The sequence below is a fragment of the Macaca fascicularis genome, chromosome 10, assembly GCF_037993035.2.
Source record: "Macaca fascicularis isolate 582-1 chromosome 10, T2T-MFA8v1.1".
In the NCBI taxonomy this organism is placed as follows: domain Eukaryota; kingdom Metazoa; phylum Chordata; class Mammalia; order Primates; family Cercopithecidae; genus Macaca; species Macaca fascicularis.
The window spans coordinates 17,400,069-18,466,372 of record NC_088384.1 but is presented as its reverse complement, the minus strand read 5'-3'; the positions used below and the strand labels follow the sequence as shown (position 1 = coordinate 18,466,372).

The 1,066,304-nt window shown below is 43.5% G+C and overlaps 1 protein-coding gene, 4 long non-coding RNA genes and 1 other non-coding gene across 12 annotated transcripts; 3 read left to right on the top strand and 3 right to left on the bottom strand.

Annotated features, from left to right (window-relative positions):
- Window positions 1–91,500: 91,500 nt before the first annotated feature.
- LARGE1 (LARGE xylosyl- and glucuronyltransferase 1) lies at window positions 91,501–725,076 on the bottom strand. 4 transcript variants are annotated; one of them, XM_005567477.4, is made up of 15 exons: window positions 724,732–725,076; window positions 565,619–565,806; window positions 453,556–453,857; window positions 429,595–429,677; window positions 407,795–407,918; window positions 367,979–368,150; window positions 234,213–234,317; window positions 197,404–197,516; window positions 194,775–194,900; window positions 154,649–154,804; window positions 133,958–134,121; window positions 121,868–122,146; window positions 101,968–102,114; window positions 95,452–95,647; window positions 91,501–93,055 (listed from the first exon to the last, which is right to left on the bottom strand). In XM_005567477.4, the coding sequence occupies exons 2-15, from the start codon at window positions 565,722–565,724 to the stop codon at window positions 92,858–92,860; spliced, it is 2,271 nt and encodes a 756-aa protein (XP_005567534.1). In that variant the 5' UTR covers window positions 565,725–565,806; window positions 724,732–725,076; the 3' UTR covers window positions 91,501–92,857. The 4 variants fall into 4 exon arrangements, with proteins under 4 accessions (XP_005567534.1, XP_065378289.1, XP_045220226.1 ...); XM_065522217.2 differs by lacking the exon at window positions 724,732–725,076 and adding an exon at window positions 669,403–669,604; XM_045364291.3 differs by lacking the exons at window positions 154,649–154,804; window positions 724,732–725,076 and adding an exon at window positions 722,262–722,361.
- Window positions 409,125–418,755, top strand: LOC141407846 (uncharacterized). Its single transcript, XR_012418804.1, has 2 exons — window positions 409,125–409,392; window positions 416,560–418,755. It is a non-coding gene; the product is annotated as an uncharacterized lncRNA (long non-coding RNA).
- On the bottom strand, window positions 509,029–509,163 carry LOC123567369 (small nucleolar RNA SNORA76). Its single transcript, XR_006690284.1, has one exon. It is a non-coding gene; the product is annotated as a small nucleolar RNA SNORA76 (small nucleolar RNA).
- LOC135965435 (uncharacterized) lies at window positions 723,640–725,988 on the top strand. The gene is made up of 2 exons (XR_010578366.2): window positions 723,640–723,786; window positions 724,662–725,988. It is a non-coding gene; the product is annotated as an uncharacterized lncRNA (long non-coding RNA).
- Window positions 725,989–774,021: 48,033 nt separating this feature from the next.
- LOC135965312 (uncharacterized) lies at window positions 774,022–786,473 on the bottom strand. Its single transcript, XR_010578220.1, has 3 exons — window positions 786,012–786,473; window positions 777,184–777,270; window positions 774,022–774,148 (listed from the first exon to the last, which is right to left on the bottom strand). It is a non-coding gene; the product is annotated as an uncharacterized lncRNA (long non-coding RNA).
- A 39,260-nt stretch (window positions 786,474–825,733) lies between these two features.
- LOC135965311 (uncharacterized) lies at window positions 825,734–1,024,750 on the top strand. 4 transcript variants are annotated; one of them, XR_010578218.1, is made up of 9 exons: window positions 825,734–825,829; window positions 895,160–895,218; window positions 903,786–903,869; window positions 966,486–966,681; window positions 977,065–977,130; window positions 979,490–979,627; window positions 1,012,026–1,012,139; window positions 1,019,743–1,019,850; window positions 1,024,467–1,024,750. It is a non-coding gene; the product is annotated as an uncharacterized lncRNA (long non-coding RNA). The 4 variants fall into 4 exon arrangements; XR_010578219.1 differs by lacking the exon at window positions 1,019,743–1,019,850; XR_012418802.1 differs by lacking the exons at window positions 966,486–966,681; window positions 1,019,743–1,019,850.
- The last annotated feature ends 41,554 nt before the right edge of the window (window positions 1,024,751–1,066,304 follow it).

Genomic DNA, 1,066,304 nt, shown 5'->3' with positions numbered 1-1,066,304 from the left:
GCTGCAATATGGTGGTCCCTGCTCATAGCCATCCTTGGCCACAGCATCTTTATTTCTTATATGGATGTCATTCCTCATAATACCCGCATTTACACAGCTCTGAAACAGCTCAAATTCAAAACCAAAGTGGTACACATTAGGGATGGTACAGGTGAATCCTCCACTAGAGAGATGGAAATGGAACTGAGTATTATAAAGGGCTTCCTTGAAGACAACAGGCTAGAAGGGCACTGGGAGGGGTCTGACCAGTTTCACCACAAATGCAGATCTTGGTGGCGATGAACATTTTTCAATATCTCCTTCTACTGCTCTTGGCCTTTGTTCTCCATAGAAACCAGGGACTCCTAGACTCCAAAATAAGTAGAAGGTAGAAATAGACAACTTTGAAATAATGCATTTTATACTCAATGTATTTCTCCCTTCACTGCTACTTTCTTTTTCCTAGTCAAGGCTCAACTTAAGCATCTTATAGCCTGGGAAATCTTTTTTTGCCTTTCCTGTATTTGGTAAAGCTCTCTCCTCTGCACCCTGGTAATAGCAGCACCTTGTGCTAAGTTTTATCACGGCCCTTAGCACTATGAATTGTAATTTCTCTTTTTAAACACCTGTTTCCTTCACTAGGCTGTGAGTCTATGTTTTCTTCAATGTGGTATCTTAAGCACTCGCACAGTGTGTGGCATAGTTGACAGTTTATGTATGTTTGCTAAATGAATTATTGAACAAATTTATAAGATGTTTTTTCAATATTATTTTACACAACTGCCCATAGGGTTTCATTACATAAAATATAGAGTTAAAGATGAATATTGGGATATAATGATGGAAACAGAGGAAGTTATGTAAAAAGTACATTCTGCTACAACTAAAAAAGAATTTAAACAGCAGTTCCTAAACTTACTTATTTATTAGAACCATTGACAGAGATAGTAAAAATAAAATTGCATCTTGGCTCTTCTCTGGCTTTTCTGAATCAGAATCTCTGGAGCAGTGACCAGGAACTGACATGTTTAATGAGGTCCCTGTTTGGGAAAGCCCATAGGTCAGTCTGATGCATAACCAGGTTCAAAAATCCCTGCGTTTGAAATAATGTCATTGGTTTTCAAAGGGTCTTCATGGTAAGATCAGATATTTAGAACTAAAAGGAGACCTCAGATTCCTAGTCCATGGTTTCACCCACAATGCCACTCAGACCCCAGAGTTACAGGTGCTGTTGAAATGTTGGCCAGTGGTGCTGGCAAGGTGAGCACAGACATGAGTGGGCCACGTGTCAGAATGTAACTTTGTGAGTGCCACAACATAATCTACAGGGTTTCTAGAATGGTCACGTAGGCATTGGTGAGTGGCCCTTTCAGTGCCCATGTTTATTTGTCCAAAATACATTACAGGAATAAAGTATTCAAAATTATAAAAATTTAAAATTGAATAGAAGGGACCATGCAAACATGTTTCTTATGATGTGTTCACTAAGCAAACTAATCATAGATTTTTCCTACTAATGTATCAAACAGAGTGAATCCTTAAACATTTTAGAACTGGGCTCTCATATGACTTCAAGCATAATCAGAAAATTTTTTCTGAAGATTCTTATATGAAAACTGAACATTAAACATCTAAACATACTTCTTTTTTTCCAACCCTGGATTAAGTGTCAAAATAAAAAGCTTTTCATTTTCTCTACTGGTTTTAAGAAAACTACTTTAAAAACTAATCTTGGCCGGGCGCGGTGGCTCAAGCCTGTAATCCCAGCACTTTGGGAGGCCGAGACAGGCGGATCACGAGGTCAGGAGATCGAGACCATCCTGGCGAACACGGTGAAACCCCGTCTCTACTAAAAAATACAAAAAAACTAGCCGGGCGAGGTGGCAGGCGCCTGTAGTTCCAGCTACTCGGGAGGCCGAGGCAGGAGAATGGTGTAAACCCGAGAGGCAGAGCTTGCAGTGAGCTGAGATCCGGCCACTGCACTCCAGCCTGGGCGACAGAGCAAGACTCCGTCTCAAAAAAACAAACAAACAAACAAACAAAAAACTAATCTTAGTATCTATTGTTTATGAAAGATAAATGCAGTGACTACATAAAATTTTGTGGAAGAGTTTTACATATCATTAGGGGTAGCATTAGTAAAAGGAATTATTATTTGCCCTTTTAGAGGTGAGGGAACTGAGACATCTAAAAGGTGTTTTGATGAATATCTCACTTGTGTGTTAACTCTCAAAGCTCCTTGACGCTCTGTTGGAACCACTGCCTATTAAAAGAACTTTTTTCATAATCACCATCCCAGCAGGTGTGAGGCAGCGTCTCATTGTGGCTTTGATTTGTATTTCCCAGATGATTAGTGATGTTGAGCATTTTTTTCACAAACCTGTTGGCCATTTGTGTGTCTTCTTTGGAGAAATGTCTTTTCAGTTCTTTTCCCCTTAAAAAAAAAATCTGGTTGTTTACTTGCTATTGAATTGTATGAATTTCTTACAAAGTTTGGATATAAACCTCAAATCAGATGTACAGTTAACAAATATTTTCTTCCATTCCATAGGTTGTCTCTTTGCCCTGTTAATTATTTCCTTTACTGTGCATAAGCTTTTTAGATTGATGAAACCCTATTTGTCTAATTTTGCTTTTGTTGCCTGTGCTTTTGGGGTCATATTAAAAAAAATCTTTCCCCAGATTAATGTCAAGAGGCTTTTTCTCTGTTTTCTTCTAATGGTTTTACGGTTTCCGGTCTTACATTTAAGACCTTAATTCATTCGGAGTTGATTTTTGTGTATGGGGTGAGATAAGAGTCCAAGTACATTCTTCATATGTGGATAATTAGTTTTCCCAACACCATTTATTGAAGAAATTGTACTTTCCTCAATGTGTGTTCTTGGTATCTTTGTGGAAGATCAATTAACTAGTAAATTAACATTTTGAAATTGCATTTTAATTTTTCCATTTGTCCTAGTTTTCATTTTATTTCTTTTTATTTTTCATGTGTAACTTTATTCTAATTCCATTTATGATGTGTGTGTGTGTATGTGTATGTGTGTGTGTGTAATACTCTGGATGCAATGAGGAAAAACGAATAAAGAGGGAGAGACTGAGAGAGAAGAGAGTGGGTAGACAAAGGAATGAAAAAAGTATAGTTTAGTTAATTTCTGGATATTTTCATCTAAATCATTAAGTACAACCCATTTTATTACTTTTTAAAAATATAATCAGTGAAAAAGCAAGAGAATTTAAGGAAAGAATAGACAGGAAACCATTTAAATAATATTGGCGAGAAGCAAAAAGAGAGACAGTAAAGAAATCAAAGGAAGAAATGATAAAATAGGACGAACATCACAGCAAATCGCATATGGGTAGAGCAATAAAGAAAGAAGCAGAGATAGATACAAGAAATCAGAAAGATAATCAGAATGCATTAATGTGCTGTGCAATGCATTACACATCTGGTTAATACAATATAGATATCGGCTGGGCACGATGGTTCATGCCTATAATCCCAGCACTTTGGGAGGTCAAAGTGGGCAAATGACTTGAGGCCAGGAGTTGGAGACCACTTTGGGCAACATAGTGAAACCCCATCTCTACTAAAAATATAAAAATCAGCTAGGTGTGGTGGCGCATGCCTGTAATACGAGCTACTCAGGAGGCTGAAGCATGAGAACTGCTTGAACCCGGAAGGCAGAGGTTACAGTGAGCTGAGATCTTGCCATTGGACTCCAGCCTGGGTGACACAGTGAGACTATCCAAAAAAACTTATAAATACAGTGAGACTATAAAAAAAACTTATATATATGTTTATATGTTTTATATATATTGTTTTTATATATTATATAATGTTTTATATATTATATGTTTATATATAATATTATACATGTTTTATATGTTATATGTTATTTATTATATATTATATATGTTTATATATGATATATAATTTTACATATATAAAACATAGATGTCACATTATTAAAACAATATGTGTTAATAAAATATAAATTGTATACTGTCTGCTTTATTCATGTCATAAATTTTTATACTTATTTTTTATAATTCACAGTTATTTACATAAAGACTAAAAGAGAATTGACCCCAATTTGACTTCCTTCTCTTCTTCATTCTGTTTCAAAATCTATTGGTAAAGCTAAATGAAATCTGTTTCTTTGCCCAAAGTTATGGTGAAATTGTTTCCTGGGGTTGTTATGGGCATCAATTAATTGCAGAAGAAAGTGCTTTGAAAAGAGTTCTAAACCAAGAAAAATGACTTATTTTATTGCAATCGTCCTTAACATATAAACTCACCTGAGAATTTCATGGCATGAACTCTTAGTCATTCCTCAGACATCCAGATTTAAAGGACGGAAGGTCATTTGCCAAGTTTTTTTTAGCTGTCATTTTCCTATCCCATCAATTTGATTTTCAAGGTTTAGAGATAGATAGTTTATTCAATTGATTAAATTTTGGATTTTAGTCTCTTCTGAGCCTAATGTCTGAGTTATATGAAATAGTTTTACTCTAGATATTAGGAGAAGTTGACATTGAATGTTAAGAACTTCCATTCATCCACTTCTTGCAGTCTCTACTAAGATTAAGGGTCACAACTGGGCCTTGGAAGTACACAAAGTTTGGTTTGTGGCTTCTTCTCTGGCCTCTTCTCAAGCCCCACCCTGCAGGCCACATTCTTGAGATGCCAGGGACACAGAATGATAGTGCTGGAAGGCTCATAAACTTCCATATTCCAACTGCATAATCTTACAGAAAGGGGAATAGAAAGCCGGAGTGAGAGAGTGACTTTTGCCAGACAAGTCAGCATTAAACCTAGGTTGATAGAAAGAGTGCTTCTCTTGACTCTCAGCCCAGAGTCTTAACCATCTGCTCTTCCCTAAATCTCTAGACGACTCATTGCTCCGATATTTTAACTACACTGTCAACAGCCTAAAGTTGCCCAAGTTTTTTCAGCTTGCTAAGGGGATAATACATTAAAGGAATAAATTAACCAACGATTTCTTTTTTAAAATCTTTGTTCAAGCGTTTATCAGGAAGTGGTGTAGTATATGTGTCTGCATCAAGTTATCAGAACTGTCATATCTCAATCAAGATTTAAATTGGTTACTTTTAGTATAGGAAAACATCCTTCTTTCAAACAGATGCTCCTAAATATAATAACTATATATCTCCAAAAGGGGTAAGTTGACAACTCCATAATTAGACATTTGGGCATTCCTGACTTAGCAATTGGTAAAATAGTAAGCAGAGAAATGATCTGAACATTATGAACTACTCTGAACTAACTGCTATCTGTAGAAAACTCGACCCAATAATTGCAGAATACATATTAATTTTAAGATTTTATATTATATTTATCAATATTGGCTATATTTTGGGTCATAAAATAAATCTTAATAAATTAAAAGATTGAAATTACCCAGAATACTTATCTGACATCAGCAGAATTAAATTAGACACAAGTAACAAAAGGGTAACTAAGAAAACCATAAATATTTGACATTAAATTATAGATTTAAAATAATGTATAGGTCAAAGAAAAAATCAAAAAAGAAACTAGAAAACTGTTTAAATTAAATGAAAATGCATATATATTAAAATCTATATGATACAGCTAAGGCAATGCTTAAAGAAATATTTATGACACTCTACACTTCTATTAAAAAAGAAGTAATGCCTAAAATTAATTTTTTTCTTTTTTTTTTTCTTTTTCTTTTTGAGACAGAGTCTCACTCTGTTGCCAAGGCTGGAGTGCAGTGGCGCCATCTCGGCTCACTGCAAGCTCTGCCTCCCGGGTTCATGCCATTCTCCTGCCTCAGCCTCCCAAGTAGCTGGGACTACAGGTGCCTGCCACCATGCCTGGCTAATTTTTCTGTAGTTTTAGTAGAGACGGGTTTCACCGCGTTAGCCAGGATGGTCTCGATCTCCTGACCTCATGATCAGCCCACCTCGGCCTCCCAAAGTGCTGGGATTACAGGCGTGAGCCACTGCGCCCAGCCTAAAATTAATTTCTTAACATATCACCTTTATAAACCAGAAAAAGAAAAGCAAAGTAAACCCAAAGTAAATTTAAAAAAAAAAAAAAAAAGCAGTAAGGATAAAAACAGGTATCAACAAAATAAAAAAGAGAGAAACAATGGAGAAAAATAATAAAGCCAAAAATTGTATCTTTGAACAGAGCAATAAAATTGATAAATTCCTAGCTAAACTGGGCAATAAAAGACAAAGAGCACATATAACATATAGGAAAGAAAGCAGAGTTATCACTAGAGATGCTGCAGACTTCAAAAGGGTAGGAAGCAAATATCGTGAACAACTTTATTGCATTCAATTTAATAAGTTAGATGAAATGGGGAAATGTATTTTTAAAAGCAATTAGCTAAAACAGTGCAAGATAAAACAGAAATTCTAAGCAAACATATATCTATTAAAAATAAAATCTGTAATTAAAAATTATTTTTATTAAGAAAACATCATGCCCAGATTGCTTCACTGATAAACTATATCAAACGGCAAATGAAGAAGAAAAATCACCTTAAATAAAATTTTTCACAAAATAGGGAAGGGGGAACAGTTACTTCATTCAACTTTGAGATCACCATAGCAATAATAGTAAATACTAATAAGGATATTATAAATGAAAAGAAAGAGCAAAAGGATGAGGAAGACAGAGGGAGAGAGGAACTGAAGAATAAGAAGGAGTAATAAAAAAAGTAGAAAGAAGAAGAGGAGGAAAAGAGGGAGGAGGGTGAGAAAGGATGAAAAAAGAAGAGAAAAGATAATTATAGGCCACTATGCCTCATGGCTTTACACTCACTTAACTAGCAAAATGAACTACACAATACTAGCATAATGTAAAAAAATACATACATACAACATACTAGCATAATGTATAAAACGGATAATTCCCCATGATGTGGTTTTCCCAGAAATTCCATGTTAGATTAACACTTGAAAATTAATGAATTAATTCAATATATTAACAGAATAAAAGCACTTTTGATTATTTCAACAGAAACAGAAAAAACATTTGACAAAACGCCATGCACTTTCATGGAAACAAAACTCAGAAAAATAGTAAGAGAAGAAATCTGTTAAAGAATAGCTACAAAAATCCCCCTGCCAACATAATTAATGGTGAAATATTAAATAATTTCCCACAAGAGTGGAAACAAAGCAAGGATACCTGCTCTTTTAACTTATATTCAACTTTGTCTAAGAGGTTCCAGAAGTGCAGTAAGGCAAAGATACGTAAAATAAAACAAAGAGCACAAATGTTTGAAAGGAAGGAAAACTGTCTTCATTTACAGAAAAGGTGATTGTTTATATATAAACTTCAAATAAATTATAAAAACAATTACTAGAGTTAAAAAGTGAATTTATTAAATTTGCAGAATATAAGGTTAATAAAATTCAATTGTTTTATCTCCTAGGAATAAAAAATGGTAAACGCAATTAAAAATTAATTTCATTTATACTAGCACCAAAAACATAAACATAAATTTATTTAGGATTAATTTAATAAAAGAAGTGTAATATCCCTACTATAAATAAAGAGTACTGTTAAGAGAACAGTAGTTCTAAATAAATGAAGTTCTGAATAAATGAAGAGATGTATAATATTTTTAAAATTGAAGTCTCAATTTTGTAAAGATGTCAATTCTCCTCAAATGAATTTATATATCCAATGCACTCCCAATCAAAAGCCCAAAAGGCTGTTCAGAGACACTGATAATCTAATACTAAAATTGTTATATAAATATAAAAGGCTGAGAATAGCAAAGCAGTTAAAAAATAACAGTGGTAGAACTGATATCAAAATTGACTACAACTCTGTAGCAATCAATTAAGTATGGAATTGGTATATAAACAGACATATGGATCAATGCCACATAATAGAGTCCAGAAACAGACCCACTAAAATGTGGTCAAATGATCTTCAACAAAAGGCTGTGCAACAAAAAGAGAAAATTTGTATATATATAAAACATTGACATTGACCCTCAGCTCAAACCACACATGCATACAAAAAATAGTTTGAAGTGGATCACAAATCTAAATGTAAAAGCAAAAATATACAACCTCCAGAGCAGTGCAGTGGCAGGGCAGAAAAGGAGAAAGACATTGATTAGGAAAATAATTTTTAAAAATATAACAAGTATGAGGTATTAAGAGAAAAATACTAATGAATTGAATTGTATAAAGATTAAGAGTCTTTGCTCTTTGAAAGACATCTTTAAGGAAAGACACTTTTAAGACATCTGCAAGCTATGACATAAAATGTATGTATTTGAGACAGTCTCACTCTGCTACCAGACTAAAACTAGAATTTTTAGAATTTTTGGAATATTCACCAGAATAGTGACTATTGTACCCAGTAGGTGATTTTTCAATCCTCACCTCCCTCTCGCCCTCCAAACTTTTGTAGTATATATATATACCATGAAACACACACGCACACACGCACACACACCCAGGCACACACATATGTATATATACTACTATACTACATGGAATGTGAGATACATATATATAGAACATTGTCTTCATCCAACCCTCTGTAGATGGACACTTAGGTTAATTCCATACCTTTGCTAGTGTGAATAGTGCTGTGATAAACACACTAGTACCAGTCTCTTTTTGATATAATGATTTGTTTCTCTTTGGGTATATACCCAGTAGTGGGATTCCTGAATTGAATGATATTTAGACTTTTAGTTCTTTGAACAATTTCCATGTTGTTTTCCATAAAGGTTATACTAAGTTACATTCCCACCAACAGTGTATAAATATTGCCTTTTCTCCGCATCTTTGCCAACATACTGTTTTTTGACTTTCTGATAATAGCTATTCTGACTGGTGTGAGATGGTATCTCACTATCTCATTGTGGTTTTAATTTGCAATTATCTGATGATCGTGATGTTGAGCATTTTTTAATATACTTGTCGGCCGCTTGTATGTCTTCTTTTTTAAAATGTCTCTTTGTGTCCTTTGCTTACTTTTTAATAGCGTTGTTTGTTGGGATTTTTTTTTTCTTATTGAGTTGTTTGAGCTCCTTGTAGATTCTAGATATTAGTCCTTTGTTGGATGCATAGTTTGCAAATACTTTTCCCCATGCTGTAGGTTAACTGTTTACTTTGTTGACTGTTTATTTTGCTATGCAGAAGATTTTTAGTTTAATTAAGTCCCATTTATCTACTTCTGTCTTTGTTCCATTTGCTTTTGAGAACTTAGTCATAAATTATTTGCCTGAGCCAATGTTCAGAAGAGTTTTTTCTAGGTTTTCTTTTAGGATTTTTATAGTTTCAGGTCTTACATTTAGATCTTTACTGCATCTTGAGTTAATTTTTGTATATGGTGAGAGTTGTGCGTCCAGTTTCATTCTTCTCCATATGGTTATCCAATTTTCCCAGCACTATTTATTGGATAGGGTATCATTTCCTCAGTGTATATTTTTTGACTTTGTCAAAGAGCAATTAATTGTAAGTATGTGGCTTTACTTCTTGGGTCTCTATTCTGTTCTATTAATCTATATGTCTAGTTTTATACCAGTACCATGCTGTTTCAGTTACTATAGCCTTGTAGTATAATTTGAAGTCAGGTAATGTGATGCCTCCAGCTTTGTTCTTTTTGCTTAGGATTATTTTGGCTATTTGGGCTCTTTTTTGGTTCCATATGAATTCTGGGATTTTGTTCCTAATTCTATGAAAGATGATGTTGGTAACTTGATAGAGATTACATTGAATCTATAGATTGTTTTGAGCAGTATGATCACTTTAACAATATTGATTCTTCTAATGCATGAGCATGGAATGTTTTGCCATTTGTTTGTGTCTATGATTTCTTTAATCAGTGTTTTGTAGTTCTCCTCATAGAGATCTTTCACCTCCTTGGTTAAATATATTCTTAGGTATTTTCTTGTAGATATTGTAAATGGGATTGCCTTCTTGATTTGCTCCTCAGCTAGATTATTATTGCTGTATAGAAATGCTACTGTTAATGACCTCCAGCTCCATTCATGTCGCTGCAAAGGACAGGATCTCATTCATTTTTATGGCTGCATAGTACTCCATGGTGTATATGTACCACATTTTCTTTATCCAGTCTATCATTGATGGGTATCTAGGTTGATTCCATGTGTTTGCTATTGTGAATAGTGCTGCAATAAACATACACATGCATGTATCTTCATAATAGAATGATTTATATCCCTTTGCATATATTCCCATTAATGGGATTGCTGGGTTGAATAGTATTTCTGCCTTTAGGTCTTACCATTATCCTTAGCAAACTAACACAGGAACAGAAAACCAAATACCGCATGTTCTCACTTATAAGTGGGAGCTAAATGATGAGAACACATGGATACATAGAGGGGAACAACACATACTCGACAACACTTCTCTTTTGGAGGGTGGAGAGTGTAAGGAGGGAGAGGATTAGGAAGAATAACTAAGGGGTACTAGGCTTAATACCTGGGTGATGAAATAATTTGTACAACAAACCCCCATGACACAAGTTTACCTATGTAATAAACCTTCACTTGTACCCTTGAACTTAAAATAAAAGTTGAAAAAAAAAGGAAATGCTATGATTTCTGTATTTGAATTTTGCATCCTGAAGCTTTCCTATTCATTTATCAAATCTAAGAATTTTTTGGTGGAGTTTTTAGGGTTTTCTAGGTATAAGATCATATCACCAGCAAACAGGGATAATTTGACCTCTTTGTTTTCAATTTCTTTTTCAATAAAAGGATGCCTTTTATTTATTTCTTTCTCCTGATTGCTCTGGTGAGGACTTCCAGCACTGTGCTCAATAAAAGTGGTGAAAGTGGGCATCCTTGTCTCGTTCAATTTCTCCCCATTAAGAACGATGTTGGCTGTGGGTTTGTCATATACCGACTTTATTATGTTGAAGTATATTCTTTCTATGTCTTGTTGAGGATTTTCGTCATGAATAGATGCTAAAATTTATTAAATGCTCTTTCTGTATCTATTGAGATGATCATATGGTTTTTGTCCTTAACTCTATTTATATGATGTATCATGTTTATTGATTCGTGTATGTTGAGCTATCCTTGTATCCCTGGTGTAAGCCCCACTTGATCATGGTATATTACTTTTCAAGTGGGCATTGAACATTCACCACAACAGACCATATGCTGGACCATGAAACAAGTGTCGACAAATTATAAAGGACTGAGATCACACAGAATGCAACTAAATATTAAAAATGCATGCATTTAAAATAAAAAATTAAGTCAAAGAGAGTGAATTATTTGTATCCTGAAGCTCTCACTGCCATGTGGCCATAAAACACGGACCGTCATGGTGTCATCCTATAGAGTTCTTGCTTATTTGCACTCTGATTAGGACATTTGCCTGGGTAAGTAACATGGTCATAAACAGGTCCAAGAAACCAACTGCTTTATCTATGTAAAGGATGTTGCTCAGAATATTATGCTATTTTATTGTCCAGGTATCAATGTATTAATTCAAATAATAACTTCAAATAATTAAACTTGCCAGGAATTCATTTTACAGTGACTAAGAACATTCATATTCAACTCTGTGTCTTACCCTCACAGCAGATATGAAGGAATTTATGATGAGCATTTGCATATTCGCTTTGACCCTGACTCTACTTTATGTTTTATATTTGCTTCCCCCCCCCAACCCCGATTTATAACATATTGTTTTACAGTATCTCATTGAGACCAGCCTGGCCGACATGGTGAAATCCCGTCTGTACTAAAAATACAACGAAAAATTAACCAGGCATGGTGATATGTGCCTGTAATCCCAGCTACTGGGAGGCTGAGGCAGGAGAATCACTTGAACCTGGGAGGCAGAGGTTGCAGTGAGCCAATATCTCACTATTGCACTCCAGCCTGGGCAACAAGAGTGAAACTCCATCTCAAAAAACAAAAAAACAAAAAACAAAAAACCGAAGTGTTACAGGTGCTAAGAAATGCCAAATGTGATTATTGTTATCATCAAAACTGACACACACACACACACAAAATACCATTTACCAAGCAGTCCTTTTCATTTACACTGGTAGAGGAGATTTTTGTTTGGAAAAATACCAATTTGAGTGGCCCATTTTTGTCATACCATATAAATGTAAAACAGTAATTGGCCTTTTTGTTTGTTTTGAAGGAAAGTAATATGAGGTTTTGGGGGGCAGGTTAGCAAGCTTGGCTGCACGTCCTAGCTATACTAGTTGCCCTGATCTTCAATTTTGTGTTCTCCTACAATTCTTAGGTTGAAATCTTAATTCTCAAGGGGATTAAGAGGTGGGACATTTGGAAGGTAATTAGATCCTTTGTAAATGGGATTAGTGTCCTTATGAAAGAGGCTGATTGAGCCTGCTCACCCCTTCCACTGTAAGATGAAGGAAAAAGGTACTATCTTCAGGAAATAAACCTTCACCAGACACAATCTGTTGGCACTTTGATCTTGGACTTCCCAGCCTCCAGAACTGTGGGAAATAAAGTACTATTGTTTGTAAGCTATCCAGTCCATGGTGTTTGGTTATGGCATCCCAAACAGACTAATACAGCAGCAGAGAGAGTCCTGATACTTCACATCCCCACATCAGTTGAGATAAAAGGCTGAAAGGCTCTTGGGAAGGCTGGACACATGTGCATAGGAGAACAGAGCCTTTTTTAAAAAAAATGATTAAGGCCAGGCGCAGTGACTCACGCCTGTAATCCCAGCACTTTGGGAGGCCGAGACGGGTGGATCATGAGGTCAGGAGATTGAGACCATCCTGGCTAACACGGTGAAACCCCATCTCTACTAAAAATACAAAAAAAAAAAAAATTAGCCAGGCGTGGTGGCGGGTGCCCGTAGTCCCAGCCACTCGGGAGGCTGAGGCAGGAGAATGGCGTGAACCCGGGAGGCAGAGCTTGCAGTGAGCCAAGATCGCACCACTGTACTCCAGCCTGGGCGACACAGCAAGACTCCGTCTCCAATTAAAAAAAAATGATCAAGATTGTATCCTCTTCTGTATGGGGTTGATTCTTATTAGAATATCTCTGATAAACTAGAGAAATCTTGGTTGAGTTTACTATCAAGAAAGATGACTAGGGGTACCAAGCAGAAAACATATCGTGAGAGAGAGTTGGGGGAGGAATGGTGCTTCTGGAACTTAACACTGGCCCTGTGTTATTGGAGAGGGCTGGTTCTACACACATTGAGTAGCTAATGCTAACATTCCTTTAAGCCAGCTGCCCTGTCTTCGCGTGTTGTCCTAGTCTAGCCTGCTAGGTGTGCAGATATGTTTATGCATGTACTTATAATGAATGCTTGTATGTATAGGTGACCCACAAGAACAGTGGTTAAGAGCATAAATTTTGGGGGCAAATTTTCCTGAGTACAAATTACAGTTCCATGAACTACTTGCTGCATACTCTTGGACAAACTACTTAATCTCTATGATACTCAGTTTCCTCCTTTAAAACGAGGAAACTAACAGCGTCTGCCCCATAAAGTTGTGGGGAAGATTGAGTGAGTTACTGCGGTGTAAAACAGTAGCATGGAATAAATACACAACAGTATTGACTGTTTTCTATGTTTATTTCAATTTATTCAACTAATTATCGTGTGCTGTCTTAGTTCAAGGTGTCACTATAAAAATACCATGGACTGAGTGACTTACACAATAGAGATTTATTCCATGACCATTTTGGAACCTGAGAAGTCAAAGATCAGTGTATCAGCCAATTCAGTTCCTGATTGGAGCTCTCTTCCTGGTTTGCAGACCGCTGCCTTCTTGCTGTAATGTTCACATGGTGGAGAGAGAGAGAGAACAATCTCCTTGGTGTCTCTTCTCATAAGTGCACTAATTCCACCATAAGGCCCCCACCCTCATGACCTAATTACCCCCAAAGACTCTATCTCCATATATGTCACACTGAGGATTGGGGTTTCAGCACAGTAATTTTTGGAGGACACATTCAGTCCATAGTGTGTGCCTGGTATGTGCAGACACTCTTTTTTTTTTCTTTTTTTTTGAGAAGGAGTCTCACTCTGTCGCCCAGGCTGGAGTGTAGTGGCACAATCTCAGCTCACTGCAACCTCTGCCTCCCAGGTTCAAGCAATTCTCTGCCTCATATTCCCGAGTAGCTGGGATAACAGGTGCCTGCCACCACACCTGGCTAATTTTTGTATTTTTAGTAGAGACGGAGTTTCACCATCTTGGTCAGGCTGGTCTCAAACTCCTGACCTCAGGTGATCTGCCCGCCTTAGCCTCCCAAAGTGCTGGGATTACAGGCATGAGCCACCATGCCCGGTTGACTCTCTTTTAATTGCTAGGAAACATCAGTGAACAAAAGCGACCAAGATTCTTCCCCTTATAAACTTTCATTCCAGCAGGGAGAGACAGATAAATATAGTAAATAAGTAAATTATATAGAATATAAAATACCGTAAATCACAATGAGATATTACTTTACATCCATTATAATGGTGATATCAAAGAGAAAATAACAAGTTCTGGCGAGGATGTGGAGAAATCAAAACCCTCGTACATCGCTGGTGGCAATGTAAAATGGGGCAGCCACTATAGAAAACATTTTGGCAGTTCCTCAGAAAGTTCAACGTGGAGGTACTATGTGATCCAGCAATTCCACTCCTAGGCATATACCCAAAAGATTGAAAATGTATGTCCACGAAAAATTTCTCACGGTTTATTCATAACAGCATTATTCATATTAGTCAAAAAGTAGAAAAAACTGGAATGTTCATCCACTAATGAATGGATGTACAAAATGTAATATATCCATACAACCTGGATATATCCTACAAACTGGATGAAACTTGAAGATGTTATGTTAAGAAAGAAGGCAGGCACAAAATGCCACAGATGTTGTCATTCAACTTACATAAAATGTACAGAATAGTCAGATCCATAAAGACAGAAAGTAAATCAGTGGTTTTCAGGAGCCAAGCAAAGGAAGCATTGGAGAGGGAGTGCTAATGGGTTCAGAGATTCTTTGGGGGATGATGAAAATATTCTGGAATTAGACAGTGGTGATGATCGTCACAACTTTGTGAATATCCTAAAAAAACCACTGAATGGTATACATCAAAGAGGTGATTTTCTGGTATAAGAATTATCTCAGTTTTTTTAAAAGGTCATGGTTGCTATGAAATGAAAGAAAAATAGAACAGGGCCGGGTGCAGTGGCTCTCGCCTGTAATTCCAGCACTTTGGGAGGCTGAGGCAGGTGGATCACTTGAGGTCAGGAGTTCGTGACCAGCCTGACCAGCATGGTGAAATCCCATCTCTGCTAAAAATACAAAATTAGCTGGGCATAGCAGTGCTTGCCTGTAACCCCAGCTACTTGGGAGGCTGAGGCAGGAGAATCACTTGAACTTGTGAGGCAGAGGTTACAGTGAGCTGAGACTGCGCCATTGCACTCCAGCCTGGGCAACAAGAGTGAAACCCCATCTCATAAAGAAAGAAAGAGAAAGAGAGAGAGAAAGAGAGAGGAAGGAAGGAAGGAAGGAAGGAAGGAAGGAAGGAAGGAAGGAAGGAAGGAAGGAAGGAGAGAGACAAGGAAGAGAAGAAAGAAAAGAAAAAAGAAAGAAAGAAAAAAGAAAGAAAGAAGAAAGAAAGAAAGAAGGAAGGAAGGAGAGAGACAAGGAAGAAAAGAAAGAAAAGAAAGAAAGAAGGAAGGAAGGAGAAAGACAAGGAAGAAAAGAAAGAAAAGAAAAAAGAAGAGAAAGAAAAGAAAAAGAAAGAAAGAGAAAGAGAGAGAGAGGGAGGGAGGGAGGGAGGAAGGAAAGAAGGAAGGAAAGGAGAAAAGGAAAAATAGAACAGGTAAGGGGTAACTGAAATGGATTGGGCAGACAGCTTGGAATTTGAAATAGAGTGGTCAAACTTATTTTCACTGAGAAGCGGACACCCAAGCAAGAGTTTGGAAAAGGTATGGGAAACGGTCAGGTCATCATCTGGGAGAGGTACTCCAGAAAAAGCAGAAGGACAGGAGGGAATTTTGGAAACAAGAAACGCCCAGTGTGGTCTGAGTAAAGAAAGAGAGTGGAGGGGCCTGAGGGTCAGGGAAGTGATAAGGGCCAGATCCTGCTGGGTCTTGTAGGTCATCAACAGAACTTAAACTTTTACCATGAACGAAATGGAGATCCACTGAAGTGTTTTGAGCAAACGAGTAGCCTGATCCAAGTTACATTTAAAGAATCATTCTGGGCCGGGCATGGTGGCTCACGCCTGTAATCCCAGCACTTTGGGAGGCCGAGGTGGTCAGATCACGAGGTCAGGAGATCGAGACCATCCTGGCTAACACAGTGAAACCCCTTCTCTACTAAAAATACAAAAATTAGCTGGGCACAGTGGCACTTGCCTGTAGTCCCAGCTACTTGGGAAGCTGAGGCAGGAGAATCACTTGAACCAGGGAGGCGGAGGTTGCAGTGAGCTGAGATCGCACCACGGCATGGTACAAAATAATTTTTAAAAAAATCATTCTGGCTGCTGTGCTGAGAAACGTAACAATTGTTATTACATTAGGAGCTTAGGTCTGCTTTGATATGAAGCACTGGGACACTGGACCAGAGAGTTACTCTCCCCACTCCAAACTTTAGAAACCAGCCCCTGACAGGTGAATATGATCCACCATTTCTATACTGTGAACAGAGTCTGTGCCACATTCAGCAAGAGTGGTAGGTCTCTTTGACCTCAGTGCTTCCTGGGGTGGACAGACTATGGCCACCTTATCTTTCCACATGATAACTGTACTTCCTTTCTCAGGCATGAAACCATAGGCCAGCTTGGCCTTCTTAATCAAAGGGATCTTGAAGCCATTCATTTCATTCATTTTATTTCAAGAAGACATGAAATTATGTTCTATACCAGGCCAATAAAAGATGAGACATCATTTCCTCGGGCTTACAATATTTCTGCCTTTGGAAAGGCGTCTGGGAACTAAGTAACCTGAAGTTTACTGTCTAGGACAGTATAGATTGACAGTAGCTGCTCAGTAAAGCATAGTGCCATTCTTCCTATCCCTTTCTCATTCTCCTTGTTTTCCCCCAAGGTCTTCATTTTCAGAGATGGCAACTGATAACTAGAAACCCCATGAAGTTCTACAGTGTTTACATCAATCCCTCAAATCTGGTTGAGCCCAAGAGCCAGAGACCTGCTGATTTCTCTGGAAAAAATGGCTGTCTTAAAGAAGAACCAAAGGACATAGTGGAAAAGACAGCACCTAAAAGTTAGCATGGATGGAAGAGAAAATTTCCTGGAAAGCAAGGCATTAGCAGGAATTAGTCAAGTTCTTGTCCGCCCTTTGCTAGTGATGGTTCATTTTTGTAGGATAATAATATGATAAGGCTTTAAAAATTAAATTTTAAAAACGTATCTCTAAAGTTTGATAGGCAAGATAGAACCTAGAAAAATAGTCTAAACTCTGTGTGTGTGTGTGTGTGTATGTGTGTGTGTGTGTGCATGAGAGAATGAGAGAGAAAATGACAGACAGACAGACAGAGAAAGGCTGGTGATTCAATTCAAGGTCCCAGTGAAGATAAACAGATGCACTTTCTCCTCCCCAAACAAAACTAGATTTTTTTATTTGTCACACTTGAAACTTCATCTGCTTTCCCACTCCCTCATTAAAATTCTGAGCTACTGCAACACAGCCTCATACAGGATAATTAGAGCCTGATCTCCCAGGAGAATGCCGGGAACCGGGCTTGTGAATTAGCCTTTCCTCTTGGTGGGTGGACACTGCCACCCTGTGTTCAGATACTGAAAACTACTGAGCGGTGATCTTTTTCTCTGGCTTCTTAACTTCATACTGCTCAGTGGATTCCCACGTGTGCCCACAACATCAACATGTGTTGGTTATGGTGTGAAGGCTGCCACAGCTGTCAGTGTTTTCCGCTGGGGGATGGAGAGGTTATTTACAGCGAGGGGAGAGAGGCATGAGATGAAGCTAGGGAGGCAAGCAGAGGTGATAGAACGTATGCTGGCTGGGCGCGGTGGCTCAAGCCTGTAATCCCAGCACTTTGGGAGGCCGAGAAGGGCGGATCACGAGGTCAGGAGGTCGAGACCATCCTGGCTAACAGGGTGAAACCCCATCTCTACAAAAAATACAAAAAAATTAGCCGGGCGTGGTGGAAGGTGCCTGTAGTCCCAGCTACTCGGGAGGCTGAGGCAGGAGAATGGCGGGAACCCGGGAGGCGGAGCTTCTAGTGAGCCCAGATCGAGCCACTGCACTCCAGCCTGGGCGACAGAGCGAGACTCTGTCTCAAAAAAAAAGAAAAAAAAAAGAAAAAAAAAAGAAAGAACGCATGCTAAGGAAAACCCCACGAGGCACTGCTCTGGATTTCCCCAGCAACTCAAGCATTTGGGTTTCTGTGACTTTGTTGCCGCTGCTACCTCTTCCCAGAACGCTTTTCCCACAGACTCTGCCTTGTGAAAGTCCAGGCCTCTCAGAGATCTGGCTGAAGCCTCACCTTTTCTGCGAAACTCTGCCTGATCACCACTCCTCGGGCCCTACCCTGGTAGAATCAGGGATTTCATTCTGCCCGTCATAGCCTCTTCCCTACACAACTTAAAGGTGGGTCTCAACATTTCCATATTTTTCTTCCATGAACCCTGGAGGCCCTGGAGTGTGATTGAACTTGTCTTATTGTTCTGCATGTCCCTAAGGCTTAGCAGATCTTTCATTAATATCTTTGGGAGAGCAAATGAATGAATGAATGAATGAATGAATGAATGAATGAACAAAATAAACAGTATGCATATAACATTTGGAAAAATCAGATTAAAAGCCTTTAAAGCAGGAAAATCAATGTTATTAGGAGAGGGGAGAAATACCAGAACTGAGGAAAGAAATACCAGAATTGAGGGGCTGGAGAGAGCTGAAAACTGATAGGGAGTGTTACTGAGTTGTAGAAAATAACTCATTTCACTGCCAGAGAAGGAGCTATTGATGTAATACCAGAATTAATATAATAATGGTTATTATCTCAGAAGCACAAGAGAGTCATAGAATGGCTTATTTAAAGGGTTGCAACTCAGAAGATCACTAAAATCATCAGAGAGGATTCCAGCTTTGCATTTCACTAAAATGTAAAACCTTTTGCTTGAAAACGTCTCACTTAATGGGCTTATCAGCTTCCCAATCTCAGTATCTTCAAGACTCCTATAAACCTCCACTGTCCCTGATTCTAACACCTAATTAATCAAAGTCAAGCACTGTTATCCCAGAAATGTCTCTTAAACACCTTAAGTCACCTCCAAACACTTACACTTCTCCAAACCTTTGAGCAGAAATGTGCTATTTCCTCTGCTGGGAATATGTTTGAATCCCTTTTTTTAAAAAAAGGTAAAATTAGAGGTCTCCCTTAGAGACTCAGCGTTGGGAAGAGACTCTCCCATTTTCACACAGCAAAGGTGGCCATTCCTCAACTGTGTTCCCCTTGCACTGTGTTTATGCCCTAATTCCCGTATTTTTTTTCAAGCCTCTATTGTAGGAATTACTATACAAAGTTTCTGTTGAAAGTATCCTGACCTGTTCCCCAGCATCTGAAAGCAACATAAGGGAGGTACACAGCTTCAGTATCTTTGTAGTCTTCCATTCTAGCACATGGATGAAATACAGCAAAGGAATGCTCAGAACACATTTATGAAATAAGTGAATAAAGACATGGAAACAAATGAATGGACAAGCATGAAGGACATGTTAGGCTGAAAAAAAAAAAAAAAAAAGCTTTACCAGTCTGTGTAGCTCCTGATCACAACAGTATATACTGGTCACACCTTGTCCCATTATTTCCACCCCAAATCATACCCATTCTTTAAGACCTGTCTCAAATGCTGCCCCCTTCAAGCTTCTGTCTATAATTGATCAACATACAGCCCTTTGCTTCTGGGCAATGCTCACATGGCACTCATCACTTACTGCATTTTATGAAAGATCATGCACTAAAACAATAAAAAATACACAAAATAAATTGGGAGACTGCTGTGTGCCAGCCACAGGGAAAGTCTCTTTCCAAAGCTGAATCTCTAAGGCAGACCCCTAATTCAGCTTTTAAAAAGTTCCCGATGCTGAGCACAAAGACTTGAACAAAATAGAAAAGGTCTCTGTTCTTTTGAAGCTTATATTTCAGTGGATGGAGACAGAAAATAAATAGCATATAAACAAATAAATAAAAAGAGAGTTTCAGTGTTTTAAGGACAATGAACCTGGGTAATGTAATAGTGTTTCCCTCAGCATTCTCATCTGTAGCCGGCAGAATTCAGTTTCACAAAAGGAGAATTTATTAAGTAGGATTCCTCCAAAAACTCATCAGAAAGACTCAAGAAACAGGTTTTTGTCAAGTTTCCAGCAAAAAAAAAAAAAAAAAAAAAATGGACATTTCATCTCTAGCATATGATACATGCGGAGAGTCACTGATTTAGTACTTCTCAAGACAGGAGAAAACATTCATTGGAATCTGATTAAATTGTGTGACTTTGTTATTGTTGTTGTAGTTTTGGTTTTTTTTGAGACAGTCTCCCTGTGATACCCAGGCTGGAGTGCAATGGCCCGATCTCAGCTCCCTGCAGCCTCCACCTCCCAAGTCAAGCGATTCTCCTGCCTCAGCCTCCTGAGCAGCTGGGATTACAGGCACCCGCCATTGTGCCATGCTTTTTTTTTTTTTTTTTTAATTGAGAAGGAGTCTTGCTCTGTCAACCAGGCTGGAGTGCAGTGGCGCGATCTCCACTCACTGCAAGCTCCGCCTCCTCCTACCTCAGCCTCCCAAGTAGCTGGGACTATAGGCGCCTGCCACCAAGCCTGGCTAATTTTTTTGTGTATTTTTAGTAGAGATGGGGTTTCACTGTGTTAGCCAGGATGGTCTCGATCTCCTGACCTCGTGATCTGCCCGCCTCGGCTTCCCAAAGTGCTGGGATTACAGGTGAAAGCCACTGCACCTGGCCTAATTTTTGTATTTCTAATAGAGACGGGTTTCACCATATTGGCCAGGCTGGTCTCGAACATCTGACCTCAAGTGATCCGCCTGCCTCAGCCTCCCAAAGCGTTGGGATTACAGGCGTGAGCCACCACGACCGACCAAATTGCATGACTTATTTCCGTTTTGCCATGCAAGTTTTCCCTTCCCTACTGCCTTACTTAGTTACAGATTCAGATGTTTTTAAACGAATTTATGCTTTCTATGACTTTTTGCATTAGGGTTGAAACTTTCATTCACAAGTCCTTTGGGACAGATAACTTAGTCTAGAACAAATGACCAGTCACCCAAGGACATATATGCAGGCTGGCATGCCTGCAGTCAAAAAGAAACCATATGGAAAGCATAGAACAGTCAAATGGGTCTCTGCTCCTCCTTAATAACTCTCTTTGAGAAAAGTTGGATTCTGTGTCTAGTGTGAAACTCTCATAAATAGTTTTTTGAACAATCATGTACATGGTGGACTACGAGACAAAATGATTTTGTTTTTCTTCTATCAGTCTTCAAACAAATGCTGTTGGCTGTTCCTTTCCAGATCCTTCATGGCATATAGGGCAGATCCCGCAGGTGGCGTTAAAATGTCCAGCCCAGTTAGTCCAGCTTGAAATTTTATTTTTATATTCAATTCAAAGCATTTCCTCTCTCCAGTGCAGAACTGCCTTGCACACTGGGAAGTAGGCCCTTTTGATTCTCCTTCATTACCACTTCCCTTTCCTCCTAATGCTTTGAAGTTCTCTAAGATCAGGATCTGAAAGCGAGGATTATGGGTAAGTGGCAAAAGCTCTTTTACTTTGCAGCTACAGTTGACGCTTCTTCCCTGCTATTTCAGTGCTTCCAGAGGTCCCTGAGGCTTCTCACTGCATAATTCTCTTATGTGGGAGAACCTTTTTGACTTGACTTCCTCCAAATATCTATTCCCCTTCTGCCCCAGGTAATACTTTCCAAAATACCTTATTGCTATGGTACTTCTCCCCTGCTGGCTAGATTCTTTGCAGGTGGGAGGGAGGGCACTGGCAAGACAAGCTCAATACTGGCTGACTCTCATTTCCATGTGGCCCATTGAAAACTCATGATCCTTACCCACCATGGAGAGTACCAGTGACCCCATTACAAGCTTCTTTTTCCACCCAGCCATTGTTCTATTTCTTTCTTTTTCCTTTGTTCACACAGACAGATTGAAGATTGGCAAGTCCATTGCACCAACAGATGTCCAACAGGACAAAGGGGATGCCAGGCTCTTGTCTTCTAGGCATGCGTAGTCTCTGCAAGTGGTCCTTGCAGAATACTCCCTAGTTTGACTTGGGTGGGGAGCAGGCCCCATTAGGAGGGGAGGGGAAAGGGAAAAATAAAGTTTTTCTCCCCTAAAGGCACAATTACTCCACATTTTCACAAATTCCATTGAGTTGAGGCAATCTTTTCAAATTTCTAGTCTTTTCTTTAGACTGGAGAGGGTATGGATGAGTGTTGGCCGTAGAACTAGCTTTACCTCATTTTAACAATCCTGAAGAGGAAAGCCATGCTTTCATTTTACAGAGTGAGATGCTTAAGGCTCACTGCTCTGTTTCGGGGCACTAGCTTCCAGTATCACCAACAAGTATATTTACCATCTTATTATACCTGTTTAGATGCAGTTGTTCTAGAAAAGAGAGGAATTAGGGTGAGGATTTTAGAAACGGAAGGCCAAGGAAATGAGAGCTATGAAAATTGTATAGGCCACACAGAACAGGCTGGAAGATATCCCTCTATTTTCTCTTCCAAGAAACTAAGAATATGTCAGTCCCCTCCACCTTGCATGGATGTTTTAGGTTTCAAGCAATCCAGGTCTTCAAAGATGCTTGGGTTTCTTAGCAATCAACAAGATAAGTACAAGGTAACTATGTCACAAAGATCAAACATTGTTATTCATTGTAGTCACTGCATTCCAAACTTTCCCAGTGTAGTAGTCATTGGAGGTCTATAAGCATCCTTCTAGAAGAAAGGAGAGTCTCAAATGGACTCTTTACTAACCTTTAAAAACAAGTCACTTTTTTTTATTATACTTTAAGTTCTGGGATACATGTGCAGAATGTGCAGGTTTGTTACATAGGTATACATGTGCCATAGTGGTTTGCTACACCCATCAACCTGTCATCTACATTAAGTATTTCTCCTAATGCTATCCTTCCCCTAGCCCCCCACCACCGGACAGGCCATGGTGTGTGATGTTCCCCTCCCTGTGTCCATGTATTCCCATTGTTCAACTCCAATTTATGAGAACATGCAGTGTCTGGTGTTCTGTTCTTGTGTTAGTTTGCTGAGAATGATGGTTTCCAGCTTCATCCATGTCCCTGCAAAGGACATGAACTCATCCTTTTTTATGGCTGCATAGTTCTCCATGGTGTATATGTACCACATTTTCTTTATCCAGTCTATCATTGATGGGCATTTGGGTTGGTTCAAAGTCTTTGCTATTGTGAATAGTGCTGCAATAAATATACGTTTGCATGTGTCTTTATAGTAGAATGATTTATAATCCTTTGGGTATATACCCAGTAATGGGATTGCTGAGTCAAATGGTATTTCTGGTTCTAGATCCTTGAGGAATCGCCACACTGTCTTCCACAATGGTTGAACTAAACAAGTCACATTTTAACAACTGTGTATTAAGCCCTTTACCGCTTTCATTGCCTAACTTTCTTTCTATAGCTCTTTTCCACCACCTTCATCCTCCAGAACTAACAACTGCAAAGGTAGGAGGTAGCAGATGCTATATATGGTAATTTTCCTCCAACATTAGAGCTCTTCAGTGGATAGAATATTATGAGACTCACACAGGGTGCCACATAAAATGTATGTTTGTTAGATACCTTTCAAATTAAATTCAATCATATGAAAATATGATGTGGTGGGTTCAATTTCCACACTCTGACCCCTGCTCCAAAAAATCCATTCACTTTCCTTTATTCAGTTTTGCTCATAAGAACAAACTCCTAGAGTACATTTCAACCGTAATTCAATTGATAAATATTTGCTCTATGTACAATATCTGGATTCACAATCATAGCGTACAGTAGCAGTTCTCAATCGTTTCTTTTAAATAATAGAGACAGTCTCAGGGTCTCACTCTGTCTCCCAGGCTGGAGTGCTGTGGTATAATCACAGTTCACTGCAGTCTCGACCTCCTGGGCTCAAGTGATCCTCCCACCTCGGCTTCCTGAGTAGCTGGGACTACAGGAGTGCACCACCAGGCCAGCTGATTGTATTTTTATTTTTTTGTAGAGATGGAGTCTGGCTATTTTTCTCGGGCTGGTCTCGAACTTCTGGCCTCAAGGGATCCTCCCATTTCAGCTTCCCAAAGCACTGGTATTACAGGCATGAGTCACTACGCCCGGCTGTGGTTCTCAATCTGAATCATCTTGGCTCTACATTAAAACTACTGGGGGATTTTTCAAAACGCTCAGTGCCCACCCCAATCCTCTACTAATTCACACAGAAGTTCTTGAGGGTGGGAATCAGGCATCCGTTTTTTTTAAAGCTTTCCTTGTATGCAGCCAAAGTTGAGAAACACTGTTGGAAAGTCATCCGGAGCCGTGTTCTCCAGATCCAGGAGGCTGTCGCTTTCCATTAGCTCCTTCTCAACCTTGGTCCTTGACCCAGGGGTCCCTACCAGCCGCCCTCGCAGCCTCCACAGGCCTTTGGAGCGTGCGTCCTTGTCCTCTTTGCCCTCCACAGAGCACGGCCTGGCGCAGATAGACGGGGTGGCACAAGGGTGACATCTAGTGGTTAAAAAAATGAAGTTCGTCTTAACGGACCCATTCTCTGTAAAATGACAAGAGAACGACAGCGGTGGAATCTGGTCTGTGTGCCGCCTGGGATTGGCTCAGCCATGGTTTCCTGTCCTCTGCGACTGATGATGCTCTGGGAGGCCTACAGGGCTGAACCTCATTCTTGGAGGCCTCAGAGGAAGGTCCTCCTTGAACTCAGTCTTAGCCTTCATGATGTTTCGCCTACCCCGCCACCAGGCCCGCTGCTATGGTGGCTGTTCCCAGCCCTTGTATCACCGGCAGACATGACCTGATGGCATCTTGCCTCAAGCCTGACCCATCGCACCTTGCATGCTTCCACTCCCGGTGTGGTAGAGAAGAAGTGGGCGCTCACACGCCACGGGCTCACCTGGCCTGGTTCCTTGGGCTGCTGGCAGATGGTGGACCTCTCTGACCTCTCTGGCTCTCCCCTGTTCTCAGGCTGCCCCTATGCTCTCATCACAGATGCCTTGTGGCTCCCCAAAAATGTGGGAGAGTCATTGCCCAGGGGCCTTGCATTCCTTGGCTCTGGCTGCCTAACAAGGTACAGGCAGACCTCGTTTTCCCGCACTTCGCTTTATTGAACTTTGAAGATAGTCGCATTATTTACAAATCGAAGGTCTGTGGCAACCCTGCATCCAGCAAGTCTATTGGTGCTATTTTTCCAACAGCCTGTGCTCACATTTTGGTAATTCTGTGTTTCTGTGTCTTTGTGTCTCTGTGTCACATTTTGGTAATTCTCAATATTTCAAATATTTCAAATTTATTTTTATTATTATTATATCTGTTACGGTGATCTGTGATTTGTGATGTTACCACTGTAATTGTTTGGGGGCTCCAGGAACCATGGAAGACAGAGAACTTAATCTGTAAATGTTCTGACCGGCCATTCCCCCATCTCGCTCCCCCTCATCAGGCCTCCCTATTCTCTGAGACACAACAGTATTGAAATAAGGACAATTCATAACGCTACAAGTGTTACACTTACAAGGCTCTAAGTGTTCGAGTGAAAGGAAGACACACACCTCTCACTTTAAATCGGAAGCTGGAAATGATTACACTTAGTGAGGAAGACATGTTGAAAGTGGAGACAGGCCGAAAGCTAGGCCTCTTGTCCCAAACAGCCTAGCTGTGGACACAAAGGGAAGGTTCTTAAAGGGAATTAAAAGTGCTGTGAGGTCGGGCGTGGTGGCTCAGACCTGTAATCCCAGCACTTTGGGAGACCGAGGCGGGTGGATCACCTGAGGTCAGGAGTTCGAGACCAGCCTGGCTAACATGGTGAAATCCCGTCTCTACTAAAAATACAAGAAATTAGCCGGGCGTGGTGGCACACACCTGTAGTCCCAGCTACTCAGGAGGCTGAGGCACGAGAATCGCTTGAAGCCCAGAGACGGCAGTTGCAGTGAACCAAGATTACACCACTATACTCTAGCCTGGGCAACAGAGTGAGACTCTGTCTCAAAGAAAAAAAAAGTTGCTGTGACTCCAGTGAATGCACACATGATACGGAAGCCAAACAGCCTTATTGCTGATACAGAGGAAGTTTGAGTGATCTGAATAAAGATCAAACCAGCTATAACATTCCCTTAAACCAAAGCCTCATCAGGGCAAGACCCTAACTCTTCAATTCTGTGATGGCCGAGAGAGGTGAGGAAGCTGCAGAAGGAAGTTTGAAGCTAGCAGAGATTGGTTCATGAGGATTAAAGAAAGAAGTTGTCTCCATAATACAAAAAGTACAAGGTGAAGCAGCAAGTGCTGATGGAGAATCTGAAGCCAGAAGATCGGCTAAGATCGTTGATGAAGGCGGCTCCACTAAACAACAGATTTTCAAGGTTAAAACAAACAAACAAACAAACAACAGCCCTCTAGGACTTTCTTAGCTAGAGAGAAGTCAATGCCTGGCTTCAAAGCTTCAAAGGACAGGCTGCCTCTCTTGTGAGGGGCTAATGTAGGTGGCGACTTTAAATTGAAGCCAGTACTCACTTACCATTCCAAAAACTTTAGGGCCCCTAGAATTATGCCATGTCTACCTCTGTGTTCTATGAATGGAACGACAAGCCTGGATAACAGTGTATCATTTACAGCATGGTTAACTGAATATTTTAAGCCCAGTGTTGAGAAATATTATTCAGAAAAAAGATTTCTTTCAAAATGTTACTGCTCATTCACAATGCAAGTGGTCATGCAACAGTTCTGAGGGAGATACACAAGATTAATGTTGCTTTCATGTCTTTTAACACAACATCCATTCTGCAGCTCATGAATCAAGAAGTACGTTTAACTTTCAAGTCTTCTTATTTAAGAAATACATTTTATAAGGCTATAGCTGCCATAGACAGTGATTCCTCTGATGAATCTGGACGAAGTAAATTGAAAATCTTCTGGAGCGGATTCACCATTCTAGATACTATCAAGAACATTTGTGGGCCAGGCGCGGTGGCTCACGCCTGTAATCCCAGCACTTTGGGAGGCTGAGACAGGCGGATCACGAGGTCAGGAGATTGAGACCATCCTGACTAACACGGTGAAACTCCGTCGCTACTAAAAATACAAAAAAATTAGCCGGCCATGGTGGCGGGTGCCTGTAATCCCAGCTACTTGGGAGGCTGAGGCAGAAGAATGGCGTGAACCCAGGAGGTGGAGTTTGTAGTGAGCTGAGATCTGGCCACTGCACTCCAGCCTGGGCGACAGAGTGAGACTCCATCTAAAAAAAAAAAAAGAATATTTGTGATTCATTGGAGAAGGTCAAAATACCAACATTAATAGGAATCTGGAAGAAGTTTATTCCAACCCTCAGGGATGACTTTGAGGGGTGGAAGATTTCAGTGGAAGAAGGAGTTGAAGATGTGGAAATACCAAGAGAACTAGCATTAGAAGTAGAGTCTAAAGAGGTAGAGATGCTGCAGCCTCATAATAAAGCTTGAATGGATAAGGCGTTGCTTCTTATGCATCAGCAGAGAAAGTGGCTCCTTGAGATAAAATCTATCCATGGTGAAGCTGCTGTGAACATTGTTAAAATGACAATGAGGTATTTAGAATATTACATAAACCTAAATGATAAAGCAGTGGCAGGGTTTCAGAGGATCAACTCCAATTTCGAAAGAAATTCTACTGTCCAACAGCATCTCATGCTGCAGAAAATCTTTCATAAAAGGAAGAGTCAATCAATGCGGAAAACTTCATTGTTGTCTTATTCTAACGAATTGCCACAGCCACCCCAGCTTTCAGCAACCACCAACCTGTCAGTCAGCAGCCATCAACATCAAGGCAAGATCGTCTGCCAGCAAAAAGATGAGGATTCACTGAAGGTTCAGATCATTGTTAGCATTTTTGGGGCAATAAAAATTTAAAGTATATGTAAATTAAAGTCTATACTTTGTCTTTTTAAAATATAATGCAAATGCAAACTAAACAGACTGCAATTTAAACATTACTTTTATATGTATTGGGAAACCAAAAACTTTGTGTGACTCACTTTATTGTGATATTTTCTTTTTATCTTTTCTTTTTTTTTTTTTTTGTTTTTGAGACAGAGTCTTGCTCTGTCTGTCCCCCAGGCTGGAGTGCAATGGCACAATCTTGGCTCACTGCAAGCTCCGCCTCCTGGGTTCACGCTATTCACCTGCCTCAGCCTCCCAAGCAGCTGGGACTACAGGCACCAGCCACCATGCCTGGCTAATTTTTTGTATTTTTAGTAGAGACAGCATTTCACCATGCTAGCCAGGATGGTCTCGATCTCCTGACCTCATGATCCGCCTTCTTTATTGCAGTGGTCTGAAATGGAACCTCTAATGTCTTCAGGGTGTGCCTATGCCACAAACTGAGTATCTTAAACAGTAGAAATTTATTTCTCACAGTTCTGGAGGCTACAAGACCAAGATCAAGGTGTTTACATGGTTCATTTTTTCTGGGGTCTCTCTTCACTTGTAGATGGCCATCTTCTCCTTGTGTCTTCATGTGGGTTCTCTTTGTGTATCTGCATCCTTGTCTCTTCTTCTTTCAAAGACACAAGTAATATTGGAGTAGGGCCCAACCTAAAGACCTAATCTTAACTTAATTGCCCTTGAAAGTCCTGTCTACTACTTTAACATACAAATTTGGGGGGTTGGGAGGAGCAAAATATATAAATAACAGGCATGTTTGGCCAGTGTGAAAAATGTGCTCAAATAGAAAAATTCCTCTCCTTTCCTCTTCCCATCATGTATTTGAAGACACAATCATTTGAGACAGCCCTTCTGAGGATGACCTCAGAGACCAAGGAATCTCCTGGCCCTATACAAGGCTGTGGCCAGTCGCCAGCACACTCTTCCATTTGCTCTTCCTTCTTCCTTGCTGCACTCCCTCTTTGATCTCGTACCTTCTTTGCTGAGAGAATGGCTCCCTACTGAAATGTTTGCATGCAGAATTTTCCTTCAGGTTCCATTTTCTAGGGAGCCTGGTCTTTCACATGAAATTTATCTGTTTTCGCCAACCTAAGGCAGAATTAGAATTTTCTGGGGTATTGACTTTGCAATGTGGCTTTATTCGTTTGTGTTACAGCCTGGCCTCAGCTGGGGCAGCTGAGGAGTGCTGGACCAGAAAGGAGGGAGTAAAGACTTGAGGTGGCGCTGGACAACAAACCCCAAGGTCACACGAGCACCCTGCGTCCTCCTGGTGCCCTGGAAACCACTCTGCCCCCAAGGCCCTACTCTGGGCCTACAATGTGAGGAGGAGCCTCAAAAATCTCTGACATACTTTCAGGGGCATTCTTCCATTTTCTTGGTGACTACAACCTAGCTTTCTTACTTGGCCACACCCTTGATTTTCTCTCCAAAATGTGCTTCTTTATTTTTTTCACATGGTCATGCTGAGAATTTTCCAGATCTTTACATTTTGCTTCCCTTTTAATTATAAATTCCTTCTTTAAAGCATTTATCTCTTCTTGCATTTTACTATAAGCGGTTAACAGAAGCCATGCCACACCCTGAATGCTTTACTGCTTAGAGATTTCTTCTGCCAAATATCCTAGTTCATTGCTCTTATGCCCTGCCTTCCATAAAGTCCGAGGATATGACATAACTCAGCTAAGGTTTCAGCCCCTTTATAACAAGGATGGCCTTTCCTCCAGCTTCAATACCTTGTTCTTTATTTCCATCTGAGCTCTCGTCAGAATGCCCTTTACTATCTATATTTCTACCAATATTCTAGCTTGAAACCTTGTTCCTGATTTCCATCTCAGATCTCATCAGAATGCCATTTACTATCCATATTTCTACCAATGTGCAAATTAAAACCACAATGAGATACCGTCTCACACCAGTTAGAATGGCAATCATTAAAAAGTCAGGAAACAACAGGTGCTGGAGAAGATGTGGAGAAATAGAAACACTTTTACACTGTTGATGGGACTGTAAACTAGTTCAACCACTGTGGAAGACAGTGTGGTGATTCCTCAAGGATCTAGAACTAGAAATACCATTTGACCCAGCAATCCCATTACTGGGTATATACCCAAAGGATTATAAATCATGCTGCTACAAAGACACATGCACACGTATGTTTATTGTAGCACTATTCACAATAGCAAAGACTTGGACAAGCCTTTTCTATGCAAGTGAAACTCTCCCACATGTACACAATATTCATAGCATCATACAAAAGAATCTGGAAGCAACCTAAATATCTATCAACAGTAGAATGAATAAATAAATTATGATAGGTAGTTGACAATAACAGCAAAAATAAATAAATAAATAAATAAATAAATAAATAAATAAATAACGAGCAGTAGTTCTCCAGGACTGATAGCATTGGCATCACCTAGGAACTTATGAGAAATATTCATTCTCAGGTCCTTACTTAGCCTGACTGCAGAAACTCTGGGGTTTGAGCTCAACAATCTGTGTATTACCAAGTCCTTCAGGCAATTTTAGTGTACACTAAAGTTTGAGAACCACTGAAGTTGAGCTATGGCAGCACAGATTAGTCTCCCAAACATAATGTGGGGCAAAAAGTCGGGTGCATGATAATACATTCATATGACACCATTATAGAAAATGTTTAAATAATCACTATATTATTATGCCCATGAATGCATACATCTGAAGTAGTAAAATGAAACAGAAATGCATGGGAATGATAAATACTAAGTTCAGGCTGGTGATTGCCTCTGGGAGGGAAACGAATAGGATATATAGTTTGCAGGGGTATACAGGGGACTTCAACTATATTGATAATACAGTATTCCTTAAATAATTTGTTGTATTATTCCTTATAATAGGAATAATGGTTTAAAAAACATACAACATGAAATTTACCATCTTAACCAGGATCTCACTGTGTTGCCCAGGCTGGTCTTGAACTCCTGGCCTCAAGTGATCTTCCCCTACTTAGCCTCTCAAAGTGCTGGTATTACAGATATAAGCCACTGCAGCTGGCCTTATCATAACTTTTTTTTTTTTTTTTTTTTTTTTTTTTGGAGATAGAGTCTCACTCTGTTGCCCAGACTGGAGTGAAGTGGTACAATCTTGGCTCACTGCAGCCTCTGCCTCCCAAGTTCAAGCAATTCTCCTGCCTCAGCCTCCCAAGCAGCTGGGATTATAGATGCCTGCCACCACACCCAGCTAATTTGTATATTTTTAGTAGAGATGGGATTTCATCATGTTGGCCAGGCTTGTCTCTAACCCCTGACCTCAGGAGATCCTCCCACCTCAGCCTCCCAAAGTGCTGGGATTACAGGCATGAGCCACCGTGCTGGGTCCCATAACTTCTTAATTATCTTCTTGAATACTTCATTTTTCTGACATTTAAGTCACCATCACTCACCTATATATTCCAACCATATTAAATGTCCTCTGCACATCTTTAGTCCTTTTTCTCTGCTATGCCTATATGCATACCATTGTTTTTGCTTGGAATACCCTTATCTCATACCCTGCATGCACAAATACTATTCATCCTCCAAAACGCAGTTCATAGGTCAATTCTTTGAAGTCTTCCCTGATTTCAATATTTGTAAGTGGTCTCTTCCCTCTTCCAAATCCCCGTAACACTCTAACTTCTCCTTTCTCAGGGTACTCACATCTGACTACCTTGGTGTCTATACATGCCATGATCTCCCTGGGACAGAATTCATAACTAACAGCTAAAATGTATTGGGTGCCTACTGTGTGCCAGGCACTGTACATATAGTATCATATTTATTTGCTCCTATGATCCTTTTATCAACCTGATGAGGTAGGCAGTGTTAGCTCCATTTTACAGATAAGGACAGTGAGATTTAGAGACTCAGCCAAGTTTACACAATGTGGCAAAGAAGGCTACGGTCTGGCAAAATGTGTTGTTTCGTTGCCATAATATAGAGTGGTTGCATGGAAGCAGAACCCAACATGATTATTCCCCAGCCACCTTGCATCCTGGCAGGACCTGTGACTAGTTCCCAGCAACAGAATCCAAGTGCAAATGATGTGTGTCCATTCCAAGCGAAGGTATTTAAGAATCAGTTGGCCGGGCGCGGTGGCTCAAGCCTGTAATCCCAGCACTTTGGGAGGCCAAGACGGGCAGATCACGAGGTCAGGAGATCGAGACCATCCTGGCTAACACAGTGAAACCCTGTCTCTACTAAAAAAACAAAAACAAAAACAAAAAAAAACTAGCTGGGCGAGGTGGCAGGCGCCTGTAGTCCTGGCTACTCAGGAGGCTGAGGCAGGAGAATGGTGTGGACCCGGGAGACCGAGCTTGCAGTGAGCTGAGATCCGGCCACTGCACTCCAGCCTGGGCCACAGAGCAAGACTCCGTCTAAAAAAAAAAAAAAAAAAAAAGAATCAGTTGTGCCTTTCCCCACTTCTGCCTTTATCTGCTATCCAGATGCAGAGAACTCTAAGGAGGCCACCGTAAAGAAAGGCTCTTGAGTCTCTCTGACTACACCAATCAACCAGGAATATCCACCTGGAAGCACCACCTACATGAGAAACAAATGTATTGAGGCACTGAAATTGGGGAGTTTACACAGCAGCTGGCATTATCTTAACTAATTCAAACAGCTAATAAGAGGTGGAACTGGGCTTCAGATTTTAGAGGCTGTGATTGATATGACTCCATACTATAAGATCAGAAGCCTGCACTCCACTGTTTTTTGTTTTGTTTTGTTTTGTTTTGTTTTTGAAACAGATTCTTGCTCTGTGGCCAGGCTGGAGTGCAGTGGCGTGATCTTGGCTCACTACAACCTCAGACTCCCTGCCTCAGCAGGTTCAAGCAATTCTGCCTCAGCCTCCCAAGTAGCTACGATAACAGGCAGATGCCACCATGCCCAGCTGATTTTTGTATTTTTAGTAGAGACGAGGTTTCACCATGTTAGCCAGGATGTCCTCAATCTCCTGACCTGGTGATCCACCTGCCTCGGCCTCCCAAAGTGCTGGGATTACAGGCGTGAGCCACTGTGCCCAGCAGAAGCCTGCACTTTTCACCACAAAGCCAGTGTCTCTCATCGTGTCAGTCAAGGGTCATTTCTACAAGGATTACAAAGCTGCCTGTAAAAGATGTAGACATGGGACCTCACTCCAGATTTTCCAAATTAAAATCTTCTGTCTTTGTGATTAAAATCTGCCTTGTTAACAGTCTTCCCAGGAGAACCTGGCATAGGCTAAATATTGAGAAAGGTTTTTATGAACGATATTGTCTCCCTCCTAATATTCAGCACAGCATTTTTACAGAGAATAGGGGATCAGGCAGCATTGCATAAGTGAATGAACAAAAGTGTGAGCCAATAGGGCATTTCTGCGGAAAGGGACCCGAAACTTTCCATCTCTTCTGGATCCTAAATCCAGTGCTGACTCCTTAAATCCTAGTGGACAGCATCCCTCTGGATTGCTTCTCGAGTCAGAAAGGCGTTCAGCCATTGCCAGAAGTGACCCTCTGCTATTCTTGATGCTGAAGCCTCACTTTGAAGCTACCAGAACTCAGACGCCATGCCTGGTGGATTTACCGTTCAGCCTGCCCACGGAGCAGGTAATTAGTTTGAAACACAGAGCCACAGTGAAGGTCAAACTCCCCCACTGTCACAAGGGACACTTTGTTCCCAACAATCTCTCTCATAAAGGACCTGGAATCCTCCCCTCACACAGCCTTAGTCCTGAGAAGAGAGAGAGAGAGAGAAAAAAAAAAAAGAAAAAGAAAAATGCTTTCTCATAACAGTCCACTCTAACCTTGGTTTTTGTTGTAGCGTTCTACAAGGGCTGATAACTGCTGGGATCATACAGCCGACGGTGAATTTGATTCAATCCTGAATTCCACTGCAGAGGGCTCCTGTGAGAACCGCTAACCTGTGTTAATGGAAGAGGACAAAGAAAGGCCACCTTTGGATTTGTGAGGTCACGCACAGCCCAGGAGGAATGAAATTTACTGAGTTTGCTGCCAGCTCAAGCCATTTTCTCAAAATGACCATCTCTCTAGGGAGAGATATTATGGTAATACTGTTAGAAACTCGGAGGTTAGGTAATAAAACGATATACGTTTGCTGTTTTGTCAGCTTCGGTTTTTGCTTTAGCAGTTGTTTAAAATGTGAAGAAAATCAAGGAAGAACAGAAAAATAAACAGGCAAAAAGACTAAAGAGAGAGGGAAATGGAGAGTCAGCATACAAGGGGGAAAGAACAGAGTAAATATAGAGACAGATAAAAGAACAGGGTGGAGTGAAAGGGGAAAAAAATAGATTCTACCTCCCTCCCTTTTCATTTGAAGAAAGCTTGGACATCAGCTTTTCACTTTCCTGATCCATAAAAAATTGTCAGTGACCCTGTTTCTTCTCTCCTCTGAGTCTGGAACAGGTATTGAGGGATAATCTTAGAAAGTTTTAAATTGCCTGAGCACGGCACTGAAGCTGCCCATTGACTACCGGGAGTCTGGTGTGTTCAACAGAGGATGCAGAACAGAAAAGGAATCAATCTCTGAATCTTGTACCTTTATTGGCTCATGCTGGCTGCCCTCCTCCCTCTCCTGCCATCTCCCGGAAAAGCTTTCAGCTGAATCCTTCATGCTCACTCTCTCGGATAAACAGCTGCATGTAATCCCTTGCTATGCAGGGGACAGAGATTCGGCCTTGCATGGTTAGAGCAAGGATTCTGGGCTCTGATCTCGCGATTCCTCTCTCTCTTTCTCACTCCCACAGAAATGAGGCCCTGAGAAACTGGAAGGTCAGGGAAGATTCCTGTGGGACCCCTGGGTTTACCCCTTCAGCACACCCTCCCCAGACACACCTGAAGGCAAAAGCAGACATCCCCCTATCACTAAGAAACTTATAACATTATAAGGTTCATCTATCTTCAGCTTAATACCTTGCCGTTGTGAAAGAGAGAGAGAGAGAGAGGGAGGGAATAACACAAAGGAATTAAGCCAAAGGTTATTTCCACACACAACTCTGATTACAAATTTAGTGCCATTTACATCTCTAGCAAGGTTAATTACAAACATCGAGGGGAAATGCCTGTGCAGGTTTTTTCTCATGTCTCCACTCTCTCTCTCCTGCCAATCTTGATATTCTTCTGCAAGGGGTCACCTGCTGAGTAAAGGTTGGGACATAGTTTTAAAGTCAAAATTTTGCTGCTTCTTAGCATTAAAAAGATGCAAGTTATTTAAAAATGGATATATATCTTCAAGGTCCCTATTCTGGAATTTAAAAATCAAGCAAATGTAGATTCATCAAAGGAAATTTGCATTTATTTCAATAATTGAGGACAAAAGACTAGAAAAAAATGTAACCCAGCTATTAGATGGATATCTCCTTATTCCCAAAAGACGGACTTATATCGGCTTGTACCTCTCCCCAATCCACAGCCTGTGGAAGTTCAAAGCTCTTTTCTTGTATTTTTGAAAATTCTTGGAATCTTCCTTTTCCATACCCCCCTCTACTTCCTGGATACTTACTGACTCATTGTGGACTGCCTCTTTTCTGGGCTTTGGGTTGACCCAGATATGAAACTTCCTGAAACCTCCACACACCAAATAGGAACCAGCCCCACCAATCATTTGTGAACACTAAGCCTATACTAAAGATTTTAAAAGGGAAAGGAGGTTTATATGGTAGCAATAAGAACACCATAGTCCTTACCCTTCTTAAAATATCTATGGGCGGGCTATATATCAGTTAAACATTTTCTTTGGCCCTTCAGCTTGTTCCACTTAATTCTGCTGGCTCTTTGCCATTTTTCTCCCTCCCTCTCTTTTCCTTCCTACTTCTTTCTGGAGCATTAAAACATAATTTCTCTCTATTTCCACTAAAGCCTTAGCTCTAGCCAGCATGTGGGATGGGTGACAAGGGAAGGACTCACCAAGGAATCATTTCAAACATGACACTTCAAATACATTTAAGGAAAAAGAAAAAGGGCAGAGAAGTTGGTGGTCACCACTGATGACGCAGGCAGACTGCATGGGGCCTTCCTGTGCCTCTAGGGTGCTGCATCTGAGTGCTCCAACAGGAGAGACAGCCAGGATTAGGGGTGAGGGGTCTAGAAGGGAGGGTTACCAGCATGAACCTGGGGTCTGCACTGCTGAGAAAGAAGGGCCTTGGGGAGAGCACTTATCCTCCATTCTTCATGTTTTCATGTTGCAGCATGTTGAATGGTGCCGCCTCCTCTCTCTCTCTCTCTCTCTCTCTCTATATATATATATGTATATGTCTACATCCTAACTCCCAAAATGTGCAAATGTGACCTTCTTTGGAGAAAAGGTCTTTGCAATGTAATTAAGTTAAGGACCTTGAGATGACATTATCCTAGATTATCCGGGTAAGCTCTCAGTCCAATAGCAAGTGATGTCATAAGAGCTGGAAGAGGAAACTCACACACAGGAGGAGAAGACCATGTGAAGACAGAGGCAGAGACTGGAATGATGCAGCCACAAGCCAAGGAACCCTAGAGCCACCAGAAACTGGAAGAGGCAAGGAGTAGAGCCTTCCAGGGGAGCGTGGTCTTGCCCACACTTTGATTTGGGACTTTTGGCCACCAGACTGCAATAGAATAAATACCTGTTGGTTTTGGCACCTGATTTTTTGGCAATTTGTTACCGCAGCCCTAGGTACCTCATTCACACCTAGAGGGGTCTCCATTTGAGTAATATTCCTGGCCTTTTTCCCCAGAGGAAGCAACATGACAAACTACAGATTTTCAGAACCCCCCCACCAGTCTCCCCTAAATGGGGTCTGCCTACCTGCACACTTTTCCTCACCTGCTCACTTACACGTTGTAAAGAGCCTGCCCCTATCAAAGGAGACATGTGGGTGTGAAGAAGTTGTGCCAGCATCTGGATGAATAAACATGCCTTATTCAGGATTAGTTAGCAAGATGGCTTTCCAACAGGCTGACCCACTGTACTCCAGTTTCATTCGTAATAACGGTGATATTTTCATCTCCATCTGCCTGATTCTTTGGCCTCTCGGGTGGAGAAAGTAGACTGTTATTTGTTCGCTTCCTAAAGCCTTGAAATAAGTCAAAGGGGCAAGACAGATGCTTGAGCAGAAAATGAGCCAAGAATTTGATGGTAGGCAACATCCAGATTAAAAACAAAACAAAACAAAACAACCGTGATGCCTCATGTGGTGCCACTTGGGTATTTCAAGAATCAACCTGTGCATTTGCTAAAGGCACCTTTTCGTCAAGATAGTTTACTTCCATCTACTAGAAAATGATTATAGTGGGCTGATTGGGATAGAACCAGAGAGTTTACTGTCATCTGCCTGGAATTGCCACAATTCAGATGCAAGCAATGCCTAAGATGAGAATGACGCCCTCCAGGGTTGTGCAGTGCCCGATCTGTCAAGTGGTCAGTAAGTGATGGTTCTTATACCATGTTAGGGAAAAGGGTGATACCCATACGCCACACTTCTCCCTCCCTCATTCAATAGAAGCAGCTCTTATGCAATTCAGCCCCTCAAAGGTCACCTACTGGATTAGGCTTGCATGTCTGCAACTCGGTTTAGACTCAAGGAACTGTGCTTGTTATATATTTACCTAAAAATGTCAAGTTCTGCCTGGACCAGCCTTTGACATTATCTTACTTTAGGTCTGGTACCAGACCCTTCCTCTCAGAATTACAAAGCACCTGGCTCCGCAGCTCGTTTTTGCTATACGCCAGTCAGTCAATCCCAAAACAATTCACAAATGCTCACCCAGCCCCACCACTGGTCGGCATCCTTGTATGCTCATAGCCACCTGTAGGCCCCCAGCTCTGCAACAGTCTAGGATAGTGAGGGGCACATAGAAAGTGCTCAGGCCGGGCGCGGTGGCTCACGCCTGTAATCCCGGAACTTTGGGAGGCCGAGACGGGCGGACCACGAGATCAGGAGATCGAGACCATAATGAGTAATGTGGTGAAACCCCGCCTCTACTAAAAATACAAAAAATTAGCCGCGCGTGGTGGCGGGCGTCTGTAGTTCCAGCTACTCAGGAGGCTGAGGCAGGAGAATGGCGTGAACCCGGGAGGCGGAGCTTGCAGTGAGCCGAGATCATCATGCCACTGCACTCCAGCCTGGGGGGACAAAGCAAGACTCCGTCTCAAAAAAAAAAAAAAAAAAAAAAAAAAAAAGTGCTCAAAAAGTGCTGGGTGAACAGATAGATGAATAAATGCTCTGTATGTGTAGACAGCTCAGCTTCCTCCCTGAGTCAAATTTGCCTACATGGTATTCTTTCGTAGATTGCCTTCATGACTTTTTCCATACCCATATTCTGCCAGCACTATTATCTCCTTTCAATTGACTCACTTTTTTCCTTAAGTGATTTGAGTAAAAAACCTAACCTAAGGAGAAGCTCTATATGCTAAGTGAAAACAGGTGTCTTTCTACCGCAGTAAAGTGTTCAGTCCACGTACCGTGGAAAACCATGTCATCTGTTACCCGTTGTGCACATATGACACTTTGAGTAGTGTGGGTCTAGGACTTGGGTCCACTGTAACCTAAACCGCAGTAAAGTGTTCAGTCCACGTACCGTGGAAAACCATGTCATCTGTTACTCGTTGTGCACATACGACACTTTGAGTAGTGTGGGCCTAGGACTTGGGTCCACTGTAACCTAAACCGAGATCCAACAAGCTCCTTGGTGGCAGCTGAATAATGCGTCTGATCCCAGCCTGCATGCCTTGTCAAAGGCAGCACAGAGTGTCACACTTGTTAGCAACAGGACGAAAAGAGCTGGTGTCTAGAAGAACAAGGAGAGGTAGGCCACAGGCTCACAGGATGTCAGCCCCTGTCAGAAGAACACAGAGCCAGGCCTGCCAGCCAGAGGAAGTGAATCAGAACAATTATTCAAAGTCATTTGTTTGGAGGACACGATTGATTTTTCTTCTTTTGCAGGAAATGCTTAGGTGAGCGCAGACCCTGCAGGGTAGGCAAGCACCTGCCAGGTCACTGGCTGGAAACCCAGATAATTCTATACTCCACATTTTCTGGATGAAGGTCCCTCTGGCATGGGCTGTCAGGGCTGTCAAATTGTTCATTGAGAAAGCCTCTGCTCAGCATGCCAACAGAAGACACTGCTTTTCCACATCCACTCTGATGTCGGGGAAGAGGTGTCCCTGGGTGGTAGAGCCTTGATAGAGATCAACCAGGAGAGGCAGGGTAGGACGGTCTGCTTGGCAAAGCAGTTGAGGCTGTTCTAGGCCTGGGAGCAGGACACAAGGAAGCCACTGCCCTCTTGGCACTAGTTCCGGGTGCCTTGGGAGGACCTTAGTTCACAAAGGATAAAAAAGAAAAATAAGGGAATCATTGATTGAGCATCTGCAACGTGCTGGGCACTGTGTTAGCTGCTTTAAGAATAAACATTGGATGCCCATCTTCTACAGATAGTTAAATCTTTATTATTATTATTATTATTATTATTTTGAGATGGAGTCTCGCACTTTCGCCCAGGCTGGAGTGCAGTGGCGCTATCTCGGCTCACTGCAAACTCCGCCTCCAGGGTTCATACCATTCTCCTGCCTCAGCCTCCCGAGTGGCTGGGACTACAGGCGCCCACCACCACGCCCAGCTAAATTGTTTTGTATTTTTAGTAGAGACGGGGTTTCACCATGTTAGCCAGGATGGTCTCGATCTCCTGACCTTGTGATCCACCCGCTTCGGCCTCCCAGAGTGTTGGGATTACAGGCGTGAGCCACCGCACCTGGCCAAGTCTTTATTTTTTAATAATCAAATAATAGAAGCACTCATCCTACAGCTTGCTGGAAGGCCAGGGCATTTTCCAGGCATTTCTGGTTTTTTCTTTTCATTTCTTTATTTTCTTTCTTTTTTTAACTTGTATCTTAGGTTCAGGGGTACACGTGCAGGTTTGTTATATAGGTAAACTTGCATCATGGGGGTTTGGCGTACAGATTATTTTATCACCCAGGTACTAAATATAATACACAATAGTTTTTTTTTTTTCTGACCTTCACCCTTCACCCTCAACTAGGCCCCAGTGTCTGTTGTTCCCCTCTATGTGTCTATGTGTTCTCACCATTTAGCTCTTACTTATAAATGATAACATATGGTATTCTGTTTTCTGTTCCTGCATTAGTTTGCCGAGGATAATGGCCTCCAACTCCATCTATGTTCCTGCAAAGGACATGATCTTATTCTTTTTTATGGCTGCATAGTATTCTATGGTGTATATGTACCACATTTTCTTTATCCGGTCTGCCATTGATGGGCATCTAGGTTGATTTCATGTCTTTGCTATGGTAAGTAGTGCTGCAATAAACGTTTGCGTGCGTGAGTCTTTATGGAAGAACTTACATTCCTTTGGGTATATACCCAGTGATGGGATTGGCACATTGAATGGTAGTTCTGTTTTTAGTTCTTTGAGGAATTGCCACACTGGCATTCTGAGAATTTCCAAAGACTAGTTTATGTTTCAAAAATATTTTTGCTGCTTGTCCCCTCTCCTATTGGGCTGCTTCTCTGAGCTAAAGTCTGTTCACCACGGTTGCCTTGAAATCATGTCTCCACATTGCCACCAGCCTCTCAGGGCCACTTTGCACATTTATTTCTCCACCATAGTAGACCCAAAGGTCTTCTCAAAGTCCCAATACCCAGCAAACACAAGGTCTTCAGGTTGGATGTGTTTTGCCAAAGTGCAAAAATAAAATGAGGACACTACACTGTGACTGGATGTCAGACATCATTTCTTCTAGGACGCATCCACCCTGTCTGTTCCTAGGAGGCCACTCCTGTCACCAGGACCTAAAGCCACTGACCTGTAGCCATGAGGAGCTCAGCTTCACTTATCTACCCAGACAAGAATCCACCTTTTAAAGTCCTGCAATTCCAATTCCAATTCCAATACCTTCTCATTCTCTGGACCTCACAAGAGGAAGCAACAAAATAAAAAACTTAACAAAAACATCTCACTAGAGATGCATCCACCTATGATAAAGATAACTTATTAATTATTAAGTAGAGGTTTTAAATAAGTGTCCAAAGCATATGCATTTGAAACTCACCATTCATCTTTAACTCTGAGTGACTACATTATTTATTTAACAGATCCTTACGTGAACACCTACTAAGTGACAGCTACTAAATATTAGCTCATTTAATTTTTTTTTTTTTTTTTTTTTTTGCAGAGAGCAGAGGTGCTCTCTGCAAAAAAAAGAGGTGCAGAGAGCCTTGCCCAAAGTCATACAGCCAGTTAGTGGCAGATTAAGGTTTACAGCAGGTCATTTGGCTCTGTAGTTAGTGCTCCTGACTACTAGACCGTGCTGCTTTGCAGTGGTTCCCCTTCTGCTCAGAGGGAGAGCCAATTCCAAGGACAAACCCAAACTTAAATGGTGAGGCCTTAGAAAAGACATGATGCGTCCACTCTTTCCATCATTAGGAGTTCAGAAGTACTATGACTCAGACATGGAACTCCCTCACCCAGTCACATTATCTAAATTAGTCTTCAAAACAGCCCTACTAGTTTATCTCTCCATTGTTCACTCTACAAGTGGGGAAACTGAGGTACAGGAAGCAGTAAAGTTTGGATTTGACCTCAAACCTGTCTTTTAAAAATATGCTCTTTCCACTATACAGAACATTGTATCTACAGGATGCTACCAAAGATCATTTTAAAATTTGCTTTATTTCAAGTCTTCTGGATCTAAAAGTAAAAGTTCCACAATGCTTAGCTACATAAGTAGTGTGCTTGGAGCTATGTATGGGGAAAAAAAGGACAATTTGTCACGGTTCTAATTAAGAAGTAAACCTTTGGGCTGAGCACATTCCTATGCAACCTACTTAATGTAATTCTTGCTTGCAGGTTTTCTTGTTCATCCATCGTCTATTTGCTCACAGTCAGCAAGGATCTATTTTAAATGCATTCTTCTTCCCCAAAGATAATGATGATGACCACAGTAATGGTAATAATTTCAACATATTTCTATTCATTCATTCAACATATGTTTATTTAAGTGCTCACTTAAATAAGCATGAGGCTGTAGCATTAGAATGCCCAGATTTGAATATTGGCTCTACCACTTGTGTGACCTCGAGCAAGTTATTTATTCTCTCTGTGCTTCAGTTCTTTGTTGTAAAGATAAAATGGAATTATGTATCTAAGGTATTTAGAGCACTGCCTGGCACATAGGTAAGAGCTCAATAAATGTTCTTTGTTATTCTTTGCCAACCATAACAATGGGTAGCAGTGACACAGATAAATGCAGCATAGCTGCAATTCAAATTAAATCATTATAACGAAAATGGAAGTGCATCCTTACCCTGACTGCTACATTGTTAGGCAAATGTTACACGGGAGTAAAATTTTACCCAGCACAATTATTCTGCTTCTTGACTAGTGTCTCAAAATCAGAGTGGTGCTATGGAAGCTACTCTGAAGTTAACCCTGCAAATTCTTTCAAACATTGGCTCTATCTGAAAACTAAACATTCATGATATTGGGTGAAGGCAACCTCTAACAACTTGGCAGGCTGAGCTCATGTTGCAGGACTTCCTTAGTACCATAAATACTGGCCAAAGTCAGGAAAAAAAGTAATACACAGTCTTTTAATTAAATACATCTTTCTCTGCAATACCAGCTTTGCTGCTGGCCTTTATGCTGAGCTCAAAGGAAAGAAAAAAATACTTAAGGGATAAAAACAAAATGGAAAATTAAGGCAAGAGTGTTAAGTAAGAGATAATGTTGCACTGATTCACAGGGATCTTATCAACCAGTGACTGGGAGTTTTACAACCACACAGTGAGTAGGAGATTTGGCCTGGGGAGGTGAGAGGGTGGAGAGATAGAAAAAGGGGTAGGTGGAGAAAGAGAGAGAGAGAGAGAAAGAAAAAGGAAACAAGTTGTAACAGAGACCCTTGCATAAGGCTGGGTACCTTTAAATGCCATTCCATCTATGAAAAGGAGATAACATTTAATTCAGCTCAAGGAATTTTTTATCTAACTGTAAGTGAGAAAATAAAGTTACCATAAGAAATGGAAATGCCAAGCCTGAAGCTTATGTTGTAAGTGATCTAAATTCACATTATTGCCATAATTTTTAAAACTCCAAATAAGAAAGAAAGACAAAATTTGTTTTGAAATTAGTGTGACTACAAGGATCTTGGCAGCTACAAATTCAAAACCACTATGTAAGAATAGTTCCAAGACACATGACCCTCCCACAGAAGAAACAACATCATCCAAATATGAGTTTGCACTTAAGATTATAAACTAACAAAATAAAGTATAATGAAGGAAATTCAGCAAGTAATAATGAGGAAAATTAGCATCTCACTAACTAGAAAAAATAATTTATATATATATGCGTGTGTGTCTGTGTATATATATATAATTAGAGACAAAAAGACAAAACAGAAATTATAAAGGGAATACGAAAAAAGAATATGCATATTTTAAAAATAAATAATATTTGAGGAATAAAAGATAGTCATTAAAATTGTAAGCAGCATGGTAGATTTAAATAGATTAGATGCAGCTGAAAAGAGACTTAGTAAACTGGAAGATAAACACAAGGAAATAAAGTAGAGTTTAGAGCTTGTCACAGAAATTATGAGATATTTGAAAATAATAACATAAGAACAGAAATTATGAGATATTTGAAAATAATAACATAAGAAGGTGCAAGGACATATCTTACAGGATGTTCAGAAAAGGAAACTTAGAAGATTCTAGTAGGAGGAAATGGAAAGATGGAGTGTAGGCAATATTTGGAGAGACAATGGCTAAGAATTTTTCTGAGTGGAAAAAAGATGACTTGAAACAGTACACTGAGTCCTGAGAAGAATAAATTAAAAACCAATCCATATCTTAACACATCATGGTAAAACTTCTGAACAATAAAGACAAAAGCAAAACCTTAAAAGCAAGGAGAAGGGGAAAAATATCCTACAAAATAATTATAGTTAGATTGACAGCAGAGTCTCATAAACAACAATTGAATTCAGAGAACTATAGAGTGACATTTTCAAAGTTCTTTGGTTTTGTTTGTTTTTTTTTTGAGACAGAGTTTTGTTCTGTCACCAGGCTGGAGTACAGTGGTGCGATCTCTGCTCACTGCAACCTCCACCTCCTGGGTTCAAGCAATTCTCCTGCCTCAGCCTCCCTAGTAGCTGGGACTACAGGAGCATGCCACCATGCCCAGCTAATTTTTGTATTTTTTTCTAGTAGAGATGGGGTTTCACCATGTTGGCCAGGATGGTCTCGATCTCTCGACTTCGTGATCTGCCCAACTCAGCCTCCCAAAGTGCTGGGATTACAGGCTTGAGCCACCACACCTGGCCTCAAACTTCTCATGTAAAATAACTGCCACACTGAAATTCTGTGCCAGCTCTCTTATATTCAAGAGCAATGGTGAGACATTGCTTTGGTGAGATTCCTAGAGTAATTATTTCTAAGTCTTACCCTTACAGAGCAGCAGATTAGAAGGACCCTGAAAATCAGAGAAAAAACCAGTATTTATAAACCTAGAATTTCCATAAAGAAAACAAACATGTCTTTTTCTCCCAAGAAAAAGAAAGGAAGCCCAAAGCCGGTAAGTTTGAGCTAATTTTAGGTTCTTAATCTATTCCAACTTCTGAGAGAAAATCCCTTCTCAGAGATAGGTGGGGCTCATATTATGGGTGTATAATTGGACTGGCCCATGGGGCCTTAATGGTGGACACATAGTTGTCTGCACTGGTCAGAAGAATTTTGAAATTGTCACAGATCTCAAAGAGCTTATAAATAGCTTACTAAAGCAAATAGGTAAGTTCATAATCATAAAGCATGTGTGTGCTCAAAAAGAGACCATTCAGACCATCCATAGACACCTCTATGACCATCCAGAGAGCAGGTGTCCAACTCCTCATCATCTGTAGTTCAGACTTAGATTGACATTCTAGGCCTTTCGCCATCATGTGCTATTGTAAAGTTTCAATATAATATAATCTTTATTATACTGAAATATAATCTTTCAATTGTCCCAGAATTAACCCTCTCCTTCTCCAATGGACTCTTCTTTAACCCTTAAAAAAAGTCACATTTTAATAACTATGATTAAATAAATATTGGTAAATACTGGTTGTTTGTTGGTTGATTTGTTGACTGTTTTAATAAACAAAAACGGTTCTTATGTCCTTATATCTTGGCATCTAATCTGTGCTAAATCACTGTTGACAAATTATAGCACAAGACTGTACATTAAAAAATGTAAATCTTCTCTATCAAACATGCAAGCCATGTGTCCTCAACTCTGGGTTGTGACAACTTTCATGGTATAGTACAGAACAGGAGTTTAGACAGAAGTTTTGGAGTCAGGTTCCTGAGCTGTAATTCTGATTCTCCAACTAGGTCTGTAACCAGGGGTAAGATATTAGATTCCTTTGTATTTCAATACCTAACTATAGAAATAAAATTATGATATATTTCACAGGGCACTTGAAAGAATTTAATGAAGCAATATGTGTAAAATTGAAATGTGTTTGATACATAGCACATGCTCAATATAAGTTAGCACAGGGTGCCATTATTTTTATTAGCATTTAAATCACACAGAAGAAGGAAGAAACATCTGCTATTCAATTTATATGTTATTGCAGGTGAAGAGAAGGCATCTAAATGAAGATTTGGAGGAGACCATAAAACTTTTCCAATTTTCTGTAATTCTATACTGACTCTCAAAATGTTGAGAAACTATGAAGACTAATCCAAGTCTTTTGATTCTCAGTCTACCACTTACTCCATTAATTCCACTGCTTGTACAATCCAAGTCTCCTGGCTCCTCTCTAGCACTTTCCATCACTTTACTTTTTGCTATTACAACTACAACTACTATTAGTACTCATAATACTACAACTATTGCTATTACTACTATTACTACAACCATCATTAATTCTGCTGTTGTGCTCTCCTCTCTACTAGAAACCATTTATGATGCATAACTTTTGCCAGACACTTTAAAGGTATTATCTCTAATCATCACAACAATCCTGAAAGAATTGTATGCATGTCCCCATTTTACAGATGCAGAAATTGTTAACTCACTTACTTACCATTCACAGCCAGTGAGCAGAGGGGTCAAAGTTCCAAACTAGATCCCTCTGCTTCATAAGACCATGCATTTTCATTTTACCAGTCTGCCTCTCTGCCTAAAAGTTATTTGAACACAATAGAACAGATTTTCACCAAAGTCTTACAGCTGTTTTTCTCAGCCTGCAAAACAGATTGCTCCCAGTTGCTAAGCCTAAAGATCTGTGCCAATTTGTCAAAACGCCCATGGCGTTTTAATGATTTAGAAAAGCACAGGCCAATGGCTTTTTCTACACACAGCAGATGCCTCTGTTCCAAGAACTATAACAGCATCAAAGTGAAGGGCACCCACTGATTTGCAATGTTTCCTGCAAGTGACAAGTCCATGGATTTCATCTGCTGGGAGACAGGGGGAACCAATGGCAAAGAGGAGTTCTGTCATGCTCATCCGCCAGGAGAAAGGGAGCAAAATATGACCAAGATAAAACTACCTCAGGGTGGGAATCTGGCAGAGGATGGACTGAAGATTAGCTTAAAATAATCTTTTCTTCCTTCTGGTATTTGGAAAGCCTTGACCCTTTAGCTTTCTTATTTTGGCTTTTGCATTCCAGTTCCTGGCCTGATTATTTTGATAAGTGCATCCCTAAATGATGGTCTCACTGGAGTCTAGTTGACAGAAATGCAGAGCAGTAAAGGGAAGAAGAAAGCTGTGCAGCATGGAAGCCGCAGATAAATGGGGCCTATTCTCAAGGCAGGGTGAAAAATGGGGGAGTAATGGCAGCCATTTTGCAAGGTGCTTGACTTATGGACTCATAAGTCTTTTAGAATCTGGAGTTAGTGCTTCAAAATGATGGAGAAAAACGAGGAAATGACTGCACACCAAATATAACCCATGTTTCCGGGGACAGGGAGCAGGAGCCTGTGCTTACGCCTCGTGTGGTATTACTGCGCACCATTCATCATCTGGCCTGGGGGATTCACGAACCCTGGAAAACTCTGCAAAGCTTCAAAGGTTGAATGTGCTTTGAATTCTAAGTTATTTGAACTCATTCAAATTCTCATTTTTCCAAGGGCTGCTAAACCTCATCAGGAGCTTGTTTTCTAAAGCAGGTCCAGACATCTGAGCATGCAAGGTAGCAAGAAGAAATTTCGAGTAGACTCTGGGGAGAGACAGAACAGAATGAGGGTGGAGGAGAGGTAACTTCCAGGTATAGGAAGTTGTTTAAGTCAGGTTGTTAGCAGCCTATGTGGTGGTGGTGTTAGTGATGATGATGAGATGATGATGATGATTGATGATGACAACAATGATGATACAATAATAGCAGCTACCACTAGTAAAGCATTCACTTTATGCCAAGCCTGTGCTAAGAACCTTTATATGTGACATGTGTCCTATGTCTACAGATGTCATGTTTTCTCCTTCCTCTTGTCCTCTCTCTGGCTTTCACCCCATTCCTTCTTGGCCTCCTTCCTCCCTTATGTTTAGTCTAGGATTGAAAAGTCTAGGCTGTGTGGGGTCTCAGACCATGGAGAATACATGATCAGAATTCCTGGGATAGAGGTATGCTTGGGCAGATGAGAAAAGAGTTCCCAGACAAGGGATAGGGGAGAGGGAACACCGAGCTGCTTCTTTTTTTTTTCTTAGACCTTTGATATCCTCAGTCATTTTTTTATTATTATTATACTTTAAGTTCTAGGGTACATGTGCACAATGTGCAGGTTTGTTATATATGTATACGTGTGCTATACTGGTGCGCTGCACCCATTAACTTGTCATTTACATTAGGTATATCTCCCAATGCTATCCCTCCCCCCTCCCCCCACCCCACGACAGGCCCCAGTGTGTGATGTTCCGCACCCTGTGTCCAAGTGTTCTCATTATTCAATTCCCACCCATGAGTGAGAACATGTGGTGCTTGGTTCTCTGTCCTTGCAATAGTTTTCTCAGAATGATGATTTCCAGCTGCATCCATGTCCCTGCAAAGGACACTAATTCATCCTTTTTTATGGCTGCATAGTATTCCATGGTGTATATGGGCCACATTTTCTTAATCCAGTCTATCATTGATGGACATTTGGGTTGGTTCCAAGTCTTTACTATTGTGAATAGTGCCGCAATAAACATACATGTGCATGTGTCTTTATAGCAGCATGATTTACAATCCTTTGGGGACACCTAGCTTCAATGTTGGTGAGAGTCCCTAGGAAAAGGGCCTCGTAGTGTGACACCCTAAGAGATAATTTTCTTTGCTTTTTAGGGCTGCCATAACAAAGTAACACAAACTTGTAAGCAACGGAAATTTATACATATCCTCATGATTCTGGAGGCTAGAAGTCCAGGATCAAGGTGTTGACAAGATGAGTTTCTTGTAAGGTCTCTCTCCTTGACTTGTAGATGGTGTTTTCTCTCTGCATCTTCAACTGGTTCTTCCTGCCATTTAGATTGGCGTGCCTCTGTTATACTAATTGTGAAATATTTTGAATACATCTTGCCCTATACTTCTATATTACACTGCTTCCCATGAACCAAAATGTCCTACCAAATGCCTTTGCCCTAGGAAATGCATTGCATCATTCAAGATAGGCTGCAGTAACAGCCTTCACACCCAGCAAATTAATCTACAAAAGTCTTGCTCATGTTACATATCCAGCGTGTGTCAACAAGGAGTCTCTGCTCATCCAAATCACTCAGGGGGCTAGCAAATGAAGCCTTCATCTCACCATGTGCTTGCACAATGAAAATGCTTGCAGAATGAGACTATGGCATATTAAACACTGACTGTCAATGCTCCTTCAAGGAAGTGACATATATTATGCCACTTAAATTCCATTGGCCAATGTGAATCACATTGGCATATGCCTGCCTTCAAAGGGAACAATACTGCTCATCATGTGTCTGGAAGGAAGAAAGTAGAAATGTTTGGTGATGAGCATTAATGACTGCCCCACATACCTAGCACTCAGTGACAAGACAACAGAACCTGAGAATCCTCAATGTTTTGAGATTATGTTTATGACACAGTGGATTTATAATAAAAAAGCAAGTTGATTTTTTGTTGTTGTTTCTGTTTGTTTTTTGAGACAGAGTTTTGTTCTTGTTGCCTAGGCTGGAGTGCAGTGGCACTATCTCGGCTCACTGCAACCTCCACCTCCTGGGTTCAAGTGATTCTCCTGCCTCAGCCTCCTGAGTAGCTGGGATCACAGGTGTGAGCCACCACGCCCAGCTAATTTTGTATTTTTAGTAGAGGTGGGTTTTCTCCATGTTGGCCAGGCTGGTCTTGAACTCCCCACCGCAGATGATCTGCCTGCCTCAACCTCCCAAAATGCTGGGATTACAGGTGTGAGCCACCACATCTTAAAAAAGCAAGTTCTAATAACATTAATTGTATTTTTTAAAAATCTGAGTTCCCCAACTGGAATGTGTACATGCTACACATAAATTATTTCATCAAATAATTATAAGAGCACTTTGAGATGAATATTTTGATTCCCATTTTACAGACCACAAAACTGAGCTATGAGAAATTAAATAACTTGCATGAGGACTGAAACAAATGGTACAGCTAAAATTTGGACCCCAGTCTACTTGACTCCCTTCTAACTTGAAAACACATATTCTCATTTGTTTATTCATTCAACATTTCTTTATTGAGAATCAACTATGTGTCCAACACTGTTAGGAAGTTGCCAATAGTGCAGTAAGCAAGAGAGACAAGGTTTCTCCTGCATGCAGGTTAAATTTTAAGGGAAAGAGTAGAAAATCTAGAATAAAAACCAGTAGACAAATACATAAACAAGAGAGTTTCAGATATGAATAAGTACTATAATGAAAATAACAGGTGTTATGCATTTGAGTGGCTATTTTGAGGAGGTAATATTTGCCCTCAGACCTGTATGTTAAGGAACTGTCCATGTGAATGCTTGAGGGAAAAGTCATTTGTACAAAAGGAAGAGTTAGTTCCAAAGCCCCAAGTTTGGGACAAGCTTGGTGCATTTAACAAACAAACAGATCTCTCACATAGTTGCAAATGTTGGCTGAGGCTGTAGTCACATGAAGGCTTCATTAGACTGAATGTCCAAGGTGGTTCAGGCATATGGTTGGCAAGTGATGGTAGCTGTTATCTAGGAGCTTAACTGAAGCTCCATCCAAACATCTTCTCCCTACATGTAGCTTCTCCGGGTGGCGTGGACTTCTCGTAGCAGGATGGCTTGGTTCCAAGAGAAGATGTCCAAGACCAAACATCGCGGGAGGCGAAAAGCAGAAACTATCTTGAAACGGGCACAGAATCTCTCCTCCAGTATTCTAGTGGTCAAAGCAATCACAAGACCTGCTCAGATTCAAAGGAGTTATACTGGGTAGAAAATGTCCTCTACAATTTCTATCTGCCCAGAATGTTGGGGTATGGCTTTATTTTATAGGTTCTTTGCAGGTATAATTAGTTAAGATGAGGTCATACTGGATTTGAGTGGGGCCTAAATCCAATGGCTGATATTCTTACAAGAGGAGATATACAGACACAGAGGGATGCAGGGAAGAAAGCCGTGTGATGATGGAGGCGGCGATGAGTGATGCAACCTTAAGTCGAGGAACGCCAAGGGTTGCCAGCAACCACCACAGCTGGAGAGAGGCATGGAACAGATCCCTCCTTAGATCCCCCAGAAGGAACCAACTCTGCTGTCACCTTGACTTTGAACTTCTGACCTCCAGAACTGTGAGACCATAAATTTCCATTGTTTTGAGCCTCCCATTTTGCATGACAGCCCTAGGAAACGAATACAGAAGTGGAGAAATACCCTGCCCGAGTGGGTTAAGGTTGCATTACAGAATAATAAAACAATGATGGGAGACTCTGGTGCCATCTTTGGAAAAGACAATCTGCTACAACTGTTTATATCCAAAAGCAATAATAGACTCAGTAGTTGCCAGCTTGGTTTCCTTTTTCTTTGGGAATTCATATGTTCTGTTTCTGTTCATGACTGCGTGTATGTGTTCCTTGTGATAAGTCTCCCAAAAATCTTCTTTGGGAAGTGCTGGAACATGAGCAAACCAACATTTCCCCCTGGGTTAGTACTACAGCTTACACCTCAACCTGCAAGTTTCATGATTTTTTCCGCCAGACTGAATTTCAAACACTTTCTCAGCAGGATGTAAACACTGAACTCAAGCTTTGACAATTTCTGAGCTCCTGCTGTGGCTGAGATCAAGGAACCATAATTAATCATGAAGGTGTTGGTAGATGCTGCTGCTCCTCTCCATGCTCCTTCCCACAAAGCATTAGGACCAGTCTAGCCCAAACCTACCAGGAGACCACAGGAATTGGGTAGATGTGGCAGCTACCTCAGGGTCTGAAAAGATGGAGTCTGTCCCAATCATGGGAAAGAGAGACTGAAGTAAGTGTCCTGGGCCTTCTGAACATGCCTGTATAGGATAGGAGATTGAAGACATGAAGCCTAAAGACCATCGAATCACTGGCATCTCATTGTCAAGTAAGACAGTGGATGTGGACAAGCTTTGACATGTAACAAATGTAAGAGAGTAGAGATCATCATGGGCGGTTAGAATTGAACCATAACGGTGTTTTAGTCCAACTCTTACCAAATCCTGCCACTACATCCCTCTGGAGATTATGCAGCTTGACCTGAATTTCTTCACTGACAGGGAGCTCACTGCCATATGGACATCTTAAGGATCCAGCCATCAATGGTGAGGAAACTTGCTCTCTGTCCGATTTATTATCATGACTTTGCCATGCATGAGTGTAAGAATTAAACATGCATGGTATATTTAAACCGTGTAAGTTTAAACATGCACGGTAAGAAACACAAGTTGAGAAAGGAAATCTAAAATTAGCCCAAGATGCTTGAACTCTGTGGTTTCCTGGTTCTCTCCTCTTGATCGAAAAGAAAAAAAAAAAAAAAAAAGTAAATCCTGCTAAAGTTGACTTTGCTAGGGAAAAAAAGAATACTTAATGAAATGAATATTTATGAGGTGATGTAATAAGAATTACTCCCCCTGAAAAAAAACAACCTGCAACCAATACGTTAAATCTAAAAGAACTAGAAGTATATTTCAAATGAACATAGTAAGAAGAAATAGAAATACTGTAACTGGCAAAAGGGTCTGGCTGCTCACCACTTGTGGAAAAAAGTCAAAAATAATAATGAGTTGTGATAAAAGGGAGTGAGATTTCATTATCCATGCTAGCAGGGGAAGAGCAGAAAGCAATTCCACTCTTCAGGCAGGTGTGGGTTCCATCCTTGAAGTAATCTTTTGTTGGAAAGAGATATCCAGCGGTGCCTGGCCCCTATCAAGATCTGACTCCTGAAGCTTCTAAGGAAATCTATGACCAGATGAGACAGCATGGTCCATGCTTAACAAGCACTTAGGTAAATAAATGTGCATAAGGCATGGGAGTATAGTATGGTAAAGGAAAGGAAGTGGAGGTTCACAGCACATTCAGAGGCTGTATTTTAAGATGAAAGGTAACATATATGCAGTTTGTCTCAAAATTATGTCTTGAGACTGGGATGGGGAAGAGGAAAGGGGACAGAAGAAAAAGGTTTTAAATACGGTTTGAGGCTCAGCTGCTAAGCTGCTGGTTACAATAATAATAAATTGGAAACAACAACCAAAAAAAGCTGTTTAGAATTTTTAAAGGAGCAACAAATGTAACTACAATTAATTAAAAACTCAGTAGTTAGGTTGAAATCAAATTAGATGCAACTAGAGAGAGAATGACTACACCAGGAAAATTAGCCAGAATGCAACAAAAAGAGACAAAGAGAAAATATAAAATAAAAGTTAGAGACATAGGTGATAAAATGAGACTGTCTGGAATATATCTTGAACCTGTAAGTGGCTAGCCAGAGAACCTCAAAAATTGACATAATTGCAAAGAAAAAGTAATATATCTATAATCATAGGGTGTGATTTGACAATGTCTATGCCAGGAACTGATATATTTAGTATACCAGATATTAGTGGGAATTAGAACATTTAAATAATCTCATGAGCAAAGTCGAGCTAATGAACAAAATGAAGAAATTTACCACTAAAGAAAATACATTTGCTTTCTGGCTCATGTGAAATTATTGAAAAAATTGACCACAGAATAGCCTGTCAGTAAAATCTCAGCAAGTGCCAAAGAATAAATATTTTATAGTGCCATAAAATTAGAAATCAATAACAAGAATACAGAGTCACAGTCACTTGGTAACTGAAAATACACATCTTTATAATTCATGGTTTGAAGGAAAACTTACAATGGAATTAGCAAACATTTAGCATCATATAACAATGAAGTACATACAGAACCCTTTATGACATTACTGAAGTAGTGGTTCATGGAAAATGTCTAGCCTTAAATTCATAAATTGAGAAATAAGGAACACTGAAAATAATTTAGGAAGTGGTTACATTTAAGAAGATCAAAGAGAAATAACAGATTAAATCCAAAATGAATACAATGGAAACAATAATAAAAGTAAGAGTCCAAATTAATAAAATAGAAAAAAAATAAGATCAACCAAATCAAATTTATCTTCAAAAAACAAATAAATTAAAACTTTGGCAAGATTAATCACAAAAAGGAGAGAGAAGGCAAAAATTAACTTATTAAGAATGTGAAAAAAACCCTCAACAGACCTGCATATTTTATAAACCGTAATAGAATGCTATGCTAAACATTATTGTTTCTCTGTTCATGCTGGAATTTAAGGGATGGGTACATACCTAGTGAAACTGCTGCATCAAGGAGTGTATACATAGTCTACTTGAATACATATTGCCAACTTCTTTCCGAAGTAATTAGTGTAATTTACAGTCCTACCAGGAAGATACTGCCCACTTACACACAGGCTGGCCAGCATTTAGTATCAACAGATTTTTGTTGTTGTTGTTGTTTGAAACCAAATGAGTGTGAAATGGTATATCACAGTGGTTTTAATCGCACTTTCCTGGTTACTAAACTGATGATACTTCCATATGTTTCCTCCGTGAATTACCTTTTCACATCTTTTGCATCCCTTCCTATTATATTCTTTGCGTTTTCTTTTAGATTTGAAGAACCTCATTATAAACTCTAGCACTAATCTTACGTCAGTTAAACGCATAGCAAATATCTCCTGACGTGGGAGAATATATATTTGCAAGTCTTCTTGTGAACATATGTTTTCAATTCTAGGGAGCCAGATGCCTACAAGTGAAAAGCCTAGTCATCGTGGAGAAGTGCATTCAACTTTGTAAGAAACTGCCAAAGCTTTATTCATAATGGTTGTATAATGTTTACATTACCACCAATAATGTATGAGGGTTCCAGTTGCTTCACATCCTCACCAGCATTTTGTTTTGTCTTTTTTCCTTTGATTATTCTAGTGGGCATAAGATATAATAGTGTCTCTTGTGGTTTAATTTAAATTCCACTGAAGACTAATCACATTTGCATATTTTTAATTAATAAGCCTTTTAAAGTTACTTTTCAAGTCTTTGCTCATTTTTATTAGATATTTGCCTTCTTATTGATTTGAAAGAATTATATTTATATGCTTATATTCTGGTTATAAGTCCCTTGTCATTATTTTCCAAAACAATATTCAGTTGTTTCTATACCACTTTCCTTGCTCCTTTGAATTGATTTGGTGCCTTGGCCAGAGATCAATTGACCACATACGTGTGGGTGCATCTCCAGACTACCACATTCCGTGTATCTATTTGTCTCTCCTTGTGCCAATAACACTCTGTCCTGATAATGGTAAGTTTTGAAATCAGATTGTGTCAGTCCTCCTAATTTTTCCTGAGTTTTCAGTATTGCTTTGTTTTTTTAAAAAATTTATATTTTCATTTACATTTTAGAATAAACTTGTTAGTGGGATTTTGGTTGGTATTGCACTGAACTCGTGGACCAATTTGGGGAGATTGGGCATTCTTATATATGGATCCTGTGGCCATCAAATTTAAGAACTCTTTCTCATCCATTACTAACTCAATCTAGGTTCAGATGCTACTTGTTTTCTGCTCAGTCTGTGTCTGAGCCCTTATGTTCTTCATGTTGTCATCCAATTAACCTCAGCTTTGCATCAATACTATCTCTTGCTTTGGTGCCTCTTACCTCTCCTCTAATCACCAATCCACAACTTATCTCCAAATTCAAGGCTTGTCTCATTCTTCCCAGGGAAATGCTGCTCAGTCTATCTACTTAGTTTTATAATCTCTCTGGCTTGGTATCAAGGCACTCCCATTTCTGGCTTCCATGAGATATCTCAGAGGGCATGCTGCCGGGTGTAGCTGCATGGTCAAGCTTCTTCATATCTCTCGCCTCATCACTTAAACTCACTATTTTGTACTCCTGCTTCAGCTATAGGGAGCTACGGTTGGTTTCTTGAACACATATGCTCTCTCTCACACACATCTGGACCTGAGCACATCCTGTTACTGCTGCTTGAAACAATGTGATCCCCAGGCACACCCTGTTAGCTTAGAAGCTTCCCCTGATTCTTCAAGGCTGGTTGAGTCCCTTCTCTGTGCTCTAATGACAACAGTTTGCAATTCCTCGTTGCAGCACTTAGCTCATGATGCTGCTTGGAGGCAGAGACTGAGTCTCACTATTGAATTTCTAGCATTCATCACAGAGCCTGGCACATACAAAGCCCTCCATCATATGTATTAAGTGAGTGGATAAATGAAAAAAATGTTACAAATATATGTACATATATATGTATATATTTGTGTGTGTATATATGCAATGTGTATATATATACACAATGTATATTATATGTATGTGTGTGTGTTGTTGCTGTTTGAAACCAAACGAGTGTGAATATATACCAAACAAGTGTGTGTATTTACACACACACACACACACACACACACACACACACACACACAGTGAAATACTATTCAGCCTTAAAAAGGCGGGGAATCCTGTCATTTGAGACAATGTGGTAAACCTAGAGGACACTAAAGGCAAATCCCACATGTTCTTATTCACAAAATCTAAACAAGTTGAACTTGTTTAGAGTAGAGAGTAGGATGATGGTTACCAAGGGCTGGAGGACGGGAGAGGATGGGGAAAGCAGAGCTGTCCATCAAAGGGTAGAAAGTTTCATTTAGACAAGAGGAATAAGCTTTAGTGATCTATTTCACAGAATGGTGACCATAATAAATAATAATGCATTACATAATTCAAAATTGCTAAAAGTATATCTTAAATGTTTTCACCATAAAAAAAGTATGTGAGGTAGTGAATATGTTAACTAGCCTGATTTAATCATTTCATGTTGTAAACATGTATCAAAACATCACGTTGTGTCCCATAAATATATTTAAAATATTATTTTTCAATTAAAAATACATTTTTAAAGATCAAGAATGAATAGTAAGTAGACTTTCAGTATATTCATAGAATACTGTTAGCAGGTGGGAACCCTGAATCACTAACGACCTCAGGGCAGTTATGTACCTCTGGTGGGGAGAGGTGATTCATTCTGCTCCTGGCACTTGTTAAAAATATCCCTTAACCAAATTCAATTTATATGCACCTATCAATCTTCTAGTCTTAATGCACTTCCCCAAGTAGATTTCTTAAACTGGAACAGAAATGTGTTGGCTGAGTGATACATTCTCAGTCTATTGCTAGATAGATTGCACACTGTAAGTGAGTGTGTTGGCTCTGTACTTTTTAAAGCTATTTTACATAATTTTGGTTGACATGGATGCAGTCTCAGCACTCCTACTGGGAACTAACAGAACTAAGTTTTTCTTTCCCTTTTTTTCATATATATGTTATCCAAGGAGGACAATTTTTATTTATGTTTTTCTCACAGGGTCTTGCTGGTGCTCAATTAACATAGTTGAGTTGAGCAGTTAGTGAACTGAGAACTAAACTCTAGGGATATGTAAGAGTTTGCTAGGGCGACTGTAACAAAGTACCACAATTGGTGGCATATGAACAGAAAAGTATTGTCTCATAGTTCTGGAGCCTAGAAGACTGAGATGTCACATAGGGTTGTTCCATCTGAGGACTGTGAAGAACAGCCTGTCCCATGTTTCTATAGCAGCTTCTGGTGGTTTGCTGGCAATCTTTGACGTTTTTGCCTAGTACAAGCATCACCTCCATCTCTGCCTTCCTCTTCACATGGCATTTCCCCTGTATGCGTGTCTATTTGTCTGAATTTCCCCTTTCTATAAGGACATCAGTCATATTGGATTGGGTGCTCACCTTTCTCCAGGATGACCTCATCTTACCTAATTCCATCTACAATGACTCCATTTACAAATAGCCACATTCTGAGTTAGCAAGGGATAGGACTTCAACATATGAATTTGCATGGGGGGCGGGAGAGCTAACTCAACCCACAACAAGACAGAATTAACAATAACCACTGAAAACTTTAAATAAAGCTTTATATCAAAACATACTTTTAAGTAAAACTTTATTTAGATGTAATTTATATGTATTTTAAGTGTACATTTTGATGCATTTTGACACATGTACATATCTATTTAACTTCTACCACTATCAAAATATAAAACATTTTTATCACCCCAGAAAGTTCCTTTGCTTCTCTTTTTAATCAATATTCCCCACCCCAGTCACCATTCTGGCAACCACTTATTTTATTTCCATCACCAATGATTAGCTTTGCCTGTTCTAGAACATCAAATATTCCTTGGAATTATATACTTTGTAGTCTTTAGTGTCAGGTATTTTTTTTCTGTAAATGTAATGCCTGTGAGATTCATCCATTTTATGTGTATCAGTAATTTTTTCCTTTTATTGTTGAGTAGTATTTCACTTCAAGAATATGCTAACATTGGCTGGGCGTGGTGGCTCACGCCTGTAATCCCAGCACTTTGGGAGGCCAAAGTGGGCGGATCACGAGGTCAGGAGATCGAGACCATCCTGGCTAACACGGTGAAACCCCGTCTCTACTAAAAATACAAAAAAATTAGCTGGGCGTGGTGGTGGGCACCTGTAGTCCCAGCTACTCGGGAGGCTGAGGCAGGAGAATGGCGTGAACCCAGGAGGCGGAGCTTGCAATGAGCTGAGATGGCGCCACTGCACTCCAGCCTGGGCGACAGAGCGAGACTCTGTATCAAAAAAAAAAAAAAAAAGGAAGAAAAAGAAAAGAAAAAAAAGTATTGAGTCATGCATAAACAGTTTTCAGGTCACTTTTTTTTAATTCTGAAAGTGGTAAAATCAGCCAAGCACTTCATTGGCGTTAGCGACTACCCATGGAGCCCATTCTTGATAAAAGTCCTGAAACCCACTCCAGGCAAAAGTGTAGGTTTCATCATTCCAGTAGTAAATAATATGGTCATTTCACTTTGTGTGGTGGTTTACAGTTTTTAAAGTCTTTTCATATTCATTGTCTAGTTCAATTATTGTCACAGATTCTAAAATCTGAGCAAAGATGACCATCCCCATTGTGCAGATGAGGAAACTGAGTCTCAAAGAGGCTAAGCAATTATTTAGAAGACAGCTGGAATATGAATCGAAGCCTTCAACTCATCATTTTGTGCTCCCTGAACTTCATTCTTTAGCCCCAATTTTATCCAAAATTCAGTTTGTTTGGATCAAAGTGGAAGGGAGTCCCTGGAAGAAGCACTTTGCAGGACAACCTAAGCCCCTTTGAACATGGGCACCAGATCTGCCTTTAGAGGTCTTCAAAGAAAAGATATACCCTAGTCTCGGTAGGCAGTTAGAAATCAACTATGCCTGCCACAGCTAAGGATCTTTAACTGATGGCGTAAATCATCATGTCTAAAATCTGATCCATTCATGAAATAATGAGAAGAAAGAATGTTGAAATGGTGGAGCTCTTAGTGATCACCAGGATGCTTGTAATCATAGAGTGTATGTAAGGAGGGGGAGGGGAAGTGGATAACAACTCCAACAACTTAAACAGTGGCAAAAACAACAGCCCCTACCCTCAAAATGCCCCACCAAGTCTTCATACAAGGGGACTTCAAAAAGTTTGTGGAAAAATAAAATTAAAAGATAAAAACAAAAAATACAAATTGTATTTCTCAACATAAGCGCGATCAAGTTCAAGACACTTTTGTAAGCAATGATACCAGCCATTTAGTCCATCCGTAGAGAACTGAAGGTCCTGGGAATTTAACTATGTCAATGCCCTCTTTTTTCGTTATTAACTGAAGAAAACTGAGTGCCCTTTAAAGATTTTTTAAGATTAGGAAACAAAAAGAAGTCAGAAGGAACCAAATCAGGACTGCAAGGTGGTTGTCTAACGATGCATTAAAACCCTTGTTTAATGAGAGGAATGAGCATAAACTTTTTTATATTGTTAGTAGAGACGGTGTTTTACCATGTTGGGCAGGCTGATCTCAAACTCATGACCTCAAGTAATCCACCGCCTTGGCCTCCCAAGTGCTGGGATTACAGGTATAAGCCACCGCGCTCAGCCTGGGTCTTAAAGAGATATTTGTACAACCATGTTAACAGCAGTATTATTCACAATAGTTGAAAGGTAGAAGCAATCTAAATGTTTACTGATGAATGAATGGATAAACAGAATGGGGTATACAGTGTACATATCATGAAATAACTTTCTGTGTTAAAAAGAAAGGAAATTCTGACACATGCTACAATATGGATGGGTGTCGAGAACATTACACTAAGTGAAATAAGCCAGTCACAAAAGGATAAATAGCATATGATAGCACTTATAGGAAATGTCTGTAGAAACAGAAAGAGGAAGGATGGTCACCAGGATCTAAAACAGGGAGTAGCTGTTCAATGGGTGTAGGGTTTCAGTTTTGCAAGATGAAAATGTTCTTGAGAACTATTGCACAACATGTGAATATACTCGTAGCACTCCTAACCTGTACATTTACAAATGGTTAAGATGGTAAATTTTTATGTTATGTGTATTTTATCACAATTAAAAATTTTTTTAAGTTGTTGGTTCCCTACTTCCTCCAACTTCAGAAATCTTTTCCCAGCATTTTTCACAGGCGGTTACTTGCTTTTTCTCGAAAGCATCCAACGATGACTCACTGCAGATGGACTAAATGTCATTGTTAGACAGTAACATTCAATTTTTTTTAAAGTATTTCTATTTGGAGTTTAAATCCCCTGCTCTGTAGGTAATGAGATGCAGATTTGTTGACTGAAGTAACAGAATAAGTCGACTCCTTCTACATAATAGACTTTCAATGATTTAAAGAATGTAGGTCTTTCCTAAGCTAAATGCACAGGACATAGTTCCCAAACCATTTGAGTGTTGGTCTGGGCACCTACCCTTGCAGACTATGAGATTTTTAACGTCTCAAACATACTGAATCTCAATTTTATTCATTCATTCATTTAAACAATCTTTATTAAGCACTGTTACTTTAACCAAGCATTGTCTAAGGTACTAGGGAAATAACATGGAGATAAACAGACATAGTTGCCACCTGCATGAAGCATGGAATCCAATGGGAGTAATGATAACGAAACAAGCATAACATGAAACTGAGACAGATGTCCTGAGGTGGAAATTACAGAATTAGACAGAGGCATGGAACAGAGTTATTTAATGTAGAAAGTAAAAAGTTCCTCTTCAAAGTTTCCCTTCTTATTAAAGAATAAATCATAAGTGTTAGAAATAATAGTTTCTTTTAAAGACTAACTTCCTTCAAGCCTCCTTGCTTTGTGCTAATAACTCTTTATTAAGCCCTATCCTATGTAGCTGTTAAATATGCTCACAGGCACATTCCAGCTCACAGCCTATGCCCCTTCCCTATTTGGCATAAGCAACTTCCTCTTTTCCTTTGTCTTTCCAATACTTTTATCTGTTTAGAAAAGTTTTAAACTGTTAGCCAATCGGATTTTAGTTTAAATTGTGAGGTCTGGCTCCAGCCAATGAAGACGGGATACAGTAGGAAGGACAAACTGCGTAAGGAATAAAAATTACACTCCCTTTGTTCAGGTGTGCTCTTGCCATTGTTCCATCTGTGATGAGCACCCTTTCGGCAGAAAGTAAAAATGGCCTTGATGAGAGAATTAAATTTACGTTTGAGTGCTATTTATTTGCAGCACTGGGGAACGAGTATTCTGTTTCTAAATAAACATTTTGCATGTAACATCTAACTTTGGGAATTGGAGTGGAAAGCTTTTAAGATTTGCCCTGAGGAGCGACATCTAAAGTAAGTCCTTAAGGGTATAGAGCAGTTAGTTAGGTGACAAGACTGTGGAACCAAGCTTACGGAGTCATCAGGAAGATTCAATTGGATAAAATGATTTAGGTAAATGTTATCCTCATACTCCCATTTATCCCTATGGACTCAATTCATTCAGATTCTACTGTCATTTACTGAGCTTCCTACTGTGTGTCAGGCTCTGTGCTGGCTTCTCGTATCTAATCTTATTTCTGTATGATGACCTCATGAAAACAACTCTTAAAGTGCCACCGTCTTTTAAAAAGTGAAAATAAGAACTACCACACTTTGGACCAAATAATGCAAACTGCAATAGGAAAAAACACACGGAAGATGAAAATATTTTGCTAAAACTGTATTGTGAAATGATAAGCCATTATTATTATCATTACTTTATCACATATCTATGCCTGGATATGATTATTAATGTAGCCTGCATTAATGTAGAGTTACATTAGTGCTCTAGAGACTGAACTGGCACAATTGAATTTGTGGTGCTACAAATACCCTCCCTTTTATTCTCATAAGAACTCTGTCCATTTGGGTGTCCTTCCAATCTACACTTACACAACTGATTTTTTAGAACCTACACACACATTTTCATTTGACACTATACAAATTTACTTGGTTGATTTAGACACATCATTCCAGTCTGTTGGGATAATCTTTTAAAATATTTTTTTATTATACTCTAAGTTCTGGGATACATGTGCAGAACGTGCATGTTTGTCACATAGGTATACATGTGCCATGGTGGTTTGCTGCACCCATCAACCCATCACCAACATTAAGCATTTCTCCTAGTGCTATCCCTCCTCTGCCCCCTAATCCCCCGACAGGCCCCCGTGTGTGATGTTCCCCTCCCTGTGTCTATGTGATCTCATTGTTCAACTGCCACTTAAGAGTAAGAACATGCTGTGTTTGGTTTTCTGTTATTGCGTTAGTTTGCTGGGATAATCTTGAGTCCTGTTTTTGTCATTCACCATTAGATCTTACCCAGTGGGTGTGATAAGCTTCCCTTTGGTGAGTACATCTAGGGTTCTGATAACAGATTATAGCCCCACTTTAGTTCCTTTGCTTCTGCTGACTCTGGGCTCAGGAATCTGGAACCACCATCGGCTTTCGCCTCTCTCAAGCTCCTGAGAAGATCTGAGCTGAAGCAAGGTTCGATTACCTTCTTCCATCCCTTATCAGCAACAAAGCTTTTTTTTTTTTTTTTTTTTTTTGAGATGGAATTTCGCTCTTGTTGCCCAGACTGGAGTGCAATGGCGTGATCTTGGCTCACTACAACCCTTGCCTCCTGGGTTCAAGTGATTCTCCTGTCTCAGCCTCCCGAGTAGCTGGGATTATAGTCATGCACCACCATGCCTGGCTAATCTTGTATTTTTAGTAGAGAGAGGGTTTCTCCGTGTTGGTCAGGCTGGTCTCAAACTCCTGACTTCAGGTGATCCGCCCGCCTTGAACTCCCAAAATGCTGGGATTACAGGCGTGAGCCACCGCGCCCGGCCAGCAGCAAGGCTTGTAGTTAAGTCTTGCTCTCAGACCCTGTGAGTTGGTGGCCCAGCTATGCCTTTAGGTCTCTCTTCTGCCTCTGATTAGAGAGTGAAGATGACATGCTGAACCGCTCCTGGCATGGAACATTCCATTCCACGTCCTGACCTCCTCTTCCCCTACCTCATCATTTCCAGCTGTGTGCCAAGAGTATACACCCTGCCCAAAATAGCCAGTGGTTTACAGGTAGTTTGGCAGTGTCAGAAATGAAAGTCAGGAAATAATTTTGTTCATGTATTTGAAATTAATTAGAATTAGTTATAATGTTTATAGCAATCTCATTGTTTCCTAAAATCATTACATTCTTAAAAGTTTTATGCATACCACAAAGCCATCCTATAACATTATATATCATTTATATAATTAGTGTGGTTGCTTTTATTTGTTAACTTTTCATTTTACTATATTGTGCTACATTATGATCCAAAATGTTCTTTAAAAAATGTACCATTGGCTTAAAGTAGTTATTTAAAACATAAAAGTAATGAAAATAGTAATGATATTGTAAGTATAAATTGTGGAAAAGTGTTTCTACAATATAGAGTAAAAAATATTCATCCGGCTAGGCGCGGTGGCTCACACCTATAATCCCAGCACTTTGGGAGGCCGAGGCAGGTGGATCACGAGGTCAGGAGTTCAAGACCAGCCTGGCCAAGATGGCGAAACCCTGTCTCTACTAAAAATACAAAAAAAAAAAAAAAAAATTAGCCAGGCGTGGTGGCGGGTGCCTGTAATCCCTGCTACTTGGGCGCTAAGGCAGGAGAATCGCTTGAACCTGGGAGGCGGAGGTTGCAGTGAGCTGAGATTGTGCCACTGCACTCCAGCCTGGGCGACAGAGGAAGACTCCATCTCAAAAACAAAAACAAACAAAATTCATCCAAAAAATGAAAAATGGAAATAAAAAGATAATATGAAGTATCTGAAAATGTATTTTATTGAACTTGCAATTCATTGGCTTCTGCTACTCAGGGAACTGTCAATCTTGAAACCTTGCAAATACTGCTGTAGCCATAGAAATGTACCATTTTAAAATAAAATAGCAACCTCTTTGGAAATCCAGTAAAGTTCTTTCCTCAAGTCCTTCCACCAAATAATGCTTTTTAGGGTGATATGAGAATTTTATGTTCAAGTGTAGAAGAGTCTAAAACTGAAGAGGCATCATTCGAAACATGTACAAATCACACCATTGCTAAAAACCCCACCATACTAGTCAACACTTTAATGGAAATTTTGCCAAATTTCTTCATCAAGTAACACTCTGGGATATTATCTACTGTCAATGATTTTATAAAGTAAAGTGGCCAGGCACGGTGGCTCACCCCTCTAATCCCAGCACTTTGGGAGGCTGAGGCGGGTGGATCTCCTGAGGCCAGGAGTTTGAGACCAGCCTGGCCAATATGGAGAAACCCGGTCTCCACCAAAAACACAAAAATTAGCCAGGTGTGGTGGTGCGCACCTGTAATCCCAGCTACTTAGGAGGTTAAGGCCAGAGAATAGATTGAATCCAGGAGGTGGAGGTTGCAGTGAGCTGAGATCATGCCACTGCACTCCAGCCTGGGTGCCAGAGTGACACTCCATCTAAAAACTAAATAAATAATAAATTTTAGAAAGTGAAGAGAAATTATTAAGAATGAATTTCCAGCACATATTTTGCTTTACATTTGGATTAAACCACTGATATGCAGAGTATGAATCAATTTCTCAAATATGTGTAATGTATATATGACACAGAACGTGGTCAACAGCTTCTTATCACTGAAAGCCTGTGGTACAAGAAAAGCCTTTAAAAACATTAAAGGGATTTTGTGAGCCATGAGAAGAACAGCACAAAATGTGTTGGGATCTATGCCAACAGTACACATAAATTTTCTCTAACATTTTATTCACAGAGAATAATCAGTAGCCAACAACATGTCTCACAATCTTGATCTAAGGTTGAAAGATACCGTGAAAATTTTTACTGTGAGAGAATCGCAGCCAGTATATGTGTGTGTGTGTGTGTGTGTGTGTGTGTGTGTGTGTGTATCTTTTCAGTGTGATGTGTTAAGAAAAGGTCAGTGAATACAAAACTCTACTTTTAAAATACTGGGGCCGGGCGCGGTGGCTCAAGCCTGTAATCCCAGCACTTTGGGAGGCCGAGACGGGCGGATCACGAGGTCAGGAGATCGAGACCATCCTGGCTAACACAATGAAACCCCGTCTCCACTAAAAATACAAAAAAATTAGCCGGGCGTGGTGGCGGCGCCTGTAGTCCCAGCTACTCGGGAGGCCGAGGCAGGAGAATGGCGGGAACCCCGGAGGCGGAGCTTGCAGTGAGCCGAGATCGCGCCACTGCACTCCAGCCCGGGTGACAGAGCGAGACTCCGCCTCAAAAAAAAAATAAAAAATAAAAAATAAAATAAAATAAAATAAAATACTGGTACATAGTGGTTCAATTAAAAAAAATGTTCTTTTTTAAAAAAAAGTTAGGCATAAAAAGGAAACATTTCTTTGTGATTTAATTACTTCAATTACTTAGAATGAATTGATCCATTTCAAAATTGTAGTCAGTATCTAGAATAAACTGAATCTATCATTTCAGAGCTAAAGGAGTATAATTTATAATACTCAGGACACAATATTAGAATGTCTTAAGAAGACCAAGCTGTGAAGAAATTTGTCAGTCATTGCAGCTGATAATTTTCTTCCTTTGTCAGTGAAAGAAACTAATGATATATTATTGATGATGTTTGAAAAATCACATCCAGATACTGCCACAGATCATGTAAAAATATTTTCCAGAGACATATTCAACCAAAAAATTGACTGATATTCATCTTTCAAGTTGAAAGATTAGCTGAAAGCTAAATCTTTGCACATGCTGTGTTTATGTCTAATGAAATATGGACAATAATCTTCAGTGATAAATCTATTCTTTCTGCATCAATGTTTTATTTGCATATCAATAATTATCTAAGTGTTCTTATAAGTGTGAATGGGAATCTTCCGATATTGATGGGATAAAGAACAAGGCAGTGTACTGATTGTTGAGCCTGGACATACGTCTCAAGCTATTCATTATCAAGCTAGATATAGATAACCTGACTGGTGCCTTGCCTGCAACAGATGCCTGTGAGCTGGTCTGGAAATGCAGAGGAACTGAGAAACACTATTCCAGAAATTCTCACTAGGTTTCTCTTACTTCTGAAAGCCTCTGACCCTGGACCAGGGAATTTACCCTGAATCACCAACTCTTGACAAATTTAACAATAGTACTCATTCTTGCCATTTCCTTTTGCCAAGATTGGAACCTCATAACTGAGGTTTGACCCGTGACTCATTCTGATTTCTTCTTTTTTGAAGTCTTTACTTTTTAAGAGCAGTTTTAGGTTCACAGCGAAATTGAGAGACGAAGATACCGAGAGTTTCCATATGCCGCCTTCCCTGACACATGTAGGTGTAGCCTTTGTTTTTTTGTTTGTTTGTTTTTTTGTTTTTGTTTTTGCTTTTTTTTTTGAGACACAGTCTTGCTCTGTTGCCCAGGCTGAAGTGCAGTGGCGTGATCTCGGCTCACTGCAACCTCTGCCTCCAGGGTTCAAGCAATTCTCTTGCCTTAGCCTCCTGAGTAGCTGAGACTACAGGTACATGCCACCATGCCTGGCTAATTTTTTTTTTGTACTTTTAGTAGAGATGGGGTTTCACCATCGTGGCCAGACTGGTCTTGAACTGCTGACCTCCTGATCATGATCCACCCACCTCAGCCTCCCAAAGTGCTGGGATTACAGGCATGAGCCACGACGCCCGGCCACGTGTAGACTTTCTATCAGCACAGTCCACCACAGTGGTCCATTGGTTACAATTGATGAACCAACATTAACGTGTCATAATCACCCAAAGTGCATAGTTAAGAGTTTACTCATGGTGTGGTCCATTCTGTGGGTCTGGGAAAATGTATAATGACATGTATCCACCATTATAGTATCATACAGAGTATTTCCACTGCTCTAAAATTCCTCTGTGTAGTCAGCTCCCAAGGCTCCCTCCCCAACCCCTGACAACCCCTGATCATTTTACTATCTCCACAGTTTTGCCTTTTCCAGAATGCCATATAGTTGAAATCATACAGTGCATTGGCTTTTCAGACTGGCATCTTTTACTTAGTAAAATGTGCATTTAAGGTTCGTCCGTGCCTTTTCATGGCTTAATAGCTCATTTCTTTTCAGAGCTGAATAATATCCCATTGTCAGGATGTACCACAGTTTATGTATCCATTTACCTACTGAAGGATATCTTGGTTGATTCCAAGTTTTGGCAATTTTGAATAAAACTGTTATAAACATCCACAAGCAGGTTTTCGTGGACATAAGTTTTCAACTCCCTTGGGTAAATATCAAGGAGTGTAATTGCTGGATCATATGATAAGAGTGTGTTTAGTTTTATAAGAGGCTGTCAAACTGTCAAATCATAGTGGCTGTACCATTTTGCATTCCAAAAGAAATAAATGAGAGTTCCTATTGCACCTTATCCTTGCCAATGTTCCAGATTTTGGCCATTCTAACAGCTGTGTAGTGGCATGTTTTAATTTGCATTTCTCTGATGGTATATGACATAGAGCATCTTTTTATATGTTTATTTACCATCTGCATATCTTTGGTGAGATGTCTGTTAAAGTCTTTGACACATTTACTAGCTGGCTGCATTTTTTCTTACTGCTGAGTTTTAAGTGTACTTTTTATACTATGGTTAGCTGTTTCTTATCAGATGTGTCTTTTGCAAATATATTCTTCCAGTCTGTGGCTTGTCTTCTCATTCTCTTGATATTGTCTTTCACAGAGCAGAAGTTTTCTATTTTAATGAAGTCTAGCCTATTAGTTATTTCTTCCACAGATCGTGCCTTTGGTGTCGTATCTAGAAGTCATTACTATACCCAAGATCATCTAGGTTTTCTCTTATGTTATCTTCTGGGAGTTCCATAGTTCTGGGTTTTACATTTAGGTCTATGACCTACTTTGAGTTAATTTTTGTGAAGGGTATAAGTCTATCTCTAGATGTATTTTTTGCATGTAGGTGTCCAGTTGTTTCAGTAACATTTATTGAAAAGACTATTTTTGTTCCATTGTATTGTCTTTGCTCCTTTGTCAAAGATCAGCTGACTATATTTGTATGCGTTTATTTCTGGGCTTTCTATTCTGTTCCACTGATATAGTCGTTCTTTCACCAATTCCACAGTGTCTTACTATCACTTTATAATAAGTCCTTCAAGTCAGATAGTGTCAGTCTTCCAACTTCATTTTTCTCTTTCAATATCATGTTGGCTATTCTGGACCTTTTGCTCCACATATAAACTTTAGAATCAATTTGCCAATATTCACATAATAAACTTGCTGGGATTTGAATTTGAACTGCATTGAATCTACAGATAAAGTTAGGAAGGCCTGATATCTTGATAACATTGTCTTCCTATCCATGTACATATCTCTCCATTTATTTAGTTCTTTGATGTCATTCATCATTATAGTTTTCCTTATATAGACTTTATGCATATTTTGTTAGATTTTTACCTATTTCATTTTTAAAGGTGTTAATGTGAATATTGTTGTGTTGTTGCAGGAAGTCAGGGACCCCAAACAGAGGGACTAGCTGAAGGCGTGGCAGAAAAACATAAATTGTGAGGATTTCATGGACATTTATTAGTTCCCCAAATTAATACTTTTATAATTTCTTATGCCTGTCTTTACTGCAATCTCTGAACATAAATTGTGAAGATTTCATGGACATTTATCACTTTCCCAATCAATACTCTTATAATTTCCTATGCCTGTCTTTAATCTCTTAATCCTGTCATCTTTGTAAGCTGAGGATGCATGTTGCCTCAGGACCCTGTGATGATTGCATTAACTGCACACATTGTTTGTAAAACATGTGTTTGAACAATATGAAATCTGGGCATCCTAAAAAAGAACAGGATAACAGTGATTTTCAGGGAACAAGGGAGATAACCATAAGGTCTGACTGCCTGCATGGCCAGGCAGAACAGACTCATATTTCTCTTCTTGCAGAAAGCAAATAGGAGAAATATCGCTGAATTCTTTTCCCAGCAAGGAATAACCCTGGGGAAGGAATGCATTCCCAGGGGAGGTCTATGGATGGAATAACCCTGGGGAAAGAATGGATTTCCAGGGGAGGTCTATGGACGGCCACTCTGGGAGTGTCTGCCTTATGCAGTTGAAGATAAGGGATGAAATACACCCTGGTCTCCTGCAGTGCCCTCAGGCTTGCTAGGATTAGGAAATTCCAGCCTGGCAAATTCTAGTCAGACCAGTTGTCTGCTCACGAACACTGTTTCCTGTTAAGACATTTATCAATGACAACGCGTGCCCAGGGGGACATGGAACCTCATCAGTAATTCTAATTTCACCCTGGCCAAGAGATCTTGCTCTGCCTCCCTGCCCTTGTGATCTTTTATTGCCCGTTCAAGCATGTGATCTTTGTGACTTACTCCCTGTTCATACCCTCCTCCCCTTTTGAAATCCCTAGTAAAAACTTGCTGGTTTTGTGGCTCAAGGGGCATCATGGAACCTGCCAATATGTGATGTCACCCCCAGAGGCCCAGCTGTAAAATTTCTCTGCTTGTACTCTTTCTCTTTATTTCTCAGACTGGCCAACACTTAGGGAAAATAGAAAGGACCTACGTTGAAATATCGTGGACTGTTTCCCCCGATATCTGGCGCCCAGCATTGTTTTTCTTTTCCCTAAGTTCATGTGGGAACCTGATTCCCTTTGGTTGTTGTGGAGAAATGTCATTGGTTCAGTCCACAGAAACGCTTGTTCAACTCCCTGACAACTGGTGAGTAGTCTCTGAATTTGTCCGGGTTAACTATGGGTCACGTGGAGTCTAAACATCATGCTTATCTCTGCTATATTAAACTCCTGTTAAAACAGGGCAGTGTCCAAGTAACCACAGAAAATATGATCACTCTATTCAGGGTGGTGGAAGAACACTGTCCCTGGTTTCCTGAAAAAGAAACCTTAGATGTAGAACTATGGGATCATGTTGGTGCAACATTCCGGGAACTGGTCTCGACAGGGAATTATGTTCCCGTCACTGTTTGGGGTGACTGGGCCTTGGTACGTGCTGTCTGAATGACATACCAATCCCATGACCCTCTGCAGTTACCACAATTTTCTGAATCTGACGACCCTCTACCTCTTCCTCAACATTCCTCTCCCACACAGCCTTCGTTATCTGATCAGCCTCTCCCGTTGCCTACTCCTCCCCAACCTAATGATGCTGAGAATTCAATATCTAACTCTGGTGACTTTGGCTTAATGTCACCCACAATGATATTTCAGTAACATTTATTTTTGCTCCCTTGTATTGTCTTTGCTCCTTTGTCAAAGATCAGCTGACTCTATTTATGTGGGTTTATTTCTGGGCTTTCTATTCTGTTCCATTGATATAGTCATTCTTTCACCAATTCCACAGTGTCTTACTATCACTTTATAATAAGTCCTTCAAGTCAGATGGTGTCAGTCTTCCAACTTCATTTTTCTCTTTCAATATCATGTTGGCTATTCTGGGTCTTTTGCTCCACATATAAACTTTAGAATCAATTTGCCAATATTCACATAATAAACTTGCTGGGATTTAAATATGAACTGCATTGAATCTACAGATAAAGTTAGGAAGGCCTGATATCTTGGTAACATTGTCTTCCCGTCCATGTACATATCTCTCCATTTATTTAGTTCTTTGATGTCATTCATCATTATAGTTTTCCTTATACAGATCTTATGCATATTTTGTTAGATTTTTACCTATTTCATTTTAAAGGTATTAATGTGGATAGTCTTGTGTTTTTAATTTAAAATCCCACTTGTTCATTACTGATATGCAAGAAAGCAATTGATGTTTATACATTAACCTGGCATCCTGCAACCTTGCTCTAATTGCTTATTAGTTCCATGAGTTTTTTTTCAGTTCTTTCAGATTTTCTACACAATCATGTCATCTGTGAACAAAAACAATTTTATTTCTTCCTTCTCCATCTGTGTACTCTTCGTTCCTTTTCTTGTCTTAGTACATTCACTAGTAATGCCAGTATGATGCTGAAAAGTAGTACAGGAGATATCCTTCCTGATTTTAGTGAAAGAGCTTTAAATTTATCACCACTACATGTGATATTAGCTGCAGGTGTTTTGTATTATTTATCAAGTTGAGAAAATTCATCTCTATTCATGCTTTACTGAGTTTTAATCGTGATTGACTTTTTGATTCTGTCAAATGCCTGTTATTCATCTACTTATATGATCATGTAATCTTTCTTCCTTGGCTTATTGAGGTAATGGATTACATTAGTTCATTTCAAATGTTGAATCAGCTTTGCACAGCTGGGATAAACCTTACTTGATGGTGTACAATTCTTTTTATGCATTGGTGAATTTGATTTGCCAATATTTTGTTCAGGATTTTTGCATTTATGTTCATGGAAGATATTGTTATGTAGTTTTATTTTCTTATAATGGCTTTTTCTGGTTTTGGTATTAGGATAATGCTTGCCTCATAGAATGATGTGGAAAGTATTCTCTCTGTTTCTATCTTCTGAAAGAGATTACAGGGAATTGGTACAATTTCTTCCTCAAATTTTTGGTAGTCAGTCTTATCTCTTAGTGTTGCTCACTACCTGGGCCCTTGACACTCTACACTACTGGCCTTATCCTAGAGCCAACTGCTTCCAGCTTTGGCAGTAAGATACTGTGTCTTTTGGATATGGAATGCCCATGTGTCCATTCTGGAGCTCATTGTTAAGAAAGACGTGCCCCTTCTTTACTCCTGATGGCTCTTTGTGGAGGGAGCTCAACTAGTGAAACACACCTGTACTTAACTATTTTTGTTTATCTGATTTGTGATTTTTGGAGAAGAGACTGGGTATGCATCAGCCAGTGACTTCCTGCTCTGTTTTTTTCTTGGGATCATGCCAAACATGAAATAGGGTCTGTTGTCACATGGGCAATCTGGACATGATTCAACACTTCCTGTGACATGGTGGATATATATGCTTAATTCTAGTACTAAAGATTCTCCTGGCCTGAAGATGTGTTACACTTATCAATAGTAACTCTTGGTAATAAAGGCAGAATTTTGGTTTTCCCTTTCCTTGTTATTTTTATATCTCTCACCCTTTGGTAAATTAAGTTGGAAAAAGAGGTGCTATTATTTAGCTTCTTTCAAACCCCATTGCAAGCCTCTATTGCCAGATCAGTTTCTGCCATAGCTGTCCAACTTTGGTGATGGGAATTTGCACAGTCTTTCAGCTCAATCTTTCTCACTGTTTGGGGAACAATATGCCTGGCTCATAAAGAAGTGCAAACTATGGTAAGGCTGACAATTAGACAATAACCTCTGTCTATGGTGATCTATCCAGCTGAGTCAAAATTTAACAACTACCAGCCAGTCCATATATCTCCATCTGGTCCATAAGCTATTAGAGTCTATCTCACAGAGCTTGCTGAAGTCTAAATGCATCCCAATGTTCTATTCAGTCGGCAAAAGCAACAGAAAAGAAAGTGACACTAAGTTTGTCCTGACCTTTTGTTAGTACAGGCTATACTAGATGGATGGCAAAGCTAAATCTTATAAATTTTTTATTACCTCTATATCTGGGATATACTTCACACTCAACAAATGTTTCATGAATGAGTTAATTACTCAAATAAACTTTTGCTAACTCCTCATAATTATCTTTTTAAGTTATAAATATTTATAAGCCATCTTTTTAATGATAATTCCTTCAGTTTTTCCCCCCTCATTTCAAACTTATTAATACATATCTAGAATCCCTCCTTTTTTCCTTGTTGGTAAACAAATCAATATTTACCTTACTCTAGTCTTCCAGCCTAAGTCTCCTTCTCCATCATTTCTTAATGAGTAGTAATGATGACTTCATCAACATGCATGCATTTTATTAATACATTCTGTGCCCTGAGATGTAATTATTCTGGTTCTGGGAATTTGAATTCATTTAAAGCATATTAAACATTCTCTTATTATTATCTTCTATCTTTAGGGAAGTGTCCTCTTAAAGATAACTTTTCTACCATTTATAGTTAGGAATTGTTCCCTTTGGCAATGAAGCAAAGTAGGAATTGAGTCATTTATTTTTCTGCCTTTTAAGTTTTAACATTCTAACATTTGCCCAAAGATGTGTACCTTCCTTTGTTGGTGCTGTTATTTACAACTTTGTCAGCCTCTGCTCTTCCAAGCCACATTCTTTTGGGTTCATATAATTCTTTGTTGGTTTTTCTTTTTGGTTATGAGTCCCATCGTATTCTTTACAAATGCTTAAAGAACAGAGTTTAGGAGACACTCTTTGAGGTCACTCCCTTTTTCTGAGAGCCCACTGCTAGATTTAGAATTTGTGTAACGTCCTCATGCTCTTTGACCAAAGTTTGGTAGACAAGGGATGGATACATGAGGAATCAGACTCTTTCTCCCAGCAATTTGGAGCTGAGACTGAATTGGCATATTTGGTCTGGGCTGGTCATCAGAATGGGGAGAGTATGAGCTCAGAAGGTGTGAAGTGGAATGTGACTGGATTGTACAAAATGAATTGTTGAAAGGAGAATGAACGGACGTGTCAAGTGAAGTGGAGACAGCGAACCAGGCTATGAGACCCTGGGAAAGCTACTTAGCCACTCTGTTTGCTCACAGATATAACAGGGATGATGCTGCCTATCTTATAGAGTTGTTGTGACCATTAAATTGATTAAAAACATAAAGTTCTTAGAACCATTATAATCATATCATAAGGGAACTAGTAAGTGCAAGTCATTTTTATTACCCTTGTTTTGCCCCCAAGCCTTAAACTAATTAAAGAGTAGTACTACATGTCTCAGAGGGTGAAAGAAGATGGAGGAATGCCTCTGAGACCGTGAGTGTGTTGGGAGGAAACAGACTAGGTAAAGAACAGAGATTTCATGGCTCATGCCTGTAATCCCAGCACTTTGGGAGGCCTAGGTGGGCCTTAAGTGGCGGATCACTTAAGGTCAAGAGTTTGAGACCAGCCTGGCCAACCCGGTGAAACCCTGTGTTTACTAAAAGTACAAAACTTAGCTGTGCGCAGTGGTGGGCGCCTGTAATCTCAGCTACTCGGGAGGCTGAGGCAGGAGAATCGCTTGAACCCGTAAGGCGGAGTTTGCAGTGAGCCAAGATAGCACCACTGCACTCCAGCCCGGGCGACAGAGCCAGACTCCTTTGCAGGAAGAGCAGCACCTCGTGCAACACCCTAGAGTAGTGTCTGAGGACGGGGCTGCACCTGGGAGGGGAAGGCTGCCTCCTGAGTCTGAGAAAGCAGGCCCTGACTGGCATGCTTTGCCAAAGGTCCCTATGCCCAGGGGATGGTGGGTATGACCAACACTGCTAGCTCCTTCCCAATTTTCATTCTTTCCTTCTTCTTTTGTTTTTTAGTAAAAGAATGCCAAATCTTTAGCTGGCCACCTCTGGAAAAGACTACATTTCCCAGCCTCCTTTTAGCAAGGTTTGGTTATGTGACCAAGTTCGAGCCAATGAGATGTGTGGGAATAAGTGAAAGCTACCCAAAGTGGGAGCAAACTGGCTGTTTCTTCAGAGCTTGCTACAGCAATGAAAGCAGCCATCACCACGTGCATTTGGCAGGGACTTAAAGGCAGGCTGAAGAGTGGGAAAGCTTTTCATGAAAAAAGGGGGAAGGCTTCAGGAGTGCTCTGATTGGAGGTTTTTGGCCTGGGGAAGCTGGAGGTGGGCTAACTAGAAATGGGACATCGTGCGTGACTGGTTTGGGGAGGATGTTTGGATTTCTCTGGTTGGGCCTGTGTTGGAAGCAGCAGACAAAAACTAGGACAGTTGACAGTCTTTGACCAAGCTCTGACAATACTAGGCCCATTGTTGAAGAGGTTGTGGTTTGGTTGGTTGCTACAGAGGTTGTGGGTTAGAGTTCCTATGTCAGATATGGTCTGGCCATTGTCCATTTTATATACAGTTTCTCCGAGCTAAGCAAATGTGCTACATATCACTCTGGGGACATCTCCTTTCAAAGGAGGGATGGCTAAGGCTATAGACTCCAGAGCCAGAATGGCTCGGTTTAAATTCCAGGTCTGCCACTTAGAAGCTGTGTGACCTTGAGCAAGTCACCCAACCTCTCTGTGGTTCAATTTCCAATTCTTAAATGGGATAATAATAGAACCTGCCTCACTGGGTTACTAGAAGTAATGAAATAATATGTAAAACACTTAGGACAGTCTCTGGTCCATAGTACTTACTAGGTTTATTGATAGTGTCATTCTTCTTTTCTTTTTCTATTTGGTCTATAGTTCAAGGTCTTTAAACTATCTTGGATCTTGAAGCAGAATTCTGAGGCTGGAGGTGGTGACATAAAAGGAGCTCATTTCTAATAATCTCGTAGTCACTGTCCCAGTCCTGTATGGTCTACCTCTAGATTTTTTTTTTTTGAAATGGAGTCTCACTCTGTCACCCAGGCTAGAGTACAGCGGCGAGATCTCAGCTCACTGCAACCTCCGCCTCCCGGGTTCAAGCAATTCTCCTGCCTCAGTCTCCCGAGTAGCTAGGATTACAGGCACCCGCCACCACGCCCGGCTAATTTTTGTATTTTTAGTAGAAACGGGGTTTCACCATGTTGGTCAGGCTGGTCTTGAACTCCTGACCTCAAGTGATCTGCCCGCCTCAGCCTCCCAAAGCGCTGGGATTACAGGCGTGAGCCACTGTGCCTGGCCCGGGAAGTAAACTTCTATCTTAGTTGAGTCACTGCTATTTTGTTTTTAACTTTCACATTTGGTAATATAGAATCCTTTCTCATATAGCAGGAAAGTAGTCGAGCTGCTAGATCTGAAATGCAGACTAAAACAGCAGGAAAAACGGAACAATGCATGGGCACTCTGGACTGCTGACCACATGCTGGAGAGGCTGCCTCTGCTCTCTGGTAGCCCCTTGGATGAAGTTGGGTGAGGATGTCACCAAAACAATCAAAATTTTGTGTCCCTCCAGCCTGGCAAAATGAGAGAATCAAACCCAGATGTAAGTTTATTTTAATCAAAGGAAGTCATGCAATATTCTTGTATATCTGAGTTTGTTGCTTGAGTTAACAGCAAGCTACACAGGTGTAGCTGCCCTTGGGTTTTTTAATTTATCCCAGAATCCTTTAAATGCATTCCCCTTTATTTGATTTTTTCAGTTAACTCAAAGTGAATGTGTTACTTGCATTCAAAAGGACCCTACCTAAAACATAGGTTGTATCTGTGCAGCCCACATTCGTTGCTTAAACTATCTTCTTTTATCTCTGGCTAAGAATATTTTGAATCATATTGTCAGACTCATTTTGAGGGTCCTGTTATCCAACTTGAGGTGTTTTGCTTTTGAAGAGTCAGTTCCCAGGATCAAGTCCATATCTCACTTCCCATTTGACAGCCGCATTATCAAAGTTTAGTGCCCGGGGCTTCCTGCCTTCACCCCCTGCAGATTCCACGCTGACCTGTTTCTTTCATTTCCTCATCATCTCCAGACAACCAGTCAGTTGTCCCTGAATGTTCTAAATCGAGTCCAGAATGGCAGTTCTTGCCGCTTCCTCTGCCAGCGAAGCAGGGAACTGTCAGCAAGACAAGCCAAGAATTTATCAGCTGTAATTCTTCCTGCAGAATTAGTCTACCTAGAGAGGTACAGCTTTTTTAATCTTCCAAATGTGGTTTTGCACATCTGGAGGACAATAGAAGAGATTCTCAGGCATGGTATGAGTAATATCTGTGAGGAATGTCTGTGTTATTTAAACCATTCACAGGCCGGGCGCGGTGGCTCAAGCCTGTAATCCCAGCACTTTGGGAGGCCGAGGCGGGCGGATCACAAGGTCAGGAGATCGAGACCACAGTGAAACCCCGTCTCTACTAAAAATACAAAAAATTAGCCGGGCGCGGTGGCGGGCGCCTGTAGTCCCAGCTACTCAGGAGGCTGAGGCAGGAGAATGGCGGGAACCCGGGAGGCGGAGCTTGCAATGAGCCGAGATCGCGCCACTGCACTCCAGCCTGGGCAACAGCCTGAGACTCCGTCTCAAAAAAAAAAAAAAAAAAAAAAAAACAAACAAACAAAAAACAAAAAACCATTCACAGAGCCAACGTTCTTTGAAGTGGGTTGACTGTTAAATAAACTGAAGCCGAAAGTGGGAGAGACGTTGAAAAGAACACAGAAAGAAATGGGCACCAGGAGTGTGAGACTTAAACCTCCTGCTCTGCCACTAATTCACTGTGATCCTGGGCAAGCCATTTTCACCTTCTAGGTTTTACTTTTCTCATCTATGAAATGGGGATAATTAATGTCTTTTCTGGATAGCTCACAACATTGTCTGGTAAAGTGTTAGGGAACATAACAATGTATAATATTGCCATGACCTGAATATGCCAACAATCCCAGCCTTCCATTCCCATATTAATTATTGTTCCATCATGCATGTGGAAGGAGAAGAAAGAAAAGTAGCATCGATTCAGCACCAAGTAGGTACCAGGCACTATGCTAAGGATGTTACACATGCGTTTTCATTTCACCTTCACCCTAGCATCATGCGGTCTGTATCAACTCATATATTTCTGTTCATTTTGTTTGTATATTCATTTTGTTCGTATATTCATTTTGCAGACAAGACTCAAAGAGTTTACATGATTAGTTAACCACAGTCTCAGAGCTGGTAAATTCAGAGACAAAATCCAAATTTCTCCAAAGCTGGTGATGACACACAGGTGAGGCCGGGTGTGGTGGCTCACACCTATAATCCCAGCACTTTGGGAGGCCGAGGCAGGTGGATCACCTGAGGTCGAGAGTTCGAGATCAGCCTGACCAATACGGAGAAAACGTTTCTTTACTAAAAATACAAAATTATCCGGGTGTGGTGGCGCATTCCTGTAATCCCAGCTACTCAGGATGCTGAGGCAGGAGAATCGATTGAACCCAGGAGGCGGAGGTTGTGGTGAGCCGAGATTGCACCATTTCACTCCAGCCTGGGCGTCAAGAACAAAACTCCATCTCAGAAACAAACAAACAACAATAACAACCACAATAAAAAATGAAGGCGAAGGCTGGGCATAGTGGCTCGTGCTTGTAATCCCAGCACTTTGGGAGGTGGAGGTGGGGGGATCACTTGAGCCCAGGAGTTTGAGACCAGACTAGGCAGCATGCTGAAATCCCATCACTACAAAAAATACAAAAATTAGATGGCACACACCTGTAGTCCCAGCTACTTGGAAGGTTAAAAAAAAAAAAAAAAAAAAAAAGGCAGAGGTGGGAGGGAGGGAATGAGTAGCTGCAATTCCAAGTTAATCTTAAAGAAGCCACTTTCTTCTGACTGTGAGGAGGATGTAGACCTCCCTCGGAGATAACATGTCTCCCCACAGGACACCGAAAGCCTTTAAACAGCCGTGAACAGGATGGGAGCAGGAAGGGCTTTAGAAATCATCTCAACCAACCCTCCCATGCTAGAGACGAGGAAGAGCAAGCTCAGAGAGGGTAATAATTTGCTCAAGAATGAGCAGCTGTGGAGAGGTGGGTTTAGGAAGAGAATCTACATTCACTCGTCCACCCATTCATTTAACAAATATCTGTGGCCAGGCGCGGTGGCTCACGCCTGTAATCCCAGCACTTTGGGAGGCCGAGGTGGGCGGATCATGAGGTCAGGAGATCAAGACCATCCTGGCTAACATGGTGAAAACCCGTCTCTACTAAAAATACACAAAATTAGCCGGGCGTGGTGGCGGGCGCCTGTAGCCCTAGCTACTCGGGACGCTGAGGCAGGAGAGGCAGGAGAATGGCATGAACCTGGGAGGCGGAGCTTGCAGTGAGCCGAGATTGCACCACTGCGCTCCAGCCTGGGCAACAGAGCGAGACTCCGTCTCAAAAACAAAACAAATATCTATTTAGGACCTACTACTACATGTTAGGAACTGGAGCTGCTCTGGTGAATAAAAACAGTTCCAGTTCTTACCCATATGTAGAAGTCACAGCCTTGAGAGAGAGGTAGTCATCAAACAAATTGTTGCACAAAGAAATGTGAAATTCAACAGTGACCAGTGTTAGGAAGGAGAAGTACTTCGTGTTGTGAGAGCATAGGTTGGGGGGATTGACCTGGATCGGGGGGATCAAGAAATGTATTTTTTTTTTTTTTTTTTTGAGACTACGGAGTCTTGCTCTGTCACCCAGGCTGGAGTGCAGTGGTACGATCTTGGCTCACTGCAACCTCTGCCTCCCGGGTTCAAGTGATTCTCCCTGCCTCAGCCTCCCAAGTAGCTGGGATTACAGGCACCTGCCACCATGCCCGGCTAATTTTTGTATTTTTTTTAGTAGAGATGGGGTTTCGCCATGTTGGCCAGTCTAGTCTTGAACTCCTGACCTCAGGTGATCCACCTGCCTCGGCCTCCCAAAGTGCTGGGATTACAGGTGTTAGCCACCATGCCCAGCCAAGCAATGCATTCTTGAGGGAAAGATGCTAGAACTGAGTGCTGAAGAATGCCTGAGAGGTTGCTGGGTAAAGGAGCAAAGGCCATTTTAGGCAACTAGATAGAGTGTGGCGTTAGATGTGGAGAAATGGAAGTGTCAGAGGCGTTTGAATCAGAGCAACTCCATCTTGAGTGAGGACTAGGAACATGAGGCTGGGACTTTCTGGGCTGCATTTCCAGAAAGTTCGGTATTTCTAGCCTGTAGATGTTTACGGTTAAAGGAACAAATTAATACATTTGCTAAACAAACCCAGATTGGGAGTGTCCTGATATCCTGATATCTTGAGAACAGAAGCATCCCTAATTTTGTTTTAAAGATAATAATATCAATTCTTGCAAAATATAGTAATTAATGTAGTAATTAAGAAAACTAATTCTTTATTACAAACCCTTGTAGCAGGGTACATCTCCCCATGATCTTTTTTTATCCTATATATAAACAAGTATTGTACCTAGGGTGGACGCGTTCCTCCTCTTACTTTGGGAACATTTTACTCTGCTTACAGAGTAGCTTTACTTTTACCAGTTAACTTTCTTCATAAACTAGCTTTAGCTTTGTTCCGTGGACTCACCCTGTTTCCTTTACCTCTCTCAAGGTCTGGATTGGGACCCCTTTCCTATAACAGAAAAAGAGAACAGAACCTGTAGCACCATGTAGGCCTTGATATAAACTTTATCTTTATTCTTTTTTTTTTTCCCCAAGACGCAGTCTTGATCTGTCACCCGGGCTGGAGTACAGTGGCGCGATCTTGGCTCACTGCAACGTCCGCCTCCCAGGTTCAAGCCATTCTCTTGCCTCAGCCTCCTGAGTAGCTGGGATTACAGGCGCCCGCCACCACACCTGGCTAATATTTTTGTATTTTTAATAGAGACGAGGTTTCACCATGTTGGCCAGGATGGTCTTGAACTCCTGACCTCGTGATCTTCCTGCCTTGGCTTCCCAAAATACTGGGATTACAGGCGTGAGCCACTGCGCCCGGCTGACTTTATCTTTATTCTAAGAAATGCTGAAGGGTTTATCTGATTCTTGTTCTCATTCCTTACCTTTAACCACACTGACAAATAATGTTAAGGACAAGTGAGAGAGAAGGCAGATTCAGCTACTATCCATAAGAAATCCAAACAGCAGTACACACACACACACACACACACACACACAGAGGAAAAAATTCCTTCAGTTTCTTGCCACATCATAGTTTTCTAGCAACCAGGCTGGTCAACTGCCTTCCGTCTGTCTGCAAGCCTGATTTGTGTGTGCACAGTACGTGTGTGTGTGCATGGACAGGCACACACTTTACATGTACATCTTCATCTTAGCAAACAATGTCTTGACATTTCTGATACAGGAACTACAGAGCTTATTCTGATTGATCTCATTAAATTCCAATTAGTTTACCCACTTGGGTCATTGAATCCACAATTACTTGCTGTCATGATGCTGAAAAGAATGCCCATCCTGGCTTCTCCAAATGATGAAAATTCAATGGTGAGGTCTCTCCTGGTGTGATGAAGTTCTACTCTCTGCTTGCAGAAGTTAGAGAAGACCCAGGAGTGCCATTCTTAAGCCACTTTGGAAGGTCTGTGCGGCAACCTGCCTGCCTTGTTGAGTGTTGCTCTTCTGTATCTGGTATTTTGACATCTGGGGCCTTGCTGACCCTGGAGAGACTGGCCCTCCCAGGGCTGGCCAGTTTGCCTTCCATATGCAAATTAACCCAACCCATGCTTATAATCACCCTCAACTCCCTTAATCAAGCAGTTTCACTTTGGGCCATTATTCCCTTGCTGTAAACATACCAGGGCCAAGTACCGAGCAACTAGAGATCACCCTTACACCGCAGAGCTCACTGAAATTATTCCCACTAGCCAATCCTAAGCCTGTTTATCCTACCTCACCTGCTCCTCCCCACTGAAACCCTCCAAAGGCTATTGCCCACATTTTCTTCCCACTCCCCTGCCTCCTGACCCACCCTGGTGCTTCCCCTGTGGCCCTGTAAGGTGTGGCATGCCCCCTCCTCTCCTCTGGAACGGTGCGTAACAAACAACCTTTTCAACGGCATCCCTGAATAGTAAAACCAACATTTCAAAGCACCTTCCTCAGACTCATCTTTCATTTGCTTCTGAGAATCCCCACTTGAAATCTCTCTGGCCTCCTTGGCATGTGCTAGCTGGAAGGCTTGGGTTTTGGGGTCCGGCTGGCCTGAGCTGAAAGCCCCACTGTGCCCCTTTCCAGCCGCTGGACTGTGAGTGTCTTATGCCACCTTCTCGACCCATCTGGAGAAATGAGGATCACGGCGTCTGTTTCATAGGGTTGGCTGGGGATTAAATGAGATAATGCCGGCCATGCATCCAGCAGAGGACCCGGGACAGGGGTTTGCTTAACCCACATTAGTTACCTTCAGTGAACCGAGAGCCTCCTTTGCTGTCTGCCTCTGCCTGCCAGTTTTATTGTTCAGTCACGCAGGAATCTTGAGAAAAACCGTGGAAGATTTATTGCAAGCTTTCCAACCTTTGCTTCCTTTATTTGTTAACCTCCATCCAACCAGAGTCTTTTATTTTCCCCTTCATAAGCCCCTTGCAGGCTCTGGCAGGCTCTGAAAGAGTACTTTTGATGAACTGCTTGGACCCAACGCTCACCCTGGCTGCTCTGTCTTGCTGATGGCTCATCAAAGAGTGCTCCAAAGAGCATGGAACTTGAAAAAGGCACATCCCCACCCTAGAAATGTCAGGGTTTTCAAAATGGAATGCCAATGCATTGCCCAAAGGAAGAACCATGCCTGGCATGACTCAAAGTAAGAGCAGTTCAGTCTCCGGAACATTATGGAATTTCAGTCAACACTCATTCAGCATGCGTGTACCAGCACCCCTTGGTGCTCGCCTGTGTGCCGGAGGTGGGAACACAGTGGTGAATAAGACACGGTCCTTTCTCTCAAGCAGTGCCCAGGAGGGTGGAGGTGGTTACTTACTGTGACAGCTAGAGGCTTCTCCACACAGTACTGTAGCTGATATTCTCGTGGTTTCCCTTCATTTATCTATTCTATCTTGATGGAAGTTTTGCCATGTTTAAACTTCCAGAGAACAATGAAATGGAGGCTTCTGGAAGTATTCTGGGGCCCTATATCAGGCTCCCTTCTCTTCTTTACCTATGCTCACTCCTTAGACGATCTTACGCTGCCTCTGCCAAAGGCACTTGGGCCATTTTTCTGTGTCCCAAATTCAAATTGTAATTCAAACATGGCTCTCAGAAGGAGAGCATGTGTGAAAATCTTGTTTCTTTTATAAAAGGTATGAAAAAGAAAAATAAATGAACAAAAACCAAGACATAATACAAAACAAAAATCAAAAAAGAAAAAAAAAAACAAACCATAACCAGCATTTGATTTGTATTTGATTCCAGAAGTTGAGGAGAGTGAATTATACTGACTTTCTGTCAGTGTGGGGAGGTGTGAAGAAAATGAGACTCAGAATCAGAAGACAATGACTACTCTGCTAATGAGTTTAGAAAATAATGCTCTTTTTGCCTGTTTTCTCATCTCTGAAATGATTGATTCTCTCTGTAGTAATCAAACTGTACAGCAACCAGTTGCAGTGCTGCCTGTGATGTTTGCTCTCAGCTCTTAAGATCAATGCCTCAGAGGAATCTCTGTTGCAGGAATGTTCTTAAGAACCAAACTCTTGGCTCGCTTTTCCCACTTAATGAAGCACTACGTCTGAACAAGAGAAAAAAAATAACGGATAAAGAGTTCTCTAGCAAACGACGCCATGTACTGATGGGATGTTTGGAGTTGACAAAGCATCATAAACACTCGTGTTAGCGCCTTTCATCTCCACGAAAGCCTTAACAGACGGGCAGGATTTCCTCCTTTTTTATAGTTGAGCAAACCAAGGGCAGAGATGTAAATCGGCTTCACCATCACCCGGCTGTCTAGCGGTGAGTAGAGACAGCGGCCCTGGCACGTCCGACTTCAAGAATGGAGCTCTCATGACCAGGCCCACCGCTTCCTAAAAGAACTCCTGGAAATTCTCCCTTTTCCTTTGATTTCAGTCAAACCCTTTCTGGGAGTACATGGAACGGTTAGGAAAGTCCCATTCCTTTCTGTTGAAAGCCCCATAGTCAGTCATCACTGTGGTTGCTGGTCTACGACTGGGCCTCCTGCAGCCAGGGGACGCAGGCTAGAGAGGGCCCCGGGTGCCCGTCAGTGACCCCAGACCATTGCTCCTTCTGAGCACACCTGACGCTCCTGCCATCTTGCTTCCCCATGAACTGTTTCCTCCGCTGGAAGACCTTCAGTGCCCCACCTGTCAATGTTGGACTCAGAGTCATCTCCTTAGGAACCCTTCACTGATGCCCAGCCTGGGTCAGGCAGCCCCTCCACACTCCTGCAGCACTCTCTTACGCCTGCCGGTCAGGATGATAACCAATGATCTCATTCTCTGTCAGAGGCAGTGGGCTCCCCTTGCAGACATCCTTTCTTTGATCACAAATTCCTATCGGAATTCCCCTCTGTGGCAGACAGGCTTCTAAGAGGCCCTCCAAGATTCCCAACCCCTGGTGTATCCCCCAGCATAATTTCCTCTCCTTGAAGATGAACAGGACCTGGGAATGTGATGGGATATCACGCCTGTGATTATGCTGTGTTATAGAAGACTCAGGCTCCGCAGGATGAAGGGAGAGGTGCTCTTGCTGGCTTGGAAGAGGTGAGCTGCTACGTGGCAGAGAGGACTCCTTTGCAGGGAGTGGTGTGTGCTCTCTAGGAGCTGAGAAAAGCCCTGGGTCAACAGCCATCGAGAGAGCAGAGCTCTCAGTCCTGTAACCACCAGGAGCTGAATTCTTCCAACAACCAGTGAATGCCACACACGCTGTTAAGGCTCCACAATATCTGCAAAATAAGGGGATTCTTAAAGGTGTAAGGAGACAGGGTTATGTGTGGTCCTCTGCATCACAAGGGGGTTCGTTAGAAAATGCAGCATCGCTGGCAGCACCAACAGAGTCGGACTTTCCTGAGACCCTCATGAACGATTCATACACATTCAAGTTCGAGAAGCACTGGCATAGGCCAAGAAAAGGCACATTCCCCAAGAACTAGGCATATTTTAATGACTAAAGTCCTTTCTAAAGCAAAGATTCCTTAATCTTGTGTTCATCTGAATCCCTGGTAAACTACCAAGACAAATGAAGACATGAAAATATAAGATGGGATAAAAATCAGTAAGCAAGAACTCAATAAGGAAAAAGAAAGAGAAAAAAAAGAAAGAAAAAGAAAGAAAGAAGGAAGAAAGAAAGAAAAGAAAAGAAAGAAAGAAAGAAAGAAAGAAAGAAAGAAAGAAAGAAAAACATGAGCACTGGGGCCATCTCAAAAAAAAAAAAAAAAAAAAAAAGCCCTGAAAATCAAACCTTCCTTCCTTTCTTCCTTCTTTCTCTTTTCTTTTCTTTCTTTCCTTTCTCTCTCTCTCTCTCCCTCCCTCCCTCCCTCTCTCTCTCTCTCTCTCTCTTTCTCTTCTTTCCTGACCTCAGGTGGTCCACCTGCCTCAGCCTCCCAAAGTGCCGGGATAACAGGCATGAGCCACGGTGCCCAGTCAGGGCTCTTATTTAAAACCTCTCTGAGCTTCTGTTTCCTTATCTTTAAAATATAGAGAATACTACATCATGCTTCCCATTGCTGATTAAATAAGGAAACGTATATTGTCCAGCATACGTTTGTTCTCCATGACTCTCCAGCAAAAATATGAAAAGGCTAAGACGCTAAGGGGGGGCAGGGGAGAACAGCGGGTCTGGCTGAGCCTACATATGACGGGTTTGGGAACATCATATGAGGCCAGCCAACAGACTCCTGTCTGCTGATTTACTCCATGCTCCCTGTCCTTATACCTCACACTCATTTCACTCCCATTCAGGAAGCTGTAGAGAACAGTCTTGGAGTCAGAGGAAAAAAAAAAGAGTTTGATTTATGACTCCACCAATTACTCAACCTCACCAAGCCTCAGTTTCCTTGTCTAATAAAATAATAATACCTTCTCATGGCCAGTCACAGTGATTCACGCCTGTAATCCCAGCACTTTGGGAGTCCGAAGCAGGTGGATCACTTGAGGCCAGGAGTTTGAGACCAGCCTGGTCAATGTGACAAAACCCTGTATCTAGTAAAAATACAAAAATTAGCCGGGTGTGGTGGCGTGCGCCTGTAATCCCAGCTACTCGGGAGGCTGAGGCACAAGAATTGCTTGAATCCAGGGAGGCAGAAGTTGCAGTGAGCTGAGATTGTGCCATTGCACTCCAGTCTGGGCAACAGAGGGAGACCCTGTCTCAAAAGAAAACAAACAAAAAATCAAAAAAACCCCTTCTCTCATGGGAGTCCTGTAAGCTACAGAAGCAACAAATTTAGCACACCAGCACCCAAGTGCTCCATCGATGGTAGCTGCAATTGCTTAACGACAGCTCTGAACAATATTAGAACGTTGAAGGCAGATCTGTTGTCAAAGGACAGGATTACATCAAAGTCTTCCATCAGTTTCTTTCTGCTGAATTAGACATGGGTTATGTTCAAACAGCTCAGAGTTAATGAAATTGTGAAGCTCAGAATTGCCTTTTGTTTACTACAAGATGCACTAGACTGCAGAACACATCACTTACGAGGTTTTCCTGGGATTCGGGGGTCGGTCTGAGAGTGATCAGCTGATTGTGACCCAGCACCCATGGACCACCAAGAAAACAGAGGCATTTCTTTTTTTTTTTTTTTTTTTGAGACGGAGTCTCGCTCTGTCGCCCAGGCTGGAGTGCAGTGGCCGGATCTCAGCTCACTGCAAGCTCCGCCTCCCGGGTTCACGCCATTCTCCTGCCTCAGCCTCCCGAGTAGCTGGGACTACAGGCGCCCGCCACCTCGCCCGGCTAGTTTTTTGTATTTTTTAGTAGAGACGGGGTTTCACCGGGTTAGCCAGGATGGTCTCGATCTCCTGACCTTGTGATCCGCCCGTCTCGGCCTCCCAAAGTGCTGGGATTACAGGCTTGAGCCACCGCGCCCGGCCAAAACAGAGGCATTTCTTAGACTTCTGAGTGGGGCTTTTTGCTTTGAGGCCGGATTGCCGGGCCACTGCACATAAAGAGGCTTCTGTGCTCTCCCATTGCATTGGTATTGGAATCAGTAGGGTGAGGCAGTTTTCTATCACTTCCGTAAAAGATGTTTCTGCCCTTCTCAATATTAAATGTTTATCTTAACATTCATGGGGAAGGAAACCAAGTCACTCAGTTTTATCTAAGTATTACATAATCTTTGGGGAGGGTGAAGATTCAAAACTGGAATATTAAAGAGCTAGATTATGTGGACCCATGCATAATGGGAAAAAGTCAATAATTTTTTTTTTTCTTTGAGATGGGGTCTTCCTCTGTTGCCCAGGTTGGAGTTCGGTGGCGCAATCTTGGCTCACTGCAACCTCTGCCTTCTGGGCTCAGACGATTGTCCTCTCAGCCTCCTGAGTAGCTGGGATTATAGGCACCTGCCACTATACCCGGCTAATTTTTGTATTTTTAGTAGAGATGGGGTTTCACCATGTTGGCCAGGCTGGTCTGGAACACCTGGCCTCAAGTGATTCATCTGCCTCAGCCTCCCAAAGTGCTGGGATTATAGGCGTGAGCCACCATGCCTGGCCCCCAAAAGTAAAAAATTCTTACATAGCCGTTTTGATGTATCTTTCTCCTTGTATATCTGAGAAACTGAAAAAACTAAGAAGGTTCACATTTATATCCACACATAATAGACATGCATTCTCACACAAAAAGCATTTCAACTGATAAATATATCTTAATAGCTGTTATAAAACTTTTTCTTTTGAGACGGAGTCTCGCTCTGTTGCCCAGGCTGGAGTGTGGTGGTGCAATCTCGGCTCACTGCAAGCTCCGTCCCCGGGGTTCACACCATTCTCTTGCCTCAGCCTCCCAAGTAGCTGGGACTACAGGCACCCACCACCACGTCTGGCTAATTTTTTATATTTTTGTAGAGACAGGGTTTCACTGTGTTAGCCAGGATGGTCTTGATCTCCTGACCTTGTGATCTGCCCACCTCGGCCTCCCAAAGTGCTGGGATTACAGGCATGAGCCACTGCGCCCGGCCTAGTTGTTATAAAACTTTTAAGCAGGTAGAAAATAATCACTTTCATTGTCCGGTAATAAGGCGACTAAGTTAGTGACATACTATAGTACACATTGCGTTAGGGACCCACCTATTGAATCATCTCAGAAATGTATACATCATGATGGTAAACCTTCTGAATCTGGCTTTTTAGCACTACCGGCCATAAAATTTTGTCACATAATATGCTATATAATATTAATAAACTCAAAAAATCACATATGCATACAGACATATGCATTGCCTTGTGTATGCATGCTTATTTTTCATTCAAAACACTGAACTAACGAAACAACTTCTGAATTTAACCCTTGTATTTTGGTTATACAAGACAATGTCATGTTATAAAAAAATATTTAAATTTAAAGGGGCATGGTATCTACAATTCATTTTCAAATGTTTGAGGAAAAGAACTATGAAGAGTATGTGGCAAAATGTTAACAAATGGTTAATCTAAATGTAAGGGATAAAGTTCTTCATATTATCCTTGCGATTTTCTTGTAAGTTTTCAAACTTACAGCTTCAAAAATAAATGAAAATAAAACAAAACTAAAACTGTTTATGTGAAAATTGTAAGGTGAAACCAGCCTTGGCATTATCTATTTACTTTTCTGCTGTCTAGTGAAGTGCACTTACATCAAAGTAGACTGTACCTGGTTCACTGTTGCATTCATCATGTCCATCACAGAGTAGATGCTCAATAAATTACTTGTGGAATTCAGAAAAAAAAGATAAAAAGTACAATGAAATTACTGATGTCACTGGAGCCCTTCTTTTCTTTCTTCAGCACCACTGCAGCATTACTTACCCAGGAATCTGTCAAAGCTTTGCTCTCAGTGAGCCCTGTCAATCATTTCATGACATTGTCCTGGCCTCATTGATCAGATGGCCTTGGTACCACACTTTGGGCAACGCTTTCCCAGACTGCCTGGCATGTTTTCATTCCAGAAGACATTCTCTCTTAAGACTACATGAATGTGTTAGAACAAACCAATGACCAAATCCATTAAATATTCATAATCAGAAACCCTACATTTTTGTGGCACCCCCATTACCTCCTTTTGGATATCACCAGTTATTCCTTGAAATTAAAGGACCCTCATTAAAAGTAGTTTTGTTAAATGAATGAAAACAAAGATCATGGTATGTCCGACATTAGATTCTATGGGTCTGAAACCTCTTAGAATGCATATGGTAGATAAGTGACATTTCATAAACTTGAATGGCACTAAGCTGAAGAATAAACCCTTAGGGCTAAAAAAATAAGGAAAACAAAGTATATGAAGCACATGAAGATACGACTGTATAAGCCTCGCAGCTAAGCTGATTTCAGTATTGTATGGGAAGGCAGTAGCACATTTTAGTGGGAAGACAGGGGTTTTTGAAGCCAGCCAGATTTTGGTTCAAATTCTGGCACTCCGTTAGCAGCCTGTGTGATCTTGGGCAAGTCACATAATTTCTCTGGGAGTTAGTCTTATTAGCTAAATAATGGGGATAATAATACCTCCCTTATTTTATAACATAGCTGTGAGGATCCATCATTGCCAACTACCATAGAAGTCTTGGTTCAATAAAGGGTAGTTCTTATTATCTCTACCAAGAGTGGCAGGAGCTGTGTCTGAGAGGGGATTTTAATCACATTTCTTTCACTAACACAGAGCTCCCTAAAGGCCTGGTGACCACAAATGAAGCCTTAACTCAAAGAGAGTAGAGTCTTTGAAAAGAACAGAATTAAAGTAGGGTCTGTCCTTTCATGATGGGGCACAAAGAGGCTATTAGTCAACTCAGCAAATATGTGCTCTGTAAATCAGTTCAACACATTCAGAGAGATCACTCTGAGGCAGCATCCTAAGTCAGAGTACAAGGCAGAGCTTAAAACTTAGTGACTCTACCTGAGCCATGTAATCTAAGAACCAACCAAGGAGAAGCAATCAATTACTACCCCCTAGAGTGGAAGCCAGCTATCTGAATATGATTATAGATCACCCAGGTCTATTTCAAATGAATTTTCGGGAAGTCCATGAGCATAGCAAGATTTTGAGTTATTTTAGGAGACATTACTGTCTGGATTGTGTGTGTTATTGGATGGATGTTGAAGGAAGAAGACTAGAAATCCAACAATCTTCCTACATAGGCTCAAATTATCTTGTCTGTCACTGTTTCATGTCTGTTTCCTTCTTACTGGGAAAGGAAGTAGCATTGCAGGTTATGTGGCTTTGGATTCAAAGAAGTAGGATCTGGTTTAAATTCTAGGTCTGAATTTGGGGGGAGTTACTTAATTACACAGAATGCACTCAGGTTCCCCATCTAGGAATGTTAATATCCACTTTGCAGTTTTGCTCCAAGGGTTCGGTGAACTCATGCGTGCCAAAGGCGTCTGTACATAGTGATTACTAAAAACATCTCAGTTCCCCTGCACACTGACTGTTAAGGGGGCCAAATGAGGGAACCTTGTCCTTCCTCTCAACTGAAAGCCAAGATGGTATTGGCTTATTTAAGCATGAAAACATCAGTGTGATGCACTTAAAAGCCTGTTTTACCCCCCAGGGAATTGATGCAAAGGAATCAACATCTTTTGCAATTACCTCTGCCCAAATGGCTGCAGCTCCCCACACCGGAGCCGGGGCTGGCAGTGAACTGCTGCTCCCAATGTACGTTCTGGGAAAGCAGGCCGTTGGCTCTGCGGACCTCAGCCTCCATTGAGTTGGCAGCCTCTCTGTTGAAGTTGGGCATCCGCCAATGTCTGAGTTCCAGCTTTAAGTGAGACTGGCTTACAGTGTCAGGCACCTGTCTTTGGGGAAATAGGATTTTCTCCCATTGGTGTGAGTATCAGTTTCGGGCCTTAATAAATTCACTGTACATGAAGCTACATCGTCTTCTAGTTTACGCCTATTGTGTAAAAATAATCAGCACCTTTCATTCTCAGAAGTGACCCGGTTTAGATGACAAATTATATGGTCACCAGCTATGCCCATAAAAATGCAAGTGAAAGCAAGGTGGCTGGGCAGGAGTCAGGCGCCAAGCAAAATTTTAAAAATAAAAAGGCTTTGGAGAATGAAAAATTGATTGTTAACATTGAGGAACCAGTGCTGCCACCAGGTTTTTACTTGGCTCAAGTAACCGGTAATGATTAATTCAAAAACCGTATTGGTACGTGTACCTCACCTAACAGTGATTCTCTCTAGGGAAGGAGGAGAAATTAGTGAGTGCCTCTGTGTCTGTGTGTACAAAGGGGAGAGAACAAGTCAACGATGTGCTGCTGGTAAATATTTAACAACCAGTTCTTGGGGATGGGCGGGGAGGAATCACTGAACATGGAAACTGGAGATACGCTCACAAAGGTCTTGTGGGCATGGAGAAGCTGGCCTGGCACGCCACTGAAGAAACTGGACTTTTGACATGTACTCTGAAAACGTTCTTTGTTCTGCTTTATACATCTATATCATTTTATTTATAAATGCTTATATATATGCTATATATGTATATGCTCTGTCTATAATATATATCTCTCTACATATATACATAAGCCTAGCTATATGTATGCAAAAATTAGTCCTAATCGTAATTTTCCTAATTCTTGTATAAATTTCAGTGCAACATCCACGTGAACGTGTTAACATACTGAGTGATCTCACAAACCGGATTGCTATAGGGTGCCACACGACTACCAGGCCCAAGGATGGAATGTTCCCTTTACAATTGATTACCAGGATTTACCCTCCTAGCCCATATCTGGTAGAAGGCAACATCTGGCTTCAGTGTTGAGAAGGATGCTGAATGGAAAAACTTGAAGATGGTTTGAGTTAGAGACAGAGTGGGATCTAACCTCAGGCAAAAGGGGGAAAAAAAGGGTTAAAGTTCAAATGATGAGAAAAATAGAATGGGGGAACAGAAAAGTGTGAAGTTGCTCTTTATCCATTGAAATTTACCTCTCTCTGTCAAGGTGTGTCTCAGTAGCTTCTTGCAAGAGTGGGAGGGGAATGGGGAAGAAACAGTCTGTACTTTCATTTATTAAATGCAGCTTTCGCTGGTCACATTGCAACTCAATACAAACAGCCCAGCAGAGGGTAGGGCATTAACTCTCGTTCTCATCAATGTAAACACAACATTAATATTGAAGATTAAAGAAAATGGGTAAAAAGTCCAGTGTCTCCTCAATCTGTGTGAAGGTGAAGGTGGTTGCCTACCCTTGGCCAGGTCCCAAAGGGAGACTGAGGTTGTCACCTCTTCCCATCCACAGTGAAGCAGGCAAGAACCAGAGGAACCCAATTGCGTTCTTCCTGTAGGTCTCTAGATGGATACGTCGATCTTCAGAACTGGGCTTGCATGAGTTATTAAAGTTCTTCTAAAGGCCTGAGAGGTTCGTACCTTGCGTGTGCACTGAAATAGTTCCTTCAAAGCCCTTTCCCATGAATCAGTCACTGCCAATAGAAAATGTGACCGGTGTAAAACAGTCAGCCCTCGTAATTCCGCAGTCCCCATCGTGGCCCCTGGATTCTGGACAGTAGGGAGTTCAAAGTCACGGGAGCCTCGGTGATCATCCTGAAGGAAGCTGCCCATGTTTCAATATTGGCCGAAGATGGTTGATCTCCTTCCCGGGCCACTGCTGATAGAGGGTGATTGGTAGAGGCAGCTGATTTTCCTGCAGAGCCTCAAAGGATCAGATTTTCTGTTTTGGATTGCCAGTCCCCAAAATAAACAAACAAAATCCCCAAAGAAAAACAAATAAAAACAAAACAGGAGTGACTTTGGGGATAAGGAAACCCATTGACCTCACCTCCAGGACCCCCTGGCTACGATGTCCCCATTGGGTTTTCCCATGTGGTTGGTTCAGGTCATTGGTTTCCCCTCCGTTTGAATGCCCAGCTACATTGCAGGGCAAAGGGGAAAGTTTCCACTAAACAAAGACAATTTCGCTTCTATTTCCTGGGACGAATAACCCCTGGCACCCTGACTTCCCTTTCTCCCTAGTTATGATGCGAAGTATAATTATTAAAAAGCAACCAGAACATCCTAAAGCCCTGCCTTGATCTTGTGGCTTTGCAGTTAGATGAAAACCCTTTTATTCCCTCTCACCCCTTGATTTCCCATTCTTGAAGAGACTCATCTAGGTGGGCTGCATATCTAACCTCTGGGAATGCAGGGTTGTGGGGCAGAGACGGACTGGCTGGATCCTTGTGCAAGGTCTCTGTAGTGAGGGCAGCTTGACTGGGCCAAAGAGATAAATAAAAACAAACCAAAAAAGCATGGCTCAATTTTGAATTTGAAGGCTGGGCCCCAAACAGCAAGTGGCACTTCCCCTGCAGCATGTCTCCCCCTAGTGGTGGGCGTCTTGGTGCTAGCTGTTGTTCTCGGCTGTGAGATATTTCAGGGCAGCAAAGCCATAGCGGCGGGACATGTCCTGCTGAAACTCTTCCTTGAGGGTTTTGAGACAGATGCGGTATTGCTTGTTGGAACGGAACTTGGTAATGTCGAAGCTGGGGGCATGAGGCATGTGGATCATGTAGGCGTTAGGCAGCACAATGAATTCATACTCCTGGAAGAAGACAAGAGCAGCGTGAGAACCTGCCAGAGCCTGGCCGGGGTCGTGCATGATGAAGGCCCAAGCGAATGACTGAATGGTTAGTGAATGAATGACTTGATAATGGCACCCACAAGCACGGGGTACATGGAGAGCATGATAGTTTTGGAGTGGGGCAGTTCAGGGCTGTTTCCATGACCTTGGACCAGGAAACTGGCTTCTCTGAGCCTTCATGTTCTCATCTATAAGGTGAAAGTAATAATATCCTTGAACGATGACCATGACGGGGAAGCCAATACTGTATCAACAGTGCTGAGCCGAGCTCATGGCCTAGAGAAGGTTTCTTAATAGATGTGGGCTCACACCCACATGGACACTCTAGGATGACACACGCCATGGGATATTCTCTTGCTCAATTAACTGACATCTGTTTATGATTCCTCATAGGACTTAATGCGATCTGACAGCCTCAACAGATGAGTGCAAAAGAAGGTACCAAAAAAAAAAATGAGTGACACGGTGAAATAAAAACAAATGTTTCGCTGGACGTAAGCTCACCGAGAACAAACCTCCCCCTGACACATCCTCATAGCAGGTCACACTGTCATCCAGTATTCTCAACTTGGCAAAATACAGCGTAATTCTCAGGCCGAAAATAAAAGGCCACTGAAGAGCCAAAACAGGTGACCCAGATTTAGGTCATATCGCTTAGAGGAGAACTCAGCACACTTTTACTCAGATCTATTTACTCTCATTTTGGACATATTGTCTGATAAGCTTTTGTTATCTAGTTTCCCAGTCCAGAGCAGATAAGAATAAACTCGGGGAAAATTGGGATGGGGAAACGTGGCTGTTATAGGTAGAACAATACCACAGCAGCCAGAAAAGACAGTTGCTGGTGAGGAATGAGTGAGAAAAACCATCAAAAGAAAATGCAAGATCTCCCAGAGCTGAACTGTCTGGGACATTTAGTGGAGGGACAAAGATCCCCCACCAACCGCACTAGCTCCATGGGTATGCGTGTTATTACCTGGCAGGTGTGCACTCATTTCTTCCTTAAGGTATTGGAAAGGGTAAGAGTATGTTTGGGACATGCTATTGGCAAAGAAAAGAAAATATGCAACATATTTTCAAGAATTCTGTCAAAACTATCTAAAACAAGCAAAGTCCAGGTCTCATGGCTGGAAATATTAACTTTCTTTGAACCAGTTCATCTCACAGCACTGCTGGACACATGAACATGACATTCCTTTGAAGCAGAAGCTGAGGCAGACTGAACACTGTTGCCCATGAGTAGCACTCTGCTCATTCAAAGTATTATCAAAAATATGGATACTGACAGCCCTGCTTTCTGTTGTTAAATATGGACATGATTCTATAACCTTCTGTCTACATCAGTGGTTCTCAACCCCAGTGCTTCTCAATCACCTGGGACTGCTCTCAAACACTGGAACTATGGGAAGGAAAGTTCTCCTGGTGATTCTCATGAATGGCCAGCACTCAGTATCCAACCTTAGCTTTTTCTGAATTGGAGGTGCTCTTGTTGAAAAATATGTGCACTGTGCACCAGGAGGAGAGGTCTTGGAGAAGAGCACACACACACACACACAAACCAAAATCGGGTTGGAGGGACCCAGGAATCCTTCTTCTAATTCAACCAGAGCAGCTTTGCTTTTGTTTGTTTAACACAGGGGCTGAAAAATTAGAGCATGTCTGGCCCATTTCATGTTTTTGTAAATAAAGTTTTATTGAAACAGCCACACCCATTTGTTTAAAGGCTGTCTAAGACTGAACTACAATGGCAGAGTTAAGTAGTTGAAAAGGAGACCTGTAGGTCCCATAAAGCTCAAAACACTTACTATCTGATCCTTTACAGAAAAAGTTTGTTGATCCTTGGTTTCACCTATTAGAATTCTGTAGAAGATCTACTTCGAAGTAGGAGTTCAATATGTATCAATGGGATGAATGAAGGAGTTCATGACTAAACAGTCTCAGAGTCACCACTCTGTTAGTAATGATGTATGCATCTACAAATCTTTTAGTAAAGGGTGGAATAATTAGCTGCATCTTAGCAGCATGCTTTGTCGTGTTACGTGATTCAAAGGCCCAGTGACGAATGGTCACATTTGCATGTCTTCATCATCAGGTTGGGTGAGGATGAGGAGGTGAAATGGTTTGTCACAGGAAACTCACGTTTACCTGGGTCCTGGCCAAGAACCCAACTCTCACCCAAGAGTTGAGGAAGGAGCAACGGTTTGCGATCAAGAGCCCGAGGATCAGTACTACCACTGGTCCACGAGCATACCTTGTTCCCTCTTAGCTCTTGGCTTTCTCGTCTCCAAGGATCCCTTAAGCTCTAGGATCTAGGCCTCTCCCCTGTTGGTCGCACTAGGTGGATGCTCCGTTCTCACCTGCACATCCAGTTCCATGATATGCGCCACTTTGTTCCAGCCGAAGCCTACAAACCTCCGGTCGTACTCTGGGCAGTCGCGTCTCACGACAACATACGGCTCAAAATCGGCCTCCCACTCCACCCGGTAAGGCGTGGTGGCGGTCCGCCACTTGGCGAAGTTTGTGGGTGCGTGGCCTTTCGTCCAGACGTGGTACCTGAGACACACGGAGAAAAGCCATTGGGTGGAGGGAAGGAAGGCAAGCAAGCTCTCCAAATGCAGCCGATGTGGAGGAGGAAGAGGTGTACCCGGATGTAGTTCTCGGGTGAGTGGAACTGTCTCTCTCCCAAAAGCTATGTTGAAGTCCCAACCCCCAGTACCTGTGAATGGGACCTATTTGGAATCAGGATCTTTGCAGATATAATGAGGTTATGACAAGATCACAGTGGATTGGGGTGGGCACTAATCCAATGATTGCTATCCTTATAAGAAGGGGAAAATTGAGACACAGAGACACACCGCAAGAATACCATGTATAGGCATCGGCAGAGATGGGAATGATGGGTGCATCTGTAAATCAAAGATTGCCAAACATGACTGGCAACCACCAGAAAGAGCCTAGGACCTCAGGGAAGAAGCATGGACCTGCTGACAGCTTGATCTTGGACTTTTGGCCTCCAGAATCGTGAGAGAATAAATTTCTATTATGTTAAGCCATCCGGTTTTTAGTATTTTGCTGCAGCAGCTACAGGAAACCCTAATCCCGTCTGCTATCTGCACACTTCACTAACGAGGAGATTGTCAATATGAAAAGGAACTCCTGGAGGGCTCCATGCTATTTCTCAGGAACTGACTGCAGGGCGGCTTGTGTAGAGCGATTGCTGCCAGAGGCCACTGTGGTAGGCAGGAGTATAAGACTGGGTCCCCCATGACTCTCACCCTGTACAGTGCTCTCCCCTTGGGGCAGAACCTGTGAGTATATATGTAAGCGCTCCTGGGATTATGTTACATTATATGGCAGAAGGGATTGTTGTAAATATAAATGAGGTTACTCACCAGTTTACCTTGCGTGAAAATGGGAGATAATGGAATCATGTGACCCTTTAGACCTGGGTCTGGAAGAAAGCAAGGAGCTATGTTGGGAGCTGCCTATGGGGGCCATGTGGCAAAGAACTAGACTCTAGGAGAGCAGTCCCTGGCCAAAAGCCAGCAGGAAAATGGGACCTTAGGCCTAGGAATGAAAGGAAAGAAATTCTGCTAACCACCAGTGATCTGGGAAGAGGAGAATTGCAGGTCTGCTGACTCCTTGATTTCAGCCCAGTGAGATCCCGAGCAGAGAATCCAGTCATTCCGTGGCCGGATCTCTGATCCCTAGAGACTGTGAGATCACAAATTTGTTTCAAGCCGCTATGTTTGTGATAAATTGTTATACAGTAGTAGAAAATGAATACAGTCATATAACCACAATAAGAAGCAGCTAATATTAGTTAACCACTTATTGTGTACTGAGACTATTTTAAATCTGTCTCTGTCTCTCTCTCTCTCTCTCTCACACACACACACACACACACACACACACACACACAGATATTGTTTTAAATTCTCATAACTTACTAAATGTCAAAGTAAAAGCAGTAAGTGCTGGAGTTACAATTCAAAACCAGGAAGCCTCGCTCAAGAGCCAGGAGCCTCCTTAAGCACTGGCTGGGTCACTTCTAACTCTCTCTCTCTTTCTCTCTCTTTTTTTTTTTTTGAGATGGAGTCTTGCTCTGTTGCCAGGCTGGAGTGCAGTGGTGCAATCTCGGCTCACTGCAATCTCCGCCTCCCCAGTTCAAGCGTTCAAGCGATTCTCCTGCCTCAACCTCCCAAGTGGCTGGGATTACAGACGCCTACCACCACACCTGGCTGATCTTTGTATTTTTAGTAGACACGGGATTTTACCACGTTGGCCAGGATGGTCTCCATTTCTTGACCTCGTGATCCACCTATCTTGGCCTCCCACAGTGCTGGAATTACAGGTGTGAGCCACCACGGCCAGCTGGGTCACCTCTCTTACATATCCCTGTCCCCCACACTTCCTGGCCTGTTGAACGAGTACTCAACAATCGTGCACTAAACTGAATGAATGAATGAGTAGCCTAACAACATGACAGGCACCCGAGATGGGCCCATGTGTGGGATGGCAATATGCCTCTGGAAGCTAGAGAGAGATGGCAGGAAGCTGGGCCTCTAGTGAAGGAGTAGGCAGGGACCAAGAGAAGGGTTAGGAAAAGGAGTATCCAGAGCTGGAAAGAAAAGTTTCATGAAATGAAAACAGGACAGAAGGGTGGGAACCCAAGAGCTTAGCTGCAGAGAGAGAGGAAGTGGAAATCCTGGATTCTATCTCATCCTATGGGCAGACTCTCCAAAGCAAGGGAGGCGCTAAGTGAGGGTGAGTGTTCTGTGTGGCCAAAGGGACACTTTCTGGCAGGGAACGCAGCTGCTTCCTTCTTTTGCTTTTCTACCATTGAGGCTGGACTCCCCCTAAACCCTCAGGGAACTGGCCAGTGTGGATGAACAGGCACTGGCCAATAGGTGGGCTTTGATCAAGTTGTGCTGTTGGGTGAGACAGCCAGGCTGGGGGAGGGCAGGAACTTGAACTTCAGCCCCACCAACACAGCAACTTCCATCCAAACCAAAGCCACTTAAATGGAAGAAAAATGAAAGGTGAAGCAATGTCATTTTCATGGAGTGTGGAAAAGGGATATTGCGGGAGATGTCAATCTCGGGTATGATCCAAAAATTAGGCCCCAAAGCAGTTGCTTTTCCATTTGCGAACTTGCTGAACAGACAGTCTTGACACCTGATGCCTTTGACAGAACTGGCACAGCACAGCTGATGGCCGTGAACTTGTATGAGGTTTAAAGCACAGCACAATGGAGAGATCAGGCCAGGGTTCAAATCCCACCTCTGCCACTTAGGAGCTGAACGCCTTGTAGAACCAAATGCTTTAACTAGGCATTAATTTCCTTTTGTGTCAACTGGGGAAAATAGTATCTATCTGGTTGAACTGCCAAGGAGACTGAATAAGAAAATGTAAAGAGCCTGGCACAATATCGGCATAGAAGAGGAATTCAATAAATGCTACTTTAACAAAGTGGTTAAAAAACAATGGTTCTGGAGGCAGCCTGCCTGGGTTGGAATTCTGTCATTCAACAGGTATGGGTACATTAACTAATTGGCACCTTTGTTTCCTTCTCTTGGCAAAATGGACATAGCTGTATCTACTTCATAGATTTGTAATGATTATGTGACTTGATTCACACACAGTACTGAGCAGTTTCTGATACATGGTAATTCCTCAAAAAAAAAAAAAAAAAAAGAGAGAGAGAGGCCGGGCGCGGTTGCTTAAGCCTGTAATCCCAGCACTTTGGGAGGCCGAGACGGGTGGATCACAAGGTCATAACACGGTGAAACCCCGTCTCTACTAAAAAATACAAAAAACTAGCCAGGCGTGGTGGCAGGCGCCTATAATCCCAGCTACTCGGGAGGCTGAGGCAGGAGAATGGCGTAAACCCGGGAGGCGGAGCTTACAGTGAGCTGAGATCCGGCCACTGCACTCCAGCCTGGGCGACAGAGCGAGACTCCGCCTCAAAAAAAAAAAAAAAAAAGAGAGAGAGAAAATTCTCTTTATTATTTCTCCTTGTTTGCTTCCCAGATATGACGCCGATTCCTAGTGGTCTTGCTCTCAGTGATACTGACAGCCATATTATTGGCCATCCATCCTTAGAATCTAAACTGTTGGACAATGATAATATGAAAAGGAAGGGAAAAGAACAGGGGAGATGGTGCCATTGCACTCCACTGTAGGGACAGTTGGGTCAGTTCTACTCATCTGGCTGAGGAGGCAGCTTTGATCACTTCAGCCCAGACACTGACAGCCTGCTGAATGGCTGGGCAGCACAGGGTGCAGTCAGGTTACAATGAACCTATTGTTCAAACAAGCCCCAGCCTGCGAATGACCTATTGCCAGGCCAGTAGACACCGAACTTTGAGTCTTGCTGTCTGAGACTAGCAATGCCAGGTAGCCTCCTTCCCCGCTCAAAAAGGGATGGGAAGACGAGAGAGGTTTCCTAGGTACGCCTTACAGGATGCTACTGGGGAGAAGAGATTTGGGGCACTTTGCTTTGAGCAGTGGTTCTCAAACTTGAGTATGCATTAGAATGATCTGGAAGACTGGTTCCAACTCCATAGTTTCTGATGCAGGAGGTCTGGGCTAGGCTTGAGCCTCTGCATTTCTAACACGTTCCTAAGTGATGCTGAAGCTACTGGCCCGGGGACCACATTCTGGAGCCACCGCCCTAGAGGACTTGTAGGGGTGTGGACGCTTTCTCATTCCAGGTGTGGTAGGGAGCAGATTTCGGCTGCTCAGAGGCTGAAGAGTTTGTTATTTGGAGAGCAGGTGACAATAGCAAATCTCTCAGAGACAGGGGCTGTAATTTAGCACTTGGCATGATGGCTTGCAAGCTGCTGGACAGAGCGGCAATCATGGACACAGCAGGCCACACCCCAGCTCTTGTGGCCACAAATGTGGCTGTGAAATGAGTTCTCGGTTCACCGTGGTATGAAGATGGCAGGAAGGATGCCTTGGAAATGTGTCAGATGCTCAGACTATGGCATCCATGGGAGACTTAGACTCAGGTTTGGTCTGAAAGTCTCAATTTCGAGGAGCAAGTTTTTACCCTGCATTTTAAAACACTGGGTTAAAAAAAAAATCCAGGACTCAATCAGTAGCCAGATGGTATTCTGACGAAGAACACACAGGTTCCTTAGACCTGGGCAGAATCCAGGCTCTGCTATTCACTGGCTGTGTGTCATTGGCAAGTTATTACACTTCTCAGAGCCTCAGTTTCATTATCCAGGCAATGGGGATAACAGTATCTGTCACATAGATTTATTGTGAGAATTAAATATGTAATCACAGTGCCTGGCACATGCTAAGCATGCAATAAGTGGTAGTTATTTCTTTCAGAAAAGAAGGAAGGCTTGGGTTGGGTGGGGGCCTCCTAACTCTTCCAGGTCACTTTCTAGAATTCTCGATAGAGGAAGAAGGCTGGAGTTTGAGTCCTGGCTCTCCTGGGACCTCTCCACTCCTCAGTTTCTTCGTCTGTATAAAATGTGAAAAATGATAACCTCTGAACTGTTGAATGAACTACCCATCTCATAGTTATTTTCACAAGATATAGTTTATTTGAGGAAACTTTCTAGAAATTTCTAGAAACTTAATCGCGGTATGAAAACCCAAGTTATTATGACTATAGTGTTTTCAATAAAACTCCGATGGTCTAGAAAGGTATGCTTTTTAGCTCCAAGGAAGTGTTGGCCATTCTGACATCATTCACAATAGTGACCTCACTTTAAAACTGGAGCAGGGCCAGGCGCGGTGGTTTACGCCTGTAATCCCAGCACTTTTGGGAGGCCGAGGTGGGCAGATCACCTGAGGTCAGGAGTTGGAGACCAGCCTGGCCAACATGGTGAAACCCTGTCTTTACTAAAAGTACAAAAATTAGCCGGGTGTGGTGGTGGGCACCTGTAATCCCAGCTACTCAGGAGGCTGAAGCAGGAGAATCGCTTAAACCTGGGAGGCGGAGGTCACAGTGAGCTGAGACCACGCCATTGCACTCCAGCCTGGGCAACAAGAATGAAACTCTGTCTCAAAAACAAACAAACAAACAAACAAACAAACAAACTGGAGAAGGCGGAAGCACCAGCCCTCTCTTCAGACTGCTCAGTTATGGCACCCAGCAGGCCACCTACTTTTCCCTGGATCACTACATGTAATGCAGCAGCCTGTCCCCAGGACATGTAACCTGTTTGTACTTGTGCAGTGGCACAGACTCCTGCAACACTTGGGACAGGTGACAGGGGAGCTCCCTGGCAATGTTCCTGTAGGACTCAGGGGCCTGGGAAAGAAGGAAATCAGGGTTCCATTTGCGACGATCAGTTGGGCAACAGGAAAGCTGGCTGCCACATGTGCTGGGTCACCTTGATGACTTGAAGTTGTTGACACAACGGTTACACATCCCCCAGGCCTCAGGGGCTCAGAGAACAGACCACTCATACCACAAAGAAGAAGGAAAACCACTGCCATGGTGCTAAGAGAATGAAACCCACCTACCAAATGAATGGATGGACAAGCACACAAAAGAGAGAGCTCGGAGCCAGGAGATGGGAGCAGGAACCTAAACTGAGTTTAGTAAAAAGGACAAACAGAAATAAGCTAAACCTTCCTACCCTTCAGCCCTCCAAACATGCCTACCCTTCCATCTGGACACATAACGTCTGTCATCCATGCACAAAAAAGTACATGGCACGTACCGGCATGGGGAGAGGAGCGAGATTACACAGACGTTGTCTGGAGAAAGTGGCGCCTTCCCTGGCGTCACAATGGACTAAGGTGAGCAACAAACTTCCAGATCAATAGCTTTGGCATCTGGGTTTCCCAGGAGAAAGAAGGGCTTCGAGCACCCCCAGAGTACAGCAGATAGAGCCACTCACCTGAATGTGAAGAGGGTCCCCATGTCCAGCATTGACAGCAACTCCGCCTTCGACTTGGGGAAGGAGAGCCGGTAGCGCAGCGTCTCGAATGCGGGGACGATCATTGCTTTCTTGGTGTTGGCAAGGTCGAGCTGGATGACAGACTTCCTGAAAAGAGGGGACAGGCAGAGACAGAGTCCCTGTGACACCAGGCCAAGGTCTTTTCCCCATGAGGCCGGGGTGGTCACTGGCCCAGGGAAGTGTGGGAGAGAAAGCTCAGGTCAGCCTCTCAATTAAAGATGGGGAAACTGGGCCAGGTGCGATGGCTCACGTCTGTAATCCCAGCCTTTGAGAGGCCGAGGCAGGCACATCACTTGAGTTCAGGAGTTCGAGGCCAGCCTGGTCAACATGGTGAAATCCCGTCTCCACTAAAAATACAAAGAAATTGGAGGGGCATGGTGGCGCACACCTGTAGTCCCAGCTACTTGGGAGGCTGAGGCACGACAATTGCTGGAGCCCGGGAGGCAGAGGTTGCAATGAGCTGAGATCACGCCGCTGCACTCCAGCCTGGGTGACAGAGAGAGATTCTGTCAAAAAAAAAAAAAAAAAAAACAGGCAAAGAAAGGAAAGAAAGGGAAGAAAGGAAAGAAAAAAAAAGGAAAGAAAAGAAACAGAAAAGGAGGAAAAGAAAGAAAAAGAAAGAAAGGAAAGAAGACAAGAGAAAAGAAAGATAGGGAGCCCTGGGAGACAAAGCAGCTTGCCAAACACTTGGGGAACCCAGAGTGGAACGAGATCTGCTGTCCCCGAGACAGAGAGCTTGGTCTTCCTGGAGAATAAACAGAGGGCAGATCAGACTGAGGGGCCGGGAGAACCTCCCACACATTTTCAGTGTGTGCTCCTGCCAGAGTCAGGCACAGAAGGAAGGCTTCAAAGGACCACAGGGGTTACAGCCCAGTCTGCTTGGTTCCCTGGGCTGGTCAATCACTCCGACTGCAGCCCTGGCCACACCAGAGCAGGTGGACAGAGAGCCGATGAGAGAATCACCCAACTGGGTACTTTCAGGTTCCATTTCAGTGACTCCTCAACTCCTTGAATTTTCCAGACTCCAAGCCTTTAAAGTAGCCAGAGCCACCCTAGGCAGCCAGCACTGGGAAGACAGCTCTGGTATCCCCCTTGGGGGAAGGTTCTGCAAAGTCTTGCCTTAGTGCCTGGCCTTCCACTCTGCTCCTCTGAGCCCTGATCCTGCACGCCTGGGTTTGTCTGCCTTTTCCCTGCTCTGTGGCTGACACTTGGAAGGGGAGAAAGGCTCATGGTGGGCCATAAATGGCCAAGCATCTAGTGCCATATGGCATGAGGACTTTTTTTGTTTTTTGAGACGGAGTCTTGCTCTGTCACCCAGGCTGAAGTACAGTGGCGTGATCTCAGCTCACTGCAACCTCTGCCTCCCAGATTCAAGTGATTCTCCTGCCTCAGCCTCCTGAGTAACTGGGACTGCAGGCGCATGCCACCACATCCATCTAATTTTTGTATTTTTAGTAGAGATGGGTTTCACCATGTTGGCCAGGCTGGTCTTGATCTCTTGACCTCGTGATCCGCCCGCCTCGGCCTCCCAAAGTGCTGGGATTACAGGTGTGAGCCACCGCGCCTGGCCAGCATGAGGTTTTTAATAAACACAGACTGGATTTGAACCCTGGCAAGGTGACTTTATGGGTCCTGCCATCCTGGGAAAGAGATTTAGCTCCTCACTACCTTTGGTCTCTCATCCCTAAAATGATGGCAATAACATCTACCTCCTGGAGACTGAACAAAGTCATATACCACCACTTGGCACATGTGGCCAGGGGCAGGCATGCTGTGACAAGTGGTCACTATTCTACTGCAGTGCTATCATGACTCTCTGACTTGGATCTTCTGTGATCTCTTTCGGCCAGGACCTAGGAATTCATTCTGGCCTCCTGCTTGGACACTGACCTTTGGGTCTCAAGGTCATCATGGCTGTGGGTTTCTATCTCTAAAATAGAGAAAGCAGACTTTCCTGGGGAAGAGGTAGGCATTGTAAGGCATTTTGAAAAACCACTGAAAGTAGCAGCCCTCCGTGGCCATAAAACTGTCCATTGAAGGCTGGGCACAGTGGCTCACGCCTGTAATCCCAGCCCTTTGGGAGGCTGAGGTAGGTGGATCACAAGGTCAGGAGTTCGAGACCAGCCTGGCCAATATGGTGAAACCCTGTCTCTACTAAAAATACAAAAATTAGCCGGGTGAGGTGGGGGTGCTGGTAGTCCCAGCTACTTGGGAGGCTGAAGCAAGAGAATCGCTTGAACCTGGGAGGCGGAGGTTGCAGTGAGCCGAGATCGCGCCACTGCATTCTAGCCTGGGCGACAGAGCAAGATTCCGTCTCAAAAAAACAAAAAACAAACAAAAAAAAACCCCAAAAATCAAAAATCTGTCCTCCACTGCTACATTATTAAAGTCACTTCACTCAATCAGACTTGGAGCGTGTGCATTAGCAGGGACTGGAGCTGGCATGCAAAGAGGAATCACACGGTACGGAAGTGACTGAGTCAGCCCAGGCCTGAATGGGACAAAACAGGGTGGCAGTCCCAGAAGGACACAGGACATCAGCAGGGCTTCGTTATCACTGAATGATGAGGGGGAATCTGGATCAGGTCAGAATAAGGACAGTTTCCTAAAACCATCCTTGGTTAATGGATCTCACCAGCTCCCAGTAAAGAGGGGGTGGTTGGGATGGGCTGGAAGTTCATTTTGGAACCCTCTGAATATCAATTTGCAGTTCACTCTTTACCACAGTGCTCACGTTAACTACATACCAAATAATATATAGCTCTCTCACCACTATTCCAGAGGAGGTTCCTAAAGGACGACAGCAAGATATAGCGTGTGGCGAGCTCTACTCAGCCAGTCTGAGGGCTAGAGGTTTGAGTCAGCCTGTCCTGGCCTGGATTCTTCTCCCACTTTGTCTGAACAATGTTAGTTTTCAAACATTCAAGATTCCCTCCTCTATGGCTAGGCGTCTAGTGTCAGCTAGCACTCTCTTTTGTATCAAACCTGGATTAGATATGGGCAGAGCTAGGCTCTTTACCATTCCCCCTGGAAAGGTGGGTACCTTATCTATTGATTCTGGGTATTGGGGGTGGGATATATGGGTCTAAAGAATATCCTTGGACCAAGACAGCAAAGCCCTTGGAATCCCTGGGGCAGGGGGGGAAGGTGTCCCTGTACTGGTGGGTGGTTGCTACCCATTCAACTATCACCCGGCACCTATGATGTGCCAGGCATGTGAAGATACAGGGTGAAAAGAACAAGCAAAGTCTCTGCCCGCATGGTGCTTACATTCACATAAACATCTCAGGATGCTACAAGCCTAGGGACAAATCTTTGTAAACTGGGGCCCCAGACTGTATTTGTAGCTGATTATTTTATAATACAATGCTATAGAAACAGAATAGAAGGCTGCGAGGGCAGAACTATAAAGGGAGTGGGCAAAACATAAAGACACATACACATATATATGCAATGGATACAGAGCTCTACAAACATGGATGTTTGTATCTATATAAGGCTCAAGTTACTATTATCATCAGTTGCTATAGGAGCTGCTTCTTGGAGATTAATTCCTGCTAGAAAATAATTCCCCTTTCTATGGGAGCAACCTGCCCCCTATACATAGAAGCAAGCTCTCAGAGTTCTCTGCCTGTCCTACCTGCACCCCTGGCAAGGGCAGGTTTTTAAGGATTAGACACTTGACCCAGGCTGAGCACATCAGTTTCTTACTCTTGGAAATTTGAATAGAAATAGAGACTGCGAAAGCATTGACTTTCAGTGATGAAATGCTCTAAAGACTTCTGAACTGCTGCAGAGGGGCCCAGAGCTGCCCTGGTTAATTGTAGTCTCATGTACTGGTTTTCCAAGTCCTAGTTTGATTTCATAAGATAACCCATCCATTATTTGCTTTGTTTTCCTTTGATTTGTTTTTATTTTACTTAAGCTACCTGGTATTGGTTTCTGTTGCCTGCAACTAAACAGCCCTAACCAATATACCGGAAGACCCAAAGCAGACAGACCCAGTAAGCAGCATGCCTCACAAATGCAGTCCTAGCAGGTCTTATTTCCCTCTGCATAGACAGCACCAGATTCTGGAGCGCTTTCTGCAACCTCCCTTTAATCTCACTAAAATACAAACTGCCACAAAGATGGATCTGTCACCAGATAGCTCCATTTCAGACTCAGTTCAAGGAGGTTTCAATACTGATGTCCTGAAAGGGTCTCATTATGAAGTTGTTTCAGCAATAAAGAGACTTCATGGTATAAACTCTGAGCACCTCTGTTTTTTGAGAAGGTGACGGCAGCCTGGGTCTTTCTGCTCTGTGTTGTTAGTACATCTTACCCTGGATGGGGCTTGCTGTCCTAGGGGTCAACAATGTGCAGCCATCAGTTCTCTGGAAAGTGAGTCCTGCAGAGGATGACGTGCAGTCTTCCAGGAACAGTGGGGCAGGACGATGAGTGAGAAAGCTGGGCGAAGAGCCAGGAGACCTGAATTCTAGGTCCACCCTGAGAAGCTGAGTGACTTTGGGTCACTCCATTACTCTTTAGATTGCTAAATTTAGATTATTAAGATGGGAGCTTTGGAAGACAGTCAGGTGTAGTGGTAACAGACCAGGCATCTAGCTCTGACTCTACTCGGCTGTCTTCTTGGGCAAATCGCTTTCGCTATTTTGAGTCCTGGGGTTGATGCACTTATAAAATATGTTGATGAGGATAAACACAGTGCTTGTGGAAGGGCTTGCTACAATGCCTGGCACACATTAAGCCCGGGGTACATGATGCCTATGATGGTTCCTTTTCTGTATCAGATGGCCCAGGCTACGGTGCCCAGTTACTTGGTCACGTACTAGTTTAGACACTGCTGTGCAAGTGTTTCATAGATGCATTAAACTGCAATTACTTTTGCACCAACCTAATAATTAACATGTACAATCAGTTAACTTTAAGGAAAGGAGATTTCCCTCGATAATGTGTGAAGGCCACACCTAATCAGTTGAAGGCCTTAAGAACAAAAACTGGGCCACGCGCGGTGGCTCACGCCTGTAGCACTTTGGGAGGCCGAGGCTGGTGAATCACGGGTCAGGAGATCGAGACCATCCTGGCTAACACGGTGAAACCCCATATCTACTAAAAATACAAAAAAATTAGCTGGGCGTGGTCGTGGGCACCTGTAGTCCCAGCTACTCGGGAGGCTGAGGCGGGAGAATGGCGTGAACCCGGGAGGCGGAGCTTGCAGTGAGCCAAGATCGTGCCACTGCCCTCCAGCCCGGGTGACAGAGCGAGACTCCGTCTCCAAAAAAAAAAAAAAAAAAAAAAAGAGAAGAACAAAAACTGGGCTTTCCCTGAAAAGACGGAATACTGCCTTAGGACAGTAACATAGAAACCCTGCCTCAGTTTCCAGCCTGCTGGCCTGCTCTGTGAATTTCAGACTTGCCAACTCCACAACTGTGTGAGCCAATTCCTTAAGCTCTATCAATCTATCAATACATATATCACTATCTAGCCCTACATATTGATACATATATTACTATCCATAGGATATACTATATATGTCTCCTATTGGCTCTGTGTCTCTGGAGACCCCTGAGGACTGTGATGGTAAGGCATGCTGCTTCCTGGGTCTGTCTACTATGGGTCTTGTAATATATTGCTTAGGGTTGTTTAGTTGCAAGCAACATAAATTAATACCAAGTAGCTTACCCAAAATAAACACTGTCCTGATTCTGACCTGGTCCGGATTCCTCCTCATCATTCAATGATCCCAAGCTCTGTTGATGTCCTTCTTGGACTGCCACTCTGTTCTTGTCCCCCACATGGGCCTGAGCTGACATAGTCACTTCCTTATGGTCTGACTCCTCTTTGCAGACCCTAGTCCCTGCCTATGCACAGGTTCAAAGTTTTATTGCCCTTGTCTTGTCCAAGACACCTGCAAAAACATTCACAAACCTGCTACAGTATATTGGATCAAGGAATTATTATTATTATTATCATTTTGAGACAGAGTCTCTCTCTGTTGCCCAGGTTGGAATGCAGTGGCGCCATCTCTGCTCACTGCAAGCTCCGCCTCCTGGGTTCACACCATTCTCCCGCCTCAGGAGTAGCTGAGACTACAGGTGCCCACCACAACAACCAGCTAATTTTTTGTATTTTACTAGAGACGGGTTTTCACTGTGTTAGCCAGGATGGTCTCGATCTCCTGGCCTCGTGATCCGCCCGCCTCGGCCTCCTAAAGTGCTGGGATTACAGGCGTGAGCCACCGCGCCCAGCTGGACCGAGGAGTTCTTAAAACAATCTAAATAACTCCGAACCTTGCTGATAAAACGGGAAGCCCTGTGAACGTAAGTGACTTGGGGCCAGACAGCAGCAGCTTCCAAACCTGATTGCTCCTCTCTCTCTCCTGACTTGGGCACATTGGGCAACCTCTCCCAACCACAGGTTCCCCATGTGTAAATGGAGACAATAAAGGCTTATCTCTCATCTCTCAGGGCTCTAGAGCCCAAAGCAGTGGCCGACTTAGAATTAACTCATTAACAAACAAGTCCCCTTCCCCTTTCACAGCTGAGCCGACAGGTGCATCCAAGGCAATAGAATGGGCAAGAGTGAAGGAGGATTCAGAAAAGTCGACATACTACTTACAGCCTTCTGCTTGCTCATCTACAGAAACAGAGCTGATGAGATCTCAGTCTGTAGCCAGTCCTCTGAGACCCTCTCTGTGTCAAAAACAATTCAGGTGTTGCTCACACAGTAAATTCACCTCTTCCAGCCTGAGAGCGCTAACCAGTGGGGAAACTGAATTTGATAAAGGTTATCTTCCAAAGCCCCCCAGCCTCCTCTTCCGTGTATCTTTCTTCCCCAAGCCCCTCCTCTCAGCTCACTCACGTATAAGAATAGTTCATATCCTCTTTTGCTCCAATCAGGCAAAACTGGCAAGCAGGGGAGGGGATGTGAGTGAGTAGTGAGGCTTCCTATGCCAACTGAAGGGGTAGGGATGGGTGCAGATGGTAGCTTGCCCGAGTTCTGCACAAACCAAAGAAACAGCACGGATAGAAGGGCAGAGTATTAGCTGGATGGGTTTCCCTGCAGGATGCAGTGTTCAAAGAACTATCTTGGGGCCGGGTGTAGTGACTCACGCCTATAATTCCAGCACTTTGGGAGGCCAAGGTGAGTGGATAACCTGAGGTCAGGAAATCGACACCAGCTTGGCCAACATGGTGAAACCCTGTCTCTATTAAAAACACAAAAAATTAGCCAGGCATGGTGGCGCACACCTATAATCCCAGCTACGCAGGAGGCTGAGGCAGGAGAATCGCTTGAACCAGGGAGGTGGAGGTTGCAATGAGCCGAGATCGTGCCACTGCACTCCAGTCTGGGTGACAGAGTGAGACTCTGTCTCAAAACAAAAACAAACACAAAGAAGCAAACAAAACTCACAAAGAACCATCTTGACAGCAGAGAGCAGCCCTCCCAGACGACGAATCTGTCACCAAGTTTGTTCTCAGACTTCCCAGCCTCCAGAACTGTGGGGAATACATTTCTATTCTTTAAAAATTACCCAGTCTCCAGTATTCTGTTACAGCACCACAAAACAAACTGGACATACTACAAACCCAGTTTGATGTCATCTTCAAGAAAACAAAATTAGAAAAAAAATCCATCACTGAGGTTAAGAAAATGAGAGAGCACAGTCAAGTTTAAGCAGGGACAAAGGATTCTAGAATTATCTCCTGTTTGTGTCTTTCTAAACCGGGGGGTTCGGGGGGCAAACTCAAGGCGCTGCAGGGCCAGGCCAGTGATGTGGATAATGGTGTGGGCTGGTGGGGATAGAGCAGGGTGCTCAATGGCAGTGGATGCCAGGCTTCGGTGTGGAGACAAAAGGGAGGGGAGAGAGCAGGGGATGGGATAAACAGGAGAGCCCACGCCCAGCTGCTCCTCAATTCCAGCTGTGTGCCTGACATATGGGATTGGAGCCACAGAGTCTGATATTTCAAGAGGAGCCAACTGAAATTATCTTCCACTCACTTGAGGGCTGGGTATCTCTCATGGCACGCCAGTTTGAAGGGAGGCTGAACAGTGAGAAAAAAGAGCATGATCTTTTTAATCAGATGATATAGATTCCATCTTAATTCCACCACTTGACTAACTGTGCAATCGTGGGCCATTGTCTTCACACCCCGGGCTTTTGTTTCCTTATCTTGATAATAATAAATGCTTTATGGACTTGGTGATTAAGAGAACGAAGATAATATATTCATCAATTAATGAATATTAATGAAGCCAAGACCTAGACGCTGGGTACAGAGCTAAATGAACAGATATAACCTTTGTCCGTGCATAGCTCGCAGTGTAGGGAGGGAGGAAGACAGAAGCATAGTCCTCTCTGGGTGCAGAGTGATGGAAGACTTCTCATCACTGAGATGTGCTCCAATCAAGAAGCAGGAGTTAGCCAGTCAGGAAAGGGTGTTCCAGGTTATTTGCAAAGCTCTGATAACGAGGAAGCATATAGGATTGGAGAAACTGAATTTCTTAGCACCTGCCTGGTCTATTGTAGGTGGCTGATAAATGATAATAAATGCTTACATGCATTGGGTATCAAGCCCCATGCTAAGTGCTTTATATGCATTACTTCTCTTAATCAGGGCAACCTATGACTTACGTACTCGTGTTTTCAGTTTAATGAAAAAGATATTAAAGTTCTGAAAGGTTAACAAGTAACTACCACACAGCTAGTAGTTATCGTCGTCATCATATAATGATGTTAGTCAAGTCTGCACCAGCTTAAAATTAAGCAGGAAAGATCAATAACCAATAAAGATATATTGGGGCCAAGTGTGTTAATGTGGGGATCGTGTCTGTCTTCCCAACCCTGCAACTGGAACAATGAATTTCTTTGAGTTCATGGGTCTAGGCAGTGGTGGGAGAGTGGTTGGGAATGGAAAAAAGGGAGCAGGCAGGAGGCTACAATGTGTGTACCTATGTTCCTTAAATGCAATCTCATCCACATGGCAGATTCCACCTTGAAGAAGTAAACTGTGGCAGAGGTCAGAAAACAAAGAGTATTATGAGATTAGGAACATGTGTACTGATCCTACATGTCACTGGCTGACTGAGCCTCCTACACTGGCTATTTCCTTTCATTACCACCCATGAGTTTCTCAAACTACTATAATCTGTCTTTGACTCTATGATCTGGCCAAAGTCAGCAATGTCCCCTCACTGTCAAGTCTAATAGATTTGTTCATTCTCACCTTGTTTGAATTATCTCTGCATTTGGCACTAATGACCACTCCTACTAGCCTTATCTCAAGAAGCCCATCCCATAATTCTGAAGGCATCTTTCTACTCTCTCTTGTTCTCACCAGGGTAACTGCCGTTCAGCCCACTGGATGCTGGTAACCATTTGGGACCTCTTGTGGCCCCTACTCCTTGGGCAGGGGTTGGGGAATTCCCCATGTCTGCTGTGCAAGTTTCCATGCCTGTAACAGCAGTGCCCACGCTGACTTCTTTGTGGTGTTGCAATAAATGGCGGAGGCCAATGCTGACAAGTGACAAACTATCGGGAATCGCAGAGCTGAAGGCACTGGGGCTGCTGTCAGAATGCCAGGAAAGAGCCACACTTGTCAGCTCTCAGAGCCCTGGGTTTCCACAGCCCTGTTCTGCAGCATCAAATGTCAGAGAGCCCACTGTTTAATGAAACCTGAGTCATAAGAAATCCATGTGGTTCTCATACAAGTTCTCAGGGACTCCTATGAAAGTTATATTAAAAGGGGATGGGAGGAGGTAAAGAAACCTGTGCTGGAGCGTGCATCTGTTTCAGAAATCCCAGAACAGCATTGATTTCTCCTAAGGCTTGGTGCATAGGCAATTAGAAAAACCAGCCTCCTCGCACCTCCCTTCCCCACCTCCGTGGGCCTTGATGTGTCTCCCTTCATGCTCCCCTTCACGTTGGGTCTGCATCTTCTTTGGGACTGGTTCATCCTAGGCTGTTTCGCTCATTGGTGGTGGCTGCCTGCGCATGCACCTATTAGCCCTGCCGGGCTTGAGGTCTGGGGTGAGCCTCTGTTCATGGTTACGTTTCCAGGTGCTGCACAGTGCCAGGCAAACAGTAGGCGCTCAGTAAGTGTATAGGGAATGGAGGAATCTATTTGTAATTGTCCTAATGCGGTAGAGAGGATGGGACTGTGAAGAGGGCTCTTTGGAAGTCACAAAGACCTGAGTTGACATGATAGCTCTGCCATTTAAATACCTACAACCTTTGGGCAAACTTACCTTCTGTGTTTTAATATCACTTGTATAATGGGAATAAAAGCACTTATCCTTGACTAGGTTGTCATAAAAAAGACAACATTTGCCCAGGGCCTAGCACAGCACCTGCCACGAGAGAAGGCACTTATAAACAGTGTTTTTTCCTTATTTGGTCCTTTACAGATGGTCATGCACTCATATTCTGATGGATGCTCGTAAGAAGTGGATCAGCCAGTGGCGGTTAAAGACAAAGCAGAGGCCCGGGTCTGAGATGCACCATCATTTTCTTATTTCAGCTTATTCCTGGCAAGGTATGTGCGCATGAACCAGTGAGCTCGTGATGTGCGGTGAGGAGCAGCAGGGCCAGTGCAGCCACAGGTGTGATCAACCAGTGAGAGGCAAAGAAGGGCACACGTGCGTGTGTGCATGCGTGTGGGTGCTCATGTGACTTTGGGAGACTACGAGAAGCCCTCTTGTCTCCAGCTGTCCCTCACAGCCATTTAAACTGACATCATAGTGCTAGACATAAGCGCTGCTTTTGACCAGTGCAATGGGAAATCATGTGAATGACACCGGAGGATTGAGCAGCCTACCTCAGGGTGACAACCCGTGCACAGAGAGGAAGCAAGGAGCCATCTGTGCTGCTCACTCTGGAGGCAGACCTCAGCACAGCCCGTCCTCCTCTTGTCTCATCCCTAAACATACAAGCCAGCGAGCAGGGTTTGCTCGATTCTACGCCAGTTGTCTAGGAAATGAGTTCTTGGCAGACTGGCTTCCAGGAACTATGTGGCGACAACAGCAAGGACTTGCAAACGAGGGAGACAGGGCGGCCCACAGAGTGCCACTGTAGAATATACACGTAATACACGAGGTCACACATGGGCATGGCCTCTGAGAGCCAGAAGGGCTCCCAGGCATGAGCAAGATCTGGTGGCTCCTTAATGGATGGCGTTAAGATTTCCAGAGGGAGAACCTGTCAGTCAGAGAGGGGCAGGTGAGGAAGAGAAGCTAAGAAGCTTTTGCGGCAAATTTTACAAATAACCAGTAATAACAATTGCCACAGTTTACTGAGCACTTGACCATGTGCAAGGCTCTGGGCTAGAGACTCTGTCTCCATCATCTCAGGTAACGCTCAACATTCCTCTCTAATTACCCCACTGTCCTGATGTTTACTGTTACTAATAACAGCTAAACACTGTAGAACACTTGCTATGTGCTGGCATAGAGTTAAACCCTGGCTGGGGATCACGGAGGCCTGGCACTAAGGAGGGCAGCTGTGCGGCACACTGCCCGGATTCAGAGACCACCTCCGTGGACACTCACCAGCTCATACTCTTGAACACATTCCATCTTTGTGCCACAGTTTTCTCCTCTGTGAACTGCGGACTGTATTAGTACCTGTGCTGTGTGACTTTGTAAGAACTACATGGATTATCTGGTGCAAAGATTAAAACAGTTCCCTAGTGGATAGGATACGCTTGGCAAATACAAGCCACGATGACGGTCGTGGCCATCATGATGAAGAGAAGATGGGCCTATCGGGCAACTGGATCAATAAACAGGCTAAGCATAGAACACCTATGGATAAGCCTAAGATGAGCCAGTTATCCTTTTTCTTTTTCTTTTTTTTTTTTTTGAGATGGAGTTTCTCTCTTGTTGTCCAGGCTGGAGTACAATGGCGCAATCTCGGCTCACCGCAATCTCTACCTCCCGGGTTCAAGCAATTTTCCCGCCTCAGCCTCCTGAGTAGCTGGGATTACAAGCATGCGCCACCATGTACAGCTAATTTTTGTGTTTTTAGTTGAGACGGGGTTTCTCCATGTTGGTCAGGCTGGTCTTGAACTCCCGACCTCAGGTGATCTGCCCACCTTGGCCTCCCTAAGTGCTGGGAGTGTGCCCAGCCCACCACTTATCCTTTTAGTACTGCTGTGCCCATGGGCATGTTACTTAGCCTGAACATCCTCATTTGTAAGATGAATTGCGGTGAACTTTAATGGTAAAACACAGGTGAAAGGGCTCGTAACAGTGCTTGGCGCATAGTAAGTGCTCAATAAATGTTAAATGTTATAGATACAGCAGAGTTAAAATAACGAATGAGCCCAAGGAAATGTCACCTGGTAATGTCTCCGGGCAGGCAGCCAGTCAGCTTCGCCTGGTCCCACCCCTACCTGGCTTTGTTCACATGTCTGCACTCATTCAACAAGTATTTATAGAACAGCCATGATGTGCCAGGGAAAATGTAAGGGGGTAGGTGGTTAGATGTCAAGCTGGGCAGAAAAGAATCAAACAGAAAGCTGGCATTCCTACACAGTGTCAGAATATAGTCTCTACCCAGTGTGGCACATCTGTCCTCCAGAAGGGTGCCGGGTGCAGTGGCTCACGCCTGTAATTCCAGTACTTTGAGAGGCAGAGGTGGGCGGATCACTTGAGGTCAGGAGTTCGAGACCAGCCTGGCCAACATGGCAAAACCCCATCTCTAATAAAAAATACAAAAAAATTAGCCAAGTGTGGTGGCATGTGCCTGTAATCCCAGCTACTTGGGAGGCTGAGGCAGGACAACTGCTTTAAACCGGGGGGCGGAGATTGCAGTGAGCCAAGATCACGCTATTGCACTCCAGCCTAGGCGGCATAAAACTCTGTCTCAAAAAAAAAAAAAAAAAAAAAAAAAAAAAAAAAAAAGAAGGGTTTGTCCCCAAGAAGGCAAAGGCAGTGAGGACAGTAGAGATACTTTACATTTTGGGCATGGATTAAAGATGAGGATTCCTCACGCCTGTAATCCCAGCACTTTGGGAGGCCAAGGCGGGCGGATCACCTGAGGTCAGGAGTTGGAGACCAGCCTGGCCAACACGGTGAAACCCCGTCTCTACTAAGAATACAAAAATTAGCCGGGCGTGGTGGCAGGTGCCTGTAATCCCAGCTACTCAGGAGGCTGAGGCAGGAGAATCTCTTGAACCTGGGAGGCAGAGGTTGCAGTGACCGAGATCGTGCCATTGCACTCCAGCCTGGGGACAAGGGCGAGACTTCATCTCAAAAAAAAAAAAAAAAAAAAAAAAGATGAGGATTCTGCAGGGTCAGTGAAAGGGGTCGGAAACCTGTGCCAGTCTCATGAATGTGGAAAGTCTCAGCAGAGTGAAGCTGTCCAGGTCTTGGAAATGCCACGATGTCTCAGGCCCTTCTCTCCCCTCATTTAGAGACCTTCAGTGTGCACCCACGTCGGGTCATTCGCTTGTTAGTTTAAGCTCCTGTATCTCTCAGCCTTGTATCTGTGTGAATGCCGATGCTAGCAATGGCACATACAGTTGCAATGACCACCAGGGTGCAAACCTCTGAGGGCCAGAACTTAGTCTTCCCTGTTTACTGTTCTAGCCCCAGCACCTGAAACAGTGCCTGGTCACGCAGACACATGGAACAAAGAATGTTTCGGGCATTCCTGGGTGCTTTCCAAATACTATTAGCTCTAATCTTCTCAGTTCCTTAAGAACTGGGGAAGAGGAAAAAGCAGTATGATTCCCATTTCACAGATAAAGCAAGTCAGAGAGGTTAAGTGCATTTCCCAACGTTAAATACATTCTAAATAAAGAGTACTCAGCATCAGTCAGTCACGGTGGTTCACGCCTGTAATCCCAGGGCTGTGGGAGGCTGAGGCAGGAGGATTGCTTGAGCCCAGGAGTTTGAGACTAGCCTGGACAATATGGTCTGGGTTATGTTTATTTTTCTAAAAGGAAATTTAAAAATCAGCTGGGCATGGTGGTATACACCTGTAGTCCCAGCTACTTGGGAGGCTGAGGCAGGAAGATTGTTTGAGCCCAGGAGTTTGAGGCTGCAGTAAGCTATGATTGCACCACTGCACTCCAGCCTGGGTGACAGAGGAAGACCTTGTGTCTAAAAAGAAGTAGAGAAGGAAAGGAAAGGAAAAAGGAAAGATGGAAAGAAAGAGAAAAGAAAAGAGAGAGAGGCTGGAAGCAGTGGCTCGTGCCTGTAATCCCAGAACTTTGGGAGGCCTGGGAGGGCAGATCACTTGAGCCCAGGAGTTCAAGACCAGCCTGGGTAACACAGCGAAACTCTGTCTCTACAAATGGTTAAAAAAAAAAAAAAAAAAATTGGCCGGGAGTGATGGCGCATGGCTATAATCCCAGCTACTGGGGAGACTAAAGTGGGAGAATCACTGGAGCCGGGGGAGGTTGAGGCTGCAGTGAGCCATGATTGCACCATTACACTCCAGCCTGAGCAACAGAGAGAGAGAGAGAGAGAGAGAGAGAGAAGAAGAAGAAGAAGCATGGAAAGAAAGGAAGAAAAGAGAGAAAATGAGAAAAGAGCCGGGCGCGGTGGCTCAAGCCTGTAATCTCAGCACTTTGGGAGGCCGAGACGGGCGGATCACGAGGTCAGGAGATCGAGACCATCCTGGCTAACACGGTGAAACCCCGTCTCTACTAAAAAATACACAAAATTAGCCGGGCGCGGTGGTGGGCGCCTGTAGTCCCAGCTACTCGGGAGGCTGAGGCAGGAGAATGGCGGGAACTCGGGAGGCAGAGCTTGCAGTGAGCTGAGATCCGGCCACTGCACTCCAGCCTGGGCGGCAGAGCGAGATTCCGTCTCAAAAAAAAAAAAACAAAAAAAACAAAGAGAAAATGAGAAAAGAGAGAAAGGGAAAGAAAGAGAGAGAGAGAGAGAGAAAGAAAGGAAGGGAAGGAAAGGTGTGGAGGGGAGGGGAAAGAGGGAAGGGAAAGGGGAGGGAGAGTCCTCTGCACTGAAATGCAGGTCTGAATGACCCCCAGGGACAGCAACGTCACCTACAATGCAGTATACTGCCTGGCACATAGTAGATACTCACTACATAGTGTTTGAAAAAATGAGTATCAATATATAGTTTCTCATTTTCAGAAAGAGAAAAAACGTAGATGGTCACATGAAGCTACCCAGGCTGCACAGGAGGTGGCAGAGTTTGCAATGGCAGGGGTTGGGTTGGAGCAGGGGCCTAGCACAGAGGTCCAATCAGAAGCCCAATACTGAATAGGCCAAGGGGCAGAAAATGAACTCCTGCTGGGCACCCACCATAACCCCACAGGAGGCTATGTTAATTGAGGAAGTGAAAGAATGGGGAGATGAAGCAAGCAGCCCCAAGTCACACACTTGATTACTGTTGTGGAACCTGGCTTCAAAGGCAAGCCTGCGCAACTTGTGTCGTGCCCCGCTGACTTTCACTTGACATTTCTGAGATCAGGAGTGAAAGCTGGACATCCAGGAGCTCATTCTTTAGAAAAAGTAGGTGACGGGGCTGGAAGGAGATTTTAGTGAAACTCTGCAGCTGTTGTCCATGCATACAGCTGATTCCATTATTTTCCGATTGATCTGTTTGTTATGGCTGTACTATTAGCTTGTTGCTAAGCAACTGCTCAAAGAGCTAAGATGCTGAACTTTTTTTGGTAACCAAGTAGAACCCCAAAAAGGGTGATATAAATAAGTGTTTGGGGGTACAAGCTGAGGGCTGCCGGTCAGCCTGCTCTGGTACCCTGGAGGTTTGGGAGTAACCTGGCCCCTTCAACAGAGTGAGCGGGCTGGCATGGAGGAAAGCTGCTTTCTTCCTCCTCTAATGCTAACATTTAACCTCTCTGGGGCCTCAGTTTGGTCACCCGTAATGGTGGTTACCTTAAAGAGCAATGTGAAGAACAGAAGTAATGACAGAGTGCAGCTAGCAGGGTTTCTGGTGCATGGTAAGGGCTCAATAACTTGTAACGGTCATCATTTTTCATAATTAAAAAATGTATTTTTTTGAGATAGGGTGTTGCCCTGCTGTTCAGGATGGAGTGCAGTGGCACAGTCATGGCTCATTCTATCTTCCATTGCCTGGGCTCAGGCGATCCTCCTGTCTCAACCTCCCGACTAGCTGAAACCACAGGCGTGCTCCACAATGCTTGGCAATTATTTTATTTTATTTTTTGAGATGGAGTCTCACTCTGTTGCCAGGCTGGAGTGCAGTGGTGCGATCTCGGCTCACTGCAACCTTCACCTTCTGGGTTCAAGCGATTCCCCTGCCTCAGCCTCCTGAGTAGCTGGGAATACAGGTGTGTACCACCATGCCTGGCTAATTTTTGGTATTTTAGTAGAGACGGGGTTTCACCATGTTGACCAGGATGGTCTCGATCTTCTGACCTCGTGATCCACCTGCCTCAGCCTCCCAAAGTGCTGGGATTACAGGTCTGAGTCACGGTGCCCTGCCAATTTTTAAAATTTTTCATAGATATGGGGTCTCAATATATTGCTCAGGCTGGTCTCAAATTCCTGGGCTCAAGCGATCCTCCCGCCTCAGCCTCCTAAAATGCTGGGTTACAGGTGTCAGCCACTGCACCTGGCCAATATTAACATCTTGACAGAGCTTGGGTAGAGCATTCTGTGGGAGATCAGTGCTGAGGAAGTCAGTTTCTAGAAGGGTCTGGGGGCTTTGTTGGAGTCCTCAGCTGCCACAGCAAACAGCACCCTTAACCTCAGCTCACACCAGTGAAGCTATGGTGTGTACAAGGGGCATCTACTGGTAACGTCTGGATCAGAAACGAATCTGTCTACTCACCTGAAAAAATGTCCCTGAAACCAAGGGTAAGTTGATGTGATTACTTCATATGAAAAGAACAGTGCCTGCTTATTTGGGGCTTCGAAGAGAATCACATTCCTTATTGATTCTTATAAATACTCTGGTGGCCTCGGAATTGTCTAGGTCATGTCAGAGGTTACACTCTGGTCGTTTGGGGTGGGGTTGTGAGGGGTCAAGGCAGCCTGAAGACACATTTGGTAGGCCTCAACAGCATTGGAAACAGTTTTTTGCTCCAAATCATCATCCAAAAACAATTTTTGAAAATTAGCTGCCAACATTAAAGAAAACATTTTAAATGAAAATCCAGATTCCCAACTCCTCTTGAAAAATATGAATACCCAGTAACCTTCCCTGCCTCCCTAAAGCAATAATTATACAATTGTGTGGAGAGATGACTGGCTCCTTGAGACCACGGCTCCGGCCTCTCTATTGAATTGTACTCGGCATTCTTGGGAAAAGTCTGGGAAGAAGGTAATAAAGTTTTAAAACCAATTTGCAATATTTCAAAACCCCTGAGGGGAACCACATACCTTCTTGTGACAAGGTGGCTAAGGCCAACTACCACCTCAAGTGACTCTGCATTAAGCAAATGCTAAGTAGAAGGGCACACGAGCTACCTCACATCAAGTAGGGCTTGCATTAGCAGTGAACAATGTCTTTAATTAATAAAAACATAGAAAGAAAAAGAAAAAAAAAACCCAGCCTGTTCATACGTATTGTTTTTTAAAACATGATGCCCACGAGGTCAAATAATTCAACAGTCCTTGCACAGGGAGAATAGAGACCACAGACTCATATGGGGCCAGCTCACTTTCAATTGGTTGGAGCGAAGGAAGAGTCCCAGAGGGGTGGAGGGTGGGCAGGGGTCCAATCCTGAAGCCTCTTTTCTTGGTCTAGGGTGGCACTCACTCCCATCATCTATCTGTTCCCTTGGGAGCCTGTCATCCCGCAAGCTGCCCAAGTTTCAGAATCTGCAGGGATCAGAGGCTGCGAGCCCCATCTGGCCACATGGGGGCACCCTGGCTCCACACACTGGATTCCAAGACCCAGCAGGCACTGGCACAGGTGCTGGGGCTGGAGGGAGAGCGCCCTTTCTGCAACCTGGCGGTTCAAGGGTTAAGGCTTATGGTGCTGGGTACCACAGCACCTTCCATCCCTGACTCAGGGTCATGCTGCCTAGGGGTAGCTCACGTTACTGTTTTTAACAGAGTCTGGTAGGGACTCCTCCCGCCCTGGGGGAGGGATTGACACTAGGAAACCTGAAGATGTCCCTGGAAGGACACGGACTCAGAAGCCGGAGACAGAGCACAGGCTGCCTAACTTTGCTCCAGAGAGCGCAGGGCACGGAGGGTACGCAGACTAAACCGATGCTTTGGCTTCTCTACAGAAGGTTTAAAGACTCCTAGAAGCTCTTTTAAGAGAGAAAGAGACAGAGGCAGTAAGAGAAAGATACTAAGAGACAGAGAGGCAGAGTCAGAGGGAGGGAGGGAGAGCAAGAGAACAAGAGAGAAAGAAATCAGACCCCGTCTGGTTTGGGACAAATAGAAACCCCAGCGCAGGCCAACAATGTGCAGCAGCGTGACCGGCAGACCTGGGGCTGCAGACGCTGGTTCACACCCTGGCGCAAGCTCTCTGGACTTGAACTGTTATTTTGCTTCTCTGAGCCCCACTCTTCCTCCCTGTAGAATGCAGGTAGCTATACCTGCCTCTGGGGCTCGATGTGTAGAACCAATGGGATTATATATGCAAATCACCTCTCATGGTACCTGGATCTAGGCAGGCACTCACTCAGTATAGGCCTCATTCATGCTGACCAATGGCAGTAAATAAAGGATTTTTTTTTTTAATGTCATTGGACCATGATCCCGTGTAACTTTAGTTTTCTCGTGTGAAATGGGACCTTTGGGCCACGTGACTTCCAAGGTTCCTATCAGTCGTAATTGTGTACTATTCTACAATAAACGCACTCTTCACACAGCCATCCATCTAAGCCTTCCATTAGCCGAGTGCTTTCTCCAGCTGCTGACACCCTGTCCCACGAGGTCGGGGGAGCTGGAAAGGGACACTGCAGATTCACAGAAGCAGTCGTGATGGTCCTTATGTACTTGGCTCTGCCGTCAGACTGGCTGTTTTGACCCCAGCTTCTCTTTACTAGATGAGTAACCCTGGGTCAGCGGCTCCTGGTCTCGGTCCCACAGTTCCCCGTTTAGAAAAGGAAGGTCACCCCATGGCAGGGGCTCTGGGGGAGGAAATGAGATCCTATCTGTGAAGCACTCAGAACAGTGCCTGGCACGCAGCAAACACTTCCGTAAGTACTAGGCATCATCATCACTTAGATTTGTTTAAAAGGCTGGGCAATAATCTTTCTTGGGTTACATGAAGGTTGTCTGGTCTAAAACTGGAAGAAGGAGGGTATGTTTTCTTTATTATTATGATTATTATTTGAGACGGAGTCTTGCTCTGTCGCCAGGCTGGAGTGCAGTGGAGCGATCTCGGCTCACTGCAACCTCCGACTCCCTGGTTCAAGTGATTCTCCTACCTCAGCTTCCCAAGTAGCTGGGATTACAGGCTCGTGCCACCACGCTCAGCTAATTTTTTTGGTATTTTTAGTAGAGAGGGGGTTTCGCCATGTTGGCCAGGATGGTCTTGAACTCCTGACCTCGTGATCCACCTGCCTCAGCCTCCCAAAGTGCTGGGATTACAGGCGTGAGCCATCGCGCCCACCTGAGGAGGGTATGTTTTCATAGATGCTACAGAAAAAGCAACAGACTGGCAGACAAAAAGAGATGTTCCCTGGACCAAGCTCTGCCATCAGCATTTCCTTCTGCAAACTCAGGTTGCAATCTGTTCACTGAGAACTCTATTGCTGGGTGGCTGTGGGCAGTTCCCCTCTGCTTTCTGGGTCTCTGCTGCCCCATCTGGAAAAGAAAGCTGTTGGACTAGACGATGACCCTAAGGGCCTTCTGGTCCTCGCACTGCATGGCCCTATGTGCCTTCTGGCCCGATGGCCAGGCCCCTGCAGGTCCTTACCTGAGGTACTCATAGAGCCCATACATGGGCAGGAAGTCAATGTCAGACAGGAACATGTAGGGGGTGCTGATGTGCTTCATGGCCACGTTGCGCAGCAGGTTCACAGGGTAGAACTGGCCCTCCTTGTACACGATGTGGTAGCCCACGTTGTGGCGGCTCATAAGCACCTCGGAGCCCTGAGCGTAGCGGAGGAACTGCTGGGCCTCGGCGTCTGACAGGTAGAGGGCCAGGCTGATGGGCCCCTCCCAGTGCTTGCAGATGGCCTCCAGCATCTGGAGCCTGGAAGAGACAGGGAAGATGAGCCGCGGGACCTGGGCCATCCATGCATCATCCACCCGGCCTGTCGTGGGGCTCTGCCTCCAGTGATGCTGGATCAACCAGCTGTGGATCAAATCCCTGCTTTCAATGTGACTCATTCAGTTCCTTTACCTATAAAACAGGCATCAACACACTTACCTTGCTGGTTCTCGTCCTTCCCTGCTTCCAACTGAACATGTGATATCAAGTCGTATCCCACTATAAGCCTCGGACTCCTCATTTCAAAGCCGGGTGGTGAGTATATTAAATGATCTGAAGACCCCCTTCCATCCGCAAAGTCCTACACTTGTCTCTCTGAAAACGTGTAAAACAGCTCTGTTGATCTCCTAAGACAGTGACCAGCCAGAGAGGGCTTAGACAAACTAAGAGGCCACTAAGTTACAGGAATGGTAAAATAAACAGTAAACGCAAGAGCAACAACAACTATAATAGAAGACGTGCTGCGATGTGCCAGGAGCTTCCCAGAATTCTCTCAACAACCCCAGCACTAGCTGTCATTCTCCCCATTTTCCTGATGGAGGAATGGAGGTGCCATAGGTTCAGTCGGCTCTGCCTCTTGCACTGAGAGGCTAGACATGTGGAGACAGGTGCCCTGATGGGACCCTGGAGTCAGTGAGAAAAACATAACACTAAAAAAGGGAATAGAAAAACATGTGAATGTTGAAAACAAAAGTCTACCTGGGGTGATGCCGTCATCACTGTCTTCAGAGCCCTTACTACCCCAGGGTGCCAGTCAACTTTGCAAGGCTACCTCAGAGATGCTGAGCCAGGGAGAGGGGGAAAAACAGAGCCCAGTGAAAAAAAAAATACAAAAAAAAAAGGGCGGGGGGTGGTTTGCAACAGAGAGGGTTCTGCAAAAATGTTTGAAGATAAATCTATAAAGATATTTTCTTTCAAAGGCGTTAGAAGTGTCTGGTACATAAAATCTATGGCTAAGCAACAGCAAAAGCCTACCTGAATTGTTTTTCCTTACCCAGCAAGAGGTACATAATCAGCAGTCTCCTGGTCAGAATGCCCACTTTATTCGGACCATTACCAGGAAATCGACTGCATGCATTTCTATGCTTCTAAACAAAAGGAAATGGGCACACCTATCTTTTTTCAATGGCCTTTTTGATGACTTCCAGAATTTTCTCGCAGTAATTCTGTGAATTGGCACTGCCTAGATTAGCTTTCTCGTTCAGTCGGGAGGGTTAAGATATTCACCAGTGCAAAATGCTCTCCATTTCTCATCCATTATAATGCTTGCTAACCAAATTGACCAGAGCCATTTCTTACAAAGGCACCGCATTCTCTATGACGCCTAATGGCACTGAACTTTGTGCCAGGCTTCTGCTGCGGGGGCCTGCCCTCTCCTGGGCTCTGAGGATCTGCAATTTTGAATTATGCCTCCTGCACCTGTTTCACCTTCTGCAAATGTGGGGGACTCTGCGCTTCACGAGAGGCCATTTGTACAAATCCTCTGAGAACTGGAGAGCAAAAGGCAAGAATAATTTCCAGCATGTAGACATGAGACCTGCTGAAGGAAGTGGGTGGGAGGAGGGAGGTTTGGCTGGGCATGAAGAGAGGATCACCTCTTGGGATTCTCCCACTAGCTTGGTTTTTGCCTCTGTGTCTCAGTTTTCCAAGAAAGGAACCCCTCCCCTGCCCCGTGACCTGCCACAGTCCCTCTCCTAAGCTCGGTCAAGAGTTTAGAGTAAGAACACAGAGGCCAGGCATGGTGGCTCACGCCTATAATCCCAGCACTTTTGGAGGTCAAGGCGGGCGGATTGTTTGAGGTCAGGAATTCAAGACCAGCCTGACCGACATGGTGAAACTCCATCTCTACTAAAAATACAAAAATGTTAGCCAGGCGTGGTAGCGCACACCTGTAGTCCCAGCTACTTGGGAGGCTGAGGCAGGAGATACTCAGGAGGCTGAGGCAGGAGAATCGCTTGAACCTGGGGGGGCGGAGGTTTCAGTGAGCTGAGATTGCACCATTGCACTCCAGAGTGAGACTGTCTCAAAAAAAAAAAAAAAAAAAAAGAGAAAAAATACTCAAGGTTCTCAGAAGAAAGGTGCTGTGCACGTGAAAAATAAGTCGAGCTTTAGAGATAACGCAGCTGGATGTTGTCCTGTGGAACCTCCACAAGCGAGACGGAATGGTGACACAACGCACTGCTGTTTCTATGTCCCCCAGCCCCAGTCTCTCCAATCTTTAGTCCCTTAGAACCAACCTTCCTGCCAGGACCTGAACAACCGTGACAAACCGAGCTTTCTATAATGATGGTAATATTTAAGGTGTGATCATGATCTCAGTCATCTCTCCCTTTACCTGCTGTTTGCCATGTCTTTGCCACACTGTGGCTATCACATTTAATCCTCATAGTAACTATAACACTGAGATTCTTATCACCATCTTACAGGCAAGGAAGCTTAAGGGGATGAAATAACTTCTTTCAAGTCACCCAGTCACAAAGTGAAGGACCTAGATTCACATTCGGGTCTACCTAACCCCAAAGCCCGGATCCAAGTCATTATTTAATACGGATTGGAGTTAGGCTGAGAACAAAGTTCCCAAATACCTTTGCTTCATTGCCTGTTTCCCCAAGTAAGAGCATGTTCTTCTCCCGGTGTCAGTGCCTCCCTACTCCTTCCCCTCCTCAGTCCCTCTTGGTATCTGTCTCAAAGTTTCACAGTCCCCTCGGCTCTCTCCTTAGGTTCTATTTCTGCATCTCAAACACGTCTTCACCTAATACAAATTTGTTATTTCCAATGCATCAGATATATGACACAGACAAGGTGCCTAGGCACCTGCATTTCAGGAGCTTTTATTCTAGTGGGGAAAAAAGACAAATCAACAAACCAGTGGTTTGATTAGGGAGGTGATTAGGTTATGAAGGTGGAACTCTCATGAGTGAGGTTCATACCCCTTTTCTTTTCCTTTTTTTTTTTTTTTTTTTGAGACTGAGTCTCACTCTGTTGCCCAGGCTGGCGTACAGTGCTGCGATCTTGGCTCACTGCAACCTCCACCTCCCAGGTTCTCTCCCCTCGTCTGTTCCCTAAGGGTTGTCCCAGTGCAGTTCTTGCTGATGCCAAGCTCTGTGGCCAGACTTTCTTTTGCTGGATGAGTCCATGGAAGAGCTGATCCTAAACCCAGAAGGCCTGTCTCTGTCCCATGCTGGTTCCCACCTCCCCATGGAGACCACCATTGCTTCACCTAGGGAGGGGCGGGCAAAGGCTCAGAAATGTCTGGCAGATCTAGAAACAGGCGGGGGCTACTCCATAGAGTCCCACTAAGGCTGGAAGCCTCACACAGCCTCTGTAGTCATAAAGGAGCAGGTAGGGAGATGGCCGGGTCAGAAACCCAGAAGACCAGGGCTGGAAGGAATTCTAGAGCATCGCCAGGACCAAGCAGCCCAGGCCGTGACCACTCAGTGTCTGCTGGGATAGGGAACTCACGCCCACCAGGGCAGACCATTCTAATCCGGTGCACGGCCCGTGAGGCAGGCTGCGCAGCATATCACACAGCGTGCAGCTGTAGGTTTTGGGGTCAGACAGACCTGGAGTTGTCCTCTGAGCTGTGTCAGTATTCCTGAGCAAGTGACAGTTCTTTGGTCTTCAATTTCCACATATGTATTTTGGGGATAATAATGCCTTTGGCAGATTACAAAATAGCTATAAATCATCCCTCTCCCTCTGTCCATACCCTCTGGAAATAATCTCCCACGTGAATTCTGGCCACATGACTTGCTTTGGTCCATGGGCTGTTAGCAAGCACGACATGAGCAGAGATGAGATAAAGGGCTTGTGCCTGCTGCCACATGAACTAGCCCTACACCACCTTGCCCTGGTGTAACCCTGGTCTCTGCTGATAGCCAGACGACCCCCCAAAAAGCTACCTAGTTTACGGCAGACACACGAATGAGCCCAGCAGAGTCTAGCCCACACTGCCAATCAAAGAATCACAAGCTCACTCCAGTTCTTGTACTAAGCTGCTAAGACTCAGGGCAGTTTGTGAAGCAGTAACATCTAGTTGGATTTGAGGATTAAATGAGATAATGGTACAAAGTGTCTGGTGCAAAGCTAGATATACAGCAGGTACTCCATATACGATAGCTGTTATTTCCTCCTTAGGTTCTATTTCTGCCTCTGAAACATGTCTTCACCTAATACAAATTTGTTATTTCCAATGCATCAGGTATACGATACAGACAACGGGCCTAGGCACCTGCATTTCAGGAGCTTTTATTCTAGTGGGGAAAAAAGACAATCAACAAACCAGAGGTTTGAATAGCGGGGTGATTAGGTCATGAGGGTGGAACTCTCTTGAATGAGATTCGTGCCCCCCCGACTTTTGTTTTTTGAGACTGAGTCTCACTCTGTTGCCCAGCATGGGGTGCAGTGTTGCGATTTTGGCTGACTGCAACCTCCACCTCCCAGGTTCAAGTGATTTTTCTGTCTCAGCCTCCCGAGTAGCTGGGATTACAGGTGTGCGCCACCATGCCTGGCTAATTTTTATATTTTTAGTAGAGACGGGATTTCGCCGTGTTGGTCAGGCTGGTCTCGAACTCCTGACCTCAGGTGATCTGCCTGCCTTGGCCTCCCAAAGTGATGGGATTACAGGCATGAGCCACCGCACCCAGCCTTCATGCCCTTTCAAGAGGCCCAGGGAGCTAGCTGGCTCCTTCCACCACGTGAGGACACAGTGATGAGGGACTCTCTGTGAACCAGGAAGTGCATCCTCACCAGACACCAAATCGACCAAAGCCTTGATCTTAGACTTCCAGCCTCCAGCACTGTGATAAATACATTTCCAGTGTTTATACACCAAATAATTTATGGCATTTTGTTACAGCAGATAATGAGAAGGATCCGGCATTGTGAAAAGTCTAGGGGGAAAGCTTTCCAAGAAGAGGGGATGGCCCTTGGGGTAACAATGGGCTCAGCATGTTCAAGCTGGAAGAGACGAGACCAGTGTGGGTGCAGCACAGGACAGTGAGGGGCAGAGGTGAGATGAAGGCATCAGGGGTTGTACAGATGCCAGGCTGGATGGGCCTTGAAGACTACAGCAGGCAGGTGGGACACTGTTCCATGTGTAACAAGAAGTCATCTGAGGGTTTCAATGACGTGACCCGATTTACATTTTTAAAATATCACTCTGCCTGTTACACGGAGAAAAAATTACCTTTCACTCTCTAGAACGTCAGTGCTTTCAAATGTAAGCTTGTTTAAGATCACCTGGGGGGCTTATTAAAACCCCCATTTCCAGGCCCCACCCAAGAGATTCTGGTTCAGGAGGTCTGAGGTGGGGCCTGAGAATCTGTATCTCTGACAAGCTCCTGTGCAATGCTGTGTTGCTGGTCCCAGGAGCAGGCTTGAAGCAACACTGTTCTAAAGAGTGGGGCCCTGTGAGCCCAGCGCATTCTCTCTCCTTTACTAACAGAGAGCAGAGAAGTGCCCCGTCATTCCCATGAGGCCCCACAACTGTAGTCAACACTTAACATCTTTGTCGAAGACACACTAAAGAACCAGGCTCTCCCTGGACAGGTGTCAGAAGACAGGTGACCCCCTCGTGATCAGCTCCCTCCGTCCCTTCGCCACTGGTGTCTTCCGCTGGGACGGGAGGGAAGGGTGCTGAGCTGCTGAAGGATAAGCAGATCTCCCGGCTTCACGGCCACGGTTGCAACGTTCACTCTTTCTGAATGGAATTCCAGAGGGAGCTGGGCACGGGAGCGCGAAGGCCAGCTCTCCTAATTCGTTGTGGCATTCACGTAGGGCCTACTTCTGACTCGAAGGTTTACAAACACATCTGAAACGGTTCTTAAATTAAAAATCAATCCAACAGGCACCAGTCAGCGTGCTGCATTGTAATCGGATGTGTTGACAGAGTGGAAGTGGCTGCGGGAATTTCTACCATTCTTCATCAGCCTGCAGTGCCACTTTATCATTTTTAATTGCGGCCCGCTAAGCACCTCTCATTAGGGCTTGGAATCCCTTGGGTTCTCTTGAGATATTGTCCTGATGGCGATACATGTCACAGTACAGGAGTGGGTATCGTGTGTCTGCTACACTTGGGCTGTCCAGGCTTTGAAGGGAAGACCGCTATGGTCGGTGCTTGCTGCAGATGTGAGTGGGGCCCAGACTTCTTTTTTCTTTTTTTCGAGACGGAGTCTCGCTCTGTCGCCCAGGCTGGAGTGCAGTGGCAGGATCTCGGCTCACTGCAAGCTCCGCCTCCTGGGTTCATGCCATTCTCCTGCCTCAGCCTCCCGAGTAGCTGGGACTACGGGCGCCTGACACTATGCCTGGCTATTTTTTTGTATTATTTTTAGTAGAGATGGGGTTTCACTGTGTTAGCCAGGATGGTCTCCATCTCCTGACCTCGTGATCTGCCTGCCTCGGCCTCCCAAAGTGCTGGGATTACAGGTGTGAGCCACCGCGCCCGACCACAGACTTTCTTTTAAATGGATTGTGTCTGCAGTCCAGACCAGAAGGATGAATCCCACTGGCAACAGAAGGAGGGACTCGGTTTTGCCTGTATTCTCTTCTTGCTAACAAGTGTATACACAAGGATGGGTTTGAGCTGTTAATAACTAGAAACATGTTTGTTCTACTTGTTTGCAAATTCCAGATAGCAAATTCTATAGCCAGCAGAGAGGTGAGAAACATTAAGAAAAGAGAAATTAATATTTGTTCACATCAACTACTTACTAAGCACTTCACATCTTATTTTGTAGAACCCAGACAAGAATCAGTGAATTTAGCAACATTATCACCATCTCATAGATGAGTCAAGTGAGGCTCAAAAAGGCTAAGTAAGTTGTTCAAACTTAACACAGCTAGGAAGTGGCACAAGTGTAGTTTGAATCCAAGTCTTGCTTTTTTTTTCTTTTCTACTACATCACTTTACCTGTCCTAAACAACTATCATGTGCACATGCCTTCGTAAGAATGTTCAGATCTAGCCAGTATTTACTGGATGTCAAATACGTGCTCAGGGCTTTTATAGAGGATCTCTTATTTACTCCTAACCAGGACCCTATGAGGCAAGTAATTTTAACCCTCTTTTATAGGAGGAAACAGAAAACCAATGATGTTAAGTGACTTGCCCAGAACACCAGCTGAGGATTGAATGAGTTGGTGGGATTTGAACCTGGGGCTCTCTGTCCTTCCGATTCTGGTCAACATACTGGTATCATTTAGGGAGCCTCTGAATGTATGTCAGGACTAAGCACTGGGCATGCCTTCTCTCATTTGATCTTTACAACCACCTTAGGGATAATGAGGATAATGATATAATTATCACTTTCAGAATACAGTTGAAGACACTGAGGCTTAAAGAAGTTAAGTGATGCACTTTGGGAGGCCGAGGCGGGAAGATCACGAAGTCAAGAGATTGAGGCCATGCTGGTCAACGTGGCGAAACCACGTCTCTACTAAAAATCCAAAGTTAGCTGTGCGTGGTGGCGTGCACCTGTAGTCCCAGCTATTGGGAGGCTAAGGCAGGAGGATCGCTTGAACACAGAAAGCGGAGGTTGCAGTGAGCTGAGAGATTGCATCACTGCACTCTGGCCTGGCGACACAGCAAGACTGTCTAACAACAACAACAACAAAAAAACAAAAACAAAAAGTTAAGTGACTTGTCCAAAAACAAAGTGACAGGGCAACAAACAACCCACAGTGCCTGACTCCAGGGACCAGGTGTCCTTCACTGTTACACTACTCTTTACTTTGATTAGAAAGTATATCAGATTTCTTTGGTAGCCACTGGCCACTAATCTTGACTCAGAATATTTTGCTGATAATCTGAATGCATTATCAGGAGGCCTGAATGCCACAGAGAGCCAGCGATGGTTGGAGAGATGGGCACCTGGCTTTAAGTGAAACCCTCTCATTTGCACAGATTATAGTACCTGAGTTTCAGGTAGCTCACGGGAGGGGCCAGGTGCAGTCAAAAGAGACCAATCCAGACCATCATTCAGCACTGATGTGGAGTATTATATATTTTTTTTTTTACTATAAATGCCATGGAGGAGAAGGAAACACACATGTGAAAAGAGGGACTTCTGTGGTGAGGTGATTTCCTGATGTGGCTGCTTAGTGGTGGGGAGCCTGGGCGTCCAAACTGAAATCTGGGTGAGAAGCCAAAGGGACTTGAGAATTTTAGGGGTGACTCTGGGACACTAGTTGGGTGTCCCTATGGAGCCCCACACAGGATGCCAGATTTGAGCCAGAAGGGCTGGCCACCTCCCCTGGTTTCCCTGAGGCCCTCTGTGATCCAGCCCTGCCTACCTGGCCATGTGTATTTGATCTCTTTCTTCCTCCTACACCCTAAGCCCTAACCACACTTCACACTTCACTATTGTGTTCCCCACTGGGCCTGACTTCCTCTCTGTCCCGTGAACATGCTGCACGCACTACCTTGGGGAGCCTTCCTTCTCTCCTTCTGTGCCTTCTACTCTCAGTTTACCCAGGCTCCCACTCAATTCAGGTGCCACCTCCCCTTGGACACATTCCCTGCCTTTTCCTTTTTCCACCTCTGTGGGATCTCATTGCATTGGTGCACCTCCTGCACGCCACTCAGAACTCAACATTCTACTGTAGACCTGTTTACCTGTCAGTGGCAGGCAGAGTTCTATGAGGGCCCCCCAGATTCCCACCCTGCTGGTGGACATGCCCTGTGTAATCGCCCTCTCGGGTGTGGGCAGGGCTTGTGAATATCACATTGTGATCACGTGATGTTATAGAAGACTCCGGTGTCGTGGGCCAGAGACAGATTCTCCTGCTGGCCTTGAAGAAGTGGGCTGCCCTGCAGGGATGGGGCTGCATGGCTACGAACTGAGAGTGGCTTCGAGGAGCTGAGGGGGACACCCATCAACAGCCAGCAAGGAAACGGGACCTCCATCCTGGAACTGAATTCTGCTGCAACCCAAATGAGCGTGGATGTGGATGCCAATCCCCAGATGATATCCCAGCCCTGGATAATCCCTTGAGATTTCAGTCCTGAGACCCTGGGCATGGGGCCCTGCTAGCATCTTCCAGATTCCTGACCCAGAGCGGCCACAAGGTAACAAAGGTGTACTTTTTAAGCTGCTCATTGTGTGGTACGTTGTCACCTAACAAGAGAAAACCAATGGGTTGCCTGAGCCCCCAATAGGCTGCATACTCCTTAAAGACAGGGATAAGTCTTTTAACACATATTCCTCTCCCCTTAAGTGCCTGGTGCAGAATAGTGAGCCGTATTTGCTGAGTGATCACGTGGATGTGGAGATGAGAAAACTGTGGCCACAAGAAGGGACAGGCCTCGCTAGGGCCCTCACAGCAGGTCAAGCATAGAGCTGGTACTAGAGCCTCCGGGCCTGTCCCTTGCTCTTTTGTCCCATGCTGTCTTTACCTGTTACCTGCTAGGATCTGCAAGTTCTCTGTGCACAGGAGTCCCCGTGGCCTTTCTCCAAGTTCTTTTGGAGCCTGTGAATCCCCAGGAGACTGCCAGCCCCTGAAGCCATTGAATTACGCATGTGGTCATTCGCTTGCACGTGGCGGGACTCACAGAGCAAGGAATCCACTTCCCTGAGCCACCTTCAATATGAATCATCCCACGTTGCCTCCAGCGCAAGGTTCCTCTCACTTCCTGGAGCTCTCAGGTGCCTTTACGAAAACGTTTTTGCGTCCAGGTATTTGTTCTTTCATCTGTTTATTCTTCAGTCATTCATGACTAATAACACCTGGCATTTATGGAACACTTATTATGTCCCAGGCACTGTTCTTGGCACTGTACAGGCATTAGCTCATTTAATCCTTAGAACAATCCCATGGAATCTCACCCATAGGCTGGATAGGCATCTCTGAGGTGGCTCAAAAGACAGAATGAGGAATCAAACTTCCTTCCTAATTGTAGGAGCTGAGTGGGGATGACATAAGAGGGAGTTGGGGCAAGGGCAGCCACTGTGGGCCATGTGTGAAGGGAAGCAGAAGCCAGTCAGACAAGGCGGGAAGGGGCACCTGAAGTGGCCAGGTATAGAAAAGCCATGTAGCCCTGGCTGAGTGACCTTGGGGCTTCAAATCCATTCACTTCTTGGCAGTCAGAGATGTTTTTAAAAATATATAAATTAGGATGGGCGCGGTGGCTCACATCTGTAATCCCAGCACTTTGGGAGGCCAAGGTGGGAGGATCACGAGGTCCAGAGATCGAGACCATCCAGGCCAACATGGTGAAACCCTGTCTCTACTAAAAATACAAAAAATCAGCCGGGTGTGGTGGCGGATGCTTGTAGTTCCAGCTACTGGGGAGGCTGAGGCAGGAGAACTGCTTGAACCTGGGAGGTGGAGGTTGCAGTGAGCTGAGGTCGTGTCACTGCACTCTAGCCTGGGTGACAGAGCAAGACTCCGTCTCAAAAAAAAAAAAAAAAAGAACATATATATATATATATATATATATATATATATAAATTATATTAGGTAACTGCATAAATTTGTTCAATAACTCCCTACCACACTTAGGATATCTCATGAGTGTCTAACCTCCTACAGTCTTATCTCATGCTGCTTTCCCCCCAAGCCCCTGTTATACTGCGGCCACTCTGGTCTTCTGTGACGTTTCTGAACGTGCAGGCATCTTTCCCACTACAGGCCCTTTGCACTTGTTATTTCATCTGCCTGGGAAACTCTTCTCTCAATAACTCGCATGCCTGACTCCTTTTCTTGTCCTCCAGGTCTCTGTAGAAATGTGCCTTCCTCAGAGAGCCTTCTCCCGACCACACGACCTAAAGAAGGTCTCCAAGCTGGCATTGGGATTATCCTCCCGGTGCCTTCCAAGCACGTATGCAATTACAGTCATTTTTAAAAATTGCGTATTGCTGTTTATGTGACTAGCTCCATCTTCTCAGACCTGGCTACACATTATAAGCTTAAAACAAAACAATGCCAAGGGCTCTGTCCTACAAAGGTCCTTATTTTACTGCTCTGCAAGGCAGCCTGGACGTGAACATGTTATACAATTCCCGAGGTGATTCAATCTCCCTGGACAAGGTTGAGAAGCAGTGCATGGACCTGTAAGCTACATCAGGGCGGAACTCATGTCAGTACTGCCTGGAAATGCTTGACGGATGTTTGTTTCATCAATACACATAGAAGGAAAAGAAACGGCGTTGCTTTCCAGTCGCAATTGTGGCTCCAGTCTCCCCACTCCCCCTCTTCCTGAGGTAATTCGAGTACGGCTCTACTTCTTAAGAATCGATCCTTTCATCTATCCTCAGACAACAACCGTAAGACAAGAGCCCTTGGTTTTCAGTGCTGGGGAGGTGGGGGGGAATGTGACCCAGCTCACCCTTATCAGTACTCTTTTTTTATTTTTACTTTTTTGAGACGGAGTCTTGCTTTGTCACTGGAGTGCAGTGGCATGATCTCAGCTCACTGCAACCTCTGCCTCCTGGGCTCAAGCAATTCTCCTGCCTCAGCCTCCCCAGTAGCTGGGATTACAGGCGCACACCACCATGCCCAGCTAATTTTTGTATTTTTAGTAGAGACGGGGTTTCACCATGTTGGCCAGGCTGGTCTCGAACTCCTGACCTTGTGATCCGCCTGCCTCGGCCTCTCAAAGTGCTGGGACTACAGGCGTGAGCCACCGCACCCGGCCCAGACTTCAATATTCTAAGCCCATGCGCCATCTCTTCCTGCTCCATCCTCCAATTTTAGCATATGTGCTGCGGAAGCGAGCACACCCCTCTCCATTCTCTATCCTCCATGCAAAGCGCTGCCGTGAGGAGACTGGGGTGGGTGAGGCCATCTGCCATACCTGTCCATGGACAGCTGAGCGACCAGGGTGACGTCCGTGCTGTCTGCCGCAGGCTCGTACTCGTAGTGCAGGAAGTACAGGTGGGTACGGTGGACAGTGAAGCGCTCTCGCCGGAACTCATAGCACAGGTCGTCCTCGTCCAGCTCAGACAGCTGCTTCTGGAGCTGCAGAGTAGGAGAGAGGGCTTGGGCACGTGAAGAAGAGGTCCCAGGGTGCCCATGAGCTTGCCCCTCGAGCCCTGCCCTCCCCGGCGTTTATCACCCATCAGGACGTTGACGGGTCAGAGGTACATGGAAGGGATCACCACTTTTATTTCCCTGTGCAACTTAATCTAATTTCAAAAAGGTGGTAAAAATCAGATGCCTGGGGACCGGGTGTGGTGGCTCACACCTGTAACGCCAGCACATTGGGAGGCTGAGGCGAGCGGATCGCTTGAGCCTGAGAGTTCGAGACCAACCTGGGCAACAAAGCAAAACCCCGTCTCTACTGAAAATAGAAAAATTAGCCGGGCATGGAGGTGTGTGACTGCAGTGCTACTCAGGAGGCTGAGGTGGGAGAATCAACTGAGCCTGGGACATGGAGGCTGTAGTGAGCTGAGACGGCACCACTGCACTCCAGCCTAGGCTACAGAGCAAAACCCTGTTTCAAAACAAAAACAAACAAAAACAAAAAGCAAACAAAAAAAAGCAACCATAAACTCCTTAGAAACAAATGACAAATGTTTTCTTAGACAACTCAGCATAAGAATTTCAAATAACATGGGGAAACGAGCCGGGCACGGTGGCTCATGCCTGTAATCCCAGCACTTTGGGAGGCCAAGGTGGGCAAATCACCTGAGGTCACGAGTTCGAGACCACCCTGGCCAACGTGGGGAAACCCTGTCTCTACAAAATATATAAAAATTAGCCGGGCATGGTGACGGACGCCTGTAATCCCACCTACTCAGGAGGCTGAGGCAGGAGAAGCTCTTGAACCCTGGAGGCGGAGGTTGCAGTGAGCCGAGATCGCACCACTGCCCCACTGCCCTCCAGCCTGGGTGACACAGTGACATTCCATCTCAAAAACAAAACAAAACAAAACAAAAATAACACAAGAAAATGCCCAAAGAAGAAAACGGTCAAAACTGACAAGGACCTCCGTATGACCTGATGCTTTTTTCTCCCTAGAGCTACTGATTTCAATCTTTGTACTAGGTCTTGGAAAAAACAAAACAAAACCAAACAAAACCAGCAAACCAGAACATTAACAAAATAGAAATTCTTTTCCTTTCATTTCACCTAAGTTTAACCAGAATCTTGGCACCGTACTTTTTTCTCTTTTCTTTTTTTGAACTCTCTCAAAGTCTTACTTCATTAATCTGCTTGTAGAACTTGTTTAACTAGCTGTACTTCTCTCTTCCTTCACCAACTTGTGAAAAGAGCAGGCACACCTGCTGACAGGGAGCTAAGGAGATAACATTTCAGATATGCCAAGGCAGATACACAGATGTGCAAATCTGCAGCTGCCCAACCGACACGGTCTCATGGGAACTCCTACTAGGCAGGTATGATGTATGTTTTACAGATGAAGAACTGAAATTAAAAAGTGACACAACTTAGCAAAAAGCCAATCCACAGTGACAAAAATTGGACCAGGGCATGTGGGGTGGGGGAGTGAGAGGCCTGGGAAGAGGCAAGAGAGGGCTGGGAGGGACAGAAACCCACTCCACCATGACTGGAGCGAAGGGTACATGGATGTGCACTTTTGTGAAAATTCAGCTAACTGTGCACTTCGAATGGGAGGACTTAGCCGGGTGCGGTGGCTCATGCCTGTAATCCCAGAACTTTGGGAGGCCGAGGCAGGTGGATCACGAGGTTGGGAGTTCAAGACCAGCTTGGCCAAGATGGTGACACCCCGTCTCTACTAAAAATACAAAAAATTAGCCAGGCATGGTGGCGGGCACCTTTAATTCCAGCTACTCGGGAGGCTGAGGCAGAGAACTGCTTCAACCCAGGGGGCAGAAGTTGCAGTGAGCCAAGATCACGACACCGTACGCCACCCTGGGCGACAGAGTGGGACTCTGTCTCAAAATGAAAAAAAAAAAAAAGAATGGGAGGACTTGTCGGATGCAATCTGTATTTCCATAAAAATCAACTTAAAAAAATGATAATTTGCCAAAGGTCACAGAAGGGTTGGTTCCATTTTTTTTTTTTTTCCCTGTTAAATCAGCCTTGTCTATCACATGATAGAATACAGACAAAAGTTTACATGGCAAGGGTTACCAACCTAGCTGAATATCAGAGAATGTTTTTCCAAGAAGGTGTACTTTCTTTGAGTCCCCAAATCAACAGTGTAGCAGTTGATAAGAAAATATATTAACTTGCTTCTGTATAGCCTTGTACCTGTTAAGACCATTGCCTTGACAGATTACTTAATGGCGTCATTTCTCAAGATGTGTGCTATGGAAGATGATGGCATTAATTGCTCCAATTCCTTCTCTCTCCCCCACCCCCTGCCACCTCAGATATCCTTGCCCTTTGCAGTGGTGCTTACTAAAGAGGCACAGTTTATTTCTCGGGCCTTGAGTAAGGGCTGGAATCATTATGTACTTCTGCTAACAAAAAGCAGGGGAAGTAATATTGTCTCAGTCTTGAGGCTAGACCTCAAGAGAGTGTTTCTTGCACCCCTACCACTGCCATGAGAGGATACCGAGGCTAGCTTGCTGGAAGATGAGACATTTGGGGCAGAGCAGCTCCTCCCCAACTGCCCAAGTCATGCAAGCCAGCCCAGCCCAGCTGCCTCAATAATACTACTTATTGTTTTTGAGACAGACAGAGTGTAGCTCTGTTGTCCAGGCTGAAGTGCAGTGGTGTGATCTCAGCTCACTGCAACCTCTGCCTCGTGGGTTCAAGTGAATCTCCTGCCTCAGCCTCCTGAGTAGCTGAGATCATAGGCACTCACCACCACGCCCGGCTACTTTCTGTATTTTTAGTAGAGACAGGGTTTCACCATGTTGGCCAGGCTGGTTTTGAACTCCTGGCCTCAGGCAATTCGCCCGCCTTGGCCTCCCAAAGTGCTGGGATTACAGGTGTGAGCTACCGCGCCCGGCCAATAAATACTTCTTGAAGGTGACTGAGGTCTTACTGGTTCTGAGCAATAGATACTGATAAAGTGCTATTGGTATTTTGTGGGGGGCACTTTTTCATTATGAGGACCTGTCCCACCTATTGAAGGACAGTCAACCTCTTGAGCTCCTGCCCACTAAATGCTTACAGCATTCTCCAGACAGCCCTGTGAAGCTCCAAATGCACATGCATATTTCCCAATGCAGCTTGGGAAACCGGTTGAGATCCAGTGATCTGTGAGACATTGTCAACTATCTCTAAAATTTTTAACTGTTAAAAGAATGCAATTAGGGATATTCAGCTTTTCAAGTCAATTTGCTGTCCTTGCCTGTTTGAAGATTCTCACCAGGCCAGCAGTTTAATATAAGACAAGGAAGCTGAAATTCTCCTTCCATCTAAGATCTATGACCCCTCTGCTTCCTTCTGACCTGTAGGATTAAATCCAGATTTCCTTGTTGACAATTAGGAGCTGCTCTCTCTGACCCACCACCCCGATACTCTACGGCCTCATCACTGGTCTCTGTGCTCCCCAAACCTGCCTTTCCCTCACACCTCCGTGACTTTGTTCCGTGCCATGCTCTTCCCCTTTCGGGAATGCCCTCCCTCACCCCGCTCCGCTCTCCTCCACCTAAAAAACCTTCCATTTACCTTTCAAGATTCAGCCCAGATGGCACCTGCTCTGTGAGACCTCTGCTCATCCCGCTGGGGAGAAGCGATCCATTTCTTCTCTGCACTCCAAGAGCGCTCAGTTCGCAACTCCATTAAAGCACTTGTCAACTTGAACTGAAATTATTTAAGGGCAACTTTCCCGGTGAGACTGTGACACTTTACCATTGTCCCGAGCACCGTGCCTGGCTTGTGACAGGTGCTCAGTATCATGTGCTGCATGCCTGAAAAATATTTGCTGTATACAACAAACCTGCAATCACTGTGAAGTTAAGACTATCCTTTCAATTTTCCTGTTGTGTCCTCTAATTATATGCACAGAACGTGATCAATAAGCCCATTCTTCAGCCCATCATTTGCTTCAATATTTGCATCCAAGGGTCTGTGATGGCTGAAAAGCTTTTGGAAAACAAACAAGCATGTGCCCAGCTCCACGTAAGGTGCTGGGTACAGGTGATTTCCTCTCCTCCCCAGAGCCCCCCGTGAGTCATCTGCAGCCTCATCTGACAGTTGAGAAGGGTAGAGGTGTCAAACCTGGGTCTGTGCCCCTCTACCACCATGCTGCTGCTTCAGAAAAGATGCCTGCTTGGCCTCACGTGAAGACGTAGATGCAACGTAGTGGCTAAGGTTACTGGTTCTAACCCACTCCTGCCTGGATGATCTCAGTGTAAGAAGTCAGTGTAAGAATTTCAAATAACATGGGAAAACGGGCCGGGCACGGTGGCTCATGCCTGTAATCCCAGCACTTTGGGAGGCCAAGGTGGGCGGATCACCAGAGATCAGGAGTTCGAGACCACCCTGGCCAACATGGGGAAACCCTGTCTCTACAAAATAGGTAAAAATTAGCCGGGCGTGGTGGCGGACGCCTGTAATCCCACCTACTCAGGAGGCTGAGGCAGGACAAGCTCTTGAACCCGGGAGGCGGAGGTTGCAGTGAGCCAAGATCGCACCACTGCCCTCCAGCCTGGGTGACACAGTGACATTCCATCTCAAAAACAAAACAAAACAAAACAAAAATAACACAAGAAAATGCCCAAAGAAGAAAACAGTCAAAACTGACAAGGACCTCCGTATGACCTGATGCTTTTCTCTCCCTAGAGCTACTGATTTCAATCTTTGTACTAGGTCTTGGAAAAAACAAAACAAAATAAAACCAGCACACTAACAAAACAGAAATTCTTTTCCTTTCATTTCTCCTAAGTTTGGGTGAATGACCTAACTTTTCTGAGCTTCAGGGTCCTCAGCTGTAAAATGAGGACAATGGTCACTACCCCAGAAGGTTACAGAAGGATTCTGAAAGATGCTGCATAGAGAGAAAACAGCGGTTGAAGAAAACATTCAGTGGATGTCACTTATTATCGTAGCTATTATCACAGGAAAGGGAAACACCTGGGCCCCCGAACACACCTACGTGGACAGTTTTTGTCCTCAAACCTCACCTGAAGGAAACTGTATGGCAAGGGCCCAGAGACAGGGTTTCACCATGTTGGCCAGGCTGGTCTTGACCTCAGGTGATCTGCCTGCCTCAGCCTCCCAAAGCGCTGGGATTGCAGACACGATCTACTGCGTGTGGCCTCTCCTCCTCTATGTGCACACACAGGTATGTACCCTTGAGTTGGGGAAAAAGACATTTCCAGGTAAATAGTTCCAGGAACCACTTTCTAAAAAGCACCATATGGTGAGTTCCTAACAGTAGGAGCTATATCCCCTTCATTTCTGAACCATCTGAACCTAGAATATCCAGGTTCTATAACGAATGTTAAAGATTTTCTGAGCAGTGGATTCACAGATGAATTTTATTGGCTTCTTTACACTTTTCTGTAGTTAATTAATTCCCTGCAATTTTCTCAAATGAGCTAATGCATGTAAAGTGTTTTGAAAACTATAAAATGCTGCAGAAACCTAAGCAATGTGGTTATGATTATATCATGTACCTTTTCAAATTCTAATCTAGGCTTGCTTATTCCTGACTGCGTGGCCGATGTGATCAATCTTGGATGCTCAGCAAGCCTCTGTTGGATGTGCTCAGCCCCTGCATATGAGGAGAGGGAGTACTGATCAACGGAGGTGCTCTCAGGGCTTCTAAAGTACACCCTGCCTTACTGGGATTGACTAGGGCAGTCCTGGGGAAGAGGCCACCTCCAGCTCTGAACTTCATGGTACCAACAATGGGATTCGGTGGTATCCACATCCCAAGCTCACCTGCAGTCCCTGCTGCGGTGTTTAAAGGGTATTACCTAGAGAATATTGTCATTTACCAACCACAGTGGGTATTGTAGAAAAAAAGTCAGGTGGTCGGGCACCGTGGCTCGTGCCTGTAATCCCAGCACTTTGGGTGGCTGAGGCAGGCGGATCATGAGGTCAGGTGATCGAGACCATCCTGGCTAACACGGTGAAACCCTGTCTCTACTAAAAATACAAAAAATTAGCTGGGTGCGGTGGTGTGTGCCTGTAATCACAGCTACTTGGGAGGCTGAGGCAGGAGAATCACTTGAACCCAGGAGTGGGAGGTTGCAGTGAGCCGAGATCTCACCATTGCATTCCAGCCTGGGTGACAGAGTGAAACTCTGTCTCAAAAACAACAGAAACAACAACAACAGTAACAACAACAAAAAGGAAAGAAAGAAAGTCAGATATGCTGTCAGACACACCTGTCCCCAGGACTCTGGGCCAACCAGTTGCCATCCTTGAACTTGTATGTTCATTTCTCCTCTACATGGTGTTTTGCACCTTGATCCAGCTAATACTAACTGGGTACCTACTATGTGACTGATGCAATGCTAAATGTTTTCAGGTGCATTGCTTCATCAGTTTAATCCTTCAGCACAGATATCTGTTGTACAAAGGAGGAAACTAAGGCTCAGAAGCTTTCAGTAATCTGCTTCAGCAAGTGAGAAGCAGTCCGGGATGGGAATCCAGTCTTCGGAACTCAAACCAGGGACGTTTCACAACACTATTACTTCTTCCCAGGGGATGGAGGTGAGAATCAAATGAGATGGTGGAAGACCCAATGTTCCGTGAATGAAGCAGGCCATAAAAAAGTGTGGTCCCAATGCAGGAAAAAGACAAAAGGAAAAGAAAAACCCACTCAAAAATAGAAGGGAACACATTACAATGTTAACAAAGATTTTCTGAGTGGTGGATTCACAGATGAATTGTACTGGCTTCTTAAACTTTCCTGTAGTTAACTAGTTCCCTGCAATTTTCTCAAATGAGCTAATGCACGTAAAAGTGCTTTGTTAACCTTCAAGTGCTACACAGATCTAAGCAATGTGGTTATTTTATATTATGTACCTTTTCAAATTCTAATTTTGGCTTGCTTATTCCTGACTGCGTGGCTAATGTTATCTCAGTGGTGAGACTCTAGCAGTTTAGAAACTGCCTCCTTGGCCGGATGCGGTGGCTCATGCCTGTAATCCCAGTAATCCCAGTACTTTGGGAAGCCGAGGCAGGCGGATCACCTGAGGTCGGGAGTTTGAGACCAGCCTGGCCAACATAGAGAAATCCCGTCTCTACTAAAAATACAAAAGTTAGTTGGGTGTGGTGGTGGGTGCCTGTAATCCCAGCTACTCGGGAGGCTGAGGCAGGAGAATAGCTTGAACCCAGGAGGTGGAGGTTGCAGTGAGCTGAGATCACGCCACTGCACTCTAGCCTGAGCGACAGAACAAGACTCCATCTCAAAAAATAAATAAATAAAAACAAACAAACAAACCCCCCCAAAAAACCAAACAACAACAACAAAAAACAAAAACAAAACCTGCCTCCTTTTCACCCAGGGTTTGGGTAATTTCTCTGGAGGGCCGTGGAGCCGGAGGGAGTATTTCATTAACAGGGTCTGAATGCTACTCTGCCCTGCTCTCCAACCACTGCCACAGGGAACAGAGGGCTCCCGACCAGGGAGGCACAGAAACAAAAGACAGATTTCTCCTGAGATAAAATGCATTTGCTAAATTGCTTCTTTGGGCAGCCAGCTGAGGCAGAGGGAGATTTGGACTCACGGGAAAATGGCCCTTTAGGCAGTCTGCATTTATTTCCCCTCATCCATAAGGACAGTGGCCTAGATTGACCTTTTGAGCTGCCGGAAATGATGGCTGGTTATGCCCGAGGATCCAGAGGGAGTACAAGTGCATCCTGGGCTCTGGCCTTACAGACTTCTGTTCACAGTTGGGCAAACTAAGGAGTGAGATTATGGGGATAACTGAAAAGCGAGACCTGATGTCTCTGACACTCATTTTCTATGTGACCTTGAGCAAGTCATGCCTCTGAATTAGTAAGACAAAGGGTTTGGGATTCATAAAGTGACTCTCAAGGATCACGCACTCACTGGGTCAGGTAAAGAGGGGAGAGCTTTGCAGGTTCTTTCTTATGTAAGACTCACACCAACTCTATAGATTAGGAACCACTCTTAGTCCTCTTCAGTAGAGGAAGACATCCGTCATCTGAAAGGTTTAGCCATTGCTCAAGGTTACACAACGCACGAACAGAGCAGCTGAGATTCCAACCCAGGTGTATTTCCTCTGTATTCTTGCAGGTAACCAGGTCACTACAATGCCTAGTTGGTCAGCCTCTGGGCTTCTTTGTCGTTGTAACAGTAAACAATTCCGTGACTGCAGACGACGCAACACATGTGTTTCATGCGGTGGCAGAAACATCCCGTGCTCACCAATATCCATATTCTCCTCTCTTCCATGGCACAGAACTAGGCTGTATCTCCAGCCTCAGTTAAGAATAACTCTGTGATAGAGCTCTGGCCAGTGGCATCTGGAAAGGCTCTGGCTAGTACACGGACCACTCTGAAGCCTTGCTCAGGCACAACCTTTACTGACCTTCTTTTCCTGGCTGACAGCCAGAGCAAGAGAATCCTGTAGAGTGGGCTGGGGTTCTGTGGAGGGCGGAGCCACAAGATGAAAGAAGCCTGGGTCCTTGAGCCTGCAGGAAAGCTACCTGCCAATCATGAACACCCATTTGGACTTTCTGCAAGTAATAAACTTCCAGCAGGTTGAGCCACATTACAGCTGCTTGTGCTACCTTAACTAACAGGCACATTGGAATGCTTGTAGCCTGTAAGTGATGGAGACATAGTACAATGGACCAATTAAGGAGTCTAGGAGGCCACCGTTTCTTTCTTCCTGGGACACCCCTCCTTCTGATGTCTTGGGGCAACTGGTGAAATTGCTCATGGGGAAATCTCCACTCAAGCATGTTGCTTTGCACTTTGAACTTGCTTTCACTTTTTAGTGGCTTCATATCCACTATTTCATTTTTTCTCCTCCCCAATTCTTGTATGAGACAGGCGAGCAGGCGAGGCTGCCCTTAGGGCCCTCAGTTGACAGATGAGGGACCAAGTGCTCAGAGAAGCTGGGGCTCCAACTCTGGTCTCCTGAAACCTAACCCAGAGCTTGTCCCTGTGGTTTCCACAAAGCTGTTACATCTTCTTAAGTCACACAGACAGGTAGAAAAAGCTCACGACCTCCCTCGTTGCCTGCTGTGTGTATTAATCAACAAGTTCCAGGAACCCAAAGCATTTTTTACTAAGGAAACCAAACTATGAGTCCATTTTCATTCTTTTGCAGGGAAGTAGGGGCTGCATTCAGGACTGTTGAGTGAAGGTTCAGAGAGGGTCTGCCCAGCCCTGACCTCGACTTAGAGGAGGTAAGAAAAAGGATCGGTCTCCTCCCTCCCAGTTATCAGTATTAATTGACGCATCACATACAATTCATAGGCTCTTATTTTATGTCAAGTCTTGTGCTATGAATGGGGAATGAGCTCCTGCTTCCGCATTTATATTATTCCTATGGTCTAGGAGGAGAGGCAATGAAGTCAGTCACTAATTACAAACACAGCGCAATCATAACACAAACCTTAATTTTGGGGGGCCTCTGCCATCTGCCACATTGTTCTAAGCTCCTGGCCTGTCTTACCTTCTTGATTCTTCTTAAGTCTATCAGGTAGGAATAACTGACTTCCATCTTACAGATGAGAAAACTGAGGGGCAGGGAGTTTAAGCAGATCATGGGGAATCCTGCAGCTGGCAGTCCAGCTGGGATTTCACATGAGGCAGCCTCATTCCAGAGCTGCCCTCCTTACCTACGGCACAAGCAAGAGACGCCACTGGAGAGAGGGAGATCTGGTAGAAAGGAGAGGAAGGGAGTGCGCTGCTTTATAGACAAGGGAGGGCCGAACACCTGGCAAGTGCGGAAGGATGACAAACAGCACCCAGAGGGGTCAAACAGGGCTCTGTGTAAGTTGCAGCCGAACAGGATCAAAGCAGCCAGGCCACAAGGGGAAACCGGGGCCCTGACTTGTATCCACTGAGTCTCCTGATCCCACAGCTCCTCTTCCCTTCACCCCCTGTGCTCTGGAGCTTAACACATTCCTAGAGGGTCCGTGAAGACTGGCCTTGAGCCGCCTAGCCTGTCTTAGGGTTTGGGGTGCTGTCCATCCTGGGCTCTGCTGCCTGCTGCGTGACTGAAGAGTTGGTGACATGCGGCTCGCACGTGAGAGCAGGAATGCATTCTGGGCTTTCTCCGGGGTTTTTCTGAGATACAGCTGTTTCCACAGAGCCATCTGTTTCTTGGCATTGCCTTGCAGGGTGATGCCATAAAGTGTTTACAGAATCTGTGTATATGTGTCTTATTTTTAACTCCTAATTGAGGTGATGCTGTTGTCATTTCTTCTTAGTGGGCTGAGTGTCAGGGAACGGGGCCTTGGAAGTGGCCTGTCACCTTCATAGCGTGAGAGAATTGAGCTCGGAAGCCTTCTTCATTTCAGAGGTGAGGCAGTGATCTCACAGCAGCTGAGACAGCGGGTATCCAAGGCAAGCTTTCTGGAAAGTACTCGTAACAATAACTGCCTAGGTGGCGCGGCACTTTGAATACTTTAACCCCTTTAACGTTCCTCAAAGAGCCTGGTGTGGGTACATTTACTGACCATTTTACAGATGGGAAAACTGAGGTTCATATAAGGCTAGAGTTAAGCCTAAAGTCATAGATCTAGTCTAGGGCCACAGGGTCTTATTCTGTCGCTCAGGCTAGAGTGTGGTGGTGCTGTCTCGACTCACTGCAGCCTTGACCTCCCAGGCTCAAGTGATCCTCCCACCACAGCCTTCTGAGTAGCTAGGACCACAGGCATGTGTGGTTTGCTTATTTTTCACAGAGACGAGGTCTCACGATGGTGCCTGGGTTGGTCTCAAACTCCTGAGGCTCAAGTGATCTTCCTGCCTCAGCCTCTCCAAGTGCTGGGATTACAGGTATGAGCCATGATGCCCAGCTTGGGCCAAATTTTCTGCGTCCAAGTGGAGGGATGTTTCTGGCACACCACAAAGGCTTCAAGAAAAGGACTTGTTATAGTTCATTTGTTCAACAAGATTTATTGAGCATGGATCTGGTGCCAGGCACTCTTTAATGAAGATATACTGATGAATAAGACAGATAAAAAGCCCTGTAGTCACAGAGCTTACATTCTAGTGGGTACAGACATAATCAACAAAAATAAATAAGTCATGAATATATTAGTGATAAGTACTATGGAGAAAAATGAAGGAGCCCTGGAGAGAGGGAGTGCTGGGGTACGGGGCAGGCATAGCAATTTTAGAGAGAGGAGTATTTTAAACAGCCGTAGAGAGACCACTCAACTATGAACCAGGGCTTGATACCGGCTTCAGCTCTGCCACCAGCCTGTTCTGTGAATTCACCTCTCTGAGCCTCTATTTCCTTCTGTATAAAATGCAGATAACAGCAGTGGCTCACACCTGTAATCCCAGCACTTTGGGAGGCCGAGGCGGGTGGATCATGAGGTCAGGAGATCGAGACCAGCCTGACCAAGATGGTGAAGCCCTGTCTCTCTTAAAAATACAAAAATTAGCCGGGTATGGTGGCAGGCGCCTGTAATTCCAGCTACTCGGGAGGCTGAGGAAGAGAATTGCTTGAACCCTTGAACCTGGGAGGCGGAGGTTGCAGTGAGCCGAGATCGCACCATTGCACTACAGCCTGGGTGACAGAGTGAGACTCTGTCTTAAAAAAAAAAAAAAAAAAAAAGAGATAACAGGAACTACCTTGAAGGGTTAGTGAAAGAGTAAGAAAACTGTATCCATATAACAACTAGGAGAATTGTGGAGTAACCTGGATATATGTAATAATGTAACTTACTATTACATTAATACGATGGCTACATCCATTTGGGAAGCTGTTCCTTGTCTTGTGGCTTTAGAGTTAGGTAGACGTGATTTCTAATCTTGCCCCCAGCACTCAGGAGTTGTGTGGCCTTGAACAAGTAAATCATTTCTTTGAAGCCTTCCTTTCCTTATCTGTGAAATGTGACTCATAATGCCTCCCTCCCTTTGTGGTGAAGATTAAAGTTGTATTTCCCTTTCTCTTTCTTTCCCTGCAGAAAATTTCCAATTCCCAAAATCTAGAAGCAAGCAGAGAAAGGTCTTAGAACAGCACAAAGAGCTGTGCTCATGCAGGAGAGACCAGAATGACTAATACCTATCACAGGGATACCGAGCAGGCTTTGGTTCCCTGCTATCACTAGGAGGCTAGGAGACCAATACTGATTACTCAGCGTGCTGTCTTGAGGAGGAGAAAGAAGTTGGGCATAGATGAATAATGCAGCCATCAATTAGTGATGTCTGCTGTGGGCAGGGGATGGAGACACTGGCTGTTGACTTGCAATTCCATATATATTCAAAAATTCACTGGTGTCCAGTCTTTTTTTTTTTTTGTACTTTGTGGATATTTGATATGTTTCATAATCTAGCTTTTAACATAACAACAGATCATTCTTTTACCATCAGGCTTTCTAAATTAAATACCTTTGTGGGGTTTTGTGGGTTTTTTTTTTTTTTTTTTTTTGTGGGTTGGCGGAGGCGGGGGAAGCGTTGGCTGCCTTGGAAAGAAGGAACAAGGAAGCGAGCCCAGAAAGGGTTGTTCTGAAGCTGATAAGCAGAAAGTGACAGCTGTCAGAAAGGAATTCACAGAATAAGCAGTGAATAGTCTGGGGCCATTTCCTGCCAGGATAAACAGTATGTTTCCTCCTCTGGCCACCCCCCCAACCTCCTCCAGCCTTTTCAATGCAACCATAGTCATCAGAAATTGTAAAATGAGTTTAATACTAAACTGAGTTTAGTATCTGGTTAATAAAGGAAGGGCATATACTTTAGCAGCAAGTTTCCTGTCCAAATTGGTTAAAACCCATCTATTTTAATGGGTTTTGCATTTAAAAAGATGAGGTTCCTTTACTTGGAAATACCCTTAGGTGGAGTAAGGCCCTTTTGATGATAAAGCATCGCCCTACAAATACGATACTTAGGGGAGTCCTATGTTTCTAAATAGCAAACTGAATGGCAACTTCCTATGCTATCTTCTGGGCTGTCAGGTACATGCGAGGTGGAAGGATCCTTATTTCCTTATGTTTCATTAAAAAAAACCCAACAAAACACAGACTCCAGAGGACAGGGCTCAGATCAGTGGGTTCTTTACAGAGGGAAATATTTCAGCCCAACATGAGGTAGAACAGTTTAGCATCTGGAGCTTTCCAACAGCAGAGTAAGCTGCCTTGAAAGGTAGTGAGCTCCCTGTCTTTGGGAGGATTCCAGCAGAAGCCAGATGCAAGCCTATTAGGGATACCGTGGAATGATTCTGAATAGGTAAAACGGTTGAGAATAGCTCTGATTATCCAACTATGTCCTGGGAGAGTCCCGGGGTTTCTTGGATATTCTTTTATAAATTTAATTTAATTTTAGGGATGGGGTTTCGCTCCATCACAGAGGATGGAGTATAATGGATCGATCATAGCTCATTTCAACCTTGAACTTCTGGGCTCAAACAATCCTTGCGCCTCTATCTCCAAAAGTGCTAGGATTACAGGCATGAGCTACTGCACCCTGCCACTTCTTGGATATTCTTCAAGGGCTGGGTTGCTAAGGAAAAGGGAGAGAAATGCTAAGGTACAGAATTCTAACCTCCGTCCCTATTTCAATCAATCAACTAATAATAACTAATGCATTCCAAATGCTTACCGCATTCCATAAAGAATTTACGAGTCCCAGGGAGAGATGCCCAAACTATGGGAGACAAGTGCCCGTAGCCAATCAGCTGCTGTCATTCCAGAGCACTGGGGGAGCCTGCTCTCTTGCAAATCAAACTGTCTTGTCCTAGAGCAAGTAGCCCAACCAGAGGCTCGGAAATGGGGCTCTGCCTCTCACATCTTAGCTCCTTGATGAAGAGTTGCATCTCTGACTAGATGGATTTATTTTTATTTTTAGTTTGACAGCAAGGCAAACCAAATGGCCTTTTCTTCCTACCCTGAATTTCTGAATTGATGGGGATACGCGGGATTGTCTGACCTACAGCAAATGTGACACCCCCTCGCATTCTTCACAGACAGATTTCTCAGAGACTCTACGGGTGCCCTTCTCTGCTAGATCTTTTTACCCGAGTTGCTAATAAAACCCAAAGCCTATTTGTGGAACAGTGGATTATGATCACATGGGCCAGACACTGGGGTCTGTGAAGAAATGCATCCCACGGCACACTGTGTTCCCGGTGCCAAGTCCTTGTTTTTTGGCCATAAATTGTCCATAAAACCCCCTGGCAATGGCGCCACGGACCCATTTCTCAAATGGTAAACCCAAGGCTTAGAGCATTTAGGTGACTTCTCTGAGGTCATGTGTCTATTAAATGAGCGATTCAGATTACCAGAGAGCTCACACCCTTATTGTCATTATCAATTTCCCAGTGAAAAAATTAAAATAATGCAAAAATTCACTTGTGCAGCCATTTCTTTCTTTCTTTCTTTTCTTCTTCTTCTTCTTCTTTTTTTTTTTTTTAAGATGGAATCTTGCTCTTATTGCCCAGGCTGGAGTACAATGGCGTGATTTCAGCTCACTGCAACCTCCGCCTCCCAGATTCAAGCGATTCTCCTGTCTCAGCCTCCTGGGTAGCTGGGACTACAGGCGTGTGCCACCATACCTAGCTAGTTTTTGTATTTTTAGTACAGATGGGGTTTCGACATGTTGGCCAGGCTGGTCTCAAACTCCTGACCTCAGGTAGTCTGCCTGCCTCAGCTTCCCAAAGTGCTGGGATTACAGGCGTGAGCCATCACGCCCGGCTGGTTCCTCCTACTTTGTATCTCCACAAGCACCGTGTGTTTCCCCTTCCTAACACATTGTTGTCATTTTACCATGAAGTGCATTTGCATGACTTTGTAGTTAATGTCCACATCTCACACTAGGCTATAAGCCACTGAAAATCACTTGCTTTGGGCTCAAAGTGCTTTCAGCCTCCCGAAGTGCTGGGATTACCGGAGTGAGTCACCATGCCCCAGGTGCAACCATTTTTATAGTTCTCACACTGCCTTCATTTGAATCTGAACTCCCAGCAGGTCCTCGAGTGATCACGCTTGTGTTCACTCCTGGTCTCCAATGTTCATGCTGCTCCCTCCCACCCACCAAGTTTACCCTTCATACTCCTTCACTCCTACTTATTCATCCTTTAAATCTCACCTCCTCCAGGAAGTCTTCCTTGATGCACCTTCTCTCCCTAGTTGTGTAAAATGCCCTTCTCGTGTGCTCTCGAAGCACTACCACTATTCTGGCACTAATCGCACTACTTAATAATCCTCTGCTTGTATGTATCCCTCACTCAACAGGCACTGCAAGAGCCGAGCTTCAATCTGCAATGCTGCCTGCTGGAACACTAGCCCTGTGTCTGGCAACTAAGTGAATTATCAACTGGGTGGATGATATGGTTTGGCTGTGTCCCCACCCAAATCTCATCTTGAATTGTAGCTCCCAGAATTCCTACATGTTGTGGGAGGGACTCAGTGGGAGTTAATTGAATCATGGGGGCAGGCTCCCCTCATACTCTTATCATGGTGGTGTATACGTCTCATAAGATCTGACGGTTTTATAAGGGGAAACCCCTCTCACTTGGTTCTTGTCCTCTCTCTTGCCTGCCGCCATGTAAGACGCCCCTTGCTCTTCCGCCGTGATTGTGAGGCCTCCCCAGCTGTGTGGAACTGTGAGCCAATTAAACTTCTTTCCTTTATAAATTACCCAGTCTCGGGTATGTCTTTATCAGCAGCATGAAAATGGACTAATCCAGTGGATGAAACGAGTCTAGAGTCACTTAGACACTGCCATCAGAGCCTGCTCCCATCTAGGATCTCAAGTCCAAAGAAGAGGTTCCTGACTTGGTTTCTTTGAGACTCACCACCATCTGTGCACTTATCACAGCTCTAATGACCTCCTGCTACAGAGCTGGGAGCATCGGCTTTGGGCTGGATCCAAGATCGTACCCTTTTCCTCCGGTTGTGTTTGCAGATAACACTTGACACGCTGCGGAGGACCAGGTGGTAAACTCCCTACAGAGCTGTGGTTCAGGAGTGCAATGTTTACAGACTCTCTCTTTGCCCCAGCTCCAGCTCCAGCCCCTGCCAGCAGAGGAACGGGGCTGGAGCAGGGCATAGGAACCTGCTTGTCTTGATTTATGAGTGCTAGCTGCACCTGCTCCTATGTTCTTAGCACCCATGAAACAATCCATCTGCTCTCTCCATTCCCACTTCTACTGTCCCAGATCAGAGTCCCGCCCATCGTGTTTTTGCCTGGGATGGGGCATGTCCTTTAAGTGGTCCCTCAGTTTTGTCTTTTTCATTTCATCCTCTACCTTGAGTGATTTTTCTCTAATATAAATCTGCCCATCACTAAAACCCTTTGGGGGCGTGAGGAGAAACTCCAAGCTTCTAAGCACAGCCAGGGTGCCTCCTGGTCAGTTTCGTTCCTAGCCATGCCCCCAGCATGCCTGTGCTCTGGTACACAAACTTCCAGCATGTTCTCTTTCAACAGTTCACTTTTTCTTCTGCTCTTCCCTTTACTTGGTGGTACTTCATTCTTCCTTCTTAAACTTGCTTAGTATATTCATTCAATAAAGATTTATTAAGTGCTTATTATATGCTTGATTCTATCCTGTGCTAGGGCGGAGAACCTCAGAGGTGAATAGCACAAAGTCTTTAAGAGTCTTATGTTTTGGTATTACATTTATGAAAAAACCTAGGAAACAAACATATGAATCGGGTAAACAGGAGTAGATGCTCTGACAAAAAGAAAACAGGGGCTGGGCACAGTGCCTCATGCCTGTAATCCCAGCACTTTGAGAGGCTGAGGGGGGTGGATCACCTGAGGTCAGGAGTTCAAGACCAGCCTGGCCAACACAGTGAAACCCCGTCTCTACCAAAAATACAAAAAAAGTTAACTGGACATGGTGGCAGGCACCTCTAATCCCAGCTACCTGGGAGGCTAAGGCAAGGAGAATCACTTAAATTTGGGAGGCGGAGGTTGCAGTGAGCCAAGATAGTGGCACTGCACTCCAGCCCAGGCGACAGTGGGAGATTCTGTAAAAGAAAAAAAAAAAAAAAAAGTCAGGTGCAGTGGCTCATGCCTGTAATCCCAACATTTTGGGAGGCCGAGGCAGGTGGATCACAAAGTCCAGAGATCGAGACCATCCTGGCCAACATGGTGAAACCCTGTCTCCACTAAAAATACAAAAATTAGCTGGGCGTGGTGGCGTGTGCCTGTAGTCCCAGCTACTTGGGAGGCTGTTGCAGGAGAATTGCTTGAACCCGAGAGGCGGAGGTTGCAGTGAGCCGAGATTGTGCCACTGCATTCCAGCCTGGCAACAGAGCAAGACTCTGTCTCACAAAAAGAAAAAAAAATAATAATAAAAAAGAAACAGGGCATGTCATAGACAGTGACTTAATAGGTTACTTTGTGTGCAGGTGGGGGTAGGGGATTGGAAAGTTTCTGTGATGTCACAGCTGAGACATTTAAACACAGAGGGACAGGTATTCCCGCCAGTGAGAACAGCAAGCACCAAGGCCCTATTGTGAGCCCGGAATGAAGGCACAGAAAGGGGGTGGGTGTGGCCCATGCATAGTGGTCAAGGGAGAGAGGGGAGACAGACTGGGATGACAGCCATAGTGACTGCTTAGAGCAAGCTGCTCTCTCATTCTTGGGCCTCCTGGGCACATCTTCCTCTTGGCATCTCTAAGAGTTGTTAAGTGGCAGGCCACTTACATACAGTGGGGGGCTCAGTCTCTAAGTTCAACCCCCGTGCTCTACATGGCTCCTGGCAGATGGCCAGCATTCACGCACTCTTCCTGAGCAAATAAGCAAATAAATATGGTCACAGATTCCGAGAAAGACCACTGATGACTTCTTCACCTCGACGATCCCCCCAGGGGAAGGAGATGGTAGGAAAAGCTGGTGAGTCACTTATAAAACGTCTCATTTCTTATGACACTGAGCAGCAGCAGGGCACGGGAACGCACCGATACAGATGATTAACTGACGGCTTCATCCTGCAAGGCTTTTTATGGGACCTTCTCCATTGAGGGGTGAAATAAACGAGGCACGAGAACAGTTTCCATTTAACGTTTGGAAAAATGTGCCGAATGGACCCTCGAATCTTGATGATGACAAATACGGATGTGAGCAAAGAGAACGGAAGGAAAAACCGAAAGAACAGTGTTTGTTGAGCCTCTAAGTGCTTCCCAGAATCTGAGAGAGTTGGAGTGCCTGATGGTTTTCTTTCTTTTATCACCAGATGTGAAGGAGGGCAGATGCTGAGAAGGCCTCTAGGGTGATGGGGAGAAGGGCCGGGGCCAGTGGCGATCCACTGTGACTTGGGGACCCAATCACAGAGAGTAGGGGTGCACTGTGACCAGCATCATCCTGATAAAAGACCAGGCGAGCACATGCCTCTGGTCCTTCCATAGGTGCCCTTCCCTGCCATTGGGAGCCTAAAAGAATTCTCACTACATCCAAAATAACTATAAAAACAGCAGCAACAACAACAACAACAACAACAAATCAAAATTCCGACTCTTAAACCCAACATACAACCTCATAGCAATCTGGCTCCTGCCTACCTGAGCCTTCCCTCCCCACCAGCTCCTGGGCACACTGGCCATCCTTCTGTTCCACACCCCGGACCTGTCCTGCCTCAGGGCCTTTGCACCAGCTACTTCCTCTACCTGGAATGTGCTCCCCTTGCTCTTCTATGGGAGGCTCTTTCACGTCATTTAGGTTTTAGACTCAACATCACCTCCTCATAGAAATCCTCAAACCAGCGGAGCTGCTCAGCTGCTCACTAATACATTGCTATGTGGCGGTTGCCACTGGCTGATCACTGTTTTCTGAGACTTTAGTTATTAACTGTGTCTCCTCCACCAGAATACAAATATCATGAGATCAGGAACCAAAGTCTTTTTTCACCTATGACTACTCAGTGCACAGAATAAGTACAAGGTCCTCAGTAAACGTTTGCTGCCTAAATGAATGAACCAGATTCTTCTGTGTCTAATACTAAGGGTCAAGGGAAGAGCAGAGTGCAAATATTTACTAAGCATCTAACACAGGGCCAACACTGAGCTAGGTGCTTTGCATGCATCTTCTCAGCTACTCTCAAAACATCCCACGTAAGATTTACTTATTGATTGATTTATGTATGTATGTATGTATGTATGTATGTTGTTTTTGAGACAGAGTCACACTCTGTCGCCCAGGCTGGAGTGAAGTGGCATGATCTCGGCTCACCTCAACCTCCGCCTCCCGGGTTTAAGCAATTCTCTTGCCTCAGCCTCCCGAGTAACTGGGATTATAGATGCCTGCCACCATGCTTGGCTAATTTTTGTATTTTTAGTAGAGACGGGATTTCACCATGTTAGCCAGGCTGGTCTCGAACTCCTGACCTCAGGTGATCCGCCCGCCTTGCCCTCCCAAAGTGCTGAGATTACAGGCATGAGCCACCGCGCCTGGCCCCAGAAAAGTTTTTATTCCCCATTTGACAGCTGAAGAAAACGAAGCACAGAGGTTGAGTCACTTATTTGAGATCACACAGGTAGTAACCGGAAGGAATTAAAGTCAGGTCAGCCTGACTCCCCATGCCCTGCTTTTTCTGTTAAAGTGCCTCTTCTCTATATCCTAAGAACTCACAAAAAGTCTCAACGTTGCTCCTTGTTTCCTGTGGGACCATGGGCGACCTGCCTAATCTCTCTGTGCCTCAATTTACTCAACTCTAAAAAGTGGGTTTTGGCCGGGCGCGGTGGCTCACACCTGTAATTCCAGCACATTGGGAGGCCGAGGCAGGCGGATCACGAGGTCAGGAGATCGAGACCATCCTGGCTAACATGGTGACACCCTGTCTCTGCTAAAAAATATAAAAAATTAGCCGGGTGTGGTGATGCATGCCTGTAATCCCAACTACTTGGGAGGCTGAGGTGGGAGAATCGCTTGAAACTGGGAGGCAGAGGTTGCAGTGAGTCGAGATCACGCCACTGCACTTTAGCCTGGGTGACAGAGTGAAACTCTGTCTAAAAAAACAAAAACCAAACAAAAAAGTGGGTTTCTATGAACATCAAATGAGATACAATATGAACAAATTGTAAGTGGTGAAGAAACAGAGAAACGGGAATAGCTATAGTAGACTATAGCCATGGCGGTGACTGAGTGCCTGCCTAACACTGTCTTCACTCATGCTGACCCCTAAAAGAGCCAGTTACTCGTGAAAAGCTCTTTTTGTGTTTCCCCATGCACTGACTCCACTGAATCCTGGGTCTCCCATGTGGATATCATGTCCGCAAAAACGCTGGCATTTCCTGGCTATGAGAGACACTTGATCTTTCCTTTCAATGGTGGTTTTGCTTAATCCGTTTCTTCTGCTTGGAAACTCACTTCTGACTTCACCTCGTCTGCATGCGAGGGACCCGCTGATGTACCTGTCTCCCCCACTAGACGGTGGACCCTGGACACCGATGGCATTGTGTTCATCTAGGTCCTGCTGTAGAGCCTGGCATGGGGGAGGTCCTTGATGATGGATGAGCAGAGAAGCCGCCCTTTCCCTGTCTCGCCTTACGAGCCACTTACGTTTTCACTGTTGACATCAGCCTCACTGGGGCAGCCAAACAGCTCCCGCCTCAGAAGATTGCCGTCATACTCCAGGAAAGTCAGGTAGAGGTTGCGAAAAAACTCCACGTGCTTGTTCTTCACCCGGAGCTTCTTGGGGGAGTTCCAGTGAATGACCTGGCAGGGAGATAAGGAGGTGGTCATGTGCGGCATGGGTGGGGGGGCCCTCACACCTGTAGGAAGCCACAGCTCAGCACTAGGCTAAGCATTATTTGAGGGTCTGCTCGTTCACTCATTCAACAGTTTGGCAGAGTGGTTAAGGGTAATGGCTCTGAGGCCAGGTCGCCCGGGATCAAACCCTGACTCTGCTCTAGGTAGTCCTTTAATCTCGCACAAGTGACTGAATCTCTGTGCCTCAGTTTCCTCATCCGTGAAATGGAAATAATCTGTGCCAGTTATTACATTGTCATCTCTCAGCCCTAAGATGTGATGCTTAGGATGTGACTCTGCACACCCTATTTCTGCTTAGCCACCTGCTGCCTGTAGGTGCTGCCCAGAGGGGGCATGACTGGGCCATGTTGCCCAGGCTGGTCTCAAACTCCTGGGCTCAAGTGATCCTCCCACCTTGGCCTCCCAAAGTTCTGGGATTACAGGTGTGAGCCACTATGCCTGGCCTAGAATATTTAAATAGTACTAAAATTTCTTCTAAGAAAGCACCTTAATTTATTATTAATATCTGGTGGCATTCATTGCTAGTATTAAAAAGGATTCATTATTACTATAGAATAACCATGATTAGTAAGACATAATTTGTATTAGTTTATTTAATACTTATAACAGGCCTATGGGGCAGCACGATTATTAACTCCATTTTACGGATGGGGAAGAGGCAGAAAGACTCTGTAATTTGCCTGTGGTCACAGAAAAGTAGGTTTGGAACCTCTGTAGCCTGATTCCAGAGTCCACCTGCTTAACTACTCACTGGGCTTGCACTGTGTCTGAGATCGGCACACAGGGACCAAGGAGACTGATGACTAGGCCAATGAGATGGTCTCTCACAGCTGAGCCACACGAGCTGAACCCTGAATGATGGGTGGAGGCAGAGCATCCAAGGGGACAGGCCGAGTCCAGATGAGGGAAATCGCACACCATCAAAAACAGCTAAGCCAGGGAAAGACCTCAAGGGGGCTGCACTGTGAGGTGGCCCTGGTCACATACGATCATATTCTCAATGCTCCTTGGCAGACACCAAGGCAAGGCTGAGCCCAGTGCGATGGCGTGAATACCTGAGCACAGTCCACAGAGAACCCTCCATGGGACACCTGTCACGGGAAAGGGAAGCCTGTACTGAGTGGCCACTTTTCATGCCCTTGGCTGGGAGCCTTCTCCTGGGGGGCTTACCCATGGGTTGAACACTTCACCAGCAGTTTTACATTCACTGGCTTCTTTTGGTCCTCACAATGACCCTAGCAAGGCATGCAATCGTAAAGAGGAAGAAACAGTGAAGAAGTGACTTGCCTATGGCCACCTGGCTGGTAAACATGGGAGCTAGGCTTCAAACGTAAGCATGTCTGATTTCCAAGCCCACGTTCTTTCCTCTACACTGTGGAGGACAGAAGTGAAGCTTTTAAAACGTTCTGTTTCATGCTTTGTCTGATTATAGAGGACACAAAATAGCCTTTCCCTCAATGGCCCCCTACTGTCCTTACTCTCTCCTCCTGCGGGAGTTGAACAGTATATCAAATGTAAGGGACTGTCTTCCACTCCCCCACAAAATTCACATGCTGAAAGTCTAATCGCCAAGGTGATGACATTAGGAGGTGGGATCTTCGAGAAGTCATTAGCTCACGAGGGAAGAACCCTCATGAGTGAATTAGTGCCCTTAGAAAAGAGACCCCAAAGTGCTCCCTTGCTTGCTTCCACCATGTGAAGACAGATGGGAAAGGTGCCAACTATGAACCGGAAAGCATGCCCTCACCAGACACCGAATCTGATCTGCCAGCGCCCTAACCTTGGACTTCCCAGCCTCCAGAACTGAGAAATAAACATCAAGCAGCCAGACTGGACTAAGACACTGAAGGAAGGAACTGGGTGTCCACAGCTCAGTCACTTCCTGCTTCGCTCCTTTGCTTGGGTTCCATCTATGAGAGTCTGCAGCAGGGTCCAGAGCCTGCCATCTGAAGGGAGGACTGGAAGACCCAGCTCCCTCTGCCCTGTTTTGGGAATGTGCATTAGCAATACCCATGGAAGCTGGCTGGATAAATACTGCTCTAGAAGACCAATTTTCTCTCTCATGGCATAATGAAGGATGGGAAACCTATTTGGTCCAAACCACATCCCCATGACCTCCCATAACTAACAATGAATGATATAGTAGCCAGAGTTAGAACTATGGACCTCAGACCAGCCGAGGTCTGAATCCCAGCTATGCTCTTTACTTAGCTGTGTGTGTCTTTGAACAACTGGTTTCTCTTCTTGGAACCTGTTTCCTCAAGTGCAAGGAAGGGATCAGCAAGCCTGACAAAGTAGGTAAGAGGGTTAAATAAATGCCTAGCTCCATGCTTGCATGTCAGAGTGGCTCCATAAGTGTGGGTTTCCTTCCCTCTCAAAGATGGGGCAGGGAAGGAGGAGCTCTGCCCTCCTTTCTCCTTCCTGCCAGCATCAGTCAGGAAGCAAGCACTCAGCATTCAGGAGGGTACAGAGGGCTGGCAGGGATGAAACTATTTGATGAGGTTTACATTTCAGGGACGGATGAGTGTGCAATATGTGGTTTTCTTCTTGTGCCTTTTGAAGGGTAGGAGAGGGAAGACTCTCCCCTGAGAACACATTCGATCTGGGCATAAGAAGATCCTAGGCCATGCATTAAAATAATTGCACATGGGCTGGTGTCACTCATACCCAGTGGGTATCGTGTCTTCTCTGAGAATGATTCCGGTGCTTGCCAAGTGCTGAGTCAGCAGGAAAGTTGATGGATGTGGATCTGACTGAGGAAATGTAAGCTTCCTCAACAGGGAGAAACTTAAACTAAGTGAAAAGAAGGGCTGGCCTATGGGCCCACAAAGAAACAAAGCTTAATGTATTGTGCACAAATCTGCCAGGTACTTAAGAGACATGGTCTCATTAAATCCTCCAAACAAGCCCATTTGAATCCCACTGTCCACTTTATGGAGATGGTATGTGACTTGCCTGTATCTCACAGCTGGTAAGTTGCAGAGCTGAGACTGGAAGCCAGCTCTAAAGCCTAAACCTGAGGCTCTTAACTACTATCATATCTAGTCCTAAAGGGCTGAGCATTTTACAGACGAGGAGAGTGAAATTTACAGAGAAATGAGTCCGCTCCACATCACATGGTGAGTCTGTGCCAAGTCAGGGTTGGAACTAGGACCCAGGTCTCCTGGTGCCCCACAACACACCCCAAGCCATCTGTTAGCTTATCAAGCCTCATCCTGCTCTGCAACTGTCTAGTTTGTGTATTCACAAACTAGATCTGGGTTTGTGTATTTACTACAGGCAAGTGCTGGTGTTATATAAGAAGGAACATTGGGGAGTGGATGGTGAGGTCATGGGCAAGCACAGGGGGTTCTAAAGCTGATTGCTTTGCAATCCAGCTTCCTCTGACCGCCAAGCCCATTCAAAAGTCTATTAAGGTATATTCAGATTTACATTTTGCTCCTGAGTTTTTTAATCATCAGGACATAGAATACTCCATTACCTTGTGCTAGGATCTAAATAAATAATACTTAGTTTGGTGCAAAAAGTACTTGTGGTCTTTGCCATGAAAAATAGCAAAAACTGCAATTACTTTTGCACCAACCTAAATACCTATCATGTATCTAATACCCATTATATGCTAGACATTAAGCTGGTGTTTTTTGTTTGTTTGTTGTTTTGGAGACAGGGTCTTCCTCTATCACCCAGGCTGGAGTACAGTGGTGCAATCTGGGCTCACGGCAGCCTCAATCTCCCAGACTCAAGTGATCCTTCCTCTTCAGGCTCCTGAGTGGCTGGGACTACAGGCACACACCACCACGCCCAGCTAGTTTTGTTTATTTTTTGTAGAGATGAGGTCTCACTATGTTGCCCAGGCTGGTCTCAAACTCCTAAACCAAAGTGATCTTCCTGCCTCAGCCTCCCAAACTGCTGGGATTACAGCACTTTGAGCCACTGCATCTGGCCAGGCCAGGGTTTTTAATGTATGTGTGTATCCATATTCATATATATGAATATTAAATATACAATACCTATTATTTACTTCTCTACATTGAATGTGATCATGGGATTAGAGAGGAAACAAAATAGCTCTCACCTTTCCCTCAATAGCCCCCTACTGCCCTTACTTTCTCCTGTGGGGGTCGAATAGCTTATTAGATGTAACGGACTGTCTCCCACTCCTCCTCAAAATTTATGGATGTGATCACGAGATCACATTCAATCAAAACAACCTGATACGGTGGTTTCTATTATTATCTCCATTTTTACAGACGATGAGTCTGAACCTCAGACTAGCCCAGGGTCACTAAGTGCGTACGTGCTCAAGCTTAATACAAAATCAGATCTGTCTTGCTCAGGATATTAGTCAGGGTTCTCTAGAGGGACAGAACTAATATGATAGATATATAAAGGAGCTTATTAAGTCTTAACTTACATGATCACAAGGTCCCACAATAGGCTGTCTGTAAGCTGAGGAGCAAGGAGAGCCAGTCCAAGTCCCAGAACTGAAGAACTTGGAGTCTGATGTTTGAGGGCAGGAAGCACCCAGCATGGGAGAAAGATCTAGGCTGGGAGGCTAGGCCAGTCTCTCCTTTTCATGTTTGTCTGCCTGCTTTATATTTGCTGGCAGTTGATTAGATGGTGCCCACCAGATTAAGGGTGGGTCTGCCTTCCCCAGCCCAGTGACTCAAATGTTAATCTCTTTGGCAACACCCTCACAGACACACCTGGGATCAATACTCTGTATCCTTCAATCCCATCAAGTTGACACTCAGTATCAACCATCACACTCAGAAATGATTTTCTTTCTTTTATATCTCATGTATTCATTCAACAGAGAGTAAGATGAGCACTGATTTTGTGCCAGACACTGATCTAGGGGCTGTGAATGCAGAGATACACACAAGAGACCCTAACTCTCTTCCTGAAACTTACAACTTAGAGAGGAAGGTATCATAAAACTGTCCATTTTTAAACTACAAGTATGATAACGTGCGTTTAAAGAGGCAGTTGGTGATTCTTCCTGGGTAGGGTCACATTAAGCGGAAAGAAACCAAGGCCCAGTGTGGGAAAGTGACTTACCCAGAGTCACACAGCAGAGGTAGAGGTAGAGTCCAGCTTCTGTCTACCGGGCCACTGCTCTGTCCACTAAACCACATTTCTCACTCTGGAAATCTGACTTAGGATCTGTGTTGCTGATATATATATATATTTTTTATCACTGCTTGTTTGACTACTAAGAAATGTCATGTCCTGGTCCCTTGAGGGAAAGAATCACCCATCATTGCTGGCTTGGGGGCAGCAAGCTGGTGACTACTAAGAAATGTCTTGTCCTGGTCCCCTGAGGGAAAGAATCAGCCATCACTGCTGGTTTGGGGGCAGCAAAAGCTGGTGGTGTAGACATTTATTGACGGGCTTTCACATCTGGGACAGAGTGACACTGCAGAATGCACCCAAAATAGATTTTTGTGAGGAGCTGATAAGTGCATGTGGATCTACAAGGATTGTGATAAAAATCTACGATACCTTGTTCCACTTTCTGAGGCATGTTATCACTGTAGTAATAATAATAATTATTAGCAGCTAATATATATCCAACACTTACTGTACGCCAGGCACTGCTCTGAAAACTTTACTTCTAATAGCTCGTTTACTCTTTACACAACTCCATGAGACAAGTGAAGCTCTCACTATGTTACCTGTCAGGTGAGAAAAGTTTAGCACATTGCCTGAAGTTACATAGCTAGAAAGTAGGAGAGTCAGGATTGGAACCCAAGCAGATAGAAAAATTAGAAATCTGCGTCCCTTATTTCCCCCATATCTGTCATCACATTAAATAACTCTGTTTACAGAAATGAACATGAGACTGACAAAAGATGACAGGATCAGAAATGAAACCTACTCTCCCCTTCTAATACCCACCCCTAGGATACTAAGGCTGCAGGGTGATTCAGGATTTCCCAGATACACAGGTGGAGCCTCCAGTCTGGCAGGAAGTAGAGAGAGCGGGGCATGGAGGTTGCATATCAGGTGGGCTACAGGAGCTGCCAAGCATCAGAGGCCCCATGGGTGTGATCTGATTGGATCTGAAATGCCTATAAAGGCTGAGTATATGTGCAGACTTGGAGTCAGCCTCTACTGAGCCAGAGAAAATTGACAGAAATTGATTACTGTCCAGGAAACTTAAACATCATCTGGGAAGGCAGCAGAAGTCAATGTGATTAAAGGAGACATGAGAAACTCTATCACCCATCAAAGGCACAGGAAAAAGCAGTTCAAAGGCAGAAACAAGACCTCAGTACAAGGACAAGGCTATGGAAAGAGTTCAGCCAACACTTCTGATGCACTCAGACCCCAGAGGGTTCATAAAAGTCATTAATGGCACAAAAGAGCGAAGAAATCAGAGCCTGTGTGCAAATGCCCAGGTGAATAAGAACATAATCTCTTCCAATTTCCTGGGATAAGAGGCATTGGAAAATGGGTCTCCATCTCAACACTCCTATCGACCTTCTACAATCCACAGAATAACACGTAGCCTGACAGGTAAGCCTGATGCAAACTGCCTTCCACTTATGATTCCAGCTCTATATCTAGGCTAAAAGCATTCCTGGTATTTCTTAAACATGTTTCTCATGATGCTAGGTCTTTCCATATGCTCTCCCCCTTGCTAGAATGGCCTTACTTTCTCTCTACAATGCCCTACCTTCTTTTCTTTTCTTCTTTCTGAGACAGAGTCTCGCTCTTGTTGCCCAGGCTGGAGTGCAATGATGCGATCTCAGCTCACTGCAACCTCCACCTCTCAGGTTTAAGCGATTCTCCCGCCTCAGCCTCCCGAGTAGCTGGGGCTACAGGCATGCATCACCACACTTGGCTAATTTTTGTATTTTTAGTAGAGACGAGGTTTCGCCGTGTTGGCCAGTCTGGTCTCAAACTCCTGACCTCAGGTGATCCGTCCACCTTGGCCTCCCAAAGTGCCGGAATTACAGGCGTGAACCACTGCGCCTGACCTACCTTCTTTTCATACCAATGCCAGCTCATCCTTCATGGCTGAGCTCAAATGCACATCTGCAAAGCTTTCCCTGCACACTCACGGTAGAAGGCTGCCTCCTTGCGTGTCTCCCCCTCCAACCCATTCTTCCTAACAGAACACTAATTTTGTTTGTAGGTGCAATGTCTCCCGCCCCTGTGAATGGATCATGACCCAAGATTTAAGCCAATCATGATCCAAGTCTCTGATTTCCCAGACTACCTTGCAGCCAAGGGTGGCCACGTGACCTAGGAACGCCTAAAAAGTTACATAGGGAAGCAGCGATTTCCTAATAAAAACGTTCACATATGGCTAGTGTCCTCTTCTCACTTCACTCACCTTTCTATCGTAAACAGATGTGATGACTAGAACCATGACAGCCATCCTGTGACCATGACAGGTCAACACATTGCTCTCCTATGAGCCAATGTCTGTGTTTGCCTACTCTGGAGTTCTTTGGTAAGACAAACCCCCTACTTTATTTTAAGCCACTGCAAATTGGGTTTTCTGATTCACATTGTAAGTATTCCTAATACAACACCCTAGGCAGTTCCTAGGTCCTTCTTCAGTGCTCTACAGGCTCTTGCAGTTAGCTCTATTAGAGAAATCTTTATATGCTTCTTGTAATTATTTATTTACATGCCTGCACCTGGCAGCACTGGGATGTGAATTTTCAGGCTGGCAGGGAACTTGACTTATTATTCTTTTGGAGTGCCACAGTGCCTGGCACGTAGTTAGTATTCAGTAGCTGCCCTTTGGTTCAAGAATGGAAATCATGATGATGACATTCTCAATAATCCTCACATTCTGTCTGTCTATGGTAAATCAATTATAAAAGCTCTACTAATGTGGGCTTTGGAATGGAGAAACATATTCTCCTTTTCTTTGTCTAAGGGACAAACAGCTTGTCATTTTTTCTTGAAGGAGTTTAAGCTCCCGCTGTTATCCCCTTGTTTGGATTTTCAAAGAGAAGGGCACTATTTTCACAAGTCCTTCTCCTTGTCATCTTTGGGATTACGACACATGAGAGAAAAGGAGGAGCAGACAAACCTACAAGCCAGACCCAGCTCCAGCTCTGATCTGCACTTAGTTGCTATGTAACTCGCACCTAGTTGCCTAATATCACAGAGACAGCCCCTCATCTGTAGAAGGAGCATAACCACAACTACTTTGCAAAGTTGTGGTCAGTATCAGGACTGATGCAATGATGGAGATAAAGGTATATTGCATGTGTTCATTCAGTTATAAAAGACATCTGGTTTAGACTTCATGAAAGAGTCACCTTACCAATGAAGAAGGCTGGATGAAAACAGAACCTGTATGGGGGAAGGAGGAGTAAGAAACAAGATTTTAAATAAGGGACTGCAGATTGTCACACAACCTGAGGGGCAAGGATAGGGAAGGTACAGACAACACAGCCCAGAGATGAACCAGGCCAAGGGCAGGTCCTCCTGGCTAGACTTCAAGGAGAGACCCGAAAAGGGGACTATTCTGAAACACAGGCACTTTAAGTTGGGTTTAAAGTACTGGGCAGATGGGAGGCGGAGGCTGTGGTGAGCCAAGATTGCACCACTGCACCCCAGCCTGGGCCACAGAGCGAAACTCTGCCACACACACACACACACACACACACACACACACAAACACACACACAAAAGTACTAGGCACAGATCAAGAGTGCTATTGGGCAAGGGCAAGGCATTGATCTGGTAAGACTTAGGTTCAAATTTTACCATTGCCTTTTCTGTCACTCCAAACTACCTACTATATTTGAACCTCTATTTTCCAACCTCTTAAAAGAAAATAATAATACCTGCTGCATAGGATCAATGAAACAAAAGCTGTAATGGCATTGTAGTAGGTAATTTTATGTATCAACTTGACTGGATCATGGTATGCCCTGATATTTGGTGAAACAATTATTTCTAGGTGTGTCTGTGAGGGTGTTTGCAGATGAGATTAGCATTTGAATTAGCGGACTCAACAAAGCAAATGGCTCTTCCCAGTATGGGAAGCCATCGTCCAATCCATTGAGGCCCTGAATAGGACAAAAAGCTGAGGAAGGAGAAAGTTGCCTTTTTTTTTTTTTTTTTTTTTGGCTCACTATTTGAGCTGGGACATCAGTCTTCTCCTCCTTTCAGACTGGTACCGATATGGTTTGGCTGTGTCCCCACCCAAATCTCATCTTGAATTGTAGCTCCCATAATCTCCAGGTGTTGTGGGAGGGGCCTGGTGGGAGGTAATTTAATCATCGGGGTGGGTTTTTCCTGGGCTGTTCTCATGATTGTGAATAAGTCTCACAAGCCCTGATGATTTTATAAAGAGCAGTTCCCCTGCACATGCCCTCTTGCCTGCCGCCATGTAAGACATGCCTTTGCTCCTCCTTTGCCTTCTGCCATGATTGTGAGGCCTCCCCAGCTTGGTGCAACTGTCAGTCCATTAAACTTCTTTTTCTTTATGAATTACCCAGTCTCAGGTATTTCTTCATAGAAGTATGAAGATGGATGAATACAGGGACTTAACCATCCTTGGTTCTCAGGCCTTCAGACTCAGATTGAAATATATCACTGGCTTTCTTGGGAATCCAGCTTGTAGACAGCAGATAGTGGGCCTTCTCTGCCTCCATAATCCATGAGTCAATTCTCATAATTAGTATCTTTAGATACACATTCTATTTCCTATTGGTTCTGTTTCTCTGGAGAATTTAATGTAGGTGTCCACCATGGAGCCTGCAGCAGATCTGTGCTCAGTGCTTGTGATATGAATCAAGTCTGTGGAATATACATACTCCATTCCCACATGATGCTCTCTTTGAGGAAGGCTCAGCATTAGCTAAAGTGACACTGTCCAACATCCCAGATTGTTGGATCCTTGAATGCAAGAGCTGTGTTCTATCCAACTTTGCAGGTAAAAGGAGGCTTGGCCAATGTTTGTTGACTTCCCGTGGATTGTACCTCAGCTTCCCCATGAGCTGCTGAAGCTTCCTTTCCATCCCTCTTCCTTTTCCTTTCCAATTCCTGACAATTATCAGGTACTGCTATTACATAAAAATTAAATAAAAACGATGCCCTTTATACCAAGACATCTCTTTCGCCACAAAAGTTAGCCACAGTGCAGTCTGGGGTCCTGGCACTCATAACTCTTTGGCTCCTGTCACACAGATTCCTGTTGCCTTTTGGTTTTTAGTAGTCTCAGCCAAAAAAGAAAAGAAAAATTTCTTCCTAGACAAAAAATACATCATTATCCAGGAAAGGGGAAGAAAAGAGATCCAACTCATTCATGACTTAGTCTTCTCATGTGGAAAATGTAGACACTTAGGCCAATGCATGAATCCCAGGCCTTGTGTTATATCCTATCATTTCTTGTTCTGTCCTCTGTAGCATTTCTTATTTTTCCCTGCCCAAGGAGGTAGAGGCTAAGGAGGGGATAAAAAGACAATAGGAAAACGGAGACTCTTCACAATATTCAGGGCTGGGAAGGTCATGAATCCAGGAGACGATTCAGCTGTATTTTCTCTAATGTTCATCACGTTCAATGTGTTGGGTTCCTTTATGCTATAAAATGGGGGTAAAAACCAATTTGAACTGGATTCTGTTACATGCAAAGAATTCCTGATGCTGCCTTCATAGCAGGACATGAAGAAAGATGCAAACAGCGTTAAGTGTCCTCAATGACTGCTGCCTTTATGCGACTTCCCTGCAGACAACCCACACAAGACCAGGAGTGATAACCAGCCCGTATTCTTCCTGTCTCTATGGAATTAATTACTAAGACTGTATTCACATTTTAGCCTCCCCACAGTGTCCTCCTCGGGGGTGTGACGGGAGGACAGGTAGGCTAGAAGGAAGCAGATACCAATTCTAAAGGCTGGCATGGGATCCCTAGCTGAGGAAATTGGCCAAGGTGGGTTGAGGAGCAGCTGGCTTGAGTCTCATGGGATGTTGCCAACTTGGCTGAATTTCAGTAATGCCCTTGGGGGTGAGCACCATAGGATTCACTGCTTGGAAACCCTGGGAGAGGCAGCTGAGCTTCCTGGTTCCCAGCAGGCACCTTCCATGGGGCCCACTATCGCTCTTTTGTCTACCCTGCATCACCGTCCTTTGCAGAAGTAGACCAGGCCTTCTTCCCATGATTCTATTGGGGTTGTCAGTCATGCCTGACCTGCCAGAAGCACGGACATGGACTCTGACCATTCCTAAGAACACAGAGATGGGTTCTTGCATGGACACCTGTCCCATGAAGGGTCAACAGAGTCCTTTTGAGGAGACACTGAGAGAAAAAGGCCCCTCTCTTCAATCTGGGTTCATGAGTACTAGTGACTCTTCCATTAGCCTTTGCATTTTTTATGTTTTCATTGCACATTTTGCCTGAAATGACAATTGATCGTTTGTTTTCTTGTGTGATAGCTGTATTCCGCACTAGAATGTAAGTTCAAGGACAGCAAAGGCCTGGACTGCCTTGTTCACTGTTGTGTAACCAGTGTCTAGGTCATAGCAAGTGTGCAATTAATATCTGTTGAATGACTAAGCTCATAGCAAGTGTGCAATGAATATCTGATCAATGACTAAGCTCTAACTACTGGCTGGAGGCCTCAGGAAGCCGCTCTGCCATAACAGAGAAAAGCAAAGGCAGAGAGGGAGAGGGAGAGGCTAAGTCATGTGAGCACCCATATCTAGCTGCATCAATGCAGAAGGCATGGTACGGTGGCACTGCACTCTCAAATATTGAAGTGTTCTGGCAAAGTCTTCTACCAACCAACCGTACTATTACTTATTTTTAGTGTATTTCATTAGCATTATAACTACTAATATTTAATTAAAATAGCCCTCACAAAATGAATGGCTTAAAGAAGAGTCCTGCATTATAACCCAAAGTATAAAATAAATGAGTGCATATAGATATAAACGATTTTTAAAATAAATAAATATAAATGGAGAAAAAGTGACCAATCTTCAATTTCAGAGAAATTCTAATAATATATGTAGATACTACTACCCCCTTTTTGAGGAGATGCATCTTAATCCCTCCATTTCCAGTGCAGGGTAGATGTAATGACTCACCTCCCAAAAATAGAGTATGAAAGGGAAAATTAGAAACATTTATTTCCTTATTTATTTATTGAGACGGAGTAACCCAGGCTGGTGTGCAATGGCGTGATCTCGGCTCACTGTAACCGTTGCCTCCAGGGTTCAAGCGATTCTCCTGCCTCAGCCTCCCGAGTACCTGGCACTACACGCACGCACCACCACACCCAGCTAATTTTTGTATTTTTAGTAGAGACGGGGTTTCACCATGTTGGCCAGGATGGTCTGGATCTCGTGCATTCATGATCTGCCCGCTTTGGCCTCCCAAAGTGCTGGGATTACAGGCGTGAGCCCCCGTGCCCAGGAGAAAATTAGTACCTTTATAGTGGAGAAACCTAGCCAACATTGCCTTTACTACATAAGAAGGGCTAACATCCCTAGTAATGCTGTGTGTGGGCATCGTGTACCTCCTGATACATTGTGAGGAGGAGGGCACTTCACATCCGTGATATTCTTTCCAAAAACCTATCACCTCAGTCTAATCGTGAGAAAGTATACTAGACAAACCTACTTAAGGGACATTTTAGAAACTACCTGACCAGAACTCCTCAAAACTATTGAGGTCAGTCAGAAAAACCAGGAAAGACTCTGAAATTATGACACACCCAAGGAGACTAAGGAAATAAAGCTTAAATGGAAAAATTGAGTGAAATGCAATGAAAGCTTGAAGTTTACTTGAAAAGCAATATATTGATGTTGGTTTGTCAGTTTTGATGAAGGTACCACTGTTAGAAGATGCTGGCCAGGCACGGTGGCTCATGGCTCATGCCTGTAATCCTGGCACTCTGGAAGGTGGAGGCGGGCAGATCACCTGAGGTCAGGAATTCAAGACCAGCCTGGCCAACATAGCGAAACCCCGTCTCTACTAAAAGAAAATACAAAAATTAGCCAGGCGTGGTAGTGGGCACCTGTAATCCCAGCTACTTGGGAGACTGAGGCAGGGACAGAATTGCTTGAACCTGGGAGGCGGAGGTTGCAGTGAGCTGAGATCGTACCACTGCACTCCAGCCTGGGCGACATAGTGAGACTCCACACCGCCCCTCCACCAAAAAAAAAAAAAAAAAAAAGATGTTCATGTGAGGGGAAAGTGAAACTGGATGACAGATATATACAAACTCTTTATGCTACCTTTTAAACTTTTAAGTCTAACATCCTTCCAAATAAAAGCTTATAATTAAAAAAGGGAGTTCTGGCCGGGCGCGGTGGCTCAAGCCTGTAATCCAGCACTTTGGGAGGCCGAGACGGGCGGATCACGAGGTCAGGAGATCGAGACCATCCTGGCTAACACGGCGAAACCCCGTCTCTACTAAAAACACAAAAAATTAGCCGGGCGAGGTGGCGGCGCCTGTGGTCCCAGCTACTCGGGAGGCTGAGGCAGGAGAATGGCGGGAACCCGGGAGGCGGAGCTTGCAGTGAGCTGAGATCTGGCCACTGCACTCCAGCCTGGGCGACAGAGCGAGACTCCGTCTCAAAAAAAAAAAAAAAAAAAAAAAAGGGAGTTCTACAAAGGAGCTACAGACGGAGAATAGCAATAAGACCAGTTGATGTGAGTAGTAAGAAAACAGCTGAGCTGACACTTCTGTTCCCAGTACCAGCTCTTCCTTAGCTCCATTACAAAGTAGAGAAATGACTCCCTAATTGGATCTGACAAGAAATTGGCAAAAAATTTAAATTCTCAAGACTGTTTGAAATATGAACTTACAACCACTATCATTCAGGGAGAACTTCAAACTGTGTATTACGCCTTGAGATATTACTTAATGTTAGTATAAAGATGCGTGATTTGCAAGACATTTAAAAACAAAAGCATTCAGAATATGCAGACGAACTCTCTGTAATTTCTGGATGATGTTTAAAGTCTTGCGATAGTCGGTCTTAAGCTTGACAATGTTTCACTGAACTCCGTGAAAAGAGGTTAGAAGTCTCTTTAGAGATTTCTTTCATCAGAATAAAGGATAATGAAGTCCAGTAAGGAGAATACTTGCTTTTCTTTCTTTTTTTTTTTTTTTTGCCTTGGCAAAAATGGCTGTAAAAATACACAAAGATAATATGGTAAGAAAATGAAGTAAGTTCCTTTGTCAGCAAATATTGCAGGAAGAGTCAGAGAAAACTACGCTGAAGGACTGAAGCAACTAGTATTAGACTGAATTACATGGGAGATTTGCTATGGAATTATATCAAAGTACAGAGTACCGTGTGTGGGCTTACACTATTTGATAGATTCTGTTTAGATAATGAAAGACACAAAGAATGACTTTTTTGTGAGTACTAAAGGCAAAATGTCCTGCAGAGTTATATACTGAGTGGTAAATTCCTACTTTAATGATAACAATATTTTATGAAAAGAGAGTATGTGGAATCATTAGAGGTAGAGTGCTTTAACTGGAATAACAAAAGGATTCGGGAGTAAGGTCACAGAGTCAGCACCCTGCAATGAATTCCTTTGACTCCATCATTGCTAAGCAAGCCTGCAACAAAGTACTTGAAACCAGCAGGCACAAGCACTGCTAGATGCGCCATTGATTTAGATAATTTTATACAGGCAAGACTAAAAATAGCATTACAATTTTACAGTACTTTCTAATGACATGAGAGGGGGCAATGAAAATGTGTGTAACACACAGCTTTGCTGGCTAACTCAAAGCAAAGGACATGTAAGAGATGGCACACGTGAAGAAAGGATGGTTGCTGGTGGTATTCTATCTCACACTTTTGAAAAAACACACCTACTTTAAATCTAACCCTTCAGTGGAAAGGTGACAAATGAGAAAGTAAATATTGTGCATTCAGACGGAAACTCTGAAACAGGATACAGCTTTTAGAAAATAAATGTTTGAAATTGTTTCCCTCATTATGGGATTGCGAGGCCAAAAAATGATGTTACCTATCAAAGCCCTCATTTCTATATACTTAGAAAACTTCAAAATAGATTTAACCTTCCAAATGAACTTCCAAATAAAAAACATTACAGTCTTCACTTAAGGTTGATAGATACTTGGAGGCTGCAGCTTTAAGTGAAATTATATACCCTATAAAGAAATCAATTTACCTTGTTAGTTGATATAAACAAGAGTTAAGTTCTTATGACACATAGTGTGTTGTTTCACTTAAAAGTCACAGTTCCCGTGAACCTGTTGACATTGAAGTGAGGACTTATTGTACAGTGGGTTTTGAATGTGTTATCAAAATGCTAAAGAATATTTAATAAATTATCAAAAGCAAATGATGGTCATCAAGAGAGACTTAAATATAATAGCTGACTGCTACAAATATTTTTGTATGATTTTCAGATTAAACTGAAACAATGAGTATAAAATGTATTAAGCACAGTCAAATGATGTACTTTATTTCTATTTGGATCTGTGAATTTTAGGAGGCATCTTTTTTTTTGCAGTCATAGCCATTAAATCCAAGTACTTGTATAACATGCCTTTAAAAGTAAGACTACGAATCACTGTGACATAAAGTACTAAACCAACATTTCAAAAATAATGAAGCACATTCAATAATATTGCTATGTTTAAACATGAATACTTATAATGTTTTTCATAAGAGCAAAAGGGTTTATTATTACTAAATTGACTTCAAATTACTCAAACATATAATAAAACAAAACTTTTCTGTTTTATAGTATATTCATGTGCCACGATAAAAATATGTTTGCACTGGAATAGGTTAGATAAGAAATATTTTAGTACTGTGACCCACAGAGTCCAAGCTCCTTAGTACACAGCCTGAACTCTCTGCCTATTTCCTTGTTATTTCTGGACACCATGATCTTTTAGGCCCCTGTGTTCATTCATACTATCCTTTTTTATGTAGCACCTTCATTTCTGACCTGGATACCTCTAAGCAATATTGCACAGTATTGTTCACATTATGTGGAAATTAGCAGTTGAAACTTCTGTCTCCCCCGTTTGTGAGGCTCTTTCAGGGCAGGAAATATGATGAACTTGTCTCTATATCCTCAACTTCACTAAGTGTCTTCAAACCCTTGCATACAACAGGCACTCAGTACTGGGTAGCTTGCGAGGCTGAAATGCATTTTGCAGCCCTTTCCTCACGGGTAGTTTGGATCTTCAGATGTACACCTGGATATGCTACCTGCCTGCCCCCTTCATTATAACTGGAAAATTAAACCTTGGTCTCTTGCTCACCTTGGTTACTCTTCTCTGATCACGGCCAAGCTATGAACCCATGATCCATTCATTTTATGGTCTTTTCCAGAATCTCGAAAGTAGATCTTCTAACTCCTCCTGGACCACCCTTTCTCTGCCTAGCCTGCTGGCTTTCTGAGGCCCGGTGTTAATATCATGCACCTGAGCCTTCTATATGGTAGGCTCTCAGTTAGCGGCTCAATGTCCATGGTCGTCAAATACTGCTTTACAATGGTGCTTCCTTTGCTCAAAATTGTGTTCTTCTTAATAGAGCCAGTATTTATGTAAGGAAGAATGGGCTTCTAAGGAACTTGTCCAACCAGGCATTCTATAATCAAAGGGGTCTTTCCTGTGTGTTGATATAAAATAGATGTGGAAAATGCTGGGATCAACAAAATCAATCAGATTTTCTGGCTGCAAGACTTTCTAATACAGTATTTGGTATGCAGTACATAGAACTCCTCTCTCCCCATCCTCCTCTCCAGTTCCCCCATTTTAAAGAGTCCAATTAACAGCTCTTAGAACCATTTGAACATATACTCTGGAAAATGCTGTCGTAGGGTAAAATTTCCAGAGACATCACTTTGCTTCTAGGAATCTTGTTGTTTCTAGCAATGACTGCATTGGAAGTTTATCAGCTATGTGTAACAAAGCCAATGAAGGACAACTGAAATCAATAAAACTCAAGAATTCAGTTCTGAAAATTAACCATGAGCAAAAAATGGATGAGTGCTGAGGGAACACAACAGACTCAAGCTTAAGTCACTCAAGGTCCCATCTGCGTAGCCTGCCATTCTCTGGCATGATCCAAGGACACCTGAGGTGAAGGTCAGGTACTTATCCCAGCTGTGTTAGCCTTAGGCAAGTCATTTCCCCTTTGTGTGTCTCTATTTCCCATCTTTGAAATAAAAGAGTTGGCCAGGCGCAGTGGCTCATGCCTGTAATTACAGTACTTTGGGAGGCTGAGGTGGGTGGATTGCTTGAAGTCAGGAGTTTGAGACCAGCCTGGCCAACATGGTGAGACCCGTCTCTACTAAAAATACAAAGATTAGCCGGCGTGGTGGTGTGTGCCAGTAATCCCAGCTACTTGGGAGGCTGAGGCAGGAGAATTGCTTGAACCCAGGAGGCAGAGGTTGCAGTGAGCAGGGATCATGCCATTGCACTGTGCCTGGGCAATGGAGCAAGACTCCATCTCAAAAAAAAAAAAAAAAAAAGAAAAAGAAAAAAAAAGAAAAGAAAGACAGAGAAGAGAAAAGAAATAAGACAGAACAGAGGAGTAGGAAGAGTGCCTTTTTATGTGTCTGCCCACCAGCCGAATGGAAACTACTTGCAGAGAATGCTTATATTTTGTTGATGGGAATGCAGATTAGTACCTCTATGGAAAACAGCATGGAGATTTCTCAAAGAACTAAAAATAGAGCTGCCATTTGATCTAACAATCCTACTACTCAGTGTGTACCCAAAGGAAAATACATCATTGTATCAAAAAGAGAGCTATACTTGTGTGTTTACTGCAGCACTATTCACAATAGCAAAGACACAGAGTCAGCCTAAGTGTCTATCAATGGATTAATGGAGAAAGAAAATGTGAGGTGTAGGTATATATACATGAATACTACTCAGCCGTGAAAAAGAATGAAAACATGGATGGGACTGGAGGCCTTATTTTAAGTGAAATAATCAGAAACAGAAAGCCAAATAACCACATGTTCTCATTTTAAGTGGGAGCTAAATAGTGAGGGCACATGGACAAAGAGTGTGGAATAATAGACATTGGAGACTCTGATGGGTGGGAGGGTGGGAGAGGGGAGATGGATGAGTAATTACTTAATGGGTACAATGTACATTATTTTGGGTGATGGTTATCCTGAAAGCCCAGACTTCATCCCTATGTAATATATCCATGTAACAAAACTGCACTTGTACCACTTAAATTTATACAAAACAGAGGCCTGGCACAGTGGCTCATACCTGTAATCCCAGCACTTTGGGAGGCTGAGACAGGCAGATCACCTGAGATTGCGAGTTCGAGAACCAGCAGGACCAACATGGAGAAACCCCATCTCTACTAAAAATACAAAATTAGCCGAGTATGGTGGCGCATGTCTGTAATCTCAGCTACTCAGGAGGCTGAGGCAGGAGAATCGCTTCAACCAGGGAGGCGGAGGTTGAGGGGAGCTGAGATTGCACCATTGCACTCCAGCCCAGGCAACAAGAGTGAAACACCGTCTCAAAAAAGAAAAAACATATATACACAAAAGAATAATAGGTTTACTAGAATGTCTCAAAGCCTTGTACTATTTTATGTATCGTCCCTTTTAAATCTTTCCACAGGGCAAGAGTCCCAAAGGACAGGCTACTTAAACAGGAGCCAGCTGCCTCATATTTCATCCTGAGGACTCCTTGAGTTTACTGGTCACAGCAGTGTACACAGAAATCATAAAACACTGACAGCCCTTGGACGTAGGTCATGCAATGAAATGAAATCGGCACTGGCCTGAACTGAAAAAGAAGTCTGACTGGAAGCTAGTAATTCGAGATTTTAGATCTTCTCCCCCAAACCAACTGTTTTTTTTCTTCCTTGATCCATCCCAATCCTCCAAAATCAACCTTAACATTCATCATTCTTATTACCCTGTGTTTTCCCTGCCTCATTTTTCACTGTAGTCTGCTTAGCTGTGACATGTTCAGTACGCTGATATATGGTAGCCCCTCATCTTCCCCCAAAGATGTAGAAACTGACACAACTCTAAGTATTATAAAATGTTTCAGTGCTTGAGTTATGGGCTACTCTTTTTATGCAAATGCTACAAATTGCCCCTAAGAAGATACATCATTTCCTCCTATGGCTGGCATGTTTTCTCTTGGTTTTTCTCTTCTGCTTTAGGATTTTTCTTTTAGGTGTACTCAATTCCCAATTTATAAATGGACTGGGGTCTAAAATTCAGCCTCTGAGTCTGTTGTTTAAAATTCAAATGTCCTGGCCGGGCGCGGTGGCTCATGCCTGTAATCCCAGCACTTTGGGAGGCCGAGCCAGGTGGATCATGAGGTCAGGAGTTCAAGACCATCCTGGCTAACACAGTGAAACCCCGTCTCTACTAAAAAAAAAAAAAAATATATTAGCTGGGCGTGATGGCAGGTGCCTGTAGTCCCAGCTACTCAGGAGGCTAAGGTAGGAGAATGGCGTGAACCCGGGAGGCAGAGCTTGAAGTGAGCCAAGATTGTACCACTGCACTCCAGCCTGGTGACAGAGCGAGACTCCGTCTCAAAAAACAAAACAAAACAAAACAAAACAAAAAAAAATAAAAAAATAAATAAATAAATAAATAAATAAATTCAAATGTCCTTTCAAGGACACAGTGTTATTAAGGGTCTCTGTTCTGGAGTTAACCCTCGAATATCTACTTAATCCAGAGTTCACGCAGAATAGCCCTACACAAGAGGACTGCATACAGTTCCCACACAATAGTTCCATGTAGTCATGTTATATATCATGTTTTCACTGGAAAATATTTTCTTTTCTTTTCTTTTTCTTTTTTTTGAGACAGAGTCTTGCTCTGTCACCCAGGCTGGAGTGCAGTGGCGTGATCTCGGCTCACTGCATGCTCCGCCTCCCGGATTCATGCCATTCTCCTGCCTCAGCCTCCCAAGTAGCTGGGACTACAGGCGCCCGCCACCACACCCAGGAAATTTTTTGTATTTTTAGTAGAGATGGGGTTTCACCGTGTTAACCAGGATCATCTCGATCTCCTGACCTTGTGATCCGCCTGCCTCAGCCTCCTAAAGTGCTGGGATTACAGGCGTGAGCCACCGCGCCTGGCCGGAAAGTATTTTCAGGTAGAAACTCATTATCAGACGAAAATGCTGCGGACTTTTGAATCAGACAGATGTGAGTTGGAACCTCAGCTCTGTCATATTTAGCTGCGTGACTGGGCAAGAAAAGTGACTTCACCTGTGTGATCCTTCATTTTCTGACTTACAAAACAAAACAAGATTTACCTTGTGACACTTGGGAAGATTAAGTGAGGCCATGCCTGGAACACTATTCCCACCCAATCATCCTGGAAAACTCCTTTTCATCTTTTGAGGCCCACAATGAAGCTGTGACAGCTTACTTCTGTAGGGTAAACACACCTGAGAACAGCAACTTAAGCATACCCTTAGAATGACCCTGTATGGCAGACTCATCTTAACGTGTGCTCTGAGCTAGATAATCTAGGAGTGGCCAACCCAGAGATTCCTTCCTTGTCTATAAGGAGCATCTGAGCCCATATATGGGACCAAAGTCCGGAGTTTTGGGTTAAATGAAGGTTGCCAGTTAGAGTTCTGTATTAGTCCATTCTCACATTGCTATAAAGAAATCACATCTGTAATCCCTGCACTTTGGGAGGCTGAGGCGGGCAGATCCCTTGAGGTCAGGAGTTTGACACCAGCCTGGCCAACACAGTGGAACTCCGACTGTATTAAAAATACAAAAATTAGCCAGGCGTGGTGACGTGTGCCTGTAGTCCCAGCTACTTGGGAGGCTGAGGGAGGAGAATTGCTTGAACTTGGGAGGTGGAGGTTGTAGTGAGCCAAGACCATGCCACTGCATTCCAGCCTAGGCAACAGAGTGAGGCTGTGTCTCCAAAAACAAAAACAAAAACCCTCAGAGCTGGAAATTTATAAAGAAAAGAGGTCTGATTGGCTCACGGTTCTGCAGGCTATACAGGAAGCATGGTGGCATCTGCTTCTGGAGATGCCTCTACTGGAATTTTCCATTACTCATCAGTTAGGTCTCACTAGAGACTTTCCTGAGAGCAGGAACCATGGCTTACTCAGTTCTGGGACTCTAGAAACCCCTAGAGAGACCCATTGGTAGACCCTCTGCTTGCCCTTTCCTGGTCATTAACAACTGATTCTGACCAGAGCTTCATTCCCTAATGGTCCATCAAAGGCGCAAGAACTAGAGCAAAGTTTCACAGAATCTCTCTCGTGCTCCTTTCTCTAAACCAGCACACTACACAGTCTGGTCTCCTAAGAGTTTGTGCTACTGGTAAGTGATAAAAAGATGCTCCCTTGGGCCTTTCCCTTCTCTTCTTAATTTAAGACTCAGCCAGGGAAGGCTGAGTCATCAAGCGTAAGGACTAAAGAGATAAAAATGAAGGTCTCTGAAACACAAAAGAATGAGGTAAAGTCAAGTGTATTTCTATGGACCACTCAAGGGGCATGGCTGAGAATGGGGCAAAGAATAATGGCTTCAATTTTCTCAATAATGTAACTGAACCTGGGAGAGGTTAAGTGATTTACTCAAATCCCTCAGTTGGTAAGAAGCAGAACTGTCATCAGAGTTTACAAGATTGCTTGGCTCCCAAAGGATATACACTTTTGCCTCTTCAGTGAAAACACTTCTCCCCTCAAAAGTTCTCTTAACCAACCTCGACTTAGCACAAAGTTCTCCATGGACACCTAGGGCAGACTAGATACCCCAGGCTGGTAAATCTCTCGCGAGCAGGATGTCAGAGGATGTCTGTTCCTACAAATGGGCTCTATGCTCAGCAAGAGTGAGCTGTGATTGTTACCGAAGGTGTTTTTATATCTTGTAGTTCTAACGCAATTTGAAATCTAATTAGATATTATTTGAGTTCATGGCATGTAACTGTAAAGAATTGCTGTTTCCCTGAAAGGCAAACTAAACGCTTTGCAACAGCTCAATGAAAAGAAGTCCCTAAACAAATTTGCCTTTGCGTTAGGTGTGGGTGAGACTAAAGAGGGGGGAAAAATAGAACTAACCCAGGACTGTCCTCCAATTGTTTTGGAAGAGTCCTTGAGTTCTTGTTTCACTTTGAATGAAAGGACACTGATAACCATAGAAGATTCATTAGGGTGGTTTATGCAAGTTAATACAGCACTCAATTAGCAGACCAAAAAACCTGGCCTGTGGATGAAAAGAAAGCAAATCAAGGTTAAAATATTTTTATGATTCTTGCTTTAACTGACATTTTCAATCATCTGACCCAGCATGGGGCCCCCGTATTTCCCACAGGTGGGCTGTGCAGGTTGACTTTCCTTTGAAGTAGCAGAGTGTGAGCTGAGGGAGACCAGGAGAGGTGGGGTCTCCCTGACTACAGTAGTATCTGCACACATTCCAAGACCCAGAACGGGTGCCTGAAACTATGCAATAGTGCTGTATAATTCCGTTTTCACACTGCTGATAAAGACATACCCAAGACTGGGTAATATATAAAGAAAAAGAGGTTTAAGGGAGAACTCACAGTTTCATGCGGCTGGGGAGGCCTCACAATCATGGTGGAAGGTGACGGCTTAGATTGGCAACAAGCAAGAGAAAGAACGATACCCAAGTGAAACAGGAAACCCCTTATAAAACCATCAGATCTCGTGAGACTTATTCACTACCATGAGAACTGTATGGGGAAAATCGCCCCCATGATTCAATTACCTCCCACTGGGTTCCTCCCACAACACCTGGGGCTTATGGGAGCTACAAGTCAAGATGAGATTTGGGTGGCGAGACAGCCAAACCATATCAAGTCCCTAACCCCATACCACGTTTTTTCCTATACATGCATACTTATGATTAGTTTAATTCATAATTAGGCACAGCAAAAGATGAATAACAATCACATAATAAAACGGAATAATCATAATATGTCAGCGTCACTGCTTTTGTACTTTGGGGCCATGACGAAGTAAAATTAGGGCGACTTGAACACAAACACTGTGATGCCCAGAGAGTCAATCTGATAACTAAGATGGCTACTAAGTGATTCGCGGGCCAGTAGTGTAGACAGCATGGAGATGCTGGATGAAGCGATGATTCACCTCCTAAGTGGGACTGAGCGGGATGGGGAGACCTCTAGGTCCTCTCAGTGCCTAGACATTTCCGTGGAGCCCTCAGGGATGACCTAAGAACTCCGTGTGTCCCACCAGGCCAATCTGGGTCTCAGAGTCCTGGTCATAGTGCATCTTTGCTATTTTCATTCTTTTCCCTGCTTTCTCCCATCTTTTGTTTTTTTTTTGAAACTGGTTCCACATTTATGAAGGACCGCCTGTTTGCTGTTTTTTATGTTCCTCCCTTGGGAGTACAACAGCCCCTCCTTACTTGCGGTTTTGCTTTCTCCACTTCAGTTACCAGCGGTCAACCGCTGCCTGAAAATATTAAATGGAAGATTCCAGAAATAATTCATATTTTAAATTGCATGCCATTTTAAGTAGCATGTTTCATGCCACTTTACATAACTCATTTAAGTGAAATAATACAGTATTCGTCCTTTTGTGTTTGGCTTAGGTCACTTAGCATAACGTCCTCAAAGTTCATCCAAGTTATAGCATATGTCAGTTTTTTGTTTCGTTTTGTTTGTTTTTGAGACAGGGTCTCACTCTGTTGCCCAGGCTGGAGTGCAGTGGCACAACCACAACTCACTGCATCCTCTGCCTCCTGGGTTCACAGGAACATCCCACCGCAGCCACCCAAGTAGCTGGGACTACAGGCACACGCCACCACGCCCAGCTAATTTTTGTATTTTTTGTAGAGATGGGGGTCTCACTATGTTGCCCAGGCTGCTCTCAAACTCCTGGGCTCAAGCAATCCACCTGCCTCAGCCTCCCAAATCTCCCAAAAGAGGTTACTGGCATGAACCACCATGCCTGGCCTTCAGAATTTTATTCCTTTTCAAGGCCTGCCAAAGTTTTTAGTTGTACTTATTTTTATGGAATTTTTACGTTTTTATTTTTGATATAAAAAGACTTGAGAGTTTAGAAGTCTCCTGTGCCCTGCCTGGTCAAGAAATGTCATTTATCAGGAAGACACAGGACTTCCAAAGCACTACTTCTATCTGTTGTAATTTGCTCACTGATAGCTGAATCTGACTTTCTTTAGAAAGTCATCCACTTCTCCATTTGTGACCAATTACATCCAAGACCCAGATTGTAAGGTATATTCCACTTCAATTTTTCAATATAGTGCCAAAGTGTTTTCCAATTTGGTGTATCCATACACACTCATATGGGTAACATAAGAGACCAGCACTGATCAACTAAGACTTGATAGTATCACTCTTCCAATTTGGTGGCTATAACATTATTTATGATTTTAATAATGTGGTCTTTTCATTTCCCTGATTAACAGTGAGGCTGTATATCTTTTCATGTGTTTATTGGCCATTTGCCTGGCAACCAAGTAAAAGGACTGTTTACATCTTTTACAGATTTATCATTCATTAAGAATTGTTTATATATTTTGTTTACTGCTCTTCTGTCAGTTACATGTGTTGAAATATCTATCTTTTGCTTTTCTCTCTCTCTTTTTTTTTTTGAGACAGAGTCTTGCTCTGTTGCCTAGGTGGGAGTGCAGTGGCATGATCTCGGCTCACTGCAACCTCTCCACCTCCCAGACTCAAGCAATTCTCCTGCCTTAGCCTCCCAAGTAGCTGGGACTACAGGCCTGTGCCACCACGCCTGGCTAAGTTTTGTATTTTTAGTAGAGATGGGGTTTCACATGTTGGCCAGGCTGGTCTCGAACTCCTGAGCTCAAGTGAGCCACCTGCTGTGGCCTCCCAAAGTGCTGGGATTACAGGCGTGAGCCACTGTGCCTGGCCTGCTTTTCTCTTTTTAACGCCCCTTTGATGGAGTTATTAATATCAATGTGATTGAATTTACGGATTCATTCATTTATGATATATATTTTTGATGTCTTGTTGAATACATACTTCTCCATTCTGAAGTCTTAAAGCTATTTCCCTTTTCATTTAAAAAATAGTTTATTTTAGCCCTTCACTTTTTAAGTTTCTAATCCATCTGGAATTAATTTTGTGCATGGTATGAGACAGAGATCCACTTAAATTTTTTCCATGTGGATAATCAGGTGTCTCAGCACCGTTTATGGGAAACTTAATCATTTATTCAGTGATCAGGTATGTCGCCTCTTCATATACCAAAATACTTTCATAAATGTGTGCGTGCTCTTACACGTTCTCCTCTTTCCAACTGATTAATTGGCACGACCCAGAGCAAATGCTCGCAATAGTTTACTGTAGGTTTTCACTAGTTACTATTTATGAGAAGTTTTATCATGAATGAGCATGTAATTTTGTCAAATAACTTTGCTTCATCTGTTTAGATGATTATTTGGTATTTCTCCTTTAATCTATTAACATGTTGAACAACACTTGTGGATTTTTCAATGCTAAATCACTCTTGTCTTTCCTGGAATAAACTCAACTTGGCCATGATATATTATCTATTTTATACATGGCTAGATTTGGTTTGCTAAATATTTTGCTTAAGATTTTTGCATCTACATTCACGCGTGAGACTGGCTTGCAATCCTCCTATCTTCTGAGGTGACTTTGCTCCTCTTTTGCCTTCCGCCATGATTGTGAGGCTTCCTCGGCCCTGTGGAACTGTGAGTCCGCCATGATTGTGAGGCCTCCCCCGGCCCTGTGGAACTATGAGTCCACCATGATTGTGAGGCCTTACCCGGCCCTGTGGAACTGTGAGTCCGCCATGATTGTGAGGCCTCCCCGGCCATGTGGAGCTGTGAGTCAATTACACCTTTTTACTTTATAAATTACCCAGTCTCGGGTGTGTCTTTATTAGCAGCATGATAACAGACTAATACACTTTTTTTTTGGTCTGATTTTGGTGTTGATAATATCCTGCTTGCGGAATGGGTTAAAAAGTGTTCCTCTTTTCATATTCTCTAGGAAAGTTTATTTAAAATTGGAAATGTCCTTGGATTAAAAAAATGAGTAGAACTTATTTCTACTTACTGTCTAGGGGTACTGTTTTCAAAGGTTCAATGGCCAGAAGATAATCTAAACTTTATATTTTTTTCTTGAATCGGTTTTGGTAAATAACGTATTTCTAGGAATTTGTTCATTTAACAAAAATTCTCAAATTTGTTGACATAATGTTGTTCACAATATTCTATTTTTTTTCACTTCTGCTAATTGATTGAAAGCTCCACCAACTGAGACTGATTGCTTTAATCTTTGCTATATATCTAGAACTCAGAAGTCACTTGCTCAAAAACATTGAGAGAATGAGTAAATGGACCTGGAATTATGCACCCCTATTCATTTCTTGGTGAATTCACTTTCTTTTTTCTTGACGACTCTCTCGCCATAGTTTTGTCTATTTTACTGGTCCCTTTCAAATTTTTGACTTTATTGAACCATTTGCTGACCAACTTCAATTTTATTTTATTTGAATTTAATGTTCTGTTTTATTGTGCTTTGTTTTTAGAGACAGAGTCTCATTCTGTTACCCAGGCTATAGTACTGTGGTGCAATCATAGTTTACTGCAGTCTGGAACTCTTGGGCTCAAGTAATCCTGCCTCAGTCTCCCTAGGAGCTGGGACTCAAGTAGCTACCACCACTGCCCCACCCCCAATCCCGCATTTATTTATTTTTTTGTAGATATGGGGGTCTTGCTATATTGCTGAGGCTGGTCTCAAACTCCTGAACTCAAGGGATCCTCCCATCTCAGCCTCCTGAGTTGCTGGGATTACAGGCATGAGCCACCATGCCCGGCCGACTCTAACGTTGTTTATATTAATATATCATCTTGATTTGTAAACTTGGCTTATTAATTTTCAACTTTTCTTCTTTTCAATATAAATATTGAAAGGTGAAACCCTGTCTCTACTAAAAATACAAAAAATTAGCCGGGTGTGGTTGTGGGTGCCTGTAGTCCCAGCTACTCGGGAGGCTGAGGCAGGACAATGGCGTGAATCCGGGGGGCAGAGCTTGCAGTGAGCCGAGATTGGGCCACTGCACTCCAGGCTGGGCAACAGAGCAACACTCCATCTCAAAAAGAAAAAAGAAAAAAAAAATTATTGTTACTGCCTTCTTATTTAATTTTGCTTTCTTCAGAGAACTATGGTATAATATCATTCTTTGAAATGTACTGATGTCTACTACTTGGTTTCTTTTATTTAATGCTCCATATGAGCCTAAGAAGGATGTATACTCTCAGGTCATTAGGTACAAGGTTCCTTATTTGCCCAATAAGTCAAGCGTATTAACTGTGTAGTTTAAATCTTCTATAGTCTTAGTAATTTTTGTCTTTTGTATTTCAACTTTGAAAAAAAATATGGGCTGGGTGCGGTGGCTCATACCTGTAATCCCAGCACTTTTGGAGGCCGAGGTGGGTGGATCACCTGAGGTCAAGAGTTTGAGATCAGCCTGGCCAACATGGTGAAACCCTGTCTCTACCAAAAATGCAAAAATTAGCCGGGCACGGTGGAGGCCACCTATAGTCCTAGCTACTTGGCAGGCTGAAGCAAGAGAATCGTTTGAACACGGGAGGCGAAGGTTGCAGTGGGCTGAGATCATGCCACTGCACCACAGCCTGGGCAACAGAGTAAGACTCTTTCTCAAAAAAAAAAAAAAAAAAAAAAAGGAAAAAATAAAAAAAACATGTTAAATATTTCACGATGAAAATGGACTTATGAATTTCTCCCTGGAGTTCTAATGAGCTCTCTCTGAGTGTGTGTGTGTGTGTATGTGTGTGTGTGTATTTGGACAGATATATACATATACAGGCATAACTTGGACATATTGTGGGTTTGGTTTCAGACTACTGCAATAAAGTGAATACCGCATGAAGCAAGTCACATTTTTTGGTTTTCCAATGCATATAAAAATTGTGTTTAAACTACACTGTAGTCTGTGAAGTGTACAACAGCATTATGTCTAAAAAAATATGTACTTTAATTAAGAAATACTGTATTTCTAAGAAATGTTAATGATCACCTGGCCTTCAGTGAGTCACAATCCTTTTGTGGGTGGAGGGTCCTGTCTTGGTGCTGATGGCTGCTGACTGATCAGGGTGGTGGTTGTTGAAGGTTGGGGTGGTTGTGGTAATTTCGTAAAATAAGGTAACAATGAAGTTTCCCACAAGGATCGACTCTTCCTTTCATGAAAAGTTTCTCTGTGGCAAGTGATGCAGTTTGATAATTTTTACCTACAATAGAACTTCTTTCAAAATTGGAGTCAATCTTCTCAAATCCTGCCGCTGCTTTGTCAACTAAGTTTATGTAGTATTTTAAATCAGATATAATAATAATGAACATTACCAAAATGTCACAGGAAGAGACACGAGTCCAAAATCCTGACATTCTCTGATAGGATTTATGGAATTTTCTTTGCTCTCAAGAGATTGATAAGAAATAGAATGGGATTCTCCAACATGAAGATGTGCCAGGTTTTCAGATTCCAGCCAATTACAAGGCTTTCCTCATGCATGTTTTTGGATCAGCAGTCACAACACGGATCATTTGAACTCCCCAAGCTTCTTTTTTTTTTTTTTTCCAAATTAAGAGTTTGTGATTATATGGATAACACATAGAGCCTTCTTAGTTCTCTATCTCTACTTTTTTTACTGCCTACTTTAAATCTGTTGACTTTTTTTCCTTTCCTTTTTTTTTTTTTTTGAGACAGAGTCTTGATCTGTCGCCCAGACTGGAGTGCGGTGGCACAATCTGGGCTCACTGCAACCTCTGCCTCCAGGGTTCAAGCAATTTGCCTGCCTCAGCCTCCTGAGTAGCTGGGATTACAGGTGCACACCATCACACCTGGCTAATTTTTATATTTTTAGTAGAGACCAGGTTTCCCCATGTTGCCCGAGCTGGTCTTGAATTCCTGACCTCAAGTGATCCACCTGTCTCGGCCTCCCAAAGTGCTGGGATTGCAGGCGTGAGCCACTGCACCTGGCCTAAATCAGTTGACTTTTCTGCTGGTGTTGAGATAAAATTCAGTGCTTATGGCATTCTAGCCAAGATTAAAACAAAAAAGTGTTAAAGGGCTTTCAAATAAATGGCTTTACATATTAAACAGCTCCACAGTAACCAACAACCTATACATCTTTTGCAAATGTAAATTTGGGTTTGCCTGGCTACCAATTGCTTAGGGTGCTAGAGCACTTAATTAAGGGGATTGACAGCCTAAAAGAATAAAAATTAGATAAGTGATTATGAAGGTTAGGCTCTCAGGTCAAAATCTTGAGGTCAGAGCAGTAATACAAGGTATCTCTTTCCAGCATAAAAACTGTTGTGTCTGCCATACAGAGGCCGTTAAAAAAAAATAGCTGGAAAACAAAACTCTTGTTAAGATGCTTCCCCATAACCATTGACTAGCAAAGGGGATCGGCGAACAAAAGATAAATGTGTTACTAATTCAAGGCCACTGGAGATTTTGTTTTTCTTATACAATTCAGTCAGTCCCAGCTAAAATGTAAACTCATTTGAAGCTGAAGAAAGCAAACAAAAACAGGTAAAAGAGGTTTTTTAAAAAACCAAACTGCTTTATCCAAAACTTCGATCCATTCAATTGCTTTGATAGCATTCAATTGTTAGCCTTCATTAGATTAGCAATTGAAGCAAATAAAGTTTAGCCATGTAAAAAGGTGCCAGTTTTGTCGGAAACATAATTTGAATCCGACCGTTGTTTTGTAAACGGGTGAATTTGTATTACTATCTCATGGCTAAAATTCTAAAATAAAAGCAGTAAGATCTTTGTGTGTGTCTGTGTGTTTAGGTGTGGTTACCAACATGTACAGGTATTATGTTATATAATATGATGTATTTACAAAGTAAAATCTGGAATAGTTGTTATAATAATACATGTTATTATATAACATTATATATAATATATTATTATATATTATATTGTATGAATAATACACATAACAATGAATATTATGTTAATGAATATAACATAATGAATAATATTCATAAACCATAACATAAATACATGTTATTATGTAACATTATGTTTTATAATGTTATGTTATATATACATAGTAAAATCTTAGAAATGTATAATAAAATGTATGAAATATATTCATAGTATATTATTCATATAACATAATGTGAATACATGTTATATAACATGTTATATGAATAATACATACTATGTAACACATTATGTTATATAATATATATTATGCTATAATCTACATAGTAAAATGTGGAACAGTTGGTCAAAAAAAAATCTAAGAGATTTTATTTTGATTGGCTTAGATGAATTATCACACATATAAAATACATAGTAATTAACCCAAATGCCTTTTAGTTCCTGTGACTTAAATAAAACTTTGATAAACAAGTTGGTTTTGAAATCACTGGTAAAGTAAAAATACAAATATCTTCAAAACTGGCAGCATACATTTTTGGCTGGGTTTTGTATTTGTTTCTGCTACATGTTTTAAAGTCATGAAACTATGAACTCACCTTGAAAACAGAATAATCTTTGTGTAACTCTTTGATAAGTAGGGCTAATTTAATATTATTGGTTTAATAAAAACAGTTGTAGCTTCTGAGTTATAGGCAAAATACTTATGTATTTTACTTTCAGGTTCTTACTTAAGCAAACACCTGGTATTCACAAAATACAAACATGGTTAACAGTAATGTAACTTGAAATGATGATTTGCTTTGTGTAATATTTCAGTTTTCATAAGCAATGTAGGTGAATTGTTAAAAATAAGTAAATCAGGTAAATGTAAATGGAGTAAATGTTTATAAAATAAACATTCGGAATAAATGGAACGTGGAATAAATGTTTATAAAATAACTTTTCATATACTTTAAAATCATAAGGTTATGCTATGTTATAATAAATAATAAACACTCATCAAATGTCTGGGTCATTTCCATAAAAATAAGAACAAATTGCTGAATATAAATAAATAAAAGTTGTTTTTGGCTTCTTAAATATATTTGAGTCTATTAAAACATGTTTCTAAAAATTATGAAACGATTCGTATTATAAAATGCTGACATGTGACAAAGAATTAAAAATTTTGGCCTCCTAGATTTTCACTAGAAATTCAGGTTACTAAGAATAAAATCCTAATTAATTTATATATAATTCTGTATACAAAGTGTATTAATCCATTTTCATGCTACTGTTAAAAACATATCTGAGACTGGGTAACTGATAAAGAAAAAGAGGTTTAAGGGACTCACCGTTCCACGTGGCTGAGGAGGCCTCCCAATCAAGGTGGAAGGCAAAAGGCAAGTCTTACATGGCAGCAGGAAAGACAGAGTGACAGCCAAGCAATAAGGGAAATCTCTTATAAAACCATCAGATCTCCTGAGACTTATTCACTACCATGAGAAGTTTATGAGGGAAACTGCTCCCATGATTCAATTATCTCCCACCAGGTCCCTCCCACAACATGTGGGAATTACAGGAGGTACAATTCAAGACGAGATTTGGGTGGGGACACAGCCAAACCATATCACAAAGTATACCAAAATAAGATGTGTTTTTGATGAGCAAAATTACAATGCATAAAAAATATATTCCTTATTGAGAAAATAGAATAATTTTGTCCAGTTCAGAGGTTACTTAAAGGTTGCCTTGAAAAGTAAATTTAAAAAAGAAACAGAAACAAGATAGGAATCAGTAAGCAGGAGAGTAATGTGAAGAAAGTTATGGATATAAGGATGTATTTTTGGTAAGGACGGTTAAAAAGAAAGGAGAATTTTCTATGAGAAAGAATCTTATGTGGTAAATTTTTGTCTTAAAGTAAAATGACTGGTTATTTAATAAAGAGAAAGTAAACAACACAGCAGAAAGCTTAAGCATGTTGTGAAAGGTCTGAGTAAGTCATGATAAAGTTTGTAAAGGATGAATTTATAAAAGAAATTGTGTGTGTGATCAAGTTGCCTGTAATTAGAAGGGAATTGTTTCTAAGTCTTCCTAAAGATTGAGCTTTGCTATCAACAAAATACATTAAAACAAAACTAAAAATTTCATCCCCTATGTTAGAACAAAGTTTTCTTGAGGTACTGATCTGCTCTTCGTAAAACCCCAAGAGATTATAATTTTTAATTCTGAAATCTGTTTAACTGCCATCTTCTGAAGTGCAGTTTCTATTTCTGCAAAATTTCTTCCTGAGATATATTTAATTTCCCCAGTTTCAGGTCAGAAATGCTGTCTTCTTCACACGTATAATCCAGCACTTTGGGAGGTCAAAGCAGGTGGATCACCTGAGGTCAGGAGTTTGAGACCAGCTTGGCCAATATGGCAAAACCCCATCTCTACTAAAAATACAAATTTTAGCCAGGCGTGGTAGCACATGCCTGTAATCCCAGCTACTCAGGAGGCCGAGACAGGAAAATCGCTCGAACCTGGGAGATGGAGGTTGCAGTGAGCTGCAATCGTGCCACTGCACTCCAGTCTGGGCAACAGAGCAAGACTCCATCTCAAAAAAAAAAAAAAAAGAAAAAAAGATAAAAAGAAAAGGAAATGCTGTCTTCTTCATTTAGAATGGTAATTTCACTTCTTGAGGTAGAGTTTTCCTCTGGAAGCTTTTCAGATTCATATCTCAGAAGTTCAACTTTTGCTGTATCTTGCTGCATGTGATTTTCAGGTCTTACATCATTGCCTTCTGCTCGTCCTCTTTCTACCGTTGAAAAGGCCTGGGATAACTCTCTCCTTTAAGTTTTCCATTCCTTCCTGTAACTTCCCACCCCCACCCCCACCCCCCATCACCTGTTCTAACTCTGCTGTTATGGCTTGTCCATTAAATGTTTATCTTGGGCCAGGTGTGGTGGCTCACACCTGTAATCCCAGCACTTTGGGAGGCAGAGGTGGGCTGATCATGAGGTCAGGAGATCAAGATCATCCTGGCTAACATGGTGAAACCCCATCTCTACTAAAAATACAAAATATTAGCCAGTGTGGTGGCATGCACCTGTAGTCCCAGCTACTTGGGAGGCTGAGGCAGGAGAATTGCTTGAACCCAGGAGGCGGAGGTTGCAGTGAGCCGAGACTGCGCCACTGCACTCCAGCCTGGGGACAGAGCGAGACTCTGTCTCAAAAACAAACAAACAACAAAAAAGTTTATCTTGAAGGTCTAAAAAGGCAATGTTTTCACCAGTATACCTTGATTTTGTATCCTTGCCTTTTCTTGACATGTCTGAATTATCCCATGTAACCAAGAAACTTCCCATGCTATTACTAAGGGCCATGTATTCCCCTGCTCAAGGTGCTAGTTTTCTTGTTTACATTCCTGTATAATATGGTCTACACTCATAACCTTGGACCCATTCCTTCTGTGTCAGATTAAACTCAAGTACCCTTTTCATCAGGTCGACTACCTGGTTATCTATTATACATTGGCTTCTCATAAGGAGAAGCAATCAACCTGCAGAAGTTGTTTTTCACCTTTTTAGTAACTGGCCTAAGAAACAAACATTTTATATGTTATCAATATAATTTCCTGTGTTATCTTTCTTCAGTATTTGATTACTTAGGAAAATGGAGTTTTGAAAGTACTAAGCTTCCACGTAAGTTTCCGTATTGTCTTTTGATAATCGCTCTGGTTACATGAATGACTATTACTTCACAGTAACTTCTCATCAAGTGCTTTCAACCTTTTAAAATCTTTGGCAGGGTTCCCTGAATCAAAATTCTAACTTAGGTTTTATTGACCTGAAATTAACTTTTGGATTTTCCAGAAGGACCTCTGGAGAGGCTCAAAGAATGTATCTCTTATCTTGTAGAAATATTAAATGATTAGTCTTATTTTGTGAACTGCATGCTAAATGCTATCAAATAATAAGTGATGCTAGATATTTGCATTACATTTATGGGTATGTACCCAAATTAGATAAAATTCTTAAAAATCTAATATGACATTAGTTAAAATTCTAGACATGATGTCGTGTGGCACAAAAATAACTAAATTTCCATGTTAATTGCTTATTATAATGAACTCCCATCAGATTTTTAGCCATGGGTATTCTAAGTTTTTATTCACAGCTATTGTTTTGAATTCTTCTTTAAAGGCATTTGCAAACAAATTTATGGAAGCGACTCCAACAAATACTCTTAGATATAGGTTAATAACTTTAAGATCAATGGACTAAATGCAAATGTTTGAGAACTCTAATGAAGAAACATGAATTCATGAAACTACTAATCAAGCTCAAGCAGAACAAAAATAAACTGCATGAGATTAAGTAACTGATAATGTTTTTGACTTTTATTTAAAACACGGTTAGTTCTTCACTTAAATGTTTTGTTTTCCAGATTGAAGGAAATTTTCTTCCCTAAGCTATCTATAGCACACAACAATTTGGTACACTATACATTTGTGAACAAGGTAGAAGCATTTCCTTTTTCTTCCAATTTTATCTCTCCAAAGTTTGGAGAGTTTTTGTGAGTATTCTTATTTTTATGGCAATATGGTTATTTGTACAAGTTCAATAACATTTGCTCTCTCCACTTGCCACAGTGGCTCATGTCTGTAAGCCAGGTGGGCAGATCACTTGAGGCCAGGAGTTTGAGACCAGCCTGGCATACATGGTGAAACCCTGTCTCTGCTAAAAATACAAAAAAAAAAAAAAATTAGCTGGTGAGGTGGCACATGCCTGTAAAGCCCAGCTACTCAGGAGGCTGAGGCATGAGAATCACGTGAACCCGGGAGGTGAAGATTGCAATGAGCCAAGATTGCACCACTGCACTCTGGCCTGGGTGACAGAGTGAGACTCCATTAAAAAAAAAAAAAAATTACCCTCTCTTTATAGCAGGATACAATGGAAACAATTTGTTATATTATCAAGGCTTTGACTGAAATGTCATATCCGAGAATATGTATAAACTGCCTGACTTCTAGGGTTCTCAGCCTTATAGTAAATGAATAAAAATTATCAATTCCTGGCAGGTCCAGGAATCTTAAGACTGTAAGTACAACTTAAAGTCTGTCTTGGGTTATCTTATTAACCTCAAGAAGTTTTTATTTATGTTTATTATTTATTTTTTTGAGACATGGTTTCTCTTTGTCACCCATGCTGGAGTACAGTGGCACAATCACAGCTCACTGTAACCTCAAACTTCTGGGGTGAAGCAATTCTCCCACCTCAACCTCCCCAGTAGCTAGAACTACAGGCACTTGCCACCAGCTTAGCTTCAAAAGGTTTTTAGATCTGAGATTACTCTGTGGTCAAATCACTATTCTTGCAGGCAATATTTGATAAAAACTAAATTTATTTTAGAAACAAATTTGTCTTACTCTATTTTTGGAAAAGTCAATATCACCGTAGGAAGAAAAAGTTATGTTTCTTTTCTTTTTTTTCTTCCAGAAATATTTTAATAAAAATTGATCATTTCCAAGAAACACTCACTGCATGCCCATCAATAAAAGAGAACCACAACAAAATAGAAAATTTACCATATGGCTATGATTTAAAGAAAAAAATGCAGACATGAGTTATGTTGCTAAAGAAAAGCTAGAATACAACTGTTATTAGATGATAGCTGTGTGCACTGTTTTCAAGTTATTTGCCTATAGAGCAATTTGCTATTTGTTATTTGCCTATAGAACTCTTCTAAATTTCTACAATCCTACTTTCTTCCATGCAGTTACCAAAAATGGCAATTTCTGTGTTTTGGAAGCCCTATAAGCTGAAACTAGATGAATTTTAAGAAATAAGTCTCATGCCTGATGTCTGGGCCACACAAAGTTCACTAAACTGCCCGATGCCATTACCAGAGACATTCAAACTGCAAACCATGATGAGAGTTGATTGTTTCCATGCTGTAGATAGCTTTTTGCAAGATGTCAGAACAAGACTCTATGTCATAATGATATAATAATACCCACCTTTTTCACTTGGTAGGTTAATGGTCATTTTGTTTATTTAATTGGTTGTCTTTAAAGCCTAGGTTTATTGCTCAAAGTCCCTATGCAAATTGTTCTTGTCACATCACTATTAATTTTACTTTGCATTTTCCTCTTTAATTTTGTATCTATTACTTGTTCAAGTTTTTTATAGAAGTACAAATCCTAACAGTATAATGCTAACCCAGCACTTTGAGATGGTAACATAGGCCTATGGAACAGACAAAATTGAACTTAATTACAGACTCCAAGTAGACAGCCAGGGAGCACCCCGCTTAAACTTCCTCAAGCTTAAACTTAAGCTCAAATGTGGTTAAAAAGGTTTTGACATTGACTCCTAGCTGCCATTCATTCTCTCCAATATGAAACAAGACCAGAAACCTGGGAGAGGTCCATCCTGGCACTGAAAGACATGAAAACCTAACTAAAGGATGATTGATCAGTGACACTTTTGGAGAAACATCTTTATCAAAAGGGTGAAATGTGAATGTTGCCAAAATAAAAATGGAGTCATTTGTGTTAACAAAACCCTGACAAACAGAACCAGGAAGGCCACGGAGACAGGCTTTTCATCCATAAGTGTCTGGTAACGAGAATGATCACAAAAGACTCCGTGAAAACCACAATCTTGCACAAATGCCATCGTAACTTTACACACACAAAATAAAAACTTCGGCAGGCATGTCTGCCCAGCAACTGCCTGTCCAGTCTTGGACTGGTGTCAACTTTGTTACTGATCCTTTGGCCAAAGATAATTATCTCCAATTATAAAAGCCTCTTCATTTTTCCTTTAAAAACCTTTCTCTTCCTTTACCTCCCTGGGTATGCACATAGTTTGCTATGGCATGTATATTCCCATTGCAATGCACTATTCCAGAATAAATATAATTTTCTTTTAGAGAGAATCTCTTCGCTATTAAGGCTGACAATACTTTAGAAGTTTTTTGCAGAAAATTCTCTTTGTTATCTTATGCTTGAAAGATTATTCTTATACGTATACAACCTGTTATTGTTTCTTGGCATACTGCCTCATTTCCAATTTTCTCTATTATCTCCTTCTGATAGTCCAATGAGACATATCCCAATTTCTTTGCTTCTTTCTCAGTTTTTCTATCTCTTTTTCATTCTGTGTTGAATTTTGGGTAATTTCTTATACCTCTTCCAGTTCACTAATTCTCTCTTCAACTCTGTTTAAGCTATTGCTTAACATATCCATTTAATTTCAATAATTATATCTTTCACTTCTAAAAATACTATTTAATCCAAAAGGGCTATTCATTTTTTTGAGAATCTACTATTCCTTCATCCTACTTTCAGTATTCATTTTTTATTCCTACATGTAAGTAAAAATACTTGTGTTTTATATCTGATAAGTCCAATATTTGCAGTCTTTCAGATTTAACTCCAGTCTTCAGTTTTTGCACTTTCTCAGGGAAGCCTAATTCCTTATGCGTTTTGTGATTCCTAACTGAGAACCTTGCTTTCCTTGTAACTTCCCCTAAAAAATTTTGAAGACTTGTTTTTAAGAATATTCTTCTAGATCAGATTTATGTTAGTTTCTGCCAGGTACCTGGCAAATTTTTTACTTTTTTCTTTCCATTTTTGCTCCCACACATGTAATTTCAGCCCCCGAAATAATATAGGCATAGGCTTAAAATAAAATCTCAAAGGAAACATTTCCCCCTTATTCTACCTAAAACCAAGGATGAAACAGACAACAACCTCTACTGTCTTCTTCTACACTCTGAGTTTTATTAACTGTTTATCCACCGAGGATAATACTCTTTGTGGATCCTGATTTTATGTGAGGCCTTTATGTGAGGTCTTTCTTCCTGTGGGCCTAAGGTCCTATGTATAGTATGTCAGCAGAATAATTCTATGTTTTGCCTGTTGGCCTACTGTCCCTCTGTAACCCATGATAGCATTCCCTTGTTTGCACTATAAATTATACAGTTACCTATTGAGAAAAACCACTGTTTTTCTATACCCTCACATAGAAGACTTCTGATGCTGGATATTGTGGGGTTATTTTCCTACAATGACCAGTTCTCCAACACTAGCTGGGTCCCCATACTTTAATACAACAGTGACACTACCTCCTTGAAAAAGCATCAGACGCTATGGGTTAGTGGCTTAGTCCCATGAGGTGGCCCACTTCAGATGCCAGTTGCAAGTCCCGGCCTTCTGTCCTCTGACAGATTTGCTGTAAATCAAGGATTCCTATGATCCCCTCCTTGGGTTCCATAATTTACTAGAATGGCTCCTGAAACTCTGGAAAACACTTACATTTACCAGTTTATTATCAGTAATGGAACCTGGGAACAGTCAGAGAGAAGAGGTACATAGGGCAAAGTATGGGGGTGTGGGGTGAGGGGGGTATGGAGCTTCCATGCCCTCTCTGGGCACATCACCCTCCAGCAACAATAGTGTTCACCAAACCAGAAGTTCATCAAATCTTGTTATTAAAGAGAATTTAAAGAGCTTGATTTCTAGCACAACCTCCTGCCTCTCGCCTGGAAAGGCGAGCTACAACAATATTGGAGGGAAGAGCTTCATGGACAAACCTGTTAATTAAGATATAAGTTATATTTATGAAAATTTGAAAACAACTAAGGTCAAGGGAGTGGCTAGGTGACAGTCTATTAACTATTGGATATAATGTTCATTAACACCATGTGGCTGACCCAGAAAATGCTTATGATATGAAACAAATGAAAAGCAGAAAACCACATTTAACATGCATTATGACTATAAATAAGACATAATACCCACATGGGACATGGATCAGAAGCCAAGTAGAAAAGACTAATTTATTAGAAAAGCCAGCTTTGCAATCCTTTTTCCTTTTTAGAACTTGCAATGGATATAAACTTTATATGAAACAAACTCTTTAAGGATGCATGTATCTAAATCCTCCGTGATACAACCTGAGAGGCAAATGCCCTTGCTGTCAGACAGGCCTGTGTTGAAATCTTTGTTCTGTATGAATAGTTCTGTGAATAGTTGTGGTCAATTCTCTACTCTTTCCACTGTAGGGAGGGAATTCTGACACATTCCTTAACTCACACTCCTTACTCAAAGTAATCATACGGGATCAGCCACATGGTTACTTTGGCCAATGAGGGATATTAGCAACCATGACCCAGAGTTGCCTCCTGTGTATTAAGGCTTCCTCTGCCACCTCTGCTTCACCATGAGAAGACACCACACTGGCCTGCTGAAGGGACAGAGGACACACTAGAGGACAGCCAAGTTGCCCCAGTCACCAGCTGTCCCATCTGAAGCAGACCACAGATAATCTGTTAAAGTAGTAAAAAAATGAACCATCCAACCAGCCTATAAACTCATCAACTATATAAATGGTTGCTGATTTAGGCCACTATCAGAAAGCTTGTTATGCAGCATTATCTATAGCAGTAGATGACTAATACACCCTGTCTTCTTCCTCTTTCTATAGCCAGGTCCATCCACAGTGTTTGATACCTACAGAGTGGTGATGAAGGCTTTTTCTGTCATTGTCCCCCCTCTGTGAGGAAGAATGAGACATTTATGCTTGCATCTCCCCCACTCACACACCCACACCTGTCACAGCACTTGTCCTTTTTTAAATACCTACTTCTTTGCACATTTCTGTCCTCCTCCAAGCCATACATGAGTTGGAAGCAGGTTAGTTATTCACATCCACATCTACAGCACCTGGCAGAGCAGGCCTTCAATAAATGTTTTTGCTTGAGTTGAATGAATAGATTTGGGGAGCTGACATGAACCAAAAGAGCCAGCAGCAGATGGTAAGAATAATAACCACACAAGCTGGTTCTTATGCCAGGAGGCTTTAGGCTTTCCAGAAAGCCCAAATAAGGGTGGAAAAAACCCAACACCCCGCAAAGATGAAAAGCATACTCGTTCTGGTCTCCTGTGCCCTTATCTCTCTCACCACATCGCACATAAATCTCCTAGCCATCCATGCCCCTGAGAGGTCCCCTCAGCCCACCTCACCCTACCCCCGGGGATGTGCCTGTGTTGACCCTACCTTTAGATCAGACACGTCTCTGTAACACTGCTCGGAGCGGGTGTGGTCCGACAGCTGCACATTCCAGAAGCAGGGGAGCTGGTACACAAGGAAGGGGTTTTGTTTGATGACGGCATTGAAAATATCCTGGGGGATGAAAGCCAAAGACACAGTCAAGACAATCGGATGGTCCAGCTGTCCATTCTGGCTGTCAAGGCACTGCATCCCCTGTGATAGGGCTTCTCTTGAACCGCCTGCTCTGAACACAGGCTGGCTCGCACTGTGGGGCATCTCTCTTGCCTGTTATCTCTAGGAACCAAGCAATAATGTTTGGATAGAGACTGGGGAATGCCCCAGGCTGACTGGAAGCTCCAGAGTCCTGCTGGTCTCATAAAGCCCTATCCAGTGAGCTCACACGTGCAGACATGTGTTGTCTTCCCTACCCTTGCTGGCATATGAAAAATGAAGTCTCCTTCCCCTCTGGCCTCCTAGGCAGGAGCCCTGTGTTATCCATCCTGAGCCTCCTGGAGAGGAAACTGCATGATGACAAGTGGCCCCACTCATTCAGGGACTGAGACAAATTACAGATCCTCCCTCTCAGCAGTGCTTCCTGGGGCCTGCGGTGGACTCAGTGATGGATGCTCCTTGGATTTCTGCAGGCCATGGTGCCCAGGATATGCATTCTCCGTTTCAAAATCCAACTCTGACTTGTCTAGGGAGGTTTTACCTTTTCTGGGCTCTTTTCCAAGCTCTTGCACCAGGCCATACTTATTAACTAGCTGCTGACAGGTGGCGCCGGGAGGTGAATTATGGGCCTTCGTGGCAGAAGATGGCTGAATAAACTACCCTCACTGGACACGGGCACACAATTGCTAGCTTTGGGGGACATGCTCAAGTCACGGTGACCCGACTTGAAATATGACGCTGGTGGACGATTTCCCCCTCAGGTTTAAAACAGCTACCTGGGTATTATTTTTTTCTTAAACTCATTCATTATACTCTATCTCATGTTTGAAAAAGGAAATCAGTTTCTAGCTGCTTGGGAAATACTGAATAATAATGCTTTAAAAAATAGTAAAGTAATCATGCAGGGTTTCTTGTTTCCTCTGTATTATGAAACTTTGCAGGCATTCGACGAACCAGGAAATTGCACTTGGAACAAAAACATGCAGAGTGAGCTGGCTCTTTGGATGAAAAGGAAAGGGTGAAAGGCAGAAAACTCAGAGAAATCATCTTCGTGCTTGAAGACAGCTATCAGTGCCACAGGAAGATGAAAATTTAAATGAGTGATTCTGGTAGACTCAAAGTCAAAGACTGGAGCCCTCTGACTTTCCTAGGACATCAACATGAGGAATGGGTTTTTACAAAATGAGTATTTGTTGGCTGGGTGCAGCCAACAATCCCAGCCTGTAATCCCAGCACTTTGGGAGGCCGAGGCGGGTGGACCATCTGAGGTCAGGAGTTCGAAACCAGCCTGGCCAACGTGAAGAAACCCTGTCTCTACTAAAAGTATAAAAATTAGCCTGGTGTGGTGCCGCACGCCTGTAATCCCAGCTAATTGGGAGGCTGAGGCAGGAGAATTGCTTGAACCCACGAGGTGGAGGTTGCTGTGCGCCGAGATTGCACCACTGCATCCCAGCCTGGGTGACAGAGCAAGACTCCATCTCAAAAATAAAATAAAATAATAAAAATAAATAAAAATGAATATTTGCTAACAGTTTGGTGGAGTTTCTGAGGCTGCCTGCATAGCAAGGTGGTTTCCTGGCAGTTTATCCTTTCTATTTAAGTGCATTTCCCTTGAGTAAAGGGACACTAGTGCAGCATCTAAGTCAAAGGCTTAGATTAAAGGTTAGACTTGGGACTGGGCACGGTGGCTCACGCCTGTAATCCCAGCACTTTGGGAGGCCGAGGCGGGCAGATCACGAGGTCAGGAGATCGAGACCATCCTGGCTAACACGGTGAAACCCCGTCTCTACTAAAAATACAAAAAAAAAAAAAAAAAAAAAAAAAAAAAAATAGCCGGGCGTGGTGGCAGTTGCCTGTAGTCCCAGCCACTCGGGAGGCTGAGGCAGGAGAATGGCATGAACCTGGGACACGGAGCTTGTTGTGAGCCGAAATCGTGCCACTGCTCTCCAGCCTGGGCGACAGAGCAAGACTTCATCTCAAAAAACAAAACAAAAAAAAAAAAAAAAAAAAACTGTTAGATTCTATTTGCCAGCAAGGCAAGTGAAATCTTGCCTGGGAAATACGCTGTGGCATTCTGGGGTCCCAGAGAGCAGGCCCTATGCACTCCACCTGGCGATGAAGAGGGCATCAACATCTCCTTATAAGTCTGCATCGGTAGACTCTAAGCTCTATGAGGGCAAGTGTTGCATCCTTCGTCTATCTCTGTCATCCTTTTTCTGAACTTGGCTCCTGGTGTACACAGTACTCAGTGCGAGTCTGCTGAACGAACAAATGAATGAACAAAGGGAAGGCACTGAAGAGTTGAGCTGCTGTCTTAGACTGGCAAGGATAAGGCAGCTGTATCAGAGCATACAGGGTCACACAATACATAGAAAACCATTCAGACCAATTGACTTTTAAGTTTCCTTGAGAAACAGCACCAGCGCACTCAGGAATACCTGCACCTTCGGACCTGGCCACTCACCTGGTCAGCTAAGGATGTAGACAGCATGCCCATGAGCTCCCTCTCTGCGGTCAGCCTCCACATCTGCTCCCATTTCATCTTCCGCAGCTTATCCAGAAGTAACAGGATCACCCCTGGGCCACAGCACAGGATAAAAGAGAAAATTAAAACATAAGAAAGTAAGGTGGAGAGCTAGGCACGCCTACTCACAGCACAGCCACGGTCTCTCGGGGATGACTGTCTTATGCAGACAAGAGGCCTATGCACTGTTGCAGATGAATCTTCCCTCTAAAAATTCTTCCAGTGAGGCTCCACAGTATGGGGCACCTGTTTTGGAGATGAATATGCCTGGGTTCAAGCCCAGGACCTACCAGTTACTTGATAGAGACGTGAAGCCATCTCTCTGGGACCTCCTCATTGTATGGAAACCGGTCATGCAGGCCTCAAAGGACTGTTGTAAGGAGTAAGTGAGGAGGGCAGGGAGAGCCTAGCATTGTCTGGAGATGGGCAGTGGTGGTGGCCGCACAACAGTGTGAATGGACTTCATGCCACTCAACTGTATGTGTAAACATGGTTAACATGGTAAACTTATGTATATTACACCACAATAATGAAAAAAAGATTCTAGCTCTGCACTGGATACAGAGCACATTCTTTATAGATATTAGGTTCTCCTGTGTTTTTCCCCAGAGATATGACCACCTACTAGGTTGAGCTGATAGGTGGAATTTGTACGACGTTTACCATTTATCCATACACACAAAAAGCAGCTCCTCTGTGACTTTATACTGGGTATGGCTTTGCCAATTTGCTTGCTGATTACTGACAAGCCACATGGGCCTGTCTCTGTCTTCCTGATTTCAAGGGGGTCTTTTTGGTCCACCCACGCCGGGTCTTTAAGGTGAGCTCCAGAAGCCTGTAAGCTCATAAGAAATGAATAATAAGAGGCGGTTCCTCTTTCTTGATATCTTTTCTTGGTTACTTTCTGTGGGAAGGACCTGGGTGAATGGAGGGTTGTTTAGGGAGGGAAATTCCCATTGTCGATACCCTTTTGTATTTTTTAAAACGCTAAAACAACAGCGGGGTGCAGTGGTGGCTCTCGCCTGTAAACCCAGCACTTTGGGAGGGGAGGAGGGTGGATCACCTGAGGTCAGATTAGCCCGGCCAACTTGGTGAAACCCTGTCTCTACTAAAAATACAAAATTAGCTGGGTGTGGTGGTGCATGCCTGTGATCCCAGCTACTTGGGAGGCTGAGGCAGGAGAATCGCTTGAACCTGGGAGGCGGAGATTGCAGTGAGCTGAGATCGTGCCACTGAATTCCACCAGCCTGGGTGACAGAGCAGGACTTCATCTCAAAAAAAAAAAAAAAAAAAGAAAAAAAAAGCTAAAACAGCTAAATGTATTATTCAGGCAAAAAATAAATACATCAGTTAAAATCTAAAAAAGAAAAATACATTTAGGCTTAGCTGAATGGCTGAGAAGCAACTATCTACCATCAGGTCAGTTAGAGCAAGCAGAAAAAGCCCAGAGCATAGAACACAAAAAGCCAAGAGAATTTCCCTGCAGGCCACTGCAGTCAATTTGGTGGGGGGAACTGTAGCATGGGCCCCCAAATCAGTCCTCTTCAGGATGCTTAGCTCAGCAGAATGGTCAGTCGGGAAGACTCAAGGCAGTTGAAATATGATCTTAGTTGAAACCTAGTACCTGCATTTCCAAGACTCAAGGAAAGAAACTGATTTCCCCAAATCACATACACATGTCAACTCTAAGCCTTTTTACTTATTCCAGTGGCACATATTTGAAGAGACATATTCACCATTTAGTGAAAGGTGGTTGGCCAGGTAGAGTTGAAAAAAAAAGAACAGTGTCTATATGGTTATGGGAAGAATGGGCTAATAATACACAGAGATCTGAACTTGTAAGTCTGATGGACAAATTATATCTGCTGCATAGGTCCTTTGTGCTTTATTAGGTTTACATGACATACCGTTTCCCCTAATGCTCCCCCAGATCTCTATAAGATAGACTTTGATGTCCTTATTTTATAGGTGAGGAAACTGAGGGGGCTACATCACATACTTGTGAATTCACAGTTCAAAAGTAGCTATGTCAGATTCAAACTCGGATCTGCCTGATTCCAAAGCCAGGGCTTCTTCCACTCAACCACATAGACTACAGCTCCAGCAATGTCACTTTGGGACCATGGGACTCAGGTCAAGACTTGTCTTTCGTTGACTCTCCGTTTCTACGAGTGTTGAGTGAGAAAAATGCTACTTGCCCTGCACAGCTCAGAAAACTGTCATGCGCTCTTGTGGTAGGCTGGTAATGTTTAACCATCAGCTCTCCGGGGGAAGAAAAGGGCCAGATTTGTAGCATTTGCCAATTGTCAAGGTGTAAACACTCCCGTCATGGCTAATTTCAAGCTAGCAATGTGATGTCACTGAACACTGAGTTGGGGAGGAAGGTACACAGTGGAAATTGTTCACCATAAATGTCTTATCTGATTGTTTTACTCAGATAAACAATGGGGAGAGGGGTAGAAAGAAAAGAAACATTTAGAAAGTTACAAACCAAGAGAATATAGTTATGTAAGTCACTGGTGACTAAGAAAATATATTCCAGTCAAAAATACGAATGAAGCTGGGCATGGTGGCTCACACCTGTGATCCCAGCACTTTGGGAGGCCAAGTCGGGTAGATCACTTGAGGTCAGGAGTTCAAGACCAGCCTGGCCAACATGGTGAAACCCTGTCTCTACTAAAAATACAACAAAATTTGCTAGGCATTGTGGTGTGTGCTTGTAATCGCAGCTACTCAGGAGGCTGAGGCAGGAGAATTGCTTGAACCTAGGAGGCAGAGGGTGCAGTGAACCGAGATTGCGCCACTGTACTCCAGCCTGGGTAACAGAGCAAGACTCCATCTCAAAAAAAAAAAAAAAAAAAAAAAAAAAAAAAAAAAAAAAAGGGCGAGCGGGCGTGGTGGCTCACGCCTGTAATCCCAGCACTTTGAGAGGCCAAGGTACGTGGATCACTTGAAGTCAGGAGTCCAAGACCAGCCCTGCCAACATGGCGAAACCCCATCTCTACTAAAAATACAAAAAAACTAGCCAGGTGTGGTGGCACACGCCTGTAGTCCCAGCTACTCGTGAGGCCGAGGAATAAGAATAGCTTGAACCCAGGAGATGGAGGATGCAGTGAGCTGAGATTGCACCACTGTCCTCCAGTGTGGGTAACAGAGTGAGACTCTGTCTCAAGAAAAAAAAAAGAAAGAGAATTTCATTAATCTTATTACAAAAATGAATTATAATTAGGTTGGATAGATGCTCCAATGTATTAAAAAAATGAGGGGGGACGGTGGGAAGTTAGAAACAAGCATGAAATACATTAATGCACATTTTGAAGCCTCTAGAGAGGTCCAGGATAAATCTATGAGTCTCTGGAGACCAAGCTGAGAACTGATGCTTTTAAATGGTGTGAGACTCGGCAAGTCCTAAGTGGCAGATGTGATTTGCCAGGTTGCTTGAAAAGTATCCTGTCTAAAAAACAGATGACTGAATGCAGAAATGCAGGATCATTCTCCCTGTTAGCCAGTCTTTTCTTTTGTGTGACTTTAATTTTTAAGATTATGAACTACTTCAAAACAACAGGAAAGCACAGAAACTAATATAATGAATACCCACCACCTAGATATAATGGATTCTATAATACATTGCCACGTTTACTATTAAAAAATTAAAGCATTACAGATAAATCTAAAGTTCATCTCATTCTATCTCCTCTCTTCCTCAAAGGCAGACAGTATTCTGAGGGATCTGTGTTTTATTTCTAGGCTTGTTTTTACATTTTTATCCTCTATGCAAATAATAACAACACATGGTATTTTTAGTGTGTTTTGGATTGCGTATTTCCTCTTCTAACTTGCCTTTTCACCCACTGTTACGTCTTTAAGATTTAACCACGTTAGTATTTCCTATGTAGTTTAGTCACTGTAACCATATCATCCATTTTATACATATACCACAATTTATTTATCCATTCCTCTCCTGAAGCACATTTTGGTTGTTTACTATGTTTTTGCCGTTATAAACAATGCTGCAATAAATATCCTAATCTGAGGCCGGGCGCGGTGGCTCAAGCCTGTAATCCCAGCACTTTGGGAGGCCGAGACCGGCGGATCACGAGATCAGGAGATCGAGACCATCCTGGCTAACCCAGTGAAACCCCGTCTCTACTAAAAAATACAAAAAAAAAAAAAACTAGCCGGGCGAGGCGGCGGGCGCCTGTAGTCCCAGCTACTCGGGAGGCTGAGGCAGGAGAATGGCGTGAACCCGGGAGGCGGAGCTTGCAGTGAGCTGAGATCCGGCCACTGCACTCCAGCCTGGGCGACAGACCGAGACTCCGTCTCAAAAAAAAAAAAAAAAAAAAAAAAAATCCTAATCTGGACTGATGTCTCGAGAGCTTAGCTAGGTACAGCTTCCAAAGGTGGACCGGGATTGCTGTGTTGAAGGCGCTCCTTGTCTGGAGACATCTTCAACTACTCAGTCTTCCTTTTCTCTTACAGTCAGTCATTACTGAGTCCACAGATTCTAAATTTAAAATGCCTTTCACATTTCTTTTATTCATTCATTCAACAGTTATTTATTGAGTAGCTACTATGTGTGAATTTGTAGAAATAGACTTGTACTTATTTTGCTTCCCGACTTTCACCAATCTCATGGGCTTTTTTATTTATATTTTTTTAGACAGAGTCTTGCTCTGTTGCCCAGGCTGGAGTGCAGTGGCGCGACCTTGGCTCACTGTAACCTCCGCCTCTCGGGATCAAGTGATTCTCCTGCCTCAGCCTCCCAAGTAGCTGGGATTACAGGCACCAGCCGCCATGCCTGGCTAATTTTTTTGTATTTTTAGTAGAGACGGGGTTTCGCCATGTTGGCCAGGCTGTTCTCAAACTCCTGAACTCAGGTGATCCACTCACCTTGGCCTCCCAAAATGCTGGGATTACAGTTGTGAGCCACTGTGCCTGGCCAATCTCATGGGCTTTATTCAACATATTAGCTCAGCATATATTTAGTGGAGGTGTAACATTCATTCTTTGCCAGGCCCTTTTGTAGAAACACACATAAGACACGTACATCATTAGGATTCAATGTGATGACTGCATACACTGAGGACACGCAGTGCTTATGAAGAGAGCTCAAAGGAGGGAGGCCTGAGTGGCCTGGGCTAGGACTTGGTCAGGCAGTTGGGGAAGCTGTCTGAGGAAACACCATGGCCAAAGCAGGGAGGTAGGAGATGCATGATAAGAGTGGGCTACACAAGAACTAGAGTGTATCATGGCCAGACGGTTTCAATAGCAGGCTTAGGCAAATGCCAGGACAGAAGCCTGAACACACGAGCAGGCAATAAATCAGGAAGAGCCTCGCATCTATGCAACACAGGTGCATTCCAACCATGCTTATGCCATTTCCTACGGAGAAAATACTATTCTTAAAACCTACTGGGAGTTAAGGGGCTTGTGGCTGGAAAGGCTGATCCAAGGGTTTCAGAGGCCCCAGGCCCTACCAAAGTGTCCCCAAGGCTGAGGAGATCATTTTGTTGGCACTTGTCACTCATGTGTGACACACTGCTTGGGAAGCCCTACCGAGGACAACTGAGAGCCAGAGAAGGATGTGGGGCAAGAGAGTGACTGCAATAGGATGTTTTAGAAAAGCCAAACTAGCTGGGCATGGTGGCTCATGCCTGTAATCCCAGCACTTTGGGAGGCTGAGGCCGGTGGATCACCCGAGGTCAGGAGTTTGAGACCAGCCTGGCCAACATGGTAAAACCCCGTCTCTACTAAAACTACAAAAATGAGCCGGATGTGGTGGTGCGTGCCTGTAGTCCCAGTTACTTGGGAGGCTGAGGCAGGAGAATCACTTGAACCTGGGGGGCGGAGGTTGCAGTGAGCCGAGATTGCACCACTGCACACCAGCCTGGGTGACAGAGCGAGACTCAGTCTCAAAAAAAAAAAAAAGAAAAATCCAGGCTAAAATGTTGCTGTCATTTATCCTGTCATTTCACAAGATCAAAGGCCTCCAGTATTTCAGGGTGGTCTTCAGAACAAGCTATAACCCCTTGGTTGGGGCCAGACGATCTGGTTCTTGGCATAATTTAATTTTCTTTCATCAAACCACTTCTTCCAGGAAAACTGGCACAATGGCACTCTGCCATAAAACCACCGCAACCTGGGCCTCTGTGAACTTGATGAGCTGATTCTCAGGCTGCTTTTCTCCTTGGAACTCCGGAAAGTTTACTAAATACGCCACTCTCTGTACCCCGATTCAACCAAGAATCAGAATCCAAAACAAACACATTCATGAGCAAACATGTCACAAAGCTTATGAATTTCACTCTCAGCTTCCCGAGCCGCCTCTAATCTCACAACGTTCTTAGAAAGGGGGCTGGTTACACATTCCTACTGAGTTTGCCTCGATGTGGGAAGCGAGGTGCTGAGGACGGAGGTGATGCTTCCAATGTCACAGTGCTGGCAAATGCTTCCGACTGCCCTGTTTACCTTACAACGTTAGAACTGATAAAGACCCTGTGCTTCCTGTGCCAGCAGAACCCATGGATGGCTCTTCTTTGTACCTCGACATTTTTAAAGACCATGCTTCTTCCTATTAAACAGGAATGTCACACGTGTGTTTGGCTGACATAGGCTCATGTGGGAATCAGGGCTCCCAGACACAACAGCTGGGTCACAGGCAAGCTGCCTTTGGCATGCCAAACCAGAGGGGACACTGTCTGCCTTTGTTGTGTTTTTTTTTTTTTGAGACAGTCTTACTCTGTTGCCCAGGCTGGAGTGCAGTGAGTGGCACGATCTCAGCTCACTGCAACCTCCGCCTTCCAGGTTTAAGCCATTCTTGTGACTCAGCCTCCTGAGTAACTGGGACCACAGGTGCCCGCCGCCATGCCTGGCTAATGTTTTTTGTATTTTTAATAGAGATGGGGTTTCACCATGTTAGCCAGGCTGGTCTTGAACTCCTGAACTCAAGTGATCTGCCCACCTCGGCCTCCCAAAGTGCTGGGAACACAGGTGTAAGCCATCATGCCCAGCTGACTCTGTCTACTTTTAATCATAGGTCCTGCATTCAGAAGGTATTTCGTCTGTGATTCCTTTCAGATTTTTTTTTTTTTATTTGAGCACTTGCTTTGGTTCTATTCATTAGTTAACTGGGGACTTGGAAGTTTTTAAAACACAGTCCTTGTTCTCAGGGAGCAAGGCCTGATAGGGAAGGGAGATAGGTAATCACAAAAACACAAAGCACTGTGATAAATGGGAGGTGGGGAAGAACTATGGGAGCTGGGGTACAGGGAAACTGACTGTGTCCCAAGGGAAGCATTAGGGAAGGGCATCTTGAAATGATGGCTACACTGAAACTTAAGGATAAAAAAGGTTATATAAGTGAGAGACAGGAAGAACAAAGGTCAAATCAGACACGCTTCTCTCTCTAGGACACTGATTTCAAAGGAATGGGTTGCTGAATATCTAGCAGGTAGCAAATACTGTCCACTACATTTGAACTGCAGACCTCAAAAGGTAATGACCCACGTCCCCCCTCTTCTCCCCAAAAACAAAATTTTAGAAAGGCTGCATAAAGTTGTCTAGCATGGGTGAAAACATTTGTGTTTGCTCATAAATCTATAATTAACTGCAGGTTCTTTCTTTCTTTCTTTTTTTTTTTTTTTTTGAGACAGAGTCTTGCATTGTCTCTCGGGCTGGAGGGCAGTAGTGTGAACTCGGTTCACTGCAACTTCTGCCTCCCGGGTTCTAGCGATTCTCCTGCCTCAGCTTCCCGAGTCACTGGGATTACAGGTGCCCACCACCACACCCAGCTAATTTTTATATTTTTAGTAGAGACAGGGTTTCACTATGTTGGCCAAGCTGCTCTCGAACTCCTGACCTCATGATCCACCTGCCTTGGCCTCCCCAAGTGCTGGGATTACAGGCGTGAGCCACTGTGCCCAGTCTACCACAGGTTATTCCTGTAACTGATATCCTCACATCCTCAGAGTGACGCGGCAGAATGAATTCTGGGAACACAGGCTTATTATTATTATTTTTTGTAGCTATCTCAGAAGGGGAAGGAGTTGCATATAAAGAAAAAACTGCAGTGGACCTGGAAAACACACTCCTGGCTCTGAGTGCTGATACCACTGCTTAGTATCAATATGATTCTTGAAAAAACTCACTGTGTTTCTAAATCTCAGATCTTTATTTGTAATATAGTGACAATCCCACATTAACTCCAAGGTGATTATGAGGAACAAAAAAGAAAATGGGGGCCAGGCGCGGTGGCTCACGCCTATAATCCCAGCACTTTGGGAAGCGGAGGAGGGTGGATCACCTGAGGTCAGGAGTTCGAGACCAGCCTGGCCAACATGGCGAAACCCCATCTCTACTAAAAATACAAAAATTAGCCAGACGTAGTGGTGGGTGCCTGTAATCACAGTTACTTAGGAGGCTGAGGCAGGAGAATTGCATGAACCTGGGAGGCGGGGGTTGTGGTGAGCTGAGATCGCCCCATTGTACTCCAGCCTGGGCAACAAGAGCGAGACTCCGTCTTAAAAACAACAACAGGCCGGGCGCAGTGGCTCATGCCTGTAATCCCAGCATTTTGGGAGGCCGAGGCGGGCGGATCACGAGGTCAGGAGATCGAGACCATCCTGGCTAACACGGTGAAACCCCATCTCTACTAAAAAAAATACAAAAAATTAGTTGGGCGTGGTGGCAGGTGCCTGTAGTCCCAGCTACTCGGGAGGCTGAGGCAGGAGAATAGCGTGAACCTGGGAGGCGGTGCTTGCAGTGAGCTGAGATCCCACCACTGCACTCCAGCCTGGGCGATAGAGTGAGACTCTGTCTCAAAAAAAAAAACCAAAAAAAAACAAAAAAAAACCCCAACAGAAACAAGAAAAATGGCATCTTTAAATTACCTGGTACAGCAGAAAAGTATCCATCAGTGCTGTAGTGCAATTAATTACTATTAATTACCTAGTAAATCATTTCTCTCTGTAATCCACTGATTATTCTAATAATCTTCAAAATTTCCGTGAGTGTGGAATGTACTGGACAACTTGAAATACTTGCAATATTTGGAAATAATTCCAGGCCCATAGCCTTCTCAGTGTTCTGAAAATAGTTAACTTATAGTGTCACAGCCTGCATGCTTAGGAGATCTCTTGAGGTTATTCGAAGCGGCAGCTAAGAGATACATCCACAGGAAGGAAACAAATAATAAAGGAAAGAAAATCCACTGTATGGAAAATTACGTGCATAAATGGTATTAAGCAGCTAAGGAGTCTGTTTAGGATGTTAAATATAATCATCATATTGATATGAGCTTATAAGATTATCTGCCAGTTTCTTCAAAGGTTAAGAGTTTGCACCCAGGTCATAAAAGACTTGAGTAACAACATTTCCAAGAGAAACAGAACTCTTTTTATTGACCTGGCTCCTATGGGGCTGCGGAAATATCCTAATTAATGGCTGTAAAGGGCTTTCAAAATATGAAGTGGCATATAAAAGCTTAATAAATGACAGTTACAGAAACTATACATTTTCTCATTAAGGTGCCTAATTATCCCTCAGTGAACTTGCATAATTCCTACTGGATTTCATATAAATTATGTGCATGCATGCAAAATAGAAACAGGATTTTTAAGTGAATACTGCTTCAAGTTATGAAAATGGCTCCGTTTGAAACTGGACCCTTTTAAGCTGAAAGAACACGGATTTGGCTTTGGAATGCATGCCCCAGATCAGACTTTTGACCCTGCTTTTCTGCTGTCAGGAGGAAGGTGGTGCCCAAAAGCTTGACTTTGACCTTTGCCTGGCATTCGTTGCTGCCTGATCCTCCCATTCCCATCCTTGTCGTCGGGGTCTGGGAGCTTGGAGCAAGCCCCTTGCCCCTGAGTGCTCTGCACTGAGGCAACGTGCCTTAAATTTGACAAGGACCATCAAGGGAGCTGGCTGGGATGCATGTGACCCACAGCGCTTTACCTACAGCTGTTGTGCTGGGAGCATAGAGACCAACGCTAAGTAAATAAATGAATAAATAAATTAAAAATCAAAGCATCCTCTCGTGAACGTCTGGTCAAGTGGTAGGGCTTTTCATCTGTGGATCAGAGGGCAATGTTTTCTTTTTAGCAATAGCTCAGTAATCAAGATGGCAGGGAAAGAAAAGGTGGTATCTGTGCAGAGAGGAAAGTGAGAATAATACTGTTTTATGAGCTAGACATTATTTTTTGCCAGTGCAACTGCAAAAAAAAAAAAAAAGAGAACAAGCTAAAAATGGTGACGATGATGATAATACCTACCATTTATCAAGCAACTGCTGTATACTAGAGAGAAGGAACTTAACTTAGATGACCTCTGATTTTTTTTTTTTTTTGAGACAGAATCTCACTCTGTCACCCAGGCTGGAGTGCAGTGGCACAATCTCGGCTCACCACAACCTCTGCCTCCCGGGTTCAAGTGATTCTCCTGCCTCAGCCTCCTGACTAGCTGGGATTACAGGCACGCACCACCACGCCCGGCTAATTTTTTGTATTTTTAGTAGAGACGGGGTTTCAGCATGTTGGCCAGGCTGGTCTCGAACTCCTGACCTCATGATCCGCCTGCCTCGGCCTCCCAAAGTTCTGGGATTATAGGCGTGAGCCACTGCGCCCAGCCAGATGACCTCTGATTCTTATGACAAACTTGCAAAGTAGATGGAATTATCTCCATTTTACAGATGAAGAAACTAAAGCTTCCATATAGCTAATGTGTGGCAAAATTAATTTCACTCTTTGATTTGTGGTCTCAACCATACCATGTTGCCTCCTGAGATGTGTGTGTGTGTGTGTGTGTGTGTGTCTACGTACATGCTCATAACTAAATATGGTGAGGCTTTGATGAATCAGGGGTCTAAAGCCAAAACAAAAGAGTAACTCCTGGAGGAGCAGTAAGTAAATGTTTGAAGGGCTTTGAGAAGACCACAGGCCATAACCAGACTGCCTCTGTAAAAACCTGGGAGGATCCCAATCATTATAAAAGGCCAGAAAAGGGCTGGGCGCGGTGGCTCACGCCTGTAATCCCAGCACTTTGGGAGGCCAAGGCAGGCGGACCACGAGGTCAGGAGATGGAGACCAACCTGGCTAACACACGGTGAAACTCTGTCTCTACTAAAAATACAAAACAATTAGCCGGGTGTGGTGGCGGGTACCTGTAGTCCCAGCTACTTGGGAGGCTGAGGCAGGAGAATGGTGTGAACCCGGGAGGAGGAACTTGCAGTGAGCCGAGATTGCACCACTGCACTCCAGCCTGGGCGACAGAGTGAGACTCTGTCTCAAAAAAAAAAAAAAAAAAAAAAAAAAAGCCAGGAAAACTAGGGCTTCCCTGAGGACAGTACTGTGTGAAAAGGAAGCTGTAGGCCTAGGGTAGGGCCTGATCAAGATTAGTGATAGTGGGTAACCGGATGGAGCCAAGATATATTCAACTCAGGACACTGTGTCAGCGCTAACTTATGTCAACTTTCCCTCCTGTGTGTTAGGGAGACTCCCTTCTTTCCGCATCTGAAACTACCCAAGTAACTTCACAGCATGTGCAGGACTACTTCTTGCAGGCAAAAACTCTTTGAAACTTTTTCAGCAAAGGGGAATGCCTTAAGCTTGCATTATGAAAACTTACTGTTTAAGAAAAGTTCTGCCACTATTCCCTCCCTGGCCCATTTTCATTCTTTAGCCCAGCTACAAGAATGTAGCTAGAATTGGGTTGGTCAATTCAGACCACATGCTTCCTTGGCTCGGGAGGAGAAAGTAGGACCCAAAGTTCCTGGATGACTCCTTTGAATGAGGTTCAGAGCAAGTTTCAGATTAAACCTTTTATTCCTAAACTCAGTGCTTCTCACAGCGTCTGATGTAGCATTCTGTAGGATGCTAGTAAATGTTGTGGAAGCAGGGCTAAATAAGTTAATTAAGTGTAGGATATTATTTATTAGGGTTAAATAAAGTTAAACAGGGTTTGATATATCAGTGTGCACAGGGAATCTCAAAGGTGGTTATGGCTTCCAAAATTGTCAGAATGATTTGCCCCTTTCCCCCCAGGAATCTAATAGGATATTGCTTGTCCCTTCAGTTTGAGTCCTCACTGGCTTCTGTCTGCACTTCTTCGCCTCTCCACCTGTCATGCAAGAGCCACTATGTGAAAATGAAGATTAGATCCTTAGTCCTTCAGTGGTTTTTGAGGCTTTGCTGGTTTGAATCAGAGAAATCCTAAGTGGACCCAGTACAGCTGCTCAGCAGGAGGCTCTGGGGAGTGCGAGGACTCTCATCTCAGAAATGCTGATGAAAATCATCCTCACAATCATGACCTTCCTCCCTTCTGCTTTGAAGCACTAGAGTTCTCTTCTTATTCATAATCCGACAGAAAGTAAGTTTATTAAAAACCACTTAATTTAAAATCCCCTGCTGATTTTACCTGGGACTCACTTTTGATCATATAAATGAAAAGGTTCTGTAATCCAGCTTTTGCTTTTTAAATTATTTCTTCCTGAAAGCTTTTCGAGAGAGAGAGAGAGACAGTGAGACAGTGAGATTGAGAGTGTGTGTGTGTGTGTGAGAGAGAGAGAGAGAGAGAGAGAGAGACGAGAGATAGGGAAGGAGGGAGGGGTGGGAGAGAAGGTGGAAATCCTTCCATCTCAAACCTTCCCTAACTTGGCTGGGTTTTTCTCAAGTGTGAATGGAATGGAGTGTGGTCATCCACTCACTCATTCATTCAATAAATACATATTTTAGCAACTTCTACAGGCCAGGCACAAGGTGCACAGAGACAAAGAACACAGTGGTCCCTGCTTGAGGGAGCTTGGAGGTGTTATGGGTGCTCAGATAGAGGTATGTTCTAGGCAGACAGGGTGTGGTTGGATCTCATGTTGTGGGAAGTGGTCCTTTTAGACAACACTTCACCTTTCCTCTTCATCTCACTGGACAGAAATCATCTGGCCAAGGTTGCGATAGAACCAAGAACACAAAGGGTTTGGTAGCTGGCAAATACTTTCAACAAAAACTTGCAGAGTACTTTTGTTTTTTACTTTTATAAACAAACTTTTTATTAGAGTGGAATGTACATTCAGAAAAGTGCATAGATCATAACTGTATAGCTTGATGAATGTTCACAAACTGAATAACTAGAACCCAGACCAAGAAACAGAGTATTACTAGACCAGAATCCCCCTTACAGCCAAAAACATACCCACTATCTTGCCATCATCTCTCCTTCTTTCTTTTGAGATGGAGTTTCGCTTTTGTTGCCCAGGCTGGAGTACAATGGTGTGATCTCTTCTCACCGCAACTTTCGCCTTCTGGGTTCAAGCAATTCTCCTGCCTCAGCCTCCTGAGTAGCTAGGATAACAGGCATGTGCCACTATGCCCGGCTAATTTTGTATTTTTAGTAGAGACGGGGTTTCTCCATGTTGATCAGGCTGGTCTCGAACTCCCGACCTCAGGTGATCCGCCTGCCTCAGCCTCCCAAAGTGCTGGGATTACAGGTGTGAGCCACCGCGCCTGGCCTTGTCTCGCCTTCTTACACAATAGCATAGTTTTATCCATTTCTGAGCTTTATATGCTTTGAATCATACCGTACATGCCCTTTGTATGAATATTACGTTTGTGAAATCCATCCATCCTATGCATGCCGTTGTCATTTGTTCATCTTAAGGCCGTATAATAATCTATGACGTGAATATCTTACTCTACCCATTGTGTCACTGATGGATAGTTGGGCTGTTATAAACATTCTGGAACATGTCTTTTGATGGCATGTGTATGCATTTCTGTTGAGTACAAACCTCCAAGTGGAACTTCCAGGTCACTGAGTGTGCACGTGCTCAGGTTAAGTAGATATTGCAAAGTGGTTCTGAAGTATTCCGATTGCTCCATCGTCCCACTAAAAACTGGCATTGTCTCAATGTTTGCATTTTAGGCCTTCGGGTAGGTCTACACTTTGTAGAGTGGTATAGCAATATGGATTTTAATTTGCATTTTTTCATGACTAACGAAGCTCATAGTCTTTTGATATGTTAATTGCCCATTTTGTCCTCTTTTGGGAACTGCCTATTCTTTGGCTCATTTTTCTATTGGGTTGCCTGCCCTTTTTCTTACTGGTTTGGACGAGTTCTTCATATATTTTTCTTCCCACTTTTAAAGCAAAGGAATGTGGGTCCCGAAGCTGACTGGAAATGAGTGAATTTCTGGCTTTGCGTGTCCAGCTATGCACCAACAGAGACCCCCTTCTCAAAGCTGGCTGGGCGATGCCTGCTGCCTACTTTGCTAGTCTTTTCTGGAATCTATATCAAGCTACAAAAAAAAAAAAAAACAAAACTCAAAGAAGGTTATCAAATCCATGTCCCATCTCTATCCCCATTGGCTTGAGGAAACTGAGGCTCAGAAAGGCTAAGTGGCTGGTCAAAGCAAAACAACTAATACAGAGTTAAAAAAAAAAAGGTCAAGGATCTAAGTCCCTGAGACTCCCCCCACCTTTCCTCCTGAGCTATTTCTTACGCCTCCAACTCTCTGCTTCTCTATAATCCATCTGTTTAAGCTCATCTCAGCTTTCCTTAGTCCGTTCAGACTTACTTGCCAAACTAGAGGGATAATTCGTGGTCAACCCCGCAGATCTGAGGAGGTTCCACAAATAGTTTCTTTTAACCACAGAGTGCTTTGCAAAAGTTGAGGAAAAGTGTTCTTATGGATTGAATTAGGTTCCTTCCAAAACGTATGTTCAAGTCCTGACTCCCAATACCTGTGCATGTGACCCTTTTTTTGGAAACAGTCTTTGCAGATGTAATCAAGTCAACATGAGGTCACGGTGGATTAGAGTAGACTCCAACCCAAGGGCTAGTGTCCTTAGAAGAAGAAGAGATAAGAGACAGACACGAAGGGAAGAGGCCCGACAGAGGCAGGGGTTGAAGATACGCCCCTAAGGAATGCCTGGTGCTACCAGAGCTGGAAGAGGCAAGGAAGAATCAGAAGAATCCTCCCCTAGAGGCTTCAGAAAGAGCGTGATTTGGCTGACACCTTCACGTGGACTTCTCGCCTCCAGGACTGTGGAAGAATAAACTTTTGCTTTTTTAAAAAAAAATTTATTTTATTTTAAGTTCTGGGATACATGTGCAGAACATGCAGGTTGGTTACCCAGATATACATGGGCATGGTGGTTTGCTGCACCTATCAACCCCTCATTTAGGTTTTAAGCCCTGCGTGCATTAGGTATTTGTCCTAATTCTCTCCATCCCCTGCAAGAGGCCCCCATGTGTGATGTTCCCCTCCCTGTGTCCATGTGTTCTCACTGTTCAACTCCCACATATGAGTGAGAACATGTGGTACTTGGTTTTCTGTTCCTGTGTTAGTGCTGAGAATATTGGCTTCCAGCTTCATCCATGTCCCTGCAAAGGACATGAACTCATTCATTTTTATGGTTGTATCGTATTCCATGGTATATATGTGCCACATTTTCTTTATCTAGTCTGTCACTGATGGGCATTTGGGTTGGTTCCAAGTCTTTGCTATTGTAAATAGTGCTGCAATAAACATATGTGTGCATATGTCTTTACAATAGAATGATTTATAATCCTTTGGGTACATACCCAGTAATGGGATTCCTGGGTCAACCATTGTGGAAGACAGTGTGGCAATTCCTCAAGGATCTAGAACCAGAAACTTCTGCTTTTTTTAATTTTAATTTTTATTTTTTGAGATGGAGTCTTGCTTTGTTGCCCAGGCTGGAGTGCAGTGGCGCCATCTTGGCTCACTGCAAGCTCCATCTGCCGGATTCACGCCATTCTCCCGCCTCAGCCTCCCAAGTAGCTGGGACTACAGGTGCCCACCACCACACCCAGCTAATTTTTTGTATTTTTAGTAGAGATGGGGTTTCACTGTGTTAGCCAGCATGGTCTCGATCTCCTGACCTTGTGATCCGCCTGCCTCGGCCTCCCAAAGTGCTGGGATTACAGGCATGAGCCACTGTGCCCGGCCAACTTCTGCTTTTTTAAGCCACTGTTTGTGGTGCTTTGTTATAGCAGTTCCAGGAAAGTAATACTACTGTCATTTTCCAGATTTGGACAGATTTTCAGCTAATCACTAAATCACAGAAGGCAAGTCGTTTTGCACATTGTAGACAGTAAATGATAAGAAAAACCCAAGGTAGAAATCACGCTCACTGGTCTGTCGTCGTCTCTTCTCCCGCTCAGAAATCCACCAAGATGTCGAGTCCCTTAGACGTCCTGCTCTGGGACAAGACAGCTTTCACAGGCAGTCCATCAGCATGCGGGAGATAACAGTTACTGAATGAAGATATTCTGGCTGTGTCCAGGTCACCGCAGTTGAAGTAGTTACTAAAAACTCTCCAGACTATTTAAGGAAGGAGGAAGTATTTTCTGCAGCTGTATAGCAGGAACAATATACAGAGTAGTGCCAAGATATTGGTCTTAAAATTGGCACTAAATAAAACAGAGCACAGTGCAATGACTGGAAGAGCTGGGGTAGATGCAGAAGCATAGAACAGCACTGCAGACCCACCTTGGGGAGGGATGGGAGGGTCTGACACCCCACGGGCTATATACCAGCTACTGAAAAACAGCTACAACTCTCAACAGAAATCAGATCTGCTGTCCAGTTTGTTGGATGGTATGGATATTTTAATTTTTTTTTTTTAACAAATAATGAATCTGCCTGTCTCTATCAGTCCGGCTAGATGTTTCACGGCACACGATGTCTCATCTGCGTCCCCAGAAGGGCAAGATGGCGTGGATGGCCGAGCAGCTGTGACCAGTTGAACGTGTGCTGGCACCTGCTGGAATGTGGAGCTCCTAAACAGCCGAAAGGGCAAGAAGCTTTTTGCAACTTCTAGCTTAAACAAAGTGAGCCTGCATGGAAGGGCACAACTGAGTACGCCTTCATTATTCACTCATTCACATGCTCAAAACAAAGCAGATGCTGAAAACACACTCCGGGAGGGGTGCAGAGGTCACAGGCGTCGTCTCCACTTTTCCCTTCTCATTTATGAGGTGGGAAGGATGAACACTTAGTGGGTGCCCCTTCTGTGCCAGACACATATTCTCAGTTTTTCCACTCCCAGGTCCATACTCTGCCCTTCTCTGTGCCCGGGGATCACCTGGTATCCCTGGTGGTTGGTTCCTGATCGGAAGCTTCGGCAACAGCTTGGAGGGTGGGAGGAAAGAGAGTGCATTTCTTCCTCACACACTCTTGCCTGTGGGCAACGTTCCCAGCAATGGCTGTGTCCTCCATTTCAGCCTCTGCTTGGCAGCTATCTCCATGGTTCAAGCCTTCAGTAGCTTCTGGCACCATTATTGCTTCTCTTTATATCTTGTTAAGAGTTGATCGTGTCCTCCCCCAAATTCATCTGTTGAAGCTCTAATCCCCAGCAACCTCAGAATGGGACTGAATTTGGAAACAGGGTCTTTAAAAACGTAATTAAGTTAAAATGAGGTCAGACGGGTGACCAGTGCCCATTCAACTGGTCAGAAATGCTTGGCCATCCACGCTGTCTCGTCCTTCTTGGGAGGCAAATGAGACATCATCTTGTGCAGTGAAGCATCTAGCCAGATTGGTGGGGAGAGGCCAGCCCATTATTCGGAAAAAAAAAAAAAAAAGAAAAGAAAGAAAATCTCCATGCCAACCAGCCAGTCAGCAGATTGGATTTCTGTTTAGAGAGTTGTAGTCATTTTTTTAGTAGCTGGTATATAGCCTGTGGGGTTTCACCCTCCCTGAAGAGGCTCTGCAGTGCTGTCCCAGGCTAATCCAATAGGACTGGTGTCCTCATGTGAAGAAGCAATTAGGATGCAGACATGCACAGAAGGGAGATTATAGACGTAGGGAGAGGAAGCATCTATATATACAAGCCAAGGAGAGAAGGGTGCGATAAAACCAACCCTGTCAACACCTTGGTCTCAGACTTCTGGCTTCTAGAACTGTGAGAAAAAAATAAATCTATGTTGTTTAAGCCACCCAGTCTGTGGTATTTTGTTATGGCAGCCCTAGCAAACTAACACACATCTCTCAGCCCAGAACGGGTACCAGCTCTCAGCTCCAGCTAGTCCCTGGGTGTCCCAGCATCCCTTGCTGATGCCTTTGATCCTGCCCATTCACCGCCATATGCAGTCCCTTCATTAAAATATGTTGACTCCCAAGGGCAGATGTCTTTCATGATGGTATCCTGATTGTTATGTTATTTCAGTGAGTCCTCGGAACAGCCCCCATGAAATTGGTAAGTTTATGCTTGTTTTTACAAACAAGGAAACTGAGGCTCAGAGAGGTCATACAGCTGGTGAGTGACAGAGCTGGGGTTCAGCTGAGGTCTTTCTAACTCTGACGACATTGTGTGCTGGCTTTGGTAGATCTGCTGTGCGATGAACGAAAGAGCCATATCCCAGAACCAGAGGCCCAGGGGCTGGGCATCACTAAGTCAATGTCTTCATTTTACAGATGAGGAAACCAAGACTTCGAAGTGAGGTCAGTGGCCTGAGGTCAGGAAGCTGATGCAGTGGTCGAATTTGGGCTTGAATACAAGTCTCTTGATGCTAGATTTGGTACTTTTTGCTGCTTCTCTGACTGATTTGGGAATGACAGCAAGAATACAGTCACCTCCCCAGTACACACTTTGATGACCTGGGCAGTTGAGCAAAAAAATCAAGGGTCAGGGTCCTAGCATCTACCCACACACCATGCATGACCTTGGGCAGGTTACTTAATAACTGCTCTGTGCTTTAGGGTACTCTTCTGCAAAACAGATTTTAATCATAACTCACAGGACTGTTGGGAGAATCAAGTAAGATAACGAAATACTCAGTATAGCACACTGACTAACACACATTAGTCCTAATTAAATAAGGGGCTATTGTTATTACCTGGGGTGTATTTTTTTTTTTTTTGAGACAGATTCTCGCTCTGTCACCCAGGCTGGAGTGCAGTGGCCGGATCTCAGCTCACTGCAAGCTCCGCCTCCCGGGTTCACACCATTCTCCTGCCTCAGCCTCCCGAGTAGCTGGGACTACAGGCGCCCGCCACCTCGCCCGGCTAGTTTTTTATATTTTTTTAGTAGAGACGGGGTTTCACCGTGTTAGCCAGGATGGTCTCGATCTCGTGACCTCGTGATCCGCCCGTGTCGGCCTCCCAAAGTGCTGGGATTACAGGCTTGAGCCACTGCGCCCGGCCACCTGGGGTGTATTTTTAACCAGACTAGTTTCTTCCTATTGACCTGTAGGCACTGAATTCACTACTCACTGTCACTCAGAGGCAGAACAATGATAATGATGATACTGAGAGCTAATGGTGATGGTGGCAGCTTACCAGGACCCAGGCGCTAGGCATGCTTATTAACTCTATTCCTTAAAACGTCACAGAAAGATTGAGTAAGCAACTAACTAGTGACAACCCAGATTCAAATCCAGTTTCACTTGTTCCAAAACCCATGCGTTTTCCAATACTGATGCCTACGGGATGATGTGGAACATTACACATTCCAATACTTACAGGGCTATGGCTGCAAACAAACAAACAAACAAACAAAACCACTACATAGTACAATCTACATCTGTGCCTTTCAGAGCTGCAGTTATTGTAGGTGCTTTGTGGCACCAAACTCTGAGTTCCCAGAGGGCAGTGGTGTGTGTTACTGACTCCATACCCACAGCTTCCTGCACAGTATGTGCCACACAGTAGGTCTACTCAATACAAGTATAAGCTCCTGCACTGGCAGTGAACTGGAGTGAGCTTCCAGAGAGATGAGACCATAACTTATTTCCTCTGGATCTCAACAAGCAGAGTCCTAGAGCAGAAGAGGGGCTAAAACATCCCACTTCTGTTAACATCAATAACTGTCATCCTGAAGGACTAAGAAGTTGATTTCAAAAGAAAGTTGTAATGGGAGTAGTAGCGAGTAGTGTCTGCTTATTTCCCAGCACAACCACAGTTCCACAGAAGGCTTTGTATTTGGCTACACGCTGGCTCTGTAGTGTTGTAAACACTTGGGAGGTCTGAGGCCTAAGTTAATTCTAGTCTGCTACTTGTTTTCTGTCTTACCTGGACCATACTAGCTCATTTCGTTTCTTTTTTTTTTGAGACGGAGTTTTGTTCTTGTCACCCAGGCTGGAGCGCAGTGGCACAATCTCGACTCACTGCAACCTCTACCTCCCGGGTTCAAGCGATTCTCCTGCCTCAGCCTCCTGAGTAGCTGGGATTACAGGTATACGCCTCCATGCCCGGCTAATTTCGTATTTCTAGTAGAGACGGGATTTCTCCATGTTGGTCAGGCTGGTCTCGAATTCCTGATCTCAGGTGACCCGCCTGCCTCAGCCTCCCAAAGTGCTGGGATTATAGACGTGAGCCACCACGCTTGGCTAATTTTTGTATCTTTAGTAGAGACGGGGTTTTGTCATGTTGGTCAGGCTTGACTCAAACTCCTGACCTCAGGCGATCCATCCATCTCCCAAAGTGTTGGCATTACAGGCGTGAGCCACCGCGCCCAGCCCATACTAGTTCATTTCTATACATTTCTCTTTCCTAGTTTGCAAAGTAGTTATGATGCTATTATGTTTTTCGTTACACCAGTATGTTCTGCAAGTCTCCTATGTACCAGAACCCATCTGAAAATAGAAATCCTTGTCCTCGGGAAGCCTATGTGCTAACAGAAGAGGGATAAACAAGTAAGTAGGTTAAACATATAGTTGATTGTATGATAAGAATAAAGCAGGGAGGGGAGATAAGGAGAGCTCAGCTGGGAGACGTGGTGAAATTTTCAATGAGTGGTCAGCGAAGACTTTTCCGAGAAGATGATGTTTAAGACAGGATCTGCAGGAGGCGAGGTAGCGTGCCATGCTGATAAGAAGGAGGAACTCAGGCAGAATTAGCCCCAAGTACAAAGGCCCTTAAGCCAGCTGATAAATGGGAAAAACAGCAAGAAGTGCCTGCCTCCTAGGCTGCTGTGCAAATTAAATAAGATCATAATCCATTTGCAATGCCACATTCATAACCACTGCTCAATAAATGTTAGCTAGGACTATTAACATTATTTCCGGGGGCACATAAAGGTCCCCTACCTACTAGAAAGTGGTTCTGGCGGCCATAAGGCCATAGTAATCCTTGGGGTCTGAACATGCTCTCACAAACGAGCCTATCTACTCTCTGCCAACCTGATCTGGGCAAATCCACAGGCTGTCCTGCTCACGAGGGAGGATTTCCTAGAAATTGGATTAGCGAGGTGTGCATTTAGTGCTGGGAAGTAAGAAGGGAGAACTAAATCCAGCTTTCTCGTGTCAATCGTTTAAACAGAATGTGCAAAATTACCCCGGCTCAAGCTTTCAGGCAAGAGAGTGATAAATGTACTTTCCTTGATCACTTTTCCAGTATTCAACAACCCCAAAGTAAGGGGGAAAGGGGTTGGAGCCAAACTGCATGGTTCTTTGCAGGTTCTACTGAGTGCAGGGTGAACTTTCTCCCTAGCAAGGAATGTTGCTTCTGTTCAGTCAGGGGGAAGGAAAGTGTGGTGAAAGCTATACCTGAGCAATTATCCAGGGTGATTCTTAAATCATCATGGCCACAAAAGAGGCTCCCAGTTGGAAGGACTCTGCACTTTGCATTGTGTAGTGGGGAAAAGGAGCATAAAGGAGTTTGCTGTCCTCCTCCTGTTGGCTTTTAAGGGAATGGGACCGTCCTAAGCTCTGTGTCCTTTATTTTTGTCTTTGTTTCTTTCTTTCTTTCTAGGGAGAAAGACTGTCCTGCATTCAACAGATCCTTAAAAGGACAATGCAGTTGTACCCCTCATTCCCCTTACTTTGGAGCTGGTGAATATTGGATCCCTTGAAAACCGATTATGGATCTCTTCAAAATTCCAGAATTCTGAGCTCTAATTCAGCGAAGTATAATTCTCTACTTTTCTGCCACTTGCATTTGCTTTTTCTTCCTCATTTCTTCATTTGCTTTCTACTCTCTCTTCTCCTCCTTCTCTTCCCAGCCTTCCCTTCTGAAGTCTTCCTGGATCCTCCTGGCAGAGATGGCCACCTGCCTTTGTACCTCCACTCTACCCTGACGCAGTTTGGTGAAAACGCTGATCTCCTTGCCCAGCAGTTGTTTGTTTACAGGAACCCCTCACTAGACGCTGAACTCTCTAGGACACAGCTGGTGTCATCCCTCTAGCCCAGGGCCTACCAGAGGCATAGCAGACAAACTCAGAGAATGTCTAGGAATGAGCTGGCGAATGGACGAATGAGTTCAGAAGACAAGACAGTGGTCCCGCCCACTGATGGTTAACAGAGACTCAATTAACACCTGCAAAATGACTAACTGTAAAAAGTGCTGCGACACTCATCAATTGACTGATTAAAAACAAGGATCCCAGGGACTCTGGAGGAGGTAGTTTGTCCTGGATGAATGGGTGGGGTAGGGGTCCGCCTAGCCCCTGTCTTCAGCAGAAACCAAATAGACCATGTGGTCAAAACTCATCTTCCGTTAAATGATTACCCATCTCCACTCATGGCAAGAGATGTCAAAAACTTTGCCATCAGGCAGTTTTCTCCAGCCAACTCCTCAGCCCATTTGATATTTTTAGGCCACTGCAAAGGTACTGGAAAGAGCCTGGTCTCGGAGTCAGACCTGGATCTGAACCTGGTCTCGAACACTTTCTGGCTGTGTGACGCTGGGACAGTGAACTAACCTCTCTGTGTTTCTGTTCTTATCTTTGTAATGAGAGCAACAGTACAGTCCTTTTCCCCAAAGGCAGGTTTCTATTAGGGAATAGTCAACTCTGGGCAGGATGATATCTGTGGATCTGGTCCTCTAACAGAAGCTTTTTAACTTTAATCATACGAAGATTTTGAATGCACCTGTTGGTGATAATTCCCAAAGAAAGAGGAAATGGGGGAGCAAGTCAAAGTGGTGAGTAATGCTGCAGCAGCTCTCCTTCCCGGGCCCCACATTCCAGCGTCCACTGGACTATCCTACCCTGAGTGCTGGAGGGAGCCATAAGGGCTAGTGACATGAAGCTGGTATATCTCTGAGAAACACACGATGATTAATAAAGGCTACCAAGGTTCTATTTTGTCCCAGTCATCTAAGCCACAGTTGGAACACTGAATTAGGAATCACACGAACATTTGGTGAGAGAACCAGAAATGAGGGATGGGTGGAGAAACGCCTCTTAGAATGCATGTCAAGCAAAGTAAAGCACATTAATAAACAGCTGATTGAAATGCATGGAGGTGGTCCTGTAAAGTTACTACTGAACAAAGAATGATGCATGTAAATTAATTGTGCAATACTTCTTATTGCTACTGTTCAGAAGCTCATGGATATTCTCAGTCAGGTGCCGTCTTTGCTAGTGTGTTACAGAAGAAAATGCGAATTCTGTGTCATCATATCATAGCCCAGGAAGCTCTAGCCTAGCTCCCCAGTCTCAACTCAGGTTCCTCCTTCCAGCCTCCCACCTGTCAGTTCCAGAACAGGCCAAGCTGGAGCCCCCATCAGGGCTGCTAGATTCTCGTTCTCTGGCCAATTGTGTGGCTGGCTTCGGGACTCGCTTCAGATCTCGGTTAAACTGTCACCTCCTAAGAGAGGTCTGTCTCTGTTGTCATTCATTACACAATCCTAGTTAATTACTTTCGGGAGTAATCAACATGACTATGTGGAATTTCTTTCTTCCCTCTTCCTTTTGCTGCCGACTAACAGTGACATTTTGAATAAATGGTGTAACGTTCCTTATAAACGATGTAGTGGGCATTAAGTGAGAGCAAGTACGAGAAGCACTTAGCACAGGGCCTGGTGCAGAGTCAATGCGGAATGAAAAGTCGGTGATTTCAGTACAACACTGGGCCCTTACTATGTGTAAATTCCTTCCTTGTTCTCTGTGAAGATCGATAGTCCCTGTTTACTAATCTGTGGTTACGTTAACTCATTAAATGAAGTCCATTAAAAATCAGAGTCAGGAATCTTCGGAAAGACTAACAATTGCAATGGGAATGCACTGCCATTTCCCTTAACACATACATTTCCTCAGTCTTATCCAATCACTAGTATAGAGTCAATCCAAAGAACTTGGAAACCAGAAATAAACTGTGAAACTAGGCTGAATATGTGTTTGGTAGAAACAGGTATGGGATTCATTATAAGGGAATCTGACGATACATTCTTATCAGATCTCCGGACATAAAGCAAGTGAGTAGTGACTGCAATCTTCTCAAGTCCAATCCTAAGGCTTCCTCCACGACCACAGCTCTTCCGGCTCCGTGTACCCAGACTTGCCTGGCCACACCCGTTCCACAGCCTGGCGTACGCCCTCCACCTGCAGGTCTTCCCTTTCCTGTTCTATTCAACAGTCTGTGCAGTCCCATCCCTTGAGATCCGGCCCATAAGCTGTTCCTTAAACAATGATCCTTGCCAGATTTGCATCTTGAGACCTTGCAGGATTTCCTGCTTACTACCACACCGAGACAGAGTTCAAAGAAGCCTGTGTGAGGAAACATCCATGTTTTGACTTGAATGCACACACCCTCCCTGTTTGTCTGCCCTTCCCTCTTTTGGATTGCAGGGCTATCTGGCACACTTTAAATCTCATTCAGTCTTCAAGACGATCCTGCGCAGTACGTTTTCCCATGACCTGCATCTGCAGGTGTGAACACTGGCACAGAGAAGTTGGCGTGCCCAGGGCTGTGTGATGGTGTGTGGAGGAGCAGAATCTGGGGCCTCATCCTGATGGTGACTCCACAAGTAAAACGTTTGACAAGTATATCAATTATTAAGAGGGCTGAATGCGAAAATGCATTTATTTATTTTTTGAGAAGGAGTTTCGCCCTCATCACCCAGGCTGGAGTGCAATGGCGGGATCTTGGCCCCCTGCAACCTCCACCTCCCAGGTTTAGGCGATTCTCCTACCTCAGCCTCCTAAGAAGCTGGGATTATAGGCACCTGCTACCAGGCCCAGCTAATTTTTATATTTTTAGCAGAGATGGGGTTTCACCATGTTGGCCAGGATGGTTTTGGTTTTGAACTCCTGACCTCAGGTGATCCACTCACCTCAGCCTCCCGAAGTGCTGGGATTACAGGTGTGAGCCACCAAGCCCAGCTGAAAATGCATATAATATATACTGTACGCTATGCCTTTACCATATGCCAGGGACCACTCTTTTATTACTTTTTTAAAGACCAGGTCTTACTATGTTGAGCAGGCTGGAGTGCAGTGGCCATTCACAGGCATGATCATCGCACACTACAGTTTTGAACTCCTGGGCTCAAGCAATTTTCCTGACTCAGCCTCCCAAGTAGTGGGAACTATAGGTGTGCACCACTGTGCCCAGTAGGACAACTCTGGCTGCTGGGGAATAAAGGATTGAATAAGAGTGAGAAGACTGCTCTTATAAAGTATCCAATGAATGTATTAGTCTCATTCCCTTTCCTTCTATTTCTTGTGCATAGCTTTCCAGTTGAGAGTAGAACTAGCCTCATGTAATTCTATCTTTCTTTTTGTGCCTATATAGGAAATTATATTTGTATATAATTAAGGGGGGTGAAGGTAACCAATATTTACTAGGCCTCAATACTAGTTCTAGATCACTGGGGTTTATGTTACCTTTACAGTGGCTTTATTCAATCTCAGCCTGTTAAGAACATGTTATTATTCCTATTGACTAGATGTAGAAAGCTAACTGGCACAGGCAAGATCCTAACCCAAGTCTGCTAGACTCCACAGACCACGCTCTTTCTGCTATGCTGTGGACCTTGATCAGCAAATTGTTTCTGAAAGGGCCAGTAAGTATGTATCTTTGGCTTTGGAAGCGAAAAGGACTCTCTTACAACTACTTAATTTCTGTTTTTGTAGCCTCAAAGCAGCTGTCAATCTAAATAACAAGCAGAGAGACACTCTATAAAAGAAAATATATTTGGGAATTAAATATTGTAATGGGAATACGCATGTCATAGTAAAGTATGCGTGCATTCAGGGTGGTAAAGAAGATAAACTGTTTTTTTTTTTTTTTCTTTTGAGACAGAGTCTTTCTCTGTCGCCCAGACTGGAGGGCAGTGGCACGATCTCAGCTCATTGCAACCTCTGCCTCCTGGGTTCAAGAGATTCTCCTGCCTCAGCCTCCTAAGTAGCTGGTATTACAGGCATGCACCACCACGCTTAGCTAATTTTGTTTTGTATTTTTAACAGAGATTTTTGCCATGTTGGCCAGGATGGTTTCGATCTCCTGACCTCAGGTGATCCATCCGCCTCAGCCTCCCAAAGTGCTGGGATTACAGGCGTGAGACACCATGCCCAGCCAGAGATAAACATTTTTAAAGGAAAAAATAAGGAGGAGTACATAATTGTTTTGAGTAATTATCTTTGGCTACAAAGATCCATAATAAGGATGACACTGGTCCAAGGTTGGAGACGCAGATGTCCTTGCACAAATGTTTTTGTGTAAGGTTGTGAGGTCTTTGTGCAAGGCGGTGGTTTTTGTAGAGTCTGTTTCGTTAACAGGCATGTAAATGTGAGAATCGTGCCTTTGTGGCCTTCCCCTATTTATCAGGGTTTTCTCATATTAGTGATTCCATCTTGATCCTGACAACTTTCATACAGCCACAGACAAAATAAAAATGAATGCTGTGGCTGTGAGCCCATACAACTTTATTAGCGGACACTGCAATTAGAATTTCATATGATTTTCATGTGCCACAAAATAGACCTGTCTTCAAGTTTTCTCAACTATCTGAAAATGTAAAAACCCAGCTTGGGACACACAAAAATGGGCAAGGGGGTCAACTCCTGCTGTCAATAATTAAACATTCAATGAACAGATACTAAATAGACGTTGAAAAGGGTTAAAAAAGAAAACCATTGTTTCCTCCGTATATTCGCCCGGCCACTCCAACTTAATCCTGGGTTTGTTGACAAGGGCTGTGTTTTCTGTTTCTTTTGTTCCCTCCCTTGAGCCTTGCTAGAGGTGAGCCTGTTTGCATTGAGCTGGGTACGAAGTCTGTGCTTCATAAACGTTGGCTCAATAAGCAAAGCAGAACGATGCCTGCTGAGACGGGCTATTTCTCTTGGATAATTGTCTTCATGGAGATTCCCTTCACTTGGAGCAGTCCCACAGGGCTCTGCCGACCAATTCAGGGACCCTCTGTGCCATTCAGATTCAAATACGTCTGACCTGCTGTGGTGAAATGTCAAATATGCAGTAAAGGAGATGGCGGCAGGCAAGGGCTCAGAGGAACAAGGAGGGGCTATTGAAGCATACTGGTGGATGACAGGGAACAGCTTACAGTGAGACAGAAGGAGGAGGAGGCTGGTCTCTTTCTCTATGTGATGTCACTGGCAGCCCCAGGGGAAAGTGTAGGATAACAGGTCAGGATCCAGGCAACAATAGGGATTTAAATAAGCCACTGGTGGTATATCACTGCCTGTCCCCTTTTCCCTGCTGTCTAAGAGTTTTCTCCATCAGGGCACTTCTGCATCCAAATGGCTTGTGTCTGTAGGTCTTCCTTGACAGCAGTCTGAGGCTAGGATCCTTTGTTCCACTGAAGCATCCCCAGAGCCCAACATGGGGTCTGACATTATACACAGTTAATAATAATAATAATAATAATAATAATAATAATAAAAAGTCCACTTGGGGAGGCCAAGGTGGGTGGATCACAAGGTCAGGAGATCGAGACCATCCTGGCTAACACAATGAAACCCCATCTCTACTAAAACTACAAAAAATTAGCCGGGTGTGGTAGCACACGCCTGTAGTCCCAGCTACTCAGGAGGCTGAGGCAGGAGAATCGCTTGAACCTGGGAGGCAGAGGTTGCAGTGAGCTGAGATCACACCACTGCACTCCAGCCTGGGTGACAGAGTGAGACTCCATCTAAAAACAAAAACAAAAACAAAAACAGAAATCTTGGTTGAATGTTCAGAAATTCAAGCAGCTATGGAGTCTAGGAGTCCAGTCATGGTTAGAAAAATAGGGTATAGGTAATGAAGAGGGAAAGCAGGTTCAGAGTGGCTGCATTACAAATGGTGTCCTTATAATGCAGGCTTTGGAAGGAAACGAGGACATGCCTGTCCAGCATAAAGGGGTCACCTGCTTGGTTTTAGAAACTACTGAAGGAGGAGTCTCACTCTAGAGGTTCTAATTTAAGTGGTTTGAGATAAGCCCTGGATTGGAAGGCAGGCTTAAGCACTGGACTCTGACATTTACTGGTTCTGCTAACTTGCGAAATCAACGAACCTTGCTGAGCCTCCATCAGCTTCCTCTGTAGAATGGGAATTACATGAGCTGGTGCACATGAAAGCACGAATCAAATCTAAGCAATTAGTACTGTGAACCTGAGAGGCCCCAAAGAAATCAAGTGCCTCTTCCCATCACAAATATGTCTTCAAGGAAACCATGTGCTGAATGATGGCCAGATTATTTTCCTTATGTCAGGAAGAGTTAGGATTCAGGGGAGTTAGGATCATATCCTTCCTTCTTTCCCTTCTACTGCACACGGAACCATACAGGTGCCTGGGTGCTTGGGTCATAACTCCTGTTAGCTCTTGCAATGCTAAAGACCTGAGTGAGTGACAGAGAAAACCCTTGACCTTGTATGGGTTAGCAGAGTGGGGCAGATACATTTTCAGGAATGGCCACCCCTGTGTAACTACTAAGCCAGGTCAATTCACTTAACCAGGTGTTGGAATGTTGGAGCCAGGCAGAGTTAGCCACAGCAAGGAAACGTCTTCGTTTCACTTGGCCACTGGTCAACGATCCATGGCTTCAGACGCCTGGACCTTTTAGTCAGAGATCATCTCCCTAAATTGAAAAAGCTCAAGTTGGGTTCCTATGAAGTAGCTCCTTGGCAAAATACTGATTCTTTGCAAATACACAGACTGTATGCCCAACACACAAAACAAACAAGCAAAACACATGCATACATAAACACGCACACATCTGTTTAATTTAAAATTTTATCTCGATTGTAAACTGACACATTTGGCAAATTTAAATTTTGATCTATCAGAATTTAAAATATCCATAACATTTAATATAGCAGTACCACAATAGCTTAGGAGTTATTGTGTACAAATACTTGAATAAGCAAACAAACATGGGTAATGAGAAGACTTATGTATGGTATTGTTTATAATTGAGGGGAAAACCTAGGGACAGCTAAAATACCAACTCATAGAAAATGGAATAAATGAATTACAGTACCTCCAGCAAATGGCAAACTATGTAGTTCTTAATAAGAAAGAAGAAAATATACCATTGTATTAATGTAGAAGATACCCAATATTTTATTTTTAAGTAAACAAGTATAGTCTATTCAAAAAGAATATGCATATATGGAGAGAAGCAGATAATTACATATGTGGAAGGCAAACTGTCAACAGTACTTAATTTCAGGGAATGTGAAAAATATATATTATTGGCTGGGCGCGGTGGTTCACACCTGTAATCCCAGCACTTTGGGAGGCTGAGGCGGGTGGATCACCTGAGGTCAGGAGTTCGAGACTAGCCTGGCCAATATGGCGAAACCCCATCTCTACTAAAAGTACAAAAATTAGCCGGGTATGGTGGCATGCACCTGTAGTCCCAGCTACTTGGGAGGCTGAGGCAAAAGAATTGCTTGAACTTGGGAGGTGGAGGTTGCAGTGAGTCTAGATCGTGCCACTGCACTCTATCCTGGGTGATGAGAGTGAGACTCCATCTCAAAAAACATTATGTATATATATTATTATTATATTTCAGCAGTATGCTGGTAAATGTTCAACAACTGACTCTTCAGAAAGAAAGAAAACCCCTGATGGTAGTGTTTTCCAATTTCCGGGCTATAATAGTCCCACCAGGGAAGATTTCAAACTACCAATGCGATGCTACTGAATGGTTATGAAGAGATGTGCAGCAGGACCCCACTGCACGGCATTTCCACCATACAGACACAGCAGATGCAAACAACCTTAGAAGCACAGAGAGTAAAGTGATTCGGAAGTAACAGGTTTTAAGAGTTTTGAGGATTTGTTACCTTTGTTTTTCAAATGACATATTTCATTGTAAGTTTACATCATTTGATTTTTATTTATCTATTTATTTTTGAGACAGAGTCTTGCTGTGTCGCCCAGGCTGGAGTGCAGTGATGTGATCTCAGCTCACTGCAACCTCTGCCTTCCTGGTTCAAGCGATTCTCCTGCCTCAGCCTCCTGAGTAGCTGGGACTACAGGCATGTGACCCCATGCTGGGGTAATTTTTGCATTTTTAGTAGAGATGGGGTTTTCCACGTTGGCCAGGCTGGTCTCGATCTCTTGGCCTCAAGTGATCTGCCCGCCTTGGCCTCCCAAAGTGCTGGGATTACAGGCGTGAGCCACTGTGCCCGGCCTTGATTTTTAATAGTGGCTATGTTTAACAATTGGATCCCATATTTTCTAAAAATTTAACAATAGGCTTTCACTAGCAGATGTGACCTAGGAACCCAGCACATCACTGCATTTCCAGACTATTTGTCCTTTATAACAAATGTCAATATGAGTTGTCAAAATTCTATTAATAATAGTCTATTAACAGACAATTAAAAATAGTATTAAAAAATCCCATTCTTCAGTGGTAATCTAGAATCAGAATCTATTGATTCACTAACAACTGGCAATGTCTATAGTGGAGTTTTAAAGCAACTGAACCACTCTTTCTGAAAGAGTGGGTGTAATTGCTTTCTTTACTTCTAGACTTTATAAGATCTCCAATATGCACATATGAATCTCCAAAGGGCAGACACAGAATGCAGGCGCGATCTCGGCTCACTGCAAGCTCCTCCTCCCAGGTTCAAGCGATTCTCCTGCCTCAGCCTCCTGAGTAGCTGGGACTACAGGCGTGTGCCACCTTGCCCAGCTAATTTTTTTTTTTTTTTGTATTTTTATTAGAGACGGGGTTTCACCATGTTAGCCAGGATGGTCTTGATCTCCTGACCTTATGATCTGCCTGCCTCGGCCTCCCAAAGTGCCGGGATTATAGGTGTGAGCCACCGCGCCTGGCCTCTGTTCACAATTTCTAAACACACATTCACATCCCTTGCAATGACTTCTGGAATTAGTCTAGAAAACGCTAGTCCAGGGGTTATGATGCTAGTGCAGGGCTCATGATGAATTCTGGATCTCAATCATGGAAGAGGCTCAAGCCATACTAACTTTTTTTGCAGATATGCAAACACTTCTCTATTAGACTATAAACTTTTTGAAGGAAGGTTCTTGGTATTATCCATTAAAAAAAAAAAAAAAAAAAACAGTTTTCTACCCTATCCTTGCCAGTATTATAGGTATTCCGTAGCATGTAATGAATGAATAAATTATATTTAAATGTAGTTTCTCTGGATGCAATTATTACAGACAGAAATCACCCAATCACAGTATTCTTTCAGAACATGAAGAGATCTTACTTCCTGACAGCACAGACAATTAAGATGCAGAGAAATGAAGGGACTTACCCAGGGTCCCAGAATGCTGGATGTCAGAGGCGGAAGTAAGTTGAGCCTAGGTTGCGTATTTCTATTTATCCCACTAAGCTATTTGTTTAACAGTCCTTTGGCAAACTGTCCAATGTTTTCTCCTTTTGAATCTCTGCCACGAAATTTTCCATGGTATCTGACTTGACTGCCCATCACCTTCCATGGTTTGCTCCAACCTCAGAGGTCAGTCCTTAAGCATTCTGATTTTGTTGTCATGCAGTGAAGGATTCCTAGAGAAATTCTTCCTCCCTCCCTAAACAGCCAGGTCTCTCTCTGCCTGTCTCTGCCCTAATTTGGGGGCTGGATGAAACACAATACATTTTATTTTTAAATTGTTTTAAAAAGCACATTCTCTGGCTAGTGTTACGCCCTTCAACTTGGGGAGGATGCACCTTGTGCTTGAGTCACCTTTGGGATCCCATGCAAATAAACCTATCTGCAAACATGCCATTTTCTTTCTACCGATCTGCCTTCCCTCACCTCATTCTCCAATCCTCTGCTATGTTTAGCCCTCCTTCCCCTTTTCTTTGCTGTTGTTTTTAAGATATTCATCCATCAGCTTAGGAACTGAAGACAGCTGAATCTCAATGAGCCTGTCAAAATCCTAGGTGTATTTTTGTTGTTGTTGTTTTCTAAGTCCTGCTCACAGCTGAATGCTGGGTGAATGACAGCTTTTTGCATCTAGGAGATGATGCCTGGGCAGAGTGGCTAGAAACGGACCCATCTCCGTGCACGACTGTGAAAGACGCGCCCGTAATTCCACCTGAACAGTTATGGGCAAGAGCTTTGTGCTAGGATCTGCCTGGTTATCCATCCGAAGTTGCGGTGGCTCAGTAGCTTCTGGAATTAAGTTGGGAACAGTCTAGTAAGAAGGGAAGGAGATAAATGGGAGATGGTGGAAAGATCTTCTCTAATCTTTTGTGGCCGTGTAGGCTTTGTAAAAGCAGACTGGGAAAGAAAAGCAAACAAAGAGAACGGGGGAACCTGATTGGCCCTTGTAAGAGGAAAAGTCTAGTTTATAAGATAATTCAAGGAATTAACAAAACCCATGCACGCTATGGTGCCTGGTGTGATGCCTGGTGGAATGAGTGAATGAATGAATGAATGTGTAGTGAAGAGGCCGTGTTTGATGTCTGCGGTTGAATCTGAATTACCTGAAAAGAGTTATTCAGTTGGGCTGTGGTTAGGAGGATAAATACGAATCACAACCAACTTCCTAAAGCACTTTGGTTTACCAGGCACACAAGGCTGCACGACCACAAGGGAGCCTCTGAGTGGGTTCCGAGGTCCCCAGGTCGCAGATGAGAAGCCCAAGCCTCCCTGAGCTTGGGGAAGCTTTCTAAAAAAGGCACAGAATTTAAAAGCAACAAAGCCAGGTCTTGAAGGTAGAGCTTCCAACACAAACATCTCGTATGCTTTTTCTGGGGATTTTCAAAGTAAAACACAGCGAGGAAGCTGATATTCGAACTAAATAGTCACTTTTTTTTCCTAATGTGATACAAAAAGCTAACCTTTTCAGATAGTAAAGAGATACAGGAAACGCTGCTAGGTAGCTGGATTACACCTGGGGAAAGTAAAATACTCGTTCTTTCTGACCGAAGGGCTTGGGAGACCTTAGCAAACCCCAGTCAGTCACATAACCTCCTTTTTCCAGTGGGTAAATCTCATTTCCTGATAGAGCAAGTAGCAGAAAAATGCAAGAGGAGAAAGACTAAGATTTACTAAGTACTTATTTTGTACCCTCAATCAGGCAAGGCTCATTAAACAAGTTACAACATTAATTGCTAATCCTCACATACTAGGTTTGTTATGTCTTTTTTTTTTTTTTTTTTTTTTGAGACAAAGTCTCAGTCTGTCGCCCAGTTAGAGTGCAGTGGCGTGATCTTGGCTCACTGCAACCTCTGCCTCCTGGGTTCAAGCAATTCTCTGCCTCAGCCTCCCGAGTAGCTGGGATTACAGGCACCCGCCACCATGCCCAGCTAACTTTTTGTATTTTTAGTAGAGATGGGGTTTCACCATCTTGGCCAGGCTGGTCTTGAACTCCTGACCTCGTGATCCACCCACCTCGTTACCTCCCAAAGTGCTGGGATTACAGGCGTGAGTCACCGCGCCCAGTCTTGTCCTATCTTAAAAACGGAAAGAACTGAGGTTCAAGGAGTGAAGCAACTTGGCCAAGTGCATACGAAGACGAAATGTACTGCAGCTGTAACCCAGATCTGCCTGGGTTCTTAACATCAAGCTGAAGGCATACGACAGGAGGCTCTGCTGGAGATATCCTTTTTGGAGGCTTCAGATGTGCTGGGATTTAGGGTGGCAGGTTCTCTCCAGTGGTGTCCTCAGTTTCCATGAGAATCTACATGTCTGGATGACTCATTCACTGTGTGGCACAATCCTTGGTTTTAAAGTGACACATCCCCATCGTGAAAGCCAATGCATTTTGATGTTGCCTAAGTGCTTTCATCATAATCACTCAGTGTCACTGGCTTATTTAAATGAACACATCACTTCAACAGGGCTTTCCCCTTTCTGCTCTGCCCTTTCAGTACCAGCGAGGAGGGAAGTAACTCACTGCCTTGGCATATCAAGGGGGAACTGGAGGTGGTTTATGTGCTCCTGTGTCTCCTGATGCTACATTCTATAGCAAATAGGGACGGGCAGGAGGAGACATGCCATTTTGGTCGTAATAAATTCCCCAGTGTGCTACATTCTTCTTTTCCCTGCAAACCGGGATTGATGACCAGTGGCTTTTGTTTTACACAGGTAACCATGATCTTGATGCAGCATCCCTGAGGCACTGCAGTATATTTCTATGTGACATTTTCTATTATAAATTTTGGAAGACAGAAACGAAATGTATACACCAGGGTTTTCCTGAGACTTCCTTTATCCCACCCAGAAACATGGGTGTCTCCACCTCCATGAAAGTTTGGAGGGAACGTGTCTGAAAATCCAGGCACAAAAGATCAACATGGGGTGACCGGTCGCTTGCCAGAGGAAAGCACGTGGAGCCCCCGTCCCTGGCCTGCTATGGGTTCATGGAGGGTCCAGTCTCCAAGGCTCTGAGAAAACAGCGTCTGGGAGAGCTTGCTGGGACAGGAAACGGAGTGCCATGTTTGATAATCAGAGCAGGCCCTTGGATATTTCTGCCCCAGAAACATCCTAGAGGCTTCCTGTAGGGCAGAATCCCAGTCTCCTGCACAGAACCGGTCAATCAGACTCTTGAAGGGCAGAGCCTGGGAATCTCCATTGTTGGAAAGTGTTTAATCTTGAAGCCATTGAAGTTCAAGCAAGACAGGTTGGTAGTGAACACCACAGCCTCCTTGATTTTTCCGCGTTGCAGCCTTCAATGCTCCAACCTTCAGTTTCCTCTGGCATAGAATACAGATAAGCACGGCACCTGCCTCATGGGGTGAGTGTGAGGATCAAAGGAGACTGACACCCATAAAGCACCTAACATGGTGCCTGGCTAATACTCAGCTGATATACAGAGGCACTGGCTTACCCATTATTGAAAAAGTGAAATACCTCCTGATCTGCTAAGAGAACCACTGCTCTGATGCCCTCAGCTGCCTTTCCCCAACCCGGCCCCTCTCAGGAACTCCTCAGACTTCCCCACCATCCAGCAACTAAAGGGTTAATGCCCAACACAGCATGGGAGACTCCAGGGTGGGGCTCTGGGGCCTGTGAAGGGCCGGTGGTTGGCATTCTTCAACTGCAACCTCTGTTACCTGGTAGGCGTTACAGGAAAAAAAAAATTACATAGCACAAGGCATATCTAATACTCAGACAGATGTTAGCTAAGGAATATCTCCGTCTCTCAGGATGGCCTTCAATAGAGGTCTCCCTGGCTGCCTGCCACCTCTGGACATTGATGCTGGACTTTCTTTCCTTGTCCTCCTCCAGCTTTGACCCCCATTCTGACCCCATCTATGAACTCTCACCTCTGCAAGCTTGACTCATGTCCCTTCTCCTTTGTTCTCTGGGGCCCTGTGTTTGCATTAGACTCTTCTGGAGTCTGACCATCAGCTCTCAGAGTTTTGATCTCTTTTTGGCTGATCCCACTACAGACTGGCCTCAGCCTCCAGGGCAGGCTTCACCTATCACTTTTAGGTGGTACTGTCCCCAGAGCCAGATACCTGTCCCAACCCACCTCATTTGCTGGTCTCAGATGCCAAGTTCCAGCGCTTCTTGGTCTCACCCACCCTACCGTTCCCCGAGTTCCACATTCTAGTCTCATAAAGATCAGGAGTCTGCATCCTTTGAGAATGGGATACCACAGCAGTGGCAATGAGGATGAAGGAGAGAGGCAGAAGGATCCAGAAGCATTTCAAAGACAGACACTGATGGGAATTGAGCCTCAGAAGGAAGAGGCTGCTCTAGTTTCACTGCTTATATACTCCATGGGGTCATGGACTGTGTCTGCCAAAGGGCTTCGTACACAGTAAGCATTGAAGAGATAGCTGGTGAACAAGAAGGGCTGATGGATGAATGAAGGACACCAATAACGGAGAAAGAAACTAAAAAGGAGACGCAAGTTTGTGGCTAGTAACAAGGTAGAATAATGGATTTTATTTTAGACATATGGTTAGAGATCTGTAGTCCTCAAAAGAGCTGATTAGCAAATATTTCTGCATTTTCTCCTGCCAGGCACATGTGGTCCTCAAAAGTGCTGATTAGCAAATATTTCTGCCTTTTCTCCTGCCAGGCACATGGTAGACTGCCCTTGCCCACACTCTACGAAGGGAGGCATGGCCACACAACATGCTTAGCCAATGAAATATGAAATTGTATCACTTCTAAACAAAAAACGTTAAGAGATAATACGACTTCTGCTACTTTCCCACCACATACATGGAAGTGTGCATGGAGATGAATCCTGAATACCTACAGTGAACCCAGATCCCTGAAGACCTCAAGTGGACGTGGAAAGTGATTGGCAAAAATACATATCCGTTGTGTTAAGAAACTGAAAAGTTGGCGTTGTTACTGAAGAATGATCTCTGGTCTGTATTAACAGAGCCAGGGAACCTACACGTCATACTGATAAAGATATCCAATAGGATTTGGATTAGAGGTCAGGAGAGGGGCTTTCTGGTGAGAGATGCCACAGACTGCCATGGCCCAACAGCTACTCCACCTGTGGCTACAGAACCAAGAAGGAACTGGAATGCCAACTGCCCACATACCATCCACTGCTGAATTCAAGCAGTCAGGTGGCCTCCTGAGCTTTTGCAGTCTCCTCTCCTGAGAAAGGAGCACTGGGCCCTCACATCACCTTTTGCAACTCTGCCCATACCACCCTGAGAATTTACCTGTGTTGTAGCCCCTTCCAAGGGCTGGCCATGGGCGGTGATTTTTCCACAGGTTTCCAAGGTACCAGTCACTCTGGTTCTCCACCAAGCCCAGGACTTGCTGACCTGTAAAGTACAGAGAATACAAACATCTTAAAAGGAGAAGCCAAGCCATCTGGATCAGTGACTAATGAACACACAGTGTAATGACAAATCATCACAACAATAGTATTCACTTATCGAGAGGTTTTATGAAGTGCCAGTCTCTCACCTAAGAGCTTAACTTGCAATAACATATTTAATTCTCACCATTAGGCAGCTATTTTTATTATTTCCATTTTATAGAGAAGAAATGGAGGCCCAGAACAGTTAATTGATTTGTCCCAGGTCACCTAGTGAATCTGATAAAGCTAGAATCCCAAACCATGCATTCATTCACGCATGCATTTCTTTCCTAACTCATGGAGCACATATTTATTCACCACAATCTTAACCCTAATACCACTCGCCTCCCTAACCGAAAATAAACTACTCAAAGGAACCTGCCCTTGTAGTTATTCTCAAGCATTCCCATTCTGGTATTTCCCGCTGTACATTCATTTACTGGTTTTCTGGGCAAGGACTGAGATCGGTTTCTCACATCAGGGAGGAGGGATTACCCTTGTTTGCTCAGACAAGAGCCCAAAGAGAAGATCCACTCTTTGTCCACCTTCTTACAGGGATTTTGTTCTCACCCTCACTGCTTCCTCTCAAATATATTTATCTTGTGTCAACAAGCATCATGTCAATATCATATCAATACAAGAGTGTTGTCTAGATAACAGCTGCTCCTCTGTCCCCAGAGCTGGCATTGATGTTGGCCTCAGTCTCTGCTGCATCTTAGCAACTTAGGCAGTTAGCCTTGTAGTCAATCTCTTAGGGCATACATGTCTCTGGGCCTCCACATCAGATCCACAGACAACTCCATCACACAGAAGGTCTTCTCTTGCAATTATAACCAATACCACGTCACAGCCTAGGAAAAAGGCTCACAAAGGACCAGTGATGTGCACAGCTAAAGATGGAGCTAGGATACACATCTACATTTGTTTGAAACAAAGATTCCTCCCACTGTCTCGATACATTATTGCTTATCCTTACAAAAACAAGTATTTGAGGTAGGAATTATCAACCCACTTTCTGTAGAAAGGGAAATTGAGGTTTAGAGAGTTTAAATAACTTGCAGAAGTCATGCAGCTAACAATGACTCTCTTCCACAGCTAACCAATACCTTTTGAATTTACGCTGTTATATTGTTGGCCAATCTGAGAAATAAAGACCTTTCTGACCAAATGAAAGCCCAGCTGCACTTAAGAAAACACAGTGGCTGTTTCGGAACACCACGCTGGGTGATACAGAATCTCCTTCGTAGGATGACAGCTCCCTGAAACGATGGTGTGTGGGTTTGGGGTAGTTTATTTGATCAATTTTATTAAGCTCCTATCTAAATCACCACCCCGGGCACAAATACATAAATTAGAGGCATGGGGAAAACACTACCACCCACTTTGTCATTGTATATGATTACATCTAAAACTTGTAGAATTCCTCAGGAAAACATATCACCAATTCAGGGAGTATATGAATCAATCAATTCCACGTGCAACAAGCTTAGGACGTTTGTGCAGAACAATTAGATCCGAAAGGCGTGGTGCCCTTAGTTGGGAAAGCCGTGTGTCCTGTCCTGATGCTATGCCCCAGTTAGAGACCTCATTTAATAACCTCACAATGAGGATGGGACGCAAAGCGGAAGTGTCATTGTTGGGGGAGAGGGGTGATACATAATTACTAAGGCCCCAGGTGGGTATCCCAAGGGTTTTTTTTTTGAGACAGAGTCTCGCTCTGTTGCCAGGTTGGAGTGCAGTGGCACAATCTGGGCTCACTGCAACCTCCGCCTCCTGGCTTCAAGTAATTCCCCTGCCTCAGCCTCCCAAGTAGCTGGAACTACAGGCGTGCACCACCACACCCGGCTGATTTTTTGTATTTTAGTAGAGACCGGGTTTCGCCACGTTGGCCACGATGGTCTCGATCTCCCGACCTTGTGATCCGCCCACCTCGGCCTCTCAGAGTGCTGGGATTACAGGCGTGAGCCACCGTGCCCAACCTGGGAATGATCTTTTATTGAATTTAGGGTGTCCATCTAAATTTCAGGTACGGTCATCTTCAGATATCTGAAAGTCCAAATTTTATACTGTGGCATCCCATACATTTTATTTTGCCTGTTTACTTCTTCAGACAAATACTCTATGAGCTACCCTTTATTCCTGCCAAACAAAAATAAATACTTTTGTTGCCTGTGGTCTAATTTCTTTTTTTCTTTTTTTGAGATGGAGTCTCGCTCTGTTGCCCAGGCTGGAGTGCAGTGGCATGATTTCGGCTGTCGTCCAGGCTGGAGTACAGTGGCGTGATTTCGGCTCACTGCAAGCTCTGCCTCCCGGGTTCACACCATTCTCCTGCCTCAGCCTCCCAAGTAGTTGGGACTACAGGTGCCCGCCACCACGCCTGGCTAATTTTTTGTATTTTTAGTAGACACGGGGTTTCACCGTGTTAACCAGGATGGTCTCGATCTCCTGACCTCGTGATCTGCCTACCTCAGCCTCCCAAAGTGCTGGGATTACAGGCGTGAGCCACCGCGCCCGGCCTCTTGTGGTCTAATTTCTACCTTGCTCATATAGGTCTCCCTTGGCAGGCATTGCCCTTGCCCCCCTGCCAATCCCCACCCACAATCCTTTGAAGGCCCGTCTCCAGCATGAAGCCTAATATGAATAAGCCCAACTCTGAACTTTCAATTACTTTATCTTTATTCCCATATTAGATGGAAGACACCACTATTTAGTACTTCGTACTGTTTTATTCTGTTTTGTTTTTGAGATGGAGTCTCACTCTGTTGCCCAGGCTGGAGTGCAAATGGTGCCATCTAGGCTCACTGCAACCTCCGCCTCCCGGATTCTAGCGATTCTCTTGCCTCAGCCTCCTGAGTAGCTGGGATTACAGGCGCCCGCCACCATGTCTGGCTAATTTTTGTATTTTTAGCAGAGACAGGGTTTCACCATGCTGGCCTGGCTGATCTTCAACTCCTGACCTGAGGTGATCCGTCCACCTCAGCCTCCCAAAGTGCCGGGATTGCATGAGCCACCATGCCTGGCCCCTACTAGTATTTTTGCCATCAGCTGACTTACACCCTATAAAGGATGAAGTTGGTAATATTCAGGCACATGCGCACCTCATTTGTAAATATCCACTTCCTGCATTACTCCAAGGGCAAGATACTACAAGGTGTAGTACTGAACACACAGTAGGTGCTTAATAAATGCCTGCTAAATAAATGACATCTGGTGGGTAAATCTTTCCTGATCGGGTGTGTGTTAGTGTCCCCACAAATCATTTTACCCTCTCTGCAGTCACCAACATTAACAGACCTTCCACCCAGCTCTGGGAACTCAGGTACCCACCTCCCCTGTATGTAAAACTGCAAAGATGGGGAGGCAGCACCCACTTGGGTTGCTCTACATAAGCCTTAAACTCAAGGTCTTAATCTCCAGAGAAGGAATGATTTTCATGGTTAACCTAAAGTCACGTTATCCCAAAGAATAATATCCAAATTGCTCTTCTCTCAATTTGCACCTGGGCTGCATTGCTTTTGACAGTACCACATAACCCTTTCACGCATGCCAATCCTCTTAAAAAAATCCTTCATTAGCAACATGATAGTTAGAACTTTAATATCCATTGATGAGGAAAAAAAGCAGAATAATCAACAGCTACTGAGACTTCACTTTGCTTTTTAAAAGAAATTCATTAGCTGCCATATCAATGATCAAAACAGTAGTAAGGGTAAGCGATTTTGCTTAGCCTGTCAACGGTGTTGAGTTTTGCTTTCAGGCTGTGCTTTCCCTGCTTCTGTGTGAAGAGGGAACCGTGAACGTCAATATAGTTGGAGATAAAGAGTGTGGACTGGGCGAGGCGCGGTGGCTCACGCCTGTAATCCCAGCACTTCGGGAGGCCGAGATGGGTGGATCACGAGGTCAGGAGATCGAGACCATCCTGGCTAACACGGTGAAACCCCGTCTCTACTAAAAAATAAAAAAAAACCAACAACAATAAAACAACACTAGCCAGGCGTGGTGGCGGGCGCCTGTAGTCCCAGCTACTCAGGAGGCTGAGGCAGGAGAATGGCGTAAACCCGGGAGGCGGACCTTGCAGTGAGCTGAGATCTGGCCACTGCACTCCAGACTGGGCTACAGAGCAAGACTCTGTCTCAAAAAAAAAAAAAAAAAAAGAGTGTGGACTGAACTCAGGCCACCTGGTTCCACTTCCTAGCCCTGCCACCTTCTAGCTGCGTAGCCATGAAAAAAATTACTTAACCTATCTCTGCCTTGCTATCTAAAACTCTTACAGGTGCTGTGATTTCACGTGCTAAAATGACTTCATGTATGTTAAATACTCAGAAGCTGGAACTCTAAGCACTGTACATATGATAGCTGTTTTAAAATGTCATTGTCCATCCAGCCGGTAAGCCCCTGAGAGACAGAAAGCTTATCCATGAGGTTTTCTTTGGAGGTCATCCAGCACAACAATCAGGCCATTCTAGAACTCTGCCTCTCTAAGTATGGTCTGAGGACTATCTGTTTCAGAAACACCTGAGGTTCTTGCTAAAAGCACAGGCTCCTGGGCTTCACTCAACCTAGGAGTGAGTTAGTAGTGGGAGGCTGCTTTCCCCTACTTCTCTGGTTTCTAGAAGGAGGGATTTCCTGGCATCTTGAGCCAACCTTTTCTCTCCCCCATGGGTGTGGAAGGAGTTAACTGACTAGTGACAGTTATCTGACTGGAGACAGATAACTCCTTCCACATCCATGGGGAAGAGAAAGGTGAGTTTCAGAGGGAACCAAGTTGATGTAGCCTAGCCTTTTCCTCTGTCCCTTCTTCCAGGATCCAGCATGCCAACAGATAGCCTGCATCGAACCTGTTCTTTCATGCTGTTAAATTGCATAGAGCAGACCTCCTCTCAATGAGGCTGTGGTTGCCTAACACTTCTTGGGATAGCTGAGCCAATTCCAATTTTGGAGCTAGGAATAGCCATTGCAGATACTGAAGGGCTCTAAAGTTGAGTCCTCCAATTTCACCTTTATCACTAAAATAAGGTGACATCTGGCTCTCCCTCCTTTTATCTCTAAGTTGGTTCAATATTGGCAGGGGCGGGGATGGTGCATATGGGGAAGTAATATCCCATATTAATTCCCTCACTCCACAATATTTCTGCATAAGAATTCTGGCCATGGGTCTAGTAATCTGAATTGAAATAAACCAACTCCCCAGGTAATTCAGATGCATATTAAAGTTTGAGAATTACTGATTGAGTTTGGAAGCTCTGGCTCTGCTTTAGTCAAGGGTAAACCTGTAGGGTGACTGGCACATAATAAACTCATGTGTGTCTACATTCACCTCATAAACCAGCAGAATTCATTGGTAGTCTCCAGTGCCATACTTCTTGAGTACAGTAAAGAGGCGAAGAAAATGAACACCAGGGCCGGACGCCTGGGCTCAAATCCTGGCTCCTCCGCTTATTAGCTGTGTGACCCTGGACAAGGTACTCAGCCTCTCTGTGCTTGATTCTGCATTCATTTGTAAAATAGAGACAGTAAGTACATACCTCACTGAATTCAATTTTTTTTCCTCTAAGCACAAGTTAATTTGTGAAAATGACACTGTGTTTTGTGCTTATTCAAACATTACCACTAAAAGCGTCGAGAAAATAGTGAAGCGTTCAGTAGGCATTTGCTCTTCTGGAAGCACCGAGAACTCCCTGTCCCTATACCCTGCTCCATCTGCCTGGACCTCCAGCTCAGCCATCTCCTCCCGTCCTTAGCAGACATGGCCCTTAGTTTGCTGAGACAGTGGTTCAGCTTAGTATCGACTGAGGGTTTGATTTGTGTCAGATACCACACAAAATACTAAAGACAAATAAAACATAGTTCTTGCCCTGGGGGCAGCTAGAAGAGGAGACAGATAAACAATTCTGAAACAGCATGATATTAGCAATGACAGAAACACTGAGAAGTTGGGGGAATAATGAGTAGGGAGTAATTGATTCTGTGGGAGTAAGTGGGTGATACCTGCTTCGCACGCTGGATGTGTCCCCCCGCACTGAGTCACCTGCCACATCCCTTCCAGCACTGCAGCCAGGCCTCCCTAAAAGCTTTTCAGATAAGGGTTCTGTCGGGTAACACCCTTCTAGGGGAGAAGTCCCCTCTGCTACCAGGGGACAGCATGGATGATACAGGTGATCTGTGACAGCTCCGGCAATTCCAGCCCATCAACCAGGTGGCATCTAAATCCTGGTCTCCAGAGGCCCAAGTCTAAAGCTGTGATCTTGATGATGCAAACATCTTCGGCTTGTGTGAAGAGGTAAAATCCCAGGGGATTCCTTGGGGGAAGATGACACAGGTGGCCACAGGGTGCTGGCTCGCTCAGCCTGCTGCACCGCCTGTCTCGTCTTCTTAGGAGTTATTGTAATAAAACACTGTGACTCACGGAAAAGGCTTTGTCGTTGTTTTCCATGCTGGGCCTGTGGTTACGATTAAGTGTGCTGTTCTCCATCTTTCCTTACTCTAGGCACAAGTTAACTTATGAAAATGAAGCTGTCTTCTTTGCTTATTCATACATCACCACTAACAGCCAGACAAGAGCGAACAAGCTTGTTATTCTGCTGGGGCCCTGGTGTTGGTGTCACCAGCCAGCAGACGGATGGCTCTAGGCAGGGAACTCCCTTCTCTTCTCCCTTCTGCAGCTTTTGGCTCAAGGCCCGGCTCCTGCTGCTCAGGAGGTGAGAACCAAGGAGCAGAGAACCACAATTCTTCCACACGGTACATCTGGCATGAAAAGGTTGAGCTGAGCATTCGTCCATTGGGTATAAAGAAGGCAGCATGATAAATTGGGAAGACAAAGGATTTTAAAACTTGGCAAAATAGGGTTCTAGCCTCACTTGTGTATGATTTGACCAAGGTAGAGCTTCTCTGGGCTTCAGTTTCCTTATCATAAAAGGTTAAGTATAAAATCTATCTCTGACCTCCAAGAATGGATATTCAGATCAAATGAAGATGATATAATGCCGGGTGCGGTGGCTCACGCCTGTAATCCCAGCACTTTGGGAGGCCAAGGTGGGCAGACCACTTGAGGTCAGGAGTTCAAGACCAGTCTGGCCAACATAGTGAAATCCGGCCTCTACTAAAAATGCAAAAAAAATTAGCTGGGTGTGGTGGCATGCACCTGTAATCCCAGCTACTTGGGAGGCTGAGGCATGAGAAGCACTTGAACTTGGGAGGCGGAGGCTGCAGTAAGCTGAGATTGTGCCACTGCACTCCAGCCTAGGGAACAGAGTGAGACTCCATCGCAAAAAAAACTGACGATATATACAACGTGCTGGCTCATGGTAGATGCTCAACTAAAGGCACTTTTCTTCCTCCCTTTTGGGATGAACAGTGTTCACAGTGTCTAGGTTTTTCTACCCAAGCGCTGACATTAGCTGCACAGACTGGACTCCGCAAAATTTGGCTACATTACCCCTCACCCCATCCCTGCTGTCTCTGGCTCTCACCCCACTCCACCTTTCTGAAGCCTTTAGCGTCTGTGACATCAGTCCCTTGGCCAATATACTCCCTCTGAACATCCTCCACTACCTCCTCCATGGGGCTTCCCTGTCTCCGCCTCCCTTAACATGCTGGTGCTCCCCAACTCCCCTTCTTGGGCCCCTTTTGTTGCTCTCTATTTTATCCACAGATGATGGGATCTACTCTGGTGGCTTCAGATACCATTGACTGGAAGATGATCACCAATTTCTGTGCTCAGCTCAGACTTCTTTCCAAAGCGCCCTACTCTTCAATCTATGTATCAGCCCACCATCTTCTTAGGTGATTTGGCTGTTCCACAATGACTTTCAATGCAGGCTGACCAAAACGAACTCCACAATCTTCTCCTCCTACAAAACAGGTGTGACCCCTACCTGTTTTCTTGGTTGGCAGCATCAAGATCAAACTTGTCACCAAAGCTAGAAGCCTTTTAATCAACCTTGAATGCTCTTGCTCCTCGTTTCTCACGTCCTCGCCACGGTCAAATCCCACAGATTTTATCTATGGAGTATTTCTCAAATTCATCCCTTCCCTTGCTCTACCATTCTCTCTCTCTCTCTCTCTCTCTCTCTCTCTCTCCTGGATTAGCAGATTTGTACCTGATCACCTTTTCCTCAGGGTAGCCCTGTGCCATTCCATTCTGCCTACCTAGCCATAGAAATGTTCTGAAAGCACAAATTTGATGATTCTGCTTCCTTAATTAAAAAGCTTCAGTGCCCTAGGGGTCCATTATACTGTGGGTGTGTGGATGAATGGATGAATAAATGGGAGAACGAACAAAAAATAAACATTATCCACAACCCACCATCCTAGCTCATCTGGAACTGGTAAGTTCTATCTGAATGGAGTGGAAGTAGGTGCGTACTAGTTAACTTCTCCAGGTAAACACCAGGAACAGGTGGCTCGAGCTGTGATCTGCAGGATGCTTTCAGTGCTGTCTCCTTTTTTCCACCCCCAGAAACGCTCCTGGGCACACAGAGGAAGTCTGCCAATCACTGCTGCCTATCAAACCAGCTGTGCTTATACCACTAGGTGAATATTAAAATATTAAAACCAGAGGCTGCCCTGACTATTAGCAGAGAACCTAATAGTGCTCTCCCAACCTCACATTCATTCTCATAAGCTATTTTAAAATAGAAAAGCCTTTAATAGTACCATTCAATGTGTGTCTGAGTGCAGGATGTCTATAAATAGGAAAACATATAATATCATATTACCGTTTACTAAACATCCTGAAAGAGCTGCTATACAGCCCCAGGTGTTCCTGGCTAGTCAATGTACAATAAGAAAACATTTTCTGAGTAGATGCACACAGAACGATATTTAAACAACCCTGAATAGATTGAAAAGGAGAATTTCTGAACCTGCATGTTTCACAGCTCCTACTTTGCAGTTCAGCTCCAGCTCAAAGCACCCTAGGATCACAGACAGTCAGATGAGCTGTGATGTTCTTAATGACTTCTCTGGAATTACCTACTACTGCACATGAAGCCCGCCAAGAGCGAGAGGTGTGTATAGAAACACGCAGTCAATGGAAGAGCCAGGAGTCAAAACTCTGGCTTGAAGCTCTTTTTTTTTCTATGCGTCTCAAACTTGGCTGCTTCTTCTTTCTTTGAACTTTTTTTTTTCTTTTTTGAGAGGGAGTTTTGCTCTTGTCGCCCAGGCTGAAGTGCAATGGTGCAATCTCGGCTCACTGCAACCTCCACTTCCTGGTTCAAGAGATTCTCCTGCCTCAGCCTCCCGAGTAGCTGGGATTACAGGCACTTGCCACCACGCCCGGCTAATTTTTATATTTTTAGTAGAGACGAGATTTCATCATGTTGGCCAGGCTAGTCTCGAACTCCTGACCTCAGGTGATCCGCCCGCCTCGGCCTCCCAGAGTGCTGGGATTACAGACGTGAGCCACCGCAGCCAGCCTCTTTGAACTTGAATATAATTTTCCACCTGGTTTAAGTTCTAGCTCTTCTATATTTAATAGGTAATTCTCTCTCTCTCTAATAAAGAGACAAGGTCTCACTATGTCACCCAGGCTGGAATGCAGTGGCACAATCATGGCTCAGCGCAGCCTTGAACTCCTGGGCTCAAGCTATCCTCCCGCCCCAGCCTCCTGAGAAGCTACAGGACTACAGGTGTGTGCTACCACATCCAGCTAACTTAAATTTTTTTTTTTTTGGTAGACATGGGGGTCTCGCTATGTTGCCCAGGCTGGTCTTGAACTCCTGGCCTCAGATGATCCTCCCACCTCAGCTTCCCATAGTGCTGGCATGTGCCACCACATCCAGCTCATAGGTAATAGTGAGTAAACTCTCAGTTCTTTATTTTTCTCATGTGTAAAATGGTATGTATTTCATAGGGCTTCACTGGGACTCTTAATCAGGTTTGGGGAGCCCAGGTTTATATTGCATGTCCTTCAGATGGAATCTATGTACTCCAACCCATTGCCACTCAGTTTGATTCCTCGGGTTTCAGTTACTTGATGAAGCACCTCTACCTCAGTTTATTCATCACTCGGCCCTCATTTCACTTGGAAAAAAATACCCTTACTGAACTATGGCTCAGGGATAATCCCTTCTCAGAGGAAACAGAATCTGTGTCACTCTTGAAAGAAGAGTTAGGCTGAATGAGTGAAGATGAGAGGAAGAAAGATTTTGCTTATTATAAGCAAGACCATAACTAGCCATCAGTTAATCAAAACAGAAACGAGCTGCCTTTCTAGGGGGAAGCTTCCCGTCACCGGAATGGTTCTGGAAGAGGCTGCGTGATTCAGCCCTCGTCCAGCAGGTATTTATGGAGTCCCAACTCTGCACCAGGATCTGTGCTTAACTGCTACACACACAGCAGGGAAGAAAACAGGCATGCTCTCGGCCCTTCTGAATTTTATCTTTACAAAGAGCTTCTCGAACGGTCCAGCTACCACTTGCCAGGCTCTGCCTCAAATCTCACGGATGCAGCTACTCCCAGGCTGAGCCCTGGGAATTTCTTTTTCAACAATAGCCCCCATTAATTCTGATACAGGGTAGGTGTGGGGACCTCTCAAAGGGGGTGGTCACCTACCAGGCATGCTGTGGGAAGGGGGATTTCTGCACCGAGCAGAAGACTAGATTTGAAGACCTCAAAGCTCCCTTCCAACCTGATGGGGAGCTCTCTTTATGCTATGCCAATGATGAGTTTTCTCAACATCCTCATCAAGAACATCTCCATACTTGTTCTTCTTTTACTTGTGCCGTCCATGGGCGTATGGACAGCTGCCCTATGAGCCGAGTCAGTTTTTCTCAGTGCTGCTCCCTCTAGTTAGTACTTGGTCTAGGCACTGGGATAGTGATTGCTTTCTTTTTCTTTTTTTTTTTGAGAAGGAGTCTTGCTCTGCCACCCAGGCTGGAGTGCAGTGGTGTGATCTCTGTTCACTGCAAGCTCCGCCTCCCGCGTTCACGCCATTCTCCTGCCTCAGCCTCCCAAGTAGCTGGGACTACAGGCGCCCGCCACCACACCCAGTTAATTTTTTGTATTTTTTAGCCAGGATGGTCTCCATCTCCTGACCTCGTGATCCGCCCGCCTCGGCCTCCCAAAGTGCTGAGATTACAGGCGTGAGCCACCGCGCCCGGCCACTGATTGCTTTCTATGCATCATCAAAGAGATACAGTGACACCATGAGGTGGGCAGTGTACTTATTTCTACCTTTCAGAAGGGAAACTGAGGTGTAGAGAGTTAAAGTCACATGTCAAGGTCAAGAAATCTCAGAGCAGGGGATTGCATTCCCACCTCTCAGTTACAAAAGCCCATGTTTTCACACCTACACTCATGGTTAGGACCATCTGCAAAGCATTTCTCTCCCCACGGCAACGGCTATAGCGGGCACCAGCATGGGGCAGACTCTAAAGGGCACAGAAAGGAAGGGGAGAAAGGGTGGTTGAAGTGCCTGTGCCCAGCCCACCTGTTCCTGTCTGCACTGCCACCTGGGGTTACAGGCAGGAGCCCAGGCCCCTCTGCAGAACCCTCTGGTGCCCACTGGGATGCTCTGAGTTTAATTTCTTTTGGCATTAATCCCAGTACACTGAGCTGAGAGGACATCCTACCCAGGGCACCTCGGGAGCATAGAGAAGGAAGGCCCAAGATGCAGAAAAATGTATCCAATCCAATAAAGGTCCAGATAATGATTCCTTCTGCCAAGATCTAAGAACAAGTCCACCCTCCCCAACCCCCAAGACATCCCCAACAGGCGCACGTTAACTTAATTTACAGGTTAAAACTTCAGTTCCATCTGAGATAATGATTTTTCTCTTCTTCCTTCCATGATCTTTGGTCTTTAGAAATGGGAAAAACTAAAAAAGGAATGCAGAGCCGCTGGGCTCTCTTCCAAGGCTGCTTTTATCCCACTGACTCCCAGGACGCATGGCTGCCACCACCTCTCAGACGAGGCCTCCACGAGGCGGCAGAGCCTACAGCTACAACCTCTATCCATGGAAATTTTGGATTTGTCTTTTTTAAAAAACAGAATTTGTTGGCATCTTTTAGATACTTCACTCACAGACACTTCTTTGACTTCCTATTATTAGTGTCTAGGAGAAATTGTTTGTTAATTTCTCCAGAACGCTGCAAAGGTAGAATAAGCACTTGTATACCTACAGGATAAGGCCAACATTTAAGTTCTGGCTTTTTCAAGTATTAACTGTGCCTCCTGGGTCAAATGACTCAATTTCCGAACTTTAATTTTTACTTTTTTAACAGTGAATAATAGTAAAACTCACCCTATTCCTATCATAACATTGCTTTGACTGTAAAATGAATTGTTAAATTGTAAAATAACTGTCCAATTTTGATTAAGTATTATCACTATCACCAAAAATTTCTGAGTTTTAAGTAGTTATCGCTTAATTTTTTTCCCCCCTGTAGTATTCCTTTTATCTTTTTTGAGATGGAGTCTCGCTCTGTCACCCAGGCTGGAGTGCAGTAGCACGATCTCGGCTTACTTCAACTCCACTTCCTGGGTTGAAGCATTTCTCCTGCCTCAGTCTCCTGAGTGGCTGGGGTTACAGGCATGCACCACCACGCCCAGCTGATTTTTGTATTTTTAAATAGAGAGGACGTTTCACCATGTTGGCCAGGCTGGTCACAAAACCCTGACCTCAGGTGATCTGCCCGCCTTGGCCACCCAAAGTACTAGGATTACAGGCATGAGCCATCGTGCCTGGTCCCCCTCATAGTATTTCAAAAATTACCTTATTATTCATGGCTATTTTACTTTTCCAAGAGGCTGGACTTTACACAAATGTTATTCTCTGAAACAGAATCTGAGAGGTGAAACCACTGATGAGAGAGGCCCTCCTTGCATGGTGAAGTGGTCAGGAAACTTAAGCAGAAAATCTCGTTATATTCTTAAGCCTGATCCTTGGGCAGATTATAAAGATGTAGTAATTCTTGTTGAATGAGGAAGAATGTGGATGAAACTCAAGCCAGGGCTTAATAAAAGGATAAAGGTATGCTGGCTTGGCACCATTCGGTATAAGGTTAATGAAAGGCATATTTCAAAGGTCTCTGTCAACATCATGAGATAAGTTATTCATCTATTCAACAAATATTTATTGCATCTATATCAGAATCAGAGTCTAGCACCACGCAGGGCAGAGGCGGTCCCTTCCCTCGGTGGAGCTTACAGTTTATTTTATTTTATTTTATTTTTTTGAGACGGAGTCTCGCTTTGTCACCCAGGCTGGAGTGCAGTGGCACCATCTCGGCTCACTGCAAGCTCCGCCTCCTGGGTTCATGCCATTCTCCTGCCTCAGCCTCCGAGTAGCTGGGACTACAGGCACGCACCACCACGCCCGGCTAATTTTTTGTATTTTTAGTAGAGACGGGGTTTCACCGTGTTAGCCGGGATGGTCTCGATCTCCTGACCTCGTGATCTGCCCGCCTCAGCCTCCCAAAGTGCTGGGATTACAGGCGTGAGCCACCGCGCCCGGCTATTTTATTTTTATTTTTTTGAGACGGTGAGACATTGTCTTGCTCTGTTGCCCAGGCTAGATTGCTGAGACAGAGCTCTTAAACCCCTTGGAATTTCCTGGGTGACAGGGGCAACACCTTTTGTTCTAAGGGGGCCACTCTTTTTTTTTTTTTTTGAGACCGAGTTTCACTCTTTTCCCCCAGGTTGGAGCACAATGGCGGGATCTTGGCTCACTGCAACCTCTACCTCCTGGGTTCAAGCAATTCTCCTGTCTCAGCCTCCCGAGTAGCTGGGATTACAGGCACCCGCCACCATGCCCGGCTACTTTTTGTATTTTTAATAGAGATGGAATTTCACCATATTGGCCAGGCTGGTCTTGAACTCCTGGCCTCAGGTGATCCACCTGCTTCAGCCTCTCAAAGTGCTAGGATTACAAGCGTGAGCCGCAGCGCCCGGCCCTAACGGGGCCACTCTTCTAGGCCCCTAGAGAGCTTCAGAATGGGGGCTGGCTGACAGAAATAATAGGGCAGAATTAGAAGGTTGGAACTTTGAACTCCACCCTCAACCTGAAGGAAGGGGGCAGTGGCTGGAGATTGACTTAATCACCAATCATTACTGACTTAGTCAACATGCCTATGTAATTAAACCAACATTAAAACCCCTAAACGATAGGGCTCAGAGAGCTAGTGGGCAGGGAAACACATCCCGGTCTGGGAGGGTGGCATGTCTGGAAAATGTATGGGGGTCCCATGCCCTGCCCCCATAGCTCACATCTCTTCCATATGGCCGTTCCTGGGCTGTATCCTTTACAACAAACCTGCAACAGAAAGTAAAATAACTTTCCTAAAGCTCTGTATCCTTCTAAGAAATTATGGAACCTGAGGTGGGTGCTGTGGGAACCTCTGACTTTGCAGCCTGAGGACCCACTACGTGTGGCTGGCGTCTGAGGTGATGGTGGTTTTGTGGGACGGAGCTCTTAAGTCCTTGCAGCCTGACACTAATTTTGGGTAGTTAGCGTCAGAATTGAATTGAATTGAATTGAATTGCAGGACACTTAGTGGGTGTCTGCACAGAATCTGATCATTGCTTTGTGTCGGGAGGGAAAAAACACTTCTGAAGGGACTCAAGGTCAATGTGGCTGAGACGAATAGACCAAGGAGGAGATGGTGAGGGAGAAGAGGCTGAAGTCAGGAGGGCTGGTTTGGGGGCCTTGTGGTCACGGCCAGAGTAAGCGGGTTTCTCCATGAAGGACAAGCAGGGGGAACCACTGAAGGGGGCAGGCGGGCAGGACCATCCTGCTGTATGACACCAGGGCACCGTCTGCACAGAGGCAACGTGAACAGTGTCCCTTGGAGTTGAGTGACATGGCGGTGTTGAGAGTAGGTGCTGATGTGGTCAGAATTGTGGGTTTTGTTTGTTGGTTTGTGTTTCTGAGATGGAGTCTTGCTCTGTCGCCCAGGCTGGAGTGTGGTGGCACCATCTTGGCTCACTACAACCTCCACCTCCCAGACTCAAGCGATTCTCCTGCCTCAGCCTCCCAAGTAGTTAGAACTAGAGGCGCGCAACACCGCACTTGGCTACTTTTTGTATTTTTAGTAGAGATGGGGTTTCACCATGTTGGTCAGGCTGGTCTGGAACTCCTGACCTCAGGTGATCCATCCATCTTGGCCTCCCAAAGTGCTGGGATTATAAGGCAGCAGCCACCGCAACCGGCCCAGAATTGTGTTTTGAAGAGAACATCCTTGCTGCTATGTGGACTAGGATCAGGAATGATTTGAGGGGGTGGAAATCAAACGTTTACTTTTCATTCTTTGTTTTAGAGATATTCCATGATGGATACACAAGCCCGGAGATGAGGGCAGAGAATCACGGTCAGCAACATCTTCCGACGGGCTTGTGTGCAAGTGACATGCAGGGGCTGAAGGCCAAACCAGGAGCCGGGAGGTGAGAGTGCTTGTCTCCCCTGTGATCTACGTAAGGGCTTGAGCCCAGAAGGAAGGGGCACGGCGGGCTCTGCAACTCTGGTAACCCCAGCATGTCCCAACGCACAGCCTCCTAGCACTCTCTTCTTGCTTGCTGAACAGAATCGTTGAAAAGGCCACACTGTGGCTTGTGTTAGGAGCCAATCTGGCTCTGCCAAAGAGGCGGTGAAGGTGAATTCAAGGAATGACTATGGTGTGTGTCTTGGGGATGAAGAAGAGGTGCTGCTGGGCGTGGGGTAAGTCCCTCGGGAGCAGGTGGGCTGCACCAGTGACACAAAGGCAGGTGCAGCACAGACAGGAGGAGGAGGGACAGGCTGGGCAGAGCAGGTGGAAGGAGGAAGGGCTCAGCTAAGAACGCTCATGCACACTCTGAAGCTGGTGCGGGGAAAGGAATGGAATAATAAAATAACACATTCAGCCATAAAAAGGAGCACAGTACTAACAGATGCTGCCACCTGGATGAACCTTGGAAACCTTATGCCAATGGAAAGATGCCAGACACAAAATGTCACATATTGCATGATTCCTTTTACATGATATATCCAGAATAGCCACATTCATGAAGACAGAGAGCAAATTAGTGGTCAATGGGAGACAGGGAGAGGGGGGTGTGGAATGATTATTTGGTGAGTTCGGGGTGTTTTCCTGGGGTGATAAAGACGTCTTGAAACTAGAGACATCAAGCGGCTGCACAACGTTGTGAAAACACTAAATGCCACTGGATCGCACCCTTTAAAATGGTTAACTACAGGGAAGTATGTGAATTTCACCTCCACAGAAAATGATGAAGCTAGCATGAAAGTAATACTTGGAGGTAATGCGTATGTCAAGTAGCTTGATTTGCTCATTCCACAATGTGCACAAATATCAAAACATCGGCTTGTATACCTTAGTATACACAATTTTATTTGTTAACTAAACAATAAATTAAGAAAAGAAAGTATTATTTGGTATATGTCGATAATATTCTCACATAGTTTATCCTATTTAGTCTTCACCGCAAATGCTGGGGCTCCAGGACCCAGTCCTCAGAGCGCTGCTGCTCTCTGTGTACCCCTGTGGCCTTGGTTGTCCCCTCAGGGCCACTGATCAGCTCAGCATCTCAGACTGTAAGGTGTCCCAGATCAAACCCTTGTTTTCATCCCTCATACCTGCTCTTCCCCCAGCCTTCCCCATGTCAGTCAACGGCAATCCATTCTCTCCCTTAACCAGAAAACTGTGGAGTCATCCTCCCTGCCTCCCCAACTTGATTGATGTACCATACAATTCAATGAATTCACCCATTTTAAGTGCAGTTGAGCAAATGTTAGTAACTGGGTACAGTCATGGGTCCAGTGGCTACAGTGTACCACGACCATCAAGATACAGAACTGTTCCAAGGACCTGAAGTCTTCTCGTGTTCTTTTTGGGTGAATCCACTTCCCCACACACCCGCTCCAGGCAACCACTGATTTTCTTTCTGTCATTGCAGTTGAGCTTATTCTAGAATTTCATATAAATAGAATTATAATCATATAGCATGTAGTTTTTCCTGTTTGACTTCTTGTACTTGGCATGATGTTTTTGAAATCCATCCAAGTGTTATGTGTATTAATACCGCCTTCCTTTTTATTGCTGAGTGGTATTTCCAAGTATGGATATACCATAATTTGAGTGGAATCAAGACTTCTGTTTTCCCTAAGTTAAGCCTGAGATCCAAGCTGCCTGAGATTCAAGTTATAGATTTGCATATCATTGGAACATGAATAGTATTTTAAAATGTGAGCTCATTTAAAGGAGACGCTTATAGAGAAGACCAAGGCAGAGTGTTGGCGCTCTCCGATGCTTAGCTGTTGAGCAAAGAGGAAGGGAACGAAGAAAAGGAGTCTCTCTGGTCAGGACTGTGCAGAGCTCCCTCAGGGTAACAGCAGCAGTCAGCTCTGTGGTATTGTATTAATACAAAGGAGAGGCAATGGAAAATCCACAGGCATGGGTTTTAGATTATCAACATAACAGAATTTTCCAGATGTAAAATTTGCAATTGAGCACTCTTGACTCCAAAGATGGTACGTACTGCCAGTTCATTACAGCTACAACCTCATTTCACTCACAAGACAAGATGCTCTGTCTATGGTGAGATTCACAATTGGCTTCCTTAACATCCTCAGTGAAAAACCAAGGTTTCTGAATCATTCTCATCAACTTTGGGTTAGGCTGCCTGGTATATATGCAACTCAATGCACATGCTTCGAGGAGAGCAATCAATTGCCAGTCTTTTGCCAATGGAACAATATGCTGGCCAAGCCAGCCCACTTTCAAAAGAAAGCTGAGCCCCAACCCACATTCCTGGCTGCCAGTGCCCTGAAACTGCCCATCAAGAAGACTGTGTCCCTCATGTTTATAAACAGTCTGCTATGTCTAAGGGGACTCCTGTATTGAGGATGAGGCTTTCGTCTTTTTTATTTTTATTTTTTGAAAAGTCTTGCTCTGTTGCCCAAGCTGGAGTGCAGTAGTGCGATTTTGGCTCACTGCAACCTCTGCCTCTTGGGTTCAAGTGATTCTACTGCCTCGGCCTCCCAAGCAGCTGGGACTACAGGTGCCCGCCAGAATGCTCGGCTAATTTTTGTACTTTTACTAGAGATGGAGTTTTGCCATGTTGGCCAGGCTGGTCTCGAACTCCTGACCTCAAGTGATCCATCCGCCTCCACCTCGCAAAGTGCTGGGATTACAGGTGTGAGCCACTGCACCCGGCTGAGGCTTTTGTACTTTTATCAAATTTGATGCAGCATCACAGCACAGGAATCAGAGTTGCGTCTGTACGATGTTTTGGACCAAACTTCTCACTTGAATGATGAGAAAAAGAACATGAGAACTCCAATATAAAGAGGAGATCCCTTGGGAGGCCGAAGTGGGCGATCACGTGAGGTCAGGAGTTTGAGACCAGCCTGGCCAACATGGTGAAACCCCATCTCTACTAAAAAAAAAAAAAAAAAAAAAAATTAGCCAGGTGTGGTGGCAGGCGCCTGTAGTCCCAGCTACCTAGGAGGCTGAGGCAGGAGAATTGCTGGAACGCAGCAGGCAGAGGCTGCAGTTAGCCGAGATACTGCACTTCAGCCTGGGCAACAGAGCAAGACTCCATCTCACAAATAAATAAATAGATAAATGAATGGATATCCCAATATGGTTAAAAATATTACACCTGGAAGAAAACCTTAATACTCATCTAGTCAACCTTTTCATCATATTACTGATAAAAACGGACTTGCTGTGAGGGTAAATGATATTCCCAAGATCACACAGATGAGTAAAGGCCGGAACCCTTGTTTCCTAACAAAACTGTCCTTATCAGCCAGGTGGTATCAGCCTGGAAATGAAGGTTGCTGAAATTAATAGCTAGAATGGGGTGTCTGGATGGATCCTGGCTTTGTTTAGGCCATCACACAAGAGCCTTCTCATCCAACACCTCCAAATGCTCAACAGCACACACTCACACTCCACATAAACCACGGGGTAAAGCAGAGTGGGCTCTGTCAGCAAAGCCAGTGCAGATGCAGCCCGCTGATCTCCCTCTTGCCACTGTCCTCTTCGGAGCGGATTCTCCCTTAGCAAGCCAAGGAGAACACAGCTACAATGGCCAGCTAGTGGTCTTCTCCTGGCATGGCATTAAATCACCAAGAATTCCAATGCGTAAGACCTTGCCTTTTCATAGTTCTGATATCCTTTCCGATGGAGGCATCCAAGTTCAGGGTAGAAAACAACTTCGTCTGGCAAAGTTTCAGAGATGGGGGTGGGCAGCAGTGGGAGAGAACAAGAGAGGGAACACATTTATCTATGTGCACGTAGGTGACCACCAAGAAAAGAACGCTCAGCTGCCAAAAAAATTCTTATCTTACTTTATTTCAATAGGTTTTTGGGGAACAGGTGGTGCTTGGTTACATGAATAAGTTCTTTAGCGGTGACTTCTGAGATTTTGGTGCACCCATGAATCGAGCAGTAGACATTGTACCCAATGTATAGTCTTTTATCCCTCACCCCCTCAAACCCTTTCTCCCCGAGTGCCCAAAGTCCACTCTATGAGACTCTATCATTCTTACGCCTCTGCATCCTCATAGCTTAGCTCCCACTTATGAGTCAGAACATACAATGTTTGGTTTTCCACTCTTGAGTTACTTCACTGAGACTAATGGTCTCCAATTACACCCAGGTTCCTCTTCACAAGAAGCCAGAGACCGCATTCCAACCTGAATTTGCTCATTTGTTCATTCAGCTGTTTGTTTATTCATCCACGCATCTATTCATACAAAAGTTACTTATTGAGCGGTGATCATATGTCAGGCACTATTCTGGGCTCTGAGTGTTAAAACAAAAAAAACAAAAACAAAAAAACCCACAAAAACCCAAAAAATTCCTGCCTTGTTGGCACTTTCATTCCAATGCGGAAGCTAGATCACAAATAAACACCTAATGAAATGCTAAGTGGTGACAAGAGATGCTACAAAAAGGAAAGCAGATAAAGGGACAGACCAAGGGTGCAGGGCGGGTGGTCTATGTAGAAGACAGAAGGTGGGGCTTGAGGAAGCACAGCTGAGGTGACATTTGAGGAGAAAGGCCATTGCCCTTGCTCAGAGCACTGCCAGCAAAAGAAGAAAGAGTGGCAGAGAAGGCAGAGGTGGTGGCTTTTCCTCCAGGGAAGGGCCCATGGCAGGCCTGGTACACCTGTCTCAGGTGAGCTGGCCACATAAAGAGGCTGTTGTCACAAGCTCAATCTGGAAAAGGTCACTAGTTTAGTAGCAAGTGGCAGGGCAAGTCTGCCTGGGGGGACGTCTGTTCCTTATTTAGGGCTCAAGGCCACTTGAGAATTAATCGGTGACGAAGGCCACGCAGTGGATTTGTCAGAAAAGCATTTCAGCGCCATCAAAGGTGCTGGCAGGAATGCCCATCTCAGGTACACAAAGAGGACTGCATAGAAACAACACGTTCCCTTAGCTCAGAGGTCTAGATGTTTAAATAGGACCCCTTGAAAATAGCTGAGGCATTTCCATCCTTTTCCTTACTCAAAATTATTGCAATTTTAATTAATGGATACTATAGCTTACAAAATGCTCCTTTCCTTTACTTCAAGAAATGAACCCTGCACAATCTACTGTATATGGCTTGCCAAAGGCCTGGTAGAGAGGAGTTACCATGGAGGATTGTTTGAAAGGCAGCAAGGAACCACAGAATGCTGTGTGCTTAAGCCATACCACCCTGGCCTGCCCTCCAGCTTTCCCAAAAGGAAACTGAATAGACAGAGACAAGCCATCTTCATCATCTCTACAGAAAGGTTTGTAGTGCTAAAGCTAAGATGTTGGAAGGTGGTTGTTTCAGGACGGGCGCGGTGGCTCACGCCTGTAATCCCAGCCCTTTGGGAGGCAGAGGCGGGTGAATTATGAGGTCAGGAGTTCAAGACTAGCCTGGTCAATATGGTGAAACCCCATCTCTATTAAAAATACAAAAATCAGCTGGGCATGGTGGCACGCGCCTGTAATCCCAGCTACTCAGGAGGCTGAGGCAGGAGAATCGCTTGAACCTGGGAGGCACAGGTTGCAGTGAACCGAGATCATGCCACTGCATTCCAGCCTGGGCGACAGAGGGAGACTCAGCCTCAAAAAAAAAAAAAAAAAGTTGTTGTTTCATTCTTAACTTGGACAGCTACATACTTCAGTTTGGTTTCCCAGGGAGCAACCAAAACTACCACCACTGGTGGTGAGGGTTTATCAAACTACCAAGAATATGTAGAGAGACAGCTATAATCAGTGAGATAATGGTTCACTCTTATCACTGAAAAGCCAGGTCCTCTGCATGCACTGTGATTTGGAGTACATCTGACTGGCAGTCTGAGGCAGTCCATCTTCATTCTGTCTGTGTCCGTCTGTCTCTCTTTCCTGGGTCCTCATTTTTTGCACTTGGTTCTCGCTAAACTCACCTAGGAGTGGACTTTGTTCCAACTTCCAGTTTCTAGGATGGTTTTGCTTCCACTAGAGATCCAGGTTCTCTCAAAGTTTTCTCATAAGGGATTTCTAATAAAATCTCTTCTGAAAAATGGGAAAACCAGGTATTTATCTTTTTCCTACTGCATTTTGAACATCTCTCAGAGGCTGTTTTATTTGAATGTCTAATCAACACGCTGAATTAAGCAATTGAGATAACACAAAGGATCCGATTCACAAACATCAGAGCTCATGCCTTGGTGTCAAGTAATTATTAGGCAAGGCAGAGAGAAGCCCAGGACCACCCATGCCACCCTCCAATTCCTTGGCACATGGAAAAGTGTTCTGGCCCCGATTTAACATACGAGGTCTCTGAGTTGTGTATGCATCACTGCTTACACTAAACGGAGCTCTGTGGGTCATGAAACATCTCAATTTTATATTCCAACAATGACAGAGTTTTTGTGCTATTTTCCAGGGGGTGCATGTCCCATAAACCCATTAATTACAGATTTGTTTCCCATAGTAATCCTAGTCCAGGTATGTATTAGTCCATTCTCAAATTGCTATAAAGAAATGCCTGAGACTAGGTTAATTACAAGAAAAGAGGTTGACTTTGGCCGGGCACAGTGGCTCACGCCTGTGATCCAGGCCCTTTGGAAGAAGGCGAAGGCCGAGGTGGGTGGATCATGAGGTTAGGAGATCGAGACCATCCTAGCCAACATGGTGAAACCCCGTCTCTACTAAAAAACAAAAAATTAGTCAGGCGTGGTGGTGTGCACCTGTAGTTCCAGCTATTCAGGAAGTTGAGGCAGGGGAATCACTTGAACCCAAGAGGCAGAGGTTGCAGTGAGCTGAGATCACGCCACTGCACTCCAGCCTGGGCGACTGAGTGAAACTCTGTCTCAGACAAAGAAAAAAAAAAAAAAAAGAAAATAAATAAATAAATAAATAAATAAATAAATAAAATTGCTGTTGGTTTAAACAACTGGGAAGGATAGTAGAAGTCTCCTCAGAGTCTGCATTCTTGTGTTTGAAGAGTGAGTTTGAATACTATCTTTGCTTTAAGTAACTGGTGTTTGAAACATTGTGGGTATAGGCACTGCAGGAAACACGACACCTAATTCTAATTGGTGGACCCTCACTCAGAGACAAGACTGTGACTCCAAAGTATCCCTATCCACAGCCATTCTCCCATCACACAGCAATGACTTGTCTGTACATTTTCTTCGTATGTTATGGCCAGCTTTGTGGCTGGCTGAGCAATTACTACAGGTAAGCACTGGAAACAAGCAACAAGAGGTCTGAGTTCCAGGCTAGGCCCACTTGTTGTTAGACCTGGACCTCTACTGTTGCAAAATAAGATTATTAATATTTCCACAGAAGAACCCACAGATTCTTGGAGTTCTGACGGTCCAGGATTCTGTGGTTGCCAATTATTTCATAGCTGCTGAGTCGCTGAAGACCCTAGACACAATCACCAACCCCATCTGAACCGAGACTCTTCCAAATGATCTAATGACTCTGACCTACCGTATTTGCTGTATCCATACTCCCCAATTTGGGGTACTGTGAATTTTTCTTGGAGACAGGCCGATTCTGGAAATATTATTGTTTTAATAGTTTTTGAAACATAAAGCTTTTGGCTTGCCTGTGGCTTCCACATCTATGCCTCATCAAAGCATGGAAAAAGGCTAAACATCTTGTAAAGTCCTTTTTGCCTTTGTGCTTGATCTTTTCCATTTCAATTAACTTTCTATTGAAGTGTCACTGAATGAAAGACATCACAGAAATGGCAGAACCTGTTGTAAATGCAACCATTTAGCTTCTGAGAGATTCTAATTCCATTCCACTTATGCAATTTTTGAGTGACAGTGACCCAGTAACTCAGGGGTAAGTCTCCTCAGGATGAATCATTTTAAGAACTTGTTCACAGGAGCGGCTGCAGCTCTGAGCTAATAGAACTCAACATGCGGTCCAGTGACCTTCTGTAAATGTAGAATTATGTGACAGGTAATGAAGAAGCTGGAGGGGCCACAGATAAAGACCTGGACTGGGAACAGGAGATACGATCAAGTCAAATAAACTTCTGCAACTTATAAAACTTGAGTAGACAGAAGCTCCTTCACTTGTGCACTTGCAATGTGGAAACTTCACAGAGAAGGGCAAAGCCAGGCACTAGGGCAAATGTGCGTCAACTTTTTCCCTCGCTAACAGATGGTAGTCACTTGTATAGCATCACTGAAGATTTAAGGACAAACATACTTAAGAATGTATCTGTCTAACAACCTTTCTGAACATTTTATTATTTATTTATTTACTTACTTATTTATTTATTTAGACGGTGTCTCACTCTGTCACCCAGGCTAGACGGAGTGCAGTGGCGTGATCTTGGCTCACTGAAACCTCTGTCTCCCAAGTTCAAGCGATTCTTGTGCCTCAGCCTCCCAAGTAGCTGGGATTACAGGTGCCTGCCACCACACCTAGCTCATTTATTTATTTTTCTTGTATTTTTATTAGAGACGGGGTTTCACCATGTTGGCCAGGCTGGTCTCGATCTCCTGACCTCAAGTGATTCGCCTGCCCACCTTGGCATCCCAACGTGCTGGGATTACAGGCGTGAGCCGCCATGCCTGGCCTAATTTTTATTTCTTAATTCAATAAACATTTAATAAACATCTACAAAGCATAAAGGTAGTCTGTATTAAATAAGAAAGAATAAGATATAATTGCTGAGTTCAAACATGCTACAAATAAGTACAAGAAACATATATATGCCTAAGAGACATAAGACAAAAAATGGAATGTAAGTGTACAAAAAAGTGTACAAAAACGGAATGTAAGTAAAATCCCATGAAAATATTGCAAAAGAGTAATTTTTTTTTTGCACCTGAGGGGGCCAGAGCCTCTTCACAAAGGGGGTAGCATTTGTGTTAGGTCTTAAAGGATACAAAAGAGTTTATTGGGCAGAGTGGGAGGTGAAAGGCCTTCCAGGCTGAGGAAAGGCCCTGAGCACAGCAATTGTGGTAGAGAAGTGTAAGGTGAAGGAGAGGCTGTGTATGTATATAGAAAACAGCACAATTTTAGTTTCAAATCCCAGCTTACCCACTGGCCAAGAATATAATCTTGCAGCATCATTTACCCTCCGAGCTTTGATTTGCTCCTGTCAAATGAAGCTAATAAAACCTACCTGGAGTTTATTACAAAGACTAGAGACCAGCCGGGCGCGGTGGCTCGTGCCTGTAATTCCAGCACTTCGGGAGGCCAAGGTGGGCAGATGATGAGGTCAGGAGATTGAGACCATCCTGGCTAACACAGTGAAACCCCATCTCCGTACTAAAAATACAAAAAAAGTTAGCCAGGCGTGGTGGCGGGTGCCTGTAGTCCCAGCTACTTGGGAGGGTGAGGCAGGAGAATGGTGTGAACCCAGGAGGAGGAGCTTGCAGTGAGCCAAGATCGCACCACTGCACTCCAGACCCTGGGCGACAGAGCAAGACTCTGTCCCCGCAAGAAAGACTAGAGACCATGTCTGTAAAACATTTAACTTGGTGCTGGATACTTCAGACTTGCTTAATAAATGAGACTCGTTTAATAAATTTTAAAAATGTATATTTTTACTGTTATTTTTTATTTTTAGTTTTTGAGACAGAGTTTCGTTCTTGTTGCCCAGGCTGGAGTGCAATGGCGCGATCCTGGCTCACCACAACCACCGCCTCCTGGTTCAAGCGATTCTCCTGCCTCAGTCTCCTGAGTAGCTGGGATTATAGGCATGCGCCACCATGCCTGGCTAATGTTTTTGTATTTTTAGTAGAGATGGAGTTTCTCCATGTTGGTCAGGCTGGTCTCGAACTCCCAATCTTGGGTGATCTGCCCGCCCCGACCTCCCAAAGTGCTGGGATTATAGGCGTGAGCCAACGTGTCTGGCCCATTTTTACTTTTTTTATTAGGAACTAAATCGAGAAGGGAAGAGTTGGCTCAAGCTATGGATACGTGAGTCTGGTCTTGACTTGAATGCAGAGGTGAGCAGGCATTATGTATGCTAAACACAAGAACATGGAAATAATCCTTGCCCTACTTATCCATTAGAGTCTTTCAGAATCACAACAGCAAAAATAATAAACAGAAATGTCCACTAGATACCAGGTACAGTATAAGGTGTTTAAAATACATTGCTTCACTTAAGTCTTCCAATAACCTTAGAAGATAGGTATTTTTTTTTTTTTAATTTCTTCTAAATAAAGAAAAAAGTGTGCAGAACATGCAGGTCTGTTACATAGGTATACGTGTGCCATGGTGGTTTGCTGCATCTATTGATCCGTCTTCTAAGTTCCCTCCCCTTACCCCTCGGCCCCCACCCGGCCCTGGTGTGTGTTGTTCCCCTCTCTGTGTCCATGTGTTCTCAATGTGAAGATAGGTATTTTTACCTTCCATTTAGTAGAACGAAAACTGAAGCTTGGAGACAGTGAAATTCCTTGTCATGCTGCTAATAAGTTGTAGAGCTGAGATTCAAACTGGGTTTTCTTCCCTCCAAATGCACAGGCCTCAGGCACTGTTTAGCATCAGCTCTCAATGTGAATTGAGGAGCATGATCCATGGTAAAAGTCTTTTACAGGGCAGTGAACAGTAAAGTCAAACAAAGCTCTCTCTCTCTCTGACATTGTAGGGTTTGATATGGCTCTGGGTTGTGAAATAATAGAATCCAACCTTCTGAGAGTTATCCCCTCTATAGAATCCTCCTTGCCACATTTATCTGATATTTACATTGCACTGCCAGCCCAGACAGCCCAATTCATAACCCCAGCAGCACCAAGAACAATGCAGGTTAAGTTCCTGCTCTGTAAGCTGGTCCACAGTGGCTCCGAGCCTAGGCAATGGGCAGGTAAGTGGATGGGCACTGACAAATGCTAGAGAATCTTATCCTACAAAGTGGCCAAGTCCCACGACCTTGCTCCACACACAGTGAGACGATGGCTGCCTCTGGACATTCCCCTGGGGTCTTCAAACACATGGCATGATGCTCAGGTGCTTATGTACCGTCAAGTTAACTGTAGCAGTCAAAGGATGAGAGGAAATGTTTAAAAAAGGCAAAATGCAATTTCCTCCTCTATAAAGTCTTCATAAGTTTTATAGGCCAAATTTAGCTCTCCTGTTGAGCTTCCACGGCTTCCGGACCATGTCTTCATCATAATAATTATCTTTGACAGTGACAGGCATCAGCATCCTCTGGGGAGGTTTTAAAAAAACACATATAGGTAGCTGGTACCCATCTCAGAAGATTCTAACTGCTAATTTCCTAACTCTAGGTTGGGCCGGCAAATTCGTATTTCTAAAGAGCTGCCTGGGTAGTTTGGTGTCTGATACCATAGAGAAAAATAAATCATGGAAAACAAAACTCTGGCATAAAAATGCTACGTGAAAATAATGTATGTATATATGCACATAGGTGTGTTTATATGTGTGTAACAGAAATAGATGAGGAGGCAAGAACATAAGGCAAATCCTGAGTCAATAATGGAAACTGATAAGATAGCACAAACCCTGAGAGCTAAGCAAGCTGAAGGCAGTGCCTGCCCTGGGAAGGCTGCCTATCACCAGTGGCATTAAGCATTAGTTTTAACGGGGCAAACACAGCAGAAGGAGATGAAGACCAGGATTACATAAAAACACCCCAGAGAACAAAAAGCAAAGACAAGATCCCCCAGAAGTCACACCTTTGATGGGTAAAGAAGTAAGGAGCCAGTTCTATAGGAAATTTGCCTGTCTTAGCCTCGGGTCTGGGTAAAAGACATTGATCTCCACTGAGAATTAATTCAAAGCTCATTCTCAGGTAGTTTGGGGGCCAGAATCATAGCTACCTTGTTGGTCTGAAAGCCAACAATCTTGTAGCCTGGCAGAAGCAAATACAAATCCTATTTAGAGGACTGTATTTTAAAAACTGGCCTCAAAGATAAATTTCCAACAACGTGAACTTACAACGACAATAAACAAAAACTGCAGAAGTAACAGTGAATTCAACCCCAGAACACTGATAAAATCATCAGGCACAGAACATAAGGAAAATCTGTTTAATATATTTCAAGAAATAATAGGAAGTAGGTGGTGGTTTTAAAATATGTCTCCAGGGACTGTTAGAACCCAGGAATTGGAGGTTACAGTGAGCTATGATTGTGTTACTGTGCTCCAGCCTGGGTCACAGAGTGAGACCCTGTCTCTAAAAAACAAACAAACAAACAAGTAAAATATGTCTCTAAATTCTTTCCCTTTCTTCTCTTTAAAATGCAGAGATTCCCTCCCATTGAATTATTTCAGTGACTCATTTCTAATAAATAGAATGGGACAGAAGTGATAATAAATAGAATGGGACAGAAATGACATGTGAATATAGGTATTAAAGACGTTATGACCCTTGGACACAGGGTGGGGAACATCACACACCGGGGCCTGTCATGGGGTAGGGGGAGGGGGGAGGGACAGCATTAGGAGAAATACCTAATGTAAATGACGAGTTAATGGGTGCAGCACACCAACATGGCACATGTATACATATGTAACAAACCTGCATGTTGTGCACATGTACCCTAGAACTTAAAGTATAATTACAAAAAAGAAAAAAAAAAGAGAAATTAGAAAAAAAAATGTTATGACCCACGCCTGGTGCACACGCACACGCACACGCACACACACACACACTCTCTCTCTCTCTCTTTGTTTACTCTCTTTGGAAAAAGCCAATCTCCATGTTGTAGGGACACTCAGGATGCCCTATGGAGAGGCCCACATAGAGGAAAAACGAAGCCCCTGGCCTACAGCAGGGACCAACTTGCCAGCTACTCGAGCAAGCCACCTTAGAAGTCAGTTATCCATCCCATGCTAATGTGTGACTGCAGCTGCAGGAAAGTTCCCAAAGGACATTTGCTTAGCTGAGCTCCTCCTGGATTTCTGTCTACCAGAAAATCTGAGACATAATAAATCCACTTATTTTAAGCCAGTAAGTTTTATGGTAATTTATTACTCATGAATAGATAACTATACAGAGTATACAATTTTATGATAAAAGAACAAGAAAACTGTCAAAAATGACCAGGTGTATTTGAAAAGGAACCAAACAAACGTTGCAGAAGTAAAAATTGCCTGGCAACTGACTTACCAACAGAGACAAGGTAAGCCTTAAGGGAGTGGAATACCTTCAGTGTACTGAGAGAAAATAAGTGTCAACCGAGAATTGTAGATCAAGGAAAAACACCCTTCAGGATGGCAAAATAAAGATATTTTTCAGATAATAAAAAACAGATGCTACTAGTACCTGACACCCACATGAAGGGAAATTTTAAAAGATATACTTCAGGAGGAAGGAAAATAATCCCAGAAGGAAGGTCTGAAATGTGAAGAATAGTGAGAAAAGAAAACAGCAACTTTATAGATAAACATTTTAAAATATACCAACTGAGGCCAGGCGTGGTGGCTCAGGCCTGTAATCCTAGCACTTTGGGAGGCCAAGATGGGTGGATCACGAGGTCAGGAGTTTGAGACCAGCCTGGCAAACATGCTGAAATCCTGTCTCTATTAAAAATACAAAAATTAGCCGGGTGTGGTGGTGCGTGCCCATAATCCCGGCTACTCGGGAGGGTGAGACAGGATAATTGCTTGAGCCCAAGAGGTGGAGGTTGCAGTGAGCCGAGATCACGCCACTACACTCCAGCCTGGGTGGCGGAGCAAGACTCCATCTAAAAAACAAAATGATTATCTATCAATCATCTATCTATCTATCTATCTAGCAACTGAAAAATCAGCAAGGATATCTAATTAATGAAATTAGAACAAACAAACTTTTAAAATAACAAGCATGTAACCCAGGAGGAGGTGGTGAAACTTTCTAACATTCTCACATTGTGTTGGAGAAGAGTGAAGATATTAATTTCAGACTTGAAGTTAAATATTCATGTTAAGATTCTTGGTATATAACTTTCAATCTAGTGGAGGTTAAAATTAGAATGAGAAATAAAAATCTACAGTCATTCTAAAGAAGGTTAGAAAGGAGAAATGAAGAAATCTAAAAAGTATGACAACTAGAAAGCACAATATCAAGTAGTAGAAATAACACCTGCCATCTTGGTGGCCGCAATCTAGTCAACAGACTCTTACTTTTTAGGTGAAAGATTTTCATTTGGAAATTTAAATAAATCCAACTATATATCATTTAAAAGAAAAACTCTGAAAATAAAAAGAGGGAAAAAGAAAATACAAATACAAAAAAAGCTGATGAATTTGTATTCAAAATAGACAAAAAACACATTACTAGATAAAGTCTTTACATCATAAAAATTGAAGTCTACTGATAAATTATACAAGATGTATAAGACTTTAAGGGGAATACTGTAAAATGTTATTGGATGATATTAAAGAATAAATAAAATAATAACAAATCAGGTTTATAGATAGAAAGATTCATTATCACAAAGACAACAATTCTCATCAAATTGATTTACAGACAGAAATAAAATTGCAATGAAAATCCCAATGTGTGTGTGTGTTTGTACATATGCGAGGAACTTGACAAACTTATCCCAAAATATATACAGTTAAGAATGGCCAAGATTGTGACAATTAATTGAGCTGGTCTACATTTTTTTTGAGATGGAGTCTTACTCTGTCGCCCAGGCTGGAGTGCAGTGGTGCAACCTCGGCTCACCACAACCTCCACCTTCCAGGTTCAAGTGATTCTCCTGCCTCAGCCTCCCTAGTAGCTGGGATTACAGGTGCCTGCCACCACGCTCAGCTAATTTTTGTATTTTTAGTAGAGATGGGGTTTCACCATGTTGGCCAGGCTGGTCTCGAACTCCTGACCTCAGGTGATCTGCCTGCCTTGGCCTCCCAAAGTGCTGGGATTACAGGCGTGAGCCACTGCACCCGTCCTATATATGTTTTTAATAGTTCAATTTTTAAGTCATAAAAAAGGAAGGAGAGCAGGTGAGAAAACTAGCACTACTAGCTATCAAGATTATTACAAAGGCATAATAATATAAACACAATGTAGTTTTGACTTAGGAATACATAAACAACCAATGGAACTTATTCATTCATATATAGGAACTTGATTTGTGACAAATAAGTGTGGAAAAGGTAATAAACTTGGGACAAATCATTACCATACAAAAAGTATTTAATCTCATCCGAATGAAGGAGTTACATGTGAAAGGCAAAGCTTTCAAAAACTTAGAATACAATAAGAAGAGCATTTTTATGACCCCAGGTTTTGGTTTATTTTCATAAGTCAATCCAAAAACATGTAAGACCGTAAAGAAAATGACTGATAAACTCAACTTCAGTGCAGAACTTCAGCACATCATAAGACATCATAAAAATTAGACATGCAATAAACTGAGGGCTGATATTTGCAGCATATAAAATTGGCAAAGGCTTAGTTCGCAGAACAGATAAAGTGTGGCTACAAGTCAATATGGAAAAGATGAGCAACGAAAAAAATGGGCAAAAGATATAAACAGATATTTCTCAGAAATTCTACCAGCCAGTGAACATACTAAAAATGTACCACCTCATTAATGATGAAAAAATTCAAATTAATATCTCAGGTATCATTCTTCTAGATTGGAAAAGATCATAGTATGTAAAACGATAATGAGTAAGAACTGGTTAAGATGGGTGGCAATAAGAACTCTTCATCACTAGGGTAGGGGTATAAACTGGAATAACCAAACATTTTGGAAAACCACTGGCAGCCACTAATAAAGTTGACTGTGTGTATACACACCCACGTGCGTACACACATGCACACACGTGCACACGCACACCCACGCGCATGCACACATGCATACAGGCACACATGCACACACACGCACACACATGCACACATACACACACGCACACACACACACGCACACACATGCACATATGCACACACACACATTCTCTAACCCACTCCTATGTGTACCCTCTCAGGAAAACCCTAGGAGATATATAAATAGTACCCATAGAAGTATTAGGAATAGCCAAAAATGGCAAACATCTAAATGTCCTATGACAAAAGAACAGATCAATCTAATGTGACTTATTCACATGCAGCAGTAACATGAATGAACTCAATTTATCTGGTGCAACACTGATGCATCTCACTAACATAATTTGAGCAAAAGAAGCAAGTCACAGAAGTATTAATATACAATGCTTCCACTGTATAAAGTTAAAAGAGGCAAAAGAAATACACATTGCTTGTGACCGTGACTGTTAAAACCACAAAGTACGTGGAAGTGATAAATCCAAAATTTGGTGCAAAAGTTAGCTCTGGGGCAAAGACAATACGGAGCTCCAAGTCTTTGGGTGAGGATGTGTCTTAAGCTAGATGGTGCGTGCATGGATGTTAGGTTTATTATTCTTTAAACAGAATGTAAACATTATATACGTTCCCTCCCAAGTAGAACATATGCCATAGATTTCACATATACCAACAAATACAAAACAATAATGATTGCAACAAAACAAACATGGGGGTTGTGGATGAGGGAACAATAGGCTTTGCAGGGCGTTCTTCAGAAAACCTCCAGGTGGGTGCCAGTACCATAGGCGTTCTTTAAGTGTCTATTCACACATCCATCTTCCTGTTCTGACTGTGAACCCAGGGAGGGAAGGAACTGCATTCTACACTTGTTTGCTTCTCCAGCCCTGGCACAGACAAACCGCACTGCTGATGTGCCACGAACTTTCCTTAAAAGGCTGAGTGACAGTGACTCCATCCTCCTAGTGTGACTCACAACAGAAATCTGCCGGTCTGCCCAAATTCCTCCTCTCCCTCACCAATGGCATCCTTGTCATGGTAACTCCAAAATATATCTTGGATCTTGCCACCTCCACCTGCAAATGCTGCTGTACCAACTTCCTTACCTGGTCCCAAGTGGTCACCTTGTTTCCACGACATCTTCTCCCATCCAGTTCCCTACTTGAAAATTCTAGACATAAAAACCCAAACTTACTGTGGTGGTCTATACGTCCCTATCCAATATTCCCCTGCTCGTTTCCATCCTCACTTCCTAATACCACCTGTCACTCCCTATACCCCTGCCATGTTGGACTTTCCATCCTTTCAAGACCACCAGCTCCGTCCTGTCTCAAGCCCACACACATGCTGAAATGCTCGCCCCAACTCTTGTCACGGTCAGTGCCTTTCTACGTTTCCAGCTTGAATTTCTCCTCCTTGGAGAAGCCTTCCTTCATACTCCTCTCTCCAAAGTAGCTTTCCCTGCCCTTCCTTACTCTTGTTCTCTCTTTCTCTGTTGCCTTCTAATGCCCATCACTGTTTTTTTCTTGCTTTTTCTCTTGCCTCTCTCTCTCTCATACTTGAACACCCAGGCTCTTGAGGGAAATCTATGACTTATTATTTCTAGGACCCAGCAGGAATATAGTAAGTGCTCAATAAATATTTGTTGAAGAAAAAAAAAGAGGAAGCCTGGATTAAGTTTGAAGATATTTCTTAGATGAGCTGTGAATGTTACCTGTCATCTCAGATATTTCTTTTTTGTTGTTGTTGTTTAATACCCTTATGTAAATCAAACACCCACTATCCCAAGGAAATAACACTTCCCTTGTAGAAAGGGCAGCAGATAATGAGCCCTGGCCTCATTCACCTCTCTCTCTCTCCACACACACACACACACACACACACACACACACACACACACACACACACTACACACACCTTAAGAGTTTGTTCTCACCAGTCATGGTGGCTCACGCCTGTAATCCTAGCACTTTGGGAGGCTGAGGCGGGTGGATCACCTGAGGTCAGGAGTTCAAGACCAGCCTGACCAACATGGTGAAACTCAGTCTCTACTAAAAATAATAAAAAAAATTAGCTGGGCGTGGTGGAGCACACCTGTAATCCCACCTACTTGGGAGGCTGAGGCAGGAGAGAATCGCTTGAATCCAGGAGGCAGAGGTTGCAGTGAGCTGAGATCATGCCATTGTACTCCAGCCTGGGCAACAAGAGCAAAACTCTTTCAAAAAAAGTATCTGTTCTCTCACGTTGATCCCAGTTTTCATTACTTACAAAGGAATGATGATATTGTCTCAACTGGGTCTCCCATTCTTCTAGAAGCGGGTGTTGATTCCAAGAGTGAGGACATTGTCTCTTCTCTTGGCCACCCTTCTTTGCTCTCTCTCCCACCCCATAGCTGTATCTGAATTTGTATAAATTGTGACCCTCAGCTCGGTGTGTTCAGTGTTGAGATATTTCTCAAAAGGAAAGAACAATTCAAAAGAAATGGTGTTGGCTGATAAGTGACCCAGTGATTATCGGCAAAAGTCCTCCAATCTTGAGCTGTTTTCCTAATTAACTAGTCCCTCTTTCCTTAAACGACTGCATCTTCCAATTTTTTATGATAGCTAATTCACTAAGAGGCAGAATCCAAAGAGAACGCCTTTAGACTTTCCTCAAAAGGACTCAGTTTAAAAGCAAATAGGTGAAGGATTAACAGAAGGTTCAAGTTTCATTAAGTAGATGTGTTGATGTTACCGGAAAGTAAAGTGCAGAGGGCTGAGTCTTCCATCCTTTGGAACACAGCATCGCCCGTAATGAATTCTGTACAGCATTGCTTTCAACCCTGTGATATTTCATTCATTGATTTTATTGTCAAATGAAAAGGCACTGGTTCCAAGTGGCATTTAGTGAGACAGATGGGGAATGACCCAGACTTCATTACTTGGCGGTTGCTCTCTAATTTTAATGCTACAGGGGTGGAAAGCAACAGAGGCGCCGGCTGCTCTGGCTCTAACATCTGGAATTGCTTTGGTTTTTGTCCAAGTTACCAAAACTTGGCTCTTCAGCTCCATCTGTCTTTGGAAATTGGCAGAGCTCAGTCTACCTTAGATGCCAGTGGGGTGCCTGACCGAGCTCTTCTCCTGTCATTCTGAGGCTTTGAGGGGCTCATTTGAGGTTGTGACCTCAATGTTCAGGCAAATCTTGCTAGCTGTGGCAGAAGACGAGCAATCTGAAAGGAATGTAGATCTTGAAGGTAACATCTGGAAGCAATCCGCCATGTTTCCTAAGATGGGGTAACGCTAGTGAACAGCGTTGATGAGCGCATGGAACACCAACAGCCTGGTCTCTGTTCTGATCTTGTGACTCTTTGATCAGAGCATTCATTCCTTTGTTGAGGACTCTCCAAACCAATGTCTCTGCACAATTCACCGCTCTCAAGTCTCAGCTGAGTTCTGGCCCAATGTCACCAATTCTACACCAGACATCTCAACTAGGCTGTCACTCAAAGTTAACATATCAAAAACTCAAAGTTAACATATCAAAAACCCATTGATCTGGGTGCAGTGGTGCATGCCTCTAGTACCAGTCCCTTGGAAGACTGAGGCAGGAGGATCACTTGAGTTCAAGAATTCAAGGCCAGCCTGGGCAACACAGCAAGATCCCATTTCTTTTTAAAAACACAAATAAACAAACCCCAACATCTAATGTTTTTGATTACAGTCACCATCTTTAGGCAGCACATTCTGGAGCCTCAAATCCCATTACTTATCAACTGCTGATCAATAATTCCTTTGGCAAAAAGGAGGACACAAAATCAAAACATTTATTGAATATTGCCTAGGAACACAAGATCTGCATACATCTGTTTTATTCTTCCCAGTGGCTCTCTGAGATACGTATATTAATCCCCATTCGTATGGATCAGGAAACTAAAGTTGACCGCTTAAGCTACTTGTCCAAGGGCACATAGCTAGAATATAGTAGAGCCAGGATTCAAATCCAGGTTTGTCTGACTTCAAAGCCCTGTTCTTTCCATCACACAAAGCTGCCTCCCAAAAAGTCTCATAGAATCTTCATCCTATCTTCCCCAGCAGACTCCCTGTGGGCCCAAATCTTCATCAGCCCTGCATGGGCACATGCTCTCCCTCACCTCCCTGGAAGGGCCCCTTATTCCTCTCATCCATAAGCCCTCCTCACCTTGTAAGTTCCACTTCCTCCACACTGACCTTGACCTCTTCGTGGGGAGCACTGGTTTCTCTGAATGCAGGACCCCATTCTGGTCTGGCCCACACCATCTAACGTTTCATTTAGATTCAGTTCAAATGCCTCCTCTGAGGAAAACGCAGTGTAGTCTCATAGAAACACCATGCATGAATCTGAGAGAGCTATTTTACAACGTGGGACCTTGACCAACCCGAGTTTCCCCGAGTGTCAGGTTGGACTTTTGTAAAATAGGATATTAAGTTGGTTGTTGTGAGGACCATGTATGGTAATGTTTGTAAAATGACTTATAAATGTGGTAGGACTGATGAGACTTAATAGTCTTTCTTCTTCTTCTTTTTTGAGACAGAGTTTTGCTCTGACTCCCAGGCTGGAGTGCAGTGGCGTGATCTCTGCTCATGGCAACCTCTGCCACCTGGGTTCAAGTGATTCTCATGCCTCAGCCTTCCAAGTAGCCAGGGTTACAGGCACACGTTACCACGCCTAGTTCATATTTGTATTTTTAGTAGAGACATATTTTTAGCAGAGATTTTTAGCACCATGGTGGCCAAGCTGGTCTCGAACCCCTGACCTCAGCTGATCTACCCACCTTGGCCTCCCAAAATGCTGGGATTACAGGCATGAGCCACCACGCTCAACCCAGTCTTTCTTCTAACAACAAGATACTGATTCTGGAAAGCCCCGAACAACCCCATAAAGTATAAAAACAACAATAATAATAATACCTCTTATTATAACTATTGCTTTTATATGCAAAGCATTTGCTCAATTTTCCAATGTGGTTCTTTAATAATTTATTATGGTCTCTTCTCTCTCATCATGAATTTTTTGTATTTTATTCATTGCTTGTTTCCAACTCCTGTGCCCCACCCAAAAGAATGCTCATATGGACCACGCTGAATAACCGGTTGGGATCAAACACAAGGCTGCCCAGGAAACTCTTCCACTCAGAGAGGTGTAGGCCTCCTTCCCAGGTGCCAAAGTACAAAAAGAGGCTGAAAGCACTGGGCTGATCTTATGATCAATAAAAGATAAGTAGGAGTGGCTCACCCCTGTAATCCCAGCACTTTGGGAGGCCAAGGCGAGCGGATCTTGAGGTCAGGAGTTCGAGACCAGCCTGGCCAAGAGACAGGCCTGGCTGGCCAATATGGTGAAATCCCGTCTCTACTAAAAATACACAAATGAGCTGGGCGTGGTGGCGGGCGCCTGTAATCCAAGCTACTCGGGAGACTGAGGCAGAAGAATTGTTTGAACCCGGGAGGTTGAGGTTGCAGTGAGCCGAGATCACACCATTGCACTCCAGCCTGGGTGACAGAGTGAGACTCTGACTCAAAAAAAAAAAAAAAAAAAAAAAGATAAGGAGTAGAGCCTCAGTGGAGAGCCAGGGGAGACAATGGGAGGACCATCCAATCAATTCAGTTACAGGTGGAGCTGAGCAGGCAATCCTGATTTAGTGCCATTTATCTTTGAGCTGATTCATTCAGTTGGTTTCACATTGTCAAGCATACTTTAAGCTCTTTGGAGGCAAAGATGGTAGCTACCTGCAGACTTTCCCAAGCACTTTGCAGGATGTTATTAAACACAGAGAAAATGTCAACAGTTTGTACTGATGAAGGAGAAGGAGAGGGGCACGCACAGGGAGAGGAGATAAAGAAAAAGGGATGACAGAGAAAGGATCTCACTGTTGCTTACCTCTTTTTCAGTATTTCTTTCTTTTCAAATATCTAGTATAGTGGTTTCCAACGAGAGCAGGACTGATTCCTAGCGGGGTATTTTGGAAATCTCTGCAGGTGGTTTTTGTTGTTGCTATAATTAGAGGATGCCATTGGCTAAATTTAGAAGGTGAGGTCAAGGGATGATCAATATTCTGCACCGTACGGGGAAATTCCACACCACACACAATAGTCCCTTGCCTCTCATGACTTTCAAATGTCTCAGCAGATTGTCATTTTCGTGAAAAAGACATCAATAAGCAGCTATGTATAAAATCTAAACCACATTTTACATTTAAACTCTGAGTGTTTCTGCACATTTTAATATATGCTGACTTTTCCAGCAAAGCCTCTACCATGTAAATTGAGGGAAGATCGTACTCTGCTTTGTTTGGAATTTTACCAAGAGCTGCTCGTCATTTTGTAAAGTAATGATACCAGTAGCAGTGCTGCTGGCAGCATCTGAGTCATCAAACGACGCACCTGTATCTCTGCATTTGTAGCTGTCACGTGTACAGGAATTCTGTTGATGCCTGCACAAGACCATTTCATCTTGTCTTCCAGAGCACTCGGGTGGTCAAGTATCTTGGCTTGCCTGGGACTGAGGGGTTTCCTGAATGTAGAACTTTTAATGCTAAAATTGGGAGAGTTCCAGGCAAACGAGGATAAGCGAGCCACTCTACTGAGTATTAACATATTGAGATGCATTGTACTTTCAAAATGATACAACCTATACTTTTTCATCTCTCTCTCTCTCTCTTTTTTTTTCTTTGAGATAGAGTTTCGCTGTTATTGCCCGGGCTGGAGTGCAATGGCACAATCTCGGCTCACTGCAACTTCCACCTCCCAGGTTCAAGCGATTCTCCTACCTCAGCCTCCCAAGTAGCTGGGTTTACAGGCACCCATCACCATGCCCGGCTAATTTTTTGTATTTTTATTTTTTGTTTTTTTGAGATGGAGTCTCATTCTATTGCTCAGACTGGAGTGCAGTGGCACTATCTCGGCTCACTGCAACCTCTGCCTCCCAGGTTCAAGTGATTCTCCTGCCTCAGCCTCCTGAGCAGCTGGGATTACAGGCGCACGCCACCATCATGCCCAGCTAATTTTTGTATTTTTGTAGAGACGAGGTTTCACCCTATTGGTTGGGCTGGTCTCAAACTCCTGACTTCGTGATCCACCCACCTCGGCCTCCCAAAGTGCTGGGATTACAGGCGTGAGCCACCATGCCCAACCAATTTTTTGTATTTTTAGTAGAGATGAGGTTTCACCATGTTGGCTAGGCTGGTCTTGAACTCTTGACCTCAGGTGATCCACCTGCCTTGACCTCCCAAAGTGCTGGGATTACAGGTGTGAGCCACCGCGCCCAGCGCTTTTTTATACCTTCTACATACACAAGGTGCTGGGCATATGAAAAGTGATGGAAAAAAAATTTATTAAATGAATGAGAGAAGAAGGAGAGAAAAAACAGGTCATTTTCTCAGAGTTGCTAAAATTAATCCTGTTCTATGACTATGTGCCTTTCTAGGACTGTGCAGCTGATACCAAGGCACACCTTCTCACCATCCCACAGTTTGAAGACATCTCATATTCTTATATTGCAGAAAAAGTATTCTCCAAAACATCTTTGGAAGGGAAAAGAGGTTGGCCTGCCTTCTGAAAAGGAATCATGATATCACAGAATCACATATTTCACGGGAACTTCAAGGTTACTAAATCTCGATAATCTTTTTCATTCAAAGGGCCTCAAACATGTATTGTTGGTCAATGTATCGAGTCTTTTATTTTTATTTATTTATTTATTTTTTGAGACGGAGTGTCACTCTTGTTGCCTGGGCTGAAGTGCAATGGTGCTATCTCGGCTCACTGCAACCTCTGCCTCCCGGGTCCAAGCAATTCTCCTGCCTCAGCCTCCCAAGTAGCTGGGATTATAAGCATGTGCCACCGTACCCGACTAATTTTGTATTCTTAGTAGAAACGGGGTTTCACCATTTTGGTTAGGCTGGTCTCGAACTCCTGACCTCAGGTGATCCACCCGCCTCGGCCTCCCAAAGTGCTGGGATTACAGGCGTGAGCCACTGTGCCCGGCCTAGTCTGTCTTTTAAAAGGTTATACAACTAGACAGGTGCCGTGCTTGGTGACAGTGGTAGAGACATGGCACTTACTCCCTCACACCTGGCACGTTTTGCATATTGACACTGCCTGCCTTCCACCTGCATATATGTGAGTCTGAGACCTCACTGTTATCAGGACACAAATCACCTCTGGAGTCTTGATAAGTCATCTGGAGCCTCACCTTGAACATCTGCTTTGAGATAATAAGGAATAACTGGGAAACAGTTCTCTTTTTGATTCGTTTGCGGTCACAAGAGGAAACCGATCACAGCTTACAGGAAAATAAGGAGCATGGAGAAAGAGTGGGGTGCTGTGGGTTAGCCGATGTCCCTAGAGAAAACGCAGCTGTCAGCAAGATGGCAACGCTCCTGCATCCGAAACACAGCTGCTCATCTGTAATCTTGAGGCAATTTTGTTCAGGGGATAACTGGCTGAAAAGAAGAGAGCAGAAGTGAGAGGCCAGGAACTTGTTTCTGACAGTAATATCAGAATAATATTACGGAGATGGAATGCCCTCTTTTGTCAAACTGCACCTCTTTTTACTCCACCATCTACAGGAGGTGCACCAGGGACGGGGAGCCAGGCTGAATTTGGGGGCAGGGAATGGCATAGTCCCCTCACTGGAACAGAGTTTTGGTGTTTAATATGATGAGTTTAGAAGCTTTCTCAGTAATCTTGCCTAATCCCATATAGAAGATGAATACTGGGGTGGGACTACCAGGGTTTGAATCTCTGTTTCTTCCTATTTGCGTCACTTTACCAGTCAAGGGCAAGTTGCATATCTCTTAATCGGACTCCTTACTTGTTAAACAAGGATGATAATAATAGGATTTATGTGATAGAGATGGTTATGAAGACAAACTGAGGGAGATCAAGGTAGAGAAAATATGTGGTCCAGTTCCTAGTACTTACATGATAATCAGCATTAGTAAGTCATTATATTGATTGATTGATTGATTGATTGAGATGGAGTTTCACTCTTGTTGCCCTGGATGGAGTGCAATGGCGTGATTCAGGCTCACTGCAACCTCTGCCTCCTGGGTTCAAGGGATTCTCTTGCCTTAGCCTCTCAAGTAGCTGGGATTACAGGCATGCACCACCATGCCTGGCTAACTGTTTTGTATTTTTAGTAGAGATGGGGTTTCTCCATGTTTCTCAGGGTGGTCTCGAACTCCCGACCTCAGGTTATCTGCCCACCTCAGCCTCCCAAAGTGTTGGGATTACAGGCGTGAGTCACCGTGCCTGGCCTAAGTCATTTTTTTCACAGCTTTACTGAGATATAATTAGCACACTGTACAATCAGCCATTCTTTTCAACCATGTCTGCTGCCCACACACCATCCAGAGCCCCTGATTTGGATAGGTGTTATTAGAGAATATTGTCTGTGAAAGGAAAATAAATCGTGGGACCCCAAAATCAGTAAGCCAAAGAAAAAAGTCAAGCTGGGAACTGCCTCAGGAAAACCTGCTTCCCATTTTACTCCTAAATAAGATAACTACAAAGATTTTTTAAAAAGCTACATATCTCCCTCACAATTTGCCCACATGGAAATTCCCCGTGAAACTCAGTATCTTTATTCTAAAACAATTCTGTTGAACTTCACCTGGCAATGCAAATGGATAGATGATTAGCTGACCTTCCCAGGTGTGGGACAGAGAGTCCTCCTCCCTCTGCTCACCTGAGACAAACACATACCTGATTGCTTCCTCTGCCCCATTTATGTAAAACTGCAGATTCACTGAGCCAGACTAAGGCATAAGTGACTAATTATCCACCCCTCTTCTCACTGTAAATGGTGGATTCAGTGAAGGGATGAACAAAGACTCAAAAGAATGCAACCCTTTTTCTCTTATCTACCTATGACCTGGAAGCTCCCCCCACTACTTCCACTTGTCCCTCCTTTCTGGACCAAACCAAGGCACATCTTATACATACTGAGTGATGTGTCATGTCTCTGTAAAGTGTATACAAGCAAGCTGTCCCTTGACCACTGTGGGGCACACTTTGTCAGGACATCCTGAGGCTGTGTCATAGGCACATCCTTAACCTTGGCAAAACAAACTTTCTAAATTGATTGAGACTGCTCTCAGACACTTTGGGTTCATATGTCGTTTAAATGAAGTAGCATTTCCTTTTTGGTTCTCTTCCCTATCCTGCCCCCCAGCCCCTCAGCCCAAAGAATACTAGGGTATTAATTACACCCAAAAGGTGCTCTCCAAAGGTATATACTCATGAACAGATTGTAAACGAGGAGGGCAGAAGCAGAGAAACTCAAATGGCGATGTCCGAGTGTGGATAACTAACATTAGCAGAACGTGCACGCAGGACTCTCTTCATGCACGCAACAGGCAGCTTGGGTGACATGACTCGGATGTGAGTCATGAGGTGCTGCCCTGCAATTCTTCGGCTCAGTGACACTCGCTGGAATCGAAGGACAGTGGGGAGCCTTCTGAGCCTGTCACAGTGCTCTTTTCTTAGGTCACAGAAATAACTTTCCTGGGAAAAGTTTCCAAAGAGATAAAAAAGAAACAGCTCAGAGCTGCGTGGCGGCTCACCGTTAAGTTTTCAAAGTGCTGCTGGTGACAAGAAATTCTGGGAGGAATGTTCTCAGAAAAAGCCCCACCTGGAGCATGAGAGACCCTGGCACTTCGTACGTATAGATTTCTTCCTTCTTAGATGAATCAGGAGATCAATGGACTATAATTACGGGGCTGCAGCAAAAGCAAGGCAAGGCCGATGGGTCCCTTCCAAGAAAGGGTTTGCTGTCAGTTCCAAGGAATGGGGAATTTTGCAATCTCTAAAGAGCTCTTTGTTAAAAGTTTCTACTTGATAATTATGTCGTCTGAAGATTCTTTGTCAAAGTCCCTCTTTGTTTAGCAACTATGCTTGCTTGTTCTTTTGGGTTCAAGAAAAGATCAGGGAAAGATTTGTCAATCTGTATTCCAAATAAGGTAAATGAAAACTGCCTGTCCTCATGGGACCTTAATTTCATGTCCAAGAAAAGTAGTAAAAGCGTTCAGAATACCCCCAAAGCTTGCCTGTGGTTAGACACAACTCCCCCCAGCCATGCACACACCCACCCCTACATTCCCCACAAAATGCCAGTGAGCTCCTCCAGGTCTTAGGGCTCAGCTGAGTAATTCCACCTTCAAGCAATGGGTTAGAACCAGTACAGCCATGACCTAGGAAAGTACTAAGCATTGCAATTCATCGGTAACAAATGGAGAATTAAGGCCTTTGGTCACCATCAGTCTGTTGATGTCCTGCAAATTCCACTTCATTGCAGTAAAAATGGTCCAAGCGCTTGGATAAAAGATCCTTGACTGTCGCTGATCTAAAATACCCTCTGCCGAAACCAAACCTCTTTCTACATTTCTCAAACAGGCAGCATCTCCATTCGCATCTGAGTCACAGGTCTAACTCCTTCCTTTCCTGGTAGCCCTTCTCTAACTCAATGGCTCTTTCCTCTACCTCTTCAGGGTTAAAGGTGAGCCCTATTTTCACTCACCCATCCTTAGGATGATTAAGCTCTAATTATGTCAAGTTCAATGGGCACTGGAAGAGGGAGGAGGATAGGGCCCCATCTCTGCTCACAGTCCAGAGGCAGCAATAACATGGACCACAGGGACCATTCTCAGAGGAGAAGCTCATGAAATGCTTGGGAAATAAGCAATACTTTCCAAATGGGCTTCCACTGGACACCAGTACCCTGAGCCATTGTGTGCCTGCCATAGTTTCTTCTTTGAGCTTCAAAACACATGGAAGTACACTGAAGGCTAAAGGAGCTCCAGGCTTAAACCAGTTTCACCCAGAATCTCCCCAGTGTATTTAGCCATGGAGGCTCTTCTGCTTAGAACACCTGTTAACATCTTGTGTTCTGCAAAATAGTCTGGGAAACAGCACTGCATTGCGAAGTAGGATGAAATAATGGCCATGAGAGAACTTCAAATAAAGAGCCAAAGGGCGAAACTTCCTCCATGCTGCTTTCCTAATTGCAGAAAGATGAAGAGGTCAAACAGATTTGTTTGGGAACTCAGTTTTGCTGTTTGCTACCTGTGACCTTGGCCAAGTGAATTAACCCCTCTGAACCACAATTTCTTCATCTGTAAAAACATAATGAACCGTCACAGGATTTCTGTGTGAATTAAATGAGATAGCACATGAAAGCATCTGGCACAATGCCTAGGAGGAATCTAGTAGGTGCTCGATAAGCGTTTCTTTCTTTCTTCTCTTAGTTCCACTGTGTTCCCGTAGCAGGGACAGTCCAAGTCCCTGATGTGGCACTTAAAGATGTGAGGGAGCATCGCTAACTATCTTCTCCAGTGGACAGATTTCCTAGAACATGGATGTTGGGTACTGGGGGACTTAGACCTTCCATTTAGCCCCCGGAATGGAGCAGGTGGCTCAACATGTAGTTGATACCAAGGATTTTTACTGTACAACAGCTTTTCCCCCAACGAACCTCACCATTCATATGAGTGTTCCTGGTAGCACGTGGCATCCTTTTTTGTTTAAGCCTGAATTCCTGAGGCCAACTTTCCTCCTGCCAGCAGGTGCCAGTTTCCTCTGTGACCAAGAGAAAGGTGTTCTCTAACCGGGGAAGGAGACTCCCATGCACCCCTTGGTGCTGCCCTGGGGTTATACCTGATGTTGCATTTACTAGACAGCCCTTGTCCCCTTCCCCCATGAGACCCTATGCTCTTTCAGAACGGGAACACGGTCTTGTTTATTGGTATCCTCCAACGCCTAGCACAGCACCTGGCACCTGATAAGCATTCGGCAAGTGATGGGGGATAAAATGAATGGATGACTGGATGGACTGTTGGATGAACAAACGGAAGGAAGAGGCAAAGGGAAGGGAGAAAGTAAGGAAGGATCTGGTCTCCATTCCATGGGAAGATAAACTCTGTAAAAACAGGGACTTTGTCAGTTACTTCTGTAGTCAACAGGACTAGAACAGTGTCTGGCATAGAACAGAAACTAATCTTTTTTTTTTTTTTTTTTTTTTTTGAGACAGAGTCTCGCTCTGTTGCCCAGGCTGGAGTGCAGTGGCCGGATCTCAGTTCACTGGGAGCTCCACCTCCCGGGTTCACGCCATTCTCCTGCCTCAGCCTCCCGAGTAGCTGGGACTACAGGCGCCCGCCACCATGCCCGGCTAGTTTTTTGTATTTTTTTAGTAGAGACGGGGTTTCACCGTGTTAGCCAGGATGGTCTATGTTTCTTAAATGAAAGGATGAATGACTGAATAAGCCAAGCTGCTGTTTGGAAAATGAGTGGTAAATAATTGCTACTCACCGACAAATCAAATTGCTCTGAGATTACCTCCTGATCTGTTTGTTCCCCATAATTACTAGAATAGTTTAATATTCATGTAAATCAAAATGAGGAGCAAGGGATATTAACAAAAAATAATGTCTTTCTTATTTTATTTTATTATTTTTTTGAGACGGAGTCTCGCTCTGTTGCACCGCTGCAGTGCAGTGGTGCGGTCTCGGCTCACTGTAACCTCTGCGTCCCGGGTTCAAGCAATTCTTGTGCCTCAGCCTCTCAAATAGCTGGGATTACAGGTGTGCACTACCACACCCAGCTAATTTTTGTATTTTTGGTAGAGATGGGGTTTCACCATGTTGGCCAGGCTGGTCTTGAACTCCTGACCTCAGGTGATCTGCCTGCCTCCACCTCCCAAAGTGCTGGGATTATAGGCGTGAGCCACTGCACCTGGCAAGAACGCCTCTTATTGGTCAAGCAATATACAAAGTTCAGTGATTACATCAAGACGCTGGCCCTGCCACCCAGGAACTACAGAAACCAATGGTGCCTAAATGGAACACAGGAGAGTGAATGACAACCGAAGCACAAGGAACAGGTACCCTGGGCGGCTTCACACAGACCTTGGAGCAGGGCCGCGCCATCCCAGCTAGAGTGTGTTCTGCTAGAAATGCAGAGAGTGACAGCATCAATTAATCCCTTCATGATTCTAATGTCAGAAATGTAAGCCTTTTATGATGCAGTAAAACAATTTTTATGGGTTTTCCCATCCGTCTCATGTCTTGATGTATTTTTTAATCAAAAAGGATATGAACGAGAAGTCAAGCGGGTATAAATCTCCTGCTCACTTCTCTGGTTCTCTGCCCAGGGAGGGGAGGTGAGCCCCGTAGAGGTTCCTGTCCTCCCAGGGAGTATTTTCCAGAAAACAGCCTTCTTCCGGTAGGGGAGAACCAGGCCCTGCTTTAAGTAATGTATACATTCTCCAAGGGCCGCATGATTACATGAAATCTCAGTAAATCAGATTTCATGTTTCCAATAACGTTGGATGCGTTTTATCTTTATTTCTGATGACAAAACCAAAAAAAATCCTTTCATGAAATGTGCACACTTGAAAAAAACACAAAAAGAACAAAAGTTACTTGCAATCGTACCACTTAGAGATAATTTTATAATGCAATCTTAGACTTTCATTATGTGTTTAGATATACAGATATGTATTTTGACAAAAACAGGGTAATGGTAGAATTGCTATATAACCTACTTACTCTTAACAGCTGTTCTATAAATATGTGATTAACATTTCCCCATGTCGACACTCCACATTTTATGTATGATTTTCATGTTATTCAATTGTATGGATACATCAAAATTTAACAACTTAAATTTAAATGTATCTGTTTTTGGAAGTTGCGTATGTTTTCAAAATTTCCTCACTATCATTAATACTAAAAGCTCCCTATTTTTATCTCTTAAAATTTCCTGGAAATGAAATGACTGTGTCAAATATATACAGATTTTAAAAACTTAGATACATACTTTCAAATTGCCCTGCAAAAAAAAAAAAAAAAAAAAGCTTTAGTGATTTTTACTTTTTCCAGCAAGGAGAAGTATATTTTTCATACCTTTGTTATCATTGGTGCTATAGATACACAAATACACACACACACAAACACACGTACACACACATATTTCTTTCTTTTTTTTTTTTTTTAAAGCACTGCCAGTGTTTAATTACTGCTTTGGTTTTCAAGTTTTTGTTTACTTTGTGAAGTAGAGTGTTTTTCATGTGTTAAATGACTTATTTGGGTTTACTTCTTCAGTGAGGAAACTTCATGTCTGTGGGCCACTCCTCTCTTTATTTTTTAAATGATTTGTAGGAACATTTTACACATTGAAATACCGATCCATGATTTTTAATCTATGGTGTAGATGTTTTCTAGAGTAGTTTGTTTCAAACAAAAATTTAATGGTGTTTTGTTACCTCTTCTTATGCACCCTATGAATTTTTCATTTGGCTTCTTGTCAAACAGTAAGTACCTAGTAAAGTCATACTAGGGCAGATGAGAGAAACACCACCATTCACGGCAAGTATATCACTAATTTATCTGTTGGATGAGCAGAGATTTCATTCAAGGTAGATATTCCCTGGGTAAACCTCACCCATTAGAGCAACTGCCAACATGCAAGGTGGATATTCCCTGGGTAAACCTTGCCCATTAGAGCTACTGCCCAATTGAAACAGAGGCTAACAGAAGATGTAAAAATTGGTCATAAAGAGATTGGTACCAGTTCTCTTAGCAAAGTCAGGCAGCGGCCACCTCGTTTAGGACAGTAAAATTTTGAGTGACATACAGGTCACAGACAGAGTCAAGAATCTGCAGTGAGGAAACCTGCATTAGAGTTTCTTCTTTTCTACCTACCAGGCAGTTAGGTCAACTTCTTTGATTTTCAGCTTTCTTCCTGCCTATCAGATATCATTACCATCATGATCATATCTACTGTACTCCACAAACTAGCTCTTAAATCTAACTGAAAGCGCTTCCTGAACTGTTAAATGTTATCAAAATGATTGCTACATTTTATGACCGATTTGAATCAGGAATTAGGTGGAATTACTTGGTGTGAGGTCAAAAGCAGGAAGGAGTCTTGGAATCTGACTTGCAAGAAAGGCCATAACCTAGAAAAACCTCTTGGAGACTTACTTTATCCCTCTTGCAACGGGTTGGTGATGGCTATAATATTAGCAAATACAAGGTGTTGTTATTCATGCTTTTCTCCTCCTCTTTCCTTTTTCCTTTCTTCTGTTTTTGTATTTCTCACACATTTATCGGGCATTAACCTATGGTGTTCTATGCTGAGCACTGTCCCAGCAACTGGGGTCTCAGGGATGAGCAAAATATAATAGGGATTCTCAAGGGACTCACAGTTTCTGGATTTGGAAAACCACTTCCTGCTTGTTAAAGGAGGGTCTCACTGCATGTTAAAAGAGCATCACACACTGGGGCCTGTTGGGGGGTTGGGGGCTAGGGGGATAGTATTAGGAGAAATGCCTAACATAGATGACGGGTTGATGGGCGCAGCAAACCACCATGGCACGCGTATACCGATGTAACAAACCTGCACGTTCTGCACATGTACCCCAGAACTTAAAGTAGAATAATAAAAAAACCCAAACAATCCAGTTATACTCTTTCAGTTATTTTAAAATGTACAATGACATTATTATGGACTGTAGGCACCCTATTAAAAAAAAAAGACTCTTGTCCCTATTGGGGTGTTGGGAAGCAAAATGGAAAGTTGGCTCCATAGATCCTGGCAACGCCAAGAGTTTGAGCACTTGAGGCAGCTCCAGGATGGTGGGGATACAAATGGCACCTTCTCCACCTGATGCTGGGAAGTCAGGAAAGCAGAGATTTCATGCGGGAGGGACAGGACTTGGAAGCAAACCAACCAATGCAGCTCCAGAAACCGTTGCCGTGTATCTACATTAGGTTGTTGTTATGCGTCCTGTGTTCTGTTTACTATTATCGTTTTCTTCCATGTCCTTTCTACCTGTAAGATTTCAGTCTTTTCAAAAGTCTTGGTTGGTCCGCCTTCCATTTGGTTGACACTTGAGTGACAGCACTAAGGGTTACATGGCATCATCTGGAGGCTGGGCAGAGACGCCTCACCTGGGAAGGTCAAATTCAGACGACCACAATATGAGCTTTCATTCAGCTCTCTCTCTTTGAGAGGAAGGTATTTTTACTTCCAGAGCCACTCTGGAGATCCAAGATTTCATTTTATTAATGGAAATGCTTCCCCTCGCAACCACCAGTCCAGCAAAGCTTGGAAACACACTGATGCTGGGGGCAGAGGTAGTGTCATGCGGAACTGGCTATTGAGTTCTCATGTCCAGAGGATGGAGAGGGTGATGGTGAACAGATGGGGACAGAAAGGACGGAGGTAAAAGAGTAAGGGCAGTGAAGAGGCAGGTTAAAGATGGTCAAACAGCAGCTCTAGGCATTTAAGGAAAGAGACAGGTGAGTGTGGGCAAGGAAGTAGCCAAGGGGAACGAAAGAGGAGGGGTCGGGGCTGAGATAATGGATGCTGGTAATGATCGCTGATGCTCTTAATTATAACCACAAGGCACTGAAGATCCCGCCTCGTTAAAGGACGAGTAAATTATCTTCACTCTGTTAAACCGATAGAGGCAGGACAGTGGGCCACTCGCTTTTAGAATTTTCTTGAGCGTGTGGGGTGTAAACAGTGAAAAGCTGTGACCTGGGCCTCAGTGCTACAAATACATTTATCTACCTGGGTTGTACACGTGACACCTTCTAAAGCTGCACCTCGCCAAATACACAAAGACCCTGGGATAACAGACATCTTGGGGAAGAGTTTGATGTTCCTGGGTTTAAAAAATTAGTCAGCTACAGTTCTAATGTTCCTCTCACTTCATCACACAATCTTTCCTGATAAAATCAATAAATATTTATGGGCTAGGTGCTATCGGTGATTCAAAGAAAAATGAGCCAGGTCTCTAACCTTGAGGAGTTTCAACGTAATGATTATATAAGAATCTTTCTTATTCTAAAACCAATGTCATCGTGATTTAAATGCAGCAACAGGACTTATTCAATAAATCTTATTGTGAATCATACTTGGAAAGAGAATAATGTTTCTGGAAAACAAATGTTAAAGGATGATCAATTTCCTCTTTTCCTGTCTTCTGAGTTTCTGCATCTTACAGGCGAGAGCTATGTTAAAGGAGGGTTTGCAGGAAGGCTTTGAGGGGCTGTGACTGTTTCTGGAGATCAGAGCTTCAAAACTGGAGTTCTGGCCTCCATGACAGAGGTGCTTCCACGACAGGAGAGTGGTGGGTTCTACTGCCTTGCTGACTTTAAGTTAATGAGTCAATTAATGGTTGCTTTTACTTTCTTTCCTCCAAATTGTTTTGCGACCGTCTGTCAATAAGTACAGCATCAGGACTAAAGCCATGCCCCCCCACCCCGTCTGGTTATTTCTGTTCAGTCTCTCTTCCTCTTCACATCCTCTGACCTCTCTTACCCATTCTTCCTTATTGTCACTTTTGTGACACTATTGCCACAATTGTCACTATTGTCACTTATTGTCCTAGAGTGATATCCACTCACCCAAAGTAATTAATGAGGTTTTTTTTTTTGTTTGTTCATTTGTTTGTTTTTGACAGAGTATCGCTCTGTCGCCCAGGCTGGAGTGCAGTGGCACGATCTTGGCTCAGTGCAAGCTCCAACTTCAGGGTTCAAGAGATTCTCCTGTCTCAGCCTCCTGAGTAGCTGGGATTACAGGTTCCCACCACCACGCCCGGTTAATTTTTTGTATTTTTAGTAGAGACTGGGTTTTGCCATGTTAGCTAGGCTAGTCTCGAACTCCTTAGCTCAGGCAATCTGACTGCCTTGGCCTCCCAAAGTGTTAGGATTACAGGCGTGAGCCACCGCGCCTGATCTGAGTCTTTTGTTTGTTTGTTTGTTTTGAGAGAGTCTCGCTCTGTTGCCCAGGCTGAAGTGCAGTGGCACGATCTCGGCTCACTGCAACCTCTGCCTCCCAGGTTCAAGCAATTCTCCTGCCCCAGCCTTCTGAGTAGATGGGATTACAGGCATGTGCCACCACACCCAGCTAATTTTTGTATTTTTAGTAGAGACAGGGTTTCACCATGTTGGTCAGGCTGGTCTTGAACTCCCGACCTCAGGTGATCCGCCCGCCTCAGCCTCCCAAAGTGCTGGGGAGTCATTTTTTTTTTTTTAAATAAAAAAAGGAATACATGTTCCTTGCAGGAAATTTAGGAAATAAAAATATACAAAACTAGACATAACTGTAATCCCATTAACTAGAGACTGGGATGGTTAACATTTTAGTGAATATTCCAGGACTTTCTGTCATTTAGATGTTCAGTTGTTTTTAAACTCTTGTCCTGATTTCTACCAAATTAGGTTCTAAGTTAGATCATCTCCCAAATTCAACCATCAGTTCCAATGCCACATTATCCGTGAGGCCACTCTGATCCACACCCCCATTTAACACAGCATCGCCTCTCCCCTCACACTCTCAACCGCACTTACTCAGCTTTATTTTCCACCATGGCTCGTATCACCATCTGACATACTATATATACATTTACGTATTTCCCCAGGGGAGAACAGAAGCTCCATGTGGGCAGAAATGTGTCTGCTTTGTTTGCTGCTATACCTCTGGGGCCCAGGGATACATAAGCCCTGATTATCTCAAGAAGAGCAGGTGCTTCTCTTTCACAACAGTAAATCACTCGTAGAGACAAGGACCATCGCTCAGGACAATGGCCTTGCAGATGTGCTCCCTGGCACTTCTGCCAGCAAAGGGAAGAAGAGGAAAGATATTCTGAGACTTGGCTCTCAGTGTCAGCTCTGCTGCTAACTCCCTGGGTGATCCAGGGCATGTGGCTTGCCCACTCTGAGCCTCAGTTTCGCACTGATAGAAATGAGAGGGCGGGGTGTGGGTGGTGTCTGAAGGCACTTCCATCTCTTTGTTCAGTGAGATGATACAGCGTCTAGAGAGAAGACAGCATGAAGTTCCTGGGGCTCTAGCCCAAAGCCACAGAAAGCAGGATCTGATCACCTATCCCTCCTTCCATTGGTGCAGGACTTGACAGTTTACAAAGTGCTTTTGCTTAGATTATCTCATTACTTTTATCAATTGGCTAATCAGCCCAGGAATCTCAAACAGAGCATCAAAATCAAGCATGGAGAGCACCTAAAATGGCATGGCAGACTCAGCAGGACTAAATAGGAGAGAGAGAGAGAGAGAGAGAGAGAGAGAGAGAGAGAGAGCGCGCGCGAGCGCGAGCACCAGGAAAAGACTGAGGAAATCCATTGGGGAAATTAACTGCAACTTCAGAGAGAGGGAGAAAAAGAGCACCAAAAGGCAGGGGAGTTAATTTTCACAGAATTCATCCAATTCTTATTTAAATACCACTTTGGCAACCATCAAACTTCACCAATCCAATGGGAATTACACAATCTGCTGTTGATCTAGCCGTCTTCATTGACTCCTGTTGCTTTCTCCTTGTCCCTCTGATGGAGAGAGAGGACCTGGATGAGTGTCTCCGGCTCTCGCTCCCCAAACTTGGCTTGAAGGTTGCAGAATCCTCAGATATCTGAGGCTGAAACTTCTGCAACACATTTAGAAGAACATATCTAGGTCTCTGTCAAAGCTGTTTACTGGGTTATATAACTGTGCTCTTATTGTAATTCTGTGACTTTTATCAAAAGGCTAGATCCAAATTGCAGACGCGAATATTCCTTTTTACATTCGCTCTGGATGACTGACTGCAGCCTAAGTCTATTCTCTAGCCCTTTTGGATTGCTGCAAGCTTGCAGGAGCAAGCTTCCCCCCGCTCCCCACCCCCTTAAGAAGGAGTGTGCTTCAGGGCAACAGTAAACTTATGCTTATCAAATTATTCATTCATTCACCTGTTCATCCATCTGATGGATAATTACTGTGCCTGTACCATCAACAAGACACTGATTCAGGCAATCGGGATAAAGAGTTTCATTCAAACTGGTGAGAAAGATGCAATTCACTAGCATCAGGAGCTGGAAAGCTGCCTCCTGTCCTCACCACAGGTCTGCTGAATTCCCTGATCTCCACCCTCTCATTCTGATTTGCATCAGTCTAATGGGTTTCTTGACAGCAGCCTAAGGTCCTTCTCCCCAGTATCTACTCCTCTGCTTGCTTTTCCGGCTCATGAGTTTCTCAAGGCAGGACCTTTGGAGAGTTCTTTAGTTGTAAAGGCATTTCCTCCAGGTGCCAAGCTGGGTAATCAGAGAAATTGCCTATCCATCTCGCAGGGTCAGTAGACTTACTGATCAAGAAAGACGAAGAACCTGCCACAAAGGATGCAGAGCTTGTGCTGTTGGTGAGATGACCTCCTTTAGCCGACTAAGAGGATAAAACTCACTGAAATCTAGAAAATAAGATTGCTTCTTGGCCTGGCGTACTGGAAAGCACACACCGACAAGGAAGCTCTGCTCTGCTGCTCATGACGGCAAGACCTCTTGAGCACTTGATGTGAAACTGAGTTTCTGCTTCCCTATCTGCAAAATAGAGATCATGATATCTCCCTTTAGGCTTGCCATGAAGATTAAATAATTGTTATCATTTATTAAGCATTAACTATAAGCCAGGCACTGTGTGAAGCAGCTTATCAACCAGAATCTTATTTAATTCCATTGTGCTACTCACGTTAGCCTCAGAGTGAAAGTACTGGGGAGGAATTTTGCCATTTGCTTCCCAGAAAGAGGCTTTGGTGCCCAAAGGACTTGGCGAAATTTCAAACACAGTTGACTTCCAAATGTCTAGAATTGTGCTTGTTGAACATAGCAGCCCCTAGCCACATGTGGCAATTTAAATTTACATAATTAATCAAACTCAGATTAAATTAAAACTCAGTTCTTCATTCATGCCAGGCACATCTCCCGTGCTCAGTGACCACATGGTAGTGGTTACCATATCAAACAGCGCAGATGTAAAACATTTCCATCAGTCCAGAAAGTTATGTTGGACAGAGCTTAGGGATGGAAAATAAGACATGGGAGGAGAAATAAGAGAAAGTGAACGAGAAGGCAAGAGAGTCAATTCCATGGAGGTTTGTAAAATGTTGGCATGTTTTCAATAATTTTTCATGGCTAACAGAGTGAGGCTGTTCTCATTTTGAGGCTGTCTTAAGTACTTTCTGGGGTATTTGGATGGTTTCACAGGACAGCTTTAGTAGCTATGGTTACTAACAGTTCAGCCCCATTCAGAAGTATTGTATCTTACTAATTAGTAAAGATAAAAATAAAGACATTAAAAAGTCATACAGAATCCATTCCCATAAGCCAAATGGCTCACCTACTACCATGTGCCCTGACAATGTTAATTCTAATAACCTAGCACTAAAGGAAGAGGTTCCCCAAAATAAATCACATGCTAATCATCATGATCTGGGGAAATGCTTTATAATATTCCAAGATGCGAGGAGTCATCATTCCAGACATAACCTACCTCTCTAAATCCCCCTGGGACCACACCAAATGCTCCTTATGAAGTGCAAATGTAATCACAACACCCAACTTCAAAAACTTCACAAAGCAATCCTTTCCCTGGAGTACCTATCAAAGTCCTTGGCTTGGCATAGGATCATCGGTTTTCTCAAGACAGTCCCAAATATCCTTGCGCGATCACCACAAACTCAGTGATTGGCCCAAGTCATTCCCAGGTGCCATGAACAGTAACTGGTGTGCAGAATTAGAACAAGGGGACACGGCCTTGATTCTCTTCTGAGCAACATGAACTGGGATTTCTGCCACCCCGATCTCGGCTGCCAACTCCGAAGAAGTCGTGACCCCCTTCACAACCTACCTGTAGTTCACCACCTCCCCCTGTCTGCTCAATCCGCCAGCAGTCGTCTCATTTGGTCATTCATTCATTCCACAAATATTTATCAACTGCTTCTATGTCTGCATATGACGCTAGGTACTGAGGTGACAGAGGTGAAGAAAACAGAATGCAAAGTCAGGTGCCTATCCTCGTGGAGCTTATACTGTAGCAGGAGAAAACAGGCAGCAGAAAAATAAATATTTAAGGTACACAATGCCAAATGGTGATAGGTCCTACGAAGATCACAAAACGCGTGGTGGTGGAGGGAGAGGAAAGAGGGCAACTTTCTTTATATGTAGATGTTACCTTCCCAAGTCTTTTCCAACTGTCATTCATTCATTCAAGAAATGTTTATTGAACACTTTACTATGTGCAGGCCAGCGTTCTGAGAGCTGGGGTGAGGACAATGATAGGGTCTGGCTGTGTCCCCATCCAAATCTCATCTTGAATTGTAGCTCCCATAATTTTTATGTGTTGTGGGAGGGACCCAGTGGGAGAAAATTGAATCATGGAGGTGGTTTCCCCCATACTGTTCCTGTGGTAGTGAATACACCTCACAAGATCTGATGGTTTTAGAACAGGTTTCCCCTTTCGGTTGGCTCTCATTCTCTTGTCTGCCACCATGTAAGATGTGCCTTTCCCCTTCTGCCATGACTGTGAGGCCTCCCCAGCCATATGGAACTGTGAGTCCATTAAACTGTGAGTCCATTAAACCTTCTTTTTCTTTATAAACTACCCAGTCTCAGGTGTGTCGTTATCAGCAGCGTGAAAACGAACTAATAGAAACAATGAACAAAACAAAGTTCTGGCTTGAGGGAGCTGACATCCTAGTGGCAGAGAGAAACAAGAAGCAAACACCACACTGCAGGTGCTCAGATGAACGGAAGTGCTAAGGGGACATTAACAAGGGTAGATGGGGCTGGGCTGGGTGGTGTTGCCGTTTCCAAAGAGGGTCCCTATCCCGGGGAAGGCAGTGACTTCACATGCACATCTTATTGTTTTGCTAGAACACAGTTACCTTGCCTTGTATCCCTGGCCACTTCCTCCTTCTTTTCCAACTCCTGACTCCAGCAGCACTTTCCTTCTGGAGCTGGAGGGGGGTGGGGGTGGGGGTGGGGGTGGGGGTGGTGCTCTGCTCAGGCATAATTACTTGCTCCCTCAACTGGATCATTGTAAATTGTAAAGAACTTGATTAATCTAGTATCCTGCAATATTACATCATATTTACATATTTGGGTAAGTTATTCCTACCAAGTTCACATTACTGAAGGGCTGGCACTGCGTCGTATCCATCTTCATTCACTCACGCCAGAAGCTCCATGGAACATCAACCATGAACCCTGCCCCACTTCCCTACCAGAGAATGAAAAGGAATCCCTGTCATTTTGTCCTTATTTTCTTTCCACCTCATTCATCTCTCACAAAGGACTGAGGTGTTATTTAAATGGAATAGTGCAATTTAAATGAAATAGTGCATGGAAAGTGTTTAGCACAGTGCCAAGAACATGAAAACGGCTCAGTAAATATGTGTTGTTTCTATAACTATTACTACACTAAATAGAATTATTTGTATGCCAACTGTTTTCTAACTACATCACTCCATTCATTATCCAGTACACTGTTGCAGCACTTCTGATTTTAGTCTCCAACTAGAATAAGATCAATCTGATAGTGGATGCCACAGGACCTGGGAATCCCATACAGCTTCCCTGCTCACTAAAGAGAAGGTTCACATTTGAAGGCATTGCCCCGAGTTAGAGGCAGTTACTGACTCTTTACATCATCTCTGACACTCTCTATATTCAAATATGGTGGAGATGCTTTGTCTTCAAAACCCATAGGACTGACACTTCGGTAGCTCTTTGCCCGTGACCCTGAGCTGTAGAGCTGCTCCACTTCTTGAGTTTTCTCCGTTGTTCACCTCTTCCTACCATTGTCACCAATTTCCTGGGCACTCTTGTCTCTTATTCCTGTTTTTCTCTTTATTGTTCCCTCCATGTTTTCTGGGAGAAAGTGGCAAGAATTTCAGCAACCCAGTCAGACAAAACTGAGCCTGATACCCAAATATCCCCCTTCAATTGCTGTTGAGACCATCTTAGCCAGACACATCTTTGGTCTCAGGATCTTCTCTTGTACAATTAGGACAACACAAAGCTGCTTCGAGGGCAGTTGAGTGGACATACATCTCTTAAGATGACAGTGTTGGTACACAGTATATGAAATTGTTAATAGTATTGGTGCTCTATGCCTAACTCCAGATTTAGGGACATTCTAAAAGCTCGAGGGCACTAAAATGCTGTTTCCTGATCGCTGGCCACCTACTACCTGTAATAATGTAAAAATGCAGTGCAAGAATTTTTACGTAGGAAAGAGCAGGAAGCGGTTTTACATATAACTGCATATAGCTAGAAAGAGGTTGGGGTCATTATACCCACATGCATGGAGAGTCAGACAGAACCTCTGATAAAAGTAGTTAAAAACGATGAATGCATTTTCCCGACTGAGCTATCCCATCCAGCCCAGATTCAGTAATTTAAAAGACAATGCTCAACGCTCACTTCAAGGTGAGAGAAAATTCTGAAGATGCAAGAATCTTCTCAAAACTTCCTTTTAATTAAAATGTTGGTTGGCTGGATTTCTCCTGAGCCTCAGCTCTTTGCCTAGGAAAGAGAAATCATGAGGGGCTCTGCCTAGACAATAAGACACTTAATCTGAAATTGGAACTCAATCATAAGTCAGTCTTATAACCCCATTTTTGTGCCCAGCATTGGGTAGGGGCTAAAAGCTTTGGAATAGTATGAATTTATCAGTCTTGAAGGCTAGCGCTGCATAGCTGAAACAAAATACAACTGTCAAACTCAAACAGAAAAGACGAGGAATTCAAGATGTGGCTAAATTACTATGGAATAAAGGCAAGGTCAGGGGGAAAAGAAAACCATTCCTGAGGCAGCTGAAATGCAAAATTTTTGCTGAGATGAAAGGCCGACCCCTTGATGTGACTGTATGGCTCCATAAATGGTAAGAAGAGTTTCATGGAATATTTCAAAATAGAAAGATACAGAAGTGTCACTGGCAGTGTTCTGAACAGAGTGGGTGCCAGAATAGTGTTGACTTACTAAATGAGTGATGACAGAAAGAAGAAAAAGCAGGTAGATAAATAGGTAACAGCAAGACTGATAGCGCCTTGTCGGCCACTGGCAGGTGACAGATGAGCCAATGCATCATCCCGGGAGATGCAAGGGAGGCATGGTGACACTCCAAGCTCCCAGATGAAGCCCCTATAGCTGAGAGGCACAAAGAGCAAGGAGCTGGGGCCGCACGGTCCAAAGTCCAGGCAGGAAGCAGGCCCATCTTGATTATCCAATGTCTGTTCTGTGCGGAACATTGCCAATGACGCGTTTGCATCTTTCAAGTGAAGGCAAAGGAGTGGGGGGGGGATGACAATGGCTGCAAACCACCTCCTGGGCACCGCACTCTCCCTTTACATCTGTGCATCTCCTTTGTCCCCCAAAACCCTTTGAAATGGAAAGTGGTATCTTGATTTTCAGCAGAGGAAACTAAGCCTCTAAGTAACAAACTCCAGTTGCACAGCAAACAGGAAGCAGAGTGGGGACTCAGCGCTGGTCTGTCTGAAGGCACAGGCTGTAAGCTCCCAGAGCTTTGCAAATTCTTTCGTTTACACAATTCCCAAGAGCCCTTGAGAATGAATATACAGCCCAAATTAGCCTGCCAATGAGCCAGTGATTTCTTTGAAGTCTCCATTTTTAATCAATTGTGCACATTTTAAATTTTACCTCATAATATGGTTGTTTGTGTGCTAACTGAAAAAAAAATGTTTTAAATTACTTTCATATGGAAGGACGTCCTGTCCTTGTCCTGGGCGCTTTGAACAGCATCTAACAAAAACCGAATCTCCACAGCAGGGCAGGAGGGAAATGTGGGCGGTGGGGGTGGGCAATGTGTACCCTGTTTTGAAAGGCAACACACTCTACGGTGATGCTTCCTCTCTAACAATCCATTTGCAGGACAAAAGATAAATTATCAGAGTATCCCATTGAAGTCAAAATTGTGCTTAATGCCTGTGTAAGTGAGAAGAGTAGTAGTGCTCTGGCACATAACTCGAGGGTCCTCTTTCAAATTCCTTCCTGTTAAAACTATCTCTGTCCAAATGGATATCCCTACAAGCATGGTGGGCTGCTTTTTTTTTTTTTTTTTTTTTTATTGAGACAGAGTCTTGCTCTATTGCCCAGGCTGGAGTGCAGCGGCACCATCTCGGCTCACTGCAACCCCTGCATCCCGGGTTCCAGCAATTCTCCTGCCTCAGTCTCCCGAGAAGCTGGGATTATAGGCGCACACCACTACGCCCGGCTAATTTTTGTATTTTTAGTAGAGATGGGGTTTCACCATGTTGGCCAGGCTGGTCTCGAACTTCTGACCTCAGGTGATCCTCCCGCCTTGGCCTCCCAAAGTACCGGGATTACAGGTGTGAGCCACCGCGCCTGGCCTGAGCATGATGTTTTTGAATATGTCCACATCTGACATTTGTGGAGGTGACAAAATGGTTCAGCCTAATGGTGATGACAGCAGAGTCTGAGTGCTGGTCCAAGTATTGGGCAATACGCTTTATTTATGTGGATAGTTCCAAATCAGCATCCACCCCCATACCAGCAACAACCCTATGAAGTAGGCAGTACGATCATACCCATTTTGCAGATGAGGAAACTGCAGACAGAGGGACTGAACCACTTTTCCAAGGTGACCCAGTTGGGATGTCCTGGGGCTGGGATTCATAGCCACACAGCTGCACTCAAGATCCTTGATTTTCAACAATGAGTCGAAGTACTCAGCCTCTGTGGCCCACATCTGCATAGTACAAAGCTAATAAGTATCAGTGTGCCCAGACTCCTGAAATAATTAAGAGGCCCTCCAAACCCAGGTGCTGACAAGGGCTCTCCGTCTTCCGACTGGGTGGCAGTCATAAGACACTTTCTATTTGCAAAGTACGCAGCAGTTGCTCAATCTTGAGTGAAGGCTCTCATTTAAAAGGTGCTACTTTGTGCAAGGCGATGCCCACTCTCTGGCTAACACAGGTCCAAGGACAAACACGAGAAATTAACTTTTTTTTTTTTTTTTTTTGAGACGGAGTCTCGCTCTGTCGCCCAAGCTGGAGTGCAGTGGCCAGATCTTGGCTCACTGCAAGCTCTGCCTCCCGAGTTCACGCCATTCTCCTGCCTCAGCCTCCAGAGTAGCTGGGACTACAGGCGCCCACCACCGCGCCCGGCTAATTTTTTGTATTTTTAGTAGAGACGGGGTTTCACTGTGGTCTTGATCTCCTGACCTTGTGATCCGCCCCCCTTGGCCTCCCAAAGTGCTGGGATTACAGGCGTGAGCCACGGCGCCCGGCCGAGAAATTAACTTTTTAAGCTCTTCAGCACAGATGCCAAGTTTGAACACGAGCTAATTTATAGACGGCACTGATGCTCAACAGCTGTATAAAGCTTTGCTGAGAGAAAGCTTTGCATATGGTCTTTAATGAGCTCTGAAGCCAAAAAATTCTGGGTGTGGATCTGGAATTTTTCCACTTACAGGTTATTGGGTCCTGGGCAATGAATTGAACTGATGTGCCTCAGTTTTCCCACCCATAAAATGGAGACGGGCTGTTCGTTCTGCTGTCAAGATTAACCGAGGAAGTTTCCCTTGGTTTAATGCTACTTGATAGCTTAAGTAAATGAATGAAGTGACTGAGCTGCTGCTAAAATACAACAAAGTTTAATGTATGTGGAAGTGCTCAGCACGGTGTCGAACAGTTAGTGCTCAAAGTGGTAGAAGAAAACGATGATGATTCCATTAAAAGATTAGATATCACGCCACCATATTCTGTTTTAATTGGTTAGATCCATAGCATGGATGGATTCCTTACCAATTCGTATATTTTAAATGGTTCCAAATTCTTTTCCCACCAATTTTCCCAACTGATATTCACAACTACCCTAGCAGGTAGGCAGCTTAACTACGATTACACTCATTTTGCAGATGAGAAACACGAGGTTTCATGAGATTAAAGGACTTGCTCAAAGCCACTAGGTTACTTGGTATCTCTGTCACAGCTAAAATGAGAAATCTGAGTCTTGTTTTGTCCTCTGCCAGTGCCGTTTACAAACCGCCTGCAGGTTCTGCAAAATCACAGTGAAGAAAGATCATCGGCCTCTCTGGGATCACAGGGCAAATCTGGGAGAGGGCAGGCAACTGTCCTCAAGTCTCTGTCCTCTCTCGGCGCTGCCTCTATGCAGATAACTGCATGCTCAAGGGGAGAGCCACACTCCACTCAGTAATGCTATCCCAGTCTGGAACTGCGGCTGATTTCCTCGTTCCCTCTATTCTCTCCTCACAATTCATCAGCAAGGCCCACGTGAACATGATTCCACTGTCTAACACTCTCTTTCCCACCCACCCACACACACACAGAGGCCGCCTTTCTTTCCATCAAACATCACAGGCTCTCTCCTTTGCATCCTTCTTCCCTCTGCTTAGTACACTTCCTCAGCATCTTCTCTTGGTGGAAGCTTCTCATCCTTTGAATTTCCCTTTGAGTCTCCATCATGTTGCAGTCTTACATCTTTCATAGCACTGACTGCTATCTGAATTATCTTGCTTATTTACGCTCTCCCAAGCCCTTGACTGCCTTGGTCGCCTTATGCAGTGCATGCTATATAGTGTAAAAACAAGTTTTCCATCCCCTGCAGCACTTGCCCAGGACACAGCAAAACTAAAGTTTGGCTGGGCGTGGTGACTCACGCCTGTAATCCCAGCACTTTGGGAGGCCCAGGTGGGCTGATCACTAGGTCAGGAGTTCGAGACCAGCCTGGCCAACATGGTGAAACCCTGTCTCTATTAAAAATACAAAAATTAGCTGGGCATGGTGGCATGCACTTGTAATCCCAGCTACTCGGGAGGCTGAGGCAGAAGAATTGCTTGAACCTGGGAGGCAGAGGTTGCAGTGAGCTGAGATCGCACCACTGTACTCCAGCCTGGGTGACAGAGCGAGACTCTGTCTCAAAACAAAACAAAACAAAAAAACTAAAGTTTGTATTTCAATGCGACTGCTTTGAAACAGCTGAAACCACGAAGGGATCATGATCATGGCAGACTCTAACTGGATCTGCTGTGGTCTGAGTGTCTGTGTTCCTCCAAACTCCTCTGTGGAAACCTAGTCCTCAGTGTGGTGGTATTAGCAGGTGGGACCTCTGTGAGTGTATTAGTCACGGTTCTCTAGAGGGACGGAACTAATAGGATAGATGTTTCTATAAAGCGGAGTTTATTAAGGAGTGTTGACTCACCCAATCACAAGTTGAGTTCCCATAATAGGCCGTCAACAAGCTAAGGTGCAAGGAAGCCAGTCCGAGCCCCAAAGCTGAAGAACTTGGAGTCTACCGTTGGAGGGCAGGAAGCATCCAGCACAGGAGAAAGATGGAGGCCAGAAGGCTAAACTAGTCTAGTCTTTCCACGTTCTTCTGCCTGCTTTTATTCTGGCCATGCTGGCAGCTGATTAGACTGTCGCCACCCAGATTGAGGGTGGGTCTGTCTTTCCCAGTCCACTGACTCAAATGTTAATCTCGTTGGCAACACCCTCATCGACACACCCAGGAACAATACTTTCCGTCCTTCAATCCAATCAAGGTGACACTCAATTTTAACCATCACAGTGAGTGATAATGTCAGGAGGGCGGAGTCCTCATTAGTGAGATTAATGCCCTTATAAAAGAGGCCCCAGAGAACTACCTTGCCCCTTCCACCAAGTAACGACACAGCGAGAAGGGTAATCCACAAACCAGGAAAATGGCAATTACCAGACACCAACCCGGGTCTGCCAGCAACTTGAACTTCCCAGCCTCCAGGACTGTGAGAAATATATTTCTGTTTATGAGCCATTCAGTTTACACTATGTTGTTAGTCGCCTGAACGGACTACGACAGGACTAAAGAAACATTCTTCTTTTCTGGCCAATGAACTATGCTATTGTTTTCCACAACTTTGTACAAACCTATGAACTATTCTGTCTTGCCCAGAAAACAGTTTTCAGACTCAATCTCTCATTCCACCTCTTTCATCCCACTTTTGTACTTAAAAACTCCTAACTTTTCTCTTTGGGATGCATTCAGTAAATTTTTACACTGGCATCTGTTCTCTTGCCTATCAAAAAGTAAATAATAAATTCAACATTGTTCGGTTTATCTTTTTCATTTTACTTTTGCTTTCTGTTTATTTTTGTTTGGGATCTTGTTCATAAAAACAGGCTCTTTCTGAAGAAATCTTATACTTGGAAGGGCAGTATATGCAGGGACTCAAATTCCAGACTCAGGAGAAAGACTGAGAAGTTGGAAAACTAGTTCTGCTATTTTCTTTTCTTTTGAGATAGAGTCTCACTCTGTCACCCAGGGTGTGGAGTACAGTGGTGCAATCTTGGCTCACTGCAACCTCTGACTCCGTGGTTCAAGTGATCCTCCTGCCTCAGCCTCCCAAATAGCTGGGACTACAAGTGCACACCATCATGTCTGGCTCATTTTTGTATTTTTAGTACAGATAGGGTTTCACTAAGTTGGCAAGGCTGGTCTCAAACTCCTGACCTCAAGTGATCCACCCACCTGGGCCTCCCAAAGTGCTGGGATTACAGATGTGAGCCAACACACCCAGCCTGCTATTTTCTTAGGCAAATGAAATGACCACTCCATGTCTCAGTTTCTTCACTATCAACTAGGGACAAAAATAACAATGCCTGCCTTATGGTGACTGGCCCAGAGTAACGGCTATGTAAATACCAGCTATCATAATTATTCTGCACAGTGTCTAAAAAGAGTCTTGTGCTGCAGCAGAGATGATTCACATAAGATCACTGCCAGAAGCTTAGGGCTATATTCTTGTCAATTCGATGTGACAAAACATACAAAGTGTCCAGTACTTGTTCAATAAAAGACAGTAACTCTTCTTGTAGAATAAGGCATCAATATATTATTAATGACTTCTAACTATTTACTAACACTCTGCTAAATAACTGTAGTTCGTATAAGTAACTAATGCTAATGATAACGATTCTATATTACTGGCGTCTTAGTGGTTTAGAAGAGCTTTTGCGTACTTGACCTCAGTTCATCTATACTGTACAAAGCAAGGGTTACAGGGTGCTTACTTTTCATTTATTTACTTGTCTATTTATTTATTCATTTATTTATTTTTGAGACAGTCTTGCTCTGTCGCTCAGGCTGGAATGCAGTGGTATGATCTCGGCTCACTGCAACCTCCGCCTCCTGTGTTCAAGTGAGTCTCGTGCCTCAGCCTCCCGAGTAGCTGTGATTACAGACGTGTAACACCGTGCCCAGCTAAATGTTTTTTGTATTTTTAGTAGAGACGGGGTTTTGGCATGTTGGTTAGGCTGGTCTTGAATTCCTGGCCTCAAGTGATCCATCCACCTCGGCCTCCCAAAGTGCTGGGATTACAAGTGCGAGCCACTGTGCAGGGGTGTTTATTTTTCAGATAAGAAAGCTGGGGGGCGGAAATGGAATTGTGCCTCATCCCTGGCCCCATAGTGGAGGGGAAGGTTCAGATTTAATTTATTTTGCAAATTGCAAGATTTCCTTCAGCCTCAAATAACAGTAACAGGCCTTCAGGCACGGCTGTTCTCTTAAAATAATCTCTAGAACTTTTTAGAATGACTTGGTAGGAAAAAGCAAGCTGTGATTAGAACATTTTCTTCTCCAGAACAGTCATCAAGGAGGCTGGATACATATATTAACGACGGTGCTATTGTTAAAATTACCACTGCAGCAGCCAAGGGTTTTGGAACTGCCCTCAGATCCTAAAACATACTCTTCTAAACACGTAAGCGTTGGCATATCTTTCCCTTTCAGAGTTGATTTAATTTTCAGAACAAGCCAACAATCCCATACACTTCCAAATCATGTAAATAAGATGAGTACTAATAGAGGATAGTAGGGCGTATCCTACTGGCCTGCTTTATTTTTTATAAAGAATATGCCCTACTCACAGTGCCTCACGCCTGTAACCCCAGCACTTTGGGAGGCCGAGGCGGGCGGATCACGAGGTCAGGAGATCGAGACCATCCTGGCTAACACAGTGAAACCCCATCTCTACCAAAAATACAAAAAAGTTAGCCGGGCGCGGTGGCGGGGGACCTGTAGTCCCAGCTACTCGGGAAGCTGAGGCAGGAGAACAGTGTGAACCCGGGAGGCGGAGGTTGCATGAGCCGAGATCGCGCCACTGCACTCCAGCCTGGGCGACACAGCGAGACTCCGTCTCAAAAAATAAATAAATAAATAAATAAATAAATATAAATAAATAGATAACACAGTATAAAACAGAGACTCTTGTGGCTTTAAAGGCAATTGTGTATATGATTTTTGGGATGACAGACATCTGGAGCAGCCTCTTTGATACTGCAGTTTACCTGCTACCTTCCACATCATGAGGCTGTGCTTAGTAGCAGAGTGGACTCTAGGGTCAGAGTGGAACCCAAGCCCAGGGCTTTCTGCCTTGAACAGGATTAGCATGCCCCAGGAAGGTGCCTGTAGCCGGCTAGTGCTTACAGTTTCCTCCTATTTCCTACTCTCTTCTCTCATTTTGTGACAACTGTTAGGTTTAGATGGAACTAACCTCATCCCTGTTCAAAATACGGGCCCTGTCTAACTAAGGCAGTCGGCAATTATCCACTTATTTAGCTATAACGATTGTTTAAGGAATGGGCATGTGACCTGAGATGGCACGATCATGGTGCAGCACAGGACTCTTCTTCCCTTAGCAATGAAAGTGGAAGCCTGCAGCCCCAGGGGCAGATGGAAATCATCCACTACCAAAAGGGGAGCCAGCCTGAGGACACGGATGAGAGAACCTTGGAGAAGTGAGCCAGAGCCCGACGACACCTTTCCTATCTGTTTTTTCAGTTATATGAAGCAATCCATTCTTTTATTATTTAACCCAATATGGTAGAGATTTTCCTGACTTACAGGCATGAGGAGTCCTAAGCTCCTCTGTCAGTTCCTACAGCACCTTACACAATTATGTGTTGTAATAGGTATTAGGTATGTAAAGATAAAATATGTAACTTTTTTTTTTTTTTTTTGAGATGAAGTCTCGCTCCGTTACCCAGGCTGGAGTGCAATGGTGCGATCTCGGCTCACTGCAACCTCTGCCTCCTGGGTTCAAGCGATTTTCCTGCCTCAGTCTCCTGAGCAGCTGGGATTACAGGTGCATGCCACCATGTCTGGCTAATTTTTGTATTTTTAGTACAGAAAGGGTTTCACCATGTTGGTCAGGCTGGTCTCGAACTCCCGACCTCAGGTGATCCGCCTGCCCCAGCCTCCCAAAGTGCTGGGATTACAGGCATGAGCCATCAACCTGGCCTAAAATATCTAATTTTATATCATAAAGATACCATGTATACATTGAAATATACATATGTATATCTATAAGATAATATGTAAATCTGCTTCTATGTTTCTTTTTTCTTTTACACATAAAAGCTTCTCAAAGTAGGAAGTGGGTCTAATTCACCTTTGAATCCCCCGTGATTAGCACGCCACTTTGCCGACAGTTAGGTGCTAAGTGGGAGATGATTTTCTCAAAAGACCATTCAATTTAAGCTTTGGAACATCTTCAGGCAGCAAAGGAATTAACAAGGCACTTACTCTATCTCAATCTTCGAAAACTCCTAATCGTACCTGTCCAATTATAGGTACAAACACTCTTTGAGGACCATGATGTTGACAATTAAAGCAAAAGAAAAACATCATTAAAGTGTGGAATATCCCGGGGGAGACTATTTGGATATAAAACTTCTAGTGAGTTTGTTAAAGAAAAAGAGGTCTCACAGCTTCCTGGTTTACAACGTGGGTAAGGGGACAGGGGAGCATCCCTCTGCCTGACTCGAACTGCAGAATCTCTCCTTGGTGACTCTTTGACGTCAAGCAAACCACTTGACCTCTCTAAGTCTTTGCGTCCTCATCCATAAAATGGGGATGATGAAAGCACCTTTGCTTACATGATTGTTGGGAGATTAAATAAGGCAGTACACAGGAAGCCATTAGTCTCATGAGTGGCATTATCAATAAATGGAATGGATCGTTATCATCATTACTTCAACACCGGCTTTCACAGAAGCCCATCCAAACAAGTGGTTTAATGGAAATTCACAGCTAAACTACAGGAAGGATTGTTAGCCCCAGAAGAAATGGAAGAGGATCATTCACTCCCAGCAAAGGTGCCAGCTCAGGGGAGAGGGACGACTATCATTATCAGACCAGTGAAAAGGGTTTAGAGACTGGATGGAGGTGGGGGCGCCCATGGAAGGCTTCCTGGACAGCCTACGACCCTCCACAACTAGAACACCCTGAGGAGGAACCAAAGGCGGAGGGTGGGTGGTGACACTTCAAAGAAGCTCCAGGGCTGTATTTGAGAGGGAAAGAATTGAAGTAGTACATTAGAGAGTCATCCTCAGAAGGAGAGTGGATTAGAGCCACTCTCCAAGTAAGGGACGAAGCTAATGAGGCTTTTCTTGTCACCATCTGTAATAGTTTATTACGCATACTTCAAAGGCAGTGAGCGGCAGAGGGGCTGGGGAGAGGGGCTGCTCCTCACAAAAACAGGAGCAGGAAACAGAAGACGCTGACTTGGGAAGAGGACAGGAGGTCGCCTCCGTGTCTGCTATGAGAGGAGCCAAGCCCTAGGGGGGATGAATCTGGACGCTTATACCTGTGATAATCGGTAGCTGGAGGTGGCCAAAGGGGAGAGGAGGATGGAGATGAAGCAGGATTGAATATATAGAGTGAGAGATGGGCTTGTTTCCCTGGAACTGCCCATGGGCAGCCCTTGATTCTGATCTCAACGCGCTCTGGGTTTCTCTCCCGAAACTGTTAGCAAATGCTCCAAGTCGTTCTTAATCTCAACCTGCTTACCACCTGGCTGTCCATCAATACTTACTTGAATTGAACGCCAGGCCTGGCACCCGGATGGGGTGGCAGGCGGCCTGGACTATATGACTCTCCACTCACCCAGGCATGATGTGGGTGATGCTCTCCTTCGAGCCCAAAGCAAGTGATTTTCAACGGCTTATAGATCTACTGGGAGACGTGGATGTTAGCTAGAGTCATGCAAATGCACTTCAGTGTAAAATGACAACCATGTGTTAGGAAGGGGAAACACACGGTGCTTGTGGAGGTACAAAGTAGGAGGAACCGGCCGGGCGTGATGGCTCTTGCCTGTAATCCCAGCACTCTCGGAGGCTGAGGCGGGCAGATCACCTGAGGTCAGGAGTTCGAGACTAGCCTGGTCAACATGGTGAAACCTCGTCTCTGTATTAAAAACACAAAAAATTAGCCGGGCATGCTGGCAGGCGCCTGTAGTTCCAGCTACTCAGGATGCTGAGGCAGGAGAATCGCTTGAACCCAGGACGTGGAAGCTGCAGTGAGCCGAGATTGCGCCACTGCACTCCAGCCTGGATGGCAGAGTGAAACGCCATCTTAAAAAAAAAAAAAAAATAGAAGGAACATATCTGGACAGGTGACACACTCCCAAGGCAGTGACAGTGGGCTGAGGTTGGAAAAACACGCAGAGATCAGTCAAGCAAGGGTGGGATGGTCACCTAGGAAACAGAGGAAAGAAAGTTCCAGTACGAAGGAAGAGCAGGTGTAAAGGGCCTGAGGTGGAGGGAGAGTTATTTGCTTTGGAAACAAGGGACATCTGGGTGTCTGCAGAAAGTGAGCCACGGAGCAGGCATGTGGGGAGAGGTGAAGTTGAACAGGCAAGCAGGAATGGAGAACTGCCTTTCTTCATTCTCCAAATATAATGTTGCATAGGTACCGCCCACCTCTGCATATCCTGCATATCCTGCCACTGCTTTTTTTTTTTTTTTGGAGACAGTCTTGCTCTGCTACCCAGGCTGGAGTACAGTGGCGTGATCTCCGCTGACTGCAAGCTCCGCCTCCTGGGTCCGTGCCATTCTCCTGCCTCAGCCTCCCAAGTAGTTGGGAGTACAGGCACCCGCCACCACGCCCAGCTAATTGTTGTGTTTTTAGTAGAGACAAGGTTTCACCATGTTGGCCAGGATGGTCTCAATCTCTTGACCTCGTGATCTTCCCACTTCAGCCTCCTAAGCCACGTGCTTTTACAATGCACAGCAGAAATTGAAGCATAAGTGCTGGGTGAATGAAAGAGTGCTTGCTATGCTCTAGGCCTTGTACCAGGCTTTTTACACATCATATCTCATTGAATCCTCATATCCATTGTCTGATACAGAAAGAAAGAATAGCTGAAAAACCCAAGGCCACTGAGGTGGTGAGTCCAGGTTGAGATTCGAATCAGGTATGCTTCAGAAACTCTATGGCATGGCTGCTTTGTGCAAGGAGGTCCAAAACCACCAGGTGAGTTGCTGAACTAGAATAAAAGCGATGTGGGAAGGGTTATCCGCAACACCGAAGACGTGATTCCTTTACTCAAAAATGCAGTGAAGTACAGTGGCCGAGAAATGGTCCAGCTGCTTTGGAAAATGGCTTAGGAATTCCTCTTTATTTATTTATTTATTTATTTTTTGAGATGGAGTCTTGCTCTGTTGCCCAGCCTGGAGGGCAGTGACACGATCTCGGCTCACTGCAACCTCCATCTCCTGGGTTCAAGCAGTTTCCCTGCCTCAGCCTCCTGAGTAGCTGGGATTACAGGCACCGGAGGAGTTCCTTAAAATACTCAACACAGAGTTACCATATGACCAGCAACTCCATTCTAGGTACATACGTACTAGGAGAATGAAAACAAACATCTATGCAAAAACTTTTATGTGAGTGTTCATAGCAGCATTATTCACAATTATTAAGCACTTTGGGAGGCCGAGGCGGGTGGATCACGAGGTCAGGAGTTTGAGACCAGCCTGGCCAACATGGTGAAACCACGTTTCTACTAAAAATACCAAAATTAGCTGGGTGCAGTGGTGGGCGCCTGTAATCCCAGGTACTCAGGAGGCTGTGGCAGGAGAATCACTTGAACCCGGGAGGTGGAGCTTGCAGTGAGCCGAGATCGCACCACTGCACTCTAGCCTGGGCGACAGAGCGAGACTCTGTCTTAACACCACCACCACCAAAACCGTGAGAACAACCTACCTAAATGTCCATCAAACTGATGAATGGATACATAGAATGTGGTCTGGCCATATCGTGGAATATTATTGTGCCATAAAAAGGAATTCCATACACGGTATGATGTGGACAAACCTTGAAAATGTCATGTGAAGTCAAAGACACCAAAGAGAAAAAGCCCATATGTTGTATATTATTCCATTTACAGGAATTGCTTACAATAGTCAGTTCTGTAGAGACAGAGAGTAGATTAGCAGCTGCCTAGGACAACAGTAATGGGAAAATGGGGACTGACTGCTAATGGATGCAGGATTTCTTTTGGGAGAGTTGAAAAGTTTAAAGTGGGATTGTGGTGAGGTTCACATATCTCTGAATATACTAAAATCCCATGAACTATACACTACAAATGGGCGAATTTTTATTTATTTATTTTTAGACAGTCTCGCTCTGTTGCCCAGGCTGGAGTGCAGTGGCGCGATCTCACCTCACTGCAACCTCTGCTTCCCGGGTTCAAGCAATTCTTCTGCCTCGGCCTTCTGAGTAGCTGGGATTACAGATGCCCACCACCATCCCTGTCCAATTTTTGTATTTTTAGTAGAGACAGGGTTTCACCATGTTGGCCAGGCTGGTCTCGAACTCCTGACCTCAGGTGATCTGCCTGCCTCGGCCTCCCAAGGTGCTGAGATTACAGGCGTGAGCCACCGGAAATACATATTTTTAAAAAAGAATATTGACTAAAAGTTCAAACATTAGAGACTGGCAGGCTGGTTTCAAATCCCAGTTCTACTCATTACTAAGCCATGTGAAATAGATCAGATGAATTTCTCTCTCTTAGCTTTAGTTCCCACATTGGTCCAAGATGCGTATAACATCAACTCACAGGGTTGCTGTAACTATAAAATGAAATATTTCATAGGAAGCATTAGTCTCGCATTTGCTATAAGATACTCACATTAAAAAAATACATAGAGTAGTGAACAAAACATAATACCTTAAATAGACAATGATTTTGGAAACCACAAATGGCATTTAAAAGCACAACTAATGAAAATTCGCAGGCAAGTACTGTACTGCTAAAGTGTACAGCATCTATCCTCATTTGGATGCAGCGATAGGGCAAAGGTGGCAACCTCCAGGTGGCAAAGGTGGCAACCTCCAGGTGGCAAAGGTGGTAACCTCAAGCCATAGCCAGACGCATCACGTATGAGGAGGCAACTACATCTCTAACTCCTCAATACTGAAAGCTAAAGCCGCTGAACACACAGAGGATTCCTGAACAGCCTGTATTACTCAATCTTGTGAGCACTCAACAGGCACGCAGTTTCACCAGCTTGTCTGTCTCCTGTCCTGTCCCCTCCCTGTGTCCCGAAGTGCGCAGAGGAGACCTGGGCTCAGGACAGGGCCACGATTACTGGAATAGAGTGGCCTGCTAGAGCAGTCCGTCCTGTAGCCTCTGCAGAGGCTGGGTTAAGCTGAGGCTTTGAACTGTCAGGTTTGCAGGGGCATGCCAGGTTTCTCTCTGGAGCTACTGCTAATACCATTATTGTAGTAGAGATGAGAGGATCCAAATGGGCTTTACTAATCCTCTGCCCAGCTCATGTGTCATCCCCACCCCTAGAAGGGAGGCAGGGACTGGGCTGGTTTCCCTGGAAGAAGAAAAGGCTCACAGGGCCCATTATAGATGCCTCACACATCTGAAGGGTGATGCTGGGAAGAGAGATTTATTCTGCATGGTGAGGGGTAAAACCCAGAACAAAGGGAGAAGTTACAAGAGGAGATTTGGGGCTGAATATGAAGAATGTTCAAAAGCCAGAGCTCTTTGTAGACACAACGAGCTGTCATGAGAGGCAGCGAGTTCCCCGTCACTGGGGAGTCTGTGCACAGGCTGCCTGATGACTTGGGTTAGGTGAGTGGCCATCCCAGGCTTTCAGGATTCCTTGTCATGCTGAGACTGTGTCATTTCGGGAATCATCTCTCGATTCCTGTCACTTGCAATCAATTTCCCTTCTTTTCTCTCACTTACCAACGCTTAATAAATGATGGATCTGACAACTTTGCTTTCAGAGTGCTCTGTGCTCTGCTCTATTATACAAAGCACCAGATAGTTTGTATTGGACAAAATTATCAGGCCAATCCCTGACACCCCAGAGCCCTGAAGCATAGTAGGTGCCAATGTGTAAATCAAAGTGGCAGCATTCCCCAGGCTTTACAACTGCCACTCAATTAGGGGACTCACAGCCACTTACTCAGCTTCCCTTTGAGATTAGATCTTCCCTGAAGGGAAGAACGGGGCCTCATTTCAAACCTTCCCCTCAAAGGATGCCCTGAACATAGTATGTGCTACACATATATACATATATATATAAAATATATATAACATTATTATAATTATATATATTATATATAATGTGCTATATATAATATAGCACATATATAATGTGCTACTGCTGCTTTTGAAACAATTTTCCATTTAAACCGAGCAATCACCCCCAACTCCGGACTAGGCACAGCAGCCATACATCTCTTGAGGCCAGAGATCAGTGCCCCCAGAGCAGGGATCTGGCATCAGTGATATGCTACTATTCCTGTGTCCTCCAGGAAACCCTTCCTCTTCCCGTAGGCTGAATCCAACATGTACAATCCCACCTGGGGAGGAGCCGAGAAAGGGGCATGGAGCCAGATGATGACTCTGCCTGGTCACAAATGTATCAATTTCTTGAGTTAAAACTGGAGGAGAATTCTGTCTTGTCTGGCCTTTGTCTAGCAAGCTGCCCACCTCTTCTTAAGACTCAGGAGAATTGGCCAGGCGTGGTGGCTCACGCCTACAATCCCAGCACTTTGGGAGGCTGAGGTGGGTGGATCACCTGAGGTCAGGAGTTCGAGACCAGACTGGCCAACATGGTGAAACCCCATCTCTACTAAAAGTAAAAAAATTAGAGGCCGGGCACGGTGGCTCACGCCTGTAATCCCAGCACTTTGGGAGGCCGAGACGGCCAGATCACGAGGTCAGATCAAGACCATCCTGGTTAACCCGGTGAAACCCTGTCTCTACTGAAAATACAAAAAAATTAGCTGGGCGTAGTGGTGGGCGCCTGTAGTCCCAGCTACTCAGGACGCCAAGGCAGGAGAATGGCGTGAACCCAGGAGGCAGAGCTTGCAGTGAACTGAGATTGTGCCGCTGTACTCCAGCCTGGGTGACTGAGCGAGACTCCGTCTCAAAAAACAAAAAAAACATTAGAAAGCTGGGTATGGTGGCACATGTCTGTAGTTCCAGCTACTCAGGAAGCTGAGGCAGGAGAATCGCTTGAACCCAGGAGGCAGAGGTTGCAGGGAGCCGAAACCGAGCCACTGCACTCCAGCCTGGGTAACAGAGTGACTCTGTCTCAAAAAAAAAAAAAAAAAAAAAAAAAAAAAAGAAACTCAGGAGAATTATTGAATTACTTGAGCCAACAAAGCAACAAAGCACATACTGTACCCCAAGACTTTATGTCAGATATTTGGGGGACACAAAAGCGAGGCAGAGTCTGCTTTTAAGGTACTCACAGGCTGAAGAGGTAAAGGAATCAATGGTCATGATGGTATCACATGCTGTGATCCAAGTACACATTCCCCAACCCCTGCCAAGGTGATAGTCAAGGGAAGCCTTAAGAATGAGCTGGAATTCAGCAGGCTGATGACATGAACATCCCAGCCATAGGGACCAGCTTCTGCAATGGCATAGAGACCTGAGAGCGGGTAAGCTGTTTGCATCAGAAAGTTGCAAATGAAACAAGGTTGTCTGAATGGGCATCTGATGCTGGAAGTTAATCCTAGAGAGGGGCTTTGAGTGCAGAGCCAAGGACGCTGACAGTCCTGAAGTATATGCCCAGGGGAAGGAAATTCTCATACATGCTACAATATGGATCAAACTTGAAGATACCATGCTAAGTGAAATAAACCAGACGTACGCTAAAAAAAAAAAAAAAAAAAAAAAATAAACAACCAAACATCATATGACTCCACTTATATGGGATACCTAGAATAGTCAAATTCATAGAGACAGAAAGGAGACTGGTGGCTACCAGGGGCTGGGGGAGGGGAGAATGTAAAGTTATTATATATATTAATGGGCATAAAGCTTCAGTTCAGGATGACGAAAACATTCTGGAGATGGATGGTGGCGATGGCCGCACTACAACGTGAATGCACTTAATGCCACCGAACTAGGTACTTTAAAATGGTTAAAATGGTAACATTTTGTTAGGTACATTTCACCATAATAATGTTTCTGAAAACAACATGCCAGGAAGCATGGTGTTCTGGTGGAAGACACAGGTTCATGCCCAGTCTTTTCTCATCTGTGGAAGTTTAGGAACCCCAGCTTGCTCTACACTGGTGTGGTACCAGAATTATATACCTAGGGGGACTACTGGGGATTCACACGTTACAATCTAGCAGCTTTTAACAGCTATCACCTCCTGGAAGAGGGGGCCTTTAAATCCCACAATTCCTACCTCCTCCTCACGTTTCTGACAAACTTCCCTAATTTTATACCTTTGGGTTGAAGGAAGAAAAGAGACAGAACTGAAACAGCCATGCTTCCCTTTGATAATGCGCTTCCTCTCCTAATTAACAAGACCTCGCACAACTAAACATCTGCCAGCCTCAAAAACTTACACAGAGATGAGCTTTGATCACAGGGGAGCACACGGGCTCTACACCGAACAAGAGAATTTCACACAGCCCAAACCAGGTGGTGCTGGATCCAACTCTGCTCAGTTTAATCTGACATTCTGAAGACTCTACTGGTGGGTGTCACCCTGGGCAAGGCACGGGGGCCACTGGAGGGCACTGGGAATGAGTAAAATACAATCACTGGGCTGGGCGCGGTGGCTCACGCCTGTAATCCCAGCACTTTGGGAGGCCGAGACGGGCGGATCACAAGGTCAGGAGATCGAGACCATCCTGGCTAACACGGTGAAACCCCGTCTCTACTAAAATACAAAAAAATTAGCTGGGCGTGGTGGCGGGCGTCTGTAGTCCCAGCTACTCGGGAGGCTGAGGCAGGAGAATGGCGTGAACCCAGGAGGCGGAGCTTGCAGCGAGCCAAGATCGCGCCACTGCACTCCAGCCTGGGCAGCAGAGCAAGACTCCGTCTCAAAAACAAACAAACAAACAAACAAGCAAACAAACAAACAAAAAAATATAATCACTGCCAACTTCAAGGAGCACATGGGTCCAAGGCAGCCTTTCTCCTCTTCCAATGCACACTACACTCATGGGTAAGCAGGTAAGAGGGTCATGTTAATTACACCCTTACAATTTTCTTAAAAGGGTTTTCTAAAACCTACATTTGGTAACTCAACACCGAAGTGCACCTATTTGACTTTCTATGTGAAAATTCTCTTCTCTTGGTTTCTCTTCTTTCTCGCACCACTCTCACCAAATGCAGAGAACTGTCACGTGGTGATCTCATCCAACGATTCGTCACGCTTATAAATCACTTTTTGCTCCCTGGAGAAAGTTACAACGTACATTCATGACATCCTGTCGGAATTATGTGGGTGTATCCAAAAGGTTGATTGGCAACTTTCATACATACCCCAACAGAACAAGCTCATCCTGGCAAGCATTAAAAAACTCATTGCCTATTATTATTTCACGTGACATTTGTCTCCAGAGAAGCATCCATCCAACTGCGATGGTGTTTGCATGCAAAAGGAAAATATGGCAGGGAAGTGTGGGAAAAAACCCAGAGTGAATTCAAATGGTGGGGATGTCTTTGAACCACAACTGTTTTCCTCTCTAGAGTCATTAGTGCTAATTACTAACAACTACCCTGGTGACAAGTGCTGGCAGTTACTTAGCTGCTAATTGGCTTCAATTTACCGCTCTGATTGTGTGGTCACAGGTATATATTTGCCTGGGGAGTGAGGAAAGGCTCAAGCCTGTAATCCCAGCACTTTGGGAGGCCGAGACGGGCGGATCACGAGGTCAGGAGATCAAGACCATCCTGGCTAACACGGTGAAACCCCGTCTCTACTAAAAAATAAAAAAATAAAAAACTAGCCGGGCGAGGTGGCGGGCGCCTGTAGTCCCAGCTACTCGGGAGGCTGAGGCAGGAGAATGGCGGGAACCCGGGAGGCGGAGCTTGCAGTGAGCTGAGATCCGGCCACTGCACTCCAGCCTGGGCGACAGAGCGAGACTCCGTCTCAAAAAAAAAAAAAAAAAAAAAAAAGAAAAGAAAAGAACAGGCATATCGGGCCTTAGGCTGTCTTTCCAAAAGACATCACCTGCCTCAAACGATCCACCTAACCCAGTGGGTTTCAAATTTTCCCATGCATTATAATCACTGAAGGCCCCACCCCCAGGGTTACTGATTCAGTAGGCCTGGGGTGCACCCCAAGACTTTGAATGCCAACAAGTTCCCAAGTGATGCTGATGCTGCTGGTTCCAGGGCCACCTGTTGAGAACCATTGGCCTCATCAAAACTCTTCCTCAACCTGATTCATGGCACCCTCTCCGCATCTCATCTGTCTCATCTGCAAAATGGAGGCAGTGCAACAAAAACAATGGTTTTGGAGGTTCCAAGCACACATTCCATTGCAAGGATGAAATGGTGCCATGTTTAATAGACCTCTATGGAAAGAGGGAGGTTTTTTGTTTTTTGTTTTTTTTTTTTAAGAGACAGGGTCTTGCCCTGTCGCCCAGCCTGGAGAGCAAAGCACAGTCATACCTCACTGCAATCTCAAAGCCCTGGGCTCAAGTGATCCTCCCACCCCAGCCTCCCAAGTAGCTGGGACTACAGGTGCATGCCACCACACCCAGCTAATTTTTAAATGTTTTGGTAGAGAGAGGGTCTAGATATACTGTCCAATCTGGTCTCAAACTCCTGGGCTCAAGTGATCCTCCCACCTTGGCCTCTGAAAGTGCTGGGATTAGAGGTGTGTGCCATTGTGCCCAAGATTTTATAAATGTTCTGTGTTTTTATAAATGATCTGTGTTTTGCCCAAACCTAATTGGGCAATTTAAAATCTCTCTCGTCTGCTTTCATTTAGACAGAAATGAATCACAGCGAGTGAAGGAAAAGTGAGCGGTGCATGTTTACCTGGGCTTCACCGAGCTATGACAATTTGGCATTTGGGAAAAAGTCTCGCCGCTCCCCTTCGAGCCCTCATCTCTGACCTTGCTTTGATCTACATTGGAAACCTAAAGAACAAGAATGTGTGAGTACAATAATAAAACCAAATCAATATTCCAGCACCTACCTAACAGATTAGAGAATAAACCTGAGAAATGAGCTCATTATTCTACTTAATAAACTACCATAAGCAAGCAATGTACTGGGAGTTAAGGATGTAAACACAATAATAGTAACTACATTTATTAAGCACCGACCATGCACAAAGCAGTCTAAAGATGCAAGTCTTAATCCCCCCAGCCACCTTGTAAGGGGGTAGTGGTGATGATAGCAAACTCGAATAACGTGCCTACTAGGTCCCAAGTCTCCTCTAAGCATTTTATACGTATTTACTGATTTAATCAATAATGATAGGAGTTAGGAACTGTACAGACGAGGAAATTCAGCCATAGAGAGAAGACTTCTAACAATTGGCTTGTGTCTCTGTGCTGGCAAAAGGTGGAAGTAAAGTTGGAACCCAGGTTGCCCATCTCCAGAGGACGTGCTAATGACTGCTATACTCTATCACCTCTGCTGGTAAGTAGCATTACCTACATTTTACTGGTAAGAAAATACCAAAGCCCACAGAGGCTAGAAACTGGCTTGTTGCTTTTTGTTTTGTTTCTGAGACAGGGTCTGGCTCCAGGAGGGTAGGCTGGGGTGCAATTGTGCAATCTTGGCTCACTGCAAGCTTGGCCTCCCAGGCTCAAACGATCCTCTCACCTCAGCCTCCTGAGTAGCTGTGACTACAGGTGCATACCACCATGCCTGGCTACTTTTTTTGTATTTCTTTGTTGCTGTTGAGACAGAGTTTCACTGTGTTGCCCAGGCTGGTCTTGAACTCCTGAGCTCAAGCAATCCGCCCACCTTGGCTGCCTAAAGTGCTGGGATTACAGGAGGGAGCTACTGCACTGGGCCTGGATTAGCTTTTGGTTCTGAAGTCTGTGCTACATGTCCCAGGCTCTCCGATGACTGGCAAATGGTCCCTGTTCTTGAGAGAAGGCAAGCAGATATACAAATGAACCCAATTCAAGGCGGTGGGTGCCGATACAGTTCTGTATTGTCAGGCAATCCATCACACATAGTGATTTTCTTCCTGTTTTACTGATGGGCCATTAAATGACTGATGAGACCAAACGGGGGCAGCCAGACTTTGCTCCCATTTGGACAGATGTTTCCACATGTGGCAGCTGTACTCAGGTATCTTCACACGCAGCTTTTATTGCTGCTATTTCTTCATGTTGCTGAGGCCACCCACATGAGTTGTACCTATGTGTGTACTGCCTTATGCCTCGAGGTGGGGTAATCTGGAAGCTTAATACCCCATGTGGTAATATTTATTGAGTATCCTTTAAACTGTAAAGAATACTTGAAGAGTCTCATACAGACAACAAGGGTGGTATTTCCCCGGCATTTAAAGAGGTTTTCTGTGTTGTTACTCAGAGTGAAGGGGGATTCAGCTTTGCATCATAAACTCCAGGGCACGTCTAGCTCTGTAATCACAGTTCCCAAATACTCTATGGATTTTAGGTGACCTAAGAAGTACAACCAGTGGGACTGATCTCATGATCCAGTCTAGAGAATGGACCCTTCCTCACCCCAGCAGCTGTGACGTTTGCAGACCCTATGACAGCGATGGAGAGCTTTACCCTGGAAAAGGACTTGGTAGAAGGGATGCATTCAGCTATGCACGGCCCTAGTCTGTCTTCTTATCTCTGACTGCCTCCACTGTGAACTGCGTCTCTGGCAAGGCAGTTTCTGCTCACTCCATCCTGGTAAGACAAATCTGAGTAATGTCAAGGTTGCTTGTTTTCCATGAAACGAAATGTCATTTTTCTACTTAGTACCCAGCCTTTCCTCCTTTGATTCCACAGCTAGAGATGGCTTTTGTCAAACTGTCTAACTGCAATGGCTAACCCCCCCTACAAGTGGATGGGACTGCAGTATATCATCTTGTCTCATCTCTTTATTGTACCTGAGGCCCAGGAAAGGGAACTGTTTACTTGTGGGTTGATCACACAGTTGCTTTTTGTAAAGCCATGTTCTTTTCCTTATTCTTAAAAAAGTCCTGTAAAAAATTAATGTCATAGAACTTCATGATGAGCTAAAATATTAAATTTACCTCTGACAGGGCTCTCTCTGACATTTTGGTTGTAGTATAAAGAGATACTTGCCTCTTAGGAAGGAAATTGACAATATAGATTAAGAATCTTAAGAGAGGCCGGGCGTGGTGGCTCAAGCCTGTAATCCCAGCACTTTGGGAGGCCGAGATGGGCGGATCACGAGGTCAGGAGATTGAGACCATCCTGGCTAACACGGTGAAACCCTGTCTCTACTAAAAAATACAAAAAACTAGCCGGGTGAGGTGGCGGGCGCCTGTAGTCCCAGCTACTTGGGAGGCTGAGGCAGGAGAATGGCGTGAACCCGGGAGGCGGAGCTTGCAGTGAGCCGAGATCCGGCCACTGTACTCCAGCCTGGGCGGCAGAGTGAGGCTCCGTCTCAAAAAAAAAAAAAAAAAAAAAAAAAGAATCTGAAATAGGGAATGTTGTATGCCAAAGAAATTCAACAGTCTTTAATTAAATCTTCAAAGTACCAGAAACATCCTAACTGGCCCAAAATAGGAGAATGTCTTTCAAAAAATTATGATTTATCACTAGATGGAACATTACCCAGCCAGTGAAAGCAATAGTTACAAAGATCGATAATGTTAAGTGAAAATAAAAGGCAGAAGTCAGAATTATATATAGGAGGAAAACAACTGTCTTAAAAACTATACAGAAAAGTAGATTGCAAGTAACTAATCAAATAATGGTGGGCCAGGCGCAGCGGCTTATGCCTGTAATCCCAGCACTTTGGGAGGCTTAGGCGGGAAGATCACTTGAGGTCAGGAATTCGAGACCAGCCTGGCCAACATGGTGCAACCCCATCTCTACTAAAATACAAAAATTTAGCCGGGAGTGGTGGTGGGCACCTGTAATCCCAGCTACTCAGGAGGCTGAGGCAGGAGAATCACTTAAACCCGGAAGGCGGAAGTTGCAGTGAGCAGAGATCACACCACTACACTCCAGCCCAGGCGACAATAGTGAAACTCCATCTCAAATAACATAACATAACATAACATAACATAACATAACATAACATAACATAACATAACATAACAAAATAATGGTGATCTTCAGGTAGTAAGAGATTCTTCTCTTTCCCCTTAATTTTCTCTTGTCTTCGACGTACCCTGTGATGCTCACAAGGTACTCTATAATAAGTAAACACATTCACTGTTTTTTTAATACTGTTTTTTAAATGCCTGAACCAGATGTGTGACATCACTCTAATCCAGGTTTAAGGAGGAGCCTAATGCCCGAGGATCCCAGAAGATGCAATCCTTCCACCCGGATGGTTTTGCTGGTGATACACAAGTGGAAGGACGGCTGTCAGGATGTGTACGGGTGTGACTATTAATCAAACCACTCAAAAGTAAGGAATGTAAAAGAAAGGCACTGCGGGAGAATCCCTTTTGCAGAAAAGGAACCTTGTGCTGGCTAGGAAAACAGATTTGTAACAATGCAGCCAGTTAGTAAGATTAATGAAAGGAGAAACCACTTTGCATGGTGGTCAATCTTCAATAATTTAAGGGTAATCGAGACTAATTTCAAGGTAATAAGAAAAGCTACCCATGTCTAAATTTTGGCTGAGATTCCTCTGTGAGCTGAATGGGTTAAACCCTGTGAAATCCGTGCATTATGGAGCATACAGCAACTCAAACGCTTTTTGGTTCCTGTTCCAGGCTGTTGTATGGTCAGGGTCCTGAATCTTACAAACGGCATATCGAGAATGATGGAGACCAGCAGCAGCAAGAACACACTCCCTGAAAAAAGTGTTGACAAGTAGATCCAGGAGGCAGCGAGATCCAACTCTCTCCAATACACAAACAAAACGGACACGTGCAAGAGAGGAAATTAAGTACAATCTGTCTGGATTGCAACAGGACTGATTGCACCCTTGAGTTGGAAGAGACATAAGTTCATTTTTCTCATCCCGGAATGCTCCCACATGTGACAAAGCAGCATCTCTCAGGGATGGGAATGCTGGCTGAGAGACTGCAATGACAGATACAGAAAGCTCTGGAGACTTAAGAGCTGATGTACACACACACACACACACACACACACACACACACACACACACACACACACAGAGTCATGTGCCACACTGGTCACAACAGACAGTATAGTGTTGTGGACCCATAAGATTATGACACTCTATTTTTACTGTACCTTTTCTATGTTGAGCTACACAAACACTTACCATTTTGTTACAACTGCCTACAGTATTCAGTATAGTGACAGGCTGTACAGGCTGTAGCCTAGAAGCAACAGGCTATACCATAGAGCCTAGCTGTGTAGGAAGCTATACAATCTATGTTTGTATAAGTACACTCTGTGATGTTTGCACAATGATGCAATCACCTAATGATGCATTTCCCAGAACATATCCCCATCATTAAGTGTCACAGACTGCATATATGTTTATGTGAACTGGTCCCCTGTGGATACTGAGGGACGACTGTGTGCGTATATATCTCACATAGCCTTCTTTCAGTTGGCTGGTCTATGTGTGTCCACACACACACACACAAATGATGACGCATAGTTATGCCTACATATGTGTGTATATATGTATATATACAGACATATGCACACACGTATGTATCATAGGTGTATACAGCCAGCCTTCTGTATCTGCAGGCTCTACATTTGTGACTTCATCCAAATGTGGATCAAAAATATTCTAAGAAAAAAACAATAAAAATAAAAGGAAACAAAAGTAATACAAAATTAAAAAATTGACACAGTATAACAACTATTTACATGGTACTAAGTATTATAAGTAATTTAGAGATGATTGAAAGTATGCAGGAGATGTGCACAGATTATATGTAAATACGACCCCATTTAATACAAGGAACTTGAGCATTGCCACATTTTGGTATCCACAGGGTTCCTGGAACTAGCCCCCTGTGGATATCAAGGGACAACTACGTGTACATATATCTCACATAGCCTTCTTTCAGTCGGCTAGTCTACATGTGGAGGAGAGACAGTCACGAGTTTCAGTACTATGAAAGTGAATCAGAAACACAGACCTATAAAGGGCCGAAACAACCACTTCATTTGACAGAAGGGGAGAGCCAAGGCCCAAAGAAAGTGACCTTAGCTCACTGAGGCTGTCAATAACGTGAACACACAGCCCTGCGTGAACAGCACGAACCAGGCACTGTGCTCAGTGCTTTAGAAAAAGGATCTCCGTGTAGGCAGGTAATGTTCCTATCCCTGTTTTGCTATTGGAAACAAAAACAAATTGCTACTGAGCAGTTCATTTGTTCAAGTTCTCAGAAAATAGTAGAGCCAAGAATGAACCCCTCCCATTTCAGCAGGTGTAGCTAAAAATAAATAAATCAATAAAAAATAAAAAAACAACAAAAAAGAATGAATCCTGCATGATGCGATGCCAGACCACAAGCTCTTGACCCCAAAGCCACCCTTGTTGGTGCTGAGGTCTTGAAACCTAGATTTTAATGCAGGTCTCTAGACTTTTGCTCCAAATACTCCTTTTACAGCATTACAAGTGGCTTTTCCAGTGCAAACTGATGCAGAGAGACCTAGAAAGACAGCAGCAAATCTATCCATGATGAATTGTTCATCCCTGCAGACATCCATGAAAAAGGAAACTCCGGAGGGTCTGCTTGCTGTGTGTTGCTACTGTATTCTGAGGGCCTGGACGAGTACCTGACACATGATTGGCACGTGATATGTATTTGTTGAACAAGTGAACTAATTTTCACAGGGAGCAGAAAATAGACAGCCAGGACAATCTTTCCCAGAACACTGGAACAAAACACAAGAACTCTGGACTCATCAACAACACAGTCAACGAGAAAACAGCCAGAAAAGCTGCCCCAGAAGCCCCCTCATATTTTATACACTGAAGAACTAAGGTAGGGGAGGCGGCAGTCCCTGGACTTAATCTGCCCAAAGGTGGTGCATGGAAGGTTCCGTGGTCAGTGCCCTGGATCTTACGAAAGGCATCCAGAATGATGAACGCTGGCAGGAAGAAGATGCTCCTGCCGGACAAGATCAGGACGAGAGGTGACGAGTCCAGAGTCACCCCTTGCCCTCCCCTTGGCGCCTCACCCTTTGGCTTGCCTTCCCCAGTTAGCAAAGAACACTCCTACCTGTATATTCCACATACACAGCATCAGCCTGGCACCCGGCACCTTGTCAGCCTCAGAGAGTCTGGGAGTGAGCAACACCACCTTGTCCAGGCCCTCTAAGAGCGTGCGCTTTACCAGCGTGAGAAGAGCGATAAATGATAAACAGATAAATCCATTGTGAAAGCTAAGTGTTTGTTGCAGAGGATGCAGGGAGGGTGTGAGGGACGCTGTTTGAGAGAAGACTGACGGGGGAGGACCCTCTCCTAAGGTGAGCTCTGGGCAGAAACCTGCAGGAAATGAAGCAGGGAGCACTAGGGCTATCTGGGGAGAGAGGCTTAAAGGCGGGGGGGACAGGAAGCACAAAGCAGGCAAGGCAGATGTGTGCCTGCGGTGATGAAGGCAGGCAAGACATCCAGAGGGCTGATTGGTGTGAGGATGTGGGGAGAGGCCCATATCCCTATGTCTCACCAGGGCCAGCTTTAGGGACACAGGATCTAAAGGGCCTTGTGCCGACAAAGACCCTATGCTTGGTTTAGTGGCTTGCTGTCACCATTCTGAAATTCCTAACGCTTTTTTTTTAAAGGAAGCCCCACCTTTCATTGTGCACCAGGCCTCACAAATTATATAGCTGGTCCTGCATCTCATCAGACTACTGAGGACGGATGAAGATGATGGGGTGGAAGTCTCCCCTACTTTCTCTTATTATTATTATTTTTGAGACAGAGTCTCGCTCTGTTGTGAGCCTGGAGGGCAGAGGCGCCATCTCCACTCACTGCAACCTCCGCCTTCCGGCTTCAAGCGATTCTCCTGCCTCAGCCTCCCGAGTAGCTGGGACTACAGGCACGCACCACCACGCCTGGCTAATTTCTTTATTTTTAGTGGAGACGGGGTCTCACCATGTTGGCCAGGATGGCCTCAATCTCTTGATCTCACGATGCGTCCCCCTCGGCCTCCCAAAGTGCTGTGATTACCGGTGTGAGCCACGGCGCCCAGCCCACTTCCTCCTATTTAAGCACCTCTGTCCCCTGTTTACTAGAGAGTAGTAAGTACCCAAGGGGACACATCATTTTCTTTTTATACGTTGACTATAGCCTTAAAAGGCAAACACACACTCTTATATTGCTACCAACTCTTTGTTATCTACATTAAAAAAGGGACCAGAGTGTGAATAATTCCGAAGAGCTGATGAAAATCCTCAGCTCTGGGAAGCAGCATGTGGCCTATTTTTTTTTTTTTTTTTGCCTACAAATTCCCCTTAACTGTGAACATGTATTAACTGATAATTCCAGGACCGTACACCTGAGCCACTGGAAAGCTAACTCTGGATGACTAAGAAAAGCTACCAGAGGATGAAAAACTGGGAAGTGGTTACAAGCTTATATCCTTCAACCCCTCCACACCGCTCTCTGTCCCATCATCACCCAACAAGTACTAAAGACGCACTCTAGCCTCTAGGAAAGTTGCCCAATAAAGAGGGCTGAACTCGGTGGAGTAGAGCTACAAAAACATACATATAATGCATAAAGAATTTTTTTTTTGAGACAGTCTTACTCTGTCGCTCAGGCTGGAGTGCAGTGGTGCGATCTTGGTTCACTGGGTTCAAGCGATTCTCCTGCCTCAGCCTCCCGAGTAGCTGGGAATATAGGCACCCGCCACCATGCCCGGCTAATTTTTGTATTTCTAGTAGAGACGGGGTTTCACCATATGGGCCAGGATGGTCTCGAACTCCTGACCTTGTGATCCGTCTGCCTCAGCCTCCCAAAGTGCTGAGATTACAGGCGTGAGCCACTGTGCCCGGCCGCACAGAGAATTTTGTATACAACTTCCGAGAGAATCTAAGAAGCTCTGGAATCTACCCACAGACCCCGAGTAAGAAGCTCTTAGGAAGGGGAACACATGGCAAGAAGCTGGCTCAGTCCTGCCCTATGTCTGCATCCCACAGATACAGCACACCTTAAAGAAGAAGGGGGAGATCTGGGTCAACAAGAGCAGCTTCATCTGGAAAAATCAGGCTACAGAGTTGAACTGCAGTGAGCAGGACTGGTCTGAAGATTACAAGGAGAACTGGGTGAGGCCCCAAATTCACTTTCCTTGCTGTCATTAGATCACTCCAACCCCTACTGACTTTTCTGGGACCTGAGGCTCCCTCTCTTCTCAAGGCAATGGGAACCAGGATTCGGCTTGGTCGGGGATTAGAGTGGGGCAGAGAAAGGGGTGTGGTACTGACTGTGGGGGTTTAAGTGTTGATTCTGATCACATCCTGATGTATGTCGAAAAAGACGGTCATGTGTACATATATCCAGGGACCCGCACATCCAGGGACCAACATCCTAGATGTTCCTGCTCCCGGATGTGTGCACATATGACTGTACACTAGCTGACCGGATGGAAGTCAGCCAGTTGGAACTTACCTAAAACAAGACAGCTAGTTGGAATCTGTTTTAGGCAAAGGAAAAGAAAAGAAACACGTTCACAGGCAGTTTGATTCCACAGAGCACTCTGGCTTTTTGCAGATTAAAAAAAAAAAAAAAAAAATCTCATGGATATACTCAAGCTGAAGAATGAAGATCCAAGACAAGACAGAGGAATCCTGACTCACTGCAATGATATCTGGCAATTCTGCAGGTCCCTGAGGCGTGTGTGTGTGTGTGTGTGTGTGTGTGTGTGTGTGTGTGTGTGTGTAGAGTGGGGCGCGGGGGTCGCATATGCCCCAGAGAGGAGCTTGCCTCAAAGGAGACTCAGTGGGGGCTCCTCGGGGGTGGGGGTCGGGTGGTGAGGAGGAACAGCCAAAGCATAATTTCTGCCCCAGTTTAAAAGCTCCACTCTGCCACGGGGATTTCTAAGTGATACTTAGAAAAACCTCAACTCTTTACTCATTTGCACCAGAAGGGGGCACTGTTACCTTTAAAAACGCATCTCAGGCCACAGGTCCCCATAAAATAAAGTACCAGCCCCTGCACTGGCTCCCAAAGACACCCAGGTTCTGTCTGAGGCTCCAGACGTTCCCCACCCGCACTGGGAGCTTCTTCCCAAATTAAAAACACAAAAACACGTAAATGATGATTCTCTCCCAGCTTTCTTTGAAATCACTATTTTTACATCCTTAACTGCTCTACTCAAGCAAGTCTGTCATTTAACCAAAAGAGGAAACATAGTATTTTAGAAGTGAAAAACAAGGCAAAAAAAAAAAAAAGAGAAAAAAAACAATTCATTCTTGGAGAGGCCTGATCTACATGACCGCATCACCAGCCCACATTCTGTTTATGACGCTGGGTAAAAAGAGAACATTTCCAAGTCGTGTTCTTAAGCACAAGGGAATTTGTCTCTTCTTGATACTTAGTTGAAGTAGCATTTTCTTTTCCTTAGGATTAAAAAGTTTGTACTCCCTGGCTTCCTCTTGCTGAGAAGCTAAGAGACTGTTTGTCTGTTTCAGTGGTTTTTCTTTTTTTCTTTTGAGACAGGGTCTCTCTGTCACCCAGGCTGGAGTGCAGTGGTGTGATCAGAGCTCTCTGCAGCCTCGATCTCCTGAGCTCAAGCAATCCTCCCTCCTCAGCCTCCCAAGCAGCTGGGGCTACAGGCCTGTGCTGCCACACCTGGAGAATTTTCTACTTTTTGTATCGCTCAGCCTCCTGAGAAATTGGGACTACAGACGTGTGCCACCATGCCTGGCTAATTTTTTATTTTCTGTATTGATGGCCGGGGGAGGGGGGGGTCTCACTACGTTGCCCAGGCTCATTTTGAAACCCTGGGCTAAAGCAATCCTCACACGTCAGCCTACCAAAGTGCTGGGATTACAGGCAGGAGCCACTGTGTCTGGCCTCAGTGCTTCTTAAACCATCCTGTACCTGAGATGCGTTGGGGTGGTTGTTCCCCGAATCCCACAATCCTTCAGGGAGACAGCACGTTTCTGCTCTCTGACAAGCACGGGAGGGGACTCTGAACTCTCTGCAGAACACAGCAGTGCTGAGATGGGCCATCTCTAACCTACTTCCCCACCAACACCTGCCCCCACTGCCCACCTGGGCGTTCAGCTGAGCCACATCAGCTCGCAGCTGCTTTCTGTTCACATCTGAATCCTAATCCCAGTCTGCTCTGCCTGACTCCCGGAAGCTTTCTGCGTCTTTCTGTCCTGGTTTTAGTAATGCTCTATGAGACATGATCTGACAGAAATTCATGGGATTCCTGTGCAAAACACGAGCTGCTGTTTTGGAACTTCTGTGTGGGCCTCTCTTCCTTCACTGTAAAAAGAAAGTGTGGAGTGGCTCTGTGAACTGATTCCCACCAGCTCACTTCCTTAAGGCATAACAAGCTTCTAGCTGTATTCTCATTGCACGATCAACGCCTGAAATCAATGTATCTATTAATAATAAAAATAAATAGTAATTGTATTGTGTTGTTTACATGTGTCTGTCTTTGCTGGCAGGTGAGTTCCTTGAGGCCAGGGCACCGATTTTCAGTCCCCAGCGCTTGCCGAAGAGGAGCCTGGATGAGTGTTTTTTGGCACTGTTGCTTGGTTGCAAAATGAGATGTCCCACAGGCTGGGAACTATGGGTTATTTCAGGAATGACTATAGGACAGTAAAAAGAGAACACAGTGAAGAAATACGTGGTTCTTAAAAACCTTCTCCAAGAAGTAGCACACTGTTTCAGTCAGCATTGCTGTGTAACAACTAATCCTCACATACAGTGGCTTAAAATGCAAGTAGGCAAGCTGGCCTGACTTAGCCGGGCTGTTCTGGTTTGGGCTAGGGTGCTCATGCCTCTGCAGTCGTAAATACAGCTGTTGGATCGGCTGGACTGGCTACTATAGGGCGGCGTTGCCTGCTAGCACAGGGTAGCTTGGATGATGGGGCCTCTCTCCACACGGGCCCTCATCCTCCAACAGGCTAGCCTGGATTTGTTCACAAGAGGGCAGACGGGCTCCCAGAGTGGCAGGGGGAGCCCCAGTGCTCAAGTACTTTCCAGGTCTCTGCTTGTGTCATGCTTACACCATTACATTGGCCAAAACAAATGTCAGGATTGGCTCAGATTCAGGAAGTGGAGACAGATGCCTCCTCTTAGGAGCTACACTGTCTTGGTGAAAGGAACCAATGTAGGCAGGGGACAAACTTGTGGCCATTTTCTGCAAACACATATACATACACTTTTTTTCTACTCACAGTCTTTCTAATGCAGAGTACTAGCAATGTCTGCAAGGGAAGCTGGGAGGTGTAGCTCTGTGTTAGTCCATTCACACTGCTATAAAGGAATACCTGAGAATGGGTAATGTATAAAGAAAAGAGGTTTATTTTGGCTCATAGCTTTGCAGGCTGTATATGAAGCATAGTGCCTGCATCTATTTCTGGTGAGGGTCTCGGGCAGCTTCCAATCACGGCAGAAGGCAAAGGGAGAACAGGCAAGTCACATGGCAAGAACAGGAGCAGGAGAGAGAAAGGGCGGGTGCTAGCTTCTTTTTTTTTTTCTTTTTTGAGACGGAGTCTCGCTTTGTCGCCCAGGCTGGAGTGCAGTGGCGCGATGTCGGCTCACTGCAAGCTCCGCCCCCCTGGGTTCACTCCATTCTCCTGCCTCAGCCTCCCGAGTAGCTGGGACTACAGGCGCCCGCCACCACGCCCGGCTAGATTTTTTGTATTTTTTAGTAGAGACGGGGTTTCACCGCGTTCGCCAGGATGGTCTCGATCTCCTGACCTCGTGATCCACCTGTCTCGGCCTCCCAAAGTGCTGGGATTACAGGCTTGAGCTACCGCACCCGGTCTGGGTGCTAGCTTCTTTAAACAACTAGCTCTCACGTGAACTCGGAGCAAGAAGTCACTCATTACCACGGGGATGGCACCGAGACGTTCATGAGGGATCCGCCCCCAAAACCCAGACACCTCCCATCAGGCCCTACCTGAAACCCTGAGGATCACAGTTCAACATGAGATTTGGAGGTGACAAACATCCAAACTATATCAAGGCCTTAGCTGCTGAGCTACTTCCCAGCTGTAACTGCATTACTGAGGAAGAGCAAGACAAACGCTGCTGAAGTTAGCCGCCTCTGTCACAGGCATTTTGTCGATGTGGCTGAAACGCAGTTCACACGGGGTGTGCTCATTTGTACTCCCACCAGCCTCACCAACAGAACGCGTTACCAAACTTACAGATTTTCAGTAGTCTGAGAGTTAATAAATGGTATCTCTGGCACACGCCTGTAATCCCAGCACTTTGGGAGGTGGAGGCGGGCGGGTCGCTTAAGCTCAGGAGTTCCAGAGCAGCCTGGGCAATATAGGGAGACTTTGTCTTTAAAAAAGAAACAAAAAAGGCCAGTTGTGGTGGATCACGAGGTCAGGAGTTCAAGACCAGCCTGGTCCACGTGGTGAAACCCTGTCTCTACTAAAATTACAAAAATTAGCTGGGTGTGGTGGCATGCGCCTGTAATCCCAGCTACTTGGGAGGCTGAGGCAGGAGAATCACTTGAACCCAAGAGGTGGAGGTTGCAGTGAGCTGAGATTGCGCCACTGCACTCTAGCCTGGTCAACAGCAAGACTCTGTCTCAAAAGAAAAAGAACAAAAACTAGCCAGGCATGGTGACACACACCTGTAGTCTCAGTTACTTGGGGGGCTGAGGTGGGAGGATGGCTTGAGCCCGGGAGGTGGAGGCTGCAGTGAGCCAAGACTGCATCACTGTACTTCAGCGTGGGTGACTGTTTTTTTTGTTTTGTTTTTAGAAACGGAGTTTCACTCTTACTGACTAGACTGGAGTGCAATGGCGTGATCTCGGCTCACTGCAACCTCTGCCTCCCGGGTTCAAGCAATTCTCCTGCCTCAGACTTCTGAATAGCTGGGATTACAGGCATGTGCCACCACACCCAGTTAATTTCGTATTTTTAGTAGAGACTAGGGGTTTCACCATGTTGGTCAGGCTGTTCTCCAACTCCTGACTTCAGGTGATCTGTCCACCTTCGCCTCCCAAAGTGCTGGAATTACAGGCGTGAGCCACCCTGCCCAGCCCTCACTATCGTTTTTATTTGCATTCCTTTCTTTTTATTTTTGTGAGGCAGAAGTTGCTTCTCTTTCTGTGGTTAAAAACCAACAATTTGCACTTCCTCCTCTGTGAACTATGTGTTGATACTCTGTGCCATGGTTACTGGTCTTTTAAAATACTAATTTCTAGGGGTTCTTTGTACATAATTTTGAGATTAGCCCATTGTCTGTGACATGAGTCGCAAACATTTTCCTCTTGGAAAATCTTAATGAAGGCCACCGCATTAGATGCAGTGTGGTTGCCCTGTTTTAAATGTCACCATTTGTCAGAAGCCGAGTAGAGGTTATACCTGCTTAATGCTATGCCATTATCTGCATTGTCCATCATATCATTTCTTTTTTTTTTCCTGTTTGTGTTACTATTTCCTTTTCCCATTCCAGGTTTTAAAAATAACTTTTTATTTTGAAATAACAATAGACGCATAGGAAATTGCAAAAAACGTACAGAGAGGTCCTGTGTACCTACTACTCAGTTTCTGCCAATGTTGTTTTCTTAGATAACTCTAGTACAATGTCCAAATGAAGAAACTGTCATGGGTACAATATGTGTTCATGGTTCTATGCCATTTTATCGTATGTGTTCAAGAAACCATCAAAGCAATCAAAATAGAGAACTGTGCCATCATCACTAAAATCTCCTTAAATCTACACCTCTATAAAAATCAAGTCCAGCCGGGCGCGGTGGCTCACGCCTATAATCCCAGCGCTTTAGGAGGCCGAGGTGGGCGGATCATGAGGTCAGGAGTTTGAAATCAGCCTGACTGACATGGTGAAACCCTGTCTCTACTAAAAACACAAAAATTAGCAGGGCGTGGTGGCACACACCTGTAATCCCAGCTACTCAGGAGGCTGAGGCAGGAGAACTGCTTGAACCCAGGAGGCAGAGGTTGCAGTGAGCCGAGATTGCGCCATTGCACTCCAGCCTGGGCAACAGAGTGAAACTCCATCTCAAAATAAATAAATAAATAAATAAATAAATAAATAAATAATAAAATCAAGCCCATTTCCTTGCCAGGCTCCCCACATCCCTAACTCCTGGTACCCACCAATATTATCACCTTTCTAACCTATTTTTTAATTTACCCTCTTGTCATCTTACAAAATCTCTAATAAGTTTCTTAGTACAGGATCAGATGCAAAATTTGCTTACTTGAGCAAAAGAAACGTCCAACTCAATCCTGGGGCCACATAACGTCTCACCGCTCATCACTTTCCCATGCTCTCCCATTCGCTCCAACCCACCCCTTTCCGAAAACACATCTGGTACCAGACAACGATTTTCCTCCCGGAAGGCTTGGACTGAGCCCTCTTTTCCCACTCCCACGTGAGTGTGAGAAAGTAGAACAAGTCTCCCCCACGGTGTGAGAAAACCACTTCACTCTTCCTGGTTGAAGTCACTGATCTGCCAAAACTTTCTAGGTAAAGCTAAAAAAAAAGCAAAACCAAACCAAACAAAAAAACCTAAGTCCCACAAAAGCTATAAGCAAATTACAGCCCACTGGGAAAAAGTACTGCACAGAAGGTCCTTTCTGTCCCGTGTTTATCTACTGAATTTATCTCCGGACAGCACAAGCAGTTTGTCTTGGTAAAGAAACCAGGCAAGAGGCATCCCAGAGAATTGTCTGAAATCCAGAAAGGTTGCCAAACACTGAGATGGTTTAGTACTATTTCTTTAGCACACAGATCTTCTGGATTAGGAAGGTGCAAATGTTAAATCTTTTGTTTAGCATCTTTCCATCAGGCAATGTGTTGATGTCATCAGGATGGAACTCACGCCTTACTCAAGACAAATGATAATTAGGGCACGGAGGAAGGAGGAAGAGAATTAAACCTGACTCCATTCTGCAGGTCTGCCACAGAGAACAGAGGGTCCCTTGACCTTCTGACAGTAATATGCTCAGCTTGGTCCTTCAAGATTGAGGCTCAAAGAAAACATGTCTTCAATGAAACTGCTTCTGCTGCAAATTCCACTACTATCCCAGGCCCACAGTACCACCGTGATTTGCAGCATAAGAAGTATGATCTCCAAGAAGAAACTGGAGGTATTCAGAATCTTCATCGTGACTACTGGGCAAGGTAGACAAACAGACTGAAGCAAGCTGAAAGCTGCACGAAACAGCCTCTCAAATAAAGCCTCTCTTCTGTGGCATGTCACTGAGAATAAAGAAAAACAAATGCAAGTGATATTTGATCTCTAATTAAGATGCAGGTCCCAGACATGAAAATCTATCTATTAAGGCCGGGCGCGGTGGCTCAAGCCTATAATCCCAGCACTTTGGGAGGCCGAGACGGGCGGATCACGAGGTCAGGAGATCGAGACCATCCTGGCTAACACGGTGAAACCCCGTCTCTACTAAAAAAATACAAAAAACTAGCCGGGCGTGGTGGTGGCGCCTCTAGTCCCAGCTACTTGGGAGGCTGAGGCAGGAGAATGGAGGGAACCCAGGAGGCGGAGCTTGCAGTGAGCTGAGATCCGGCCACTGCACTCCAGCCTGGGCGACAGAGCGAGACTCCGTCTCAAAAAAAAATAAAAAAAAAAAGAAAATCTATCTATTAAATACCATCCTGCCTTTAGCTCATGGTTAAACAACTTCATCTGTTCCTAGGTGACCCGTAAGTCCCAGGTCCCCTGTGTTTCCCCCCAGCATACTGGATCCACTCATTATTTCTGAATGGGTGCTCAGAGAGGCTACAGGGACAGGAAGCTCCGGCAGGTCTCGACTCCACATTCATCACCTGTGTTTCACCTGTCTAGTTAGCTGGCATTCAGTGAAGACACAGCATATTGGTACGTATTGGTATTCTTAGCACATGAACAGCTAAGTGTAAAATACAGGCTTGCAAATGGTGCAGCCATTTGGAAAATAGTTTGGCAATTCCTCGAAATGTTAAACGTGAAGTCAACATATTACTCGGCAGTCCCACTCCTAGGAATATACTCAAGAGAACTGAAAATGTATGTCCACACAAACTGTGTACATAAATACTCATAGCAACATTATCCATGGAAGTCGAAAAGTGAAAACTGCCCAAATATCCATCAACGGACGAAAACATTAAAAAATGTGGTATATATCCAAAAAGGGGAGTCTAACTTGGCCCTAAAAAATATGCTACAGACACATGCTACAACATGGATAAACCTTGAAAACATTACGTCATGTGAAAGAAGCCACAAAAGATAACATGTTTTACAATTGTATAGAGAAAAAAGCTATATTTATATGAAAAACATTCTACAGAGGATTAGTGGAAAGCCTGTCTTCAAGAGTTTCTAGTCTAATGAAGGAAACATACACGTGGACAAATAGGTACAATGTCAGGCACTTAAAGAGGCCTGTTTTCGTCACAGATGACACTTTTTTTTTTGAGACAGAGTCTCGCTCTGTCGCCCAGGCTGGAGTGCAGTGGTGTGATCTCAGCTCACTGCAAGCTCCGCCTCCCGGGTTCACACCATTCTCCTGCCTCAGCCTCCCCAGCAGCTGGGACTACAGGCGCCCACCACCACGCCCGGGTAATTTTTTGTATTTTTAGTAGAGACGGGGTTTCACCGTGTTAGCCAGGATGGTCTCGATCTCCTGACCTCCTGATCCGCCCACCGCGGCCTCCCAAAGTTTTGGGATTACAGGCGTGAGCCACCGCGCCCGGCCCAGATGACACTTAAATAAAAGAGATGGACCTTACGTGGCTTGAGGGGAGAGAATAGGCTTCAGAGAAAAGGCAGTATTGAATATTGGACTTGGGGCCTTTGGAGGCATTTATCAGATGAAGAAGGCTAGTACGGGCATCGGTTCACATTTCAGCTAGGTGCCTGGGCTAAGGGTTTTGCTTGTGATGAAACTTCCATAGTGTACAAGATTCAGAGAGTGCAGTATCCGTGTGTTCTCACATGGCTCAGCAGAGAGCCTGCGCTGGACAGATGCCGGGAAGAGTTCAGAGTGAGAACACAGAACGCAAGTCCATCAACTGCAAAGGCCGTTCTGATCTTCCAGGGCAACTTTGATTTATTCTATTTTCCTTTACTCTTGAGAAACTAAAACTTTCCATTTCCTGGACTTCCTTCTGTTCTCTCTTTGTACACTAATTAATCAAATACTCAATTAATCCACCATTCGATTTAAAAAAATACACAAGGCGAGGGGTTGTGAATACAAAGAGAGAGTCACAGACACGCTCCTCTGCAGCTCACAGTTGACTGCAGCATTTCTCAAAGCATGGCCTGAAGACAGCACCTGCATTACCAAGGGAGTTGCTTTAAAATGCGAATTCCGGCCCGGGGCGCAGTGGCTAATGCCTGTAATCACAGCACTTTAGGAGGCCGAGGCGGGCGGATCACCTGAGGTTGGGAGTTCGAGACCAGCCTGACCCACATGGAGAAATCCCATCTCTGCTAAAAATACAAAATTAGCCAGGCATGGGGGCGCATGCCTGTAGCCCTAGCTACTTGGAAGGCTGAGGCAGGAGAATCGCTTGAACCTGGGAGGCGGAGGTTGCGGTGAGCCGAGATTGCACCACTGCACTCCAGCCTGGGCAACAGGAGCGAAACTCCGTCTCAAAAAAAAAAAAGTGAATTCCAAGGATAAAAACCCCCATAGATCTGATGAGCTAGATTTGGAAATCTGCTTTCCCAAGGGTGTCCCAAATGGTTCTGAGGCAGGTGGTCCACATACAAAGATAACGGCATTACCACGTGGAAGGAGCTCAAAGGGCCAGTGAGGTGATGCAGTGGAGACACAGAGCCAAGGCGACTGGATTTATCTTCCCAGGGGACAGAAATTCTGAACAGCTCTTTCATCGGTGGGTGGTACTCGGATGAGAATCAGTTCAGAGGCTCTCTCAAAGATGAGTGCCAACTTTAGCCCCTCTTGCTGTCTTTCTCCGTCAAGGTGACTTGACATGCTCCTGCATCAGTGTGACACCCACTCCACCCAGAGTCTGAGGTTCCCTGGCTCCTCTACACCCTCTTTAGAGGGAAGGTAGAATCATCTGCCCAGATGCGGAACCCATTAAAGGAAGGTGACAGCACAAAGAGAAACTGACTGGCCGCTTGGCCAGAACAAACCATAATAACAAAAGGAAGAAAGGACGGAGAGAAAGGGTCCAGCAGGCAGTGGAGGAGTTGTAAACAGTGGTTCCCAAATGACAAACCACACCTGCTCCTAGAGCAGGACTCAGCCGGCTGCAGGCAGAGGTGGAGAGCCTCTACAGAAAAACAGGACAGCTTTGGTGCCAACGACTTTCTGGACTTGAACAAACAGCTTAATCTTTCAGGGTCCCCCAAATTTTCTGCTCTGCAACATCAGAATATTAATATTGATCTCTCAGGCTGTTGGAAAGATTAAACAAGAAAAAAAAAAGTACGAGTAAGGTGTTCTAGCAACAGATCCTTGCAAAAAGTAGACACACCCACTTTGTTCTTCAAACTGTGGGTCCTGGCAGAGGTTGGGGGGGCGGGGCGGGGTAAAATCTCACAAAATGTCCCATATTAAGGATAATACAGTAGTGTCAGCTAAAGAATGATGAAGTTCATAAATTTGGAAAGGAGAGCTTTATTTCTCATAACGGGTCGCAGCCTGCAGGGTGGTTATTCTAACAGGCTGGGGGCTGTAGACTCCAGTCAGAAACCAGAAACAGACTCTTCACCAGAGGGAGAAAGGAAACAAATTTATGCTAAGCAGGGTGACCAAATATACATATTCAATAAACTATAGGAGGAGTCATGAATATTTATAAAAGGAGACACGTGCCCATGTGCAATTGAGTTTCATGGCCCTTCACGTGTCTCATGTACAAAAAATGGCACAGTTAGCATTATCCAAGGGTGGAGGTTTCGATCCTCTGATGCCAAAAGGTGAAGCAAAGGACACAAAAAATCTTACTGCGCATTCTCCAAAGACTGGCCAGAACCACTCTGTTGTGTGGTCTCTGATCAGGTGAAAAAGGAGGGGTAGCATCAGTAGGCTGGTGGATATCAGTCTTTTGAGAGGGCTGGTTTATGTTAATCCCTTGCAGAAGAAAGCCTAATGGTGGTTAGCAACGGAGGGGGTACAACGAGGTATGTCTGACACTGACACCCCTATCCCATCATGGCCGACAACTTAGTTGTCAAGGTTACTCTGGGGTCTCCTTGACCAAGAGATGGTCTGGTTGGTTGGGGGGCTTAGGATTTTATTTTTACTTCTCAGTACTTAACACTTATTGAGTGTCTACTATATGCTGGGCATTGTTCTATATCTATACACTGTGCATGTATGGAGTCACTTCTTCTTTAGAACAACCCTGAAAGGCAGTTCATGTCATCAACCTCATCTTTTACAGGAGAGAAACTCATCAACTCACCACTTTCCTTATCTCACTTCCTGCACATGGAATAGCATTTTTTCTCTAATTATTCTCTCTTTTGTCCTTCCTCAGTATCTTTCCTACCAGCTTATACCTTAATCAAAGGACACTCTCTAAAGAATTGGGAAGGGACTTTAAAGGTTATCTTGCTTGTTTTTCAGGAGTGGAAATGGCGAGCCCTCTCTAATCCCTGGCTCATCGCCTTTGAGTGCCATCATGGCCCCTTGCCTTGGCAGTCCAAGCCCTGAGCTCTCTATCCTTCTTCCTGCTTGTGTGTCCCTCGGGTTGAACCAGCAAAACATAGTCACAATCCTACCACTGAGGTGCATCAAAATGCAATAGCTCGAATTACCTTCCTAATTTACCGTGGATGCCCCATTACCAACTGGGAATCCATGCAAGAGCACTTACCAATGGGGATGCTAAAGCAAAAAATGATAGCAGACAAGTATACACAAGACAAAACCAGCCCCAACGTGCCTAGCGATTAGCAGGGCAGAAAATACTAAATGCCAAAAGGAAAGATGACAAGGCTCACAGCCTGCCAAATAGGCCAGTGAACTTAGGTGAATCACTTTCCCCATGCTGGCCATCATTTTCCCATCTGTGAAACGAGGGCAGGGGATCGGATCTTTTTCTGAGGTTTGCTGGAACAGAAAGCATCTCTGGTTGATGAGAAGGCTGCGTGGTCTAAGATGCAGGATGGTAAAACAGGAAGCATATGGGCTTCAGAGGCAAACCTAAATTTGAAAACTGACTCTGTCTTTGCTGGCTGTGTGTCCTCGGAAGATTATTTCTCCTTTCTGAGCTTCATGAGGGATTCTCACCGTTATTAATATCTACCCAAACATCTTCCCCCTTCTCACCAGCTAACAGACCCATGTGTTTGTGTTTTGGCAACAGCAGGAGATTGCTGATTTCAGGAAAGGTGGGCCTCTTCCTATCCCCAGGGAATAACTCATAATCTGTATAAACCAGCCACGGTAATCCCCTTCTCTATTAGCAGCGACAGGGTCTAGGGTTCAGTTTATAACTAATTTCTAAACTATGAGATGTAAAGAGCAGTCTGCTTTGAAGGTTCCTATCCTGAATAAAAAGGCAGAGACTTCTGAGAAGAAGGAATTTTAGCTTTGCTTCTTGCTTCCTGTTTGGGACTCTGAAGACAAGACACCCGGGGCTATGGTAGCCATCTTGCAACTATGAAGTGGGAAGTATGAAGATAAAAATCCAATGTGCTGAGAATGGAAAAACGATGGAAAGAATTGGGGGCCTTGGAAACACTGCTGAGCTGTTGCACAGGCAATGGACTTTCTACCTCCTTATGGCTTAGAGCACAGTTACTTGCAGCCAAAAGCTCTCCTGAGACTATATAAATAACATCTGGCACAGAACTTGGAAACGTAAGAGTGCCCATTGAAAGGTAGCAAACACCATTGCCTATTGGAAAAGACTTTTGCTGAGGCAATTTTTTTAGCTATCAGATAAGCCTTCTAATGATACTGTTTTTATATTTTCCTGATAAGTTAAAACGAAAACAAAACAACTAGGCAGAAAACTTCCTTCTCCTTTAAGCACTCTTGTTTTCTCTGACCTTACAAGATTCAGCTCACTTAGGCATTTAGAAGCTAGGCATAGTTGTGCTCTGAGGACCGTGTCCCATGAGGATCATGCATCAGCTTCATAAGTACAAGGCCTATCACACAGTCCCTGCAGAGCCTGAATCTCCAGGGATGAGGACCAGGATCTAAAAGCTCCCTGTGTGATGAACTACCATGCAGATTCAAATTTGAGAAACAGCAGCCTACATGATATGCCCTGGACTCCGATGCAATTATTTGGTTATCTAGTCATTTTCTTTGCCACTAAAGGAACAGTGTCTTATTGACTGGCCATTAAGTACCACAGAGTACACACCAGAGACTCAGGAACTACAGAGCCTGACTCTATACCCAGTCATTCCATGCGGACAGCGCACTGATATCTGGTCTCACTCCTCATCTTTACACTAAAAGATGTGACAGTCTTGGTGACTGACTTGACCTAATTGTACTTTGGCCTCTCCATCCATAACCCGAGACCTGACAACATCAAGCCAGTAGTGCTGTACTTGTAGACAAACTGGATCACCTACTCCATTCTTGTTTTCATTTTTTTTCTCTTTTTTTTTTTGAGACGGAGTTTCGCTCTTATTGCCCAGGCTGGAGTGCAATGGCATGATCTCGGCTCACTGCAACCTCCTCCTCCCAGGTTCAAGTGATTCTCCTGCCTCAGCCTCCTGTGTAGGTGGGATTACAGGCGCCCACCACCACGCCCGGCTAATTTTTGTATTTTTAGTAGAGATGGGGTTTCACCGTGTTGGCCAGGCTGGTCTTGAACTCCTAACCTCAGGTGATCCACCCGCCTTGGCCTCCCAAAGTGCTAGGATTACAGGCCTGAGACACTGCACCTGGCCAGCATTCTTTTGAATTACATCAATGATCTCTCCAACTACCTGGATGTGGACACCACTGTGACCTCCACACTTCCTTTTGAGGAGCCTAATGCAGATTAATTTACTGACTGAAGATCACACAGCTAGAAAACGGCACAAGGAAACATGAATATGTTGCACCGATGTTGGTTTTGTAATTGTGTGCTGCTGTCTTAACATAAAGATCCTGATGAACTTGGAATCCTTCACCTGGAGGAATGCAGAATGGAGGAGGGAAGCCACTCAGGAGGCTCTGATAGTAGACTCCAATTACCTGAAGGACGGTCACAGTACAACCAATCAGCCTCAGCTGTAGGGTCTCAAGGACCAAACTCAAAGAAGGGAGAGGAAGTTAGAAAGTATGGTTTAGGATGTAAGGTTTGCTCAAGCTGCCCAGAACAAGAGAAGCTTATCTTGCCTGGTGAGCTTCCTTCCAACGGATCCATGCAACAGATGCTGCAGGCCTGCAAGGTGGGGATTGCAAGGAGGTGTTTGAAGCCTCAGGAGTGCCAAGATGATCTAGAAAGCTGTTTCAGTACATTTTTGCAATCAACTTAGACGCAGTAGTGGTGCACCACTCTGATGTGCCTAGCATATAGTAAGCATTGAAATAACATTTGCTAAATAAACGGATGAATAGAACAGGGATGAAGAGGACCAAATCTACCCCTTATTTCATTCCCACCACTTGCTAACTCTAATAATCTCTCCACGCTTTTGTTTCCTTGTACAAGGAAATCTTGGGCTTCAGAATTTCTTTTGATGTTCCATTTCCTCCCCACCTACAACACCTGTTCTAACCACCTTTGAGAAATTTTAGGAGGCTAAAACGTGTGATACAGTAAGCTTCTTGAGGAAAAATGTTCTGTTTTATACTTGTTTCTGTCCCCACAGGCTTTAGGTTGGGTCTGTACCTGTAGCAGAGAAATCCCTAGATGTGCAAGCCCTGACAAGGGGGAGACTAAAGAACAGCCATTTCCTGAACCCCTACTCTGTGCCAGACACCAATCCATATATTTTACATACATTATCTCAAATGATCCAGACACCAACCCTCTAAGGCAGAGATTTTCATCCCCACTTTACAGATATAAAAACTAAGGCTAACAGAGGCTGGCTGACACCAAATGAGGGTGAGAGGTGGCATAGTTCTTGCTTGCAAATTATTCTTATCATCATCATCATCCGTGCTTAAGTTTGAGGCTTCTTGGGTCCTTCTGTTGACATTTCTAAGACGTAACATTCAGACTGTGCTGATCTATCAGAATGCAAGAAAGAATTCAGCCCTAAGATCCTTTTCCACTATACATACACCAAGAATGTGTTCATTCCTTGGTGAGTGCCAAGCAGTGTTAGGCACAACGACCCTGGAACCTGCTGCTTGATGATGTCCAGGTAGTTGTTTACTTGAAATGGCCACTGAGAGCATGAGCTAGAGCTGCAAAGGGCCAGTACAGAGCAAGACACGTGGTAGGTTAGAGCTCAAAGAGATGCATGTTGCATCCAAATGTTTGATTTCATGGTCTTTCAGTGGAAGGAATGAGAAAAGTAAAAACAATATTGAGAAAAAAGAAACAGCAAGTATATGCATGTCTACTGCAGGGCCCATGTTAAAGAAGGGGGCAAAACCCTACTACATTATGAGCATCCTGGGCTAAGCGACGTACCAAGGGCCAGCCATTAACAATGGGTACCAGTCTTCCGGGAGCTAACAGATGTTCGGTTTATGAGCAAAGACAAGTGCTGTTCGGCTTTTTTAGGTACCTATAAAAATGGAATAATTTTAAGCTATTCTAATAGCTGCCTGACAATTTTATTAACGTCGTCAGCTGCCGGGTGGCCCTGTCCATGCCTGAAAGACCGAGTCCTCACTTGGGACTATTCATATCAGCTGAGTTCCATTCGAGCACCTTCCTTTTTTTCAATTAGCTAGACAATGAAGAGGCTGTCTCCCCTCATGGCCTCTTGGAAACTTTGCGGCAGACCACCTTGGTTGGCGTGTGGTTCTCTTTCTCAGAGGCGATGAGGCTAACAGAAGCTGTGAAATCAGGCAGGGCTCCCTCAGCCTTAGTTGTTTAATCCAACAGATGTAAAATGCCCAACTTTGTGGATTTTTATCAGTAATAAATGGGCTAATATCAAGTCGGGAAACGATAGCCCAGCAACTGCACTCAATAAATGTATGTTTTTGTTTATTTCTCATGAGTCTAAAGTCATCTCAAAGAACCTAGATGGTAAACTGCCCCACTTCATCTTCTGATTTTTAACCCATTTAAAAAAATGTCAACACTCGTGCTTTTAATTTCCTAAAGCTCTTCCTTGTTCTTCAAAGCCGCCTTTTTCTAAAAAATGTAGGATCTTGTTCATATTTTATAAGTGAAATAGCTGTTTCGTCTCTCTGAGGCCATTAATTTCAGGGTTTTTTTTTGTTTGTTTGTTTGTTTGTTTTTTATGTTTTCTGCTCTTCTCTGTCTTCTCTGTTTCCTATCCATTTCTTTTTTTTTTTTCATTTTGTCAAAACTAACCTCTGACTTTTTAATCATAGCTTTTCCTCCAATGTCTAATAAGCCTGTAATCTCAGCACTTTGGGAGGCCGAGGCAGGCGGATCATGAGGTCTGGAGATCGAGACCATCCTGGCTAACACGGTGAAACCCTGTCTCCACTAAAAATACAAAAAATTAGCCGGGCGTGGTGGCGGGCACCTGTAGTCCCAGCTACTCGGGAGGCTGAATGGCGTGAACCCGGGAGGCAGAGCTTGTAGTGAGCCGAGATCGTGCCACTGCACTCCAACCCGGGTGACAGAGTGAGACTCTGTCTCAAAAAAAAAAAAAAAAAAAAAAAAAAAAGGGATGAAGTCACTCCCTGACTTCTACTGCATCTGCAAGTCGGGGTCCAGTCAAGAAACCCCAGCTAGAGGAACTTTCATAAAGAGCTGCTAGCCAGGCATGGGAGCTGTAAGAGCAAAGGGGGAATGCTGACATGTCACACAAATGACGACTGCAAGTGTCAATTGCAATCCAAGGGCTGGGTAACACAGAGAAAGAGTGTGGATTATTAGAATTTGGAGCCCCACAGTGCTGGGACCCAGGCCTCCAAGGAGGGGCTGCCCCGGTGCTGGTTCTGGGTTTGGGGAGAGGATGGACTGCAACTAGAATCAACAATACAATCAGGTGAGGTTGCAATGCTGGGCTGATTCTGACAAAAAAAACAGGAAGCACACAGGCAGGAGCAGGTCTCTCCTTCTCCTCTGGCCTCAGTCTCCCCATGGTGCTCCATCTGTAAAACCCCCCAAAGATACTGGTAATGCTGAAATACAGAGTCCCATCCCCACTGTCTCAGAGCAGGGTCCAGTAGGGTGGGTTGAAGCCGAGAGTAATAATACGACTTTACATGAGAACATGGCATATCCTAAGCATCAGTATCACAATCTTGGGCCGTGCTATTTCCCCAGAGGCGAATCATACAATCTCTTGCCTGGAGGACAGAAAACTGGCCTCAAGCCTTCTGACTGCTGAGTAGAGGAGGGGCTGAGGGGCCTCCCCTGTCAGGGCGTACACTTTCTGTTCATCTCCTCGGTTTCACTCCAGCACCCTGCTGTGACCCTATCTGTGCACAATGAAGTGTGTGTGTCCAGAGCCATGCTGATGCTGTGGGTCCAGGAAAAAAAACTCTAGCAAGCCGGGCGCGGTGGCTCATGCCTGTAATCCTAGCACTTGGGGAGGCTGAGGTGGGTGGATCACCTGAGGTCAGGAGTTTGAGACCAGCCTGGTCAACATGGCAAAACCCTGTCTCTACCAAAAATACGAAAATTTGCTAGATGTGGCGGCAGGCGCTTGTAATCCCAGCTACTTGGGAGGCTGAGACAGAAGAATCGCTTGAACACAGGAGGTGGAGGATGCAGTGAGCTGAGATCACACTATTGCACTCCAACCTGGGTGATGAGAGCAAAACTCCAAAAAAAAAAACAAAACAAAAAACAAAAAACAAAACAACAACAACAACAAAAATAACTCCAGCAGTATGCAGGGACCAAAGAGGAATATTTCCCTGGTTGTATAGGCTGGAGGAGGGGTAGGAATTCTAACTATTTCTTACACAAACTACTGACCAACCCCCTCATAGGGCTGGGGATCCATTCCATGCGGCATTTGGGAATACCTGGAGCCTCTCATGGCTGAGCCCTGTCTGGGATCAGCAAAGCCTATCAGCCTCCTCCTTGCCTTGCTGCCCGGTGGGACCGCTGATCTGTGATGCCGGCTCCTCCTGTCCCATCTGTATTTTCACTCCTCAAATTTGCCGGCCACCCTTGTCTGTATTCTCCTCTTCCAGTATCTTAGTCCTTGTGAACGATGCCTTCTTTTATTCCTTTCCTGACATCTTGGTGGACTTTGAGAGAGCATGGAAATGAGCTCATGTGTTCAAGTTGCTATGTTTTACAATTCACATTAAACAAAAGAGTCCGCACGGTCACTTAAAACACATGTGCAAGCCCACTTTGTCCTCTGGGCCATCCGCTTGCAACATCTGCAGGGCATTACAATACGGCACTCTGAACAAGGGAAAGCCAAAATAATTTGGGTCATTTTGCTTGGAAAGAGAAGGCTGAAGAACAAATTAATGGTAGAGACGAGACTATTTGAGGACAATCTGCAGCTGTTCTCTTGCTCTGAGAACAGAACGAAAGGGCATGAGCAGAAAAGTGCAACATGAAGGATTTTAAGTAGATATGAAAAATCATCTCTCATGAAGATTACTGTGGTGGCCACATTGGCCTCCCTACCTGTAATCTCTCTCTTTCTCTACAAATGGCCTTCTGTACGTTTCACGATTTGGGATCTCCAAATAGAACAGAGCATGCATTTAATCAGTGATCAATTAATTATAGAAGGCTTAACATGCAGAGCGCCATGCTATGCACTGAGGAGAGAGTGATAAACCAGACAGATAAGGCCCTTTCCACGCCACACTTGTAGCCTAGCCAGAAACAAAGACAAGTCAACAAGCATTTTCAATAAAGCACAAATCTGATCCGTGATTACCTCTCCTGTTTCATCTTTATCTACTTCCATAAATAAATTCGGCCTTATGATGTGCCACAGAGCAGGCTAAGGCCCATGTTTCAGGACACGTACACCGTCCTTAACAGAAGGAGGTTTACCCGATGAGGCTGCCACTTCAGGCATAATGACTCCCATCTATCCCCATTTTCACACATGAGGACACTGAGGCTTATAGAGGTGGAATAAAGTTGAAAGGCCATTTTATTTATTTATTTATTTACTTATTTTTTGAGACAGAGTTTCACTCTTGTTGCCCAGGCTGGAGTGCAATGGCACGATCTCAGCTCACTACAACCTCCGCCTCCCGGGTTCAAGCGATTCTCCTGCCTCAGTCTCCTGAGTAGCTGGTATTACAGGCGTGCGCCACCACGCCCGGCTAATTTTGTATTTTTAGTAGAGATGGGGTTTCACCATGTTGGCCAGGCTGGTCTTCAACTCCTGACCTCAGATGATCTGCCCGCCTCGGCCTCCCAAAGGGCTGGGATTATAGGCGTGAGCCACTGCGCCCGGCGAAAGGCCATTTAAAGAAGTGTGTCAGTTTCCTATTCCTTCTGTACCACATTTTACCACAAATGATGTGGCTTGAAATCATACATGTTTGTTCTCTTACAGTTCTGGAGGTCAGAAATCCTGAAATCAGTCTTAGCAGGTTAAAGTCAAGATGTTGGCAGGGCTGGTTCCCTGCGGAGGCTCTGGGGAGAATTCTATTCCCTGCTGTTTTCAGTTTCTAGTGACCGTCTGTATTCCTTGGTTTGTGGCCCTTAACTCCATCTTCCAAGCACAACACTCCAATCTCTGCTTCTATCATTACATCGCTTCTTCTCTATGCAGTCAAATCTTCCTCCACCTCCCTCTTCCAAGAACACTCATTCTATTTAGGGCTCACCTGTATAGTCCAAGATACTCCCTCCATCTCAAGACCATTAAATTAACTGCATATGTAAAGTCCCTTTTGCTATACATGGATTTTTTCTTTTTCTTTTTTTTTTGAGACGGAGTCTCATCTGTCACTCAGGCTGGAGTGCAATGGCACGGTCTCAGCTCACTGCAACCTCCGCCTCCTGGGTTCAAGCGAGTCTCCTGCCTCAGCCTCCCAAGTAGCCTGGACTATGGGCACATGTCATCACGCCCGGCATTTTTTTTTTTTGTATTTAGTAGAGACAGGTTTTCACTATATTGAAAACTCCTGACCTCATGATCTGCCTGCCTTGACTTCCCAAAGTGCTGGGATTACAGGGGTGAGCTACCGTGCCCGGCCCTATATGGGGTATTTTTTTTTTGCAGGTTCTAGTGCATGGATTAGGCTGAGGATGTCTTTGGGGGCCATTATTCAGCCTATCACAGGTAGAAATAGGAGGATCTGCGATTCCAACCTAAGTCCTATGCCTCTGAGGCAGAGTGCCCAACCCCTTGCAGGCCTGCTTCCGGTGAACTCTGACCTTTAGGCACATCCACAGATCATGGTGCCTCAAACAGCTCCTGCAGGATCATGCCTCCATGCCCTTCCCAAGGTGCTGTTTTTGCCTGGAATTCCCTGCTATTTGGACCCTCACAAAGTGCTGCCTAGTCTTCAAAGCCCAGCTCTAGTGCTTCCCCTCAACCTCACCTACCCCAAGCGGAAGTAACTCTCCTTCATCTTTGCCTGCACTGCGCTTTCAGAAACTCTCTGCACAAGCAATGGCCATATTACTTTGTAGTTATTTTTGCTTTTTTCTTCCCCTTCTCCATTTACACAGGATTTCCTTCAGAGCAAGAATCACTTCTCTTTCTTGTGCGTTCTTTAGTGTCTTCTGTGTGCAACATTACCTGGCACATAGTAGGCGTAGTTCCATACATATTTCTGAGCTGAATTGAAGCTAGTTAAAAAATGAATAGCATTATGAAGGTACATTGTGCAATCTTTCCTGAAGGTTAATGAAAAACAAAACTGGAGCCACATTTTTTATTTAGTTTCCCCATCAATTTATGGAGCCCTATGTTGAGCCTTATACTAGATGCTTGGAATACAGAGATTAAATAAAACAGGAAACCTGCCTGGGAAGTAAGGAAAATGAGATGTAAGGCTCCCCACAACGCGTGGCAGCCACCATGCTTGGCACTGCCACACAAAGTAACTCAACGAAGGGGAGGGCCACTGGAGGAGAAGGAAGCCATCTACCTGAGATTACCCACTGCCCCGTTCGGCAAGTGGGTTCTAGAAAATGAGCTTTTGATCTCCTCTCTGATTGCTGGCAAGTTTGCTGAATTTCAGAATGCTTAATACAGAGTTAAAAGGCATTTTAGGATATCTTCCAGTCCAGTGTTTTTGAAACTAGAGTTTGCAACACATTTGGGGGTTGTGAAAATAATTCAGTGGATCTGAGCAAGCATTTTAAAAATTAAAATACATAAATAGATTAGAAAAGAAATATAAAAATTCACTGAACATAGTAAGGTCAAGCATTGTTTTATGAAAATATTGTTTTAATTGCTCATCTGCGTGTGTGTGTGTGTGTGTATATATGCCTGTATAAACATACATACACATATATGTCTTTTGGATTGTGATGAAAAATGTATTTCTGACTGTAGGATACAATCAAAAAAGTGTGAAAAGTATTGTTGGCCCTACATCTGCACTTCATAGATTCTTTGTCAAAATTTTCTGATTAAAAGAAATAAAAAAAAAAAGCAAGTCCTGGTAATAGAATCCCACCAGCTCTTTTAGTAAAAGAACTGGTAAATAAATTCCCCATGCCCACGGGCATCCGCATTTCACATTCATCCTATCACCTAACCCTGAGGACTAGATGTTCTTTTATTAAAGGAGCCAGAGGGATTCCACGTAGACCCAATGGGGTAAGTAACTTGCTCAAATGTATCTTGTTCTATTACCTATGCTGGTTTGACAAACTTATGTGGAAAGTAACTTTCAATAGCCTACAATGCAATTTCCTTGCCTTGCGCTCCCAAAGCGCTGGGATTACAGGTGTGAGCCACTGCGCCTGGCCCTCTAATCTCTTAAGATGTATAGTAATAAGAAAAAATACGGGCTTTGAAATTCTTCTGACCCGCGATAAAATTCCCAGCTCTACCCACCACGTGACCTCAGATGCCTGCAGGGGCTCAGGTCCCTCAATTGCACCACTGGCAGTGGCCTGGTGCATGGGGCCAGTCCCTTTCACCCTGCGGAGGCCTGCAAAAAATAGGAGCTCGGTACACATTAACAGCTCCCGCCTTCTCCTCCCCTTCTCTTTCTATGAATATTTACAGAGAAGTTAAAAAATAACCACATGCCAACTACACTAATGAGTCAAGGAGAAGGACTGCTGAGAAAATGGCATTTCTCCTCCTTCAACAAAAACAACAGAGCCATGTGAACCTCCATTCTGTGACTGAGGCGCCAAGTGGCCGGGCCTTGCCAAGTTCCCCGCTCCGTGCTGTTTGCCAGTGAAGAGTCTGGAGTTGACTAAGTGCCAACCTCGGCTCGGCTGTGTGTGCTCGATCCTATGACCAGCCCAGCCCTGACCTTTTCTGGTATTTATGATGTCAGATTGGATTTTGATCACTGTTTGAGTTCTTGACACAAAATAAACAGGTTGACCCTTTTCCCTGGGAGGCACAAGTGCCAGGATTTTAATCCTGTCTCCAAACACTCCTCCCAATTCTGCCCCACTGCCCCCATGGCAAAACAGCCAAGACACAGTGTCTCTTTTGTTGCAGATCCCGAGATAGCAACCTTAGGGCAGTGAATCTCAACCCCGGTCACACTTCAGCATGATGTAGGAAGCTTTTAAAAATATGGCGGGCCAGTGCCCATACCAGAGCTTCTGACTTGGCCGATGTGGGGCAGACCTGGGCATCCTTATTCTTCACGTGCTCCCCAGATGATTTAACTTAAAGGCAGTGTTGACAACAACTGTACTCAGAGAAGAGAAGGTCCCTAGTTTTCCTATAAAGAAAGTATGGCAGGTGGGCACAGTGGCTCACACCAGTAATCCTAGCACTTTGAGAGGTGGAGCTAGGCAGATTGCTTGAGCACAGGAGTTCAAGACCAGTTCGGGCAATGTGGCAAAAACCCATCTCTATTAAAAAGTATACATATATAAATTAGCCGGGCGTGGTGGTGCACACCTGTAGTCACAGTTACTCATGGTGGGGGGGCGGGCGGAGCAGTGGAAGAATCAGCCAAGCCCAGGAGGTTGAGGCTGCAGTGAGCCGTGATTGTGCCACTGCACTCCAGCCTGGGCTACAGAGCCAGACCCTGTCTCAAAAAAAAGTGGAGAAAAAAAAAAAAGAAAGAAAATATGGCAGGGAGAGGTTAACTGGATCACCAAGATTACAGAGCCAGGGCTGGGACTTGAACACCGGGCCAGCTGACTTTTTGACTTTTATGTTTTAGTGTAACAAGGAAAAATGGTTGTGAAGAAAAGTTAAGACGAAAAAGACTGGTATACAAACGGGATTATATTATGATCCCAATTTTATAAAAGAATCCATCCTATATGCACAGAAAAGCATCTGAAATATTAACAATAGCTAACTCTAGGTAGTTGAAATAAACACAATTGAGTTTCATTCTTTACCTTTGTGCTGATACGGACTTGCATTGTTTTATTCATGACACACATGTATAAAGTGGATCAGTCTGGAGAACCTTAATGATGCCTCCAGCAAAGCAATCCATTCTTGAAAAGGTCTAGTCAATTCTTGTTTTTATCTTCACTATTACAATGAGGCCCAGAGGGCCTTTTTGTGCTGACTGCCCTCATCCTGTCTGGAGTTATCCTCTTACTGTTCTACAAGGAAAACACATTTTCTTTCCAAAAATTAAAAAAATAAAAAATAAAAAAGGCAGTGCTGATGTCATGGGATATCAGGGTATCTCTAAAAACTTAGATCAAGGAAACAAACATTTGGGTTTGAGCCTCTACTGCATGTGTCTATGAGAAACATTAGGAGCTATTCAAGGGCCGGGCGCGGTGGCTCACGCCTGTAATCCCAGCACTTTGGGAGGCCGAGGTGGGCGGATCACGAGGTCAGGAGATCAAGACCATCCCGGCTAACACAGTGAAACCCCGTCTCTACTAAAAATACAAAAAATTAGCCGGGTGCAGTGGCGGGTGCCTGTGGTCCCAGCTACTCGGGAGGCTGAGGCAGGAGAATGGCGTGAACCCGGGAGATGGAGCTTGCAGTGAGTCAAGATCACGCCACTGCACTCCAGCCTAGGCGACAGAGCGAGACTCCGTCTTTAAAAAAAAAAAAAAAAAAAAAAAAAAGAGCTATTCAAAGCTGGGCACGGTGGCTCACGTCTGTAATCCCGGCATTTTGGGAGGCCAAGGCAGGTGGATCACCTGAGGTCAAGAGTTCGAGACCAGCCCGGCCAACTCCGTCTCTACTAAAATACAAAAATTAGCGGGGTGTGGTGGCAGCCGCCTGTAATCCCAGCTACTCAGGAGGCTGAGGCAGGAGAAATCCTTGAACCTAGGAGGTGGAAGTTGCATTAAGCTGAGATCACACCACTGCACTCCAGCCTGAGCAACAAGAGTGAAACTCTGTCTCAAAAAAAAAAAAAAAAAAAAAAAAAGCTATTCGAAAGCCCACTTCCATTGTAACTGCTACCAGATCTGTCTCCAGAGATACAGACTACAATCTAGCACGATTTGGAAGCCAAATGTTACGTTTTGAGATTGTCCCTGGGCTGAGCCAACAGGTCACTATCCACTTAGTTGAACTCTCCTGGGAACCCTGTTTGGGGCAGATTTCACCATTCGTCCTCGCTCTGTGTCCATTCCTGCCTTGGACAGTGTTTCATGCCTGGATATAAACTCAGCGATTCAAGTCCCCCTTGGTGACTTCAGGGTACCTGTTATTTGCTACTTTAAAGGAACAGGGGGGAGAAAAATGTATCGTAGAATCCAAAGAGCCCAGAGGCCAGAGACCTAATTTTGTTTATTCAGTAACTAATATTTTAGTATCTATTAGACTCGGATAGGTATAGAACCTTGAAGGCAGAGACAGCAGGACTTACTGGAAGATAAATGTAGGGTATGAGGACAAGAGAGGCACCAAAGACACCCTCATTGATACGGTTCTGGCTTTGCCCCTGACAGTGTGACTTTGCATCAGATCCATAGAACTGAAAGAGTCACTGAGTCCACTACTCAAATCCATTTATTTTTACTAATCATTCATGCTTTCTACAGTCATTCAGTGAAGTACTTACTGAACAGACAGCTTAGGATCAGAAAGGTAGAGGGAGTCGCCTATAGCTAGTAAAGATGAAACACAGACTTGTATCCAAGTGAAGTCCTCTTGAAATTGCATCACCCAAGTCAAAGACCTTCCTAGACCTTTCTTGACCTTTGCAACAAAAGGCACTGAGCTAACTCATGACCTCTAAGATCCCTTCCAGTCCTCCTTTCCTACATGTGTATGTGTCAGTAAAGCACTACAAAATGCCCTGTTTCCCACTTCTTCTGTGCAAGACTGGAAAGAAAATTTATCTTTCGACGCATCCCTTTCCACTTTGACACTAATTTCTTTTTTAATTGATCTCCCAATAAGGTACACACCTAATTGGCTTGAATGGTGACACAGTTAATTAGGCCAAACAAGAAAAAAAAAAAAAAAGCCCAGGATGGTGAGCCCAAGTAGGAAGTACTACTTAGTAAGAGCAGTGGCCAATTGCTCAGTGAAGAGGAATTTGTAGAAGGGGAAGCTCGAAGAGATAATTCACCTTGGTCAGGATTTTAGTTTAGGTCACTTTTGTGGATAAATAGGCTGCAGGTTCTACCTTTTCCATCTAAACAGATTAATCCTCTAAACTGCTACAGAAAACTCATTCATGCATCAAAAATTTACAAATGTCTATCATAAGCTGCGTGCTATGCTAGGCTGTGGGGGTGAAGGCCCTGTCAATAAGGAGGCTCTGACAATTTAAGAAGGGAAACAACGATGGTAGTAAGTGGAAAAGAAGTCAAAAGAAAACATTTTATTTACTTAGCATCAGCCAGCATGCTTCTTAAGGTTGCAAGTGACAGAGACTTTACTGAGACTTAAGCAATTTTTAAAAAGAGAAACTTTGCTTCAGGCATGGCTGGAACTAGAGACTCCAACATAATGTAATCTAAAATCTGTCTTCTCTTTCCAAGCTCTCAGATCTGTTTGCCCTCTCAGACAAAGTGACTGTGTAGGAAAGCGGTAACACAGCAGGCTTGATACTGCTGTCCTTAGAACGATGAACTGCTTGCAAGACTGGCCCTTGGCTGGCATCTGAGAACTGGGGTTTGGGGAAGCTTCCTGCTATTCTCTAAGAGCTCACCGTGTCTAAACTGTGCAAACAGAATGGTTTACGATACATGGCTGCTTTCCTTCCGGGAGTCTAGAATTTTGGTACGTCCTAGAGGATGCCCACATGACCAGCCCCCAATAAAAATCCTGGGTGCTGAGTCTCTCATGAGATTCCCTCTTGGGCAACATTTCACGTGTGTTGTCACAGTGTGTTTTGGGGGGAACTGGCATGTCCTGTGTGACTCCACTGGGGGAGGACTCTTGAAGCTTGAGCCTGGTTTCCTCTGGACTTCACCCCATGAGCCTTATATCTTTTTGCTGTAATAAATCATATCTGTGAGTATGACATATACTAAGTCTTGTGAGTCCTCCTAGCAAACCAGTGAATTTAGGGGTGGTCTTGGAAACCTCTGGCGGTGTCGAAATGACAAATGGTGGCTCCAGCTTCGCCTCATCATAGTTTAGCAAATACAGTGGAAAGAGTACCTTTCTGCCGGGCACGGTGGCTCACGCCTATAATCCCAGCACTTTGGGAGGCCGAGGCAGGCAGATCCCCTGAGGTCAGGAGTTTGAGACCTGCCTGGCCAACATGGTGAAACTCCATCTCTACTAAAATTACAAAAATTAGCCAGGTGTAGTGGTGCACCTGTAATCCCAGATACTTGGAAGGCTGAAGAAGGAGAATCACTCGAACCAGGGTGGTAGAGGTTGCAGTGAGCTGAGATCACACCACTGCACTCCAGCCTGGGCAAACAGAGCGAGATCCTGTCTCAAAACAACAACAACAATAACAACAACGAGTAACTTTCCCAACAGTGCTAGCAAAAAGCCTTAGCGTAATGCTTACTAGTTCTGATTGGCTCAGCTTGGGTCACATATTTGCTCTAAACCAATCACTACAGCCCGGGAGATGTCTGTGGTCTTGCAGCTGGACAGGACTGGGTCATGTCCTTTTCCCTGCAGCCAGGGATGAGATCAACACCCCTCACACACACTAAAACCCAACTGAAACAAGCAAGGAGAGAGATGGTTTTCGACAGAAAAAGAGCCATTCTGCTGATGTTAGTGGAAGGAAGAAACGTATGCTGAGCAGGCAGAACACCACAACTAGCACAGTAGAGCACAAATGTTGTATATCATGAGGAAGCATGTGTTATAGTGAAACATCAAAAACACAACAACAAAAAGAAAAGTCGGCCGGGCGCGGTGGCTCAAGCCTGTAATCCCAGCACTTTGGGAGGCCGAGACGGGTGGATCACGAGGTCAGGAGATCGAGACCATCCTGGCTAACACGGTGAAACCCCATCTCTACTAAAAAATACAAAAAACTAGCCGGGCGAGGTGGCGGGCGCCTGTAGTCCCAGCTACTCAGGAGGCTGAGGCAGGAGAATGGCGTAAACCCGGGAGGTGGAGCTTGCAGTGAGCTGAGATCCGGCCACTGCACCCCAGCCTGGGCGACAGAGCAAGACTCCGTCTCAAAAAAAAAAAAAAAGAAAAGTCACAGACATAGAAGAGACAATTCTCACTCTAAATCTGTGCTTCCTTTTGTATTCCCCGCCTAATCTGTAAACTGGGAAAGTAGGTCATGTACAAATCTTTCTTCTTTTGTACTACATCTGACCAGAACACCTATTTCTTTCTTTTCTTTTTTTTTGGAGACAGGGTCTCAGTCTGTTGCCTAGGCTGGAGAGCAGTGGTATGATCTCAGCTCACTGCAGCCGCAGCCTCCTGGGTTCAACTGATTCTTCCAACTCACCCTACCAAGTAGCTGGGACTACAGGTGTGCACCACCACACCCAGCTAATACACACACACACATACACACACACACACACACACACACACAATTTTTTTGAGTCGGAGTCTTGCTCTGTTGCCCAGGCTGGAGTGCAGTGGCGCAATCTCGGCTCACTGCAACTTCCATCTCCCGTGTTCAAGTGATTCTCCTGCCTCAGCCTTCCAAGTAGCTGGGACTACAGGCACACACCATCATGCCTGGCTAATTGTATATTTTGCAGAGATGGGGTTTTGCCATGTTGACCAGGTTGGTCTCGACCTTCTGACCTCAAGTGATCTGTCTGCCTCAGCTTCCCAAAGCGCTAGGATTATAGGCATGAGCCCCTGTGCCCAGCCAACACTCAGCTAATTTTTCTGTGTTTTGTATGGACAGGGTTTCGCCATGTTGCCCAGGCTGGTTTTGAACTCCTGAGCTCAAGGGATCCACCAGCCTTGGCCTCCTAAAGTGCTGGGATTACAGGCATGAGCCATAGCAGATGCCCTGGACACCCATTCTAACCCTTTAATAGCATTTGATTCTGCTTTTGCACTAAACCTCTGCCTTAGTTCAGGCCATGATCATTCCTTACATGAATTATTGACATGGCTTCCTAATTGGACGCTCTGGTTTTGGCTCCTCCAAACCATTTCTCTGACTGGCGCACACTCACCTTTCTATACTGAGGACTGATTAGTATGACCTGGTCAGTCTTCTCCTTATGAGACTATAAGTGGATTTTCAGTGTCTTCCAGAAAAGGCCAAACTCCTCGGCATGGCACAGCGTGCTGAACTCTCCATGACCTAGCTCCTGCCCACTTTTCAATCTGCCATCACCTTCCCAAACCCTCCCCTCTCGCCAACCACCTGATTCTTTGTACTAAATATTACAGCCATAGGGATTGCAAGTGACAAAGGGAACACACCACGCTCTATCTTGCCTTCCTGCCTTTGGTCCATTCTGTGCCTTCTGTTTGGAACGGCCTGTTCGTTCTCCTTTTCCCAGGTGGAGAGCTCCAGCCAACCAACAAGGACTGATTTCTCTTAGGTTATGGGGGATGCCTTTCCCAGGTTTCGAAATTAATGACTCTCTCCATGGCAACACCACTATGTTTGGCACACGCCCCCTTTTCTCTCACCATCGTCCTTTATCTTTGTCTGCCCTTCTGAATTCTCAGTTAGAATGGGACCTCCATGAAGGCAGGTGGACCATCTTATCCATTCTTTTTTTTTATTTTTTATTGTTTTTGAGACACAGTCTCACTCTGTCACCCAGGCTGGGGTGCAATGGTGCAATCTCGGCTCACTGCAACCTCTGCCTCCCATGTTCAAGCAATTCTCAGCCTCAGCCTCCCAAGTAGCTGGGACTACAGGCTCGCGCCACCAAGTCTGGCTAATTTTTCATTTTTAGTAGAGATGGGGTTTCACGACGTTGGCCAGGCTGGTCTTGAACTCCTGACCTTAGGTGATCCACCCGCCTTGGCCTCCCAAAGTGCTGGGATTACAGGCGTGAGCCACCGCGCCCAGCCCATCTTATCCATTCTTACAAATTCAGTACTGATTTAGAGATTGATGAGGAATAGTGTTTCAAAACCTGTGGAGTAAATCAACCCGTAATAGTGGAGATGGTTGTAATCTTGGCTCTGCCACTTGCCAGTTAGATGATTTTAGTATTGAGTATTATTTAACCCTTTTAAGCATTTTTTTTTTCTCTTCTAAAATGGGGACAGGACTATTATTGTCGGGTCTATTGTGAAGATGAAAGAAGTTAATGTATGTAGAATACCTAAATTGTATGTACAGCAGTTCCAGACCAACCTTTTTGGCACCAGGGACCAGTTTCATGGAGGACAATTTTCCATGAAGGGTGGTGGTGGGGGGAAGGCAGGATGGTTTGGGGATGAAACTGTTCCACCTAAGATCATCAGATCATCAGGCATTAGCTAGATGCTCATCAGGTGCACGCAACCCAGATTCCTCGCATGCGCAGTTCACAACAGGGTTTGAGCTGCTATGAGAATCTAATCCCAGCGCTGATCTGACAGGAGATGAAGGTCAGGCCATAATGCTTGCTCGCCTGGTTCCTAACAGGCCACAGACCACACCGGTCTGGGGCTCAGGGTTTGGGAACCCCTGGTCTAGACCATACCAGGCTTCTTATGGCTCACACCTGTAATCCTATCGCTTTAGGAGGCTGAGGCAGGTGGATCGCGAGGTCAAGAGTTCCAGACCAGTCTGATCAACATGGTGAAACCCCATCTCTACTTAAAAAAAAAAAAAAAGAAAGAAAAGAAAATTAGCTGGGTGTTGGTGGCATGTGCCTGTAATCCCAGCTACTCAAGAGGCTGAGGCAGGAGAACTGCTTGAATCTGGGAGGCGGAAGTTGCAGTGAGCTGAAATTGTGCCACTGCACTCCAGCCTGGGTGACAGAGTGAGACTCTGTCTCAAAAAATAAAAAGTAAGTTCTCTAAAAAAAAGTACCATATTAATAATAAGGGGAGCAGGCTGTAGGGTATATCAGAACTCTCTGTATTATCTTCATAATTTTTCTGTAATCTAAAACTGTTGCCATAAAAAAAGTTATTTTTAAAAAAGAAAATAAAAATTCTATCACTGCCGATTAACCCTACGTCACCCCACAACTCCCAATATAAGGCAGGTGCTTCAAGGATTCATATGGTTTGGATCTGTGTCCCCACCCAAATCTCATGTTCAATTGTGATCCCCAACGTTGGAGGTGGGGCCTACTGGGAAGTGAATGGTTCACTGGGGTGGATCCTTCACGAATGGTTTAGCACCATCCCTTGGTATTCTGGTGATAGAGTTCTCATCAGATCTGTTTTTTAAAATGTGTAGCACCTTCCCCTACCCTCTTTTGCTTTTGCTCCTGCCGTGTAAGATGCCTGCCTTCTGCAGTGACTGTAAGCTCCCTGAGGCCTCCCAAGAAACAGATACTGCCATGCTTCCTGTACAGTCTGCAGAACTGGGAGCCAATTAAACCACTTTTCATATTAATTACCTGGTCTCAGGTGCTCCTTTTTTTTTTTTGTTTTTTGTTTTTTGAGATGGACTTTTCGCTCTTGTTGCCCAGGCTGGAGTGCAATGGCACAATCTCTGCTCACTGCAACCTCCACTTCCCGGGTTCAGGCAATTCTGCCTCAGCCTCCTGAGTAGCTGGGATTGCAGGCATGTGTCACCATGCCTGGCTAATTTTGTACTTTTAGGAGAGACGGGGTTTCTCCATGTTGGTAAAGCTGGTCTCGAACTTCCAACCTCAAGTGATCCACCTGCCTCAGCCTCCCAAAGTGCTGGGATTACAGGTGTGAGCCACCGCGCCCAGCTCAGGTATTTCTTTACAGCAGTGCGAGAACAGACTAATACAAGCTCCCTCTATTATCTATATTGTAGCATACATCGTCTCAACAATAAAATATAAAAAGAGGATTATTGCCTGGATTTGGGAAATCTTCTGTTTTATCTCATAAGAATTTTTGCTACCATGGGATATGACCTGTGGTCATTTTTGACATCTAAGCAGTAAAGAAGAGAAGCCTAAATTCATCATGCCTTCTTTGTCGCTAAAATTCATCAGAAGGCAAATAAGAAAATAAAAGCCAGACCTTCCTTTTCTGATGGAGGTGGTTATCAATGAAAAAAGTATCCCTTTGCTTCTAGGGACGCTGGTAATTTCCACCAGGACCTACTCTGCTTGACAGTGTTCCTTTAAAAGGCTCCTCCATTCATCTCAGTAAGGCCCCTGCATACATAGCTCTGCCTGCTGCATCCTTCCAGATGGGCAAGCCCAGTGCATGATGCAGAGAAGAGACCAGCATATTTCTCTTCATTGACAGGCCATGTATGTCTCCACCATATATTAGATGCTTCTAATAATCTGTGTATATGCATTTAGGAGGGAAAAAAAGATTGTGTCCTCTTGATAGTCATAGAATGGCATACACTGGTTCCCTCTTCACGGATATGCAGATGAGCTGCAAGTTCTGCCCCCTTGTAATTTCGAGGGAAGATCATACATTCTAATGGGTCCTAACTGAATCCGTGCCTTTCTGTGGATGTGAATGCTTTTGAGTCTGGTTAATTCAATCACCCTTTCTCTTGGTATTGTGTATCCTTCTAGATCTAGGGGAACGAATGCATTTATTTATCATCTGAAAGAGGAAATTCACTACTAGATGTTCAACTATCTGTGGCCCTGGAAGTGAAAATTCACAGTTCATGCATCTTTTTGAGGCTAGTGTTGATTACAAATAAGAAGGAAGTCAGAAGCACATACAATAGGAGTTTAAGGAAGTCAAGTCAAAGAACACACGGATCAGGGACTATGAGTTATGAACTGAAAAAGAAGTTGTGGTGTTCCTCTTCCTGTGTCCAAGTGATTTCATTGTTCAATTCCCACCTATGAGTGAGAACATGCGGTGTTTGGTTTTCTGTCCTTGCAATAGTTTGCCCAGAGTAATAGTTTCCAGCTTCCCCCATGTTGCTACAAAGGACATGAACTCATCCTTTTTTATGGCTGCATAGTATTCTGTAGTGTATATGTGCCACATTTTCTTAATTCAGTCCATCGGGGTGGGGGGATGGGGGAGGGATAGCATTAGGAGAAATACCTAATGTAAATGACGAGTTAATGGGTGCAGCACACCAACATGGCACATGTATACATATGTAACAAACCTGCACGTTGTGCATATGTACCCGAGAACTTAAAGTATTAAAAAAAAAAAGTTGTGGAAGGTTTAGATTTCATTTCTTGGGTCAGTCGTTATTAACCACTTAAAACCACCAAGTCCACTACATATTCCTCAAGGACCCTATACATTTCCATCAGTAACAGTGGGTCATTAAGGAAGTGGTTCTCAAAAAGGAAAGATATTTCCCCAAGGGGACATTTGGCAATGCCTAGAGATATTTTTGCGTGTCATAGCGGGGGGCATGGGATAGAGGGAAGAGGCTAGGGATACTGCTCAACATCCCACAGTGTGAAAGACAGCCCTTCCACCACAAAAAGTTATGAGATATCATCTTAAACTCAGTCAGAATGGCCATTATTAAGATAAAAAATAAAAGACATTAGTGAGGATGTGGAGAAAAAGGAACTCTTATATACTGTTGGTGGGAATGTAAATTAGAAGAAAACAGTATGGAGATTTCTCGAAGAACTAGGAATAGAACTACCATTCAATCCAGCAATCCCACCACTCGGTATCTCACCAAAGGAAAAAAAAACCATTATATAAGACAGACACCTGCACTCATGTTTATCACAACACTACTCACAATAGCAAAGACATGAAATCAACCAACGTGTCCATCAATGAATAAGGCAAATGTGGTATACAGATGTATACCACAGTGCAACGAAATACTATTTAGCCACAAAAAAGAATAAAATCACGTCTTCTGAAACAACATAGGTGGAACTGGAGGTTACTGTCTAAGTGAAACAAGCCAGACAGGGAAAGTCAAATATCACATGCTCTCATTTATAAACGGGTGCTAAAAAATGTGTACACATGGATGTAGAGAGTGGAAAAACAGAAAATGGAAACTCAGAAGGGTGAAGGGATGGGAAGGGGGTGGATGATGAGAAATTAATGGGTATAATGTGCATTATTTGTATAATAGATACCCTAAATGCCACGACTTCACCACTACAAAATCTACGCATGTAATAAAATTGTATATGTACCCCATACATTTGCACAACTGTTAAAAACACACAAAGACATATACAGCCCAAAATATCAATAGTGCCAACATGGAGAAGCCCTGTACTAAGGCAAAGATTCTCCAGTCACTGGTGATGAGCAGGCCACTGTGGAGGGATGAGAGTGGACATGAACCTGTGCAATTTGAAAAGACCCTACAGGTAATTCCAATACTTCAGCTACCCTCTTCCCCATGGCTCGGAATTACTGTTCAAAAGGCAGAGCTGTCAATGATCATGAGGTTGTTGTTTAGCCTTCACGTGGCTATTAATTCAATTTGGCCTGTTGCTTACATAGAGTAGGAGTAACCCTAACTTTCATGTAGGATTCCCAGCCAAGATACATCTAGAATAAACAAGAAAAAGGAAACTGGCTTCTTTTCTTAGCACATGATTTTAAAGGTGTGGACTTTATCTCCACAAATTCATTCAACAAGCATTTGTATCTTGCCTCAAGGGATTTATAGCCTTTATTAGGTCCTAACCTACTCACTCAGCCTCTTTGTCTAGAATGTCCTTGGAAAGCCCTGTCCCCTCTATGCATCCACAATAGCTGTGTTTGCGATCAAAATGTCTTGACCTCAAGGCTGCTGATGTTAAAAGTGATCTAGCAACCCCATCTCTACTAAAAATACAAAAAAAATTAGGTGGGTGTGGTGGCGCGCACCTGTAGTCCCAGCTACTCAGGAGGCTAAGGCAGGAGAATGGCGTGAATCCGGGAGGCGGAGCTTGCAGTGAGCCAAGATCACGCCACTGCACTCCAGCCTGGGCGGCAGAGTAAACCTCCGTCTCAAAAAAAAAAAAAAAAAATGATCTAGCTAAAAAATTCACATTAATCACGTGTAATGCTAAAATGTTCCCAGAAATATCAGATCTTTTCAAGGAAGGCTAAGTCAGTCATATGAATTTCTAACGGACTGAGTATTAAAGAGTATAATTTGTGCATCTGGTAACAAGTAGGTGCTCAATAAATATTTATAAATGTCTGAATGAGCAAGAAGAGACATCACGGCAGAGCAGCTTCCTGGAGTTCTGGATTTAATGCTGTTCTGCTTTTCAATATTTCTTCCTGATATTCTCAAATAAATTCCAAATGTTTCTGTACCACAACTCTGTCCCTTGACCTCCCCTCTCTCCTTGCCCCCAACCTATACAAACACTTGCTTCCAGGAAACAGGCAGTCAGTCTCCACAGGGGAGGGCTTACCAAGAGATGGCACCTATTCCAACATGGCAGACACAAGCAGGATATTTACAGAAGAAAAAAAAAAAGAAAAAAACAAAACAAAAAAAAACAGCAATGGTGCAGATGCTCCAGGACCCTGTGGTCAAACAATAAAAGTTAATCAAGGAATAGTCTGCTTAGACCCCCAAATCTTCTCTTTGACTGACTCCGCTCTTTCTTCTTTAGTCTATGGTCCTACTCGCCCTCCTTCTCCCCTGTACAACTCAAAGATAAAAAGAAAAGCTACAGAGATATTGCTAATAAAAATAATCAGAACGTATTTTCTGGATTCTAAGAGGCTGCTGATTGTACGACATATGAAAACATTTGCCAGGAGAAAAAGACCATCTGTCGAGTTGCTTTGGTAAGTGACATCTCAATTTCGGACATGGGAAAATGTGCAAAGTCCTGTATCTCAGAACTGAGATAATATGGCAAAATACTTGCCAAATACTATTTTGCTCCTAACATAATATTCCCATTGAGAATGAGAAGCTGAATTGTAAAGTGCACGGAAGAGTGGGGCCTCAAACCCAGGTGTCGGAATCATCCCACTCTACAGCCCGTACTTTCCCCATTGGGACCCACGGCCAGCTCTTTCCAACTAGGAGCAAATCCCCAACTCCTATGCTTTTCCGTAACCATTTCTCAGGCTTTTTTCTCCATCTTGATAGAGATTATTTTGGGAAATGTGTTTACTCCAAGGGCTAGTATTGTCTCCTCCGATATTAAGAACCTCTCCCATCCTGAATTGTTTAGAGGTATGTACACAGCCATCTTATTGTGATTACAGTAAAATGACTCAGCTGGGCACAGCCGCTCACGCCTGTAATCCCAGCACTTTTGGGAGGCTGAGGCGGGAGGATCGCTTGAGCCCAGGAATTTGAGACTAGTTTGGGGAACAAAGTGAGACCCTGTGTCTGCAAAAATTAAAAATTAAAAAAAAAATAGCTGGACGTGGTGGCACATGCCTACAGTCCCAACTCCTCTGGAAACTGAGGCGGGAGAATCCCTTGAGTCCAGGAATTTCAGGCGGTAATGAGCTATGATCCCACGACTGCACTCCCGCCTGGGTGACACAGCAAGACCCTGTCACAAAAACAAAACAAAACGAAATAGCTCTAATATTAATAACAGCAGAAGCTAACACCATCAGGAGCTTACTGTGTCAGGAACAGCACTAAGACTTTGCTGTGTATCACGTCACGTTACCCTCACACCAATACCCCAGGAGTACCATTCTCCCCATCTTGCCCACAGGAGACAGAGGTTTAGAGTTGAGCCCAACACCCCGACGTTGCAAAGATGGCAAGAGGATGCAAAGCAACCCCAAGGAAGGGCCCTTGACACCATCTGTCCCTCCACCCTTGGAGTGAATACTTGAGTTGGGAAAGGGAGTCGGGAAAGAAGCGTCTCACATCTACCTCCAGAAATGTCTCTCCTCCCCTTGGTGAGGAGCCTCAAAGTGTCCTCCAGCTCACCTCCCTGAGAGTCTGAGCCCTGTGTATCTAAGAAAGTCCCCAAACTGATAGAGAGGTCCGTGGAATCCTGGTGATGGATCCAAGAGGCTCCTCTGCCCCACCCAGTAAGCAGCACAGAGCCAGGGACCCAGGGCACGGCTGGCTTTACAACGCAGCGGCAGCTGGAGGCAGCAGCGAACGCCATTCACTGGGTGTGGGCTGTACAAGGAGGAGCTCAGGACACAATCAGGGCGAGTCCAGGGATCCTGCCTCATGAATTCTGCTCGGCATCCATTCCGTTCCTCCTCCTCGCAAATCACAGCTTGCCAATCACACCTTGCCCAGGCTTTGCGCTTGCTGATTTCATCCTGCCCCCATCCAATGAGCCCTGTTTTAGATTCATCAAATCCTCCCCCACACCCCCCTACCCCCCAGCTCTCCCTGCGGGGCATTTACATTGTATGAGGCACTACAGGGCTGCCCCCCCCGGATTCTACAATGGGGCTCACCTGGCCATCCAGAAAAGGAAACTGTAACATCTGGTGAGAACATCTATTCTAACACCAAAAAAGCTCTATTTCAGAAGAGAGCTTTTTTGAGGAAAAAAAAAATGAAGAGACCCCAAGCCCTGACCCTTCTTGTAAGATCTAGACCTGTTTATCCCATCTCTGCATGTCCGAAACCGAACTCACCATCTAGTGCTATCCACTCTACATCCCCATTCATCTCTAATCTGCATCCCTCGCTCTGCCTCCAAGGCTAACATCTGGCTATGGGCCGCAATGGTCTTTTGCTGAGACTGGAGCCTCCTACGTGCTGCCAACTCTTTGAAACCCCGTCTCTACTAAAAATACAAAAAATTAGCCGGGCGCGGTGGCAGGCGCCTGTAGTCCCAGCTACTCAGGAGGCTGAGGCAGGAGAATGGCGGGAACCCGGGAGGCGGAGCTTGCAGTGAGCCGAGATCGCGCCACTGCACTCCAGCCTGGGCAACAGCGTGAGACTCCGTCTCAAAAAAAAAAAAAAAATTAAAAAAAAAAAAAAAAAAAAAAAAAAAAGAAAGTACTGTTTTCCTGTCTCACTCTTCAGATCATCCCCACACGTCAGCCAAAGGGATCTTTTCAAATCTTCTGAACTGAATTTCAATGACCTTTGGACAAGACCCAAGCCAGCACTTAGTTAAGACCCTTCATACCTCTCTTGCCTTATTTCCCACCACTCACTTCACCAAGAAACATCCACTTTACTTGTTCATTTGACAAATACTTATCGGGCACTTTCTATGTGTCAGGCACTGTTCTAGGTGCTGGGACACATTAGGCACAAAACAAAGATTCCTGCCTTCCTGGTGCTTACGCAGAGTTAGCCCACCACACCCATGGGTTCTGCATCTGTGGCTTCAACCAACCTGGACTGAAAATATTTGAAAAGAAAATTGCATCGGTACTGAATATACACAGACGTTTTTTGTCTTCTTACTATTCCCTAAACAATACAGTCTAACAACGATTTTCTTAGCATTTACATTGCATTAGGAATTATAAATAATCTAGAGATGATTTAAAGCATACAGGAGGATGTCCACAGATGATGGGCAAATGCACTATTTTATATATCAGGGACTCGGGCATCTGCAGATTTTGGTATCTGTGGGAGGTCCCTAGAAAGAACACACAATAACCAGATGGAGCCAGCTGTATCCTGGTACCTGGGTCTGTGCTGCCTGTGGGGTGAGGCAGAGCAGCCCTCTTGATAAGTAATTACATACTCATTAGAAGGTGATGAGTCCTCTTGAAAAAAAATAAAAATGAAAGAGCCGTGGAGAAAAATGGGATGGTGTCTCAGGCTGTAGGATTCAATGGGACAGTCAGGAAAAGCCTTGCTGAGAAGCTGAGGTTTGGGCAAAGAATCGAAGGGCATTATGGTAGCGAGACAGGGAATGATCTGGAGGAGAGAAGCATTCCAGGTACAGGGAACGTTAGAGCAGAGGACCAAAGGTAGAAGTCTGTCTGGTCTATTTGAAAAGTAGATTGAGGGGCTGGGTGCAGTGGCTCATGCTTGTAATCCCAGTACTTTGGGAGGCCGAGGCAGGTGGATCAACGGAGGTCAGGAGTTTGAGACCAGCCTGGCCAACATGGTGAAACCCCATTTCTACTAAAAATACAAAAAATTAGCCGGGTATGGTGGCGCATTCCTGTAATCCCAGCAACTCGGGAGGCTGAGGCAGGAGAATCGCCTGAGCCTAGGGGGTGGAGGTTGCAGCAAGTGGAGATCACACCACTGCACTCCAGATTGGGTGGACAGAGCGAGACTCCATCTCAAAAAAAAAAAAAAAAAAAAAAAGTAGACTGAATGTTTCTTTTGGTTTCTGTCTGTACCACTCTCTCTCTGGATCTCAGGTCTTCGCATATGCTGCTCTAAGTGAGACTGGAGGCCAGTGCATCCACCTCTTTCCCTTTAGAAGCCCTCCTGACTCCCTCCAACTTCCCTCACTAGCAATGCTTTCCCTAAAATGTGATTCAACCTCACCTGGACTTTTCCCTTTCAAGAGACTTTCTACACTTGCATGTAACTATGTGTTCAGATGTATCTAGAATCTAGTGGTTAAGTGTGGGCTCTGTGATCAGCCTGGCTTCAGTCCAGGTTTTGCCACTAACTTGTAGTTAGTGATTTCAGGCAACAGACTTAAAGAGTTTTTTATGAAGGCTAAATGAGATGGTCCAGGGCACGACACATAAAACACATTTGATAGATATAAGCAACAGGAGGATAGAGCTGGGTCTGTCTCAGTTAATATTTTACACCCAGGGCCTAGGGCAGGCCAAGAGGCTCAGAATGTAGTAAATTAATGAAAGAAGGAATGACTGAATGGGTGCATCAGGCAAGGAAGGAAAGAAGGGAGGGAGGGAAGGAGGGAGAAAGGAATTCAGGAAGGTAGGTAGAGGTTAGGGTTAGTTTCTGCTCCGTGAACTCTCCAAAATTTCAGGCTGAAGAGCAAGGGAAAAAAAAAAAAAAAAAAAAAAAGAAAGAAAGAGGCCGGCCGCAGTGGCTCACGCCTGTAATCCAGCACTTTGGGAGGCCGAGGCGGGCAGATTACAAGGTCAGGAGATCAAGACCAGCCTGGCCAACATGGTGAAACCCCGTTTCTACTAAAATACAAAAAATTAGCCAGGCGTGGTGGTGCACGCCTGTAGTCCCGGCTACTCGGGAGGCTGAGGCAGGGGAATCACTTGAACCCAGGAGGCAGAGGTTGCAGTGAGCAGAGATCGTGCCACTGCACTCCAGCCTGGCGACAGAGTGACACTCTGTTTCACAAACAAACAAACAAACAAACTCCCCTAAGACACAGAAAGAAAAGAACAGAACTATCACTTATTAGGTATTGTGCAATACAGAGCCATTATCTGACTTAATCACCAAAATAAAGCCTATGGGGCAGTTATTAATGCATCATTCCCTCACTTTTATAGAACAACAACAATAATGAGGCTCTGAGAAGTTAAATGATCTTTCGAATATAGTAAGACGAGGCAGATTTGCTTCAAAGTTAATCTGAAAATAATTAAAACCTCTTTACCTAATTCTGCCAGTGAAAAAATCCTTGGGGTTACTTCAGTGGTGTACATCTGGGCTGATGGTGTACAATGGAAGAACCAGTAGCGTCTATTAAGAAAATCAAAGTGCTAGTTTCTGATTCTGAGTAGAAGGCAGGCTGGTTAAGAGAGGCGGAGAAAGCACGAGGGTACAAGGAGGAAATAATGGAAGAGGTCATCAAAATTCTCCAAGTGGAAAATCAACTAGGAGCTAGAGGACGTTTAAAGACCTAAACAAAACCATGAAAACTGGTAGTGAGGAGGGAACTTCATCAATACTGGGAGTGCAGGAGAACTTTTTATTTATTTATTTTTTGAGACAGAGTCTGGCTCTGTCACCCAGGCTGGAATGCAGTGGTACAATCTTGGCTCACTGCAACCTCTGCCTCCAGGGTTCAAGCAATTCTCCTGCCTCAGCCTCCCAAGTAAATGGAATTACAGGTGAACGGCACCACGCTTGGCTAATTTTTTATATTTTTAGTAGAGACAGGGTTTTGCCATGCTTGCCAGCCTGGTCTTGAACTCCTGACCTCAGGTGATCCACCCGCCTTAGCCCCCCAAAGTGCTGGGATTATGGGCGTGAGCCACTGTGCCCAGCCCAGGAGAACTTCTAAAGGCCCAGTACAGATTAAAAAGAAATGTCCAGGTGATTGCTGACCAAGAACAAGCCCAGCCTCGCTCTTTCCCAGCTGAATTCCAGTGCCTTCTGTAATAGGAGCGCATTGCCTCTACAGACACCAGCTGTTGGTGTCATTTTACAGGACTTTGAGAATTTCATCTTTTAAAATTTGTTTTTTTTTCCCTGTGGCAAAACAGTCTCTGAAGTTTAGGAACTGTCAGGAGTGAATGTGAGATGCGTGGGAATCTGTCTACGCTAAGCCCTAGAAGGGGGTACACTGGGTCAGCCAAGAAGGGAAGGCTTTAATCAGGGAAATCAGGCAACCCCATGAGGTCGTGGAATTGTCTTGTAAGGTCTTCTTTGATTCCTTTCCTATGGGCTAACAGGGTGGGGGGACACTGAGCTTCATTTGGAGATAAGGGAAGGCAGGAAAGGAGAAAGATTTAAAGTCAAGGAAAAAGGGGCCAACGGGACAGTATCAAATGTAACCACAGGAGACAGGAGGAAGGAAAGGGGAAAGAAACACACAAGGCCCAAGTGTCTGTTTGGTACCAGGATCACTGAATCGCCTCCTCAAATTTCACACAACCACTCTGAGCAGATGTCAGTATTTTCTTTCCACAGGTGCAGAGGCGAGGTCAGGAGTGGTTCAATGACCACCCTAAGATCACCCTGATGATACAGAAGACTAGCAGGGACTTGAAACTTGGTCTCCTCTTTGCTAAGCCCTTCTGACTCCACCAATTCCATCAGATGAGACAGGCAGGGCGGCGAGGTAACAAAGAAAGATGAGACCTGAAGAAACTTCAAAGAGTGTTAAAAACTCCTTCGAGGCAACTGATTATAAGCATAAAATTTCTACAAATGTATTATTTTTCAAAAGTAATACTTCAATGTTCTTCGTGTTCAGCTTTTCTACATTATTTTACAGCCCCAATGGCTCTGTGGACAGAACTGTGAGCTAATGGAGCAGACACACATTAATGATGTCCGCCATCATCCCATTCACTCTGGCAGGAGTCCTTAGAGAAAATGGAATGTGGAAAAATAATGCACATTATCTTGTGCAATTCTCACAAAGACCCCGTTAGCACTATTCCTTCTCTGAGCCTAAATCAACTAAGATAACTTGCTGTCTTATTCAGTTTGAGCTGATATAACAAAATATCTGACACTGGGTAATTTATAAAAAACAGAAATTTATTGCTTGCAGTTCTAGAGGCTGGGAAGTCCAAGATCAAGGCACCAGCAGATCAGATGACTGGTGAGAACTCTCTGCCTCATTGATGGTACTCCTTTTTTTTTGAGATGCAGTCTCACTCTGTTGCCCAGGCTGGAGTGCAATGGTGTGATCTTGGCTCACTACAACCGCTGTCTCCCAGTGTCAAGCGATTCTACTGCCTCAGCCTCCTGACTAGCTGGGATTACAGGCATGCACCACCAGGCCCAGCTAATTTTTGTATTTTTAGTAGAGGCGGGGTTTTGCCATGTTGGCCAAGCTGGTCTTGAACTCCTGACCTCAGGTGATCCACCGCCCTCGGCCTCCCAAAGTGCTGGGATTATAAGCGTGAGCCACCACACCCTGCTGATGGTATCACTTTTACTGTGTCCTCACATATAAGGGGTGAGCAAGGTCTGTCAAGCCTCTTTTACAAAGGTACTAATCCCACTCATACAGCTGTCATGAGCTAATCACCTCCTAAAGGCTCTACTCTTAATGCCATTGCACTGGGGGTTAGGTTTCAACATAGGAACTTTGCGAGGACACAAACCTTCAGGCCACTGCATGTGCCTGTGGTGACAGAGTCATCAGGGTGATCCTGACTTATTCTCTGGACACGCTGAGTCTCTGGGTAGAGCTCTTGGATCCCACCTCCAGCTACTTAAAGACGATGTTCTGGGAAGTCACATGCTGGACCAGAATTCTGGGGACTGGGATTTTATTTCTCGAATCCTGGGAAAACTACACTTTTCTATGCTAATTTTGCTTGCCTGCCTTTGTTCTCTAAATGCCTGGATCACCCTGGGCCCGCCCTCTACAAACTGGTGTATATGATCACTTTGAGTTCTTTCACAAATCTAACTTTGGTCTCTCCAAAGATACTCTTAACTCCATCCACATGACAATGATTTCTCTTACTCCTCTTCAAGGGAAAGAAGGGTGCAGAGTAAAGAGGACTGGATTCAAAGTCGGACTGTTTGGGTTCAAATCTCAGTTTCATGACTTAGGATGTGAGGCTCCAGGTAAACTATGCCTCCCTAAGCATCAGCTCCCAAATCTCTAATATAGGTACATGAACAGTAATCACTTCATGGGAGGGTTGTGAGGATTAAATAAGTTTATCCATAAAGTACTTAACAGAGTGGCTGGCACAGACTACGTGCTTAAACATGTGAGCTGTAAGGAACCACACAGAGTCTATTAGGCCCTGAACGATACCCAGTGGTATCGCACATCTGCGGTGCCATGAGGGTGAGCAAGGTAGTGCCCACGTATGCCGGATAGTTTGACCGTACCTGCTTAGGGTCAGAATTTTACACTGTGGCAATAAGACCCTCTTAGAGGGGAGGCACCTGTGCTTATGGATCAAAACGCTATCTTGAATATTCAGCACGGCCTTCTTCCAAAAGCTTCAGATTATGGATGTGCATGTATTATTTATGCCCTCATAACAGCCTCCCCAAATGATGACAATCACATATTATTTCCAGTGTTTTCTGCAGTAAAAACCAAGGCACGCAGGGATCCAAGGTGACAGGTACTTGGCAGTCACACCTGTTCTAAGTGCAGCACAGCCTCCTGGGTCAGTGGACAGAACACAGACTCTAAAGCCATATGGACTGGGGTTCAATTTTGGTATGTAATAGCTCTCTGAGCATGTAATTTAATCTCTCTTGAGCCCAGTTTATTTAACTTCTTTTTTTTTTGAGACAGAGTCTTGCTCTGTTGCCCAGGCTGGAGTGCAGTGGCACGAACTCAGCTCACTGCAAGCTCTACCTCCCGGGTTCACGCCATTCTCCTGCCTCAGCCTCCCGAGTGACTGGGACTACAGGCACCCACCACCATGCCCGGCTAATTTTTTTTGTATTTTTTTAGTAGAGACGGGGTTTCACTGTGTTAGCCAGGATGATCTCGATCTCTTGACCTCCTGATCCGCCCGCCTCGGCCTCCCAAAGTGCTGGGATTACAGGCGTGAGCCGCCAGTTTATTTAACTTTCAAGTGTGCAAAGCTTCTAGCTCAGTGCCCAGAACCTAAGACGTGCTTAAGAAATGGTAGTTAGCTTTCCCTGTGTTTTACAAACACTCATTTAGCCACTTGCCTCCTCACCAGCTCCGTGTGGATGTGTGTTAGGCATCTTAGACTTCACAAGCCTCACACCAAACTCCTGATCTTCCCATACACCCTGTCCTTCCTGCAGTCTTCTGTGTCTCACAGATGTCATCTCACCCAGCCAGCCACCATGGGGTCATCCTTAAGCCCACTCTTTTTCATTCCCCTATCCAATCAATGGAACATCCCGATGACTCGAGCTTCAAAATGCACCCCTAATATGATGACTTCTACCATCTCTACTGCTCCACCTGGGTCTGAGCCAAAATCATCTCTCCCCTGGATGACTGGATTACCTCCTAAACCTTTTGAGGATAGGTTTTACTATTCATCCTATTCTCAAAAGGGCAGCTAGGGTGAGTCATTAAGAATATTAAATCAGACTGAATCACGCCTCTGCTCAAAGCCCGCCAATGGCTCCCCAAACCACTGAACAGAAAGGCAAAGTCTTCTCATGGCCTGACAAATAAGGTCCCCATAACCTGACCTTTGTAGCCCCTATGACCTGAAATTAGCAGCCCCCCAGCATGCCCTTGGGCTCCCTCTGCTCTGATCCAACCTCCATTCGTTCCTGAAACAGGCAACTCCACTCTGCAAAGTTCATCCTTTCTACCCTTAGTGCCTAGGGCGCCTTGCACTCTTCCCCTGGATAAAGGCAGAGCACCAATCACCTCTAACACATTACATACTTTACTTGTTTATTTTTCTGTTGTCTGTCTCCCTCCACTTAAACATAAACTCACAGGGGGAGGGACTGGGTTTTGCTTTGTAGTGAATTCTTACAATTTTCTGTTGCCTCGTATCCATTTGGAACATATGTTTAACTTTCGTATACTTACACAGGGCTCAGTCACCCTTGACAGGGTTTCTGGTTCTACACCACACCGGGGTGGCACAAGCTGGTGGCCGAAGATCAGTACACAGACTGGGCTCCTTGCTTTTCCCACTTTCTTTCTCTTTTCTTTTTTTTTTTTTTGAGATGGAGTTTCACTCTTGTTGCCCAGGCTGGAGTGCAATGGCGCGATCTCGGCTCACCGCAACCTCTGCCACCTGGTTTCAAGCGATTCTCCTGCCCCAGCCTCCACAGTAGCTGGGATTACAGGCATGCGCCACCACGTCTGGCTAATTTTGTATTTTTAGTAGAGATGGGGTTTCTCCATGTTGGTCAGGCTGGTCTTGAATTCTCAACCTCAGGTGATCCGCCCACCTTGACCTCCCGAAGTGCTGGAATTACAGGCATGAGCCACCGGGCCCGGCCAACTTTTCCCACTTTCTTTAAATGGAATATTCAGGCATTTGCCCTTGAATTCACAGTGACCCACACCCTATTTGCTTAATCTACAGCTAGGTGTCTCTCTGTGCCTGACTCTTCGTTCCTGCCTCGTGTGACCATGGACGGAGGACTGCCCTCCTGATCCACTGCGTGTTCCCTGCTCAGGATTTGAAAGTAAAAAATCGGCCAGGCACAGTGGCTCACGCCTGTAATCCCAGCACTTTGGGATCACTTGAGGTCAGAAGTTCAAGACCAGCCTGGCCAACATGGTGAAACCCTGTCTCTACTAACAACACAAAATTAGCCAGGTGTGGTGGCGTGCACCTGTAATCCCAGTTACTCGGGAGGCTGAGGCAGAAGAATCACTTGAACCCAGGAGGTGGAGGCTGTAGTGAGCTGAGATCGCGCCACTGCACGCCAGCCTGGGTGATAGAGTGAGACTTTGTATCAAAAAAAAAAAAAAAAAAAGAAGAGGTAAAAAGTCTTTGAACTTGTTTCCATTGTAAGGGGGTGCTGAATTTGCACTTTCCATTGAAGAACCAGGGGCTGCCCCAGGCCGGTTTTCCCTGGTATGCCAGGGAGAGGACAAGGTCAGGTTCCCAGTGGCAGAGTAGTTGGTGGTCAGACAGGTGTAAACTGAACACAGATCAGACAAGAGCTACAAGGACACCTGCCTATAAAAATATGTTTCCCATATGAGGGACCCCTGCCAGGTACACCAGATGTATCTCGTGAGAAGCATACCATACCCACGTCCAGCTCCCCTGAATTTTCTGTTAGGACAGGGCTGCTAGCCACTCTGGTACTTGCACCCCAGTGTAGCTAGGGGCTCTTCAAACAGTCTTATTCTTGCAACAGTCCCAACAGTTATAAAACTATCTGGCACCTAGAAGGAGCTCAGTAAATATTGACCGAATGGGTAGCTCCTGACCCTGGCCAATAATGGTATGTCTGATTCTTTCTGCTAAGAATGGGTGGTTCTGAAAATCTTCCAGCTGCTGATGCAGGCTGGGGAAAGGTGCAAACCACTGACATGGGAGGGAAGTATCTGCTACTTAGCTGAAGTCGAGCTCAGGGAAGATGGGGACATCTCTAAGAGGCTTCTTCTGGTAGAGGCTGAGGATGGGTCTAAGTCCTTAAAAAGGCTTCTTCGTAATTATCCCAGTAATGAATTCAGGAACAAGGGGCTTTCACAGCGTGCCACAAAGGAATCTAGTCTAAGCTCGATCTGACCAAGAGCCACTGCAGCCCCAGACAACCAGGTGTTCTCAGAGAGAAAAATTAGCCAGGCCACATTGTATCAACATCACTCCAACTGTTTACAGTGAAAGATGTCAACGACGATTGCCTTTATGAAGGACACTCTCTCTTGGATCGGAACATTCTACATTTATGGGCCTAACAAGCTTTCTTCCTATTCCATGACCTGGCTTCTGATAGTTCGGTTTAGAAAAACGATCACACACATACGAAAGTGATACAAAATAGGGACATATGGAGAAGAGATGAGCTTACTTATTTTCTTTTCATCTCTGTACTTTTCCAGAAAAATCAGGGTGGGCATGGGAAAACCTCTGATGTTTTGTACTCCTTTGCTGGTGATAGATAAACACGCAATGCACTCTGCCTTGTTATTGAGTTCCTTGAAGGCAGGTGCTGTGTTCTCAACAGCTTTAGGTAACAACAGCCTCTAATGTATTCCTCTTCACAGTGGGGGCCTACCAAATGCTAGAAATAAACCAACAAAAGAATGAACAAATAAAATGCAGCCCATTAACTCAGCTCCTTGCATTCAAATTTACCTTGTCCCTGTCCCGACCTTGGCCCATATACCCTGCTCAGCCCCAGGAGCTGCCTTGAATCTGAGAGTCCTCCAAATCAAGTCCTTGGGCCAGCTAGGGGAGCAGCCAGAGCTCTGGTGCCTTCCCTTGAATGGATGATATCAGCGTATTTAAAATAACCATGATAATTCATGTTGTTATTGGCTACAGAGCTCCACTAGCACTACAGCCATCGCAAGCTGCAAGAGGATAAACGTGATTTCCTAGCTACAGCTCTACAATTTCTGATGACCTGTTCTGGTGACTATGGTGGTTATACTTATCGAACGGAGACTTATAGCTCTAACTGTATGGTGCAGGCGGCGTATTTTTGGAAAAAGACTCTGAGATGGAAGTCAGCATACAAGAGGTTTATTAGAGAGAGCTCTTGAGAACAGCACCTATGAAAGGGAAGGGGAAAGCAGGACTAGGCAGAGGGGAAAATCAACCTGTGAGGCAGTCTGAGTGTAGCAGATGATCCTGCAGGATCTCATGTCCATCAGTCATTCCATGATGTGTGGTGTCCCGGGAAGGGGTGTGGCCACAGGCATGGCCACTCACTTCAACTAAGGCAACTGCAAAAAGGGCCGATGCTGGGGAGCCCCTTCTGCAGGGACTACTCCCAGCAGCTGGGGTAATAAGGTCTTTATTCCCAAAGGAGAATGTGGGAGTCTAGTGCATACGACCACCATTCTCACCCGATGAGACAGAGCACAATTAGGAGCTCCTCCGTGACACCTTCCCAGCTACCTTCTCTAACCCCCTCTAGGAGAGGTGACAACTCTCACTGCGCCCTCATTACTCATCTCCTTATTTGCAGAGCCAGCCATAGTGCTTGACACCCAGTAGGGATGCAATAAACGCCGGCTGAAGAAATGCATCACTGAACACTCAACATCAGCATAAAGAAATGAATAAAACACCATGTAATTATAGAAAAACTGCCCCTCGTGAGTTCACGGTGATCAGAAAGAGGAAAACAAAGCAGACACGACAGGGGAACTTGAAAAGGGCAGCGGATGGAAGCCAAGACACAGGCACTCTGATCTCAACTCTGGGAAAAGCCTGCATCCTTCTGAGCTTCCGTTTCTTTCTTTATGAAACAAAAGGACATGTCCACACGTTCTATGAAGATTAGAGAGCTGTGACATACTCAGTTTCAACAGGTGTCCTAAATGAGGTCATTGCCAGTGTCATTACTGACATGAATAAGAAAAGTAAATTTTGATCCCGATAAGGGAAAGAGTCCCGGGGATCACAATGTCATTCCCATGATTTGGTGAAGACTTTCCTCAATTAGCCCAGAGCTCGGACGCCCTGAGAAGGAAGCAGGGAGTGACCGGGGCAGGCAAGGAAGTTCACTCTCTGTTCGTGAATAGAAACAGAAACCAACAGGAATATCCTGTGATTTATGAAAATGCTGTGATTTAAAATCATTAAGTAGTATCTTGCTTTCATAGCATATGGAGCTAACAGGAATGGCAGAAGGCATTTTAAACACAGAAGGGGCCAGTGTGCAATTAAAAAAAAAAAAAAAAGTAAAAATTTCACTGTCGAATTTCTTCCTCAATGTACTCATCCAATAGAGAAGAATTTTTAAAATCATATAATTTTTAAAAAGACATCTGGGAGAGGGGTATTAAAATAACAGCCTGAGATTTGTGCTAACCTGCCACTTCTCTCACATATCCATGCCACAGTTAATACACTTACCGAGCTCACGATTTCCCACTAGGTACTTTCCTATACCTCGAGGCTGTGACGAGAGTTACAATGATAGCTATAAAGAAACCCACCAGACTAGACAGAATGTCTTGTAAAGCCAAACACATACATCTCCTTAAAATGATAAACCACAACGTTAATGAAAGCAAAAGCTGTAAGAACATTTTCAAAAACTCTGGAATCAATACTCATCTCTACTACCTCACAGGCTTTCCTGGCAATTAGACTATCCGTGGATAAAAAGAAAACAATGAACGCACGTCCGGACACCAGTATGTGAACACTCCACTATCTGCATACGAAATACACACATTTGATATTCATCTGTTAAAAAATCTTCATTTACTAAAGAAATATAAACACGTTTCTGTTTTACTCTGTTATTTTTCAAATCCAAGCAGAGCTCATATTGAACCATATTTGTAATTCCTTACCCACTGCATTAGCACGACCTCATTCGAGGTGACCTCACCTTTTTTAAAGAATCAACCCCATTCTTGGCAAGCTGATACCTACAAGTATATCGGGAAGAAGCAAATGGGCTACCGTTACCTTTGAACTTGTGGAACACAGCCCACAGCTCTGCAATGTCGGTGGCAAAGGTGATATCCGTGTCAAGGACGATGACTCTCTCCAGGTTGGCAGGAAGAGTCTTGGTCAGCACAAGCTTCATCAGACCATAAATCCCAGAGTAATGTTTATTGGGGATCCAGGAAACTTCAGACTAGACAGAACAAGGCAGAGAGGGAGTTGGAGAAAGGGAAAAAAAGAGAAATCGCTATATTAATTCTTTGCTTAAACATCATAAATAGGGCCTAACACACAAAAAGTATCCAATACAAATTTGTTGAATAAATGAATGAGTTTTCTTTTAAAGATTTATATAATTTGCATTTTGACATGTGAAGTTTTCTGGAGGAAAATGTATCTGAATTAAGGGAGAGGAAAAGTAATAGTTGTGAAATAATTATTACTGCAAATCGAATGTTGAGATTTTTAAATAAAACTTTTGTTATTATAGAAATAAAATAGATCCACTAGAGAAAAAAAGGATATGCAAAAACATAAAGGTCCAAAAATGGAATCCCATTACATATACTTTTGCAACCAATATCGAATTGTTCCTATGTACGTATATTTCTTTAAATCATATTCCATTTATGTGTCATTAAAGATTAGTGGGTAATGGTATTGTTAAAGCTTATGCTTATTCTTTTAAAACTGTAATTGAATAGATTGCTACTGCTGCCTTCTCTTTATTCTCAGATAAACCCACAAGGAGGACCTAGTCATCATGTGACACTCTTCACCTGACAGCAATAGAGGACACACACATAGAACAGAAATGAACCACCCATGGAGCACTGACATTATGATCCTCACATAATATAATGGAACAATCAATGGCTCACAGATGGGCAGAGTCATCAGCGAGGCACACACATGGGTGCCATTTTGTGTCCAAAGGCAAGGATAAAAATAAAAGCACCAGTGTGATGAAAGCTCTCATATATGCATAGTCATTTATGAAGATCATCGTGGGCAGAGGCCCCAACCTGGCTGCTGTGGGGAGTTTCCACGGGAGCCAAAGTACACTTATTTTCAAGAGGGTAACCCTTTTAATAGAACCTTTTAAGATGGGGAATATGGCCACCTTACCAGGATTCCAAAAAATATTCATCTCCTTTGACCTTACCTTTGACCATGTTGAGGAGATGTTCGTTAAAAAATTCAGATTTAAAAATTTTGTTTAAGACACCAAAGATGTTCATCACCATGCTACCAAAGGGCAGCCATCAAAATGCCCCAAAATGGAACAATTAATTCAGACATAATACTCTTTTTTTTTCTGATAGCATCCTATGTAATTGTTTAAAACAAAGTGGATTAAGATGTAGTTTCTAAAAACCTACATATGATGTTAAAGGGAAAAAAAACAAGCTTTAAAACTGCTTTTACTTAAAAGCAACTATGTGTAATCAAACCAAATGAAACACATTCACCCACATTTTATGCAGAGAAAGAAAAAATAGCAGCAAGACATCCAATTGTGTCCGGAGTTGGTTCCTTCTGGTGGGTTCTTGGTCTTGCTGACTTCAAGAATGAAGCTGCGGACCTTTGTGGTGAGTGGCACAGCTCTTAAAGGGGGTGCAGACCCAAAGAGTGAGCAGCAGCAAGATTTATTGTGAAGAACGAAAGAACAAAGCTTCCACAGCTTGGAAGGGAACCCGAGCAGGATGCCGCTGCTGGTTGCGGTGGCCAGCTTTTATTCCCTTATTTGTCCCCGCCCACATCCTGCTGATTGGTCCATTTTACAGAGTGCTGAATGGTGTGTTTACAATCCTTTAGCTAGACACAGAGCAATGATTGGTGTGATTTTACAGAGTGCTGATTGGTGCATTTACAATCCTTTAGCTAGACACAGAGTGCTGATTGGTGCATTTTTACAGAGTGCTGATTGGTGCACTTACAATCCTTTAGCTAGACACAAAGTGCTGATTGGTGTGTTTTTACAGAGTGCTGATTGGTGCACTTACAATCCTTTAGCTAGACACAAAAGTTCTCCAAGTCCCCACTCGACCCAGGAAGTCCACTGGCTTCACTTCTCATCAGTTTCAAGAAAAAGCATCCCTAACTCTGTGTATGAGACCCTGTCACCTTACACCCAGGCATCATGGAGGAGGGGAAAAAGGACAGGAGTTCAAATCTGGGCTCTAGCCCCACAGAGCATTTGATCTCTCTAAGTTTTGGTTTCTTTATCTGTAAAATGGAGTGTGTTTCAGAGATGGAATGGGTCTCATGAGTCAGCATGGGGAGCCTATCTCATAGCTTCCCTAAATCGGCCTCCTGTGTGCCTGTTTTCCCACCATCACCAGACTATGACATGTTTGAAAACAATGTGGTTACTTAGTTTTTCTTTTAAAAGTAGTTGCTCATTTTTAAAGTTGGTAAAATGGAGATGATGCCCACTTCACACGGTTGTATAAAAATTAAAAGATAGTAAAGGACTCAAGGGCCTGGTACCCACCCTTCTTCCTGATCCCTCTATCTTATTCCAAGTATTTAGATATCAATGCCTCTTCCAGTACTTCCTGATGAAGGTAAGGGTCTCCAGGATGTATGCAGGAGAGCAAAAAACCGAGGTGGCAGAGTCAGACATGCCTGGATTTAGATTCTAGTATCATCACTTAATCGCCATGTCACCTTGGACAGGTTTGCTCAGCTTGTCTGAGTTTCTGCTACTTATAAAGGTCATCCCTCCTTTTTAAAAAAATTTTAAAGTTTAGATTCTGGGGGTACACACGCATGTTTGTTACATGAGTACACTGTGTAATGGTGGAGACTGGACTTCCAGTACACCTGTCACCTGAATGTTGAACATTGTATCCAGCAGGCAATTTTTCACCCCTTACCCAGCTCTCACCCTTTCTTCTTTTGGAGACCCCAGTGTCTATTATTTCCAACTTTGTATCCATGTATGCCTATTGTTTGAGCTTCCACCTGTAAGTGAAAAAGTGTGATATTTGATTTTCTGCTTCTGAGTTAGCTCGCTTAGGATAATGGCCTCCAGCTCCATCCTTGTTGCTACACTTACTTCATCCTATCATGCAGGGTGTGGGTGGAAACAGCACACTCTCCTGGGGAATCTAAGGAAGATTTAATAAAAGGACTACTTAATCTAAGTATATGCAGAATTAGAGGCAGTTTAACAAGAACTGTGCAGTTACTAGAGGACGGGAAGAGTACTTGGGGCCATTACTACCCCAAGGCCAAAAGGGTCTAGGCCAACAGATGCTGGAATCCAGAGAGAACTGCTGTATGAGTAAGGCCACCTGGCTGAGGCAGTGACCTTCAGCAGAGGGACACAGCCTACCTGTGGCAACCCATAAGCCAGAACAGGAAAAAAACATCTCAATGTCACTCTCCTCCTGCCCACCAGTATCCCGGGAGGGCAGCCCTCTGGTCAACCCTAATGGAAACCAGAGCGAAAGTGAGATTAGAGATGCTTTATGCATCAGTCTCATGGAGCATAAAGTGAGGGTTAGGGCAAGAGAGTACCTAGAAGGAAAAAACTCACACAACCAACAGAGTCATACCGTTAACACAGGGACAAATTAAATGAACAACAACAAAATCAAAGCACAATGCCTTGGCCGGGTGCAGTGGCTCACGCCTGTAATCCCAGGATTTTAGGAGGCTGAGGCAGGTGGATCACCTGAGGTCAGGAGCTTGAGACCAGCCTGAACAACATGGAGAAATGCCGTCTCTACTAAAAATACAAAATTATCCAGGTGTGGTGGCACACACCTGTAATCCCAGCTACTCGGGAGGCTCAGGCAGGAGAATCGCTGGAACCTGGGAGGCAGAGGTTGCATTGAGCAGAGCTCACACCATTGTACTCCAGCCTGGGCAACAAAAGTGAAACTCTGTCTCAAAAAAAAAAAAAAAAAAAAAGCACAATGTCTTGTATATAATAGGTACAAAACACATTTCTGGAACAGATGGATGAATGGATGGATGAATGGATGATGGATGGATGGATGATGGATGAATGGATGGATTAATGGATGACGGATGAATGGATGGATAGATGGATGGATGGATGATGGATAAATGGATGGATGGATGGATGGATGATGGATGAATGGACGGATGAATGGATGGATGAATGGATGATGGATGGATGGATGGATGATGGATGAATGGATGGATAGACGGATGGATGGATGAATGGATGATGGATGAATGGATGCATGGATGGATGATGGATGAACAGACGGATGGATGATGGATGGCAGGCAGGCATAGGAAGGCAGGAGATTTGTCTACAATCCCACAGCAAGCAAGATGCAAAGCTCTAAGAGTCACAATTTGCCAGGAGAAGGTTTGTGTTCTTTCCCCAAACTACATTATCCTTCCTTTGGAGTGAGATTCCTGACTAGCCATCACGGTAGGATCCAAGGACTCAGTGAGGAATTCCCTCCCATATGCTTTGTAAACATCTTCCTCATGAAAGCCCTGGCCTTTGGGGCTCAGCTCAGCCTCCTCTCTCCTCTAACAATCTGCCTGAACCGAGGCTTGGCAATCATCAGTCCATGCTGCAGGGCTGTGCTATTTAATCAGACCTTTGATTAACTTACTCATCTATTTTGGTTACCATCAAAGCAGGAGAGCTGGGTGAAGACTAAACACCAGAGTGATGGGTTAAGCTGTCTAATTAGATTGCCCTGACTCTCCGTTTTATTTTTAACACGCATGTGAGGCACTCAGTTACACTGCAAAACAGGAAGACTACAGGAATAAATTAATCTCAACATGAGCCCAGTCCTGAATGTCGCTCCAAGTCCCCAACTTAATGCATAATCAATTAAGTCCGAGTGTTCAATTAGTCATAAAGGAGGCAATGGGATGAGTTTGTATTCAGAAAGAAAGCCCCAGGAAAAGGTGGAAAATTAAGAAATTTTGTGGAGGGGAAAGAACGTGTGGTAAGAAGCAGGTACATTTATTACGAATAGCTCAGCCTCTTAGAGACAGCGTGATATCTAGCACACGCTTCCCCCACCTCCGTCCATACTCTCCTCCTCCAAGTCTCAACTTAGAAATCACTGCCTTCCAGCCACCACCACCCCCACAGCCCCAGGCTGGATTAGGGGCTCCCAAAGCAAGAAGCAAGCTGTTTCCCTTCCTCTAGCACAGCATGTTATCCTGCTGGGTTCAATTTTCCATGCCCCTCTCCTGCACTTGACTGAAACTCCTTGAGGCAGGGACAATGTCTTTTTTACTGTGGTAACAACATAGTAATTACTCAAAAACTGTTTGATGAATGTGCATGACTATGGAGTCAGCCAGGTCTGAGTTCATTTTCCTCTGACATTTTCCTCACCTGGGAGCAGAAATGTTCACGATTGCTAAAATCCAGGGTCAGTATGGTGCAACGGAAGAGGCACAGTTTCTTGAGCCCCGAAGCCTGGGCCATAGAACTGGTTCCACTTTTAATGAGCTGTGTGACCTCAGGTAACTCACTTAACCTCCTTGAGTCTTACTTTTCTCATCTGGAAAAGGGGGGCCTACAATGTTACGGTATTCACAGGAGAAGGTGTAGGATCCAGCCTCATGCTGGGCAAGCAACAGGTCTCCGCCAAGCCCATTTCTCCTCTCTCAGTGAATGCCTATCAGCAATACCCAAGTTCAGGTGACTCAGAATTTGGGGCATGATAAAAGCAGCAAATTCTGGTACCTTTGAAAGTAAAGGGGAAGTCAGGAATGCAGATGGTTTTGTCATGGGAAATAAGCTACTTATCACCTTGTCCCATGTTTCTGTAAAAAATGAGGCGGGCAGATCACGAGGTCGAGATATCGAGACCATCCTGGCCAACATGGTGAAACCTCGTTTCTACTAAAAATACAGAAATTACTTCGGCATGGTGGCGGGCTCCTGAAGTCCCAGTTGCTCAGGAGGCTGAGGTAGGAGAACTGCTTGAACTCAGGAGGCGGAGCTTGCAGTGAGCCAAGACAGCGCCAATGCACCCCAGCCTGGTGACAGAGCGAGACTCCATCTCAAAAAAAAAAAAAAAAAAAAAAGAAAGAAAGAAAAAAAAAAAATCACAGGCTGAAATCTGGAAAATGTAAAGTCCCTCCCTCTGGTAGATCTCCAAAACTGGACAGCACACTTTGGGTTTGAGGAGGAGGAAAAGTGCGTGGGAGTGATTAGCCATGCAACCTTCTGGGGCAGTCTCTTCATGCAATCCACACCGGTATTAATCTCATTTCCACGCCGCAACACACTTCAGTCCAACCAGGAACTTCTTACATCATGGGCTCAATGGAGAGAAGAGCACCCTCGAAGGCAGGTTGAGGAAACCTGGAGAGCACCACGCAGATTTCCCCAAGAGCATCCCATACAGAAGACAACACCTGGCAGAGTAATAACCCACCATGTTGTTCGTCATTATCAACACGCCAAAGGGTTCATGTAATTAAAAAGATAATAAAAATGAGAGTTAGTTTATTCTAAGGGGCAGATCATTATCCTTGCAATGGCTGTTAATAATTCTAAGCAGCATGGTCTAAACTCCAATCAGCAAAAATGCAGTCATGCCCAAGATTATCACCTAATTCACTTACGCAAAGGGAGCACAGGCAACCCCAGGTTTTAAGGGTTTTATGTAAACTGGGGGGTGGGGGATGCTTTCAAAGGGAAATTTGCCATCCTGAAGAAGCTGCCAATTACCAGGTAGACCCAAAGGGGAGCATCTATGAGGTGGTGCAGGTGATTCTAGGGTAGATCTGATGTCAGGTGGTCCACAGAAAAGTTGACCAGATTAGCAGTATGAGCATGGAGGCAGAGGACTAGACAGTGGACACACCTCACCTCTAACGGTGACTGCCCAAAACACAGGGGATGGAGGAAAGCCATGTCTCAATGGTGATGACACATTTCTGACCTTTGATAAATAAGGGAAAGACAGGAAAAGAGGCTGGTTTTGTCAGGAAATGATGCTCATTCCTTCTTCAAGATGTGGATTTCCAGGAGTCATTGAGATACCCTAGTCAAGATAATAATAGAAAATACGCCTAGCACATACTGGGTGTCAGGCATTGTGGCAAGACCTTTATATAGGCTGGCCTATTTAAACTCCTCCTAACAAGCTTAAGGGTTGTATATTATTTAGTACCCAAAGTTTGGGGGTCCTTTTCCTTACCTCAACTTTCAGTCCTCCAGTCCTAGATACTCTACTCTGAAATGATGTGTTTCTCTCTTCCCCTCTTTTCCCACTGGCCCTGGCCTATTCAGATGTGCTCTTCACTCTTCTGATTTACTGTAGGGTCAGGACTGAGCCTCTGCCTCCATCCAGACAAATTTTCATTCTCCAAGCAGTTTTTCAGATAATTAGGTACAATGTCTTTAGAGCTGGGCATTCCTGGCTTCCAAATCTCTCCAGGTCTTAATTTTCTCACCTGTAAAAAGGGTAATAGTAGAATATCCTGCTTCCTTCCTAATGTGTTACTATATTTGTAATCTGTAAGCTCCCCTCTACCATACTGGAAATATTTTTTGCTCAAAACAGATTGCCTACCCATATTAACATTTTGCTGTGGATTGCAAATCACCTTGACATATTTTAAAAAATTAAAAAAAGAAGTCATCCCAGCTGCAGAATGTTTGAAAAGTCATTTGCCTTTCATGTTGTTTCTGAGTGGTTGTCTTGGCAACCAACCTATATGTTCAGAGTATAATTGTTAAGAAATAGAAGTGGGGTGGGGCTTAAGATGCTGGGACAGAAACACTGGCGGATGCCTTGGAAGAAGATCGTGAAATGAGCACGAGCTTTGGAGTCTGTCTGGCCCAATTCTGAATCCTGACTCTACCATAACCAGCCTGGCAAACTCAGCTAAGTCTCAATCTCCCCACCCATAAAACAGAGAAAACAATACACACTGCATGAGGTTTGAAAAAGCATTAAATGAGGTAGCAGAATCATGGTGCCTAGCACAATGCTTGCCATATAAGGGCTCAATATGAGTGTTCAAAATGGTTCATGACACATGCCATTAATCCCAGCACTCTGGGAGGCCAAGGTGCGTGGATCACTTGAGGTCAGGAGTTCAAGACCAGCCTGGCCAACATGGTACAACCCCATCTCTACTAAAAATGCAAAAATTAGCTGGGCATGGTGGCGGCTGTCTGTAATCCCAGCTACTTGGGAGGCTGAGGCAGGAGAATCACTTGAGCCCAGGAGGTGGAGGCTGCAGTGAGCTGAGATTGCAACACCGCACTCCAGCCTGGGTGACAGAGTGAGACTTTGTCTCAAAATAAATAAATAAATAGAAATAAAATAAAATAAAAAATAAAATAAAATAAAATAAAATGGTTAACAACACATACTCTGGAGACTGTCTGGGTTTGAATACTGGCACCATCATTCACTGTCTGGGTCATTCTGGGCAAGCAGTTAAACCTCTATGTACCTCAGTTTTCATCTGTAAAATAGGGCTACTTACAGCACATATTCCATGGGATTGTGAATCTGGTGCTATATATAAGCAATGGCTATTGTTAACTGTTAATATTATGACTGATGATAATAAGAGCAAAAGACAATATTCACCTCTATTAAAGGCATCTGCTGTCGCACACCTGTAATCCCAGCACTTTGGGAGGCCGAGGCAGACAGATCACCTGAGGTCAGGAGTTCAAGACCAGCCTGGTCAACATGGTGAAACCCCATCTCTACTAAAAACACAAAAATTAGCTAGGTGTGGTGGCAGATGCCTGTAATCCCAGCTACTCGGGAGGCTGAGGCAGGAGAATCACTTGAACCCAGGAAGTGGAGGTTGTGGTGAGCTGAGATCGAGCCACTGCACTCCAGCCTGGGCAAAAAGCAAGACTCCATCTCAAAACAAACAAACAAAAAGTCATCTGCATTTGTGAGTATTCATCCTTGGCAGCACAGAGAAACTCCAGTTTAGCTCAGTTGAGATCATTTAATGGGACATTTATGGAACACCTTAATATGGGGCAGGTACTGAGGAGGATGAGGGACCAGGGTCCATGATGAAGGAAACATGGCTGATGTTCTCAAGGAGTCTGTGGTCCAGCGGATATTCAGTATCCAGGACTGCACAACAAGTTACCTCAAAATGCAGCAGCTTAAAACAGCAACAGTTATAAACTCAAATGGTTTCCGTGTTGTCAGGAATCTGAGAGTGTATTCGCTGGGGGTGGTTCTTAGGATTCCTCATGAGGTTGCAGAGAATACTCGCTCTGGGATGTAAGATCTAATTCTATGCTGGCTCCCACATACGTGCCTGGCAGGTGATGCCAGCTGTCAATAAGAAGGCTCAGGTTTTTGCTACATGGACCACTCCAGAAGGCTGCTTGAGAGTCTTTACCACATGCTGGCTGGTTTTCCCCAAAGTGAGGTCCCAAAGACAGCAAGGTGGAAGGAAGGTTATTTTGAAGACTTGGCCTCAGAAGGAACATGGTATCATTCCTGCAATGTCTTACTGGTTATACAGGTAAGTTTATGCAATGTGGGAAGGGACTAGACATGGGAGTGAATGAATGCTAGGAGGTGGGAATTACTGGGTGCCATCTTGGAAACTGGCTACCACATCTCTAATTATAAAATGGTATGAAACTGCACTGTGATAAATTCCAAGTACAGCCATCCTCGGAGTCTGTGGGGTACTGGTTACAGGACCCCTCTTGGATATCAAAATCCAAAGATGCTCAAGTCTTGATATAAAATGGTGCCATATTGCATATAATCTACGCGCAACCTCCTGTATACTTTAAATCATCTCTAGGTTGCTTCTAACATCTAATACAGTGTAAAAATTACGTCAACAGTTGTATTGTTTTGGGAATGACAAGAAAGTCTATACATGTTCAATATAGATGCAACCATCTGATTTTTTTTTTCAAGTGTTTTCAGCCCTTGGTTGGTTGAGATATGTATAGCAGTGGTCCAGTAGAAGGTCAATTAAAGGGGAGTGATAAAGGAGGGACAACAATCAGATAGAGATGTCTGGAGGAAATAAACCTTAAATTTGGTCTTGAAAAATGAGTTGAAAATTGAGATTCTCAAATATTGGGAGAAAAGGATGATAGGACAATGAAGGCACAGATAAATAAACGATTGTGTGTGTGTGTGTTTGTGTATAACATAACTATAGTCTGATACACTTAATGAAAAAACTTACAGCTGAAAATGATAGAGATGGATATGGAAAGGCAGGACAGGATCAAATGTTGGAGAAGACCAGGACCATATGCCGTGCAAAAGAGCACTGGATAATAACCCAGAGACAGTGGGAAAAACAAAACGGGTTTCATTAGCTAAGAGATGTGATCTCATCTGTATTTTTGGAATATACTCTAATGATTTATGGAGGAAGGATTAACAGAAGGCAGCTGAGAGGCATCAGAACCTTGGAGGAAGCCTGGTGAAAATGCAGATTCCCAGGATCCTACTGAGAGGTTATGATTCATTAGATCTGTGGAAGGGCCTAGAAATCCGTATTTTAAAACCAGCACCCCGGGTGACTCAAAAGCAAGTCTCCATAGATTACACTCTAAGAAACACCAAGTTAGGAGACACAGAAAATGCTATTTCTCAAGGTCTTCTTGGCTGAATCATTTGCACTGGATCAACAACCAACTTATTATTCAGAAACAAGTCATAAGAGAGCCCCAAGCTTAAGTGCCCCATCTGAAACTGATACTTTGTTGGATTTATAGGGAGAGTAGACCTTTCTCACATATTAATAAAAGAAAGTGTTGATGTAAGGTCAGGAGTTCTTTAGCTATCTCTATGCCTCATAGGTAGTTAATGACAGTGAGGTCGGGAAGGCTTCCTGGCTGTACTTCTCTTTCCATTTAGAAGTCCTATTTCAATACAAGCAGCTGTAGGTCAGCTACAGCAAAATTCTTCGTAACCAGCATCAACAGGAGAACTGAATTACATATTTCATGTCTTCTTACATTAGCGACTTACAGGAAAATGTTGTGAGAGCCTCAAAGCTGGTCTTTGCAGGTGACAGCAATCTCCCGTAAGCATCAATGAACATTTATTCAGACATACAACCCTAGCCCAAAATAAGATTAGCTGGCTTGCACCTAAAGATGCTCATTATTCAGAGGTCTACTAAGAAATGATCTTCTGCAAACATAAGTCATTCCAGAATGACGACAAAGGCGAAGTGAACCAAGGGGAATGTGATCGTGGATCTACAGACACACCCCTCCTTCTATTGGTGGCACAAAACCCCTTCCTCTCTTATCGCCCAGCAAGAAGCATCCTCTATTTAGCTTTGCGAAGCTTGAGGGGATTGGTCACTGGAGCATTTACAGATTGCCTGAACATCCCTCAGTACTTTATGTTATGAAATGGAGCATTTCAAAACACTGGGAGTTCTGATTTGTGAACTGGACTGTTACAGTGGTTTAATTTCCTAAAATATAGCTGCCTTCTTAACTAATAGATTTTTCAATGCACTGAGGAGAAAATTGCATTGGCTCCTGCGTAGCCTGATCTTAATATTTTTAGAAGCTGCAATTCTTCTTATTACAGTGCACAGTATGTATTTATGTATGCAGACTTAGCACAGTGTCTGACACATAGAAGGCACTCAATGAATAGTTTTGAAAAAGCAAAACAATGCATTTATACAAACACCACTTATTGAGAACCATTGCTTCTGATGGGGATATACTGATGGACGGACCTGCTTCACTCATTCATCATTCATTCACTCATTCATTTAATCAACAAACACTTCAGAGACTTTTAAGTGTAAAGTTCTGTGCCAGATGATTGCTTTGAGGAAATAACAGCAGTTTTTGAAATTATTATAACAAATAATACTTGTTATACTATTTATTTTATTTTTAAAAAATATATATAATATTTATTTATTTTATTCCAAAATAAGTTTCAAAAAGGATGATCACAGCTGTCACGGTAGTGGTTTACCCTGAGAGGAAGTGGGAGTGAGGGAGGCTGGGGCATGGGATAGTGAAGATATCCAGGTGGCTTTGGTGCTATTGTTCTAGTTTTAAGTTAGATGACATGGTGCTTTATCAGCATATGCCATAACTTGTCTATCTGCAGTCTTTATATGTATGTGAATATGCTCATATGTACGTATATCACCTAGTGACCTAGGTACAAGAGTGTGGCCTACAGAGAAGATACATTGGTTAAACTGGACCCTGACGGTAACTTAAAGTCATATGTATGCATATGGATACATACGTGTGTGTGTATACATACCCTATTTGTGGGGGATTGGTTCCAGCACCCTCAAGGATACCAAAATCCTCAGGTGCACAAATGCCCTGATATAAAATAGTGTAGTATTTGCATATAGCCTAGGTATATCCTCCCATATACTTTGTCATCCTAGATTGCTTATTAATACCTAATGCAATGTAAATGCTATGCAAATGACTGTTATACAGTATTGTTTAGAGAATACTGAAAAGAAAATAAATATCTATACATGTTCAGTTCAGGTGTACCCATCTATTCTTTTCCCCTGAATACTGTCAAGTCTTGGTTGGTTGAATCCAAGAATACAGAACCCACAGATATATATAGGTGACCATATATGTGTGGTGTATTTAGTTATATTTAATTCCCATTCGAAGTGCTAAGAAGAGAGATAATCATTCTGCTATTAAATGCAAGCGGAAAAAAAGACTTCGTTTCTGTTACCATAAATTTATTCTATTGCATGCATTCTTAACAGATACAAAAGTTGGTTCTTGTGGGGATCAAAAAAAAAAATCAGATATTCCAATGGTTTGGTATTAAAATCTTATGTTAGAGGTTTAATCAGGGAAATAAAAAGTATAAAAAGGCACACAGGAGAGGGGAGTGATATTGTTTAAAAAGAGATTAAGAAACACCGCCCTCCAGGATCATACAACATTAAAATAGTCACAAAACAGAGAAGTACGCAAAAGTGCACACACACACATCTCAAAAACCTGCTCCCTGATCTTAGCCTCTGCTGAATCCAACGGTTCTTTCCTGCCTTTCTGAATTGAATCAGAAGGCAGCTGAATCAGAAAACACACTTCTCTGTTGTCAAGTTCATCCGGATATTTGGAGGGCAATTTCTCTCGCTATCACAACCGTTCCTCCTTCCACTCTTACCTCCGCCTTCCCGTGGAGCCATCTAAAAAGGGCAGCCACATAGGCTGCAATTAAAGAAGCCCCACACTGCTCAGTAATAATGAGGCATTTTGCTTTTCATTTTTAGAGGGCTCTTTAGCACTTTGTAGGTGACATCCTTGCCTGTGACAATCTCTGTTGCCAGCTGCGGAGATCTACCTTGCAGGTGAATTTAAACACACGGGCAGCAGCTTACATGCAGGCAAGAAGAGTTGAGGAGGATGACCCAGAGGTGTCCCTTTATTAATTTCTGGTTGGGTTTTCTTTCACCACACATAGAAGGCAAAAGTCTCTTGGTGTAGTGAAAGGAAAACCTTGTCAATGGCAGTCCGAATTTCTTCTGGCTGACAGCCAAAATGAGTCTCTTCACTGGTCACCCTGATAACATGATGGCTTCACTCAGCTCTTGTAATACATCTAACGAACATTAACCAAAGGTCTTATTGCAATTTTGAATATGTTTAACCTTGACCTTGAAGCCCTGCTTCAGAAGATTTAGACGGTGGTAATGTTGACATTCACCCCCCAACAACAGGCCCTTACTGTTTAATATGACGGTTGTCAAGGCAACCAGATTGTGAGGATGGCTGTCTAACCTGTCTAGATTTAGAATTTATCATACATGAGAATGCAGAAGGGAAAAATGTCACCCTTAGAAGGTACTATAGAAGACGGTACATGGTACAAGGTAATTCCATTATGTTTTTACTTCCACTTGGGGATTTGGCTACTGATCAAAGGAATTCCTAATGCTCTAAATCCCCTTTAAAAAAAATCACCTAATTCCAAAAGTGACTCATTTATCTAAACATTCATTGTGTGTGCCAAATTCTGTACTAGATCCTAAGGAAAGGGGAGTAAATGAAAAATGTTCCTCTTTCTTAGAAGATCACCATTAAATGGGAGAGAATATTATTATGTTTATAATAACAATAACATTTGTTGAATGCTTACTATGTAACAGTATAATAAAGCAATTTACAAGTATCTTTTAATTCACACAATAACCTTTATTACTATGTGTGATGTAGACATCAAGGAAATCACCCAATTATAATGAATTATAGAAGCTGGGATTAAAAATCAGATTTGCCTCTTTCCAAAAACCTTAATTGTTTTTGGAAACTGATTCAAATATGATACTCACATGATGATTACACAGTGAAATCTGAAATTCTTATCAGAATTTCATAGCAAAATTAATTGTACTCAGAAACGGGAAGTAAAATCAGGAAAGACGAAGGTGACTACTAGATTGAGCTCATACTTTTAGCATAAACAAACATTCCAATGTAGTTATAATAGAGTCATATACCTTCTCAGTACAAATGTTTCTCCAAGGACTGCAAGTGGCCAGTAACACTCAACTGAGACAACTGTTAACACCAAAATACAAAGCAGAAAGGGACGCTTGGAAACATACGTCCAGACCCAGGAAGATTATTATAACGGATTTTTAACTTCTGTACTTTACTATCCAAAGAGTGTGTGATATGGTTTGGCTGTGTCCCCACCCAAATCTCATCTTGAAATCCCAGGTGTTGCGGGAGGGACCTGGGGGAGGTAATTGAATCATGGGGGCAAGTCTTTCCCGTGCTGTTCTTGTGACAGTGAATAAGTCTCATGAGATCTGATGGTTTTAAAAAGAGGAGTTCCCCTGCACAAGCTCTCTCTTTGCCGGCTGCCATCCGTGTAAGATGGGACTTGCTCCTCCTTGCCTTCCACCAGGATTGCGAGGCTTCCCCAGTCACAGGGAATTTTAAGTCCAGTTAAATCTCTTTCTTTTGTAAATTGCCCAGTCTCGGGTATTATCAGTACCGTGAAAACGGACTAATACAGTGTGCCAGGGAAAGTCTCAGCCTTCTAAAACTAACATTTGCACATTATGCAGGGTCCTGAGCAGGAGCCAAGCGGAGCCTGGGTGTCCTCCTTCAGGATACTGACAAAGACCTGCTGCAGTCCCAGCCCAGGGCTGGCTACACTTTGGAATCACACGGGCCCACACTACTGGGCCTGCCCCAGAAAAACTAAACTACGACATCTAGTGGTAGGGCCTGGCATTGCTGCTTGTTTGGGTTTGGATCACAAGCCAAGCTAAAGTGTCATCCAGAGTGGCCCCTAGCATTGTTTTCGGCGTGTTGTTTTGTGTTTCCAACAGTTCCAAGTGATTCTTATGTGCAGTCAAGTCTGAGACACACAACAATTGGGAAGTGAGCCAATTAATTAATTCTAACTGGGGAAGATCAACACCCAACTTAAAAGCACAGCTCTGTAACTTTATTTTCTGTTTGCACAGACATTGCTGAGTTCCTACATAGTATACATATTTTTTAATCTCCTGGGAATATTTAAGCATCCTTGATCTAGAAGCAACATGGAATGATGGCACGAGCACTGTCCTGAATACAAGCTGGAGTGTGGTCAATTCCCTTCTCTGAATTTCAGGTTCTACATCTGCAAAGCAGACACAAGGCGGCCAGGCACAGTAGCTCACGCCTGTAATCCTAGTACTTTGGGAGGCTGAGGCGGACAGATCACCTGAGGTCGGGAGTTTGAGACCAGCCTGACCAACATGGAGAAACCGCATCTCAACTAAAAATACAAACTTAGCCGGGCATGGTGGTGCATGCCTCTAATCCAGCTACTCGGGAGGCTGAGGCAGGAAAATCGCTTGAACCCGGGTGGTGAAGGTTGCAGTGAGTCAAGACCGCACCACTGCACTCCAGCCTAGGCAACGAGAGTGAAACTCCATCACAAAAAGAAGGGGGAAAAAAAAAAGCAGACACAAGGCCACCTATTGCTCTGTCAACATGAAAATGGGATGATGTACAGGAAAATACCCAGCAGAGGACCTGACAGAATCGAGCTGCTGCTTCATTCTGAATCAAGAAGGAAGAAATATTTCATTATGTGACAGGTGGAATAAAGGCCTGATCACAGTGAGTGAGCTCGAGTTGCTAGTCCTTTACCACATGTCATCAGTTGTGATTTTCTCTCCTTCTTTATGATGGCTGGTTTTGGAGGGTGGGACTTATGTATATATACAGTGTAAAGGCAACACACACACTCTGGAACACAATGTACATTAAGTAATAGCAGCATATTAATAATAACAGGGGATGAGAAAGGGGAGTTTCAGCAGTGCTATTATGCCTCTGAATAAGATGTTGATCATTGCTTGCTATTTTCTCTTCAAACATGTTATTTAGCCAGTAGTGAGCAGATTTAAAACCCACTGGGGTTCTTGAATTCAGCCTGGCTGAGTGGTTAAATCCAATGAAAATATTCTAGTTAGATGGGTTTTTAGCCAAGGGAGTTGACGATACAAAACGATACATAACTGGTCAGTTTGTAAGATGTCCATCTTTCAAAAATGGATTTAATAGGAACAATGATGATGGTAATAGTAATAATAAGAATGCATGTGCAGCATTTTCTCATTTACAAAAAATTTTTCCATCTATCATTTCATTGGATGCTTGAAATAAGTCTGTGAATTAAGCAAGTAAGGGATTCATATCTCTATTTTACACGTAGGAAACTGAGACTTAAAAACATCATTGTCTCAAATTGCACAGCTAGTAAGTGGGAGAGTTACAGTTTGCCCCTTCTGACCTTCAGGAAAATCACTGTTAAAATGTCGAGGGCCCTTCTAACACCAGCACCTAATGCTGGAACTTTATCATGGGAAACAGATGGAATTAAGAGACTGTGAAATATCATCTATCGTTCTCGGCAAGAAAATTCACATTTTGATACCTTTGTGCACCTTTTCCTAAAATCAGCTTGGTGAAATGGTACAACCAGGGATGAAAACTTGAAATGTTTCCAAGTTTCCTATCCAAAGTTAGCTTTGTTTAGAAATAAAGTTATTTTGTTTACATGGCTTGTTTTCCATGCTTCAGTTAGAAGACAGGGAGAATCTGGCTGGGCACAGTGGCTCACACCTGTCATCCCAGCACTTTGGGAGGCCGAGGCAGGCAGATCATGAGATCAACAGTTCGAGACCAGCCTGACCAGTATGGTGAAACCCCATCTCTACTAAAAATACAAAATTAGCCGGGTATGGTGGTGCATGTTGTAATCCCAGCTACTCAGGAGGCTGAGGCAGGAGAGTTGCTTGAACCCGTGAGGCAGAGGTTGCAGTGAGCCGAGATTATGCCACTGTAGTCCAGCCTGGGTGACAGAGTAAGACTGTCTCACAAAAAAAGAAAAAAAGAAAAAAAGAATTTGACCCATCAGTGTCCCAAATGAGGAAAGAGAGTAATGAATGGACATCACCATGGGGTCACCAGGTGATGGCAACATCTTAATGCTTCACATGGTTAGGAATAAAACGACACAAATCCATTGGACTGGCCTCTGACTTGAGGGCTTCCATTTTCTATCCCATCACCTTCACAGTCAGCACCTGCCTAGGCCGCGGAGTCACCCCAATTGTGTCAGTTTCTAATATGAAGGGCAATTTTGCCCCCAAGGGACACTTGGCAATACTTGGAGATACTTTTGGTTGTCATGACTTGGGCATTGGGGTGCTACTGGATCTGGGGGGCAGAGGCAAGGGACGACACACAACATCCTCAGACAGGACGGCCCCCACAACAAAAAAACTATCTGGCCCAGAACATCATGCGTGCTAAGGTCGAGGCACCTTGCTCAAAAGTACCAGCTGAAACTCAGAACAAAATGGATGTGGGTGAAGAGTCCGTGTCCTGGTACATGAGAGTACACATTTTGTCCAAGTTTTGACCTAATGGAAAATACTGCATTATCTGGAGGTAAGAAAGACCTTGAAAGAGGAAAAAAGATGAGTTTGAAGTCCTCAGAATCCTTACTTAAAGAAAGAAAAATGACAACTCTTTAACTCCTACATATAAGAGAATTGAATGAGACTTACACATGAGAGAATATAAAGTTTAGATAAGCTAGATTGTCCAATGACTGACTCAGGGACATCTCTCTTGGCTGGAGGCAATGAACTAGCCATTGGCTGCCATTCTCTTAACAAGAGGGATTACGCCTTTCCACCCTACCTAGGCACTTTGTCCACCCAGCAGGTATGCCTCATCCTAAACCCAACTTCACACTGAACCAAGGTCTCCAAGCTCCAGGTGCTGGACAGCTGATGTTACCTGGCATTCCCCTAAATACTTCCACCAAAGTTCAGACTCTCAGCATCTGAGCCCCAAATGGTAACTTCACTAGGTCAAGAGCACCCTCATGCTTGTCTTGTACAAAAAGAAGAGGAGAGTGAATTCCTTCTGCTAGATAGTAGCTCCAAGCTGTACCTAGCTCTGCTTTCAACCAGGAATACCTCATTGCAGGATGCTTAAAGAATGGGCATTTGTGCCCCCTGCTGATACTGTACTATGTCATTGTTCAGAGGAAACAAACCATATTAAGTATGAGCACGTGTCTACTTTGGACAGCTCTGGTCACATATATTATAGCCTGTCTAGATGACAAATAGGACTTCTGTTCTTCCTGCTAAAGCTCAATCCTTCCTCAATTTTCTCCATCAGCTTGTTCCAGAATTCTAGGAGCTACACACAATCCCTCTCCCCCACATCTCAGATCTACCTTTCTGTCACAGCCACCACATCAAACCCTCCCTGTCAAGTCAGCTATAAAAATGAATCTGCCTCTCAATGCAGTCACCTCCACAGGATGAAGACAGTGCATGGAAGTACTTTTCCACCAAAACCCCTGCTTTTTGAGAATCATCACAGGGCAAAATATTAAGTCTGGAGAAAATAAATCAATTTTATCTCTTGATTTTCTACTCATCCACCAAGAAGATTCCTACTCTCAGGATCCATACTGTCACCAGGTCACCGGACTTGAAAACCTTTAAGGTCAGGGTTTTGGACTTAGTAGTAATCAATGCCTCACAAGGTATACAGCAGGCAGCCTGTTGCAAGTTACCTGATAAATAAGAAAATGAGAACCTCGGAAGGAAATTTAACAATGCCTATCCCATTCAGCTCCATCTTCTGCCCCTGAACCCACTGAATGGGTCAGGGACATTGACTTTAAAATGGATTCTGTATACTGTGAAATAAAAGTTCAATTTTCCAAATATGAGGACAGTTGGGTCCCCACCTATCCAGTATGAAGTGTGCTTCCCTTGCCTTGTTTACCCCTTCAGTAAAGAACTTGAGTACACATGTGTCTCCCCCATAAGAACACCCTTTGTGATAGATATTTACTATTTTTACCTTGGAAACTCCTTTAGCACTTTCCAAGACACATATATAGGCATTCCATTTATTTGCTTTCTTTTAATCAAAACGTGGACATACTGACTATACTGATACTGAAACCTCAAGAGATAAAAATTGGCCCAGCTTTCCCCGCTATGGGCATCCTGACCAGTCCTGGATGTTAGTTTTAGAGATCTGGTTTACTAGTTTCCTCAATTCTCAAAAAAGTATGCCATTCATAAGCGAAAAAGGGAAGGAAGTGTCAGGCAGAGAAAAGAAATGCATTGCTTTCTTTTCTAAGAGAAAAAGTTTAATGATAAGAGTATTAACTTTTATAGCGAAGCTGAGCAGATAATAAGCAGGTAAAAGAGTTTTGCTTGGGAAAAGGTATTCTCTTCTTTGGGCAACAAAAGCCTGTCATTAACTCAAAGAGCAAGATAAAATGCTCTTACGCCTCCTCTTCACCTCCTCCTTAAATCTTCTGTGTTCTTGATAATGATGTATCTAGCATGGGGAACACCATACTTCTGCTCCAGTCCTGGAAATCACAGTGGCCCCCAAGGCTCGGCTCAGGATCCCCCTTTCCCTGTGAAGTCATTCGTGACTATCCAGCTGGTAACTGATTTGCATTACACTCTTCCCTATTTCATTAGTTTTCACTAAATTCTTGGAGAAGACATGAGCTTTTCCTCACCTGAATTCTGGAACAGTGTGCATTCGGCAAATCCTCATTCACTGACTGATTTGTGTCAAGGTACAGACCTGAGTTGCTTCCTCCTAATCAGATGAGAATTCAGCTACCTGTTAAATAGAGTTAGCATCGGGTTTTCCAAGCCAGCTGGTTTCCCTGCGTTACGGAAAAAAATGAAATTTCGGCTGGCAGTCCATCCATCTGAATCTTGAAGGAAGTGGGAACTTCCCCACGTATGTACTAGGTGTTTCGGAAAATCCTAACGTGATCCAACCTAAACTCCAAACTGGCTTAGAAGTCACAGATGAAAAAGAGAAAGTGGGCTAGGTGCATTGGTTCATGCCTGTAATCCCAGCACTTTGGGAGGCCGAGGCTGGCGGATCACCTGAGGTCGAGAGTTTGAGACCAGCCTGGCCAACATGGTGAAACCCTGTCTCTACTAACAATACAAAAATTAGCCGGGCGTCGTGATGCGCGCCTGTAATCCCAGCTACTCCAGAGGCTGAGGCACGAGAATTGCTTGAATCTGGGAGGTGGAGGTTGCAGTGAGCCGAGATCGCACCACTGCACTCCAGCCTGGGCGACACAGCAAGACTCCGTCTCAAGGAAAAAGCAAACAAACAAACAACAACAAAACAGTAACAACAAAAAACCACACAAAAAGGAGTGTGAGAGGAGAAACTCATTTATATATATTAATTATTCCTGCTCCCGAGATAAGCATTTTCTTCTCACAACAAATCTACAAAAGAAACGGGGGAGATTCTTTTGGTTGCCTATCCAGAGAGCTACACTTCAGATTCCCTGCTGAGAAGGCTGAAAACACACAGACACACACACTGAGACACACATAGAAACACACACACAGGCAAAGACACAAAGAATAATCACTTTCTGAATCTTCCCTGAAGACAGGTCACGGGCCTGAGACACCAACTTGGCCAATGTACCTGAAGTGAAGTCTCCTAGGAAATCTAGGGGAGAAGATTCCCTCTCTGGTAATGAGAGAGAGAGTGCATATGAGAATAAGACTGCCTTCCTTCTTCCTATCTCCAGTCCTGTAAACAGCAGACCTCTGAATTTATTCTCACCCCTTGACCATGAAAAGCCCATGAAAATTCCCACAATCACAACCACTACCCTTGGAACTGCCAATCTATGGGCTTCTTGATATTTGAGACAAAACTAGCACATTGTTTAAGACACTTTACTCAGGTTACACATGAGATCACAACATAAAAGATCAGGCAACTGACCACATAGGTAATAATGGGAGGAAACACTGTAGCCACACAAAAGGATGTAAAGTGAGTCTTTTGTGACCTCTCCCCATTAGGTTCCTTCACGGTCACCATGCCCGGATAGTTTTTGTATTTCTAGTAGAGATGGGGTTTCACCATGTTGGCCAGGCTGGTCTCCAACTCCTGACCTCAAATAATCCACCCACCTCGGCCTCCCAAAGTGCTGGGATTACAGGCATGAGGCCCAGTACCCGGCCCACTCTTTCTTTTTCATCTGTGACTTCTAAGTTAGTCTGTTTGGAGTTTGGGTTGGATCACGTTAGGATTTTCTGAGTCACCTAGTAAGTACGTGGGGAAGGTCCCAGTTCCTTCAGGATTAAGATGGATGGCCTGCCAGTTGAGTTTTCATTTTTTTTTTAAGGAGCACGGGGAAACCAGCTGGCTTGGAAAACCTGATGTTACTCTTCACGTGTTCCCAAAAGACACCTCCAAAATGATCTAAGTAAAAAGGGCGGGCGCTCGAATGCGCACAAAGCCTCTATAAGTTTGTGGGTGCTCTTCTACCCGGATTATCCCTTGCAAGCCCTTCTTACAGAAACAATGACACCCATGACAGTCACAAGTCATAACGCAGGTGAGCTGAACCCCGCGGTATGCTGTGCCCTTATACCTGTGACTATGCCATGCTGTCCCCAAACAGGGAGAACAACAAGGTTTCTATTCTTATTATCTATATATTTGAAGTCATTACCATCTCTTTCCTTCTCTCCCTCTGTTCCTTGCAAAGTCGAGAGAAAAATATATGTTTTAAAACTGCTACTACAGAAATTTTGCAAAATGCAATGAAAACAAGAAAACTAGAATACTGGTACCCAGAGGTAACATTGAACACTGTCATATGATCTGCCTTTATAAATAATTATATAACTATATAGACATTTTTAAACTTTGAAGGGAACTAGTTTTGTGTCTTTTATTTTAAGCTTAATATTACATCATGAGTATTTCCCTTTCCATTTATTCAAACAACATTCAATGTTGCTATTAAATCAATAAAATGTTATTTAAAAATGGTTTGGAAAAGCTTCAACTATCTTATTGCAACGATGGACCATAATTTGTCTACTCTTTCACGAATGTTGGGATTTAGGTTGTGTCTAAGGTTTACTGTTGCAAAGAAATAATACCGTGATGAAAATCCTTTGATTCCACCTTTATTTCCTTGGAGCAAAGAATTTCTGCATCACAGAATCTGTATATAATTTTTAAGAATCTTGATATTGCCAAAATATCACAAAAAGGGTATTCTGATGTTGACTTACAATAGACAATTTAAGGAGGGTTGGCCCTCATGGATACTTGCCATTAATAAGTAATATAAATTTTTAAAGACTCCTATACAGATATAAAATCTTATGTCTGTAAGATTTTTTACAGATTTTCCTCTTTCTTTGAATATATTTTCCTCTTTCTTTGAATATATTTATATATTTTTACCATTTGCATTTTTTCACGAGTTCCCTTATTCTTATCCTTTACCCATTTTTCTGTGGGTCTGTATTTCCTATTTATCTGTAACAGCCCTTTATGTATTACATGTTATATGTGTTTCAAGTACAATTTTTCCAATTTATCACTTCTCCTTTACTTTTGTTTCAGTTTATTCAGAATTTTTCCCTTAATATTTTCCATTGCAATTAATCAAATCTACTGGAGTTTTCAAGATTTTTTTTTTTTTTCCATTTTCCTTGGGCGCACAGAAACCTTCCTCACTCTTAGACCATCATTTTCATATTTTTCTTCAAGTTTTGTTTAATGTTTCTGTTTTTAAATTCAAGCCTTCAATCAGGATAAAATTTATTTTTTTAATCTGGTAGTATCTTATTTGATCATTTCCCAAATCCTCAATCACATTAACGCCTTTTATTGCATAAATCTATTCATTCTCTAGAGGCTGGAAATTCTTCCTTGAGCAAGAGACCATGGATACCCAGAACTTAAGTTATTGGCCTTCTCTTTTTATGTTCACAGCAGATAAAATAACGGTACTGGGATTCCTCTGTGCTAAATGAAACAGCCTCTAAATTCTTACCAAGACTTCTTCATTCAAACACCTGGTTAGAGTCAATTATGAGCAAACACATGCTAAGAATCGGGAAGCAGAAGGAAGAGCAGAGGGGTCCATCCACGTAGGCTCCACACTGTAGTGGGCAAGTGAGACGTACATCCACCAATACCCATGCATCAAAGGTATTTAACAAATAAGCACACGAGGATCAACGTCATAGAGAATAAAGTAACAGGTGGAAAGATGACCTTTAGAAAGGGAACCCAAATTTGAACAGAATGCCGGGCCCAGAACACTTTCCTTGAGATGATAACTGAGCTCTAGAAGAAAGATGGGGAGGGGAGATCCCTATTTCAGGTAACATAGTGAACTAGATAACCTCAAAACCCTCACAGTGAAAACATTTGGAAAAGTTAATAAGTAACATATATGTGTGCGTGTGTGTTTGTGTGTGTGTGTGTGAGTGCGTGCATAAAACTTGAGTTGGCATCAAAGCAAAACTACAAAAATTAAAAGCAAGTCCAAGTTGGAAAATTAGAATATAAGTAATTCCTGAAACTCAGTATTGCTTTGAGGGGAATGGCTCTTGAACTTCTGCTTAGAAGATGAGGCCCATGGCCTGGCTTAAGGGGGAGTCAGAGGGAGAACCTTTGCATAAAGTTAGGGCCCCAAATCCTACACTTTTAGCATAAAGGTGATTTAGACACAAACTCCCCCACACAGAAGGGAGGAACAGAAAACACTGATTTTTATCTGGATGACTACTAAAGTGGGGGCAGGAGGCCTTCCCTGAGAATTAGCGCCCTCAAGATGGATCACAGAGTGGTGTGTTGTCTGGTCTCAAGCTACCTGGTATCTGACAGACCTCAAATGTAGAATTTAATTCAAAGTGATTAGGACTGCCATTGCCTCAGGTGACTGGCCGCAATAAATGCAAATCTTCTTTCTGGCAAACACAACATTACACCTCCAGGCTTTCATAAATCTGCATGGAATTTCACAGAGAGTTCAACTGCAGTAAGTAAGGAGGAAAGGCTAGGGCCCAGGGCTAGGCTGAAGGGCTCAGTTCTTGTTTCCACCACTCCACAGCTAGAAGTCTTGGTCTAGTTGCCTCTACTCTCAGGTTCCTCCTCTGTAAAAGATTATCACAGCACTAATTTCAAGGGTCTGTCATGAGATTTCAATGAGATAACGAACACTAAATGTTTAGTACTATATCTGATACATGATAAATGACAAGTGAATGTTGGCTATTGTTGATTTTGATTACCATTTTTCAAATTTATATTGTTGTATACCATCATATTCATTGTTTTGCTTATTAATATTTCCTCCATTGTTTTATTAAATTTACCAGAGGTTTGCCATCTTTTTATATATGGAAATTAATTAATTAAAAAAATAATATTTTAATTAATGAAAATATTTGTTTAGTTTAACAAATATTAGAAAAATATTTGTTTTTCTGTTTATTATTTTTCTTACTTCATAGACTTCTGCTGTGAACTCCACTTCCCTTCTGCTTTCCTTAGGGACACACCATTGTTCCTATTTCAATTACCACATGAAATGTAAGATTCATTTATCATTATTTTTGTTTTTGAATAATGGAAGAAGTGGAGGCTATTAAAATATCTCCAGTGACAGCTTTGGGCACATTCCATAAACTTTGCTGTGAAATGTTCCTCTTCTGCTGATACCAAAACAGGCTATAATTTTAGTTTTTATTTCCTTTTGGATTAAATAGCATTTAGGAAAATTCTTCACCCTCCTCTAGTTTTCAAGTAGTTTGAATTTCCCATTTAAAAGTTTGTTTCTGATATGTAGTTCTGCTGCACTGTGGTCAAGAGTAGGGCCTGTGTAATTTTTATGGTTTGGAATTTAATGAGGTTTCTTGTGCCATAGTATCTATCATTTGTGTAATTTTTTTGATAAACCCTTAACTCATTTTCATTCCACAAGATAGGCAGTTCGGTAACTATTGAGACTATGTTTTAAAAATCATTTCTGTCATTAACAAGATGATTCATCTTACTTTTCTGTGGCAGAAGCTCTCCCAACATATATTTCTATCAATTTTTGCTTTTTGTGTATCTGGAAGTTTTCTACTTGGAAAATAACTTGGCTATTATATCCTCTAACAGGTATTAAGTGTATCAATTTAAAATTATTAGTTTTATCTAATTAAATATATTTTATTGTATTTGAGTTAGTCTAAAATTAACATACACCATATTGCTATTTAACCAAGAATTAAAGTTGCTTTCCAGTAATGGAAGAGTTTAAAGTATTTACATTTATTAAAATAACTGATGCTTGATTTTACTTCAGTAATAGTATTTTTATGCATTCTTTTTTAGCTTTGAGAAAAACATTTTACATCGTCACAATTCGCCCCTTTTAAATGGACAATTCAATTTAATAAATGTATACAGTTTGCAAGAACCACCACGTCAATTACTTTATAAAACCATTCGATCACCCTCAAAAATTCCCTAGTGCCCCTTTCTGGGTAATCCCCACCACACTACCCTCTGGTTCCTATTAACTTTGTCTTGCTTTCAGGAATGTCACACAAATGGAATCATTTACCATGTAGTCTTTTGGTCTGGCTTTCTTTCACTTAGCATCAAACCTTTTCATTGGTATTGCTGTATGTGCCATCATTTCATTCCTTCTCATCGCTGAGATATACCACAGCTGTTTACCAATTCTTCAGCTGATGGACAGTGAAGTCCTACGAATAAAGCTGCCATGAATATCCACATACAAGTTTTCCAGTGGACATAGGTTTTATTTCTCTTGGTTGAACACCTAGGACAGGAACCTCTAGGTCATACTGTGAGTATATGTTTAACTTTTCAAAAAGCTGCCAAGGCTGGGCATGGTCGCTCACGCCTGTAATCCCAGCACTTACGTAAGAGGAACATTTCACAGTAAAGTTTATGGAAGGCTGAGGCAAGCAGATCATGAGGTCAGGAGTTTGAGACCAGCCGGCCAATATGGTGAAACCCCATCTCTACTAAAAAATACAGAAATTAGCTGGGCATGGTGGTGGGTGCCTGTAATTCCAGCTATTCGGGAGGCTGAGGCAGAAGAATCGCTTGAACCCGGGAAGCAGAGGTTGCAGTGAGCCGAGATGGGGCCACTGCACTCCAGCCTGGGCAACGGAGAGAGACTCCGTCTCAAAAAAAAAAAAAAAAAAAAAAAAGAGGGTGCCAAGCTGTTTTTGGAAGTGGTATACCATTTTTCACTTCCATCAGCCATCAGTGATGTCAGGGAGTTGCAGCTGTTCCACATTCTCACCGACACTTTGTATTGTGAGTCATTTTAATCTTAGCCATTGTAGTGGGTGTGAAGTGGTATCTCAGGATGGTCTTTAATTTGCATTTCCCTGATGACTAATGATGTCATTATTAATTTGCATTTTTCAGGGATTTATTGGCCACCTCATCTCTCCTCTGCTGACATGACTCTTAAAATATGTTGCTCATTTCTAAATTGGGTTATTTTCTTATTGGTATAAGACCTCTCCATATATCGCAGATACAAATCATTCCTCAGATAGATGCTTGGCAAATTCTTTCTTTCAGTCTGTAGCTTATCCTTATTAATGTAGCTTATCCTTATTAATGTCTTTACTAAAACAAAAATCCTCAACTTAGATGAAGTCCAATTTATCAATTTTTTTCTTACTTAGTTTGTGCTTTTTGTGTCTTATTTAAGAAATCTCTCTGCCAGGCATGGTGGCTCATACCTGTAACCCCAACACTTTGGGGGGCCGAGGTAGCAGGACTGCTTGGGCCAGGAGTTCAAGGTCAACATGGGCAATATAGCAAGACCCGTCTCTTCAAAAAAAAAAAAAAAGTGTTTTTTTTTCTGTTTTTTTTTTTTTTTTTTTAAATTAGCCAGGAGTGATGATAGCATGTGCCTGTAGTCCCAGCTACTCTAGAGGCTGAGGTGGGAGGATTGCTTGAGCCCAGGAATTTGAGGCTGCAGTGAGCTGATTCTGCCACTGCACTTCACCCTGGGTGACAAAAGGGAGACCCAGAGAAAGAAAGAAAAGAAAGGAAAAAAAGAAAGAGGAGAGGAGAAGGGAGGGGACAAAGGAGGGGACAGAGGAGGGGAGGGGCGGGGAGGGGAGGAAACCTTTGCCTAACTTGAAGTCACTACAACTTTCTTTGTTTTCCTCTGTAAGTTCTACAGATTTAGCTCCTATATTTAAGTGTTAAGATTCATTTCAAGTTAATTTTTGTATGTGGTATGAAGTGAGGAGCAAGATTTATTTTTTCCCATGTGGCTATCTAATAGTTTATTATTTATTTCTTTTTATTATGTTTTTCTGTCTCATCTTCTTTGCTTCTTACCTATTTTACTTAGGCTTTATTTCATTGGAAATAATCATCACTAATCAGGTAGATCTAATTCTACTTATTTCATCAGGGGTCACGTCTGAGCTTTGCAGAAATCTCTTACCCTTTTTCCCAGGATGAGCAAAGTGAAGAGTTAAAAGATACCACCTATGTTACCCCAGAAAATCCCCTATATTTAACAGCTTTTAAACCCAACTCATACTCTCCAGTGTGTTTTAAAAATGGATGTGATCAGCTTATTATTTGCATATGTTCTGAGGGCAAATATTTTTTGGCATTTGCAATCAGCCTTGCAACTGACTTAAAACAATTATTTCCAGATCACTCTATGTGTAACTCAGTACACACTGTCTGCCCTTTATAACAATACCTTTTCATTCCTGAATATTCATTTTGATCACTTTTTTGGGGTGGCTTACAAATAAGCTATAGTTTCTTCAAGAATAATACACTTGTGTATATATATTTTTTCTGTTTGTAAAAAATTTTTAAATCTATTTATTTAGAGACCAGGTTATAAGACTGGCTAATCTGTGTATTTTCTTGGTAGAGACGGGGTTTCGCCATGTTGCTCAGGTAGGTCTTGAACTTCTGGGCTCAAGCGATCCACCCACCTCAGCCTCCCAAAGTGCTGGGATTACAGGCGTGAGCCACTGCACCTTGCGTTTTGGTGTATATTTTCTGGGTTCCTGCACAGCCTATCATTTTTTTTTCTGTTGCCTTATAACATGAGAGAACTTGGTTGGTATTCTCGGATCTCTGTCTATTTTGCTCAAAACTCTACAGACATTTTATCTGGACACCTACTCTTAGAGTGCAAAAGCTGAGGCGGGATTTTTATTCTTCCAAGATAATAAGCTTGTCTCCACCCCCTGCCCTGGTATTACCATGTAGTGTGAGAAACCAAGCTCCATACCTTGTCCACAGCCATCGACAACCATATGTGTTACTCAGCACTTAAAATACGCGTGCCCAAAGTGAGATGTTCAAGATATATACCAGTTTTCAAAGACTTAATATTTACAATCTGTAAAATATCTCAGGAGTTCTTAAAATACTGATCACAGGTTGAAATGATACTACTTTGGATAAATAAAATCAAATAATATCTATTATTAAAATTTATTGCAGTGGTTCTGTTTTGCTTTTCAAAGTGTGACTACTGGAAAATTTAAAATCACACAGATGACTTGCCATTTTATTTCCACTGGACAGTGCTGCTCAAGAGTCAGACTACCCAAAATTTATGTTTTGGTTCTACAGTGCATTTGCTGAGTAATCTGAACAAGTCTCTTTCCTAAGCTTCAGTTTCCTCGCCAGGAAATAGTAGGGATAAAAAAAGATTATGCAGGTTAAGCATATTAGGTTGGCACATAATCAACTCTTATTAATGAGAATTATTATTCTTAAAAGAAGGATTTTGTTTTAATCCTTGCAATTCAAATAATTTTCTAGGGTGTACGCTAATGTGGGCAACTTATCACTGATTTTACCTGGATTGTAGAGGCTCCTTTTGATCTGCATGTATACAATTCTTTTCGGTGCTTGACCATTTTCCTTGAGTTCCATCATCCTAGGGATGAAGCAGCCAGCACCCTGGCTCTTGCAGTATCTAGAGTCCATAGTTTTCATTAACTTTTTCCAACAACACCTCAGCCACTCAATCTGAGGCTAACATGCCAAAAAAAAAACAACCCAAAAAAGGGCCTCATCAAAAATACCAAATCTCTAACATCTCACTCCTCAAATCTAGCCTTTTATCCTTTCATAACATTTGGACAAAGACTCTGTGCTCAGTGCAAAAATTTCCTAACCTCATCATAATTTCCAGTTTACCCTGCCCATCGCTTTCTCATTTGTCAGACACCTCTGGTCTGTCTTTCTTTTTTTGATCCAGACTCCATCATTACAACCACACCCTTGAATCAATGAAGTTTTTTGTTTTTGTTTTTTAGATGGAGTTTTGCTCTTGTCGCCCAGCCTGGAGTGCAATGGCACAATCTCAGCTCACTGCAACCTCTGCCTGCTGGGTTCAAGCAATTCTCCTGCCTCGGCCTCCTGTATAGCTGGGATTACAGGCACCCACCACCATGCCTGGCTAATTTTTGCATTTTTAGGAGAGACAGAGTTTCACCATGTTGGCCTGGCTGGTCTTGAACTCCTGACCTTAGGTGGTCTGCCCGCCTCAGCCTCCCAAAGTGCTGGTATTACAGGCATGAGCCACCAGGCCCGGCTGAAGTTGTTTTTTAACTCAAGTTTCTGGTAGGTAAGATTTGTGGTGCATGAGAACAGCACTGCAGGGAAGGCTCGCAAGAACGAGATTCTGGCATCTACTCCATCCAAATGCTGCTCTCCTTAGCAGCATTTGGTTAATTGCTTTGGCAAATTCCTTAGAAATAAAACATAATAAAACACATGTCCTCTCTGTAGCATGGAGTTCTTGGGAGGACACAATGAAAGTAGGTATAGGATAGCATTTCTCTGTTTTTTAATTTTTAATTTTATTTTTTGTGGGTATATAGTAGGTGTACATATTTATGGGGTACAAGACATGTTTTGATACAGATAAAGTATTTCCTTATCAGGTGAATGAAGTATGAATGAGAAGACCACAATTAATAAGAATGAGAAGGAAACAACACTCAGGATGAGAAAAAAGGTGAGTTGGGACACGTCACTGCTTTTAAATGAGTTTAAGACTCTGAGCTCAGACCAATCGTAGCTCTAGGTGGGGCATGTCACATATGCGGATCTAGACCAAGTGCTGTGATCTGCAGAACCATGGAGAATGTCTCTATCTATGGGATGGAGACACAGTGGGGAGCACATTTAAGCAAGTCAGCAACCTGGAAGGCGTTTATTCCGCAAGCTGATCAGAAGACATGTTTAAGGGTCAACTGCCAACTAGGCTCCATACACTGTCATTTCGGGGACAGTTGAAGAAATGGAGTAGTGATTACTGAGAAGACAGGACTCAGTAAATGTGTCAGGTCTTCAAATAACTGGTTGACCCACACTGTGTAGCTCAACACATAGAAGCCAGGCATTTGTTGGAGGCCGGGACTGGCCAGATTTTGTCCAAAGGCTGGGCATGAACATAAATGTTACAGACCTTGCCCTCTAGGTTCCCTCTGTCCAGTAGAGAAGGCAGAAGAGGGAACAGACAAATGGTACACAGGCTTGCACTTGAGCTTCACTAATGCTCAGGTGGACCAATGAGGAGAATAAAAAAGATGAAGATTTCGCTAAAGCCTAAGGCGAATATTTCTAATAGAGTTTCCAAATATGGAACAGGGTCCTTTGGGAGGTAATGATCTCTTATCTCTGGAAGTATTCAAAAGCAGAAGATTAATGACCAATTCTATAGAATATTATAGAAGAAAGTGGGAGGTTATGCTAGATGACTGCCAAATTTCTTTCTAATTAAGATTCTATGCTTCTCAAAAGGGGACAAGACCCATTCATTAGAAGACTGTTAAATAAAGAAAAATCTGCCTGTGTAAAAAGTGAATTGAACAAATGACATAAAAAGATTATTTTCTAATGCAGATTAGAGTTTGCGTTCATTGTCTAAAATTTTCCATGTCCAGTATTTCACAGTCAAACATCAGTCTTATAAATACACAAAGGTATGCTTTCAAGTGCTTTATGCTTTTCCATGTCCATTCTGTAATCTTGCCCTCATTGTGTGAGAGAGAAAAGCCCATGACAGAGGCCAGAGGTACACTGCTGACCTTACGGAACCAGGCTTCACATTCAGAAACCACACAGATAATCCAAGAACCAATAAAACAATAAAGAAAATGGGAAAGTGGTAATTTTTCCAGACCTGCGCACAACATTTAACCTCTGTCACCCTGCCGAATAACACAGGACCACAAAGGAAAGAAGGAACAAGAGCATAAATCCATCAACTATTCTAGAAAAATAAGCCATAATGTAGACCCTCTGAGAGGTCGGCAGTCATTGTTGGAGGAGAAGAGGAAGGGTTGACATGGTGGGCTTAGAAAAGAAAAGATTTAAGAAGTTAATTACAGTCATCTTTAAATCTATGAAAGGCAGCCACATTAGGAACAAAAAGAAGAAAGCAGGATTTCTTGAGTGCCTATTATGTGCCAAGCACTGCTTTCCATTACGAATCCTCATTTAACTGCATTTAATCTTCACCAGTAAAGGAGAGCCTGAAATACCCATTTTGATAGGCTATTTATTCACCTCTGTCCATTGCTCTGGGTATTAACACATTATTAGTCATCTGGGGGATTCAGAAGGCCACACACACCTTACTTCATTTCTCATGTTTCTACAGGGTATCCCAGAGCAGATAGTGCCCTTCCATGAGACATATCTACATCTTCTGTCTTTCCTCTGCAGGCCCAGCTTCACTGGAACTGCTCCAGCCTCATGAGAGCATTTGGTCACAGCACCTGAAGTTCAACCATTGTTAAGTATGGTCCCCCCTGAACTATAAACCAGGCTCAGCAGTCAGAAAACCCAGATCCCATTCTGGGAAAAGGTATATGTTAGAAAGAAACATATGTGATATCTTGTTGGGCAATTCAGTTGCCCTTCTTTGCCTAATTCATCATCAACAACAACAACAACAACAACAACAACAACAAACTGTAAGTATTAAGCCTCCTTCCCATGCTAGAATCCTATGATTGATTTCACGTTCTCTTCAGTCTCTCCCAGAAGAAAATGTCCAGTATTCAGGAAGCATAGCTTCCCAGGAAACAGACAGGGTAGGCAGCAGCTTACCCACCCCCTACATGAGAGGAACAATGAGTCTGCCTCCTAAAGGATGGCAGGGGGGCTGAAAGATGACAGTAATCTAAAGACAACCTCTGCCATCCTCCATAGAGACCAGCACAAAGGCAATTAAGGATGAGTAGGAGGCCAATTTTTAGAGTCCACCCTCAATATTTTCTGCAACCACAGTCCTGAATCTCACTTCATCATCTTTCTGATGTTGGTAACAAGCGGGCTTCGAGTCTAAGAGAAAAGGAGATAAATTAGGGTTCCCAGCTGGACAGGTGAATCATGAAACAGCCACTGCCCTGCCGCTTCCCTTCCTGAGCTCGGGATCATGCGCACCCCCAGTGATGGCATGGGGGTGACTTTCTGGGCCAGCTGGGGCAAGATCAAAGGCTGGTAGACATGTAGGGCCTTGTCTGAAAACTGGTAAGAAATGTTTTCCTGATTTAAAGCCAACTGTCTAGAGTGATGACTGTTAGTTTAGAACAGGATCCTTGGATGGAAGTGACAGGGCCATCCCTATTCTCAGCAGCATCCTTAGAAGGGCTCCCTTTTATCCCCTACAGGAAGTACCATTCCCAGCAGGCCTTCCACGCAGGGGCCATGCTTAATGTACTGGTTCTTCAGTAACAGCCAGAGAAGGAACGCCCCTTGCAAAAGCTCAGAGAGTCCTTGTCTAGACACAATAACAGTAACTTAGCTGAAATAAGCCACAGAGAGGGAAATAGGACATAGGATAAAGGGCACAGATTCTGGAGTCAGACAGTTCTGGATATTCACCCTGGCTCTGCCATGTACCAGCTACGTGATTTGGAGTTAGTTAACTCCCCATGCCTCAGTTCCTTTGTATATACAATGGAAATAATAACAGGACTTAGTCCATAGAGGTGTTGTGAGAAACAGACCATGAGAGAACCAGGTAAAACATGAGAAATGAAGTAAATGATTTTTTTAATTATTATTATACTTAAAGTTCTGGGATACATGTGCAGAACATACAGTTTTGTTATATGGGGATACACGTGCTATGGTGGTTTGCTGCACCCATCAACACATCATCTACATTAGGTACTTCTCCTAATGCTGTTCCTCTGCCAACCCCCAACCCTCTGACAGGCCCTGGTGTGTGATGTTCCCCTCCCTGTGTCCATGTGTTCTCATTGTTCAACTCCCACTTATGAGTGAGAACATGCGGTGTTTGGTTTTCTGTGCTCGTGTTAGTTTGCTGAGAATGATGGTTTCCAGTTTCATCCATGTCCCTGCAAAAGACATGAACTTATCCTTTTTAAAGGCTGCATAGTATTCCATGGTATATATGTGCCACATTTTCTTTACCCAGTCTACCATTGATGGGCATGTGGGTCGGTTTCAAGTCTTTGCTATTGTGAATAGTGCCGCAATAAACATACATGTGCATGTATCTTTACAGCAGAATGATTTATAAACCTTTGGGTACATACCCAGTAATGGGATTGCTGAGTTAAATGGTAGTTCTGGTTCTAGATCCTTGAGGAATTACCACACTGTCTACCACAATGGTTGACTAAGTGATTCTTAAGCAATAGATGTTAGACCACAGCCTGTGGGATCCAAAGTCATGGAAAAGAGGAATCTTGAATTCAAGTGCAACTCGACGGTCGTAACCAACAGTCATTTCCCAGGGGCTGTGGCCCGTGTCTTTCAACTTCCCTTAAGATCTCCAGCGCATCCATGCCTACTGAATTATACAATCCTCTATCTCATGTCATTTCATCGGGGAAGGGAAAAGTCGAATATCAGCATCAGCACTTGTTAGCAGCCTAATCTTCAGCAAATGCTCTTCAACCCCGCACTTTAACTTAAGAATTATCTGTGAGATGGAGGTAATCACACTTCTCTTTCCAACCCCCAGGTTCGTCATGAGAAATGAGTGACAGCGCGCACCACTGACAAAGCTCTACGCAAAAATAAGTTCTCCTCCTGTAGACTGGAGCTGCATGTTTTGAGTGGAGTTCAGGGGAGAGGTACCTTCAGTCCTGGTAGCCTGTTGGTACCAGGACTTGGAGGCCGGAAACAAATGGGTCATGTACATATCGGGAAGACCAATGAGCATTTCACAGGCCACAGAGACAGGCAGGCTGAGCCACCACTATTTGCAAATCCCTCCCTAATTGGTCATTACAGAGAGAAGTGCGCTGGTCCACTGCGAATTTCCCACAGTTCATTTTTAATCATGCACCGATCTCTCACAGATTTCCTGTTCCCTATTCCTTCATTCTCCAGCACTAACAGATATCATAAGGGGCCCACAGGAGCATTTCTGAGAAATGCCATTTCCAACAGCTGTACCAAGTGATTTCTTGGAGCTGTATCCGGAGAGACTGTCACGTGTGTCTGCTGAGGGTACCGTCTGACTTGCTTCCTGAATGCAACTGCGGACCACAGCACAAGGCCATTTCTCTCCTGTTCTTTCTCCTTCCCTGGGGTCGTCTACTGGATGGTTCCTAGCGTACCTGTCATGGAAAGACACTCACTCACCAGTCCCAGAGCTGCTCCTAGGAGGCGAGCTGATGCAAATGGAGAGGCCTTATCTATGTGACTTCAGGGTGGCTGGTGGGCAAACTGCTGGCTGCCCACGCAAGCCTCCCGCACACAAATAGGCATTAGGAATGTGGTGACCCTGGGCTCCACCATGATAAAGAAACGTGAACTCCTGGGCCTGACAGTGATAGAGAAACTCCTTGCCACTGGTTTTATTATTCTTAGGGATCCAGCTCTAAATTCATCATGTGTCAGTCATTTAATAAACATCTTTACAAGCCAGTCATTTAGGAAGCATCTTTATAAGTTGTAGCACACATCTATAAAACTTCTTTGAAAAATGGTTTAGCAAACATCTTTAAAAGCCTCACACCAGGCATTTGGGATACAAAGGTGGTGAAATACAGACGTGATGCTGGTTTGGGAGCTTACAGTATAGGAGACAGACAGACATTTATTAGCTCATCACACAAAAGCATGAAATAATACCCTCTGTGTTGAGTTTACCGAAGAAATGTATGTGATTCTAGGAGAACATGTAACAAAGCAACCCCAATGAAATGAAAAAGGCAGGGAAAGTTTCCCTGAGTACATGTAACTTTAGCAAAAGAACTTATTATTCATTAGCAATGGGGGAAAGGAAGGAAGTTGGGGAACAGTTTAACAAATAGAAGAAATCACCTGTTCAAAGGTGCTCTGGTGGGAAAGAAGGAGCAAAGTGAATCTGCAGGACTGGAGAGTGAGGAAGGATGCAAGTGGTGCGAGTACACTTTGGAAGGAGGCAGGAGCCAGAGTCTGCAGAGAGATGCGACTCGGTTAAGAACTGTGTGGCCTTGGCCGGGGGCAGTGGCTCATGCCCATAATCCCAGCACTTTGGGAGACTGAGATAGGCGGATCACTTGAGGTAGACGGATCACTTGAGGTCAGGAGTTCGAGAACAACCTGGCCAACTCTGTGAAACCCTGTCTTTTTTTTTTGTTGTTTTGTTTTGTTTTTTGAGATGGAGTCTCGCTCTGCCGCCCAGGCTGGAGTACGGTGGCCGGATCTCAGCTCACTGCAAGCTCCGCCTCCCGGGTTTACGCCGTTCTCCTGCCTCAGCCTCCCGAGTAGCTGGGACTACAGGCGCCCGCCACCGCGCCCGGCTAATTTTTTTTTTGTATTTTTAGTAGAGACGGGGTTTCACCGTGATAGCCAGGATGGTCTCGATCTTCTGACCTCGTGATCCGCCCGTCTCGGCCTCCCAAAGTGCTGGGATTACAGGCTTGAGCCACCGCGCCCGGCCGAAACCCTGTCTTTACTAAAAATACAAAAATTAGCTGGGCCCGGTGGTGCGCACCTGTGGTCCCAGCTACTCAGGAGGCCGAGGCAGGAGAATCGCTTGAACCCAGGAGGTGGAGGTTTCAGTGAGCCGAGATCATGTCACTGCACTCCAGCCTGGGCGACACAGCGAGACTCCATCTGCAAAAAACAAACAAACAAAAACAAACAAACAAACGCTGTGGCCTCTATCTCACAGCAGTAGGAAACCAGGGAAGGTTTTATCCAGAGGAAAAGAGTGGCATGACTGCACTTGTTTTTGGAAAGCTGACTTTTGCTAATGAGAGAAAAGATACGGGGGAGGAGAGGTGAGCAGTGGAGGGAAGAGACTAGTCTGAAAAAACACTTGCCATTGTGCTGGGGAAAGATCACAAAGCATGGACTAGGTAGGTGCAGCGGGTGGTGGAGCCACACTAGGGTGTGATGTGGTTAGACCCGGGGTAAGAGAAAGGGACAAAGATGAGCTCTCAGTTTCAGATCAGCAACTAAGCAGATGGCGATGCCACTGCAGAGGGAGTTGTCAGGATGGTGGAGTAGGCAGATCATGGCTTTGGGGTTGTTGATCTGGGTTATGTATAAACTAATACATAGACAGATGTATTATAATACATCTAATAGATCATGGAGTCAGGTCTGGGTTTCCATCCTGGCTTTGCCATGAATCCTATTATTATTATGAAAAAATTACTTTTTATAAATACTTTCATCCTCACTGTTGTACTGGATTCTGACAACGCTCTCAGGGGACTCAGGAATGTGAGAGAGATAGGTGGTTAATTGGCAGGGGAATAAAAAGCAGGTGTCAGGAAACTTCAATGGAGTCTTCAATAGTAGAGATCGGGTTAGAGGACAGGACTCTAGAGACAATATTCTTTTGAACATATCAGATTGTATTTTCTAAATTATCATTTGTTAAGCTATGAAGGATTCATTTCGGATGTATTAAAAAAAAAAAAAGCCAGCATGTAAAATAATAGACAGCTGGTTTCCCTGGATTAAAGTAGGCATGACAGAGTCAGAGCATCAGTGTTTCCTCCCCTTCTCCCCTTTCATCCGAGACCTCACGGAAGGGGCTTCCAGGAGGGAATTCCAGTCCACAGTACCGTACTCATTCCAATTCTTGGCTGTTGATGGATTTCACAACAGGCCACACCACCCAAGGGCATTTTAAGTCATTCTGGCCTTGGCTGCAAGTGGAATGAAGCATTTTTAAGAACCTGCCATGTTGTGTACACTGGGCCATCTTATTTCATCCCTTCCTTTGTGGCTGACTCAGTCCCAAGCCATCTGAGAGCTGAGAGAACCAAGGTTCAAAACCAGTTAGAGAATTCTTCAACAGTAAACCAGGATTTGAAATTAGTTTTTTTTCCAATCACTTTGTATTTTTCCTTTTTTTTTCCGAGAAAAAAAAATGATACATTCATTTAGCCATGATCTTACCGCTATGATCATACCACATCACACCACATACCACTACAATTGTACCACATGCCAGCTCTATCACCCAGGCTGGCATACAGTGGTTCGATCATAGTTCACTGCAGTCTTGAACTCCTGGGCTCAAGTGATCTTCCTTTTTCAGCCTCCAGAGTAGCTGGGACTATAAGTGCAGTCATCACATCCAGCTAGTTTTTTGTAGGGGCAGGTACCTCACTATGTTTCCCAGGCTGGTCTCAAACTCCTGGGCTCAAGTGCCTCCAGAGCACCTGCCTTAGCCTCCAGAGCAGCTTCGACTGACTACAGGCGTGTGCCATCATACTTGGATAATTTTTAAAATTTTTTGTAGAGGTGGGGGGGGTCTCACAATGTTGCCCCGGCTGGTCTCAAACTCTTGGGCTCAAGCGATCTTCCTGACCGCAGCCTCCTAAAGTGCTGGGATTACAGGCGTGAGCCATTACGCCCAGCCCACTTCGGTGTCTTCCCTGCGCAGGCTCACAGGGGACGCGGCACTGGACTCCGACCGAAAGAAAGGCAAATGGTGAATGCAGTGGCAGAGGCATCCTTCGGAACCAGCTGCCGCTCCTCCTTCCGGGCTGTTTTTCCCCACGGTGTTGGCGCTAAGACCCTGGGAGACAGAGTGGCTTGCTTTCACCTTAATTAGCGCAGCAATTTGCTAAATTTTGTTTTTCCCTTTTTAAGAGTGTTAATCAATTTTAGCTCAGAATAGATTGGAATGGCACGCCAATTACCACGACAATCCCCAAATGCTAAATTCCGAACATCTCCATCAACCTCAGAGCCTGAAATATGTGAACATCGGAAACTCTGGCTGGCATGTCAGTGATCTATTAAAAATGTTATGGCTCTAAAATGAAAAGATAATGGCTTTCTGAGGTTTGGAACAAGCAATTTGCCAGAGTCAGCCTCCTGCTTAGGTGTTAAGTCCTTCCTAAGGTGATCGGAGACAGAGCATCAGTGTATTTCTGCAAAGTCACATGTTCCTCTAATCACAGCAATTTGTGAAATCCACAAGCATTAGCAGGTACCTACTACGCACCAGAAATACAGAAAAGAATAAGATGCGGCTCCTCTCCTCCTATCCCATTGAGAAGGGTCCAGTAGACAGAGAAGTGAACAAAAAATGTCTTCCTCTTTCCTGTGAAAGTCAGGTGTTTCTTAAGAGGAGTTGGCACTGCAGCTGAGTCCTGAAGGATGAACAGGAGTTGTGGCAAGATAGGTGGGAAGGGCATATCAGATGGAAGGAACAGAATAAGCAAAGACTCAAACACAGAAGAGGGGGCCAAGGGAACCAGAGGTGTGCTCTGCTACTTAGAGTTAAAGGAATAGTAAAGGTTTACAGGAATGCTAGCGACAAGACCGGAAGTAGAATCAAGAGCCAGAATATTCAGGACTTCTTAATCGGGCTGTGGGTATCAACATGATGCAAGCGAAATGGTGCCACAAAAAAACTGTAAGGGAATGAGATGACCAAAAAGGTTTCATTTGGTTGAAATCCCTCCAGCCTGGCATAACCTTTAATATTTATTCAACGGTGTCTTTTTAAAGCACATTGAAATATATTCTCACATTTGAGTCTCTTAATTATCCCCATGAGTTTGGTATTTCATCCACCTTTTCTACTGATGAGAAAACAGGTCCAGCAGAGGTGCGTGGTTTACTTTGTGTCTTTTGACCAGTAAGTGACAATACGCAGATTTAAACTCCAGCCCATGGGGGTCTGAGTTTAGCATTTACTTCACTGGGTAATAGAACTCTCTAGATGACAGCGACCATAGACCACTTTCAGATTCTACACCAGGCCAATGGCCTCCAGCGTCTCCAGAAAGACTTGGTGGTCAAAACTCAGACCAAAGTGGATTCTGTGCACACAAAGTGGTTACTTTAATACTTTTGATAATAAAATCAGATTCTGGTGGCAAACAACCTCATTACGCCGTAGGCACTTTCAGTTAGGAGCTGAGATTTCTGGCATTGCTACGGTCTACTAAACCACAAGCAGTAACGCTTCCAGCTAGAGGAGATCACGGAGGTGCCTCCCCTCCTGCCCATACCTTGAGCTCGTCTGCATTGTAGAAGTCCACACGCACGGCGGGCACCATCCAGGTCTGGAAGAGCGTGGCCAGGATCTGCTCCGCAATGGAGTCGGCAATAAGGTGGAAGTGCAGAGGGTTCCGTCTGTGGGGAGTGTGAGAAGGAAGGGTCAGGAAGAGATGTAAGGCTCTTTGAATTACAGCTGCAGAAACACACTCTTCACAGTTCCTATGGCGGGGCTCGTTTCTAAAGGCAATTGTGAGAGTAAATCTGGCATGTTACAAAACCGGTACTCACCGGTGAGGCTGCAGGAGCTGAAAAGGAGAGAAGGCATCTCACCCAACCTCCGTGATTCAGAGAAGTGACAACCAACCGCCAATCACTACTGACACCCAATTCAGGCCAAATGCCATACCTGTTATGAGGATATTCATTTTTTTCTGAAGGGCGTAAGTAGAGCATGTGTTAACAATTTGGTCAACTTTCACATCTGCCACCTGGACTTATCAGCCTTAACGCAGAAACACATCAACATAGGGTAAGTTTTTTAGACTGGCTGCAGGCAGCTGGCGAGAGACTTTCTCACAGCACGGTGTAAGTTCAGTCTTCTGCGTGTTCCTCTCCAAAAGAAAACAAGGCTTTAAGATAGAGTCATCCGGAGCCCCCATCACCCAGTATCAGCTTGTCCTCACTTTCAATATTTCTATAGCTTTCACTTATCCCAAAACAGACCACTTTCAGATTGTACACCAGGCCAATGGCCTCCAGCCTCTACAGAAAGCCTTGGTGGCCAGAACTCAGACCAAAGTGGATTTTGCGTTAACAAAGTGGTTACTTTAATACTTTTGGTAATAAAATCAGATTCTGGTGGCAAACAACCTCATTATGCCCTGAACACTTTCAGTTAGGAGCTGAGATGTCTAATGCTGCTTTTACTGAGGCAGCACCCAAAATATCAAAGAGCATTACGCAAGGGCAAAACTTCCAGAGATAAATGGAAAAAGGGTTCCAAACCCAGGTCTGAAATTTATGAGTGGGAATCTTGAGCATGGCACTTACCCCCTTGCACTGCTATTTCTACATTCTGGAAAATGTGGAGAAAGACCTTCTCATAAGGCTGCTGGGTTGATTAAATACGATAAGAAGTGCAAACTATGGCACATCAAAAATAAACATGGGATAATAATCAATAGCAGATGTGCCCTAATGAGGAACCGGCTAGACACAGAGAAGTACGTCAGTCAAGACCTACTAGCATAAATACTATTGCGCTACTACAAATAATGACATACAGCGTAATGCCATGAGTTACAGCGTAACTCATTCATGGCATGAGTACTGACTAGCAATAGAGCACTGTGGGAAATACAAAGATGAGAATGACCCGGCCCGCTGACCTCAAAGAGCTCATACTGCTCAGAGACAGATGAGCGCAGTTAAATATAAGCACGGCGCGGAATGTGATAAGGACTACAAAAGAACACAACGTTCCATGGGAGTAAAGCAGCAGCCAATTCTGACGGGGTCAGAAGGACCTGTAAGAGGAGAGGGAAGCTGTGCCCTAAAGGGAAACGCAGGACTTTGACAAGAAGAGAAGGCAGAGGGGATGCAATCCCAGGTGAGCAACAGGAGACAAAGGCTGGGCCCAGGTTGTATTAGGAGTGGGATCCGGGGGCGGAGGGGCTTAGCAGGGCTCCACGGTTGGAGCAGAGAAGGACAGATACGAGAATGTAATGAAAGTTTAATTAAAACAGTCCAGATCGGGCACGGTGGCTCACGCCTGTAATCCCAGTACTTTGGGAGGCCAAGGTGGGCGGATAATGAGGTCAGGAGATTGAGACCATCCTGGCTAACACAGTGAAACCCCGTCTCTACTAAAAATACAAAAATTTAGCCAGCCAGCTACCTGGGAGGCTGAGGCAGGAAAACTGCTTGAACCTGGGAGGTGGAGATTGCAGTGAGCCGACATTGTGGCACTGCACTCCAGCCCGGGTGACGGAGCGAGACCCCGTCTCAAAATAAATAAATAAATAATAAATAAATAAATAAAATAAAAACAAACACACTAGACTTCAGGGAGGTGTTGGGGGCAGGATGACTGGCCTTTTAGCTTTCAGCTGTTGGCTTGGTCACTCCCCAGCCCTATCCTATGTTCCAGACATACAGACTCTCTCTCAGTTTCCCACCTACTACCCCATGCTCTCTCTCCACCCTGGACCTTAACATGTTTAGCTTGCTCTGCAGGGAACTGTCCCGCAGTTGCTCATTCAATAAATCCTTACTGGGAACACCCCATTTGTCAGGGGATGAACCGGATGCTGGGGGCCACAGTGGTGAGTCACACATACCCACACTGTCCCCGTTGTCATGGAGCTCACAGTCTTGCCCACCCTGCACCTCCACGTTCAGTACTTGGTTATCTCTTAGTCCGCTTTAGGGCCACCATCATTTGCTCCTAGAATCCTTTCCTGACTCCCCACGTCTAGGTCAGGGGCCCTAACTGTTATCCCAGCCACATGTACCCACCTACTCATTCTTAGGTAGTGGTTGCCTGTCTACTTGTCTACAACCCCCCTGGGAGCTCAGCAAGGTCAAGGATCACATCAGATGTGTTCAAATGGACAGATCCATGATCTACAGCTCAGTGCCTAGAAGAGAGGAAGAGTTTAATAAGTGAACTGAATGGATAGATGGGTGGTGAGTTGTGGACAGATGAGGGGAACAGATGTAGACATGTCATTTAGGAGATCATTAGACTTGGGGGGTGTGAAATGAGAATCTGATTGAAACAGTGTTGGCCAGGTGCCGTGGCTCATACCTGTAATCCCAGCACTTTGGGAGGCTGAGGCGGGTGGGTCACCTGAGGTCAGGAGTTTGAGACCAGCCTGACCAACACGGAGAAACCCCGTCTCTACTAAAAATACAAAGTTAGCCAGACGTGGTGGTGCATGTCTGTAATCCCAGCTACTTGGGAGGCTGAGGCAGGAAAATCACTTGAACCCAGGAGGCAGAGGTTGCAGTGAGCGGAAATCGCGCCATCGCGCTCCAGCCTGGGAGAAACTCTGTCTCAAAGGAAAAAAAAAAAAAAAAAAAACACCCCAAACCAGTGTCTATGCCAGGAAGAGCAACAACGAAGCTGGATCTAGAGGATTTCAAAAGAACAGATCTTAGATATGAGAAAAAAAGAGAAGGAGGAGCAGAAGGCAACACTGGGGTTCCTGGGTGGGTGGCAATGGCTCCAGGACCAGGGATACGACGAGAAAGTCACTGTGGAGGAGGACAGTGAGTCTGGGATTGGGCACACCAAGCTGAAGGCGGGGGTGGCAAAGCCAGTGCTGTTGCTGACTGGGTGGGTCTAGACCTGAAGAAAGTCAACCCGCCATACACGTGACAGGTGCCTGAGGGTAATAAACCGAATAAACGAATCCAAAAGCAGTCAGCACTGCAGAATTTCCCTATGGGACCCACTGCCTAAAGACTGCAACTTTCCCGTAAAATTATCCACGCTCACCACGCTCAGTGGAAAGGGGCATATCTTCCTTAGAGCTTCCCTAAATGCCCTATAAGAAGCTGCCACTGGGCCATGGTGATGTTTGGTGGCATGAAGGGACAATGCTGTGTTTGCCCATTGGCCAGTGGCTTACCTGAGGGCCAAGTCAGAGGCAGTAGGACAAAGTCACTGGGATATAGATGGTCCATTTGGCCCTCACCGTTTCCACGACTGTCTCCCAAGGCCATAGTTGCCATAATAGAGTCTTATTAATGGAGAATGGATAAAGGTAAGCCTATATGATGGTCAAGTTGCATGTTCATCTACAGTGGCTTAATTTGAGCCAGGGGGTGACAATTATAAAAGGACCAAGCTTCTTATATTTGCTCTAACGCATCATACTTCCCACATTTCTGTATCTTTCTGTTCCCTCTCCATGGAATGCCCTTCCCTGCTTGGAAGCCCCATGAATTCCTGTTCATTCTTCAAAATTCCCTGTGTAAGTCACCTCCTCCTGGAAACCTTCTTTGAGCCCTTCCTTGTCTCTTTCTCCTGCTAACTCTGCGCCTTGTGTGAAAAGCTCGCCTGCCATCTGCAGGAAGGCATTATGATACGGATTCAAACCGCCTGTCCCTATTGTGAGATCACGGGGGACAGAAACCATCTTTTCATTTCCATCCACAGTATCCAGCAAAGAGCTGGTGAATCATGGGTCCTCCATAGATACTCTCGTAACAACAACGAAAAGCCAATGCCCCTCCTTCTGTTATCACTGTAACCACCATCATAGGAGGGCAGAAGCAGTTGATGGCACACTCCGTATCAAGAGTTCGGAGTTTGGGCTGTGTTCCAGAATGCCTGGCTTGGCATCCCGGCTGCAGTACCTGCTGAGTGACTGTAAGCAAGTCACTTAATCTCTCAAGGCCTCAATTTCCTCATCTTCAAAGCAGGAGAGAGAATAGGAAGCAAGGAATATTATATTGGATAATTGTGAGGACATAATAGACATAAAGTGCTTAGTAAAGTATTACCTGATATATGGTAAGATTTCAATACAGGTTCTCTATTATCAATATTAACTTCTGATACTGCTTTTTTTCCTCTACTGCTTTTGCATCGACTGTTCGATGAAGTATTTTCAATTAGTTCTTCCAAGCACAGACCAAAAAACGGGCTGAATGAATAAATATCCAACAAAGAGCTATTAAGCAATAACTACATATAAGTTACAAAAGGGATATAGGTGATGAATGAACTACGAGTGTTCTCTTCAGGCAGCTTGCAATCTTGGAGAGTCAGAGGAAGACAGAATACAAAAAAGTCCACACACATCAGAACATGGATTCGCCACTGTGCTGGGCTGCCACACACAACTGCAGAGCTTGAGAATGGCCCACTTCCCAGGGAGCCTTCCACAAAGACTAATGGGTAATAATGTGCAGGATACTCTTAGAATTAGAAGGAGCACAACCTGCACAACCGTACATGACGATTCTACAAGGAGGAGCACAAAAGCTACGTGGCGGTGAGAGTGAGAGAGATGATATTTTGGTAGTGAAGAATCTGGGAGGTTTCCATGAACTATGTGGCAAGTAAACTGGAGCTCTAAATGGGTAAAGGAGGAGGAGAGAGGGAGGTATTCAAGCAGGAAGTACAGGTGACCCTTGAGCAACACGGGGTTGAACTGTACGGGTCCACTTACATATGGATTTTTTTCAACAAAACCTGGAATGGGAAACCCAAGTATACGGAGGGCTGATTTTTCCCACAGGCAGTGATATAGTTTGGGTATTTTTCCCCATCCAAATCTCATGTTGAAACGTAATCTCCAATGTTGGAGGTGGGGCCTGATGGTTAGTGTCTGGGTCATGGCAGCGGATCCCTCGAGGCTTGATGCTGTCCTCATGGTGTGAATTTTCTCAAGATCTGGTTGTCTAAAAAAAGAGTGTGGCACCTCCCCACACTTTCTCTTGCTCCCACTCTCCTCTTGCATGTGATGTGCCTGTTCCTGCTTCACCTTCTGCCATAAGTAAACACTCCTTGAGGTGTCCCTAGAAGCCAAGGAGATGCTGGTGCCATGCTTGTACAGCCTGCAGAATCATGAGCCAATTAAACCATTTTTCTTTATAAATTATCCAGTCACAGGTGTTTATAGCAACGCAAGAACAGCCTAACACAGAAAAACTGGTACCAGGAGTGAGATACTGCTATAAACATATATGAAAATAATGGAAGCAACTCTGGATCTGGGTAACATACAGGGGCTAAAAGAGTTTGGAGGGCTCAGGAGAAGACAGGAAGATGAGGGAAAGTCTGGAACTTCTTATAGACTGCTTTAATGGTTGTGGTCAAAATGCAGACAGTGACAAGGACAGTGAAGTCCAGGCTGACAAGCTCTCAGATGGGAATGAGGAACTTACTGGGAACTTGACTAAAGGTCGCCCTTGATATGCTATAGCAAAGAACTTGACTGTATTGTGTCCATGCCCTAGAGATCTGTGGAAGTTTTAACTTAAGAGGGACAACCTAGGGTATCTGGCAGAGGAAATTTCTAAGCAGCAAAGTGTCCAGATGGAGGAGAAAAGAAATAATCTAAAAGTTGGAACTTAAAGAGGGAAGCCGGGTGTAAAAATTTGGAAATTCTGTAGCCCAACCATGTGGAAAAGAAAGAAAAGGCTTTTTAGGATGGTGGTGGAGTTGCGGGGAGAAGAACCCACAACTTGCTAGAGATATTGGGCATAACTGAAAAGGGGCAAGGTACTGACAGCCCAGACAATGGGAAAAAGGCCCTGAAGACAATTTCAAAAGCCTTCCAGGCTGCCCCTCCCATCACAGGTCCAGAGTCCCAGGAGGAAAGAATGGTTTCCTGGGTCAGGACGCCATTGCCCTGCACCACCCTAAAAGGCTGCTCTGCATCGTGGCCCCTCCAGTTCCAGCCTCAGCCCAAAGGGCCCAAGATACAGCTCAGGCTGCAGCTTCAGAGAGTGCAAGCTATAAACCTTGGCAACTTCCATGGGGTGTTAAGCCTGTCAGGACGCAGAGTGCAAGAGGGAAGGAGGCTTGGCAGTCTCTACCAGATTTCAGAGAATGCATAAGAAAGCCTGGGTGCTCATGCAGAACCCTGCTACAGGGGCAGAGCCCACCAGAGACGTTCTATTAGGGCAGTGCTTAGGGTATATGTGGGGTTGGAGACCCCACACAAAGTCCCCTCTGGGACATTGCCTAGTGGAGCTGTGGGAAGGGGGCTACTATCGTCCACGTTCTAGAAGGGTACATCCACTGGCAACGTGCACCTTGTGCCTGGAAAAGCCACAGGCACTCATCTCCAACCCATGAGAGCAGCTGCAGGGGCTATGCACTGCAAAGCCACAGAAGTGTACCTGCCCAAGGCTTTGGGAACCTGCCCATTGCACCAGTGTGCCCTAGATATGGGACATGGAGTCAAGAATTATTTTGGAGCTTTAAGATTTAATGACTGCCCTGCTGGGTTGCAGACTTGTGTGGGGGCCTGTAGCACCTTTCTTTTGGCCAGTTTCTCCTTTTTGGAATGATGGTATTGACCTCATGCCTGTCCCACCATTGTACCTTGGAAATAAATACTGCGTTTTTTATTTTACAGTTTCATAGGTAGAAGGAACTCATCTCCAGATGGGACTTTGAACTTGGGACTTTTGAGTTAAGAATGGAATAAGACTTTGGGAGGTTATTGAGAAACAATGATTGTATTTTGAAATGTGAGAAGGACATGACATTTGGGGGGCCAGGAGCGGAATGATATAGTTTAGATATTTTCCCCCACTCATATCTCATGTTGAAATGTAATCCCCAGCGTTGAAGGTGGAGCCTGGTGGAAGATGTCTGGGTTATGGGGACGGATCCCTAATGGCTTGGTGCTGTCCTCACAATACCGAGTGAGTTCTCACGTGAGCTGCCTGTTTAAAAGAGTGTGGCATCTCCCACCCTCTCTCTTGCTCCTACTTTCACCATGTGATGTGTCTGCTCCTCTTCACCCTCCTGACATAAGTAAATGCTCCCTGAGGCCTTGCCAGAGGCCGAGCAGATGCTACCACCATGCTTGTGCAGTCTGCAGAACTGTGAGCCAATTAAATCTCTTTTCTTTCTAAATTGCCCAGTATCAAGCACCTCCCCCCACCCCCCGCAGAAACAGAGCTTTGCTCTTATTGCCCAGGCTGGAGTGCAGTGGCACGGTCTTGGCTCACTGCAACCTCTGCCTCCTGGGTTCAAGTTATTCTCCTGCCTCAGCTTCCCGTGTAACTGGGAATACAGACGCCTGCCACCACACCCAGCTAATTTTTGTATTTTTAGTAGAGATGGGATTTCACCATGTTGGCCAGGCTGGTCTTGAACTCTTGACCTCAAGATCCGCCAAAGTGCTGGGATTACAGGAGTGAGCTACCGCATCCGGCCGCAGGTATTTCTTTACACAAGAACGGTCTAACAGAGGTAGGTACCACAGCGCTGACTACAGGACTTGAATATGTGCAGATTCTGGATACGTGGGTTTCCTGGAACCAATCCCCGCTGTATACCAAGGGACGACTCTGATAGAACAAGAAAGGAACAAAGGTGGCAAAGCACAGAGCAGGTCTGTGAAAGAACAACAGTCATCTTTGGGTGGATCATACAACAACATTTACTGGACACCTGCTTCATGCCAGAAATAGGGAGCATAAAAAGAAAAAAGACAGACCACGTCTTCAGGACAGACTGGGCTAGAATGTGTGAGTTCCTAAGAACTGCAAATTGCATTCTCTCAGAGAAACAGCCAGACAAGGTTTGGAGGCTTGGCAGGTAGCAAATCGAAGTTATAAATCTGGGAAGTTTTAACCTGGTTACAGAGCAGAAGTTGGACCAGTGTGGGGTAAGAGGAGCAAGCCCTTAGAGAGAGATGCTACAAACATTAGGATGGGGCTTCCTCCTTCCATCTTCTTCTGTCTCTGGTCTATTGAAAGCATCTCTCTAGAAGCCTCAGCCTCACCTTTACGGCAATAGTAGGTGTCTGCATTGTCAAAGGGAATAGAGTGTCTCATTAGCTTCCCTGAGAATATGAAAATGCTTAATCAGAAAACACATGAGCCCCTCAGCCCAGGCGAACACCAAGACCTAGGCAGTTTGCTGACACTGTCTCAGCAATCAGAGGCGGGCTACCAGCAGCCTGTGTCTGACGCCTATCAGACAGCATGCTTGAGGGGTTCCATTAATATTCCACTTTGGGTACCATGATAACAAGTTGGGCCCAGACTGCAGTTCCTGACAGTGGCCTTTTTCTTTTAGGCTCACCGGGCCGTGGCACAAGCACCTGAAAATACCGCCCAGACCACCTCTCCTGGAGCTTCTGCGTGAGCCGAAATAGTTCCCCGGAGCTTTAACCTGTAAATCTGACTGCCAACCAGAGGGCCCCACTTCCACATCCCACAGGTCCCTGGGAATGAAGAAGCCCCCAGTTTCAATGCTACTACCCACCAAGTTTCCGATGATTTGTGGAGCGTTTGTCTGGGACCTGTCTCTTCTTTCGAATGGAAACTCCTTGAGGACAGAGACTGGGTCTTGCATTTACTGCTGCATCCTAGCTCCCAGGACACCGCCTGATACAGTGAGCAGGGCCTGTGTTTATCACGCAGGACTGCATGGATGAGTGGCTTCCTCAATTTCCAAAACAGAAATCAGTTTTCCCTCTGTTGGTCCCTTACGCAGGTTTCCCCTTGAATTTCCTGCCTGGCTTAAAGGTGCCCCATTCACCCAGCCTCATAAGCTAGAAATGGGGGCACGCCCTGGGCCCCCTCCGCAGCTACATGCCCCACACCCAATCAACCTCAAGCCCTGAAAGGCAGCTTAGCTTAATGGTTAGGAGCTGGGTCTTGAAAGCACAACTGCCTGTTTTTTTCTTAACTTGGTTCTGTCATGAGCAAATGTTCAAACTTGGGAAAGCTTCTTCACCTCTGAGTCTCAGTTTCCAAATCTTCAAAATGGGCTTGATCACAGTAGCTCCTACCTTACAGTTATTGTCAAATCGATTGAGCTAAAACATACGCAGCACTTAGAACTAGGACTGGCAGGAAGTGAGTAAATGTTAGCTTCATTATCCTATCCAACCTTGGGGATATCTCATGAATATATTCACTCTTTTTTCTCATGAATATATTCACTGTTCTTCTGACTCTCTTACTCTCTCTGATATATCCTCTAGCCTCTAAGCCATAAGCTCGCTCTAACGTAATCACACAACCCCCTGCTCACTGTACAATATATAAGCCCCAGCCTCTTGCATGCAGCAAACAAGACCTTCAGCGATCTCACCCTATCTGTGCCTCAAAACTCATGTCTTCACACCCCTTCCTTAAACCCTGCACTCCAGCCATTTCTCCCTCAGTTTTACCTGTGACCAGCTCCTGCTCCTCCTGCAGGAATAAAGTCAAGAGTCACATTCCCAGGGAAACCTTCCACGACCACCCCATCCAACACAGCCCCATCTCCTCCATCACTCTCCATCCCACTGTCCTGTCAGATTTCTTCCTAGCATTTATTACTACTGGAAATCTCCATGTTAACCTCCGAGACTATCTCGTACCCTCTACGAGACTGTCAGCTGTGGAGGACAGAGCTTCTCCAGCTTCACAAACCACCTCCTCTCTTGTTTACTCTCTCTACAACCCCAGTGCTTAGAGAGCATCTAGCTGGTCTCGAGTGCAGCTCCAGGGTTGAGCATGCTCTCCTGGCAGGCTTGTGCCCATGCTGTCGCCTTTTCCTGGACCATCTACACTTCACTCCGCTAACTGCGTCTGGCCTTCTGTTCTCAAGTTAGACACCAAGGCTCTGAGGAGGCCCTTCCATGGCGTCAGATGCCCTTCTTAGTGGCTCCAACTGAGTCTGTGCTCAAAGCTTAGTTCAGGTCTTTGAAATAATCTACTATTTACTTCTTTGTTCCCTGCTAGATGGAATCTTAGAGCATGGGTGCCTTATTTTGTTAATAATCTTATCCCTAGATTTTTTCTTTTTTACAGCCCCTTACAGGTAGAAACACTCAGTGATTGTTTAAGGAAAGAATGAATAAATAAACACATGAATAATTACCAAAAAGATCCAAATGCCCTCAGATTGACACAAGTGCCAAAGAGATTAAAATGCCCACAGCTTGACACAATTACCTGGAAGTTAGGTACAGAGGCACTTAGAAAAAAATGTAGGAGCAAATCTTTTAACATTGGGTTAGGTAATTGTTTCTTAGATGTGATACCTGAAGCGCAAACCATGAAAGAAAAAAAAAAACAGATTTCACTGAAACAATTTTTAAAAAACGCTTTCTCTCTTTCTGCGGTCTGCCATGTGAAGACGCAGCAAGAAGGTGGCCATCTGCAAACCAGGAAGGGGGTCCGTCCCTACCAGAATCTGATCTCAGACCAGCACCCTGATCTCAGACTTCCCCAACTTCGAAACCATATGAAATAAATTAGTGTTAAGACAAAAAAAAAAGAGGAAGAAATTTTGTGCTTCACAGGACATGATCAAGAAAGTGAAAAAGAACTACCAGAGTGGCAGATAATATTTTCAAGCACATATTTGATAAGCAACTTGTATCCACAATATATAAAGATACTGTACAGCTCAAACAATAAAAGGACAAGTAAGCCAATAAAAATTGAGCAAAGGATTTAAATAACCTTTTCTCAAAGAAGATAGACAAATGGCCAACAAGCACACGAAAAGACACTCAACATCATTAACCATTAGGAAAAAGCAAATCAAAACCACAATAAGCTACTTACCCACTAGAATGGCAAAAATAAAAAAGATATATAACAAACGGTGATTAAGAATTTGGAGATATTGGAACCCTCAATGGTTACCGGTGGAACTGTAAAATGAAGCAGCTGCTTGGAGAAACAGTTTGGCAATTTCTCAAAAAGTGAAGCATAAAAATAAAAATATCTATAAAAATATGAAAACAGATGTCAACACAAAAGCTTATACAGAACATTCTTAGCAAAATTGTTCATAATAGTCAAGAAGTGGATGGCCGGGCACTGTGGCTCACGCCTGTAATCCCAGCACTCTGGGAGGCGGAGGCGGGTGGATCACCTGAGGTCAGGAGTTCAAGATCAGGCTGGCCAACATGGCAAAACCCTGTCTCTCCCAAAAATTAAAAAAAAAAAAAAAAATTAGCTGGGCATAGTGGTGGGCACCTATAATCCAAGCTACTTGGGAGACTGAGGCAGGAAGACTGCTTGAACCCAAGAAGCAGAGGTTGCAGTGAGCCGAGATCGCGCCATTGCGCTCCAGCCTGGGCAACAAAGCAAGACTCTGTCTCAAATAAAATAAAATAAACAAAAGGCGGGGGGTGGGGGGGGCACTGAAATGGCCATCAGTTGATAAATGGATAATGCAATGGGGTATATCCATACAATGGACTATTTCTGGATAATTGAAATAACTGAAGAACTGATACATGCTACATCAGGGATAAACTTTGACAACATTCTGCCAAATGAAAAAAGCCAGTCCAAAAGACTAAATATTGTATGATTTCACTTCCATGAAATGTCCAGAATAGGCAAATCCAAAAAGACAGACAGCAGATTAGTGGTTGGCATGAGATGGGAAGAGGAGGAAATGAGTAGTATTGGGGCTGGGGATTTCTTTTTAAGGTTATAAAAATGCTCTGATATTAAATACTAAGGATAGTTGATTCTGTGAATTTACTAAACAACCACTAAATTGTAAACTTTTAAAGAGCACATTTTATCTTATTTACTTATTCATCTCACAGGAATAAGTAAATATTGGAATGTGGGTCTGACCTGCGTATTTGGGAGAGGGAAGGAGGTCTGCTCTGCTTCTGTTTCTGGGCTTCCTTCCCTAGGGGGATGTGCTAAGCAGTAAATGGTGCGCCCACATGGGAAACCCTGCAATTGTCCAGGTTGGCCTCTGACCGGGACGTAAGTCCAATTCATGGAGACATAAGTGAGAGCCCTATTTGTGGCCACAGTTGAAAGAACATCCTATATTCAAGACTAACAGCAATAAAGGAGACTATTTCATTCTTCATATGTGTGACTTCTGAGCCTCATTTCACATTTGGTTCCTAACTCAGGAAGGTAAGAAATAGTGTTAATGACAGAGCCCAGCAAATTCCAAAATCAGCCAAAGCCTGTGAGTCTACATCCTATTCTCTTTTGTTCAAAGGGAGATTAGCAAGAGTTAGACAGATGTTAAGGACATATTTACACCAAAGAGAATTTCACCAACTGCAGATAATAAAAACTCATTCAGAGGAATAATTTTCTCAATATATGATTCAAGGCGATTCAGTTTTATATTTGTATAACATCTAAAATAGTCTTTTATGCCAGCTACCAGTTATAAATACATTTGCGAGCATTGCCTGAGGCCTATTAGGAAAAGCTTCTGCCTGGACAGGCCGGGCTTGGGTACGCATCTTAACACAAAGTGGTCCCACATAGCATGCCTGGGTTACTGCCACCCAGATATTGCTTCAGACATCAAGTGTGGTCCACAGACAGACCAGACCACAATTCTACACCAAAGAAGGAAGCAAGTGTATGCTTCCTCTCCAGCAGAGCCTGCAGACTTCACTCTTAATGAGCAACGCTCCTGCTGCCTCTGGTTTCCTTAACTGCTCCCTTGTTCCAGGCTGAGATGCAATAAATATGGTACTACAAAGAGGCAAAGATGATTAAACCATTGCTTTCTTCCTGCCACTCTTTCTTATTTTGTCAGGATTGCCGCGGTCCCTCCAAGGCAATCTAGGGCCTGTTTTCATTAAAATATACAAGGACATTTGAGCTGAAATAATCTTTAATTATTCAGTTTACAATGCAATGGTAATCTTAGGAAAAGAAAGTGCCTGTGAGAGCAACTTGAATTCTCAGTGAATCTGTTGCACTTACAGGTTTAATAGGACTCGTGTCAGAAAATCACCACAGCCAAAATGAGGGTTTTTCAGGAAGTCTTTCATTTGAGAGTGGCCAAGTGCCTTTGATGATATGGGAAGACTCAAGGACAAGGCGGTGCCATATCAGAAAAGCTTTCCAGAAAAGAAGAACAGAGCAACTTTCAAGAAAAATCAAGGCCAGGCGCGGTGGCTCATGCCTGTAATCCCAGCCCTTTTGAAGGCCAAGGCAGGCGGATTACGAGGTCAGGAGATCGAGACCATCCTGGCTAACACAGTGAAACCCCGTCTCTACTAAAAAATACAAAAAAATTAGCCAGGCATGATGGCGGGCGCCTGTAGTCCCAGCTACTCAGGAGGCTGAGGCAGGAGAATGGCGTGAGCCCAGGAGGTGGAGCTTGCAGTGAGCCGAGATCGCGCCCCACTGCAAGACTCGGTCTCAAAAAAAAAAAAAAAAAGAAAAATCAAAAGACCTTCTAATGCAGTAAAAGCAGCATGGATTGTAGGGGCTGGCAGAGCACAGGTTGGAGACTGATTCACCTGTGACCTTGAACAAGCTATTCAACCTCTCTGAGCCTTGGTTTCCTCATCTGTTTGTGGGGATAATGGCATCTACTGCACCAGGTTGGGATGACATTCAAATGCAATAGCCCATGTGAAGCTTAACATCTTCACTATAAAAAGCCCTTTGGTTTTAATATTTATGGGTATGACCAAGTACCATTGATCTCCTACCTGTTCAAAGATATCACCTGCCCATGCTATTTTCTTCAGACTTACTGGAAGTACCAATGCCCAGGCCTTTAAAACCTGTATTGATTCTACACTTAACATGTCAAAAATACACACCTGGAAGGGGTGAGAACTGATAGAGGCAAAAGGCAGACAAATGTCTAGACAGAAAGGAGCAGGTCCCTGGTGAAATCCAACCTTCAAGCCAGAAACAGTCCTGGGTAAATGCTTGAACTGGATTGAGAACCCACCTTCCTGTTTGGCATGTTTTCCTCTAATTAATCCACATCCTTCACCTATTTCACACACACCTACCCTTTCCTAATTGGTTTTCCACACTATCGTGCCCACCTTTGTGTGGTGTCTTTGCTTTAACCTCTTTTGCATAGTCACAAACTAATCAGCATGCATTTCCTACTCTGAGCCCATAAAAAGTCTTGCGCTCAGCCATATTGGGAACTCTCCTGCCTTTGGGAAGGGGGACCACCCCCACATCCTCTCCCACTAAAAGCTGTTTCATCACTCAATAAAACTTCCCATCTTGCTCATTCTTTGAGTGTCCGTGTGCCTAATTCTTCCTGGTCACGAGGCAAGAACCCAGACCTAGCTGAGCTAAGGAACAAAAAATCCGGCATCAAAATGATTATGGAGATCACAACGTCTACACTATCAGCCAAAATGAATATTAAAAGAAAAAGTAAGAATAATGAGGCTGGGCAAAGTGGCTCACACCTGTCATCCCAGCACTTTGGGAGGCTAAGGCAGGCAGATCACTGGAAGTCAGGAGCTCGAGGCCAGCCTGGCCAACATGGTGAAACCCCGTCTCTACTAAAAATACAAAAATTAGCCAGGTGTGGTGGCAGGCACCTGTTATCCCAGATACTTGGGAGGTTGAGGAAGGAGAATTGCTTGAACCTGGGAGGCGGAGGTTGTAGTGAGCCGAGATTGTGCCACTGCACTCCAGCCTGGGTGACAGAGTAAGACTCTGTCTCAACAACAACAACAAAAAAAAAAAAAAAAAAAAAAAAGGCATAAAAATGATAACTTCTTTGTGGTGAGAAGCTCAGATTCCAAAGCTAGACTGCCTGGTTTCCAACCGGGCTCTGCCCATCCTCTCCCTGAGACCTTGAGCCATGACTTAGCATATTGTTCCTTAGTTTCACTCTCAGTAAAATGGGCATCATACTAGTGCTCACCTCCTGAAGGCATATGAGGAATCAATGCATTAGTATCTGGGAAGCACTTGGAACAGACCCTGATACAGAGCAAGAGCTACATTTGTATTTGTTAAATAAATAAAATACAGACAAGTTTTACATAGAGCCTATCTTCCCATATTCAAAACGGGGCTCTATGGCAGGTTGAGAAACAAGTCAAAGCTCTAAGATGCTGAGTCACTTGCTTAGGGTCACCCAGCTTAGTCCTGGTAGGAGCAGAACCAGAACCTAGACCTGCTTCTTTTATTCAAATTCTATGCACAACTTAGACAGTTCTACAATGAATTCGAGCCTGAATAAGAGAAAAGACAATTAAGGCAGATACTGGTCATGAATATGCTCTTTTATTCACCATGTCCTTCAGGGGCACAAGTGAGGTTTAGAAAAACAAAACCAAAAACAACTACTTGCTATGCAAAGTAAGGCAAATAACCCAGCTTCATCCTGCCAACAGGGCTGTAGAGTGTGAGAGTAAGTAGATCATGCTAGCAAACAAATATTAAATTTTTACAAGCTGATCCACCTTCCTGCCCAGGAGGTAAACACTTAGTTGCTAAATAAATATTTCTTCTCTCTGCTCCCGAAGAGTTTAGTTTCTTTGAAGACCAGCAATATTTCCCAGTTTATTTGCAACTGGTATTGGAGTCACAGGCATGCCCTCCAATTTTCCTTTGAATATCCTGCCGTCTAGGTGATACAGACATATATTGTGCCATTTTCTACTGGGTAACGAACAAACCTTTGTCCTTTATAATTTGTATATATTTTTCTCATCCACCTTTCTTCTTCACCATAGAGGTTGTATGGTGACACAACCAAAAATATATTTAACACTGAAAACAAAAACACGATTATGCCCAGGCACGGTGGCTCACACCTGTAACCCCACCCAGCTCTTTGGGAAGCCAATGCAGGTGGATCATCTGAGGTCAGGAGTTTTGGACCAGCCAGGCTAACATGGTAAAACCCCATCTCCACTAAAAAAACACAAAAAAAACTAGCCGGCCGTGGTGGCGCATGCCTATAGTCCCAGCTACTTAAGAGGCTGAGGCAGAAGAATCGGTTGAACCCAGAAGGTGGAGGTTTCAGTGAGCCGAGATTGCGTCAAGATCAGGCCACTGCACTCCAGCCTGGATGACAGGACAAGACTCTGTCTTAAAAAAAAAAAACAAGATTACCTTTATTTCTACCACCCAAACACAACGTGCAAAAGTTCTATTTCTTATGTATTTTCTGCTAGTCTGTATTTTGACCCTGTATATGTGTACTGTCACATATATGCATGTGTTTATATATTGAAATATACACTATGCATCCCATTTTAAATTATATTTTCCCTTATTTTATATAAGCATTGCTTCATGGTATGCCATACTTTTCAAAACTGAGTACGTGGTTTACTATAAGAGAATGTTCCATTTTTTATTCTGTTCTTAAGTATTATCCAATTTTATAATTACAAAGCAATATTTTATAAAAGGCTTTTCTATTGGTAGAGTTATCTTTTTAAGGGAGAGTCCCTAAGGTGGGCATACTGGGTCAAGGTCTTCCCACATTGTATGAATTTCTCTCCAACAGGTCACAGCAATTGTCAGTGTTGGCATTAGTGTGCAAGTGTGCCTTTATTCCTTTTTTACTATCTTTTAAAAGATGTCATCAAGCATATGGCAGAAGTAAAATTGATTTGATGTAACAAAGCAAGCCTTAAATGAAAATTTGCTAAAAATCTTGTCTGGAAAATAAATTTAATTACTGTAATTAACAGTGAAAGCCAAAAGAAGCATCCTGCACCACTATTATTATATTATTATTAACATTAGTAAGGTACTTCATTCGTCAATGTATTTTATAACCATGTATTAGTTAATCCCCATAATGTGCTTGGGAAGCAATGAAGCTATTTATAGCTGGACTTTCTGAGCCGAAAGTCTTTCAAAAGTCCTTTTGTCTTGGTATCTCAACTCATCACCAGCATATCAATTCACAGAATCATTCCCATTTGTATAATTTCAGGGATGACAGGAACTTCCATGGTAATTTGGTCCAAGGTGGTCAGTAGTCATTAAAATGGTGTATGGTAAATGCACCTGACAGCAACAACTTAAGCATACCCTGAGAATGACCCTGTATGACAGACGCACCTGAATGTGCGTTCTGAACTGGAGAATCCAGGAGAGGCCAACCTGGAGATTCATTCCTTGTCTATAAGAACCTTCGGAGCTCCCAAACTGTCCCACAGAATACAGGCCATAAGGGGAACTGAGGCCCTGAGTTTTGGGGTGATTGAAGTGGTGCTACTTGGCAACCTACTGGTGCCACCCCGACTGGAGGTTGTTAGGGAAAGGGTGCTGGTATGGGTAGGCTTTGTGTCCCCACCCAAATCTCATCTTGAATTGAAATCCCTATAATCCCTATAATCACCACATGTCGAGGGAGAGACCAGGTGGAGGTTACTGAATTATGGGGGTGGTTTCCCCCATGCTGTTCTCATGATAGTGAGTGAGTGAGTTCTCACCAGATCTGATGGCTTTCTAGGGGGATCTTCCCCCTTCTCTCGGCACTTCGCCTTCCTGCCGTCTTGTGAAGAAGATGCCTCGCTTCCCCTTCACCTTCCGCCATGATTGTAGGTTGCCTGAGGCTTCCCCAGCCATGCTAAGCTGTGAGTCAATTAAACCCCTTTCCTTTATAAATTAACCAGTCTCAAGCAGTTCTTTATACTAGTATGAAAATGGACTAATACAGGTACTAAGTGAAAATGTTATATAAACTGCATGCCTTTCATAAGTAGTTGCAGTTTTCCTGCCCAGCCTGCTGCCACTGCGTCCTGGGGTTCTCCTGACCAGCCTGTTGCCACTGGGCTGTACATATGGCAGATCTGTCCAGCCCACTGCCACTGGAATCTCTTCCCATATATGTAAGCCCCCAGTTAAACCCAATGTCTCATTTGCTGGCCCTGGGTCTCTTCTTTGGCCTCTTGAACCTGGTGCCATGCCCACTGGAGTAGACAGGGGCTCAGCATAACAAATGGGATGCAGAATTTTCATAGTACATACTAAGGATTTGCTTTCTTCTCAAGTCCCCACGCCGCCTTAAAAGTATGACATGCCATCAGCAGTTAATAATACTACTACTGCTATTTTTAAATTTAACATCTTTGTGCTGCACTGTTACTGTAGGAGTAAAAGTTTATACCCAACAGGATTCTTACAATTTCAACAACTATTAGATTATTTGATTTGCAGCTAAAGCAACAGGAATAAAATTTATACACAACATCAGAGGTTTTTATGACCTTTAACTTTGCCATAATTGAGAAATAGCATAATTGAATACCTACAATCATGCAAAGGCCCTTTCGTAGAAAGTGGGCTTTTTTTGTTGTAGTTGTTGTTAATCAGGGAGGGACCTGATACATCATGGCAACAAGTAGTAAATACATAAAAGGTTGAAGACCACTCATCTACTTCAATGCTTAGTGTACAAAATGCCTGGTTTTAAGCCACAAGATGAAGGCCGTAGTACTGAAAGGAGCCTTCAAAACTGCAGAGAAACAATAACAATGGGGAAAGGGCATCTCACCTCAGTTCAGAAGACAGTAGGTCAAGCCCCATTTGGTCATTTTTTATCTGGTGTTCCCATTTCCTCCTCAAATATACAACTGAAATCATAACTCCAACTGGACAGCGCTATGATGAAGAACTGACAGCCTCTATAGTGAACTGTGATCTATTCGTTGATTGCTTACTTCTCCTATCCACTTCCTCATTCAGGCTGGGCAGTGAATTTGACGCTTGCTAACTTGCCAGCTTGCTGCAGGCACATAAGGGGCTCAGCAAAAGAACCGCACTGATGAGTCCAGTAGAAACAATTGAACTAATATGAAAATGTTTTAGACCAATAAGTTTTAGGGTGAACTGACACACAGCAAAAGTTAACTGATTAAAACAACTAAAGTCTAAAGAGTTAAAATGGCTGGGGGCAGTGGTTCACACCTGTAATCCCAGCACTTTGGGAGGCCAAAGTGGGTGGATCACCTGAGGTCAGGAGTTCGGGACCAGCCTGGCCAACATGGAGAAATTCTGTCTCTACTAAAAATACAAAAATTAGTTGGGTGTGGTGGCGGGCGCCTATAAAGCCAGCTACTTGGGGAGGCTGAGGCAGGAGAATCACTGAAATCCAGGAGGCAGAGGTTACAGTGAGCCAAGATTGCACCATCGCACTCCAGCCTTGACGACAAGAGCGAAACTCCATCTCAGAAAAATAAATAAATAAAAATAAAGTTAAAATGACCTGCTGAAAATCACTCAGCTATATAGTGTCATGAATGTGGAACTGAACTAAGTCTGGGCTGGATATATTAGTTAATTGATTGAATAATAAATATCTTCATGTTCTTTATTAATGAACTCCCCCAGATTGACTTGTCAAATAAGTTAACATTTATTGAGCATGTAATATGTGTCAGGTACTTTGCTAAGATACTAGAGACATAGAAAATGATGGCATGGGTTCTGCCTTCCAGAAAGCCCACATTCTGCTACAGCAGACCTATAATGAATACATATATAAAACATAGTGTAATAAATCTAATGATGGAAAGACGCACATGGAATTGTGAGCTGGTAGACGAGAAACCCCAACCCAGGCAGAAGGTTGGCTTCCTATTAGAAAAGATGCTTATGTAGTCTGAAAGGCTAAGAGGCAGTTTGCCAATGTGAGGGTGGGAGGAAATGGAGAAGGAGGGAGAAATGGGTAGACGGAGCAGCAGAACGAGACACAACAGGCCGGACACGCTATGCGGGGGTTGGGGAGCTACAAGCAGTTCAGAGCTGCTGGAGTCTGAAGTCAAAGCAAAAAGAGGAGACAGAAAGCACCATGGAGATCAACCTGGTCTTTGTGCCATGGTAAAGAGGTTTGATTTCCACCCCTTTACAAGGAGAAGTCGCTAAAAGGTTTTGAGAAATCAGATGTGCCTGTTTGAAATGTCATTCTGGAATCACAGCAGATGATCTGAAGAGTAGAAACTGGGGAGGCAGGAAGGACACATGAAGGTGAGAGGACAGGTGGCCCTGAACGACACCAGTTGCCGTGGGGATGGAGAGAAAGGGGGAGAAAGTGAAAACTCTCAGAGGGAGAATCGCAAAGCACTGACTGCAGATGGGCTTGTTGAAAGACAGAGAGAAGGTGGAATCAATGATGAAATCCCAGTTCCTTGCAGGGCTGGTAGGTCTGGGAAGCCCACCATGGCTCCCATCTTTGTTTATGCGATTGACAGATTCAGGTGCAGCATTTTACATGGATCTCTGTTCAGTTGACCTCTGAAAACTTTTCACCACTATTCCTACCATGGAGAGCCTCCTGGATCCTGCCTCATCCACCCAATAGGTTTCCATGCTGTTGGCTATAGCTTTGGATAAACTTCATCCAAACCTTTCGCAAGGGTTTTAAAGCAGAGCCAAGGGCACTGGCTGGAACCGTGAACGCCATTCTGGATAGGACCCTGGGTATATGTAGATGCCAATCAAAATAGTGAGGAACAGAAGAAAAGTTCCCTGAGAAAGCAGAAGCCAGTGCTGGAAGTGTCACAAGGAGAAGTGATGAGCATCCAGAGGCATTATCACTTCCAGGTAGAAGAACCACCAATCCTTAAGAAGATGGTTCCCATGGGGGATCCATCAGTCAATGGGGATCATCCACAGGTTGGGAAACTTTAATGTAAGGCAAGACTTTTCTAGTCAGAAATGCCCAGTAGTGGGACAGCCCACATCAGAATAGAGGAAGTCAGTGGAACACCACAGACTAGGTGGATAAAACAAGAGAAATTTATTTTCCCACCATCTATGTGGCTAGAAGTCCAACATCTTTTGAGGCCGCTCTCTTGACTTGCAGATGGCCTCCTTCTCAATGTATGTTCACATGGTCTGTGTTTGGCACATGTCTGTATCCTAATCTCCTTTTTTTTTTTTTTAAAGGACACCTGTCACATTAGATTAGAGCCTACTCTAATGACCCCATTTTAATCTAATTAAATACCCTATCTCCAAATACAGTCGTATTCTCAGGTACCAGGGATGAGGGCCTCAACATAAGAATTGTGGTGGACATAACTCAATCCATAACACAACCTACCGACAAGGATGTATAATAACTGAGGTCTGGTAAATGCCAGGCAGGGGAAGCCGATAGAGAGACTGAAGCATCAGATTTGAGGCATCCTTTAAGATTGCATTAGGTCTGAGAGTTACAATTCTAAACATGGCAAGACAGCACCTAATCGCTGTCATTAAACATTGTTAACACAATCATCTCCTCAGGGTTTCAGACAAAAATTACACTTTTATGGCAGCTAGAATGATTGATGAGAAATTTTGCTGTTATTTAACCCTTCCCCAAGGAAATCCACAGGCAGGCAGTGACAGACCTCTGCCCACACAGCACAGAAGTTGTTCTTACCTATGGAACAGGACGGATTTGACCAGGGTGACGACATCCCGGCTGGCATTGTATCCGGCGCAGACAATAGCAACGTGGATTGTCTGGGAAGAAAAGAGGACAGGGTGAGCAGTCAGACAGACGGAAGGAGGCCTTCCTGGTGCTTCAGATCACACTAGAAAGAAAAATTGCCCTGATTTCTTTTTGGCATCGTTAGAAAACAAAGGACACCGTCTGCAGCTGTGGAAAATAACTCAAGACAGTTTTATTAAGGTCCTTTTAATCGGTTTATGGAGCTATTATCATTTGGAAACCATTAAGTCTCCTTCCAATTACATTTTGGGGACAAGAGAGATGGTGATTGGCTCAAATAGGCAAACAGTGAGTCTCCTGTCCCCAAGCTGAGTGACAATGACAACTGGTTAAACAGAGAGGAAAGAAATACGTCCTGAAAGTATGAACCAACAATCGGGGATCTCAGACTAAGAAGTTATGGCTCGGAGAGTTTGTGAAATGTTCCCACAAGATGTGTTGGGTTAGAGTCAACCTAATAAAAGGGACAAAGGGGACACATGAACACCCCTGCACCCCATCTGGGATACAGTTCAAAGAACGGAAGACTGGCAGAACTGAAGGGAACCCAAGGGGTCATCTCAACTAAGTAGCCAGGAGCATGGGCCTCAGACATGAATCCCTGAACCCACGGTGACCCTTGGAGAGCTGCAGGGTCCACTAACTCATTGCCACTTAAGCGTCATGACACGTATCTTGCAGGATGGTGCTAAGGAGTGAGGGAATATGCTGCCCACCACACTGAGTTCCAATGATGCCAAAAAAGGACCTCCAGAGCCGGGCTTCCCAAATGGAGTGCCGAGGCACCTCAGTGTGCCATGACTGAATTACAGGTGACAAATATACTCATCTGTTTACGCCCTCTGAATTACTGGGCAGGGCTGGCATCCTCAAGCAACTTTTCTATTTTCCTCCTGCACCACAGCCGTTATCATTTTCTATGTGTAGCACAACTTGAAAAAGATCGGAAAGCACCATCCTAGGGCATCCCAGACGAGACATCATCATCCAGCCTCGGAAAGAATGGAGAGTTCACACTTCTGGATTTTGTCCTTTCCACTGAAGCACAGCCTTCCTTGAACGGAAACCTGCCTCTTAACACCCACTCCAGTTGCATTCTGTCCTGAGCATATTGTAGAACGATGACGTTTCCTCCAGTACTCAATACATCCATTAAAGGAGGGCACCTGAGGGATGCCTTTTCTTTTCCAGAACTCCTCACAGCTCTTGCTCCCATGACATGGGCTTCCAGATACCTCGTTATCCCAACCAGCCATGTCAAAATGCAGTCCTGATATCTGGGCCCCTCCCATACAGGGTGACGTGACAATGTCCTCTGGTTTCCAGGCCTCCTTCATCACCCCTTTCTTACATCAGCACGGGAGGTTCGGCCATCAGGGATGAACCATCCCACAGCCTCAAATCCACATCCATGACCCATTTAACCCCAATGACCTTCACCCCACCTTGGACACCTATTCCCAGTACGAGAAACTGGACTTTGGCTTCATATAGAATCTAATTTTCTCAGAAATCCTACAATTATGGGCTTGCCATATGAATACGACTCTCAGAGCCTCATATCACTCTACCATTCCTCTTCCTCTATGGAGGGTCCCTTTGCCCTTGACTGTCAGGCTCCATGCCGGCCCCCACCAGGGTTCATCTGAACCATCACCCCACTCTGCTCTCATCTCCCCTATATACCCTACCCCCACACTCAAAATGCAAATTCCCAACCCAGATGGGTGCTACAGTCCCAGCCTCTGCTCTTATACCTGCTTCCAAGAAGAAAGAGGAGGGGAGATGAAAGAGAGGAATGAGAAGTATCACGAAAGCTAGTATGTAGTGAGCAAATGATGACATTCCAGGCACTGTGCTTAATATTACCAGATTTCAGGCTCACAGTTGTATGAGACAGGTACAATATTATCATTTTAGTATCACAGATCAGGAAACTCAGGCTTAGAGAATTGGGATTTGAATTCTGGAACAGATTGTTTTTGCTGTTTTCTGAGACAGAGTCTCACTTTGTCACCCAGGCTGGAATGAAGTGGTGTGATCTCAGCTCACTGCAACCTCCGCCTCCTGGGTTCAAGTGATTCTCCTGCCTCAGCCTCCTGAGTAGCTAGGATTACAAGCACCCACCACTATGCCCAGGTAATTTTTGTATTTTTAGTAGAGCTGGGATTTCACCATGTTGGTCAGGCTGGTCTCAAACTCCTGACCTCAAGTGATCCACTCACCTCGGCCTCCCAAAGTGCTGGGATTACAGGCATAAGCCATTGTGCCCCGCCTGGAACGGATTCTTAACCCTGGTGGTACATCAGAAACACTCAAAAGATTTTGAAGATATACTCTGTGCCCCAGGCCCTCCATCCCCTCAGACCAGTAATTCACAGTCCCTGATGCCCAGGAGCTTCACATGCTCTACTGGAAGGCAGTACTTCTCAACCAGAGACAATTCACCTCCCTGTCCTCCAACCCTCAGGAAATCTGCCATGCCTGGAGGCAGTCTTGGATGTCACTACTTGGTGGGTCTGGGGTGGGGGACAGGGGGATGCTACTGGCATCTGTGAGTAGAGGCCAGGGATGCTGCTAAACATCCCGCAATGCACAAGACAGCCCCCAAAACAAAGACCTATCCTTCCCCAAAGGTCAAGAGGACTGCTGTTAGAAAACCCTGTATGAGGGATGAGGGAGCAAAATGAAGCAACATGAAGCGATGTCAGATCGCTCTGGGTTTTCTGGTACCTTTTTTTCAGGCTAATTTATGCATATTTTAATTTCTCCACCTGTAAAAGACAGAGAGCACAGCTTATCTCTGGATAATATCTGTAAAAGACTCAGGATGAAAGATTATAATGCAGATGTAACTGTCACCATTTCAATCATGAGGGAAATGAATAGGAAAACGCCTGCACGTGGAAGACATAACTGGGAAGGGGATGAGAATGGGGAAAAACACGCTGAATCAGGCGCTTCAGAATCGCAAATATTGAAACATACGGCCTCAGAGATATCAAACTTTGTCTTGGCTTCAGGGTTCAGGGACTTTTTAAAACAGACCCATTAAATGCAAGCACAAGCATGCACATTCTCAAACACTTTACATAATTTTCCAATCTCTTTAGTTTCATCGAATACACCTGCCACCATGAATAAATGCATCATCTGGAGGCGGAGCAGCAGGGCCCTGCTACCCGGGAAAGCAGAAAATCACAGTGGCATCGACTATGCTCTTAGAGGAGTTTTGGGTGGTGCAAAATTTGCAGTTACAGAAGTGAACCATGAGTGGGGCAGGGGTTGGAGTGAGAATGGGGAGAGTAGGGAGAAAGATAAATGATCCTTGAAAGAATGGGGTCACAAAAATGGTTTTGTCCTATGACTTTAGGGCTTGAAGCTATTAAGTTCAGTTTTTAAGTTTCTTGGTGTGGTAGATTAAAAATGGTTACAACTACTCAACATTCCTCCTATCAAAGGGTGGGGTCTTGGTTCATGCCTGTGGCCAAGGCGGGCGGATCATCTGAGGTAAAGAGTTCGAGACCAGCCTGGCCAACATGGTGGCACACATCATCACTGCTGGCTAATTTTGCTGGGTGTGGTGACTCATGCCTGTAATCCCAGCACTTTGGGAGGCCGAGGCGGGCAGATCACCTGAGGTCAGGAGTTTGAGACCAGCCTGGCTAACACGGTGAAACCCCGTTTCTACTAAAAATACAAAAAATTAGCCGGGCGTAGTGGCACGTGCCTATAATCCCAGCTACTCAGGAGGCTGAGGCAGGAGAGTCGCTTGAACCTGGGAGGCGGAAGGTGCACTGAGCCGAGATCTCGCCATTGTACTCCAGCTTAGGCAACAAGAGTAAAACTCTGTCTCAAACTGCACCCCCACTCAAAAAAACCCAAAAACCAAAAAACAAACAAACAAACCAAAGGTTGGGATCTGAATGTCAGAATCACTGACCACTGGTCCTTGCACTAGGCCTTCCTCTCTATACCCGCAGTTACGGTCATGCTTTGCTTAACAACACAGATGGCCGGGCACGGTGGCTCACGCCTGTAATCCCAGCACTTTGGGAGGCCGAGGCGGGAGGATCATGAGGTCAGGAGATCGAGATCATCCTGGCTAACACGGTGAAACCCCGTCTCTACTAAAAATACAAAAAAAAAAAAAAAAAATTAGCCGGGTGTGGTGGCGGGCACCTGTAGTCCCAGCTACTCGGGAGGCTGAGGCAGGAAAAAGGCGTGAACCCGGGAGGCGGAGCTTGCAGTGAGCCGAGATCGCGCCACTGCACTCCAGCCTGGGCGACAGAGTGAGACTCTGTCTCAAAAAAAATAAACAAACAAAAAACCACAGACATCTTCTGAGTAGCCTATCATCGTCAGGTGACTTTGTCTTCCGAGCAACTTTAGAGTGCACTTACACAACCCTAGATGGTATAGCCTTCAACACACAAAGGCTATATAGTAGAGTCTATTGCTCCTAGTCTACAAATGTGTATACATGATACTACACTGAATCCTGTAGACAACTGTAACACAATGGTGAGTACTTCTCTCTCTTAACATAGAAAAGGTACAGTAAAAATATAAGAGAAAAAAATGGTGCACCTGTATAGGGTATTCATCATGATTACAGTTCCCAGAAATGGAAGTAGCTCTGGGTGAGTCAGTGAGTGAGTGGTCAAAGAATGTGAAGGCCTGGGACATTCTAGTACACTACAGTGTACACTTAGTTCATAAACATGGTATACTTACACTACACTAAATTTATAAAAAATATTTTTCTGTCTTCAATAATAAATTAAACTTAGCTTACTGGAACTTTTTTACTTTACAAATTTTAAAATTTTTTTAACTATCTCTATTTTTAAAGAGATGGGGTCTTGCTGTATTGTCCAGGCTGGAGTACGGTGGTTATTCACGGCCATGATCACAGCGCACAACAACCTCGAACTCCTGGGCTCAAGCAACCTTCCCGTCTCAGCTTCCAGAGTATCTGGGACTATAAGTGCGCCCCACTGTGCCTGGCTCTTAACTTTTGGACTCTTTTATGATAACACATGGTTTGAAACACAAGCACCTTGTACAGCTGTATGAAAATATTTTTCTTTATATTCTTATTCTATAAGCAGTTTTCTATTTTAAAAATAATTTAAGTTTTAAAATTGTTTTGTTAAAAACTAAAACACAAACACACACCTTAGCCTAGGCCTACATAGAGTCAGGATCATCAATATCACTGTCTTCTACCTTCTTACCTTGTCCCACTGGAAGGTCTTCAGGGGCATTAACACACACGGAGCTGTCATCTCCTGGGATAATAATGCCTTCTGAAATACCTCCTGAAGGACCTGCCTGAGGCTGTTTTACAGTTAACTTAAAAAAAAAAAAACATAAGTAGAAGGAATACACTAAAATAATGATAGTATGATAAATACATACACTAGTAACAGCCATTTTTTATCAAGTATTAGGTACTGTACATAATTGCACTCTAGTTTTATACAAATGGCAGTGCAGTAGGTTTGTTGACACCAACATCACCAAACACGAGTAATGTGTTGCATGTGATGTTAAGATGGCTATGATGTCACTAGGCAACAGGAATTTTTAGTTCCATTATGATCTGATGGGAGCAGTGTGGTATATGCAGTCCGCTGTTGACAGATGTCATTAGGCAACATGTGACTGTATAGACGTAACACTCATGTTTCTCTGTCACAAAGTCCAGATGGAGGATGATCTGATGTTCTCATTTGCCCCTCCAACTCACTCTCTACCCTTCTCCTAATTGTCCTATGTCTGGAGAGTCTGGTCTTTTGTTTAGTTTTTTGAGACCGAGTTTCTATCTGTCGCCCAGGCTGGAATGCAGTGGTATGACCTCAGCTCACTCCAACTCTACATCCCATGTTCAAGCAATTCTCTTGCCTCAGCCTCTCAAGTAGCTGGGACTATAGGCATGCGGCCATCATGCCCAGCTACTTTTTGTATTTTTAGTAGAGATGGGGTCTGGCCATGTTGGTCAGATTGGTCTTTAACCCCTGGCGTCATGTGATCCACTCACCTCGGCCTCCCAAAGTGCTGGGATTACAGGTGTGAGCCACCGTGCCTGGCCGAGTCTGACCTTTATAGGCCAAGTTAAGTGGGCTCCTTTTGCCTCAGATTTCGGGTTGAGTTTGGTCACTGGGAGGCACCAGTGGGGGTCTCAGAGGTCAGATTTCCCCGGCTTCTGTCAGGGGCCCGATCCCACAGTTCCAGTCCTTACTGGGTTCCTTAACACCTTCCTGCCTGTGTATTGCCTCCCCTCAGCGACCTCTTGGCCCCTCCTGGAACCATTTCGGCCCCTGAGCATGCAAGCTGCAACCTGCCAGGACCTGCCCAACACTGAGGACCTTTCCTCAGCATCCCACGTATCCTGTTGGCTGGAAAGAAAGCACAGAAGACTTTCAGCCATTCATAGATAATTTCTGATCCCTAAAGGAAACGGCACCAATGTAACCAACTTGAGAATTTATACATTTTATACTTTTTAAAAGTTTTACAAAGCTCTTGAGTAATGAACCATAAAAGCTCTTTCTAAGGCAACGCTAAGGCTTCCGCTCATTTCCTGTCATCCTAGACATGGTGCCCAGCACACCTTGAATCTTGCAGGCTGTACCTGATGATACAGGGAAGGTAGTGCAGAACTGTGAACTGGGTTCATTCCTGACCCCGCTGGGGTCAAGGGATGACCTTTGTCTTAGAACCTGCACAAAAGATTCATAACATTCATGTTTTTAGAGTTGCCAGCGTTCCAGGCACTGTGCTGGGCTTGGAGGAAATAAAGGTACATTTTAAGACAATCCCCATTCCCCAAAGTCAGGTGCAGAGACAATATGATAGCTAACCAGGAGATCCCACAGGAGAATGAGAACGATCCTACGATGGCAAGCTCCGTGTCTTTGTATCCCACAGTGGCCAGCATCACCCAGATAGAGACAATGTAGGGAGAGCATCCTGGAGGAGAAGGCATTTCAGTGACTACACAAGAGCAACTGGTGATATCAGGGCCAGCCTGGATTTGTGACTTTGTGCTGGTCAGGCTCTATGAAAACCTGAAAAACAAAGTTCTCCATGCTCTGCCTCCCAGCAAGAAAGAATCCCCAGGGGGCAGTTTTTCACACACAAATACAGGGAAAAAAAATCATCGTCCCAGAAGAAATTCACACCAAACTAACGGATGCCAGGCAAGCTGTGGCCCTGGCACAAGCCTTCAACACCCTGTCAGCCCTGCTTCTCTTGCCCACAGGGCCTGGTGCCCCCTTCAGGCCATTCTGCCTGGGGGCACGATTCAGTTAAAGCCTCTCCTATCAGAGAGACTGAGGGAGTGAGAGGTGAAACCCATTTAAACTTGGGCATCAGGTGTGCTATGGAAAGACAGGCTCAGCCCAGATTCTGGATGGCAGCTGCAGACTTTTGGTGGGGTTGAGGGGGACAGGCAAGACCTCCCAGAGGACAGATGCTCTGAGAGCTGGGGAGAAGCAAACAGCTGGGGTCAGACAGGCAGCAGCGAGAGTCGGAGGCAGGTGCAATGTAGTGTGAAAATCCCGCAACAAGAGTAGAGAGATCTTGATGGGAGCCACAACCTCAAAGCTAAGTGGCTGCGTGACCTTGGAAGAGTTATTTAGTGTCCCTGAGCTTCACTTGCCTCATCCGTAAAATGGAGATAAAAATAGCTACTGATTGGGTTGTGTGAGGATCAAACAAATGAGTGCAATAAAGTATCCCTAATAAATCAATTCTTATTAATGTTTCCTGCATGAACAAACAGCACAAGACGCTGTTCAGAGTCCTCCTGGTTTGACTTCATCATCTGTATAACGGGGGACATAATCTTAAAGGGCTTGTTGAGGACACAGAGTACGTGGCTCTCCAACTCCAGTATGCATCAGAATCACCGGGGGGGAGCTTGTTAAAACAGAGTGCGGGCTATTCCCCAGTTTCTGATCCAGCATCTCTGGAGTGGGGGTCTGCATCCAGGTGACATTGCTGCTGCTGGCCCAGGGACCACACTTTGAGAACCGCTGCTCTAGCAGAAGCACTTCGAAGAGACTCTATAGTAAAAACTCAACAGATGTTAACTGTGATTATTTTGAGAGAGTATGAGGGTGTGCAAATAATCTATTTCCAATTCCTCTCAAGTAGAGGGCACCACTTTTCTTCACTTGGGTAAGACAAGGAAGGGCTGCGTTCTTCTTACAGCTACTACCACGTGTCCCAAGGCCTTGGAATTTGTTACTCTTTTCAGGGTGAGGAAAAATGGAAAGAGATGAGAATGGGTGCAGGCTTCTACCTAAGCAATTTCTGAGAATGACCATATGGTCTAAGAAGGATGTGTGTTTGGAGTTCTGAGCTAAGAATCCTAGGCCAAGCGTGGTGGCTCACGCCTGTAATGCCAGCACTTTGGGAGGCCAAGGCAGGTGGGTCACAGGTCAGGAGTTCGAGAGGAGCCTGATGAAGATGGTGAAACCCCACCTCTACTCAAAAAATACAAAAATTAGCTAGGCGCAGTGTTGGGTGCCTATAATCCTAGCTACTTGGGAGGCTGAGGCATGAGAATCACCTGAACCCAGGAGGTGGAGGTTGCAGTGAGCCGACAGTGCGCCACTGCACTCTAGCCTGGGTGACAGAGCAAGACTCTATCTCCAAACAAACAAACAAAAAGAATCATGGAGTGTCCGAACCCCGGCCCATTTCCTAGGATGCAGACTGTACAGGGGAACGAGGCCCTTTATTTTTGGTTAAGTAATGGTTGCAGGGTGGAGACTGCTAAGTGAAAACACATTATCAACTGCATGCTTTTTACAAATGGTAGCAGTTCTGCTGTTCAGCCTGTGGTCACTGGTCCACCCCTGTATGTAAGTTCTCCACAAACCCTGTCTCCTTCACTGGCTCTGAGTCTCTTCTTCAACCTCTCGAACATGGTGTTGTCCTTATTGGAGTCAACAGGGGTCCAGTATGATACAGTAGTGCCAGCTAAGTGATTTGGGGCAAATTATCTAACCTCTTGGATCCTCAGTCACTGCCTCTATCGAACAAAGGATTTAGAATTTCTATACAGCATTTTCCTAATATCCAGGTTTTTCCCAAATTCAAGCTGAAGAAGGTAAGACACAGAGTGGTTAAGTAACTTGCCCAAGGTCCGAGGGCTCAGCCAGTCCATGACGAAGTGATGGGTTGAATTCACGGTCCTGCTGTTAAGCCTGCAGTAATGGCCTCAATAAAACACATATGTACCTATTAACATTTTAAAAACATATGGCAAATGTGCCCTCTCAAATCAGCTTACAAACCTCCAGGATTTGGGACACCACTGATCTAAATCTGTCTACTCTAAATGCTGAACCACGGATGCAAAGACAAAATTATTTCAATTATGCAGAAAATGGAAGTAGATGTACCTCCTGGCTTTGTAAGCCAAGCCTTCAGGGGCTCAGCAAGGAACAGGTGTGACCACATGGGTTCCAGGGCCTGGTGTGAGAACAGGGAGTCTCTGGGTGTCCCCTCCATGGACAAGGCACATAAATGGATGATGAATGAATGAACCATCTGGGATTTTCTATCCTGCATATCCCAACCTGCTTTAGGATTGACTTGTTTGTGTTATGAAGAGCATAGCCACCTGAGAAATCAGAAACCCAAATTTTACACAGAAAACATATTAAAGGATGAGACCGATTTTGGGGTCGGTGAAGAGAAGTGTAATCGATACAGGGAGACCCATGTCTGTGGTGGGTGGGTTATCTAACAACAATCCAATACTGATCCATCATGGGAGCCTCTGGAAGACAGGCCTGGTCCAAAAAGTCCACACACATTAGCCAGACAATCACTCAACAATGATCATTGTAGCGCTATGCTATGGTCATGCTAGATGACTCATCAAGCTTTCTTGCTTTTAGAATGTGCCTTCATTCTAGAATGCTCTGCCCCTTCACCTCACCTATCCAACTCTTCCCCACATTTCAAGACATAACTCCACCTCTTGGGACCTCAGTTTCCTCATCTATAAAGAGGAGTAAGAAATGTGTCAACTATTTATTTTAGAGACAGGGTCTTGCTCTGTCACCCAGGCTGGAGTGCAGTGGCACAATCATGGCTCACTGCAGCCTCAAATTCCTGGGCTCAAGTGATCCTCTCACCTTAGCTTCCCAAGAAGCTGGGATTATAGGTGTTCTCCACCATGCCCAGCTAAATTTTTTTTTTTTTTTTTTTTTTTTTTTTGGAGAGATGGGGTCTCGCTAAGTTCCCCAGGCTGGTCTTGAACCCCTGTGTTCAAGTAATCCTTCCACTTCGGCCTCCTAAGGTACTAGGATTACAGGCATGAGCCACCGTGCCCAGCCCCATGTTGGGCAAATTAACTGAGATGACTCGCGTAAAGGGCTTAGAGCCTGGTACCTTGTAAGTAATGGGTATGTATCAGCAATCATCAATAATAATAACAATTATAGTCTATTGTAAGCAGAAGGTTCTACATTTAAGATCTGAGCCCAAAATTTCCTCAAATGTTAGGCATTAAATTCTTTTCTTCTTACTATTTCCTCTACCTTCAAGTAAGGTTGGGATAGTATTTTTCCCATCATTGAAAGGAAGGTCTTCAAGGTACCCAATTCCCTCTGTTCCATCAAATGCTGACATTGCCTGTCTCCTCTCCCCAGATAACACAGGAATGAGGTGGTGAGACACCTGACTCATCATCTGGGCTGTGGTTGCAACTTTGTGACCTTAGGCAAAACCCTTTCATTGTTTTTAAAATGAGAGAGTTGCATCTTTACTTGTTGTTATTCTCAGTGGCACAATATCTAAAATAAATTTTACAAGAAAGCACAATATGCAACAACAGAAGGCTACTCTGAGGCCAGCAGACAAGGGGCTGGCAGAGATATGGTCCCTTGCTTTGGCCATAGTGTGGGAGCCAGCCTCCAAGACTGTCCCCAAAGATCCCTGCCCCCAATTTTCATGCCCTGTGTGAAAACCCTGTGCCTATACTGTGTCAGAGCTGGGCTGTAGGACCAATGGAATTCAGTAGAAGTAATGGTATATGACATCCGAGGCTAAGTTATAAAAGTCATTGCAGTTTTTTACTTCTTCTCCATTTAAACTGCTTACTCTGGGAAAAACTAGCTGCTATGTTATGAGAACACTTGAAGGAAATGAGAACTCCAATCATGTGAGTAAACTACATGGATGCAGAGTCTTCAGCCCCAATCAAGCCTTCGGATGACTGCAATCCCTGATGTCATCTTAATTGCAATCTCTTTAAAGATTGAGAGTCATAATCCCCAACCAAGCTGCTCCCAGATTCCTAATTTTCAGAAACTGTACGAGATAATAAATGCTTGACATTTTAAGTTGTTAAGTTTTGAGGGTATCTGGCTGTGTAGCAATAAATAACTCACATACAGGGAGGGTACCTAAGGTGCCCTGAAAACAACTGCACGAGACAATACCACCAGGTTCCTTCCAGCTATAACATCCCCTAATTCCAGAGCCTGAAATTTAAAGAAGACATTTTTATTTTTGTGGATTTACATCCTTGAAGAAGCCCCAAAGAAGGCATATGAAGCTAATGAAATGTGAGCCTAAATGCTATGATAGTATCCTCCAACAGCAATGTGGGATATGGGAAGATAGCTGGCAAATCCCCTCACTGCTCGGTTATCATGTAAAGTCCATGAAGATACAATAAAAAAAGAAAGAAAAAGTGCATCAAAATACTGTAGGGTTAGTTAGGACCCAGAATATACAGGTGAGAAGCATCGAGTTTTATAAACATGTTGCCTCCAGCAAATACCAATGTCCCACTGAGCTAAAAAATACATCCATAGTCTGGAAAATAATTTAAAACATTCCAATTTCTTTTAGAAGAACAGACAGATCTTTGCCTAAACTCACTGAGGAATGATTACCTCGCGGGGCTGCTAAAGCCCCCAAGGTGAAAGATGATCCCCATGACTGGTGACCCTAAAGTCTGCAGAGGTGAGGCCCCTGTGAAAAACACAATAAGGATCTGGGCTCAGCAGCTGATGAGAGTCTGGGTCCTACAAGCTCTAATTCACAGAGCTTCAGTGCAATGGTTCAAAGAACAGGTTTTAGAATGAAACTGCCTAGGTTTAATCCCAAGCTCCACCTCTTTCTGGCTGTGTGACCCTGAAATAACGACAAAACCTTTCCTAGCAGTTTTCTAATCTGTCAAATGAAGAAAGTACGTTGTGTGAATTACATGAGATATTTTATGTAAAGCTCTAGCATGATGTCTGATACATTTCAAGGACTGATTAACTGTTATTACTATAATACATTACTACTGAGAAATGAAGTTCAAAGCAAGGAGCAGAAGGAAAAACAAGTACTTCCTTAAGGAGTGGTCTGACATCAGAGGGTAACATGCATTAACTTTCCATAATAACAATATCCATTGTGTCAGTTCTTAAGTACATCAACAAATTCCTAGATATTACTCTCACTGAGAGATGGGTATGTGCCGAGTGGGCTTTTATGACCATTTCAACTAACAGAAAACACTATCAGCAGAAGTGACACTGTGTGGCTTCTGAGGCCAGGTCATGAAAAGTGCTTCCTTTCTGCTTTGCTTACAGGAATACTTGTAGTTAAAGCCTTTAGCTGCCATGTAAGCAAGCAGCTGACTACCTAGAGCCGCCATGTTGTGAGGAAGCTCAAACTAGCCCATGCAGAGACCACATGAGGACCTAAGTCTAAAAGAAAGGGAGGCTGGGTGAGCACCCACTGTTCCAGCATTGTACTGTTCCAGCTCCAGCCACACACTAATGCCACCTGTATGAGGGACCCCATACCAGAACCACTCAGCTAAGCCCTTCCGAAATCTCTGACCCACAGAAACCATGAGAGCTAATAAAATAATTGGTGCTGTTTTAAATCATTTAACTGTTAGCTGATTTTTCAGGTAGCAGTGGAGAAGTAGAATATTTATAATGAGTATATGCGACACTCCTACACAGTTAGCTTCCTCTGCCTCCACCTCATTTCATCCTCACAATTGCACTGGGAAGAACATGTTATTATTTTCATTTTATAATGATGAAATAGACTCCCAAAAGGTAACTGAATTGTCTAAGGTCACAAGACTAATGAGTAGCAAAGGAAAGTCTCCTGTTCAGGAATCTAATACTAGTTCCAGTGACTGTTTTTTCTTCTGTACAATAGCTGAGTCCCAGAATAGACCTGAACTGGGAAAGGCAAGAAAAATACACATATCCATACACACATGTGAATGAGTGAAGATCAAAGGGGATCATTCTGCTCCAACTTCTGAGGCACACAGAGGCCAGGCCATCACTGAAACAGCACTGCCCAGGCAACAGAAATAAGCAAGAGTAAGACAGGCAGCTATTTGAAACACACATAATTACCAAATGATAAGAGGGCAAAGGGACTGATGAGGGCCCGTTGTTCCTATCACCAGACAGCTCAGCTGACAGCCTTGGCATTGTGATAGAAGAGTTTTCAGAAATGCTTTTCGGAGCCCAGAGAAGTTTCAGCAACACCCACAGATGGTGGCAGCATCCCTGGTTACGTGGCCCTGTACCGTGACAGGATGTCAAGATGAGCTTCAGCACTTGGAACCAAAAAGCGCTGTGATGAAGAGAGTTTCTATTTTGACTCCACTGACTGACATTTCTTGTCTGCCTCTATGGCTTTTTCATTAAAATCCTTAAAGACACCAAACGATGGAGACAGAGGAAGCGTACTGCTCATGGGCAGGAGGCCAGCAGCTTGCGGAGAGTGTGCTTTGAAATATGGCTGCAGCAGGCCAAGACTTTTAAGCGCGTCTGCTGGAGCTTCTGAACAGGACCAGGGGTTTATCACAGAAGAATTCTACCAAAAATAACTTTTTAAGAATCTAAGAAGTTAACGTGATCAGTAAACACAAAGAAAGAGAAGAAAAACAAAACCTAATTCTTAGGTGCAAAAGACTAGAAAATAAGTTATACTAAAAGTCAACGTGGCTGCCCAGGCAGACACCCAGCTAGCTGCAGGAATTTTTGTTCATACCCTGGTGGAGGCTGGAATCCCAGCGAGACATAACCGGTCACTCCCCTGGAAAGGGGGCTGAAGGTAGGGAGCCAAGTGGTCTCACTCAACAGGTTCCACTCCCACAGAGCCCAGCAAGCTAAGAACCACTGGCTTGAAATTCTCCCTACCAGCACAGCAGTTTGAAGTCTACCTGGGATGACTGAGCTTGATGGGGAAAGGGGCGTCCGCCATACTGAAGCTTGAGTACGTGGTTTTTCCCCTCACACTGTTAACTCTGACTGTGCAGAATTCACTACAGCATGGCAAAGCACCTGGGGCCAGACTGCCTCTCTAGATTCCTCCTCACTGGGCAGGGCACCTCTGAAAGAAAGGCAGCAGTTCCATTCAGGGGCTTAGAGATAAAACTCCCATCTCCCTGAGACAGAGCACCTGGGGGAAAAGGCAGCTGTGGGTGCAGCTTCAGCAGACTTAAACGTTCCTGCCTACTGGCTCTGAAGACAGTAGTGGATCTCCCAGCACAGCACTTGAGCACTGCTAAGGGACAGACTCTGCCTCCTCAAGAGGGTCACTGACTCCTGTACCGCCTGATTGGGAGACACCTCAAACAGGAGAGCTCCAGATGGCATCAGGCAGGTGCCCCTCTGGGACAAAGCTTCCAGAGGAAGGAGCAGGCAGCAATCTTTGCTGTTCTGCAGCCTCCACTGGTGATACCCAAGCAAACAGGGTCTGGAGTGGACCCCCACCAAACTCCAGCAGACCTGCAGAAGAGGGGCCTGACTGTTAGAAGGAAAACTAACAAACAGAAAGCAATAACATCAACATCCACAAAAAGGATGCCCACAAAAAAAACCCTATCCAAAGGCCATCGGCATCCAAGATCAAAGGTAGATAAATCTACGAAGATGAAGAAAAACCACTGCAAAAATGCTGAAAATAACAAAAACCAGAATGCCTCTTCTCCTCCAAATGACTGCATCTCCTCTCCAGCAAGGGCACAAAACCGAATGGAGAATGAGTTTGACAAACTGACAGAAGTAGGCTTCAGAGGGTGGGTAATGAGAAACTCCTCCGAGCTAAAGGAGTATGTTCTAACCCAATGCAAGGAAGTGAAGAACCTTGAAAAGAGGTTACAGGAAATGCTAACTAGAAAAACCAGTTTAGAGAAGAACATCAATGACCTGATGGAGCTGAAAAACACAGCACGAGAACTTCGTGAAGCATACACAAGTATCAATAGCTGAATCAGTCAAGCGGAAGAAAGGATATCAGAGATTGGAGATAAACTTAATCAAATAAAGCGTGAAGACAAGATTGGGGGGGGGGGGGGGGAAGAAAACGAATGAACGAAGTCTCCAAGAAATATGGGACTATGTGAAAAGACCAAACCTACATTTGATTGGTGTACCTGAAAGTGATGGAGAGAATGGAACCAAGTTGGAAAACACTCTTCAGGATATTATCCAGGAGAACTTCCCCCAACCTAGCAAGACAGGCCAACATTGAAATTTAGGAAATACAGAGAACACCACAAAGATACTCTTCCAGAAAGGCAATCCCAAGACATAATCATCACATTCTCCAAGGTTGAAACAAAGGAAAAAATGTTAAGGGCATCCAGATAGAAAGGTCAGGTTACCTATGAAGGGAAGCCCGTAAGACTAACAGTGGATCAATCTGCCGAAACCCTACAAGCCAGAGAGTAGGGGCCAATACATTTTTAAAGAAAAGAATTTTCAAACCAGAATTTCGTATCTAGCCAAACTGTGTTTCATAAGTGAAGGAGAAATAAAATCCTTTACAGACAAGTAAATCCTCCTGAAGCATTTTATCACCACTAGGCCTGCCTTACAAGAGTTTCTGAAGGAAGCACTAAATATGGAAAGGAAAAACTGGTACCAGCCACTGCAAAAACATACCAAATTATAAAGACCAATGACACTATGAAGAACCTGCATCAACTAATGTGCAAAATAACCAGCTAGCATCATGATGACAGGACCAAATTCACACATAACAATATTAACCTTAAATGTAAATGGGCCAAATACCTCAGTTAAAAGACACAGACTGGCAAATTGGATAAAGAGTAAAGACTCATCCATGTGCTGTATTCAGGAGACCTATCTCATGTGCAAAGACACACATAAGTTCAAAATAAAGAAACTGAGGAATATTTACCAAGCAAATGGAAACCAAAAAACAAAACAAAACAAAAAAACAACCAGGGAATGCAAGCCTAGTCTCTGATAAAGCAGACTTTAAATCAACAAAGATCAAAACAGACAAAGAAGTGCATTACATAACGGTAAAGGGATCAATGCAACATGAAGAGCTAACTATCCTAAATATATACGCACCCAATACTGGAGCACCCAGATTCATAAAGCAAGTTCTTAGATATCTACAAAGAGACTTAGACTCCCACAAAATAATAGGGGGAGACTTTAATACTCCATTGTCAGTATTAGACAGATCAACTAGCAGAAAATTTACAAGAATATTGAGAACTTGAACTCAGCTCTGGACCAAGCAGACTTAATAGATATCTACAGAACTCCCCACCCCAAATCAACAGAATATACATTCTTCCCAGCACCATAAAGCACTTATTCTAAAATCAATCACATAATTGGAAGTAAAACACTCCTCAGCAAATGCAAAGAAAGGAAATAATAACAAACAGTCTCTCACACCACAGTGCAATCAAATTAGAACTCAGGATTAAGAAACTCACTCAAAATCGCACAACTACATGGAAACTGAACAATGTGCTCCTGAATGACTACTGGGTAAATAACGAAATTAAGGCAGAAATAAATAAGTTCTCCGAAACTAATGAGAACAAAGACACAACATACCAGAATCTCTGGGACACAGCTAAAGCAGTGTTTACAGGGAAATTTATAGTACTAAATGTCCACAACAGAAAGCAGGAAAGATCTAAAATTGACACCCTAACAACTAGAGAAGCAAAGGCAAACAAATTCAAAACCTATCAGAAGACAAGAAATAACTAAGTTCGAGCAGAAACAAATGGAAAAACATTCCATGCTCATGGATAAAGGAGACAGAGACACGAAAAATCCTTCAAAAAAAACCCAGTGAATTCAGGAGCTATTCTTTTGAAAAGATTAACAAAATATATAGGCCACTAGCTAGACTAATAAAGAAGAAAAGGGAGAAGAACCAAATAGACACAATAAAAGATGATAAAGGGGATATCACCACTGATTCCACAGAAATACAAACTACCATCAGAGAATACTATAAACATCTCTACACAAATAAACTAGAAAATCTAGAAGAAATGGATAAACTCCTGGATATATACACCCTCCCAAGATTAAACCAGGAAGAAATCAAATCCCTGAATAGACCAATAACAAGTTCTGAAGTTGAGGCAGTAATGAATAGCCTACCAACCAAAGAAAGCCCAGGACCAGATGGATTCACAGCCAATTCCTACCAGAGGTACAAAGAGGAGCCGGTGTCTTCCTTCTGAAACTATTCCAAACAACAAAAAAGAGGGATTCCTCCCTAACTCATTTTATGAGGCCAGCATCATCCTGACACCAAAACCCGGCAGAGACACAACAAAAAAAGAAAATTTCAGGCCAATATCCCTGATGAACATCGATGGAAAAATCCTCAATAAATACTGGCAAACCGAATCCAGCAGCAGCACATTAAAAAGCTTATCCACCACTATCAAGTTGGCTTCATCCCTGGGATGCAAGGCTAGTTCAACACACAGAAATCAATAAATGTAATCCATCACATAAACAGAACCAATGACAAAAACCACATGATTACATCAATAGATGCAGAGAATGTCTTCGATAAAATTCAACACCCCTTCATGCTAAAAACACTTAATAAACTAGGTATTGATGGAAAAAATCTCAAAATAATAAGAGCTATTTATGACAAACCAATAGCCAATATCATACTGAATGGGCAAAAGCTGGAAGCATTCCCTTTGAAAACCGGCACAAGACAAGGATGCCCTCTCTCATCACTCCTATTCAACACAGTATTGGAAGTTCTGGCCAGGGCAATCAAGCAAGAGAAAGAATTAAAGGGTATTCAAACAGGAAGTAAGGAAGTGAAATTGTCCTGTTTGCAGATGACATGATTGTATATTTAGAAAACCCCATCTTCTCAGATCAAAACTTCTTAAGCTGATAAGCAACTTCAGCAAAATTTCAGGATACAAAACCAATGTGCAAAAATCACAAACATTCTTATACACTAATAACAGACAGAGAGTCAAATCATGAGTGAACTCCCATTCACAATTACTACAAAGAAAATAAAATACTGAGGAATACAACTTACAAGGGATGTGAAGGACCTCTTCAAGGAGAACTAAAAACCACTGCTCAAGGAAATAAGAGAGGACACAAACAAATGGAAAAACATTCCATGCTCATCGATAGGAAAATCAATATCATGAAAATGGCCATACCATCCAAAGTAATTTATATATTCAATGCTATTCCCATCAAGCTACCATTAACATTCTTCAAAGAAACAGAAAAAACTACTTTAAATTTCATATGGAACCAAAAAAGAGCCCGTAGAGCCAAGACAATTTTAAGCAAAAAGAACAAACCTGGAGGCATCATGCTACCTGACTTTAAACTATACTACAAGGCTACAGTAACCAAAGGAGCATGGTACTCCTACAAGGCTAGATTAACCAAAACAGCATGGTTCTGGTACCAAAAGAGATATATAGATCAATGGAACAGAATAGAGGCCACAGAAATTAACCGCACATTTACAACCTTCTGATCTTTGACAAACCTGACAAAAACAAGAAATGGGGAAAGGATTTCCTATTTAATAAACAGTGCTGGAAAAACTGGCTAGCTATATGCAGAAAACTGAAACTGGACCCCTTCCTTACATCTTATATAAAAATTAACTCAAGATGGATTAAAGACTTAAACATAAGACCTAAAATCATAAAATATCCAGAAGAAAACCTAGGCAATACCATTCAGGACATAGTCATGGACAAAGACTTCAAGACTGAAACACCAAAAGCAGTGGCAACAAAAGCCAAAATTGACAAATGGGATCTAATGAAACTAAAGAGCTTCTGCACAGCAAAAGAAACTATCATCACAGTAAACAGGCAACCTACAGAATGGCAGAAAATTTTTGCAGTCTATCCATCTGACAAAGGGCTAATATCCAGTATCCACAAGGAACTTAAACAAATTTACAAGAAAAAAACAAATGATCCCATCAAAAAGTGGCGAAGGTATGAAGAGACACTTCTTAAAAGAAGACATTTATAAAACCAACAAACATGTGAAGAAAATCTCAGCATCACTTCTCATCAAAGAAATGCAAATCAAAACCACAATGAGATACCATCTCATGCCAGTTAGAATGGTGATCATTAAAAAGTCAGGAAACAACAGATGCTGGAAAGAATGTGGAGAAATAGGAATGCTTTCACACTGTTGGTGGGAATGTAAATAAGTTCAATCATTGTGGAAGACAGTGTGGTGATTCCTCAAGGATCTCAAATGAGAAATACCATTTGACCCAGCAATCTACTGGATATATACCCAAAGGATTATAAATCATTCTACCATGAAGACACATGCACATGTATGTTAACTGCAGCGCTATTCACTATAGCAAAGACTTGAAACCAACCCAAATGTCCATCAATGATAAACTGGATAAAGAAAATGTGGCACATAAACACCATGGAATACCATGCCGCCATAAAAAAGAATGAGTTCATGTCCTTTGTGGGGACATGGATAAAGCTGGAAAACATCATTCTCAGCAAGCTAACACAGGAATAGAAAACCAAACACCGCATGTTCTCACTCATAAGTGGGAGCTGAACAACGAGAAAGCATGGACACAGGGAGGAGAACATCACACACCGGGACCTGTCGGGCGGTGGGGAGCAAGGAGAGGGAGAGCGTTAGGACAAATACCTAATGCATGTGGGGCATAAAACCTAGATGATGGGTTGATGGGTACTGCAAACCACTATGGCACATGTATACCTATGTAACAAACCTGCAAGTTCTGCACATATATTCCAGAACTTAAAGTTTAAAAAAAAAAAAAAAAGTCAATGAGTTCAAGGTCTGAATTCCTATATGACTATTTTATTTTTCAAGGAACACAGGGATAAAGAAAATTCATCAATCCTATGTGCTGCTCCTTAAAGCTGTGGTTTCCTTTTTTTGTTTTGTTTTGTTTTGTTTTTTCAGATGGAGTCTCACTCTGTTGCCCAGGCTGGAGTGCAATGGCATGACCTCAGCTCACTGCAACCTCTGCCTGCCAGGTTCAAACGATTCTCCTTCCTCAGCCTCCCAAGTAGCTGGGATTTCAGGTACCCTCCACCATGCCCAGCTATTTTTTCTGTATTTTTAGTAGAGACAGGGTTTCACCATGTTGTCCAGGCTGGTCTCCAACTCCTGACCTCAGGTGATCCACCCACCTCGGCCTGCCAAAGTGCTGGGATTATAGGCGTGAGCCACTGTGCCCAGCCTAAAGCAATGGTTTCCAAACAATCTCTCCTATCTTAGAATCATCTGGATATATTATTTTGTTAAATACCCATATTCTCAGGTGCTACTCCCAGAGATTCTCAGTCAGTAGATCTGGGGTAGGTCCCATGAATATGCATTTTTGATATGTAATTCAAACACTCAACTAAATTTGAGAACCACCCATGTGATAGACATTGTTCACTGTGACCACAGTAACAGAATTCCAGAACGTTCCAAAAAACATGGCTTCCTTGAGTAAAATCTATCTGTTCCAGGGTCTCTTGGACCTAGGTGGCAGCTGGTATCCCTGTAACTAAGTTGTGTCAATAGGATCTAAAAGGATCTGAAGTGTGAAATTTCCAAGATATGTTCTTTAAAGAAAGTGGTATGTCCCACCTTAACACTTCTTTCCTGCCAGCTGGAATGTGGACAAAATAGCTGAAGCTCTGACAATCATTATAGGTCATGAGATGATCTTGGGAATGTCAATCAAGTAGGCTGGGGTGAAAGACAAAGAAATCCCAAATCCCCAATACTGCCATCCCTACACTGATGGCCTCCAGACAACTTAAACACAATGAGAAAGAAGATGCAAACCTTGCTTAAGCCAGTGTTAGCTGAGATTTTTGATAACCTGCAGTGAAACCTAAGACTGACACAACTAACTATGTTAGAGTTTCCCTCGAGTTCCAATATCTATTGTCACCACTGAAATAGTACAAGGCAGGAACTTAATTTTTTTTTTCTTTCTTTTGAGATGGAGTTTTGCCCTGTCACCTAGGCTGGAGTGCAGTGGCAGGATCTTGGCTCACTGCAATCTCTGTCTCCTGGGTTTAAGTGATTCTCCTGCCTCAGACCCCCAAGTAGCTGGGACTACAGATGCGCGCCACCACACCTGGCTAATTTTTGGTATTTTTAGTAGAGACGGGGTTTCACCATGTTGGCCAGGATGGTCTCGATCTGTTGACCTTGTGATCCTCCCAGCTCGGACTCCCAAAGTGCTGGGATTACAGGCGTGAGCCACTGCGCCAGGCCCAGAACTTGATTTTAACCCACAGTTTGCAAATGAGGAAACTGAGCCACAGAAAAGTGATCTCACTTGCTCAAAGCTACATAGCTATTAAACTAGAAATGGGGCCAGGATTTAGACTCACAACTCCCAGCTTCAAAAGCCAATGGTCTTTGGTCTACACAACTGTGCAGGGGACTCCCAAATTACAATGAGTATTTCTCAGAAAACTGAATGAAACTCCTGGCTAGAGAGATTACAGAAGGAAGAGAAACCTCCCCACAAACACAACTCACTTTCTCTCCTTTAGGCCTTCTTTTCCCCTTTTCCTTTTTTATTTTCCCCCTCCTCGATTCTTATTTGTTCTTTAGGTTCTACGTCATAGTAGTGTAAATACACTTGGGGAAAAAATTTGCTTGCTTTGGGCCATCTCACCTGGGTAGCAGAGTTCCCATCCAAACTAACCCTTTCTTAAACCAACACCATGGCAGTGATCTGCTAGCAGAGAACCTGAAAGAAATCAAATATGCCTTCACCAAGGCAAGAACAGAAGAAATTAGGGACCTCCCCAGACCAGCCTAGACTAAAGGAATTTGTAAACGTGGCAGAATGCCCGTTTTCATACATAGAGATATTAAGTAACACAAGCCACTGACAGTGGTTGTCAAAGACTAAAGGGCAGTGGGCCTGGCATACAGTCAGGGCTGAATAAATGTGCAGCATTTATCATGTCCTGACATTTGTATTTGTTTATTTGTTTATCATCTCTCCCCCTACCTCCGATGACAGAATGTAAGAACCAGAGGGAAGGGGGTTCTGTCTTTTTTATTGTTGCTGTTCACTGCTGTTTCCCAACACACAAAACAGAGTGAGATGCCAAACACGAGTGCAGTATGTTTGCTGAATGAATGGATAAATAAATGAATGATGATGATGCAATAGAACCACCTCCTTGCCTGGGTTCTCTGGGCTTGGCTGAAAGACCAACTCACAATGTCCTGAATCCTGCTATGACGGATGTTTGTTTCACATCGTTCCTACTCATATGACACATTCCTCTTTGGATAACCTCTGTCGGATGTCCTCTACCTCTCTACCAATCCATACTTCAACCAGGCTTGAGAAATCTGAGAAATGCTCCTATCCTCAAGGGCTCTCCTTGTCCTCCTCCCTCATCACTGAACTTCCAAAGAACTTAGTCTACATCACTGAGGAAGCCATTTTTTAGTGACATTGGATAGTATCAGCAATATTACTAATAATCCCGTTCACACGAATAGCATACTACAGTTTGCAAAGTGTTCTCTCTTTAGGGAGTTTGAAGTCTAACCACTCTTTGTTCCAGAAAATGGAATAAAGAAACAGCAGGTCCTATCTGTGTTTAAAAATAGTAAAAGCTAACCATAATTTTGAAAATATACTACGTACTAGGCGCTAGTCAGGGCTTTATATGGCCATCCTGTTTAATTCTCACAAATACTTCATGAAGCAGGTATTATTTCCTGAAGTTTACTGATGAGACACCTGGAGTTCACAGAAGTTACGCAACTGGCTCAAGGGAGCTCACTGCCTAAACCACTAAAGCTGGGATATGAATTCAGTCTTGCCCGTGTCTCCAAAGGCCTTCCTGTGAATAGGCATGCCCTAATTCGTCTCCACCACGAGAACTGGAAATAGTGGAGAATGAGTGTATGTGTGTTCACTGCACATAGAAGCATGGATGCAGGTATTTGACGAAATAGAGGACAATAAATACCCACATTTCCAAAGAGCTGCTAAGAAAGAAAGCATACCCTAAAAGGGGAGAAGAGATATTAAGCTATAAGAGTTCAAATTACTGCTTTAGATAAGGAACAAGTCTGTGGTTCTGAATTGGAGAGGTTGTTTACACAGTGAAGTGATAATAAGGTCTAAGAGAACTGCCCAACTGGGCCACATAACTCCGGGTGTACCATTCACACTATAGTCTAAGAAACAGGGGCCTACAGGATGACAGCTAGGTGTTGAAACCCTGACCATGTCAAAATGAGCCACACAGAAACAAGCGGTAGGTTCCATCAGTCAGCTCCTCTTAATATCTGTAGATTATGCCTTCTTATCCCCATTTTCAGATGGGAAAACGGAGGCTCAGAGAGGCTAAATGACTTGTCAGGCCATTCAGCAAAATTACCAAGCCAGACTTACACACCCGGGCTAGAATCAAGAATGCCAGCTCTTGGCATCTGCCTGTGTTTCCAGGAGGCATCTGCAAGGGGTGAGGGCAATCGGGACTTTGGACAACTTCCTCCCCAGGCTCCAGGTGCCCTTTACCTCGCATTTCTCCACGACCGGCTGCTGCCCACACTCGGAGCTGTTGCCTGCCACGATGCCAGCCCGAAGGTTCTCGCTGTCTCCAGTGCCCTCCTCCATGGAGTAGGTCTTGGAGTGATTGCCTCGGCGATGGGCTGGGGCTCGGCCCTGGGCCAGGCTGAGCTGCCTGCGGAGGGCGCGGTTCTCCTCTTCCACCTCGCGCATGCGCACCTCCAGGCTCTCACGCTCCCGCTGGCTGGAGGCTGTGTACCTGGGGCTGTGCGCCTGGGACTCCAGCGGAGACAGAGACACGGGCTTTCCATCTGGGGAGCAAAACACCAGGGAAGCGTTAACCGGGATGAGCCTCAAGCCCCTCCAAGTTCCCCAGACAGCCATTATTACATGGTGAGGCTCCTTGCACAATCCCATGTTTAAGGGAAACAGATGGAAAGTGAGTTACAAATAAACGCATCCAGATTGAACTGGGAACAAAGTTGAGAACGGAACAACTTATTATGGCGATAAAAACTAATATGCCTTTTAGAGGAGGCAATCATAATAAAATTGTTTCTAATTAAATGCACTGTCTTCCTCTCCCTACTTGTCATGTTTCTAGGTAGGTTTCTTAACAATAAAGAACTATGAATACAAAGTGGGGGGATTGGGGAGAAAGACAAGGGAGGGGAGAAGGAGTACCAGGAAGTGAAGGAGAGCAAAAGAGGAAGAGAAGGAGTAAAAATAAAAAAATAATAGGCCGGGCACGGTGGCTCATGCCTGTAACCCCAGCACTTGGGGAGGCCAAGACAGGCCGATCACGAGATCAGGAGATCAAGACCATCCTGGCTAACACGGTGAAACCCTGTCCCTACTAAAAATACAAATAAATAAATAAATAAATAAATAAATAAATAAGCAAGCAAGCAAGCAAGCAAGCCGTGCGTGATGGCATGTGCCTGTAGTCCCAGCTACTAGGGAGGCTGAGGCAGGAGAATGGCATGAACCTGAGAGGCGGAGCTTGCAGTGAGCCAAGATTGTGCCACTGCACTCCAGCCTGGGAGACAGAGTGAGGCTCTGTCTCAAAAACAAAAAAAAAAAAAAAAAAGAAAAGAAAAAAGAGAATAATAATGACTAAGTTTATTGAGCTCTTCCTATGCAGACTCCCATACATCTTTCAAAATCCTGTTTTGAAAGCATCACCTCTCAGGGGAAACCTTCCTCCATTTGCAGGCAAGATATCCTTCCACATATTCCAATAATTTGTATGTAGCGCTATGAAAACATGTATCTGCCATACTATATTTGATAAACAGCTTTACTAAATGTTTCCTGTGAAGATTGGGAGTTCAATGTAGGCAAAGGCGGCTCTTACCTGTCTTTGTGGTAACATGTCACAAAGTCTGAGAAATGCTGGAAGGGTGGATGCATAGCTCCGTGCCAAGAATAAAATAATTAAAGGCAACAAGGACAAAAGAAGTAGAAGCATGACCCATCTCACGGTTTTCCCGGAAAAACAGTTACCACTAAAGTGAGTGCCAGCAACACTCCATGTAACAATCATATAACCCTGCAATAAAAACTGAGGCACAGCCGGGTGAGGTGGCTCACGCCTGTAATCCCAGCACTTTGTGAGGCCAAGGAGGGCCAATCACGAGGTCACTAGATCGAGACCATCCTGGCCAAGATGGTGAAACCCTGTCTCTACTAAAATACAAAAAGTTAGCTGGGCATGGTGGCACGCACCTGTAGTCCCAGCTACTCGGGAGGCTGAGGCAGGGGAATTACTTGAACCCAGAAGGCAGGGGTTGCAGTGAGCCGAGATTGCACCACTGCACTCCAGCCTGGCAACAGAGCAAGACTCTGTCTCAAAAAACAAACAAACAAACAAGTACAAAAAACTGAGGCACAGAGAGGATAAGCGGGTCTCTCAATGTGACACCACCAGAATGGTGGTATCAGAATTCGCACCCAGGTCTCTCTGGTATCTGGGCCTGTACACTCTCCACTTCAATAAACTTTCATTATAGGCTATTCAGAGAGCTAACATGGAAAAAAAAATTATTAGTATAAAAACCCCATCTCCCAAAGATATTTTAATCACCTTGTATACAGTAGATGCTCAAGGCATGCTTACTGTTCAGGAGTCTCAGTGGCACAAGGCATACCCAAAGCTATCACTTAAAATTTCTGTTTCCACTCTGCAGAAATCCTGGGCTCCAGCTACATTGACAGCCACCTCAGGGGTTACCAAGCAAAAAAAGCATATCTCTAGAAAATCATCCTCTCTCAGCTGCCTGTCAAAAAAACGCTCCTCTTTTTCCACACTTCAAGTTTTTCCTTCCTGCCCAGACCCCATGAGCTTCAAAACTGTCCCAGAGAGTCTCTGTGACTCACAAACTTGAGGATCAAAGAATGTGATGAATTACACCCTGCAGGTCTCACTTGTGCTTGTGACGGCCTCTGTCCAGGGCTTTTTGCTGTATCTTTGGACTTTAACAAATATGACTCATTTTTTTCCCCCCTTAATCACCTCAGGGTTAAACGCCTAAGCTCCTGGTCCTCTCCTATCAATGCAACAAATATGGCTCAATGAATTGCACTGCCTGGGACCAGAAATCAAAGGGCGAGGCAGAATCGGTAGGGGATGTGAAATCACAGGTTGATTAGGGTTACATTGTCACCGGACTGGCCAATTACAAGCTCCAACCCGAGCTTTTGAAACCTGTCTCCCTGTTTGGTACAACTGAGAATGAAAAAGAATAGGCAGCTATTAATAACTGCATTTTCTCAACCAACATCGACCCTTTGAGCAGGGGTGGGTAAAGATGAACCTCTGGCTTCCCCAGGAGTTACACTTTCTGTAGTGTCTATCATGGATCTGCATCACGCTAGGTAGTTCATGCTGATAACGCCTTAGGTTGCCATCAGTACAATGAAGTGGTAACAGTTCTCCCCATTGCTGATGCAGAAACCGAGACTAAAGTTTAAACCCTGTTCCTATTATGTTGCAGCTTGACTGTAAACAAGGTCTCCTGGACTTTGCACTCAGCTATGCTCCTGCATTTACGTGCTAAGTTAGAGGTAAAGACGCTCCGGAGACTGAGAGGGTCTTCCTTCTCGGGAAAGGATTTTGGAGCATTTGGGCAGAAATGCAGGAAGCTCAACAAGGTCTCAGGGTCTCTAGAAAATTAACAAATGGGACCTGTGAGATTCCTCATTGGAGGAGTTACATCAATGCTCTGGGCTTCGATTTTCTCTTCTGTGAAATGGGAACATAAAATGTTCTAGTAAGAATGATGGGAGGCTGAAGCAAGATAACAAAATACAGGGCACTGTGCCCCTTACTGGGAGGCGCTTGGCATCAGGGAGTTCCTGTGACCCTTTCTCAGTGAGGGAAGGTGACGTCATGGGTCAGATGAGTTGATGATGTTTTTTAAGGTGTAAAGCACTGTGTATTTTCAGAATACAGGGTTGTTCCGTGCGTTATATGGGGGAAGAAGTAGGTAACAGACCTTGGCTTCCTTTGAGATATACTCTGAGAGGAGGCACTGCTGAGCTTCCTGCCTTCATCCTTAGCCAGGTCATGGTTCATCCTTAAGAACATGGGGGAGCAGGCGGGCAGGCTTCACCAAAGAGGCCGGGTCACATTCTCTAGCCCATCTCCTAAAAGCCCCATATTTTAAACATTTACATAAATTATGATTTTCTGATTGTAGGCTTAAAAGAAATGCTATCGACATCCTGTGTCCATTTCTCAAAAGCCCTATAGATTTGTCACCAATGAAGCCACACTAAATAATTAATGTCAGGTCTCAGCGGAACCAATGTTGAAAAAAGCAACGTTCATGCTGTGCCCAACTCCTGGCATGGAGGAAGTGCTCAATCAATGGCAGAATTGTCATTTCTGGTTTGTTTGTTTGTTTTAAAGGTCCGTTGTCTCGAGCTGGTCCCTTCCTTCTCCTCAGCCAGTTTCACCTTCTGAAAGGCGGGGTCCTGCAGATGTGCTCAGAGTCCCCTCTCAGCCCTAACTCTCCACAGCTGTGAGGTCCAGGTGATTCCCAACACCGCACGATCAGAAGTGAATACAGTGGGCCCTGCTGCCTGGCCAGATTCACAGCTCATTCTCGTTTTATTCATTCTGACGCTTGCTTTTATTCCTGACTATTCCTTTTTCTGGCTCCTGACCTCTTTGCTCAGGCTTCTCCTGACTCTCTGGGAGTCGGAGGAGAGGGGGTCAGGGTAGTGAACAGCCAGCCTCCTTCAATGCGGTCTGCATTTCTCTGTTACGTTTCACAGGTACTGGTCCCTCCCAGGAACGCTCCCCAAGCTATATGTACAGGTCACAGTTATAAAGCCCACTACATAGGATTTTATGGCTATGTAAACAACTGTGCCCACACAGATATTTCTCAAACTACCAGTGGTGAAGACAGCAGGAGAGGCACGGAAGCCCAAGGAGCTTGGGGGAAGAACCAGTTTTTCTCCTTCCCCCAATCCATCCTGGACAAAAATTTCCCCCTAACACTCAAAGGTAAAATAGAGCTTGGCCCATGTGTAACTCACCACTTGAATTAAACAAACTGGTCTACACTACGTTAATCAAGATTATCATACACTTGAAACGCCGGCCACAAAGTCCACTTGCTCTAGATGCTTCTAAATGCCTAGTCTCAAGTGCCATATGTATCTTGTTGCAGACCAGCAACAGTTTGAGGGCACGTTTAATTTTATGTGTCAAGTCAACTGGGCCAGGTGGTACCCAAACATATGGTCAAACATCACTTTGGGTGTTTTGGGATGAGGTTAGCATTTAAATTGGTAGACAGAGTAAAGCAGGTGTCCTCCCCTGGTGTGGGTTGGCTACCTCCCATTAGATGAAGGCATGAATAGAACAAAAATGCTGACCATCCTCCAAATTCAAGAGAACTCATCTTGCCTGACAGCCTTTGAATTGGGACATCACCTTTTTCTTGCCTTCGAACTCAAACTGAATCATCAAATCTTCCTGGATCTCGAGCCTGCTGGAATTTCGACTGGAACTACACCATGAGATCTCCTGGTTCTTGGGCTTTCGGACTCAGACTAGAACTACACATCGGCTCTCCTGGGTCTCCAGCTTGCTGACTCACCCTGCAGATCTTGGAACTTGTCAGCTTCCATAATCACGCAAGCCAATTCCTTACAATAAACATAGCTGTATATGCACTCTCTATTGGTTCTGCTTTTCTGAAGAGCCCTGACAAATACAAGGACGAACAACGGCCTTCAGATTACACCTTGAGTGGCACTGCCAATCTCTAGTGTCCATCCCCAGGTCCTGGCATGCTCCCTATACTTAACAAGCATTTGAAGAAGAGAGAAAGAGAAGAACTAACACCTAGAACTTTTTGGTAAAAAACGGTGTAAAATGCCTAGCACATCATAAACTGCCAGTTATTTTAAAAGACATCTCATTATAATATTAAATGCTGGGGAAGAGGGAGAGAGAACTGAGAAAAGCAAACAAATCAAGTAGATTAGTAAGAGCATGGTATTTGGAGTAAGAAAGAGCTGAGCTTGAATTATGGTTCATCCACTTACTAATAAATAACTTAGGCAAAATACTTAACTTTTCTGTGACTCAGTGTCTTCTTATGTAAAATGGGGGACATGGGAGCGTAAGCATAAGAGTGTGTATGTGTGTGTGTGCACGCACACAAATATTACTTCATATCAGGCTTACACAGAGTAGATACTTGTATTAGTCAATTTTCACACTGCTGATAAAGACATACCCGAGACTGGGTAATTTATAACAAAAAAGAGGTTTAATGGACTCAGAGTTCCTCATGGTTCAGGAAGCCTCACAATTATGGTGGAAGGTGAAGGAAGAACGAAGGCACATCTTACATGGCGGCAGGCAAAAAGAGAATGAGAGTGAAGCGAAAGGGGTTTCCCTTATAAAACCATCGGATCTTACGAGACTTATTCACTACCACAAGAACAGTATGAGGGAACTGCCCCCATGATTCAATTATCTCCTGCTGCGTCCCTCCCACAACATGTGGGAATTATGAGAGCTACAATTCAAGATGAGATTTGGGTGGGGACATAGCCAAACCATATCAATACTCAAACCCCCTGCTCTTCTTCCAGCCCAAGCCCACTGAAGCTGTAGTCAGGGCACATAAAGGCAGCAATGGACAGGATCCGTTGTGTGTTAGTGCCTTTACCTTTGTTTCTGTATTACCTTTCCTTCCAGGTTTCTACTCTTTAGATATACACAGTCTATGTATGAACATGATGTATCATTCTATCACGGAATACGTGTGTGTGTTGATCTGCAGTTCAGCCCACTTTCAGCTTAAAATGTCAAACAAGACATTATTCAAAAACTAAGCTGACAACATCATCCTCCTCCCTGCAAAACTTCTCAACAAACATGAATTTATCATCGACTCTGAATCTCTGAATCCACTTGAGATGAATGTTCTGAATTAAGAATCAAAACATCTAAGATTCAGAACAAAGAAGGTAAATTGAAAATCAACCTCCGTGCAGTGCAGTGACAGAGATTAGGGACTTACCATCCAAAATGTCCTAAGTGATGATCTCAATCAATCTGAATGTGCTGAATATCTCTGGATCTCTCCAGAGGGCTGGCATCTGGTACTGCGTGTGGGATCCATCACTTTGAAATGAATAGAACTGGGACTCATTAATGCAGGCAGGGCCGGGGCCTTTCAGGGGTGACAGGCCCAGATCTCTCTAGTCTAGGAAAGCAAACTCTTGCACTCAGTGCCAGATTTCAGGAAAGTTGTCCTGTTGCATCATCCTGCCCGTGATAAAGACACTACATCCCTAACCTTTATATGGCAAAATCTCCCTACGTACAATCTGTCGCTGAAGCCTGCCAATTCTTCCTTCCTGATGTTTGAAGCACTTGCTCTTCTCCTTTGATTTCAAACATCTCATCCAAAGCCAAGCCTCTTAATCTTATCCTAAAACAGGGGTCATCAAACTTTTTCTGTAAACATCCAGAGAGTCAATGTGCTTTACTTTGCAGGCTACGCTATCTCTGCTGCAAGCACTCGACTGCCATTGTAGCATAAAAGCGGCCACAGAAATACCTAACAAATGGCTGTGGCTGTGTTCCAGTCAAATTTTATTTCCAAACACAAGCAGAGGGCCAGATCAGGCATACTTTTTGGCCAGAGATTATGGACCCTGTCCTAGAACATTGTGTGGGTCTCCTGGGCTAGTGCCCCGGCCTCCGATTTCTCCCTGTTCCTGTCAGCTCACTTGCAGGTGCCGTGGATAACATTCTTCAATCCTACTTCCACCATGTTTGCAGTCTGATAATGCACAAAAACAACTCTATCTACTTCAAGGTCATCCGTCGAATTCAACAAACACTTGGTCAGTTCCCCCTGAGTACATGTCCTTGGGTGCTGTGTCTGCATCGTCTCATTTTAATTTATGCAACACTGTCATGAAGTGGGTGTTCTCACTATTTCCATTTGACTAATGAAAACAAAAAAAAAAAAAAAAAAAAGAGAGAGAGAGAAACAGGCACATGATCTAGTTCAATGTCATCCCAGCAACAATGGCAGAGGGACAGTCTTGAACCCAGCTTCAGTGTCTCCAGATAAATGGCTCTTTCCGCACCAAACCAGAATGTCTCCTGTTCAACAGTCTCCGAACAAGTCCAGCCTAATTTGTGGTTGTGGTGGTTGTTTCTGCTTCATTCCCTGGTCCATCAGGCCAGTGGTTCTCAATCTGGGCTGCCATTACATAACTTGGGAAACTTAAAAGTATGAATGCGCACAGGTCCCAACTTAGATGAATTCATATAGCATCTCTGGAGGTGGGGGTCTAGTTATTGGCATTAAAAAATTTTTTTTATTTAATTTTAAGGTCCGGGATACATGTGCAGGACGTGCAGGTTACATAGGTAAACATGTGCCATGGTGGTTTGCTGCAACAGATCAACCATCACCTAGGTATTAAGCCCAGATTCCATTAGCTATTCTTCCTGATGTTCTCCCTCCCCCGCCAATTCCCTAACAGGCCCCACTGTGTGTTGTTCCCCTCCTTGTGTCCATGTGCTCATTGTTCAGCTACCACTTATAAGTGAGAACCTGTGGTGTTTGGTTTTCTGTTCCTGTGTTAGTTTGCTGAGAATGATGGTTTCCAGCTTCATCCATCTCCATGCAAAGGACATGATCTCACTCCTTTTTATGGCTGCATAGTATTTCATGGTGTACATGTACCACATTTTCTTTATTCAATCTATCACTGATGGGCATCTGGGTTGATTCCAGTCCTTGCTATTGGGAATAGTGCTGCAATAAACATATGTGTGCATGTATCTTTGTAACAGAATGATTTATATTCCTTTGGGTTTTCAGCATTTTTAAAAGCAGACACTCCCATGGGATTCTCATGTGTGGTCAAGGTTGAGAAATGCGAGCTGAGGCATTTCCTCAAACTCTCTAACTTAGATGCAAAGGAACACTTAGCATTGCCACACATAATTATAGTATTGCTTTGACCCTGCACCCCATTTCCCTTATACAAGCCTCTACTGTATTCTTTCAGCCGCTCCCATGATGTGACCCAGACCCACATGATTTCCTGGTACTCTAGCTCCTCCAAGCATAAGGCCTGCTTTGCTCTTCGGCATCCCCCTGCTTTCTGGAAGACAGTCTCCTTCAAAAGCAGTTCCCTTCTAGCTCAGCTGTCTGACTATCTAGCTTCCCTGGTTTCTGGCTCCCTTCTGTTGACCAATCACAGGTCATCTTATTCCAAGAAATGTTTCAATTTTTCATTTTCCATGAGAGTCTCTTCATTGAGCAATTTATAATTTTTGTTAGAAAATGCCCTCCTTTTAATTAACATAAAGATTTCATACCCTCATCCAATGCCAAATATCCAATATCATTTGATATTTCAAAGTAAATTAAATATTGCAGCCAAAGTCATTTTAGAAAAATGTAGATAACTCAGTTTGATCTTAAAAGTTAATTTTGATCACGAGATGTCCACAGGAGAGCTGAGTCTGCCAACGTGTCATCAGCTTTTCCTTTCTAGGCAGTTTATAAGTCACAGCAAGACATAGGTCCACGTTGAGTTTCAAAAGCATGGAATCAGATTTGCTGTGGGAAGGAAAATGGCAATGATGACACACAAAGGCTGCTCGCTTGTTACGAGGTACACAGGGAATGTTTTACCCCAAAATTCCCCTAAGTGATTTTCTGGAAGTTATCTTTGGCAACCAAAGCAAACTTGAGCTCCAGCAAAGGCCCTGGAGACAGATCTTCTGACAAAGACGGAAGAACAGTTAAAAAAAAAAAAAGAGAGAGAGTCCCTCACAAGCTTCTAAAAAGAATTTGCAACCACAGTGCCAGGGAAAAAGAGGCCTGGATTCATTGCACCATAATAGGCTGAATGAGATCTGACTTTTGTCTTCCATAAAATCATTTCCAAGAACGTTAGCTTAAAGAGCTTCATTAAGTCAAGAAAATGAAGACATTTTTAGCACCAATTTGCTGTACCCATACCTGGGTTTAGACTATAAATGCTTGAAGTGTGTTCTAACCAGCAATGATACCAGTTTTTGTCTCTTGAAACTTCAGGTTCAATGATTTCAAAGCTTCAGATGTTTTTTTGTTTGTTTGTTTTTTTGACACAGAGTCTTGCTCTGTCGCCCAGGCTGGAGTGCAGTGGCGCGATCTCGGATCACTGCAAGCTCCGCCTCCCAGGTTCACGCCATTCTCCCGCCTCAGCCTCCCGAGAAGCCGGGACTACAGGCACCCACTACCACGCTCGGCTAATTTTTTGTATTTTTAGCAGAGAGGGGGTTTCACCGTGTTAGCCAGGATGGTCTCGATCTCCTGACCTTGTGATCCGCCCGCCTCGGCCTCCCAAAGTGCTGGGATTACAGGCGTGAGCCACCGCGCCCGCCCAGCTTCAAATGTTTTGTTGTGTTTTTTGTTTGTTTGTTTGTTTGTTTGCCAAATACGCTAAGTTCTGAAAGTTGGAGGCAGTTGGTCTTTGAACTGCTGTTACCATGGTGGGGCAACCGCATCTTCCTGCTTCTATAACTGGTCCATCATATTCCCAAGGAGTCTGAGTATGGACAAAAGGGCTTTGTTAGTAGCATTCAAATCGTCACCAAACAAGGCCAGAAAAAAGATAATGTATTTAGTGCTCTGTTTCCTAGAAAAATGAAAGGACTTGACAGCAGAGTCAAGGTCTTCTCTTAGATCACCAGGTGGTTTAGAAAACCGTCATTGGAGGGTAATGATAACAGTGTATACTAGAATAGAACAGATATTCACCGCAAATCCTGACCGTTGATCTGTGTGTGAGAGCACAACAAATTCACATTCCCGTCATCTTTGAAGAGCCTCTGCCCCGTTAGCCCCTAAACTTCAATCACTTTTTACATAGCCTCGAAGACAACACCAGCGTTAGTGGCGGTCTCCAGTGGTTGAGTTTGAGAAAGCAGCCTTTCTCCTTCCCCAGTTCCGTGAGTCCTATTTCATACATATGCCATAGTTGGACACAATCCCCTTTGTTGGTAGATTCATCAAAACTAAAAGCTAAACAACCATAACGATTTTATCCTTTGCAAAGCGTCAACTGAGTGTCCTCAATGTAGCTATTTACTATAAAATCAGATGCGAAAATACTATAGAATTTCTTAATTTTCTCTTTAGCAGCACTCAAGATGAAAGATTTCATAAGTGTTTTTTCCACTGATTTAATTTTTTAAAATCTTTGCAATAAATGTGTTATTTTATATGAAATATTCATAGCCCTTATAAAATCCCACAAAAATGTTCCAAGAGTGAGGCGAATCACATGTGCTGAGAAGAATCATATTTTACAGTAAAAATTTTTAATGAGGTTTGATTTTTTTTTGTTGCTAAAATCTTGTTCCAATCAAAAGACCCACATGGGATGAATTTTTAGCAAAGGTTTTTAATTTTATTTTGCATTCATCACATTAAGTATGTTGAAAACTATCCTTTTCTCACTTTGTGAATCCATACTTGCTGTAAGCCTCAAATTGTCATTCTTATTGGCCATATTCATTTACCAAAAAAGGTTCTGTGATTTCTTTTCTTTTCCTTTTTTATTTTTATTTTTTTGAGCCAAGGTCTCACTCTGTTGCCCAGACTCGAGTGCAGGGGCTTCATCTCGACGGCTCATTGCAACCTCCGCCTCCCAGTTTCAAGTGATTCTCTTGCCTCAGCCTCCCGAGTAGCTGGGATTACAAGCGCATGCCACCAAGCTCGGCTAATTTTTGTATTTTTAGTAGAGATGGGGTTTCACCATGTTGGCCAGGCTGTTCTTGAACTCCTGACCTCAAGTGATCCATCTGCCTCAGCTTCCCAAAGCGCTGGGATTACAGACGTGAGCCTCTGCACCCGGCATTTCTGTGATTTAAAAAAAAAAAAAAAAAAAAGAGAAGCGCTGACAATAATGTCTGGTTTGGGTTACAGAGGATGAAAGATTTCAATGGCAAACAGCAGCTTTTGAGGACGCCAGACAAATCAGCAAAGCCCTGACCCCATTCATTCCTGCTCCATGGGCTTCTATGCCCCTCCTACTTCACTTCAGGGGTGAAATATCCAAGTGAAATTGAGATCTACAGAGAAGAGTTAGGGACCCTTATGAAAAAGGATCCAACAGAATGATGACCTTACATCGTGAGTGTGTCTCTAATTGGACTGCATCAGAATTGAACTATGGTGTTCTGCTGTCCTCGGGAGGAAGGGGGACTACCAGATAACCCACTTAGACTTTGATATCCTTCTCTGTATTTGGAAGACAGTAGTTCCATGAATGTCTTGGGACTGTAAGAAGAAAACTGAATGTGAAGCACAGCTAAAAGTCTAGAGCAGGGGTGTCCAATCTTTTGGCTTCCCTGGGCCACACTGGAAGAATAATTGTCTTGGGCCACACACAAAATACACTAACACTAAGGACAGCTGAGGAGCTAAAATAAAACAAAACAAAACCAACCAAACAAACAAACAAAAGCACAAGAATCTCAATGTTTTAAAAGTGTTCACATTTGTGTTGGGCCTCATTCAAAGCTGTCCTGGGCCACAGGTTGGACAAGCTTGGTCTAGAGTGTTCTTTAGGCTATGCGTCAGGGAGAGTGGTCAGTTTGGCTATTGGACCACTGCACCTGAAGTGGCGCACCTGCCAAACCTGAGTAAAAGTTCTCTTCCCTTATATGGCACGTAAGCAAGATCAACATGGGAGGAAGGCCCCTGCCCCATCTTTTCAGGAGCTCCAGCATCAGGGAGGATGGACTTGATTTGCACCATATTCTCGGGGCCCTGTGACATACCCCATCTCCTCTATAGTCAACTGGCTTTGAGACAAACCACCGCCCTTCATCCAAACTCCTGACCCCTTGCCCAGCCTTCTATGGAGACCACCTGGCGTGGAAGCCACACTTCACCAGAAGTGTCCGACTCTGGCCTGCAGTGTTCACTGTATGACAGTGGAACCAGACGAGAGAAAGAAATGATGAGGTTGGTAAAAAGAGGAAAAGAAAGAGCTAGTTATCAAAGATAAGGAGGACTCTGTACTTGTTCAAGTTAGCAGTGGCAACACAGCCATCCAACAGCATGAGTAGCTGCCATCCAGAATATTCTAAAAAGAAATGGAAGCAAGCAGTTTTGTGAATGTAGCTGATTCCTTCAATGGCATCCCTCTGCTATCAACGGCCCCTTCACCTAAATCAGTGTTACCTTCCTCAGCTCCATTGTAAATTAAAAACAAGAGAAGACAAGCAAAAGCCTGCCTGGACATTCCTTTGCCTATAAGTGACTATCCTCCTTTTTCCTATCTTCTTTTCCTTATTCACAGTAGTGTCCAACCCCCTTTTATCAGTTTGACTTACATTAAAGTTATATTCCAATTCCCACAAGTATCTACATTAGAAAAAGAAATGAGGAGGAAAATAAAAAAAAAAAAAATCACCTCTTTTTTCCCCCTTTCCTGACAAATCCAAACCATCCCTTAGGAGAAAATCAGAATGAGGAATGAGGTTTTATCGAAATAGATCAGGGAGAGAGGGGAATAGAAGATTTCATCAGGAGTTTGGCTTGACAGAAATAACGCTTTATCGGGATGGGCACTTGACAAAGATAACATGTTACCAAGAGCAAGATATAGATGTTTGGGTAAAATATTGTGCTAATACCTATTAAGATCAAAACCCAACATCTCTACTTTTGACGGACGGGTATTTTCTTCCAAGTCCTACATCAGAGAGTTTTTATAAGGTGCTTTCAGCAGTCTTATAAAAGTAAAAAGAATAAAACTAAGAACGCTCAACTCAACACCCCATTGTAAGGCAAAGTCAGGATTTTCCTCTGCAAATTGAGAGGAAGGATGGGCTTGAGTGCAGAAAGCAGTAACAGGCACAGAGGACCAAGGGGAAGTCTATGGTGGTGAAGCCTCCAGTACAGGATCCCACTTTCTGACTCCAAAGAGAAAAAGCCCCTTGCAGGACAGAGGCCCACCTGAGGGACTGATCTCAGAGACCGTGTCAGGATGGGGATGACGGGGCTGATCTGCCAAGAGGAGATCCTGGTTCAAGTCTTGCTAAACTTTCTGAAATTGCTGGTGAAATCTCCTGCACTTTATACTTCCATGTTCTGGCTCTGAAGCGTCCTCAGTGAACCAATGATCTTCATCAACAAGGATTTCAGAAGCCCCTAAAGATACAAGCCCTAGGCCAAGTTCCTGAATGCAAGGCTGGCAGTTGGAATAAGCATTAAGAATTCTGTGTTATTTCCTTTGCATGTTTTGTCAGCTGGTGAATTACCATGGACCCTCAACACCTGGCTCAACAATCCCTTCTAGAAACCCTTCTCCAATCTGCCCCAGGTGAGCCGGCTCCTCCTCTTCTTTCACCATCTCAGACTTCCTACTACCTTCCACAACACAGATAAGGTAGTGGCTCTCACTCCACGTGTGCCAGCTCTTTATTCTACCTCCATTGTCTCAGCACGTCAACTGAACACCTGTTCAGGGCAGGAGCCAGGCTGAATCATCTGGGTTTCCCAGTGCCTGGCACAATGTGCATACACAGGGGCCATTCTTATGCTGCCACAACACTGTGGAAGGAGATGATGACTTAGGAGTCCTTTCATGTCCCCACATCCAAACAACAGCCTTGGATTTCCGCCTCCAAAACCTTCTGCTTTTCTCAGCAAATGTCATTACTTTTGTTCCCACTGCACAGGCCAAAAATCTAGGACTCACTCCTGAATTTCTTTCCTCATGTCCCACACGCACGTCATTAGCAATGTATTTGAATATTGGTTTGATCTTCAAAATATACCCTGGATACAAACACTTCCCCACAACCCCCACCACTATGACCCCAGTTCTGGGACCTCTTACCTGGACTCAGTCAATAGCCACCTAACAGGTCACTCTGCCTCACTCATTCTACTTGTCACTCACAGCCAGGTGGCCTTTAAAAATGGTTATCAGGGCTGGGCACAGTGGCTCATGCCTGTGATCCCAGCACTTTGGGAGGCCAAGGTGGGTGGATCACAAGGTCAAGAGATCACGACCATCCTGGCCAACATGATGAATCTTCGTCTCTACTAAAAATACAGAAATTAGCTGGGTGTGGTGGCGGGCGCCTGTAGTCTCAGCTACTCGGGAGGCTGAGGCAAAAGAATCGCTTGAATCCGGGAGGCAGAGACTGCAGTGAGCCAAGATTGGGCCATTACACTCCAGCCTGGTGACAGAGCGAGACTCCATCTCAAAACAACAACAACAGAAAAAAACTGGTAATCAGACCACATGTCTATCCTGTTCGAGCCCAGGGCTTCGAACCTACCTTCCCAGGGCTTCCCATCAAACTTAAAACAAAACTCAAATACCTTACAGTGACTTACACATAAGGTCTCAACCACAGTTATCTTTCTGATGTCAAAATGCTCCTCTGCTCCCCGGGCGCCAGCCATGCCGGCCTGGCAGATGCTCTTGGGATACACAGCAAGCACTCTCCCACTCAGGGCCTCTACACTTGCTGTTGCCTCTCACCCTGTTCATTGGGAATCTGTTTAAATATAATACCATTCTTCAGAGCAGCATCTGTAAACCGGCCTTTAAAACCCCATCCCCGCCCACCCTGAGGCCAAAGTGTTTCTTTCACTCTGTCGCCTGGTTTATTCTTCTCCACTCCACACATCACAACACTCTCGTCAAGTATAAACTTATCTGTTTCCTTTTTATTTGCCTGTCTCCACCTCTAGAACACAGGTTCAATGGTAGCAGAGTCTTCTGTGGATCTGTTTCAACAACAGTATCTCCGGGGTCTGGCACCAAGCACATAGTAAGCACTCAAAAGACACATCTTGAATACTAAATCTAGAATGCAGGTGAATACAAGCAACTATTGCAGCAGTTCAGTGATGAGAATCAGATTTCAAATGAGGATCATGATTAGGACTCCCTTACTGACCAGCCACTTTGGCTGGATGAATGTCACACATTATCTTATGTAGTTATTTCAGTTCTTGGAAACAGGTTTATTGTCCCTGTTTTAAAGAAGGAAAAACAGGGCCAGGCGCGGTGGCTCACGCTTGTAAATCTTGCACTTTGGGAGGCCGAGGCGGGTGGATCACGAGGTCAGGAGATAGAGACCATCCTGGCTAACACAGAGAATTACCTCATCTCTACTTTAAAAACATTAGCTGAGCGTGGTGGCGGGCACTTGTAGTCCCAGCTACTCAGGAGGCTGAGGCAGGAGAATGGTGTGAACCCGGGAGGCGGAGCTTGCAATGAGCAGAGATCGCGCCACTGCACTCCAGCCTGGGCGACAGAGCGAGACTCCATCTTAAGAAAAAGAAAGAAAAAAGCAGACATAGAGCCTCACTGGGCTTAAGTAACTTGCAAGATTTACTGCAAAAAGTTGTTATTTAAAAAAAGATCAAATTGACTCCAAAAAAACTTTGATTTTCATTTTACTTTCTGCATCTAATATCTCTTTCCAGGAAATAAAGGTTGTCCTTCTATGCAACAAGCTGAGGATACCCTCTTGCGAGATACCACTTGTACGAAAGACAAGCGGCAGCCTCGTTTCAACAAGATTCAGGAAAGTAAGGAACTCAGTGCAGAAAGATGAATAACCAAGAGAATCCAAATCATACCATTTAAAAAAATTTTTTAAATTTTTTTATTATTATTATACTTTAAGTCACTCGGACACAGGAAGGGGAACATCAAATCATACCATTTTTAACAGTCTGCTGAACTCTACCAACGCCCAGCAAAAACAAGCGAGGCTGATAAAGCAGCCCAAGTATACTATTATTACACTCAGAGGGCAAGCATGGATGCAGAAAGAAAGGAAAGAAGAATCAGAAAGAATGCGATTTCCTGACATCTTAATCTGAACACCCTGGCTACCCTGCCCGAGTTGTCCTGTGTCCTTTCAAAAGGACACTGGCAGCTGCCTAAGCAGGAGAGCGACTGCAGAGAGTGCATGAGGCCATTACTTCTAGAGCTGTAAGCAAGCCTGCTACTGCCAATAGAGATGGATCTATTCTGCCTTCTGTAGCCTACAAAACAGAAAGGAGGTGGGAGCAGGGAAGAGATGCATACATGATAATAAAAGGGGTCAGGAGGTCTCAGCTGCCAGGCTCAGGTCAGACAGGAGAAGTGACACACAGGGGGAATCAGAAATCTTTTTCTGCAATCACCAGTGGATTCAGAGGCTGGTCTGAGGCAGCAGTCTCTAGGATGGTCTAGAAATGGTTAATTCACAGTTTCTCTCCTGATGAGTAGCTTCAGCTGCTCATCAATAGAATCTCCAGCTGATAATTATTAAGTGAAACTTGGGGCTTGCATTTGCATATGTAAAGCACACTTCCCTCCAAAGCCACAATGGGAGTGAGAATGCACTTCCTGATTGTACAGCACTGGGGAGGCTTGGGTGGGTGGGGCTCCAGCCTGCTTTGCATGTGCTTCTCCACGCTAATCAAGCCAGATATTCAGCAGAAATAAACCCCACATCCCAAAATATGCCATTTGTCAAAATCCAGAGCTCACATAAGAGACCTCTCGCTCTCCAGATCCCAGAAGGCTGCATTCCACCACAATAAGCCTCTGTAAGGGTTATAATTACTCAGCCCGGTGCACGCACCCACGTGCACACACCCTCGCATCTACACACACCTGGGTTGTTTTGCTGGCTGATGGGAGTGTTATATGAGTTTCTCCAGAAAGAAGGCTTCCATCCTTCTCACATATTCCTGACACTTTTTTCCATCTTTGCACCTGTGGACTAAGAAGCGTCAGCCCCAAAGAACAAGCCAGAAGGAAATGCAAACAGCATCAAATTTGAAGTATCTGATGGCTTATCTCTATCGTGACGTTTATCTCAGTTTGTGAGGAAAGTCACTGAGCTCCTCCTCCTACAGGAAAGGACGCCTTAACAGAAAAGCCATCACTCCCAGGAGAAAAGCCAGGGACACCGGCCTTAGCCCGGCCTGAAAAATCACAGACTTCTAAACACCAGTGTCAGTTGTAGGCACTACAGCCTGATTGTAATGAGAAAGCCACTGGGCCCAAGAAAAGGTGCCTAAAATTATACTTAAACCATTCGAAAGACAGAAGCAGACAACAGGATTAACAAATAATATAAATGATTAACTCGGGGTCTCTTCGTCACTGGTTAAGATCATGATCCCCTGGTCCTCACTGTCACCTGTTAAATGGGGGTAAAAATAGGCATACTCTTATACAGTACCATCAAGGCATGTATAAACTAGGAACACTTTAGCTTATCACATACAAACGTGCATTCATTGGACAATTTTTGGATAGGGGGCAAAGGCCTTTTCTGTAAGGACAGGCCCGCTGTCTGAAATCCTACACTGCCTTCCTTGCATAAATCTCGAAGACATTGCCACACACTTTTATCTTGGTTTGTTTGTTTGTTTGTTTTTACAGTGTGGGGTAAACTTAAAAGATATCTGTAAACTAATCAGAGTACAGAATTCCTTTCCTATTTTGATCTTTTCCCCCATTTTTTAGTTGTCTTGCCAACATTTTATTTGACAGTTCTTTTTAAGGCAATTTGCCTTTAGGCTACTGTTCCAAAACACACAACTTCTTATTTCTTATAGAAACACTCCTTCCTGCACTCATATTTCACTGCTCTATGGAATAATTAATTAAACTGTATTTGTTAATTGTAGGTAAAGATATGCCATAATAAGCTTGATAATACTAAGCATACCGTTTAACTGGTTTAACTGGTGCAATCAGCAAGGCTAAACGGTACTAGAAAGTAAGCTGGTAGCTGGAGACTCCACATTCAGTGGGCAGTGAACCCTCCTTTGACAGAGGGAATGGAGGAATCCTTGCTTATTGGATATGTTCTTCAGTGGAGGTGAGTTAAGGGCACTTACCTCGTGGTATTGTCGAATAAATGAGATGAAGCACTAGAGGCATTTAGCTGCCCCAGCTAAGTATGAGATAAGGGCTAGACAAAAGTTCTTATTATTTACCTTATTATATTGGTTAAGTCACTTTCCCTGTAAAGTGTGAGTGTTTCTCTGAAATAAACTCCCATATACTTCTGAGAAAAATAATACTGCCTGAGATCGGCAGACCTTGGAGACGGATTTTGGAGCATCTGAGGCTGTGCTAGGCATTGATCTCTCATGTCCACTGATGCAGGTACAGAAGAGCCAGTGATTGTGCACACTCTACATGAGGCAGGTGAGACCGAGAGACTCACAGGCACTTGCCTAAGATCTGCAGGAAGGTTGGAAGCAAGACCCCAGAAAGAATCAACTCCTTTCCTCTTTTGTTAGTTCCCATTCCCTGAACCTGCTTTTAGTACACATTTCGCTGCTTCTTCTCACCTTCCTAACTTTGGAAGCAGTGTAAGTATGTAATGGCGTAAAAAGATGGATAGAAACAGATCCTCCCTCACAATAATGAAAGGGTAAGAGAGGGTTGATTTGCAGCACTCATGAAGACCCTTCAGCAGACCTCTGTCCTTCCTCATGACACATTTCAGCCAACCTTGAGTCTTGACACCTCAGGCTGTGTTACTGGCATCTTCCAGACCCACAGAGTGGCAGGAGAGTGGAGAAAAGGCTCCCCTTGCGTTGCAGCAACTGAGCCATTACAAAGGAGGACTCAGAAGAGTTACCAGCCATGTTGACCTTGGGGAAGTAATTTTATATCCCTCAGCCTCAATTAACTGGGAAGAGCTTTCCATCTGTCTTTCAGGGCTCTTTTGAAAATGCATTTTTAAGCCTATGGGAAAGGCCTAGGGAAAACAGGAAATCTTAAAGGAATGGGACATGACCTTTTCCTTAAGTGGAGATGCACAGGACTGACTGAGGTTACTATTACTGTTATCATTAGCCAACATTCATGCACCACGCTCTTCAATTTAGTCATAAAAACAGCCATCTGTGGTAGATTATAGCATTAGAATCTTCCTATTACGGGGATAAGGCAAAACCGAAGCAAAACAATGTCTACAGAGCTCAGAAAAGCCACTTGAGTTCTTTCAGTCTGGAGGGCGAAATGCACATCCCTCTTCCTTGATATTCATTGTATCAGAAGGTTCCTGATGTTCTATTAGTTCCAGAAACAGAAATACCTGCTAGCTGAGGCCTGGGGAGACCTTTCCCACCTGCTGTGGGGTAAAGCCTAAGATTTGCTCCCTGTGATCGGAGCTGCGCCACAGTCCCCAAGCCTCCATCACCTCTAGATTAAATTACTGCAGCACATCCGTATTTTCTGTAATGCTGCAATATGCCAGGAGTTTGAGCCATCAGGGAACTTAATACATTTCCCTCTAAAGGAAAGAACAAATACATTTGAAGCAAGTTATACCTACAATTTCTGAACAGAGACATGCATATGGGTGAATGTCTCACAACATGAATAAATGCAAACGGCTCATATTGACCTGCACTGTTGTTTGTATTATAATTCATGAGGCCTTCTGCTATAACTAGGGAGTGCCATTGTGTGCAACCAAAGAGCATGTGAGGTCACAGGATGCAAGAGACACTGCACGTCCCCAAGGTGAGGCTTTTACAGAAGCTCTTCTCCTACAAATGAAAGGAGCCCTGTACTTGTCAATCAGTTTGTTTATTTGATTTTCTCCAGCCAACAAGCTCATTCTGAGTAAGATCCAATAGTAGTTATTCATTCATTCATTCATTCATTCACTCATTAAATTCATACATTTATGAAATATCTGCAATGTCACTATAGAGTCCCTTTCCCTATCAATCACCATAAAGCCTAGGAGAAGAAAAAAGATAAAATCACACTGCAAAGAGAAAAACAGCAGGGTGAAGGGCAGAGTGCTGAAATAGCATTTAGAAGCACCTCCTAGCTCAGTCTTTGAAAACTTCGAGGACTCATCATGTACATGTTGAGATGGAAAAGGTGAGCACCAAAATGCTGGATTGAGAGACATGTTCAAGCAGAGGAAGTGGCATATACAACGTCTTAGAACCATGGTTCCCAAACTGTGTGCCAAGGTGCCCCAGGGAGCCAAAGTGGACCCACGGGGGCACCACAGGATACTTTAAAACTTCCGGAGAAGGGCAGCAAATCTCAGCACCTGCTGGACACAGCCTCAACTACTAGCTCAAGGTAGTTCACAGTTTCAACATTAGAATGCACTAATTCCTTTGGTGGTTGTATTTAAACAGCTGAATTTTCAGAAGTTGCTATGATAAAAAGCAAAAACTGCATGGAAATCAGTGTGCAACACCTGTCCAATCTGATGTCAGAGTTTGAATAACTGTAGTGTCCAACAGGTGCATACATCCCATAAGCAAGTAAATGTGGATAAGACTGAAATAATTGTATTTTTCCCTTCAATTTATACCTATTCTTTTTTTTCAGACAGCTACTAAGTTGTTATGACATAAATGCTTAATAAAATAGGTATTTCATTTTACCTACGGGTGCTGTGAAAAACTTACTGAGATGCCAAAGGCACCAAAAAACGAGAAAATGTGAGATCCTATGGTTGGAGATTAGAGGGAGTAGAGTTTCCAGTGAACATAAAATACTGTGATATGACTCAAGCCCTGGTCGAGGCGGGGACCAGTGAAAGAAACTGCTGGAAAAGCAAGTGGATCCGATTCCAGAGGGCCTTCTAGGCACACCAAAAAACCTGAACTTTATCCCGAGGCCAGGGGGAGCTAAAAAAGAGTTGTTCTCTAAACCTCCCTGCTGCAGGAAGTACACCACCACCTGAGTTTTACTGGATTTCCCCAGTTCCCAGAATGGCTACATTTCACCATCTATTATGTAGATATCTCACTGTTGAGTCTATACTGAGTGAGATGAAAGCCATCATGAAACATCTAGAAAATGGCCTGCAATTACACCTAAACACTGAACCAAAGTAAATACTATATGTAAAGTGTAAAATGCTTTATGAAGAAAAGTTATTACCTAGCATTCACATATGTGTGTTTCATACTCTACAATTAGTCAATCTACAGCAAAGTTGAGTCCTGCCTCAAACCCTCAAGCTGTTAATGTCTCCTGTTAATATGGTTCCATATTATTACCAAAGCTTATGCTAGATATAGCTAGAACCACTCATTCTCTAATCTATAACACAACATTTGGATATGAAGAGAAAAGGCTATACGGTAAAATCTGAACTGCTTAACTTTATGATGCAATATGTTCAGCATGCAGAATCAACATAATGTCCTTTCTCTGAAGCACCATGTAAGATTTTTAACCGATATATGCCTAGTGTTCCATTATTGGAACACTAAGCACTTGAGCGTTATTGATCGCCTATTGTTCAAGGTCATCGCTAAGGTCTAATTGCAAAAATTCAAAAAATTGAAACCTCTAGCGTAAGTGGGTTAAGAATGATGGCCATTCTTGTCTGCATGTGTGATACACTTGACAATAAAGAATACTGACAATCGATCTCCTAAAACATTTTACACGAAGATGTTTTACCTTTCAAATGTTATGTTTAGGAGACATTTCTTACCAGGCACAAAAAAATTTTATCCATCTTAAGCTACACTTGCTCTATCAGCCAATTTATCAGGCAGTTCCAAAAGTTAGGAAACATTTACATACTAGGTAATAAAAAATCATCACGTACACCCCTGGGTTCTAGAAAGAAGAAGAACTAAGAAGACAGATGTTATAAAGGCTGTCCCAGATAAGCACAGAAGAGGAGACAGGTACCCACATGTCTCTCATGCTCTTTCTTATACTAGACGGAAAATGGTCAGAGGACCAGAGAATTTGGCCACTCACAACATCTCCCTCAGAAAAACCAACAGCTCTGAAAAGTGCGGCAAGAAAAACTATCCCATCTATAAGCTTAAGAACCAAAGGAGTTGGTAGGGTGGTAGATTTAAAATACCCCAAATCATCTGCATTTCACAAATATCTATAAGGCACCTATTATGTGGAAGACAATATGCCAGGTGCTGAAGACAGCTGGTGAAGAAGACAGATATGGTCTCTACCTGTGTGTTCTTTACAGCTTATGAGGAGGACAATCGATTGCCCAAATAATTATTTAGTTACACTGTGATAAGTACAGGGTGCTCTGAGAGATTGTATCAAGACGCTCTGTGTTGGCCAGGTGTAGCGGCTCACACTTGTAATCCCAGCACTTTGGGAGGCTGAGGTGGACAGATCACGAGGTCAGGAGTTTGAGACCAGCCTGGCCAACATGGTGAAACCTGTCTCTACTAAAAATACAAAAAAAAAAAAAAAAAAAATTAGCCAGACATGGTGGCACATACCTGTAATCCCAGCTACTTGGGAGTCTGAGGCAGGAGAATTGCTTGTACCTGAGAGGCGGAGGTTGCAGAGAGCAGAGATCGCGCCACTGCACTCCAGCCTGGACAACAAGTGTGAAAACTCTGTCTCAAAAAAAGATTCTCTGTGTTGGTAAATGGCCCCACCAGTTGGATAAGGCTGACCCACAGCCTCCCTTGACGCTGTACTCTTCCATGCTGCCAACCGCACCACAGCTAATCCATCCCCTCTCACCTCTCAGATCCATCTCCACCTCCAACTCCACATCCCAAACTCTCAGCAGGTCTCTCTGACTGCTGCAACAGCTTGCCAGCTGATCCCCTTGCATCTGTTCTTGTCAAAAAAATTATTAATCATGGTAAAATATACATAACATAAAGTTGACCATCTTTACCATGTGAAGTGTACAGCTCAGTGGCATGAAGCATATTTACACTGCTGTGCAGCCATCATCACTATCCATCTCCAGAACTTTTTCATCTTGTAAAATGGAAACTCCAGACCTAATGAAATAACTCCCCATTCTTTTTTTTTTTTAATTTTGAGACGGAGTCTTGCTCTGTTGCCCAGGCTGGAGTGCAGTGGCGCAATCTCGGCTCACTGTAGCCTCAGCCTGTTGGGTAGCTGAGATTACACGCCACCACACCCAACCTTTTTTTTTTTTTTTTTTTTTTTGTTATTTTTAGTAGAGACAGGGTTTTGCCACGTTGGTCAGGCTGGTCTTGAACTCCAGACCTCATGTGATCCACCTCCCTCAGCCTCCCAAAGTGCTGGGATTACAGGTGTGAGCCACTGCACCCTGCTAATTTTATTATTATTATTATTATTTATTTTTAGTAGAGATTGAGTTTTGCCATGTTGGCCAGGCTGGTCTCAAACTCCTGACCTCATGTGATCTACCCATCTTGGCCTCCCAAAGTGCTGGGATTATAGGTGTGAGCCACCACACTCAGCCAACTTCCCATTCTTCCCTCCTCCAAGCCCCTGGTAACCACCATTCTACTTTCTGTGGCTTTGACTTTGACTACTCTAGGAATCTCACATAATTAGAATCATATAGTATTTACTCTTTTATTACTGGCTTATTTCACCTACTATCATGTCCTTAACTGGAATCCACTCTTGCCTCCCGATCTATTCCCTGCATAGTGGGAGCTGTTCAAAATGCCAATCTGACCTTGCCAGCCCTCCACGCAGCTTTCGTTTCTCAAAAGACTAAGACCAAACTCTTTCGCACCGCTCAAGTCCGTGCGTGCTCAGCCCCCAGTGACTTCCCAGCATGCCACTCCCACTCTCAGTGCCCCGGGTGCAGCAAACTGTCTCATCCATCTCTCCTACTGCCAGGCCTTTGTATGCCATTCCCACGGCATGGATCACTCTTCCAGGATCTTGTCTACCCACTCCCATTGATCCTTCAGATAAGGGCCCATGATCCTCAACCTCAGGAAAGTCTCCCCTGAAATCTCCAGCACATCCAGTTTGTTGACTATGAGCTTGTCTTGGCAGCATGGCTTTCTCCTGTGTGGAGCTCAATCGCGGTGACATCAAAATCTATCTGTATGCTTGCATGCTTGCAATACCTCTCTCTTCTGCTGAGCGCAGAAATTTCAAATGAGGAGAGGGAGTGTATGTTTTAAATTCCCATTCTATCTGCAGCATCCAGCATATGTACTGGCATATAGTAGGGGCTCAGAAAACAAATGTTTGCCTGCTTACAAAAGAACACAAGGGGTCAGGCGCGGTGACTCACGCCTGTAATCCCAGCACTCTGGGAGGCCGAGGCAGGCGGATCACCTGAGGTCGGGAGTTCGAGATCAGCCTGACCAACATGGAGAAACCCTGTCTCTACTAAAAATACAAAAACTTAGCCGGGCGTGGTGGCGCATGCCTGTAATTCCAGCTACTTGGGAGGCTGAGGCAGAAGAATTGCTTGAACCCAGGAGGCAGAGGTTGCGGTGAGCGGAGGTTGCGGTGAGCCGAGATCACGCCATTGTACTCCAGCCTGGGCGACAAGAGCGAAACTTCATCTCAAAAAAATAAATAAATAAATAATAATAATAAATAAATAAATAAATAAAAATGAAAGAACACAAGAGCAGAACCTGACCAAGACTGGTTCAGGAAAGGCATGCCTGAGAAAGTGAGATTTGATCCAAGAACTGAAGAACAAGAAGGAATGAATAAGAAGAAAATAACCGGGAAGTGGGGCGTCGACTGTGGCGGAGAAGCACATATCTCAGATTGGACAGGTATAAAAGCCGTGGGGTCAGAAAGAGGTTGATGTACTTGGGTAACAAAAAACCACAAAATAAGACAAAACAAAGGCCAGTGTGGGTGGAACAGGGTGAACGAGGAGACCCAGCGATGAGCTGCCTGACCTAAGACAATGGCAAATTGGTGGTCTCCGAAGACTTCCGGTTCAAGGAAGTTCTATTATACGTGGTACCACAATGTTGAGTCACTTGCCAAAGGACCTGTCTGTAAATAACTCTCCAAGACCACTCCCCTCACAAAAGGGGTTTATGACCCAAACTGCTTTATAGTTATCTTCTCAGTTAATCCCTTCAACAGCCTCTACAATTGGTGTTCACTCCAATTTAGAGGACAGCATATTAAAGGTAAGAAAAGTCAAATAATCGGAAAGTGAAATAATTGGCCCAAGGTCATTCAGCTGGTAAGTGAAAGGGCCTCAGGTGTGAACAAAAATCTGACTCCAAAATCCATGACATTTTCACCGAACCATAGCTCCTATAAAGCCTGGAGGATTTTTTTTTTCAATGCTTATTTAAATTCTTGTTCCAAAGAGAGTTCTATGTTTTTATGCATTAAAGGCACTAGCAGTACAAGTTGTAGAGTGATATTTTAGTAACAAAAGATATTTTTGCACAAAACATCAAAAAGTGGCTTATGCAGATTCACTGCTCACTATACTGGCTGCAGAGACTTAGGTCACAGCTTGAGTTTCCCCCAAAGAGACCAAATTCTGGAGATGAAACTGGACAGTGAGAAGCCAGTCAGCTGCAGGTGGGAGAATCCTCTGAGAGATGTCACCAGCTACATCAAATTATTTGCACATGAGAGAATACGTCCAGCAGGTTAAACCTACACATCATATATTACAGATTCAATGAAAGTGTTTTATAACAATAGTGATAGATAACTGAGGATGACATAAAACATCCCAGACTTCTAAGTGAAAAGCCAAAATACATATCAAAGACCAAGATATCTATGCAATAAAATAAAAAGCTAAATCTACAATATCTGCCATCAGCAGGTACAGGAAAAGAAAAACACCACTAACAAAAAAATAAGAAAATCTACAATAATAAACAACATGTATATCAGAAGAACATTTTATTAATTCTTATCAAGACTGTAAGATCCTTGAACAGGCATTGACAAACATTTCCTACAAAGGTCTAAATATTAAATATTTTAGACTTTGTGGGTCAAAATATCCAATGTTGCCATTGCAGCTTGAAAGTGGCCACCAGAGATCGAGACATGGTTCTGGTTCAATAGAAGCATATTTACAGACACATGTAGAGAGCAAGATTTAACCTGCAGGCTATAATTTGGCAACCTGTCCCTAAAGGTCAAGAAGAAGTCTTCTCAGATTCTTCAAAGCAATAGCATAGAGCTTCAATATCACAAAAGAAGGAAAATTAAAATATTTCCAAAAGTTTTACTTTTCATAAAACCCTATGTCATAAAGTAAATATCATTTATCCTCATTTTACAGAAGAAAAAATCAACGGCTCAGAGACCTTTGACCATTTGCACAGGGCCGGCCAGCTCACAAGTGGCAGGGCCAGGATTAGAACCCAGGTGTGTTGATGTGTTAATGATCAGGGTCTTCTCACCATCCCAGGGGGTTAACTGTTTAATGACAGAGAAACAATCCCTTGGTGAAAAAGACAGGGGAGGATAATAAAATGATCCTCAAGATGTAACAGCTCCTAGTGTGATTCAGTCCAGTCTTCCAGGAGAGAAAGATAAGAAGAAAGACAGACAGAAAGACGGACAGATGGACGGACGGACGGAAGGAAGGAAAAAGACAAGAAAAGACAAGGAAGGAAAGGAAGGAAAGGAAAGAAAGAAAAGAAAAGAAAGAAAGAAATTCACTTGAACTGTCCCAAGGAAAAAGGACAGTTTAACATAAACACATAAACAATGGAACTAGTATAGGAACGAAGTATTCTGATTCTTGCAGGAACTGGACACCCACTGGAAATTATGAGAGTTATCTCTCCATATTCATCTCTGTCTCTTCCATCTATCTCCCCCTTACCCCTCCCTTACTCTCTCCATATTTCATATTTTTCTCCATCACTCTTTATCTCCTCCCTCCTTCTTTCCCCTTCTCTCTTCTTTCCCTGTGCCCCACCATGGCCCTCAGTCAGAAGCCTAAGCTTCTCTCATTTGTGTTTTACCTGGGGTTTGCAGCATGCTCTCTTTTCTACCAGCTGGTATCTTCTTTTGCCCAAGGGTGCCTGACTGTCCAGTCGACAGGGGAACAAGGATGCCTGCCAGAGTGGTACCATTGCCCTGAGTCAGCTTCTCCTGGTCCAGACCAACAGCTTACACCCATGTGATAGACACTCAGGAACTGGGTCCAAATTCCTGAGACCCAATGAGGCACATGTGAGCACAGGAGTTAGCTAGGCATGGGTTACAGGTGCAACCTTAGTCCAGTTATGGCCAAAGATGGAACGTGGTCCTCCAGTACCAGACATATTTCAGAATGCAGGAGCTAGAGACAAAGTCAGTTCTTGACAATTGGGCACGCACCTCAATGTGTCTAGTATCAGGAAAAGCGAGAGGACTATAGGGATCTACAATATGAGAAAACCAGCAGACAAATCAGAGGAACAGAAACCAACTGGAATAAAAAATGTATTTGTAAAAATTACATAAAAGAAGTGGGACATATTTACTCAATTCAGGAAGAATCTGGAGAGCTCAACAGAGACCAAATAAGAGTGATAGTCATATAGATGAGAAATCCAGTATGTAAAACTATATTATGCATGTGGAGAGGGTTCTTATTTTACGTAAAGGGATACTATTTCCACAGCTGTGAAAGGCTGCTTTTTATCCCTGTAAAGGAGAGAGTGAGAAGGAACAATACCTCGAGCTGGGGCCTCCTCTTTGACTTAAAGAATTTGACCATATATTCTAATATAGGTTGCTAATGGATACCATGAAATATCTAAATTAACATAGACAACCTAGTATAAACCACCGCCTAAATGCATACACAAGACATTTGGGGGAGGAGGGGTGACTGATACTGCAAAGAATTCCTCACTTTACATAAAATTGTACCAGGAAGATGCTAGAATAGGAAGCCTCATTATTGTCTTTAATTTCTCCATTCTAGTGGTGCTTAGGAGACGAGAAGATAAATCTCAGCTCAAGTTCTATTTTCAGCACCAGCACTAGCAGCTAATTCTCTCTTTCCTGCTTCTCCAAGCTGACCCAGATCTCTCAGCATTTCTTAATGACATTCAGAGATCTGAAGGGAGTGTGGGTAAGATGACATATCCTCCACGAATGAGAGCAGAGCACACCATGGGACAGAACCCTGCATAACTACCCTGAGGAAGAGGCACATCTGAGACCATCTTGCCATGCCATGGTCAAAACACTGCGGTGGGAACTGAGGTCCACTGCCCATCCACTTTCCTTGATGTGCGTCCAATGAAACAGTTGACCACTACAGAAATTGTGCCAATGCATTAGGGCAGCGATGCTTAACCCTGAGTGGGTAGCAGAATTAACCTTAGAGCTTTGTATAAAAAAAAACAGATGCCAAGCCCAGACTCCCTCCATTCAGCAGGTAGTGGTGGGGACCCCAGAATCGGCCACCTGCAGAACTCTCCAGACGGTATTTTTTGTTTAATATCTATCTCTGCCATTAAAATAAAAGCTTCTGAAGATCAAGAAGTCTGTCTGCTTTGGTCATCCCCTTATCCTCAGTATCTAGAACACTGCCTGATTCATGCACTCAAAGATTCACTCAATGAACAATGAATGGATGAATCCATCATCTATGTGCCAGATACTTTGCTCCTCACAGAATGTTATGGATTTGTGTTCCACCCCTAAAATTTATATGTTGAAGTACTAACCCCCAGCATCTCAGAATGTGACCTTATTTGGCAATAAAGCTGTTGAAGACGTAACTGGTTAAGATGAGGTCATACCGGAGTAGAAATGGCCATGAATCCATTATAACCAATGTTCATATATAAAGGAGAAATTTGGACACACACACACACACACACACACACACACACAAACACACACGAAGAACGCCTTGTGAAGATTGCAGTCATGCTGCCACAAGCCAAAGAACTATCAGAAGTCAGGAGAAAGGCCGGGTGCGGTGGCTCACACCTGTAATCCCAGAACTTTGGGAGGCCGAGGCAGGTGGATTACGTGAGGTCAGGAGTTCGAGACCAGCCTGGCCAACATGATGAAACCCTGTCTCTACCAAAAGTACAAAAATTAGCTGGGTGTGATGGCGGGCACCTGTAATCTCAGCTACTCGGGAGGCTGAGGCAGGAGAATTGCTTGAACTCGGGAGGCGGAGGTTGCAGTGAGCCAAGATCGTGCCACTGCACTCCAGCCTACGCAACAAGAGCGAAACTCCGTCTCAAAAAAAAAAAGTTAGGAGAGAGGCCTGGAACATCCTTCCCTAGTATCTCCAGAAGGAGTACCGTTTAGCCAATACCTTGATTTTAGGCTTCTAGCCTCCACAAGTATGACACAAATTTGTTTTTTTTTTTTTTTCAGTCATCCAGTTTGTGGTACTTTGTTTCAGCAGCTGCAGGGACTTCAAATGGAGGGGATTCCATTCCAGTCTAAAGTGGTTCATGGCCCTGATTTGGCCCACTCAAAACAATGTGCTTCAGGTCATGCATCCAGTTTTAAACAGAGTTCCCTCGGAGTCTGTGAACACTGATGAAGGGCGCTAAGTAATGGCAGTAAGTGGAGAAGTGAGATGGTCCATTCCAGAGAAAACACAATCAGAAAAAATGCAAAGGTACAGGTGTGTGTATGACAAAATCAGTCCACGGTCTATGCCTGGACTTTTCTAACTCCAGAATGGGGCTCGGGGCGGATGCAGAAGAGACCTTTGATGCACAAAATTGATCAGGCTTTACTTTTACAACAACTACTGACAGAGAGCAGATCCCACTCTATCCATATCAAACCCTTGAGAGATTTCTAACTCCAGAATGGGGCGGGGTGCAGAAGAGACCTGTGATGTACAAATCTGTATTGATCAGGCTTTATTTTTACAATAACTACTGGCTGAGAGCAGATCTCACTCTGTCCATATCAAACCTTTGGGAGGGTCGTGAAAAACAACCTCAACAGTTGCACCATCTTCCTGGTTTCCAATGAACAGACTGTTAGCTTTTGGAGAGGGTGAAGGCCGCGCATGAGTGTGAAAGATGCAGATGCTTCCTGTGTCTAACAAAGAGAATCCTGACTTTCAGATGTCTCATTGAGACATTATCCAGAAGGCAAGTCATTATTTCAACTCAGATGTCTTCTCAGAATACCCCCTTGTCATCTGCTTTAGGCTAAAAAAACTGAAAAGATGATGTTGTGGGAAATGTCATCTGCCTGTTATGCAGAAGTGAAATTGAAGTGCTCTTTGTGTGAAATGTGACAACCATCACACTTGAAATCCACAGTATAAATGTTACTAATACCCTCTGCAGTCACCCACCCAGTTATCAGCTGGAGGAGGCTGCAAAGACAGATTCAGGTTTCTTAATTTTGCCACTTATTTTTTCTTGTTAATTTAAAAATATCACAGTGTTTTAATTGCACTCAATTTAATGTACTATACCTGCCAGTTCCAACACACTTCATTATTTATATTGCTAGAAAAGCACTTAAAAATCAAATTGCATAATTTGTACTTGTACATCTTTAGGTAGATTTATATCTGAAATTGTCAAATAGCTGGGGCCATACTGCTCTGAATATTAAATTTGAACAAGCTGTCACCCCAAAACGTTTGCAGGGGATAATGTGAATGGGCCATTAGTTATTTGCGTAGAAAGTTATTTAAAAAGGCGTTGAAATGTTAATTCATACTTTCAGTTGTTAGAAGCAAAGAGTCAAGGGCCAAACTACGAGGGTTCGTGTCCCAGGTCTGCTGTTTATTAACCCTGTATCCTTAGGTTCATGACTTATGATTTCTGAGCCTCATCGTCCTCTTCTGTTAAATAGGAATACTAATAACACCTACCTCGTACGGATATGATGAAGATTAAAACAGATAACATATATAAAGTTCTCAGAACAATACCTGGCACATGGGAAGCAAAATTTAAGCACTTGCTAGAATCAGTATTTCCTATACTATTAAAGATTACCATCGTTTGTACAATAACAATCATCAGTCTCCCACTCTACATTAGCATGATTTAATCAACCAGGTCTCTCCAAAATTTCTCTTTATCACTGCTATGTCTCAAACGTCATAGTGGCTGGGGTTTCTGTGTTTTCTAAAAGTATTTGCTAATTTGGAATTTTTACTTTGATAATTATCTTTTAAAAAATGTACAGAGGCACATTCAGGGTCATCTGGACAGTCATCTTTTAGCAGAGCCCAATGTCACAGCCCACTTTTGTACCTAAGTCTATGCTTGTGCTAGCCCCAGGTTGTACCCACTACCTTAACTGCCCCAGGCTGATCAGAAGATACCAGCAAAAGGCTAGATACCTAAATGATGAACTTCTACCATGCAAAGACCAAGAATCTGCCGCAAAGTGGTTGGGTGCTCTCTGGTTGGAAAGAAATATGAACCGTGGTGTGGTGCATGGACACCGCAAATTCCATGCCAAAGTGATCCACACCATATTAACACAGTATCACCTGACACGTTAACATGATGATAACTTAAACTTCGTTAGTTTTATAGTTTTGTTAGAATTTACTATATAAATCTGTTGTACTCCTCCAGTTCATGCAGGCTATCTCTATACAGAGGTTGTACCAAATTGCACATTTAAGTAATATTAAAATGAAAAGAATTTACATTAACACAGCAGTCTGTGAAAATTGTACCTTGGGATGGCAAGATACCAAATTGAAGAAACTGAGTCCAAACGACCTGTGATCTGGCCCTGGCCTCCTTCTCCCACCCTTCCCACCTCTTCTCCTGCACCAGGACATCCCCAGGCTGTTCCCTGTCACCCAGGCAGCTACTCTTGCCCCCAAATGGGAAATTCTTACTCAACTCTCAAGTCTCCCTCATCATAAATCCATGAGAAATCTTCTTGACTCCTGCTGGTGGACATTAGCACCTCCTGACTGGTTCCTCTGCCCTCATACCATCTTCCATTTCTGCAACCCTCTCATTGTATGAAATCCTTTCTCATCACATCTGAGCTCTTGGGAAACAGTAGGTACTCTGAAATCAAGAACCATGAATCTTTGAATTACCGGATCTCTAGTAACACACACAATGGCTGGCACAGAGTAAAAACTTGGTACAGTGTGTGACCTGCTGTGAGTCAGGCACTCTGCTGTGAGCTTGCTGCTATGTTATCTGAACCCAAAGGAAAACCAGAGACATATGGTTTTATTTTACAGAGGCTCAGTCCCAAGGCCATACCAATGGCAGGGAACAAAGCCAGCGGTCCCATCCCAAGTTTGCTGGCTCCAACCCACTTCGGGTTAGTAATGAAAACGATGATGGCAATGACAAAGATGATGGTAGAAATGGGATAATGGGTAACATATACTGAGGGTCTCCTATATCACAAGAATTGTTCTAGCCATTTTGTGCTCTTATTTTATAATACCATAAGATATACGATGTAATCTGTGATGGTAATAAATTGACTTGACTGGGCGACAGGGTGCCCAAACATTTGGTCAAACATTATTCCAGGTGTGCCTGTAAGAGTGTTTCTGGATGAGATTAACATTTGATTTGATAGAATGAATAAAGGAGACTGCCCTTCCTAATGGGGAGGGGCTCCATCCAATTCACTGAAGATCTGAGTAGAATAAAAAGGCTGAGTAAGAAGAAACTCTGCCTGCCTGACAGCTGAGCTGGGACACTGGTCTTTTATTGCCTTTAAACATGAACAGAAATATAGCTGTGGGTTTTGAGTCTGTTGCCTTTCAGACTGGAACTATATCATTGGCTCTCCTGGGTCTCCGCTTTGCTGATGGAAGATCTTGGGACTTCTCAGCCTCCATAATTAAATGAGCCAATTCCTTATAATAAATCTCTTTATATATTATATGTAACAGAATCAATAGGATGGATGGATGGACAGACGGACGGATGGATGAACAGATGATAGGTAGAGATAGAGGAAAACTGAGAAACAGAATGGTTAGACAGACAGACAGATGATAGACAGACAGAAGACAGATGGAGATAGAGGAAAACTGAGGAAGAGAATGGTAAAGCAATATACACAACGTCACGTAGTTACTAAATGACAGAGATACTATCTGAACTCTGCCAGTCTGGGTCCATGTCTTCTCTTCCCAGCAAGTTGACTATACACCACCAAGATAACAGAGTATACTCTCTCTGGAGCCCTTGATGAAAAGCCCAGCCTGGGTCCAGAAGTACTAGCATGGAGCTGGGGGTTTACTGTAGGTAAAGCACCACCAGAGTCTGGTCCATGGCGGTTATCTCAGCATCACCAGTGGTTGTAGGAATATCAGCAGGACGGCCCTCGCTGGAAGACTGTCCTTTGGCATGACAGCCAGGAGGGTAGGAAGGTGCTGAGAGTAAACCATTCTGAGATACTAACAGTTTTGTAGTGAGCAGCAATTTAATAAGACACGAGGCAAGATTTAGTACTGAATGTGCTTGCTCTTAAGTCAGCAACATCAGAAATTACTGCAGGTTGTACACCCGGTGAATGTGGAATGTGTTTGGGGAACGAGTGCTGTTGTGTGACACCTCCCTCTGGAATCCCTTCTCTATATCATCCACTCCCTTCTCTGCCCTCGCTCCCCACCACCAACACCTTGGTAACAAATTTACGTAAGAGAAATATACAATTATCAAGGCCAACGAGAGTGCAAGGACCTAGAGAAGAGCCTCAGCCTCGGGCTCAGGCTACCCATGTGATTTATACCCTTCACATCCCCGGCTCCCACAGGCCCTGATCTGCCCCTGAGAAACAAGACAGATGGAAGAGAAAAATCCCACAGAGGTCACCCTGAGAACCTTTCCTTTGAGAATGAATCTGGTGTTTCACTGCTCTTCTAAGTTGCGCTGCCTATTAACTAAGGGATGGCCCGTTTAGGGACAGTTTGTGGTTGCCTGTAACTCCATGAGGAACTGAGGAAATTGAGAACTTAGCTCAGTAGAGGTTACTCTGTGCATAATGATAAGTTCCTCATTAGGACATGCAAGGATGAAGAAAAATATCGCCAAGCCAGTTAGGGTGGAGCTAAAAAGCTGAGAACTCATTCTAAAGCTCACCCCAGGATGCCACCCAACCCCATGTGCTTCCTACAGTGATGGCCTTCCCTTTTCTCCATCAAAAAGGAGGGGGTGGCCTAGGAATCTGCATTTTAACAAACCACAGTTGATTCAGATCAACTTGTTCCCCCACTTTTCAACCAAGGTTGTTCATATTTCATTTCACTTCTTCAAGGTGATGAATGATGTTTGCTGAGGCTCCGTGTCCATTGGTTTCATTCTGAGGATTTTCAGGTGTACAGGGGGTGGAGCCACCAAGCACAGACCAATCCTAGCACTGCAAGCTCCTCACTCCAGAGATTTCCCTTGAGATGAGATGGGATGGAAACACAGTCAATGGGAACCCATCCTAAACCACACACAAGAGGAAAGGGCGAGAGCTTCTGGTCAAGACAGTGACTGGGGTAGCTGGCATAGGCTCTGGAGATGAGAAGAGAGTGGAGAGAGGTAGTGTGATGGTGACCTGGAAACCCTGGGCACTGGGAAGTGCTGAACAAATGCCCGGAGATATTAAAATACAAAAGAAATCCCAGCCATCCTGCCTGAAATGCTGAACAAAGCACTTCCTGAAGGCATCTAGTAAAGCATGTGCAAATGCCTAAAAACAGGAATATGAGTGACATCAACCTGTAGTCAAACTTGCATCCCTAATACCCAAATTATAGAACCCAGTCATACTCCTTGGGATCATTTGGGGGACAGGTTTTTCTCTTTGGTATGATTAAGGCAAAGTCCTACAGCATTTCCCAAAGCAGATACAGGAATAATGGCTTCTGAATCAACTGTAGTTTTGTTAAAATGCAGATTCCTAGGTTACGCCCCCTGTCTGACTGAACTAGAATCCTAGGCACGAGACTCAGGTATAGGTACTATAAACAAATTTGTTATGTACCTTTTATTTCCACTAAAGTCTGTGAACACTGCTCTATAAAGTTCTGGAATCAGAACTGGGTTCTAATTCTAGCATTTAGGATTGAGGCAGCTTTCCAAGATGGGCCCTCATCTAAACCATGTTCCCTCTGAGAGCTGACTGTGGGTCTGGGAGACACATGGGCCAACAAAACTTCAGGAGAGAAAGAAAGAACCATGACACCATAAAGCAAATACAGTAGAATGTGTGTCACACTCTCCTGAGTCTCGATTTTCTTAGCTGTAAAATGTGGACCATCACGGCACAACCCCACCTGTTGTGAGGCTCAACCAAGAGACAAACATGCAGAGCAATTAATTAGCGGAGAATCTGGCACAGGATAAGTGCTCAAAAGATGATGAATTCATTTACGGTAGTATTTATCGACTCATCTATCTATACAGAGTGCATAAAAATTCACTGAGAGTTCAAAAAAAAATGCAGCAAGTCATGGCAAATTAAATCAGCCGACTCTCTGTCCTTGTGGGCACCTAAAGCTAACCCATCTAGAGGCATGTGGGTTAGGCTCAGGCAAACAAGTGGGGACTTGGTGTACAGCCGACCAAGCCCTGAAATGCTCAATATCCCTCCCTGTAAACTGGAGCTTAGGACTGGCTCTGTCTGACCGCCCTCTTTCCCTGGTGTACCCAATCCACTCACAAGCCACACAGGCATCACAACATACCCCCAAATCCAAACACTTCTCAGCATGTCCATTTGGCCTATCATGGCCTAGATGAGCCATGCTTTGGTCTTGGGGACTACGGCGCCCTTCCCTTCCTGGTCTCCTGACCACTTCTTTCCTTCCAGCCCAATGTTCTCTCCACACAGCAGATCCCTGCTCTGAGCCCATCAATGTAGGGTTGCCAGATTTAGCAAACAAAAATATAGGATGTCCAGTTATGTCCAAACCAAACAATTATCCATCGTTTATCTGAAATTCAAATTTAACAGGCTGTCTTCTATTTTAGCTGGCAATCCCAATGCCAGTGGCTTCCCACTGCACTTGGAACAAAACTCAATCTCCTGGCTAGCATCTGTGAGGTTCCCAATCATGGATGCTGGCCTGACTCTCTGTTCTCATCTCTTCCTCCTTGTTGTCCCTTGAACATGCCAAGCTTGTTCTGTCTCGGGATCACTGCACTGGCCGCTCCCTCCATCTGGAATATTCTTCCCTCAGATCTCTGCTTGGTTTCCCACTCCAAGATGACCATCCTGCTCCAACATGACCACCTCTTCTCTCTCTCTCTTTTTTCTTTGTTTTTTTTTTTTTTTTTTTTTTTTTTTGTAGAGATAGGGTTCTGCCACATTACCCAGGCTGGTCTCAAACTCCTGGCTTCAGGCAATCCTCCCTCCTTGGCCTCCCCAAGTGTTAGGATTACAGGCATGTGCCACCGTGCATGGCCTCAAGCTGACCTCTTCAAAGAAGTCCTCTCTGACCTTCTAAAATCCTACTCTCCACCCAATGCCTCAGTCTCCATCTCTTTACCTTGCTTTTTTTTTTTTTTTTAGTAATATTCATCACCAGCTGATAGAACTTGGTTCTTATCCATTTCTCTTACTGGAAAGTAAGTATTATGAGGGCAAAGACTGCATCTGCCTTGGTCACTAACGTATCCCCAGGGCTGAGAACAACAGGGAGCACAGAGTAGGTGAGAAGCAGACATTTGTTGAATGAGTGAAGGTTCCAGGAGGCATCGCGTGTTCTTGAGAGCCACACCAGAAGCTGTGCCAGGCTGACACACCCCAGCAGGTGTTATTGACTTCTCAGTTATGTCACATGTTAGGGAAAGTGTGGAGAGATGGGAGGGGAAGAGGAGCACTCGGGACCAATGCACCCACTCACATGGAAGACAGAGGAGGTGGGAGGTGGGAAGAGAATCTGCTGTTCACCAGGTAGGCCTGATGCCAACGTGAGTGCTACCCACTTAAAAAGTAAAAATACCAAATACTAATATTTGTCCTATTCTTTATCTGATGGCGCCTCCATTCACCTTCTCTCTTGATGGTAAACATAATACAATGTCACACCTACAGAGAACTTCCATACGCTTCTTCCCTCCCTAGACCCACCACAACCTCACATGGAAGGTATTCCAGCCCTCATCTTCCTGGGGAGAAAGTCAAGGCTCAAAGAGGTGAAGAAACTTATCCAAGATAATACAGCATGTAAGTAATAATGTCAGGATTTAAATGCAGCAAAACGGAAGTAATGAAATGCATCAACCCTGAAGCCAGGCTCCTTGGGATGAGATTCTACTCGAATGCTGTCTCTATCTCAGTGTCCACCTATAAAGTAGAGGTGAGAAGAGTCCCTCGCCACAGAGCTGTGGTCAAAATTAAATGGGTGAGTACTAACTTGCTGGAAACAGTGCTAGCCCATAGGAAGCAGTAGGTAAGTGTTCATCATTACTTTATGCTCAGATTGTCTGAGTCCAAATCCCCTTCAGTTTGCATTGTTTATTTTTTCCTTTTTTTTTTTTTTGAGACGGAGTTTTGCTCTTGTCACCCAGGCTGGAGTGCAATGGTGCGATCTTGGCTCACTGCAACCTCCACTTCCTGGGTTCAGGCGATTCTCCTGCCTCAGCCTCCTGAGTAGCTGGGATTATAGGCATGTGCCACCACGCCTGGCTAATTTTGTATTTTTAGTAGAGACGGGGTTTCTCCACGTTGGTCAGGTTGGTCTTGAACTCCCAACCTCCGGTGACCTGCCTGCCTTGGCCTCCTAAAGTGCTGGGATTACAGGCGTGAGCCCCTGCACCCAGCCCTGCATTGTTTTGAACTCAGACTTCCAAAAGTCATGCACCTTCAGCCTCCTCCCCTGGCTGTATCATCCTTTCTCTCCAGATCTTGGTCTCCTTTGCAAGTGGAGGGATGGTCATAAAGCCTCCTTCCCTTGCTGGTCTGGTCATTAAGTCTCCTATCCTGACCAACTGTGCTGTCCATAATGTGTCTATTTCTGCCACTTCTGATTGGCAGGGCACACTGATTGGTCCCAGGCGGCCCATTCCACCTCCCTAATTTTTCCATCACTCCTGAACCTCCTTCAGTGACTTCCCCCAGCACTGGCCCTAGATTTGAAAAGTTTTATGCCTTTCCTAAGCACACATCCAAATGTAAAAACACTACATGAAGCATCAAGCTCTGGTTTAGAGCTTCAGGCCAGTAAATTAAAAGTTATAGTTCCCACAGTAACCATCTTTCTTCCTACTATGCCCATATTTAGAACTGCGTGCTACTGTAAGGCCTGACAAATTTATTGTCTCTCTCTCTCTCTCTCTCTCTCTCTCTCTCTCTCTCTCTCGGTGTGTGTGTGCGTGCACGTGCATGTGTGTATGTCAGGTTGGCTGAGTTTATGAGGAGTGCAAAATCTCAGAACTTTTCTGACTCTGGTGAGGTTAAATTCTCAGCAGCAGTGGGTGCTGTATGGTTGCTCGAGCAGGAAGAACTCCAGAGCACACCCTGATGAATGCCCAGGAAGCTGCATTCAGCGCATCTCTAGGGTTTGGTTGGGCCAGTATCGTGACAGATAAAACACAGAGAGACGAGACAGACGGCAGTGACCGAAGGGAAAAACCAAACAAGCAAGGAGCAGGGTTAGGGGAAGAGTGATTTGGGGAGCACAAAAGAAAGTGGCAAAAAGGAAATGGGTACTGAGAGGAAGGAATATATTGGGGACTCCAAGAAGTAGAAATGACACAAAGAAGAAGAGATAGGCAAAATACTCAGAAGAAGGAAAGGTAAAGAAAAGGGCCGGTGGGGGGGCAGGGGAAAGAATTAAAATGGAGAGAAGACCAGGCACGGTGGCTCACACCTGTAATCCCAGCACTTTGGGGAGGCCGAGGTGGGCAGATCACGAGGTCAGGGGTTCGAGACCAGCCTGGCCAGCATGGTGAAAACCTGTCTCTACTAAAGATACAAAAAATTAGCCAAGTGTGGTGGTGCGTGCCTGTAATCCCAGCTACTTGGGAGGCTGAGGCAGGAGAATCGCTTGAACCTGGGAGGCAGAGGGTGCAGTGAGCCAAGATTGTGCCATTGCACTCCAGCCTGGGTGACAGGGTGAGACACTGTTTCAAAAAAAAAAGGAGGAAAAAATTATACAAACAACTAATCTTGTAGATACTTATAATGTGCATCTTTCACATTACACATGACAGAGCTTTCACTCCCACAGGATCACTAGATGTCTGTCCTCCATCCCTCCCGTGCTAGCTGTTTCCATGGGGAGTCTCCGCAGGGTATGAAGGGTAAGAGAGGGTATTCTGTGGCCAGGCCGCCCTGGGTTGCCTGGGGCAAAAGAAAAAGGCAGAAAGGAAATGGAGACAGGAAGAGGGAATATGGAACCCAAAAGGTAGAAATGACAAAAAGAAAGAAGAGTTAGGCAAGAAGACGTAACAGCTAAGTGAACTTCAAGCTGGTTAATGTTCCCACGCCTCAGTTTTTTCTCCTTTATAAACTGAAGATAATGGCCCCCATCTCATGGGCTGTCCTCAGTACTAAGTGTACTCATGAAGCACCAGTAAGTGCTGTGTGAATGTAAAGGCTGTAAAAGTTTGACATTCAGCCCTCCCACAAACCCCAGAAACAGGTATCTACATCCCCAGGTGAGGCTGGAGGAAGCCTGACTGAGTGACTCTCCCAAAGATCAACAGGAGGTGGAATTCCAACACACCTAATGCTCCTTCTACTAGAGACCGGGGAAAAGGAGGGAGGGAAGCATGGAAAACAGGGAAGAAAAGAAAGGGAGAAGGACCTTTCCCTGCAGGGTGAGGGCAGACAGAGTAAGAGGGCAAAGAGACCAGAGAAGAGAAAAAAAAAAAAAAGAATGGTAAGAGAAATCCTGAGGTCCCTTGACAAAGGCAGCCAAGGTGGAGGCCAGCTTGGGGGCCGTCTCCATCTGACATCAGGGGCCCTGCTAGCTGGTGAGGCTGGCACTTGATGTTGCAGGCTGCCGACTCGCTGGCAACTTCCCGCTGTTCGGCCCACATGCCTGTCCATCCCTCCACCCACACCTTTCCATGGTTCCATCCATCACCCTCCCGGTCTCATCCAGAACCACAGAACCACTGCCACAATACAGAGCAGGTGCTCATGTGGACCTTGTCGTGGTGCTTCCACAACAAGTCTGCCAGTTCTTTCCTAACTCTGGAACCTACACCAGAGCTGGCGGGGCACCAGATCCCAAGTCCTCATCTCTGGGGGAACCCCAGGTTGACTGGGCAGCCCATGGAACAAATCAACCTTTGGCTTGAGAGCAGTGCAAATTTGCTATGGATGTCACTGAAAGAAATAAATATAGAAACCCCAGAATGGCTCTGGGCAACTGTTTTCCAAAGTCCAGCCACACTCTGTTAGCAGATGTGGAGGCAGCCACAACTGCAAAATGTTAATCCAATTGACATTTTGAGGGAGGGACGAAGGAGGGAGGGAGGAGGAGGAGAAGAGGCTTACTGGTCAGGAGAAATGGTTTCAGCCATTTCTAAAAGATAGGAAGGAGGAGGGAATTAAAAATAGATTTGTTGCTGCCTTAACACTACAAGCCATGCACACGCCATTGATCAGAGAGAGAATAAGCACGGCAGAGGATCCGATGCACCAGGACCAGTAGGCTCATTTCTCACTGGCAAATATTGACTGCGCAGTAAGAAACTCAAGACTGGAACACAGCTCCTCATGGGGCAGGAAACAAGTCAGTCAGCAAGCAAAACGCATGCCTCTCTGCTCACGTCCATACATCTCTACACAGGTTCGGACATAAAAATCTGCTAAGCCCCATTAATCTAAGATTCGCAGCATGTCCTGGGCCATCATGGCTGATTTCTAACAAGCATTTGCAAACGCCATGACTCCACTTAACAATTAGCCTCCTCCTACTGTCTGGGTCAGATCCTTCGATGGGTCTCACAGGAAGACAATGGGAGACCCACATGGAACTTAGAACAGCCTTGGCCTAGGAGGGGTGGCCTCTCATCTTCTCTAGGCAGCTCCTTGGACTCTAGAAGAGCAGCTCTCTTCCTCCCTCCACCCCCATATTTCTTTTCTCCTAAGTGAAGAGGGTTACAGTATCTTGAATAGACCTTAGAGAAAAGCATCTCCCTCATTATGTCACTGATTTGTTTCTGAAAATAAAATGTTTTGTGCCAAAAGGCCACCATGGAACCAATCTCCTATTATTTTAAGTAGGACAAATTAGAATTAAAAATTAAAATTTATTGTATGCTAAGAAAAACCGCCCACTTCCATTTCCAATCAATGTCCAAAATAGAAAAGAAAGTACCATTAGATACTTGTATGTAAATGACAGCTTCTCTTGTTAGGATGCAAAATGCTTAAAACACTGCTTCCTGATCTCAAAACTATCTATGCAGCCATCAGCCAATAGTGGCTATGCATACAGTAACATGGCCTTCCCCAATAATAGCAACTTTTATTTTATTTTATCTTATCTTATTTTATTTTATTTTATTGAGATGAAGTTTTCCTCTGTCACCCAGGCTGGAGTGCAAATGGCACGATCTCGGCTCACTGCAACCTCCGCCTCCTGAGTTCAAGTGTTTCTCCTGCCTCAGCCTCCTGAGTAGATGGGAGTACAGGCACCTGTCATTACACCCGGCTAATTTTTGTAGCTTTAGTAGAGATGGGGTTTCACCATGTTGGCCAGGCTGGTCATGAACTCCTGACCTCAGGTGATCTGCCCACCTTGGCCTCCCAAAGTGCTGGGATTACAGGCATGAGCCACTGCACCCGGCCAATGGCACCATTTTAGACCCTGATTATCCTCTTGCTGATGCTTAAGGTTTTCAAAATGTGTATATATCATTCTGATGTTCTACCAATTGTATCAGTCCAATATTTATCACACACACCATTTTGCTAAAAGTATTGTATTAATTTTTGCAATGTAAGTATAAATTCTCTGTATGTAAACATCACTCCAAAAATATGACATACATATTTTTTATGAAGTTTAGGTATTTAAAAAAAAAAAAAAGGCAGAGAACTACCATTCAAACCTGCAATCCCATTCCTGAGTATATACCCAAAAGAATATAAATCATTTTATTATAAAGACACATGCACACATATGTTCACTGCAGCACTATTCACAATAGCAAAGACATGGAGCCAACCTAAATGTACATCAACAGTGGACTGGATAAAGAAAATGTGGTGCATATACACCATGGAATACTATGCAGCCATAAAAAAGAATGAAATCATCTCCTCTACAGCAACCTGGATGGAACTGGAGGCCATTATCCTAGGCAAATTGACGGAAGAACAGAAAACCAAATACCACACGTTTTCACTTACAAGTGACAGCTAAACTATGGTTCGCAAAGGCAGAAAGAGCAGTACAATGGACATTGGAGACTCAGAAGCGGGAAGGCTGGGGGAAGTAAGAGCCAAAACATTACCTGCTGGGTACAATGTACACTACTTGGGTGACAGGTCCACTAAAATCTCAGACTTAACCACTACACAATTCATTTTTGTACCCAAAAACCACCTGTAACCTTAAAGCTACTGAAATAAAAAAAAAAAAAATAGAAAAAGAAAAGAAAAGAAAGAAAGAAAAAAAAAAGAGAGAGAGAGAGGGAGGAGGGAAGGAAGGGAAGGAAGGCAAGGAAGACAAGGAAGGCAAGGAAGGGAAGGAAGGAAAGGAAGGCAGATGATTTTATTTATTTATTTATTTATTTATTTATTTATTTATTTATTTTGGAGACAGAGTCTCGCTCTGTCATCCAGGCGGCAGTGCAATGGCGTGATCTTGGCTAACTGCAACCTCCGCCTCCTGGATTCAAGCAATTCTCATGCCTCAGCCCCCCAGGTAGCTGGGATTACAGGTGTCCACCACTACGCCCAGCTAATTTTTGTATTTTTAGTAGAGACGGGGTTGCACCATGTTGCCCAGGCTGGTCTTGAACTCCTGAGCTCAGGCAATAAGCCCGCATCGGCCTCCCAAAGGGCTAGGATTACAGGCATGAGCCACCGTACCCAGCCAGCTCATGTTTTTTAAAAAACCAAGGGGCAGCAGCATTATTAACAATAGGCAAGGTGGAAAAAACACAAATGTCCGTCTACAGATGAATGGGTAAACACACTGTGATACGTACATACAATGGAATACTACTCCGCCTTCACAAGAAAGGAAATTCTAACACATACTACAACATACCTGAACCTTGAAGACATTGCGCTAAGTGAAACAAGCCAGACACAAAAGGACAAATCTATAATTCCATATAGAGGAAGGATCTAGAGTAGTCAAACTCACAGAAACAGAAATACAGGTCACCAGGGGCCAAAGGTGGGGGACGGGGGTGGGTAATGGGGAGTTATTTTTTCATGAATATAGACCTTCTGTTTGAGGTGATGAAACCATTCTGGAGATGGGTGGTGAAAACAGATGCACAACACTGTGACTGTGCTTAATGTCACCGAAGTGTACACTTAAAAATGGTTAGAATGGTACATTTTGTGTTGTGTATATTTTACCAAATTGAAACAAACAAACAAGACTCATTCTACTATGAAAACCTCAACTCATGGCCGGGCACAGTGGCTCACACCTGTGATCCCAGCACTTTGGGAGGCCGAGGTGGGCGGATCACGAGGTCAGGAGTTCAAGACCAGCCTGGCCAACATGGTGAAACCCCAACTCTGCTAAAGATGCAGAAGGTTGCCTGGGTGTGGTGGCGCATGCCTGTGGTCCCAGCTGCTTGGGAGGCTGAGGCAGGAGACTCACTGGAACCTGGGAGGCGGAGGTTGCAGTAAGCTGAGATTATACCATTGCACTCCAGCCTAGGCGACAGGGTGAGACTCCATCGAAAAAAAAAATAAAGAAAGAAAAACTAACACAAAAAAAAGAAAAAGGAAAAGAAAAGAAAAGAAAAGCTCAACCCAGAAGCACGCTGTAGGGTGTGCCTATGTGTCATGATAGACTTTATATGATAAGTCTTAGGTTGCCCTGCAACCCAGGTGTAGCCAGTGACCATTTTACTCAGGGGCGCACCCTGGAGGAAGGAGCAGTATCTGCTCACAGTATTTGAGGCCCGATACAGTCCTGAGGGGGCTCCCTCTGTTACCACTGTCTTGATAGAGTGAATTCTGGAATTGGTTTTTCCTGGTGACATTAGCAGCATGTCAAATGACATGTTAGATGTTAGGAAAGGGCTCTCATTGGTAAGATAAAGTGCTATCAACAATGTGGACTGGCTACAGTTTATTAGAGATACTTGCCACTTCTTCATAACACAGAATGAAAATCTAGAGAGGTTGACATCAACATTCTTAGTGATGCTGTCTAAGGGGTGATCCACAGCTAGCCTGTTTCCAGCTGCTGCTTAGAAGAAACTCTGTTTGCCTAATGCCAACTATGAGGGTGACAGCAATGGTCCCTGTCACAGTGTCACGCTTGCCTCTAGTGAACCTTTCTGTAAGAGAGTGGTCAGAGCATCTGAAAGGACAGACGGCAGAAACATATCTTCACTGTTGGCTGAATCATTGTGTGCCTACTAATGAATGTTTGATCAATAAATGTCTTTCTGTGTGGCAGAATCTGGTGGAATAATTTTTTTTTTCATCACAGTATGTTAGTGAAGTTCTAGTTTGAGGTTCTTTCATCTTCAACTTTTTGGCCACTACTATTACCTACAAATTCAGCTAAGAGTTGTTCATGACCAAATTGATTCAGGTAAATTCACACACTCACATACACACACACACGGAGAGAGAGAGAGGGAGAGATAGGAGGGGGAAGGGAGAGAGAGGAGAGAAAGAAAAAAAATAGGATCAGGTAGTCCCCCAGTCTCTTCCAACTATAAAAGTTTGCATTGAACCTTACCTAAGAAATGACTAGTGGTCGCGTTTGCATGGCCAGCACTGACTCTGGGGGGCATGAGCAAGGATGAGGAGATTAGAGAATGAGACTTTGGGCTTATCTTTACAAAGTAAAAGAAATAACTTGCTTACCGAGCATCTTTAGTGAATACTGTATCCAGACCATATCCCCAACCCCAGTTATTTCAGTCCCCTAAGATTTTAATTTTGTGTACTCTCTATTCAATTCAGCAAAAATCACCCTTGTCCCATAAAGCAATGATCAGATAGCTGCAGTGATTTTCTTTTTTATTTTTTTTGAGACAGAGTCTCACTCTGTCTCCCAGGCTGGAGCACAGTGGCACGACCTCGGCTCACTGCAACTCTGCCTCCTGGGTTCAAGCAATTCTCATGCCTCAGTTTCCTGAGTAGCTGGGATTACAGGCGCGTGCCACCATACCTGGCTAATTTTTCTATTTTTAGTAGAGATGGGGTTTCACCACGTTGGCCAGGCTGGTCTCAAATTCCTGACCCCAAGTGATCCACCCACCTCAGCCTCCCAAAGTGTTAGAATTACAGGCGTGAGCCGCAGCACCTAGCCGTGATTTTCTTGACAAACAACTGCCACCTGATGCAGATGAAGGATGATACCACACATCCTATATGATTTTATTTTCAGATTTTTCCCTAAGGTTTTATTATGAAAAATTCCAAGCACACAATAAAGTTGTAAGAATTTTACAATGAACATATATATAGCTGCACCTATAATGTACCATGACTGTCTTACCATATTTGCTTTATCATATTTATCCTTCTATCCATCCATCAACACATCTTTGGTTTTTTTTAATGCATTTCAAAACAGTAAGACAGTCAGCAGCACATTACTTCCTAGGCATTTTAATATGTATATCATTAACCAGGGTTCAATAGTGTTTGTGGGACTTTTCCCCCACCTTCAATGTAAAAGTTACATACAATGAAATGCACAAACCACTGGGCAAATTTTGACAGTGCATACTGCTACGTAACCCAAACACTTTTCAAGATGCAGAAAGTTCTGGAGTGATGAGGAAGTTCCCTCAAGCTCCTCCTTTGACAATATCTGCATCCTCCCACCAGAGGCAATCCCTTCTTGATTAAGCTTAGTTACAGATTGGTTCTTCCTGTCCCCAAACTCAATCTATTAGGAATCCTGAAGTACACACTCTTTGAGTAAGCTTTTTCTCATAGCATCAAGTTTCTGCAATTCATTCAAGTTGTTTCATGTACTGCTAATCTGTTTTTACTTACTGCTTGGTGAGTGGCATACCATAATATTAACAGAGCACAAATTATTTATCTATTCTCTCAGTGATGAATACCTGGGCTATTTTTGCAATAACAGTTTCATAGTCCAGCGATAACTACAACTGCAATGGAAGGGTCAGAGGGTAGATATCTATTCAGTTTTTTTTTTTTTTTTTTTTTTTTTTTTTTTTTTTTTTGGAGACAGAGTCTTGGTCTATTGCCCAGGCTGGAGTACAATGGCGCGATCTCGGTTCAATGCAACTCTGCCTCCCAGGTTCAAGCGACTCTCCTGCCTCAGCCTCCTGAGTAGCTAGGACTACAGGTGCACATCAACACACCCAGCTAACTTTTTATATTTTTAAAAGAGACAAGGTTTCACTATGTGGGCCTGGCTGGTCTCAAACTCCTGACCTCAAGCAATCTGCCCGCCTCGGCCTCCCAAAGTGCTAGGATTACAGACCTATCTATTCAGTTTTATAGGAAATCACCAGACCTTTCTTTAAAGGGGATGAACCATTTATAGTCCCACCAGTAATGTGTGAGAGTTACAGTTGCAACACATCCTTACCAACATCTGATGTTGTTAGTTTTGTTTTCTTTTAATTTTAGCCACACTGGTGGGTTTGAAATGGCATCTCATTGTGGTTTTTCCTGCTTCCTGTGAGTTACTTGAACATTTTTTAGAATTCCATCGTAATTTACCTACGGTGGCTTTTAATGCATCTCTTTGTATGGCTTTTTGAACGGTTGCTCTAGATATTACATTACATATGCATAATTTATCAAAGTCTACTGGGGCTGACATTTTACCAGTTTGAGTGAACTGCAGCACACTTAACTCCTATTGTATCCCTTTATCCTCTCTCATTTACAGCAGGATGGCCTTAAATATTTCCCTTACATACATCAAAAGCCACATTAGACATTTTCCAAACTCCTTTATAACTTGGACTCTGTTGTGGAACTCAGTTTCCACCAAGCACACACACCTGCATGAGATGACAGAGGCAAAAATGAATGTCAGGAGGCAGAGGATGCTCTTGGGCTTCTGCTGCTTCTACTGTTTTCTGGCAAGCATGAGCAAGGGATGTTATTTTGCTTTTGAGGTAGCTGTTGTTAGAGCTCTGAGTCCGGTCCCAAACTTCTCAAGTATCAAAAAGTGTGGCTCTCGTCCTGCTCACACAGTTCTCAGCAGACGCGGCAGGGTCCTTAAGGGAGCAGCCGCCCCGTGGCTTCTTAACCACAGTTTCCTTGGAGGTCTGGTTTGATACGGTTCTCGCCTGTGCCTCTAGCCTCTCTTAGGATTCTTCAAGGCACTTAAGAATAGCAATACACGGCCGGGCGCGGTGGCTCGAGCCTGTAATCCCAGCACTTTGGGAGGCCAAGACGGGCGGATCACGAGGTCAGGAGATCGAGACCATCCTGGCTAACCCGGTGAAACCCCGTCTCTACAAAATATACAAAAAAATAGCCAGGCGAGGTGGCAGGCGCCTGTAGTCCCAGATACTCGGGAGGCTGAGGCAGGAGAATGGCGTAAACCCGGGAGGCGGAGCTTGCAGTGAGCTGAGATCTGGCCACTGTACTCCAGCCTGGGCGACAGAGTAAGACTCCGTCTCAAAAAAAAAAAAAAAAAAAAAAAAAAGGAATAGCAATACACTGGCCGGGCGCAGTGGCTCATGCCTATAATCCCAGCACTTTGGGAGGCCAAGGCGGGCGGATCACAAGGTCAGGAGATTGAGACCATCCTGACCAACAGGGCACTCCAGCCTGGCGACAGAGCAAGACTCTGTCTCAAAAAAAAAGAGAAATACATCTTTTTCTGTTGAAGCTCATGTATCCTCTTGTCTGTAACTGAACTCTAATGGTTATAGTTCCACAGCTAATTACTGGCAGAACTGGGATCAAAACTCAGATCTCCGTTCTTTCTTCTGCAGTGCGCTGCAGAGTCTTTCTCTCAACAATGTTCTTCAAAGAAGAAAGAGTTGAAAGTCCCACATTCTATTTTGAGAACACACACTGGGAATGAAATGTTTGTATTTCTCTGTCACATCCTTTTCACCCTACATGTGTGGTTATCTTTGCCTGGGTGAGTTAAACCACTGCTCAGGAATGAGACACTGTGGGTGTTTCTTAGGCAGCACAATGGTGACAGCAATGGGCATATTTTTCTCCCGTGCCTTGTTACTGGGCTGAATTAATCAAGACATTTGTTTCTTAAAAGATTCAACTCACCCTAGTAAACACAGAAGGATGTAATCTGCAGTGGCTTCTCACACTTCATTGCATGTGGACAAACCCTTATTTATTATTTATTTTTTAAGATGGAGTGTCCCTCACTCTGTCACCCAGGCTGGAGTGCAGTGCAGTGGTGCAATCTCTGCTCACTACAACCTCTGTCTCCCAGGTTCAAGCGATTCTCTTGCCTCAGCTCCCCGAGTAGGTGTGAGTACAGGAGCACGCCACCACACTCGGCTAATTTTTGTATTTTTTTGTAGAGATGGGATTTCACCATGTTGGCCAGGCTGGTCTTGAACTCCTGGCCTCAAGCAATCCACCTGCCTCAGCCTCCCAAAGTGATGGGATTATAAACGTGAGCCACTGCGCCCAGCCAACAAACCCTTAGCTTAGAACTCAAAGATCTGGATGGACATTTCAGCTCAGCTACATCCCAGGTAAGGCCATTGACTGAACCTTTACTGAGCTTCCACTCATCCAGCCCAACTGGCTTCCTTGCTGATCTTCCAACAAGACAAGCACACGCCTGCCACAGGACCTTCACACATGCAATGTCCACTGGATGGAATCTGCATCCTCTTGATATTTGTGTGCTGTGCACCCTGACTTCACTCTAGTGTCTGCTCAAAAAGCTTTCCATAACACCCTGCTCCCCTGACTTACCTTTTCCCCCATAACAGTCAAATGTCTCAATCTTATATACATACCTATTTCTTCACTGATTATCCCCTGTGACTGGCACATAGTAGGAACTCCATAAATCTTTCAGGAGTGAATGAATGTCTGCCTGCAAGTTTGACAGAGACTCGGGGTCCTCCTCTGTAGGCTGACCTCCCAAAGCTGACCTTGAACAACTGCTGTAAATATGAACTGAGACTGGTTATATGAAAACCCATGATCGTGAAAACATGTGCTCAGCACATAGTGAGCATTTTACAAGTTTCATTGTTTCTAAGAAAAACTATTTTTCACATTCTAACATCTCTGAAGTCGAGAAAGTCTGAGCAATCACTGGAGATCACAGAGCAGAGGTTGACACAGTTGTTCCCATTAATGCCTCTTCGCAGAATGGGTGTCAGAGGCTTCAGTGAAAATCCCAGAGACAATGAAGGGAGTCACTCTTTTAACCACTATGAACCAAATGGTTGTGGGAAGAGGCAGGAAGAAATGGAGAACCAGATGTGTTTAGTAACATTCCTAGAAGCAGAGCCAGGAGGCGGCCAGCTCTACAGAACTGCAAAGTGGGTTAAGCGTCGTCTTCACGGGATTCTCATAAGAAATGCTGCATGCTCACAATGATGCAGAGGACAGCACGATATAGACAGATGCAGGAGACAGCACTGAGTTGAAAAATGGATTCTGAAGAGTGACACTCCAAGAGAAGAAGCTTTTGCAATATCTGAGCCAATATATTTGCCTATACTTTACCCTTTATATGTAGGCATAGCAATAAAACATGACAAAAACCCAAGTCTAAAATAGTTCTTTCAATAAGCATAAAAGAAAGATTCAAAGGGATTAAAAAAAATTGTGCCATGATTTAATTAAAAGATTTCTTGGCTTTACATAAAATAATGCCATGTCTTACACTCAGCAGCATCTAAGGTTAGGTGAATTTGTTTGGAAAAAAACTGAAAAACAAGACTTCAAAGCACTCTTGACCCCAGACACTTCTCTACTGGTTCATCCACTGACCTAATTTCCCTGTATTTAATTCCCATGTCTATTTTCGACACTGACTTACATTGCGGATTCCAAAACAACCACTGACTTACATCGCAGGTTCCAATGTAACTACTGTCCTTAACGTGTACATAGATTTGTTGCCTTCTCTCCAGGGGCATGAGATTTGTTGCCTCCAGGAAAGGCAACAAAACTATGTATTCCTTAAGGACAGTGGTTCTCAAAGGGTTGTCCTGGGACCAGCAGCAACAGCATCACCTAGACAGTAGTTAGAAATGCACATTTGCCGGGCGCGGTGGCTCACGCCTATAATCCCAACACTTTGGGAGACCGAGGCGGGTGGATCACGAGGTCAGGAGATCGAGACCATCCTGGCTAACACAGTGAAACCTCGTCTCTATTAAAAATACAAAAAAATAGCCAGGCATGGTGGTGGGCGCTTGTAGTCCCAGCTACTTGGGAGGCTGAGGCAGGAGAACAGCGTGAACCCGGGCCATGGAACTTATAGTGAGCCGAGATCATGCCACTGCACTCCAGCCTGGGTGACAGAGCGAGACTCCATCTCAAAAAAAAAAAAAAAAAAAAAAAAAAGAAATGCATATTCTGAGGCCTCCCAAGACCTGCTAACTCAGACATTGGAGGAGAAGAAGGGTGTTCCAACAAGTCTTTCAGGTCACTATGATTCATGCTATAGAGTTTGAGAATCGCTGCTCTAGGAAAAACACCCAGTACCATCTACCATCAACTTGACCACTCAAGTGTCACCACTCATTGAAGCTTAACTAAAATGTCCAGAGAATTAACTGCGTACCAGGCACTATGTGGAAGGCTGAATGCTGCCTCACAATCCAAAGTGGTATGTGTGTAAAAAATACAAAAATGGGATGACATGAGGGCTGGCGGGGGTGCCAGAACCATGCTCTGTTCAGGGGAATAGAGGACTGATTCTGATCCAAGAGTCCCGGTGGACTTCATCTCTGAATTTTACAGGTGAAGAAGCTGTTCAGAGCCCACTGTGGTGCTCTCTTATTGATGGAGAGGCACAGTCCCTCTCCCCCAAATGCTGGTGGCCTGGAGGCAGTGTCTGAGCTGGCCTTGAAGAGTGAGTAGTAAACCCACAGGTAGGCAGAGGTCTTGAAGGACATTCCGAGTGGAGGAAAAAACAGAAACAAAAGTAGGGAAGTGTGAAAGTAATTATTTTGTTCAGGGAAGAGTGGGCAGCAATCTGTAGTCGTGTAGGTACCTTTTAAGCTTGTAGGAAAGGCTGACGAGTGAGAGATCGGGAGGGACAGGAGAATGTAGCCCGAGAGTGGATTTCCACATCCATGGTCTGAGGTAAGCAGCTGGCAGTGAGGACAAAGATGTTGACGGCAGTGTTTCTCACCCTGTAAGAGGAACATGGGATTTCCTGGAATCTCGTTAAACTGCGGGATCTGATTCATCATCTTGGGATGGGCCTGCAGTTGTGTCTTTTTGAGCAGCTACAAGGTGATGCTGGGATCACACTCGGAGTGGTGAATGCAGGTGCTACAGGGAGAGTGCATGAAGATGCTTGGAGATGATGCCTTTACATTGCTGTCAGGATACATGATTGGGTGGGTCCATGATGGTGTTTTCAGAAGAATGGCAATACATGGAAAGGAAAATGGGAATTGGGGGCAAAAGTTTTTTATAAAGCGAAGGCGGAACATGGAGTTCTACAGACGAAAAGGAGGTTGTTGGAAACAGAACAGTGCATCCACCGCAATTAGTCTCGGCAGTGTGTGACAGTAAGTTCCTGATAACAGTGGCTTAAACCAGAGGGACTTTTATGTCTCTCTCACATTCCCAGAAAGTCAGTAAGTTGGTAGTGTAGGGTGGAATGTGATTTAACAGTGCCATTGGCTTCCCAGGATCCCATCATTCTGCTTTGCCATCCTCAGCTGTAGGTTGAGGCCCCTCAGTGTCCAATATCACACTAGAGCATCAACATCCTTGTTGCAGGCCGGCAGCCAAAAGTAGTGGAAGAGAAAGCCAAAGATGGGGATGCATCTCAACAGCAAAAGTCATTGTAAGTGGCTTCCCTGAAGTTCCATGGCTATGCCCAACTGCCACAGGGGCAGGGAGACATAGTCATTTCTCTGGCTGTTTTGCTCTCCTGAATGTAAGCAGAGGTCTGTTCCTAAGCAGAAAAGGGACAATGGATATAGGGAGGCAATGTGGCAGTCCTTGCTGCAAGTGGAATCCATGGTGACAACTCAAAAGGGGGAGGGCACAATGAAGTAATCAGATTCTTAGGGGATACTTGAGTGTCAGCCTCCTGTGCTCACGGATGTCCAAATCTACTTGTGTCTTGCGATTTCGCTAGTTCATTAGTGTGAGTGTTCCTCTCCTCTGTCATAAAAAACCTGTCCCAATCCTTCTCATCTGCAAGAGCCAGCTCCACTGCCATCTCCTCCAATAATGGTGGCTGCATTTCACAGGGTTGTTCAAGGAGATAGTTCAAGAAGTCAAGGAGATAAAACACTTGGAACAATGCTTGGCACATATTATGCGCTGGGCACATAATAACCACTTAATAAATGCTAGATATGAATTATATGCACCAAGACCCAGCATGGGTGCAGACACACAGTAGGCACTCAATATGCATTGGCTGAATCTAATCTGTAGCTTCTGGACTGACCTCTGTGCCTTAATTTTCTTCCTGTGGCTCATGTGTCCACCACACCTACCATTCTCTAAGGCCCAGCCAAAAGCCAGAATCTAGCCCCAACAGGGACATTATTTAGATGAAAGAACATTTTTCCACAGCCATCCTAGTTTTCAGGGCCTTGCCAAGAAATAGAAAAGAAAAGCAATATAAATGTTAATAGGAAATTGTCTATTCACTTTTACTTAGGCTAATCTACGGCGGACCAACAAAGAGGGAATTAGACAGCCGGAGGGACAGGAAAACACAGGACCTTGACAGGCTGAAGCCCAACAGACTGCAGTTTCCAGGAGGAAATGTAATTCCAGGCCGACAACGAAGGCTACATGGAAATCAGGACAGAGGGTTTCTCCTTGGGATGCCTCTATGGTGTGAGATGAGGTTCCTACTGTGGTCCCTGTTTTCCTGGGCATCCATCAAATTAGTGCCTACCATATGCAGCCACAGGTCTGACTGGTAGGGACAAAAGGGTGATTATAGCAGCTCCTGTCCCCAAGGACTACAGAAGCAAGAAAAATAAACTAATAATTACAATACAGTGTGAAGTAAATGTTACTAGATGTTTAGGCTCAAGATATTAGATAAGCAAGGAAGAGGGGCAGATTGCCAGAACAACAGAGCAGGAGAAAGATTAGGTACAAAGTTGTCTTCTTGTAGAACAGAAGACCCTGAGGCGGGGTTCTAAAGGGTGAATAGGAGTTACCCTGGCAAAGAAGGCAGGAAAAGGTGTTCTAGGAAGTGAGACCACCAGGTACAAAGACTAGAGAGCATGAGTTCACGTCCTTTCCAGGGACACTGATGAAGCTCAAAACCATCATCCTCAACAAACTAACACAGGAACAGAAAACCAAACACCGCATTTTCTCACTCATAAATAGGAGTCGAACAATGAGAACACATGGACACAGGGTGAGGAACATCACACACCAGGGCCTAGCGGGGTGTGGGGAGGGGTTGGAGGCAAAGGGGAAGGAGAGCATTAGGACAAATACCTAATGCATGTGGGGCTTAAAACCTAGATGACGGGCTGACAGGTGCAGCAAACCACCGTGGCACATGTATACCTACGTAACAAACATGCACGTTCAGGTCATGTATCCCAGAACTTAAAGTAAAAAAAAAGAAAAAAAAAGACTAGAGAGATACATCATGATAGGCTAAATAATGCCTCCCAAAGATGACCACCTGATAATTCCTGAAATTTGTGAGTATCACATTACATAACAAAAAAAGGACTTTGTAGGTATGATTAAAGACCTTGAGGTGGAAGATGATCCCAGATTATCCTGCTGGGCCTGAATATAATCACAAAGGTCCTCGTAAGAGAGATGCAGGAAGAGTCGGCGTCAGAGGGAATGTTGGTGTGATAATGGAAGCAGAAAGTGGTGTGATTCATTTGCAGAGGATGGGGCCACAAGCCAAGGGATGCAGGTGGCTGCTAGAAGCTGAAAAAGGAAAGGGGATGGGATTCTCCCTCAGAGCTTCCAGAAGAAAACAGCCCTATGGACACCCTGAATTTAGTTCAGTGAGACTGATTTTGGACTTCTGACCTCCAGAACTATAAAAGAGTAAATCTGTGTTATTTAAAAGAGTAAATCTGTATTATTTTAAGCCATTAAGTTTATGGTGATTTGATACAGTAGCAACAGAAAACAAACATACACGTGTTAAGGGTGTGTCTTCCAGAATGTTAAGGAAGAACATCAGAAAACTGAATCAGAGGAGGCAGGCTCAGGCCAAGTCATGGAAGGATCTGTGCACCAGCCTGAGTTTAAGTTTTATCCTCAATGCGGAGCTTCCACTAAAGCGTCTCAGCAGAGGGATACTAAAGCGCTGACTCATCAAATTTCTGGATCTTAAATCTTAGCAATGACCACATGTCTAATTCTCCATTTTATTGACTCATTTCTTTTATTATAGACTGTAATGACTGTATAAAAAAAAGGAATAACCTAATGGAATATGGAAGGCTATTTCATCCCTCCAAATTCCACTCTAATGTTCTTGAAGATGCATACACGTATCTGCAGGGCTGTGATCCAGTATGAGCATGGGTGTGCAGACAGGGAGACTTACTGGAAATTGGGGATTTCTCCCCAGAATCCTGGCCTGATGACTGCTGTATGGCTACAAAGGTCTTGTTCAAATGTCCCACCCTGCTTCAACTCCAGGAACAGGACAGGCAACCCATGTTCACTGAGTGCTCTCTTAGGGCCAGAAGCTTTGTGAACATCCTATCATTGAGCTCTCCACAATCCTTCTGCGCAGTACCCTCAGCTGCCGGGAGCCTCTTGTAACTGAGCCTGATTCCCTGAGCACTGCTGTTGCAAGGCACGACACCCATCAGTGAAGCCTGGAAAAGATGATCATCCACCTACACATGGTCCCTACCTACCTCTGCCCAGTCTCTGTCTATACACAGAAAAGCCCTGAAGGGTAGAATTCCAGCCGGCCTCCTCCTTCTCACTCACTCTTGGTACACCAACCTTTATGCACTCACACACCCCACGTCAGGGCCCCTGCCAGCTATGTCTTTGGCCGAATGTTGCTTGCTGCCAAAGGAATCACTTAGGTGGCCTCTAAGCAGCCCCGGATCTGACAAGCTGGGTCTGCTCTAGCACTGCCGCTAGACCCCTGAGGCCATGGCCAGACACGCAGAGGCTCTAAAGCAGTGCTCTGGCTGTTGCCAGAGCAGGGGACCCAAACTAAGGAGGATCCAAGGCACAAGAAGCCTGAGCTCAAATCCTCACTGAGACACTTCATGGCTATGAAACCTTGGCCAAGTCACTGTCCTTCCATCAAAACAGGAGGGTATGGCCATCACCTGTGCTTGCCACCATGGTGCACCCCACAAGTTAGAAAGCGACACTTCCCATGCATCTGACAGGTCCCACAGCCACAGAGGGCTCTGTGGTGGAAACACAACACAACACAACAAAACACAACACAACACACACCTGGCAACACTGGGCATGCTGAAGCCTCAAATTTGAGCTGTTTTCAACAGTGTTGTCATGAACAGATTCTTGCAGTCTATTCCACCCCCTTCCATCTTTTCTTTTAGAATCTATATTTGGAGACAGTACTTCCCTGGAAATAAAAGCATTGAGTTGAAAGGTCTATCATGGAGTTAAAGGATATGCACAATTTATGGTTCTTGTGATGACCTGGCTCTCTCCAGGAAGAGCAATGTCGATCCCACCAACTCAGATCAGACAGCACTGCTCGTGTCCCTACTTCATTCCAGCATGGAACCAAGCACTTCAGTTATTCTTTTCCAATACCACACAACGCTCAGCCCCATTTGACTGATGAGGAAAGTGAAATTATGGAAAGCAAAGTGACTTGCCCAAGGCAATGCAGTTATTTTGATACAGAGCTGCGAGAAGGATCTGAGTCCCTGGAATCTTCCAACTCCATTGTATCTGCTGAATTATTCAGGTCTTTGAGTTATCCCACACTACTTCAACAGCTCTCGTTTATTACACATAACCACAGGCCAGGTTCTAGACGCTACTTTATTATATACACTACCGCGTTCGTCCAAGGCAATAAGGCAATAAACACGATGATGTTGCTGATGATGATAGTAGCACCTACCTACTACTGAATGTTTAATACGTGCGGGCATTGTGTAAGGCACTTACATTATTTTAACTCTAAAGATCTATGAGTTAGTCTGAACATGCCCAGTTTATAGATGAAAGAACTGGAGCTCAGAAAAGAGACACCCCCCAAGAGTCCCACAGATGATAAATGGAAAACACACCCATCAGTAAATGGATTTGAACACAGGGCTGGCTCCTAACCGTTAACTGCCCCAAGTGGGCGACAAGAGAGACGGTTTCTAAACATGACAGTGAGAAAAATCAGCATTCCGTGTTGGTTTGTCTTCCCTGCAACGTGCCGGCTGTGTGTCGTTTGATCGGTGCTGAGTTTATTTCAACCCCATCAGACTGGCTGCATACAAATGCATGTCTTTCTCCTCTGGGGGCTGCTTCCCATTATAGCAAACATGGATCACACGGCTCAGCCCACACCCCCACACAAGCCTCCAGGGTACCGCCTCCAATGGCCAAGAGGGACCTCGTCAGGGCCTGAGAACAGAGGGAAAACTCCCTCTCGGGGCACCATCTGCACTGCAGAGGAGGACACAGGAAGGGGGAGCTCCTAGAAAGCAGCAAGAGTATCCTGGTATAAGGGATGAGCTTCGAGGCTAGGAAAGAAGCCACAGGTTCAAGTCCCAACTCTGCCCATAACTCAATGTGTGACCTGGGGTAAGTCAGTCTTGGTCACAGGACAACTAATAAAATTATGAAACAAGTAACTTGATGTAATTTCAGATTTCCCTCCTGGAAGGGGATGGAAGAGGTTCTAGTAAAAATAAACTGAATCGCTTTAAAGAAAGGAAGTGATTTGGCAAATCCAGACAGAAAATACCTGGGCCCCAGATCATTTGCATAGCTAACCTACCTTCTTAGAAGTCCTTTTCATCAAAAGACAGAGACATAAATCCCTGTGAATTGGCCCTTTTCTGCCCTCAGGCAGGTACAATCTCAGATTCTTCCTGATCCACAGCATCTCAGATCCTGAAACCACTGCAGAATGAAAGCAGCCTGAAAAAGAAACCATGACCCCATCATCGAGTAAGAATTCTATCATCTTCAGTAGATCCAGAACTGGTACGCGAGACCAATTCCAGCTGAAAAATGTCATGGCTACTAAAGACGTGGGAGGGAATGGGGAAAACACTGGCTTCAGTCCTTCACTGCCCTGACACTAGATGCATCTGCCAGGTGAGAAAGGGAGAGCTCCCGGGGCCACACGTGCCCCTTGGCACAAGCAACCCCATCATTTTACTATGAGTCCATCGGTAAAATACAGGGAGTATCCAGGTGAGTAGGAAAAGCATTCAACCTCCATATAACAAGATTTATAAAATCAACGCTGGCTTGCCAGGGATCCTCTTTGACTGTAACGTAGAGAGTGTCAAGGTGTTAACAGCTGTAAGTGGTTACTAGGTTCCTGAAATCCTATAGCTGGGGTTGATGGTTACATTTCTGATGCACAACAGCCAAGCCTGTCCAAGCACACATGCATCATGCTCCCTCCCTCCTTTCTCCAGCTGCTCTGGCTTTGCAGCCAGTCCTACTCCCTGGTCTCAGTTCTTGGGAATCAAGGGAACTTTCTAAAATATCAAGTTGCTTTAGAGAAGTGTCAATTTGTAAATTCTCCACTTGGCCCTGTCTACCTGCAAAGATACAGATAAGTCCGGGGGAAGCAAAAGAGATTTTGTGTCTCTTTTTAGTTTCCAGATGGAGCTGCCACCCACGGTCGACCCACACACCCAAGTGGCTGATGTCACCGTTATGATTTTAGTAGCACTGTGAGGGCCCTGGGGGCGAGAACCCCCATAAAAATCAACAATATCAAGCATAGCTGAGGAAGCCAGAGAGACAGAAACTAGGGAACCAGAGTGTGCTTAGCTCTGGAAGGGTCTGCAGAATCACCAAGCAGAGACGCATCATATGGACATCTGTGCATACACACAGGATGGAATGAGCCAGGGCCTTAGAGAGGATGACACTTGACCAGGCTGATGATGTCCGAGCTGCTGAGAAGGATCCAGTCCCAAATATCACCCAGTACGACCCTTTGGGAAAATTCCCTTGGCCACTGTGTAGAATGTCAGCCTCGGGACTAAGAAAGCACCTGTCCCAGAGGAGAAAAGAGTGTTTTCAACCAAGCTTGGCACTGTGGTGAGTCCAGCCTCCATGGACTGAACAGAAGTTAGAAGTTGCTGATGTGGAGCTGCTATTGCAGGAACGAAAGAAGGGAGGCGGAAGAGAAAAGAAAAAATCTAAGGAATATGACAGTGCACTGGGCACTGAGGCTGTCTGTGGGGAAAAGAGGCTCTGGAAGGGGGTTGTGGTGGCCACTGTGTAGACAGAGACCCTTATACCCAGCTTAGCCAGGAGCTCTCCTGAGCTCCCCTCACCATAACACAGGCATTACATGCCTGCCTGAGGTATTTCATCCCTTCAGGTGATTGTCATCGTACTATGTTGCTAGGGCGGATGTAACAGAATACCAGACTGGGGGGCTGAAACAACAGGAATTCATTCTCTTAGAGTTCTGGAGGTTGGAAGTCTGATATCAAAGTGTTGGCAGAGTTTGTTTCTTCTTTTTTGTGTGTGTGAGATGGAGTCTTGCTCTGTCACCCAGGCTGGAGTGCGGTGGTGTGATCTTGGCTCACTGCAACCTCTGCCTCCGGGTTCAAGCGATTCTCCTGCCTCAGCCTCCTGAGTAGCTGGGATTGCAGGCGTGTGCCACCACACCCAGCTGATTTTTGTATTTTCTGTAGAGACAGGGTTTCACGATGTTGATCAGGCTGGTCTCGAACTCCTGACCTTGTGATCTGCCCGCCTCGGCCTCCCAAAGTGCTGGGATTACAGGCATGAGCCACTGTGCCCAGTCCAGAGTTAGTTTCTTCTGAGGCCTGTCCTTGGCCTGCAGCTGGCCGTCTTCTGCCTGTGTCTTCACAAGGTCTTTCCTCTGTATCTGTGTTCTAATCTCCTCTTCTTACAGGGACACCAGTCGCATCGGACCAGGGGCCACCATAATGACCTCACTTTACTTTAATCACCTCTATAAAGACCCTATCCCCAAACAGTCACATTCCTGGGTACCGGGGGTTAAGGCTTCAACACATAACTTTGGAAATGGAGGGGCACGATTCAGCCAATCACAGTCATTACCACTTTCATACCACTGAGCAAAATGAGACACACAGGAAATAAGTGACTTCTCAGAAGCCACACCGCTCATCTGCAGCAGAGCCAGGATTAAAATCCAGACCTCCAAGACCCTGAAAACACGATCCCACCACGCCCCGAAGCTGCCTAGACCTGTGAGGTTGCTGGCATCAGGCCCTGTTTTACAAGTAAGAGAGCCAAGGCTGAGGAAGGTGAAGGAACTTACCAGAGGGTCATGGATCTAAAAAGAGTGGCACTGGGACTCATATTTAGGGTCTATCTAGCTTTACCCCTACTAGTCATTTGCGTTGAATGCACGCCAAGACTGACTGCACTTGGATTTAAACTCTTCATTGGTGAGGCAGTAGCGCCCTTCCTTCGTAACTTGTTCTTCTCTATTCAGGGTGGTCCAGGCAGCATGGTTGTTTAGAGGTACCTATTCTCCATTTGCTCCATTTTAATTCTGGAGGTTGGAAGTCTGATATCAAAGTGTTGGCAGAGTTTGTTTCTTCTTTTTTGTGTGTGTGAGATGGAGTCTTGCTCTGTCGCCCAGGCTGGAGTGCAGTGGTGCAATCTCGGCTCACTGCAAGCTCCGCCTCCTGGGTTCATGTCATTCTCCTGCCTCAGCCTCCTGAGTAGCTGGGACTACAGGCACCCGCCACCACACCCGGCTAATTTTTTGTATTTTTAGTCAAGACGGGGTTTCACCGTGTTAGCCAGGATGGTCTCGATCTCCTGACCTCGTGATCCACCCGCCTCGGCCTCCCAAAGTGCTAGGATGACAGGCGTGAGCCACCATGCCCGGCCTAATTCTCTAATTCTTAAATTAATTTCTTAATATTTACAAGTCTTAGGAAAGGTATTTAAAATCCTTCATTAAAGGCCATTCAACTATATGATCACAGCATCCTTCAGTGAGTCCCCATGTAACTGACACTGGCTCTCCGATTTGTACTTTATGCTTCCTTGGGGACCTCTCCATGGTGCTTACTATAAAACCTTGTACTTAGTAGTTTCCCAATAAATATTTGCTGAATGCATGAATGGATGGACGGACAAAGTGGTCCAAGGAACCTCAAAAGGCCCTTCCCAGCTTTAAGCTTCATGATTCTGCTCTAGGGGGTGACACAGTGGGACTGCTGCCCTATGGCTGAGCACTGCATTAGATCTAAACCAGACCTTTTGATCTCTTCAGTGTATCTTCCTCCAGCAAAGCCAGCATGTCAGGGCAGCTTCACCAACCAAATCAAGGCAGGGATAAGAAGCTGCCTTTGAGAATAATGGGCTTTGCCCAGGCACAAAATGATGGAAAGCTCTGGGAACCAATTAAACTTTTCCTTTATAATTAAAGCCAATACTTTTTTTTTTTTTTTTTTTTTTTTTTTTTCCTGAGATGGAGTAATGCTCTGTCACCCAGGCTGGAGTGCAGTGGTGTCACCTTGGCTCACTGCAACCTCCATTCCTGGGTTCAAGCGATTCTCGTGCCTCAGCCTCCTAAGTAGCTGGGATTACAGGAATGCACCACCACCACGCCCAGCTAATTTTTACATTTTTCGTACAGACGGGGTTTTGCCATGTTAGCAAAGTTAGTTCGAGGCTGGTCTCGAACTCCTGACCTCAGGTGATCCGCCCACCTCGGCCTCTCAAAGTGCTAGGATTACAGGCGTGAGCAACCATGCCCAGCTGGCCAATGCTACTTTGATGTACTTTCCTCTCTCATCAGACCTTTGCTAGGTGGAAAACAAAAAAAAAAGGAAAACTTCATCATCACCGTAGAATTCCACTGTCCCTGCTGTCTATGTTCCCACTTGGAAAATGCTACTGCCGTTCAACAAATGTCTGTGTGAGTAGCCATACAAGCAAAGAACCACCCTGGGCACTTTCCAAAGAAGCAGAAGACAATAGCTCATGACAGCAAGGCACTTACAAGCAATTCGTGGAGATTAAAAAAAAAAAAAAAACAACTTAAGAATGCAGAATAATGTAATACAAATTGTATTCAGTGTTAAGCCTTTGAGGAATAACCAGTCTGGGGAAAGGTTTTAAAAGACTAAAGTCTTCTCAAAAGAGAAGACACTGAATCAGTGAATCAAAGAATCAAATTAAAAATGAAAACTGGAAGAATTGGCCCCAGAAAATGGCTAGGTCACGGTCTACTGGACGGCCATGGTGATGAACTGGCCAGGGAACTGAACAAGTTAGGAAGACAGCGGCAATAAAGGCTCAGAAGCCAAACTGTGTGTCAAGGGGAAAGGGACAACTCGTCCCTGGCTGGCTGGAGAAAGGAGAATGGGAATGACAGCAGCAGGTGCAGAGAGTTCCTGGAGGACCACAAAAGGTTCTTTTAATCAGAGGCATTTAGACTGGTCACAATGGGCACAAGGCACTCATTTGATTTTTCTGAGCAGAGGAACAGAATGATGCAAATTCCTGAGGAATTCGTAACATTCCAACAGCTCTGCTGTCATTTGAGTAGAATAAATCAAGGATCACCACAATGGCAGGTATGCCGATCCCAGTGTAACGGGGTGGTCCTACACACTAGAGAAGGAAATGGCAAAATTCTTTAAAACCAGGGGCACATTTCAACGGGAAGTCATTATTTTGAAAAAGAGGCATTAGAATGCAAGATAAATGCTGTATGATGTTTCTTCTCAAAAGACCAGTTAAAACTTAGAAATGTCCAAAGCAACAAATCACACAGCTGGGAAAGATCTTCGGTAGCAAACTCTCCCAAAGCTTTATGTAGGAAATCATTTGCTCATCGTTTAGTGTGCCCCTGCTGTGTACGAGGCACTGTGCTGGATACAGAACCCAAGCAAGCAAGAGTGGGCCAAGTGTTATAGGAGCAGTTGTAGGGTGACAGACACCAAGCTCCAGCTTAATCCCACAAAGGTGCAGCAGTTTCCCCAGGTGAACAAGGTGAAGCAAGGCAGGAGAGAGAACAGCCCAGCTAGGTTAGGAGCTGTGCAAGAGCAAGGTGTGGCCACCAGGCTTCCACGTTTGTAACCTGCCAGAGCAAAGGGTTCCAGGGGGTCTGCAGCAGGAAAGGAGACAGGGAAGAACCGAGATCTGAAGGTTAGAAGAGATTAGTCTCTTTCAAGAGTTCTAACCCCTGTGTTAAAATCCTCTGCTATACCATGCCTCAATCTGGAATTCTTCACACTGTCGTTTAAATGTGTCCTAAAATACTGAATAGAACACGGGTCTGAAGGATACCCTGGAAACCAGGAATGAGGTCAACCTCCTCACTAGAGAGAAGTTAGGTGAGCTGTCCACAGCTGACTGATACATAGGATGCTGTTCAGGAAAACTGACTGCTACCTATGGCCAAATGATATAAGCAGAAAGAAGACTAAAAGGAAAGAGCACACAGACGGGAAAAGGTAAGAATATGAGTTTGTCTGTGTTTGTTTTAGAGTTGAGGTCTTGCTTTATCACCAGGCTGGAGAGCAGTGGTGTGATCACAGCTCACTGCAGCCTCCAACTTCTGGGATCCCAGCGATCCTCCTTCCTCAGCCTCCCAGGTAGCTGGGACTACAAAGTGAGCACCACTATGCTTGGCTAATTTTTATTTTTATTGTTTTAGTCTTTTTTTTTTTTTTGCAGAGATGGGGTCTTGCTATGTCGCACAGGTTACTCTCAAACTCCTGGCCTCAAGTAATCCTCCTGCCTCAGACTCCCAAAGTGTTGGGATTGTAGGTGTGAGCCACAGTGCCTGACCTAGAAATACGGGTTTTAAACAGACATTACCTTCTCCAGATTTCAGAAAATAAAGGTAAGAGCTAATGTGTGCTGCATATTGAGTGGTATGCCATTTTGTAAAGGAGGAAACTGAAGTCCAGAGAAGTTGGAGTAACTTGTCCCAACCAAACCATCCAACAAGTAGAGCAAATGCCAAGATTCAACCCCAGGCAGTTTGAGTCTGAAGAATGTTAACCACTACCATTATCCCATTTGGCACAACCCTGGGGATGGGGGGCGGGGAAAGGGCAAATCCTACCTGGACAGGGAAGCTGGAGCCTGGATGGCAGGCCTAACACTGGAAATGAATGGCCTTGAGCCAGTAAAGATGCCAGCCTCAGTGGGAGAAATGGCCCTGCACTGAGCATCTCAACAGTCTTCAGGCAGGCAGCAGCAGATGGATCACAGGCTCGAAGGCTTCTAGAGGAGACCAGCACAAGAGGGGCATGTTCACTGAGGCCAGGAACCCACTGGCTACAAGGTGGGTCCAGCCATGGGGTAACTAGGTGAGTCACACAGTCTACTCCGTCATCAATGGAAATTAATCAGGAAACCCCTCCTTGACTCCAAGTGGTGAAGAGATGAAAGAAATGGGTGGAGAAGTATGGGTGGAGAAGTGTAGGAAACAAACAGTGATTAGAGTCATAGAAATTGAGGGGTGAGGGGTACAGAGAGTGTGTGTCTGTGTGTCTGTGTGTGTGAGGGGTACAGAGTGTGTGTGCGTGTGTGTGTGTGTGTGTGTGTGTGTCTACATGTGGGTAGCATGCACCCTGCTGAGGCCAGCAAGAAAAGCCACTAACCTATTAGTCTCTAAAAAAGAAAGCAGAGGCAACAACACAGGGAAGAAACCTTGACCCCGAGCATTCTTCAACAGCCTCAACCAGAGTGAAATTTAAATTATGTTTCCATGGTGTGGACTCTGTGCCTCAGGAATTTGCCCTGCATCGCCTTTGTACTCACAGAAGGTATATCATAAGTATTTGTCAACGGTGAGGATGACAGCTACACTTTTAAAGGCACCTAAATTGCCTATCCTGTGGCTAGTTTGTTGTGTGTTTGTTCTGAAAAATCGCCCTTTATGGAACCTCTCCATCTTGAGAGCAAAATCCTATCACTTGAGGGCTGAGATGTGCTAAGAAGAAACTCAGTGCTTCATTTCATATCTATTTTCTTATAATTAATCAGTTTTATTTTAAGAGGAGGAGGGGGATAGATATATCTACAGATGAGGGAAAATAGATTCAGCTTAGAGAAGGATTATACATGATAGTCCCAGAAGGTTTGGCTGTTCAGATGATCATTAAAGGAATGGATACAGTTGGTTTTTTAAAAAAAGTCCTAGCTCCCCCAGGATCAGATAAAGAAAAATGAGAGGGCTGTTTCTGCTCCTTTCTGGAACCACATTAAAATGTATCCCTAAACAGCCTTTTGCTAGGAATCCCCCCTGCTATTCCACTAGTACATAAATGCAGGGAACCATATCTGGCTACTAGGAGGCACATCAATCACAGCTCAGAATTCATTCATTCTGTGGTCACTGGTGGTTTATTTGAAACACACAAGCCAGCACACACAGCTGGACACAGCAAACCAGGTCGGCACTCTTAATTACCTAATTGGTGGTTCTGTTTTAGGCTCTTTTTTTCTTTTTCTTTTTTTTCCTTCAGGTTAAAGTTTCTTAATACATAAATGATCAATCCATGTATTTGTTTACTCTTCCTCCTTGATATTCAGCACTTTAAAATGAGTGCCCAGGACTGGGCACAGTGGCTCCCACGTGTAATCACAGCACCTTGGGTGTCCAAGGTGAGAGGATCGATTCACCCCAGGAGTTCAAGACCAGTGTGGGCAACATGGCGAGACCCCGCGCCTACAAAAAAATTTTAAAACTTAGCCAGCTATGGTGGCGTGTGCCTGTGTTCCCAGCGATTTAGGAGGCTGAGGTGAGAGGATCACTTGAGTTTGGGAGGTTGAAGCTATAGTGAGCCAGGATGGTGCTGCTGCACTCCAGCCTGTGTGACAGCAAGACCCTGTCTCAAAGAAAAAGTATATAAATAAATAAATAAATAAAATAAAACAATCAAAACAAAACAATGAGTACCCAGTAGTTAATAATGAAAAGCGGAATCATTCTGAAAACTGGTCCATGCAGACTGACTCCTGCCCTCCTACCACCATGGTGATCCGCAGGCTAAAAATGCTGCCCCTCTTCCATCACACACATGCTTAAGTAACTCCAAAGAAATGCAAAAAGCTGGTCTTGGCCGGGAAAAATGAGGACCCCCTTGTTCAGAGAATAGCCTCATATTCAAGAGCATGGAGACAAAAAATCCCAGCTCCAGAGTCAGATAAGGCTGGTTCAACCCTCGGCTTCTCTGGCGGGATACCATGGAGACATTCCTTACCCTCACTAAGCCTGAGGCCTCATCTGTAAACTGGGAGACATAATTATATCCATTTAATAGAATTAGATGACCAAAGTCAAAAATGAGATAAAAGACAACACATAATCTACTTGGGACAATGACAAATAATAACTGGTTTAATCATATAAATGCCAAATTAAGAACTGTAATATAAATTTATCTTGATAACAAATCAATAGAAGAAAGGAAAAACAAAAGAAATTGGCAGGATAATTTTCACTGCTCAGGTAAAACTGACTGTGGCATGGTCCTACGTTGTTACCCAACTTGTTCTCACTCAGGCCTGTGGCCTCCCTTGGCCCAACTGGCCTCAAGTACTTGTATGAAGGAACAGCAACCACACGCAGCTCTCTGACCCATTCAAACCCCACTCTGCCTCCACGTACTCTAAATTCCAATCTACGCCATCTCAGGTTATGGAAAGATTACCTCTTGTGTAATGAACATAGGACACATTTCTCACCCCCTTCAGATTGTCCTCTGGAATTCAAAGGCAGTCCCCTCTCATAACCTTTGGAGGCATGCTGCCAGAAGGACATGTTGGCAAGAGGTGGAAAGAAGTCAGGAAGGGGAAGAGACTATTTAAGTAGCAGGAATACCTGAACTCCATGCTTAATTGATGGAGGCTCCACTTCCGCCATCTTTGGGCTCCTACCTTTGCATGAGAAGCTTGAGCTAGAAAGAATCAGAATTAGAGTCGTTCCTTCAAAATCTTCACTTTACACAATCAGAAATGGAAGTCCAGAGAAAATTAAGCAGTTGTTTGAGATCACTCTGTTAAGTTACTGGCTATGTCAGGCCTACCACCCAGAGTTACCGGCCTATCACCTCAGGCTTTTCCCATTTCTTAACATCACTCATGAAATCTCTTTTTACCACTAATAGGATGGTCTTTTTCCAAGCTCACTGAGTCCTCCAATACTTCTTAGAGGTACAACAGATCCATGTTGTCCTGGCTCTTTGAATTAATGTTCCTATGAGCAGACTGGTAACTGGATACTGGGTAACACCTGAGTGACTTTTTCAAAATGGTCTTCCTGGCTGGCTGCACTCTCATCCCCACACTGCATATGCAGTCATCCTTTTAACTGCAAAGCAAACATTCTTCCACAGTGCCATCCCCTTGTACCATCTATAGCAGTGGCTCCTAAATTTTATCCAGCATGGAGGTCCTCTGGAGGGCTGGGTGAAATGTAGGATCACCAGGCCCTACGTCCCCAGAACGTCTGCCTCTGAAACAGAGTCCAAGTATTTGTATTTCAAACAAGTTCCCAGTTCAGAAATTCTCTTCCCCTAGCTCCCCAATCAAACAACACGTGGCAAGGATTGGAAAGCAGATGAGCCCCCAGTTGCAACTGCAGTGGCATCGCACAGGCGAGGCTAAAGTTGTCACTCTCCCAGGATCACAGACAGACATCACTGAGCAAAGGGCCCCCATGGAAACGCGGCAGATCCCAGCTGACAATGGCTTTCCTTTTACTGTTCTGAAACCAGCACTAAGAAATTTCTCTAAAGAGTTACAAACCATCAACAAATTTATTTAATTCTGAGTTAACTCCCCATTACTAACTACTAATTCCAAACTCATGTTTCCCTCCAGATAAATTGTCCCAGTTCCTTGCACAATGTACACTCAAATTTCCATCTCGCCCCATATGCTTAATTAAGTATGATCAACACAGGTCACAGGTAGCCCTTACTTGGGGAAACAGAGATAAGCCTTCAAATCTGTTCCCATAAAATGATTCCTATATCCTCGGGTTGACAAATTTAGCAAATTAAACTATAGGATGGCCATTAGATTTGAATTTCTGATAAACAATAAATTTTCTTGTATAAACATGTGCCCTGCAATATTTAGGATATATTTATACTAAAAAAATTGTCCATTGTTTATGTGAAATTCCAATTTAACAGAGGGAACTACATTTTTATATGGCAACTCTACTTCATCTGTGCATTTGTTCAGAAATTTTTTTCTTTTTATTTTCTTTGTTGTTGTTGTTGTTGTTTTGAAACAGAATCTCAGTCACCCAGGCTCAAAAACAGTGGTGCAATCACAGCTCACTGCAGCCTTGACCTCCCAGGCTCAAGCGATCCTTCCATCTCAGTCTCCTGAGTAGCTGGGACCACAGGCCTGTACCACTACACCCAGCTAACTTACATACTTTTTGTAGAGACAGGTTTTCACCATGTTGCCCAGGCTGGTCTTGAATTCCTGCATTCAAGATCAATCCACCTGCCTCAGCCTCCCAAAGTGCTAGGATTATAGGCATGAGCCACCACACCTGGCCACCCCCAAAACATTTACTGAGCCTCTACTATGTCACTTGCTGTGAATACAAGACATGGAGCCAGAGTGTGTTGGTAAATGTTTAACAACCAGTTAGCGAGAAGGGGATAAATGTTACTGTTGGCTCATGGTTGGAGACCCTGCAGCCATCCTGCAAATATGAGAAGGCAAAAAGACCTGCCAAGATGCCTATTCAGAGCACAGACATTATGGAGCCACAAGACCAGGGTCAACAACCAAGATCTCATTATAGATCAAATGAATGAGTTCTTTCTTGTTTAAAACATCCAACTGATACCCAAAGGATACCCCTCTTCACTGTATATGTTGTACTCTCCCTCTCCAAATATATCAACACCTGTTTCTGCACGGCCCACGTTGGTGGGTCTCTTCTTTCCTCCCTGCATCTCCTTCATGTATTCACTCATTCACCCCCTCACTCACCTTCCTACCCATTCATCCATCCATCTACCCCCACAGTGTACCATGGATTTATCGATTCATTTTCTTGTAATATCCAATGAAACCAGGCTCTAGAACTATTGGGAGGCATCCCAATGAGTGCTTCTGACTGACTCTGAGTCAATCACTGACATTTTCCATCAAGGACCTCTTTTGGAGGTGTATTTTGTGAATCTGCTCTCAACGGCTACGACAGAATAAGAGCTTTTTCCTTTCCTTTCCAGTATTGATACATTCCTGGGCTCTCTGTTGACCCAGTTCTTCTCCTCATCTACTCAATATTTCCTTGGGGTCAAATTATAATCTTGCAGAAATCCAGAAAGCCACAGAGGAGCCCTTAAAGATCAATACACCCACTTGAGAACACTCAAATCCCCACAGTGGAATCGAGGGCTCGAAGCCACAGGTTACCGGAGAAGGCTTTTGACCCAACAGATGCTTCTTTTGTGAACAGTCCCAAGCACTAGCGAATGTACTCAAGAAACCAACTAGCACTAATTCTCTGATGTGACAAATGAAAAAAGAAACAAGGAATGAAGGATGAAAATTAATAAAACCATACAGAAAACCACTTAACTAACCATTCTGAAATCCCACGTCAAATGCATTCTGCCAAAGTCGCTTTGTCCCCACGAGCCAGAGTGTCTACCCCTACTCCAGGCCTCTGTGCCAGGCCTGCCCAGTCCAGTCACCACTCATGTCCACCCTGAGCAATCCCTTTATTTGTCATCACTCTGTTTTCACTCCTTCCATCTCAGCTCTAAAATTTCCCTTTCTGATCTCCAGGTTCCTGCCATATTTTGTGAGATACGCCATTTGAAGAGAGGCTCAATCACAACACTGCAGTAGAGACAACTTCTCCATGTGGTTGCAGAAAATTCTGTATACTATCTAGGCTTTCCCTTCAAGCACACCAAATACGCTGTTATTTACAGTCAGCTGAGGGTCCCTTATTAGCACATCGACTAACTACGTCCAGAGAACAAACGTCTGGGGATCAATACCAACAGGCTGACCAAAGCAGAGGCCCATCCTCCTGCTCTGAGAACCCCCGGCTAAGTGTGACCCATCAGGACCTCAGCTGCTCACCGAAGACAGCACTGTGCAGAGCCAGACAACATGCTGGGAACAAGCTAAGACAGCGACCAATTTATGAGAGGAACTAGATGGGACGAACTGAAAGGCACAGAATGAGGCTAAGAAAACAAACAAGACAGGAAGTCTGTTCACACTGAGGATAATTAATGTGTTGAATGGACTCCCAGAGGTAGTCACAGAAACTGAAGCCATGATTATTTTTAATAGACATAGGTTCTTATTGGGTGAAAACAACATGAGCTTTTTGGCTGGCCACGTGGCCAATGGGCTAAGTTCTTTCCATCCTGATCCATAACTATTTTGTGGTGAGGTGGTTTCCTTATCCTAACTCCAACTCAACGCATGTTCATGCCCCTGAAGACCTCTCAGTGAAAGAAAAAGTGGAGGTGGAAGACAGTGATACTGATAATCCTGAACCTGTGTGGGCCTCAGCTAAAGTAAAGTGTGCACTTGTATCTTCGTTTTCTTTTCTTTTTTTTCTGACACAGAGTCTCGCCCTGTCGCCCAGGCTGGGTCACCAGGCTGGAGTGCAGTGGCACAAATGTGGTTCACTGCAACATCCGCCTCCCAGGTTTAAGTGATTCTCCTGCCTCAGCCTCCCAAGTGGCTGGGATTACAGGTGCCCGCCACCATGCCTGGCTATGTTTTGTATTTTCTGTAGAGATGCGGTTTCACCATGTTGTCCAGGCTCATCTCAAACTCCTGAGCTCAGGTAATCCACCTGCCTCAGCCTCCCAGAGTGCTAGGATTATAGCCGTGAGCCACCACACCAGGCTGTATCTTTGTTTTCAACAAAAAAGTTTAAAAAGTAAAAATTAAAAGATTTTAAAACAGCAAAAAGCTTACAGTGTAAGGATATAAAACACTTTTGTACAGCTATACAATGTGTTTGTTAGAAGCTGAGTGTTATGACAGAAGAGTCAAAAAGTTTACAAATATTTCAAAGTTTATAAAGTAAAAAAGTTACAGTAAACTAACGTAGCATGACTAAAGATGGCAAAACAGTTTTACAAATTTACTGTAGCGTAAGTGCACAGTGTTTAGAAAGTCTATGGCAGTATACAGTAATGTCCTAGCCCTTCACATCCACACACCAGTCACTCGCTGACTGACCCAGAGAAAGAAACTTCCAGTGCTGCAAGCGCCATTCACGGTAAGTGCCCTATACAGGTATGCCATCTATACCATATAATATACACACACACACATATATATATATAGTTTTGTTTTGTTTTTTGAGACAGACTCTCACTCTGTCACCCAGGCTGGAGTGTAGTGATGTGGTCTCTGCTCACTGCAACCTCCACCTCCTGGATTCAAGTAATTTTCCTGCCTCAGCCTCCCAAGTAGCTGGGACTACAGGCGTACACCACCACGCCTGGCTAATGTTTCATATTTTTAGTAGAGACGGGGTTTCACGTGTTAGCCAGGATGGTCTCGATCTCCTGACCTCGTAATCTGCCCGCCTCGGTCTCCCAAAGTGCTAGGATTACAGACATGAGCCACCGCGCCCGGCCCATCTATACCATATTTTTACTGTACCTTTTCCATGTTTAGGTGCACAAATGCTTACCACTGTGTTACAATTGCCTCCCGTAGTCAGTACAGTCACATGCTACACAGGTTTGCTGCCTAGAGGCAACAGGCTATACCAGCAGTCCCCAGCCTTTTTGGTACCAGGTACCGATTTTTTTGGAAGACCATTTTTCCACAGACAAAGGTTGAGGGAAGGGGATGGTTTAGGGATGATTCAAATACATTATCTTTATTGTTACTTTATTTCTATTATTATTACATTTGTAATATATAATGAAATAATTATACTACTCACCATAATGTAAAATCAGCATGAGTCCTGAGTTTGTTTTCCCGCAACTTAGATGGTCCCATCTGGGGGTGATGGGAGACCGTGACAGATCATCAGGCATTAGAGTCTCATAAGGAGCCCACAACCTAGATCCCGCTCATGCTCAGTTCACAGTAGGGTTTGCAATAATCTAATGCCACTGCCAATGTGACAGGAGGCAGAGCTCAGGGGGTAACGTGAGTGATGGGGAGTGGCTGTAAATACAGACGAAGCTTCTCTCACTAGCCGGCAGTGCCTAACCTCCTGTTGTGTGGTCACGTTCCTAACAGGCCACGGACTGGTACCAGCAGCTGAGGACCCCTGGGCTATACCATATAGGCTAGGTGTACACTCTATGATATTTACACAACAATGAAATTGCCAAATAATGCATTTCTCAGAATGTATCTCCGTCATATGCATGACTATACTACAAAAGTACTACAATAACTTTTTTTTTTTTTTTTTTAAGACAGAGTCTCGCTCTGTCGCCCAGGCTGGAGTACAGTAGCGCGATCTCAGCTCACTGCAACCTCTGCCTCCCAGGTTCACGCCATTCTCCTGCCTCAGCCTCCCGAACAGCTGGGACCACAGGCGCCCACCACCACACCTGGTTACCTTTTTGTAATTTTAGTAGAGACGGGGTTTCCCCATGCCAGACAGGATGGTCTCGATCTCCTGACCTTGTGATCCACCCGCCTTGGCCTCCCAAAATGCTGGGATTACAGGCGTGAGCCACCACGCCTGGCTACAATTACTTTTTAATAATTTGTTTTCTTTTCTGAGAGTGACTGTACCAGCACACACCTGAGGTCCAAGTCCCAGAGGCCAGAGAACGTGGCCTGTGGTTACATAAGACTGGAAAAGAAAATGTCAGAGAAGGAACTGGCTACAAAGTGGACAGGGTCCATATCCCACAGATCCTTGTAGGCCTGAAGAAGTGCAGCCTGCCTTAAGCCACGGGTGGTTTAAGCAAGGGAGTGTAGTGGTTGGTCTGTTGATCTGGTGTCACAGCAGAGATGGTTCCTAAGAAAAGATAAGGCAACTGAGGCCAGGGGGCTGCTGGAAAAAGAACAGCCCAATTCTCAGGAATGCCCTCCTCAAGCAGGGAAAGACAGCCTGCTTTGGGAGGGTAATTTTGGGGTCCTTTGTATGTATGAGATTCCTGGAGGAGTGAAAGAAAACCAGAAATTCAGAGCACGAAAGTAAACCAAATCTTCTTGATGGAAAACAAAGACATGGAGGCAAAGGAAGTGGAATTCGACAGTGTGGTGTCAACCAAACGACAGAACTGGGCTTTATAATTTGCAGCTGCTACAATATTTAATGAGGTTATCTATGTAGAAGTGACTTTGGAATCAGGTGTTGTGGAGGAGAAGAGGACTGAACTTAAGACTTGCTAGTTCTACACTGGAATCCTGGCTTTCCAGGTGTAGGACCTTGAACAACACATTAAACCGGAGCAAAACAGACATTCCTTCTGAATTGCAATAGTCTCACTCACAGAATATGGGCAAAAATTCCTGTTTCCACCGCTGTATTATGACGATTAGGTGAGAATTTGAACGTGCAAGTTTCTCATGGGTGTCGTGCTTGATAATCACAGGGGACTATTATCAATTCATACAATATCGAAATTCACCCACTTACCTTAAATGTCTGGGTGAAATAGGGAAAGGCAAAGAACAAGAAAGTACACACACCTGTGAGCATAAAGAGGCAACACACTTGTGAACATTCTCAGCAAGTGTCTTTAAAGACGATCTTCTAAGGCAAATCCATGCCCCCAACTGAAGAGCAGCTTATAAATTTGCCAAACAATCAGAGCAGCCATACAGTAAATGCATGTGCTGCTCCTTTTAAGCTTATTAAATGGTGTAGGTTAAAGGTATTGTAGAAAAACTCTTAAGTGGCATAGAAGGACAAAGAACTTCTCACAGAGCTCTGGACTACGCATCCCGACTGGTCTGAGTGGTATCTTTTTCCTCGGTACTACGCAGAACACAAAAGCCTTACGTACAACCCCTATACTGTTTTGTGCTCTTTATTTTTGGCTTTGGTGTATTGTTTTATAGGCAGCAGTCACAGCCACAGTGGAGATCCTTGCATAAGACATTACTTTGTTGGCCGGCCGCGGTGGTTCACACCTGTAATCTCAGCACTTTGGGAGGCCAAGGCGGGCGGATCACCTGAGGTCAGGAGTTCAAGACCAGCCTGGCCAACATGGTGAAAACTCGTCTCTACAAAAATACAAAAAATACAAAAAATGGTGGCAGGCATCTGTAATCTCAGCTACTTGGGAGGCTGAGGCAGGAGAATCACTTGAACTTGGGAGACGGAGGTTGCAGTGAGCCGAGATCATGCCACTGCCCTCCAGCCTGGGAGGGATAGAGGGAGAGAGGGAGGGAGAAAGGGAGCGAGAAGGAGAGAGGGAGGGAGAAGGAGGGAGGGATGGAGAGAGGGGAGAGAGAGAGAGAAGGAAAAGGAGAGGGAAAGAGAGAAAGAGAAGAAAAGAAAGGAAGGAAAGGAAGGAAGGAAGGAAAGGAAGGAAGGAAGGAAGGAAGGAAGGAAGGAAGGAAGGAAGGAAGGAAGGAAGGAAGGAAGGAAGGAAGGGAGGAAGGGAGGGAGGAAGGGAGGGAATTACTTTATCAATTATAAGTCATTATGAAGATACTAAGGACAATGATGTGGTGATGACAAAAATAACAGTAACAAATATTGTGACATATACAATGGTAAAAATCCTTGAACTGAATGAAAATGTGCTGAGCACCTATGATGTGCATGGAACCGAGCTGCACATTATGGGAGAAATACATCATTCCTGACCTTAGAATTGAATGAACAGACAAAAACACCCAACAGAGTCACAGCAGAAGGCACGTTATAGTAAGTCACCCAACGGAGGAAAGTATAATGGCAAGACCAAAGACAGAAAAATAATCCTGATAAGACAGAATGGAAGAAACAGAGAAGAGGGACTCTACAGAAAAGGTGAGGTAGGTCTAGGAAGAAGAGGGTGGACCTTGCACAAGGTAACAACTCAGAGATAGAAAAGGAACACGTGCATTCAGGGAACCACCTTGGCCGTGGCATGGGCAGACTGATGATTGGGGTCGCAAGTGTGAATTGAGGTGGGAGCTTGGGGCTGAGCTGTTGTGATGAAGTTGTAAAGGGAAATTAGAGCGAGATCCTAGAAGGCGGTAAGTGAGCCACTAACAATATCTGGCCTTACTCGTTTGCTTTCTAGGCAACGAGGAGCCACAGAAAGCTTTTGAACAGGGAGTGGCACAGCCTTTGAGGAAGATTCCTCTGGAATCTATACGAAAGGCTGGAGGATAAAAGGAGGCAGAAGGCAAAGTCAAAGGGGTCAGACAGGAGCTAGCAAAGGCTTATTCGAACAAGGCAGCCATTAGAGACAATTACAAGAAAGAGAAGTTTCTAGTTGAAAAGAACTTTATGAAGTTCTCGTCAAAAAGAAAATGCAGTCGTGAATTTCCAGGTTGGCTGCAGAGCAAGCCCAGATGTGGGTTCACGGTGTAAAGAGTGCAGCTTTCAGGATCCAGGGACAAAGGGAGGCATGCCATCTTTCTTTCTCCCGAGAAACAGCTCCAGGATGTGGGTGATGTGCAAAGAAATTCTAGAATCAGCTCACATCTATAGATGTTTGGGAAATCCACTGTGTCCAGTGAGGTACTGTAAGGTGATGAGTGGAAACAAGAATGAAAAAGGTGCTTGCTGATTCCAAAAACCTTACACACAGACACACATCTCTGATATCAGGCAGATTTGGGTAAGGGTCATGTGAAGTTAATCAAGGAATCAAGGAATCAAGGGAAAAGGGACATGGAATTTGGGAAATGACTAAGAAATGTTTAAAGATAAAATTTGTGTGGTGTACCTTAAAGAGAAACTCCTGTATATCAGGAGCCTGCCATCCACACAGGCATTCTCAGCCCCCTTTTTTTACCCCCTCTACCCATTTGTGATGGTCTCTCTGGGGGACCTCATTCATTCATACAGCTCCCTACACCACCCTTAGCCTGAGAAGGGGCCTGGCTGGGCCACCAACACAATTGGGATTCATCACTGAGCCCAGCCTTTGGTTGCAGCCAAAACAGGAAAGAGAATGAAGGAGGCTAGAAATACCATAAAGACAAACTTGGAGCTAGTGCCGACCAAACCAGTTCCCTGCTTCAAAAATGGAACGATACTGAAGCGTCAGCTGAAGAAGGCTGCACAGCTTGAAAGAGGAAGCGTCAAAGGAAACTTGGTGGAGAGGAGAGTGTGAATAGGGAAGTGCCAACAGGGACACGTGCAGGGGGTGGGAAGGCAGGCAGGATGCCCAGTGAGAGTGACAGAGGCCAGCAGAGCACGAGCGTGCAAGGAAACACAAGGAACGAGAGGCTGCGTGGGTGACGGAGTGTGCCGGGGTGACAGGCAGATACAGCACATGACGCAGAGTGGAAGACAATCACAGGTAGAGAGAGAAGCGTCAGCAAAGGAATGCATTTTTTCTGTTCTCCTAACAATTTGGCATGCATCAGATAGGAATGGTGAAGGAGGAGAGCATGAGACGGGGTGGAAAGCAGAGCCACAGGGTCAATGAAGGACTAAGTCCCAGAACACAAAGACCAAGGGTCTTTTTTTTTTTTTTTTTTTGAGACGGAGTCTCGCTCTGTCGCCCAGGCTGGGGTGCAGTGGCCAGAGACCACGGGTCTTTCTTGACTGGGCTGATGATGCTATGGGGGCGGAGGTGGAAGTGGGAATCTCTGGCTCTCAGCCACAGTTCTGTAAGTGTCACCTTCATGCCCTCATCTGTATGCCCCAGTGGGATCATTACAAGGACAGAATTATCTCTAGATGGAGGAGGGAAGAGTTGATATAATGTAGACCAAACTACACCCAGCCATGCCCGTAGGCTATGGTACCGGAGACCCATCCCTCCCAGAAAATGGTGAACAAAGGCTCTGCATGCACTTATCAACTTTATAACAGTCACAGGAACTTCTCCTCCTTGGTTCATTCGTTTATTCATCTGTCCATTCATTCGCCAATTATTACTGAGTGTCTGGGACAAGCTGGGCACTTCTAAACATACTGAACATGACCAACCAATCACCCGCCCTCAGGGATTTTACAGTCTAGCGGGAGAACATTGAAAAGAGACAGTCTCAACAGCCAGTAAATACAGTGGAGGCATCAGGCAGTGATCAGAATTGTGAAGGAAATAAAGGAAGGAAAGGTGGGGTGGGAGGAGGACTTCATAAAGGGCCCTCTCTTACAAGGTGAAGTGTGAACAAATACCTACAGGAAGTAAAGGGGCTACAAGGGATCCATGGAAAGAGCATTCCCAGAACTGGGGCCAGGGCAGTGCACAGTGAGGAGAGCAGCTGTGTGTGAGGTGAGCAAGAGAAGACACAAGGGTGGGGGACACGGGAGGTGGAGCCAGGAGGGCAGGGCTGAGGGGCTCTGGAAGCTCTGGAAAGGCCAGCGGTCAGGTCTGATGGTGGGTCTGAGCAGAGTCGCTTTGTGACACCCTTCTGCTACCGCATGGGGCAAGGGAAGAATCCCAGGATCTGGTCTGGGAGGCAGGAGCACAGAGGCGACAGGGTGGTGACGTGTCCATTGGCCTCGGGCAGTATTCTGAATGCAAGGGTCGCAGCAGCAACTGTGCAATAGTGCCTTTCTTTTCAAAGAGCCAGCTGCTCTGATTCAGAGACAGTCCCTCCCAATTGAGGGTTCATCAGGAACTAGAGGACCAGCCAACAAGGTCATTACCTGTCACCATTGCTGCATTTACTGGTAACCAAAAGGGGCAGGGTACGGTGGGACCACAAACCCAAAGAGAAGGTCTGGGAGCATGCAGATGTGCCTCTTAAGCCTCACAATTGTCCTTTTGCTAAATTTAGGTTGGAACAACACGTTCAAAGCCACCTCAAAAGCCCATCCTCGTGTGTGTGACTGTGAACCGCGTCGTAATCTCCTAGAAAGCGAAAACATCAGGCTTACATTTTTCACTTGCCTCTCAGGGCTCAGTGCTCTGCAGTATATACAGGAAGCACCAAATGAATACTTTTCAGATAAATTAAATAACTGCAGAATAGTCATAACAACAGTGTTCTTTTTTTTAACAACATTTAATAACTGCTTACTCTATGCCAGTACTTTACAGACAGGGGCAATATGCCCCCTGCCCCGGAGACATTTGGCAATGTCTGGAGACACTTTTGGAAACACAAATCAGGGGAGAGACGCTGCTGGTACCTAGTAGGTTAGGAAAGCTGCAAAACATCATACAATGTACAAGACAGTCCTCCCCGGCCCCCCGTAACAAAGGATTTTCCAGCCCCCAAAATCTAACGCTTATAAACCACTCAGCTTATTTAATCTTCACAGCTACTCTTTTTTCCCCAGTTGAGGAAACTGGGCCCTGAGACATTAACTTGCCCGAGAGATCACAGTGGGTAACATTCTAGAGCACAAACGAGGGAGCCGACAGGTAAATAAATAGATGGGTAGAGTGCAACAGATAGGAGACAGATGGAGACAAAAATGGGAAAACTGGGAAATACGGAAAAGAACAGGGAATGGATGAAAAGCAGTCCTACGCCAAGTTCTGCCAAGAAATGACACATGGCCCTGGGCCTTCCTCTCTTGACTCTAAACCTGAGTGCACACAGCTATAAAATTACAGGAGGGTATAGGAGATCACTGACTTCCAGCTTTAACATTTTCAGGGCAAGTTTTTCCCTGCAGCTGAAATATTAGCTTTATATAAATACTCGTAAACATGTGGTACTATTCCCCGTACAAATCCTAAATTCCTTCCCCTTTACTCAGCAAAGGCAGGAGATGCCAAATGCCTTATGATATACTCCTCCCCTCCTCCTTTCCTTGCTTCTAAAAATATCTGTGAACAGTCACCTGTGCCACGCACTGAGCCAGGGCTGGAAATATTCTAATACCAGATGTGCAAAGCCCCTTTTAATATGGTGCATTTGTGAAGCGTCCATTACTGAGCCAGGCCCAAGGTGGGCAGTAATTTCCCTACTGCACAGATGGGGCACCACACTGGGGCTCCAGCTAACTTTATCAGCAGCAGGCAAGACTGGGGGAATTGGGATGCAGGGACAGAATTCCCTCCCCATTCGGATCATGCCTCCCAGCCAGTGTCAATATCTACTTCTCTGCTCAATAAATCCTAATGATCATCTTAATAGAAATCAATACCTACTAAATGGCAAAGGAATGAGAAAGCAAGGCAATATGGATGACAGAAAGAGGTTTTGAGATGAGATGGGAGTAGATTTGGAAAAGCCGGGTGGGGAGAATCAGTTTGTCACGGCTACCATGGATGGGTCAATGCCAGCAGCAGAAATGAGGCTCCCTGAAGGTCAAGGTGACAGGGGGAAGCCAGGAGGAGTCGGAAGACAGTTATGGATGGCCTCCAAATTGGTCCCTAAAGAAAATGATGTTTTCTATTTCTTATGACAATATTGTCATAGGGCTGTTAACAAGAATCAAGAAATGTCAGACTGTACCAAGGGATGACATCCAGTCACAGCCTGAGCTGGTTTGATTAAGCCATTTAATTAGCATTTATTTGGGGCTGGGCACTGAACAGAGGGTGATCCATTCACCATCTGATTCAGTTCTCACATTAAAGGACGTAGTAGGTATTACTCTTGTATATATCGCAATGAGGAAACCAAGGCCCATAAAGGCGCTAATATTTTGCTAAACCAAATAAAGTAAAAGAGTGTATCTAACGCCCTGTTTGTCTCACCACCCTACAGCAATGTCAGTGAAGATGGACAACAGAACGTGGAGAGAGATGTAGCTTACTAGAACCCTGTGGCTTCAATCCCCACCATGAATGTCCTTTAAGAGGAAGGTGATCAAGCCCAAATTCATATTTGCTTGAGGAAGAATACAAATGTATGTCTGTTTATCTTCTTGGTCTGGAAAGTATTATTATCATGTCCATTTTATACATGCAGAAAGTAAGACCCAGAAAATCTCATGATACACGTGACATCACAAATCTACCGGCTGATAAGGCTGAGACCTGAAACTAGTTCCTCTCTCTAAATGGCTAACGCAGAAAACCAAGGCAAAGACAGGGAAGGCAGGGACTTCCTGAGGCTTGGAAAGGTCAGGCGAAGCTTCTTAGGGCAGGTGACATTTGAGCAGAGCAAGGCCAGCATTGAATACATCAGCAGGGAGGAGAGGTGAGATCAAAGGACTGGGGACAGGTAAGGGGCATTCAGGGGTCAGGTAGATGGATCTGCACTCACAAGCCCTGATATCAAAGGCCAAGGGTCCACATAAACAGAGAGAACACCCAAGTCTGACCCAGCAATGTCTTGCTCAAAGCCCTTGAAATGACTTCACATCAACTGTGCTACTCAATTCATATGATCTGGCTCCTCTCTAGTAGCCCCAACTCCACTTGGAGTATCCCAAATTCATCACCTACACCTATACACACAAGCAGGCTGTTCCTCCAGCCTACAGACTCTTTATCCCAAAAATCAAAAATATTACAGGATGGCAGGCTTGGTGGCTTACTCCTGTAATCCCAGCACTTTGGGAAGCCAAAGCAGGTGGATCTCTTGATGTTGGGAGTCCAAGACCAGCCGGACCAACATAGTGAAATCCCGTCTCTACTAAAGATACAAAAATTAGCCAGGCATGATGGTGCATGCCTGTAATCCCAGCTACTCAGGGGGCTGAGGCAGGAGAATCGCTTAAACTTGTGAGGCGGAGGCTGCAGTGAGCCAAGATCACGCCAATGCACTCCAGCCTGGGGCAAAAAAGCAAGAATACGTCTCAAAAAAAAAAAAGAAATTCCAGGGGATTTCTTCCAGGGCCACCACCAGTGGGAAGTTGTCCCTGACACTCCAGGACAGGTCCACTCCTAGTAGACAATGCCTCGGCCAGGCAGGTAGGATGCTATACTGCTATACTACACTGTCCTGCTATGTCCCACTTCCTCACTAGCTACTAGACGACAGGACCCATAGGTCTACACCCATGTAGTAGACACTCAGTAATTATCAAGTCTACAAAGAGACGGTTACGAATAGAGGAAGGGAGCAAATATAGCATGAGATGAGTGAGTCCTTGGCCTACGGTTGACCTCAACTTTCTCTACTTTGTCAAAGAAATAATACCCAGCTTTCTTTACTTGTCTGATAATGTTTGTAAAAAGATCCAGAAGCTCAAGGGTATTAACTGTCATAAAAAAAAATTTTAAAAAATTTTAAAAGGTATTCTTGGAATGAGCCTTTATTTCAGAAAAGAAACTAATTTATGTAGTGTCATCGTAAAAGAATGCATAGAGATGATGAACTGACGATGGTATAGTGATAAGAATTCTTGTTTCGTTTATAATATAAGCCTTAATTCCTGCCCTCCCCCAAAATGAGTTAACTTACAATTAAAATACATGTATACAGAACACCAAAGTGCAGATTAAGCAAAAGGCGATATGCAATGGGGAAAGGAATTGGGAAGGAAATAATTACATGAAGTCACAGCCAAAGATACTGACTGCAATCAACCATCCAATTTTAAGGCAGCCACAGAAGGAAGAGAAAAAGACATGAGTTGAATTAGGTCTCTCTCCTGGGACAGAAGGGACATTGAACAATGTCATGGGAAATGGGTTAAGCCTCAGCCTTTCAAGGGATATAAACTACCACTAATGCATTCCAGAAGATGAGGATCAAATTTACTTGCTGTGCTCAATATCATAGGAGATAAATGTGCCAATCATATGATCACTTAGGGTATAACCCACCAGACCTTCTCCGTCTAATGACTCTGTCTGCTTCAAAGTAGCCACATTAGGAAGCTTTTCATTTACTTCCACTGAAAATGCCACCAATCCCTCAAAGAGCTGGGCGCCCTTATTTAAGGGCCTGCAAAGCCCATTCCCAAGCAACAGGCAATATCAAGGACAATGAAGATCGACAACAGGAACGCAGGATGGACACGGCCCTGGCCCCTTCCCTAAGCCTTGGTTCCTACAGTGGCAAAGATCATTATCTCTGCTTCCTGAGGAGGGCTGTCAAGAGACGCAAATGAGTTCACGTACACACATGTAGAGGCTCTCATGCTTACCCGTTCTCCCCTCATCAAGTCTTTGACCTATAAGATGCCAGGCATGAGTCTCAATGTTGGGGAATGGAAATGACAGAAGTCCCTGCCCTCATGAAGTGCGTGCTCGCGTGTGTGTGTGCGCGCGCGTGCGCGTGCACGTGTGTGGGTGTTGCGGGAGATAGAGAACAAAATACAGCTGACCCTTGAACAACACGGGTTTTGAAGCGCATGAGTCCACAAATACACAAATTTTCTCTCGCCTCTGCCACCCCTGAGACAGCAAGACCAATCCCTCCTCCTCCTCAGCCTATTCAACATTAAGATGGAGATGAAAACCTCTATGATGATCTGCTTCCATTTAATACATAGGAAATATATTTTCCCTTTGATGTTCTTCATAACAATTTCTCCTCTCTAGTTTACTGTAAGAGTACAGTATATAATATATAACATACATACAAACTACATGTGAATCAACTGTTACTGTTAAAGCTTCTGGTCAACAGTGGGTTATCAGGAGTCAAATGTTCAGGAAGTCAAAAGTTATATGCATCTCCACGATGTGCTTATTTCACATTGTATGCCTGTACCAAAACAACTCATGCACGCTGTACATCTATACACCTACTATGTATCCATAAAATTGTTTTGAAAGCTTACACCAATTTTTGACTGAGCGGGGGTTAGTGCCCCTAATTCCCATGTTGTTCAAGAGTCAACTGTAAATAACTGTATTATATAACATATTAAAGAGTAGTAAGGAGAAAAATAAAGTAGGGATGAATAATGAGAAGTGGAGAGAAGTTTGCATTTCTATTTTATTTTATTTATTTATTTATTTATTATTATTATTATTATTAGAGATGGAGTTTTACTCTTGTTGCCCAGGCTAGAATTCAATGGTGCTATCTCGGCTCACTGCAACCTCCACCTCCCAGGTTTAAGGGATTCTTTTTCCTCAGCTTCCCAAGTAGCTGGGAGTACAGGCATGCGCCACCACGCCCGGCTAATTTTTTTTTTTTTTTTTGTATTTAGTAGAGACAGAATTTCACCATGTTGGTCAGGCTGGTCTCGAACTCCTGACCTCAGGTGATCCAACCGCTTCGGCCTCCCAAAGTGCTGGGATTACAGGCGTGAGACACTATGCCCAGCCTGCAGTTTTTGTTTTGTTTTTTTGTGTTTTTTTGAGACAGTCTCGCTCTGTCGCCCAGGCTGGAGTGCAGTGGTGCAATCTTGGCTCACTGCAAGCTCCGCCTCCCGGGGTCACGCCATTCTCCTTCCTCAGCCTTCCGAGTAGCTGGGACTACAGGCACCCGCCACCGCGCCTGGCTAATTTTTTGTATTTTCAGTAGAGCCGGGGTGTCATCGTGTTAGCCAGGATAGTCTCGATCTCCTGACTTCGTGATCCGCCCGCCTCGGCCTCCCAAAGTGCTGGGATTACAGGGGTGAGCCACCGCGCCTGGCCCGGCCTGCATTTCTAAGTAGAATGATCCGAGGAAACTTACTGATATGGTGATATTGGGGCAAAATTTGGGTATCTGAGGGGGTTAAATTCAGGAAAGAGAATGGTTAGCTGTATTCGTCAGAGCTGCAGCAGGAAAAAGAGGGCATACTCAAACTGGGTAATTTGAAGAGTGTGTAATAAAAGAGTACAATGGTGCTTCCTGGGGCTGGGGGGAGGATGTACTGGGGAGGTATGATTCAAAGGGTACAGAGTTACAGTTATGCAAGATGAGTAAGTCCTAGATAGCTACTGCAAAACACAGAGCCTGTAGTTAACAATACTGTATCTATCGTAGCCTTCAAAGTTTGCTGGGAGGGTAGGTTTTATGTTAAGCCCTATCACTAAGAATAACTAAAGAGAGCAGCAGGAAACAGAGGTGATGGATTATAGACCGTGGTGATGGGTTCACCAGTGTACATTTATCTGCAAACTCATCAACTTGTACACATTAAATATGGACAGCTTTTTGTATGTCATTCATCCTCCATAAAGTCGTTTTAAAAACAAGGCAGCTTTAGATACAGTCACTGAATCAGTAATTCATCTACTGAAAAGTCCTTGTATTCAGACCATATTTATCTACAGGAAAATAATGCTTAAGCATTCAAATGCCTTGCTTTTATTCAGCTATACTATGTCTTCTGAAATCATCTTCTCTATTATGCAGTAAATTCATGAAACAACAACAACAAAAAAGCAGGGCTTAGGGAAACAAGGGCTTCGGTAGCCCTGGGTTAGTGATAGTAGGCACTATGCCACTGCTGGGCCTGAAGTGGTCCCAGAAAGGAGATCAAGAATGAGACAAGAGAACAGCACGGAAAGGTAGTGTGCAGGAGCTGTAGTCTTCATTGCTTCATTCATTCTGCCCACAGAGAAGCAGCCTGGGGCAGGGGGCGGGGCTGGGGAATCCCTGGCCTCCCTCCTTTCCTTTTGGCTGATCTTCTGCCAGAGACCTCACAACAGGGAGCTGGGGGCCAGGAAGCCTGTGGATGCCCTGAAGAAGAATGAGTAGATCTGAAAGGGCAGTAGAACAGAACCAGAATCCTGTGCAAAGGCCCCGGGGCAGGAGTTCGCGTGGGGAGTGGGTAGAAGGAATCAGCCTATGATCCGGGAACACAGTGAACAAGATTTGGAAAGTTGACAGAGAATACGAAGACTCCTCTCCAAAGAGAAACTCCAGGAGGCTTGGTTGATTCAGTGACACATGTACGGTGCTGAACATAGTACCAGATACCAGAGTCTGTGTTCCAGAAATGGAAGAACAGGTGAGTCACAAAAGGCTAAGTAAGCAAATTCTTTGCAAAAGGAGAAAAGATTGAATGTATAGGACTGCATATATCAGAAGCCCCCTAGAATATCTGCATCCAGAAGATTGGAGTCACCTTCGAAGCACTCACCACCAGAGGCCACTTGCACACTCTCCTGTGGCAGCCATTCGCCTCGGCCCTTTTCCTAGGGATTTGCCTTCAAGTCTTTGCATGGGCCTCAGGGTCTTTGCATGGACCTCAGGGCCTTTGCATTTGCCTTTCTACGAGTCTGGAACACCATCTATCCCCTCACCTGTGGGCAGGCAAAGCACCTCCTGTGGTCATGTCATCTCCTGTACCAAGCCCTTCCTGATGACCAACTTGGAGCCGGGTGCCCTCTATCCATGCCTCCATGGCCCCTTGTGACAATGTCCCCCATATCACTCATCATTCTGCTCGTGAATTTGGCTTCATTCATCTCGCAACAACCCCAGAGTATTAAGCCACTGGAGGGTGGAAGCTGGTGTTTTTACCTCTGCACCTCTCATGCCCAACAGAGTCCATGGCACAAAGTCAGCTCTCAACGATTTTAGCTGCATTTCTGAATGAAGGAATCAATAAAAGTCACACAGCATTAAGTGGCAGACTGTAGTACTTTAATTCCTGGTCCCGGGCTCTTTGATATAAAATAACTCTTCTATTTTTAATACACTCCACATTCCTGAAGATGACACTACTGCAAAATTAAAGAAATGTGATGAACAGCTTACAACCTGCAACACACTCGGCAGCTCAAAATGACAACATTAATTTAATGAACTTAAACACTGGTGAACTTTTTAACACATCCGGAGTTATTTACACTGGGAAATGCATGCTTAAGATTGCCTGCCAAAGAGACTCAAATAGAGATGACACATATATCTTTCACATGTTAATTTCCATTTTAAACTTTGAGCTTTGATACAAGTTGGTTTTTCTCTTTTGGAATGAATAAATTAAAAGATTGATGTTTTACCCATCCATCCATCTATCCATCCAGCCAGCACATCTTTCCTAAGTGACAGGTAAATCACTAGTTGTTGGGAATGCGAAGAGATAAACCTTGCCATCACAGTGTATTTAGTGAGACAGACAAACAGCAGTGAATATAATGTAAATTAAGTATAATAATCAAATGACAAAGTGCTAGGGGATACGGCTTGTTGAATGGCTTGCTGGGGAGAAGCAGAAAGACCATAGCATTCATGGAGATGGTGGGTATTCATTTTCCAGGGCTGCCACAACAAAGAACCACAACCTGGATGGCTTACACAATAGAAATGTACTGCCTCACAGTTTTAGAGGTTAGGAGACTGAGATCAAACCATCAACAGGATTGGTTCTGAAGGGCATGAGGGAGGGATATGCTTAGGGCTTTCTCCAAACTTCTACTAACCTCAGGAGTCCTCAGCTTGTAAATGACATCCTCCGTGTGTCTCACATCATCTGATCGTCTGTACACGTCATTCTGTGTCCAAATTTCCCCTTTGCACAACGACACAGTCAAATTGAATTACAGCCGACTTAATGACCTCATCCTAGTTTAATTATCTGCAAAGACCCTCTTTCCATATAAGGTCATGTTCACAGGCAGCAGGGGGTTAGGACTTCAACATCTTTTGTGGAAGACACAGTTCTAGCCATATCATAGTGATGTGTTGGATCTTGAAAGAGGAACATGAGCTTGCCTACAAGGACGGCAGGAGAGGGTACTGATGTGGTCAAAGGAACAGAGGATGGGAGACCATGGGATGGGGGAGGTGGTGAAGAGGTGAGGGATGACACTGGTGATGAGAAGCCTTGATGCTGGACTTCATCCTATTAGTGGTGAAAGATCACTGAAGAGTTTTATGAGAAGAACTACTACAACATTATTGTGCTTTGAAATACTCTTTGTCCATCTGTCGGAGGGCTTTTTGCTTTCTCTCTTGCTTGTTTCTCTTTGTCCTAGGAAATTGCATGGAAGCCCTGTTTAGCTTTCATGTTTCAAAGAAGGAGAGGAGTTTGGGGTTCATGTTTCTCCTTCCTAACAATCCTGGCCTCAGCTATGGTAAAGGACAGGTCTATAAACTAAGTGGAAAGTCATCACAAAGACCTCCTCCCACTTCTATTTAAACTGGGAGAGTCGGTGGTCACGCCCCTTCAGAGTAAGGGGTTCAGAGACACAGGCAAAAGGAAACATCTTCCATGCTACCTCTGGCTACCATGGGATGCTTCACTCCTGTTTCCTGGAAACACACAATAACCAAGTTGGAAGGATCTATAGAAGTCCTCCAAAACATGTTCCTGGAACTTGGAAGGTGTAGGAGATCAGAATATATGTCACTTTAGCAAAAGCATTATTTTGAATGAGAGACAACTGAGAATAAACAGAATATAAGCTTTTTGCCCTCCCACTATGTGCCTAAAAGCAGGACATCAGTTTACAAAGGTAGCAGTGTCCCTCCTCCCCTTCTTCCAGAAAGGACAAAGGTTGATCATGAAAGAAGCTCTGGCCCTTCTCAGCCCGGAGAAGGCACTGGAGGAATCTACTTAACAAATTCCCATGTATTTGATATTTGCCTTCCCGCAGTTGCTGCACCTAGGGACTTGAAGCCTTTTTCCTTTGTTTTGTTACTTATCTAAAAACTTACTGTTCTTTGTCGAAGACACTATATAAGCTGGATTTCTAAAACCACCTCTTTGAGAACCATGCATTCCCTGGGTGTGCACCCTGCATACATGAAATGCACACCTTAATAAACTTCTGTTTGATTTTCTCCTGTTAATCTGTCTTTTGTTACAGAGGTCCGTCCCAGCTAAGAGCTAAGAGTAGAGGGAAAATTGATTTTTTTCCTCCCCAACAAAGGTATCTCAGAAAATACCCCAGCAGCAGAGAGAACTGTACGAAAGAACCAGTGAATGAGGGGATCCAAGTCTCCTGGTCCTGTTTTGCCTTCAGCAGCTCCACTTCCCTTCTTTAAATAATAACTCTATTGAGATATAATTTATATACCAAATAATTCACCCTTTTAACATGTACATTTCAGTGGTTTTTAGGGTATCCACAGAGTTGTGCAGCTATCACCACTATCTAATTCCACAGCATTTTAATCACCCAAAAAACAAACACTGACCCTCCCCATATTCCCCCCTTCCCCAAACCTTTAAAACCACTAATCTACTTTCTATCTCTATGGACTGGCTGATTCTGACATTTCACATAAATGGAATCACATATACATATGTGGCCTTTGGTATCTGGCTTCTTCTACTTAGCATGTTTTCAAATTTCACTCACGTTATAGCATGTATCAATACTTCATTCCTTGTAATAGCTGAAAAATATTCCATTGTATGACTAGGCCACATTTTGTTTATCCATTTATTAATTGATAGACATTCAGGTAGTTTTCACTTCTTGGTTATCACGAATAATGCTGTCTTGAAGAATTCTGTACACATTTTTGATTGAGAACCTGTTTTCAGTTCTTTTGGGCACAGACACCTGGAACGGAATTGCTGGGCCACACGTCAACTCCACATTTCACTCAAATGTTTTCCAAAGTGGCTGTTCCATTTTATATTCCCACCAGCAATGTATAAGGGTTCCAATTTCTCCCTATCCTCTCTAATGCTTGTTATTTCCTATCTTTTTGATAACAGCCACCCTAGTGAGTGTGAAGTGGTATCCCATTGTGGTTTTGATTTGCATTTCCCCAATAACTAATGATGCTGAGCATTTTTTCATGTGCTTTTTGACAACGTATGTATCTTCTTTGGAGAAATATCTATTCAAATCCATCACTCAATTTTTTAATTGGGTTATTTGTCTTTTCATTGTTAAGTTATAAGAGTTCTTCATCTATTCTGTACATAAGTCCCTTATCACATATATGACTGCAAGTATTTTCTCCTATTTTGTGTCTTTTAATTTTCTTGAAGGAACCCTTTGAAACACAAGAGATTTTAATTTGATGAAGTCCAATTTATCTATTTTTTTCTTTTGTTGGTTGTGCTTTCAGTGTCATATCTCAGAAACTGTTGCCTAATCTAAAGTTACAAAGATTTACTCTTAACGTTTCCTTCTAAGAATCTCACAGCTTTAGCTCTGATCTTTTGGTTGATTTACTTTGAGTTTATTTTCATTTTTACTCTTTTTAGAGGATAGCAATCCATGTAAAATGTGTTTTAACTCCCCTAACCCCAAGCCACCATATTTTAGATTCTAGAAAGGAGATAAATAACTTGCCATGGTCACAAAACGAGTTTCAGGCATGGATGGACTCAGAGGCAAGTTCTCTGCCTCAATGTCAACAGATGACTCTGGCTTCCTACAAAAGAGATACAGGTCAAACCTCCCCGACACGCACGAAGACCTGGATGCTGTGTAGGCCAGAAGGGATCCTCCCCTCTCTTCACAGAAGACTATGGTACCCCCCCATGTAAACAGTCAGATTCAGGCATGCAGCAGCCTGAAATGACCCTGCGTCATTTGCTTCTTATTTGTCCCATAACTGTTCCTGATGAATCTCAGGACCTACACTCCACCCTCGAAACCTACCCCAGGTATACAGGGAATAGAATGTCTTCTTCAAGCTTTTATCATGGGCTTTTTCATGGGCTTTTGTCTCATTCACTCAGCTGAACTCACTGAGCATTTCCCAGGTACTCTGTTTTTGGCTTTGGGGATGCAAAATTGAACAAGATGACACAGCCCTGCCCTCCCAGAGCTGTCAGTTTTGTGGGAGCGACACACGCTAAGTCCCGGCATTTTAACACTTTGTCAACATTTAGTCATAACAAGCGTTAACTGCTAATATTAATTACTACACACCTGGCTCTATTTTTGTGCTTCAGGTGCATTACTTAAGTCCACAACAGCGTTATGAGGAAGTAATATCACCGTTCCATTTTCCAGGACGTATCACACACCAACCCTGGGTAAAGCACTCTACCTAGAGATCAGTGCTAACAGAGGAATACCCAGAGGCCTCTAGGAGCAAAGAGTGAAGAGTTTGGCAAGGCTTCAAGTACAGGGGGAAGTGGGTGGAGCTTTCACTGTAGAATCTTTCCTGGAGAAAAAGCAAACAGTGGGGCAACAATAAAGGCATTAAAAATACCTGTCAAGTTGAAGAAAAAGTGAGTAGTGATGTGGCTGGATTCTAGGGAGATAGGGCTGTGTAAAGGCAGAGTGTACAAGCCTCTGCCAGAATTCACATTCACACACCACAGCCAGAAGAGCCGGCAAATTACATGGGGAAAAACCCTGTACAAGCTCGCCTTGTGCTGACATGTACTATTATTATACACTCTGTGCCTTTGAGACAACCTGCCACACACACACACAAAGCCAGCAACTAAAAGGAAACTGGCATTAATACAATTCAGTGTGAGGGTATGATCGGGGGGTGTGGAGGTGGAGATGAGGTTGTTTTATTTCTTACAATAATACTTGTATTTCAGGTAATCGAATTTGGTTCTTAGCGCTAATGTCATTTTCTGCTAATTTAATGTCCCAGGAATCCCTCCGAGTAAGAAGATTGCTGGTGGAATGCAAATAAAGCCCATTCTGGGAAAGAGAATCATTTCCCCAACCCAGGTGTGCTCAAAGGCTGAACAAAGGCCAATCCCACAGAGGAGAGGGAGTTAAATAGATCCTAGGAGGTGGTCTGGGTATGAAGGCTCCTTGCTGAGCCAAGGGACAGTGGTTATTTGAGATTCTTCATTGTGAAAGCAAACTAATCAGGCTCTCTAGCATCAGGCATTTGGAAAGCCAGCAGGGCACTCAGGGGCCTCAGATGACTCAGATGGGAGGAGAGGAGGGCAGGGAAATGAGGAAGGGGGAATGGTGTCCATCTGGCTAGCCCTGCTTCCAAAGGAGCATGGAAGTGTTGGGTAGTAGTAAGAGACCATGCTTCTCGGTTTCCATGGACCACTCCCCATGTATGTCCCTATCCTCCTTGCATTCTTAACAGTGTTCCAGTTTGGACAAGACATTATACAGTCATCCTAGATACAGTGTGCAGAGTGTGACAGGAAGAGTGAAGAAAGCTGAGACAGAATTTGCAAGCCATGTAACCTCAGCCTAGGTACTTACTCTCTCAGGCCTTAGTTCCCTTATTGGAAAAATGGAATAACAGTACATGCCTGGCAAGCTTGTCAAGATTAAATGAGATACCATGTGTCATTTACCATGCCAGCCCTGTGCTCACTGGGCACATGCAGAAACTCGATGGGTGCTGAGTTATGACTGGCTGTTGGTACACACTGACAGGACCAGCCTAGGATGCCCGGCTTTGGGTCACTGGCTGTTGGTGCGCACCGGCAGGACCAGCCCGGGACGCCTGGCTTTCACTGGCTGTTGGTGCGCACCGGCAGGACCAGCCCGAGACACCCAGCTTTGCGTCACTGGCTGTTGGTGCGCACTGGCAGGACCAGCCCGGGACGCCCGGCTTTGGGTCACTGGCTGTTGGTGCGCACCGGCAGGACCAGCCCGGGACACCCAGCTTTGCGTCACTGGCTGTTGGTGCGCACTGGCAGGACCAGCCCGGGACGCCCGGCTTTGGGTCACTGGCTGTTGGTGCGTACCGGCAGGACCAGTCCGGGATGCCCGGCTTTGGGTCACTGGCTGTCAGTGCACACCGGCAGGACCAGCCTGGGATGCCTGGCTTTGGGAATAGCTCTTTTCCATCCTAATTGCCTGATGAACTCTCAAGCCTCCCTGTCTGCTGTTCCTGCCCCTGGGCATCTGACATCCTCAGTTCATAGCTAATCACCAGAATCATAGCATGAAAAGAGGTATACTTCTCCAAGGGCTGAATAGGATTTCATAAACCAAAAAGCCTACAGCTTCCAGCGGCGGTACTGTCCTGGTCTAATTTACCCTGCAGCAGCGCAAGACAATGAAGTTGGGAATTTCTATTTGAGGGAGTATTTTTCCCCTTCTCTCCCTCTCCTGACAGTGGTCTTCAATTACAGCCTGTGAAGCTCTGGGTACGGGGAGGCTGAGGGACGGAGTCAGAGAAGTAAACCTCACTGAAATGCATCTGCAGAAGCAGATGACTCCACGTCCCACAGACAGTGGTACAGCTGACAGCACCTGAGCTCAGTGGGGCAGCCTGGGGAGAGGAGAAGAGCAGAAAAAAATGAAGCTCTTCCCTGGGCCTGATGAAGATTAATACCTCCTCCCTGATGAGATGAGGCAGTTTAATCGCAGCTATTAATACAGAATCACTGAGAGCCAAAGATGAGGGCATGGAAGGAGGCGGGGGATGAGATGAGAGCACCTCAAGGTATGAGTGCAGAAGCAGAGAAGGACTCCCTGAAAGTAGAAAGACACAGCTGATTTTCTGCAGGGCTCAAAAGCTAACAGAGAAATTTGAGAGCTGAGGCACTATGTGGTATGATACAGTGTTTCAGACTCGCTGTGTTGCTTTTCCCACTGGGATCATCTGACTGATTGGGTTAAACCAACACCACATCTGGCATATGATCTCAGCACACAGACCTTGACCACCGCGCTTCCTGGAGATCCCAACGATAGCAAGACTCAAGGGTGGCCTTCTGACTCCTCTCCTTGGCCTACTCCTAGGCATGCTTCAAGATTCAGCCCAGGCGGCATCTTCTTCCACAAAAGCTTTCTTGGATGTCCGCAGATACTTAGGTGTCCCTTTTTCTGGATTCCTGAACACCAGCATACATACTTCTATTACAGCAAGTATGTTAAATGGCAACAGTGAGTCCTCCCCTCCAAAAGAAGATTGCTCTCAGCCTTAAATTCTTGCTTCCCACCATTCTATAATTTCCCTTTTTACTCATTAATCAGTGTTGCCATCATCTCATCTCCTGGTTTTCTCCGAGGACCTATTATCTTCAGAAAATGACCACAGGAAGAAAGGTCATTATCACCTAAGACTAAAAAAGAACACTTTTCGTCAAGGCAGAAACTATGTCTTAATCTTACCGTCTTTCTCGGACACTAGTCCAGTATCACACGTATACTTGGTGCTTAATAAATATGTGCTCAGTATGCAATGATCTAAGAGAAAAACAAAGGGTTAGGGCATAAATGGAGGCACCAAAAAATCAGCTGGCCACCCAGGGGAAACCTCCATATCCAAAAAGAAAGGTGCAAAACAAACCACTATGGAGGCCTTGAAGCCCTGCAACCCACTCTTACCTGCTCAAAAGCCACAAGATCATTCTCAAAGGTGCGCCATTACATAAAAGCAAAAACAGTTCATGCCCTCCCCCACCACCTCCATCCTCACTCACTCAAGCTCTGGGTGAATTTTCAACTCAAATACGCTCAGGATTCCCGACTTTCCAAATCCCACACCATCTGACATTTGGGCCTAAGAGTTTGAGAAATGTGAAACGGGCATGGAAGAATCCCAGAAGAGTGGGCCTTGTGCAGAGCAATGTTTACCTGCGATTGTCACAGAATGATCTGGAACGATTTCATTAAATAGAAGGAAAATTGCAAATGTGAGGGCTACTAGTTTGGGATTCACAAAAGAAGGCAAGCCTTTGTCAAAATATGTCTGCTGTGTGTATGATAAGCGGCACACTGAGCATGAAGGCCACACGTGTGGAATAAAGGCTGCAGCATTATAAGCACTGAGGCTTCTGGGCCCCAGCAATTAATTAGACTACAGTCTTGACAACAGCTCACCTGATAGATCATGCAATAACATGCTCCCTTGGGTAGGTTAAAAATGCAAATTAAGTATCGGAAATAGGAACACGACCTCAACTACTGAATGCCTTCCCACTAAGTGCAAAGCACAGTAGGTGGTTTAACGAGGCCCAAAAGCCAGTTTTAACCTCAAGGCACTTACAGGTTGACACCAATATAAACATCTATAGAAAGACCAACAACTGTAACATCAAATATTAGTCACCTGGATCAGCTGCAAACATTTCTGGTGGAGGGAGCTGAGACTCTCCTACACACCCAAGTGTGCTCGAGCCAAGTGCAGAAATGCGGAGCCAACAACTGCTCCCAACCCCGCTGGGCTTGGAGTCACAAGAAGAGCAGGTTTCTGGCAGCACCAACACAGCCCGCAAATACCCATGACCATAATTTCTCATGACGCCACAAGCAGGATGAGGGGAGGACCCCGTGAGAGCGACTGCACAGAAACAGACACTGAGAAAGCATAGCCTGAGCGCCTGGAATGGCAGCGGGAAGAGAGAGAGAGCTCTGTGGTCCTGCAATCACCTAGCGAGAAATCCAACCTTTCCAAAGCCCAGGGCCAGGAGCGGAGTGCAAGAGAATGTGAGTGGGTTCCATGCCCACCCTCCAGATGGATGGAGCCTCTGTTCGGGACAAAGAACTGCTCCTTGGCTGAAGGTCTCAGCAGAACCAGCTTCGGACACCCCACTTTTAACCACTCACAAGTGAGAATGTACCAGTTGTCACCAAACTGCTGTGCTTCTGTCGTGCATTTAACCATTTGGGGCCTCTGTTTGCTCATATGTAAGATGAGGATAACAAGGGTTCCTCCTTACATGCTGAGACAATATAGCGTGGTAAGCAAAAGCACGGTCCCTGGAGACAAGACGGTGAGCCCTGGAGCCCTCCTGACTCTACTTCCCAGGGGAGTGACTTTGGGAAAGTCATTGAACCTCTGTGTACTTCAGTTTCCTCACCTGTAAGCAGGGATAATAGGACCAGCCTCACAGGGTGGTTGTGAAGACGGAATGAGTTAATCTAAGTAAATCACAGAGAACAGCACCTAGCATATAGCAAGTGCCCCACACAAGCATCAGTGACTACTCTTGATGTGATGACGTAGCTGTTCGTTCCTATCCTGTTCTCCTAAAGGAGGTGATCACTCACTCGTCAACCCTCATGCACTGAGCACACTGTGTGTGAGGAACCTGCCACGTAGGATGAGTTCCCTTACTTAGCATACCAGGCCCTAAAGCAAGGACTAGAAGCCCACTTGGTCTGAGGTTCAGAAAGGTCAGGGGACCCCTCCAAGGCCACGTAGCCAGCGAGTCGCAGCATCAGATTCAGGACCCAGGTTTTCCGGTACAAGGACCCCTTTTCTACCCTACCACATGGCGAGAGCACTGCCTCGCAAAACCACGTGGACACTTCAGCTTTACTTCAACCGGATTTTTCTTTATCATAAAAATAAAACTACAATGTCTTTTTCACACTGGAAATTTTTAAAAGGCATCCCAATCTTTCTTTCTATATAATGTCTTTTTTACTGTTTTCCTAGTAAAGATGGTTGACACCGGCTTCTAGCTCACCTCACTAGTGGATGTCACTGGTTCAGGTGTTCCAACACCCAGTGACAGAGTCTGGATCTTTGTCCCCTCCAAATCTCATGTTGAAATCTAATCTCCAAAGTTAGCCTGGTAGGAGGGGCTTGAATTATGGGGGCGGATTTCTCATGAATGCTTTAGCACCATTCTCTCGGTGCAATCCTTGTGAGATACGGTTGTTTAAAAAATGTATGGTACCTCCCCTTACTCTCTCTCCTGCTTCCCCTCTGGTCATGTGACACGTCTGCTCCCACTTTGCCTTCTGCCCTGATTGTAAGCTCCCTGAGACCTCCCCAGAAGCCAAGCGGATGCTGGTGCCATGCCTGTATAGCCTGCACAACCATGAGCCAAATAAGCCTCTTTTCTTTATAAATTACCCAGCCTGAGGTATTTCTTTATAGCAACGCAAGAATGGCTCAATATACCCAGGTAGGAGCATGCTGGAAGTTCACTCTCAGATCTTTGATCAGCTAACAATATGTCCTGAACCAGCCACGGATCACCCGTCCCACACAGCTCTTCCAACCAACCTCTCTGCCAGTATCCATTTGCTCAAGTCAAAACCTGGAGTCATCATTGACTCTTTCTCTCTCCTTCACAACCCAAATATCACCAAGGCCTGAAGCCTCTACCTCCAAAACCTATCCCCAGGCAGCCACTTCTGCCTCATCTCCATTGCCACTGTCACCATCTAAGTTCAGGTCACCTCACTGCTTATCTGGATAACCATGTTGGCTAGCCAGCTGGTGATCTGGCCTAAATTCCTGCCATAGCTCATTCTCTATACAGAAGCCAGGCTTCTTATCTCTCCTCCATCTGACCTCCATCACAACTCTTTGAGGTGGTCAGGGCAGATATCACCACCCCCATTTTACAGATGAGGAAAGGGAGTCCTCGACTTGTCACATGGCTATTTAGTGATGAAGTTCATTATTCTAGGATCCAGTCATTTGACTTGCACAAGACATTCACCTTCCCTGGGTTTTCATTTTCTCTAAGACACAGAAAATGTTAGCCCAGCTTGACTCACAGGGCTGTTATGGAGATTCAACAAGAAAGTGAGCTCTTTCACGTACCAGCTGAGCGACCCTGAGCAATCCACTTAGCCACACTCAATTGTCATTTTGTGCAATTTTCCATCATGCCCTGCTGGCTATGCATCCAGTCCAACTGTGTGCAAATTAAGCCTTTGCTTTATATTTATTGAGCAACAACTATATGCCGCCACAGACTCTTTTAATACTCTATTTTATTTGCAATCACAGATCTGAAGTTTATCCATACATGATACCCTCAAAAAAGAAAGAAATAAAACAAGTATCTGCAATTTGCTGAGAGCCTAATATGTGTCAGTTGCCTGCAAAAGTCATCATTCTTAAGACTTTCACATACATCTGTGAGGACGGTATTGTTGTTTCCACTTATACATGAGAAAACTTACAGAAGGCAAGAGACAAGCCCATGGTCACCCAGCTAGTAAGTGGAACAGACAGGTTTCAAACCCAGAGTGTTCTGACTGCAAAGCCCACGTCCGCTCCAGTCCTACTATCCCCCCCTCCCAGGAGGTGGATGCTCTCTGTGATGGGAATGGAATGGGGATGCCTGGCATACCTGGGAGCTGCTAGTCTCCCTCTTGCCCAGCCTGTGTGGCTCCTCTGTGTCTTACCAAACAACAATGTGCTTTCTCATGGGTCACCAGAGCATGCCTGCTGCCACGATGCCCTCTCCTGACCTCTGGCCCTACGGGGCCCCATTAGGCCTTGTGTACTGTGTTCTCATTGCACCGGGGACACACTTGGACTTCTGGATGGCTCTGCCACGCTCATGCCCAGGAAAACACCTCATTCGTCCCTGTTTCCCGCTCACTGGTACGGTGCTCAACACAGAGGAGGAACTACAGCCGAATGACTGCTACAGAAGGGAGGGAGAAGGAGGAGGGAAAACAGGCAGCAAGATGCACTGTGTGTATGGTGGGTGAGAACGTGGGCTCCAGGCCACACAAGCGGCTCTGCCACTCGCAGGTTGGGACCTAGGGCAAGTTTCTCAACATACTGCACCTGCCTTTCCCTCTAAAAGGAGGGTGATGCTAGTGCCTCCCTGGGTGATGTGTCATCAACATAAATGCAAGGGCTTTAGAGAAGCACACACAGCAAAGCCCCACCAAGTGTTAACTTCTATTATCCCACGCTAAGGACAGAGGGAAGGAAATGCCTCGAAGCCTGAAGGAGCTGAGGGATTTCACCCGGGGAACAGAACAAGCAAAGAAGCCAAGAAAAATACAATCCCAGGGTCTCTTTCTGATGACTACCTGTCACTGAAGCATCTGGAATGCAAGACAGGGATTGTCTGGAGCAGAGGTGTGGACCAAAGGGAAAACAGGCTCCTTTCTATTTGTCAGAGAGCCATCAGAGCAGCAAGAGCTATTAGGAATGGTGAGAGCAAAATGAAAAAATTTTGTAAATACTCACTCTCGGCGATCTTTGCTTATCCGCCCCTTCACGCCACTCACTTCTCAGTGTTTATCCAAAACATGAAATTAAGCCGTGGGTGAGGTGCTTGTCTCTCTCAGACCTGTCTCCTTCAGTGTTGGCTCAGAACCAGTGCCTGTGTGTGCCTGACAATCTGAGCACCCAGAAGACGTATATTCATGTCTGAACTGGGGATCTGAAGAGTCCAAGGACCAATCTGCCCTCAAACTGCTCTCAAGTGAGCTAAGTGCAGCATTTTGAGAACCGCTAACTCACAGGTACGGCTTCTAGGAAAGGAAAGGCAAGGCAAGGGCCTGGTTTTTGCTGCTGCTTGGAGCAGGCTGACCCTGATCTGCCCTGAAAGGCTGGATCTAATCATCCATCAGCCACAGGAGCCAAGGCAACTGGCACATGATCCCAGGAGGCAAAGAAAACGCATGGCTTGAAAAGTGACAAAAGTCAACACAACCGAGCCCACTAAGCCTGGGTGGAAGTTCCGATCTAGTTCATTTCTTAGGATCTGTGAAGCATTATTCATACACAGGGAGAGAACCGACTCTACCGAATCTCTATAGAGAACTAAGCAGGAGAGAGCAAACTTACCCAGAAAAAAGGAGATCTAGAATCATGTCCATTGAAGAAATGAAAGAAACCTTAGAGAGATCACAGAAGACACGCCTGCCTGGGTTCAATCTCAGCTTTACCTATTATCAAACTTCTCTGTGCCTCTGTTCCCCCATCTGCACAATAAGAATATTAGCACCAAAATTAGCCGAACGCGGTGGCCGGCGCCTGTAGTCCCAGCTACACGGGAGGCCGAGGCAGGAGAATGGCGTGAACACGGGAGGCGGAGCTTGCAGTGAGCAGAGATCGCGCCACCGCACTCCAGCCTAGGCGACAGAGCAAGACTCCGTCTCAAAAAAAAAAAAAAAAAAAGAATATTAGTACCTACCTCATAGGACAGTTCTGCGGAAGAAACTAGTTACTACAAGTCAAGGACTTGTGCTTGATGTACAATAAATGCTCCATAAAAAGTAACTAATATTATTTTTATTTCTGGCACTTCAAGATTCATTGAGCATCTACTCTATTTCAGGTATTTTGCCGAAGACTAAGGATTCGGATATGACTATGGAAAGGTGAGTCCTCACTATCTGAAGTGTGTGAAATCCAAACAAATAATAATAACAATGATTTTGCCAGCACTCGGTAAGTGCTGGGCACTTTTCTAGGCGATGTTATTAGAGTCCACAGGAAAGTTCTAAAAAGGAAGTATGCTATATAAATGAAGTGCAATTCAACATAATAAATGATTAACAGAAGTACAAACAACATAGTGGCCAGGCACTTGGTGTGGAGACTAGGATTTAACCCAGAGGAGATAAAAATAGGGAGTGAGGCTGTTGGGCAAGACAAACAGTAGGCACTCCATCAGCAATGTCGTTACCACGCTGGTTATTATTAAATCCAAGTCCCAGAGCCCAGGAGAGGAGGAGGGGAGCTGAGACCAGGAACCCAGAGGCTGTACTTTATCCAGGTCAAACTTCTCAAACGGGCCAGAAGAGAGGCACTTGTTAAAAATACAGACACCTGGGCGCCTCCCCTGAGGAACCCCATTTAGTAGATCTAGGGCAGGATTCTGGGCTGTCTGGTTCATTAAGTGCCCCAGGGTGGACTGGGAGTCTATATGTTAAACAAATGCCCCAGGTGATTCTTACCAGCTAGCAAATGCTGGAACCAGAGATCTAGGTGACCTCCTTATAGGCAAGAAGAGGAAATACTCTCTCAGGTTCCTCTGAACTTTGATTAGCAGCTAGAGGCAAGTCCAAATTGCAAGGACTAAGCTTCCTGAGCAGAGGAGAACAAGGAATGAGAAGCCAGAGGTCAAGGTGCCTAGATCCACTTTGCAGGCCTGTGTGATAGGTCCCCGCCTACGCTTCCTGACCTCATCCACCATGTTGATTCTCCTCCAGACCTCATCAACCATGTCACTTCTCCTCCTGACCTCATCCACCATGTCGCTTCTCCGCCAGACCTCATCAACCATGTTGCTTCTCCTCTCTTCTATTTCTCTCCAGCCACCCAGACTCCTCCTTGGCATCCTACAAAAGCACCAAGCACTCTCTATCTCTTGCTCTTCGACCAAACGTTTTTCCTTCCCCTCGCCACCTGGTTCTGTTTAATGTCACCTGTAAGAGAGGCCTGCCCAGATCACCCTACTAACACAGCACTTCCCTTTCCCCACTCCTCACCAAGCCCATTGCCCTGGCACTAGCATCTCACTCTGCTTTATTTTTCTTTGTTGCACTTATGAACACTCAGCAAAACCTAATCCATGCTAGGCACCATGGACTCCTTTTCATCTTTGCAAAAACCCTCCACAGCACCCCCAATTTATGCAGAGGCAATTTGGGGTAAGAGAGGTTCAGTGACTCAGTGTGGACACACAGCATTTAAAAGGAGGACTGGGACTTATACAGCCGCATCCGACAAATCTGTTAGGAAAGGGATTAAACTCTGCATCAGAGGATGGCCCTTTCCTTTTTGTTCTTTAAAGTTCTCACTACAGGTCATTTTGGTGAAATAATTTAATTTTCTCCAAACATGGCCAATGCATTCACAAGAAAGTGCCAGTGCATTTATGACCACAGCTATAGTATGTTAGGGAGTCTCCCCATGCCCCTTTCTAATGCCTGAAGAAGGCTGCTGAGGCTGTGAGATTCATTATACCACAGTTTTCTAGGTTTCAGTTCCTCAGTTGCAAAACAAGGCTCTCTCTGGACCAGGTGGGTGATGTTTTACATCCCTCCCAGGAGCCTTTCCAGGATTCTAGAAAAATACGAGAATGAAAGGAAAAACAAAGATTTGTTAAATGATCACTGTCGGATATAACAGGATATTTAGTCTTTATAACAGCGGTGTAAGCTACAGGTTGTGCTCTCCTCTTTTTGTTGAGATGGAGTTTCGCTCTTGTTGCCCAGGCTGGAGTGAAATGGCGCGATCTCGGCTCACTGCAACCTCCGCCTCCCGGGTTCAAGAGATTCTCCTGTCTCAGCCTCCCGAGTAGCTGGGATTACAGGCATGAGCCACCACGCCCAGCTAATTTTGTATTTTCAGTAGAGACGGGGTTTCTCCATGTTGGTCAGGCTGGTCTTGAACTCCCGACCTCAGGTGATCCACCCGCCTCGGCCTCCCAAAGTGCTAGGATTACAGGTGTGAGCCACAGCACCCAGCCCTGTGCTCTCCTTTTAATGGAGAAGAAACTGACCTGCAATGATGTTGAGTAACTTGTCTATTTCACTCTGTGATTTAAATGGTGTCTACTAAAATTCAAACTCCCATCCCCTTGTCGTTGGGGGCTATGTTCCCTCAACCATCAACATTTGCCCTATAAAAAGTCCTTCTGTAATTTTCAAAGGTTTTATCTGCTTAGGTTGTAAGCCTGCCTAGATGACTCCTAATGTCCATTCCTTCTCTTAATTGTATGAGTCTATGACAGAAACAAAATGCAAACTGCATTAAAGAATTACCTGAATTTTTTCGTTATACTGGTTTATAAGAATCCTGCTAGCCACAGAAGATCGTGTGTCTTCTCTCTTGTCCAAGATACCCCATTTTCACTTGTCTCAGAGTTTGTCTTGTCCTTGTTTAAAGCTTGAGCTTATTGACTTTGAAATGTTATCTACCAGTTGTTTCTATATCTGCAAGTTCTTGGGTGACTACAGAGTAAAGGACCTTTTTAGACAAGGACAGGCTCCCTTGCTTGCTATCTTGGTGGTCTTACTCAAACGGTACAATGTCCCTGAGCCTCAGTTTCCTCATCTATAAAATGGGACGAGGATGAAGTTGTTTGGGGGAATAAGTGAGATAATATGTGTAAAATTCCTAGCCCAGCACCAGGCCAAAAGGTGGAAACTCAAAAGTCTAAGTGAGCCAGACAGGGTCAACCACTGCCATATGCAGATACCAGAAGCTCTTCCCTCTCAATTCTGTTCTATGTAAACAACAGTGCAGGGATGACACAGGGATCAACAGGGAAGGATGGAGACCGTGCCAAAAGGGATCATCTGAGCACTGTGTACATGGATAGCCAGTACTCAGCTCCATCCAGTAGCTACTACGATGAAATGAGGGTCTGGTTTTGCAGATCTTTTCATTTTTTTTAGGGAAAGCCAAAAATCATGGCTTTGTATGTGCAATCTCTCAATGTTTAACCATTAGCAACAAATTCAGAAATGGTAAAAGCAGTAGGCGGGCCAAACCCAACACAAGTGCAAGCCAGATGCAGCCAATCTTGGTTTAACATGCGATAAATAGAAACGATTGCTACAGTTTCCATTATCATTATAGTTTAAATAGTACATTTCCTTATTGTGTTTCTATATCTTCCACAATACAATAATAAAAGGGTTTTTTTTTTCCATTTCCAAGAATCAAGATTTTATGAAAATGCCTGTTTGTTGAATAACACAAAGAAGAACATTATCTAATGTGGCTTGGGGTCAATATCAAGCAGTAATATTGTTTTAATATTAATTAGAGCCGTGTCATTGCAAGAGCTGGTAAGAATACTGGTCTTGTTTCCAACTGATGAAAACACTCATACAGGTTAGGGATTTCATGAGTAAATTTCAGATCTTGAAGTCAGGGCTGTGATCCACTCTCACAGGGTAAATATCTGTCCAAATGGTAAGGTATATCAGAAAGGAAAAAAGCCGATGTCATAACATAGAAGTGTTAAACAACGATCCCTAAAGAAAAGTTTCATTCTTAAAAAGCATTTGAACTTCAAAGTTGAACAATGACATAGATTCATAAATCCCAAAGGTTAATAAAATTCCTGTCATCTAAAAACAATGCAAAACCTACAAAATCACTTCAAATTCTGCTACCATCAAGATTTGCATAGTTTTTTGAAAATTAAAATAACATATTCAGAAAAATGAACAAGTCCTGAGTGAAATACTTGGTGAATTATCATAAAGTGAGCCCAGCTATATAATCATCACATAGGTTAAAATTAAAATTAAATTATTAGCAGCATCCTAAAGTCTTCCTTGGGCCCTGCCCCAGTCTCTGTTCTACCCTCCCTACCAGAGTTAACCACCATCTGGGTTGGTAAGAGCCTACATTAATTTTTGCCCGTTTCTGAATTGGTATAATTGGAATCCTATAGTATGTATTATTTTGCGTCTGTCTTCTTTTGCTCAATACTGAGAGTACTTTCATTTTCATCACTCTGTAGTACTTCAGTATATAAACGTGCCACAATTCTTTTCTTTTCTTTTCTTTTTTTTTTTTTGAGACAGAGTCTTGCTCTGTTGCCCAGGCTGGAGTGCAGTGGCATGATCTTGGCTCACTGGAACATGTGCCTCCAGGGTTCAAGCGATTCTCCTGCCTCAGCCTCCCTATCAGGTGGGGCTATAGGCACGCTAATTACTACCTAATTACTACCATGCCCAGTGATTTTGTATTTTTAGTAGAGAGAAGGGCGTTCGCCATGTTGGTCAGGCTGGTCTTGAGCTCCTGGCCTCAAGTAATCTGCCCGCGTTGGCCTCCCAAAGTGCTGGGATTACAGGCGTGAGCCACCACACCCAGTCCCACTATGCATTTTAGTGTTCATGAACATTTCATAGTTTCCTGTCTGGTGCTACTATAAATAACACTGATGTGAGCACTCTAGTACTAGTCTTTTGTTCCCACCTACGTCCATTTCTCTTGGGTGTATGGCTAGGGGTAGAGCTAAGGGATCATGCGGTATGCTTGGCTTTGCTTGGTGATACTTTGGGTAAGTTTTCCAAAGTAGTTACATAAATGGCTATCCTTTTCTTAAAACTGAGAGACCTATTCAGACATCAAAAGGACCCTCGGAATAAAATCCTCCCTCCTTTTGTTAAATTCGTATCCAAAATCAACAAATAAAATAAAATACAATTGACTTAAAACCAGGAAACCCGCAACAAAGAGCAGATATTCTGAATTTACCTTTTCAGAAAACCTTAACTCATCATCAGTTATTGATTAAACACCAATCATAGATGAAGTATTATGGTCTTAAATCATTCAGACGATTCAGACCAATACATCTGAATACAATGCCTTTCTCATGAGCTGTAAATGAAATATTGGATACATATATGTCAAATTCAAATGTAAGAACCCAAAACTCCAACGGAAAGATAAGATGTCCATATGAAAAGTGCATGGCACACCATCTCTGCTCTATCCATAAAGCACAAGAAGAGGATGGAGAGGATGTGGGAGCATGGGACTATGGGAAAGTGGTATGGAAGGTGGAACGATGACCCCTCAAAAGATGTCCACATCCTAATCCCCATGGCCAATGAATATGTCATCTTCCATGGCCAAAAGGGCTTCGCTAGTACCATTAAATTAAGGATTTTCAGATAGGGGAGTTATCTTGGATTTTCTGGGTAGGCTCAATATAATTACAAGGGTCCGGCCGGGCGGGGTGGCTCACACCTGTAATCCCAGCATTTTGGGAGGCCAAGGCGGGTGGATCATGAGGTCAGGAGATAGAGACTATCCTGGCCAACATGGTGAAACCCCATCTCTACTAAAAATACAAAAATTACCTGGGCATGGTGGCATGTGCCTGTAATCTCAGCTACTTGGGAGGCTGAGGCAGGAGAATCACTTGAACCAGGGAGTCGGAAGTTGCAGTGAACTGAGAATGAACCACTGCACTCTAGCCTGGTGACAGAGCGAGACTCCATCACAAAAAAAAAAAAAAAAAAAAAAAAAAAAAACAGTAATAATAATAATAATGATAATTACAAGGGTCATCATAAGAGGGGGGTAGGAGAGTCACAGTCAGAGAAGGAAAAGTAACAATAGAAGTAGAGGTCAGTGTCAGAGAGAAAGATTTGAAGATGCCACACTGCTGGCCTTGGGGATGGAGGAAGGCGCCACAAGCCAAGGAAAGTGGGCAGCCTCAAGAAGCTTAAAAAGACCAGGAGACAGATTCTTCATTGGAGCCTACAGAAGGAACCAGCCTTGCCAACACCTTGACTTTAGCCCAGTGAGAATGATTTTGAGCTTCTGACCTCTAGAACTGTAAGATAACGAATGTATGGGTTTTTTAAGCCACTAAGTTTGTGGTGGTTTCTTACAGCAGCCACAGAAAACTCATACAAGTTGCATGTTGGGAATCATGGCAACCACATTTCCTGAGTCCTGGTCCAGGCCTCTTGCCATGACCTCTTAAAGGAGATACAGCCAACAGATGCAGCAGGGTCATTTTTTTCCACCCTAGCAGGATGGCCAATACTACTTTAAGATCAAAGGATGTGTATAAGAAAAGTAGAGGTCAGGTCAGGCGCAGTGGCTCATGCCCTTAATCCCAGCACTTTGGAAGGCGAAGGTGGGTGGATCACCTGACGTCAGGAGTTCAAGACCAGCCTGGCCAAGGTGGTGAAACCGCATCTCTACTAAAAATACAAAAAAATTAGCCAACTGTGGTGGCAGGCACCTGTAATCCCAACTACTCAGGAGGCTGAGGCAGGAGAATTGCTTGAACCTGGGAGGCAGAGGTTGCAATGAGCTGAGATTGTGTCACTGCACTCCAGCTGGGGCAACAGAGCAAGACTCCATCTCAAAAAAAAAGGAAAAAGGAAAGTAGAGGTCATCTTTGTAACCATCTCACAAATAATTGGGATAGGCTTTACTGCCCTCTCAGATGCCAAGACCTTAAAGAGACTCTTAATAGTCCTAAGGTAAGAACTACAGACACATGCACTGGGCATTTTTTGGGATGCATGTGTCACCTGCGCACTATTCTCATTTGTTGCAAGAGTTCACTCAAGCTCAGAACTAACAGTTATCAAGCATTGGCTGGAAAAGCTCTTCATTTTTGATCCATTTTTTTAAAAACACAACTTTTGTATTGTAAGTCGCATTTTATTTTGCATTCAGCATCCTATGTTCTTATACTCCGTCATACCCTTATTAAATGATACATCTGGACCACTGGCAGGACAGCAAAAATAGGCTTTCCTGCCAAAGCTGCTGCATAGCCTAGACTTGGGGGATACTGAAAGCTCCAGTAGAATATTCACCAGTACCCTGTACAGTCTGACTTCCCAGACCTTCCAGCTCACTCTCTGTCTGGGCTGAGAGATGGGGGAGCAGACACGGGGATGGGGAATCAGTCATGTCTGGACAAGCCCTCCTTGGGTAAAATGCACCGCCCTCATCTTGCCTATTCCACCACACAAGTGCCCTGGGATTCCCCCATAATAATAATGCAAAGAAAAAGCTTTAACTTACAATTCTTTCATTCTCACTCTAACTCTTCAAAATAGCCCAGTATCAGGACCTCATTTCTTTCTGTTGAAATTTACTGTGACAACACTCAAAAACATTCATTTCAGAGGGGGTTCATATTGATAAAAATGGAACGAACAGTGAACTCGGGCTTCAGGATGACGAAACAGGGGTACAGGCTGATATCAGTTCAGAAGTGAAGATGCTCTGCCTTTTCATGACACTGGTTTTAAGTGTTCGGGACTTTGCATCCTCTGAAGACATTTGCTTTTAAATAACACCCACATTGTCCCGGCCTGCCTCCCTGACAATGGGAAACCTTGCACTGAACTGGTTATGAATTATCAGAGGGCAGCATGTGTGAAGAGTTTTCTGAATGGCTGAAAAGCACCCTTTTTCCACATGCTGATAAGTCTCTTAATAGCTGAACGTATCTCCTTGATGGACAGAAAAGAAGAACCACATCCCACAATAAAACCCACTGGGCTCTGAGAAAAGGTGATTCTGACAGAAAATAACAGGCAGGCTCTAAATTCTAATGGGGCTGTAGTTGAGCAGATTTATTCCCGTCCTAGAATTAACATCACGACCAAATGAAAGGAACCATGTCCTCAGGTCTCAGAAATCACAGATGCTCACAGCACCAGGAGCCCTTTCCTACCGGTGGCTCCTGCATCCCTCCATACCAGAGCCCTTCTCAGGAAACATTCACTAAGGACACATTAGGAGTGAGTGCTCAGTTCGACACTGGGAGTGTAACGATGAGTAAAACACTCCCTTCTCTCAAGAAACGCATAGGTAAGTGGTTAGAAGGACAGCAAACAAGCAAAATCTCTCTCAATAAGTGCTGGTCATAGAGGTTTCTACATGGGATCTGGCATTAGGGGAAAAGTGACATTGAATATGGGCATCGAAGGTGTTGGCTGGGAGGGAGGGTTATGGAAAAAAAGAACTTAATAGTGGGCAGAAAGAACGCAAGAGTGGAAATTAAGAATCAGAGAAGTAGTTTTCTCAGGGAGTTTAACAGGGTATTATACCCTGAAGACAGACAGTATAGATTGGGGAAAAAACAATTGTGGAAGACCCCAGAGTCATGGTAACGAGTCCACAGTGGATCCAGGAGGCAATGATGAGACCTGTCAGCACTCCAAGCCAGAGGAGGGCACATGTGTTCATTCACTCATTCATTCAACAAACATCTGGGGAGCAAATCTTCTCCCAGCACTGCAGTAGGTGCTAGAGGTGGAAGGGCAGGCTAAAGAGACCTGCTCCCTCCGTTCCCAATACTTGTCAATCTCTTGTGAAAACAAAAGATTATAAAAACAAGAAAAATAAAGAGCCCTGAGTATTAAGGGTACATACAAGGAGTTAGGTAAATGGGAGCCGAGGAAGCCCGCTAGTTAAGGGTCAGGAGACATTAATTGTGTTTCAGCTGAGAACCAAGGATCAAGGCAGCCACGCAAAGGAGAGGAAGGAAACAAGAGCAATAGAGGGTGTCAGGGAGCAGGAAGAGCAGGTGGGAAGAGCAGAGCCCACAGAGGGCGATGTACGCCAGGACTTACAGGAATCCGGCGTGGCTGGGCAGAGGATGCCAGATGATGGGAGGCAGGATGGTGGGGGTTAGGGGATGGGCCAGAGGGGCTGAGAAGGAGCAGAGAGGTGCTGTGATTTAGCACTGAGGACTCTGAAGAACGAAGATGACCTGCAAGAAAGTGGGCTGTTGTGTTTAGTCCTAATCACAAAGGAGGAATGGCAGAGCCAGGGCGACAGCAGTGGTGAAAGCCGGGAAACAACCGACACACCTACAAGGCCAAGCTTAGACTCAACAGAAGGTGGCATCCGAGACACGGAGTGAATGAAGGGAGACAAGGATTACTCCCAAGTTTAGGGCCTGAACAGCGTGGAGCTGGGAATGCTGACTGAGGTGTCAAGAGAAAGAAAGGTGGACTGGGAAAGAAAGAAAAAACAAGGAGTTGGGTTTGAGAACTAAGGGGTTAACGCACTAACAAAAACACCACCTGATGAGCGTCCTTCACCAGTGATCACTGGGCCTTCGAAAGGTATCTCAAGGAATGGGAATCTCATCTCTTTCCCAGATGGTGAACACCATGCCTGACAACTGAGTTGCTGGAACAGGTGTTTTTTCTTACAGGGAGATAATGCCTGCCTCCCCATAACATTTATGCATTGATTCTGCTTCCACGCTTAGGAACAAATCACAATAACTGACTCCCTCTTAGTGTCATAGTTCCCCTTAATCAGGGAAGAGTCTGGTCATTTTCAATTCACTTACATCAGATGTTAGAATCAGAAGCTTGAAGGCCGGGCGCGGTGGCTCACGCCTGTAATCCCAGCACTTTGGGAGGCCGAGGCGGGCAGATCATGAGGTCGGGAGATCGAGACCATCATGGCTAACACGGTGAAACTCCATCTCTACTAAAAATACAAAAAATTAGCCGGGCGTGGTGGCGGGCGCCTGTAGTCCCAGCTACTCAGGAGGCTGAGGCAGGAGAATGGCGTGAACCCGGGAGGCGGAGGTTGCAGTGAGCTGAGATCGCGCCACCGCACTCCAGCCTGGGCGACAGAGCGAGACTCCGTCTCAAAAAAAAAAAAAAAAAAGCTCGTAGGTAGAATGTCAGCGCCCTGCTGCGTACAGGCGACAATTTCATTTCACATTGGAAGAAAAGAAGGCCTAGCATGAAGAGCAAGTGTGCCCCAGATCACCCAGCTCCTCTGGCTGAGCTGATTTGAGATCCTGAGACAGCTGACCCCCTCCAGGGCTCTCTCAATATATCACGCTGTGGCGTGTAATCCAACTCCAAAACCCTATGCTGAGAGCATCCACATCTCGGAGGGAGTTCTTGGCTCTGCTCTCAGAAGATCCATTGAAATTAAACAGAGTCGAAAAATAAATAAACCCACGTAAAGTATGAATAGTATTTCCATGAATACAGGCAGCAACTCTGCCCCTTATTTATGGCTTCACCTGCCACAGAACCAAAAACTCAAGGGTGTCAATAAATGGATTGTGACGTTGTTGTGATGTTTAATTACAGAGAAAATCATGTCTCTGCGGGCCCTTTGGGAAATGCACTGATGTCTGCGGCAACCGGCAGGGAGCTTCATGGGGGTATTATTGCCTTTGTGTTCTGACAAATACTCAGCCTTTCCCAGAGCCTCAGGATCTCTGGGTCAGGAGGGGTCAGATGGGTCACCTTGTGTAACTGCCCCTCTCGCTCAGCTCCCTCTCACGATACTGGACTTCTGTTTCTGCATCTCTCATGCCAGGTGTTTCACTACCCCCTGGGCAGCTCATTCCAGCTCTGGACAGAATGGTCCTCATTATGAGGAGCTTGACATCTGGCTCCTTGCCATGTCCCTCTGTAGGTTTGGGGCCACCAGAGCAATCCCAATGTCTCTTTCAGGGGACAGCCCTTTGTCTGTTTGCTGAAGCTAAGCATGTACACCCTGAGCCTCTGCTTCTCCAAGGTAAACATCCTCAATTCTTCCCACCATTTCTTACATAAACAGATGTGAACAGGCTCTGTCACTCACCTGGATTTTCCTAAGTGTGCTGCCTCATCTAGATTGTCCTTACAGTGTAGAGTCCACAAATACAAATGCAGCAGCCCTAATGCACACTGACACTCAGTAACAGAAATCTGTTGCCTTTGTCATCCTAGCTAAAATACCGTGTTAACATGCCCACATCACCCAGCCCCTACTAAATGCAGCTTGTGATCTGGTCCCAAGCGTGGGGTTCATTCTAAAGGATCATGTTGATAGATACAGCATCTACACCCAGTCTGTCATGCTGCCTCAAAGTATTTTCATGATCTTTCCAGTTTCCCATAATCCATCTGCCAGTCTGTTCAAATTGCTCAGTTAGTGATCGCAGTCACTCCACTGGTCATGATGGTTCTAAGCTGCCTTCAAACTGACCATAAACACATCTAACCATAAACACAGACAGTTACGAATTGTCCATACTCCAGATCAATTTCTAATCTCTTCTCTTTGGGAAACCATGCCATTTGCCTTTGGTGGCCATCCCAGTCACCCAATCTCACCCCATGTGTTTTAAGCAACTCTCCATCATCCTGTGACCAGAAATAGGCACAGGGCTTCAAGTTAACAAAAAAGTACCAGCTTCCCTCACTACCCTCCCATAACCACAGTGACTGGTTTCAGGAGTTACCACAGGCAACAGAGGCACTATTAGGGAATTAGAAAAAGGAAAAAATCCTCTTTCTACTGGGGTTGGTGAGGACAGGATGCAAGCCTGAAACTTCCTCCATGTAGATAACGTCACCCTGAGAAAAACCAAGGCAGAGAAAAACAGAACAAAGGGATAGACAGAGATCTAGCTACAAAGCCCCTGGATCCAGCTCTGCCTGAAGCCTGCCCTATCTCTGAACTTACAAATCCTATTAACTATCAAATTTCCTTTTCACCAAAAATCAATTTGTGTTGGCTTTCTGCCAAAGAGTGCAAATCAAAATTCTGCAACTTTCCTCACCCAGACTATGTGACACCCTGTCAAATCCCTGACCAAAGTTTAATCACTCATTGAGGCCCCAATCTATAGCATGGTATTGCAGCTAAAAACTCAAGCTCTTGAGTCCAATCCGGGCTCCATCTTGACCGCCTTTGGGGCCACGGGCAGATCACTGAAGCTTATCTGCCTCATCCTCCCCATCTGTAAAATAGGTGTTATTAAATGTACCTGCCACAAAGAATCATTGTGAAGAAAGAGTGAACACATGTAAAAGTCCTTATAACAATACCTGGCCTGTAGAAATACGCAAAATACTAGTTGTTTGTACTGTCGTCATCACTGTGATGACAGAATCACAGTGTCTGTCATCATAGTCATTGTTATACCATTATTATTATTACCAGCTTAGTTAGTTAAAAGTCAATGTTTTACTCATTAAACCTATACTAGCATGGGTACCTCTGCCTTCTTTTATAAAAAGGGCTTTTCCATGATCTCTGGGAGAATGTTTCTTTGTATCAAGAACAACATCAACTTCCCTTCCCCCCTCTTTAGTCCCTTTTCCACAAACTTACCATCCACTGCCATGGCATAATTGACTCTATCTACCTGCTTAGATGAAGGTTCTGACTGCTCCAGGGATGCAGCTCAGGGGTGGGAACAGGGACAGGGGTGTGTCACCCGGCCTCAGCCCTGGGCTGAGCATCCTGAGCCCTCCCTGCTAGGCAGGCACACGGTTCCACCTTGTTTATATTCAGTCTAGCTAACTCAAGGCAAATCTCAGAAAGTGAAGTGGAGATCCTAATTAAAAGGTAGCCTTGAGCTGCCAATAAAATTATGCATAAAGGAAACGTTTAAAAACACAGTTGTGACTTCCTTGAGACAGATTTTCATTTGAGATCTTCATTCTTAAATTCAAGTGTGGGGGTAAATAAAAATAAAGTAAGCTCTTCACCACTGCCGTTCCCTCTCTCTCTGAAGCCTAGAAAACCATCTTTGATAGGCAAAACATTGCACCGTATTTGAAATTGCTGGCTAGAAAAATGGCAAGTCTTGCTGTTCCCACTGATTTCTGGAAAGTAGCAGGGATCATCATTTGTTTTTATTTCTTTGGGGAGAGCAAATCTTTTGTTGCCTCCCTGTGCTCGGCCCATCATGTAACTGATCATCTTTCATCCCCAGCCCAGGCCTGACAGCTCCAACAACCCTCTCCCACAGCACCCTGCCTTCCTCCATCACAACGCAGATCGCAACATGCCGCGATGGTTTGTTAGCCTATCTGTCTCCTCCACTATCCTGTGAATCTCCAGATCTGTTATCTCCATATTCTCAGCACCAAGTTTAGTGCAGGCATCCAGTAACAACAACCACACAGCCAGGCGCGGTGGCTCACGCTTGTAATCCCAGCACTTTGGGAGGCCAAGGTGGGCAGATCACAAGGTCAAGAGATCGAGACCATCCTGGCCAACATGGTGAAACCCCGTTTCTACAAAAAATATAAGAATTAGCTGGGTTTGGTGGCAGGCGCCTGTAGTCCTAGCTACTCGGGATGCTGAGGAAAGAGAATTGCTTGAACCTAGGAGGCGGGGGTTGGAGAGAGCCACAATCGCACCACTGCACTCCAGCCTGGTGACAGAGCGAGAGACCGTCTCAAACAAAACAAAACAAAACAAAAAAACCCACACAAACAAACAAAAAACACCACCACCACCACGATGTTGAATGGGTGAATGAATGAATGAAAAGATGGACCAACTCTTGAAACATATGGCTCCATGAATAGCTCAGTAATTTCTCCAGGGCCCAGCCTTTTCCCCCATTATCTACAAAGTAATTGACTTGATTTGACATTTCTGTACCCACTACCCTCCCACCGCATCAAGGTATGCCTTATTTTGCTTGTTTTTCCCTTTTTCTCCTCACATTGTTGACTGCTGCCAACTACCCGTGTGACCCTAGACAAATCACTTCCCGTGACTGGAAATCCACATTCCCAATAGATGGCTTTGAGTTTCTTTGCTAGGGTTCTGTGACAGCTAATGTTCCCTTTCTTCCCTCCTTCCCTCTCACTTTGGCTTCCACTCTTACCTTCGAAGCTCCCAGAAAACAGGTAAATCCAGGTGATGGCTGGGATGCAGAGAAGACTCAACGAGGCAGCCAAGAATTTCCGTCTCCCCCTGCAGATTCCCAGCATCCTCTCGGAAGTGGCAATCCCTAATCCCAGAGCCGTTTCTCTGTCCGGAGCATGAAGTCCTCGGCCTCCCTCATAATACTTTCTGAAAGGAAGAGCAAAGAGGAAGGCCTGAGTTCTTAGCACTGGAGATGGATGTAAGTTACGGAAGAGAAATATCTCAGAGATCCCGAAAGGGGTTTGACGGATCTAGGCTTCCTGCTAACCTTTCACCCCAAGAGATGATGCTACAGTCTCGCAGTCTTCAAAACTGGGACAATAAATAAATAAGTAAATGACAAAAACTGTGAGATCTCTCTCTCACACGCATGCACACACACACACGCATGCACACACACACACGCACACACACACACGCATGCACACACACACACGCATGCACACACACACGCATGCACACACACACACGCATGCACACACACACACACGCACACTTTAGAGTACAGGTTAACTTTGGGACCTGAACTAACATACTTAAAGGAGCATTTAGTTAGCACCTACTATGTACCATGTACGAACTATGCGCTGTGTTTCAAAAAAAGACTAGAACATGCTGGGCGCGGTGGCTTACTCCTGTAATCTCAGCACTTTGGGAGGTTGAGACGAGTGGATCACTTGAGATCAGGAGTTCAAGACCAGCTGGTCAACATGGTGAAACCCCATCTGTACTAAAAATACAAATATGAGCTGGGCATGGTGGTATGCCTGCAGTCCCAGCTACTCGGGAGGCTGAGGCACGAGAATCGCTTGAACCTGGGAGGCGGAGGTTGCAGTGAGCCGAGATGGCGCCACTGCACTCCAGCCTGGGTGACAAAGCGATACTTCATCTCAAAAAAAAAAAAAAAAAAGAATACTAGAACAGAGAACGGATTCAAAAAGTGTAGTCTAATGAGATAGATCAACAGAAAAAGATCTATGAGAACCCCAAGCTGAGATCTGCATGGACCACTCTGGAAGGGCAGATAAAGGTGCTGACTGCCCTGTGTGTGGTCAGGATGGCAGAGCGGTTCCAGCATTCTGGGCAGAAGAGACTGAGAAAGGCACTGGTAATCGACTAAAGAGCACATGCCAAGGCAAGGAGATGGGAGAGGCCACCACCTCCATCTGCATGGGACTGTACCCTAATCACAGCTGAAAGCTTAAATACACTCACTAAGGACTGTCTTCACAGCTTCCACCTTCAACACGGAAGAAGAGGTCCAGAGAATCACAGAAACCATTAAAACATGCAGAGAAGGGATAAGAACAAACGGATAGCCTGGGGAGGGCATATCCTCAGACCATGGCAGCAGACTGGCCGTGATGTATCACCGGAAGAGGGAGCAGGTCAGTGCAGACACAGTGGACGGCCCATGATCTTTCACCTGAATATTTGACCAGGGAATCGTGAAACCTACAAAGGAGTTTAAAAACCAATGGACCCTAAGACCTCATCTCTACCCACCTCCTAACATAGGAGTCACACTGACTATAGGTGGAAAGAAAGATAAACCCACATAGTGCCTCCCTAACAGAGCGGAACTCACCCATTGCACATAGCTATAAAAGGCCTCAGATTCCCAAGGAACAGATGTCTATAAAACAGCTGGCTTGGTTCTCCCCTTCTATATTCCCAAATGCATCCCTCCCTCTTGGGTAACCCTTATACCGCCATGACGAAGGTCTGGTTGAACTGACTCCTTTCCTCACCAGCCTTAGCATTTCCAGAAGACGGGTACCCGCCCCATCAGATCCACCTCGCATTCTTTAAGACTTAGCATATTGCCTGTCAGCTGCAGGTGCCTGACAACCGTCTGCTAAATGAATACATGGAATCACATTCTATCCAGAGGCCACCCTCTCAAGCTTCAGGAGTTTATGTTCAGCGAGCAGCCGACCATAAACACCTAACTGAGCCGATCACAACTGTCAACACTGAGCCTGCCTCTGCAACCACTCTGACACGGTTTTCTAAATGGCCTTCTTTTGGAACAGATGAAAGACCACAGGGCTGGAGGGTGTAGACTAGAAAGTAAAACTGAAAAAAGCAACATCCTTTTGAACAGAGAATGTTGACTTGAAAAAAGTCCCCTCTAGGGAATGTTCATTCTAAAGCATGGAAAACAAACCCCTACGTACACATTCCACTAGTCACAGAGAATGAGAACCACCAAGACCCGTGAATCTCTTAGGAGAAGGAAGTGCAGGAAAAGAGGGCTGTGCAGTTAGATAGAGGTGGGTTCAAGCCCAGATGCTGCACTCGGCTGGCTGTGACCTTGACAAGTCCCCTGTCTCTGGATAAACTTCCTTATTCATCTATAAATTGAGATGATACCCTTTATCTTGGAGGGTTGCTTCGAGGCTCAAATGAGAGCCCTTGATGAAGTGCTTACCAAAGATATTTTAAGTACATTTCAGGGGCGATCCTTCCTTCCTAGAGGGCAGAAAAGCAGCCTTAATGAGGTTTGTTTTGTTTGTTTTTCCTTTTTGGAGACAGAGACTTGCTCTGTCGCCAGGCTAGAGTACAGTGGTGCGATCTTGGCTCATTGCAACCTCTGCCCCCCGTGTTTAAGCGATTCTCCTGCCTCAGCCTCCTGAGTAGCTGGGATTACAGGCACACACCACCACGTCCAGCTAATTTTCGTATTTTCAGTAGAGATGGGGTTTCACCATGTTGGCCAAGATGGTCTCAATATCTTGACCTTGTGATCCATCCACCTCAGCCTCCCAAAGTGCTGGGATTATAGGCGTGAGCCACCACACCCGGCCCTTAATGAGGTTTTTCTCTTTCTCCACTCCCTCACTTCTCCCACGGCGGCGTTGGGTAGGAAACAGATCCCAAAAAATAGGTATTGCCCAATAGGCCAGATAGGTGATTTAAACCTGAAGGATCCACCTACTCAATTCTCCTATGAGAGTTACCATTCTCCCTAGGGATCTGTGAGGGGTTGGTTCAGGAACCCCCACAGATACCAAAATCCACAGATGGCTCAAGTCCCTCATATAAATGGGCATAGTATTTGCATATAACCTACACCTATCCTCCTATATACTTTACTCTAAATCATCTCTAGATTACTTATAATACCTAATGCAGGCCGGGCATGGTGGCTCATGCCTATAATCCCAGCACTCTGGGATGCTGAGGTGGGTAGATCACCTGAGGTCAGGAGTTTGAGACCAAGGCAGGTGGATCACCTGAGGTCAGGAGTTTGAGACCAGCCTGGCCAATACAGAGAAACCCTGTTTCTACTAAAAATGCAAGAATTAGCCAGGTGTGATGGCGTGCACCTGTAATCCCAGCTACTCGGGAAGCTGAGGCAGGAGAATCACTTGAACCCGGGAGGCGGAGGTTACAGTGAGCCGAGATTGTGCCACCGCACTCCAGCCTGGGCAACAAGAGCAAGACTCCCTCTCAAAATAGTAATAAGAATAATACATTTTTTAAAAACTTAACAAAAAAATGCTGAATGCAACGTGAATGCGACATAGTTATACTGTATCGTTTAGAGAATGACAAAAAAGTCTGCACATGTTCAGTACAGATGCAACCATCCGTTTTTTTTTTCCTGTAGATTTTCTTTTTTTTTTTGAGACAGAGTCTCGCTCTGTCACCCAGGCTGGAGTGTAGCGGTGCCATCTCGGCTCACTGCAAGCTCCGCCTCCTGGGTTCACGCCAATCTCCTGCCTCAGCCTCCCGAGTTGCTGGGACTACAGGCGCCCGCCACCACGCCCGGCTAATTTTTGTATTTTTAGTAGAGACGGGGTTTCACTGTGGTCTCGAACTTCTGACCTTGTGATCCGCCCGCCTCGCCTCCCAAGGTGCTGGGATTACAGGCGTGAGCCACCGCACCTGGCCTTTTTCCTGAAGATTTTCAATTGCAGTTGGTTGAATCTGTGAATGTGAAAGCCTCTGATATGAAGGGCTGACTGTATCACAACATTCAAATCGCATTTTTTGTTTTCACAGTTTACTTACAGCAATAAGTCAAGGCAACTAGCAGTAAGCAGCACTTCTATGTCAAGTACTTTTCTGTATTTTTCGCATATAACTGCTTATGTAATTCTCAAAATAACCTATGAGATAAACACTATTTCCAGTCCCCACTGTATGGATGGGAAAATTAAGGCCTAGAGAGATTAATTAACTGGCCAAGGATTACACACTACTAGTTAGAGGCAAAAGCACCTGAGGCTCTGCTCTCCCTCAGCAATTGATCCTAAGAGAACTCTTGCCAGACGGCATTTTTCCTTTTGCTTTAACCCAAATCCTTCATATTGAATATTATGATTATTTCTTTCCCAGGGTCAAATATATCATAACTGTTCACTCTCATTCCAGAAAAAAGTATAAAAGAAAGACATTAAAAAGCTGCAGACTAGGGTTGTGCACAGTGGCTAACATCTGTAATCCCAGCACTTTGGCAGGCTGAGGCAGACGGATCACCTGAGGTCAGGAGTTCGAGACCAGCCTGGCCAACATGATGAAACCCCATCTCTACTGAAAAATATAAAAATTGTGGTGGTGCGCACCTGTAATCCCAGCGACTCAGGAGGCAGAGGCAGGAGAATCATTTGAACCTGGGAGGTAGAGATTGCAGTGAGCCGAGATCACGCAATTGCACTCCAGCCTGCGCAACAAGAGCAAAACTCCATCTCAAAAAAAAAAAGAAAAAAGAAAAAAGAAAAAAAAGCTATAGATAAATTGTAAAGGAAGGGAGGAGGATAGGAACTGAACTCATTTGGCATTAATAATATTCAAATAACACTGGGAAAAAAAACTCTTTAATAAAACACTTACTTTTCTCTTCCCCTCTCTCCATCTGCAAAAGTTAATATCAACACATACAATGTGTACAAAGTTTTGAAACAGAATCTATGGTGGTTTCCCTTTTATGATAACACGGGCATCTGAAATTAAACCCAGCAGGTAAAAAATATTCCTTCACGGATTTCACTTTTAAATGACACCTCTGTGCACTAAAAACACATTTTTAAGAAAAATCTCAATCTATATCAGAAGTTACTCCAGGAAGTCAACACAGAAATCAACGCAAGAAGAATGGAAGGAAGAAACAGGAGGTTGGCTGGAAATTACATCCCAAACATGGGCAAATGTTGGCGAATTAACTGGGAAAACCAACTTCTAACCTGCTCTCTCCCTACTGCTGCCTGGTGCGAGGGAGGCCTCCCCACCTGTTAACCCAGGTGTCTAAGAGTCATCCCTAAACACCTCTCCCTCAACTCCAACATCCAACTCTTCGGCCAAGCTGGCCAACTCCTCCTCCTAAACATGTACTCCATCTGTCATCTCCCACCTGTCTTTTTTTTTTTTTTTTTTTTTTTTTTTTTTGAGACGGAGTCTTGCTCTGTCGCCCAGGCTGGAGTGCAGTGGCCAGATCTCAGCTCACTGCAAGCTCCGCCTCCCGGGTTCACGCCATTCTCCTGCCTCAGCCTCCCAAGTAGCTGGGAGTACAGGCGCCCGCCACCTCGCCCGGCTAGTTTTTTTGTATTTTTTTAGTAGAGACGGGGTTTCACCATGTTAGCTAGGATGGTCTTGATCTTGTGACCTCGTGATCCGCCCGTCTCGGCCTCCCAAAGTGCTGGGATTACAGGCTTGAGCCACCGCGCCCGGCCCTCCCACCTGTCTTAACCAACGAAATTTACATTTATGAAGAACATTGTATGAACCCAAAAAAAATCACCATGATCTGTTTGTTTTGTTTTTGTTTGAGACAGGGTTTCGCTCTTGTGGCACAGGCTGGAGTGCAATGGCGTGATCTCAGCTCATCGCCTCCCAGGTTCACGTGATTCTCCTGCCTCAGCCTCCCAAAAAGCTGGGATTACAGGCGCCCGCCACCACGTCCAGCTACTTTTTGTATTTTTAGTAGAGACAGGGTTTCACCATGTTAGCCAGGCTGGTCTCAAACTCCTGATTTCAGGTGATCCACCTGCCTCGGTCTCCCAAAGTGCTGGAATTACAAGTGTGAGCCACCATGCCTGGCTGATCTGTTAAACTACAAATACAGAATTCAAAGCTAAATGTATTATATAATGCAATCACAAATATCCTTCAGTCCAAAGCCATAAATTTTATATATGTGTACAAATACCTACATACCGATATACGAAAAAAAGGCTTAAATGTTGTAAATTATCTTTTGGTATAGAATATGACTAATTTCAACACATTTATATATATGTGTATATATACACACACACACATATATATATATACTTCCTGAAATTTTATACAAGAAGCCTACATCGCTTTTTTTTTTTTTTTTTTTTTTTTTTGTGACAGAGTCTCTCTCTGTTGTCCAGGCTGGAGCGCAGTGGCGCGATCTCAGCTCATTGCAAGCTCCGCCTCCCGGGTTCATGCCATTCTCCTGCCTCAGCCTCCCGAGTAGCTGGGACTACAGGTGTCCACTACAACGCCCGGCTAATTTTTTGTATTTTTAGTAGAGACGGGGTTTCACCGTGTTAGCCAGGATGGTCTCGATCTCCTGGCCTCATGATCCGCCCGCCTTGGCCTTCCAAAGTGCTGGGATTACAGGCGTGAGCCACCGCACCCAGCCTGCATTGCTTTTATAATTTGAACGTTATTTAAAAATTGGCCAGGCACAGTGGCTCACACCTGTAATCTCAGCACTCTGGGATGCTGAGGCAGGTGGATCACCTGACACCAGGTGTTCAAGACCAGCCTGGGCAGCATGGTGAAACGCTGTCTCTACTAAAAAAAAAAAAAAAAAAAAAAAAAAAAAATTCAGCTGGGCGCAGTGGTGCATGCCTGTAATCCCAGCTACTGGAGAGGCTGAGGCAAGAGAATCGCTTGAACGTGGGAGGCGGAGGTTACAGTGAGCTGACAGCTTGCCACTGCACTCCAGCCTGGGTGACAGAGCGAGACTCAATCTCATAAATAAATGTTATTTAAAAGTTTTGATCTCTACATCTTAATTATATTGCTTGCAATTCAAAATACCTCAGCACAGACAGTATAAAATATATATATGTGTATATATATGTGTGTATATATACATATATAAGCATATATATATATATATATATATGCTTTAATTTACAAGTTCAGTGCAGCGAGTTAACATCTCTCGTGTCCTAATTGGGAATACACCCTCCAGGGATGGCTGGTTACCATTTGAGAGACTCCAGTCAGAAGCCTACATTTCAAGCATGTGCTCCAGCTATCTCTTGTTAGCACCAGAGGCTGTCTTTTAATTAGCATCATGGATGTCAGAAATGATTTTTTCATGGGTGTTCGAGATGTGTGGATTGTCTAGAAACACTGCACATGAAGAAGGAATAAAAATCTAAGAAAAAATATATATACACACATACACACAAACACACGTATATGTGGGGAACAAAATGACTCAAACCCTTCAGAGTTGCTTAGGATTCCAAACTGATTCTAGGTGCATATAACAGTTGGAGGATTTGGACCACGGATTCTAACTAGAAGATTGCCTGAATCCTGCCACTGTCATATTGTCACTCATCTTCAGTGAACCTTTCTTACAAGGTGCTGTCCCAGCACCTGAAAGAGAAAGAGCTGGACATCACCGAGGTTTTGTTATAAAACAGGTCCTACAGGCCGGGCGCGGTGGCTGACGCCTGTAATCCCAACACTTTCGGAGGCCAAGGCAGGTGAATCACAAGGTCAGGAGATCGAGACCATTCTGGCTAACACAGTGAAACCCCATCTCTACTAAAAATACAAAAAATTAGCCAGGTGTGGTGTCAGGTGCCTGCAGTCCCAGCTACTCCGGAGGCTGAGGCACGAGAATGGCATGAACCCGGCAGGCGGAGCGTGCAGTGAGTCGGGATCCACCCCAGCCTGGGCGACAGAGCGAGACTCCGTCTCAAAAAACAAAACAAAACAAACAAACAAGAAACCGGTCCTACGGCAGATGGATCGTTGAAAGATGTTAGCTTTATTATCATTATTTGTATTCCTGCCATTATTATTTTCCCAATGCACACCCTTACCCAAGGTGCACGCTCTCCCGTGCACGCACACACACACAGACACACACACAGTCTCCTGCCCTGCCTACTGTATTCTGGACGTCTTTCCTCCTCTCTGGGACCTCAGTAGAATCAAGTCTTCACTGCTTCTATAGGACCTCTCTGTCAAGTCTAGTCCTGAAGGCTCTCCCTTTTAGTTACTCAACTCCAACAGGAGTCAGCAGCACACTCCTAATCACTTAATTATCTTCTAATCATTTCCTGTGCATTACTTAATCTCTCTTCATTGCACTAAAACTCCTTCAGGGCAAAGGATCTAGGGTTAGTTTCAAGCCTCTCCCTGAGACCAGCATCTAAGACCACGGAACGTTTACACTAACCCACCTCTACTCAAAGGTGTTGGTCCTTGAACCAACAGCCATCAGCATCAGCTGATCTCTTCAGATATGCAGAATCTCAGGCCTCACCCTAGCCCCACTGAATCAGAATTGGCATTTTAACAAGATCTCAGGTGATTCATGTATACATGAGTGTCTGAGAAGCCTGTACTAAAGCACTTAGTAAATAACTGGTTCATAAACAGAGCTGGCCGCCCCTTCTCCTCTCCGCTCCCCGCTTCACCAGAGCAGGAATCCGCCAGGGCAGTAGGGCAAACTGTTCACATCCTAGACTTCCTTGATTGCAAATTTGTTACAACAGCTTTCTGAGACATGAAAGCAGAGTTTCTAAACACGTGCCTTTTTCTAACTAAACAAAAACATCTATGGACCAGGGTTGGCTCTGATGATGTGCTGGACTTCTCATCAAAAACTTCCCCCACACGTGAATACTGACTGAACGGCACCAGCACCACCCACTTCATTACACCCACCGTACCAAAGGGAAAACTGAGACTAAGAGAGGCTAAAGACACCGATGTAGTGGTGGGAAACCCTGGCACTCAAATTCTTGTATTGTTTCCTTTACAGTCTGTCTCCCCTATCAGACCATCAATGTCACAAGGGCAGGGACTTGTCCATTTTGCCCACTGCTGCCTTGTTCATTACTGGCACAGTATCTAGCGTATAGAAAAGAAGGCTGATCAATAAATATTTATTGGATGGATCAATGACTGTCTCCATCACGGCAGCAGTCTCCCTGGATATTCATTACCATACAAACTACTCCAATCGCACAACACCCCTCAGCCCACCCTTCCCCTCCAAGCCCATCTATGGAATGCCGTGGAACTTCTACTATGAGATCAGAAAACTCCTCTTTATATCCAACTTCCTTCCTCTCACGTCATTCCACCTCTTGCTTTTATGTGACAATGGAGCTGTCCCCTAAATCACTGCTTCCCCTAAAAGAAAGATCTGCTCCCCTCTTGCAAAGCATGTACCCAACTAAGGGATAGGAAATAGGTCTCTGTCCTTCTGGCTTCCAGCTGTCTCTACTGGATCCTCCTGCCACTCTCTCTTATGAAGACCCCTGTTCCCACTGTGGCTCACCATCGTCCTGTCCTTCGCAACTACTGGTCACGGTTCTCATTCTTGCTTTTAAGCCAATAGGTTATGGTAATTTAGTTCACATAAGAACAGCCAGGCCTACAATTTCCATTTAAAATCAGCAAAAATAATCTGTATGGAAAACCCAAAAGCAACCACAGAACATAATACACAAAATGCGCAAATGTACTTTAAAATGCAAGTTATTCTACGGCATTAGCAAGGTAGAACATCACAGATACTAAGGAATCCATCTCATTGTAGCTAATAATCTTTTTGCATATGTAGCCAATGCAAATGTATGAATTACAACTTAAGTGTTGATGTTAAAACGTGTAATACATCCTCAGATCATTTATTTGAAGATACTAAAATAATGTCATGTTTATGTTTCATTATTTAAGAAAGTCTTCAGCTCATTTCTAACGCTTCATAAAGCACTGATAACGTATGTGTGGCCAGGACAAACTGTTCCCTGAACTTAAAAGGTGAAAGACATGCCAGGCAAAGTGGCTCATGCCTATAATCCCAACATTTGGGAGGGCAAAGGGGGAAGAATTGCTTGAGGCCAGAAGTTCAAGACCCGCCTGGGCAACACAGAGAGACCTTCCATCTCTAAAAAAATGTAAAGACTTTAGCTGGGCGTGGCGGCATCTGCCTGTAGTCACAGCTACTCCGGAGGCTGAGGGAGGATGATCGCTTCAGTAAAGAGTTTGAGGTTGCAGTGAGCTAAAAATCACACCACTGCACTCCAGCCTGGGCAACAGAGTGAGACCCTATCTCTAAAAAAGAAAAAAGAAAAAAAGGTGAAAGGCAACATCCTATATTGCTATTGCAGATTAAAAAAATATATATATATTTGTGATGTGTGTACATGTGTGTTTGTGTACATACAATCCCCCATATCACACACAAGCAATCACCCATAATCCATAAGGGGAGGTCATTTAATCCTCCCAGTCTCGATAACTGTAATCTCCGCATGACCATTCTCACACTCTTCCTCCTCTCCACTCACTTCCGTGATGAAAATGCCCATCCAAAATACCTGCCACTTCACATGAACCATGTTCACATTCTAGGCCTTGTCACCCAAAGCAGCACAACCTGCATAGTTTCAAATGTCAATATCCCCCACAATCCCCCACAGTACCACTGCCAGCCCTCTAGCGCTACAACTGCACAGATATTCTTTACTGTCATCATGACCCCCAATCCACTGCCCTTCTTTATCACACTATCCAGGTCTAGTTTTTTGTTTGTTTGTTTTTTGTATTCTCTCTTGTTCGGTGTAGATGCTGCCACGGTTCGTTACTATAATCCCCTTCTGTAAGCACTTGCCCCTCCCTTGGCCCTTTTTCTTTCAGACCGCACTAGCCTGGGAAAATCCAATGCTTCAGATGAACGCAACTCTCCTTGCTCGTCACAGCTTTACGTGTGAAGCCAAACGGGGTAGGAAATCACACTATCTGGCTGGCAGATATGTCTCAGTTAATCATTTCTGATTTCAAATGGGCAGTCAACTGCTCAGAAATGCTACTGCCTTTCTCTAGTAAGCTCACTTCTCCAACCTCTGAGATACTTATTTCATAGATTTTTTCCTCAAACCTCTTCCGTCCTGAATGATAAATTTCAGGAGTATTCCAGGATTCAATGTGGGGTCCACACTTTCTATTTCTCCCTAGGTGAAAACCCCCATGCCGACAACTTGCAAAACAATCTCCAGGCTGACGACTCCCATATTCCTCCCTGTAGCTCTGGCCTCTCTTCTTGGCTCCAGGTCCATGTGTACAATGACCTTCTTCCTATATACCCACTGGATAAATCCGCATGCCTCTCAGACCTCAACTCCTGATTTCCTCCTCCAAACCTGCTCCAGAAAGGGCAGTATCATTGACTCCATTGCTCAAGCCACATATATGGGAGCCATTCTCAATTCCTCACTCAACCAGCTCATCTTGGGCAATCCACGCATCCTCCAATTCAGGCAAATTTCTGCTATTCCATGCCTCAGATACATCTTCCTCTCTCCATTTCTCCTGCCACTATATGAATCGAAGCTACCATTGCCCCATGCCTGTGGCTTCTGCATTAGCAGCCTCATTCAAACTCCGCTTGAAATCACTCCGTGTTGGCCGGGCGCGGTGGCTCACGCCTGTAATCCCAGCACTTTGGGAGGCCGAAGCGGGCGAATTACGAGGTCAGGAGATCGAGACCATCCTGGCTAACACAGTGAAATCCCATCTCTACTAAAAATACAAAACAATTAGCCAGGCGTGGTGGTGGGCGCCCATAGTCCCAGCTACTCCAAAGGCTCAGGCAGGAGAATGGCGTGAACGTGGGAGGTGGAGGTTGCAGTGAGCCAAGATCGCGCCACTGCACTCCAGTCTGGGCGACAGAGCAAGACTCTGTCTCAAAACAAAAAAAAAAAAAAAAAAAAAAAGGAAATTACTCAGTGTTTCTCATCAACTCTTAAATCCAAACTCTTTGCTCCACCTAGAAGCACCTGGCTTGACCTCGATCTCTCCGACCTCGATCTCTCCATCCTCGTCTCTGGCCACTCTTCTCTGCTCTACTCCAGCCACCCTGACCCCTTCACTTCTGGAATATGCCTCCGCGTCTTTGCGAGTGCGCTACCTGTGCCTGAAATGCTTATGTTGGGCTCTTTGCTGGACTGCATCCTTATCCCTCTAGACTAGATCTTGAATGCTGTCGACTCAGAGAACTCTTCCCAGACAATCCTGTGCCTCAGTAGCCCCCTCCCCGACTTTGTCCATCACCATGCTGCGGTCGTTTCGTTCATAGTACTCATCAGATTTCTACATTAAACAATTATTTGATTGATTACTTGCTTAATAGCTGCTGCGCCCACTAGATTTTGATCTCTACTTGGGCACAAACCATGACTACTTTATATTCAAGGTATATTCAGACACATGAGAAGCAGTCAGGGAGTATCTGCAGAATGAATGAATGAACTAATGAACGAACGAACGAATGTGCCACCGTCAGGCAGCCCGCAGTCACTCTCGTACTGCTCCGATAAACCCTTTCAAACAAAGGTCCAGGAACTAGCTGTCCGACCCTACAACATCTGTAACATGAGAAATGAAATCCACGCAGCATCCTACAGAGGTCCCTGTGGCAATGAAGTACTGCCCCTCAAACACCCTCTCGTACATGTGAGGTCATTTGCAAAGTTCACTTTCGTAACTTTCTCTCCTTCTCCCTGCTCCATGGGAATGACCATGCAGGAAGTAACTGGTGCCTCCCTCTGGGTCCGGGGCCACACAAAGGTCTCTGTAGAATTTCCTCCCTGAAGGTGATCCTGTGGCCTGTCAAACTGGCACTCCCTAATGGCACTTGGCCTTGGAGGGACCATTAAAAAATTCATCGTGTAAACTCTAATTTAAAGGCCGCATGCAATATGCTCTCAGACAAACACTGAAAACTTCGAGTTCACTATGTTGAAAGGACCACAAGGGTCCACTCCTGCCAACTCAGTTTGTCTTGATCCTGCTGTGAAGTCAAATTCTCTGGCTGCAGAGAAATATGTACATTTGCCCTCAAAACCACTGTGATGTCACAGATGGGGGCACTGGCCCCCCTGAGGCATCCAACACAGTCCTCAACCACCCATTTTCATACAGCTCTGCAGTCAAGACACATTACTTGTCACCTGAGTTTTGCCCATCTTGTCTCTGTTATAAGACAAGCAAACCCCAACGCACAGTTTGCATTTCACACGGGCCTCACAGCATTTACAAAGCTCTGGGAGTCAGGAAACCTGGCCTCAAGCATCAGCTCTGCAGATACAAGCTGCAGGAGCCTGGCAACTGATTCGTTATCCTGGAGCCTCCCATCATTTTTCTGGGAAAGCCCATGGCAATATCAGGCACTCGTGGTTGTTCCAAGGATTGCAAGAGATCAAATGAAATCCAAAATGCGATTATAAAACAATATGAGATGCTATGTAGTATTAATATGACTAAAATAAACTGATTGACTATAGCTGCTCGACTGATCAAAACCTAAGGAGAGTACAGACACTACTGTTTCCTTGCTTTGATAACCACAAATCAGGTGTGAGGTGGGGAGGATGTGCCCTGATTCTGCCTCAAGGCTGTGTGTCTTGGAAAAGGAAGAAGTATTGAAAAAGGAAAGAATACTTTTACATATACTAGAAGGCAGGGGGAACTCCTCCAAACACATTATTCAATATGTTACTGCTCTTTTTGAAGGAACTATATCCATTTTTCAAAAGAGACCATCCCCATGAAATAAATTATGTCTCAAAATTTAGCACCAGGAAATGATTCTCTCCTAAGAGTCAATAGGCTTCCTTAGATAAGACAATGGCCATTCTTACAAAACTTACGTTCTTCTCCATAGTCGACTTAAAAAAAGGGTTAAAAAAATAGGAGATATTAATCTTTTTTGTTTCTTTTTTTGAGACAGAGTCTTGCTCTGTGGCCCAGGCTGGAGTGAAGTGGCATGATCTCGGCTCACTGCAAGCTCTACCTCCCGGGTTCAAGCAATTCTCCTGACTCAGTCTCCCGAGTAGCTGGGATTACAGGCGCGTGCCAACACACCCGACTAATTTTTCTATTTTTAGTAGAGATGGGGTTTCACCATGTTGGCAAGGCTAGTCTCGAACTCCTGACCTCAGGTGATCCATCCGCCTTGGCCTCCCAAAGTGCTGGGATTAGAGGCGTCAGCCACCACGCCCAGCCAGACATTAATCTTAATATTTTATTTAACCTAGTATGCTTAACATATTAGCATGTTAACATGTAATCAATACAAAGCATCACTAATGAGATGCTTTAGTTCTTTTTCTCATCTCAGTCTTCACAGAACGCATCTTATCTTATCATTGACAGCACATCTCAGTTGGAAGCAGCCACGTTTCAAGTGCTTAAGAGCCACATGGGCTAGTGGCCACAGTGCTGGACTGTGTAGGTTTCAGTATTTTCCAAACCTTTACATCTGACTGTTTGAGAATGGAGTTGAGGCAGAGAGCCCGGGAAGCTCTGCCGTAATACAGGCTGGATAAATAGCAGTAGGAGTTAGTGGCAGCAGAACTACAGAGAACCGGATTTAACTGGATGTGACAGTACTTCGGAAAGAAGAAAACATTTATTGGGCAACTAGGATAGCCAGGTACCATACTGACACTTTCTCATGGCCTTAATTCACTCGGCTTTTACAATCCATCTGTGCGACTGCACTTAACAGAGAAGGGCACTGAGGTTCAAAGAGGTTAAGTGGCTTAGGTCCCACAGCTGTAAGAGAGATGCTGGGAATAACCCCAAGATTTCTGGCTTCAAATTGAATGTGCTTCTCTCAACATGGTAGCAAAAGCCTCCAAAATCTGATCCCTGTCTACCTCACCTTTCCAGCTTCATACCCTGGCACGGTCCAAATCACGCCTTCTAATCCAGGAACACCACATGGGCAAAGCTGCTATGTGGCCTCACACTTCTCTGCCTTTCCACCTGCTGCCTCTTTTAACTGCTAGACTTTCTCACACCAACTCTGCTTTTCCCCATGGGGAGCCTCTAAGTCAGTGGTTCTCAATAGGGGGTAATTTACCCCCAGGGGACATTTGGCAATGTGGAGACAATTTTGATTATTAAGACTGGGGGCTTGGCCAGGCACAGTGGCTCATGCCTGTAATCCCAGCACTTTGGGAGGCTGAGGTGGGTGGATCACCTGAGGTCAGGAGTTCGAGACTAGCCTGGCCAACATGGTGAAACCCTGTCTCTACTAAAAAATATAAAAATTGTGGTGGTGCGCACCTGTAATCCCAGCGACTCGGGAGGCTGAGGCAGGAGAATCACTTGAACCCGGGAGGCAGAGGTTGCAGTGACCCGAGATCGTGCCACTGCACTCCAGCCTGGGCAACAGAACAAGTCGCTGTCTTAAAAAAAAAAAAAAAAGACTCAGGAGGGTGGGATGCTACCGGCATTGAGTGGGTCGAGGTCAGGAACGCTAATAAACATCTTACAAGGCAGAGGACGGTCTCACAACAAAGAAGGATTATGCCCCAGATGACAACAAGGCTCAGACTAGGAAACCCTGGTTTAAGGCAAGCACTTCTTCAGAGAGGACCCTTCCCTCACTGAAAGGCTCCAAGGATGTTTCAATCCAGCACAGGCACAAAACATGACCCGCAAATGCACTGTGGTCATCTTTATCTTTTCCTCCAGAGTCATCTCCCTTGGCTTGGGGAAGTGAGGTCCATTGATCTGCATCCCAACGAGTTTTCTTAATTTCCACCCTTTGTATTGTTTTCCACACAATCTGGATTGTGCTTTAAAAGGGCAGGAACTCAAGTTTAATTGAGCCACAGGTAGGCAGGTGGTGTGGACATTACTTCTAGCACAGAGCTCTCTCGGGGGTGACACAGGTACAGAAGCAAATGGGGAGAAAAAATGGAGACGTAATCAAAAATTTCCACTTACAATATTAACCTCTTTCAACAATGCATTGCCAAAGAGATCTTTAATGCAAATTTATCTTTCCTGAGGATATACCTTCTTCCCAGGGTTAGACTACAGCTTCAGGAAGGCTGATTTTTATGTTTTTCTTCTGAATGTTAAATCAGCCCTTAATCACATCCATGAGGCTACCTGTGAAGCCCTGCCTTGGAGTATTTCCATCTTCGTTCTTCTGATTTTCATTCTGGAAACGGACAATGTAAGCAGGCAGGCCTCACATTTCCATTCTGCTTAAGCAAATACTCATAAGCATTTCACAAGGACCCACACTGGGAAATGCACTTTGGTATTCCTTAGTGTTGAAGGGACCTGCCTTGTCTGATGTGCAGTGTATTGTTCCTCCAAGTTCCAAGGCCTAGGGAGATTTCATGCAAATATCTCTGGTGCCAAATGATACAGGGAAGACAGCTATTGCTTTAACTTTTCTCTACCTCTTGCCATTCACTACAGTCCACAAGGAGCCTAGTGACTGGGGTACACGGCTAGGCCAGGTCCAGGGCTGGAGAATGGGGATGCAGATGTGGACAGGATATGGGCCCCCGCTCTTGAGGGGCCTTAAGAGAGTGTACGGGACACTCCGGCAGACACAAACACCACAAACATGAACATAAGTCGGGAGCCAGGGACACATGACTCTCAGGGAAAAATGAGCTGAGCCAGAGGATGGCACAATTTCAAAAGAGTGAGAAGGACAGAGAAGTCATTCCTGGCAGAAAGAACCACTAGAAAAAATGAAAGGCCTGGAACCAGGGTGTGGCAACCAACCGCTCCTTCCAGAAGAAAAGGTACAGGGAACACTCAGATAATGGGACTGGGACAGGACTTGAATGCTCAGTGAAGGAGAATTTGAACTTCTTTCCACAGCCCCTAGGGAGCCACTGGAGATTCCTGAGCCGGAATGATGGGATCTGTGCTTAAGACAATCAGGCCAGGCATGGTGGCTCACACCTGTAATCCCAGCACTTGGGGAAGCTGAGACTAGACAATCCCATGAGCCCAGGAGTTCAAGACCAGCCTGGGCTACAACGTGAGACCTCATCTCTACAAAAAAGATTGTACCAAATTAAATTAGCCAGGTGTGGTGCCACATGCCTGTAGTCTCAGCTACTGGAGAGGCCAAGGTGGAATGATCGTTTGAACCCAGGAGGTCAAGGCTGCAGTAAGCCACGATGGTACCACTGCACTCCAGCCTGGGCAACAGAGAGGGAGGGAGGGGAGGGGAGGGGAAGGGGAAGGGGAAGGGGAAGGGGAAGGGGAAGGGGAAGGGGAAGGGGAAGGGGAAGGGGAAGGGGAAGGGGAAGGGGAAGGGGAAGGGGAAGGGGAAGGCAGACGAAGGGAAGGCAGGTGAAGGGAGGGAAGGAGGGAGGGAGGGAGGACTAATGACCCTGAGGCAGAGCACTAGACGGGCTTGTTTAGGTGAAGGCCCAAAGGCCAATGTGAAACTTTCTTCTGGGATGCCCTTCTGGGGGCCCTCCCAACAGTCATGCCCCTGTTTTGGGGGGCTTTCCTTGTTAACACATTGCAGATTCAGTCACACAGGGTAACACTATGCTGAGGAGTGGGGCCTCTAGCTGCAGGGGATAAACCATGACTGGTCTCATGCTTTAGAGCAACATCTCCTTTGCCCGGAATTGGTTCAGGGATGACCTGTGACACAGTTCTAGTTATGAGGTGCAATGAAAGGAGAAGTCATCAAAGTGTCACCAAAGCCACTACAGGAGGAAGACAGTCAGGAAAGAAATTCTTTTAGACAGATGGAAACATTAGTTGCCTCAGGTCATAGAAAAAGTCTGTGTAAAGATAAAGCACAGATTCTGAAGGGACTCTTGATTCCAAGAACCTTGAATTGTACCATGTGATGGTTTCCGAGAGTAATGCCCTTTAACCCTTGTTTCAATGTCCCCCTGATTTGAGCCACATAAATATCCTTGTGGTAAGATGGGCTTTTTCTTTTTACTGCGGCAAAATACACATGACATAAAATTAACCATTTTAACAAGTACAATTCAGTGGCATTGAGTACATTCACAATGTTGAGCAACCACTCCTTTATCTAATTCTAAAACATTTCCATCAATCTGAAACAAAGTCACCTCCCATTTTCCCTTATTCCTCGTCCCTGGCAACCAACGTCTGCTTTCTGACTCTACAGAGTTAGCAGTTCTGCATATTGCATGTACATGGGACCATTCAACACATGGCCTTCTGTGTCTGGCTCCTGTCACTCAGCATCACGTGCCCAAAGTTTATCCGTGTTGTAGCACTTGTCAGCACTTGTCACACAGCATCCTTTCTTTTTTTTTTTTATTTCGAGAAAGAGTCTCACTCTGTTGCCCAGACTGGAGTGTAGTGGTGCGATCTTGGCTCACTGCACCCTCCGTCTCTTGAGTTCAAGCAATTCTCCTGCCTCAGCCTCCCCAGTGGCTGGGATTACAGGTGCATGCCACCAAGCCCAGCTGATTTTTGTATTTTTAGTACAGATGGGGTTTCCCCATGTTGGCCAGGCTGGTCTCAAACTCTCGACCTCGGGTGATCCACTGGCCTCGGCCTCCCAAAGTGCTGGGATTACAAGTGTGAGCCACCGTGCCTGGCCTGGCATCCTGTTTCACAGCTGATTCACATGGATATGCCACATTTGGTTTATCCTTTCATCAGGTGATGTTATATTTGGTATGCTTTTACTTTGGACCACCATGAATAGTTTTGCTACAAACATCTGCGTGTGAGTACTTGTTCGAGAAGAATGCCTTTTCTTAAGGTTACCTAAATCTCTTTGATCTGCATACATGGGATTTATCTTTGTTATTATTGATGCTAAATTTCTAGAACCTAGCACATAAGGAGCTCAAGGAATGGTAGCTATTTCATTATATATGTCTGGCTCTACGGTGGGTGTTAAATCCACCCCAAACTCCTAATATTTGTCTCTCATTACTTCACCCATTATCGTACAGATTAGACAAGCACAGCTCAGGGTGGGTTAAATAATATGCCATATATCACACACAATAGTATGGGACAGAACCAGGATTAATCATGGTAGAAACATACCTAGCTTGCAATCTGGCACCCAGCAGCTCTACAGTGAGAAGTAATTAAGTTCTTAGTGACAGTCTGATAATTTTAAAACAGAAGGCCGGGTGTGGTAGCTCACGCCTGTAATCTCAGCACTTTGGGAGGCTGAGGTGGGTGGATCACCAGAGGTCAAGAGTTGGAGACCAGCCTGTCCAACACAGTGAAACCCCATCTGTACTAAAAATACAAAAATAGCCAGGTGTGGAGGTGTGGTGGCTTATGCTGTAATCCCAGCTACTTGGGAGGCTGAGGCAGAAGAACTGCTTGAACCCAGGAGGCAGAGGTTGCAGTGAGCCGAGGTCGCGCCACTGCACTCTGGCCCGGGCAACAAGAGCAAAACTCCGTCTCAAAAAAATTAAAAAAAATTTAAAAAAGAACTAGAGGGTGGTAAGAAGGTACAGTCTACTGTATCCTCCTCTCGTAATTCTACTTTCATGGCACAGAATGCTTACTAAGCTACTGTATCAGTTTGCCAGGGCTGCTGTAACAAAAGTGCTACAAACTGCGTGGCTTAAACAGCAGAAATTTGTCTCACAGTTCTGTAGGCCAGATGTTCAAGATCATGGTGTGAACAAGGGCACGCTCACTCTCAACACACTAGGGAAAGATCTGTTCCAGGCCTCTCTCCTAGCTCCTGGTAGGACCTTAGCTTGTGGCAACACAACTCCAATCTTCACGTGGCATTCTGCCTGTGTGCACATCTGTGTCCAAACTTCCCCTGTTATAAGGACACTGCTCATAATGGATTAAGGACCCACCTGGCTCCAGTATGACCTCAACTAATCGCATCTGCAACAACCCGATTTCCAAATAAGGTCACATTCTGAAGCACTGAGGGTTGGAATTTCAACATATGAATTCTGGAGACAGAATTCAATCCGTAACAGTTACCTGCACCATCGAGTAAAAGACAAGAGTAAACCACAGTGAGACGGAGTCAAAAAGAGGCATTTCAGTTCCACGAGGCCAGTGACACCCAGTCCCCAGCAGCCCCTGTCGAAGAGCAGCGGGGCTGACTCCAGGCAGCTGGAGGATGGACAGGACGGCCTGGACGGCTGCCACAGGCCTCAACATTCTGAATGGTGTGAAAGAAGGAACACGAAGCAAAGCTTCAGGAAATCTCAGTCAGCGACTATGACCCTGATGAACACAGCCTCTCTGAATCTCAGCATCCAAATTAAAATAACTGTGGGTTCAATAACTGATCTCTAACATCTAACACACAGCATCTGCTTATCCATTCCAAAATCCATCAGGAGATATAAATTGCTCCTCTGCAGCAGTGCAAAACTATTTAGGGCTTAGAACAATTTCTTGCTTTCCTTGCTGCAGCTAAGAACTTTTAGCTAATGTTCTTGCAACCTTCAAAGTTACAGAGTGAGTCTCAGGCATCCCCCCGGCCTCTACACAAAATCAAATTGTTTAGATATATCTCACTCACGCAACACATTAGACAGATGTAGCACCTAAAGTAAACAGTCTGGTTAACAAGTGCTAGGTCATCAGTTGTGGGGCTGTCAGTAAAACCCAGTAACTGTGACAGCACACAAAGGTGCCCCCGTCTTAGAAGTCAAGCTAAACGCTTTCCATTTTTATCACCCAATTCATAACCCTGTTGCCTGGTTTTAAGAATCAATAGCCTGGTGGTTTTGGTATCCAATAAATTTGTCTTAGTTTGGACGTTTTTCATTTCCCATGCCACTTGAAGAGAGCAGGGTAAGGCAAATTGCTCTTCTCACAGCATTTGCTTTTCCAAATCTGTAATTTCACACTGACAGCTGGGTGCGGTGGTTCACACCTGTAATCTCAGCACTTTGGGAGGCCGAGATGGGTAGATCACCTGAGGTCAGGAGTTCAAGACCAGCCTGGCCAACACGGGGTGAAACCCCGTCTATACTAAAAATACAACAATTAGCCGGGCATGGTGGTGGGTGCCTGTAATCCCAGCTACTTGGGAGGCTGAGGCAGGAGAATCACTTGAACCTAGGGAGGTGGAGGTTGAAGTGAGATGAGATTACGCCACCGAATTCCAGTCTGGGCGACAGAACGAGACTCTGTCTTAAAAAAAAAAAAAAAAAAAATCACACTGACGTGTTCCAGAAACTAGTGAAAGCAAAGAGGAAAGAATGCAGACAGCAGAAGCCCCATCCAAAGACCAAAAACAGCTTCCAACTGAGATCATTTAAGACAACTCACTGAACAAGTTCCATCTGAGCAAATGTCAACTGGTCTACCCCAGGGTGACCCATCACTCACTTAGCAAATAATATTTATCTAGCACTTAGTATGTGCCAAACCCTGTGTGAAGTAATTTACGTAAGTGACCTCATTAGTCCATAAATGCCACTGCTTTATGCACACGCACAAATAGATATACATAAGATATTTATTTCTATATTTAAAGAGTACACTGATAAAAATAGAAAGCAATGCCAGCTCCGTGGATAACAGAAAGCAGCAAGAGACTGAAAGAATCAGCACATGGTAAAAGAAAATCAGTGTGTGTGTGTGTGTGTGTGTGTGTGTGTGTGTGTGTGTGTGTGTGTGTGTGTGTGTGTGTGTGTTTAAGCCTGAAAAAGAGCTTGGGGAGGAGGTAGTTCTCTAATACAATGTAAATGATCTCTATAGGGAAAATGAGGCTCAAAGAATTGGCATGTCCAGAGTTAGCCGGAGGGCAAAGGACAGAATTAAGTCTGGAGTCCAAGTTCTTGTTTTTGGGTTCTGCTGTTTCTGTTTTATCTTCCTCCTCCTCCTCAAATCAACTATTTTTAAAAATGTTTAAAGGACTAAAATATGGCAAGGTTCATGACTGCGAAGCATTTAAGATGGGAGGGAGAGTAACCCTTTATGACTCAGCCAGTCCAAATCCACAGAGACAGAACATGGTCATCAGGAGCTGGAAGAAGAGGAGAGTGGCAGTGACTGATAACGCATATGGGGTTTCTTTTAGGAGTGAGGAAAATGTTCTGGAATTAGTTGTGACAATCACACAACCTTGTGAAAATACTAAAAACCAGTGAATTGTACACTATATGAACTGCACATTTTAAACACGTATTTAAATGTGTTCTTGTTTTTTTAAATCAGTGACACGAGAACAATGAAGAGTCAGGGCCTCATCACACAGATTAGCTACTACCAAAATAAAGAATCAAATTGGGCCAGGTGTGGTGGCTCGTGCCTGTAATCCCAGCACTTTGGGAGGCCAAGGCGGGTGGATCACGAGGTCAGGAGATCGAGACCATCCTGGCCAACATGGTGAAACCCCATCTCTGCTAAAAATATAAAAATTAGCTGGGTGTGGTGGTGCATGCTTGTAATCCCAGTTACTCAGGAGGCTGAGGCAGGAGAATCACTTGAACCAAGGAGGTGGAGGTTGCAGTGAGCCGAGATCACGCCACTGCACTTCAGCCTGACAACAGAGTGAGACTCAGTCTCCCAAAAAACAAAACAAAACAAAAAACAGAATCAAGTTAAACAAAAAAAAAAAAAAAATGAGTGTTCCACTCATCACACCCTTACTTTTCCTGAGCAATTTCCAGACCGTAGCATGTCAGGCCGTACACTACAGTGCTTCAGCCTGGTTTACTCGGCACTGTAATCCTGTGACATAAATGCTATGGTCCTCAATTTACAGACGAAAAGACTAAGTATCCCAAAGGTCAGGAGATTCCTTCAAGATCACTTAAAGGGCCAAAAGCTTGTCTTCTAGGTCTCCTATCACAGCACTTAGCAAAACATGTTAATCCACTGGATCTGCTTCTCTCTCATCACAGTGATGAGAGTTCCTTTGAGCAGAGACTATGTTTCTTTAGAAAAAAAAAAAATTGCAAGAGCAGTTTGAGATTATAGCCAAGTTATGGGAAAAGGGACTAGAAGGCTGAGATATTTAAAATTTTGTTTGGGAGGCCAAGGCGGGTGGATCACCTGAGGTCAGGAGTTTGAGACCAGCCTGGCCAACATGGCAAAACCCCATCTCTACTAAAAATGCAAAAATTAGCTGGGCATGGTGGTGGGCGCCTGTCATCCCAGCTACTTGGGAGGCTGAGGCAGGAGAATCGCTTGAACCTGGGAGGTGGAGGTTGCAGTGACCTGAGATCGTGCCACTGCACTCGAGCCTGGGCGACACAGCGAAACTCCATCTCAAAAAACGCAATTTGTATGGAGAGTTACCATGAAAGGAAGAAGAGGTGTCTACTAAAAGTACTCTCCATACAGAAGACCAATATTTTGTTGTCGTCGTTGTTGATTTAATCAAACAAACATCCATTGTGGCCTACTATATATGAGAAATTGCTTGCAACCCAGCCAGGGGATATGGTCGCGGGGCAAGAGAATGGCAGTGCTGGTGCCACTGCATGATTCTGACAATCGCTGCTGGAGAACGGGCTCTAACTTCCCCGGCGGTTATTGACCACCAGGCTCTACTGAAAGTAGTGGGCAGGCAGTGGGCGGTAGAGGGAGATTAGAGTGGTCTTTCATCAATGGACTCTAAAAAGGACCTATGTGTTTAAAAGGAGCTTCCAAGTCGGTAAAGCCAATCAATTCTGAATCAGTAAGACAATCTCTCTCTTTCTTCTTTCTTTTTCCTTTTTCCCCTTTTTGTGCATGGCAGATCCAAGATGACCTCCAATCCATCCTTCAGAGACCTCCTCGTTGGTAAAACCAACTCATACTCCTCTGAGCTCTCACTAGACTTTGCTTAATTAGAATGCCTTTGTGTTTTCATTTTGTTTAACAACTGCAACAATGCTTTACTGCTAATGAATAAAACAATAACAATACGACTTGTAGTAGGTTTTTCTGTCATATACTGAGCAGTATCTTTCTGCCAATGCCAAGCTCTACATACATGAGTGCTTTACATACGTTGTCTTACTAAAATCCAACCCTGTAAATTAGGTAGTACTATCCCCATTGTACAGAAGAGGGAGTAAAGCAATTTGCTCAAAGTCACAAGCCAGTAAATGATGGAACAAAAATATAAACCCAGCAATCTGACTCCAGAATGTCTACTTGCCACCATATGGCCCATGTATAGCGTGGGAGCTCCTGGAAGTTAACTAAAGAACTACTAACTTCTCGCTTAAATTTGAGCGAGCAAAAATGGAAGGTAAGGATTTCTAGTGCCCTAAGTTACTTTTTATTTATTTATTTATTTTATTTTATTTTATTTTATTTTGAGACGGAGTCTCGCTCTGTCCCCCTGGCTGGAGTGCAGTGGCGCAATCTCGGCTCACTGCAAGCTCCGCCTCCCGGGTTCCTGCCATTCACCTGCCTCAGCCTCCCAAGTAGCTGGGACTACAGGCACCTGCCACGGCGCCCGGCTAATTTTTTGTATTTTTAGTAGAGACGGGGTTTCACCGTGGTCTCGATCTCCTGACCTTGTGATCCGCCCGCCTCGGCCTCCCAAAGTGCTGGGATTACAGGCGTGAGCCACCGCGCCCGGCCTACTTTTTAAACCAGTTCAGAGTTTAGGTGCTCCAGTGCAAGATCAATAATGTATTGAAAAGTTAGACTAAAAGTGACATTCTACCCTCAAAGAAGTCTGTCCTGCTTTCGGGAGACAGTCACAGGTACTCATATGCACAAAATGAATCTTTATTTTTATATATATATACACACACACAGAGTTTGTATATAAACAATATGTATACTGTATATTCATACAGTATGTATACTGTGTAGTATATATACATACACACATACACATATATACATATATGCATGTCTACACATAGACACAGTTGATATACACAAATATTTATACTATGTATTCGTACAGTATATATACTGTATATTATATATGTGTGTATATACATATGTGTGTATATATGTATATGTGTATACATACATACATGTATATATGCATGTGTATATATGGGTATATGTGTATATATACACACACACACGGGTATATATACATATACATGGGTATATGTGTATATATACACACACAGACACAATCACTTAAGTTAACCATCCATTTTACGAATTAGAAAAACCGAAGTATTCAGATGTTACACAACTCATAAGGTCACTCGATGAATAACGGGTGTATCTCACCCCAGGCCTGCCTGTTCCACATCCAGCACTCTTTCTAATACCCTAGCCAATGAATTCCACAATGGCTAGTGTGAATCAGCTACCCTAGGCTAACAGTGCACAACATGAAAGGAATCAAGACAGGAAGAAACCCAGTGCCTGGTTTCTACAGACCTCTGACAAGTTTAAAAAAGAAACAACAAAACTGTAAAGCCCATGTGTAGTGATCACGGGGCCAACTGGAGGGGAAAAAAACATAATTTGTTCGTTTACAAATACTTTTAAGCTGTTTGTCAAACAAAATGAGTTTGTCTGCCAGATGAGATCTCAATTTTCTAAGTTCATTAGCAGCTGATGAACAGAAAGGGTCACCTGGTGATTTCATAACTTGGCCCTGACTCTTGTCAAAGCCACTTAAAAAAAAAAAAATTCAAGCTGTCAAGAGAGAAAGGAAATGCCATTTTATCTAATTTGTGCGCTATTTCTGTGCAAACAAGGGGTAGATATTTAGACATGCTGTATTAAGTTGCCATAACCAGGGCAGGGTGGTAAAAAAAATAAAAAGGAGAAACAGCAGGGCTGTTTAAAATGCACAGTATCAGAAGCCACAGGCAGCACTAAATTGCCTGGAGGCCAAGTCTGACAGCATCTTTATTATTTTTATTTTTTTAATCCCGTAGGTAGCAAAAACATGCTTCTAAAGTACCAAAATTCCTCAAGAAGTCCATTGTCTTTGGGGCATAAGTAGGGCACAGTATTCAGGTGCTGGGAAGACTAGGAAGTGGCTTTCCAAGTTCTAATAAGGCCCTTGTTAGAAGAAAAAGGCTCTTATTTTTACTATTCGTTCATTTTATGCTGCAAAGGAGGACCAAAGTTCTTATTGAAGCATATTAATTGGAGAAAAGCACCCCCAATATATTCTCTCCAAATTGCTCCACCAGGAGCTATCAAGGTGAGATTCAACATTGCTACTCCCAGCCAAAACGCACTTCCCTTTGAGGAATTCGTTAGATTTGGTCCCAGCCACAGCCCTGGAATTCCATCTCAGCCTCTCCAAAGCTGGGAGAGGTTACCTGGGAAAGGGTGGACTCTTCTCTCCAAGAGATAAGAAATGGTACAAAATATTCCAATCTTACAAAGAGGCACCCTGGAAGGAGGCTGGGGACCTCTCTCTCCCCCGACTTCCTCCAGAGGGTCTCTGAGAATTCTCCTCCTTCCAGAGCCTCCCCTCCTGAGGGGGTCCTCTGGCATTTCCCTCAGGTCTCACTCAGCTTAATTCTCACATCCTTGAAGAGCCTCCCTCAGTACCAAATACCTGTCCTGCCTATACCACCATTACAACTTAACAGTAAGATAGGCTGGGCACCTGTAATCCCAGCACTTTGGGAGGTCAAGGTGGGTGGATCACCAGGTCAGGAGTTCGAGACCAGCCTGGCCAATACAGTGAAACTCCGTCTGTACTAAAAAATACAAAAATCAGACGGGCATGGTGGTGCATGCCTGCAGTCCCAGCTACTGGGGAGGCTGAGGCAGGAGAATCGCTTGAACCCGGGAGGCAGAGGTTGCAGTGAGCCCAGATCACACCACTGCACTTCAGCCTGGGTGACAGAGCAAGACTCCATCTCAAAAAGAAAAAAAAAAAAAAAGTAAGATAATGGTGCACATGCACTGTAATGGGTCTTCCCTCTCAGAATGTAAGCTCCATGTGAGCAGAGGCTTGCTTCGTTCCAAGTTAAGTGAATGGCATGCTCTACTTCCACCTAACAGCCGGTATTATCTTCTACCCAATTTTAAGCAGGAACTAGAGAAGATCTTCGAGACTTCTGATTTGCTGGTTAACCTAAACCTCTGGAAAAGCACTGGAGAGGCAAGTTTTACAGACTATGGGGCACTAGTTAGACTGGTGACCTTATTCCCAGTGGTGATGTTATCGTTCATGGCAATAAGTGAGTGCACTGAGCAGGGCATTTTCCCTACGCTCCTCCTAACAAAACAGATTTTCATGGGTGATATCTCAATATTGTTCTGAAATAGCTTTTAATTTCCAGAATTTCAGATTTCTACAATTGACACCTGATACAAAATAATATTTCAAAAGCAAATAAAGGCAATTTTATGACCAGTCCGGCCTCCAAACTATCTTCCTTCCAAGAAAACTCCAAAGTCTTCTTCCAAATCCCATTCACCGCAGGCTTCCTGCATGAAGCCCTTCCCAACATGTTGCACTCAGCTCAATCAGAATGAGAAAAATCAAGTATTTAAGTCAGCCTTAAAAATCTTCATCTCTCAGTTCAAAAGGACTTATGAGAAAGTTACCCCTCCCCTGACAACTCTTCTAATGCATTCCAGGCAAGTCTCAGTACATTGTTAGTGTGTCCTTACAGCCCTTCAACACTTGGTAAGAGGGAACTGAACGTTCCCATTTAGATAGCTTTTGGCTAGTAGCAGCATCCAGCTAGACTTGAACATGGTTTAGTTCCTTTAGTTCCCTGCTATTTATAGAGAATGACATAAATTTCTTAATGTCTTAAATGTATTTAAGTAAATAACAATGTTTTAAAAAGATGTGGCCAAACACTATAAATGGAGATGAAGATGACAGAGTTCATGAAACCCTGCCCAGTAAAGTCCAGGAGGCCAGGGACCAAGCATCCAACTGGTTCTCAGCTATGTCCACCATACCTGGTTTATACTGTTGGCTGTGTCCTCAAATCTTACCTTGAATTGTAATAATCCCCACAAGTCACGGGCAGGGCCAGGTGGAGATAAACTGAATCATGGGGTCGGTTTTCCCCACACTGTTCTCATGGTAGTGAATAAATTTCATGAGATCTGATGGTTTTACAAAAAAGGGCATTCCCCTGCACAAGCTTTCTTGCCTGCTGCCATGTAAGATGTGCCTTTGCTTCTCCTTTGTGTTCCCAGTCATGTGGAGCTGTGAGTCCATTAAACTTCTTTTCTTTATAAATTATCCAGTCTTGGGTGTATCTTAATTAGCAGTGTGAGAACAGACTAACATAGTAAACTGGTACCACAAGTGGGGTGCTGCAATAAAGATACCCAAAAATGTGGAAGGAATTTTGGAACTAACAGGCAGAGGTTGGAACAGTTTGGAGGGCTCAGAAGAAGACAGGAAGATGTGGTAAAGTGTTGAACTTCCTAGAGACTTATTGAATAGCTTGGACCAAAATGCTGATAGTGATATGGACAATGAAGTCCAGGTTGAGGTGGTCTCAGATGGAGATGAGGAACTTGTTGGGAACTGGAATAAAGGTGACTCTTGCTAGGTTTTGGCAAAGAGACTGGTCACATTTTGCCCCTGCCCTAGAAATTTGTTGAAACTTGAACTTGAGAGAGATGATTGAGAGAGAGGATTTAGGGCATCTGGTGGAAGAAATTTCTAAACAGCAAAATGTTCAAGAGGTAACTGGGTGCTGTCAAAAGCATTCAGTTTTAAGTATTCACAAAGATATGGTTTAGAATTGGAACTTATGTTTAAAAGAGAAGCAGAACATAAAAGTTTAGAAAATGTGCAGCCTGATAATGCAAAAGAAAAGAAAAACCCATTTTCTGAGAAGAAATTGAAGCCTGTTGCAGAAATTTGCATAAGTAATGAGGAGCCAAATGTTAATTGCCAAGACAATAAGGAAAACGTCTCCAGGGCATGTCAGAGGTCTTCACAGCAGCCCCTCACATCACAGGCTTGGAGGCCTAGGAGGAAAAAATGGTTTTGTGGGTCAGGCCCAGGGCCTTGCTGCTTTCTGCAGTCTCAGGACTTGGTGTCCTGTGTCCCAGTCATGGCTAAAAGGAGCCAACGTACAGCTCAGGCCACTGCTTCAGAGGGTGCAAGGCTGAAGCCTTAGTGGCTTCCACATGCTGTTGGGCCTGGGGGTAAAGAGAAGTCAATAATTGAGGTTTGGGAACCCCTGCCTAGATATCAAAGGATGTATGGAAATGCCTGGATGTCCAGGCAGAAGTCTGCTGCAGGGACAGAGCCCTCATTGAGAACCTCTGCTAGGACAGTGTGGAATGGAAATGTGGGATTGGATCCCCCACACAGAGTGCCCACTGGGGCACTGCCTCATGGAACTGTGAGAAGAGGGCTACTGTCCTTTAGACCCTAGAATGGTAGATCCAGCAACAGCTTGCATCAAGCCTCAGGCACTCTACACCAGCCTGTGAAAGCAGCCAGGACGGTAGCTGTACCCTACAAAGCCACAGGGGCAGAGCTATCCAACTCCATGGGAGCCCACCTCTTGCATCAGCATGACCTAGAGGATGTGAGAATAGAAGGAAATCATTTCGGAACTTTAAGATTTGACCGCCCCATAGGATTTCGAACTTACATTGGGCCTCTGGTTCCTTCATTTTGGCCAATGTCTCAAATTTGGAATGGGTATTTTTACCCAAGGCCTGTACTCCCATTGTATCTAGGAAGTAACTAACTTGCATTTGATTTTACGGGCTTATAGGTGGAAGGGACTCGCCTTGTCTCAGATGAGACTTTGGACTGTGGACTTTTGAGTTAATGCTGAAATGAGTTAACACTTTGGGGGACTGTTGGGAAGGCATAATTGGTTTTGAAATGAGAGAACACGAGATTTGGGAGGGGCCGAGAGCAGAATGATATGGTTTGGCTGTGTCCCCAAAACTCCCCTTGAATGGTAATAATCCCCACATGTCAAGGGCGGGGTCAGGTGCAGATAACTGAATCATGGGGGTTTCCCCCATACTGTTTTCGTGGTACTGAATAAGTCTCATGAGATCTGAGAATTTTATAAATGGAGTTCGCCTGAAAAACCTCTTTCCTGCCACCATGTAAGACATGACTTTGCTGGTCATTCACCTTCTGCCATGATTGTGAGGCCTGCCCAGCCATGTGGAACTGTGAGTCCATTAAACCTTTTTCCTTTATAAATTACCCAGTGTCCAGTATGTATTCATTAGCAGCATGAGAACATGCTAATACACCTGGCATAGCAACTGACACCCAGTAGCCCCTCAGTAACTACTGTGAAGGGAAACTGGCCTAGACTGAACCATCCAAGGATATAGCAGGAATTTAAACCAATATTTTTTTTCTCTAAGTCCAAAATACTTTTAACTCTAGAACTCTACACTCAACTACTTCAAAAGCCAATATATATTTGTTAAGCGCATAAAAGAAAACTAAGATAGTTCTTTTCCTTGAGGTATTTATAACTCAACTGAAATACTTACAATTCATACTGCTCAGAGATTTCCATCTATCTTTTTGCCTTCAGATACATGATGAAAGACCAGGCTATGCCTCTCCAGAAGCTGACCAAAGTTTAAGTGTATCCTACCTGTCACAAAGATTGAAAAACTCCGCATCCAGAGCATCTACTAATCTGACATGTCAACTTCTCAAGTTCCATAAAATATAAGATAAAACTGACAGGTACATCTAAAAGCTCTTTCGAATTTTGTTTTCACAGCAATACATACCCAGAATATTTATTTAGATAACTTCAGAAGTTTCAACCCTCTTTTTATTTTGTTTTTGCTTTAAAATGCCCACAAGCACATATCGTTTCAAGGTGAACACCAGGTAAATTCTACCAAAAACAACGGCAGTAACTTTTCATTGTACCTACCACAAACACAATTTTCTTAAGAACATACAGAATAGATGGTCTGTTTTATAACCTGTACTAGTTACAAAAAAAAGCCTTCTAAATGAAGAATGAAAACTTTATAAGTAAATGAGAAAAGCTCATGAGTGAGATAAATCGTTAAAATTAAAATGTCTTTGTGCTATACACTGGAAAGGCTGTAGCCACCTTTAAACTTTCCCCAGGCAGTTTAGGAATGGTGAGCATATCTGCACAGTACCATGATAGCTGGCCAAAAAAATTAAAAAAGAAGAACAAAGAGCAGTCTCAAGAAGTAAAAAAGCGTGATCCTTTGAGGTCGTATACCCTAGGAGTAAACTTTTCTGCACACCTCGGTAATTTCCATGGATTACAATATGGCACAAAGGGGAACTGAGTCATATTACAAAAAAATTTAATTATTTTCAGCCTTTTCTGTTTGCAAAGGAAGAAAAATATTAGTTTAGAAAATTTTCCACAAAATGATTATGCCTCTTTGGTTTCATTTTGTGCTTAGAAATGTTGCTGCCCAAAGGGAAAAGTGCTACTTCATCTGAAAATTCATTTCTATGGAATATTTTACTGCTAACAACGCCTTATCATTAGGTTATTGAGCACTTTGTGGATAAATTTCTGTTGGAAAACTGTTGCTAAAGATCACAGATTATTATACAGAAATCATTATAGACTTTCATTATGGAAGCCAAGCCAAAGACTTACTACGTCTATTACCACCAGCACTAGTGCTACTACTATCACTGCCAGCACTAGTACCATTACTACTCATATTACTACTTACAACTACCACCATTGTACCAGGAAAAATACTCTAAGTCTTGTGACCAAGGGAAAATGAAATCTTTATGTGTCTTATTTGTGAAGTGCATACTGCATGCTAAGATAGGCACATGATAACATTACCTTGTTTACTACTCACAACAGCCCCAAAGGGTAGGATTTTTATTATCTGTTCCCTTTTCTATGTGAGAAATAGATGCCCAGAGAGCCTAAATGCAGAGCCTCAGAGTCCCGGAGCACTTAGTCAGCAGCAGAACCAGTGTTCAGACTTAGAGATGTCAATTCTGTAAGACAGACGCACTATGGCCTCAGACACCCTAGGATTATACTTGTTAGGAGGTGACATGCTTTGGCTGTGTCCCCACCCAAATCTCACCTTGAACAGTAGTTCCCACAATCCCCACATGTCATGGGAGGGACCTGTTAGGAGGTAACTGAATCACAGGGGGCGGTTACCCCCATGCTATTCTCATGATAATGAGTGTGTCTCAGATCTGATGGTTTTGTAAGTGTCTGGCATTTTCCCTGCTGGCACTTCTCCTTGCTCCCACCATGTGAAGAAGGATGTGCTTCCTTCCCCTTCCACCATGATTGTAAGTTTCCTGAGGCTGCCCCAACGATGCTGAAGTGTGAATCAATTAAACCTCTTTCCTTTATAAACTACCCAGTCTAGGGTATGTCTTTATTAGCAGCGTGAGAATGAACTAACACAGGAGGGCAAGGTCTAACCAGGAAAATCTGTTACTGGAAACCCCTAAGGCAGCAGGATGTTGGGGAATCAGAAAATAATGAGGCATCTTTCATTCCCTAAAGACAATGTTACAAACCAGAATAATCAAGTCACATATTCAAAAACAAAAAAGCAAAGCACAGAAGCAAAAAAACACAAGTTTTGAAACTCTTCATCCATAGGAAATGTAGGAGTTCCCAAGCTCTCTCCTAGTACCATCCACATCCTCCTTTCTCTCCCCGATCCTTAGCCAAGATTTTCAAATTACTCAGGAGAAAACAGACTCCCTTTCTCACTGTGTTCAGGGACTTCTCCAAAACCCCACCCATGGAGAAAAAGAAAGGAGAAGGTGGGGCCAAGGGAGGGGCTAAAGAAGACACTGACATTGAGCACCTCCTCTAGGCCAAGTACTATCTCCCTTAATATCCACAAACAGCTTTTCACCCAAACAGCGAAAGCCGCTGAGCGTGCCTGTGCCCAGAGGAGACGGAGGCAGGGAGTTCCACGACTGGCCATGCTGCAGCGAGCAGAGCCACGAAGATTTATGAGATGTTTACCACACTCCTACAGCATCGCACAGATAAGTGTTCAATGTGGCATTATTATTCACATTAGCAATCCAAAGAAGAGCTGAAAAACATGTTCTGAAACTTTAAAATGTCAGTCTCTCTCTCATCACCCTGGATCACAACGGGGCTGTCAATGTTAAAAATACCACGGCTGGAGGAGAAAAGGAAACAGCCAACCACCCCACATCTGATAAAAGACACTAGACTTTTCCAGGCTTCAACGAGGAAGGACCAAATCAGTCTCTGCTCCCACCTGGCATACATAGTGCCCACCAGGACTGAATGGAAGCTAATCCTCCGAAACAGGGAGCAGCAGCTTCCAAGAGCTCCCCCATGTTTACTGAAATTAAGACTTAACTGTGGTTTTATTTATTGCAATTCCATTTAGGAAATAAAAGGTTCAAATGTCCAATTCCCACTCCCAAACCTGAAACCCGGCACAGGCTGTGAGAAGTGAAGAATGTTGCTTCTTTTCTCAGGAGAATATTCCAGAATACGGATAGCTACTGTCACTTCCACAGTCCCTCCTACCTCCCGCAAGAACACGGGAAAAAAAATCCTCCTCCCTAAATAGAACTTTTTTCCAGCTCCTCTCTTAAGCTACGTAGTATGTGTAGCTTCATCCCTGCAGATCTCTGCCTTCTCATATAAGGCAAGCACCCCCCAAACTTTTTTTGTTCATAAAAATCTGTCCTCTTACTGCCTCTCTGTCATAATCAGGGGGTGGCATGAGAATCTCTTGCTTTCATGCAAATGGATCTAAAAATAAAGGAAAACTAATAAAGAAGAAACTGATAACCATAGCTTTTTTTGTTTTTTTCCAAAAGAATATATTTTTGTTTCCAAGTTTTCTACAGGGCCTCTGTCTCCTACAACTGCAGGAAAAATAAAGTTTATTAATGTTGAGGGGAAAACAGGGCCTATATATTGTAAGGCTGCAAGCATGAAGATAGTAAGTTTACACTAGATGTGATGGCCAACCCCCAAACTCACATATCCAGAAGCTTCCCAGGACCCACATTCAAGTCCACGACATACCACGACATATGCAGTTGCGCCCCACGTGTCTGTGTATATAATTTGTGAATAATTTGCAAATGTTGGTGGAGACTGTGCAGCCGTCTTTTCCCAAACACTAGACCACAAAAGATGGTGTCTGAGTTTGATTCTTCTCAGGAGGGAGGGAAGGGGGAAGGGAACCCTGAGATCGCCCAGACACCACCAATCACAAGTGGGCCCCGAGGGCTCAGGCTGGGGTATGGAGTACCTCTGCCCACAGAACTTGTTTTTAAAGCCAGAACTGCTCTCAAAGAGGAGCAAGAAGGCAGCAAATACCAGGAGTCAGACAGCTGTCAGGGTGAAGAGCCTGACCTCTTCGAACAGAGCAGAGTTCCAACCCCAGTCTATCCTTTCACTGCTGTGTGGCCTTGGACAAGTGGCACAAATTCTCTAAACTCAGTTTTCTTATCCGTCTAGAAACCATAGACTCATTTGTTGAAAGTGGGAAATTTTTTTTTTTAGACGGAGTCTCGCTCTGTCACCTAGGATGGAGTGCAGTGGCACAATCTCGGCTCACTGCAATCTCCGCCTCTTGGGTTCAAGAGATTCTCCTGCCTCAGCCTCCCAAGTAGCTGCGATTACAAGCATGTGCCACCACACCCAGCTGATTTTTATATTTTTAGTAGAGATAGGGTTTCACCATATTGGCCAGGCTGATCTCAAATTCCCGATCTCAGGTGATCCGTCCGCCTCTACCTCCCGAAGTGCTGGGATTACAGTTGTGAGCCACCGCACCTGGCCTTAAAATGGGACAATTTCAAGAGTAAAAAGGAACACCATTCACATAAAATGAGGCCAAAATCCCTCAGAGGATGTTTGAAGTGAGACTGAGTAAGCATTGTTTACCTTTATCTTTAGCATGTCATAGGACTTAATGAATGGTAAGAGTTGTTGCTGATCCTATTTTAAGAGAACTAGTCTTTAAAGAGGTTTGAATTCAGGCTCCGTCTTTGTAAACTGCGTAATCTGGTATAAATTAATCCTAAAACTCAATTTCATCTAAAAAGGAGGAGGAGGATAAATACAGTAACAAGTTGTAGGGCTGCTGAAAGCTCAGCATGGGAGAATTTAAGTACTTAGCACTTAGCACAATTGCTGGTATACAGTAAGTATTTCATTAACTGTTAGCCATAATAATTACTACCACTACTTACTTATATGTACGTTTACACAGATGCAACTAACTTGATCCCTGCAGCAACCATGACTATATATATTAATGGATCTATGTATAACGAGTTTTAGGAGGCAGATGGAGAGGGAGGGGGGGGGGGAGAGAGAGAGAGAGAGAGAGAGAGAGAGAGAGAGAGAGGGAGGGAGACGGAGAGAGGGAGACGGAGAGGGAGAGGGAGAGAGAGGAGAGAGAGGGAGAGGGAGGGGGGGGAGGGAGAGAGAGAGAGAGAGAGAAAGAAAGAGAGAAACACAGTAGAAATAGTGGTTAAGAATATAGGCTGTGGAGCCAGAGACTACCTAGGTTCAAATCCGACCTTTGCTACTTCTAAACTGTGTAACTTTATGCAAGTCAATTGACATCTCTGGGCCTCAGTTTCTTCATCTGCAAAATGTGGCATTCGTATGCGCCTCATAGGAATGCTGAGGTTTAAATAACATAATCAAGGTATAATAATTAAAACAAATTAAGAGTTCAAGTATCACTCAAGTATATATCCATACATATACATACTCAAAGTAGCTAATTTCATATGTCATCGGCACTTTTTCTAAGAGTTGGTTTCAACGAGAAGTGGAGAGGAGGCAGCTAGGGATTCCGAATACCAGAAGAGAAGGAGGCAGACAGAGTTTGGAGGGAAGGCTGCAGCGCTGACCAGCCTCGCCGACTCCTGACTGGGAGGACACCGGGCCAAGCAACTACACAAAGGAACCTCTTCTGAGGCCCCATTAGACTCAAATTCCCAGGGAAAACAAAAACAGAGAGAAACACCCAAAATAATCCAGAAGATTCCTAAGAAAAGCAAAATAGAAATCTTTTAAAAATTAATCAAAGAAGGAGATAGGTCAGAAATATTATTTTCCAACTAAAATTATCCCACCAAAAGCACCATACCAAAACACCAATAAAAAAACTGCAGAAAGAAAACAGCAAAGTCCCTCTGGTGGAAGAACTTGGAAAATGCAAAGAAACAGACACAGGGAGGAGGGGAGATTTGTACCTTAAAGGTGATGCAGTAAGACTTGGACTTTTTTTTTTTTTTTTTCCTCCCCTAGATGGGATGTCTCTCTGTCTCCTAGGCTGGAGATCTCAGCTCACTGCAGCCTCCGCCTCCCGGGTTCAAGCAATTCTCCTACCCTAGCCTCCCGGGCAGCTGGGATTACAGGAGTGCGCCACCACATTCGGCTGATTTTTGCTTTGTTAGTAGAGACAAGGTTTCACCATGTTGGCCAGGCTGGTCTTGAACTCCTGACCTCAAGTGATCCACCCGTCTCAGCCTCCCGAAGTGCTGCGATCACAGGCATGAGCCACTACGCCTGGCCAGACTTGGGCTCTTTTAAAAGCATCTCCAAAGTTGTTTGTTAAAGAGAGTGGGAGCTTGGCAAAGAACATCAGGGACAGAAGAGGGTGATGGACCCGTGAGTGGCTGGGTATTTAAGTCAGCACAGAAGCAGCAGGCAGAGGAAAAAGACAAGAAGAGAATCCCTCTGGCCAGCTTATTCGCCCTCCCTAGCCTGCACCTCCTCCCTTCTCAGCTTCCCTTCACCAAGACCTTAGCTCCACCTTTCTCTTCCTTTGGACATCGTTGACAGGTATTTTCTCCTCTTTCTTCTTCCCAAAAGGATCTAGGGTGCCCAGAAGTCTGGGTTTGGGGAGGTATCCCACCACCCAAATTTTACAGATGGTTCTGTAAAATCATTGTGTTAACCTACACAACCAGTACAATCAAAGCCCCCTTGCCATAGTGACTGATTCCAGTGGGCATGAGCTGGAGTTACTCCAATGATGGAGGAGCCAAAGGTAGTTGGAGGAAGAGGAGAAGCACATGGAAGAGGACAGAGCCTAGGAAACTGCAGGAGACAAGTGACAGCCCTGACCAATCTCCCCTAAGCTGGCTCTGCCTCTGGGGTTCTCAGTTATGGCAAACTTCCAGTATATTCTCTCACCTGCTTAAGCCAGTTTGTACATTCTTCTCACAACCAAAGGCACAAAGGCATCCTAACTGATACAGGCACTTTGAGGTCTGGGATCCTCCCTTACTTGCAAAATGGTTCTGAAGATAAACTGATTTTGAGTCTTATCTCAGCTTTACCATTTACAACTGCAACCTAATCATCCCTCCTCACCTAACCTCCATGTGGCTCACCTTTTATAAAATGAGGATCATAATCCTAGTGCACAGAGGTGTTGAATGAATTACATAAAGCAATACATGCTATCATACCTACACATTAAGGTACCTAGATGTTGGCTGGGCGCAGTGGCTCACGCCTGTAATCCTAGCACTTAGGGAGGTCATGGCGGGCGGATCACCTGAGGTCAGGAGTTCAAGACCAGCCTGGTCAACATGGCGAAACCCCATCTCTACTAAAAATACAAAATTTAGCCGGGTCTGATGGCAGGCATCTGTAAGCCCAGCTAGTCGGAGGTTGAGGCAGGAGAACTGCTTGAACATGGGAGGCAGATGTTGTAGTGAGCCGAGATCTGGCCTTTGCACTCCAGCCTGGGCAACAAGAGTCTCATGCATCAAGTTCATTCCTTTTTCTTGCTGAGTAGTGTTCAATTGTAAGGATATATATTTTGTTCATTCATTCACCTGTTAAGGACTTTGGGGTAGTTTACAAGTTTTGAGCTATTACAAATAAAGCTCTTAAAAAGATTTGTGTACAGGTATTTCCATAAACACAAGTTTGCATTTTTCCGGAAGTGTGACTTCTGGATCATACGGTGATATGGTTTGGCTGTGTCTCCACCCAAATCTCAACTTGAATTGCATCTCCCAGAATTCCCACGTGTTGTGGGAGGGACCCAGGGGGAGGTAACTGAGTCATGGGGGCTGATCTTTCCCATGCTATTCTAATGATAGTGAATAAGTCTCACAAGATCTGATGTGTTTATCAGGGGTTTCGGCTTTTGCTTCTTCCTCATTTTTCTCTTGCCGCTGTCATGTAAGAAGTGCCTTTTGCCTTGCACCATGATTCTGAGGCCTCCCCAGACATGTGGTACTGTAAGTCCAATTAAAACTCTTTTTCTTCCCAGTCTCGGGTATGTCTTTATCAGTAGCATGAAAATGTACTAATACATATAGTATATATTTAACTTTTTAAGAAATTGACAGATGGTCATACCATTTTACATTTCCACCAAAGACACAGTTTCTCTGCAACCTCACCAGCATCTGATATTGCCAGCAAATTTTATCTTATTCATTTTAATAGGTGTGTAGTGGTAGCTAATTATGGTCTTAATTTATATTTCCCTGATGTTGTTGAACATCTTTTCATGTGTTTATTTGCCATCTGTGTATTTTCCTTGGTGACATGTCTAAGTCTTTTGCCCATTTTCTAATTGGATTGTTTGGTTTTTAATGTTGAGTCTGGAAAGATTTTTATATATTCAGGATATGAGTCCTCTGTCAAATGTGTCATTTACACACTTTTCTCCCAGTCAGTGGCTTCTCTTTTCGCCCTCTTAACAGATTCTCCTACAAAGCCACATTTTAAACTGTGATTAATTCCAGTTTAGCCATTTTGTTTTACGAATTGTGCTTTTGGTGTCTCAGCTCATTTTAAAATCCAAGATCAGAAGAGGTACTTGGACAACTTACCTGATACCCCCTTCCCCAATGACTAGTTTCCTCATATGTAACACGGGGAAGATAATTATGGCATCTACTTCATACGTTGTATCAAAAGAGTAAAGCTACATAAAGCACTTAAACAGTGTCTGACACCCCTAGTGCTTGCCGTTATTATTTTTACTCTCTAATGAAAATAATATCTTTGTTTGTTCAGACTACCTTATGAAAGTCCTCCAAGAAAATGCCTGATAACTAACTCTGGGAACAAAAAAAAAAAGAAGGATTAATAAACATAAGTGCAAAGGAATGATCTGGTTGAGAGGGAGATGACTAATGAATCCTCTGAACACAGACATCATGCCAAGTTTCTCAAATAAAAGGTAACTCAGAAACAAAAGAAATTGTGACCCCAAGCAGAGCCAAAAAGAAAAGTAATAATTTGCCTCCTCCAACTCACAACTGCTAACTCCATCAACACTTATTCCCACTGCAAATGGCTCAGAAAGGCAAGGAAAGCACTACAGAGATGGCTTCAGTCCCATCATCACTTAGAGAAGAGCTCTTAGGCCCTGCTGAATGTTCCAAACTAGGCAGGCCAGGAGTCTTCCTTTGATTATTATTGGCAGGTGAATGAAGGCAGCTGCCATCTACCTTTAGGAATGGTTATGTCCCTAATTGTGTATTAAAGATGGCTCTGAGTAATCTTAAAGCCAGATGAAAATAATATTTTAAATTAACTTTCAGGGAACTCAAAGGAAGAGGTTCTCTTCCCCCTTCTTTACTTAAATGGTTATGAAGACAGGGACACGGGACACCTCCTGCACTGATCTCTTCGGATGGATAATCTGTTTAGATATACAGTAGGTAAGGTGACAAGTAAGTCTTATTTGTCACCCTGCCCCTCTCCCCAGTCAACCCACCAAGGTGCATATGTACCTGTGTATCCCTAGAAAGAATTGTGCACATCTTTCTATGTAGGAATAAATATTTATTCCCAGGTCTATCTCCTTCTCCCTAAACAATACCACCAGGGTACAGATTCATTAGTCATCTCCCAACCAACCAAATCATTCCTTTGCACAAGAGGGCAGGGACCCTACTCAATTCACCCCAGGGCTCCAGTGCCTTGAACACAGCCTAACACATAATCAAAGCTCATGAATGTAACAAGCTGCCTGGTGATGCTGGATAGACGGGTGGGTGAGTGGGTAGACAGACAACTGGATGGACAGGATGACGGGTGAATAGATCAACACAAAAATGAAAGCTAAAAGATGACTAGGGATAGCAAGGAAGATCAAAATATTCTTTCTCAACACCAGCAAAGTCCACCAATGCCTTAAAGTCACTTATCTAACTCCCCCAAGATAGCATTCATGACCCTCCTCTTAATAAAAGCTACTATTACATTACGGAATTGGTAGAGCACTCATTTCCCCCAGTGTCCTAGGGGTTCTGCTTCTATACAACTTACATTTCCTATCTCAAATTGAGATTTCATTGGTCTAGACCTCAGTCATCTCTGTAGCTTCCGTATTGCCTGATATCTGGAAATGTCTTGGGAACGAGTTACTCCTGGACACATTTGGTGGTGTGACTCGGTTTCTAAGGCAAACTGGAGTTTTACAAGTATGTTGTACATAGCTGGAATCCAGTAAATGCTAATGGAATTCATAGCTCCGTAAGATGATGTGACTGGCTGTTTAACAACAACAACAACAACGAAAAATGCAGAGGAGGTGAGGCTCAACGATTCACTAGGAGGACTCGCCAGACTCAGCATATAGATGTGGCTATGACTTACAGCATCTCATGGCTATGACTCATCACAGCAAAAGGACATAGAGTAGAACCAGCAAAGGAAGAAGGTAAATGAGGCAAAGTCTGGAGGGAACCAGGCTCAAGCTTCAAGAGTCCTCTCCCAGTAGAGTCACACAGGACACACATAATTCCTCCAGCAACGAGTTGTGACAACATGTGTGAAAACATGTTTACCAGGGAAGCTCATTAGAGGTTCAGTGCCTAGGGGTTTTACCCAGGACTGGTTAGGCAGCCATCCAAAATTGTAGACTCCCAGAAGGAAAACAGATGTTCAAAGTAAACTATATTGCTTGCATCAACAGTTTAAGCACAGTGACCCAGTCTTATCGGGTCTGAGAATGGTGGGAACCCTCCTAAAATCCAAGTCCCCAGATGCCAGCCAAAGCCAACCTCGTAAGCAGGCCTGTCTAAGGATGGCAGTCAGGATTGTTATGTTAACTGTCTTCCGTACTCTCTTCTTTATACAGAAGAGAATTAACACAGCCATCCTGGCGGCCATCCTGTACTCTCCTCCCTATGCAGAAGACAACATAGCAATCCTGACTGCTATCCTTAGAAAGCCGGCTTAACATAACTTTTTGGGAAGTTAGTTGGTGATTCCACTAATGCTGCCTTTGTCGACAACAGGTTTGGATTTCTTTGGGAATTGCCTTTAGAGCCCTCTATCTATCCAAACTATAATAAATCTCCAACACTGAAGGCAGACTTGATCTCTAATAGCCAACGTATATGCAAAAACCTCTTTGGTTCAAACTACGAGTCAACAATAAAATAATAAACTGCACCTTTCTACCATGGTCTTCAGGCACAAAGGGCAAGGACCATTTATCCATTCATTCCAGGAACATGTATTTGGCACCTTCTGAATACAAAACAACGTGCAGGTTGACTGCTTGAGACGCACCTATGAAAAAGGAGGCTCCAAGAGATCTACCGTTCAGCTCCCTGCTGCTCAGTAAAACACACACTTACCAGGCACACACCTGGCACCTCTTCCCATGAACACTTTGCAGAAAGTCAGCTGCGTATCTGTGTGTTTTGGGTACCTTGAGCAACCTACTTTGATTTTCCCTGAAAGTAAGACTAAAACGCCTAGCTTCAACAAAAACAACAACAACAAAACCCCTGTTTTAAAAAACGACTGAACTAGCCTCCAATGTCCCCAGTGCAGCCCAGGTTTTATTTTTCCAGAGCATGCAGAGAGTGCAGTCAAGTTCAGCCTCCTCTTCTCCACCTTCATTCATTTTGTAGCTGATCTCAGTCAGGTTCATGGCTTTCAATGGCCTGTAAAAGCCAGCAACCTCCAATCTGTATCTCCCACCCTAACCTTGCTCCAGAACTCCTGGCTCATATTCCACCACCTGGCCCAATATATTCACTTGGATGTATCGAAAAAGCACCACTAATTCAATGAGACTGAAACTGAACTCCTAATGTTCTCTCCCAAACTGGTTTCTCTTGCAATCTTCCCAGTTAGAATACATGGACAGCTCCCGAACTCCACCAACTTCATTCCTTTAGCTGCTCAAATGAACTCCACCAGCTTCACTCCTTTAGCTTCCTTTAGCTTTAGACACACCTTTGACTCCTCTTCCTCTGTTAGTCTCATATCCAGTATCTCTGAAAATCTTGCTGAATTTACCTTGAAGACACACCTGGATTCGGACTATATCCCAACACTCTGGCCACCACAACGCTTGGTCCAAACCACCAGCATCACCAGCTTGAATGAAACAACTGTCCCAGTTTCCTAACTGATCTCCCTGCCTCTACCCTTGTCTGCAAGCTCTTCTCAAGTCAGTAACCAAGGAGATCTTTTCGAAAAGCAAGCCAAGGAATCTCTTTCCTCTGCCCCAACCACTCCAGTGGCTCCCAACTTCAGAGTAAAGACTTGACCCTGGCCGGGCATGGTGGCTCACACCTGTAATCCCAGCACTCTGGGAGGCTGAGGTGGGTGGATCACCTGAGGTCAGGAGTTCGAGATCAGCCTGGTCAACATGGTGAAACTCTGTCTCTACAAAAATACAAAACTTAGCCAGGCGTGATGGCAGGTGCCTGTAATTCCAGCTACTGGGGAGGCTGAGGCAGGAGAATCGCTTGAACCCGGAAGGCAGAGGTTGCAGTGAGCCCAGATCACACCACTGCACTCCAGCCTGGGTGACAGAGCAAGACTCCGTCTCAAAAAATAAATAAATAAATAATAAATTAAAATAACAACCATCATTATACCTAATGTCCCATTTCTCTTCCATTTAAAAAATGTTCACTGTCATTATGAACTTCGTCTAATGCCTCCCTCCCCTTGCTACATTGTTAACGATTATTATTTTTTGAAATTTATTAAGGTGACATTCACATAAAATAAAATGAACTATTTTAAACAACTCAGTGGCATTTAGTGCATTCACAATGTTGTGCAGCCATCACCTCAATCTAATTCCAAAACTTTTCCATTAACTCCAAAACAAAACCCCATGCCCATCAGGCAGCTTCTGCCCTTTCTCCCTCCCTCCCAGCCCCTGGTAATAACCAATCTATGTTCCATCTCCGTAAATTTACCCACTCCGGATATATCTTATGAATGGGATCAAAAATAATGTGACCTCTTGTATCTGACTTCTTTCTCTGCCCCCTGCTAGAAATCAAGTTTATGGCAAGAGTTTTGCAAGCTTCATGTGAGGTGTTGGGAGGATCAGATACTGAAACCAAAAACAGGAGTGGGTAGCTGCAGCAAATGGAGCTAGAGACACAAGTGAGCATGCTGCAGTCCAAAAGTCTGGCCTCCAGGGCAGCCCAGAGTCTCACCAATAAGCTTGGCACATTTTCCAGACCCAGTGTTTACAGGATCTTCTACAGAAACACCTCTTCACATAATCACATGCAGCAAGAGGACAAACAGTTCCTTGAACACTTTCCAAGAACATGGCTATATCATTACATTAAAATTACCTGTAATGTGACATCTCGTCAACTATAAGCTCCTTGAAAATGGGGCAAGAGCTAATTCATCTTTGAATGTGGGTACCCAGAGCAGTGTCCGGGCCTTGGAAGGCTTTCAGTGATGCAGTGATGCCAGCTGTGCTGCTCGAAGGAAGACTCAGAGCTGACTTCAAATCCTCTTCCTTGCAATTTCAAACCATGCAACTTCCAGAAAGACAGCTGGATAGGCAGTTTGTTGCAGCAGGTAAGGCAACAAGAAGTCATTAAGAGCAAAGCCCTAGAGACAGTGTGTCTGTGTGCAAATCCCAGCTCTCCCACCTCCAAGCTATGTGACCCTGAGTTAATGTCTTAACTTCTCTGTGCTCAGTTTCATTATCTGCAAAATCAGGAGGACAGTCATGATACCTACCTCACAGGACTGTTTGGGATTAAATAAATTACATGGAGTGTTTAGATAAGGAACCAGCGCATTGTAAGTGTTCGATAAGCATTCACTTTCATAACCAGGTCTTCACTTTTTTAAAACTAGACTTTATTTTTTAGGATCACAGCAAGATAGGAAGGCACAGAGAGATTTCCCATATACCTCCTCCTCCCACATATGCACAGATTCCCCCATTCTCAACATCCCCCATCAGAGTGGTAAGTTTCTTACAACTGGTGAGCCTACATTGATACATCATTATCATCTAAAGCCCACTGTTTCCATTAGAGTTCATTTTTGAATAAATATTCTATTGGTTTTGAGGAGTGTGTACTTACACATATCATACAGAGTAGTTTTACTGCGCTAAAAATAGTCTGAGCTCTGCTGATTCATCCTTTCCTCTTCCCAACCCCTGGCAACCACTGATCTTTTTACTATCTCCATAGTTTTGCACCTTTTCCAGAATGTCACAGTTGGAAAACAGTAAGTAGCCTTTTCAAACTGGCTTCTTTCACTTAGTCATATGTATTTAAATTTCTTCCATGTCTTTTCATGGCTTGATGGCTCATTTCTTTTCAGCGCTGAATAATATTCCATTGCCTGGATACGTTATGGTTTATTTATCCATTCACCTACTTAAGGACACCTTAGCTGCTTCCAAGTTTTGGCAATCATGAATAAAGTTGCTTTAAACATCTATGTGAAGATTTCTGTGTGGACATAAGTTTTCAGCTCCTTTGGGTAAATACCAAGTTGTGAGATTCCGGGTTGTATGGTAAGAGTATGTTCAGTTGCATATGAAATTGCCCAACTGTCTTCCAAAGTGGCTGTACCATTTTGCATTCCGACAGCAACACATGAGAGTTCCTGTTGCTCTACATCCTCACCAGCATTTGGGGTTGTCAGTGTTCCAGGTTTTGGCCATTTTAATAGGTGTGTAGCAGTATGTCACTGTGGTTTTATTTGCATTTCCCTGATGACATACGACATGGAGCATCTTTTCATCTGCTTATCTGCCATCTGTGTATTTTCTTTGGGGAGGTATCCGTTAAGGTCTTTGATCCACCTTTTAAATTGGGCTGTCTGTTTTCTTCTTGTTATGTTCATCCAACTCCTTGTGGGGAGAAAAGAAAGAGGAAGGCTTGCCAGAGTGCTGAGAGTCAGCAAGAAGACAACAGCAGCCGCTCCCTGCCCCTACCACCAAGGTGCGTGGCACAAGTAGGTGGGGGGGAATCCAGATAGTAAGTCTTCTGCAGTAATAAGCAAATGGAATCAAACAGTATTTATGGAATGTTTACAAACCACGAGGCACCCTACACGATGCTGGCATCATAAACAAGAATAAAGCCCAGTATTCTCCTGCCCTGATAATGCTCACGATCCCACATGTGAGCCGGATCAATTTCATACAGTGATACGTACACTGGAGTTGCACTTCTTTGAGGATGTAGCAAAAGGAACCAGTGTTTCACACAAAGACTATCCTCTTTGCATCTCCCCATGAACTGTTTGTGAACTTCCAAAGCAGTAGTTGAAGACAGACCCAATAGCACCATTGAACCTATTTCCCCCCTCAGCCTCAGAACCTGGGCACAAGCTCTTGACACTGCCTGCTGGGTCTCAAATCCAGACCCATCTTCATCCATTCTTCTTACCTTATTCAGAATCTCAGTACATCCTTCCCTAACCCCGCCCACCCACCCCATGTATTAAAAAGATTAGGTCCTGCCAGGTGTGGTGGCTCACACCTGGAATCCTAGTACTTTGGGAGGCCAAGGTGGGCAGATTACCTGAGGTCAGGAGTTCGAGACCAGCCTGGCCAACATGGAGAAACCCCATCTCTACTAAAAGTACAAAAATTAGCTGGGCGTGGTGGTGGGCGCCTATAATCCCAGCTACTCAGGAGGCTCAGGCAAGAGAATCGCTTGAACCCGGAAGGCGGAGGTTGCAGTGAGCTGAGATTGCACCACTGCACTCCAGCCTGGTGACAGAGTGCGACTCCATATCAAAAAAAAAAAAAAAAAAAATCAGGTCCTGTGTGATGTATTTCCCTAGCCTCCTGGACTTTTCTAGATGGAATTACCATTTATACTTATGAACATATACAACTATATGATTAGCTTCCATGCCCCCACTAAGCAGTGAGCTCAGAGAATGTGCCTGTTTTGACCAGCACTGGTTCCCAAAAGCTTAGCACAGCACCTGGGCACAGCACACAGGAAGTTGTCAATAAATATGTATTATTAGATGCAAGGACAGATGGATAAATAGTCTAAATTTCCAGTGAGGCGTGGGCCTCACACTCTGTATGTCTAAACCAGCACTTTCCAATGGAAATATTATATAATGCTAGTTAGCCACATGTGTAGTTTTTTTCATTTTCTAGTAGCCATATTTTAAAAAGCGCTAAGAGGTGAAAGTAATTTAAATAATATATCTTATTTCCTCCAATGTCTGAAAATACTATCATTTCAACATGTCATCAATATAAAAATAACTGAGATATTTTATAGTTTTTCATACTAAATATTCAAAATCAGATGCATATTTTACACTTAAGTATATCTCAATTGGGGTGCTAAATTTTCAATGACAGAAGTGAAATAGTCCCTCCAAAACCAGAAGTTTGTGTTAAACAAACAAACAAACAAAAAACGCACACACACACTTTACACTGCTTCAGTTTTTGGATGTAATAGATTTTTAAATTTGCAGTTCAGTTCCTCAGTGGTACTAGCTACATTTCAAGCACTTGGTAGTTATAGGCGGGTTTTGCTACCACCCAGGAGAGCATAGAAAAAAACTACAATACTCTGCATGCAACAGACACCAGATCTCTCACTCTGAACAAGACACAGCATGGGGGAGGGGAAGAGAACTAGCATTTATTACGACAAAATTATAAAACTTTCCAACCCATTATCTCACGGAATACATAACAATCCTATAAAATAGGTATTGCTGTTTTCATGTTTGCAGGTAAAGAAACTGGTTGAGAGTGTTTACACTGACCAAGATCATATAGCTAGTAAGTGCTGGTCAGGATCTGAACCAGTGACTGGCTGAACCCAAAGCCATAGTTCGATACTCTTGGTCCCATAGTACTCTCTGGGTCTCCAATGAAGGCAATAAAATTTCCTTCTTGACTCCCCAGAAGCAAATTACGTAAGGCACATGAATGCCCGACTCTACCATGATGTGGTGACTCTCACATTGTTCACAAATATCAGCTGTTTAGCTCTGAGCACACCAAGATAGAACTCCTCTGCCCCAGAACAGCCATGGGACCTACTCTGGCCAATGAAATAAGAATGCATGCAACTCACTGGAAGCTTTAGGAACCATTATGTGCCCTTTTCTCTCTACCTTAAGGACTAGCAGTAGTCCTGATAGAGACTGCCTCACTATCAGGATCCCATAGTAAAGACAACATGCAGCAGTGCCATGAGTAGCCTGTGATGGATTTGTAGTATAGGGAGTGGGATGAATTTTTTTTTTTTTTTTTTTTTTTTTTTTTGAGATGGAGTCTCCACTCTGCTGCCCAGGCTGGAGTGCAGTGGCGCGATCTTGGCTCACTGCCACCTCTGCCTCCTGGGTTCAAGCGATTCTCCTGCCTCAGTCTCCCGAGTAGCTGGGACTACAGGCGTACACCACCACGCCTAGCTAATTTTTGTATTTTTAGTACAGACAGGGTTTCACCATGTTGGCCAGGATGATCTCGATCTCCTGACCTTGTGACCCGCCCGCCTCGGCCTCCCAAAGTGATTTTTTTGTTCTATGCAAGATTTGTTACTGCAGCAAAACCTAACCTGCCCCTGACTCATATACACATGATTAACGCATGAGCGGAAGATGGGTAAATTGGGTGTTCAGGGAAAAGTGGGTGATTCTGAGCTCTTGCTTACGTTAACTGCAATAACCCTGCAGTCTGCTCCTCCCTAATGTCAGTCAAAAGGCTATTAGACCACCAACTGCAGTGGGGTCTGGTTTCATCCCTACTGGTATTACTGTATTTCTTACAAATAGCTCATTAAGGCAATTATCAGTCATTAGCACAGTAGCCTGAGCAACAGTACAAGCACACACATTAATAAAACACAATTCAGCAGAGCGAGTAAAGACATGAACAAACTAGGTTCCCTTGTGGGACACTCATGGCTGAAGAGAATTTCCACTACACTAAAGCCAGGTACTCCGGAGAAGTATGCCAATCTCAGCACCTCTTAAGTGATCATTTGCATGAGATTCAGTTCAACCAACAAAACCTGAGTCTTGAAGGATTACTAGGAGTCTGACAGGGAGAAAAAGTGAACAGGCTTTCCAAGGAAAAAAAGATTTCCCAAATATTCGCAACGTGGAAGAGCATGCTGATTTTAGGAAGGGATAAAATCATGATTTGGTATACAGAGGTGGGGCCCAAGACCAGGAAAGAAGGCCAGAGCCCAACTGGGAACAGCTTTATTACGTCAGGGTAAGTTGTTCAAACTTTTTCTAGAGGCAAAAAGAAGTAATCAAAGAGGCTCAAGCAGGGAATGCCATGAGCTGCTCTGAACCTTAGAAAAGTCATTCTGGCAGTATAAGAATGACGGATTAGGAGACACAGGAAGGAGGAGGCTGAGCATCAGCTAGTGCAATACTTCAGGCCAGGGATAATGGGAGCCCAGCCCAGAACTGTGACAGATGGAAAGAAAAAGACCAGCACACAGGAAATGGGCTGACCAGGGCTGAGCGCTCAATTGGATGACCTAAGTAAGAGAGGAGCAAGGAAAGGGGAAATTGGATAGAGAAAGTCTCTAAGGATGACTGTGAAATTTCCACCTTGGGTATATAACAATGCATTACAGGGGACTACTAGAAACTAATTTGATAGGTTTAACCCAGGTGGCAAATGCAGAAAACCATTAACAACAGGTACACACAGACATCAAAAACTCATTTATTTTCCCACTCAAGGGCACTTAATAACTAAGGTTCCAGGAGCACACGCCCCAAAGGGCTGGACCATGAAGTCAGGGCCATGCTAAGCTCCGGTATGCTCTAAAACACACTGGGAATTGTGCCTGGCCTCCCCTGCCTTCTCACGTTCTGACATAGCATCTCACCTGCCCAGAACTTGTGACAGTCACTTGGTTTCATTTTGGACGAGGCTCTTTTTGACATGTAATGTCTTCTATTCATCACTTCCCACAGACACATGCACAAGTGATGACTCTCTCTTTGCATACTACGGTGCCTTTTCTCCTCATTCAAGTCTCCCAGGAAAACTGAGATTCAAACCAGAGCCTCCTGGTGTGCATTTTCCAGCCAGGGTGCATTGTCATTGGTGAGGCCTCACTCAATCACACATTCATCTTTGATCTGCCGGGTTGAAGGCACAGATGGCCCAGGCCTTGCCAGGCCATCCTGTCCATCTATCAGTCCCTCTGCAATGATCCCCTTGGGGTTCTGGGCTATTACCAAGTTTCCCTTTGTGTGGATATTTCATTCCATAAGCACAGTCAAGCCTCAACAGCTGTCCAGGCCAACACAGATCAAGAATTTTCTTCACAGTTTATTTGCTCATCCAACAAATATGTACTAAGACCTGACAACACACCAGGCCCTGTGCTAGACAATGAAGCACAGAGATGAAAATGATCTGTCCTTCAAGAAGTCCACAGCCTCCTCAAGGAGACAAAGATACTAAAAGACAAACAAGACAGAGATATTTAATGCAGCTAGCACTGTTTGCCTTCTGGTTTTCTCCCATTAGGTGGTTCCAAATAGGCATATGAATACAGACTATTCTCTTAGTATTGGTTTAAGTGGTGGTATGAAGTACATCTACTGCATTAAGAAGTGCCACTCTAGACGGGGCATGGCTGCTCACCCCTGTAATCCCAACTCCTTTGGGAGGTCGAGGCAAGTAGATCATCTGAGGTCAGGAGCTCGAGACTAGCCTGGCCAACATGGCAAAATCCCGTCTCTAATAAAAATACAAGATCGCGCCATTACACTCCAGCCTAGGCAACAAGAGCAAAACTCTGTCTCAAGGGAAAAAAAAAAAAAAAGTGCCACTCTTAAGAAGCAACAAGCTTCCTCAGGCAAGACTGTCAAGCCCTAGTCCAAAGAAGCTTGTGGAAATCTACCAGGATTGCATATTTTTTGTTCACCTCCGATAGTCAAATGCCACAAGACCAGAAACAAAACATAGTTCCAGCAATGTCCCACACAAACATCCTGGTGGAGGACAGATGTGTCTGACACCTGGGATCTCTTCTGCTCAACGGCCCATCAGATACATAAAACAGAATTGAGAATGGTGACCATTCATCTTCAGAAAAGTTGAAGTCTAGTCACTCCCATTTGGACACAACCGTTGAGGAACAACATGCAGCTTCTGTTCGACCTCGGCTGTGGCTCGATGACAAAACACTATTGCAGGATGTTCTATCTTTTCTGCCTAGTAAAGATCTCATAGTGAAATGCATCTTCACAGTGAAGAGAGGAAGCCCAGGTACCCTTGAACTCCATCCTTTTCTCCATCTTGACTGCTATCTACAGTATTTCCCAAACTCTTGCATTCTGCGATGCTCCAAACTTCAGCCTTAAATACCTTATAGGAAAATCTTCACATTAGAACAAATATCACATCAGCACAACTCAACAAACACTGAACAAATATGCAAGGAGGGAAACAATTATTTACTGAGTGTTTAAATCATGCCAGAGATACTCCACACTCTTGCAACAAGCCTAAAACATAAGTACTAATTTTGCCTGTTTAGAGGAAAATCTTAAAAAGCATCACCGAAGTTAACTTACTTATCTCAATGGGGGAAGAAAGAGATGCTGAGGCCAAGAGTGTAAATCATATCTCGTCTCCAAAATTAATATCCTTTCCATGACATAGTATTCACTCTCATTTGTTCATTTCAAATTCCAGAATGCTCTCCAAGAAAGGCTAGTTGGATGGACTGTCAACCTCTTCTAAGTGCCTCTATCACTCAAGTCATTCTCTTCAACCTGACCTCACCCCTGATAATCTATCCCTAAAGCTAAGACACTAAGCACATGACAGGCAAGCAAATGATGCTTTTCCAACAGTCCCCAACTGGGCCCAACAGGGTCAAATACTTTGGTTCTGGACATATCAATAATAATGACTGTGATGGTTAGTTTTACGTCAGCTTGGCTAGGCTATGGTCCCCAGTTACTTAATCAAACACTGTCCAGGTGCTCCTGTGGTTATTTTGTAGATGTGGTTAATATCTACCATCAGTTGACTTTCAGTAAAGGAGACTATCCTCCATTGTATTGATGGGCCTCATCTAATCAGCTGAAGGCCTTACGAGGAAAAATCAAGTTTTCCTGTAAGAAAAATTGCCTCTGCCTCAGGACCACAGCTTTATTTTCTGCCCAAGTGTCCAGCCTGCCAGTGTGACCTAGAACTTTGGACTTAGGCCTACAATCACACAAACTAATTCCTTAAAATCAAGGTATATGCGCGGGCATGCGCGGGCGTGTGTGTGTGTGTGTGTTTTTACACAACTACACCATCCTATTGGGTCTGTTTCTCTGGAGAACCCAGACTGATACTAACATATGCATAATGTAATTTCATACAGGCTATCTGATACTCACAACAGGTCACCTATGTAAGTATGATCGCTTTTTGTTCAAGTGAAGAAACTGCAGCTCCCTGCCTGCAGCTAAATAACATGTCCAAGGAACACACAGGTATTAAATGACAAGGCCATAATTTAGACTCATATCTTCAACTCAACATGGTACGCTGCTTTCCACAAGACACGCTGCCCCGCAAAAGTCACCATAATTCCTAATGAGAATAGCCCAGGCAAGGAGGAGATTTAATGATCTGCCACTGAATATATCTAGAAAAACAGTCCAAGATGCAAGTCCACAGCCCAGCCAAACTGGTTCTTCTCGCCTTTTGTTGGGGAGGCACAGTCTGGCAGCCTAGCACGTTCAATTTCTCCCAGGACAGTAGTGAGACCGAAGGAGAACTGAGGAAGGGGCCAGCAGAAGCTAGAACTTCCTCCGGTCCTCATCACCTCGTCTAAGCCAGGGACCTCACAGTCTGCACCCTTATCACTGCTGTCCAGCTGTTCAACGTGAATGCCAAAATCATTGTTCTTCATTAATTCACTGGAAGCCTTCACGCAAACCTCATTAAGAGGCACAGTAATTGTTCTGTGAATATTGCCCATTTTCCAATTATGTTCCTTTCCTCATGCCGGGAGAATGCGCCATCGGAGAAAAAACACTGGGTTGCCTCCATCTGTTTTAAAATAAGTAGGTGAGGGATTGGCTTTTGATGGTGGCTTCTACAACCAGAAAGGACTCTTCAGCCAAGAACCATTCTTAGTAATCCGACGGCATGCAAAGTACAAGCATCTGTCTGTCAACCCAGCCCAGGGACTCGCACACCTGGGCTTGCCACTTCAGGGAAGAGACTGCCTGGCCATGAATTCTCAGCACAGAATCGTAGCAAGGATCTAACTCTGTCTTTCCGTGAACCGCACCGGAAGGCATGTATGTATTCACATCCATGCATATGGCTAGGCAGAGCCCTATGAGTGAGCAGTCTCGTGCATCTGCAGAGAACCAGAAAGGGTTTGTGGTGTGAGTAAAATCACGAGGAGAGGTGCCGTGGAAGTAAGAGATTCAGCTGCTGAACCATTTGCAGATCATCATAAGTACTACTTATGAGACTATCAACTGTTCATCACCTCCAAAAACACAGGCAACCCTCCTGAGTCCAATTATCTCCAAACTTTTCCTCTTTTGCATTCAATTTTGTCATTAAATAAGCAAACAAAGGCATGGCCTGGTGTTCCGATGCCCACACTGTTTTCACAAATAAAAAGGGTCTAAGAGTGATGGGAACTCCAGGCCTGACTCAGCGAGCAATGCCTGTGGGCTGCGGGGGAAGAAATGAAGAGCAAAAATTCATCCATGAACAGGTCAGGACAGCACCTGGATTTTCATGCCTGGTTTCATCCTCCATAAGCAGTCTGGCTTCCAGGTAGGTAGGCAGACTCTTAATTTGGTCGAGTTGTTATAACAAAATGCCACAGACTAGGAAGCTTATAAACAACAGACATTTATTTCTCACAGTTCTGGAGGCTGAGAAGCCCAAGGTCAAGGCCACAGCAGATTCAGTGTCTGGTGAGAGTCTGCTTTCTGTTCACAGATGGCCATCTTGCTACGTCCTCACATGGTGAAAGGCTCCCTTGTGCCTATTTTTAAGGGCACTAATCCCACTCATGAGGACTCCACCCTCAAGACCTCACTGCCCAAAGGCCCAACTCCTAATACCATCACATAGCAGATTAGATTTCAACATACAAATTGTGACATACATTCAACACACACATTCAAACCATAGCAGGCAGGCAGGCAGGCAAGCGGGTGGGCGAGCGGGCAGGTAAGCGGACAGACAGATGGATGGATGGGTGGATGGACAGACGGATGCACAGACAGATAGATACAGACAATGTTGGGGCCAAGGTTCAAAGTCAGCCATTTCTGACTGCCAAAATTAATATCCTTTTCACAACACAGTATTCTCAATCATTTCAAATTCCAGGATGCTCTCCAGGAAAAGTGAGTCTAACACACTGTCAACCTCCTCTAAGTGCCTCTCTCACTCAAGTCATTCTCCTCAACCTGACCTCACCCACCACAATCTGCCTCGACAGCTAAGACCCTGGGAAGTGTGTGTGTGTGTGTGTGTGGTGGGGGGGTCATGTATACATACACACATAGACATTTATATGTGTATATGTGTTTCTATACATACACACATGTGCATATCTATACAGACATACATATATGCATACGCATATACATACAATCAAATATATACACTGAAGGCTCAGCAGTTTCCCTAAGGTTCACCTCAGCCAGGCACACAAGTTTCTTCACAATCTGGTGCTTGCTGACAACCTTGTCTCCCATCTAGCCTCTTTGAAGGCACTTATTTTCAAAGTCAAATGTCAGTACATTTGCAGGTACTGACATCTCCACTTAGAGGTATTTAAAGTACTTGTCTACTGGAGACTTTCTAAGCCCTTTGCATATATATACATTCATTTAATGCTCTAAATAGCTCTGTGAGGGAATCAGTACTGCCACCCCATTTTACAGCCATAGACAGATCACTTGTTTGTGTTTCTCTCTTTCTCTCTCTCTCTCTCTCTCTCTTTTGCAGGGGAGCCTTGGGGCAGACCCTACAACCTTCATGGCCGCATACCCAGCTCGCTATCCATTGTTCTCATGACAGCCAAGCCCAATTCACTGCACAAGAGTGTTTGAGTTGTTGCACATCCAGACAAGAAGGGATCACAGAGAGGTAACAGCCAAAGTCTAGAGCACAGAGCTGCTGGAACGGGATTCAGCTGTCTGATAAAGTTGGGGGCAGGGAGATTCATGCTGGCTAAACAGCTGCCTAATAAATCTGCCCTCCCATCACAGACAGGCTCTCACCGATATTAGCATTCAGTAGCACACCTTCTATTGGCAAATGCTTCATTGTCATTTTTATTAGTTATGCCTTACAACTTCCCCGCTAGGTCAATATTATCAAGGGGGTCAGCGGTAAGGTAGGACAAAATCATTATCCACTCATGATAGATGGAGAAGCTGAAGGAGGGAGGAAAGGGGGAGGGGAGGAAGGAAGAACAGGGTAGCATGGTGGTGCAGGCAGCTTGACACTGCGGAGGAAGGGCCTTTACAGGCAGATGACCTAGGTTCGGACCCCAGATCCACAACTAATGTGACGTTGGGCAGGTTCTATGCTTTAGTTTCTCTCCTATAAAAATGCGGATGGTTCATGTCTCCACCCTTGGATTAGGCACTAGTCCCCCCACCCACGTGGCGGTTCCTTCTCATTGAGACTCGGACCTTCCCATCCAGCTGTGCCCCATCAAGCCACGTACCAAACCCTGCCGTCTTCAGTTGATTCAGGGCATGGGTTAAAATCTGAAATCACCCTATTTGTTTATAGTTTGTTTGTAGTCTGTCGCTGCAAGGAGAACATACACTCTACAAGGACAAGGACCCTATCAACTCACTCGGGGTTGTCTTTCCAGAGCCTGATAAATTGTAGGTGTTCAATGAATATTTTCTGAATAAATACAGGACAGGGGAGGGAAGGAAGAGTAAGAGGGAGAAGAGAGGAGGGGAGGAAGTTCATTCAGCAGCTGCACTAGATGGTAACTGACTTGAGAGAAGGAAGGTGAACTGTGGCCCTGAGAAGAGCCCCAGAAAAAGGGAGGTTCTCAATCAGTATTTGTTGACAGCCTGTAAAAGCCTGACTTTTCCCTCCTGAATGAATGAAGCTTGTTCCTTCTGCTTCTTGAGGGTAGTCTCTCTGTATCCTGCCCTTCCATGCTTCATGGACCTGAAGAAATGATACACAGCAAATCCCTACCGAATAATGAAAACAAAGCAGATTTGCCTGTAATTTCTATTGGTTTTTAAACACATTAGGCACCCCAGGACCAGGGAGCCCAGTGGCTTTTGCATGGCAAATTGGCAGGGTAAGAACTCAGCAGGGCAAGAGTCCAGGACTTCCCCACCTTCAGAAACTTTGTACACTGTGGTCTCCCTTGGGGGGGCTGAAAGTTCTATTAGTCCCTCCACAACTAGATTCTGACTAGGGCTGCAGACTACACAGCATTCCTATTTCCCAGCACCATCCCAGGAACGGGTGCCTAATTACTACTTGGGCACACGGTATGCACTCAATAAATACCGACTGACAGGCCGATTTATCATCATGCCCAAAAACAACTTCAAAGACCACCAGCCTGAGGAGGACTGGATGGACTGACGTCACCAGCAGCACAGTCCCAGGTGTCAAACCACTTCAGAGTTCGCATGGGCTCCTGGGGGCTTTGTGATCCAAAAGTATGGATGAGAACAGCCAACTTTTGTCAGTCCCATCATCATATCTCATTATGTCTCCTCCCAGTGGTGTGTGAGTACAAAGCTCTTCGTTGCGCTAATATTCTACAAAGTTCATGGCAGAGCTGCAAAATGAGCTATTTCACACATACGAATGCTCTGGATGACTTTTTTAAAGTTCAGACCTTCCGGTCACAAGCTCTATCCCTCTGCTGTCATCTAACAATCTCAGGTTTTTCTCCCCTTGCCAATTATGCCACTATCCAGGGCAACTCCAGCAGGCCTGTGGCTATCCATCCACAGGCTGTTTCACTAAATCCTTAATTTCCCTGATATCAACAAACCTCCCCACCGAACCTCCTTAGCACCAGCTCCAGCCCTTGACATCATCTAAGGGCTGAAGTCAACTGCCTAGACTTCAGATAATTAAGTTACCTTTATTAATTACCTAATCCCACTAAATCCACCTCACTTAATCCCCACCTCCTCAACCACCCCTTCCACATTTCCCATGGGGTGAAAGAGTGCCCTGAATCTGAACCTTGCCTACTCCATATAAAATCTCTGTAACCCTAAGGAAGTTTGTTTCTAAGAAACTCCATTTCTTTTCTTACACTCTGGGCCACTCGTGGACCAGTCGTTCACCAAAACCTGGGCACGGGGTGAGACATTTCCTAGCCTCCACACAGTGAAGTGTGACCAGGTGACCAAGCCCTAGCCAGTCAGACATGCGCAGCGTGATGCGGGTCCTACCCACAGGTAATGCCCTCTGCTGGCTGGACATCAGTGTCCAGAGTTTGCATGCGGATGATCCAGGGTGTTTCCTTAAGCCAGGGTCACTGTGTGGAGCAGAGACACCTCCCCTGCTTTCATTCACTCCACATAGTCACTCATTCTGTGAGTGCAAAATAAACATCCTGGGTCATTATGCATTTTGGGGTCCATTCAGCCTGCTTTAACTAATGCACCATTCTTCCTGCCTAAAGGAATAGTTATGCTGATCAAATAATGAAAATTTGCAAACCTCCCTATATAAGATCTGACGTTAAGGCCTGACAATAAAATAGATGTTTTTTTCTTCCTTTTATTTTCTCCCATAGCATTTTGCCATAACTTCTATTCTCATTTTATGTTTATTAATTTTTTTAGAGACAGGGTCTCACTTTGTCACCAAGGCTGGAGGGCAGTGGCATAATCATAGCTCGCTACAGCCTCAAACTCGGGGGCTCAAGAGATCCTCCCACCTTAGCCTCCTAAGTACCTGGGACTACAAGAGCATGCCACCATGCTCAGCTAAATTTATTTTTAGTAGAGATGAGATGTGGTCTCATGGTGTTGTCCAAGTTGGTCTAGAACTTCTGGCCTCAAGCAATCCTCCCGCCTCAGCCTCCCAAAGTGCTAGGATTATAGACTTGAGCCACCATCCACAGTCTCTCATTTTAAAGTCTTGGGGCTAAATACTATAGGATAAAATAAAGAAGAAAAAAATTAATCACACACCGATTATATTGCCAGACCCTATACTTCCTCTCTTCCCCAGTGCTACCATCTGATTCACCACCTTCTCATTCGTCGTGGCACCTGAACCAGGCTTGCCATATCCACACTTGCCCTTTTCTTCTGGTTCTTCTCCCTGCTGCTGCTCAGGAGACACATGCTGTCTAACCAACCCCAGCAATGCTACACCCCTGCTGGAAACCTCCAGAGGCTCCTCCTGGGCTAAGTGCACCACCTCCTCTTCTGCGTCCCACATGGCTCTCTGCTCCAGGGTACGTGACACCCTGCACCAACACCATACATTTACTTCTCAGTTTCACAGCCCTGGACTACAAGCTCCTTGAGGGCAGGAAACTTCCTTAATCACCACTGTATCTATTGCAGACATCTGTTTAGTCACCAGGGATACAGTGTGAAGAGAACAAACAAATATCTCTGTCCTCCCAAGATTCTCCTCCAGTTTAGGAATCTCTAATTGCTTCATGGCTGGCAGAGGTGGTAACAAAGGCAGAGAAGGCGTTAGGAGAATCCCGGCTTCAACGGCAAATGCTGTTGCTTCCTAAGCACAGATGACCTTGGTTACCTTCTCTAGGTCTCAATGTCTTCATCATCACGAAGTTAGAAAAAAATGGCAGCTACTGAGGGCTACTGTAGGGTCAAAGGAGATGGTGTAGCCCAAAAAAAAAAGCTTGGAACAGTGCCTGACACATAGCAAGCAAATACTAGTTTACCTCCCCACTCTGAAATGATAAACTCCTAGAGTACAGAGGTCATGCCTTACACTTCTCATTCTTTCTCCACCATGCCTTACAGATATAAACCACGTCTGACAAATGTTTGTCTGACTAATGAGATGGTAAGGATGTCCAAGAAAGTGAGCCAAATGTATTTAGAAAGATTTCTCTCCACCAGCCTGCGTAAAAAGCATCTAAGAGCATGCCGAGAAGGGGAACAGAGTGGAGGTAACGGGCAAGGCTGCTCCAGTGATGACTTGTACCCTCCTTAGCCCCAACCAATCACTGCCTTTGACCAACTAAGCCCATATTTTTCCCAGCAGAAAGGTGTGTGTATGTATACATATGTGTGTGTGTATATATGTTATCAAAGGAGTTCAATTTTCAATACATTATTGGAAATCTTCAACAATCATTAAGTGTGATGACTAAGAAAAAAAAATAGGAGCAGAGGAATTGGACTGAAAAGCCTGCCCAAGTGCGTTAAAAACTTCATATGAAGGAAATGGAAAACTATAAACAGTGATGTTCCAATCACTTGGGTTCTGTTTAAGTGACTTTTTTAGGTTTTAAGAAAAAAAAAAAGATCTGTTTCTACTGCGGATACATTTAGTTTTAACTAAGTGAAAAGACACTTCCCTGATCTTGTAATCTATAATAAATATATTCTAAATTTTTCTTAATGATCCCGGTTCATTATATATTCCCAACCTTGGCCTGATGCCTGGCATAGCACTGTGTAAGCATTAAATCTCACTAAGCTGCCAACAGCGCTATGTGTGCCCTTGGGAGCTATAAACACGTCTGGACAGTCAGCCCTACCCTATGCCGTGGTTCCATTCTGTCCCAGTTTGAGTTCTTACAGCTGGAAGGCAGGGCTTTCTTACACTTCTCCTAGAGGTCAGATTGTCACTTCTTGCTCCCGTTTCTGGCCGGCTTCTGAAGTTCTCCTTTCAAATGCATTGTTGTGCTGATCTCCTGTAGCATTAGAAATGCAAATGTAGCCCAGGCGCAGTGGCTCATACCTGTAATCCCAGCAGTTTGGGAGGCTGAGGCAGGAAGATAACCTGAGGTCAGGAGTTTGAGACTAGCCTGGCCAACACGGTGAAGTCCCGTCTCTACTAAAAATACAACCATTAGCTGGGTGTGGTGGCAGACGCCTGTAATCCCAGCTACTCGGGAGGCTGAGGCAGGAGAATCACTTGAGCCCGGGAGGCAGACGTTGCAGGGAACCGAGATCACGCCACTGTACTCCAGCCTGGGTGACAGAGTAAGACTCCATCTCAAAAAAAAATATGAATTAAAAAGAAAGAAATGCAAATGTAAAAAGCTGGTCAGAACAAAGGGGAAGTCATTAAGGCTATCAGAAATCCTCTGGTTTCTATCCTTCCAGCCACAGGTAGAAATGATCTTCCTGAGCTCCTGGAAGCGAGCAGTGGTCATGTGACTTGCTTTGGCCAATGAACTATAAGCAAAAGCCAGAAGTAGAATGTGATCCCCCAACTTCCAATTTCCTCTGGCCACAGTGATCTGTGACACTCCAGCTAATGGAAACACCTGCATCCCAGGGTGTAAGTTACCGGGGGAAGAATAAAACCCCCAACCTGCATACCAACCGCAGATGAACATGTTGCATAAGAAATAAATCTTTGCTTTTTTGAACTACACAGATATATTGAGGCTGTTCATATAAATAGCACAACCTAATCCATCCTGACAAATATAAATGACGTATTAAAAAAGAATAACAAGTTCATGACTCATCAGTCAAGAGGCCTTCCAATGAGAAAAAGTCATGAGCTTAAACTCAGACCATAGCACATACCTCAGCTGCCCAACGGCTGTGTGTCTGTGTGTATGGACACATGTATAAACGCTTTCACAGGATCATAGTATACCTGTTAATGCTGGCTTCCTTGCCTGTGTAATGAGCCGCCCAAAGACAGAAGCCTTATGTGTTCATCCTGTCTTCCCAGAATCTGATACAGTGCCTGGTACAGAGGAGAGCTCAATAAATACTCATCTCAGTTAACCATCTTGCTATCTATCAGGAAGGAAAAAATAATTACAATAGCTTATCCAAGTTTACGTGGAACTTGTAACCGGAAAAGGAAATGAGGTCCGGCCATACTTCCAGAACAGAGCCTCGCGCACCCCTCAGATAGGTCCGATGACATAGTTTGTCCCTGTCCTTGCCCTTCGCATCTGAGGACACAGCAATGACTCATCCCTATACACAGTGTGACTGTAGACAGATGCATCTGCACACAGCCAATGACTTATCCCGCCCATTGTGCCTTCCCCATAGATAGTGAGGAATTTTCCAGCTAGGCCAGTTTATGGAGAGAGCTCTTTCTGCTGCCCTTTGGGGTCAGGATATCTTTGTTCGAACTGAGTCATCTGCAGTTCATGTCCCCATGCTGTCCTATTTAAAGGGCACGTCTCGATACAGGGCTTCACAGTTACCTGAGAGCACCACCCCACCGCCTAGTGATGGTTCATTCCTCATTTGCCCTGTTAAGTGCCTACCAGTTAATAGTAATTATTGCCATTAGCTGAGTGCTCAGTAACTTCAAGCCATCATGGTAGGTACCTATATTATTATCCCATCACATCCTTAGAACAATCCTTTAAGGCTGACACCATTATCCTCACTTTACAGATGAGAAAATGATAGAACCAAAAGGTTGATGCCACACGCCCGACTGAGTTTTGCTAACATTTTATTGATGAACATTTCTTCATTATATGTATTTCCCCATGTCCATGATTTACTGTATTAGTCCATTCTCACACTGCTATTAAGAACTACCTGAGACTGGGTAATTTACGAGCAGAAGAGGTTTAGCTGACTCCCAGTTCTGCAAGCTGTACAGGAAGCATGGCTGGGAAGCCTCACGAAACTTACAATCATGGCAAAAGGCAATGGGGAAGCAAGCATGTCTTCACATGGTGGCAGCAGAAAGAGAGAGCAAAAGGGGATATGCTATACACTTTTTTTTTTTTTTTTTTTTGAGACGGAGTCTCGCTCTGTCGCCTAGGCTGGAGTGCAGTGGCCGGATCTCAGCTCACTGAAAGCTCTACCTCCCAGTTTACGTCATTCTCCTGCCTCAGCCTCCCGAGTAGCTGGGACTACAGGCGCCTGCCACCTCGCCCAGCTAGTTTTTTGTATTTTTTAGTAGAGATGGAGTTTCACCGTGTTAGCCAGGATGTTCTCGATCTCCTGACCTCATCATCTGCCTGTCTCGGCCTCCCAAAGTGCTGGGATTATAGGCGTGAGCCACCACGCCCGGCCTGCTGTACACTTTTAAACAATCAGATCTCGTGAGAACTCATTCACTATCACAAGAACAGCAAGGGGGAAGTTCACCCCCATGATTCAATCACCTCCCATGAGGCCCCTCCTCCAACACATGGGGATTACAATTCGACAAGAGACTTGGGTGGAGACACAGAGCCAAACCATATCACTTACCCACTCATTCATTTATTCCTTTCACCTATAGACATTCATTAAGGACCCGTGCTAGAACCACATTACCCCCACTCTACACATGAGGTTTATATTTAACCAGAAAATGGTGACTCCAGAATTTAAGTCTGACCAATTATAAAGTCCAAACATTTTCTACTAACAGTAGCATGTAACTCATGTAACTATAATGAAAATGAAATGACTTAATACAAGAAAAGTGTTGAGAGAAGTACTGATACACAGTATGGCTTCAATAAATGTCAGTTTATAACACTAAATATAATAACAGCTATTGTCCAACAACACATTTTTGCACAGTTTTGGGGAAGAAGGGACAGACACAGGTGGGCAGCAGGGGCCAAGTGTAATGCTATATTTCACTACAGCTCATCTCAGGAACACTTTGGGTCTTTGTTTTCTTATTTGCAAGATGAGGAAACTGAATTTGGTCATCTCCAGAGACCAGTCTTAAAAAGCTATGATTTGTCATTCTAGCAGTTGATCAGTCAATGAGCAACTTAAAGACTGAGCATCCCAGACAATTCCCCCAGTTTGCTCTGCAGAGAATGCTGGCTTCTACTAGAAAGCACTATGCAGCAGCCCAAAATGACTTTGCATAATGAAGGAAAGCCTTTGTAAAGGAATGTTCCAGAGGACAATTTGTTCATTTCAGAATATGGATGTTTATCCAATCCCCAAATACAGGATGCTGTATTAGTCTGTTCTCACACTGCTCATAAAGACATACCCAAGACTGGGTAATTTATAAAGGAAAGAGGTTTAATTGACTCATAGTTCAGGGTGGCTGGAGAGGCCTCAGGAAACTTACAATCATGATGGAAGGGGAAGCAAACATGTCCTTCTTCACATGGTGGCAGCAAGGAGAAAGGCTGAGCAAAAGGGGGGAAGCCCCTTCTAAAACTATCAGATCTCGTGAGAACTCACTCACTATCACCACTAACACAAGGACAACAGCATCGGGGTAACTGCCCCTTGATTCAATTACCTCCCACCGGGTCCCTCCCATGACACTGGGGATTATAGGAACTACAATTCAAGGTGAGATTTGGGTGGGGACACAGCAAAACCATATCAGATGGTGAAAGAGAGAGGGAACAAAGCCCACTGTGGCTTTTTCCCATTACCCATCAATCCTGACTCCAACAGAGACTGGAAGCTGCTGAATTCCCCAGCTGCGATTAATGAAACAAAACAGCAGGTGTGGATATGAGAAGGCGTTCTAATGGAGGGACAAGGCTGGGAGACAGAAACTGCCACTCCTGAGTAAGAGCGCAGAGCTGGGGAGGGCAGTGCCGAGGACATACATCCTGCCAGGAACCTTGATGCCAAGGACAGAGAGACCCGCTGTCCAGATCACATTGCAACCCAGGAGTGTTCATTTCTCTCTCTCCCTTTTTTTAATATAGTGGTAAAATTCCACATCTGCTATGGCACAGACTTGGTGGCTGAAAACAACAGAAACATACTCTCTCACAAGTTTGGAAGCCAGAAGTCCAAAATCAAGATGCTGCAGGGCTGTGCTCCCTCCAGGCACTCTAGGGAAAACACATCTATTACTCAACTCTTGCAGCTTCTGATAACTGCCAGCATTCCTTGACCTGTGGCTGCATGACTGCAATCTCTACCCCCACGGTCACACTGCCTTCTGCTATGTGTTCAGTCTCCCTTTGCCTCCTTCTTTTTTTTTTTCTAAGATGAAATTTCACTCTGTCGCCCAGGCTGGAGCGCAGTGGCGCAATCTCGGCTCACTGCAACCTCCGCCTCCTGGGTTCAAGCAATTCTCCTGCCTCAGCCTCCTGAGTAGCTGGGATTACAGGCTCCTGCCACAGCGCCCAGCTAGTTTTTGTATTTTTAGTAGAGATGGAATTTCACCATCTTGGCCAGGCTGGTCTCGAACTCCTGACCTCATGATCTGTCCACCTCAGCCTCCCAAAGTGCTGAAATTACAGGCGAGAGCCACCACGTCTGGCTTTGCCTCCCTCTTATAAGGAGACATGTGATTGCCTTTAGTACCCACCTGGATAATCCATGTTTCTCTCTTCTCAGGATCCTTAATCACATCCACAAAGGGTCTTTTCCTATTTCCAAATCAGGAAACAGCTACAGGTTTCAGGAACTGGAGCCTGTTATCATCGGCCTACTACAGTTCTCATCTTACCTCACTTTTTTTTTTTTTTTTGAGATGGAGTCTCGCTCTGTCCCCCAGGCTGGAGTGCAGTGGCCGGATCTCAGCTCACTGCAAGCTCCACCTCCCGGGTTCACGCCATTCTCCTGCCTCAGCCTCCCGAGTAGCTGGGACTACAGGCGCCCGCCACCGCTCCCGGCTAATTTTTGTATATTTTTAGTAGAGACGGGGTTTCACGTGTTAGCCAGGATGGTCTTGATCTCCTGACCTCGTGATCCACCCACCTCGGCCTCCCAAAGTGCTGGGATTACAGGCTTGAGCCACCGCGCCTGGCCACCTCACTTTTTAAACAATAAAAAAAATTTAACCTTTTAAAACAGATAAATGAGAGTCACCACCCATCTCACCCTAGAATATCCAAGCTGGAAGTAGCCTGAGAAATCAGCTAACTCCAGCCTCCTCCACCTGAAAAGGGTCTGGGATGGAAGCAATTCACCCTGGATTACCCAGAAGATGCAGCCTACCAAAGAAAAGCTACTTTGATCAATGGTTTCTCCTAAGACATTTAAAAGACTTTGCTGAAAAGAATGTCCTATTACCCTCCTCGCCCCTCCGTCCCTCTGCCAAAAAAAAATATCATGCACAAACTTTTGGCACATGGACTGCAAAAAATGAGACACATCTTTACAGAGGGACGTAATTTACACTTAAAAAGCAACTCCGGGTTAGCCCTGAAGAGTGGAAATAAGTGCAAAATGTCTGGCCTGAATTCACTCCTGGACAATACAAACTCAGATCTGTCCCATCGTGGCCAATGCAGGAGCCACAGAGGGCGTGTAATGAGAAGAGGCATCAGATCAGGGCTGTTCTTCTTCTAGAAAAAGCTGACATCGTGGTGTAGAGCCAAGTGGGCCCGTCATGGAGACTGGGAAGGAAGCTACTTCCACTGTGTACTTCAGCAGTTTCCAAACTTTAGGAACATCACTGTCACCTGGAGAGCTTTGTTCAAACAGATTGCTGCCCTCCCCTCAATACCACCTCCCCCAGAGTTTCAGATTCTAGAGATCTAGGTGGGATTCGATAATTTGGATTTCCAACAAGTTCCCAGGTGATGCGTACTGCAGGGCCGAGAAGCACAGTTTGAAAGCCATTGTCCTGTGGAAGACTTAGCCCAGGGAGCAGAAGAACTAAAAAAAAAAAAAGATGGTATCAAAGAGAGCATTACAGAAATTGCTAAGATTGGGCAGATGAGAAGAAATGAGATGGCGGAAGCAGAAGGGGACACAGGTGTATCCACCAGAACAGATGCAGTGCAAAGGAAGAATTATCAGGAGGGGAGAAGATGAGCTCTCCACTGAAGATACTAAGTTTAAAGGTGCCAGCAGGACAGATGGGGTAACTCACATACCAAGGGAGTAAGTTCATCCATGAGAAGAAGTCACAGAACCTGGAGTTGACCTGACTTTGAAGGGCAAGAAGAGAGATGCTGACAAAGGTGATTGGATGGGAGTTCTCAAAGAACCCAGGGCATCCTGAGACAGTCCTCTTCAAGGAAGGCAGACAGAAAGGCTTCTAAACAAGGAAGGAGATAGTCAATGGCATGAAATGCCACTGCAGAGTTCAGAAAAGATGAGGATGGAAGAAAGGTGCTTAGATCTGACAACTAGGTCATTAACAGCACACGGCAGCAGCTTGTGGGAAGGAAGCCAGGTTTGGGTGGCAAAGCTAAGAAAGTGAAAACTTTGACCGCAGGCTCTTCTCTGAAGCCTCGTGATGAAGGAGGAGTGAGAAGGAAGCGACATTGAGAAAGACAACTCTAAGGGTACCTTCCATGCCAGCACCCAGCACCCCTGCAGTTTCCCCAAAGGAACATCTGTAGTCTAAAGTCCCAGTTCCTAACGTTGTGCCCAAAACCAATGTTACCCTCAGAAAAGAATTACTAAATGAATGCATGCATAAACGCATGAATGAGAAAACACAACAATGCTACAAGAAGAGAAGGAAAAAAGTTCTTTGCACATACATTTGGTGTGTAGCATTCCCTAGCTTCATTCAGCCACCATAGCCTCCTCACTAATCAAGGTCCTTGTACTTGCTGTTCCCTCTCTCTGGAATGTTCTTCCTCAATTATCCAAGAGGTTTGCTTTCTCACTTCAGGCAGTGCTAGATCAAATGCTACTTTCTCAGAGACACTTTGTGCAGTCTCTTTTTCTTTTCTTTTTTTTGTTTTTGAGAGGGTCTTGCTCTGTTGCCCAGGCTGCAGTGCAGTGGCGTGATCTCGGCTCACTGCAACCAACTCCTCCTGGGTTCAAGCGATTCTCCTGCCTCAGCCTCCTGAGTAGCTGGGATTACAGGCACGTGCCACCGTGCCCAGCTAATTTTTGTATTTTTAATGGAGACGGGGTTTCACCATGTTGTCCAGGCTGGTCTCGAACTCCTGACCTCAAGTGATCCACCCATCTCGGTCTCCCAAAGGGCTGGGATTACAGGCGTGAGCCACCGCGCCTGGTCTGGTAGTCTCTTTTTCTAAAACAACATCATCCCACCCTTCATGCATGCCCCAGTGAGCCTTTGACCCCAGTACCATTAACCTGCCGTATTTCCCCTTCTCAGCACTCTACGCCACCTGACATATTTCATACCTATTTGTTTACTATAAGATCCACTGGAACAGGGCTTTGCTTCCATCATTCCTGTATCCCCGGTGCCTAGTACAGTTCCTGGCACACAGGAGGTGCTCAATAAATATTTATTAAGTGAATGAATCCACTATATTACCTCTCAAAAATTCTCCCAGCCTTCATAGCTCCTTTAAGGGTTCCTGGAGGAATGTGCTTGAACACTGGAAGGCATGGGAAGTACTAAAACCCCTCCTCCTCCCTGCACCTGCACTGCAATCAGACGAAAACTGATGACTGGCAGAAAAATCCAGCCACCATCTGGCTGTTCAAGGACCCCTCCCGAGTGCTGACAGCATGGCCATTCAAGATAATGAAGATTAAAACCAACAGTGATCCAGGGGGACAGGTCCTCAGGAGGCAGCCCGGGTTGGACTTAACCCATTCTGAGCCAAGGAGCTCCCAGACATCCTGAGAAGAAACCACCATTCCCTGCAAGGGTGAAGGCAGGAGGCAGAGGAGGCCCCTGCTTGAGAGATTATAGATGACTTGTCCAAGGAAAGGATGAGATGGAAGCAAAAGTGCTTTGGCAAGATAACGTCTGTAGGAAGATGAGGAATTCTCTCGCAACGACAGATGTAACATACCATGTGCCCACCAGTCAACAAGGTCCTTTGGGCCGGGCGCCAGCCATGCTCTCCACTCATTTATTAAAGCAACCGTGTGTGCTCCCACCGTGACACCCAAGGCCTGAGACCCATGGCCACTCTTCAGGGGACACTGCACCTGCAAAATTTACAGAGAGAAGCTGTCCAGCTAAATCAAATTCCATAAGCAAATGCTGACCACATTTGATTACAACATAAAACTCAGGGGAGCTCTACAGAGAAGAGGAAACCAACATCACGCAGATGCCGAGGCAAAGGGAGTTGGCTGCTGTCGAGTTCTTCCTTCCTTCCAGCTCACAGGTGAAGGAACTGTCAGGGACACGTTTCCTCCACGAGAGGCAGGAGGAAATGGTTGAAAGCCGACTCTTGCGCCAGATGGCCTGCCTTTGAACTCCAGCTCTGCTACTTATCAGCTGCGTGACCTTGGACAACTTATTGAGCATTTCCCTGCCTCAGTTTCCTCAAGGGTGAAATGATGCAACAAGTATCTAACTCCTACGGTTACTGTGAGAATTAAACACACCGCAAGCAAATGCTGGTACACGCAAGCTTCTAGAGGCTGGAGATGATGACAGTGGCAGTGGTGGTTGTTCTGTTGGCCCATTCAGGCTGCTCTAACTGAATACCATAGACTGGGTGGCTCATCAACAAATTCTCACAATTCTGGAGGCTGAGAAGTTTAAGATCAGGAAGCAGCAGATTCGGTGTCTGGTGAGGGCACCCTTGCTGCTTCACAGACAGCAGCCTTCTTGCTATACCCTCATGCAGAAGAAGAGGTGAGGGAGCTCTCTGAGGTCTCTTTATATAAAAGCATTAATCTCATTCATGAGGGCTCTGCCTTCATGACCTAAGTGTCACCTAAAGGCCTAAACCATCACCTCGAAAGTTAGGTTTCCTATGGATTTTGCAGGGACACAAACATGTGGTCCATAGCAATGTTGACAACAATGGTGGCGATGACGATGATACTGCTCACATATTAGCAGATATTCTTTTATTCTTTTATTCTTTTTTTTTTTTTTTTTGAGGCGGAGTCTCACTCTGCCGCCCAGGCTGGAGTGCAGTGGTGCGATCTCCGCTCACTGCAACCTCCCCTCCCCGGTTCATGCGGTCCTCCTGTCTCCGCCTCCTGAGCACTGAGCAACTGGGATTACAGGCGCCCACCACCACGCCCAGCTAAGTTTTATATTTTTAGTAGAGACAGGGTTTCACCATGTTGGCCAGGCTGGTCCCGAACTCCTGACCTCCGGTGATCCACCCGCCTCTGCCTCTCAAAGTGCTGGGATTACAGGCGTGAGCCACCATGACCGGCTCATTAGCAGAGATTCTAAGGGTTCACAGGCAAAGTCATGACACAAAGAAAGGAGTGTCAAGAAGAGAATTTGTAAAAAGTCCCTTCTGATCCTGCATGTGGATACATACATGCTCCCTCCCTCTGCTTCTGCCTTCCTGTTCCTCCACAACACTCTGAAGACAGGCAGCCAGGGCCTGGAGAGCTGGTAGATGTCAGGTGAGAGGGCAGGGAGCCCTGCCATGAGGATGGAGTGGAAGGCTCTTCGGAAGCTGCCTCTTCTCCTCTTGTCCTAGGACCGTTGCCTGCCCAGGTCGCTAGGTGGCCCCTGGGGCCAGAGGAGCACTCTCAAGCCACTGACAATGGCTTTCCAAAACCAGCGATTGGATTGGAAAAGTATTCCTAAGTTTTTAAAAAAGATTACTGGACAAGAACTTGCACAGTTTGCAAACTCAGACACAGACATACCACTAGGCAACAGTGGAAGCTACAGGGTCAGATCCTCACACAACACACACGCACGCGCATGTACACACATATACACGCATACACATACACATGCACATACACAGACACATACACAGACACAGACTTGAGCCCCCAAAGAGGGTAACATTCAAGCTGCTTGGCTTTGCACACAAAGCCCCTCCCAGTCTGGCCCAGGCGTAATCCCAAGGCAACCACTTCACCTTTCCAAATCGTAAGCCTCTGGACATTTGTAGTAACGGCCCTAGAATAATGCTCTCTTTCACACCTCAAACATTTCTCACCTTTCTGTTCCTGCAGCTCCCACTGTCTACAAAGCCCTCCCTTCTCCCTTTTACCCGGCTAACACCAACTCAGCTTTCAAGATTCAGGAATCATTAGCCTCTGGTCAGTAGCCCCTTTCCTGGGCTCCCATAATATCGTGCTTTTCTTACTGGAGTACTTTCAGCATGAGTCCCGGCACCTACCATAATAACCAGACTCCTAGAAAGCTCAGACATGCAGAGCTCACTTAGCTCGAGCTCCGGAACCAGAAGAAAGCACACAGCCATCTTCCTCTCTCATGTATGGAGTCCCATTCTCATCGGTGAAAAGTTCCAGACAGCAAAGCCCACGTCCGAGGTACCCTGTGAGCTCTCGTCCAAAGAACAAGACAGATCAGGAACAGAACTGAGAGGGAGTGGAGGTACAGAGGTCCAAAACACAACTGGAGGGCCCATGGGACACCCTCGAGCCTTAACACACACGGTGTTGTCAGTGACCAAGGGAGCCTGGACCCAGAGCCCCCAGGCTTCATGCAAGCTGTGGCTTGAATCCTCCAATACAGGCCTCAACAGCATGGAAGGAAGGAAGGATTGATTAAGATGGGGCAACCCCAGAGGGCTCTCAATCAGCTGGTTGTACTTACTGGGCACAGGCTGGGTAAGCTGCAGCCCCAGACTTGCTACTGGCTGGGGCTCCCAGCTGCCACCAGAAAGATACCTTCCCTGGGAACCGGTCCAGCCCAGCAGGCAAGAGAGCACAGAGCCTGACACAGACTCTGGCACATACTGTGTGGTCCTGGGGCAGTTAACTAGACTGAGGCCCATCAGGATCTATGTCCAGTATACAGTAAGCACTCAATAAGTGCTAAATGTTATTAGACAACTGTTGTTGGACTGGGCCAGACATGGCCTGGCAGGCACTACAGGCCCATCTGGTCTGAGGTGTGGTGCCTGCCCTCAGGGGGTAATCACAGGCCGCAGTGATTCAGTAAGTCTCAGAGGCACCTGTGCCTTCATCCTTCGGGATAACTGCAGGATACCCCAGTACAGGGGTGGCAGTCAACTCCAGAACCCCAAGAGCACTGTGCTCACCAAGCAGATGATGTCTCAGCCTGTAGAGGTAGCTGACTTTTATGTTAACCTTTAATTACATTATCTCCTCAATTAGATTTGAAACTAATGTAATACCGAAACATCTGAATGGCAGGTTCCCAATTACAAAGTCTAATCAAACCAGTGACCCTGGGTTACAGGCTTAACTGTGCCTCCCCTAAAATGCATATGTTAAAGTTCTAACCATCAGTACCTAAGAATGTGATTGTATTTGAAGACAGGATCTTTAAAGAAGTAATTAGGGTAAGATGGGAATGTATGAGTGGGTCCTAATCTAGAATGACCAGTGTCCTTGTAAGAGGAGATAAGGATACAGACACACAGAGAGGGGAAACCGTATGGAGGCATAGGAAGGCCGCCTTCCACAAGCCAAGAAGAGAGGCCCCGAAGAAACCAACCTTGCTAACAACTTCATCTTGGACTTCTAGCCTGCAGAACTGTGACATAATATATTTTTATTGTTTAAGCCACTCAGTTTGTGGTACTTTGTTATGATAGGGCTAGCAAACTAATACACCAGGTGAGGTCAGTCTTGGTGAACAATTATTGTCATTTTTATTTATTTATTTTTATTTTTGTTTTTGGAGATCGAGTTTCACTCTTGTTGCCCAGGCTGGAGTGCAATGGTGTGATCTCAGCTCACTGCAACCTCTGCCTCCCGGGTTCAAGCGATTCTCCTGCCTCAGCCTCCCAAGTAGCTGGGGTTACAGGCATGCGCCACCACATCCGGCTAATTTTTTGTATTTAGTAGAGACGAGGTTTCACTATGTTGGTCAGGCTGGTCTAGAACTCCTGACCTCAAGTGATCCACCCATCTCGGCCTCCCAAAGTACTGGGATTACGGGCATGAGCCACTGCGCCCAGCCCCATTATTGTCATTTTAGCAGAACACTGGAATTCGGAGAAGCTGAGTAACTTGCTGGAGCCACTCAGCCACTAAGTGGGAAAGCTGGGATTCAAGGTAATAAAGCCTGACTCCTTCTACCACCAAGAATATAATACTTAACTGATATTTGTTTGGCATCTATTATGTGCTAAGATCTTCTTAAAGTGCTAAGGATACTACAGCAGCCAAAAGGGACAAAATTTGTTCTCTAGTAGAGCTTTCAGACAGATAGGGAGGAAAAATAACCATAATCAAGAAAATATAAAATATGTACCTGTCAGGCCTCCGAGCCCAAGCTAAGCCATCATATCCCCTGTGACCTGCACGTATACATCCAGATGGCCTGAAGTAACAGAATAATCACAAAAGAAGTGAAAATGGCCGGTTCCGGCCTTAACTGATGACATTACCTTGTAAAATTCCTTCTCCTGGCTCATCCTGGCTCAAAAGCTCTCCCAGTGAGCACCATGTGTCCCCCATCCCTGCCAGCCACAGAACGGCCCCCTTTGATTATAATTTTCTACTACCTACCCAAATCCTATAAAACGGCCCCACCCCCATCTCCCTTTGCTGACTCTCTTTTCGGACTCAGCCCGGCTGCACTCAGGTGATTAAAAAGCTTTATAGTTCACACAAAGCCTGTCTGGTGGTCTCTTCACACGGTCGCAAGTGAAAGTACCTTCAGCAATAAATGGAGGGTGGTAGGAATATGAGCAATTTTTTTTTCTCATCCCATTCTACAGTTTTTACTATAAACATTTAAGCCAAACAAAATTTTCTTTCAAAAAAGCCAAATGGTAAAAGTGAATTTTCAAGAGAGCACTGCTTACTCCATTCACTGGTCTTTAAGTTTATGAAAAAAATCAGGCAGAGGCAAGTCATGAGCCCCAAGGAAAAGTTTCTGTCACGTTAATGTGCCTCAGCGACAAAGCTACAGCTTTAGAAATGATACAGTTAGCATTTCCCATGCAGGATAATTTTTGCTCTAAAGTTTGAGGCCAAAGCTATTTCAAAGAATAACCATGTTCAGAGAAATGGATTTTGTTTCTCTTCACCCAGATGAGAATTCACACAATGGCTAGCACTCACCACCAGGGAAAATTCTTGCAAAACTGGATGGAGCTGAATTTCACTTTATTGCTGGTGCTTATGCAGAAATTATGATTGCATGTTCATAAGGGCTTTATGGTGGTATAATATTTTACTGCTAGAGAAGCATTCACACAATACGTGGCATCTTTAAGTGTCCTGTCATTTACAATTCTACACTTTGGAGTCTGTAAAGGCAGGCAAGTCTTTGCAAACCTCCTGTGATTTTCAACCGCCTGGACAGCTTGGCACTGTCTCAGCAGGGATTAACTGCACCGCTGCCTGCAATAGAGGCTGCAAGGACTTCCTCGTTCTATAACCCTCCAAGAGCGTGAGGTGCTTTCACAGTCATGTTAATTAATGCATCGGATGGCATTCAGGATAAAACCAGAAATTCAGCAGCATTCCCCAGGCTGGTGGATCTGAGCTGCCTAACAGAGGCAGGTGAGAAATGACATTTGAGGGCCTGGCAATATCCTCAAGCACTCACTTATTCATGCTAAAGACTTGCTGGCACTAACTGCAGCCTGACTATTTTGAAAGTCATTATAATGAAGAGCTAAGTTAGAAGCCAGGTTCTCCAGCTCACCTGGCATGGATAAATTTCCAAGTTCCAAGCTTCCGTTTATCATCTTTAAAATAGGGGAAATTACGGCATAGGGTTAAAGGGGTCCTGAAATACAATCGAGCACGTGAGGTCTGGGTCTGGAACCTAACACACATTAGGCACTAACTACCCAGAATGAGCAAAGTCACTGCTAATCGGGAAAAAGATCCAGATGAAGCCAGTAGTTAGCAATCACTCCATTCCTCTTCCTCCCAACTGTATTAGCCCTGGTTTAGCTTGACTTTACAAGGTCAGAAACAGCTCTGAACCTATAGATGGGATTCAGTAAAGCTCCAGATTTTGCATTCAAAACTGTGTGCATGCTGTACACAAACAAGCACTTCTGGGGGAAGAGGCCACATTTCAAGAGACTATCAAAGGGATAAAGGTTGACAATGACTAGCGTGGAGGGTCCAGTTCAGCCTACTTCCTACAGAGCTGGTGTGATGGAAAGGAAAGAGAGTGGAGGCAGATGATTCCAAAGTTTAAACTCTGGCTCTGGCCTCTACTCACTAGTTGATCCTGGGGGAGCTCTCTACCTCTCTGACCATGGTAGCTCCTATGTAAAATGGGAACATGGAAGCCAGACCACCAGCTGGCAGAGTTATTAGGAGGATTAAATACCGTAACAAACGCCTGGCACACAATGGTGTCAACTCTGTTCGTCTCCCCATTCACAGTCCCTGCCAGAAAACTGGAAGGTTCCCTCCGGCCAGCAGGACCAAGGATCAGCCTTGTCATATTTTTCTGTCCGTTTGCTTCCTGCACACCATGAACCCTGCAACTTCTACAGCTGCTGCACCAGGCCAGGCCCAATCTCACTTATCTAGGTTGGCCACCCATCTACAGTTCAATGTTCCCTCTGTTCCCACCAAGTTCCACACCCAGGCATCTCAGCTGCATTCCATGGCTTCAAGTGGCAGCCCAAGGTAGCAAAGAGTATGAGCTTCAGTAACAAGCCACCTGGGTTCAAGCCTCAGTCCTCTCATTTCCTAGTTGGTGGCCCAGACCAGTAACTTAACCTTTCTGTGATTCCGATTCTTTATCTGTAAAATAGGGATGGCCATCATTAACCACCTTACTGGAAAAACAAACAAACAAACAAATTAATCCATGTAAAGTGTGAGGACAAGACCTGGAACACTGTAAGTACCAACTACCATTATGCCCTAATCACAAGAAACAGAGACTCAATGAGCCAGTTCAGATAATAGCAGTTTGCCATGAACACACTGAAGACGAAAAGGGAGATGGGCCCGCACATGAATCCCAGAATAGTAAGTGTAGTAAAACCGAGCAATACAGAAGATGTAGCTAGAGCCCAGGCAGCACATGGGACCTCTGTGGGGGAGAGTGAGCTCTGTGAGCTCCGTGGGGGAGGGTGAGCTTTGCCTCCAGCTAACTCTGTAAGGTCTGGCTCTGTCTTCTCCAGCCTCCTGTCTCACTGCTACATCCATGATTGTGATTAAAATGCCAAAGACACAGGGATTTTGCAATACTCTTAATTTACGGGCAGTGAAATTTAATTTTCACATGCCACTCCATATATATATGGAGTATTACATATATACACACATACACATAAACACACATATATACGTATACATACATACGTATACATATGGATACGAACAGGATATATACACACATGTATATATGGTATACATATATGTGTGTATATATACGTGTATATATGTGTGTGGGGGTGTGTAGATATCCTGTCCTGTCTCCCCCTGCAACATTACAAATTTTTTAATAACAAACACTTTCATACAGGCCCTAACATCTTCAAGAAAGGCTAATTCAAGTGGAGAGAGACCAGGACCAAAAGGATTATGAGAGATAAACGTAACCACTGAAAACAGAGAAAAAGCGAGCAGCCCTAAGTGAAAAGCATTTGTAAACTGCAAAAACCTTTGTGAGACTTAGCTACGTAGATGACTATGATCATGTGAGTCCAGGCATCTTGAAAATGCCTCAGAAGAAGAGCTGACCCAGGTGGGCATGTTAGTATCAAACAGCTGCAGGTCGGACTGAAACCTATGGTCACAGCCGGCTGTCAGTGAGAACTTCTACAGGCTCTGCAGCAAATGAGCCTCGGGTGTGCTGGGGTGGTGCCTTCAGCCCCAGGCCAGCGAGGTATCATCCACTTATCCCAGTATGCTGAACAAACTTCATTTTCCACAAAGTTTCAGGGTGGGAAAGTTAAGGATACTCTACTTTAGAACACAGGCCAGCAAACTTTTTATGTGTAAGGTGAGACAGTAAATCACAGAAGCTCCGCATGCCATACCATCTCTCTGGCAGCTCTCAACTCAATGACTGTAGTAGGAAAGCAACCACAGGTAAGAGGAAACAGGCATGGTTGTGTGCCAAGAAAACTTAATCTATGGACACTGAAATTTAATTTTCATGTGCTACAAAACAGTACTCTTGTTTTGATTTTTTTTGGACACTTTAAACATGTAAAAGCCATTCTTAGCTCATGGGCTACAGGAAGACAGACTGACCCATAGCGTGCCAACTCTTGCTCTCAGTCATTACCCCAACACAATCTCTAATAACATGGAATTTCAAGCTTCTGACTATGGCTGCTAAAATCTCGTCTATTCAATCTTTGGTGACTCATACAGTACTAGGATCTCAAAAAATGCTTTTTAAAAAATTGGACAGGTGGGCCGGGCGCGGTGGCTCAAGCCTGTAATCCCAGCACTTTGGGAGGCCGAGACGGGCGGATCACGAGGTCAGGAGATCGAGTCGAGACCATCCTGGCTAACACGGTGAAACCCCGTCTCTACTAAAATACAAAAAAAAAAAAAATAGCCAGGCGAGGTGGCGGGCGCCTGTACTCCCAGCTACTCGGGAGGCTGAGGCAGGAGAATGGCATGAACCCGGGGGGCGGGGCTTGCAGTGAGCTGAGATCCGGCCACTGCACTCCAGCCTGGGCGACAGAGCCAGACTCCGTCTCAAAAAAAAAAAAAAAAAAAAAAAAAAAAAAAAAAAAAAAAAAAAATTGGACAGGTGTAGTGGCTCATGCCTGTATTCCCAGCACTTTGGGAGGCCAAGGTGGGAAGACTGCTTTAAGCCAGGAGTTTGAGACCAGCCTGAGCAACAGAGCGAGACCCCATCTCTACAAAAAGTTTAAAAATTAGCAGGATATTGCTGAGCGTGCCTGCAGTCCCAGCTACTTGGGAGGCTGAGGCAGGAGGATCGCTTGAACCCAAGAGTTTGAGGCTGCAGCGTGAGCTATGATTGTGCCACTGTACTCCACCCTGTCCCCAAAAACAATAAATAAATAATTGTCCTTTAGCGATTTCTATCCTCATAAAACATCTTTGGCAGTAGATCTCAACTGCATTCTGGAACAGTCCATCCTACTGATGGGGAGCTCCAGAGGTTAAAAGTTCTTCCTGAGATGATGTTCATCTCCCTCACTCCCCCATGCAAGGGCTCCTGGGTCTCCCTGATGGTGTCCGCAGAATTAAACAAATCCATCTTACCCATGACAGCTCTCCACATTTTTTGTTTATATCAGGGGAGGAAAAAAATGAAAGGAATGAACTACTCCCATAATAGAAAAATCTTTGCCAGGAGAGGAAGTGAATGTAGAATTTCTAATAGCAAACATGCTTTACCTAAACAGTGGCTTCAGAAATAGCCCAGTCCACAGACCTACCAAAAAGTCAAGAAATAATTTAGGAGACTATATTAATCCATTTTTGCATTGCTAGAAAGAAATTCCTGAGGCTGAGTAATTTATAAAGAAAAGAGGTTTAATTGGCTCATGATTCCGCAGGGTTGTACAGGAAGCATGGCACCCACATCGGCTGGGCCTCAGGAAGCTTACAATCATGGCGGGAGGTAAAAGAGCAGCAGACATGTCACATGCCAAAAGTGGGAGCAAGAGAGAGGGAGGAGGTCTCAGACTCTTTTAAACAACCAGATCTCTCATGAGTGAGAACTGTCTCATCACCAAGGGGATGGTGCTAACCCATTCATGAGGAATCAGTCACCATTATTCCGTTACCTTCCACCAGCCCCATCTCCAACACTGTGGATTTCACTGCAACATGAGATTTGGAGGAGACAAACATCCAAACCATATCAGAGAGAAAAAAAGGGCGTTTTCCTCAACCGCTGGCAGAGAAGATCCCCATTTACACATATGTTGGAACAAACAAATAACCGAAAAAGTAAGTGACCGTATGCTAGCATGCCAATAGAGAACATTCTCATTCTACCACAGCCTGTATAGATTACGAACACAGAACAACTAGTGAGAATAAGATTTAGTAGCCTAAAGAATTAAAATATGAATGCTACGGGGACCAATTGATTCTTTTAATAAAATTATTAATTTCCCTAGAGACAGACTGACTGCCTTCAAACCACACGTTTACATTAATTAAAAAAATAAGAAAAGCGATTATTAACTACGTACCAGGTATGAGGCACTTTGACTTACGTCACCTCATCTAACTTTCATGCATACCTACTACAGGCAACTATGCCCCTCACTGTTCCGGAGAAGATCACCTGAACCCAGGGAATATAGGGGCTCCAGGCTTCAAACCCAGATGCATTCAACCCTAAAGCCCAGGCACCTTCTGCTATAGGAGACATAACACTCTGCTGATCCCATTTACTTATGGATCATGAGGTCATTATCTATGGACCAGATCATTAGAGAAAATGCCTCTAAAATGCCTCTGAATCGAAGGTGGTAGGAAACTATTTAAACCAATACAGGAAAATGAATGCGCAGGAAATGCACATCCATACTAACTAGGTTTAGGATTTTGCCCTACTTCATATTAAATTATAAAACTATTTGATTTAATAATATATGCAAAATAGCACTGCACCAAATTGGCACCCCCTCAAGAAAATGCACATCCCCCCACTGTAAAATCTAGGAAAAATAATAGATTCCATGCACAAAAAGAGACCTTGTTTTTAAAAAAACAAAAATGGTCATAAAAATGAGTAAGAAATCCTGTTGCAGTCTTACTTCCCGTCTTTAAGAACTCTGTATACATATATCCTTTTAAAACTATTTTTGGAGACCAACTCACTTTGGCAAAATACTGAGAGTGATACCGTTTAATCTCTATTAGCTTGGAGCTGTGAAACTACATTGTTGATTTATTTCTAACACAAAGAGTCAAAATTTGGTGTGAAAGGTTTTGGCATCTTTTCTTGCAAATATCTAGTATTTTACCACTTTTAAAGTGCTGTTGGATCTATTGGCCTCCTTCATCTTTACAGCAACCCAAGGTATAAGGCAAGTACAGACAGTCCCCGATTTAGGATAATCTGACTTAGAATTTTCAGCTTTTTTTTTTTTTTTTTTTGAGAAAGGGTCTGTCTCACTCACTCACTCACCCAGGCTGGAGTACAGTGGCGTCATCATGGCTCACTGCAGCCTAAACTCCCCAGGCACATGCCACCATGCCCAGCTAATTTTTCTAGTTTTTGTAGAGACAAGATTTCGTCATGTTGCCCAGGCTGGTCTCGAACTCCTGGACTCAAGTGATCCACCCGCCTCAGCCTCCCAAAGTGCTGGGATTACAGGTATGAGCCACCTCATCTGGCTGACTTTTCAGCTTTATGATGATGCAAAAGCAGTATGCATTCAATAGAAACTATACTTGAGTACCCACATAACCCTTCTGTTTTTCATTTTCAGTATAGTATTCAATATATCTAGGCTTAGGTTGCATGATTTTGCCCAAATACAGGCCAATGAAAGGTAGGCTAAGTTAAACCATGCTGTAATGTAGGTTAAATGTATTAAATGCAAATTCTGAACTTGATATTTTCAACTTATGATGGGTTTAGCAGGAGGCAATCTATACTAAGCCAAGGTGCATCTGTTCTGTTACTCTCATTTTTTTTTTCCTCTTACAAATGTAGAAAAAAGGTTTCAGAGTTTACGAGGGAGCTTTCCAATGAAAGTGACAGAAAATCCAACTCAACTAACGGAGGCAAAATAAAGGACTGAATAGTTCACAATCTGTAAGATCCAGAGGAGAATCTACCCTCTGGCAAGGTTTGATCTGGGTCCAGGAGGTGGCCTGGTCCCTCTCCACCTCTCAGCTCTGCTCTCATCCACATGGACTTCATACTCAGGGGTCATGCAGTGGCAAGGCAGCTGCTAGGTTGGATGGAGCTACGATATCCGCAGCTCCACCCTCTGAGGTTCAAGGCCAGTGGAAAAGAACACATGTGCCTCTCAATAGCCCCAACAAAAGTCTCATCACATCTTATGGGCTCCAACTAAGTCATGAAACCACCTCTAAGCCAATTACTAAAAGCCAGTATCAGGAATAATCTGAGTCCTATGTCTCCCCGTGAAGCCCTGCACAATATCATCTCCACCAAAGTCCACGTGCTAAAGGGTGGGTGTGAGTGTGGGTCTCCCTGGGAAAACTGAGCAGGGTGAATAAATACAAAGTCAGAAAGCCAAGAGATCCTCAGCACACACTTCCCCAGAGTCACACCGCGACTAAGAGACAAAATCAGGACTCATGCACAAATCTCCCGGGACCAAGCACTCCAAAAATAGTGGCAAATTATTTTAAAACACACGGGTGAATCACAAAAAGTCCTCCAAACTGAATCTCTTGGTCACAAATAACAGTCTAAAATATTAACAAACTGCCGACAGGACTTCAAAGAAAGCCTCTTACAAAATAGAAAGTTTGTTCAATTCAACACGGTTACTGTTATCGAAATCAAAATCCCTTTATAGTTCTAAATGGTTCCTTACCATCTGGAAAGTCAGAACACTGTACTCAAAAGAAAAAGGGAAAGGCTTTTTGACCTATTTTTGTCTCTACATGGACGTAAAGCACCGAATCCTATTTATTAAGTGCCTTCGACGCATGCTACTGCTCTGGCGATTTGCAACTCGAAAATGACACTTATTATTCAGCTAGAGATTAGAATCTCAAGCAGTAGGACATTTTTTAATAAAAAATAAAATTAAAAATAGATTTGCCATTGTCTGTTTAATAAAACTAGTAGCTCTGCTGGCTTAGAGGGGAAATAACATATTTCTTGGGATTTTTGTATATTCATCTAAGCAGTGCTAAAAAAAAAAACAAAGTTACTAATATTCATATCTTGAGCAACTGTACATTGCTTCTAACTATACATTCAATCTCTCTGGCACATCCCCTGTGGTCCTAAGCAGCCAGTGCAGGCTCTTCTACCAAAACAAAGCAAACCCCTCTGAAACCTGACGTGTGCAGGTGTCAAAAAACACCAGGTGCAGCTTGACAGATGTGAGCCAAATAAGGAAATATTCAGCCCAGCACTGCCCAACAGAACTTTCAGTCATGATGTATGTTTTCTACATCTGTGCTCTAAAATATGGTGGCTGCTAGCTGCATGTGGTTATTGAGACTAAGGAACTATATTTTTAATTTTATTTCATTTCAACTCATTTAAAGTAGCCACATGCCGCTAATGGCTGCTGACCGGGAGGGCAGCTGGGATGTTACCCTTGAGAATTTCTCCAGCATTTTACCTGTGGCTCTCTCTCACTCACATTTCCCATTCTAACACACACACACACACACACACACACACACCCCTACAGTTCTCCAAACAAGGCATCTGTTTTCTTCCTCTGGGGTCCTGTCTATGTTGTTCATGTGGCCCTGGATTTCCATACTCCTAGCCTTGCTGGTAGACATTCCTTTTCATCCTCACAACCCAACCCAGGCTTTCTCTCTTCTGTGAAGCTGTCCTTGATTTTCCGTTCTATCTTCCCTGCTTGTGAATGGGTGAACTCTGCTTCCCCACTGCCCCGTGCATGTGAACGTCTCTGTGGCTATGTTCATTATACTGCAATGGGTCGGGAGCATGTCCCTTCCAGACTGGAAGGCAGAGAGGGTGGCTGTAAGAATGAGCACTTTGGGCCGGGCACGGCGGTTCACGCCTGTAATCTCAGCACTTTGGGAGGCTGAGGCGAGTGGATGACATGAGGTCAGGAGTTCAAGACCAGCCTGGCCAACATGGTGAAACCCCGCATCTACTAAAAACACAAAAATCAGCCCGTTGTGGTGGCATGTGCCTGTAATCCCAGCTACTTGGGAGGCTAAGGCAGGAGAATCGGCTTGAACCCTGGAGGCGGAGCTTGCAGTGAGCTGAGATTGCACCACGGCACTTCAGCCTGAGCAACAGAGCAAGACTCCGTCTTTTTTTAAAAGAAAAAAAAAAAAAAGCACTTTGGAGATGGCTGCCTAGCATTAAATCCTGTCTCCAACACTTACTACTGCCTCTAAGATCTCATGCAAGTTAGATGATCTCTCCAAGCCTTGGTGTCCCATCTGTAAAATGGGGTTATTGATGATAACCCTTCTTGATAGCTGTTGCAAAGATTAAGTAAATGCCCAAACATAAGCACAACATTTGCCTGGGTAACTGGCAAAGAGCAAAAATGTCATAACATTAATCTCTTATGTATTGTTTTTCATTATATTATTAGACTGTGCACTTTTAAGTATAGGCTAGATCTTAGCCATCCCCGAAACCCAGGAGCACAGCACACAGTGGGTACTCATTAAAAATTAAAATGACTAATGATGCCTCCAGTGGATGGATGCCAGCCCTGAACTCAATTCTAAGTATTCCCCATAATGCTAAAGGGCCTTGCTCTAAAGGTCAAACTAGGAAACTAAAAAGATGTCTCAGCTAGGCTCAGTGGCTCATGCCTGTAATCACAGCACTTTGAGAGGCCGAGGTGGGTGGATCACTTGAGGTCAGGAGTTCGAGACCAGCCTGGCCAACATGGTGAAGCCCCTTCTCTACTAAAAATACAAAAAAGTAGCCGGGCATGGTGGCGCACACCTGTAATCCCAGCTACTCCGGAAGCTGAGGCATGAGAATCGCCTGACCCCAGGAGACGGAGTTTGCAGTAACCTGAGATCGCGCCACTGCACTCTAGCCTGAGGGACAGGGCAAGACTCCCTCTCAGTAAATAAATAAATAAATAAATGATTAAAAATTAAAGAGGTCTCAACAGAGGAAAAGTAGTGAGCATGCAGGAAGATCCAAAATGCATATGGGGGTTTATTCACAAACTGCACTTAAACCCTCTAGTGGGACACCACCGTCCTCCCCAGAGGTCCCACCCCTGCCCCAAGCCCTCTCTGTACCCACAACCTGGCCAAACCGCTACTAAAATGTTACTGATGAAAACAAGCCTTATCCTGCAGGTTTGAATGCAGTAAGAGAAGTTTAAAGGCCGCTGGTCTAACAAGGCCATAAGAGAATATATGTACAATTCAGTTCCCACAGTCTGTTCCCGGCGTCCTTCCTCCCACTTCTAGTTTACTCATCTCCTTTCTTTCCTAGGAGGCCAAGCGGGGTTGGCGGGGGGGGGATCACCTGAGGTCAGCAGTTCGAGACCAGGCTACCCAACATGGTAAAACCCCGTCTCTACTAAAAATACAAAAAATTAGGTGGGTGTGGTGGCGGGAACCTGTAATCCCAGCTACTCAGGAGGCTGAGGCAGGAGAATCACTTGAACCGGGGAGGCGGAGGTTGCAGTGAGCTGAGATGGCACCACTGCACTCCGCCTGGGTGACAAAAGCAAAACTCCATCTAAAAAAAAAAAAAAAAAGAAACAAAAAAAAATGGAAACCCTCCGATTTACAGACAACACTTGTAACCCTAGATTCTAACTGTGCTCCACAGTGTCCCCAACCCTGAAAGACAGGATACCTCTTGAGACCCTCCAAGGTTTCTTGGTTTTATTGAGGGCAAATAAACATGAGCAGCAGATGAAACAAGCACTAAAAATGATTAAGTGTTCAACGTACAGGTTTTCTAGCCCAGGAAGAGTCCCAGTGAGACTGTTTGTTTCCCAAATTCAATGTCTTCCTCCTGCTACAATGCTCCCTGGCACAGGGAGTTTAGTAAAAGAGCAAGCTGGGAGCTGGGAGCATGCAGTAAGTGCATCTCCAATGGGGCTTTCCTTTCGGTGCTTTGAACGCAGAAAGTCATTTCCATTTCAGCACAGCTCCCACTTAGGAGGATCAGGCAGCACTGGAAGCCTGCATGCAGGTGACCTATCTTCCTTGGGGCCCCTGTGCAAGAGGTCTACAGGGTAATGACTGGGGACTGGCGTGACTGAAGAGTGTAAGAACAGCTGCCATGCGGTCTGAGGATTGGCAATTTGCCTGCTGTGCGAACTTGGGTATATCACCTCCCCTCTGCGTGCTTTGGTTGCCTTGTTTATAAAACAAGAGTGTGGTTTCCAAACTTTTTTTTTTTTTTTTTTTTTTTTTGAGACAGAGTTTGGTTCTTCTTGCCCAGGCTGGAGTGCAATGGCGCAATCTCGGCTCACTGCAACCTCCGCTCACTGCAACCTCCGCCTCCCGAGCTCAGTGATTCTCCCGCCTCAGCCTCCTGAGTGGCTGGGATTACAGGCATGCGCCACCACGCCCGGCTAATGTTGTATTTTTAATAGAGATGGGGTTTCTCCATGTTGGTTAGGCTGGTCTTGAACTCCTGACCTCATGATCCATCCACCTCAGTCTCCCAAAGTACTGGGATTACAGACGTGAGCCACCACACCTGGCCCCAAACTTTTCTTTCTGTAAATAACAAGCCCCCTTTTTGTCCCCAACAAAATATTCTGGGAAACACAAAGATCTAAAATGTACAGGTGACGCATCTGTGACTGAAGTGTATTTACAGGATTCTGAAGTCCCACTGACCTGAGTCTCTCTCCCTTACCTCCCCCGCCCCCAGGAAACCCAGAATCCTAGAAGTTCATGGAATGATGTTAGGGAACTACATCCTCCTTTGAGCATCACATCAAGTTGAAAAATTCCAGGATGTTACTTATAATGGATCTTATTTATTTTTATTTTTTGAGACATAGTTTCACTCTTGTTGCCCAGGCTGCAGTGCAATGGCACGATCTCGGCTCACCACAACCTCTGCCTCCCGGGTTCAGGCGGTTCTCCTGCCTCAGTCATCCTGAGTAGCTGAGATTACAGGCACGCGCCACCACGCCCGGCTAATGTACTTTTAGTAGAGACGGGGTTTCTCCATGTTGGTCAGGCTGGTCTCAAACTCCCGATCTCAGATCATCTACCCGCCTCAGCCTCCCAAAGTGCTGGGATTACAAGCGTGAGTCACTGCACCCGGCCTATAACGGACCTTATAATGCCTATCTTTAGGAAATGGCTAAGAAACAGACTAAATCATTATTTCCTTTAACATTTGTATTATGAGAAATGTTAAAAACATTAAAAAAAAGAGAGTCCCTATATATCTGTGACCCGGTATCTGTAATTATCAAGTCATGATCATTACAGTCTTGTCTCCTCTCTATCCTACTCATTCCCATGACTCCCTCTCCCCCAACCCCGCGATTACTTTCAAGCAAATCCCCAATATACTATCATCTTGGTCCTAATGGTTTCAAAATCTTTATTTTTAAATCTCAATTTCATTACCACACTAAGAAAAGAACATTCATTCCTTAACTTCATCTAACATCCACAAGCCACCGGCACCATCAAATTTTCCCCCTTACAATTGCCTTGATGAAGAACAGGGTTGTTTTTCTACAGAGTTCTCTGCTGTCTGAATTTTCATGACAGTGTCTCTGTCATCTAACCTGTGTCTCTGCCCTCCGTGTATTTCCTGTGACTTCCTAGCTAGATGGAGGGTCCTGATCAGATCCAAGTCATCAGATCGAGAGGCACATGACATCTGGTTGTTTCTTTGGTGATGCTGGCAACCACACATTAAAACACTGACTTCATTAGACTGATTATTTTACAGCATCTCACCTATCTTCCGAAATGTTTCACGCATACACAAATATAGAACATTAGATATTCACAGTTTTACCCAAACTGCATTCAACTACCATTGTTCTGAAACTTTTCATTTAATGACACGGGAGTAATAGTTTAAAAAAAAAAATCGGAATTCCGTAAGATATGCTTCACATGGTAACAATATTGAGTACAGTTGAGATTCTAACAATTCAGAAGACATTTATTCAGAATAGTGCTTTATACATAGAAGGTGAATAATAAGTTGTTGCTGAATAAATAGCCAGTCCCATTATACTGTGAACTGATCTGTACAAGGACGCCACCCGAGGTACTTACTAGGCAACAGACTCAAGTCTTCTAAAACTCCCCAAACATCTTTCTTCTCTCATTGTAAACCAGAAAAAGTCAAACAGTTCCTGGTTTTCACCATTTCTTACTTTGTGTTGTTTTTGAAACAACTGCCTAAAAACCCAGCATGGCTCCATCTTGTTACTGCCTTAACTCACCCATTCATGCTTTCTCCTCCCTCCAAATAGCTTAAGTATAAGCCATAGCCCCTGATCAAAAATCAAACTGGTAATTTCTGCCACCCCCACTCATGCTAACTGGTGGTTACAAAAAAAAAGAAACTGACAGCCTGTTTCAACGTTGCCAGAGTCTGAGGGACCCCAAAATGATCAATGTCACCATTTTGCTTCATGACTAGGAGCTTACTGTGCGAAAAGCAGCAACTCCCTATAGTCAATTAATAGTTCCGTGAAAGAAGCCAGAGACATGAGCAATCAAAACTAAATCAGGCAGCACATTTTTTTTGAGTCCTCCGTATTTTTTTTTTCTAGAATGCTGCTGTGAAAGCTCAGAATATAAACAAGTCGTTGCTTATTAGGAAAAGACTAGTTGAAAATCTTTCGCCCAGCACATCTCAGCCACCGCAATAGTTTTTCTCACCAACACGCTTACATCTCAAGGACTCAGTGAGTGAGAATGAAAACAAGGTGGTGGATAAGTGGTTTTTAAACCAGGCTCATGGGCCCTAGGGGTAAGAAAGGGCAGGCACTGAGACTTTTTGGCCAGCACCTCTATTTCTCTCTCCACCCCCAGCCCTGCACCCCCACAGGCCACTGAATGACTCAGACTAAAAGTCATTCCCTCCAGCACCCACAGTAACCTGTCCCCACAACAGGAGCCCACCCCAGCCTGACTCAAATTCTGCCTTACTCAGGAAGGGAAGGAGGGCTCTTCCCGAAGCCACATTGTGACAAAGATGCCCCAGGCTCCTTGCACACTGCCAGACACTGGACCCAAAAACCCCAGTGGTTTCACCAAAGACAAGCCTATTATTCCCCAACTAAAGACCCCTCATTCTGAATAAACCAGTATTCAGTTAATTACTCAAGACAAGTCCCTTCAATGGATCCCAGAGGGCCTCTGAGGCAGAGAGAGGGACCTGGGACCAGGTCCTTCATCTATCCCTAACTGGTACTGGGCAAATCACTTGCCTGAGATGCCTCTTCTGGTCTGTAGACTGGAGGACCATATTCACTACCTCCTAAAGCTCTTAAAGAACCGAAAAGGCTAATTGTGTAATAAAGGCAAATTCTTTCTCCTCCACCCCAGCTTGTCCCGCTTCACTCCCTCCTGCCTCATTGTTCTTCATGGGTTTATACCCCCTATTTCATCTGCACTCAGTCCTGGAGAACAGTTCTTGGCCTGTCCACTCAGCAGACACCTTCTCTGTCACAGGGACTGTGTAGAGAAAGAAAAGCAGGATAATCCTCTCTGTTCTTGCACCATTTCTGGTCTAGGAATGATAGTGTGTCATCAGTCTCATGAATAGGCAATGCTTTTGCCTCCCAGAGTCACCCCAGGATAAGACGCTGCATCAAAAGAAACCTGTCCCCTCAACTCCAGGTCCAGCAGACACACAGGCCCACTTCACAGAACATCTCAACCACCTGGGTGTCCTTAGCAAGCTCATGTCGTTTTTACATCAATCAGTCCCTCTCCACTCCGCCTCCCAACACCTCACCATCTTCACCATAACGTCAACAGTATCCATGTATCTCAGAGGATATTAATTCCAAGGGGCCCGGGCAGGAGCTCCGGTCTACCGAAAAAAACTCAAATGAGGATTACATCCTTCAAACGAGGGATGGGATATATTATTAACAGGCACTCCTTACTCAAAACCTACCGGGTACTAGATGCCAGGCTATGAGTTTTCAACATATTAATCTCTTTAGTTTTTTGTTTGTTTGTTTTTGAGACAGGGTCTCACTCTGTTGCCCAGGCTGGAGTGCAATGGTGCAATCTTGGCTCATTGCAACCTCCGCCTCCCAGGTTCAAGCAATTCTCCTGCCTCAGCCTTCCAAGAAGCTGGGATTACAGATGAGCACCACCATGCCCAGCTAATTTTTTTTTATTTTAAACAGAGACGGGGTTTCACCATATTGGCCAGGCTGGTCTCAAACTCCTGACCTCAGGCGATCCACCCGCCTCTGCTTCCCAAAGTACTGGGCTTACAGGTGTGAGCCACTGCGCCCAGCCTCCTTTTGTTCTTATTACAACACTAAGGCATAGGTACAGCTGTTATCCCAATTTTCCATACAAGGAAGTACAAAGGCACAGAGAGATTAAAGAAGGAGCCCAGGGTCAGATGGATGTTAGCGGGTAGAGGTGCAATGAGAGACCAGATAATCTGGTTCTGTAGCTTCAGGGCCTTTTTCACAGAAAAGTAAAAGGAGGACCATACCTCTGTTGCGGAAACTGCCAGCGACCACAACCACTCATATTTTAAACCCATCAGGAGAAAAGTCCTATTCACTGTCTGGACTAATGATCAGAAGATCTCGGGCCTCACCCAGGACCTACCACCAGCAGCAGCAATAACATGGCCTTCAAACAGGGATTTCACTTCTTCTAACCCCTATTTTCCCATCTAAAAGATGAGCGTCCTAGATAATAGTTCTCATATCCCAGGATTATCTGCAAGGAAACCAGGGAGCAGAGTCTTAAGTCTTCCACACCTGAGGTCAGAAGGACCTAGTTCAATTCTGTGCTGTGAGGCCAGCTGACTGGTGACTGTGGGTGGGTAATTTAACCTCTATGTTTCCGCTTCCTCATTTGCAAAGAAGGATAACAATGAATTTATTTCAAGTACTAAATGAAGCAACACCCACAAATGCTGAATTCAGTGTCCAGCATATAACAAACACCTAATAAATGACAGACAGTCATATTATTAATATTACCATGATTATTATCAAGATCTGAAATTCCACAGAAGGAAATCTTCCCCTCTTTAATACGGTAGACTTTATAACCTTATTTGGAAGGATAATCTGGCTAACACATTTTCCCATTTAAATCCTTGAACAACCAAGTCTGACTCAGAGTGGAGGGGGATAGGGCAGAGGGTGTAAAGGTAGCAGCTGGATCCTAGGCCCTTCATCTGATGGGGCAAGGGTTTTGCTGGCTCCTTTCTCTAATTCTATCCCTGCCTCTCTCTTATGCCCCTCCCACCACACTCACGCTCCCAAGACCCTGTAAGTAACCTAACCGGTCTTAAAAAAAATACACCACCAAAGCAAGACTATAGCTGCTGAATGATAATGACAAGGTTCCTATGGCAACCCTCATCTCTAAAGTTTGGATGGTGGAAGACAGAGAGGGATCATTTAGCAACTAGCTTATGGGTGAAACACCTTGAAACTGTGTGTCTTTTGATTCTCTCCACAATTAGAGCCAGGCCTTATACTTTTCCAGCACAGGATACTTTATAAGGTGTTTCACACAAATTAACTACTATGTGAGATAAGGAGGAGAGATGATGGACCCTGTTTTTTACAAATGAAAAACCTAACTACTGGAGTTGTTAAGAGCTCATATGCAGTAAATCCAGGAGAAGACCTTGGGTGTCTAGACTCCTAAACAAGCGATTTACTCAAGACCCACTATCTCTTCCAGCCCTACCCACCTTCCCCTCTCTACCACCCCAGACTTCTAGGCTTTCTCCTTCTCTCAACTTACTCACTTCGAGGCACACTTACCCAACCTTTGCATTTCCGCCTTCTGTCACATCCTGCTGTTTCCACAATTATCAAGTGACTCAGCTCTCCCATTAACCTGTGTATGAGTCTATTCAATACCATTCAGCTGTAAAATAACCTACACGTTTCTACAGTGATGCCTATGACAAGGTTTTATTCACCAAGCGACTGTGCCACCGGCCCCAGTTAAAGACTACCAGGAACATACCTGGAGTCAAACAAAGTTGGGTTTATCGGTTGACTGCAACAAGGTGGACACGATGCCAGGCAGAATTTCAGATATCTCAGCAAGAGGATGTCAGGAGGAGCTCATTATACAATTTGGACTGTGTTCAGTGATTTAGGGGTAGGCTCAGGGAAACACAGTTTTGCTCTGAATTGGGTGCTGTCAACAGAGCACAAATTTTATGATGACGTAGCTTCCTAATTTTTATCTAAGAGGCAGGAGGACCAGAATGAGGCTAAAGCCACAATCGGTAAAGAAACATTCATGTGAGCTGAGACTGGGGAATGTTTGGTCATTTCTGTGCCTCGCAGGGATCTTGCTTTTATCTGTGCTCCGTGTTGATGATTGCGCGGTCTTGTTTTTGCCTTGTTCTATCACCATTATAGAGTAGTTCCATCCTATATCCATACTCTGCGAAACTCTTTATGCTCAAGAAAAGAACACACAAGGGCCGTAGCTATTAGAGCCAGGCCGGCTCTAAGCAAATAGCAGCAGAAGGAACTATTCTTTCTAATTTTCTCGACAACTTGTTCCACAAGTCACAACACCTGTTTGTGGTATTTACTTTGTACTTTTTAAAAATAAGACTCATGATGGAGAAGGCTGATAAGAGCCGACCATGAAAGGTCAGCCCCGGAGCTACAAAAAGGGGCCTCTGAGCTGAGAAACTGAAACAGATGCTCCCAGATCAATTTTTTTTTCCCTACCATCAACTGCTGAAGTAATTAATAGTCACTTTTATTTCAGAATTTGTTTTATAGTTAACAAAGCCTCCTGAGCAGCCCTTCATGGTCTCAAGGTGGTCTGGGCACAAGATCGATAAAGATTTCACTCCTTAATTAGGTTACATTCCAGTAAAGGTAACATTTCTTTTTTGTTTATAAAAATAAACACAATAAATTTTAAAAAGCATACAGTCTGTTAGAAAGTGGTAAGTATTATGAAGGCTGGGCGCGGTGGCTCACGCTTGTAATCCCAGCACCTTCGGAGGCCGAGGCGGGCAGATTGCCTGAGCTCAGGAGTTCAGGACCAGCCTAGCCTGAGCAACACAGTGAAACCCCATCTATACTTAAAAAAAAAAAAAAAAAAAAAAAAAATTAGCCAGGTGTGGTGGCATATGCCTATAGTCCCAGCTACTTGGGAGGCTGAGGCAAGAGAATGGCTTGAACCCAGGAGGCGGAGGTTACAGTGAGCCAAGATTGCACCACTGCACTCCAGCCTGGGCAACAGAGCGAGACTCCGTCTCCAAAAAAAAAAAGAAAGTGGTAAGTGCTATACTGCTATGAAAATATAGAAAAAGCAGAACAGGGTAAAGAGGGTTGGGAATGCCAGGCGAGGGTCACAGTGATCAGTGAGGCAACCAGGCAAGCCCTCCACCATGTGAAATTTAAACATGAGAAGTCTTGATGGAAATGAAGAGGGGGGCCCAAACAAAGCCACCAAAGAGAAATTTATCCAAGGAGAAATTAATCCAAAGGGAAATCAGCACCATTGTCTCATTTCAGATATGCGACAACTGAGAACTAGAGAGGTCTAGGAATTTGCCCGAGAACACACAATTTGCGAGCAGAACCAGATGGAACATGGGTCTCCAGATTCCCTGCCACAAGCTTCCTTCCCTATAATGAACAGGATATAAGAGCATTCTGTATAGGATCAAATCCAGAAGTAACTCCAGAATCACAGGCAGAAAGAGCCTCTGTTTTCCAAGCACACACAGGTTTACAATACCTGTGTGTATCCACGCCAACCTGCAAAGTGTTAACTACCAAAAGATCCTAAGAGGCCCAACCTTTAGCCTCATTCAAAATAGGGGAAGAGGAGGAGGCTGTGAGCATTTAAGTCCCTTGTTCAACATTTAGATGGCAAAAGGCAGGGTTTATTTTCAAACCCCAGCTGCATAATTTCATAGCTCTATTATGCAAAACACCACACACCAGTATGATGTTCACAGATACATGTGGCCTACAGAACCCTTAATAATACCTACTTCACATAGAGTTGTGAGGTTTAAATAAGTATGCCCACATATGCCGAAGATAGCAAGGATATGAAAAAATGCCAGTTCCTTTCCCACATGTGCTGAGTTGGAAACAGCTTGGTGCCAGAGCACGTCCACAAGGACAGGGACTGCCTGTTGTGCCGTCTGCTGTATCCTCAGAACCTGCCTTGGGGCAGGCAGTAAATAGTCACTGAATGGATGGAAAATAGAAGGATGCAAGTTCTTCCTTCTGCTCTTTGTTCTCAGTACTCTAGGGATCCCCGAGAACACCTCTCAGTTCAGCTGTGGACAAGAAGCAGCAAATGTGAAAGCGAAACCGCTCTCAGCAGGTCCTAACCGAGTCCCTACAGGGCAGGCTCGTGGCCAGCCAGATGCCCAGACCGGCCATACCAGACAGTCCTTGTAGAGGCTGAACAAGCTAAACTGCCTCTTGTGGATTAAGAAATCTACCAAAGCACTCTAGAATGGATTCCAAGATCCATTTGCATCAAAAACATGAAATCAAATGAGGATCACATGCAAGGAGCTGGCATATCACAAAGTCAGAGTTGATCAATGCAATTATAAATGCACTTAAGGGATAAAAAAAAGAAAAACAAAGGACCTTGCCCTGGGTATGAAGAGAAGCCATGAAGGGCTACTCAGCAGGCTTTGTTAAATACATAAAACAAATTCTAAAATAAAAGTGACTATTAATTACTTCGGCAGTTGATGGCAGAAAAAAAAATCTTGATCGTGGAGGATCGGTTTCAGTTTCTCAGCTCAGAGACCCCCTTTTTATAGCTCCAGGCTGAGCTTTCACCATCAGCTCACATCAGCCTTCTCCATCATGAGTCTTATTTTTAAAAAAGTACGAAGTAAATCCCCCAGTGTTCTCATCAAGCTCCCTTACTTACTTGAAGGGTAACCTTCATAGAAAAGAGGCCACTTGATAAATTCCAAGGCAAGTAAAAATAAAACATAATGGAAAAGATAGTCTCATCATCATAGCTAATTACAAAGGAAGAGTACATCACTTTTTTCTCCCCAAGTGTCTCCAGTTTATTAAAAAAAAAAAAAAAGGACCAATTTAACAAAGCCATTCTGTGTTACTGATCTGAAGAGAAACAGAAGGAATCTTGGGAGATGCACTTGTGATTTATAAAACCAAAGAGTTAGCTGTTGAAACAGTTATTCATAAATGTATTGCTGACATACGTAAATATATATGATATGCCAACTGGATGCAAGAGCCCGGCGAAGGTGCTGTGGGGTGTCATTGCTGTATCAACCGAGGCAGTGCCCTCCACAAGCTTATGGCTGACTGCAGCATTACAAAACCCCAGAGGCAGGACCACGGGGCACTCAGCAGAGAGAAAGAGAGCACTTTCCAGCTCAGAAGGCCCGGGGAGTCGTTCTGGAGAAGGTGCCATTTAAAGGGGGCCTTGAAGAATGGGTGGGAGGTAGAGAGGTGGGGTGGGAAACTGTCAGAACCCTAACCATTGGCTAGACACTCCGTGTGCCCCCAACCTGCCCAACCCAGAAAGGATCGGGAGAGAGAACTCAGAGGCTAGAGGGTCCATCACGCCTCACCAGGGCTGTGTAGCACAATCCCCAGGACCCATGTTTCAGAACCCACGTGCCACACTCCAGCCAAGATGGCAGGAATCAGAATTTCAGGGGTGGGGCTTGGTCCTGTGCTTCGGGGAAAGGCCCCCAGGAATTTCTGATGAGCAGCCCTCTCCCGCCAGGAACCACAGATTAACATCAGTATCTTAGTTTTCAAAACTGGGCAAATGAAACTCAGAGTGGAGGTTCTTACTTCTTCATCATCATTCTGATGAATATGGAGTGAATACCAACCTCAGGATACAAAAATTAATAAAGCCCATACCTGCCCCTCATTACACGTTTTTTGCTCATTGAGTCCTTACAGCAAACCACAAAGGACTACTGTCATCTCTTCACATGTCCCCTTTTTATTAAGACAACGAAACTGAAACTTAAAAGGTTAAGAGAACTAGCACAATAAATGATGGAGTCGGGATCAAGTCTTGGCATCCTGAGACGCACCCCTCACTTCAGTGCTGCTTACCGGAGGCTTCCCGGGCACCCAGCGCTACGCTGGCACCTGGGTGATGACCATGCACAAAAAAATGGCCTCTGACCTCAGTGGGAATAGGGGATTCAGGGGACAGCAGAAGAGAGCTGTCCAAGAGCCAAACTTCCACTGAAAAGATTCCAAAATGTTTCATGTGCAGAATCCAACCAGAGTGCTGAACTGTGGCCATCCCCGGACCAGTTCTCAGGGGGCCATCCTCCTCTGGAAATGTCCTCCACCCAGACAGTCACACGCCTCTCCATGGAAGAGGGTCGGAACCATTCTTGACAGAACAAGCTGGGTGGGAGGGTGGTGGGTCTAAGCAGCCACTTCCCCCTCAGAGCCTCGGTGAGGTCCATATGAAGAGGCTGAAATGAAGTCGCAAGACGCAGCTCCTAGGAGTGATAAACAGATCTACTGATCATCAGTCAAGAGAGGAAGACACAGGGGAAATCCCACCAGAACTGGGAATTAGATCCCGTTTCCAGATCCCTCTGAGGCAGCCACTGTGTCTTCTTTGGTGGAAGAACCAGATTACAGCCCTAAACTTAGAGGCGGACAACACCAAGCCCTAGGCTGGTGCTTCTACTTTTAGCCGTGTGAGCCAAGCGAGGTAGCTTACTTCAGCACAGATTGCCCAGCTGAAAAACAGCAACTTGCAAAGGTTTCCGTGAGGATTTAATAAAACGGCTTTGAAAACGCTACACATCTTACCTGGCTCACGACAGGTGCTCTACAAACGGCTGATGGATCTGAATCTGTTTCTTAATGTAGGTTCTGAAAAATAGACAAGGCCTCTTTAAGGTCAGATGAACCTGTCATTATCCTTTTTTGTCTCCCCTTTGCTCCCTAATTTTTGTTTTTCCAAGAGCAAGCAGAAAAAGCTAAAATAACTTTTTTTTTCTTTTTCTTTTTTTGAGACAGAGTCTCGCTCTATTGCCCAGGCTGGAATACAGCAGCGTGATCTCAGTTCACTGCAACCCCTGCCGTCTGAATTCAAGTGATTCTTGTGCCTCAGCCTCCCCAGTAGCTGGGATTACAGGCTCAGCTAATTTGTGTATTTTTAGTAGAGACGAGGTTTTACCACGTTGGCCAGACTGGTCTCGGACTCCTGGGCTCAAGGGATCCGCCCTTCTCAGCCTCCCAAAGTGCTGGGATAACAGGGGTGAACCACCGCACCCGGCCTAAAATAACATCTTTTAAGGGAAGGTTCATGGGGCAGACAGACTAGAGGCTCTTTTATTCTAAGCTGGAAGCCAAAAGAAACAGACTCTCCTCAAGGGCAGGAGAAAAAAAATCCATTGTGAGCTTTTGATACCCAGACAGCTGGGAAGCCCCAAAAGGCAAGAATTCAATAAATACTCCCACTGGACATGCAACTGCAAGAAATGACGCAATCAGAAAAAGGCCAAGTTAAATTACATGTTCACTTGCAGTAAGTTTTCTTTTTTTTTTTTGAGACGGAGTCTTGCTCTGTCGCCCAGGCCGGAGTGCAGTGGCCGGATCTCAGCTCACTGCAAGCTCCGCCTCCCGGGTTTACGCCATTCTCCTGCCTCAGCCTCTCGAGTAGCTGGGACTACAGGCGCCCGCCACCTCGCCCGGCTAGTTTTTTGTATTTTTAGTAGAGACGGGGTTTCACCATGTTAGCCAGGATGGTCTCGATCTCCTGACCTTGTGATCCGCCCATCTCGGCCTCCCAAAGTGCTGGGATTACAGGCTTGAGCCACCGCGCCCGGCCCACTTGCAGTAAGTTTTCAAGGAAACATACTAACAAAACACTTACTGAAATATTTCTTATAGTTGTTTATCGGTAAACGTTAGTAATTAGTAATTAATGCTCTCCTACATAAACAAAATGCCTATTTTAAATAGAAAACGGTAATCGAGTGCATCAGAGAGAATCTCTGGCCTATCACACAAGAGATCTCGCCTTTGACACCATAAACCATATTACTGCACACCCAGGGCAGCTACCTGCTTAAGACCTGGGCTTGAGAAAAAATGACTCGCCTCCAGGAAACAACAGATGCTGGAGAGGAAGTGGAGAAACAGGAACATTTTTACACTGTTGGCAGGAGTGTAAATTAGTTCAACCATTGTGGAAGACTGTGTGGCGATTCCTCAAGGATCTACAACCAGAAATACCATTTGACCCAGCCATTCCATTACTGAGTATATACCCAAAAGATTATAAATTATTCTACTATAAAGACACATGCACACGTATGTTTATTGTGGCACTATTCACAATAGCAAAGACTTGGAACCAATCCAAATGCCAATGATAGACTGGATAAAGAACATGTGGCACATATACACCACGGAATACTACGCAGCCATAAAAAAGGATGAGTTCATGTCTTTTGCAGGGACATGGGTGAAGCTGGAAACCATCATTCTCAGCAAACTAACACAAGAACAGAAAACCAAACACTGCATCTTCTCACTCATAGGTGGGAGCTGAACATCACACACCGGGCTCTGTCGAGGGGTGGCGGACTAGGGGAGGGATAGCATTAGGACAAATACCTAATGTAGACGACAGGTTGATGGGTGCAGCAAACCGCCACAGCACATGTATACCTGTGTAACAAAACTGCACATTCTCCACATGTATCCCAGAACTTAAAGTATAATTTAAAAAAAAATGACTAGCCTCAAGGGAGCTCACCTTACAAATGCAAACCTAGGTCATGATAATAATGTTGTATCACTGTACTTCCTAATTTCAGAATGACACCTCATCATAGTCATTTTTAAAACATGGAAACAAACACACGAGTTTTGGAAGAAGATTCAACAGATGAAGAAGTGACACTAGGAAAACAATGGGCACCCAACAGATAGAAACAAAAAGCCTTTGTCTCACATTGTGGCCTCTGGCGGTATAAACTGGGTCCCCACCAGGCTTCTGGAAGAAGTGCCGTCTGAGCAGTGACTCAGAAAAAAAAGGGAGTTTTCAATGAGCCCAAAGCAGTTTCAGGCTTAACAAAGCCCATATTAGTATAAAATTTGTCTCAACTCCTAAAGCTGGAGGATCCTTGGAAGTAAAAAGCAGTCAGAAATCGGGTATCAAACAGAGACCAGGGGGCTTAAATCCAGGTGTGTTTTCTTGGTCTTGAGTGATTAACGAAATCAACAAAATGTAGCCAGGAGCTGGAAGCAATCCATTATGACATGTAAGATTCATCAAGGACGCGTCCAGCAACAGGTAAATGGGCAAACCAATGTGATATGTGGCAAATACATACAGTAGAAGGAAATATCATCACACGCTACACCACGTGATACGAACTTTGCAGACCTCATGCTAAGTGAAATACGCCAGTCACAAAAGGACAAATGCTGCGTGACTCCACTCATATAAGGTACCTGGAGGACACAAACCCATAGAGAATGCTGCTTGCCAGGGGCTGGGAGGAGGGGAGAATAAGGAGTTCTTGTTCAAAGGATGCACAATTTCAGTTCTGCAAGATCCAAACAGTTCTGGAGATTGGCTGCAAAACAATCTGAAGATACTTAACACTACTGAACTGTCCACCCCAAAATATTTAAGATGGTCAATCTTATGTGTATTTTACAATTAAAATATTTTAAGTTTTTTGTTAAATTAAAAAAAATTTTTTTTTTTTTGTACAGACAGGGTCTCACTATGTTGCCCAGACTGGTGTTGAACTCCTGGACTCAAGTGAGCCTCCTGCTTCGGCCTCCCAAAGTCTTAGGATTACAGGTGTGAGCCACGATGCCTGGCCTTTTTTGAATTTTTTAAGTCAAGAAGCTGATACTTAACCCCAGGGCTTGAAATAAGACTTAAATAAAATAATGTACACAATCTAGCCATAGCACCTGGCATACCATAGATGTTCAAATAAACATTTGTTTCTCCCACTGCCTTTGTTTTCCGATTAAGAAATAAAGTTGTGGCCAGAGAAGTTAAATGCCTGGAGGGGCAATCGTAGTGGTTCGGAACTCCAGGGTCACAGTGTCCTGGCTCCACACTGGATTCTCTACTCAGCAGCAAGTGTGGCCTCGGGAAAGTGACCTAGCCTCTCTGACACTCAGCGTCCTGAGCTGTGAAGGTGGTGTGATCAGCACCTCAGAGGGCGTTCTTCTGAGGATGGGCATGCAACGGTGATCAGGAGAATGCCTGGCCCACACAAACATGACTTCAGCGCTCACCAGGGCAACGTGGGGGCAAGACCAACACGTGCAAACTACCAGGCGACCACCCTGACCCTCCTGGGCTAGTCCTCAACTCCAGCTGCCCACAACAACTAGAATGGTGCAACTGCCTGCAAGCAGGAGCCAGCACGGGGAACACTGTGGGCCCGGCCAGCCTGAGGCCTCTCTGAAAACCCAATGCACTGCCACCACAGCCACGACCTTAGCCCGCACATCCACGCACCCTCAGCAAGGTCCTTGGAGGGTGAAGCCTGCACTCCTGCCCAGTGCAATCCTGGGCACTGTCGCTAGAGAGATTTCATCCCTGAATCTCAGGGTGGGCAAGGATCCCTTAGGCTGAGAGTGGGTAAGGAAGCAGCATCGCCCAGGCAGCCTCTGCCTCGAATACCTCTCTTCTTCCTCCTTTTCTTCCACTCCCCTTATTCCCATCTGTGTGGCGAGGAAAAGGTCAGTAAGCACAGCTCCATCTTGGTATTCTCCCCAAAGCTCCACATTAAAGGAAAACTGACATCTGTGAGGAGATAACAGCTAACTCGTTTTTCCCTCCGTTAACTTGGTGGCCGAGTGCAGCCACCACCTGGGCTAAGCAAGCCAGCCTTTGCTAACACCCACTCTGCAAGAGGACCAAGCACTGCAACTCGGCTAGCTGTTTCTCACTCCCACTCCTCACCCACCTACACACACACACGCACACACCCTTAGCCTACAATTAACAGCAACAACAAGAAATCACAACAGCGAATGGTAGCATATTGCCATAGAACAAGCCATGGAATTTGCACAAGATCCCTCGGACAAGCAATTAACCTCACTAAGCCTCAGGCTCCTCACCCACAGAATGGCCATGCAGACAAGCCTGGCCTCTCCATGTTGCCATGAAGATCCTTGACTGTCAAATCTGAAGAACTCTCCCACGCAGCATTTGGTGCCACTCCTCAGTCCTGCCCCCCAGAACTTCAAGCCAGCCCCAGGAGCTCCTGCACCAGCAAATAAATGTTTTCACTGGGATGATGCAACTCACCTCTGCTCACCGCCCTTCAGTCAGAATGAGCCTCATGGCCCTAGAAAGGGGCAGGGAAGGGGGCCATTCCTATGTCCTCAGTAGAAGAGAAGTGGATTTTGGGAACCAGACGTTTCCTTTTTTTCTTTTTTGAGACAAGGTCTCACTCTGTCACCCAGGCTGGAGCAGCATGATCTCGGCTCACTGCAACCTCCACTTCCTGGGTTCAACCAATTCTCATGCCTCGGCCTCCCGAGTAGCTGGGATTACAGGCACGTGCCACCATGCCCAGCTCATTTTTTTTTTTTTTTTTTAGTAGAGAGAGGGTCTCACCATGTTGGTCAGGCTGGTCTCAAACTACTGACTCTCTCAAATGATCCACCTGCCTCAGCTTCCCAAAGTGCTGGGATTACAGGCGTGAGCCACCGCGCCCGGCGGGAACCAGACGTTTCTAACGCAGACACATCCTCTGTCCTCGAGAGCTCATGGCAAGTGGTGAAGACAAGCTACACAAACCCCTGGGAAGAAAACATCACGGAAAAGCCTGCCAAAGATCCTGTAAGCTGCCACGGGAGCAAAGGAAGACTCTATTCACCCCACCTGGGAGCCCGCAACAGAGGTGTGTATGTCATCAGGGAAGGCTTCCTGGGGGAGGTTACAGCTGAACATCTTGAACAATACAGGCGATCTTCTCACGAAAGAGGATTGACGGCAGTCACTGAGCAGAGAGGCTCCTGGCCTTGAACAACACTGCAATCTCGTCTTTTCCGGTGTTGAGGCCTGGGCTCCTTCATAACTGTATCATAAACCCACTCCGAGTGGGTGTACCTGACCCTGTGACCGCCAGGGCAGAATCACCAGGAACACAGGACGCGGAGGGCCAGCCGGACACCTGGGTCCCAGGGGAAACGGTGTGGGGACACAGAGGCCAGACAGGCCTCGGTTCCAATCCCAGCTCTGTCACGTGTCCTCGTGGGCCACTATGACGTTAGTTTGTGGGCTTGGTGTTATAAAACATAAGCTCTTTTTGTGAAAGCTGTGTTTTCATTGACCCAACAAATCTATTAACAAAAAAGGGGCAGTCCATGGTCAAAATTGCTACCAGATGTAAAAACAGTCAAAACAATATTGATGATTGATGTTTCTACTACACATATATATTAGTATCTATCAGAGGTAGCACGCACTGAGTCCTCGCTAAGGGCCTGGCCAATTTCTAGTCTATTATTATTATTGTTGTTATTATTATGCTCTTTCACAGATGAGAAAATTGAGGCACAGAAGTCAATTAAGCTGCCCAAAAGCATAGGAATGTGTTGCAGAAAGCGGTTTGCCTCCATACTGAGCCTCAGCAGGGAACTCACCATTCCCACTTCTCACACAGCACCGTGGCAGACAGGAACACAGGAGCCGACAGTTTAGGGTTCAAGTCTCAGCTCTGCCACTCAGTCACTCTTTGATCTCAGGCGTGTCACCTCTGCAAGCCTCACTTCCCCCATTTCTGAAATGGAGGTTAATCCGACCTCATCAGGTAATTAAGGCAAAGCACTCACCACAGAGAAGCGCTCAATAATGCTGTCGTCTTTATTTCCTTTAGCAGTCAAGACGGTGGGGTCCCTGCCCTCTCAGCTTGCCCAACAGTCTTCTGTCTCAGGGGAAGGGCCAGGGGATAGCTGACAATGCCATCCCCATTTCTAGAAGACCTTATAAGCTCAGATAAACTTTATTAGAAATATAAAGGAGAAGCCGGGCCCGGTGGCTCACACCTACAATCCCAACACTTTGGGAGCCGGAGGCGGGCGGATCACAAGGTCAGGAGTTCGAGACCACCCTGACCAACACGGTGAAAACCTCGTCTCTACTGGAAAAAAAAACAAAAAAAAAAAATGCAAAAATTAGCCGGGTGTGGTGGCGCACACCTGTAATCCCAGTTACTCAGGAGGCTGAGGCAGGAGAATCACTTGAACCCAGGAGGCGGAGGCTGCAGTGAGCCAAGATTGTGCCATTGCACTCCAGCCTGGATGACAGAGTGAGACTCTAGCTAAAGAAAAAAAGAAAAAAAAAAAGAGAAATGAGAGGAGATAGGAGTACTTTCATTTTCAAAAAATTGAAAATCGTGGTTCCTGAACTGGAAGACACTAAAAGTAACCCAGAGTTTTGAGGAGGCCAATATCTGGGGCATGCTCCCACTGGACTGCAGTTTCACTAGAAGGCAAAGTCATTATGCAACATCCCACATCTGTTAATCTGGCCTAACTAAGGCCTCCCACGTTTCCAGGTGAACGTGAGGCATATGGAGCTATGACAAGCATCACGGAACTTCCATCTCCAGTGAGGTGTGCAGTTCCCCTTTCTTCTTCCATTGCCTGGCAATGGTTTGTACAGAACCTACCAGGGAAGTAAAGTCTTGATCTGACAGAGACAGGAGGAAGTTGGGAGGCAGGGAAGGTCAAGAAGACCCTTCAGACCACTGAGGACTATTAAGGTTCCTTGCAGGTTTAAGGGGGTCCCAATTACTTCAATAATTCTGGAGCCCCCATCAATGCCTACCATGGAGCCGGGACCCAGTGAAGATATGGAGGCCCCTATGTTCAGGAAGGTTATTTACAATAAAAATGCAATAAAGTGCTACGTTGATATAAATAAATAGCCCAAAGCACAATACAGATACTAAGCACATACACGATAAAGACAAGAAGGGAAGTAAAGAAACCAATGCTGGCTTCGTGTTGCTGGGGAAAGCTACATAGGCAAGGTGCAGGTGGCCCTAGAGTGGAGAGCGCCTAAGTGTTCTTCCTTTACATTTTTCAAAAATGCGTACTTCTGTACGTTTTACCAGGCAAGACTGTAAGCTCCTTGAGGGTAGGGATGGTGCCCTGTTTACCACACTATCCCCAATACCATGCATAGAATAGAGACTCAAATGCTGGATTGATGAATGGATGAATGGAGAGATGGGCAGATGAACAGTCAGCGCACAGTAGCAGAAGACACGTAGATTTAAGTGGCCAAAGCCCACAGAACAGGGCTTTCCCCAGAGGCCCATGGCCACATTTTCCCTGTTCCTACTTTCAGAATCTACAGCACTCTTAGCCTGCAGTCCCTGGATTTCACAATCACTGCCTATATTTGGACTGCGCTCCTGATGTGGCCTCATCCTGCAGGCCTCTCTCACTCACTCTCTCACATGTCTCGCTCGATCACCTTTAACCCACTTCTGCTCCTGACCCAGACCCCTGGCCCACCCCCAAGTTGGTTCGCAGTTTCTGAAAGAGCCACAGCTGTGGGTCAGGCCCAGCCCAGCAGACAGCACACGTTTGGATGCACAGTTATCATAAAGTGCTGCTGACCTCTACTGTGGAACAGAATTCAGTGACCTCTGCTTCCACATCTGTGCAGGACAAGCTCCCTCTGCTTTTGCTCCATAGCCCCAAGTCTAGCACAAGAACCTACTCCCCTTCAGCCATCTTCAAGAAGGGAAGACACAGCTGGGAGCTGTAAAATGTCACTGTACCCACAAGCTGCAACCGTGTGTTCCCTCCAGCAAGACTGCAGATAATTTCAGCTGGACCTTCTCTTCTTCTCACTCTGACCTCGAAGTAGATTTTCTTTCATTTGTTTGTTTTCACCACAGAACATCCTGGTAGGGAATATTGGCGTCTTTTTCTTTTCAAAGTGACATTGACACAACTCCACTTTGTGCAAATAAATATTTTCAACCTAAATGAGTCATTTGGTTGGAACAGTGAGTTCGCAAGCCTGTGTATAGGTTGACCTCTTTACCAAGAAGGGTGGCGGGCAGCACTGTGTTTAGGGCTGACAAATATTATGAACAATGAGATCTTTTCCATGGTGATATCCACTGCTGTACGCAGGGAAAATAAGCAGAAAAATAGGGTGATAGTTTAAAACTCTGGGCCAGGCAGAATTCATCCCTGGGGAGAATCCAGCTACACTAGTACCTTGCTATAAGATCTTGAGAGTAGAAGGAGGTATTTAACTTCTGACTCTTGTTAATTCATTTGTGGTCGTCAGGATTAACTTGAAGCATTTACTACACGTAAAACATCTGAAAAATACTCAGTATATAGTAAGCATTCAATGTTAGCTGTTTTTTGTTGTTTTTTGTTTTTTGAGACAGGGTCTCGCTCTGTCATCCAGGCTGGAGTCCAGTGGCATGATCTGAGTTCACTGCAACCTCTGCCTCCCAGGCTCAAGCAATCCCCCCATCTCAGCCTCCCAAGTAGCTGGGACTACAGATGAACACCACCATGCCCAGCTAATTTTTGTAATTTTAGTAGAGATAGGGTTTTGCCATGTTGCCCAGGCTGGTCTCCAACTCCTGGGTTCAAGCAATCCTCCTGCCTCAGCCTCCAGCCTCAGCTCTGGGTGGGCCCAGAGTTAACTACTCCATGGTGGATGGATGTGGCTAACTCAGCTGTTGCCAGGTGACACTCATAAATGATCATAAAACAGTCTGCCTCAGCCTCCCAAAGTGCTGGGATTATAGGTACGAGCCACTGCACCCAGCCTGTTATTGTTCTTTAGAGACAGCATACAGGGGGCTGTGCTGCCCAGTATGGGAGTCACTACTCACATATGGCTATTTAGATTTCATGAAAATTAAACAAAATTAAAAATTCAGCGCCTCAGTTGCACTAGCCACCCTTTCAAGTACTCAGTAACTACCCACGTCTAGTGGTGACTACATCGGACGGCGCAGATGGGGAGCAGTTCCGTCCTGCAGAAGGTTCTATAGGACAGTGCTGATATGGAGGTGAAGGAGTGACGTGAAGCTTGAGGGTCTGTGTGACCTTGGGCGAGTTACTTCACCTCTCTGTGCCTCATTTCCTCATTTGTAAAATGGGGATAATGTAGCTACCTTATTCCGTCATAATAAGGATGATGGGCTCTGCAAGCACTCACAATAATGTTTATGATAATGGTAAACACTCACCAGATGGAACCCTGGAATGGAGGACAGACACCCTTATGGTGCAGTGTGGATTGCTGCAAGGATTAGAAAGATTTTTATAGAAAGCACCTCCCACAGGCCCAAACATAGCAAACACTCAGTCCATTCACTTTTTTTTTTTTTTCAATAAATATTCACAGAGCACCTACTATGGGCTAGGCATTCTTCTAGGCACCAGAGACAGAGAAATGAACGAAGGCCTTGCTCTCATGGAGCGTACAGTCTCACTAAAGGGGTTGATTATTGCTTACGCTAACAAGAACACCAACACGTCCAGCATATTACATATTCTCAGCAACGAAAAAGAAATGCCAATCCTAAAGCAACCCACAAAGGTGGCGTCTGACAAAAGGGCTCTACTGAACGAATGGAAGGATAGATTAATGAATGAGGGTGTGGGGAGGAGGCTCAGTAATGCACAAGCGATGAACTGGGCTCTGGGTGGGCCCAGAGTTAATCACCCCACGGTGGACGCATGTGGCTAACTCAGCGGTTGCCAGGTGACACTCATAAATGATCATAAAGCAGTCTGCAAACAGTGTTATGTATAAAACCTTCATCATCATGAACAGGAATCTTAAGATCCAAATGACTGGGATAAACATGGCCTTTACGCACATGCCCTCTGGCTTCTATGATGGACTCTGCTCTGACTCATCCTGTGGGCTGGGGCTGTTCACTCAGCGGAGGGACCAAACAGCCTTTCACTGGCCCTGGACAAACGAAACCCCCTGAGAGGGAGGTGTCCCACTGCCCAGAAAACCCCTCCCCAGCCCTCGGACTCACCTGCCGGCCTGAGCAACGTGCCTTCTAGCTCTGGTTCTATTATTCACGACAAAGGGGCTTTCCCGGGAGACGGCAAGCGGCACCACACGCCTGCCTGCGCTTCTATTTCCAAAATCTGAAAGCTCTGTTTCATAGGTTTGCAGCTCCCTGACAGCTAAATGTCATGGGATGGAGCCACGTTGAATCACTGGATCTACTCCTTACCAGCAGGCTGGGCCTCAGAAAGTTATTTCAAGTCCTCTAGTCCCGATCGCTCCTTTTTTGTTTAGTAAGTAAAAATAGTGCATGCTTCACCACGTTGTTAGTAGGATTACATGAGAGAACTCAAATAAAGTGCCCAAGTCTTTGGTAGGACCCAGCTCACGTCCCATCTAGAATGCCAAGACGGCTAGACAAGAAGAGGAGACGCAGCTCAAGTACCAGTGCAGGCACTATCTATTGGGGCCACCTGGTCTACCTGTGCCTTGCCCAATGCCCTCCTCATTCAAAAGGGGAGAGCCACACCGGATCTGTGCCGCTTACCCTGCGATCTCTTGCAGCACACTACCCGCTCCATTTTCCCACACCCATGATGCATTTCATCCTGCTGAAAAGAATACAAAGCATATGGAAATTCAGTGCCAGAATTCATACCAGCAACCTCGTCCATCTGCATAAGCCTTAGTTCCAAATGGTGACAACAGGCCTTTTGCTCATTCCAGGTGTCACATGCGCACGGGTGTGTGGGAACAGCAACCCTGGAATCTATGAGACTGAGAGGGAACTACCACGGCCTGCCTCGTCGGAAGCGGAAACCCCTGAGAACGCCAGGTTTGGAACGCTGCTTATACATGGTTTTTAGACATGTGCTAAAATAAATAGCCAAGTTTTAATGTAAAAATGCCTGTCTTGAATATCACACTTCAAGACGAGATGATGTCTAAGGGTCTTCCTGTGTCTGATCTACAAGGATTCCTGATAGGAGGTCACCTGGTGGGGAGGACAGGGCTGAAATGAGGTTAGCTGATGCTCCCCACGTGGCCTAAAACGATTACTGTCCCTCACTTCTCCCCTCACCATCCCAGCCAGCATCTGCCACTCCATGACCTCCTCTTGCCCACAGCCCTCCCTAACCTGTCCTTAATTGAATTACAGGCAATTTCCACTCCCCCAACCAGGCAGATTCCTCCCATCAAAAATCGTTTCTGTGCCTCTTATTAAACTCCTCACTAAACTCCTCCCTTTCTAGTGATTGCCCACCCCCTGGTTTGGTCAACCAGAAATCACCTCTCATGTCAAATCCCAACTCATCATGCATTCTCTGTATGTCTACCCCATGGCAGGCACAGCACACAGACTCGACAATGACCATGGCTGACCCTGAAGGACTCAAAACCAAATGGAAGGGGGGGTTGCAAGGTACGTGGATTAACGGCCAAACTAAATGGGCAGCCACTAGTACTTCAACCGAATTCTAAGATGCTAGGCATTCAGGGGAGGACTGGCTGATTCCAAAAGTGGGGACGTGGAAAGACGGGCCATGAACGAGGCTCCAAAAATGAGCAGAATGTAGACAGGGAGAGCAAAAGGGGGAAAGAAGGGGAGGCCCTTTCATTTGAAATCCGACTTTCTGATCAACGCTCATCATTCCGGCCCTCTCTTACCCTTGGCGCCAGCCCCTCTGGATCCACTTAAGATTTCTACTGTGTCCTCCTCTTGTCTGTTGGTTGGCTACTCCCTGCTTGATCTGACCCCTGCAGACCTACTCACCTTCCCTACTCCCTGGGCTCTGACCCAAAACAGCACTCTCAGAGTTGGCATTAAGTATGGCAAGGCTAAAATTAGGACTGTTTCCATAGATATCTAGACTTGTCTGTAGCAAATGCGTTCAGCTCCCTCCCAAGTGGGAAAAAAAAAATGTATTTTCCATTCTGACTGCAAAGCAACCCAGGGGTCTGGAAAATCGAAGCCTCCTCACATCTGGACATGCCTCTGAGCTTCCCAACCCCATGGGAAGGAAAAGAGGAGCCTCCTCGGGTCTGTGCAGGGGTTTGCAGGGGAACGACAAAAGCCATTTGTCCTCACTGGACGAGAAAACACCAGGCAGAAAAGGAGGTAGCAACCATGGGAAGCACTCGCATGTCCAGACCACCAGCACATACGTGCGCACCCTCGTGTCATCCTGGGAGGGGATCCCTTCTGGGAGGTGGCTCGCCTTTCTCCCCATTTCAGAGATGAGGCAACACAGACCAAGAAAACTACATAATTCAGTGTCACTGGAAGACGAGCCACATCACAGTGAAAAGATGGAAAACGGAAATTCAAAGATGTTCAGAGAACTGCCCAAAGCCACTCCGCAAAGGGCCATCAGGAGGACAGAGAAGCAACAACAGACACCGCTGATAGAGAAGCAACAACAGACACTGCTGATGTTGAAGGCACTGTTTTGTTCTAGGTTCTGGGTTCAATACTTCGTGTGGAGTCTTGCATTTCACCCTAGTTATGAGTTGAATTGTGTATCCTCCAGGAAGATGTGCTGAAGTCCTATCCCCACTCAGAATGTGACCTTATTTGGAAACAAGTTCATTACAGGTATCATTCAGTTAAGATGAGGTCATACTGGAGAAGGGTGGGCCCTTAACCCAGTCTGACTGGTGTCTTCATAAGATGATGGCCATGTGATGAGACACACAGAAAGAGTTCCAGTGATGACAGGGGCTTAGAGTAATGCATCTACCAGCCAGAGTGCCAAAGAAAAGCAAAGCAGAGGGCAGGAAGGACACAGGTTTCAGAGAACATGGCCCTGCCAACACAACTCTGGCCTCTGGAATCGAGAGACATTTTTTTTTTTTTTTTTTTTTTGAGACGGAGTCTCGCTCTGCCGCCCAGGCTGGAGTGCAGTGGCCGGATCTCAGCTCACTGCAAGCTCCGCCTCCCGGGTTCCCGCCATTCTCCTGCCTCAGCCTCCCGAGTAGCTGGGACTACAGGCGCCCGCCACCGCGCCCGGCTAGTTTTTTGTATTTTTTTAGTAGAGACGGGGTTTCACCGTGTTAGCCAGGATGGTCTCGATCTCCTGACCTCGTGATCCGCCCGTCTCGGCCTCCCAAAGTGCTGGGATTACAGGCTTGAGCCACCGCGCCCGGCCGAGAGACATTATTGACTCATTTCTGTGGTTTTGAGCCATCCAGTTTGTTATGGCAGCCTTCGGAAACTGACACAGTCCTCACCACAATTCTATGAAGACAGGTACTGACACGGTTGGGTTTTACACATGAAGTCACTAAATCTTCATTAACAATAAATAATACCAGTGACAGATATCAACGTGGTTCCAGGTGCTTTACAGACAAACTCATTTTATTGCCACAACAACCCTAACCCCACAACATCCCCATGACTGACTGTTTTGGTTTTTGTTTTTGTTTTTTTGAGACAGTCTCACTCTGTTGCCCAGGCTGGAGTGCAGGGGCGCAATCTCGGCTCACTGCAACCTCCGCCTCCCGGGTTCCAGCAGTTCTTCTGCCTTAACCTCCTGAGTGGCTGGGATTATAGGTGTGCACCACCACACCTGGATAATTTTTGTATTTTTAGTATAGACAGGGTTTCCCTTCCCCACATTGACCAGGCTGTCTTGAACTCCTAACCTCAGGTGATCCGCCCGTCTTGGCCTCCTAAAGTGCTAGGATTACAGGCGTGAGCCACCACGCCTGGCCTGTCCCATTTTACAGGAGGGAAAACTGAGGCATAAACAGATTAAATCACTTGCATAAGGGCACAAGGCTTGTATGGGGTAGAATGTGGATTCAAACCCTGACCCACTAGGACCAGAACAGTGTCTGATCTCGAATGGAACTCAGAAGGTGTGGTGACGCAGCCCACATCCCTCGCCTCTTTTAAAACTTGGTATTCCACCTGCTAACAGAATGCTCTGCTCTCAGGAGCACCTTTAAACATGTACTTCATGGCACAAACAAATTACTCAGATGGGCAGTGGTTTCCATATATCCCATTAGCTCAAATTAAAGTACATTTATATTCATTTTAAGGCTGACCCAGCTCTACAGCAGCAACAGAAATCAGAATAGGAATACGTGGGGTGTCTAGAGTACAAAGCAGGCAGAGTAAACTAAACCTCCTGTCTTACGAAGCTTTTATGTGCTAGGTCATTTCAGTAAGCATTTAATGAGCACATATTGTGTGCCAGCACTGTGTCAGGTAAGCGGGATACAAAAGACACAGACTCAGCCTGGCAGGTGCTCCATCTGGAAGGACATGGAAATGGCCACATTACCATATATCCAGGGAAGTACCAGGACTGAAGTCAGAACAGAGATGCTATTAAAGGACAGAGGAGAGGTATCGAAATCTGCCCAGGTAAATAGCAGATGGCTTTAGAGCATCTGATACCAGACCTTTATCCTTAATTTCAAGCTTCTTACTCTAAGGCTAATTTAAACATCACTACTACCAACCTCCTTCCCCTGTGGGCACACAAGCGCCCCCGCGTGCGCACACACACACGCGCGCGCACACACACACACACGCACTCCTCTGTCTTCCCTCATTCTCTCCTTTTTTCTTTCTCTCTGCAACTTTTCACTGAAACACTTGATTTTTTCACTACATGAACCACACTGGTGACCCACAGAACAAATGGCAATATTCATCTAATGATTACCAATCCATAATGAAGTAAATAAAGCTAATTGATGACCTTCAGAAAAAAAAATTTAAGGTCAGAGCCTTGAAGCACTAAAGTTCATAGCTAACTAGCAATGGTGATTAGTGTTAATTCATCTAAACGGTCTCAGCACCAGGAATTCAAGTCTATTTCTAAATCAGCAAAAGAAAAGAAAACAATATTGGTGAAAGGAATGAGGAACTAGGGTGGCAGGAGGTGGGGGTGACAGAGGGGGTTCCTTCGAGTTGAAGAACCCAAAATAGAGCATGCTCTGACATCAACCTTTCAGCCAGTCACTGGTCCACCCACAGAGGCTGGTCACTCCACACAGAGCACACTGTCTTGACTGTCATGTGGCTTAGCAGTAAGAATGCAAACTCTGACGTGACACTGCCTTCATTGCTTGCACTGTGAAATGGGCATGCCAGCATCCACTTCACAGAGTCATTCTCAGGTTGAATGTACCAAAAGTGCTCAGAACCTTCCATGGCACAGAGTAGACACTCAGTCAATGCTATCCATTATTTTTATTATTTCTAGCACGATCTTTGCCATCAAAGAATTTAACACAGTTCCTGAGAAAATACACAGCAGCTGCTATCCATCTTCATCACCACCATCATCATCGCCATTCCCATCATCACCACCAACACCACCACTCCACCAGCAACACACAAGCTGTGGGCACATCCTTTACGCCCTTGAACCTGAGGTTCCTACAGCTATGAAGCAAGTTCCATGAAAATTTACAGACTGAACGCTAAGTGCAGGGCACCCTGAGGGCTGGCTCCAGCTCCCTGGGAGCTGGTCTTATGGAGCACACTGGCAGGAAGAGCCAGAAACCAAGTGAATTTGGAGCATGGTAAAGAGCCATGGCCATGCACGGTGGCTCACGCCTGTCATCCCAGCACTCTGGGAGGCTGAGACGGGTGGATCACCTGAGGTTAGGAGTTCGAGACCAGCCTGGCCAACATAGCAAAACCCTGTCTCTACTAAAAATACAAAAAATTAGCTGGGCATGGTGGCGGACACCTGTAATCCCAGCTACTCGGGAAGCTGAGGCAGGAGAATCGCTTGAACCCATGAGGCGGAGGTTACAGTGAGCCAAGATTGCACCACTGCACTCCAGCCTGGGTGCCAAGAGCAAAATTCTGTCTCCAAACAAACAAACAAACAAACAAACAAAAAGGCCATGGAAGTGATCTAGCTGGGAAAACACACAAACAAGCCTCTTACATTAAAATTGGATCCTTTCACCAGAAAGCACACCCACTCACCTCTGCCTGAACCGCCCCCAGCAAGAGGGAGGCCCGGGAGGAGGGTGCAGATTTGACCAGATGATCTGGAGCTGGGTGGCCCTGACAGAGGACACCACCTCATTCCTGGGTGGCCTGACTTTGTATTTGCGTTTATTATTTCTGCCCTGCCCAAAAAAGGCCCTTGGGATCAGGCGTATTTCTTTTTTTAACCCCCCTGGCATGAGCAGCGCACGACAAAGGCACGCCTCGATTAGCTGGAGCGTTCCAGGCCTAATGAGACATGCTGTGGAGTTACTTGTATAGTCTGTTCTGAATGGTGTCAGATGGAGCACTTCCTGCCCCCTGCTGAAAGCCCTGAAGGCCACGTCCCTCCTGGGGCCTTCTGGGAAGCTGAGATGTGAGCGGGCAACACAGGACGGGTGGAAACACGGAGCAGGTGGCACTCAGCGTGCTCGTCTGCCTGGGGTCCAGCCTCTTCACCCACCCAGGAAGGCAGCATGTCACAACCATAGAGCATTGGAAACAACCACTGACCAGGAGCCGACAACGTGCCTCCGTTTACCCATCCACAATGCTCCATCACCAATTCTGGCACTAAAACTTGTATGATCCTTTCTCAGATTCACATGCCATTCTTTATCCTCCCACTGTCTGCTACCTCACATCCTTCCTCCTCCTCCTCCTTTCCACCAGGCCTAGGATCTGCCTCCCATTTGGGTCCTGCCCTGCCCTCCCCTCCATGTCACAAGAAGCCAAACCCAAGTCACTGGTTTCACTTCCCTCCTCCTCCACTGTGGCTCCATCCCCTCTCCTCTCACCTCCCAACCCTGACATTTCTTCCTTCCTCCCCACCTGCCTGTATTCTCTCTTCCTCCCTCCCTCCCTTCCTCCTCCTCCTTTATTCTTCTCCTCCTGTCCTCTATTCTCCTGCCTCCGCTCAGGGAACTTAAATGAGAAAATGGTACATTATTTCCACAGGCCGCTCTTTGCATCCTACCTCTGTCAAACGCAAAACCTCTTCCTTCCTGGCTAACTCGGTCCTTTGTTACAGCCTGCCTGAATCCGAGGACAGGACCTAAGACATGCTGAGGTTAGAGGTTCAAGGGGCCAGGACCACAGGCACGCCTCACCTCAAGGAAACCTCGTGCAGACAAAGGATAGAAAGCTGGTCTTCAGGTTTTGACTTCTCTAAGAGGCTACTGCAACTGTCCTCACTCCCCAGGACACCTCCTCTTCCAGGAGCACACGAGCCGCTGCTTTGATCTGACCTCGCAGCTTGTTCACAAATGTCTCAGGGCATGACTCAAACAGAAAGGCAATGTAACATGTGGCTGCTGAAACGCAGCAATTCGCTCAACGAACTGCAGCTATGTTCATTATTTTAAATGGATTACAAAATAAAGGGTATTTGTCCTGTTTTTACTGCAAGTGTTAGAGTCTGGGGGTATCTTTTTTTGAAATATATTTCATTTTTAGGTAATACATCTTGGGCGAGACACTATTTCCACCCAACAATCGCTGGAAAGTGTGGAGTCAGGTTCCTCTGGGTTCAAATTCCACCTTGGTACTTACTGAACTTAGGCCAGTAACTTAGCCTGTCTGTGCCTCAGTTTCCTTGTCTGTTAAACATGGAATAATAAAGTACCCACCCCAGGAGATCAGTCAGAGGACTGTAACTGACTCCGCCCACATTACACACATGTGTATGGGGAGCCACTGACATGTCAGACGCTATTCCAAGTGCTTTCCACGGATTAATAATTCACACAGCTCTAAAAGGCAGGGACTGCTGCGATCCCCATTTTACAGAAGGTCGGCGAAGTTGAAAAACGTCCAAGATGACATGGCTAAGCAGAGGATACAGGATTCACCCCAGGCAGTCCAGCTCCAGAGATACACCACTCCCTCTATGAGGTTAGGCCCAGTGGCCAGCAAAGAATAAGCTACTCAACAACTCACTCACGAGGATTATACTAAATATTACTGGCTTCATTTTTATAAGAGCCATTGCCTCCAGATGGGCAATTTTATTTGAGCTTTTGAATTAAATTTCAGACCCGGGGCACTGACCTTCATGTAATAATATGTATCTCTACCCACACCCCACCTCCACCATTCTGGAGAGAAAGCCAGGCTGGGGGAACTGCCTGCTTGCAGCTTTATGGGTCAAGCCGCAGTCTCTGGGCCAAAGAAGCTGGGGGTGTCTCCCTCCCAGAATTGTTGGCAAATCTCTCTGTGGCCAGGGCCAACTGCAGAATGACAGCCACCACCTGTCCCTCTTGACTGGGGAACCGTGGGGGCAGAGGGCTGTGCCACAGAGAGAGCAAAGCTCCTCCTGAATACACATGCCCATCTCCAACGACGCCAAGGAGACTCCAGGCTGAGCAGAGACGGCTCTCCCCAGCCTGCCATGCCTGCTGCATCCCCTGAGCAGTGACTGGTGCTAAACTCCACAGCAACCGACAGGCAGCAGCCCTAGCCATGCCTCACGCCGCAGAGCAGGTGACCGATGAATTTAGCTTGCACTTGGCAGCACAGGGCATTTTCACTTTGGTGGGAGGAAGCCGCCTGATTTCGTTTAATTGAAAGTTTCCCTCGCCAGTGCCTGAGAGTGCCTGTCAGCAGCAGGTGGAGGTGGGAAACACAGGGCAGTGAGAAGCCTGCCTGTCCCACACTCTGACACCTCCGGCAGCCCCACCCAATGGGCTCTGCTAGCCAGGTCACTTCTGCTAGGTGAGGTACAGCCTTCAGTGCCCGGGGGCCAGGAGCATGCTGCATCTGGGATCTGGGATGCAGAGCTATGGGTTCCTCCTCCACAGTTTTCCAGCAGCCACTCCCAGATATGGCTCGGTCCAAAGATCTCAACCCAAATATCCCAATCTTGGGATTTTAGAACAAAATGTCATAGAAGAAAACATAGAGGATGGTCAAGAATGCAGGCTTTGGAGCAAGAAATCTCTGTGTCTGAATCACTGATCTATTCTCTAATCGTGAGACCCAGCAGGAAGCATGGCCTCCGTGGGCCTTAGTTTATCATCTGTGCCATCAACATGGGAACCAGGTTAGAACCCCAGGCCTGGGGATAAAACAGGACTGAAACTAACTGGACCCCCATACCAGTCCCCATGATAACTCCAACCATTAGGATTTGCTCAAAAGTGTGGGCCCACAAAGGTAATTTATGGAGTCACAAATCAGGAGAGCAGATACCCTTGGAGACACAGGGGGCAGTGATGGGAGAGGGGGAGGATGCACTCGGGGCACTGGTAACGTCCTAATTCTTGTTATGGGAGCTGGTGATACAGATGTGTTACCTTTGTGAAAAGTCACCAAGCTGCACACTTATGCTTTCTGTGCTTTGCTGCTGGTATAATATGTTATACTTCTATTTAAAACCAGACTAACACAGGAACAGAAAACCAAGCACTGCATGTTCTCACTCACAAGTGGGAGCTGAACAACGAGAATGCATGGACACAGGGAGGAGAACGACATACAACAGGGCCTGTTGGGGGGTGCGGGGCTAGGGGAGGGAGGGCATTAGGACAAATGCCTAATGCATGCAGGGCTTAAAACCTAGATGACAGGTTGACAGGTGCAGGAAATCACCATGGCACATGCATACCTAAGTAACAAACCTGCACATTCTGCACACGGATCTCAGAACTTAAACTAAAAAAATAAATAAATAAATAAGTAAAATATAAAATACAAATGTACTTTAAAAAAAAAAAAAGGCATTGGCGTGGGACATAAAAACTGGCCTTCATGACTGTCCTCGGCTCAGAGCAAGAACTCCATATCTGAACACTCTGGTGGTCATCTCTCCACATAAGCCCCCTTCACCCAGGGCTGTCTTTACAAAACCCATCATCTAATGGTACCACTGTGTTTGCAGATGCCCCAACAACTCTGAGCGATCATCATATCCAGTGACTCCAAAGCATCTTCCCTGCCTTCCACAAGTATTTACTGAGCATCTTCCATGTACCAGAAATGGATCCAGAAGTAAACAAAACTAAGAAAGTCCCTTTTAAAAAAAAAAAAAAAAAAAGCTGATTTTATGCATCTGAAGAGAAGGGAAAGGATACCATTTACGGAGGCCCTGCTATGTATGATAATGGTGTCCTGGGTGGTGCATCTGCCGTATAATTTTATCATTAGCACTGTCACGAGGTTCAATCTAGTCAAGGTTATCCCTCCATTTGAGGTATAAACTACCCAGTCTACGCCAAATGGAAGCCCAAAGTCTCCTCCAAAAAACAACATTTTTCCAGTATTTTTTCAGAAACTAGCACAGCAGGCTCTGGAGACAGGTTATTTGGGTTCAAACCTTCATTGTATGACTTCAGGCAAGTTTCTTAATCTCTCTATGCCTCAGTTTTCCCATTTTCAAAATCAGAGAAATCATTACTTCTTAGAATTCTGGAAGGATGCGATATGATGATCCAGGGAAATACTACAGAACCCTTGAAATATAGCTGCTCTGAAGTGAGCCGTGCTATAAATTAAAATCCAGGCCAGGCACAGTGGCTCACGCCTGTAATCCCAGCACTTTGGGAGGCTGAGGCGGGTGGATCACTTGAGGTCAGGAGTTCGAGACCAGCCTGCCAACGTGGTGAAACCGTGTCTCTATAAAAATACAAAAATCAGTTGGGCGTGGTGGTGCACACCTCTAGTCCCAGCTACTCAAGAGGCTGAGGCACGAGAATCGCTTGAATCCAGGAGGCAGAGGCTGCAGTGAGCCAAAATCATGCCACTCCACTCCAGCCTGAGCAACAGAACAAGACCCTATCTCAAAAAAATAATAAAAATAAAAATAATAAAACAAAATACATACCAGAGTCCAAAGACAGTATGAAATAAAGAGTGTAACATACGAATTTATATATCTATATTTTGGTTATGCTGGGCTAAATACAATATATAATTAAATTAATTTTACCTGTTTCTTTTTACCTTTTTAAAAATATGACTACTAAAATATTTTAAATTACATATGTGGTTTATATTGTCCTTTTTTTTTTTTTTTGAGACAGAGTCTCGCTCAGTTGCCCAGGCTGGAGTGCAGTGGCGCGATCTCAGCTTACTGCAACCTCCACCTTCCAGTTTCAAGCGATTCTCCTGCCTTAATCTCCCAAGTAGCTGGGACTATAGGCGCCCGCCACCACGCCCAACTAATTTTTGTATTTTTAGTAGAGACGGGGTTTCACCATATTGGCCAGGCTGGTCTCGAACTCCTGACCTTGTGATCCGCCTGCCTTTGCCTCCCAAAGTGCTGGGATTACAGGCATGAGCCACCACACCTGGCCAGCTTATGTTGTATTTCTATCTGGCACATGCTGTTCTAGCTTACCAAACCGTTTTCCTAAACAAAGGCAATTCCTTTCTCAAAGGAATTTTCAATCCCAGCTCTTCAGAGAAAATGTTACATCTCAATGTATAAATACGTTAACTTCATGGATGCAGAAACTAAACATGAACCTGATGATGTGCCTTGCCTAAGGTCAAATGGCTAACAAAGGTAAGGCCAGAATCTGACCCCAGATCTAACTCAAAGCTGAACTCAGCTCTTTTTGATACTCAACACTCATTTACCTCTACCTCTGAATCTAATCCTTAAAAGAGGGGCTTCTCCAAGCCATCACCCCAGGAAAGACTCCAGAACTAACATTCAATTACTTGTCACTGGGATCACCAATGGGTGGCTGTGTTTAATAGGATAAGAGTGTTTGACAGCTCAAGATATGGTTTTAAAAGAGTGAGGGTAAATGTTTGCAGAGATATCATCAGGATGCGTGATATTCAGATGCTTTCAATACTTGGCCGTAGTGACATTTCTAGTCCTAGTTTCTTTCCTTCTTTTTTTTTTTTTTTTTGAGATGGAGTTTCGAGCCCCAGGCTGGAGCCGCAATGGCATGATCTCAGCTCACCGCAACCTCCGCCTCCTGGGTTCAAGCGATTCTCCTGCCTCAGCCTCCCGAGTAGCTGGGATTACAGGCATGCGCCACCACGCCTGGCTAATTTTGCATTTTTAGTAGAGACAGGGTTTCTCTACGATGGCCAGGCTAGTCTCGAACTCCTGACCTCAGGTGATCCACCCACCTCGGCCTCCCAAAGTGCTGGGATCACAGGCGTGAGCCACCACGCCCGTCTCTTTTCTTCTTATATACAGCACATCAAAGAAAATGGGATGTCTCAGGGCTGTAATGTTCAGGAGGGGCCGCCACCTCCCAAGCACACTAAACTAACATGGAATCCTCCCAAGAGCCCCATGAGACATGGATCTTGCATCCCCACTTGACAGATGATGAAACCACTCCCAGGAAGGTTTACTGATTTGTCCACAGCCACCCAGCTGGTAAGTGGCAGAGCAGACTTCAAACCCAGTCTACACCTAGTCTTCCCACTTAACAACTGCAAATCCACCCTTCATTTTAGGCATCCTGTCTTTGCTCCTCTAGCCCTGCTGTGCTAGAATGTCTTTTCCAATCGACTTATTCTGCCAGGTCTGGCTCTAACCACTTTTTCTTTAAAGCCAATACTGTTCTCTCCCTTTTCCTAAAAGTAATTAACCACTCTTTCCTTTGGTCACCCGTGAACTTGAAACACCATCTGTCCTGTACTCGCCACAGTGTATTAGAATGTGTTGCTTCTATGTCTGCTACGTCCGCAACAGCACGGGCCTCTCTCATAGAAGATGCTGTGCCTAATCTGAGTAGGTATCTTTGGCTGCTGGCACAGTATCAGGTACATGGGCATTACTCAGTAAGTATCTGCCAATTAAATGAAGGCAATAAGCAACCAGCTCATCTTGACACCCTGTTTTTTGTTCTGAGTACCTTTTTCCCAACCGGCTTCACTCTTCTGAATTCTGATGTTCTTCCCCATGGGGGGCTTCGCCACCAATCTGCTTGCATGGAGAGAGGCCAAGTGCGCTGCTTTCAACAAGAACTTGGTAACACCGATTGTCACCTCTCCATTTTTATTAATTGCTGAGTTAATCAAGCACTCCAAATGGTGTCCACCCACGTCAACATGCTCTTATTTCTGCAAGTGTTTCCGGAAGGCCAATAAAACAGGTTTAAGCTGAAGGAAAAGCCAGAATCCCACGGCCTTTTGGTCCCAGCATGATTGCCACATTTTTCCAAATATTTGGGCTCAAGTCAGATCAGACGAAAGAAAGGTCTTGACCAAAATCTCAACCAGCTGCAGCTTCTATTGAGCAAACAGCAGAGCAAACTATGATATACTTTCTCATTTGAACATTCTAACAATCCTGCAAGACTGCCGTTACCACGCCAGCATTCAGAGAAGGAAACTGAGGCTTAACGGAGAAAATGTACTATAGTCCACAGCCAGAAGAGACAGAGATAAGGCCCAGACCTTACCAGTGCACAAGTCATGCCCACTCTCTGCCAGGTGGGGCCTGAAGAGTACACTCTTACCTGATCCTGTGGCCTGCCTCATCCTCCCAGACTTAACAACCACGTTCTGGTCATTTCAGCGAAGCAGAGCCACCCCACACAAATAATGCTTTCTTTCCTCTGGGAAAGCTTTGCTAAACCTCCCAGTCATAAGGGACTGAGATGCTTTCTTTCATCTGAATCGTCAACTAGATGTTGCTTTAAATTCCAGGAAAAAAAAAAAAATTATATGGATATTTTCATTCCCTCTGCTCCTCTTACTTTGGACATATATATTAACATAGGTAAATGCTTCTCCCTCACACCTGCCTTGCCGTGTGCCATTCTGCGGACAGCAAACCCAGCAGCAGAGGGACGGAAGCGAGATTCATTTTACACGTGAATGTACTTTTTATTAGAATATATTTTATGTTTAATATACTTTGCATTTATGTTAATGTGCTTTTTCGCCTTCTGATTGCAAAGAATAAATGCTATTCTCCCAAACCGTCCTCTTCCAAATTGTCCTCTTCTACTTAATAAGTAGCTTTTTCAATTTTTTTTTTTCTTTCAATAAAGATGCCACAGACGCTGCTAGGCCAAAACGCAATGACATTCCCTGACAGGCTCCCATATGGAGAGTCTGACGTTCCAGATGCCTTCTTGTGTACCAGGTTTCCAGAACACAGTTACAGCCCCCCCTGGGGCCACAAAAGAAGCTCTGCACACACAACACGCTGCACGGCTTACTGTCCAGCTCAACACGCAACCTGCTCAAAGCCTGTAGCGGCCCTGGTGCCCCCAGAGGTCCCTGCACTAAATCGCCCAGGCGAAGTCACCTCCAGCTCTCCAAATGAGCAGCTGGAGGACTCAGAGGAAAGGTGAGCATCTGTGAGGGAAGGCTGGTCTAAACCTCATCACCTGGAAAGGATTTTGAGAAATGAAAGGTAAAGAAATAAGAATTATAATTGGCTTTCTCAAATGTGGGTAATAACTTGACCCTTTTTAAAGGAGAAGTGTAGTTAAAAGGCACGTACGAAAATATGTTTCCATGGCAAATTATCACAGCAAAGAATCACAGCCATCTGTTTTTCAGATTCATCAAAATATAAACCCCAATTGGAATAGTTTTGTTTAAATAGTTCCCTCTCCTAAAGCATACAAAGTATAGACCCATGGATCTTATTTTGAAAAAGACCCACCTACAGAATATATGTCTCTCATGTTAAGCCTTGGGGATTCAGGAAACAAATTACAGTGTCTCACTACAAAGGGTTAAGGAAATAGGAACCCTTAAGTGAGTGATCATCTTCACGAGCCTGAATATGAAAACAGTGGCACACCGGGCTGGTTCTCCAGACACCAGACTAACACTGCAAACCCCTCAGGGCAGTCCGTAACCAGGATGGCCAAACATGGCTCAATGAAAGTCTCCAACAGCACTTTGATAGAGGAGATGAGGTATTAACACCCTTGCCACACCAGCAAATACTATCAATTCTCTTTGCCTTCTATGAAATGATAAAAGGTCAGTAACCTGGGGCAAATGAAATGCCTGTTTCAAGTCAGTGCAGGCTACATCCAAATCATGCCAAGACGCCTCCTCCCCCCATCCAGTTCCCCGCTCGGCAGGATAAAGGGGCAGGGGAGGGAAGCAGAGGCCAGCCAGGAGACCTCTCAGCAGGGGGGCATTGTTAAAGCTTAGGAAAAACACCAAAGATGAAAGGCAGCCTCTCATCAGTAACACTGGAACAGCAAGGCTAATCTTTATCATAGAAGGCAACTGAGACTACAAATAAGGTATTTTGCAAATAAGAGTTTCATACATTCCACAGAGTAATGGGATGCACTGAATTACCTCACCTCAGCATGTCTAGGAAACCCATGAGATTCGATCATGGGACGACAGGGAAGCATCCCCTGCTTACACAAATGGGCAGAAATCTTAATTTTCTCCTGCCGTTCTCCTGCCTCTGCTACGATTAACTTGAACTCCACGAGCCCCAAATGATGGGGTTTTCAATAGGCTGATGGAGCGCTCTTTTAATTAATCACTCCATAATCCGATTTTCCTCACGTGGGTCTACAAATCACCCCCATCTCTCCACAGATCCAAGAGGCCATGAGACATGACACACAGCTGGATGAATTATGTCGAAAATGGGAAAATTCATCACTTTGGGCCCTGGATGGCAAATAATAACCAAGAATGGGTTAGAAGATTTCTAAAGATATCCTCGGATGCCAATGTCGGAGAAGTCTGTGCGGCAGGAAGCTGCTGTTATCTTTACATTTCAGCCTCGGCAGCTTAAGACCCTTCTGGTGAGATATGATGAAAAAGATCATGCACACACCTCCAGCACCCCCAGTGTGGGGGAGCGCTGCTTTGCAAGCAGGCTGATGCTTGGCTACCAGCTTGCAGCCTCCCCAAAAGTTTCGGTATTATTATTTCCATTGCAGAGTCAAGAAAATTAAAGTAGAATAAGATAAAGTAACTCAACTCAACCAGGGTCACAGAGAATGCAAGCAACAGAGACCCAGACTCATGTAGTTCTCAAAGCCTTCCAGTACTGCACCCAGGCCCAAGTCACCCTCATCTCCTGCCTGAAGTACAGCCCTCCAAAGTCTCCCTGTTTTGACCTTTGCTACCTGGGGCCAATGCACAACCAAGGAGTAGCCTCGCAATCCTGATAAACATGAATCGGCTCACCTATCTCTTCCAATGCACACCGTGCTCAGGAGACCCAGAACAATTGGGTTCCTCTCTGTCACCCTCTCCCGCCACTTTTCTAGGGGCTTGCTCCCTTCCAGCTTATGTTGTATTTCTATCTGGCACATGCTGTTCTAGCTTACCAAACTGTTTCCCTAAACAAAGGCAATTCCTTTCTCAAAGGAATTTTCAATCCCAGCTCTTCAGAGAAAATGTTACATCTCAATGTATAAATACGTTAACTTCATGGATGCAGAAACTAAACATGAACCTGATGATGTGCCTTGCCTAAGGTCAAGTGGCTAACAAAGGTAAGGCCAGAATCGGACCCCAGATCTAACTCAAAGCTGAACTCAGCTCTTTTTGATACTCAACACTCATTTACCTCTACCTCCGTGGTCCCTCTATGGGCAATTAAGAAATGGCCTGAAGGCCTTTGCACTGGCATGGGCCTCGGCTCCTTCCCCAGAAAGCCCCATGACTCATTCCTTTGCCATCTTCAGGCATCTGCTCCAATTACCTCTGCACACCCTCCTGGACCAACCTCTTTAAAACCGCAAACCCTACCCCACTCCTGTCAACACACACACTCCACCCTCCCTCTCTCTCCTTTCTGTATTTTCTTCTCTCCGAGTATTTACCACCCCAGGAGACACAGTATGTTTTCCTTATTTTGTGTGTTCGTCTATCTCCCTCTGCCAGAACACAAACTCCATGAAGGCAGGGACTCGTGTCCCTTGCTTTACTAACAGTCCCACAGCACTCAGAACAGTGCCTCATATACAGTAGCGCACAATAAACAGTTGTGTGATGAATCAATGAGAAAAATAAAGACTTGACCCTATCCAAGTCAGGCTGGTCTCTGCCCACTGACCATACCACCTGTCTCCCCTTCAACAAGAATGTCAGCTCATTCAGGGCAGAAACCAAGGCCATGCAACTGGCCTCAGTCAATGCCAGCTTCCTCCGTGTACGAATCATTACTGCAGCTGTCCATCCACGAGCTGGGAACACACGACTTTAAAGCGATTGCACGCTTGCAGGGAACATTATCCTGGGTCACTGTACGTTGACCCTCTTTCCTCTGATGGCATTAACGAGTGTGCTCTTCACACACGGCTGTCATTCAGGGTGAGTCAGTGAGGGAGAAGTAGCCCACTTATCAAATCCCACTTCTCTTCTGAGGCCCCCACATTGTGCCAGCCCACGCAAAGGGCCTGACTATGGGAAGGCATGTGCCACATCCAAGGGACTGTCAGTTTGGCTGGAATGTCACAACTATGCAGGGAATCTGTGGGAGACCGGGCAAGACCAGATTGGGGAGGCCCTGAAAGGCCAGATGCCACCATCCCGCGGAGCTGCCAGATTCTCGAGGTCACCGCTTGCACTGCGGAGGGCCGGCAACCCCGCCTTTAATCTGCCTGCCCAGGGAAGGAAATCCTCCACCTCCTGCAAATCACCCTCTTAGTGGCATGCATGCACTTACTCCAAAAGTCAACCTTTGTCTGCAAAGGACAATGACAGGAGCGACCCTAGGTTTCCTGATGGCACAAATCAACCTCCCCTCCTGTTCTCTGAAGCCCAAGCTTCCTGCAGCTTCTGAGATGCCTGCCAAGCACACAAAGGCGGAGTCACCCTGAGCCCATGATGGCACCAATAGCACATGTATTTGTGAGGCTTTCCAGGGGGGAAAAAAATTAGTAAAAGGGCAGGTAAAATCTTCAGAAGAATACGAACAATTACTGGAACTTGTTTAAATGCTGAGTTAGGCAGTTTTTAAATGATAACTCACTTCATCCTAACGCTCTGATTAAACATTATCAACCTCATTTTGCCCATGAAGAAACTAAGGCTCATCTGATAAGTAATCGACACGAGCCAGAAGGTGACAGCCCTCGCTTTCAAACCTAGGTTTACATGGCACAAGGGTGTGTGTTCCACAGGCGATCCCACACTTCCTAATACCAATGACTCGATCACTTTTTAAGTTGCTGAAAATATAATTACATTGCTACTGAGCCACTTTATTTCAAGCTGATATCTTAGCCAACCCTCTGTGGAGGGGGCAGCTCCAACTCCAGCCTCTGAGACTTCATCCCAGGAGTAGAACTGGGGTACACACCAGTACTTCAGATGGCTAAATACACGTGAAGTCCCAAGCCCCAAGTTCACACCAATCCCCCTAAACCTCGGTCTGTTCATCTGCAAAAATAGGAATGTTTATGTCATATCAACATCATAAGGCTGCCTTAAGGAACTACTGAAATTGATAGAGCAATACGAAGCTTGTTACTATGATTTATAGACTCTGAAAGGCTATTAAAACAAAGAATTATAATGAAAACTAGTGAGTGACACCCATTCATAGGTCTCACTGCAGGTAGAAGCAGCTCAGCTACCCTCCAGATGAAACACCCACGCTACAACTTCCTATTCACCTACCGCTGGAGCCCGGGTTTCTCATAAAATGTCATAAAAGATGTGGCCTGGCATGGTGACTCATACCTATAATCCTAACATTTTGGGAGGCCGAGGCAGGTGGATCACTTAAGGCCAGGAGTTCGAGACCAGCCTGGCCAACATGGCAAAACTCCATCCCTACCAAAAAATACAAAAATTAGCCAGGCGTGGTGGCGTTCCTATAATCCCAGTTACTGGGGAAACTGGAGTATGAGAATTGCTTGAAACTGGGAGGCAGAGATTGCAGTGAGCCGAGATCATGCCACAGCACTCCAGCCTGGGTGACAGAGTGAGACTCTGGTCAATAAATAAAATAAAATAAAATAAAATAAAATAAAATAAAATAAAATATGTGAGCCCCAGGAAGGGTATCGCTGAATTAGAACTTCCTCCTGTCAGCATCTCAGGTAACCACGCAGCCAAGCTGAGATGCAGGCTAGATCCATGGAAGCCAGCCCACAGCAATCCTGCTCCCTGGTGCTCAGTAAGGACCCAATAAATTCCCACTTCCCATTTTCCTCTCCTACACTTGGGGGCTCAGACACTTCCTGCTTAGGTCCTCCAGCCCTCCTACAGGATGTTCCTGGGACTTGTATGACTAGGGGGCACATTTACAGAAAAGAAACTGGCAGAGAATCTAGTTTGGGCTTAAATTGTTTTTATTCCTATGTTATTTAAACATTAAAGTGGGCTGGGCACAGTGGCTCATGCCTGTAATCCCAGCACTTTGGGAGGCCAAGGCGGGTGAATCACTTAAGCCAGGAGTTCAAGACCAGCCTGGCCATCATGACGAAACCCCGTCTCTACTAAAAATAGAAAAATTAGCAGGACATGGTGGCCCATGCCTGTAATCCCAGCTATTTAGGGGGCTGAGGCAGGAGAATTGCTTGAACTCAGGAGGTTGCAGTGAGCCAAGATCATGCACCTGGACAACAGAGTGAGATTCTGCCCAAAAAAAGAAAAAAAAAGGAAGGAAGGAAGGAAGGGAGGGAGGGGAGGGGAGGGGAGGGGAGGGGAAGGGAGGGGAGAAAGAAAAGAAAAACATGTAAGACATTAAAATTTAAAAAGTATTTGTATAGTAAATGTTTACTGAGCACCAAGTACCAGGTACTGCACTCACCACTGCAGGACACAGTGCCAAGGAAAATGATAAAAAGACATTCCTGGCTCTCGTGAAGCTTCCAGTCCAGCAGGGAAGAAAGAAAGGAATGTGAACATTCCATAAAAGCCTTTAAAGTCAACTGGGAAAAGTGCCTTGCAGGGCTTTACAAATACAGAAGGCAAGTTTTGACCTGGGCGAGGTGGTGAGAGAAGGCTGAAAAAGCGGTAATAAAACAGAGACCCGGGTCAGAGTTATCAAGGCTGGGGTTATCAAGGCTGGGGTGGGGAAGTGAAGGAAACAGAATTCCAAGTGAAAAGAACAGCGCGTGAACACCGAATGAGGTCTGCTGTGGTCTGAATACCTATGTCCCCCCCAAAAATTGCTTTGTCAAAATCCTACCCCACAATGTGATGGTATTATTAGAAGGTGGCTCCTTTGGGAGGTATTCACACCATGAAGGTGGAGTCTTCGAGAATGGGATTACTGCCATTAAAACAGAAACACCAGAGAGCTCCCTTGCCTCTTCTTTCAGGTGGAGACACAATGAGAAGGCCAAGAGACAGCAGGCCCTCAGCAGGTGCTGAATCTGCTGGTATCTTGATCTTGGAATTCCCACATTCCAGCACTGGAATGCATAAGCTTGTGTTATTTAAAAGTCACCCGGCCGGGCGCAGTGGCTCACAGCTGTAATCCTGGCACTTTGGGAGGCCGAGGCAGGTGGATAACCTGAGGTCAGGAGCTTGAGATCAGCCTAACCAACATGGTGAAACCCTGTCTCTACTAAAAATACAAAAATCAGCCAGGCGTGGTGGTGGGTGCCTCGGGAGGTTGAGGCAGGAGAATTGCTTGAACCCGGAAGTGGAGGTTGCGGTGAGCTGAGATCGTGCCGTTGCACTCCAGCCTGGGTGACAAGAGCAAGATTCCATCTCACAAAAAAAAAAAAAAAAAAAAGTCACCAGTTGATGGTATTTTTACTTCAGCAGCCTGAACAGACTAGGACAAGGTTCTCATGCCTACGATTTTTGCTCTAAAACAATCATGAAATCAAAACAAACTTCCAAGGTTCTTTTTGAAGATCAATGCCAACGCAAGCTTCAGTGGACGCAACATATGCTTGTTTCTATTCCCCTGATCTAAACCACCACTTCCCAGGGGGAGTTGGGTCCGCTTTGCTCAGGCTGGCCAGGTTCTCCTGAAGATGGTGGCCCCACCCTGTGCATGGAGCTCATTCCGTCGCTCCTTCCCAACGTGGACAGCACTGTAGGACCACCAATGCTCCCGTTCCAGTCAGGCCCCTCTGCACTTCCTTCTCTTTCTTCAATTGAAGAGGCACCACTTTGTACCAAAGCAATGCCTCACTGGTACAAAGCCAGGGCCAGTATTTGGTTATAAGTGGTCACATTCATGACCCAGAAGATGCTTATATTAATTTTAGATGACATCAAAATGTCAATTTTTATTAAACTAAATGAAAAAAAAAGTAATAAAAAAAAAGTCTTACAGAACATCCATGGGCCCATGAAGGAACACTGTTTGAGAAACAAACTCCTTCCTCCCTTCCATTTTGTCACCATCTTTTATGACCTCAAGAAAATCCCTTCCTTCTGCATTTGCAAATGCCCTTCCATTTCCCTTCCAACCAAGAAAAGATGTGGACATGGTGGACAACTGTGCTAATAAAGCTCGTGATAAAGAGTATTCGTATCACACACAGGGGAGCTGGGTAACATTTATGGAGCCCCAACTACCTACAAAGCACCTTCGAACATATCCTCACACAGGCCGGGTGCGGTGGCTCACCCCTGTAATCCCAGCACTTTGGGAGGATGAGGTGGGTGGATCACCTGAGATCAGGACTTAGAAACCAGTCTGGGCAACATGGCGAAACCCCATCTCTACTAAAAATACAAAAAATTAGCCAAGCGTGGTGGTGTGTGCCTGTAATCCCAGCTACTCGGGAGGGTGAAGCACAAGAATCGCTTGAACCCAGAAGGCAGAGGCTGCAGAGAGCCGAGATCGCACCACTGCACTCCAGCCTGAGCAACAGGTCAAGACTTCGTCTCGGTAACAAAACAAAAAACAAATATATCTTCATACAACACTCACGGGTCTTGTAAAATACTTCATCCCCTTTAGAGACGAGGAGACGGGTGGTTTTTGAGTAACTTACTTAAAGTCAGTTACACATTTAAGTTCCTGACGTAAATCAACATGTGCCTGACCCTAAAGCCTGAGCTTTCAAGCAGGATATCACCTCACTTCCCCAAAAGAAAGCACATACTGTAATCTGAAATCAAAATTTGCACAATAAATAACAGATGCCACCTGCCCCTAAAATTCTTACCAAGCTCCCTTCAGAAGCGTCTTCATTCTCCTTTTAATTTCGTGAGATTTTTCTCAAGCCCCCTCACTCAATAGAAATGAAAAAGATTCTTATTCTACTGTATTGTCTTCCGTTTTAATTGTCAGGTTTGCAAGTGCATCTGTCTGACAATTTTGGTGGCAAAGGTCCAGGAAGCTCCCTCCTGGGCTAGGCAGACTTCTGCACACCAGCAGCATTTCTTAGCGCCATTTATGACATCTTTTTCAATGAGAGAAAAGAACGTGTGTCTTTTGGAGCCCATCCATTCATAAGTTTGAGATTCTGGAGCTGGAATAATACATATCTGGAAATTTCGCAAAATGGTTTCCTTAAATAGATCTTTCATTCTTGGTCCCCTCTAAAGTCTAGCAGAGGCATAAGTCGGGCTCTTCTCAAACAGGGACTCTGTTCAATCAACTCACGCCAAGACCATTGATTGGGAACACCCAACATGGGGAGGCAGGCTCTGGGTCTGGTGTTTGCAGGGGTCCCAGGGGGGCTCATGGGCAGGAAACAAAGGAAACGCAAGCAATACTCACGGAGGCACCTACAAGGGGATGGGGTCATTTGAACCGGGTCTTGAAGGGAGAGTGGTCTGGAGTGATGAGAATATAGGGGAGGGGAGAAGTGAATGAAAATGTATTCATTCATTCATGATTTTCTGAGTGTTCAGTGAGGGAAGGATATGAAGCTCGGTGCCAGAAACACAATGTGAACCAGGAAAACGGAAAAGGCCCCCGCCCTTGTGTAGTGCGAAACCTCATAGGATAGACAGATGAGGAACATACAGACAAATACAAACTACCAGCCATGTCAGTGCTGAATGGGAGGCCCCAGGTTTCTGACCCCGCATAAGCGGGGAGCCAGGCCAGGGCCCTGCTAAGCCCTCCCAGCCCAGCTGGCCCACTGGTTCTTCAGCTCTGGGAAAGAGCAATGACAGTGGTCTGAAGACAGAAGGGAACTAGCGACCCGTGTGCACCTGCCACATTCTAGGAACACAGCTACTATAGCTTCAGGGTTAAATTAATAATTCTGGTGTTCAAATCCTAGTTTCTCCCCTACTCAGCTCTGTAACCCTAAGCAAGTTACCAAACTCCACAATGCCTCAGATGCAAGGCGGGGCTCACACTCCTGTTTGTTCCATCTTAGGGTTTTCTGTGAGGATTTAAAATGTCAAATGAATTCATTCATATAGAGGCTAAAAAGAGTGCTTGGCACAGTAGCTGGTGCTTTAAAATAAAAAAAATGAGCTTTTTTTCTTATTTTTTTCAAATTAACCCGCACGGCAATTCTAGGAGGCATATTTTATCTCTGTTTCACAATTGAAAAAACTGAGGCTCCAAAAGCTGCAAGAAATGAAAAAAACTGAGGCTCAAAATGCTGCAACAGAACTTCACCAAAATCTCACAGGTACGTGCCGGAGTCTGAGTCAAATTGAGAATCATCAAAAAACTGTTTCAACAACCAAGAATCACTGCACATAATGCTGTCAAGGTTTAAACTACAACAAGCTATTTCCAATGTATTTTACATCTGTAAAATTTCCACATCTATTCAAAAGGACCATGACCTTCGTGATAAGCCAGCCCTCATAGGCAACAATTCCTCAGGTTCTTTAGGACAGAGTGGGTCATAATTTTGGGGTGGGGATGGGGCGGGGTGGGGGGTGTGCTGCCTCAGTTTCCCTAAAGCAACAAGCATTAGGCAGGTGGAAACAAGAGGTTATGAGACTATAGAGACTCAAGTGTTTATGGTTTACTGGGCATAGCTGCTCAGAGATTTACTGCCCTCGTGCCAAGGCATGCAACAGCTCACAACAACAAACATTTACAACTGAGCACCTACCTGTCCCCGAAGCTACCCTGGGCTCCATATGGTTCTGTGCATATGGGAAGCTGTATATGGTTCTGCAAACTCTCGTCTCCTCAACAGGCAGGCCCCTTGCTTCCCCCTTGCCTCATTCAGATCCCTCATTTGAGACTCATTTCAGAGTTCACCAGTTCCAGAAACATTAACTTCTGAGGCTGAATCAAGAGGCTCTCCTCTGTGCTCTACCAAATGCCTATAAAAATTTCCAATATCTCCACCGCTAAACTTTCCCCTTTGTTTTACAGCAATTAGTCCAGAAATTCATTTCCTTACCGGCTATGACTTCCATATGGACATGGAAGAAGCCATTATTCCTTTTTAAAAGATTTATTCACTTTTTGTTGAACAAAAACATCTTTTTGAGCAACTACTATGTGCAAGGCACCATGCTATGTGCTAGCCACAAAAAAATAAATAAATAAATAAAAATTTAAATACAGTACTGAGAGGATGCCATCCTAGTAGGAGAGACAGGTGCAGGAAGAAGAATGAGAATATGATGTTACTGCATGACCTTAGCAAGTAACTTACCCTTCTCTGGCTTGGTTAATTTACCTGGAAAATTGACCCAACATTAGTACCTGCAACTCTTAAGACGATGAGGAGGATTACATGAGATCATAACTATAAAATGCTTAGCAAACACATTCCTGGCACACAGTACAGAGACCAAATACATGCAGGGTAAAATTCTTTGTGATAAGCAATGTAAATGTTGGCTATTTTCAAAAGGAAATGTTCTCTGACAGCAACTTAGCTTTAAGTTGTAAGAGTCTGGTTTGGGTTCATCCAAAGTCAATAGAAATTTAATGGAAAGTTGGCATCGATGCATTGGCTGTGATGAAATCGACTTTGAAATATCACGTATTTTTAACTCACAATCCTAGTCGGATAGGATCCTAGTCGGATAGGATCCTAGTCTAATAGTTTCTCTATTCTCAACTTCGACAACATCATCTAAAAATGCCTTCTCAAAAGCCGTTCCCACCACAGGTCCTTTCTTAAGACTTTTCGTACCTTCTCTACCATGTACGAGAGTTCACAATCTTGTCCTGGCCTTCTCACCACCCTCGCAAAACTATAAAGCTTCTTTCAAACAGGATTCATGTCTGAATCACATTAGTAACCCACCACATCAGTCATTCGCTGCATAATAATGCTACCTAATGAATCATCCCAAAACCAGTGTCTTGAGGTAATGATCACTTATCTCCAGTCATGCACCTGCAGGTCAGCTGGGACTTGGCTGATCTAGACTGGGCTTGGTATCTCACTGACGGCCCATGAATTGGCTGCGTGTCTCTGCTCCCCTTTCCTACCCCTCTTCTGACCAGCAGCTGGCAGGGCACACTTTTTGTGGCCAAGGCAGGGACACACAAAAAAGCAGAAATGCTCAAGATCTTTTAAGGCATAGGCTTAAAACTGGCATACCATCCCCTCCACCTCATACTTCAGGCCAAAGCAAGTCACGTGGTGAAACTCAAAGTCGAAAATCAAAGGAGCTGGGTAGGAATTCAGAAAGGTGTGAAGATTTGAGGCCATGAATGCAATCAGCCTATCACATCCACCACTCAGGTGCTTCATGCATATAAAATGATCATCTGGCTCTGAATAAATGAACAAATGAATAAATGAAAGAAGACTGACTATATTTCACAGCCTTGTCAAGACACATGCCAGTTTCACTAGCAGCCACTGTGAATTCTAAAGGTGGTACAACAGTGGCACCCTCGTTAAATATTAGTTTGCTACAGGTCCCTAGACTCCACTGTACTTTAGTGGAAGAGGCAGCATTTCAAAAATTTGTATGTTCACAGTGTTATTTTTTCATGGATCTCCGATTATGAAAGAAATAAATATTCCCTTTCACACACAAGAGCCCGTGTGCAGGCACACATCATGCCCTATTTCTCAAAAAAGAAAAATGCAACACTGCTTGGCATATGTGGAGTGAGGGAAGGGGATATAAAGGGAGAAGGTGAATAGGTGACTTTGAATCCAACCTACAGTGGTTAATTTACATTTAACTATCTAGCTGAGACTAGGGGTTCGGCAGAAGCACATTAAATTCTGCGAACTTATGAAACGATGCATTATTGAAGCCACAGCGGGAGGAAAGGACTCGGTTTAGAAGACATAAAAGACTAAAACTGGCAGAAGTGTCATCTTCCATTACAAAGTAACTGCTAAAGAAAATACATTTTAATTGAGAAAGAATACACCAGCTCCAAAAGGGTAGGTAAAACAAAACGTATCCACAGCACTGTCCCCCTTCCTCTTCCCACCACCCCAGTAAATCCTGCAGTTCCTCCTGGAACTCAACCAAGGAATAAATCTTAAACTATTCTATGTCCTTTCTGGATCCACTAACACTAGTAGAGGCCACCATTTACTCCATTCACTCAACAAATATTTATTGAGAGTCCTCTATGCCTGAGACACAAAAAGACAGAAACCCTGCCATCATCAGCTCACATTCAGATAAACGCACAGCATATTAACAAATGGTGATGCTACAGGGAAAAAACAGAGCAGGGTAAAGAAGGCAAGGGTGGCGTTATCGGAGAGCCACAAATTTAAATACGGTGAAAATTACCAAGTGTTTCACCTCCGTAAATGACCTTAAGGCTTCTGTGCTTCAACTTTCTAAAGCTGTTGAAATCAATCATTAATTTAAGTGGTACAGGTAAACCATCACATCACTCATTCCAGCAGACACAAATATTGTATCCCCACCCACAAGGTGTTTGCAATCTAATCCCTCTCATCGAGTGGTATTCAGGTCACATGGGAACACCACAAACCCCACGTTTAACCATGAACTCTAAGCAATGACAAAAGGCAGTCCATGCGTGCATATTATTATTATTTTTTTTTTTTTTTTTTGAGATGGAGTCTCCCTCTGTCGCCCAGGCTGGAGTGCAGTGGCGCGATCTCAGCTCACTGCAAGCTCCACCTCCGGGGTTTACGCCATTCTCCTGCCTCAGCCTCCCGAGTAGCTGGGACTACAGGCACCCGCTACCTCGCCCGGCTAGTTTTTTGTATTTTTTAGTAGAGACGGGGTTTCACCCTGTTAGCCAGGATGGTCTCAATATCCTGACCTCGTGATCCGCCCGTCTCGGCCTCCCAAAGTGATGGGATTACAGGCTTGAGCCACCGCGCCCGGCCGCGTGCATATTATTAAGGCCCACTGAATGTCACAAGTCTCACAGGGCACCTCTACCCCTTTCACTACATGTTGAATAGGAAGTGCATTGAAGGCATTGAAGATGCGGGAAATCTATCAATTCCACAGGAGAAGCATGAGCAGGCCTCACTGGGTCCCCAAACTGGGCTCCCGGCCCTGAAGACCTGGATGCTCTAAGGGTCAACTCCCCTCCCCATCTGGAGGATGACCCCGTGAGCACTCAGGGTCACCCTCTAGATGGCGAGGGAGGTTGCGCTGTGGGTCCGAGCCCCGCCCTTATCCTAAGGCTGTGTCTTCTCTACTTCCTCCTCAGCCTGTACCATATGGAGGCCTCCTTCCCAGTGTTCTAAATCTTGGCCGCCTATGCAGATCTCCTGGGGAGTTTTTGATCCTGGTCCCCAGGATGCATCACAAACCATTAAAATCACTATTTCTAGGGGTGGATCCCAGACATCAGCACCAGTTAAAGCTTTCCAGAGAATTCCATTACACATCCTAGGTGAGATCCACTGTGGACCCCTACTCCACTCACTAGCGTGGCTACCCCAGCTGTAACCTTATTCCTGACCCCCTTGTCTCCTCTCCTTATTTCAATTTGAGGCTTTAGTTGTGTCCCCTACCCAACACTGTCCCACTGCTGTCCCTCAGAATGAATTATCAGAAAACTCTGAGTAGCCTCCATGTGCAGCAACTCTATTTTTCAAACAAAACTGGGACATGGGAGCTGGCAGAAACACTACTGTGCTCTTCCGAGGCAGTGGCCCCAGGCAAGTTAGGACTGGGCTTTGGAGTTCTCATCCTCGTCTGGACCCATACCTGGTCTGAGGTCACACATGTGACCTAGAGAGCTCCCTAGAGAACTAGAAGCAAGTCACATGTGTGTGACCTCCTACAAGGAAATGAACCTCATTTGGTCTTAGTGTGCTCCTCTGTAAGTCAAGCACCATGACAGCCACTTCATCAGGCTGTTGGGATAACACAATGAGAATCATGAATCAAGCATCTGACATTCAGGAGATGCTCAAAAAATGGCAGCGGTGCTTCTCCATTTGTTATATGGGAGCCAGTCCAGGAAGAGCTTATATACCAAAGTGGAATATCTGGGACAGTTTAATGGTTTATGGGGATAACAAATGGGGCAGAATATTTGAAATTAGAGCCACCCTAGAAAATCTGATTACCGGTCACCTGTATTTTGTGTCATGAACCTTATACTGGAGAGGCAAGTGGGGATGCTGTGGGGGATGGGGAAGAGAGCACACCCGTACAGAGGTGGGCAGAAATGGCACCCTCAGTCTGTGGATGGGACACACAAACCGGAAACCAGAGAGAGCAGGAAGGCACAGGGAGGACGAATTGGCTCTAACAATGAATGCATTTGAGCATAAACAGAAAACAGAAAAGCAGGCCATCTGCCCACTCACAGAGGACAAGAGAAGGAGATGGGAGACCTGAGGTGACCAGAGTGGAAAACTAGGATGGAATGGACTCAGGCAGGTCTCCTGGGAGGCTACATATTAGTTATCTATTGCTGTGTAACAAACTGTCACAAAGTTGATGGCTCAAAACAGCACACATTCACTATTTCACAGTTCCTATAGCTCAGTGTGAGCCTGAGCATGGCTTAGCTGTGTCTGTGGTTCAAGAATCTCATAAGGCTACAGCCAAGGTGTCCCCAAAGGGCTCTGGGGCCGAATCCACCTGCAACCTCCCTCCTGTGCTGGCAGAATTCATCTCCTTGTGCCTGAGGTCCTTGCCTTCTTGCTGGCTGTCAGCAGGGGTCACCCTCTGCTCCTCAAAGCCACCCACAGTTCCTTGCCACGTGGGCTCCCCCAACATGCCAACTTCATCAAGCCAAGAAGGAAATCCTTTAGGGCAAGTCTGCTACAAAGATGGGGTCTTATATAAGGAAACGTAATCACAGAAGTGACATCCTTCGCCTCTGCTATGGTCTTGTTAGAAGCAAGTCACAAGTCCCTTGCACACCCAAGTGAAAGGGACTACACAAGAACACATCAGAAGGTGAGGATCATGAGGGCCAACTTAGAGTCTGCCTGCCAAAGATACCTTATTTCACTGTAGTAAAATACACTTCACATAAAACTAACAATTTTACCCATTTTTAAGGGAACAGTTCAGTAGAATCACATTCATATTTTTGTGTAACCATTACCAACGCCCACCTCCAGAACTGTTTCATCTTCCCAAACTGAAACTCTGTCCGCCTTAAAAGCTCACTCCCAATTCTCTCCCTCCCCTAGTCCCTGGAAGTCACCATTTTACTTTCTGTTTCTACAAATTTGACTGCTGTAGGGACTTTACAGAAGTGGAATGATATATATTTATCTTTTTAAAGACTGACTCATTTAACTCAGCATCATGTCCTCAAAGTTCATCCATGTTGTCGCATGTGACAGGATTTCCTTCCTTTTTAAGGCTGAATAATATTCCATTGTATGTCTATACCACATGGTGTTTAGCCTTTCCGTTGATGAACACTTGAGTGGCTTCCACATTTTGGCTACTGTGAATGACACTGCTATGAACATGGGTATGCAACTATCTCTTTAGAACTGTGCCTTCAACTCTTTTGGGTATATACTCAGCAGTAGAACTGCTGGATCTTACGATACCAGGGGCACATCTGAGGCCAAAGTGTACCGTGTACTGGGGTCCAGTGGCTTGGGAGCCTGTTAAAACTTTTGACAGAGGCATAGGAAAGTAAACGGTGCCCGGGTGACTGAGAGCAACGTCCTAATTGTTAGCACCATCTCTCCCTCAATGATGCCGTCATCTTGCTAGAACGTGCAAACTTCACAGTGTCCGTAGCACTCCATCTACTGAGGCCCTAGCGACGCTGACCCCTTCCGCTCCCAGCTCCCACCCCTGGTGTGCTTGACTTTCGCTGCTGCTCCTGCATTTTAAAGGAGTCTTTTTCAGTTACACTGTTTGAGTTTTCCGTAATTAGATACTCACTTGTTCTCTCTCAGTATTCAGAATGAAAGCGATGCTCTCTCCCAGCTGTGCTAGAGGGGCCAAGTGTCAGATGCAACCCAGCACAGCACCTTCCCCGCCGACCAGACCTGATGGTGGGATATCAGAAAGAGGGCCTCAAAGAGAGGAAACACACGTGCTGCCCTGGAAAAGAGTTGAAGCTGCTTTTCCGGTTATCGCCCCTGTCTCTCACTTCCTGGATTTCTTCACCCCAACGTTAGCAAATCAGAGACAGTTTTGCAGGAAGGAGGGCCAGTCATGCCTCCTTTGTGGAGCTCCCTGGAGAGCTTCCACCTCCCTTCCCTCAAAGCCCAGGAAGAAGCTGAAATGAAAGCCTCAGGTTGACTCACTCACAACTGTTGAATCCCACACACCCTTCTTTGCAAAGCAGCTGGCTACCACATTCAGAAGGCACTACAGCCTTTAAATCAAGCCCATTCTTTTGCAAAACCCCACATACCCACTCCTCCGCTTTTATTTTTGCTCACCCAAAAAGCTGCAAGCAGTAAACTCTCATTGGTGGTCTAGGAAGATAAAGCACCAGGGATCTATTATTATTTCAGGCAGAATAAGGGGTCCGTGGTCCCAAAGTAGCACAAAATGAAAGCAGGAGGCAGGCTGGGCCTGGAGAGCCACCGAGTTAACTCTGGCTATCAGGCAGAAGTCAGGACAGGGCAGCATGACGGGAATACTCAAGGGAGGCAGCCCTTATCTAGATCTATCCCAGCTCAGCCAGTGAAGGTGAAATCGGAGGGGGAATGCCAATGAAGCCAGCGGAATCTACAGACAGCCAAAATGTGGCGCTTTATTACGGGAGTCTAAGTGACTGCAAACAGGCCATTATCAAATCTCTTCAGTGACAAAGCTCCGTGTTGAAGGGGACAAATAAAAATAAGTACATTAAGCACAATAAATCACAGGGACCTGTCGGTGAGACCCATTATCCCTGGGGGATTACGAGGCTGTTTTCCTCCCTGCTTTCAGCTATCGGATCCTGGTTTTCCCATCATTGTTTTAATATTGCAGCCATTACTCTCTGTGCCACGAAGAGCCTGCTGTTTCTCTGTAGTTCCGGGTGGCAAGGGCATAATTTGTTTTATGATTTGCTTGGGAGGGTAGCTGTTTTATATTCATCTTTAAAAGATACATTCAATAATTGTAGCAATGAGACCCTATTTAAAAAACAAGAGACCCAGTCCTGTCACTCCTTTTAGCATACACGTGGCCGCAGCTGTAGCCACCCGAAAGGTACCCAACAATTACCAAGAGGACTATGCAGTTTCTTTGGGGGCTCACACGCCCCAAGAAAGCTTGAGTCAGGTTTAAAAGGGCTAGTGAATGATGCAGAAGACAGCCTGGGCTTGAGGGAGAAAATAAAAGGTTGCAAGTCAGGTGGCCTGGATTTTATCATTAAGTTGGTGTGACCCTACACGGTTCCCTTGATCTGGGCCCAAGTGCCCCCATCCACAAAATAAAGCATCCCATTGGTCCACATCCCTCCTGAGAGCCCAAAAGTTCTGCATTTCTCTGAGATGCAGAGGTAGTGTGAAGCACTTCACACCAGGTAACACTCCTTTCCTTCCACAAGATCATTACAAGATTCTTCTTAAGACTGGCTAAGTGTGGTGGCTGTCGTCTGTAATCCCGGCACTTTGGGAGGCCGAGGCAGGCGGATCACCTGAGGTCAGGAGTTCAAGACCACCCTGGCCAACGTGGGGAAACCCCATCTCTACCAAAAATATAAAATTAGCCGGGTGTGGTGGCGCATGCCCGTAATCCCAGCTACTCGGAAGACTGAGGCAGGAGAATCACTTGAACCTGGGAGGTGGAGGTTGCGGTGAGCCAAGATTGTGCCACTGCACTCCAGCCTAGGCAACAAGAGCAAAACTCCATTTCAAAAAAAAAGATTCTTCTTAAGATAAAAATGACCCATTATGCAATTCTCCAAGACATCTTCTACTGGTTCCTTCCCCTATCCTTGCAGAAATGTTCCCTCCTGCCTCCTCATTCCCTGAGATGTTGTTTTCCAGGACCATTCATTATAAACAAGTCCTCATGCAACTGTATCCATCAGGAAATGAATGTAAGGGCAGGCATGTAAAGACAGGATGTGCTATTTATGCTGCTCCCTGTCAGAAGTGAACAGGACCACAAACCCCCTCTGCTCTTCAGAAAGATGGCTGTGGACTCCTCCCTGCAGTATGGAGACATCAGTAGTCCTTTCAGGAATTCCCATTTCAATTACCACATCTCAATCTCACCATGAAATGTAAGCTTCCAGCGTGACACTGTACAAGGCGGCCATATAACAAAATTGATCCCAGAACTTCATTGCCCACCTGAGAGGCACTGACATCAAACCCGCCTGATGCTGCCTAACTCTCAAAATACCCTATAAACGACTCAAAATCAAAACAGGCAAAAAAGTTACAGGCTCTCCCCGTGTCAAAAATGGAACTGGTTTTAATGGATCCTCAAAGCCTGTTGAGTGGACTCTTGGGAGTGGAATAAAGACGATTCCTTCTAACCAAACGATGCATCAGGCTTTGCAAAATTTGATGTAACGAACCAATAACTACCAAGAGGAGTTATACATATGGTAGTTTTTAGCCCAGAACTGCAGGTGGCAAGTGACAAAAGGGATAGCTTTGCCTGGAAGCATGACAGCCAGGGGTCGACCTAATCTCACAATGAACTAAGCCGCACAGAATGAGAGTTCCATGCAAGCAGGGACTGGGACTTTGTCTTGTTCTCCTCCTCACCCGCCCCCTCACTGTGCCCAGCACAGTGCTTGGCATATAACAGAGGGTCAGCAACTGTGTGTTCACTGAATCAGCAAATGAAGGAATGAATCTGAGCAAAGTGACATCAATGACCAGCAGCCCTCAGAAACTCTGATGCAACTGATGGGAATAACATGAAAATCTGTTTAACAAAGAAGTGAGACTTCTGCAGTGCTTTGGGCCTCTCAAAGAATACATCCAGATGTATATATATTCAGACAGCAATCTGTATGATGCTGTAAGTAAATGCAAGTAAAAAGCACAAATCCTTTAAATGTCAGTGTGTGGGTTTTGAGAGTTGTTTTTGGCTTATTTGTTTTGTAGCTTTTTTCCCTAACCATTGCAAGTTATTAGGAAGAGACAAAAGAGAAACGCAGTCTGAAAACATTCTTAGCCTCTGGCCCAAGTGAACCTCTTTTGAATAGCAAAATACAGCTCGTGAAAACAAACCAATAAAACCAGAATACATTCCCACGCTCTCCATGAAAGATTCAAGAGTTGGAACAGCTATCTCAGGATTTACACTCAAATTGTACCACAGGGCAACAGTCACTGGCCAGCAAGTCAGGACGAAGAGGAACTCAGCAGTCCTAACATCTAGGAAGATGCAGCTCAGCTCCTGGGGGTGCTCCCCTTGCAAGCCCAGCCTCAGCTCACTCTACGTTTCCACCCAACACACAGCTCAGGTCCAACATTCTTACTTCCCAAGGACTTATAACTGAAAATTCTCACAGACCACGTCATGTGTCAGACCCAAATACTCACTAGATGTCACGTGCTTGGAATGAAGAGCCTCTAATGTCCAATGGGCATCCGGCCATCACCCAGGGGATACGATTTCTAGATTGCTTTCTCATGAACTTGGGTTTGATCTTTCCATTAAAGGTAAGAACAGATGACAGACCATGTTTTACAGAGGAGGAAAAAAATGAAGCTCAGAGGGTATTAAGGGTTGAAATAATCCCCCAAAAGACATGAGGAAGTCCTAACCCCTGGTATCTAAAATGTGACCATCATTGGAAATAGGGCCCTTATAGAGATAATCAAGTTAAAATGAGATCATTAGGTGGGCCTTAATCCAATATGACTGCTGTCCTTATAAAAAGGGGAAGTTGGCCGGGCGCGGTGGCTCACGCCTGTAATCCCAGCACTTTGGGAGGCCGAGGCAGGCAGATCATCTGAGGTGAGGAGTTCAAGACCAGCCTGCCCAACATGACGAAACCCCGTCTCTACTAAAACTATAAAAATTAGCCAGGCGTGGTGGCGCACGCCTGTAATCCCAGCTACTCAGGAGGCTGAGACAGGAGAATCGGTTGAATCCGGGAGGCGGAGGTTGCGGGGAGCTGAGGTTGTGCCATTGCACTCCAGCCTGGGTGACACGAGCAAAACTCCGTCTCAGAAAAAAGTGTGGGGGTTGTTTGCACACAGAGACACGTACAGAGGGAAGACAATGTGAAGACACACAAGGAGAAAATAGCCACGTGACTGGAGGGATGTGTCTACCAGCCAAGGATCACCAGGGATTGCCAGCCATCACCAGAAGCTACAAAAGGCAAGGAAGGGTTCTCACCGAGAGCCACTGGAGAGGAAGTGTGGTCCTGCTGATGACTCCTCCAGACACCTTGGCTTTGGACTTCTGGCCTCCAGAACTGTGAAACAATTAATGTCTGTTGTTTTAAGTCATTCAGCATGTGGTACATTGTTACGGCTGCCATAGGAAATGAATGCAAAGAAAGTAAGCGCCTTACCCAAGGGGAGCCAGGAAATATTCGCATGGAAATAACAATAAACCATGTTCTGCCAAAACTTCTCGATCCTATGTCCTACTCTCTCGGAGACTGTGAAATGTTTTCCATAAAGACAATCCCCCAATTAGCCGGGCGAGGTGGCACATGCCTGCAAGTCCTAGCTACTGGAGCGGCTGAGGTGGGAGAATCACTGAAGCCCAGGAGTTCAAGGCTGCAGCGAGCTAGGATCACACCACTGCACTCCAGCCTGGGCAACAGAGTGAGACACCATCTCTATAAAAAGTAAAATTAAAATGTTGAAAAGACAATCTTCCCATCAGTTAACACAATCTATGCTGGCAGATAAAGGGGTGATGATACATGGATGACTGATTCAGGCCCTCAACCTGAACATATGCATACTTTAACCACATCGTATAGCAAATGGCTTTCTAAAATTGTACCAAATTTGCAGGCAAGCAAAATTTGGGAAGGGGATTTCTGGGTTCTGATGTGAAAAGACTACAATTTGAAAGCTGCTACCTACTCCCCACATCTTTTCGGCTGTGATGTTTCATTCTAAAGAGACAGACGAGACAATGAACATACAAGCCACATTAAAACAGTAATTAGTGCAAGAGCAAGAACAATGACAACTTCTTGACAAAGTGGAACAATGAACAGGTTTGTCATAGGCAGAACCTTAAAGATTAGCTCTGAGAATGAACAGAAATCATTCCAACACAACAGTGGCACTTTTACCACTTGGGCCAAATGGACTCATAAAACCCCACACTTGACAACTTTGGTCCCTAAGACACACAAAAACACAAGATGACAAGACTCTCTCACACACAGGTGTGCTGGCATGCCCAGCAGAGCTCTTGGCCAATCCACTGCTCCAGTGAAAAGAATAACATGAGCTTTGGTCTGAAAGACAGAGTCGTGCCTTAGGGCAGCCACCCATCCCATTCCCCAGAAAGTCTTAAAACTCATTTCACAACCCAAGTCCACCCTCAGAGTATCTCAGAGAAGCCATCATCTGCAAAGACAATGCTACAATTCCCACATGGCAGCACTGAGCCTATGGAGGTAAAGGTCTGGGTTCTCACTATCCAACCCCAAGCATTTTTCACAAACCCACAACCAGTTCTCATCTGTACGTTTTGTCTTCTCTCTACTCTTAATAAAGAGAAAGCACTACCCAAATAATAAACTCTACATCAAACTGAACCATCCCTGAAACAGTCTGCACTGCCTAGGTGAATCTGTTACTAATTTGTGTTTCAAACAAGATATGTACATTGTTTTTCAAAATACAACTCATTCACAGCGTTAAAACAACAGATGATGTTATAGGCTGAATTCCATCCCCTCCCCCAACTTCGTATGTTGAAGTTCTAACCCCCAGAACCTCAAAATGGGACCGTTATTTAGAGACAGGGTCTTTAAAAAGGTGATTAAGTCTGGGCACGGTGGCTTATGTCTGTAATCCCAGCACTTTGGAAGGCCAAGGTGGGTGGATCACCTAAGGTCAGAAGTTCAAGACCAGCCTGGCTAACGTGGTGAAACCTTGTCTCTACTAAAAATACAAAAATTAGCTGGACACAAGTGGCGGGTGCCTTACTGTAATCCCAGCTACTCTGGAGGCTGAGGGAGGAGAACTGCTTGAACCCGGGAGGCGGAGGTTGCACTGAGCCGAGATGGAGCCATTGCACTCTAGCCTGCGCCACAAGAGCGAAACTTCATCTCAAAAAATAAAAAGGTAATCAAGTTAAAATGAGGTCATTAGGGTGGGCCCTAATCTACTATGACTGATGTCCTAATAACAGGAAGAGATTAGAACACAGACACACGCAGAGCGAAGACCATATGAAAACAGCAGGAAAAGACAGCCACATATAAGCCAAGGGGCGAGGCTTTTGCCAACACCCTGACCTCAGACTTCAAGCCTCTAGGACAGTGAGAAAATACATGAATATTGTTTAAGCTCCACAGTCTATGGTACTTTGTTACGGCCACCCTGGCAAACTAAAATAGATGGAATTCCACCATTCTGAATTTTTTAAAAAAATAAATACAATCACATAACGATTTTAAAAACAAATGGCAAAACACATTGTCAGGGATTCTTCACCGTGTCCTTAAAAGTCTTGAAATTGGCTGGGTGCAGTGGCTCACGCCTGCAATCCCAGCACTTTGGGAGGCTGAGGCAGGCAGATCATGAGGTCAAGAGAATGAGACCAGCCTGGCCAACGTGGTAAAACCCTGTCTCTACTGAAAATACAAAAATTAGCTGGGCGTGGTGGCAGGCACCTGTAATCCCAGCTACTTGGGAGGCTGAGGCAGAAGGATCACTTGAACCCGGGAGGAGGAGGTTGCAGTGAACCAAGATCGCACCACTGCACTCTAGCCTGGCGACAGAGGGAGACTCCGTCTCAAAACAAAACAAAACAAAAAAAGTCTTGAAATGACCAATGCAGGGAACAGAAGGTAGCACTGATGCCATTGTGTCAATGGGCAGATGAGTATCCTAGCAGGGAAAGTGTTGACTGGCACTGGTAGGGGAAGTACACACAGGATAGTCAAAAGGTTTTATAGAAACCTGTGGTCTCTTTTGTATGACTTCTAGATCTTCAGACTAATCTTCCTACTGAATATTTGGTGGCATTTTGTCTACCCAGCTTCTCTCCTAGAACCACTCCTTCCCTACTCTTCAAGGAATTAAAATAGTACTGACCCCTTTCCTCCTACTAGCTCCAGGGATGCGGTGGAGGTTCTTCCAACAAGATTACAACATGGGTTTTTTTTTTTTTTTTTGAGATGGAGTCTCACTCTGTTGCCAGGCTGGGCTCACTGCAACCTCTGACTTCCTAGTTCAAGTGATTCTCCTGCCTCAGCCTCCCGAGTAGCTGGGATTACAGGCGTGTGCCACCACGCTCGGCTAATTTTTGTATTTTTAGTAGAGATGTGGTTTCACCATGCTGGCCAGGTCGGTCTTGATCTCCTGACCTCGTGGTCCACCTGCCTCAGCCTCCCAAAGTGCTGGGATTACAGGTGTGAGCCACCGCGCCCAGCCACAACCAGGACTTTTGCCAGATATACTGGAGAAAAGATGCTTTTCCTCAGCTGCGATGGTGTGGTGGGTCAAACGTGCGCCCAGGGCTCCTGGCATCCTGTGGTGACAGGCTGCCTGAGAACCTAGCCAACACAGAAGAAGGCAGAGCCAGGCGTGGGGCAGCAGAGTCGGTGATGCTGTTCGAGGACTTAGATCCAGCCCTGCCTGACACTGCCCTCGGGTTTTCAGTTACTTAAGCAGATAAAGTAGAATGGTATTTTAACATCACAATGAGTTCCGTTTCTAGAATTCGTACCTGAAACAGTCCTCAGTGAGCCCCTGAGGCACTCTGGCGTACACGATCACATGACTAGCTACATGTGTAAAAGTTTCATCAACATTTAAAGGATGTTTATATTAACCTGAAACCCCACAGAATTTCAAGTGTGCTTTATCAGGAGGGCAATGTATGAGCTTTAGGAAATACTGATGTCCTTTAAATTCTGCGGAAAAAAATATTCAGGTGTATAAGGGTCTATGGCAGAAAACAATTTAAAAATTACCCACTCCAAACTTCAGTATCTGAGACAGAATAATACAGAGGTATAAGTATTTAAGCTTTTTTTTTTTAATTTTCTTTTTTTTTTTTTTTTTGGAGACAGCATCTTGCTGTGTCACCCAGGCTGGAATGCAATGGCATGACCACGGCTCACTGCACCCTCAACTTCCTGGGCTCAAGGAATCCACCTCCCAGGCTCCCGAGTAGATGGGACCACAGGCATGCACCATAATGCCCAGCTAATTTTTTTTTTAACAGATGGGGTTTTGCTGTGTTGCCAGGGCTGGTCTTGAACTCTTAGGCTCAAGCAGTCCTCCCACCTTGGCCCCTCAGTGTGCTGAGATTAACAGGCGTGAGCCACCATGCCTGGGCCCTTGAATTCTGAAATTTGAAAAACGTGTACTGCCGTGCCTATTTTTAGTCTGACATAAAGTTTTCATCCTAAACTACATAATTTCTAAGGATACAATTTTCAGCATATTGTAAACATTAACATTTTAAAATAAAACTTTCACATCACAGTTTTAAATGGAATCTAGCAATCTGATATCCATCATTCATTTTAAAAATCCAACAGCAAGTTATTTTTTAAGAACTGAAAATGTTGTATCATTCTTTCACATGAGAAAGGGGCTTAAATGCCCTGTTTCTGGCACCAATTTTCAACAGGGAAAAGACAAAAGGGAAAGGGACAACCATGTGGCAGTGCTGTGATTAGATCAACATACCAATTTCAAAGAGTTCCTTTGTTAGGTGGCCCTTGAGGTTTTCATACCCAGAGCAACATGCCAGAATAAGACTACTTCTGGCTAAGAGCTGCACCTTTACAAAATGAGGGAGGATAGGGCCAGGCTCAGTGGTTCACACCTTTATTCCCAGCACTTTGGGAGGCCGAGGAGGGTGTATCACCTGAGGTCAGGAGCTCGAGACCAGCCAGACCAACAAGGTGAAACCCCTTCTCTATTAAAAATACAAAAATTAGCCAGACGTGGTGGCGGGCACCTGTAGTCCCAGCTACTCGGGAGGCTGAGACAGGAGAATGGCTTAAACCTGGGAGGCGGAGCTTGCAGTGAGCCGAGATTGCGCCACTGCATTCCAGCCTGGGCGACAGAGCGAGACTCTGTCTCAAAAATTAATTAATTAATTAATTAAATTAATGAAAATAAAAATAAAATGAGGGAGGATAACCATGAAAGGTGGATTGGGAGAACCGTGGAACAGACAGGGAGTCTCAGGTCGATCAATTTCAGGGAAGGGCACATATGTGAGGCTGGAGATGTGAAAACTGATTTTCTTAGAACTACCCACATCTGCATATTCCATGAAAAGTCTTCACGGATTTCCCAGGGGTGTGTATATTTCTACTATCAGGATACCTGGGTTGTTGGATTATAGGACAGAGATTAAAAGCAAATATTCTGAAAACAAAAATCATTTCCAGTCTCTGCACTTTATTACTTGAGCAAATAACCTCTCCAAGCCTCAGTTTCCTTAGCTGTAAAATGAAAGTACTCAGCTTAGAAAGCTGTCAAAAGGCATCATGCTGGTAAAGCACGCCTCAGTACTGTTTCTAACAAATTGCTAAGGAAAGGGCCTTTCCTATCCCATTCATTGGCTCCCATCTCTCTTAATTGTCAGAGCCCAAATTTCCTACGAGAGAAAAGTGTAAAGTGGACAGAAAACTCCTGAAAAATTGCCTCAGGTGATTAGGGGGCAGGCTTTTGCCTTTACCTTCAGGGCCTCTGCAAATTTTCTGAGATCTCTGGACAGGGCTAAGAAGAGAAAGACTATGGCCTCTTCCTAATCCCCAGGAGCTCTTGGTTTTCTGGTTGAACCAAGCACAATTACCACAAAGTGGGGAAGGCAAAGAGATGAAGGGAAAGGAAATGAAGCAACTCTAAATAACTGAGTGCATTCTCAACATAACACACACATTAACAAATTTAATGAGCTCAAAAATGCTGTATTTCCAAAGGAGTTATGGATAATTCCAAGCAGAGGAAAAAGAAAAATGGCAGAAGCTAAGACCCAGAGAAAGCATCCCTTGGTATGGATTAAATCAGACCACTACTGGAGAAGCAGCAGGGCTTCCTGAACCATATAACCAACACTGCATGCCAAGTGCAAGTTCATAAAGTTTTGCTAGTGCTTGGATCACACAAACCCTCTGATATGCCCAGGGCTCCTCTGTCACTCCTCTGTGATTTGCTAAGCAAACCTATTCATGTAGCGCTCACGCCTGGCTTACAAGGGCAGTGCCATAAAAACCCAAATGGACCTCACAAATACTAGAGGCAATACTAAATATTCTAACATAAACATGTGGTTATGTGGAGAAGAGTCTTTAGGCACCGCTGCTAAGCTCCAGGACAAATTTATCCAATCCTCCCTAGCCACTCCCCATCACTGTCTGATAGTTTCTCCATCAATTATGACTGCCATTCTGCATCTGGCTCTTTAAAGAATGGGGAATGCTATTAAACATAAAAGGTACAAGGTTCTTCAAGTCCTCCTACCTGCTAATCCTCCACTTCAATACTCAGCCCTTGAGAGCTTGTGTGAAGACATTTCTTTTTTCTTTTTCTTTTTTTTTTTTTTGAGACAGGAGTCTCGCTCTGTCACCCAGGCTGGAGTGCAGTGGTGTGATCTTGGCTCACTGCAAGCTCCGTTTCCCTGGTTCACACCATTCTCCTGCCTCAGCCTCCCGAGTAGCTGGGACTACAGGCGCCCGCCACCACGCCTGGCTAATTTTTTTTTGTATTTTTAGTAGAGATGGGGTTTCACCATGTTAGCCAGGATGGTCTCGATCTCCTGACCTTGTGATCCGCCTGCCTCGGCCTCCCAAAGTTCTGGGATTACAGGTGTGAGCCACCACGCCTGACCTGTGTGAAGACATTTCTAGGTCTGGATTGATTACTAAGATGCATTCTCCCTCACCAGCACCACCAGATTTCCTGAAGGCATCAGTGCACCCCAGGAAGGCCCAATAGCCATTCTGGTCATTGGTGAGGGGGGAAGGGATTCTTCAGATTCTGAATACTTTGAGAGGCTAATTCACATCAACCCATCTACCCCTGCAGCACAGTATGATACTCAAGGTTTAGCCAGAAAGGGTTACATTATGCCTGAGTCAATGAAATCTAAAACGACAACAACAACTATTTATTGTATTGACTGCATGTTCCAGGCATATGGTAAAACCTAGAAGATCCCCTGAGATGCAGTTTTACTGAAAGGCTCCCGCTCTCTAGCAAAACAGTCAGGTTATTGCACAGAAAGTGCAGCCGCAGAAGTCAGACTGAGTTGCAGATGCAGTTCAGTGCTCAGTATCAGGAAAAGCTTAAAAGGCAGGACTACCTGAGCCGGGTTCTGAAGGAAAAATACAAGTGTCCGGGCAGATAAAGAAGGAGAGAGCTTACCGGGCAGGAGGGGTTATGTGCACAGCTTGACAGGTCTAGGGGGGAAATAATCAGTAAAGAAGAAAATGATTAAGTTACAGATTGGTGATGCATGAAATAGGGGTGGCCAGGGGTGGGGGATGAGATTGCAGAGAAAGGCAGGCCTGGTTCATAACAAGCTTTGTGTGTCCCAGTAAGAGAGCTGATGTTTTCCAGGGGCTGACAGTGAGCCAGCGAGGGTAAGTACACAGAACATTCTAGAAAAACCCTCGTTCCTTAAAGATTAAAAATAAAGACTTGCTGTCTGTAAGGGATTAGATTATCCTATTTGAGAAATTCTGTCATCCAGAATGGCTTACCCCACAATGCTGGAAAGTGTGTACCGTAATCTCAAAGCAAGCTCCTCCTCAGGCAGAGAAACACCAGCTATCACAGGAAGCAAAGAAACTGGCTTCACTTTTAAGGTGAATCCAGAACCCAGATGTCAGAGCTCCAAGCATTTCGCTCTCAGCTCCGTGCAGCTGCTTTAGGAGCCACTCATGAGGAAAAGAAGAATTTTCTCTATTATGCCCCTTACTGGGTGTCATCCAAGGCTAGGAAAAAGGTTGTTCTATAACCCTGAGCCCATTTAAACAAATCCCCAAAAAGAGAGGCCCCAAAAAGTGTATTTTCACCAAAGCCCTACCCCAAGCCAAGCCAAAGGAGAAAGTGCTATTTTAAGACTTGCTGCTTGTGTCATGAGTGGACTTTATTACAACAAGGCCATGTTACAGTGGGCAATGAAAGCCATCTCAGACTTCCATACCAAGCAAATGTGTGTGAGCCAGTGATTCAACAGAGAAAACTCCACAAGCTTCCCTTCTTCTGTCCCTCCTATAACAGTTCCAACCTGGCGGCCCTTAGAACTTCATATATGAACTGGTACAAAATCCTGTCCAGTGGTCTCCCAGCCTCTATCTCTCCCCGCTTCAATCTGTCCCCGGCACGATGCAGGTGCATCTTCCAAAACAAGGGCCTTGAGCACACCACATCCTCCTGATGAAAAGTCACCCTGCCTTCCCAAAGCCCACAGGCCCTAACTAACTCACCAACTTCATCTGCAATGCCTTGCTAACAGAAACCCAAGGTGGCTTCCTCTCCAACCTGAAAAATATATTTGTGCTTGCCAAACTACCCTCCTTTAATCCTTCCATTCAGATTTTACCTGTCTTGTATCCAAAGACCCAACTCAAGTCCCACCCCTCCTTTCAGTTTGAGAAGCTAAAGGAAGCTCCCACCTCTGACTTCCCATCCGTGTTCAGCCTCCACAATGCACACATCCATTCACTGCACTGCTACATCCTTTCTATTGTTGCTCAGAACTGTTCATTTAATCTTCTATTGTTGCGTACCTTATGACATATTTTTTCCAAGCTCTCCAACTATGTCCCTGAGGGCAAGGGCAGGAGACTCTGAATTTAATTTAACAAATGTTTAGTGGAGGAGTAGTAAGTACTAAGAGCTTAGCAAGGTGCTTTCATAGATACAAGGATGGGTGCCACCTAGTCACAGCCTCTAATATCTAAGTGAAGGAATAAGAATTAAAGTATGTAGATATTGACAATGCCAAGCCGAAGATGGCCAAGCACAGCCCTTGATTTGGTTGGTGTTTGGTGATGCCTCCTCCTACCCTATCCTCCCATCTCCTAATCACTAAGACCCAAATCAAATATTCTCATCTTGACCTCTTCAAGCAAAATGCTACCTAATACACTGTCCTCCGGGCCCTCTGAATTTCACTCATCCCCTTAGGAGACGCTTCCTCCCTCACCAAGACGAGGCTCCTGAAAGGATGATGAGTGACTCGGCACCTCTGTGTTCTGCTGTCAAGCCAGGACCTGCACACAGTAGGAGCTTGATCAACGTTGGCTGAGCAAGTGAAGGAAACGCCACAAAGAGACAGAGTGCCACAGAGTCTACAGTCAGGAAAGATTTCAGCCAGACAGAGGCAAGACAGAGGATGGGGGCTTCGATCCAGCAAAAACAAAACAGCATAACAAGGCCACTCGAGTGGGAAAACAAGGGGCATTTTTAGGCGACAGCTAGTAGGCTGGGAACAGAGAAAACCTGGAGAGGAGGCCTAGGAAATATCGCGAGGCCAGAGAGGCAGGGGAGCCAGGGGCAAGGTCAGTCCTGGAACAACAAACTGAGTAGTCTGAGCAGCCGAGAGTTGAGTCCCGGCTCCTTCTACATGGCTGTGCACAAGTGTCAGTTTCCACATCTGTGAAGTGGGAGAGTGAGCACATCCCCCTCCCAAGGTTGCTGTAAGAATAAAATAACAAAAATGATCAAATGAGAGAGTGGCCGGCACAAAAGAAACACTCGAAGAAGGTGCTTTGGGTGCAGATCAGATGGAAGCGGAGCATGCTGCAGAGAAGGGAGGGCTGAGGACCAGGGAGCCTGGGTTCTGGTTCCACCTCTCCTCTGAATAACCATCTTGACCTCCCTTAGGTCTGGCCTTAGTTTCCACAGATGTAAAATGAAGGTGTTGCTCTAGTGGGGCTCCAAGGTCTCTTCCAGCCTTGGTACTCTCTCAACACAGCAGCTCTACCTTACAGAGGGTAGGCATCAGAGAGCACTCGTGTAACTGAGAAACCCAGCAGGCAGGGAGTCATATTGGCAAAGGGGTAAAGACACCAATATGGCCGAGGAGAGTTCTTCCTGCTGGGCACCAAGTACTGAGTCCCTCCCTCCATTCTCCCAAGTTCACTTCGTCGTCCTCCTGACATGGGAGCGCCTGTCTACATCTAAGTCATTTCATAATCGTCGTCATCCATGCTGGACAACAACCATCCTAAAGTTTCTCATATTGAAAATGTCTTCCCAGGCATTTTCAAGGCAACTTGGCATGTAAATGTGAACAAGCTTGACAGCACGTCCATTCTTCTCATTCCAGATAAGTTAAAATCCCTACAAACTCGGAGGAAAGAAAGCACGCATTTCGGTATTGTACTCTCCTTGCCTTTTACAAAGCCATCAATGTTTGTACCACAACAATGATCCTTCAGAGAATTCATTCTGCTGATCTGAAATATCCTTCACATTTTTAAAAGAAAAGCTGCTGGGAGACGCCTTGAGGAGTTCAAGTCTATCTCATCACCATTCAAGTCTACAGTTACTCACCCTCGTCTCCCTCCCCCATCACCTCCACCCCAGTAATGAAAACACGACCATTCATTCACAAAATAAATCATTCAGTGTGGACACGACTACTTACTAACTGCAGACCTACTAAGCACCAGCGCCCCTCTTGAAGAAAGGAAAAGCCCCACCGGCCTATCGGCTTGCCTCTATGCTTCCCTTGGCTCCTGAAACCACCACAAAATGCCATTCCCAGGTGAGAGCTGACATCAGTCAAGGAGGCTATTAAACAAACAGTGGTAGCACGTGAAGGATCTACGCCAACTGTTCTAAAAACAAAAGGGGAGGGGATGGCTTCTAGTTAGCTGCAGCAAAGTTCACCTTACTCAATAATAACAAATATGCATTTAACGTATCCAAGGCAGATGCAGAAATCCCTAACCACAGAATAACTCAAGAGCCCAAGATTCCCTTATGAATTAAAAAAAAAAAAAAAAAAAAAGGAAGAAAGAAATCCCTAGATGCCCATGTTCTGCTGTAAATCATCCTAAATTCTATGGCTACCACAGAGAGCTGGAAAGATCCACAAGTCCTTTCTTCCCAATTGGCCTTGGTAATTCAGAAAAGGACTATGTTAAGAGCAAAGCTCTCTCAGTAGTCAGGGTTCCATCTCCATCTGCGTCTGCTGCCTGTCCAAGGCACAGCCCCATAATGTGACAAAAGAGGCTCAAATTATGGGTGAGGCTGCATTTTCAATTCCAGCCCTAGCCTGTGATTACCTGCAACTCCAGGTTGCCCAAAATTACCTCTGAAGCCTTAAACGCCTTACATTTTATTCCATTCCTAGAACAAATTCTTTTTTGGAAACCTTCGTAAGACATAAAGGAACAACAACAATGGAAAAAAAAAGCCCTAGATATTTCCGTTACAGTGAAGGAAGAACCAGTAGACAAGCATGATTTCGATTTTTTTTTTTTTTTTTTTTTTTTTTTTTTTTTTTTTTTGAGACAAAGTCTCACTCTGTTTCCAGGCTGGAGTACAATGGCCGTGATCTCCGCTCACTGTAACCTCTGCCTCCCAGGTTCAAGTGACTCTCCTGCCTCAGCCTCCCAAGTAGCTGGGATTACAGGCATGCACCACCATGCCCCGCTAATTTTTTGTATTTTTAGTAGAGACAGGGTTTCACCATGTTGGCCAGGCTGGTCTCAAACTCCTGACCTCAGGTGATCCACCCACCTTGGCCTCCCAAAGTGCTGGGATTACAGGTGTGAGCCACCATGCCCGGCCTGATTTTGATATCTTTTGATGTCTCATACACATTGCCTCTCCTGTATACTCAAGCAGAACAAAATGAATTCCATGTTTCTGCAATTATAAAAACTCAGAATCCTGGAAACTCTTACCTAATTTACTTTTTAAACCACTTCTGTTCTTGATATATTCTTAGAGGTAGAATGTGCGGGTGATTAAGGAACTTATGAAGGTGGGTAGGTGAATACTGTTATCTCCAGGAAGAACAGTAGTTAAATAAGTAATCTGCCAAAAGTAAGTAAGCGATGTAACTCCACGTGTTAGGTTAGCAGTTATGACAGTTTACGTAAACACCAGACTACTTTCTGCAATACAGTTGAATACAAGGCTCCTAGTGGGTTATTTGTTAAAACATTCTAGTTTATGTTTGAAAAGTCCTTGGTTTTGTTTTTGGTTTTTTGTGCGTTTTGTTTTGATTTTTTTTTTTTTTTTTTTTTTTTTTTTTTTGGAGACAGAATCTCGCTCTGTCGCCCGGCTGGAGTGCAGTGGCACATTCTCGACTCACTGCAACCTCTGCCTCCCAGGTTCAAGTGATTCTCCTGCCTCAGCCTCCTTTGTAGCTGGCACTATAGGCATGCAACACCACGCTCGGCCAATTTTTTTTGTATTTTTAGTAGAGATGGGGTTTCAGCATGTTGGCCAGGATGGTCTCGATCTCTTGACCTCATGATCCGCCCACCTCAGCTTCCCAAAGTGCTGGGATTACAGGCATGAGCTACTGTGCCCAGCTGAAAAGTCCTTGGTTTTACATAACAGGTGAGGCTTCCAAAAGGGTCTGTCATGATTGTGTTCATCAAATAATTTGAAATATAATAACGGAATTAGCTATTAAAAGGAGACTCACTATGAATCCCTTTAGTAAGGTAAAAATCTTTTTGTACTGCAATTAACTTATCTTAAATTATTTGGTTTTAAGATCCCATTTTATATGCCCACTTCTCCTAAAATAGAGCACTCCTCCACTGGCTTCAACTCCCAAATAAGAATGGAACAGACCTCCTGTTCCAAGTATTTACACCATACTTACTTCAGATCTCCTCTCTCCAATAAGCAATGCCTTCTACCCCCAGGAGATTAGCCATAGTGAGGAGCCCTCTTTCTAGCAACTCACACATTTGGAGGCATCAACCTAAGTCACTTTGCAATTTTCCTGACTTGTGTATCTACCCAATTGCTCTTCTACTCTATTTTTCTTCGAAAGACCCTTGGTATTCATCCAACAGCTCCCCCACAAGGTAATCTCCCATTCAGGCCAAATGAATGGGTTTTCCTTCCCAAGTTACAGTCAGGGCTTTGCAAAATCCAGAGAGGTCAACTCAGCTTTTATTTACTTAATTATGAAATAATTACAATATTCAGCATTGTTGCTGTTGTTTTTAATCACAAAGCACTTAATTCTCAAATAGTGGTCAAGGAACAGTGTAACATTTCAGAACTAACGGGTTTCCACCATAGGTAAGAAGTTAGCAGGCAAGTCTGGCTGCTACTGTATGAAAATGGCTCTATGACCAATCACAGACTTTGTGATTCTTTTCTTCAGCCTTATGTATTTGTAGTGCTTTACATTTCAAGGAAGAGTGCACCTTTGAACTGACTGGGCCTCTTTCTTTCCATTTTAGAGGGAAAAAACTAGAAAATCTAAAGAGTGGTCAGTGTAGAGGCTAAGCTAACTGACTGACTGAGCCCCTTTCCCTCCCTGGGCCTCTAAATTCCTACTTACAAAGTCAATAACACGCTAATGTATAGAGACAGTGCCTGAAGCCCAGAGATATCAAGAAATATTCTAAGGTCACATAGCAAGTTAGCACAGGATGATGCAAGAGTAAACTTCAGATCCCCCAGGCTTGATTAAAGCACTCTGTCTCCCAATCAACATAGGGATGGATGATAGAGACAAGACAAACATACAGTCGTAAACACACAGACACACAGATACACACACACACACACACACACACACACACACACACACACACACACAGAGAGAGGCTTCTAACTTTTATCCCCATTGTCCTTCTGCTTGCTGTTTCTAAAAAATATACTAAATATACCTGGCCCTGGAGATTGCTGTTACAACTGTGATTTTCCACACTCTCTAATATCCTTTAGGCGGTTACATTGTTGCTTGTTCTTCCTCACCATAGTTTCCTCATTTCAAGAAACACACACGTGCAGACATGTGCACCTAGGCTCCCATTCCAAATATTCAAAACTGTTTCTTTTCTAACAGCAAAGAAAGTTTAGACTAGAACTGAAATGATTATAATACAAGAATCTTGTTCAGGTGTTAAACACAACCATAACTCTACCCAGAGCAAATCTGACAAAATGGAATTTGTTCTCACCTAAGTGTGGTTTTTTTCATACTATATCATTTGTCAGGTAACACTGCCATTTTTCCCACTGCTGCATAATGACATAATGAAAGTGCCAAGTGTAATTCATGTACACAAGAGGGCAGACTTAGGGTTGACAAGGGACCCTTTCTTGATTTGCATTGCTAATAGTTTTTTAAAGAACAGACAAAATGCTATATGTAGAATGATAATGGACAAAAAAGGAAATTTTCTGTTTGTAATAACAATGAGGAATAACCAATTAGCATTCTCAGATTTTATCTCGCAACCATTCTTGCCACTATTTGAATACACAGAGCAAGAAGCTGGGGCACGGTCCTCAGCATGGAATCCTATTAAATTATTTCTCTTCTAACACTGCATTTCCCTTTGGGCACATCCCACCTTCCAGCCGTACTATGACTAGTCTCCATACACACCACAATAGATAACTTTAGGGTTTCCATGCTGTTCTGTCTGCCTGCGATTCCCTTCCTTCCTACTCCCCTGGGAAGTTCAAACTCATCTCTTGAACAAGTTTGCAGGATAGTACTTACTGGGTAATAATAGTTGAATGTCTGGGCTGGGTATGGTGGCTCATGCTTGTAATCCCAGCACTCTGGGAGGCTGAAGCAGGTAGATCACGAGGTCAGGAGTTCGAGACCAGCCTAGCCAAAATGGTGAAACCCCGTCTCTACTAAAAATACAATAATTAGCTGGGCACAGTGGTGGGCACCTGTAATCCCAGCTACTCGGGAGGCTGAGGCAGGAGAATCGCCTGAACCCGGGAGGCAGAGGTTGCAGTGAGCCAAGATCGTGCCACTGCACTCTAGTCTGTCTGACAGAGAAAGACTCCATCTCAAAAAAAAAGAAAAAACAAAGAAACAAACAAACAAAAAAATAGTTGAATGTCTGCCTCCCATAAAAGACTAGAAGCTAAATGTAGAACCTCTGTAACCTCCACACACAGCATGGCACCTGCCACAGGGTAGATGGTCTATTATTACTTGTTAACGAAAAGATGAAAAGTCTTATAAAATACATTTAATGAAGCCTTAACTTCACTGGGTGCTGCCTGCTACTCTCCACATGCCAATGTGACAGAGAAATGCTGAACACCTCTCAATGAATGGTAAATACTCCAGGTAGAGCAGCCTCACCAACACTAAGCAGATTTTGCAAGGTGGCTATATCCCCAAGGTGTGTCAGTGGCAGGGTGCCTGGAGCTCTCAACCTTTTGGGTCTCATATCCCCCACCCCCAATTCAGTATGCTCCTCCTTTCTGAGAATCTCCAGCCAAAAAGACACCTTCATCTTGTTCACGGACCATAAGGAAGGCCAGCCTCCTGCCTCTACTTCTGCCATCTGGCTTCCATCAAATTCGTAAGACCCCATTCATGTCTTAGGATGACAGCATATATCCTCCACAGGATCGGTTTTCAATCGTTGGTGCTCAATGGCAAATGCAATGGTATTTTCCTGTTCCAATCTCTTACCCCTTGGCTGTTCTGCGCCCAACAGAATCAATCTATAAAGCCTGAATGTTAGAAATAAAGCTTTCTGCTGACCATTTTTCCTAGACCACAACAATAGCTCCCCTTCAACCACCTAAATATGCACTACACATATGGGTAAAGGGTCACAAATGCAGTCTACCAGACCCAGGGTTCAGGGAGAAGTAATAACTCAGGTGGGTTCACGGGTTTCAAACAGAGTCTAACTCTACATGCTGAACTGGGCCTTTAGGAATCCCGTATGACCAACATCTTGGTGATATTTACCTGTTTTTGTGACAGTATTCTAAACTGAGCAGGCTCTTCTTGGCCTCTACCTTGCATCTTGCCTGTCTCCCCCCACCTCGGGAATCAGCTTTGATAAGACTTAGCTACTTGGGTAAATCTAGGCAATGGGGCAGTCAGTGCTCTTCAGGGAAGCAGCATTATCTTCCAATTCTGCTGGAAGGCCTGTAGACACTAATGATTTCATACTACTAAAGGTGCAGAGAGCATCTGAGATGGAAGTGCAACTACGCTGTCAAAACACCTCTAAGTATAAAGAATGTATTTTTAAGGGGAATTTGAACTTTGATGGAGTCCACTGCAGAGACATTTTGAAGCCATGTGATTTTATGATGACTGCAGGAAATATGCCATCAAAAACCAAACAGAAGTGTTGATTACAAACTGTTAGGGAACTTAAAGTTAGGATGGTCTAATAGTCAAAGGATAGAGCCTTTGCACAGTCCTCAAATACTTAGAGATTGTAATTGAGTCTTTTCAGAATGTCACATAACATTTTGCAGTTAACTGGTTCTAAGTTGTCCAAATGACAATTTAGATGTGAGCAGGCCCATCCGTTAGGCACTCAGAATCCACTCATTAGTGCAAGCCTGTACTGGATACCAAAAAGTCTGTCTCACGAATCCTCAAGATTAAACCACAGTCTCACGAACCCTCAACATAAATCGCAGGCTCATGAACCCTCAAGATAAACCACAGTAACACAGGCCCTGGTGTTTTCTTCTTCTTCAGTGGTGGAAAAGATAACTAGTCCCCCCTAGTGTCCTGCTACTGTAGGTGGCTGAAGGATGGCGACACTACAGGACGCACCCTCCCTGCACTGTGCATCAACTTTAAAGCGCAGCTCAGGAACCCGGAAACAAAGGAAACCTTCACAACCTTCCCAAGAGATGGAAGCACTTCCGAGACCTATGATGAGATGAAAAAACCCTTTCATTTCATTTCTAAGGCCCTTCCAGGTATGGTTTAAAAACCAAAGGTATCTCTGCATTAGCTCACATCAAAAAGTTCATCCACACCCCAGCACACTTCATTAGGTGAAGCAGGAGGGCCCACACTTGTCAGCAGCTACTGCTCACTCCACAGCAATCCCATCTTCCCTTTAAAACCCTCTCTGTACTGCTAGGGAGATTTGATTCCTTTCCTCGCCACTCTCGAAAACCCACTAACCTCTAAATCTTGGTGACTTTTGCCTCTCTGTTCCAGTGAGTTTTCTTCCTGGCATGGAATTAACAGGGACAGGCTCGATAAATGTGTTCTCCACAAGCAATTTTCACTGAAGTAAAGTACTCTTGAACAATAAAGGTACACTAAGAGATGTGTGAAATCTTAAAGCCGGCGTTTTTATTTCTTTTATTTTGATCCCTAGTGAGGACCAAGTGTGCCGGTGAGTAATGTCACCCATTTGTGAGAGATGGGAAAATAAACCACCACCACTTGTTCCTTCCTTAATTTAGAAGCTTTCCTTATCTTAAGTCTATCGAAGCTGACTCCTGAGGTGGGAAGAGAGGAGAGGTGAGGAGAAAAATTAACCTGAGGTGACCGCCTCCACGGAATGATAAGCAGTTCAGGTCTCCACACCTGTGTCAGAGAGAATAGGCATCTGCATATCAGGGAGGTGGACGCCCCCACCTGCCACCCCCTCCGTTCCTTCCCTTGAAGGAAGCAGGAGCCTGATCTCCCCCGACTCCCTCCTCTCTCTCTCTCTCTGGGCACTTACATAAGACCCTGTAAAACTTCCAGTGACATTCACGGAAAATGTAAGCTGCTATTTTGCTCCCTCAGGAGATCATTTTAATGGACTGAGTGACAAAATTCACGGATTCTGAATTCAGCAGAAACCTGCTCAACCGAGGTACATCAGCATAGGGACAAAAAAAAAAAATCCATCCCCATTAAACAGGGTCACCCAAGGGATGGATTCAGTGTACAAGAGACAATCTGTTCCCTCCGAAGTGACCCACTTAAAATCAGATTGTTCTGGGGGAAGCTCATAGGTTTAATAAATTTCAAACAGGCAAGGACAGGCTTGTACAACTGAGGTTCCTTAAGAGGAACATTTAAAAGAGGATAAGGCAATGAACTAAATAACTTGAGGATACACAAACTTTGGAGTCCTCACTCCAAAACTTCAAAAGTAGTGACATTTACAAGAATGTCTGGATAGCTGTACACTGATCACTCCTCACAAGCAGCTTTGCCTAATAGGAAGGACATGCTGGCTGGGTTCCCCCCCTACAGATAGCAATGCCAACCAACCACTCTGTCCTAAAGAGGGACTCGCAAGCTGTAGCTGCTCGCCCCCAAATTGCCCCGGACTGTCTGCAAGAAGAAACAAGAAAAGTTATTCACAGCATCACACCAGGAAAGGTAGTTGTGTACCGCCCAAGACGGGCCTCTCCAAACGCGGCAGGCTCCGCAAACCACAGGTGCTCACCGCTAACAAGTGAGGCCCCGGGTGCGAGTATCGGTCACACGCACTCCTGGTGTTAACCAGAAACAACTCCCGGCTCGCTCCCCTGCCAGCAGCCTGTGTGCCCAGAAGCGGAGCAGGCCCTGAGGGGGTCCTCGGGACGTCGGAGACTGAGGGCTTCCACCTCCAGCCTCTCCAGGGCTCCCGGCCAGGGCAGCAGAGGGTGTGCCCGGCCTCCCCGCCGGCATCCCGAGTACAGGGGGTACCAGCGACAGGTTCGGAGAACTTGTCCGGCGCTGCACACCACGGCGCCCCCGCGGCGACTCTCGCACTCCGGGGCTCTTACCTTAGCCGTGACTGCCGCCAGGCAGAGGGAGACGCGGAAGAACCGGGTGGCGCGGCGGCGCCGCCGCCTACGAGGCGCACGGGGTCCGGGTCAGGGTCCCGGCAGGCGCTGCCCTACTCGGAGCGGCGGTGCCAATCGCAGAGTTCGGGACTGCCCCCGGCTCCAAATGCCGCGGCGAGGGTCCGGGTCGCCCAAGCTGAGCACTGTCCCTTCTTCCTCTTCCTCCGGGGCCGCTGCCTGGAGCTGCTCCCGGCCCGGGGGACTCTTCCGAGCCAGGGGCGCCCCGCATGGGCAGGGGCCTGGGTCCGCCTCGGGTTGGGTCCAGGGAGCGGCCGCCGGGGCCGACTCCACCTCCCGCGCTCCCAGCCGATTCGTCCCTTCAGGGCAGGGCCTGCCCGCGAACGGCCCGGCGAGGCGAGCGCGGCCGCGCCCCCAGCTTCGGGCGCCCGGGCTCCAGAGCGGCGGCGGGGCAGGAACACACCGGCCGGGCCAGGCGCCGAGCGCGGCGGCGCGGTGGGGGGGACTGCAGCCGGCCGCGGCGCGCTCTCCCCCAGGGCCTGCGCCGCCCGCCAGGGGCTCCGCGGGAAGGAGGCGCCGGAGAGGGCCTCGCCCCGGCCTGGGGCGCGGGGCCGGGGGCGCGGGGCTAGGGGAGGCGCCGCGGGAAGGTCACGGGAGCGGAGGCGCGGCGAGCGGATCGCGGTGCGGTGGGTGCGGGGAGCCGAGGCGGGCGGCCCCCGCCGCCGGGAGCGCTCGCCGGCCTCGGCCGCCGCCGCCTCCGAGATGCGCCGGCTTCCCGGAGCGCCCGGCGCTCGGAGCTGGGCGGCCGCTGCAGCCGCCACGGGCAGCCGGGCGCCGCTGGCCGGAGCCGGCGCGCGATCCCCGCCTCCCGCGCCCGGTCAGGAGGGGGCTGCCGAGCTGGGGCCGACAGGGGCGGGCGCTGGGGTCCGGGCTTCGGGCTGGCCCCGCCGCCTCCGCGTGCCCAGAGCTCCGGACTCGCTCAGCAGCTGCAGTGACTGTGTGTCTGTGTCATGTCTGTGCAGCCGGGGGGGACCGCGAACCGGGGCTGGGTTCCGAGCGGGGGCGGGGCCGGCGCCCTCCTTGGCGCCCGCCTCCGACCCCGTGACCGAGCGGCCGACCAATGGCAAGCTCCGCAGCCGCGCGGACCGAAAGTTCGCCCCCGCAAGGCTCCGCCCCCCGGCGAGACTCCGCCCCAGTGCTTCTTCAGCTCGCTGGCAGGCAGGCGGAAGCAACACCCGGAGCCGGGATCCCGGGCCGGGTCGGGATGAAAGGGTGCAAGCTGAGAGCTCCCCGCCCTTCTTCCCCCCCACCCCGGCCGCTCCCGGCCGCCTCGGGTTTGGCGTGCCTCGCGGAAAGAGGGGGAAGGGAAGCGGGACGGGCTCGCAGCTGCCGTGTTAGAGACGCTCGCAGGCTTGCAGGACCATGCAGCGTGCTCCCCAAATTGCACAAAACAGCCGTCGTGAGAAGTGGGAAGTTTCCCCGCCTCGGGTCGCCGCTTCTCTCAGAGGTGGGCATGGTGTGGGGCAGCTGGAGTCTGTGAGGAGCCCCGCTGAAGGGCTCTGACGGCATCTTTCTGGGCTCAGTTTCCAAGAATCCTGTCCAAGGCTTCCTGTTCCTCTGAGGAAACTACATTCTGTTTCCCCCACCCCAAACACACACCCCGTGCACGCACAACACGCCCCTCCCCTGCTGGTTTTATTCTCGCTCTTTCCCTCTTGGCATAAGAACCCGGCGCGCAACATCCCTCGAATGGACTTCCAGCCTCCCAGTTCTAGGAACGAGGGTGGGGTGCTGAGAGTCCTCCCAAGCCACAGGAGGAGTGGGCGAAATGGGTCAGGGTACAAGGGCGGGGGTGTGAGAATGGATGGAAGGAGGATGCCCTCGAGAGAAGACCCAGAGGAGGCGAAAGCAGAGAGGCAGGGAGAGAAAGAGGACGCCGAGGGCTGCACAACTCCGACTCGGAGACTGGAGCTCCGGGCGCGCGATCCAGCTCCCGGGTTTTTCCCCAGCTCGGTCCCAGGGCTTCTGGGGTCCCCTTCCCCCCGGGTTTCCACCTCTCCCCAGCCGCGCGGGCCGCCGGGTCTCTGCCTCCCCTCTGCGCGCCTCTCCGCGCTCCAGGACTCTGGCGAGGCAGCGGGAAGCCCACCCTAGTTCTTGGAAGGGGCAGGGGAAGGATGGCCTGGTGAGGGGGCGCGCGGGAAAAGGCCGCCGAGCTCGGGCTGCCGAGCTGACCCCACTCCTCGAGGTCGGGCTGGGGGTGGGCAGGGGCTTCCGAGGCTCGGCCCCTGCTCCGCTCCGGACCTGGCTCCCGCCTAGGTAACCACACTCTCGGCCTTTGGCTTGACCGAGCTGGGACCCTTCTCCCATCCCCCTTCCCTCCAGCCTCTTGAAACAACGACCCCCACCAGCAGCAGCAGCGCCCGCTCTGCCCCGGCTCCGGGGCGCTGTTTACCTAATCTCAGCGGCTGACGGAGCCCAGCAGAATGCGAAAGGGAGGCAGCGGTGGCACAGCAGCGTCCCCGGCGAAGAAGTAAAAGACGTTTGCTTTGGAGCTTCGGGATAAGTTAACTGCGAGGCTGGGGTCCTGCTGTCTTATCTCTGCGGGGATAAGTCTCACCGTGCACGTTGCAGGCATAGCCGATCTGTTTTGATGCCATTACCGTATCGGAGAAGAACATTATATGAAAAACTATTACCTAATATTCTAGAGACCATTGAAGTGTCAAAGTTTAATGCCAATTGTTTTAGCTCGAAGGCTGCTCAGTTCTTCCTCTGACGTGCAGCTCTGTTCTAGAACGCGCTGAAAACAAGGGGATCATTTTTATTTTTTTGCCGCCCGAATGTCCTTCCTTCCTACTCTCTTCCTCCTCTCTCACCCCCACCCCCGCCCCGGAACCGGGTAAAGTTAAAGCCAGAATTTGTACTTTCTTTTTACGTTTTGCTTTGCTTCACTTCATTAGTGGTGTAAAATGCATTGTTACAGCATATTAGCATATTAATAAAGATAACGTGACTCAGGAAAGGAAAAGAGACCTGAAATTTACAAGCGAAGGAGAAATAATTGAATAACATCAGCAACTAAAAGATAAGCTTGCGGGAAAGAAATATCTCCATTATAATTACTCAAGTGTACATTCTCTAGATAGAATCTAAGAAAGAAAAATGTGACCATCGTGGGGGAGATAGCAATGTTCACGCTGGTCAGTAACGCATGTTGAAGACATAATGCCTTATTAGTGGATTTCACAAAATGTACTTGCATTGGTCAATAAGCACCTTAAATGTGGAAAAGCTTTGTTTTATCAAATAAAGGTTGCAAGTTCCTGCAGTCACTGGCATAGCTAATGCTCTAAATGATATTAATGTTGTCAGACTGAAATATGCCACATACTGAGCCCTCTGGTTAGTACATCAAGCCCCCACGTTTAAAGTATTACGTTGGAAAATTGTAAAGCACCTCAACTCCCCAGTCCAAGCAACTAAATATGTATATGAATATACATGGAAACCCTGAAGTAGGATGTAGTTACTAGGAATTATAGCCCTTTGACACAAACCAAGATATAAATGTCTTAAAAGGATTTCCTCTACGATATAGTATGAGAATGCAGAATAAAATATGTAAGGTGATATATCTGTTATTTCTAAAGAATGAGCACAGCTTTTGCTGAGAACCGAAAAATGAAAAAAATAAATTGAGCTATCTAAACCAACTGTTATCTATTTATCTCCACACAGTTATTGTACCTGTCATTGAAGAGATTCGGAAAGGTCTGATTTTTTTTATTAGGGTCAAGGAGACCTTAATCCTAAGAAACCTGAGGTCTTAAAACAGCCACTAGGGGGCCCTAAAGGCATCTCAAAGAGGAAGCCAGAAAACACTCCGTTTTTCTGTGTACCTGATACAAGGAACCGGGGAATCTAAAGACAGGTTAAGAACACAGTGCACTGTAGTCCCAGCACTTTGGGAGGCTGAGGCGGGCGGATCACATGAGGTCAGAAGTTCGAGACCAGCCTGGCCAACATGGCGAAACCCTGACTCTACGAAAAATAGTAAAATTATCCAGGTGTGGTGGTGGGTACCCGTAATCCCAGCTACTCAGGAGGCTGAGGCAGGAGAATCGCTTGAACCCGGGAGACAGAGGTTGCAGTGAGCCGAGATCACACCATTCCACTCAGCCTGGGCGACAAGAGCAAAACTCCATCTCAAAAAATAATAATAATAATGCAAAGTTTGGAGGCAAATCTAGTTTTATGTAATACATGACCTGAGTCCAATTTTGACTCCTAAATCAATCTAGTTTCTCAACTCTTTTCTCACCTCCAAGAAAGGAAATATTGTATCCTTGAGAGGAGGGTTACCTAATACTCTCAACCGTCTTAAGGTCAGCACAATTCTGTTTGCCATTCCAAACAGGACGTTCTTTCAAAGATTTGAGGACTGTTTTCTGAATGTTTTGCACATTCTTCAAGAGCCAGATAACAAGACGACTGAATTCTCACAGAGGATATTTAAAAGATTTAGCAACCTGTACAGCAGGGCACCCACCTGCCAACTTATTTGAAGTCAAGCCAGCCACAGGGGCACTAGCATTAGAGCTGAGTCCTGAAGGCCTCTGCTAGGCCAGACATGTATTCTTTAGTGCCGGGTTCTGGTGAAATGGTGGTGGTAATGTTGGGAGGAAGGAGTGGTTCCTGCAGCAGGCGTGAGGAGGCAGGGTATAGTGGGAATGGCAGCCAGTGGTAGTGGAGGGGTGCTTACTCCAAGGGTAACTTAGCCAGTATGGAAGGATTGCAGTATCTTAATTAATGTTATATTTGTCAAAACAACTAAATGTTGGGTCTGATCCTACAGAAAGCTGCCTAAAATTTTTAACTAGCAATCAAATTTTCAGGGCTTCCGGATCCTTAGCAGTCACATAATATTTTTTCCACATCTTACCAGCAGGTAAAGTTAAGATGTCCTTTATGAGGGTCAAGAATCAAACAGCATTCAGATAGCATGGGTTTGAAAAAGCCTAGTTTTCCTTAAACCAATGCTAGATAAATATCTGCCAAAGATGCTGTGTCCCAACACACTTCAAGCAAAAATTTAAGCACCTGGCATGAAACATTGCTCTTTTATTTAGGCCAATAATCAAAAGACATTCCTGAGCAAAACAAATGCCTCCATCAGGGCTAAGCAAAGAAATCACTTGTTAGGTAAAGAACGAAAAAAACATTGCAAAAGCCACCGAATTAACACTAATGGAAGTGTGATTTGAACATAATTTAAGTAAAAACAAAGCAAGTCCAGAATGGAGACATGAGATAGGGAATGGGGACTGTCTTTCTTTGTGGAATGAAAAATATTTTATGTTCACATCATCATGTTCATTAACAGGCAAGATACAGGTATTCTCAAAATAGCGTTATTAACCTCCAGAAGACTTGTCCTGCAAAGCTGAGAGCCAGCTAATTAGAACAAATTTGGCTGTAGATAGAGAATCCCGTTGTCTTTAGGAGAGAGGGTTTATTCGCTCGCCAGCTGTGAAAGTCCGTCGGAGTAGGACTTTGTCAGGTGTTGGCTCTCTGACCACCTTATGATAAAATGCTGAACTGGGGAGTCAAAGACCCTCTAGAGACAGAAAGGAAAAAATCAGTGCCAAAGAGGTCAACTCAAAGGACAAAGGGAGCTTTTCTTCTCAAGGAAAGGGGAGCTCAAGCTAGTGGGCCATAAGATCCTCAAGACAAAAATGAAAATGAAAAATGTAAACATTGGTAAAAGCACCAGAGTCCTGAAATGAAAGATGATGACATATACCTTTTGGAGCTTTTTAGTGAGAAGCCCTGTTTGAAGGGTATGTTTTATCAGTTTCTGTTTTCTCCTCCCTCTGTTTAAGAGAGCTATGAGGCAGAACATCTCAAAGTTGACTGTGTAGCCAGATCACCTGGGAAATCTTTTTAAAATGCAGATCCCGGTTCTGTAGGTTTGGGGTGAGGCCTGAGACTCTGCTTTTCTTTCCTTTTTATTTATTTATTTATTTTTTGAGACAGAGTCTCGCTCTGTCGCCCAGGCTGGGGTGCGGTCTCGGCTCACTGCAACCTCCGCCTCCCGGGTTCAAGAGATTCTCCTGCCTCAGCCTCCTGAGTAGCTGGGGTTACAGGCGACCACCACCATGTCCAGCTAATTTTTGTATTTTTAGTTGAGATGGGTTTCACCATATTGGCCAGGCTGATCTCGAACTCCTGACCTCAGGTGATCCACCCACCTCAGCCTCCCAAAGTGGTGAGATTACAGGTGTGAGCCACCACGCCTGGCAAGATTCTGCTTTTCTAAAAATCTGCCAGTCGTGGACCATGCTTTGAGTAGCAAGAATGTAGAAGACATGTGTTGGTCGTGTGAGGGCAGGGATTAGGGCCCTTATAAAAGGGCTTAAGGGAGTGGGTTTGTGTTCTTCCGCTTTTCTGTCATGTGAGGATACCGCAGGAAGGCCCTTACCAGACACCTAACACCAGTGCCATAATCTTGGACTTCCCAACCACCGAAAATGTAAAAAATAAATGTTTGTTCTTTATAAATTACCAGTCTTAGATATTTTGTTATAGCAGCACAAATGGACTAAGAAAGAGTGAAGATGTGAGGAAACAAAATAGGTAAGAAAAGAAGGCTAAGAAAAGGTGAATTAATAAGTGATCAACATGTGTTCAGTTCTGAGAGGATGCTCAGAGAGACCGTGCAGAATAGCACTGCCCAAAAAAACTTTCTGTGCAATGGAATGACCTATCTGCACCGTCCAATATGGCAACCTCTAGCCACATGAAATTGTTGTGTACTTGAAATGAGGCCAATGTGACTGAGGAACTGAATGTTTCATTTTATCTATTGTCAATTAATTTAAATTGTAATAACCACATGTGTTGGCTTATTGTGTTGGACACTACAAATGTGGAACATAAGAACCATCTCACTAGATCAAGAAACCTAAAGAAATATTTATCCATCAAACTCCATCATCTGTTGAGGGTGGTTCCTGGGAATTGATAATGCCTGAGACTTCACTTGTGCTTCTGTGGCCAGAGAATAACCTTAGCAGAGAGTTGCAGGTGCTTAAGGTCGGAAGTCTTTAGTGTATATGGAAACTGCCCATCAAAGGTGGAGGTGATCACCAAGGTGAGCCTAGGTGATATGAGCAAGGCATTGAGGGCATTTGCTAAAAGAATCCTGGTTTTATTTTGATTCTTATTCTCAGTTCCGGGAGCAGATCCTGAATAGCATAAACTAATCAATATATTCCATACCACTGACCACTATCATTGGTTCAAAGCTGAGTAGGTAACCTAGGCTGGTCCAGTCAAGGTGAATCTCACAACTCTTATGTGTATGCTGGATCACTAAAAGTGTGTTTTTACCTTCTGGACGAATGTGATGTACAGATACAAAGCTTAGTATTTCTGCAGTCATTTTGCCATCACAGAGGATAAAGCTGACACTGAGGATAACAGAGCACAGAGACAGAAAACCCAACCCATATCAGTTAGCAATGCCTTGAGCTGCAAATAAGAGAAATACCCAGCTAACCTTAAATAATAATGATCTCACATAATGAGAAATCTCAAGGTAAGTAAGTCCAGGTTTGGTGCAACCACTCAACATTTTCATCAAGGACTCAAGATCTTCTAGTCTTGATATTCTGCCTTCTCAGCATATTGGCATTCCATGTTTCCTCATGATCACAAGATGGCTGTGAGAGCTCCAGACATTGTGTTCTCAAACCAGCATCCAAATTGAGGCAGGATAGGTAGTCAAGTAAGTAACCATGTCCTCGGGATGCAGGAACTGTACTAATTGCACCATCAACACAGTAAGCCCCAGCATTCATACTGTAGTCAAGCCCACTCAAGCAAAGCTATCTCCCGTTGGGAATTTCTCCTGTGCAAAAGGCAGGTGCATTTTTATTTTACCTGTCCTCAGACTGACCCTTTGTTCATTGTAATGATAAAAAAAAAAAAAAAGAAAGAAAGAAAAGCACCCCTGGGTGGATATTTAAGATCCTAATGAGACATGCAACATATGAATAAGCATGTACAGCTACTGTGCATGGGCTCCTAGAGGACCACCCAGAACATGATTACTAGTAACACCTCTCCCCACCCCCTTATGAATAATCATATAAGACTCCAATAAAGTGAGTCTCCCTAGTGCCAGTCTTTGCTGTCTCATCCTTAGGATGAGAATCTTTTTTCAGGTTATACCATCCTGAATCTTTTCTCAGGTTGTACCATCTACTTCGCACCTAGCTTTCAGAGTATACTTCCTCCTTTGCAATAAATTGCTCTATGCTGCATCTCCTTTGCTGTGTGTCTCTTGTTTAAAGTATTTTAAACTAAGAAGACTAAAACTAAAGTTTCACAACAGTCATCAACAGAAGCGGGGGGTGGGGGTGGTAAAAAGCATGTAGAAAGAGTCTTCCCTTTTATTAATAGACTTCTTGTGATTGACTTAAGTTTGTCAAGAATCACCATCTAGAAATGGAACGTTTTTTGATTTTGTTAGCAAAGGAGGAGAAGAAGTGGCTCTTGGGTACCAACTAACTACCTGCCCTAGGACCCTTGGTGATATCATTGAGTCACTGAATGAAACCAACCCATTTGTCCTGACTCCAAGCTCCTTGTTTATGTGAGCCAAAAAACACCAACTATTGTGTAAGTTTTAATTGAGTCTTCTCTTACTTGAACATCCTAACCGATACAGGTAATAAAGACCTACTGCCAAAAGATTCAGACTCAGCAATTCTCATCCACCCTATTCCTGGATGCAATTATAACCAGTGCTGGAAGGGTACACCAGAGTGAAATTCAGTTTGGAAATTATTTACTGTTCTATAATGGTATGAACAGAGGCCTAGATGTCCCATATGCATAATTGTATTAAGAGGTGGAGCCTTTAGTAGGTGATTAAGTCATGACGGCAGGGATTAGGGCCCTTATAAAAGAGCTTGAGGGAGTGGGTTTGCTTTCTTCCACTTTTCTGTGGAAGAAAGAAAGTTCCCATCCTCCACCCAACACTCATCACATATGGTTGTTCTGCTCAACCACACCTTTCTTTTGCCTGGGGGACTGGATATCATTCTAATTTCGTTTTGCATCTGCAATCAAATCCTGAGACCTCACCTGCTTGGTTGGTCCTTCTGAGACCCCACCTGCTCGGTTGGTCCTTTAACCATCCTTGCCTCTGCCGTGTAGTTCCTGCTAGTGTTTCTGTCGTGGGACCTGGAGTCTGCTTCCAGAACGCTTGCTTTAACCTTGGTAGATCTACGCTCTGGCAAGAATCTGACTTGAGAAATGCTGATGATTTAAAGTTCCTGTAACAGGTCCTTTATTCACCTTGGCACTTGGAGCTTCGGCTTTGATTTTTGTACAGTTGGACTTGAGTGCGCTGTGCTCACAGAATTAGGGGATTTGGATTGATGACCTCTGTGAGAAGAGGGCAAGTAATTGTGTCCCAGTTAAACTCCCAGATCCAAGCCTCAAATTGGTCTTCTCTCTCTTGGGAGATTAAAGAATGTCTGGATGCCAGGGAGGGGCTGTTTCTGGCAGTGTTTTATCCAGTCCTGCTAGAAAGTGAGGAATTTCTTATCTTAAACAATATTTTAAAAGAATTTCTAACTTAAAAAGATTTTAAATGCAACCTGAGTATTTAGGAGTGGAAACTGAGTGGTTATGTGGCCCATGATTTATTGGGTAGCTACTATTCACATGCTCAAGTGCTATGCATTCTACAGGGTGAGAGTAGTGGGGAGAGTGTGCTGAAAGAAATATGGATATGATTCCTATACTTGAGAATCTCCAGATCCAATTCATGGAACAAAGTCTACTTTTATGAGTTAAGTGACTTTGCAAGTATTAGATAAGTGGAAGAGTTGTCACTGAGTAATCATGAAAGATGCATTGAGGACAATCAGTGCCGTGAGTCTGCAAGAGCAAGGCTACCATGGTCCATGTTGTCTTTGGAAGACTTCTAAAAGGAGGAGGCCCTTGTTGGACTTTGAAGATTTGTCAAGATTTGGCCATCTGTAAAGGGAAGAAGTTTTGAGCTTTGAGAAACAGCGAGAATGTTAAGCAGAAGGTGTGATTGCTGTGGTAAAGCATTTGTTTAAGAGATCAGAGACTGAAAAGCTAAGTTCGCTCTAGGATTAGTTGAAAATACATCCCTGCTTTGTGTCAGTTACTATGCTGACCATGGAGGATTTTAAGAAAAATAAGGACAGTTCTTGTTCTTTTAGTGGCTCACGGTCAAGTAGATAGAGATAAAACACTAAAAGGTAATAAGTTGAATTCTTAACTATTCATGAGCTTCATCTACTGTTTTTCCTCAATTACTAATCCTTCTCCAACCTACCCTCAGAATATCCCTCAAATCCATTCCCTCTGCTTCATCCAAACTGTTACTGTCTTAACTCAGACCCTATTTCTCACCTGGAATCTCACAAAACCCACCTGTCCATCATCAGCCTCCTAATATAGCCTTTCCCCCACCCACCACCCCCCAGCCACTGCATCCCCCAGTTCCTAAATGCTAACCAAATTGCCCCCACAGAGTACATCTGGGCATATTTCTTACTTTTTTTTTTTTTTGAGACAGAGTCTCGCTCTGTCCCCCAGGCTGGAGTGCAGTGGCCCAATCTCGGCTCACTGCAAGCTCTGCCTCCCAGGTTCACGCCATTCTCCTGCCTCAGCCTCCCATGTAGCTGGGACTACAGGTGCCCGCAATCACACCCAGCTAATTTTTTGTATTTTTAGTAGAGACGGGGTTTCACCGTGTTAGCCAGGATGGTCTTGATCTCGTGACCTCGTGATCCGCCCGCCTTGGCCTTCCAAAGTGCTGGGATTACAAACGTGAGCCACCACGCTTGGCTTTCTTACTTCTGTTTACTTATTTATTGTAGTTCCTTTCAATAAATATCAGTAATTCTAGTTTCACTTCCCTATGTGAGGATCTGGGATACTAGCCCCAGACTGTGGTTTGGGTAGCATTCAAGAGGTAAGGATAAGATTTCTGCATGGCCTCCAGAAAGTACAGCCAAGAGAGAATCCAAAATCTAGAGCGTCCCTTAAAAGCCTCAAATGAAATATCAACCCTGAAGTACTAATTGGGGTTGAATAGAAAGGAAGAAACCAGGGACAATGTAAAAAATTAGAATAATGATTTACCATGGAGTTGCAATTTGCAACTAGCACTATTCAAAACACCTTCACACATTAGCTCATTTAATTATAGTAAGCCCTGTGAGGTGTTAACAGTTACTGTTACTGTCACCATCATGGCCACTTCACAGATTAGATAACTAGGACCTAAAGCAGTCAGATAACTTACCAAAGATAACACAGTAACAGTAGACCTGGAATCCAAACACAGGTGGTTTATTTCTAGATGTGTGCTCTTAACCACCATGCCACCTTGCCTCTATAAAGTGTCAGTACTTTAAAAGAAAAAAACAAACAAACAAACAAAAAAACAAAGGAGATCAGAATAAAAGGTAAGACATGAAGACATGAAGTTGGAGGGACAGCTCTGAGCCACTAGAAGCAAAACCTCAGGGGCTTTCTGAAGGTTGTTCACAATCTTTTTTTTTTTTTTTTTTTTTTTTGAGATGGAGTCTCCCTCTGTTGCCCAGACTGGAGTGCAGTGGCACGAGCTCAACTCACTGCAACCTCCGCCTCCCAGGTTCAAGCAATTCTCCTATCTCAGCCTCCCGAGGAGCTGAGATTACAGGTACATGCCACCATGCCTGGCTAATTTTTTAGTTTTTTTGTTTTGCTTTGTTTTGTTTTGTTTTTGAGACAGAGTCTCGCTCTGTCGCCCAGGCTGGAGTGCAGTGGCACAATCTCAGCTCACTGCAAGCTCTGCCTCCCGGGTTCACCCCATTCTCCTGACTCAGCCTCCCAAGTAGCTGGGACTATAGGTGCACGCCACCACGCCTGGCTAATTTTTTTGGTATTTTTAGTAGAGACGGGGTTTCACCGTGTTAGCCAGGATGGTCTCGATCTCCTGAACTTGTGATCCACCCGCCTCGGCCTCCCAAAGTGCTGGGATTACAGGCGTTAGCCACCATGCCCAGCCATTTTTTGGTATTTTTTAGTAGAGACAGGGGTTTCACCGTGCTGGCCAAGCTGGTCTTGAACTCCTGACCTCGTGATCCACCTGCCTCAACCTCCCAAAGTGCTGGTATATCAGGTGTGAGCCACTGCGCCCAGCTAGTTGTTCGCAATCTTTTTTTTTTTTTTTTTTTTTTTTTTTTAGACGGAGTCTCACTCTGTTGCCCAGGCTGGAGTGTGGCATGATCTTGGCTCACTGCAACCTCCGCCTCCCAGGTTCAAGCAATTTCTTCTACCTCAACCTCCCAAGTAGCTGGGATTACACGCACGTGCCACCATGCCTGGCTAACTTTTTGAATTTTTTTTAGTAGAGGTGGGGTTTCACTGTTCTGGACAGGCTGGTCTTGAACTCCTGACCTCGTGATCCGCCCATCTCGGTCTCCCAAAGTACTGGGATTACAGGCGTGAGCCACAGCGCCTGGCTGGTTGTTCGCAGTCTTAACTAAAGAACTGAGGAGGAAGTGGGTAAAGATTCAGGATAGTGCTTGTACTTTTTCTCTGTATGTGCCATCTAATATAAGTGTCATTCACTATCTCATTATTTTCAACCCGAATCATTGATAAATGCCTTCTGAGAGGCTGACCCTGGTTCATCTTCCATATTACTGACTTAAATTTCCGTATGTTCAATTCTGCTCTTTACGGCTTCATTGTAGGCTTTAATTTTTCCATTTCTGTTCCATTTTTCATTCTCCTTACAATCCTTATTTATGTCACCCGTCTCCCTTTTAATTTCATTTTCTTTGTCTTGACATCTTGGCCTTTCTGCTACGGTTTTATCAATGTCAAGCACATTCTAAAGCATTACTTTATTTCCCATAGTAAATCATTTGGAGACAATTTCTCTTTCTTTAAGTCTTTAAGATATTCCCTTTCCTTCCCTTTCTCTTATTGGGCAGTGTTTTCCACTGACTTAGTGTGGTTGGTGCTTTCTTCTCATTTATCCTCAAGTAAGAACAAATCCATCTACACCCAGTGTTTACAAATACCCTAGGTTGATGGATTTCCCATCGCCCAATTCTCAGAGTAGTACTTTTGAACTATTTTTCAGCTCTACAGCTAGACAAAAGGTTGATATGCACAAATAACTCCTGGTTGAAAGTCCCCTCCCTGGCTGACTCGCATCTTATGTGGCTTTGCTGAATCAAGACTAAAAAAACTTCTTTTTCCCTTCCAGCTGGCTTTCTGATACTCTGAACAAGTAGAGTGTGCAAAACTACAATTCCCAGCTCTTCCTCTCACTGTGCGTCCCTCTTCTGCTTTTCCTGTGACGTCAAGAACCTTTCAGAATCTGGTGAGTCAATACCTAGAGTTTCTGAAATAGAAGGCAGGTGGTTGGAGTTCTGTTGAAGGGTCCGTCTATGAATTCCAGGCTTCTGCCGTTTCTATAGGCCCAATAAAGGTAACGCATGACTAAGCTTCTCCATCTCCATCTGTGTAGTTGAAAATGAAAACTCCGCCAAGAGCGGTGGCTCACGCCTGTAATCCCAGCACTTTGGGAGGCCCGGGTGGGCAGATCACGAGGTCAAGAGATGGAGACCATCCTGGCCAATATGGTGAAACCCTATCTCTACTAAAAATGCAAAAATTAGCCGGGCGTGGTGGCATGCACCTGTAATCCCAGCTACTCGGGAGGCTGAGGCAGGAGAATCACTGGAACCTGGGAGGTCGAGGTTGCAGTGAGCCAAGATCGCACCACTGCACCCCAGCTTTGCGAAAAAGTGAGACTCTCAGTCTCTCAACAACAACAACAAAAGGCCCGGCTCAGTGGTTCACACCTGTAATCACAGCACTTTGGGAGGCCGAGGCAAGTGGATCATGAGATCAGGAGATCGAGAGCATCCTGGCTAACACGGTGAAACCTCGTCTCTACAAAAAAAAAGAAAAAGAAAAAAATACAAAAAATTAGGAGTGGTGGCAGGCGCCTGTAGTCCCAGCTACTCAGGAGGCTGAGGCAAGAGAATGGCGTGAACCCAGAAGGCAGAGCTTGCAGTGAGCCGAGATCATACCACTGCACTCCAGCCTGGGTGACACAGCAAGACTCCATCTCAAAAAACAAAAAAAAAACAAAAAACAAAAAGCAAAACTCAACTAACAGGCCCACTTTGCCTTGTTATTGTGTGGTGCAGCTTGTTATTTTTCTGCAGTTACATACATATCATTTTTTGGTAAAAAAATTGTGAAAGGCAAGGTGTAATTGGACAAAGGTATTTCATGCTCACGAGGGAGCGGTTGTAGCTTATTATTTTTTTGTCCCATGATTCTAGGGCATCTGTTCATGTGCATCGACTTCTGGAAGATGTGCTTGATGCTGTAATTTTAGTGAAAAGCACATCCTTCAACTTCCTGACAGAAACAGGATGGGGTTGGATGGGGGAGGGGAAGTCAGATACTGCTGCTTTTCTTGGAGATAATTGTCCACTTCAACAGAGCACAGGAAAACATACTTGGAATGGGGAGATCACCAAAGTAAGCCAGATTAGCCTAACCGAATTATTGTTTTAGATTCATCCTTTTATGGACACCAGTGTGGTAAGGGAGTTAACTCTTACCACATTGCTTAAGACAGGTGAAGTCCATGCTGAAAACTGGTGGAAAAGGTCTCTAATGGAGACATCAGAGTTGATGAATATTGATTTATTCAACCAGGATTAATTGAGGGCCTACTGTTCTAGACTGGTGCTAGCAATCAACAGAACAGACATGTTCTTTGTCTCCCAGAAGGTATTCTCTGGTTGCACAGACAAACATTAAGCAAATGAACACAACTATGTACATAATTATTCATTGGCACAAATGCCACAAAGAAAATGAGAGAGGTACTATGAGACATAAGCAAAGTTAGAGTTCAAGACAGTCTTTCTGACAGTGTGGCAATTCAAGGATCTAGAATCAGAAATACCATTTGACCCAGCAATCTCATTACTGGGTATGTACCCAAAGGATTATCAATCATTCTACTATAAAGACACATGCACACATATGTTTATTGCAGCACTATTTACTGTAGCAAAGACTTGGAACTAATTCAAATGCCCATCAATGATAGACTGGATAAAGAAAATGTGAGACATATACACCATGGAATACTATGCCACCATAAAAAAGAATGAGATCACGTCCTTTGCAGGGACATGGATGAAGCTGGAAGCCATCATTCTCAGCAAACTAACACAGGAACAGAAAACCAAACACCGCATATTCTCAATCATAAGCAGGAGTTGAACAAAGAGAACACATGGACACAGGGAGAAGAACAATACACACCGGGGCCTGGCTGTGGGGCGGGTGGGGCAAGGGGAGGGTGAGCATTAGGACAAATACTTAATGCATGCAGGGCTTAAAACCTAGATAATGGGTTGATAGGTTCAGCAAAGCACCACGGCACATGTATACCTAAGTAACAAACCTGCACATTCTGCACGTGTATCCTGAAACTTAAAGTAAAATAATTTTTAAAAAGACAGTCTTTCTGAGGAAGGGACATTGAGGCTGAGATATAAAGTAGGAGTAATGGGCCGGGCACAGTGGCTCACACCTGTAATCTTAGCAGTTTGGGAGGCTGAGGCGGGTGGATTGCCTGAGCTCAGGGGTTCGAGACCAGCCTGGGCAACATGGTGAAGTCCCATCTCTACTAAAATACAAAAAATTAGCCAAGTGTGGTGGCATGCACCTGTAACCCCAGCTACTCGGGAGGCTGAGACAGGAGAATCGCTTGAACCTGGGAGGTGGAGTATGCAGTGAGCCGAGATCGTGCCATTACACTCCAGCCTGGGTGACAGAGCAAGACTCCATCTAAAAATAAATAAGTAAGTAAATAAATAAATAAATAAATAAATAAAGTAGGAGTTATTCAGAGAATTAGTGAGTTTAAAAAGCGTTCCAGGTAGGAGGTAGAGCATGTGCAAAGCAATGAGGCAGGAGAACTTGGCATGTCTGAACAATTAAACAAAGGTCAGTATAGCTGGAACTTAGTGAGTAGGAGGGAGAGTCTTGAAGAGAAGCATAGGACATGAAGAGCTATTGACGGTATTTAGGGGAATCAAAAGAGATGAATAAATGGATTGCCGAGCAGCAGTGTGGTCCTACTGAAAACTCAGGTTTGAGTTACCCTGAGTTTCCGATTCTCCTGCCTCAGCCTCCCAAGCAACTGGGACTACAGGCGTGCACCACCATGTCCAACTAATTTTTGTATTTTTAGTAGAGACAGGGTTTCACTAATTCACTTAGCATAAATTAATGCTGATCCGAGTCAGCACAGTTCTGGAACCTTCTCCAACAATATTCTATCACTCTGTCTTCCACTTTTGCCTCTGCTAGGAGGAGCAGGAAACCAAGCTCAAACTTTTGTCATGGTACATCTGGTGCCTTCAACTGCATCCCTCTAATTCTCACCGGGAGACAGACTTAACTTCCTCATGTAGCCTAATCTTAAACCCTATTCTGCAAACATCATGTCTTCAACAGGGAGGTTACCTGAAAACTGTCAGTGCTTCTTTGACTCAAAACTGAATTGGTTTATGCTGTTCTCTCTCACCCCCTCCCCTTTTACCTCCCTCCCCCAGTGGGAATAGGATGGCCTTTTAATAATCATGGATTTGGCCGGGCATGGTGGCTCACGCCTGTAATTCCAACACTTTGGAAGGCCAAGGCGGGTGGATCACCAGGTCAGGAGTTCGAGACCAGCCTGGCCAAGATGGTGAAACCCTGTCTCTACTAAAAATACAAAAACTAGCCAGGCTTGGTGGCGCGTGCCTGTAGTCCCAGCTACTTGGAAGGCTGAGGCAGGAGAATCGCTTGAACCCAGGAAGCAGAGGTTGCAGTAAACTAAGATCACACCACTGCACTCCAGCCTGGGCAGCGGACTCCATCTGAAAAATCATCATCATCACCATCATCATCATCATCATCATCATCATCATCATGGATTTGCTGGGACTCCTTCCTGTCAGCTTCTTAACTCTGAGCTTCCATTTTAGAGCGCTCATGGCCCAGCCCAACTTCCCTTTAGAATAAAATTTATCATCTTATTTTATAAACCACTGGCTCTTTTTTTTTGGTTCAAGCATCCACCTTGACTTCTCATTCTGGAAAACCCCTAATGTTACATGGATAGTATTTACATATGGCATCTTTAATCCTTCCAACCGAATGTCTGGAGGTATTTCTCAGTGTTAACTTAATCTTCTCCACTTGCACCAAAAACTAATTTCCTATTCTTTAGACCTTGGTAGAAACCAGACGATTTGGTCACCACCCTCCATGTGGAGGCAATACTCAAGTTCCAAAAAATAATTAAATCACCCTGTTCAACCTGCCTTTTGCCAGACTAATTTAAATTCCTGTAACCTTTTTTTCCCTTTAGATCGCATATTTAGACCCTATGTACTTAAAGGGTTTTTTAGGGCAAGTCTTATTATTTACTAGAGTAAAAGCCTTCCAGAAATGATAACAACCACAAGGACAACAATACCTTGCAACTTGATGGCATTTAACTTTTTTCCCCAGTGGTTTGTTTTTTTTTGTTTGTTTGTTTTTTTTTGCAAATACATATCTTCTTTTGCTCACTTAATGACTATGAATTAGGGAAGGTAGATGTTATTTTCTCTGGGAAAAACAATAAAACTCAGCCTGGAATTACTCTGGTAGAGGAATAGGATCCAGTTGGACCCATGTAAGGCTTCGACCACATCACTATAGCCTCCCTCAGAACCTTAGCTGACGTGTTTCTCTGTGGAATGCCTCCATATTTTATCAAAGGTCACCCAAGGATAATAATAGCCAACCTTTCTTGAGCATTTAATGTATGTCAGACACTGTACTCCCCCGAGTGCTTTATATGCATCTTATTTTTCCACCGTCATGATGAAGGAGATGTTCTATTATCAGACAAGTAAGATAAAGCTCAAGGAGGTTAAAGGACTTGCTCTGGATCATCTCAGCTCAAATAGCAGAAGCTTCAGTCCCTGTGTGATTAGATAGAAGGCTTTACTGCCCCAAGGATCAACTGAACTGACCTCTCTTCTGTGTTCATTGTGGAATTCTTGGTGAGGGCATTGTCTCTTACCTTATGGAATGTTTTTGTTGTTGTTGTTGTTTTTGAGATGGAGTCTCACTCGGTCGCCCAGGCTGGAGTGCAGTGACACGATCTCGGCTCACTGCAGCCTCCGCCTCCTGGGTTCAGGCCATTCTCCTGCCTCAGCCTCCCGAGTAGCTGGGACTACAGGCGCCCACCACCACGCCTGGCTAATTTTTTATATTTTTAGTAGAGACGGAGTTTCACCACATTAGCCAGGATGGTCTCGATTTCCTGACCTTGTGATCTGCCCGCCTCAGCCTCCCAGAGTGCTGGGATTACAGGTGGGAGCCACCGTGGCCGGCCAGAACGTTCTTATATAATACCTGCTTTCAGAAAATTCTCTCAATAGTTACAGCATGCTTTCTTGGAGGAAAAAAATTTGTTGTTGTTAACATTGTGGTTTTTGTTTAGTGTTTTGTTTTGTTTTGTTTTGTTTGAGACGGAGTCTCGCTCTGTCGCCAGGCTGGAGTGCAGTGGCGCGATCTACCTCCGCCTCCTGGGTTCAAGCGATTCTCCTGCCTCAGCCTCCAGAGTAGCTGGGATTACAGGCGCCAGCCACCATGCCCGGCTAATTTTTTGTATTTTCAGTAGAGACGGGGTTTTGCCATGTTGAACAGGCTGGTCTTGAACTCCTGACCTCAGGTGATTCACCGGCCTCGGTCTCCCAAAGTGCTGGGATTACAGGCATGAACCGCCGCGCCTGGCCTGTTTTGTATTTTTATCAGTACTTTCAGCGAATGAAAAGGTGTGTCCTAGTGGAAAATAACAAGAGTTAGGAATTAGTTCTGGCCTAGAATGCTTGCTGGGAATCGAAACTTGATGGGTTTAATTGCTGCTCTGTCACCTGTATGCTTGTGTAACTTTATACAAGTTGCTTTATCTCTTTGAGACTTGATTAATTTAATGTCTAAAGTGACAAAGTCATAGCAAATTTAAGGATTGCTATAAGTGCTGGAGATAATACATGTGAGAATACTATTGTAGTATTAGCATGTCATTTCTGTGGGGGCAGGGGACTACCCAAGGTTGGAATACCCTTCTTTTTTTTTTTTCTCTGTGTGTGTGTGTGTGTGTGTGTGTGTGTGTATGTGTGTGTATGTTGTGCTGCTGGAGTGCAGTGGCATGATCACAGCTCACTGCAGCCTCAACCTCCCAGGTTCAAGTGATCCTCCCACCTCAGCCTCCAGAGTACCTGGGACCGCAGAGGCATGCCACCACACCCAGCTAATTAAAAAAAAAAAAAAATGTGTAGAGACAGGATTTCACCATGTTGCTCAGGCTGGTCTTGAACTCCTGAGTTCAAGTGATCTGCCCACTTGACCTTCCAAAGTGTTGGTATTACAAGTGTGAGCCATTTCTCCCTGCCAGAATATCCTTCTTATTCAGGATGAAATTCTCATTACTTTGGTCTTAGTGGGAAGCAGGGTCCCAATTTCTTTTTTCTTTTCTTTTTTTTTTTTTCTTTTTTTTGAGATGGAGTCTTGCTCTGTTGCCAGGCTGGAGTTCAGTGGTGTGACCTTGGCTCACTGCAACCTCTGCCTCCAGGGTTCAAACAATTCTCCTGCCTCAGCCTCCTGAGTAGCTGGGACTACAGGCACGCACCACCACACCCAACTAATGTTTGTATTTTTAGTAGAGACAGGGTTTCACCGTGTTGGCCAGGATGGTCTCGATCTCTTGACCTCATGGTCCGACCGCCGCAGCCTTCAAAAGTGCTGGGATGACAGGCGTGAGCCACCGTGCCCGGCCCAGGGTCCCAATATCTGATGTGGACACTGAAGTAGAGTACACATCACCAGCCAGGGGCTCCTGACTTTGATCAAAGCAAACTGATTCTGGATGACTAAGCTGAAGAGAGCTAACTTACGTCATTGGGAGGGATGAAGAAATAAACTCAAGAGCTTAGGAACAATGCCCAGAACCATGCTGGGGAGCTGGCCTGTTGGGGAAACTGCTGTGCTGCCCCTGAGTACTAGAGTGTGCACCCCGTTAGGATCTCAATATCTTACTACAGCTTCGATGCCACTTCTGCATGACAAACTCAACCTTGCGTCCAGCAACCCCACAAAATGGGTGCTCCACACAGAGCCTGGTTCCTTGTGTAGTTCCCTGCTGATGGGTGAAGCTGAGGTCACATGTCTGGGTCAAAGTGGTAAAGGTACCTGGAGGAGAGATTTTGTCAAATTTCTACCTTGGGAAGATGGGACCCATCGGGACAGGGTGGACTACTTAGAGATTACGAGATGTTCAGAGCAGCCAGAACACATGGATAATAGATATGCAAATATCTATTACAGGGCAGAGATTCCTCTCTCCACACTCTTGCAAGGAGAGCACGAACGTGTGACCTAGGCTGAACCAATCAAATGTCCCGTTTGAGGAAGCAAAACAAACATCCAGGGCAATACAAAGTTTGTTCCTGGTGGACACAGCAGAATAAAAAATCTGTGGCAGCAGCAGTGACTCTCAAGAGATGACAGTACCTATAGTAGCACCCTAACCACATTCTCTCTGAGAGGCATGGCCTTGATCGTGGTTTTAGTGTCTTCGCTTTCTTTAATGCTACATTTGTTTTGAGCTTTAATTTCAATTCCTTCTGTATATTCTGTGAGCTATATGATAACCTTCCGATAAGGTAATTTTCTGTTTGATGTTTGCAACCAAGAACACTCATTGGTAAAGAAATTGCCGCTAGTGAGTAGGTTACAGACAATGGTAGACTATTAGGGGAAAGGGAATAATCTGTAATAATTTCTAGCCTAATTGGGGTTGTGAGAATCTGGCAGACTAAGGTATATGGTGGTCTTATGGTTAATTAAATCAATGCATCTGATCCCCTCAAAGGCATAGTGAGTGTTTGCTGTCATAGAATAATCTAAAGGATGTTATGGAAATAGTCTGAGATACTTTGTTTAAATAAGAAATCTAACAGAGTGAAAATGTTTATTTAATTTTCTTACATCCATGCATGTAGTATACACAGAGAAGTACTAATAAAACCCTTCTGGTTTATCAAAGAAACTTCACAAGTATTTGTAGCCTTTATAAAAATGAGGCTATCACTCTACATATTATATTCAGGCATCAAATAATTAAAATAGCAGACAATTGCAGCTTTTCTTCTTTAGGTTAAAGGGAACTTTTCCAGACCACTGAAACCATCTCATGTCTGAGAGTTTTACAAGACTCCTTTGTTGTGAAAATGTACTTGCATGTGTGGCATCCTCACACAAAATCATATCTGCTTTTCTGTAGCTGAAGGGAAAGAGTGAACATTTATCTCTTTATTTTTCTTGAGATAATAATATCTTTAATGAGATTTCTTTCATCAGAGGTTAGAAGGGACAGCTTCAAGCTTAGTAATTAAATCACATTTTTAGCCGTGAGGGGGGTAAACAGGTTGAGAATCTTTAAAACTTAAAATATGGAAAAGACAAAGGCAGAAAGAGAATGTTATGTGTCGTGTTTGTGTCGTGTTTTGTATCTACAAGAGCATGAGGAATTCATGGACTATGGGTGACGACATAAAGAGATGAAATGACATCCTCACATCTCTAAAATGGTGGCTCAGAACTCAGAAACCAGGAACTTTGAATGATTAGAGTTAAATAATCACCTATGGATTACAGCTGTAAACCAAAAGCAACGTTTGATTCTGTTGACTGCTAACGCAATGTCTGTTGAATTCACGGCATCACCAAATGTCTTTTAACTAGGTTATTGTATACACTAGGTTATTGTTGACAAAATAGTAGGCCCTTAAGAGTTGGAATAGGGATATATGAGAGGATTCAGAGCAGTGGACACTCCCAGCCCTCAGTAATTCTCCCACTTAGAATTAAGTGAGGCAGCTGTTCCTCCTCATGTTTGATGAGGCTCTTTTCCTCTTGCTTGAAGGTATTAAAACTCTCTTTCCTAAGGCCATTATCTTTGAAGAAGAAGCTAGTTCTATTTACGTGCTCCATGCCTATAAATAAACTCATACGCTAGCATGCTCGGAGCTGCGAGTTCAATTAAAAACCGTAGTCTTAGTGAAAAAGGGTCAGTTGCAAGATAATTTTGATCTGGGCACACATTCTTTAGACTCAATCCAGTGTACTAGCTCAAACAACTGCAAGTCATTCTAATTGATGACATGGTTGGTTGACTAAAATGTATACACACATGCACACACAAAGACTGGGCCCCAAATGATTTCGAAGACACAAATAAGTTGCATCCATCCCTTGCTCAGATTCCAAGTATACTTACTCCTTTTACTTTGCTGCCATTCCACATCTATGACATCATGAGATTTTTCCAATGACAGAAGAGGAAACCTTTGAGTTGGGTGTGCTGTGAGTCTGCCCTGTGCACATAAGCTAAGATCTAGCACTGTGGTGGCCCTCATGGGTGGTCTTGCAGGAGAATGAAGGAGCACCATCTCACCATAGGTAGTGTTTCAAGTAGAACATTTCATAGCTCATTTTCAGTTGTAAAAAGGATAGCTGCATGGGTATTAGGTTAGTGGAGAGCAATCTTTTAAAGTCTTTTTTTTAATATAGGAAGAAGGGTTATGGACCTCAGTGACCATTTATTTATCTGTTAGACTATCCAGCACCTGAATATCATTCTGTTTCTTTTTCCGGCTCAGAATTCTTTAATGATAATTTCTCAGAATGTACAGTATATAAATTCTTTTTTAATATATAGTTTATTTTTCTTTAAGTTCTGGGATATATGTGCTGAACGTGCAGATTTGTTACATAACTATACATGTGCCATGGTGGTTTCCTGCACCCAAAAACCGTCATCTAGGTTTTAAGCCCTGCATGCATTAGGTATTTATCCTAATGCTCTCCCTTCCCTTTCTCCCCACCCGCAAACAGGCCCCACTGTATATGTTTATTGCAGCACTATTTATAATAGCAAAGACATGGATAAAGACTGGATAAAGAAAATGTGGCATATATACACCATGGAATATTATGCAGCCCCAAAAAAGAATGAGTTCATGTCCTTTGTGGGGACATGGATGAAGCTGGAAAATATCATTCTTACTATGGTGAAATTCCCTTTTGGAAGGACCTTGGTGAGATACAACTCCCCGTTCAATAAGGAAGCTGAGGAAAGGCAGAAGTTCCCTTTCTCTGGCAGCTAAGATATGTTGCACTCAATAGAGGCTGACCAAATGAAAGCCACAGAGTCCCAGGGAGGCATATGCAGTTATTCAGATGTGGTCGTGTCCTAAACAGACTAACTTTGAGGTACATCCTTCCCTGTGGTCTCAGTTTCCTGGGCCCTGTTATTTCCTGCCAGTTTTCAGTATGGAGTTTACCAGCCTTTCCTTCCCAAAGTGTCCATTTCTGCTCCGCTTAACCAGAAACGGTTTCTGTTGTTTGTAACCCTAAACCCTGCTCATTGGAAGTCTCACTGTATGATGCTTGCCACATAATAGATGACCAATACATAATGACTATTGTTTTTCTTGTTAATCTTTATGATTTTATTAACTAATCTCCAAAACCCTCTGTCACATTCTATCAAGTACAATCATTGTTAGGTCTATATTAGAATGATCCTTCCATCTACTTTATCATTTTAGTTGTCTTTTTGTAGAAGCTTTCATACTCTTGTCAGTTTGTGATACTAGCAAAATCGGAGGTTTCGGGACTATTCAGAAACAGCTAGTGATCTCACTGATATTTTGGCTACAGATTTTGGCCAGATGGTGTAAGCCGATCTACCTTTAGTTATAACATTCAGAAATTCTACTTAAAATTTTTTAAATGATTTTGATTAAGACTTTAAAGAGTGATATATATTTTACATTATATATTTTATTTTCTCTGTGAAGAGTGGGTACTTAGTTAACTCATGAAAGCTAACTCAGAAGAGTTGTGATTGATCTGAAAGTACAAAATATTATTGGTAAAGGTGGGAGATACATGATTATCACTTAAATTGTGGTAAACAAGAACCAGATTTGAAAACTTTAGTGGTCATCATGGAAAACACTGTTGAGCCAAGTGTCTAATACAATGATACTTACCCCTAAAAAAGCTTCAAAAAGCTGTAGTCTGGCCTCATCAGACATGCAACTGTCGCACAGCACAGTTTCTATCAGAGAGAAATACATTCTCTCTTGGGGTTTTAAAGGGCAAAGCACAGATTTTTGATTGTGAGTCTTTATTTTTATTTTTTATTTATTTATTTATTTTTTGGAGAGATGGAGTCTGGCTCTGTTGCCCAAGCTGGAGTGCAATGGCAATCTTGGCTCACTGCAACCTCCACCTTCCGGGTTCAAACAATTCTCCTGCCTCAGCCTCCAGCCTCCCAAGTAGCTGGGATTACAGGCATGCACCACCACACCTGGCTAATTTTTGTATTTTTAGTAGAGACTGGGTTTCACCATGTTGGCCAGGCTGGTTTTGAACTCCTGACCTCTGGTGATCCACCCACCTCTGCCTCCCAAAGTGCTGGGATTATAGGCGTGAGCCACCATGCCTGGCCATGAGTCTTCATTTCTTAATCTCCCTTCTAACCCTTCCTACATCTCAGGAACACCTTAACTAGCTGGGCTCCTTTTTCATTAACCTCTTCCTACTGTATTTCCCAAGGAATCAATTAGGAAAAAGAAAAGCAGGGCTTTTGTTGCTGTGGTTGTTTCATTTGTTTGGGGTTTATTTTTATGAAGGTTTTAAACATTTTACTGTCGAGCCTCACTAAATTTGTAGTGTAACAGATGCTTCCAGCCAGTGGGTCACAGGAGTTTGGAGCTTCCATTGTCCACAGAAAGTTTTTGATTAGTTGCTATAAATGTATATCCAGCAGGAAACAACCCAAGGCAGTGTTTCCAAAACTGTTCCTTCATCAATCTTAGCACAGCAAACCAGGCCTTTGTTAAATATTTTTTAATAAAACACTCTGAGTCGGTGGGGCGCGGTGGCTCACGCCTGTAATCCCAGCACTTTGTGAGGCGAAGGCGGCCGGATCACAAGGTCGAGAGATTAAGACCCTCTTGGTCAACATGGTGAAACCTCGTCTCTACTAAAAATACAAAAATTAGCCAGGTATGGTGGCGCATGCCTGCAGTCCCAGCTGCTTGGGAAGCTGAGGCAGGAGAATCGCTTGAACCTGGGAGGCAGAGGTTGCAGTGAGCCGAGATTGTGCCAGTGCACTTCAGCCTGGCGACAGAGCGAGGCTCCATCTCAAAAAAAAAAAGAAACACTTAGTCTACTCAATATACTTTTGCATTGAATAAAGGTCCTAGGAAGCCTGATTATTCTCTACTCTTTAAAGCAAAGCAACCAGTCTGCTTACTGCTCACATGCTGGCCAGGCAGTAATTCTGCCATACACACTGTGTCCATTGCCTACTGCCAAGGCCATTCGCCCTCATCCTTGCTAGCAAAGTCTGAAGCTTCAAAATCTACCATCTAAATCTGCATCTCCCCTGCCAGACACTTGTTTAGAAATGTGACTTAGTTCTGGCCAATGAGATGTGAGAAATATGCTGAAGCTTTGGGATATAGTTTTCACTACTGACAAAAAAAGACAGTGGAAGAGATAGGCTCTTTCTTTCCTTTGGACATTGCAGTGCTTGCATGCAGTGCGTGGAATGGCAGCAGCCATCTCGTAAGCATAGTTCCACCAAGGACAAAGCTGATACAGCTAGCACCGTGGTACAGTTGAAAATTAGAAGAGGCTGGGCGCCGTGGCTCATGCCTGTAATTCCAGCACTTTGGGAGGCCGAGGTGGGTGGATCACAAGGTCAGGAGTTCGAGACCAGCCTGACCAACATGGTGAAACCCCATCTCTACTAAAAATACAAAAATTAGTTGGGCGTGGTGGTGCACACCTATAATCCCAGCTACTCAGGAGGCTGAGGCATGACAATCGCTTCAACCCGGGAGGCGGAGGTCATGATCCAAGATTACGCCACTGCACTCCAGCCTGGGCGACAGAGTAAGATTCTGTCTCAAAAAAAAAAAAAAAAAGAAAGAAAGAAAAGAAAAGAAAAGCAGAAGAAATATGGGTCCTTGATGATGTCACTGGACCCTGAATTAATCGACTCTGAAGCCACTCTCCTTCAGGATGCTGGTAATTTGAAATTTCAAAATTTCCTTAACTGTTTAGATTGAGTGGGTCCATGTTTTCTGTTACTTGCAGCTGAATGCATTCTCATACACATGTCTCAAGAGCCATTCACTTAGGTCCCCCAATCCCCCAATACTTGTAACGATCAACTTTATAGTTTTTAAACTCTACTATGTATAAAAATGTTTCTTTTTGGTAGCCCTCTGTGGTCACCTGCCTAATGCTCAAGAATTACCAGTGATAACATGGAACACCCATCATCAAAGTCCTAACTGGAGATGCAGAGGAATTAAGTCCTAGAAACAAGAACAACAACAAACACTTATATATGTTTACTATGTTCCAGGTACTATTATTCTAGGTGCTTTGTATCATGTGTTTTGAGAAGTGTTCCCTGTTAAGAGATAAACAGAGAAGTAGCTTGAGGATCAGGGAAGGTTTTTAGCAATAGTACTCATATGATTTTCCTGGCACCAGCCCAACCCTCACAAAATTTAAGAGTATGTCTGTCAGCCAGGTGTGGTGGCTCACTCCTGTAATCCCAGCACTTTGGGAGGCCAGGTGGGCAGATCACCTGAGGTCAGTAGTTCGAGATCAGCCTGACCAAAATGGCAAAACCCCGTCTCTACTAAAAATACAAAAAAAATTAGCCAGGTGTGGTGGCATGCACCTGTAGTCCCAGCTACTCGGGAGGCTGAGGCAGGAGGATCACTTGAACCAGGAGGTGGAAGTTGCAGTGAGCTGAGATCAGGCCATCACGCTCCAGCCTGGGTGATAAGAGCCAGACTCAGTCTCAAAAAAAAAAAAAAAAAAAAAAAAAAAAGAGTATGTCAGTCTTCAGCCCTTCGATCATCTACTCGAAGCAAAATTGTGTTCTAAAAGCCAAGCCCTTAGTCTGAACTCACGTTATAGTTGCCAAAAGGCACAGCAGAGAATCAGTGGTATCTGAGGACTGACATGTATGCATAGAAGAGAAAAATCTTCCTTGGTTAAGCCTCATTAAGATGACAATCATTCTGCACCAGCGGAAGAGAATCCGAATGATTCTGAATTTAAAGTTCGTTGAGAGAAATTGCCCATCACGTGCTTAATTTTGGCACTATCCTTTTACTATATCTGGGGAGGGGATTTGATCTATGTACCTATTTACCACTTAGGCAGCAAATCAGGTCTCTGCTGTAAGAGTGGGCAATTCAGATATGTTTGCCTTCTTGAGAAGTTTAGAAACACTTGTTGGTCCTTGCTATCTCTAGTTCTCCTGCCAGTTACTCTTCCACCCACTCCAGTAAAGTTTCTGATGTCGTTACTTCCAGGAAAATGACTCTCACTAAGGTTGCCACTGACCTCCACCTGTCTGGACTCAGTTCTTATTTTTGACTTCTTCAGTAGGAAGGGCGTTTGCCTTACTTAAGTATACTTCATGCCCAGTTTAGCGTCTGGCACATACTAGGTACTCAATAAATATTTAAGAATGAATGAATGAGTGCATACTCTAGGTCACATGATGTGTTGGGGCAGAATCCAGTCTATAATTCAGAGTCCAGAATTCTTGCTATTAAAACATAGTTTGACAGAGCTTTACACAGTAAGGCTGAGGTGTATAATTTTTACATTTTTGAAATAATGGAACCAAAAGAATGGTTTGGCTTCCTTGCTTTGATCAACAACGAAATCCGGCAGTACATTAAGTCTAGGAGTTACCTCTCCTTTTCAAATGTTTTTCTCAACAAATTTCACTGCCCAGCAAGCAGGTGCATGATGGAACGTTTTCAGAAAATTTGTCACACAGACTTCAGTTTTGTTTTCGTTTCCACACCTTCCCTCAACTCTTCCAGTAATGCTCTGAAAGAACAGTTAAGCCCTGCATTTTTGACCAGGGGGGCAGGAAAAAATCTGTTTTTAAAAGCTCTGTTATCTATCATGTAAACTGCCAGCAAATTATTACAGCATACCAAATAGCCAAAAGTGATGAGTATTCTTTGTAGAGATCGTGTCAACATCCAAGAGCTGGGCCAAGAGAAACCAGCTGGGAAGTCCTGCTGCTTAAACCAAAGACAAGCTATGAAGTCCACATAACTTCCCAATTTACCACTTACACAGCAAATCAGGATTTTAGTTTTGGGCTTTTCTTTTTTTTTTTTTTTTTTTGCACAAAACCTTATGAAATTCCGAATAGAAGTAAGGGCAGTTGATTTCATAGCTTCTTTTGAAGGGAATGGCCTCATGTCATTGCCAATCTTTATGGGAAAAACACGTGTCAGCTTATTCCAGAGAATAACTATGCTTGGCTAATAATCCTTTCTCTTTCTCTCCCTCTCTCTCTCTCAATCTGTCTGTCTTTCTCTCTCTCTGTCTCTCTCTCTCTCTCTTTAAATGGAGACACTATGGAAGTGCCCAGAAAGGTATTTACTCATTGCATCTACAGGCAGAGTAGCTGGAGAGGGTTTCTGAATGTCAGTCAAAGTCATTGCTTGGAAAGAAGGACTGAATATTAGGCTTTCAGGATGGACAAAGGCTGCTAGCTAGAAAATGGATAACGGGATTGGAAGTCTGGGGAATTGGGACCAGGTGAGAATGCAATTTGCTGAGTGGTCCTGGAAAAAAAAAGGGTCAGACCAGGTGATGCTGGGTATTTGAAGTCTAGGTTTATGAATCAGAGAGACAGATTCTTGCAGGGCTGAATACCAATGGCCTTTTGCATCTAGAAATATTCTTCTTCACATCTTAGGACATTGATAAGATGCTTTCATGCAGCCAACACAACCTTACCTGCTAACCTTTGTAGGTTTCGCTTCACTACAAAACTAATAGCAGAAGACAATTTGGTGCCTGCTTTGTTATCACCAGTTATGTGTCTTGGTTGCCTTTAGAATAAAGCAAAAATTTGTTTGATATGTGCAATGCTTTGCTTTGGGGGCTGTTTTCTCTCTGAAGGACAAATATACCCTCAAACGCATTTCTGCCAATTCTTCCAATCTCCTATATGCTATAAACACTATGATAGCTAATTGTTAGCCAAACATGGATATTGCAAAGGTTGAAATTTAGGGTAACAAAGTAGGACATTTCAAAATCAGGCATCTACTGAATTAATAACCTATTTTTAGTGATGATTTTTTATGGTGACCTCTCTAAGATCATATTATATTTTTTATTTTAAAGCAGAGACTTTGGGGAAAGTGGAACATTCACATTTAGTACAGCCCATGGCCTTGAACTTTCCAATAAACAGGGAAAACACAGGAATCTCCATGACAATGAACCAAGAATTTAGGAGGAACTTAAGATTGCTATGTGGGGGCCGGGCGCAGTGGCTCACGCCTGTAATCCCAGCACTCTGGGAGGCCGAGGCGGGCAGATCATGAGGTCAGGAGTTCGAGACCATCCTGACCAACATGGTAAAACCCCGTCTCTACTAAAAATTCAAAAATTAGCCAGGCATAGTGGTGCGCGCCTGTAATCCCAGCTACGCGGGAGGCTGAGGCAGGGGAATTGCTTAAACCCGGGAGGTGGAGGTTGCAGTGAGCAGTGAACCGAGATCGTGCCACTGCACTCCAGCCTGGGCAACAGAGCGAGACTTTGTCTGGGAAAAAAAAAAAAAAAAGATTGCTATGTGGGGCCATTGCTAGATGTGTCTGGTTACTTAGTAAGACCAGGGAAGGTGAGAGAGAGAGACGGGAAGGCTAAAATCATCCCATTTGTGGGGAATGGAACCTTTCACAATAGCAAAGGAAGGATACATTCTAATATTTAAGTGTTCCAGTCTCCATTGACCACCCCAGTATTCAGGTTTCCCAACAAATGGGTGGAGAACATCTTCTGGAATTTCATACGCAGAGACGTCTAGAGGTCTAGCTATACAAGTAGGTTATTCCTTCCACAAAGGTCCATCGACAGGTAGTCAGGTCCAGGCACAAACTGGTGCTCAAGAGTAGAACTTTGATTCCTCAAGGTCTACAAGAATTAATTGTGTTACATTAATTCTGCAATCTCCAGGGTATTTTTTTTTTTTTTTTTTTTTTTGAGATGGTGTCTTTCTCTGTCACCCAGGCTGGAGTGCAGTGGTGTGATCTCGGCTCACTGCAAGCTCCGCCTCCTAGGTTCACGCCACTCTCCTGCCTCAGCCTCCCAAATAGCTGGAACTATAGGGGCCCATAACCATGCCCGGCTAATTTTTTGTGTTTTTGTTTTGTTTTGTTTTGTTTTTTTGTATTTTTAGTGGAGACGGGGTTTCAGTGTTAGCCAGGATGGTCTCGATCTCCTGACCTCATGATCCGCCCGCCCGCCTTGGCCTCCCAAAGTGTTGGGATTACAGGCATGAGCCACCGCACCGGGCTCTCCAGGCAATGTCTGTAAGTGGCCCAATGAATGAATGGCAGGAAATGATGCAGAGCAGGTCATGCCCCCATCATGGGTCTGGAAGGAGACACCAGGCAGATTATTGTAACAGAAGCCAGTTACAAGGGACAAAGGGTGGCCTTAGGGGACAAAGAGTGTCATTAGCTTCTCTATATTGGGTCACTCAGAGGGGACTAAAGCTCCTGAATAAGGCTGGAGCCCAGCTTTCCAACTGGGGCAACCCATCAGATTCAGATAAGAAGAGAAAGGGCTTGATGCCAAGTCCCAGACTAGGGCTCCAGAATGCTCCTGAGACCTGGGCTATAGGTGAGCATCAAAAGGCTTCAACTGCAGGAAAAAGGACAGGGTCCCTAAGACTAGAGGACCCTCACCTGGGAGAAGGAGGAAGCATTGGGTTGGTGTTGGGATTTATCTGCCTAATATCTTTTTTTTTTTTTTTTTAATCCCCTCTGTTTCTCCTTCTTCAATCAAAACTTCCAATGGCTAAGGCTGCTTTTAGTCAGATTTTTAATCTGTTTAAAGAACCAAAGACCCACATGCTTAAGTCCTCCAGGGGCTGTATACCAGGCTAATATTCAGAAATACACCAAAACAGGCATACTGATGGTTAAAATACCGAAACATTCTGTGCGGGTGGGTAAACAGCTGTGATGTTGAGACGGCTGAGTGGTCCTGGTCCTGTCCTGACCACCCAGCTTCTCCCCTGGAGAATTGGACCTTTCCATGATCCAGCAACTAAAGGGGTAATTTCTGGCACAGGAGGGGCTGAACTATTCTGGGGGGTAGAAGAGACTCTGCCATGCAGATCATTAAAGGTTTTGAGTGTCAATCACACTTGGATTCATCCCCAAGGTTAAACGAACCACAGGATCACCAGTGGATGGGGGGTGTCTGAGAGAGATCTTTAAGTAAGCAGCCTTATGGGGGTGATATGGTTTGGATTTGTGCTCTTGCCCAAATCTCAAGTTGAATTATCATCCCCACTGTTGGAAGAGGAGAATGATGGGAGGTGATTGGATCACGGGGGTGGACTTCCCCCTTGCTATTCTCGTGATAGTGAGTTCTCATGAGATCTGGTTGTTTAGAAGTCTGTAGCACCAGCCGGGCGCGGTAGCTCACGCCTATAATCCCGGCACTTTGGGAGGCCGAGACGGACGGATCACGAGGTCAGGAGATCGAGACCTTCCTGGCTAACACGGTGAAACCCCGTCTCTACTAAAAAAATAAAATACAAAAAAACTAGCCGGGTGTGGTGGCCGGCACCTATAGTCCCAGCTACTCGGGAGGCTGAGGCAGGAGAATGGCATAAACCCGGGAGGCAGAACTTGCAGTGAGCTGAGATCCGGCCACTGCACTCCAGCCTGGGTGACAGAGTGAGACTCCATCTCAAAAAAAAAAAAAAAAAGTCTGTAGCACCTCCACTTTCTCTCTCTCCTGCTCCCACCGTGTGTAGGGTGTGCCTTCTTCCCCTTTGCATTCCACCAAGATTGAAAGGTTTTCTTTTCTTTTTTTTTTTTTTTTGGAGACAGAGTCTTGCTCTGTTGCCAGGCTGGAGTGGTGCAGTGGCATGATCTCGGCTCACTGCAACCTCTGAATCCCGGGTTCGAGTGATTCTCCTGCCTCAGCCTCCAGAGTAGCTGGGATTACAGGCGTGCGCCACCATGCCCAGCTAATTTTTGTACTTTTAGTAGAGATGGGGTTTCACCATGTTGGGGTCAGGATGGTCTCGAACTCTTGACCTCATGATCCACCTACCTGGGCCTCCCAAAGTGCTGGGATTACAGGCGTGAGCCACCATGCCTGGCGGAAACTTGACTGAGTCCTCCCCAGCCATGCTACCTGTACAGCCTGCAGCACCATGAGCCAATTAAACCTCTTTTTAAAATACCCAGTTTCAGGTATTTCTTTATAGCAAGTCAGGAAAAGACTAATATATAGGGGTGTTTGGTAAATAGAGGCCAGCTAATCTTGAATCCAGGTGTATTAGTCAGGTTCTCTAGGGGGACAGAACTAATAGGATAGATGTATATGTAAAGTGGAGTTTATTAAGGAGTATTGACTCACATGATCACAAGTTGAGGTCCCACAGTCAGCTGTCTGCAAGCTGAGGAGCAAGGAAGCCAGTCTGAGTCCCAAAGCTGAAGAATTTGGAGTCCGACGTTCGAGGGCAGGATGCATCCAGCACAGGAGAAAGATGGAGGCCAGAAGACTAAACCAATCTAGTCTTTCCACATTCTTCTGCCTGCTTTTATTCTAGCCGTGTTGGGAGCTGATTAGATTATGCCCATCCAGATTGAGGGTGGGTCTGTTTTTTCCAGCCCACTGACTCAAACGTTAATCTCCTTTAGCAGCCCCCTCACAGACACACCCAGAATCAATACTTTGCATTCTTCAATCCAATCAAGTTGACACTCAGTCTTAACCATCACACCAGCTCAGTCTGGCAAAGAGCAAATCCATGGTCTCAGCCTTGTCCAAACAGCCTCATGTACTGACCACTGCTCGTCTTTCTTTTCTTAGAGCTGCTTGACACCCAGGAACTCAAAGAAGTACGGATTTATGTCTTGGGTGAGAGTGTGTTGGGACAGGAACTAAATTTTGGAAGGCTGAGAGTTTCTTTCTTTTCTTTCCTTTTTATTTTATTTTATTTTTTGAGGCTGAGTCTCGCTATGTCGCCTACTAGACTGGAATGCAGTGGCGTGATCTTGGCTTACTGCATCCTCGACCTCCTGGGCTCAAGCGATCCTCCTGCCCCAGTCTCTCAAGTAGCTGGGACTATGGGTATGTATCACACCTGGCCAGTTTTAAAATTTTTTGTGGTGCCTAGGCCAGAATGCAGTGGCATGATTACAGCTCACTGCAGCCTCGCAATCCTCCTGCCTCAGCCTCCCAAGTATCTGGGACTATGCACCACACCCTGCCAGTTTTTAAATTTTCTTATAGAGACAGGGTCTCGCTATGTTGCCCAGGCTGGTCTCTAAATGGTTTCTTGTATGAAGTCACAAACCAAACTCATGGTGAGAGCTATATTTTTGTGTGTTCTTTGTTTACCCTTTCTCTGGTTCTAGCTCACCTTTCACAGAGTATCCTTCTCACCTGCTCTTGCAGTTGTATAACTCTATCGAGGTCAATCAGATTTTCTCCCAAAGGAAGTGGAAGATGCTAAAATTCGTCTGATTGGGGCCTCCTAGGAAGTACTGTGTTCCTGTGTCTGACATGCCCAGAGTGGCCCCGGTTCCCATCTGACTGTTCAGCTCTATGACTTGCTAAGTGATCTCATTGTCCTTCTGGTAAGGCTTCTTTCCTTATTCCTGTTGCTCACATCCTAAGAATTTTGAATGGTGCACCTGGATAATAAGAAAACAAATTCTCAGGAAAAAAAAAAAAAATGTAAGCGCACTGTCATTAAAAACCATGTACACGATTATTTTACTTTACTCCTGCGTGGACACACACACTGGGAAACCAGTCAATAGTTGTATCTGTTGGATTTGAACTTCAGAAATAAGTATTCCTGGAAATAAGTATTGGAAATAAGTATGGAAATAAGTGTTCCTGCATCTAAAATACTGTCGGCTGAACATTTTCTAAATACAATTATACTTAAAATTGGTTTGGCTCCTATGCTGTGTGGCTATTGTCTGTTTGTCACTTGGCAGAACCGTAGGAAAAGAACAAAAAGGGGGTATTATTGAAAGGCTGAACGTTGATAGACTGAGCCACAATGAACCAGCCCATGTCTGACATTCTTTCAGGGAAGTCTAGTTATTTAGTAATTCATTTCCTGCAGGAACAATTTACTTCACGCTTTTCTCTCATCCTCAGAAGACTTTGGAGGTGACAAGCACCTTCTGAGCTAACTCTAGGGGCTCAGATCAGGAAAAAATATCTTGGGAACAGCAGTGGGAGAGATTAGCAAGGGTGAATAACTCAAGTTTACAAAACAGTAAATGGAGAAACCAGCGATTTCGGATGCTGATCATTTATTTTGACAGGTGTAGTTTATCTCTGCTCATTTATAATAATTATACATTGTGGAGACTCATTATCCTGCCCTCCTCCTGTCTCAGTGCTGAGAGCAGTTAAAAGTAAATTTGGCAAGTCTGTAGTGGGAGTGAGATAATGGGTGTTAATGACCAAACGGGAAATCTATACTTGAGCTACTTGCTGTGAGGGTGGCGTTCTGATCATTGAAGGTGTGCAGTCAGGCTTTCAAATAACATTTTTAAACTCTTGGGATTGTTTTCTTCTTTCAATGTTTCGTTGGAATAGAACATATTCGTAGACACACTCTCCCATTTCTTGTTAGTCTCCCTTCTCTTAAGAACACTAATCTTGGCCGGGCTGGGTGGCTCATGCTTGTAATCCCAGCACATTGGGAGCCCAAGGTGTGCAGATCATGAGGTCAGGAGCTCGAGACCAGCCTGATCAACATGGTGAAACCCCGTCTCTACTAAAAATACAAAAATTAGCCGGGTGTGGTGGCACGTGCCTGTAATCCCAGCTACTCAGGAGTGTGAGGCAGGAGAATCACTTGAACCCTGAAGGCGGAGGTTGCAGTGGGCCGAGATCGTGCCATTGTACTCCAGCGTGGGTGACAGAGTGAGACTCTGTCTCAAAAACAAACAAACGAAAAAAAAACCACGTTGATTTTTGTTTTTGGGATTCAAAGTTCAGAGAAATACTGGTTTTGGGATAAGATCAATATAGATGTTTTGAAAGTTCCTGGTATGGTTGCTATTTTGACCAAATAATTTGGGCAGACAGCAAAATTGATTGGTTAATCACGTGGATGTTGGAGCCAGAGAGGTTATAAGCTTTGCTACTTACTAAATGTGTTTCCTACAACTTGGTTTTGCTATCAGTTTCATGGGGATAATAATGGTACCTCCCTCAAAGGTCTGTTCTTCCAACAAGAGTAGAAATACCTAGAACCATATGCTGGCATGTATTAAGTACTATGTAAGCATTTATTATTATTGTTATTAGTAAAAGGGAGGTAACTATACCTTATGAGCTTTGCAATGAGTATTAAATAATATAATTCATATAGTGCTTTCAAAAAAGATTAGTTAGGCTTAGTATCCATTCTGATTTTGTGGTTTTAAAGTTCTGAGCTGAGAATTGCCTGAGAACTGAAACTTCACATTATTACACGCAGCATTTTATAAAATGTAGTTCAAAAACATACATACGTGTGTGTGTGTGTGTATATATATATATATATATATTTTTTTTTTTTTTTTTTTGTCTTTGAAACAGAGTCTTACTCTGTCATTCAGACTGTAGTGCAGTGGTGTAATCTCGGCTCACTGCAGCCTTCACCTCCCGGGTTCAAGCAATTCTCCTTCCTCAGCCTCCTGAATAGCTGGGATTACAGGCACCTGCCACCACGCCTGGCTAATTTTTTTTTTTTTTTTTTTTTTGTATTTTTAGTGGAGATGGAGTTTCAACATGTTGGCCAGGCTGGTCTGGAACTCCCGATCTCGAGTGATCCGCTCACCTCGGCCTCCCAAAGGGCTGGGATTACAGGCCTGAACCACCGCACCAGGCCCCCCAAAAATATTCTGAGTGTTCACTTTTGGCCAAGTCCTGGACACACAAAGATAAATAAGGTTATGATCCTAACCCTCTGAATAGGAAGGAAAACACAAAAGCAAATATATTACGAGGGCGAGAAGAGACCTTGAGAGACCCACTACCCCAGGAAAAATTGATGTTAAAACATCATACACTGTCTTTTGGAAGACTTGCTGAAAAGGCTGTTCTCGATGATTCCTTAGAAAGAAACCCCTGGGTCTCTTTCTCCACTTTTAACGTGAATGTCTCCTCCCATAAATGAGATCCACATCCTCCCATGTTATACAGATGAAAAGTACTCTGTTGCCTCTTCAACATATGCTCTGATTCTGCTTTCAAATTGACTGACTCAGGACTGCCATTTGCCCATCTAATGTCTTTGTTCAAATTAGTAAAGGATGTTTCTTGAAATCGGGAAAGTGTGCCCTGGTGAAGAATAACTTGCACAATTGTAGGGGAAAGTGCCATGATTCTCGACTTTCTAACTTTGTTGACATCTCAACTCTGGGTAACTCTGCAAACTGAGATATCCTTTGAAATCTCAGTGCTTAAGAAACTCTACATTAGGGAAGCTTTTTAAAAAGGCAAATTTTGCCATATTTTTAAAGAGAGGAAGCAAGAAGTGAGTTATATAGAGAAAGGTTTTGGATGCTAGGTGCGGTGGCTCATGCCTGTAATCCCAGCATTTTGGGAGGCCGAGGCAGGCAGATCACCTGAGATCAGGAGTTCAAGACCAGCCTGGCTAACATGGTGAAACCCCATCTCTACTAAAAACACAAAAATTAGCCAGGTGTGGTGGTGCACAACTGTAATCCCAGCTATTCAGGAGGTTGAGGCAGGAGAATTTCTTAAACTCAGGAGGCGGAGGTTGCGGTGAGCCAAGATCGTACCATTGCACTCCAGCCTGGGCGACAGAGTAGACTCCGTCTCCAAAATAAATAAATAAATACATACACACATACATACATACATACATAAAGAGAGAAAGGTTTTGGCTACATAGAGAAAGTGATGTAGAGGCTTTATATTAAAACTGTTGTCTGTCACTTCTATGACTTCTGGCCTTATCTACCTATGAGAGGATGGAATGACTTCACACTGATTCTCAAATTGCAGTGACTCAGAAGCTCTCCATCCCACATCTCCTCTCCTGCTTCAGCTCTCATCATTCACCTCTACTACTTTGGCATCTGCTTAAAGGATCCCTGCACGCAGCTGTCATTGCTGTGATGTCATGAGGATGCCTAGGTCCACGCAAGTGTGGAGTGACTCAGTTCTTTCCAAATTGCCAGTTCTTGGGTGCGGCATTCTGCGCAGAGGTGGGGAGAGACACCCCATGATGTAACCCACCGCACTCTTTTGGTTTTTTTTTCTTTGAGACGGGGTCTTGCTTTGTCTCCCAGGCTGTAGTGCGGTGGCGCAATCTCAGCTCACTGCAAGCTCCGCCTCCCGGGTTCACACCATTCTCCTGCCTCAGCCTCCCGAGTAGCTGGGACTACAGGCGCCCGCCACCACGCCTGGCTAATTTTTTGTATTTTCAGTAGAGATGGGGTTTCACCGTGTTAGCCAGGACGGTCTCAATCTCCTGACCTCGTGATCCACCTGCCTCGGCCTCCCAAAGTGCTGGGATTACAGGCATGAGCCACCGCGCCCGGCCCCACCACACTCTTTAAAGTGGTCCCCAGAAGTCTTTGAACTCTTGGTATACCATCTACCTCCCCACAACAAACTACTCACTAGGCCAATCCCTAAAGGGAATCCGTAGTGAAAATTGCAAACTCACCTTCCCCTACAAGACCACTAGCATTGATCCCATTATGCCTTCCATCCCTGTTACCTCAGTCACCATCACACTCCCAGGCCTCTCTGGCCATCCCTGGCTCCCTGGGCACATCTCTAGAACACCCCACACATCCACTAATTTGACCCAATTTCATACCCATTTACCTTGTCCTCTGACACACACTTACAAATTCTACAGCTGTAACCCCTTCTCTCTGAAACCCTTCCCCTCATTAACCTAACTCCTCTGAGAGCACTGCCTCCTTGACAGCCCTTTCAAGAGCTGGTTGAATGGTGAAACTCCATCTCTACTAAAAATACAAAAATTAGCTGGGCATGCTGGCGCATGCCTATAGTCCCAGCTACTCGGGAGGCTGAGGCAGGAGAATCACTTGAACCCAGGAGGCAGAGGTTGTGGTGAGCTGAGATTGTACCACTGCACTTCAGTCTGGGCTACAGAGAGAGACTCTCTCTCTCAAAAAAAAAAAAAAGCTCATTGATATTCTCTATCTTCACAAGGGTCACCAGGCTAGGAGGTGAGATATGTGTCCTCAGTGATTGTCATCGTCTCTTCTACCTACTGTCCCTCCATTCTGAAGCTACAGCTGTGAACCAAAGTGCAGAAAGTCCTTGCCTTCATGGTGAGTATGGTGACAAATAACAAATGCCCATGTAACATGTTGGCTGGTGATAAATGGCACAGACAATAAAGCAGGGTGGGCTGGGGATGGAGAGCAGTGAGAACTGTAAGAGAAAGCCAGTTAATAGGGAGTCAGCTGTGCAGATATCAGAGGGGAAGGATGTATAAATACAAGACATCAAGAGCAACATTTAGGTAAGTGATTCGCCCAACACCCAGGCCTCGGTCTTCCATTTCATACCCTTCTCACCTCACAGGATCTCATTCCACCCCCAAAATGTCAAGGATCTTTTCACATGGTTAAATCATAGACCTTGTCATTAGCCATAGCTTGGCTATCTTCAAATTCTTCTTTTAAACATCCATTTGCTTTGATAACCACTTTCTGTTTTTCCAGCTCATTCACTTGACTACCACTCTATCTCCACAAACACACTCCTCCAACCTCACCGGGGCCTCCATCGACCCTAACACTGTTTTACTATCTGTCACTCCCTCCTTTACTCGGTGTAGATAACATTGTCCATCCCTGCAATCAATCTCTGGTGTATACCCTGTGATATTGTTTGGATATTTGTCCCATCCAAATCTCATGTTGAAATGTCATCCCCAGTGTTGGAGGTGGGACCTGGTGGGAGGTATTTGGGTTATAGGGGCAGATCCCTCATGGCTTAGTGCTGTCTTCAGATAGTGAGTGAGTTCTCCCAAGATTTGGTTGTTTAAAAGTGGATGGCACCTCCCCACCCATCCATCTTGTTCCGCTCTTGCCGTGTGACTTGCCTGCTCCTTCTTCACCTTCCACCATGGGTAAAATCTCCCTGGGGCCTTCCCAGAAGCCCAGCAGATGCCAGTGCCATGCTTGTACAGCCTGCAAAACCATGAGTCAATTAAACCTCTTCTCTTTGTAAATTCCCCAGCCTCAGGTATTTCTTTAGAGCAATGCAATAATGGCGGCATACTACACCCCGCTTTCCTTCTCCCTCCCTGCACTTCCATTAAATGAGCGTGCTACACCCCATGTACTCTGCTCTCCTCCTTATGTGTTTCTTTGCCTAAGCAGCAGAACACAGAGGTAGAAAAATGCACATAGGGACTGAGCTGGTGGATCACAATTCAAATTATGATAACGACTCCTAGTTGGACTTTAGCATTGTCTGACTGTCCTAGATTTTCCTAATCCACTCATTCTCTAACCCTTTAGACTGGTATTTAATAACTTCTCTCCCTCAACTTCCATCCCTGCTCCAGCCTCTTCAGTCCAGCTGATGACCTCATGTCTTATTGTGCTGTGATGATGGAATCAAGCAGAAGAGAACTGCCTCATCTTGACACTTTCTAATCTACTCACCAATCTTCTTCACTTCCCCGATACCCTGCTTCTCCTGCTGTGACAGTGGGCAAATTGGTCCAGCTCCTGAATTAGGCCAGCTCTGGCTGTTGCGCACTGGACCTTATCCTGCCCCCATGATTTTCAGACTTTCCTGCCCCTTCAATTATCCCATCTATTTCTTGCATCATCAACTTCTCCCTTTCTACTGACTCATTCCCACCGCATATACACATGTAAGAAATATCTATGATATTTACAAAAAATTAAACTATCCTTAGGTTTTGCTTCTCATTCCTGGCCTGAGTAATTTCTTTGCTCTCCCTTAAAATGAAACTTGTAAAAAATTTGTCTATACTTGCTGACGGCAATCCACTCAACCAAGCCACTCCAAATCTCTCTCTGCTTTAATTTATTCTATTTAGCACTCCTACAACACTGTCTGCACTGAAGTTGCTCTTTTCAAGGTTCCTGTGTCTTCCAGCCAAATTCCATGGTCAATTTTGTGATCTTTATCTCACTTAGCCTCTCAGGAACATTGGGCACTCTCTTCTTCTGGACGTTTTTTCTTCACTTGGCATTTGCGCCACCCTCACTCTTTTAATCTTCCTCTTCTTCCACTGGCTGCTCCATCTCAACTTCCTTAGCTGGTCTTTTCTCTGCTTCCTGACTGTTTATGCATTGGAATTTCCTAGTGCACAATTTTATTTACTTTCATTTCCTCTGTGAACTCACTTAGCCCCGTGGGATTACATTTATGACTCTCCAATTATTTTTATACTCTCATTTCTTCTCTGAGCTCCAGAATTGTATACTCAGCCATCTATTTTGGATTGTTATCTTTTTCTTTTTTGGCGGGGGTGGGGGATGGAGTCTCACACTGTTGCCTGGGCTGGAGTGCAGGGGCACGATCTTGGCTCACTGCAACCTCCGCCTCCTGGGTTCAAGTGATTCTCCTGCCTCACCCTCCTGAGTGGCTGGGATTACAGGCGTGTGCCACCACACCTGACTAATTTTTTTGTATTTTTTAGTAGTGTCTGGGTTTCACTGTGTTGGCCAGGCTGGTCTCGAACTCTTAACCTCGTGATCTGCCCGCCTTGGTCTCCCAAAGTGCTAAGATTACAAGCATGAGTCACTGCACCCAGGCTATTTTGGATTCACCCAAATAGGTGAATGTCTAAATTCCAAAAGCACATATCTTGGTTCTTTATTCCAATCCTCTTCTCCCTCCTCAGTAAATGGCACCATCATATATCCAGTTGTTCAGGCTCCAAACCCAAGGAGATCTTGCATTCTCACTTTTCCTTAACCCAGGTCCAATGCAATAGCAAAATCTATTGAGTCAGCTTTCAAAATTGATCCCATATAGATCACCTTTGACTAGTTCATCTATTACTTTTCTAATTATAGCATATACCATGCTATAATCCCTATGGCATAATAAAATAGTCTATTGGTTAATTTTCTCATCCGCTTTTGCCACCCACATTCAATTCTCCACATAATAGGTAGAATGTTCTTTTAAAACCACAAATGAGTTCATGGAGCTCTGTTGCTTACAACCTATTCATGACTTCCCATGACACTCAAGATAAAATCCCCAACTCTGTCTCATGGCCCCCAAGGGCTTGTATAATCAGCCCCTGGTTATCTCTTCAACCCCGTCTTCTACCATTTGGTTTCTAGAATGCTCTTTCCTTCATGCTTTTGCATAGCTTGCTCTCTCACTTTATTTCGGTCTCTACTCAAATGTCTTCTCTTCAGAGAGACCTTCCTTGCCCACGCTGTTTGAAACAGTGCATCTCATTACTCTTACTCCCTTTAACTTGTTTGTTTTCCTTATTGCATTTATTCTATGACTTTTTAAAATGTATCTGTGCTTAAAGATTCCATGTAGTTCATATATTAACAGACTAAATTTAAAAAGCCATATGCCATAGTTTGAATAACGATGTCCCCTCCAAAATTCATGTTGAGACTTAATTCCCAATGTAGCAGTATTAGGAGGTATGGCCTTTGGGAGGCTCTACCCTCATGAATGGAATTAGTACCCTTATAAAAGGGTTTAAGGTTGAAGAGAGAGAGTTCTCTTGCCCTTCTGTCCCTTCCATCATGGGAAGACACAGTTCGTCCTCTCCAGAGGATGTAGTAATATGGCACCATCTCAGCAGCAGAGAGCAGCCCTCAATAGACACCAATCCTGCTGGTGTCTTTCTTTTTAATTTTTGTGGGTACAACATAGGTATATACATTTATGCAATGCCTGAGATGTTTTGATACAGGTATGCAATGTGTGATAATCACATCATGGAAGATTGGGCATCCATTCCTTCAAGCATTTATCCTTTGTATTACAAACAATCGATTTATAATCTTTTCTTTATTTTAAAATGTACAATTAAATTATTACTGCTTATAGTCACCCTGTTGTGCTATCACATACTAGGCCTTATTTTTTTACTCTATTTTTGTACCCATTATCCATACCTACCTCCCCCTCACCCACCCCACTCCCCTTCCCAGCCTCTGGTAACCATTCTTCTATTCTCTTCTCCATAGGTTCAATTGTTTTGATCTTTAGATCCCACAAAAAAGTGATAACATGTGATGTTTGTTTTTCTGTAGCTGGCTTATTTCAATTAACCTAATGACCTCCAGTTCCATCCATGTTGTTGCAGATTACTGAATTTCATTCTTTTTATGGCTGAATAGTACTCCATTGTTTATAAGTACCACATTTTCTGCTGGTGCCTTGATGTTGGACTTCCCAGCCTTCAAAACCATAAAAAATCAATTTCAATTATTTACAAATTATTCAGTGTGTAGTACATTGTTACAGCAGTACCAATGGACTAAGATACCATATGATTATTTCAACAGATGCAAAAACACATTTAACATAAGTCAATGCCTAGTCATAATGAAAATCTCTCTACAAACTAGGAACAGAAGGGAACTTCCTCAGTCTGTTAGAGGACATTTTATTTATGTATTTATGTATTTATTTTTTGAGACAGAGTCTCGCTGTGTCACCCAGGCTGGAGTGCAGTGGCACAATCTCAGCTCACAGCAAGCTCCACCTTCCAGGTTCATGCCATTCTCCTGCTTCAGCCTCCTGAGTAGCTGGGACTACAGGTACCCGCCACCACGCCCGGAGGACATTATAAAGAACTTATGTATCTAACATCATAATTAATAGTAAAATATTGACTCATTCCCTCTAAGATTAAGACAAGGATGTCCACTGTTATCATTCTATTTATATTGTACTGGATTTCTTAGCCTTTACAATAAGGCCAGATAAGGAAATAAAAGGCATAAAGACCAGAAAGAAAGAAGCAAAATTGTCTCTATTTGTAGATGTCATGGTAATTTACATAGAAAAGTCCAAGGAATCCACAAAACAACTACTAAAACTAATAAATACATTTGATAAGGTTGTACAGAATGTTAATATAAAAAGGAGCTATTTTTGTATATTAGCAGCAAACAATTGGAAAATGGAATTTTAAAATTCCATGTATAATTGCTTTCAAAACACAAAATACTTAAAACTAAATTTAATACAAGTCAAGATATAATCACTAAAATTATGAAACATTACTGCAATACATAAAATAACAAAATAAATAGAAACATATACCATGTTCAAGGATTGGAACTCTCAAACTTACATGTTTTTGTTTATATGTTTTTTATCTGCATCTCGCCATAGAACACAAGCTCTTTGAGGGCAGCGATATTTTTCTGTTTCATTTCTTGATGTAGCTTCAGTGTCTATTAACAGTGTCTGGCAGACAGTAGTTGCTCGTTAAATATGTCTTGAATGAATAACCATCCTAAGCCCCAAAGTAGCTTTGATTTTGCTCACATCTCAAGGAAAACAACAAACAAACAAACAACCTGCCTGTCTTGTTCCTATCTAAAACCAGCTCTTGTAGCCAGCCAGATGGAGGACATTCTCTTCATAGTCTTCATCTCTTCTGTCCCCAGACCCCAGCAAGAACACTAGTCTCTACCAGTAGTCTCTAACTAGAGGCCCCCAGAGTAAATGGCATGCACAGATTCTTTGCAGTACCAAAAATACATTCTTAGAACAGGCTCTGTTTGACAAGGGTGAAGAGGAATAGATTTGGGGTCAGGCACAGTGACTCACACCTGTAATCCCAGCACTTCAGGAGGTCGCAGTGGGTGGATCACCTGAGGTCAGGGGTTCGAGACGAGCCTGGCCAACATGGTGAAACCCTGTCTCTACTAAAAATACAAAAAGTTAGCCAAGTGTGGTGGCGCACACCTGTAATCCCAGCTCAGGAGGCTGAGGCATGAGAATCACTTGAACCCGGGAGGTGAAGTTTGCAGTGAGCTGTGATAGTGCCACCACACTCCAGTCTGGGTGACAGAGAGATCCTGTCTCAAAAAAAAAAAAAGGAATAGATTTGGGTTTAGAAGCAGAGTTTCATAGGACTGGGTAGTTAGCTTCATGCAATCAGGAGCCAGAAATCTAGTCACAAAGAGGGAAGTTAAACTGTGTGATGATTCCCAAGGGGAAAGTGCAGATTAGAGCTTTGAGACAAAACCAAAGAGCAAGTCAGAACCAGTCCTGGCGTAGTGGCTCACCCATGTAATCCCAGCACTTTGGGAGGATGAGGCAGGCGGATGACGAAGTCAAGAGATCGAGACCATCCTGGCCAACATGGTGAAACCCCATCTCCACTAAACATACAAAAATTAGCTGGGCGTGGTGGCGCACGTCTATAGTCCCAGCTATTCGGGAGGCTGAGGCAGGAGAATTGCTTGAACCCGGGAGTTGGAGGTTGCAGTGAGCTGAGATCGTGCCACTGCCAGCCACTCTCCAGCCTGGTGACAGAATGAGACTCCGTCTCAGGAAAAAAAAAAAAGAAAGTCAGAACCTGGAATGAAGTAGGAAGAGCGAGCATAGAAAAATTGTTAGGACCAGGCTTGCCCCTCTTCTGGGGAGCAGAGGATGGCTCATATATAAAGGGTTGGAAACCTCAAAGTACCTGAAGTCAGCTATGGGCTTAAAGCCCAGGTATATATGCATGGGGAAAGCTCCGGCTTTCCTTGAAGAGAGTTTCTTTTTCCATAAAATAGAAATTTTCATGCCTGCCATGGCTACTTTATAACATCATTGTAATGATCAAATGAGGTAAGATAGGTACCATGGAGATTATTGTTATCTGTTAGCTTTGTCATGTTTAAGGTTCTGAAGAGTACCCACATTTAAGTTCTCATGGCTCATTATTTAATTTGAAGTGAGTTTCTCCTAATACAATATTCTTCCATATTCAAATATAAATATAAGAATTCATTTCTGCTGCCAAATCTAGGCTTGTAGAGAAGGTAATTCATATCTTTGGTTACCTGCAATAGTGTACGGAACTGCTAGTGTCTATACCATCTTCTCATATAGTTGGAAATCATCTTTTCCAGCTTCTTTTCTTCAATTCCGCACTTGATTTTGTTTTCTAGCTGCAGAATAATCCATGTCTGGGGCTCTTTTATAAATTATCCACATTCTTTTTTTTTTGAGACGGAGTCTCGCGCTGTCGCCCAGGCGGGAGTGCAGTGGCGCGATCTCGGCTCGCTGCAAGCTCTGCCTCCCAAGTTCACGCCATTCTCCGGCCTCAGCCTCCTGAGTGGCTGGGACCACAGGCGCCCGCCACCACTCCTGGATAACTTTTTTGTATTTTTTAGTAGATACGGGGTTTCACCGTGTTAGCCAGGATGGTCTGAATCTCCTGACCTCATGATCCACCTGCCTCGGCCTCCCAAAGTGCTGGGATTACAGGCGTGAGTCACTGCGCCCGGCCAATTATCCACATTCTTAACAACACACAAATAGAGCACAAAATAAATACAAGATTCCAACAAAGAAGCATCCAATACCTGGAATAAAGACAGAATTAACCAAAAATAATTATATAAATATCCAAATAATAGAAAGAAAATCTCGAAGTGGATCACTCTTAGCCACAACATTAAGCAGTGGGCCACGTTCAGCTTTAGGTTTATAATGAAATCTCCCTGGTTAACTCAATGATTAAAAAAAAAAAAAAAAAAAAAGAGGCCTTCCTGGCTCATATTAATAACAAACATAAAATAACTAGAGGGCATCATTCAAATTAACTATACATTGTGCAGAAGTAGAATATTTAACAGTATTGAGTGCTTTGTCATTTATTACATAGAAGAGCTGTAAGTAGGTCAAACCAGCGACAAGACATGTCATATCATTCCAGAGCTTCACAGACAGGCATGCGTGTTTCATGTTTGAACATTTGCTTCTCATCATTTTTTTCTCTTAGCAAGTTTACCTGACTTTAGATTGGTCTGTGCCCTCCTCTACAACTATAAAAAGCAATTTCCCAGTCTAAACCTCATCTACAACTATAAAAAGCCATTTCCCAGTCTAAACTGTGGAGCTAATAGGTAGACAAGTGAAACTTAGACATACAAGTGGAGGGAAGGACATGTTTCTGACTTGTCTAGATTCTAAATGATACTAAGACGTGAGCCATATGGCCAAGGCCTCAAAGCTAGGAAAAGGCCAAGCTGGAGTTTTAACTCAAGTCTGATTCTAAACATTGCTCTCTTTTACAGAAACAGCTCTGTCTCTTGTGGGAAGAATCACATAATGCTTATAAAGGGTTTGGATAAAAACTAGTGACAACCAGAAATGTAACAAAAAGCCATTTTGTACAATGGTTTGAAATATTCCATTCCCACTTGATATAGGGATTTGTGATGGTTTTCATGACCCTTCACATCAGTGACAAAAATAACCACTGGCCCAATTGCTTAGAACTTGAAATAAATCAGATAAATGCAATCAATCAGTCAAATATTTTTTGAGTGTCTTCTGTTTGCTCAACACTAGACTAGACTCTGTGGGAAATGATAGCTCACACATCAAAGTTCTTTGGAAAGCAGGAAGTGAATGTCAAATAGTACTATTACGGAAAAACTGCAGGAGGTGGTTCAGCTTCAAAGAACTTAAAATCTTAACGGGGGAGGGGGTTTGCAAATAACAATCGATCTTCATTATCCAAAGTAGCATATAAAATGTAATTAATTGGTGATTGGACCAGAGACCAATACACTTTTTCTTTAAAGAGCCAGAGAGTAAATATTTTAGGTTTTGTGGGCCCTATGGTCTCTGTTGTAGATACTCAACTCTAATGCTGTAGAGCAAAAACAGCCTTAGATAATACATAAAGGAATGGGCATGACTGTGTTCCAGTAATACTAGCTACAAAAGCAAGTGGCCAATTGGATTTGATCTATACATAGGCTCTTTTCCAACCCCTGGTGCAGACTCTGAATGTGAGAGAAGGGTACAGACGTGATTACTCTTGAACAGTCAGGGAAGACATAGATATAATCATCTTGCATACAGGGCTCGCCCTTCCTCCAGGCACTCTATTATAGCTCATTGAATTTTGAGGCCTCCAGGGTGAGTTGCCCAAGGTTACACAATTTAGTAACACATTTGCCTAGACTTAAACCACCTCCATTCTGTATTCTTTTACCACAATAAACTGCCACCTTTAGCAGAATCACCCATGTTCCCCCCTCACTGTATATCTTAGGGAACACAGAACTTGAGCAGTGTGGACCACTGTGTTGCACAACCAGGGCTCAAAACTTGCACAGAATACAACGGCCTCTTGGAGAATGGTTGCTCACACTTTGCCGCACGTGCTAATCTGATGGGAGCTTTAGACAATTCTGATGCCTAGCCCATGCTACATACCAATTAAAATCAGAATTCCCTAGGGGTGGGACCTAGGCATTATTTACTGAATACCTATTATCTTGCAAAGGTTTATGTGTGCAGTGTCACACCAGTTCTGTTTGTGCTTATTATGGTCATCTTTGACATAAGGTCAAACAGTTTCAAAGAGTTTCAAGAGTTTCAAAGAGTTACTGAAGGTTGCCTGGAGAATTAAGGCAAAGGTAGGATCTATATCGGGATCTGCTTGATTCCATAACCCAGTGCCTAATCACTAGGAAATATTGCCTGGGTCATCTCCTCAATAAAAGTTGACCATCCATTGAAATGATGAATAATGAAAGAAAAAACTTTCCTTTGGGCCAGATAATGAATAACGGAGGAAAAATGTCCCCTTGGATGTGAGGAAGGGATAACTATGGAAAATAATGAAGAACAACATTTCATGTAAGAATTTCTTTAATTGACAACTTCTTGCCCACCTGGAGGATTTCGTTCCAGAGCTTTTCTCTATTCAAATCCTACAACCTGCATTTTGGATTCAGAGTCAAAGCTGTTTCATTAGAAGCAGAATCTTGAAGAATGTGAAGCATCAGGATAGTTGGAGAAAAGAATGTCTTCCAGACTCAAATGCCACCATTTCAGTGAGGAATTCCTTTCCCTTTCCACTTCCTCCAGACACACAAAAGAGAATGAATAGTTCCTTCCTCGTTGAGTCCAAAGCACTTTGTACCTACCCGGAACCTATAGTCCTCATCACAGGTATTTCCAGTTATTATTGTTCACCCATTTGCCATCCTCATTACACAGTGGAGAGATGTATTACCATATTAACCTATATTGTCACTAGTGTATCCTCAGCCTAGCACAGAACCAGGCATAGAATAAGTGGCAGATTAAAGTTTGTTTTGTTCCAGAGGGTATACTTTCTGTCTTTTTTTTTTTTTGAGATGGAGTCTCACTCTGTCGCCCAGGCTGGAGTGCAGTGGTGTGATCTCAGCTCACTGCAAGCTCAGCCTCCCGGGTTCACGCCATTCTCCTGCCTCAGCCTCCTGAGTAGCTGGGACTACAGGCGCTCACCACCATGCCTGGCTAATTTTTTGTGTTTTTAGTAGAGATGGGGTTTCACCGTGTTAGCCAGGATGGTCTCGATCTCCTGACCTTGTGATCCACCCGCCTTGGCCTCCCAAAGTGCTGGGATTACAGGCGTGAGCCACCACACCCGGCCCAGAGGGTATACTTTCAACATCTAATAATAATAGCTTCCAATTTAACAGTTCCACTTGGGTGCCAACTATATGCCGGGCATTGTGCTCTATTTCAAAGACCTTAGTTCCTTTGTTCTCACAACAAAGATGTTGTAACATTGTTCCTCTCAGAGTGGGCATTTGCCATTTGGGTACCCAACTGCAGCTTTTTTGGAAGAGCTCAATATGTACGGTCATGGTGGAGGTAATATCTACCTCCAATGATGGAGGTTGAGGAGGCCTCTTTTATCCTGGGAGAGATAGCAGCAGCTTGTGAGTGATACAGCAGTCATAACTGAAGACTTTGAATTTTGAGACAGGAACCCAACAACATAGGGCCAGTTGGAGGTGGTGTTCATGCCAGCAGCTGCTGTGTGGTTTTTCCATGGTTCCTTCCACCTAACCCTCTGGTGTCTTATCTTAGCAAACTTTTACCAGTTTCCCAAACTGTTCTTCCAGTTTCTCATTGACCCTGTAAGCATCTATTGTACTTCTAATGAATTGCTTTTTTGGTTAACATTGCTGAATCATTTATGTTGATTGCAACTGTAAGCTCTGATGGACTTACTCATTTTGAAGATGAGAGGGCAGGTTGCTTTTTCATGGTGTTAAAAGGTAAACAGAGACAATATACCTTTTTTTTTTTTTTTTTTTTTTGAGATGGAGTCTTGCTCTGTTGTCTAGGCTGGAGTACAATGGCGCAATCTTGGCTCACTGCAACCTCCGCCTCTCCGGTTCAAGCAATTCTCCTGTCTCAGCCTCCCAAGTAGCTGGAATTACAGGCGCCCACCACCACGCCTGGCTAATTTTTGCATTTTTAGTAGAGATGGGGTTTCACCATGTTGGCCAGGCTGGTCTCGAACTCCTGACTTCAGGTGATTCCTCCCTCCTTGGCCTCCCAAAGTGCTAAGATTACAGGTGTGAGCCATCGCACCTGGCCCACAATAACTTTTTTTTTTAAAAAAAAGAGTTTATTTGAGCAAAAAGCAGTTCATGAATCAGGATGCTGTGAATCAAAAGAGGCTTTTATAGAGTGAATGCAGAAATAATCGAAATAAAATATTTAATTGGTTATAAAGTTGCCTTATTTGGTCTATCTCCCTGAAAAGTTCCTAGTCATCTAATTATAAATCGTTGGCTGCTTCTGGTTGGTTGAGCTGAAGTTCTGGTTTTACTTAATACAGGCATGAAAAGAAATAGCTCGAAGTTTAGTTTTGCTTGTGTTTGCATATCAAGCAAGGTTAAGGTAACTTATGAGGTCTAACTGGCTTTTTCTGCTCAGGGATTCTTCTGGCCTATTTTTTGTCTTAATTTACTTTAGTAATGGCCACATGGCTCATAAGAGAGAAGGAGGATCTAAATGTGATTCTCTCTTATTCTAAAGCCCGTGCTGTCTCCTTCTGCTCCACTCTTTCAGTAATCAAGGGTGCTCAAGGTATGTTTGCTGTTTGTGATGATGCTGCCAATATTCTCAGGTTAATTATTTTCTTCCTTTCAATTCAGGAGCCATTTAATTCTTTATAGCTCTAGCATTTTCGTGTGTGTAAGTATTTTAGTCTGGTGTCTGACATTTAGTAAGTATTTACATATAAAAAGATGATTATTCTTGTGTTCACTTATTTCTAACCTTTATTAAGTGTTTGCTATGCGGCTCCTATTGTATTCGGTGCTTTATCTGAATTTCCTGATTCCCAGCACTGTGACAGGGTACAACTAATTCTTATTATTCCCATTTACAGATGAATAAATAGGGTCTCAGAAAGATTATGTATCCTTTCCAAAAGTCATGCAACTGATAAGTGTTGGACCAAAGAGTCACTGAGGACTGATTCCCTAATGGATGACCCTAACCTTTAAACTTACTGGAGTTACTAAATTCGAGCCAATGTGCACCCCCAAAAGAGTGAGTTTAACTTTTCAGATTAAAAAGAAACTTAGAGGTCATTACTGCTGCAAATAATTATCTCAGGCTCATTTGAAACTCACTCCCTTAACAAGATCTGGTTTGATAATTCTAACTCCACATCAAAGGTTGGGAGAAATTTCTTTTAGGACCAATAAAGCTTGGAGTAAATGGTTCTTTCCCATCTAGAATGAATTAATGAAGGCAGAAAAGCACTATGCAATCATATTTTACATATCATTTTACCTATGGATTAGCTTCTTGATGGTGTTTTTAATTATTTAAAAGTATTGAGGAAAAAAGCTCAAAACAACAGGTTTTTCCTATCTCTGGCTGGTTTCTGTCTGTTATGGGCCGTCCATTAAAATCACTTGGGGTTGGTTACCTAGGAAATGGCTGACAGGCTGGGGCTTTTAGATTGATCACCTGATTCATGGCAGGAAGGTGAGTCATGTGATGGGAATTTAGTTGCTTCTAAGTGGAAGAGTAGAAATTGCTGAGCATTAAAAAGGAACCACTGGAATCCTCATCCCCCCTTCCTTAATTTTAAAGATGAAACAAATGATTATCTTTCAGGAAGATATGGATATCTAAATTTATCTCCAGAGGAAGAGAGTCTAATGATTCCAAGACCATCTCAGACTTCATGGGTATGAGACACTATATTCAAGGGGTGTGTGTGTGTGTGTGTGTGTGTGTGTGTGTGTGTCTCAGTGATAAAAGCAGACACAGCTACCTCTTAGGTTAATTTCTGTGCAGCCTGTTCAGTTTCTCTGAGAGCTAAAACACTGTTATCTGTATGATAAACAGAGAATTAAACTTCATCAGGAATGAACAGAACTGATCAAATTTGGAGTTTCTTTTTTTTTTTTTTTTTTTGTAGAGACGGGGTCTTACCTTGTTGCTCAGAGAAAAATAAAGAAAACTAACATTCGCCGTCTAGTAACTGTGAGAAGTACCTTCATTTTGTATCTCATTTAATCCTAATGAAAAAGAGCTATTAGTATAATAACTTTTAGAATTTTCTTCACCAAACATGTATTGAGCACTTTATATATGTCTGCACCAAGGTTTAGAGAAGATAAGTAACTTATCTAAGGATTAGAATGTATTTTTGTTCTTCTCCGAACGTTTTTACCCAATCGGTGTATTACTTTTCTGCAGGGTATTTTTATATCAGAAAAGAAAAGTGGAAAGTTAATGAACAATATGGAACTATTACTGGAAGAAGTTATCTAGCTTGCAAAACTCAGATGTTCATGCATGCACACACAATTTTCCTTTTTTCAAAAAATTCCTCTAGCAGGTCAAAATTACTTTGGAAATTGCCATCTCTCTTGAATTTGCCTACCATGATATAGGAGTGGATTATTAGTAAACGCAGCAAACTTTTTTATTTTTTTTTTGAGACGGAGTCTCGCTCTGTCGCCCAGGCTGGAGTGCAGTGGTGTGATCTCGGCTCACTGCAAGCTCCGCCTCCCGGGTTCATGCCATTCTCCTGCCTCAGTCTCCCGAGTAGCTGGGACTACAGGCGCCTGCCACCACGCCTGGCTAATTTTTTGTATTTTTAGTAGAGACGGGGTTTCACAATGTTAGCCAGGATGGTCTCGATCTCCTGACCTTGTGATCTGCCCGCCTCGGTCTCCCAAAGTGCTGGGATTACAGGCGTGAGCCACCATGCCCGGCCAAAAGCAGCAAACTTTTATGAACTATTTACGTGTGTTAGGCATTGTGCTGAATACATAATCTCTTCAATGCCAAGGCAACCCTGTAAGAGAGGAGCTATAATTACTCCACATTACAGACAACAGGATTAAGCATTGGAACAGTTAAGTGACAAGTCCAAGGTCACGCCCCAGTAAATGGCAGATTCATTTTGTTCATTTTTTGGTACCTAGGTCCAATTCGAGTTCGTTCTCATAATTACTGTGACATTTGCTTTCCCTTTGAGCTAGAACTGATTTTCTTCACCAGCAAGTGGGAGCGGATATCAAAGATTTTTAAGCAAAAATTATGGGAGGAAAATTGAGAGCCCTCTGCATTAACATAGTTCCCCTGCAAATGAAGAAATTAATACTATCCAATTTTGTTAGGAGAACACCTCAATTCAGAGTGTAGAACGTTTTTTGCTGCAGCAGATTTTAAAACCAACATTCTGTGCGGAATTCTCAGGCGTCTTCACGTCTCCACGTGACATTTTATACTCCCTAACGCGGTGCCAGGGCAGGTACCGCTCATGAAGGGGTGAGGGAATTTCTTGCTGTGAGGTTTAAATAGGATAATGCATGTTCAGTGCCTAGAAGAATACTTAGCCCAAAGTGAGCATCAACACATAGTAACACTCCATGTACAATAACAACCACTGTATATCATAGAATTCATTTATATAATAAGGATACATTGATACTATTCATTTCAAGATTTAAGAGAACCACTTCTCCCCATCTTTTTTTTTTTAAATTTATTTATTATTATTATACTTTAAGTTGTAGGGTACATGTGCATAACGTGCAGGTTTGTTACATATGTATACTTGTGCCTTGTTGGTGTGCTGCACCCATCAACTCGTCATTTACATCAGGTATAACTCCCAATGCAATCCCTCCCCCCTCCCCCCTCCCCCCTCCCCATGATAGGCCCCGGTGTGTGATGTTCCCCTTCCCGAGTCCAAGTGATCTCATTGTTCAGTTCCCACCTATGAGTGAGAACATGCGGTGTTTGGTTTTCTGTTCTTGTGATAGTTTGCTGAGAATGATGGTTTCCAGCTGCATCCATGTCCCTACAAAGGACACAAACTCATCCTTTTTTATGGCTGCATAGTATTCCATGGTGTATATGTGCCACATTTTCTTAATCCAATCTGTCACTGATGGACATTTGGGTTGATTCCAAGTCTTTGCTATTGTGAATAGTGCCACAATAAACATACGTGTGCATGTGTCTTTATAGCAGCATAATTTATAATCCTTTGGGTATATACCCAGTAATGGGATGGCTGGGTCATATGGTACATCTAGTTCTAGATCCTTGAGGAATCGCCATACTGTTTTCCATAATGGTTGAACTAGTTTACAATCCCACCAACAGTGTAAAAGTGTTCCTATTTCTCCACATCCTCTCCAGCACCTGTTGTTTCCTGACTTTTTAATGATCCCCATCTCTTAAAAAAAAAAAAAATAATAATCCACTGGCTCTGAAATTCCGCCATCAAAGCTTTGTTCCTTTCCCTTTAGGCTCCGAAGCTGTCTAAAGTGCAACTAGTCCAGGGAAGTTGTCAGCTACCTCAGAGAAAATGAAGGTTTTCAACCAGGCTTAACTGAAGGGAAGCCGGGGAAGATCACAGAGGCAGGGTGTCAGAGCAGGGAGGGCCTTTTTTCCCTATCACCCGATGGATGAAGAAACTGGGATGTAGAGAGAGCTGGTGAGTTGATCTTTCCTCTTTAACATTTGACCCATTCTCCACCACGAGTGAAGATGCGTGTGTGTGTGCACATGTGTGTGTATGTTTACTTATGTTATGCACTGGGAGAGTGTTCGAGTCACTCATGTTGTGTAACAAACCACTCCACACTGAGTGGTGTAACACAATGCCCATTTTGTTAAGCTCACCGAGGATGTGGGTTGCGAATTCATGCAGGGAACAAAGGGGATGGTTTGTCTCTGGGCCACAATGTCTGGGGCTTCACTTGAGGACACTCAGACAACTGGGAGCTGGAGTCCTCTGGAGGCTCCTTCACTCATATGTTATCATCTGGCCCCTGGACTGGGATGACTCAAAGGCTGTGCACAGCTGGGCCTGTCAACAGAGCACCTCTGTGTGGCCCCTCCATGTGGCATGAAGGCCCATTTCCGAGAGGGAGTGTCCCCAGAGGGAGCATTCCATGAAAACCAGGTGGGAGCTGCCTGGCCTTTTCTTACTCAGTGCTGGAAGTCACAGAGCACTTCTGCTGCATTCTGCTGGTTACAAGGAAGTCCTACAATCAGCTCAGGTTTCAAAAGGAGGAGAAATGGATCCTACCTCTTGATGGAGGAGTGTCAGAGTCACATTGTAGAAGAGCCTGAGGGATGGAAATGGTGCTGCCGTCTTTGGAAAATACAATCTGGCCTGGGGAGGAAAGCAGACGTTTATCACTTTTCCATCATTTGAAGAGACCTTTAAAATGTCTCTCTTGTCAGCCAGGAGTGGTGGCTCACGTTTGTAATCCCAGCACTCTGGGATGTTGAGGCAGGAGGATGGCTTGAGGCCAGGATCTCAAGACCAGCCTGGGCAACATAGTAAGACTCTGTCTCTACAAAAAAATTTAAAAGTCAGCTGTGTGTGGTGGCTCAGGCCTGTCGTCCTAGCTACTCAGGGGGCTGAAGTGGGAGGATTGCTTGAGCTCAGGAGTTTGAGGTTGCATGATTACACCATTGCACTCCGGTCTGAGCAACAGAGTGAGACTCTGTCTCAAAAAAAAATAAATAAATAAAACAAGAAGTCCCGAATGTCTAAAATATCTCTCTTTCCATTCTCCAGGTACCTAGCTCTCTCCCCAGACATCTTCAGTTCTGGCTCCGAGTGGGGTAAAGGGAGTTCACGAACTCTCAAAGCCTCCCATTCAAGCCCGGCCCCTAAGAGGAGCATGAACAGTTTCATAGTTTTGGTCTCACACTTAAGTGGCCACTGGGCAGTTTCCTCCCTACAGCAGGTTCCCAGACAGGACCAGGTAGCTGCGCAGAGCACCAGGGAGCTCACTGGGCCCTGGGGAGGCATTGGTCCAGCAGGACTGCCATGTAGGAATTCACAGGTGTGAGAGGGAGCCTGAACTCCCTGAACTTACAGGTGAGGCTGTAATAAAATGAAAACTTGACGTTGTTGGCAACAGGAAGAAAATAAAGTTGTGTGTGAGTGCCTGTGTGTGAGCGTGTGTGTGTATGTTGCTGAGACTGGGAGTAGAAAAAAAGACCCCCAAGGAGATGAAAAGACTCGGGAATCAGGCTAGCAATGCTAGAGAATCTAGAAACTGCTGTTCCTGAGATTAATTTTTCCAGGTCAGCACTCATTTAAGAAAGGAAAGAAACCAGCAAGGGTTGAGAATCTACTAGATGTCAGATGCTCTGTTAATTACTTTTACAAATTCTCTTATTTAATTCTCTCAGCTAATTGACTAAGTTGGAAAGGCTAGTAGCCTCATTTTATATCAGAGCAAACTTGATCGAAGTCACACAGACATAAGTGCCAGAATCTAGATCACAAGACATTTCTCGGTACTCCTGGACCTGTGATATTGTAAGAAAACCTACGTATTTTAAAAGAATTAAATAAATGGGAAGATATTCCATGTTCATGACTTGGAAGAATTGATATTGTTAAAATGTCGTAGTACCCAGAGCAATCTACAGATTCAATGCAATACCTATAACAATGACATTCTTCACAGAAATAGAAAAAACAATCCTAAAATTTGTATGGCATCACAAAAGACCCTTAATAGCCAAAGCAACCTTGAGAAGAAAGACCAAAGCTAGAGGCATCAAACTACCTGACTTTGGAATATGCTGCAAAGCTATAATAATCAAAATAGCATGGTAGTGGCATAAAAACAGACACATAGATCAATAAAACAGAGTAGGGAACACCAAAATAAATTCCTGCACATACAACCAACTGAATTGAAACAAAGGTGTCAAGAACACACAACAGAGAAAGGACATCTCTTCAATAAAGCATCTGGGAAAACTGGATATTCACATGCAGAAGAATAAAGCTAGACCCCCTATCTCTACTAACCATATGAAAAATCAACTCAAAATGGATTAAAAACTTAAGTGTGTGACCTAAAACTATGAAACTACTAGAAAGAAACATAGACTTTATTACATTGATCTGGGCAAGGGTTTTTTGGATAAGACCTCAAAAGCACAGACAACAAAAGCAAACATAAACAAATGGGATTGCATCAAACTAAAAGCTTCTGCACAGCAAAGGAGATAAGCAACAGAGTGAAAAGACGATCTATGGAATGGGAGAAAATAATTGCAAACTATGCATCTGACAGGGTGTTAACATCCAGAATATATAAGAAACTCAACTCAATAGCGAAAAACCAAAAAATCTGATTTAAAAATGGGCAAAAGACCTGTTTAGACATTTCTCAAAAGAAGACATACAAATGGCCAACAGATATACGAAAAAATGTTCAACATCACTAAGCACCAGGGAAATGCAAATCAAAACTGCAACAAGATACCATCTCATTCCAATTAGATTGGCTATTATCAAAAGAAACCACACACAAATGCCAGCATGGATGTGGAGAAAGAAACTCTTATACACTGTTGGTGGAAATGAAAATGGCAAAGCAATTATGCAAAACAGTATGGAGGCTACTCAAAAAATTAAAAATAGAACTACCATATGATCCAGCAATCCTACTACTGGGTGTATAGCCAAAGGAAATGAAATCAGTATGTGGAAGAGATATCTGCACCCCCATGTCTATTGCAGCACTATTTACAATAGCCAAAATATGGAGTCAACTTAAGTGTCTTAACTACAGATGAATGGATAAAGAAAATGTGATATATGTATATATCCAGGTATGTATACAAATATATATATATATCTCTCCATATATACAATGGAATACTATTCAGTCACAACAAAAGAATGAAATCCTGTCATTTGGAGCAATATAGATGAACCTGGAGGACATTATGTTAGGTAAAATAAGCCAGGCACAGAAACACAAATACCACACTATTTCACTCATATGTGGAATCTAAACATTACATTGATTTCGTATAAGTTGAGGGTAGAATAATGGATACTAGAGGCTGGGAAGGGTGAGGGGGCAGTAGAGAGAGACTGGTCAACAGATACAAAGTTACAGTTAAATAGGAGAAATAAGTTCTGGTGTTCTATTGCTCAGTAGGGTGACTATGGTTAACAATACTGGATTGTATATTTCAAGTACTAGAAGGCCAAAATTTGAATGTTCTCACCACAAAGAAATAATAAACGTATGAGGTGATGGGTATGCTAAAACCCTGATTTAATTTGTACACAATGTATACATGTATCAAAGCATCACACTGTACTCCATAAACATGTACAATTATTATGTATCAACTAAAAACAAAAAACAAAAAAGAAATATAATTTTAAGAAGCATTGAATTTCTCTCTTTACAGACAATGTTATATGAAAAATCATAAAAGAGACTAGAAATAAGTAGTTATGGTTGAAGCAGGGATGGGAGACTAGAGACCCACATGGCTGACCTCTTTTTAGACCCAAAATGGTAGCCCCCAGTAGGTCTGGGGAACCACAGGGTTCCATAGGACACTATTTGAAAACTCATTTAGTTAGTATCTTTAGTATCCCCAAACAAGACATCACAATGTGTTCTCCAGGGTCTTTGTTCATATGCTGAACTACCTGAAGGCATTCCTCTCTCTTTATTCATCCAAATCTTGTTCATTCTTCAATGCCATATCCTCAGGAGATCTTCCCCTGGGTTGGTGTATTTTCTTTCTCTACGTTCTTGCCTCTGGAAATCTATAATAATTTCATGGCTCTACTTAGCTCCATGTAATAATAGTTCTCCAATTTATAACATCAGTTCACTATTTCAGCCATCTCTTTTGAGTTCCTGACTCACATATCTAAAATTCTACTAGACATCTCCACACAGGTGTTGAGTGGGAATGTAAAACTTAACATATTCAAAATAGAACTCTTGATTTTCCATTCTCATACTCTTCCCAAACAAGGATTAAAAAAAATTTTTTTTTCTCCTCATCTTCCTTATAAATGGTACCATTGTCCATCCTGCCCATCGTTAGATGGTTTCCAAGATCCGAGTCCCAAGGCAGTGGCCAGGTTTGATTCTGATTCAGATCATTCTTCAATATTGAAGTGGCTGCAATGGAGACAGTAGATAATATCTCAACTTGAGGTAGACTATGCCGATGATAACACTGTCCGTAATTAGAGCAGGACTGACTCATTCCCACCTCCTCAAGCAGGCTAGATTCATCGTGGGAAAGGCATACCCCAGGAGCCAGGAGACTCAGAACATAGAAGATCTGATATATTTCAGCAGAAGTTAGTTACTGGTGAAAATTCCTGAGATCCTGAGAGTCTGGGCTCCCCTTCACCCTGGGAGACATTAGTGTCATTGTCATAACTATGTTTGTTCTTGGACTGAGCAGAGACTTCCCCGCTGGATTTAACCTTCTTGATATTGGCGGTCATGACATGGTCTTCGTATCATCCGCTCTCATACCTTGTGTATAATTGCTTCTCAACAAAGATATGAGATTGATTTGATTATTTGGATGCCATCAACAATGGATGACAAAGCTGGTACATTAATGTGATTTCATATTTGAATATAAATTCATCTTCTTAAAGGAAATGCCTCTGAGGAAAAGACTGAATACTTTGCACAACTGTGCCTCAAATTTCTATACCTTGGTGCATTGTTTGTACATTGCTCAGATAACGTAGCATAGGGAAGGTGAGAGGAACTAAAATTCGTTAGGCATGCCCCTGGTGCTGTGATATTTATATATGTATTTTGTTTCACTCTCACCACAGTTCATTGATGAAAGCAAAGTTAAGAGAAGCCTAGTAAACTCATCAGGTTCACCTTGCTAGCATAAGCAAAAGGGTCAGAATTTGAATCTGGATTGAGTTGATTCCAATTTATAGGCAAGGAAGCTAAGGTTCAGACAGAATTAGCAATGTCTTCAAGTTCAAAGCTAAGACCTGTGTCTATATCTGTCTGATTCTTAAAACTATGCTCATTCCATTGTATTATTTCTCCCATAAATGCCAGTTCCATCTCCAATAACATTGATCCTGATAGGATGAACTATATGAGAAGTATTGGATCCAGTTCTTTTGACCGAAGGCAAAAATCTGAGAATAATTTCCCGTGAGAAAGTTGCTAAGCCCTGATATCTCCTAGGAATACTGAGAATGGAATGTAGTTGAAAGAATTGGTAAATACCTACTATAATTTGTATAACATTTATGCCTCCTCTTAGTCACCTTCTTGCTGGAAATAAATAGTGCTGTTCTGAGGTACTGAAATAAATGTTTTTACAGTGGAAATATCAATTTATTTCCATAATAGAAAATTGACTATGTTATTGATCAATATGTCCCATCTGCCAAGTCTTCCTAATTATAAATTTGAAAGGTGCACCTAGTAGCATAGTAACTGTCAAACAATTGTTGATGGAAAGCTGTTGCTATAAGTCTTGATATGGGTTCCTCTAATGACAAACTGACAAAGAATGAGACAGCAAATTAAATACATTTCATTTACTAAGTAAAGTGTTTTTGTCCCAATCTCTCTCCTCAGAGTTGATTAACAAAATAATCCCATGAACTGTTTACTCCTCCAGAGATGTAGGACCTCACCAAGTGACCTGGACTTTACCAGGACCTCACCAGCCCTGAATAATGCTTACAAAATTAATATCTTGCATCTCAGATTAAAGCTGTGCTAATTTTAAAAATCAATTGGTTTATGTAGCTTTTTATTTTTGCTATCTGCTCAGAGATTCTTACCATCTTCATTCTGCTTCACTTTATGCACAATAATTTTCTCACTTAAATGTCAACATCTCCAATAATATTATCCAAACAGATTGTTACATGAGATTTCAAAAAAACATTTTGTATGTTTTATCTGCATTTTAAAAATCTCGAGATGGTTCCTTATCATGATTTCCCCTCTAATTTGGCAGGGATTAAAGCTTCAGCCTGTCACAGGCCAACACTATGTCAAACTGGATGAACTTCTGATGAATACACACTGCAGAGACTAATAAACTCTAATTACACCACAACCCTCTTCTGAAATGGACACTTCCAATTCCGTACACCACAAATATTGGCCCAGAATCAAAGATGAATTAAAAATGAATGCTTTTATTTCATTTTAGATAACAGAGAGAAGTCTCGTTGAAGATGAGAGAGAAAGGAAGCTACCTCCACAGAACGATGTGCCTAGCATCAAATGTGAAGGGTAAAAGTGGGAAACCTCTGAGTCCTTCTTGTGCCGGGTACCCACATTTACGAGGTCAAAATAATGTCTTTCTCATTCAGACTGTTCAGCATTCATGTGCCCTTTAAATCGGAAGCTACACATCTTTCTTTAGCTGTGAGAAATGTTTCTTTCTCTTTTTCATGTTACTGTTATTTCTCCTATATTTCCTCCATTCTTTCTTCTGGGATTCCTATTTGAAGATGCTTGGGCTTTTATTCTAGTTATTTCTGTGTCTTAATCTTTGTTACGTTCTACCTTTTGACACATTGAATATGTCTCCATATTCAAATTCCCCCTACTTATAAGGACTGCAGTCGTTGAATTAGGGACCCGCCCTGATCCAATATGACTTAATCTTAACGTGATTACATCTGCAAAGGCTCTATTTCCAAATAAGGTCACATTCACAGTTATAGGAGTTAGGACTTCAAGATAACTTCTTGGTGAACCTATTTCAAGCTAGGATATCTCTCAGGGTGTTGCTTTTCTCTGATAATCAGTGAGTTGAGGCCTCATGCCTATCTTTGCATTTGAACTTCCCTACCTGCCTGTCCGTGGCTTCTTTTTGTTTGCTACCATCTATCTCGAAGGTTGCAGAGAAGCAACAGGACGTGATTACAAGAAGGCCTTTCAGTAAATTCTTTTCTTTAACAAATGGGGGGTCCCCATTCTTCTTTGATGTTACCTTGGTCTTGGTTCTTTTTTCTTTTTTTTTCTTTGAGATGGAGCCTCACTCTGTCACTCAGGCTGGAATACAGTGGCGCTATCTAGGCTCACTGTAACCTCCACCTCCCGGGTTCAAGCGATTCTCCTGTCTCAGCCTCCCAAGTAGCTGGGATTACAGGCATGTGCCACCATGCCCGGCTAATTTTTGTATTTTCAGTAGAGACGGGGTTTCACCATGTTGGTCAGGCTGGTCTCAAACTCCTGACCTCTGATCCGCCCGCCTCAGCCTCCCAAAGTGCTGGGATTACAGGCGTGAGCCACTGTGCCCGGCTTGGTCTTGGTTCTTTAGCCAAAACAACCACACTCCTAATTCTAGCTCGGATGGGGATGGGGGTGGGGTCGGAGACTTTACTGCCCTTGCTTGGTATAAGAGGGCACAGAAGGCACTAACGTAGCTGGATGCTTAAATTAGGGTCTCCCAGCCAATCCTCTTGAGATTTTCTGCAGGTCCCTTACCTGCTTCTCATGTGCATTATCTCTAATCTTGGAACTCCCCCAGTATCCGGCAAGCCCCTGTCGATGTTTTAGGTCATGTCTTCCTCCATGGGCCTGATCCTGTTTGCCTTCTGATCTCTCAGATATTCCTCTGACCCACTTGTGCTTTAATTTTTCATCCCTGCTATAGATGTAGCCTTTTTCAAATATATCCTCCTAGTTATAGGGTTTTGGGATGCGAGAAGGATGTAGGGCCATGTAATTGACCTTTCCTCCTGCAAAAAGCTACCTACATGTAAAAGAAAAGCACCTGGTGAATTGGAGGAAAGGGTCATGGGGAATCAAAAAGAATAAGACCTTGTCGGTCTTATTCTTCCCCAGACATTCCCCTCTGCAGGACGGGCCCAATTGCTTAATCTGGGAAGTTGTAGAGCAAATAGTAGTTAAGAGCACGAATGGGGGATTGGACAGATCTGAGTTCAAACCCAAGTCCTGCCTGTTACTGACTCTACAGTCTCTGGCAACCTTAGGAACTTCTCTGGCCCCTTTTGTTCTTCAATGGCAAATGCAAAGGATAGCATTCCTTTTCTTGTAAGGATGTTGTAAATGTTAAATGAATTCATCTGTGTAATGATCTCAGGCACACAGTCCGTGTTTGATAAAAGGAAACAGTAATGTAACTCTTTTTTTTTTTTTTTTTTTAATAACTCAAACACCAGCCATCCCTTCCACTCTATGAGCTGGCTTTCCTCTAGCTTTTAGCTGACCTTCCTACAAACATTGACCCTTTGTTGACTCCGATGCCAAATTCAATTGTATTATAGGTTTTGTAGTTTTGGTAAGTTTTTTTGTGAGAAGGTAGTGCAGAGTACGTAGAATCCCCAGCAAATAGGTTAGAAAATCTCCTATGGACTTACCCAGGATGCATCCTGACTGAGAGGCCCAGAGACCCCGTGTCTACTCCCAAACTGAGTGGTTACAGGCATAGATTTTCTATGACTCCACAGAGGCTATGCCCTTGACATGGGTTCACACTACCTACCTCTTGTCAGTTCCTTTCCTAAGGGGTGAGGGTGGATCTAGCCCTGTCCTTTGCTTCCTGGTTACTAACAGAGGGCCTTGAATGAGCCACCATGTCACTGGATTTGAATTCCAAATGCCATCCCATTGGATTGGGTCTTCTCAGATCCTTAGTCTGTTTTAATCTTCCCTAAGTGTCCTGTGGACCTTTCGACATTATGGATCATGCTGCCTATGTCATGGATTTGAATTCCAAATGCCATCCCATTGGATTGGGTCTTCTCAGATCCTTAGTCTGTTTTAATCTTCCCTAAGTGTCCTGTGGACGTTTCGACCTTATGGATCATGCTGTCTAGCTGCCTGGGCATCTGTTTCTCCATCTGTACAATGGGGATGATTGAAATAACAAACACCAGATTGGAAGTTCCCAGAAGGCAGGAACCACATTTGGCTTGTTTTATGCTAGGCCCAGTCCACTGTAGCTACTATGTGAATGTCTGATAAACAAATGCATGAGTATATACAGTGTCAAGGATACAGACTGTGTTACTTGGCTAGGGCTGCCATAACAAAGTGCCACCAACTGAATGGCTTAAACAACAGAAATTTGCTGTCTCACCCTTTTGGAGGCTGGAAGTGCAAGATCAAGTTGTCAGCAGGGCTGTTTCTCCTTTTTTTTTTTTTTTTTTCTCCCTGAGATGAAATCTCGCTCTGTCACCCAGGCTGGAGCGCAGTGGCACAATCTCAGCTCACCGCAACCTCCGCCTCCCGAGTTTAAGCGATTCTCCTGCCTCAGCCTCCTGAGTAGCTGGGATTACAGGCACGCACCACCACACCCAGCTAATTTTTGTATTTTTAGTAGAGACGGGGTTTCGCCATGTTGGCCAGGCTGATCTCGATCTCCTGACCTCAGGTGATCCTCCCGCCTCTGCCTCCCAAAGTGCTGGGATTACAGGCGTGAGCCACAGCACACAGCTCAGCAGGGTCGTTTTTTCTGAGGCCTCTCTCCATAGCTTGCAGGCAGGTGACTGTCTTCTCCGTGCATGCCCACAGTCTTCCCTCTGTGCACGTCTGTGTCCTCATCTCCTCTTCTTAGAAGGACACCATCATATCGGATTATGATTCACCCATTTGACCTCGTTTTACTGTAATCACCTCTTTAAAGACTTTGTCTCTAAGTACATTCATTCTGTGGTGCTGGGGGTTGGAGCTTCAATATATGAATTGAGATGGGGGCAAAATTCAGCTCTTAACAATGCCCGACAATTAGTAGTTATTTAGTAAGTGTTAGTCCCTCTTTTCCTTCTATCATATTTATTGCCTTCTCCTGCCCATCCTTGCAATAATCACTGGCATCGTGGTAAGAATACCATAGGTACTAAGTATATTTTCATAAACAAATTATACCTAGAAGAAGTGTGAAATGCCTTTACAGAAGAAAAAACAGGCTAGTCTTGCACAACACGCGGTAAAACTTATTTAAATATAAAGCTATCCTTCTTGTATTTAATTTTTCCCTCATTCCTTTAAGAACTAAGAAAATTCAGTTTGGGAGTCTAAGGAGGTAGTGTCACTTGAGGCCAGGAGTTTGATACCAGCCTGGGCAACAGAGTAAGACCCTCTGACATGTGCCTGTAAGCCTAGGTACTTGGGAGGCTGAGGCAGGAGGATTGCTTGAGCCTAGGAGTTTGAGGTTACAGTGAGCTATGGTCATGACACTGAACTACAGCCTGGGCAACAGAGAGAGACCTTGTCTCCCACCACCAGCAAACAAAAGAAGTAAGAAAGTTAAAAATTCATCGAGTAGCTTCTATCTGCTGGGCATATGCTTATGTCATTTAATGACATCAACCTGCTCGGCTGGGCATTGTTCTTCCCATTCTGAGATGAGGAAAGTGGACATCGAAGGCATTAATTACTTGCCCAGGCACTGGGTGAGGACAACTTTGTGGATACCAAGATAGGGAAGACTCTGGCTCTGACTACAAAGCACTTTGTGAGTGAGAGGGACCACATTCTGCAGCTGACTCAGAAGCCAATTAGAAGGTGACAAATGCCATAACTGAGTTTAAATCCAAGGCTTTTGGGGGTACGCTTATTTAATTTAGTCGTTTTTTTTTTTTGTCATTCAGGCTGGAGTGCAGTGGTGCGATCTCGGCTCACTGCAAGCTCCGCCTCCCAGGTTCACACCATTCTCCTGCCTCAGCCTCCCTAGTAGCTGGGACTACAGGCGCCCACCACCAAGCCCGGCTAATTTTTTGTATTTTTCTTTTTTTTTTTTTTTTTTTTTGAGACGGAGTCTCGCTCTGTCGCCCAGGCTGGAGTGCAGTGGCGCGATCTCGGCTCACTGCAAGCTCCGCCTCCCGGGTTCACGCCATTCTCCTGCCTCAGCCTCCTGAGTAGCTGGGACTACAGGCGCCCACAACCGCGCCCGGCTAATTTTTTGTATTTTTAGTAGAGACGGGGTTTCACCGTGGTCTCGATCTCCTGACCTTGTGATCCGCCCGCCTCGGCCTCCCAAAGTGCTGGGATTACAGGCGTGAGCCACCGCGCCCGGCCTTGTATTTTTCATAGAGATGGGGTTTCACCGTGTTAGCCAGGATGGTCTCGATCTCCTGACCTCGTGATCTGCCTGCCTTAGCCTCCCAAAGTGCTGGGATTATAAGTGTGAGCCACTGCGCCTGGCCTAAAAAAAAAAATTTTTTTTTAAATAAAATTTTACCCTTCCCTAAAGTAGAACCAAGGTATAACGTTCCCAATACATCCTGCTATGTGGAAGATTATGTGGCCTTCTGGAGGGATTCCTTCTATGCGGACTGAGGTACCATAGGAGGGAGATGAATAGGAGGAGGATAGGTGGAGTAGGGGTGGCGCTCAAGGTCAGTGAAGATAAGTAACTTTTTCTTACCATTAGAGGCATGAGTACAGTACATGGAGGTCCTGTTATCCACCTGCAGCATGGTATTTGCCCAAATGGAAATAAAATGAAAGTCACGTGAAGACCCAGGAGTGCAAAATGCTTTGCAGATGAGTGAAGCATTTAAATACTTGATAGATCAGCAAGTCATCCCATATTTAATGTCCAACAAACAAGAACTGCTGAGGATAGAGAATCAGGTCCCGGTTTTGGATTAGAGGCAGGATAGAATTGTGGAAAGATTGTGGGCTTTGGAAAGGCCAGATAGACTTTCTGTTGCTGTGAGATTCTTGGCGTGACCTTAAGCAGGGCACGTATCCTGTCTGGGGCTCGGTGTTCCCATCTGTAAAACAAGAATGCAAACAGCTAATTGAAGGGCGATGTGGGGTTAACTGAGATGAGTGATACAGCTCTGTTGGAAGCTGGGGAGTAAATCTTGTCTTCCCAACTTAATGTGCCGATTATTCACCAGACTGCCAAGAGCACTCCTAAAACCCTCACAAATCTCCGTTCCTGCTGCCATTGCCCTTCTTCCTCTACTCATCATCTTTTGTCTGGATGGAAAGGGTCACCTTCTAAATGTCCTCCCATCTCCAAAATGCAAATTTAGTAATGGCCTTCATCTGTGTAGATTCTTTCTTGAACACACAATTATCTGCAGAGTGAAATTCACACGTCTTTGTGGAGCATGTGGGCTCCTCCCCATTTACTCTTTGCTTGCTCTTTCATCCTCCCCTCTTCTCCTGTCTCACCCCTGCCCCATCTGCCTCTCCCATTGGAGAAACATCACGTCCTCTCTAAAATGCCTTTTTCCCACTCTTAATCTACCTCACAGCCTCCTACTTCTTCTTTTTTTTTTTTTTCCTGTTCAACGTTTTAGCTTAGGCCATGTGAAATGCAACTGTCAATATTTCTAAACTCTCTTCATCTGGAAAATGGGCTAAAATTTTTACTTAATAAGGTGATCATGAAACTCAGCTTAATTAAACTACAGTATTTAGCATGGTGTCAGCTATATAGTAAGTGCTCAATAGATGTTTACTGCTGCTATACTACTATTATTATTTTTATTAGAGCACAAAGAAAGTAGAGCTTAACCTCTGGATCAGGGACCAAGGACATTTTCCTAGAAGAGAGGACGCTTTCACTGAGCCTCAAGGTATAATAGTCTTTCTCTAAGCGCGAGACAGAGAGGAGGAAGGGCATTCCAGTTAGCGGAGTGGGACATGCAAAGTCTCAAAGTTGAGAAAGGACATGGTATGTTTGGGAAGTGGAGAGAAGATGAATATGCTTGGGTTAGGATGGAACAGGAAGAGGAGAGGGGTGGACCTGGATGGAAGCCGTCCCTGTCACCCTGCCTCCTTCCACTCCCCAGACATCTCCCCTTTCCCCTCCCTCAGTCTGCAATGCCCTCCAGCCCAGCTTACCTAACATTGCCTGTCACAGCCTGCCAAGTCTCATCCCATTCTAAAGTCTAGGTCCAATATTACTTTTTCCAGGAAGATTTTTTAAGTCTCACGAGGGCAAGGACCACATTCGTTTTACTCACTGTTGTATTCTAAGCACCTAGCATAGTGCTTGGCATGGACTAGGTGCTCATTTCTTTTTCTTTTTTTGATAAATGAATTGCAGCAAACCCTGTAGTTACTATCCAATGTCTGTTCCCATTTTCTCCTTGCCAACAGAATGTTCCTGTAGTGGAGGATAGCAATTTTCCCAGCCTCAGGCAACAGATCATGATTAGTCTAGTACAGTGCTGTCCAATAGAAATATAATGAGAGCCACAAGTGTGAGGCATGTATGAAATTTAAAATTTTCTAGTAGCCACATTGAAAAAGTAGGTAGGAACAGGTGAAACTGATTTTTTTTTTTTTTTTTTTTCCAGACAGAGTCTCACTCTGTCACCCAGACTGGAGGGCAGTGGCGCAATCTTGGCTCATTGCAACCTCTGCCTCCTGGGTCTTGGATTCAAGCAATTCTCCTGCCTTAGCCTCCTGAGTAGCTGGGACTACAGGCGCCTGCCACAACGCCCAGCTACCTTTTTTTTTTTTTTTTTGAGATGGAGTCTCGCTCTGTTGCCCAGGCTGGAGTGCAGGGGCGCGATCTCAGCTCACTGCAAGCTCCGCCTTCTGGGTTCACGCCATTCTCCTGCCTCAGCCTCCCGAGTAGCTGGGACTACAGGCGCCCGCCACCACATCCAGCTAATTTGTTTTGTATTTTTAATAGAGATGGGGTTTCACCATGTTAGCCAGGATGGTCTCGATCTCCTGACCTTGTGAGCCACCCTCCTCAGCCTCCCAAAGTGCTGGGATTCAGGCGTGAGCCACTGCGCCCAGCCACTTTTGTATTTTCTTTTTAGTGGAGATGAGGTTTCACCTTGTTGCTCAGGCTGGTCTCAAACTCTTGACCTCAAGTCATCCACCCACCTTGGCCTCCCAAAGTGCTGGGTTACAGGGGTGAGCCACTGTGCCAGCTGAAGTTGATTTTGATAATATATTTTATTTAACCCATTATATCCAGAATATTAACATTCTAACATGTAATTAATTTGAAATAGATTCATTCACTAATTAATGAAATAGTTTGCATTCTGTTTTCTGTGTTGTCTTTGAAATCTGATGTGTATTTTGTGCTTACAGCACATCTCTATTTGGACCAACCACATTTCAAGAGCTGAAGAGGCACCTGTGGCTAGTAGCTCCCTTATTGGCCAGGTCAGGTCTAGCCAATTGTAACAATCCATTTCCTACTTTCCCAGACTCCTCTTCAGCAAGAGGTGGACATGTGACCCAGTTCTGACCAATGAGATGAAAAGGGAGGTCAGCTGGGCCTTCTGGAAAAGCTTTTGCTTTCTTGATTAGAAAGACAAATATGGCTATGACACCTCTTCCCTCTTGTCTTTCTTTCTGTCTTTTTTTTGCGGGGGAGGGGGGGGGGGCGTTATTTTTTAGAGATAGGGTTTCACTTTGCACTCAGGCGGGAGAATAGTGATGCCATCATAGCTCAAACTTCTGCACCCTCAAAATTCCGGGCACATGTGATCCTCCTGCCTCTGCCTTCCGAGTAGCTAGGACTCTTCTTGTCTTGAAAGCAGATGTGCTCTTGGAGGTATGACCATTGATTAAGCAATCATAAAGAGCAGGGGTTGGAAAACTTTTTCCATAAAGGGCAAATAATAACTATTTTAGCCAATATTTTAGGCTATGTGCATTATAGAGTCTCAGTTGAAACGACTCAGTTTTTCTATTGGAGTTCAAAAACCACAGACAATGTGTAAACAAGAGAGAGTGGCTGTGTTCCAAAATAACCTTTCTTTGCAGTGCATTGGATATGCTTGTGGGCCATAGTTTGCCATCCTCTGATCAAGAGAACTGGAGAGACACCAGCCCAGACATTGTAAAGGCACTTCCAGATTTTTTGTTATATAGGAAAACATAGATCCCTGTTTGTTGAAGCCACCGTGAATTGGTTTTCCTGTTACTACTGTGGCTGACAGAAACCTAATGGATACTTGAAAAATAGAATCAGTGTGCCAGTTACAATTAATAGCCTTTTTTTTTCTTAATTAATTAATTGTAGAGAGAGGATCTCACTGTGTTGCCGAGGTTGGTCTTGAATTCCTGGGCTTAAGTGATCCTCCTGGGATTACAGGCATGAGCCTCCATGCCCAGCCGTAATTAACCACGTTTTCTCCCAAGATACTGTGCCTTTTAAAAATATTAAGATCAGTATGATGATCACAACAACATTAATACCATCAGTTGAGAACTACATTTTTATAAACTTTAATTCTCACAACAACTGCTAGTATTCCTGATTCTTTGAGGAGGAAATTGAAGCCAGAAAAAAAAAAAAAAAAAAAAGGTGATCCTAGGTTACGTAGCTAATAGACAGCAAAAAGGATTGGAATCTAGATCCTATCTGATTCAAAAATGAATCAGAAATATTTGTGAATTACCTATGAAGTTCCAGGAATTCTTCTGGTGCTTGGCAAGAGCAGTGAACGGAAACAAAGATTTCCACCCTTTGGCTTACCATTTTGGGTGGGGGAAGAAGGCAATAAGTAATCTGCAGTAGTTTAGGAGGTGTTTGGATAAACTATAAAGGAGAAAGTCAAGCAGGAGTCTTCTCTTTGTGCCGCCTGCCTCTTTGTACTTCTTTGAGTTACGTTTATCAGAGGCTGCTTTATGTAGGGATGACGTGAACGTGTGTCTGCGTTTTCCTCTAGATTGCAGCCTTTGGTGAGGAGGACCTCTATTTCATTGATCTTAATACAGCTACAGCAAACAGCAGGCATTCCATGCTTGTTGGATAAAAATTCAATTGAACTCACTTCGGCATCAGCTGTTAGGTTGGAAGCTGCCCAAGAAACATATGGTTATTAGAGAGGGTAAGTTCAGTTCAAAGGTTCAACAGATATTTTTGTGAATGCCCAAGTGCCAGGCACCATGCTGGGCTCAGTGCTCCTAGGAGACGGGTCAGTCTAAGGAGGTGGATATCTGGGGAAGCACTCGACTGGCCAGATAAACAAGCCAGGGTTCAGCAGCTCAAGCAAAGACTCTAGGGACAAATCCTTAGAGGGAGAGACCTAACCAGGGACTCCCAGTAGTACCAGCTGTAATTGTCCTCCCAATCTGTCACCCACTCAGATGGTGGAATGTTTATTCTTCTGTCAGTGACTCTTGTTCCTGGGCCAGGGACATATGCTTTTTTTTTTTTTTTACTCTTCTCTTCTCTTCTCTTCTCTTTTCTTTTCTTTTCATTGAGATTGAGTTTCTCTCGTTGCCCAGGCTGGAGTGCAATGGTGCAATCTCAGCTCACTGCAACCGCCACCTCCCGGGTTCAAGCAATTCTCCTGCCTCAGTGTCCCAAGTAGCTGGGGTTACAGGCATGCACCACCATGCCTGGCTAATTTTGTATTCTCAGTAGAGACAGGGTTTCTCCATGTTGGTCAGGCTGGTCTTGAACTTCTGACCTCAGGTGATCTGCCCGCCTGGACCTCCCAAAGTGCTGGGATTACAGGCATAAGCCAGTGCACCCAGCCTGTTTTTCTTTTTAAGGGTGTCACCAGTGCATACAACCTCTGTTTGCGAACCTGCCACAGAGAGAAAGTGTGTGCAGAATGTATTTGCATTTCGTTTGGTGCAGGTGAGTGCCTTTCAGGGTCTGATTAAGGAGGTCACTTGAGCACTCAGGGTTTGGAAGACTCAAGCCAGTTACAGGGATTCAACAGAGTGGGACAGTGAGAGATGGTGAGCAAAACAGTCCTGAGACGTGAGATCTGATCTCAGGACCAACTCTGCCAAATACCCAAAGACCAACACAGAATAATAAGTCGTCCCATGGGATGTATTTCCTGTTCAGGATGGAAGTCACTTTATGAATCCTCTGGGGTGTGAGGAAGCCTATTCTTGACTCAGATGATTTGCTTTACTGGAGAGAGGAATCTAAATGAGAAACCCGACTCTGCTTTTTAGCCATTTAGAAGTTAAGATACAAGTGAATTTCAGTGATGTCAATTTGATCCCAAAATTAGATCTGGGACTGTAACTCAAAGTTAAATGGACTACGGTTAACTTACTCTGGGTCCAGGAACTTGGACAGGTCACATCTGCTCTCTGAGACTCAGTTTTCTTATCTGAAAAATGAGGGGTGAGAAACGAAATTATCTTTAAGCTCCTGAGAGCCATTTTAGGATATACTGTAAATAGATTCATAATGACAAGGACTCAGGGGTTCCTAAACCTAGCATCAGGAACAGCTAAGGAGTGTGTTAAAAAATAAAGATTTTTCTGATCCAACCCTGGAGAATCTGATGCAGTACGTCTCAGTGAGGGCCTAGACGTATTTTTAATAGGCTCAGGTAATTCTTCACCGCTTATGCTCAGCCTGGCTGGTATTTGAGAGCCACTAGAGGAACTGAAAGCCCTTTGCAGCCAGCCCAGATCTGGGTCATTTTCATTATTTCAAAAAGTCTCCTTGGATAAAAACTCTGACCTCTCCCCAGTTCCCTTAGTCCCCATCCTGCATCCTGGGCCTTGAAACCAGCCACATTTGTAGATAACTTTCAGCTGCATTATTCAGCCTCATTTGGGGGGAAGGGGAGAAGGCTTTGTATTTTGCATTTTTTGATTCCCTTTTGTTAGAATACAGTCCCAAAGAGGCGGTGGGTTTTAGAGAGGGGACAAAACCCTCCAACTCTGACTTAACTCACCGTGTGATGCTGGACCAGGAACTCAGCCAAGCGTCCCAGTTTTCTTGGTCTGGAAAATGGGGAACGTGAGCTGTGGCCTGTCCCTCATGTCACATGCTGCTAGCAAAACTTTTTTTAAAGCTTACAAATGCTTTGAGGATTAATAAGGTGCTTGGAAAAAGGGCAGTTTCTAAAAACGTGGTGTTTGTATTCAACATTGATGGGGAACCAGTGGTGCTATGTGTGCTGGAAAGAGCACAAAATTAGCGGTGATCTGATTTGATTCCAGGGGACTGAAATATCTAAATACAAAACCCAGGTGAGACAAGCCTTGACAAAGGACAGGTGTCTTCTCACAATGTGACAGTTGAGACAGAGGTCCTTAGCTGAGGGTAGGGAAGGAGGAATGCGGGAAAGTCATCTGGCAGAGTAAGAGGAAGACAGGAGTGGGAAAATATGGCAGGTCGGCCAGGCAGGATGAGGGCCCATCTGAATTTCAATCTGAATTTAAGGAGAGGACTGTCAGCTAACTCGTGTGTGTTTTCTCAGCCGCATTCAACTTCCCGGGGCAGACACTGAGCAGGCTGAGTGTTGAAGTTGACCAGGATTTAGGTTTTGCCAGACTAGTACAATGGGGAAAGGGCAGAAAAGGGAGTCGATAGAATATGCAAGGAGGGGACTGGTGATGCCAGGCACCCCATGTAGAGGCAGCGTTGCCCCTTCAAAACTCTCCAGGGAAGCGCCGTGAAATGCATGCATTCTCTCTGAGGGGATGCAAGAGAAGGTGGCTGGACCAATTTTCCAAGGATTTCAATCTCTCTTCCCCTCCCAGTGGGGATAGAGGTTGGAAATATTACAAAAATGGAGAGCCTCTCTTTTTTTTTATTTTTTATTTTTTTTGAGAATGGAGTTTTACTCTTGTTGCCGAGGCTAGAGAGCAATGGTGTGATCTCAGCTCACTGCAACCTCCGCCTCCCGGTTCAAGCGATTTTCCTGCCTCGGCCTCCCAAGTAGCTGGGATTACAGGCATGTGCCACCACACCTGGCTAATTTTGTATTTTTTGTAGAGATAGGGTTTCTCCATGTTGGTCAGGCTGGTCTACGAACTCCTGACCTCAGGTGATCCGCCCCTCTCGGCCTCCCAAAGTGTTGAGATTACAGGTATGAGCCACTGTGTGTGGCCGAGAGTCTTTTACTCAAAGTAAGAAAGCAGCAGACATGGGAAAGGAGCTCTATTCCCACCCAATAGAGCTCCTGGAAGTTGGTGCTGGGAGCATTGCAGGGCAGGAAGGGATGATGCTATCTGAGTGTGTGTGACTCTGAGACCCCCATTCATTCAGGACAATGTTTACTTACAAACTGTATGTGTGTGTGTATGTGTGCTCGGTACTAATCAACTATGTACATGGTAACACACACAAAAATGTCAGACATTTAAAAAAGAGATTAAAAGTACCTATAAATCGAAATTCTAATATTTTCTTCCCCCACCCCCAGTAGATCAGTGGTTTTATTCCCTCGCTAACACTCCTCCTTTTGGAGACCAATTCTGTAGCCCACGCTTCCATGAGAATCACCTGTGGATCTTAAAAATGCATATTCTCACCTGGCACGCTGGCTCACACCTGTAATCCCAGCCCTTTGGAAGGCCGAGGCAGGTGGATCACTTGAGGTCAGGAGTTCAAGATCAGCCTGACCAACGTGGGGAAACCCTGTCTCTACTAAAAATACAAAATTAGCCAGGTGTAGTGGTGCATGCCTGTAATCCCAGCTACTCGGGAGGCTAAGGCAGCAGAATTGCTTGAACCTGGGAGATGGAGGTTACAGTGAGCCGAGATTGCACCACGCATGTGCCACCATGCCCGGCTAATTTTTGTATTTTTAATAGAGACGAGGTTTCTCCATGTTGGCCAGGCTGACCTCAGGTGATTCGCCCGCCTCAGCCGCCCAAAGTGCTGGGATTACAGGCGTGAGCCACCGTGCCCGGCCAATACCTTGCTTTTATTTTGTTCTTTTTTTACAAAAAATTGGATCCTTTACTATGTCGTCTATAGGTATGAGTTTGCATCTTGGCTGCATTCCTAATGAATACGACCTTGGGTAAGTGGCTGAACTCTTTGTGTCTCAGTTTCTCCATCTGTAAAGTGGAGGTAACAAGAACACTACAATAGGGTTATTGCCAGGATAAAATGAGTCATATGTAAAGTGCCTGGACCACTCCCTGGAAGATAGAAGGTGCTCAGTAAATATTATCAATTATTATTTTTATTATCTTTCCTGCCAAAAGGAGAAGTCATCTTGCTCCTGGCCTGTGTGTACTATAAACGGTATATAGACTAGATATAGCAAGTTGCAGCACTTCTCAGACTAGACGGAATAGGCTCACCAAGTGAGGGAAGTAGGAGACGTTCTCATTGTATATGTGCTTCACACACCCTCCCCCTTGAGGTTCGACTCAGTAAATTTGGGTTAGAGGTTAGCAATCTGAATTTTTTTTTTTTAATTGGGGCCTCACTCTATCACCCAGGCTGGAGTGCAATGGCACAATCATGGCTCACTGCAGCCTCAATCTCCAGGGTTCAAGCGATCCTCCTGCCTCAGCCTCCTGAGTAGCTGGGACTACAGTCACGTGCCACCATGCCCACCTAATTTTTTTTTTGTTGTTGAGATGGAGGGACTCACTACGATGCCCAGACTGGTCTCGAACTTCTGGGTGGCTCAAGTGATCCTCCCACCCCAGCCTCCCAAAGTGCTGGGATTACAGGTGAGAGCCACTGTACCTGGTCTAGCAACCTGGATTTTATTTATTTATTTATTTACTTATTATTTTATTTATTTTTATTATTTATTTATTTATTTATTTATTTTGAGATGGAGTCTCGCCCTGTTGCCCAGGCTATAGTGCAGTGGCATGATCTCTGCTCACTGCAACCTCCGCCTCCCAAATTCAAGCGATTCTCCTGCCTCAGCTTCCTGAGTAGCTGGAATTACAGGCGCGCGCCACCACGCCCAGCTAATTTTTGTATCTTTAGTAGATACAGAGTTTCACCATGTTGGTCAGGCTGGTCTCGAACTCCTGATCTCGTGATCCACCCGCCTCGGCCTCCCAAAGTGCTGGGATTACAGATGTGAGCCACCGCGCCCGTCCCCGCAACCTGAATTTTAAATAAGCTCCACAGGGGTTGTGTGGTCAGTGTCCTGAGGACTGTGTTTAGAGAAAAGCTGGTTGTTCGTATTTCAGTATTGATGTCTAAGCGGTATGTGCGGCCTTTCCATTGTTTTGGTCTTCGCCCTATAAGTCTGCACAGCCGATAAGAATTCTGGGCTCTGGTATTTAAATATCACATCATCACTGTTTTGCTACTTATCTAAGGCAGGTATTTTGAATTCACCTGGCCCGAGGCTTTCTCATTTTAGAGCAGCCAAGCTCTGATTCAGCTCCTGGGTCGGCGTGTTGTGGGCTCCCAGCTTTCTCTCTCCCTTGACTACCTGGGCTGAGAGGGGCTGTGTCTGCTCCAGCTGCTTCTGACTAAATTACCCTGTCATCCAGCAGGAAATGCCAGTGTGCCTAGCTTGGAAAGGGCAGACTGCCTGTTCACCGTGGCATCCTGGTCCTTAGCATTTCCCACAGGGCCCAGAATACAGTAGAAACTCAATAAATGCTTGCTGAACGAATGAATCAAGTTGCATTAAATAACCTGTCCAAACAGACTCTCGTTTTATAAAACAATCAATGTGTGTTGATCAAAATGAACTCACTGCACCTACCTTATATTAAAATAAGGGTCAGAAACCACCACCTTGAAGACATTTGTCAGAAGCCCAACCAGTTTAGTATGTACTCCTTGACTCCAGAAGGAGAAATCCTTAGCCGAGAGAGTGCTGGAGAGGATACAATCACATGCCTGGCCCAGAGAAGGTGCTCAATCAACCCACAGAAGGGGTTCCTGTCCTCGTTGCTCTCCTATTCAAAGAGTCTGTAAATTAGGATTCCAAATGGTGACAGCTCTGGACAGATGAGGAAACCAAGGCCCAGAGAGGTCAAGTCACATGCTCTAAGGCACACAGCAAGTAAACGATTCACTGGAGATTTGAATCAGAGCCAGATGCTGCTGCCTGACTCCAATCTCTTTTCACCTAATTGGTTAACAAAGGTTGACTCCCTAGCCATAGCATCAGATCACACCTAAGGCTTGTTAAATGCAGAGTCATGGGTTCCCCTGTTGATCAGAACTTTGTGGGATAGGGGCCAGGAATCTACATTTTTAATAAAACACACTGGGTGTGGTGGCTCATGCCTGTAATCCCAGCACTTTGGGAGGCCAAGGAGGGCTGATCAAGAGGTCAAGTGATCAAGACCAACCTGACCAACATGATGAAACCCCAACTCTACTAGAAATACAAAAATCAATTGGGCGTGGTGGTACGTGCCTGTAATCCCAGCTACTCAGGAGGCTGAGGCAGGAGAATAGCTTGAACCTGGGAGGTGGAGGTTGCAGTGAGCTGAGATTGTGCCACTGCACTCGAACCTGGGCGACAGAGCAAGATTCCATCTCAAAAAAAAAAAAAAAAAAAAGGAATAAAAAATAAAACAGGCAGGTAAATTGTATGTATGCTAAAGTTTGAGATCCACAGCCTGCCAACATCCTCTCTAAGTAACTAAGGAGATCCTTAAATTTTATCTCAGAGATGATCAGTTTCCAAACTCCACTCAATCATTATTTTAAAAATATGTTTCTAAGCTGCTGCAGCAAATGCCTTTAAAACCCACCATTAGCTGTCGGTAGCACTGAATAAATGGTGTCATCCTGTCTAAACCTCCTCTTCCTCCTATCATCACCACCCCAATAGCAGGTGCTCTCATTCTCCCTCTCACCAAAGAGCAAAGGGGTGACTTTTAAAAGCCATCTAGAAACGTAGGGACCAGCTCTTGGAAGACCCCAGAGAGCCCTGCCGACTTTCTTATATTCAGACCCTGGAGTCATTGCCTGACCAGAAAGGGTTCTGCAAGGGAGCTGGGGACAGGAATTAAAACTTGCATTTTTAAGAGGGTAAACTGGAGTCCCTGATGAGTTAACCTTGGGAGGAAGAGGTGTATACCACAGATACCGTAGACAGGAGTTGTGCTCAGGATGACAAAGGCAAGGACACAGCACTCCCTGGGTTCCTTAGCAATATGCCTTCACCTGCAGTTTAGCTAACAGTGTGTCTCTAGGGCTTCTGTTGCTATCAAATTTATGCCTTATGAAATGTCAAAAGGGAAGCGCTGATTCTTCAATACTGCAAGAAATTTCTATTTCTTTCCTTTTTCTTTCTTTCTTTTTTTTTTTTTTCCCCCCACGTAATGCCCTCCTGCTGGAGGACTTTGGCAACCTGGATAAATATTTCTCTTTCAATTCAAACGGAAAAGCGCTTATCACTTCTCAGGGAAGACACTATTGCCTCTTTATGAGGCTGTTCTGCAAAGCAGACGAGTCGGGGCATCCGGTGCGTGCCCAACACCGAGCGTTTGCACCGAGAGCAGAATCACACACTCCTTTACCCAACTGAGTTACTGGAGAAGAGAAATAATGCATTACTGTTATTAAGCAGGCAGCATTTCTCTTTTTTGCATAGTGCCCAGCAGCCTGACCATCCAGAGGAACTGGAGACACCTCTAAAGGCTTTGAAACAAAATGGCCTCTGAGTCTGATCCATTCTTTCCAGGTCACACCTCCTCCAGGAAGCCTGCTGGGATTTGTGCAGACCACTGATTACTTCCACAGGGAAACTAACATGTCTGGTGCCCCTACCGTGGGCCGGTTTCATTATAGACATTATCTCATTTATTCCTCCATGCAACTTCATGGAGTGAGGATTATCAAACTCATTTTATAAATGAGGAAACTGCAGCTCAGAGTTTAGGTTGAGGAATTAAGCAAACCTGGAGAGAAATATCACTTTCCCAACTATTTAGCTGGGTGATGTTGGGTAAGTTCCTTAACTCTTCTGAGCTTTATGTCTTCATCTATAAAATAAAGATTATATTGTACTTTTTAGATTCATGAGAATCAGCAACTGCAATTATGTATATATTGGGCTCAGCATTGTGAACACTAAGTAAAATTGTGGCTATTGCTATTATTATTATTATTACTCTGGAACTCTCCTAAGGTAGAGAGGGGCAGAGCAGGAATTGGAACCCAGGTCTGGGAGGTTCCAAAGGCCATGGACTTTTCCTGGGTGTGCCCATTGATGTCTGCATTTGTGAAGCCGTGTAATGTTAGGGTTTTATATTTATGTGCTTTTCTGTGCCGTTTCTCTGAGGACATGACCATGCAATAAACTTCCTGGGCTTTCACCATCTTGCTGGGTGCTGGCATCCGGGGGGTGCACCCTAAACACTCAGAGATGGCTTAACTTTGCCCTACCAAGAGTAGTGATGGCTTTCTGGTCCTTTCTAAGCACTGGTATCAAAGTAATGAGTCCTTAAGAAAACTCTTTTGGGAGATCTATGAATTGTCTTGAGTCTTTTTTTTTTTTTTTTGAGATGGAGTCTCGCTCTGTCGCCAGGCTGGAGCACAGTGGCATGATCTCGGCTTACTGAAATCTCCGACTCCCTGGTTCAAGCGATTCTCCTGCCTCAGCTTCCCGAGTAGCTGGCATTACAGGCACGCGCCACCACGCCCAGCTAATTTTTGTATTTTTAGTAGAGATGGGGTTTCACCATGTTGACCAGGATGGTCTTGATCTCTTGAGTTCGTGACCCGCCTCGGCCTCCCAAAGTGCTGGGATTACAGGTGTGAGTGACCACGCCCGGCCTATCTTGAGTATTTTAAAAAACAAACCCACAACCTGATTTTGGGGGACAAAAATACCCCAAAGGAACAAACCAGATTAAATCAAGTTAAATGTAGAACTGATGACATTACAGCCAAAGCCCCCGCCCCGTGCTGACTTTCTTTGGCTTAATTGAGAAAGACCCCCTCAGCAGATCCACTGAGTCCCGGAAGAAACCTGAAGCCAAGTGGAATAGATGGGAATTCTACAGGGTTGTTGGTCTCACCTTGGTTTGCCTTTCTCATTCTCTTATTTGGGAAAAATTACCCTATCCTGAAAAGATGCAGGCAAGGATCTGAAATCTCCTCCTCTATTTGTCTGTGCTAGACTTTGTCTTAAAGACCCCTCAATGTGGCCGGGCGCGGTGGCTCAAGCCTGTAATCCCTGCACTTTGGGAGGCCGAGGCGGGTGGATCACGAGGTCAGGAGATCGAGACCATCCTGGCTAACACGGTGAAACCCCGTCTCTACTAAAATACAAAAAAAAAAATTAGCCGGGCGCGGTGGCGGGCGCCTGTAGTCCCAGCTACTTGGGAGGCTGAGGCAGGAGAATGGCGCGAACCCGGGAGGCGGAGCTTGCAGTGAGCCGAGATCGCGCCACTGCACTCCAGCCTGGGCGACAGAGTGAAGACTTCGCCTCAAAAAAAAAAAAAAAAAGACCCCTCAATGTATAAGGAGGCAGTGTAGTATAGTACAAAAAGCAAGACGTCTGGTGACACTAGGACAGACTCTCCATGAGAGCAGGGGCTCTTTTATTCACTGCTATATTCCCAGAAACAGGAACAGTGTTAAATGAATGACCATGTAAATGAATGCACTAAGACTGCTTAGGTTTAAATTCTGGCAACACTTCTTTGCTGGAAGCTCAGATGAGGTGCTAAACTTCCTGTATTAGTTTTCTATGCTGCATAACAAATTACACAAAACTTAATGGCTTAGAACAATGCAAATGTATTATCTCACAGTTACTATGGATAAGGAATCTGGGTGTGAGTTGGGAGGTCCTCTGCTCAGGGTCTCAAACCTGCTGAAATCAAGGCATTCGTTGGAGCTGCAATTCTCATCTAAGGTTTGAGGTCCTCTTCCAAGCATACAGGTTGTTGGCATAATTCATTTTCTTGTGATCGTAGAACAGATTCCATTTTTCTGGTGGCCTCGGCCATAGGCTATTCTCAGCCACTAGTTCTTAGCATGTAATTGTCGCAGGCAGCAGCTCACAACATAAGTCTTTTTTTTTTTTTTTTTTTTTTTGAGATGGAGTCTCACTCTCTCACCAGGCTGGAGTGCAGTGCCATGATCTTGGCTTACTGCAACCTCCGACTCCCTGGTTCAAGCTATTCTCCTGCCTCAGTGTCCCGAGTAGCTGGGATTACAGGCACGCACTGCCACACCCAGCTAATTTTTGTATTTTTAGTAGAGACGGGGTTTCACCACGTTGGCCAGGATGGTCTTGATCTCCTTACCTCGTGATCTGCCCACCTCAGCCTCCCAAAGTGCTGGGATTACAGACGTGAGCCACTGCACCCAGCCAACTCTTTATTTTCTTCTAGGCCAGCAGGAACCTGTCTCTCTGTCTTCTTTAGTTTGTGACTGATGGACTTCCCTATTAAAAACACACCTGAGTCAGCCTCACCCAGGATGATCTCCTTTTTGAGTAGCTCAGCTGATTAGGAACCTTAATTACATCTGCAGAAACTTATTTTGCCATATAACACAACCATAGGAGTGATAACTCATTGTCTCTGTAGATCTTGCCCACACTCCAAGGGGAGGAGATTACGTAAGATGATGTGGTTTGACTGTGTCCCTACCCATATTTCATCTTGAATTGTAGCTCCCATCATCATCACATATTGTGGGAGGTAATTGAATCATGGGGGCGGGTTTTCCCCATGCTGTTCATGTGATAGTGAATCAGTTTCATGAGATCTGATGGTTTTATAAAGGGCACCCTCTTGCCTGCTGCCAAGTAAGATGTGCCTTTGCTCCTCCTTCACCTTCCACCATGATTGGGAGGCCTCCCCAGCCATCTGGAACCATGAGTCCATGAAACCTCTTTTTCTTATACATTTCCCAGTCTTGAATCTGTTGTTATTAGCAGTGTGAGAATGGGCTAATACATAAGATTGTGAGTCACTGACAGTGATTTGAGAATTCTACCCACCACAGTTCCCTGTAGAAAAAGGATGATAATACCACCTATCTAATAATATTGTTGTGAAAATTATATCACATGATCTAGAATAAATGTTTGTCATGGAAAAATCATGTGGAGTTAGCATTCAACTCCAAAATACATGTTCATTTTAATGATATTAACTGTTTTCCCCCTCTGAAAAAAAAAATTCTGAACAAAATAGATACTCCAAGAACAGGTACCAAATTTATCCTGCATCTTTTAAAATTCCCTGATACATCAATGTGTTTGAATATCCCTGTTGTGAATTACAGCCCTAGAGCGGTAGAGCAGTGGTCTCCTAAGCTTTTTATCTCCCTTATTATATACCATAATCAGGAAAATATGTAGCATATTTTTAATATCTGTATAATTATTGATAACTTATATGCATGTACTATAGTATTATATATCAAATACATGAAAAAAACATATCAAAACTGGGAACTTGTAAAGGATGCAATGGAAAGTAAATATGATTAGAAGTTCCAACATTTTTTGCCTGTGCCCCAGTGGATCATTTTGTAAAATCCCTGGTGTAGACGCTTCCTTTTGGAGATCACTAACCTAAAGGATGTGGTATAGATTGTACCGGCTGTCACCTACCTTCCTGGCCCCACCCTATGTTGTAAGGAAGGTGTTTTGGTGCATGACAAGGCAAAAAGAGCTGTAGGGAACCTCTCCTTACACTTTTCATAACACAAGAAGCAAAACTTGTGGGGAGAAGGATCAAAGACATAAAAAAATCTCCTCCCTGCTCTCTTTCTCTGTCCTTTTTTTTTTTTTTTTTTTTAAGAGCAAAAAAGGCCCAGAGTGGAGACTAGGGGAGGTATCCCACAATTAGTGAGCATGTACTTTGTGTCAAGTTCTGTGCTAGGTAGCTATTAGAATTCCTGTTTGACACATGATGGACATGGAGGACAATGGATGGACAGAGAAGTAATAAAACTGAGCCTAGCTCTACCCAGTGGAGTTAGGATGTTAACTTCAGTTTCATTCCAATATCTGAGTTTTAACCATTGTCTGATTTTTAAAGAGATTAAAGAAGGAGTGTGTGGGACGGGTACAGTGGCTCATGACTGTAATCCCAGCACTTTGGGAGGCCGACGCGGGTGGATCACCTGAGGTCAGGAGTTTGAGACCAGCCTGGGCAACATGGCAAAACCCTGACTCTACTAAAAATACAAAAATTAGCTGGGTGTGGTGGTGCATGCCTATAGTCCCGGCTAGTTGGGAGGCTGAGGCAGGAGAATCGCTTGAACTCGAGAGGCAGAGGCTGCAGTGAGCCAAGATTACGTCATTGCGCTATAGCCTGGGTGACAGGGAGATTCCATCTCAAAAAAAAAAAAAAAAAAAAAAAAAAAAATTATATAACCCCTTTAAGAATAGACAGGGAGCTAGACCTATTGGATACTCCATTCTACTCCTCTATAGTTTGCAGGCTGAAGTTGAGCCAGATGATTCTCTTGCTGAAAGGGTCTTCAGAAATCACCTAGACCAGGGATTGAAAAACTATGGCTTGAGGGTCAAATCCAGCCTGCTTCTTATTTTTGTTAATAAATTTTTCTTGGGACACAGCCAGGCTCATTCATTTATATATAATCTAGAGTTGCTTTCATACTACAACGGCAACATTGAGTAGTTTTGACAGAGAACGTGTGACCTTCAAACCGAAAATATTTACTCTGTGACTCTTTACAGGAAAAGTTTGCTGACCTCTGATCCGGTCCAGAGGTCTTCAAGCTATTTTGATATGCACATGCAAAAACTATTAAACACACATCCTTTAACCTACGTGTGTATATTTGTTTACTTCCAAAGTATTTAAAGGTACCACCATTCTAATACATTTTCTATCATAAAACAGTTACCAGAAATAGAAATATTATAACGAGTTGAAAATAAAGAGGTCTAGTATGTCTTCTAGCATCACTCAGGGTTGTTTTGTCCTTTCTTTCATCAAGAGATATGAAAACTGATCCAGAAAATGATTCTTAAACTTGATGCCATAAGGTGTTCCATAAATAATAAAAGAATTATGTCCAACGATATGAATTAAAATTCAGTGAAGCCCTGAATTTCTCACATTTGTCCCTCTGCTATATTGTATTTATATGACAGATTTCATTAAAAAGAGAGTTTTGTTGCTAAAAATTGTTTCAAAATGGACCAGAATCCTGTTTTCCGTCATGATAGAATAACTGGAAGTGGACTTGTCCTCCCACTGTAAACTACTAGAAAACAAGACGAAATATATGAAACTGTTTTTAGACATTGGGCAGCAGGCAGTACAGGGCTATGATCTCTAAGAAACGTGAAACAAACATGTGAGTCTCGGCATCTTGGCTTTCTGCTTGGAGGCACTATCCTGACTACCTTGTATGGTAGTCTTGCTGAAATAGAGATTAGGATTGGAGTTCAGGGAGGCTGCAGTGGCTGGTATTTATGATACATAGAACCAGTGAGGAAGGAGAAATGCAGAGAGCTCCTACATAGAGATCCATTCAAGTCAGTTACAGAATACTAAGCTATGTGTGTAGGGTGAAACTGCATGAGGCTGGCCAAAGAATGGCTGGTGAGCTATAAGCTGATGAGTTCTCAGAGGTCACGCAGGGCCAGAGATATATGAATTGTGACCAGCCAGAGTGGAAGAGCTCATTGGACACTCAGGGTGTTCCTTAGAGATTCAAAGGGATCATGCCTTAATAGTAGGCTGGGGTAGTCATAGAGAGTATTCTGTATCTGGCCTGACACAGTTGAATTTTTAAAAATTCAACACCTGTGAAAAATAGGGAAAAAAATTTTTAAAAAAAGAAAAGAAAAGGAAGCTAAACTTGAAGTAATATATCTACCTGCCAGAAAAGATCTCACATTCTTTAAAGGAAAACAATAGAATTTAATCCAGTAATAAAAGACAATCTCACATACAAAGAAACAGAAAAATGTGACCAGGAAAAAAAATTAGGCAATAGAAATAGACCTAGAAATGACAGAGATGATGAAATTATCAGACATGGACATGAAAAAACTATAATAAATATGCTCATGGCTTTAAAGGAAAATATGAACACAATAAGGAGAGTAAGATATAAAAATGAATCAGGGCCGGGCGCAGTGACTCAAGCCTGTAATCCCAGCACTTTGGGAGGCCGAGACGGGCAGATCACGAGGTCAGGAGATCGAGACCATCCTGGCTAACACGGTGAAACCCCGTCTCTACTAAAAAACACACAAAAAAAAACCCCCAAAAAACTAGCCGGGTGAGGTGGCGGGCGCCTATAGTCCCAGCTACTCGGGAGGCTGAGGCAGGAGAATGGCATAAACCTGGGAGGCGGAGCTTGCAGTGAGTTGAGATCTGGCCACTGCACTCCAGCCTGGGCGACAGAGCGAGACTCCGTCTCAAAAAAAAAAAAAAAAAAAAAGAATCAGATGAAACTCCTGGAAATAAACAAACGCAATATCTTAAATGAAAAACTTACTGGATGGGATTAACAATAGATTAGGCACTGGAAAAACATAAACTTGAAGGCATAGCAATTGAAATTTTCTAACCTAAATCAAAATAAAGAAAAAAAATGACAAAAAAGAAATGAATAGAGTCTCAATGACATGTGACTCTTGATATTGTGAGACACTATCAAATGGTATAGCATGAGTGAAATGGAGTCCCAGTAGACAGGAGCAGGATCAGAAAAAATATTTAAAGATGTAATAATTGAAAATTTCTAAACTTGTTTAAAACTATAAACCCACAGGTCTAAGAGGTTCAGCAAACCTTTAGCAATATAAGCACAAAAAACACAACCAAGGTATATCCAAATCGAATTGCCGAAAACCAGTGATAAGGGAAAAAGCAATCTTAAAAACAGTCAGGAAAAAAAAAAAAAGAGACATTATGTGTAGGGAAGTAAGGCTAAGAATTACTGTAGGATCCTGACAGAAAGAAAGCAAACCAGAAGACAATAGAATTGCATTTTTAATGTACTAAAAATATTAAAATCTACTGTTATACATGAATGTGTGTCTCCACCCCCTCCACCCCCAAATCATATGTTGAAGCCTTAAATGCCAGTGTGGCTGTATTTGGAGTAAGGAAACAGTTAAGACTAAACAAAGTCATAAGAGTAGGGCTCTGTTCTGATGGTATTAGTGTCTTCATATGAAGAGATACCAGAAAGCTCGCTCTTTTTCTCTCTACCACGTAAGAACACACTGAGACAATGGCTGTCTGCAAGCCAGTAAGAGAGCCTTTACCAGAAACTGACCATGCTAGGCCTTGATCTGGGGCTTGTAGCCTCAAGAACTGAGAAAATAAATTTCTGTTGTTTAAGCTGTACAGTCTATGATATTTTGTTATGGCAGCCCAACCAGACTAGAATATATACCAAATGTCAAACTCTCCCAATACAGAATTTCATACCCACTGAAAATATTATTCAAATATGAAAACAGAATAAAGACGTTTCCTGAAGAACAAAAGCTGAGCGAATTTATCATTAATAAACCATACATACAAGATTTATTAAAGGAAGTCATTCAGGTTGAAAGGAAATAGGACTGATGAGAGCTACACAAAGTAATAAGTAGCTCTAACAATGATAGCCGTGTAGGTAAATATAAAATACTTTTTCTCTTCTCTTAAAAATTGTCTTTAAAAGATAGCTGACCATTCCAAGGAAAAGTAATAGCAATATATGCTGTGGTTTATAACGTATGTAGAAATAAGATGTTCAGTAACTGTTAGAAAATATGAGAGGGACAGATGAAACTATATAGTTGCAAGGTCCTTATATGTGAAGTAATACTATTTGAAGTTAAATTGTAATCGTTTAAAGATTCATATTGTAAAATCTACAGAAATGACTGAAAAAATAAAACAAATCATGTATAATAATAAGCCAACAGTGGAGATAAAATGGAATATTACTAAGTACCTAATACAAAAGAAGACAGAAAGGAGAAAAATGGAAACAAAGGGCAGATGAGACAAATAGAAAACAAATAGCAAAATCATAGATTTAAAAGATAGTCATATTGATAATTACACTAAATATACAGGGTCTACGTTCTCCAATAAAAAGGCAGAAATTGTCAGAATGGATATAAAGAGCAAGACCCAAATCTATGCTGTCTACAAGAAATTCACTTTAAATATAAACTCAGAGATAGGTTAAAAGTGAAAGGATGAAAAATGACATGCCATAGAAACACTAAGCATAAGAAAGCTGGAGTAGCTATATTAATATCAGACTGAGTGGACTTCAGAAGGAAGGATACCATTAAGAATATAGAATCACATTTCATAATGGCAGAAAGGTCAATTTATCAAGAAGACACAACAGTCCTTATTATTTCCATACCTAATAACAGTTTAAAATATATGAAGCAAAACTTGGTGAAAGTGAGAAGAAAAATCCACAAATCCACAATTACAATTGGAGATTTTAGCACTCCTCTCTCAGTAATCAAAAGAACAAGCAGACAGAAAATCAGTAAGGATTTAGAGACCTGAACAACATTATCAAATATTTTACCCATCAATAGCAAAATAGACATTTTTCCAAGTGCACATGGAATATTCACCAAGATAGGCATGAATTAAGCTGATATGTTCTCTGAACACAGATAATTAAATGAAAAATCAATAACACAAAGCAGTGTGGGATATACCCAAGTGTTTGGAAAGTACACAATATATTTCTAAATATTCAATGAGTCAAAACCTAAATCACAAGAAAAATTATAGAATGCTTTGCATTAAATGAAAAAGCACATAACATATCAAAATTTGTATGATACGCTAAAGCAATGCTCAGAGGGGAACTGACAGTTTAAAATGCTTATATTATAAAAGCAGTTCCTTCTTATGCTCCCATTTTGCAGGTAAGAAAAAAATTGAGATGCAAGCATGTTGAGTGATATACATAAGGCTACATATTGGTTAGAGTAAGACTTATGAGACTCTTCTGGATGGATTCTCTTTCTCTTTTACTGTGCCTTTTAATCTTGTATTTTGGGACTGTGCTCAGTGTTTTCAGAACAATATGTCCACTCAGTGTTTTGTCACCTCACTCTCTGCTGAACTCTAACCCTGAGTCATTATTCTTTATAGTTATTAATAAGCGTGTTGGGAGGATGCAGAATGTGTGAGTGTAAAGCAGATGCTGAGAAATCTCAGGTCAGGGGACACAGACTGGCAGTGTGGAAGAGGTGGTTGCTGCTGTGCCCTCGAGGGCATCAGCAGCAAGGGAACATGGAAGAGGGCATCTGTGGAGCACCTACTCTGTGCCAAGTGCAGTGCAGGTTGATTTCACAGCAACTCTGATGTAGTTCAGTAACCTGCCTAATATTATGCAATGAGTGTCGGCTCTTGAATTTGAACTTCGTACCGTACAAATCAAAAAACCCATGCTTAGGAGGGGCTGAATTATTGCTGTTTCTATTGGGGTTCTGTTCAATTCAGACTCCAGAACTCTTATCCATTGCAGCACATTTATTCCCCTTTCAGGCAGGGAACAGACACAATTACGCTTTTCCTTTTCTGACGATTATCCACCTTTCTTGGTTTTCATCCCCAGCTGTGCCCCTGAGGGTCTTTCCTCTCAGGAATCTACTCTCCCTGCATTACCAACGCTGTGCTTGCTACAAGTCAAAGTTGCCTCACTCCATTTCAGTAAGAGTTTTTCTTTTATCAGGCAGTAATCCTTTTCCTTTTTGGGAGCTGCCAAAAAAGGCCATAATCTCAATCAAAAAAAGATTTTGTGTTTGAAGTCAAAGCCGGCCAGTGCAGCCCGTGGGTATTATCGGGCAGGGACACTGTGAGAACGTCCAGCCTGCTGGCCTTGTGCACGCTGAGCTTCCTGCATGTCCACAGCTGCAAGTCAGTGTGTGCCTCTGGGTCACTCACCTGCAGAGCTGGACACCCTCAGGGGGGCAGGCTGTGCCCTGTCGGAGATTACCCTCATAGACATCCTGTGCCTCCAGATGTCTCATGGGACATGGAAAAGGGGCAAGTCCATGCTCTTTGGATGGTTTTTCTAGCAATGCTCTGATCCCCACACATAGATTTAATTTGGTGCGAGCAATAAAGCATAATGTGGCCTCTGGGCCAGGCCTGTTAGTGTTTGAACTCCGATTCTACGACTTACTGGCTATGTGACTTGGGCAGGTAGTTCATCTCGCAGCACTTCAGTTTTCTTATTTACAAAATGGGCATAAGACTAGTACTTACAAGCCAGGCATGGTGACTCACACCCAGCACTGTGGGAGGCTGAGGCAGGTAATTCACTTGAGCCCAGGAGTTCGAGACCAGCCTGGGCAACATGGTGAAACCCTGTCTCTCAAAAAAATACAAAAAATTATCTGGGCATAGTGGTGCACACCTGTAGTCCCAGTTACTTGGGAGGCTGAGGTGGGAGGATCACCTGACCCTTGGGAGGTTGAGACTGCAGTGAACCATGATGACACCACTGTACTCCAGCCTGGGTGACAGAGTGAGACCCTGTCTTTAGAAATAATAATAATAATAACAATAATAATAATAATAGTTCTTACCTCATGAAGTTGACTCCAGAATGCTTATCCATTGCAGCACATTTATTCTACTTTCAGGTAGGGAACAGACACAATTATGCTTTTCCTTTTCTGACAATTGTGCTTTTCCTTTTGTTTCCTGATTTTTATCTCCAACTGTGCTCCTGAGATTGTGAGAATTAAGTGAGTATTCACACACACACACATACACATACACACACACACATACACATACACACACACACACACACACACATACATATATATCACAAAGAAGAGCATTGTTGGCTTATAGTAGTATGGTATAAACATTAGTGAACATTATTTTTCAGCTTTTCACTAGGAATCTTTGTTGAACAGGGTCAGTGTTTCCCTCCTCTCTTCTGTATTATTCTGCAATCTTGGTTGCAAGTGACAGAAATTGAACTCCGACTGGCTTAGGCCAACATGGAAGTTCCAGGGTAGGTCTAGTTTCAGGCATGCCTTGTTTAGAATCACATCTAACATTTGCAAATGTGAAGTAATAAGTAATAATCCCAGGGAAAATGGAGTAAGTGGCCTCATTCAGAGATTTTTTAATTTTTATTTTTTATTTTTTATTTTTATTTTTTGAGACAGAATCTTACTCTGTCACCCAGGCTGGACTGCAGTGGCACGATCTTGGCTCACTGCAACCTCTGCCTCCTGGGTAGCTGGGACAACAGGTGCATGCTGCCAGGCCAAGCTGATTCTTGTATTATTGGTAGAGACGGGGTTTCACCATGTTGACCAGGCTGGTCTTGAACCCCTGAGTAGCTGGGACGTCTCCTGAGTAGCTGGGACGACAGGTGCACGCTGCCAGGCCAGGCTGATTTTTGTATTATTGGTAGAGACGGGGTTTCACCATGTTGACCAGGCTGGTCTTGAACCCCTGACCTTGTAATCTGCCCGCCTCGACCTCCCAAAGTGCTGGGATTACAGGGGTTAGTCACCGTGCCTGACCCAGAGATTTTTTAAGGACTTGAATATGAGATGACTTTATTTCTGAGGCATAGTTTTTTTGGGGAAAAACACCTTCTAAATATCCAGGTACATTTAGACACCTAAAAAATTCCTCTTCTAATATTCATTTCTTCAGTTAGTCAACAAATATTTACTGAACGCCAGCTGTGTGCCTCTCTGTTCATAACACAGGACATAAAGCATTAACATCCCAGACAAAAAGCTCTGGCCTCCTCGAGGGACTTACATTGTAGTGCTGGTGGGAAGAAAGGGACTATCAATACAGTAAATGACTAAATAATAGAATATGTTAAAAGAATATCAGAGCTGCAAAAAAAAAAAAAAAAAAAAAAGGGATGGCAGTTGGTGAGTGCTGGGATTTGTTTCACATGAAAGTGTGGATTTTAAAAATTACTCATAGCATGGCATGGATAAGGGGGATGTTTTATAGACTAGAGACCAGCCTAATGTTCAGAAACTGACGACAGTTACCCTTCTCTAGAGGGAGACACAAAGCCCAGGGTTTGCGAGGGATTTTGAACTTTCAAGTACTTTTGTCATTGCTCTCCACAGCATCTCTAAGGATGCAAATGACCCCAAGCTTTTCCAGTTAATAATGTGGCAAGACGAAGGGTTCCCGCAGGGAGGCAGTGAGGGTCCTGGTAAGAGGGCCTGAGTGTGACACTCACGTGTCACCATACCTCATGTGAGGTGAGGAGCCAGGAGGGAGCCAGCCTGCGTGACTTACCCGAGGAAGGGTTCTTCGATTTCATTTGTGACCCCAAAACTCTGAATCCCCTGAGAGCTATTGCATGGAGGCACCAGCTCCATGTGCTACTGAGGGCAGGGAAGCCAGTACAATGTCTGCACTCATTCAGGCTGGTGTTGGAAGCAAGACAGGAAATGTCATTCTACTCTTGAGTAAACACCCTTCTTCTGCTGGGAACGAGTCTCAGGCTCTGCCCGCGTGGCCAAAGCCTGGAAAAACGGTATAAAGTTACTACTCCTTGCATCTTTTGAGGTCCAGGGCACCCACTGGGCTGTGCTTTTCTTTTTTCCTTTTTTTCATTTATGATTTATTTGTTTATTTGTGTTATACTTTAAGTTCTGTGGTACATGTGCAGAATGTGCAGGTTTGCTACATAGGTATACACGTGCCACGGTGACTTGCTGCACCCGTCAACCCATCATCTACCTTAGGTATTTCTCCCATGAGCTGTGCTTTTCTATAAAATCAAGGTCACTGTGACCACAGAGACATGAACCCCAACATCTACACGCCCTTATCCAAGAGACTATGGAGAGATGGACTTAGGGGCTCCCTTGAGGAGTTGGTCGGCTCTGTGTCTCTGGCTCTGTCTGTCTGTTCCTTGCTGCAGGCCTGCCTGAGCATGCTCATCCCCGGAGTCAGAAGGCAGTAGGATACTCTGGCCTCTATCTGAGCCACACACTCCACAGCAGTGATGTATGAGGCTCAAGGGAAGATCTGGGTGAAGCACAACCTTGGCAACTATTCTGTAACTGTTCTTCCTGTGTAAACACAGGGCTGGTTTCTGGGCCAGGGTCTGAGCAATCCTGTACTGTTAAGAAGCATGGTTAAGAGACTGAGAGTGGAGACCTATCCTACAAGAAGAGATTCATGGATAGAATGACATTTTGGAGTCAGGCAGAAACGGGTTCAATCCCAGTATATGAGTCCATTTTCATGCTGCTGATAAAGACATACCTGAGACTGGGGAATTTACAGAAGAAAAAGGTTTAATTGGATTTATAATTCCACATGGCTAGGGAGGCCTCACAATCCTGGTGGAAGGCAAGGAGGATGCAAGTCACATTTTACGTGGAGTGGCAGCAGGCAAAGAGAGAGAGCTTGTGCAGGGAAACTTCCATTTGTTTAAAACCATCGGATCTTGTGAGCTCCATTCACTATCACCAGAACAGCACAGGAAAGACCTGCCCTCATGATTCAATCATCTCCCACTGGGTCCCTCCCACAGCATGTGGGAATTATGGGAACTACAAGATGAGATGTGGGTGGGGACACAGAGCCAAACCGTACCATTCTGCTCTGCCCCCTCCCAAATCTCCTATCTTCTAATTTCAAAACCAGTCATGCCTTCCCAACAGTCCCCCAAAGTCTCAACTCATTTCAGCATTAACTCAAAAGCCCACAGTCTAAAGTCTCCTCAGAGACAAGGCAAGTCTGTTCTGCCTATGAGCCTGTAAAATCAGAAGCAAGCTAATTACTTCTTGTATACAATGGGGGTACAGGCGTTGGGTAAATGCAGCCATTCCAAATGGGAGAAATTGGCCAAAACAAAGAGGCCACGGGCCCTATGCATGTCTGAAATCCAGTAGGGCAGTCAAATCTTAAAGCTCCAAAACGATCTCCTTTGACTCCATGTCTCACATCCAGATCATGCTGATGCAAGAGGTAGATTCCCATAGTCTTGGGCAGCTCTTCCCCTGTGGCTTTGCAGGATATAACCCCTCTCCTGGCTGCTCTCATGGGCTAGTGTTGAGTGTCTGTGGCTTTTCCAGGTTCATAGTGCAAGCTGTCAGTGGATCTACCATTCTGGGGTCTGGAGGATGGTGGCCCTCTTCTCACAGCTCCACTAGGTGGTACCCCAGTAGGGACTCTGTGTGGGGGCTCCAGCCTCACATTTCCCTTCTGCACTGCCCTAGCAGAGGTTCTCCATGAGGACCCTGCCCCTACAGCAAACTTCTGCCTGGGCATCCAGGTGTTCCCATACATCTTCTGAAATCTAGGCAGAGGTTCCCAAACATAGGTTCTTGACTTCTGTGCACTTGCAGGCTCAATACCACATGAAAGCTGCCAAGGCTTGAGCCTTGCACCCTCTGAAGTCACAGTTCCAGCTCTACATTGGCCCCTTTCAGCCACAGCTGGAGCTGCTGGGATGTAGGGCACCAAGTCCCTAGGCTGCATACAGCACCAGGACCCTGGGCTGGGCCCATGAAATCACTTTTTCCTTCTAGGCCTCCAGGCCTGTAATGGAAGGGTCTGCCAGGAAGGTCTCTGACATGCCCTGGAGACATTTTCCCCATTGTCTTGGAGATGAACATTCGACTCCTCATTACTTATGCAAATTTTGGCAGCCAGCTTGAATTTCTCCTCAGAAAATGGGTTTTTCTTTTCTATTCCTTTGTCAGGCTGCAAATTTTCCAATCTTTTATACTCTCCTTCCCTTTTAAAACTGAATGCTTTTAACAGCACCCAAGTCATATCTTGAATGCTTTGCTGCTTAGACATTTCTTCCACCAGATACCCTAAATCACCCCTCTAAAGTTCAAAATTCCACAAATCTCTAGGGCAGAGACAAAATGCCACCAGTCTCTTTTCTAAAACATAGCAAGAGTCACCTTTGTTCTAGTTCCCAACAAGTTCCTCATCTCCATCTGAGACCACCTCAGCCTGGATTTTATTGTCCATATAATTATCAGCATTTTGGTCAAAGCCATTCAACAAAAGTCTCTAGGGAGTTCCAAACATGCCCATATTTTCCTATCTTCTCCTGAGCCCTCCAAACTGTTCCAACCTGTTACCCAGTTCCATAGTCGCTTCCACATGTTTGGATATCTTTTCAGCAGTGCCCCAGTCTACTTATACCAATTTACTCTAGTAGTCCATTTTCACACTGCTGTTAAAGACATACCTGAGACTGGGCAATTTACAAAAGAAAAAAGTTTAATTTGACTTACAGTTCCACATGGCTGGGGAGGCCTCATAATCATGGTGGACGGCAAGGAAGAACAAGTCACATCGTACATGGAACGGCAGCAGGCAAAGAGAGCTTGTACAGGAAAGCTCCCGTTTTTTAAAACCATCAAATCTCATGAGACCCATCCACCATCACGAGAACAGCATGGGAAAGCCCCAGCCCCATGATTCAATCATCTCCCACCGGGTCCTTCTCACAACTCGTGGGAATTATGGGAGCTACAAGATAAGATTTGGGTGGGGACACAGAGCCAAATCATATCACTCATGCAGCCTGTAAATTACTTAATCTCAGTCTCCTTCTCTGTATAATGAAAATAATAGAACTTGTCTTGCAGGACAGTTGTGATGCAATTGAGTAATTATATGTATGTAAAATCAAACATAGCATTATGCAATGCACATCTGTGCATTGCAGAGACTATAAGAGAAATAACAGGAACATTATTATTTTATTTTATTTTTATTTATTTATTTTGAGACAGAGTCTGGCTCTGTAGCCCAGGCTGGAGTGCAGTGGCGGGATCTCGGCTCACTGCAAGCTCCGCCTCCCAGGTTCGCGCCTTTCTCCTGCCTCAGCCTTCCGAGTAGCTGGGACTACAGGCGCCCGCTATCATGCCCAGCTAATTTTTCTGTTTTCAGTAGAGACAGGGTCTCACTGTGTTAGCCGGGATGGTCTCGATCTCCTGACCTCGTGATCCGCCTGCCTTGGCCTCCCAAAGTGCTGGGATTACAGGCGTGAGCCACCACACCCGGTGGAACATTATCATTATTAAATATTGAGGTTTTATCCAGGGTAGATATTCATGTCTCCTCCCTGGACAACCTGCCAGATACAGATGCTCGTTTGGATGCCCCATGATGTAACTCACAGTGGCATTTGCTGTGCAGCAGCGGCAACGAAGAATAGTGGAAGAGACATCAGATTCAGAATCATGGGGTCTGAATTGAAATGCCAGCCAGCTCTGCCACAGACTAATTTTGTAACCCTAGGCAAACAAGCTGAATCTTAAAAATTGATATAAACTCATACATGAAAATATTTAGAATATAGTAATAATGTATAAAGGACAATAAACTGAGTACAGCCACCCAGATCATCATCACCAATACCTCTGAAGACTCCTGTGAATCCTTTCTTCCTCTTATCCCTCCCCACTGTCTGCTCTTTGCCATCTTCCTCCTCCCCACTGAAGTTTAAATTTATCATTCCTTGCAAGTAAGGTTTTTTTTTTGAGATGGAGTCTCGCTCTGTTGCCAGGCTGGAGTGCAGTGGCGCAATCTTGGCTCACTGCCCCTTCTGCCCCCTGGGTTCAAGCAATTCTCTGCCTCAGCTTCCTGAGTCGCTGGGATTACAGGTGCCTGCCACCATGTCTGGCTAATTTTTGTATTTTTAGTAGAGATGGGGTTTCACCATCTTGGCCAAGCTGGTCTTGAACACCTGACCTCATGATCCGCCCGCCTCAGCCTCCCAAAGTGCTGAGATCACAGGTGTGAGCCACTGCGCCTGGCCACAAGTAAGCTTCTTAATCTCTCATACATTTGTTAAGAAGATTGAATGAACCTCGTGTATGGACAGTGCAAAGCAGATGGCCAAGCCAGTTTTTAAATCTGTAATCATTATGTTGCTACAGACTGAAGACTCAACGCCCACTCATTGCTTTTTTTGCAGCAAGACACCCCGATTTCAACAGTCAAGTGCTCGCTCTGTGCCTTATTGTAGGGTGGCACCTTCTGTAAGTCCCATCTCATCTGTTTTGGGGAACTGAGAAATCAGTTAAGTCAAAATTTTTATAATTATGTCTGAGGGGAACTGTCTCTCATTCAGCCCAGGGTGTCCTGCTGGAGAAGATGGCATGAACTTCATCACCTGCTCTTAGGGACATTTGCCTCCGTGGTTCAGAGGCCTCTGTTAGTTCCTCAGATGTGGGCCGTGTGCTGAGGAGGACTGGTTCTCCATATTTAATCTTTCTTACATTGCTACTCTACTTGCTCATGCAGCAAACCTTTATTGTGTGCCAAATATGTTCTACAGTTGACCCTTGAACTGCAAGGGTCCACTTATATTCACTTTTTTTTTCTTTGAGACGGAGTCTCACAATGTCGCCCAGGCTGGAGTGTAATGGCGCGATCTTGGCTCACTGCAACCTCTGCCTCCAGGGTTCACGCCATTCTCCTGCCTCAGCCTCCTGAGTAGTTGGGACTATAGGCACCCGCCACCATGCCTGGTTAATTTTTTTGTATTTTTTTTTTTTTTTTAGTAGAAATGGGGTTTCATCGTATTAGCCAGGATGGTCTTGATCTCCTGACCTTGTGATCCGCCCGCCTCGGCCTCCCAAAGTGCTGGGATTACAGGCGTGAGCCACTATGCCTGGCCAATATGTGCACATTTTTTTTTTTTCAACTAAATGCCTATTGAAAATCCAGTATTCTTGGGATGGGAAAGCACTGATAGGGAGGGCTGACTTTTTGTAGCTACGGTTCTTCAGGGCCTACTTCGGGATTCGAGTAGCGGGGACTTTGGTATACACAGGGGTCCTGAGACCAAGCCTCCACATATACCTAAGGCCAACTGTAGTTGTAGTTGGAAGTAGTTTTGAAGTACAGTTTTTTCCCCCCAAGGAGCTCCTGGTTTTGTGGGGCAAGGGAATACGTGGATAGTTGTGCCACTGAGTACTCTGTGCACGTGACAATATGCTTCAGGTGCTTGGGGACAACAGGGGAAGAGGACTAAAGCTGAGTGGTCTAGCAGTGTTTCCCGAAAGGGATACCTGAGCTGGGTTCTGAAGGTAGAGTAGGAGTTGGCAAGGCCAAGAGGGTGGGGAAGGGCATGGGAAGCTGAAGAAATAGCGGTACAAAGGCGTACTCCTCAAAGAGAACAGCGTGTTCATCCGAGTCTTTCTCACCTTGGCCAATGGTGCTTTTTGTTTCCAGGATGCTGGACACCAAGGAGTCCTCCTGGGCATTGCTGCTTCCCTCCTACTCCCATCTTACATGCAGTCACACTATCTTCCAAGGGACTCTTAGGACTTCCCCTTCTTTCCTTGTCTATGGGAACCATGCTTGCCCAGCTACACTCCTGCTTAGGCTTCTGGGATAGACTCCTAACTGCTCTGCTCACATCTACCTTTGCCCTGATCTGATCTATTCTCCATCAGTCAGAGTGAACTTTCTAACAGTAATCTGTGCACTCTCCTGCTTAAACCTTTCTTTCTTTCTTTTTTTGAGACAGAGTTTCCCTCTTGTTGCCCAGGCTGAAGTGCAGTGGCATGGTCTCAGCTCATTGCAACCTCTGCCTCCCGGGTTCAAGTGATTCTCCTGCCTCAGCCTCCCGAGTAGCTGGGATTACAGGCGTGCGCCACCACGCCCAGCTAATTTTGTATTTTTAGTAGATACAAGGGTTCTCCATGTTGGTCAGGCTGGTCTCAAACTCCCGCCCTCAGGTGATCCACCCACCTTGGCGTCCCAAAGTGCTGGGATTACAGGCGTGAGCCATTGCACCTGGCCCTGCTTAAACCTTTCAAAGGCATCCTATAATTCTCAATATACCCTCCTAATGTCTGTACTACAGCCTTTGGGACCCTCGTGGAGAACCTGTACCCACCCTCCACTAGCACCTCCTGCCTCTCTCCCCTTACTCCTCACAGCAGCTATGCTGGCCATTTTCTCTGGCTTCTTTTGGGTTTTCTCTCTCTCTCCTCTTTTCAATGGGACATCACACATTTATCTGTTATGTGTACAATTTAAGTCTCAGAAAAGAAAATAATATGAAGAAGCAATATACAGAGATAATATCTAAAACTAATAAAAGAAATTAAAACACAGATTGAAAGATTCTTAAAAATCCCAAGAAGGATGTATACAAAGAATATAGAAATTTGTCAGAGGACCTAAAATTATGATTGGCATGTAAACAGAAACAATGGAAGCCAAAAGGCAATGGAATTATATCATCAAAGTGCTTTTTTAAAATAAAATAATTTCAACTTTTATTACAGATTAAAGGGTTTATGTGTAGGTTTGTTACATGGGTAAATTGCATGATGCTGAGGCTTGGGGTTCCAATAATCCTGTCACCCAGGCAGTATGCTTACTTCTAGGTTTTCTCTTTGTCTTTGATTTGTCATCATGCTGGCAGTTTTTAAGCCCTCAAAAGCTTCCAGCTCATTCCTTTCTCAATATCTTAGCACCTGCTATCCACTCTGCTTCCACTTGCTGTCTGGCCAATTTACACTTCACTTTCAGGTCTTAGTTTAAGTACACTTTCCTCCGAGAAGTCTTCTCTGAGCCTCCAGTATTTAAAAATTTCTTCTCCTAACACATTGTAATTTTTCCTCCTATAGGACTTATCGTAGATGGTAAATGAAGCATCTATGTGTTTGTTTGTGTCTTTTACTACACTCTAAGTTCCAAGAAGGCAAAGAGTATGGTTCATTCATCACTCTATACTCAATGTCTATCACAGTGCACGGCACATAGTAGGTCTCAATATGTGCAAGTTGGATGAATGGATAAAAGGAAGGAGAGTGGTAGGGAAACACGTATATCTGGGTTAGAATAGTAGGGAAGTTCCGTTTATAAGTTTCCTATTCATGCATAGCAGTTACCACAAATGTAGCAGCTTTAAACAACACACTTTTTCTCACAGTTTTTGTGGGTCAGGAATCTGGCACAGCTTAGATGAGTTCACTGCTCAGGTCTCAAAAGGCTGCAATCAAGGTGTTGGCCACACTGTGGTTCTCATCTGGGGCTTAGAGTCCTCTTCCGAGTTCACTGTGGTTATTATTGTAATCAGTTACTGTGGTTGTAAGACAGGTCTCAGCTGCCTGATACTGCCTTTCTTTAGAGGCAGCTTACAATGTAGCTGTTTGCTTCCTTCTTTGATACTAGCAGGATAATCTCTCTGAGCTTTGCTTTTTTTCCCAAAATAAACTTTTAACTTAGAATGTTTGAGATTTATGAGAATGTTAAAAGATAACACAGAGAGTTCCCATATATCTCACACCCACTTTTCTCTATTATTAATGTCTCACACTAGTATGGTACATTCCCCAACATTAATGAACCAATATTGATGCATTATTATTAACTAAAATGCATACTTTATTCAGATTTCCTTAGGTTTTTCCTAATATCCTTTCCTGTTCCTGGTTTTTACACTGTTACATCTTTCTTACATTATTACTCCATTTGCTCATGCAGCAAACCTTTTTTTTTTTTTTTTTTTTTTTTTTTTTTAAATACAGAGTCTCACTCTGTCACCCCGGTTGGAGTGTAGTGGCATGATCTCAGCTCACTGCAACCTCCATCTCCCGGGTTCAAGCAATTCTCTTGCCTCAGCCTCCCAAATAGCTGGAATTACAGGTGTGCACAGCCACACCTGGCTAATTTTTGTATTTTTAGTAGAGATGGGGTTTCATCATGTTGGCAAGGCTGGTCTCGAACTCCTGACCTCAGGTGATCCGCCCACCTCAGTCTCCCAAACTGTTGGGATTATAGGCATGAGCCACCGCACCTGGCTCATGTAGCAAACTTTTACATCCAGATGCCACATTGTATTTATAGTTTGTAATATATATTTACAAATACAGTCGGCCCTCTGTATCGATGGGTTCCCCATCCTGAGATTCAACCAACCTTGGATCAAAAATATATGGAAATAAAATTAATAAAAATTCGAAAAAAAATATGGTATAGCAACTATTTACATATCATTTATATTATATTAGGTATCATAAGTAATTTAGACATGATTTAATGTATGTGAAGGATGTGCATAGGTTATAGGTAAATACCGTCATCCTTCAGTATCCTTGCAGGGATTTTGGTTCCAGGACCACCCGGGGATACCAAAATTCTGGGATACTCAAATCCCTGAGATAAAATGGCATAGTATTTACATGTAACCTTATGCACATTCTCCCATATACTTTAAGTCATCTCTAGATTATTTATAATACCTAATACTATCTAAATGCTATGTAAATAGTTGTACTGTATTATTTATGGACTAATGACAAGAAAAAAGTTTGTGCAGGTTAAGTACAGACACAATATTTTTAAAAATATTTTCTGTTTGCAGTTGGTTAAATCTATGGATGTGAGACCCATGGGTACAGAGGGCAAACTGTACTATGCCATTTTATGTAAGAAACTCAAGCATCTCTGAATTTTGGTATGCAGGGTACTGGAACCAATGCCCTGTGGATACTGAGGGACAATTATAATTGAAGTCCTCTTTCACATAGCACTACTCCACTTCACAGGTTATACATGTATCTTAACAGAGTATTCCCAATTCCTCCCTTCCATCTCTTATGATATAGCAGTTATTTATTACACTTATTCATATGACGTAATCGTCATATATATCATTCCGGTTCTTTGTTCTTTCTTGCTTTATGCACATCCATGTTTGTGACCTGTATGATTTTCTTCCTGCCTGAAGAATTTATTTTAACACTTATTGTAGGGACATCTGTTAGTGATAAAAATCTTCCCATTTTTTTGTAGGGACATCTGTTAGTGATGAAAACCTTTCCCATTTGTTTGTCTGAGAAAGTCTTCAGTTCTTTATTTTCATAGATATAGATTTCTATGTTAGTGAGTTTGTTTTCTTTCAACTGTACATATTTTGCTTCACTCTCTTTTTGCTTGCATAATTTCTGATGCAAAGTCTCCTGTAATTCTTTTTGTTGTTTTTCCATAAGTAAAGTGTATTTTCCTTGTGTCTTCTATCAAGATTATTCTATTTTCCTTTGGTTTTCTGCAGTTTGAATATGATACATCTAGATATTTTTGTTTTTACTGTTACTGGTATTCTCTGGATCTATGGTTTTATGTTGTCATTAATTATGGAAAGTTCTTAGCCATTATTACTTCAAATATTTTTTCTTCTCTATTCTTTTTTTAGAAATAGTACTCCAATTATGCATATGTTACACCTTTTGATGTTGTCCCACAGTTCTTGAATGCTGTGTTCTGTTTCTATATTTTGTTTTTGTTTTTCCTCTTTGTATTTTATTCTGGGAAGTTACTATTGACTTATCTTCCAGTCACCTGATTCTTTTGTTGGCTATGTTGAGTCTACTGATGAACCCACTGAAGTCATTCCTTATTTCTGGTACTGTATTTTTTGGTTTTAGCATTAATTTGGTTGATTTTATTTTAGAGTCTCTGCTTATATTACCCGTCTGTTCTCAAACGTTGTCTCCTTTTTCCATTATACTCCATAATATATTTATCATGGTTATTTTAAATTCTGTCAGATCATTCTAACATCATATCTGAATCTGATTCTGATGATTGTTTTATCTCTTCACTGTTTTTTCTTGCTTTTTTGGCATAGCTTGTCATTTTCTTTTGTTGAAGGCCAGACATATTGAGTGAGGTAACAGGACTGGGGGTAAATAATTTTGCTAGAAGTTGAGCTCTGTTTAATGTTTGCTGTCACTATACTGCCAGAGGCTTCAAAAATCTCTGCTGTCTCCCTTCTTTAATTGTGACTGAATTTTTCTCTTCAGAGAGAATCTGTGTTGCAGGTCTTTCACCTGTACACCGCTGTCATTTTACTGGAGCCCTGTTAGTATAGTGGTAAGGAATGAGCGAAGAGGAACATTCTACAGCCTTCCAATTAAATCTGTCTTCCAGTGAGCTTGTATCTTAGAGCTGTGATCTTCACAAGTATTTCTCCAGTCGTATAGCTTTTTATTTTTGCCACATCTCCAGTGTTCCTGGATATTTCTTTGAAGCCCTGACTTTGCTAACTTTTTCTTTCTTTCCTTCCTTCCTTCCTTCCTTCCTTCCTTCCTTCCTTCCTTCCTTCCTTCCTTCCTTCCTTCCTTCCTTCCTTCTTTCTTTCTTTCTTTCTTTCTTTCTTTCTTTCTTTCTTTCTTTCTTTTTCTCTCTCTCTCTCTCTTTCTCTTTCTCTTTCTTTCTTCCCTCCCTCCCTCCCTCCCTCCCTCCCTTCCTTCCTTCCTTCCTTTCTTGACAGAGTTTCACTCTTTCACCCGCGCTGGAGTGAAGGTGGCACAATCTCAGCTCACTGCAACCTCCACCTCCCGGGTTCCAGTCAGTTCTCCTGCCTCAGCCTCCCGAGTGGCTGGGACTACAGGCATTCACCACCATGCCTGGCTAATTTGTGTATTTTTAGTAGAGATGGGGTTTCACCATGTTGGCCAGGCTGGTCTTGAACTCCTGACCTCAGTTAATCTACCTGCCTTGACCTCCCAAAGTGCTAAGATTACAGGTGTGAGCCACCCCACCCCAGAGCCTGCTGACTTTGTTTCTTTTCCTCTTAGGTGAGATGCTGAAGAGGACTGGAGTGGGAAGAATTCTTTTCCCTCCAGCTGGATGGCTTTGGAACTTCCCCTGAAGTGAAGCCTTTGTTATGGAAAAGATTAGTCTAGGTGTATTTCCACAGGATTACTCTGCCTCTCCTCCTACCAGAGCCAGAAAGAGGATCTTTCTTGCATCTCGTCAACTTGGGAAGGTTCCTGGAGGTAAAGTTCACAAATGTGGCAGACCCTCTAAGAATGTGGCTCCTAGGAGTTTCTCACTCGTGGTTGTCTACACTCAAGCTCCAGCAATTTGCCAAAACTGCCAATTGAGTCTTCCTACCAGTTTATGATTCCAGAGGTTTCTCCTCTAGGTAAGCAGATCTCATCTGTGTTTCTCTGGACAAGACTGTCTCTCCAGATTTTAGAACAGCAGTTTTTCCCACCTCTTCAGTTCTCTTATGGGTCCAATAACTTTATTCATTTTTAGGTTGTCCAGTTTGTTTCAGAGTGTAAGGGTGGGACAATTTCTAAGCTCTTTATGTGTTTAAGCTGAAACTGGTAGCCCAGTGTTAAACACCTTTGAAGGAGTTTACCTGATTAGGTCAGGCTCTCTCTGGATAAGCTACCTTTGGATAAACCTAATCTCCTAATCTCAGGAGAGATGGTTCATTGTAGTCATAGGTACCACTCACACTCGAGAAGAGGTGGTTCTACAAGGTGTGTGCACTGGGAGGCTGCGATGTTGAGAGACTGTCTTTGAATTCTGCCTACCACAGCTTGCTGGAGGAGGTGATACTTGAATTTAATTCTGAAGGATGAATGGAATGAGCTGACCTAAAAGATGGGAAAAGCATGCAAAGCAGAAGGAACAGCATGGGCAAATAAGTAAGAAAGAACACAGCATAGATGCTAGCAAGATCCAGATGCTATGCCCAAAGAGATCCAAGTGTGTCCATGAAATATGTGCAGTTTTTAAACTATATCAATGACACCTCAATACAACTTAAAAAAAAAAAAGATCTGTATGCTGACTTCCTTTGCTTTGGGGTCACATCTTGAGATGAGCGATTTCCTCTAGAGCTCACTTTGAAGAACAGAGAGCTAACCAGCAAGAATTAAATAAAAAGAACTCTTTCCATTGACCAAGAGAATCTTGGATTATTAATTCTGAATGTCAGCATGGCGGGGTCACCTCTGGTGATGTTCTAGGTAAGTATGTTTTTTGTATTTGTGGTGGTTGGGTTGATGGATGTGGTTATTTCCTTCCAGAAATGTTACCATCTTAACTCTAATGAACTATAGCTTTAATGAACAAGGTCTTTCCACAGAAGTGTTGTGTCTCTTCAATTATGTCTTGTTAAGCAAACCTTTTCCTTTTTTCTTTCCCCAAACAAAAAAGGTAAAAAATGAAAAAAACAAAAACAAAACCAAAAACCCTACACCTTTTTTTTTTTTTTTTTTTTAATCCAGGGGAAAGGAGTTGGAATAATTATAGATTGTTTCCTTCTTGTAATTATATAAATGTCATTCTTTGTGTGGACGGTCCTTTTACTGGACATTTTTAAAATCAAAGATGTTTACATTTCTGCAACACATTTGAAACAAACGAAGCAGCCATCCTGCAGGGAAATGGCATTGACGGTTGCCATGGGAACTGTGTGAAGTCACGGAAAGTAGATTATCTCATAATGCATTACCCAGTGTCAGAAACAGGCAGCCTGACTAGAGAACAAACTACCAATTAACGAGCGAGGAAACAGGGCCAGAGAATTGGAACAAAATACAAGGCTGCCTCCGAAAGGTCATGTTCAAGCTAATTTATTGGTTACTTTGCTCTACCCAAACCAATTATTCTGATTGCTTTCCACCCATATAAATCTACTGTAACCAGTTCAGACTTCTATATGAAGAATATGCAGAAAAGTAGAATTTTATATTTTGGAGAAATTTTCAGTATTCATTTTTCTTTTTTTAAAAATCCTTTTGCTCACTCATTGAGATTTTTAAGTTATTATCTTTGTATTTATGAAAACATTTGGGCGGCAGTACGTGTAATTAAAAGTGTGAGTTCTAGTATCAAATTGTTTGAGTAAGAATTCCAGCTTTGCCTCTTTTTAGTTTTTTGGTTTTATACAAATAACTATGCCTCTAAGCACTGGTCTCCTTGATTGTAAAGTGGGAATAGTAATACCACCTATCGCTATATCTTGTAGGCTTATCTTGTGGATTAAATGAAACCAGTCCAAACAAAGAGCATAATGCCTGTGTTTTGCAAGAGTTTGATGGTGTTTATCTAAAGAAGGTATCCAGATTTTCTACATTAAATGAAGCCTATTTTTGCCAAGTCAGGAATTTCGGGGGAAAAAAAAGTTCATCCTGTTAAAAAAGAGAAAGAGAGAGAAAAATATGTGTTGATTACAAAGTCTAACTTCAACTGTCATCAAAATCACCTAGAAAGCTTTATCAAACCATAGGTTTTAGGGGCCCACTCTAGACCTACTGGTGAGAATCTCTTGGTGTGGGGCACAGATACGTGCATTCTAAATAACCTCCCTGAATAAGTCTGTTTCAATTTAGCCACCTAAGAATCACTTGTCTCCTAAGAGTCATTTGGTTGTGTCCATTGGAATACGTTTTTCTAAATCCTATTTTCTGGGTTTGGTCAGCTCATGCGGGGTGCTGCCTGGGTAATGAAAATTTCAATAGGCCTCTTAGGTGATTCTGATGCAGGTAGTACAAAAAGCATAAAGGATGAAAAAAAAAAAGAGTCTCTCCAGGTCCTTTTCCCACTCAACCTCACTTTACCACTTGGAAAAAGAGGCTCTCGTGGTGTTCACAGCTGCTTAGGAGTACGGATGGAGTTTTTCACAGGAAGAACAAAGAGGCTAAAACTTCTTTCTTCCATGTAGCAAGCTGTTCTATCTCTTTGGTAACCCGGGCTGCTTCCTTTCCTCTACTTTCCTTGTAAGGCCAAATAGAAACCAGGCTGGCGGCTGGGCGTGGTGGCTTATGCCTATGATCTCAGCACTTTGGGAGGCCGAGGCGGGTAGATCACAAAGTCAAGAGATCGAGACCATCCTGGCCAACATGGTGAAACCCCATCTCTACTAAAAATACAAAAATTAGCTGAGTATGGTGGCACATGCCTATAATCCCAGCTACTTGGGAGGCTGAGGCAAAAGAATCGCTTGAACCCAGGAGGCAGAGGTTGCAGTGAGCCGAGATCACGCCACTGCACTCCAGCCTGGAGGCAGAGCAAGGCTCCATCTCAACAAACAAACAAACAAAGGAACCAGGCTGGGACCACTTGGAAGGAAGCCTTCCGTGAGTGGTTTAGCCACTTCTATTCTCGGTGAGGAAAAAACAGCCCCTTTGGACTTGTTCTTCTTCATTTCCTTTGGTTCCTGGAATTGAGAGAGTCAAGGAAGTGATGTGCTGGCTTAACACCTGGGTCTCAGAAAAACATACATATACACAAACAAGCCTGGATTTGTAGCCCTTGCTGATTCCCATGGTGTAAATACGCCAACCTGTGGCTGCTTTCAAGCTGCCAACCATGAAGTTACTGAATGCAGATGTGGAAAGAGACATGGACAATCTGTTCTCCTGAGCCAATCCAAGCCAGCTCCAGTACATCTCTGGGTCATATCAGATGACTAGGTTGTGGACCCATTAGAAATAAAGCCACAGAGGAATAGGCCACTTGGGTGAGGTCTTCTAGCCTTGGCCTTAAGCCAGAGGGACAGGCATAGGTCTTCCTTAATGATGTGTGACTCAGCTCAGCTTTCCAGGGTAGACAACCACAAAAAAGTGTAAATAAATTTCTTTGCAAATGCTGCCTTCAGTAGGTTGGTAATTGCTGCTTGGGGTGCTGTGTGGAAGGAAGAGGCCCTCTCTTGGCCTCACAGGATGATTACTAGGATCATTAGTGAGGTTCAAAGTGATTTGAGGTTTGAGTGAAGGCACATGTGTTTGCCATCTGCGATGTGGGGATTCCATTCACTCATTCATTCAGAAAATACTGAGTTTCCGTTAAGTTTCAGGCACTGTTCTAGGTAAAGGGATGAGCAAGATAAAGGTCATGTGGAGGTTTGTGGGATTGGGCCCACCTCTAATTAGTAATAAGAATTTCCCATCTGCATACAGTTTTTATACCTAAATAGGTAGTTTGCCAAGAATCCAAGGGTCTTATTCAAATAGCTTTCCATTAGAAAATGAATGAATCCAGTATTGAGAAAGGCTCTAGGTCAAGACCCATCTCTGGAAGGAGGAAAAGGGAAAGTACAAGTGTATGAGAGGAATAAACGATACCTGTTCTATCAAAGACGATGCCTCCAATGATACTTCATTTTCAGGAAGGAATGAATGAATAGACAGATAACTTAATATATTTTCAGTTGTGGGCATTTCCTATGCCAAGACAAAAACTCTGTGATCTAGCTAATTCACATGGGGCTTAATACCTAGATGATGGGTTGATAGGTGCAGCACACCACCATGGCACACGTTTACCTATATAACAAACCTGCACATCCTGCGCATGTATCCCGGAACTTAAAATTAAACAAACAAACAAACAAAACTCTGTGATTTTACACACAGAGATAAGTTGGCTCTGTGGAAAGATGCAAAGATTTTGAAGACTGATAGGAATGGATCTGAATTCCACTTCTGCCACGTTCTTAATTATCCTTCAGCAAATATGTAGCGAATGCCTATTTTCTGCCAGGTCCCATGCTAGGTACTGGGAAGCATAGGGGAGTAAGATCCTGCCCTCTCTTTAGGGAGCTCATGGTCCATTTAAGAGCTGTGTGAGAGGTGTAGGGCAAGACAGTCAACCTCACCAACTCCATGTGTAAAATGCATATAATAACTTTTTTTTTTTTTTTTTTTTTTTTTTTTGAGATGGGGTCTCACTCTGTCACCCAGGCTGGAGTTCAGTGGCGCAATCTCGGCTCACTGCAACCTCTGCCTCCCGGGTTCAAGTGATTCTCCTGCCTCAGCTTCCCGAGTAGCTGGGATTACAGACACATGCCACCACGCCCGACTAATTTTTGTGTTTTTTTGTAGAGATGGGGTTTCGCCTCGTTGGCCAGGCTGGTCTCAAACTCCTGGCCTCAGGCGATCCACCTGCTTTGGCATATAATAACATTTCTGATGTGCAAATGCTGCTTTCTGAGTTCTTCTAATAATACCGTTGAAGGGCATGGGGGATTGAATGAGATAATGTAAAACAACAAAACTAGTGCCTAGAGACACCCAACATACATTGGTTTCTGTGTCCATGTTCCATTCCATGTTTCCTTTATAGCTGTGGGAGGTTAGAGCCACTCATGTGATGTGTTCTCTGCCTGGTCCTCTAATCTGGTCAAAATAAAAATCAAGAGCAGCCTCAGGAGGGAAATAATTCACAAAAATGTACCATGAGGTTGGAGGAGTTGGCCTGATGACTGCAGACTCTTTCTCATCTGATTCGCTTCATCTGGCTCTAAGTCCACCTTACCTTGGCAACCATAAATGTTATCCTAAAAATCCACTCACATTTCAGTTGTTCAAGACTTGAAATAGTTTCTTCCCAGAGAAGATGTTTTCATTGGGTTGAGGGCAAACCACAATGACACATGAAGTTGACATGCAATTTCACCTAATTTATAAGTTCTAGAGGTTCCCTGAACCCCAGGCTTCCATGAATGTTGAGTTCTCACGGGACACTAGGCTGAGATTCAAGAACCTGGCCCTGGGTAGCATGAGTGGAAGCTCTCTCTGCAACAGCCAGAGATGGTAGTGCTGATCAACTCATTATCAATATAAAATGATAATGAGTAATGTTAATATATTAGAGATAGTCTCCATATAAGCTTCAAATGTTTTGCTATCTTTCCCTCTTGCTCTCTCTCTCTCTTTTTTTTTTTTTGAGATGGAGTCTTGCTCTGTTGCCCAGGCTGGAGTGCAGTGGTGCCATCTCCACTCATTGCAACCTCTGCCTCCCAGGTTCAAGCATTCTCCTGCCTCAGCCTCCAGAGTAGCTGGGACTGCAGGCATGGACCACCACGCCCAGCTAATTTTTTTAAATTTTTAGTAGAGACAGGATTTCACCATGTTGACCAGGCTGGTCTCAAACTGCTGACCTTGTGATCTGCCTCCCTTGGCCTCCCAAAGTGCTGGGATTACAGGCTTGAGCCACCATGCCCAGCCTTGCTGTCTCTTTTTAAAAGCAAATTCTTCTCTTCTCCCTTCCTTGCCAAGTCATCCATCGGCTGGTTGGATCCTGGAGAAGTGGAGTAGTTTTGAGAAGACAGTGGGGACAGGGAAAAAAGGGAATGGAAAGGATGGGAAAGGGGCAAGTGAAAGGGGGAGTAGGATGGGGAAGACTTGAATTATTAAACATTAAGGAAGGCATTTGTATTGATTTTCATCTTGTCCATAGAGAGGTAGCAAATGTAGTGGGTGATGGAATTTAGTTTTTCCTCTCTTCCTTGTAATACCACATGTGAAAGTGTAAATTCTAGGGTCACTTGGTGCCCGCCTAGTGGAACCAGTAGATTTCCAGCTGGCTGTGTGTATGCATGCATTTAGATGCTCTGAGCATGTGATTCAGGGAAGACTGATGTCTCTACACTCTAAAGCCTTTATTTATTTACTTGCATATGACATATTTAATTCCAAGGTGCTCAAGGCATTTTGCAAACGTTAAATTAACTGTTAATCTTCTCTGTGTCTCTATAAAGCAGTGGAAAAGTCTTTTATTATAAAACATTGTGGACTAAATCTGAAAAATAGACTTAACAGGAATAAGGATAATTAAGAGGGACAAAAAGAGAAAGACGCAATAGGAAAAGGAGACCCGAATGAAAAGAAAAAGCCTTCTGTGGCTCCCCGCCAGGGACAGAAACCTCTGAGAGATTTTCTCTTCAGCTTGGGGCCAAGCCAGATGTCCAGCGTTCCAGGTGATGACTCTGTATGTGTGTTTCTAGGTTTACCTGGTAGCTACATAACCTGGAGTAAGGCTCGTCCCCATGTGAACACTGAATTTCCATAGCTTTAAAGTGGGGATTACAACAGCATCTACCCCATATTGTAAAGAACACACAGTAGGGTCGCAGTATGTGTTACCTGAATTATCATCCTCCTCCTCCTCCTCCTCCTCATCATCATCATCCATAAACATCAAGCAAATTTCTATCTTGATCACTGTTGGTAAAGGGATTGTTCTGCCCCAGCCAAAATTGAGTCTGAAAACTCCCGATGGTAGATATCACAGAAATGTCTCCAATTTGCCACACCTCCCTATATCAATACCCTTAACAGTGTCACTTTTCAGTTCCTCCTGCGGGGTGGATTCTGCTTACTTATCTCTTCAAGATGGATTTTGCGACTTGCTTTGGCCGTGAGAATACAAAAGAAGTAACGTTGTTCCAGTTCTGAGTCTAGACCTTAGGTGGCCTTGCATGCTTTGATTTGTTCTGGAAAGTTGTCCTGCCATCATGAGAACAAATCCAGGCTAGTCTCCTGATGATGAGAGAGGCGTGGTCCAGGAGTCCTCAGCACCCCAGCTGACAGTCATCCTAGACTGCTCAATCCTCAGCCACCTGCAAGATGACTGCAGACACAGGAGTGAGGAGGTTGATACAGGCTGTGCCCGGCCCAGACTAGCAGGACCACCCGTCTTACCTATAAATCCATGAGCAATAAAAAATGATGTCTGTCTTGGCCTGGCGCGGTGGCTCACGCCCGTAATCCCAGCACTTTGGGAGGCCGAGATGGGCGGATCACGAGGTCAGGAGATCGAGACCATCCTGGCTAACACAGTGAAACCCAGTCTCTACTAAAAAAACACAAAAATTAGCCGGGCGTGGTGGTGGGCGCCTGTAGTCCTAGCTACACGGGAGGCTGAGGCAGGAGAATGGCTTGAACCTGGGAGGCGTAGCTTGCAGTGAGTGGAGATCGCTCCACTGCACTCCAGCCTGGGCGACAGAGCCAGACTCTGTCTCAAAAAAAAAAAAAAAAAAATGATGGCTGTCTTAAACTGAGAAGTTTTGAGAGTGGTTTTTTATGTAGCAATACCTAACTGCTACCACCCTCTTTTCAGATTTACTTTTTATTTATTTACTTATTTGAGATGGGATCTTGCTAAGTTGCCATAGGGAGGGTTGGTGGGAAGGTTGGTGGGAGCCACATAAAGAAATTCCTCCAGTATCTCTAGAATTGTTACTGCTGTGGTCTGAATGTGTTTTCCAAAATTCATTTGCTGGAATTTGATTGCCAATGTGATAGTATTAAAAGGTGGGGCCTTTAGGACATGATAAAGTCATGAAGGCAGGCCCTCATGGATGCAGTTATTGTCTTATAAAAGGGCTTGAAGGGGCTGGCCCATTCATTTTCCCCCTTCCGTCTTCTGCCATGTGAGGACACAGCAAGATAAATGGCCCAGGCTCAGGTATTTTGTTATAGCAGCGTGAACAGACTGAGACAGATACCTAACTGTCTTAGTTCACTCAGGCTGCTGTAGCTAAATGCTATAGACTGGGTGGCTTGTAAACAACAGAAATTTATTTCTCACAGCTCGAGAGGCCTGGAAATCTAGAGCATATTTTGTGACTAGTGAGGGCCCTCTTACTGGATCATAGATGGCCTTCCTCTTGCTGTATCCCCACATGGTGAAAGGGGCAAGCGAGCTCTCTGGAGTCTTTTTTTTATAGGGGCACTAATCCCACTCATGAGGGCTCCACCCTCATACTCTAATCACCTACCAAAATCCCCACCTCCTAATACCACCACGTTGGGGCTTAGGTTTCGGTGTATGAAACCTAATATGGGATGGGGGCACAGATATTTCATCCATATCATGATCTCTCCATCCAGTTTCTCAATCTTCCCTCTGATCTCCTCCTTCTAGTCTTGCCTACCCGCTTCCTCATCTCCCACTCTCCAATCCATTCTTCTGTCAGAACAACTTTTTTTCTGAAATGCAAATCTTGTTCTGTTGCTCTCCTACTTCAAATCCATTGTGGACTTTCCATTGCCCTCAGAACAAAGCTAGACCTATAGCATGGGATACAGCACTCTCCATGGTAATCTCTCCCCTGTCTCCCACCTGTTATGTACCTGCCTGTGCCTCCCACTTGTTGCCTACGATCTAGCTGTGGCTTTTGGAATCTCTGAGGAGCCCAGGCACAGGTTTATCCTTTCTCTTCTGGGTTTTGAACACATTGAGAGAAATAACCCAAAGGAATCAGAATACCAAGATATCACTTCTCGTAGTGATAAGAGCTAAGTTAGATGACACAGCTTGTGTGAGTAGCATGGACCCACTAGCTGAATTCCTTGAACTGGGCAAGTTACCCATCCAGCCAAAGGCAGTGCAGGCTCAGGGAATCTTCAACCAGTAAATATTAAATGCATGACGTGAATATGCATAGAACTCCCACTCTTTGCATGTAATTTCCTCCCAAGAAAATAAGGGAGATCTATCTTATTCTTTCCAAATTTACCAATCAGATAAGTCAGTCCATCTCCCCTGGGATGGAGTGAGTAAAGGATGAAGAAAGGCCATCTGAAAGACTGCAGGAGAAGAGATGATGTATCTCCCTATCAGTATTGAACACTCATGGTCCTCTGAACACACTCTGCCACTTCTCTCATATCACTGTGTTTGAAAATGCTGGTGCTTCTGCCTGGAACACTCTCATCTGCCCACTCCTTGTCTATCCCCATTTGTTTAACCCACTTCTACTTAGTCTTCAGAACACTCTCCTGAAAATTAAGTGAGAACTATTAGTTGACCCTCTAGGAAGTGTCTGGAAATTAAGAGTCCTTTAATAATTTCTTATTGAACACATGGAAGTGGTATTTGACTTTGACCTTGATCGAAGGGTAAGATCTGGACAAGTAAGCTTGGATAGTAGAGGAGAGGCTTGAATAATTTTTTTAGGCAGAGAGGATCTCTTGAGCAAATTCAGAGATGAGAAACACATACTGTGTGTAGGTTGGTTTGGCTAAAGCACCGACCATACAAAGAGAAGTTTGTTACATTAACTTAGAAAAGTTGGTTCAAGCTAGATTGTGAAGGGTCTTGAACGTCAGCCTAAATATTTTGGTAGGCAGTAAAGAGCCATTAAAGAATTCGAGCAGATTAGTGCAATCAATAATGCATTCCTGACATTTAGGCCGAAAGTGTCTAGTTTTGCCAATTGGCAAGTTTTTCACCTGTTGAGATGAGTTTTAGCTATGTCCCTATGTGATTTTTCTCAGCACAGCACCTTGGCTTGCTAATAATTTATTTCAAATCACTTTCACTTAAAAAGAAGTAGAGAGGGTAGTAGAGAAATAAAATGCCTGAGAAATTCCTGTAATTCAAAATAGACAAGGTTTTCCTCCTCCTCCTCCTCCTCTTCCTCTTCCTCTTCTTCCTCTTCTTTCTCTTCCTCCTCCTCCTCCTCCTCCTCCTCCTCCTCCTCCTCCTCCTCCTCCTCCTCCTCCTCTTCTTCTTCTTCTTCTTCTTCTTCTTCTTCTTCTTCTTCTTCTTCTTCTTCTTCTTCTTCTTCTTCTTCTTCTTCTTCTTCTTCTTTCTCTCTCTCTCTCCTTTCTCTTTCTTTCTTTCCTTCCCTTCTTTGTAGGTGTCCTGTGGAAAAGAGTACCACACTTATCTTTTATTTGGTGATGAACAAATGTAAATCCCCAATGTTGGTGAAGGAAAGTTAAGAGAAGTTTGTTTGTACTCTCCTGGTTTACACTGTAAGCTACCATGTGGGAGGTCCAGATAGAAAAGTTTCTCCAATTTACTGTTGGTTGGTTGGCAGCAGCTGCGAGAGCTTGGGAATTGACTTCCTCAACCATGCTCAACTCATAGCTGCACTTCAGGTTGTTATAAAATGAACTCAGGGTCATCATGGGCTCCGAAGACCACACCAGCCCTTCGATGTTATTAGATTAGTGATGCGGGCAGCTCTATGGAAGTCAAGAGGGAGAACGCAATGAAATAAGACTTGGCAGGAGACCCAATGTGATAGATTAATTGCATTAATGGTTCGAATTCCTTTCTCCTCCCTATATCCACACGGCAACCATGGAACTTTGTAGCACCTTCCCACTCTGAATCTGATGCTGGGTTTAGCCATGTTACATGCTTTGACCACTGGGATGTTAGCTAATGTGACTCAGGCTGAAATTTAAAAAATGTTTAGGTGATTGGAACTGCGTTTGCACCTTGGCTATCACCATAAGAACATTCTCGGGCTCGCCTGTGGGAAGATGAGAGAAATATGGTTGCCCAGTTACTCCAGCCAGAACTATCCTAGAGTAGCTGACAAGTAGGCAACTCTCACATATGTGGGCAAGTCCACACAGCTGACACCAGACGGAGTCAGAAGAGCTGCCCTCCTGAACACGACAGATGTGCAAATGGTAAATGCTATTATTGTCTGCAACTGAGGTTTTGTGGTTGTGTGTTACATGGCATTATTGTGACAACAGATAACTGATACAGCCAATGACTATAGTTGGTGTGGGAAAGGGACATTTGCAGAGTCAGGCAAACACCTGGGAGTTTCATGCCCCATGGCTGTGGCACTCACACCTGAATGAGTCTCCTTGCTTCCCTTCTTGTCTTATTAAAGCAGGTGCTATTTTCCTTTCTCCCTAAAGTTTTAATTTTTAAAGTTGAAGTTATACCTTTATCAAAGTTGAGAGAGAGAGTATAGCATGGTGTATATTCTTGGGTTCACGAATAGCATTTGCAGGATCTATAAACTAGGATGGGAAAATACTGCATTTTTCTTTTCACTAATGTCTTCCCACAATTTACTCTTGAATACAGGCAGCTGAATAATACATGGTTGTGTTAGCAGTACCTGAGAGACTGTGTCAAGAATAGAAACTGATATTTTTATACTCCATTAGTGTTATTGCTCATGGCTACTTTGGAATTGTGGTAGATATTAGACCCATCACTGAAACGTGCTGTTAATGTGGTAACAAGGTAGCGCATATATTGTCATGTTGCATTTTAAAATATTTTGATAACTCTATCGAGATACAATTAGACTCTACCGGAATTCTATGGGCTTTTAATATTTTCAACATCTGACACAAAGGAGATCCTGGGCTTCACCAGAATGCCAAGGGGTAAAGGCTTAGAAAATGTTAAGAACCCTTGGTAGAGTGTTTGAGAGTGGTCACACTAGATCCAGTCTGCTGGATTATACTCCAGCTCTGCTGCTTACAAGCCCTGTAATCATACAGTAATTACTTAACCCCTCTGAGCCTCAGTTGTCTCATCTGTCAAGTAGAAATAATAACAGGGAAAAACTTGTAGAATTGCTGCGAAACTAAATGAGGATAATGTGTGCAGACTGCTTAATACAGCACATGGCTCAACATAAGTGTACCTTATCTTTCATATCTTTAGCTCTAGTAAAATATTATTCTTCATGCGTATTGTTTAAAGGTTAAATCGTTGTACAAGCTTTCTTGCATAAAATGCCAGTTCTCTGCCCCTTTTGTCTAGCCTTCCTTTCCCCAGAAACCATACTTGTAAGTTTTTAATGGACAATTTTGATATTTACTTTTCTGTATCTAAAGGATTAGCTTGTCTTGCTACTTGTTGATTTTTCAGTTTTAGACATTATCTAAGAATTGGTTCCACCAGACATGCATTTATTTATTTATTTATTTATTTATTTATTTATTTTTGGGACAGAGTTCCACTCTGTCGCTCATGCTTTAGTGCAATGCTGTAATCATGGTTCACTGCAGCCTCAAACTTCTGGGGTCCAGCAATCTTCCTGCCTCAGTCTTCTGAGTGCCTGGGGCTACAGGCACATGCCAGCAGGCCTGGCATATTTATTTATTGATTGTAGAGACAGAGTCTTGTTCTGTTACCTAGGCTGGTTTTGAACTCTCAGGTTCAAGTGATCCTCTCACCTCAGCCTCCCATAGTGCTGGGATTATAGGCGTGAACCATTGAGCCTGGCCAAGATGTGCATATCCTTGCCATACTGTCATCCTCCTAATCAACACCATGATTTTGATTAGATCAATATTGTTTGTTTATATTATCATGACTGTGTAAATGCTATTCACAGTTGAGCAATGTAGTACATTACGATTACTTTTCCTTTCCTGTAAACTTGGTTTTCCCTGGAGCTATTGATTGTCTTGTCTTTTAAATTTCTATGTTCTTATTAGTAATTGAATCTAGTCTTTTCCGTTTGTCTAAATCTCTTCTTTTCTCAAGATGTAAAGATGTTTTGGTTGTTTTCTACCTATTTAATATTTGTGAGTAATATACACTGAGCCTCTAGGTCTGTTCCACCATGGATTACTAGCCCTTTTATTCTTAGAGCACAGATCTCATCTTGTAATATTCCTTATCAGTCATTCTGGGGATTCTTTTCACCTCTTTCCTGGAGACTATCTCTTATTTCTAATATCCGGTATCTTCCCTGTGGGTTACTCTTTCTACTTTGTGGTTCATGTTTGCTAGTAGTTTCTTGAGAAAGGAGTCATAGAACTTCAAAAAAGGATTTGCATGTCTGAACAATAATAAATAACATATCTTGATTGGTATGTTAGCTAGGTATAGAATTCTAGCTTGAAAATACATTTTCTAATGAGTTTTAAAGACATTCTGCCCCCCTCAAAGTACCACTTCCTTCTAGTATCTGGTGTTGCTATTAAGAAGCCTGAAGACTTTTTTTTTTTTTTTTTTTTTTTTTTTTTGAGATGGAGTCTTGCTCTTGTCGCCTAGGCTGGAGTGCAGTGGTGTGATCTTGGCTCCCTGCAATCTCTGCCTCCCAGGTTCAAGCAATTCTCTGCTTCAGCCTCCTGAGTAGCTAGTATTACAGGTGCCCACCACCATGCCGGCTAATTGTTTTTGTGTTTTTATTAGGGACAGGGTTTCACCATCTTGGCCAGGCTGGTCTTGAATTCCTGACCTCATGATCAACCCACCTCAGCCTCCCAAAGTGCTGGGATTACAGAGGTGAGCCACTGCACCTGGCCTGAAGACTTTTTGATCATTTGTCTTTCATATGTGTTATTTTTGCCCATTCTGTTTTGAGAACTTAAAGGATCTCTGTCTCTGGTGTTCTAAAATTTCATGATTATGTCATTTAATTTGGGTTTATTTGGATCCATTTGTGCTGGGCATTCAATAAATTTTCAAATCTGAAAAATTATGCTATTTCTATATATTCTTGAATTATTTTAGATGCCTCTCTTTAATTTTTTTTTGTTCTCCTTTTCCAGGACTTTTAATAGATTACATGTCATCACCATGTAATATGTACATATGGGAGTATAATTTTGACTTTGTCACATGACTTCGATGACCTTGGCAATTAAAATTTTTTTTGTTTTATAAATTTAAGGTGTACAACATGATGTTTTGATATACATATGTATAGTGAAATAATTGCTATAGGTGAGCAATTTAACATATCCATTATCTCACATAGTTACCTTATTTTTTGGTGGTTATGCCACCTAAATTCTACTCTTTTAGTGCAGTCCTCATGCAATACTGTAGAGCTTTGTTTTACTCATTCTACATAACTGCAACTTTTTACTTTTAGACCTGCAACTCCCTATCTCCTCCACCCCTAGCTGCCTTTGATAATCACCATCTACCCTTTTTTTTCTGTGTATTTGAGAGTTTCTTCCTTTAAAAAAAATCACATATAAGAGATATTATACAGTATTTTTCTTTCTGTGTCTGGCTTATTTCACTTAACATAATCTCTTCCAGTTTCATCCATGTTGTCCCAAATGGTAGAATATCCTTCTTTTAAAGCTGAATTATATTCCATTGTATACATATACACCTCAGTGTTTTCATCCATAAGAACATTTCAGTTGTTTCCATATCTTGGCTATTGTGAATAATACTGCAGTGAAGATGGGAGTGCAGATATCTCTTTGGTATGTTGATTTCATTATCTTGGATATATACTCTTAAGAGGCATTGCTGGCTCGTATGGTAGTTCTTTTCTTTTCTCTCTTTTCTTTTCTTTTTTTCCCCTTCCTCCCTCCCTTCCTCCCTCCCTCCCTCCCTCCCTCTCTTCCTTCCTTCCTTTTCTTTTCTTTTCTTTTCTTTTCTTTCCTTCCCTTCGATCTCCCCTCCCCTCCCTTCCCGTCTCCCCTCCCCTCCCTTCCCGTCTCCCCTCCCCTCCCCTCCCCTCCCCTCCCCTCTCCTCTCCTCTCCTCTCCTCTCCTCTCCTCTCCTCTCCTCTCCTCTCCTCTCCTCTCCTCTCCTCTCCTTTCCTTTCCTTTCTTTTCCTTTCCTTTCTGATGGAGTCTTGCTCTGTCACCCAGGCTGAAGTGCAGTGGCACAATCTCAGCTCACTGCAACCTGTGCCCACCGAGTTCAAGTGATTCTCCTGCCTCAGCCTCCAGAGTAGCTGGGTCTGCAGGTGTACACCACCGCACCTGACTACTTTTGTATTTTTGTAGAGACAGGGTTTCACCATGTTGGCCAGGCTGGTCTTGAACTCCTGACCTCAGGTGATCTGCCCTCCTTGGCCTCCAAAAGTGCTGGGATTACAGGCGTTAGTCAGTGTGCCTGGCCGGTAGTTCTAGTTTTAATATTTAAGAGATGATCCACATTGTTTTCCATAATGGTGGTACCAGTTTACATTCTTAACCGATAGTGTACAAAAATTCCCTTTTTTATTTTCTACATATAGGATCATGTCAACTACACTCTTACTCACTTATCTCTTGTCTTTTATATAATAAGTTTGAATAGGGGTGAGGTAATATCTCAGTTTGGTTTTCATTTGCATTTCTCTGATTATTAGGGATGTTGAGCATTTTCTTATATTTTGGCTACTTTTATATATTTTCCGGAGAAATGTCTATTCAGGTTCTTTGCCCATTTTTAATGTTATTTGTTTTCTCGTTGTTTAGTTTTATTTTGTTTGCTATTGAATTGTGTGAGTTCCTCATATATTTGAGAAATTAACCCTTTATCAGAAACATGGTTTACAGATACTTTCTCCCAATTCATAAGCTGCCTTTTCATTTTGTTGATTGCTTCTTTCATTGTACAGAAGCTTTTTAGTTTGTTGTAGTCTCATCTGTTTATCTTTTGCTCTTGTTGTCTGTACTTTTTGTGTCCTATCCAATTAATCATTGCTAAGACCAATGTCAAGGAGATTCCTCCCTGTGTTGTTTTCTAGGAATTTTATAATATTAGGTCCTATGTTGAGGTCTTTAATCCATTGTGAGTTGATTGTTGTATATGATTTAAGATAAGGGTCCAAATTTATTCTTTTATTTGTGGATATCCAGTTTCCCTAAAACTACTTATTAAAGAGACTTTATTTTCCTCATTGTGTGTTCTTGGCATCTTTGTCTAAAATCAATTCACCATAAATTTATGGATTTATTTTTGGACTCATTATTCTTTTCCATTAGTCTATGTGTCAGTTTTTATGCCAGTATCATACTGTTTTGATTATGATAATTTTGTAATATAATTTGAAATCAGGTAGTGTGATGCCTCCAATTTTGATTTTCTTTCTCAGAACTCCTTTGGCTATTCAGGATCTTTTGTGATTCCTTAACATCTTAGAATTTTTTTCTATTTCTATGAAAAATGCCACTGGAATTTTGATAGGGACTGGGTTGAATCTGTAATCAGTTTGGAATTTTAAACATTTTTAACAATATTGATTCTTCCAATCCATGAACAGGGGTTATCTTTTCATTTATTTGTGTCTTCTTCAATTTCTTTCATCAATATCTTAGTTAAGTAGTGTACAGATCTTTCAGCTCCTTCACTGAATTTATTACTAAGTATTTCATTTTTTGATGCTACCATAAATGGGATTAAAATTTTTTTTTTCCAGATAGGACATTGATGTACAGAAGTGCAACTGATTTTTGTATGTTGATTTTTTATCCTGCAACTTTAGCTAATTTGTTTATTAGTTCTAACAGTTGTATGTGTGTTGTGTGTGTATGTGTGTAGTCTTTAGGGTTTTTCTACATATAAGATCATGTCATCTGCAAATATGGGTAGTTTTACCTCTTCCTTTCTGATTTTGATGTCTTTCTTTTTTTTGTTGGACTGCCCTTATTAGTAATTCCAGGACTGTGTAGAATAAAAGCAGAGAGACTGGGCATCCTTGTCTTTGCACCAGATCTTAGAGGAAGAGTTTTAATTTCCCCCATTGATTTTGATGTTAGCTGTAGGCTTCTCATAATAACTTTTATTATGTTGAGAAAATTTCCTTCTATACCTAATTTATTAAGAGTTGTTATCATGGAAAGGATGTGGAACTCTGTCAAGTGTTTCTATGCATCTATTTAAATGATCATGTGTTTTTAAATTTTTTATTTGGTTAATGTGGTGTATCACATTAATTGATTTGTGTATGTTGAATTAAACTTGCATTCCAGGGATAAAACCCACTTGGTCATGGTGTATAGTCTTTTTGATGTGTTGTTAATTTTGGTTGCTAGTATTTTATGGAGGATTTTTGCATGTATGTTCATTACAGATATTGGCCTACAGTTTTCTTTTATTGTAGTATCTTTGTCTGGCTTTGGTATCAGTTTGGAAGTATTCTCTCTAGTTCTATTTTTGGAATAGTTTAAGAAGAATTCATATCAATTCTTCTTTAAATGTTTGGTAGAACTCAGCTGTGAAATGCTCTGGTCTGACCTTTTTATTGTTGGAAGGTTTTAAATTGCTACTTCAATTTTTCATTTGTTATTAATCTGTTCAGGCTTTTTATTTCTTCTTATTCAGTCTTGGTAAGTTGTATGTTTCTAGGAATTTATTTCCTCTAGGTTATCCAATATTTGGCATATAGTTGTTCATAATAGTCTCTTATTATCCTTTTTGTTTTTGATGTGTCTGTTGTAATATCTCCACTTTCATTTCCGATTTTATTTTTTGAATCATTTCTCTTTTTTTCTTAGTTAATCCATCTCAGAGCTTGTTGATTTTGTTTAATTTGTTTAAAAAACACCTCTTAATTTTGTTGATTTTTTTGCTATACTTTTTCTATTCTCTAGTTGATTTATTTCTGCTTTGATCTTTTTCATTTCATTTATTCTGCTAACTTTGGGTTTATTTTGTTCTTTTTCTAGTTCCTTGAGATATAATTTCAGATTGTCGAGATTTTTCTTTTTTTTTTTTTCCATAATGTTACCATCTATTACCCGAAACTTTTCTCTTAGAAATTCTTTTGCTGCTTCTCAGAGGTTTTCTTATGTTGTGTTTCCATTTTAATTTGTCTCAAGATATTCTTAAATTTTCCTTTAAATTTCTTCATTGACTCGTTGGTTATTAAAGATCTTCCTTTATTTTACCCTCTCCAGAGAAACAAAACCTTTTGTCTTTTTCAAAGTGGAGACCAGTTACTCAACTTTGTGTCAAGAGAAAGGTGATCTGCATATCTGTAAACTTAAGACAATTTTTAACAATCTTTCTTACTTTTATATTCTTTTCTCCTGCTTGTAAATTATCTAATGGCACCAGTTTCTGAGCTTTCTGAGTATTCTGTTATCTAAGTCGAGTTGTTTGCAGTTTTCCATACTTCCAACAGAAGAATCTGCTAAGTCATTTACCACTTGTTCATGTGACTTCCAAATTTGAGAATTTTGTTGTGCCTTTGTTTTCATTATTTTGGGTGTATGCCTTAAAACTTAAAGAACTTCTGCACAGCAAAAGAAACTATCATCAGAGTGAACAGGCAACCTACAGAATGGGAAAACATTTTTTCAATCTATCCATCTGACAAAGGGCTAATATCCAGAATCGACAAAGGGCTAATATCCAGAGTCTACAAAGAGCTTAAACTGACTTACAAGAAAAAAACGAACCACCCCATCAAAAAGTGGGCAAAGGATGTGAACAGACATTTCTCAAAAGAAGACATTTGTGCGGCCAACAAACATGAAAAAAACTCATCATCGCTGGACGTTAGAGAAATGCAAATCAAAACCACAATGAGATACCATCTCATACCAGTTAGAATGGAGATCATTAAAAATCAGGAAATATGTTAATTATATTTTAATAGAGTTACACAAGAGAGAGAAAATAATTGTGTGTGTGTGCATCTCTGTCTTTCTGTTCATGGGTGTAACCCATTGTGATTACCCAGTTTTTATAATCTTCACATTGGCATCAGAATGATCTTTTAAAAATGTGACCCAAAAGATTATGTCCCCTAGATGAAAATCTCAACTGGCTTCTTTTAACACTTAGAATTAATGCACATTCCTTGTCATGACACTGCATGTTCTGGTGCCTTTCTACTTTTCTAACTTATTTTCATACCTTATTTAATACTCACTGTATTTTGGTCATGCTGGTCCTCTTTCTCTTCATCATAGATGTTAAAATTAATTCAACCTTTGGGACCGTTGTCCCTGCTGTCTACCCTGTCTGAAATGGTCTTTCCTGGATCTTCTGATCACTAGTTCCTTGGTTTCATTTAGATCTCAGTTCAAATGGATCTTTTACACAGAAGCCTTCCTTCCCACTCAAAACATGCCTGGGGTAGAGGCTCTTGCTAATTACGTGTTAGCTAGTGTGTAAGTGAAGGAAACTCTTTTAATGACCCCCTCCTTCTTGAAATGTTCCTGCCTCATAGAGCAGCATCCAACAGCCTAGAACCTGGAAGAGAGCCAGAGGGAGGAGGTGAAGGTGAAGAGTGTAAATTCTGTGCTTTAAGAAGTTACTTCCACATGGAGGATTCTATGCTTTGTGCCTATCCTCCATGGTGGGCTTCTATATAGCATTGTCTACCTCGGCTGCTTTCCTGTGGCTTATTGCCAGACCAGGAATAAGCTTGCTGTCATAGCTGGAGAGGGGCAAGTACTTAAAACTAAGTCAGACCTGAAAAAAAACTGAAGTTTTGCACCTTAGGTTTTTCCTTTATTATATCTGTTTTTTTTTTTTTTTGGCTTAGTAGTAGTCTCTGAATATTTTTGCTTATTAAATCTAAAAATAATTGTGGACAATAATATGTCCCCTCAAAAGGTTTTGAATTGACACCTACAATTTGTATCTTAAGTTTAAATAGTTGCCAAGGAAGTAATTTTCAGTGAATTATAAATAGTAACGTTTTAAAATAAAACTGTCGCATTGTGCTTAAATGTATCCATAAGCAATTAGAAACTTACCATCATATAGTAAAAATATACAAGAGTAATTTATTTTTGGATAACAGGATATTTTGCATTCTTAGGTGAATATCGTTAGGCATGGGTCAAAGTATTGATTTCTAACACTAAGCTTTGCCCTTATCAGAAATGTTTACAGGACAGGCAAATCAAGGCAGTCCTGTGGAGCCCCATGATTTAGTGTGGCTTCCCGCACTCCAGTATTTCAACCAGACCCATTAGTGCCTGGTAAGTTTTCATATCTCTAGGCAAGACACCATGGTAAAATTCAAGATGAATAAAGGGCATGTCTTTCTTTTAAAGTGAAAGAAGATGATTGAAAGAGAACATGGAAGCAGAGAGCCTCTGCAGGAGCCTGTTCAGGCGTATCAGTTTTAGGAAAGAATACATTTGGAAGCTGACTATCAGGACATTGATTTCTTGAAAACTATGCCTGTCCAAACGTTTCTTGAAAAGACTTCATCCCCAGGGGCATGTGCACCCACCTTTGAAGGCCACATATTTACCTGAAAGTGCTCTCTCCTGGGATTCTTCCCATCTCTGGCTATGTCTTTCATCCTCATTCTGGCATTCTGGTCATATGCCTTGTTCCTAAAAGCTGGCATGCTTCACAGGCTCTGTCCATGGTAGACATCTCTTCTCGGTACATAATTTCCTTTGATAAACTCATCCATACCCTATATTTGCTGATCAATCTCAAGTCTGTATCTTCAGACCAGACCTCTCTTCTGAGCTCTGGATCCATGTAGCCAAATTTAAGATGACTTTCCACTCTGTGACTCCACACGCCACTGCCGTTCTGACCAGTATCACCCTCCTCTCCTTCCGTCATGTATAATCCTCCACCAATATCCAACCACTTATAGTTTCCTTAGGGAATCATGCTTTCCTGTATCACTGTCTTTTTGCACATGCTTTCCTAGAACAGCCACACACGTGAGTCAGCCTGTCCACCTCATCCCTCAAGTACCAGCCTAACCATTACCTAATTGATGATGCTTACCCTGCTGTCCCAGGCAGGATCTTTCTCTTATGTTCTCACTATACTCTGTCCTATATACACAATTAAGACAGTTGTCTTTTTGTTTTGTAGTTGCTTATTTGCTTGATCTAATTTGCATTCATTCATTTGACACACATTATTGAATTTCTAATATGTAATTGGTAATCTGTTAAGTCTTGAGAGAAGAAAGACAAAGAGAGCACTCACTTCAAGAGGCTTATGTCTCTTGAATACCCCCCTCATCGATTCACTTCTTCTCTCATTCTGTTCTGCATTCCTCCCAGCAACTGGACAGGAGTCACTGTATTAAAAGAGGCTTAGTAAACAGAGAAGCTCTGCAAGTAAATGAATAGATCTAACCTTGGTGCTTTGGACCTTGTGAAGATGCTTTGAGATTTCAGCTGTAGGTATCAGGAGGGTATATGCTGATACTAGGTACCCTCGAAGGATTTATGGCCTCACTCAGAGTAGTGAGAAGGGTGGTTCGTATATTTGTGTGTGCATTTGATTATAAATTATATGCTCTATATTGTCCCCTAACTTCTGAGAATAAAGAATATTTCCTATTTTTAAATGACGTAAGAAGTCGGTTTTTCTCCCTGACAATTTGTGTTCTTTAGTGGTTATAGCCTGCTTCCTCCCTACTACCTAGCAGCTTCTGTCTCTGTCTCTATCTCTCTGTCTGTCTCTGTCTCTCGTGCCCTCACCCTCTATTCACTTCTTCTCTCACTTGGTTCTTCATTCCTCCCAGTGACTGGACAAAAGTCACTGCATTAAAAGAAAGGAAGGAAGACACTTCCAAGGCATTAATTTTTCAGAACCATGGACAGAGGGGTTCCTCAACTGTTTTGCTCGTGGTGTTCTTACTTGCTGGGTTTGAGCCCAGTCTGGAGATGGGGAGAACGGTGGGCTAAAATCACGAAAGAAGAGCAGGCAAAGGTGGGATGCTGATAACTCCTGGTGAGGCAGAACCTGCACGTGGTGCCGTCAATTCCAGGCCTGTTTATCTAAATGTTGATGGGTGTCTTCATTCTCTTGACTTTGTGCTGAGGCCAGGCCTTCGGCAATGAAATTTGTCAGAGCAGGGAGGAAGAGCACAGCATATTGACTTCCTAATTAAGATTTCCTAGCGTTAGGATTTAAATTGGCTTTTGTTTCCTGTGCAAACACTAATGGACAAAGAATCAAGAGTGGCTGATAGCACACTGGTTGGAAAACAAGGGGCATTTGCAGATGGATTAGGAAAGAACATGTCACACCCAGTTAATCGAGATTAGGGAATAACCAGAGTGTCTGTGCAAAAGAATTTGAAATCCCATGTAAGCTGGCTTCATAGGCTTGCTAATGGAATTTGTGCAGTGCCTGAGACTGAGGGGACAGAGAAGAAATGGAGACATGTCAAGTTAATCTTTTTAAGAGTTTTTCTTTTTCTTCTCTAACTATCTGAACACTTAATTGATTTTTCAACCAGCCAATTTGGGTAACATAGTAAATACTTATGGTAGAATGTATCTGAGGTTAAAAGCCCGTATTTAGGCGTCATATATACACATCACCTAAATTTAAGTAATTGATCTACTTTTTGATTTCCATGTAACCTTGGGCAAGTTATTTAATTTCCATAAAGTCCCAGCCCTATATAGTCCTTGTGAATGGCAGTCTTGGATTTGTACAATGCATGAATCTCCTGGCTGTATACGGCTGCTGGAAGTCTCATCATCTCATCTGAAAATAGGGATGACATCTTCCTCATGGCAACGATGGGAGAGTTAGATAGGTTGATGCACATAGATTGCTTAGTTGGGTAACTGACATAGAGTAGTTGTGTAATAGCCATTGGTTATTAATATGGTTATGTGCCAGAGATTTTATAGGATTATTAAATGTAATCCCCACAATCAGTCCTATAAGGAATACCTTGCCCAAGGTCCTACAGCTAGTAACTGAAACCTCTTGCCTGAATTTAATTTAGGCAGTCAAACTCCAGAACCTGTGCTCTTAACCCGCATGTCATGAATAACATGTGCATTTTCCTTCTTACCTTCCTCCCTCCCTTTTTTCCTCCTGCCTCCTTCTCACTGCCTCTCCCTCTCTGCATCCATTCATCTTCACCATCATCATCGTCACAATCATTATCATTAGTCTCTGTTATTTACCTGTCTGTCTACCTATCTCTATCAACCTATCTTTCTGTTTTCTATTTACACATATTTATGTACATATAGTTAGCCCAATAATACAGAGAACAAAACTGAAGCTTACAGAACTCAACAGACCCCAGATAACTGAGCTGGTTTTGTAGTCCAGAGCTGTCTGACTCCAAAACCTGTGCTGGAATGATTTTTTCACTACATCAAGATTATGACTAAATGTAGTTGTAATTCTTTCTCAGCACAGTTATTTTCAATTGCACTGGTATGAAAGAAAAATATGAAAGTGTCAGCTCTCTCCCTCACCCATTTGTGCTTCTAGCAAACAAGAAGGCAAATTTTAATAAGAGGCATCAAAGCTGATATTTGGGGGATGGATGGTACATACTTTCAGGAATTAGGACATCACCCTTTATCACTCACGCACCGTTATGAAGGCTGTGATGGCTTCGTGTCTGGCTGTTCTGTCCTTTTTCCAAGCACCACCACAAATACTACTACTGTTTTAAAAGCAGTGAGCTCGCCTAGAGAAAAGCGGCACCCACAAAACGTGTGACACGCCCTGCACATGTTTATAGAAAGACACTCTATGGAGCCAGCACAATTATCTGCGGTAACAGAGGAGGGTTGGCAGCATACAAATCTAAAACAGCAGGCAACCCTCGAATCATCACTCTTTGGCTTTGCAATGCATAGAATTCATTGGGATAATTTTGCATTTGATTAACTTTCCTAATTAGGTTTCCCATAAACCAGCATGACCTCTTCAGCATCTCTCCCAAAATACATAAATCCCTTGGCAGTAGCTTCCAGTAATTTGGGAGCTGACTCCTGGTTAGTGCCCTTTTCCATCTTTGTGTCAATTGCTCAGACGTATTGCCTCTCTCCATAATGTCCTGTGCTTCAGCCCACCCTGCTCACTCTCAGTAGATGACCTCACTCCAACCCCACCAAGAAAATGAAGACCTGCCAGCATAATTTTGTTCAATTTCTCTCACATCCATCTCCAAAGAAGATTTCTAAGTAAGCATGTGTCATAGCTTTCCTGGAAACTCATTTTTAATTATTCTTTCCTATTTTCCCAGGAAACCTTAGAAATCCTTGGAAATGCTAATATTTTTGAACTGAATGCAAATGTTCCTGGATTGCCTGTCTTGGACCCCAAATGACACAAACTGCTTTGTGTTCAGATATTCAGTGGAAAAATACAGGCACTTGCCCAAGTCTACTGCTTTCCTTACCACTTCAGAGGAAGAGGTGGTCCCCACTCCTTTCCAAAATAAACCATCCTCTGTGTCCTGGTTCTGATTTCCTTTCAGGAGACAATGATATTTCTTGTTTTCTTCTATTTTCGAGCTCTTCATTTCTACTGGCTTCTTTCATTGGCCTCCAAAAATACTTTGGTGGTCTCCTTACAAAAATAAAAATAAAGCAAAAACTCCTTACAAACACAACAAGAAAGAAAGCAAAAACTTTTCTGGAACTCAGCATTTTCCTCAAGCTTCTCCTTGAGGAAGGTAATTTTTTTCTTCTCTTTGATTGCTGTGATTTGTCTTTATCTCACTCATTACCCAACCTGCAGTGATCTTGCTTTTGTTTTACCTTTTCACTGAACGTGTACTTTGTAGGGAGACCAATCATGTCCATGTAAACATTTTTCACATGGTATTGTTTTTGATGTCTGTTCTCTCCCACTAGACTTTCTGCTCTGTGAGGCCAGGGAGCCTTATTAATTCTGTGTATCAGAATTCCACACAGGTTGTAGCATATTGTAACCATATGAATCTGTTCTCATGCTGCTAATAAAGACATACCCAAGACCAGATAATTTATAATTTATAAAGGAAATTTATAATTTAGCTGACTCACAGTTTAGCATGGCTGCAGAAGCCTCAGGAAACTTACAATCATGGCGGAAGGGGAAGCAAACACGTCCTTCTTCACATGGCAGCAGCAAGAAGAAGTGCCAAGCAGAAGAGGGAAAAGCCCCTTATAAAACCATCAGATCTCGTGAGAACTCACTATCACAACAACAGCATGAGGGTAACTGCCCCCATGATTAATTATCTCCCACTGGGTCCCTCCCATAACACATGGGGCTTATGGGAATTACAATTCAAGATGAGATTTGGGTGGGGACACAAAGCCAAACCATGTCCATAACTTAGCTAACATTCATAGAATGAAGGAGCTCTGCAAAATTCAATGCATCCTTTGCATTGTCACTTTGACGGTCTTCTGAGATGCGTTTGCTGCTGCTGACTCTCCATCCTTCTTGCAATTCTCATATTCTGGATTCTAGGCTATAGCTCTTTTTCTCTATTCTTATCTCAATTTGCTCCTAGAAGTAATAAATAGGGTCTCATTTATCCTGTACCCCTAGTGTCTTACACAGGATTGTAATGAATTGAATGGGTGAATCACACTGGATATGTAAAAAATTCCTGTATTCTGCTTTCATTCCAAGTCAGGTATTACCTAAATAGGTTTTTAATTCTGAGAAATGTCTGGTCTCTTTCGTGTGTGATAGTTTGAACTCCACCTTATTTATACCCATGGATCGTAAAACACTTGCTGCTAATAAGTATGGAATGCTCTCTTTGTATTTAACCTCACATTTTTTTGAAATAAGTAGCCTAAAGAAGTTTTAAATCAAATTTCAACTAAGATATCTGATTGAAGGTCAAGTGTGCCTTATCTCTTTTGCAAGAAGAAGCAATAAATGTGCCCAAAGCTACCTGCAAGATGAGTGGTTAATGTGAAATTAAAAGCTAGACTTACTGCCCTCAAGACTATGTGATAGGCTGATTATAAAAACCACCTTAATTCTTCATACCTTCCTGTATCCTTGCCCTTTGCAATGTGATTTTATTCAGCAGCCTTCTCACCCCTGCCCTTGCACCTTGGCTGGTTTTATGACCTGCTTTGGCCTGTGGAATGGGTGGAAGTGATTGTGTGCCAATTTCCAGTTTCAGCTTAGGGCTGAAGCAGTGTCTGGCAGGCTTCCATTTGTTGTCTTAGAACCCCATCATCTCCATGTGAGCAAAATCAGAGTAATGCATTAAAGGAAAAATCATGTGAGGTGGAGGTGAATCACTTCAAATCATACCATCCTAGACCAGCCGACTCTCAGCCACCGGCCTGCTGACTGCTGATACATGAGCCAGCCCAGCCAAGATCAGCCCAGTTCAGTCCAGCCCAGCCCAGCCCAGGAACATCACTCTGTAAACCTACAAATTTATGAGCTAAATAAATGCTGGGCATTTCAGGACATTATATTTTAGGATGATTTGCATATCTAGACAATAGAAAAGGCTGAATCAAAATTGTCTGATTGGTGTGTCTGACCATCTTAATGATGAAATCATAACAACTGTCTGATTGAGCCAGCTGTTGTCTTGACTGTTTTTTATAACAGCTTTATTGAAATATAATTCACATGCCATACAATTCATCTATTTTAAGTGTATGATTCAATAGTTTCTAGCATATTCACAGTTGTGCAACCATCACCACGATTAATTTTAGGACATTTTATAGCCCTCTTCCGCAAAACCCCATACCCATTAGCAATCACTCCCCACTTCTCATAACCTTCTCCCCCAGCCCTAGGCAAACACTAATCTACTTTCTGTCTCTATAGATTTGCCTACATGGAAATAGCATATATGTGGAATCATGCAATATATCATCTTTTGTGATTGGCTTCTTATACTTAGCTATGTTCATCCATGTTGTGGCATCTATCAGTACTTCACTTATTTTTAGTACTGAATACTATTTCATAATTGGGATATAGCATGTTTTATTTTTTCATTATTCACTTGATTAACATTTGTGTTGCTTTCACTTTTTTGGCTATTATGATTAATGCTGCTGTGATCATTTGTGTACAAGTTTTTGAGTGAACATACATTTTCATTTCTCTTGTATATGTACCTAGGAGTGGAATTGTTTAGTCATATTGTAACTCTATGTTTAATCTTTTGAAGATTTATTATATCAGATCATATCAGATTATATTCCAGAGTGGCTGCACCATAGTTCATTCCAACCAGCAGTATATGAAGATTCTAATTTTTTCACATCCTCACCAATACTTGTTATTATTTGTATTCTTGATTATAGCCATCCTAATGGGTATCTTGTTATGTTTTAATTTGCAATTCCTTGGTTGCTAATGATGTTGAGATCTTTTCATGGGTTTATTGTCACCATTTGTATATTTTCTTCGGAGACATGTCTATTCAGGTCCTTTGCCCATTTTTAATTGGGCTATTTCTCTTTTTATTGTTGAATTATGTCTTGATTGCTAGTTGCTGTGTCTAACGCTAACATTTCAGTTGAAATTCAGTTCCCCAATATTTTTTACTAAACATTGCTTTAGGTCAGTGGTTCCCATCATGACTGACCATCAGATATAAAACCTTTTTGAAAACATGACATTTGGGCTGGGTGCAGTGGCTCATGCCTGTAATCCCAGCACTTTGGGTGGTCGAGGCAGGTGGATCACTTGAGATCAGGAGTTCGAGACCAGCCTGGCCAACATGGTGATACCCCGTCTCTACTGAAAATACAAACATTAGCCATATGTGGTGGCACATACCTGTAATTCCAGCTACTCAGCTGAGGTACGAGGATCGCTTGAACCTAGCAGGCAGAGGTTGCAGTGAGCCAAGATTGCACCACTGCATTCCAGGCTGTGTGATGGAGTGAGACTTTCTCAAACCAAAACCAAAAACAAAACATAACATCTTGGGCCCCACCTTTGGAAAGTCCAATTCAATAATCCAGTAGGGAAGGGGAAAGTTCAGGAGTTTGTGTTTCAATTAAAGTACCAAGGTGACACTACCAGTCAGCTAAGTTTGGAATCACTGTCTTGGCCCGTATATTCCTAGGGGAAGTAATGTTGAGAATGAGGGGACTTTCTTGTGTATTGCAGGTCAATATCAGGAAGAAAATAAAAGCTTCCAACTCCTGTACTTTGGTATATTATTTTCACTATGTTTTGTAGGTTTAATAAATGTTGCGTTTGGATAGAAGCAATGAGTAAAGGATGCACGGGTTCAGCTGTAATACTTTATGAACAGCTATTGAGAAGTACAGACTCACTTTCTGTAAATTGTAACTCACAGGCTCCAGGGGAATAAACTAACAAGAACTCAAAGAAAAAAAACAAAGATATTTACTATCCCCTGCTATGCTCAGTAGCGGTTGTCCAAATAAACCCCTGCCTGGGAGATGGGGAGGGGAGTGGGAGAAGGAGGCACTGAGCAGATTGTGGAGGACGGTCATGCAGAGATGGGAGCAGGGGAATGGTCTTGAGCATATAAAATCAGGGTGTAGGTAAACATCATCAGCTTCCATAGTCCAGATTCAAATTCTGAGAGAAAAGTGCCATCATGGACCCTATAACAAAAGGTCTGAGAAGATCTCCAACTTTTGGGCTGAGCACTACTGCTGGCAGTAATAAATGTACTTTTCAACTTTACTCTGTAAGAATTCTTTACAAAGAGATTTACAAGAGTTAGTTATGTAACCAATCCATTTAAAAGCAGGATATGAATTTGTAAGCCATCATCGCGCCTGCTTAAATTAGGACAGAAAAAAGCCTAGAAGGAAGTAAACCAAAAGATTAACATTCTGAACATTACCATTTTTCCAAAATCAGAATTAAGTGATTTTTTAAAAAATTAGTACATTTCCTTTTCGAGGTAGGTAACATTTAGATTTAAGTGCATGGAATCAAGAGCCAGGCTGCCTGGATTTAAATCCTAGCTCTGCTACTTATTAGCTGTGTGATCTTGGAAAGATTAATATCCACCTCTGTCTCAGTTTCATCTTCTCTAAGATAAGAACAATAGTAAGATATTCTTCACAGAGCTGATGTGATGATTAAATGAGCTGATCTATTTAAAGTGCTTGCTATGGGTACCTGGCATTTTAGTAAAGACTATATATGTTTTAGACACATATATAGTCAACACTATATATGTGTTTACTAAATAAATGTATAGTGTTTACTAAATAATATCAACATCACCACGGTTTTAATGCCATTGATTTTTTGACTGGCTCATTCATTTATTCATTCAATTCATTCATTCATTCATTCATTCATTCATTCATTCATTCAGCATTTGCCATGTGCTAAGCCCTGCGTGAGGTATTGACGATACAGAGATAGAAAGGTGGGGGTCTCGTTCTCAAGCTCATGAAGTTCCAATAGAAAACCACTCTCCTGGCCAGGCGCGGTGGTTCACGCCTGTAATCCCAGCACTTTGGGAGGCTGAGGTGATGGATCATGAGGGTCAAGAGATGGAGACCATCCTGGCCAACATGATGAAACCCCGTCTCTACTGAAAATACAAAAATTAGCTGGATGTGGTGGCCCGCACCTGTAGTCCCAGCTACTCAGGAGACTGAGGCAGGAGAATCGCTTGAATCCCGGGAGGCAGAGGTTGTAGTGAGCAGAGATTGCACCACTGCACTCCAGCCTGGGGTGAGAGAGCGAGACTCCATCTCAAAAAAAAAAAAAAAAAAAAAAAAAGAGAGAAAGCAAGAAAGAAAGCCACTCTCCTTTTCTCCCTTTCACTTTGGGTGGGGTGTTCACAGCCTCAGGCTGTATCTAGTCTAGAGGACTGCAGAGCTGGTGCCATGCCCATTTACTGAATTCTACTTTATTCTGTTTCTGTTCTTCACCGTTCACTCACAATAGTACCTTACGCACATTGTGCAGTTAATAAGATGCAAGGCAGCATGCTGAGTGCTTTCTAGACATCAGGGCATTTGAGACTTATGTTTCCCCTTCAGGGAGAATATTCTGATTTCCATTCTTCAGATGAGAAAAATAAGCCTCTGCAAGGCCAAGTAATTTGCCCAAATTCATAGAACTACTAACTGCGAACCCAAAGCAGAAACTATTAATGGAGACATGATTTTCTCTCTGAAGTTTCAGTTCATGCCTGTTGGAATAGGCGTTTTCATTAACCTCTTCAGCAGTAGGTCCTAGTAGATTTGCTATTGGGTTTCACATCACATGGAACCAGGTTTGTGAAGAAGGTGTGAAGGTTGAGGAGATATCCGAGTCAGAAGAAAGCATTCATTCAAATGACTCATAGGTTGCAGTCACAGAAATGTAGTCAAAATTCCTCGCCAGTAGAATTAGATCCTGTGTCTTTCAAACCTTTCTCACCTTCCCAAATTCCAAAGTGATGAACATTCAGATGAAACTCCTCAAGATACGAGGCAGAGAATTCCTTTTTGTAGGAAGTATGTACTGGGGATTTTTGAAGAAAGGCGGCCTCCCAAACCCATCTTAAATGTATTTTGCCCCATACTTGGAGATAAATATTATTTCTTATGTTGAAGATGAACCCCAATCAAGGTAGTGTTTCCAGCCAACCCATCCTCCCTGTGCTTTGAAAGACTGTTGTGTGCTTCTCTGGCTTCCAGGACACAAAGGGCTAATAAGCCATAGCCTGAGTGAGTTTTTATAGAAAACTTCTTTCTTTTTCAGTCTGTTAAAGTTTGGAGAAGGTGATGAGGAAGATTTGCTGCTTTATCTCAGTGCATTCAATGCAAATGTTCAGCGCCTGAAGAGACATTCAATACCTGACACCATGTTGGTGCTATATTTTGGCTGCCATTATTATCATGGAAATTGTTTGGCAACTGGAAGGAAACAAAAAAAGACTTTGATTCACATGGCTGATTCCAGATTCTTAGTCTTTGGACATTTTTGTACATTAATTATTGAGTTCATTTGGCATTGTGTTTCTGCAGTCATTTAAGTTCTGATGAGCAAAACCCCTAGAGTGAAGTTGAAGTTTGTGCACACAATTCTCTGCACTCCTCAGCCTGGTCTGAACCCCTGGGAAAATTGTGCCATAATAGGAATTAACCTTTGATTGGTTCCTTTCCCTGTAATTGATGAATTCACAGCAAGATTCAGTTTTGTGTTTGTTTATCATTCTTGTGGATTTGGAAAGTAATCGGGCATTAGCTGGTAAAAACTTAAGGTTTAGCTTTGTTGTAGGACTTGTTTAAAACATGTTTATGGTGGACTTTCAGGTGGTATGACAGGTAGGAAGAATGATTTGTAAAAAACAAAATAGGTTGAAGATTGGGCTCTGCCACTCTGCCATCTATGGTGATTGAAAGATTTTCTAATGAATCAAATTTGCCATCTATGGTGATTGAAAGATTTTCTAATGAATCAAATTTGCCTTGCAAATATGTTCGTAAAGTATGCAGTGATCAGTATTTCAGGTTACGGTAGGCTAAAGTTGCAAGGTTTCTGGAGTCCAGCTGTGGGTAGAGTGAAATACTGAGGGATAGTGCCTGCTAGGTCTGGAGTACCTACCAAACCAACCTCAGGTTTCCAGGTGGAATGTAATGCTGGGAAAATGTAGGCATTCTTTCTATCTCATTTTAGTAATACAACTGAAGACAAAGTCTTTCTAGCTATAGGAGCAGAAGAACAGGTTGAAGAGAGAGAATTAAACTGAAGCCTAATCCAGTAGCTTTCCTGTTTTATAACCTTTAATAGAGACACATTTGTTTATTCTTGCAAATATCTTCTGAAAAATAATAGATTCATGGAGTAAGGCTACGTTACTGGCTTAAGGTTCCACAGCTAGTGATTTCCAGGGCAAGTTCAAATCTGGGCAATCTAGTAACTGAAATAAGGTATTGCATTTAAAGGGAAAGTTATCCTAATTAGAATATACACCTAGGTAAATGTTTGACATATTTATTAATGTAAATAAATTTAATAAAACACACTTTATGGTGTTCCAGATACGATAAAGACATCTAATTCTACATAGGAAATGTTAGGGCTGGGTAGAAATTCTCAGAACATCTAACTCAATTACTTCATTTCATAGATTAAAAACAAATAAACAAACAAAACGAACAAAAACCATCAGAGAGGGAGAGAAGAGAAGCGATCCACCCAAGGCCCTCCCAGTTAATAAGCTGCAGAGGTGGAGTTTTTCATCTTCCAATGCAGTGGACCATACTTTTCTCAAAATGCAACCCACAGGGTTTTTCAGAGGCTAACATATGAAATAATGGAAGCATAATTCTGAAGCTCAAAGTATTTTAGGTTATGCATACTACAAATATCCTTGGTTGTAAAATTGGGGTCACTTACTTGGGAGAATATTGAGGAGTTGAAAAATGCCTCTTCATGGGATATGAAAAATACTTTGTCTGAAGCAACTGAGCTGCTTCACATCCAAACCTATCATTCATCCATCCATTCATTCATCTATACATTCATTCATCCATCCATTCATTCATCCATCCATTCATTCATCTGTACATTCACATCCTAAATTCTTTTCTTTCCCTGTCCAACATCCAGTCAATTACCATGTTCAACATTGTAGTTCCTACCTCTTTAATATATTTTGCATCTACCATCTCATCTCCATCACCACTGCCCCCACCTACAGTCCCCAAATTTGCCCCAAGTCAGGGCAGCATCTCAGTTCCCCTGGCCATACACTGCAAGAAGAAGAGTCAACCTGCTCTTCTGCAATGTCATTTCCTAGATTAAAATCCTTCTAGGCTTCACCATAGTTGCAAGATAATGGTAATTTCATCTTTTTAGCATAGTAGGCTCTCTATGACCTCTTCCACCAACTTTATTTCCTCTCACTGTCCCTACCTCCCATCCCTACCACCACCTGTTAGCTCAGAACATATCTGATACACATGTGCTATCAATAAATGTTTGCTGAACTGGTGAATGGACAGCTACAACAACCCACTTGCCCTTCCCTGAATGTGCCATTTGCTCAAGGCTTTAAAGACAATAATGGAAGTAATAGTAAAGGCAGCTACTAATATTGGGTGCTTATGTTAGACCAGGAACTATGTAGATAATCTCATTTGATCTTCTCAATACCCATAAAGTTGGTTCTACTGTTTCCCTGTTTTTACAGAACTGAGATAACTAGGTAACTAGATAACACTCCAGTTGGGAAGTGTGAAGCTGGATTTGTGTCTCAGCCTTTCTGACCTTAGAGCCACCAGTATTCATCATCATTATGCTTACCACTTTACTACTTCTATCCCTTAGAATATTCCTTCCCCAGTGCTTGAAATCCCAATCCCCCTTTTTATCCAGTTCAATAAACTCTTATTTTGTCTTTTATTATTTTATGTTATTTTTAAATTTTTTGTAGAGACAGGGTCACCCAATGTTACCCAGACTGATCTTGAACGCCTGGGCTCAAGAGATTTTCCTGCCTTAGCTTCCCAATGTGTTGGGATTATAGGCATGAGCCATGGTGCCCAGATTTTTGTTTGTTTGTTTGTTTGTTTTGAGAGGGAGTCTCGCTCTATTGCCCAGGCTAGGGTGCAGTGGCCGGATCTCAGCTCACTGCAAGCTCCGCCTCCCTGGGTTCACGCCATTCTCCTGCCTCAGCCTCCCGAGTAGCTGGGACTACAGACGCCCGCCACTACGCCCGGCTAGTTTTTTGTGTTTTTTAGTAGAGACGGGGTTTCACCGGAGATGGTCTCGATCTCCTGACCTCGTGATCCGCCCGTCTCGGCCTCCCAAAGTGCTGGGATTACAGGCTTGAGCCACCGCGCCCGGCCTTTTTTTTTTTTTTTTTTTTTAAGACAGAGTCTCACTCTGTCAACAGGCTGGGGTGCAGTGGTGTGATCTTGGCTCACTGCAACCTCCACATCTTGGGTTCAAGCGATTCTCCTGCTTCAGCCTCCCGAGTAGCTGGGACTACAGGCGTGCGCCACCACACCCAGCTAATTTTTGAATTTTCATAGAGACAGGGTTTCACCATGCTGGCCAGGATGGTCTCCATCTCTTGACCTCATGATCTGCCCACCTCAGCCTCCCAAAGTGTTGGGATTACAGGCATGAGTCACTGTGCCCAACTGGTGCCTGGCTTTTTACTTGTCTTTTAAACCCTAGGTCAAATATTACCTCCTGTGATCCTTGTATGTCTTCCCTCTTTTTCTGTTTGTTCTAGGTTCCCCTCTTCTGTTTTCCAAACACCAACTAGGGTTGTAAACCCCCATAAAATTGCCCAGTATGATTCAGTTTCCTACTTTTACAGATGAGGCGACTGAGGCTCAGAGCAGGAAAGAGACCAGCCCATGAACACATTCCAAGTGAGACGCAAACTCGGACTAAAACCCAGGTTTCCCAAAGCCCAGTCGTGTTAGGCCATTCTTGCATTGCTATAAAGAAATACCTGAGACCAGATAATTTTAAAAGAAAAGAGGTTTAATTGGCTCATGGTTCTGCGGCTGTACAGGAAGCGTAACACAGGCATCTCCTTCTGGGGAGTCCTCAGGAAGCTTCTAGTCATGATGGAAGGTGAAGGGGGAGCACACATCTCACATGGCAGGAGCAGGGGGGAGAGAGAGATGTGGGAGGTGCCACACACTTTAAAATCATTAGATCTTGCAAGAACTCACTCATTATTTTAAGGCAGTACCATGAGGATGGTCCTAAACCATCCATGAGAAATCCACCTCCATGATTCAGTCACCTCCACCAGGTCCCACCTCTAACACTGGGGATTACAATTCACCATGAGATTGGATGGGGACGCAGATCCAAACCATATTACCAGTCCATTTCACCACTACACGGGCCTTTTCCATATTCTTGCTGGTTTTTGTAATAGTTGGTAAAGTTCTTCTCTCATAGAGTAGCTGTGTAACCTTGGGCGAGAGGCTTGATCTCTGTGAGCCTCACTTTCCTCGTTGAAATTGCACCTAATGATATTGTTTATACAGACGTGTTTTGTGATAATTAATTGAGAGAAGCTGCATAACGTGTTTAGCGCAGTGGTCTGCTGCATTGTACAACTCCAGGGGCACCATTCCCATTGGATTCCTACATGTTTGTCCTGTTCAATAAATAGTACTTCAATCATTGTTTTTTATTTGCTAAGAGATGCTTCTCTTATGTACCTCCTTGCCTAGGTTTTCCCCCACTGTGGCTTCTTGTTCCCCATGTGAAGGCTGGATGCCTTGGGAGCTAGGGGGGCTAGCTGACTCTGCTCTCCTGGGTTCAGACCCGCAGCCTGGTGAGAACACCAGTCAAACCAGTGTTTTTTACCATTGGGTTACTCAGCCAAACTGATCTGGACTTCCTAACCTCTGAATATTCCCTGTACATCTACTGGCTGTAAAAGTGACTGGAAATCTAGCAACCCTGAACAAATGAAAGAAGTACAGTGTCAGACGGCTTTCAAATTTAAAGGGCAAATGCTACTTTGAAGAAAGGTCTCTTGATGAGGTTGTTCTTTCATTTACAACAGAATGTGGATGCAATCACCTGGAACATCAGTACAGAAGTCCTGGGTATGAGGATGACAGTCCTTAGATTTGAGGGAGTATCAAGTCCTTTAGGAGCAGGCAATATTATGAGCCTGTATCCAAAGTGAGTTTTGGAATTGAAATTGCAGGGCTGTGATGATGAGCTGTTAAAACCGGAAAGACTCGAGATAGATTCAATCTGGATTTCCTACTTTCTGCTTGTGTCATGTTTCACAAATTACTTGGTACTTCTAAGGCTCAGGATCCTCATTTATAAAATGAGAATATTCACAATATCTGTGTTGGAGGATTGTTCATTTGTTATTAGGTAAATATTTATCAAGCACCTAGGATGTGTCTGTCCTAGACGCTGGGATAACATCATTGTCAAGAATCAAATGAGTTAATATAAGGCAAACACTTCGCTCAGTGCCAGCGTGCAATAAAGTGTGCAATAGATGGCAGCTATTTGTATCACATTTTCTTATTCACTAAACTGAACCACGATGTGTTTTGAAGGCTGTCCTCTTCCCATGCATGATATGCAGGATCCTTGTAATTTCAATAATTGCCTGATCCATAGAACTAGAATGCGGGGGAAGGGAAGAAATCCAAGCACCAAAATGCTGAGCCAAGGGTCACAAGATATCAAAAGCTTTCAGGGGATGATGGAAGGCTGTCCCCTGAGACACGGCTTCCTAAATTAGGGACAAAGGTCTCAGTGGCAGGCTGATTTCTTTCATCTCTTAATATTGTGTTTTCCAGCTCCTTTTAACAGGCTGTGTTGGGGAAGGGCATAAAATAGGACAAGAAGCAGACAGTGTGCAGGAAGGGTTTTTTTTTTCTCATTAAAAGAAATCAACCTTGCTCAAGAGGTCAATTTTCTAAAATATAGGTGGTAAATTCTACAGTGTATCTATATCCATGATAACCCTGATGAAGACATGTTTCTCCAGATCCCTAAGTGCTGGGCTCCTATAAAGAAAATCCTAGTGTCAGACATAGAGAATATTAAAGACACCAAATGCCCATCTAGAAACTGTATTGCAGGTCAATGGGGGAGGAGACAGGAGAATCTTTTCAGGCATGTTCCACGTTCTGGACATTGTGCTAGAGATTAGGGATATGAGGGTGATGAGACAGGCAGGTAAGGTCTCTGCCTTCATGGAACCCACAGTGAGGTGCAAGACACAAGAAAGAGGTAAAGCACGCTAACTAGTTACACACCGTGGCTGCGGGGATCAAGAGGAAACCACCACTTTAGATGGGGGTGGGAGGGACAGAGAGATCTCTCTGAGCAGGGGCTCTTTAAACTGAGACCTGAGAACCAAAAAGAAGCAACACAAAAAAACAGAGAAAGAAGTGACCAAGACAAAAAGATAGCATGTGAATAAACCTCGAGGTGAGGAAGGACTTTGAAGGTTGGCGTTTTCTAGGAACTGAGAGGAAGCCACAGTGGATGGAGTTTGGGGAGCAAGGAGAAGGTAGTAAGAACTCATATTAATAGATAGGTAGGCTGTGGGAGGGAGTCAGTCCTAGTCCAAGATATTCCTTTTAAAAAAAAGGTATATCTTTGGAGCATTAGAGGACTAAAAACATTTTTAAAAATTTTGGTGGGCGGATCACAAGGTCAGGAGTTTGAGACCAGCCTGGCTAACATGGTGAAACCCCATCTCTAGTAAAGAAACAAAAAATTAGCTGGGCATGGGGTGGCACATGCCTGTAATTCCAGCTACACTGGAGGCTGAGGCAGGAGAATCACTTGAACTTGGTTGGCAGAGGTTGCAGTGAGCCGAGATTGAGCCATTGCACTCCAGTCTGAGTGACAGGGCAAGATTCCGTCTCAAAAAAAAAAATTTTTTTTCAAAGAGTTTTCTATTTACAGATGAGTTGCAAAGATACTACAGAGATCTCTCCAATACTCTTTCCCCAGTTTCCACTAATGTTCATATCTTACTTAACCATGGTACATTGATCAGAACCTACAAATTAACACTGGTACAATACTCCTAACTCCAGATCACTGGAGGATTCTAAGCAGGGAGTTGACTTACTTTGGTTTATGTTTTAAGGAGATAGCTTAGACTACTGTGTGAGAATGATCAGAGTAGGCTGAGACTGGCAATGGGGGACCAGTTAGAAGGCCTGCGCAGAGAAATAAGTGAAAGAAGTAGGGTGTGGCGCTGGCAGTGAGGATGGGGGAAATGAATGGGTATGGGACCCAGGGTTGGATGTGAAACAAGGGAAGAGTGAGGGAGAAGAAAATGATGCCCCCTAAACATCGGACCTGGCAGTAGAACAAATACTAGTGATGTTAGCTGAGACGAGGAAGACTGCTAAGGGGAACCAAGGATGGGAGAGCTGTAGGGAGAAAATAAAAGGTTTGGTTTCAAACATGCAAGTCAATGTGTGATGTCTTGAATTTTTAAGATAACATTCTATGTAAATAATATTGATCATTATTACCACTGGAAGAGCGCCTCAATTAGGGGCCTATTCGGACTTAATACTCCTTTCCAACTCATACCCTTTTAACTAGAAGGAAGTAGTAGTATTAAACATTATTGAAAAGTCAAATGCTAGACTGGATTCCTGTTAATTGGATTCTATTAATTGGGTTCAATCCATAGGATGGCTTTTCGCAATGGAAAAGATGCTCTAGTACGGCAAATATTTGAAGAGATGAACTCTCTGGATTGCACCCTGGAAAGGGAAATCAAACAATGACACACAAATCACAGCCTGGGAAGCACCCAGCCAGACGTTGTACAGGGCTCTGCTTCTTATTGGCTAGAGATCTTTGGGCTCAGTTTCCTTACCTGCAAAGTGGAGACAAGAACACATCTTTTAGGGTTGTGCCAATTACAGGACACGACATCGTTTATAAAGTGCCTGGTGCTTGGCAGGTAAATCTTGGTTCTTTACTCCTCTGGAAGATATCCTTGGTTAACAACAGCAACCTCCCGCAATTTAAAAACACTTTTTAATTTTTGCAGTGCTTACATGTACAGTCTAATTTTCTCAGAAATCAGAATAAAATGGAAGTATTTTTATTCTCTTCAAAGCGAAAGAAAACTTCAGAACATAATTAAGTGATCTGAATTGACTTAATTTGGTACAGAATTGAGGGCTCTCAGCATGGGCTGATATCCTTGACCATCACATTAACCTGCGTAGACTCAGAATCTAATGATCCCAACACGTCACTACCCAGGCATCTTAATGTCCTCACTGACCTTTTGCATTGAACTCTCTCTCTTTATCTCATCATCAGTTAGTGGCTTCTCACCCACTTTGGACAGAACATAGGGCATGGAGTGTCCCATGCCCTACACTCAGCCTTTATTATGAGGCAGCTGGTCTGGGGTTGCCATCACTGTCCTAGGGCTCAGGTCACCCCTTCACCTTCTCCTGGAATTCCTCTGCCCCTCTAATTTTCTCCACCCTTCCTTCTGGACCATCAAAAGCCAAAGCTGCACAGGTAGGTATTGCTGCACAGGTAGGTATTGCTGCACAGGTAGACATGCACACCTTGTCATACTGCCTGCCTTCACGGACACTCGTAAAACTCTTCTTGTCTCTGGAGTGTGTGTTTCCCAAACTCTCAAGCAGAAGACCTTCCTCTTAATTTGACTGAGGAATTGGAGGCTATTTTCTCAGAGCTCCCCAACCCTCTGTTTCCCTGTCATTCATTCATTACCTTCTTTATCCTTTCAATAATTCCTTCTGTTACTCAAATATTCAGTAGCCTGCCTCTCTCCCTCCATCCTACCTTTCCCCCTCATTCTCATTCTCTCGCAAGAGGTAGGCAGGGTCTTTAGAGCTACAGTTTTTGAAAGTGAGAGGCAGGTGGCTCTCAACTGGTATTTTCAGGACTGGATACATACCAACAAATCCTTAAGGTTAAGGTTCATTCTTCATTCTTCTAGTTACTGAACCCATTTACCTTTCACCAGCAAGTACAATTATTATCTAGAGTATTATCTAGAGTAGAGTTGATTTGGCTCCAATAATGGGGCCTCAGAAATCATCTTGTGCACTGTGTCCCATCCCAGAAATGAGAAAATGGAGGCCCAGAAAGCTGAGCTGGCTCCTTGAGGTCAGCAGTGTGACATAGTGAAAGTACCTGAGCTATAGAGTCAGACAGATAGGCACTACACCCTTGCTCGAGCAACTCCTAGCTATGTGTCCTTTGGCAAGTGACACCCTCTCTCTGAACCTCTTTTCTTTCTTTCTTTTTTTTTAACGGAGTCTTGCTCTGTCGCCAGGCTGGAGTATGGTGGCACAATCTCTGCTCACTGCAACCTCTGCCTCCTGGGTTCAAGCGATTCCTCTGCCTCAGCCTCCTGAATAGCTGGGACTACAGGTGCGCACCACCACGCCTGGCTAATTTTTTGTATTTTAGTAGAGACGAGGTTTCACCATGTTGGCCAGGATGGTCTGGATCTCCTGGCCTCACGATCCACCCACCTTGGCCTCCCAAAGTGCTGGGATTACAGGCGTGAGCCACCGAGCCCGGCCTCTCTGAATCTCTTTTCTTATTGAAACACAAGACAACAGTACTTATCTTGCAGAGTTGTTGTAAAGAGTTATTCTAAAGAGTGGTTCTAGAGAGCCTAGAGCATTACTTTACAAAGAGTAGTTTCACCCTAAATGATGGCTATCGTTAGCTGAGACCCAAACGCAGAAAGCCAAGCTCTTAGTTCAGCACCTTTCCATTACCCTGAGCTGATGCATACTCAGACTATAAGGCTTAGCTCTGAGGTCTTTTTTCTGTAAAGTCTCCTAGTATTTCCCCTTCAGAGTTAATCTTACCTTTCTTTTTGGCTTATGGGGTTTTCCTTTTACCTCTTTTTTTTTGGCAGTCATTTTCTTCTGCCTTGTGTTATAAGTACCTGTGTACCCTTCTGTCTCCTTCCCTAGATTGCATAGCTTGAGTGCACAGCAGTGTCTATAGATTTTTGTGTCTCTTTAACACAGTAATCCTCAAACTCCAAAGAAGACTAAAAATCCCCAGGGAGGTTTGTTAAAAATGCAAATTACTCAGTCCTACCTCTAAAGCGCTGATTCAATAGGACTGGTCCATGAATATGGATTTTTAACAAATAAAATGTGGGTGATTCTAATGTAGGTGAATCACAGCACTCGGGGAATTATAGCTCATCTACATATTTTAGCATATATGGGGTGCTCTGGAAATCTTCATTAAGTGAATTATAATAAGGTGTACTATATCATTTATCTATTGCTACATAATAAATTACCTGTAAAACTCAGTTGGAGGGTTTTAAGCATGGGAATGACATAATCTCATGGAAAGTTCACCCTAGCTGCTATATAAAGTGTAGGTAATGGAGACAAGAGGAGAAAGAGAGGACTCAGTCAGAAGGGTATTGCAGCAATCCAGGTGAGAGGTGATACGAGAGCTGATGGAGCCTCAGCTGAGGTAGTGGCAGCAGAGGTGGCCTAAAACAACAATGCTTTATTATATGGTTCCTCATGGTTCTGTGGGTTTCCTGTCTGGATGATTCTGTGACTGGGCTGGGCTCCTGTGGCTACATTCAGCTGGAAGGTCAGCTGGGGCTGGATCAGCTGGGCCAGCTGAACTTCTGTCTCCATGGGGTCTTTCATCCTCAAAGAGGCTACACCCAGTTTCCTCACATGGTGGCAGCAGCATTCCAAGAGGACTACCTTCTTTCCACAAGCATTTATGAAGTCTCTCCATATGTCGTATTTGCTGATATCTCATTGGCCAAAGCATGTCACATGATCAGAGCTAATATGGGAGGGGACTATGAAAAAGTATGACTAGTGGGAGCCATGATTCATTGGTAGAGTTGTCAGAGAAAATACAAGATAACCAACTGAATTTGAATTTCAGGTAAGTGAAGAATATATATTTTTAGTGTAAGTGTGCCCCATGCAACATTTTAAATCCACATGCTAAAAATTGTTGGTTAATTTTTGTAGTGTAAATATGTCCCAGGCAAGATTTGGGACATACTTACACTAAAAATTATCCTTTGTTTATCTGGAATCAGAATTCAACTAGTCATCTTATATTTTTATTTGCTACCTCTGGCATCCCTATATTGGGAACCATTCATATAATAATCCCTCACTTGCACTATTGTCTTTTTTAACCTTTACTATGAAATTGCTGATTTGGGCTTTTCTGCCTCAGTCTATTCCCAAAAAAAGGAACTCCTCCCACTACTTTTTTTTTTGTTACCCATGTGTACAAAGAAGTACAATGTTTTGAGTTCTCCTACTTGATGTTTTCTGGATTTTCTGAGGCACAGTTTCTCTTTTCTCACATGTGGTATCTCACCTCTTGCATCTCTTCTCCTTGAGATCAGGTTTGCTCCTGCTGTCACTATCATCTCTAGTCTTCCTGAAGCAATTCTCTTCTGCTGGGGCAATACTTTCTTCTAGACACTGTCTCTTTATCTGTTTTATATTATAGATTCCTTTGGCAGTCTAGTGAAACTTATGGACTCCTTCTCAGAATAATTATTTTAGATGCATAAGATAAAACACGGCCGAGTGCGGTGGCTCACGCCTGTAATCCCAGCACTTTGGGAGGCCGAGGTGGGCAGATCACCTGAGGTCAGGAGTTTGATACCAGCCTGGCCAACATGGTGAAACCCCATCTCTACTAAAAATACAAAAATTAGCCAGGGGTGGTGGTGCATGCCTGTAATTCCAGCTACTCAAGAGGCTTAGGCAGGAGAATCGCTTGAACCCAGTAGGTGGAGGTTACGGTGAGCCAAGATGGCACCACTGCACTCCAGCCTGGGTGACAGAGTGAGACTCCGTCTCAAAAAAAAAAAAAAAAAAAAGATAAAACACAAAGGAGTACCAAATAGTCAAATTCAGTTACTAAGATAGCTATAAAAGAAAACAAACCAAAATTATGATATAATAATGCATGTGTTTTTTTATTAATGCATTAAATAATAAAAACCTACATGTAGGTGTTCTTTGAAGTAGATGAGTGTAAATGGTATTTCCAGGTATCTGCAACAACTATAATATGATATAAAGATATTTGTGATTGATTTTGGTGACAGAGTCAAAGATACTGAAGGAAATGTCAAATATCAGAGGTTAGTGAATAATGATGAACAAATGTTTTGCTATCTAAAATCATAGACCCCTGAGTTCTACCCACGGCTCCCCAAAGTTTTTAGGTTAGGAACCGCTGGATCTGGAACAATCTGAATCAGCCCTCTCCTTTCTCTGGTATTCTTCTGCCTCTTGTAACGGAAGCATCTCATTTCACTTTAAATTACAACTGATTGAAAGCATCGCAAAGCAATTATAAGTTACACATTTAGACTTTTAGAAAAATTAGTGGAAACTTTGGAGACATTAGCCAGAGAATGAAGTTGAGTACACAGTGAGTTTTTCTGTCCATTTGTTTTCTACCTATTTTAGGGACTGAGGCTTTCCAGCTTAAGCTCTCGAAATTAATGCAAACTGTGATCTGTAATTTTAGCTTATGATTGTTGTTTGAACCAAATTGTTCTTCTGCCTGATATGGTTATTGATTATCATATAGTTATTTGCTCAACATCATTTCCCCTGGAAGTGCTCCCCTTGCTCTGTGGAGATGACATCACTGATCGAATGTCCTTCCAGATGGGGTGATTTGGACTTCTCTGTCCTATTCAGCTGCTGGAGCTCTTGGCTTCAGGATACCATCCTCTCCTGCCTAGACTCCTACCTCACTAGCTTTCTCATTGTCCTCTGCTGACTTATTATCCTCTAACTGGTTTCAAAATAATAGACTGTCCCTGGGCTTAGTTTAGGCTTCCTGTCTTGTTTGTATCCTTTCCTTGAGTGATCCAATCCAAGCCTTTGTAAACTATGTATTTGGTGATAATGCAGAAATTATCTCCGATCCTGACCTTCCCATGTTCCAGATTCCCATACCCATGTGTCTGTTTCACATGTCCAGTTCAGCAGCCTATGAATATCTGAAGTGTAACATCAGCACAGTTACCAACTTTACTCTCCAGCTTGTTGTTCTTCTAGATATCTCAATTTCAACATATGTCAACATTATCCATACAGTAGCTCAAGCCAAAACAATGAGAAGGCATTCCAAATTCCTTTATTCTCAGTTTAAGGGAGCTTAACCCCCAACAACAGCAAATTCTGATGGCTAACCCTCCCTCCAGAACCTGACCACTGTTTACCATCTCCACTGCCACTCCCTCTGCTGAGGCTCCACCATCCCTAATATCACCTCTTACCTGGATTGCTGCAATAGACTCCTGACTGATTCTTCTCCTCTTGCCCCTACTACTTACTCTTTATATAGCATCCAGAGTGACCTTTCAATTAGATTATGCCATCCCCATGCTTCAAACCTCCAATCACTTCCCAATGCCCTTAGAGTAAAATTCCCACTCTTGGATGGTCCATGAAACTCCACATCGCCAGTTCCTGCAGACCTTTTGGACTTCAGCACTTACCACTTTGCCCTCACTAACTGAATTCCAGCCACACTGGCTATCCTTCTGTCTTTGAATGTCCCAAACGTGTCACCTGCTCAAGGCCTTTGCACTTGCTATCCTATCTTCCTAAAACCATGACACGCTCATCATTTTTCTTTGCTCATGTTTCTCACCATGCAGAACTCAGCTTGTTGCCACTTCCTCAGTGATGTCTTGACCTCTGAGCAGTCTTCTCAGTCACTCAACATTCCATTGTTGGGTTTGGCTTTTCCATAGAACTTAACACTAGTTTGAGTTTTGTTGTTCATTTTCATGCTCACTTGTCTACTGACTGTCTCTTCCCTTGAACACATGCTCAACAATAGCAAAGCTTTTGTGAAATATAGTTACCCTTGAATCTCCAGCACTTAGAATGATGCCTGACATATGACAGTTGCTCAATAAATACTTGTTGACCAATTTGGAAAATGACTGGGCTACGATACATATCTTTTGTTCTCTGAGTACCCTTGATGACTGAACCATCAGAGTTAGTGTGGATGTTAGGGATTCTTATCTCTGACCAAGACACACAACAGTGTTGTTAGGACCATTTGTGAATTTTATCCAAAGGCTTGTCTTGAAATTTGGTACACGTTTATACCCATTATAAGACTTTATATATTCAGAGACTATTTTTTCTCTAATTCGTTGATTTACTTATTTTCCTTTTATATATATCATTTTCTTTTTATTTATTTTTATTTTTTCTTTTATTTATTTAATTTTATTTTTAAGATAAGAGTCTTGCTCTGTCACCCAGGCTGGAGTGCATGGTGCAATCTTGGCTCACTGTAACCTCTGCCTCCCAGGTTCAACCAATTCTCTTGCTTCAGCCTCCCAAGTAGCTGGGATTACAGGTGTCCATCACCACACCTGGCTAATTATTTTTGTATTTTTAATAGAGATAGGGTTTCACCCTGTTTGCCAGGCTGATCTCAAACTCCGCCTTGGCCTCCCAAAGTGCTGGTGTTACAGGAGTGAGCCACCACACCTGGTCTATCATTTTCTTTTTAAAATTCAACCTTTACTCTGTGCCTTTACTGTGGCAGACATTGGGAACTGTTAAGGCACTATGTACCCTCATAAACTGCTGTAGGAAGAGGACAGGGAAATCCCAGTTGTTGGGTTTAGAACCCACTCTGAAGATGGCTTTTTGGAAACAGTGGTGAAGAAAGTCGGATAAAATTCCAAGGCAGGAGCTGGAGAGAGTCAGACTCGGTTGGGGCAGTGGGCAGGGAGCTATTCTAGGTAGAGGAAGAAGCACATGTGAAGGATTGGGACAGTGAGTATCTACTGTTTCTAGGAAATTGTAGGACATCCATCAGGTCTGGAGTTTATCCTGGTGGAGAGAGTTGTAAAAAGAGACAAGACTGAAGAAAGAGGCCAGAAGAGGAGAGAGCATAAGGAGAACAAAGGTAGTCATCAAAGATTTATCAATAGAGAAAAACATACTCATGTTTGCATTTCAGGAAGATCATTCATAATTCTTGGATGATGGCTTAGAGGGGGTGATGACTGAAAATAGGGGAGTTATCTGTTCAGGTCTAAAATTTGGGACAGGAGGCGGGAGAGAGGACTCCTTATGTCAGTTCCTGGAGTAAGAAGCAATTTGGGACCTGTAATAAGGACAATAAAACGCTGGATGCCTACCATTCTGCTAAGTGCACCAAGTGTGGAGATATGTGTGACTCATTTTTATGTCTGGGGCACTACCCTGGCCAAATTATTTCTCATATTCTATGATTAGACAAAGAGAACTTTTAAATTTTTAGATTTTTCTATCTTCGGTTACCTCTCTCAGTTGATCCTTTAGTTCTATTGCATAATCCAATAGCAGTGTCAGATCCAAGAGAAGTTCCTCTTCAAAGGTTTTGTTTAGTTTCTTTGTTCTCTACTTTCAAGATCCAACTGCCTTATCCTTTGCGCCCCCCTGCTCCTGGTTACAGTAAACAACTCTCCGAGTGGTCCTTATCTACAGAGCCCACATCTGCTACTCTATAATTTACCTACCCCCGCTCTAACGGCTCTTCCCGCCAAAGCTGTCTGTCGTGTTAGCCAGTTGGGTTCAGTTTAGATTGTGCGGTCCAACTCCAGCCAGGGGAGACAGGACACAGTGGTAGGGACAAGCTGCATTAGGAATAAAAAAACCCTTTCCCTCCTTTGTTCAGTGTACTCTCATGGCAATCGGCCCTGCAAGAAGCACCCTTCTACAGAAGTAAATTTGCCTTGCTGAGAAATCTTTTGTTTGAGTACTTGTTTTCTTTGTGACTCCAAGCTTTACTTCCAACAGAAGGAAGCTCTTTGGTTCCCAAACATTTTTACCAGTCACCAGGCTGTTCTCTGAGTAACCTCTGAGTAATAAGGGGTTTACTGATATTCCAGCCATTAAACTGCCTCTGTATGACAATTGAATTATGTCATATAATTGCCCCCCAGGTTGAGGCCAGGTCTGGTCCTGGATGGGTACTGGTATATATAGGTGGGAGGGCTGAAATGGGGCAAGAGAAAGGAGGGAGCCCAGGCCTGGGGGCATGGCTGCTGCTCAGCAGGGGTGAGGAGTAGGACAGCCTGGCAGGCAGCCAGGGCACCTCCCTTGCTGTAATTGCCAAGTGTCAAGTGAATAAGCCCTTCCACCTGCTGGGAAGCGAACATTTGACAAAGAGACTCAGGAGCGGGAGGATAAATGGTACCTGTGCAATGTAGGCCAGGAATGCTCATAGAATCTATTGTTGAAAGGGACTTTTAAGATTCATGTATCCAGATAAATGCTCCTCATCTTGCTGTACTTGGAAAAAACCAAGGCTGTGGGAGGGAGGAGGGAGGAGAACTGTCAAATTCACAGAGCTATTGAATAGCAAGCTTAGACTCCTGCCTCCTTAGCGTAATTTAAGGAAAGCAAGAAGCATTGTGAAAGGAGGATGGGATAAGATGCTAACTATATTCCAGAATGGTTAGGATATTTGGTCTTGGTATGGGTCCTAGGCAGGCAATGATAAATTCCTGGATCATACTCAGATCTTTGTTCAAATGCAAATCAGCCTGGACTTCCTACCTGGGTCTCAGTTACATCTATCCAGTTGCTTCTGTATAATTTCTGCATGACTTTTTCACAATCACCTTGAGCTACTTGTGGTGGTCTGGCACCCAGCATTCATTCCAAACTCCTAGAGTACCTTCCTATACTACTGAGACTGGAAAACTAGCAATATATTATATTAATTTTACTTCCCAGACTCCCTTGCAGCTGGCATTGCAATGAAATCAGGTTCCACCAATTAGAGACACTTTCATGAAATTTGGAAGGTAAAGGCCATCTTCCTGCTTCAGTAGCTGAAAGGTTGGATTTTTCTTCCTAGGGGTTCCAGGCTCCTATCACTGCCTTCCAGGATATGGAAAAGCTGTTGCTGCTGAAGGGGCAGTAAGAGTGACTTCTCAATCCTTGGGTCACAATGACAATGGTGTATTGTGAAAGTCAGTGGTCCTGGTTGTGGCCTCTGGATTTTCCAGGTTCCTGATTGTGGCAGAGGTAGAAGTTCCCCCAGCAGGCAAATTCTCACTCATTCCTAGAGGCTGAGCATGGGACATGTTTCCTCAGTTCTTCCAGTGATTTTCTAAGTGCCTGGGGTACATTGTTTGCAAAAAGGGCCACAATCCCTTCTTCCTCTTCATATCTATGCCTATTTACAATGAGGCTTTGCAGCTCATTCCATCAAGAGGTAGTCTGTTTTTCCCACTCTTAGAATTTGGGCTGGATGGCCAGGCTCACCGGTTCATGTTTGTAATCCCAGCACTTTGGGAGGCCGAGGTGGACAGATCACGTGCAGTCAGGAGTTCAAGACCAGCCTGGCCAACATGGCAAAGCCCCATCTCTACTAAAAATACAAAAATTAGCCAGGCATGGTGGTGGGTGCCTGTAGTCCCAGCTACTCAGGAGGCTGAGAGAGGGGAATCGCTTGAACCCAGAAGACGGAGGTTGCAGTGAGCCAAGATCATGCCATTGCACTCCAGCCTGGGCGACAGAGCAAGACTCTTTCTCAAAAAAAAAAAAAAAAAAAAAAAAAAAGAGAAGAATTTGGGCTGGATTTGTAACTTGCTTTAGCCAACAGAATGAGACAAAGTGACATTGTGCCTACACCTTAAGAGGCCTCGTGTGCATTTTCTCTTTAGCAGCTCTTCCAGGAGTCATGTGCATTGCCTGCTAAGTGATGAGAAAGATGCGGCCTAGTGATCCTCATCACCCTCAACCAGTAGCCAGTCAATGCCCAGAAGCAGAGATGCTTTAGCTCATTTACAAGTGACCACAGACAAGAGTGAGGCCAGCCAAGAGCAGAAGAACTAACCATTTAAGCCCAGTTCAGATCAACAGCCTGTAGAACTGTGAGCTAAGCAAATGGCTCTTACTATAGGCCACAAAGTTTTGGAGTGGCTTGTTATGTGGTAAAAGATAACTGAGAGAACACATAATTCTGGGAATTACGTCCATTACTGCTTAAAATAGCTAGAGTGCTTGTTGCCTGCAATTGAGCCTTGCCTATGATACACTTAAATTCAGCATTTCCAAAATCAAGCTCATCCATATTCCCTGACTGAACCCTGGTTCCCTTCTGGTGTGTTTGCCTTGAGTCATTTGCAATTCTTTCTTCTCCTTTACTGTTGGTATCTGATCCATAACCAAGATTTGCCATTTTTATTTCCAAAATATATATTGTGTCTGTCCCCTGTCCACAACCACCCTTATCCACATCACTTTTATTTCTTGCTTGGGTTACAATAGCCTCCCCATTGGTTTTCCTGCTTCCATTCCTGTCTATTCCTAGCTCTTCTCTACAAAGCAGCTCAGTGGATATTTTTAAAATGGAAATCTGATTGTGGTCTACAAACCCCTCCAGGATGCTCTTCACTAACATTACAAGGCAGCACTTTTACCTTGTCTTTCCAAGCTAAACCCTCTCCCTTTCCTTTAGTTTCTATAACCTTTTTTTTTTTTAACCTTTCCATCTGAAGGCCTTTGCATATGCTATTCCTTATGCCTGCAATACTTTTCTCCCTCTTTATCTGGTTAGTTAATACCCAATCTTCAGAGCCTAGCTTGAAAGTAATTTGGCAGACAAGGCCTACAGTGCTCCCTCTATACAAGCATATAAACGGAGACAAGGTCAAATCCTCCCATTGTATGTTCCAATGAAACTTGACATAATTGAAAGTTAATAATAGCTTTTGTCATTATTTCTATACTCTCTTTTTCCTCTTCCAGGTTCCTTGAGGGCAGGGACCTTGGTTACTATTTATTCTCAATAGTCAGCAAGGTACAATTTGGAAAGGAGACACTCAAGAAATGTGTTACATGAAAGAATAAAGCACAGGCTCATCCCTCAGGTTGGCTGCTGTTTAGGAGACACTTTGATGCACAGAACTCTCACTTGGGTGCTTACTAATACACAGATTGTCCTGGGCACTGTCTCCTTATGTTCTGATCTGGCAGGCCCAGGCTCATATCTGGGTATCTGCATTTTCAGCATGATTTCCAGGGAAATCTGCATGGACTTCACTTGGGCCAAAGATCTAGACATAGGGTTTTAAGGAAACGTGTAGGATTTCCTCATTTGTTCAGTAAGTATTTGTGATGCACCTGCTATGCCTCTGGGTGTTTGGAGGATGTGTAAGTCATGGACCCAGATTTCAGGCATTTCATTTTAACTGGGAAGTTGAGCTTTTCAGCATCAAGCATTTAAGTGGATGGCATATGATGGGATTTCCTAAGAAGAGCTTTCTTTTATGGAGCAGAGATGTATGCGGAAGGGAGAAAGCAAAGCTCTTAAGAGGTTAATTTCTCTCTTGAGGCTTGGGAGGAAATGTGGCCTCCTGGGAAGAACCCTGGCTTTGGTGTCTCCATGGTTTGGCATTCCATCTCTTCTTGAAATAACTCTACAACTTCAGGGAAGTTGTTTTACATTTTTTGAGGCTCAGTATCTCCAGTCCATAACATGAGGATGAAGGCAAGAAAATGATTTCTATCTTACAATGTTGTGTGAGTACTAGAGATATTAGAGGTAATGTACTTGGCCCAAGGCTTACACTTATGGTGAGTCCTCAAATGGTGAATTGTGTTATCGTTACTGAATCGTCAAGCCGTACATCACTGTTGCCCTGCCTAATTGTAACTCCAGGCTTCAGTGTGAGAGAAGCTTATATGACTAAGGAGAGGGGATCTGGGTTTAAATGCTCACCTTGCCACTTATTAGCTATATGACATTCACCACATGCTTTGCATTTGGGATCTCAGTTTGTTCATCTTTAAAAGGGGTGAGAAGATCTACCACATTTTCTTATAAACTGAGTTAAATGGGGGAAAAAAAAACTTAGGTAAAGAACCAGGCATAGTGTCTTGAACATATGAAGTGATCAAAAAACACACATTTAGAAGCTTCCAGGACTGAGATTAAAGGAGTCCTCTCCGGAAGGATTATCTACCTACTATTCAAGAAAGGGGCTCAGGAGTCACAGAGAATAAAGTAAACAAACATTAACTAAAGACCATGTCTCTGAGAAATTTATGAGAATCTGGGAACTTGTCAGTGAAAATAGAAGGTTCTTTTTTATAAGAGATACAAAATCTAACCCTAATCTGCTTGAGGAAAAAAAAAATTTAAACCTTTTGCATAACTGATGTCTTATGCAATTGACAAGTTCAGGAGCAGGGATAGCTTCAGGCATGGCTGTACCCAGAGGCCCACATGGTCACTGTGATGCAGTCATGCTGTCCCACCTCATCTTCTGCTTTTCACTGTTGAATCCATTGGCAGGCTCCCCAGTGGTGGTGGCAAAATGGTTTCCATCAGCTCCTGGCCTTCATCCTGTTCTCCCCCCAACTTAGGCAGAAGGACCATTGCTCTTCCCCTACCTTTCGGATAAGTCCTCAAATTAATGATAATTGGATTGACCTGGGCCATTTGTCCACCTGTGAGCCTATGATGATGAACAGAAGGATGGAATAGCATGATTGGTGCAGGCCTGGGTCTCATGCTGACCCCTGAATCTAGTGTGGCTGAGGCTAGCTAGACCCAGATCCTAAAGACTCAGAGTTAAGGAGCAGTGGATTCCCCCCAAATGTGAGTGTTACAATTAGAAGGGGGAATGGGTGCTAGAAAATTAAAAACAACAGATTCAACAAAGACTTAGTTCTTTTTTGTACTATTATCATTCACCCCTGTCTACTTCTCAGTCCTGAAACCTCAAGAATAAAAAGACAGTGTGCTTGTTTTCTTCGATGAAAATTGGGAGTCAGGACTGTATCCTGATCTGAAACTAGTCTTTGGTGAGAGACAAAGTGTGAAAAATACAGGAAGTTTTGGCAGCTGTGCTGAGGACCAGGAAGCAGGATTAGTCCCCGGAGGCTGTCGGAAGGAAAAAAAGATCCAGGGGGAGTCAGCCTGGGAGAAATTTACTTACTTCAACGGCTTCATTCTTAGACACCAACTGAGCTACCCAATGTCTTCCTTCCAACTCTCACTCTCAGAAAATGCTGCTTATGGATCAAGGCAGCCTTGCCTGGCCTGAGTTCCTCCTCACAGGTCACCTGCTGAAGGGCAACCATCCTTTTTGGAGACATGGCCGTATCCATTGGGTGGCACATTAAGCTACTCCCCAGCGGGGCCAGAGCTATTAAAATAGAATCCATCCCCAGGAAGTGAGCAAAATACATTGACCGGCCCTGCATCAAAGCAGCGGCAGGAGCCAGGTTGCAGCACCAGCAGCCTCCCTGCACTCAGCATTTTCCTCGCAGAAAACAAGATCACCAAATGACTTTCCACATCCTCCCTTTGCCCGTGTACCCCAGAGACTGCAGGCAGCCCTTGCCAGTCCATGCATTTGCTTTATCTCTGTGCTCATCCATTTTTCTTCTTGTCATAGAAAAAGACTTAACAAAACACTCACATTAATAATTCTGATCCCCTGTAAATGGCCAAATCCTCAAGAGAGCACCTCGGCCTCTCTGTCCACATTGCCTCCTCCCGTCTACCATCCTCACGGCAACACAACAACATCTCTTTACGTTTATGTCAGTCCAGAATGGGGTAATAACTTGTAGCTCTATGCATTCTGGTTCCCTCGTTATTAATCATTCCCTACTGAAAACATTAAAGGTTTCTGACTTGGACTTTTGTTTACAAAAACAATGCTGATACTTCCTTAAAGAAGCAATTTCATCAGCTTGTCAAGGAGCTGGCCCTAAAGCAGAGGTCACCCATAGGCGAGGCTACAATTAATTGGAAATCTGAAATGATTGTGGAGCTGGGTAAAAACTTGCTATTATATTGTAAGCTCCAAGGGAGATTTTAAACTGTATAACCCAGTGTTTCTCAATTAGGGCTCAGTTCCTGGCTCCCTAGTCCCCCAGGGAACATTTGGTAATATCAGGAGACATTTTTCATTGTCACAATTCCGGGGTGGGGAGGGGTTACAAGGAAGCTACTGGCATCGAATAGGCAGGTGCCAGGGATGCCCCTCAACATTCTCGAATGCACAAGACAACCTCACAACAAAGACTTATCCAGTCCCGATGTCAACAGTGCCCAGATTGAGAAAGCCTGCTGCGTAGACTAAGGATTAGTTATAATGCGTTCATTAATTCTTTGATTTGTTCATTCATTTAGCACTTGGCTATGAAATACCCTCTGTGTGTCAGGCATTATTCTAATATCATGAATTTCGTTGTGACTGAGACAGTCAGAATGCCTGTTCCCATGGAGATATTATTTTAGTGCAAAACTCTGGCAACAAGTAGATAAACAAATAAGATGACTTAAAAGGTGATATATGCAATGAATGAATGAATGAATGCAGCAGAGCTAGTTCGATGTCGGACCAGGCCATGTTAGATGGGGAGGTCGTGGGAAGCCTCCCTGAGAGTCAGCAATGTGAGAGCTGGAAAGGGAAAGGCAGCCAGCCCAGGGCGAGGGAAGGCATTTCAGGCAGGGAGAATGGCAAGTGTAAAGGGCCCGAGGCAGAAAAATCTGGGTTTGTTTGGGGAAGAGAAAGAAAACCACCGTGACTAGAAATTCTTGAGTAGAAGGGAGAATGAAAGAGATAGAAAGGAAAGATTGACCTGCATAGACCACGGGGATCAGAGGTTTCCAAACTTGTTCTGTAAAGGGACAGATTGTAAATGTCTTCAGCTTTATGGGCCATGCTGCCTCCGTCACAACTACTCAGCACTCCGGCCACGGTACAAAAGCAGCCACAGACAACATGTAAATACGTGGGCATGGCAGTGTTCCGATTCAACTTTATGTATAAGATCACATTGGCTGGGCGCAGTGGCTCACGCTTGTCATCCCAGCACTTTCGGAGGCCGAGGCGAGTGGATCGCCTGAGCTCAGGAGTTCGAGACTAGCCTGGCCAACGTGGCAAATCCCTGTCTCTACTAAAAATACAAGAATTCGCTGGGCGTGGTGGCACTCACCTGTAGTCTCAGCTTCTTGGGATGCTGAGGCAGGAGGATCGCTTGAACCCAGGAGGAGGAGGTTGCAGTGAACCAAGATTGTGGCATGGCACTCCAGCCTGGGAGACGGGGATTCTGTTTCAGGAAAAAAAAAAAAAAAAAAAAAAAAAAAAAAAAAAAAAAGATCCGGTTGTGGGCTGTAGCTTGCTAATTTCTGGTATAAGACTTTGAAGGACACGGGAAAGGGTCCAAATTGTGTTTTAAGTACCCATGGACAATTTCAAGCAAGGAAGAATAATTACATTTTAAAAACTGGGGTTCACAAGAATAACCCAGTTCCTGGCTTTGTGATCTTTGGCATATTATTCTCCCTCTCTAGGTCAGCTTTTCCTCATTTAAAAAATAAAATTGGCTAGTTACCCGCTTAGATTGATGTCAGGAGGTTGACATAGATGGAATGAGTGAAGTGCAGTTTGCAAAAGCGAGTTATTGTGACTGTTAAAAGTGTTTCCACCTGTGGAGGCCCCAAAGCCCTTCCATGTATTTTTACAGCCTTCTAGTATGAGGGATGGCTCTGTTTCAGAGCTGGAGGAACTTCCTGGAACTCCAGGAGGCAAAATTACTCACTTGCAATCGCATAAGGCACAAGCAGTTGTGTTTGGGCTCCCGCTCGCCTGTCTGCATGTTTTTCAGATCAAATATAGACTTAGTGCTCACTGCATCGTGGGTGCTGCTTCTCTGCTAGTAAGCCTATGTATGAGCTTTATTTTCTTTGCAGAAGAGTCACCTCTCCATGAAAAACGCCTTTGCCTTGCTTATCCTTGGTAAATGCACCCAGCAGTCTGGCTGGTCAGTGCTGGAGGTTGGGGAGAGGTGGGGGTTCAGAACAAGGAACAGGGCAGGGAACAAGATGGACAGGAGCTCAGACCTAGAAACTGGACATGTCCACAAGAAAGGAACTGCCTCTTGGAAAATGTCTAGTGACGCCTTCCTTGCCTCTAAGGCTAAACCTAGTCAGGGGCTCCCTGTTTCTTAGGACAGGCTTGAGAGTGCTTCCGTGGCCCCTATAATCTGGCTCTTAATCATTTTTCTGCCTTACCTCCTATCAGTTACTCACCTTGTGCTGGCCACAGTGCTCTCCAAAGATGCCAAGCATATTCTCTTCTCTGGGCTTTTGTGTGAGCTGCTCCCTCTGAGTTACATTTCCTCTACCTCTTTCTTGGTCTGGTGACTTAACATAAGTCTCTTCATTCACATTACATCCTCAAAGTAGTCTTCGTGATCAGCTTATTTTGAATTGCACCACACCCTTCCCACCGCTTTCTATCCTTTCATTCTGCTTTGTTTATTTACTTATAGCATATCATATTCCTAGCGGGTACTATATTCTATGTTTATGTGTTCACTGTCTGTCTGTCTCATTAGAATATAAGTCACCTGAAGGTAGAGATTCGTCACGTACATGGCTGCATTCCTACCTCCTTCCAAGTGCATTACACATTGTAGGCGATTAATACATTTGTGTTCAATGAATGAAAGACCTTTAGTTGCAAAGGGACAGATGCCAGGCAGATGGTCATTAGTGAGCTAGTCTGGCAGGAGTTGAGCTCTAGCAGGTGGCAGGAGCCCAGCAGTATAAGATCAGAGTATACATAATATACAGACTGTATTAGAGTAACACCAGCTGTTAAAACAAATAAACTCCCATATTTCAGTGACTTAAGACAATGTTTACTTCTCACCCACATAACACTGATTTTCCTATTCATGGGAGACGTTTCTCCAGGTGGTGATTTAGGAACCTAGGCTTCTTCTGTTCTGTGGTGCTGCCATCCCTAAGGACCATGAATTTCTCTGCCTCCAGTTGGCAAATGGGAGAAGAAAGAGTGGAGAAGGTACATACACTTCTCACTCACCTTGGCTCAGAGGAGACCTTCACCACTTCCACTCCACTCCATTGGTGAGAACTGATCACATGTACCTACCTAGCTACAAGGGGAGCTGGGGAAAGTTGCCTCTCACTGGGCAACTGCTTCCCAAGAATAGCTTTATATTAAGAAACACTCTGTACTATGCACCCCAAATGTTGACAGATATTTGACTATCTCTATTAGATAGTCCTAGCTCTTTCATTTCCTTTCCTCTGTTCTACCTTGACAATCTTGCCCAAGCTCTAGTTCCTACAAACAGCCTGTAGACACACTCATGTTTCCCACCCTAAAACCATTTCTCCAGACCCAAAGCCCTTTCAGGCTACTGTCTTCCCTTCATTATTGATGAACGTCTTGAAAGAATCCTTTACTGATTTCACTTTTCCCACATATTATTTATTCCTTGGCTTACTGAAATTACTCCAACTCAATGTCACTAATGACCTGCATCCTCAGCCTTAATTCTGTCTGTCTCCCCTGCAAAAATTTGACACTGTACAGCACATCGTCCTGCCTGGAGTGTGTGACCTTCTGAGTCTCGACTCTCCCACAGTTCTCATGTTACCTCTCCCACTGCCCTTTCTCAGTCCCCATTCTGTTGTTTATTCAATGTTGGGGTTGCCTGACTTCTGTCCTTAGGTTCCTCTCTCCTTTCTCTCTCTCTCTCTCTCTCTCTCTCTCCATATATATATATTTGGGATGGAGTCTTGCTCTGTTGTCCAGGCTGGAGTGCAGTGGCACGATCTCTGCTCACTGCAACCTCCGCCTCCTGGGTTCAAGCAATTCTCCCTGTCTCAGTCTCCCAAGTAGCTGGGATTACAGGTGCACACCACCATGGCTGGCTAATTTTTGTATTTTTTAGTAGAGACGGGGTGTCGCCATATTGGCCTGGCTGGTCTTGAACTCCTGACCTCAGGTGACCCCCCGCCTTGGCCTCCTAAAGTGCTGGTATTACAGGCGAGAGCCACAGCACCTGGCCATTTCTCACCATATTCTGAGACTGAAAATGCCTTGCATGACTGAAACTTTTTGTGTTAGTTTCCTGAGGCTGCTATAACAGATGACCACACACTGAGTGACTGAAAACAACCGAAATGTATGCTCCCACAATTCCGGAGGCCAGAGGTTCAACAGCAAAGTGTCAGCAGGATTGGTTCCTTCTGGAGGCTCTGAGGGAGAATCCGTTCCATGCCTCCCTCCTAGCTCTTGGTAGCTCAGGCAATTCTTGACATTTCTCGGCTTGCACTGCGTCACTCTAATCTCTACCTCTGTCTTTACGTATCGTTCTCTCTGTGTTGTCTCAAACCTCTCTCCCTTCTCTTAGAAGGATAACAATAATTGGATTTAGAGCCCACTGTAAGCCCGGAATGATCTCATTTTAAGAATCTTTAACTTAATTACATCTGCAAAGACTTTAATTTTACATAAGGTCACATTCACAGACACTGGAGTTAGGACTTGGCCATGTCATTTTGGGGAACGCTATTAACTTGCGACACTTCGTAAATCTGTACCTCTGACACCAGCCTCTCTCCCGGGCTCCAGACCCACATTTCCAACTCCCTACCACATGTCTCCAACCACAAGATGCAGAAGAACCTCACATACACATGTCCAACCTGGCATTTAGCATTTTTTCTTCTTAATTCTAATCATCCTCGGCTTTCTCTTGTGGGGGATGGCTCACCATCTGTCCACTCTTACAAGCGAGGAGCATGAGACTCATTCTGGATTCCTTCCTCTCTTACCTCCCACCTCCAATCAGGCACTGAGTTATGTTGATCCTCCTGGGACATATCTCCCAAACTCCTCCATCCCCAGCATCTCCAGCTTGGTACAATCTCCATATTTCTCACCACCGGTTTTCCGGTAGTTTCTTAACTAGCTTCCTTCTCTGCTTCCTCCAGTTTATCTTTAAAACTGCAAATAGAGTTTTCCTCCTAAAGACTATGAATCTGATCATGGTAGAAGTCCATAATCTTTTATCTAAAACTTTGAAACTTCCAGAAATTCAGAATCTTTTGGATGGAGGAAAAGCCAGATGTAGTGTATTATGTAGGTCTGGCATTGTACTACGGGCAGTACCCCACACCCAAACATGTAAGAGTGAAATACATGAATATTCACACGAAGAGGGATAAATAAAGACCATAAATAGCCTCCTGTACACTCAGACAGTGTTTGCTGCCAAGTGATTTCATGCCAAACTTAGGAAAAAAACCTTCAGTTGTCAGTTTTTAAAATTTCAAGAGTGTGGATAAAGAATCGTGGTCTTGTACTTTCTTTCTCGAAACTTCTGTAGTTTCTTTTTGTCTCTTTTAGCAGGGTTTGAAAAACTGTGGAGGAAATGAGCTCAGAGATTATGCAATAGCAGGATGGTCTATTAGGTGCCAGGCCTCACCATGGACTAGTAGGCCCATTGGAACCTGATTCCTGCCCACCTCTTGACCTGAATTCACACTGCTGTGTCTCCTTCCTTTTCCCTTTGCCCCATCTCACCAGTAGACATTTCTGTTCCTGAAATAGTCCTGACTCAGGGCTTTGCACATGCTATTCCCTTGTCTTCAATGCCTCCCTTCTATATGCAGCTGGTTTCTTCGCCTCATTCTGACTTCGCCTTAAATATCATCATCTTTTCACTCCATCCTACTAAATATCTCTTCCACTTTCCCCTAGAGAAGGTGATTGACTTCCCACCCATTCTGTAAGTCGAGTTTTATTCCTTATTCCTTTACTATTGTCTACTATTCTTTTCCTATTGTCTGAGGCTGCTTTCATAATACAACAGGAGAGTTGAGTAGTTGCAACAGAGTGTGTGGCCCCAAAGCCAACAATGTTTACTCTTAGGCTCTTCACAAGACATGTGTGCCAGACTCTGCCCTGGATTTACTATAGAGCAATCAGCTATATGATCTTTATTACATTACTCTATGAAATTATCTTATGTGTTAGTTCATTCTCTTCTTCTCTACTGGAATGTGAATTTTATGAGAGTAGGGACCTTGCCTCTGTTTGCTCATGGCTATAATCCCAGGGCATCTGAAGACATTCAATAACATAGTTTGTTTGCAGGACTAAATTGATACCTGCTGGGTATACGTTGTGAGCAAAGTTGGTCTGACAACCTGCTGAGGGGCTCAACCTGCCAAATAGGTACCAGTTGGGGGAGGAAAGAATGGGATCAGGAGGTGGGGTGCATTTTCCATCTTTGGATTTTGGTTTCTCAAAGTAAGTAGCCACCCACCTTCCCATATCTGTCATTTAAAATGTGCCTTAGTTTGTTTTATTTTGCACTGCTATAGCAGAACACCTGAGACTGGGTAGTTTATAAAGAAGAAAGATTTATTTCTTATAGTTCCGGAGGCAGGGGAGTCCAAGATCAAAGTGCCAGCAGGTTTGGAGTCTGGTGAGGGCTTGGTCTCTCTTCCCGAGATGGTGCCTTGAACACTGCGGGAAACTGTTCCTCACATGATGCAAGAATGGAAGAGAAAAGTGAGGGAGAAGGAGAGAGGCAGAGAGAGAGAGAAGAGAGACAGAGAGAACGAAGTGTGTGTGGGAGAGAGGGAGAGAGAGAGAGAGAGAGAGAGAGAGAGAGAGAGACTGAGACCCAAACTCATGCTTTTACAAGGAACTCACTTCCATGATAATGCATTAATTTACTCACTTCTGCCTCATGGCCTAATCGTCTCTCATTAAGTCCCACTTGTCAACACTGTTGCGTTGGAGATTAAGTTTTTAACATATGCTTTTTGGGGGGATGCATTCAAACCACAGCAAAGCCTGAAAATAAAATGCAAAAAATCAATTTCACAGCCCAGCTTAGGATTTAATGGTGCGCTATCTACAATAGGCTATTGAGGTAATGAGGCTCCCAACCTTCTCAAAAGGCTCCAGCAACCACGTGGCAAAAATGCATGCAGCTGGCTCAGGCCTCTTCCTTCCAAGACATCAAACCTCCTTAAAAATCAGCACATTATTAAAATGTTTTGGTTCCTAACACTCCCCTGGCTTTGTTGACTCACATAAATGTCTTTACCACCCCCACAATGGGACTGCAATTGATGGAAGCCATCATCCTTTACATAGTGCTTTCCTGGGTACAAACGATTCTTTACAGAAAAAAAAAAGGACACCAGCTTTTCCCAAATTACATTTTGCTGGATAAATCAATAGCAATGACTTTCAGGCTCAGGAAGTACTTTTGAGGAGCGAAAGATGCTCCCTCAAGTGAAGGTGGGCTGGGGAGTAGGAAGAGGCAGCCCGGCCGTGCTGGGTAGATTTCACACTCAGGCACCATCTGCTGGATGTGGAGGAGAGATGGAAGCATGTCCTCTCTAGAGGCCTCTGAGTAATGGGGATGTGTTATTTTAGAAATGCTGAGCATACAATAACCACTCTTGACTCCTGTCTTTCCCTCGCCGTCTGCACCCAGTACACCAGTAAGTTCTGTAGGTGCCACCTCTGAAATACTTTCTGCCCCATTACCCCCATTAGTATATCTTGGTCAGCCACTGTCAGCTCACACTTGGACTAATGCAGTGGCCTCCTAACTGGTTTTCCTGCATCTACTCCTGCTATAGCTTCAAAAACCCATTCTTGTCAGCTCAGCCAGAGTGATCTCACCAAAACATAAGGCCATCTGTTCTGCTTAAAACCCTCTGATGTGCTCACCATGGCCCAGGAGGCCCAAACAGTCCTGCTGTTGCATAGTCTCTGAGCTTATCTCTTTCTTCACTCCCACCCTTGGGACCCCTTGGTCCCCTTGCCGTACCCCCAACACCCTAAGCTTGCTCCTCTTAAAAGCCCTTCCCCAGGCTGTTCATTTTTCCTGGCCCAGCATTGCTGACTTTTCCTGGCCAGCTGCTTCTGGTCATTCGGATCTCAGCTCAAACGTCACCGCCTCAGGGAGGCTGCTCTGACCTCTTGTCTACAAGAGCCCTTCAGTAATTTTCTCTCATATCTCTGCATTATTGTCTTCATCACACTGATCCCTCTCTAAAATATCCTGTTTCTTTTTTTTCTTTTCTTTTTTCGAGATGGAGTCTCACTCTGTCACCCAGGCTGGACTGCAGTGGCGTGCTTTCGGTTCACTGCAACTCTGCCTCCCAGGTTCAAGTGATTCTCCTGCCTCAAGCTCCCAAGTAGCTGGGATTACAGGCATGCACAACCATGGCCGGCTAATTTTTGTGTTTTTGGTGGAGACAGGGTCTCACTACATTGACCAGGTTGGTCTCGAACTCCTGTTTCTTTATTTCTGCACTTGCTTCTTATCTCTCTTGCTTTGCTTAATCCTTCAGCCCAACACTGGGCACAATGCTTGTGTGCCCAATGCAGAATAGGCACTTAAGAAATAGCTATTGCAGGTCTGAATGCTACTTACCTAAAAGTAGTAAGTCCCTTATTAAAGAACTGGACACATCCTGATCATTCATTCATTCAGTACATTTCCTGAGTGCCTGCTTGCTGCCAGCCACTGTGCTAGATAAATGCTGCAGGCAGAAATAAGAAGACACAGTGCTGCCCTTAAGTAACTTTTTCTATGGGGTGGAGGACTGATGTACCACTGGTGGCAGGCAGAGGTTTCAGCCTGGTTAAGTGCAGGTTCACAGAGCCGTGGACAACAACAACAACAACAACAACAAAAATCTTGCAGAAGCACCCAAGGCTAGAACTTCTATCCTTCAATAGAGTGGAGAAGACTTCCTAGAGGAGGCAGCATTTGAGTTGGGTTTTGTAGGATGATTAGGAGATTGCTGTGAAAAGGGATGGAAGGGATCTAACGGCTAGTCAAAACTAAATATAGCAGAAGTAGAAATAACATAGGAAGATTAAGAAGGAGATAGATTTCCACAAAGCTTTGATTCTGTGTTATTTCTAGCAATGAAAAAGAAGAAGAGGGAGAGAGAGGGAGTTCCAGGGAGAGAGGAGAAGTGGATGTGAACAGCCATTCTTTACCATCAGTCTTTTCTACCAAGTGATGGTGATGCTATATTCCTTCAATTAGTTATCCCACAAACACTGAGCAGCCCGGTGTCAGGTGCACCCAGGTGCTGGGGATACAGTAGTGAGCAAGACGAGCAATAATGCGCTCTTGGGCAGTTCATAGTCCAGAAAAGGACAGATTCGTGGACAAAAAGCCCAGCGTGGATGTGATCCATCTGGCCAGTGTTTTTATCTGGGAAATTGAGTTCTTGCAGCACTGGCAGAAAGGGTATGGTGGTTACATGCACCAGTTCTGGAATCTGATCACACCCAGGTTCTAATCTGGCCTCTGACACTAACTGGATATCTGATGTTGGAATCAGAGTTTCCTCTGGAGAAGCTGTGGGTCTGTTTTCTCTCAGGTAGTAAAATAAAGCAGATCATCTGGTTTCACTGAAGCAAGGGGATGAACTGAAATAATGCATGTAAAATCACTGGTGATGTCTAGCATATCACAGGTGCTCAGTGCACGCAGCTGTCGTTACCGTCATGGCCCCTGTTAGTAGAGCCCTTACTATGGGCCAGGCTGTGTGCTAAATGCTTTACTTGGAGTTTTCCAGTTGTCTTGGTCTGTTCAGGCTGTTGACAAACTACTGTCAACTGGGTGGCTTATAAACCACAGAAATTTATTTCTCATAGTTCTGGAGGCTTAGAAGTTTAAGATCAAGGTGCTGGCAGACTTGGTGTCTGGTAAGGGCCTGTTTCCTGGTTCCTAGATGGCTGTCTTCTCACTGTATGCAGAAAGGGGAAGGGAGCTCTCTGGGCCTCTTTTAATAGGTGAATTAATCCTCTTCATGCGGGTTCCATCTTTATTACCTAATCACTTCCCAAAGGCCCACCTCCTATTATAATCACATTGGTGATTTTGTTGCAACATGTGAATACTGGGTGGATACAAGCATTCAGACCATTGTACAAGTGAATCTGTACAACTCAATGACAGAGGTAGTATTATTATTATTATCTACCTTTTATAGCTGAAGATGCTGAACAAAGGCATTAAGTAAAGTTCACAAGGTGATACAGCTAGTAGGTCACTCCAGCAGTGGTTAACTTCAGAACACTCTGGACAGTGCCTTGTCTCCTGATGGCCACAGAGACCCTGCTGCTCCCCTGGGCCAGGTCTGGGCATCAACTAAAGACTCACCCAATGTGACATCTGCCCAAACAAAGTCTGAGACTTTCTTCACAACTCCTGACCTCTTCTTCTGACCCTTCGGCCCACTGACTGTTACTTTAGGCCTGCAGTTTGCCTTCTGACCCTCCGTTTCTGTATCTGTCAAATGAGGGAGTTGTACCCAAGCACTCCTGAGCTTCTGAATCCCTGTGTTGTGGGAGAGGCTGTTGGAATGAACTGAGCAGCAATGAGAAGGCCTCTGGGTCCTCCCTGAGAGCCTGAGCATTTGGGAGGGAGCTCCTCACCTCACTTCGTGAGTCACTGCTTGTTTCCCGGAGAGCGCTGTCTTCTGGCTCTCCTCTCCACCCGCTGGCACCCTTGTTGGAAATTCATTCCTATAGGATTATCTGGCAAAGCGCATGGCCCTGGGCTCCAAGGGGTCCTCAGGACGAGCTTCAGCTTCAGGCAGAGTGGGAGCACGGCTCTGTGATTCCAGTGAACAGCTGAGATTGCTTCTGGGCAGCAGTGAAGCCGGGATATTTAGTGGAGAAAGATTCTTTGGCCCTTCTTAAATTTATTGCACTTGGCGGGGGTCAGCCCCTCCTTCACCCCCAGAATCCATTGCAGTGAGGGAGGTTGTTCTCACCTCTGCACAGACAGGACTCAGCAAGGATGTCGCGAGCTGCCTCAGACCAGGTATCTGACCTTGGGTTGGAGGACTTGAATTCCAGTTTTGACTCTTTCATGGCCAGTGTGGTGGTGTTGGCCAAGTCACATTGTCTCTCTGTGGCTCAGGTCCCACCTGGAAGATGGAAATAATATTTTTCTTACAGAGTAATTGTGAGAAACATGAAACAAGGAGCAGGTAAAAGCTTCACACGAAGCACCCTGGACCTGTGTAAGTGCTCAGTGCATGTGAAGAATGAATGAAAGTAGACGGATATTTGGGCCCAATGGGGAAGACTCTTGGAGGAGTCAGACCTGTCCCAGGAAGGGGTCTGCTGGCTCTGAAGGTCATGAGATATCATTTACTTGGTCAGACTGAGGTAGGACAGCCACTTGGCACTTGGATAAGTTTCTTATATCTGTTTTGTTTATGGCTCTGTGTTGCGTATATTTCAGCACCTGGCACAGCACAAAATAGGTGCTCAAGAAATGCTTGGATGAACGAATGACTTGGCAGAACGAATTGACGCAGTGGATGGGGTGCAGCGTTAGGCTGGAGAGTGTTTAAACTTGCTTCCAGTTCAGAGACTTCATGAATGTTTGAACTTTAGACGGGTCCTTAACAACAGTATTCTCTGTGCTTTCATGAATTAACCACTGTCCTGCCTTAGCCATCTCAGGCAAATGCTGGTCTGAGGGAGAAAGACAAAGAACATCTCTTCCTTTGAGTTACCTGGAGAGTGTGTTTAGAGAAGGAAAGAGGGCTTTTAATGGAAGAAATGATCTTTTCTGCCCTTTGTGCCACCTGCCCACCCCCACTTCTGAGGATCAGGACTCTGAGACAGGGAGAGGGGAGGTTCCTTCCTGTTGGACACACTTGGCCCTCTTCTGTTAATTCTCTTGGGCTTTCTGAGACTGCTGAACATGCTTCAGTCTTCCCCTACAGCTGGCATTTGTGTCTATGCAGACAGCATGGTTGGAGAGATTAGAGGGAGGAGATACTGACAGGAGGGCAGAAACAACAGCTTCCTGCTCATCTCTACAAGGCAGAGTGATTTCCAGCCAGCTTCTTCCTCCCAGACGCCCCAGCCTTCCTAAGTTCTCTCCCTGGTCATCCACTCCTCTTATCTGTATTTCCTCAGGCCCAGGGAGTATCTGAGAAAGGAGAACTGTAAATGATGCTGTCAAATTGGATGGTACAAGAAGGTGGCAAGGAGATGAGAGGCAGGGCCTTTCTAGATAGCAGCCAGATGAAAACAGGTTATAAATAAGGCATGGGGGTCCACTATCCGCACACTCTGTCGTTGACATCCATACGCAGGCTCCATGTTCTTGGCAGTCAGCCAAAGGCCAGTCTACAGATTTATTTCCTTACCTCGCCTGGCATGAAATTGTCCTCTGGATTGCACCTGTGAGCAGCCCATTCACATTGCCTGGTTTTTGACCCAGTTCTCTTTTTCCTTTTTGTCTAAAAGGATGAGCTGTGTGACGAACTGAATGTTTGTGTTCACCCCACACCCCCCAATAAACCCTGAATTCATATATCAAAACCCTAATCTCCAGTGTAATGGTATTTGGAGATGGGGCCTTTGGGAGGTAATTAGTTTTAGATTAGGTCATGATGGTGGAGTCCCAATGATGGGATTAGTGTCCTTATATAAAGAGGAAGAGACCACAGCCCACTGTCTCCCCACCTAATGAGGATACAGCAAGAAGGTGGCCATATGTAAGCCACAGAGAGGACCCTCACCAGACACTGAATCTGCTGGCACTGTGATCTTGCACTTCTTAGCCTCCAGAACTACGAGAAATAAATGTATCATTTATGTTATCTAATGTGTGGTATTCTGCTCTAGCAGCCGGAGTAGACTTAGACAAGCTGCAAATGCCACCTGGATTGTGGGCTTCATGAGGTTGAGTCTGATTTATCTTTGAAACCCTCTGAGTCTAGCTCAGTAGATGTGGTTGCACAATAAGCATTTGTAAAATGAATGAGTGAACAATTTTTTTCCAAAGGCAATTGCCTGTTCTTACTATCATCTTCTTTCTCCAGATTGTTCCCGATCTTCTTTAGCTTCATGTAAGTATGAATATGTAAACGTGCATATGGCTGCAAATAAAAGAAAACCTGGATGATCGTGGATGACACCATTAAGCATTTGTTGTTTTCTTAACAAGACAGGAGATAGGTAGTCCCAAGTTTAGTGCATTGTCTCAACAATGTCATCAGGAACCCAGGTCCTTCTGCCACTTCCTATTTTGCTATCCACTGGATACTTCCCATGAATCCTGTTGAGTTATGTGAACCTTCTCTTTTTCCATACAGATTTTTTTTAGGATGAAGATAAGCCTTTAGTGCACTGGTTGTAAACTGATGGCTTCATGACATGTGTGTTTAGCTTTCAATATTTTTAAAAAAAATTCAGTTAACTTCCAACATTAAACTAAAAAGCTTCCACACAGCAAATGAAAAAGTCAACAGAGTGAACAGAAAACCTGCAGAATGGGAAACAAATATTTGCAAACTATGTAACCAGCAGGGATCTAATACTGAGAATTTATAAGAAATTCAGACAACTCAACAACAACAACAACAACAACAACAACAAAATCAATCTCATTAAAAAGTGAGCAAAGGATATGAATAGACATTTTTCAAAAGAAGACATACAAATGGCTAAAAAGCATATGAAAAACTGCTCAACATCACTAATCATCAGAGAGATGCAAATTAAAACTACAATGAGATATGATTTTGCACCAGCCAGAATGGCTATTATTAGAAAGACAAAAAATAACAGATGTTGGCAAAGATGCAGAGAAAATGGAACGTTTATACAGTGTTGGTGGGAGTGTAAATTAGTACAACCTCCATGGAAAACAGCATGGAGATTTCTCAAAAAACTGCAAATAAAACTACCATTCGGCCCATTAATCCCTCTACTTAGTATCTACCAAAGGAAAAGAAATGCTTGTATCAAAAGTATACCTGCACTTTTATGTTTATTGCAGCACTATTCACAATAGCAAGGATATAAAATCAGCCTAAGTGTCCATTAATGGATGCTTGGATAAAGCAGATGTGGCACATATACATAATAGAATATTACTCAGCCATGAAAAAGAATAACATCATGTCTTTTGCAGCAACATGGATGGAACTGGAGGTCATTATCTTAAGTAAAAGAATTCAGACACCAGAAAAACAATAGTGAATATCCTCAGTGATAAGTAGGAGCTAAACACGTAACACATGGATATCGAGTATAGAACGACAGTGGAGACTTGGAAGGGTGGGGGTGCAGGAGGAGGGTGGGTGATGAGACAGTCCTTCATGGGTACAATGTAAGTTTTTCAGGTGATGGATATACTAAAAGCTTTGGCTTCACCATTATGTAGTCTATCCATGTAACACATTTGCACTTGTACCTCATAAATATATACAAATGCAACCTTTTTAAAAAATACAGGATGTTTTACATAAAACTCCAGAATTTTGAATTCACTTTAAAAATTACAAAATCTGGAAACACAGCATGGCCACAGCAAACAGGAACTGGTGGTGGTTGCCCTCTTTAAATAGGATGAGTGTGGTCCAGTTGTCCCAGGTTCCACCACTCTCTGTTGGTTACACCAGATCAGCTTTACTCATTCATGTTACCTAAAAAATCCCTGCAGGTAATTGAGTCTGAACCCCTACTTTAAAGGATTTTCACTCCTTTGGCCTGTGGTTTAAGGCCATTCATGCAAAAGCTTTGGTGGCTACTTACCCCCAGATTGCTCTAGACTATATCGCCAAATCTTCAATTGCTGGTTCTTTGTGAATTCCACCCATTGGCTCTATAGGAATCTCCCACTGTCCCACTCTTTGAACTGATGTTTTAAACATCCCACTTCAAAATGTGAGGCACTATCAAGGTTTTGTATGCATGAGACTATAAATTAATACACTAATGTTGTAATAGATTCGGAAAATGCAGAATAATGTAAAGCAATGAGAATCAATCATCTTTTCACCACTCATAGAAGCCTATTAATACTTATGAATGTATATATTAATATTGTATTGGATTTATTGGACACTTACAATATGTTAAGGTCTATTTTAAGTGCTGTACGTACATTATTTTATTCAATTCTCCAAACATCCTTACAAGGTAGATATTATTCTTATCTTCCTTTCACAAATGGCAAAGTTGAGTCATAAAGAAGTTTAATACATTTCCTAAGGACACACAACTAATACATGTTGAAGTCTTGCTTTAAATCAAGCAGTGTGGCTCCAAGATGCACATTCTTGTAAATGACACCACACTACTCAGTATGTGCATGCATGCCTATTTCATTTATAGTTTACTGGAGATTGCATCAACCACTCTGGGAAATAGTGCAATGGAAATCCCCTGCTGAGTTTTTAAGGAACTCACTGAAATGACCCAAGTAAGCCCTAGTATTTGGGAGTAGTTCCCTTTAGTTTTCTATTTCAATTGCTATTCCCTCTTAGCTTCCTCCTGGGCAACCAGACTCCTTGTCTGGTTGACTCAAGGGGTCAAGACATTGGCAAGGCATACCTTTCTACATTTAGTGTTCCTTATTAGTAATTTGCTATAGTACCATTATGATCTTCTATTACATGATATGTACTTTTCAAGCACAAAGGCAACAAGTAAATCTCTTTTGAATGAATGAATTTAGTGAGCAAATACTATGTGACAAGAATGAAGGTCTGAAGGGAAGACAGATAAGTAAACACACATATACAATAGTGTGATCTATATAACAAAAGAAATGTTCTTCTATTGTCTATTATCCATTGATAAACATGACAATGTTTTTGGAAGTTTTTTCATTATACTTTAAGTTCTGGGATACATGTGCCCAATGTGCAGGTTTGTTACATAGGTATACACATGTCATGGTGGTTTGCTGCACCCATCAACCTGTCATCTACATTGGGTATTTGTCCTGATGCTATCCCTCCCCTAGCCCCCCACCCCCTGACAGGCTCCAGTGTGTGATGTTCCCCTCCCTCTGTCCATGTGTTCTCATTGTTCAACTCCCACTTATGAGTGAGAACATGTGGTGTTTGGTTTTCTGTTTTTGTGCTAGTTTGCTGAGAATGACGGTTTCCAGCTTCATCCATGTCCATGCAAAGGACAGAAACTCATCCTTTTTTATGGATGTATAGTATTCCATGGTGTATATGTGCCACATTTTTTAATCCAGTCTATCATTGATGAGCATTTGGGTTGGTTTCAAGTCTTTCCTATTGTGAACTATACCGCAATAAACATATGTGTGCATGTGTCTTTATAGTAGAACGATTTATAATCCTTTGGGAAAGAAGCAAAGGAAATGAACTTTTATTTCAGAGCTATTGTGTGTCTGGCACTTGACATTCATGATCTCACAATGCCCTGTGCAAATGGGCATTATTAGTTTCCTTCTTTTTTTTTTTTTTAGATGAGGAAAGAAAGACAGAGTCATGTGTTCAAGGGCACACAACCAGAAGCAGCAGACTGGAATTCAGATCCATGTGGAGCTAACTTTAGAGTTCACTTTTTTTCAACTCTTCCGTAACATGCTATATTAGATAATGTCACTAATTATAATTGAAAACATAGCCATCACATAATTCTGTCAGAAGAATTATGAATAATCTGTTGAGAATGTTCTGTGTCCTTTCTTACGGGCATCACTGGGAGATACGTGTCATCATGTAAGTGAATTAATTTATGGGTACACTCACTTTACGTCACCAAGCTGACCTTGATAAAGCTGGTGTAAGTTAAAGTTTTGAACACAGAATGACTTAGAAGCGCATTTTTGTGCACTCAATTTAAAGTTGGAACCCTGATGTATTGTAAATCAATTTAAAGGGGGAACTGTATTGTATTCCTTTGTAACACACGTGTATTAGTTTGTTTTGTGTTGCTACAAGGGAATATCTGATTGGATAATATAAAGAAAAGAGGTTTATTTTGGCTCACAGTTCTCAGGCTGTACAGGAAGCATGGTACAGGAAGCATGCTTCTGGTGAGGGCCTCACAAAGCTTCCAGGCCTCAGTGTGAGCTTTTCTCATGCTGTGAAAGAGGGAGCAAGAGAGAGGAGGACGTTCCAGGCTCTTTTAAACAGCCAGATCTCATATGAGCTCACAGAACAAGAACTCACCCATGACCATGAGGAAAACACCAAAACTGTCATGAGGGATCTGCTCCCATGACCCAAACATCTCCCACCAGGCCGCACCTCCAACATTGGAAGTCACATTTCAACATGAGGTTTGGAAGGGACAGAACATCCAAACTCTGTCAACATGGAATATAACTGCTGTGTCAATCTCTCTTTTGTGAAAAATCTGATTTTCTTTTCTTTTTTTTCCCAAGACAGAGTCTCGCTCTGTCACCCAGGCTGGAGTCCAGTGGCATGATCTCAGCTCACTGCAGCCTTTGCCTCCTGGATTCCAGCGATTCTCCTGCCTCAGCCTCCCAGGTAGCTGGGATTACAGGCATGCGCCACTATGCCCGGCTAATTTTTGTATTTTTAGTAGAGACAGAGTTTCACCATGTTGGTCAGGCTAGTCTTGAGCTCCTGACCTCAGGTGATCTGCCCGCCTCGGCCTCCCAAAGTGCTAGGATTACAGGCATGAGCCACCACGCCCAGCCAAAATCTGGTTTTCTTAAAGGGAGTTACCCCTGTTGTTATGATGTATAACTGTACACAACTACAGTTCTAAACCATCTTTGATTTAAAAAATTCTCCCCTGATTTATTAGAGCAGCATTATAGTACCATTTATGATCTTCTATTACATGATATGTACTTTTGAAGCTCAAAGGCAACAAATACATGTCTTTTGAATGAATGAATTTAGTGAGCAAATACTATGTGACAGGAATGAAGGTCTGAAGGGAAGACAGATATGTAAACACACATATACAACAGTGTGATCAATATAACCAAAGAAAGCTTCTTCTATTGTCTATCATCCATTTATTCAAAAGTGTTTAATATTTAGCTCCAACTATGAGCCATGCTGTAATGTAAAGGCTGGATACACAATGAAGAGAAAAAGATATGTGCCCTTGTTCTCTTGAGCTTATGGTTTTTCCACACATATCTGCACAAGAGGCAGCATATTATAGTGTCCACGTGTATAGGTACTAGCCCCAAACTGCCTGGGTTCAAGTCCTCCTACTTGCTAGCTCTAGGACCTTGGGTAAATTATTTAACATTTCTGTGCCTTAGTTTTCTCTGGTGTCTTATGGACCCCAAAACAGTATAATACCTACCTCATAGAGTTGTTATGAGGATCAAATCAATTAGTATTTGAAAACACTTAGATTAATGACCTTCTCATAGTGAAGGCAAAATGGCATTTGTCAATGAAGCAAGTAGAATGGTATGTAATAAACCTGAATTGTTCTACTTTTGTCAGATCCGCATTCCACCTGTACTATCTGTTATCTTTAAATGGACACATTTTAAAACTTAAATGTTTATCTATGTACTACCAAACATCACAACGAAGCCTCATTTTGCCAGGTGGGATACATTGTCATAAATCTAATGATGGCACAGGGCACTTCCTCTGTGAAGCCCTGTTTGTCCTCCAGGCAAGATCAGCAATACTGTCCTCTGTGCTTTCACAGTACTTTGTGGCAAGCTCTAGTAAGTGCTCATCAGAATGCCTAGAGCTCAGTCCTTACTCTTGGCCAGTTGGCCCATAGGAGGCTGACCCTTTGGTTTGCCCTACCCTTGTGGTCCCAGACCTATAAATATTGGAAATCAGAAAAATTCCACTTTATGGAATTTTTAAGACATAGGGACAACTTGGAAAAGCTCTTTGTATGAAGCGTTCAATAACTATCAGATATCTTTATAGGGGTATCTGTGTGCTAATGTGTCCATCAAGAGTACATACACAGAAGTGACGCTTGCCAGGTGAGGAACACACCCACCTGAGATTGCGGGGGTTTTGGAATGAACATGGGGCAGAGCTAAGGAGGGTGTGTGTCTGGAGAAGGTGGGAATGAAGGGTCATGGAGTTTTAGAATAAGCATAGGGCAGAGCTAAGGAATGAAGGGTCATGGAGCTTTGGAATAAGCATGGGGCAGAGCTAAGGAGGGTGTGTGTCTGGAGAAGGTGGGAATGAAGGGTCATGGACTTTTGGAATAAGCATGGGGCAGAGCTAAGGAGGGTGTGTGTCTGGAGAAGGTGGGAATGAAGGGTCATGGAGCTTTGGAATAAGCATGGGGCAGAGCTAAGGAGGGTATGTGTCTGGAGAAGGTGGGAATGAAGGGTCATGTTGTGAAGCTGTTTCTGACTCCATCTTTATGAGGTAGGAAGGAAAGGAGCAGAAGCTCGTGCATTCTGCCTGAATGGCCAAGAGTGGGGGCTGAACTCAAAGATGTTGCTGCAGAAGAGAAGAAATGAATACCTTTTATCTTGGGGGTCTGGAGGAAGCCATGTTTCTGTTTATTTCAAAGGGTTTGGAAAGGGGTTCACCAGGTAAACAGTAACAAAAATTCATCCTAGGTAGAGGGAACAGCACAGAACAAATGCACACACCACCATGAAATATTTGGTTGATTATTGACATTTTGACAGTATTTGAATGTAACAGGTCACCTGAAGAGTTTCTAGAGAAGAGAATATAGAAGTAAGTAGAGAATTAATCACCAAGGTCCTTGAGGGTCCCAAGATGCTCCTGGATGTATTAAGAAGTTGAATAAGAACGAAAAATTCCCCATGCTGAACCCCTCCTGCTGAGTGCATTCTGAAACAAATTTTTTTAAAAAATAGGTTTCTTTTTAATACTTCTGCATTAACCAGTCTGAGGAATCTGGCATTTAAAGACATAAATGTTTCTGAAATACCCCACCACTGCAAAATATCTGAAAATGTTTCTTAATTGTTAGAAAAAAACTATTTCTGTACGTGCCTGGAGTGAGTTTTTTTAAACACCACCCTTCAACAGACCATCTTTCCGGCCCCAAGTGGTTGAGGATGGTGGTGCTAAGTGGTTTAATAGAGATGCTGTTGTCTCTCTCTTGCATATCACGCCTCCACTTCAATGTATAATTTTACTTTTTTGCTGGGTAAGTGCCCTAAAAGGTTGCTATAGATGTATATCCCAACACGTGAAAGAGTGTCAGATGATCAGTCAAGCTGCCTCTATATAACCGGCCTGGCAAAGGCATTTGAACATCCTTTTGCCAAAATCTACTTGGATCCATCCCATTTGAATGAGCTCCATGCACATTCACCACAGCCATCACCTTTTCAATCTGCCTCAAGCAAATACATGTCCTTAAACAGCTTCCTCTGGAAAGCAAACTTCCCAAGGCGAAGCGAGAGGAAGGTCATGCTTACTTTACGGTGGAAGGCAAATGGAAACGTGCTGGATTCCATTCTGAGCCTTGGACAGTGGGCCTCTCTGCTGCCATACCCACTCCAAGAAATACCCCTTGCCCTGGCCCTTGGTGTTCACTGACCTTGTCCTTTCTTGAATGCACGTATTGATTAGAGTTGGTACTGGGCAGTTTAGTTCTTGGATATCGGTTGTCTTGAAGTTCTCTCTAATTGTCGTTGTCATTGCTATAGGCATCAAAAGTGCTTATAGCTCCAGAACATACCAAACTCTCTCATCTCTCTGGGACTCTGCTACTGTGCCTGCACCCTCTCATCCGTGTGTGCTGCTCCTACTACTTGAAATGCTCATTCCCTCTCTCTGCTGCTAGACTGTAGTCATCTGCCCGGGTTGCTTCAACAAAATGCCATAGACAGGGTGGCCTCAACTACAGACACTTATTTTTCACTTTTCTACAGAAGAGAAATTTCAAGATTAAGGTGACAAGAGATTCAGTTCAGGTGTCAATTGTTCTGGAAGGCCTTACCTAATTCCCTCGACATCGGTTGCATTCCCTCTCTGCAAATTCCTCTATCACAGCTCAATTGAGCTGTGCCACTGCAGACCATTTATTTGCCTCTTTTCCTCACTAGATTGTGAGCCACTTGAGGGTGGAGGCTTGTCTTTCATTTTTTGTACTATGCAGTGTACGTAGGAGGTAGGAAGTGTTCAAATAACGACTTAATGAAAGTAGGAGCAATTACTTTGAGAAGAAATGCATAATGGATGAACTACTGTCCACTCCTGGTAATATCTCCAATCACTACTCTTTGTAGGGCTTTTACTGTTTTCCTTGTTTCCTAGGGAAATAGAATTCGTGATGCTTGATTCCTCCTTGGATGGCTGATTCTAACCCTTGCCTGGTCAGACCTCATGCAACTCCCCCTATGCCTCTTGTTCCATCTGTGTCAATATGTGTATGTGTAAGTATGTGTGTGTATTTCTATAAGTTCTCCATGGGCTGTATAGCAGTGGTTCTCAACCCTACTTATATGTTAGAATCACTTAGGAGCTATTATAAAGTTAATGCCATTAGGAGAACAGATCATGAATGTCAATTTATATTCCAGATACCATGAAAGCAACTTTCATTTGGGCTTCCTAGTTAACCAACCTCCTAACTAGGCTAGAGGAAGGAAAATAGCTCCAACATCTGTTCAGTGGGACCTCGAATTTTCAGCCAATGTGTTCAATTGAGTCCTTGTTCGATCACCCAAAAAAAGTCATCAGTTTAAGTCAAAGTATATTTCTGAGTTCAGGAAAGCAGATTCTTGGGACAGACTCTCTAAGAGTGACTATTCATTGGGCAGGATGGGAGAATCCTTTTATTCATCAGTCTCCTACAGTTTGCAACTTCTTGTTTTTTTTTTTTTTTCACGTTTTCTAACAATCTTAGATCTCTGGGCAATATGCATGCTTCTGGTGGACAGGGAGGAAATTCACGTACATCGAGATGAAGAGAAGAAAAGCACAAGATCAAATGCTTGTGCTCTGTTCACAGCTTTATTCTGGCATATAGTAGCTGCTCAGGAAATATTTGTTGAGTGGTTGAGTGACTAAACATTTTCTCCTTACACTTCTTTCTTTGGCAAAATTTTGTGTTTCTCCCTTCCTCAAGAACATTAAGGTTTGTCTAGGAATCCCCATTACCCTAGACCAAATATAGGGTGGTGGTTCAGGCAGGATACTGAACCGTGGTTTTTAAGCCTGGAAGCAGTTTTCCTTGTGGATGGCACTTTCGCTAAGTGTGGTTAGTATGTGAGCCTAGACACCTGGTGAGTGTTCACCTCCTTCATTTGGAGCTACCCACCCGTTTCTGTTTCTTCCATTCTACATTGTAAGCCACATACCCTGATCACTGCACTCCAACTTCCTAGGGTCTTTACTGTTCTTCTAGTCTCCTAGGGCGATAGAAGAAGTGATGCTTGATTTCTCCTTGGATAGCTGTTTCTAACCCTTGCCTGATCAGACCTCATCCTACTCCTCCTGTGCCTCTTTCTCCATCTGTGTCAATATGTGTATGTATGAACATGTGTGTGTGTTTCTTTTCTTTTCTTTTTTTTCTCAGGCAGAGTCTCACTCTGTTGCCCAGGCTGGAGTGTGGTGGCACAGTCTTGGCTCACTGCAATCTCTGCCTCCCAGATTCAAACAATTCTTATACCTCAGCCTCCCAAGTAGCTGAGATTATAAGTACATGCCACCATGCCTGGCCAATTTTTGTATTTCTTTCTTTCTTTCTTTCTTTTTTTTTTTTTCTTGAGACAGAGTCTCACTCTGTCTCCCAGGCTGGAGCGCAATGGCGCCATCTCAACTCACCGCAACCTCTGCCTCAGCCTCCTGAGTAGCAGGGACTACAGGCGCCTGCCACCATGCCTAGCTAACTTTTTTGTATTTTTAGTAGAGACGGGGTTTCACCATGTTAGCCAGGATGGTCTTGATCTTCCAACCTCGTGATCCGCCCACCTCGGTCTCCCAAAGTGCTGAGATTACAGGTGTGAGCCACTGTGCCCAGCCTAATTTTTGTATTTTTAATAGAGATGAGATTTTGCCAAGTTGTTCACTGGGGCCTGCTGGGGGTGGGGTAGGGGGAGAGAGAGCATTAGCAAAAATAGCTAATGCATGCAGGGCTTAATACCTAGGTGATGGGTCCAGCAAACCACCATGGCACATATTTACATATGTAACAAACTGGTACATCCTACACATGTACCCCAGAACCTAAAACAAAACAAAAACATCTCCTACCCTTTGTTTCAGTGCAGTTGACTTCAGATTGAGTTCTGGCCTCTCTTCCCAATTGCAATAGGCTTGACTAAAGCGTGCCTTGCTGGTTTTTGTTTGTTTGTTTGTTTTTCCCAAAATATTGATATACCTAGTTGAATTTCTTCTTTTCTATTTTGTTCCAGGTTTCTAGAACAGGCACGGCAAATGAATTACTTGGAAAATATCACACAGTTAATATCGACCATAGAAGCCATGTTGCACGTCAATAACAGTGCAGATGCTTCTGAAAAGCCAGGTGTTTCCCCATCCACATTTTATTTATTTTACTATTATTATTATTTTAAATTATTTTTTCCACAAGTTATTGGGGTACAGGTGGTATTTGTTACATGGGTAAGTTCTTCAGTGGAGATTTGTGAGAACCTGGTACACCCATCATCCGAGCAATATACACTGCACATTGATTGTCTTTTATCCGTCACTCCCCTCCCACTCTTCCCCCCAAGTCCCCAAAGTCCACTGTATCATTTTTATGCCGTTGTGTCCTCCTAGCTTAGCTCCCACATATCAGCAAGAACATACGATGTTTGGTTTTCCATTCCTGAGTTACTGCCTTGTTGCTGAACTTTACTCAGTGCACTTTTTAATTCTGACACCAGGTATACAGTAAGTGTTCAATAAATGTTATGTAGTAAGTCTATTATTATGCTGCACTTTCTGACCTCAAGAACTTGTTATGGTCTTCAGGTGAACGGTGTGTGATGTGACCAAGGTAGGGCCCGGCACCAAGTTAGGGCTCATTAATGGTTAATCACCTGTGATTTCTCCATAACTGTGTGCAGGATGTGTGTAAATCATGAGCATGTAGAGGTACGTAAGAAGTAATCACTGCACCCACTCCATGACCTCATAGTCACAAAGACTGTCACATAACAAGCATTCTATAATCATGTGGCAAGATTTTAGAAGAGGTTATACAGTCAGCTAGGGGAGTACACAGGCAGTGACAAAGCTCAGCCTGGTGACTGGGGAAGACTTCATTTCACCAAAGAGGGAACAGCAGGAAGAGGAAAAGGGAGGACACAGAGTCAGAAAGGCGTGTGGCATGTTGGGAAGCAGGGAGCTGTTTCCTGTAGCTGGGGTTCAGTGTACAGAATTTGGATCGGGGGCCGGGAGCAGTGGCTTATGCCTGTAATCCCAGCACTTTGGGAGGCCAAGGTAGGTAGGTCACCTGAGGTCAAGAGTTCAAGACCAGCCTGGCCAACATGGCAAAACCCCCATCTCTACTAAAAACACAAAAATTAGCCAGGCGTGGGAGATGCCTGTAATCCCAGCTACTTGGGAGGCTGAGGCAGGAGGATCACTTGAACCCAGGAGGCAGAGGTTGTGGTGAGCCAAGATCACGAGACTCCGTCTCAAAAACAAAAACAAACAAACAAAAATTGGATCAGGGAAGTGGGAAGAGATGAAGCTGGAAATGCCAATTGGAGCCTGATTGGTGAGGTCATTTTATGGCCACAGCATTCGCAGTTGATAAGCAGACATGTTGCATGGAAGGCTTTTAAGTAATAGGTGCTATAGCCAGTGTTTGATTTAAAGAGGTCAATGCTGACAGTGTGTAGGTTAGATTGAAACGTACAGGGTTTTCATCAGGAACAGGAAGGTTAGCCAGGGGGGTTATTGGAATTGTTTGGATAAATGATGACACAGGACTCAACAGTGGCCGTGGAGGTGGAGAGGTGGGGAGGGATGTGAGAAATTTATAAGATATTGGCAGGGAAGAAAGTGGAGTGTAAGGTAGAGGAAGGGATCATGGGAGGTTGGGAAATGGCATAGATTACAGTAACATTAACCAGAGCAGAGAGCGCAGGAGGAGAGGCTGCATTGGAGGCAGAAGTGAGGCAGGGAGAGAGATGATGGATTCAGCTTTGGACTTACTGCATTTGAGGGGTTTGTGGTATATCAAGGTGGAGTTGACAATTAGACCTTTACATTTGAGTCTGGAGCTTAGTTTAGAGATAAATGCCTGGGATTGCTTGGCATTCAGGTTACCACTGAAATTCCAGGCACGATTGAGTTCTCCAGGGAGAGTATGATGAGAATAAAAGAAAAGAAAATATAAAGGGGCTCAGATAGGTGGACACAAAGAATCCAAGTTTATGAGTCTATGTCCCCATAATTGGAAGCGCTACTAATAAGAACCATTCTTCCAAAAGAAATTGACACAGTTCAATGGGACCAAAAGAGACCACATCCTTTTAGGAAGCCCCGTTAGACTACAAACTCCATGAGGTCAGCCGGCACATCTGCCCCAGTGCATAGCACAGTACTTGGCACATGAGCATCCCTCCTCTGTGTTATGAATGAATGAGTGTTCATTATAGTTGGAATACAGAAGACTAAGAGAGACCTGAAGGCTGTATCCTGAAAGGTTTGAAGAGCCAAGTGGACACCACAAGGGTCTTACTGGTTTGAAAGTTCACAACTGTGGCGTGGACGTTACAAAAAAAAGTAAATTTCAGCTGTTACATCAAAGAAGAGCTTTCTGAAAAATGAAGGATTGAGGGCCAGGAGCGGTGGCTCACGCCTGTAATCCCAGCACTTTGGGAGGCTGAGGCGGGTGGATGGCCTGAGGTCAGGAGACCAGCCTGACCAATATGGTGAAACCCCGTCTCTACTAAAAATACAAAAATTAGCTGGGTGTGGTGGCGTGTGCCTGTAGTCCCAGCTACTCAGGAGGCTGAGGCAGGAGAATTGCTTGAACCTGGGAGGCGGAGGTTGCAGTGAGCCAAGATTGTGCCGCTGCACTCCAGCCTGGGCAACAGAGAGACACTACATCTCAAAAATAAATAAATAAATAAATAAATAAATAAATAAATAAATAAAGGATTGAACAGTGAGTCATGAGTTTGATGTCCCCAGAGGCCATTAAGCCTGAGGCTGTGTGGTCTTCAGGGATGCCAGAGAAAGGATTCCCTATTGCCTGAGGGTTTGAAGTAAGCCCCTCTGAGATCCTTTCTGCTGTGAATTGAGACCTAACTTGCAGGATTAATGGAAAAGACTTGTATATTAGAATGAAGTTCATCAACATTCAAATACCAGGTTGGTGGCTTTTTAGCTGTGTAATCTTGGGCAGATTATTCACTCTTCCTGAGTTCCAAGTTCTTCATCAATACCGTGGGCTTACGATGACTATAGTAAAGGTTAGGATTAGGTTTTGCTACTTATCACAGAAAAGCTCAGATACCACTGACTTGAATGAAATAGAAATGTGGTTTTTATTACTCCCAGAAATGTAGTGTGCAAGTAGGGATTCTAGGGCTAGTGTGCAAGTTTATTTTTCTGCCCCATCATCCTCATGTTCATCCATCCTCATGTTCACCTCAGGATTCAAGCTACATTTAAGGACCATCCCTACCCCTACCCCCACATTCTAGGTTGCAGGAACTGTGGGGTTGGGGCGGGGGAAAAGACAAATATAGGCCTGTTTTCCTGCTGAACCAGTTTCCTTCTGCTTTTATCTAATTGGCCACAGCTTAGTCTCATGGCCACAACTGACTGTCAGGGAGGCCGAGAAATGTTCTCTTTGCTCCTCCTTCCCCACACAATTATGACTCTGTCACTGAAAAAGAAGGTAGAATGGACCTGTGAAAAATAAAGTAGAGGTTCCTCTTCAAAGACTTTCCTCCCCGTCTAATTAGGAATAAATAGTAATGTCTCTTAAAAGCAAAATGTATTCAAAGACCTGTGCTAACATTCTTAAATATCTGCTAGCCGTAATCAATAAATTCATGTGCTTTATGTTCTTAGTTTCCACAATGTAGCCTAAATATTTGCCCTGGCATGCTTATACTAGTCCAAGCAAGCATTAAGTCATAGCCTGTTCCTCTTCCTTATTTGAAGGTGTTTTTACCTTTCTCAGCATTCTACAAGTTACTTCCTCCTTCCTTTGTTCTCCTCTGCCTTTGCCTCTTTTAAAAAGTTTGAAGTTGCTAGGCAATCAAGACAAATACAGAATGTGAGGTCCCGTTCCAGCCAATGGAAACCGGACACAGCAGTAAGGCTGATGCTTCAGGTTATAAATGACCCTGTCTCCTTTGTTCAGTGTACTCTTGTGGCAAAACTGCTGGCGAGTGTACCCTTTCTGCAGAAAGTATAAAAATAGCCTTGCTGAGAAAATTAAATTTATGTTCAAGTGCTATTTCTTTACGGCACCGAAGAGCAGGCATTTCAAACAGATATCACGGCATAATTGCCACTGTCTGCTCCTCCCCCTGGCAGAGTTCCATGTGGGTGAAAGAGATAATCCAGTATATATCAAATGCCTGAGCATAGTAGCTGCTCATTAAATTGTCATTCTATTCTTACTCTACAGTAATTTGCAAGCAGATGGAACTTCAATATGGCAATAGAGAAAGAATCAATTAGACCAGAGTCTCCTCAGGAAGACTTTCTATAGGTAAGACAGAAAAAAGAATTGTAGTTTCCATTAATTGGCAATGGTAGGAAGAGTATTACAGAATAGGGAAAAATAGGAGGATAATCATAATGACCATTTGCTGAGGTTATGTGCCAGCCACTGTGCTTAGTGCTTGGCCAATGTTGTTCTCATTGAATTCTCATAAAGACCTTATGAGATAAATGCTATATTTGACCCTGTTTTACAGAAGAAGAAAATGAGACTTTGAGCAGTCCACTGACTGGTCAGGTGACTACTAAATGTTCAATCCAGAATTCATACTCAAAGATATCAGGTTTTGAAGCCTGTAGTTCTAACCATGAGGCTGTATTACCAACACCATTCATTTATCCCTGCAAGCATTCATTCATGCAATGCATATTTATTGAATTTCTACTCTATGCCAGGTGTTGTTTAGAGCCTTCAGATACAGAGGGCAACAATACAGATAAGGTGTCTATTTCAACAAATTTATATGTTGGTGGTGGAAACAAGTAAGTAGAAAAAAGTAAGTAGAGCCCTAAGTGAACAATATAATTGCAGGCAGTGATAGATGTCATGGAGGAAATAGAACAAATCGAAGACTTGGCTGGTGGGAGAGGCTACTTTCAACAGGGTCCAGGAAGGCTTCTCTGAGCTGGGGACTGAATGGTAAGAACCAAACAAGCAGCCAGGCACAGTGGCTCACGCCTATAGTCCCAGCACTTTGGGAAGCCGAGGCAGGTGGATCACCTGAGGTTGGGAGTTCAAGACCAGCCTGGCCAACATGGTGAAACCTGTCTCCATGAAAAATACAAAAATTAGCCGAGTGTGATGGTGGGTGCTTGTAATCCCAGCTATTCGGGAGGTGAAGCAGGAAAATTGTCTGAACCCAGGAGGCACAGGTTGCAATGAGCCAAGATCATGCCAATGCACTGCAGCCTGGGTGACAGAGAGAAATTCCCTCTTAAAAAAAAAAAAAAAAAAAAAAAGAACCAAACGAGTAATGATTTAGGTCAGGGAGATTCAGATAGAGGGAGCAGTGTGTCCCAAAAGAATGTACCTGGCTTGTTTGAGGAAGGAAAGGAAGACAGCTGTGCCTGGGGCAGGAGAAGGAGCACCTGTGATCGCAGAGCCTTAGCCATTGCAGAAAAAAGATTAGATTCTTTCTGGAACAAGGATGCTGGAGAAAAGGACAAGGCACTGTTTCTTTCTTGTGTTTTTAGAGTAGTTCCCTCTTATCTGTGGTGAATGCATTCTAAGACCCTCAGCGGATGCCTGAAACTGCTGATAATACTGAACCCTGTACATACTGTCCTATGTTTTTCCTGTACATACATACTTTTGACAAAGTTTTTAATATAAACTAGGCACAGTAAGACATTAACAACAATAACCAATAATTATTAGTAGTGAAGCAAAAATCAAGTAAAATAAGGATTACTTGAACACAAGCACTATAAAACCTCAAGAGTTGAATTGATCACTGAGATGACTATTAGATGACTCTGGGGGTGGTAGCACCTGCAGCATGGATACTCTGGACAAAAGGAGGATCCATATCTGGCCAGGACCGAGTGACAATTTCTTCATGCTACTCAGAGCAATGCACAATTTAAAACGTACAAATTGTATATTTTGGCCAGGCATGGTCATTCACACCTGTAATCCCAGCACTTTGGGAGGATGAGGTGAGAGGATCACGAGGTCAGGAGTTAGAGACCAGCCTGGCCAAGCCACCATGGTGAAACCGATCTCTACAAAAAAATACAAAAAAGTAGCCAGGTGTGGTGGCAGGTGCTTGTAATCTCAGCTACTTGGGAGGCTGAGGCAGGAGAATTTCTTGAACCCAGGAGCCAGAGGTTGCAGTGAGCTGAGATCGCACCCCTGTACTCCAGCCTGAGTGACAGAGCAAGACTCCGTCTCGGAAAAAAACAAAAATGAAAAACAGAAAACAAAAATTGTATATTTCTGGAATTTCCCATTTAATATTTTCAGATTGAAGTTGACTGAGGGTAACTAAAAACCTGAAAAACCAAAACCATGGATGGATAAGGGGAGACTGCTGTATTTATAATTTTTTCTTTATTTTTTGGTGTTGGGCATGTCAACCCATGAGACAAGGAGAGTGACATTTTGTTCTGTTTAGGAGTCCATCTGATTGCACGTGGCCCTATCTGGTTCACCTCATTAGTGACTATACCGGGGTGGACTTTTCCTCTTCCAGGTTAAACAAGTGTTTGTGGTTGTTGTGGAGAGTGTGAGAATGATGGAAGGAGGTCAGCAGTCACTACTGAGGATTGAGCACACCCTGCATGCATGTTCCTGTGCAGGACGAAGCTGTCCCTGGTCAGGGAGCTGCAGAACCACAGCTCCTGCAGAATGGGTAAACGCTAAGAGCATCATTTGGAGCTGTCCAAGGTACAACACCAGCGTGTGGCTACTTCAGCATCTTACCCTTGAGGGGTAGACTCTGAAGTCAAGGAAACACAGGGTGAAGGTTTTGCTTAGCAGATGGACTTTAGATCCTTGGGCAATCCCAGAGTCTGGACCCCAGGACCAGAGTGTCTGGTGGGAGAGTGATGAAGCCCAGAAAGGGAGCCAAAAAATGTCCTTCGGAAGACCTGCAATGAGACCATCTTTACTGCATTTTGTGTAGTCCTGGATCATGACAGTTGAAAGGCTGCAGAGACAATTGAGAAGAAAAAGTGGGCAAGATTGAAGAATGTGAGAGGTATCAGTCCTGAATGCCAGAAAGGGTAAAGGGACAGAAGTCAGCTGTTCAGGAGAAGGAGCTGACTTTGGACTTCAGTGTAGAGTCCTGGCAAAGCACCCGGGTAATATGATGTATTTTGGAAATGAAGCAGGGCTGATAAATGCAGCTTTAGGAATCTGCTGGTGAAAATTTCAGGTCAACAGTAAAGGTTTTTGCAGTCTAGTGAGCCACAGGGTTCAATTAAATCAGGTCTCTAAGGTGGTGACCTACTAACCCACACCTCATGCTGGCCTTGAAAACTGTCTGAACAGGGCTAGGCTGGGGCAATGGGAGCTGCTGCTTTGGGGTTGGGAATGCAGGGACTGTGAAGGGGCTTGGCTCTCTGAGGGATGCAGGAAGGTCACACCCTCCTCTTTGTGCCACCTTCTGTGTGGCTGACCCCTTCATCTTTTAACAACCCATTTTTCTTAAGTACTAAATGATGGAAGACAGACAATTAAGCCAGAGCCCAAGTACTTCGTCTGCTGTTAGTTTCCTTAATTGTATTTCCTACACATTCTTTATAAATAGATTTAAGCAAGACACTATGTTCTTTAAATTGTGCATTTTTCTTGCTATGGAAACGGTTGCTTTTATTTCCACCCCCCACCCCCCAGCCTAGCCATAAAGTAGAAGTTAGCACCTGTTTTTATAGACAGGTGAATTATCTACTAATCCCTTGTCTTTTAAGGAAGTCTCAAAGAGCGGGCCAGAATAACCTGCTGCTGATGTCTCTTCAAGAGAACCATCCAGTAAGCAGCTGTGATTTTCAGAAGATACAATCCATTATTGCTAACCTTTCATATAAGCGACTCATAGATTCATAGACTGTAGGAACTGGAGAGGAATCTCTAAAGAGATAATTCTCATAAAAATAATTTGGAATCACCTTATAGTATGCATTCAATGTGTTAATTAGTTTCTAAAGGAACTCTGAAATCAAATCATTTGTTTGAAAACATTTATTGAACATTAGTACTGAACTGGAGTAGATACAGGTAATCATCCTGGAACACTGCATTGTGCCTCTCACATGAAAGAGACTCAGCAACTATTTCTCTGTGAATGAATAAAGTTGCCCCCTCCTCCAGGCTGGTGGGAGAGATGGACATTTTACAGGTTATAATGTTCTATGCCATGTGCATGGATATGGCATAGGAGCATACAATGGGTCACATCTCTGACTCCTCTGTTTTTTTGCAAGAGATGAGGAAATTAAAAGTAGAGGATTTGGCCAGGCATGGTGGCTCACACCTGTAATCTCAGTACTTTGGGAGGCTGATGTGGGCAGATCGCCTGAGGTCAGGAGTTCAAGACTAGCCTGGCTAACATGGTGAAACCCTGTCTCTAAAAAAAAAAAAAAAAAAAAAAAAATTAGCCAGGCAAGCTCCTGTAATTCCAGCTACTCGGGAGGCTGAGGTGGAAGAATCGCTTGAACCTGGGTAGCCGAGGTTGCAGTGAGCCGAGATTGCACCATTGTACTCCAGCCTGGGTGACAGAGTGAGACTCGTCTTAAAACAAAAAGTAGAGGATTAGAAGAGAAGATGTTTGTCAAAATCTTGTGGCTAGTCAGTGTCAGAACCAAGTCTAGGACCCGGGTTTGCTGAATCCCAGTCTGACAGCATTTTCCTACATCACATGGACTTTACAACGGGGCTTCTGATACATCAACAGCCACAGGGTTGACCTGGGGCTATGGACTGATTCTTTGTGGAAAGGAAAGGATCAAAGCAGCCTCAGGGTCTGGCTAGCAGAACTCATGGGCAGCCCCTTCAGGGGACAACGGTCAGGGTGAACCTTTCCATTTTAAGACCTATGTCGCTCTACTGAAGAAACAGTTTTCCAGGGAAGAGAGCCTCACTGACCAAGCTGAGGTCCAGGGCTGACTCCTTAGCCAGGGGAAGTTTGAGAATTTTGAAGGACAGTTCCACGCATACTGCGTCCATTGCAGCAGTGTAGTTCCAAACGTGAAGCAGAGATACTTTCACCAGAAGAAGCAGGAATGCATGCCAGACTGTCAGGAGAAACGGGTGTCCGATAAAGACTTTCTCCAGCTACATACCCATACGTCCACACTCAATTAGCAAGCAGCCCTATTATCTCACCTTATCCATTGCTAACTGCTTGGTCCAGGCTAGCCTGTCTCCCATGGACCACTACCTTGCTCCCAGTTATCTGCCTGCTCCACGTTGCCCCCTGCAGTCTGTTCTGCACACAGCAGTTTGAGAGAGCCCTTTAAAACACAAATGAGATCAAGTTACACCTTTATGCAAAACCTCTCCACAGGAATTCTGTCCTGGCAATTAAATCCAAATGCAAAGTCCACACATTTCTCTGCAAGGAGCTACCTGCCTTCCCCTTAATCTCTCTGCCCTCCTCTCCTGCCGTTCTCTCCGTGGCTGTCTGTACTCCAGCCCCACTGGACTTCTTCCCATTTCCTGCACCTGCCCAGATTTTCTCATCTCGGAGTCGTTGCATTTGCTCTTCCCTCTGCCTCCTAGTTGCATTGTTTATTCCCTTATTTAATTCGAATCTCTGTTCCTATTCCATCTTCTCAAAGACAGTTTCCATTTCGTGTTACCTGAAAAAGCTGCCTGCCAGCCTGGACATTCTTTAGCCTCTTAGCTTTATTATTTATAGAAATATATATTCTTTCAGTGTTTCTTTTCTCATTAGAATGTAAGCTGCACAGGATTTCTTTTGTAGCTCAAGAGCCCAGGAAGGAGTTGGCACTAGTGGGTATTGTGGGAAGAATAAGTGAGCATACATCTATGTTTAACACACACACACACACACACACACACACACACACACACACACACAGATCTTTTTTCCTATGATTTCAGGTGGTCCAAAGAATTTTCTTACTCCAAGTAAAACTAAAGTCCTGGCTGGGTGCTTCCAGGTCCTCTGAAGCTTGGGGGTCCATGCATCTTAGGTTAGAAACCTCTGCTATGATCCAAGTATCTCCATTGCTGAGCGAAAGGGGTCCTAGTGATTCAGGAACTCCCACCACACTCTTCTTCCTCCCCAAACTGGCTTTTCAAAGGGCCATTCCATTTTCTACCCTTGAGTGACAGTGACACAAACAGAACTACAGAAGAATTACCGTATTAGGTTGGTGCAAAAGTAATAGTTTTTGCCATTAAAATCAATGGCAAAACCACAATTACTTTTGCACCAACCGAATAAAAATAACAAAAATTAACACCTGTCCAAGGCACATAATACAGTATGTTCATTATAAGGGGCCTAGAATATCATTTGCTAAATACAAGGGCAGGACAAAATTTCAATTCAATTCAACAAATATTTATCGAGCAATCAACGTGTGTCAGCTCATCTGCTAGGTGCCAGGAGAATGGCAGCAAAGAACAGTAGCACTTACTCAGGAGGCTTACATTCAGGAGGGAGTGGGCAGACAATGCCATAGAACTGGTTATAGGTCTACTGGAGCATGAATAATAAGGTGACCAAGACAACAGAGAAAAATAAAATCAGGAAAGGGGAACCGGCAATGTCATTGATGGAGAGTGTGCAACGATAAATAAGGTTTCTAGGGAAGACCTTGCTACTAGAACAAAGGGTTAAAGGAAGTGTGGGAGGATGTGAAGATAATCTGGAGAAAAGCATTCCAGGAAGAAGAAAGAACAAAGGCAAAGGCCCTGAGGTGACAGTCAGATTCGCCAAAGCTAGGAGGTACCCATGGCAGGGATGGAGGGAGCAGTGAGAAATGAGAAGGAAATGTGGTCGGTTGAGAAAATGTATGGCTTTTGGTGCCTTTGCAAGGACTTTAGGGTTTTTTTTTTTTTCATTTGTGTTTTGTTGTTGTGTTTTGTTTGTTTGTTTGTTTTTGTTTTTGAGACAGAGTCTCATTCTGTCGCCCAGGCTGGAGTGCAATGGTGCGATCTTGGCTCACTGCAACCTTCACCTCCCAGGTTCAAGCAATTCTCCTCCCTCAGCCTCCAGAGTAGCTGGGACTACAGGCACGCGCCACCACACCTGGCTAATCTTTGTATTTTTACTAGAGACGGGGTTTCACCATATTGGTCGCGGTCTTGAACTCCTGGCCTCATGATCCACCCGCCTCGGCCTTCCAAAGTGCTGGGATTACAGGCGTGAGCCACCGCGCCCAGCCAGGACTTTAGTTTTACTTGGAGTAAGAGGAATTCTTTGGACTTCTATGAGCAGAGGTGCAACATGTTCTGACTTGTGTTTTAACAGCAGCATCCTGGCTGATGTGTTGTGAGTAAACTGTAGAGAGCAAGCAGGGAAACGGGGAGATCATTAGGAAGATCAATCATCATCAAACAAACAAAACCCACCTTTATTCTCTTTCCTGCTCTGGTGGGTCTCCCTTGTAGTCAATATCCTGGGAACTCAGAAAGATTTCATTAGTGTGGATGAATAAGTTTAGCTTGGGGAAAGAATTGCCGTTCCCTCTGGGTATGTCCCAAACTTCCCATACAGAGGAAATCAAGATGTGTGTGTTCGTTCCTTCCAGGTGGATGGTCCCCTGGAGAACCTGCTCCGTTGGAAGATGTAGAATATTCATGTAGGTATACAGCTGGCGAGAGACTGGGTGATGGGGAAAATGGTAAGAAAGGGCTCTTAAATCAGGAGCCATCTCACAAGTGGAAATTAGTTAAATTCAGTCAATTGCTGACTGATTTTATGTTATGGAACTCAAATGCTCTGAGGCCCAGTCAATCGAAACCCTGTTTCGAAAATGAGCCAGTTATGGATGGATCTGCTGTTCTATTATTAAAAGAAATGGATCTGTTCAGAGAGTAACATACATAACACCAAGAGCCCGCTTGGTGGATGAATGCACTTGGTTTTTCTTTATTGCCTAAGACCTGGGATTAAATTCTGGAGAAAGTCAGAGACCTGCAGAATTTTTACTGATGAGGCATCCTAGGTATCACGTGATCACCTTCATTTACTAATCCTAAAATTGAGGCTCAGAGAGGGCCAGTAAATTGCTGTGGTGAACGCCTCCCAGATTTTGGTGGCTTCCTGCAATAAAGTGTTATTTCTTTCTCTCATCACAGACCAGTGTGGCTAGGCAGGGGCTCTGTTCCACAGAGTCCCTCAGGAACCCAGGCTTCTTCTACTATACCTCCTGGTTCCTCCCATCTGCAAGTCATCAAAGACATCTCAGTTTAGCTGGAGAAAGAGTGTAAGGATCATGAGAGGTTTGTATGAGTCAGACTTAGAAGCGGCATGTATCGGCCAGGCATGGTGGCTCATGCCTGTAATCCCAGCACTTTGGGAGGCCGAGGTAGGTGGATCACCTGAGGTCAGGAGTTCAGGACCAGCCTGGCCAACATGGTGGAACCCCGTTTCTACTAAAAATACAAAAAAAAAAAAAAAATAGCCAGGCGTGGTGGCAGGTGCCTGTAATCCCAGCTACTCAGGAGGCTGAGGCAGGAGAATCGCTTGAACCTGGGAGGCAGAGGTTGCAGTGAGCCGAGATCACACCATTGCACTCTAGCCTGGGAGGCAAGAGCAAAACTCTGTGTCAAAAAAAAAAAAAAGGAAGAAGAAGAAAAGAGAAGTGGCACGTATCATTTATGCTCACTGGCCGAACTCAGTGTCGTGACCACAACAGGAAAATATAGTCTAGCTCTGCGTCCCTGAAGAAGAGCAGGTGGATATTGGTGAGCACTGGCCATACCCACCAGAATCGGTGGGTACTAAGCACTAAGTGATGGTGCCAGGCCAGAGAAATGCCACGACGGACAAGAGGGGATATGCCCAAAGCTGCTTTTGATTCTGTCCTTTCTTCCCTTTTCCCTTTCTCTCTCCCCTCCTCCCTCCCTCTCTGCTTCTTTCCTGTCTGTCTCCATCTATCCTTTCCTTCTTCCCTACTCCTTCTGCTTATCACTCCCTTTCTTTTCACAGATATCTGGTGAGCATCTGCTAGATGCCAGGGTTGGCGAGAGTCAAGCTGAAGCAAGCATGAACCCTTAAGGACTTACCATTTCAAGGCAAGAAGTAGACACAAATACAGTTATGCATAGCATAATAATATTTCATCAATGACAGGCTGTGTGTCTTGATCCTATAAGATCATAATAGTGTGTTTTTACTGTCCCCTTTCTATGTTTAGATATGTCTAGATACACAGATACTTACATCGTCTTACAACTGCCTACAGCATTCAGAGCCGTCACATGCTCTACAGGTTTGTAGCCTAGGATCCATAGGCTACACCATACAGCCTAGATGTGTAGTAGGCCAGACCATTTAGGGTTTGTGGAAGTGTGCTCTATGAGGCTAGCACAATGACGAAATCTCCTAATGACGCTTTTCTCAGAGTATATCCCCATTGTTAAGGGAGGCATGACTGTCCTTAGAGCTGAGGTGGAAGTAACAGATGCCACAGGGTGGCCAGGGTGCTCTGGAGAGAGCCGGAGGTGAGGAACAGGAGACAGTGGATGGGCTTCCAACGGCATCATTCCCTAACTGTGCCTTCTGGACCTGCGTAACCTCTCTGAGCTTATTTTCACACCTGTGCAATACAGACAGCAATATCCTTCAGGCGGTGGTGGGATGGAATGAGCATTTCTGAAGAGGCTGCTACAGTGTGTTGTTCTGCTCCATGCATGTTGGTATTTTCTTTGGCCAGGAGGAGGGGGAGATAACTTCCTCCCGTTGAAGCAGAGAAGGCTGAGGATGCAGGTGGCATCTGAGCTGGGTCTTGAAAGATCAACTCTTCGCTGTACTGGGATATCTGAGGGTCAGCTCTGGGCTGATTGAAAATTTCCACATCCACATGACAGTGGCTTGGACCATGGCATGTTAATTTCCTATTGCCGCTGTACCAAGTTGCCATGAATTTCGTGGCTTAAGTAATGCAGATGGATACTCTTTCAATTCCAAGAGTCAGAAGTCTGAAATGGGTTTTGCTGAGCTAAAATCAAGGTATTAGCAGGACTGTGTTCCTTCTGGACACCCTGGAGGAGAATTCAGTCCCTTGCCCTTTCCAGCTTCTGGAAGCAACCTGAATTTCTTGGCTGCCAATCCAGACTGAAAACCAGCAGCATGGCCTTGCAATACTGTCTGACTCTGACCCTCCTGCCTTCCTCTTACAAGGACCCTTGTGATTGTGTTGGGCCTACCTGGATCACCTGGGGTCATCTATGTGATGTAGCATATTTACAGGTTCTGGGGATCAGAATGTGGACTTCTGGTCAGGTGTGGGAGGGCGGTGTTATTCCTTCTACTACATGTGGCGAATCTGATTTTCACAGAGTTCTTACTCTATTAAATGCCTTGTACTGACTTGGGTACTGGGAAGAGTATTTCATGCCTTGTTAAGTACTGAAGAATCTGTACTGGGTACCACTTCAATGCCACGCAATACAAGTTTACTTCTCTAATTTCCTAGGTGCAGGATGGGGACAGAGAGGCATACAGCTGATGTCTCACCACCTGCTAATCATCCCTCCCCCCAGTTAGCTAATCCTGGAAATCCCACACTGTAGATATTTATTTCTTTAATGTAAGCCTTTGAGTCTTTGAAAAGAATGTGTGGAAAAAAAAGGAAATGGTGGAGGGAGAAAGACAGTAACATTATTTGTTGGTATCAGTTGTTTGAATTTCAGTATGAATTAATTTTTGATTATTTTTGTTGTTGAGAACAAATTTAACGGAGATAAGAAGAGACTAAAAGGAACTTTAGTGTTTAGTTGTGTAGAAGGAATGGAATCCATCAGACAATGTGTTGGGGGTGGGTTTGGGTGGAGGTAGGAGCTGGAGAACGTGATGCTGGAGGCTAAAGATCACGTAGCTCGCCGGGCGCGGTGGCTCAAGCCTGTAATCCCAGCACTTTGGGAGGCCGAGACGGGCGGATCACGAGGTCAGGAGATCGAGAGACGATCCCGGCTAACACGGTGAAACCCCGTCTCTACTAAAAAATACAAAAAAAATAGCCGGGCGAGATGGCAGCGCCTGTAGTCCCAGCTACTCGGGAGGCTGAGGCAGGAGAATGGCGTAAACCCGGGAGGCGGAGCTTGCAGTGAGCCGAGATCCGGCCACTGCACTCCAGCCTGGGTGACAGAGCAAGACTCCGTCTCAAAAAAAAAAAAAAAAAAAAAAGATCACGTAGCTCTTTCAAATATGGTCTCTACCAACCAGTCTTGGGCTTCGGCTTTTCTGGACTGTTTTGACTGGCATTTCTCACTAAGTGCACCTTGAATCAATATGTTTATCCAGAGTTTATCCAGAGTCTGCCGTTTGAATGTGTAAGGTGCCTCTTCTCCACTGCTATGACCGTCACCATTGGAAGCCCTCTAGTGGACAGGATCTAAACAACTCAAAACACACACCCGTGTCTCAGGATCCATACTCAGGTTGAAAGGGATCTGGAGGGGAGAACCCTCGGGTGTGACCCCTTCCCCTAATATGATTACCCAGGCAAAGGGACCCAAGCCACCTCTCTGTACTCCGGAGAGCTCCACAGTTCTGCCATCCTTTTTGGCACAACCTCAGGGTTGCATTAATGGAAACAGGACACTCATTATTGAGCTGGTTTTGCAGGGCTAGAGTAATGGAGAGCTGCAAGCTGGAAAATACATTGGATTAAGGACAGCATAGTCTTTCATCAGCACAAAAAGGAGCCATAGGTCAATATAGACTTTCTGCTTCTGCGGAGTTAGCCCTTAGTGTTCCATGTGGGGTGAGCAGGGCACGCCTTTGAGTGACCAGCAGAAAGTGGCCTAAAGGAGAGAGGTTATTAGTGATTCGCTCCAGACCCCAAAATATGATACTCAGGAACTATATTAGATGGCTCAGGCTGCCATAACACAGTACTAGACTGGGAGGCTTAAACAACAGAAATTAATTTTGTCAAAGTCCTGGAGGCTAGAAGTCCAAGTTCAAGGCGTGGCAGCGTGGGTTTCTTCTGAGGCCTCTCCCCATGCCTTGCAGATGGGCACCTTCTCACTGTGTCCTCACATGGCCTTTCCTCTCTGTGCAGGCACTCCTGGTGTCTCTCTCTCTCTTCTTATAAGGACACCAGTCCTGTTGAATCAGAGACTCGCTCTTACGACCTAATTTAACCCTAACTACCTCCTAAAGACCTTATTTCCAAATACAGTCACATTGGAGTTAGAAGTCCAATGTGAAAACATAAATTTTGAGGAGGATACACAATTCAATCTAATAACATGGATGGTATTTCTTAGGGAAAACACATATAACTTGTAAGACAAATGTCTATTCAGGAAAAAAAAAAAAAAACAACAGCTACTGGAGAAAAATTTCATTCTGGAAAAAGTATCCTATGGAAACACATACTTTCCAGCAAAAACACACTGGAAAACATACACATCGGAAATGTTTTTAAATTAAAAATGCCCCCTCCCAATAAAATAAATTCTCTGGGGAGAATTTTCATTATGAAAATGCTCACTGTGAAAGTATTTAACAGGAAAAGTACCCATTGGAAAAATCATTGCCATAAAAGCAAGGGAGGGTGATGACATGCTGGAGAAATATTCTTTCTAGGAAAAATGCCTACCAGGAAAAATTTTACTAGGAGAAATGATGACTCAAAAAAGATGCACGAGGTGGGCAGATCATGAGGTCAGATCAAGACCATCCTGGCTAACATGGTGAATCCTCGTTTCTACTAAAAATACAGAAGAATTAGCTGGGCGTGGTGGCATGTGCCTGTAGTCCCAGCTACTTGGGAGGCTGAGACAGGAGAATCGCTTAAACCCGGGAGGTGGAGGTTGCAGTGAGCCGAGATTGCGCCGCTATACTCCAGCCTGGGTGACAGAGCGAGACTCTGTCTCCAAAAAAAAAAAAAAAAAAAAAAAGGATGCACAGAAACATATCCTGAATGGAACAAATACCCACTGGGAAAATATGCATAGAAAAATTATGTTCATCATGAAAACAGCCTTTGTTTATGTACCTGTAAAAATCAGGAAACTATGCTTTATTTTGTATATACCATGTGTCATGCATTCTTCTCAGAGTTTCCCACCTATTAATTTATTTATTCCTCATGAGAGCTCTATGAGGTAGGTACTGTCTATGCTCCAATTTACATATGAAGAAACTGATGCGCAGAGGTTGGGTAACTTGCTCAAGTTTGCACACGAAGTAAAGGGCAGTCCTGGCTTTGAACTCAAACAACCATTCATTGATGCAACATTTACGGAGCACCTCCTGTGTGTCAAGCACTGTGTTAGGGAATGAGTTCTAACACTGGCTGAAACATAAGCCTCAGTTTTAAGAAATTAACATGGGAGACAGATTCATAAGCAGACTAGGAAACTATAGGGAAATGAGTCTTTGTACATGCACCTTCACATTGGAAATTGAAGCAAAATGCTCCCACTAGACTGAAATTTCTTTGTGTGTTTATGAAAGAAGCTGCTGTCCTGGGTCTACAGCAAACCACAGCTCCCCTGAGACTAACAGCCACTGGGAAAACAGAAACACTCAGGAGAACCCTCATGGGTTCACTGGGAAAACATAATCCCAGGAGAAAGTATTCATCAAAACATGTACCTGATGGGATACTTATTTGAAACCTAGTCTGGTAGGAAGTCTTCTCTCCTCTTTCCAGTCCAGGTCTTTGCTCTTGGCCACATGAGCTCAGAGATGGCCAAGTAATGCAATGGCTTGAGTAGTGAAATGGGCTGCAGGAGCCTTGTTGCAAGGAGGGAATTTGGATGAAATCTGGTAGAAGTTCTGAGTTCTCTTAATTTTTAAAAACCATTACTGGTTTATGGTCTAACCCCACTCATATGTTAGCTCCATGAGGTCAGAGCTCCCTGCCCATGTAGTTCATCTATGCATCCCCAGTACTTACAAAAGTTGGTGCTCAATAAATACCTAGTTCCAAAAGAGGGGATGTTGATCGTAGTTATAGCAGAGATGTTAACTGCATGGATGCTGGAGATGACCTAACCTGAATCCCACTTCTACCATTTCCTGGCTGCACAGACTTGGCTAAGATACTTGCTAACTCTGAGTCTCAGTTTCTTCATCTGTGCTGTGGGGACAATAATATTGTTTTGGTACGGCTCTTGGAGAGATTAAATGCCTGTTGAGTACTTAGCCTGTACTTGACACTAGGTAGAGGGTCAAAAAATAATCGGAACTTGTCCCTTCCTTCAGGAAGTTTATGGTCAGGTGGGCTATCCCCCAGCTACCAGCCCTTCCCACAAAGCTTCAAATTGGAGGCAGGGTCTCAGCAAAGCTGGTTATTGAAGTCTGGAATCTGCAACTCAAGTTTTCTTTCTTCCCTGTTGTCTCTAGAGATTAAGTGTGCTGTAGGGTTCCATCTGCTTCTGTAATAAAACATAAATTATTAAAGCCATAAAATATTGATGAACTGTTTTATAAAACAGAGAGACTTTAATGTATTGATTATGAATTGAGAAAGCCTTAATGAGTTTCAGGAGGAGAAATAATTGGGCAATGATGCTGTGCCGATTCCTTCTGTGCCCCTGAACCAGAGGCAGTTACGAAAATAAGTTCCTCTTGTCCCATTTTGCATCACTGTCATCTTGCATTTGTGCCATGGTACATTTAAAACCTATGCTTCCATGAACATTAAAAGCTAACCAGAGAGAAAGAGAGAGAGGAAGAGAGAGAGAGAAAGGGAGAGGAAAATTCCTTGTTAAAAATCAACAAAGTATTTTAAGTGGAAACTTCCTTGCTTTTATTTAGCTCCCTAGGTGGCTCCCAGAGGCTCTGGAAAAACTGACGGTTAACATTGTAGCGGTTTCATTTTTAGATGGTTCATCCAACAACAATCTCTTATTAAAGTTCAGGAAGATTTCTCTCTTCCTTTATTTTAGGATGAAGGATCCAATAGCCAGAACTGAACTTGTAATAAGGCAGGACAACACACTTATTTTACAGTCGAGAAAACTGAGTTCCACGGGGAGATAATATCTTGTCCAAGATCCCACAGTTCATTAGTTTTTAAGACTTGGCCTGGCACCTGGGTCTTCTGACTCTGGTGTTGGTGATTCTTCTTCTGCCACTTCTTGAAGGAGGACTTTCGGATGATGCGAGTTGTTTCAATGTGGAGCAGGTTTTTGGGTTTTAGTCTTGCTGAATAGCATGGAAGCAGAGACACTAAATGGCCTCTTGACCTCTTGGAAGGCATGTCACAGGGGGATTTGAAATTCCATGGAGTAACACAGTCACTGCATCAGTCATCCATAACTGGCCTGCTGGTCTTCAGAATCTCCCAGGTCAGGCTCAGGCTGGCAACTGCAGACACAACCACATCGTTGTGATTCTCAGGAATATCCAGTGAGGGGAAGAGGCTGCATTCATTACTGATGCATCCCTCACAGCTACTATGTGAGATGGGAAGGATAAACGTTAAGTATCCATGAAGGACTCTAGGCTCAGAACATCAATGGAGTCGCCCAGGTTCATACAGCTCATTGGTGGCAGAATCAAGGGCTAGGACCATTATCTCTGGAGAAGTAGGTTACCATTACTGTACAAATGTTAAATACCATACTGCCTTTTTATTATATTTGGAAGAGTTCACTGCAAGGGCAAGAGGGATGTGTTTTCAATGAGACCGGCCCCTGCTGGTCTCATTGAAAACACATGAGGTGAGGGGTTGGTGGCTGACTTCATTTTGCCTTCGCTTGTTAGGTCTGATGTTTGTCAGAAAAGTTGTTGGGAAGGACACGGTAACATTTGCAGCTAACATTCATTGAGCACTTTTGCTGTTCCTGACAACTATGCCAAGTGCCTTTGCTCCCATGAGCTCATCTCTCTTTCATAGCAACCTTTGAACTAGGGAATCTTATCAGTCCCATTTTATAGAGGAAGGAATTGAGGCACAACAAGGTTAACTGAGTTAGACTGTGAAGCGAGGATCTGAGCCCAATGACACAGGCTTGGGAGCCTACAGGCCTAACTGGGTAATAATTGCAGATATGTTTCTTCTTGTCTTGAATCATGCTGCTTCATTTGATGGTACTGACCTCTTGTTTCTTCTTGAAGCTGTTGCTTATTTTGGCCTCAGCTGTGACCACTTCTGGGTCTCTTTCATTTACCTCCTTCCTGCTGCCAGCCACAGCCTCTGGTAGTTTCGCAGTGTTCTCTCATAGCCTCCAATTACTTTAACTAGACGTGGGCTCCTTGGGCAATCCCAGCAAATTGCATGCATTTTACATTACCTTGCTATTAACTGCACTGCTGACTGTCAATTCTGTATTGCCAGCCCTGAACTCTTCCTGGTAGCAGGGTAATCCTGGTCTCATAAAATGAGTTAGAAAAGTGTTCCCTTTGCTTATATTTTCTGTAAGAAATTGTGTAGAATTGGTGTTATTTCCTCCTTAAATGCTTGGGAGAATTTGCAAGTGAAACCATCTGGGCAAAGAGATTTCTTTTTTGGAAGGCTTCTTAAAACTCTGAATTCAATGTCTTTAATAGTTATAATTCTGTTCAGGTTATTTCCTCTTGAGTGAGTTGTAGTAGTTTGTGGTTTTCCGGGGAATTGGTCCATTTTTGACGATTAGTCAAATTTATGTGAGTTGTTTAGTAGAGTTGTTCATAATAACCCCCTTTTAATCCTTTCAATGTCTGTAGGGTCTGCAATGATATTCTGTTTCTTATTTCTGATATTGATAATTGGTGGCTTGTTTTCTTAAAATCAGTCTCACTAGAGGCTTATCTGTTTTTTAATCTTTCAAAAACAGTTTTTGGTTTCATCGGTTTTATTTTTTCAATTTTATTGACTTCTGCTCTTTGTTTTTTCTTTTTTGCTTGCCTTGGGTTCATTTTGCTTTTCTCTTTTTAGGGTTTTAAGGTGAACATTATTAATCTGAGTCTTTTCTTCTTTTCTAATATAAACATTTGATATTATAATTTTCCCTCTAAGCAATGCTTTAACTGCAGCTCATGGATTTGGTATAGTATATTTTTATTCAGTTCAAAGTATTTTACAATTTTTCTTGACACTTTCTCTTTGATCTATTGATTATTTAGAAGTGTACTGATAATATGCAGGTGTGTTGAAATTTTCCAGACTTCCTGTTATTGTTTAATTCCATTATAGTCAAAGAATATAACCTGTATGATTTCAATTCTTTTTAATTTGTTAAGGTTTGTCTTATGGCTTAGAAAGTAGTCTATCTTGGTGAAAATATTCCATGTGCGTCTGGATAGAATGTGTATTCTACTGTTGGGTGGAATGCTCTATAAATATCAATTACATCCAGTTATTAATGTTATTGTTCAGTTGTTTGACATTCTTGCTGAGCTTTTGTCTATTAGCTCTATCACTAGAAGTTTTAAAATATCAAAGAGAAGTTTTAAAATGTCAAAAAACAGTTGTATATTTGTCTATTTCTATCTCCAATTCTGTCAGTTGTACTTCATGTATTTTGAAACTTTTTGGCTTGCATATACATTTCGGATTATTATTTTTTGTGTTGAAACAGGCTTTGCCCCTGTTTATTTCCTGATAATTTTCTTTGCTCTGAAGTCCGTTTAGTATAGCCACGTCAGTTTTCTTTTTATTAATGTTTGCATGATATATCATTTTTATTTTCATTTTTATTTTTTTTTTTTGAGATGAAGTCTTGATCTGTCGCCCAGGCTGGAGTGCAGTGGCTGGATCTCGGCTCACTGCAAGCTCCGCCTCCTGGGTTCACATCATTCTCCTGCCTCAGCCTCCCGAGTAGCTGGGACTACAAGCGCCCGCCACCATGCCCGGCTAGTTTTTTTGTATTTTTTAGTAGAGACAGGGTTTCACCATGTTAGCCAGGATGGTCTTGATCTCCTGACCTTGTGATCCACCGGTCTCAGCCTCCCAAAGTGCTGGGATTACTAAGCCACTGTGCCTGGCCAGTTTTTTGTTTTTTTGTTTTTTTTACTTTTAACCTATCTATATCATTATATAAAAAGTGAGTTTCTTATATACAGCATATACTTGGGTCATGTGTTTTTATATATACTGAAGATCCTTGTCTTTTATTTATTGTATTTAGACCATTTACATTGAATGTAATAATTGATATGTTTTGGTTTAGATGTGTCATTTTATTTTTTTATTTTTTGTTTCCTTCATTTTTATTCCCCTATTTCCCCCTTCCTGCCCTCTTTTGGGTTATTTGAACATTTTAAAATATTCTATTTTAATTTATATGTGTAGATTTTGACTGTATCACTTTTTATAGCAATGTTAATGTTCAAAAAAGGGATAACGATATACATACTTAACCTATCTTGGTGTACTTATAATCAAGATTTCATCACTCCAAGTAGACTGTAGGAACCTTACCATCATATAAGTCCCTTTACCCTCCTACCTTTATTTTATCTCATATATTACATCTAAGTTTATTAAAATTTTCATCAGAAAAATGATTTAGTTTTACTTTCAACTGTGAAATACGTTTTTAAAAATGCAAAAGGAGAGAATTGTATATTATATTACCCTGATATTTGCTATTTATTTAGCCTTCCTCCATCCTTTTTACTTATTTTTAATTGACAAAGAATAATTGTATGTATTTATAGGCTATGGTGAGAGGTTTTGATATATTTATACATTGTAGAAAACTTAAATCAAGCTAATTAACATATCCATCACCTCACCAAGTGACCATCTTCATTCTTAATATTCCAAGATTCTCTGGGTTCATGTCACTTCTGTCTGACAAATTTCCTTTAACAAATAATCTGTACTACAAACCTCCATAACACAAGTTTACCTAAATAACAAACCTTCACTTGTACCCCTGAACCTAAAATAAAAGTTAAAAAAAAAACCCAATTAACAATTCCTTTAAAGCAGGTTGCTTTCAAAAAGTGTTATAGAGGAATTTGGTTTGTCTTCATCTGGGAATGCCTTTATTTTCACTTCATTTTTGATATAGATCACTAGCTGTAGAATTCTAGATTGCCAATTCTTCTCTTTCAGCATTTCAAAAATATTAGAGAACTAATACTACAAAAATATATATTATTACTGTATTAGTAGTACCACATACTACTATTAGTAGTATTACGTAAGTAGTAATATGATAGTACTAATATTATAATACTAAATATTATAGTACCAACATTAGTAGTGCTATTATAGTTCTGGTCTCCATGATTTCTGATGAGAAATCTTGTCATTTGAATTATTGTTTCCCTTTAGGTAATATGTTGTTTTTCTCTGGCTTCTTTCAATATCTTTGTCTTTGCCTCCAGTTTCAGCAGTTTTTTGTTTTGTTTTGTTTTGTTTTGTTTTTGTTTTTGTTGTTTGAGATGGTCGCCCAGGTTGCTCTGTCGCCCAGGCTGGAGTGCAGTGGTGTGATCTCAGTTCACTGCAACTTCCGCCTCCTGGGTTCAAGTGATTCTCCTGCCTCAGCCTCCTGAGTAGCTAGGATTACAGGTGCATACTACCACACCCAGCTAATTTTTGTAGTAGAGACGGGGTTTCACCATGTTGGTCAGGCTGTTCTCAAACTCCTGACCTCGTGAGTCGCCCACCTCGGCCTCCCAAAGTGCTGGGATTATAGGCATGAGCCACTGTGCCCGGCCCAGTTTCAGCAGTTTGAGTGTGATATATCTGTATGTGGATTTCTTTGCATGAATCCTATTTAGGATTTAGTGAGCATCTTCAATCTATAGGTTTTAACTTTTGCCATACTTGGGGAGATTTTTAGCCTTTAGTTTTTCAAGTATTTTTTCACCATCACACTTTCTCTTCTCTTTGGACTCTGATGACATGAATATTATACGTTCTGTTTTGCTGTGGTGCCACAGGTCTCTGAGGGTCTGCTTTTTTTTTTTTTTCAATCTTTTTCTCTCTCTGTTTTTCAGATTGGATAATTTCTATTGATGTGCCTTCAAGTTCACTGAATATTCCCTCTGTCGTCTTCAATCTGCAATGGAGTCCATCCAGTGAGTTTTTCTTAAAAAATTCGATTATTATATTTTTCAATTTCTATGTGATTCTTTTATATATTTTCTATTTCTTAATGAGGCTTTTTAAATTAATTTCGAATTTTTTTATGATTGCTAGTCAGAACATTTGTGTAATGACTACATTAAAGTCTTTGTCAGGTAATTCCAACATCTGTGACATCTGGGCATTGACATCTTACCAGATGTCAATTGATTGTTTACCCCATGAGAATTAAGCATTTTCTGGTTCTTGGCATGCTGAATAATTTTGGACTGGATCTGAACATTTTGAATAGGATGTTATGCAACTTTGGGCCTTATTTAACTCCTACATAATTTTTTTTTTTTCCAGCAGGAAATCAATCTGGTTAGCTTCAAGTAGCAAGTTTCAAACCCCTTCTGTGGACTGTGGTTCCAATATCAATTCAGTTTTCAAACCTTGGTAGTGTTATTTAAATACACCAGATGTCTGTACCACCCAGTGGTCAGTCTAAGAACCTGGGGTGTGGTATGTTAGTTCAGTTCTGAGATCATTAATTATGCCAATTAGGATCAAATCCATGCAGGTACAGCTTGGATAGGAGCACAGAAATTCGTGAACCACTTTATGTAGTCACTTTCTTGAGCTCCTCTGTCTTATGTCTCTGGCACTTTACATTTGCCTCAGACTCTCTTTTTCTTCCTTGAGCTGGAAAGCTGGGGCTTTCATTACCTTGTTCTGTCATACACTTAGCTGTGCCTGTATCCAGGGTTGAGCTGCAGGAGGACAAAAGAAAGGAGACTAATGTAAGATTCTTTCTTAATAGTAGGGACACTGGGTGTGGAGTATTTAGAAACTATAACTTTTCTGTAAATCTAAAAGTATTCTATTTTTTTTTTTTTAAGCAATCAGGGTTTGCCTCATTTCTTGAGTCACAGGTCCCCTCCCTCAGAATGCTGGCTCCTGTGACCTCCTGTAGAGGCCTCTGTTACCAACATCACAGGATGGTTTGTAGACTGGGTATGAGCAAACAGAGAGAAGGAAGAAGTGGAGATCTCCACATTCCCTCTGAGTGTGAGCAGTTCTCTTTCCTGTGCCTGGAGCCAGAACTAGAAGGTCTCTATTTGGAGCTCAGTCTGTTCACACACATGCTTGCTTCCCAGTTTCAACCTGCATTGCATTCAGGTGGAGGGATACTGGAGGAAAAGCAATGGTAGACTCACCTTGGTTTGGTGCTGTAAATTCCCGTCTTCTCCAATCCACCTGCTGAGACTTACTTTTCAGAATCTTTAGCTGCTCCATGAATTCTGCGTTCAGTTGAAGGAGAAAGGGGGAGTGTGTTGTTTTCATCTTTTTTTTCTTTCAACTTTACCTCTTTAAAAATGTTTTATTATATATAATACAGATAAGAAAAGTACATACAGTGTAAATATATTGTTGTGTGAGTATAAATTGATAACTGCGAAGCAACCACCCAGATTAAGAAAGAAAATATAAATGATAGTCCCAAAGCCTCCATGACAACTCACTCCCTTTCTGCTAGAAGTAACCATTATCTCCTGATTTTACGGTAGCTATTTCCTGACTTAACTGTTATTTACCGCCTATACCATACCTTAGTATGATTTAGTTATATCTTTTTGAACTTTATATAAATGAAATCATAGTTTATGTAATCTTTTGTGTCTGGCCTCCTTTCATCATTGTTCATGAGATTCATCAATGTTGTCTGTAGCTGCCATTAATTAATGATCACCTTTGTATTCCATTGAAAAAAATATATAACAATAGATTTATGGATTCACATGTCGATGGGTGTTTGGGTTGTTTCTAGTTTGGGGCTGTTATGAACAATGCTTCTGTGACATTTTTATACATTTCTCTCGAAGTGCATGAGCTGGGTTTCCCTGGGATAAATCTGACCCAGTGGAGTTACTGGGTCATATCATATATCTTCAGCATCAATAATAGTGGCAAACTGTTTTCTCAATTTACACTCTTACCAGCAGATGAGAATCCCTGTGGCTCCACTGGGGCTGTGTCTTAGTCATGTCTGTACCTATCACGCATGACACAAGTGATGTTCAATCTGCATTTGTCAAGCCGTTGAACTGACAGCTGGCTATGACTGTGTTGTGTGTGACTGGGATGCAATTCTTTTGTTCAGATTTTGAAAAGCTTTGGGTTACGCTCTATTTTCATTAGAAAGAAATCGAGGACATATCACAACAACGATCTCCTGTGAAAAAAATGTGCCTAAGAAAGCTAATGATGATTTGTGAAGGGGAATGAAGATGCTGAGTCTTTTGAAGACTTTGATGGCATATCAAAGGCCATCATCTTGTTACTTGAGAGTGCTAGGTTTGGTGGAAGACCGTGGACAGAGGGATAGAAGCAATATAAAAGAGGAATGATTTCAAGAACCACAGGACAAGAAAAGAAAAGAATAACTGAGTAAATTCCATGGTTAAGGCATAGCATGGCAAGATTGGTTGCTGTGTGTCAAGAATTACAATTCACTCCATCAAAGCGATGGCATTCAAGACTAGATGGAAAGAATTCAAACTGTACAGTGTGGGAACAGATGAAAACACTCCATTTCTGGACTCCAATTTTGGGCATTGACTTTGTCTCAAACTATTTTAAACAGATGAATCTGAAAAATCTTTGAAATCTGGGTGACAGGTTAATATGTAGGCATAATCTCATGGTCTTACAAGGGTAAACTACAAAATATATAAAATCCTTCTGAATCTGGTTCAGATGAAAAAGTTGCTATCAGAAATAGGATGTTCAGAATTAAGTGAAAATTATCTTAGAAACTCACTGAAGGGATAAGTTTTTGGACAACTAAATAAAATCCATTCAATGTAGCAGCTGGACTAAATAATGACAGTAAACATTCATTATTATTACATTTATTTTAAATGCCAAGCTCTGTCTGCATGCTTTTTGTGGATTTTCTCAATGAATCCTCACAACAACTCTAGGAAGTTGAAAATATTATCCCTATTTTACAAATTGGGAAAGGGAGGCAAAGAGGGGTTTGAGTGACTTGCTCAAGATCACACGGCCAGTTAGTGATGCAAGCAGACAAAATATAGGCAAAGAGATCCCGGAGCCTACATTCTACTCTCTCTCTCTCTTTTTTTTTTTTCAATTTAACTTCATTTATTAAGATATTGCACACAGCCAATGGAAGTGGGGATCTACTTGCTCATCTCACAGAACAACCAGATCACTAAGAAAAAACATGATAAAGACTTTTTTTTTATTATTATACTTTAAGTTTTAGGATACATGTGCACAACGTGCAGGTTTGTTACATATGTATACATGTGCCATGTTGGTGTGTCACACCTGTTAACTCGTCATTTACATTAAGTATATCTCCTAATGCTATCCCTCCCCCCTCCCCCCACTGATGAAGACATTTTTATTTTTTATTTTATTTTATTTATTTATTTTTTTTGAGACGGAGTCTCACTCTGTCGCCCAGCCCAGGCTGGAGTGCAGTGGCGCGATCTCGGCTCACTGCAAGCTCCGCCTCCCGGGTTCACGCCATTCTCCTGCCTCAGCCTCCCGAGTAGCTGGGACTACAGGCGCCCACAACCGCGCCCGGCTAATTTTTTTGTAATTTTTAGTAGAGACGGGGTTTCACCGTGGTCTCGATCTCCTGACCTTGTGATCCGCCCGCCTCGGCCTCCCAAAGTGCTGGGATTACAGGCGTGAGCCACCGCGCCCGGCCTGAAGACATTTTTAAAAAAAAAATCTGAAGGTTAGAAATAGTGATGTGTGCTGCCTTTGGATATTACTATTATGAAATGAGAAAAAAGTTCAGGTTTTTTAAAGAATAAACTTCAGAATTGCAATTTTATAATATATACTTGGCATTGCTATCTAGTACATGATTAAGAACAGACTCTGGCGTCAAACCCTTTGGGTTCAATGCCCAACCCTGCCATCTACTACCTCTGGTGACCTTGGGTAAATTTTATGACCTTTCTATGCCTCAGTCTCCTCATCTGTAAGACGGGGATGTTGGGGCTCCGAAATGAAGGCGCCCCCACAATGAAGGCATGAGAAGCAAAATTCTTCTCTGACCTTCTCCTATTCTCCATCTCTCAGTCTCGTTTTCCCCTGAGGCTAGTCATAGAAAGTAGAATCCCTTTTCTCCAAAGCCAGCCATAGAATATAAAATTATTACTCTAATTTTTCCTCCTCCTTTCTGTGCAAAATCTATTCATAAATTATCTGACCTACCTTGTTCGACTGTAGGGCAAGAGACCCCCATTCCAGGGAAGGCCCTGCGCTATAGCCAGAAAGATGCAATGCATGCTCAGCAAAGCCAAGGAGAATCTAGACAGACAGGCCTTTCTGGGTTCCCCAACTCAGTCTACTGCATTAGATCGTAGCCTTTTTGTCCAGTCATATTTCTACAGGGCTATTCATTCATTACTGAAGCTAAGCATAAAAATGGACAATTTCCTCTGTATCGTTGGGCCTTCATTTTTTTTAAAATTATATTTTAAGTTCTGGGATACATGTGCAGAATGTGAAGGTTTGTTACATAAGTATACACATGCTCTGGTGGTTTGCTGTACGCATCAACCCATCATCTACATTAAATATTTCTCCTAGGCTCCCTACTCTTTTTTTCCTGGTTTTAAATATTAATATGTATACAGTAAAACTTTATTTTGCTGTACAGTTGATGAGTTTTAACACATATACAGTTTTGTATAGCCACCATCACAATTGTGACACAGAACTACCTCATCATCTCAAAATTATCTCTCACGGTGTTCCTTCATAGTCCCACCCTTCCCTGACCCCTGGTTTTTGGTTACCACTATAATTTGTCTTTTTCCAGAAAGTTGTAGAAATGGAATCTTATAATGTGTAACCTTTTCAGATTGCCTTATTTCACTTAGTATAACACCTATGAGATTCATCTAAGGTTGTGACTGTAACTGTTTATTTTTAAGTTCTGGTTGGGTGTTCTGTTGTGTGGATGGACCACAGTTTGTTCCTTCATTCTTCTGTGAAGGACATTTTCATTGTCTCCAGTTTTGGGCAATTTTGAAGGAAGCTGCGATAAATATGCACATACAGGTTTTTGGCTGAACATATTTTCATTTCTCTAGGGTAAATATTAAGAGCGTGATTTCTTGGTGAGGTGGTATATGTTTACAACTTTATAAGAAATTGCCAAAATGTTTTCCTGAGTGGTTATATTATTTTTCATTCCTACAAGCAATGCACAAAATATCCAATTGTCTCACATGCCCATCAGCACTTAGCAGTGTCAAATTTTTAAAAGGTATTTTATGTTAGCCATTCTCATGGGCACTGACTTTCTCTCTTAAACTAGTATAAACAAATGAATCTGAAAAATCTTCAAAACCTGGGCAACAGGTTAATAAATAGGGATAATCTCATGGTCTTACAAAAGTAAACTACAAAATGTGTAGGTGTGTCTCATGATTTTAATTTGCATTTTGCTAATGACTAATGATGTTGAGCATTTTTTCTTGGGCTTATTTGCCATCTAAGTAACTTCTTTAACAAAGTGTTTGTTCAGATCTTTTGCTCATTTTCATCAGATGGGTGTTTTCTTCTTGGTGAGTTTTTAAATTTATTCTAAATACATTTTTTGGTATGATATGTGGTTTGCAAATATTTTCTCCTGGTCTCCAGCTTATTATTTCATTTCTTAACACTGCCTTCAATGGATCAAAAATTTTTAGTTTTAATGTAGTATAATTTTTCAATTTATCATTTTATGGATCATGCTTTTGCTATTGTGTCTAAAAATGTTTTGTCTAACCAAAGGCCAAGATGGTTTGTTACAATGTTTTCTTTGGGGCTTTATATGATTATGTTTTTCATATACACATATATTTATGTATATAATCTATTCTGAGTTAACTTTTTATAAGGTAAAGGATATAGGTCAATGTTTATTTTCTTTCATATGGATACTTAATTGTTCCAGTTCCATTTGTTGAAAAGACTATTATTTGAATTGCCCTTGAAACTGGAATTGAAGAAATCCACATAAATTTACTCACATTTTGTCAAAGAAACAGATGACCAAATTTGTGCACATCAATTTCTGGACTTTATTTTAGGGGTTGGCAAAGTTCTTCTCAAATGACTACATAGTAAATATTTTAGGTGTGTGGGCCATGAAATCTCTGTTGTGTGAAAGTAGAAACAGACAACAGATTTAGGAATGGGATGGGCTGTGTTGAACATGGGAATTGAGAAAAAGGGAAGAGTTGAAGGTAACCCTCAGATTACCTTTTAACCTACAGTTATTTGAGCTTTCTGTTGCTGGAATTCTGGATAAAGAATAGTTAACTCTATTAGCCACCTATGTGTCCTGTTCCACAATACATAGGCTAGGGTTCTCAAATTTGAGTATGTATGAGAATCACCTGGAGGGCTTGTTAAAATAGACTGCTGGCCCGACGCTGTGGCTCACGCCTGTAATCCCATCATTTTGGGAGGCTGAGGCAGGCAGATCACGAGGTCAGGAGATGGAGACCATCCTGGCTAACACGGTAAAACCCCGTCCCTACTAAAAATACAAAAATGTTAGCCGGGTGTGGCGGTGGGCACCTGTAGTCCCACCTACTTGGGAGGCTGAGGCAGGAGAATCACTTGGACCTGGGAGGCAGAGGTTGCAGTGAGACGAGATCACGCCACTGCACTCCAGCCTGGGCCACACAGTGAGACTCAAAACAAAACAAAAAAACAGACTGCTGAGCCCCAGAGTGTCTGACTCAGTAGGTCTTGGGTGAGGCATGAGAATTTGCATTTCTCACAAGTTCTCAGTTGACACTGATGTTGCTGGTCCTCGTTCCTCCACTGACTGCCCATTGAATGCACCGTGCCATGTTTTCCGCCCTGGGGTATCTCTGGATTTGTGGCATGGGATTGTAGGATGCTTGTGGGGAAGGTGCCTGGCACTCAAATATGTGCTACCTGGAAGTGCAAGGCAATTAGTACCCCATGGCATGGTGGACTCTTGAACCACAGGGGATACGAGCTGGTGAAGAAATGGTGCTGGACAATTCTGAGATGCATTCTCCAGTCCTCCTCTGAAGGTCCCAGGGGTATTATGCCCCAGTTGTCCGTGGTGGTAACCAACTTGATATCACGCATCATGCCCTTGTTCTGTGTTTCATTATCTACAGCTTCCCATTCTGCTCCCAGGATCACTTTCCAAAACAAACTGCCTGCACACAAGTCCTTGACTCGGGGTTTGCTTTCCAAGGGGAACTCAATCTAAAGCATTTGCTGTGGTTCCCAATCTCAATCAATGAAACATCCTAATAGTTACCTGGCATGAGAAACACAGAGTTCCTTAGACTTGGTGGGCAGGGATTAGGTATTACTCATTTTTGTACTCACTGCACACATGGTAGTGACTGGCATGTAGTGGTGTTCAGAAAAGTATGGAGAAATGAAACAGTTGAAGTATTCTTAGACTTATTAAATGAGAGTCGGTAGACAGGGATGAGCAGGAATGAGTGGCAGATATGCAAGTCTGGGTGGAGAGAGAAGGCTAGCTTGCGTGCATCCAGTGGAGCACCAAGCAAGATGGCAGCTAACAAAATGCTCATTAAGATTTGAGGCTATGGAGATCTCAGTTGGAATCCAAACTCCACCATTTCTTAGCTTTGTGGCTGGGGGCAAGTTTCACTTTACACTTTGCTTCCTACATCCATAAAATAGAAGAATAGTAATATCCACCTCATTGAGCCAAAAGTGTAAGGATGTAGAGAAAGCACCTAGCATGCATCTTGGCATATATAGGTATTTGAGAAAGGTTAATTCCTTCTATGTCTGGCCACTTACTCATCAAGGGTACAGTGGCAGCAGGTTGGAATTCAGGACATCTAAGATTTGTTTCGCTTCCAAGACTGTAGGAGATTGTGATGGGGGCCAGGTACAGGTTATTAACATTAATAATGAAAATAAGAATGCTTATCTGTAGTAGCTAATGTGAATATAGTGCTTGGTAATGCCAGGCACTGTTCCAAAATATAGATTTGATTCTAATTTAATTCTCAAGCTACTCTATGAGATAGATTGCAGTATACAGTACTCCCAATTTTACAAAGATAAAACCAAGGCACAGAGACGGTGAGTGACTTGATCAAAATCACATAGCTAGTAATAGGTGGAGCTAGCATTGAAGTGAGGCAGTGTTTCTCTTAATGTTGTGCCATCTTGCTGGGGGTTGACTGCTATTCCTCTCAGCACCTAGACCAGTGTGGTACATTACAGGAACTACTACGGTTTGTACGGCAATTTTATGTGTATCATTTAACTGAACATTACAAGTGGAGAAGGGGAAGAGTGTTACAATATCTCCTATGGAAGATATGTACAAAAAATAGCTTTTTCCATAGCTGGTATGTTCATGCCACTTGACCCCACTCCATATTGTTAAATGCCTCATGTTGAATGAGCTGTGTACTGAGTTACATAGAAGTGAGGAGGACATCACCTCTGCCAGTGAGGAGCTGCCTCTACCCTTAAGAAGGGTGTAAGAGTGAACAAATGTGCAGAGAAATGCTGTGTATAAGTTGTGGAGGTCATTGTGTGGGGAGAGCACAGCAGGAGGAAGTCAACCATGCCTGGGAGGTCTGGGGTGGGTTCCAGAGGAGGCCACCATCATGCTGGTATCTCCAATGCTACCCTTCTTCCTCATCTGCTCTCTGTTATTGAAATTGCTCTCTTAGCCTCTCCACCTTTCCCCAAAGAAGGACAGGTAGAGAGAGACACACACAGAGAGAGAGAGAGAGAGAGAGAGAGATTACAGCCTGAACATGTCAACAGGTAAGAGGTTAAAATGAGAATTATTGGTGTTTGCACAAAGCATTTGCCTCCTGTTCATCTCTGGCTATTTATCTGAAAAGTTGCCCCAAAGAATGTCAGGTTGTGGAATGAGCAAGACTGAGATGCCCAGGCATTGCTTGGCCCCTTTTGTGCTATTTGTGTACATGGGAAATGCAGAAATCCAGTGAAAAGCCTTTTGTTTTAAATTGGTCTGTTTGATGCATCTGAAATGGATAGATTATGCTGCTGGCGTAATACAGACAAAAATCTGTCTCTGTACTCCTCTCACAGAGCCTGGGCATCACTGTTTCCTTTTCCATGAAAGGCAGGGGGCAGGTAGACAAAAGCAAGAGGTGACTGAACCCTGCTTAGGGGAGTCCTTTTTCTACCGCTGTTTTCTTGATAGGGACTTTCAACGGCACCTCCAGACCTTTTACACCTCCTACCTCCAGAGCGATGGAGTGAATGACCGGTTGGGGGACCACATTTCTGCTTAGATGGATGTAGCCAAGGGTACTAATTTGATCTCGCTCCTTCCTCCTCCACATGATCAATAGAAGACGAATGTCTGGGTAAATGCCTCTGCTCCTCAGACACAAGCATCCTGCTGATGTGCTGGTCCTAGTTCTGGATTAGGAGGTTAGAAGATAATGGATCCATGTAACAATCCCGCCTAAACCCAGATCTCCCAAAATGGGTTTTGTGCCAGATGACTTTTGTTTGCACCTTCAAGTTCATTTCCTACCCTTTTCTATTCTTGCTGCATCCCAAACTACATCCTGTATCAACAGACTACTTTGCCCTCTGGTTTCAGACTGAGGAAGTCTGGAAGGAAATTAAAAGGCAGGAGGAGAGTAAGATCGGGATATTATTCCCTCAGCTCGCTCTCTCTCTTTGCCTGTCACCATGGGTTGGCTGAGTCTCTTAACTGGAGTCTGTGGCTCTATCAGGTAACCTCCCCCTCCCCGGTCTCTTCCCTCCCAGGCATAGTACCAGCTTCTAATGTACCTGGGTCTGGTTGCTTTTTCCCAAACCTTTCCCACACCCTTGGAAATAGTCACTTCATTAAACTCTCCTCTGTAACTTAGCCGGACGGGTTAGCTTCCGTCAGTGGGACAGATTGCATTTTCCCAATATGGCTACACCAATCTTTATCTCATCCCACATGTGCCCCTACAATGTGATGTTGAGACTCCTCCAGCAAGAGGTGGGAAGTCTATGCTCCTTTCCATTAAATCTAGGCAAGACTATGAAAATAGCAGAAACGATGCCATGTAACTTCCAAGGCTAAGTCGTAAAAGACAATATGCCTTTAGTCCTCTGGGGGTGCTTGCTCTTGACCCCAGCCAGCATACGGAGACAACAGGTATCAGTGTCCTGGCCATGTGTCCCAGCTGACAACAGCATCAACTGCCAGGTATGTGAGCAGGTGATTCTAGCTCTCAAACTTTGAGTTGCTCTAAATGATGCAGAGTAGAGCAGCACTGAGCTGTCCCCAGCCACCATGCAGGCCTGTCCAAATGGCAGCTTTATGGGCAAAAAAGATATATATTTTAAAAGCCACTCAAGTTTATAGTGGCTTGTCATATAGCGATAGATAACCAGATAGTCGGCAATAAAGTTAATATTTGACCTCTATTTCTATTCTTGTGTTTTATTTCTCTCCTTGTTTAGAAATCTGGGCAGGGAGGAGAAGTAGATTTATTGGGTGGCCTCAAAGATGCCAACATTCACCTGCCGCATTCCAGTCCCTCTAATGGAGATTTTACAACGTCTCCTCATGTATCCCTCACCACAAACCCAGGTGGGAGGCGTTACTGTCCACATCTCCCAAGCCAAGAGATCGTGGAGGCAGGTGAAAGATGAAGTAACCAAACCACGGTCACTCTGAGAGTCAGTGAAAGAGTCTGAGGTGTAACCTAGGTTGGCAAAACTCCAGATCCCGTGTTCCTCATATGGTGCAAAGCTGTTTTATCTTCTTATAATATTGTTATAAGAAGTGCTATTCTCAGCCGGGCATGGTGGCTCACACCTTTAATACAGCACTTTGGGAAGCTGAGGCAGGCGGATCACGAAGTCAGGAGATCGAAACCATTCTGGCTAACAGGGTGAAACCCTATCTCTACTAAAAATACAAAAAATTAGCCGAGCGTGGTGGCGGGCACCTGTAATCTCAGCTACTCGGGAGGCTGAGGCAGGAGAATGGCGTGAACCCAGGAGGCGGAGCAGTGAGCCGAGATCGTGCCACTGCACTCCAGCCTGGGCGACAGAGCGAGACTCCATCTCAAAAAAAAAAAAACAAAACTATTCTCCATTGTGACTCACTCAGCAGCGTTCGGTCTGTAGAGTCTGCATCCTTTTTATTTTGAAGGGAAAGGAATACTGTCTGATGTCCGGCTGTCATTTATTGAATCCTGTTTCACCAAGTCGTTGTGTGATGCTCTTGGAGTGTGTTATCCCACTGGGCACCCCTGCTTTCCCAAGTGACCCCTCAGAACCTCAGGCTCTCAATGTTCTTCATACACACTAATGGTGTGCTCCTTGAGGGCAGAAGCTATGACAATTTGTTCTATACCTCCACCTAGTGCCTATAGTTTCACTTAATAAGAATCTACAGAATGGGCGGGGCGTGGTGGCTTATGCCTGTAATCCCAGCACTTTGTGAGGCCAAGGCGGGTGGATCACCTGAGGTCGGGAGTTTGAGACCAGCCTGACCAACATGGAGAAAACCCATCTCTACTAAAACATAAAAAACTTAGCTGGGCTTGGTGGTGCATGCCTGTAATCCCAGCTACTCGGGAGGCTGAGGCAGGAGAATCGCTTGAACCTGGGAGGTGGAGGTTGCGGTGAGCTGAGATGGTGCCGTTGCGGTGAGCTGAGATGGTTCCATTGAGCTCCAGCCTGGGCAACAAGAGCTTTATCTCAAAAAACAAAAAACAAAAAACAAAAAAAAAAAGAAAAGAAAAGAATCTGCAGAATGTCTGAATGCATGTTTGTTTGCTTTCATCAGGTAAAAGGTTGGATCTGGGCATTCTTTCCTTCTTTCATTTCTCATCTTAAGGCCTCCTCCGTCATTGTATCTGACCTCTAGGCAGACAGAATTCACCATGCTGGGGACGTGTGCTTCATTCTTGGGCCACAGAGCCCATCCTGCCTGGCGTATAAGCTTCAGTTTGCTGACACCATAGTCCCAAAGTGTCTGTCACTCACCAGCTTAGAATCTAATTTTTAGTCTTTTTCACTTTTTCAATGGCTGTCTCCACTATACCAAACTGCTGCTAGAGGAGTTTTCCTGAAAAACACACATTCGATAAGTGTATCGTCCTGCTTCATCTGCCATAACCCATTAGTTTCTGCAAGATACACCCATCATTTGCCAAATGTATTAGGATTCTCTAGAGAGATAGAACTAATAGGATATATGTATATATGAAAGGGAGTTTATTAAGGAGAATTGACTCACAGGATCACGAGGTAAAGTCCCACAATAGACCATCTGCAAGCTGAGGAGCAAGGAAACCAGTGGTGGATCAGCCTGAGTCCCAAAACCTCAGAAGTAGGAAAACGGACACTGCAGCCTTCAGTCTGTGGCCAAAGGCTCAAGAACCCCTGGCAAACCACTGGCGTATGTCCAAAAGTCCAAAAGCCGAAGACCTTGGAGTCCGATGTTCGAGGGCAGGAAGCATCCAGCACAGGAGAAAGATGAAGGCTGGAAGACTCAGCAAATCTGCTCTTTCCACTTTCTTCTTCCTGCTTTCTTCTAGCCCCACTGGCTGCTGATTAGATGGTGCCCACCCAGATTGAGGGTGGGTCTTCCTCTCCCAGTCCACTGACTCATATGTTAATCTCCTTTGGCAGCACCCTCGCAGAAACACCCAGGAACAATACTTTGCTTCCTTCAATCCAATCAAGTTTACACCCTATATTAACCATCACACCACACGTAAGATCCTTCATGAACCCTCTAATGCTCTCCGGAGTTGAGAGCACCCTGGACTTCTCATCATGGCCGGGACAAAAACCTGACCTCTGTGATTTTTGTGACTTTGTTCTTGCTGTAACATTCTCATCCTTTGTTCTCTGCCTGGTGAGTTCCTCAGCTTAAATGTTACCTCTACTGTGATGCCTAACTCCACCAGGCAGGTAAGCTCTTCTCCACTCTGTATATTCACAGCATTTTGTTAATGACTCTATTCTAGTACTTAGCATATTGTTTAGTCACTTGTGTGTTTACATGTCTTATGCCCCCATTAGTCTGCAAGCTGTTTGAAGGCCAGGATTGTGGTTTTGTTATTAATGAAGCTGGATGATCCTGCTTCTGCTATGAACCACAATTTCATAATAATTAAGAGTTGAAACTTTGGAATCAAATTACCTGAGTTGAAAACCTGGTTCTAGCCTACACTTACTGGTTCTGAGACCAAAAAATGTTACTTAACTTCTTTAAGCCTCAATTTTACCTCATTTCATTTTCTCTTTTCTTTTCCTTCTTTCCTTCCTTCCTTTTTTTTTTTTTTTTTTTTAGAGCTAGGGTCTTGCTCTGTCACCCACACTGAAGTCTGATGATGGGATCCTAGCTCACTGCAGCCTTGAACTCTTAAACTCAAGCTATCCTCCTGCCTCATACTCTCAAGTAGCTGGGACTACAGGTGTATGCCATCATACTCGACTAACTTTTTTTTTTTTTTTTTTTTTTGAGATAGGGTCTCACTATGTTGCCCAGGCTGGTCTTGAATTCCCAGCCTCAAGTGATCCTCCTGGATCAGTCTCCCAAAGTGCTGGGATTACAGGCACGAACCACTTTCCCAGCTTTCTTTTTAAAAATAAGAATAATAGTACTTATTTATAAGATTGTGAGTATTAAATGGTTTATCCCATATAAAACTCTTGGCACACAGTAAACACTTAAATATTACCTGTGAGTATTATTATTCACACAGAACAATTACCACGTGCCAGTTCAGTTCATCAAATCTCACAGAAATTCTCTAAGGTAGGCAGCTATTATTATTCCCATTCTACAGCTAAGGAAACTGAGCCTCAGGGAGAGTAAGGAACTTTTCCAGGCTTGCGTGGTTGATGGGTGGTGGCACATCCAGGCTGGGATGCTTACGAGGGGCTCAGTACAAGCTTGTCGAATCTATTTGAGGAGACTGTTCAGTCTTTATCCTTGTGACCAGTGCAGACTTCCAACTGCCTTTGCTGCTGGAGCCAGAGTTCAGCCCCGGGGAGTCGGTCCAGTTTTTCTGCCCTGTAGCCTTCCACGTTGTTCAGGTTCTGAGCCTGACTGCGTATGGGCTGGGTTGGTTTGTTTTTGACTCCGTTGAGAAGATATCTTCCGGCCCATTCCCGGGTCAGTACACAATCTCATTTCATCTGCCTTACAATTAAGATTCAAAAGCAGGCGGCAAGTAAATCCCTCCCTGTGTACCGATTCCAATCAGCAATTATGCTCTTAATGACCAGCTGAAAAGGAATTCACAAAAGCAAACCACAGTATTAAATATAGCATTGTATTGATGCTGAGCTGCTGAGAGCACTTTCCGTTCCTTTTCCAGAGCGATGTCTGAGAACAGTGATACAATCTTCCTTCCCCAAACATTTTTTGCCCTTTTAAGTAGAGTCATCTCTAAAATAAACATTTGTGGGCCAGGTGTGGTGGCTTATGCCTGTAATCTCAGCACTTTGGGAGACCAAGGCAGAAGGATCACCTGAGGTCAGGTGTTCGAGACTAGCCTGGCCAACATAGTGAAAACCCATCTCTATTAAAAATACAAAAAATTAACTGGGCAGGCGCCTGTAATCCCAGCTACCTGGGAGGCTGAGGCAGGAGAATCGCTTGAACCCAGGAAGCGGAGGTTGCGGTGAGCCGAGATCGTGCCATTGCACTCCAGCCTGGGCAACAAGAGTGAAACTCCATCTAAAAAAAAAAAAAAAAAAAAAAAGAGATTGTAAGGAGGTAGCCATTCCCCAGAAGACATGAAAACACCATTTTAAAGCCACAGTCCAGGGTCACATCATATTCTATGTGAATTGTCATAATGTGATGAGGTTGCAAGGCCTGCCTCCTCAGACCTACCCGTCTGGTGATTAAGATGTCATCTCTATGGATGAGTCCAGGTGAGCTGGTGCTTGTGCCAATGCATTATGGGAAAATGGAAGAAGAGACATTTGAAAACCAAACCAAAAATTCTAACAACCTTGTTGATGAACACTTATGCTAGGCCAACCTCTGTGCTGAGATCTTTGGGACCTGGGAAGAGTCCTTGGAAGGGAACCACTGCCATTGTTCCCTTTTAACAGATGAGCAGAGTTCAGAGAGCTGATTTAGCCAAGGTCACCTAATGATGGCCTAAAAATCTCCACCCAAGTGTAACTGATTTGCACACTTTGACTTTTGACTACAAACTCACAAGAGAATAACCCTGAGTCCCCCAGTTGTGGCGATGGGAATGCTATGAGCATGTTTTGACTGAGTGTGTCCCGGAATGGTATTTAGTGCTTTCACAAACATTAGGCCACCTTAGCCTAACAAGCACCTTCTTGGGTAGGTACTGCTGAATTTTTTCATCATGGTGGCCCAGCTTCTAAGTGGAACAGCCTGGGCTTGTCCTAATAGATCACACTGCCTCTCTGGTAAGGCGATTGGGGTCAGCAGTGGGAATGGGCAGGATGAAGCTTCTGCTCTTTTATGGGGTGAAGTGGGTGAGAGTAGCCCCTTCTTCACTGAAGTTGCATTCTCCATTTGGAGAAGGCCAGCTAAGAATAGAAACTCACTCTCCACTCTTTCCCATGGAGCTCAATGGCCCAGGGAATAACTTCAGAGAGACTATATTAGTTTGCAAGCACTTCTATAATAAAGTACCATAGACTAGGGGCTTAAACAACAAAAATTTATTTTCTCATAGTTCTGGAGGCTGAAAGTGTGAGATCAAGGTGTCAGTAGGGTTGATTTCTTTCAAGACCTGTCTCTTCCTAGCTTGCAGATGGCTGTCTTCTGTCTGAGTCTTCACCTTGTCTTTTCTCCATGCATGTCTGTGTTCAAACGTCTTCATCTTACAAAGACAGCAGTAGTATTAGATGAGGGCCCACCCTCATGACCTCGCTTTACTTAATTATCTCTCTTTAAAGACCCTATCTCCAAATATAGTCACATGCTGAGGTATTGGGAGTTAGGGCTTCAACATACAATTTAGGTCATAGCAGAGACCCAATAGAGTTTTTTTTTTTTTTAATCAAACATCTGTAACTTAATTTTTAGTAAGTCCATATGGCAAAAACCCCCAAATCTCTCTAATCGTCAGGTTCCATATTTCTCAAACTGGCAGGTAGTTGTGAGAATAAAACGGGACAATATATTTAAAGCACAAAGCTGTTTAGGTTCTCAAAGCATTAGTTCCCACCACTGCTGTACAGACTCTCTCCCCAACACCACAGCTGTGGCTAAGTCCTGATTCTATTCCCAAAATGTTTCTGGATGTTCTGTGGGTGGCTAAAGGCTAGGGTCAAATGCATTTCATTTGGGGAAAAAATGCTGCTTGAATTTGTGGTGGTGAACTTTTTCTTGCCTACTCTCTCTGGCTTGTACTTCTATGGTGGTAGAGACAATGCTAAGTATTCACAAAATCTTGTTTAATATTCATCTTCTTGTGCATGCAGGCAGAGTACAGTTCCCCACTATCCTGCAGGTAGGTTAGAGGCACATGACTGGGTTCTTGCCAATAGCATGTGGGCAGAGGTTACATGATCTACTCCTAGGCCATGCCAATATTTTGGATCATTTCTGACTAACAGAAAAGTTATAAGGATACTACAGAAACTTCCCATGTGTCCTTCACCCAGCTTCCCCGGATGTTAGCGTCTTGCATAATCAGGGCACATTGGTTAAACCTAAGACATTAACATTGGTACTTTGCTCTTAAACAACAGACTTCAGATTGCGCTTGTTTTTCCAGTGATGTACTTTTTGTATATTCCAGAATCCAATCTGGGATATCATATTGCATTCAGTTATCATGTTTCCTTAATCTTCTCCAATCTGTAACAGTTTCTCATTATTTTCTTCTTTCATGACTTTGACGGTTTTAAGGAGAACTGATCAGATATTTTATAAAATGTTCCTCAGTTTTAGTTTTTCTGATGTTTTGCTCATTGTTAAATTGGGATTATAGGATACAATCTTATAAGGAAGAAAACTACTCATGTAAAGTGTGTTTCTTATTGCTTCATGTAGGGGTACATGAACTCCACATGGCTTAGCACTGCTGGTGTTAACCTTAATCCCTTGGTTAAGGTGGTATCTGCCAGTTTTATCTACTTTAAGGGTAGTACGGATACTCCTTGACTTGCAAGGGTTACGTCCTAATAAACCCATTGTAAATTAAAAATACTATAAATTGAAAATGTGTTTAATACACCAAACCTACCAAAGATCATAGCTTAGCCTAACCTACTTCAAACATGCACAAAACACTTATGTTAGCCCACAGTTGGAGAAAAGCATCTAACACAAAGCCAGCTTTGTAACAAAGAATTAAATATCTCATGAAATCATGTAATTTATTGAATAGTGAAAGTGAAAAACAGAAAAACTGTATGGGTACTTGAAGTACAGTTTCTACTGAATTCGTATTGCTTTTGTACCATCCTAGAGTCAAAATATCTTAAGTCAAACCATCACAAGTTGTTTCCCATCTCCATAATTTAATCCTAGGAGATGAGTCAGTAAGTCCAGACTCAAGGGTTTATTCTAGCCTCCCCTCTTTGCTTATTTTTAACTTCTTTTCTCTGACAGTAAAAAATGTAGTTTCCATTATTTACAATTTATTTACTTATTTGTTAATCCCAGTATACAATCAACACACCATTTTTCAAGGTTAATTAGGTCAACTCCCTTTTTTTTTCTACTCCCATCAGTGAGGTTATATGATACATCTGTATATTTGTAATACAGTTAGATTTATTCTTCTTTCTTTCTTTCTTTCTTTTTTTTTTTTTTTTTTTTGACAGAGTCTCACTCTATCCCCCAGGCTGGAGTGCAGTGGCGTGATCTCAGCTCATTGCAACCTCTGCCTCCTGGGTTCAAGTGATTCTCATGCCTCAGCCTCCCTAGTAGTAGCTGGAATTACAGGCACCTGCTATCATGCCTGACTAATTTTTGTATTTTTAGTAGAGACGGGGTCTTGCCCTTGCCATGTTGGCCAGGCTGGTCTTGAACTCTGGACCTCAGGTGATTCGCCCGCCTCAGCCTCCCAAAGTGCTGAGATTACAGGCATGAGTCACTGCGCCTGGCCTAGATTTATTTTTCATAGCCTAGATTCCATCCTGGTTTCCCTGGACATCCTAGCTGCTTTAAAAAAAAAAACTGTGTACAGTACAATTGACTCCGTAAGAATTTTGACTAATACATACAGTCATGTAACCACCACTTCAGGGCCACAGAGAATCATTCCACAACCCTGAAAAATCCCTTCTGTGGACTCCATGTAGTCACCCCCTCCCCTTCTCCCAACCCTTGGCAACCATTGATCTGTTTTCTGTTCCTAAAGCTTCGCCTTTCCTATCATATCATATAAATAGAATCATATGATATGAATGCTATGAAGTATTTTGGTTCTGGACTTCTTTCAGTTGACAAAATACATTTAAGATGTATCTATGTTGCTGTTGAATCAATAGCTTGTTAACTTTTTTTTAGAGCTGAGTAGTATTCTATTGTATGGATGTGCCACAATTTGTTGATCCATTTAAAACTTTGCCTATTTTTTCCTGTCCAATAAAAACATGGCTGTCATTATTATTGTAAAGACCTCATGAACGTCCTGTTTTTGCCTTGCCCTAACCTTGAAGTGGGACTCAGTACCTCTTTATAATCGCCTCTGAAAAGAATCCTCTTTTCAAAGCATTAGTGAACAATGAAAAATTTTGCTTAAGATTTTGTAGAGGGAATTCAGAAGGGCTTTACATGGTACACTCTGCAGCAAACACCGAATTGTTTGGTATTTCCAGATACCCCATCAACTGTGTGTGTGTGTGTGTGTCTTCTTCTTTCTCTTTTTTTTTTTTAGACAGTCTCACTCTGTCACCCAGACTGGAGTGCAGTGGCGCCGTCTCGGCTCACTGCAACCCCTGCCTCCCAGGTTCAAGCGATATCCCTGCCTCAGCCTCCCGAGTAGTTGGGTCTACAGGCACCCGCCACCACGCCCAGCTAATTTTTTGTATTTTAGTAGAGACAGGGTTTCACCATGTTGGCCAGGATGGTCTCGATCTCCTGACCTCCTGATCTGCCTGCCTCAACCTCCCAAAGTGCTGGGATTACAGGCATGAGCCACCGTGCCCGGTCTCTTCTTTCTCTTTTACCCTACTCAGGGCTCCAACATCTAGGTGGTGCCTTCCAACTCCCAGACTTTCTTCCTCTCCCCTTTCCATTACTCACTCTCATTCCCTGTCTCCTGATAATCTAGAATAATTTAGCTCTGATTCCTCCAAGCTTACCTTCCACAACCATCACCCTGCTCAGCAAACAGAAAACCCTGTATTCACCAGATTTTGTCTTTCTCAGTAAGTAATGCCTATGTTTTCTATTATATTATTTTTTACAACTTCCAACTGTTGATGTGAAGGCTACCTGAATGAATAAGGCAATGTCTATGAAGCCTTTTACACAATAGCTGGCATATAACAAAGTATTAAATAAATTATAATTTTTATTATTGTCATTTTATTATCACTACTCCTGGTAAGAGATGGCTAATGTAGGAAGTTACAAAATAAAGATGTATTCCTTAGATCTTTCATGGCTTGTTTTACTTTTGACAAGAAAAGAGACTTCTAGAAAGAGGCCTGTTCAAGGCCTCAGAAAGACTTCAGGAAACCAGGAACCCCTACCTCTGAAGCAATTCTTGAAAGCCTTGGTAGGAGTGATTATTGATTAAGCCTCTGCAGTTGATCCACCCCAGGGGTGAAGGTTGCCTGCTTACTAAGAAGAAAACCTGCTGACCACTGGCCTTGCTAGACACTGTTAGGTTCCTGGAGAGGTTTCCTGGCCGAGGTTGAGAGACAGAAATTCGCCCATCTGTTAGAAATGTTGGAGGCCCAGCCCAGCTTGAAAAGCAGGGCCATGTACATAACCTTGGGCCTTTGCTCACATCTTCACTATTCTGATCCTCACAGTCTGTTTTGAGATTCTGGCTTGCTTACTGTCTAGCTGGATGGTATCAACAAGGTGTATTTTTAGTCTTACATGATCCCTTTTAAGTTAGAACCAAAGTTGTCATCTTCCTCTTAACACAGGCCTCTCCTCTTCCAGGGTTCCCTTTCTCAGGAAGACCAGCACCATTTACACAGGCATCCCCTTCAGCCTCCCTGAACAGTTTTCTCCCTGATCTAGTCACTTTTTCCGTCCCGTAGATTCTACCTCTACAGCGTCTCTCAGCTCCATCCCACTCCACTGCCTCTGGCTTCCTTCATGCTCCCATCAGCTCTTTTCGGGCCCAGTTTTTGCTGGTCTCACTCCTGCTATAATAAAACAAAGCAAAACCTAAGTGATGCCCTCATCAGCCAAGTACTGCTATCTTATAAATGTAACAAAACAATGAACTCCAAAATCCCCAGGGCCTTCAGCAACAAAGGCTTATTTCTCACGCACACACTGCACACTTCTCACTAATTGGCCGTATTTCTCTGTTCCACATTACTCCAGGCCATACTCTGGAATGGAGCAGCTACCTCAGGGAATAACATGGCCTTCCTGTCTGAGACAAAGAGAAGGGGCCGGGCATAGTGACTCACACCTGTAATCCTAGCACTTTGGGAGGCTGAGAGGGAGGATCGCTTGAGCTCAGGAGTCTGAGACCAGCCTAGATGTATAGTGAGACCTCATCTCTACTAAATATGAAAAAAAAAAAAAAATAGCTGGATGTGGTGGTACATGCCTGTAGTTCCATCTACTCAGGGGTGGGGGTCAGGGGTGCTGAGGCAAGAGGATCGCTTGAACCTGGGAGATGAAGGCTGCAGTGAGCCATGATCAAGCTACTACACTCCAGCTTGAGCAACAAAGCAAGATTCTGTCTCAAAAACAAACAAAACAAAACAAAAAAGAAAGAGAGGGAACATTCCTTCTATGTCACAGGCTATGAAAAAAAAAAGAACATGGTGAATTGTTTCTAAAACATTTTCCTGGAAGTAACACAAATGACTTTTTGTCATATTTAGTTGACCAAAACAAGTCTTATGACAAACCTGATTTCAATGGAATTTGGAATTATAATTTTTTTTTTTTTTTTTTTTGGCAAAGTCTCACTGTGTTGCCCAGGCTGGAGTGCAGTGGCGCCATCTCGGCTCACTGCAAGCTCCACCTCCCAGGGTCACGCCATTCTCCTGTCTCAGCCTCCCGAGTAGCTGGGACTACAGGTGCCTGCCACCATGCTCGGCTAATTTTTTTCGTTTTTTTGTATTTTTTAGAGATAGGGTTTCACCGTGTTAGCCAGATGGTCTTGATCTCCTGACCTCGTGATCCGCCCACCTTGGCCTCCCAAAGTGCTGGGATTACAGGTGTGAGCCACAGCGCCCGGCCTGGAATTATAATCTTAATCAGATGTCGGTAAGCAGTTGGATAGTCTGCCATACTCCTATTATATGAAGTCCTTAGCTTGGCAACAATTGATATCCATTGGGGTTTTGCATCACATCTGGGATGAAATCCTTTGGCATTTATTTGTATGTACTTTTCCATTAGGATCTAGGCACTCATTCACAGCTCCATTTTTCTAACCATCTATCCATGAGTTTATCTAACCGACATATTTTCAACCAATTCTTGTGTAAGTAATTGGGGCTACAGGGATACATAAGACACAAAACTTGTCCCCAAAAGGTTCACAGATGGAGAGATATATAAATAAGTGCACTAAAAGCTTGATTATAGAAAATTATGAACATATTCAAGTATGAATAACCTAGTATCATGACCTCCCTTGGACCGACATCCAACTTCAGCAATTATCAATTCATTGCCATCATCTTTGTCTCTATCCCCACCAGTATCCCCCATATTATTGTTTTCTAATTGGAATTTTTTTATTGAGATCATTGTAAATTCACATGAAGTTGTAGGAAATAACACAGAGATCTGTGTATCCTTCATGCAGTTTTCCCCAAGATTAGCTTCTGGCAAAACTATATACAGTACAATGTAACAACTAGAATATTGACATTGATACAATCTATCAATTTTATTCATATATTCTCAATTTTACTTATATTTATTTGTGTGTGGATGTATTTTGTCCATGTTATTTTGAAGCAAATCTGAGACATTATATAATTGCCCCCTGAATTAGTATAGTATATATGTTTACAAAATAAGGACTCCTTAAAAAATATTATCATTACCATACCTTAAAAAGTTAACCCTAATTCTTCAATGTCATCAAATATTAAGGTAGTATTCAAATTTCCGTTTTCCATAAATGTCACTTTTTAACAATTTGAATAAGGCCCACACCTTGTGATTGGTTGACATGTATTTTAAGGCTCTTAAAATCTAATGTATACTTTTCTCCTTCCTCTCCCTCTCTCTTTTCCCCTTGCAACTATCTCTTTTGTCCTTTATAGTTTCCCATGAGTGATTATATCCACATGTTATATTTAAAAATGTTTCCCTGTCCTCTTTATTTCCTGGACATTGGCAGTTGAATCTCAAGGTGTGGTCAAATTCAGCTTCAATATTTTTTGGCAAGACTCTTCCAAAGGAGGCATGTAAAGTCTGGCTGTCTCTCTTTCTGGTGACATTGGTGTTCCTTGTTAATGTTGATTAATCAGAGGTTACGAAATGGCAACATTCTGATTCTATTGCTTCTTTCTGATTCAATATAAAATTACTGATTCCAGAAAAATCAACTTATGGCCTCTACCATTTGGTTACCAAGAAGGCAGGTATTTAAATAGTAAATTGAGTTCTCTAATATCTTCCAAAAATGACCACTTACTTTAAAAATTTTAAGCATCATTATGTATTCATGAGTGAAAATACTTTTTTTATTTTTTTATTTTTATTATTATACTTTAAGTTCTAGGGTACATGTGCACAACGTGCAGGTTTGTTACATATGTATACATGTGCCATGTTCTCAGCAAGCTATCGCAAGAACAGAAAATACATTTGATGTATTTTAATCAATTGAAATTATTTTTCGTTCCTGTTCAACGTGTTCCATTTTTGGCCTGTGGGAATCTCTTCAAATTGGCTTCTGATTTTTTTCAGCATTAATCTTGGTAGTCTTTGATAGTTTCCTAGGAATCTGGTATGGCAAAATGTTAGACTCTCTGTCCATTTCCTGCTCCAGACATAGAGTCAGTTGTTTCTCCATGGAGTCCTGATATATTCTACTCTATGTGTATGTGTGTTTAATGTTCACATGTAGTCCTTGTGTTGCTTTAGCTACAGTGATTTTGGCTAACTGAAGCTCACACTCACGTGGTGGATACCCAAGAAGGGCTCATGAGAACAATAATCTGTTAGTCCTTTTTTGATGACAACCCATTCGTTTAGCTGACTTTTTGTTTTTGGCAGGGTCTAGCTCTGTCACCTAGACTGGAGTGCAGTGGCAAGATCAAAGTTCACTGCCCTTAAACTCATCGGCTTAAGTGACCCTCCTACCTCAGCCTCCTGAGTAGCTAGAGCTACAGAAATATGCCACTGTGCCCAGTTAATATTTTTAAATTGTATTTTGTAAAGACGGAGTCTCATTTTGTTGCTCAGGCTGGTTTCAAACTCCTGGCCTCAAGCAGTCCTCTCGCCTTGGTGTCCCAAAGTGCTGAGATTCCTAATGTGAGCCCCTGTGCCTGGCCCATTTGACAGATTTTATACCTTTGGCTGTATGTAAAATTCTTGGCTCACATTTTCTTTCTTTTGGTACATTAAATATGTTATCTATGGTCTTCTGACATAATGTACTGCTATCAAAAAATTTGATGGTCATCTGATATTCTTTCTCTTATATGAGACTTACTCTTTGCACTTGGATGCTCTAATACTTTTTCTGTTATTTTTTGATTTAATAATAGCCATTCTGATTGGTGTGAGGTAATATTTCATTGTGGTTTTGATTTGCATTTCTCTAATCAGTCATGCTGAGCTTTTCTTTATACGATTGTTGGCTGCATGCATGTCCTCTTTTGAAAAGTGTCTGTTCATGTCCTTTGCCCATCTTTTAATGGGGTCATTTGCTTTTTCTTTGTAAATTAAAGTTTCTTATAGATGCTGGATATTAGATCTTTGTTGGATGCATAGTTTACAAATATTGTCTCCCATTCTCTAGGTTGTCTGTTCACTCTATTGATAGCTTCCTTTGCTGTGTAGCCCTTTAGTTTAATTAGATCCCATTTATCAATTTTTGTTTTTGTTGCAATTGCGTTGGTGTCTTCATCATGAAATCTTTGCCCATTCCTATGTCCTGAATGGTATTGCCTAGGTTGTCTTCCAGGGTTTTTGTAGTTTTAGGTTTTACATTTAAGTCTTTAATCTATCTTGAGTTGACTTTTGTATGTGATATAAGGAAGGGGTCCAGTTTCAATCTTCTGCGTATGGCTAGCCAGTTATTCCAGTACCATTTATTGAATAGGGAATCCTTTCCCTATTGCTTGTTTTTGTCAGGTTTGTTGAAGATCAGATAGTTGTTGGTGTGTGGCCTTATTTCTCAGTTTTCTATTCTGTTCCATTGGTCTATGGGTCTGTTTTTGTACCACTACCATGCTGTTTTGGTTACTGTGGCCCTGCAGAATGGTTTAAAGTTGGGTAGCGTGATGCCTCCAATTTTGTTCTTTTTGCTTAGGATTACCTTGGCTATTTGGGCTCTTTTTTGTTTCCATTTGAATTTTAAAATAATTTTCTCTAGTTCTGTGAATAATTTCAGTGATAGTTTAATTAGCACTGAATCTGTAAATTGCTTTGGGCAGTATGGCCATTTTTTTTTTTTTATATTGATTCTTCTTATCTATGAGCATGGAATGTTTTTCCATTTGTTTGTGTCATCTCTGATTTGTTTGAGCAGTGTTTTGTACTTCTCCTTGTAGAGATATTTCACCTCCATGGTTAGTTGTATTTCTAGGTATTTTATTCTTTTGGTGGAAGTTGTGAATGGGCAGTTGTGAATTGCTTTCCTGATTTGGCTCTCAGCTTGACTGTTGTTGGAATGGAATGCTAGTGATTTTTGCGCATTGATTTTGTATCCTGAGATTTTATTGAAGTTGTTTATCAGCTTAAGCAGCTTTTGGGCTGAGACTATGGGGTTTTCTAGGTACAAGATCATGTTGTCTGCAAACAGGGATAGTTTGACTTCCTTTCATCCTGTTTGGATGCCCTTTATTTTTTTTCTCTTGCCTGATTGCCCAGGCCAGGACATCCAATACTACATGGATTGTTGACAGAGGGCATTCTTGCCTTGTGCTGGCTTTCAAGGGGAATGTGTCCAGCTTTCACCCATTCAATACAGTGTTGACTGTGGCTTTGTCATAGATGGTTCTTATTATTTTGAGGTGTATTCCTTCAATATATCTCAATAAACTGGTATAGTTTATTGAGAGTTTTTAACATGAAGAGGTGCTGAATTTTATTGAAAGCCTTTTCTACATCTATTGAGATAATCATGTGGTTTTAGACTTTAGTTCTGTTGGTTTGACGCATTATGTTAATTGATTTGTATATGTTGAACCAACCTTGCATTTCAGAGATAAAGCCTATTTGATCATGGTGGAAAAGTTTTTCATGTGCTGCTAGAATCAGCTTAAAACAGCATTTTAAAGTAATTTTTTGAGTTATAGTTTTAGGATTTATTTTGTTTATTTTCATTGGCGTTTTTCTTCTAGCACTCTATGCATATGTTGGGTTATCTTTGATTATCTTCTGTATTTGTCACTTTCTCTTGTGAATTCTTATTTATTTCTTTTAATAAAAAGTTTCTTCTGTTCATCTTCTGTCTCTTTTATGGTACTATCTGGGTCAGGTGCAGTGACTCATGCCTGTAATCCCAGCACTTTGGGAGGCTGAGTTGGGCAGCTCACTTGAGGCCAGGAGTTGGAGACCAGCCTGGCCAACATGGTAACCCTGTTTCTACCCAAAATACAGAAGTTAGCCTAGTTGGGCGTGGTGGTGCTCACCTGTAGTCCCAGCTTTTCAGGAAGCTGAGGCATGAGAATTGCTTGAATCCAGGAGGTGAAGGTTGTAGTGAGCTGGGATCATGCCACTGCACTCCAGCCTGGGTGACAAAGCAAGACTCTGTCTCAAAAAAAAAAAAAAAAAAAAAAAAAGTACTACCTATTGTTTACTGTTCTGTTCAGTTTCTTCTATTTTAGTCTTCATTTCTGAGCTTTTTTTTTTTTTTTTCTGAGATGTAGTCTCACCCTGTTGCCCAGGCTGGAGTACAGTGGTGCACTCTTGACTCACCGCAACATCTGCCTCGCAGGTTTAAATGACTCTCCTGCCTCAACCTCCCGAGTAGATGGGATTACAGGGGCCCGCCACCATGCCCAGCTAATTTTTGTATTTTTAGTAGAGATGGGGTTTCACCATGTTGGCCAGGCTGGTCTTGAACTCCTGACCTTGTGATCTGCCTGCCTCGGCCTCACAAAGTGCTGGGATTACAGGCATGAGCCACCGTGCCCAGCAATTTCTGAGCTTTTTTTGTTGTTTCTAATTTTTTCCTGAGTTTTATCATTCTACATTTTAGTGTGTTTTATTCTGATATGTGATGTTATTTTTAAAATATCTTCCATTATTGCTTCTAATTAATTTTCATTTCTTTTGAAATATTAGGTTATAAACAGTTTCATCTGTTCCTTCCAAAAATTTTTGTCTTGCTTTCATGATATGTAAGGACATTATTTTGCTCTTAGTTCACTGTTTTTATAATTATGCATGAGAATTAAGCATAACAATTTCTGATGCTCATTTGTATATGAAAGTTATTTTTCTGCAATTTTTGGAGGAAGAGGTAGGTCAGGATAGATTTTATAGCATTAGAGCTTTAGAGTTCTCTTTTATGCTGTTTTTGTAAAATGTTAGAAAGTCAAGGACTTAACTAATTCTCAGATCTCCTGGCTCCTTTTCCTTCTACTTTAGTCTGCACTTCATTGCCTTTTGCCTCTGTTGTTTCTGTCCTGCTCAGCTTCAACTCTATTCCTAGTATGTCTCCTCAATGTGAGACTTGATGTTGAAAGGGTATTTATCACATGTTGACCAGTTAGTTTTGGGCATTCATAAAGCACACTACTTCATCCCCTTTGGATCTTGTGTGAGCCCTCTTGTATTCACTTGCATATTATAGAGGAACAACTCTTCTATAGTGATATGGTTTGGCTGTGACCTCCCCAAATCTCAACTTGAATTGTATCTCCCAGAATTCCCACATGTTGTGGGAGGGACCCAAGGGGAGGTAATTGAATGATGGGGTCCAGTCTTTCTCATGATATTCTCATGATAGTAGATAAGTCTCATGAGATCTGATGAGTTTATCAGGGATTTCTGCTTTTGCTCCTTCTTCATTCTCTCTTGCTGCCACAATGTAAGACGTGCCTTTCGTCCTCTGCCATGATTATGAGACCTCCCCAGCCACATGGAACTGTAAGTCAAATTAAACCTCCTTTTCTTCCCAGTCTCAAGTATGTCTTTATCAGCAGCATAAAAACGGACTGAAACACATAGCAATTGCTATTGTCAAGTTGATATACTGCATTAATTAATGAATATGTAATGAATTGGGAGTAGTCCTGGTCTCAGTCTGTCAGCGACTCTGTTGCTTCCTTCTACCTTACACACAGGTACCGATGCCATGCAATAGGAATAGCAGTGGTTTGTCATCTCTGGGTCTTATTTTGGTGTTTGTGTGGACATCTTGTCACCTGGTTTTGCTGTAGATATTGTCTGTGGAATTTTGGCTTTGCTATCTTAGTTGCTCCATTTTTTGTTTTTTGTTTTTTTTTTTTATGGGAAGGGATTCAAAAACTACCATATGTCAGTAGCTGTCTTTCCAGGACTGCAAAATGTGGTTTTAGAAGTGCTAAAATGGCTTAGGCACAGGCTGCTGCTGAAGCGCAGAGAAAGTCAGTGGAGAAGGGGGTGCAGGGAGGGTTTGACTTGGAGATCAAGGAAGGTACCTACAGGAGGTAAATTCCGTCTGAACTGGGCTTCAGAAGGAGTCATTTGAATACGAAAAAGGCAGCAAGCTATGAAGGCAAAGGTAACAGCATTTGTGAGTGGTCAGGTCCATGAGATGGTATGTTGTGAGTGGGGAATGAAAGGTCCTAGCAGATGCTAAATGAGTGTCTGTTGGGTGTGGAAGTGTGGTGCCTCTCTGAATGTAAGCCTCTGTTTCCCTGCCCCAGCAACCTTGTTTTCCAGGGTAGATTGGTTTTTATATATTGCTGGTTCTCACCTTTCTGGTCCCTGTGTAATTCTCATTATTCATTGCTTTTTACAATCCTCTCAGTTGAGAGCCATCTGTGAAGTTAATTTCAGCACTGTTTACTCTTTCCTCCCAAATCATTAATGAAGATGAAACATTCAATGGAATTGAGCTTTGCAGCCATTTCTGGGAAATTCCACTGAGGCTTGCTCTTGTTCCAGGTAATCATCTTGAAATCAAACATGTTATCACCCTTTGGTCAGTTGTTTATGAGGCTATTGAGTTTAAGTTTGTATTCATTTAAATTCATTTTTCTAAAAAGACTCTATTAGGTAATCCAGCTTTAGTTTTCAACAAAACAATAAAAAAGGTTTAATCTCACTAGTAAACAAAGATAAGCAAATTAGGACATTATTGAAAGGTTTGTGTTTTTCACTGACAGTATTTGTAAACCTTTTAAAAGTTAGCACCCACTGCTGGTGAAGTGTGTTGAAATTAACATTTCTAAATGCTTTTAGAAATCAATATGGCAGGCCTGGCTTGGTGTCTTATGCCTGTAATCCCAGCACTTTGGGAGGCTGAGGCAGGCAGATTGCCTGAGGTCAGGAGTTCAAAACCATCCTGACCAATATGGTGAAACCCTGTCTCTATTAAAAATACAAAAATTAGCTGGGCATGGTGGTGCTCACTTGTAGTCCCAGCTACTCTGGAGGCTGAGTCAGGAGAATTGCTTGAACCCAGGAGGCGGAGGTTGCAGTGAGCCGAGATTGCACCACTGCACTCCAGCCTGGGCAACAGAGTGAGACTCCATCTCAAAAAAAAGAAATCGATATGGCAGTTTACATCAAGGCTCGTAAGAGTGTTTACTCTTTTCTTCGTCCCCCCCACCCAGCTTTTTTTTTTTTTTTTTTTTTTTTTTTTTAAAAAGGGAATTTATCCCGAGACAGTATTTCTGGAAGAAAGAAAGAAAAACCTTGTATGAATATGATTGTTGAAATATTTATCTTCACGTAATAAAAATGGAAACAAACAAAATCTACTGGCAATGGGAGAATCGTTAAATAAATTAAGTTCCATCAACTGAATGAATAGAAAGTGATAAACACATAGAAGAATCTCAGTAATGGGTTGCTGCTATTATTATTGTTATTAGTATCTTCATTGCTGTTTTTATTCTTTGACCCTACATACATGTTGCTTTTTTTCCCAGGGCACTCTGACTGCAACTCCAGTTTACTAAGAAGAACATATTTTGTCCCCTAAAATAATTATCAAGAAATGACATTAAACCAATAGTTGTAACTTAGTGCTAAACTGTGGTTTACTATAAATAAGAACTTTGTAATATTAATACACATCTTCAAAGATGAAATAATATATGAATCTTCATAAGAGAAAGTTACTTATTATGCCCTTAAATTGGAACCAACCCACATGTCCATCAACTGATGGTTGTACAAATAAAATGTGATGTCTTCATACAATGAAATATTATTAGGCCATAAAAGGAAGGAGTGATACAAGCTATAGCGTACATAAACCTTGAAATTATTATGTTAAGTGAAAGCAGTCAGCCACAAAAGTTCACATGGTATGATTCCATTTATATTAAATGTCCAGAATATGCAAATCCATGGAGATAGAAAGTAAATTAGTGATTGCTTTGGGCTGAGGGGGATGGAAAAAGTGGGGAGTGACATGAGGTTTCTTTTTAGGGTTAAAACAATGTTATAAAATTGATTATGGTGATAGTTGCACAACTCAGTGGCAATACTGAAAACCATTGAATTGTGCACTTTAAATGGATGAATTGAATGGTATGTGATTTATATCTCAATAAAGCTGTTACCAAATAAACTGACTACACAAAGCCCAATTATCTCACCAACCTCTATAATAAGCAATGATTCGACCTTTGAAAAGCTTAAATAGAATGTTGCAGCATTCATGTAAGCAATTCTGTAATAACACAGTCTCAACTTTTCATAACTATTCTGTAGCATAGTAGAGCTCTGATTTTAACATCCCCTCATTTTTACAGTTTTCAAGCAGTGAAAGCAGTTTTTGGCAATTTACAAGACTCTGGCAAACCACCTGCACCTTTCAAACTAAAGATTTTGAACTGTTTGGTCTCCTTGTACGTTTAGAAACAGTATCAGTTAAAATCAAATTTGGCTGAAAATGACAGATACCTTGAGACATAATATTAAATTAAAGATAATAGATAAAAGTTTATTTCTTCCTCATGTAAACGTATTTAATCCAAGGAGGACAAGGCAGTTGTATGATCACTGGGGACCCGTTCCTGTCTAGCTAGTTAATCCACCATTTCAAAACAGTGTTGACCTATTACCCAAGCAGTGTACACTGTACCCTATATACCCAATAGGTAGTCTTTTATTGCTCATCCCACTCCCATCCTTCCCCATCCAGTCCCCCAAATCCGTGATATCATTCTTATGCCTTTGCATCCTCATAGCTTAGCTCCCACTTACAAGTGAGAACATACAATATTTGGTTTTTCCATTCCTCAGTTACTTCACTTAGAATAACGGCCTCCATGATGGCTGCTCAGGTCCTGCCAACCCGTCAGCATTCCAACCAGGAAAAGGAAGGACAGAGAGAAGGGCACGTTTTTTTAATGCATGGATTTATTCTAGAAATCAGACACTACTGTCTTATGTCTCTTTGCTAGAACTTAGTCACACACTATACTAGGTTGCCAAGGAGGCCAGAAAATGTTTTTATTTTGGGTGGCCATGTGCCTAGCTAAAATTTGGAGGGTTTAGTGTTATAGAAGAAGAGGAGAATGGATTCTTGGGAACTACCAGTTCCTGATACAAAGCGTCTCTGCCCCTAATTTTTCATGTGCTTCCTTCAGATGGGGTAGAAATGCATTCCAAATTCTTGGCTTTGAATTTAAACTCTGTCCTAGAAAACCACCTAACCTTCATGCAACTCTTTCCTCTCCTACAAAGTGAGAAAATATTCTCGTCTCATTTGACCGTGGGAAGGGTTAAGCATATTAATATATGTTGAAAGTGTTTTATAATCTATAAAGCAGTGCACACATGATAGATTTAACTTGAAAAAGAGTATACATAGGTAGGATATAATCGTGGTTTTAAAAGGTCTGAAGCACTCCCTAGGGAAGTCAGAAACTTAAAAAAAAATTATCTATCACTCCAGAGGGCAAAATGGGTTCACTGGGGAAAGTCAGAGGGAGGCAGATCTCAATGGAGTCTGCCTTCTTTACAATCCAGGGCTGTTCAACAAGAAGATGGCTCCTTTCTGGCCAGGCATGGTGGCTCACCTGTAGTCCCAGCACTTTGGGAGGCTGAGACGAGTGGATCACTTGAGGCCAGGAATTCAGGATCAGCCTGGCCAACACGGTGAAACCCCTTCTCTGCTAAAAATACAAAAATTAGCCGAGCATGGTGGTATATGCCTGTCATCCCAGCTACTCAGGAGGCTGAGTCAGGAGAATAGCTTGAAGCTGGGAGGTAGAGGTTGCAGTGAGCCAAGATCATGCCACTGTTCTCCAGTCTGGGCAACAGAATGAGACCCTGTCTCAATAAATAAATAAATAAATAAATAAATAAATAAATAAATAATAAAATGTTTCCTTTCTGCATAACTGGGCTCTTTGTCTTTATCTTATCTTCTTGTGGAGAGCTTTGACCAGTTGTTGGAGATGGTGTGTGTTGATGCCTCATCCATCTGCAAAGCAGGTAAGCCAGTGTCCAGGGTCTCAGAACCACTTCCTTATTACCCCTGTCTTGCAGTGTGGCTTTCTCCTTCTTTCTTTCCTTCTGTGGATCTAGGATCCTTAACAGACAAGCTAGATGGTTGCTAATATGCAGGATATCTAGGTTGGAAAGTGAGGTGAGGATGAAATCATTGACATTTTGGCCTAAGACAGTGCATTCTTTGAAAGCTCATCAAAGATAGATCTTGTGTCTTTAAAAAAATGCTTTATTTTTGTTTCAATAGTTTTTGGGGTGCAGGTGTTTTTTGGTTACATGAATAAATTATTTAGTGTTAGTTTCTGAGATTTTCATGCACCCATCACCCGAGCAGTGCACACTGTACCCAACATGTAGTCTTTTATCCCTCACCCCACTCTAATTCTTCCCCCTTGAGTCCCAAAATCCACGATATCATTCTTATGCCTTTCATCCTTGTAGCTCAGCTCCCACTTATAAATGAGAACATACAGTATTTGGTTTTCCATTCCTGAGTTACTTCACTTAGAATAATGGCCTCTGACTCCATCCAAGTAGCTGTAAAAGACATTATTTTGTTCCTTTTTATGGCTGAGTAGTATTCCATGGCGTATATATACCACATTTTCTTTATCCACTCGTTGGTTGATGGGCACCTAGGTTTGTTCTTAATTTGAGTCCGTAGCCCTGAGCCTCAGCTGGGGTCGGAGCAAAGGAAGACCTGCTGAACTTGTTTTGAAACTTAGGTCTGTTGCTGAATAGCTATGGGACTAATACAGTTCCCTTTCCTCATCTGTAAAAATGACACTATTAAAAGGTGAGAACATTCAGTGCAATGAAAAAACTCATTATACATGCCTGTATCAGTTTCCTGAGGCTGGTGAAACAAATTGCCACATACTGGAAACTTACAGCAACAGAAATGTGTTCACTTACAGTTCCAGAGGCTAGAAGTGCTGGGCTTCTTTTGGAGTTTCCAGGCAGGGAACCCATCCTTCTCTCTTCTGTTTCCCATGGCTTCCAGCATTCCTTTGCTAGTGGCCACATCACTCTAATCTCTGCCTCCACCTTCAGAGCACCTTCTCCTCTTCTCTCCATCTTTTCTGCTATCTCTTTTAAGGATACTGTCATTGGATTTAGGACCTGCTGGATAATCCAGGATGATTTCATTGCAAAATCTTTAATGTAATTACATCTGCAAAGACCCTTTTTTTGAAATAAAGTAACATTGAAAGGTTCTGTGGATTTGGACTTGGACTTATTTTGCTGGGAAGAGGAATGCCATGCAATCTGCTATAGTGCTGTTCATCAAGCTTACCTTCCCAGCAGAGTCTAACGTCCCACATAGAAAGGAACAACACACACTGGGGCAAAGGCTGGGAAGAGGGAAAGGATTGGGAAAAATAACTAATGGGTACTAGGTTTAACAGTTGGGTGATGAAATAATCTGTACAACAAACCCCCATGATGTAAGTTTACCTACATAATGAACCTGCACTTGTATCCCTGAACTAAAAATAAAAGTTAAAAATTCGGGAGGCTGAGGCAGGAGAATGGCATGAACCCAGGAGGTGGAGCTTGCAGTGAGCCAAGATCGCGCCACTGCACTCCAGCCTGGGCGACAGAGCCAGACTCTATCTCAATTAAAAAAAAAAAAAAGTTAAAAATTGTTCACCGAAACAAGTATTGTTATTGTGCTCTCATTTAACAAACCCTTGGTATTCTGGTCATGAGCTATGTTGGTTCATCCCTGGGGATACAGAGATGAAGAAAACCCAGTCTCTTTAGAAGCCTAGTCCAGTGGAGTTAGTTCACTTGAATAATCCTAGAAAATCTGTAGGAGAATAACACATGTGCCTCCATGGAAGCCTTAATTCACGTTCTAATGCATTCTCCAAACAATCATCACGTGCCTTCTACGTACCAGGCTCTTGGATAAGTGCTGTGGGAGATTCAAAGGTGGCTAAAACACCATATCCACTGTCAAAAAGCTTATAATAGAGAAAGGGATTTAAAATATATAAAAATAATAGTTGCTCATACTGGAAAGATAAATAAAGTGAGATTGGACTTTAGGACCAATGCAATGAAAAGAACGTGTAAACACTGGAAATAAAGACTCCTTAAGCTCGTACCTTCTTAAATACACCATGCAGTTAAAAAAAAAATACTCATTGAACATTGGATACTCTCAGCTCAGAGATAATCAAGAGACAGTTCATTCTTGAGAGTGCAGGTTTTCAGAATGTTCTGAGAAAGAGTGAATGATTTTAAGGGGAGTTAAAGTTGAAGTGTAGTTGGGAATCGAGGGAGGGGAAGGGTGTGGAAAGATTCCAGTAGTATTATTAAGAAAATTGATTGAAACTACTCCAGTAAAAGTAGGAGGAATTACATCAATAAGACAAATAGTACTTCCAGTAACTTTGAACTCAGTATTGATAGAAGGGTGGATGGAGAGATCTGGGAAATCAATGAAACTATCTCTAAAATTTCAAGGCAATTGATTGAAAGGGAGTAAGGAAAACAGGCAAAAAAAAAAAAAATGCCTTTCATCATTGCAAATGAGGCCACACTGTTGATCACCTGTTCTTAAAGTCGGACTCAATGCAAGCTTCAGGAGGAAAAAAAGGGTGTCACATAATCTGAAAATAGGTTAGGCTGCTCTGTTGTATTTATAGGAAGAGAATGATCTAGTTCATGTATTCTAAGTAGTTCAACTTTTATATATGAAATCAAATCAGCCCCATTCAGAATGATAGACTCTTTACTGTCTTAAATACCCATCCTATCATTCTGCTTGTGTAGAAAAGAAAAAATCAAAATGTTCAATCAAGATGTTCTGATGCTAACACGAAATGCACGATGGAGGGTGGTGCAGGCAGCTTCACCCCGGTGTCTCCCATTTTCTTCTTCACAAACTCCTAGTTCACTTTTGAAATTCTTAGCCAAGAGTCTGTATAACCCCAAGCCTTAGCCTCAATCAACCTCAATCGTTTTTCCTGAACTTAAGTTATTGAATAAACCTAGTGTTTTGGATCAGTGAGGAAAAATCTGAACTTTTATGTGTGTTATTATATATGGTACCTCTTAGTTATGGGGAATTCTCAGGAAATGGATTGACCTGATTATTAGATATTTTTATGTAGGGATATAGTGTGGCCAGTATCTGCCTAACATTCATTTCTCCTTCTTCCAATACAATTACCATAATTTTTTTTTTTCAAAAGATAACTACCCATCCTCAGTCTTTCCTTCAACAAACGTTTGCTGAGGCCCTATGATATGCTTGGTACTATCGTCAGTATTAGGGATACAGTATGAGCCAGACAGACAAGATCCCTGCCCCCATGGAGCCTACGTGATGGTGGGGAAGACAGGAAATAAACAAATATATAATTTATGGAAATGACCAATGTTATCAAGAACATTAAAGTGGGTAAAATGTGGAATTTGACTGGAGAAGACTGGAGAAAAGGAATATGTGTCGGGGAATTTACACTGAGGAAATTCACTGATTTGGAAAACTGAATAAAGTAAGGGATAGTTCCAGGGATGAGCAAAGCAAATGTGAATCCCTGTAGTGGCAGCAAGCTTGGCATTTTCAAGAAATTGCAAGATGATCAGTGTGGCTGAACAAGAATGAGGAACAGTGAGTGGAATAAGATGAAAGCAGAGAGATAAAAGTGGGATCTGGATCATGTAGGACCTTGTGGGTCTCAGAAAGGAATTTAGATCTTATTTATTTATTTATTTACCTCTTGGGACAGAGTCTACCTGTGCTGCCCAGGCTGGAGTGCGGCGGTTTGATCTCAATCTCGACTCACTGAAACATCTGCCTCCCAGGTTCAAGCAATTCTCATGCCTCAGCCTCCCAAGTAGCTAGGATTACAGGCGTGCACTACCACACCTGGCTAATTTTTAGTATTTTTAGTAGAGACTGGGTTTCACTGTGTTGGCTGGGCTGGTATTGAACTCCTGACCTCAAGTGATCCATCCACCTCAGCCTCCCAAATTGCTGGGATTATAGGCATAAGCCACTGTGCCCAGCTGGAATTTGGATCTTATTCTGAATGGCATGTATGCCATTGGAGGGTTTTGGGTAGGAGGGAGATTTATATTTTTTAAAGATTACTCAAGCTACTATATGGAGAAAAAAGTATAGGAAGTCAAAGAGGAGTTTTTTTTTTTTTTTTTTTTTTTTTTTGCCAGGAGTTCAGTTGGGAGGATACTGCAAAGTGAGATGTAAGAGGCATTTTGAAGGAGGAGCTAAAAGAACTTGCTGGTGGATTGCACTTGGCATGTAGAGGTAGGAAAACATCAAGGTGATCTCTCAGATTTTGCGTTGAACAACTGGGTGGATGGTGGTGCCATGTAATGAAGTGGCGAAGGCTCAGAGAAGAGACGGGCTGCAAACCAAATCTTTCATTTAAAAAATTAAAACTTGAGATGAATAATAGACATGTAAGCACCAATTTGTATAGGAGACAGTTCCATACACAAGTCTGGAGTTCAGGAGACAGGTCAGAGCTACGGGTATATATTGAGAGTCTTCCAGATGTCAATGCTATTTAAAGCTGTGGGACTAGATGAAATCATCTAAGGAAGAATTGTAGACAGAACAAAGAAAACCAATGACAAAGCCTAGAGGTTATCCATGAAGTTCAAGGTGAGTGGACTTAACCTCCAGCTCCAAGTGTAACTGTGTAACCCAAAATATGCATCAGAGGTAATCTCACGACTTCTGGGGCTATGAGGAGGAAGGTGTTCTCTTCTTGGCTGGATTGAACTCAGGGATATTTAAGCCTGGGGTTTCTAGGGGCAATTGATGGAAGAGAACCCATCTGAGAATGAAGTCAACACCAAGAAAAGCAGAGCCAACAGATGAAAAGAAACATTTCTAATGATGCCACCCAAGAACTTGGATCCGGGCATATCTGAAGCTCAATTAACCCCTGTTTTTCTTTTCTGTGACACGGGTCAACAAGATCCCTTTTTCTGCTATTTTGAATTGGACTTTATGTCTTTGGTGGCTCTCCCTCACCATCCTACTACATATCCCATACAGGCTAAATCTCAAGTGTTCTGGTTAGTCATCCAAGGTTACATTTTTTTTTTTTTAGTTTTTCTTTTTTTTTTTTTTTTTTTGAGATGGAGTCTTACTCTGTTGCCCAGGCTAGAGTGCAATGGCACGATCTCGGTTCACCGCAACCTCCACCTCCCGGGTTCAAGTGATTCTCCTACTTCAGCCTCCTGAGTAGCTAGGATTATAGGAATGCACCACCATGCCCAGCTAATTTTTGTATTTTTAGTAGAGATGGAGTTTCTCCATGTTGGTCAGGCTGGTCTTGAACTCCTGACCTCAGACGATCCACCTCGGCCTCCCAAAGTGCTGGGATTATAGGTGTGAGCCACTGCTCCTGGCCCAAGATTACTTTTCACTACATCTTCCTACCTGTATCACTTACTACCGTGTGTAACTTCCTCTTTCTTTCCTTTTTTCTTTTCTTTTCTTTCTTTCTTTCTTTCTTTCTTTCTTTCTTTCTTTCTTTCTTTCTTTCTTTCTTTCTTTCTTTCTTTCTTTCTTTCTCTTTCTTTCTTTCTTTCTTTGTCTGTCTTTCTTTCTTTCTTTCTTTCTTTCTTTCTTTCTTTCTTTCTTTCTTTCTTTCTTTCTTTCTTTCCTTCCTTCCTCCCTCCCTCCCTCCCTCCCTCCCTCCCTCCCTCCCTCCCTCCTTTCTTTCTTTCTTTCTTTCTCTTTCTTTCTTTCTTTCTTTCTTTCTTTCTTTCTTTCTTTCTTTCTTTCTTTCTTTCTTTCTCTCTCTCTCTCTCTCTCTCTTTCTCTCTTTCTCTCTCTCTCCTTCCTTTTTTTTTTTTTTGACACAGAGTCTCCTCTGTCACTCAGGCTGAAGTGCAGTGGCGCAGTCTCGGGTCACTATAACCTCTGCCTCCTGGGCTCAGGCAATTCTCTTGCCTCAGTCTCCCGCATAGCTGGGATTACAGGCATGTGCTGCCACGCCCAACTAATTTTTGTATTTTTCGTGGAGATGGGATTTCACCATATTTTCCAGGCTGGTCTAGAACTCCTGACCTCAAGTGATCTGCCCGACTCGGCCTCCCAAAGTGCTGGGATTACAGGTGTGGGCCATCATGCCTGGCCCACACTTTCTATACTAATCTAATTTAGGTGATTTAATCTATATATAGTTTCTATATTAATCTAATATAGATGACTTAATCTATATACAGCTTCTATATTAATCTAATTTAGATGATCTTCTGATGGCCGTGGAATGGCATGTGTGTGCACACAAGTGATATAACTGGATCTTCCTCCTGGGCTTAAGCAAGCTGAATGCCAGCAACAATACCCATTCTGTTAGGGGCTCAGTTTTGTACCCTTAAAATTCATATGTTCAGGTCCTAATTTCCAGTACCTCGGAATGTGACTATGCTTGAAGATAAGTTCTTTGAAGAGATAATTATGTTAAAGTGAGGCCTTTAAATTGAGCCCTAGTACAACATAACTGATGTCTCAAAGAAGGTAGCCTTGGGAAGGGAAAACACAAAAACCTTTCAGAGGGGCCTCCAAAGAAATCAAACTTGCTAATACCTGGGGCTCAAATGTGTGACTTCCAGATTTGTTAGAAACTAAATTTTTGTTGCTTTAGCCACCCAGTCTGCGGTGTTTTATTCTGGCCCCTCTAGTGGACTCATACACAGTCTGCGAGAAGAAGCTGGGAATAGAGAAAGTTCCAGGTTGGCTCCCACCAGCTTGTCCGCCATTGTCAATGGCTCCAGCCATGAGCGCCTGTGCTAAATGATGGGCTCTCTGCTGTAATCAGTGGCATATTTACAGCAAGAGGGCAATTGTGTGAGGTCCAAATTCTTAGTCTTGGGCTGAAAATAGCACTGGCTACATAGATTTCTATGAGAATAGCCAATGAGTTGCCATCTCCTGTCTCTGGGTCTCACAATTTTGCACTTGAGCAGGGAAATTCTCCAAGGCCCAGATACTCATCCATGGACCAGACGTTTAGTGAGCCACTTCTGTGTTCCACAAATTATGCTGAGTTCTGGAGACATATACTAGGTTAGGAGCTTGTCCTGCACCTTCACAGTCTAATATGGGAGACAAACATACAAGCTTGAGGGCCGTGGGATGAACCCTATGACAGAATGAGGTACTAAGTGCTGGGGGCACGCAGAGGCCAGCACGGTTCTGGGGGTGCGCAGAGGCCAGCCAGGTTCTGGGTGGGTGATCATGGGCATCTTCATGGAGGTGGGGGTACCTTAAACTGGACTTACTAACTTAGATGTTTCCAGGAACCAAGATGGAAAATGAATACTTAAAGTGATGAGATACACGATGATAGGGAGAGGGAATGCCTCATGCAACTGGAGAACACCTGTCTTCTCCAAAGGGCATGCAGATTAAACCTTTAAAGAACATTGGGACCGGGCATGGCGGCTCATGCCTGTAATCCCAGCACTTTGGGAGGCCAAGGTGGGTGGATCACAAGGTCAAGAGATCGAGACCATCCTGGCTAACACAGTGAAACCCCATCTCTACTGAAAATACAAAAAATGAGCCAGGCGTGGTGGTGGGCGCCTGTAGTCGCAGCTACTAGGGAGGTTAAGGCAGGAGAACGGCGTGAACCCAGAAGGCGGAGTTTGCAGTGAGCCGAGATTGTGCCACTGCACTCCAGCCTGGGTGATGGAGCGAGACTCCATCTCAAAACAAAACAAAACAAAACAAAAAACCCCGAGGATAGGCTCCTTCTCATCAGGGAGAATACAGCACTCCCAGGGTGAGGCAAAGAGTAGACACAATGTGAAACTTCTCCTGGCTGGTTGATCTCCTTGCCTGATCCTAACTCCTCCTATTCAGACAACACTCAAGCATTCTGCACCATCTGAATGGTCCAGAATGCCATCTTTAGCCTTACATAGGCTATTTAACCAACCTTTAAAAATTTAGCCATACTTTTTGGATCCTGGTCAAAGTGGCAACTTCATCCTCACTCTTTGTGTACACTCTGACCTCAGCTTGCCTTCCTTTTGAAACAGTCTCCTCTGAATTTTGAATTTCGCTGAAGGCATGGATTATATTTCATAATAACAATTATCATGGTTGAGGGTTTTGAATCAAACGCTTGGGTGGAAATCCTTACTCCTCAGTTACTAGCTGTATAACTTTGGAGAAATTCACAAATTGATATACTTCCTCTCTCTGAGCCTCAGTTTCTATTTCTGTTAAATGGGTATAACGAACCTCACTTCATTGTATTTATATAAAGAACTTGGCACAGTGTGTGGCACATAGGCAGGCATCACTCTGAGGAGATGAATGGACAGTGAAATACCACCTGCATTCCCACTCGCAAACTTATGCCTGGTCCCTAACTTTGCCTCCATTGCCAGATTCTGGACTCGTTCTGGGTTTGCCCGTTCATCTGCTCCATCCATATCCTCTACTGATTCACTCTCCTAGGCTCCCAGACAGCCTTGTAACTGAACTCAGATTGGGTGCTCTCTACTCGAACAGCCAGACACACAGGAAACGGGGTTTGGTGAAAGGAAAGCAGTTTGGACTATTCAAGTGTTAGCAGGCTGGGAGATGGCCAGACTCAAGTCTCAAATTCTCAGGCTGGCTATAGAGGTGTTAAGGAGAAAGGTGGCATGAAAACTCTCAGCAGGAGTGGCATGGGGCGTAGGTTTGCTTGTCTGCTTGTCATTTTCTGAGGGCTTTTTTTTTTTTTTTTAAACGGAGTCTTGCTCTGTCGCCCTGGCTGGAGTGCAGTGGCGTAATCTCAGCTCACTGCAACCTCTGCTTCCCAGGTTCAAGTGATTCTCCTGCCTCAGCCTCCTGAGTAGCTGGGATTACAGGCGCGTGCCATCATGCCTGGCTTATTTTTGCATTTTTAGTAGAGACAGGGTTTCTCCATGTTGGCCAGGCTGGTATCAAACTCCTGACCTAAAGTGATTCATCCACCTCAGCCTCCCAAAATGCTGGGATTACAGGCGTGAGCCATCATGCTCAGCCTGATGTCTCCCTTGAGTAATGGACCATTCAGAGGCTTGGTTGATATCACCTTGGCAGGGGTTGGGTTATGAATTAACTGCCATCTCTGCTTCGTGCCTGGATCATTTTAAGATTGCGACAGAGCGAGACTCCGTCTCAAAAAAAAAAAAAAAAAAAAAAAAAAAAAAAAAAAAAAAAGATTGGTCTTTGGAATTTTCCTTTCTTTTATTTATTTATTTATTTTTGAAATGGACTTTTGCTTTTGTTGCCCAGGCTGGAGTGCAACGGCGCGATCTCAGCTCACTGCAACCTCTGCCTGCCAGGTTCAAGTGATTCTCCTGCCTCAACCTCGCAAGTAGCTGGGATTACAGGCACCTGCCACCACACCCAGCTAATTTTCTGTATTTTTAGTAGAGACAGGGTTTCACCATGTTGGCCAGGCTGGTCTTGAACACCTGACCTCCGGTGATCCGCCCACCTCAGCCTCCCAAAGTGCTGGGATTATAGGCATGAGCCACTGTGCCAGGACAGGCTTTGGAATTTTCAAGCAAACAGGCAGTTAGAAGTAGGTGTAGCAAGAAACAGAGTGCGGGAGGAGTCGCTTTTGGAATAGGCTAGCAAACTGACTATGCCACTGACAGCCTTAGCTTTCCAGCTGTTCCGTCCCTGCTTGCATGCGTCCTGCTCTGTTTTTGCTGCTGGTCTTGGTGCTGACATGAGTGAAGCTGACTGCAGACAAGATATTAAAACCCATCCATCAGGATCAGGAGCTTTTTCTCAGCACCAGATGGAAAAAGCTCTGGATCATTCTGTTCAGAGAAAAGAATCCAACTTTTCCCTCTGATGACCCTCTTGGTCTTGCCGCCAGGGTTCTCTCTTATTTTCGTTGACAAATAACACTCCCTGTTGGCAACAAGACATCCCAGGCTCTGTGTTTCAGTGGGAATTGGTAAACTTCTAAAGCCACGCAGTCTTCAGGCTGGGATTTTACAGCACCCCCTGTGGTACTCCATAATTGCTCGGAAATGCATGGTGTCTCCCGTCATGTTGCGTAATTAAAATTCAGTTCTGTTTAACAAAGTCACAATTAAGAGGTGTTTTCTTTCTTTCTTTCTTTCTTTTTCCTGCTATCATTTTCAGACCCCTGATGGTGACGCTTCCTTGCTTAATTTGGAAATTGTCTGAAATATTTCCATGGGCAGTACGTGAGGGCCTGGCAGTTACCAATGTAGCAACGCCTGGAAAAGAAAGACTTTATGTTCTATTAAGTACATAGGAAGTAGTACTTTTTGTTACTTGTGTCGTTTGATCTGCTTTTGGCGGGTCATTATCCTCATTCCTCCGGAGCAGGTAACTGAGGCTCAGAGAGGTTCAGTAGTTTGCCTAAGTTTGCATAGCTCAGGGCAGAACAAGAAATTAAAATGCAGAGTCAGCTGTCTTGATCATGTCATGGGATAAATACTAAAGGAATGAGAGGTAGGTGGATTAAAATACCCTCACAGAGAATGAGTTCTCAAATATCGAAAGGTTTTTGGAAGAAATTCACCAATGATGACTGGAGAGATGAAATCCAGCTGCGACCCTCCCATCCTCCTAAATTTTTGAGAACGAGTCAAACAACTGGTGTGTCTTTTTAATTTTTCTTCTCTCAACATCCAGAGTAGGTCCAAACTGTGGTCAAACCCTCTGTGCCCCATGTATTAAATAGGTACCTAATCAACACTTGTTCAATTAAAAAAATAATTTGCATAGTACAATTACAAATTGAAATTGCATTAGCAATGCTCGGTGTCTAAACGCTCTTGAGAAAAATGGCTCTTTGAAGCACCGTCCTTTTCTCCACAGCAGGACTCCATGGGAACTGAATTCTGACCACTCTGACTTGGAGTTTAGCATTCAAGAATTAGGAAGATTATTTCCTTGAACTAGTCTGTTCTCTCTCTGTAATTCCAATGCTAAGAAAGGATTGACCCTGGCTCCTCTTCCCCACCCCCTCCCAGCGTAATTATCTCTCCAATTAAAGAGCAACCAAGGGACAACTGAACTGGAGGTTCTGCAGAATTACAATGAAGCACACAGCCGAGGAATCTACTCAGCTTTGATCTCTTATCGCTCTGCGCACACAACCCTTTCTCTGTAAGGCTGGCTGCTCTCAGCATCGCTGTGTCTAATCAAACGTGTCATACCTCTACTGAGGTAAATTGGGTTTATTGGAGAAGGGAAATTAAATTAAGTCTGTTTAGGTATTAATTGTGACTGTCTAGGTTTAGTCTATCATATTATCCCATTGTGGTGTATCAGGATCAAAATCCGCTGACCCAGTTAAAATATATACATAACCTTTATAACTAGAAAATAGGCATAGTGTTTTGGGCAGCAAAAACAGCAAAGGGTAGACGTGGAAAGGCAGAAGATACACAGGATATCAGCTGATTCACTTTAGAAGAGAATGTAAAACAAGGTTACAGACACCAAATACCCTTCAGTTTACACACACATGAAGATGTAGTGACTGGTGTATAATAGGTGCTCAATAAATCTTTATTTAAATGATTGGAAAAATAAATGAATGAATGAACGGGTACATTGTCATGCTCTTTATCACCACGATCTAGAGGTGTTCATTGAGCCAAGGGTAAGCCATGTTACAGGGTAGGTACTTTCTGTTCAAGAGCAAAACAAGTATTTATTAAAGGCCTACTGTATTCTAGGAACTGTGCTAAGTTCTAGGGACATAAGAAAGACCCACTTTCTGCCATCATCTAACATTTAGTCTAGGGGAGAGCACAAAACACTGAATGTGTGATGAAGGAGACCTCCGTGATTAGAGGATCTGGGATGCTGTAGAAGCAAATAGTGAGAGTCATAGCAAGAACTGGGTCATGTTTCATGGGATGTGACCACAAAGCCTACCAACTGGACTTGAGCAACATGAACAGGGGTTAACAAGAGGAATATAAAATTGCTTAGGTCAGTTATTGATAGGGTTATCGATTGGGACAGTCCTCCTTTATACTTGGTTTCCTGCTGTAATTGTAATAGTGCCAACTTCAACTTCCAAAAGTGCCCTAATTTGGATGATAAATTATGCACTTATTCTAGTTGTTGAAAATTTCTATGAGCTGCTGATGTGTTCAAGAGAGTAGCAGTTAGTAGCTGTCAGCTAGTGGTTCTATATGGTAGAGCATGAAGAGCTGCTGGTGGCCTGGGATGACCTGATTGAGAAATCTTGTGCCAAAAAGGCTTTGAGAAGAGAAAGTTCAAAAACAAAACCCTACCTCTTCACTTCCAAAATGTTGATTCTTTAAGCAGCCTATATTTGGTGATATTCTTTGCAATGGATGGTGTGGGTGCTTTATTCCCTAATGGTAAGAGAAAGAACAAACAGATTGGAGGTTTAAGTCACTGGTCAGTGGAGATCAGCAACCCGGCTTGGGCAAGCATTCCTCGGCCACTTGCAGATAAGGAGGGTGCAAAACAGGTAATTAGAAAACCCTGTCTAATGTATCACCCAGCTGGAAACTGAGTGATAGAGACCCAGTAAAGAAGAGAAAGCCTCATTAGATTAAGTGGGAATTTCTTCTGGAACAGGAAACTGTCAAGAATCATGCAGAAACAATTTTTTTTTTCCAGTAGCATTTGAAACTGGATAAATCCATTTATTGTCTTTGTATAATCATATAATTTCTTTTACAAAATGCATTATCAATATTTCCTTTGCAAAAAGGGACACAAGGGAATCTCTCTCTTATCTGCCCCCCACACACAGAGTAATTAAGCAACATTCAAGGAATAACAAAATGAAAAAATCTGGACAGAGACTGAGATCCCATAACTTAAAATAAATTTAGATATGCAGGCAATTTAAATAATAATAAATAAATGTGATAGGCAGGCATTTAAAAATTATCATCTATTGGTGAATCAAACTATACTGCTTCCAGATTTTTTCGTCTCTCTCCCACTAAAATCAGAATTATTAATGAGTGCTAACATCTTAAATCTTCTAATAACCCAAAATGGGAAGATTAGAGAAGGAATAGGTAGGCTATCAGTATAACCCATTTTCAATTTCAAGTTGACTTTGTTTTAATCCTTTAAAGATACACTAGAACTTCCTCTGGGTAAATTTGCTAAAGAATAAGAACCTAGTATGACGTAGGCACTTTCTTTGTATTCGTTCATTTATCCACTCATTTTATTCAACAAAGATTTGGAGGATTCCTGGCACATAATCATACGGCAGAAATTAGAGATGACTAGAACGTGGCCATCCCCAAGGAGCTCCTATCTGGAAGAGTAGAGAGATAAATCCATGATTATGGCAAAATAAGGTATATATGGAACTGCAGAAGTGTGCAAAAGGCAGCAAAATGGAGAGCTAAAGAGTTAGCTAGGCAGAGAGCCATGGATCAGCCATTTCAGGAGAAGCAACAGGAGGAAAGGAATGAAGACAGGAAAGAGCACAGTGTGTAGGAAGCTCAACTGGGCTGGTGTTAGCAGCATATTAAGTGGGGGTCTAAAGTCATGGGTAGGGCTCAGATCTCTCAGGATGTTTTCAGCACCTTGGATTTTATCTGGAGGTAGAAGGAGTCCTTGAGAAGTTTTAAGAAGGAGCAACACTCAGGTTTACATTTTGAAAAGATCACTCTGACTGCAGTGATGCTGATAGGACAGAAAGCCAGAGAAGAGAGAAAGAAAGGAGATAAGAGACCTTATGAGGAATCTAGGTGAAAAATGATGAGGACCTCATCCAGAACAGAAAGAGGCAGAAGGAAATGAGCAGATTTCTGAAATATTTAGAATCAAAATATTTCAGCCCAGAGCATCTCATTATGGAGTTGCCTCTGCTATAAACTGTAGGAGAGTGAGAGCCCTAGAGGCAACCTTGTACCAAACTCCAGGCTAGAGAATTCTGTTTCCAAAGACCACCATCCTCTGAACACCATGAGTCTGAACTCCTCGCCAACCACCCCTCTTCCTTCACAGATTTCAGCTCCTGGAGGACACATTACCTGTACTGTAAAACACAAATCATGAAACTCCAGCTTTCAGATGTTTCCGAGCTCACGCTGTGGTTATTTCATTTTCACAGCCTAAGCTTCCATATTTCTTATTGAGTGAGCAGGGTGCATGCAGCTGAAAGCTTGGTGCCTGTGTTCTTTTGGAAAATACAAGTAAAGCAAAGGGTCCTAAATAATTTACAACTGTCCTAAATCTTTCCAGCTGTCTTCCTTCTTCCATCTCTCCAAGGGATGCAAAAAACAGCCTCCAGCTCTCTAAAATGTTCATATTTCTAGAAGCTCCGGGAGAAAAGAAGAAAAACCACAAATGTTCCCTCTTTAAAGATTCCTTGTATCATATATTTTTTCCTCATACCCAGCGATGACAGGTAATAGCCACAATTTTAGAGAAAAACTTGGTCTAGTGAAAAGATCTTGCATGTTTGTCATGGTGGCATGGAATCATTGAATGTTAGCGCTGAAATTTGAATTTAGAGGCAATCTACTCCAGAGACAGAGAGCACCTGGCGTGTGTGTTGTAATTCTCCTCGCCTACATCAATGGCAGACATTGCTAATCCATCACTATAGTCTTTCTCTATAAGCCCAGGTGTAGCCTCAGATCCTGTCAACACAGTGCTTAAGTGACTACTGACTGATTGGAGTTGGCGCACAAAATGAAACTTATCTGTCATCCTTGGTCTAGTCCCAGCAGTTGCACAGGGGGAAACTGAGAGGTGGAGATGACCCAACAGCTTGCTATCAGTGGGTTTTGATGCTCAGACCTGCCTCCAGGTTCTTTACTCTGAATAAAGGCCCTTCTAGTCTTTACGCTTAATCTTTCTCTCCAGTGTCGGTCTCTGCATCCCTCAGAATCTCCATGCCTTTCTCTTTCTTTGAATCTCTGAACATCTATCTGCTTTCTGCATGTCTTTGAGCTACTGTCTAGTTTTCTGGCCACAGCTGTATCTCAATATGTCTCAGCTCATCCACTGAGTAGCTTTGGGACTGCATGCATGCCTCTGGACTCTTCCACGTGTAAATTGGGAACTGTGGTACCTGCTCTGCCCCAGAGAGCTTTTGGAGCCTAGCTGCATTCAGTGACAAGAAAAAGAGAGTAGGAATCACATGGCCATAGATAAAGAGTTTACTGGAAGATAAAGTAATAGTTTGATTTGTGATCACATGGGAGAAAGATTTTTCTGGGACAACAGTAATGTCGGGCACATTTGTGCATAAATGGCTTCCATGTACCTAGTAGCAGGAGAAAGCCCACTGTGGAGGAAGATGGGAGCCAAGAGGGGCAAGAATGAATGGGAGTTCACCATGTTTGGAGGCAGGTGGTAGTTACTTCTGTGTTTGCTCTTTTCTCTTTGGTTGGTTTGGTGGAGGGAGGCACACTCTCCCATGGTTTTACTCAACCCCGGCGAGACTGTATCCCTCAGAAGGCCTAGACACAAGCACTGAGTTTGGGGAGTGCTCATAGCATCCTCAAGCTCATGGAGAGGGACCCTGGGCCCTCCTCACCTTCAGGCTTTGTTTCCATTTCATGCTCCCAAGACAGATTTCTAAAAAAAGAAAATAAGCCTCATCTCCTAACTATGACTTGGTCAGAAGCCAAGAACCTACTTCGACATTTGACCCATAACCTTCTCTTGAGATGATGTGCTGACTTTTTCAATGCACAAGTTTGCCCAAAGGCTTGATGGGAAAATCTCAACATTTGTCACCTAAGAAAGAGGATGTATCTTACTTTGTTTAAAAAACTGCATATGGTTGAACTAGTTTACAGTCCCACCAACAGTATAAAAGTGTTCCTATTTCTCCACATCCTCTCTAGCACCTGTTGTTTCCTGACTTTTTAATGATTTTCATTCTAACTGGTGTGAGATGGTATCTCATTGTGGTTTTGATTTGCATTTCTCTGATGGCTAGTGATGATGAGCATTTTTTCATGTGTCTGTATTGCAAGAACAGAAAACCAAACACCACATGTTCTCACTCATGGGTGGGAATTGAACAATGAGATCACTTGGACACAGGGTGGGGAACATCACACACCGGGGCCTGTTGTGGGGTTGGGGGAGAGGGGAGGGATAGCATTAAGAGATACACCTAATGTAAATGACGAGTCAATGGGTGCAGAACACCAACATGGCACATGTATACATATGTAACAAACCTGCACGTTGTGCACATGTACCCTAGAACGTAAAGTATTAAAAAAAACCTCGATTTATAAATATTTCATGTTAAAAAAAACTGCATATGCCTTTATTTTTCTTTTAGTTCCCTCCAGCTTTATTGAGGTAAGATTGATAAATAAAAATTGCACATATTTATGGAGCACATAGTGATGTTTTGATATATGTGTACATTGTGAAATGATTACCCCAATCAAGCAAATTAGCATATCCATCAACTCTTGTAGTTACTATTTGTTTCTGTGCCAGTAACAACACTTAAGATCTACTCTTTTAGCCAATTTCAAGTATAAAAAAAAGTATTATCTATAGATTCCATGCTGTACATTAAATCTGTAGAACTTATTTCTCTCATAACTGAAGATTTCTACACTTTGACCAATATCTCTCCTTCTCCCCTTTTCATTATCCCCTACCCTGGTAACCACCATTCTACTCAATACTTTATGAGTTTGACTTTTTTTTTTTTTTTTAAAGATTCCACATAAAAGTGAGATCATGCAGTATTTATCTTTGTGTCTGGCTTATTTCACTTTGCATAATCTGCAGTTTCATCCATGCGTTGTGCAAAACTCCTGTGAGCCTCCACAGGGAAGGAGCCAGGTTCAAGCGGTCAAAGAAGAGACCCAGAGCTATTATAGCAAACTAGACATGGGGTTTCATCAGGAGCTTACTCCTCCTGCAGGAGAGAGTCCAGCGGTGGCAGGCTGGACAACGTATTTGCCTTCCTACAGTCCAGTGGCAGTGGGCTTGACAATAAAAATCACCTTACCTATCGTCCAGTGATGGCAGGCTGGACGACATATCTGCCTTACATACAGTCCAGTGGCAACAGACTGGACAACACATTAGCCTTCCTACAGTCCAGTGGCAGTGGGCTGGGCAATGTATCTGCCTTCCTATGGTTCAGGGGCAGCAGGTTGGATAACATAATCCCCTTATCTATGGTCCAGTGGTGGCAGGCTGGACAACGTATCTGCCTTATGTACAGTCCAGTGGCAGCAGACAGGACCACATATCAACTTTCCTACAGTCCGGTCGTGTGGGCTGGACAACACAGCTGACTTTCCATAGGCCGTTGGTGGTGGGCAGGAGAAGATAGCCGCAGGACCCAGTGGTGGCGGGCTGTGCGGGAAACGTGCAACCACTTGCCAACAACATGCAGTTTACAGAGTGTTTTCACTCAACAGCCTTCTCTTAACAACCTCTACTTGGCCACTTTCACTTAACTCAAAACTTAGGGCCTCAATCCCCTGTACACCCCATGTTCTACAGGGTGGGATGGGGACTTACATGTTGCTCAGGACAAGGAATGAATCTCCCGGTTGGCCCCTCTGGATTCCCTAGCTCAAAACACACATTCAGCTGCATCTGCCATACAGGGTATGCTAAGGGTATGCTTAAGTTATTGCTATCAGGGGCATTTACCCTATACCATGTTGTTGCAAACGGCAGAATTTCCTTCTTCTATAAGGGCCAAATAATATTTTGTTATATGTACCGACACACACACACACACACACACACACATACATATATATATGCACCACAATTTCTTTCTTCATTTCTGTGTAGACAGTTTGTTTTCATATCTTGGCTATTGTGAATAATTCTGCAATGAACTCGGCAGTGCAGAGATACCTTCAGTGAAAAGACGTCCTCAAACTGAGGCATGCCATGAGAATATAGCCCCAGCATGGTCTTAACAACTTACAAGGCTCTCCCAGAGCACTTCCTTTCTTCTGTCCTGGAGCCTTCCAGGAGCTCAAGTATAAGGGGTTTCTTTTCAAGGTAGGAAATTAGAGATGTGTTTCTATAGCGCTAGTGCTCAAACTTGGTTGCACATTGGAATCACCTGGGGAGTTTTTGAAAATACTGATGCCTGGATCCCACCCCTGGAGAGTCTAATTTGGTTGGTACTGGGTTCAGTCTGAGACTGAGGTTTAAAAAAATTTCCCTGGTGGTTCTTACATGAAGTTTCAAAACTTCTGTTCTACAGTTCCCAACCTTTAGAAACCCCACTGATTTCTTCCTTTGGATTATCTGTATAATTTCTACCAAAATGGGAGCTCAAAGTGTCCCACTACTGTTTGTATTGTCTGACAATTCAAGCTTGGGATGCAATTATCCCCGCAATTGCTAACAAGCAAGGAGCAGGTGGTACAGTCAGTTATTGGCTGGATTTCATACACTAGGAACATCTGGATTTACTGCTACAGTTGCCACATCAGGGGGCATTCTGATGGTGGTAAATAGGGCACCCTTAGGGAGTTGAGGTTATATACGTCATCAAATAAATAGGAAACCTATCTAGAGGAAAAATTACATCCTTATATTTTTCTAAAATGAATTGTCAGTATCTCTTTTGCATAGAGAACCAGATGATACTTCAGATATAAAGGTTCGCGTGCAGGAAAAAGAGCAGAGGTTAGAGGATATCTAAGTCACTCCAAATGTGAAATGTCAAATTGGTATTTGTGTTTGCTCCTGTACTGGAACCTGAAACACACTTAGATGGCTACTACAAGGTTACTTAACCTCTGAGCCTCATCTTCTCTTCTGTAAGATGAGTTTAATCAAACCTACCAAACTAAATTATTTTGATGATTAAAATAAATTATAAATTTAAAGTTTATTGCATATATTAGTCAAGTCTCAGTCCTAGAATCCTACAACTCTGCCAGGAAATATAAAGAAAACCTGAATTTAAAAATTAGTAGAACCATGAATGGGCAATTCGTTGAAGAAAAATATATGTAGCCAGTGAAACAAAAAGAAACATAGCATCACTAGTAATAGAGACATTTCAATGAAGATGAGGATACTATTGTTTTATCTTAAATTGCCCATGACTTCTGTTGTGGTGAGCTAGGTTCTCTCATAACCTGCTAATAGGGGTATAAATTGATTTAGTTTTTCTAGAAAACAATTTGGCAATATCAAGAACCTTCAAAAATGATTTTTTTCAAATAAGTAATTGTATTTCTCTAATCTATCTTCGGGAACCATATAGAATTGTTTATAGTTGTTGACCTCAGTGTTAGTTATAATAGTGAAAAATGGAAATAATCAAATTACTCAAAATATGTGAAAAGTTAAGTAAATTATGATACACTTTCAAGATATTTTTATGTGCCTATAAAATTAAATGTATAAAATTATCTACTGACACATAGGAAGATGTTCTTGGTAAGGGAAAAGGTGCGATAACAAGCTTTATTTTTTTATATTGTAGCTTTATTTTAAAATTATATTTTATGTATTGATGTGCTTTTATTTTGCTAGTAACAGACCCTGATTCAAACTGACTTAAATAATACAGAAGATTTATTAGCTCATATAGTAGAAAATATCACCAAACACATCAGACTCTAAAATTGGTTGATTTACTGGTCAGCATTTTCATCAAGGATGCAGGCTTCTTCTCAATCTCCCTGCCATCTCCAGGCTTGTCTTCATCTTTAGGCTGGAGGTGTCATATCCAGATCCAGTGGTGTCTAGAGAAATGAGACTACTCCCCCTCTTTGCTCATTCATATGCTCTTCTTATGCTCGCCCTGCCCGTATTCCCCATCTTTGATTGGAAGTGAAATTTTTTTTTTGTTCACTAGCCCACCTGCAGAATTCCTCTCCTGTTTTATATGCCTGAATTGGGTAGTGCCCACTTCTGAACCAACCCCTGGCCAGGGAACTGAGACCACACTTAGACCAATTAGGATCAATTTCTGAACTCAGAGGGCTGGGTTTCCCATTGCCCATGTCTTGTAGAGGAGGGGCGGGTCCCTGAACACAACTACTGTTCAGTTAGGGAGGAGGAGATGCAAAGGCAAGCAGCCGAGTGTGTGCACGATGGGTGTGCATCAGTCCAAGAAGACACACACCTTCCTGCTGGTATGACCACAAGGAGGAAGTATGATGGAAAAATGCCCTAAGATGAGAAGGAGGTTTCTAGGTCACATACTTGATGAAAAGATTTTGACTGAAGTATGATTCCAAGTGGAACTCTTTCAGAGCTCCTGGGAAAGAGAACCAAATGCAGAGAGTAAACCAGGTAGAATGTGACCTCTGATGACAAGCACTTCAGAAATGGGACAGAGGCTGCACTGCCTGGCTGGCTCTTCTTATCTCTCTGTATGATGTGCTTGTTGCTTGTCATGGGATACAGCTTATTACAGTGATGGGTGTTGGGGGTGAAACTGTAGGAGGACTCTAAAGTGTCAGAGAAAGAGCAGAATTTTTTGTGACTTGCGTAAGCCTCAGTTAAAATTCACCTAGTGAATCAGGCTGGAGATATTCATGGCCTTGTTTCCATGATGTCATGAGAAGAAAGGTTCCAATAAAATCTTCCGAGATTCTGCAAACCGGTTCACTCTCTGAATTCTCTTTATATTATTGGTTCCCCCAAAATACTGGAAACCGAAAGAGGGTGTCCTTCCATAAGAAGTGCATGGATTTATTCTTGTATTCAGTGAGCATTTAAATCACACGATAATAACGATAGGTAATTGTGTTAGTTTCCTAAGGTTGCTATAGCAAAGTACCACAATTGTGTGGCTTAACACAACAGAAATTTATTGTCTCATGATTCTGGAAGCTGGAAATCTGAATTAAAGGGTCAGCAGGACCATGCCCTCTTTCTGGAGGCTCTGAGAAAGGCTCTTTCCTTGTTCCTTGGCTTCTGGTGTTTGACAACAATCCATGATACTCCTTGGTTCGTTGCAGATGCATCACTCCAATCTCTCCCTCCCAATCTGCTCACGTGGTGTTCTCCTGTGTCTTCACATCGTCTTCCGTATATATGTATATATGCCCAAAGTTCCCTTACTTATAAGGGCATCAGTCATATTAGATTAGGGCCTACCCTAGTGACTTCCTTTTAATTTGAATACATCTGCTAAGACCTTATTTCCAAATAAAGTCATATTCATAGATACAAGGGGTTAGGTTCATACAATTTTGGGGGGAGATACAATTTAACTTATAACATTATGTTATACACAGACACTGTTCTAAGTGCTTTATATACTTCTCACCAAAGCTCTATGAGATAGTTCCTATTATTCTTACTTTATAGGTGAAGAGACTGAATCTCAAAGATGTTTATTAACCAGTCCAAGGTCACATGGTTAATTAGCAATGGTTCTGGAATTTAAACCCACGTAGTCTTAGTTCAGGGCCCATAATCATAACAACTACATGGTACTGCCTCTTTATTATGCAGTATATATTACGTACTTTCTTAGTGTATGAAATAAGTTGCGTAGACCAGGAGCATGGAGTTTAGATGACCAATGCATGTACAAGGAAGACAGAATGAAGAGAACGAATAGAGAGAAGAAAGATATGACTTTTCTATTATTCATTTATTTTCTAGAAAATATTTACTGGACAGCTACTAGACATAAGCATGCAGAAATGAATTAGAAAAATTCCTCACCCTGTAAGTAAAATAAATTAAAATATATTTTATAAGAGAATCCCCATCAATCTACTTAATCATTTGATGAATTAGATATCTTTTGTATGCTAGAAATTGTGGGCCTTCAAATGAATGATAGATTGATGCAATGATATATTGCATATCCCCATCTCACTAAAGAAAATAGGCAGAGAGGAAGTGAGATGCTCAAAGTCACACAGCTCAAAGTCTTAGCAGAGTCAAGACTGCATGGCTGCAAGTCTAGCACTCTTTCCCCCTAACCACAAAGCTGGATGGAATGAATGTCATCATGGAGATATAAAAAATACCTCTCTGAAAATCCTATTGGCTGGTATGAGAGAGCACAGCCCTGAGTAGACAGGACATTGGCAAACACATTGTGAGAGTGGAACAAAAGGAAGGCTCTGGGCCCTGGGCACTGTCTGGGCAGGACACATATTTAGCAGTGGCCATTTCATGGAACTGGGCTGAAGATTCAATCATATAATTGGGAGGCTGAGGTAGGCAGATCTTGAGGTCAGGAGTTCAAGACCAGCCTGGCCAACATGGTGAAACTCCATCTCTACTAAAAATACAAAAATTAGCTGGGCATGGTGGTATATGCCTGTAATCCCAGCTACTCGGGAGGCTGAGGGAGGAGAATTGTTTGAACCGGGACCCAGGTGGCGGAGGTTACAGTGAGCTGAGATCACACCACTGTACTCCAGCCTGGGCTACACAGCGAGATTCCATCTAAAAATAAAAAAGAAAGGTGTTATCATATTACCAGAAGGGTAATTAGAGTCAAGGGTAAATGACTTATAATTAGTATCTATAATATGCCAAGCACTGTGCTAATTGCATGGCATCTGTAATCTCATATCACATATCTTTATAATGACTTGGAAGTCCATTTCTATTCATCTCTACTTTATGGAAGAGAACACTGAGGCCAAGAAAGGCTAAGTTTTTGCCCAACGTCATATAGCTAGCAAGCAGAGGAACTGTTACTGAACTCAGCTACATGAGACTCTGCAGACAGTACAATGGGCTACATTCATGCTAGAAGGCCCTTTACTCCCGTTACCATGAATCTGTGAATGATTAAAATAATAACAGTCAATTTACGTGAAAATGCATGAAGTAGTAAGCACTTTAATATTGTTGAAAGTGATGATAAATTTAGACCCTATGGCCTGGAGACCTAGACATGTCCAAATTACTTTCTAAGACCAATTACATAATCTTTTAAGGAGATATGACCAAAGAAAGATAGAAAAGTGATGTTTATTAGTTGGTGGGGCTTGGTCCTAAACCCTGAAGTTGAAGTCTAGTGGGGTGGGCTGGGCTATGTAAGTCAGGGCCTGCAAAATTTTTCAGTAAAGGAAAAGATAATACATATTTGTGGTCTTGCAGGCTATATGGTCTCCTGCAGATATTATACTTGACTCTGCCACTGGAGCACAGAAGCATCCATAGCAGACAATTTGTAAATGAATGTGTATGGCCGTGTTCCAATGAAACTTTATTTCCAAAAACCCATGTTGGGCCCTATTTGGCCCAAGGGCCAACCCTTGAAGCAAAAGTTTATATTTCTTTCTGTAAAGACAGCTAAGCAACCAAAACTGGAGCAGCAAAATACTGTGTCTCTTAAACTCAGACCAGGGCATCAGAACATGCCACTGCAATGAGACAAGGCTTCTCTCCAGCGCTAGAGAATATAAAGTTGAGAAACAGAAGAAAATCATCAGCTACAACGCCTGGAGCTGCCACCCTTAGTCTTTCTTAACCTGGACCAGTAGATATTAGGAGGGAGAGAATTGGATTGAGAGCCTTGAATTCAGAGGCAGCCCCAGCCCTTACCGTAAAGAGATAAAGAGGAGCAGAGACCTGGTGCATCTATACCTTAGAATGCATAGTCCAATTGTGCCTTGGAATCTAATTCACCAGCTTGGCACCTCTCCTTTTGAGGGGGGTGGAGATATTTTTCCTAGATCCTGACTCACCCCTAAAGAGCAGAAATGGTATGTGTGTTGGGGAAAGTGGGGTGGGGAGGAACAGGGGTAGCGACCAAAGCATGTGGAGTAACCTCTAGAGGTCAACACATACATTTTTATCATTTAATGCTTACATCACCATTATCCCCGGAAGGTAGGTATCATGCTCCTATTTTACAGACTAGAATACTGGGACTTCTTAGAGGCTAGGCACCCTCCCTAAGGTCACCTGACTACAGACCAGTGGACCTGTTGTTAGACTGTGCACCTCCAAAGCATGTGCCCCTTCCCATGGCCCCAAGCCTTCTGAATAAGCAAGTAGCAGTGCTTGCTCTAAAAATGCTATTCTCAGTAGGAGAGCATGACTCTGACTTCCCCTGCAGTGTTCAAAGCTGTGCTGGCTCTTAGAACATCTGAGCCCCCACTGTTTCATCTTTAGAGGATCCCAGCTGCTGGGGTGTGAGGCCAGTGCTGGAGCCAGCAGTCTCTGACCCAGGAGGGACCTGAGGTGCTAAAGAAAAGTAAGTTACCCTCTTTGCTAAGCCTCCAGACCTGCTTCAAGAATAGCTGTGCTTATTGGTTACCACATTTGTATTTGGTGCAGGGAGTTGTACTCAGTGACTGGAGCTCGTATTTGGGACTAGAGATCCCGTAGGAATCTACAGGGGAGTTGAGTTTTTAAGTCCTAAGGAGGCAATGTAAGCAGACTGAGGAATAGAATGGAGAAAGCAAAAGGGGAAGAGAATTGATGGTAAACAGGGTACCTTTGGGGTCTTTCCAAAATGGAGAAGATTCAAAAGGTAGGGCTTCCAATGCTGGCTGCATTTGCCAGTACACATCTCCCATCCTCTCTTCTTCTGGCATTGGCTCCATTTCCTACACCCTGTCTATGTGATGTAAGTGGGAGTGACCCCATCCTATGCAGATCCAGCAATAAGTGCATGAGTCAGGCTTGGACAATCACTGAAGTGCTCCTGGTCAGCGTGCTTGGTTCATGCTTGAACACCTCACTTTAGTTAGCCCAATTGGCATGAATTCCAGAACTTATCAGGAATAAATGAAAAAACCATAGCTCTTTTTTTTCCCCACAGGGTTCATTATCTATAAAGATAATTTAAGCCTGGGGATGCAAAAATCTCCATGAGTGAAGGATTTAAGGGTGAAGCCAGCTCCGTGGGAAATAAGGCCAAGAGATGGGAAAGGGGTAGAAGGAGAGAGAAAGACAGAGACAGAGACAAAGAGTTAATTGTGTAAGGAATTGGACCCAACATGACTCAAGTCAGCAAGCATCCTTTTCAGTTACAGAAGTCAATAATTCTTTTGTTAGACGGAGATTTTCTGTCAATTGCTCCTGAAAGCGTTCTAGGCTTGGATGGGACATGTGTGGTATCTTAGTCCATTTGGGCTGCTATAAGAAAAACCACAGACTAAACAGCTTGAACAACAAACACTTCTTTCTCACAGTTCCAGAGTCTGAGAAGTCTGGAGGCTGAGAAAGCAAGTCACCAGCAGATTCAGTGTCTAGTGATGGTCTACTTCTTGGTTCACGGATGGCTATCTTTTCACTGTGTCCTCACATGGTAGAAGGGACAAGGGAGCTCTATGGGGTCTCTTCTGTAACAGCATTAACCCCATTTGTGAGGGCTCCATCCTCATGACCTCATCACATACCAAAGTTGTTTTCACTTCCAAAAGACCCCACCTCCAAATACTATCACAATCGGGATTAGATTTCAACCTATGACTTTGTGGCGGGCGGGGGACACAATCTTTAGTCAGGGTTTGTGAGAACATTTTGACCTTGGTCAGGTCCCTGTATCTTTGCACCTTATTTTCTCTTTGCTAAAATAAAGAATACTTAATATTCCAGATCAATTATTTTAGGAGTAATCATAAATATCTCAAATATTCATTGAGTACTTGCTGTATGTGCAGTACTCAGCTATTTATGGTACTTGTTACTCATAACAATCTTATGGGGCACGTATTTTCATATTCCCATTTGACAGATTAGTAAACTGAGGTGCAGACAGGCAAGTGATTCTCCCAGAGAGTAGGTAAGTGGCTTCGCTGAGACATGAGCCCAGTGGTCTGTCCCCGCAAACTGTGCTCTTAGTCACAACACTACTTGTTCAGTATTTGAACAAAACATTCAAGAGCAAAACATTTGGGCAGATGCACAGCAGGTAGTGGGACAAAAAGGGACCTGGCTGGGAATCAAGAGGCCCACAAGATAGTCTCAGTTCTGCTGCTTAGTTTTCAGTGCTGGACAGGTCCTCATTTATTTTCATTTGTTCAACAAGGGAGGTGGACTAGATGTTCTTTAAGATGCTGTCTAGTTTTAACATTCTGTGATCAGCGACAGAAGATGTTAAATAGATCATGTTGATTGTTGTCTCATGTATTCATGGGATGTTTTCAGACCCTGGGCTATTGGGCCCAGAGCTGATGTCATGCTGACCTCAATGGCAAAAGAGCAGCTCACAAGCAAGCTTGCCTCATGAACTTGCTTCTTTTAAAACCTAGGTCATTTAGCCTTTCTCATGGCCTTTTCTTGAATTCAGGCCAATGGAGCATCCAGTTTTGTAAACTATAGAGATTGTTTTGGGAAAAAGAAATGAAACCAATCAGGGTTGTGGGTTGCAAGCAACAGAAAGCAAAGCTGGATTTCTTAAGTGAAAGGGTGTTTACTGGAAGAATGTGGATAATCCACAGATCTAAGGGAGGCTGGGGGACTGGGCAGGGAAATTGGGAGGAGCTGGGGGAGCTCTGGGGACCTCACAGCAGGAGCCCCAACCACGGTTTCCAAGGAATGAGTCCGGCATGCACACTATTTCTGTGATGATTGATTGCATCTCCTCTTTCCATCACTCACCTGAGTCCTGGAGAGAGCAGCCAGTTGGTCAGCTTGTGTCACAAGCCCTGCCCTTGGCTATACTATTGTAGGAGGAAGGAGACTCTCTCTATATAGAGAAGCTCTGCAGTGGGAGGGTCTTACCAGGAGTATACCTCTCCAAGACATGTGGGTCAAAGTGCTCCCTAAAAGATAGTCAGGTGCATTAGCTGGGTGTGGTGGCAGGTGCCTGTAATCCCAGCTACTTGGGAGGCTGAGGCAGGAGAATCACTTGAACCCAGGAGGCAGAGGTTGCAGTGAGCCAAGATTGTGCCATTGCACCCCAGCCTGGCCACAGAGTGAGACTCCGTCAAAAGAAAAAAGAAAAGGATGGTCAGGTGGTTGTACAGAAAAAAAAAAAAAAATCCTGGACGGTCTAATGATAAGCATCATCTTTAAGGGTTTAAATTATAATGACAGTTATGCTTTAAAAAACTCAGTAGCAAATATAGAAATATTCTTTTAAAATACAACAAAAATTATTGCATTTCTCTACCTTTCTCTGTCCCTTTCTCCTTCCCATCCTCAAATATTTTCTTGAACATCCTTTATTTATATAGACGTATTGCATCAAGCCTCTAGAGTCAGGCTGCCTGAATTTGAACCCCATCTCTGTTACTACTTCATTATGTAACTTTAGATAACTTATTTTTTATGGTTTATTTCTTCATTTACTTATTTTTTGTTCTAAAATAATTTTCTCCCCAGATTCCTCATGTTTTTGTTTGCATGCCTTGAAATTTAAAAATTAAGTTTAACTTGATATGCCGAAATTACAGTGCAATTTTTTTTATACCTAGAGCTTTCATCTGGGAAAAATATTAAATTTTTACATTAATTCTAATTGTGATTCAGTTATTAAATTTAACAGACAAATTATAAAACCAAATTTTAAAAATAATGAGAATTTATTATTTACAAACAGCATGCTTTATTTTTAATTTACTATTTTATTAATGACACGATAAAAATTTTCAACAATTGTAGTTTTGATAGCCACTGTAATTTTTTATTGTATATATTTAAGCTGTAAAAAATGACACACACACATGCATACTTACACACCTATACATACATAGTGAAGTGATTACTGCAGTGGAGTAAATTAAGATGTAAATAATCTCACATAGTTACTTTCTTTTTTCTAAGAGTACCTAAAATCTACTCTCTTCACAAATATCCAGTGTAGAATACAATATTAATTAACTATAGTCCCCATTAGATCTCTAGACTTATTCATCCTATGTGACTGCTACTTTTCACTCTTTTACGTAGGTATCCCCAATCTCCCCTGCCTCTGCAACCACTTTTCTACCCTTCCTTCCTTTCCTACTTCCCTCCTTCCCTTCCATTCCCTTCCTTCCTTCCTTCCTTCCCTCCTTCCTTCCTTCCTTCCCTCCTTCCTTCCTTCCTTCCCTCCTTCCTTTTCCTCCTCCCTCTCCCACTCCCCCTTCCTCCTCCTCCTGCTCCTTCCTCCGCCTCCCCTCCCCTTCCCCTCCCCTTCCCCTCCCCTTCCCCTCCCCTTCCCCTCCCCTTCCCCTCCCCTCCCCCTCCCCTCCCTCTCCCTCTCCCTCTCCCTCTCCCTCTCCCTCTCCCTCTCCCTCTCCCTCTCCCTCTCCTTCTCCCTCTCCTTCTCCTCCTGCTCCTCCTCCTCCTCCTTCTCTTTCTTCCTCTTCTTCTTCTTCTGTATAGATGAAGTCTCACTGTGTTACCCAGGCTGGTCTTGAACTACTAGCTTTAAGTGATCCTCCTACATCTGATTCCCAAAGTGTTGGAATTACAGGCATGAGCCACCATGCTTGACCTCTACTCTGTATATTTCCTTTTTTTTTTTTTTTTGTTAAGATTCCACAAGTAGTTGAAATCGTGACATTTTTCTTTCTATCTAGCTTGTTTTACTAGGCATAATTGTTTCATTCATATTGTTGCAAGTGGCAGAATTTCCTTCTTTTTAAAGGCTGAATAATATTCCATTGTGTGTATGTGTGTGTGTGTGTGTGTATACACCACATTTTCTTTATTCATTCATCTGTTAACACTTAGGTGGTTTCCATATCTTGCTATTGTGAATAATGCTGCAATGAACATTAGAGTGCAGACATCTTGACAAGATGGCGATTTCATTTCTGTGGGCTTTACGCCCAGAAGGAGGATTGATGGGTCATATGATATGTCTTTAGGAATCTCTATATTGTTTTTTTTGTCATGGCTGCACCAATCTACATTTCCACCAACAGTATACAAGAGTTCCCTTTTTTCCACACCCTTGCCAAAGGTTGTTATCTTTTTTTCTTTTTTTTTTTAAATAATGGTCATCCTAACAGGTGTGAGGTGATCCCATTGTGGTTTTGATTTGCATCTTCCTGAGATAACTTATTAAACCTTGCTGGCCTCAGTTTTTTCACATGACAGATAGTAAGCTTCCTATGATGTTTAGATGTTGTTACAAAGCTGTAGAAAGAATAAGACAGAAAGCTTGCCTTCTTGGAATGCACAATCTAGTAAAAGAGATAAAATTGCTCTGATGGGTATTTTAGTCCGTTACTGCTGCATATTTTGCTCACATATATGTTGAATTGGGTGGGGTTTGGCTAATCTAGATGAGGCTAGGCTTGGTTCTATGCTACAGTTTGGAATGCAGATATACTCATGTGCCTCTCATCCTCCTTGGACCAACATCTGTCCTCAGGACATTCTCCTGGCAAAGAGCAGAAATGCAAAAGGCCAGGCCCAACTATGCCAGTGCACTTCAAGCCTCTTCTTATCATACATTCTCTAACAATCCTAGTGGCCAAAGCAAGTCACCTATTCAAGCCCAAAGCAGAGTACTTCTGGCTATGCCAAAACTGTGGTTATATAATATTAATTACCACAGGGAGACAAAACATTTATGGCTGGCGATTCAACTTACATCATGTTTATTTAATAACAAGTAGGAAGTCAGGGGTATTGTAAGAGAGATAGAAATGTCAAAATCATTCAAAAGTAGAAGAATTCACTTCTGTTATAGAGTTCAAAGGAAATATTGTGGAAAAGCAAGGGATTAAAAATCTTGCAAGATGGATTAAGAACTAGATTCCTAGCCATTGAAAAGGAAAAGAAAAATCCAGGCGGAGAGACTAGTATCAGCAAAGGCATGAACCAGGGGTATGTTCAGGAATAATGAGAAGTTTAACTTGACAAGGTTCATAGAAGAAAGTTACGGTTATCAGGAAAGGTTGGGACCAGGAAAGGCTCTAATCAGTGCTTACTGACTGAATAAGGCCTGTGACTTGGAAAGACCAGAAGGTTCTTTTTTAGACATTCAGGAGCAAGTGATCATCAATAACTTTTACTAGTCAGAGAAAACTTGATTGATGGTCCACACAGGCAAAATACAATGTAAGATGGCAGACCCTTAAGAAGAGAGTAATGTTACGTGTAGCCCTCAGCCTGGTTGGCAGCAACATTAACCATCTGGGTATGAGCAGTGAGGAGTTCAGCCTAAAGAGGCCCCAGAAAGAAAGAGTGATTAAGAAACCCATTTGTTTTGCTTGCCCAGGAGAGACTGGTTTTGGGTTTCCTTCTCAATTTAGAAGGAGACATAGTCACAGACGTTCAATGACTTAACAGGTAGAAGAAAGAAAATGAGATTTAGAGTCAGATCACGAGGTTAAGTCTCAATTTCATCATTGACTGGCTGGGTGACCTTGGACAATGTATTTCACTTTTTTGGACCTCAGTATCCTCATTCACAAAATAGGGGTTATATACCTATGGTATATATATACCATAAGTATATACTTATATATAGTAAGTATATACCGTAAGTATATAGGTAAATACCTATGGCTATCAGAATAAGCAAACATGACAATATGTAATACAGAGTAACAAAGATATTTGTGGGAGAGGACTGTGGGTTAGGGAAAGAGGATTGAGGAAATTGGTGTTTATAGCAGCTAAAGGATTGATAAAGTGAGCTCAGTAGGGAGGAGAAGAAAATTTGACCAAAGCTGAGCATTTTGGGTAGTTTTGTTCATCGTCTGCTCCAAATTTTTTCTTACGTGCTTTTCTGTACTTGACAAAACTGTCAAGCTTTGGCATCTAAAGACTGGGCATCTAAAGTTTGGGCATCTAAATACTGCTTCCTCAGTTGAAGGTATAATTTTTGATGTAAGGTTATCCCAGCCAGATACATGTGAGACTTGGGTTCACAACTAATGTAAGTGGCAGGAGGCAGAGGAAATAAATCAAGTGTGTATTTTGCCAGGATCTGGACTTACTCTGGCTCTGGAGCTCAACGTTCTGATGGCAGCATCCTGAACCCCAAACTTCCGTTAAGGAGAATTGTTCCTGGACCCCGTAAGTTTGGCACTGGGCCTGAGATACCTAGATTATGGCTCACATGATGAGATCCTGGAAGCAGTAGTTAGAACACTGGCTTTCTGTTTCCCTAACAGCCCCTCTGCTGCAGAGATTCTCTTGGCAGGTCAGCTCTGGGATGCTCTTCTAGAGACATTCCAAATCATTTCTTACCTAGAACTTATTTCTTCAGCCCTTCTAATGATTTCATAAGCTCCTGATTTCCTGTCTCACATAGACACCCCCCCAACCTTTTTTTTTTTTTTTTTTTTTTTTTAATTTAAACTGCTTTGGTTTTTTTGTCACCTACATTTGAGCCCTTACTGGCACATTGGAGTAGCCACATCTCTAAAGGAATCGAAGGCTCCCATTTGGCTCAATTCTCCTCTGACTTCTTCAGGCTCTACTTCCAATAGCTTCCTTTAGATTTTCTGCTATTACCAGATGGCTTTCCCAAAATTAGTGATGGCTAATTTTATTTGTCAGTTTGACTGGGCCAAGAAATGCTTAGATGCTTGATAAAACATTATTTCTGTGAGGGAGTTTATGGATAGATTAACACATGAATTGGTGAGCTGAGTAAAGATTACCCTCCACAATGTGCGTGGGCATGAAACAATCCACTGGGGGCCTGAATACATTTTTGTATGTATGTGTGCGTGTGACAGAGTCTCACTCTGTTGCCCAGGCTGGAGTGCAATGGCGTGATCTTGGCTCACTGCAACCTCCGCCTCCCAGATTCAAGCGATTCTCCTGCCTCAGCCTCCCGAGTAGCTGGGATTACAGCCATCTGACATCATGCCCAGCTAATTTTCATTTTTAGTAGAGATGGGGTTTCACCATGTTGGCCAGGCTGCTCTCAAATGATAAATGGATTTTTTAAAAGGTGGAGGAAGACCGAATTCTCACCTGCCTCACTGCTTGAGTTGCAACATCAATCTTCTCCTGCTCTCAGCACTACTAGTTCTCAAGCCTCCAGCACTGGATTGAAATCTATGCCACTGGTTCTCCAGCTCTCAGGCCTTTGAACTGCATCAGTGGTGGGTCTCCTGCTTGCAGAGGGCAGATTGTGAAGCTTTTCAGCCTCTGTAATCGTGTGAGCCAATACCTTAACATCCCCCTCTCCCCTCTTTCATTTGTTCTATTGGTTCTGTTTATCTGGAGAACCCTGATTAACTAATATATCCTGCCTCTTGCTACATACTGTGGTCAGATTTGTCATCTTAAAAGTAAATTACTCATCATAGTTCTTGTAATTTCTAGTTTTAAAATAGTGAATATAGAGAGTATTTCTTCTTTCTCCTCTTGGAGGTCACCCTCACAGCAACAAAGACCACCTGGAAAGAAAGGAGCTCTCCACTTCTGATGAAACCAAGGGACATCCATAACCCTAAACCACAATACGTAGAGAATAGCTGCCACATGCAGTGAAGATTAAATAAGATGAGGGAGCAAAGAGAAAAGCTGCTCATAGTTGCAGATATCAGGAGAATATTGCCAAACACATTTCTCTAAGTACCGGGCACACCCAGAGGGCAAACCCAGCAAGCCCTTACATGGAGCAATGGAAATGGTTGTGTGGTCGACGTCAGGAGCCCAGTTTGGTTGCCCAGTTTGGCCTGAAAGAGAAGACAGGGCTGAATAAAAAAATTCACATAGACGAATCATAAATTCAGAAGACAGTCTGCAGGTGAGGCAAGGCAGACAAAACAAAGCTCCACCCCAACTTTTTTTTTTTTTTTTTTTTTTTTTTGAGCAAGTTGAAGGATGAAATGACATTTACTTGGACATGGAAAACTGGTGGAGATGGAAACCAGCTGGATGATGTCAAAAGAGAATGAGAGGTGAAGAAGTGCCCTGTGAGTTTTGCAGTCTCAAAAAGCAGAGCTGCTGAACTGACCAGCAGCAGACCTTAGACACATGAGTTAGCCCAGTTAAGTGCAGCAGCAGAACTAGTTAGCTGAGCCTAACCAAGATTGATGACCGTGAGTTTTGCTACAAAAGGGAACAGAGTAACAGGGTAGTGGCTGCAGGAAGATGTGGCTGAGGCGCATAAGCAGGTTAGTGTGCTGATGGTAATTATCTACAGGAGAGATTTTGATAATGTAGGAATAAGAGTAGTCAAATATGAAAACTTTTCTTTTTTTTTTAATTTTTATTTTTTAAGATGGAGTTTCACTCTTGTTGCCCAAGCTGGAGTGCAATGGTGCTATTAAGGTTCACTGCAACCTCTGCCTCCCAGGTTTAAGTGATTCTCCTGTTTCAGCTCCCAGGTAGCTGGGACTACGGGCACGCACCACCATGCCCAGCTAAGTTTTGTATTTTTAGTAGAGATGGGGTTTTACCACGTTGGTCAAGCTGGTCTTGAACTCTTGACCTCAAGTGATCTGCACGCCTTGGCCTCCCAAAGTGCTGGGATTACAGGAGTGAGCCACGGTGCCCAGCCAAGAGCTATTTTCTTGTGGAGGTGAGACAAGATGGGATCCATTGCACAGGAGAAGGATTTGGCTTTTGATGGGAACATGTGCAGTTCATCTTTGACAACAGAAGGAAACACAGTATATGAGAATGAACCTGATAGTTTCATGTATGTGGTGGAAGGAGTATGTTGGAGTTCTCGTTGCTTTTATTTTTTCAAAGAAATAGAAAACATCATTATAAACTGAGAGTAAGGTAATGAAAGAGTTGTGGGAGGTTAGGGTAGAAATAAGAAAAGGCAAAATTATTGTCTAGGAGGGCGGGAGAATGAAAGAGCTAAGGAAAGTTATGATTACTTCTAAAGGGTGCTTCTAAAGGGCTGATGTGAATTTAGGGGTGATAGGCTTAAGGTGAACCCAGTCAGTGGGTGTGTGTGGGGGTGTGTGTGTGTGTGTGTGTGTGTATGTGTGAAGTGGGAGTCAAATGGTGGTTGAATCAGTACATTGAAAGTCCTCATTAAATTAAGCAATTAGTGATGTTGAGATAATATAATGAATGAGCAGGAAAGCTTAAAGAAAGTAAGACTAAAGATGCCTAAAACTGGGTTCAAGAAGGTGGGGTGGGTGCAATTAATATTGATGATAAGATCTACCTGTGATTATAAGAATGACGAACTAAGTTAAGGGGGGAATTAAATTACTGAAATAGAAGAGACAGAGAACCTTGGAGACCATGGTACTGGGAAGATCACACATAAGAATATTGAAATCATGGCTGGGCGTGGGGGCTTGTGCTGTAATCCAAGCACTTTGGGAGGCCGAGGTGGGTGGATTGCCTGAGGTAAGGAATTCGAGACCAGCCTAGAAAACATGGTGAAACCCCATCTCTACTAAAAGTACAAAAATTAGCTGGTTGTGTTGGCACACGCCTGTAATCCCAGCTACTCCGGAGGCTGAGACAGGAGAATCACTTGAACCTGGGAGGCAGAGGTTGCAGTAAGCCAAGATCGTGCCACTGTACTCCAGCCTGGGCAAGAAAGCGAGACTCTGTCTTAAAAAGAAAAGAAAAAAAAAAGAATATTGAAATCACTCAGAATACTACTGGAGGGAGTTGCAATGCCCTTGAGGCTAAAATCCTTGAGGGATGAAGGGGATTGGCCCAGGTTTGTATAGATGACTACAAAAAGGAAAGGTAGTGAGTGGTATAATCTGATAGTATAATCTTCAAATCCAAGGTTTTTTTTTTTTTTTTTTTTAGGGGGAAGGGGTGTAAATTGTATTTAAAAAAGCAACAATAAACAAAAGGGGCAAACATCATACCTTCAGGTTCAATGATATAGAGGAATATGGGGAAGATCAGCCATCTTTGGAAAGCTTTGTAGGAGATAAACTGTCCTTAGGTGCAGCCAGTTTTCACTTAGGGGAGGAAGATGAAGGGATAATTCAGAGATGTTGAGAATATAAGAGATTTTGTTGATAATGGACTATGAGTTCCAGAGGACATTTTCCAGAAAAGAAGATAGGTGAGTGGTTAGATTAAGGAACATATTTTGCCACATGGAATTGAGAGCCCAAATGATAAGTAATTATATGCACAGAATCTTAGAATTCTGGTGGTGTCTGACATAAATAGGAATATAGGGATGATGTGGATTTCCAAGGAAGTTTGTGGTGGTGAGGTTGGAAATGCTTTCTTTGTATGTAAGTGAGTGTGTGTTGAGGGGGCAGTGGTTGAATGGTTGATCTTTTCAAGATCAAGCAAAGTTCGATGGCTTTATGATTCTATCGTAAAAGTAGTAAACTTTAAAAGATATTTTATTACTAGGTTTTAAAAAACACCCCAATGAAACAATTGCCTTCATAAAATCAAGTGTAAAATGGTTATACAATAGTTCTTAGAAAATAAAGTAAAATAAAACAAAACGAAAGTTTAAGTATGTACTGGCAGGACTCAGAAAAGGAATAAAAATAAAACCCTCACAAAAATGAAGGTTTCCTATTGGAAGAGACACATAAATAAAGACTATGCATGGCTGAAAACGTAATAAGTGACCTAGAGGAGAGGATTAAGAAAAGTGATTTAAGTAAAATGCTCAAGGACAGAGGGTTAAAATGGATTAGAAAAAAAAATGATGGCAATGGAAGATGAATAAAGAAGATACAACATACTTGTAACGGACATTTCTATTTTGCTTTTGGAGTTTGTTTTAACATGGTGATAAAATATATCTTTAAAATAAATCAGAAAAATAATTTTATATGTAAACACATATATTATATTATAATATATATTTATATATAATATATATGCATATATATATTATGCATATTTATATATGAAGGGACAGACATACCCTGGAGACATTGGCCTACAATACTAAACCTTGAGACATATATTGGTTAGGTTTACTAGACTTCAAAGGTAAGAATCAATACTTTAGGCAACCAAGGAAAGTATCAAGTCACTTAAAGTTCTCAGTCTTCTCCATGGCAATTCAAATTTGGAGAGCAGTGAAGCAGTGCTTATAAAATCTATAAGAAAAAATGATACTTTTTAAAAAACACAGCAGAACTGTTGCTTGTGTATAAGGGCAGAAGACTGATATTCTTGAGCATGCAGTAACTTAGAGAATGTATTTCCTGAGAATCCACTAGAGGATGAACTTCAGAATGAAAGTTGGAAGTATGGAAATAGGACTTATGGTGAGTGTGAAATTCCATGTAACAGTAGGACCGAGACTAAAGTAAATTTGAAGATTATGATTGCAGAACAAAACCTTATAAGCTCTCCCAGTGTAGAAATGATTTCATTAAGAAAAGCTGAAAGGAGAAGAGGGAAGAAAAATGGTAAAATATATTGTAATATATGCTGTCATTCTAATCCTTCACAGCCAGAGGGCAAAAGATACCATGTCACAGATGTGATATTTAAACATATAATAATCCACTAAAATAGGGTGGTAAGGAACAGGAAGGGCATGTGGTAGGGAGTTGCCAGGCACGGACTAGAGAATAGAGGAATAAGTATTGAAGTCATAATAATTATAAAGACAACCACTAGAATAATAACAACCCAAAAATCAAACCTTCGAAAATATCAGCAGAAAAACATGTCCACTCAATTAAACAAAGTAAAGGAAATCAGACTTTTGAATGACAGATTTAAGAAGATTAAGTGATAAAAGCAAAGGAATATTAAATATGGTTGTTTGGGGATGGAAAATGCTTTTGCCATTCTTAATGTTTTCTTCCATGTGGAAGCAGCTTAGTTAGTTTTACCACTTCTGGCCTCTCTCTGCCACTTTGCCCTAGGAAAGGTGAAGTGATTTCTGTATTTGGTAAATAGGAAAAGTGAAGTTACCATGCTCAACTCAGCTCTTTCTGTTTCTCCTTGAACATAAACTGCCCTTAGGGTAAATGAGTTCTAAGCAGCTGCTTGAGGCAGTGAGTCTTACGTCTGCATAGGGCTTGAAAATTCTCCCCTGCTGGGATAGTTGTCTGAGAGGGTACATTGCTTAAATTCTGGATTTCGGAATTAGAGGGCTCACCTGTCTATGAATAGAACTCATGTCTTCCAACCTAATCTTTATTAATAATAAACATTGTATTTTGGCCTGATATCCTTGTTCTTGTCTCTCAACTTATTTAGTACACAGGTGTGGAAAGAGATTATGTCTTGGACCCAATCCTAAGACCCTAATAACATTGATGTGTTGAGGTTTTTGAGGGGCTAATTCAATGAGTGGTTATATCTACTGTCTTAGGACAGAGTCTGGCACATCGTAGGCACCTCATACATTGTGGTTAAATGACTAAGTGGCAGAACTTTAGAATTTTAGAGGAAAATGGCAGCTAGTTGGTGTCTGATGTGGCTTGAAGGTGAAAGGATGGAAATGCAGGAACTGTAGAGTAGCTATCTTCCATCTTGCACACAGAGCAAAGAGACGTGTTTTTTCAGAGAGAAAAGAATGAACCAGATGCTGCAGAGTTCAGCTGAGATGAGAGTTGTTGGGGACACAGGGGAGATCTAGTTGTGGTTACCTTATTTATTGTGGGCTTTTCCAATTTCCGGTTCCAGACCCTCAGGGGACTCTTCCGGGCTCTGCACCCATGGATTCTGTGAGATGTACTTGTATACTCCTAATAAACCCCTTCCCTTCCCCCTTTACATTTTTCCTTTAACCTAATTTAAAGTGGATTGTTTCACATGCAGTTGAAAGACTCTTAACGAAAACCTGAGATGCTGAAGTCCAGAGCAGCTGGAGAATACTTTCTAAGTTTACACGTTTTTGAGAATTTTGTGTCTGGGCAAACAGCCAGAATGCTCTGTAGGCAGAGCAAGGGCACTTTCATGGCAAAGAAATAACCACTGGGTTTTCCTCAGCTGACTGTAGTTGGTGAGTCTGAAGTCAAAGTCTCACAGGACCATCAAACTTGGAGAGAAGCCATAGAATCTAGGAATATTTTTTAAGATGCAAATGCTAATATAAAGCAGTTAAAACCCCCAACTTCCCACCTCATGAATCATCAGCAAAGTGTAGAGCTCCTGAATGCTAACAAGTTGGATACTACATCAATTCTACTCTGTAATTCTCTAAATTCTACCAGTATCACAGATGGAGTCCAAAAACAAAATAACAGCCTGCTCCATTCTGATTTAAGTTCTCATTTGCCTGTGCCCTGCTTTCCCAAGAGCCTAGTGACTGATTGCAGACCCTTGATTTCTGTGAGCTTAGACTAATAGGTATGGCAGGCCTACATTCTGGGCTGAAGGTAACCAGAAAGCCAGCAACTCAATGGAGGAACATACATTGCACAAGCTAAGAGTGAAATGATCTTTTCTATCAGGTGGATAAATAATTCCAGTTAATAAAGCAATCCAAACTTTTGTTGAATAAAGTGAGGTTGTCACCCCAGCACCCACACCAATGTCTGGCACCCAGCAGAGGTGCAACAAATATTTGTTGAACATTGAATGAAGTCTGTTGAATCTTTCTAATTTTTCTCATATTTTATGTTTCTCTCTGTTACCGCAATAATGTCTTCATTTACTTAAGCATTTATGTGACTGATGCCTATTTTTCCAACTAGAGAAGTTGCAAGGATGAGGGACAGTGTCTATTCCATTCCTGTTGCAGTAACAAAGTACTGAGACTGGATAGTTTATGAATGATAGAAACTCATTTCTTTCAGTTCTGGTGGCTGGGAAGTCTAACGTCAAGGTGCCATAAGGTTTGGTGCCTGGAGAGAACCTGGTCTCTGCTCCCAAGATAACTCCTGTGGCTGTGTCCTCTGAAGAGGATGAACACCATGTCCTTCCATGGCAGAAGAGCAGGAGGGCAAAAGGGTCTAACTAGTTGTCTCCAGCCTTTTCATAAGGTGACTAATCAATCCATGAGTGTGACGTGCTCATGACCTATTTGCTTATTAAAGGCCTCACCTATTAATGCTATCATATTGTGAATTAAGTTTCAACATAGGCTGGGTGCAGTGGCTCACGCGTGTAATCCCAGCACTTTGGGAAGCAGAGGTGGGCGGATCACCAGGTCAAGAGATTGAGACCATTCTGGCCAGCATGGTGAAACCCCGTCTCTACTAAAAACACAAAAACTAGCTGGGTGTGGTGGTGCATGCCTGTAATCCCAGCTACTTGAGAGGCTGAGGTAGGAGAATTGCTTGAACCCGGGAGGCAGAGGTTGCATTGAGTCGAGATTGCGCCATTGCACTCAAGCCTGGGCAACAAGAGCGAAACCCTACCTCAAAAAAAAATTTTTTTTTTCAACATAAATTTTTGAGGGGCCATAAGCCCTCAAACCATAGCAAACCACGTTTACATTTTCTCATTATTTTTTTCCCAAGTGCCTAGCACAGTGTTTGCATATTGCCTGATCTTGAAAAGTATTTTCTGGATGAATAAATGCTGTCTTGATTTACAAAGTGTATGCTTGGCAACTACTGGGCTCAGAAGACTGAGTGTTTAATTTAGATGGAGGTCCATGTTCCTGCCTGTGACCGTTTGACAGATCTCTTGGCAACGATACGCGTTTTCTCTCTTTTCTCCTGCCTAGATGCTAAGGGATTGGCACCTTAGCACTTGGCCTGTTCCTTCTCTTCTGCTTGGAATGGAAGGGCTGATCTTTATAAAATCAGGATCTGCCAAAAGTAAAAGTAGCAATCCTAGCTGTCTGTCCCATCAACAAGAGGAGATTTATTATGTAGGACCAAAGGGATATGTGTTACAGCAGGAACACTGCGCAAGTCGTCTGCAGGCGATGCCATCTGGGGTGCTGTCTCAGCTCTGTGGACCTTCTCTTTTGCTGTCACTTTTGTATGACCAACTGGGTCTGCCCTTAAGACTCTGCAGTAAAGCTGGAGAAGGGAATGAAAGGCTGGGATTCTGCTGCTCAAGAAACCCGCAGGACCCAGACCTCGCAATAGGCGTGGTTTCTTTGGAGGCTCAGGAGAAACATTTTGGCTATAGTAGGACAGGGTTTCCTGCCTTTTTCTCCCCTTTTTTGGTTGCTTTTATTCTTCACACCTGATCAACAGGGAACCTCTTAGCATAATAAGACGTTGCATTTATGCTTTACAGGGTGGTCAGCATCAGCGAGAGAGAAGGTTTGTGTTTTGCTGGGGCTTTCCTCTGCATCTTCATGGACTTGATGATACAGATTGGAGGCAGACAGCTGAGATGGACCTTTCTGGCCTGAACACAAAGGACTACATCAGACTACTCTTAACTAAGAGTGGAATGGGCATAACTGGGGAAAGCAGTGGAAAAACTAGGAGGGAAACCAAGGGATTATGGATTTTAGGAGATCATGAAGGCAAGAATTGGCACTGATTGGAAGGTGATTTACATTCACCAGAACTTCATTTGCAAATAGCAAAAACTTAGTTTCAAAAAGCTTAGGAAAGGAAAACATAAGAAGGATGAGGGATTTATTGACACAGATTACTGAGAAGCCTCAGAGGTAAAGGAAGCATTTAGGCATGGCTGGATGCAGGGGCTTAGGAAATGTGACCAGGAATTAGTCTTTGACTCTGCTTTCTTCTACAAAGGCTTCATTCTCAGGGAGGTTTTGTTCCTTTCTTGTGTGGACAACAAGGTTCTGGTATTTTGAGACTGACATCATAGAGTTTCCAGATTTAGTAAATAAAAGTAAAGAAGGCTCTGTTAAGCTGAATTTCAGATAAACAACGAATACCTTTTTCAGAAGAAGGAGGCCCCAAGTAGTATTTGCACTATCCTAACTATCGCATGGGATCTTTATTTATGCTAAAAGTGTACTGGACATTCTGTATTTTATCTGGCAACACTATGACATCATCCTCACAGCAATGATTTCAGAGGAAACATCATGGTTCCCTCTCTCACAGGGTCTGTTCTTAAAAATGGTTCTGATAAGTCAGCTTAGGTCACGTACTCATCCCTGTGGTTGGTGAGGTAGGTCCATGTAATGAAAAACCGCGGTGGCAGAGGCAGTTCAGGCAGTTAGTAAATCTTTGTAAAACAATGCTTTGTGCCGGGCTCCCTTCTACATGCTGGAGATCCAACTGTGAACAAGACAGAGAGGTGCACGGCTATAAGAAGCTTTCTTTCTAGTTGGGGGAGGGTTGGGTAGGCAATAAGCACATACACTTATAAATAAATAGGATAATGTCACGTACTGAGAAGCAGTATGGAGATGTTAGAATAGGGTATTGTAGGAAATGTCTGTGGCTGTGGGTTGAGTTGTTCCCTGCCTCCCCCAAAAAGGATGTGTCAAAGTTCTAATGCCCAGTGCATATGAATGTGGATTTACTTGGAAATAAGGTCTTTGCAGATGTAATGAAGTTAAGATGAGGCCATATGGTGTTAGGGTGTGCCCTAATCCCATTAATTGTGTTCTTATGAGGGAAATTTGAGACAGACACAGAGAGGACAATGCCACTGGAAGTCATGCAGCCACAAGTCAAGAAATGCCATGAATGGCTGGCAGAACCCTAGGAGAGGGGCATGGGGCCGATTTTCTCCTAGTGCCTTCAGAGAGACATGACCCTACCGACACCTTGAGTTTGGATTTTTGGCCTCCAGAACTGTGAGTGAATGAACTTATGTTTTTTGTTTGTTTGTTTTGTTTTGTTGTTTTGTTTTTGCGATGGAGTCTTGCTCTGTTGCCCAGGCTGGAATGCAGTGGTGTGATCTCAGCTCACTTCAATCTCCACCTCCTGGGTTCAAGCGATTCTCCTGCCTCAGCCTCCTGAGGGACTGGGACTACAGGCACACACCACCATACCTGGCTAATTTTTTTTGTATTTTAGTTCAGATTAGGTTTCACCATGTTGGCCAGGATGGTCTCGATCTCCTGACCTCATGATCTGCCCGCCTGGGCCTCCCAAAGTGCTGGGATTACAGGCGTGAACCACCGCGCCCGGCCAACGTATGTTGTTTTAAGTCACCAACTTTGCAGTCATTTGTTTCAGCAGCCCCAGGAAACTAGTATAGGCACAGAAGTGTGGGCTGGGTGGTCAGGGAAGACCTCTCTGAGTAAGTAACATTTGGCTTGAGGCCTAAAGGATGAGAAGGGTGCAGCTGCAGGAACATCTAGTGAAAAAATACTTAAAAGACAGGAAGAGTAAGTGCAGAGCCCTGGAAGTGGACGTGGCAGCACTGGGGCCAGTGTGGCAGGAGTGTAAAAGAGAAACCGCAGAGAGGGGAGTGCCCACAGCAGGGCAGGCAGACTTTTAGAAGAGACTCCTGGGCAGCAAAACTTGGTTTGTATTCTAGTTCTGCCATTTCCTCATTGTGTGATCTTGTTTCTTCTTGGAATATAGATTAGAGTTTCTTCGAGTATAAAATGTCTGTCCATGGAAATGCTTCTGAATCTATCAAGTGCTAGCTCCTAGGTCATTCTGGTTTGTTACTTCTGTGACCTTGAATTTCCTATGAAATTTGAAATTTCCCATCCTAAACCCACTTGGATTTTTACTGCCTTTCGTCATCATTTGCAATCTGTTTCAGCCATACCTTCCAAAATGCTTTGGTATTTAGAAAGTCCATGTTCTCTTGACTTCTAACAATGTCTGTGTCCATTCCTGGTTCTGCTTTTACTGCCCCCTGCAGGGTGCTTGATGGCTCGTGGCTGTGAGCCTAGCTCCATTAATGCGACAGCAGTAGTAATTTAAGTGAGTTAGCTTTGGCACTGAGACATCCATAGTTCTTTTGGGACTAAATAGCTTGCAGTTGCACAAAAGCTAGGGTTAGGGGATTCAATGTGTGGTGTGAAATGTCATTGACTTGGATACATAAAGTTGATCCCCTGACCTTGTCCTCATAAGCAATACAACACAGCCAACTGGCCCAGAGTCATGAAACAAACTCTTCTCTCATATTAAATAAGAATGGCTTTTTCTTAAGCTGGTGGTTCTTGAACCAAGTGATCAGAATCACTTGGAAGGCTTATTGTAGCACATACTGCTGTTGTTGACCCTCAGATATCTGATTCAGTAGGTCTGGGATGGGGCCTGAGAATACGCATCTCTAACAAGTCCCAGGCGATGCTGACGTTGCTGGTCTGGGGACCACGTGTTGAGAACCATTGTCCCAAACTATCACAGAAAGAAGATGAATATCAGAAAACCATCACACCAATGGGGGGTTGAAAGTAGGCTGGGAGTAAAAGCCTCCTGGTAGATGTTTCCTTCTTTGTCAGGAAGCAAGAATTGATTGTGAAATTTATGTATCTAAGCCCTCAAGAAACTTTTAATTTAGAAGACAGAATAAAGAGAAGAATTAAGAAAGACTGCATGGACAAGACATGTTTGGACCAGAGATACAGGTGAGAAATGATGGGGAAAGATATTTCCAGTGCTGGGATCAGTGTGGGTGAAGATGTAGAGGCAAAGAAGCATGAGAGATCATTGGTAGGTCCTTGGTTTTAGCCAGAACAGCAGGTTTCACATGTTTTTGACCACAAGCCACAGTAAGACAAACATTTGACATGTGTACTCAGTAGAATATACATTTTCTACTATAGTTGTGTGTGTATACATTTATATTTATCTCCAATAGATCTTCGTGAAACATTTACCATTGTATATACAGAATGCCTTAAATTTTCTATTCTGTTCCATACAGTTTTACAGAATCTAGAATATAGTTTTATTCCATATAGTACATCGTGGGCAGTATAGCAGAGTATGGCTTCTGATACAAGGCTGTCTGGGTTCAAGCCAGAATTAATCACCTTGGGCAACTTATTTAACCTCCCTGGGTCCATGTTCTTACCTGTAAAACAGGGATGGCAAGAGAGCTTATTTCCCTAGGGACAGTGTGAGAAGTATGTGAGTCTATGCAAAGTATTTGGAATGCAGCCTACTATATAGAAAGCCATATACATATTTGTTCTTTTGCTATAAACTTCATTTTAAAATGCTTTTGTCACATACTTTATTGATTTCAGGACCTTCTCAATGAGCTGCCGCCTGCAGCTTGAAGGACTAGAACTGAGGTTGAGGTAGGTGGGGGTAAAGCAGAGGTGTGATGGAGTTGGGGCATGTGATGTTTGGGATCCACAATAGAGAGGCTCTTGAATGCCAGAGTGAGGACCCTGGACTTTGATCACTGGGTAGTCGGGGGCCATGAAAGGGTTTGTTTGGGCACAGTGGTGTGATCAAAGCTGCACCGAGGAACATTAATCTGGCTGCCATGTGAAAGCTGCAGAGAAGTGAAGACACCCTGGTTAGCAGAGAGGAGACAGACCGCAGTCCAGGCAAGAGGCGATCTGGACCCACCCGAGGGGAGAACGGTGGGAATGGAGAGAGGAAAGGAACATGAAAGGAACACTAGAGGCCACACCGAGAGCATCCACCACCAAAGGAAAAAATGGCTCCATGGGCTGGCAGGTGAGCCGGAGCTCTGTGGTCTCCCTCTCCACTTGAGGACAGCATTGGAAGAACTGCATCTCCCTGTCACCCTAACAGAGAAACTTGAGTAGGACATTAGCTTCCCCTGAAGATGCAAATGGAACGGGAAGTCCAACACTAAAACGCGTTCTTTGTAGCCCTGCCAGAGGCCTAATCTGGGACCACTCCTCAGCAGGTCCTTGGAACTGGCAGCAGTTATGCCAATGGGTGAACAGATGAGTTATTCAAATGAGAGAACATTCCCCAGGAGAGCAACTGGAGTCGCTCTGGATGCTGAAGAATAATCCTTAGAGGTTAAAGCAGCATCTGTGACCAAATCTTCACAAAAGATCTGCTGCCTGAATTTTCAAGTTGCTAATGAGATCCTTGTTTATGATGTTAGATTCTTTCAGAGGCTTAGTGGGGGGTAAGGAACCTGAGTGAGTGGGGAGGAGAGACCGACTCCTAAGAAGGTGGGTAATTAATCTTCTCCAAGGCTTAATCACATCCTGATAATTTAAATGGTGCTGTGAGTTCAAGTTGGTCTTTTCAGGAGCCTGTGATATGGCAGGTTGGAGCAAACCCTGTTGTAGGCAGAGCGGACAAAATGCATTTGCCCAAGTCAGCTGTGCTCTGTGTATTCTGCAGTGGTTTTCTCAGATGCCTCTGGAACATTTATGGTTACAGCATGGTCAAGAGGGTGTGGTGCTGGCCTCTCAGAGCATCCTGTCCTGCAGCACTCTATCCAACGAAACGAAGGCAACTCCTACGTCTCCTCCTTGAGGGTTTCTTATTTGGTCTTTCGTTGACACAGGCTTGTTGTTTGCCCTGGATAGCCATAAAAAGAGCAAAGATTAAATGCTTATTATGAATCTGGTTCTGTTCTAATTTATTTACCATATTACTTCATTTACATTAATCCTGTGTACTATATTGTCCCATTCCGTTTGAAGGAGAAGGAAACTTATAAAGACACACGTGATTTGTGGAGTGTTTCTGAGGTCCCAGAGCACTCGCTAGGTGGATCTGGGATTCAGACCCAGTCTATCTGACTCCAGAACCCACAAGTTCACCTTCCCGGAGCTGTCTTGGTCATGTTACTCTCTTCTCCAGGTGGATTTTCATATGTCACTCTTCCTGTTCAGGTCTCCTCTGGCTTCCAAGGTCCTCTCATAGTTGGTCACTTTAGTGCACAGGTAAAAGGCTGTCTGGAGGTGACAGCCTCACCCCAGCACATAATTCCTGGTCCAATCCAGTGGAGCCTCTTCTTCCTCTTTTGAGAATCAGGACACAGATAATGTCTTCCAACTTGGCTGCGCCCTAGGAGGTTGGAGGCAAATCCTTCCATGATTAGTTCTAGGGAACTGAGGCTGGGCAAGATTAGAAATTTTTCATGGATAATATTTTAGAATTGAAGGGACAGGTGTAATTTCTATGGATGTAATCCAGACAATAGACACAGAGGGCTCCAAGTGACTTCTGAGAAGCCTCTCCAAACCAGAAAATTATATTCATTCATTCACACATTTATTTAGCATTTACCATGCACTGGAAACACTGTGGTAGGCACTATGGAATTGATGAATGAGATATCATTCCTGCCTCATGGCAACTACAGTCTAAAGGGGAGACGGACACTATAAAAAAGAATAAATATAAAATCAAAAATTGTCAAATGCAATGAAGCATCACTTCCCATTATGAATAAGGGTACCTCATTTTTGTGGCCTAGTTAAGAAAGGAAGGGGTTCATATCGGTATATTTTCCATTATATTCACTACTGTGTTTGTCATCCATTTGGATAAAAATATTTCCAAAGTGTTTACTTGGTGTGTAAGAGGATAAGGTTCCAGAAGGAGCCCCATCCGTTCATGATCCCAGACTCAAGCCACATGTGGTTGGTTATGCAGTGATTAAAGGTGAAATGAGGGCCCTTCCAGAGGGCCCAACTCTCTGGTCCCTCTGGGACACAGTGTGTGCAGTCGACAAATGCTGAGAAAGTAAAGATGGACAGTCAGAATAAAAAGTATTTTGTACCTCTGTGTGCCAACATCTCTTCTGGGCACTTTGATGTTTACTATATGTCTCAGATTTTCTCTTTAAAGCTCTGTGACCCAAGCATATTTTCCCCATCGAGGGGTTTGGAATTTAAAGACATGAATGAATTTCCCAAAGTTGTCCAGCTGGCAAAGGGTAAAACCAGGATAGAAAATATCTAGATCTTTCTGACTGGAAAGTCAAATATTTGTATTATAAATTTCTCTTCTCAGCTGAGAAGAAATTATGGAAGAAGAGCCTGGAACTAAATCACGTACAGTTTTGAGTATGGAGAACACTATCCAGGTGCAAGGTTGTTTCATGCCATGAATGTTAAGCATTGTCACCTATGTTCTATTATCTACTTGACAGTGTCTGTCCTGTTGTATAATTCCATCACATCACATTGCATTGTAGTGTATTGCATTGCAGCTCATTCTATTCCCTTTCTTCCTTCCTTCCTTCCTTCCTTCCTTCCTTCCTTCCTTCCTTCCTTCCTTCCTTCCTTCCTTCCTTCCTTCCTTCACATTGCAGGTCATTCTACTCCCTTTCTTCCTTCCTTCCTTCCTTCCTTCCTTCCTTTCTTCCTTCCTTCCTTCCTTCCCTTCTTTCTTTCTTCCTTCCTTCATTTCCTCCTTTCTTCCTTTCCTCCCTTCCTCCCTCCTTTCTTTCCTTCCTTTCCTTCCTTCCTTCTTTTTCTCTCTCTCTCTCTTTCCTTCCTTCCTTCCTTCCTTCCTTCCTTCCTTCCTTCCTTCCTTCCTTCCTCCCTCCCTCCCTCCCTCCCTCCCTCCCTCCCTCCCTCCCTCCTTCTTTCTTTCTTTCTTTCTTTCTTTCTTTTTCTTTCTTTCTTTCTTTCTTTCTTTCTTTCTTTCTTTCTTTCTTTCTTTCTTTCTTTCTTTCTTTCTTTCTTTCTCTCTTCCTCTCTTCCTTTCTTTTCCTTTCCTTTTCCTTTCCTTTCCTTTCCTTTCTTTTCTTTTCTTTTCTTTCTGATGGAGTTTTGCTCTTGTTGCCCAGGCTGGAGTGCAATGACGCAATCTCGGCTCACTGCAATCTCTGCCTCTCAGATTCAAGCAGTTCTCCTGCCTCAGCCTCCCAAGTAGCTGGAATTACAGGCACCTGCCTGCCACCACACCCAGCTACTTTTTGTGGTTTTTAGTAAAGATGGGGTTTCACCATGTTGGTCAGGCTGGTCCCCAACTCCTGACCTCAGGTGATCCACCCACCTTGGCCTCCCAAAGTGCTAGGATTACAGGCATGAGCCACCAGTGCCCGGCTGAATAAGTTGCACCAGTCATTGAACAAGTCTCTGTGTGCCAGTTTCCTCAGATGTTGTCCTGGTCTGGGCACCACACTGGCCTCTTGTAGGAGGCAGGGTTTCTGTGGTCTATCCATTTTGTTTAGGCTGAAAACAGGATCATTTAGGCTCTGTCAGGCCATTTTGCTATAGCTCAAGTGTTAGACATCACTGCCAGCTCCCTGGCAAGTTCCATTGTTTCAGTTACAAAAGCAGTTTGTTACCATCCTTAGCAACCCATCCGCATGAACAAGTTGAAATAAGTGCTTTTAACAATCCTACTCTTAAGACTGATGTCCATTTATTAAAGAGTCATATGTAGCTCGTTCCTCTTCATCTCCAATCCTTGGTTCTGGGGTGTGATAATCTCATGGGCTCATGTGACCATAGTGAGTGCTCTCAGACAGTGGTTTTTGTGAGGGGAAAAGAACAGAGTCAAGTCAAGCAAACAAGCAGAATGTACACCTCATCAGTGCCACCTGTGACCACATTCAACCACCTGTCTTCTTCCTGCATCTTTAATCAGAATGAGAAGGCGACTTGCTTTTTACCACCCATCCATCCCAAATTTGCCCTCACAGAAATCAGGGCTTGTTTGTTTTGTTTTCCCTTCTTTTTAAACTTAAAAAGAAATACTTTAAAACTTACATAAAATTGCAAGAAAATAGTATAAAGAATTCTACTATTGTATTCACAGTTCCTCAATTATGAATATTCTTTATCATTCAATATCTATATCTATGTATCTATACTCATTAGCTTTGTCTCTTTAACCATTAGCTTTGCTGTTCTATATCCATTACTCTGTAAGTATGTATGTATCTATGTATTTATTTCTGAATTATTTGAGATCAGGTTACAGGTGTGAGGTCCCTTTACCCCAAATACTTAAGTATTTCCTTAAAACAAAGACATTATCTTATATCATCAGAGTACAATGACCAAAATCAGAACGTTAGCATTGATTTAATGATACTTATCTAACCTACAGACCTTATTCAAATTTCACCAGTTATCCTAATAATGTAAGTATATTATTATACAAATGTAAATAATACTTACATTTACAGCCAATGTAAGTATTATTTATAGCCAAAGCAATTTCTGGTCTAGAATTCCACCTAGAATCATGTGGCACATTAAATTGCTATCTTTTTAGTGTCTTTTAATCTGAAATAGTTATTCACTCTTTATCATTCATGAATTATTATTGAAGAATATAGGCCAGTTGCTTATAATAGCGTATATTTCAATTTGAGTTTGCCTGATGACTAGATTCATGAGGTTATGATTTTTTTCGGCAGGAATACCACAAAAATGATGCTGTGTCCTTCCCAGTTTGTCTGTTGGGCAGCGTACGATCACTGGTTTATTAATTATTGGAGGGAGGCTTCTTCCCTAATGACTCAAGTTCATTTTTTTTTCTTAGTACAACAAGCACCAATAGCAGAAAGGCACACAGTTTGGTATTTAGCCATTGCTAGAAATTCCAAGATCATTTTGACTTCCTTAAAACACACTTTCAGTTCAGAACATGAACATAAAACACAGCTTGAAGCTTTCTGTTTTCTTTATCTTCTGATGTGAGACAGTCGCAACCAAACTTTTAAGAGATTTGCTCCTCTTGCTATGCTAGCCCAATGAAGAGATGGGAGGAATCAAATGAGATAGTAAATGAGAAAGTGGCTTGTAAACTGTGACATGTGATAGAAATCCAAGGGGCTCTGATTGTGATGAAGATTATATTCTTCGATTTCATGGGGAAAAGAGGTTTCAGGGAGTAGGAAAACTAATTGTGTGTTTCAACTTGATTGCATCATGGGATGCTCAGATATCTGGTTACATGCTATTTATGAGTGTGTCTGTGAGGATGTTTCCAGAAGAAATTAGCATTCAAATAGTTAGACTGAATAAAGGGAATGGCTCTCCCCAATGTGGGTGGGTATTATCTAAGCCACCGAGGGCCTGAATAGAAAATAAAGGATGACAAAGGATGAATAGAACATAAAGGAGGATGGAAGGAAGGAGTCTTTGTCTTTCTCTCTGCCTGACTGCTTGGCTAGAACATTGGTCTACTCTGGTGCTTCTCCTGGTTTTCAGACCTTCGGACTTGGACTGGAATCTACATCTAAATCTGCAAGCTCTCCAGCTCTTAGACCTTAGAACTATACCTAAATCTCTCTCTCTCTCTCTCTCTCTCTCCCTCTCCCTCTCTTACAGGGCAGTTGTTTATAGAATATCTCTCAATTGGAGTTTGATGTTTTTGAGAGACAGAACATCTATCTATCTATCTATCTATCTATCTATCTATCTATCTATCTATCTATCTATCTATCTATCTATCTATTTTTTATCTATCATCTATCTACTATCTATCTATCTATCTATCTATCTATCTATCTATCTATCTATCTATCCATCCTGCTTCTCTAGAGAACACAGACTAATGTAGGTGAGAACTAGGATCCCTCCCCCACTGAGAATTGTTCAGGGCCCTGTACCCCAGAGGAAGAACCTATTTCCTTTCTTTTTCTTAGATCCATTGCTCACCTTTTCTTCTGCCTACAATCCTAGAAGTTCCAAATCTTCCAGGAGGAATTCTCCGAGTTTGTCCTTGCTTCATCTCCACCAACCTGAGTCAGCGAGTTTTTCAACCTTGCTATTTGTACCCGTGTCCAGGTTGTTAATATATGTACATGCACTGTGGGCTGCTGGCCCCTGAGTGCTGGAGGGCATGAAAATATTAACTTCTGTTCATGCAGAGAATTTGCTATTAACTCCAATGCTTCCTTTTTTTAAAAAATTTATTCACAGAAACCTGACAAGATTTTTACAGCTTTTTCCAGCTTATCAACCCGATTCAAATATCATAGAGGTTATTTTACCTTTTCTCACCCTATACTTGCAAGATTGTTTTTAATAGATTTTTCTCTGATTAAAAATAAATCATTCTCATGGTAGAATATTTGGAAAGATCAGGAAAATCTAAAGTAGAAAATAATTCCTCAAATCTTAACTCCCTGAAACCCTTATTCTCATCCTTTTTGGATTTGTGATTCCAGTCTTTTTTCCTTTGGTACATTTTTAACAGATTTAGAATATTCAATATTCACAATATTGTTTGTATCTTTTCTTCTCAATTTACTAACTCTGTTCCCACTTCAAGGTACTGTTTAATTCTCAGCTTGTCTTTGAAATAACCTACTGACCCCCAGGCAGAACAGAAGATAAGCACTAGGCTTATCCCACCTCAGATGGAATAGGAACTTGCTTGACTCATTCGTCGGTTTATATATGGGGCAATGGAAGGCAAAACACCGGAGAGTAGGCACTTTAGGATGAAACGTGTGTTAGCGTCTCTGCAATTTGACTTACTAGTTTCGTGACGCTGGAAAACGTTTTCTAAATATTCCACATCTCAGTTTCTTCTATTGTAAAATAGGGATAATTACATCTACCTCTGCAAGTATGGTGTAGATTAAAAGACTCAATGCTCATAGCTTCTTCAGCCTCATAGTACACACTCAGTTAATGGTGGTTCAGTAACTTCCCATATCTGTATAAAACATCTGAGTTTTCCTACAATGGACCCATTCCCCTTCTCTTTATTACAGTGTCCAATATTTCAGGAAAGCACTCCCAGCCCACTCAGTCATTGTGTCATAGCCCCAGGGATATAACCCCTAGCCCCAGGGAGAGATACCTAATCCCAGCTCAGTCATTGATAATATGATCTCTCTTTTACTACAGTTGGTTCAGGATGGGCCTGTAACCCAATCTGAAAATCAGTGAGATACAGTGATGGAACTTCTGTATGACCTTCTGGAACAGAGAAGTTCTCTTTCCATTTGCCTAGAAGCTTGGTTCATGTAAGCATGGAGCTTGCAGGAACTTCTGCACTCTGGCCCTGCTGTTTCTACCAGTGTGGCGGGGAAATGGCTGATAATTAAGCAAATGCAATAAAGACCAGAGTTGAGGAATAGAAACTGATCCTGTCAACATTGTCTGACCCACTGGATCTAGCCTTACTTAAAACTAAATACAAAGCTTTTCCTTTGAATGAACCACAAACAGCCACTCCTCGACCCCTTTTTAAAGGCTGGCTTGAGTTGGGTTCTATTATTTGCAATCAAAAGAGATTTGATCAAGATACTTTTCTGGCTTCTGCTTTTCAAAATTTGAAGGTTCTGTGAATCCTTCCTCAGAGCAGATTAATTTGTATCAAGAATGGTCCATTCAGGTGCATTAGGGCCAAGTGGTTAACATTTACTGAGAGTGCCTTCTAGCCTGGGGCCGGATGCAAATCTTCACCAAAATGGAGACAAACACACAGGGTGCTTGATAAAGCACAATGTGAATTAACATCAGCCACCCTGTACAGCTTGATGTGAAGGCAGACGTAGCAAAAGTTAATGAAGACCAATATGCAGTTTGACTTCTCTTCTTCCTATTTATTCCTAACTAGTATTGAAGGAATCTTTTTATTTTTTTAAATCATGTATTCTTTTTCAATTCTAAATCTTTCCCTTTCTCTCTCTCTCTCTCTCTCTCTCTTGCTTTAAGGAAACCCAGCTACTATGCACACCTCTTCTGTTTCACTCTTTTTATTATTGTGGTAAGGACATTTAACATGAAATCTAGCCTTTTAACAAATTTTTAAGTGGATAAGATCATATCGTTACCTGCAAGCATGATGTTGTACAGCAGATCTCTAGAACATAGTCATCTTGCAAAACTGACACTGCATCTGTTGAATAGCAATTGCCTATTTCCTTTTTCTTCTAGACTCTGGCAACCAAAATTCTACTTTATGGTAGTATAAATGTGACTATTTTGGATATTTCATATAAGTGGAATCGTAATATTTGTTTTTCTGTAACTGGCTTATTTCACTCAGCATAATGTCTTCCAGGTTCATCCACATTGATGAATATTGCAGGGTTTCTTCTTTTTCAAGGTTGAACAAAATTCCATTATATGTATATGTAAACACACACACACACACACACACACTACATTTTCTTTATCCATCCTTTATCCATCAATGAGCATTTAGGTTGTTTCCATATCTTGGCTATTGCAAATAATGCTGCAATGAATATGAGAGTGTAAATATCTCTTTGAGAACCTGATTTAATTCTTTTCGATAAATACCTCGAAATGGAATTGCTGGAATATGGTATTCTATTTTTAATTTTTTGAGAAACCTTCATACTCTTTTCCATAGCAGCTGAAACATTTTGCATTTCTACTAACAATATACAAAAGTCTAATTTCTCCATGTCTTTGCCAATGCTTGCTACCTTTTACCTTTTGTTTGTTTGTTTGTTTTTTGAAAATGGCCATTGTAACAAGTGTAAGTTGATATCTTATATGGTTTTGATTTGTATTTCCTTGATGGTTAGTGATGATGAACATCTTTTCATATACCCGTTGGCCATCTGTATGTCATTGGACAAATGTCTATGGAAGTTCTTTGCTCTTTTTTGTTTGTTTGTTTGTTTGTTTTTGAGATAAAGTCTCACCCTGTCACCCAGGCTGGAGTGCAGTGGCTCAATCTCGGCTCACTACAGCCTCCACCTCCTGGGTTCAAGTGATTCTCCTGCCTCAGCCTTCTGAGTAGCTGGGATTACAGGCACCCGCCACCATGTCTGGCTAATTTTTTGTACTTTTAGTAGAGATGGGGTTTCGCCATGTTGGCCAGGCTGGTCTCAAACTCCTGACCTCAGGTGACCCACCCACCTTGGCCTCCCAAAGTGCTAAGATTGCAGGCGTGAGCCACTGCGCCCAGCCTCTTTGCTCATTTTTAATTGGGTTATTTGTTTGTTTTTGTTATTGATTTATAGCAGTTCCTTACATATTTTGGAAATTAACTTCTTAGCAGATATATGGTTTGCATTGCGAATATTTTCTTCCATTCCTTAGGTTGCCCTTCACTCTATCATTTGCTTTCCTGTGTAGAAGCTTTTTAGTTTGATGAAGTACCACTTGTTAACTTGTGCTTTTGTTGCCAGTGCTTTTGGTATCATATTTAAGAAAACACTGCCAAGACCAATGTCATAAAGCTTTTCCCCTATATTTTCTTCCAGGAGTTTTGAACTTTTGGGTCTTATCTTTAAGTCTTTAATTCATTTTAAGTTGACTCCTGTGTGTGGAGTAAGAAAAAAGCAGGGTTTTTTTGACAGCATTTGTTGAAGAGACTATCTTTTCTTTCCCCATTGTGTATTCTTAGCGTATTTGTCAAAGATCAGTTAACCATATACACGTGGGTTTATTCCTGGGCTTTCTATTCTGTTCCGTTGGTCCTCTCTCTCTCTCTCTCTCTCTTTTTCTGTTGTGTGTGTGTGTGTGTGTGTGTGTGTGTGTGTGTGTGTGTGTGTGTGTTTTTCCTCTCTTTTAGACAAGGTCTTGCTCTGTTGCTCAGGCTGGAGTGCAGTGGTGCAATTACGACTCACTGCAGCCTCCACCTCCTAGGCTCAAGTGATCCTCCCTCCACCTCCTAGGCTCAAGTGATCCTCCCTCCACCTCCTAGGCTCAAGTGATCCTCCCACCTCAGCTTCCCAAGTAGTTTTACGATCACACACCATAACCAAGTTGGGTTTATCCTTGAAATGTATGAATTGTCTAACACACAAAAATTAATTAATTGTATACAACAATACAGCACATTAACAGAATGAAGGAAAGAAATCATATAATCATCTTAATGGACACAGAGAAATCATTTGGCTGAATTCAACACTGTTTCATGATAAAAAGTCTCTCAACAAACTAGGACTAAGAAGGATTTTAACTCAGCAATTTGAAGGCTGTATGTGAAAAGCCCACGGCTAACATCATACTCAATGGTGAAAAGCTGAAATCTTTCCCTGTAGGATAGGGAAGAAGGCTACGATGTTCGCTCTAGTCATTTCCATTCAACATAGAACTGGGAGTCCTAGTCAGAGCAATTAGGCAAGAAATAGAAATACAAGCATCTAAATTGGAAAGGTAAAATTTTCTGTTTACAGATGACATGATTTAATTAGAAAGCCCTAAAGACTTCACACATACACATAAACAAAACAGAACTAATAAAAAAATTCAGTAAAATTGCAGGACACTGAATCAACATAAAAAAAATCAGCTGTTATTTCTATACACTAACAATAAACTACCTAAAAAGCAAATTAAGAAAATAATTCCATTTATGATAGCATCAAAAAGAATAAAATACTTAGGAATAAACTTAACTAAGGAAGTGAAAGGTTTATACAATGAAAACAATAGAACATTGATGAAAGAAATTAAAGAAGACGGCCGGGCGCGGTGGCTCATGCCTGTAATCCCAGCACTTTGGGAGGCCGAGGCGGGTGGATCACAAGGTCAGGAGATCAAGACCATCCTGGCTAACACGGTGAAACCCCGTCTCCACTAAAAATACAAAAATTAGCCGGGCGCAGTGGCGGATGCCTGTAGTCACAGCTACATGGGAGGCTGAGGCAGGAGAAGGGCGTGAACCCAGGAGGCGGAGCTCTCAAAAAAAAAAAAAAAAGAAATTAAAGAAGACATAAATGAATGGAAAGGTATTAAGATATTCTGGGTTAATGGATTGGAAGACTTAATATTATTAAAATGTCCATACTACCCAAAGCAATCTACAGATTCAATGCAATACTTATAAAAATGCCAATGGCATATTTTACATAAATAGAAAAAACAATTCTAAAGTTCATAGGGAGTGACAAAAGACCCCACATAGTCGAAACAATTTTGAAAGAGAAAAACTAAGCTAGAGGCATTATACTTCCTAATTTCAAAATGTTTCACAGAGCTGCAATAATTAAAACTGTGTCATTTAAAATCTCATCTTCTTATAGTTAGAACAGAGGTGCTTAGAGAAATGAGATATAATTTCATTTGCTGTGGTAAAGCCCTACAATTTCATATATACATATGAAATCAGAATATATACACACACACACACACACATATATTTTCAATCGGAACCACATTTTCAAATCACTCAATCCCTTTTCATTTCAGACTGACTAATTATATAGAAGTTAGTGTTTACAGTTAGAGTACTACTGATATATTACTCTTAAGAATTCATTTCAACTATTCTGAAAAGGCCTTGTTTTTTAATATACAATTGACACGGTTCTATCCACTTACATTGGATCACTGATATAATACACTTAAATATAAAACTAAACAAAATAGAGGGGCTTTAAAATCTATTAAATCTATTTTATATTGTAATTTAGGTATATGTCTATTTGGGGATGAATACTGTTAATTATGAATGTTTTCATTTGTGAATAACATGAAACATAACCCAGGATTAAACAATGCCCACTTTCAGCCCTCCCCATTTAGAAGTGTGTTGTTGGTTCAGCTGCTGTGTAATACAGTCAAAGACTATGCGTCTTTTCATCTTTCTGTTCCACTAGCCTTAGCAGGCTTGCTTTGCCTATTCATATTTATTACCTAATAAATGCAAAATGGTTGCTGTAGCTCCAGATGCCACATCTGTGTCCAAGGAGAAAGAAGGAAGAAGGAAGAGCTCCAGCAATCTGTCCCTTTAATCAGGAAAGCAAAACCTTTCTGAAAAGTTTTCATCTATTTCAAAAAAGCAGGGTCATATGGCAAAGAGAAGTACAGTCATGATTCATCGCTTGGGGATGGGCATGTGGCTACTCAGAATAAAATTGAGTTCTGTTAGAAAAAAGGAATGGTGGAGGAGGCTGCTGAGTCAGCAACTAACACTGCTTCATGTGCTCACTTTGGATAAATAAGTTTCATTTCTATAGGCTAAAAGGCATACATATGTCTAGGTATGTTCTTATATATTCCTAAATATCAATATAAACATCAATATTTAGAAATGAATTAGCATAGGTAAAGTGTTTAGAATAGTGCCTAGTAGGTGTCATAGAAAGATTTGCTATCATTCTTTTTACTGTTAGGTATCTATATATTTATATGTGTTTTACAGACAGTTTCTAAAATTATTTCCTTTCCTCTTCACAATGATTACAACATCTGTTCTTTCTAACTCTAGGGGTACAAGCTGGAAAAGGGGAGAAATGAATCAGGCTACAGGCCAAGTGTCCATCACTGATTCCCAGAGATGCCCGTTGTGTGGTGGGCACTTCCATGTGGACTCTCTACAGGGGCACGTGCATGGGTCCAAGATAGACATCCCTCAGCTCATGGCCTGTATTCCAGCTTGTAGACTTTTGCTGAGGACGTCCCCTCACCAGTAACCAGCTCTGGTCCCAAGCTCCTGGCCGCATTCTTCAGTGTCCACAAACCCACAGAGTCTCCTCATTCTCAACTGTGGGATTGCACCTTTTCCTGCTGGTTCCTCCTCTTTGCCCTGGCATGTCTCCAAATGTTGTCCTCCCTCTGCTCAAATAGGCATGGAGCAGGGGCAGATCAGAAAGTCCGATGTCCGACCATCTTCCAACCAAACAAAATGCTAGACTATCATCATTGCACGTGCCCCAGTCTCTCCTGGGCATACCTAAGAGTCTTCCTTTTATGTCGTGAAACGAGGAGTGACCCTTCTGCTCCCAATAAACAGACCCACACATGACCTTGTCCTGCTGATATCCTGGAATTCCGTCTCTTCCTCCAGTCATTCATCTGCTTATGTAGAAAGAAGATTTGAGGGTTTTAGCCTCCCCTTGATACCCTGAAGGGGTGTGTGTGGCCTCCTAATACTCATTTTCCTTTAGAATGTGGGCAACTAGAGGCCACTCTGCCATTTGCTTTGAGTTTTAGTAGCTAATTCTGGGTTAACAGTGAAAGTCCTATTTGATATCCTGCTACTCTTGTTATTTTAACCTAATTAGATATTATATAAGTTGATAAAATGTGCATGTACGAGGAAATAGAGCAGTGTCTCCAAAAAAACTAAGTGAAATTAGTTAGAGAAGCTTGAAAAAGTTGTTATTTAGAAATGCTGTGCCATCAGATGTATGTGAGGTAATACTAAGCGGTTGGAAAACAATGGTAAAATGGGAAGTGATTGTTCACTCAGATTGTTTCATGTGTTTCTTGACACCCTCATCCCATTTTAAAAGATTTTAAACTAGAATTGAAATGTAAAGGAGGTTCATAAAAGAAGATAGGGATATCCAATTTGCAGGCTCCGGCTCCAAGAACGGCGGTGTGGGCCCCATGGCAAAAGGCAAACAAATATGCAGTCATATGTTTTAGGTTGAAACCAAAGCTTTAGGGTATGTATATTTCATTTTTAAAAGATTTCTCTAACCATCTTTTCAACTAGCTGTTTCTAATCATTCTGGATAACAGGGCTTTTATAGCAGCTCATAGTACCAGCTGCCAGCCTCCAGGTGCCCTTGCAGACAGTCTCCCAGCTAGGGAAGAATGTGGAGCAGACTCCCATCTTTCTCACCAAGCCCCCTTCCCTCCTCTTCTCCTTCTTTCTTAGACTATCATTATTCCCTAGCAATTATCGAGTTTTTAGCCTCCTTTTGTATCTCAGGATTCCTGCATCTGCTTCTGTTGCTGGGTGGGGGAGATGGAAAACTGCAAAGGCGAAGTGGCATGGGGAGAAGATTTGAGACCCATCTGCCTTGGGTTCCTTCTTGATTTTTTTTTTTTTTTTTTTTTTTTTTTTGAGATGGAGTCTCGCTCTGTTGCCCAGGCTGGAGTGCAATGGTGCAATCTTGGCTCACTGCAACCTCTGCCTCCCAGGTTCAAGTGATTCTCCTGCCTCAGCCTCCTGAATAGCTGAGACTACAGGTGCCCACCACAATGTCTGGCTAATTTTTTTGTATTTTTAGTAGAGATGGGGTTTCACCGTGTTGGCCAGGCTGGTCTTGAACTCCTGACTGACCTGGTGATCTGCCCGCCTTGGCCTCCCCAAGTGCTGGGATAACAGGCTTGAGCCACTGCACCTGGCCACTGCCTTGACTTTTTATCCCAGTTTTCTTCAACCACCTGGAGCAGTAAAACACAGCCAGGTATCTATTCCTGTGAGGGTTAATACTGCACCAATAATCCTCATCTAGGCTTATAAGGCTAGTTTACCACACTACCGTAATCTTTTGATTGACAAGCATGCCTGTCCTGTGTGTCTTTCCTACCACACATAGACCCTTTCTATGAATATTGAATGCACAGTTATGCTTTTCAAGTCATTAGCTTTTATCTTCTTACCAGAAGGTATAGGAAGACAGAGAATCCTGCTACCTATCTACCTACTTACATAGCTATGTGCTCATATATGTTGTCTATCTACCCGTTCATCTTCCATAAAATGTTGTGCCTGGCACATAGTGAATGTCTGATAAATGCATATTATTGTTACTCTCCATGGTGAATGTTGTAATATTCAGTAGCTGATGATTTGATTCAATCTGTAATTGGCGTTTTGTAGTTTTGTCCTTTGGCCAACCTCAACTTCTGATGTCTTCCTTTGCTTCAGTCTGTGTCTTTCCTAATTTTTTCCCTAACTCCAGGCCTGTTCTGATTTCTGATATCCAAAAACTTTCTTTTTTCCTAGCCTTGGGTCCTCCTAGAGAGGAATGGAGAGCTTGATTCTCTGCTTTACCCTGAATATGAACACACAAAAAATAACAAACACGACGGCCGTTTCTGCCTCCTTCTTCCATTCTTCTGTTTTATAGCCCAAAAAGAAGATTTTGAGACAAACTGTAGATTTTTAAAACTTCATAAAATAAAAAAGGCAACCCATATATCTGTGGCACATATTAATAATAGCATCTGCCGGGTGCAGTGGCTCACGCCTGTAATCCCAGCGCTTTGGGAGGCCCAGGTGGGCGGATCACGAGGTCAGGAGTTCAAGACCAGCCTGGCCAACATGGTGAAACCCTGTCTCTACTAACAATACAAAAATTAGCTGGGTGTGGTGGCGGGTGCCTGTAATCCCAGCTACTCGGAAGGCTGAGGCAGGAGAATCGTGTGAACCCAGGAGGCGGAAGTTTCAGTGAGCCGAGATTGTGACCTTGCACTCCAGCCTGGGCGACAGGGCGGGACTCCGTCTCAAAAAACACAAAACACAAAAAACAAAAACAAAAACAAAAAACAAACAATAGCATCCACTTGGGGTGGATATTGGACCATGCTTGGAAGTAGTGGTGGTGATACTGACAGCAAGAAGTTGAAAGCAGCTTCTATCCCATCACTCCATTTTCTTCAACAGCCCAGAACACCCAGCTCTTGGTTCACCAAGGCTATAAATATTTTCTGTCTAATTCCCTGCTGGACCCATTTTGTCTCTTCAAGGCTGCTGCTTTGTCAGAAGGTTTGCAGGCTTCAAAGAGCAGAGATGGTGTGTGTTTTAGGTTTCAGTGGCATCTGCTGCCGGGACCAGCCTTAACTATGGTGTGAGTACTCAGCGGCTCTCCCAGTTCCTGGGATGTGCCAGGTGCTAATCTCCATACTATTAAAGAAATAAGGGAGGGTACTCACCTCTACCTGATGCAGCACAAATGACTTCACGAGACTCACAATTTCCTGCATGCTCTGGCCCCAGCTTACCTTTCCATCTTCATTTCTCAACACTCCTCATTCCGCTGCCTCTTCCCCTAGTTCCCTGCCCATTGCATTACACTCCAGCAACAAAGAGTTGTTTGCAGGTCCCAGGACAAGCCTCACTGTCTCTCACCTTAGGGTCTTCCCTTTGCCTAGAATGCTCTCCTCTCTTCTACCATACCTTCTCATCCCATTCTCAGTCTTCCGAAAACTCCCACTTACTATTCAAGTCTCAATTTAGATGTTGCTTTTCCCAGAAATCTTTCTCTATACCTCAAAGACTTAAACGCCTGCCAAGGAGTCAGGCTTTGTGCAAAGCACCTCTTACAGCATCACATGGGATTCAACTATCTTTTCACTTATTGATCTCTATAATTTCCATGAAATTAGGAACCATGTTAGCCATTATATCACCATGGCACATGTTAGGAACACAATAAAAATTCATGCAATAATTGACTGTGAATAAATGAGAAGCTACAACTAAACCTGGACAAGGCTTACGCTAGGCACCTACCCCAATTTAGATCCAACTCAGGAGACTGGTGCCAACCTATTGGCCAGGAGAGGACTTTTAAAATCTGTGCAGAGGGCACTTTTCAGCTTCCATGAGGCTGTTCATGCAAAGAGAGGTTGCTTTTAAGAGACCACTTACCCATCCAAAAAAGGGGTCCGAAGCCAGGGAAGAAGCAAGTGCCGTGAGGGTGACCACTGCCTGGATTTAGCACTGTAACAAGAGGAGAGGGAGAGAAACAGACCTCATCCCTACAAGGGTATTAGGCTTCAAGACAGCATATTTTAGGGAATTAAGAAATCTAATCAGCCTGGTGCACTAAGAGGGAATCTGCAAACTCCCGGGTGTGGAAGAAAGCCGAAGTATCCTCGGGGAGATCCTAATTAAAGCGCAGCCGATTACAATTCCTCTGAAAAAGGAAAATGAAAGGACTGAGAAACATCTGCTGTGGTTTCATGAAGGACTGCTCAAGGATGCAGAGTGTGAGAAAAAGAAATTCTTGACAGCACGGATGAGGCACAGAGCATGTTTGTTCTCCATTGGGCAAAGCTCATGGGGGATGGGGCCTGACAACACAAAGGCAGGGGTTTAGGATTGTTTTAGACTCTAAGGCAAAATAGAAGAGACCAAGGTTTGGTGGACTTGAGAGGGAGAGGGGGCGCATCCTTCTTGTCCCTGTGCAGACAAGAATGACCCAGTGACCCTGCTGAGCTCTCTCCAGGTTGCCTAGCAACCTGTGAGCTGGGCCCGAGGGTCCCTGTCTGATAGGAAAGGCTATGCACGACCTCCACTTCCCAAGGTCTCCAGGTGCTGGAGATCCCCAAGTGATCTTCCCTAGTGATCCTCAGAGCACCTCAAAATACCTAGGCTTTGTCTGCTTGGTTTCAGAGTCCAAGATGTATATTTCTTTCTGCAAGGCCACTTTCATGCTCACCCCATATAAAGGCAGAACAGGTCAGGCGCAGTGTAATCTCAGCACTTTGGGAAGCCAAGATGGGTGGATCAGTTGAGGCCAGAAATTTGAGACCAGCCTGGCCAACATGACGAAACACTGTCTCTGCTAAAAATACAAAAATTAGCTATGCGTGATGGTGCATGCCTATAGTCTCAGCTACTTGGGAGGCTGGGGCATGAGAATGACTTGAACCCGGGAGGCAGAGGTTGCAGTGAGCTGAGATCATGCCACTACACTCCAGCCTGGATGACAGAGCGAGACTCCTAAAAAAACGATTGTCCCAGGCCTTATCCCTGAAAAATACCTAAAGAGAAGAAGTTCAGATCTGACTAGAGTAAGTGCTCACAAATCTTAGATGTAATCCTGGAATCGATGAGCTGGAAGAGAGCTCAGAGGTCATACAGCCCACTCTCCTGCAAATACAGGAACATAGAAATGTAAAAGCCCAGGCAAGATTTAAACACAATTTTAGGCAAGAGTCATGTCAGAATTTTCAAAGGATTCAAAGTTTTTTCAGGAAATACATGCTATTGGTATGCAGAGAATAAAGTGCTGACCATGGCCTGGGGAGAGTCCACAAAGCCTTTGGGAAGCAGTAGGGATTACTGTAGGTCCTGAAGGCCAAATATCAAAGGTGAAGAGCAGCCAGAAGTCCTCTGAGAAAGAGATAAGGCAGGGCAGGAGGACCCTGAGGACTGCCTGAAGAAAGAATGCCCTTAGACAGTGGTACTCAGAAACATGAATGGAGCTTACCTCAATGGTGTGCTTATGTTTCCAAATGTTCCAGTAATCTGATTCTGTATAACTAAGTACCCCAAGATGTGGTAGCCTAGAATAACTACCATTTTATGGTATCTCATGATTTCATTGGTCAGGGATTCAGACAGGGCTCAGCTGGATGATTCTTCTGCTCCATCCTGCATCAACTTGCGTCACTCATGGTATTTGCCTGGTAGCTGGTCTGGGCTGCAGGGTACAAGATGGCTTGTTCACATGCCTGGTGCCTTGATGGAGATGGTTGGAAGGCTTGATGTAGTCAGGCACTCTCCTTTTCCATGTAGTCTTAGGGCCTCTCCACAGAGCAGTCTGACTTCTTACATAGCTGCTCAGGGTTTCCAAAGAGTATTTCAAGAAACCCAAGCAGAAGCTATAAGATTTCATATGTCCTAGTTTCAGAACTTCCCCAATGTCATTTCTGCCAAATTCTATTTGTCAAGTAAGTCACTAAGACCAGTACAGATTCAATTAGACTTTCCCCCAAGCATCCATTTCCACAACAAATATTTATAAATTTCCTATTCTATGCCAAGCCTTTGCTTACTACTATTAAGGTTGTAAAAGTTAATCATTCATGTTCCTAATCTGGAGAAATTCGTGGTCTAATTGTGGAGGCAGTTGTATATTTATAATATCCATATAGTGTGATAAGAACTAATAAAAGTGGGGTCTAAATGCAAAAGAGCTTAGAGAAAAGGTAGCCTATCTTAGAATTTGACAAACTAAGTTCTGTGGGCTGAATCCAGTCTGTAGCCTGTTTTTATGAATAAAGTTTTATTGGAACACAGCCATGCTTATTTATTTACATATTGTCTGTGTCTGCTTTGGCACTCTAATGGCAGAACTGAGTAGTTGCAACAGAGACTATATTACCCGCAAAGCCTAAAATATTTACTCTCTGGTCTTTGACAGAAAAAGCTTGTTGACTCTGGATCTACCTCAGTAGGTATGACTGAATTCCAGGAATCATAAATCCAAATTTGGGGCAATTGTTCAGAATTTGTTAGTGTATTTGGATACTGACATTTCTCCTAGATTTATTTCATTTTCCACCTTGATTTTCTCTTTATTTTTATTTTAAAATATATTTTACTTTCCTTATACGCTGTATGTTTTATAATATTTTTATCATATAAAATTGTATTTATCCAGAACTTTCTATATGCAAACTTTGTACTAGACTTTGTTTGTAAAGAACTTACAGTCTAGTAGTGGAAAATCCAAGTATTAATTATTAAACAAGACAAAACACTAGGCAGAAGTATGAAAAAGGAACAAAGTTAAGACAAACTATATACCAGTCTTTGTATATTCATTTAAATTCTACAATAACCTTATGAGCTACATATTACGAGACCATTTCATAAATGTGGAAACTAAGGCTCAGAGAAATAAACTTAACCTGAGAATAGTTAATAGGTGGTATAACTGAAATTTAGTTAGAAATTTACCATTTGGCCTATCTATTTGTTCTATTACTATATGCTTCATTGCCACAATTTGTATTTGGTTCTTCCTCAAATCTGCTAGTATTTTTTTTTTCTCTCTGCTATTAAATTACTGACCCTCTTTCTTCCTTCATCTCCTTGAATATTTTAAACATACTTAACTTGAAAGCCCATCCCAATCTATCCTTGGCTCCAAACATGTCGGAATACTAGGTAAAATGTAACATACTGAAGGCTAGAAAGACAGATAAATTTCCCTGACACTGAGTTACCATGTCTACAAAATAGTGCTGTTAATTTGTATTATTATTATTCATGGTTCTGAGGGTGTGACTCTAACATTTGCTATGTCTGACAGCATTCACTGACATTTATTCATTTTGAAGTTTGTAATTTTTTACTACAAGCCCATCTGTAGTGGCACTTATTTTGCTTTGTAAATTCTATTGTATATGTCCTGATTTATGGAGATGTCCTATTGAGTAGTTTAGCATTTGCCTGTATGGAGGACTTATTGGATTTCCTGTCTGGACCAACTTCTTCAAATGTTTTCTAGTTTGGAGTTCCTGAACAACATGGACAGTGTTAATTTGGATTCCATGCTTCATGGCACAGTATTGGAGCACTAATTATTCAGTGATGACTTTCTTTTCCTCTAGCTCAGGTGGTCAACAAGTTTCCTTGTTCTTTCTCCAAGTAGTAGAAGACAGTAAAGGTAATATGTTTTATTTTTGTTTGAAAGTTCTGCATCTCTATAATTTATCTTCTTTTGTGCCATCTGTGAGTTGAGATTTATCATATTCTACTTTTCTTGAGACCAATATTAAAGGTATTACTTTCTCTTCTTCTAGTAGTTATCCTGGAAGTTTTCACATGTATATTTAACTTTAAACAAATCTAAAGTTTATCTTCTTCCACAATTAAAGAACTATAGAATGTTTTATGCTGCTTGCCTTCAAATGATACAAATGATGTTTATTTTAGTTCTTGTTTAACATCACAAATAAGGCATAATTTTATTCCTTTCCACATTCTAAGATTGTTTATATTCATCCATATTTACTTTTCTTCTCTTGCTATCTTTCCTTTAATCTGATGCCTCTTTTGAAGCTTGTTTTTCTTCTTTTTGAAGTACAAACTTTGAAGGTTTCTTGGCACTAAATACTATTATTTTTTGTTTTCCTTTAAAAATATATTTATTTAACCCTTGTTCTTGAAAGATGGCTTCTTTGAATACATGTATTCTAGATTGACAGTGTTTTTTTTAGTACTTACTAGTCCATTGTCTTCTTTTCTCCATTTTTGGGGATGAGAAGTCAGCTGTCAGTCTATAGGCCTTTTGACAGTAATACGAATTTTTGTTTTCTGGGATTTATTATATTCTGCACCTTTCAGTGATACCTTCAGTAATACCTTTCAGTGATTTTGATAATTTTTCAGATAATGACCTTTTAAAATATGACCTCCTTTTCTCTAGTCTTTCCATTTTCTCCTTTTGGACACCAATTAATTATTGTTAGACCATCTTGCTCTACACTTTATGACTCCTGACTTCTTTTTCATGTTTGTTGTTTTCTGTCTTTCTTGACTGCTATCTTGGTAATTAATTAAACCTATCTTTCAGTTCACCAAGATTGTCATCATCTCTATATAACATGCCCTCTAATTTGTTCATAGTTTGTAATTCTTATTTATTCATTTATTATTTCCAAAAGTTCCATTTGATTTTTTTTCCATTTTTTTCTGACCAATTTTGATAGTTTATTTTAGGGAGAAAGAGGATACCTTTTTTCATACTTTCAATGCTTATTTCTCTAAATATGTTATCTATCCTAATTTTTTTTCTTGCCTATGTTAATTCCAACACTGATCATCTTTATGAGTCAGTTCTGCAATCTGGGTTTTGTTGTTATTCTTGTTTTATAATCTTAATCATGGTGGCTTGCTTCTATACATTATGTAATTTGTTACTGTGAGTACATATTTCATGGAATGTTATTCCTCACAGACCTGAGTTAAAGTACATTCCTCAAAAGAGGATTTTACTTATACTCTGCACTACTAAAACACTGGACTACTTTCAACTACATTTTTGGTTTGCAATATTTTTTTGGATTATAGTCACATGTGAATTCTGGACCCAAACTTATGTGCAGATGGGCTTGTGGGTAGAAATTCTTTGGGAAGCCTTAATCTACTTTATCCAGAAAAAAGCAAACATTCCAACCTTGCTTTCTGAAAAGCAGATTTATGGTTTTATTTTATTTTTCCTAAATCACTTATGACAATCTTGTTTTAACTTATGGGTTCCTAATTCAACGTCCCCTCTAAGAAAGTCCTAAGTTTTGTCTACTATTCTTTTGGGTGCATAGTTTGTTAAATCCTAAGTTGTAGGTCACCAGAAATTGGTAGATAGTCTTAGAAAAAATACTAATTTTCCTTCTGAACTATATTTTCCATCCTTTCAAACCTCTGGAGATTTCCTTAGTTTTTATATTTTATTCAGAATTTTAACGAATTCTGTGCCAGAAAGATTTCTTTGGTCATCTATTTCATCTGGAAATAAAAGTCATGGGCTGTTTTTCTAACCCCTGTCTCGTGGACAAAACAGCAAGTCAGGCTATGCACTTTATGGAGTGAGAGCAGTTCCAGGGTCCTGCCTTAAGCAGGCCTGAGGTCTCAGTTCCTGCTCCTGGGTGGGTATCAAAACACTGGTCCCAGCCCCTAAGGTCCATTTTTTGTTCTAATACCAATTTGGATATTTATCTCAATGCCTGATCACCTCATCTTTTTTTTTTTTTTTTTTTTTTTTTTTTTTTTTTTTTTTTTTGAGACAGAGTCTCTGTTGCTAGGCTGGAGTGCACTGGCATGATCTCATCTCACTGCAACCTCCGCCTCCTGGATTCTCCTGCCTCGGCCTCCCAAGCAGCTGGGACTATAGGCACGTGCCGCCATGCCCAGCTAATTTTTGTAGTTTTGGTAGACATGGGGTTTCACCATGCTAGCCAGGTTGGTCTTGATCTCTTGACCTCATGATCTGCCCACTTCAGCCTCCCAAAGTGCTGGGATTACAGGCATAAGCCACCGTGTCCGGCCACCTCTTTGTCTTTAAATTCACTCTTTGTGGCACCTTGGAATTATCTTTCATTGCAATAAAATACATCTCCATTTTTATTTTTGTTGTCATTACCTTTAACATTTCTATCTGAGTCACAGTGAAGCATCGTCATTATGAGGGCAGTCTCTCAAGCTGGATTTCCAGGCTGTCCTGGCTCCACAACTCTCTAGTTGTAACATCTTGGACAAGCAATTTAACCTCTGTGTGCCTTACATCTCTTCATTGATCAGACAGGCATAATCACCATGCCTGCCTCTTAGAGTTTCTGTGAGGATTCAATGAGTCAATCCACATAAAGCACTTAGAATAGTCCCTGGCATATGATCTGTGTGTTCTGAGCATTAACTAGTATCAACAGCGTGTATTTACGCCAAGAGACTTTCTGTTTCAGCTCAGGCTTTCCCAGGCGGACCTCGCTCCCTCCAGGTCGAGGTTCTTTCCATTACACCATGAGGTCTACCCAGGGATAGGAGAGGGGTTAAGTCAGGAGATGTGTGAGATTTGGTGGGGTAAGACAGAGATCTCCTTCCTAAAATTGAGACATAAGGTAGAGGCTTGATTGTTGAATGATAAAAGCAAAATTCTATTTCATATAATGAGCCAAGTGTGATGCCTAGGGCTAAATTTAAGGAAGCACTGTTTCTCAGGGTTGTGCCCGTGGCATCCCTGCACTGATGTAACCTAGAGAGTTAGTACCCCATTAAATTTTGCTTGCTAGGCTCCTCACTGGCCTCAGCCTCATCTGACCGTGATCATCACCCTGGTATAGTGAGAGGATCAGAGAGGTCGTAGCTTATCCAAAATTATATTTCTGAAAACCGACAGAGCTATGATTGAAACCCAATTTGCCTGACTCCAGAGAACTTGCCCTTAAATATTGGGTGCAACTGCTTTGAGTCTGATTGAGGCAGGTACTGTAAAAACAGAGTGAGAGTATCACATGGAATTTGTTCAAAGAGCTGGGACCAACTGGTGGACAACACACTTCAAGAAACAAGACTTCACTGCATTGAGTGCTCGTCTATCAAGGGCCACATGTCAACCTCAGCTGGTAGAAGGCAGCTGCCTTACCTCCCTGGTTTCCTGTCAGCCCCATCCATGGCTCCATCCCCTTTTGTTCCATTCATCTTGGGTGGCATTTGGTGTCCCCCCCGGTAGAATACACCTGCAAGTCCAGGGGAATAAAAGCTGAAGTCAGGGCCTGGATAGATTTGGAGGGTAGTAAAAACTGGTCTCAGCCTGGCGCGGTGGCTCACGCCTATAATCCCAGCACTTTGGGAGGCTGAGGTAGGCAGATTGCCTGAGGTCAGGAGTTCCAGACCAGCCTGGCCAACAAGGAGAAACCCGTCTGTACTAAAAATACAAAAATTAGCCGGGTGTGGTGGCAGGCACCTGTAATCCCAGCTACCCAGGAGGCTGAGGCAGGAGAATTGCTTGAACCTTGGAGGCAGAGGTTGCAGTGAGCTGAGATCAGAATGTTGCAGTGAGCTGAGATTGTGCCATTGTACTCCAGCCTGGGCGACAAGAGAGAGACTTAGTCTCAAAGAAAAAAAAAAAAACAAATTGGTCTCCAAGTTTGTGATAGAATGGACATATCAGTAGAAATAAATTGACCACAAATTAGATTAGAGGAAGGGCAGAGCCTGAACAGCTCAGGACTTATATCCCTGTGTCCTTGTTGGAGACTAGCACAGTGCCTCATCTCTATTTAATATTTGATTGGCAAGTACTCTTATTAAACACAATGTGAACCTTTTCCTCTTTTCTAGGAGACAGATGAATTTCTATCTATACTCAGTATGCTTAAGATTTACTAGAACACAGGCACAACTAGATAAACTATCCTGTGAAATTCGCCTGAATGTGATAAAGAGCTCTGCTACTCAGTGGTAGGGCTCAAAAAACAGTACCACACAATGAAAGCCTCAGAAGCAAACATTTTTCTGTGACTTTCTCCCACCCTCCTGCCTCTGACCCCTCCTTCTTCCCTGAGACTACCCATAGAAACTAGAATCTCTCTTCCCCAAGGCAGGACATAGAAACCAGAACTTTTTCCTCAAAGCCAGCCATAAAACCTAAAAATAGTATTATAACTTCCCTCTACCTTTCTGTGTAAAAATTGGCCATAAAGAAATTATATGGCTTACCTTGTTTGGTTGTAGGTCATAAGACCCTAATTCCAGAGGGTCCTACCCCATACCCAGAAGGAACAATTGCACAGAGAATCTAAGAAGAATCTAGACAACCCTCGCTGGATTTCTCCACTCCGTCTGTTAGCATTCAGTCATATGCCTTTTGTCCAGTCATATTTCTGCATGACTGTCCATACTTTGTTGAAGCTAAGCACAAAATGGAAAGTTTCCCCTGTATCTTTAGGTCTTCATTCTGCAGGCTCCCATGTTATGTAAAACTATGATCAAATAAATATGCATGCTTTTTCTCCTATCAGTCTGCTTTTGTCAGTGATTTTCAGTGAACTTTCAGAGAGTGAAGGGGAAGTTTTCCCTTGGCCCCTACATCAGTTTCCTCAATACCTGCCATGCAGAAAAATCTAAACTAAGACGTGTCAAACAACAAGGTATCCAATTGGTAGAGGAGCTCTTCCTGAGTGACACCGGGGAGGTGTTGGGTAAAGATCTATTTTAGACTTTCAATTAATTAACTGAAAGCAGGATTCAGGAGTGTGAAGGGAGACTGGCAGGTGTATTCTACCAGGGGGAACAGCACATGCTGCCCAAAAAGAATGGAACAAAAGGCGATGGAGCATGGGTGGGGCTGACAGGGAACCAGGGAGGTAAGGCACCTGCCTTCTACCAGCTGTGGTCAACATGTGGCCCATGATGGACGAGTACTCAATGGGCTGAAGTCCTGTTTCCTGAGATGTGTTGCCCAGCAGTTGGTCCCAGCTCTCTGAACACATTCCATGTGATACCCTCTCCCTGTTTCCATGGGACCTGTCTCACTCATACTCAACACAGCATCACCTAGTGTTGAAGCACAAGTTCTCTGGAGTCAGGCAAACTGGGTTTCGATCACAGCTCTGTCTGTTTTCAGAAATATAATTCTGGATAAGCTACGACCTCTCTGATCCTCTCACTACACGAGGGTGATGATCACAGCCTGATGAGGTTCAGGCCAGTGAGAAGCCTAGCGAGCAAAATTTAAGGAGGCACTAACTCTCTAGGTTATATCAGTGCAGGGACACCATAGGCAAAACCCCGAGAAAGAGTGGTTTCTTAAATGTGTAACATTGGGCATCACACCTGCCTCATTCTAGTGGAGGAGTGACTGGTGATGATTAAGTCTACCTAGATGAGAATGAAATAAAGTCTTACAAGGAAAGTTAATTACAGAATGCCTGATACATGGGAACTGTGAGTATTCAGGTACGTTCCTCCTTCCTTACCGTCCTAACCCATTCCCAGCATGTACTGCTCTCATCACTCAATGGGGAGGTGACCTGAGGAATCTGTTAGAAAGTTCAAGCCTTTTGAAGGGTAAGAGAGTACCCGTTAGAAAGAAGAGACCCTTGTCCTTTTCAGAGCGAAAAATGAAAGGGGGCTCAAAGGGCGGGTCCTCTGGGTAGCTGACATTTGCAAACAGTAATATACATTGTTGTAGATAGAAAGAAGATGTTTTATTACTTTCTTTTTTTTTTTTTTTAGACAGAATTTCGCTCTTGTTGCCCAGGCTAGAGCGCAATGGTGCGATCTGAGCTCACTGCAATCTCCGCCTCCTGGGTTCAAGCGATTCTCCTGCCTCGGCCTCCTGAGTAGCTGAGATTACAGGTACCCGCCACTATGCCCAGCTAATTTTTGTATTTTTAGTAGAGACGGGGTTTCACCATGTTGGCCAGGCTGGTCTCGAACTCCTGACCTCAGGTGATCCACCCAACTTGGCCTCCCAAAGTGCTGAGATTACAGGCATAAGTCCCTGCGCCCGGCCACATATTTTCAAATGCTGGTAACTCACTACTGCAAGCATTGATGGCTCCTGCTCAGTTTCCATTCCTCTCACTCTTTTCTGGGAGAGACCACCCTTCACAACAGAAACTGAACAGAACTGCCTGCTTTCTCAGACTCCCCTTGCAGATATGGCAAGAATATATAAATCTGCACAGGCCAGTAGGGCTAGGGAAGAAGTTTCAGGATGTTTCTGGGAAGAATTTTCTTTTCTAATGAAGAGAGAAGCACTTAGGATGCCTCAATGTCACACAGCTGGGCAAGTAGTCCTGCCCTAGGTTTGTTTAACTCATATCTGTAACTATTAGTTACTGATATGGTTTGGCTGTGTCCCCACCCAAATCTCATCTTGAAGGATACTCCCATAATTCCCACGTATTGTGGGAGGGATCTGGTGAGAGATAATTGAATCAGGGGGCGGGTCTCTCTCATGCTGTTCTCGTGATAGTGAATAAGTCTCACGAGATCTGATGGCTTTATAAGGTGGAGTTTCTCCTTTGCCCTGCTCTCTTTGCCTGGTGCTCCTTGCTTGCTGTAGTGATTGTGAGGCTTCCCCAGCCACGTGGAACTGTAAGTCCAATGAAACCTCTTTCTTTTATAAATTACCCAGTCTCGGGTATGTCTGTAACAGCAGCGTGAAAACAGACTAATACAGTTACTTTGTGAATGCTTGTAGTACCGGAATTTCGGAGTGGAATGCTAATTTAGAAGTTAAGCTGGGCACGGCGGCTCATGCCTGTAATCCCAACACTTTGGGAGGCGGAGGTGGGTTGCTGCTTGAGCTCAGGAGTTGGAAACCAGCCTGGGAAACATGGCGAAACCTATCTCTACCAAAAATACAAAAAATTAGCCGGAGTGGTGGTGTGCACCTATAGTCCCAGTCACTCAGGAGGGTGAGGTAGGATTGCTTGAGCCTGGGAGGCCGAGGTTGCAGTGAGCCAAGATCATGCCACTGCAGTCCAGCCCAGGTGACAGAGTGAGACCCTGTCTCCAAAATAAATATATAAATAAAATAAAAGTCCCTAGGAAGCAAAAGTTTGACTCAACTGTTTTCTTTATTTTTTAAAAATTGTTTTATTCCCCTCTACAGTTTCTGAATTCTTCTTGAAAAATAACTTTGTCCTATCAGATCTGGATAAGAGGGACAGCTTTTGAGAGGCATGGTAGTACTGACCAGTCAGGTCTGGAACCATGAGGAAGGACAGGGGAAAAATCAAGAAGCAAAAGGTTGAGCCCAGTGTGGGCCCACCTGTGTCTTCTATCTTGTTCTCTGTGATTGTGAGGTTGGTCTCATTTCTGTGATCTGGAGGCTAGCAGCTGAGCTGTCAGCAAGCTTCAGGGGGCAGCCCTTGGCCCCAGCCTAGAGCAAGCACTGGGGGTTTGTCTGCAGAAGCAACTGCTGAAAGCAATTGTGGGACACCTTCAAATTGACAACATGAGAGATGGTGCAAATTAATAGTGCAGTGCCTTCATCTGGGGTGTGAGGGAGGCAATGAGAGAGAATAATCAGCAAAACTTGAGCTGGGTGAGGTCAATTATAGAAGGTAATATGGAAGACGTAAGCTTGGAGATGGGAACTCAGAAAAATCACAGAATGGTTTTCATCCAGGAAGGGATATTGGAGATTTTCACATTTGGTGTGTTTCCATCCAAATTATACTTTAAAGGAGACACACCTTTTTTGTCAAGGACTCAGTAGCCAATCGTTTTGGCTTTGTTGGCCATAAGTCTGCGTCACAACTACTTGGCTCCGCCACTGAGGTGCAAAAACAGCTGTAGATAATGTATAAATGAACGGGCATGGCTGTGTTGCATTAAAGCTTTATTAACAAAAATCAATGGTGGGCCAGCTTGGTCTGTGAGATGTAGTTTGCCAAGCCATAATATAGGATCCTGGAAAGACAGCTACAGCATCTGTTCTTTGCAAGGCCCTGTCCAAACCGTGGAAATAAATATAAAGAAAAAAGTCATGGGCTGGCCTATTTTTTTTTTTATTTTTTTTTTTTATTTTTTTTTTAGGATTTTATAGTTTCTTCCCTCCGGCTACCACCACTTTTTTTTTTTTTTTTTTTTTTTTTTTTTTTTTTTTTTAAATCTCAATCACCATCACCACCAGTCCTTTGCATTAAGCGTCTTCTGTGGATTGACTCCATCCTAGGAGCTTTATATGTTATTTTTAAACTTCAGTCTCACGACATAGGTATTATCTCCATTTTACTGACTAAAGAAATCAGAGCTGCAGCTTGTCCAAAACTCTGGAGCTCATAGGTGCTAAAGCTGGAATATAAATATCAGTCTTTCTTATTTCAAAGTACCTGCTTATTCTAGGAGGCATTACAGATTCAGAAGAGGGAATCTGGACATAGCTTCTTGGAAGTGGATTCTGACATTGTGACTTTGGGCAAGTGATCTAACTTTTCTGTGACTCATTTTCCTTATCTCTAAAATGGAGACAATAGAAGCACTACTTTGGGTATGTGATGGTAAATTAAGGTGCATCTCCTCAACATCCTACAATGAACAGGGTAGCACCTTGATAGAGTTTGGATATTTATCCCTGCCCAAATCTCATGTTAAATTGTAATCCCCATGCTGGAGGTGGGGCCTGGTGGGAAGCGTTTGGATCATAAGGTCATAAGCTTGCTGCTGTCTTTGTGATAGTGAGTTCTCATGAGATCTGGTCATTTAAAAGTGTGTGGCACCTCCTCCCCCGCTCTCTGTCTTGCTCCTGCTTTCACCATGTGAAGTACCTGCCCCTGCTTTGCCTTCAGCTCTGAGAAAAAGCTTCCTGAGGCCTCCCCAGAAGCAGATGCTGGTGCCATGCTTCCTGTACAGCCTGCAGAACTGTGAGCCAATTAAACCTGTTTTCTTATGAATTACCCAGTCTCAGGTATTTATTTATAGCCATGCAAGAACAGACTAATACACACTGTCACCCCAATAAGAAATAATGATCTGGCTGTAAACGTCAATATCACCAAGGTTTAGAACTATCACTGTAGTGTTTTGAACAACGAGGAGAAATAGGGGGCAAGAGTGATTTATCTGCTCTCAGAGTTGTTTAGGGGTAAAGCTAGGACAAGAATCCATTTCTATAGCATCCATGTCCTGAACTGTCTCTCCTCCCCTACATTGCCACAGGGACAGCTGTGCAGTGAGTAGTGGTGATCCAAATAGTGGAAACTATATGTGCAAAAAGATTGGAAGCAGGAAGAAACAGTACAAACTTTTGGTCTGGGACAGAGCAACCTGACTCCCTTGATTTGGATAGTTAGTGTAGGGGAGTCGCGAGGAGCAAGTGAAAGAGGTGGAAAGGGGCTCCTGGTTAAAAGCTCAGAGTTTGTGAAGAGGCAATAGGGAGCCATGGTGGGTGTTTGAGCAGAGGAGTGATGCCTAGCTGTTAAAACCAGGGAGGATCTGGCTCTGCAGGAAGAGACTGGCATCTGTTAGATTAGCTGGCAGGGGACTGCAGTTCTCTTGTCTGAAGGCCTGAGGCTCCAGACAAGATGGACAAAGTGGGGGAAGAGATGGGCTCTCAGACAGCTAGTGGAGGGGCCTCTGTGTGGCTCATAGATGCTACGTGCGCTGCCTTCAATCAGAGCCAAATAGAAGCTGATGACCTCCGACCATGTGTGCCAACCTTCCTCTGCACAGCCTCAAGTGATTCGGTGCCTGCTAATGAGATTTTCTGGAGGGCCGTTAAAGATCATTAAAAAGCAGTTTTTGCAAACCTAATATTAGCTTTTAAGTAGTTAGCAGGGGTGAGCCCTCGCCGCTCAGTGTTAACCAAAGCAAGTGATGACCTGCCACTCAGGAAACAGAGGGAGGCGATAGTAATCCTTCAGGTCCCGAGGACAACGGGGGTGCTTCTGAAGCAATTCTATTCCATTTATTTCTATTTGATCCACAAAAATGTTCTTTGGACAATCTTTTCATTGCTAGAAATGTGCTAATCACTAGAGAATACTAATAGTGATGATAGTAATAAAAGTAGAAAATGTATTGAGTACCTACTCTAAGGAACTATACTAAGTGCTTTATATAAACTCTCTCTAATCCTGTAACTCAGCTGCAAAGTAAGTACAATTAACCCTGTTTTCCACATGAGAATTTTAAGATGAGAAAACTAAAATCCAGATCCTTAGAATCTCACTATCTAATGGGCCAAATGCTTAAACAGATGAATGTTATCTCATATGCTAAGAGTGGAAATATGCAGTCATACTTACATTTATTGAATGTGCCAGGTACTGTTCTACTTTTCTTTCCAGGTAAAAGCTCATTTATTTCTCACGAAACACTATAAGGTGGTTACTATAATCCCTGTTTTCCAGATATGGAAAGTGAGTCAGAAAGCAGTTATAACAAACTTGCCTAAAATTAGACAACTAGTCAGAGGACAAGAAGGATACAAACTCAGTTATCAAGTTAGTTAATTGACTTAATATTCATTTTATTTACCTATGTTACTACATAAGCTTAACAAAAATAATTATCTGTGAAGAAGGTTGTTGAAACGGTTTCAACTATCTGATCCACGTAAAATATTTAGCAGAATTCCTGGCATATTTTGCGTGATTTATAACAGCCTCACCTGGGCTGTTTTGTTTACTCTTTATTCTCAGTGCCCAGAACATTGCCTGGCACAAAATAGATCCTCATTAAATAAATATGTACTGAATGTGTTAAAATGTCAGCTATTGAGATTGTTACTGAGGAAAGAGGACACATAGCTTTACATCATAATACATGAAGACATTTGACATGGCAACAAAACGTAAGTTGTGTTGGAGTGAGAAAAGACAAGCATGGTGGGGGGACTTCTCTGACTTACATAATCTATAGGATGGCTGAGATGCTGCAGGTGCAAAACAGCATCCCAAGCTTGGGAAAGTTATCTTGAGGTGTCTGGGGGAAGAGATGTGTGCGTAGCAGAGGTGGTTACTATAGAAGTCAACACGTTCGCTAGCAGAGGAGGTGGGAACCTGGGGTAGAAGAATTCTGTGCTGAGAAGAAAGGCTGGGTTTCCTCTGCAGAGGTTGTGTCTCCCTATGGCCTTAGGAGAAAGGCAGCCAGTGAGAGGAGAAGAAAATAGGAAGGGTATCTTTGGAACTGGAGAGATTGAGAAGTCCAAGGTGGAGAGTTTCAAAAAGGAGGTTATCAACAATGTCAGACACTGCAGAGTTCTATTTTAGGACTCAGCTGCACGGGGGATAGCTCCAATATCTGGTCTAGGGTAGCACATATAAACACGTGTTGTGTGAACTTGCTGAAGGTCACAGCGTAAGTGATAGGTTCAGGGCTTGGACTCCAGTGTTTAATTCCCAAGCCTCTGTTCTTAACATTGTTTCTATCCTTATGTCACCTCTCAATGCCTCCCTTGACTTCTGAGCTTGGAAATCCCTTGAGCAGACCTCTCCTTTGTGCCCTTGATTCTTCCTGCAATGCTCATTCTTCTCTACATATGTTAGATCATTTATTTTTGTAATTTTTAAAAGGATTGGTCTTTTGTTATTAAGTTATAGCTGATTCTTCCCAGCTGTAAGTCATTACATGTATTTTCTTATTTGTAATTCTTTTATAGCTCTGATCTCATTCTGCCCTTTATTACACAATTGTCTATTGTTTTTTTGACCCACCTGGGACCCTTTAGGGCAGGATGGTGTTCTTTATCTTGGTGTCCCCCATGATACCCAGCATAGTGCTTTCGATGTAGCCTGGGATCCGTAACACTTGTTAAGTTGAAATAAGACATAAACCAAGTGTATTTCTCTCCATCTGTTGCCTCCAAACTGGTCTTTAGAGATTCCTGTCGCCTATAGATCTAACATTTACATAAAATTTAAAGGAGACTCTAAAAATACTCTTGGGCAAAGAGATGCATGAAAGAGTACAAAAACGTATATGTAGATCAATAGGGCACTAGTTAAATAAACTTTGATATATTCACAGCTGTAACAAGGAATATGCTTATAAACAGCTATGGAGTGATCTTTAGATTATATTCTGGATTAAAACAAGTAAATTAAACTGGAGAAAAAGATGCATGACTTAAAGTGGGGTGAAGAAAAAAATTATATATGTATACTTATATTTATGATGGGAAGATAAACCAAAAGCACAAATAGAAAACGTATTACATATCAGTAAGGTCAGTGAAGAGACAAGGGGGATGGGGAAGAAGCGAAATATCTCTGAATATACCTCGCTTTGTAGATTCAGCTCTGGAAACAGGAAGATGTTTTACATAATCACAAAGCAAAATCAAATTTACAAAATAGCTATTTGTAAAAATTGAAGTCAAAGTGAAAGAAATATGCTTAACTGTGTGTGTTGGGATTATGGTCTAACCAAATAGAGAATTATTTCAAGTGATTTCAAAACACAGTAATTTGACTGCATCTCTAGTGGGATGTACTCTGTGGATAAAAATATCTATAAAATAAATTTAAGCATCTGCAGTAGTCAGTGTTGATGTAGTGTTGATATCTTGTTGATTATTCTGATACTTTTTTGTGTACATTATGAGATAAGTACTTACTGAGAACCAGAATTATTAGTGTAAAGGATATAAAAGTGTCAGATTGAAGAGATTAAGTGAAAATTCCATAGTCTTGAATTTGATTTGGAACTCATTAAGCAATTCATAATAGATTTCTTCGTTTAAATCAACAATGACAACAAAACCAAACCTGTGTTCCAGCCCAAACCACTGATATAGCCTAGATGCAGTGACCAACCCTACAACAGTGAACTCCCCTAGTGATTGTAATGTGGTCTCTAAATACCTTTCCCAATAAAAGCAACTAGGAATCTCTAGAGAAATATCTAATTCTAGATCTGGGAAAGACAATAAGATATACCTGAAATCATCTTCCTGAAACCCAGGAAGCCATTATAACTATGGGAATGTGTCAAGAAGACATGGAAGTCACCTTCATGAGGCATTTATTGGCAAAAAGAGAACAACTACAAAATATATTTAAATCTGTATTCATAACGATATTTAAGCCCAAACAATATTTTTATTTTTGATCAAATCACTCTTTTATCCAAACCTCTGCAATGGTTTCCCTTTTCACTCAAAATAAAGATCAAACTTTTTATAAAACCCCAAGGCCTAACTTGATTCGTCCCCATTCATTCTCTGAACTCATCTTCTGCTATTCCTTGCTCACTGGTTTAGCCCCACTGACCTCATTCTCATCATTGGACATGCCAGGCACCCTCCCATTTCAGAGCCTTGGCACTGGCTGTCCCCTGTCCTGAGATGTGCTTCCCTCCAGGTAGGCACATGGGCCACCTTTACTTCCTTTGGAAATAATCTCAAATGTTACTGTATTTGTTTCCCAGAGCTTCCGTAACAGAGTACAACAAACTGAGTGGCCTAAAACAATAGAAATGTGTTTTTGTTTGTTTGTTTGTTTGTTTGTTTTTTGAGATGGAGTCTTGCTCTGTTGCCCAGGCTGGAGTGCAGTGGCCAGATCTCAGCTCACTGCAAGCTCCGCCTCCTGGGTTTACACCATTCTCCTGCCTCAGCCTCCCAAGTAGCTTGGACTGCAGGTGCCCGCCACCTTGCCCGGCTGAAATGTGTTCTTTCACAGTTCCAGAGCTTCGAAACCTTAAGTCAAGTTGTGAGGACCAGTCTCTCTTGGAAGCCTTTAGGGGAGATCCTTTTTTGCCTCTTCCAGCATCTGGTTTGTTGGCAATCCTTGACATTCCTCTGCCTGCAGCTGCATCACTCCAGTCTCAGCCTCTGTTGCCACATGGGCATTTTTCTTTTCTGTGGGTGTCTGTGTGTTTTCAGGTGGCATTTTCCTCTCTGTTTATATTCAAATTTCTCTCATAAGAGCACTAAGCTGGGTGCGATGGCTCACGCCAACATATCTGCTGACTCCATGTGCCCGAAGTATGACTTAATAAACTTACACTTTGTGGCTCATGCCTGTAATCCCAGCACTTTGGGAGGCTGAGGTGGGTGGATCACCTGAGGTCAGGAGTTTGAGACCAGCCTGGCCAGCATGGTGAAACCCTGTCTCTACTAAAAATACAAAAATTAGCCGGGCATGGTGGTAAATACAAAAATTAGCCAGGCATGGTGGTAGGCTCCTGTAATCTGAACTATTTGGGAGGCTGAGGCAGGAGAATCACTTGAACCTGAGAGGCAGAGGTTGCAGTGGGCTGAGGTAGCACCACTGCACGCCAGCCTGGGTGACAGAGTGAGAATCCATCAAAACAAAACAAAACAAAACAAAACAAACAAAAAAACACCAGCCATTGAATTTGGGGCCAATGACTGCATCTTAATTTGATTACAACTGTAAAGACTATTTCCAAATAAGGTCACATTCACAGCTACCTAGGCTTAGCTCTAGAACAGTGTCTTTTTGGGGGATGGAGTTTACCCACTACAGTCATTTTTAAGTGAGACCTCTGGCCACCCCTATCTAAAATTGTGGGCCCTCCCCTAACACCCTCACCTCACTTTCCTCAACACTGACCAGCATCTAACATGTATGTTTTACTAACTAAAAGGTAACTGTCTCATCCCACTGGAATACGAGCTCCAGCAAGGCAGGGAATTTTGTATCTTTTGTCCACTGCGGTATCTCTAACTCTACTAGGTACTAAATAAACATTTGTTGAATGAATGTTGGGGAAGGCTAGGTATTTTGGCTATGGGTACACAACTTCCTTTCTCCTCTTGGCAGATTCATGTTGACCTAAGTGTAGTTTTTTCCCCATATGAGGAACAACATTGGTATAAACCAAAGAATCCCTGCAAATAGCTACAATTATCTTTATTTTACTATTTTCCCCTAGGTTAGTGTGTTTTGTGTCTACCTACTATTCCTGTTCTTAATTCGTTTTCTCCAAGATTTTTAGTTATCTTAGGGGATTCTTGACTTCCATTTCATGAAAGGGACAGAGCAGTCACTGCTGAGGCAGGGGGAGCAAAGATATCATTAAATCCTCTTTCTGATTCGTAACTATCACTGGCTCTTGTGGTAGAAAAAGCTCAAGCTTTTATTATTCTTGTCTGTCTTTATTTCCACCGCCACCCTTGATTTCTCTGCACCAGTGCTTTCTGAAATCCATTAGTGGGTAGAAAAAACAATTTACTGGAATGTTACTAGGATTCTTTTTTTTTTTTTTTTTTTTTTTTTTGAGACGGAGTCTCACGCTGTTGCCCAGGCTGGAGTGCAGTGGTGCGATCTCGGCTCACTGCAAAAATACATAATAGAAAGGATAGAAGATACTCAAATTGTGTCAGGTCATTTCAAAACTTTTATTTCAGGTAAGTGCATGTGTTTGAGTATGTGGTGTGTTAGGTCTTGATATAAAACACTGTTCTAGATAGACAGTCTATCTCCCTTCCCTGACTCTTAAGTTTCTCTGTCTCACTCTTCTCCCTCTTCCAGCTCCCTCATCTGAAACACAGCAAGTCATTGTTAGAATGGACACTTGGGGCACTCTGTCTCCTCACTTAAGTATCTTAATGGTGCTCCTTGCCATTCTAGTGTAAGCCAGCACCTGACCTTGCATATCAGTGTGCACAAGGTACATCTGGAGAGATTGTTGAGCGGTACTTCCCAGGCCCTCTCCACGTTAGGGACACTGACTTGGTAGGGCTGCATTGAGGCTCAGCGTAAGAATTTTTAGCTGACTCCATGGAGATTCTGATGCAGAGTCAAGAATCACGTTTTATAAATACCTGGTTGCAAGAGGAAACAATGAAATCAATACGGTTATTTATATGGGTATGCCTGACTTTCCAATATTACCCATCCCTACTGGGATCCATACCTAACTTGAGGTTGACAAACTTCACATCTGAGGAGATGAAGATGACTTTTTCCATTGAGGCAGCTTCCTTTTCTTCATGGAATTGCTAATTCATTATTTCTTCCTCTTTCATTAGGAAAATTTTACTTGCACTGGCTTGTAGAGAACTTATTCCCAAGTTTTCCATCATAATACCATTGTGGCTCTGCCTTAAAGATTTTGCACTGTGTGATTGTCCAATGATTGAGGATTTGATAAAAGTCTTGTGAAAAGCAGAACCACAGACCACATGGCAGATTCTATCAGGAAAATGGGATGTAAACATTAGGGGGGTGTTCTTGTCAGGCTTGGGCATTTGTTTTCCTCTCCCCCCCCCACCCCCACACACAGAGAATTAGATTCTGGTATCCAAGCAAAGCACCAATGTTGGAAAAAATATCTACCCATTTTAGGCTTAAAACTTTGTAGGGCAGATGGCAGGACTGGTTAAGATAATGACTGAGCATACTTCCGGATCCTCAAAAGTATTACATAAATACCTTATACTGGTAACTTTATGAATATATTACATCTGCTTCAATGCTTCATGGTCTAATTAATGCCCTAGAATTCCCAAACTCTTTTATTGATTACTTATTTATAGATATGTTACCATTCATAGCACAGTGAGGAGTGCCAAGCAATGGCTAAGACTCATCTTGGACATCAAATAATGGAAACATATATCACTGTCTCTTAAAATATGCCAGACACCAATGTAAGCAGATGACATATATTGATTCATGTAATCCTCCACAGGCCTAGAGGTGATGACCGTTAAACCTGTTTCAGTGCTGAGGAAACAAAGCACAGTGCTGAGGAAACTAAGCACAGTGAGGTCAGTAAATTACTCCAAGTTATAGAACTTGTGGCATTGATACTTGAACCCAAATAGTCTTATTCCAACGTCTGAGCTATCAACCACTAAACACATTTCCTCTTAATGGAGTTTACAGCCTAGTTAGAGAAGAGGACAGACTTTTTCTGCAGGGTAAACAAAGGAGCAAGCATGTTTTTCTCATAGATGAGGGGGAGTCATAAAAATATAGTATTAGTGGAGCATGTTCCTAACCAGTGTTAAAGTTTTTATATTAGAAAATGTATAATTGATTCCAGTGGATTGTTACCTTTCTGACAAGATGGTTAATAGTAGATCATAGATATTTAGAGTTGTACTGGGGAGTTTTGCTCCCATTTCTGTTGGGTGGATATGAACTAGCTGGACTCGGTGAATCTCAGTTGGGCTTACTCATGTGTTTGCATTCAGTTGTAGGGTTGTTGGGGATTGGTAGGTTGGCTGGAGGGTGGCTAGTGCCAGCTGGCTTCATATATCTGGTAGTTTACTGGCTAGGAGCAATAAAGGTGATTGTGCCACGTGTCTGCCATCATCCAGCAGGCCAGCTCAGATTTCTTCACATGGCGGGCTAGCCCAGGCTTATTCAAATGGTGGTAGGTTTCAAGAGAAGCGAGAAAGGGCAAACCCCAGTGTACAAGTCTTTTGAAGAAGAATCTGTGGCCTCCTTTGTGATCTGCCACAGTTTTCCCTTTGTAAAATTGTTTGTTTCACCCACATGCTTGTCCCATCTGTAAACCCTCCAAAATATTATCCAATTATAGCATCAAGATTAAAGTCTAGGATGTACCCAACACTAGAGCAGTTAAAAATATAAAGCAAACACTAATAGATCTAAAGGGAAAGATAGATGGCAATACAATGATAGTAGGAGACTTCAACATCCCAGTCTCAGTAATGGATAGATCGTCCAGACAGAAAATAGACAAGGAAACATTGGAGTTGAACTACACACTAGGCCAATACACCTGACATTTGCCGAACATTTCACCCAACTGCTGCAGAATATACATTTTCATCACCACATGGAACGTTCTCCAGAATAGACCATTTCTTAGACCACAAAACAAGTCTCAACAAACTCAAAAAGATAGAAATTATATAAGATATTATATAATATATATAATTATGTTCTATAAAATATAATTTCTGAGCACAATGTAATAAAACCAGAAATCAATATCAAAAAGAACCTTGGAAACTACACAAACACATAAACTAAGCTGTTTCCAAATAACCAGTGGGTCAGTGAAGAAAATAATAATAAAATTAAAACATATTTTGAAAACACGAAAATACAGTATACCAAAATCTATGGGATGAAGCACAAGCAGTGCTAGGAGGGAGGTTTGTAGCAATAAATGCCTACATCAAAAAATGGGAAAGACTTCAAATAAACAATCTAATACTGCACCTCAAAGAACTAGAAAAACGAAGCAAAAACAAAATTAGTAATAGGAAAGAAAGAATAAAGATCAGAGAAGGAATAAAATTGAGACTAAAAAATACAGAAGATCAATGAAACAAAATCTTTTTTAAAGATTGGCAAACCTTTGGCTAGAAAAGAACCAAATATAAAAATCATAAATGAAAATGAGATATAACTGAGACCACAGAAATACAAAGAATTATTAGAGACTATTATAAACAACTATATGCCAACATATTGGATAAATTCCTGGACACATAAAACCTAAAAAGGCTAAACTATGAAGAAATAGAAAACCTCAAGAAGCCAATAGTCAAAGCTGTAGCAAAATGTCTCCCATCAAAGAAAAGTGCATGACCTGGTGGATTCCAATTCTACTCAATCTCTTCAAAACAACTGAAGAGGAGGGAATACTTCCAAATTCATTCTATGAGGCCAGTGTCGCTATGATACCAAAACCAGACAAGAACACAACAACAACAACAACAACAACAAAACTACAGGCCAATATCACTGTAAAACATAAATGAAGAAAAAATCATTAAGTCTAGCAAACCAACGGCACATTAAAAAGATCATTCACCATGATCAAGTGGAATTCACCCCAGGGATGCAAGGATGATTCAACATAAAATATATTAACAGAACCAAGAAAAATAACCATGTGATCATTTGAATAGATGGTGACAAAACATTTGATAAAATTCAACAGCCTTTATGATAAAAACCTCATCAAACTGAGTATAAAAGGAGCATACCTCAAAATAATAAAGGCGATATCTGACAAATCCACAGCTAACATTGTACTGACCAGGGAAAACTTTCCTCTAAGATCTAAAACAAGATAAGGACGCCCACTTTTACTACTCTTATTGAGCATAATGCTGAAAATCCTGGTCAGAGCAATAAATCACACGAGAGAAAGAAAGGTCATCCAAATTAGAAAAAAAAAGTCAAACTATCCCTGTTTGCAGATGACATGATCTTGCATTAAGAAAACTGTTAAGACTCTACAAATAACTTGGAACTGATAAACAAATTCAGTAAAGTTGCGCAGTAAAAAAAAACCCAACACACAAAAATCAACAGCATTTATATACACTAACAATGAGCAATCTGAAAAAGAGGTCAAGAAATCCCGTTTATAATAGCTACAAAGAATATAAGACATTTAGGAATTAGTTTAAGCAAAGAGTAGAAAGAACCCTTAGGATAATGGCCTCTAGCTCTGTATCCATGTTGCTGCAAAGAACATGATTTCATTATTTTTCAAGGCTGCATAGTATTCCATGATGTATATGTACCAGAGTTACTTTATCCAGTTCACCACTGATGGGCACCTAAGTTGATTCTGTCTTTGCTGTTGTGAAGAGTGCTGCAATGAACACACAAGTGAGTGTGTCTTTTTGGTAGAATGATTTATTTTCTTTTGGATAGATATCCAGTAGTGGGATTGCTGGTCAAATGGTAATTCTATTTTAACTCTTTTGAGAAATCGCCAAACTTCTATGCACAGTGGCTGAATTAATTTACATCCCCACCAGCAGTGTATTAGTGTTCTTTTCTTTACAATCTTGCCAGCATCTGTTTTTTAACCTTTTTTTTTTTATTATTATACTTTAAGTTCTAGGGTACATGTGCATAATGTGCAGGTTTGTTACATATGTATACTTGTGCCATGTTGGTGTGCTGCACCCATCAACTCATCAGCACCCATCAACTTGTCATTTACATCAGGTATAACTCCCATTGCAATCCCTCCCCCTAGCTGTTCCTAAGTGAACTAACATAAGAACAGAAAATCAAATACTGCATGTTCTCACTTATAAGTGGAGGCTAAACATGGAAAAATAATGGACACTAAGATGGTAACAGTAGACACTGGGGACTGCTTGAGGGGCAGGGGCAGAGGGGGATATGGATTGGAAGGCTATGCTCACTACCTGGGTAAAGAGGTTATTTGTACATCAAGCTGTAGCAACACGCAATTTATGTAACAAACCTGCACATGTACCCCTGGCACATGACAGCAGAAAGTTAAATCAGACTCTACACCAAGCTAAAAAGCTTCTGTACAGCAAAGGAAGCAATCAACAAAGTGAAGAGACAACCCAGAGAATGAGAGAAAATATTTTTAAATTACCCATCCGACAAGGGATTAATAACCAGAATATATAAGAAGCTCAAACAACTAAATAACGAAAAGCAAAGCATCTGGTTAAAACATGGGTGAGATGTCTGAATAGACATTTCTCAAAAGAAGACATACAAATGGCAAATAGGTATATGAAAAAAATGTTCAACATCACTCATCAGGGAAATGTAAACCAAAGCTACAATGAGATATCATCTTACCTCAGTGAAAATGGCTTTTATGAAAAAGGGAATAATGGATGCTGGCAAAAATGTGGAAAAAGAGAACTCTTGTGCACTGTTGGTGAGAATGTAAATTAGTATAGCCACTGCAGAAAATTCTATCTAGGTTCCTCAAAAACCTAAAAATAGAACCACCATATGATCCAACAATTCCACTACTGGGTTTATATCCAAAAGAAAGGAAATCAGTGTATTAAAGGGATAGCTGTACTCCCGTGTTTTTTTTTTTTTTTTTGTTGTTGTTGTTGTTGGTTTTTTTTGAGACAGAGTCTCGCTCTGTCACCCAGGCTGGAGTGCAGTGGTTAGATCTCAGCTCACTGCGAGCTCCGCCTCCCGGGTTCCCGCCATTCTCCTGCCTCAGCCTCCCGAGTAGCTGGGACTACAGGCACCCGCCACCTCGCCCGGCTAGTTTTTTGTATTTTTTAGTAGAGACGGGGTTTCACCGTGTTAGCCAGGATGGTCTTGATCTCCTGACCTCCTAATCTGCCCATCTTGGCCTCCCAAAGTGCTGGGACTACAGGCTTGAGCCACTGCCGCCCGGCCTCCCGTGTTTATTGAATCACTATTCACAATAACCAAAATATGAACTCAACCTAAGTGCTCCTCAATGGATGAATGGAGAAAGAAAAATATGGTATATATACAAAGTGGAATATTGTTTAGCCACAAAACAGAATGAAATCCTGTCATTTGCAACAACATGCTGGAGGTCATTATGTTAAGTGAAATAAGCCAAAGACCGAGAAATAAATACTGCGTGTTCTCATTCTTACGTGTGAGCTGAAAAAGCAGATGTGTTGAAGATAGTAGGTTGGGGATTACCAGAGCCTGGAAAAGGTAGAAGTGGATGAGGGAATGAAGAGAGGTTGATCAATGGGTACAAATATGCAGTTAGATAGATTAATTAAGACCTAGTGTTCAGTAGGAGCAGTAGGATGACTATAGTTAACAATAATCTATTGTATATTTCAAAATAGCTAGAATAATTTGAATGTTCCTAGCATAAGGAAAGATAAATATTCAAGATGATGGAGATCCCAATTACCTTTATTTAATATTTACCCATTATATGAATATATGAAAATATCACATGTATTTCTAAAGTATGTACATCTATTATGTATTAATTTCAAGATTATCTAGGACCTCCTGATCTACATCACATCCAGATATAGATGAGGCTTCTTAGGTATGGTTCTTTGAATGTGGGTATGAGTAATTTGGAGACCTTAAACTAAAAGAAATATCTGAACCCCATACACCCAACATACTCTATAGTAAGAGAGGAAAGGACAACCATAAAAATGAAAATAATGGGAGACTCGTAGCAGTCGTGGTCCATAGCAATTCTGAAATCTCGCCAGACAAATATTGCTCTGTCTTGTACTCTGAAGACAAGAAATTTTTCTTGATCAAGACCCAGTTTAATTCTTTGAGAGAGACTCCAAGTCTGTTGGTTTCAGTGATCTATTATCTTGATTTTTGATTCAACCTCTTGAGACTTTTTTTTTTTTTTTTTGGAGACAGAATCTCACTCTGTTTCCCAGGCTGGAGTGTAGTGGTGTGATCTCAGGTCACTGCAACCTCTGCCTCCTAGGTTCAAGCGATTCTCATGCCTCAGCCTCCCAATTAGTTGGGACCACAGGCACGCACTACAACACTTGGCTAATTTTTGTATTTTTTAAGTAGAGACAGTGTTTTGCTATGTTGGCCAGGCTAGTCTCAAACTGCTGACGTCACCTCAGCCTCCCAAAGTGCTGAGATTACAGGCATGAGCCACTGCATCCAGCCCGTCCTTTTTGTGTTGGAAATGACACATGTTGATAGTTGACTCGCTTTTTTTGACCATTTGTGCCTATTATAAAGGCACATATCACTCTCATCCAGTTAAAACTGATGGGTATTTTATTGGTACATGTCCCTTAACACTTTGTGGGCTTATGTATCCCATTATAAGTCTACTCTACTCCATGTAAGCCTGTCTCTACTCTGGGAAAATTACCCTAAAGTTCTTATACACCCTTTTCTCTAGCCGACAATGTCTGATAGACAGCTCATTAAATCTTTCAGAGGCCTTCACAAAGTGTCTTAAAGTCACAACCTTGATTTCTTTTCCTGGTGGTCATTGCTTGCTTTGAGAATCTTTTACTGGCTCAAAACCTGGGATTGAACAACAGACTTATGTTACCATCCACCAAATCCTGACTCCTCTATTTCTTCTAAATTCCGCTTACAACTGAATGATTCTTTATTCACCTACTCTTTCTTTTCCTGTATCTAATCATAGACACCTAAATAAGCCAATCAACTTTCCTTATTATACATGGAAATGATTTTGCCAGTGTCTAAAAGTTTAAGGACCTTTGCTATCACCCCAGTTTCTGAAGATGGCAGCATTGCTAATTGTTCCATCCTATATATCACATGTCAATACATTTTCATATTTCCATTGCTGTTTTCTCGCTACTTTCCCATTTCTGCTAACAGCTTGCTCACCATTTGTCTAGTCTTCACTAACATTTTCCTTGCCTCTTTTCAAGGCTCCATCAGTTGGTCCCAAAGACAACGCACACATTTTAGATTTCGGTTATGGTAGCACCCCAATTTTAGGTAGCAGTTTCTGTACCAGTTAGATTTTGCTGCGTAATGATATACTCCAAAATATACTGACATTCGTTCTGCTCCTGATTCTGTGATCAGCTTGTTCCTCTGGTTTGAGTCAGCTTGGCTGACCTCTGCTGGGCTTGCACATGAATCGGCTGTCATCTGGCAGACCAACCAGTGACTAAATAGTCGTGACCTCACTCATACACCTGGCAGTTGGCAGACTGTCAGTTGGGGCAACTGTCTCTCTCATCCAGCAAGCTAGACCAGGCTTCCTCACATGATAGCAGAGTTTTGAGAATAGACATGGGAAGTCCTAGCCAGGGCAATCAAGCAAGAGAAGGAAATAAAAGGCATCCAAATAGGAAAATAAGAAGTTGAGCTATCTCTCTTTACTGATGATATGATTCTGTACTTAGAAAACCCCAAAGATGCCACCAAAAGGCACCTAGAGCTGATAAACAACTTCAGCAATGTTACAGAATACAAAAGTAATATATAAAAATTAGTAGCTTTTATATACACCAGTAATTTTTAAGTTGAGAGCCAAATCAAGAACAGAATATTTACAATAGTCACAAAAAGAGTAAAATCCTTAGGAATACTGCTAATCAAGAGGTGAACTATCTCTATTAGGAGAATTGCAAAACCACTTCCGAAAGAAATCAGAGATGACATAAATAAATGGAAAAAGTCTTGTGCTCATGGATTGGAAGAATCAACATCATTAAAATGGCCATAATGCACAAAGAAATGTACAGATTCAGTGCTATGCTGGTCAGACTACCAATGCCATTTTTCACAGAATTAGAAAAAAAAACTATTGAAAATTCATATGGAACCAAACAAGAGCCTGGATAGCCAAAGCAATCCTAAGCAAAAAGAACAAAACTGTAGGCATCACATTGTCTGAGTCCAAACTATATTACAAGGGTACAGTAACCAAAACAGCATGGTACTGGTACAAAAACAGACACATAGACCAGTGGAACAGAATAGAGAATCCAGAAATAAAGCCACATGCATACAACCATCTTATCTTTGACAAAGTCAGCAAAAATAAGCAATGAGAAAGGACTCCCTATTCAATAAAGAGTGCTAGGATAGCTGGCAAACTATATGCAGAAAAATGAAACTGGACTTCTGTTTTGTACCATATACAAAAATTAACTCCAGATGGATTAAAGATTTAAATGTAAGACCTGGAACTATAAGAATCCTAGAAGAAAACCATAAAAACCGTTCTGGACATTGGCCTTGGGAAATAATTTATAACTAACTCCTCAAAAGCAATTGCAACAAAAACTAAAACTGACAAGTGAGAACTAAAAAGAGCTTCTGTACAGTGAAAACCAGAAACAAAATCTATCAACACAGTAAACACACCCTACAGAATGGGAGAAGATATTTGCAAGCTATGCATCTGATAGATTCTAACATCCAGAGTCTATAAGTAACTTAAACAAATTAACAAGCAAAAAATAACCCCATTAAAAAATGGGCAAAGGGGCTGGGCGCGGTGGCTCACACCTGTAATCCCAGCACTTTGGGAGGCCGAGACGGATGGATCACGAGGTCAGGAGATCGAGACCATCCTGACTAACACGGTGAAATCCCGTCTCTACTAAAAAATACAAAAAACTAGCCAGGCGAGGTGGCGGGCGTCTGTAGTCCCAGCTACTCAGGAGGCTGAGGCAGGAGAATGGCATAAACCTAGGAGGCGGAGCTTGCAGTGAGCTGAGATCCGGCCACTGCACTCCAGCCTAGGAGACAGAGTGAGACTCTGTCTCAAAAAAAATTAAAAAAAATAAAAAATGGGCAAAGGACATGATCAGACACTTTTCAAAAGAAGACACACAAGTGACCAACAAACATGAAAAAATGCTCACCATCATTAATTGTGTTACCCAATTTTGCATGAATGTAAAGGAGACAGGGTAATTTATAAAGATGTTTATTTTGGTTCACAGTTCTGCAGGCTGTACAGGCTTAGTACCAGTATCTGCGTGGCTTCTGATGAGGGCCTCGGGAAGCTTACAATCATGACAGAAGGCAGAAGGGGTGGGTGTATCACATGACAAGAGAGTAAGAGAAGGAGGGAAGAGGTGCCAGTCTCTTTTTAAATAAGCAGATTTCACATGAACTCAGAGTGAGAACTCACTCATAACCAAGAGGATAGCACCAAGCCATTCATGAGGGATCTGGGCTCATGACCCAAACACCTCCTGCTAGGCCCCACCTCCAGCATTGGAGATCACGTTTCAACATGAGATTTGGAAGAGACACACATCCAAGCTATATCACTAATCATCAGAGAAATGCACATCAAAACCACAAAGATACAATCTCACACCAGTTAGACTGGCTTTTGTTTAAAAAAAAAAAAAATAACAGATGTTGGCTAGGATGTGGAGAAAAGAGAACACTTAAACACTGTTGGTGGAAATGTAAATTCGTTCACCCACTCTGGGAGAGCAGTTTGGAGATTCTCAAAGAGCTGAGAGTTAACTACCATTTGACTCAGCAATCCTACTGCTGGGTGTATACCCAAAGGAAAACAACTTGTTCTAACAAAAAGGACATACGCACCCATATGTTCATTGCAGTGTTATTCAAAATAGCAAAACCATGGAATCACTCAGGTGCCCATCAATGGTGGATTGTTTAAAGACAATGTACTATAAATATACTGTGGAATACTAGGTAGCCATTAAAAAAGAAAAAAATTATGTCCTTAGCAGCAACATGGATGCAGCTGGAAACCATTATCCCAAGCAAACAAATGCAGAAACCGAAAACAAAATACTGGATGTTCTCATATGTGGGAGCTAAACATTGAGTACACATGGTCATAAAAATGGAAATAGATACAAGAATACAAGAGAAGGGGGAAGAAGAGAAGTAAAGGTTAAAAAAAAAATACTGGGTACTATGCTTATACTACCTGAGTGATGAATTCATTCATACTCCAAACCTCAGCATCATGCAATATACTTTTGTAACAAACTTGCACATGTATCCTCTGATTCTAAAATAAAAGTTGAAAAAAAAACAAAAAAATAGAGCAAGCACCAATACATAAGCAATTTTTAAGTCTGTTTGCATTGTCTTTTCTGCTGTCCCATCAGTTAAGCTGTATGGGCAAGTTCAGAGTCGGGTAGGGGACTACGCAAGGGTGTGATTAAGGGGAGGGAAACTATGGTGGCCAGTTTTGCAAACAATCTACCACAGACATAAAAATAGAAGAGAGTAGAAGGGTTTATTTGAAGTCTATCCAAAAGACATTGTCACTTTCAGAAATTTATCTCAGTTCCTAAATGGTGGCAAAAACCTTGAAGAGAGTGAGAGCTTTGAAATCTTGTTCCATTGGCTGAGCAGATGGTCCTCTTGGGAGACAAGATAAAGTGATAGAACGTTGAGATTTAACCTTAAATTTCTCACTGACTTTTGGATACAAAACATTTGAGTCAATGCTCCATTCAGGACAACCTGAGGAATGACTGGCCTGGAGAGTTACTTTCTGTTATGCCAATACACACCAGTCAATTTTACTTTATGCAGAATATTTGAGAGTTACAGTGACTTGACTGAAGTATCTAATCTGTCCACCAGCGAAGCACTTCCAGTAGGGACAGTGGAGAAAGAGGACTGTGTTTGCAGGGAAGGCAGTAACGCAACCTCTTGCTAGCCAGAGCTAGATTTGGGAATACACTTGTTTATTGGTACAATGTTAGAATTGGTGGTATAATGTAAATGAAATTGAAACTGGCACTGCACTTCAAATACAATGGAAACTTAATAGATTTTGGAGGTGATGAAGGTGCTACTCTGGATCCCACAAATAATTACAAACATGATTCCTTTAGGTAAATGTATTTTCTGTTCCAAATAAATAAATGGCTTGAAAACTAACTTTTAGGTAGTAGTGTCCTAAATTGGTGGAAGTCTGTCCTTAAATGTTCCTGTCTTAAGGAATGGGATATGAAATTGTTCCTTTCCTAAACAATGGAATGCCGAATTATTTCTCTTCCAAATTGTTTCATGCTCCATTGTTCCCCTCTCAAGCTACAGAACACTCAATCAGTCCTCTTCCAAACAATGAAGTTCACTACTCAGTTGTTCCTCTTCCAAGCAACAAACCGTTCAATTATTCAGGTGAATACCGTTGAAAAATTTCCGTTTCTTGCAGTATGAATTAAAGCTTGACCAGGACAATCAATGTTCAAGCTTTAACATTGCTAAGATGGATTCAGGCAGGCTCATTCTTATTATCATGATTCTTTGGGATAATTGTGACACTTTTGGAAGAAGACATTTTATTGTTGTCTGACTCCTGCCACTTCAGATGATTTACTGGATCTTTGCATTCTCTTAGCCATGCAAACTTGACAAGAATAGTCTCTGACTTACGAGTTTGTGGATACCATTAGGTATATGTTATAGACAAAGTAAAACCAAGCAAAATACTTTTTGTATCTAATATGTATTAATCCCTGCTGCAGACCTGAGTGAGTACCATCCCTTGTCTCACGAAGCTCATAGTTTGAGTTGTGTAGGAAGATACATCAAGAGAACTGATTGGGTAGTTGCCAACTGCCTTGGCAACTCAGGATGGGGAGCTCCTCTCGGCCTGGAGAATTGGGAAAGGCTGCACAAAGATAGGAAATCCACTTGGGCCTTGAAAAATGGAAAGTATTTTGACAAAAGTGGAACAGGGAGAAAAACTCTAGGCAGAGATAAAAGCACGAGCTGTGAAAAGTTCACAGCATCCATGGCAAGAAAGTCAGGCAAGAAAGTCTCCTTGAAGTTCTAGTCTCCTTGTCTCTGGTGCCTCTCAGAATTCCTCTGAGTGCAGGACGTGAAATGAATGTTCTGAAGACTGCCTTTATTAGAGGGACCCCTGATCTGTTTTGGGCACAGGAGTGAAGTTTCTGAGGGAATACAAACAGTACATGGAGAGGGCATGTGGAAAAAGAAAGACATTTCGAGTTATTGAGGATGTATAAACAGGATACTGGGCCAGGAAAGCTCCCTTAAACTCCTAAAAGTATGATTGGGGTGGTGCTTATAAAAATAACATGCATTCTTGCTCAAAGGAGAAAACATCAGAAATATATCAAGACAAACATCACTTATAATCTCATCACCCAAAACTAACCAGGATAACATTTTGTTGCACTTGATTGCATCCTCTCTTTCCTATGTGTAGATATACATAGATCTTAAAAATACTTGAAGCAGGCCAGGCACGGTGGCTCACACCTGTAATCCCAGCACTTTGGGAGGCTAAGGTCGGTGGATCACTTGAGGTCAGGAGTTCGAGGCCAGCCTGGCCAACGTGGTGAAACCCCATCTCTACTAAAAATACCAAATTTTTCAGCTGTGGTGACTCATGCCTATAATCCCAGCTACGTGGGAGGCTGAGGCAGGAGAATCGCTAGAACCCAGGAGGCGGAGGTTGCAGTGAGCTGAGATCGTACCATTGTACTCCAGCCTAGGCGACAAGAGTGAAACTCCATCTAAAAATAAATAAAAATATATATTTTCGAAGCAAAATTAGATTTTTATGGACACTGCATGATTTGAAAATGTATTCTGCATTTCTATTTAACTTTCTCTTGTATTTTTACATGTTAATATTCTTTGAAAGTATGTTGCATCTTATTTGTCATGTATCACTCATATGCTTACTGTGTCCCAGCTACTATTTTAATGGCTTGCATATATTAACTCATTTATTTCTTACAGAAACTGAGGCAGTTATGTTTTCCATTTTTTATTGTAAAATATGCATAACAAAATTTACCATTTAACTCTTTTGTGAGTGTACAATACAACGGCATTAAGTACAGTTACAGTGTTGTGCAACAGTCACCATACATCTCCAGAAGTTCTTCATCTTGAACTGCAACTCTATGGCCATTAAAAAAAAAGTCCCCATTCCCTTTCCCCCCAGCCCCTGGAAACCACCAATCTACTCTGTCTCTATGAATTTGGCTCTCTTGGTGCCTCATGAAATGAAATTATACAATGTTTGTGAGTGGCTTATTTTACTTAGCCTAATGTCCTCAGGGCTCATCCATGTTGTAATGTGTGGAATTTCCTCCCTTTTCAAGGCAGAATAATACTGCATTGTATAAATAAACCGTATTTTGTTTATCCTTGGACACTTGGGTTACTTCGACCTTTTGGCTATCGTGAATAATGCTGCTATGAAGATGGGTGTACAAATATCTGTTCGAGTTCTTGCTTTCAGAAGTGTGTTGAACCATGTGGTAACTCTACATTAATATTTTTAGGAATCACCATATTGTGAGATAGGTTGTGTTATTTCCATTTTACAAATAAGGAAACTGAGGCAGAGAGCGATTCAGTGATTTCCTTAATCTCTTAAAGATTAAGAGGTGTGCAGCCTGCAGTTGGCAGACTGGGATTTGAACTCATCACTTTTACCAAATGTCAGGGCTCTTGGCCTCTGTAACATATTGAAAATATTAAAGTATGTGTAGCCCTTTTTCTACTGTGTTGAGCATTTAAGTTTCAGTTGGCTTTTCTACATGAAAAACAGCACTGCTTCAGTGTTGTATATGTATATGCATTTTTAATTATTTCATTAGGAGAAATTTTTAAAAATAGAATCCTAGAGCTTAATCCTGATGCTATAATTGGATGCTATTGTGGAGGGTCTGGAGACCAGACAAGCATATTTTGCATGCAAGTAGAAAGTAAATTTTGCAGACGGTGGACTGTGGTAGATTACAAAGGTGGCCACAGATTCTTCAAAAGACTTGCACACTGGGTTTTGCCTTTTCTTGCTTCTCTTGAAACCTGCCACCGTTTGAATAAGCCTGGGCTAGCCCGCCATGTGAAGAAGCCTGAGCTGGCCTGCTGGATGGTGACAGACATGTGGGACTCCTATTGCTCCTAGCCAGCAAACTCCAGACGTGTGAATGAGAGCAGCTGACACTAGCTACCGTCCAGCCAACCTACCAGTGCTCAACAACCTTATAACAGAACACAAACACACAAGCAAACCTAGCTGAGAGTCACTGAGTCCAGCCAGTCCAGAAGATCTACCCATTAGAAATGGGAGTGAAAATTCCCTAATACAACCCTAAATATCTGTGATCTATTAACCACCTTATCAGAAAGGTAACATAAAGCCATTGGAATCAAGTGTACATTTTCAAGTATAAAATTTTCTAATGTGAAAATTTTAAGACTGATTAGTTACATGTTCCATTTATACTATATTTTTTATTTTATTGTTGAGACGGAGTCTCGCTCTGTCACTTAGACTGGAGTACAGTGGCACAATCTTGGCTTACTGTAACCTTCACCTCCCAGGTTCAAGCAATTCTCCTACATGAGCCTCCCGAGTAGCTAGGATTACAGGTGTGCACCACCACTACTGGCTAATTTTTGTATTTTTAGTAGAAATGGGGTTTCACTATATTGGCCAGGCTAGTCTTGAACTCCTGACCTCAGGTGATCCTCCCGCCTTGGACTCCCAACATGCTGGGATTACAGGGATGAGCCACTGCGCCCAGCCATTCATACTATATTTTTATCATACCCTTCCTGCTTTAAAAAAAGAAAAAGTTTAACTGTCCTCTTCTCTAAGTAGACTGTGAACTCCTTTAAGAGGAAATGCTGTGTAGTGGTTAATAACTCAGATGTTGGAGTAACACTGTCTGGGTTCAACTATCGCTGCTACCACCACAAGTTCTGTGACTTTGAGAAAGGGGCATTGAGCATTTTAGACCTTGATATGGACAATATTGTGATGTTATCCTCCAAGATAGTTTTACCAATTAATCTACCAGCTGTAAATGGGAGCATTTTACTGCATTCTCGTCAACAATGAGTATTTGATATTTAAGTATATGATTGACAATTTGCTGTATTAGCATAATTTTAATTTTTGTCCTTTCAAATTATCTTCACTAATTATTAATGAAGTAAAACACTTTCTTTGCAGTTGTTGGGCAAATGTAATGATCCTGAATATTGATGACCTTATTTTCCTTTAATTTTCTAAATGACTTTTGAACTTTTGGCAGGGATCTGTGTGTAGTGTGACACCTTTGTCAGTAGATGACAAAGTAAAAATAAAAGGCAGCGTCTGGCAATAAGTCTCTTTAGGATGAACTCATATGAACTTCATGATGATGTTCCGTCACTCGTTGGGAAATTGTAATTAGTAGACTGATGTGTTAAATGTGTCAGTTGTGGTTTGGCATTTTCTGGACCAGTGCAGCTCAAGGTGTGGTCTATGGATCAGCACCAGCTGAGAGCTTGTTAGAAATGCAAATTCTACTGAAAAAGAATCTCTAAGTGGGTGGAGTCCAGGACTGGGTCTGGGTTTCAGCAAACTTTTGCTGAGTAGTAGTATCAAATAGCACTTAGCAAATTAAGAACAGACTCCTGGCATATGTTACGTCATGAATGAACTTCAGAAACATTACACTAAGTGAGAGAAGCCAGGCACGAGACCACATGTTACAATTGCGTTTGTATGCAATGTCCAGAAAAGGCAAATCTATAAAGACAGAACATAGATTAATGGTTGCCCGGGGCTGGGGGTGGGAATGAGAATTAGAATTCACTGTAAATAGGCATGAAGGATCTTACTGGGGGGATGAAAATATTCTGAAACTGATTTATAGGGCGAGTACAAAGGCTTGCGCCTGTAATCCCAGCCCTTTGAGAGGCTGAGGTGGGAGGAGCATTTGAGCCCAGGAGTTTGAGACCAACCTGAGCAGCAGCATAATGATAGCCCATTGCTACAAAAAATAAAAATGATTTATGGTGCCACTCAGTATACTTACTAAAAGTCATTGAATTTTAAGTACACACTTGAAATTGGTGAATTCTATGACATCTATACTCTCTAATGAAACTGATTTTTTAAAAATGAGCTCTCCAAGTGATTCTGATTCTGATGCTCATTGACTTAGACACAGCGGTTCCTAAACCTGACTGAAGATAAGCACCACCTGGAGTGCTTGGTTTTAAAAAAAAACAATCTGATTCCTGGACCTCAATCGAAACATACCCTATTGTAATGTCCATTGAATGGCCATAGCAGTTCTTGTCATTCATAGGGTATTATTTGGAAATCAGTGAAGAGAACTTAAAGCAGTTGTTTTCTCCTTTGCCATACAGTGTGACCCTAGGAAGCTTTAAATGTTTAACCATAAAATATTCTGTATTACAAAATAGCTAGGAGAGAGGCTTTTGAATGTTCTCACCACAAAGCAATAAATGCATTGGGCGATGGATACACCAACTACCTTGACTAGATCATTATCCAAAATAGATGTCTCAAAACATCAAATTGTACCACATAAATATGCACAGTTATAACATATCAATTAAACAATTTAAAAAGGTAAAAAGTACAGATGTCCACAGAAGTTTTCATTTAATTTTTTGAGGCATGGGGAGTTTTCAACAGTGCTCAGAAAATTCTAACATGCGGGCAAGTTACCTTGTTAGAATAGTTACCCATGGCCAGTGGTCATTACTGCCTACTCTTTTCAGCTCTTGTGTCTGCCAACCCTAGGGGCATGCAGCAAATCCTTATGGTCTAGAACAGAATTTGTTAGAATTTCAGCCATTACATCCATGTAAAGGAAAGAAGTCAAAAACTGGATGTATTCTCTTATTTTCAAGGCAAGTTCCTAGAAATCTCTCTGTACTCTGTGTTCTCCATCACATCTTTGGGCAGAACTTGTCACGTGGCCGTTTCTTTCTGCAAGGGAGGCTAGGAAATGTAATCATTTAGTTGGGTAGCTTCAAGCCCAGCTAGAAATTAGTGTTCCGTTACTAAGGGAGAAGACAAGGATGGATATTTAAAGACAAGTAGAAGACTTGGTGACACTGATGTGTTTGTTACCAGTTATTTATTTTTACCTTTTCAGATGAGAAAACTAAGGCAGGCGTTGCTAGATAAAAATAGAAGCTGCCCAGTTAAATTTAAATTGCCGAGCAACAATTTTTTTTAGTATAATTACGTTCCAGATATATGGAACATATGTTAAAAATTATTCATTGTTTATCTGAAATTCAATTTTAACTTATTTGTATTTGTATTTTGCTAAATCTGGAAACCATAAACTTAGGTTGAGAGAATCCCTTTCTCAAGGACACTTTAGTTGCAAAGACTGACTTGAACCCAGGTCTGCTTGACTCTGAAAATAACATTCTTAGCTACTATGCTATAAGTAATATTTATCTACCCTTTATAGTCTTCAACTTATGTTCAGCTTCCTTATGTCTTTGTTTTGAGGTCCTTCTCTCTGAGATAGAGCCGCCTTCTATAAATGGGAAACCAAGGCCCGGAGGACCTGGGATGATTCCAGCTCTTTCACTTATTAGCCACATGACCCTCAACAAACAATTTAACTTCTTCGTGTTGAAATTTCCTCATCTGCAAAAATGGGTAAAATGGTAATGATGATAGTTCTTTATAGGGTTGTTGTGAGGATTAAATGAGTATGCATCTAAAGCTTTTAGTATAAGACTTGGCAGAGATTGAACCTTCAATAAATGTTAGGAGAGTTGATTTTGTTTTTCCTTGTCCTGCTGTGGCAGATGTCTACTTTAATCCAGATCTTCTGACTGCAAGACCACTGTGGTGTTGCAATAGTTATGTAGGTACACATCTGATTATAGATACTCTTAAGAAGAGCAAGAATTCAGTGACTGTGTAAATTGTTGCAGCAAGTGATGTTTAATTCTTCTTCCAAGCTTAGATTCCTAGGGCAATCTGTTACATCATTTGGCAGATGTGTCTTTGTTTCTTTGTCCTGGTGTGTGCAGTCACTCTTCCTTTCTTCTTGATCAGTCTTCCCAGAGGTTTGTTGAATTTATTAAAGACAGAGCATAGTCTTTTAAAATAATTAGCTTTTGATTTTATTACTCATCTTTATCATTTCTTTTTCCTATTTCTTTTTTTTTTTTTTTTTTTTTTTGAGACAGAGTGTTACTCTGTCACCCAGGCTGGAGTGCAGTGGAACAATCTCGGCTCACTGCAAGCTTTGCCTCCCGGGTTCAAGCAATTCTCCTGCCTCAACCTCCTGAGTAGCTGGGATTACAGGCACCTGCCACCATGCCTGGCTAATTTTTGTGGTTTTAGTAGCGATGGGGTTTCATCATGTTGATCAGGCTGGCCTCGAACACCTGACCTCATGATCCACCCTCCTTGGCCTCCCAAAGTGGTAGGATTATAGGCATGAGCCACTGCGCCCAGCCCCTTTTCCTATTTAATCTCTCATGTTTATCTATTGTTTCATCCTTTCTAAGGTTCTGTTTTTTGTTTGTTTGTTTTTTGTTTGTTTGTTTGTTTGTTTTTTTTTTTTGAGACGGAGTCTCACTCTGTTGCCCAGGCTGGAGTGCAGCAGTACCATCTCGGCTCACTGCAAGCTCCACCTCCTGGGTTCACGCCATTCTCCTGCCTCAGCCTCCCGAGTAGCTGGGACTACAGGCAGCTGCCACCATGCCCAGCTAATTTTTCATATTTTTGGTAGAGACAGGGTTTCACATTGTTAGCCAGGATGGTCTCGATCTCCTGACCTCGTGATCCGCCCACTTCGGCCTCCCAAAGTGCTGGGATTACAGGCATGAGCCACAGTGCCTGGCCTCTAAGGTTTTTACTATAAATTCTTTGCTTAATTTCAGTTTACTAATTTTTAAATATTTCTCCTTTTATGTTAAAACACTTTAAAAAACTTATACATGCATGATTTTACACATGTAGTGGCACGATCTCAGCTCACTGCAACCCCCACCTCCAGGGTTCAAACAGTTCTGCCTCAGCCTCCCGAGTAGCTGGGATCACAGGTGCCTGCCACCATGCCTGGCTAATTTTTGTACTTTTAGAAGAGACAGGGTTTCACCATGTTGGCCAGGCTGGTCTCAAACTCCTGACTTAAAGTGATCCGCCTTCATTGACTTCCCAAAGTGCTGGGATTATAGGTGTGAGCCACCATGCCCAGCCCTAAACCTCCTTTTTCTTAGACTTGTCTTTTTTTCCCTAAACACGTACTGTCTTTTTCTCTACTAGCTCTTACTGTATTCTTTTATTAGTAATCTAGGTTGAATTTTTCCAAATTTCTCTTAGTATCCATATGATCATATATAGACATTTATGTACATGTACATATAAAAAGTTTGTTGCTGTTGTTTGACTTATACAAATGGAGTCAAAATATACAACCTTTCAACCATCGTGCTTTTCTCACTCAGTGATGCCTTTTTGGAAATCCTTCCAAATCCTCGGATAGCTCTAATTTATTTTCTATAATAGGCTGCATAATCCATGGTGCAAATGCCTCACAGTTTACTCAGCCATTTCCTTGTTGATGGATATTAACGTTATTTCCAGTTCATTGCCACTTAAAATGATACTGAAATAAACACCCTAGTACTCACATCCTTATGTACTCATGCTTTTATTTCTATAGAGGGAAGTTTAAACTGCCCTTTCAAAGCCATTTTCCTATTATATTATCTTTTCTGTTATAGCTTTTGGTTAGCTATGGTTAGCAAGGTCGCAAGGTCCCAGACTGTGTGTGTAGTTTCCTGGACATTGGTAAGATTTTTGTTCACTAATTTTTATATACCTAAATCTTTCATGTATTTGTAGTTACTTCTTAGAAGCTATAAAAGAAAATATAGGCACATTTGTATGTATAAAATTTAACCGTCTGTGACAAAAAATCATAAACATAATGAATGGACCAAATTAATAAATAATAAATGTGAAAAATGTAATACTTCTGATAGATCAGGAAATAATATCTATATGATACGGTTTGGCTCTGTATTCCCACCCAAATCTCATCTGTGGCTCCCATAATTCCCACGTGCTGTGGGAGGGACCTGGTGGTAGATGATTGAATTATGGGCGGTGGGTATTTGCTGTTCCTGTGATAGTGAGTGGGTCTCACAAGATATGATGGTTTTAAAAATGAAAGTTGCCTTGTACAACTCTATTTTGTCTGCCGCCATCCACATAAGATATGACTTGTTCCTCCTTGCCTTCTGCCATGATTCTGAGGCCTCCGCGGCTATGTGGAACTGTTAAGTCCAATTAAACCTCTTTCTTTTGTAAGTTGCCCAGTCTCCGGTATGTCTTTATCAGCATTGTGAAAACAGACTAATACACTATAACATTAAAATACGATTTGACAAGGAAAAGATAATATAATAGGAAAATAGATTTGAAAGGGCAGTTCAAACTTCTCTCTTTTTTACTGAAGTCTAACTTGGATACAGTGAAGAGGTTAATGAATGTTTGTATATGTGTACAACTGTGTAGCTGACCAATGTGTAGAATACCACCAGCACCTCAAAAGACTCCCTCCTATCCTTTTCTAGTCAATATCACAACCCCAGAGGTAATTTCTGTTCTGACTTCTATCACCATAGGTTAATTTGTCTATTTTTGAACTTCCCTCATATAGTATGTACTTGTATCAATCAGGGTCCAAACAGAAGATGAAAACTAATGCCTTCTGTCATTCAACCTAATATCCGTGAGATTCATTTGTGTTGTATGTTTTTGTGGTTCATTCTTTATTTCTGTGCTGTCTTCCGTATGACATATACACATTTCTTCTTTTTCTGTTGGACACTGGAGTCATTTCTAGGACTTGGCTGTTGTGAATAAATTACCATGAGAATCCCGCCTTTTGCTGGACGTGTGCATTCATTTCTTGTATATACTGGTATATATATATTTATCCCTGCCCAAATCTGATGTTGAATTGTAATCCCAAGCATTGGAGGTGAGGCTTGGTAGGAGGTGACTGGATCATGGGGGTGTATTTGTCATGAATGGTTTAGCACCGTCCTCCTCTTGGTGCTATCCTCACAATAATGAGTTCTCATGAAATCCGGCTGTTTAAAAGTATGTGGCACCTCTCTCTCTCTTGCTCCTGCTTTTGCCATGTGAAGTGCCTGTTCCCACTTTCCCTTTTGCCATGAACAAGAGCTCCCTGAGGCCTCCCTAAAAGCTAAGCAGATGCCAGCACCATGCTTTCTGTACAGCCTGCAGAACGTGAGCCAGTTAAACCTCTGTTCTTTATAAATTACCCAGTCTCGGGTATTTATTTAGAGATGCAAAAACAGCCTAACACACATACACACTTAGAAGTGGAGTTGCTTGGACTCTTATGACCCAGTAGCTCCACATCCTTGCCAAAATTTGGCATTGTCTTATTAGTTTTAGCTATTCTGGTGATTATGTGGTAGTCTTTTCTGATTTTAATTTGCATTTCCCAACACTGAGCAACTTTACATGTGCTGATTGGCCATTTGCAGATATATTGGATATCCTCTTTTGTGAAGTGCTCTACTTTTTAAAAATTGGGTTGTTGGAGTTTAAAAAAATGTTTTCTGGATGTGAATTCCTGTCAAACACGTGCATGGAGAATTTCATCTAGTGTGAGACTTCCCTATTCACTTTCTTATTATTCCTTTTGATAAATAGTAGTTCTTAATTTTAATGAAATGCAAATTATCTTTCTTATTTATAGTGTTTTTTGTGTCCTACTTAAGAATTTTTTTTTTATTCCCCAAGTTTATAAAGATATTATCCTATGTTCTCTTCCAGAAACTTTCTATTTTTTTGTTTTAGGTATGTGTTCCATCTCAAGTTAATCTTTGATGTGAGACAGAAGCCAAGATAGCATTATTTTTTCATATGAGTACATCACATGCTTCAGAATCATGTACTGAAAACACCACTCAATAATATGTATTTCAAAATCACTAAAAGAGTAAATTCTAAATATTTACACCATAAAGAAATGTTAAATGTGAGGTGATGTATAGGTTAATCAGCCTGATTTAATCATTATACAATGTATACCTACATCCTAACATCACATTGTACTTTATATATACAATTATTGTTAAAAACAAAATGTAAAAAAATTAAAAAACACTTTTAAAAAATACCATTCTTCCCCCACTGAGTTGCTCAGGCAATAAATCAAATAACATTGTATACAAGTCTATTTCTGAATCACTGTTGCTTTCCATTGTTCTATTTGTCTATTGTTGAACCAATATCACACCTTCATGTTTACTGTAACTTTATGGGTATTACAGGAATATGATAGTCAAAGTGCTTCAATTTTGTTCAAGATGTTTTTAACTACTTTAGGTTCTTTCTACTTTTATATAAATTTTAGAATTACCTTGTCAATTTACACACACTCACTCTGCTCGCCTATTGTTAGTGTAAAGGAATGCTTGTGATTTTTGCACATTGATTTTGTATCCTGAGACTTTACTGAAGTTGCTTATCAGTTCAAGAAGTTTTGGGACTGAGATGATGGGGTGTTCTAAATATAAAATCATGTCGTCTGCAAACAGACAGCTTGACTTCCTCTTTTCCTATTTGAACACCTTTTATTTCCTTCTCTTGCCTGATTGCCCCGGCCAGAACTTCCAATGCTATGTTGAATAGGAGTGGTGAGAGAGGGCATCCTTGTACCGGTTTTGAAAGGGAATGCTTCCACCTTTTGCCCATTCAGTATGATATTGGCTGTGGATTTGTCATAAATAGCTCTTAATATTTTGAGATATGCTCCATCAATACCTAGTCTATTGTGAGTTTTTAACAGGAAGGGATGTTGAATTTTACCAAAGGCCTTTTCTGCATCGATTGAGATAATCATGTGTGTTTTGTCTTTGGTTCTGTTTATGTGATGTATTATGTTTATTGATTTGTGTGTGTTGAACCAGCCTTGCACCCCAGGGATGAAGCCGACCCAATCGTGGTGGATAAGCTTTTTGATGTGCTGCTGGATTCAGTTTACCAGTATTTTATTGAGGATTTTCGCATCAATGTTCATCAGTGAATATTGGCCTGAAGTTTTTTGTTGCTGTTGTTGTGTCTCTTTCCAGTGCTGGTATCAGGATGATACTGGCTTCATAAAATGAGTTAGGAAGGAGTTGAACATGTGGACTCTACCCTCATGGATAGATTGATCTTTTCATGGATAAATGAGTTGTATGAGAGGTGAGCTGACGGTTTTATAAGAAGCGGGCGGCAGACCTGATATAGCATGTTAGCATGCTCAGTCCCCAACCATGTGATACTCTGCATTGCCCTGGGACTCTGGAGAGTCTCCTTCTGCAAGAAGGCTCTCACCAGATGTAGTCCCTTGACCTTGGACTTATCAGGCTCCATAACTATAAGAAATAAATTCCTGTTCTCTAAAAAGTACCTAGTGTCAGATATAAGCAATAGAAAATTGATTAAGACACATAGTATCTGTTAAGTGAGTTGTGTTTCCCATTTTTGTTTCTCTAAAGGCAATTTATTTTCTGTGTCGGGGCGGGTGCGGCGGTTGGATTTTTAAAGATTTTCTCTTCAACGTTAGTGTTTAGTTGGGCTATGACATTATTTTTGAGTTTTTTTGTTTTTCTTTACTATGTGTATCGATGTCTTTTATCAGATTCGGAAAGCTTTAAGAAAGTATTCCATACAATATTTCTTCTACCTGACGCTCTCTTTTCCTTTTGGTCCTTCAGCTCCATTGGTGTTAGGCATTTTCACCACATCTCACAGCTCTTTTATGCTCCGCTTTGTGTTTTGCATTATTTTTTAATCTCTTTGTGGTTTGATTTAGGTATTTCCTATTCATTTGCCTTTGAGTGTACTCATGCTATGTCTGCTGTTAAACTCATCCAATTAGTTCTGAATTGCAGATTTTGTTTTGTGCAGGTCTTCAGTGTCCATTTGATTCTGATTATTCTTGGCTGTCTGTTACCACTTGAATAGTGTGAAGTAATTAATATTGATTAGAATTGAGCCATCTCTCCTGGGTGATACTTGTTGACTGATGAGCTTTGCCAAACAGTGTTTGTATAGGGAACCATACAATTCAGTGAGCTGCTTTCAAATGTCAGTATTTGTAGGTCTCTTCTCTTAGGTTTGACAATTCTTTCTCCAGACCGGAATTCTCTGATTTCCTAATACCATTTGGGAGCCAGGTGGGGTACCTTATCATGATTATTATCTATCTCCATCCATCCATCCATCCATCCATCCATCCATCCATCCATCCAATCTATATTTTAACCTTCCCTCTTTCAACACTTGTGTTACTCTGTCTTTTGCTGTGCCCTGTGAAACACGGTAGAATCTCTCTAGTTCAATTTTGTTGGTAGTACATTCTCCTGCTTAAATGGAGGAGAGGGAGTCACTTGGCTGTGTAAAGTTAATGAGGAATTTGGGGGTCAAATGCTCTTTAAGTAGAGTTTCAAGGAATTCTGGTTTTGTTCCCACCCACCTTCCCAGGTATCAGAGACCTCAATTTTTAAAGCTCTCCTGGGATTATGCAAATGCATAGTGGTGTTTTTGGTTTGTTTTTTGTTTCTATTTGGCTTTCTTTTCTACAGGACCTTGGGTCTCAGCTTTCTTTAGTTAAGTTGATTCTATTTTGAAAAATTGTGCTCTCATTTTTCCTCTGAAGTTATCTTTTCTCTTGATTTTTTTTTTTTTTTTTTTTTTTTTACCTTCTGGGTATATACATTTTTATATTTTACTGATACTGGGAAGTGATCCCAATCCAGACCCCAAGAAAGGGTTCTTGGATCTTGCACAAGAAAGAATTCTAGGTGAATCCACAGAGTAAAGTGACAGCAGGTTTGTAAAGAAAATAAAGGAATAAAGAATGGGTACTCCATAAGTAGAGCAGCAGCATGAACTGCTGGACTAAGGATACTTATAGTTATTGCTTGATTATTTGCTAAACACTGGGTGGGTTATTCATGAGTTTTCTGGAACAGAGGTGGGCAATTCCTGGAATTAAGGGTTCCTCCCCTTTTTAGACCGACCATATAGGGTAACTTCCTGATGTTACCATGGCATTTGTAAACTGTCGTGGTGCTGTGGGAGTGTCTTTTAGCATGCTAATGCATTATAAGGAGCACATAATGAGCAGTGAGGATGACCAGAGGTCACTTTGGTCACCATCTTAGTTTTGGCTGGCTTCTTTACCACAGCCTGTTTTATCAGCAAGGTCTTTATGACCTGTGTCTTGTGCTGACCTTCTATCTCACCCTGTGACTTAGAATGCCTAACCTTCCTGGGAATGCAGCCCAGTAGGTCTCAGCCTCATTTTACCCAGCCCTTATTCAAGATGGAGTTGCTCTGGTTCAAATGCCTCTGACATTACTATTACTATGGTAAAGTTTAGGAATAGAGATGAACTGTATTTAAACTGAAGGCTACTTAAAATTCTTAATTACTAGAGTAATTTTAATTACTAGAGTCCTCATTTCTGAAAGTCTTGTTTTATACTTTTAAACATTTTATTTTTTTCTCATAGAGCTCTGTCTTTTCATATGGTTTCTATACTTTTATCTCTCTAGTCATTTTAAACATAACTGTTTTAGGGTCTCATACAGATTATTCTCTTAACTCAAGTTCTTGTAGATGCTAAAGCTCTTGGTTGTGTCTTCTGAATCACCTCCATGGTGGATTATTACCTGAAGGGGTTTGCAGTTATTTTTTTGTGAGCTCATCATCTTTGGGGATTTTTTTTTTTTGGATAGTCCAGTGACACCTGTGTTATAGAAGTTTCTCCTGAGTGTGGGTCTACATTAGTTTCTTCTGTGACCTCCAAAAATATTTACAAGCATAGGGCCACTTGCAGATGAGTGTCTTGAACTGAAGATCCTTATACCATTGGAAAGGCATATATTCAGGTTTCATATTTACATGTAGCTCAGATTTGGGATTTTATGTTCTCATAGGAAATTTTCTTTTTCCACTCCAGCATCAAAGCAGAAGTAAGATTCATTTTCTTATTTTCGTTGGCACCATTTTTAAGTTCCTGTTTGTCTGAGGGTTAGCTCTTCAAGATGTGTGGTTCTCAGTCCCAGCTTAAATCCCTGCATGCACATGAAGATTCCAGCACCCAGCTGTCATGACATATGTCTGAATCTGATTCCTTTTCAGGCTGCCTTCATAAAGCATGAAGTCTAACTCACTGTCTTTAATTTCTTCATGTTTGGTACCTGATTATCTCTTTCTTTTTAACTTAGCTATTAATTTCTGTGAGGGCATGAGGGAAGGGGGGGGGGGGTTATAGTTTACCTGAAATTTTAATGGCTTTTACTGGAGTGTAGTAGAAATGTAGGTGGAATGGTTACATTATCTCAATTCAACATTGTACCATAACTGAAAGACCTACATACTGTTATGTATCTTGTTTTCCCTCCAAAATTATAACATGGAGCATTTTCTATATTAGTGCATATCATTGTCCTTAATGACTACACAGTATTTTATTACATATATTAGGTATATCATAGAGGATTTAATAATTTATTTGGTTGATCATAGCTTTTTGCTATTATAAACAGTATTTGCAATGAAGATTGTTTCATATATTTCTTAAAGGAGTAGAATAACACAGTCGAAGAATATGCACATTGCAATTTAAGATTTTGTAGATACTTTCACAAAAATAGAACTGTAACATCTTTTGTCCTTAGGGAAAAAAATGTCACTTCTCTGTTGTGTGCCTCTCCTGAGAAGCATCCTTTGGGATTTGAGTCCAGGTGACTGACAGGAGAAGAAAGAGAGAAGCATGGTTCTTGGGAAGTGACTAATCTGTTTGGAGCAGAAAGTAATTGTTTTAAAACCAGAGGTGACTTTTCCAAAATTTGAAAAACAAAACAAAACCCCACATTTGTAAAGAGACTCTTTCCCAAGAGTCTCAGCAGAGTCATGAATGAATTTCAAGGACAAGACTACATTAAGACTTCCCACAGGCTCTGTCCCCAGCTCCAGCCTCTGGCTGTCTCTAGGCAACATTCTCTGCCCCTCATGGGGAGGGGGCTGTTGAGGTCGCAGTCTGCTTCCCTGAGGGAAACAGGATTTTCTTATCTCTCTGCTCAGGAGATGACAGGATATTTGGTTTCTTGCCTTTTTGAAATGCAAATGAAACCTGCAGTAGGTGGAGTTGAAACATCCATGGATAGCAGGATTTTTTAAAGAAATGTTTTCAAGAAGAAGGGAAGAATGTGCTCCTGCAATTGAGTGACAGAACCTCAGACAATTCATGATTATCAGTTGAGTTCAAGGTGTTTGAAAAGTAGTTTTACAACTTTCGTTACGTATTTCTGACCTCTGTGAACATAGGGAGTAGAGGGAAGGGGAACTGTCCTTGGAGGAGCTGCATGTATTTGTTTGTTGCACCTGCGTTCCCCACCTGTTCTGGTCAACTTGCTGGTGACCTCGTTGGGCGTGAGAGGTTGTTACTCCTTTCAGACTATGGAACTTCCTGCATTGAGTTGAAGATCTTGGGTGACTGCATTTGAACACAGCCTACTTTTTACAAATTGTGTGATCTTGGGGATAATTTCTTTATCCTGTTGTTTCCTTACCGGTAACTTGGGGATAGCCTTATCAGCAGGGAATAGGTTCCATGACTCCCAGTGGATGACTGAAAGTGGATAGTCTAGAGCCCTATATTTACTATGTTTTTTCTTGTGTATATATATCCATGATAAAGTTTAAATTATATATTAAACACATTTGCATTTTGTATCCATTATTTAGTAAAATAAGGGTTACCTAAGTACAAACACTATGATACCCCATTAGTCAATCTGGTAACTGAGATGGCTACTAAGTGGCTAATTCAAGTAGTGTATACAACACGGATATGCTGTAAACTGGGATAATTCATGGCTCAAGCAGGATGGCTTATGATTTTATTACACTACCAAAACAGCATGCAATTTGAAACTTAAGAATTGTTTATTTCTGGGATTTTTCGTTTAATATTTTTGGAGTATGGTTGACCAGAGGTAACAAACCAGGGAAAGTGAAACTGTGAATAAGGGAGGATGACTATAGTATCTTCCTCATAGGGTGGTTATAAAGATTAAAATAAGGTAGAGGGGATGAACTTGCAAAAGTATTTGAAGGGTGCTTAATATAATATGTATTGTATTTTCCTATGTGTTATTAGTAACAATTGTTATTATCCTAAGGGTATCAAGCAGGGTTTTAACTGTTCTTCTAGAATTTTGGCTAAGGTTCAAAATTGAATAAAGAAGATAAGTATCACATATTGCGAGTTTACAAAACTGCTGTCAGTTGGTATCAGCCCCCATCTCAGAGGGCTAACTACAAGGCACCAGTTAGGCACTGTCAGTAGCTCTCACCCACTAGAGTCCTCAGACATTCAATATTAGATGAGGGCTGCAAATGAGACAAGCTACTCTGGGGAGAAAACTGCTTATGAAGAGAGGCTTTTTCCCATTGCTCATTCCTTTACTTCTCTACTCAAACCAGAGGAACAAAGGAGAGTGTCTAAAGATAATTACTCTTGTTTCGATATACCCATACTGACACCTCTGTCCTCTGCACTGGGGTCTTGTACAACTCTCCTAGAAATTTTATAATGCTGTTGGATCTGTAGAATGTTTAATGTTGGAATTAAGAGAAAGAGAGATGGCAGAGCTGAATAAAATAAGCCTTATTCTCTCCTCCAACAAGGCAGTTGCATATTCTATTTGGCAGGGATAAGGTATATAAGTTTCCTGTGGATTGAAAAGAAACCCCAGAGGGCTTGAGTTGTTTTGCTAAATTCATACTCAATAAAACTGAGGTCTAGATGAAGGGAATCTAGCCTATAGTCCCAGCTACTGGGAAGGCTGAGGCAGGAGAATTGCTTAAACCTGGGAGGTGGAGGTTGCAGTGAGCCGAGATCACACCACTGCACTCCAACCTCTGTGACAGAGCAAGACTCTGTCTCAAAAAACAAAAACAAACAAACAAAAAGTTTATGTAGTCTATTAACGGTATTGGGGATTGGGAAGGTGAAAAGCACAAACTTGAACTAGGTCTTTCGTTCTTCAAATGGTGTATGTATTTAGGGTTTGGAGACCCACAAGGCTTGTGATTAGCCAACAAGTGTTTTTCAGCATTTTGATGCCTGGTACACAAAGAATCCTTAAGCCCATCAATGTCAAGGAGCAGAAGCTATTGACAGAAAAAGACCTGCCAACTCACTATGGTATGTGCCTTCATGTAATTACACTTCTGTCTGCTTGTTTTCTCCTGCCAGTTTAACACCAGAGGACACTCGGGGAAGAAGCAAGGTAAAATAGAGCATTTCTCCCCACCACCCCACTTGTAGCTTAGGCTGCTCTGAAACAGGGAAGTACTTTGAATGACACAAAAAGCATTAGACATTAAAATGGTGAAAGAGTGGTGGGTTGGTGCCAATGTGCCATTAAGAAACACACTATTAAGGGGAAAGGGGACTTCCTGTGATACAGTTGGAATGTCTAATTTTGGCAAAGGTGAATTAGCTTGTTCAGATGAACACTGCCTTCAAGAACAAGAAAAACTGGACAAGACTAAATCAATCTGCAGGAACTGGAGAGTTATCAAGACAGCTAAGACTTTGAGGGGTCAAGGTTCCAGAGAGAAGTCAACCGGACTTTGGGTGCTACTTTTCTCTGTAACACATTTGCTGATCCAAAAGAGGGACTTGAGAGGCTGAGCAAAAAGTGGTGGTTAAAAGACTGCATAGACAGGCAAAGCTTCCACCCATCTCACAGGCATGGAGGGGGAAAATAATTAGACTTCAGGGCTCATCAAGGAGAAACCACACTAGTAGTAGGCAGCCCTTCAGGATTTTTAATTTAAAAAGGAGACTACAGTTATTAAAAATGGACTTTAAAAATATTAACATGCTCAAAAACTTAGATGAATGGATAATTTTCATCATAGAACTGGAAACCAGACAAATTTTAATTAAGAATTCTGGCCTGGTGTAGTGGCTCATACCTCTAATCCCAGAACTTTGGGACGCTGAGGCAGGTGGATCATGATGTCAGGAGATGAAAACCATCCTGGTCAACATGGTGAAACCCCGTCTCTACTAAAAATACAAAAAAA

Coding starts and splice junctions, on each gene's coding strand:
- LARGE1 (XM_005567477.4), bottom strand. CDS start 565,724: ATGCTGGGAATCTGCAGGGGGAGACGGAAATTCTTGGCTGCCTCGTTG. Junction 368,151..407,794: donor ACAATGCAGACGAGCTCAAG/GTATGGGCAGGA, acceptor TGTTCTGTCTAG/TCTGAAGTTTCCTGGATCCC. Junction 122,147..133,957: donor GCTCAGCTGTCCATGGACAG/GTATGGCAGATG, acceptor TGTCTCTTCCAG/GCTCCAGATGCTGGAGGCCA.